This window comes from Caloenas nicobarica, chromosome 13 (assembly GCF_036013445.1).
Source record: "Caloenas nicobarica isolate bCalNic1 chromosome 13, bCalNic1.hap1, whole genome shotgun sequence".
Lineage (NCBI taxonomy): Eukaryota > Metazoa > Chordata > Aves > Columbiformes > Columbidae > Caloenas > Caloenas nicobarica.
In genome coordinates, this window is record NC_088257.1 from 14,507,335 (window position 1) to 15,660,767 (window position 1,153,433).

At 40.0% G+C, this 1,153,433-nt stretch overlaps 5 protein-coding genes across 11 annotated transcripts; 3 read left to right on the forward strand and 2 right to left on the reverse strand.

Moving 5' to 3' along the window:
• The first annotated feature begins 338,195 nt into the window (after positions 1 to 338,195).
• TENM2 (teneurin transmembrane protein 2) lies at positions 338,196 to 839,476 on the forward strand. Of its 6 annotated transcripts, XM_065644312.1 has the most exons (31): positions 338,196 to 338,421; positions 378,382 to 378,657; positions 543,888 to 543,971; positions 622,027 to 622,236; positions 669,367 to 669,601; positions 682,119 to 682,357; positions 719,507 to 719,629; positions 728,733 to 728,938; positions 736,788 to 736,983; positions 739,802 to 739,903; positions 743,759 to 743,791; positions 757,794 to 757,988; positions 763,449 to 763,649; positions 765,117 to 765,329; positions 791,477 to 791,623; positions 802,386 to 802,596; positions 803,560 to 803,679; positions 805,236 to 805,497; positions 806,145 to 806,412; positions 807,555 to 807,698; positions 809,240 to 809,489; positions 812,420 to 812,440; positions 816,190 to 816,422; positions 817,947 to 818,101; positions 818,596 to 819,470; positions 825,754 to 825,929; positions 827,484 to 827,719; positions 831,780 to 832,076; positions 832,960 to 834,574; positions 837,379 to 837,509; positions 838,715 to 839,476. In XM_065644312.1, the coding sequence occupies exons 1-31, from the start codon at positions 338,196 to 338,198 to the stop codon at positions 839,474 to 839,476; spliced, it is 8,442 nt and encodes a 2,813-aa protein (XP_065500384.1). The 6 variants fall into 6 exon arrangements, with proteins under 6 accessions (XP_065500384.1, XP_065500385.1, XP_065500386.1 ...); XM_065644313.1 differs by lacking the exon at positions 743,759 to 743,791; XM_065644314.1 differs by lacking the exons at positions 543,888 to 543,971; positions 743,759 to 743,791.
• A 17,304-nt stretch (positions 839,477 to 856,780) lies between these two features.
• WWC1 (WW and C2 domain containing 1) lies at positions 856,781 to 924,132 on the forward strand. Its single transcript, XM_065643838.1, has 23 exons — positions 856,781 to 857,023; positions 886,026 to 886,135; positions 892,198 to 892,401; positions 894,063 to 894,139; positions 894,925 to 895,004; positions 895,945 to 896,074; positions 896,526 to 896,672; positions 897,689 to 897,762; positions 902,962 to 903,204; positions 904,681 to 904,770; positions 907,129 to 907,667; positions 911,801 to 911,909; positions 913,685 to 913,765; positions 914,670 to 914,756; positions 915,530 to 915,722; positions 917,079 to 917,231; positions 917,807 to 917,907; positions 918,667 to 918,814; positions 919,516 to 919,680; positions 921,094 to 921,186; positions 921,763 to 921,993; positions 922,798 to 922,919; positions 923,433 to 924,132. The coding sequence occupies exons 1-23, from the start codon at positions 856,905 to 856,907 to the stop codon at positions 923,497 to 923,499; spliced, it is 3,363 nt and encodes a 1,120-aa protein (XP_065499910.1). The 5' UTR covers positions 856,781 to 856,904; the 3' UTR covers positions 923,500 to 924,132.
• Positions 924,133 to 924,812: 680 nt separating this feature from the next.
• RARS1 (arginyl-tRNA synthetase 1) lies at positions 924,813 to 942,006 on the forward strand. Of its 2 annotated transcripts, XM_065644029.1 has the most exons (16): positions 924,826 to 924,873; positions 927,108 to 927,207; positions 930,315 to 930,449; positions 930,944 to 931,132; positions 934,712 to 934,823; positions 935,809 to 935,909; positions 936,282 to 936,403; positions 936,717 to 936,837; positions 937,120 to 937,249; positions 937,580 to 937,684; positions 938,616 to 938,794; positions 939,318 to 939,427; positions 940,036 to 940,141; positions 940,920 to 941,092; positions 941,267 to 941,514; positions 941,856 to 942,006. In XM_065644029.1, the coding sequence occupies exons 4-16, from the start codon at positions 930,968 to 930,970 to the stop codon at positions 941,963 to 941,965; spliced, it is 1,782 nt and encodes a 593-aa protein (XP_065500101.1). In that variant the 5' UTR covers positions 924,826 to 924,873; positions 927,108 to 927,207; positions 930,315 to 930,449; positions 930,944 to 930,967; the 3' UTR covers positions 941,966 to 942,006. The 2 variants fall into 2 exon arrangements, with proteins under 2 accessions (XP_065500100.1, XP_065500101.1); XM_065644028.1 differs by lacking the exon at positions 927,108 to 927,207 and having other exon boundaries at positions 924,813 to 924,873.
• Positions 942,007 to 986,465: 44,459 nt separating this feature from the next.
• TLX3 (T cell leukemia homeobox 3) lies at positions 986,466 to 988,339 on the reverse strand. The gene is made up of 3 exons (XM_065644320.1): positions 987,916 to 988,339; positions 987,268 to 987,511; positions 986,466 to 986,676 (listed from the first exon to the last, which is right to left on the reverse strand). The coding sequence occupies exons 1-3, from the start codon at positions 988,337 to 988,339 to the stop codon at positions 986,466 to 986,468; spliced, it is 879 nt and encodes a 292-aa protein (XP_065500392.1).
• A 10,055-nt stretch (positions 988,340 to 998,394) lies between these two features.
• On the reverse strand, positions 998,395 to 1,150,435 carry RANBP17 (RAN binding protein 17). Its single transcript, XM_065643975.1, has 28 exons — positions 1,150,373 to 1,150,435; positions 1,146,577 to 1,146,723; positions 1,145,532 to 1,145,622; positions 1,144,623 to 1,144,789; positions 1,141,165 to 1,141,230; positions 1,140,729 to 1,140,833; positions 1,138,622 to 1,138,787; positions 1,136,903 to 1,136,976; positions 1,136,325 to 1,136,444; positions 1,135,921 to 1,136,067; positions 1,134,640 to 1,134,812; positions 1,132,057 to 1,132,250; positions 1,127,962 to 1,128,067; positions 1,126,237 to 1,126,372; positions 1,070,717 to 1,070,790; positions 1,061,885 to 1,061,965; positions 1,056,736 to 1,056,799; positions 1,056,542 to 1,056,650; positions 1,051,911 to 1,052,014; positions 1,045,653 to 1,045,741; positions 1,039,143 to 1,039,250; positions 1,036,638 to 1,036,720; positions 1,028,549 to 1,028,763; positions 1,027,258 to 1,027,396; positions 1,021,368 to 1,021,531; positions 1,004,913 to 1,005,011; positions 1,001,381 to 1,001,508; positions 998,395 to 998,829 (listed from the first exon to the last, which is right to left on the reverse strand). Exons 1-28 carry the CDS (start codon positions 1,150,388 to 1,150,390, stop codon positions 998,733 to 998,735), a joined length of 3,264 nt encoding a protein of 1,087 aa, XP_065500047.1. The 5' UTR covers positions 1,150,391 to 1,150,435; the 3' UTR covers positions 998,395 to 998,732.
• Between the last annotated feature and the right edge of the window lie 2,998 nt (positions 1,150,436 to 1,153,433).

Sequence of the window (1,153,433 nt, forward strand, 5' to 3'; positions counted from 1 at the left end):
ATTAAGCCATTCCAAAGTGGACTTGTAGACAATGTACAGAATGTTAATTCTGTGTTAGAGCTTTATACAGGGAATATAACAGGAATTTACTGTGCGTATTTGTTTACATGCCAGGATGTGTTCTCGTGTTGAAGTGTCAAATCCACAGATCAGAGTCTTATCTTTAATCACTCTGCTCTGGCACAGGTTAAAATAAAACAACACACCCCTCCTCCCACAAAAACCCAACGAAAACTGCTGGTTGTGTTCCGCTCTGGCGCGCCAGTTCCAAATGGCTTTCTGTCTCACTCCGCTGGTTTCTTGGAGGTGGGGATTGATCTGTGAATCTCTTGCATGGTATGTTTGAAATATTTATCTGAGGTTGAACTGTCAGGCGGTGTCCAACTCGTTCATTACTAGGCAGCAGAGGGAGGCCGGGCTGTCAGGCAGTTATCATTTTCATAAGATATGGCTCTGTGTTGATATTTATGGACAGCAGGTTCTATGCTTTGTTAAACTTTGCAACTGGAAGAGCTAGTTGCAAGGCATTTGATTTAAATGTGGAAAATGGTAAACTGAAGGTAACAGTAAATTATATCCAAACAATGTTAGCGTTGTCGTTATCTGCAATATTCATGGTCTTTTCTTTTTCTTCTTTGCACCTTTGTTCTTAGAAACATATATATTGCTTTTCCTCATTTGCTTTTGCCCTAAGATTTTCTTCTCTAAACATGTCAGTGACTGGCTTGCAACCCAGTGTAATTGGTACCTGGTAAATGACCTGTGTTTTGTTTCTTGATCTGAACGCTTCCTGAGTGAAACATGCCTTCGGGGTGCTACAAAGTTTGCCATGATCAAAGAATCAAGGACTTTTCTCATGGTGCAGCCAGGCACCAATAAACACCTGCCTTAACTCCTACAACTTGTGAGTTCAGTTTTGCTGGAGATTTATTAGTAAGAAATAAACCATCAGATGAAATCAGACATGTCACTTTTCCTGTTGTGTGCTCTTGTGCCAACATTATGCCATGATACAATACTGCTGTCTGTTCTGTGGGAGCACGGTGCTACATATAGCCCAGACTGAAAGGTTTTATTATATTTTAGACTCCAGGAGCGTGACAGACATTTTTACATTATACAAACTACCTAAAATTGTAGTTCTTAAATGTTTTCATTGTCTGAAAGGCACATCTTATAACCGTGGGATAGGAATGTTATCTTTAGGTCAAATTACTGTGTGCTGAAGCATGACCCAATTTTCAGTTTAATGTGAATCCTATTTTTGGTTGTGCAGAAAAATATAAGAAATACCTATTGTCTCTGAGGTGCTTATTTCAGTTTTATTAAAGAGCTGCTGATTGCAAGTTATGGAATGCTGTAAAATTGAAACTGCCTTATTTAAAAGCATTCTTGCTTGTGCGATGGTATAAAGGTTGATTTTGTAGCTGTGTAGATATCGTGTGAGGTTATTTAGATAGTGGCTCTTCATCTGCAAATGTTTTCTATTTTTTCTCTTAAAAAAAAGTCCTGGCACTTTTACATTTCGAACAGTTAATCTTTAATTCTTCACCATACCAATTAACTGTGAACTATTAGAGAAACAATAAGCCATGAATCATCGGCTACAAGTAGGCAGAGAGTTTAATAGTCAAGAGACCGAGCATTTCTTTATCTTATATACACTCAAAATCAAAGTGAATAAATCCAAGGTTAAAAAGAAAGGCTATCACATTCCCACTGGTTTTGAAAACAACTAATTTCTTTCTGTCTTGTTCATTTGCTAATACAACACAACAAAAGGAAGGACCTGATTCTGCAATCCTTGATTCGCACAAGAAGCTCTTATTTCTGTATCTGTCACACTAAGCAGAGTATATTATTAACAGATATTATTCACAGTAAACAAATAAAATTCACGAGAACAAACAGCCTACTTCTGTAAACTTTTAGTTCTGTGGAGAGTCCTCATGAAAATGAATACTCCCATTTCAAGGGTATTATGTGTGGCAGTACAGCTATTCAATTAAGAGCCTTTGAAACCTTTAAAAGCTTGTACTCTGCCTACCTATGAGCATATAAATAGTCTTTAGTTTTCATAGAGTTACTCATCTATCAGAAGTTAAGCTGGAGTTGGTGTGTATTGCTGGATCTGTGCCACGGTCTCCTACATCTTGCAGAACAAAGTTATTAGATCAAAAGGCTGAAGAGATTTCTGTGGTCAGAACTGCATGGGTATTGGGCTGTTTCACCTTAAAGATTTTGAAAATGATTGTTAGTGCAGTCCTTCCTAAAGATGGTCAACAACTACAGAAGGTTATATAGAAAGTATAGTTCAGATTGGATTTCTAATGAAAATGGGTGCCACGTGCTAAACAGTGTTGGATCTGTGCAGCTGTAGAAAGGTAACTGTCTTTAGAGCAAGCAGCTAGATTTTGGACAGGGCAAATGCAATTGGAGGAGTTTCACAAATGCGGTGCCTGTAACTCCATTTTTTTATACACAGTTGTAGAGCGTTTCACTCTAATAGGGCTCCTGCAATGGAGCTGACTTTCAGATCAGAAAGTATGCTCTGCCTGGTTGGAACTTTTTAAAAATTCTAAGTGAAGCAGGCTCAAATTTGGATCTCTGCAGCTTCTCGTGAGTGACAGTCTGAAGGAGAAAGGAGTAAATGAAAAAGACCTAAATTTGGAAATGTTTTCAGTTGCCGGAAGATATTGCACAAATGGTTCGAAGAAGCCTCGCATCTGTCACAATGACCCATCTTGGTGGTCTTTGGCCATTTGATGGGAGGTGTCTTAGTTCAGAGTAATTTCTTATTTCATAATCCATAGTTAATTTGACAAATAGGCATGTTTTACAGATGTCTGTGGAAACACTAACAAAGTATTTAGTCCAACATTGAAATAGGAGGAAGGCTGAATTTAGTAGTTGGTATATCCAAGAAATATCATTAAGTAGCATCCATCTAGATACTTTATAAGGAAACGGTAGGACTTCTAATTTTAGGACTTTTAGATATTTTTAATGTCGATAGTAAATGTTTCAGACAACTCTAGTGTTAATGCACTGAAGGCCAGTGCTGCTTCCTTACCATTATCTTTCTCAGCAATTTTTAGAATAATTGTAGGAAATTCTGGTAGTGTTTCCTTTTTCAGGTATTCAAAGAAAAAAAAAATGTAATCCAAAAAACCCCACAGGAATCAATAACATTATGCTATTGTTCTATTTCCAAAGCAGTTTGTTACCTATAAAATTTGCTCAATACCACTAAAGGTTCTAATGTGTTTAAATAAATTAAACAGGAGAATTAATCAAATTCTGCTCTGTATCATTAGGAGTAATGAACAGCTAAAAATCTGACTCCATTGGAAATGTGGAATTGCTTAATTCAAATTTCAGTATCAATAATGCTGATACAGGGGGAACAAGTAAAAGGTGCTAAGGGGCCTGTTAAAAGTCATTATGTGATCTAGTTCCACAAAGATAAAAGCAAATGTTGAGATAGAATTTTATCTGCATTAAGTTACTGATTTACTATCGCTTTAGTTATGAAACAGAATGGAAAGATTTTCTTCTGCTCAGGATGACAGTAATCAGAGTACAGGCTTGGAAGGGACCTGAAAAATTGTTCTGGACCATCCACAGTCTCAGGGCAGAATGTTCCAGTCTGGTATTGCAGTGAAACTTCCTTCTAATTGACACATTTTCAAGAAGTCTCTCAATTTAAAAGAACAAAGACCTTTTTCTCCAAAATCCCCACACTACTTTTCACCAAAAGTCTAGGAGAATATTATCACTCCTACTTAAAAACTAACCAAATCTCCAACAGTATTTCATGTATATTGATCTTCCTTTAGCCTGAAGTCTATCAGGATTTTCTCTGAATTGCCAGTCTACTGTTCGGTATGGAGACAGAGTTTCTGTGTATTTAAAGTAATGAGAGCTCTGGAAGGAGTTGAGAGGAGGAGGCACAAGGTGGTGTGCAGTGTTTGAAGGAAACACTGTGCTTGCATGAATTCTCTGCTTTGTAATCCAAATCCAGTGGGGAGAAAACAGGTGTTATTTCCATATTTAAGCCACACACTCTTCTAAGCTGGTGACTTTCTGGGAGTAGTATTATGGTATGCTTTTCACAAAAAAGGTTGCAGTAGAGATGGACACAATAAGCCCTTCTTGGACTCTTGGCTGTTAGTGGAAGCAGCTGACTCCTGCTGACTCCCAGCATGTTATCTTCTTGCTGTCTTTTCATTAAGTTGGGCCCAGTATCTTTCTTTTTTCTTTACTTCTGTCTTTTAAAATGTTTTCTTTACTCACTTCAGTGATGGAGTTTCTAGAACAGCCCCTCAAGTAGCTGAAGACCAGCAAACTGGCCTGGGCATGAGAAGAAGTTGTTGAAAAGCAGGAGGATGGACATTTTTCCTGTTGGCTTTCCTGAAAAAAACCTTCTTATAATATTACTCCCAGAGGGTATAATCACATTACTGTCATGTGATTAGCACCTACTCTTCTCAGTGGGGAACTCACATTGCTGGAGTCCTTCTGTGGGTTCTTTATGAACACAAACAGGCGTTAGTTACATGTCTAACTTTTGTGTATTTTGATTATTTTCTGTGCAACCATAATGTTTAGAAAATACTTATGCAGTTTTAAAAAGTAGAGCTGAGATTGAAAAGTGGTGCAATACCCCAACCTATTGCTCTTGCCATATTGGTAAAGGGAACATTTCTTACTCTTTGGGAAATGCTGCTGAGAGAGAAGAGATGAGCACCCATTCTAGTGAATGCTTTTAGTGTTTCCTAACCTTTGTTGATGGCTATCACGTTGAATAGGAGAAGCAGTTAGGGAAAAAAGCACTTATTTTCATTTGTATCTGTGCATTGTTGTGAGCTCACGGGGGGGATTTAGAATTTAACCATATTCTTGAATATGACAACCCAGTGGCAAAGTCTACCCTTCAGCTTACACGGTTGCAAACTCCAAAATGGATTTCCTGCTGCTTTGTACTTCTATGTCAAAGCCTGAAAACATAACGAAGCACGTGAATTTTGGCCCCCAGGGATCACTGTCCTGTCTTCTTGTGTCCTGCAACCGTTCCCGGTGACACCTCATTAGCGTGGAACAGTGATTCACTGTGGAGAGAAAGGAGGGGCAGTGGGCTGCAGACACATCCCAGGGTGTTTCATCCCAGGGCTCAAGATCAGTCACTCAGTGAGTGCAGCTGTAAAGACGTGACTGTTAGAGGTCCACTTAGGCTATAACGCTGCTTCAGAGCAGACTGCTTTTAGAGCAAGAGAAACACAGCAGGGTCCAAACTCATCTGAAGATTTGACAGAGATCTTACTGCACCTTCTTCTTCTGAAGCAAGTGTCCCTAAAAGGACCTTGAATCTCAGAGGCAAAGTTCTGCGAAAACATCCGCTGGAATAATGACATTGCGATCAGCTTGGAAAGGCAACAGTCAAAGGATTGGACCTTGCAGGAGCAGTTATTTCCTCCATGCTTTCAGTCCCACAACCCATTGGCAACAAGTTAATTACATCTGTTCAGGTTCTTTGGAAAAGTCCCTTTATCCGTATTACTTCTGAGACCTAGTTTTGTTCCTTGTTTTATTCAGCAATTTCCTCTTCTTTGCTCTAACTACAGATTCTGCCAGTCTGAATGTCTCACTTGCCCCAGTGCACAAATGGTCACCCACCCCCTACTGTCCCCTGTCTCGGCCGCGTGCAAAGGAAAACCATCCAACTCCCTCTTCCTTTCAGTGGCTTACACCTCTCCCAGAAGCAGCAACCAGAAAAATGTAACATGGTGCCCCGCATTACTACCCACTCTGTCACACTTTAAGGGAGGCTAACATAAGAAGATGCACAGCAGAGTATAAATAAGCAATAACTCATGCCATCTATCAAGGGGTGGAACATTACAACTCTTGCTAGTTGAGAATAAATCATGATGTTTATGTCCTGTCCATGTCAAAGGACTGATCTACAAAGAGGGTATTGGTGGGTTTTTATAACTGTTTGCTTTTTTTTGGATTCATATATAAAGCACACATTGTGAATTTCAGAGTTGATGACTGTTCCTTGGGGGAAAAAAATATGACTATGTAAAGTCAAGTCTTTACCATAGTTCTTGCAGGTAAAACCAGCTCCTTTCACAAGAATGTGTTCTTATCAGCACCAACATTTAAATAATTATTTCTAAAGCTGAATCACACAGTCAAACAGAAGTGAAGTATTTTCCAGGTTACTTTGCTCACAACACATAGCAACTGTGAATCTTGATCCAGATTATCAGTGGCGTCAATCAGTATAGATTTATCAAGTTCAGCAGAGGATCTAGGTTCCCACCAGCTTAGCTGTGTATTGGAAGTGGATGTGTAGTAGAGGACTCCCAGACTTTTTGGGGCAATAGAGTTTGCAGTAGACAAAGTGAACCCAAAATAAATGTAATTCTAAGTTTTAATCCTGTGCCCTTTCTTCTTTTTAGAAGTGGTTTGCTCGGTCTTCTAATCATAGCGTATTATGTTGCTGCTTCACAATCACACTCCAAATGCAAATCACTTCATTGGTGTCTCAGTGACAGCAAGCCCTGTCAGCAGTAGGTACTTTGAATATGCCAATAAGATTTTAACTGCTTTGAAATGGTTGCAAGGGACACTGTTTCAGGAGATTACAATCAGGGCATTCCATCAGAGGGCTGCTAAAATAGCAGTGCTTTATTTCCACCAGCCTATATGCAATAAGCTAATAAGTGATTGCTGTCTTTGTATCTTTATGTTTGAGGAGTAGGTAGAGCATTTCATCCAGTGAACAATGATTGTGTCTTCCAAAAGCATATGCAGCTTCATTAATATTAATGAAGCTTGCATACATGCATCAGAAAGGTCTTATACCCTATATAATCGCTATTTATCTAGGCAAATTTAGCTTCATCATTGTCTATTTACTAAAAATAAGCCTTGTGCACTTGATTTATACCTTCTGCCTGTTTTGTGTTGTGAACAGTTACCATTGTCTTGATCTCTGAGACTCTAAAACCACCTTCTGCTCATTTAAGAGAAGGAAGTTAACTGTGACCTTTACAAAAAGGATAGCCATTGGGCAGTTGTCCATCTGTCGTTTGGAGAATCCGTGGATAAAGAAGGCGAGAACTCAGAGATTAACACAGAAGTTCAACATGTTTTGTTATCATTTTCCTGTGACTCTACTTCTACATATTAAGCATAGCGTAAAATGCCATGCGTGAAGTTGCAGAGGAGACCGGAAGGGAGCAAATGCTATTCAGAGCACTTGCCACAGTACAAGTGCTTCTGACAAGCCTGTTCCTTTCATTCGGTTTGAACTGTTGGCTCAACAGCTGAGTTTTATTTAAGCATTTAGAAATTATATTTGTAAAGAAGATATGAGAAAGGCAAATTTACCTTTGAAGTACTGAAAAGTGTTCATTGACATCACAAGTTCTTAATGTGTCTTCAGATGTAATTTTGATACGTACGTACACAAAAAATAATTTTACAAAGTTCTTTTCACCAGTGTAATTAAAAAAATAATCTATACATTTAAAAACCTAACTTTTTAAAAATGAAGTTGAATATCATCCAAGATTCAGAGGTATCTATAGTAGAAAGTGAAGGGATGGAAATTTCTGAAATTCAGTCAGATAGCCAAATCTGTGGCCATTGGCTCACCTAGTGCAAGCCGTCCCATCAAGATTATATTAATTAACTATATTAAGTAGCAAACAGTATAATATTTGGGAATTGCAATGAATTGGCTGAATCTCAACTGCCATTGCAATATCCTAGGAAAAAGTACATATGTAATTCTTGGCTGTGTGTATGGAGGAAAACTAAGTACCATAATAACAGGATAATACGTTGATTCTGTATGTGTAGCTAATTCTCTCTTTCAGTAAATAGGAGAAAAACTATGAGGGTGATCAGATACTAAAAAACATACCTTATTGTGAAAGATTCCAGAAATTCAATATGGTGAATAGCACTTTTGAAAATACATCCATATTTTTTAAATCTCCAAGATCTACGTTACTCTAATACTGCTACAACGTGTAAATCCAGCCACATTTTTAATGACATGCCTCATCAATAAAAAAAAAAAAAAAGGCACATTCAATTTTTTTTATTCAGAAAAAGAGGTGTAGTGTACCTGTTCTTGTCTTGTCTGTCAATATAAATCCCATGCAAATATGATACATGGAGGAAGCTCAAGTCATCATATGCATGGAGTTGTCATTAATTTAATTTTACCCACAGAAAAACTCTTTGGATTTGTCACTTTCTGACTTATGTCATGCCTCAGCTGCCAATATTTAAAAGGGACATAATATATTGAAAGAAATCTGTCCTGTTTCTTGAAGTTCTGGAGTTTCTGGGCATACAGTTCTGAGAGATTCTACCCTTTTGTAATAAATCCTTTTTAAGTAGGTGGTAACGCTAGTGTAGCCCCTAAGCATGAGAGTCTGAAAACAGAATTTCTCCTTCAAATTTAAAGGAAGACCTCTGTGATCATCTTCTATTATCTTATTCTTCAAATAAACTTCTTTTATTCCTGCCTTATTTAATCCTTTGTTACACTATGAATAGTCTGACAAAATCACATGGTCTCTCGGATGAGTTGTTTTGCCTCAGAGTCAGTCAACTTCCAAGACTTGCAGGTTTCCATACCATGGGCTAATTTATACCAATCCCGATTGTCCCAACCTGAGCCGATTCTTTCAGGGATAAAGGCTTTCCCAGCAGCTCATTTAGCATAATTTTAATGCCTTTTAGCCTTTTGGAGCACTCTGCTCTTTATAGGCCATTTGATTGAATTCCGGATATCTTTTAAGTCCAACTACTTGTTTTAGCTGTCTTTCACAGAAACATTTCTCAGTTCATACTATTCTAAGTTTAGCTTTTCATTTAGGTAACAGACCTTTATTATGCCAAATCTTTTCCGTTCAGCAATTTCCTTCTGCAAATTCACACCCTTCTATTTCTTTATAAAAATGACCCTTGTATTAGTGTTGTTGTGAATAAAGTGTTCCTTATGTTACAGGCATAACAGACAAAAGTGGCATCTTGCCTCTAAATGCCCGTGGTGTTCAGATGTTCTCTGCAGAATCCTGCTATGAGAAAGCTTTCTTCTGATGCAGCTTGACCAACGGAGACAATTTCCTCTTTCTTGCTCTTTGTCTTAGCTTGCTCTTTAGGATGCTTCTACAGATTTTATTGTCTAATCTCCATTAGGCATCTTAAAAGGTACTTTTTGATACTTGGGAACCCAGGCTAGGCAACCCAGCTTGGTGCTGGATGTCAGTTTGTTGGTGCTCAGTTTGTAGATCTGCACACCCTAAAGTGAGGAACATCTCATTCTTACCTCATCATTTTGAATCACCCTTGAGTCAGGGTAGGTTAAAGTCAAGTACAAGGAAAACAAGTTTTCCACAGGATCCAAAACCCCCAAAATGTTTGTAAAGGATGTAAGTGAAAAAACTGAAAACAAGCAAAGAAATAACCTATTTTATTTAAAATCACATTTTACTTACCCTAAAATTATATCAGAAAGTTTTCTCTGTCTTTGTCCAAGGACTTTCTTCATACTACTATAGCAGGGATAAATTATTTCTACATTATTTGTGTTTCATACTGTGGTAAAGATTCGTTGTACCTTGAGCTAACCTAAGTCTGGGCTATTGTGATTTTGCCTTCACTTCTGGTCACATTTGTGCTTTGTTCTGGTACTAGTGTTCGTGCATCCCAGCAGATAAGCCCAGACAGGGAGACAATGCAAATAAGAACAACCTTATTAAAGAAAAAAGCATATCAGAGGGGCCAGAATCCTGCACCTAAGGGATTTCCTTGAGAATTTTTACTCTGGAAACATAGTGAACAAAGACTAATAGTCCCGTGGCGTTTCAGGTTTGTAAAAGGAAAAGACAAAAATATTTTTTCTTGTGAATCATGACAGGGTGACAGCTGCTATTGTATTTCAAGATGGTTATCTAATATTGTATCAATGCTTAATTTTTTCCATGTTTTTTCCCCAATATTTTTCATTCAGTTATTTCTTTTCTTTTCAGTCAGAGAAATTAGAATATTAGAATTAGATGCAGATTTTCTGTGAAGATACTTGTTTACTTTCATTTTACCATACTTGTGACTTTATTAGAATGGTTAAAAATTAAATATCTCTGAAATAATTGGTACAGACAAGGCTACGTAGGTGAAAGGTAGCAGATATGTGAAAATACATACCATGCGCTTTACATGATCAACAACCAACTAACAACTCCAAAGGTCTACATATTTTTCAAAAATCAGTCACAAACAGATGCTGCTTTGACTTTCAGGCTTTGACTTAATTAATTTAACTCAAATGAGGTCACATTCCAAAACAAACGAGGTGGAGTCATTGTGGATAAGCACTACATGCTGTGCCGGAATCCACACAATCGTTTTCCAGGTCTGAAAATAGACTCACCTATGCGGGAAAGCTTGGAGCCATTATTCATCTCTTTTTTTTTTTTTTTTAATAGAACACAAAAAGAGAACTGAGGCTCTTGATGTGTGAAGGGAAACACATTATTTTCAGAATTATTTACAGTCTAACATACAGTATACATTTTGAGAGGAGTGGCAGAAAAATGAAATAAAATAAATCTCTGACCTTTCCTGTCTGCCTTACTTTAAAAACTTCTTTGCCTGTTTTCTGTTACTGCTTCTACTAGGTCAGAGCTTCTAAAATGATCTTCCCCCCTCCATACAAAGAGCCCCTACTGCTAATAACTGCACACAAAATTTTGAATGTTCTGTCTTTCTTCTGTCCTTTATTTTACTTTAAGTATTTGTGTAGTGTCCTCTCATCATACCACTCTTTTGGAGATGGGAATTCTGACCCTTTGTATTCCAGAGCTAGTGAGTGTTCAAAGTTCTTTCTTGGTTTTGTGTCCATCCCTCTCTCTTACAGAACATGGAGGAGGACTCTGCCCATGTTAGAGATTCTGCTACATAGGAAAGAGACTAATTTTGAGTGGTTCACTAAATGAATTTGAGACCAGTGACACTTTTAGCACATAGCTTGAGGATGTGCTTGCAAACGAGAAAGTTTAGGATCCTTAGATATTGATATAATCTTTCTGAATCTAAAATTTTTCAGGGCGTTATAGTTATGGGAATAAGCGGAGCATATTTTTACAATCCACATGGGTTAGCTGCTGGTATGATTTCTGTAGTCATGGTAGAAATAAGCCCCTACTATATTATGTTATACAATTACCAGTGAAATTACTAGTGAAAATTTTTTAGGAAGTGAAGTCCTAATTGGGTAAAGAAACAAAAGAGGATTCATCACCTGAAGTATTCAGGGCATTACATTTTACATACTCGTGAGAGAGGCCAAGCAAAGCAGTGAAGAATCAGACCTCGCCCAGGCTGTGGGAGCAGCGCTTGAAACTCGGAGAATAAAAGCAGGCAGTTTGCATGGGCTGGTTTTGTTCTGGAAGGGCTTCCAAAACGGAAACTGTGGACCAGCTGCTCTGAATCAGGTGAGCAAGGTCCTCGTGTTCAGTGCCACAGGCATTGGGAGACCTGGTGAGGAGGAGGAGTCTAAAGCACCTTTTGAAGAAGCGTATTTCTTAGGGGGACGAGTCGTTTTGCCTTGGGGATTCATTTTACACTTGCGAAAAGGTAATTCAGTCTCTGCTGAGTCACTCCAACCCCAGCACAGAAGATGTTGTGTTTTTCTTCAAAGATTCAAATTTGCTTAGGGATTTCCTTCCAGATTATTCCCAGCAGTCACAGATGTGGTCTTACCAATATATTTATCCAGTTGTATTTATTGCACTGACGCAGCCTATGACACTCAGGTCTTGGCTAAATGTTCCTGTAGTATTTTTTCTTGACTAAATGTTAAAAGAAATTGATCAAGGATGTTTTTTAATTATAAAAGTGCTTTGAAAAGATTTTTTTTTCACCTGTATAATTAGAAGACATTTTAAACGAAAATTTTCCAGTCAATTAGTCCCTAATGAAGCTCAATTTGTTTTACAAATTAACCTTTTCTTAAAATAACAGGATGATTTAATGCAAGAGTTATTTTGCTTATTTCAGTCTGTACTACAAGTCCTCTCTTCCACAAATATACATCCCTCGTAAGTCAATAGGGGATAGCATTTAAGTTAATAGGTTTTTGTTCCCTAAAGCTTAACTTAAGCTTATATGTTGACTACATAACACTCTGGAATACTAAGGCCATTCCTGGTACTTTGGTCTGAACTCTGGCTTTGTTCTTGCTTCAAACCTCGTTGCGTTGTGGCCCTGAAATCAATACATTGACTGTCCCTGAAATTAGAGGTGCCATATGCAAACTGGTTTCAGGCTCTTCATTATTTTCTTCTCTGTCTATTGGAGTCAGACCTGCTGCATTGGTTAGTGGCTGAGCCAACTCTCACCTGTGTTTTCTTGCCTCTGCTGGTGACCGTGTCTGACCCTGGTCCTTTCTCTGGTGTGGAAAAGCTAAAATTTCCTTGGAGTCAGTGGAGTTAGACATGTGTAAGAGAAGTTTGCACTCTATGAAGATAGGACTGTACTTGGCTGTTGGTTTGACAGATTTAAGTCCACAGACCCCAGAGCCTTTTCTTGCGTACACTGCAGCTGCAGAGCGAGTCTTGCCAGAGGTGTTTGGGGTCTGTGCTGCCCGTGTGCCCTGCCCCATCACAGCGGCTGCTGTGTTCTTTGACCGGACTTCTTAGTACAGCTGTCTGTTCTAATGAAGTGGGGAAGTGAAATGTTAATTGGTTTAAATGCCTTTTTATTGCATGCATTTTATTTTGAAATAATTGTAGTTCATATTTTAGGATACTATGCTCATTATGACAGTGTTCAATAGTACATTGTATTACTGACTGAACGTAGTACTACCATTAAAGTCTTTCTGTATTTACAACCATACATTTTTACTGTATTTAGGTCAATGTATATGACTTGTGACTAATAAGATAGAGAACCATAAACAACAATAGGCACAGCTGAAATATTTGCCATTCTCAGCCAAGTTTCACCACTGTGCCTAGGAGAAGTTTCTGTTGAATGTTGTTGCTGAACACTGCCCATGCATATTGGCAGCCGTAACAGCTTTGAGGCCAGATTCCTTTCTTGAAGGTGAACACATGATGCACATTCCGTCTCCCGCTGTGCTGATTTGCTGACATGACAAGGGGGTAAATGGGGAAGGGCAACGGTGCCTGCCTCTGCTCTGCCAAGGTGCCATTGGGGTTCACTTCAGCTGTTTTCAATGCTGGAGTACTGCTGGGAACTGAGTCTGGAAGAAAATGCTGTGGGAGAACTGATGTTGTTCTGCATTCGAGAAAACTGACCGTGTATAAAAAGGTCCCAGGGCTTCGACTGGTTTGCACATCTCTCCTATCCTTAGGAAAGGCAGTATCATTTGACTGTGGCTGGACAAACAGGTCTCTCCTAAAGGGGTATTACGCTGCTATGAAGCGAGATGATGGTTGTAGGCAACCTAAATTCAGTCGGAGTTCAGCTACCTGCAGGGAAAGCGCTGACCCAGCTGGGTATTGAAAGCACCTCAGGAAGCTCAGGAAAGAAGTCTGGTCTGTGTCTTACTCCAAGTTATTCTAAAGAGAAAAGCACAGCTAAAGTTGCTGCTTTAAATTATCCCTTTCTGCAGCCAATGATGATTTGGAAGTGGCTTAGAACAGGAATTAGCCTTTTATTAATTTACTTTTTTGATTTGTAATGTTAAGCCAGATTTAGGCACAACTATGAGCAAGTTGTATTGAAATGAGAAGTCTGGGGCTGGCTGGTAGTTAAGTGGACTTATTTATATTTAAAGCGTTCTGGACAGAATTAATGATTAGAGCATTTGTTTCTCTCCATCCTGTCTCCTACAGGCATTAGCTGGCATTAATAAAGAAAGAAACGAAATCACAGATGCAGGTTAAGAAGACTCGTGTTTAAGAGGTGGTTAAGACTGAGTACAGCAGCAGTATTGCAAAACTGACTGATCCAAACTTAAAAAAATTACCTGATGAAGACAGTAATGCCTGGCATCTTAGGGATATACACTGCCTCCACCCTGGTTTTCCCACTGTATTCATTCAGGGTGAGATTTTGTCTGGCATCTACACCTGTTTATTTAGTGAGACATTCACGTGATGTGCCTGTCTGTCTCAGCAGGCAGAGTTTAGTGCTTCCTGGCATTTCCCCCACCAGTTTGACATTAGGAAAAATGCTGCATGTCTCTGCCTGTGCCGTGCTCTGTTCTCAGCTGCGTCCATCTCGCTGCCGTGCTCAGCAGAGTCCAGGTTGCATTGCAGTACAGCCTGGCACAGTGCGGCCCTTACAGGCTTGGGTGGTTAGGTATTAGACTCATACCAAGTAAATGGAAATAGTTGCAAGTATATGCAATATATCCGTTTAATGATCTTACCTCTCCCGTGGGATCTTTTCCAGTGTCTTTTTTCAAGTTAGATCATTCACAACCGAGGAGGAAAAGAGAGGAAGGAATACAGTCCCTCTCCCTGTTAAGGACCCAAGCTTCTCCAGTTTCCAGTCTTTCAGTACTGCATACATTTTATTTAGGACTAAGTGCACTTTTCAGATTTTCTGCTCAGGGCCGAAGAAGCTCTTCTGTTGAAGAGCTGCAGTACGAGTGGTACTCCCTTGTTTCCACCCTTTTGGCTTGAAGTGACTTTATATGTCGCATGCTGAGCTGTTATAGTTGGGTCAGTGCAAGGTTAGATATCTCACCGAGATTACCAACAGTGATTTTTTCAAATAGTGAATTTACCATGGCAGTCAAGAATAAAATGGCATGAAAAATTGTAATCTGTCTCACCAAAACATGCAGTTAAATGGGAGAGAAATATATGTCATCAATTAAGTACAGTTGATTTAGCTGACAGTGCTAGAAATTTGAGAATACTTTTATTAGGCTCTAATTTTTCTCTGTTCATTCTTCAATGCAAGTACTGCACTTGGAACTAATTTTCATCTATTACACATTTCAAAATACTATTAGTCTGATTAATTAATGCATAATACATCCTGGAGACTAATTTGTTTACTCCTAGCGGGCTCATTAGGACTTACTATATGAATGCGAGATTAGATTTTAAAGTAAGCCACCTTCTAAAGATTGAATCATATGTCTGCCTTGGTGTAAACTGGCAAACAAAAATCTGGTCATCTATATCCCTCATTGATATGCAGGAGTGTGTTAAAAGTTTACTGAAGTTAGATGCATAGATAGACAGTTCTTGCAACTAAAAAAAATGTGTTTCCTTATGTTAGGTATAGCTTTATATATTTCAAACCAAAATACTGATTTATTATGCAAATTTGCCACTACTGGAAATTTGAACAGAGTACTACATGCATTTTTATTTTGCATTCAAATGTATGCTCTATTCCCATAGGGTTTCACCTTTGTTATTTTACTTTTTAATGATATTGTCTACTAAACATTCACTAAATACAGTGAAATTTGGGAGAATTATCTTGAGTGCTCTGGGTCAGTCTAGATTTTGTTGCCTGCTGCTGTATAACAATGTCACGTGGTTATAACTTTTTGCCCAGCTGACCTAGGAGGAACTTTTTTTTTTTTAAGTCCTCATTTTTTTTTTTCAGTTGCATGAATTCTGAATGTTTTGTAACACTGGTGCATTTCATTACAGAAAAAGCCAGAGTGGTGGCTCCTCTAGGAGTATATATACTTATGTAATTATATACAAGTTCCCATATATATATGTGTGTATCTATATAGTGTATATCTATTTATAAAAATACCCATTACTACTCTCCTAGTGCTGAACTGGTCATTAAAAACTGATTTCCATTCTTTCTGTTTTCTATCTCTTAGCCTTTTCAAATAGAAGGGGTAGCAGGTCAATGCTTTCCAAAAAGCCATGTCTTTAGGCCAGGATTCTCTGCAGACAGGTGATTTACAAATGTTCCTAAGTTAGTTATGGTCAGTAACCACAAGTTCTGAATTAAATCATTATGTACATGTCTTTCATTTCCAGAACTTGGATTGGAAAACTTCCCAGAACAGGCTGTGTAATGACACTTCCCCGCTTCTGTCAACTTTACCTTTCTTACTATGAACATAGTCTTCATTGCACAGGATTGGGAACCTGATGTTCAGGCTCCACCTTGATTAGGAAAATGCAAATCCACAAAATGAAGAGAATGAGTTAGCTTAGGGTTCTTTTTTTCATCCCCCTTCACAAACGGTTCAAGTTAAAACAGCAGTAACTTGGCTTTGTGATTTAACTGTCTGTATTCTTTCAGGAGAAAAATTTGCATTCATCTTCATGCTACTGTGAAATCACAGATGGCCTTTAAGTTTTTAGGTGGTGTCCCATTCTGTCTTTTCATCTTTTTTTTTTTTTTTTTCCTTGTCACACAACCTATTATCTCACTGAACAGAGATTATCTACAAATCAGTCTTTAGACTGAAGTCTTACCCCTGCCAAAGGAATTAGAAGGTTTGTTATTTGTTTTAGAGTCTACATTTTGAGTGTTAATCTTCTGTTGGTCATAAAATTTTTCATAGATTTGTGCCTTTCGTTTATTTTGTGGAGGCTTACCAGAAACCTTTATTGTTCATGACCAATAAAGGAAGTCCATTTTCTGAATCACCCTGATGAGATCAGCATATTGCTTCACACCTGTATGTTATATGTTGTAGTAAATATGTTAAGTTTGGATTTGAAAGAGTTTCATTTGCTATTGTGTAGCATATGTTTTGACAGGCAGGTATATGAAACATATTAGCTCCATCTTTTGCTAGTTGCCTGATGCTATATTTATTGAACGCAACATGTAAATCTTTGACACCAGTACTTTGTACTTGAAACAAAGCAGGTCTTGAAAAAAAAAAAGTGTTTCTTAAATTATGGAAAATAGAATTGCCCACTAATAGCTCTCAGTTTTACTACAGTGGAGATTAATATAGTCTCCTGTCTTTCAGGGATGATAGCATGAATGCTTGTGTCTTGCAGAATTCCTCTAAGTTTTGCACTAGAGAAGTGTTGACGAATTCTTTCTCTAAAATCTTCATCTTCCTAAAGCACTTTGTGGGCTCTTTTCAGGAGATATTCTGGAATAGCCAATAAACAAGCAGTTCTGAATGAAATTGTCATGATTATATGCATAACCTTATAAATATGATGTCATCAACACTGTTTTATTCCAATGATTATATTTAAAGTAAATTATTATATAATTCAACCAAAATAACAGTGTATTTTATTTAAAAAACATATTTCAAAGAATGTATTTGCTTTTTATAAACCTTGAATTAAACATTCCTTATAGGAATACATCACTAAAATGAGCTGGATAATAGCCAGTGTTTCTGGAATGTCACTACACTCAAATTCATGGTCAGTTTGTAAAATAACCCCAAATAATCCTTGAGGATTGTCCTGTGTTTTTTCCTCTGGGATTATTATCCTTTGCAGTCATTCTAGAGGCATTCCAAGAGGTACCTGCAGTGGAAATAGTACTATTATGCCGAGGAAATGTCAGGAATAAGCTGATTGCCTAATTACTCAATATGGTTCAAAATCTTGTGTTCACAAAATTTCTTGTTTCTCAGTGCCACCAAACTCCAGCTTCAGTGACAGAGAAATAAAACCCCACCTCTGCTCAGAGGTTTGAATTTCTACTTTGTAACTGCTGTAGTATACAAATGATCTCGATTTATGTTAAGAATGGAGTTTGGGCCCAAGATTATGCACTCAGATCCATTGGCAGCTTCCCAGCAAATACATCAAGAGGTGTGTTCACTCTTTTAGATGTCAGAGTAGGCGTTGTGGAGTGAAACACATTTCTCAGACGCTTCTCCTTGACAACGCTGTCGGAAACACTTAGAGTTAAATCTTGATCCCTGGAATGCAATAGAGTTTGGTTTTTGACTTCTGTGGGAAGAGAATGTGCTCCTGAAAGCAGATAGTGGAGTGCCCAGGACAAGCTAATTTGTTTTGCTAACACACTTTTGCTATGTTATAAAACACTTTTCAAAAAGAATTAAACTTTCGTCTGGTATGGACAGGACTAATGAAACTCCCTTCAGAGCCCATCAGCACCATTCGTTTATAATCAAGCAGAGGGACTGCTGTCTAGTGACAGGAGACACTGTCCAATCCTAATGGAAACCAGTAGCATCCGCTGTGTGAGCGGGTAAGCAAAAGTGACAAGTTAAGATGTCCTGGGAGCTCTTTTGCAGCAGCAGGTATTTTATGTGATTCAAAACAGGGTAGACAAAGCTTCCCTTGATGAGTCTTCAGCATCTGTCCTTATCTGTAACTGCGTGGTCCTTTTCTTCAGCAATACTGCTGCCTATAAGATCAAGTAGTAAGACACTGGGAATATCTCTTGTGTGACAGTTTCAGAGAAATTCATTGTTTCATATTGAGCACTTGTTTCCAAACATCCTGGAACTATGTAGAGGATAAGCAAAGCATGTAACTGTCCTTCAGCACTGTTGATTAAAGCTTAGATTGTTTCAGCTGGTTAAAACGATTTGTCTTGTCATTGACATTCCTGTGGCAGAGACCAGAGCTCATGTGCAGAAAGGAACAACTGTAGCATCATCCAGAGGGTTATGTGTTCAGCATGTAGTACTCTGTGCTAGACTCTCTACAAACCATCAGGGGAAAAAAGGAAATTCAGCACTCTTCCTTCTGTTTTACCAGTTCGCAATCTTTTATTGAATTCCATTTTATGTAATTAAATTACATTGTATCTAATTATGGAGCAAGGAATTTTCTTGTTAAGTGGCCATGGTAAGCAGACATTTATGTGTCACCTGCAAACATGTTTTAGCAAGATGCAGGTTTCTACAGAGATGGCTGCCTTTGTTGCTACCCCATGAGTGGGATATTTAGCACCAGGTAGAGCGAGTGGTGCAAAGAGGCTGTAGATGTGGAGTCACTTAGAAATGTCCAATGCTTAGAATAAGTATAATTTACAGGGTCCTGGGAATCTTTGACCTGCAGAATTGTAGGATATGTAACCAAGTGAGTATAGCAGTTTATAAAACGCTTCTGGCAGCTCCTAACGGACTGTATTGCTTAAACCAATATTGTGTCTGCTTCTCATTTTGTGTCACTTAGATTTACCTCGGAGACATAGAGTAAGAATAATAACTACTCATCTGTTTTTTCTACTTTTCTTAGCTCTAATTGACATGCAAACACCACAAATTTTTCAGCTCTTTCCACCATTACAGCTAACAAAAAGGCATGAAGTGGACATAAAGGCTAGTAGTGCAGGATTTTTTTTTTCTCATTAACATTGCTGATGGAAAAAGAATGGTAACTCCCCAGCTAATTATTTAGAAGCTTGTCCAGTATTATTTCCAGGCTAGCAGAACCTGGAAAGTCATATTCATCCCTTGAGAAGAAGAATACAGTGATTACGTGGGATGAGAAAGAGGTTTGAATAATTTTTAAAGAAAGCATATTTGAAAAATCTTGGATGTCAGTTTGCTATTATGGCAATGCATTATTATCATACTGATGGAGATGAAAAGTTATCTATTAATATCTCTTATTGAATGGAGGTGCAGAGACGTATATCAGAGAAAAGGGAGTGTGAGCTGTAACATATACAGTAGTGACCCACGTGATTATTTTAAGGGCACTGGTGTATGTTCTTGGAATTCTAAATTACACAACTGACTTAGAAAACCATAGTCAATAATCTGTTAAAAATGCCTTTATTGTGAAGATCACCTGTGCAGCTCATGAAAGCATGTGTCTCCAAAGGAAAATTATACTTTTTGGGTTTTAAACACACAGTACAGTAAATTGTAATGAGCATGTTCACACTAAACAGTTAATTAAGCTTCCATAAGCATAATACAGGATGAATTCAAGGATAGTCAGTTACCTCTGGCTGATTTCAGACATGCTGCACAAGATAATAAAGACCTGATGCTTTCAACAGCAGAATGTCTTAGGCCGCAGTTTCAGCACTGCTGCTGCAAAGAAGAAAGTCAAATCAGTTCTCTCCCCTCTGTTTTCCAAGCTGGCCTTTCGTTTCAGTCTTCTGCACTCTGCCCCAGCAGCATTTGTGCAGCTCTGTCAGGAAAGGGATAAGGGAGTTAATCTAGATAAAAATAATGTAGCGTCATCTAACTTCAGAAGCTTTCTTTTCCTCATTTATCTTTTTTTAATGGTAGGAAGACCTTAAAAGGCACTATCAAATGCAAGCATGTTTGTCCCCTAAGTTTAGACATAAATGCTGTCTGTTACACCAAAGGCATTGGATTTTGGCTCTTTCCGAAAGCAAAGCAGATGCCTTTCTACATTCTAGGGCATTTGTATGATATTGTATTAGAAAACCTATATAAATCATCAGTTGGCTTCCCATCCCAGTTTACTTCAGATCGTGTTAGTCTGTCAGCAGCAGGCTTTTTCTCCTACCGCGGTTTCTAAAACTTTCGACATATCAACGCTGCAAACTGCTCTAAATGACATTCCATAGGAGGCAGCTGGGTTTTCCGATACGGAGCGGCACCGCGCTGCCATCGCCGGCTGCACCGGGCCCTTCCCAAAGGAGCTGTGCTGTGTCCACCTGGCCGTGGGCTCGGTACCATGGGCTCTTCAGTGCGGTTCTGCTGTAGCTCACTGTTTGCCTGAGATCGGGTAATCTCTTTTCTATAGAATTAGTCAGGTCTTAATTCATTTTATATTCTGAATTCTCTCAACTGCCTTGTAGTAATTTCACTCAGACCACAAGGTAACATAATGCGAATCCACCCAATATTGCAGCCACAGGGACAAGTTTATAGTTGAAAGCAGTGTTACAAAAAGAAACTTTCAATTTGAGCGCCCTTTGTACTAACGTCCTGATAATGTGGGTGTGTGGTGTGGGTCAGACCTGCTGCCGTGCGGATTGCTGCTCGCATTCTCCCTCTGGGCAGACCTTGAAAGCCACTGCATTTTTTTGCTGGTAGAAAGTAGGGAGTGTCATGGTTCATCTAACAGGGAACTGTGGGGATGTTTGATAGTCACCTTCCTCCAACCTGCAGAACCTGTAACAGGTGAATTGCTATGGCAATGGAATGAAAACTTTCAGTCTGATATTATGTAAATCATTGAAATCAGGCCTAACCTTGAGTGACTAAAGCCATAGCTAATGTGGCTGTTTACACCAATAAAGACAAGAATTTTCCTCCAAAACTGCTGTCTGTGTACTAAACTAAGATGGACCCTAAATGGGGTAGCTAACAAAAAATATGACTTACATAGTTCTTTTAATTTTAAAGGAACAGTCAGTTGAATCTGCTTTATTGCTTGATTTGCATCCTTTAATGTGTAGGTTTGTTTGGTTTTTTTTTTTTGATCTGTTGACATCCTTTTTCACTCCTAGTACTTAATATTTTCACCTCTCTCCCAGGCCACCTTCTGTTTGTCATTGTGTGCATTGCACAAGGACAGCTTCAGATGAGCAATATTCCCAGCTTTAAACAAGAATCTGCTTAAAATTCTCTTTGAGGAAAAAACATACATAGAACATCATCCTTCCTAATCACATTAGTAAGAGACTAAAGTAATTTCTTATCGCCTTTGCAAATTAGGATTTCGTTAGCATGCTTTTTATTTCTTCCAAAGTTTGTCTTAATGAATACACCAATCTTGGGTAGTAAGAGAAAATGGTAGAAATGCTGTCAGAAGAATTTAATTACATTCAGCAGTAAGTATGCATGTTGACTACATATATATTTTTTTTTTCCTACAGATAAACAGTAGATGTTGAGATCACAAGGAAAAAAAGAATAAAAATGTGATTCTGCTGAAAACGGTTTTAATAAAGATTTTTGTATTTAAGATATGTGAAGGTAGGCTGTAATTTTTCTTATCACCTGGATCAAGAATCCATTCCTGAAATGATTTCCAATTTTGTCTACTGTGATGTTGATTTGGGGGGAAGGTGACAGGAGTAAAAGGAGGAGGGGGAATGGAAACAAATCTTTTTTTCTGTCTGCTGATAGACTAGCGATCCCTGAATCTTCAATACCATTGCAAAACTGGAAACATAACAGCAAGTGTTCACATTCATGCATTTTCTCAAGTACATGATTTATATAAATTTTTTACGATTTTTTTCATGACAAAATACAAAGCTTATTCTTCTTACTCAAAATAAGAAAGAAAACACATTCATTTCAGAGGGAGCAAAACTGAGCGTGTCTTTTTTTAAAGGGGTATTGATCTTCAAAGAAAACTTCCAGCCATTAAGCCATGCTTCTTGTGTGTGCCAGGAATGCCCTCGTAGGTTATTTGAACTTAGCAAAGATTTTCAGAAGTAACTTATAAATTTGTGTTGCAAAAATATCTTGATGCCCTCAAATGCATATTTTTAGGTTGTTTTTCCTTCTCCTCCCTCCAATATGAAAGTTTCTCAGAAAACCACCTGTTAGTTTGCATAGCCAGATCTAATTTCTTCTACTAGGTAAGAGGATTTATCAGCTGATGAATTTGCACATCGATATCGTTCTCCAGAACACCAGCTTTCTTCACATTGTGGGCAAGACTAGATTGTAACACAACAGAGATGGTTTTCAACTGCACTGCTTGCAGTGCAAGGAAGGAAAATGGAATGTGTGCTGGACTCCACCAGACTTCTCACAAATGTGCTTTGGGCTAATCCCTTTTCCTAATAACTTCCTACATCTGGGGTGCAGTGATTCTCAGAAAGTACTTCTTCCCAAATGCCCTGTGTTCCTACCTGCATTGGAGCTTGTGGAGCTATATGGGGAGAACATCCTCTTCCTCTCTAAATACTTCGGTAATGCTGAGTTTCCCCGAGTTTCTGAAGTATTTGGGTACCCAACTCCTAAAGAATGCTGCTTATGTAGGACTAGTAAGTCTCAATTTCTGTTGTTTTGCTTCTATTGATAAATCATTCTTACTACAAAGTGTATTTATAAAATTTGAAACTCTGAATCTTTGAAAAAGCTGTTGGCGAGGATTTGCAAGACAGGCAGTTAAAGTATCTTTATCCAAAGACTGAATTTAAGAGACATCTCTCTGTCTTTACCGAGTTTGAAACTTGCAGACAAAGACTAACTCCTATGGTTAGACTCCATCATGATACATATATACCATACATCCACTAGTTGTGTTCAGCAGAGAAAATTACACATTAGCCAAACTGTGGTAACCTTTACAACCTCTTCATTTCTCAGTGTCTTTGTTTCATTTTGCTGATAAATCTTTTCTCCTTTCTCCCATTTTTTAATCCTTCAAATATTTTCTGAATCTTTATCTTAGTCAAAATGATTTGTTACTTTTTCTTCTGTTTTCTCCCATGAACATGCCTAGCTGCAATACTGCATCTCTAGCCAGATGTGAAACAGGATCAGCGATTAATTGCTGATGGGCTAATGGCTTTGCAGTGGCTTAGCCAGCTGTGCAGCGGACTGTCCTCTGCACAGGAGGGGTGGTGCTGAATGGAGTCAAGTCCTTTGGCATTCTATTTGTGCCAATAATTTCCTTATCATATGTTTTATACATTAACATCTGGAATTAATAGTAAATTCAAATCTGCTCATACACATTCCCTGTAGATGCAGAGATACAGATATTTAAACAATGCCATATGTCAGAAGGATTGCTGGAAGGAACGTTAGTCTGATAAGAGCTTGTCTGGACTCTAGTGCTGATAACACCACTTGTTTTTTTGCAAAGAGAAAACAGAAGTCAGACATGGTCTCTTACTATGAGCGTTTCATCTAGACCTTATCTCAGAGATTATGGAAAGTCAAAACACAGACACTGCAAAAAAAAAATTTTTAAAAAAAAAGGTACTACACCGGCATTGCATTGAATGAAACCCGCCCTTTTCAAACTGGGAGCTTTGCTGAAAATCCCAAATACAAGGTGAAGGACAGACTGAAGCATGCAGCCTGCTGATCCAATGCTTCAGTGAGAACAGATGGTATTCTGAAACAGTCCATTTGTGATCATTCCATAATAAAGATTAAAGTTGCATATTCCCCAGCAGAGGTGCTTTCGGCAGCCTGCCAATTCACGAGCAAGTTCTTGGCCCTCCTCTTCCAGCATTTGACTCTTTTTAAAAAAAAAAAAAAAAAATTATCCATATCATATTTTTCCTATGATAAGTCTCTTTATAAAAAAATCAAGATACAGAAAAGGATTTCTATTGCCATTGTTTTCCTGTTATAATAGTCAATTAACTGCACTAGGAAACTGTTTTATTGTTCCAGACCATAATCTTACAGTAATGTTTTTAGTCATACACATGTTGGAGCTGTACTCTGCTTCCAAGGTGTGTGAGGTTGATAATTACACAATGAATGCAGGGCATTCTCTCATTGAATTTGTCCTTGTGAGCTAAGAAGTGTGGGGGTGTTGTAACAAGGCAGCAGCTGTAACTGACATTCTAATCACAGTTGGGAGTCTGATATTTTTTTTTTTTTTTTTGGTAAGTTGGCTGCAAACTGTTATTTTAATGCTTCTAGTGGAGCTCGTACCCCGACAGGTTGTATAGTAGCAGATAACCATCTGATAACCAGGGATAGCAACACTGAAAAAATAGTAAGTTGCTTATAAATGCTATGGATACAGGTATTACATCATACTTTTAAGCTTAATGTGATCTGAATTTTGATGCATTTCCTGTAAAATTGATAACTACATTTTCAGAGGTCCATTCTTTTCTGTTACCTTTTTATATGGCATGTCTGTTTTGGAACACTGTCCATGTATCATCTTATTGGTATTACATTTGAAATCTATATGTATGCTGGAAAAAAAAAAGCTTTTAAAGCAATGCTGGATCTATGAACGCACATATCATCGTATTCTAATAATACATAAACAAATAGGTATTCAGGCCCTGATTCACTGAGAGTAGTTTGGAAGGCACTGAGATCTTACTGTATCTTGATCAAAGTAGATGTTCATTAAAATTGAAACAAACGCTTGCTTTCACCCTTCCTCAATTACTTGCTATTCAGTAACCGTTCAGATGAGGAAGCTTTGTTTGAATTTTGAAATTCTTGTAGCACTTGCTGGAATTGTGCCAATTCGCAATCTATGAGATGGAGAATACTGGTACATACTTCAGGGATGCAGTTAAGATTAACTAGTGTATGTATGGGATGTACATAATGCTATGCGTTTCTTTCTCCCCATAAATACTGGGTTTCCTATTATGTTGGATAATGAATGTGAATGCTGCCTTATTGTAAATACCATATATTATCTCTGAAGAGATCTTCTGCCTTCCACTGTTATTTCAGAAACCATTAGAGGAACCTTTTTAACATTTAATACTTGGTTGCATTGCTGTGTCAGTCACAGGGATTGCCTCATCCTTGAGGCTGCTGGCTGCAATGCCACAAATAAGAAATGTGAACAGTAGGACTTTTGGAAATAACACTGAATACTTTTTGACAACATGGCCCAGCATAAAAAAAAAATGCCAAATAAGCGCATTTGAAGCTCTGAGACAATAAGTAGTTAAGAATTCTGGGTATCATCTTTACTGAAAGAGATAAAGGAAAGTAAAAAGGAGTTGGCTCTTTCTGCAGAGATAGTATGGCTAAAATGATACTGTTTGGTTATGATGCATGAGTGTGCAGGGTCAAATGTATTAGTTGTGTTATTGGAGGCAATTCTGTAGCTTGAATATACCATGGCATGTTCATATCATCTCTGGGCAGGCAAGGAAGTAATTCCAAGTAGGCCACAGCCTTAGAAAGTGAAGGTCACTAAATAAGATTAAAAGATCTTTGAAGACAAAGCTTGAATTGTAATACTTTGTGCTGTTGAAGTAAATGCTGTTCAACACTAATCAGTGGGAATTGTGACCATGTTATAAAAATAGAATATGATAATTTATTAGGTTTCTCCCTGTGTGCTGTAATTTTCTCACCCAGAACAAATAACCTTTACTTTAGGTTAAATGTTTGAAACTGCTCACAACTGTCACATTTCTATGTTCTTTGTCTGTCACAATCCAGAGTTCCTTCACAGAATGATTGTATAACCAGTTCTCCATTTATCTTCAGACATCATGTAAAGGGATTGCAGAAGTCCATCATATGAGAACAGACTACATGTAAACAATGCTGTTATCTGAAACTAGACTTTGATTCATGATGTCAAGATTCTTGCTGTGAAGTGCAGCATCCATTAAAGGTGCTTCAGTTCTTTTTTTCAGAGCTAGAGATCCCTAGTAAAATAACAATGGGCCACATCATAAAAGGATTCCATATTTATAAATATACATATATATTTTTTTCTTTTCCCTATAACACAGGTATTTCCACATTGTAGTTGGGAAAGGCCTGAACTTTAGTCACTAGGACGAGCTTATAGCATCACCACAGTACCTGAATGTAATTTACCTGGCTTAGTTTGTAGAAGCTGCTGACTTTGCAGTGGCTCAAATGTCAGTAATGATGTTCATGCTAAAGTTAACACCAGCACTACCCTCCCAAATGGAGCCCGGGGAAGGCAGGATGATTATCTCCCTTTACCTCTTAACTACCTGATGAAGTCAAACCCTCACAGACTAGCACGAGCCAACTACTTTCTGAAGGCACATGGCCTACTCACTATGAGTAGGTAAGTACTATGTTATTCCCACCTCTTCTGACAATGATGACAGAATCACTGTCTTGTAGCTCTGCCCAGAGAATGCTAATAGAAGAAGAGCTTTTTGTGTCTCTTCCACCAGTGCAACCTCTTTTGTTCTCTTTTACAATGCTTCCTTGCAGAGCCTCTTCCTAAAACGTTGTCCATATCCCTCTCCCACTTTATATGAGCATATGATTTTGTTACATGCCCCTAAAATAGATCATGATCATCAAAAGGAATGAGAACTTACACACCCATCCATGAGAACTGTATCCTGCCATAGCTTAGTCTCTCTGCATGGTATAGAACAGTCGTCTACAGACTGAAACAGTTAAAATACTCCTAGTTAAAACCAAGGAGAAACTCTGAAAGTGTCTGACAGCTTTGGGCTGTGCTTCTGGAGCAGTTAGCAGAAGTGTCACATGAAGTTAGCACATGAGCTGTTTTAGAGAACCAGTATGTACGTATCTGTATGCAACCTGTGTACCTGTGTGTGCATTCGTTTTCATTGTTAGGAGTGAAACCTGAGTTTTTCTATTCCAGTGCAAACTTTGGGTGTCTTGATGTTTCCTTTCTGCTTCTCTTTCTTGTGTTTTTAAACCACTGTTAAATTGCAGAAATGCAGAAAGCAGTACTGCAGGATATGTACTATTAAGCTAGCAGATAGCAGAGTTCCCAGTCTCTGGATTTAGCATTCTACTTTTTTTCCTCTATTTCTCTAGCTAAAACCATTTGCTGTTGGAGACAAATGTAGTCATGTTGCTATCATACGAAATTTTAAGTATGGCGATATTTTTAGTGTAATTCCCAGAGGTGCATTCTATGTCTAAAGCCAGCAGGGATCTAAAGGGCTGAAACCTGGGTAGGAGCGTGTCTTTGAAAATAACATGTAAAGATAAATAGTTTGACACAGGCTCTCTGGTGAATTTAAAATCAGTTAAAGAGCAGTGGCAGATGTCTAGTAGAAGCAGGTCTGTTGAAATGGTTTATATCTTGTCAGATTTTTAGTCCTGCGTGTTTGGTTTGGAGCTGGGGAGAGGGAGGGAGGGAGGGAGTGAAGACAGCAAAATAAACTGACTCTCCACATCCTCCCCTTCTGTTCCTCAAGGGAGGAATATGATGCTGTGATATCTTCCATACCTCTGTCTTGAAAGTTATCTAAGGTTACTCAGAAGAGAGGCTACTTGAGTATCTTCATCTAAATCTGGGGAGTCAAGCATTCTACTGTTTTGAGGGCAGGGGGAAAAGGAACGTTTACTGTTAGGAACAAGTTTTTCACGGCCATGCAAAGCAATTGCATCTCTTCTCACACTCAGGTAGAGACAGAGGAAGGATGTAAGACCATCAGAATAAACGAAAGTGGCAAGACTAAGTGGCAAGAAAAACTTAACTATATGGTTCATTTATTTATTTATTTAATCTTCTTTTTACTCCCTTATTTAGTACTTCAGCTTTCTCTCTCCTTTTTTTGACCACTTCATAATTGATGTAATTTATATCCCAGTTTACCTCACATTTTGAGTTTTTCTTGATGTATACCTTCCAGTTGCTGAGTAGAGATACATGTAAAACTGACACAAATAATCAAAAGAGCCCCTTGTCACTGGATTTAGCAATCATTTAGGCAAACATTTATATAAAGAGTACCTGTATTCCTTCTGAGGTTTGGATATCTACATAAAATAAAGACTGGAATTTCTCTGTACCTTGAAGTAGACACTAATTATATTAAATGAAGTGTTTGCCAGGAATTCAATGTGAAGCTTTCCTGTGTGTGCTTTTGCTCGTCATACAACAGGCATGTAACTAACTTCAGAGCAAAGTGTTCTCATGGAAAGGGCAGACCCAAGCTGGCAGTGGGAGACGTCCTTTGGGCAGTCACTGAGAGCACTGAAGAGTAACTGCAAAGAGATGGATTTTGTTGCTTTTGTGTTTTACGCTGTGTGAGTGTTAGTTACTGCAAGATGAATGGCAGTAATGGCAAGACATTCCCCATTGCCTCTTTCTTGTGAAAGCTATTAAACAGCTTTTGAATGTGCCTGCATCATTCTTGGTTTGTTTTCTTTTAACTTGGGCTCGTTTCTCTCATGTCTGTGAGTTCATTACTACTGTGAGATCACTCTATGCAAAGGCTGATTTAATACGTGTAGGTGGAACTTCAGCTGGTGTAAATCAGCCTTTAATGTTCTTGGGGTTTGACTGATTTACATCACATTATGATTCAGTCTTTACCGCCAGGCTTAAAATTTATAAGCCAAACATTTTATTGCAACCATTTCACACTGTTTTACATAATAAATATTTTAAATCCACTGTCTCTTTGGGTCCTAATTTTTGGGTAAAGCTTTTAGTTATATCCAGGCAAATGACCACAGTGTTACTGATCATTTGCTTTTCCAGACAGATTTTAATTTATGAAGTTCTTTTAAACTGAAGAAGCATCATGTTTGCTGCTGCATGCCTTTGTCCACTGCAGCTAATTACCAAGATGTGTGCATAAGAAAAAACACTTTTGTTCTCATCATCCTTCCCTGTCTGTGATTCATTCCAGATTGTCACAATCAAGTATTTGTGGCATCACAGTTCATTACTGTGTGAGTTTGATGTCACAGGATCATTGTTTTCTTCCCTGTGCCTCTAGTTGAGAAGAGGAACAGACTGTAATTAGGAGGGAAGTCGCTTCTGCAGTACATGTGTACATGTGCAGTCTTGGAAATCAGCACTGATAAAGAAGAGAATACGGAAAAATATATACATTTAAATAGAATTATTAAAATATATGATTTGAATGTGATGACTCAAAAAAGATTTGAAGTTGGTGCTAGATGAAAGATAAAAGGCAGTTCATGCACTTAAGGTTAAATTTGTTTTAAAGAGATGAAGTAGGATTAAGGGTATTTATATCCAACTTGAATTAGCTTACAACTTGATTGCAGAATATTTTCTTGACTGATAGATACATTCAAAGAGATCGAATTCCAGTTCTGAGGAAGAGTAACTCATAATCCAAGAGTTAAAATGTAAGAAATCCTGGCGTGACTCTCAGAATCATGTGGTATCTTCAGGTACAGTTGTTTCAGGGGTCCCTGCTAATCTGTTCACCCTGCTCCCCACTGAGTGGGTACAAGTGTTTGTTGAGTTGCATCGTACCTAGAATGACTGAAATTATTACAGTTAGAAACAAAAAACTGTCGTCAGTGGCAAAAAGGAATGTCTGGATTTTCTAAATGCAGGTTATTTCCCAACATGGCCCGACACCAGCTATGCTGGTACCCGGGAGCTGCCCTTTAAAGAGCTGCTGCCTGCCCATTGCCTGACTGGTCCTAGAATGGCTCTTAGCGTGGCCTCACGGGGAACTGCTGGGAGACCTCAACCGGACTGCTGGGGAAAGCTTTCTGGCCTGGGTATTGGTTCTATTGGCAAATTTCACTGAGCAGTCACACCAAAAGGTGTGCAGAAGCGTGGCACTGCGACGGGAGCTGTGCCAGCCCTGCGCGGTGCCCAGCAGGCTGCTTTGCCCTTCCCCTCTGAACCTTGCTTTTGCCCTGAGATTTAAGGTTGTATTAAACAGTCACGTATAAACTGTGTTTTACTTGGGCCATGTTTTTTCTTATTAGAGTGGATGAAGGAACTAGTGAGCTGAAAGCCAGTCAGCTTTTCCCATGTTTATTCGAAGTTTTAGGTGACTAAAAATACAGCATCAGGGTTTGGACATCAGTACTCCTTACCCTTGTTTACTGCTGTTGGGATATCGTGGAGTTTCCAATACTAGTAATAAGAGTAGATATGCTGTAATCAGTAGAGATATTTTAGATATTTTTTTAAACTCAAAATTAAGGAAATTAAGACCCAACATACGCATTCCTGCAGTATCAATTTAACAGTCCAAAGTCAGTGCAAAAAATGTTTTATATACCAAACAGCATTTCACCAATTTTCTTCGTACTGTTCCGTGCTCAGTTATGACATGACTACTAATGCAAATACTATTTTTTCAAAACCCTGTGAGGATTATGTTATTCTTATTAGTGTTAGATGTCCAAATATTAACTTTAAAAATGTCAGAAGATATACACACAGTGAACATGATTTAATGATACTGAGAAGCCATAACATATTTAATGCCTGATTTTGGAGGTTTAAATTATAAGTTTGTCTTCATTAATGCCAGTTCTTATTCAGTTGACACCGGGTTGTTTTTTTTAACAGCATTGCCAGCAACTTTGTCAGTATTGTTGGCAAATGACGGTGTAATTTAGTTTTAGCAAGTTTTTTACATGCATTCTTTTATTTTTCTTCATTTCGAGAAAGTTGTTCTCCTTAGAAAACAAAACAAAAAAGCCCAAACCAAAACAAAGATATGGAATAATGCTAAGCCTTTTTTCACAGTTTGTAGGGTCACTGGTGTCGTTAATAAATAATATGAGGAAATCCTCCAATATTTTGCACACTAGCTGAAAGTTCGTCAATCGCTTTTCTTTTGATTCTACAATAGTAAGGAGATATGTACTGATTTTTACAATCAGTCCGTTTGGTTTGTGATACCACGTTGAAGCCTTATCAGCACATTGAGAATAGTTTCTCAAGTTGGAGTATAGGCTAGATTCTAGACTCGATATTTTTTGTTCAGGTATTCAGACGATTTCCATACAGTGGACTGAGACTCACGCATTTGATCTCACCCATAGAAAGGTTGTGGCTCTCAGTGGGCCATTCTGTAGCCTGTGATACCGCTGTGACTGTGAGTCCTCACTGAGTGTTCTGATTTGAAGTCCTGGCTCTTGTGACAAAATGATGACGAGCTGCATCATACGTAGTTGCTTGCTCTGTCCAGGGTAACATCTGTTAGACCCCAGATTTAGTTGAAGCCCCACAAGTAACAAATGAGAAAATCTCAGTGTCCAATTGCGTGTATGCTACTAGTGCATTCTTTTATACGAAATAACAATAACCAAAAAAAGCACTAAAAATTATAATGATAATTAGTTACCCCAGCTGTGCAGGAGAATTAGGCATTTATTAAGGCATTAAAAAGCAGAGGGACATAGACTGGTCAGTCAAAATATGCTGTTGATCAGTGTCCTTAGGATGTGCATTTTTACTACTGGATTCAGTCCCAGAATTATTTGGCTCCGTTTTGTATAACATAGAGAACTTCAACTCTCTTGTCCTTGATATAATAGAGCCTTACAGCGTCCCAGCTGTAGCTGGTTACCCTCTATGGAAAGAAAAGGTGCACATTGTATGAGGATCTGGTGCAAATCAGGAAAATGCTGCCTACAAATGAAGACATCAGTACTCTTTCTGGTACACTACTCCCAGTTTTTTAAGGGTGCAAGAGGAGATGATAAAAATGAGTCTGATTTGCAGTTCCTAGCAGCTAACTGGAGTTTTTCCAGTAGGTTCTAAATTGTAGCTGGATGCAAGATGGGAGCCTGCAGAGGGGGAACAGTAAGAAGAAGGAGGGTGCAGTGGGTTATCGAAGAGCAATACAGACTGATATGAATACAGATTAACTCAAAGTTAGACCTGGGTTGGATCTTAAAAGTGATGTAGATGAACTACTTAAATATTCGCTATATGTTTCAGTGAGGTTCTTTGAAAATCATTCTGGCATAGAGCATATATTTTTAACACTGAACAGTGAGAGCAAAAGCAGAAGTATACAGATTTTTAAATAATTATTTTGAGGTCAAATTAAAGGATTCTCAGACCCCTTAACTAATCACACCTTTATTAAAAATCTGTGTAAAGCATTCCATTGTACTCCATAAATATTCATGTTTATTTTAATAAGTGCTTTACAGATTTATTTTAATTCCACCTAAAACCCTCCAGTGGCTGGAAAACTTCATATTCAAGTCCAGGTGTATAGACAAATCTGGAATGTATTTCTAAGATGCTGTAGCATAGTTATTAAGAGTATTATTAATGACAGCTATTTTTGTTGTTGGTTTTGATTGCCACAAGAGACTACAGAAGCTTACAGCTGGGATTCTTTGAAGCAACATTCTATTCTTTAGGGAGCTGTTATTTCAATAAAAACAATGAAATCAGTTAGCATAGGTAATAAAATAATTATAGTAATTTATTTTGGCTATTAAGTGTTGAATCCCCTTAGCTAATCATCCACTTAAAGCTGTTAGTCAAAATGCCCTGGTTGATTTTCCTTAAAGTTAAACATCATGAATTCTTATTCACTGATAAATCCATTTTTAATAAAATCCTGCCATGCTTTTCTACTGGTGTTACTCTGAGTGCTATCAAGAATGTAATGTAGTTACCCCAAACTAGTAAAGGATATTTCCCATTGTCCCATCCATAAGCACAGTCATTCTTTGACTTCTTTGTACCTGGTTACAACTGTACTTGAAGCTTACGTACTTGCAGTTAAAAAAGCTAATTGTTCACAACCAAAATCAGTATTAGAGGAAAGTTTGCTCATGAGGTGTTCGGAAAACCCTGTGTATGAGCTGGACGGACGTGATTCCTTCCAGCACGGGCATCGACAGAAGGGCCCATCTCCTAGTACAGGAGAAGCGCAGTAGTTACCGCTCTGAAACCAATACGAATTGTTCTCTTTAAGTAACTTAAACTTTTCTTAATTTTACGTTGGTGTGGCTTCTAATAAGTCCTTTAAAGTACAAAAAGGAAAACAGACAGAGCTTAGTTTCTGTCTTAACTCTTCCTTTCTTTTGTAGAGCAAGAGTCCAAGGGATATGTAAAGGTGTGATTCTAACTCCTCTTTATAGAATAGCCACATTTGTTTACAGAGATGAGAATTTGATCCTTCAGCGTGTTATTGCTAAAGCATTACTGAAGAAATCAATCATTATAGGTTAACTGACAACAGTCAAACTCTGTCATCTTTAAAGAAAGCAACATTTTTTCTGTTTCGACACAATTTCCCTTCAACTGACTCAACTACTCATTTCCTCAGAGGACAGTAGAAAGTTCTTCAGTGAATAATGCTTTGTATGACGTAGATGAGCGCACACACACACACACACACATATATGTATGGGGTATAGAATTAAGATACTATCAACTTGCCTATGATCTAAAATCAACAGAAATCGGTGAAAATTTTTCTAAAGATTTCAGGACACAGATTTCATGGACCATATCCAGCAAGAGGTGTGAACATGACCACATGCCAGTATGTGAATGGTTCCAGTGAGATTTGCCCTCGCAGTCTCATTCCTTCCTTACAAGCATATGACAAAATGAGAAATCCCTCAGTAAGAAACTGTGTATCAGCAGAAATAATCTATATTGCAGTTCGTACTGCAATAGTAATTTTAGCTACTTTACCACTGTATTTTATCTCTCAGGCCACAAAGAGTCAGAGCTTCTAAAGTAGTAAATCTACTCAAGGAAGAGAGTTGAATTTTGAAATAAGTGGAAACGAGATTCCGGGGTCTGGGCAATCTAGAATGTAGTTCCTTAGGTGTATGGCCTTCATGATGATGGTTTGGAAAGATTGGCAACTTGTAGGAGGGTGTTTGGGATGGCCCTTGTTGGGTTTTTCTGGTTGTTTGTATTTGGTTTCATAACGCTTAAGTGGTGACTGTTTTCAGGCAGTTTCACTGTTTGTTGCTCCTGGGAAGTGCAGGGATAATCTTTCCTTCCAGAGTTCTCTGAAACTGCAAATAAAACATTGCCTTAGCCTGAACATTGTAAGTGGGGGGCGGCGGGGGGCGGGAAATGAAAACAAAACCAAAACAAAACACAAAAAACCCACACAGTTGTCCTCTTACTAGGTATGTCAGCTTCTGCATCACAATTAAATTTTAAATAATCCTCAACAACTAAGCAAAATTCGTTAGGCTGTAACAGAATTGATACATCATGGAAGCTGTTCTCTAGATCTCTGCTTTTAAATAGTTGCTAACTTAAAACTCACGATATTGGAAAGACTGTAATTAAGGGATTTTGATATCCACATTTTTCTCTTCTTTAAGGGGTATTTTTTATTTTCTTTTAGAGGGATATAAATTAACATCTTTTGGAAGTTTCAGTTGGGGAGTAAACAGGAACGTAAGCTCTGCATTGCGTCATTTTATTCTTCTAGGAATCACATCTTACTCACAGTGGAGTACCAAAAATAGCCATCTTTCATGAAAAGGATTAAATTAAACTATGCTGCATAAGATACTTTGACAATTCCTATAGATTATAATGATGAATATCTTGATTAAAATGATCTTTTTAAGGAAAGCCTTTAAAATATGTTTTCTCTGTTTCTGCAAGGCTTTAATGGATGAAATATACGTGCTTTTTTGTTGCATTTCTGACCGTCAATACCTAACGTGGAGGTTTCTTTTTCCTTGTGCTTCTAAATCGATTATTCACTTCTATATCTTGGTAGAGGCAATGTCGTGGCCTCCTTTAGCATGAAAGTGAAGGAGTGGTGAGGTTACATGGTTATCATCCCTATGAATAAATTCTGCAATGCGCGGTTTGACATCACCTATAACATAAACAGCAAAATAGATACATTCTTCTGCTCAGCTTTGATAACCCTTATAAAGAACCTGAAATATTCTTCCAGTCAAAATTACTGTAAATAGTCTACTAATTGTTCATTTATCATTAATTTAATTTAAATAAGGAAGAGTAAAGATTCCTTGGAAATGTAAAAAACTCTTCCAGTAATTAGCTTGCTTCAAACATGGAAATTTCAACTCTAATCTGATAAATGCAGGTGTATTTAAAAAAAAATAATATTAGTAACTTAACTGACTTCATTGAGAATAATAAGTTAAATACGTGTACAATTGTTCACGACTTTAAAATATAATCTAGTTATTTTTAATAGTTTACAGAATGTCTTTCATATTCTGTTATTTAATTTGTAATTTTGTCGGATTGAAAACTGCAATTTTTAATTTACTTTGCAGTAAGAATACAACCGGCAAGAGAAAAGTTAATCGTACATTATGCTGTGCTTTTCTTAAAGCCTCTGCTCTAGAGATCATTTGATGTCTGAGCATCACAGCTTTCATGTGCATGAAGAAATAGCTTGAAAATGCACTAAAATATTTTATATTGAAGAAATAAATAAGATTACAAAAGTGCTGGTTTAGAGGTTTTGTCTTGTAAAGACAGTGTCATGTAGTGAAACAGCTCACTAATTGTTTTTGGCTGCCTTTGTTCATCAGTATTTAATTCAGGCTTTCCTTTAAATCTTAGACCTTCTTTATTTTCTGTCTTTACAAGTGTTGGAAATGGGAAAGGCAGTAGTACAAGAAATACAAATTTGCAGTCTAGAGAGTGCGTTAGCATGGTGGTCAGTTTAGGGACATCACTGTATAAAATCTTACATTAAAAAATAATTACAAAAAAGCACACTAAGCTCATGGTCAAATGGTACAGTACCCGCAGAATTTTTCAGTCACCATGAAGCTTTTCCTCTCTTAAAATGCAGCAAAATCTCTTCACTTAGAAGCAAGAAAAAAATTCGGTAAGTGATGGATTTAACACACTGGATAACCTTTTCATTAGACAATTATGTGTTTCAGTCCATGGGATATGAAGTGTATATTTTTTGTAGTACGTTTTCAGATGTCAATGACCCTATTTCATGGAATATAAGTCACACTGTGAATTTCAAGATCTGAAGAAAATCAATAGATGAGACATTGAAGACTCTTATATCAACTGAACGTATTTTTTCATTTTTTTCTCCCTCTCTTTTTTAATCTTCTTGCTGAAAGCTCAACCTAAACATCAAAAAATCACTGAAAGACTTGGATAATAATTACTAGAGTCTTGGATTTTACTGTAAAGAGCTTTTGTATCCTAGCAGTATTTGAAGCCCTAATCCACTAGGTACAACACCCCTGGGTAAGAGGCCAGGAACGTTAGAGAGAGTTAATCCATTGAGCAATAAAAATTATTGCTCTACATCAATTTTGAAAATCTTCTCTTACCTTCACAATCAATAAAACCCAAATTGAACAGTCACAATTCACATTAAACTAATTAGAGGAATTAACATAATTATATTTATAATTACAAATGCATGCATTTGGTGTTACTAGTAGGGGAGACATTTTCACAAACATACCTTTTACTAGTGCCATAATAAAAATTAAAGAAATTATACTGTCTTTTAATACGCTTCCCCCCTATAATTCCCATATATTTGTGCAAAACGATCGTTTTGTTCCTATCTGTTTCTCACCTGTCTCACAGACGTGAAAGTTCACTTTTGGACACTTGAAAGAGTAAGCACCGCTCTCACAAGTGCATGATTAGGAATTTAAACAGACGATTCTCAGAAAAAAGAAAAAAAAATGGACCACCATATGCACTGATTATATGTAATCCAAGAGGTTTAATCCTGAAAAAGATGCCATTTATGAATACTTCAGTGATTGCAGGGATACAATTTTATATTCTCTCATTAAATCTGTTTAGGATTTGCAAACAGGCAAAGCTTTGGAGTTCTCAGCTTAATTCTCTTGTATGCATGGATAGAAACTATGAAAATCACTTCAATAGTGAAACATGAGAGGAAATGAAAAATATGACAAAGTGGAACAACAGCCTCAGTCAAACTATCACAAATTTCAAGGACACTTATCTTGCCAATTAGTTAGTGTCAATAATCATTTAACCTTTATGAATGAACAAAATACCAGCAAAAATGGGAAATCTTCATGCAAAACAAATTTAAACACAAAATAAATAAAAATCAGTGCAGGTATGCAGAGTAAATATTTATCATACATTATTCATTCAGTATGTTTCTACCCAGGAAACAGACACTGTTGGAAGGATTCAGAAAGACAGGTGCCTCAGATAACCGTATTTATCAATGACAAAGCAAAACCCCAGTTTATGTATGGTATTACTAAAAGAAATCACGCTTATATAGTAACAACTCTGAAGTTGTTGATAATTTTCTTTATTTTAATTTGTTAGTTTATTTTATGTCTTTATGTTGATTTCCAGTTAAAAATATAAATAGTAAACAGTGAGGAGAACATCTTCAGTTTACAGAAAGTCTGTGTTTCTGGAAATATGTTTGTGTTTTAATTAGCGTATTTTTATTTTAGTTCATTGATACTTTATTTCTCAAGTAGAATTGTGCACATAAATTGATAAGAATTCATCTTAAGGCTATGCTTAGTTTAATGATGCACATGAGAATGATTATGCATCTGAAAAATGCTGACAAGGTAATTAGAAAGTTAAAAAATTCTAAAAAATCAACCGTAAGTCTCACTCTGAGTCGGCAAGCATTCTGGCTCAAAAATTTGTCTGTGCTTTACTTCTAATGATGGTTAGTTTTAAGAAACTACTCATATTCAACTTTCAGCTTCAATGCAGTATTGTAACAATTTTGTTCGTCGTATCATGTGCCATCCTGCTTTCAGGTACTTTAGCTGGTATCTTAGGCTGTGTTTTTCTTATGCAAAGCCAATAGAGGTCCAGGCAAGTCCTGTGCTGGGTAATAGGTCATGGTGGGAACTTTATGGAGAAGGGGGATTGCTATAAATCTGTTGCAAGGTACACATAGTTTAACGCTGCAAATTCTTCCAGCTGAGAATTTATGATGTGAAACTTCAATTTGAGAGCCAAATTGTATAACATATAGCAAAAAGTCTCCCTAGATTTGAAAATGCTATGAAGAACAATGTGTCAGACAAAAGTGGATCATTTTAATGGAGAATATCTCAGACATCTCTGAGGATGTGAAAACTGTGACCAAGGAAGATGAAGTAGCTTGCTTAAGGTCAGAGTAGGACTCAGATCTCTTGTGCATCATCACTACCCTGTACTTCTTACACAACATTTCCTACATCTTATATGCCAAAGTTACCCACTTTTGCTTATTCAGTTGATCTAATAAAATCTGGATACTTTTCACTATTGATTGGTGTTAGTGTGGCTTAATGGCAGAATCATTACTTTTTTAATCTTGGAACTGCCAGCCCTTACTCTCTTCAACTGAAATTCAGTTTCTTCGATTAAGGACTGCCATTACTAATTGTTTTTAAATGTTGCTTGAATGGTTCTAGTTCAAAAAGTTTAGTTCTTTAGCAATATCTTATAGTTCCACACTCTTAGGAATTCATTAAAACTTTATGTTGTGTGGCATGACCAAAGCCAGAACAGGGAAACTGTTAGAAAATCCTGGAACAAAAGGTAGAACTTAAATGGCAACTTTCAGAAAACAGTGGCTCGATGGCTTTCTGCACCGCAAATGAGCTGCATCTGTATGTCCGTTCATTCTTTGCATTAAACTGATGCACGTCTGGTGGCAACCATAACTGAGTTTGCCTACCTATTTCACATCTATTCATGCAGTTCTGGAGGAAAGGTCAGATAAGGATAATATGTCAAAAGGGTATAATTAAGATTCAGGAAGATTAATACCTGTGGTATTTAGTGAAATTGCCTTCTAGTGGAATGCTCATCTATTACTTTGATATTTAACATTTCTGCTGTTAAAATGTTAGTGCTTCTAAAAGTACAAAATCGGTGGCAGACACTTGGGTTATATACTCTTTTTATACCAAAAAAGAACCCCACAGGAGAAGCAATCAGGTCGAGGGTTTTTTCCTGGAATTACAATGTTTAAGTCTTTCGGTTTTTCCACTATAAATTTGTATTTGGTAAGGTTATTTAAGTTATGTCAGTCAGTTTGACAAGTGGTGTCAGTTTGAGAGTGTGAGGGAGAACATACCAGTAATAGTATTTGAGATATATGGAATGGTCTCTAGTGAAATGAAAATGATACATATGTAGGATGAAGAGGAATAAATGTTACTTAATTCAACATGAAGAAAAAGATCTTTTTAACATGATTCAGCACACACTTAATATATAATTGAAAGCTGACGAGTAGCCTCAATGGAGTTTGTGGTACACTGGAGCTACACTTCCTTCCAGCATCTACACAAACACATTAAAAATGGCACACTTCCCAAAAAGTGCGATGAAGATGAGAAGACTAGTACAAACTGACACCCCAAAGTAGGTGAAGTTAAAATAGTAACTACACAGGTATGAACATTATGAAGTCATCAGGTTTTTCTCTTACTCATTATGAATGCTGCAAATAGTCGTTTTCTTGTATATATGTTCCCATCAAGTCTAAAAGAGTATGCACAGTACACTGCTGAAAATCATAGCAAACCAAATTTGAATGAAAATCTGCACTATTTTCCTGAATTCTTTTCAATTTTTTTATCTTTAGTTTTTGAAGTAAATGGAAATTTTGCTTTATCGAGAAATAGATTCTGCAAGACACTGGCATGAATCATCCTTCCACAAATGGAGCTGAATAATTAAGTGAGTCATAGGTAGAGAATTTCTAGAATTACTTGGTAGAAGTTCTATATGGCTTTGCTACAGGTATAACAAACATCGAGATTTTGAGTACTGGCAGTACTAAATATGCTGTAGTAAATGTTGTATTATACAACATATGCTACCATTAAATTAAAGAAATCCTATTAGTGTAACAATAGGATCTTAAACTGCATTCAAAGCAAGGAAATTCAGACTTATCACTGACATCACCACTAGATTAAGTCATGTAAGAGTTTACAAGATGACACCCCAGAACTTCTGTGGTTTTGAAAAGAGTATGATTATTGGGAGTGTCATATCGCTACTTCATCTATTTACTTCTGGGTGCATTTTATTTAAAAAATAACAAATACATTTAGTTAATGTAATTGACAGTGCGTCTGTCCATCTTGGCCTGGGCCTGACTGTACTTCCAGTTGAGCAAAGAAGCAGATTTGGAAGGTTCAGGATACTTCTGTTAAAAAGACCTTTCACTAGGTGTCTTCCTGAGCTCTGGGAATGTCTTTGTACTCAATTATCATAAAGGAAAAAAAAATTCTTTATCTGTTGATAGAGCTTTAATTGTTATATTGAGAAGAAGCGTTCAGTCTTTTAAAACTGAAATACGACTTTTTATTTCTCTTCTGATTCTGAAAGGTTTGTGAAGTTATGATAATTACCTTACATAATCACAGCATAAGCCCCAACAATACGTTTAGTAAACAATGAAGATGAATATAGACTGGACAAGGTGCTATAGGAATTCAGAAGACAGTATCACTCCTATTTTTAAACAAGTACATGATTTAGCTTACTGGAGGTTTCATTGTGTAAATCTGATGGTTGAATGTTATGTGATAATAAGTTCTTTTTTTGATCATTGAAAACGGATGTGAAATCAGGAACGAAAACAATTACTTTGATGTCTTGTAAGACTCTGCCAAAATTAATAACTTCATATTCGCATAAAAGACCAGGTTATTCCTCAGGCTACTGTGAGAATAATGTGCTGGTTTTTTGCAAGCGTGATGTAAAAACTCAGGGTCCAGATATATCGTTCGGTGGGTTTTTTTCGTATTTAAGTACGTAGTCCTACTGAGTCTACTAAAATGATTCGCATAAGAGTTTGTGGGATTTTTGCTGTTCTGTGTAATTACTTTGTCTGTTACATTCTAGACTACACTTTATTCTTCTTTATCTACAGATAGATCTTGCTCTAATCTGCAAGTCTCCTCTACATGTTAGGAATTGCAATTTAACCTAAGAACTGCACTCACTGTTACTATGTGACTGTACTTAAAATTAAGTAGAACATATTTAGGGTTGCCACAGCTGCCACTTTTGCGGGAGTCAATATTATTGAGCACACCATTTAATTGACATGTCTCATGTAAAATTTCCCATTAAGCAACAGTGTGTTGCTTTGTAACTACTAGACATTGCTTTGTTTAAAATGCGTGGTAATTACTTATTCATCTTTTATGGCTTACTGGAAGAAAGTAGCAGGAAGGGAATGAGTATTAAGAACTAAGAGAAGACTGAAAGGAAAGAGAGAGGCTAACTGAGAAATGGGAGAGATGGAAATTTGTTTGGAATAAATGCATGTGGTGTTCAGTATTCTTGCAGCTGGATGTAGTGGAGTATTATGACTACAGAGGCTTAAACAGAGATTGCAGCTGAGTGGGGGAGAAAAAATGGGAAAATACTGGAGGAGAGGAGGGATGATGGATCAGCTCTGGCTGCAAAGGGCCAAGGCAATCATCAGAGCTCCAAGTACATTTGATGTGATGGGTGCTGAAAATACAAGGAAGGATAGAGGATTTGCAGCCCTTCTTGCCGCCAAAATCAGTAGTGATTTTGGAACAGAAGGGAGATATGAGGATGGGGCTATTGCCTGGAACCTCTTCTGGACTCGGCACAACCCCCAGAGTATAAAAAAGGCCACACATGCCTTTTCCTTTCTGCAGCTGGACAGAAAAAAATGTTGGAGCGGAACCTTTCTGGTTTAGACTTGAATAACACCATGTTCCTCTTGAACTTAGAAATGGGTATGGTAAAGCAAGTGATTAAACACCCTGTTGAATTTTACATTAATCTGTCAGCATCTGATGGGAAAATATAAATATTCAGGGTCATAAAGAGCTTTTTTTTGAAAATAAAATAGACTGGACAAAACAATTGAAAGAAAAAATGTTTCAGATTCTTTCATTCTATCTTTATTCAGGCAGAATTTCCAATTAGTTCAGTAAGGATTGAGAAAGAAGTAAAAAAATTCTTTATTTTAGCAAAATTATTCTCTCAGAAAAGTAGCTAAAATAGAAACTCAAACTGAATTTTTAATTGCCGGATAATTGCAGAATGATAATAAGTTCTGTAAGTACACCTGCTCTGATAATGGATTTCTTTAGCCCTCCCTTTTAAGCAGAAACAAGAAACAGAAATACTATCCCATGCATCTTATCCATCTAGAATCACATATGCTTTACCTGCACATACCTGGGTTTTCTAAGTATGAGGCAATTGATCTTTGAATTACTTGAGTACTTGCGGGTTTCCCATTGCCTGTATCGTCTTCTTAATCAACCAGTTGTGTCTCTTAACTCGTTATCAACTTTTTTTTTTTTTTTTTTTTTGGTGGCAACAAAGGCAATTGCATTGAAGACTTAAGCAGCATGCAGAGGGTTTTTGTCACTCATGAAGGCATGATTTGCCTTTGTAAACTGCAGGTATCAAAGCAGCTTTTCTATTCTGTTTGGACACACCGCGTAGTAACAGGGGGATGAGAGGCAGCTGTGCTTCAGACCACATGAGGTAATTTGCAGACACATTTTAATTGCCTTTTAGAGAGCATGAAGGAGTTCCAAATAGTCTAATGAGTTCCAGCAAACACCTGTGAAATGCTTTTAGACCACCATGTGAAACAAAAATTAAGAAAGAAATAAAGCACAAATCTAGCATGTATATTCTAATGGAGGTTAGAGAGGAAAATATATTTTCTTAAATACCCACCACGTTCTCTAAGACAAAAACCAAGAAAACAACAAACCATTCTATTTTTTCATACCTTCAAAAACGTAAAGAGACAAATTTCAGCAAATGGTCTTTGTAGAACAGTTAATATAGGAGCCTGAGGAGCAGAGGCTTGTTTGAGGTTGAATTATAAATAGTTTCAATGTATAAATGTATTTTTAATCATTATGTTGTAACTCTGCAAAATGATTATGTTCTGGCTTTACTTCAAGTGTGTGAGACTGTACCCACTTAAATCAGAGTTTTTCTTGAGGGCTTTTTTCTCCCTAGGGGCTTAACAGTAACAGCAGAATCTCATTGCAAAGACCCTGCAAATGATTTAACATTAGCTACATTTATGCCTATGTAGTGTTCTGTATAAATGTATTTTTGTTGGACTTGTGGGTTGCAAACCTCTGATGACAGTGAATTTGTTGCTTATGTTTAATACTTAAAGGAAATCCACAGTGAAGTTGATCCTTGAGGTGGAATCTCAGGTAACACGAATTATGCTTCAGCTCTATGAAATACAACGTATCACCCCTACCAAGAATGCCATGAGATTTTGAACATGCAAATTCAAGAGCTGTTTCGAAGTAGATTGCTTAGAGAAAATGCTAGAAATTTAGGAAAAGTATTCCAAAGCCAATACAATTGTAAGCCCTATAGGAGCTAAACATCGTAGACATTGTTGTGTGGTGGCTTGTTTTTCCAAGTCTACACAAGGAGGGTTTGCAGAAGAAAAAAATTCTAAATTGTTGGGGGGTTTTTTTGGCCTTTAGCAAATGCCTAGCAGTAGCTGCCTTTTTGCCTTCAAGAATCCAGCAAGTTGATGGAAGTTATAAAAGTTGTACATTAAATATACAGTAGAAGAATATCAATTTGACAAGAAAAAGTGTATGTTTGACATTTTGCATTTCATCATTTGAACTTGCAAGACTGATTTGTGGCGTGCAATAATGTTGTCTTGGGCCTCTTTGGAAATGGTATAGTTCTCAAATGATAAGAACGCTGAACGTTTGGCTTTTTAGAGAAAGGCAGGAAAGTTTGCTGTTGAATGACATGAATGAAATGACAGTTCATCTCTAGAATAAGACATTGTGCTGTGAGGCTGCCGGATCATTACTTCCTTAGCAATGAAAAATTCCATTAAAAATCATCTCTATCGCATGCTTTGTCATAACGTGTATTCTTCCTCACTGGCAAGGACAAAACTGTTTAGGGTGTCCGAGTTGAATGAAAGACTTCATATATATGATGTGTGCTGTTGCTTAAAAGAGATACTAAACTGAGGGAGAAAATGTAGAATGTCCATTCCTCTCTTCCGATTAATCCTTCAGGATTAAGAATGTCATGGGGTTTTTTTGTTTGTTTGTTTGTTTTCAGATGAACTTCAGACATGAGTAGGAGACAAAATAATCCATTTTTAATTTCTGACACAATAGAGGCAGACTTGAGAGAAAAAAAAAAAAAAGAAAAAAAAAGAGTTAAATCCAAACTAAAACAAACATTTCCCTATAATGAACAAATTACAAAATGCCTTAGATTTTTTTTTTTCTGGAACTAGGTAGGGTTTCTCTTGTCGTGCAAGGACTAAAGGGGTACAGTAGATGGCAACAAGGTAGGATTGAAGTGGTGTGATGACAGTCAGCATGGTACAGACTTGGCAGCACAGTGTAAATAGCTGCCAAATCAAGTCACAGGGTAATCCAAAAGTCTGGGGCTGGCATGGCAGCATGTGGTGACATGGGGCTCAGTTAAGGGCATCACATATCAACTACCGAGCACTCTCATTAAAATTACTATTGAGCAGCAATAAACACTGCAATATGGGGAATAATCCCTTATGAAACCACAGAAACCAAAGGTGAGCCTCAACACATCAGGTACCAACACTTCCAACAAAACTTAGCAAAGCCCAGCAAGAACATGTGTGTCTTTCCAAACTGAAATGCCACATCCTCTTTTGCATATAAAAAGGTCTCTACATCTAAGAATGAGCAATGCTTCTTATTTTTGTGGAAGCAGAAAGAGATCTATATTGACCCTTGGAGATGATTAAAAGCGTAGGAGCCCTGCATTCTTACAAAGGTATTTAAGAACAATAAGTTTTTCAATTATAATCAGCTCAAAGAATCTTCATGGAAAAAAAAATCTTTTAAAATGCTGTTTTATTGAGAACTCACTGTTCTATATTGAGTAATTATTTTGTGAAATTTTGAAAGGGAACAATCAATCTGAATCACTTAAATTCCATTTAATTTCACTATTAAAATATCTAATTTTCCTTTTAATATTTTAATATACTTTGTTTCATTTGTTAATATAACTATTTAATATTATGTATCCTATTTATATATTTATATTACTTCAAAGTTACTTCTGCTCAGCATTTGAATCCTTTGATAAAGTTGATTTAAACCTGATTTTTGAGGTGTTTGCAAAATCATAAAATCCACATTGAGTAATATGGAAGTTGCAAATAATAATGTGTTAATAAAGTTCTGCCTGAGAAGATTGCAAGTCCTTTAAGTTAAGGCTTTGTGAGGTATGTTCCAGGTACTTTAAAAACAATAAACATTGCTAGAAGTAATAACAGCCGGGGTTAACATTCTTATTCTATCCACATCTGCCTTGGTTTCACTTTGCTTTCATTTTCATCTACTTATTTTGTCTATTCTTTTTCCTTCTCCTTCCTTCCTTCTCTGTCTTTTGAAAAGATTCTAGTGGATGAAGAGTTTTCTCTCTGTACTTGTTCAAGAATTGAGGAACTCTTATGAGCGATTCCTCTCTTTCATCCATCCCTTTCTTTTGTTTGCCCCCTCCTTCTCTGGCATGTCTGAACATCCTTCACCGCCTTTCCCCTAGATATTGTAAAGCATCAGAGCGCACTTTGCTCCAGCCATATCTCTTTATATCTTCAAGAATTTTCACCCTCTTGCTCTTATATACTTTTAAAAGTGCTAAGGACTGCGCAAACATTAAAGAGCAATAAAACTATTATCCAAAGTTTCGTTATAACATTATTCTAATTCGAAAGATAAAGAAACCCGGGTTTCCCACATAAGGAAACTGAAGTAGCGTGAGACTAAATTTCAGTTTTAAAATAGCTATCACTTTGACATAGCCCGTATAAGGTGGTTTTAATATAACTTTAAAAATATTTAAAACTTACTCATCCTACTAATTTGTGTTAGAGATGTGCTTAATTGTCAGCTCTGGGAATGATGCTTTCACTTGTCATCTCCCACAATCAAAACATGTTTTTGGAGAAATGGTCTGAAATAGCATAACCCTTGTGAACAAAAACTGTTCCAGGTGTGCCAAGGTAAATATCTTCTGATAGGTTTTATTTTCTTTATGCGCTTCTGGACAATTCCTGAAGAGAGGAATGCATCAGGATAATGCTGGGATTCTGCAGAAACTCGGAAGACCTACAGGATTCATGGATGTGGGAAATCTTTAGGGATAAGGTGGTTAAATTTTGGTTTCAAAGATGGCCTTACCACTTGGAAAGTTCTTGAGATAGGCAGTTCTGTGATGTAGTTAGACTCTGCTTGATTTAATTATTTAAATAAATATGCATTTTTCCTTTCTAGTATCTTTTAGAAATGAGTTACTTATCTCACTATCACAATAAACATCCTGCAGCATTACCAAACACCATTCAAAACCCATTACCTGCCTTTGATAATAGCATTACCTCTTTTCAGGATAGCCTGAGGAGTTTCTTGCAGCCCGAAAGCTTTACTTTGGTCTGTGTTTGCCAGCAAATCTTCTTTGCCTATGGTGACTTTTGAATTTTTTTTTAGGCCATCCATGCTTAGTGCTTGGACAGTCATAAAGAGATTTAAGGGCTTTTGGTTTAAAAATGGTTGTTATTTCATAGTCATGCTTATGAATAAAAATAGGAAGTTTATTTTTAAACTTAAACTTCTGCTTAGTTTTTCCTCTTAAATTACAGGAGAATCTCTGTCAAGATTGGTTTATGGAGAGAAAAACAGAGTCAAACAATAGTGCAAAGTATTTTCACATGCGAAAAGGCTGAATTTTACAGAACCTTAAGTATAAACACAGATTTTGCTTGTTCTGGCCTTGCAAAGGTACAGTTTGAGCTATGCTATTTAAAAAAAAAAAAAAAGGCAAACAAAAGATTTTGAGTGTTTCCTTTAAGACATCAAGGATCTTTTGAATGTCTTAGTTAATTTGGTGTATAAATCTTGTTTACATTAATCACTCCTCTGTAACAGAAGGAGAGTCCTGCCTTTAGGAAGAAGTTGGCACTGATGGCTCTCTAGAGTCTGAGGACGGTGACATTCAGTCTGGAAAAACGTGGAAGCCGATACACACTTGATGTCCAGGCTTTTCACAGTTAAGCACTGAAGAATTGCTGTCGTCTATTGGAAGCCTGATTTAGCAAATCTCTCTCTGTTCCTACAAAGTGGCAAGTGTACCTGTTCTACTTTTCAGGACTCATGAGAAGTTGAAATTATTTGGGAGGTGGAAATACTTTTCTGTGAAAGGAAAAGCTGATAAAATGAAAATTTACCTTTGAGATAGCACAGTAAAGCCTTAAGTAAGGAAAGTAATCAAGGACCAGACGAAAAGCTTCAAGATACTATACAGCTATTAAGCGAAATGTATAGCAGTAAAGAATTTGTAGTATGAGGGTGTTAAGAGCATTCCTCTCGTAGTGGTGTGTAGAAAGTGGGCAAATATATGGAAAACCATAAAGGAAAAGCAGTAGTCTGTTTTTATTCTAGGTGCTAATCTCAATAGTTGCTAGTGAAGAGTGCACAAGACCGGGGGTGGGAGGAGAGGGAGGAGGTGTTAATCCACATAATAGTAAAGTTTAGATTGATCTAGACACAGCATACTCAATATATGCATCCTTAAATAGGGTAGAAATACTTGATATGTAACAGTGCATAATTCCGAATTGTTACAATGCAGTGGAGAGGTTTGTATACTTCCAAAGAGAGTACAGGAAAAAGCATCTGTTTAAAATTGTATCATTCTTTACAAATCGATTGCTAAGGATGAAATTTCTGATTGTGGTAAACTGAGAAAAATCTGCATTACTTATTAGGAACATGCCTTGCTTTTCTATTTTCTTCTTAATTGTGGTCTGCCTACTATGGAGTTGCCCAAAAAGAAATCTTAAAGGAATGTAGCAGGGAAGAGAAAAAATACTTGTCCTGCTTTCTTAAGGCGTGTGCTCTATTTGGCTTCCCCCTGACTGGAGTGGATTATTCTTTCCAGGGTTAAAGCCCGGCATCAGAGAAGATCCCGTGTCCATAGTAAAGGCAGAGGAACTGCGTGAACGGAGTCAATGACCGCCCAGGGTGTCCATGAAAAGCTGACAGTTTGGCAAAGGCTTATAGAGAAAGGTGGAAAATGAAGCAGAAGCCATCTGCTTTTCTTTGTCGTGGGTGAAGCAAATTGGTAGAAGTGATAACCGTGTTTGCTTGCTTTTGCCTGTTCGTACCTTTTTTCTCCCTACTTCATATTTTTGAGTAGGGAGCAAGTAATGCTTTTCCCTGAAGATCCACGTCACTGCAAACTTGTCCCAGGCTCATGGGAGGAAATGCTCATGGTTGCCAAACCCCAACTGGAACCTGTTGTCACAGACACTGTAGGGAAGTTCCTATGGATGCCAAAAACCCAACGGAGTCACTGTCACTAAGGCGACTGGGAACCAGACAGGTGTATTCTTGCACTGGAGGGTGCTTGGATTACACAGATCTCCGCTGAGCACGGTACATGGAGCCAAATGTGAGTCTTACACTAAAATAGAACCAGAGAGAGAGGTGCCATTTAGAAAGGAGCTGCTGATATGATATACAGCCAGTCTAAATTAGAAAAAAAGATAGAAATATGAATTAGCGATCATTCATCATCCTTAGTAAAGAGTTCAATCATCTGCCTTCAAAAAAAAAGTAACACGTTTTTCTATTAACATCCGTCTCTACCACAAACATGCATAATGTTTATGACAATATTTTAGGACGTAAACTATCTCCCTGTACTTTTTTTTTTTCCCTTGGAAAACGTTCTGTCATTCAGAAGAACAAAGTAAATGTTACTAAAGGGTTTTAGCGAGAGCAGAGTAAATGTAGAGCAAATGCTTAGAGATGTTTCACATTTTTATACAGGGACTGCTTTTTACCTCTGCATGTAATGTTAAAAGCTGTAGTACAAGTACAGCTGAACCACAAAGCAAGGTGAATTTCATTTTAATCAAGGTAGCGAATTTGAGCTCTCTAAATTATATGGCTAATATTGTAAAAAGTTTGTGAAAATATGTCACTATAGTGTTTGGAGTTGGACCTCTGCTGCTGACCTTCCACCCTCAGATTTTTGGAAGGTATTAACAAGAATTTACAAATAATTAAGCCAAACCAAAATATAGTCTTGCATCATCCACAATGTAAGCCTTATACTTGTATGGTCTTTATTTCTATAAAATAAGCCGTCCACATAAAGTCCTCTACCCACCATTGATTACCTAATTACACAATCACTCCATCAGTAAATCAGCACAACATCTGTGACCCTACATGTCGCTGCAGTAGCCCCCTCTGATTCCCCAGGAGCTTTGCTGAGGCGGTTCTGCTGACATAATATATTCATTATCCATTAGATCTGGCACACGCTCTGCAGTGCTCAATTACAATACAATCGAGCGGAGGGCCTGGTGTCAGCCGATGTAATGACTTTCTGATTATCTGTCTTTAAATGATGAATGAAATGAAAATGTACTATTCAAACCAAATGTAAGATTGCTAAAGATGCTAAATGAAAATTTTGCATATACACTTTATGGAAAAGGGGATGAAGTTGGAGAGTAAAGGGTTCGCCTCACATTCAAAAAATAAAAGGGTAGAAACCTGTTCTTAAACCACTGTAAAACCATCTGGTGGAACTATGCTGCCTTTAAAGTTATGGCCTTGTGCCAGTGCATTTTCTGACCATCTCAGATGTTTTCAGTCTCCCACTAATTCATTGGAAGGATTGAAATTTCAATGATTTTCTTAAATAAATTTCATATTTCCCTTTTTTTGTCAGAGAGACTTGGTTGCTTGAGTTAACTTTGTGTGCAATAATGTTTCTTTAGACTAAAGCTGATTATAATAGCTGTAATAATGAGTCACTTCCAAATTCGTTTATTTTTTAATTTGATGAATTTTGGGGAAAAAATGCTCTACCTGATTTTACTTCAAAATACATTTCTATGTGGAACACTCTACTGTATAGCTTATTGTTAAAGAGGTATTTGGGAGCAACAGTCCTGGCCTCTAGTATATCTTCAGATAAGAAGATAAAAGGTGTTTCCGTTGTGCATTATCAATCTGTAAAACCTTAGATAACGAACAGTGTAGATCCTTGCCTGATGTGGTTTCTTATATCATTTCTTAAAATCACAACTTCAAACAGCTTGTAACCAAGTCTCAAAGAGTAGGTTATTATATCACAGAGTAAAGACAAAATATCAGTATGGGGAATAATATTTTAACTGAACGGTATCCATCTAAGCAGACTGAAACAAAATGAGAGATTTCAGTATATGCCAAGATTATAAATAGATGAGAGATTCATAAGCACTTTGCTGTTCAAATAATTATGAAGCAGATGTTTGATGGGACAGTCATTTCTGTCTTTGTTTACATCTTCAATTATTTTAGTTATAATTGAAAATCCCATAAAGCTGGAGGTTTGAGCGCTATTTGAATCTTACTTAAATTATAGCTTCCCATTTTACACCCTTAAGTTGAATATTTCAAGATTTTGAGTGGTGTGCGACTTTTCTGGGAAATGCAGCACTACATTTTTGAAGGCACCGTGACTAGTTGCAGGGCTCATTTTTTTCCAGAATACTATCATGGAACTTATTTAAGTCTTTTACAATGCATCCAGATACGTTTATCAGCATCCTGATATCTTCATTTTAGTACTACTTTTACTACAAAGTTATTTTTACTTCACATACACTGTGGACAAGTGAATTTTGTGGTTTGTAAACCTTGTGTACATATTCTAAGTATACATTAGGAAATTAATAAATACAGTCACAATATAGAAGTCTATACTAAACGAAAATTTAGAAAGGCAGTGGCAATCCTCTTGAATTTGTAAAGATGTCCAGTTCACTTATAAAACTTGATGCTGCACAGCAGCTGAAATAAAGTTACCTTTACAAATATTCTTCTATTTGGGGAGTTTGAGGAGAGGAATCAAAAGACATGTAGGTACCTTACTCGTGCTTCATGATTTATGACAAATTTATGGTTAAACTTTAGACAGAAATGAATCTGAGCTTTTGTTGCAGATGTATGTTTGGGGTTCTGACAGCCCTTTCTAGAAGCGGGAGCATTAAAAATATTTGTAGTCCCTTAAGAACTTTGGAAACTTGTATATTCATCAGGCCCCAGGATCTCATTTTGAGTAGATACTTAATAATAACCTTTCTGATCAAAAATGGAGAAATATGCTAACATGGCATGAGACACAGAGATGCTGTCAGCAGAAAGAGGGACATTCTGCCCTTACAAATACATTAGTTTAAAGCAAGGGGCAAAGTTGCTCTGGGCTCGTCTCTGGAATCCAGGTGGATCATACAACCTCATGAAAGGAAATTATTAAATCAGAGGAGACTTGCTGGTGAAATAATTTTAACAAATACATTACTGTTTTTCACAGTGTTCACACTGTTTTAATCATCCTCATAGGACTACTCTGTGCACCTTTTATTTTAGCTTTAAAAAAATCAAGGACTGATTTTTTTTTTTTTTAAATTTTTTAGAAGTCAGTAAATTCTTTCACTTAAGTTCTTTTGTCACATGGCACAAGAAATGTCTGTGTGCAAACACTTACTGCCTTTGAAGGATAAAGATGTTTTCATCAAATTTGTAGTACAGTACTGTCCCCCACTCTAAAAAAAGAAAAAAAAAAAAAGTAATTTGATTTTTTTTTTCCACTTGACTGTAGAACCCAAAACTTATGAAAAGTTGAAATGTCTGACAAATAATTCTCGTTTCCTTCATTTAATTTTCTCCACTCTTTCCTCACTGGATATAATCCTCAACAGCTCTGAAGATGTGTAGTATCAGACAACACAGCTGGGATAATGCAGCAGAGTGCAAACTCTAGGCTGTTCCTTGCATAGAGGAGAGAGATGACCTCTGGAAGAATAATGCAAGTTAGTGCTGCTCCACTGGATTTACTCCTGTTTGTGCTTGTTAGCGTTAGAAGGCAAAAAGCCAGACGGCAAGGAGGAGAAAAAAATGAGCGAGGAAAGTCAAATAAAAACAAATGCTGGAAAGACTGTAGTAATTTTATGACTCTCAGATTAGAAAATTCACACGTTTACAAATTAATTGGCATAAACACACATGCTAAAATAATTATAAATTTATATTGAAGGCTAAATGTAGTATCTTACTGTTTCTCCTGTGAATCAGGTACTGATCTGCTGTGGAATAACTCTATAGGATCTCATGAACAATATATAGTTAGTATTTTAGTATTTTAATGTTAGAGAATTTGAGAATACATGTGAGAATTTTGTCATTCCAAGCAATTTCCTCTCTCTCTTTTCCTTTCTTTCTTCCTTTCCATTTCGCACTGGAACTCTTCCCCCGGGGACAAGGTGCTCTCCCCTGCTGCACACCCTCTGTGCCAATGGACAGCCCGTGACATGGTTCATAGATAAATTCCACGGAGAGAAATGATGACATTTAGTCTACATGGTAATTTCACTGAAAACCCAGAGGGATTTGGCAGCCGTGGGCAAAGAAAGGCTCAGAGCCTGAAGGAGAGTATATTTCTGCCCTCCAGGACCTGACACCATAGCCACAAAAGAGCTCAAGATGTCGCCTTTGTTTTAAAGGAAGCGTCTAATGCCTGGTTGATCCCAGCTTGGGATGCAGCTCCCCTTGGGTATTGAATTACCTCAAGTGATTTACAGCTCCTGCTGAAAGGCTCCATTATATTCCCAGGCTTTGTTAGTAGCGGAGGCTGAATGATTTAAGATGGTGGTTATCAGAGGTTATTGTGTTGTCTGGATAACATGAGGAGCTTCCTGCTTGTGTTTCCCACTCATGTAGTTTTCTCAACCTTTTATACGCAGGGCATACAGATGTAGCTTATTCTGGGAAGAAAAAAAAAGAATTGTGGCAACCGTGTAGAAACTAGACTAATCTTTCAGTGGTCAGTTGTTATTTCCTTCCCTTTTGTTTAATCATACACATGTTGAAATGTACTGCATATATATATATATATTTTTAGCACCTCATGACCACCGTCTAACATCTCCTGACATGTGATGCTGTGCAGCCAGTTCGACTGAGAAGCACGATCTTCAAGGACAGTCTGGAAAGCTTAAGATGTCTGCTCTCCATATCAGCTACAGCTGCTCAAAGATGCTGGGGTCTAAAACGTGTTTTTATTCCCCCTCAAGTAGTTGGAACACATATTTATCCATTTGAGTGATATTAGACGTTATTTGCTACCCCTGTTGTTCTGTTTTCTAGTGATACAAGAATATTTATGCAAATAAAAGCTACAACTCTAAGGCCTTTCCATGATCTTTGGTAGAATAGTGGCGTGCACCTCAGTGCTCTACATGTGTGGGCATATTTTAGATACCCAGAGAAACACATAGGTGCTTATCAAAGGAATTGCAAGTTTCTGCTGAAATATAAACGGATAATGTTGTGAAACAAACAGGCTTTTAATTAGAAAACTCACATTGCTACTAATTGGAAATACAGTTTCAAATCTTTTAATAAAAAGAACATTTTAATCTCAAACCTCTTACAAATTGATTGGTAGTTTAAATACTCAGCAGTCAGAAGGCCAACTTTTTGCAAGCTATGTGTGTGTTTTGGTTTTTTGGAGTGCGTTCTTAATAGCTTTTCTCGGCAATCAGCATATTTCAAAGCCAGGTTTAAAACATTGTGCTTGTAAATCTAACCTTTCCTCTCAGTTTCATGTTTCATCACTCGTTTGCCTCAGATAAATGACAAAGACAAGTGGGCCAATGAATTCTTCTGGTTTCAGTTATAATCATTTAATAACAATGCCTTATAATTTGATAAATACAGAAAGCACAACATGCCTCGGTAGCTTACCAAATAAAGTTGGCTCTCTAAGAAGCAGATATTCCAACTTCTCTCACTTGGTTGTCAGCTTTTGATTGACAATGATTTTCCTACAGTTTTCCTCTGCTTCAAAATATCATGGGGAGGATATTATGCATTCCCAACCTGTCAGCTTGGCTGCCTTACAGAGTGTTCAATTATGCTCTAATCGAATAGCTGCCCAATGTAGGCCACATAATGACTTCCTGATTATCTGACTTTAAATGATAAATGAAATGAATATGTAACATTCTTTTCAAATACAAGATAGTCACTGAGCCAAATGAAAACTGATTTTGTGCACTTTTGTCTGAAAAAAATTATATTGTATTCTAATTCCATTCAACAGTTGTTCTGTTGCTTGTTTTGCCTTCATTAAGATAAACATGGAATGAGTTATCTAGTAAAACATTAGTCTTCATTTTTGCTTTCAAACAGATGCTGAAGGTTTTGAATAGTGTTTAGGTTCCTCTCCTTCCTCTCTTTACATTGACTTGTTATAAAAAGCAAGGTCAGATTCATATGATCAGTTCCTGTTGGGAATATTTCAATACATACTGGCACTGCAACAGGTCTGTTTTGAGTAATGTATTATACAGACAACATTAAGGTCTGAATAAATTATTTAGCTGTGGTAGTGCTAGATGTTTTTCATTTCCAGTCTGTGGTATTAGTACTAAGCAACTAGTATGGCATTTGAAACCAAATAAACCTCTACCACCTCATTGGGGTAGCATACATTTATTATGCCAAAGTCAGAGCAGTGTCTCATAATGATCTTTTAAAGTCTTGTCAAGTTCTCTAACCTCTTTAACCAACAGCCTATGACTGGCATTTTTCTGAAGCACTTCTGCTTAATTTAAGATATGATTGTTTGTGCCAAAGTATTTGTGAATAATTGCCCTGCTCTAAAGGCTTAAAATAAAGCAGCTCATAATTTTTTGACACATTAACCTGATATTTGTGGCTTCTAAATGACTAGGAGTATCATGTGATGTAGCAGATAGGAAGAATAGTTGTGGTGAAGTTCAGCTCATTTTGAACTTTGTTAATTGGCAGAAGCACTGGCAGTCCAGGATCAGTTCCTAGATGAAAGATGTACTGTGACCCCATTCTGAGCAATCCATCCCTGAACTCAGCTAGCTCCTGAACTACATTCTTTCTGATTTTCAGCCTAATGTGAAGATACAATAGCCATGCAAAAATTCTCCAACTTGGCTGCAGCAGAACTGTCTTTCCAGGGTATTCTTTTTGCTGCTATTTTACTACTTCTTAGGTAGATCATGGTGGGGAGTAGGATCTCAAGGCCACTTAATTGTTTCTTGAAAGTGCTCTAGTGACTGGAATATTTGAAAGAAGCATTCTCTCTTCCTAGGGCAGCATTTTGAGAATGACCCCCTCCCCTCAGGGCTAAATTCCTTTTGTGAAAAAAGTTAATGAAAATCATGTAAAGGACAGATTGATGATGGTCCAGTCATGAATGATGTGTGTTGAGACACATCATGTCCCTGTATGTCAGACCAGGTGACAGAGACATTCTGCACACACACACCCCATCCGCTGTTCCAATTCCAGGTGCCAAGCAATGAGAAATCAGGTTGATCCAATCAGCAGACCGTTTGTGCAAACCAGCAGGTCTACATTTGAAATCTCTCCTATATGCTTGTGTTGTCACCCCAAGAATTGTCACCCAAAGTTTGCATTTCAGCAGGTAATGGACGCATTTCACATGCTTTCAAATATTATGACGTAGTTTTTGCACTATTGCATCTTTATATTATAAGAGGAGCTCGGACTTGAGGAGGAATGCATTCGGGAAGGGGAGAAGTTAGCGACTGTTTCTGTTGTGCTTTGAGAGTAGGTAAGAGGGGAGTGAGCCAGAAGAGTCTGGTCAGCAGACAAAACAGCACTAAGGAGGCATTTCAGAAAGGAGGCAGAGAGTCTAGAGATGTTGGCAACAACTTCATCAAGTCAACAACCTACCATTAAGAGATGATAGTCCAGCTCAGCTTAGCTTGAAGTAGTAAAAGTGCCTTCCTGTGTTGTACCCCCTGCCAGAGTGTGCTTTAAGTTAATGCAGCTTTAGAGTCAGCTGTATTCCCATGATTTTCTGAGTTATTCTCTCTATTCCACTTCTAGTGGCTGGTAATGTTTTACCAAATTTGAGAACTGAATTATCTAAAGAAAACTATTTAAGGTTTGAAAACAAGATATTCTTGTGGTTTGGTACATTGTGATACAAGAGATGAAAACTCTTGTAATTTTTTCTCCTGTGTCACAAATGGAGTAACTTGAAAGGAACTAAAGTGATTTTTGATTTTTTTTTAATTTTTTTTTTTTTATTTTGAAATGAAATAAAAAATTCCTGATTCTGGAAAGACATGGGGTTTCTAATTAAACTTCTTGGGGCTACATCATAACCGTCTCTCTAACTACTACCTCACAGTTGGAACACGCAACAGAAGTAAAACTAAGGGTACCTGAGCTCTTACGCAGTTAAAGTACTTTCAGTTGCCTAAGTTCTCTTGATTTCATACTGCTGTGCTTGTGATTCTTCAAATTAGCTACAGCTGAGCTGGCTGCAGCTAATGGGTAGTTGCTGTGAGCGTGGTTATTTTCTTAGTAGACCTGAAGCGAGATGGAGGATATTTCTGTTTTCTGATTAGGTAAGGTAGTATTTATACATAGAACAAACAAATTTTATTAATTAATAATGTCTTCTTTCTTATTTTCTTTTTTCACTTTTTTTTTTCCTGCAAGAATTGCTGTTATGCCAAACTGAGGTAATTATAGTGTATGTCTATACTGCTGTAATGAAAATTCTTACAGTTATTTCACAGGCTGGCTAGATCACCGTTTCTAACCCCCTGCACTTCAGTACTCTCAACTACCTGAGTATTTGCCCTGGGTTTTTTGTGTTGGTGTGTGGTTTCGTGTTGTTTGTTTGTTGGTTTGTTGTTATTGTTTTAACCAGATAAAGTGGATTTCTGTGTAGCTGTGTTAATTTTAGCAGTGCTTGAGCTACCTACTTAGAAGTGATGGCTGTATGTCACATTAATGCAGACATACTTTCTCCTACTCTCTGGAATTTGGTAAGGAAAAAAGAAATATTTTCTTTGTGGTTTAAAAGGTATTTTGGAAAGCCTAAATAATGCAAAATTAAGAAGAAAAAAAGCTAGTTCCGTTGGTTCTTAGTTCATCTCTTGTAAACACTTCTTAACTGAGAGCATTCTCAAAGCAAGAAAGACTATAAATGTAATTTGGACAAATGTGTTTATTAAGCAGATGACAGGAAGAGGAAATCGATCAAAAATGCATTCTGTCTTATTTCAAATGCTGTTGTGGAAAAAATGTACCAATAGATTTATGATGCATACCTTAACTTCTCTTTCACTTTCTTTCCTCCCTATTTCTCTTTGTTGTCCATAAAGAGAAAAAATGATGGACTGAGAGGCACTTTTAGATGGCTTGAGCACTGAGGAGGGCTTCCTCGTAGAGACTGGTCACTGCATGTTAATGGTCAGCTCTGCCAGACGTAGACAAACGGCAGGACTGTGAAAGGGTGCAGACTCTTCCTTGGGTTCCGGCAGAAAAATAGGTATTTTGCCTGCTTTTTTCTAAGTAACGGCTTTGCTAAGAGCAGTCAGGTAATCTAGTCATTGGACTTTGCTATTTCTCTAATCTAGATGACAAAATATAAACCCGATTTAGGAGAACCACCGTGTGTACCTGGGTAGCTGTTTACACCTGTGTTGCTGGATATCTCTTAAAGAGGCAAATCCAGCTACATTAAATCTTTCTGATCTTAACACAGGCACTATGGTACAGGTTGTGTTATAAAATGTCCAGTTTTGAAGATGAAGAAGATGAAGGAGAATAGTACTAAAACCTGAACTTTAAAGAAGAAAGATGGGAACAGGTGGCGGTAGAAACCTTTTGATACACTTCTGCAGTATGAGAACCTGTAGATAGTCCAGCGGGTATTACTTTGATTAATTATGTAATATTTTATTGGGCTTTAGGAAGGCTAAGTGAGGATGGCATATTTGTTTATCAAGTCTGGTATGAACACAAAAATACAGAGAAAATTTTCTGAGCCTGTAGTGTGAATGGTATCTGTAATTGGTATGTGCTCTAATGATATTAACCACTTAGGCAATTTTAGATACATTTTTCATTTTTGGAACTTGATTGTGCAAGAAGTATAGTTAGTCCAGACAGAACAGAATAGAAACATCTGTAAAGGGAAAGACGACCTGTTGCTAATTCGCTGGAATGAGTGTATGTTGCTCCTTAATCATCAAGAGTGAGAGATCAGAGAGGACGATTATTTTAAGAAGTATATTTGCCCTTTTATTGACATTTTCTGCATTCAGACGAGTTAGATGAATTATATAACTTACCATAGTGTCTACATGTAGGATTCATGAATGTTGCTAGGGGGTATGCAGTGTGATGACTGATAGAGCTGTGTTGGCAAGTTGTGCTTTTCTCATTTTATCAAGATTGTTTCCTCTCAGAATCAATTGCTCCATGGAAAATTCAGGTACGAGCGGGAGCTCTGCGAGCTCACACCAGAGCTCCTTGGGGGCTGGGAATTGGCCTGGAGCGCTTCTTCAGCAGTTAGCAATTGTTTAATTCTTCATTTTTTTTCTAGTGTTGGTTAGCATGTAGCAACATTAAATGAATGGTTAGTGTTTGTGTGGTTGGTACATTTCGAGGGATGTGAATTGTCTTGGCAGGTTTTGGATACTCAGCAGGGATCACGCGTTTGAAAGTGGCAGGCAATGCAGTATGAGAATTAATGGTCTCTGATCTTATCTGAGAATTTTAAGGAAATTTCCTTTTATGAACAGGAAAAAAAATCATGGGTGTCACTGAGTCTTGATGCATATGGTAGTTCTAAGTTGTTTTGGTTGTTTTTCAAAACAACCCTTAATAAATAATAATGAAGGCATTTCTAACTTTGTAACCAAACACTGGTTTTTTTCGGGGACAATACTGTTGGTGTTGCTATTGTAAATAATACTGGTATTAAGTATTTATGCCTGCATACATAGGGGTGTATGTGAAATTGTGAAGCTGAACTTGACTGTAGAGATCTAGGGGTTTAAAATAAATTTGTTTATTTATATCAAACAACTACCTCAAAACTGCATGTGTAGCGTGAAAAACAAAAGGTGCAATCCACCGAGAAACGATCCAGCGGTAACCGAATGCAGACTCGGTTTTCCTGCCCCAGCCTGGGTCCTGTGCAGGGAAAGGGCCGCTCTGGCAGCATCTCTGCTGCGGTGCCTCCTGCCCTCCTCCTCTGGCCTTGGCCTCGCAGGGCTGTTTCTCACATGCTTTTCCTTGCTGCCAGGTAGCGATTTGCCCTTTCTTGGACATGTTTTAACAGAGGCTGCAGCAGCCTGGCTGATTCCAACAGGCTGGCCTTGGGCATGGCCGCCCCACACACAGGTGTGAGGTGCACAGCGGAATGAGGCTGGGCAGCCAAAATCTTGAGATGAAGCATACACTGAGGTAGTAATTGTCTAAAGGACAGAAAATGAAAACAATACTGGAAGCAGTAGGATCAAGTTGTTTAAGAATGTGTTTTTGCTCTAGTACTAGTGGTGCAAAACATGCCAGTGTGGCTGACATTTGCTGGTAAAAAACAAGAAGCGTTGTCTCCCCAGCGTACAGGAGAGCTGAGTGACTTTGAGGGCAGCAGTAACAGACACAGAATTTAAATCCAGTAGTATGAAATATGAGGTGTATAATCAAGGAATCGGACGACTTCTGCTGTGAGTTTGAAGCTCATCAGCTGGCCAGACAAAACGGGACCTGGGTGTATGGGCTGGTCCATGAGGGCTGGAAGCCATGAGTGCCACTTGCCCATAGAGTGCAACTGGTGAAGTATTTGCTGTAGACAGGGAAGTGTTAAAATGACCTTGTGTTGGAGTACAGTGTTTAAAGTGTGGTTCTCCTGTTAAATAAATGAGGGGAAAAAAAGGATAGGTCAGATACTGTACAATGACAATTAGGATAATGGGTAACCTGTCACGCAAATGAGTCTAAAAGGCCTTTAATCATTGGGCCTGCATGAGGAAGGATCTGAATTTATAACTACTTGTTATAAATGCATTAAGAATAAATATTGGGAAAGGGAAAAGAGCTATTTAACATGAAGGAAAATGTTGGTAAAAGAACCAAAAGGTGCCATCTGGCCATGATTAAACCAAGTTCCGTCCTACCTACTGGAAGATCTAGAGTTGCCTTTGAATAGTTTAATGGGGTCAGCGGAACTGAATAGTATTAAGGCAGAGTGATGTCAGTTTACAAAGAATATAACTATGGGGACAATTGCAGTACCAAAGGATATCCTCAGTTATCCAGAATTTCTTTTCCCGATGTGTAACTCTTCAAATACTGAGGTGTCTTTCCCTCTGTAAAAGAATACATCTAAGTCAAGACATTTCACCTCATTTTATGAAAGAGAAATGTAGTCTTGCAGGATTAAATGTGTGGGAGATTAGTGGGTAGCATCTTAGGAAGCAGAGAGGGGCCATAAATAATCATTACTGCCATGTGAAGCGCAAAGGACTTATGAAGGAAGAGCAAGCTGAAATACTTGCTTTTTTTTTTTTTCTTTCATCTCCATCAATGTCAACATTTGACATAAGACAGGAGAAGGGTTGTGGGCAAAATGTATGATTATAAGCAACAGCAAAATATATTTCATTGCAGAATATTGTTGAATGTGGATTGTCTGATAATTTGTTAATGGTATTCTTAACTACTGGTAACCACTAAGATTGCCACTGGACGTGATCTTTAAAGAAGAAAGTATGGTTTAATGAAGTTGTTAAGTTTGATTGTTGCAGAAATCATATGTATTCTTCTTTTCTGACAGTAGCTAGTGTGCACAGATATACATCTCACCACCTTTGCACTCTACTAGCTAAGTTATCTGTACTGAAGTCACGGTGTGCTCTATGTAGAAAGCCTCTTTCAGAAGAAGCCTTTATTTTTTTTTTCTTTTTTTCTGGTGGTGAATTCAAAACTGCGTAACCAGAAATATGTTGTTAATGAAAACGTTGTACATAATTATGATGCTTGGAAGCAGTTTGTACTAAAAAACGCACAAGCAATGGAACAGTTGCATGTATATCGGTTGACATTCTTTTAATGTTCTGTGCTTCAAATCATTCACGAAAACTACTTGAATTGAAAGAGAGCATATGGCTGTTCTTATCCAGTATTTGAAAATATCTGAGTAAGGTAGAGTTAGTACAGACATTTTTTTCTGAAATTTCAGAAAATTTTCAACCATTTATGCTTCTTTATGCTGGCCAACTTAGCAAAGCTTAGGAGGAATCTGACTATTTAATGAAAAACTTCTATTTTGATTATTAGAAATGAAAATGAATTGAGGAAATGCAGCTGGTTGTACATACTGAAGACATTCTAGGAAACTGAAAGTAAATATGCTAAAGCTAAATGTACATAATCTGCCTTTAGGACGTTTTTTCAGAGAATGGCATGTCATCTCTCAGTCCTTTGTAGCATATATACTGAGAAAAAGCCAGAGTACTCAGACACATATAAAAGGAGCCTGAGAATCACTATGATTTCAGAATTTCAGATTAGGAAGAAAAGAAGATTGAAGTCAACAAAGCCATTTTGGGTTTGTTCCCTGGAGAAAGCGGCAGCAGTGCAGAGGTAGTTTGGCCCAAGGAAGTGGGAGCGTTGTGCCGTTCCAGCCCTGGCTGTGCCCCGGGCGCTGCCTGCCCTCCACCCCGACTCTCAGCATACGCCATTGAGTTTGCCCTGGATAAAGTCAACATTCAAACCAGCATACCCTATGTGGTTATGAGGGCTCCGAAATGAATTCTTAAAACATCTTTACAGCTTTTAAAACAGGATATATGATTTAGCACTGAAACGTTTTCATACCGGCTCCTTTTTTCCCTCTCGCTCCCCCACCCTTTTCTGGATGTACGTGATAAATGACAGATTCTCTCAGATGATATTCATGTGGTACTCCAAAATAATTCTGCAGACATGGTAAAAGCTTTTAGAGACTATAAAACTGATTATCTCTTCTGTAGCTCTTTTCATCTTCAAAGCACTTAGCAACATTAACTAATTAATCCTCACAGCATCCCTCTGAGTTAGATATCGTTGCCATTATAGAGATGAAGGAATTGAAGCAAACACTTTGTGACTCGCTCACGATCAGCAAGACAGTTGGTGACAGAGATGGAATTAGAATGCGCAGACCTGTACCTTCAGGTTCTCTGCTCCAACCGCCATACTGTTCCTCTCTTGATGAATGTACGTGTAGGTACTAATACCCTCACTATGGTGAAGGGCTGAGTTTCTGTTAAAGAAATCCTGTTAGGAATTGCTCTGATGGCGAATTTGTTTGTAGTCAGACTATTCCCTTTTAAACCCGTCTAAGGGTTCTTCAAAAAATACAACCTGCATTTCTTGGTGGTGCACTGAAAAATTTAAGTCAGAAATAACACTTACGATCCGTATCCATTCTACTCTCTATGGAATGAAATCCTTTGTGGGCTGACACGTCAGGCATCCCAGGTGTGCTCTTTGCTGACTTTGGATGCATTAGATGAGCTCCTGGCTGCACTCCATTACAGGGAAGCCTGATGAGGACATGAGGAAAAATGAGAATGGGGACACCCAAATTGCAGCTAAGCGCTATGACAATATTTTCAAATCAGATGATGTAAGTTTCTTTGCAGATCCTCATGTGTTGTGGGGTGTTTTTTTCCCAGGAAAATAGATACTTCCATTTAAAAAATTGGTTTGCTGACTGAAAAAAAAAAAAAAAAAATTGTGTGACTGACTGCAAACCTCCTAATTAAAGAGCAAGCAGTCATGATGTTTAGGCAAGAAGCAGAAACTGAAAAACAAACCTCATTCCTCTGCTTTGAATGTAGTGGCCATTTTATCAAAATAATTGGTATCATACAATTGAACTTAAACATGAATTTACTCTGTTGCTGTAATGAAACAAACTACACACTAGAAGGCTTATGTTTTTGAAGTCTAGAGGGCAGAAGCTTCAGGTGTGGTTGAAGACTCTCTCATCTCCTTTACGGAGGTGATTTTTACTCATCTTGGAGGCCGATAAGCACTTGGCTTGCATTTTTTTTTAATATCCATGGGAGTGTTTGCCATTTGAGAACAGCTATTTAGCTGTCTGTGAGGAGTAAGCACAGGGATTGGCGAGCAGATGGTGGAATTGTTGGTGCCATCACTTGAGCCCGTGCTGGTGGCCAGCTGTGCCGTGCGCTGGCTGCTGGCGCTGCCCCAGCCTGAGCGGGATCGCTTGGCTGTTCTGGGTATGGAAAGCTGCTCGGAGAAGAAGAGCGGGGTGTGGGCTCTGATGCTCTCAATAAATAGTGCTCCAAGTTCAGCAGACATGCTCTTAAAAAATTAGGAAGTATAAAATTAATATTTAACCAGATTACTACATTTTGTCTGCTTCATTTATTTTTTATTAATTTATGAAAATGCCATTGATGGAAATAATATATTGACAGGGTATGTTGTTTTTGTTTGGTTGGCGTTTTGGTTGTTTTGTTTTGGGTTTTTGTTCTGTTGGGTTTTTTTTTTAAGTATCTTCTGGTAAATGGAAACTCCTTCTGAACACAAACCATTTAACAAGCCATATTGGCCAAATGCTCTAAGAAAATAATAATTATTAGGTCATGATGCATTAATATTTATGTTGTTCGTAACTCAGCTTTAAGAGATTAATAATGGAGATGTGAGGGGAATGCTGTCTTCAGGGTTTACGATTATGTTAATTTTAAGACTTACTGTAGGAAAGGAAATTACTTTCAGGTAGCTACCCTCTTTGTTTGTAGAGAGAGTATTATGAAGGAAATGTCCTTTCCATTTTCTTCCAATAATTCTTAAGCATTTCAGCTGAAATGGAGTGTTAGGAGCAACTCTCCATGACTACAAATCTATGAGAACCTATTATCACTGTTCATAAAAAATTAGAATTCCAGAGTCGCCTGAGCTGCAACTCTTAAGCCCTGAATTATTAGGGAGAAAGAATTCCAGAACCTTAATTCATTTTGGAAATTTCACAGTTGTTCCTTCTACATCTGAAGCAAATCCTAATGCCTCGGAACTCTGCAATGATTTGACCTGTGCATTCAGATTGGCAAAGCCACTTCTAAAAAGTTGTCCTTTCAAAAGGTGCAGAAGAACGCTTGGAAAATTTGGAGGTAGTATGTAATCACAATGAGAGACTGAACAAATATAAGGAGAAAGAAAAGCAACAATTTATTGTGGAAATGGGTGGAGCATGCAACATGGTGGAGTTTTGTAAACCACTCTAACTAGTTGTGGTTGTAGCAAAACCATTCTGATTGCAGATATTTTTTCCTATCTCTTTATTCAGTCTTAAGCAATTGCTGAATATTCTTCTTTCTTCAAGAAGTCACTGAAACAAAAGTGCCTTTTGTAGGAGACAAGAGTTTTTTGCTGTGTTTTACAAACCAAAGCATCTCTTCAAAGTGGTGGTGTGTTGTTTTGATGCTGTAGGTAGAGTGAAAATGTGGTATTTATATTTTTACAGAGAATTTCTGCCTGACCCTCTTTTGTCACAGAGTATATGTATCTATGCAGTCCTCACTTGACTCCATTCCTCTGTGCTGAAATTTCCTCTCTGCCCCTTTTCTTCATATCTTTATCATACCTTCAAATCAGAACCTGAACCCAGTAACAGTTGAGTTAAGCTTTTAAGATCAAGAAATGAGCAGTTAAGAAATATAAGCTCACCTATGCAGGATTGCTCCTACTACCAGCATACCGCGAGCTTGATCAAACTTGCAAACTTATTTGCGTTTTCCTCTTGCTTTTAAGTGTCTGCACGCATACTGTTAATACTCATACCTAATGTGTGAAACACACAACTGTTTATCACAGCCCAGCAGGCAGGATACAGATATTTTCCAACAGCACTACTGTATCCTTATCTCAACAGCGCTAATATTATCCTCTGCCAAAAGAGACATGATATATTGAAGTATCTGTAACTGCTACAGAATCTCTGCATATTTCTTGAATTTAGCCTGCAGCAAGTCTGCCATCCATAGTGATCCTGATGTTGCAGCTGATGTTGCAAGAAGCAGCTTAAAAATATTGTCAGAGCATTGGTGCTGACTTGAAAGCGGTATATAGCCTCTACTGACCTGTGGAGACATGGCCATTAAGACAGACTGCCTGTGTTCCCACCTTCCCTACCACATCTTTATATTCTGACGGTAGTTGCCTTTCATGTTAGTAACCCTCTGTCAGATAGAGATGGGGTTCAGATCATGGCCGCAAGCTGCCTGCTATCATAGTTAGGGGCCAAACTTATTTAATTTCAAAGCTTAACAGTACTTGATGAAATAGGTTCCAATCTACCAAAGTCTGAGCTGCGGGAAAACTTTCTCTTCCTTCTTTTTGCTGACTGGGTTAAACCTGACACCGTAATGGAGGAAAAGGACAAGTCCAATACTGCAAACCATTTTCTGTTTTATTATATTATCTACAATATTTGCATGCTGCAGTGCCCAGTTGCACTACAATTGTGCAAAGATCCAGTCTTAGCAATGTAATGACTTCGTGATGATCTGTCTTTAAAAGATAAATGAAAAGAATATGCCACCTTCCAGCTGCAAATATGACAATGTTTGTTGCCACCTGAACCTTTTTTTTTTTTTTTTTTTTTTTTTTTTTTTAAATTCCTTGGGTGAGTGGGGAGGTGTAGAAGGAAGGTTAAAAATGTCCATGTTACACTCTTTTCTAATCTGTCCTCATAAAGTTATATTATTTGGATATTTTTCCAATGTTGTTTAACCTCCCTGAAAGAAATCTTCCTGAAATTCAAAGGGGAAAAGTGGATGTATGGAGTTGATCTCAGGATTTTACAACAGAGTTTAGATCAAAATCAAAACCCTTGGCTATTGGTGAGCCACAGGTTCTTCTTGATCATGTAAGTCCTTCCATCACCCACTCCAGCATGGCACTTTTGAAATGCAGAAATCTGTCACTTCTGAGATAAACCCACTAATCCATCTCTCTCCTTGGCACATTCTCTGTTCAGTGGGCAGATTTCTTATACGGATATTTTCTATCATTTTTGCCAGTGCTACCTCTGTGTCATAAGCTGATGGCTTTAACTAGTGATTTTCTGTTTTTCAGATTCAACAGAGAAATACAAACACCTCTCTGTGAAGTGTTTTTGGAGTTTATCCCCTGCTGAAAGTCTCCTCTAAGGTAATGGTTACAAATGACAGCAGGTGTATTGTAAACAAAATTTCTGAAAAATGGTTCTTGCTCATCCAAAGAGCTTGTGAATTCTATAGTCTGCATTATTGCTCTCAGCACCAGCAGCAGCCTCTGTCATTCTTGCTGGTTAAATATCCATATAAGTCTTTGGAGCTTTGGCTCCTTGTTGAAAATTAAAGATGTAAGACATAATCATGAGTCCTTTCAAGTACTTGTATTGATTACTATTACTGTATTTTTTTAGATTAGGATGCAGCAAGATGGAAAATTGCTAACCATGTATCACTGTTCTGTAGTTCACTGTTGAAAGGAATTACTTGGGAGGGTTTTCCTCTGTTCCTGTATGCTACCCTAGCACTTTTTTTTTTTTTTTTAATTTCTCTAGGTGTTTAGTGATGTGTTTTACAATACGGTTCTTTTTCACAGAAAAAAAAAAATCTTGTCAGCAGAAGATTATGGCACATATAAATTGGTAACATGAGAGGTTGTGTCTGTCTATAGTTTCCCTTTCCACTTTCAAGTCAGACACGTACTGTAAGACCTACTTCTAAGTTTTGAGACAGTAACACCTAAGAAAGCTACTTCCATGTTTTCACTGTTTGTTTGGGGTTTGGGAGACAAGTTTGATAGTTACAATTGATCAGAGGATTGCTCATACATGCAGGTTATGTAGAAATGCCAGATGAAAAAACTGCAACCTCTATATGGTACAGCCAGGCATAATGTCATGTTAGACGACTGAAAAATGTAAACAGTGTTTATTCTGGAAGACATAGTAGTACTGAACTTAGAGGAAATTAACCCAGTCATCAGGGTGAGGATATGGTCAGAAACCTAGAGCAACTTAGACTTATAGTAATTGAGAATGGAAAAATCATAATCCTCCTCTGTCACCTGACTTTTTTCATTTTGTCATTTTATGTCACCTCCATCATGTTCCTCCAATGACCACCAGCCTCTGAGGTCACAAAGACTCTGGAATCTGCTGTGCTAATACACCAGAACCCATGAACGCGTTGCTGGATCTGGTCTCTCGCTTTCTTAGCAGCAACACTCAAAAGGTCATCGGTCCCTCAGCAAATTTCAGATATTTGAGTGCACTTTTCAGCTATGAACTCAGGTTTTGTGCATACGTTAATTATTCAGCACTGATAACTAGGGGACAAAAACAATTTGAAATTTGACATTTTGTATCATAGGTCACCCCTTAAATTGTGTTAGTTATTATATATTAATTCCTTCAAATCCTTAAATGAATTGGTCAGATTGCTCAAGCGGACAACAATTTGGAACGAATAGTTTTACTAATAGTTTTTAAATAATAAATGTGTTAAAAGGAAGTGAGTGCAATCCAGGGGATTGGCCTCAAACAACTGGATTGGAATATGTAGTAGCAATCCCCAGGGGCTTTTTTTTGTATACTGCATATTGACTAGATGTGTTCAGTTTCTCGTGAGATGGTAATTACACTTAAGGAAAATGAAAGGTAAATTTCAGCAATTCAAAGCCACCTTCTCTGTGTTTCTTCCTTGAGATTCAGGTAATTGAAGAGCTCATGGTGTATGTTTCTTTCTTGAGAGTCAGGTAATTGAAGAGCTTATGGTTTATGCAAAATTGCAACAATTTCATACCTTTCTTCTGCATGGGAATTCTTCGTTTTCATCTTTAATATCTCTAAATGTGATCAACTCAGTTTGGAACAGATGCCTTGGTTTTAATCCCAGAGTTATTTAGGTTGTTTAGGCCCACAAGCAACCTTGGAGGAAGGGAGCCCTTGAGGAAGGGATTGGGTAGACTATTTTGTCTCTAAAAGTTTCCACTGCTTCTGTCTCACTTTGCTGCCTTGTATAATGCGTAAAAGAACACTTCAAAAAGTTGCATATTTATGGAATTGCTTTAAAAACTTTATATTGTTTTGGAAACTATTGTACAATAGAAGAAAAGAATTTAAATATGGATGCAAATATTGCAGTCGGTGCCTGGAGGGATCATAAACCAAGTTTTTACCAGTCATTAAGAAAAAGCAAAGGTGCTCTAATGCCTGGTGTCCTGTGAAAACACTGGATGGAAAGAATTAAGAATTACTGAAGTAATTCTGACTTCGCAATGGCAATCTGTTTACTCATTGGTTGTGTTGGGGTTCTTTTTTTAGTTTTGTGGGGTTCTTTCCAGTCAAATAGACCATTTATAATAATCTTCAGCTAACAGCACTTAGATTCCATGATAAAGTATTTAGGTTTTTTCACCCCTTCAAAGTATGCTTTTTTTTTTTTTTTTTCTTTCTTCCCCCTGTATATAAGTCTTTGAGAAAACATCTTATTTCTGTTTGGCTCTTGCAAATGTACTGCCACTGGAGCAAGGCATCCACTTTTAAGAAATTTTGATAAGAACACTTCCCAGCTAGCTACAAATATTTATAACCTTGAGGTTGTCTTTGATCCTGAATCAGCTTTCAATTACCATTTTAGTTACACGGGGAAAAAATTTATTTGATCATTTCCAGAATAGAACAAACTCGGGAAGATGCAGTTATTTTAAGGCTTCTATTACTAATTATAGCTAACTTATTACCATACATTGTTGCTGGCCTTCCAGGATACTTGTTTACATAGAATTCATCAGCTAGGGGATGAATTTCCTCAAGTTTTACATGGACCGTTGCACAAGTGTTGAGACAGTAACAGTATTATCTATGAGAAAATTTTGGATTACTGTATAAATTCTCTTCCTTGCTTAGACAAGAGAGCGAACAAAACCCCATAAATCCTGAGCTATGTGTTTAATATTATAATGAATGTTAGATCAGATTTAGAATTTCTTCTTTGTCTTTAAGGATTGTGATATGGCTTGAAATTCTCAAACATGCCAGATGTGATTTTTAGCAGGAATGTTTGGAATATATAGCCAATGTCATATTTTATGACCTCTGTAACCTCACTTGCACTATGATGTTAAATACATCTAACAACTCTGGTTGAATTAGCCAGGCAAGTTATGAAAGGGTATCAGCGTGTAACTGTCATATAAAAGACCTCCTTCTAACTCACTTTCTAGACGTGCATTTTGCTATTATAATCTTCAAGAAAATCTTTGATGCATTAAAAATACTGTATATACTTTATTTGACACAAATTTTTATATGCCAGTATGATTCAGTCTTTATCAAAATGTGCACATTAAAACCTTAAGAAATATAAATTAAAATTGAGGAATCCAGTGATCAGCACCATCTCTTATATATATATTTTTCTATTTTATTTTTCTTATTTAATTTTTTTTTTCCTCCTTTTTTTTCTTCCCCCGAGTGTCTTCTGTGCTCTGATTTAACAATATGTCTGGATGAACATTTGAGATCAGGAGAAATTCAAATGCAATTGATTCTCAAGCTTCTCTTATTTACATTCCTGGTTTAAAAAAAAAAAAAAAAGGTCAAACTAGATAAATCTCTTTCCACTCTGCGAACTTTTTGCCTTGTTACTAGGAGCGTGATGTTAAAAATAGGCAAGAAATTTGGTATTATGCACACACTTGTAAATTAATACCTGTTTATTGTTGAGGATAGGCATAGAAGAAAAGATTGATTTGTAGCATGGCGGGCAAGAGACCTGAAGCAAGTCTAAAACTCTACTGACTATGTTATTTGGTTACTACTCACTGGATGGAAACAAACTGTCTATGCAGTAGTAACCTGCAGCCAGAAGAGATTGTTCTCATTCTGGAGAAGCTTATCAATCATTTTTCTATCTCTGTTTATGGATTAGAGAGCTAGTGCTTTATTTGCTTTACCATTTAGCATTCCTTCCGCTAGCATTCCTTCTTTCTTTAGCAATATATGGCTTGATCATGTATTTATGCTGTGCTTTTGAATAATGCCTTAAGTTCATCTGTTGAATGCTGTCAAATTTTCCTTTTTGTAAATGTTAGTTGAAGAGGGGGGTAGGGGAGCACAAAGGATTTTTTTTTTTTCTTTAATTCAGCCACCTTATGTTCCTGTTGCTCCGTGAGTAAACAACAAAAAATCCAACTTGATATTTTAATTTCCCCATATGATTAAGCTTTTCACCAGATGAGTGTAGTGAAAATCTAAATGAAAAAGTTGTTTTTTCTCTCCAGTCCGGTGTCCTGTATTTAATGCCAAATCCATTCTTGTGCCAACATCTTTTACAAAACGGAAAGGTGGGCTGCCAGTATAGCTGTGTATGGAGCACTGATTATAGTTTTTGCCATTTTACCAGTGGACTTCTTAAAAAAATTTTTGAGAAATTGAATCTCGCTGTGACTCCTGTGCCAAAGTCTGCAATGATTATTATAACAAGTACTCCATTAAGAGACAGTGCTATCACATTAATGCGAAGGCTCCACACTGTTTACTTCTCTCCCTAAGACGTTTTCTGGTGCAATAGTGAAGTATTTTTTCATGTCAATAGTATGGAAACCTTATGGATAGTTTAAAGGTTGCATTTACTTAATGCTAGTCTCTGTTTAATATAAAGAGAAGAGGCCCGAAGTAGAATATGGAAACACTATGGTGGTCCTGTAATCTCTCAGAACATGCCAGCAGAAATCTTGAAAGAACAAAACGCAAATAAAGAGAATATGGAGACAGTGAGCTGTGTAGAATTGCCAGAGGACTGTGCAATATTTTAGTTTATTTTTTAAGTCCTGCGTAAGTGCGGAGACTTGTTTTGCATGACAACATTCTAGTTTTTAATGAAATACCAAGTTAGGAGAAAAGATGGAGAGGAAAGATTTCGAGGAAAAGTCTTGGAGCAACATTGTTTTGCCCGTTATGTTGGATTAGTAGCTGTACGTCTGCATTTTGACCGTTAATTACTGAAGGTATCAGTCTTCACCTACCGTTTCAGCAAGTATCTGCGACAGTGAGACTGAATGCTATGCAAAAACATGAATAAAAATGATGCTTAGTTGCACAGCAGTTTCAGTTGTGAGCATTTTTGCATGCAGTGTGCATGTGCATTCATGAACATGCATGTGTACAGCAGATTATGGACATAAGCATTTCTAAATCCAGCCATCAGCTTTCGGGTGCTAGGAAAGGACATGTGCATTAAATAGGAAGGAAAAGCTTTATATTATTTTGTAGTAGTTAAGATTATTTGCATTTTAGTTTTTCCTTTTTACAAAGCTTGAGGTTTTCTCTAGTGACATTTAAGTATTTGGATATAATTCTCTTCATATGTAAAAACCTCATCACTTTCTGTGAAGTGAAGAATAAACTCTGCCTTGTAGTTCTTTGCTCCAAAATCTCCTACTTATAGCTCAGCTCCAAGGTTGGTCATGCCTCATGTTGACTCACTTATCTATTTATAAATATGTTTTGTGCAAATTATGAAATATATATTGGTTCCCTTTATGGTACTACTATTTTTATTTGCATTTGTAGAAGAATAATGCATAAATAAGGTTCAGAAAATACAGATTAAACTCTATGTGTGTGAAACTTCAGCTTCAGATTAGTACCCTACACTCAGTACAGGGTGGTGCTTATATTATATGTCTAAAAACTATAGATTATCGCTGCTGGATGGTTACACCTTGGCAAAAAAAAAGAATGAAAAAGTTACATATGACTGATGTTCCTGTGTGCAGATTATCTAATTGCTAGTGAAAGAAACTACGAGAAACAAGTGAATGCGCCCCAGACTTGTAGCAGAATCATTGTTATTTTGGTGAGGATCTTGTGATTTATCCAAGAGACATCATATTGCAGTGCACTGGGTCTTTGAGAGACAGCTCGTCATAATCTCTGGGGCCATGGCCTAACAGATTAAATAGAATGATGAGTTTGTGTTGTCAGAGCAATTCTGTCTAGAGGACAAAACATTTTATTTAGGGGGTAGATTGATGGGATTAAAGCTTTAAATTGATTTACTTTACACACACAAATTTACTGTAAGTTGTTTTTTATTAAACCAGCCACTGGATTGTTAAAGGAATTATTTTAGAACAGATGAGTTCATTTAAATGAAGAGTGAAGGATCAAAAACCTCAGAATTTATTAGTAAACTCAGTCGCTGTTATTCCTTTGCTGAAAAGCAACGTAATCTTTCGTGTTTATTTTAATTTGCAGACTATTTGAAAGAACTGGAGACATACAATTTTCTCTCTTTATACCTTTTCAGTGCTATGTAAACATGGAAAGTCACAAGGTATCCAAATAATTAGAAATTAAAATAATTATTTTGGTGGAGAGAGATGCTGTCTGTTTTCTTTGAACACTTTTGAAAAATGGCACAAATAAACATTATCTATTATTTGTGGCCCCTTGTTTTGTTGTAGCTACACGGCTCTTCAGAATAAACAGAGAAATATGCTATCAAAGCATATATCCTTTTCACAAATGCAATTCTTCACTCTAAGAAAATTACCTAAATGTTTAAATAAACAGTTTCCAGTGAGAGCCTTTTCATTGTCTTTCTCTGTAATGCTCAGCAGGTGTTTAAATGTTTTATTTTTTCACTTCAAACTATCAGTGTGAAGTAATACCAATAAATGTGTTAGTTTTAGATAATCCAAAATTCCCTTTGCTCAGCCTTGTAGTTTACAGTTATCTGTGTGAGTTAGAAATCTATTACCGTGTGTTCGTCTTCCACCCAAATCTATTCACCAAGCATCAAAACTCATCAGTGAGATGGAATAATGCCATTTAATTAGTCTTTGATATACAGTTAAATTAGGTCTTAATAAGGGGTAGTGCATCCTAAAATCAATTATCTCGCTCTTCTTAATAAGAGCAACTAATTAGTAGGTAAATCACCATAGTTCTCCTTTTATCCTACAGTTTTTACAGTCCTGCGAAGGAGATTAGGCTGAGGAAATTACTCCCCAATAGCTCAGAGAAATTTTAGGGCATACCTCAGAAAATGCTTTGCCAAGCAAACCGCAGTACAGAAAATAAAAAAGAAAGGGAGAGGGAAGTCTCATCAAAACCACTTAATTACTTGATAACTTTGCCCAAATTATGTGTGTCAGGTCACCTACCTGACAAAAGCAAACAGAAACTGGTTATTGCCCTGCCCGCAGCAATCTGTCAATGTACAGTCCGGCTCTGTCCTGGGGTTCATTACAATGAGGTCATCAGTTAACCAAAATATCTATTTTTTTTTTTCATAGAAAATTGTGCAGCTGCAAACAAACGATACCTTATGGGCCTTAAGCATGGTCTTTGCAAAGTATGACTTTATTCTGATGGAGAACCAGAATCCCAAAGAGGGAAATCTTTGCCACGGCCTTATGCAAGACGAGCGTAATGGTCATGGAAAAAGTCAGTATTTATCCATAGGTGCCAAGATTGTTGCTTATGTTAAGCACACAAGCGTTGCATTTGAGATCTCATTTTTCAGCAAAGACTTCCAACTTCTTCAAATGGAAGTTTCTTCAATTTTTTAATCTATATTTTCAGTTACAACAAACAACTGTTGGGAAAAAAAAATATATGTACAAGGAGAGTATTGCAAAGAGTGCTCGGGATTTCTTCACAAGTTCCATCTCTCTCAAACTGCTACTAGATATCTACTGACTTTGACAGACCCTAATTTCATCCAGTCATGTAGGCTAGTATACAATATATCGCCAGAGATTCGTCACATTTGTAGGCGCCTTGTTGACTTTTTGCTTTCAAAAGATGTTGTCATTTTATTTCATTGGATAGTCATTTTTTTTATCATGGTCAAATGTTTGAAGGGAATTCAAGGACATGCTTGTGATTAATCAACGAACAGAGATGTGTTTTTCATTCTTTTTCTGCTGCTACTACATCCTGCATATACTAGCCCCTTCACACTAGACTCCCTTGCCAAGCATGTCAAAGAGATTTTATAACTGTGAAAGTGTGATGTTATTGCTTCAGTTTCCCTTATGCTTATTGTTGCAGTTTTTCTAGACACTTTCTGGTGTTAGTCATTAATGACAACACAGTGCCCCCGTTTAGAGAGTCTGAGCTTGCCGTCTGTTCTTTGTTTTTCCTCCCCGCTGCATTACTCATGCTTTTAGTGGAAGGAAACGTTCTGAAGGCAGCCGTTCCTCCCTGTGAGGCTTCATGAAATGAGGTGGTTTTTTATATCTATTCCTGATTCAAATGCTTATCCCAGTAATTCAGTTCTTGATCCTAACACTAGCGGAAAGCTGTGAGAAGCAGTCCTCCGATTTGACTTCTAACTGATCTGGGACAGGCAATTATGATAGTGAATATCTGAATCTCCAGACAGTAATGTTTACATCAGCATCTCTGATATTATGTCAGTGGTCCTTTTGCTGATGGTCAGTTTAAGCAGGAGAAAAGAAAAGGAAGTGTGCCATCCAATTCCCTTGCATGTTCTCTGGCCGCGTATAACCAATACAGAATCTGTACACAAAATACTAACATGCCCTAATATAGTGCATGCACCAATATCTGTGCTCTGTATGCATGCTAATAAAAGGACTCATAAACTTGCTGAGGACTTAGAGCGAATGCCTATGATAGGCAGGGAGAGTGGGGAAAACACCAAAGAACTAGTGAATGCTGTATTTTGGGCTTGCCTTCGGTGCCTCAGATGAATTCTCAAGGCTCTTTAGCTTTTCTGACTCTCTCCTCAACAGTGGAAAGTTAAGACAGGGTGATTTTAGTAGCCCACGATCAACCTCAGTGCAGTTTAAGTTAAGCCTCTTTCTGCTGATAGCCTCACGTTTTACACGGCTGAAGGAAATAAAATGAACTAATAGTGTGGCTTCATGACTCTGCTTTCTATAGGTGGTATCAAGTTTCTGAATGGACACTACTTGCAAGCTTCAAGCTGTTTTTAAAGGATATACTAATCTAAGTTGGAATGGTGAATTAGACTAACTTGTAGTTAGTAATGAAACACTGTGGGCAGTTGGGAAAAAGCCGTTGTGTTCCCAGCATTGACGTTTGCATGTTCAATTTCACATGTTTTAAGAAATTAGAAAAAGTCAACAAGCTTTGGAACACAGCTGGAAAATGTGAAATATCAGGAATCCCTTCACTGACCTCTGCAGATTTTAGATCTGGTTCATAATGGGAGTAAAAGGTCAGCATCTCCCACGCTCCCTTTTCCCCAGCTGTACATCTTATGTGAAGGCCAAGTTGGAACCCACTGGGGTCACAACAGCTTAGCTGGTTTCAGAAACAGCTGTGTCCCCATGCCCCCATAGGAACTTTTCATTATTATATTTTCTGACTTGCGACAATAGGTTTGGATCAAACTGTTGCAATAATAAGTACTAACAAGCTGTTTAAGGGGCAACAGAAGGTCATTTTACTGAGTGGAGATGAATGCTCATTGCTATTTTTTCCAATTTATTATGTAGTCCTGGCAAAATTATCATGCCAGTTTTACTTTCTCTTCCACATATTGCTTTATTTTTCCCATTTTGCCATGGACCTGGTTCAGGTAGCAGTCTTTGTTCTTGAAAAATACGGAAGAGTTCCTGGCATGCAAGTTTGAGAAAATATCTGAGCTGATATGTTTGCAGTTAAATGAAGTTCATTTTTTCTTCATGAAGAATAGCTGAAGAGAAATAAAAGAAATCTTTGTCTGCTTCCTGTTCCAATAGTGATGCATCTTACGCCTGCCAAAGGGCATGGTGGACTCGGATGAAATCACCAGACAGGACAAAATTTCATCTCCAAACGCCCTCCTACTTTATCCCTCCTTTGACTGCTTTCTTTGTGCGATCCACAACTCTGTGAAGTGAGGTGGGTTCTCCTCAGAAATATCCTTTGATTATATTCATAGATTGATGAGGCATGTTTTATTTAAAGCTGAAAAAATATTGGGTAAAATTGGCAACCTATGTTTGGTGTCAGAGAATTAACAATTGAGCAGGTCTGTTCTGTTCCCTGTCATCTTGTCTCCTTGAAGGAGCATGGACATTTTGTTGCTGTCACCTTGCAATGGTTATATCATGATTTACATCTGCAGCTTGTAAACAACAGTACTGCGAGCAGTTTAAGTGGCGGTTCCACTAGTGAACAAATGAGTGATGCACTTAGTGATTAACAGGGATTGTCTGCATTTGGGGTGGGGTTGGTGCCTGCAACTGAGTTTGCCCTAAGCAGCCCTTCCTGTTTAGGATGACCCTTAGGGGGGAAAAAGATAAAATTACCTTTGAGCTTCAGGTGTAATACCTTGGTAAGATTCACACTTTAATCAGTAGTTCGTATGAAATTTTTGGTGTCGTCTGGTCCACTTGCATTCTGTGAGTATTATTCCAAATTTGAAGACTGATGATCTCTATGAGGCAACTTTCAAATTCTGTGGCAAACTTGCCCATGTACCTATTTTTATTCTGCCTTCAGTTATTTGTAAAATGGATTTCCATTCCAAAGGTAACACTTCAGGCTTGTGTATGTGTTGTGTGCTGTTATCTCGAGGTGACCTTTCAGAGCCTCACCCCAGGTGCCAGAGGCATGTTTAAGAGCAATGCTTTGACTTGAAGAAACATGCAGACGGTAAAGCAAAATGAAATTGGAATCATTAGAACAAAATCTCTCTGACCTTAAGTTCAAATGATCACAGCTGTAAAGGCCTATGGAGTTACTTATCATGAACTTTTCAGAATCCCACTCTTCACCTTATTATAATTCAAATTAAAATGTTATTTAAAACCACCAGACCTTTTTGCAGGCAGAGACTAGTGACTTTACTGTCCTTTTCCCTATATGACTGTTGAATTATGCATCAGTGCAAAGTGATTATAAAACATTACCAAGGAAGAATGACTGTTCAAGTATTTAAAATTGACTTTGTGTTGATATAATGGACTACACAGAGTAACTGGTGATAGAAATCAACTCTAAGGTGGCTGCATCCTGGTCTTTAACGTTAACAAAGGGTTGTTACTTCATGTGGAAATCTACTTTGCTAGATTTGCTGCTTCCCCATACATACCTGTGTGATTTGTCTCTCTATTGCATTTGATCTCCTCATTGACAATAAGCTGTGCTGATTTGAAGGCTAAGATTATGATCAGAGCCGTGAGAGTCAACTGTTTTTACACGTATGTCTTTTCGGCAGGAATTTGATTCCCATCCTCCCTCTCTTCCTGGAGATAAAGCCTTCCAGTCTCTCCAGGAGTCTGGGGAAAAACAGAAATGTCAGCAGCTGTACAGCAAATTATAAATTTCACCTGCATTTAAAATTTAATTTTAAAAAATCTAACCTTGTCTTATTTTAAATGCCACCAAGTTTGATATTTCTTTTTACATGAACTTGAATTTACTTCATACAATGATAAATGGTTATAAATATTCCTTACTCCATCAGCTGTTAATCATTTTACTTTTCATCTCTACACTTTGGGTAAACAGAATCCTATAAAACAGTAACTGAAGAGTAACTTCCTTATCCTCTTGTTTCCTTGGTACTGCAAATGTTTCATTCCCTGGTTGTTTTGGTTTTGGTTTTTTTCCTATCACTTCCACTTACCTCTGCGTTTTGTCTTTCCCCTTTCTCTTCATTTTCTGCTGTTACCTCTACATTTATGTTTAATTTTACATCTCTCTCCTCAAAACAGACATCAATACTAGGAGGGAAATGAAGCAAAGTCCTTCCTTCTTCCCTTCCCTCTCTCCTGCCCCAAGGATGGGGATTTGCCCGTCTCCAGAGGCAAAGCTCATTTAAACCCCAGCCAAAGGCAGCGTGTAGCAGTTACGGTAAATTCGAAACTCTTCTCAGCCTTTGTGGCTCTAGCTCTGGGGAGAGTGAGCTCAGCAATACTCTGTTTTACTCAGTGCAATTACAACTATCTGCCACCCTTGGTAAAGCTCCTGGGGAGGGGGCTGGCACAGAGCAGAGCTGGGAATGGAGATGGCCGTGGCAAATTAGTGGGTTGGTTTTCCACTCTCAACATCCTTCTCCCCTTCTGCGAGTGTGCACTTTGCCTATGACTGCAGCTGTCATACAGCTGGAAAAACGTGTAAATAGTAATTATCTTGACCCATTGTTCCATTTCAGAAACAGGTTATTTAACAAATGAAGGTCAAATGCTTTCACCTAATTTATGAATTGTACTGTTACTTCTGGGGAAGTGTTATGACTTTGAAGTTATATTTTAATAATGGAGGCATTGTGTCTATGTTACCATCCATTATGGCTACGATTAATCCTGACTGAATACTACATGGCCACAAGGGAATCTGAGATTGTGCAACTTGATTTTTTTTTTTTTTTTTTTTTTTTTTCTTTTGGAAAGAATGTTAATGGTGCGCTGTACATTGTCCAGTCCTGCTGGACATCATGAGCTCAGTGAGAATACTCTGTACAACTGCAATTCCTGTTTTAGCTTGAGTGTTTCCCCTAGTACTGAGGTGCCTTTAGATTTTCATTTGCACAGAAACACTTATCAGTGTAAGTGATTTATTCAGAATTTATCACTTCCCATTACCATTATGTTATCTGAAGACAGGATTACATCAGGCAGAATCAGATATGAATGTGGATTGTTTTGCTGCAAAGTGGCAGATCAGATGTGTGTGTATGCTTTCTTCCATCAGATATGGGAAATGCAAAAACAATGTAGAAGAGCAAAAGTATGAGATACGTGGCTTTTATCTGGCTAAGGAGTTCAGAAAAAATGTTTTTATTACTGTGATTAGTGTCCTTAATTTGATATATTTCCATTGCAGTCAGTAGCCAATTTTATCATCCAAGTGCTGAGACCAGTATGTGTATACTGTTCTGAATAACATGCATTTAAAGCTTGATACTATTCTTTCCTTTCTTGAAGACCCCAACAATGTTCCAGAGGAGCAAGAGCTTCAGGTCTGTTTGCACAAACTGAAGCCCCACATCCAAAGGTGCTGGCCCCTTACTCAGCTGAGCTCCGGCATCACTGGAAGCTCTAATGCATTAGTTGCTGCCATTGATTTTGCATTAACTGCACTACAGTACTGCTTTAAATTTTCCAGGCTTCTGCTTTTTTTGTATCTTTTGAGTACGGATGCGGATCACGCATCTTTCCCTTCTCCGTACAAGCCACGATGTGTGCCGGGCAGCACGCTGCGGAGGAGGGCGACCCACACCTCAGCTGGTCAGGGGCCGAAAGCTCTGGCACAGCAGAGAACCTCTGTGTATATATCCAAACTCCAAAAGGAATTCCTTTAGGCTCTCACTTCGGACGGTTTCGAATCCTTTTTTGCTGAAGCTCTTTCTTTCTTTCTTTCGTCTTGCACTGCTTATGTTGTTTCGTGGGCATTCTGGTGGCAAGGAATCCTTCATAACCGGGAGCTGTCTGGGGTGAAGTTCCTCTGTGTGACCAAGCGCAGTTGTTTATTCCTGTTCCAGTAACTTTTAGGCTATCGTGTTTAAAGGAGGTTTTTACCCAAAGGGGAATTACAGTCTCATATTATAAGGCTCATTTGGGTCCTGATCCAAGGGAAATTATTATTCAGAGGCTCTAAAGAAATGACAGATGTGACAGTATTGCTGTCCTCACTTGTACAAAGTAATTTTCATGTATTTGCCCTCTGACCTTTGTCTTTATCGTTGATGTCGGTTTTATCCTTGCAAGCTGCACTGTCTGGAGTTCTCAGCTTCCTTTAAATTTCGTTGCACACTTTGACCATTCTTTAACCAAGTCGGAAAGGTCAGGGACTATTAACACATTTAAGATAATATTCTCATATATTTTAGGTCAGAATCTTTTCTCCTTTCCTCTGGTGTTAGTACAGGGGTTAGTGAGACAAGATCAGATACTGGCTTAGCACAAATAATCCTGCGTAGTCAAATAGGAAACAAACCAGTATAACAGGCTCAAAATTAAGATTCAAATACGGTTTTATTTCCTTTTTATTGCTTGAGATTTACATGTTCACAGCTCCAACTTTTTCAGAACCATGAAAACAAAAAACTTTAACGTTTCGAGCTTGTGCAGCTGATGTGTAGAAATAAGACACTAAAAAATAAAAACATCTACTTGGTAACCTGCAATGTTGTTACATGGGGTAGGAAGCAGATTCTGTCCTGCTCTTTGTGTTGCAGTTTTTGTTCATTTGTTTTACCAAATTAAGAACATAAATAGGGAGGTCTGTTCTTTCTTGAGTAACGTTTTACATCCTTTCTATACTTATCTCTCCTTTAGGTCAATGCCGCATTGCACTTTTCCTTTTTTTTTAAAATGTTATTACTCACAAATTAAGCACAGGAATGGTTCTTTTATTATCTGGTTTTTATATTCAGTTCAGAAATACAAATATAATTATTAATGAAATGCAGAAAAATTGTGTTTACAGTAAACTCTCAAAACACGGTGCAATTATTGTGATTTACTAAACACATATGTAAAACCTAAATATCTAAAATTATTTAGGCATGTTTCTTCTTTTTATTAGTCTAGAAAGAAATAACCTATAAGTAAGTGGGATAATTAAATATCTCACCTTAAAAATCAATTTAAAGTCAGTTACTAAATTTGGGGGGCTTTTTGTGCATTTGTGTGTTTGTTTGGGGGCGGCGTTTGTTTTTTCAATGGTTGGGGTTTAGCACTCTTGATAACTATTTAAAATAACCAAATAAGAGCAACTAGAAGTCTGCTCACTTCAGGCAGCTCAATTTTATGTACAGGACTACATATGATACTGTTTTCTGTGTGTTTCTTTGTGGAATATAGCAACAAACTGAAAGAGAAGCTGCTTTTGTCCAACCATTTTAGGTATGTGGTAGGTTTCTTCCACAGTTTTCCTGTAAACAGTCGTAATAATTACGGTCTGCAAATGGTACCTCAATAGATGGTCCCACCTTTGAGGAATTTTACTGCCATAAAATGGGCCCTTTGTATGCAAGCTTTGCAGTTTCAGAATACAGACAATCAAATCAAGGATAGGAGGGATCAAGTATTCTCAGTGTGATCATTGGCTGTGGGGCAGGGGAGGATTTCTGCAGTCATTAGGCCGTAAATAATTTATAGGAAATAGATGAATTAATGTAATTTAGTATAAATAATAAACATAATAGCAGGTAGTTTAGTCCAAATAAGTATCATATCTGTGTCCCAACTTACAAGCTTTGTGTATGTGTGTATACATGCAAAATAATACATTAATTATGACTGAAAATAAGATAGTGTTTATCTGAACCAGGGAACCACCCCAAAAAACATCAGGATTACCAATATTTTCCAAAATAACTTTATCTTTGATTAACTTTGTCTTAGTGAAATGTAATTAAATTCATTTCTCTGGTGATTTTGAATCTTTAGATATATTCATCAGATATATGTGGCCTCCTCATCAGTATTATAAAGAGCCAGGTATGTGGTATCATAAATTCAACAGTAATCATATTGAAAATTAGTTGAATTCATTTTTTAAAATTATTCTTTCCATAGAATAATTTGGCTTAAAGTTTTCTTATGAGATAGGAGGATTCTGCAGTGTAAAGCTAAACATGGAGACAGAATTATGTTCACCAATGAAGGAAGAGTATCTCATGTTACTGTGATGAAAACAAGAATAAATTCTACTTGCACATCCCTAGTGGCTTAAAATACAGCATTGGCTGCAATTCACTTGAGGAAATGTGCTTTTCAATTGATTTACCAATATCAATTAAGACAAAATATTTTATTAAACTACTTAAGCAGCTTGGCAGAAGTGTGTCCCCTCTGATAAAGAGAAAGAAACGTGATGATTTTAGGGCCTTCCTTTCCTTTTCAGCATTTGTTGCCTTGTATATCTCATCGATAGATTGTCTTAGTAAAACTTCATAACGAACATAGGAAAGTTCATCGGGGAAAATGAAAACTCCTACAGCTGAGAGGAAATGACTGCGAAGAAATAGCCCTGAGAGACCTTGAGGTGAATAGTGGGGACCAAGCCTGGTCATACCGTTCTTATGTGAACATGCTTTGTCTAGCCTGAATTTTTTTGTTGTTGTTTTTGAGTGGATTCTGACAGTATAGAAGAAAAGGTGGTAACACTGATATAAAGGTCCGAATAGTATTTTATAGTTTTATATTGTATCTTTCAAATTTAAATTTAAATGTGTTGAATAGGTTAAAAAAATAATGCTCCCATTCTGACCTTTCTTTTTTCACTTAGTGTTTTTTCTCTTTCCTGTGGCATGTTCCATTGACATTTTTTTGCAGTACTAGTCTTAGCGAAAATGAATGAGGCATTTTGTCTCTCAGCACTCCTCCTCCTTCTTCCTCACCACTTTCAAAAAGACAATTCTTGTTCAGATCTGAGAGCCAGTAGCAATTTTGTGCTTTTCCTTTGTACCCATTATGTTAAAATCTCACAGTATCTCCCTCGACAAAATGTCTGGTATTAGACTTACTTGCTCCATCCTTATTGCCAGCATCATTACTGATACAGTATTCTTCGCTTTGGCTTCTCTTTAGTCCCCAGTAAATAAAAGTAATTATTTGTCTTACCCAGCAGTTTGTTAATATGATCTCAGTTCTGCAGATCTTAAGCTTTATGAAAGCAAACTCAGCCTTCTCAACTCTATGTTGCTATTCAGCTCATGTCTCAGATTCTTTAAATCTGTCCCATCTTTCCTCATGGCACTTTCTGTTACTTTTTTGTTGCTGTTGTTCCTGAAACTGTCTTTTCTTTCTGAGCTTTTCAGTACAAAGGGTCACTTCTTTTTGAATCTTTGGAAAATGTTGGTCATACCACATGGATTTAACATAGACAAACACCCTGGTATCAACAACTCTTTCTGGTGTCTGTGTCAGTTTAAGATAGAAAAGCAAAGATAGATGATGTCTGCTCATAGAAAGGTACTGTATTCTGTAAGTGGAAGTGGTTTAGGACAGCAAATCATGTCCTGAGCATGAACTTTTCATATCTCATTTCAATGTCCAGGCAGTTTAATTTTTTTTTTTTTCCCCAGTATAACCATTAAGCCCCTGAAAAAAAGAAAATAGATCAACCAAAATTAATTCCACGTTTATTAAAATGAAGGACTTAAAACTGCATAAGAATGAAATTAGATAAATCAATTTCAGAATTTTTCAGTCAGAGCAAAAGAATGGAAACAGACTGCACGTAAATATCATTCAGAAAAACTGCTGTTATCTAAGAGTTTGAGGGATGATGAAAGAAAAAGCCTCAGAAACAATACCCTGCTATCACATTCCATTGATCCAGAGTTGCTCTAATAACACTTTTTTTAAAAAACAAACGCTTTTTTCAGTGAGTTTTATACACCCTTTCTTTTCTTTGAATTTTCAAATACTATATCCATTTTGATTACTTTTTTGAGAGAGATGAGGATAAGATGGGTTAGACTGAAACAGGTAAGGTCTTGGTAATAGCTTTGAAGAAAGCAGAGCCAATTTGAATGTGTGATCAATCCTATTTCACCTTTCTTTCAGTTTTTGGATCACATACATACATACTCCTTGTCGTCTTCCACATCAAGCCCAAGAGGTCTTAAACAATATTTTAGGTAATGTACGAGGCATTTCATTTTCTTTAGAAGAACCCAATTATGCTAGAAATTAATAATTAAAAATTATAAATAGAATAAAGAAGAAAACATGAATATTATATCCTACGGCTACATTTTTCAGCATGGTGTGCAGGGAATTAGGTGCAAAAATCCCATTTATGTTAATGGATCTTGCATGTCTAATTCTTCATACACTACAGTGCAAATTTACCCCCTGGTGTCTTTGATGGTACAGAGGACCAGTGCAGAGGGGGAGAAAAGGGAGTGATTTATTTGAAGACCTGTCAATCATAATGGCAACCAGAGAAAATTGCAAAGCTGATTTTAACCTCTGTAGAAACGGCTAGTTAGACCATATGCTTTTTTTTCTCTTGCCAGATGTCAATATTCATCAATTTCTCATTAAGAGAATGGCACTCTTTAAAAAAAAAAAAAAAAAAAAAAGTGGTCTGTTGTGTTTGTTTTTTTTTTTTAAACACTCCAGAAAATCAAACTGTAAAAAACAGGACGAGGTAGCCCTTTTCAGAAAGACAACTGTTCTATGCTCTTTATATTTTGCAACTACAGGTTCAGACTGCCATGCCTAAACCTGTCACTAGTTTTTTAAAAGGATTTTGTGTATTTACAATATTTTCAAAATTGGAGACCGTTAGAAAAAAAAAATAAATAACCTTTGATCCTGCAGACGAATCTAGATATTCAGTGTACCATCTGAAGTTTTTATTTCACATTTGTCTATTAGAGCTAGTGGTCACATATATCTGCTTAAGCTTATTCAACCTATATGGATAATAGGGGTCTTCTTGCTGATGTTGTGTGTTTGGTATTTAAAAACAAACCAACCAACCAACAAAAATCACTGCCAGGTAACAAAAATGTTATCATCAGAATAAGGCATTATTTGTTCTTATTTTCTTGAAGACTATCAAGAGTCAGCGTACAAAGAAAGCTTTTTTTTAGCTAAGTTACTTGTCATTTTTGGTTAAATTTAAGGTATCGCTAAATAGCTCTTTTTTTTTTTTTTTTTTCCCTAATATGTGCTTAAAGCCTACTGGAGAACCATACGACATCATTTTCCAAATGTGACATACCCTCTCTTCTTATATAAATAACATCAACGTGTATTTAGTGTTTGGTAGGCTGGTGTTAAACAGCTGTTTTGTTATTAATATTTTATTGCCCTACGTTTTCAAAGATATTTTGACACTTGCTATTATTTCAAATGCAGCTTTTCTTGGAGTTTTTAATGGTTTGTGTATATCTCTAGACAGTTTCAAGATCTCGAAGCTGTCACAACATGTTAAGTAGGCAAATCAGCTAACACAGTAGTTTCAAGAAAGATAATTTTCCTTGCATAACTTCAATCTGCATCATTTGACATGACTTATTAACAGGAACTGACTCATTAACAAACAAGGCATATAGCTTATAGCATAGAGAATGTTTCAGAGTAAGTGTCTTCAAAAAGCGAAGCATTGATCAAAATTCTGAATTTCCTCCTGCTGATGTTGAAAATTTGCAGAGGGTGCTTATGGTTAGGATTTCATTGGAAACCCTTCCGCAGGTGTATTAGGGTTTTGATATACTTATAATGTTTAACTTTACAGCTGTCAGATCTGTATGCATTCAGCCTCACTCAGTAGTTCAGATCTAAATTTCTAAAGGTCATATATGGGACTGTAACTGTTTTAACATTTTAATTTTCTTTTTTTCGTTTACTCTTTCCAATCCTGGAGTGAGACAGTGAAGGTCAGAGTAATGGTGAAAATGAAGAGTTCTGACTTTTCATTCATCTCACCAGATACTGTGCATCTGATCAAAAATGTGCGCTGTCATCACACTGCGCTGCTATTGACCTCCGCCCTCTTCTCCCGATTACGCCCTTCCTAGGATAAGAGATGATTCACAGCCTGTGATCGCTTGACGCTGAGCCTCCCTGCCAAAGACTGCTGATTGTTCTGAATCATGGGTGGTGATCACTTTTCTGATACGAACGACTGTCGCAAATTAGAACACCAAATTCTGTTTCTTTAGGAACTTGTGTTAGGCAAAACAGCCGTCCTAGAGGTGAAAGGATTAGTGCTTTATCTACTAAAGCAGGCCTCGGTTCTACCTTTTTCTAATGTGAATTATAAAGCTAGTGAAGATTGAATAGTGTTTCACTTCTTGTGCTTTATGCCCAAATAATAATTTGAAAGAAGTATCGCTGTTCTTTTCTGTCTGGGTTGTTTCTCGTGCTGTGGTAGTGACTTCAGAGGAGAAACTGACTCTTCTCTCCATTTCTTAGCAGATGGTGGCTGTTTTGAACACTCGTATGAAGCTTTAGCAGCAACTATCCTAAGTCTCTGTTTGAGGGTTTTCATGAAAGGTAAAGAAAAAGCTGCCTGTATGTTTTAAAAGCAATTAAGAAGCTAGAAGTCAATGCTAAATCTTTGTCTTTTTTCAGGTAAAACTCTGTATTAACTTCAAAGACAGTGAGTGTGCTCAAGTAAAGTCTTTAGAATTGAACTTGTAGCGAATAAAAATTGTGATATTTAAATCTCTCTCTTTAACAGTTATTTTCTTGTGGGAAGAAAGCAGCTCTTCTCACAAAATGAGATTTATCCAAAAGACTTTGAAGTTTAAAAAATACTAATGAATACGTGTGACTTTTAAAATATTTGAACAGATAACGTGACTTAAACTGCCTACATGATGACACTTTGACTAAAGAGAGGTTATCTTTTTCATATGTATGGATTATAAGAACACAGGTAGAGTCCAGTTTTTCATTGCTGCCCGGGTGCAGCATGCTGCCTCGCTGACACAGAAAAAGGTCCTTTCGATGTTGAACAATTGAAGGTTTTTTTGCTTCATAAAACTTCTCTGCGAGCCCCAGAGCAGAAAGCATTATTCAAACAGAAGAAGAGTGATTAAGGTACTATACGATTTAATAATCCCCTATTCCAGAACGGTCCCTTGCAGCTGGCAGTAGTTACACACCAGATGTAGTATTGTGGGCTGGACTAGTTTCCAGTCCTCCTTGGGATCATACTCAGTGCACAGTCTGGGGTTTCCTCTGCCATCCCCCATACCTGACCCAGAGCCCAGCAAAGCTGAGGACTCGGCTGTGTGCTCCTGAAGGTGTGTGGAATAGAAGAGCGCTAAGGGAGCTGCTTGCCCATGGCTTACTGGGTTTCATCACTTGAAAGTATTGAATCTCTTGTAGTTGCTGAAGATGGGAATTGTAAAAATGAGAAAATTGTGACGTGAAAGAGTAGCTCACGAATGTTTGCAGGACATTTTCTTCCATCAAGTACTTGCCTAGAGTTCATAATGAATCTGAATATACACTAGTATAGACAGGCTTAGCAATCTACTTTGTGGGAAGATTTAAAAAAGCATTAAGTACTGCTGGACACCGAAATTCATGTTGATTTAGGTTTGGAGCCCTGCCTTACCACATTTTGTGCCCAGGAATGTGATCTCTCTGGAGTAACACGGTTATGCAGTAATATTTATGCTTATTTACCATAAACATTACTGAGTTATTCATCCTTTCTTTTATGTTTATATAATCAACAAGTAATTCAGCGTATTATTGTGTGCAGTAGTATTTTTTTTTTCACTGATTTAAAGGGACTACTCCAGTACAGTACTACTCCATCATACCTGTTACATCTCCTTGATACCTCTCTTCAAATGAGAACATTTCTGAAAAAGCTACAGTCTGAACCAGTACAGGTAGTTGAATTCTATGCCAGGTTCCTGCTTATAAGTGCAGACTGGAATAGGCAGAAATTGTCATCCTTAAAAATGCATGTTTAGCACTGGATTTCACAGATGAAAAGATTAACTTACGCACAAAGTAAAAAGCTTTTCTGTCATTGAAAATGCACACCAACTAAGCACTCTTGGCTGGTCTTGTCTCTAGATGCACCATTAAAAGGAAAAGCCATTTCAAATAAGCCAAGTAAATACTTTGCTGTATTCCACTCCTTGGAGAGTAGAGAGCAGTGGCAGTTACTGCTGTAAGTGTCGCCGGAATTTTGCTCCTCCTGGGCTTGCTCAACTCTTCAGCTTTCTCCAGCTTCTGTATCTTCAGAGGCCTGTTTGTATCACAAACGGCAGCGGCAAATAACACCAGTGAGCTGCTTTCAAAACACGTCATGAAGGAGGGATTACTCAAAATTTTTTTGCGCATATCTAGACAGAACGCTTCATCTAGCGAGGAAAGTTTACTTTGAATTGGATGACGGAAGTGAAATAAATCGCAAAGTCCTGTGAGTTCCAATGAGCGCTGTCATCTTCTGACCAGGGTGCATAGTGTCAGGGCTCTGCAGACCAGCAGGGCTTGTTCTTCTATTGCAGGGTATCAAGACCTGTTCCCTCCTGCATTGCCTGAGCAAGTTCCGCCACTGGCTAAGAGAGGAAAGTGCTGGGTAGCCCAAGTGAGAAGTGGGCGAACATGACTTCCCTCTGTGCTTCTTATCTATGTAATTCTGGAGAGATGTAGGAAGAAAAGCTTTCTATAGCACGATGAAGAACAGGTCGGGGTGAGTAGGAGGGTGTGTATGTACTGTCGAATAGCTGGGGCTGGATGCTGCTCCTGTTGGGTTCAATAAGCTGAATCTGAGCAGTCAGTGCCTATATATGATCAAGCCCACAGGTCTTCCAGTCCAAATCCAGCAAGTTGTGCTAAACATTGATTCCTTACGTTAAATTATGTTATGGGGCCCATTTGTAGAACATATTTCTCTTCATTACTAGTGAAAATGTTTTATCTCTTCTCAAAAGCACAGTTAGTGGTGAAAGTGTTGCTGCAAGCTTTTTTTGACATTTCTCTTACATTTTAGTAGAATTCTGTCAGTCAATTCTTGAATCTATTCTGTAAAATATTTACCGAGAAATCCATTTTGCTACCATAAAATCACGTCTGTTACTTTTAAACAATTTTGATACTGGTTTAAACAGCAAAAAAAAGGTATTCTGAAAATATTTTTCCAGAACTAGAAATTGGTTCAGATAAATCCTATGAAGGGGAAGAAAATATTGATATATTTTACAGAACTATTTTTCTGTTTCCTAACTAGTCAGAATAATTTCTCATCTCTGTCTTTAACTGCAAAAAAAACGGTGCTTAGCTGACTAAATAAACTTGTTGACATGAGACTACAGATGTGCTTTAAGTTGAATGCAAATATTTTGCTGAATGAACACTGACATAATGTGATAGAATGGAGCCTTAAGTATGTCAGATGGAAAAATATAGGAGGGAAAATGTTGTTCCACAACACTTAAAAAAGTAAATTGTTGTTGAGCATCTTAAATGTGTTTCCCTAGAAACGGCAACGTTTCCCAGGTGAGTCTCGTATTGCAATAAAATGATGGCAGTCAAGGGCTCACTTGTTCTTGTGGTTCCTTGGATTCTCTTGTGAACAGTCCATGTAGCAAAATGCTTTGGTATGTGTCTTTTAAATACAAATGTGGATGCAGTCATCAAAAGAGAAGTATGTCACAGCGAACACAGAAAAGTTTAAACGTACAGAGTCGCACTTGAGGTTCGGAATGTCCTGAGGAGCTTTGCTAAATGGCATGCTCGGTGACAAGGCTCTTGCGGTGGCAGTAGGTTGGTCCTGCTGTCCAGGTGCAGCCGCAGCGGGAATGGCCTCGTGCCGAGCCGTGGCCTGTGCAGTCACCAGGAGCCCGCTTTGATCTGTTGGCTCATTGAGGCTTTTGAGTCGGGGTATGGTGCGTCATTGTATTCTGTAGTGCAGCTGTTAACTGTGCTGCTTTCCGAGGATGGCTACAGTTTGTCTGCCTGAAAATACCTCCCTGGCTTTTGTTTTGTGCCCCTGCGTTTTTACAGTATGTATTATAGGCACGTAGGATGTCTGTTGCCTTTTTGATCCTTAGAATGTTATGAATCAAATCATTATTAATTGGAGTAGGCAAGAAGAAAGGTGAAGAAACACTGTTTACTTAAAAAATGATGTGAAAGACTCATAGAAACGTTTATCAGGCTTTTAATAACCTGTTTATGGAAACAGCATGTTGGCTCAGTGGAGTAATTGTGTAGTGTATTAGCCGCCCTGTTCCTAAGGAGTTCAGCCCAGCATTGATGTTGAGGTTAATGCTTCCTTTTGGTGTTTAGTGGTAGCATCTTGATTTTGATTTAGTTCTGCTGTGTTCTCATAAGTGGGGGGAAACCCCTCAAATTTCCATTGGCCATTGGGAAAACTCAGGTAGAAAACCAGTTCAAGTTATTTAGCTTGTTGCTTGAATTCAAGAAGAAAGAAGACTTCAGTTAATCAAGTTTGTTCTCTGTTAGGTGTTTATATGAATAGAAGATTCATCTGATTTCTTTAAATGACATTTATAAATGCCTCATTAAAACAATTTCTGAAAACTGGAAGGGAAAAAAGAGTAACAGCAGCAGTATTCTCTCTTCCTGGAATTAGATGTGCAGAGCAGATAAGCACCTCATAGATACATATACAATAGTCTATATAACAAAGAACAGTACACTTTAAGTACTGTTATGTCATTTTGACGTCCCATTCACTCCATTTACTTGCCATCCTCCACACCTAGAAATATCTAGTCTTTACCCGGAGATTAAAGCAGAACCAATACAAAGCAAATAGAATAGCCATTTTTATCTTTTATCCCAACTCTTATTCGTTCTACACTATTTTCAATGAATCACTTCTGAAATTATATTCTTGAAAGCAAGGGAGACTTTTCCTCGCACATTATTTTTTGAAGTTCATTGTTCTTGGGGGGTGGAAGATTCAGAATGCTGTAAAGGAAAGTATCACACCACAAGTTGTAGATATGGATAATAAACTTGATTTTATTTTTTTTTTCTTTCAATGCATTTTAGCTAGAGAAACTGGGACCTGGAGCATAAAAGTTACTTGATTTTTTGTCATCAGTGACTTTTCAGCAACTTTAAACAAATGTGTATGTTCTTGCGATCTGTTAAGACGGTTCTGTGGTAGGAATTATTTTTGACGGAAGTTTTGAGTTTTAACGAGTCATTTGAGGTGAGAAAGCTAGATGCGGAGAGAGATGAAGAATTCTATTCTAATAAATAATAAAGAATTTCTTTGTGCCTTGTTTATGGGGTAGTAGATGCTCATTCACTCTTGACATTGTATCTCAAGCAGAGCGTCATGATCACCAGACAAGTTCAGAGGGATTCTGAAGTACTATCTGTAGGCAAGAGCAATTCATTTCCTCCTGTGTCAGCAGTGGTTTGATTCCTTTAAAGAGCAGAGAGGAAAGACACTGGAAATGCTCACTTTTTTTAGTTGCTCTGTGCAGTTGTGTTCCTTCTAGATGGAAAAGCGTAAATACTAGTCGACTGACTTAGAGTCTTGGCTTGTTGCCTAGCACTGTAGGACTTGGTTTCACATAAAGACAGACAAATCAAAATGGGTAACACTACTAAAAAGAAATACTGGATACATGCGTTGTTTTTAATAGGATGTATCACTGGTCTGTGATTTGGGACACTTTCTGAACGCACATCAGTATTATACTGTCTTAGCTTTAGTACCATGAGCTAATTTGCTATTCTTTTCCTGTGTCGAGGATTGATACACTATGGATTTCAGTCTTCCCTGGGGGTCTCTGCCAACCCGCTTCCAGAATGGTCAGTACTGTGAGAGCCCTGAGGAATGGCACTGTTGGCAGAAGGTGAAGACATCTCAGAGGTCGTGTCAGGATACCAGTGCATACCAGCACAGACCAAGCCAAGTGACTCTCAGGGTGACCAGGCGTGAAGCAGCCCTGCTGTACATTTTTCTGTCTTTAAGCCGAGGGCTTTTTGTGTGTGTTTGGTTTTTTTGATTTTTGTTTGTGTGTTGTTGTTATTGTTGGGTTTGGTTTGGTTTGGTTTTTTTACGTTTCTTTGTAGTGACAATCTAGTGAGTGGGTGTGGACAGAATTCAGGCTCTGGGTATAACCAAAAAATTCCTGGGGAGGGAGGCTGGGTGGTGCGGAGGGGGGACTCGATCACTACGGGTTTGTAAAAGCACAGTGCTAGCCCAAGAGAAGGACACAAAAAGTCAGAGCAGGGTTGTCCAGTGGAACCCTCACTTAAATTGACCAAAACCGCTGTGCAATCTCATGCTCAGCATGTCAGTCCTCATGTGCATCAGCTCTATTTCTTCATGGAGACTCGAGGGTAACGCAAGGACAGAACTGAGGTTTGCCCTTTAAGGAGATGAGTATGGTTTCACACTGTATGATGTTTAATTGCGACCTACACAATAACATTTTTCAAAAAGAACACAGAAATGAACTCCTGCAATCCCAGTCTTGTACATAGTGCATTGCTTAAAGAAGCAAAGCTGTTACAGACAGAGAACATGAACCTCTGAGGAAATGAATCTCAGTCTAAACTGTAAGCAACAAGAATAAACCAGCAAAGCTGATTTGCATTAATATAAATAAATAAATAAATCTTCATTTCTAATTTGCACAAAGGATTAATAAAAAAAAAAAAAAAGAAAAAAAGAACAACTTTGAAAAGATGCTGCATAGATGCAATTTTATATCTTGGGATTATAAAATAGAATACACAATGGAAATTCATCTAAAATTTTGCTAACATAAGGTGATTCAGTACTGTGTAATCCTTTCCAACCCACATATTTGTAGTTTTGGAAATATAATGCTTGGGATGTGTGATACAAATTAAAAGTGGAGATTTAAATGGACCTTCACGGAAACAGACATATTGTTCTTTTCAAGTCTCTGTTTGGATTGATCTTTAAAGGACAATTTGAAAAAAATCTTATTTTTATATGGTTTATTTTGATCCTAAATTAACTTCTTTTTCTATAACTCATCTTGGCTATTGGATGTGAACCCAAGGGTGAAATACAGATTCTGTTTTAATGTTATTTTGCATAATACATTTGCACATTGTGAGTAATGGTACCCAGAAGGAAAGAAGCAGTGTTTAATTATATAATTCTACAATTACCTTTCATATTTTGATTCGATTCATTTGTAACATGTTAACAAGAAAGCAGTGTTATGAAATGTGTTAGGACTAATAGACACTTTTCCCTTCCAAGAATACTAGTGTTAAGTGTTTGTAGTCTTTAAAAAATACTGTGCAATTTTTGTTTATTTTTGTTGCAGCCAGACAACATGAATGACTACAAACATATATGTGTATGTCTTAAACAAGTGTATGCATGCACATACGTATTTCTTACACGTGAGATTTCTGTGGCAGGTAAGATTTCTTGATACAGCTAGAGTAGATAGTTTATTTGATCACTTAATCAGATTTTGAATGAGCACAAGAAAGTGTGAATCTGTATAAATGCTTCTCTTTAAAGCTTTCCGTATTTCATAATAGCCAGTACTGGTTATGTGGTTTTGCTGCAATATTTGGCTGTGCGAGGTGCAGAATGTTGTCTGAGACTGTGCTGGAAGCTGGGGATGTCTGGCACCTCACGCGCTCCTTTGGTAGCGTAAATGCAAAGACTGATGTGATGCTGGACTGTCGAGACCAGTGGGACTTTGGTACAATATACACGGCATCTTAAAAAGCTGACTCAGTAAAAAGGTAAGAATTTGCCTGGTATGATTAGGGTTAGCCATTCGTTTATGTATCAGAATTTAAACATTTTATTTACAAGCACTGACACATAAAATATGTAATTTTTTTGTTTCTTTGTGACTTAGGTGAGTGCCTTATGTATGATTTAAGGTTATGTATGATTTTAAACAATTTTTTACTAATGGAAGCTCTGAAAGAGCTTGCTGAATGCAAGCCATTCCGTTTAGGGTTCTCACACATGCGCATGTGCATGCGTATAAAATTAAAGAGAAAGTTATTTAGCATAGTATGCCATATTTCAATTTAGGAAGGATCTATAGTTACTGTAGTCTGATTTATTGTAGGAGCTCTGAAAAGTGAGGTTTATATTGTCTTGAGCTATTTCAATGGTGTTGCTGGCATGGCACTGTAATCCAAAGGACAGAATATCAATAAAGCTAGGATGTACAGGAATGTAAACAAGCTTTAGAAAAAACATCCAACAGTTTGCTAAATAGACCACAACAAAACAAGTCCATTATCATTGCAAAAATAGCTCTGAACTTAATATGTCTAATTATCTGAATAGCTTGGAAAAACATAATTAATCCATCAGCAATATTTGGTATTCTAATTCTGATACTGGATGGTGGGTTTTATGTTTATTTGTATCTCTGTCAATATATTGGCTTCTCCTAAAGATGAATAAACATAAGACTTGTTTTCTCCTGATAGGATTCTTAATCTGGCTGAGTTTGGGAATGTAGTCCAAATCCCAGGCTTAATTTGGGTTTTTTTGTGGTTTTTTGTTCATTTGTTTGGTTTTGGTTTTTTCTGTCGTCGTTTTGTTTTGGGGGGGGTTTTCTAAGTGGTGGTGGTGGTGGTTTTGTTTCGTTGTGGTTTTTGGGGGTTTTTTTGGTTTTTGGTTTTTGGTTTTTTTTAATATGTATAGTATGGCCTGTTATTTACTATTGATGAAAGAGATTTTTGTGTTACTCTCTAATATTGTTACTATTTCGGGAAGCTGCCTCAACAAGTGTTTTGCTGCCTCTCCAAATATATGCTAACTTGCCCTTATGTGTTGGATGTTTCAAAGCAATATACTGTATTTACATTTCAAACATAGTAACATAACGTGAGCCTACAGATGCTTGAGGGACTGGTACAGGGTGACGGGGCACACTGTTGATTTCTGTGAAATCTGAATTGTGTTGTAAGGAATCGAGTCAGTAAGTGACCGAGAACAGGGCTCGCATCATCGGGAGTGCTCCTCTTCACAATCGGATGTGAACGTAAACAGCGTTGAAAGCCAAGCTGACGGATCTGGTTCCAAGCTCTCTGTATGCGGGCCGGCAGAGCAGGTGCTGAGCCGGGTTCCCCGGTTCCAGGGGGGTCGGTGGGCAGCTCTGCGCCCGGCAGCGCCCGCGGCCAGGCTGGGCCGGCCCCACCAGCGCCTTGCTGGAGCCCAGCAGAGGAACACCCAGGCATACAGACCCGCTGGGCTTCCCATCCAGAACTTGTGCGTTGCTCTTTTAGGTAGTGTTCTCATGCGGCAGAGTGAAGAAATGGGAAGGTATGGGATCTTTTCTGAGTATGTGTAGTTTCCGGGACCATAAATTTTTCACTAGCTTTACATATACACACCTATTAAGCCTCTTTGTAAGTCCTTCTAAATCTAGTTTATATTACAGGTGGTACATTTTTCACCATTTCTTCTTTCTGTTTGCTATCTTTTCATACTGATAGTGTTGAAATATACCGGTCTCTTAAAATGCAAACAAATTACTTTGGAGTTTGTGAATCAAATAATATTTGGGAAGAAATCAATATTTATGTTTCTCAAAGTTACAAAGCCAATCAAACCAATGCTCCCCACCATGCTGAAATGTAGTTTGGGGCGTTTTCTTCTATTTTCATTTTATACCATACCCCCTTACGTTGCCTCTACCATAGATATGTTATTGAATCTCATTTTTCTAGTGCCAGTAAATAAGCACAAGTGAAAGTCATTACAGACTAGAAGTTTATTGTGTAAATAGATGGTAATGTGCTTCACATTTTGTATTGATTACTTCAGTTTGGCTTACCACCTATGTATACTTCCATCTTCTGATGCAATCGGCTCTGTTCTGGTTTCCCTGAGGTGTGCGAATTTCACAGCCCTCAGCACTCTATGGCGTATAATGGATAGACAGTTCAGAAGAGTCGCAGCTCAGTGAGATTCAGCCTCTCCAAAATCAGCCAGCCATGGAGCTGCGTGTGGTGATGACACTTCATCTTAGCGCAAAGTGTTTTTCTAGTGGTTTACAACTCTCGTATCTGTAGGAGCCCTATCTAATTGCTCTGCACTGAGTGTCTGTGTGTATCTATTTCTTTCACCCCAAATATCTTCACTAATGACCAGGCCCTCTCTTTTGCACTAGTACAGACAACTGCATACTTTTGCCCTTTGCTGCCTGTATGACAATTTGCTTTCCTGTGAGCTTTCTGGCTGTCGCATATACGATATCTTTAAATTGCAAACCTCTGAGAGGACTGCAAATTTGTTGAGGGTCATTTTATGGTACCAGGATCTCTTCTTTTCACTTCTTCTCCTTTTTTTTTTTTTTTTTTCCCTTTCCCTATTTTTTCCCTTTTCCTATTTCCTTTTTCTTTTTCCCTTTCCTTTTTTTTTTTTTTTTCTTCCTTTTTCCTTTTCTTTTTCTGTTGTTGCCATTCCAGAAAGCGTAGCTTTCTTGGAATTTCTGTCACTTCTCTCCTTTTTGGCATTGTCAATACGAGAAGTGTGATCATGGAACAGGAATCTATACCATGAACTGTGGAAAAAATAAGGAACATTCTTTATAAGGAATAGAACCTTGCCATTTTTTTAACATGCAACACGCTGTTAATAATTGACTTGAAGCTAGCTTGAATTTTGGAATAGAAGGCCATGTATTTCACTGAACAGATTCCTGAGGGGTTTCAGTCTGTTCACCCTTGCTGCCATTCTCAATGCATTATCTGACTGGTTTCAACCTGTGGGTGACGTCCTGGCCTCAAAGCAATTAATTCAGGCACCTGGTATTTTGATTGTTGCTTCAGGAAATGCATAACCAGCTCTATCAAACTCCTTCCAAATGCTAAAATCTGCATTTCATCTCAATAACAAGTAAGATTTCTCTTGCTGCATTTCTAGTACTAGTTTCCTGTAAGCCTAAGGAACTCACCAAGGGTTTGGATGGTTTTGCATGGTTTTGAAATTGCATACCATAGGGTTTTTTCTTTTCTTACATAGCTCTTGTTGAGACGGTGACATCACATCAAAAAAGTACCGTAAGTACAAACCACATATGCCAAATTGTTACAATGTGATGACACACAGGAGATTTGTATGGCAAAAATCACGTGGCTCCGTGACTTCTTTGACTTCTGCCATTGCAGAGTGGTTTTTCTTGAATATAACACAACTTTGAGTCAGCTAAGTGTGCTTGTAACTTCTGAGTCTGTAAACACACTGTTATATGTCAGCTGTCCTGCTTTACGTCATTTACAGTCAGCCTCTTGTGCACAGAAATAACGCGTGGTGTGCACCGCTTGCACCTGTTCATGATTATCCATTCTGAATAGCTTAGCCACGAAGGCCTTTTTATGATCCTTGCCTTTCTGATAGAACAACTTTAAACAGCATTTCATTAATTTCACTCTGTAGATCATCTGTTCAGCCTTTGATTAAATTTTCTGGAATTGCCTCTTTCATCCCAGGAATGGACAGAGTCGGCTTCCGGCCCTGTCCACACACGATGGGGTCCTGCTCTGAATCTCAAACCCTCTCACTAGAAATGAGTACCAATAACAGTGTGTGTCAAATGTAACACATATCAAATATTGATCTGTAGGTGGTTTGGTTTTTTTGTTTTGTTTTGGGGCTTTTTGGCAAATGTTAAAAGAACACAGTTTTCTCTTCCTCTGAATGTTCCACTGTAGAACCTTTGCTCAAATAGGTGACAAAGCTTTTTAAAGAGGCATATTTATTAGTTATGGAAACTGTGCTGGTGTCTAAATGTGGGGAGAAGGATCAGATGTATTGTGGGACTACTGTAAAATGAAAAAAAAAAAAAAACTAAACCTTTCGCAAACATGTAAAACTAACAGTGTGCACTGAAAAGAAAACTGCACGTGTGGTTCCCAGTAATCTGGTCCTTGGCAGCAGTTTAAGTTTGTGGAAGTGACTTTTTTTTAACCTAGCTGGTGGATGAATGGTGAAAATTGGATTTGATTTTGTTTCATTTAAAAGAATGAGTCTCTAGGCCAACTCCAGAAGATCCTCAGGAGTTACTATGAAACATGATCTCAATAATTTGTTAATATAAACCTTTTATTTGGCAGTTTACCTTGAGAAATCTCTATGCTAAATTGTTAGAGTTTAGAGGACCCACAAACGAAGTGCAGAAAATCTACAGGAGTGTGCTCTCAGCTAGTGTTTATATTCTTCATTTTCTGTTCAGCAAAGTTCCTGTATTGACTGTCTGGCTAGTAACTGAATATAAATTTCAGGTGAGAAACGGCAAAGTTATGTTCTTATCTATTTCAAATAGATTTGGTGTTATTTTAAGTTATTCCTGCCTTATGTGTAGACATGGTTTTGCAGATCTCTTGTATTTCAGATACTGTAAAACTGATGGAAAATGAGTTTTCCAAGCTTTGGAGAGGTTTGTTCCCTGAATGACAAGGACAGGATTTAAACCGGTAGTGAACAGAGAAAGTACTGGTTTCAGGAATATTTATACTGCCAGAGGTGTAAATGTATCAACGATGCTGATTTTCAAATAAATTTCAAGTGGCTTTCTATGTTCTTTATGTTAAAAGAATTTCATAATTTGAGTCTTCATACCATTACTGTTTTGTGATGAAGGTAAAAACACTCAGTATAAAACCTTTAAGAAAAGGTCTACTCCTGTAGTAGGCTAAATCAGACTGCCATTAATACACAGCTTAGAATAAAAACCTTGGGACATTATTAATATTGTAACTAATTTTCCAGTAAAATAATATTCATAAGATAGCATGTACAGGAAACACAAACTTCTTCTTGACTTTCAACCTCCCCCCAAACCAACCAAACAAACACACAGAATGATAACCAAACAATAAAGTTTACTTTTAAATTTTTATAAAGGAATGAAACAAGCCATTATTAGTATATGTTTTGTGTATAGTATATACTATTAATATTTACTCTTACAATATTTGTTTTAATATTATTTACATGCAAGGTGAAGTTATATTATCCTTGAGGATAAGAGTAGTTTCCTTCTATTTCAGTGTTTGTGCAAGCCTCCATGAGAGCTGTGTTTAGGTATTTCTTCTGCTGCTATCGAACAAAATTAAAATCACTACCTGCCATGGGAAAAAATGATATTGCTAATGCACCCAAGCTGTGGATGGTAGCGCTCGCTCACTGTTTCATGAGTTTGAAGTTAATTGTTCAAACCTGCTGTCTCCAGGACTGGAAAGGGATACTCGTCAATAGGATTTTACATCTCTGGACATGGATAGCAGGCCTTCAGTCTTTTCTTCTCAGTTTAAATAAAATGTATCAAAAACAAAAGCAAAGCAACGGAAACTGGGGTGAAGGAAGAAAAACAGTGAAAAGAGTGAAACATAGGTCCTTATGTAGAATCATAGAATCATTTAGGTTGGAAAAGACCTTTAAGATCATCGAGTCCAGTCTAACACTGTTAAGTCCACCTCTAAACCATGTCCCTAAGAGCCTCATCTCTGTGTCTTTTAAACCCCTCCAGGCCTGGTGACTCCAACACTTCCCTGGGCAGCCTGTTCCAGTGCATGGCAAACCCCTTCCATGAATAAATTTTTCTCCTATATTGTCTTATTAGGTGTTCATGTAACCAGTTGCACAGATGAACTTAAGAGTGGTTGGAATTTTCTAGTGCTTGTTCTTCACAATAGAGCTTTGAAGTACAACTATAGGTAGAAAAAGATTGTAAATCAATACATTATTATTATTCCACATATCATGTATTCTTCTTTCTGCTGATCTTTGAATAGAAACATTTTATGTATTTGGTAAGAATACATCAAAATCATTAGCAGCATGATACTTGATTTTACATTTAATAGAATTGCTCGTAAGACACTTGTTGCCATACTGTTGTGCAGAGAAATTGCATGAGCATTGCGTTGGGATATTTTTTTCACAAAAGCACATTTTGCTATTCAGTATAGGTTTTTTATACGCAATAATTATGTACAAACCGTTCATTCAGTGTTATCCTGATTTTCAGAGCTGCTGAACACATTCATTTTTTAGTCAAACAGAGGAGAATGCTCTGTTTTCATTATCTTCTGAAGAATGGCCATATATGCCCAGTGGTACGATATTGCTGTACAGCAGTGCACTTCATACTCAGATTTTGCTTTTTCCAGTTCACAAGTGGCTCTTGCTGGCTTATGTCAATTGTCCTGCAGGAAGATTTGAGCACTCATCTGTTTCATAATTGCTTTTCTTTCCTGAATCATTTGCATCTGGCTTGAAGAAACTCTCTTCTCTAAATAGTCTGCAGGATATGTGGTTTAAAAATCACAAATTGTTGTGTTAAAGTGTAAATACCTACAAAAGAATCAGAGCATTAATTCACTCTCCACTTTATGTCCAATCACATAATGTTTACTTAGCAAAAAAAAAACCCAAAACCGAAATCCAAAGCTGTGGAGTTTTTAAAAAAATTTAGTATCCACCAGAAAAGAAAGGAACTGTCTGTATTGTCCCTAATTACATACCGTATACTTCGAAAACCACCCACAAAAATATCACACTGGAATTACAAAGAAACCAGTCCTCATTATGTCTCTTATGGAATTAAAGAAATAGCAGTTTGCATGAAAACATGGAAATTTAAGTAGCGTTTTAAACAAATCAAAAAGGGAAAAGCCAACCAACTTCTTTTATATTGTGATATTCATAAAATGACAAAAATTGAAAAATACTTATTTCCTTTTATGAACCTGTGTTTCATTTTCAAAAGTGACTTGTGTAAAAAAAAATATATATTTATCTCTCTACAGAGTGTAAAGGATTGGCTAGTGGATTCTCAAAAGTTGTTAATACTAAATTCCTTTGAAACTAATGTAGTCCGGAACTCCTGACTCACTGTCCTTGCCTGTCTGCTGCTTCAGAACTGTCTTTCAGAAGGTCTGGTTTGGGGATATTTAGAAGACTACTGCTGAAATCACCTGGGAGGGGAGGGCAAGACTTTGTCTTCTCAGACAAGTGAATGCTTTTGATTTCTCTCTCTGTGTCAATACGTACAGTCCTCAGATGTTTGTCTCTGATGCAGTTTTCTTCTACATTTTTTTCCTGCTTTTTTGAGTCTTGGTCTTAAAAATGAGCAGCTTGGGACCTGTCTGCTCCAAAACTGTGTTCAGGTTGCACAGCAAACTTCGCAGTGTGAGCCTAGATGGGACCTAAGGAAGATTTGGTAGCTAGGAGTAGCGCTGCTGATCTCTGTGTTCCCAACTGTTAGAGAATTCGCAGCCACGGGGTGTGCGGGGAAGGTCCCCGGTCAGCGCCTGGAGAGTCGGGCACCTCGGGACAGGGGTCAGTGGGATTCCTACACTAGCCAGAAGATGAGGGTGACAACAAGGGCATATCTTGAACTTTTCTCCAAGTGAAATCTAGTTTTTTCAGTTGAAGGATGAATTTATAATACCTTTGTCACATGACATGGACAAGGGCCTGTGTGTGAGGATCGGCTCCCTGGCCTCTCAGAGGGCACGGCTGGGGGACCAGACTCTCTTGATCACTCCAAGTGTCATCGTCCTCTTTTCCTGCTTCTGTCTTACGCTTGGAGACCCGATGCTTGCCTGCTCTGGGACTCGCGTGTAGCCAGGAGAATTAATGAAATAAAAACCTAGAAAAAAATAGAAGACCGAAAATTTAATAATTTAAATTAGAAGGAATGTTAAATTAGAACATTTCTCTTTTATTATTATGTTTAGCAACTCTTCTCTGATTCTGTTGCCCAAAGAATATTTCAGAATAATCTCCCTTTAATCAACAAATATCCCTAAGAAAAAGGAAATTCAGGTAGTTCTTCAGCAGAATTTACAAAGCATTGTATCCTAAGGAGACAAAAAAGAGTTATCAGGAAAAAATGGAACAGCCTTATATGCCTTCTTCAACAAACACAGGAAAAGGGGAAGTAAACATTAACTTTACTCTATTAGTTTATGGACTTTTATTTAAAGATAATTTAATTATGAAATTAATATAATTTTCTTTGAAGAACTCCCCGTTTCTGTTTTCAAGTATTTGTAATGTTCTTTACCACAACCTTATTCTTAAAAAGTTTTCATTGTAAAATCTACTGTATTTTTTTCCACACAAAATATACTTCTGTTTGCTTGCTCAAATATGTAGGTACTGAATTTTGGCTCTTTATATGAAATACCGTGAGGTTTTCAGATTTTAAAATAACAAGCTCATTTGAAGTTTGAGCAAATACTACTCCGTTGTAATAAAGGATGTACAAATAATGCAAGGGTAATTAAGTACACATTTGTCTCTGACAGTGACGCTGAAAACTTCCTCTAGTCAATAATGGCTTGAAGCATGTACATCTGTGATTTTCGAATTTTCGTCTTTTTCCTTTCAGTTTTTACCCATTTATTTCCTCCCCCTTCTTTCTTTCTTTCCATTAACAAATGAGATAATGTAGAAAAGTCACCTTTCCTGTGGGTTCTCTGGGCTTATTTGGTTATAACAAGTAAGATTGTAATTTCTACTGAGGCTTTTTAGAACTAATGAAAATTATCAACATGTCACACAGCTGCATTTCAGTTTTGTTTGTCAGAGCCCAGAACAGAATTGATTTTATAAATAGATCCTAAATGTGAGTGCAGAATATGCATACTGATGACTTGATGATAAGACTTTGTTTAGAAATACTTTTACAATTTACCCATGAAGAGTAAAAAGAATTATATGTCAAACAGAACAATGTAAAGCAATTTTTTCCAAAGTCATTTATGCAACTCCATATCCTTCACAAAATATACTACATAAGTGGTTTTTGCTTTATGCTCGTTGATGAGATAGAAGAAGGTTTCATGTGTATTAGAAAGAAATCACATGCTCCGGAAAATGGAACATCTTGTTTTCCTGTAACACAGATTCAGTGAGTCTGACAGGGGTTTTTTAGATAAAGTTAATTAAAATCAAATTGATTTTTCTCCTTTTCCCTACTTGAAGGTTTTTTTACAATCATATTAGTGATGGTGAAGGAGAAAAGAGGGAAAGAGGAATAGCTGTAGCGGGAGGTCAGGGTTTTCCTCTCTAAGAACAGCTGCTGTTCTGCCAGTGAGGTTCCTCAGCAGGGAGAAGGTGCAGCGGCCAGTTCTCATGGCTGAAGGGCAGTCACTCTTTGGGGGCTCGGGAGGCTGCTCAGCTAGTCAGGTAGCTTATAAAATGCTATGGTCGCGCCCTATGGAAGCCTTTTTGTCTCTGTTTGCAAACTGGTTTGAGCCCTGAGTCTTTTTCCCATTAAACTGAACTCTGCAGGTTCATAACTGACAAGCGCTTGGTCTTGCCACCCACCAGCAGAGCTTCATCCGCAACGCACAGCTCTACGGAGCCCAAATGAGGAGTGGCGATGCAGCTCCTCTTAGGGCCACATGTAGACCCTGCTCTTTGTGTTAAAATGTTCCTCCTCACTGTCTGCAATGACCTGGAAATATTTTCTTTCTAGTTTTTTTTCATAATCAGATTATGCTGATCATCCAAATACAAAAGCTGGTCGGATCCTGATAATTTGGTCCTGGTTAACAAAACCATTTCTACTGAATGAAGAAAAATTGGATATATAGCATACTTTCTATCAAAGCTGAAATGTGCTTTGCTGTTTTAAATTATAGATCAGATGTATGCCCACTAGTTGTTACCCAGTTGCCAAGGTATGGCCTCACTGAATACATAAAATATGAACTTAAGAGAAGCCTTGCACGACATCAACCTCTAAAATGGCTGGTGGCACAGCTGAAATCAGTGGGATCGTTCTGCATGTACAATCCACCTAATGCTGAGTGGCCTCTGAAGCTTGGCTGACATTAAAACATTATTCTCTAAATTAGTGATTGTAATAACCCTTCTGGTTCGTGATGTTCAGAAAAAAATGTTTGTGCCATAGAACAGTTGTGAATATCTTTGAAAAAATCAACATCCGATGACTGGTGAGAAAGTAACGTTACCTGTTTAGATTCCTAGGTATTTATATTTGTATTGAAAATAACCACTATGGCTGACGTCACTAGTAATAACATAAAGAACAGAAAATTGAGATACATAAAACATTAGATCAGAGCTGAAATGATGTTTGTAGCATGCATATGTGTTGCATGAAAGCTAAAATAATTTTGTTGGGATTTTTTGTTTTAAAAATTCATGCTGCCTTGGTCTATTTTCCCATTAGTTTCCATATTATCCTAGCAAGAACAGTCAGTCATTCATTTTTCTTTAAGTTATAATTTGTCAACTGTATTTCTCTACCAGATTATTTCGTCACTGTTGTACTACATACCCCTCTTCAAGTGATTTACCTTTCCAGTAAGCACTCAAAAATAAAACACATGGCAGACAAATTTTGACTCGGCAACTGCAGAAATGAGCATTGTCCGTGGCTTTGATTTTGACAGATTAATACTTCTGCCTTCATTTCTCTAAATATAGTGTTGACACCAGACCTTTTCTTAATTCTGTTCCTGAAACCTCCTTGCTAGCTATGAATTTATGTGTTATACAGAATTAATATACAGAACAAAGGCTGTCAGAGCATGAGTATTGGCCAAAGGCTTACTTAGGTCCTGTAGTTTCTTTGGAGAGATAAAATGCATTTTTTATTTTTGAAGGAAAATGATTTTTAAGTGTTTATGTGCATTCTCTTTCAAGTATCTCATTCTCAGTAGTTCAGGTCCGGGTGAGTTAGGGTAAATAGATGCACTGATGCAAATCCATGGTTTGATTTCAAGTTGGATCGGTCCGTGTAGTTCTGTGCCACAAATTTAACAGAAGGTGCCTTATACAGATTACAGCTTGTTCAAAATGTAGCTGCCAGAATATTAATTTGAACAAAATATTCACAACCTACATTTTTCCAACTTCTGGATCTTTTGCTGAATTTTCCAATCTGTTGATTCTGTGCTTCTGTGTGTTTCCTGATTAATTGGCAAGTTCTTGGAAAAAAAGTCTTAGGGATTCCTTGTGTTCTTCTGAACTCAGGATGATTTCTGGCTTTTTTGTCATGCTCTTTTGAATGTCTGCTCATTAGTCCAGCACATATAAATGAGTGACTGATATGACTCTGTTTATTTGTGAGTTATTTCATCCTGATACGGACTGAATCAATTCATTCCTGCTGGTATACAAGAGACCTTTCCAGTCTCACTTAACTAGACCTGATGGTCTGACTTAGATTTTCTGCCTGACTTAAACGGCTTTTAAGTGGCAGATCATGGAAGCAGATGTGACTGTCACATCTGAGCTGGACACGCGTGCCCCTTCCACGTTCTCAGAAGCACGTTCTCCTGCAGAATGGCTCTGAGTACGGACCAGGAGCCACGTCCTGCCCTGCCCGTCTGACCAGGCTTTCAGGTGAGGCTCCTGACCTGCGGAGGGCTCGCACAAAGGCTGGTTGAGAGTAAACTGAAAGAATAAAGAGGATAAAGCTCAAGAATAATGCCTAAGTATCCGTCATAGGCTGGCAAAGAGATACCTCTGTGTTCCATGGCTGGGTAACCCCAGGTATAACAGAACTGTCGTAGCGCTGTGTGCTGTGTGCAATGGGATGTGATAGGTGGCTACTCCCTCATGGCTGTGGCCAGTTTCTTATAGTACATCACAAAATGGAGTTCTAAAACAGTTACAAAGTTGAGGGTTACCTTAACAGATATATTAATATACTGGTTTGATCGTATTTGGATTGCTTCCTAAGCAGAAAACGTTATTTGTATTATAACTGTCAGAGAATGGAAGAAGAATTGCATTAACAAATGCATTACAACCATGTGTTTATAGATCCAGCCTCCCTCAGGGAATGCTGCCAAACATGATATTCCTCACATTTGGTTTGTAAGTTGCATCTTACAAGAAAAATATACGCTGTAAATGTATTATTGTCCTCATAACTGAGGCCTTGATTAAATAGACTATTTAAACACATCCTCAAATCTCACTGAGGTCAGGGTGGGGCATAAAAATAAGCTGAAAACTAAATATATGTTCAACATCTTTAATGACTTGGCTATATTCTGTTGCTAGCCCCAGAATTTTAAGAAATATATTTTTGAAATTACTGTGGTGCAGTTTATTTAAAAAGTAAACATACTGTTTTCTTTCTTTTTTGGTTTCTTTTGTTTGTTTTTCTTTTTTCTTTTTTCTTTTTTTCTTTTCTCTTTTTCTCTTTGTTTCTCTTTGTTTCTCTTTGTTTCTCTTTGTTTCTCTTTGTTTCTCTTTTTTTGATATATATATTTCACAGGTTTGATTTATTCTTTCATGTTGCCAAGTATTTTGACTGGTTTAATGGTGTCCTGTTTTTCAATAAAAATAGGAAATAAATGTCTAAAACTGCTGTCTTTAGGCCAGAATCTGACATCTTCACATGTCAAAAGGTGACTTACTCTTAATAGTACCATATACAATTTGTCTTATTCTGAGGATAAGATATTTCTCGGTGTGATGGACAGCAAAATCTGATGTATATGTCAGAAAAATGCTACGTACTTGCAGAATTTCCTTTATTGTATCTTACAAACGTAGGCTGGTCCAAGTGGCCCTCTCAAGACAAGGTTTGTCGCTCTTAGTGCTGGGGCGGGGGCAGTATCAAGGTGCCCAGTTTTAGGTCGGCTTGTCTTATAGTTGCCCTTTTAAAAATAATTTCTGTGAAGGATGTTTCTATAAAAGACATTTGGAGAATGGCAGTGGCTGCTAAAGCTGAAGCTTCATGTTAACAACATGAGACTTATTCTCATGAAATGCTGATGCAATTTTCCAGGGTGCTCTAAAATCTAATGTCCAACCGCAGTAATTTTCCACCGTGAAGTGAATACTAAGTTAAGGAAATATACATGAAGATATCATTTTATAACATATAATTCAGAAACATTCCTTACATAATTGGTCTTTCCACATAGTTTAAATAAGATTTCTATATGCTTAATTAATATATAGTCAAGTTTGGAAAACAATATTAAAAAAATGGAACATGTCAGTCCTACATGAGCTTGGGTGAAACTCATATTTAAACTGAAATATAAATCCACTCTGATGTAAATTTATATTCTACCCAAAATAGAAGTCCATGCTGTACAGAAATTGTAGAAGCCTCTCCGTTGATTTTCAGTCTTTCAGCAACTGTGCAGTAATTTAAAAGAATCAGGTGCTAATCTGTGTTCTGTATATTTGGTATATAAATAATTATATAATCACTGGCAGGTGCTGCATCTCTGGAGGGTAAAGTGTTTCTGAAAAGAGAGTCCTGATCACTTGGAAACAGGTTGCCCCAAGAGCAATGAAGCAGTGAAACAGAATTTCTTCTGTGATTCTGCTCTGGGCCCCCATGCCTTTGATCGCAGTAACTCTGTCCCCTCCTTTGTCCCCACGTCCATCCTGTGGTTCCTCGCTGGCCGCAGGGCGCATCCTTCGGACGTCTGTCCTGCTCAGCCGCGGCTGACGAGCATCACGTGTACCGCAGGGCAAATGTCTGCTCACAAAGGTGCTGATTTAGATTTTTCTCGGCTATTAGATGAAATTTTATAAAACTTACATAGATATCATTATATTTGAAGCCTGGGGTTTAGTTGAACATGATTCTAGAAACATATTAGAGATTTTTGAGGAGGAGCAAAGGTGGCTGGCAGCTTTCTGCAGCTCGGTGCCTGTGCATTATTGCTTCAGCAACCGAGATTAAAGAAGCACTTTCCCTCCCACTAATTAGGAAGTTATTATCTATAGCTGCTTAAAAAGGAAGCAGTTCTAAAACTTGAGGAGCATCTTCTCCGTTCGTCTTCCCAAGTGTGTTTTCCCTTATTTTATCAAGAGTATCATCGTAAATGTCAATACAAGTTACATGAAAATATCTCTTAGGCCAGTGGTGGTTTATTAATGGAGTCAATAGGTGAATTTTCATGCAGTGCTGAGTAGTTTAAGGTGGAAGGAAACTTATCATAAAGCACTGCAAGGAAAAAATACAGAGGCTTCAGGCAACTCTTAAATTTAAGAGTGAAAGGTGTTGGAAGCTCTAGTCTTTAGCAGTAAGGCAGATGACTTTTTGGTTTATGGTATGAAGTGTGCTTCAAATCGTTTGCAAAGTGTTAACTGATGAATACGTAGCTTTTACTGGAAGCTTTTACTGTGAATTTTTGGATTGTGTACTACAAGCAATGAAAATCTCGTAACACTGGAATGCAAAAAGCAATGTACCTTATCAGCTTTTGTGAAAAATAAACCATATTACATGTATTTACACTAATTGTGTAATTAGACATTCAAATTACAGTATGTAAATACTTAGTAATCAGCTGAAATTTGCTTTGAAAAACAAGATAATTCCCTCAACACAGGCTACCTTAAAAGAATGTTAAGTTAGGAGAAACCCCACGAAAGTACAACGAGAAAATTAGCCTGCAGTAATGAAAACCTCGATAACTGGGGAGCAATGTGTAATTCCATCATTTCCTTTTGTGCGCAGCTATATTTAACGATTTGAAGCCTAATCAGGTGATGTGCTGAGCACACTGAAATAAACCGGAGTTCTCAAGAGCCTGTAATGCTAGAGCCCAGCTGACTTGAAGAATTTGCTTCATTCCCCTAAAAAAGGGGGAATCTTTCTTTTCTCTTTAGAAGACCTCTTGCTTTTTAGCAGATCTCTTGGAAGATACATGGAGTGAGGAGTTTAATGTGTCCATGAGCCACATAGTGAAAACTACTGCCAAAAGTACTTAAAAAGGCAGTAGTAGGGCCTGGGGAGTTTTGCCGAGTTAACAAAACCCTTAATATGTGTTGTGCTTATTCCATCTCAGTTTAAACCTGTTCTAGATACAGTGTGTAAATAAAAATATTTCTCCCTGTGGAACCTTACTCTTTTAGTGTTAAATAATCGAGCATCATTTTTGTAAATTGCTGGTTGTTGTTCTTGACTGACATGTTTACTCAGATAATGTAACAGTTTTTCTCAAAGAAGTCTACTTAGTGTCTAGATGACATAAACATGCTTTTTTGTGTGTGTGGAAGAAAGAATTCCCAAGTGTTCTTTACAGTTCTGGCTTATTCTCTTTCAGGCTTACAGCCTCATTTAGTATTTTCCCTTCCTTAGTATGGGTTCAATTACAGTCTGTATTTGCACATATCTGGAAAAATTGCATTTGGTGAGTCCGAGAATGGTGTCTGCTTAGAAAACATCTTGCTCCTGTGTAGACTGAACCTCTTGAATCAATTCTAGTCTGCGCTACTGCTGCTGGTTTTGCTGGCTGCCGTGATGGGTGTGATAAGCCACACATTTTGCTTTACACTGATCTTCCCTAATGCGAACTTGCTTTACTTTTGTAAATGTGGCCCTTGCAGTGGCAAAATGAGAGGTGAGGGGCTGCAGTTGCATCACCCGAACCAGCATGACTTTAAAGTGTTCTCGAGGGCTAGTGGCTCAGAAAACGATGGTTAAATCCTGGCCTCCGTGCTGACACTTCCTCACTTCTGTGCTGTGACAGTAGATGCAAGGAGTGAAGGGCTCAGATAATTTGGAGACGTTGAGAATTTTGGGAAAGAGAGAAGGAGGTGAGAGTGTCATGAGATGTAACCCCATGTCAGGTTAACTTGGCAGATGGAAAGATTTTAACATTTAGTTCTGTGTTACAATTAAATTTGGAGCAGCAATAAAACTGAGCCAGTACGGTAACAAAGAGCAGTATTGCTTTACTAAAATGTTTAAACTGTTGTACAACTAGTATTATTATTTTATGCTAACATAAAATAGTATATAACCAGTTATTATTATAGTCTTGGATACGAAAAACCTTTCTCTTGTAGGTCCCCAAGACCTGAGTAGAGAGGTTTTGCTTTTTGTGACAAAATCAGTTCTCACACTATTTAACAGCCAGGGAACCTGCCTGTATGTTCCTTCCTGGCTACCCACATTAGGTAAGAGAGCCGGCAAAGAGGGTCTTCAGGTCTATCACCCCATTGCCTGAGCTGCTGCCCTAGCAGGTACTGCAGCAAAACTGGGTTTTCAGCCACTGATGGTCAGCGTGCCAGATCTTGAGTTTCTTTCCCAAACATGAAGTGTGCTGGTAAAGAAAGTTAGCAGGAGCTGAGCAATGCTGCTTTACACAGTATTGGGATGGTAAGTGGATCAGCATCGTCACCCAGCTTGGCCGGGTCTGGTCTGCAGGAGCCAGGAGCTGAGAGCAGCTCCTCAGCTCCAGCTCCAGCCCCACCACGAGCCTCAGCTGCACCTTTGCCCTGGCACCTGCATTTCAGGTTGCTGAGCATCTGGTTGTAATAGAGCATAAGATTATGGGCAGTAACTACTTGGAAATGTTGAGTAATGGTCATCTTGACCAGCTGCAGACAGCCTACTCTTGCAGGTTCTGGTTATATGCTTGCAGGTTATATATTCTAAAAGCTCGAATTAGGTAAATTCACTGGTAAATTGAAGTAATCCGAGCATAGCAAGGGTTCATCCTCTGTAATCCAAACACATGATCAGGATAACCATGAATATGCTTTGCACTGAATACATAATGCAGCAGCTTAGAATGTAGACTTGCTGTGCAGACAGCCATGATGAGCAAATGTTGGACTACAGCTGATGACCACTGAAACTTCAGTGGTTACTGAGAGGGTAGCAATACCACATCGTATTGTATTGTATTGCAAAGTTATTTTCCTTTGCTATTTGAGAGAAGACAATGAAAACCGATAAATGACCTCTCTAGCCATAAACTTGATCCAAGTTCTCTGATTGATTCAAGGGAAGACATTTTGGGGAAAGCAATTTCTGGTGTAGGAGACATGACAAGGATAGAGATGACAGAGACAAGGAAGACTCTGGGCAGTGTGGTGATCTCAAAATAACTTGCAGAGGCTGATGAGACTGAGTCATTCCATTTGAAAACAGTGTAGTCACTACTACTGATAAAGATGCTAGGAAGATTCCTTTGACATTTGCGATATTTCGTATTTCCTATCTATCAGCTGTCAAAGAAGATCCCTAACTTTATAAAACCAAAAGGCTTTTGTGTGTGATGTATTCGTAGCAATATCTGTAGAGACTTGGGCAGTTTCCAGTTCTATCAGGAAAATACTGAAGTATGACTTTCTAAACCAGAAAAGAACTACAATAAAGAATTATAATATCCAAAAGAATCTGTAGGAAACAACAATTCAGCCCAACAGTCAGGATGACAGTGGCTTTAAAAAAACTGTCCTTCCTTCCAAGATGGCAAAAATTCCCCAGACGGCAGTGACAGTTTCTCCAGTAACTCAGTTGAAGGCAATTTAGATTGTTTGATCTGAGACAAAAGAGCATATTTGAACATACCATAGTCACAGATCCAGGTGCAAAGCAAAAGATGTGTCAGCTCTAAAATCCAGCGTAGTACTTCAAGGCTATGCTCTTAGAGGGTCTCTTGCACACAGTATTTTTCTTTTTATACTACCAGCCATCAAGTATCTAAACTGCAGGCTCTTTAGTTCATCACATACTGGAAATACACACAGCAAATTCTCCAGCAGTTGTCAAAGATTTATTTAAAATTAATAGCAATTCAAGACCACAACAGCCAAAACTTGCCATAACATTTCTATGTATGAAACAGGACTTTCTGGAAGTGTTCATTTTTGACCAATACATATTATCTTGTCATGTCAATCAATATAATGGTTCTGTGTAGCTTCCCCTTATCTGAGAGGATATATTTGATCAAAAAAAACTCTTTAGGCATTCTTATGTTAATAGTCTCTGTCCAAAGACAAACTGATAGCTTAGTTGTCAATGAGAGCCTTTTATTAACCCCAATATATGGATGTTTATTAATGCATTTCCCTTGAGCTTTGCTTATTTTTAGCTGAACAAGATGCTTCAATTGATAGCAATTTGAAAAATCTGATTCTCCTTCTTGTAATTTAAGGTGTCTTCTTGTCATATATATGTATTTGAAAAAATACCATTCAGAATTTGGGTTCAGATCAGTTGAATGAAAAGCAGTGTCTTTAATATTTCTCCCAACACGGTTGCTCCATTACCTATTATTGTTTCCTCCTGTACATAGCTGTCAGGGTTGCTGCTGGCATGCTCCTTCAGGGAGACTTGATTGAGATCAATAAGTCATTGGGAAGCGCTCAATTAGCCGTCTTTCACTTCTGCTGGAGATGCCTGCTAAGCTTCCTGTGCTATGAGCACAATATTTCTGCACGACTTTTCAGTCCAGATGCACACGTTAATCAAATGAAGAGTAAAACAAGAAATCCTGAGTATGGTACTGGGTCTTTGATGAGGTGACCCGACTGGGCGATGGCAGGCGCACAGTGACAGGCACAGGTGGATATGGAGGTGGCAGGCTGAAATGTTAATATACCCATCAGTTCAGTGGATCGGTGAGACAATAACTAGATCCCCATAGTAAAATAGAAGAAAATTAAAGGGAACCAAGTGCTTTATCATTTGCTTTCAGTTCAGTCTTTTGGATCTCCTCAACTCTTTTGTCTTCTATGCTTGCCTGATACCACAAAAGATGGTGGTGTCGATTTAGATCTTCAAGTCCACTGTGAAATCCATGTTATTTTTCTGTGAGATTAAATTTTAGGATTTCAATTTCATAGGCACAATCGGAAGGTGCTACCACTAAGAATTCAGGCCAGTTATTTGTATTAATCCCCTTCTGTGTCACTGTGCGCTCATGTTCCAAGGCAAAATATTCCTTCCCAATATCCCTTTATTAACCACACCCTAAACCTTATTCTAACTAAACAAAAGGGACAAATTACTCACAAATGCAGTCTCTGTCAAACCGTCAGGTGGTTACAGGAAGATAGCAATTAAGAAAAGCTAGAAGCAATTTGAAGGCAGAGTTTCAGATCGATAGGCAAAAGAGCAGTCAGCTTTCACAGACCTTTGGCTGGCATGGGATGTTAACACTCCATGCAAGGCAAGTGCCTGTTTTATGTTTTTGAGCATGCATTTATTGCCATGCTTCTTGGAGATGTTCTTCACATGACATCAGGTCCTCCATGAGATGTTTGGTTGATACATTATTTTTTCCGGTTTCTAGATAGTGTAGTACATCTGTCTAGCTTGCAATAGTTGGATGGGAAAAAAGGACTATTCAGAATGAGTTATACACAGTTCCAGCTGTCTTTTACAGCACTGACTACATTTTTTTGTGAATATCTCTTATTACCCCAGACCTGGAGAGAGCCACTAAGTGCTTATTTGTGGGTGTGGTGCTGACTCACTTGAGCAGCATTTGTTATGAGGAAGTATATGGAGCTTGAAGAAAGCTGCCTTTTTGGGTACTGTTAAAAATTAAATGCATAAAAATAAAGACTTTCAAGAACCTACATATACTTGTTTAGCTTGTCAAAATATTAGCATTGCCCTGTCTTTGGCAATTTCCAAATACATTACAGTGAAATATGTGCCATCTGCTCACTGTTTTGTAAAGTCCTACAGGGAAACGTTGAGGTTGGTATGAATGGTCTCGGCGTGGCTTCTTCCCCGTTGTACCCCAGCCCAGCTGTCCCCTGAGCGTGTCCCTGGGCCTCCCTGCCCACCCCGAGCCTTCCTGAGGCCGTCGGCCTGCCTCTGGGCTGCCTTCGTGGAGCCTCAGGACTGCACTTGGCGGTTTGGGTGACTTGGGGTTCTAGTGGAAAAAAAAAAAAAAGTCATGATTCCAAACTGAGGAAGAGCACGTGTCCATTATCACCTCTCTGACCCAGTGTAGTTCCTCCTGAAAGGCACTAAAGACTGGGACAATGAATGTATCTCCTTCCTGGAGTCCCACCCACGGGTCTGAAAAGTAGCTGTTCCAGGAAGCAATCCTGATGGCACAGTCTTGACACAACCCGGCTCTCGAAGCCAAAGGAGAGATCACTCGTTTCAGAGTTGTTGTTGCAGCATAAATACGGATATGTCTTGGAAGCTTCAGGGATATCCCACAGGTTTTTTTTATGGTTGGGGTGAAGGGAGGGAAAGTCACAGTGTTTTATGTGATGAATTACATTTGCACTTCTCCTCTAATTGGAAAATGTGAGATGATATGTAGAAAAACCTTCTAAAAATTTATACTCAGTGGAAATGAAAGATGTGTTTTTAATTCAGATTAAGTACCACTGTAATTTCTCTTGGCTACTCCATACTTCGTTTCCCTCTGTCTTTCTCACACATATGTTGAACTTCCTTTTTTAAAATTTTAGGATTGATTCTGTGTTCTACAATAAACCTTCTTCCAATAATCTGTCATTTTCCAAATTGATTTTTCTTTCTTCTTCTTTCATTACAATGCAACACTTGTTTCGTGGTCCTTATTTTTTATTTCTCACTATTCTTTTTTCTTCCACTTGCCATGTCTATGCCAAATGTTCTGTAACACACTCACAAACACTCTCTCTCTCCCCTTGTTTAATTGCTATTCCTTCTGAACTCTTCCAATTCTCACCTCCCTATTCTGAGTCCTATATTTCATCTGTGCCAATTTTTATTACTGCTACTTTTATCTGTGTCTCCTTCAAGCTTCCATCACCCTTTGTGTTACCACAAACTAATGATCAAGTGGGAAGTGTATCTGCTCTTTTATTCTTTCTTCTTTCAACACCAGTGTGATTAATCCTAGTATTTCCAATTGGTCCGTGCAATGATGATTGAGCTGTCGCTCAGACTTTCACCTTGTCTCGCCACTGGTATGAAATTGAACTTCAAACCATGAGAGCATTCGGCACCGTCAGGAAAATGTGAGTCAGTAATCTACAAAGTGCCTCTGTGTTTCATACACTATCCCAACTTATGAATGCAGAAAATACGCTGTAGGACTTATTAATGAATCCAGATACAGCAATGCCACTACATTATGTAATCTTGCATCCCTCAAGATGAATGAATTATGAATACAAAATCATTATCACATGCTTTTGGCAACTTTTTCACTTCTCTCGTATGGTATACCTGTGACTTGTTGGCAATGCTTTATTTCCTCCTTCCCTCAGTATATTGCAAAACTCCTGGAAGTTTTGTATTTCTATTATTTTTGTAGAAGTGCTTTCATTCTTCTTCCACTGAATTTGCTTTCCTTTTGCTGTTATGCCATTAACCTTTTAAAGCTTACGTGTATAGCTTTATTCATTTTAATAATTTTAGTTCGATGAACAAGAAACATCATATAATGCAAAGTATTTTCAAAATCACTGACAAATAAAATTGATGTAATTAAGATTCTTCTATATTTATATTGGAATTTCTAATGTGGAAAATTCGTTCAAAAGACCACAAGGAAAAACTGCCTTTGTCAAAAGTGTAGGTACCTAATCTGAAATACGAATATGTGGTCCAGGGCCCCTTTAAAATTCTGCTCATGATACTGGAAGACGGATCTTATGAAAATGAAACTTCTCTTATTAATAAGTTAACTAAATTTTTTGACATCTCCAGCTAAGATTTGAGTCATTTTTTCTTTTAATGCAAATGTCCTCTTTTTCTGATCAAAAAATCTATATACCCTACCCATGCGTGAAGTTTCTTTAATGGCATCTTTTCAAACGTATCACAGTACGTATTCAGTATAATTTATAAATAATGTGATGTGTTAGGTCAAATCATCTGATAATGTTACATCAAGACATGAGGATGTGGCAACCTTCAAGGCAGAGCTCCTGTAGAGGCAAGGCACTGCATTAATCTCTTTTCCTTCTTGATTTCCACTCTTCCCTCTCCAGTTTTGTAATCCCTTTTCACAAGTGGAGTAACTAAAATGAACAGAGAATGGGAATATACTTTTAAAAAGTACAGTGAATCAGTTTCTATTAAACCTCACTGTGTAAGAATGGGCCAGTGTAACTGGCACAAAGTCGGATGAGAGAGAAAGATTAATTCATCTCCTGTCACTTCTGAGAGCAGAGTTCAAACCAATCCAAGGAGACAAAAAAGACTTTTTGCATGTGTGCTTAATGTGTGTAGCTGTCAGCAGTGAGGTACTTCAAACTACTCTGCCCTAGTTTCCAGTTTATAGGAGCATCATAACCCCAACTGCAAGGTCTTGGGTTTGGAAACAGCCCAGGCGCTGAAGGTGACAAGCTGGTACTTTGTTAACAGCGCATGGGTAAGTGAAGGTGCCCCTGGCAAGGCCTGATTAAGGAATGCTAAGCCAGCAGAGGAGATTATTCTTTCGAAGACTCTGAAATCATTGTTTAGGAGAGGGATTTGGATGTTGTGTGTTGGGAGGATGTCTGTTTTAAAGAAAGCAAGCTCAGAAGAAAAATTGTCTACTTGTTGACCATCCTAACACAACCAATAACGTAATGTAAATTTGGCCATGGACCATTTACAATTTCTGAGCAATGTGATCTGACCTGCAGGCCTAGGAGAAGTTAAGCAGAGCGATAGAGCCTTACAGAGCCGCGAGCTCTCCCTGGCACAGGGTGCCTGGGGCAGCCTCAGCAGGACTCCCAATGGGGCAGTGGGGAGCGTGGCTCCCACTACGCCTTCTAAAAGCGTACAGCTTGTGTTTCTTTACGTGCAAGACCAGACTGGAGAAGTCAGTACTATTATCAGTGCTAGGCTAATGCAGGCTTGTGTGCAGATTATTTCCGTTCCTTGGAAAAAGTACTTGAATGTGTGTATATACAGAAAAGGTTACACGTGGCCTCCAGCTTCCCTGTCTGCCAGACAAGATCAGGTGTTGTCAGTACACACAGGAATTGCCCCAGCATTGCCGAAATGTGGTTTATTGCGATTTTGTAATACAATCCTATAGAATTCAATACTTATTAATCAAATAGCATTTGATAGAATTTTCTAGAAATGTTTCTAGCACCTACAGAAAGCAATATAGAAACATTTTTAACTTAACAGGACATATTTCTGTGGTATTACTGAAGTGATTTATTAAAGCTTTAGAAATAATTTCTGTAGGTTTAATATTCCGCCTTTTTCCATTGTCTTCTGTAGAATATTCAGAGGGCAAGTTGTCCACTATTTAGGAGCAGTAATATGGCAATTTAGAAAGAAAAATAAAGAGGAAGGTATGTCAGCAGGGTTTAACTGGATGCTGTGAGTAGCAGGCTAGCTTTTCTGCAGCAAAACAAAGGAAATGAGGCTGAATTTTTTAATTACGACAATGTTAACATTGCCACTTTTTTGCAATTCCTACACAAGATGTAATCTCTAATTACAAATATCTCTAATACTTTGTTAGGACATTAGTTTAGTGTTATTTCCAAGAGAAATATGCTGTTCACTGAATTTCTGTAGCAACTTCTGATAACAGTTATTTTGGTTAAAGTAAAAACTGAGACAAGTCAGATTTTCATAGTGAGCCAGATGGGTAACTCACTCTGTACAGCTACGGAGCGAGACTGACACAGAGCACTGACCCAGCATTCATTAATGGTGTGTGGCAAGACTGAACGATTGGTCTCCATATTTTAAGCCCAAAGATTCCAGTTCTTTAACAGCCCTGTAAGTATGATCAGAGTCTCTTATTCCAGTTCTACATGTTGCAGACATGAAAGCACCAAAAAAAAATAAACGTTGCTTTTTTTTTTTTCCAAAAAATGAGCAGTTTTTAATCTGCTAGTTGGTTTATATACAATGCACTTGTCCAGTTGTGCTTTACTGGAGCTTGACTAAGGAGGATTTGACCAGGCTAAGGACCCAGCAAAGCTCTGAGAGTAGGGGAAAAGAACATGATTTAGTCATAAGGCATGTCTTGAACCCCTTTGTGCTTTATTCTAAGAGCATCTACCAAGACGCTCTTGTTTTCCTCTTCTTTTTGGTATATTCTTGAATGATTACTTTGCTGCATTCATAGAAGTTCCTTCTGGAAAAACTTTGTTCTTTTACCAAGAAATGTCAGATTGTGTCAAACAAGTTCAGCAGTGAGTCTGCGTATTTATTTCTGCCCAGCATTTTGCCTGTAATTTTTCTTCTCTCCATCTGTTAATTATATGTAGTGACTTATGAAGAATCACATTAAAGCATTTTAAATAATTGGTGTGATAGTGGATGCTATTAGTCACCATTACCACCGATGGGTGACAATTTTCTGCTCTGTCCCTTCTTTTGGATGAGAATGGAGGGCAAGTCTGCTACCAAGGAGAAGAAATGCTGAGTAGATTAAAGAAATGTTGGACTTGATTCATTTCTCACACATGCTGTATCTCCACTGATTTCATGGAATTGCTCCTGATTTATATCGCTGTATTGTAGAGGAAAATCAGTCCCTTAAACCATACCACTGTATGTGATTCATTTTGTGGTTTGCCATCCTATAATGCCTATTTTGTATTTTTAGTATTAAGCTACACATCTTCTAGATAACAATCACATAATATGTAAACTCCTAACTACAACATTATCTTTCATAACAGTGGTGTTTCTTAATATTTTAGACTTTGGTATGGTATGATATGACTTGAAAACACAGTGGTCTTCATTTTTTCTATTTTCTGTAAGACTTGACTTTTTTTTTTTTTTTTTTTTTTTTTTTAATGTTCCTTGAGCAAAGGTTTTAATTCTCAGTACACACCAGGCATTCTGGCTGTTGGGAGTATAGCTTGGGACTTTAAAAAGTGCGGCCTAATATATTTGAAAATATAGACGTTAATATAAAAAATGCTAAATAAAAGTAGAACTGCACTTTTTAAAAACAGATTTCTGAACAAGAACGGATTATAAAGGAAGCTCTATGGAATTTTCTTAAGATTCTGTAATTGGTGGAAAATATGAAAATTGCATTTGTGGATTAATGAGTAAGCAACTATTGCACACGTTTCCTTTTTTTTTTAAAAAAAAGATGCCTCCCCTTAGGTTTTACTCTAAAAACACTTATAGTTAGAGAAGCGGGTGATCTTCAGCTATAGCAGAAAACCTCAGAAATAGTAGGCACATGGAAAGTGTGTTGCAAAATTCTCCTTCTGAAGCCATGATATATTGGTCTAGAAAGAGACTCTCAAGCAACTGTGTACGTATTACCAGGGGTCCAACATGTCAAGGAGCTTAAGAGAGTGGGAGTAGGTCGATGATGTATTAGACATTACCAGTTATTTATTTATCCAGCTTGCCTTTTTCAATAGTATAACAGGGTAGGCATGGATGTTCCATTCACACATGACCTTGAAGGATCAGGATGCCTTATGTTGAACTTGGATTTCACCTTGAGGCTCACCCTGTTTCAGTGATTGTCTGGACCAGATTATTTCCAAAGGTACTTTCAAGTCTGAATTCTTCTATATGATAATACGATGCAGAGACTTATTAATCAACCTCTGTTGCCCAATCTGCAGACAACATAATTATTAAGGTGCAACATCCCACTGAAGAGCTGAGCACATAATGAAAAAACTAATGATTAATTCACAAATTCTGTCTGAATTGTAAAATATTGCTGTGTGGCTGTTAATGCACAGATGTTCCCAAACACTTCTCATGTTTGACGAAAAAAAGTCTCCTGATGCTATCAGTGCCCTAAATTTTAGCAGAGTTACTGAAATGAAAGGGTACAGCAGCCTTGATCTTTGATTATTTCTTATTTGATCATGTGGTTTAAAAAAAAATAAATTGTGTAGTGGAAGTGACTGGCTATTGAAACAGCAAGCATCCTATAGTTTGCAAAATCAGTAGCACTTTATGAGAGTGACAAAAGAGGGATGCACTTATAATTAATGCTCTTCACCACAAAGAGCTTTGACAGCTCCAGTGAAAAAAAAAAGCAGCAAGCTACATTTAGCATAAAGGTTACACAGAACCAGTGTACTGTACTTAAATACTTCTAATCTCACTTCCCTACTATTTTCTCCATTTAAAATAAAATAAAATCTCCAACAAAATTCTTCAGCATATTTGGAAAAATAAAACTGTACCTTCATAAGAAGAGAGGAAAAAATGACAGGAGGGGGGATTGGGTGGAGGGGACCTGGAGAAAGAGTCAGAAAGGTAAAGGCTCCAAATGAGGTACCATTAGCAAACTATGTAAAAGGCAGAAAGAGCACGCTTTTAAAATGCATAAGAAGGCAGGGAGTAACAAAAGGAAATGTCGGGTCCTCTACTTAAGAGGACAGAAGGAAAAAAAAAATATGGTATGTAGAAAGCCGAAAAGCTTAATAGCTACTTTGTGTTAGCCCTTCACTAAAAAGATAATAGTTACAGGCTTAATGCACTGCCAGTAGTAACATGAAGGTGAGATGGAATCAGGAAGGAACAGGTTAAAAAGCGTCTACCGATTTAAGATGGAACACATTAAAATAATCTCTGGAGAGCCTGGCAAAATTCTCCCTGGAGTGAGGTAGCATCAGTATCAAAGCCATTGGCAATTTAATTAGCGAATTCATAGAGGGGAGGGAATTTCACTGGGGCTGGAAATGAATGCCATAGAATGAAATCAAGCAGGTGTAAGATCCTCATACTCAAATTCTGCTGTTTCAATTCAGATCTTTAGGCCCAAGGGAATATTCTGCTGCTCTGAAAATGCGTTGTTCAATAAGGTGGACAGCCCTGACTGAACAGCCCGTGAACCTGGTTTGCTAATTAGTACTTATTTTGGCAGTGGTCGTTATGTGGCCAACAGCCAGTCTTACAGGCTGCAGGGACGTGTTCTGCAAAGACGGGGAGTTCAAGTGGCAAGCATTACGTGGTATCACTTCCTACAGCTGTAAGTCAACCTCCCAGTCTGCAACTGAACTATCTGATTGATAACTCGCATTATTTTTTAAAGTTGAGGGACTCAACAATATTGTGCTAAACACACATGAAGAGGAAGCATGAAATCACTGTGGTTCCTGTCCAATCTTTTCTTTATAATTATTTCATAAGCTGCCATCTGTAATTAAGTTTGAACTGTCAGTGGTTCCGTAGCATAGCGGTGTCATTGATAATAACGTGTACACAATTACATAATCCTTTCTATTGGGAAACATCAAAAAATCATGGCTGGGAATACATAATGCTTTTTTCAAATAAGAGAGCAGATAAAACAGAAATTTCAATGGAGCCTTATAGACACACATTCTTATTGTTGTTATCCTTTTTTTCTTTTTAATCTCTGCAAACAGGATATTTTGGGATCTGGAATTTTTCCACATTTTTTTTGTTAAAAAATCATCCTCAGCGAAGTTCAGGTTCTGATTTTAGAATGGGAAAGCAAACAGCAGCAGAGTGCAGGTAGGATTTTCCTTTCAGAATATTAGTGTCATTTGCACTGTGAAAATTCCCCCAGATAGTTAAGTCACCTACTTGTGCTTTTTCCAGTATTTCTGATGTGGAAGTGGTATTAAAATCTGTCCCTCCTTTGGGGAAAGCTTATGCAACCAAGCACATGATTCTTATGACCCCTTAGGCTGTTGCTGTTAAAATGTGCCATCAAAGCCTAAAGCAGCTGCATATCAAGCAATGGTAGAAGCATAGCAGGAGCTCAAAAATGTGGCTGGTCTTCCTCAGCATAAGAGAGCATGTTCAATAACGGGAGAATGGGGAATTTCTCCAGGCGCTCCTCAGCCCTGGGCTCCTGCGGGAAGTCTGCCCCGCAGGAGTGGTTCTGCCTCTGTGGGCAAATCCCCCTGTTGATCAGCAGAGCACAAGAGTAACAAAGTGTAATTTGCTTCAACCTGGTTTTATAAATGATGATGTATATATCCTGGGTTTGCATTGTATACATGTATGCATAACATACACAGTTACCATATATTTATATATGGTATATATGGGTATATTTGCGCAGTATCAATGACTGCAGTCTTTTATAGTTTCAGTTGAAACCCCTATACTGCACACATCATCCTTCCTCCTCCCCACCTTTATTTGTATTCATCTCACCCAACTGTAGAGGTCACATATTGTCATATCCCATAGTTGTGATTCTCCTCGTAGATGGGAGAGTTTATGCTCCCTGTCCAAATAAGAGGAGTGAAAAAACTCCCTTCCAGGCTGTCTCTAGTGACATCTCAGTCTTGTGTCCTCTTCTCAGCAATCATTTCTGTCTGCCTCTCATTCTGTTTGTGAACCCATCTGGGATTATGTGTTATGTTAACATAACACACGGTTATATGTGTGCCAAATCACTTCCAATATTTCTGTGAGTGATACAATAGATCTTCAGCTGTACAGCAGTGGCTTGGGACTGGATGGGATGCAGTCAAAGGTGTGGAGGGAATTCACCCGTGTCAATGTGAGGCTGCCCTTTACTGTCCTTGAAAGGTTATGGCGAACGGGAAAGGTTCTTCATGGCAGTAGAAAGCAAATGTTACACCCAATTTGTGAAAGACAAGGAGGATGGTCCCTCAAGGAGGATCTGGGGCTCCTGGTGGAAAGGAAGTTGACTAGGAGACAAGTTAGCCCTTCTTTTAAAAGGAAATTTTGGTAGATGTTGTCAAGGTGAGCTTCGACCTTACTTTTTCTATGACTTCCTGCCTTTCTCTGACTTGGATACGTGTAGGATTCCCAGCTCTGGCCTTGTATGACCCAATGAGTTCATGCATCCAGATGGCCTTGGCCAATAGCATTGGCCTGGGCAGCCCCGCCGAGGGTTCCTCGCTGGGGTTCTGCTGAAGGTGCTGGAAAAGCCTGTGGCATTTTTCTGTCAGCTGTGCGTGGAGAAACTGTCATCCCCTGCAAATACTCTCTGAAATATGAGGGCGGAGGAATGTTCGGTCGTTTGTTGCTCCAATTGGATTCGTGTTCGCCGATACCGTAAATTGTGGCTGTAGACATTCGGCTCTTTTACTGCTACTTGGATGGCACTTGTGTCTTATAAGGCGAGTTAGATTCCAGAACAGGAAGCTTTTAAATTTGGTTTCTATTTAGTGTTTGTTGATTTTTTTGCCAGCTATATACAATTTTTTGGCTAACATTACTGAATATTTAAGGGGTGACTGTAGCGATGCTTACTTTTTTAAAAGAGGTAAAAGCAAGAGGTCTTCTATATCTGTAATATATATATGACATTCTATACATGAGTTACATGTTGTAACATAGGTAGCAATTTCCCTGGAGACAGAATGGGTGACTGAGGGCAGGGTGGCCTAAAGGTAAGGGCTATCTGCTGGCTTGGCGTGGAACATTAGTAGTGAGCATCTAATGTGTTTTTTGCGTACCCACTTTATTTCAAGAGTAGAATTAAAAGGATTTTGTTGCATTAAAATGAAACCTTTTACAAACTAATATCCCTGTCAATTGTTGCACTTCATATAACTTTTCCAGTCTGACTGTGGAAAACAACAGTGAGGGCAGATCATTTTTAGGAAGCTGCTTTAAAAGAGCAAGCAGAAAAAAGAAACCTTTGTAATTATAAACCCTGATTATGTAAAGTAGTCAGATACGGGTTTTTTGCTTGGGTTATACATTTCTTTTTAAGATGTCTTGTTTAGAAGTCCAAGTTCTGAAATGGAGGATTTTCATTTAACATTTAAAATGAAATCAAGTTATCTTCTTCCTTATTGTGTATTGCTGAGCTTATAATCCTTAGAGTTATCTTATTTAGCTTTATGGCAGCATTCCTGTATGCTGTTTGGGTCTTTGAAACTCACTGCCGCCCCTCCTCATTTTATTATCATAAAATTCAAAATACTTTACAAGGGAATAGACTTCAGAGACTACAGCACAATCATACTTCCCTGACATCAAAGTGAGAAAAGACTGTGAGGTGAGCCATCTTGACCAACATGAAACAGGACTTTGACATTGTAATGCGTTGACATCGCTCTCTTTTAATCTTTTTCTTTTTTTTTTTAATTTTAATTTTTATTAAGGACAGTAAAAAGAGGATATCCTAAGGACACATATGGCTTACGCAACCCGTGAATGAGCAGAGGTGTAAAAAGCATCTGTAGCCCCACTTTGTTTCAGAAAGATAATCAAGTCTCCCAGCCAATATAGGTATCGCCTGGCTGAATATTACATATAATGCTCAATGCTCTGATGTTTCCTTGCTGGCCACTAAAATATAAAATAAGAAATTGATTTATTATACCCACTTAGCAATGAAGAAGTAGCACTTGATGCTGATAATACACCAGAATGTAAAAACACACAAGCCTTAAGGTATGCCAAATAAATGCAACTCTTTAAAAAAATATATAATAATAATAATGGCAAAAAATTAAAATCCTATTTTTTGGTATCCTAAATTCAACCTCAGTCAGCTAATGTTATTATTCCTGAAAAATAGTTCCTTAAATATAAGTTGGAAAACAAATAAAAGGATCATATTGTCATTATAGGAAAATGTAGTCATTTAGAACCTGGGAAATACATGTGTTTGAAATGCAATTAATGGAAGGCATACAGTACATCTTTTAATTTCTCAGCTACTGGAAGATTATAACGGGTTAAGTTTTATGTTAGCCTGCCTGAGTACAAGAGCTCTTTGCTAAATTCTAAATGATTTGACTTATTGTGCTTAAATACATTTTGTTGTGATTATTCAATAGATGAATATGCAAAATTGTTTTTTAACCTTAATGTGACACTGATAAGCAGTCTATGTGCTATATTTTCAAAGTGTCAAAATAATGAAAGTAAAATAATGAAATAAGGAGAAAAAATAAATTAAGCAAAAAAATGAAAAAAGAAAATCAAAATCCTTTGTGGTATTTTCTGATACTGTCTACAGCACAGCATGACATTGTGCTGTTACCGCAGGTAGAATGTGAGCCGAGCTATAAGCAAAAATGAAGTAAGTGCATATCAGGAAAAAAAAAATAGAATTTTAGAATTATTGTAGTCTTAGCGCTTTGACTTTTTTTAACATTTCAGAAATGTTTAATTAAAATACATCCTACTGACAGTACATACTCAAGCTGATGTGTGTATTGATGGACATAATTGTATTTACTAAACATTGGACAGAATGTATTAATGGAGATAGTAGGACTGGTGTTATAATTGGATTACTTTATTTTATTTCTAATAGGTTCCTGGTATTCTTTATTAAATAAATATTTCTGATGAATTAAAAGGAAGTTTCTTTTAAATACAATATGTTTTTCTGTATATTTAATACAAAGCCAAAAGATTCACAGTAAAATATGAGTCCTTTAAATAAGAATGTAAATAGCCAGCATAAGTCAGCTTTGAATGTGCAACCCTTATATCAATAAATGAGGCTTTTTTTTCTTGGCTGCTTTGTCCCCTAATGCATGAGAACATCTCTCTAGCATGGTTACAATAAGTAATTATCTATTGAATCAGAGCTGGTGCGGTGCAAGTAGCACATAGTGTACTTACCTGGCTAAACTGATAGGAAATGCTTTATAAAAGTAAGGCATTGAAGAAAAGTAATAATATTTATGCTCTATTTTTTTATGACAAGTAGTTGTCTTTATCTCACCATCTCCTCAGAATATTTTATATTATCCTATGCTGTAAATCAAACACAATGCTGTGCGTGATTACAGGCTGAGAAAAAGACATTAGAAGAGTATGAAATTAAGACGAGAAAATATTTGAATTGTTAGTGATTACTGAAGAGGCTGAGACAGCTCCTGTTCTCTCTGATGGAGTCAGGAATAAGCAGGTTCTGCTGTATTTCTGAACGGGGTTGGGGTGTGCTGGGGAGAGGACAAGCACGCTGGTGTCCAGACAAGTGGTCACTGATTTTGCTTTGAAAAGGACTTAAAGCAAGCAAAGCAAGGAAAGTCTTTTCCTGCAGTGACGCAGTGAAATCTCTTGTTGCTATGGTCTCAATTGGGTGCCTGGAAGCACTGATGTATGTGTGAAATGTTTTCATACCACAAACATATTAGCAACTTACTTGATACCAAGCACGGAAAAAGAAACCCACACTGTTCATGCATATCCTTGTTTTCCTCTTTTTTGTACTATAGTGAAGTGAGGGTGTTGTTGGCAGCCAATTTGATGTCAGGCCTTTCTGTGATTCTTTCTTAGTGCTCATCAGGGTGCCGATAGACTAAAGCCATCCAGCATGAAGAGATTTTTCACATCACCGTTGCAGAAGCAAACTACTTCTTGCCAAGCACAGAAAATACCAATAAACATTGCATATTCACATTTCCCTTTTGTTGTTTAATAAGGGAAAGGTGTCCTGGTGATTGCTCAGCCATCAAGCAGGACAGATTACAAGTTCTTTTCTTCTCTTTTTGCTCTTTTCTCAACAGAGAGTCTCCTTTCCTCAGCCTTCTGCTGTAAACTAGAGAGAGCGTTTAGAGTCTCAATAGGAAGCATAATGGGAAAGTAGGAAATTGCGCAGCCCGGTTGCCGATCGCAAACGAAGGCGTCTGTCCTCTTCGCTGTTTGTGGGTTTCTTGGTTAGCCAGAATTGTTTCCTTGATTTTCAGAGGCCTGTTTATATATTTGGGATACGTCTGCCTTCTCCAAACGCTCTACTGTAAGATTCATTAACGAGAGTTGTATGTGTACAACCCAGATTTCCCCCCCATCTTTTGAGTAGGGTTTCTTTGCTGGAACAGCTGCCTCTTCTGTTGTGTCAGGTGCTGTACAGCACTGCTCTGCAAAGCTCCTCCCAAACACAGGGTAGTCTGAGGGGCTGATTTTGAAATAACCAATTTATAAAGTGTGTGTAAACAAAATTCTTTGCTCTAAAGTCCCATTTGCTTAATTTTAGTGCCACCACCAAGAACTGTCATCCTCTCCTTCTCAGTACTTGCACTGCAAGTTTCTGCTCAGTGTGAAAAAGAAAATTTGCCCGAGCTTTTTTGGTTTTTTTCCCCTGAAGATGAGTGAATCCAGATCCTTGTTCAAAATAGCTGTGGAAGTTGCCTCTTTGCTAGGCTTGAAATATCTTTACTAATCTTTAAGTTTACTATTTCACTGGTTGCCAACATGAACTTGGCTCAGTTCCTTATATTACACTAAACCACTATTAAATGACTGTTACTACCATAATCATTTTTGTATACTAGTCATAATAAACCAGCAATAATAAACACCATAAGTAGATGTAAGTACTAATTTTCCGGCATGATTTTCTGGCTTTTTGTTTTCTTTAATTCATAGTAACAAAGAATGAAAATTGAAATAAATATGAAGCCTTTCCGCTATTCTGAAAAGTTTTACTCTTAGCCTGTGTGGCCGTTCAGAGATCTCTGTGGTAGGTGTGTACTTCTGCTGCTCATATACCTGAACTGAAGAGTGCTGAAAATATATATACACTTTGTCTTTCATTTAAATGGTGACTCCAGCTTAAAATGATCTGGTTCGTTCAGGCACTTGATTTTTTTTTTTTTGTCCCCTAGTACTTTGGGGTTAGTTTATGTCTTATAGATAGGAAATTTTAGATGTGGAAAATAGGACAATGTTCCAACAGTGCTGTTCATGAACAGTATTCCAGTATTTTACTTAATGTCTGCTTCTATGTCTCCTTAAATGTGCAAGTCAGGCACCACCTCCGTTGCTGGAAGATCCTTTAGAAAGTATTGCATCTTAATGCTTCTAAAAGTACTTACATACTTTTACTTTTGTAGCAAATGTAATACGTTGCATACAGTATATATACAATTTGTCATTTGTCTTCTAACACCTGTAACAAAAGTATGCTGGAAATACATAAGAAACATATAGATCACCTCCCAGGGAGTCATCTGGTGTACTGTATTTTTCCCAAACTCCAGTTATTTTCCCAATAAATTCTGACAGTAATTTTGGTTTAGTGTGCTAATTTAGAAAGTAATCATACAAAGATTATAAGCACTAGTTTATCTTTAGGATGCTGGGAAGGATCCTTATGGAGTTCCATCTTAGACTGTCTGATTTCTCTTTTCATTCTGAGATATTAATTTATACGACTGGCTGCTCTGGGAAGTTCTGGTAAGAATTTTCTAATATATTGCTTGGCAAAATAATCATACTGTATTGAATGAATTCATACATTAGCATGACTCACATACAAGGCTGAGCAGTTGCACAGCTAAGCCAACCACTTCCAGTAAATAGAATTCAAAATCTCATGTTTATTTTAATTTTATTTACTGTATTGCATATGCATATTTTTGTGTTTTTCCAAGAAAACATGATTGCTTTCCCCGCCCCACTCTCTAATTGGCAGATAGAGCGACACCTTCTCAGATGGCTAAGAAAAAAACAACTTTCGCATGTGGAGTCATATTTTTCTGATACTGCATATCTTTTAGAAAACAGGTCCCTGTATGTAAATCAGTGTGGAAAAACAATGCTGAAAACCCACCTGGTAGAAAACAGTTAGAGCCGTTTGACCAGGAGATCATGTCAAAAATGCATTTTTTCTGTTATAGGTTTGTACATTAAAAAAAAAATTAAAATACTACGTAAAAAAAGGAAGTATTAAGAGAGAGATTTGAACATATCACTATATACAAAGAGGATTTAGAGTTCAGATGCTGAATTCAAATCTAAATGTTTTTCAAAATACAGAGTTACACTGAATCTCTTTAAACTAATTTCGAATATAGTAAAATTTCAGATTTAGAAAATTATTTTAGAATTTTGCTTCAGTTTTTTACTTTGGACATTTCTCTTTCCATTGAATTGGGCGTAAAGGGTTCCTATGTATCTTCAAATATCCCAATTTTTTCAGCCCATTTTGTTGCACAAGGTGGGGTATTTATCTTGTCATCGTTCATTCTTAGCATCTGCCCTGCTTGAAGGAGAGTTACAGGCCAATATCTGGCAATTCACTGGATACAGACTTGGATTATAAAATTATATTCTGTGTAGGTAAGTGTAGCTAATGTGAGGGTGAACTAGAGTGAGATATATACGTAAGTCACCAGGCAGCACACCAAGTTTACTTCTGTTGAATTACAGCCATGCGGATTTATGTTTAGTTTTTGGTTTTCAATAGTTAAAGCAAAGAGCAGCAAGGAGGTGACTTTTTACCTTCTGTGAAGTCTTTCATTATACTCTGGTGATATTCCTGCGTGTTATTCTTCTAATGGACTCTTCCTGCTGTGCTGAAAAGCAAGCTTGTTAAATAAGATCATACAGAAATACAGGACAAGTGGAAATTATTCTGTAATTTTTTTAATTGATAAGTAAGGAGAATCTTTCACTGTAATGCACTTTAGAACAATATTGTGGAGTTTATGACAATTCCTAACTGATGGGGAGGTGCAAAATAGCACTGGAGTAGGGGAATCAGTAAGTTGCAGGGAAGGGAAGGTTTTCCTGGTATAAATGTATCTCTGCTGGGAATTAGAAACTTGCATTTTAGTCTCCAGTCAGAGCCTTGTTTTCAGTTCAGCTGCAGGTAAAGGTAATTTGGAGCAGTAAGTGCCATCATAAACATGGATTTCTCAGACTTGCTTCTTGGTTTTTTACCTCTTGCCATAATATCTGGCATCTCACAGAGTTTTTTGTGTCTGTCTGCACAACATCGGACAATCGCATCAGAGGATATTTTAGGCTGTCAGGGCCAAGTCTTAACCTGCTGGTTATAGCAGGGGCAGCTCTGAGGTCAGCCCAGGTTGCTCAGGGCTTTCTCCAGTCTGGTCTTGAAAACCTCCAAGCACAGGGACTGCACAGCCTCTCTGGGACACCTGTTCCATGCCTGGACAACTTGTGACCCTGCGAGGTTCTGCTGTCCCTACAGAATAAGTGGGAACAGAAGAGAGCCTGAATTTCTTTGCCGAAGTTTACTCCAGTTAGTGTCGCTTCTAACTGAAAGATTGTCTGCAAGCAAAGACCTTGTTTAAGAAAATGGTTGTGTCATGAAATAGAAGGTACAGATTGAATTCGTAACGGAGTCCAGTAAGCACATACCATTTAGCAATCGAGACCGTTTGTGTAGGGAATTAGTTCGCAGTGTGGTTGGTTCACTTGAACTTAACTCTGCTGGAGTTGTTCGGATCACCTCTGTAGTGAAGTTGTAGCCAAAATGACTAGTTCTGGGTGACCTAAAAAGCCAGGGACAGAAGGGAAACCACATTCTCTACCTCAGAGTCTGAATGAAAGTGAATCAGCATGCTCCTTCATAGAAGGAGCTCTGATGGGGTTTCTTGGTGGGTTTTGGCTGTCTGACAACTTTCAAGCCTCTCTTATCAGCAAAATAAGGAACAACTTGGTAGTTGCTAAAGGAATTTGTACTAAGAACTGATAACCGTCGTAAAGCATTAGGACAGTAAGGGAAAGGGGAAGAGTAGTAGCCTAAGAACTATGCAAACAAAATGTAGATGTGCGAAGTGGTTTTCATGCTAAATATTTTTCAATATTTTGGGATATGCTTGTAACCTGATCCTTACATTTTTGTTTGTGCATGTGTTATCCTAATATTTTTTCATGCCAGAAACTCAAAATGGATAGACCACTTTCTTATAGCAGGGCCCACGTCACAGTGTGCGTTAGAAATGGCCTGAGCTAGCTGGAGGCATCAGCCCTTAACTCCAAGTCCCAGAATTCACCCAAGGTGGTTAATGAGCAGCCCCTGGATGCAAACCCTTCCTTGGGTGCATGGCTGCTGAGCAGCACCGCTGCCTGGCTTATCTCCGAGGTGGTCGGCTGCACTTCACCTGTCAGTAACCAATGCTTCTGCATTTCTCTTTCGAGACATATTAAAAATTTATCACAAACATTTAAAGAAGAAAAATGCATTGACTTTTCGGAAAGCAATTTGTTAATTAACATCAAAGGGATGAAATTTGCCTTGCATTGCCTGGTGAGTGGCATTCTTCCATCGTCCTGGTTGCTATGGCGATGAAGGAAACTCGTTTGTTCCGGGTCACTCCGAAATTTGCACATGAAAGCATTAGAGATTACTGCTGTCTAATCAAGTTATATGGAAAAGTTTAAAGGGAGGTACAATGTTTTACAGCCAGCAACCCTCAACAGAATAAAACACAATAGCTGAGAAAAAGGATTATCTTGTGCTTTTAAAAACATACTAGGAAAGTTCAAAATGCTATGAAAGCTTTTTTAGCCAAACATCTTGATTTTTTTAATGCTATTTGCTAAACGAGGAACAGTAGAATCATATTTCTAATAGAGAATTAGCACGTGCATTGCCCAACTCCGGGGCTGGATTCAGCATAACGAATAAGGCATGTGCTATGCATTCATTAAACGATTTTAATTTTGAACTCCGGATTCTTCTGTGTCACAGTTCTCAGTATCGTCACATCACTACTGAAGTACAAAAAAAAAAAAAAAAGAAAAAAAAAAAAAGTTACTCTGAGTATGAATCAAGTTGTCCAAAGCACAGAAGTCTGGATTGACCAAGCCCGTGTCTTGCTGCAGAGGCTGCACGCAGCCCATGCGGACGGTGTTGTTGCCTCTGCAGACATTCTTCAAGGCTTTAGGAAATACGGGGTGCACACCATAGCCAAGAACACATTTTTTTTGAATGAGCTTGTATTTTCATGTAGGGATTAGAGGTTTTCTCCTTTTTTTATTTATTTTTCTTGATTATTAGATTTTGGTGACTTCCAATTTCCAAATAATGTCAGTCATATTAAGTGCTGCTTAAATAGAAAAATCTAGAACTTTAACAGCAGTTACGCAAAGAGCTCCATTACAGAACAGAACATTCAGTTACCTTAATTCTTGATGATTTAACAGAACTGTTCAGAGACCACATTTGAAGAAACATAATGAATTCTTCAAGTTATCTTTTAAATTCAACATAAAGAAGCATATAGCATCCTGTATCTTAATTATATATGAGGATATTCTTGCTATCAAATAGCATAGTTGTCATGGAAGCAATCAAGACTCAGCAACAAGAAAACTGTTTGATTGACCAAGGCTGTTTTTAACAATACAAAGTAAAAAAAAAAATCCATTTTAAGGTATCTGCTGAAGAAATGTATCTGCTTAAACTTTGCCATATTTTCAGTACCAAACTGGCTACTAAAGCAAAGTACGAGATATGTTTTGTGATGGTACAAGTTAGTACAACGACAATGTAGAACGAGACTGTATACACATATGCTCTTACTAAAGAGAGATTAACTATAGCGGTGGACCACTGAGATATACATCCATGTTTATTTATGTATGAGGAAGGATCAATTAAGACTGCCGTATCGGTTACATACATTTATTCATCTGTAAGTTTTTATCATCCTGTACTGCTACTAGACTTTCACCTCTATACCTCTTGATTCTACTGACATTTTGTTCTGAATTTGAGTTTTTTATGTGTGATTTCCCTTCTAGTATTTTCCTGTGGAGCACGAATATGCTTATGTTCTACTTTAGTCTGTCTGATCTATTTGTCACAAACATTATTTGAATTTGAGAGAGCTTTTCTGTTCTTTGCCTTATCGGCTATTTTTGAGCTGGGTTTGTTGGTGGAATGACTGTTCATTGAATAAAAGCCTCCCTAACCACTTACAAGCAAAGAGTAGGCATATTTTGTATTCTTCAGTTTAAAAGTGTTTTGTCTACACCAGGAACAAAAGTGATACCGTGATTTTAGCTGACCAATTGCACATCATGAATAATGCAGAGTAAAATGAATAACTCATCAGCAACTCTGATGCTGAGATATGTTCTCACCCAGGGTCCACTAATTGTGATCTGATTCATACAAAGTAGCCTGCTTATAAATGCATTGTGAGCAGGGGAAAAAAAAAAGCATTCTCAACAAACAGCATTTTCAATAACTTTACCAGCTTCAGTCACAAGTTTTCAGTTCAAAATCCAGCTCCTTATGCTGTACCCTATTTTGATCTGAAATGATGGAAATGATGTATTTCCTTATTCAGCATTTTAAAAGCATCCATTTCCTAATCCAGCTTTAGAGCAAATCTCTCTGCTGGTCACTTTTTAAGCATACAAGCAAAACAGTACTTCATGAAAATGAGGTATCAGAAGGACTAGATATTTACTGCAACTGTGCTCCCTTTCGCTGACTTTCTAAAGGGAGGAAAAGAGAAAAAACATGGTATGTTCTCTTTAGCCTTTTTCACATCTTTTAAATATACAATTTTATATAATAAGTAATTAGCAATTTTAAGAAAACACTGCAGTTATGAATGATGAATAACACTGCATCATGTTGTAGTTTCATTTTTGTTTTGGAATTGTGATACTACACTCAAAACTGAGTATAGAATGGGCGTATTGATAATTCAATAGGAGATGGAAATAGTATTTTTTCGCCTAAATCAGTGCATGTAAGAATCATTACTTAATGAATGACTTTTAGAAGATGCATTGTGAAGGAATAGAGTCTGTTATTGAGAAGGAAGATGGGTTTTGAAACGTAAGGAACAAAGCTGACAGCCGAGGGCCCAGGTTTTCCATGGAGGGCTTTTTCCATACAGGCTTTTGGAATCCTCACATGGGAGAATGTGCGTCACCTGAATGCCATCTCCCTTCTCCCTGTGCTGTGTTCCATCGTAACAGGACACGGGGAGATTTTTGAGAGGTGGGGGTGGTCTTTGGGGGATCATTCGCAGCACCCAATGATAAGGGACTTAACTGGTGAGACTTAAGAGGCTGCTCAAGAATCAGGGGAATGAAATAGGTTCCTCCAGAGGTCATTTGGAGAATCAGTGCTTGGCTCCTCTTGTGCTGAAGTTGGGTGATCAAAATGTATCTCTTTCCGCGGAAATGGTTTAAAATATTTTAAGTTCCTTTCATCCCCCTTTGTCCATATTCAGAGCCGTTTTCACAGTGTCAGTGTGGATGTATCATCAGAAAAAAAGAATGAGAGAATGTGGAGACCTTTTTTCCATGCCGAACGACACCAGGCTGTGCTGTCCTGTCTTTGCATCCCTTCGTGGGCGCTCCAGCTGGAGCAGCTCAGGCGGTTTCGTTTCATTTTTCCTGTAGAGACGGTAGTGCTCCCTACACTTATCCTATTCTGAAAATAAAATGAAGTAAGAGTAATAATGTTTAGAGACCTTAGTGACAAGTGACAGGTAGAAGTGTAAGGATTTCTACTCGTTCATTATTGTTTTAAAGCTGGTACAGGTTTGCAGCCATGTGAAAGTTCATTCTTAATAGGCATGTCCTCTCACATCCCAAGCCTCAGGCTACAGTCAGATATAATTAACACCCTTTGACAGTCTCAGAAGGGAGTACAGAGACCATCTGAGGTGGGAAGGCTGAAAAACCCTGTTTTTCTTGCAGCTGAGATCTTCAAGGCTGAGGCACTTTGCTGAGAAGCGTGGAGAAGCCAGCGGTGCTGCCGTCTGAGCTGCAGCTCTTCTGTTGATAATCTGGATATTGGGGACTGTGACTGTGGAATCTTTCAGTAGGCCAAGGAAAACCCTTTCCCTAATGTTAAGTGAAGTATTAGAAAAATAAAGACGTGGCATATAAGTGTCAAATGCATGAGAACGTTCACTGTTCTTATTTAAATTAGTTTTGATTCTCTTAAAAAAAAGAAAGAGAAGGAGAAAAAAAATTAAAAAGCACTGTCTTACAGCATGAAATCTTTCTGGCATTGGTGGAGCAGTCTGTTTTCCACCTCTCCCAGTACTCGCTGTTCGTTCCAGATTTGTTACAGTAATATTGCTTTTTCCAGTGCTATATTGTTATGATAAATGCATGCGTATTTTCTTCAGCCCTGAATTTTGACTTCAAGGAATCGATTCAGACTGATATTTTTCACAAATAAGCTGTAATAAGAACTTCAGAGAGAGAAAATAATTTTAGCTTTCAAAATGAATTGGCTGCTGAGATCAGGAGCTGGAAATGTCAGGGGTGGCACCTGTAGGTGCCCTGGGTTTCGAGGCCATGTGCAGGCATGGAGATGAGGAGGGGCCTGAGAGTTGTCAGTGTTTCTGATAATTATGCCCATTTATTTCTAGGGGTTATTTTAGGATTGAATTTTTAGCTTTTGAAAATATTTTATATTCAATTAAATTATTGAAAATAAAGTAGAAATTAGTTGTTTGATTTCCCCTAGATGTTAATGGGTTTTGCGAGACATCCAACATTTCTGACATGCTCAGAAAACTGGCGTCGTCTCTAGCAGCTTTTTACCTTCTGAAACAGTTATTTACCTGCTGAAAATCAGAAGGACTGTCCAGTTTCTGAAAGGCTTCATGGAATATAATCACTAATGATTTGCTAATTTTTCTCTTAAGTATTTCGTTATACTTCAGCCCGTGAGAATGAAATCAAATAGAAATAGAAATATAAGTGACTGCTGTGAAATTACAACTGTTCTATACATGTGCATACCGCACATGTTGTATTTCCTGGGTTAGGTTACATCTTTCAGTTATTTTGGTTTCTTTTGTTCATTGGGAACAAGAATCATAAGTTGCAAAATTCTGCATTACCTTTGAGTTACTTCCAGCTGTCACATACACATGCATCACTTCAGAGGCATCCTCCAGTTCTTTTTTACCTCTGAACTCTTCTCAGCTCATTCCTAATGAAAATTACTAGAAGCACACTTGTGAACGTTAATAAAATACAATATAGTGTTAAGAGCTAATCCAGTTAAATCTCCATTAGACTCTGTAATTCTATCTATTTGTCATTCATGCAAAAGCAGATTTTACTGGCGTATCTTTTAAAATGCCTCAGGTTCGTTTTGCACTCTTCCTTAGCTCATAGCCTCAGAATAAAGACAGAAGAGTGCTGGTAATGTAGTCTGAAATGAAATGTGTGTGTTTCTCTCAGCTTTTTTCTATACCGCGTGGCTCACAAACTGCTGCGTACTTGGCACTAAATCCACATGAGAAAGTAGCGTTATATTGTGAAATGGCAGCAGTTACTGCGGGATGGTTTCAGGACAAACCCACAGCTGTCAGCTTTTGGATCAGTCAAGTGTGGAGTTAGTGCAGGGAAAATGTTTAGCCTCAAGGGGGGGAAAGCCAGCTGCCATGGCCATTAGCACCCTTTGTTGACCATCCAAGAACACCAGCGGCATCCAAGGCGGCTTTGTCCCAGCTCGCTTTGCTGCCGAAAATTATTGGAAGGTGCCCAGTATGTGGGCAGAGATGGCATGGGTAAAGGGAGAGGTAGAAGTGCATTTAGATATTGAGGTATAGGCTGTTTGCTTCTTTGGGTGTCCTCAAGTAGAGACTTAATTTGCACTGGTCCTTTCCAAAAGGAAAGGGCTTAACGAAACACCGTGGAAGACAAGACAGTTAGCCCCTTTCCCTTGCATGGTGAATACAGAAAAAGCAGGCCCTGAAAAGGATAATCAACGGAATAGGCTAATATTTGAGCCAGCACATTCAAAATCCTCAATTAATTTTGGGGCTGAGAATATTGGGTGCTCAGTCTGAGCTCTCCAGCTGCACTTGAATTATCTGAGAGTGTAGATGCTCGGGATCTCCTAAAATGAGATCCCAGCTGTTTCTGGTTGATAAGTCTAAAATTAGAAATAGCTTTTGACAATTTTATTTTAAATTAAAAATTAAGTGCTTTCATTCATTATTTGTATTACATCATAGCACTTGGGAGCCCAGTCACAAATCAGGACCCTACATTATTCAGTACGTACAGGCAAAGAACAAAAGATCGTCCTTGTCCCAGAGATCTTACAGGTTCACTACAAAACTATGGATAAGAAATAAAGTAAAGGATAGAAGGATGCTATGAGATACAATCCATCAGCGTGGTCTCAACATAATCAACAGCATAAGCAGTGGCATCTTACTGCTTTGTTTGTAAAACTAAATATTTTTTAAAGGGAAAAAAGAAGGAGGGCCAAATGTTTAAAGGCAGATTGAAAAGAAAACAAAGCAGATCTTTTGGATTACCCTTCAAGCTATGCACTTTACATCCACTGAGCATCCACTGCTGCAGTTGGGATGGGAAGTTATTCTTATACCTGCAACGGATGGATGTCTCTCTACTAGTATTTCAACATACTACCATTGATTCTTGTTCTAAAATTATTACTTGGTTTTTTTGGGTATTTGGTTTGGGGTGTTTTTTTTGGTGGTGGTTGTTGTTGTTGGGGGGGGGGGGGTGTTGGGGTGGTTTTTTTTGGGTTGCTCTTCTTCCTGGGACTATAATCAACAATTGAAACATTATTTCTGTATAGATTATAGTTGTTGAACTGAATAATAACATATGATAAGGCAAGACAGAGAAATTACTATTGATTTCCAGATGAATATCAGACAATGGATATTCTCGCCATTAAGAGAAATTAAGTACGAAGAGGAAAAAGGTGCAGTTGACACTGTGATGAAAACTCACATAATGCAGTGAGTTTTTATTTTATACTCATTTCCTTATATAAGCTTTAGTGCGTGTGTACATACAGTTGTGTGTTTTCCCATATCGTGTGGATGGATGAAAATAAACAGGGAAATATCTGAGTACTTTGTTCTCCTTTTGTATGTGCACTGCTATTATTCACTCACTAATTCTTATTATAAGATTGAAGCATTGTATTTCAATCTGTGAAAAAAATGCCATTGTTTAAATAAACAATGTAGAGGCAGGAATTTGAGTCATTACGGAACGACGTATACTCAGAGAACAAAACCCTTAGCAGGTAGCTTCAGTGTAGTTATTTCAAGTCTCCCTAACACAGATGGTGCATCCACAGTGCTGTAAGTACACAGTAGATAAAGAATATTTATGTGTGTACTTACACATGGCAGAAGGAGAAATTGTACTGACAATGCAGACAAGGAATTTTTGAAGAGTTGTTTACAGTTTGCTGGAGTAAAGGAATGGTACAAAACCTACTATAGGATAGTAAACCTATACACTCACCAATTCTGTCAACATTTTTACTTTTTGATTCATTTTTATTTATGAGCCTGAGCTAAAATCCTGAATCTGATCATCATATTTGGATGAGATTAGGAAACAGATGTGGATTTTAGCATTCAGATATATCCTAGGTATCTGACTGGCTGTCTGCTGGGTATTTTTTCTAGTTTTAATCAGTTCCTCAAGTACTTGACATATTCTTGATCTGGTCCACCAACATTTTTCCGTCTTGGCATTAAAAGATAAGGAATTATTCCTCTGTGTAGGTGCAGGTGCAATGAAGAATTATCTTGACTGCCCATGGCTTTCTAATTCAAATAAGATAATCAAGGAAGGCTGTATAAATCCACTAGCAGCTGAGAATACCCCCCAAAATATCCATGTAAATATCTTACAAGAAATGTTCTCACATGGACCCCACAAGAATTTTTTTTCAATCTAGAAGTTTTGTGCAAAGCTCCATTTAAAATATTATATTTACTTCAGACTTTGTCTTCTGCAGGACCCTCTAGCCCTGAAAACCTTTCTTATCCTCCTACACTCCATATTCAGCTTGCTCTTGATTACAGTTATTTTACCACTGTAAGAATTCTACTTCCAAAAATATATATGAAAGCTTTTATTTCTGTGCTATTTAGCAGAAAATAACCACAGCATGGAGGCCACAGAAAATTGTGGATCTTGTTTCCTGCCTACTTGCATTAAACAGCGAAGAACTAAGGCCACCAAACCATTTCCATCCACCTATGTGTGTTTCTCCTCTGTAGACCTGATATTGAGCTTTCTATCTCTAATAAGCCCTTCCACTTGATTTACGAAGGCTGGTCATCTCCACACTCCAAAACAATATTTTGTCTAATTACTTAGGCAAAACCAGGCTGATCATCTTTCACAATCACTTCCAGTGAGGGGCTTGTCCTGTTAGAAGGAAAGGAAAAAGTAAAATAACAGAAGAATGAAAAAGCAGTTCTGGCTTTACATACATTGCTTTCACAAGCAAGATGGTCACAATAATTTAAAATTCATTCTCTTCTAGATTATCAAGGCTTTGCTTGCAGTCATGGGTAGTGAACCTTGAGCCAGTCTTAAAATATTTCAAGAAACATTTACCAATACTGTTGAACTTGGTCAGTTCCCCAGAATTTCCAGAGGATATAGTAATCCTGATTGTTCCCCATTCATGTACAGGGAAACAATGATTAGATACAATATTAAACTGCCAAAAGAGCAGGATTATTTATTTGATATTTTTTTTCCCCCGTTCCTTCAGGAGTTAATATTTCTAGAATTATCTTTAGCTGGTGACTCAAGGAGGGGCAGGAACTGTTGCAGAGTCCCTCAGTAGGGCTGAAAGGAGACATTCCATATCCTTGATTTCCAGGGAGTGCTTGTTATTAGCTCAGCATAAAACAAGTGCTAACAACAAGACAATGTGTCAATAGTTAGATATAACTTTAGTGAAAATTATTTTCAATTAGGCAATTGGAATGTTCAAATTTAGGTACACTTTAATGGAATTAGACTTGAATATTTATTGTGAAGGTGCTGTTAACATAATGAATGAAAAGAGAATAAAATTACGTGAAAATGTTGCTATGCTTGTAATTAATGTTTTTATAAAGTAGAGGCATAGTAAGTGAGGGTTTTTTTTGGGTTGGTGTTTTTGTGGTTGGTTGTTTGTTTGAGGGATTTTTTTTTTGTTTGGTTTGGGTTTGTTTGGGTTTGGTGGTTTTTTTGGCCATTCAACCAGCTGTAACAACAAAACAATCTCTTTTAAACTTTTAAAAATATCGACATTTTGCAGCAGCAAAATGCAAGTGGTATTTTTCTCTATGAAGTTTAATTTTCGGCAATTTCATAACAACAGATGAAAGTTTTCCCTCAGCATGGATCTAAGCACCACTGAAGCCCCATTTTAAAAGTGCAAGCCTGACTTATGACTTTTACATCTCTTAATATTTAAAGAAATTTTGTGAAAGATCATTTGTTTTTCTACTTGCATCAGTTTGAAATGTTCGCAATTAGTCAGCTTAGGACCATGTTAAAATCTTCTCCGCAGAGGGGTGAGGCATGAGGCTTTCTCTGGACTCCACTTTGCATGTTTTGGTCAACATGGTGATGGAGTTAGATACGTGAATTTTTATCAGAAAAGTCATGTAATCTGATTTCTAGATCCATGCATAGACCCGTATTTATCAAATTACTCCTGAATAAGAGGAATGACTGACTTTTATGAATAGTATAGTTGGGAAATCCATTCAGTTTGCTTTTATGGATTTTAGGAAATAAGAATGTACAAATTTACTTGGTAGTTCTTTCCAGCGATTAATTGATGTTAATGTAACATGTCATTGGATTAGAAAAAGAAGATAACATTCTGACATGACTATAATAGGAAAATTCTCAGCTTCAGAAATGATAGATATTTCATTGTGCTTAATTTTTCTTTCGTTTATGAGTTACTGAAAAATTGCTGATAAACTGAATAGGAATTGAAATAGGTTCTAGTGGCTCAAGTATTAAAATAATAATAAAGTCTATCAACTATTCTGTTTACTGTCAAAATAACATTAGAACAAGGTGGCTGTAGACTCTTTTTTTGTTGTCATTTTATTAGTTTAAGGGTTTGGGGTTTTTTTTCATTTTTGTTCTCTGTAATGGGAGCGATAGCACTAAGTGATATCTGCGGGGGTTCTGTGTATTTTTTTACAATCTTGTAGACCTGTTTTCAATACAAGGCTGCACATATACACCAACACAAGACATACGTTTAGGAAACTGCAGTTTCTGCAGAGCAGAGTCCTCTGAGATTTCAGAAGCTAAGTGGGGTGTTTCAATTAATGCTTAGATTTTGAACTAAGTCTTTGCATGGGATAAATTTTGCTGCCAGAGATGTGGAACTCCGGTGTACATCTAGGAGTGTTTAATAAATAAAATAAAAAAAACTTTATTCTGTCATTCATAATTTGAGGAAAAAAAAAACCACCACAGTGTCAGAAGAGATTACTGTCTTAAATTTGATGATGCCTTCCTTACAGACTGTTAATTTTTCCATTTGAGTTAAAAAAATCATGTATTCCCCCAATTCAAAACTTGCGAGACCAAGCAATTTTGTGGATTTTCTTCATCTTCTCATCTTTTAATAATTTTCTTGCTGCTGTAGAGAAAATGGTAATAAAATGGGAAAAACATTATGGGGAAAGCATATAAAATTTCAAATGGTGATAGAAAACCCCTGAGGAAAAGTATTTCCATCACAAAGTGTTCCCTTTTCAAGGGATCTTTGAAGTCTGTCATAGGACTCCACATTCAAAAATCTTCCTGCTTTGTTTCTTTTTTAAATTAATCATTTGAACATTTTTCGGGGCTTCAAATGTTTACTGGGTGATTATTAAGACACTGAAGTACTGAAGAAGACTCATGAGGCTACATATTCACCCCCATAGCCTTTTTATATTTTATTTTGACAAACCATCAATTGGAATTTTTAATTCAAACTATTCTCAAATGTTGCAGCATTTTTACACAGTATATTATCAAAGTATCAGGTCCTTTGATAAGGGTAATTAAACATGCCAAGTTTGTTTCCATAGCCCTAAGTCTGCAATTGCTTAGTCTTTCGTTACGTTCCATGGCTTACTTCAGCTCGCTCTATTTATTTACAGCAAAGCAAATGGCATCCAGTTCTGAATGGTGATATATTTATCATCAGAGTTAATGATAAAGAATTATTTAGGAATAGATAATAAAACAATAGACATTAGAAAGTGCAATCATAGAGAAATAAATGTCAGTTTAATATTGATTGTTGATGAGAGTTGTCTGGATAGAGCAAGATTTTAATGGGTTATACGAAATCTTTTTTTTAATTAAAGGTGGACTAGACTTTTGGGGTTCTAATGTAGTTTAAAGGTAGGTTTTACAAACACACCTTCCACAAAAAAACAAAAACCAAAACAAAACCACACCAAAGCCACAACCAACCAACAACAACAGCAAAACAACCAACCAACCAACCAAAAACAAACAAAAACCCCCAACTTTGAATTAGAAACCAAATATTTTCCCTGTCCTCCAGCTGGTACTGAGTAAAGCGGTTTTATTCTTTTTTTTCTAGCCAGGGAATTAAGAGGAAATCTCTAATATTCTATAATTGTCTTGGTTTCACAACATAATATCTGCTTTGTGACAGATTCACTGGCTGGTTTTCTTTCTTTTTGTCCGACAGCGCTGGAATTTCCCACTGTTGTGCCCTTGATTTTGTCATTGGAATACATCCTAGCAGAAATTTCAATTCACAGAGCAAAATCCTCTTTATTTGAGATTTGTGTAAAAGTTAAAAAATTAGAAGTGTTTTAATAAAGGCAATAGTGATAGCTCAGGAATAAGGTTTAGACTTAATGTCTGTGCCAGGGAGTACATTAACTCTACTCAAAAATAAAAGCATGTGAAATGGCATACTACTGGCTGATTATGATAATGCCTTAGTACAAATTTTTGAAAATCAGATACTATAAAAATATACCATTAACTTTATGTTAATAAAATATTTTGCTTGATGCCTGTTAAATTATTCATTTGAAGTAGTCTAAAAATATAAAAGAACTCTTATTATCATTCAATTTACATGATTACTTTAAGTTCACTTTTTTGGTTTAACATAAACAGAGTATAAAATTCCCATCAAGCATTTGGATATTTAAAATGTATCATTTTTATGCAAAAATTGGAGCCTGTTAGGATGTTAAGGTTGTCATTAGTATAAATATAACTTCAATTTCTGATGTGAAAGTATTTTACACATAGAAATTACTGCGTTTGCTGATTTGACTCATTATTTCTGCTTTGATTATCCACGTGCTCTTTTGAAAAACACAGTTTTAAAAAAACAAAAGCTAAAAAGCTCTATAAATTGACTGAAAATATTATGAGCAGGAATCAAGGTAGCCATGGAAGGAGACATTTGGCTTCTTGAATATGTGAGCTGTTATTCTTTCAGCAAGCCGCACTTGGTATGAACAGTGACGTTAATCCAAGTCTGAGAAAGGCACTTTAGGACTCCCCGGAGCAAAGACAGTGAAGCCGGTGTCTGCTCCTGAGGTGGAAGCCTCCATCAGCCCTTGCAGGGATGCCGAGCAACATCCACGCTCTATTATTTGACTGAAACTTGGAGAAGGTGTTATCTGATCCTCCCCTCTCTCTGGTCATGCAAGAGGACAGATTTGGACAACTTTCTGACGTTTAGGATCACTGTTGCTCCCTAGAAGTAGTGGCTGAATGGAATTTAAGGACTGTATAAATGTAACTACTCCTACATTAAGACTACATCTGGCCGTTTGAAGGCAACCGTGAGGCTGATGGTGGCCCCCGGTGAAAATGAATTGACATCCCTGTTCTAGACCCTCAGATGATTTTGTTGTTGTTGTGCCTCATCTACTTCTAGTTGACTGTAAAGGGAATTTTAACAGTCAAGACTTGTCAACCAACTTTTGAGTCTGATTCAGCCATCTTCATGAGCACTCAGTCACTTTAACAGCCTCCCCCTCCGCGCCCCATGTAAACGCCCCCCTGAGTGTGGCCCTGACCCAGCAAACTGCTGCCCAGTGCCCCCTGCGCTGCAGCACGTGAGCCCCACACTGCGCAAACAGGACGGCGGTTGCACAAGTCAACTCTCAGAGCTTAGTGTTATGGTGATGAAGGGAATTTTATTTGGGACTTCCTACGGAGAACTGCGTGCACAAAGGATTGCAAGACTGGGGAGATAAACCTTGGCAACTGGAATAAGGCCACAAAATGAATAAGCCGGCTTTTCAGTGATTCACGGGGGATACGGCCTGAAATCAAGTCAGCCCTGGATTGCCATCAGCCAGCATATGCAGGGGATTCTCACAGCTGCTGTGCTCAAGCCTTGTTTATTGTGGGAGGTCACAGAAAGTAGATGGTTTCATTTCTTATTTCTAAGAGTCATCTCCATTCTCTGTGCTATAGACTTAATCCACACCAAAGCCACTCTGCCTGAGAAACACTAGACAATGCTATTTCCCCCTGAATAGCACTTTTTCCCAAATGGTTGTTTAATCTCCATATCTAGGTTAATTTGAAATAGCAACTGAGAACACAGAGGCTTCCAAGAAGGAAGGAAATATCAATATATTGTACTGCTTTGCTAAAAAAATTAACTTGACAAAGTAAAGGCATTTAGATGTAGCATTTGCTATTAAAAGGCACTTTCCATGGCTGATAGCGTTTGCACAAGTGCCATACAGTCTGAAACTCTTTTTCTAGAGTTACTCTGAAAACTGAGGAAAGTTAGTATGATGGGAGTTTTGCAGGTAGTCAGAGAGTCTAATTTTAAGCATTTAGCTGATGTTCCCAAGATTGTGCCATTGGCTATCTGTATGCTTGGGGGGCAGCAAAGCAAGATGATTTTTGAAGCAAGTCAGAAAAGTCTAAGTGAAGTCATCTCTAAGGCTCTTTCACCCTTTTTATTGCTCTGCGGGGGACCCAATGATGAATTTAGGTATTTCTATTGGATATAAGCTTAATAGTGTAAATATTCCTCCTTCCTCTTGTTGCTGTTTCACGATGAAGCACAATTAAACCAGATGATCTTTGGATCTTTGACTGAAGTCTTTAGAGGTGTGTTAGGGAAAGAGAATTTCCTTGACTGAACAGAAAATTCATTGCATGAAAACACTTATAGCCCAAAGATTTCAAGAACATGGGTGCTGTAATGTAATAATAAATTTCTTTAAAGCATTTGGTGCCTTCCTGAGCTTGCGGAGTACAGAACAAAACAAGAAGCATGGCAGATTATCCTGTATGTTTTGTGTAGTTATATCATTGTGTTTCTCTGGTTTAAGTTGGTAAATAGCTGCTGGGTTTGATGACAGCCCGTACCTCAAAGGCATCAGCCACTACAATGCAACTCAATTTAGAACTGCAAGGTTTAGAGAAAGTTTTTCCCCTAACTTGTAAATACATAAGACCTAGTAAAGGTTTGGTGGTTGGTTTGTTTGGCCTTTTTTTTTTTTTTTTTTTGTGCTAGGTATGATTATATAGGCATTCAGCTAAGGACCTGTCAGTCAAGTGCTTGATAGAAGTGTTTTTTCATTTTCCCAATTTATGTAGCCCGAAGAACAGAATATAAAAGCAATCTCCAGTGACATCTTAACAAATAAATGTATTGTATTATACAGAAATATGGTAAAACTTGTTATCTGGTTGCATTTTTTAAGATTAGTTAATAATTTTTCACTAGCGAGCAGTTTGGCATGACTCTGTTTTTGGCATTCTTGAGAACTGTAGCTTCATATGCCATGTGGACATTAGTGTGTCACAGCAGCGAGAAGGCAAAGCATGTTTGGTACCTGAGGCAGTCGTTACCCACAAGAAGTTACAGGCATGGAAGATGTAGCCTAAAACCTCTTCCAGATAGTAATTCCTAACAGAAGGGTTAGAAGCGAGTTTGTGTATATTCGAGGCTCTGAAGCTGATAAAGCCTGTTGGGAATGTTTTCTTTCTTTAAACTGGTAAGTCATCTTGTGATGCTTAGTAGCAGATCACGTAAAACCAACAGGTGATGTGACAAAATGACCGTCAGTTCAGCAGTGTAAGAGAAATTGGTTTTCTTAAATTGCTTTTCATTTAACCTTGTTAAAAGTAGTGATACAGAGAAAAAGAGCCTCCATTATTCAGTCTTTTATGTAGAATCAGACTATTTTTTTTGTGTAATGAAATTCAGGATGGAGCTATTAGCTGCTTCCATAATTGTAGAAATTGCTTGAAATGTGACTGTGCTTCTTGCAACCATAAAATCAACTTAGAAATGATTGATTAATAGATATGTATCAGATGGCTGATGAATTGGTTGAAGAGAAGTGCTATGACCTACCAAGCATGCATGAATGTATCTCTCCTTTCTCACAGAACAATGGACCTCCTTTCAAAACGTACATTTCAGGAGGAGATAGGGAGAGTAACTACTTTGTCTCCTAAATCCGTCTGTACTTTTCATTGACAAATGTCAGGTTTCGGTGAAAGGTGCATCGCAAAAATCTCTTCCCTCTGAGTTCATCAGTGTCTGTCATTGAGCCCGTGTGTGCCCCTGGGACCACCTGGGTGCCTTACGTTGCCAAATTGACTGAGGGGAGAATTTTCCAAATTACTTAACTTTTCTGAAGAACTAATTATGGTGGGTCTTCAGGGGTTCCAGGGCAGGTGCAGTCTGCAGAGTCAGAAATGTGATGCACAGGTCAGTGAGAAACCTGTCCTCTCCTGGCAGTGGGAATGGAGCAGTTACTCCTTCCTCACCAGAAAACAAGGGAAACTTGGGAGCTTCTCGCAGTTCTGACTCTCACACGTTCGTAATTCCCTGTGATACCAGTTCAGATACATTAGGAATTCTAAAACAATTTGACATCATTAAAAAAAAAAATCTTCAGCATAGGAATTCCATACCTATTTCCACATTCCATTTTTATCTTGCATTGTACAAATGTCTTAGCTGAAAGTACAAAATGCTAAATTGGGCACTTGTGCCCTTACGGCACTGTCTCATACAAAGCGTAACGTCACTAGCTGAAGACAAGGCAGGATGTTATGCAACAGCAGTGTTTGTGCATTGGCTTCTAGCTTTAGGGGGTTTTTAAACTCCAGTTTAGCTTCCTTTTTAGCTCTAGTTTCTTTGTTACTTTATTCTCCTTTTCTTTTGGTCAGCTCTGACAAGACTCATACGCCAAGGTGTGAAACGTTCTGCGTTGTTTTGCAGCAGCATTTGTCTCTCTGGGAGGAATCAGAGTTTGTTTCACTGGCAACTATGAAATCACCACTGGGTCTGTCATGTGGTTAAACTGCAGATGGTTTGCATGAGTTGCTTGTTTCAGCTGCATGAAATGTCTCTCTGGACTCTGCTGTGATTCTGAGGAATATATGCACTATCAGTCACATGAAAACAAAATCATGTTTTACTTTTCTGTGACATTAATCCTCACTAGCCATAGGTTTAGTTGTACAGTTCAGCTGCTTCTTCAGGTGAGGGAAGGAAGCTGCACCAATGGGATGCGGTAGCAAGCTATATCGAACCTCTCACAGGCATCACACAGCCTGGTTAAACCTCAGGAGATACCACTGCCGACAGTCAGGGATGGATGGGAAAGAAAATCCTGATGTAGGAGTTAACCTCAAGTATCATATCAGACAGAAAGCTTTTTTTTTTTCTCTACAAAAAAGGTTTCAAATAAATGTAATATGCAGTTTTCTCCTTTACGGTAATTTTTTAAAGTTAGATTTTCTGTTTCAGAAGAGTATGTATAAAACAGAGGCTGTGGTGGTCAAGCTACTTCCCCTCAACAATATAACATTTTCACATGCAGTCGTGCCTGATGTGAAAGCCACAGACGTCGCTGCTGCTTGTTGGTGGTGGTTTGTCACTCATCTAGTTTCCCTGGTACAATTTATATTTATGCAAATACAGATTCTCGTCATGCCACTAGGTATTTTAAGTGTCAAAAAACTCTGGTCCCCCTGTACAAGAGTAGAGGCTTACAGCGCTTGTATGTGCATTGTGGTTCAGAAATAGGTTACAGATCAGCTGAAATTTTAGTAATATTTCACATAGAAAGTACTGGATACATTGAGGAGGAGAGGTTACTTTCTTTATGAATTTAAGGTTCATGAAAGCTGTTCAGTTAACATATTTGGAGTTTCATGTCTATTGTTAAGACACCAGCACATTGTGGTTAGAGACAGCAGGGCAATGTTTTTAAGAAGTTTGTTCATCATTTAGATACTGAGAGAAATGGCCACACTTTCAAATATTCTCAATATGTGATATATTGACTGCTTTCAAATGTCTGAGTAGAAACTGCAGGAGGGGAACTCCTGAGTGCTGAATCCTTCTGAAAATCTCGCATTTACTCTCTTATCCAACTTAAAAAATCCCCAAATATACGATTTTGTTACTCGTATTCATTTTTTAGCTGGCTCATAGATTTTTAAAGTAATATATTTTATGCTATTTTTAAAATGCTGAATAATTTAGGTTGCAGAGATTGAATATCGGGATCCCATTGAAGTGGGATGTTTAATTTGACATAATATGCGTGGATGATCTGAACAGTAGGACAGCAGGCTAGACTGGTCTGCCTCTAGGTAAATGAGACGATAAAGAAACTACGAACATATCTGAGGTGAACAGGACTTTGATATGTCAATCTCAAGTTGTAGATGAGATGCACAAGTCTGTTATTAAGGAGTTATTTTCATGAAAAAGCAGTTCTGAGGTGAAAAACTGGAAGCCAGCATTGTTATAATAGCTGGTTTTCCTACCTTAAACTTTACTTTCATCTCGTGGCACAACACCGACATTATAAGACTGGGTCACATTCGCTCTTCAGATCCTCATGCAGGACCCAGCTTGAAGCTTTCAGCATCAGGTAGCAGTTGTCTGTACGAGAAGGCGAAGCACAGTCAGCTGTCAGACCTCCGCGATGTGCTGGTGAAAGGACATGAAACCATAGCCTGTAACGAATTACAAGATATGAAAGTTGCATCTTCCCTATTCCCTCTTTCTCTGCTTGAAAGATGAAGTTACAAACTATCTAGAAAAAAGAGAACCTCTGCATTTTCTTGCGAAGTAAAAGTCTCGAGTTGAACTCTTTAGCTTGTGGAAGGGGCGTGGGGTGTGGAAGTCACTTTGAAGTGTTAAGCTTTGTCTTCCCGGGGAGTAACTATATGTAAAGGCAGAGCTGCGATATTGGCTTGCTGAGTGTTGTGCCACCTGCTCTCGGTGTAAGTGACCTTGGGATTGTAACGCAGTGGCACAGCAGTAGTCTGACGCTTCAAGTCTGAAACTGTTTGCCGATGGCAGCTCTATTTTATTTGTGTGGAAATTGCTCAGCTCTGACATTTACGGCATGATTGTTGCTCTGCTCAGGTCCTCCTCTGATCTTTTGATCTGTGCTTTCTTTTCTACTGACAAAGTGCTCCGTACTCATTTATAAACCCTTGAAATTAGCAAAAGTCATCAATGTAATATTTTGATGTAAATTGGACATTCACGAATTGCTGAAAGGTCATGATGCCAGTAGGAAAAAATGTGGCCCGACCCTCAACGTTTGCAGCATTCATCTGAAAGCAGAAGTACCTTGTATACAAGCTTACAGTACGGGCTCACATTCTGAATTTTTGTTTTCCCTTTTCGTTAACAGGCCTGGAAAAATAGTCAGATTTGGGAAAGAACTGTCTTGCACAGTGTTGGAGAATACAGATTTTGATTCCATCCCACACTCTTCTGGGTGTGGAATACAAGAGGCTGAAACTATCCCACATTAGCTGTGTTCAGCTGGTGAGAGTCTCCTGTGCTGTACTAACCACTAAGCTCAGCATAGGTAGGTCTGACCTGAGGTAGAGTCCCTGTGCTTCCCTCTTCTGCACCAGACAGAAATGTAGAAAAGCAGATCATGTAGAAATTAAACCAGCAGTTTGTATGTCTGATATAGTTATACTGTTAAATACAGCAGTAAATAAAAATATTTTAATAAAATAATTTATTAATAATTGCTTGCAGAAGTTGTGTCAAATGCAGACCATGTTGGCAGGGTCTAAAATTTTCTAATTTGAGCACTTGAAATGTTTAGTGGCAACTTGAAATTGTTTTGGGAGCTTGAGTCCATGTCTCAGTTGAAACGTCTGTATTACTAATCATAATGACATATATTTTTTTCATATTTGCCAAGAATAGAATCAGAAAAGTGCTCAACAGTGAGAGAATGATTTCCATTCTAACTCACATACGTTATCTTTTCACTCCATTTGGAGAAGTGAAATTTCTCACTCATACGAGACCAGGCTGTTGGGACTTAGAAAATCTGTGCTGATCGTGCCGATAACATATTGGGCAATACACAGAAAAATATTTTGCCAAAAGCTTCACTAGCAAAAAGAGATTTGCTTCATTTATAAAGTTTCAGACCTAAGGCACTACTAACGTTCTCTTAAGAAAAGAGAAGAAATATAACATGGATTTCTTCAAACGTCAGGGACGTTGAAGACAGTAGGAGAAAAGAGAAGTTTTACAGGAACTGTTTACTTATTAACCAAGGCACATAGCCTGGCTCGTGTACTCTGGAAACGAATCAGACACCCTGGCAAAAGATCAAGGATCATATAGAAGCTTAATATGATTTGCCATTTTTATATAGGATGCTTTCTCATAACTCTTGAGAAGTAGTCATTGATTGCTGCCATAAAGGAAAAGAACAGCCACTCCCCATGAAGCACAAATTAACGGTAACATGCAGAAAATATTGGAATTCATGTTCGATGCCAACAATTAAGAATAACAAAAAAAGCACGACTGCATGAATAAGAACTTATTGCTCTTTAAGTAACACTTTTAGAAGAGTTTGGAACTGAGTTGGCGTACTGACAAATGCTTCCTGGAAATAGTCAAAATTATTAAGGTTTTTGTGTTGTTGTTTAAATGTGTCTGAATTTCAAGAATAGAATGTATATATGAAGAGAAGAATAACTCATGTACGAAAAAAAAAAGAAAAATTAATAAGCCAGTGCTAAAGAGAGAAAAACTCATGAGAATTAGGTTAAAAATGATCTTTAGGATTTACCATTTCTCCTAGGAACTTACCATTACTTCCAGCTGGTGTTTTTATTAAAGGCTCAGCACAATGCAAAACATTGGGAATACTTGTAATGTATTTTCCCACTTTTCCTCCCAATTTAGTTGTTTGGTCATAAACAGAAAAGGATGCATAACATTTCCTCATACTTTAGATATAAGCAATTCTCATAGAATTTCTATCCTCCACTTTCATTGCTAGAGGATCAATAAAACTAGGGAAATGAAAGAATTCAGTGATAATAAAAATAATTTTGTGACTCTCAGTGACTTATTCACTGCATCAGTGACTGTCAAGTGTCAGGTGCGTAACGGCTCCTCCTTTTCTCACACAAATGTATCCACCATCAGCAGGTAGTGTTTGTAGAAGGATTGTATAGTTTGCCTATCAGGTGAAACATGAGTGTAGACATTCTTAACCTGGCCCAACAGATGCCGTTGTATCTTAAAAAATCAAGTCCAGGATGAGCACCTTGGTCTGGGGCACACAGGGGGACCCCAGCTGGCTGTATCACAGACTTCTCCTCTGTTACATTTTCATGTCATGTTTTTGCATGTAAATTGTCATGAACGAGGAGGTTGGATTTCGAGAGTCATGGATGTTAATCCAAGTTATCCTACCATGTTTGTTGTCTTAGATACTTGGGTACTAGTTGTCATACTGTTGTGCTGCCATTGGAATAGATGTTTTGTTTGGAAGTAAAATATTCTAAAAGGTATTTTCAGCACCTTGGAGTGAATGTGGTGTGTCTGTCCAATGTTGGAGAATTAAGGCCTTTTATAAATAACAGTAGAAGACGTAACTGTCATTTGAATAATTTCTTAAATGAAAACAGTTGAAATTACACTTTGTGTTAGCTACAAAATACCTTCTCAGCTCTTAATGTTCAAGTTCAGCTGCATATGGCATTGTCATTTCTTTCAGAGAAGATTCTCATTTTTCCAGAAAGAATATGTATTAATTTTTAAAGTTGTATTTACAAGTAACCTACAGAAGACCTGCTGAGGTCTTGAATTTTCATAAGGCATTCTTTTATGAATTACAGATTCATAAAATGTCGCAGTAATTGTAGTTTAGGTATTTGAATGTATCATGGCTACTCCTGGTGCAATTCATTTTCCATTATAAATAAGATTCTGCTTATAAAGCCTGTCCCCCAACGGACTGCAGTAAACAAGATATTGTCTCCATTTGAAAGATATTCAGTTTCAAAACAAAAGGGATGATAGAGGCTTACTTGCTTGTTGGTTTTTTTTTTTTTAAACTGTGACAGAATTTCTTATGGTTTATTCTTCATCCATGGCTAATGCATTTTAATATTTTAATTTATTTAAGGTTCCTAAAAATACTGAATTGCACAATATTCAGAATTTGTAGCTGAATCTAGTAAGCAGAAGTCTCTACTAGAATATCTAACAATTTATACTACTAAAACAGTAGCACTCAGATGAGTGTAATGGCCAAAAATGACATGTGCTGTTACAGTCTATAAGGTCTTGGTCATCTGATGAAGAAACCTTCATCATGTACTTCATACAAGTGGAATGTAAGCGATTTACCATTACCAGTCACTTAAATGCACTTTAAAGCAACACCTCCTTCTTTAACTGTCTTACAACCTGTGTCAGAATTGAATAGCCACATTCATGTGTGTTGAATTTCTGCATAGTATTTTCTCTCAATATATTTGCATGTAGTTTAGATACACAGTAAACATACTCTTTAGCAATTTATTCCTTTGGAAGTTTGTGTGTGGGGTTTTTGTGTTTGTTTGGTTTGGTTTTTTGTGTTTGGTTTTTTTTTTCCATTTTGAAACACGTTCTTAAGTATGTCAAGGAAGAAAGCTTACGTAATATGAACACAGTTACTTCAGTTGCATATGCTATTGTCATCTACTTGCACTCAAGTTCATTTGCAGGAGTAGTTTAACTGATAATTGAAGTTTTTTAAACAGATGTACATATGCTGTGTGAATGCCATAAAAAAATGAAAGTCCTCATTCCAGTTCTTGGAGAACTGAATGTGTAAATCTTCTGTCTGATTCAGATGGCCCAATTTTTCGCATACAAAGATTCATTTGAAACCTCATGAAATCCTTAAGTTCCTCTGTAAAACGTCACAAATGATTCATCTTATTGTAAAAATTACCGATCCAAATCAGAATCTCAGATATTTGTCCTTAATCAAAGGACAGTAATAAATTCAGGTTATTAATCTATTGGAACTTTGTAGGGGAGAGGGTAATTATCTTTATGAGGAGAAGCAGAAAAGCTATCCGATGCCTCCATATTTAGTTTACAGACTCTCTCTTAAGAGGAAGCATCCTTCTCAGTAACGGAAAAAAAAAAATTAAAAGAATCATTTGTCTAAAAAATGTAGGAAAGAAAGAAAATGGTCCAAACCCCCAGCTATTATTACATGAGTAGCTAGAAGGGAACTGATTCCTAAGAGATCCAGAATTTTTATTAGATCTGCTAATATCTTCTCTGTTTAGATGCATATAAAATAAACAACGCATCAAATTTAATACATATATGTAATCCGTGATCTGATAAAAACTAGCCCTTGCACCAAGTTTATGGGCTTTATTCCTCCATTTTATAATTATACTGATATTCTCCATTGTGAGAGAAACACAATGGGAACTCTCATATTATTAAAAAAAAAATCAAATTTATACAACAATTATTCACTGTAGTTGCCCGTAATCTTCCAGAATCTTTTTTCTTTGTGTGTAGATACTTCCTTATAAGTACGTTAATAAAGAATAAATCTAAACAAGATAAGACGAGAAAATTGGAAGCCTTCTCAATAATTTTGTTCCCCACAGCAGGAATTAGAAAATAATTTTGTTTCTCTTTACTAGTTCTTTGCTGTTGCCCAGCCAAGACCCGAGGGATCACTAGCAAACCTGGGAGTTAGTAATTAAAATTCAAAGCTTCAGCATTCAGATACTTTTTACACTTTCTTTTGCTTCCAACTAGCAAGGAATTTTCCAGACAAGCTTTTAATTAACAGGTGAGTTTAACTGATATGTGAGTTTTCTGTAAATGGAAAGGATATCAGCGAAAAGTATGGGAGGACTCTTTCGTACAGTCTTAGACCGTTAATTTATTTGCACATTGGTGTTTTTGTTGAATGAATTTTGTCTAGTGAATAGATACAACAGAAGATATAAATACTGGGAAGAGTGGAGGAAGAGTTACCCAGAAGGGTGGGGAACTGTCCGAGCAGCTCCTAACATGAAACTCTACCTCAGCCATACCTGCCAGAGGGATGGAAACTCATAGGCACCATGAGCAATCTATTTTCTTAAATAAATTTGATGTGATTTCATTAGGTCAGGACTAATTTCTCCCAACTCTACCATGTAAAATACAGGTGTCAGCTGGACTTGTATTGCAGTGACAAAGAGTCAGAAGTGTTGTTGAACCCCCCCTAAAATAAGAAGAGTCAACTCTTGTAGGTGGCTAAAAGCCTGGCTTCAAAATGCCTTAATTTAGACAATGGGAATTAATTTCCTAACGTTTAACATGATTCTTCCTTGCTTCAATTTAAGACTTTTTTTTTTTTCCCTTTGGTGTGTTTCCTTGTTTTGTGTTGGTTATGTTTGTTTGTTTAGTGGTTTGGTTTGGTTTGGTTTTTTTTGCTTACCAGGGATATGGAATTGTAAGAGTGGGTTGGGTTTTTGAGGCTTTTAAAACTGTTGATTTCTGAGAGTAGACCAAAATTCTGTGAAATCTGATAATGTATTCTTTGTTAAGGCGTCAAGCATTTTAAGAGACTAAGCCATGCTGTGCCCTGGAGGTATGACTTAGAGAAGCAACCAGCCAAAGAGATTTTTGTGATTAAGATAGTAGTAGGACAGCACACACATTTGTTCATTAGAAGATTTATTTCCTCCTCCATCATTACTGCTGGCGCTCTGTGTGAGCCTGGTGGGAGAGCTGGGAAGAAAACAATAGTATAGTGTAGTTAACAGGCTCTTGACACCAACTTTCATGTCTTTGCTATACTGCCACTCTTTTTGAGTATTTGTTGCCGTATTTCTTTGAGGCAGTATATTTACATGTATAAGTAAGTGATTTCTACCTTCAGCAAGAGTGACCTAATTGGGTATTTATTATAAAATTGTCTTGTAATTGGATTGCACAAGCTCCTACAAGAATATTTATAAATTGGTGCATTCGTATGAAGACAGCCTTGCTTTTCTCTGAGAGTATTTGATCTGTCTTTGTGAAATATGATCTTTCAAGGAAGAAAAATGTGGAGATTATTGTTAAAAAAAACCTCCAACAAAACAGAAACCCTGTTTTTCAATGAGGTACATTTTTCATAATAAACATTTAAATGATTCCAGCCTTTCAAATAATTTTTAGAATTTCCCACCTTATGAGCATTATATAATTTCTTGCAGGTAGAAGTAAGGACATGGTTAATTACAACATTTATTGCATTTGTAAGGAAAGACCAAGCAGTTTTGCGCTGCACAAAATACCAGGTATACATTTTAGGCAAAATACCAAGCTGTCTTTTCAAAGGTGTGGGTGTCCCTTACAAACTGCATCCTCCCTTTCTGCACAGGCACTGAAAATGCATAGTTTTTCCTGGGGGCTTTCTGATACAATGGAAACAGGAGACAACTTTTCTCTGTGTGTCTTCATCAGCAGAGGGCAACGCCTCATATCCAGCTCACTTACGCTCTCCCAGTATTGTATACATGGGCTGTAGGGTAGACTTTGTGTTACTGGTTATGTTTGACAGTGAGGCAGGAGTTTTTGTTTGGTGTTGGTTGGTTGCCTGGTTGTTTTTGGTTTATTTTTTTTTTTAGTGTGCAGTTGTATCTATGGATTGCTTGGAGTAAGCAAAGGTGAGAATTATGTTGATTTCCACTTAAGACCACTGAAATGTAGGTTTAGGATGTTGCCTTTCTCTCTTTTTGGCTTTCCTTTGTTTGGTATCAATTACATTTTTTTTTTCCTGTTCAACGTGTATAACACGCTGCTCAGAGAGATTCTTTAAAAAAAAGCCAAGTGGGAGGAAAATGGCTGTGCAATGCAATATACTGGTGCTACTTAACTCCATTTCTCAACATATGAAAACCTGCCTGCTTTGTGAAAAAGCAACTCATTTAACTAGGTCCTCATTTCCATGAATCCTATAGCCCAAATGCATCCTCCTGTCAAATGGCTGTGCCTTTATAACCTTGCAATCCTTCTCGGCCATGCTAGAGGAAGGGAAGTTGTAGCTAGAGAAGCATTTTGCTCTCCTATTCCTAGTGCCTACTAAAACAACTTCCATTTTTTTTCATTTGCAACGTGTATTAATTTCTTAAACATGAGCAACGATCCCTACGACAAAGCCGTACATGTATAATTAGTCTTGTATTCAGGTACGTAAACTTAAAAATTTGAGATTCAGACAGAAACTTGAGAACTCAACTACCCAGCTAATTACCAAAACACTTGTCTCCATGCACTGACCAGCCCGAGAACATGGCTCTTCCTTCTTCTAAAACAGATGGTGCTTTCAGCATACTGTAAGGTCACCCGATTCAAGCTGTTACAAACCAAAAACCAGTTCCAAAGTTTTGCAGCTCTCCCCGAGATGGCTTTGCCAAGCAACCCACTCTGTCACAATGCAGCGGAACCCACCCCGTCACAGTGCCGCGGAACCGGTGTACTGGGCACAGGAGTGGCAGAATGTCGCCCAGCAGCCGGGACGCTGATCTGAGACGCCCTTTGGGACTGATCCAAGGACTGGAGAGTAAGGGCTTAAAGCCACCTTTAGCTTCCCAGGAGCTGAATTGGGCATCGTAAAACTAACCCAAAGAGCTGGCTCAAAGCTTTCTGGAATTGTAGAAGATGTGAAAGCAAGCTGTGAAGACTTAATCCAGATAATATCACAGTGGTATAACGATGGGCTGGGGCAGCAACTGGGAGATTTGGCAGAGGCTATGTTGCCAAATGGCCAGCATTTCCTTCTTCAGGCTTAGTATTTCTTTGTTAAAATAAAAGATAGGTTGTTAAAACAAATATTTTCAAAGTATTAAAACAAATATTTTCAAAGTATTTCACTGTATACTGAACAGTGAGCACTGCTGTACACTGAGAAACAAATTAATGAATCAAACATTGCAGCACTATCCACAGGGGCTCGTTTAAAAGCAAATGCATGACAGAGCTGGAAACCAGCTTAAATGCAAATGAGCCAATGTGATGAAATCTGTAATGTTTGATTCATTAATTTGTCTCTCATCGTACAGCAGTGATCATTGTTCAGTATGTGCTACTAATGAAAGACCCTTAAAGACAAGGATTTCCAACTTTCTAGATGAGCTTTACTTTAACAGAGAAATTCTGTCACAAACCCTTTTATGATCATGTGAGATTCTTGCAGCATCTGTACTAATTAGTTTCACAGAAAAGTAATATTTAATATATATTTTAGTTTTCTTATGATGCAGGCTAGCAGATGGAAAGAAGGAGAGCCAGCATCATATGATCCACTAGCTTTCCAAAGGCCACCAGCAGCTAATATGTTATAGTTAAAAGGAGAAAAATACTGGAAAAAATAAAATCTTGGCTATGTGATGAAACAGAAAACACATTCCCCCCCCAGTCTTTGGATACAGTTACTTTCCAAAATATTTTAATCCACTGTAAAAACATGATTGAATGCCCGAAAGGCATGAGACGTGGCCAACTTTACTGTTTACCTTTTATAGACGTTAGATTATTGAATGTCAGTTTTGATAGGTATTCTGGTAATGTATATTCAGTCTTGTATAGCAGCGATATCAGCCTCTGTTTGTCAGCTCCTTAACTCTCAGCCTATAGTTGTATTTCTGGTCTCAGTCATTCATGAGGCCACCAGATTGGGGAAGACAGGACAGAAAAAGATTATCAAATTTAATGGCCACTGTAAAGCATATCATAAAATGTAGTAATCTGGGGTCCAATGGCAAAGAAAGTTCTACCTGAGTCAGTGTCAGCTTTTACAGCCATAAATACAGAAATTTATATAGGTTTGTTTTTGTTAGGATCCATCAATATGACGATGGCTTTGCTTAGTAAGGGTCTCCGCATGTCATTTTTGCGAGATGGGGGGCACTAGCCTCACAGTGTACCAGAAAAAAAAGAAAGAAGCCTTTTGTAGCTGATCAGCAGCACATAATAAAAAATTGGCTTCAAATTTTAGGATTAATTCTTTTTCCAGATCCAAACAACATGCACCAGCCCAATCTGTCTATTTACTTCCATTCTGTATTTACAATGGACTGACATTTAGGCAAGCACAGTGCTAATGGTACCTCTAGGTATTGACATCTACAATTAATCACAAAGCAGGTACACTCTTGATCCAAACGTACCAATTTTTATCACATCACCCTAGAAATGCGTTTTATTTACCAGATTCTGAAGGCAATTTTTCTGATAGGGCGGTTTCTGTTCTCTTTGCTTTTTCTGAGATTGCAAACTAAGATGTCAAATATTGTCTGCTACGAAACAGCTAGGTCTTGAGGGCAACAACAGAAGGTTGTAATGTCATTAGTAATGACATAAAAAAGATCTTTTCAGTGGAAATGACTGTCTAAAATTAAATCATAGAAAATCTGGCCCTGCTGTAAACAGAATTTGGTTTTCATGGCATACTATACACCAAAACAAAACAAAACACACTTTTTCGAAGGCTACCAAAATCACCTGAAAAGAGGATTGAAATAGGTATTTAGAAGTGTATGAATCACGATCAAGATTTTCACAGTGAAAAGTTTCTGGAGTCTGGTGTCCTTAGGTGTGGAGTAAGCTGGCACGATGAAATTTTGGAAAATCAGCCAACCAAGGAAAAAGAATCCATGTGCAAAGACATTAAAAAGTAAATTCCATGGCAATTTCATTTCTGTTTTCATCTAGCATTGACTGTATGTTAGACTTTTTTTGGTTTTGCTTAAATCTTTTTTTTCTGTGCATAGTTTCCTGTGTGCTAGCCACTTAGTTTTCAACTTCCTCAGCACCATTTAAAATCCATTTCTGCCTACCATCCCATTCTACTGTAGATTAATGGTGTTATATATTTTGTCTTGATTCAAAATTATTTTGAAGTTTTTTGGAAGAAAGTAGCTAATTTTTTAGTCCATTAATAGCTAGTTCTTTTCCACTAAAACTAGTAGCAAAAATCCCCCTTGTGGCAAAAATCCTCCTTGTGTCAATGATTCAGAACCGAGACCAAAGAATGCTGTGGTGTATGTTGCATAAAGCCGTAGCTTTACCTGCCTATTTTCCTTTAATCCAGTTAAAAATAATTTTTGTAGGTGTTTTTGAATTTAACAAACCAGTATTTCTTGTAATAGCAGCATCTTCTACCCTTGAACCAGTATGACATTTAATTTCCTATTCTATGTCCCTCTTTTGAACGCATTGTTTCCTGTTCCTTGTGATTAGAAATACTGTATGGGGAGTGGGTTTTCCACCCAGAGCACAATGATTTGTGTGGCTTCTTCCTGCACAATTGTGCGTTCCGTGGGCAGGCAGGGGAGCAGCGTGACGGGCCAGGATGCTGCTGGGATCCCTGGCAGAGCCGAACACGGGCTGCAGGGCTGAACACGGGCTGCAGAGCCGAACACGGGCTGCAGAGCCGAACACGGGCTGCAGAGCCGAACACGGGCTGCAGAGCTGAACACGGGCTGCAGGGCCGAACACGGGCTGCAGAGCCGAACACGGGCTGCAGGGCTGAACACGGGCTGCAGAGCCGAACACGGGCTGCAGGGCCGAACACGGGCTGCAGGGCCGAACACGGGCTGCAGAGCTGAACACGGGCTGCAGGGCTGAACACGGGCTGCAGAGCTGAACACGGGCTGCAGGGCCGAACACGGGCTGCAGGGCTGAACACGGGCTGCAGAGCCGAACACGGGCTGCAGGGCTGAACACGGGCTGCAGGGCCGAACACGGGCTGCAGAGCCGAACACGGGCTGCAGAGCCGAACACGGGCTGCAGAGCTGAACACGGGCTGCAGGGCCGAACACGGGCTGCAGAGCCGAACACGGGCTGCAGGGCTGAACACGGGCTGCAGAGCCGAACACGGGCTGCAGGGCCGAACACGGGCTGCAGGGCCGAACACGGGCTGCAGGGCTGAACACGGGCTGCAGAGCCGAACACGGGCTGCAGGGCTGAACACGGGCTGCAGGGCCGAACACGGGCTGCAGAGCCGAACACGGGCTGCAGAGCTGAACACGGGCTGCAGGGCCGAACACGGGCTGCAGAGCCGAACACGGGCTGCAGGGCTGAACACGGGCTGCAGAGCCGAACACGGGCTGCAGGGCCGAACACGGGCTGCAGGGCCGAACACGGGCTGCAGAGCTGAACACGGGCTGCAGGGCTGAACACGGGCTGCAGAGCTGAACACGGGCTGCAGGGCCGAACACGGGCTGCAGGGCTGAACACGGGCTGCAGAGCCGAACACGGGCTGCAGGGCTGAACACGGGCTGCAGGGCCGAACACGGGCTGCAGAGCCGAACACGGGCTGCAGAGCCGAACACGGGCTGCAGAGCTGAACACGGGCTGCAGGGCCGAACACGGGCTGCAGGGCTGAACACGGGCTGCAGAGCCGAACACGGGCTGCAGAGCTGAACACGGGCTGCAGGGCCGAACACGGGCTCCAGAGCCGAACACGGGCTGCAGGGCTGAACACGGGCTGCAGAGCCGAACACGGGCTGCAGAGCTGAACACGGGCTGCAGGGCCGAACACGGGCTGCAGAGCCGAACACGGGCTGCAGGGCCGAACACGGGCTGCAGGGCCGAACACGGGCTGCAGAGCTGAACACGGGCTGCAGGGCCGAACACGGGCTGCAGAGCCGAACACGGGCTGCAGAGCTGAACACGGGCTGCAGGGCTGAACACGGGCTGCAGAGCTGAACACGGGCTGCAGGGCCGAACACGGGCTGCAGAGCTGAACACGGGCTGCAGGGCCGAACACGGGCTGCAGGGCTGAACACGGGCTGCAGAGCCGAACACGGGCTGCAGAGCCGAACACGGGCTGCAGGGCCGAACACGGGCTGCAGAGCCGAACACGGGCTGCAGAGCTGAACACGGGCTGCAGAGCCGAACACGGGCTGCAGGGCCGAACACGGGCTGCAGGGCCGAACACGGGCTGCAGAGCCGAACACGGGCTGCAGGGCTGAACACGGGCTGCAGAGCCGAACACGGGCTGCAGGGCCGAACACGGGCTGCAGAGCCGAACACGGGCTGCAGGGCTGAACACGGGCTGCAGAGCCGAACACGGGCTGCAGAGCCGAACACGGGCTGCAGGGCCGAACACGGGCTGCAGAGCTGAACACGGGCTGCAGAGCCGAACACGGGCTGCAGGGCCGAACACGGGCTGCAGGGCTGAACACGGGCTGCAGAGCCGAACACGGGCTGCAGGCTGAACACGGGCTGCAGGGCCGAACACGGGCTGCAGAGCCAAACACGGGCTGCAGAGCCGAACACGGGCTGCAGAGCTGAACACGGGCTGCAGGGCCGAACACGGGCTGCAGGGCTGAACACGGGCTGCAGAGCCGAACACGGGCTGCAGAGCTGAACACGGGCTGCAGGGCCGAACACGGGCTGCAGGGCTGAACACGGGCTGCAGAGCCGAACACGGGCTGCAGAGCCGAACACGGGCTGCAGGGCCGAACACGGGCTGCAGAGCCGAACACGGGCTGCAGAGCTGAACACGGGCTGCAGGGCCGAACACGGGCTGCAGAGCCGAACACGGGCTGCAGGGCTGAACACGGGCTGCAGAGCCGAACACGGGCTGCAGAGCCGAACACGGGCTGCAGGGCCGAACACGGGCTGCAGAGCTGAACACGGGCTGCAGAGCCGAACACGGGCTGCAGGGCCGAACACGGGCTGCAGGGCTGAACACGGGCTGCAGAGCCGAACACGGGCTGCAGGCTGAACACGGGCTGCAGGGCCGAACACGGGCTGCAGAGCCAAACACGGGCTGCAGAGCCGAACACGGGCTGCAGAGCTGAACACGGGCTGCAGGGCCGAACACGGGCTGCAGGGCTGAACACGGGCTGCAGAGCCGAACACGGGCTGCAGAGCTGAACACGGGCTGCAGGGCCGAACACGGGCTGCAGGGCCGAACACGGGCTGCAGAGCTGAACACGGGCTGCAGAGCCGAACACGGGCTGCAGGGCCGAACACGGGCTGCAGGGCTGAACACGGGCTGCAGAGCCGAACACGGGCTGCAGGCTGAACACGGGCTGCAGGGCCGAACACGGGCTGCAGAGCCAAACACGGGCTGCAGAGCCGAACACGGGCTGCAGAGCTGAACACGGGCTGCAGGGCCGAACACGGGCTGCAGGGCTGAACACGGGCTGCAGAGCCGAACACGGGCTGCAGAGCTGAACACGGGCTGCAGGGCCGAACACGGGCTGCAGGGCTGAACACGGGCTGCAGAGCCGAACACGGGCTGCAGAGCCGAACACGGGCTGCAGGGCCGAACACGGGCTGCAGAGCCGAACACGGGCTGCAGAGCTGAACACGGGCTGCAGGGCCGAACACGGGCTGCAGAGCCGAACACGGGCTGCAGGGCTGAACACGGGCTGCAGAGCCGAACACGGGCTGCAGAGCCGAACACGGGCTGCAGGGCCGAACACGGGCTGCAGAGCTGAACACGGGCTGCAGAGCCGAACACGGGCTGCAGGGCCGAACACGGGCTGCAGGGCTGAACACGGGCTGCAGAGCCGAACACGGGCTGCAGGCTGAACACGGGCTGCAGGGCCGAACACGGGCTGCAGAGCCAAACACGGGCTGCAGAGCCGAACACGGGCTGCAGAGCTGAACACGGGCTGCAGGGCCGAACACGGGCTGCAGGGCTGAACACGGGCTGCAGAGCCGAACACGGGCTGCAGAGCTGAACACGGGCTGCAGGGCCGAACACGGGCTGCAGGGCTGAACACGGGCTGCAGAGCCGAACACGGGCTGCAGAGCTGAACACGGGCTGCAGGGCCGAACACGGGCTGCAGAGCCGAACACGGGCTGCAGGGCTGAACACGGGCTGCAGAGCCGAACACGGGCTGCAGAGCTGAACACGGGCTGCAGAGCTGAACACGGGCTGCAGGGCCGAACACGGGCTGCAGAGCCGAACACGGGCTGCAGGGCTGAACACGGGCTGCAGGGCCGAACACGGGCTGCAGGGCTGAACACGGGCTGCAGAGCCGAACACGGGCTGCAGAGCTGAACACGGGCTGCAGGGCCGAACACGGGCTGCAGGGCTGAACACGGGCTGCAGAGCCGAACACGGGCTGCAGAGCTGAACACGGGCTGCAGGGCCGAACACGGGCTGCAGAGCCGAACACGGGCTGCAGGGCTGAACACGGGCTGCAGAGCCGAACACGGGCTGCAGAGCTGAACACGGGCTGCAGAGCTGAACACGGGCTGCAGGGCCGAACACGGGCTGCAGAGCCGAACACGGGCTGCAGGGCTGAACACGGGCTGCAGAGCCGAACACGGGCTGCAGGGCCGAACACGGGCTGCAGGGCCGAACACGGGCTGCAGAGCCGAACACGGGCTGCAGAGCTGAACACGGGCTGCAGAGCCGAACACGGGCTGCAGGGCCGAACACGGGCTGCAGAGCTGAACACGGGCTGCAGAGCCGAACACGGGCTGCAGGGCCGAACACGGGCTGCAGGGCTGAACACGGGCTGCAGGGCTGAACACGGGCTGCAGGGCCGAACACGGGCTGCAGAGCTGAACACGGGCTGCAGGGCCGAACACGGGCTGCAGGGCCGAACACGGGCTGCAGAGCTGAACACGGGCTGCAGAGCCGAACACGGGCTGCAGAGCCGAACACGGGCTGCAGGGCCGAACACGGGCTGCAGAGCCGAACACGGGCTGCAGAGCCGAACACGGGCTGCAGGGCCGAACACGGGCTGCAGGGCTGAACACGGGCTGCAGGGCTGAACACGGGCTGCAGAGCCGAACACGGGCTGCAGGGCTGAACACGGGCTGCAGAGCCGAACACGGGCTGCAGGGCCGAACACGGGCTGCAGGGCCGAACACGGGCTGCAGAGCTGAGGAGACAGGCTCAGAGGGGAACGGCCGAGCTGCCTGGACCCAGCGACTGCTGTGGTGGTGGAACAGTCCTTCTCTTTCGTCACTAAACTGCTTCCTCAGTGTTGGCACCAAAGGGTTAACACAGTAATACCAGTGACAGAGAGTAAGTTGATCTTGTGCTCAGTATGATTTTTTTTGGTTTCTTTTCTTTTGTATTTTTATATTATTCAGTTATGTCTATTAGATCTTTTCTAGTCTTTGAAGTCCTACCTAGCACGCTGGTTTTTTCTTCAAAAACAATTTTTGCTTATCTTAAGATTCACAGCTTTGTTGTGGCTCTTATGTTGATGAAGCATTTCTCATGGGTATGTTTATTTCCATTCACAAACCACTGTGGGTCTGTTGCTTCACTTCAGAATGTTGTTCCATTTTTTAGCAGCCTCTTTTCACCACCTCTTTTAGCATGTCCAATCCTTTACATCAGTCTTTCAGATGGTTTAATTCCTCAATTCTTCAGCTGATGATATCAGACCTGTTTATGTTACTAGGCAGAGCCAAAGAATTATAACTTGCATGCACTGTTCCGCTTCATGCACATGTTTATTAGTAAGCTACTAATGTTGTAAGAAGTTGCAGTAGCCATTGCCTGATGTAGGGTACAAAAATTACAGTATAGTAATTCAAAAATGTGTTATCTCAAAACAAGCTTGTGCTTATGAACTTTTACTCTTTATTCAAGCTACAGCAGGTAGTTTTAGCTAGTTCAAGAAAACTTTTAAAACTTTCTTTTTTTAGGTTATTTTGAGATGTTGTAGAAGCTTTACAAATCAAAAGATGTTGTTGCTAAACAACTGAACTAAATACTTCACAAGCCACTAGAGATTTTATTTCAGCATTTTCCAAAGTGTTTCCCTTGAACAACAAAATGTTACGTCTCTCTCTTTACTCACATTCTATTTTAATGTTATGTAAAGTAGCTTTCAAAAGTGACAGTCACTGCTCCTAGTCCACAGTCTATATCCAAGAACATTTTTAATTTTTCCCTTAAGTGTTTAGGAAATAACTTTGTGGTTTAAGTATAGGCATGAGAAAAGAAAGAAACTGGAGATAACAGAAGAGATTTAAAATTAATTAAAAAGTTGCAGTTGCTTAAAACTATTTCGAAGGCCACTGACTTGTATATTTAAGATCTTGAAAGAGCAAGCAGTGTCATGGTTTGAAGGCTCAGTCATGGTCTGGACAGTTGCCTGTCACTGCACGGCGCTGCAGCCGTGGTCAGTCGGGAAAGTGCAGTGCAGAGATTGCTGAGCTGGCTGGGAGGGTGTTGGTGAGCACAGGGGCCAGGGCAGGTTCCCGGCACGGCTGCAGCTGCCCGTGCACAGTGTTGTCTGAGTGCCCGGTGCCCCGGCTGAGCTCAGGGAGATGCCGTAAGCTAATACTATTGCACAGAGGGCCAACTGGCAGAGTGGTATATTCGTTTTATCCTTGTCAGCCTTCTTAAGGATTCTGCACTAAACAGACTGACAATTATATGACAGAAAGGTTGGCTGAGTAGTTTTCTTGGAGTGTAAATAAAACTGGAACAATCTTTAATTTAAAAGGATTTTTTAATTGGAGCTGAGCTGTAAAAGAAGATGACGAGTAGCATCTAAACCCTACTGAGAAATTCAGCTACCAAGGCTTTCTCCATAGCCATAGACATTTCTTGACATAAAGAAATAATCTTCACCCTAAGGACAGTCCAGCACTGGAGCAGGCTGCCCAGAGGGGTTGTGGAGTCTCCACCCTTGAGTTTTTCAAGTCTGGAAAAACTACTGTGTTGAGCTCATGGTTGGGACAGTCAACTTCCCAAGGCCCTATCCAGCCTCAATTTTTGTCCTCTTCTCTGGTTGTAAACCCCGTACATCGACCACTCTGCCTTTTCCAGAAGTGAACTATTCAGAAATAGTAACACTGCTTAACTCTCAGCCCCTTTCCATGAACAAATCTCAAAGTATCTCCAAAAAAGATAGAGGTGATTTTGGGGATAGCCAGGACAGAGTGAGCGGAAGCAACATGTTACAGGTTACCCAGCTGGGCAGTTCTAGAGTTGGTGATGGCCAACAATCGCCTGCTATCTAGTGCTGTTCCCTTTACACATCACACACTCTTGCATAGTTGTAGAGATGCATGAGCTGGCTGAAGGGATGTTCCTGATTCACACAGCATCATACCAGAGAGCCAGGAGGAGAGCAGCCACCAAAGCATGGTCCTGTGTCCATGTTCATGTGTCAAGCTGCCACAGGAAGGCTGGTTCTGGTTTTGGGACTGGCTGCCTTGGTCTGGGGGGACAGAGGTCCGTGGCACCATATGCCATTGTACTGCCTGGACTTGCTTGCTGCTTTTCTGCGAGAGGGGCAATGCAGTTTTATGTTCCTATCATACAGAAGTTGTTAGAATTTTTTTTTCTTTTTATATTTTACAGAAAGTTTTCTGAGAAAACTTGGAAACCAAATCAATATTAAAAACAAACTCTCCCATCTGTCAGAGAAAGCACGGGAGCCAGAATTGGCCTCTGAACCAGTCAGCTGAGAAACTTAAACTGCATAAAGAAAACATTTACAAAGTGAAGTCCGCCATCATGTTCATAAAACTAGGTGAGCTGTAGCACCCTGTCACATTGCTCTTAGTGCCTTCTAGATACTTCGGGAGAGCACACAGGAGCTGCCCTGTGGCTTATGAGACTGTGTTAGGATGAGCTATATTTGGTACGTGGTGCTTCTTAAAGGCTTGACCCTTTGTGCAAGTTATGTGCATTATTAGCAATAGAAATGGATCCCATGAAAGTAGGATAAAATAAATAGATCAGTTCTGAAGACTCATTACCAGGATAAGCTAATATTATGTGTTGTGTTTTGTAATGTATTCTTTTATTTCGTTTTAAGTACCACATAGCTGATTAATCAAAAAGCAGTAGTACTATCCATTTTCCTCTTGTGTAAAATTTAATTTAATTCTTGTGAAGAATCTTTTAGAAATAACATCAGGAATTGCAGTAAATGTTAAAAGTCATTGTGCAGAAAAACCTCACAGACTTCCTAGTTAGTTAGCTGGTCTTTCCTTAGATCCACGTTTCCCCTCGTTGTGTTGTAAGACATATGACTAAACCAATCTGGTCTTTAATCCATAGAACAGGCTGTGAACCTCACTTGTCTGTTTTTGTGTTGGTGCTTACTTGACTATGACTACAGATGTGAAAAATTGAATAGTAATAAGTCTCTTGCTTATATTTGATGTGCGATTTTTAGATGTTTTATGCTATTTCCATATATACATTTGCTGAGAACTAGTCTTTAAAATTACTTTTTACTTATCTTCATGACTCTAGACTTTGAAGTAATACTTCAATGACAGCTGAACTGAGGCATTTTAACAGTTTCTGAACAGGGGCTGCGCAGACCTCTCGGTATTCTGTACCATGCTAAAGAACTCCTTCCCTCTTGAAAGTTTTATCATGTAGGAGGCTATTAAAGTTATGAGTTAGGCTGAGGCATGAATAAATCCTGAGTCTTACTGATGATGTCATTATAGTGGTCAATAAAATACATAGAAGCAAACGCTTTTCATGCTACTAGGATCAGCTAACCAAATCGGGATACACGAGCAATTAACTCTTTAATTAAGATGAATGGATGACATTAGCCCTCCTTAAACCCTGCTCGTCAGCATTTACAAACAGAAAAAGACGGATGTCTCCTTCCTAAAAAATCTAGCTTTTATTTTTCATTCTTTGACAGCATCTCATTCTTTCCACTTTGTAAACAAATTCACTGATGAACACTGCCAACCGCAGAGATTTAAACAGCCCTGTTCAATCAGTGTTATTTCTCATTGCTCAGAGGTAATGTATATGAATTTAATTTATTTTCTAGGCAAGTTGCATTGAATCTGTGTTTCTAATTAAGAAAAATAAAGGACTTTTGGTGCCCAAATATATAAGATCATATGAATTCAATCAGCATGACATGTTAGAGGTCACATAGTTAAGTACCATGAAAATTCTTGCCTTGGAATTGGTTTATTAGTTCTGACAAAGGTGTGTGTAAATCGAAGGAATGAAGTCTGTCAGTTCTCTCTAATGGCAAAGCAGAACAATCTGGAAGCAGATAGATTATGTCTCCATACATTTAAGACACATGTTGAAGTGTATTTTCAGAAACAATCAAATTTCCCAGCGTTGGAGGTGTTATTGCCCTTTTGTAATCCTCCAGTCCTCCTGGCTCCAGTATTTTTGCTGCTGTACTGCCATGGAAGACTGGAATGTGGGGACATAATCCCTACAAGCTATAATATTTTTGTCATGCTGTACTTATGGCAGAAGGCCTAGTGGTACCTGTGATATATATGACATTGTTACTTGCAATACCCAGAGCCTGAGGCAATCACCCAGTGTGTTATCCAGCAGTGCGGGCTTCAGTAAGACGTTTTCACATACAATCAAAACATCCTCACTTTGCAGTTTGTAGCTCTGTTCTCTTAAAGAAGAAGGTGCAAAAGCTTCCCCACTCAGGGAAAACTGTTACCGAGAACGACGCTGAAATGGTGAGGAGATCAGCTGAGGAGCTAGATGATGACAGGGAAATAGCCATCTGTGTTTCAAGCAGATTTTTGGCTTCCTGACAGAAAATGGAATAATGCAGCTATTTGAACCTAGATGGGAGGCCTCTGTGGAGGTGACGCTGTCGCTTGTTACAACTTTGGGAGCAGTTCGGCATAGGGGGTGCTGCCTGCCAGGTGCCTGGCTGATGCTGGCGGAGCTGCCCCTGCACAGCTCCGTTTGCCATGGCAGGGTGCGGTAGGAAGGGCACCCGTGGGCTCCGGTCACTGTACACGCTGTGCGCTTCCTTTGGTTGTGCCACTGCAATACAGACTATTGGAATTTCTAGCAATCTTCTTAAACGAGGAATGAAAACGGTGTTTTACGAGTACTAGTCACACAGGTGCTGAAGAAAGCATATAAGGAGTCAGGCACAGGCAGTTTGAAGCGCACAGCTGTGCTGCAGCCCACAGTGCTGCTGCGTGTAGTAAATCAGCACATGCTGCTCCTCGCGTTGTCCCAGCCAGTGCTGCTGCTCGTACCCAAGCAAGCTCAAGTTTAGCTTCGCATCTGGATGTTAGGCTGCTGCCTGGTCTTTGGTGCACCCTGAGAGCTTAAGCCAAGTCCCGCGGATTTCATTGCGAGCTGCGTCACGGGCTGCACGGGTCTGGTGGAGAGGGATGAGGGCCGCTGCCGGCCCCGTGGCACAGGGTGAGTCCTGCACGGCCTCTGTGCCCGCCGAGAGGGGCCCTGGCCGTTTCCATGGCAACGGGCCCCTCTCCTGACAGTTGGCTCCAGGGAAAGCGCCTCACCTGCTGCGCAGGGTGGTTAATGGCAAGTCTTTCACTTCAGTCATTGCTTCTGGTGCAGAGGTAACTTTACAGCATGTCAGTATGATGGCTTTTGGTACTTCTAATGCTTATTTGTAAGTAAGCTTTCCGTCGAGTTGCCATGCTTTGATTATAATTTCAGTCATTTTGGTTTCAGAAAGCTTGACAGGATCACGTTGGGACGCGAAGGCGCTTCTAACCTCCATGTCAGCCTTCTAGGGCGCCTCTGAACCTTCAGGTTGCTTGGATGTCCACAGGGACTGTCCTTATAGGTTGGTAGATGTTCAGTGCTGCTGAACCATACCTCAAGATTAGGCAATCATGTTACTAACTTCTAGGGGCCAGGCCTAGAACTAGGTGTCTAAATACAGATTTAAGTTATTGTTATCTCCATTTGAAGTCTTTCTGCTCCTTAAAGTCTCAACGGGAAAACAGTTGGAAATTTTATACAGAAGCCTTCTTTAACAGGCTATCACTGCTGACAATTAAAGACGGAGATGGGACTGTCAAAGCTCAAGCAACTTCAGTAGTAAAACCTGCTCAGAAATGAATGCAACTCATGCATCTGTATCTTAAACAATTTTGGACAATTCAGTTGCATTTTAAAGCAGGAATTAAGATCATTTTTATATATACCAAGGCATATATTGATATATAGAGATGTAGATAGAAAATTATTTTCAAATACATAATCTGTAGTTATGGGAGAAAGAAACCGAACTCCTCAAATTTTGCATGCAGCTGGCTGGGAAATCAGTGCTTATGAAAAGGCGGCAGTCGCCACTTATATATTTGTAAAAAAGTAAAGTACTGCTATTTAAAAAGATAAGAGGACATTAAGATGGAAGACATGAAATAAATAAAAAGTCCATAGTGGAAACAGAGCATAATCAGAAAGAAAGTTGATTACTTCATCTTACAACTGACAGTTCAGTGAAGTTTCTGTTTTAATATTATGTGCAAGCCAAACTGCCAGGTTTTATTTATCATCTAACTCTAGCTCTAGTCCAAGATACTGGAAAACCTCTCTTGTAGAGTTTTACCTCTTTAACCTCAAATGAAAACTGGCATTCCATCTGGATAGTGTCCAATGTGTCACATTTTGGTAGTCATCAACCAGCTCGCCTTGTAAATCAAGAGCACTGATTAAATAATCAAGATTTTTGAAATGCCTTGAGGGAGCTGTACGTTTTTTGCATTGGTGATTAGTATTCAGTGGTAATACTGAAATCTATTTGAGCTGCAGATATAAAACTGCATTTTGCATACTAGGCATAATCAGTGAGATTATATTCAGAAAGTGTGCTTCCCCTAAGACAGCAGAAGGTTATGACTTTTGCCGTGGCTCCATTGTTAGTTTAAGTGAGCTTTGTCCTTGCTGTTGCACAGCTCTTCATTCACCAGAATAAAATCTTTTCTGCAGCTGGGAAAATGAAAACTCTAGGTAATAACTTCCATAGGGCAGCTGGTTAAATAAAACTCTAGCCCATGAATGGAAAGAAATTTTAATTAAAGATCTTTTCAGTTATTAAAACTTAGCTTACATTGTATCCTTTCTTTTGTTGTTACAAGTAAGCGTTTTGTCATTTAAATCATTCCCCCAAAACACATATTGCTGGCAACGAGGGGGACTGCAATTTACAAAAGAAACAATAGTTATTGGTTGCAAAAGAGACTGGTTAAGAACTAAGTTGTCCTTCATAACAAAAAATAGAACATAAGCCCTAAATCCAGTAAAGAACTTAAAGGAAGTATAGGAATATAAATCAAAAAATGCTTTCCTGAAAACCCATGCTCGGATTGCAGGTTGTGTCAGTGGTTTTTACCCCCTCCTCCTTTCTCGAGTGTGCATTCTGTGTCTCTGGATACCCACTGGGGGCTGAGTGGCGAGAGCAAACTCTGCGCAAGATGCAGCAGCGAGTGCGTGTGGAGCTGCCCGGAGTTCGGGGGGTTCCCCACAGCCCTGTGCCAGCCGCCGGCTTTTCCTGGGCAACGCTGCCCCTGGGAGACTCTTCCTCTTTGCAGACTCAGTTTCCCGGCTCCCAGACTGACTATTTTCAGTTCAATGAAAGTGTATTATGTTACTCTTTAGGCAGGCTGGAGAGAATGTCTGGAGAGTACTTCATTTCCCTGGGTTTGAGACCTCTGCTTTTCTTAGGATAGCATGCCCTGATGTTAAGCAGTTGTATTTAAACTACCCTTACCCCAAATATTTGCAAAGTAAAAAAAGAGTCCTTGCAACTGTCCAAAGAATGTCTGAGCCTTGCCTGTGGAGCCTTGCCATACATTGATCCATATATTTCCTATAACCTTGGAGTGCGATGTGTAATCATACTTAATACAGTCTGCATAAGTGGGTTTAATGCATGCTCATCACTGGCCTCAAGGTGATTAGCGATGATGATATATAATCATTTAGAAAGGGGAAAGGAACGATGTCTTGGAGCTGATCTGTCCTGTTTCCTGGCCTTGTCCATCCGTATTCATTCGTAGCTCACTTGGAAGGCAACGGTAGTAGTACCAATGCTCGTCTTGCCTACTAACAAACCCACAGACTGGAAAAAAGTGTTATTTTTGTCTCTCTGCATTAGTTAGCCTTAGGAAGATAATAACTTTTCCTTCAGACTTTGCCTGTAACTTTAGATTATCATGACCACAACAATACCATTGCTTTAGTTCTGCTATAATGCAAAAAGGAATTCGAACTGTATTCCGCCAGTGAGAAAGAGCACGAGAAGTGGGATAGACTTCAGTACCAGAAGCCCTTTCTTTCAGCTTTCATATCTCTGCACTGGTTTTATAGTTCATGTTGTTGGATAAAAAATACGTTATGTGGGTTCTGTATAGAAAAGAAAACGTGGCAGAATCTGGCATGACATCGTTCTCATGCATACAGGTAGATTTTTGTGTATCCAAACCAGGCTGGGCGGGAGTGGTCTCTGGCCAACGCTGTCACCTCACCTGCAGCAAGCGCTGTCTGGGAGTGCCAGCTGATGGAGCCAAAAGCACCCTGAGCATCATGCTAAATGTGCTCGTGCCCGTGCCTGGCCCAAGTGTAACCTCTGCACTCTGTCTAGTGAAATCCTTACAAATGAGGCCTCTAAGTACTTGACTGGAAGGAGCCTCAAGGCAGAAAGTACGATTGCGCACGGTCCTGTAAATGTGAGGCTAAATTAAGGCACGGGAAATACTTTCAGATTCCTGGATGAAAGAAACTCTGTAACTGAAAGGTGTTATTGCTGCATTGTTTTGATAGGTGTAAATACGGGAAAAACCTTAATATAGACTCACACAAAATACTGGCTAAAACCATGAAAAGGTTTAAGAGAAAAGTGTGGCTGTTAATAGCTCTCCCTTCTCCTTGTCTCTTGCTAGGGGTGCCATTGCTTAATAATCCCAGCTGTAGCAATATTGCATAGTCATTAAGATCCAGTATCTGCAGTACTTACACAGAACTTGACATATAGGTGAAAAAAAGAAAAGAAGAAAGATTAGGATGTAAATGTATATATTCTGTAATTTTAAGCACATGCTGGTTTTTTCTAGGTCAGGTTCATAGCTAATTCCACTGACATTTAATGTGCTAGAGTATATGGAATGTGATCTCTGCATGTTCCAACCGAATGCTTCTCATTTCATACAGCAAATTGGAGATTAAAGATGTTTGACCCCATCATTTCATACTAGTTTTGGTGTTTGATGAATATACTGTTCTTCAATCGCTATGTTAGTCAGTTATGTTATTGATGCAGACTTTGCTTGTCTTACTTTTAAAGACAGCTACATTTTCACCCCCTCGTTTCTCCCTGATTTTTAATAATAAAGAGCATACCTTGTGAGAAGTTCAGCTGCTTACTTTTAAAGTTCGCTGTTACTCAGTGCTGGTAACTTTTAAGCTACTGCAATTATCAATTTCCTGTTAATCAGTACAGTATCTTATAGTATGGCTAAAACTTAGTCATTTTTATTTTCATTATAATAATACTATAAAATAATGTCATTGACCCTGGTTTCTTAGTATTGTAAGTCCCTTTACTTGACTTCATCCTAATTCCTACTGTTGGTGTGAAGCAAAAGGTTGGGACCATTAGGTCTCGAGGTACGTATTTTCTTCAAATATTTTTGAGGTAGACCTCTATGGATTTGTCATTTAGCTACTCTGTGTTGTCAGCTTTTTTACATAGCGGATCCTTTCCGTTCCTGTTGATCCAGTAGACCCACTGTGTCCCTTACAGGCTTGCTGCTTGGTAGCTGGGAAGCCGTTTTCACTAGTTGTTTTAGGGCTGGGACTAATTGCTTTTCAAGTGTTTCCACAAGCCTCCAAATTTCCATCATCTTCACCTGAAATATGAACACTTCTCAATGGCTTTGAGTCTCTTTACTAAAGACTAAATTTTTGCTTTGCGTTAAACCATGATATTTTCATTCTTTAGATTTAATAGCTGGAGTTATGTCTTGCCATATATAGAGAGGTACAGTACATGGGCAGAGAGGATTCTTAACAGAAGAATGAGAGAGACAGTTTTGTGGTTTGGTAGACCAAATGGAGATTTAAGGGCTCATTTGCAGGGTACAATACGTTATTAGCTGATCTTCTCAGGAAAATTCCCTGCTGAGGGTTGTGAATGTTTTGGTGGGAATGAACAGGGAATACTGAACAGAGTCCATTGGTGTGGGTCTTTTAATCCATGTGCCTCTTAGCTTAATATAGAACATTGAATTACTCTGCTGAATAATTAGGCATTTGTCAAGGAAAATAGATACTTATTAATGGATGATTTGCCATGTTTCACCCTCTCCAGAGCAGACACGCTTACTATTCTATGATTTAGAGTGAAAAAAATTTCTCTGTATTCATCTATTCAGTTATGAACCTGAAATCTCATTCCCTTCATTCAGTGATGTTTGTATGTAGAAACTTCTGACTCTTCTGAATTTTTTTAATGTTCTCATAGTTCTCTTACATGATGCTTTAGTTTATGTATCACTGTGAATAAATGTTTCCCAGACTTGATCCTTGCAGTGTCTGGAGCACAGTTCTGGGCTCCCCAGTACAAAAGAGATGTGGAGCTACTGGAGAGAGTCCAGCAAAGGGCTGCTGAGATGATGAAGCGACTGGAGCATCTCTCCTGCGAGGAAAGGCTGACACAGCTCAGACTGTTCAGCTTATTCAGCCCAGAGAAGAGAATGCTAGGGGGAGATTGCATCAATGGGTATGAATCCCTGAAGGGAGGTGTGAAGAAGATAGAGCCAGGGTGGTTTTGGTGATGCCCAGTGACAGGACCAGAGGCAATGGGCACAAACTGAGATACAGGAGGCTCTGTCAGATCATGAGAAAATGCTTCTTTATTGTGATGGCTACTGAGCACTGGAGCAGGCTGTCCAGAGATGATGTGGAAACTCCATCCTTGGAGATATACAGAAGCTGTCTGGGCATGGTCCTTGGCAACCAGCTCCCGGTGGCCTTGCTTGAGCAGGAGGGTTGGACAAGGTGACCTCCAGAGGTCCCTGCCAACCTCAGCCATTCTGTGATTCTGCCTCTGTGTGATGATGGTCATATTCACCAGACATGGACAAATGTAATAAAAAAAGCTGATGCCACCTTTGCGTGATTACGCACAACTATTGAGTACCTGTAATTCACAGTAAAATATGGCCACACTACAGCAGTTACCTTAATACAATACCCGTTGCTAAAATATCATTTTCTAAAATGAACATGTGAGATGTGGTGTATTGTAACGACAAGCATGTGAAAGCCTTTCACAATGATATTATAAATATTTCTTATTACAGGAAAACCGCTATTTTTTGCTCATACTACTGACAGCAGAAGGAGGAGGCAGTAATAAATAGGATTTGAATGAGTTGGAAAGGAAAATAACAAAAATGACTGGTCTGAGGTTTTTGGATGTTCTACCTGTTGGTGGTTACCGGTAAAGAATTACCTAAGAAATAATATATTCAGCAAGTGGCATAAATAATTGAATTATACAAGGATAAAGTGTTTGGTTTCGTCAAGGGTCGAACTCCATGCCCGGTGAATGCAATAGCGAGACTCTCATGGGCTTTAGATCAAACCTCAAATACAACAGTTTGATTAGTGCTGTTTGACCAGTATAACAGCAGGTCTCTGTGAACTTAGTCTCATGCTGTGTTTTTAGCATATTCAAACTGATTATAACATAATGACCAACATGCTGTATGCCTTCGGTCTAATAAATTCAGTGTATGCCAGTTTTAATTAATGAAAAAGCCCTCTTGCGCTTCTTTTAAATATTGATGGATGTTTGGATCTCCTTTCTTAATTCATGCAATACTAATTTTTATCACCTTGCCAGCTAATGTTCTCCATGATAACGTGACAAGGTAAATTGTAAATGTGATGTAACAGGAAATTTCTTGTCATAAATGCAGCTGCTCAGGACACGTACAGTTCCCTACCAGAACTAGGAGACAATTCTGCAGGTTATACCCAGATAGTTTACTGACCACACATCTGTAACTGGCACTGCTAACAGGGATTAAAAACAAACTAACAAACAAAACAACAACTGATAATGTTTATAAAAAGATTGCAGTGATAGAAGACTAAACTTTATCAGTTCGCTCCAGACTGGCCAGTTGCTTCTCTGGCCACGCTGCATAAAGGAGTCTCAGGGTCTGTCTCTGAGCGTCACTCCAGTAGTAAAATATGGGGCCGTTTTGCTCAGGGAGGCTCCCTCAGCTGCCGTGTTTGCGCACGCAGAGAGGAGGGATCTCTCACCTCCCTCTCAGAACAACCGCACTCCAGCTGGTGAACCCTGCTCCAGCTGAACGGTTCTGATCCGTATTTGTAATAAGCTATCGCAGCCGCTCCAACTCATTCTTTGCTTTCGTATATCAGATTTTGCATTTAGTATTTTCTTTTACGATTTCATGGACATACTAGCTAGATTACTCACAGATCCACTCCAAATAGTAACAACAAATTATACTGCCATTAACAGAATTGTATTAAGTTTCTACTAATGATGGAATATTTTTCCACAGTTTAGGCTACGTAAAGTAGAATAAACAGTTATTCTGCTATTTCTTGGTGGCCTTGTTTTTTCTCAATAGGAGGCAGCAAGCCTTTCATTTCAGCATGCTGTCCTCAAAGTTCATGCCATTTGGAGGCTAAGCCGTGGCTGACAAACTGCAAAGCTGACAGGAAAACATGCAAGGTTGATATATAAAACAAGCTACGCTGCTGGTGTTTTGAGTGTCATCACTGCTTTCAGGAAAAGAAATAATACTGCCTCAGTCTGTGCAATGCTCCATAAGAGTTTCTTCAGCTTACATGGGGAATACTGCAAAATTCCTTAGTATAAATTTGGAATCTAAGAACTGCAGTTTTATAAAACAAATTCAGAAAAATAAAGATTTTTTTCCCAAATTCATAAAGGAAAAAAGCTTATATAACTTGTTCCCAGATTGAACAAAGCTAACAAAAAAAGGGATGGTCCCTTTCATGAACTGTGAAAAATGCTGGAGATAGTTCTCTGGCTTAACAACCAAATGAAAACATTCTCTGTTCACCACTTGCTCTGCAAATTTTGCTGCAAGCACCAACAGCTTTACACCAAGGAGACCCAAAGGAATTTTCCATCAAAGCAGAAGTGTGCACCACATGAGCAGGTGAAAATGTGATGGAGAAAGGTGTGATGTCTCTGCGTTTGCTGTAAGCTTAACCTGTGCCAGCCTTCAGCTAATACACAGTATTTTGTTTTATTTCCAAATTCCTGTGGATTTAGTAGTTGAACATTATTCTTGTGAGAAATTTATTATTTGGCATTTGTGTACATAATGATATGCTAGTATTTCCTTTAAAAAACCCAAACAAACAGAATTTGTCTTGTCTGTTAACATGCTGCAAAACATACATGTAATAGGGATATTTAAAACAACTTTATTCATTATCCTATTTATTATGTTGTAGGTTGGCAACTAATTAGATATTTGAAGTTACAGATCGAGAGAAACTAAATTACTATGCTACAACATAATTAATCATAGAAAACTTTTGTTCAGCAGCTAATCTTCTATTAGCTACTTCTTCACTTCTTGTTGAGACTCACAACTTTGATTAAGATTTTTGGTGCTTTATTTAACATCATAGCTTATTAATATGCGATTCAGTGAAGTATCTGTTGCATCCGGAAAAACATTCCCAGAAAGATTTGGAATGAAAATCCTCCTGGCGCTAGACTTCCACAAGAAATAACATATATAAACCACTAAGGGTCAATGTGCACCAGCAGTCCATTGGAGAAGAATGCCACAGGGTATCAGACATTCTTTTCGTTTATGTCCTTCCCTCTACTTACTGTCCCATGCTTTCAGATGTTCAGACTATTAAGTATACAGCCACAGCTAAAAGCGACAGCAGAAGGTAGGAATCCAAACCAAGACCAGCCCTTTTAGAAACCTAGGCAGAGATACTGCAAGGGCAGAACTCAGTGGCATTTTGTGAGTATCCTTGAGCTGTTTGCATAGCGCATGAGAGAGCAGGATAGGTTCAGCATGCTCTATCTGATCCAATATGATTTAAATTATCTTCATTTTACTTTACTCCTAGAGCTGTGTAGTGTCTTAACCTCAGCCAACAAGCAAGCACACCGCAGCCGCTCGCTCACTCCTCCTCCCCAGCACGATGAGGGGAAGAGAATTGGAAGGGTAAAAGTGAGAAAAATCATGGGTTGAGATAAGAAGAGCTGAAATGAAATAAAATAATAAATTGTAATGAAAAGGAAAACGACAAAGAGAGAGAAATACAACCCAAGAAAGTGATGCAAATGAAAACAATTGCTCACTACTCACTGTCTGATGCCCAGCGCATCCCCGAGCAGCAGCCTCCCCACCCAACTTTCCCCCAGCTTTGCATGCTGAGCGCAACACCATGGGCTGTGGGATCTCCCCTGGCCAGTTGGGCTCAGCTGTCCCCGCTGTGTCCCCTCCCAGCTGCTTGTGCCCCCAGCTGCTCACTTTGCGGGAGGAGGGGGTGTGAAGAGCAGAAAAGGCCTTGACGCTATGGGAGCCCTGCTCAGCGAGAGCTGAAACATCCCTGTGTTAACACTGTTTCCAGCACAAATCCAAACCACAGCCCCACAGCAGCTACTGTGAAGAAAATTAACTCTATCCCAGCCAAAACCAGCACAAGCTGGGATGCTGCTCGCCACTATATTTTGTTTACCTAGAAAAGCTATCTCTGAGAAGCAGAAATATCTGGTAAGATTTCAGAAATGAAAATAAATTATCCCATAATAAAGTTCAGTAGCATCATCCTGTTATGATTTTCTTTTCAGGTGAAAAAGTGACAGGATACATAGGTCTATGTTATTTCACGGGCATAACCTATCCTTGACAAAAATATAAAGCCCCTTTCAAGAAGGACTTGCACATACTTTAGTGCGTGCCTGTGTTGTGGCTCAGATCATTTCAGCAGTCTTGCTTTTGATAACACCAGGAACGCAGGAAGCTCTAAGAAACTTTGAATTGACAGCCGCTGCTTCCTGACCGCGGCCCCTCTGCTGCAAAGAGACAAGGAAGCGCTTTCCTCCTCATTATCGTTACAGGTTGGGTGGGTCAGTTTTTGCTTTACACAGTCTCCGACACGACTGCAGGTTTAGCACACATCTGTACTCAGGTCTGTATTTCTACAGTGCTTTTAAGGGAGATCTGTTCATAAATTCCTTTGGAAATAGCTGGCAAGCATACTCAGTGAGCTATAGGCTGTCATGGTGTGGTAGAGGGATAATATCTTTTATTAGGCCAGTGAGCATTGTTAGCTTTTGGTGGGTCAGGATCTGAAAAGAAGACTGGTATGTCCACAAGCTTGACACCTTTTTCAAATACTGTTTACTGGTCTACTTGAAAATACTATTTCAGAAACAGACCTTAACTTGCCTGTTTTCATTGCCAGTACATTTATAAAGAGGTATTGAATTATGAAACTAAACATGTAAGTGCTTAATCAGGGTGTTTGTTTTTTTTTTAATTTATAGGATTTTATGTAGTCAAATAGTTACCAACTGCAACGCTTGACACATAAATAAAGTACCTGAGCAATCCTTTAGAAATTGCAGCTAAACAGGACGACGGGCTATTGACCCATCATTTGGGAAACACGGTTTTGTCCATTTACTAAAAGTCAGAATATTTAAAACATGAATTCTTTTTACTGTAACATGGCATTACTCAGAATACACCAATAAAAAACCTTTTGTTGGGGTAATATATTGGTAAACATTTTAAAATTCCTAGTTTTTATTTGCTCTCACTGTGTGTGTGAGCCTTTTGGTGTAATTTGACACAAATGTAACCTGTATTCATACTTCAGCTGTGTATTTATGTGAGATAGTTATTTGCAATTCATGCTTTAGTGGCCATTTGTATGGTTTTACTTATCATGTCGGCCAGCTCTGACATTATCACGACTCCAATTTGTTATATGCTTTAAATAATGACTAGCAAATACACAAGGACTAAGCAAAGCAAACACAGCTTAAAGAATAATGAACCATAAACTGATACAGCACTAGTAACATATGTATAGCAAACACTTTCCTTTAACCAAAATCCACTTTATGGGATGTTTGCGAATCGGAGGAAAGAGAAGTTATTGGACAGATTCTCTGCTAAAATATTATTTAAGGCTTGAATAATGATATTAATACCATTCAACATGGAAATTTGTCTAGGAGATAAAAGAATATTTAGAAAGTAAAACCAGTTTTCCTAATTTTATTTGAGTGAGTGGATGATATCTTTTCTGGTATATATCTGAGGGTTGTTTTTTTTCCACAAATGTCATTATACTGGGATTAATTACAGCAAAAAGCAGGAAATGTCATATGAATAACAGTTGTGGCCTGGTGAAGAGCTTCAGGTATCTTTCAGGATTTTATTTTGAAAATTTGATAATGAAGAAAAGCTTTTAAAACTTAACGCCCCAAATATTATATTTGTAAGAGCAGAAGGATATACATAATATAAATGCAAGATTTTCTTTTCCGCGTATTCTGATGGATTTTTAATTGCATTTTGTTCTTATCCAAAATTCAGATTTGATGTTACAAGTTTGTGACGCATAGATTTCTTTAGATACCAGTTTTATATATGTACATATTAAATGAAATGCACAAACATAGAGTATTAGGTTCTACTAGGCTATGATACTTTATATTTAGTGTCCTACAGTATTAATATAGTGATATACTACTCTTATTTTCTTAATGATGCTTGAAAGCAAAAAGCCAGCTGCATCATTCTATGAAGTACAAAATAAACGTCTATTTTACAGAATCAGGAGTCAGAATCAGAAATGCGTGAGCTCTGAATTGTGATCACACTGTATTACACTGCTTGATTTCTTTGTAAAAAATTGTTTGATTTGCATAGAGATCATCTGTAAATCGTTATGAGTCAATGCATTAATGGACTTTTTCTTACCAAAATTCCCAGTGATATCACCAACCCATGTCTCCTGAGAGCTATGATGTGAAAGTTGACATGACACACAGAGAAGTGCCAGCCCTTGGTGCAAGTCTCTGGAACAAAAACATTTTTTGGATGTTACAGTGACAGCACCTGGAACTTTTCTCTTCCAGCTCTCTTTGTTGCGACAGAGAAGCTGCACTGGTAATAACAATGGTGGGAAACAGTAAACAAAAAAATTCACTTTATGCTTTCCCTTCAGGAAATTAATATACCTGTTCTCCTCCTTAGGCCTTGCTCTCACCATGAAATTAAAAACATGCAAGTCATAATTCTACTTAAACACATTTTTGCTGACATAATTCAGGGACAAATACTGTAAATAATCATGCATAAGTATTATTACTGTGTATGGTCTCTTATAAATAGATCAATAGTAGTACATGAACTACAGACATCCAGCAGGAGTAGGGTTTCACAGAATCACAGGCTTTGAGGCCAAAGGGGATCATTAGATTGTGTAACCTGACCTTCTCTATAGCATATCGTATAATTTCATCCATTTACTCTGTACTGAGTCCAATAACTTCTGTTTGACTAACACATCTCTTCTATATTTGCCTTTATATTGAGTTTCTTGGCCAAAAATCCATTACCATTTTTGTCAGGTCTACCATGGCCTAAAAGAACTTTTCAGGATTTCTTTGACTCTAATAGAAACCTGTCACTGGGAGCGCGGGGCCCTGTTCCTGTAAATGGCTGTGATTATTCTGGAGTCCAGAGTTTCGCATGATCACTGGTGTTTGTGTTGGGCTTTGCGATTCTTTTGAGTGAAATATGTATCAAAAATATACTACTGCCTGCCCTATTTTATTATTTGTAGTTTTTTCTTAGGAAGTGTTAACATTTTTTTGAGAAACTAGTACACGTTAGTAAAAAGCCAATGTTTCTGCCATTTTCAAAAGAAACATTATATACTAAAAATGCATACTAGCATCATCCAGACCCTTCCTCTCAATCTGTTTTTTATCCTATGTAATTCATAACAACTTCTGATATTTCCCTGCTAGTATTGTAGCACAGATGATTAGAGAAGGATTTTTAAATAGGAAAGGGAGATTTGGGAAAGCAGACATTTGAGCTGTGTGGCTGTTCTCCCAAGGTGGACATCGCCAGCATTCTTCAGCCTCCCAGATGTAAACTGGCACGTTGAAATAACAGTATTGTGTTTAAATCATCCATCGCCTCCAGGCTGTTAGAGATTTGCATTCCCAGAATTTATTGTCTGTTTCTAGTCAACTATTTTTTTAATAGATATTTGAAGATGTGGCTTTACTTTACAGCACGAATTATTCTTCATGTTTTGTTTGGGGTTTTTTTTCAGGGGAATTTTTAGGCTAAACAACAATTATTTTGGATCGTCAATATATAATATTGTTTATATATATATATATAAAAACATATATATCAGGATATCTTGATATGTATATTTATATATATATACACACACTTTAAAGTGTTTCTTTAAATTTGATTCCTGTAATATGTTCCTTAAGGAATTCCTTATCTTCCTTGTAAAAACAAACAAATAAACAACCCCCCAAACAAACAAAAAAGCGAAGAACAGGCATTCCTCTCATAGATCTCCTTCTGACTGAAGAGAGGGGGTTTTGTCTAGCTGGTTTAGAGCTCTGAGAGAACTCCCTGTAAAGGGAGCAAAGGCTCAAAAATACAGTTGCATCCTTTACATTAGGAGCCTTATTCTCTTTCCCACAGGACGGCTTATGTTCCTATAGGTACTGAAGTTCAAGCGTGATGGTGTGAAGCACAGGCTGTTTCCGAACACATTCTGACAGCACCCGCACCCGGTTGTACGAAATACCCTGAAAGCACAAAATGAAGCCCAGGAACTGGCACTTTTTTTAGCACTAGCTAAATCCCTTATACCCTGATTCCACAGTCAGCTGATGTTTTCAACAGCAATAAGGAAAACAATGGTGACTTCACACACAAACGGTGGAAGTTTTTATCTTTGTAGATTAGCATGTAAGGTTTAACCGTTTTGTAAAATTAACTGGAGGGGAGCTAACAGCTCCTCAACACTTCTCATACCTGCCATTATCTCTAACATGTTCTTTTGTTGCTGATTTAAGGGTGATCAGACCTTTTTGGCAAACCTAATGCTTTCAGATATTTTTAATAAATTCACAGGACAAAGAATCTGAAGCACAGAGATTTACTAATGAGCAGCAAAAATGAGAGATTTTGTTAGGCTGTGTAACTACCACTTACTGATTACCTTTAATTGGTGAAATAACAAATTGTTGGTTTATCTCTTTAAGCTTTTGACCTAATAACTGCACTGTTTTTCATGAAACATCTCCTTTGTATGTAGCTAGAGGCTTTCTCAGTGGTTTTGTTCACAAACTTATAAATTGCTCTCTGGTATCAGTTCATAGACTCATCGAATCACAGAATGGTTTGGGTTGAAGGGACCTTCAAGGCTCATCTAGTCCAACCCCCTGCAATGAGCAGGGACATCTTCACCCAGCTCAGACTAATTCTTAGTTCATTTACTTTTCTAACAGTGTACTTATGCATCTCTAGCAACATGCTGCTGGTTTTTTGCAGCTTTTTGTGTCACTTTTCAAATGAAATAATCTTTTTCAACTGACTCCTAAGCACTACTGCCCACAGAAACACTTGCATTATTATGAATTGTAGAGTAGTGTTGGCCCTGTCTGTCCCCTCCCCTTCTTGCCTTGCAAGCCAGGCTTTGCCGTCTACAAACAATTCAGTTAAAACAAAATAAATCTCTGGAGCATATCGCAATGGATTAATACTACTTGTTATGTATTATCATCTTACCACACAGTGAAGTCATTTTCACATAGATTTCTTTCTTGATGCTATGCACCCCATCCAGGATACGCAGTTTAACATTCATTCTCTTTTGCTATGTAATTGAAGAGTGTATAAATATGTATATAATCTGATAACCCTGAGGGCAGTTGTCTCCAACAATCTGAGAAAATCGACTAATTGATATTCCTTATCTTTTTTTTAATTTTAAATTAAATATATCACAGTGAAGTCAGAGACCTACTGAGTTACTTTTCAAATTATTTCCCTCTCTTCAGTCTGTTTCAATATTTAAACAGAATTCTACATATTTTCTTGCTTTTAAATGAGACCATTGTTATTCATAACCTATTTAATATGAAAAACTGTTCCCTTAAATTGATTCTAATATAAAAAGGTGTGCGTGTACACTGATCTCTTTTCTTTGACCAAAACAGAAATTGTCTTATTAAATCATATTAAATTGTTACTGTTCCCCACTCTGAAAAAAGTTACAGAAAACCAAGCTTCATAGAAGTGCCTTTGTACAGATTTTCCTGACAGGGAAAAGCCATAGCTGACGCAGTCAGGAAAGGTTTTGATAGACCCAAGCAGAATGGGTTTTTTTATCTTTAAAAGTGGACCGGAAACCTTAAAAAAAGAAAAAAAAAAAAGAAAGGGAAAAAAAAAGAAAAATAAATCCTTGAAGACATTATTGTAGTCAAGCAAAAGATTTTTCTCTCTTTCTTTATCCAGTCAATGTATAGAGGTGCTGTAGAAGTTCTGTGGACAGAGGGATTATAAACAAAGTTCAGGTGTCCCACTGCTAAAGCACTGGCGTCTGCTTTGTAGTCAAGTGTTGCAGACCAATTTAATGTCTTTATTTATTTACTCACCAGTCCTTTGAGAGCATGCTAGGATTTCCTTGTAGAAGTGCTCATTCTGAGGGAAGTAATGCATTATTTTGTAATCCATGTAGACATTCATCTGCTGCTATTCTCTCATTAGAAGAGAAATATTAGCACAAAACTAAAGGAATAGCCAAAAAAATGATGAAACCATGTCATAGACTCTTGTAAAGAATAAACTGAGCAGAAAAGAACAGGTACCTAGATATTTTGTTAATATTTATTAAGGTGATGATTGAGTAAGCATTTCTGGTTTAATGATTGTAAGAGTGACTTTTTAACGGTTTTTTTGGCTATGCCTTTTTTCGCGGATTTTTAAAAATAGAAAGAGGCTTGGTGTTTTGTCAGCATTCGTCACTTCTGCTTGGGTATTCCTTGCGTGGCCAAATTCAGCCCTTGGGTGGGCGATACGGATTCTTCTGAGCGAGGAGATTGCTCAGTGACTTGGAGCTGCTGTGAGCTACACTGACGTGTCTCCAGCTACATGTGGTATTTAAGCTGGAGACTAAAACATCTTTTTGGACAGTAATTCAGACAGAAATAATCATAAGAAAAAATCTATTATCAGATAAATATTTTTAGTAATGAGAGAGCAGGATATAGCCATGCTAGATGCTTAATCTGAATGCCAACAACTCTTCAGATCGCAATACATTTATAACACTTTCCATTTCCAAACAATGAGCAATCAAACATTAGCTAATTAAAATACTTTCAGTGGTGAAAGAAAATAATATAAAAATACATGAAATTATCAAATAAAAAAGCCGAGTGACTAATTTGTCAGTTTCACCATCGCTTTACAAGTAGCAGCAGCCAAGTTATCCCTACACTGCATATCAATCAATTTTACTTTTTACAGCTGATAAGATATTCTCTAATTAAATTATGTTTTAATTGCCTTTGACTTTTAATGCAAGGAAAATGGCAATATGCTTTTCATTAAAATACTCCCTACTCATTTCTGTATACTGTGATTGTCATTATGCAGTTAACAGTTGTTCCACAGTGGTATCAAGACTCCACATTTTCTCTTTAAACAAGGATCCTGAAATAAATGTGGGGTTATTTTTTATATGCTAATATAATTCTTTTAATTGTTGACACTGTTGAGTAATGCCCACTTATACTCTGTTGTCATTCTCAGAGTTATTCAAATAGCATCTTTGGAAACATTTGATTCCACGTGTGACTGCATTTACAATTAGAACGTCAGTCCTGGAAAACACAAGCTCCCTATTTTTCACACTGAGTTACTTAGTAATTACCTTTCAAAATATTGGGGTTTTTTAAGACTATCGTGAAGCGCATAGATAGAAGTCACATTCCTGCTTTATGAGATGAGAATTAAAGTTAATTATAGTACAAAAATGCATGTCAGTAAGGATGTGCCAGAATTAAGACTGTAGATCCAGTTCAGTCTCTCGGCACTGGTATGGTTGTCCTGCGTACAATGGCAAACGTACAAGGGCTGTACTGATAAATACATGAGATCCCAGATGTAAAACTTATCGAGATTTCTTCTCCAAGTCTCTTTTCTGCATCTGCACAGCAAAGGGTAGGAAAGAAGCAGATAATTTCTTGACAGTTCCTATTCTTCAATTCAGAAATTACAGCGGTGTAAGGGGAGGGCTGGTATTTTGGACAATTCAAACCATACTTCATCTTAATTCAGCTCAGAGGTAAAGACGGTAAGCAAGCTATAAACAGACACTGCTCTAAGATATGAAAGCAAAATCAGAAAAACAACAGAAAAGAGACATCTTCCTTCTCTGGGCTTTGAGATAACCAGAGTGGAGGGAAAATTGAAGTGCAGCCGTACTGCATTAAGTCTACTGTCTGACCCCCAAATTAATTTCTACACCAGTTGCAAAGAAAACATCACCTCAAGGCTGCACCTGAATGCTTCTCTCATGCTGTCACACAATTACTCAACATTTAGCATTCACTCATTTCTGTATGGTCCTAATACTGTGCCCCTTGTGCCTGGTTTACAAATAAAGAAGTGCTGCCGCTTCAACGAGCAGATAACAATATAGCCAATGCTGAGTTATTTGATGTGAGTAGTGGACATTTTAGTCCCTGCACGAGTCCTTAATCTCTCTAGGATCCACAGGAAGAAAATTATTTGATATGAGAACCTTTGATATTACAAGATGTATTTAACATTTCAAGGCTCATTTGAATCAGCTCAGCTCGCTGAACTGCTAAAGCATACAGGACAACACATCCTGCCGAGAGGAGAAACCTATAGATGTGTTTTGTAGCCTAAAGGTAAATTCTGGAAAATCATGAAAAATTAGTTGCTGAAGATAAGGCCCAAAATTTTATTGGTGCCATTCATTTCAGAAGTCATCTGACAGCACAGGCCTGGTGCGTTACAGAACAGAAGGCCAGATGGGTCAGGAACAAAAAAATAGCACTGAGATTTCTATCACGTACTGGGGAACTTCTTAAGACGGAAATTCTGTTACGACCCACAAATATCTGTAGTGTGTGAGTCACCCAAATGTCATATTGATCCAAAACCTACTATATCATAAAACTGTATCGTGCTTCCTTTTGCCCTGTTGTAAACCATTAGGATGCTAGAATATCGGAGTTGTCCGTAGGGATGTGCAGGCACTCCTGGCTATTGCCAAACACTGAGGGTGAGTGTTCAGCCAGGGCTCTGCCCAGAGCAGAAATCCATGGTAAGTATGCTTTTACCCAGCTGTGCTGTCCATGTTAACAGATTGGTTTGTAGTCTTAGTATGAAACAGAAAATAAACAAAATTCTTTCAGGGGTTATGTATTTTGTGGTACATTGAAGAAAGAATCTTAAACAGAAGGTTTTATGTCTTTAGAAAAGTGTGTCTTTGTACTACTCAAAGTGCTTGGCTTCTAAGTACAGCACTATAAACCAAGTGCTTTCTGCAGGTCTGTCCTTTTAGCCAAGGATGTGTGCTGATAATGTTGAACCGATCCTGAGGCTTTCCTTAGGTGACATTCTCAGTGACCCAGTGGGACAGATGTGGCTGGGGGGGCATTTCAGTGCACAGGCCTGAGGGATTAAACCTGCATTTGATTTCTGAGACCAGCACAGTTTTTTGACAAGACTCTTTTATTTCTATTGGTGGCACGAAGCTATTGTAAAGAAAAGGCATGGTATAATGTGCATATTTCCTTCTCACCGATTTTCTTGGAGAGACAACACAAGTCAGCGGTCAAAGAATCAAAAAACCAGAAAATTCAGTGGAAAAAAAAGGATAAATATTTAGAGGAAATCAAACTGCCTGGTATATAAGCTTGTATTTGTAGAAAGAATAATTATATACAAATATAGTGGTACCTCCTAGGAAGCAGAGATGGCCCCAGTGATCCATTGGCCGGGTGCTGCAGGGGGGTCTGCTGCAGCTGCTTGACAGTCAGTAAAATTCTCTGTTAATTCAGGTCAATTGATGGTCGTGTCCTAGATTTATAATAATTACAATAAAAGTATTGTGACTAAAAACAAACTTAACTTTTCCTGTATAGATAAATACAGTGGGAATTAATACATACCTTACAAGATCTTTCACAAATGTGGTTAATGTACATGGGTTTAATATTTTTTCTTTTTTTTTTCCCCTGCTAGGCAATATTCAAAATCCAGAGGACAAGGCTGCAATCTGCAGGAAGCTGGTAGGTCAAATTTTAAAATTATATAAACTCTAGTATAATTAGGCTGACAAAAAAAGATATAAGCGGTAAGGTAATGAAACTTGCATTTACTGGGTATTCAGAGAATATGCAAAATCATTTAAATTTACATACTGAGGGGGAGAAAATGTGGTTTAGCAGAGGCAATTAACATGAGAAAGTAAGACAGATGCTGTGCAAATAATTCGTAATGAATAATTTCTTTGCTCCATTTTGTGTTTGCAAGTTTTCCAAACAAACTAGTTTTTCTGATGTATATGTTCAAACTGTTTGCTGAATAATATCTATGCATAATTTCGGTCTGTAATTCATTCATAAGCAGAACTTTTTGAATATTCAAGCTTTTTTTGAATGGGTATGTAGGTCGTACAACACATTTCTCTTTTCTAGTTGGAGAAACATAACTTATATGTTCTGCTATGAATAATCACAATATTTAACAATATTTGCTTCATTATTTTACCAAACATTCCTGCTAGTAAACTCATTTGTTAAAATAATCATGGAAAAAGATGCAAAGAAAAGCAAATAAATTAGTCTGGCATCCCCTCTTTTGTTTCTCATTTGAGGAAAAATAATTTGTACTGTCCATAATTCTGTTTGTCTTTAATTAAAATATATGAGGAAACGGAAAATGCAAAGTCATAGTCTTAAAGATACTCAGGTTTCATATGTCCGTAGTGTAGAGCTGGACTTCAGTGCCCAGAGTCCCTTGCCCAAGTGCCCATGCTCTAATTTACTCCATACCTGCTGGTGGCTGGTTTGCTGCCCATCGTGCAGACGCACAGAGTGACATCCTCTAGTGACTGGTGTGATGGACTATTTACTGGTGTGATGGCCCAGTGACTGGTGTGATGGGCTGTGGGCACCTCCACTTAGGTTATGGCTGAATTTCTCTCCGATCTGTAGCCAAACATGGCCTTAGCTTCTGTGTATAGTATAGAAGAAAGACTTACATGTTCCTACATGTAAGATAATGAAGATAAATATACTATTTGTTGGCAGTCAAGGTGATTAATTGCAAGAGGCAAGCTTAATTAGGCCAGTAGTAATAATGGGTGTCATGGGCAGACACCAAGTTTTTTATGGCCCGTTGTTAGCAATGTGTTGAAGTTTGAATAGGAACACATTAATGAGTAAGTACAAGTTGTGTCTTTTTACATAACAGGTGTATATTCTTAATTATAGTTAGTGTCAGATTTATTTGGAATGCTGGAAGAGTCAGTTTTTACTCTTCCTGTAAGGGAAGCAGGTCACCAGACCCGAGAGACTGCAGCATTCATATAAATCGTGTATGATGAACTCAATGATGAGCGAATTTCATTTGCAGAATCTTATTATCAATGTAAGAAATGTATTTGATTTTTTCTATTTATTTTTATTTTCTAAATGTTTTTATATTTAATACACGTATATTTCAGAGTTTTTATTTACTATTTCGATAGCAGTAATTAATTAAAAAAATCTTAGTATTAGTAAGGTAAGTTTCACATTCCTAAGGAAACAGCAGGAAAATTTTAAGCTCTCTTTTTGAGGTACCTTTATATCCCATTTAATCACTGGCACTAAGGATGTGACAGTCTCAGCTTACCCCTTTTTTTCGTGAGATCAGAAATTAGCCTGGGAATAGTTTATGACATGAGAAATACAAAGGATCCCCCAAACCTTTTAACACTAATAGGACAGGTGAATTCAGAGAACACATAAATACAGTTTCAAAAATGTCAATTCTGCAAACATGTATTTGTATGAAAGTTCTGCCATTCTCATATTTTACTCCAAATAATCTGAGAACACTGAAAAAAATATTTCAAATAACTGAAGTATACCTGTGTGTTTTTGGAAAAGAATGGAAATAATAGAATGACTTGCTTAGTAAGTCTTGGTGTAGTCGCATGTTAACCAGCAATTACAAGTTCCTTTGGGTCCAAAGAAATGATGTCTTTAATGAGCATGGTGAGCCAAACAATTGTCTGAAAATACAGAAAAAGTGACATTAAAACTAGAAGGAAATTGTACTTCACTAAATTGGCAGATTTTACATAGCAAACATGACTTCATTTATTTTTTTAAATGATATACACAAATTAAAGTAAGAAAACAACAGAGAAGAAAACATCCATTAAACTAATTTACTTGAGTATATGTTCTTATTGTTCCTTGGGTTACTTGCCTTCTCTTACCTTTTTCAGCACTTCAAATTTCAACTTCATAAAACATCTAAGCATAGTAAACCTTACAATCATTACGTTTTGTGGTCGTCTTTCCTATTCATCTACAGTTTAAAAGAACGTGTTTTGGAGTCTAGGTATTTCATCAGCAATTGCTAGAATGCACTATTTTTGTAATGTTAAAACAGACATTCTAGATTCTGCAACCCTGCAAATATAATTTCTGCTCTAACTTCCCATTCTTCTATGGCTGCCTTCATTCCTTTTTGCACTGCAGGAGTTCCTACTGGTAGGAGTGATAAATGAACATGTGTCTTTGCATTATACATATTTACAGCAAATAAACCTTGTATACCGTATCACTTTATAAACCCATTGCCCAGTGCTGTTACAGCCAGTGCATTAAATATTGGGCTTCTTGTGCTGCTCAGTGCACTTTAACACAACAGATAACGAAAGGAGATTGGGCATGAAAACTTCCTCTTTATCTTGCACCTTTCGGCACACAAAGTAACTGATAACGGCCAAGTTCATCATCCTTCTTTCATACAATATTCAGGAAATCAGGCACTTAAACCATGACCTTCAGAGAGAAAGGACTGTGTGTCTGGTTTAGTCAGTAGCAGAAGTGGAGCCCTGAGCCTGAATGGAAGTCGTTGGATTTTGTCAGAAGATAAATAAAGCAAGTGAATACTTTTGTGTGCTTGTATGGAAATCCATTTCAAGGAAAATATTTTGCATTTAAAGAGGCCAGAATAAGGCACAGAGCATAAAAATTGCTCATGAAAAATGGAGCTAAGTTAAGGTTAAGCAAACAAAAAATAAAACTGTTTAACTAATAGCTTACTTCAAATAAATATCAGTTACATAGTCTCTATTATCTCATTGTTTCATTAAAAATGCTATGCAGTAACAGAGCATTTCTGCTGTCTGTTGGAAAAAAGTTATTCCAAGCCTGAGAGTTTTATGTTGGTTTATTAGTATTTAATATTTCTTATTGTCTTGTTAATTCTTGCACACTAAGAAAATTTAAAAAATATTTTCTAATGCCAACTGAGCCTATGAAAGTTAAAAGATTCACCAATATATCATAGTATTTTTAGGTAACAAATTCAGCTTTCCCCCCCCTCTAATTCCTCCCCCAAGCACCAGGATGGTCTAGTTAAAAGGGACAAATGCTGTTACAGAAGTTTGCATTGGCATTTGATGTAGGGATAAAAGTGTATCTCTCAGAAGGTAAACTGTCACCAATTGCATGCCCTATTCTATATATTGTTCACTTCTATTTTTACTTTGGTTTGGTTCTCATAATTCTTTCCCCCATTGTTCTTTGCATTTTCACATGCACCTTCCAGTAGATGACTCGCCTGCACCTTTTTACACGCTTACTGCTGAAGCAGACTGCTAACTTAATACTGCTTTTGGGTCAGACTTGAAATCTTGAACTGGCTCAATTATTATAATTTCAATATTATGCAAAACATCTTCAGTATCCTTTACACTTTGCTAGTTTCTTTTTCCCTTCTCTTTCTCTATGTATTGTTTCAGATATATTATTCCACCACTTCTTGTGGTTAAAACAATTTAACAGAACTTTCACCTAAACTGGATACTAGAACTGTCTCATGTGTTGCCATTTACCTAAACTTAATTTCATTTACTCTTGTGCAGAGTTTGCATCTGTGGTGTGCCTCTTGCACACCACTTCATGCAGACCTGAGAAAAAAATACTTCTGATATCAGAAATAAATGTTGATTTTGTCAGTGAACTCATTGTGACCAGAATGCTCACCAACCTCCGTGGCTTTTATCATGATCACCTTGTAGGAATTTTTCCCAGACCAGAAATGCAAAGGCATTTCTGTATACAGGCAACCACATAAAGCATAGACTTTTTTTTGTTTGTTTTTTAATGTAATGGTTACAACCTCTCAGTAATTACTGCAGGAAGACAAGTGAGACTGCTCATCCTCTGCGGTGTCAGAGTCATTATAATGGCTAAGAGAATTAACATTGCAATAGCTTGCAATTACACTCAGTGGCAGTCAGTAGCTTGCAAAACCAAACTAAGTACTAGTTAACAACTGTATCTTCCATTTAAGTTACAACAGCAATGAGAATACATAATTCAGTATTCAGGAACTGGAATATAAAATGTGTATTAGAAACCAGTATCACTCTAGTAACTGGACAGGCCAGAAGAAGGTTAAGAGACCTGGGTCCTGACTCAGATGAGTAAGGATTGCCCTGATATTCCTGTATTTAGTTTAACATCTACAAGAGCACGTAGTGATAGGACAAGGGGCAGTGGCTTTAAACTGAACAGAGGGAGATTTAGATTAGATCTAAGGAAGAAATTCTTCACCGTCCCTGGAAGTGTTCCAGGCCAGGTTGGACAGGGCTTGGAGCAACCTGGTCTATTGGAAGGTGCCCCTGCCCATGGCAGGGGGGTTTGATCTAGATGGCCTTTAAGGTCCAACTCAAACATTATCTAATTCTATGACTAGCAGTTTAGGATTATCAGATAAGCACTCTTGGCACAGTAACTACCATGGAAACAGTGCATCCCACCAACTCTTCAACAGCGATACCTACTTTCAGTACCCACAAAGTGCTGTTTCCTGACAGCGGGACAATTTGAACATAAAATTCTTCTCAGAGCCAAGTGAATCCTCCTCTTGATCTGCCAGATGAGCAAAGGCTCATCATTTCCATAGAGATGGCACTAGTCCACATTAACAATCAGTTATCATAGCAGCTATATTCTTCAGAAGTCCTTGGAAATATTTGTGGTCAGTGAAGATACTACATGGGAAAAGAGGCTTAGGTGTGCAAGTCCCGAGTTTCATGTCTGCGGAACACACTGCAGACATGTGCCATGACAGACAGGTGGTATTGTCGGAATGGTGCTGAGGGGATGGAGATTCATTGGGGATGGCTGTGCGTACCAAACGGGCTCATCTGCAGACAGCAATTTCTCTGAAGAAAAATGATCCCTCTTTCAGTACGACAGTGTTCTGTGCCTGTAAAAGTCTGCACGTCTTCTTTACTTTCCACTGAGCAGGTGTTACCTACAAAGACTGTCCATCTTTTTTTCTCCTCTTCTTCCAGAACTGCAAACTTGTTGATGGCTTTGAATTGTTCAGAGCCGTTCAAGCATATAGCGAGTAGCTTTCTACTGGCTCGGTACTTCCTTCTGAGCCATTTCTAAGACAGGCTATAATTCTTACAGGGTAGATAGGCTGGCTGGTGAAGGGAAGGAAAAAAAAAGCCAAAAGGACTGGAAACTACCCGAAAATACTAGTACAATTTCAACACCTTTCACTTCTTTTTGGTTGACAAATTATGGACAGCCTCTGGCAATATTTAAGAGGTGATAGAAACATGCACAATATTTACTGAATTACCAGGGATGGTGATTCCAGTGTGTTAAAACTCTGTATCTTGCCGCTTCTCCTCTGTTAGTAGCTGACTGCACAATACTCGGGTATTGCTCCCGTACCACTGTGTGGTTACTTCCTTGGAACAGATACTCCCATGTGTATGGTTTTTTCAAGTTTTTTTGTAATTCAGACTACTGTTCAGAGGATGCATTTCTTACTGTGCAATTGCAAGCATAGGATTAAGAATTAAAATAGGACATCTAAATCAGGTGCAACTAATGATATTCCAGTATATATAATAAATGTGGGAAATCGTACCAATTAATTAAAATAATCCTCTTTACAATGTGTTAAAGCATTTCAGAGGCATTATTCAGTAAGATAAGCTCTCTCTTTATTCTGAAGAGTTGAGTCCTATGTTGTTATGGCGGATCATTGCATATCACGATTTATAGCTTACAGGGTTGGAACAAACTATGCCTATCATCTGGTGCGACCTCTTGTGTATGCCAACCAGTGAACTTCCTCCACATAACAACTCCAACAATCCTGCAGCTCACATTTGAGATGCAACATATCTTTCAGAAAGATTTTCAGTTCTACTTAAAGGCTCCAAGCAAAACAGAATTCACATTCCATAGGTAAAATGTTCCAGTCATTAATTAGCTGCAGTATTAAAATTTCACCTTAATTGTACAATGCAGTTACATAGCATCAGCTTCCAGAAACTGTCTTTGTGCCTGTTTTGATCAAGGTATAGCAATGGGGCAGCTACATACTAATAGAGAAATAATGATATATAGGGACACATTGAAAAATCAGCAGTTCCAGGTTAGGAATTCAAACACATGCCTAAAAGGCAAGGGGACAAGCATCCAGGATTTATCTCCAGGAAACTGCAAATCTGTTTTGTTGTCTCCTTTTCCCTTTCCCTTCAAATCACACTGAAGGCAAATTTTTCAAAGAAGTGCAAGGAGAACCACAGCCTTTCTGGAAGTGGACAAGATGTTCTCATGTCAGCAGATTCTGTAAGTGACATGGTGGTGCTGAGAGAGACTCCAAAGATATCAGGGCCTGAAGCCAATAACACATGCAGGTTCCAGGCTGCATATCCCAGCGCTACGTTTTGCGCACGGAGCAGCACCCAATATAGCCAATGGGAAACAGGACAGCAGTATGTCCGCAGTCCCATTCCTCAGGCCTTACTGAAATCTGAAGAAATACACCTATATGCACTTGGGATTCACTGCTTGGAACTTGTTCTTGGAGGTAGGCACTTCCATTCTTTGCTTTAAAGAACTAAACAGAGCTAAAGGGTTTAAAAGATGCTATAAGAGGAGTAGCCTGCAGTCACCATTTACTTACGAATCCAGTAGTTAAAGAGTTCTAACCCCGGAAATGGGGTATTTGGTTTATTCTCCACAGCCTCACACATATTCAGTCTTGCATCTCCCATTCTCAGGAAAATAATCTTACCGCCACATTAAAGGGATGGGACCAAACCTCTCTTCTGTCACAGCTGTATCACCACATTGAAAAGAATCCAAGATCAATTTAAATAGAGAACAAGGGAAAGACAGAACATAGTTTCCTGTCTTCTGTTACGACTCTCACTTTTGCAAGAAGACATGGTTATCCTTCTAAAACATATATAAATTGTCTCTCAGAGACTCTATTTTTAATAATTAATCCTAAGTGCGGACACAAAGCCAGCGTTCTCACATTGGCCTCATTAACAGTGCCTAGATGTGTAACTGCTGTTTGGTTTTGTGTTGGTGCTCGCTCCCAGCCGCTGTCTGTGCCAACCCATAGCAGGGGAGCACAGAGCTGGTTATTCACCAGGACAAACTCACGCTGGTCACTGGAAACTGCCTTCCAGAAAACACCCCCCAGCTGCAGCGTAACCCGTGTTCTTTTTCACCGGGTACCCAACCTTGACTTCATCAGCTCTGCTGAAGAAATGCGGCCACCTCACCAAGGCATCTTGACTGGTCTGTACCATTGAGCCGTATCCATCACAACTGACCATCAACAGATCTTTGTTGTGTGCCATTTAATCAGCCATATGGTTGTTCTCTCTCACATCACTGGTATGTTATGTAGCTTTGTAATATTCTGTATATCACCACTAGAAATACTCTAATGAGATGAAGGTTTTAAAATATCTTTAGCTGGGATGGGCTAAACATATTTTGGTTTTTGCTCATTTCTGTTTAATTGCGATAAGCATCAAGTCATGTGCTTTATGGACATTGTTAGAGACATTGTTACCTTTTCCAGTGAAACTCACATTGCATCAAAATGTAGTGTGACAAGATTTGTTTCCCATCTGACTGTAATTCCCAGTCATTCCTCCTGATAGGGACAACTCATTACTTAACTGCAACAATCTTTTAAATACATCTCTAACATTCATTTTTGCAATCTAGTTTATTTTCAAGCAGAGAGATTATTTCCAGTAAAATGACTATCACAGTATCTCTGTACAGAAGTCTGTCTGCAGAATCAAGACATCACCATGCATATTACATTAAAAATGAGACCACGGCATTTGAGACAAGGACACATCTTGAAATCTGTGAAATGCTATAGAAAAAGATGAGGCCAGGGAGAAGTCGTGGTTATGCGGATCTTCCTCACCTCTGTGAATAGATGCAGTCCTCAAGCTACAGCATTGCATGTAATTTACAAGGCTCTACTAGTATGCTCAGCTCACCCCTCTTCTCAATTAACCTTGAAAAGCTGAGAGATACTTCCCTGCTGGTTTCTGGATTGCCCCTTAAAACTCCTGCTCTTTGTTGACAGTTACAAAACTACAGTTGCAGTTGGAAAATTAACTCCGCTGTAGTTTCTCTCTAATAAGACATTTACAGTATGCTTTTCCCAGCTACAGGTAATCCAATGTGCTTTAGTTTATTTCATTTCTCCACACGGATTTTCTGTTTTATGGAATATAAACATGAAGATTGTTATGTTTTTGCAGCACTGCTGCTGTGCATTACCCGTGTCCAAGGCTCATTTTCACTGCTGGTTCGGTATATCCTGGTTAATTTAAGCTGCTGCTTTCCTCCTGGCCTTGCCAAAAATGTGGACGGTAAAGTTTTATAGGTGGACATCAGCTTGTGTCTAGCAGTTTGTCGTTCTCTCGGTTCCTGATCTACTTTGCTGTAGTGCTCCTTTTTTTGTTGGTGTCACAGATGTGTAGCAAAGCGGGGGGGGGGGGGGGGGGCGGGAAGAAATGTAAGGTTAAATAATAGTCAACATTTAATTATAGTTTAGAGAAAATGTCAGTATTCTTCACAGTATTTGGTAGTAACGTAGTACAGAACATGTCTGAGGCCAGTGGCCAGTTCATTGAGAAGGGGAAGATGACAGCTGAAGTAATTCCTTTCTGAAGAACTGCAGAACAGTTTGCTGAAACGTTTCTACCTTGTGGCAAAAAGATAGAAGCAATTTTTTAAGAGTTTGGTTTTGTTTTGGTTTTTTTTCCCATGATGATATTTTGTTGTTGTTTGTTGTTCCCTTTCCCTGCGCTCCCCGCTCGCTCCACAGGCTCCGAGGTGCCGGGGCGGCCGCGCCCGCCGAACCCTCAGCGCCGCCGCCCGCTCACGGCTCCAGCGGGAAGGGCCTCCGCGGGGCGGCCTCCGTCCTTTCTCCCGGTCCTCGTCCCCTGGCCGGGCCGACGGGACAGCCATCCTGACGCCGGCTTCGCCCGCCGGCAATCCCCCCCGCTCCCGGGCCGCTAGCCCCGCTTGCTCGGCGGAGGCGACGGGCCTCCCCCGCTCCCGCACCTCTGCGGCAGCGCTCGGCTGGGGCCGCTCCGCCGGGGGACGGGCGCGGCGCGAAGCACTGACGCCCGCTATGCGCAGTAACGGTCAAGGCACCAAGGACACCCGCGCAGCGCCGCGGGACCTGCGGCTCCCACCCGCGCCGTGGCAGCGGGGACTGCCGTGGCAGCGGGGACTGCCGTGACAGCAGGGACTGCCGTGGCAGCGGGCGCTGCCGCCCCAGCCCGGCGCTGCCGCCCCCCCGCCGCCCGTCACGGCGCCGCCGCCCGTGCCCGGCAGCGCGCGGGGGGCCTGCGCGCGCGCGCGCGCGCGCGGCCGGGTGCCGAGCGCGGGGATTGGCTGGCGGCCCCGGCCGCGGCGCGTGCAGCCGGGGGCCGGCGGGGCTGCAGCCAGAGCGCGGCTGGCGCGCGCGGCAGCCGGGGCTCGCGCTCCCTCCGCCCGCCTCCCGCGCGCCGCGGCGGCGGCTGCTCCGCGCTGTTCGGCTCCGCTCGGCTCCGCTCCCCGGGGCGCTGTGAGGCGGCCGCTGCTCTTCCCGCCGCTCCGCTCCTCGGGGGAGGGACGGGACGGGAAGGGAAGGGAAGGGAAAGGAGAGGAAAGGGGTGTCCCTCGCCAGTGAAGGAATCCGCACCGGTGTAAGTTATCTCCCAGAGACGGTGTGAGGCACTCGGGCTGCTCAACCTGCTGCTGGTAAATGCTCTTCACTTCTTACTTGCCTACATGCTCAGGGCTTTCCTTGCTGCTTTTCATTCGGCAACAGCGCCTGAAGCTGCAGCGTTCCTGTGTCTGTCGCTCCTTTCCTTTCTGCTTCCCCCCCCACCCCGGTTCTGTAATTGCGTTACTGGAGTTGACAACTTCTGATATGTGGCTGTACCCGGGCAGGCAGCGGGTTGTTTCCTGGAGCCGGTTAATTCAGCACTTGGAGAGGTCATTAGTTGCATGAGTTCCAGGGAAAGAGGATTCTCTGTGTCTCTGCAATAAGTGGTGCTGCTGCTTTTCTACCCATTAATTCTCACCCTTGTTCGCTGGTATTTCTTTTATTTTCACGGTGTTTTAACGTTGCCTTTGTTCTTTAAGTTGCTGGGGTTTTTTTTTCTTTTTTTAAAATAATTTTTTGCCCCCCCTCCGTTCTTCTGGGAGTGAAGTACAATATTTTTTTTAATTTTTTTTTTTTTTTTTTTTAGTTTTTGCCAACAGTGTCGAAAGGTATCGCTGATTCAGAAACTATTGTCCACAGTGCGTCTTGGTTAGGAACAGGCAGAAATCAGAGAAGGCAGGCATTTGTATTCCGAAAGGGAGTTAAAAAAAAAAATGCTGCTTTGCATCATTGCTGCAGATTTGCAGGAAGCAGTAAGGGACAATAATATTATGTGGTTTGCAAAGATAATAAACATAGAAGCACTTTGGTGTTTCAAGTATAGCCCTGCGATTGAGCTGTTTCAAAATTGCACTTAATAATAAATTTGTAGCTCTGGAGAAAGAGATTGCTGGTATGTATCGCATACATTGCTGAGACAATGTACCAACGTGTGCTAACACCAAAGCAAGTCCCTGTTAGACCTTAGGTGGAGAGGCAGTTTGACAAGATACTATTTTGTTTCTTGCATACACCCAAACTGAAATTTAAATAAGGTGGCTTAATGGATGCAAAATGAGTTCTTAACTCTTCATCTCTGAACCAGACTCCTTTTAAACAGTTGTTGTTAGGAAGCTTGTAGGTGCTGGTGTAAACATTTATCTGTAGCAGTTTCAGATTATTTAATATCACTGATGTCTTAATATGTGCACCTTTTTTTTTTTTTTTTTTTTAGGCTCAAAATGTGGTGGCAACTGTTGTCTCTGTGTGTGTATATGTATGTATATAAATATTTATGTATTTATATATAATATTTGGCTTCTACTTGTTTAAATTTACTAAACCTTGTACTACATGAAGAAAACAGGTAGTATAACAGAACTGAAATTCAGGGACACAGAATTACAGGAGACTTTGTTTATAATATTTAGTTGTGTAGTTAGAAGATTCTATAAGATCAAGGAAATTCAAAATGCATGTGTTCTAAAGAAGTAAAGTCTAGAAGAAATAGTATTGTAGCAATTTAAGAAAATAAAGCTTGACTGAAACCATACGGAATGCAAACTGTCAATAAGTACATGTAGTCATCTAATATCCTCATAGAGCACTTTATGCAATGCTGTTTAAAATCTGATTTATTTAAAAATGTAGTCTACGTTTGTTAAGTGTAGAATGAATGAAAAAATAGTATGACCTGTTAAAGTGGTTACTTTATGCAAGTTTAATAGCTAACCTTGCTTGTACAGTCTCAAAGTTTTTCTTCAAACTTCAGAAGAATTTAGAGAGAGGTGATTATTTCTTCAAGACATTTGTGTCATAATTGAAATGATACTGATTTGAGAAAGTAGTGAATCTCCACCATATAGAACGATGACAGCTATTTTTTAGAAGGGGCTTATGTACGTGCTAGATAAAGTGGATTTTTACGAGGGGCCGACAACCTAAAGATGGGTTGGCATTTCTTATGTTGTCAAGGTTTAAAATATATATAAGCCATGTATTTAGGCATAATTTTCATATGCACTGGCAAATCAGTATCCAGGTTCACGATTAATTTAGCTTGGTCCATATGCTGAGGATTCGAGTCACTGAGCAATAAATAAAAAACTATTCATTCGTTACACTGAGATAGATATATATATATATAGTGTGGTCTTTAAAAAGCCAGCTATGAGGTCTGAGCTTTAACTCATTTTGAGAGGAAAACTTTTTTAGCTGTGGTTTCTTAGTGTTTTGGCAATGTCCAAGAACTCACAGAAGTATTTTTTTTTTCCAATCGTTAACACACGTTCAGCATTTAAAAAAAAAAAAAGTTTTGATCCAGATAATCTGTTTGAATTTTTATTCTGCTTATTTTTAAACATTTTCTACTAAGACAGTGCTTATATGAAAACGGTAATCTTTTAATTCTCTATGTGCTTAATTTTCATGTGGATAATGAAAATAAAATAATCATGTTTCTGTGTCATTAGATTTCAACTGTTTATGTAGCTTGGGGAAAATTAGCACATGAACATCACTGGTGATGTTTTCCTCTAATTAAATTGAACTGTATTTCCATTTTTAATACTTTGTACTAAAAGTCAAGGAGCTGTGTGAGAAAATATAGGAGGCACTTTCTTTTGTTAGGTCACAGAGTTGAATATTGGTAGGAATATTGATTTGAGGGGGCCAATAGTTAAATTTCTTTGCCTTTTTAAGTAACGTTTTTATTTCTGGGGAAAAAAACCAGCAATGTATTTATCAACTTGTGGTATGTTATGGTCATGGCTTTGGGATTTTCCTGTCAGATACCATCACTTTCGTTTCTGCAGTTGAAGAAAATTTCTTACGAACACTATTAGTGTTAGAGTAAGCAATGGTGTAAACTGTATAAGTGATCTCATGCTTAAAATTATTTAGAACAATATAGAAAAGGGAAAATGTTTGTTCAGTTCAATCAAGGTCAATGTCTAGACTTCCTTGTCTGAGAGGTCAAACTAAACTGAAGGTCAGATTAGATGGAGACAAAGCTCAAGCCACTGTTAGACCACTCAAGTCAATATAGCGATGTTTGAAAAGCTGTTTTGTGTTTGTTTGCAGTTTACTGTGAATTTAATCCCTCAATCCTTAACATTTTTGGCAAAAGGCGCGCATCGGAGAAGCACCACTGAAGTCCATGCTTAAAGATAAGACCAAAAAATTGTTGGATAGATCCTTTAATAATATTCTTTGTAGAAATTTATAGTTCTAAAAAATCTGCCCTCCCCCGACCTGGATCCGTAACAGGAAAATACAACCTTAGAATGTAAATTAAATTCATTTCTACTGAAGTAATTGATAAGAGATGTTTTAGTCTTGTCTTGCTTTTTCAGAACGTTAGTGTTTAATGGCAATGGCAAGTGTTTTCTATTTTCTTTTTTTTTTTCTTTTTAACTATACTTTTAATTTCACAAGATCTTTATCAGGAAGAATAGTTTCTGTGCTACGATAGAAAAGATAGTTTTGCTGATACTAAACATATTGAGAACTGGTCCATATTTTCTGACCTGAGATGTCACATCCCAGAGCCTCCATACCAACTGCTAGTGACTCATCTTTCTAATTTCTTACTGCACAAACCAGCTCCTGTGCAGTGTGCTTTTAGTTGATGTAGGAGGTAGAGGATGGAATGATTTTGGCTGCACCAGACTGTTCCAACCACAGACCAGACCAAATCTGTGTCCTGGTCATCTCTGTAGCCTCAAAGAGCCTCTCGTTCTGATCCTTATTCAGAGTCACTTAGCTGAGCAGCTGCAGCAACGTGCAAAATGTTTTCTGCAATACAGTCTCACCTAATCCAGGTACGGATTTAAAAGGTACTTTGGGGCATTCTCTGTTAGCTGAATTTTGTCTCACAATTATTGGTCTGCCTTGGGATCTCATAATGCTCTCGAAGTTCAAATACATTGTTTTAAATCCACCTTTCTGACTAACTCAATATTATCAGATAGACTTTTCGGATAAGCAGGAAGTGTGTTAAGCTTAGATATTATTCATTTTTTATTATTTTTTAAATAGATTCTTTTGGGTTGAATTGATTGACAGTCAGTGCCAAACAGTAATAAATTGTCTACTTTTGTGTTTCTTGCTGAACATTAATAACCTAGTAGTCATCCAAATAGGGATGTAATTGTAAGATTTTTAGCAACAAGCTGTACAACATTGAATTATAAACTTATGTTTAGCTGAGCAGGTTGTGCATGGATATGTTATGCATATGCTGTCTTACACCAGTGGCAGTATTCAGAGACATTCTGGGGTAATAGTTAAGGAAACAACTGATCTTAAGTCATGCTTCTTTAACTCAGGGACGGGTTTTGTATATGATATGTTTTACTGTCTGATGAATGGAAAGCAAAGTTGCACTGAGGTAGGGGAATTTGGCTTTGGTGTTTAGGCTTTTTGTTGTTGTTGGTTGTGTTTGTTTTGATGTGGGTTTTTTTAGTTTGTTTTGCTTTTTTTTTCTTTTTAAACTGTAATGCCAGTCAAGTAGTATGGGGAAATTAAGAGCAATGTACTACCCTTTTTGTTTTTGGATAATAGAGTCTTCATTCTGGTTTTGTTCTTAAGGGACTTCTTCAGTATATAAATGTGTACATTTAGCCAAAACACTAACTGTAACCTTTCAGAACTACAAATGGGTGTCAAAACTGTGTAAAGGATTTTCATACTAGCTCAGGGCACAACATAGCTGCTTTTGTGTCTTTAGTAGGAGCATTTAAAGCCTTCGTCTAAATTCTTCAGATTTATCTATTGTTTTTCAGCCCACACAGGCAGGGAAAGTATCGGGGATTGTTCAGAGGGGTATGCAAGCCTATCAAAATCATTAACGAACACTTTAGGAGTATGGAAGCGACTGCTGTATTGGTCCTTGTGGAAGGTGCTGTGGGAAGCTCGTGGAGAGGCAGGGGCTGCAGCCTAGGGCTGTGCGGGTACGTGTGGGGTCAGGGGGAGCAGTGCTGGTCACAGGAACAAAACCATCTGCTCTTATCCACGTAAGGCTTTTGCGGGCACAGTGATATCAGGTAGCGTAAATTTTTTGAACCACAGTATGAGACACCCAGAGAAGCATTTAGTGCGGATATGAGTCCAGATCTCTCAAATTTTACTGTAACACCTTAACATTGCAAGTCGTCTTTTTACATCAGGATACAGATGTACAAGAGCACGCGGAGCCTGTCTCCATGTGTGTACTTTTGTGGTTCGCTATGTAAGAGTCTAGATGCCTCTTAGGAAGTTTTATGCATGTTCCCTTAACTCTGAACGTGAAAATCTTCTTGAGAATGTTTAGTAAAGCCACTTTCCCTAAATTAATGAAGTTTGGAATGTTGGTTCTGTTGTGGTTTTGAATGGCTCTGTACATGCAAACTATATTGTGGAAAACGCTAGTTTAAAGAGGCGTAGGTGAAAATATCTAAGTGGAAACTACAAATTCTGTTCTGAAGCCATTGTTACATAGTAGCATAGTAATTATGTGTAAACACTTGCAAAATCAGTGAAATATAGAAAGTTCTATTAAATGTAAACAACAGATTTTTCCAAAGCTTTTTGCAAGTGTAGATTGCCTAGTGACTTTTCTAATATCTCTTTAAAATGCAGCTGTCTAGAGTGAAATAAGTTATCCTAATAGTGTGATCCAACATTGTATTGTGTACTAAAAAAACAGTAAGTGCCTTTTTCAACCAAAGAAAGTAGTTGAGTATTTAGAAAGGCAGAATGCTTGATGTTGAAATATAACAGTGATGCTTTTTTAAAATAAAGTCCACTTTACTTGCTATGCTTATCTTGCCAATGCTATAGGAAACACTGTGTTTGAATCAGATTCTGGGGAAAAACGAGGTGTTTGCTGTACATCAGTTGAAATAAAGCAGTGAAGGTAAATATTAAATGCATCATAAAAATACAGTCTCTAGGGAGGAATGTTATGCATTTCATGCTTGCAAAATTAAATTAGTTTTCTGAAACAAATTGAAAAAAAGTTATATGCAACTTAATACATTTAAATAATATTAAGAAAACCAAATTATATTGAAAATACCTATTAGTGCACACCATTTGCCTAGTTCTGCTGTCACTGTAGATACCTCCTTTCACCAAAATTATTGAAGAATTAGGCGTTTAAAGAAAATAACTTTTCATCTTTGTTCATATTAATATTTACCTGGATTACAGGTTTGGATGTGCATATGCACAGGTTCTTGGTGCGCTTGGTTTTGGCTTCGTGCCCAGCAACATTCAGAAAGTCATGGTCTGTCAGGAGCTGGCAAAAGTATAGTCTGGAATGTAGAGCTTTCTCTTAAGGCATATTTTCTTGTTTAGGCGTTTCTTCTAACTTTCCTCTACGTAATTTTGATACAGAGAAAATGTATTTTTCATTGTCTGTGCTTTTTGAGAGAGCTATGCTGGTATACTAGTTTTGCATGAGAACATAAAAATGTGAACGTCCACAAAAACAAAAGCCCATAAAACGATAGGGAAATGGTTTTCTCTTCCACTTCAGCATGGCTGAGTGGGCACCAAAGTCAACAGGATTATTTATGAATTTCACAGAAAAATAACTGTTTTGGCGGACTCCTTCCAATCATGGGGAAGTTTTAGAAAAATCATGGTTTATAGCAGAATATTTGAATGAGTTGAAACTTCATACTGTAACTATAGCTGTAAGTAAACACAACAGTACCATGGAAATGGATCTCTAATGATCTTGCAACAGTTTGATTTGTCTGTTTGTCTCACAGGTGTACAGTTACCTAAAACATGATTGAGTTTATGTGTGTGTTGGTGTGACATGTGAAGGTCTGCTGGCAATGGATATACAGACAATTTCCATGGTGAATGGTTTTGACCATTTCCTTCCGTTTTGGGAACATGTGGCCTAAATATCAGCTGAAGAACACTGGCAAACACTGTTGAGGGAAACTCTAAATGTGCAGATTTCTATTGGGAGTGAAGCAATAGAGAATAGATTTTTAAAGAAAGTTGACTGTTTAGAGATGAGTGGGTGCCTTACAAAACTTCCTATTAGTTTTAGTCACTTTAAAGTCCATTCTTAATGTCCTTCTGGACTTTATCCTGTATCTTTTAGCTGCAGAAAATCCTTGAGAAAAAACACCCGCATCTAGGTATCTCAGTTAAGGTATATTAAATAAATTCAGATATTTGGTGGTTAAGTCTTTTCAGAAAAGGAGAAGTAAATCATCAAGTAGATTATTAACAATGTAAAAAGCAAGGTATGGTAACAGAGATCTTTACAAAGCCGTGGTCACAAAAATAACTAAAACCCCTTTTTTTTTTTTTCCTGAGAAGTGAGCTGGCTTTAGTTTGCTCCCTACATAGCAACTAACCTAAATCTTCTCCTTTTCTCTTAGTGCAGTGCTAAATTTGGAGGTCACAGCTTTAGTAACCAAAACTGAAGTACATGGTACTCCAGTGCAGATCTTGGGTGACACCAATGGCCCCAGCTATGAATCAAAGAATGAGCTGTGCGCTTATCTGTCTTTCAGCTTTCCTACCTGTGAAGGGATGCTGACTGAAATCCAGAACATTGTCACCTCCTTTCTGCTGTGGAACCTGCTTGCAGTCGAGAGGTGACATGAGAGTCGAGCTGCACAGAATATATCTTTTCAGAATATCAGGACCAGAATGTCAGGACCAATGCCTAAGTGGCTCACTCTGCAGCAGAACTTGCTGCAGCATTTTCCTAGGGAATCAAAGTCACAATTATTTCAGTAATCCTTCTAAGACAGGCCCTCTGGAAGGTGGAAATATCTGTATGGTACTTTGACTGTTTCATCATTGCAGGGCAAAGGTGGGAATTAGTCTCAGATCATGACATTGATAACCAACATACCTTCCATCGGTAACTGATCTTACCATCACAGAAAAAAAGCTCAAACAGCGAATCTCCAGTGGATTGCTGTTGTCACTTCTTCCTGCTCCTTTGGGATCATTCCCTAGCAAGGTGCTACCTTCTGCTTCAGGAACACGGCTAGAAACAGCAGTCTTCTTCCCTCTGCGGTATGCAGAGCAGGGAGCAGGAGAATAATGCAGGAAAAAAAAAAGTGATCTTAGTTCTGCCTCACCTGCCCTGGGGTTTGTCTTTTCTCTTTCCAAAGTACTCATTGCCTTTGGCTACACCACTGCATGGCTGTTACTGGGGTGCCTACGAGACCTTGAGCCCCATGTTCTGCCTGGGAGCGCTAGAGGGAAGAGCTGGCAGCTCCTCCTGGCGTTGTGTTCCTTGTTGTGTTACCAGTGAGGGTTCCTAACTAATGAGTTGAATGAGAGAGACCTTTCACAAGCAGCTGTCACTGCTGGAGAGAAGTGTCGAGAGGTGAGAAGAACCTGTGGATTGCCTGTGGAGTATTTATTCTTCTATTGAAGCTCTAATTACCTAACTGAAACTCTTCTTCCATCCCAGGGGCCTCCATAAGTTCCTTTGGTTCAGCTGGCATTCTGTATCAGCTACCTCCAGGCTTAAATTGCCTTTCTTTCTCCTGCATTGTTCCTTTAAAAGAACAGTAATCACTTTTCCCTGTGTTTCTCCAACCATCCAAAATATAAGCCGTTAATAGATTGCTCGTTTACAGAGCAGCTTATGCATTTCCTCAATGGCTGTCACCGTTTGCCCACAACATTCATTGACTGCAAGTATTGGAGTTTATACATTGTCCGTTCTGTAGATCTTGAACTTGGCGTGTGTTGCAAAACCAAGATTTATAATTGTACCCCAGTTAGTTTAAGGCCAGCTTCTGGATGGCCTTTCCCCTTTGCACAACAGTATTAGGATAGAGAGAGCTGTGTCATTTTGTTTGCCTCAGCAGTCGTCTTGGGGAAAGTCAGAATTCGGATTCTTTTGATACTCCTGACATAGATGGTCATTACCTTCTTGGTGATGCCATGGAAAGGAGAGAACCACAATACTTTTTCGTTTCCTTGCTCTTATAGAAAAGAAGCAGTATGAAATGTGGGGTTTAGATCTCTTGAAAAGCTACTATGGTTGCTGCTTTGTACTATGTCCAAGGTTTTCCATCTAGCCCTGGATACTAAAGAGTCTCTGATTATTGAAAAGTTATTGGTCCCTAGAATGAAGTGTTAGAAGTCTCATTTATAGTCTGATTAGGTTAGTCCTAGTAAGGCTAGAACCTGGTAGGTATTCTCAAAATCTTTAAGCAGTTTCCATTCAAACAAAAAATTTGTCCCTATGAATTGTAGAGTAGGAGCGTCTTTAAATTTGTAACATAACAGTTCTTAGATATATGACAGTTAAGCCTGAATTCACTATGTTTGAGTATGAGGGTCTGATCCTGTGGGTAGTCGTTATTGTCCTGCTGCTGTTCTAATGACTGTGTGAGAAAGAATCACCTGCTTAAGGCAATCTCTGTAGAACATTTTTTCCACTGTCGTCCATTTGCAGTTCAGTTTAATTGATGCATTTGAAAGAAGGACACTTAAAAGATGGTTAGATGTCACTTTAATTTTGCTAATGAAATGCTGTGTAATACTTCGTGGGCCGTAATATTGGCACAGCAGAACCTGTCATTTACAGCTAGCAAGTTTCATTTTGAAAATAAGCAGCAACAAACATATATATGAGCTTGAATTTGTGGCAGTTGAAGTTAACGGATGCCTTGCAATGACTGTAGTGACTTTGGATCAAATCTCGCTTATACACGCTACATTTTGGCTGGGTACGGAGGCTGGCTTTCTTTGTTCCTAAATGTTTTTCTTTAAAGAAAAAAAAAAAAAAAAAGATGGGACCTGGCACCACACATTACACAAGTTGAAGAAAAAATACCCAGTACTTGGTTTAAGGTTGCTCTCCATTCAGACTGTGCAAACAGGGGCTCTCCTGGTAGCTGAACAGGAGCTTTATGTTACTACATTTGTGTGTTACTCCATCTGTGTCTTAACTTGTTTGCAAAAAAGAATACTAGCAGGCATGGCAGGCTGGAAGGGCTATGGTTGGTGTGCTGTTTCTTGGGTCCAGGTGGTGAGCTAGCAAAAATGTGGCTTAAAATCTTTTCTTGCTGTCCTTCTCCTCATTTCACTTATCTGCTCTAAACTTAACTCTGGCGCAGCTGTATCTTGAACACCAAGACGTAAGCTCCATGACCAAGGGTTATTTGGCTTGGTTCAGTCAGTTCATGAATATTTTGGAGTATAGTTCCCCGGGTTTATTATGGATAGGTCTGTCTGTGTCAGAAGTCACAGTATGCATATCGCTGTGTATTTTAAAATAATGCTTTCTGTGTCAGGTGTTTAGGTGGTGAATTTATCACATTTATGCCACGACACTAAAAGGAATCTCTCTGGTGGGATGGTAGTACTTTTTCTGCCTTCCACCCTCCTTCCTCCCCACTCCATACCCTGCTTCCCTCAGCCATGACATTGATGAGGAAGGTTTTACAGGTGTAGTTTCATGTTTGTGGTTGACTAATTATCTTATTGCCAGAAGCTGTACAAATAGTTGATGCTGTTTCTCCTCTTGTGTCTGAAATCTCATCTGTGTCTATCGCCAGTAGATTATAGCTAAATGCTGAATTATATAAATTAATGTTTATTTCCACTTTGATTACCTTGGAAGTCCATAGAGCTATTATTCATCTTCCTTACTTAGCAGTTATTCAACATATCAGTTTGCTCACATAGTAAATCTGTCATAGCTTTTTGTATTGTGGAAAACAATTCTTCCTTCAGTAGGGAAGCGGTGGTGCAGGATAAGCTAATGCAGTGAAAAATAGGTTTATTCTTCACTTAGAAAAAGGGCTGTGGCAGTCTCACAGATAAGGGTCTGGATCTGTTGCTTATGAACAGCAAACAAAATTCTCCTGGTCAGTTCACCCATTCAGCTCACAAACTGCACTTTCCTTCCACACCTGACATAGTAAATTCATTTGAGAACTGGATTTACTGCCTGAAATGTATCAGTTTTGTGGAAAGATGTGTGTCTTTAGGTTTGCTAATTGTGCACCTTTTGCTGTCTTTTTTTTTAATTGCAAATGTTTCAATTAGAAAGCGTTTTGGAAGATTATAGAAGTTGGATGAGGTTCCAGTAGTGTAGGAGGGAAAGAAAAATTAATCCAATTTTTAATTTCAGATAAACAGCTTTATTGTAGAGGCTATCTTCTCCCTTTGTGATTATGCCGAACGTGGACAAGAGTCTTTTTGAAATAACTAAAATGGCTACATTACATTTGAAATATATGGTGGCTAGGTGGCCTGTTCACTGATAGCTTTTAGCACATTATGGGACTGTGGTTTTCTTTCAGTTTCTGAGGCTCAGGTTCACAGAATCACACAGAATCATAGAATGTTAGGGATTGGAAGGGACCTCAAAAGATCTTCTAGTCCAATCCCTCTGCCAGAGCAGGAACACCTAGGTGAGGTTACACAGGAGGCGTCCAGGTGGGTTTTGAATGTCTCCAGAGAAGAAGACTCCACAACCCCCCTGGGCAGCCTGTTCCAGTGTTCCGTCACCCTCACTGAGAAGAAGTTTCTTCTCACATTTAAGTGGAACCTCTTGTGTTCCAGCTTGAACCCGTTACCCTTTGTCTTACTGTTGGTTGTCACCGAGAAGAGCCTGGCTCCATCCTCGTGACACCCACCCTTTATATATTTATAAACACTGATGAGGTCACCCCTCAGTCTCCTCTTCTCCAAGCTAAAGAGACCCAGCTCCTCAGCCTTTCCTCACACGGGAGATGCTCCACTCCCTTCAGTATCTTCGTTGCCCTACGCTGGACTCTCTCCAGCAGTTCCCTGTCCTTCTTGAACTGAGGGGCCCAGAACTGGACACAATATTCCAGATGAGGTCTCACCAGGGCACTTTGCTGTTTCAGTAGAATTAGGAGTGCCCAGCTTAGCCCTCCTCTTTAAGATTGCACAAGACCGAAACCCTTTGATGAGCCAGGCAGATGTCCCTCACTGGTGACCACGGCTGTGTCAGGCAGTACAGCAGCACCTATGCCTCTCCCACATGAAAACGGGCTGGCAGCACTAGAAGCCTGCTGTCCTCCTGCTTCCCTTTCCTTGCCGTCTTTGAAGATCTGTGCTGACTAAAAGCTGAAATTCTGGAGTACAGGCACTGAGCTTGTCTTATTCCTGGAACATGTTTGGCAAGGGCTACTTCAGTCTTCTCATACGACTTAATCCATTATCCCTGTGGATAATGGAAATACGGGGGCTCACAGTGGAATACAGCATCTCATTGGCAAGCATGTTTTTGGGAAAACTGACTAAGTTATACCTTGGAGCTACCTACTTTTCTTTAGTGGTTTATTTAGTGGTCTCTAAGTCTGTTGTGTATGAGTTATTCAAGACTTCGCAAGATGAATTTGCAGTTTTGTTAGCAGAGAGTAGTGTCTTTCACCATTAGATAGATTCCGCCCCCCCCATCACGTGTGTTACAGTTAAAGCTCGCTTCCAGGACACTGTTATCTTCTGATTTGGGTGTCATGACTTACAATGGCAAAGGCACTACACCTACATACAAAACATAGCCACAGAGGAGCTCTTAACCTGCCTCTTGTTCTTATGTTTTAGGTCCGCAGGACTTCTCCTCAGACCTTCTCATCTTTCTGTTTTCCCAACTCCTGGCAGGAATTCCAGCCCAGAAAGATTATTTGTTCTTTTCTACAGTTGCCACAGTGCTTCACTTTATGTTTTGCACAGCTCTGCTCTCATTCAGGACTTAGAGCTTGAATTGTTTTCACCAAGAGCAACTGAGGTTAGAAATTAGTCAAAACAAATGAAACCAAAACCCCAAATCCCTTTTCAAATGATAACAATAGTAAAGCTTTGTAATAGTATACCTGCAGAGGTGGTGAAATCCTCCCTGTTACTGATATTACAGTACAGACTAGACGACCATCCATCTGGGATGATAGCATTACCATTGATACTGCCTTGCAGTTAGGGGACAGATCAGGCAACTTTTGAAGTGAGCATCTCTCCCAGTTATATTTTTCTGCAGTGTACTGGACTAGCACTTTGTAATAGAAATAGGTGGATCTAAACAGATATCTACCAAAAACCCTCCAGCTTTTTCCCAAATATGTTTCTTAAAAGTTTAGTATATTTTTCAGGTTACTGAGCTGGAACTTTGAGTGAGGACAACTGAAAACTTGGGTAGTTTGAGAATGGTAAAAATGGATGATAGCAGTTAGTGCTATTTGAGATTAAATATGTATTTATCTGTGTACTTGTGCATGCATACGTGTGTAAGGTTTAAACCTGGATACAAAAATCCTTCTGATTACAACGTGGGGATATAGTGTTGTTTCTGTTAAACTGTTTTTTAAGGCATCCTGTCTAAGCTGAGCCATTATGTATGGAAAGGGGCTAAGATCAAGAGTAAGATAGGTGTTTTGCTGAGCTGCTCTTTAAGTACTGTAGCAACCTTTCAACTCCATAGTTAAAATTTTGTGCTAGTTAAGTGTTTGTATATTCCAGGCAATTCATTTGGCATCAGGTATCCTAAGAATAGCACCCAAATAGCTAATGGGACTTTATCAAATACCATGTAAAGAAAATGAAAGGGTCCTTATTTGGTAATGAACCTGACATGAGAGAAATAAAAACACAGAAAAGTAGATCATGCTTTAGATTACACAGAAATACTGAGAGGAGAGGACAACAGGAGCAAAGTCTTCATGGTAGTCCCTAGAACACACATGAAATATAGTAAGATGAAAGATTTAAACTACAATAGCTTTGTGAGGGAATGCCCTGCCTCACTCCTTGTTTCCCTGTATTGCATCGGTACTGATCTTTTTAAATGTGGAAATAGGTGCCCTCTGTGACTGCCACTGTATCAGTACTACAGAACAGCTCCTTGAACTCTGAATTCCACTGAGGTATCCCCAGATGCCCTAGATACTATTGAGACTTTGCCTGGAAATCAAAGTAGTTCAAAAAAAATGACCGATCATCCAGACTGGCATAACCTCTCCGCATGCTTTTATAATATAAATTACAGTGGAATTAGTGAGTAAAATATTGAATATTGTCTCTTTTAATGCTATCCTTTGAAATAAATGGTAATGAAGATTCCCCAGTTTGGGGAACATGGTAGTGGCTTTGTAGTGACTAATAGCTTCAGTCAGTAATGTAATAGATCTTTGCAACATGATAATGAAAAAAATTCTAATGAAGGTCAAATAGCAAATGGCTACTGAATTGTTAGTTTTAAAAATCTGTCAAACTTTGCAATAACTTTTTCAGGTTTTGTTAAGCAGGCTTTTTCACTCCTGATGACAGAGCTGTGATCATTACAGATATTTCAGTGAATTTGTTGGAAGAACAGACCTAGTCTATTAGGCTCCTGAAGAAGAGAATTGATGCTGCCTAGCTTGATGCATGAGGTCGAAGCCCAGTTCGGTTTTCAGACTTTTTAGGTGAGATGGCATTGTTGGGCCTGACAGTTAAGACAGGACTGTGTGAAGTCTCGGTTTGCTGTTTTACCTCCTGGCTGAAGAGCCATCACAGATAACCCGATGGCACGATGCAAGTGAGTGCATCGCTGGGGAACTAGTCAATGCTTTCCACTGTATGGCTGTACTGCTGTACTAAATCAGTAACTTAGTGATGCAAGAATATCTAACTTTTACATACAAGTTTGTTTTTTTTAAGTTTGTAGGTTTGTTGTTTGTAGTATCATCGGCTGTTGCAGCACCGGTATTCTGCAGGTAGTGGTGGTAGTTTTGTCAGTTTGGGTTAGTGGATGAGGCTTTTCATGTTACATGGGTAGAGGACTTTTACAGGGACATTGGAAGGAATGTGTTGTGTCTTAGAACATCTTGCAAACGTGTCTAAATTGTGGCTAAAATAAAATGTGTTTTCTTTTTCTAGAATATTTTTTTCTCATTTGCATTTGTGAATCTTTCATCTGTTTGTCATCAGTGATATTTCTGTATTAAATGGATTTCTGTTAGCTACCTACAAAGTAATTTTTTTCATACAGCATACTGATTCCTATTATGGCCTAGTTATGTTACCTACAAAACATTCAACTATGAAGCATTAGATAACTGTGATTATTTCTTGGAGTGATAGAAAGTAAACACAGGATAGAAGTAAAAAAAAAAAGAGTCTCAAATCTTTGAGTATTGAAAGAAAAATGATGAAACTGCCTTTTCCTGTGAATCAGTACTTTAAAGTGAAGATAATACTGCAAAAGTATAGTTCAAGTTAAGACTTGACAGACAATCTCACATAAAATCCTTGCTGCTCAAAATCTATTCTGGAGAAAGCACAACACATAGGCTGTTATTTTATTCCTGTGTTGAGATAAATTTGTTTAACGTTTGGAAGGATGCGCATGTAAACATATGATTTCCTTAAAGGAAAAATAAACGTGGGAGGTTAAGTTTCTGATTACCGGTTGCATGAAGATGGAAGAGAAAGTCTGAAACAAGTTATTGTTAAGAGGAGGTGTTTAACTATAGAATTATTGTCGAATAGTCTGTTGAGCTTTTTCGTGCTTAAAATATTGTTTCCCAGTTTAGGATCTGTGTGTGAAAATTGGAAAAGAATAGAGGTGTGGTTTTTTTTTTTTTTTTAAATACCCCTGTATTATTTCAAAATTTAAAACCAGAACACAGTATAGTAGAAAGTACAATATAGTACTTGATTGTAGTACACACACATAATATTGTTTTAATTTTCAATTTTTTAAAATTAAAAATAAAGCAGGTTAGAGCTGCTGTGGGAAGAAAATATATCTGTGTAGCTCATTAGATTGTGTTTATCTGCTCTTAACAATACTAGCAAATAAATGCATGCAGTGTGCAAGTCTTAGATTTACTGTGTCAGAGAATTAAAAAAAATACTCTTAAAGCTTTATTAATTTATTTTCTCATTTTCTAAAACATTTCTCTCTTTAATTTGCTTCTCTGTTACACTTTCACAATATGCTTTTTTGGGGCAAACCCTATCCTAACAGGTTTCTCATACATCTTCAGTGTAGCGATTATTTGTGCGCAATGACTGTTAAATCCTTGATTATGTTGTGGGAAGAATGTAATGAAGTTATTTAGCACCTCGTTTGAGAAGGAATAGCTGTTGTGTTGTTAACAGGTTCAGCATGGTGTGCATGGAGCTTTCTGAAGGAAGATGTTAAGAAGGAAATTTGTATATTATTCAGTTGCTGCACTGAAGGTTACCGATTCGTAGCTGATGCTGGTTATGTCTGATTATTGTGGCCATGCAGAACGACAGGAACACAGGTCAGAAGGCTGAGTTAATGGTCCTGCTGGCTCTGCTTTGGTTATTGTCCTAATCTCTGTGATTTTTTTTCTCCATAATGCAGAAAACTACAGAACTTGTTTCATCTGTTGAGCAGTTCACACTGCTTCCTAACGCCCAAGGCATGTCAAAACCAATCAGTAACGTGGCGTCACCATCTAGCATGTACCTGTCGCTGATGCAGCGCGAGCGGGCAGAGCTGGCAGAAGCGCTGGGGTGGTTCTATGCACAGCAGGAGTCACCACAGGCCTGTCACAGAGCCATGGGTGCCACGCTGTGACATGAAGTACCAAGTGAATGAGTTATGCTGATTCAGAAAGAGTTGTTATCGGGACGGGCTGTTTTCTCCTCTCACTTGGTGCAGTAGTGCTGGCTGTCACCGGTTTATTGCTGTGGTATCCTATATGAGAAATTAAAGAGTGGATGCCTAATACCTGAGAACAGATTTTTCATTTTGTAATCTGTGACAAGCTGACAGAACATGAGAAAACGTGGTGGCCTTTCCACTTCAGACAGATCTATCTGCCTAGGTGCGAGTACCTTGTCTATGATGGCAGCCAGTGTGGGAAAAGTACATATGATCATTGGATATGCATAGCTATGCCTGTGCATTTCCAAATTAGATGCTGAAAGTATAGTGGATGAACTTTTAAACCAAAGTGTGTTGTCATAGGTCTTTCCTGAACGGTTTATGAACTTTCATACTTGATCTCAGTCTACTGGCACTTTGAATTCTGGGCTTTTCCGAGCTGTATGGAATGGTGAAACAAGGTTTCTTCTATTACTCTCATTGCCATGTTCTCTGGGAGTGGGCTTTTTGTTTATTGCATGTTCTTAGAAGTGAAATATTGAAGCCCAGAAAGTTGTGCTCTGATACCCTTCCACAACCAAAAATGGAAACTTCCTGCTAGCTGTGATTTCTCTCCCACAAAGGATGTGGTAAGTGTAGCAAATGCTATGAATGGACTTAAAAATCTAATCTCACCTGCTGCCAACTCTTTTGATAGATGCAAAGAAAATGAGGTATTTCTTTATCCCAGCCACTCACAAATATCATTGAAAATTTGCATAGTAAGCACATAAGTTCAGAGGAGCTTGGTCATAAAAGGTGGGTGGTTTATCACCTTGGTACAAGGGGACGAAGTTTAGAAACAAAGTTACAAGAAATATGAATTCTTGTGGTTCAGACTGCAAGTGCTATGGATTTCTTTCATTCTTTCATGGTTCAGAGAAAATACATTCTCAAAGAGACTGTATTTCATAATACTTAAAAATTTAAAAAAAAAGGCCAAAAAAAAAGCTATGATAGCTATATTGGATTTTTAAGTCAGCTTTGATTCCTGCCCTGCTGAATAGGAATGAGCAGCCTAATGTAGAGTCTTTGGAATGCTTAGCCAGTGATGTCCAAACACCTGGTGTTACATCTGAATATATGGAAAATAGCTCTGCCTCAGGCTCAAGGAAAATGGATTAATCCAGTATTAAATAAACCTCTGCAAGATTAGACTTCCCTATTCTTTGCATATGAACAGTAAAGGCTGGGTCTACTCCCTTCTTGTAGGTTCTGCATTGGTGGTTTTTTGTTTGTTTTTGGTTTGTTTTGTTTCGGGTTTGTTTGTTTGGTTTTGGTTTTTTTCCTAAGTCATTAATCTTACATTTTTACCAACAATATTACCCGTGTATTAGTGATTATTTGCTTTCAAACAATTATTTGGTTAAAACGGAGTAAGGCTGCATCTGGCCAAGTTCTCGGCAATGTGCATCCCTTTGAAAGCTCGGGGTTGTGGGTACCGCGCTCAAGTGTTTTTGTGTCACAGCCTGTGCTTTGTGGAGACCCATTAGTAACCTTCCTTTTGCGATGTGCCGCTTCGGACTTTATCCACCAAGTTCACCATTGACTGGAGGATATCTTTGCTTAAGTGACTTGAATTAATACACTATAAATGCCTTAATGTTTTCAAGTCACTTTATTACGTACAATAACATTGTCTTTCTCTCTTTAGTGGTAACACTTCATTCTCTGCAGCTCTTTAATAGCACATAAAAACAAAGCAGGTGACAGTAGCGCTCCCCATTCTGTTCTAGGTTGCATAGTCTTGAACACACAGGACTCTTCTCCAAACTTCTGCCACTTAGTTCTATGGATGAGATTATTTGGTGGAATTATTTGATTCACAAAACAAAAACCAAACAAGTACTCTTTAGCTGATCAAAGAGGAAACGTGTTGGTCCAGTCTCTTATGTATAATTTTGGAGAAACATATGAGCAAAAGTTTCTCTTTTGGATTTCCTTCCCAATATTTATGAGACAGCTGATAGAGAAGCTAACGTTTGACAGTCTTGCTACACTTATTCTTGTAGAAGATTTGAAGGATTGCATCCCCATCTGGTCATCTGATGGAAACTTTTTGAAGCTTTTGCAGTTGGTTTAGATTCTACAACACATCACAGCTTTGAGAGATCTTCCCCAGCATTATTGTGCTATCTGATTGCGTCTGCATTTACTGGAGATTACAGCTGTGATTATATAACCAAGAGATACAGGCAGGCAGATAAAGATGAAAATCCTTTGTATTATTTGGCTTTGATTTTTGTTTTGTTGTGGGTTGTTTTGTTTTTTCTGTCACAAATTCAAGTTTCTATATTCAACTTGAGAGAATGAAGTACAACACAGACTTGGGAAAAGAAGAAAGTAAATTGCAGTTAGAAACCATATAAATCGAGGTTCTTGCGAAGATGTATCGCCTTTATGATGTATATTTTTCTGTATGTGTCTGTACATACATATGTGGAAAGGCTTGCAATGCAGATACCCTTGCTATGAACTCGATAATCGTAGTAAGAGAGTGTTTTTCCTCAAAATGTTGCTGCTTCTTCATTAATTCTTTTTTTTTCCTGACCATTTTTAATTTGGGTGGAGATGGTAGTGGCAAGTAGTTGTTTTGCAGTAGTAGAATTCAAACTTCATTAGCAAAATGCAAAGCTATCTTCTGTTTATGCCATCTTACTCTTTATGAAAGCAGGATTTTACACACAACAACATTAATTACAATTAACTATAGCATTCTAATTTGTTGACTTTATTTATTCAGAACTCTATTAGTGTTAAACAATTAATGGTAAGTTGAACTCGAGTGGATAAGAACGTCATTCTAAGCTGTAATAACTTAGTGGATGAGCATATTGTCCTAAACTGGCTCTAGCTACATTGTTTAATGGTTGCTGTATATAGTGTGTGTAATTATATGATGACTGAATGCTACTAAACATATCACTTTTAGGTACACATCACGTTATCATAGAAAATGTTTTTAAAAGTTCCAATTACAGAAAATGGTTGATTCAAGCACTATCTTTAAGTGTTCACTGGGTGAATTCTAGATCCATTTACAAAAATATACAGGTCAGAGGATTTGACTTATTACCTAAATCTGGTCTTGCAGGTATGTTTACTTTTTGGCAACATTACCTAAATCTGGTCTTGCAGGTATGTTTACTTTTTGGCAACATTAATTTTTATTTGTGCTGGTAGAAAAATTATTTTAGATTTTGCTCAATACCTTAATTGTCTTTCCATACACTTTCACTTGTAGAGGATTTGCATTCATAATACATTTTTCCATTTAATAAAGTTGTTACTATAGTAGGAAATGGAGAAGAGAAATCGCCAGGCTGTTTAAAAATTCAAATAAATACTTGTTTGTCCTGGGAGTTACATAGTTACATTTGAATTCATACTTTTTTTTTTTTTTTCAATCTGCTAAGTGCAGTAAGGACACAATCCAATGATGAAGTAACCAGTTTTCTAAAATAAAAATACGTTAGCACACACACTTTAAAATAAATGTATGTAGGAAGGATATTTTCTCCTTACTTTTGCATTACAACTGGATGCACAAGCGCACACAGACATGACTATTTATCTCTCTATATTTATAAATATAGGCTATTCCTTTCCAGCCACAGTAAGGCGGTGTACGTAGTGGGAGCAGTCCAAGGCAGAAATAGTGTGACTGAAAACAGCTGTTGCATCCTGGTTCGCCCACTTGCTCCCTGGAGAAATAATATGTTGCTTATCTCAAGACAGTAGTTTATTATTTTCTCCTACGCGTTCCTTGGCTGTTAGCGGGCTCCGGGATGAGATGAGGCAGAATCACAGCACCATGTGTCTCTGCTTCGCTCCGAGAGAGGAAATAGTGTCCTTTGTAGTCTGTTCTCCCCCATCAGAGTGCCAGCCGTGGCCTACACAGGAGAGTAACTCATTCATGCTCTCTGACCTTCTGCATGTAAAACAAGCAATATTATCATCCTCATTTGCACTTCTTTATTATTTACTGTAGTGATAAAATCAGAGGTCCACAGGCAGGTTTGAAGTGCTATTGTCTTGGTTTCTGCATATGTAGAAACTGGTGGCAGTTACCAGGAAGATGAGGTTTCAGCCCTGATACGACAAGCTCCCGAGGGACTGGGGTGTGCTCCCTGCCACCTCGCTTGGTGCCCTGGATTACCATGAGGGACAGAGTATGCCAGGGAGTTAAGAGGTGTTTTACCTCCTGCCTCACTTCATAGACACCCACAGCCTTGAGAGGGGATTATTTTGTGTTTAACCTGCTGTCTTGATATCGCCCTTAGCTCGGGTCAGGCAAAGGACAAAGTGCCAAGTGAAAGAAGTCACGGTGTCCAAACAAAACAACACAAATGTTGCTGCAAAGGGTGTAAGTGAGGAAAAAGATTCTTGATCGGTTCTTAATGAAGTACATTCAGGAAGTTCTCCCTCACCTTCCCACTGTCAACTGGTGTGTGGGTTTTCCTGGCAGTCTCTCCTTTGGCTACCAGTGTATATTAAGATGCCTGTTGCAGAGAACAACTTATTGGTGAAATGTAGCATTTACTGCCAATCCTGTTGTGAAGTCCATGGCCTTAAAAGGAGAAAGCAGTTTTCTTTCTCTCTAAAACTAGTTTCTTACACCAGAAAATAGGGCAGCTGTTCCTATAAATTAGCGGGTTTTGTCACTTTCTTGGAGGTCCCCGTCTGTTATTCTGTGTGTCATTCCCTGTAGTTACCTGGCTGTTGATGACTCCTCCCTTCACTGGTGATTCAGTGTTGGTTTCCTAGCATGAGCTCTGTTTTGGTTTTGTTTTTTCTGAACTTCATATTTTTGTGTCTATTCATCCTTCAACAATCGTAGTTGATACAAATGTCAAAGGCAGGTGAGCGTAGGTGGCTCATTACTGACTCAAGACTGAGACCGAGCACCATGTTACTCACCAGTTTGTGGACACCAGGGGCTTGGAGCAGCTCACCTCCATCATCTTGTTTTCAGGAGTACAGAAACACAGGTTTTCAGAGGCGAGCCAGAAGCACAAACCAATGGGTCTGAATTAATTACCATTTTAAATGGTACCTTTTCAAATTTTCTTTTGAATCTGGCCCTCCTGGACTTCGTTAAGCAGCTGTCCGGAGCACTCTATCGGTGTGACTAATGATGTTGAACATCATTGTTGCCCTTGTGGTTAAATTGGTTATTATGAACCTGTTTGAACGGATCACCCTAATTCAGTGGTCTGTCAACACCACCTTCAGTAAGGAACCTTTTTTTGTCAGGGTTTTGATGTGGTTTTTATGTGGCTGTTTACAAGTGGCATGGCAGCTCTACTTTTTCCTTTGGATGCATATAGGATATTCTATAAAGAGTTACTCTTGAGGCTCAAGACTGAGCTGGTTTTACTACATCACGAGTGTATTTTGTGGTCCAAAATCAGTCTGTGTTGATCCACAGTCAGTTCGGAGGTTCTCTCCGTGGGTTCAGCTTTGGAGGAAAAGGGAGGCTGGATGTGGCACCATGACCCCGTGCTCCTTTATTGCGTAAGAGCGAGAGCTGAGCATGTGTGCTTGGGGGGAACAGATGTGGACAGTTAATGCTGGTGCCCTGACCAAGTGATTAAGGGAATTAAACCTGGCCCATTCCATTATGCTGAGTGTCCTTACACCCACTCCTGTTTAGAAGCAAAATGCTGCTTAAAGTGAAGAGTTACTGAAAAGGAGAGCACAAAACAAACATTATCAATCACAGGTGTGACACCTAACCCCTGTGCCTAAACACATGCCTTCATGAATACGAGATTCCATTGCTGTGACCAATTGAATTAGACTATTCAAAAAAAGAATAGCGTGAGACACCCATTTGAGTTGTGCTTTGTGATTAGATTTCATGAAAATTGCATCTATTAAAAAGGGCTAAGGTAGTAAATGCACACAGAAAAAATTACAGTGTGTTTTCCCTGTACTGTTGGGATATATTTTGTTACTGGTTTTAAAGAGTGTTGCTCTACACTTTTCTATCAAGCTTTGCCCTAAGGTGACGGTTTAGAATTTTTAATTTAACTTTGTCTGTCATCGCAAATGTAGAGAACTAGACAACTGGGAAATTGTAAAAGTTGGTTTGAAAGGGATTTATTGAGTCCCTCCACTCCAGTGGATTTAGAAAACCAAATTTTACAAGAACACTATTGATTATGCTTGCAGAAGTAAGAGCGCAGCCCTATACGTAAAATATGGCCATGCTAATCATTACTGATTTTTTTATAAAGGACCATAGTGTTTCAGAACTGTTCTCCTGTAATATTAATGGAAGATTAAAGAATGGGATGTAACCTTGAACTTGAAGCTTCAGATTCAGTGTTTCGAACTTAGTATAATGTGGTAAATAGAAAAGGAAAGGTTAGGAAGAGCTTGATTGGGTTTTCAAGACCTGAAATTATGTTCGTTAAACCCTAAATTACAGTAACTACATAATGTATGAGGCACTCGTATTTATTGGGATAGAAAATGGACATACTGAGCCAAAAATAGATGAAAGGAAGGAACAGGGTGAAAGTGGATGGCAGGTAAGTTCAGAAGCAGTACTTCATAAAGAATTTTACCTCTCCCATCAGAAGAGAGAGCACTGTGGTGTTTCTACTGTACCACACCCTTGGGCATATCTGGTGCTGTCTGTAAAGACAAGAGTTCAACTTTTATAGCCACTTCAGGCAGGTAGGCGTTCAAGAAATACGATGGTTCAAGAAAAGCACACTGGCCTCTCCTACTTCAACTCAAAATCTGTGAGGATGCAAAACTACTGTTATGTCTTTACCCTCTCCTTCAAAGCCTCCTGCCTACAGGTAAGGGCAAGGAAAGGCAGATATGCAATTCTCTCTGTTCCTCGTTCTCTCTTCTTCTCTCAAGGAAAAAATTGGGTCCAACCCAAGGCTTTCTGAAGCAGTAGCTGCAGCATAAAAAATAAATTGCAAAATCCCCTGCATGTTTCTGAGCAAGAGCTGTGAAACTAGTCTTTGCCAGTTGTTTCATTCTAATATCCATCAATATTCTGAACTACAGGAGAAGTGCTGCAACTGCCTATAGATTGAGGAAAGCGGTGCTGTAGCCGTTAACTCCCTGAACTGTTAACCGAGTGCTATCATTGAAACTCTGTGGATAGAGGTGTTGGTGTTTGAATTTTGCAGAAGCTGATAGCTTAGACCGCTGCTCACTGGGGAGGTGTGTTCAAGTGTATTTTTCAAGTGTTGATACATTAGACTGCTTAATTTTCTGGTCCTGTGACTAAATGTAATTAATATTTTTAAATTAATTTCAGGCAACCTACTTAGCATTCCGTATAAGTAGGAATTAATGCTAGTACCTATTTTGTTTTCTTATGCAGAATTATTTTGCAAATATTTGCTTTTGACACTGCTGTTTGTAAACAAATGAAAGCTTTTTATTTTAATTGAAAACAAAATATGTCTGCTTTTCAAAACTAAAATAGAATTTTTGAACAGAAACTGTATTTCAGGATTAAGAAACTTAAGAAAATTAATCTACTCTCTTTTTTTTCCTTTTTTATTATATGCTGCAGCACATTTAATGTCAACTGTATGTTTTTCAAGACCTTGAACCATTTTGGTTCTCCTTTACTATGGCAGTGCCTACAGCTTTAGTCTTTTGGGCATATCTTAGATCTCTTGTTAACATCATGTTAGAGAGAACTGGGGCTTTTGCCTTTTGAGCTCTTGGAGGTGCCATGTCATTAGTGAATCTTTGAATCAAAAACATTTCTAAACAAAATGCTAACTTCACGTATCAGGTGCAATTAATTGTAGTTAATGTAGTTGGGTCTTGCCAATTGCAGGGCTCATCGGTTTGGGTTCTGGCTATCCTTTATTCCTGCAAGTTTTGCAGCAGCGCATATATTCTTATGTGACCTTTCAGCCTCCTACTTGCAGAAAAACTGTTAGAGGGAAGATTGAATTAAATCATGATGAATGGAAATGCAATGGGCTGTTCCTCTCAGTTCTTCTTAAATGGAGGATTTGTAAGACTGAATCAGCTCCTCTATACTCTTCCCCCTTCTTTATCTTGCTGTTCCCATGGCAGGAACATACTAGGGAACCTCTTGACTTTCTCTCTCCTAAGCCACAAAGAATGAGTTGTGACTGCTCTGGTTCCTGCCACTGAAGAGGTCTGAAAGCTTTCACTATCCTTGTCTTGGTTACGGCTCCCAAGTCAGCAACATTTGCTGCAGGCAGTAGCCTGTGGCTGTGGTGTTCGTGGAAACAACTTGAGGCCATTTCATCTTGTCCTGTCACTTGCTACTTGGGAGAAAAGACCAACACCCTCCATGCTACAACCTCGCTGGACTGGAAGTCCACCTCAGAAAAAATGGAACTGGCATTAGTGAATTTTTAAAGGTATGAGGTGGATCATCTATACCCTTTGAGGGTATTTAATGCAAATAAAATTTGGATCCTTGATAGGACAAGAGGGAATGGCCTCACGTTGCACCAAGGGAAGTTTAGATTGGATATTAGGAAACATTTCTTCCCGGAATGGTTTATTGGGCGTTGGAACAGGCTGCCCAGGGCAGTGGTGGAGTCACCATCCCTGGAGGGGTTGTGAACAGACACGGAGATGAGGTTCTCAGGGACACAGGTCAGTGCCAGGGATGGGGGGTAATGGTTGGACTTGATGATCTTGAGGGTCTTTTGCAACCAAAATGATTCCGTGATTCGATGATTCCTTTCAGGTAGTTGTAGAGAGTGAGAAGGTCTCCCCTCAGCCTCCTTTTCTCCAGGCTAAACCCCCCCAGCTCCCTCAGCTGCTCCCCATCAGACTTGTGCTTCAGACCCCTCACCAGCTTCATTGCCCTACTCAGAGCATTAGGAAGTATGACTTCTGGTTTTTTAACCTGTGCAACAGTATGGAGTTATTTTCCTTTCTCCTTATGCTGACTTCTAGGTAATATTCTTGGATGTTTTTAAACAGAGTAGAATGACCCAATGAGCCTGACAGTGGCCCAAGGGGCATGTGCCTTCCAGTTTCTGTGTTCTCTGGGAAGGCAGGAGTGCATTTCTGTGTGCGTATAAATATATTTACTTCTGACAAAATGAGTTGTCATGGAAAAGATTAAAATTCTTATAGTGTAAATTCTGGGGCTTTTTGGTTTAATTAACAGATTTTTCTGATTTCCTCATGATTTCACTCTGAACTAAGTGTCCATCTGATTTTACACAAGGATGGTCTTTCCTAACTGTAGTTGCTGTCTTTTGCCATTCGATTGTCGGTGTGTTTTATTAATCTTGCAATCATTGCCCTTCTAGTGGTATGGTGTTAGATTTTCATCCTGCAATATGTTGGAAAGATGATAGAATTAAAGACAAAATGCAAAGGTATATGAACAAGATGAAAGAAGAATTTTGGATCAAATGCTGCAATAGCAAGCAGCATTTTCTTTTTATGTCATCCTGAGTCAAACATGAGATAAAAATACCTGGGATACTTCTTGCCTAATAAACTAAACCATGAAACCAGTGTGGATCTATTCATCTGCTGCAAAGAATCCTGAGTGCTGGTTATTGTTACTATGCTGGGAAAAGGAAGGAAAAAGAAAAAATGCTTCGTTTTTTTCACTGCTGTCATCACTCATCCTAATGAGGACAAAAAAGGTTACCTCTGCTAGGAGCATGATGCTTTCATGTACTCTGAAACCCACCTGCTCACTTCTTAATGAGAATGTGAGGTTTGGAGATACTGTGATCGTGTTAGGTTATTTCTGAAATACATTGCACAAGAAATAACTGTCAGCTGCCTATTTGGTAACCGTGACTTTTTAAATTCAGACATCTTAAGGAATGTTCTTGAAATAAATTTTGGAATCCTTTATTCTGACTGGTTTAGACCCTGACAAGTGTCAGACATCAGCAGTATCTGTGTCTTGGGGGTTTATAGGTTGGATTTTACGCAAACATATTTCAGCATCTGCACATATATTATTCCATGTATATGTATGCTAATGTAAATACATATCCAAATCAGCACTGTGGTTTGAATTTAGAAAAGATCTGACAATGCCTATGAGCTTTCAGAGGCTATTAGTAAGACAAAATGATTTTTCAGAAGGTATTTTTGACATATCTGACCCATAAATTTCACCTAGCGTTCTGCTTCTGAGCTTGCCTGTGTACCTGAGAGTTGAAGTGTCATCACCATCCTGAGCTTTACAGCTGGGCTGTAAAGGGGAGTCTAGTATTATTAAGATGAGAAGGAGATGGTTTTATTTTGAGATCGAAAGGTGTGGGTGAATTTAGAGAGGCTTTTTTTTTTTTTCCATTAGAAGTTAGGGCATAACGCATACCATATTTTGTATACCACAAGACATACTGCTTGTGTTTTTCTTGTACATATTTGTTGCTCCATTTGATGTTAAGTGTATAAAACATGTGAAGTATATCTGTAAACTTCAGTGGTTAAACCCTAGTTGAAGCTGATAGAAATGTGTCACCACTTCATTTGTGGTGAGAGAAAACATCAGCTCTGGACTTTTGTCAGTGCTTGTAAAGGTAACCAGCTTGCTGAAGTCCTGACTGAATGTATTTAAGCACAGAATGTTTTGCTCGAGTCTCTCCATTTTGTCCATACGAGTATTGCTACTGTTAAAAGCTCCCCACAACGAGAGAAATAGATCCTCTTCAGCCAGCTGCCAAATCGTTACACCACTTGGACTTCATATACATTTTTACTTGCACTACATTTGCGTTGGGACTCATTAGTATCTTTATGTCTGTAGGTTATTTAGTTTAATTAGTTTGGTGTTTCTTTCAGTATTTATATTTTTGTTTCATTTAATTAATCTGCTTTATTGCCTAACCTTGTGACTTGCTGTGAAACACTTTTTTTTTTTTTTTTTTTTGCTTACTTGAGAACGATAGATCTGACTGTCCATAACCAGAGTGCGAGGGGTTTTGTTTATTTGCTTTTTGGTTACTTAAATCATGCATGAGAAGAAACCAGCTTGCCTGGTTTGGGTTTGCAGTAGCAATCAATTGCTTCCTCTGACACAATACAGTTAAATTTGATGGAAGAATTGCATAACTTGATTTGTGCTGAATAGCTGTCCATTGTCAAAAATTCATTATGGTCATTGGTCTCCTAATAAAAGTAGCTCATAGAGCAAAGTAATTTTGAGCTAGAGGAACAGATGTAGGCTCATTAGTGTCAAGGAGTTCACCACCAGGAGTTCAGCTGAATAATGATTAGCCAATGGAACGTATGACTTTAAATCCTTAAAATTCTTTTAACCCTTGCAAATACATATCTTTTGAGGGCCAAATTGACTTGCCAATTTACAGCACAGTTGGGGCAAATTAGACTCTAAAAGCTACATGAGAGGTGGCGGGTGGGTTAAGTGATCCTTGAAGAGACCAGGTTAGCGCTCAGTGAGGGGGAGAGCAAGGGCGCACAGTATTCCCCCCGCCTCCCCCCATTTGTCAAGAATTGCGAGAGGGACTCATATTCTTCATGCCTTTAAGTCTCCAAAGGTCCTTCAGCAGCAGCCCTAGGCTTCAGCCTAACTCTGGCACGGGACTAGTCTGACTGCGTGCTTCTGGATTGGTTCAATGTTTCATTTGAAGTGAGCAGAAGGAGGAGCGCTTACATGGTAAGAGTTGGGATTTACAGGGCTGAAAATCTGTCCTTGCTATGGTTGCTATTATTTAACAGAATTTTTAGCCTGATTCCAGATTCTTGACCTAATATTTCTAGTACAAGAGCTCTTCTATTGCCTCTTGAGTCTTTTACCAGCTGTCCAGCATTTAGAAATAAGCTTGTCCTCAGTGCTGGGGCTCCCACCGACCTACTGCTCCATGACGCAAGCCCTTTGCTGTGACCTTAGACTAACAGGTAAATGATTACAGTACTGTGACAGTTTGTTTCAGAGGGTATTAGCTGCCTCCAGTGAGTTCGTTCTACTGTTGCTCTGTGTAGGGGCAGTTAAAAGGGCATGGCATAATGCCCATAATTTTTTTTAGTAATTTAATTCCGTTTAAACCAGGACATCATCTTTGAATCACTGAATGGAGAAACAAATGAAGATTTCTAATATTATTACAGTATATTCCCTCAGGTCATAATAGCAAGATTAGTGTTACATAAAGACTTTCATCATAAAAATTCATATTCTGATGAAAAAGAGATTGTGTTAATGACATGAAACTACTGGAAAATAGTGCTACGCAATCATACGCTACAGAAATGTAACATTTTATCCTTCAACTTGTTTTCCTTTCTACTGCATATTGTTAGTTCACTTTCACATAAATATTTCCTGTATCTGACAGATAAACTCAAATAAGATGTTGGATAGCTATTCATTGGACAAAAGTGTGTGAATTTCTGTAACATAAGCATAACCGTATCTTCTCATCTGCCTTTTAACTGTGATTTAGCTGAGAGCTGAAGCATAGTTGGTTCCATTAATCAACATAGAATCAAGCCTGCAATCTTTATACTAAGATTTGAATGTAAAAACCTTTATTTTAAATCTTGCCAAACTCCACACCTGAATTTTCTTTCTCTTCTAGGAACTGATAACATCACTAACACCTAGGTAGAATTGGAACAGTATTTCTTGTGATGATTAAAGTGATAGTGATAATCTCTCTTCTTGCCAGAGAGATAGAATGCTCTAAGCTCTGCACATAAAAAGAAAAAGAATGTTTTAAATATGCTGTTTGGAAATATATGGGGTTTGTTTTACATTTTTCTTCTGTAAGGATTTAGTACAGTTCTACAAATAGAAAGTTACTTTGGCTTATATAGGCTATAAACCAACAATGGAGAGTGACACAGCAATGGGAGGTTTATTTGGTACTTCCTGAAAATGGAAATTATTACAGTTCCCATTATTAGAAAACTGCAAAATGAAACAATAAATACATAGCAAACTACATTTACTGAAACTAATACTGTGGACTGCAAAGAAGATAAATATTCAGGAGACTTGTACGTAGAGAATATGTTCACTTTTTTGAGGAAAATAATATCTTTTAGCACAGAGATGTGACAAATGACATTATGATTTCCTCCTCTCCATTGATCTGGTACGTCTGCATTTCTCTTGGTGAATGTATGTGCAAAGATCTTCCTTTTTTTTTTTAGTAATTTTTTTCTGTCAGAAAATACACAATGCTTTATCCACACCTGTGTCCCTATGCGGTCATCTACATGTCTTTTTGTAAGTGCTTGATGTCTCACTTTTGTGACAACCATCTATATTGATTTATTATACAAAAAGGAATACTTACCGTAAGATCATGGTTTTGTAAGAAGTGTCTGTTCTTTAGCCTACTTTATCAACATAGTGCAAATTAATTTTACATTTCAAAAAAGGCCATTTGTTGGCCCAGAATAAAGCTGTCATGAGCACAGATGGTGAAAAGAATCTGAAAAAATAAGGCAGATCTTGATCTTTTCCGTACATTTAGTGAAAACATCACTCCATTCCACTGCACCGGTCTCCAGGTTTTCTTCTCTGATCTGTGCTGTAAGGCTGGAAGTTTTACAGGACAGAGAGACCATATTTTTTATTTTTTCGTATTTTAACTTTTCAGGTAGGCAGTGTGGGAAATGTTAAGGAGAAGAAATTTTGAGGGCACTGGAGAAATTCCTGTAATAGGATTTTCTGATGTGAGGAAGTATAAACCTGTCATCTGACAGGCATAACAAAAATCAGAAGACAAAATTAATTAGTAAGAAATTGCTTTACTCGCTCTTTTTCATAATTTCTCAATTTTTGTCCAAGTGTCTTCTGGCTTATATATCATAAACTGTTAAATAAAATGAAGACTGGCATTAATGAACAGTGTTATTATAAAGTTAAATAGTATTTGGCTCAATAAATGAGCTATTTTCTGTTACAGTATCTGTCGAAGATAGGGACTAACATGTTTGTCCTACTGGTTTGTGTATGGTGCTCCAAAGAGTATTTAAAATGTGCATGCGGCCACATTTTTAACTCTCTGTTTAGATGTCTGAATAAGTTTAAGACAAACAAATAAAATGCGAATACGTTAATATTTTCGAGATATTTATAGCATAAACTTTCAACATCCCATCAGGCTAAAATTCTGTAGTCACTTTTCCTTTTTTATTAAAGCAGAGCGAACTGTGTAAACCCCATTTAGATGCTCAGTTTGCCCCTGTGAGATCAGTGCCTCCCGCCGAAATGCACCTGAAATCCAGATGCTGTACGCTCACAACCTGGGCTGTATTGGCAGTGTCTGTCTTGCCTGTGACATTTAATTTAGTCCTTGGCCCCGCTGTGCTCACTTGGGGGCTGCAGGGCAGGTGACAGCGTTTGCAAGGGCGAGCAGTCCTGCTGGCAGGTGTGTGCTGGTTGTGCGCAGCCCCAGCTTTTAAGGATCCAGCTTTTAAGGATCCAGCTTTTAAGGATCCAGCTTTTAAGGATCCTGCACTTGGCAGAACAACCAGACTGCTGGGTGACTAAAAGGGCAGGCTGCAGCGTGGGTTAGCTTTGGAAAGCTGGAGTTTCATTAGGCGAAAAAGGCTTTTTACTTGGTGATCGACTGGCAGATCTGGTGAATGAAACGGTGTTGAGAATATGCTTCTGGTCACCTAAAATCCATTCGCATTTGGTGGGGTATTTATATGCTTTTTGAAAAAAAAAAAGTGCTGTGAAAATACAAGCTTGAAATGCGAAATTGTCAAGGATTTGGCAATCACTCCCACTTGATTTGATAGGACTGCGTGTGTGCCACTTTCCTTGGGCTTGGGGCTGTGGCCACTCTCCGAGGCGGCTGCTTCCAAACGCCCTAGGCCGGCACGGCCGGAGCTCAAATCCATCGCTTGTGCTGCCGTAGATGTGTGAGTCACCGTGGCTGCCGGCCCTGGCTGGGGAAGCGGGGGCCTGGCAGCGTGGAGCTCCCCGAGGATTCATTTCTGTTGTTTCTTTGAGGAGGATGTTGTGTTGCTGTGCTCCAAAAGAACCAATACCAGATTTAGATTATTTCAAGTTAGTATGAGCAACACTCAGCTGTAGGCAAACACCGATGAGGTTGTTTTCTGCATTCCTGGTCCCAGGCAAATGGCTGTTACAAATATCTCGCTGTCCACCATGAAAAAAGGGCAGATTCTGAGGTAACTTGGGGCTGGAAGTCATTTACAGACTGTATCATGGTGGACTTGCTTAAGATAATATGTAAAGCTTTATTTTTCTCAGTTTCTTCCTTCTTTTAGCAGTCTCAGTAATGCTTTTCTGTGTAATTTTATGCTTGCCAGTTGTACTGTGCTGCTGTTTTGTTAATAAAGAAATGAACATTATTCTTCGTACAAAGAGAGCTGAAGTCTTATATGGGTCATAAATCCTGGTGCAGTCTCTAGAATTCAAACTTAGTTGTCAGATCAAAGCTTTTAAATTCCACCAACATACCTCTCATCTCCTTAGCTTTGACTTTTTTATTTTTGCAAAGGCTGCTTATAACTATTTCTTTCACTAAATATTGGCCATGGTATTTACATATGTGTATTTAAATTTTGGTGATAATATGTCTTGTACTCTGTTAATCTTTCTACCGACTAAACTGAGAAGTTTGTATTTTAACGTTGCTTTATTTTACACCTTATCCAGCTTTTAATGTTTAGTTTAAACAAATCCTTTCTTTGCTCAAGCAGCACTGTAACAGTTTATACAGAGTTACATAAATATAAAGCTACTTAGGTTAGCCCAGTGCTATAAGCCATGAAAATATAAGTTCCCATTTTCTATTTCAACACACTTTCTTCAAGCTGTTAATAAACATAAATAGTATCATGTTGTATTTAGTAGTATCACAGATTCACTGGCACTATTCAAATTCCTTCATGAGATGAGTAAGGATAAACACATTGGAAATGCAAAATACTGGAAATCAGTTGGTGTCAACTAGGAGGAAGCATTTAACATCAGATCGTATCTGTACATCTGTGTAACATTGCTGGTGGTTATCATATGAAAACAGTTATAGCTGTAGTAGAAGTCTTTAAACATTTTCTTAACTCCTATTTTTCTAAGGGGTCATTTTTGTTAACTTTAGGAGAAGAGCAGACCTTTACCACAGCAACTTGATGGCGTTATGTCCTTGCTTCTTGCATGTGCTTTTAGAAACGTTATTTCAGGCCTGCCAGCCACAGCTTTACCAGCTGAGGGTGCGGTACCCGCAGCCGGGAGCTCTCGTTGCTGGCTCCTCAGGTCCGTAGAAGGGTTTGAGGCTTAGGACCTGGGTGGCTTTGAAGTTTGGTACTTCTGCCTCACTCCATGCTGCTGACATCTTTGTGTATAACTCAAACTGTAATTTGACAGTCCAACAACATTCACAAAGATCCTTAGTAATTGTTAATGTAATAGTAACTGTTAATGCTGGATGCCAAAGATTCATGGAACTTAATCTCACCACTGAAACAAAAGGTGCCTCTAGGACAGTTTGTAAGACAAAAATATATTTGCACTCTTCCTTCCTCCATTCAGATATCTTTCTGAATTAGTCTGGATAGTGCTTTCTGAGGAAAGGATGGAATTTTTAATATTATTTCTATGGTTAATGGGAAATAATTGTTTCATAACTAACATTTTTTCCTACTTGATTTCAAGTGCTATTTTCTGAGTAATATTAAAAGGGATAAGGCGATCTCCAAATGCAGGAAAATATGTGATTGGAAGTTGATATTCGATTCACTTCACACTTCTATGAATTTATAGTTTTTCCTTTTGCACACGCACACACAAAAAGCTTAGTTACAGTTAGAATCAAGATTAACCTCTCCTCCTGATTAGACATTGACCCCCATCATCCTTCCCTGCCCCCCATGGAAGTGTTTTTCTTACAGACCAACTCAAGAGGCTTTAGCTGCTACACAGTACTGGGACAGCAGAGCAATGGGATCAGTTTCTGAGCTCTTGCTGGATTTTCAGGTAGTTGTGGTTGTCAAGAATAGTGTTTGTTATTTGCAGTTTCCAAGCAAGTTTGATTTTTAATTAAAAGAAAAAAATAAATCCTTCTTGGTTGGTCATTCTTCACTTCCATTACAGGCAGCAACTAATGGAAGGTGTTTTTTCCAAGACATTACATTTTAGAATATTTAGAAGAATAAGATGTTTGAGTAGCTCTGGCTTTCATGTCAAGAGTTAGGATCTCAGCTACCTGATAGCTTGATCTTTTTGTGTTCCTTCAACCGTGGAGGTGTTATTCTTAAGAAGACTTCCAACTGGTGGCAACTGAATGCCTTCATCTCTCCTATTTTTCCTCTTGTCTTAACTCCTTTCAAAGTCCTTTGATCAAGAGAGTATAAAGTTGAGAGTCTGCTGCAAGCTCTTTCTTTCCCGTTGCAGAGGGACCTGGCCATCCTTTGCGGGGGAGGATGGAGCTCACTTAGATTTTGGAGACCTGGTCTAAAATGCTTTCTGGCAATTAGGTGATGCCGAGCTACTCGTCTTTTATGCTTAGCGTAACACTATATTTCCACAAATATATTGAAGTTAGCAGAAAAAAATGTTTAAAAAGTAAATGTAAATTATCTATGATTACTAATTCTGCACTTTATGTTTATAGTAGAAGACTATTGGTGTCTATTAATGAGGTAGCAAAGAGGCAAATGAGATACATGAGTATGAAATGATTGATAGAGATGTTTATCTGAAAGCTGTGGTAACATGTGCATACTTTTTTTTCAGAATGAAGGGTTTTTTTGTGATGAGTTGAGATAAATAACCAGATTTCTTTGGGACTGTAAATAAGTATCTTACTATTTTTGTTAACGTCACATGCCAAATTCTGTTCTGACAGTTTATCATACACTTCTGTGGTGATGAATATTTTTCTCTGAGCTTCAATACTGTAACATGGGTTATACTCTTATTTTCAGTGTAAATGGTTATGTAGTGATTTCAGATATTCGACAATGAAAAATCAAGTTCTTGACTCTCCTCAAAAGTAGGTTTAATTCACACACGTTTTATATATTCCTGTCAAATTGATACCTATGCATTAACATGCTCATTAATGACATTAGTACAAAATTATATATTTGGATATTTTACATTCCTAGAGTCTCACTTTGTATTGTTCCCTACTTTAACCTTGTTATAAGTGATGAAGTTGTGCATAACAGTTCTATTATTGTAATGCATTATGTTAAGTAATCCACATCTGTTTGGCGTAGAGGAGTTGAACTACTAACTGTAGCTAGCTTTTCAGGCTGAAGTTGCTTCAGTACCTATGTATATGGCAATGTACCAGTGCACAGTCCTCAGCCTTGTAATTTTAGAATTCAGTGTCTTAATAGGATCAAATGGGTAATTACATACAGCTCAGTCTGCTGCCTTTGCTCACGTTGAGTTGCAGTCTGCTCGAGGTTTGATTATAGGGGAGGAAGGTGCAACGCAGCATTAAGAGGCATGGCATGTTTTTGGGTCTTTGTTTAAAAATTCAACAGCACTGGGTAATGAAAACTTGTTTGTAACTGTTAGAATCAATCAAATTAATCAGATAGGGAGAGCTTCATGGTATTTTTCCTTTTTATACTTATTAATGTTTCCACAGAAAACTCTTTGTGCTGTACTTTTATTAAACTGGAGGTTCCTGCCTGAAATCAGTTCTTGACTTTCACACAGTTTAAGGTGTTCACCTCGGCAGTTCTCTTCACTGGGATTGTTGCAGTGGGATAGAATGAAATACAATAATGAGAAATGAGTGAATTGGAAATGATACTAAAGGGCAATATTTGGATCTCATTTGGCATCTGAAGCTCAGAAAAGTGAGGAGCGTTCGGATTCTTGCAGAATTTATTGCTGAGTTACCACAGTCTCCTTTTCAAACACTGACTAAAGATGTTAAAATCCTATAATTGCCTCTGTATAGGGCTCAAAAAGTTTGTCCACAAGAAGAGGGGAAACCCAATTTGTCTACGGGGGACGTAAATTTGAAAGTCATTTTTCTGTATCCTAATATCCTAATACTTTAGCAAAACAATGATGTCATTAACTGTGTTAATGCATGAGTACTTGCACCATGAATTGTTCTTACTGTGTCTGTTTCTGTTCAGGAGATGGCACGGTAAGAACAGTTAATGGTCAGGCCGTGGTAAGATCAGATATTCAATCAACAGTTATTCCAAGTCTCTTTGTGTCTGTTTCTGTTCAGAAACCTTCTGTTCTAGAGACAGACATGGAGAGACTTGGAATAACTACAGTCTGAACATCCAGACATCAGTCCTGGGAAGGATATTGGGAATCTTTCAAAAGACTGATTTACACAGAGATAAGCAATAGGGTTGTAATTCTCAATATGCATAGCTTTACAGGAATTGCATCTTGAGCAAACTTTATTTCAGTATTTAAAGAAGTTCACAGGTTTGGCTGATAAAGGTGTAGGTGTAACAGCCCTTTTAGAAAGATAGTTCTTCGCAATGCATGACACTCCAGTTTGAAAAACAACACTGCCCTGTATCAGTGAGGCCCAAGTTAAAAGGATTAAGAACTGGCCAACTGACAAAGCTAAAAAATTAGTCATAATAATAGAGTACAGCTCCACAGGGATCAGCACTGTGCTTGACACCATTTAACAGTTTCATCATTAATCTAAAGTACGTGGAACTGTGATAAAATTTGCAAATGACACAAAGATTACCAAAGTGGTAAATAATGAGGACAGGGAGTAATACAGAATTATCTATACTGATCCTGCCTGTATCCAAACGTAATGTATTCTGATTCGGTCAGATGCTAAGCTTTACAGCTAAGAAGTAAAGTCATATTAAGCGAAGCTAATAAGAAATGGAAGAATGAGAAACTTCAGGACTTGGAAAGTGATAAATCAGCACTACTTTTCTGCAAATACAGGAAAATGGCACAAATAATCCTTACCTGTATAGGCAGAGAAATAGTGAGTAATGGACTGATCTGTAAGCATGTTATCCATCTCTCTGAATCTTGATATCAAGACTAGGAGTTCTTCCGTAGTTTAACATGGATTATTTGGCTCAAACCAGAAGTAATCAAATGAAATGTCACAGCATGTTGATGTACAGAAGGTCAGGCTATATGAACTAGGATTGCACCTTGGCCTTGAACTGTATCTATGAAAACTACTACGTTGACTTGCAAAAGTGTTTGGCAGGCTTCTCTGGAGAAGCTGTGGTACTTCTTATGGGAAATTACTTGTGCCTTTAAGGTTGAAGCTGTATTTTTAAGCTGCACTGAAATGTGCTTCTTCTCACATACTAAATTTAGACAAATTAAATTGTCTATTTTTCTGGCACAATAACATGCTAGTTTAGAATGCTGGGGATTTTTGTTTGGTTTTCCTTTTAAGTTTGAAGCAAAATGTGTATACAAATTAAAGGCTTCCCAGAATGAGATAGGTTTTTCAGACTGCTTTTGTGACTGGCGAGATGATGACGTTTTGGCCTAAAAATGAAGCTTATTTTTGGCATAGAGAGGTGTTATGGTTTATCCCCAGCTGGAAACTAAGCACCACACAGCCACTTGCTCAACTGCCACCCATGGTGGGATGTGGAGGTGAACGGGGGAAAAAAGTAAAACTCCAACCAACTCCCCCCAGTTTCTGTACTGGGCATGACACCGTATGGTCTGGAATCTCCCTTTGCCCAGCCTGGCTCTGCTGTCCTGGCAGAGCATGGAAGGGTGGATAGTCCTTAGTGTAAGCACTAGTTAGCAACAACTAAACCGTCAGTGTGTTACCAACATTCTTCTCGCACTAAATCCAAAACATGGCACTAGACCAGCTACTAGGAAGAAAATTAATTCTATCCCAGCTGAAACCAATACAGTATCCACAACTTATTCTATACCATCTACATCATTCCCGGGTCCTATGCTTTCCGATACATTCCAGTTAATCATCACCACTTTTCCTGTCTTCCTGATGTATACCCACAGATATCATTCTCTTAATCTATGGGCCATCCCTACAAAATGTCCGTTGAGTTCATTTGGTCCATGACTTTGGGCTCCATCTGTCATAAGTCTTCCAGGGCAGGAGGGACGGTGTGTGCTGTTGGGTTGTTGCATGCTGAAGCCATTTCTGGTAGTATCACTGCTGGACTTTGCTTGGTTTCATCCTAGTTCATTCTTCGTTAATCTGGGTGATTCTTACTGTAGTACCATTGATATGGCATAGAGCAACTATACTAGCGATGACATATAATGGCAGGGTTATATAGCAGTTAGCATAATACAATTTAATTAATTGGCTGTTCTCACTCAGAAGCAAATCCCCTCGAGGCACACATCAGATGTCCCCATCCTTCCCCATCACCCACCCAGTGCACCCAGGTCCTTGAGCAAAAACAATCCCATGGATGAGTTTGCCTTTGCCTGAGGCAGGAATGACCTAGGCCGTCTTCCCTAGCATGTTTTTTATGTGCACTACAGGGACTTCATCCCCTTCTATAGTGTGTAAAAGTTTTGATTGGGCAGGGCCAGCTCGCTTGACAGATCCCCTGGTGTTGAGTAACCACATGGCTTTTGCTAAATGTACCCCAGTGTTCGAAGGTCCCACCACCCATTGCTCTCAGTGGAGTCTTTAGCAGTCCAGTGTATCGTTCAATTTTCCCAGAGACTGGTACATGATATGGGATGTGATGATGTACCCACTTGATGTCATCCGTGTGCTTTGGCCCAGGTGTCTATGAGTTTGTTTTGGAAATGAGTCCCGTTGTCTGACTCATTTCTTTCTGGGCTGCCACGTCACCACAAGACTCGCTTTTTCAGGCCCAGGATAGTGTTCTGGGCAGCGGCGTGGGGCACAGGATATGTTTCCAGCCAGCTGGTGGTTGCTTCCACCATTGTAAGCACATGGCGCTTGCCTTGGTGGATCTGCCAGAGTGTGACATGAGAAGTCACAGGAACTGCAGCAAGATAAGGTGACTCGAGTCGGTTTGCAGAGGGAAGGAGCCCGTGTCTCTTGGTGTTACTTGGGCTACACTGCTGTGGTTGTTCACAGCTACTGGCTGGCACAGGAGCTTTGACCTGCTCCAGCCTGGGCTGGTTCACCCCTCCTTAGTCTCTCAGGACATGGAAAGCAAGAATGTTTATTTAAAAATGTTTTAAGAGAAGATTTAGAGCTGAAACCCGAACACCTGTTGTCGGGCTTATACTAATCACCTGTGAACTTATAAGTAGGGTGACATGGTGCTGTGTTGTGATGTTCACGTTTCTTAAAGAACTGCTTAATGTTCACAGGGACTGAAAATCTGTTGTGGCAGCACTGGAAATGTGGAGGCTTTTTCTAATATGTTTTGCAGTGACAGATGTGCTCCGCAGTCCCTGCTGCTTCAGTATGTTATCTTTACCTTGCACTTCTTGAGCGTCAGTCCCTCTGTGGAGCCTTCCCTGTATTGGGGACTCAGCAGTGACACCGAAGGACTGGCAGGTCCCAGACAAGTGAGTCTCAACCTCAGCAGCACTCACTGTGTGCTTTCCCCTCTTTTCCTGGTTCCTTTTCCCAGTGTCCTTCATGTTTGTGATCCCTCATGTTGCTTAGTAATTCCTAGTTTTGGGGGGCATTCATGTATTCATGTCCCCTAACAAGAAGCTGCCAACTGAAGTGCCCCTGCTAAGAGGTTACATTTTTCTCCTGTAGTCAGTGAAGTCTTTCAAGAATGTTTCAAACTTGGATGTAGGTTAAAGAAATATACTTTAGAAAGTTTACAGGGAGGTTAAGTGCATACGTCTTGTCTTTCTTTAAACTCCTAACACTTGTGTTACTATTGCATCCAGTAGAAAAAGTTTTCTGTTAAAGTAGGAGTTATATTTTTAGATACAGAGATAAAATGATCTCATCTCAGACTTGAAATTTTTTGTAGTCGTTGAATAAAGCAAAAATAAAGGCTGTTGCATTCACCTTTCCGCATGTTTTGCTTTGTTGTGGGTTTTTTTGAAGTGTGGCCTGGATTTTTGTTTTCCAGCCCTGCCAAAATTTTAATTTCCTTTTTAAGTTAAATTGCAGTGTTCTTTCAAATCACCTTCACAAAAAGGTTTAGTTACATAGCAGCTCTTCAGAGAGTATCTGTGTGTGGCAGTGGTGTTTGTGGAAGGAGGGAGTGGCAGGGTGGGGAGAGATGTGTTCTATTTTTCTTGTGAGTTACTTTTGGTCTTTGATATGAGTAAATTTCCATTAAATGTGATGAATTGAGCAACTAAGCAAAACAAAATGGAGTCTATGTATTGCAAGACTGTTAGCAAATGAGGGTGTCCTGCTGAAAACCACAGGTGGGAGATTGTGAAGGACCTTACCTTAGTTGCCTTTCAGTGGAGTGTACAGTAATAAGATGTGCTTTGTTTTCTATAGAATACATGAATGCACAAAAAAGTTTTGGAAGCCATAAGACTGACGTGACAAATACATGATGATATTAGTATTATGTTGAAAAGAACAGAAAAAAAACCCACATTCCCTCAGGAAAACTTGAGTTGCATGGTGTGAGATTGCAATACAGCCATGGAAAAGCAAAGCTAAGTGGGAATTTTCTGCTCTCATTGAATAAGGCTCTGCAGATCTTCTGTCTGGACCCAGGCTCAGGAATATCGTTATTATGCTGACTCTATTAGTGGTCGCCTGTTAATATTAACCCAGACATGTAAAAACATTTGAGTTCTTCTTTAAGGTAGGGGGAACTTGGGACGTAGAAGTTGGCAACAACTTCTTTTGTATGAATTAGGGCAAAAAGAGTTAAAATCTTGGAAATAGGACACTGGGAATGTTGTCTTTGAGAAGAGGTTTTCTTACGGTGTTCCAGTAAAGAGCATAAAGTAAATCTTGCTTGGAATGCTTGTGTCCAATGTAGCAGCATGGAGGTGTTTGGGGTGTAGTCTGAGAAATTTGTGAAATTCACGCTGAAGCTAAGGGTTTGAAGGTCAAGTACTCCTGAATATCTAAAAATAAAACACACAGCTTGAGAAGTGAGAAAGAGGAGGTTCTTTGTTTTATATGCGGAGACGCCCGATGAAGAAAGTGAATGAGCTTGCACAGAAGAGCTTTAGTGTTGCAGCACCTGTTCCAAGTTGCGGTCCTAAGCGGTGAACTGTCTCTTATTTCAGAGTTTACGTAATGCTTGAAAGGCTGAGCACAGTGTTTCACTCATGGCTACTTGAAAATCAGAAGTAAAGCAGAAACAAGCAAAACAGTGAACCACAGCAAGTGCTGCGGTGTTTCCTGCTGGAAAAATCCGTGGTTGAATGTTGAAGAGGAGACGGCTCTGCTGGCACACAGCTGCCTTCATTCTCCTCTCTCCCACATCAAGGGCAATTACTGCCATTGGGTTAAAGTTATAATGGCTTTGGAAAGAATTATTAAATTATACATTTGCCCAGTAATTAAAGCTAAATACTTAATTAGTGTCAGTGGGAAACAATATGTAGATTTTATAGATGTAGTAACTGATTTTAACCTAAGGACTTCATATGATTTCTGTGAAATACCAGACCCCCTGGTCTGATGCTTTGGAGCAGACTGAATTCTTAACCAGGTGTGTTTATAACTGAACTGGTTTGGTCCAAGATGAATCTTGTCAAAACTGAAAACCCCACCATTGTAATGCAAATCATTGCAGGAATGAAGGGAAAAAGGCGAATATTCAGATTTTTTGAAACATTTTTATAAATACTATGGAAGATTGTCTCTGCATGATTCTCTTAATAACTGAGCGATAAATAGGATAAATCTTCTGACCGCCTGCCACACGCGTGCCTGTGTGACGCTTTGAGGTGGTATAAAATCCTCATGCTGGACATGGGCATTTCGCTGTTCTGCATATCAGGGCTGATCCAAAAATGCACAAGAATGTATTTTACCAGCCAGCACCTTTCCCTGAGTTTTAGGATGTGGCTTCACTGAGCCTTACGTTGGACTTTACCCATTAACCTCTCTCTGCATGAGGACTGCCGCTGGTTTATTGGGATTCGGGGTGAATGTCATTCAGCTTGAGTGACATGGAAGCTCAGGACCCGCTGTTGGCAGGAAGGATTTGAAGGGCAGTGAGTTGCAAGCAGAGCCAAATAACGTTTGCAGTTATGACAGAATCATACAATGTTAGATAACACTGCGACCTCCAGCCAAGCAGAAATGATAGAATCATATAAAAATAGGACTGGAGATGACTTTAAGAGGGACTCTGGTTCGTTTCTTGCCTGAGGACAGGATACAGTCTCCTTAATGTCATTCTTATCAGGTATTTGGCTAAGCCATTTTTAGAGGCCTCCAACAAGGGTGAATCTGTGAAACTTCTATCCCACCTACCTGAATCATTCACGATCTTTGTCGTCAAAAAGTATTTCATAATCTCAACCTTTGTTTTTGTTTGTGCAGTTAGATTTCTTACTGTTGCTAACTTAATAACTGGATGAATGTGAAGAAAACTCTTCCTTTCCTTTTTTCTTTTGCATTATATGCAGTTGAAAGTGTGTTATCTTGTCCCATCCCCTTTCTCTGCCCTGTCAACTCATCTTTAGACTAAACAATCTGGATTTCTTTCAGTCTGGTTTTATCTAGGTCATGTTTTCTCTGATTATCCTTGTAGCACTCCTCTGGACCTCATCTGACTTCCCTCATTCTTCAAGTGAAATGCCGCAAACTATGTGCAGAACTGCAACTGAGCAGAGTTGGAAGGATTATTTCAGAGTCTGTTTTCTTATTTATACAGCCCTATATAAACATAAACATAATATATATTTAGAGAGTGAGGAACAGCATGATATTCTTGATTCATGTGCAGCTTGTGATCTGCCACAGCCAACAGCTTTTTTGACTGCAGAGTTACTTGTTTATCATCTGTTTGTGTGTGGTTGAGTATTTTTGCATAAAGGAAAAATCTTGCCCTTTTTCTCACTGTCAGGAATTCTTTTTTTCAGAAACATTTTACCCATACGTCAAGCTGAATTTGAATTTGAAACCTGTCCGGTAGCTCACTAGTTTCTCATCTTTATGTTGTTTCTAGACTTAAATACGCTAGAGCTGCCTGATAACTTCGGGTGAATTTAGCCTTTCCGAGGTTGGTACCGTGTTCAGTGGGAGACGTATCAAAGAAGGCGGAGAGAAGCAGAGCTGTGATTAGATGTGTTTCAGCTGGGGCTTACACTGCAAGGAGAAGTTATGCAGCTTTATACCTGCAGGAATAATAATCAAATACAATTAATAACTCAAGAAAAGATTTGGCCACATGTGCCACGATTGACTGAGTCAGGGCCTGTGTAAAGATTTGTACCTGAGGTTGTAGGAGACTGTAGGACAGGTTTTGATGGTGGTATTGGGCTAGATAAGCAAACTCATTTAAAATCAGGATTTCAGATTTCTTTAACATAGACCAAATGTTTTAGAGCTACTTGATGGATTGAACCAGTGTCTACTGCTGAACTTTTTTTTTTTTTTGTACAAAATGTTCTGTGTGCAAAAGGAGCTTAATGGCAAGGTTTGATTTTTTTTTGATTTCTTTTTTTAATAAGGTGTGATTCATCTTTGCTATTCTGTAGTCTAATTAAAGATTAAAAATCTGCAACAGAATACAAAATTGTAACATCATTCTACAATTGACTAATTTTGTAGCAGCTTAAAAAGCATCATTACCAATTCTTACCCTATACATGAAGTATTTGGATGAGTATGATTATCCTGTACTGCCCCACAGTATGGCCTGCAGTGCTCTTGTTTTTCTCAGGCCAAATTCCCTGGGTACGTTGCTGCCTTAGTGTTCTGTGTAAGGCCTGTCGACTTGTTGAAAAAGCTTTTAGGTACCTCGGGAAGTTTTGGGTCAGGTCCAAAAAGCACAACCCTTAGTCGTGTACATTCCTGTGTGTTCAGAAAAGATGGATGTTTCGCTTTTCTGGAAACTGGGTGAATTCTTGCCAGTGCAAGGTGAGAAATTCTGCCTCTGAATACCTGTGGTATTACCAGGTGATTTTACTATGAAAGAGGGGCAGGACGTATCACGACCTTTAACAGTAATACCTGAAGATTTAGCTAAGCTCGCTACTGGTGTGTTTTGGGGTTGGGGAGAAATGCTGAGAAGAGCAAGCTAAGTGTTGTAGTGAAATTATGAGTCTTCACAGCCTGTATCTTTATTTGAAAGACTGTTTTGATAAACATTGTGTTGTGTATGCAGTGCTTACTCTAGCACAGTCTTTTAAGGAGATGCTTTCTTGCTAAGACTGCAATACTAAATTTTGCAGAGGAGGAGGTCATCGGTCCTTGTAAATGAAAAGTGTTTTTAATGGCTGAGTGGGCAAAAGAGCCAGATTTTTTTTTGGTTTTTTATGCTACAGATAGCAGTGTTTATCATTCAGCCAACCAGAGAGCTTTTCTAGAGACATAATAACAAAAAGCCCTAATAATATTTTTAAAGCAGATTAAAAATAATCTTTCTGCATGACCTTGCCCAGATGACCTCCTGGTTCGCTGATTTTCAGTTGGGCACTGCATCATCTAGGCAACATTTTGCTGTTTAATATGTTGGACAGGAAGTGGCATTATATCTTTATCTGTACGGAATCAGCGGGCAGGGCAGGAAGGCGGCACCGTCCAGCGCACTGCGCGTCTGCCCGCGTGTGTCCAGCACTTGGGAGGAGCGGTGGCACTCGGGTAATGAGATGCTCAGTGACACTGCAGCAGACAGGAGCAAAAGAGAAAAAGACAATACAGAGTATCTTAAAAAACTTATTTTAATTTAATTTCATATTAACTCAATGTATAATTATTTAGTATGATTCCCTTGTTTACCAAGTAATTATAGCTTTAAAATCTATTTGGGTTAGCATTTAGCTTCTCTCCATCCAAGGGAATCATAATATTGATGGAATATGTATTAGCCTGTTCTTGTGAGCAAAAGTAATTAAAAATATATCTTTATTAATCTCGATATGATAGTAACCTATAATAAATTTTAAAAGGAGCTGTTCAAACAAAATATTCAAGTAATGTGCTTCTTGTCCTTTGCATATAGAAAATGAAGTCAAACCTGCTTAGTTTTACAAGGTTTTAATTAAATTAAGGGCTTCTACAATGACATAAATTACAAAAGTGAAGCATGAGCGGTTTAATATTGGGGAAAAAAAAGTCTTGACACAAAAATTTAAACAGTATAACACAAACATTAAAGTGGCCTTCAACAATGACTTGAGGATTAGAACTCTGGGTATCAAGAATTAAAGGATTTTAAAGTAATAATCTTTCTGTTTTGATTATTACAAGCTAGTGCTGATATATTTGACCTAAAGGAAAAGCTTTTTCCTTTAGCTGTGTGCTGTCTAATAGCTTTTATTGTTGTTCTCATTATAACGAGAATGTCTATAAATGAGTGCTTGAATGTTTGCTTTTTTTCTTATTTGGCTGTAGTAACATCGAGAGATAAATACAGAATAGTCATTATTATTCTAGCTTAATAGTACAAGCTTGTTTTTAATGTATACACTTTCTAGGTTTCAGTAGATGAAGATTTATATTATAAAATGCTGATTGCTCTAAATTGTCTTTTGAGGCTTTAAAAATGGTATGATATGTAGACAAACCAGGAAACTACCCAATTGTGTTCTAAGTTACATTGTAAGTAGCCAAAGTGATAAAGTGGATTCATAGATATTTTTATCTTTCTAAGCTGCTATAATATATGGAATCTTGAGGTTCTTAAACTGACAGTAATTGTTTTACAATAATGTTTATATTAGGCTTTCTGAAGTGAAGTATTTTATGCCAGAAACACAGGCATGCTGCAGGAGAAAATTATAAATATGAATTCTAATGAATTTTTTGTATAGACTGGAAAAAATACATGACATCAGTTTCTGGCCATGAAAAACTGAATGAGAATTTGAGACTTGCATTGCAATTCTGAATATTCTGAGGAAGGAGGGTGTGCAGTGTTCCAGAAGTGGTGGTCAACTGCCAAATATTTGTACAAGTTCTGTGGTACTCATAGGTGTGGTTTGGCTCGTGTGGGTTTGCTTGTTTGTTTTTGCCTTTGGAAAAACAAAATAAACCAGTAATGTTGTTATTACCTTTATGAAAGTGTCTTTTGTGAAATATACACACAGAAATATTTAAAGGGACGGTGTTTTGTCATATGAAGAACATACTGAATTATGTGTAATCCAGAAGCACTTTGTTCAATCCTAATATTTAAAAAAACCCAGGAATATTGACAAACCATTCTAGTACCTCATCTCTGCAGATAATTTAATTTGTAAAGTGCTTGAAAGAGGAAAAGGAATAGGAAGTGACATTGTACAAGGCTTTCTCTTTTGTTTTCTTTTTCTTTGTTTTCCCTTCTCCCAAGTAGATGCTTAAAATGTTGTTGTTGATGCCGTCCTTTCTGTGCTTGACCTTCCAAACAACCCCAAACTTGAATGTCAGATATTTTCAGCATTGTGCCTACTAGTCAGAAGGTGTACATGCAAATGCAAGGGTTTTGAATGTCATCTAAGAGTAAGGACAATTTTGGTATAAACCTGATCCAGTGTCATCTTTATTAATATATTTAAAGTACAGATCAAGATAAAACCAGCTTGATCTTTCTTAAGGTTAGTTTTGACTGGTACTTACCAAAAATGAATTAATCTTGTCTGGTCGTTCACTGGATACGATGTTTCAAGTGTCCTGTAGCTTTATGTGGTGTCAAGCCCATACCTTTATAAACATTTAAGCAGATCTCAGCTGTGAGCGCAAGACACTGGGGTCAGGACGATTGCATTACATAGAGAGAGTTGGGCAGTTTGGTTCAGCACACCACATCTTTCCGCAGGGACGAATGACCTGAGGACAAAGTCGAGTCAGTGATGCCTCCAGCCCTGGGCATGTGCTGGCCGGGATGGTCACTGGGTGGTAAAGAAACCCGCCCAGCAGCTGGTCTCTGCTCCGGCACGTGGGGGGCTGCAGAGATGAGGCTCGCTGAAGTGCTATGTTAACCATTGGACTCAATGGTCTTAAAGGTCTTTTCCAACCAAAATGGTTCTGTGATTCTATGAAGGTACCATGAGCAGATGAGGAGGCTCCTCACGGAGCAGCTGGTGTCCTCCATGGCCGTTGGCCGGGGAAGGGGACAGAAATTGTTCCTGTGGGTGCAGCCCAGCCAGGATTGTGCTTTGCTCTCTTTGTGGCCAGTCCACGCGCTCGCAAACAGTGGCCAAAGTGCTATAGCTTTGGGTGCATAATCAAGCTTTTGTGTTGCTTTTCTGTTTTGGATAGAGCTTGTTTTGGTTTTGTTCCCCATGAAGAGGGCTGTTGTTGATGGAGGGGGAGAAAAAAAAAAAAACCCAACAAACCACAAAACCAAAAAAACCCCCCCACCCCCCCCAAAAAATCCCCAAACCAACCAACCAACTGAAAAAACCCCACCACCGCCAAAACCGGCTTCCGTGTGAATGTCATAAGAAGTAATAAAGTCATAATTCTTTCTGGTGAGGCAGCAGTTAAAAAGTATCCTTAGCTTTTTTTTTCTTTTTTTTTTTTTTTTGCTTCTCCCTTGGGAGGAGGTGCCAGAGACATGGGCATTTGGTTGTTATCTTTACTGATTATGCAGTACCCGGAGAAGAAGACTGCTCAGTAACTCTGTTTTGCTTATTCAGTGGCTTCCCCCCTTCCGCCCGCCATAATGATATTCAGGCTGTGAAGGGGTTGAAATATCAACCTCATATCTGAAGACAAATTTACATTTCACTCCAAACACCATAATTTAATGAAGGTTTTATGCTGTTGTGGGTACTTAATTATGCTAGAGGCAGAGCTGAAATTTAATATTGTTCCACATGCAGGGAAGATTTACTAGTAGCTTATTTTCAAAAGTCCTCTAAAGAAGACTGTTGCTTATGCAGTCTACTCTTGTTTTTTAAAGCAGATTGGAATAACCCAAACTTTCATAAATAAAATTTCATTTTAATTGTGCAATGAAGCTAATATATGTCTTTTTAGTTTATGGGTTTTTGAGAAGGAATTAACTGGATTAGCTGGTTTTGCAGCAATGATCAATGCAACATTTACTGTCCTTAGCAGCTAAACCTTGATCATCTACATGTAAACAAATGTAGTCATTCAGGACATGTAATGCCGTAAATGCTCATCTTATATATAAATCAAGACGACAATTTAAAAGTTATTATAGAGCACACCTGTAAGAGTTCTTCTCTTGCACGGCAGAAACCTGCCTTTTCAATCTTAACCTGCTGTTCCTCATAATAAATGAGAGTACATGAGGCTGAGACATTGCTGTCTCAGTTTTGGTCATGGCACCATCTGACTTGTGCAGCACTATGGGTCCGTGGGGTAGAAGATGTGGTGGCTGTTGATATCAGGGGGCTGGGGGTCACTGTGATGGGAGCTTCCTGAGACACTGAGGCACCAGGGAAACTTCCAGACCTCAAACAGGCCTATGTTTATGCACAACTACTAGGCAATCTATCCCGTAACAGTGAAAAACAATCATTAATTACAAACATTAGTGAAGCAAGCTTGAGCTATATCATCCCATGTTGGCCATGGTGGTTGCTGAATGTGACATGTCCAGGCTCAAGACCTCTTGGAGGGAGCTGGAGCCAAAGTGGGTGTCACTGCTCTACCACAGGCTTCACTCCTTGGCATACACCTCTTCTGCAGATCAAGACCAGCCTCTCTGTTTTCATGGCTCAGAATCAGTCTGTTCTGGCCATGGATGTCCCCTCCTGACCATTGGCCAGTCCCACGTGCTGCAGGTGAGCGTGGCCTTATGAGGAGCGGTTGAGGGAGCTGGGGCTGTTCAGCCTGGAGAACAGGAGGCTGAGGGGAGACCTCGTCACTGTCTACAACTACCTGAAAGGAGGTTCGAGCATGGAGGGTGTTGGGCTCTTATCCCAAGTAGCAAGTGATAGGACGAGAGGAAATGGCCTCAAGTTGTGCCAGGGGAGGTTTAGATTGGGTGTGAGGAAAAAAAAATTCTTCATGGAAAGGGTTGTCGGGCATTGGAACAGGCTGCCCAGGGCAGTGGTGGAGTCACCATCCCTGGAGGGGTTTAAAAGGCGTTTAGACGAGGTTCTTAGGGACATGGTTTCGTGCCAGAGTTAGCTCAGGTTGTGGTTGGACTCGTTGATCCTGAGGGTCTCTTTCAACCTAAATGATTCTATGATTCTATTCTATGACTGACTCGCAGACTGAGCGCCAGCCACCTGAGTCCTTTAAGCAGTTGCAGACTGGATACTGTTGTCATTGGTTTCCTGTGTTTATACATCTATGCCAAGGTTATTTTACTTCTGACCCTGAAGGAAGCTGTCTTGAGATATGTCTGAGGCCAGGGCAGCCAGAATGTGTAACAGCATGCTGCAAAGACACCAATTGAACATATACAGGACAGTAATGTGAAAATACAAATTGGAACTCAAATGGTAAGTATTAGTAGGATTGCTGACATACAGGCAGTGTAACTCAGAACTCAGGGAAACAAAAATTGATGTGATTAATGTCAGAAGCTAGTCATTTTATCCTAATTAAACATAACAATTTCTGCCCAATGCTTCAAGTTACTATATATATATTTTTGGTTTAATTTTTTTTTTTTTGCTGTACACATTGGCTGCTGCTACTCTGCTAGCCGCATAGTGAGATGTCCTGACTGTTTTCCTTTGTCCAACTCGAGTTGGAAGAACTGAGTGTTTCTGCAGTTTCTGCAGACTTTTTCTAATGAAGCTTTTAAAAGAAAATCTGCTGCCCATTTTTGGGGAACTTTTTTTTATTTGAAGTTATCATCTCTTTTCAATATGTGACAGTTTTGTGCCTGATAACTTTTCTAGTAGTAATTCTGTATCACTGAGAACCTAAATATGACAGTTCCTGAGTCTCCCATGTCCGCTTTCTTGTCACTGGGTAAGAGAATTAGACTGAGTGACTTCAGCTGGGGAAACATCTGCTGTAGTTATGAGCTGATTGCTGGCTTTTGGCTAAGCTCAGCTCTAAATCAGTCCATAGTTATTATAAAAGAACACATTCTGGTTGTTTAGAGTTGAAATCATAACATGGGTACCAAGTCATAAAGCAGGTTTTGTAGAAGGTGAGAAAACTTTCTAGCAATTTCATATGTTTCATTATTATTTAAACTGTTTATATATTGAGGATTTCTTGGTAGAAGGCATCTCTCAGCATAGCAGAACTTGGAGTCCATGTTTCTTAGATCACAGTGAAAATCCCCAAGTCTGGTATGGCAGGGGAGGTGCTATTTTATTTGGGCTTATTACCCCCTGCTTACAAACGTATTCACTTTTTGCCTTCTACCAGTTGGGGAAGCAAATAACTTCTCTACTAAATGTTTGGCTGTTGCTCCAAAACAGAAAATATATGCTATGTGTTGCAATTAAAAGAAGCCCTGTAGCAAAATGTGTTAGTCACAGGCAGAGGCCAAGTGTATCATTATTCTGAAGAAGCAGCAGTCAGGATAATGACCGGCTGAGGACAGTGGGCAATGGGAAGTGAAGCCTGTCATGTCAGAGTGCTGGCAGTGCAGTCTGGGCACGCTTTGCATTGGAAAGTGCTGCGGAATTGCAGGGATATGGCTCATCTTTGGAGAAAGAGTAGAAGGTTGCCTAATGGCGTGTAGTAATTTTAAGACTGATTTACTACTTTTGCCGTAATAACTAAAAGAGTTAAGAAAACGGCTTTGGTGTTTGATTCTTTCCTTGCTTTGAGACAAACAGAAGTTGTTTCTGAGCTTCCAGTGCATTTTACTTTGACACAAACAAACAAAAAAATCCAAAGGAGACTTAGTCTGGTATACTTTACTTTCCTATGAAATATATCCCTTATGTAAACAGCTTAGGTGAGAAGCATGTTATATTGGAGCTGGGACTTCAAAAAATTACACTGGAGAAGTGGCAAATCTCAAAAACAATATTACGTACATGATCAGCCTCGTAAATACTGAGCTCAGGATTCTGACTCTGTGTTGCAGCTGCTCAGCTTCTTTCTGAAATTGAGGCCGGGGAGCCAGCACACCACTAGTGGGAGAAGAAGAGGGAGCAGCACGTAGAGTGAATGTTGCACAGAGAATGCAACTGATGAGTTTGAAAGAAAGAAGAAAGACAAAAGTGGTTCAACAAGTTGAAGGGGGAGAGTAGCAAAGTGCTAATTTTTCAAGCTAAGAGGATATGTTGTTTGCCAGCCATGCATATTATCTACAAATCTGTGGAAATGTGGAAATTGAAGGAAAAAATAGTAATATTGTCTATTTTAACAGGTCGCAAAAAGGTAGCTGAAAGTGTTGAGAGAATACCTATTTTAAAACTGTGAGGTTTAAAAAAAATATTAATATTCTTATACAGATTGGTGTAGCATGTTTATCTGCTTGCCACTTGTCTAAAGTAGCATACTCTTTCTAACAATAATATATTCGTCCTGAGTTTCTAACTGTAAAAATGTGTTTGAGAATTATTACAGTTCAAAACAGAAAACATACAACTGCAGAAAGGAAAATAACTTTAGGCCTGTTTTTCTGCACATGTTCCACTTGAATATAGAACAATATGGTGCACAATAGATACTTAATGGATGTGGTATTTGGTAGTGCCACCTATTGCTAGGAAAGCAGAACTAAAATGAATATTTTTGTTACGTTTATGTCTAAATTGAGCAGAAAAAGGAATGGTACCTGTTAATCTTTTTTCAAGGTCATATGTGGATATAAGTTTAACCTTGTTTTTATAGCTATGAAACGGACTGTATTTTTTTTTTTAAATGATTTATCATACAGCAGCACCAGGGGTGGTGTGGTAAATTTCCATTCCAGAAAGCTTGCTACTATTGGCACGTGGTTGAATGCCAGTGGCTCTCTTTTGGATAAACCTATTAAGTCTGATTATTTCCCTCCTCCTGTAATTGATGACATTAAAGTTAATGTAATGCACTAGAAGGTTGATCCTAATAATCCTGAAACTGCTTTAGATTTAGCAAAACTCTGAAAGTTAGTGTTTTTTTCTAGTGCTTGAGTTTTACTTTTATGTCAAATGTGAAGAGAATTAAATGTTTTTTAACATGCATCCCAAAAAAAAGAAAAGAGGCTAATGATGAAACTTGTTTGAAGACATGGACATAATGATCTGGATGCATCTGAATACTTAGTATCCTTTATCAGGTCTTTCAGTTAGCAAGCATGAAAGCTGATTTTTCCACCTGCCCTTTAAAGGATGATATTTGTTTTATTATAGAAGTATAACTAATGATAAAGATAAGAATAATGAAAGATTTATAAGGGCAGCTTGAGATCAATTTTAGGTTTTAATTGTGGTTCTTAGCATTACTGATCCTTCTTACTGCCTCAGTTCTGCTGTTCATCTCTACTAGAGAAACACTCTACCCTAAAAATATACATGTTTTTGGCTTGTGATATGTAAGGGAAAGAAAACATGTCTTTTCTGCATTGTTTTCCTCAAGAAGGATCTAGATGTCTAGGTAAGAGCAGGAAAAGATGCAGCAGTGTGGGAGTAAGTTGTTCTTTCTCAGGTCCAGGCAGATACCTCTCAGGAGTTTATTGCTGCTTCACCTAACCAATATTCTGTGGCTGAAGCTGTCCTCCTTCCCCAAAGATAGACGTTTCCTCTTACACCTGCTGAGCTTCTGAACAGCTTAGAGTCTTGCAAAGCTGAAGGGAATGAAAGGAAGCAGCTCTTGAGTATACAGGCATCTGTGGATTTAGACAAGGTTCAGAGGGACAAATAAAGGATGACCTACCCACCTCCCGACCAGAGAAATGATGTGGAGAAATCCGACTTCATCATCCTAGTTAAGTTCAGGACTGGAATCTAATTTAGCCAAATGGAAAATCTTTCCTTATTGATTTTTTGAAAACTTTTTTTTCTTCAAATGATGTCTAACTTCCTTTTCTCTTAGTTGCTTCTTGGACCTGAATTTGAGGTCACTTGTATTCTTTGTCCCTTTCTCCACTGATCCAGGTTATACTTTCTCTTCCAAAACCTATTTTAACATCTTTTTCCCTGTGCATTTGTATTTAGCCCCTCTGTCTTTTTTTTATTCTGAATACGGTGACGGGCGAAAGCAACATAAAGCCTTTAGCAACTATGCTTTGCAATATGGAGAAGGGGAAGGCTGTAGCTGCCTAAGGGTTTGCTTCATGGATGGATTTTATATGCTCTCTTGTCTTGAGTTTCCATGCTGAATCTCTTCTGCAGTCTGTGTTCCTATACATTGAATCTTTTATTTTGTGTTTGTAGCTACCTGCTCTCTTGGTGTTTCTTCACATTGATCCACCAGCTTAGTTGCTTTCCTCTTTATTCATCTGCCTGTCATCTATCCACAGAATTGGAGCATCTGAGCAAAGCCAACAAAATTTCAATTACCGGTGCTAAGTTTAAACCCCCTGCATAATTTTCCCCAATGCAGATCCTGTTGACATAAAAAGGAAAATAATTTTCAGCAGTTACATGTCTCTTTATGAGTCTGTATTCCCTCTTCTAATGAAGTTTCATGTTTAAAAAAAGTTACCTACGAAGTGCATGAGCAAAGGTCCCTGGAGGTGTCTGTGGGTGAGCCCTGGGGCCAGCGAGGGAGCCCCAGCTCGGGAGGAGCGCGGTGCTGCGGTGCTGGGTGCCCGGGTGGGGTGTCCTTTTCGGGCAGTGGTGAATTTGGAAAAAATCTTAGGGAAAATCATTTAGGCAAGGGGTGTTTGCATGGGGATTGGTGCTTTGTTGGCGTTGTCTACAAACTATGTATCTGCAGCCAAACACCATTGTACTCTGGAAGAATTTGGGAACTGAAGGAGAAGAAATGTTCCCCATATAGTTTAAGATGTGACTTTACTGAAGGAAATTATTCCTTTGCTGTGACCTTGTATCATCCAAAATTGAATGTAATAGCATATATTAAAGCCAGCGTGTAAAAACTTTTTTTCACAAAGTGGTTGCTTCTGATTTCTTTTTAGTTGTGATTTGATTTTTTTTTTAATTAAAAAGCAACTGAAATTGGAGAACACTGCAACCTATTAATTGATTTTTGTGAATAATGGTGTAAATGCTTAACACCAAATAGTAATCTATTTCCCTTCCAATCCAGTGCCAATATTGTTATCTTGTAGTACAATACTAACATATGATTATATCTGCCATTAATGCATTTAACAGTAGATGACAAATTGTATTAAGATAAGAAGGGTCTCATGCTCTTCCACTTGCCCTGGTGTAAAACAGAAGTCGCTGCCTTGAATTGAAAAGATTTATTCTTGTGTAAGAACTTCCTGGTGTAAATTAGGAAAGTCAAGCCTGACATGTGGTGATGTACCAAATTATGTTACAGGATATTTAAATTCTGTCTCCCACTGTGAACAGCAGGATACCGTTTTTATCCTTCCTGTTGAATGCAGAATCACTTTTCCATTTATAAATTGAGCCTGAACAGAGTGCTCTCAGTATTGCTTGTTCCTCTGTTACCCAACACACAGAATATATTAAGACACCTGTTCATCCTTGTAAAGCAAACAACAAACAAACCAAAATACTTTCCTGTAAACAAATTGTTCTGTGATTAGTGGAACTAATGGAGCTTCACTGCCTGCACATTTCTGTCCTTCGTCCCTGATCCCCTCAGCAACCCTCCCACCAGAAGGATCACCAGTTTCTCTCTGCTCACATTCCCTATGATCTCTCCCTTCTCCTTTTTCCCTCCAGTAGCGCCAGTTTCTTTTTCCCTCCACCCTTTAAACCCTCCTGCGGTGCCTTCCGCAGGTTCCTCCTGCCCGCGGTACCCACCAGCAGCACTTGTGCCCGGCTGTGCCTTTGCCTTGTGCTGCTGACATCTCTGGGGTGCTGGGCAGCAGCTGGTCAGCCAGTAAGCAGTTCAGAGCCTCAGATTTCTCTTCTCAGGGGTGATGCTAATTTGAGCGTCTTGTTTTACTATCTGACAGATTTTCTCAAAGCTCAGGGGAGTTTAATATCTTCAAGACTGTGTGAAATTTCATAGAAATGAATCAACAGATATTAAAAGCGTGTCTTTATTCCCTCCTCCTTGTTCTAGTGATTGGTCTTTGTTAGACTAATTTAAGTTTGGTTTTGCTAAACTGCTGCTCTTGCCCCTCTCTTGCTCTCTCTTGTTCTGCAAATCATGTGCAGTGGTTACCACTCTTGTAATGATATTATTAACCATATAGAAAGCAAGCACAGATCAGGAGAGCAGTGTTTAGCCCCTTATTATTTCTAAGGGCATGTCTGCAACTTCCATTAATAAACTTCTAGATCTTGCACTTGAGGACAGTATAAAATGATTGCCTTTAAGCATACCAAAAAGAAAAGAGGAAGATGAATACTGAAAATCTTTAGCTTCAAAAAATAAAAAATAGCAGATCGCATAATTACAGCAAATAAATGATACTGAAATGTAAATAATGAAATGTATGAGGCTGGAAGGAACTTCTGGAGTCCTACCAGTTCCTTCTACTTCCAGAATCCCCTGGAGCTCTAGTCCGGCTCCCTGCTCAAGCAGGGTCAACCAGAGCAGGTTGCTCAGGACTGTGTCTGGTTGGGTTTTGCGTATCTCCACAAATGGAGACACCACAACCTCTCTGAGCAACTCGTTCCAGTGTCTGACCACCCGTGCTAGAAAGCAGTGTTTAACCAGAATTTTCTGTGTCTAAGTTTGTGCCATTGTGTCTTGTCCTAACTGTGGGCTTTTCTCAGTGACACCCTCCCTTGAGGGACATGTGAACATGGGTGCGATCTCCCCAGAGCCTTCTCTTCCCCAGGCTCCACAGTCCCAGCTCTCTCTGCCTCTCCTCGAAGGTTGTAACACATAGAAGTGTGTGCAATGCATGAATGTGTCCTGAATGCGATTTCACCACCATAGCATTAAGGAGCAAGAATAAAGATTCTTACTTGAGAAAGAACAGTTCTGAATAATAGCCTATATGTGAACATTTGCTTTTCCGGTAAAAGCAGAAAAAGGTGTAAAAATCTGAGAGCTGAGCATCACTATGTGAGAATAAAAGTTGGATGACAGTCTGTCCTCAAGACGCTTTCATGAGGATTTTTTGCAAGTAGCATGATAATGTAGAAAATATTTTAAAAACTTAAACCCGGCACACATTCAGAAAGAATTGTAAGCCGTAGCTACATCAAATACCACACTGGTATTCTTTTTTGTCATGTTACGAATGGTTAGCCATTATGTTTATGAAGTTTTGTACTTTGTGTGTCATCTTTTTGCATGAGCAATATTTGTTTCAGATTACTGAACACGAAGGTTCAATCTGTGGTGTTCTTTTATAAACCAAATATTTTTTCCAAAGGTCATTTGGAATTCCGTTCTCTGAAATTTAGATACTAATTATGTTTTCCAGAGGTTTACTGTCTAAAAGTTGGCCTGCCCATGTATGTACGGATATTTAGGGTTAGTATTTTCATTGTAAAGGGAAAACTGTTCTAACTTCCTGCCTGTTAGTGTTTCAAGTTAGCAAAGCCAGGAGCAACCAGTGTCCTTTTAAGCTCTCCTTTTGTCAGTGGCTATGTATAGATTCACTGTCTTAGCTTTTAATACTTGAAAATCCTATCCAAGTGTATTTATGCTCACTGAGGTGCTATCCAGTATTCGGCATCCAAATGCCAATACTCTCAATTGAGGCTTTTGAGCTCATTTGTTGCATTGAGTCTTTTCTATGTTTTGTAAAGGTGAAAGCGTGCACGGTATTTTTTTATCAATATGTATTTGATGAAAATGTCTGCAAGTTTTAAAATTACCCGGTTTGCTCAGTGCAGAGCACAGGCAATAGAAATAGCTGGGAGCAGAAGAATTACACCTTGCTTGGCAAGATGGCTTTTTCCCTAGCCTCACAGTACCGGATCTCGTGGTGATATAAAGTTATTTTCTCTATGAGTTATTTTTCCAAAGGTGTATTTGGAAAAAAAACCAAAAACCAAAACCCAACTTTTTATCTCAGTAAATATTTATATATATTTAGATTGTAATGGTTACCATATAAATATATTGAGCAGAATTTTTTTTTGCAATGCATAAACCATGGTCAGTGAATCCTATGCTGCCAAAGAATGTGCACGTGGCTCTTCAGGGGCTAACGAACAATTGAAGTTATTTCTGTTAATGGCAGACTACTGATAAGCCATTAGCATTTACAGATATGCATGTTTTATTGCTGTGTTTTATCAAGGTCCTGGCTTAAGCCCTAAGCTAAGGAGTTGACAGGTATTGTAAGAGTCAATGACTAGAAATAATAAACAGAATCTACATTAATAAAAAGCAAATCTGTCTTTAAGCTACGATTTGAAAAAGTAAGTTGGCTTCAGTCTTATGATAAATATAAGCCTTACCTAAAAGGCAGCTGGCAACTCGCCTCTTAATTGTCTGAATATTTGGTACTGCTTGCTTTGAAATTATTTTGGAAGCAACATCCAATACATATGCCAGATTTTTTTATAATTGTTTTGTTGTTTAGGTTTTTTTAATGAACAGTGAAGGGTCTTGCCTCTTCCACATTCACAGCTAAGAGATGATAGGACTTGCAAAAATGTAATATTAAAATATTTTATTATTTAGAAATACTTTATTTTATTTATGTATTTATGTACATCATTCTGTAAAGGTAATTAGGTAAAAAGCAATGACCCAATAAAAAGATGTATGAATTTCTCTATACTGCTTAATGAGGCCTAATATAAATCTGAGTTTCAAATCACATTAGGGTTGTCGTATGCCCTAATTTCAAATGACAGTTCTGGCTTGCCACTCAGTTGGCCTTTTTTATTTTGTGTCACAAATTAACCACCCATGTGGTTTTATGTCACTGTTTTATTAGAGCAGTGCTATGCTTTAGAGATGGGGAAATTTCATTACAGTAGTTCTGTTAGACCACAGCTCACGTTTTGTTCGGGAGGGTAGTCGCAGTTTCAGGCCATATATAGATATTTTTAAAATAGATAAATATAGAGTGAAAAATTCCTTCTAGTTTTCCACACTTCCTAACAGTGCGGTTCAGTGCAAATGCAATTTCTGCTCATTAGCAGCCGTGTATCAGATCAAGGTGCTACGTCGCTCTTCACCAGCCGTTGCTGTTAATGGGTGACTAATACTGTGTACAGTGGAGAATACGGTGACAGGTGAAACAGTTCTCGAAAATGTATGGTGTTTGTGATACTTTGTAAAATAGAGTGTCTGCTGTCTGTAGTTGAAGAAAGAGGATCTACTAAAACTGTGAAAGGATAAAAAACAGCTGTGAATTTTGTGGGCTTTTTCTGAATCTCCTGTTTGCTGAAGGGGATTAGCATCTCATAATGCCTATTTTTTTGTTCTCTGGCTTGATTCTGCACCTCTAAGTCATACCATCTTGTGGGTCTAAATAAATAAGGTAATATATAGAGTTTGATACACTGATTTAATATTCTGGGATTGGACTAATAGTCTGGGGAAAGGTGAAAATACAACTTCTTGTCTTCATTTGCCAGTGCAAACAGCATTACCAAGATGAGTTGGTAGGTATCAATCCAAATAATTATTTTCTGTCTCTGTCTAGAGGTAGAGAGATGCTAGCAGGAACAAGAAATGGAATATAGGCTGTACTGGTTCAGATCGATGGCTGTAAGTGGATACCTGGGGACAGTAAAAGAGGCAATCATAATAGAAATGCCACTTACCCTTTCCCAGGCTTTCAGCCCTTTTGGTCCTGGGACTTCCCGAGCTGGATGTGGTCTTGGCTGCTTGGGAAACCTCAGCGGGGTTCTCTTCTGTAGATCTTTCCTGCCTTTGCTTAAATGCTTGTAAACCTGTGGCCTCCCCAGGATCCTCCAGCAAATGTGCATTTGCTGTGTAAAGAACCACCTTTTTTAAGGAGGGGGGAAGTAAGAGAAAAAAAAATGTTTTGAACTGGACTGCTGCTAGTTCTGTTTGATGTGCTCTGGTTCTTGTATGGAAAGGGTCAGGAGGGTTGGGGTAACAAATCCCGCAGCTTTCTCTGTGGTGTCCTTTCCCTGAGTGGTTTGATTTTGTCCAAGCGGGCACGATAAGTGCATTGCCCGCTGTCTGCTGTGTTGCTGTTTTCAGTGCCGTTCGCAGGGTGGCACAAGGAGGTGCTGCCCGGTGGCTTTGGGAAGGGGAGCGTTTCTCCAAACTGCCCGGGCAGGGGAAGGGCAGGTGATTGCTGCTGTCCGGCTCATTCTTGTCACATCTGATCAAAGCACACTGGGGTTTTGACCATTTAATGCCAAGAGCTGTGGATCATGATGTTATTATTGTGGTCTAGAGAGTTTATAGGAATGTATACCTGTGCAAGACTAGGTAAATGACAGAGGCATTCTTATTGTGGCTTTCAGATGCACATCCCTTCAGCAACTCAGTTTAGCTGCTCTTCATATATAAAGAGATGTGTCTGCGTATCCCTCTTAAAAAAATTATATGTATTTATACACAAACACACTTAAGTCTCTAAATGAGAGACATACTCTCCTGTAGTTACTTGATTAATTCCTTTTAAAGAGACAATACAGGGTATCTCAGTATGCATTTAAATAGCTCTTATCCAAAGACTGTTAGGAATTGCAATTACTATTGATTTTTCATAAAATGCTGTTGGAATAGTTCTTCATTTATTTGAATGTTAAGTTTTGCTTATCCAGACCAAATTAAGCTTGTACTTCTAGTGCTGCCTGGCGATGGTGCTGTGAATGGTAGTAGGGTTCCCTTCATCCCACCAAAATGTTTCTTTAGTGGCTGGTGTAACATAAAGAAGGAAAGTCTGGGACTTTATTTGCAGGCTAGGTTAAGACTCAAGGCTGCAGATCCATTTAGAGTGCTGACCAGCTGCAACCACATGCCAGCTGCTGCTCTAGCAGCAGTAATGGCAGATTGAGAGAGGTCCTCCCCTCCCCGCTGCCTTCCTTTCATCCCCAGGTGAGCTGTGTTTGGCCTGATAGGATTGTCCACTTCTTCTCTTCCCTCACCCCTCCCCTGATGTTTGCAGCTTCACCCGAGTAGCTGTTGCTGTTTGAATCCGGTTACTGTGATGCCCATCTTTGAAGTTTTGCAGTACTTCTGAAAGTTAATGATATTCTGGAATTTACACTGTAAGTTTTATTCTTTTCTCTGTTATATTTTATCCTTTGTAATTGGAAACTCTAAGTGTAAAGTAATGGTAAATATAGTCTTTATATTTATTTTCATGCTTACAAGTGCAGCTGCTGTTCATTTGCTGTGGTTATTATCTACTTGGCTGTTTGTTTACACCATGTCAATGAATCCTTGGACTTGGTTGAGTCATACTGCTAGTTGTGGAGTTTGCACCTTTTAGTAATTACTCAGGTTTATGCTGTAGTCTGTACTTTACAGTGACGCTGATTAGTGTGTAGCATGGATGAGCTACTCGAAAAGAAAAACTAAACCAAAACTAAACACCAGGAGACAGTGGTTGTTTTGCTAGCCATGCAGTGGAGGCTGCAATGGGTCCAGGCTATGGTGGCCACAGCCCCGAGCGCAGTTCCTGCCGCTCTCCTGCACAGCGCCTGAGTCCCTTGCGTGAGTCTTAAGCGCTTTGCTTTCTCCTTCCAACTCCTGGGTTTTTTTGTTCTCTTCAGAAACTAATGAACTCTTCACAATTGGCCTGTTCTTCACCCTGCAAATTATTGATAGATGTTTCCTGTTTACTTGACACTTTTTCAGTCCTTTGCTTTCTTTTATTTGCAAACAAGACGTATTATTTGTAGGCGTTACGTATATGCTGTGCCTGTTCTTGAAAATTTTAATAAACTATCCTATCAAATTTGGCTTTTTAAATTCATGGGAAAATACTTGGGTTTGTAATTTCTCCCCTAGAGTTTTTTGACTCGTTTTCTTTCAAGTTCTTCCCCTTGCAGTTTTAGGAATTCCTGATACCCTGGAACAGGATAGAATCTTTGAAGTTTGTTATCCAGGGGTTTGTAATCTACCTAAAGCACTGTTTTGTAACTAGATATAGATATGGATGAAACACCCAGCAGTGGCGGTGAATGATTTTTCTTTTTTTTTTCCTTTTTTTTTCCCCTCCACTGGGCATAATTCTGCTTTATTATTGTCAGCTCTCTTGATTTGTATGCCAGAAGCAGCTTCTTCCTGCAGGGATGGTGCTGCAGCTGTTGCTTGTTAAGCACCAACTTTTAGTGTTACTCCATTGTAGCATTTTTAATTTATTTGTGGAATCATGGTCGTCTTCATGTTTTAGATGACCATATTGCTTCTCCTCAGCTTCTGCATTCTTTCTCCCTGTCCTTCTGGCTATGTATTTCAGTAGATATGTCACAAAGGCTGGTATATTTTTCATTTTTACTGCTTTTCTTTTTATTTGGATTAAGGTTGCTGTGTCTCTGAAGATTATGAGCAAAGTTACTTCTCTGGTGTGTGGTGTTTTGTATCCTGCAATGAATCAGCTGCGATTCTAAGTCTCTGCCTCTTACAAGCGGTGCTATTAGATTTTTGCCATGATCTTTTCTGTTCCCGTGAAGGACTGCATTCTTGTTCTTGTTGGCTTTGGTAAATAGTTCTCTTGAAAATTTAAACTCTTGTCTACAACTATTACTAATATTCATCAGAAGAAAGGATTATTAAGCTAAAAGTTTGCAAGATGCCGATTATGAACTGGTACAGAACTTCAATACTAGAGAAATGTATAATTTCTTCTTGTTTGAAATTTCGTTTATTTATTTATTTTTGTTCTACAGCTGTGATATATTGAAAAACTTGTGTTGATAATTTCATGGCTATTAAAAGCTGCTATTATTACTATAATTATTATTAGTTAACCAAAATTCAGTTAATTTTTATTTACTAATCTACCACTCTCATATCTTTTGCTGGCTAAGAGGAAGAAGAAATCATATTTTTTCTTTCGAGTTTGGCCTAAAGCTCATAAACCTAATTTCCATTACATGTATTGATGTCAGGATGAGGAAGAGTGTGTCTTGGAAGTTTTACTGTCGTTTGTCAGGGGTGTTAGGTTTTGATGAATAGCACTTCCAGTAATTGTCATCTATTTTAAATACCAAACGTATACAGATTCTAGATATTCCTTGATTTGTTGGAATGTTTGGTATTTTATAAAGCATGAGTTTTTTGAGGGTGATAATGCGTTACACATTGAATATAAATTTTGCACTGTACATTCAAAGCGAGTCGACAAAAGTACTAGATTTCTTCATTTTTTTAAAAAATGCCATGTACCATTTTTAGTTTCAAGTAGGCTCTTTGCAAGCATCTAGGTGTCTTTATTGCAACATGGGCTGTATTAGAGTGCAATTATTCAAGTTGCCAAAAAAAGCAGGGAGGGAGGGAATTAAAGGACTCAAAGAACAGCCACAACTAACATCTTTAACTTCAATTTCTCCTGGCCTTTGGGTGAAGTTGCATGACCTCAGGACCTTTCCTTTATGTAGTATTTTGATCAGATGCTGTCTAAGAACAAATAATTCTTGTGAAGCCAAGTGTGGTGGTGTTAGTAAGATCACTTTGTTTGTTTTTCTGCTGAGGTGAAGCCAACAAAACAGGGAATTCAGGAGGGGGATTGTTTTGTAATGTGAGTGGTTGCATGTTCTCTTGTGCTACAGTTCCACCATCAATTGTCAGCACCTGATCAGGACATCCCGATGCGCTCATTCCTGCCCCGGGCACTCGCCCCAGCCCTGTGCACTGGCATTATGTACGGCAATGCGCCGAGCCAGATGAAAGAAATGACGGAGACTAAAACTGCGGCAGGAGGAGACAAAAGGCACGGAAATATTTTGGTAAAGTGCCCAGTCAGGTTCATTGAGTAAGCACATCAGCTCCTATCCTGGCTCGAAGGAGGGGAGATGTTGCAGAACTAGGAAGCCAGTTGCTGAGGTGAGGAGAGAATCGCCTCTGGTAGCACCGTTGCACGCAAAGATGGTGTCTGCTGGTGATGGACTCACATGGCTGCTGTGTTGAGGAGGGAGGCAAACTGAGATCTCTGTGTCCTGTAGCCTTCTGGATGGTGATACCTGTATTAAACAGACTGTAGCATAGCCAGTAAATGCTTGCTTGTTCCTTATTCACTGGATACTTTACTTTAGAAAAATGTTTGTTGTTCTGAGCTTACAGCTGAAAGTGCCCAGAGCTGTGCTATAGCACACAAAGCGCTGTATAATACTATGTGCTGTGAACATTGGGCACACGGTGTTAGTGAACACTTTCTCTTCAGTCTTCCCATGCCAAGATCCCAGCCAGTTAAAAGGGAATAGGGGCTTCCCAGGTGTGGTGGCCGTGGGATGGTTGGTGCTGCAGTGGTGGGGTGGGGAGGCTGCCTGGGGCCAGCAGCTTCCAAAATGAGCAGAAAAACATTTCAGTGATGCTCTGTGGGTAACTACCTTACACTAAATGATCCAGTGACTAAAAAAAATAAAAATAAAAACAAAAATTAGTCTAGAACGTGAAGTAACCAAGTAACCAAGGCCAAATACAAATTGTCTGTGTTATGTCGATTTTGCAGTTCCCTGGATTTTACATGCGTGCAGCTGTGGTATTCCATTTCTATCGTTACTGCATGTGTAATCTATAACCTTCATCTAAGAAACATGACTCGTTAACTAATCATTAACAAGGGCAAGACAAGTGATAATATGAAGTGTGCCAGGTCTTCTCTCAAAGTTTTTAAGTGTCTGACTGCTTGTAGATGCCATCTCCATAGTATTGCCAGGTTACTCTGTAAGGACCAGATCTTGCAGCATATACTAAGCGTATGGATTTTTCTATCAATTACTGCTGTGGCATTCGAAGTTACGACCTTTCTTTAATTAACACTCCTTGTACTATTATGAGGTGCACGCTTACTGTGGTTACTGGCACTGTTGCTTTTAGCTGAAATTTAAATGGCAACAGAGACTACGGCCAAAATGTGGGAAGTATTTGTACAGATCAGCACCCGCCAGAACGTGTAAGTCTTTACGCGTGCCTCGTTTTCACTAGCGCTGAGGAGGATCGTGGGAATGTGCAGAGCTGGCGGCAGTGGGGGGTCCTGTGGCAGAACTGGTGCCTGTGGAACCGTCTGGAACCGGCCATGCCCTGCTCAGGGCAGCCCTGGCCTCTCCTCGCAGGTGCCTGGGCACCCCGCACCGCCAACACCAACCTAACCGGCAAAATTACTCTTCTTTGTTTTCAATACAAACTTAATTCTCATTTATCTTCTTCGCTGATTAATTGGCTGTCTGATGACAATTGTGTCGTAAACTTGCAGTATGGCTGTGAAGCAAACAGATGCTTTTCCAGGCCCTAGAAAGGTATTTCCTGTTCTTCCTGCTACTTGGAAATAATCATTTCTCAGCATTAGAAACTGAGAAATTAGAAGAGAGAGTTTCTCAGACTCCAGAAATGCTTGGTGACAGTGACAGCCTGGTACATGGGATGTGCCTTCTCTTTTGAGAATGAATTTGAATAACTCCTTACTTTATTTTTTAAGACATTTTTTCATCATCTTACATCTCTACTGGCAAATGGCTACATAAGAAGATGTGATACCAGCAGCGCAATGAGAGGGAAGGTGTAGATTTGGTATTAGGAACAATTTCTTCCCGGGAAGGGCTGTCGGGCACTGGAACAGGCTGCCCAGGGCAGTGATGGAGTCGCCATCCCTGGAGGGGTTTAAGAGGCGTGGAGATGTGACACCTGGGGACATGGTTCAGTGGGGGACAGCTCCCTATACTCAGTTTTAAAAGCCTGTAGAAGATGGTCTTTCTGGAGGATTACAATATGATCCAACACATCCAGTTGCCAGTTTTCATACGAGCCTGACTGGAGGCAGATTTTGCCTCTCACAAATTATTTATTGTTCTTTTTCATGGTAGATTATCAGTGTTTGTATCTCAGTGTAACCTGATGCTGCTCTTAGGAATGTTTCTGTTCCAAATTCAGCAGTTACTGAAACAGTGATACACTGACAGGAAAGGTATAAAAGAATTAGCAATTATAAGCAAATAATGTAAATGGCACAGAATTGCCAAAGCGGGAGGTATGTAATAGAAATGTAATTTGCATTGAGGCATAGGTTGATAGGATTGCACAAAAGAAAGTAAGCATAATAGTGAAAATAAGGAGATTCTGAAAGTAAAGACTGTGTTCCAACCCCTAATTAGTGAGGTTATCTGGATTTCAGCTTTTGCATTTGCGAATTAAAAGCGCTGGGTTTTTTAACATTGATTCATATTCTTAGGAGATCTTACGCTGTGATTCTGGCCTTAAAGATTTTACATGATACTAATGTACAATGTGTATCGAATTCTTTGTCTTATTTAAATAATTGATGCTTTATGGAAAGCCGTTGGCCTGAAATACAATTATGCCTATTCATTTCCAGGGAGATAGACCTCAGCAGTTAAGTAGTGCTAGTACATCAAGCTTCTTTTTTAACCAAAAAATAAGTACCATTAATTTAAATTTAGTGAAAGCAATAGATAAAGATGGCAGTGTTAAACACTCTCAGTGTTAAAAGAGAATGGCTTAAAAGTTGCAGATGTAACAATGGAAAGCATTGGCTTTTCTTTATGGGTTTTTGTATGTATTTATGAAATATTTGGCTGTAGTGTTAATGGTTTGCTTGTCTTTTCCCACCTCTGGCATGTGGTAGTTTTGTATTTTTTTGAGTGGGCGAGTGTCACCTGTTCAAATTTTTTTGGCAGCATGACCGATCACTTCTTCACCATTATTTCTTACTGTTCAATTTCATAATGAAAGGTGAAATCTATGTTTTTTCCAAGTCATCTTACAAGTAGTCGTGGCTCTACCTGCATCATTTCATTGACTAGGTGAAATATAAATCAGTTGCTGAGGCTATGTTAGGTAATTTTTCTTTTCCAAAAATACTTTTGGGAATAATGAAAATTCTGAAGAAAATGTGGGAGCCAACAGGTAGGATGAAGTATTACATACTTAGAAAGAAAAGAATAGATTGGCAGAGGAAGCAGCAAGTGGTCTGTAGAGTGGTGACATCTAAGAATCCTTTAAGTTAAACTTCTGGCAGTGAAAATATCTGGAGGAAAAAAACGTCTTGACCCAAAGGTTTTGAGGAATACTATCCAAGGTCATAATGTCTTTTTTTCTTTAGGAACTGAGTAGAGAGGACATGGTCCATTCCTACCTGCTGGTTTTAACAGCGTAAAAACTAAATGACTAATCAATCTCATTGTTTGTGTGTCTACATTTGGAGCAGGAAGGAGGGAAAATGAGAGGCATAAGGAAAGATGTGTCTAGAAGATTATTTTTTACATACTAGACTGGATAGATTGCATACGCCTTTTTGACAGTTAAAAACCGAGAGAGATTAAGTACCAAAATATTTTAGAAATATTTGCTTATTACTAGTATTTTACAGTTCATTTTTTCTTAAAGTTAAACTTCTACTTTTTTTTCTTCTTGACAGATCCTTCTTGCTTTTCATTGCTCAACGCATTGAGAATTCCCTCTCACCTGATGAGCTGAAGACACGACCCATAACGACTGCAAAGCAGAGCATTGCCGACGCTCCTTTCAGTGAGTACTCACAACTTCGGTTTTGTACGTTGTTTTGCTCTGAGATGTGTTTATATCATCGACCGAAGTGCTTCTATCTGTGCTTGAAAAATGCCTAGAAAGATCTCTGCAGGAAAGTGGTTTTGTGGAGGAAAGCAATTTGTCTCAGCACTTTCCTTTACAGAATCTACTTCAGTCTTTCCTAGCCCAACCGAATTACCTCAGAATGCTTCGCTAAGAGAAATGCGCCTTTTTTGTACCCACCTGGGTTTTCATTTGCAGGAGTTGCCCATCCTGACAAATTCAGGATCAAATGAGAATGCTAGGAGTTTATTGCTCCTGGCATCAAAAGAAATTTTTCTTCGCTCAGGTGGGCCTTTTATTCAGATTCTTAACGCTACAAAACTATTTAGTCTAGATGAATGGCTGCGTATCATAAAGTTGTAAATCTGTGTATTCTGTAATATATGCTGTGCAAAGAAAAGATAAAGAGAAGAACCTTTCAAATAATCTGTTCTTTTGTGGTGTCTCTAACTGCTGGACAGAATGCTCACAAGACACCCTATAATTTAATTAATGTTGTGCATACACACTGGGAATTCATTTAATTACATACAGTACCACACTTATGCCAATGTGTCCAGTGGATGAAGAAGGCTGTTTTGCTTAAGAGTAGGTTAAGCGTAAAAGAAATATAAACTTCAGGTGATGGATTCCCTTTTTTTTTTAATTTTGAGCTTTTTATTCTCTTGTGGATTTTTTTGTTTTTACTATTGTAAGTGTATCTATATACCCCATGTAAAAGTTCCTATATTCCTTGTAAGGGATCTTTGTAGCTTGTCTTAAAATAGTTAAAGAACGGATTGACAAGTACTTCTCATACCAAATTCCTGGAGAACAAACATTAAGTGATAAAAGAGATTGGTCCAGAAGCTCTTGCTTTTGCTCTGTGTCTCAAGTGCAGTTTGTCAGGAAAAGGTTGCAGAAGTTGGTCCTTGGTGAAAATTTCAAAACACCTGATAGCTCAGTCTCAAAATACCCTGCTGCAGTCTGGTGTAGGTAGGGCTGGTTGGTTTGTTTGCTTTTGATGCCTCTTTTTTTATGAGGGAACTTGAATAACGCTGGGTGATCTCCCAAGGTCAGACAGCAGGTCAGGAGCAAAGCTGAATGTGAAATCACATTCATAAATCCCTACAGTAATTAAAGTTGAGAATGTGTCCATTTAAACCTCTCAAAACAGTAACTAGATCCTGTAAATTGCTTTTTTACATTGCTCTGGGAAGTACTGAGGCCAGAAAGGTTTTTCAGATACTGAGGGGAAAAAAAATTGCCATTGTGTGGCTGTGGAAATTTGCTATGGGTTTGATTTGAGTCGAGATGCATTGTAGGACAAGAGGCCGTAAGGCTGTGGTGCTTGTGGGGAGCAGAAGTAGTTGCTTAAGAGGATTTGCTCTGATTCCTCCAGCTTAGAGAGGAGTCCTCGCAGACCTCCGGGACAGGGGAGGAGCATAAGTACCACAAGAAGATCACACACAGTGTATTACGTCAGCTGATCTGGAGTTTTATTTTGGAAGCTTTGGAGTTTTGGGAGATGTTTGGTCTTCACATTCCACCATGGGTTTTCCTTAGCTGCAGATTTGGGGTTGGGAATTTGTCCTGGGTGCCGATGATACATCGTTTTCAGCCTGTTGTGGGCTCTGCTGTTGACTTTACAGCGTTGAACCGGTACAATCTATTCTTAATTTCCCTCGGTAGATCTGTGTTCCTGTGGATTTGCTGGTGTGATGAAGTAGTGCTGGTAACTCCTCAATTATTTTTCTTTTGTGTTGTTTGCCCGGCTCTGAGCACCACCTGTTTCTGCCTTTGGATTTGTTCTTCTTTATACAACTGATAAAGACTCAACACCAGTTCGCAAACAAATATTGAGACTCATTTCCCTCCATTGTGTCCTTCTCCAACGGCACCTGTGTTATTCAGAGGCCACTGCTGTAACATCAGTGGTTCAGCATACTTGTTATGTTTACTTTTTGGTTTGGGGTTTTATTTATTTTCTCTTCAATGAAGGCTGCTATTATTCCATCATGGTGGATCAAATCTTTTAGAAACTAACTCCCTTGAAGAAAAAACAAGTTTAACTACTTAAAAACCTCCTGGACTTATCCCCAAGGAGGGATTCAATTTCTTAGCCTTACAGATCTTGACTGTAAATTCCCTTCTTGTGTGGCAGTGGGAAGACAACAGCCTCTCAGTCACTGCCATCTTCAGTGCTCTTAGCCCTGGGTCTGGAGGATGCAAAATGTTTTTGCGCTTTTAGAGCTGCCACTCTGTATAACAACGTATTCTGTATGGTTTGAAAACCTTCTGTAAACTCACATTGGTGTGATTACTCAAAACTACTTGAGAAAATCGCGGAGGACAGCCCTCTTTTTCCTGTCAGGCTCACGTGCCTCTCCACCATGTTTGATTTGTTAGTTTCTAAGGATTTTTAAAGGGAACAAAAGCATACAAAATAATGCAAAGTGTGCATGGATCTTCTAAGTGACAGCATCTATCACCAACGCTGGTGCTCTAGTTTTGAGCCTATAGATCAAAGACTTGTTTGCATTATTTCTGCCAAATTCCAGGGCTGCTTCTGCCGGTCGCACACACCTTCGTACCCTGTACTGTGCTTTGGCCGCCACCTGAGAGGTACCTTCAGTGAGAGCTGACACTAATTTCTAGTGTGCTTGTGCTTATTGCTTTCCATAATGGTTTAATTTGCTGGCTCCTTTCCCCTTTCTAGTGTAGTTCTGTGCTCACAGTCTCGCTCCCCTGCACCAAAAAACCAACCAAACAAAAACCAAAACCCAGAAACAAAACTGCAACCACCAAAAACAAGCCTCCTGCAAAACCCCAAACTCTACTGCTGCTGAATGGCTTCACTTCCAAGAGATTGCATGGATGTACTACTTTGTATTTTTTAAAGATACAAGATACCATTTTGCTGAAATAGTAGTCAATAGAGATGAGGAAAACCTCTATATTCTCTAAACATGTAGTCTTGTAAACAATTTCATTTTTAAGTATGCTCTTATCCTTCCCTAAAGCACGTTATTTTATTGCCGTAGATTTATTTTGTATACTTGCGTTTTTGAATAGTTGTGGTTTTTATTTCCTAAGCAGCAAGCTCACAATCACAACTTGATAAATAAAATATTTGCACTCAGAAATGGAAAACAGAACCAATGTAACGTCTACTATAGATTTTTTTTTTTTGGTGTGTGTAGCTATTTTGGCAGCAAAGGCAGAATACTGTCCTGTGTAAGCATAAAACTTACTTAGAGTAAATTACTCTAAATTATAAACTAACCAATAATTCGGTATTGCTGCAGTGTTGTTCTCCCATTCCTCACCACTCACATGAAATTTTTATCCCAAATAAGAAACAATGCACTGGAATTTATTTTTTTTTTAATGAATACAATATAATGGATGCTTCCTGAAATTATTAACAATAGTTCAGCATGAGGAAAGAGCAAGGATATATGTTGAATTGAAATGGATTGTTGTAAAACAAGTGATGATTACGTAAGTAGAATTAAGGTGTTACCTGTGGTTTTGTAAATTATGCCATATTACCAACTACTTGTTTTACTAAAACATATCTTAGGGAAGAAGAGACACCACTTCTTTACATTTCTGTCTTTGTTATGGAGTTTAGTAGAAGATAATGGGGTTTAACCTATTTAATTTTAGGAGTGACTTTAAATGTATCAGGAAGTAAGGCCACACATTGACCTTAGCACTTCAAAAATACTTGTTGGAGGATAAATTTAGTTAGCAGCATTTCTTAAGACCCAAGATTTGATTTGGAAAAATAAATGAGACGCTGTCATTTTTCAAGTCATGCATGAAAAGATGAGAAATTGAATCCTATTTTGGATAAATTCAGGCTTCTGTCAGATGCATGGAAGATGGGAATAATTCAAGCATAACAGTAGGTCTAGGATAATTTAGAAAAAAAAAAGGATTACTGTATCTTAAAATATTTTTAGTGTACTTTAGATATGAGTATTCAGTCTGAGAGGCTGTGATGGGAAAAAAATATACCTGTATAAAAATACAAAGTTATCACTGAATGTCAAGTAAGAATGTACTGGCAAAGATAACTAGATGTTTGAAATCCTGGATTTTTGACTCCTTACTATGTAGCATACAAAATTGAGTGTTGATAAATAGATGCCAATAGTATTTGGTATTTTATAAGGATTCTCTTGGAGATTTTACTAACAATAATCTGTATTCTGTGCCGTGAAGTTGTATAATTCATATATTTTTTTTCGTATATTTCAGGGAGATATGAGCTTTTGTATAAAAAGGCTCAGTGGAGAAAAACAAAACAAAACCAAACAAACCCTAAACCCACCAAAACAAACAAAAAAACCCCAAACAAACAACACCAGAGAACACGTTTGAGCTTTGACCTTTGATTTTTCTAACTAAGGGCAGACTTTAATATATGTCATCATTTGAAAAAGAAAACTCATATTTTTGCTTCTCTGGGAACGTGGAACTGTGGGTGAAAGGGGAGGGGAATGCTGTAGGTTTTCAGGCTGACCACGCGAGCTTAAGGGAAATGTGAGGCTGAGTGAGCACTTTGTAAGGGGAGGCTGAGCTGGGTGGCTGTGGAGCAGGAGCTCTGCGGGGGCCGTGTCTGTGCTTGGAGAGAAGAGTCAGAGCCCATCACAAGTGATGCTCTGTGAAGTACTTCTGTGTAACCTCCTATATGCACTGAATAAGGGTATCTGACACGAAGGAAAATGTAAAATCCAGATGTGGTGCCCTCGGTAATCTGTCCTTATGGTTTTATCCATTCTTTTGGTACTGAAAAATCAATACTGGCAATTCTAGATTTTTGTGGAAGTGATTCTGAAGTCTTACTGGTGGGATTTCAAAAGAAATACTGTGTTCTTGAGAATGATTTAGTCCTTCATGTTTGATAATGAATCCTGAGCTGAAGTATCTCAGAGCTGCCTTGCGAAAAGGAGAAGGTTCGCAGTCAGCATCCCTCTTGGAAGGAACCCTCTATTCGTAATTACTTTGTGACTAGAGTTTGAGGTAGTGGGACTGTGTAGGTGTCTGATAAATGTTTTTGGTGGAATAGAGCACACGCTTGAGGAATGAGCGGATAAAGCTGCATTTCAGTTCCATTCATTCCAGCCCAGGCTGGTGCCTTTGCCCTCGTGGACAGCTTATTTTTGTGTATTTAAAGAAAAAGAAAAAAATCTTTAAGAAGAGGCAGTCTTGTGTAAATATTTTCGTCCAGGTTTTTCTTTTGCTTTTCATTGCACTGTCTGTGTTTGTAGAAGTAGCTGGTATAAACTGGTTCATTAGGCTTTGAATGTGCGTTATAAAATACTCTCCAGTTCTGAATCAGCATGAAATCAAGTCACAAGTTAACTTCTAGTCAGCAAGCTGTATCTGCTTGGAAAGGATCTTCAAATCAGGCTTTATAGAAAGACAACAGAAGTAATAGAGCTACACTGCCATCACAGTGAGAAATCAAAATTTTCAGCACTTCCAGATGTTTTGGTATCAGGAAGAGCTACCACCATCAGAACTCCACCTGACAAATCTATGTATTTGCCACTGAAGCCGGAACATGAATCAGTTGGAATAAGCCTGAAAACAGGCTCAGGTGTCATCCTGGAGATGGCTGCTATTGATTGCAGGAAGGGAGATATTAGAGCAAGATGCCTCGCAAGAATAAATCAGTTTTGAGTAACAGAGAGTCCTCCAAGGGTGCTAATAATGCAGTAGAAAAAACATGTCAGTAGGGCAGTGGAGAGTGACAGGATTATGCTGCACTGTAGCAGTGTTGCAATTCCGGTAGGTATATGAGGCAAGATGATGCATAGCACAAATAATTTTTGTTCTACACTTTTATTCTTCTTTTAAATTTTAAGTCGTGTGCTTGTCGTGGTTTGCTAGTTGTCTTCAAGCTATTATTTATTCTTGGTTTCACTGTGCCTTATACAAGTTTGTCATTTACGTAAACATTTCTCATAATTTTAGCATGTTTACAGTGACTTGAAGTGGAAAACCAGTAGGACTGCCATTGTCTTACATGGTGTCCTATAGGAAACCAATATACACCTAGCTTTCGAAGTATCAGTTTCGGCAGAATAATTTAAAATTATATTTTTTGGTATAAAAATTGAATATAACTAGATTTTTTTTTTTTTTTTTTAACCTAGCATCTGCTCATGTGTTCTACTGGCAGATGGGTGTGATCTTGCCTTTCTGAGCATGTACAGTAGAAGCAGCTTTACTTCATCCAGGTCTTTCCTGACCCAGCTTTTCATCGCCCCTGGCAGTCTGGTCCATGCTTGTTCAACACGAGGCTAATTACAGTAACGCGAACACTGACATTAAAACAAGCTGCCTACTGGTAGAGAGATTTTCTCTTTTACAAGATTGCGTCTTCTAATTTTTTAATATTAGCTTTGTCGTAGCTGTAATGTGGCATGTTTCATGGACAGTTGAAGTTCCCCTCACTTTAGCAGAAATCTAGCTATTATGCAGATAGCCACTTTTGACAATAAGCATCTGCAGCTACTCAAGACATAGAGATGCTGGTGTATGTGGCTAGGCAGCTTCAGTTGTTATGCCGTGTTGTCCCAGAATAAATACGTAGAATATATTGCAGTAGAACAATCACAATGCAAAAAAAAAAAAAAAAACAAACACAAAACCAACCAACCAAAAATCAAAAAACCACTTGGGTGTTTTATTATAAGATAGCTGGGTATAAAGCAAGTAGTTAAATCCAAGTAGAAGGAATTTTCCTTTTTTAAAAAAAATTCCAAGTATTTGCTTTATCTCATTTTTTTTATTCAATCTCCTTAGCAACAGAAATATCTGTTTCTTTTTTTCTTAGTCATTACATTCAAAGAAAGTAGCTGCTTCAAAAATAATGAAAGCAATTTCTATGAATTGGGTAGCGATTAATTGTTGCCAAGATGTTTTAGTGTGATAAGAAGACATGCAACAATTGGCTGTTTTCTCTAATTGAAATATGGCTATCTAGTTAACCTGTGCTGGTTAGGTGAGCTATAATCTATCAGCTCTTATAGTGCATTAATTGTGTGATTTTCTGTGTGACAGAGACAAGAGCGAGCTTGACTATTTCTGGTTTATTTAGGAGATACTTAATATCGATGTGTGGATTGTTGTTACACATAATGTTTTATTAATTTACAACTTCAAAGCAAGTCAGTGGAGAGTTTGCCTTAAGACAGAGGACTAAATATGCATGACCTTACAAATATATATTTTTGTATGTCAATCTACAAGATGAAATAGTATAATTAATTCAAAATATGGACTTTGTTTTATAGTGACGCTCCTTCTCAAATTACTGTATTTTTTTTCCTGTGGATTCTACAGCCGAATTTAAAGCTGTTATTTGGTTTCAGAGGGGCTTACTGCTCAGTAATCTTCATCTGTATGGCCAAGAGTGCATTCCTATATCACAAGGAATTGGCACATGTAAGTGAGATGTAGAAAAAAATGAGGCAGGACTGCAGGATCAGTTCATAACCTGGTCTCTTTAATCCAAGAGGAGCAGACTCACCTTTGCGGTGTGGGGAGGGAAGGACCTTTGCTCCTGCCATAGTCTTGAGTGACTGTCATTTAGAGCTAACTGCACATGGATGGAGCTGCATACACGCTTGAAATCTAGTGCGGAAAATGAAACTTATTTCTCAATAGTGTGAACCTACTTATCACATGGAGATTAGTAATAGCATGGGAGGAGGGGAAATGTCCAGATGGGTGAAACTGGAAAGGCTTAAGCTCAACTGGAGCTAAACTAACACGGGCTAGGAAGAGTAAAAAAGGAGGGGTCTTACAGGAATGTATGCTCATTGCAAAAGGAATTTCTAGATATTCATGGGTCCACTGATGGATGGGAAAAAAACTTAATGATGGACACTGTGGAAAAAGATTAAGCACCCGCTGCAAGTTTCGCCTTGCTCTTCACAAGCAAAGTCTAGTTCCCGACCCGTGTGTGTACCATGTGGTTTGAGGAGGAGAGGTGCAGCCAGACTGATATGAGACTAATTGTATGTGTTTTGTACATAGTGGCCAGGCTAACCTCAGTCTCTGGAAAGACCATGATAGCAGATGCAAACATGTTAAGCACGAGAAGGTAATCAGTAATAGTGTGGATTTACTGAAGGGCTTACTAAAGGGCTACTGTTGTTTTACCAATTCAATTACCTTTTACAATGAAATGAATAGCAATGTCAGTCATTTTACACACTTTAGTACCAAGTTCTTTCAGTGCACTTGTGCACTGGAACCACGCTATAGATTTTCTTGGATGCTTCCACAGAATATGTATCTTGTGGTTTCTCTTCTGTGTTGTTTTGTGTGTGTGTTTTGGTTTTGTTTTGTTTGTGTTTTGTGGGGTTTTTTTTGTTGTTGTTTTTGGTTTGTCTGAGGTTTTTCTTAATTTTTTGGGGGGGGAAGGGGATGTTTTGCTTTTGGCAGCGGGAGGCATGTTATTGCTTGTAATGCTCTCTGACTATAGCATGTGTACAGCAGAAGTTTTATTGCAAGGACCATCAAAACTTTGAATTAGAGAAGGAAAAAGTAAAGATTACTGTTACATTGCAACTTTTAATCACGTTTACACTCTCCCAGATGCTTGCTCTTTTTTTTTTTTTTTTTTTTTTTTTTTGGGTCTCTCTCCAACCCTGAAAAAAATAATTCTGCATGAGACTACTTCTGGCACATGTAGGTGGCAAAAATGGTTTTGAGAAGCTTTACCAAAGAACCATCTGGAGCCTGTATGAGGGCCAAGGACACTGAGAACTTCCTTCATGGAAGAACTGATGAGCTGGGAGAAGCAGCAGCAGTTAAGTATGGCTGTAATCCTTTCACTGGCCAGCACATCAGACGGATGGGCAGGCTGCCCAAATGCCATTTCTCTGTGAGTTTTACACAGCAGTCCGTACTCTCATTTCCCCCTTAGGTTGTGCTAAAGCAGTAGTGGAAGCCGTGTGCATTCGAGTTAGATGTGCAGAGTAGTCCAAAATACAAACATTAAAATACTCCTGATTCCTCAGTAAGTGCACATTCTTTGTATCCATTGTGTGCTGAAAATGGAGCTGATGAACAGAGCCCCTCAGGGATGAGGTTGGTGTAGGCAGGTAGGAAAAGATGGTTTTGAGGAGGCTGGAAGGGGAGAGGCTGTTTTAGTGAAGATAGGCACCGTTGGCTGTTGATCCTACTGTAACTTCTGTGGATGGGGAGGAGGGAAGGAGGAAAGGAGGAGAGGACCTCAGAAGGGAAGGCTTTCGTCAGTTGTGGTCAGGGCCAGCATTAGAAAAATCGCTTCTCGGCCTTTTGGTTAAGATCAAGTGCAGTGTAGTAAAAATGACAGGTATAGTTGTTGCTGGGAGGAGCCTCACAAAAGTACCAAACCTTGGTGCCTTGCTGTGCAGGCAGGGAGACATCCCGGCCTGCCACAATCGCTGTCTCCTTCTCCATAGACAAGAGTCTTCTGCCCAGTGCTGGCTGCTGAAGTAGATGGTTATTCCTACTAGGTGTTCAGATTATTCAGTTTATTCCAAAAACTTTGAGCCTAAAAAATAAGAGTAGCTAAATACTGGCAGTCTTACTGCCAATGTCGTCTTCTATGAGTATAATTAGAACAGGTATATGGCATCTGTGGTCATGGACCTTGCGGGTCCAGTTCGTTAAATTAGCTTCTGACTGTCTTCTAGTCGAACTGTTGAAATAGGGGGCCTCCTCTTGGAAGCAGGAGATGGTGTCAGTTCTTTCACGGTAGCTGCAAATCAGGCAGTGAGGAAACACTTGATCACTTGGAGAAATTATACAGCCATCAGTATGGTTCTTTCCAAGATGCCCTGGTTCAGTAGGAATGCCTGAAAGTTCATGACTGCAAGGTACAAAAAGAATAAGTTGGTTTGAGATAAGAAGAGCAGAATCTTCAGTTACCTGATGCCTTCTCTGTTGACCATCCAACCATTTAGAATATGAAAGGGATTAGTTTTGTTGCTTCTTCCTCCTTTACTCTTCACTTGAAGGCAAATTTTCCCTTGGCACCAGCTGTCTCAGTGTTTCCTGGATACTGGAAAAACATTGCTTACATGTTGGTACTCTTTCTAAATAAATCTGTATGATTTCTACAGAGTATTTCAGAATAAATTGCACATTTTCTTTTACATTCTCTCTGTGTTTAGGTTGCATATGCACACTGTTACTGTCCATAGGTTTGCTTACTTGCTTGGGATGGAATTTATAAAGATGAAAATGACTAATTCTTTTATCATTAAAGCAGAGCGAAAAAGTAACACAGGGTAAAAAAGAAATAGCAAACAGGGTGCTTGACGAAGATAGCACTCTCAGTAGCAGTGCTTCCACATGTATTTAATGGATATAACTCTTCAAATGCTTCCATAGGAAATGGATGCCTTTTTAACCTTCTCCGTAAATTACCCCTAAAGGTAATAGCTGATAAACCTGCAGCTCTTTGCGATATCTGTCCACAAGTTATTTTTAAAGACAGAGTTCTCATGAAGAATACTTCTTTGATATTCAAAGAATGAATCCCAGGCAGTTTAATGCTAATGTAAGACAATTTTTCATGTTTCAACTTTAATTCTGATTTGACTTGAAATTACTGCAGTTGGTAACAGAGAGGAGAAAATATACATACAAAGTTAATATTTTTGAAGTAAGTGTTAGAATATAGGTGTCAAAATGTTTACTTTAACTGGACTGATTATTCAGAATCTCTTTTCTTCTGAACTGTTTTCACAACTGCATGAAAAATGTGAATATGATTAATCAATATTAATGCAAGGACTGTTTCTTCTGTGGTTTGCGTGTGATTTTTGGGAGTACTGAGGGGGTTGTTTCGGTTATCTTATGGTTGTTTTGTTTTGCTTTCCATTTTTGTTTGTTAAAACTAGCCTAAGAACAATCTGAAGTGCGTGCCTTAAGTTGAATCTAGGTTCTGTCGCAGTGGTAGAACAGGTTCTTTGTCCGATGAAGTGACACTTTGCTCCTGTAATAAAAAGAAATATTTCAGAAAGGAAGCAATAAAAGTAATTGGTTTCACATGTTTGGCAGTTAACACTCTAAGACCTCCTACTTATTTTGAGTGTAAATTTTCAGTAAAACTACTGCATAATTTAGAATTACAGAACCCAAATTAACTTAGATATTGATTTTTTTTTTCTTTAACTTTACTGCAATGGTAATTCATTACTGTGAGAGATCACAATCACACACATCAATATTAATTATTATATATTCCAGGTGTACTCTTTAAAAATAACACTGTTTTAAAAAAAATTATAACACAAACACTTTCTCTGTGGAACCTACTGTTGTATGGAATTCATTGCGTTCTTCAGAGAAGTTTAGAATCTGTGGAAAAAATACTTTTCATCCACCAAAGGAAATAGGGTATTTGACAACATGCATTTGTCTACAAAATGCGAAGCAATATCTGATGAAATACGCTTTGTCAATAAAATAAATTGCCAAACAAAATGTAATCCTTCCTCAAAATAGTTTAGCCTACACAGTGAAATAAGCTACTTCCACAAAGTGCATTTTATTGCTTGAATTATTTTGATTTGCTGTCTATCAGAGTCTGTAGATAAAGTGTTTTTTTGTCAGACACTGTATATCAACCTTATTTTATTATATATAGATAAAATACATTTAATTTGAAGGTAGACATTTGATAGGACACCTTAAACTGGTATTGGTTTAGCTGAAATGATAAACCGCAGCCATGCCCCGCTCGTGGTGGGAGAGGCTCACTTCTCTTCCTAACTCTGCGTGTAAAATAGTGCCTCTGTAGTTTGTAATTCAGCTACTGGTGCCGTGACTTGGGTGTGCTTAGTTTTCCTGTGGCATATAGTTTCTGTGAATTGTACACTGTACTAAAGCACAGTATGTAACTCTTTAGTAAACTGATGCAAATGTCAGTACTTGCTAAAATTTTTATGCTTTGTCAGTTGTGTACTTGCATTACCTGTATCCATGTGTGAACCACAGGTCTTCAACTAAGCCTTTCCCTGACTTTCATGGAGCCATACCAGATTCTTATTCCAGGGTGAGAAGGGGGAATGTCGAAATTGAACAATAGCTCTTCAGTTTCTAATTACTTAAAATTGTCAATTAAATATACTCTCGTATTGATTAATGATTTTTTTTCAATGACAGTTTCCTATTGATCTCAAAAATTTTAAAAGTTCTTCGTTGTTTATATGCAAAGCTGCTTTAGTGCTTATGTAGCTGTTAAGAAATATATAATTCTTCTTTGGAAAAGGTTGCTAAAAACATAATTCTCTCTAGAGATATACAAGGCTCCTGTCGAGATTTTGAACAGTAGTATATGTCAGTGTTTGTACTACAGAGCCTAGAGTTCAGTTGCATAACATAATGTTCAGAAAAAAAAGGCTTCAGAGTTTCCTATTTCATAGTTCTTGTTAAAATCATATATGAGGATTCCAAATTTTCACGTAAATCAATAAAAGTTAAGTTACTTTGAGAGTCTTTGCATCAACCTTGGAAGTACTAGTTGTGGTGATAAGAAAATGTACAAATTTTTCAGTCATAATTTGAAAGAACAGAACCGAAGGTGAAAGCAAAGTCCAAGTCTCCAACCTAAGTGAGATATCTCCTGAATTAGAGTGCTTGAATAGTGTCTTTGTATAACAAATCTTTGTATACAAAATTTCCCAATTGTTTCAGGAAGAACTGCATGGATAGAAACATTTTTATCATGTGTTGCAAAGTATAAATTGGTTTAAAATGTTATTTCATTTACAATAAAATAGAAGCTCTGTAACTACAAAAAAGCATGCGTATGTAGAAATGGGTGAACTGGACTACCAATATTATCCGAACATGATCAGGAAGTGCATGCCTCCTTCCTTTCCCCTTCAAACCAGGATGCTTCTGTCGTTAGTGTTATTTCCATGAAGTATGTCTACCTGAATGACTTTATTAGTGTGATATTTATTTAGATATTTTTATCTTGATTTGGAGGATATTATTTCTCTTGTGTCTTTTGCTGCCATGTTTCTGAGCTGACACAACAATCATACATTGTAAAATACGTGTTAGCTTGGGACATCAGAAAAATTTGACAGAGAGCTCACTTGTCAAGAAGCAGACTAATCTATACATGATGTAGAGGAGTTGTTTTTCTCTGAATAACTGCATTGCTGAAATGAGAGATGAGCCCAAGTACCTGAGGATAAGCTGGATACTTGGGTAAAAGTCAGAGCTGTTGTATCTCTATTTTAATGTATATCAGGGTTACTCCCTCTTTCTTTGCGTGATTTAATGCAGGAGATCATTATAGAACCTGTCCGAAGATTAATAGCTGTTGTGGAAGGAATGAGGTAATAGATCCTTAAATGGTGGTTTTGAATTATGTACCATTTTGTATTTTATAATATAGCACGACTAATGAAATACCGATTAAGAAAAATACACTTGGTTTTTGAATAGGTAGTTATTCAATATCAATCCATTCTTTTTGCTTCAGCTTGTTAGCGCACCAGGTGTTACAGAGCTGTGGTGTAAAAGTGGCTTATTTTGGTTTCTCTTCATTGCTTAAATTCGTGGTTGGTCCTGGCATGTTTCTGCTTTCATTGCAGATACTTCCTTAGACACTGGTCAAGTACCTATCACTGTTATTGCCTGTGTCTGTGTGGACTTCGAAGACAAACTTCTTACTACTTCCTCATGCAACTTGATGCTTCGTTTTCACATTCACATCTTGCCGTGGACCTGAATCCAGGTTATTCAAGTAGTGTTGTGTGTTTCTTGAAAGGAAGGGTCCTTTGGTGAGTCACACATATGTATTTGTTCTAGCTCATTTCTCTTTAGTGGCAGCAGCCAAAGGAAGGAAGATGCTTAAGGACTGAAAACCAAGCATATGGGAAATTAAAGAATTAGAGCCACTTTATTGTTAAAACTCAGATCCTATTGGCATGTGGGGAAATACTACTGAGAGAATGATGACTGTCTGCAGGTATGAATGTAAGAAATAGGAAGGTACTGTAAAAATGAGTAACTAATGATTAAGATGCAGTTAATACTTTTACTACATATAACACTAGCTGGTTGCAGATATGAAGAAGTGAAATGCACTGAAAATAGTTTAGTCTTTTTGAGTACCTGGAAAATGTTCATTCTGTGCCATAAAAATTAAGTAAAACTGGATGAAACGGTATGATAGTAGAAATAGTCTAAGTTAGCTTCTGCAACCCATTGCTCGAGTTTAATGCTAAACTTTCGTACTGACGAGAAACCCCAACAGTAGACTTTGCCTTTGGAAAGTTCTCATTAAGGAATGTGCAAAGTAGGCTCACTCTTGCTCATTAAGCCAGTAGGAGGATGTGTACAAGTCATAGCTGTGCTCCTTTTTATGCTGTTGAGTGTACAATTTGCATTCAGTGTTGAAAAAATGGTAATTTCAGAAAGCTGCTCCTTGAGTGGTTAGATTACAATTATGCTTCCCACTTAATATATTTTACATATTAAATAACCTGATTTGCATTGTTCTGTATGAGTTCAGAAGATGAGGCTACTAAAAGAAACTAGGACTGAGAAGTTGCTCTTGAGGCATTTTTAGCTGCTGCGTACGATAAGGCTTATGAGATGATGTTTTCTGTCGGCTTCTTCAACCTAAATTTGAATTTGTTCACCATGTCCACTGGATTTGATTAAAGGCTGAGAGATGATGGAGATAACTAATTTCCTGCAAAATGACAGAGAACTTTTAAATGCTTCTATTATGGGCATCCCTCAGAAGAGAGCACAGATTTCTAAATGTCTCAGCTCTAGAGAAGCATCCATCAGTGAATGTACCTTGTAAGGCACACAAATCCATCACCTCCATCCCCCCAATATCTTATATATCTTATCAGCAACTGAATTTCATTAGTTCCATTGCTCATAGAATTAATAGGTTTTGTTGAGTAATCCATAATGCAAGGTTTGAACATCAGGAGTATAAACATTATCTATATGTTTATAGTTTGCACATCTTATTGCTAGAAATTGTAATAGAAAGTATCTCTCTTTAATTATGTTGAGTTTTCATGAAAAAATAATATAAGTACTGGGAAAATTAAGTTAAAATGTGTATGAACCTGATAAAATTTGGTGAGGTTGTAGTGTAACTGTAGATAATTCTATATGCAGTCTCTGAGGTGGTTTCTTGTAGGCTGTGCTATGTATTTGCACTTAGATGAAGAAATAACGTATCAAATTCTTCCCCAATATACTGACATCGATTAGAGATAAACAGTATTTGAGTTTAATTAGTTTTAAGGAAGCCCGATACTTGGAAGCCGAAAATGAATATTTCGGTTCTGGTGTTCAGAGTATATAGAAAATGCTGGAATTTTCTCCGGGTTATGTTGTATGCTTATCATTTAAGCACTCTAATCGTTTTTGAAAGAGAAGGGAAATGTGCGTGTTCATATGGGTACATTCATGAGGTCACAGTACAAACAGAAAAATGAAGACACTTCAAGAATAAAATGCCCTGCATCAATTTTAAAGATATGTTTCTAAAGTCTTGAGATGGTGACTATTACACTGATTTATACATGCTCCTGTAGTGTTTTTTAGCAGCTGGCTGAAGTGATATAAAGCAATTTTATTTTTCTGTGTCTGATGTCATTCTGTGTTAGTGTGGCTGTCTCAAGCCTTTCCCTGTCAGTCGATTCCCTGGAGCAACTGTCTCTTCCACTTGGGTTATTTTCTTTGAAGGAAATGAACCAGCCTATTTCTCAGTGCTAACTAGCTAGACCTCTTGGTGATCATTGATAACATTTCCATGAATTGCAGTGTTAAGAATTGCTGGTCCTGAGTGTCATTGCTGAGAGAGAGGGAAAAGCGAGGAGCAGTAGGTGTTGTTTAGTCTTGGTTTCCTGCATCATCACATCCCGTGCTCTCCTAGTGCACCGTCAGCCAGTCCAAACCCCTTTCATGCCACCTCTAGCTAACAAGAGGATAAATTGACTTGTAAATGTTGGTTGCCAAGTGAACCGGGATCTTGCATTTATTTACGAGGGCTAGAAACCACTTTTGTTATTCAATTTCAGTTCAAGTGCACTGTTGCCATTCCTTTTGCAGTTCAGGTTTTGCATGTCCTTTTGCATTTGTTGTTGACCTGTCATCTTCAAAGACTGTTTAGGATGCAGTAAGCCAGTAATGCAGCTGAGATTCAGATGAGCACATTCAGATGAACACTAGCATGATGGAATTAAACATACGTGTTTGGTTTGCTTTGCTCTGGTGTGCAAACACCAGGTTAAATTTGCACAAGTCAATTTTAAGGCTTAAGACACTCGTGTGATTTCCTCACCCTACCTCTCTACATGGGAATCGTTGGAATTAAATATTATATTATTCATGTTCATAGATTTGTAATGTAAAATGTTTGCTTAAGTGTCTGTCTCTTTCCATTTCTTACACTTACATAGATTAACTGATGGGAAAAAAATGAGTTATGAACATTCCTACGTACTAGCAAAGCATGTAACCGTGTTTTATGGATAAAACATAACTTGGATTTTTCTGGTAGTTTGCAGAAAAGCCAGGGTGGTTGAGCAAGCAGAGGTGTTTCTTGGAGTTGCCACTTACAGATTATCAAAAGTTCATTTCAGTTACTAATTAGATAGTGAATTTGTTTATATTACTGTAATAGCAATAACATTTCTAGACGGACTTGTGTCAAATTTTGCAGTTAATTTAAAGAAGGCCCATCCTTGAAGACTTGGTTAGGGTCCTGCAAGGGCTTTGGCATTGAAAGATACTGCCTACGTATTTCTATCTGGTTTTTAGTGCATTTCTTATTACCTTTAGTGACAGAGTCACTTCTGTCAGTTAAACAATTCTGTCAGTTTTAGTTTTGAGAAGTGTTTCTCCATACTTTATTATATTGCCTCTTCTTAAAGCCTTTAGTCAGCTCTTTTAATCTGAGCTTGTCACTATGATGGTTTTGCAGCTTCTTCGGCCATGACCTGTGGTGACATGGACAAGCTGCTTTAGCAGTACAAGCCCAGGTTTGCTCCACAGTAGTGAGCAAATCATTGCATCATGTGGAAAGCGCCTTATACTGTAATTTTTGGTGTGAATGTAAAATGCTTTTCTTTCCTGTGACTATGGCATTTTTTTGTCACAAAAGTTGTCAGGGACCAGTGGTCCTCGAAGTGATGGAGTTGAGTGCTTTGGTTTGCCGCCCTGTCTGAACAGGCTCCCAGTGCCCATTGTGGATACAGGAATTAAATGCCACCAAACTGGCACAGTGATAACACATGCTTTTGGAAATTCTCTCTTTCTCTTTTGTATGTATCATGCTTCAGTTGCTGCAGGTTTTAAAAAAATTGTCCTGCAGTGTACTTTACATGGCTGCTTTTTTCAAATGGCTATTTCTTTTTTTTTTTTCCCCCTATGTGACTGTGTATATAGGAAGGAGACCTAGAGAGCTGTGCCTCGTAAGATAATGTATATGGATTCCCCTGACTTCCTTTATTTCTCAACATTGTCAGAGTTTATTTGGAAAGAGCTACCAAACCCAGGAGTTATAGACAACACAACTGAGACTGAAAATGACATTTTTTTGGCTCTGACTACACTGGAATAAAATTATATGATGGTTTTCTTAATATAAACCTTAGCATGTGTGCTGGTATACAGTAGGTTAATGCTGAAATTCTGAGCAGTTGCATTTATTTCTTTTATATCAATATCCTTAATGTAAAATAGTTGGTTAAGAGTTGAGAAAACATAAAATATTTGTGGAATTCAAATGATCCTTGATAGACCTGGGAGAATTTAGTTCTTGGGAATGGCAACTGCGGTCTTAGTCTGTAACGTAAAAGGAAGAATAATTTGCAAAAGAAAGTCATAATAAATGTTCTTTTAATTAGTTTTGCAGAGGAACAAAATATAGGAAAAAAATGACATTAAAAAAATAGGATTTTAATTTAAGTTTTAAATGAGAATTGCGGTATTGATAAGTTGAACAAAAGCAACTAAGGAGGATTCAAAAAGCAATGTGTACAATTTATTAGACTAAAATATTAGAGTAAAATAGCTTTATGCAAACGTGATTTGACAAATTATTTTTAAGCAAGCATTATGAATGCTTTTTTTTTTTTTTTTTTTGAGTTAAGTAATTTGCAAGCCTTCATATAGGAGTCAATATAACACCTGGAAAAAGGACCAAATAATCTCCACGGAATTTTTGACAGTATGAATATAATTGCAGAAAGACTAAAACATAACTTTAAAATTAAGTCGGGAAGCTCACAATAACAATTAAACAACCAGAAAATAAATGGCTTAGCAGAAGGGAAGAACTTAAATACATAGGAATGGTAATAATTAATTCAGCTAACATGAGGTTGCTCAATGTATTAGTTTTACATTAATATGAGATTATTATATACTGCTTAGTACTTATGTTTGTTTATTTTTTATAAAACAAATCTGCTCTGAGGGAGTTTCATTGACCTTATGTCTGATTTATGGCCTGTTGTATTCCTTTAAATGTGAGCGGTCTGATGCAAGTCTAGAGTTAAGTTCTCCAGAAAATGGTTTGTTAAACTAAGCGAGAATTTGCAGTGGTTCATTTCTAAAATACAGAGACAGGCTGGCACATGGTACCAGTTTTTTCTTAAACCAGTGAAACTTTGAATTTATCTTCCTGGCCTGAATGTTTCAATGCAGAGTGTACAGCAGAATTCTGTTCTGCGTGCAAGAGTTATTAAAAGTATGTTCAGTATTTATGATAAATTAGAGCAAAGTCATGCCTAATTCGTGCATGTCAATAAGCTCAGATTTTATCCATGATATCAAAATCTAGATTCTCTGGATCACAAAGGAGAAACAATTTCTTAATTTATGGGATGGCCTTAAAAGTTCTTGTGAGATTGTTCAGCTTCAAAAGAGGGGAGCAGGAGCGTGAAAGTTTTCAAGTGATGCAATAACTCAGTGTCATCATTCAGGAAGGAATTTTTATTGTTATGGGGATGCAATTTTTTTTTTTCTTTCTATAAAGCAGATAAAATTTGTATGTCTCAAATGTTGTATCATAGTCAGCCTATCAAAATGTACCAAAGAACATAAGTACGTAACAACACTTGCAGTTCTGGTCCTTATAGTTGCGGTACATTGTTGTAAGATAGAAACCTTGTCAATATTTGCTGTGTGTACAGGGAGGCCAGATGTGTCTCCTACTTAGTCCGGTGGGTGACACGTTCAGGTGAAGCATCTTGGTTTGCATCCCTAATTTAAGAAAGAAATCTTCCCAACTCAAAATCAATTTCCTTATAATATATATAATTAAGTTCATGTCTGCAAATAGCAAATGCTCAGCTAAAGCAAGACATTTGTGAACATTGTAAACACAGTAAAAGGAAGTGATGAAATAGCGGCTGCCCTGTGTAACAGAAGAGAAGGCAGCTTGAGCTCTTGAAAGCAGGAGTTGCGTGAAATTGTTATTGACGTGAATGAGTAATTGATTGATCAGGTAATAACCATCCTAATTTAAACCTGACAAGGATATTGATTGTTGATATTGTTAAATATCCTTTAATGAGGCAGAAAGGGGACAAAAGAAATCCTAGAGTTGTATGAGTATGGTATGAGAGTTGCTTTGATAAACCAATGCAATATGGAATGACTGGGAAACAATAAGAGATGATAAAAGGTACAATTTTCTAGTCATTTTTCAGACTATAAGCATTATGTCTAGCATGTACAATGGAGGAAAATGAGGGAAATTACTGAAGCTAAGAAAACATGGCATTATCCTTTGTTTGCAATGAGTTTGCATGTGCTCTACGTTGTTATTACGTCCTAATTATTTTAAATGAGCTCTATAGAAGCATTATGTCATACCTAAATTTCTCGGGAAGTTTAAGCATCTGGATTGTGTGAATTTTTGGTTGTGTTTTTGTTGTGGTTTTGTTTGTTTTTCTCGCATCAGATATGGGGTTTGCAAATAATTAACAGATTTAACAATGCCAGTATGTAATTTCCACTTCTAGGTAAGTTCTCGCATAAATCACACTGGGTTTGTGGAACAAGTCGTGAAAATCCACCAACAAACTAAATTCGCAGATGATTTTCTTTCATTATTGTTGGTGTACTTAAAAACCAAACAAACGAACAAAAACATGAAAACAACAACAAAAAACAAACAAACAAAAACCCCCACCAACTAATTGAAGGATTAAAAAAGAAGATGTAAGTTACTGCTCTTTTCAATTGTCTAATGTAGCCCTTAAGTATGGGGGAATAAATTTATGGCTTGTAGTAGTTGTGATAATCATTGTAGTCAAGTAAGTAAGGAACCCTTCACTGATCATGTTAATTATTAACAGCTACCAAATATGCATTCTAAAAATGCTCAAAAAATTAGTCTATTGTACAAAGTTTCTGTTTTCTGGATTTTCTTTTCTGAAAATAATGTAGAGGAATGTTCAGGTTAAACCCAGATATGATTTCAATTACTGTAAAAATGAAGTACTCTATTGCATACCTTTATGACTAGTCTGTGCTACATCAAAATTTGTGCATAGATGGTAAAATGAAAAAGAACAGCAGATGAAAAAGAGCAGAGATGATCCATTCTCCTGGTTAGAACATTTTTTGTTTGGTTGGTTTTGGTTTTTTCCCATGTAAATTCTACTTGCTTGAAATTGAAGTTTTGTGTGTTTCCAAGATGAACCAAAGCTAAACTACGTTTCTCTAAGACGGAGTAGTCATCATGTTATCACACTATAATTTTTTGTAACTATTGCTTTGAAAAATTAGAATTTTGAATGTTTCTTTTAGGGGTATGCCACTGGGGCTTAATGTAATTAAGAAACATCACTGTGGTAGAGATAACACTTTGTTGTAATAGTGGCCATTACGGAGCTAGAGTATGCTAAAAATAAAGTAGTTAAGCGCCAACATAATGTTCATAGTAGAAAGAATAAATAGGATAGAGGTTGTATGTATAGTATTTTGAACAATTATTTGATAATCATTAAGCTATGCGCTGGCAAAGTTACTGAAGACTTTCATGTGTGTCAGAGCTTCATAATTTGGATTACAAAAGTCTTAGTATTTTAGGGGTTCTATTTAGAAATTTATGTGCAAGAAGTGTGAGATTTTACTGATACGTTTAGGAGGACTTTTATTCCAACTATTCAAAGTCTGATCCATAAAGCAGTGAGTTTCTACTGTGCTAACTTGCATATGTTCTGCGAATATTCAGGAGTAAATAGGAAGTAATCACTGTGTGTATGTAGAAGTCCTTGTAGGATATGAACCTGAAGTGTTTTTTTAGGTCAGTAAAAATACCTGGCAGATAAAGTGCCGTTAAGATACCGTTGAAGACTTTGAGTGGGCTTTTCATACTTCAGTTTAGATTGCTAGGGTGATTTTTGTACAGATATACTGATACCGAGTACCCTTAGGGGCTCTCAGTGCGGAGCATAAAGCCAGCTGATGCTTCTCCAGCCAGCTGCCGTTTTCAGAACTGTTGGCCAGATGAATATCCTTCGACTCTTACCCCATTTCAAAATACACATGGTTGAACAAAAGCTCAAAGATTCCTCTACCAGCTTAAAAACGAGAATATAGTTCTCTCATAAGGTTACATATTACTGTGTGAAAAATCAGCATTGCTGTCACTGTTCTCCTTTCCGCTGTCTTACTTTTGAAGGACATTTAAGGACAGGTGCGTGGTTTGCGCTGGATTTGTTGCTGCACAGAGGCACCGCACGTGTTCTGTAGGCAGCAGCACTAGCGCCACATTCCTTGGTCACTCTGGACCTCAGGCATAAACAAAGTGCTGCCATGCACACACGAAACGTTTGGATAGGAAAGAGCTAGTGCGTTTTATTTACTTCTATGGTTAGACCGCGATGGGACGTGGGGTTTGGTATCGCAGTTTTATCTGAGCTGTTGTGGTAAAATGAATTGTGCTTACTTGAGTAGTGTCCAATATGCGTGAATCTTAATAGAAATACTCATGCAAGAGAAAAAGAGGGTGTTCTTAGAAAAGTAAAGCAACTCAAGTGGTGAAACACATGCTCAAATATGCGCATCATTGGGAATTATTTGAATGAGGAAAAATTTATGGTGATATATTGGTTATTTCCTTCAGCTCTTGGTCTGAAATGCTTCTCTTTTATCAATGCATTTATTCAGAGATAATGACATCTCTTGAACCAATCAGTTCCTATTGCCAGTAGCACTTAGCTCCTGTTAGCACTCTGTGGAACCATCAGATCAGATCAAGTGAATTAATCTGTGACATGCACAGTAAAGAACAGCAGCATTTATCTTCTCTAAGGTCATCCCTCCCAGCAGCATTCTCAAAGCAGCAGTCTCTTCTCATAGCGGGACTTTTCACTTCATAAGTGACCTTGATGGCCCATATGTTCCTCCTTTATTTATTTCAGATGTATAGGTTTCAGAGCACTTAATAATGAGGATTGTACAGAAGCTGCATGGAAAAATATTATGGTAGTGATGACATAGCAGAACAGACTACTAAGAATAGCTAGGAGAATTTTCATTTTTTTCTTTTACATTTGGAAAGGAGTGTCCTGTTGAAACACGAAATTTTGGAACTGGATGTCATAAAATTCAAGCCATAGATAAAATGGCATATCTTCCAGAACTGCAACAGTAGGAAGAAAAAAAAAATAAACAAAACATTATGAATATGGTAGAAAACACCGTAAGTGGGTTAGCTGACTTTGAAGGAAGCAAATATACTAGAACTTCTGAAAATAATTATAACCAGTTAAATAGACAGAATTGACATTAACTTGAAAAGGCCATGAATTTACTGTCTATTCACTAGAAAAATTTTATATTCCTTCTGCTCAGCCTTGTAGCTGGGGAGCTGTTGACAGCAGAGGGTGAGAGATGTTTATTTAATTAAGGACATTTATTCTTGGGTCTTAATATGATGATGCAGTCAGCACATCCCTGTTTTCCCTGTTTCTGCTTATTCCTTTCTGTCCTCACTCACTTTTAAACTTTGTCAAACTTGCAAGAAGTCAGTCTAAAGAGTGACTGTCCTAAAGACAGATAAGTTCTGCCAGGCTATAGGACAGATGATCCCATAAGCTTGAGGGAAGACTGGCATTATTTTGCTGATTGCTGGCAAATGGGAAATTTGCCAGAACTTACCTGGGTGTTCTCTTTTTTCCTTCATACGGTTTTGGTTCGGGTGGCTCTCTAAGGCATCCCTGCTGTGGTGGAGGTTTGAACACGTGGCAGTGCTGGGTCGTGATTGCCCAAGCTTGGCATCCAGTAGCCTGCAGGCTTGCATGGCCGGTTTGGAACCTGCACGAAGGACTTGCAGACCAAGAGCAAGTCTAAGTTGTTGGAAGTATGTGTAACAACAGTTAAAAACAAGTATTGAGACTGTGCTATAACACATTCTATACATGCAGTGTACATTTCTTTTGGGTGATGCTGTGTGTTAGGAGGGCTCTCTTATCCACAGGAGCTGTGGCATGAAACGTGTTTTCCTGGGTTGCAAGCTCCCACTGGATTATAATTTTTTTTTTTTAATTATTATTATTTTTCTCCTTTTTCACTTGTGGTTATAGAATTTATAAAGTTTCCTTCTCAAAAAAAATGCCTGATTTTTCTGGACAAGAAAAATTAAGTCTAATATGGTTATCATCATAGGAAAATCTGTGATTATAAAAGTGTTCGGTATCATTTGTGCTTAATGATCTCCTCGTAGTGATTCCTTTAAGAAACAAATGATAAAAAGAACAAAAAAGGAGCCTGCATGAGTGTGCATAGTTTCAAAGACAGAAATCAAGCTACACGGTAATTTATATCTCCTATATTGCAGAGAATCGAGTTTTAATGTAGCTATTTCATTAAAACTATGCTTTTTGATAGAAATTTTAACATTTGAAAGACAACATCAGAAGATAAAAAGTTAGAAAATTCTGATGTAAAGTTACTGTTGTTCTTGAGATGCTTTTATGTGTTTGGCTTGGTACAGTGAGAGAGTAGTGGACTTGACCAGCATCTGTTCTGCCTCTGCTTTTTCCTTACAGGTCTCATCTACAGTGTCAGTATCTGTCTTTGTCCTTTGTTCCTTAATTCACATGCTTTATTTCAGTCTGGTGTTCGAAATAGGTGTCTAGTCTTTGTATATATTTAGTCCTCTTTACTTAGGAAAAGTTTCAGTTTGTATTGTTGCTCTATTTATATGAACCCTGAATGCAATCTGCAGCTGTTACAGAGCCCTTCTGTATCTCACTGAATAATGCACATCTGTGAATATAGGTGAGATTCATGGAGCTCTCTTGACCATTAATGATAACTTATATTGTTGTTTTTATAGGAATACCTATCTATATAATGATTTAATTATATTTTTGGTCAAGGTCTGTCAGTGAGGTGATTTGCCACACATGTCAAACATCTGAATACTAGTTTAGTACCTTCTAAGTAGATAGTGTCAAAGCAGAAGACTTGTAATCAAGCTGAATGGAACAAATTATCAAAATGAAAATGTCATTAAGTCACTAAGTCAAGGGGCACTTAAAATTCAGTTAAAAAAAAAAAAGACCAACCAACAACAACAGACTCAGACCACAAACAAACCCCGCCAAAATTAGACTGGCCAATCCTTGTATCTTGCTGAATTTATTTTTAAAAACATGTTGACATAAATGCACTTGCCCAGAAAGGTTCAAGAAGGAAGTCAAGAAGACTACATGAAATAAAATAGCTTCTCTGTTTGAGCTGCATATAAAAGAATTCGCCCTCACCCTTCTCATCGGGCGTTTCCACCATTTACCCATGCAAAACGACTATGTGAATTACTGAGCAAAATGACGTAAAGTCCCACATTTGGAGTAATATTTGGTTTTTTGTTTAAAACATTCTACTCTCTTACAGGAGGACATTAGTTTCCCAGTTTCCAATGCTGGACATTCGTGATCATGGACTCCGAGGAAGCCATGACTGCCAGATTTCTAACTTTGTTCTCTGAAAGCGGAACAGATAATCTGCTCTGCCATTTTTCAGAAGCATATGCACAGCACAAAACCCAGAATGTTGTGTCATGGCCAGGGAAGCACAAACTCTTCGCTGACCATATGGCTCTCTGAGGACTTGACTGTTTTCCTTTTGAACACGTATACTGCTACACTGCCTGTCACACCATAAATTAACCTACCTTTTCTGAAACTCTTCCAACTATATTTGTTCCTAGATTGGAGAAGAATTCTGATAAGGGTATGGATTTTGTAACACCTGGCTCCTTCCATGATTCTGAGCTTGTTGGCACTTCTTTAAAAGAAAGATCAAGTAGAAGCCCTGAGGCGCATCCTGCCAAGTCTTTAATGCTGCTGTCTGTCACAATTTGAAGAGCATCCTAACATCCCTTTAAAGTGGGCCATGAAGAGGGTCCCACACCTCCTTTCTTGCGGCACTAGTCGTTCTCATATAGTGACATGCTTCCTCCCTGGCAACAGTGGCTCCTGCTAGCATTAAAAATTTACCTGGGGCAGTTGCTCTGAATATCTGTGGCTGTTTGAACATGACTTTTGAAGCTTCTTTTACCTCATGACTGAAGAACCAAAAAGCGCCTCTGTTATCCTGACAGAATGCAAAAGGTGCTTATCTTGGCATTTAGCTTGAGTCCCAAGTTAGTCATCATATAGGGTCTTCTGCTGGGTATTTTTATTAATGAACCTTTTGTTGCATCTCTTGCAATCTTGAAGACGGTTGAGGACTGTCAGGTTGCCAGTTCGCTCACCTGCAAACAGAATACTGTTGGGTAATGAGCTACCTACTGTAATCTTGCTCTCTGAGTGCCACTACTGTCATTTCCTGTAATAAAACACAATATAGAAGCCTGTCATTTTCGGTCAAACCAGCACAGTTTGTGACGGTTTCCTTGCATACTTTGTATGCGTAGTCACCTAATTTTGTTAGTAAAAATTTTACATAGGAATATTCAAGAACATTTTCTTTATTCTTTCTGGAGCGTTACAATCGAATGTTAATGTTTGTGTATCATGCATTTTCTCATACTGGCAAAGATTATTTCTACTTCAAAAAAAATAAAGCCAACCTAATTTCAGGAAACTTGGGTTCTCTTGTTAGACAGAATTACCTTATTTTGGTGCCTTCCCAATTTTTTATATATATATATAAAAATATATAAAAGTGTTACTGTAGACACAACATAAACTGATTTTCAGTCCTAAAAAAAGGATTGTATGTGTATGCTGAATGAAGATTGGCTAGTATGGTAGTGTCTCTTTAAGGTTATTGTGAAGAGGAAGAATGTATGAAAATGATTCACCAGGGCTGCTGCTTGTCTCCAGGTTCCTGTAACAGGGAGATGATCTCAATCTGCCTTCATGCTGTTAAAATGATGCATAAGCCTACCAGCATTCTCAAATGATGGAGTATTATTGCAGCCTCTTAAAAGTTGGGCACTGAGATAATTTGGCTGATGTTGGAGAAAGAATGTACCATAACCCCTGTGGCTCAACTTTCATTGAATAAATATGGCATGCTGCTGCTTTTGTTCTCCTTGTGTATGGAAGAACAATTAACATGTCAAAAAAGAAGAATCACAGAATGTTCTGGCTCCTTCCTGTAAAAGTGCAATTCCACACTGAGCTGTGTTTTTGAAGTTATTGAGCAAGATTCAAGGTTTTATCTCCAAAATATCAGAGCTAGTTGGTCTTGTGCTTCTTACGGAAGGTTATATTGCTGAAACTGGGAGAACTGATGAATACCGTACAGCTTGAGCGCCTATCACGTGTATTAAAAATAGGACATATTTTTTATTTCTAGATGTAAACAGGATCTACAATATGACTACGAGAGTAGAGTTGCAATTTTTTTTTGTGTGTATGTGTAGAGATAGAAGACAGCTGAGGTCATAGTTTCCTTTTATTTTAAATACCAAGTAAAAATAAGCTTCATTGGTTGTCCATAATAACTCATTGTGTGGATTTGTCAATAAGTTGAAGATTTCTATTCCTCTTTTTGGCTGTAGGAGAGATACTAGGAGATGTTAAAGCCTTTTAAGACTTGATTACAGATTTACCTGTTTTCAAGCTCTTGGAATCATACAGTCATTTGGGTTGGAAAAGAGCGTTAAGGTCATTGAGTCCAACCATTAACCCAACACTGTCAAATCCACTGTGGCAGTTATCGTCTTAACCGATTTTTTTAAATGTAGGAAATCATGCCTTTTTGTTGTGTTTTTCATCTGGGTTTTTTTTGGTCGTTGTTGTTGTTAGCCGTTTACCCCTTATTGTTGAGGGTATCAGCTTGCCGATATCAAAATAGTGATTGGAAGCTAAATGGTAATGGATGAAAAGCAAGCATAAGTTTACATTAGTTATAGGTTTTGCAGAAGGCAAGTAAATTAGCCTGGTTTTCACCATTAGAGCTTCCTTAAAGCAATTTGCAAATAAAATGGTTGCATAATGACCTATTTAGTAAAAAAAAAAAAAAAGAAATTAAATATCTTAGAATTTGCAAAAAGGCAGTAGTAGGTCACAGACTGCAGTTACTAAATATTTGTTGTGTCTGTAAATAATCTGTGCAAAATGCTAACAATGTCTGATTTACCAGAACAGCAGTCTTGTAAGACAGTATTTCAAGTAGACTTCGTCTAACTTTGTGGCATGTTATCTTCTTTGATAACACCTTTCTGTCTTGAAGCATGGTTTCTAAATCATTTAGGAGTTCAAAGGCAGTCATCTGAACTACGTTGTAAGATGTTTTTCACCTTTATTTCTACTTGTGTTTAACAGGACATCCCTGAGAATCATAATTTCAATAAATCAGAACATAAATTTTAACACTAATGTGATTGTATCTATCTTGAGAAAGGTTTGTTTCTCCTTAAAGGTTTTCATAGTGCAAGTGTGGTATGTGGGTGACTGCAAATTGCCTTTATTTGAGGCTGTACATTCTATCTTGCTACTGGTGAAGCTGGAGTCCTTAGTGCTGTGAAAAGGTTGGGAGATAGGCATGCTCTCAGTTTATATTGTGCTGTCACTGGAAAAAAACCCCCAAGATAAATATGTGCCTTTGTACTGATAAGAAAGTGTCTATAACACGTACTCAATCTTTAACTTGACTGCTATGATGTACCCTGCTTATTAGGTCTTACCCTTTCTCTGACCTGAATGCAATTCTGAAATCCAATAGTTTTGCTTAAGGTGAATTGGGTAATCCTGAGTTCCTCTGGCAATAACTGTAACTTCTGGTTTGTCAGGAAGTATTTCCCATTGTACCGTGTTTCATTCTGAGGAAGAACATGAGATGGTGTAATCATGCTGGATAAAAAATTACTTCTTTAGTAACATCCCTTTCTGCATCGCGTGCATGGTAAAATTCAGGTCCCGGAGTCTGCAAAATCCAAAGTGTTGGAGATCCTGTGATCAAACACTGTAGATCTGCTGCTGTGTCCATCTCCTGCCATCTAGATGGATACTCTAAGACTGCGATACAGTGTTTCAGAACAGCTCAGTGTTTCCCCTGTGTCCTGCTGTACTACTTGTTTCTGCAGTTCACAGTGATCACCTATGTTTTTACCTGCTTAGCAGTTTTTGACATTCCTGGTAGGTTCACACATCTCATCCAAACTGTTGTTCTGAAGCTTATCCTGAAAACTCCCAACCTCAGAACTGTGCCTCAAAGTGTAGCGCTTTGCAAGAGTCAAGGGTTTGCCTCTCACTTTCTAGAGGAATGTAGATTCCCAAGAGCATCCTCTGAGGTCTGATCATAAATTGCTGCCTCACTGGTTTTCTTGACTTATGGATTTCTCCACCTTTGATTGCTTGGAGGGAAAATCTTGCAGCTGCTGGCACTGATTGGTATCTAAATATAGGGAAATCTTGCTGCAGGAAATTTTGAGACAGATCTGATAAAAGGTAAGAAATCCCTCTCTTTTATCAGAAAGTGGAAGTTGAAGGTCAGTTTTATGTGAGCCTCTGTAATTTATCTAGCTGCTGCAACTTAGATGAAAGATTAAATTTACCCTTTTCCGCATAGATCACAAGTAATCAGTCTTTGGGTGAGGAATTAGACCAGATTTGTAGAGTTAGTATTTATCTTTTCACCTTTGATTAAGGTGGTCTGATAAGTAGCCTTGTAATTCCTCTGTGATTCAAGCAGTAAGACTGGTGATGACACTTGTCCATTTTCCCCTTAAGATCTTGCACAGTTGCATGTCACCCAGCGCTCACGTTTAGTGTGGACCCCTGTGTCATCTGTTCTCATTCTCCACAAAGCTTCAACTCTGTGTTAGTCAATAATTGACGACTTTTTCCTCAGCATGCCTTTTCCCCTCAGCTGAAGTCACTGCCCTTGCAGCAAATGTCTGTGGGGCTAATGTTGCAGAAATGTTAAGTGTGAACTCGTTACCCCAGTGTGATAATTTGACAATGTGTTGTGGCAGGAGAAAATCTTTTGCGCTAGCCCCAGTGGCCGTGTTACGTCAGGCAAACCATGCCCTTCATACTGTGGCTGCTTCTCCATGTTTCTGAGGTCTTCTTTTGGAAGTGAGACACCATTTATTCAGAAAGAATAGATCAGAATTAAATCCATATGGTTTGTATATAGAAAACCACAACAGGAGTTACTTCAGCCATGTGACAGCTTGGAAGCTTGAGTACAATTATTCTGTACTTAACCATGAAACATCATCCCGTTATTTTTCTTGTACGATGAAAACATAAAAATAAATACGTGAGCAAGTAAATATATGAGGACTAGAACCTTCTCATTCCCGGGGACAGGAGCTGTGAAAGCAGTATTTTCTTCTGTTCCCTGCTTTAAGGGACACTTAGAACAGTTCACATCCAGATTTTCAAACACAGAGACTTTTTCGTTACGAGCTTTGAAGTGGCTCGCTCTAATGGATCTGTGCAAATTAACCCCTTTCTGGGAAATATAACATAAATCTTACTTGAAGGGTTTAGAATGTAATGCGGGCTGAATTGGTGCTCAGGACAGTTTTGATGTGTGTGGCCTTATGAAAGGTAGCCTTAATCAGAAAGAGGTGCTGACTGTCTGGAAGATGACCAGGATGAGAACTGGAAGCTGAGGATTATGGTGGGCACTGAGAAGCTTCTACTGCTATAAAAGCAGAAAACCCAGGCACAGGGCTGGGTTGTGGCTTGAATGTTAAAGCTTGAAATGTGCTATTATTTGATTAGAAACGGGCTTTAAAAACTCTGATACTTGTGATCTGTGTGGTGCTACTGAGGAAAGTAAAGCAAAGTTTAAAAATATTATTGGAATGTTTTCTGAGACTGTTGGAGAATATTTAAACATGGTCCTTCACTAAATTGTTTGTTTCCTGGCTTTTAAATGTGATTTTCCTTTTGAAGGACAGAACAGACTATTTCGTATTGTAACTTAAATGTTAGTTCTAGTTAGTTTTTTTTTTCTTTATCATTCAGTTACATGCCTTTTAAAAGTATATTTGGCTTTCTGTGCTGTCAGTCCCTAATGCAGTTTCATTTGTTGGAGAGCAAGGTACATTCTGTCTAAAAAGAAGTATAATACCCTCATAATTGAAGTAATAATAGAGACCAGAAGAGCAAGATTAATGGAAATTGTTTTGTCCAGGGTGTTGTATGCCACAAATTTCTGTATTTGTCAATTCATATTTTTGTTTAGAGAAGTAAAAGGCTTTTCATATTTGCAGGGAAAATGTTTATGTGTCCATAAATACATATGCATGAAAAACTCAGATAAACTAGTGACAAGCATTGTGAATAAACTTCTAATTAAAGCTTAAAATCAGACAGTCATGAGTGCTACCATTATTCCCTTCACATTGCCTTTTATCTTCCTTTTTTTTTTTTTTGGTCTTCATCCAGAAATGTTTGGTACCTAATAACGGATCTTAATGATTCATTATTAGATAAAACTCTTTCATGTCAATAACGTTTGACAGTTTGTCATGCCTGTGAAGAGAATGCAACCATCTTTGATTCAGTCACAATTTTGATCTGTTTTCTTTTTTGTAAATTTTTCCTAAAGCACCAGGTAGTCCCTTTGTTTATCTTTTCAACCCCAGGAGCAAATGTTTCGGTGTTCCTGTTTCTGTTACAAAGATCAATGCCAGAAGCCTGATGCTCATGAGTCTTCCTATTATAGCAAACCAGTATGCACATACACTGCAAGAAAACACTTTAGTAAAGAAACCCATTTAAGTTTAAAGCTTGCAAAGGGTTGCTACAAACAGCACAGAAAATAATTACAAGTATCATAAAATTATCCTTTGTTGTGGTTTAACCCCAGCCGGCAATGAAACTCCCCACAGCTGCTCTCTCATTCCTCCCAGGTGGAATGGGAAAGAGAATCAGAAGGGGAAAAGTGGGAAAACTCGTGGGTTGAGATAAAGACGGTTTCATAGGTAAAGCAAAAGCCGCGCACACAAGCAAAGCAAAACAAGGGGTTCATTCACCCCTTCCTGCGGGCAGGCGGGTGTTCAGCCATCTCCAGGAACGCCGGGCTCCGTCACACGTGATGGTGACTTGGGAAGACAAACACCATCACTCCGAACATTCTCTCTTTCTTCCCCCAGCTTTGCATGCTGAGCGCAACACCATGGGCTGTGGGATCTCCCCTGGCCAGTTGGGCTCAGCTGTCCCCGCTGTGTCCCCTCCCAGCTGCTTGTGCCCCCAGCCACTCGCTGGTGGGCTGTGAAGAGCAGAAAAGGCCTTGACGCTATGGGAGCCCCGCTCAGCAAGAGCAGAAACATCCCTGTGTTAACACTGTTTCCAGCACAAATCCAAACCACAGCCCCACAGCAGCTACTGTGAAGAAAATTAACTCTATCCCAGCCAAAACCAGCACATCCCTTAATGTGATTTAAACATGCCTTTGTGTCTCTAACAAGTATACATTTAATTTTGATGAGCTACTTGCAAATAAATGAACGAATGCTAGAAATGAGGATGCTTTTTTCAGTCACTTGTGTGAATTGCAGGGTAATTGCTGGTTCTTCAGAGGACTTGTGGGAAAAGCATTGGCGCACTGTCAGCATTTGACTATGCTTGTTTATTTCCTTACTTTTAAGTACCCGTAATTCAGCATAAGTTGCAGGCTTTAACCACAAAAAATATTTTATGCTAAAGAGCCTCTAAAAGCAAGGTCAAATGCTGCTGTGTGGACTAGGTGGAAATGTCAGCTGCAACCTGTGTAAAAGCTGAAAAAGAGAATCAAAATAAATGCATGCTGAATAGATCCTCTTACTGCCTGTAGCACGCTTGTGTTGGTAGAACGAACGTGTTAATCAATGAGACAACATATCAAGATGAACTAAAATGTATATTTATTTTTACTAGCTGTAAAGTGATGGTTAGTACAGCTAAAAAGAGAAAATCATGCATCTCATCTTTAAATCCAGAGCTGTTCCTTGAAGACAGACAGGCTCCTACAGAAGATGTTGAGGTGTTAGGTGCTCGTATACCGCAGTACAGCAAGAGCATTTTGAGTAAAGGTTACAAATCTGGGCAGATACTCTTGTTTTAATCTAAGCTATTATGTCGAGTGGAGGCAGGGGGTGGGCACACTGGTAGAAGACTATAATAAAGTGTCAGCATTAATTATTGTCCCTTCTTTTATCTGTTTAAGAGTTTAAGACTGACCATCAATGTTATTTTAATATAGTGTTCTGTGGTTGAATGTTCTGTTACAAATGCAAGCTGAAATACACTGTGATACAGTATACCCTGGAAGAATTTGAAATCGATGGATAAGCTTGGGTACACAGAAATAATTTTTCTTCCATTCTGAATTTGAGAATAATACTGTGAAGTAAGGCCTTCATTAGCTGTTAGTTAATTTGGGACAAAATACTGCACTTAATATTTAGTAAATGGAAATGAAGGCGTCTCATGCTGATTGATTTTATTTCCCTCATACATTTTGCCCATTGCTCAAGCTGTGGCATTTTTGATACCAGCTAATTAGGTTCATTCTGTGTAGATGGACAGCCAAAGTGACTCAGCAGGGCAGAGTTAAATTACTTCCGTCCATCCTGCTACGCTTGTTAGCAAGTCATGAATATCCTGATATTGTTTTTTTAATCAGTTGGTATGCTTCAGGATTTTCTTCAGAGAAACTGTGAATCACAGGCTAAGAGTTACCCTACAAGAAGGATTTAGATATGTTGAAGGTGATTATCTTTTTCCTTGGAGATATCCTGTATCCTAGTGTTTTGCCTAGAATGTTTTGATGGCTAATACCTACACTGACTCACTGAAGCATGGCAGCTATGTGCAAACATTTGCCTTGTGAAGACCAGTAATATAATTAATTTGCCTTAGAATAAATTCTGTATTTCCTAACTGTTTAAAAGGAGGAATTCTTACAGAGCTGTTAACACTGGAAAACCTTTGAGAGCTAGAAACCTTTGGAAGCAGAAAAGGTGCAGAGGCAGAGGAGGACAGGGATCATTCTTGTCCATGTTAGTGATTCCAGGAAAAGAACAGGTTTTATTAGGAACGTAGCTAAATAAATGCATCTGAGGGGCAAAACTCGTACAATGTTTTTATATTAAGCATAAATGTAGTGTACATAGACTACTTGTCTTACGAACCAAACAGTAGAAGCCATGCTGTTAATTTCTTTCTCAGGAAAGGCTTTTATCATTTTGCATTGTATTTTTCTTTAGAGTTCTTCTAAGCTATTTCCAGTCATTTGATAGGCAGCAGCTGTTCCAAATGAAACATCACTCCAAAAATGTTAGTTTCTATTTACCGTTTCTTCCTGGATCGTGACAGCCAACTGGTTATGATGTTTGCTAAGCAGTCTTCTTGAATCTCCTGTGTTTTACCTTATGTATCAGTTGGGTGAGGAAAGCTGGAAGGTGGCTCAGATACCTTGCTTGGTGTACCGAGAGGTGAGCGTGTGTGGGCGGCGGTGGCGCCGGGCAGGGCTGGGAGGTTGGCTGGTGCTGAACGAATAAGTGCTGGTCCTCAGCATACGGCTCCCCAGGAAAAATCACGTTCTGCTGATGGCATCTTAGTATGCCAGAGAATTTTTCTTTTGAGTGGAAATTGTTCTTTTTAAGTTTTTTTTTTCAAGTATGATGCTGTAAATTTCTGAAGCAGATGTGTATAATATTCACCCATATACGCATACAGCTTGATCTGTTAACCAGCATTTGCATAATGTCTGTAAGTTCAAGGCCTATTTGATGATCTTTTAAGATGATGAGTTTTATTTTAAACTAAATATAAAGCCGCCTTAAACCATGAACATAAAATACTTAATCAAACTGAAATGCCTGGTACGATAGATTCTGCAGGCATAAAACACATTTGCGTGGATGCTAGTTTATGTTCACAGGTAGAAATTTCTTTTAAAACTTAATGTTGTTTGCTTGAAAATGTGGGGTTTTTTCAGTGAAGTTTTTTAAAAAATGTAACTTTTGAGAATTTCTTTCAGTGAAATGCTAACTATTTCCAGAATCCTAGCTTAGAGAAATCCCTACTTAAAGAATTCTCAGTGAAAGCACTTGCTTAAACATCTCTAGCACACTGGTAGGTACTGTGGGTGCACATCTGCTTCAGAAACCCCCGATTACATGGAAGAGACTGGTTTCCTCCAAACTGCTCAACTAACGCATCTTAATTTTATTCATCCTAGGATGTTAAACATCTTTCTTACTCAGGGGTAGATCTTTCTCCTCTTTTTAAGAGGAGACTGGGAAGAGCAAGAGATGTGCATGTGAAGTTGCAGTGCATGTAAAGCCTTAGATAACGTAATTGAATTGCAGATACAGAAATTGAAAAGCCTACTCTGCTATGCGTATTTCAGTGGTTTGAAAATACTGCCTTTAGTATAAATTGAGGAATGTATCTAGGAAATATTAATAGAAAGGTAACTGCAATAACTGCATTTTTTTCACTGTATTTATCTCGGCTACATAACCGTCACTGAGTATTAGGGTTTTTTTCCCCTCCAAAATTTTCGTTGTTTCAGCAGGATCGATGAAATCTGATGAAATACAGCGTGTTTCAAAAAGATGGGCCCAATTTCAAAGCGGTATATTTCAAGGTGGTAACATGTTACACACAAATTTACAGACAGTTTAATTAGTTTTCAAGTTGCCTTTTGTAATCCTTTGAAACTCACTGCCCTGCCATTTCAAGTGGTAAGAGTTTCATTGATGGGCAGTTCGTGGTTGCAGAGATACAGTGCCTTCAAATTGAGTGCATCTTTTTGAAACACCCCATTGATTGAACTGGATTATTTGGTTCTGTCCTGGTTTTGCCTGGGACAGAGTTAATTTTCTTCCTAGTAACTGGTCTAGTGCTGTGCATTTGATTTAAAATAAGAATAATGTTGATAACACACTGATGCTTTAGTTGTTGCTAAGCAGTCAAGGACTTTTCAGCTTCTCGCATTGCCCTGCCTACAAGAAGGTGGGGGGCACTACCCGCTGGGAGGGGACACAGCGGCACAGCTGATCCCGACTGACCAAGGGATATTCCACAGCATGTGGCGTCATGCTCAGCATTAAAACTGGGGGAAGAAGATGACGGGGGCAGGGGAGCGGCAGCGTGACATGTTCGGAGTGATGGTGTTTGTCTTCCCAAGTCACCGTCACGTGTGACGGAGCCTGGAGCCCGGAGCGCAGCTTTTGCTTTACCTGTTTAACTGCCTTTATCTCAACCCACGAGTTTTCTCACTTTTATGCTTCTGATTCTCTCCCTCATCCCACCTGGGAGGAGTGAGCAGCTGTGGGGGGTTTGGTTGCTGGCTGGCAGTGGCTTCCCTCTGGCCTTTGTATTTTTCAGCTGATTTTTGTCTTGATTTTAATTGCTTTGTGACAATTGATAAACTTGATTGAGCTGAAAATTATTCATATGACCAGAAGGATATTTGAAGCTTGGAGGCTGTGGTATGGGTTTTTTCTTTTTTTTTTTCTTTTTTTTTTCTTTTTTTTTCTTTTTTTTTTCTTTAATGTCTTGGCTGTATCAGAAATGTCTACCAGAGTTAATGAAGGAAAAGTGAACCTCTACTGCTTATCATATTAATACCGTTTTGGGTTTCCCAAGAGAGAATTTCTCATTTGTCTCAAGGTGATTTTTTGCGTTGTACTAAAGTTGTCTGAATGATAAATAGTGCCCTAGGTAAGTTGCAGGCTATATATGTAGCAAAAAGTAATATTGTATTTGAAAGTTTTCTGATAAAGTGGAATCCAATTTTGCATTGAAAACTGAAGATGCATTTTAACTTTTTTTTTTCCTGAAATTTCATCAGTGAGTCTGGGCTTACTAACAAGTAAGAAATTATTCATTTAAATCTTAAGTGATTAGGGACTGGTGAGATTATTTTATTTGAATCATCCTTAATTTATCTACTTTATTTTGTAAAGATCTATATTTATATAAGTATCTATTACATATAGATTTATTTTAGATCTATGCACATATCTAAAGATATATTTATATACATTTCATTCTTTATTAGTTTGCACCATTTTAGAGAAACTCAAAAGAAGTTTCTTAGTTCAAGCTCCGAATAGTCTGAGCAAGAATCTAAGACACATTTGAAGGACACGCCGTATGAGTGGCTCACTGTAATCTGGTCTAGAATGCTTGCGTTTTTAAGGACACAAAGACTTTTATAGTTGATTTTGTTTCTACATGTGCGTACTTGTATTTCTAGGGCATTTGATAAAGTACCATTACACAACTGCCTCTTGGCTCCAATGTCTTTGTACCGATGTTTTTTACTGCTTTGCAATGTGCTTCTGTAGGAAGCTGTATGTGTATTAAAAGAAGGTTCATTTTCTGCTATATGAGCTATATCATTTCCACCTTTGTACCCTCTGCCTGTCAGACCCTTCATGTCTGACTCAAGTTTGAAACACTTGTCCTGATTTCTGAAACTTTTCTTCTAAGCTGTATTTAAAACTTTATACGGTTTTAGCATCCTTTTCTTTTCTTCTCTGCTGACTTTGTTCCAGTCTTCATCTTATGTCTGACCCACTTAAGTGCCTATAACTTTTTCTGTGCTACTACTTATAATTGAAGCTGTTTACTTTGCTTTGTGCCCAAAATACCCCTGTCTCTTCAGATCTTTTTGCAGACAGCAAGAATGCTCTTTACTTATAAGTCAGATATTCTCCTATAGAGATCTTGTCATCAATACAGTGTACTGGCCTCACTAAAATCACCCGCATGCGATTTCTAACAGCCCCGTTTGTGCTGAAATAGAAACTCTTTCGTGTTATGTACTTCTGTAATACCAAAGAGAGTTTCCATTTGGTAAAATCCACAGTGATAATATATAGCTCTCTGGCACTGTCCCCCTTTTTTTTTTTATGCTGCTAAAACTAAAATCATAACCTATTGCATCTACACTGTGCGATGAAGCTAGGACCTGTGTTCAGAAGGGCTTGTTGAGTATATGTTTATCTTAATAAACAAACTCTGTAATTTAACAGATTTTTTTGTTGTTGTTGTTTTTAAATTTTATGGCTCTTACTGAAAGGTAGAAACTGTAGGTCAGAAAGAAGAGGGGAGTTTTTACAAACTTATTCTTGTCTTGTTAGTCCATTACTATGTTTTAGCCCGTTCTCCCGGTAGGAAACTGTGAAGCGTAAGTGCAGGCAACAGAGTTAAGCTGGAATGTCCTGCCGAGATTCACTATCACAAAGGGTAATACCACTTTATCGATCCTTTCCATACGTCTCCCACAGTTGTGTTAAGCCTGTAGCAAGTACAACCTTTGCAAAACAAGATCAAGAGATATGCCTTAGCATTTAAGTCGAATACTGGCTTTAAAATACGATAAAAGGGTATTTCTTAGGCATGACATATTGTTGGCATTTTAGTATATACATGACAAAAAAATCCACGGAGTGGAAGTTTGCATTTGTTAGAATAATTATTTATTTTTGAGCCCTACATCTGTGGATGCAAGTGATAGGGCCAACTTCACTTTATATAAAGCATAACTTAAAAAAGAAAAATTATTTTCAACTTTGACCAGATAGCTTTCCTAGAAAGTGGATATTCCCATTCCTCCCCATTTTCTGTGATATATTACTTAGTCATTATTTTGTTATTTGTACTGTAGGGGTAAACAAAGATTGTCTAAGATTTAATAAAAGACTATCAGACATTTTTTCATAAATATTTTTTGTGTGAATCCCACTTCTCTGCTATACACAATTCCATTGCTGCAGCAGTTCCAAAGTTGCTTATACATTTTTCAGTAGCACTTACTTAATTTTAACACAAATGTTGAAGTGACGTAGGGAAGTGCTGAGTTGTTTTGAAGCTTCTGATTATCCAGTAAAAATGCCATAATAATTAAATTAGAACAGAGGTATCTAGCTAACTATTATTATTGTTGTATAGTATGAAAATAATAATGTTAAAAATATGTTATTCTGTGTTTCAGTAAAGAAAATATGCACTTTACTAAAGTTCTTCATTTTTGTGATCTAGACGGCAGGTCTGATAAATTCTAGTGTAATTCATTAAAGTCTGAGGATGAAGCCAGATCTGGAAAGGTGGATTGGAAAGATATTGGCTTGAAATGCAACATGTACTTGGCAGATAAGTTCCTTGCTAATTTACATAGTTGAATCTTTATAGAGAGTGGTTGATAGCAAAAGTCCAAACCTGCTTATAAACAGGCTGCTAACAAGTATGGGGACTTACTGACAAATGTTTCTGAGAATGTTCTCTTTTTTTAGCAGTGTTTATAAATGACAAATGTCTGTTACCTCTAAGTTTATTTACCTACCTGTGAAGTGTAATCAAGAATATTTACAGAGAGGAAAAAAGTGACAGAATGTTTGGATGAGTAAATTACAACTGGAACAGATGTTGCATTTGCTACTGATATATCGAAAAGTTATGGGTAAGCCACTTAATAGCGCTGTGCCTGAGAAGTAAAAGTAAATAAATGGAAAACCCACATCCTTTTTGAAGTTACCGAACTATATTGAGACTTTGGATAAATAATCATTATGTGGTAATTTTAACAATAATTATTAAATTGATGCCACTGCATTAAAACCAGTCATACAGTGCAGCATAGTCACAATACAAGAGTACAGTCTCAGAAATACAGGAATTCAGGCTTTAGGGAAAAACTTTTACTGTGTTATAATGTACATGTTTGGTAATGCACAGTAATGTGCAGTAATTTCTTGATCTCTTAGAAGCTTTGTACTAAGCCATTACTTCTTTTATAGTGTTAGAGGAGCCACACACAAGACTAATTTTGCTAATCCATAGCTGTAAATTATTCCACCTTAAAGTACTTGGTGTATCGTACATGTGCACATAGAATATACTGCACATCTGGTGTGCTTCCGTGGTTCTGTGGAAGACGGTAGCTGGGAGAAAGAAGTTGACAGCAGAAGTTTTTATCCATCCTATTCTGAAGCACATCGTCATCCCTTCCCAGACTGGTGAGGGAGATGCTGCAGCGAAAGATGTCACTTGTGAATGGGCAGATACTGGTGTCAGCCCATTAATCTGTACTTCTGACCTTCTCTGTCCTGGGGGGGAAAAAAAAAAGCTTTCCGAGTGAAGATCATTGGCCAAGATGAATAATTCCAGCAGACTGAAGGCAGCACGTGCCCTACAAGTTAATCGCTTCTCTAAAACAGTTGTTCCACAGCCACCAACAGCCCTTCAACTGTGTATTTAGAAGTGGTGTGGTTTACTTGGAGCTGTGTTTTGGGTTTTGCGGTGGTGGTGGGTGGTTTGTTGGTTGGTTGGTGGTTTTTTTTTTTTTTTTTGAATTAACACTCAGAACATAAAGAGTATTAATGATTATCTGATAAATCGAGAGGTGGTAATCGCTGGATAAATGGTATGCTTGTGTTTCAGAGAAGCATTCTGAATACTTATTCAGTTCTGATACTCTGTGGTTAGTTCCGGTTTGTTTTTTTCCATCTGAATTATTTGTAGCTAGCACAAGGCACATCCTTTTGAGACATTCCAGTCTATTGTGTATCTATTACGCTTTTATATATGAAAAGTGTAGATATAGTAATAATCCTTTAAATTTGTGTAAAGAATATTCTATAGTCATGATGTATTGAAAGAATGTTTTGAGTTTTCTGATGTGGTGGCTTTCAGAGGTTATGTGTGGTGTGTATGTATGTCAAGGACTGCAAAATATATTTAAGGTAAAAGAACTGATGAATGTGTACACTTAAAGCTCATCCTGACCCTGAGTCAAACTGCTTTTGAGATTCGGAGGGGAGAAAAAAAGTTCTGTATTATCATTTTTGCACAGCTTTGCTATTTGGTTCCATTAGGGATTGGAAATGTGGAAATAATATGGAATAGTGGCTGTCAATCTGAGCAAGACCTAGTGGTAGTGGAAATCTCATTAGCCTGTCTATCAGGTGAGATCTAAAACTGAGGTCTTGACCACTTGTGGTCATTAAAGAACTCGCTCACTGTTCACAGGAGTAAAGGTGTTAAATGCAGTGTCTTGGATAAATTCCAACTTGTGAAATTAGATTTGGTCTAAATTCCCTACCAGTTTAATTCTTTGCTTCTTGTTCTTAACTGCAGTGCAGTAATGCCGTGAGTTATTAAACAGCTGCTCTGCTCACTTGTATCCTAAGCATGTCTACTCTTCATTGATAGGAAAAGTTTTATAACAGTGTATGTTATACCTTAATGAAGCAATATAGAAAATAATTATGATCTTAATTGGAAGCTACAGTGTTAAAGTTTTTAAATACAACAATTTGCTTACATATTGCTAAAAATATATATGCTGTGTTCATTACTGGCTCTTAATTTTTAAGCCACATCGCACAGGTTAGTAGCAAGCTGTCTAACACTGGGAGGATTGCTGCAGAACCAGTCTGTGGCACATAATGCAATCGTACTCTCAAAACACAGCCCTCTGGCCCATAGCATGGAAAAATGTGTAACGGAGACATCTGCGTAACTCTCGAGTACATCCATTTTCTGATCAGGTTCACCTCCATACCCCACATTTCCCTCCAGCTCTGCCCGCAGAGCTGCACTGTTGGAGGCCAGAGCCATGTGCAGCTTGTAACCATCTCTACTTCTGCCTGTGTAAATTCTGTATCTGTAGAGATTCAACATGTGCTTGTTCATATACGTATTTGTCTCTACATATTAACAGCCATTTTTTCTCTCTGCCAGTTTTCCTTGTGTGTTCGTCCTCATTTAACATGCCGTGGGGCTCGGAGCCCCAGCAGTACATGCCAGGACACGGAGAGCATGTAGGTCGTTCTCCCTGCAAAGGACAACGAGGACACAGCAGCAGGCCTTGGTGTCTTCCAGTAACCTCACACGTTATAGCAGCACTGAAGAATCTTCCCAGTCCTCAGAACAAGGCAGTCAAAAATTATCTTTTTCCCTCCTTTCAACTCCTTAGCCGACGGCAGTTAACTGTATATGGAAAGTACTAATTCTCAGAGTGCAATCTGCACTTATTCAATCGCATTTCATCAAATATCTAAGGACTTTGCCAGCTTTCGTTTTGTAAGTGTTCTCTTCGCATATTGACAAGTCTTATGTAAGGCATGGAGACTTATCCTCTCATCTGCCAGGGACTAGGGGAATAAGAGTACCTTGATTTCATCTTAGTCTTTGTTTCTGTCCCTCAGATAAGATAGATCTATAGCAAATACCAGAAGCAACATATAGTGAAACGGTGGTTTACAAGTGGAAGAGCAGAATTACTGTGTTCAGGACCGAGTGGCGTAACGGTGTCCCTGTATGTGTACAGGGACAGTTTTTTTCCTGTTATCCTGGTATGGGGGTTTTTGTTTTGTTTTTTAGAAAAAGCCATATTCTCATTTTTCATACGCTGCCTATTTCCTACATCCAAGTACTCTTTAGTTTAGATGAGTTCTAGCCTCTGAATTATGCATACTCAGCTTGTCATTCAGGGCAGCACTTAGAACATTTCAATAGAAATTACATCTCTAAGTCCTTTCGTCAAAGATGTATTTCTGGAACATTAGATTGTGCTTTAAAATCCAGTGAGAATATGCTATAGAACTAGGAAGGAAACACACAGATAAGCACAAAATTATGTATGAGTATTTATTGTTAGTCGTAATCATTTTGCAATGCTCATAGGAATCCAAACTGTTGTTTGGAAATTTTCAGGTGTTTCCTTCTTAATCTTTCTTCTTTAATCTTAAAAGGTCTGCTTAAAAACATACATTGTATAGAACATCTATTTTTTTCAATATGTATTGTTCCTCCCATCTCTTCGTACTTTAGTAACATGGCAAAGCAGTTTAAAAATTAATATTAGGAGAGAGATTAAAAATATGCTTTTAAAATTATTTTATGAAGTTGTAAAGTTCATTCGTAATTACCCAAATTCTACAGTTATTAAGTGGAACAAATCTTTACATTGAGGATGTGTAGTTTATAAAACCATATGTGTTTTCTTCCACTCATCAAGGTAGTCCAAGGCCTTTGTATTGTGGACAATGAGTGCCATTTACCACCAGAACTATGTGTCTGTAGAGTTTTCTCTGTGTTTGTGTTTGCAGGGTCAGCACTTAAATATATTTCTCTCAGTTTCAGTGAAGCAGAAAACAGTATGGAAACAACTTACTCAACTCGTAAAGGATTTTCAAGTCCTGTCAGGAAATGCAAAAAAAGAAGTTATCTCTATTTCAGTACTTTGCTTTTTTGTAGTAAGTCAAATATTTGCCCAATTTGCATACGTAGTTTGGCATGTGACCTGATTAATACTTTGTCTCATTGATGAATTGTTCAGTAATACCTATCTCATGTTGCTATACCTCACTAGAGTGGTAATTGGTTTCTTTGAAAAGAAAGCCAAATGGAATAAGAGCCTTATTTCTTTTTTTTTGAGTTCGTGCATGTCTCACCAGTTCATTCCAAACATTGTGCAGGCGATGGGAATCAAAGAGGGGAATCTAGCAAATGTCTTTTTATTAGTATTATTGCAAACAGAGTGAATTCTGTTAAGGATTTCCGTGCTTTTATATGGACACCAGCTTGTTTTCTTCTTTTGACATTGCAGTTTGAGTTATCTTTTGATTTTTAACTCTTAATATTTCAACCAAACTGGGGAGAATAAAGTGATTGGGGGTTTGGTGATGAGAAGGAAAAGGTTCAATGGTTCCTTTTTTCCCTTGGCATGCATGGCACTGCATGTCATGGCAGGTCCTGACCTGGTTCACTAGCAAAAGTGACAAGCAATTACTGTACTTTTATTATACAGCAGCCTGTCTGCTTGATATGCATCTCAAAGATCCAGATAGGGAAACATCAGTCAGCTCTCCCTAAAGGCAGTGACAATTTTACTTTTCTGAGGGGCGAAAAATACACCCCTGAACCTCTGCCTAGTTAGGAATTACTTCTGATGGATCTCAGAGGGCAACTGCAGTCTCCTCTCATAGGATCAGCTCAGACATTTATGCCTATATTTTGTTGGATTTAAAACTGATCCATTGTTAGAAAAAAATATTTTCTTAGTCATTCTCTTTAGGTGTTTGATAAGCAAAATAGCAAATAGTGTAAGATTTAGGGAGCTGTAGGATATTTAAATCGGTGAAAATTTGACTCGCTCAGGCACGTGTTCATTCCCACACCACCTACAACCGTGGCTGTGCTGGGTTTCAGTCCACAGCTCGAAAAGCTTCTAAGTTACCAAAGGAGGTTTAGTTCTGTGCTTCCAGGAATTGTTGTGTCACCGCTGATGTAAATCATGTTTTCTACGGCCAGGCAAATGAAAATGCTTGCACATAATTTTTCAGGAAGTCTGTCAGAAACCAGACCTTTTTTTATAATATAGTATTGATTGATTGATTCTTAATAACCATCTCCTGCTATATTTTTGTCCAATTATTTGTTGCAAGGAGAAATTTATTTTTTTCATTTAAAATTCCAAATCATATCCAGGGTTTCTTTGTTTTAGTAAAACAATCTTATTTAAGCTACAGCCTATCTAATCTACACGCCTCAAGTTGAAATCATATTGCCTTCCTGAAATTTATGAATAAAATACTGCTATAGATAGATTTTTTTCACATATAAATTGCCAGCACCTGTAAAAGTAGGGCTATATGTTGGATGTTTGAAGTAAGCTGGGTTTAAAATGAAAATGCCCTCCAAAACACTAATAATAAAGTCTTTGATATTTTTTTATCATGTATGAAGATGATAAATGGCAGTGTTACAATGTAAGAAGAATATTTCCAGTATTTCCAATACGAAATGATGGAAAGACATTTTTATTAATTTTAATAAATTTAATTTAATGTCCAGTTCAGGAAATAATTGACCACATGCCTAGGACAGTGAATAGTCCTGCTAGCTTCGTTGGGACTATTGATTTAAATTTCAAGAAATATGTAAATTTTTATGCGATAGCATCCCTAGGCAGAAATAAAATGATTTGGCAATAAATTGTCGCTTTAAAATGATTTAGGTGTTGAATAGCTAAACAAATTTATTAAAATCTAGGAGCTAACTCATTAGGAGAAGTGAGACTAGAGGCAAGCCTTCCTAACTGTATTCATGAGTGCCTAGCTGGCAGAATTGGGGCGCTGGAAAACAAAATAGAAAAGAAGTTTTGTAGGCACCAGGAAAAGTGAGTCCCGTGAAACACAGCTGTGAAATTATATTCTCCTGCCTTTTAATCCTGGTTTGAGTGACCAGATACCATGTGTTGATGCTTCCTCATTTATGCCTCGTTTGCGTTTAGAGCACGTGTTACTTATGTGAGGTGTTACAATACCACCTCTTTAAGTACATCAAGCGTTAAAGGAAAAATATTAGAATGTAATTTTTGAGACTTTGTTCTTTCATGTTGTTTTGAGTGAGGAATATATTGGCTATAAACAACTTGGAAGAACCCTTACCTAAGTCTTCAAGGCGGGAATTGATTACTCAGTAAGCTTTAATCTCTGGGAATTTGGCTTCTATTTTACCTTCCTCGCAATCATTCTCTTGTGTTAATGTGCGCATTCCAGTTGCATGTGTCACTCCACTTGGTGGTCCATGCTGTGTCCTGCTTGCGGTTTTGCTGTATAACAAATTAAATGTAATTAGCATCCAGTACTTAGGCAGACCTGTGGTTAAATATGTAAGAAAATTAAAGTATCTGTCTGTAAACAGGTCAAGTAATTAGATTAGCGGTATTCTGTGCTGATGATTTTGGTATTCTTGCAATGCCTGCCTTACTTGAAGTTGCATACTTTGCTGTGAGTGCGTATTCTGTATTAGCAATTTCTGCTCTTAATGTTCTCTTTGCAAAAAGTACCAGACAGGCAGTACAGACAGAATAACTCTAAACTCAGACCTTTATTTCTGTTAGTAAATTAAATGAGTTAAACACCTAAATGCTTAGTCTTCCTTGTCTTGTATAGGAGATCGTACTGACTATACTGCTGAAGCTTTGCGTTAAAGATCTTATTTGACTGTAGAACTGTGCAGTCTCAAATCTACTGAAATGAAGGCATCTCTCAGTTTTTCTGTGCAGAAAAATTCTCATTGAGACAGAGATCCCAAAGTTCAAGTGCCTAAAGTTAAATAGGTTTGGCTACATCTCAGTTTTCTTTTTCTCCCCTCCCCCCAAGTTTGCATGTGTGTGTGCGTACAGTGAATTACAAAGCTGTTAGTTAATTCCCTTTTAGAAATAGTGGAAATTGAAGAATAAAGGTCTTGGCTTTGCTGTGAAGTCTGCTTACTAGGATACCTGTTGTTCTTTGGTTAGTCACTGAGATTCTTTAATTTGGGAAATGTGGCTCAAATATTAGATTATGTGAAATAGCTTGTCAGCATCAGAGCAGTGAATCTTCATTTCTTGATTGCAAAAATTAAACACAGATACAGCAGACCGGCAGAATTATTTTCGTGCAGAGGTGGCAATAATGATAGGTTAATTTTAAACATATTAAATAATCATTAAAATCTGGGAATTTCCTCATGCTCGCAATCAATATTTTCTCATCGAAATCTGAAATGGAAATGACATGGGATAGAGTGTTGTCATCCTTGATTGCCAGCCTGTAGGACAGTAGCAAATTTTGTGAACTGAAATGATGGACCGAGAAGGGTTTGAACATGGTTGAGTTGCAAAAGCCCACCTCAGGAGCCGTGTGTAGTATTAAAGGGTACTGCAGTGCATTAGCATGGAGCTGCACACCGTCCCTCTCTTTCTGCTTGGCCTGGTTACTAAAGCTTTCCCACTTCCATGTCTCTCACCTCCGTGTTACCCTCTCCAGGATTCTGCATCCGTTCTGTGATAACATGGCCTGATAGCAAAGAGCACACGTGGCTGCTCTCCACAGCAACCTCACTGCAACAGTTTTCCCCAAGTCTGTGATGCTTTGTCCTAAAATGGTCCATTTGATGAGTAATTACTGTGTTGTGTTCAGTCAGAAAGGTATGGGTGGACAGCAGAAGGGATGGTTCTATCTTTACATTTTTCTGGGTGCGAGACACTAAGAGGGGAGGAGAAGACATAGCTCTGGAGCACCCTCCGGAGGCATGGGTGCCTTTTCCCTTTGGTGAAACCGAGCACACTTGTGTAACAGGAGCTTATAGATCAGAGGGTACAGCTGGTTTCTATCTATTTTCTGTGTTCAAAAAACCTTACCCTGTTCATTGTCATAACACACAGTCTTTCTCGTGTGCTTACAGAAGCTGCACAAAGGTGTATTTCAGAGTTCAAACCAACTTCTGTCAGGCCGTGGGGACTAAGCAGGGGGTACATGTCTGCTAGCTGAAAACAACCAGTCAGTACATCCACTTTCTGCTCACCTGTTGGCCTTAGAGATGCCAGATTTTTTTCTTCTTCTTCTTTTTTTCTTATTGCTTACCTGCTCAAACAATAGTTCATAAGCCCATGGACACACTGGACATGCACACAAACTGCCCTCTTTGCTGGCATGACAATCAAATAGCAATTGCGGTTGTGTTAGTGAAGTTGGGATCACTGAAGGTCTCTGTTGCACACCAACAGGTCATGTGTTCGTTCACCTTGATCCGGTGGCCTGATTTACCTTCTACCTTAGGTAGCCACTCTTGGAATTAACACGAGCTTATATTTAATAATGACTGATACCAACCTACAACAGAGTGTCAGTGATTATGCAGCCTGGAAGGTGGTACCTGAGCTGGCTTGTATCTCTTGCTATCAGGTGTCTTTCTCAGGTTACATAAACCTACATCATCATAGATTATATTAGGCCAAATACTAAATAGAACTAGGAAAAAAAAAATAGGGTGAAATGGAACTTAAAAACCTAACAATTACTTGTTTGAGGAATTTCCTGATTATTCCCTCTATGTGTCTGGGTTGTGCAGCAGAAACAAAATCCTAGTTCAGAATGTGTAGTTAGAACAGAAAGTTGGGTTTATTTTACTGGAGTTTTGATGCCTCTGGAATGAAAGCAAGTCCGTAGGGTTTCTGTGATTTGAGGGTGGGGTAAAGGGTAGCTTTTCAGACAGGAATGGTTTTTCAATAAGCATCTAAGGATTAGGGTAAGCTATGGAAAAAAGAATTTTGTGTTTTGAGGAATAATAGAGTCTGCTGTTAAATTGCTACTATACAATAGTTTACTTTTTAAAATCAGAGAGTTTACCACATTTAAAAATGGTAGGGAAAGCATCTTGAAAGCAATATTGTAAGTTTGTATTTTAAAAGTAATAGCTTTGGATTGTCCCAAAAGTAATTCTTGTTTTGACTTCTCCTGCTCTCAGGAGTGTAGCGTACTTTCTGATAGATTTGTAGGGACTGTATTTTTTCTTCAGAGATGTATTATTACAAGATAAACCCCAGGTTCAATAAGCATAAACCGGACAGTGATCTGGGAACCAACTTGACGTAATAATTTTCAGGAAGTCTTAAATGCTAAATCTGTTAATTTGTGGCCTTTACAACATTGATAGCATCTCTTAGAAGGTTTCATGACAAAGAAGTTGCTTTGGCTACAGTGGCAATTCAGAAGGAGACAGGGTAATGTCCTGAATCTCCTAAAAGATTTGCAAGGGGTATTGTAGCTTTATGGTTGCTACCTGATGCAGACTTATCTTCAGCCTATTTTTATGAGCAGTTTGGTTGGTTTGTTCTTCTAGTGTGTCTTTTTTTTTTTTTTTCCTCCGTGTGTATGTAAATGTTGGTGCATCATTTATACACACCTATAATACCTGACTGGTCCCTGTTTTATCCTCCTTTCCTTCTGGTTTCTACTGACTCTTATGTTTAAAGATTGAGTAAATTTCAAGTATTGCAGGATCAGAGTTTTTGAGACACATCAATTATTTTGTGATTAGAAAGTCAATTATAGCTGATGCTTTGCTGCCAGGCCTATTGGGCTTTGTGCCTTTTCATTGTTAACGTGCTTATGAAATAAAACTAGATGTTCAGAAACTTGTAATTAGGCTTTCTCCTTTATGTTAAACAAGCGTTGCTGTTGCCTTTTAAGGGAGGATGGCATATTGTTCCCTTGGAGGCACAGTGGAGTGATGGAAGGGGTCACTGGTCAGGAAAAGGAGGATCACCAATTGATATCAGATGTCATAGGGAAGATACCTTTGCAAGACTGAGTCTCATGAACTACTCCAAAAAGGCTTAAAAGAGCCAGACAATGGGAACTGTAAGCTCTCTGTATGTTTACAATGAGATGCATAAAACATAAAGCAATATTACTTTGTATCGTCACTGTTTTACAAACTACCTTGTCATATCTACCCCGAGCTCCAAGAGAAAGCTTGCGGTCCCAGCTGTCTCATTGATCATATGCCACTAGTCATTGCAGCACACACAATTGAATTGCTTTCCCTCAGGAAAACAATGTCTCCAGGTGTGCTAATAATAAAATTAATAGCTTAGAGAAACTGCTTGCCACAGCAGCTGTGGCTCTACAATGAGAGGATCGATTCCAGTGTTTAACTGTCCTAATTCCATAGTGGATACCCGACTCAGTCACCGCTGAGATACGTTCAGTCTCACAGTTAATCAATACGTCCCTGATTTAAAACAAAGACCGAGATGTGGGATTAGAAGTCTTTCTGAATAAAAGGATGTAGGTTAAAACTGTCAACACCCTTCAACTATTACCTTAACATAAAAGTTGGGAGTGCTTTAGCTAGAGCCTCCACAGGAAGTCAACGTGCTACCACTGAACATATCCTACTCATTTTGTGTAAGATTAGCTTGTAAATCTTAGAGTGTAAAATGGCACTTAAATCATCTCGAGCTGGCGTTTTGTAGAGCTTCATGAATTTTGATTGTGATTGATAATATTACTTTAGTGTGGATAATGTATGTAGTCATACACTGTAGTTATTACTCTGTCACGTAGCGCTGCTGTCAGTAGCCACAGATTTGGCTGCCAGCAATGTGTCTTGAGGGGCACACGTGCTTTTTATGTTGGATTTTGAGGAGATCTCAGTTCTGAATGCTTACAAATGTCAAGGTTTGGCCTGTGTATGAAAGAAAATATGCATTCTTATAGGTTGATAGTAGGAAGTGAAACAGCATTACACAGAATTGTGTGGGACAAGGGGCTGAAATTTCAGTGACAGCTTCTTAGTTGCAAAAGGAATGAGAAATTTGTTAAAAAATCACAGTGTATTTTTCAAAGCTTTTTTTTTTTTTTTAGCCTATAATTCGGTCTAATGGCAGCCATTATTGTTACTTGTCTTGCTTATGTCCTTAGATGATTACAACTCCACCACAGCTACCTACCACAACTTAGAACAGTTAGTGCGGGCGGCAGCTGGAAGAGGTCTGAGACATTTCTGTCAGCCATTAAGCATGGCAGTTCCCTGCAGAGGGAAAATAAACGCTCCTTTCCTCTGCCTCAGATTTCAGCAAAAGGAATCGAAATCAGCTCTCCCTATTGCATTCGATACTGCCAGAGGAGTGTGGCTTCATTTGATTCTTTAGAGTTTAAGATATCTAAGGATAACTGTTAGAAGAAGTTTGAAAGTGCTGCCCTAATCTGACGGAAGGCATTGTAGGTAATGGGCAATTGGAGATGATACCAGACCTGAAAAAATAAAAGTGTTAGGGAAGGAAAGGCTTTGAAAGAAATGCAAGTATTAAAATGCTCTTCATAACCTAGAAATATGGATGTATGTGATATGAAACAGGTAGAGGTATTGCTGTTACTTTCTTTACATCACTTGGTAGAGAGGGCAGGGGAAAAACTCTCCTGTACCAGAAGAACAACTGAGCTCTGAGCTATACCACGGTGTCACCTCCCAAAAGATGCCACCACAGCTCCCATACCTCAGCCGCCATACTTGGCAGTAATGTGACTTGACCGGGAAAGATGAGAGAAATGGGAAAATCCATTACATGTTTAAAAAAGGACTTCAGCCACCTTGCATTTGCACCAGCAGGTAAAACATCTCTTGTATGGATGGGAAGCGTCAGCCTTGGAGAATTCTGTTGCTGCATACTGCACCTCATCTGGGATCTCTTGCTTTTTGTCTCAAGACTTTGGCCTTTTTTTTTTTTTTTTTTTGCATTAGTTATTATGACAGACATGGGAGAAGCCTGTGCTTCTATTTTTATCAAGTGTGTTTCAGTGACTTTGCTTCATAATAAATTGCTTTCATTTTTTTAGTCTCTTAATGAATGAAATGACATCCAGAGGTATCTTGGAGTTGTCTCAGGATAAATAGTTCCAAGAGAGTATCTTGGGCTGTGACTGGATCACTATCTAGTTGTTTCTTCTTTTCTCCTCTGTGTGCCAGTGTGACATACTTCGTACACAAAGGTTGAGGGCAAGAGAGAAAGATAAATTTGTTAAGCGGCAACTAACTTTTTCCTAAATGGGGAGCATGGCCTAGTTATGAGGGCAGGCAGAGTCTGAGAATGAGGCTACGGGGAATATTTCTGAGGCCGTTAAGTTTAAATTATTGCTGGGAGCTATTGGTAGGAATGAAAGCAATCCTTTGTGGTTTCGATTGTTTGAATAAATAAATATGTTAGGAAAAATGTGCTTTGAGTCACTCAGATACACTGCTGGACACAGGCTTCCAAGAGGGAAGCTCTTAAAGGTGCAAATTGGAGTTTAATCTGTTGCTCCAATGCATTTGCAAGTACAGGGGCTGAGAGTCTGGGTAGCGTTAGGAGATCTGTAGGATTGTGTTCTGGAAGAACTCCAAGAAATTGGTTTTATCTGAAAAACAGAGTTCAGATGGGAGATTAAAGAAAACATGCTTCTCCTACCATAAGAGGGTGTTGGTCTGAATGAGAAGTCTACATTAGAGAATAAACTTAGAGGTGCCACTCAAGGAGAATTTTTTTTTCAGTGGTTGTCATTACAGGTGAAGTTTTCCGTTGCTCTATGAAAAAATTGGATTGCGTTTTCAGTCTTTTCTTAACAGCTGTAAGCATTCAGCTCTTTATTTATTAAAAACTGTAATTTTCAAGAAATGAGTGTATGCTGCAAGTAGTATACCTCAGTTGGCTACTGTTCTGTGTTCTGAACTTGTGCACTGAGGCAGGAGTCCCACTGACCAAACGGATAAATGATTGTGTATTTACAAGAGTAATGTAAGAAAAAGATTTCGTCATGCACTAACACAACAGCTACTTTTTCCTTGTTTTTTTAATCCGTTTTCATTAGTTCTTTTCAGAACATATTAAGTGAAATGTTCTCTAAAACTTTCGGGTAAAGCGTATCCTTCCAACATACGACTACAAATTGCTTGCTCACTCCAACATATGTTGATTTCTATTAAACAATAATATACCTGTTGAGCATCCTAGTTATGTGAGTGTAGTTTTTGTATCAATTTTTTTTCATAAGATAAAGGTGGATGTTTCAGAAGTGGCGTGCAAGTCACGTAGCAGGAGAGCCTATTGATGGTACTGGCGGAAACATTTTTTGTTGCGTTAGAAAATTATATTGAGTTTTTTATTCTGTTTTAAAATATATTCAGCTTTTAAGAGGACTAGTTCACAGAATCACAGACTGGTTGGTGTTGAAGGGACCTCTGGAGATGATCCAGTCCAACCCACCTGCTGCAGCAGGGTCGCCAGAGCAGATCGCACAGGATCGTGTCCAGGCGGGTTTGAACGTCTCCAGAGGAGACTCCACGACCTCTCTGGGCAGCCTGTTCCAGGGCTCTGGCACCTCAAGGCAAAGAAGTTTCTCCTCATAAGCTGCAGAGGAGCATCAGTAACTGAATAATAAAGAGACACCATTTAGTTTTCATGAATATTACACTTACTAGATGAATTTTATTAAATAGACTTGTATAGGAAGTCATTTCTATCAAAAAGCTGTCTTTTCCTATAATGTGTGTTGGTTCCATACAGGGTAACAGTTGAAAATTGCCTTTAGAAAAAAGTAAAAAATGTGTAGAGAGAGGGAAGCAAGAGTTGTTGTTTTTTTTTTTCATGGCTTGCCAATACTCACAAATATGATTTAACAATTCTTTTGTCTGCTTTAAATTTTACCGAATTAACAGTTGGCTGAGGGTCATGATGTGTGTTTAATTTTTTTAAGGCATGTTCTGCTTTATACCTTATCATTATTCGTATATTTTTGAAAATAAATTTCAGCTAACTAGAGTGTTTTAATATTATGGTGTAGTCTTGCAAGATGCTTAACGGTATGCTTAAAACCACAAGAAAAAAGCTAATGAGTCATATCGACATGTTAGGATTGAGTATGTCTACTTGTAAATAAGAATCTGTGTGTGGATATAAGTAGGTTTCAAAAAAATTCCAAAAAGCACAGCACAGGGTGTCATACGCATCTGTAATAAACCCTGTCAAGATTCTTGTCCTAAATCAAAACCTGGGTTTTTGTTGTGGTTGAGCTGGGCTTAGGCTCATTGCCCTGGGACGGAGGGGAGCGAGCTGCAGAGCAGGGGGTCTGGTCCGGAGGTGTCCTGAGGGTCCCCTCAGGTCTTGGTTCCTTTGCTGCTTCGTGTGGAGTGGGGAGAGGAAGAATAGCTGGTGCAGCTGCTGGAGCAAAGCTGTGAGTTGGGTTCTTAGATTTGAAATGTAAAGAAGGCGGCAGCTCTGCAGGAAGCTTCTTCCTACTACCTTCATGTGTCTCTTGTGCCCCCTCTGCGTTCACAGGGCTCAGGGTGGCAGAGAGTGGACCCGGCTCAAGAAGGCTCGTCCTAAGTTGTCATTTTTCCTATTGTACTGGTGACTTCTGTGCACAGCCAAGAGAAAGAGATGGAGAGCGGGAAGCAAAATTATGTGCTAAAGCTCTGCTGAAACGAAATAAACTCTCATAAGGGGAAAGGCATGTTTTCTTTAACCCTTAGGCTATCTCCTTGATAAGTTTCAAAGTTTCTCTGTGAGCAACAGAGGTGTTAGTACTTCCTAAGTAGCTTGTAAATTGTGACGCTAAGCCTTGAATTAAGATGTTAAGCTTCGTACAAGCCTTTTTATCAGTCCCTCCTGTAACATGGCAGTATAACTTCCCAAAATGTAAAGTTTTGATTTGTGATGGCATTAAAAAGATAGTGCCACACAAGTGCAGTTCTCCTATATTTTTTTTTTTTTAATAATTTATTTAACAATAATGTAAGCTTCTTTTGTGGTGTGGAAGAACAAGTGTGTTGTATAAAAAAGCATTTCCTTTCATTTATAGGCTTGGCCTCTAGTAAGAAGGTGTCAGGGATTAATTGTAATCATATTCAGGCTCTCATCTCTTAAAATTAATTTGGCAAATAAATGCAGGACAGACAATATTTTCTGTCGTTCCCATAAAACGTGTCTTTGCGATACTATTCAAAGTATAAATATCTGTAAGCTACAGTTCTAAATCACAGACATGGAAAAGAAATATAGATGTATAATAATTTTAAGGCTGTGGTCTTTATTGTCCTTTTAATGAGTGGCTGAATTACACTGCAAGTTTACAAGTGAATATTTTGCTTTCTTGCATAATGACTCACTTGACCTCAGTGAAATTACATAAGAAGTGAATCTGATTATTAGTTACAACCTGAAATATTATTTGATCAATTTTGTCAGCTTTACTTTTTCCTGTGGGACAGACCCATGTTCCTGAAAATGGCTGTAATACTTTTATAGGGAGTTGGTTGGTTGGTTTGTTTGTTTTTTCCTACATTTTCCAGTGCCAGAGCATCAGAACTTAGGAGAAAGACGATCTTCTCTCTATCCTTATATTTATTTGCCAGTTGTTTTACTTTTATTCTCTGATAGCCAAATGCTACTGCTTGATGGCACGTCAGAGATTTGTCCATCAGAATTAAAGGATGTGTAATACACACTGTGCTGGCTTACGGGAAAAACAGCAACACAAACATGGATGCTTGAATGGCAGAGATCTGAGGCGTTAAGTGACTAGGAAGAGTCTCTTGTAGACACTTACAGAAAGTAGAAGTAGTTTTGAAAGAATAGTAAGTAATATTTACAAGATACTAAATGTACAAAAGATAATGCTGACATTTCATTTCATAGATGGATTCCTAAGACTGTAGAACATCAGCATCTTAGAAAGGAAAAATAATTAATCCAAGAGCTTTAGGTCACAAATGTGACATAAACCCTCTCTCTGTCATTAATACCAGGTGATGTCAATCACTTCTCTCATGCAAATAATCACTATAAATAGAGCAATTACTACATAAGCAGTCAATTATGAACTGTTGTGTTGTGGAAAGAAAACCTCAGTATATCGGCTTACTGTCATTTCCAGAAAGGGTTTAGCCTTTTACTAAAAAAATAAATAAGCAATTACGATGCAGTGCGAAAGATCTAGAAAAGCTGCTAAAAGGGGAAAAAATAAAGCGGTGTCGCTTTCTCTTGCACAGGAGTTAGAAAGTTCAGTGTTCCTTAGCACAGTTGTTTCTTTCTAAGATTATTTAGATTGAGATGCTAGATCGAAATTAAGATCCTTTGTCTTTGCAGGGCCACAGGGGCCCCAATTACTCTTTGACTAGTGAGAGGAAAAGAGTTTTTTGAGAAAAATGTTCACAGCTGCAGTTTGGTTCCTCAAGCATTGGTTCAGCAGGGTGGCACACCACCAGGCACTACAGCTCTTCAGCAGATGGGGAATGTTTACAAACCCTTTTTTAAATTTTTTTTTTTTTCTTGTTCCTGAGTAACTCTCCTTGTGCACCTTAAAAGAATCCAGGCAGGTATTAAAGCTACTGAGTGATGAGCCACAGTTGCAGCAATTAACATTCTTATATGTAAATGTTAACATGATACACCAAAATAGAACCGCCCTCTCTATTATTTAGCTTTTCTACAGATTACATTGTTGTGGTGGTTTGGTAGTGTCATCGTAAGCAGTTCTTACTGTGCTGCAGTGACATAATTAGTTTATTCACTCTGTGTTGTAGAATTAGAAATAATTGATATGCGTGTTTGAAACACTCAGGCTGTGATTGTAGAAGATGCATTAGGTATCTTTGGACGCCAGAGTGTCCAGGTTCTGCACTGGAAAAACTCAAAATAAACACAATTTTCGAATCGTAAAATGTGGAGTGATGGTCAAAGCTGGGAAAGATAGAGAAATGTGATATGAGTACTAGAACATGCAATTAACCTTCTAGAAATAAGTTGTAAGGTAAGAAGAAATCCTCACTGTATTATTTACATCCACCGCGTAATATATAAGCAGTACTCACTTCTGAAGAAGCTGAATTTAACTGACGTTGTATGTTACTGTAATTACTGTAGTCGTAACAATACTGAAACTTTTCTTAACGGCTTTCTGTCATTGATGCTTTTTGAACAGGCTGGCTTATCTTAATTAGGAAAGCATTTTGAATTGTAGTTGAAGAGACTGTCTGAACTGAACAAGTTTTCCTTCTGGAAACAGTCATTGTACAAAGCGACATGCATTCCCAAAATTCTGTATAGGAAAAGCTGTGTAACCCTTGATCATTTGTGATAGCTAAAACCAATTATAACTACTCTGTGGTGAACATGTAACTTCTTAAAAGCAGTAGCATTTAAAAGGACCAAATGATTAGAAGTGAGCTCTTCGGTCAAAAACATCTTGAGACTAAAACAGCCTTTAAAAGTGCGCAGCTCAAACACTGGGTCATTCTGTACCTGAGCTGCGGGTAAACAGTGCGGTCAGAACCTACACAGAGGTTACAAGTTGTGTAATCCCAGAGAACAGGGCTGTAGGACTGCAGGATGGAAACAAAGGCTGGCTCCTCATTTGTGAGCTGTTTCATATAATACTGCTGTTCGAGAACACAGGTTTATGGATAGGAAATTTAATTTAGAGACCTTTTATGTATAAGGAATATAGTTCTCAGGAGGTGAAACTAAAAGGAAAAAAGAGATCTGTTTGTTGTTTAAATTACTATTCAAAATGTTCGAGTTGGTTGTTTTGAAAAATGCCTGAAGTGAATCAGATACAGTGAAGCAATCTTTGGGGTTTAATTACGCAGTACTGCCACCTAGCCTCAGCTCACAGGTTTGTATGTGTTTGTAGATTTACAACTTCATCGCTCTCAGGTTTTACCTCAATTTATTTTTCTGTTGAACCTTGTTGTGAGCTTTAAGAGTATAAATGTCTATGCTGAAAAGAGACATTTCTTACGTAGTAAACCTCAAATATGAATGTGAAAAGCTTCTTAATTCAAATAAATGGCAACAGGAGTAGTAAAAGCTTTTGTGTTAAATAGACATAATAATATTACAGCTAATATTAATGGTTTCGAAATTTGTCTTGCTCGATGCCATGTTGATAAATGTTAATATTTTAGCAGCTCTCAAAACAAAAATGTTGCATTTTCCATTAGCGATATCTGTCCAAAATCGAGCAGAAAAATGGAAAATGAAGATATCTCCTCATGTTTTTAGTGCACATACCCCAGTTTTACATGTTCCTATAAAGAATAATGTCCATGGGATGGTAATAAACAGGGTCACGGTAATCAAGACATGACTGATTCTGTACGTGGCAGAACCTAGATGAAATTTGTGAGATTTGTTCAGATATTTCATGCTGATATGCAGGGGAAGTACCAGCATTCTTAGGCATATCCTTTTAGTGTAGCACGGTGTGAAGTCTTCCATCAGATTACTCTCAAGTGTAGTGTGAAGTTAACCAATCAAAAAGCTACTTTACCTTAATAACCTTCTAGTGCTTTGTTCTATTTTATTTAATTTCATAATAAATCAAAGAAATACCAAAATATTACATTTAGATTGATGCTGTATTTAACGAGTCTTTTATAGGATGTAATACCAAGTGTTAATCAATAGACATGCCAGAATAACTTCCAATACAACCTTGTAGAGCTTTTTAAATTAATTCTTATTAAAATTATTGACTTGTTGTGACTTAACTGGGGTTGCAACTGGAGCAGTTTTTCATCCTAATTAGGAGGTTAGGTTCCACTGCTCAAACTGCAGATAATTGTGTAATGATTGTCATCTTGAAACATAAAAATCAATGTGAGATACTATCAAAATCTGCCAACTCTCACAAACTATGGAAATTATTCAGGTTTTAAAAACACTGCTAAATAGTGTTTCCTTTTATTCTTTATAACATATTCAAGCACAGCTACTCAAGAGGATGTCTATTAACATAAAGCAAATATCAAGTGGTGCTCGGATAGTCAGGGCCACCTCTTAGTCTGTGGTATAATTTACAAATATTTTAGGAGAGATATGTAATAGACTTATTATGTTATAGAATCTAAAATAAAATGTCTTATTGCAAACTAGATAGCAGGATTATATTGTAGTTAACCTTGGGCTTTTTTTTTTCTAGTCAACTTTATTTGTTTACGCAATAAAGAAACTGGCGTGTGAAGGTAACGACCACATATGTACCTGTACATTTCCTTCACTGGTAACATCATGAGAACTGGAAAATTTTAGGTCATTCTATAGATACATGTTCCATCTTTTCTTTTACTCTTTTCATGCTGCTATTTCAAGGGGCAAAAATAAGAGAAACAAAGGAAAAAAAAATGTTAGTTGTCACTGGGGCTGTGCATCACTTAGGGGTTATTTATAGTGAGTTTGGTTTTAATATTTGATGTACACAGACCTTTCCATCTCAGTCAGGTGTAAATCTGAAAACCTGCTCTGCTATAATTGCCTTTGGAGGTCTATGGGAGGTTCTAAAGCCTCCCATAGATTCTGAAAATAATCTGAAGAGAGTATTTTCTATCTATGAAGATTAAAAGTCCATCAAGTAATAACACACTTGAAGGTTTTTTTTACTAAAACTAACCAGAATATGTGCTTGTGGAAATAAATATCCAAATACATGAAATGTGCAGTTACAAAAGTGAACAATATACATGCTCTTTGATTAGTCCATTATAAATTATTATATAGTTTTCCATTCCATCTGCCCTGTCTGCAGATTTTAGTCTCCCATCTTCTGTTCCGTAATGAAAAAAAGTGTTCTGCCCTTCAGTGTTTGTGTATGTCGTGTGTAAGGGAAAATGAGGAGCAAACCCTTTGGATTTGGAAGAAAATTAAGCTAACTCTTGCATGTGAATAATCTCCAAGTTGACTCCATGTTGGTCCTTGTCTCCTTGAAAGTACCTTGAAGCAACTAATTTCGAGCTTTTTAATGAAGCACGACAAGTTTGGGGCCCAAATCTTACGTGTTATTTTGTGTTTCCTCTTCATCTACTTACACAGGGAATTGCTGGCAATTCTTCATAGTGGTCTTTTAAAAGAACATATAATTTTAGAGATAAAAAGCACGGAAACACAGGTTGAGGTTGGAAGGGATCTCTGGAGGTCATCTTGCCCAACCTCCCAGGTTATCTAAGACTTCTCAGTTTTCTTCTTTTCTTTTTGAAGACTTTCTATTAGAAGAAGAATAATAATAAAAAAGTAGTCCCTGCCTTTTCCAAGCATGTTCAAGTCCCCACATGATCAAGTATGGGTTCTAGGTGGGCTCAAAATGACCAAATGAAAGTGGTTTTTCATCCAGCAGGTAGCCTGGGCCGTGAGCCTCCGGGCCAACGCAGAGGAGACTGAAAAGTACTGTCAACCTGACTTACCTCACATGGCTTTGAGTAAATCCTGAGCTAAAAAGACTGAGTTTGAATATATCAGACCTACATCCTCTCTTTTTCCTTTTCCCCTTGCTGCTACTGTTGCTCAGACATTTAGAATCAGCAGATATGTAACTCTATACTGTGATCAGTTGACTGAAATTCTACATGGTGTATTTAAATTCTAATGCAAAGCTATTTTTGACAAAACCAAAACTTTTACTGGAACGCAACTTTGCGTTTTCACTGAAAAAAGATTTTTTCAAAATGATGATGCTGACCCCGTTTGGGGCCAGAAACAGGCAGAATTCTCAGCTGATGCAAATCAACAGATCTCCATCAACTCAGTGGAGGTGAAGTGATTTATAGGAGCTGCAGAGCTAGTAATCATCATTATCTTTGTGTGAAGAAGATAAAACTGGCTCTGAAGATCTACACAATAGATTATGACATTATTTGAAAAGTGTTTATTAACCTTCCGCTGTTAAACAGAAAGTAGCTCCTGGCATCCCTTGTAAGAAAGGGTAAGATGTATGACACTTGAAAAGAAAATAAAGCTTTGGCCTTCTCGTTAACATTACTTATAGCTCAAAACAGCTACGCCCGTGGCTCGTAGGCTTTTGAAAACACGGCGTTGTGTCCACATTTGGATTCAGACCTGCACGCTGCTTGTGTTAACTCACGTGTCAGTAATTCTTTGAATTGCTTGGATGATGGCACAGAATTTGTTGGAAGAAAGCCTCCTCTATCAGCATTAATGCCACATTCCAAAATTTAGGTCTTATTAAATTCTGTCTAATACAAAACAAGGAGAATTGTGACTGCAGTAATTAAACTCACATTAACTAGCACAGCCTGCTTTTCTCTATTATAGTGTCAAATTCAACCCTCAGTGTGAAAACAAAGCAAAACATAATTTTAGTTAAATGTTTGTTGAATAAGAAAAGAAATATTTTCTTTTGTAGACTCTTTAGAAACAATTAAGCATTAGCTCTGTCAAATACTGAATTATAAGGGAATTCAGTTTAAAGTATGTGAACCATACATTCTTTGAAATTTGCCTGAAAAGACTCATTATAAACTAATGCTGGGAAAAAGCACTCCTTTTCAAACTGGGTAAAGCACCTGGATATTTTTAGGAAGTGGCTGCACACGTTTTGAAAGAATTCTGGTAATGCCTAAAAACCTTCCCAAGTACCTTGTAACCAGTAAATTTCATATTCAGCACATCTGTTTTCCTAGAAGACTTGCAGTAATAATCAGATTGGTTAACTATACTGTGTTGTTGTTTGTTTTTTAAGATTGATTTTAATGCTTTTATTGATTTGAGGCAGATAAACTCAATTGTGCATGAAATCTTATTTATTTGGGGACAAAAGGGAATTTAGTCTTGGTAGAAAAAGCTTACCTTCCAGGGATGAAAAGTCTTTAGACTTCACTTTTTAAGGCATGTTCAGCATACTGAAAAATTCATAATTTTGGTCAGCATTACTTGTCAGATAGAGAGCTTGGTCTGTTGTGCATTTTGGATCCAGGACAACAGTTGCAAGGATTATTGAAATGTACTGCAGATGCAGGGCAGTGTATTAGTTGTTTTTCTTCTATCAACACATTTCTCCAAGAGACTTTTACTGGCTAGTAGTGATTACTTCAAAGAGTTGCATATAAATATACACAGTAGAAACTCATTAATTTTCAGTGATTTTGGAAATGCACATGAGGAATGGCTGATTTTTGCAAATCTGTGCTGTTGCCCTGTGCTGCATTATTTTATAAAGAGAATTGTAGGTTGTTTCAGATGCAATTCCACCTAGAATTTGTGAGACCAAGAGAAATGAAGGAGTAGGATTTCCAGAGAAGGTGATGGGTTTGGGGAACAGTCAAAATTAAGAAGCTTGTAAAAGCTGAGAGGCAAAAATGGGTCAAAATCAAGGAGCTGAAACCCAAGGAATGTTAATGAAGTTCTGATTATAAACAGAGAAAATAAAATCTTGCAGTATTGTCACTATACTGCTGTGAAATGTGTGCACCATACTCTGACCTTTATTGCTTTCCTTTTTTTTACCTGCTGCACTACAGGTTTTGTACCTAGTTGTCCATTAAATCTATTTTGGGCACTTTCGGTGAGACTTGTTTTAGTTTTTGTCAAACACTGATCTAAAGCAAAATTGTCTGCTGCCCTGAATACTTCTCCATTGTTGTTACTCTGTTTTTTGTTTCTGCACAGGGCTCTAATGTGAGTCAGAGAGCTTTCGTTTAACTGCGGAACTTGAACATAGTATTCATAATCTAATGTGTGTATGTTGTAGTATAAATTATGGGTGGTTTTTGTGATATGACACCTTGATTTTCCAAATTTAAGTTTTTATTGGGAATGATAAGGAAACATGCTTTTGGTCCTTCTGATAAATTATGTTACTTAGCTAAGTGAGGATTATCCTGGTTTTGCATAGTTAAGTTGACTTATCCTTAGACTTGTCTCATTTCTGCAATTCTTAGGAAGCATGGATGATTCTTTCTATATAAAGAAAATACATTTTAAAAGCATTTTTATTCTTCATTTAAAAAATCTAGTTAACTGATATGTCACAAGTTCATGTGGAATTACAATTTTTAAATCACACCCATGTGAAGCACTGGTCTGATCATCTGTCTGGTGATGCACTGTATGAGAACTGATATTAGTGCAGTCTCAGTGGAGTCATGGAGCTACGGACCAATTTGTGTTTCATTCTTATCACTCAAAACTCAGTTTCGAAATGGGACACTTCCTAATTCTGTAGTCTTGATTATTGGAAAGTATTCTAGTAGCCTCCTGTGAGTTTTTGATACTGAATGTAAAAGCGTTTCAGATGGCTAAATGACTTAAAGAAAGGCAGATCACAGAATCACAGAATGTCAGGGATTGGAAGGGACCTTGAAAGATCATCTAGTCCAATCCCACTGCTGGAGCAGATATCCTAGAATGGCTAGAATTCCTGAGAACTTAGACTAGTCCTGAAAATTTAAGCCAATCCAACTGAAAAACTGAGGGTTCCATCAAGATACTCTGTGAATATTTAGATTTCCTTGAAGATATTTATAGGAAATGAGGTAACTAGTTTTATGCTTAAGAATCACTATTTTCAAATAAAGTTTGTTCTACCTATATAAATTCAGTTGCAGTGTAGGTCACTACAAATTTTGGGGAGTTGCCTGAGTCGTAGGCATAGAGACTGATGTGTTGTAGAATCTCTCCTCTGCAGATCTTGCAATATATATATATGTAACCACCAATTCTAAATGGCAGAATTAATACCTGCAAGGTATTATTTATTTTTCTTGCGCTCTTTTTTTGCGTTTTGTTATTTTAATGTGTGATCATGCTACTACACTACTTAAAAAAAAAAAAAAAAAAAGAAGTTGAAAGTTGACCTCAAGCTTAAAAATAAAATGCTGGCTGGGAAAAGAGAAAAAAAAAGTGTTAAATTGAAACCAATTTAGTGCTTTATTCACAGATTCTTGGGGTTTTTTGGTTTTTAGTCTGATTTCATATGATCGAACAAATACTTGTTTTATTTTTCTGATTTAAATTCTAGCTGCTTGTATAAGCACAGAAGTATTGTCTGTAGAAAGCTGGCTGTATGGCTCGGGGAGCAGCTTCTTCTAGAACAAATTACTAATGACGGAGGTGTTCTTGCTGCCTAATGCACGACGTTCAGAAACAGTCTTGTGTGCCACCCATTGTTCTGTGTCACCGGAAAGACAGAGCTAGAGTTGTCCAGAGCCCTTCAATAATGTGTCGGCATGAAATCTTTCCAGTGGTGCTGCAGGAGATGTCACTTGAAATGGCTTTGGCTATGCCACTTACAAAATACTCACACATACGCTCCTTAATGCTGCACTTTTTTGGGTAGGAGGCTGTGGTTGTGGGAAGTAGGAACGGTCTGTAACTCTGAGGTCCCTGGAGTTCCCTGGTCGGTGGCCGTGGCTGGGACGGAGCTGGGGGCTCTGGTGGCTCTGGGAGAGGGGAGCTCGCACTCCCAGCTGCTGCTTGTGCAGAATGTGCTTTAGAACAGCGGCATATACATAGCACTGAAAACGGCATCAGGAAAGAGATTTCCATTCTCTCCTTTACTTTTTGCTTCTACTTTTTATTTTAATAATTCATAGAAGATTTCATGCAGGTTAGAAATTACTGAGATAATTTGGACAACTAAGCTGGTAATGGTATATAGACCATTTTATCTGTAAGTCATTGTGTGTCTCAGTATTGACCTAAATTTACGATCTGATGGCTTTTAATGTATATGAAATGCTTTGTCAGATACCTTTCCAATTCTGTTTCCTAGTAAATTAGGTTAAAACTGTTCATAGTTTATTGATTTCACTTCAGGATAATGAAGCATTTTAGTGTTTCTTTCCAGTTTCCTTCCTGCTTGAAGAGGTACAGAGACAAGAGGCTGTTTTGCCCACTGTCTATAAGGCAGAGCAACCTACTGAAGCTAAGCAAAGCTTTAAATAACAAAAAAATCCTCAGTAGAAAAAGAATATGTCTGCACTGATATACATGACATTGGAATGTGGCTGCGACTGGTGGAGAGGTGGACTCTCGGGTGTTAGAGGCTACAATTCCTTTTCATGCGCTGTTTTCTTTAGAGTTATTGTAGCGGCATTATAAGACGTGGCAGGGTTGTTTTCTTTTGGGTTTATTTCCATATTTTTAAGGGACTGTTTCAAAGTCAGCACTGTCAAGTGACATGTTTGGAAGCATACGAACTTGCAGTAGCGTCTTGGGAGCTATGACAGAGCTTGTGTTACTTTTGTTAAACTGTGCTTTTAGTCCTTGTAGATTTTCTTCGCTCTAGAACTGCATGTCGGGCATTTTCTGTTCCCTCAGATGGTATGTGCTGTGAAACTGAAGAAGCAACAAAGCCTTTTGTGCTTTCCCAGGCAACACCATTTGTGCGTGTCTTCCCTTGGCTCTGTCGTTGGTGGGACTGGGTAGCGAGGACCCCACCGCAGCGACGTTTGCTGGCCCTCTGCGGGCCACACGCTTGCGCAGACATCGTGTAGCCTCTGCCGTATTGTGCTGTCAAAACTTTGAACTCAGCTTTAAACCTGCAAGCTTAGATGAACTTTCTGCTCTAAAGAGCTCTGACTTATTAAGCCTGTGAGCTCAGCTTCCAAAGCTTTCATCATGTGTTCACTTTACAGGCTTGTTTCCTAAATACATATTTTTTTTTTTTTTTTTCTTCTTGAGTGTGGAACTTTTCCTAAATTAAGAATATCATGCAGTCACAGACCACTGAGGCTGGAAAAGGGCCTCTGGAGCTCACCTAATCCAGGCTTCAGTGCTGAACTGAGACCGGGTTGCTAAGGGCTTTGTGCAGTTGAGTCTTGAAAATGCGTACATTTCCCCAGCCTCTGCAGCAACCTCTTCCACTGCATATTTGTCCCCATAGTGGTTTTTTACCCACCTCATTTCTGATCAGAATTTCCTGTTCTTCAATTTACGCCTGTGGTTTCTCACTCACCTTTGGTTCCCCTCACTAAAGACCCTGCTCTCTCTTCTCCATCGCCTCTGGGGTCCCACTCAGCCATCTTTCGGCAGGTTCACCAAGCCCAGTTCCTGCACTTCTCCACATGGATGGCGTGCTCCGTCCCTGGGGACGCCGGCACCCTTCCCTGGGGACGCTGGCACCCTTCCCTGCACTTGCTCCAGTCCATGAACATCTTTCTTGTTTTGTGGAGGGAACAGAACTTGATGCAATATTGTTGCCATCTGTAAAGTACTGCTAAAAATGATGATATTAAGAAATCATTTACCTAGGTAGCTAATAAAGCATTGGAAGAAAGGCAGCATTTTAAGGCTTGTGTTTTAACAAGCTGGTTATGACTGTAGAGAATTCTACTTTCACAATGTAGGTTTTTTTAAACTGCATTATTTATTTTTGTTCTCTGTACATATCATCTAATCCTTAGTAGAAGAATCAACTAAGTTTTGGACCTCTAGTTACTTTTCTGTTTTGAAAAAATAAAGCTATTAACTTTATCAATTTCAGTATCTTTAGAGAATAAGTGATTTTAATAGCAATTTAAAAATATTTTAAATTCAATTTTCGGTGTATGTAGAACAGGGTGTCTGTACCTGTACAGATACAATAGATATTTAGTTAAAACCAGGTGTGTTCATTGAAGTTTTGTGAGACTCAGTGATACAGCTGAATGTGGCAGGTAAAGCAACATTTGTTTTAAATCTTTCTTGCCAGGTTCCCTTAGGTCTGATCTCTATCGTTGTCATAAAATGGTGATGCTTTTGCCTGGAAAGTTTTGACCGTGGCAGTCGAAGAATGTAGGCATCTCTGTTCTGGATACATGGCAATCTAGGCACCAGATGGCAAAATTGTGGGGGCTGGCTTTAGTGTGGTGAGCTTAGTCTGGAGAAGAAAATAGACATTGCAGCTCTGTTATTGTTCTTTCTGTGAAATGGCAATGGAAAGAGAGGACAAAACAGATTTTGTAAATATTCCTTGCAGTTTAGAGATTGTTTTTTAACTGGTTACTTCCTTGTGACTGTTCTTCCTTTCCAAACCTCAGCCCCGCATGGTGAACGGGAGATGGCGGGTTGCACTTCTCATGCAGTAGCTTATGTGCGGATGTCCCCGGGTGAGCTCCCGTGTGCAGTGCTGGTACAGCTGCAGGCCTTGCTGGCTCCGCGGGCCTTCAGGCGCCTCCTGCGAGGTGCTGGATGAAGATCACTGCCAGGGTTGAGAATGGTGCCTTGCTCCTGACAGCTCAGCCATGTGAGCAGTGACTGCTGAGCAAGTGACACAGAGGAAGCCTCCTGTCCGTCAGCCAGTGCCAGGCTTGCTTTGGAGCCACCCGCGGATAGGATGGTCCTATCCAAGGAGGCTGCAGAAGGATGTGGCAGTGTGAGGGTATATGTTGGATTACATTTGATGTCCTAAACGACTCGGTAGCTGACATGTCTTGAAGAATGTGACCTCTTCTCTGGAGTGATTTTTCCTTCAGATTGATGGGTCCTTTTTGTTCGTGACTTGGAAATAGAACAGAGGATGTAGTCATGTCTGCATAGCGATGGGATGATATTATGAGGTATTTACAGCTTCTTGTGGTCTTGGACCAGTTAATTTTCTAGAAATGTGGGGGTTTTGGCTTAAGTTATTATAAAAGACTTCTGTTAATCAAGATAACCCTTTCTGTCCTCTTCTGCTATGATAATATGCAAGCAAACCTCGCACTGCAGTTTTGAGCGGCCCAGCTTTCAGGATGACAGGACCTCAATTCTGTCCCTGTCCACCCCTTGCTGTGTGGACACAGGAACTTCAGAGATTTTGAGTTAGAGCTGATCATGTTTTAAAATAGTTGTATTCATTTGATCTGTTGCTGTGAGTTTTAATTCATTTTTATAAAGCAATTAATTTACCTTTATTGGAAGATGGAACAACACTTGAGGTGCAGTTGTTAGCTGAGAAACTTATAGTGCCTTCTAACTTCATTATGCAAAGTTTCATTGCTGTCTGATGCAATCTAGAATTTTAAATGTTTCAAAAAATACTTTTATGGAGACTGTTGAGATATAATGTCATCTATTTTGTGTGCCTTAACATGATGTTCCATTGTCTTTCATTCGTATTTCTTTTTTCCCTTTCACTTTTTATTAGCTTACTTTGAACGTTTGAAACAAAGGATCACTTCAGGAAGTTGTTTTTTTCTGAAAAAAATCTGTGTATTTACAAAGGCAGATAACTCTCAAGAAGTAAAGCTAGTAGTTTACATGAAGAAAATGACTCCTTTTTCCTCTTTTTTTCTTTCCCAATAGAGGGGAGTATCAGAGCTTAGCTGAGTGAGTTATTTACTTCTGTAATTGGGAATAGGTGTCTTCACTGAAATTCTACTAAGTACTACTAGGGATTTTAAAATAGTGTTGCATTTTATTTTCATGGTGAGTTTATACAGCCTTAAAATGGTCTCTAGTAAACCCTTCTTCAAAGAATATCCTTGTAGGTTGACACTGCTAGCAGAGAAAAAGCATATTAAAACATCTTGTTAATGAGCATATGAAAATTGTTAGTATCAAATTGAGGTAGGAGAGGTTCCATGGAAGCTTTAAAGGAAGGAGTGTTTCTTGGACAGAAAGGGAATGATGTTAATTTAGAGTCAAAAGCAGGTGGTGTTCTCAACTGAAATGATAAGTAAAGTACCTAAACTCTCGTTCGTTTGCATGATTACTACATTTGATAGCTTCTGAGAATAGTCTTGTAGGGATTTGAAAATCGCTGAGAAACCTCTTCAGCAACATGATCTTATTATAGTAGCATCCTCTGATGAGATGTACACAGGAGCTTTGCTTGATCTCAGATTCTGGAAAGTTCCCCCTTAACAGTGTTTTCAACTATTAAGAGTAAACCAGAAATGAAAGGTACATTCCCAATGATTTTCTTTTGGCAGATCTGTACCCAGTGGTACAGCTTCTGCTATTGCCAGCAGGATTGAAGGTGCCTAACAGGTGTAGAATTACAGAATGTTTTAACACAAGGAAGTGGAGAAGAATTAAGAAGCAACTGTCTTTAAATTCTTGGCATTGGACCTGCTTGGGTGCAAGAAAAATACAAGTCCTTTCATGTTGGTTATGTTTCTGCAACTTTATAATACAGTCATAGGTTTAAAATGAAAACCCTTGAGTCTAATCGGAAGCCAGGTGCCCAGGAGTTCCCAGAGACAGCTGGTGGGTTAACCTGGGTGGGAAGGAGAAGGCTGGTGGAAATGAACAGCATTCAAATCCATAACTGAAACTCTGGGGATAAAGAAGGTTTTTGAGAAAATGCAAAGGCAGAGGAGCCTGAGAAGAGGCAAGAGCACTGAAAAATGCTGGTAAAAATTAAAATGAACTACTGACTAAGTGTAGATGAAAGCAAGAGAGAGTGGGAATGGCTGGAGCACAACTTGTGCTCCAACTAGCTTGATGTCTTGGCTCCATTGCTAGTAAAGTTAAAAATCCCATTAACCTAATCTTTAATTAGGTTAGCATTCTGCCCTGGGATTAGAAGGAAAAAAGAACATCACCAGTGGACAATTAAATAAAGTAAATTGTCATTCAGTGCGTGGGCATTTAGATCTACCTCGCTTCTATAAGTGTTGATCAGTTTGATCAAAGACTTAGTCAGAAATTATTCAGACAGTTATTTCCTGATTCAAAAGTATTCTCTGGTGATAGGAAACTATTATACAGAATCATTAAAGCATGCTTAACTGCGTTGTGTTAATTATGCAATGATAAATTATTTTACCTTTCTTCATTAACAGCATTTTAGCAGTAGATAATAGGATTGTTTATTCTTTCTAGGCAGTAGAAGGGTAATAATGTCCTATAGGCAATTATTTTTAGCAAACCTACACTTTTGAAGTGGCCGCTTTGTATTTGATCTTTAAATCCATTTTGTAAACTTGTTCAGCTATGCTAATTTTAAGAAATTATATTAATTGAGAAGTTGGCTTCTTGTATCGTTCTGTGGTGACTTGATCTTTTTTTTTTTTTTTTTTTTTTTTTTTTAATCTGACTGCATAGAATGATGGAAGGATGTAGATAACAATTACACTGGGAGCAGGAAACCAAGAACTGGAACTTGGTGTTCCCAGTGTGCAGCAAATTCATTGTATGAGCTCAGGTGGAACACTTGCGTTCTTAGTGTTGAACTGTTTCTGTAGAAGGATAATACAGATTTAGCTCTCTTGGCTGTCCTAAATCCTAAGAAATATTTGTAAATAGTTTTGAGTTAGGAGTGGAAATATGTTATCCCAGGGTAAAAATGCTACATTTTTTTATTTGGGCGGTGTTCAGAATGGAGAGGATGTTAATGTCTCATTCAGAAAAGAAGGAAGAACACTCTCCAAAAGGAAAAACTTGAGAACTCCACATGGCTGATAAACTTCAGGACACAAACATTTTTATTCTGTCACTTTCTTTATTTCTCCTTCAAACTCCTTCTACTGCTTTTCCTTGGTGTATCTAGGAATAAAAGCAGTTGTCATTTCAGCCTCATTTATATTACTGGTAAAGTTCTGCTTAGTACTAATTTGGGTGGAGTTTATAAGCCCTTCTCTGAAAAATGACTTAAAGTTTTTTGCTATTTGTATTTGTCTGTACTTTTTTTCATTGCTTGTGTGACGTGTTTTTACAAAACTTGGCCATCTTTTGCATCAGTGTGACGCAACGTAGATTGCTTATGCCTCGTGTAACATCTAGGAAGGGAATTAACGTCAGAGTTGCCACACTCTTTTGACGTCCAGCTACTGAAATATATAGGATGCAAGTAATATTTTAGTGAGTTTAAAACAGCTTTTCAAGAATAGTAGTGTAAATATACTGTGTGGGCTGATAGAGGCACTAAATTTGTTTTGTGTGCTGGAGGCTTGAAGGCCAATTACACAATTAGTCACAGATGAAAATGCAGAATTGGTTGGTTCAAATGTGCCACACCACCTCAGTCCTTGAACACTGGCAGATGCTTATCTAAAAGTGACGTTTTACTGATATGGTATCTGAATGTATGGTGATCCCCATCTCACGGCGTTCATAAAACAGAAGCCACGTTCAATAACATTTAGGAATTAGTATCTGAGTTTGTGTAGCTGCTTTTTCAACTGACATAAGGTACCTTTAAGAAAGAACCTCCCCTTTGTCAAGTCTTCAGTGTCAACTACGATTCCGGACCCACTCAGTCCGTAGTAGAGGATTTGGTCACCTGGGTCAGCACTCAGTGGAAAATCTGGGGTTAATCCTTAGCAGTCAGTGCAGGATGTGAGAGGCAGATTGTCACAAAGCCTCTCCCAGCTCCTGGGCTTTCCAGCAGTTCATGATGACATGTTATTTTCTTAATGGGATGTTATTTTCATAATAGATTTAAACAGTTCTGGGATTTGTAAGAAGTTTCTGGAGTACAGAAATCTCAGAAGATAGTCCGGATATAAAAATATGTATATTTAGGTAGATAAATATACATATATGATATAAATATTTGGCACAGTGTTTCATTTTGTTGTGTTCACAATTTTGGCTGCCCTTAGTCTGAAAATACTTCCTATAGCTTTTATTTACTAAAAGAAAAAAAAAGGCAAAAAAGTAAAACAACACGTGATTTTTCTCTCCAGGAAAGCACAACAGAAAATGCCTACAAGCACTGTATGCATTTTACTACTTAAACTTGAATCATTCATCAAAAATGTTCTGAAATAGCTATTTCACGTGTCGGACTAAGTACATCTAATTTTCAGTGCAATACGTAGAGTAGCTACACTGAAAGGAAAACTCAGTGTTTGGAGAGGAAAAAAAAAGATCTGGAGAGACACTAATCAACGGAAAATGAGGTTACATTATTACACCAAACAGACTGTCCAAATATACTTTGATTTTTTTGGGCCCAAATCAAAACCAGCATACTTGCCATCAATTCGTGTAACAAACTGTACATACTATAGTAGTATTTCATTAAACATTGCATTTTATTTATTGCGTTTTTTAAAAGGTAGAGGTGATCCAGAAGTGGAGATGTACTTTTTCATTAATACTAAAATCAGCAAAAAATACAGCAATTAAATAACCCTTTTATTTATCCCCTGAAAACCTGTTCTGTGCCAAAGCTGAATTATTGAATTTTCTCATTTCAGAAATAGTCCTTGCATAAAATAATGAACAGCATTTGAATCTCTAAATCACAAGCTTATTTCCAATTGTTAATGATGAAAAGAAGTACAGACTTTTAAAAGACCTTTTTTTAATGAACAGATTGGTACATGGTGTACTACCTTTTTTTTTTTTTTAAGACTGTTTCTAATATCGTTTGCACTATTGTAATGTTTTGATCTAGTCGTGCTAGGTTATTTAAGGGCACAAAGTAAATGTGAAGTGCTTTGTTTTCTCTTGAACTTCCAAGTGATTACTGCATTCTGTCTGTTGTGAGTGGCAGGTCTAATGGCTACAAATTCTGGAATAGCATAAGGGATCATTAGAAAATGCAAGAAAAAAGCACATAACTTAAGTAAGATCAGTGTACGAATCAACTTCAAATTTAAAAAGACTTGTAGCGTAGGCTTCGCTAAGCCATTAAAATTCCTTTTGAGTCCTCCCTCCATGCCTCCTATTGATTTGACTTTGCTACCACAAAAAGTGGTCATTTTTTTTTTTAAGAAAAACCCTAAATGAAAAACCCCTGTTTTTTCATTTCTCAGCCCTTCAGCCATCCCTTCTCTCCCCTCCCCTCCACACTCAGGGTACCACTGCTGCAGTCATGTCCAGGCAAATAGTTGCTGCAAATGAACACAAGAAATGCTGTATTGGGTAAGTCCAAAGTTTAAGAGACGTGTAAAACTTGTGGCACATGTGATACATGTTTGTGCATCAGCAGCGAACAAAGCATGTCTCGTTTATAGCTTTAGATTTACTATCTGTGGAAGGTCTAGATCAACTGAGGTTATATGCCTTTGAATCTTGACCAACCCCTTTGCAAGCCACAAATACATTATTCAGAAAGTTAGGTGGGGGTCCTGTTAGTGCTTCGCAATAATTAAAACAATGATAGGGGAGAAAAGCAGTTGGAGTCAGTTGTTAGCGGTTCTACTACTCTGTAGTGTAAGTAGGTCAATATGAGCAGTCTTAGTGAAATCCTTTGAAACAAAAGAAATTATTAAAGCACTTACTATTTAGGTCAATTACTCAAAATATACCATTCGTAGAGAGCCCTTGAGACAGGCAAGTCAAAGAGTATCAGGAATTTTAAACTCAAATTGAATCTCACCATTATTCTCGCTTAACTGAAGCTATCACGTTTTACCTTTCCAGGAATGCATTACATAAAGATTTGACTATCTTAACAAGGAAGGTGTTTAGCCTTGAATTGAAACAGTATTTCATCTGTTTCAGATAAGTAGGAGAAAAATGTGAAACAAGTTTTCTAGGAGCGTGTTACAACTTCATTTCACTGTCGTTTGAGCCATGTATGGTGATGCTGTTGTGTGAATTTTAGGAGTGGTTTGTTGACAGTGCTGTGGAACTGCTTTTTACCTGACTGTTTCATTCACAGAAATCCCCAAAGCAGAGATGAGGATGAGAGAAGAATCTATGAGAATATTTTGTTCATTTAGGTAGATGTATTTAGTCTCAGATGCTTGGGATTTGTCCTCAAGTACTAGAAAAATCAGAAAAAAATAGTAGAAGTGCTGTAATAAATATGAACACGTAATTTAATAAAACTCCCGCTGAAAATATTTTTCATATTATCTATAACATTTTTAAGCATCTCTTAAAATGTAGTAATGTTCAAGAAATTTTTAATAGTAGAGTGTTATAAAGAACAAGTTATTCACTAAATTATTATGACATCTGATTCTTGTAACAAGGTTTTCCTTAATAAAGGTCAAAGTAAAGCTGTTGGGACATCTTTATCATGTTTTTCATTTATTTTCTTGTCTTAATCTGTTGGACTTGTCATGGTAATGACAGCGCAGATGTTGCACCTTGCTGCACGTGAGGGAGATTGAGGAATATTTCTTGGCATTATCAAAAGTAGAGCATTGTCTCACCTCTCACCATTTCCTTTTATTTTTGTATTTGTAGGGTAATTGCACAAAACTCTACAAAAGAATGTTTGTTGAGAGAACACTTTAAAAAAATCTTGTCTGCCTGAGAAGATGCTTTAATAAGCTAATATCATGGAAATACTCAGAAGTTCTATGTCAGTCATAGTAAATCCTTCTTTTAACTATAGTAACAAGGAATTAAATGTTCTTTCAGAAACAACAGAAATCAGCCCAGGCAGCTTAAAGTTTAGCAGTCACAAAAACCAAAAAGCTGTTTGTTTTTCTGAACGGATAGACAATACCTTCATATGGAATAATAGGCTTTTGTATTGAACAGTAGCGTAAAGACATACAGAGAGTAATCGGCAGGTTTTGCTCAATACTGTATTCATTTGTTTCTGTCTTTTGTAATTGTGAGATATTGATATCTGAATTTGATGAGGTGGTATTGAACTGGCATCAAAAAACCAGGAATTGTTAATCTAAATGATCACATATCTCCTTAAACTTTAAGAAAGTGTTTGTACCACCAGTTTTAACATGCTTTATAGTTAACATGCTTTACAGTTTAATAAATATTACAGGGCCAAAGAATTGAACTGTATAATCGAGATATAGAGAAGTCAGCTTAGCCACTAGACATTCAGAGGGGTGAGAAACATGAGTTTACATTGAGTTGTCCGTTCTCTTTAAAGTAAAGTTCTAAAACTAACCCTCTCAGTTTTAAGTACTGAATATCTTCTGTTTTGTTCTGGCGTTTCTGTGTATACCGTTTCGTGGGTCCCCCCACCACCCGAATGCACTGTGATAGTTAAAAGAAAAAGGAGGAGGGGGAGTGGAAAAAAGCATGTCTACACTTTTTATCACTCACAGATTGCAGAATACCTGTGGGTGGCTTAAAGTAGCTGTTTCTCCTGGTTACCTTTCTTCTTTAAAATATAGAAAGAAAAAAGAAATACAAGAAGTCTAAATGCCAGAGTCTAAATGAAGCCAAGAAACCTTTTCTCAAGTTCACTAGCTCCTCTGGCCAAGTACATTTTTTTCTCTTTTAGGGACATAATCTATTGCAGCCAAAAAGCAATGATTTAGCCAATACTTGTGCCAGTGTGTTGACCTCTCCTCCTCCGGGTGCAAACAGCTCCAGCAGTGCAAGCCGTGACTGCCTCCTGGGGTCACGGTCTCGTGCGGGAGTTTGTTACTTGGGTGGCAATGGTGGCAGGAGCGGTCGTACTGCTGAAGGGCCTGGGTGCTCGTCAGCAGATCTGAGTGTTTTTGGTGTTCATTTCCAGCAAAAGGTTTCGTCATGAGGATTTCTTAGGAGTGGTACGGAGCTGGGCATAGGATGCCGTGAGAAGGTGGCATGCATTCAAATGCCAACTCAGAAATACGAGTACCCCAGTGGGTAGGTTGCTCATGCTTAGTGTATTTCTTGCTTTCTTCTTTCACTCTACAGTTTACGCATGCCGACTGTGCATCTATTGAAGTATATATGCCACAGGAAGAGTGTTTTAATTAAGTAGGCTGTAAGAATTTCTCTCTTGCTAGTCCAGTGAGCAAGAAGATATCTATACAATTCTGAAGAGCTCCAACTGCTGAGATGTATAAACTGGTTATTTTGAGGGATTGTGAAGAAAAACATCTAGTCATGTTCTGTGGTGCACAAGAGCAGCCAATTCCCAAAGTGTGTTGAGAGAATTATAAAAATGCAGAAAAGCTGAGGCTGGAAAGGACCTCTGGAGATACCTGGTCCAACCTTTTGTTGGGAAAAGGGCCTTGGATTGTGTTGTCCCGGGGCGGTAAAATAGTCACGGTTGCTTGGGAGCACGTTGTTAAAGGATAATGTACATCTCTATAATGCGTTAATGGCAAACAGGAATAATCTTCTCTATGCAGCTCCTCTACATGCTTCATTTTTAATTGCAAGCCCTCCTGCAGGATGAACTGAAATAATTAAAGCTGGTTTGAGTCTGCATTTCTTAGTACTGTTGAATAACAGAAACAAATACCATTCTGTCAGTTCCATGTTGTTATCAGTGCTCATTCAGAAATCAAGACATAACCACGTTTTTGTTTTATCCTTATTTTTTTTGACTCTTCAATGAGATGATAATTTAGATAGAATGTGATTCTCTTACAGTAGTTTATTTTCTTCCCCCCACCCATTCATGCCAGTATTTCCATTTCTAAGGATGCATCATGTGGGTTTTCTCTTTCTTCTTGATCTGTGCCACACTGTTCTTCATGGATAAGTCAAGGAAAATGGAATTAAAAAAAAAAAAAAGTAGTGGCAAGGTTGCTCACTCTTTTGTTATTGTTTCCTGGTTTTAGGTGACAGTGACTGACCCCAAATAGAAGAGTGGCTTTTCTGAAAGCGTCCTACCAGACTCAGAATAATGGATATAAAAGATAGAAGACACCGTTCTCTGACGAGGGGCCGGTGTGGAAAGGAATGTCGCTATACAAGTTCTTCGCTGGACAGTGAAGACTGCAGAGTACCAACTCAGAAGTCTTACAGCTCAAGTGAGACACTGAAGGCATATGATCACGACACCAGGATGCACTATGGAAATCGAGTTTCTGACCTGGTTCACAGGGAGTCAGATGAGTTTCCAAGACAAGGTATGTTTGAAGTCAGAACCAGTTTCTTTTACAGTAATCCTCGATAGAAAATCTCTGTTGCTTGTTAAAATATACCAGTGTTATAAGGAATTTTAATGAAAAAACTATAGGAGAATGGATACCATTTCGTCATTATTTCACCTGTTTTGTGTTAAATTAGGAAGTCCTTTCTCTTCTCAGATTTCTGATATTGTTGGAATTCACTATTTATAAGCAAGGCAAACTGGGATCTACTGTTCAAAGCATCTGATAAACACAAATGCTTCACCAGATGTTGTACTTGTCATGGATCTCAGGGTTGGCCAATATGTTTACTTCATATTCTGTTTCCTAGGTTCATTTTAGAAATAATAATGGCATTTTCACCTAAGTAACTGGAAGTACTGAAAAGAAAACTAAAACACTGTTTTGGTACAACCCCATATGGCCAATGCATATTCGTTATTAATTAGGTGCCTCCACATTCTTTTGCTGTTATTAACTGCTGCGTGATTGAAATGTGGCAATGGGCATGCTGTTTGCTCTGACTTCATTTTGTCACAGCTTACCCTTCATCTTATAAAAACTGGAAGGAGAAAACCATCTAATTACTTTTATAACTGGCTATAATATTATACATTATCGCAGCATTGAGGTCTTAGAACTAATATTTGAAATAGCCTGTCTGTGTGAACTTGTAAGCAAGGTGAGGTAATCTCTTCTTTTACAAAATGTTCCTTGCTTTTAAATACCTGTTATGTCCAATGAATTAATAAATTAGCAGTCTGAATGGTTTTACTTGGAAAAAACGGTGGTGATGCCTTTGCGCTGTGCACACACGTAGTTTTATTCTCATTCAGGTATTTACTTGTCTCAGTAAATCATAAGTCTTGGCGTGGAAACCATTAGTGAGCATTGCTTCATAGGAACAGTGTTTAATCGTCTGGTTAGCTTGACCAAATAACCTGTCACTCAGTCAACAATTATATATGGCTTTTAGAACAGAATACTTGGTTTAGTTTCAGTTGGAGAATCAGGTATGGTTTCTATCAAGCAATACATAAGCAGTTTTGAGGCATAAAGGTATAGCACTTTGTGCCCCTCTCAGTGGAAGGTAAATTATCTAGTACATCTTCAATTGCTGAAACTCTACTATTTTACACATATGTTTGTTAATACCATATGATAGTTTTCTACTACCCATTTCCAATATTATGACTCAGGAAGTTCTAACACACATTCCTCTGTGGAGATCATTCAATGAAAGGTCATTTTTTTATACTTGATATCATGTCATGCAACTTGTTCAAAGCATTCTGCCAGCAGTCAGTGTCTGTCTTCACCTTTAAATCAAAATATCTATTAATTAGCAACACTAATTAAACTCTTGTCTGATCCCTTGTTTCTCTCACATTTGTGTCCAGATATTTGGAAGTGTTTGCATTGTTCTTGGTCTATCAAAAGCCCAGTTCTATTTTCTGAGGTAATCTCTGTTCTCGTAGGGTCTTTCTTTGCTTATAGGTCTTTACCTGGAGATAACGCATCGAACTGCAACTAGATCATAGAAGCACTGGAGCCATTTTCACTGTGGTTTGTTCAGCCTTTGTGTACAGGAGTCATCTAAATATTACTTTGCCCTATCTGGATGATTGATGCTTCAGCTCAAGTACCTCATTTTAGCTGCCAGGTCATTATTCAGCATTTCATGAGGGTGTTCTTTTTCTCTCAATTACTGATTTGACAACTGTTCATCCTCCTCCTGCTCTTAATGTGTTCTCACCTGCCCTTTTTATGAAGGGGAGTGCAAATTGTTGGTAACTGAATTGAAACGCTCAGAAGATTTTTTTTTTTTTTTTTTTTTTTTTTTTACCCCTGCTAGTCTGGATTTTTTAAGGAGCCAAAGTAAGGGGTTGTTTTATTAAATAGTGTGAGGAGCAGCACCTTATTTTCCTGCTTTTGTTAAGTGGAGAAAGTAAATTTCTTCAGAAAATAAGTCTGTGATGCTTCTTCATATTTGAAAGCTTAGTATCTTTTTGATTGTGAAATTTCTCTGCTGACATGAAATATGACATAATGTGGCAAGTAGATTTAGATTAAGACTTGGTACATGTTCTGACCTTCTACATTAATCTTATATGGATAAAAATGTGGTACCTACAGTAGGACATACTGTTCATTACATCTTATGCGTGTGGTTTCAAGCTGCAGACATCTAGGAATTTATACATGCAAATTTATTCTGAATTTGAGTGGGTGTTTTGATAGGATTAAATTCCGTAGGAAATAAACATGTTTAAAATAAATAGTCTTTAGAGAATTTTTTATTCTTCTATTATAAAAGACCTTGACATATTTTTTTAAGCAATTGTAGAAATTTTCCTCAATATTTTGTTTCATCTTTTAGTAAAGCTATATGCATTTGACTTATCGAAAAGTATCTGCTTTAACCATGGCACCGGAACTGCTCAAAGCAGTTGCTTTCAGCTGCTGCCTGATCATATGTTACTTGGGTTTGAAAATCTGTTAAGCGTAAGACCAAGTTGAACTACTTCCAGTTTTGTTTATGATGGTTCGACAGTGAAATGCTAATAACAAAAACAATATTCAGAGCTCAGAAGTCTGAAACAGATCATCTTGGTTTGCTTTAGTATTTTGTCCTTCTGTTCTGACTTGTCTCATTCTTTATGAAAAAGCAGATCTCTGAAGTATAAATACCTGTCTAAGCTAGTGTGAACAGAGCATTTGATAGGAAAATTGAATGTTGGTGGAAGTTTAGCTTTTAGAATACAACTTTGAAACTTTGTCATCTTTTGAAATAAGCTTTTCGTGCTAATCATTGACAAACACGCCTGCCAAAGAAAGTTCCTCTTTGCCGTAGATGCTACTTTCTGGTGTGGTATTTGGAAGTTTTGGTATAAAGGCTCGAAGGATGACATGACTGTATATTACCTGAAACACCTTAGTCCGGCATTACTTCTACTGGACTTTTCCTTAGATGTTTACCTGTAATTTTGCTAAGTAATAAAATTCCCCATTTTTAACGTCAGCAATAATATTTGTACACAGTAATTCAACATAGTTTTAGTGGTTTTGTGTCAAGTTTTTTTTCTGATCGTTTTCAAAACTGGTGTTCAGATTCTTGGCCAAAATGACAGCTCCAATGCATGCTTGAGCTATTAATTTGTCTTAGATTTGCCCTAAGAAAGATAGAAACGTATTTGTAATTCAGTACCTGCACTGGATATTCATTAGTCAATCGATCTGAAAAATACGGTCCTTCAGTGGATCTCAGAGAGCATTCAAACATTACAAGTTTTATTTAAAGTTGAAGAGTTCTTTTCGAATGCTGTATTTTAAAATGAATAGAAACTTTTCTGCTTTCTGCTAGGATATGTCAAAAGCTGCACAATAGTTCTGACACCTCTGAATATTTGGAATATTTTACAATCTTCTGGTAATACATGAATTTCTCTATAGGCTATGTATTTTTCCACTAAAGAGGACCAATTATCAAACTTTATCTTTTTTTTTTTTTCTTCTTTTAAAATAAAATACCTTCTTTCTGACTTCATCTGCTGACACAGCACAGTGGAGGCAGATGTCCTTTAAGGCAAAAAATGAGGATTTTGGAAAACCTTTCTTTAAAGACGTTGCTTTGAAAGGCATCTTTTCTTCAAGTGTGCTTGATAACACTCAACTGAGTTGTTAAGAGTTTTAAACTGGGTTTCGAAGGGATGATTGCAAACCTTACCGTTCCGGAGTTCCTCACTTGGCATTCATAGCTCATGGATTGTGTATTTCTGCCTGAGCTGAATGCCAGGCTTCAGCTGATGCAAAATTTATTAGCCAATAATTATAGTGAATTGACTGTTTTCTCATTCTCAGGTCAGATCTAGTTTAGCAGTAAATCTCTGCTGTGAAATGTTAGAACAACTGGAGTATATGATTGACGTTATTAAAAATAAGTCTCCAAAAACACAATCATACGAAACAGGACCCAACAGTCTTTCTGAAATATTTTGATTTTTTTTTTTTTAGCACAGTTGAATTGTTTTGTATATGCCACAGCATCCTTTTTGTATGGTGAGATAATTTCAGTAAAGAACAACAGCCAATACGTTTCTATGTCAGCTCAAGTTCCATTTTTTATTCTCTTATAGTTAAAAACATGCTTTTTGTATCCTGTTTGACACTATAGGTATATTAATGGGAGTTAGAAAAAAGTAGTGACAATGATTATAATAAATCTCTTGTAATGTCTCTTAAGATTGCCCAGTATTTTTATTAACATTAAACGGAGAATTAAGTTATGCGGTAGAATTCTCAGAGAGGGGCACTTGAGAAGTGTAATGCACTCAGCTTTCCTTCACATGAAGCTGTGTTACTCTCCCATGCTACTCATTATCTCTTGGGTATCTTGTGCTGCATCTTTTCTCCATGTACATTGAATATGTTTCTTGAACAACAACCGGAAAAAACCACAACAAACAACACAATCAATCACTGCTCTCTCCTTAAAAAACCCAAACCCACAGCAACCCAAACTAGTTTGATGAATCTACATTTTATTTTTTACAGCCTACTCCAGGGCAGCTCTGATTGCCGAGAAAGACAAATGTTGTTTTCTCTTCTTGTTCTTCTTCACACCATGAATCTGTCACCAAATAATTTACCGGGACACATTTAAAGAACCACACTGCAGTAAGAACATTTCATGAAAGTGATTAAGCTTGTTCAGATCTGAAGTTATTGTGGTCAGGAATGCTGTGTTCAGCAACAACTAATGTGCTGCTGTATGGAGGGGGTAGTTGCTGTTACAGGTTCTTGGACTGACTGGACGTTATCTCGCTGATTACATTCCCAGTAACATCAAGATGAGATTTTGGTCATCTTGTCCTCAAACTCAAGTTGTACTCAACTTTTAGGCTCAAATTAGTGTATCCCTTCCCAATCCAACTGAGCTTTACTAATTTGAGTTTTAATATTTCTTTCTGGAACGTGCGACCTTTTGAAAATTAAATATTTTATGTAGATTTGGACTAAAGACATTAAAGAGAACTTTTTCTTGTATTCTGGTTAGAGGAGGAGCACACTCTTAGTTTTCCTTTGTCACGTTAGGTTTCGAGTGGTGTTCTGCAACATGTTGCCTTTCAGTATATCCAAATGCTTACAAACAAAATCAGAGGTAGAGGCAGGTGGCCGAAGCCCCTTAACATGGAACGGGGTGTAGGATCGCTTGTGTGGGGAAACAGGGCTGAAGGCGGATCTCCTGTTATTGTTACCGGTACGCACATGGAACTTGTGCTGCTGTTGAATCAAGATTTACTTTGGCTTTAATGGTTACATAAGAGGTGGCCAATCCCAGTGTTAAAATATTTATTAAGGTGAGACAACTGCATTCAGTTTCTCTTCTCTAGAAAGCACAGCATTAGTGGGAAATAAGAATTTTGTATTTTAATACGTATACTTTATTTAATAAACCAAAGATGTTGAGTAGCAACTCCCTCCCCAAATCATAAAAGATTATATGGGTCTTATTGTTAAGTGATAGAAAAACATGAAAGCACTTTTCATCTGTGCTGATGTTGTTAATAATGGGGCTGTGTAGCAGCATTACTAGACTAGCAAATAAAAAGTACAAACCTTTATAGCACCCTTCCCCAAATATGATTTTAGGAAAGGAAAATGTAAGAAAGCCTAACCCAAAAATCTAATATGCCTATTCTTATTTATACTCTATCATCAGTCAAGTGGCCTTTTGAGCTGTAGTATTAAGATCTCCTCATAAATAGGAATTAAAGAAAAACTTTGTGTATATTTGATCTGAGTCACAATAATGTAAAATCAGAAGGAAATCTCTTTAGAAGTGGCTTTTCAGGGAAACGTCATGGAATAGACTCAGTCGTTGGAATACTTTCAAGAACATATACATAAATTGTTCTCTGTTGCTCTTTTGTGTTTTGTGTCTTGTGGTTGTTTTTGTTTGTTTTTTCTTTGGGGTTTTTTTGTGAGTTTGTTTGTTTGTTTGTTTGTTTTTCCCTTTACAGCAGCAAGGTCTCTGATTTGTAAATGGTAGTTGAAGTCAGTTGCTCTGTTAATCTCTTATTTTCCGCTTCTTTTTCATTCCCCTCCCATCCTCCTTTCTTGGCGGTTCACCGTTTTGTATCTTCATACGTTGTGTGTGCTTGGTGGCTCAGACCTGCTGGAGCTGTTGGCAAGTTGAGCGCACTGAGTCCGTCTAACCCGGGCTTGTTGGATGAAGGTGTAGCTCTTGCTCTCTTACCTATTTGACTCGTTGAACCTTGGCCTCCAGCGATCCGCCTCCAAGAGGGACAGGAGATGTGTTCCTGCCCGGCAATTCGGAGGAATCCTGTTCTAGGTGAACGTCATGAATGTGAAGTTGGAGTTTAAGAAAATACTGTCTTCTGAAACTTTGCAGGGAGAAGGTATGATGCTGAGAGGGGGCTCCAGTGCTAATTAATATGACCAGTGCTGAAAACCACAGTACTGTTCTAATATTAATATTTATTTGTAGAGTAAACAACAAACAGCTAGACATAATATGCAAATTCTGTGTACACACAGCTTCTTTCAGGGAATCATGTTTTAGTCTTGGCAGTGTCTCTCTAGTGATCGTTATTAAAAATCAGCATTTGTTTACAGTTTAAATTGGAGAATAAGAATGCAGGGATTTCCGATGCAAATATATAGGTATGTATAAACTTATCCTTCTTTTTTCCTAAACAGTTATTTAGCTTTCAAAAAGAGCTTCTGCCTTTTTCTTTTTTTTTTTTTTTTTTTTTTTACTGCTGCTGTACTAGACTCCTCATCAGTTGATTAGTTAAACTAGATTCTATTTTTTAACCATTTACAAAGTTACCTGAACATTATGTAAGCCAGATATAAAAGGATAACTTCTAAAAAGTAGATATTATCAACCCATGTGGTTACCACACACTAAATAAAAGCGTTTTTTTTAATTAAGTCTACACTAGAGTATGCTTAGTAACCATTTTAATGCAAATAACTTTTCAAAATCACTTCAAAATTAATAGGAATTATACTTCCTATACTTGATAGTTACAAATTTGTATCAAGCAAAAAGATCTTGTGCTTCAAAATAGAGGAGCACTGTTTGCTTGCCTTATAATGCCTGGGGCCTGACTCAATGTTGAAGAAAATCTATTCTTTCTGTACTTTTTTTTCTCCTTATCCCTTTGCTCAGCTATGTAATAGAAGCCTAAGACTTTGGATACTGAAAATAATAATTTTTGATCCTATAAATCCTTCTCAATTTTCTCACACACACACATGCACACGCTCTTCTAAGAAGTTTGTAATATTTAGGCACATCCATGTGGATGCTCTTTCTCATATTAAAATCAATCTGAAGGGAAATAATGTACTCAAAGGAGATGAAATTACATATATATATGTGTATATATATAGGGGTTTTTTTTAGATAAAATAGCCTAATTGAAAATACTTATTTCTTGATTAATTCTACTAACAGAAATGGCTAACTTGTGCAAATTCTTCAAACATTCCACCTTCTCTGGGTTCTTGTCTTCAGAAGGATCTGCAGTTTAACACAGTTATTTTTTAGGATGTATTTTCCAGCAAGAAGAGTTTGGAAAGGAGACTGATTACTTGTGAGTGTTCTCAAACTGATGAAAAAGATGAGACTCAGATACTTTCCTAATACAGCTGTTACCATGAAAATCTCAGATCTAAAAGCTTTTACGCTTGATCTGGGTTTGAATTGGGCATCTTTGTTCCTGCATCCTAGGCGTGTACAAGAAAATTAGTCTTCAGAAGTCATGTAGTCCAAAATTTGCATTAGTGAATATTGTTTTGTTTCTACTGTGAACTTGGGAACCCATCTAAAGCTTATTTTCTGGGAAAGAGCAATTAGGCCACTTGCTTCTCCTCCCCTTTTCTCATAATAGAGGAAGAAATAAAGATTTAAATAAATTGGAAACCCGTAAGTTTTAAACTGATAAGACATTTATTTTGGACTCTGTGTTGTTGAACTCTCTGATAACAGATATTATTAAGGTCTGCATCTTCAGGAAAATAAGGAAAGGATTAGACACTCCAACAGGGGGATTGGACTGGATGATCTTTTGAGGTCCCTTCCAGTCCCTGACTTTCTGTGATTCTGTGATTTTTGGAGAGTGTGGAAGATGGTTTAAGCACCAGTCCATCCACTTCTGCAGTGCACAAGGCAGTTTTCAGCTCAAATGCATTTGGAACAGGTCATAGGTGTTTATTGTGTTTATTCTATAATTGTATTTTACACCTTATTTTTTTCCCCGTGTTCTTTTGAAATATCTTACTATTGTTTGGGACTAAATTCTAGACTCAGTGGACAACTGTTTGGTCTGTGGTGGTGAGTGCTGTGTTTATATTTGGATTATGTGTTTTTTAGAAGCTTTTAAAATATTGTGCCTGTACCCAAACACACACAGTTTACTTAGTAAGGAAAAACATAAGGAAACTTTCAAACAAACAGAAACAACCACCACCCAAAACTCATTTTCTTCTTTAGAGAACTGTGGATATTTTGGAGTTTCGTGAAAGTGATGAAGACCAATTTATTTATAAAGTCTATAAATGGGAATTAAAATTAGTAGGAAAAAAAAATGAGAAGCAAGTATAATTGCGTAAGCAAAGCCCAGCATTTTTTGTGTTATTTTTGTTTTATATTATTTGTCTCTGGATCCAGAGTTTAAGGTCAGAAGACCTATCTATTATCTTATTTGGCCTTCTCTCCAATTGCTTATCAACTTTTATCAGATTATTTCTATGCTGATCCCAGTAATCTGTCTTTGAATGAAGCTCATTCTGGAGTCTTGAAGATACTAATAGGCAGAAACTCCGTCATTTCCACTGGCAGGCGGCATCTGTGGGAAGTCAGGCTCCACGTCAAAAGCAGATCCCAGCTTCTCTTTGGATTTTGGAAACTGGTTTCAGTTGCTAGCCATTTGGTCTAGTGGTGCCCTCCTCTTCTGTTTTTTTGAAACACCCGCAATACCCAGTGGTTTTTCTTTACAGGTTCAGTTAGATGGTTAGTTAGAGGTTCAGTTAGAGGTTCAGTTAGATTCTATTTAGGTAGGGCTCTTCAAGCCTCCTTTCTAAACCATTTCCTATCTTTTAGTTTTTCTGTGAAGGAATGAAAACATACCATAGCAATGCCGTGTATGCCCCAGTGACGTGGATAAAGATAGCCCTTTCTTATTACTTTCATGTTTGTAAATCCAAACTTCAAATTAGCTTTTGCTGGTGGCAGCCAGTTCCTGTTGAGCTGCTTGGTGCTTCAAGGTTCCTAAATGTTTTCAGGGTCTAGGTAGCTGACTAGACAAAATAGCATGCAGATATTTTTATATAGTGCTATTTTTTATATGAGTGCTTAGCTGGAAGTGTCTTACAGTGAATGCAAAAGTGCATGTCTGTGAATGTAGACCATATTGGAAACAGAGATTTACTGTCCCAAAGTGTAATGCTTACTCAGCCATCTGATGAGATTGGAGCACTAAACAGTTTGAGAGGAATGCATAAAGCTGTTTTATTACAAGATGCTGTTATGAATTGTAGCAGCTTTCCTTATGGTATACTGCTGTTGCCAAACAAGTTGCATGAATGTAAGCAGTTTTATTTGTAATTATTTGCTTACATTTCCTTAGAATATTTGGGTTATAGCTGTTTGTGATTCCTACTCCTCCACTGGTGGCAATCCCTGCATCCTGTTTAATTCAGAATCGAAAGATATCTTTTAAAGTTGTTTGAAGAAAAGCCTCTCTGAGGAATGCTGTTTCTTATAGACGATATAGAACGGGTCTCAGATGTTTGTGTGTGTGATAGAGCCTTGTTGAAATGGATGCAGAAAGCTTATATGGGAAAAGTCAAAAAACCAGTTCTCTGCTGCTTCTTAACGCAGTGAAAAGTAAAGGAAGAGATTTCATTTTAGCTCAACTTGGGCAAGTCCAGAAAACAGAGGGAGGAGCTATCCACCCAAAGAAATGTTATGGAAAACACAGTAGAAAGACCATCATGTAGAACGAATTGCATAAATTTAACTCCCTTAAGCAAATGGCCCATTCTGTGGGAACTGGTCTAGCACAGTATTGTAGCTTCTTTGAGTCACTTCCAGTAGAATACAGTGTTTTAAAGATGGCAGTTGACAATGACATGCTAAATATTATCATTATAATAGTAATGTTTCAAATTTTGTAGTTAAAGAATGAAGAAAACTTTATATAACTAATATTCCATTTTATTTCATAGTGATATCCAATTGTCTCTCGGAGTTTTTCTGTATCTAAGATAAGCATTTGAACACTATTAAGGCAAAGCTAAAATGCTGTTTAATCTCTGTGGGAAACTATTACCTTCCATGAAAATTATTCACAATATGCTAAAAGCTTGCTACACAAAAGTGATAATCTGGACATAACTTTTGCTTAAGTAATCTTACCATAGAGTTGGACAAGTGGGGAGGGAGGGTAGTATTAATCAAATGGTTTCTTGTTTTGGGGCTTTGGGTTTTAGTTTCTAATGAATCTGCTAAATCGGATCAATTATATTTTGGCACTAATTCTGAAATCATGACAGTGAATCAAATTTTGTGTATGGATAGGCAATAAGTTTTTTTCTAAATTCTTACAAACGCAACGTTATTACAAATACCTGCTTCAAGCACTGAATTTATAAAGCAGATTGTTCATAATCTGAGGAATGATATATCACAGCTGTAATGCTCTGTCTTCCAAAGTTAATGAACAGTTACAATTTTCATAATGAAAAATTAAAATAAGGTTAAAGTGGTTTATACAACCGCCTACAGATCTAGCAATAGTCTAATTAGAAGAATGAACATTCAATTTGAGGGACTTGGAAAAATATATTATCTAGTATTGATAGAGGACTAAAATCCTGTACTTGTATTTAGGATTGTTCGATTGTGAACGATTCAACTGGGACACAACAGAGAAAAATGAGATGTTATTTGCTCTCTGAAATCGCTATGTACACAACGGATTGTGGTTTTCAATGTCTTCAGTACTTCAGTTGTGTGACTCTCTCTTGTTGACTCAGTGCAACAATCTCTCATCGGTGTTTGCCCGTTTCGCTACCATTTCTTAAATAAAATGAACCTTGGTCCTTGTTTTTACTATTAACAAACTCTAATGAAGCTCTCGTTACTGTGAATTGTCTATTCTGGGGTAATTGCAAGCAACACAGATGAGGTGCTGGCTGCAAATAGCGTGGGCTTCTGGAAAGAGCCCACTGCCCCGAGACGGCTGCGCACATCTGAGCCTTGGCCAGCGGGGTGGAATTGACCGTTAGGGAAAACATCCAACTTCCATCACGACATCACAAAGCTGCTGTGACAGGTTTTCCGTGTCCTCGCGTTGCCCCGAGTAGCAGTGCAAGGGTGGGATGAGATGCCAGGGATGCGACTGGGGCTGCCAGGGGTGCGATGGGGCTGGTGGGCTCGGCAGCTGGGCAACTCTCGTCTCTTCCCACGAGTGCCTGCCCAGGCAGGAGCTTGGGGAGAGTCTGTTAGGTGTAGGGAGCTGTGAGAGGCTGACAGCACAGAAACTGAGAGGAGCATTGTGACACTGCACTGCCCTGAGCTTGTTTTTTCCATTTTGCGTAATCCAGAATGACTGTAATTGAGAGTATATTTGGAATAAGCAGGCTTTGTGGTTATCAAATATGTCAGCTTTGCTTTTTATGTTTATATGTCGGCTTTGAAACTCTTATAAGCTGTTATTTCCTGACAGACTCCTCCATCTTAAATTCACTCTCTTAAATTCATCTTCCTTCATTTTTTTTGACAGCATAACAATGTTATACCTTGTTCCAAGTATATCTGTCCCACACAGAGGCTTTTCTGTGTACTGGGGTTTTTTGTGTGTGTTTGGTGTGGTGTTGTGTGTTGGTTTTTTGTTTTGTGTTTGGTTGGTTGGGTTTTTTTGTAGCTAGCGCTACGCTAGGCAGAACAATCCTCGTTAATAAAATTCCTCTGAAGTATTGTTTGAGAGTGAATTTTCTGTTGATCTATGCATTTACTCATAATTTCTACAGCTTGCAAAAACATAATGGGGTAGGATTTCCCCTTTTTTTTTTTCTCCAGTATCTCTTTTACTGCTGTGGATTTAGTATCCAGTTTAAGAAAATGTCTACCAAAAAAAATTTCAGAGGTGTGGCAGCCTATCCTCGTACCATATACATGTGATATTTATAAAACAGAAACTTCGGCATTACAAAACGTGATGATTATCTGTGGAACAAGACGGGGTATCTGTGCATAGGAACAACTAAGAATAAATAGAATGACTTGGCAGATTAAAGAAACCCGAAATTAAGAGGTGATTTTCACAGTTGTAAATTGTGTTCTAAAATATACAAATATTGCTAATAGTACTGATTCAGTTATTGAATCTAAAGTATCAATTTGCTCAGCTGTTCAGTTGTGGAGTAGTGGATTGTGAGAATAGGAATGTAATTTAGATTCAAATTTGTTTTCCTGGAAATTCTGATTTTCCTAACATATACTGGTTTTGAATATTTTTCTAAAAGTCTTTTAATTACCCCAGCATCACTATTTTTGTGTCTTCATTTTTAAGCTATAGTCGAAGAGGGTGGAGTTGATACTCTTTCTCTTTGTATATTCCAGATAAAAGAGAAATTACAGTAGTTGGTATATTTGTCAGTCATGGGAGGGAAAGACTTGTCTACTTGCACTCTCACCAGGCATGTGCAAGCATTACACAAATGGCTCAAACTGATTGAGATTTACCTTAGATCCTCTTTGTGTGACTTTGGTAATGTTCTGGAAGAGAGAAGATATGGTAGCATATCAAAATGTGCTGTTACCAAAATGCACAGTGAATTTCAAAAAAACAATTGAAAAAATTAAGCCCCTGGCCATGTTTATATCACTGTTTTTCAGAATAGGAAATAAAATCTATGGTTTTGGAGGTCATGTGACTATTTTGCAAGGGAACAGACTCGGAGTTATTGGTAGCATCAGTGAATATCAAGCTTTTTCTTTTTCTTTTTTTCTTAATAGGTATTATACCTAATATGTTTAAGAATACATTAAATCCAGCAGTGTAATTTACTTAGAGCTATGCTTATACAACATGCCTGAAAAAATGCCAAATTGTTCAGTTTCAATTAACCTCATTCTTATGTAATGAGATGTTTAAGTACTGTTGTTTGCTCACGTAAGAGAAATTCTCCCCTACAGAGATGACAGATATAAAAGGCCTTTATCACTTCAGCTTTCCAGACAGAGGGTGAAGTTGAGCTAAATCTCTGCACAAACTTTACCTTTCCTGCAGCCTTACAGCCTTTTAATAAAAAGATATTTTTGTGTTGTTAGAAGCTCCGAGATTACACTCTTGTGGTTTAATTCTGCACATGATCTCTGGCAGTCACTGCCGCCCCCTCCAGAAAAGATTAATTAAAAAAAAAAATAGGAAACTTGTTAGCAATTTGAACAGCTAAAGTAATAAGTTGCGTAGGAGAATAAACAGTGTATCTTTATCATTTAACGTCCTCCTGTTCTACTTAAAAACATCTTTGTATGCACTATCTTAAATTTCTGATGACTCGAGATTGTATATTAACATACAATGTAATCTGAAATGCAGATGAGGGCAGAGAGGACACTTGTGGAAAGTGGCTTCTTGTCTTACTGTCAAGGAGACTTAGACTTGAAGTTTTATTTCTCTGCTGAATTCTGTAGAGATTTTTGGATGTGCAGGTTGTAGAGTGTGTCCGTCAAATTTCCTGGTTCTTTTTTCTCTCAAGAAATGACTTGCAAGAATCTCTAGATTATTGGCAAAATATTTTGGATGCATTTGTGTTTTTCCATTTTTCTCTGTGTTCACCAGCCAATTACATGGTTTTCTCGTGTTGGTTGTCCTTTCTTCAGGACTCCTAACCTGTGCAGAACGATACTGGTAAATAAAGGCTTTTAAAATCCTAGAAAAAAATCTTCTAGTGACACTAAATGAAGTAGCAGTATCTTCAGTGTTCAAAAGGCAGGGTAAATTTTGAGATATGAGGATCAATATGGAAGAGAGTTACCAAGATAAAGGGAAGATGGATAAGGCTAGTCAGGAGCAGTGCTGAAAGAGGGATAAAGAGAGGAACGTATTGGTATGGGCTCTAGAGTGCTAACCCTGGACAGAAGGAGCAAGAAGAGAAAGCATTAACAGAGTTCTTGGAACTAGTTCTTATCTGGAAAGTCTTATCAATAAAGTAGGAGAGAAGCCATCCCAGCTGTGGAGAGAACTGGAAATATGGTTCTGCAAAACAGCCCAGAAGGAGCTAAACGGAAAAGCATGTGTAAGATGGGATCAGTTGGCATTGTTCTGAACAGCTTGGGAGCATCACCTGGTGGTGATGATACAGGACTGGGTTTTGCTTCTTGCCTACATGGTAGAATTGCTCTGGACAAAACTAAAATAGACCTTTGAAGGCCAATATTGTGGCTGTAGATAGAGGCAGTACCTGAAGCTCACCAGCAGCATACCTACTTCGCACAGCGTAGGCGAACGCTGCTGTAACCCCTCTTACCTTCACACTCCTGTGGGATCCCCCTCTTCTGATATCTGCGGTGTGTCTCCTTTTTGGGAAGTGGGAGCCAAGAAAACAGATCCATATATTCTATAACCTGGGAGGTGTTACCTGCCAAGGTCAAGAGAAGGACAGAAGGGGAGGATGCGGCCCCAGAGGTTTCTGTGCACCCAGCCCAGAGGAGGTTATGGGTGCTGGTGGCAAAAATCAGGGATGTTCATACTTGTGATTCTTTCTCTGCTCTTGGTGCTTAGTGCACATGGCACAACTGATGCTTAAGGGTGGCTGAAATGTGTGTGGTTGGCTTTATTTACATGAAGGTGATGTGACTGAACTGCATTTAACATTCCCTCCTTCCTGCTTTCTGATTTAGCAAGAGCTAATGAGCTTTTTCGAAGGATCTTGCTGCTAGCGCTCTTAAATTGTGATTTGTTTTTTTGTGTTAATTTGTGAAAAAAATAGTGCAAAATGCCTCTCCTGAAACTTTAAGATATTTTCTCCTGTGCAGAGGCTTTTTAGTAATTCCTGAGTTCGGTGGTGTCCTTTAAAACGTATTTAGGCTACAACTATAAATACTATCTCAACTCTTGAGGGAAAAAGCCTTTTAAATTCATATTGCCATACACTTGTTGTTTAATGGTTCAAAACCACAGACTGACTGAAGTAAAAATCAATGGCGTAACTGGGGCTCACTCTGAAATGCAATGATAGTCAAGTCCATATCTATATGGGATATGTAATGTGCAAGATTTCAAAATATAACCCTATGTTAAACACAGAATTGTCACAACATACTGTAGTTTTTCACATAACAGGCGTTGCCTGTAAGTGCAAGAGTGCTCCGACAGACGGGAAGCAGAGGCAGCGTCACCTGGGAGAGGACGGATGGGGCACAAGCCAACGACTTGCCCAGAACCCCCAGCTGGCCCAGTGAGATGCTGAGAAACTGAGGAATTAAAATATCAAAGAATTATTAAGTAGGTGTCATGATTCCACCTTCCAGGTCCCTGTGTGTTTGTTTTGTAGGACAGCTAGGAGCTCTAGGCAGTATCAAAATGCTCTGAATGGACAAGCTGATCTGCTAAAGTTGCCCATTGGGGCAACACCAATTTGAGGACAATTTTTTTTATTTTAAGACAAATTTTTGTTTGTAGCCAGATGAAGTTTCAACACATCCCACTGACAGGTGAAAAGACCGGGATGTTTTTATTATTTGGAGACTTTTTAATGTGTTTTCCAGAACAAATTATAGTAACACTTGCAAAAGCAGTTTGCATCAAAAAGTAAATTGGAGACTAGAAAAGGAAAAATTGCATAAACAAGGCAAAAGATCACAAAACAATGAGTAATTGAAATGCCATATATATTTTTACATAAATATTTTGCCACTGTGTTTAATCAACCTCAAAGGTTCAGTCTCTTTTTAAAAAGACTTTATGATCAGGGAGCATGTTGTTCTTTAAGGATTTCTGTGATTGCCTGACAACCTTTATAGGGCATAGGGATTTCTATTTGTTGTTTAAATTTCCAATTGTGTTTAAAAATACAGTATGGATTTAGATATGGTAATAAGCACCACAAAAATTAATTTTTTGAGAGCGCTGTTGGGAGTGGAAGATTGTCCTGGTTGGTGGACCATTCAATTCCTGAATAATATGTTTAAAGATGTTTTTAGAGAACTTAAGTGCAGATCTAAATTAATATAACACTGAGATTAAAAAAATCCCAGGTGCCTGGCTGAATTGGAGGCAGAGTTAATGTGTGGTACCTTGTGAGGTGCTTTTCTCAAGCTCAGACAATGCTGAACTCAACAGGCAGTGTTTGCTTAGTCTTCTGTGGATTTTGAATTTTTTTTGACCCCACAATCCATATTTGTGATGTCCGTGACTGAACTCAGTGAGACTGCTTCAGAGCTTGAAGTACCCCGCTGCTGCAGCACCTATAGCTGGAATGATGCTGGGTTTTTTTGAACCCTTAATAATTAATAGCCATGGTATATCTGAGTTCACTGTAAAAAGCAGCCATTTTAATTTTTACATATTTCATTATGACGTTATTCATGCTTGCTTACAATGATTCTGTGACTGTTTGGACATCACAATATTTCATGTGTTTGAATGCTCTGTTCACTTTCCAGTTCTCCTGCGTATAAAGCAACTGTCACTTTGCTAATGTGAAGTGAAATTTCATGTCAGCAGGACTTATGCTAAGCTTGGTTTTATTTGTTCCAGAAGAATGTAATATATTATTCTCCTAGGTAGTGTACAAACATTTGAAATGTATTAATAATGGAACTTTTATATACATCTCTAAGATGCAGATGACATTTTTCTGTGAATTAGGGTTGTTACATGCTGAGTAATTTTTCAACTACAGTTCCCCAAAGTCCTGTACTTAGAAGCACCAAAATGCATTCATATAATAGTTTTATTTATATAATTGTGTTTATTTTTTTATTTTCTGTAAACATCATTCTTACCTTCAGAAAAGAAATATGATGGTACTTTCCAACAATGCACAATTTATTTAGAATGTAATTTTTACTTTTAGAGCTTTTTGATTAGAAAGGAAGAAAAGCACACTGATGATTATGACCTATACAATTATTCAGCACTTATTTTATTAACCAGTAGATAATCCAGGGCACTTTAAGGTGCAGTTCTTTTTTTCATCTTTTTAACAGGCCTCTAAATGCTAAGGAACTTGTCTTGATGTGCGTGTTAATTTGTGATGAAAGGTGGTAAATGAGAAGAGTTACCCAAGATTTAAAGTCTAAGAAAAACAGCTCAATGTATCTACTTCATCTTTTATGCAGCTGAAAATGTTACAAAACGGAAAAGACAAAGACTCAGTTGAATGCTTAAGAGTGAAGAATGTATACATTTTAAGAAATTCATGGTTTTCTTCCTGAAGAGAAAAAAAAGCTAAGCTTATATATGTCATACTGATGTACCAAATCCTATTTAAATAATTATGAGATGTTTGGGTTTTGTTATTTTTTGGTCCTACTCTAACTCACATACTAAACCATTGGGATAAATTGTGTTGGTTCATTCCCATTTTACAAACAGTGTGAGAAAAAAGATTGAGTTGCTTAGGGGCATGAATAACATTGAGCAGAAAAAGGAAAAAAAAAACCTTGGCACTTAGATTAGTAATCCATTTTTATTTATATTAGCTACTATTTTCACTGTTGGTTTTTTCCTTCCTTTTGTCTATGTAGCTTGTATTCTTAACTAATCAAAACTTATTCTGATTATAAGCAAACTTCTCTGATGAGTGAAACTTCAAGCCATCCATCACAAGGGAGAATTTCACTTCAGTTAATTCAATGTGTCTCGCCTTCATCTAATTTTCTGGTGTTTCTGGCAAATGCATATTACCTTTATCCATCACAGAAATGTAACAATAATTTAGAAAAATAAAGCTTAGAGTGTTTTATTTGTTGTTACAAAATAGAATTTAAAAATAAGAAGGTGAAGTCAAAGACATGCTTTTACTGGGTTTTATTAATGTAGGAATTACTCATGTTCAAGCAGTTTGACAGCTTTATTAATATAATTTTTTAAATAAAGTGTGACACTACTGGATTGGGAAGAACAAAAGGTAGTCAAAGAAATGGGAAAGGTTGGCTTCAAGACACACAACAGTGCAGGCTGACTGAGACACTCACACCTTGGGGAGGAACGGTAACATTAAAGCAAGATGGGAAGAAAAAGACGGAATTTGCAAAATTTTTGGGAGTGTCTAGCTCTGACTTACAAGCAGGAAAAAATATCTCAGAAATCACTGATAACCATGTCTTTCATTGTGAATCGAAGTTCATTTTCTCACAGTGGTAACTCTTCAAAAACTGTAAATACCGTTTGACTGAGCGTGTTTCAAGAAGACTCCCACCTTTCTGGCTAAGCCTCGTATTCACTATGCAGGATCTTTTCCAGATATAGGAGTTTTTGTTGATTCTCTGAGCAGCACTCTAAATGAAAATTTACCAGAGTCTCCATTACAGTAACACTATCTTACTTATCAGTGTCCTGTGGTGTCAGGAGATCCCATCATTCATCAGCTTTCCTTTGGGCAAAGGCAGCAGGTGAAATGCTGCCCCTGAGCTGAGCGTGGATGTCGCTGCATCACAAAGGAATCAAAAAGGCAGTGGTTACCGTGGTATGGATATGGCCCCTTGCACATTTGTGAGCCCTAGCACAAATACTTCAGTCACCCTTTTGGGCTAAATCTGAGAGATTTTTGTTATTCTGGCAAATGAGTGTTTTTCTGGTTGAAGCGTGGAAGAAAACTCGTGTTTCAAGTATGTGCTTCTTTGCAATGCTAGTGTTGATAACGACTTTTATTGCTTGTGCCATTACAGCGTTGAGCAAAAAATGAAGTAGCTGAGGCTTCTAGACTGGCTTATAAGCAATGTAAATCTTGCATTGTAAATCTTGCATTCATTAAAAACCTGAAACAAGATGATTTTCTGTTTTTTCTGAAATTCAGAGTACATCTCACTGTCAAAAATAAATATTCCTTTTAGAGAATTATCTAGCCAATATGGATTTAAATTTTACAGTTAAAATGCAGGGGTTGAGTTGTTGTACTTTGGCAATGATCCTCCCAAGTCTTCAGGAAAGCGCTTGTTTAAGAGCTCTCTTTTCCTGTCTGGAACATGGAGGGTGATGGTTTGAGTGTCTGTGGGGTACTGCAGTAAAGCGTGATGTAGCAGTGATGGGCAGTGATAAATATACATGTATAGATTATACGTGTGGTGGCCACCCTCATCTGTCTATGGAGAACAGGAGTTTCTTTATCCATCAATTGTTATTGAGAAAGCAAGAAAATACGAGTTACCGTCAGGTAACTGTAAAATGCAGGATAAAGTCTTTAGCATCCATGGAACTTCAGAAAAAATGCATGCAAGAAGTATTTTAAATTCCAGGTAATTTTAAATGTACATGGTTAAAGAAAACAGTCCCATCCATACATTATCTGAGTTATTTAAAAATCTGTTCATAAAAGTCAAAACATTTGACATGGACATAATGCTTGTAATTACCTGTGCTTCCAAGAAAATTAAACTATAGATGTATGTAAATGAAGACACTCAGAAAAAAATCATCATAGGAGTTTAAAATAGTAGTTAAACTGCATTAATGCACTTTGTGGGCACTCTTACTCAGAATTGTAGTGACCTTACTTCAGCTTCATTAGTCGATTTCTGAAAGCCATTACATCAAAGTAAAGCTATTACATTTCTAAAAATCCAAGTTTGTATAGGTGTATTTCTTAGTTTAATCTTCAGATTTTCTTCTTAACGTTTCTGGGTTTGTGCGGTTAAATTCTAACCCAAACATATATATCTAGATCATTCCATTTTATTTGGCTATCAAGCGTCTCAAGGTAGCAATCCAATGCAGAATTCAAGCTCCCGTTCCCATGTCACAGTTGTGGCTGCAATTGACGTTCAGCTACAGACCTGAGATCACAGAATGAGCAGGCTGAGTATTTTGTTCAGGAGCTTCCAAATATTAATGAGACCTGTTCCGAGTAAAACTAAGCATTCTATATAAATACACACTCTAACGGCACTATTCTATGAAGAATAGATGTTCTGACCTATTTTATGAGACATTAGATGATAATTTTTATTTTTTCTGTTCGCAAAAACAAGAAACCTAAACCAGAGTCCTCTGTCATGCCCTTTGCATGGTAATTTACCATCAGTTTCTCTTCTAGTTAGAAAAAACCCTTGTTACTATTCCAGTTTGTAGGTCCGTTAACAAATTTAGGTCCAAGGGTCACTGTCTCTTTTCAATTCTTGTGCGTGAAGCAGAAAGAATCAAGGCACATCTGATACCATCTAGATCCAGTCCTACGTTAGTTTAGACTTGTGCGTAGTACAGTTTTCAATTCACAGCAGCCATTAACCTGTTGTTGCCTGGCCCTGAGAGGCTGTGTCACGGGGAGGATGGTAGTTGGGTACAGAAGTCAGGTTTCTGGGTTAATTCTGAGCCCCCTTCCTTTTCTCTCTTGAGCCATACCCTTCATGTTCTATATAGGTGGATATTTTTGGTCATTATTTGTGTTTTCTGATGAACTGGACCAACAGATGAATTATGCAGCTGCTTTCTCCAGTCTTTCTTATGCTGGAATTGCATTTTCCTTGTGCTTACAGTTTTCTGATGGATGTGGCTAGGACTATTTCAGTCCTAACGATGAATGCAATATAGCTGCTCACAAAATTACCATCTCTACACTACAATGCATTTAAAAAGTATGCCAGTTAGGAAGTTACCCTGAATGTGACCTTGGAGAAAATGGTTAATATGAGTAAAAACGAATCTAATAGATTCCTTATTTTTTAATGACAGGGCTTATTTTAATTCTAGAGCAGGAGTGAAGGTTTACACAGTGTTCCGTAACGTTCCTCCCCAACCTGAGAGGGTTGAAGGTGAGTGGGAAGGGAGCCGGCTGCCGGCCACCTGCGGCCAGGTTGAGCTGGACTGGTCCTGGCAGGATCTCTTAACACAGCAGATATTGGCATACAGAAATGGGATTCAAATCAAGTAGAAATGACTTTAGTGTTTGTGTGGTCGTTTGGGGGTTTTGTTTGTTTGGGTTTTGGTTTTTTGGTTTTTTTTGGGGGGGGGAGGTGTTTGTGTGTTTTTTTTTTTTTTATGAATGTAATTCATAAAGCTGAGTCCCTATAAACTCCTAGTAAAACTCCTTGTTTTATATATACTGATGCACAGAGCATTGCTAGCCATCTTTTTTTATAATAGGAAAATGTTTGGGGAGGTAAAACCGTAGGCTGTAACTTATCAAGCAATGGTAGATGAGGATTTTGTTTCCTAGTTGATTCACCTTCCTTTCCCTTTTTTAGGCTGAGAATCAGGAGCAGCTCAAGAACCAAGTGTGGCTCATTGATAGGGAGGATTTCGTAGAATTTATGGAGGGAAACTGAAAATGTGCTTCAACAAGGAGGAAAAGCAGGGGGAGTAAGGAGAGTAGACTGAGGTGTAGGAGTAGATGTGTCTTTTCTTGAATCTGTCCAACCATTAGGAAGGGCAGGTTTCAGTCCTACTGGCTTGAATTAACAGCCCTTTGCTGGGAAAAGTAGGGTCCCTGAAGAAGTGGCTCACAACTCCAAAGGAAAAAGGGCTAATCCAACCAATATTGTCTCTATAGGCATACAGGGAAATAAATATTTTGTTGTAAGAAAAAATACCATAACTAATTTGTGATCGTCCTTGATAAAGTGACAGTCTAAGGAGGTCGTTTTTGACTCAGAGGGAATGCTGCCTATTGTGCTGCAGTTCACAAGGCTTGTTTCAGAACGTAATTTTTCTTATAAAAGAAATGGAGTAAGCTATTCTTGAAGTTAACTTAATGGAATGAAACAGGTATAAAGCTCTTGAATTCTATTACCAGGGTTTGCCTATAGTTATACCAGAAAAGACAATTAGAATCCTTAATAATTTCATCTTGATGAAATCTTTACCACTGAAGCTTGACTAGTAAACACATAACACTTTATTTTTTGTAACTGAAGATGGTGTTCTGGTTGCCTGGCTTTATAGACAAACTAAGGCAAGACTCCAGGTAAGCTATATTGACTATGACTGTATCAATCAAATGATATGAGGGAAATTTACCCCAATATACTTGTTCTTTTACAATACCTTTAAAATTCTTTTAGGGGGACTAAAGATTGAATTTATTCTATTAAGAAATTGCATGCTGTATTTTCTCATTGTGCTTTTTCTTCGCAGAATATTTTCCCTGTGCTTTTTCATATTTAGAACATGTTTGAGTTTGAAATGGAAGCCTAAAGGTTTTTCTGATGAATTGTTGGGGTCTATTAATTTGTATGGTTCATTTGTGCTCTCCATAGGAAAGCTGAATTTGCTGGTGCACACTTTGGTTGTGTTGGAAATGCAGTTATATTTTTAAAGTGATATCTCGTCCCTGTAATATTTTTTCTATCAGTGTCAATGTATTTGGAAGACTGAGTCTCCATAAGCTTGAAAAGAGTCACTTTAGGAAATAAAAATAAATGGTATGTAAGAAGCTTGCGAAGGGAAGCTTCAGTGGCTGGTGAAGGCTGGAACAGGAGTGCTGGGGGGAGGAGAGGAGCTGTTTAATACTGACTCTTCCTGCAGCCTGGCAATTTATTCATGCACTGGACCTTGCAAGCCCAATCCACAGATGCTATTTTCTGCTCCTTACTGAATAAAACTCAGCGCTGGGTCCTGAGTGTAAAGATTAATTAGTCAGTGAGTGTTAAAGGTCTGTTAAAGCCATTATGGTGTATGTCCACAGAGACAAATAGGGGCTATAAAACATTGTGTTTGAAGCCTAATTTTACATGTGTATTTTTCATTAATAATAATGATGGTAGTAATAACTATAGTCTTTTCATCCTGAAAGCTCTCAAAGGACTAAATGCATAGTGCAGTGCATAGTGTGTAGGAAGGACCACGCTGTCCATCACTGAAATGCCATCTTTCTCAAGGCATCCTCTGGGTGATGCTGAGCTCAGGTTATTGTTGGCCATTGCACAGACAACTGTGCAGTGCAGGTCATCCAAGTAAGCTTTATTTTAATCCAAAAATATTTGTTTCCTGAGTTGAGGATACTAATATATATATATGTGTGTGTGTGTGTGTATGTCACTTTTTCAAAAATGGCAACCAAAGAAGTTATGCATCATTGGAAAAATATTCTGACAATTGGTTGCCAGCTTTCAAATAAGCTCTGAGTTACAACATCGTTGAATGTTTGACTCTTTATCAGGAGTTTTTAGCTAATTTAATAATTTTTAGCTAATGGCATAAAGGAGAATATTTTTTGTAAATATAAGCATATGCAGAAGTTGAAAATATTCTTGCTCATTTCTCTGGACCAAGCTGCAAGTGTTCTGTGTGTACCGAGAGTGAATGCCCGCATGACCAGCGGCTTTCCAAGTGAAGCACTCCTGTTTGCATGTTTGCAGACTTCCGTGGGGTTTTGCGGTATTCTCGTATATGGGTTTTTTGTTTTTTGAAAACTGGTGAAGCTTAAGGCAATTCAGATGAGTGAACTAGTAAATATGGTCTCTCTCTTACAGTTATAGCTGTTCCAGTATGTAAAACTAGAATGGACTGTAAGCCATGTAAAGTATTCCTTTTCCACAGAATGAGATTTAAGCAGGGAAGGAGGTCCCTATCGATACTTCCAAAATATGTTGTGGATATGTTTACTCTGCTAAGTCCAGCTATGTGGAACTTGTTTCATTAACATAAGCTTCATTTACAAAACCTAAAGGACAGAACCGAAATTTACTATCTGTATTCTCTAGCTGGTTACAAATGAAAAAATTTGTGAACATGTCTGGAATAAAACTTCCCTCTTAGGCTGGACACTTGCGTTGTCTAGTATTTTCATCCCAGTGCTGTACTTGGATTGGAAGATGCCAAGGTATATCTTAAATACAGAAGAAAAAAACCCAGCATTTATCGCGTCTGTCAGGTCAGATTGCCCGGGCTCTTTATGTCACGACACTTTCTGGACTACTCGTTATAATTAGTGTCTTAAGTAATTTTAAATATTTGTTAGTTTGCTCCAGTAATGGAGGGAAAGTCTTGCATTCAACAGCATGTGCATAAGTGTTCTAGGATTTCTTCCTTTCTTTTCAATTGTCTGTCTCCTGCAGTTTTTAATGGAAGTCTTGTTCCTTTAGGAGCAACAGCAAGCTATTGTTTAAGCTGTTGTGTTGATGTTGGACCTGGAAGGCATGGACAAGAAACGGAAAGAGGATGATTTGTTGAACAGGCTTCCAGCAATAACCAGATAAAAATAGATAGAGATGATAGTTGTTTTAGTGTCTATGTGAAATGAAGCTATGGTGCTGGAAGGAAAGGGTATTCTTGGATGGAAGATGAAAAGAAAAAAACAAAACAAACAAACAAACAACAAAAAACCAAAAACCCACAACAACTTAGTGGCTCTTACCAGATTTCTAACTGCAGTTCCATAATTAATAACTAATTATATGAATGTTTTGGAGCCTCCGTGGGTAGTCATACTTAGAGGCTTCAAGAATTTAACACTCTCTCTAAAGAAATTGAATTAATCACTCACTTCAGCAATGTATTTATATTAGCTAGTGAATAAATGAAGTCAAAGGGCTAATAGATCTAGTGAGCGAAGCACTTGCTTTTCAGCTGTAGGTCAAGCAGCAACTGCAGCTCTCGGAGGAGCATTTATCCTGGAGACAACTGGGCTTCGCGGGGCTGAAGTGACTGACAGAGCCCGGGCTGTGACTGACAGCTGCGCTTTTTGGACCTCAGCAGAATACCTAATGCCGCTTGAAGCCCTATCCAAATATTTCACATCTTGTGATGGAAGCTCAGTAACAGAGGTATACGCTCTTAAAATAACATTAGTTTGTAGAAACACACTTTATTTCTAACACAGTGATCATCAAAAAGGATTGTTTATTTTAGGGTCTAGTTCTTTTTTGAAGTATCTAGTTTTAGTCATATGTCTAAGGTTAATTAAATTACGTACGAATTGTGAGTGCCGCGGAATGTCTTTAGAAGACTTTCAGTAATTCAGACTATTTTAGATGCCTCATTTGCCTTTCAGTGTGGCAATCTATCAACAGTACACTGAAATAATACGTGTTAAAATTAATGATTGTGCATGACGGTGTTTTCAGATATGTACCAAAATGCATGCCCATAATTCCTTAGTTGTATGTATGATAATGATTCCTCACAAATATTCACAATAGTTACAAACAGTTGCAATTAGGGCCAAAGATTTTTAATTTACATAGAAAGGGCAATCCATGATTGAAAATTGCATAATTGGAGAATGCCTGTTTATAGTCACAAACTTTGATTTTGTTCTTGGCTTTTTCAGCACTTCTCCGTTTTGCTCAGTATTTGTTGCAATTCATGTATTTGCATTTTGATGTAAATATATATTGCTTACTAGTGATTAGAAAAGCCAGTGCAGACTGACTTTTAAGATGTGAATGATCATACACACCAGAAGAGTGCTCACAATATATAGGGCAGAGTCAAAATGTGTTTGCAATTTGCAAACAATAAGGAACAGCAGTAAAAGTTTTTAGCAATAAATGTTTCAGAGGCAAAAATAATGTCTTTGTAATCCCAGTCACTGCGGACTAAGAGGAGGCAGCAGTGATCTTTGTACATGGATGGCGATATCACAGTGTGGCTTTTTCATCATCTTAAGCTTCTAAATCTCGCTTTCTGCCTTTTGCTACGAAACTAGGCTTGAATGTTTCATTATTTACGTGTAGTATGAATTAATTTCTTTTAATGTTTAGTCTTCTCACCGTTTCCTTGTTTCACTGTATGCTTTTTTATATATACTAGTCTTTTCCTTTTATTGGCAAAATCAAAGTATTTTTAGTACATTTTGAGCACCATAAATTAAGCTTAGTTTTTACTGTTGCTTTTCAAATCTTAATGATGTATGTGTTATTGTATAAATTACGTGAACGGCTTGTGTCTAGTGTTAATAATAGTACTGTCATCAACAAAAGAAATTGAAGTTGTGAGTGGTGGATCTTCTACATGTTATATATTGTTATTTGATAGGGAGTAACAGCTAACAAAGAGCCTGTAACAATGTATAATTTAGTGCATACAATATGGCTAGCAAATAAAATGCCAGAATTTCCATCTCAATTTAGGCAGATATTTGCTGGATTCATTCTGAACACTGCTACAAATGCGGGTTGTGAATGTAACATTGTATAGTAGCAATTTATTACACCGTAATTTTGTTTATAGTGCTACTGATTAGCAGTTTCACCGTGGTGGCTTAAAGCTTGACTGTTTGTGGAACACACATTTTGTGGAATAGCAATGGCCAACAGTTACAGGTGCTGTAGGTTTTGTTGTTTTCATATGGGTATCATTTATTAACAGCAATATCTAAATTAGCATTTCAGAGGTTTTTTCAGACTAGATTATTTTAACTGCTCCTTCTCGTGTGAAAGTCTTAATCTCCTTCACAGCATAGACCTGTGAAGTGTAGGAAATGACTATAGGGGTCTGTCCCTGATAAATACGCCTTCTAATGAGAATTGCGGCAATGTGGATTTTCTTGGGGTGCCAGCATCCCCTGGCCACCTTGTCCCTTCTCCCCCTGCGCTAAGATGAGACCTGTCTCGCAGGTCAAGCCGGGCCGTAGAGGGGTCTGTGCCGCAAATGCGTGAGGGGCGGTTTTGCAGTCAGGAGCTGCTCGAGCGAACATCAGAGGGACGATGTGGGGCTCAGTGCTGGGTGAGCCCAAGCCACAAGGGCTCACCTGTTTCTCCATGAAGTGTCAGCTGGTGCGTGTGGGTGGGAACGGAGCGGTTACTCCTGTGCTCCTCCCCAGGGCTGTGCAGGTCCCCACTCAGCAGGGGCTGTTCTGGCTCCAGGAGTCTCCCTTGGTTTGCCCATCCAAAGCCTGCGTGGCCATGTCGGTGTTAACTAGATAAAATATACATCTCGGCTTTGGCCTCCTTTAGAAGGTTTAGATGCTGGGGCCTGTTTGTGACTTTGGAATCAGTCTTTGACAGATGTCATAGTTGTTCAAGTAGGTATTAATACAAAATAATGAATTAGCGTAGTGTTTAACTTTTCTGTAGCTGTCTATCAGAAAGTTCTGAAGTGGATTTCTTTAAAGACTCCCTGTCTCCTGAGGAAAAGGGGATAAGGCACTGTGTCCCTGGACAGGATCTATGACTCATTATGTCAATCAAATTCCACTTCAGAGGGGAATAAAGAGATTTGTATCTCAAAGCTGTGCATAACGACTTCTCGGCTTTTCATTTCATATTTATGAGCGGTTTACTTTGAAGTGTTTATCAGGCAATACGCAGAAACATGAGAGAGCATTGCCTGAAACCATGTTCAAGTGTCTAATCTGTTAAATGCTTGCTGAGCAGGCTAGTTCATCAGTGCATGCAATGCAAAAAGAAGAGGAAAAAATAAACTTTCTGGGTTTTTGAGGGTTTGAAGCAGAATCGTTATATTAACAATATAAAAAGGATTAATAATGCCAAGCATTTTGAAATAAATGTAATATATGAAACTTACAAAAGTTGGCTATGTTCTGTGTTAAGTAGATAAATAATTCTTTGCTTGAAAGGAAGCTTGACAGTACTTAATACCAAAACTATACAGTGCCACATCTGCTTTTAAGAGAGGAGTATACATTGACCACAAAATTCTCACTGTTAATTTTGAAGGCTTGAGGCATTCATAAAAGCAGGCTTCTGTAGGGTTCTTTTCCCCCCTCCAAAAAGGGCAATTTGCTGATAACAGAAGTGTTAAAAGCTGATAAAAGAACAGCAGTGGCATTAGCTTGCTAGTGGAAACAAATTTGCAGCAGTATTGCCCATTTACCATGTGCTGTGTCTGCAGTGGAGCTCTGAAGAGGCAAGAATTTTTAAATAGGTCAGAGATAAAAAGCCAAAATTTTAGGTGAAGTGGAAACAAAATGGCAGTGTTTTTTCTCATTTTAATATAGCTCCCCTGGGTTAGCTGGATGAGAGCAAATGCCTGGTGATCGTTGTTTCAGTTCCCTGATCACAAATTTTCTACCACCAGCCCTCTGAAGTCAGGTTTTACTGGTTCTGGCGAGAAGTGACTGGTCAAGCCAGTCCTGTGAGACGGGGACCTGTAGACTGCAGTGCTGGCACGTACGGGCCAGCCCACAAACCCACGCTGGAAAATTCTGATGTATCCGCGGGCAGTGCACGATATTTCCTTGGGTGAGTGGTTCCTGAGGATGTGTGCTGCACGGTGTCTGTGCGTGTTCTCCTGCATTTAATTTTAAAAGCAACTTCACATTAGAGCTCATTTTCAGACATATTCTTAGCTATTATAATTTTTAAAAGAAACAATAGGAATCTAATTTGTTCGGTGCTTGATTTTTACCAGGCCATCTTTCATACCATTTTGTGATTTTGTGCAGATAATTTCTTGTTTAAAAAAAAAAAAAAAAAAATGATTCCCCTCTGCAGAGAACACAGTTGACTTTGAATGACTTGATTTATGGGGCCTCCATTTTGGACTTCTTCAAGTTATCCCTACACTAACTTAGAGGACCACAGCTGGTCAGTACTGTACACTTCTGGTCGTCTAGGTATAGATTTGTCTTTGGACTTTCCACATCAGAAATCATTGGCTCACTATTTTGGGTTGACGGGTTCTTTCTTTCAGCTTTCCCTTTTAAGGGTGAAATGGCTTTCTCCCTGATTATATGACCCGTGTGCATTTTTTGCCAAGTTCCCATTGTTATTTTGGTTTTTAAAAAGGAAGGAGGAAAAAAGTATGCTGTTTGGTTTCCATGACAAAAACAAGTTGTAGGAGAACTTAAATCAAGGGTAGTTTTCCAATATGTATGCCCGTTCCCTGTTCTGAAGTCATTAAAGAGATGATAAAGAAGGAAATAGAGCCACCAAATGCCTTTGAGAACCACAAATCTGAAATTTAAATAGATGTGCTGGCGAGTTTTAATATGCTTAGCTGAATCAGAGGTTCATCAGTCTGAAAGCAGTGGATAAATCTGTGAAGTATCCAGAGCCTGTCATGGTAGCTTAAGCCATGTGAAGCTGCTGGCCAGCTTAGCTTCTGTGCTCTATCATACCGGCAATTAAGAAAACAATTTTTTTCAGATAAGACAGTGCCTGAAAGGCCACAGGCAAGAGCTGTGCGAGTCCCACACAGCCACAGAATTTCTGTCATTACTCACATAACGGAAAAGCGAACTGAGCAGAATGGGCAAGCTCTCTCATCCCGGGTGTCCTGCAAGCAGGAGAGATTTTCCTTTCCCATCTCTGGTCTTCAGTGCTGTCCTTACCTACTCTGTACTTCATTTCAAAACAAACCCAATTTTAGGTTGAAGATCACCTGTGACTCCTGTGTAGCTAAAAAGGGAATACGTGAACCAGCCTAAAATGCTTCTTTGCAAATGGTTGGTAAGTTAAAAAGTGTTGAACTGGTGTGAGGAATAATGAAAAACCCAGTCTAGTCTCCATCTTGTTAAATCCACAGAATTCTATAATTGGAGTCTGCAAAGTAAATAATAATAATAATAATAATAAAAAATAGTGGCATCAAATGATACCTAGGTACACTTGACCTTTATCAGTGAGATGTGAATTTATAATTTCACCTGATCTGCAAGGCACTTATGAAGCAAGTAAAGGCACTTACAAAGTGAGATGACGCGTGTGTTAAAAATAGTCAGAGAACACAGCCTGCACAGTAACTCTTCCAAATGAACTACATTTTGGTCTGTCTCTCTTTGTAGTATGTACTGTGCTATCTCCACGTAGTAGCGCTTCACTAAGATTTTGGTTTTAGACTGAAGATTCTTAATAAAAGAACTAAGCAATAAAGAAGGACTAGACAGTGTTTTTTTTTTTTTTATTACAACTGGTTGTTGTGCAGGATAGTTGACGTAGTAGGACAAAATCAGTTTTTTTAAATCAGTTTTAAGAAATCAGGGTCAACGTTTTCCCACACATAAAAGACTTGACAAAATCATAGTTTTAGTTGAGGTATCTTGATATTGCCTCTTCAGAGGATAGATGCTGAAGTGGTGGTTGGGGCTTAACTTACTGCTTGCCATGTTTGCATTTCCATTCTGTTATTTACTAAATTAAAGTCATTGCCAGCAGCCCTTCAAAAAAAAAAAAAAAAAAGGAAGGGAAAGAACAACATCAGAGCAACAGTTGTCCCTATTGTTAAAATGGAGTTTTATGAAAACAAATGAAACATAGTTTCAAACAGCAGAAAGTTAGGAAAAAAACTTACTCTATAGGCCATTTATTGGCACATACCACGCATCTTCACTTCTGTTCATTGAAGAAGAAGGAGGGAAAAGTGATCTAAATTAAAATTAAAACACTGGAACTGAAATTCTAAACCACTGGAGCTGATAGAAATGTAGATGAAATAGAGAAATGGGTCGGTTGCATTGACCAAGCAGAGCTGTGCGCCTGGGGTAGGAAGAGCTTGTTGGGAGCAGCACGTACCCACCAGGACTGCGGCCCAGGTACGACGGGCTAAAAGGAAGATGTTGCACTTGGGTGTACAGTGAGCAGCCAAAAGGGAATCAGAATAGCAGCTTGTTCTGTGAGGGCAGAGAACGCCACTGTAGGGAAGGCAGAGAGTGTGCACGGAGGGAGCTCACGTTGCTTCGTTGCTTTGCTCCGCAGAAGCCAAGGGTCCCAGCCGAGGAACTGCTGGATCTGCTGGGCTGCTGCCTGTCGCGGGGCGACCACTGTCCGTGCCAGAAGGGGCAGGATGTGCCCAGCTGCAGTGTGTGCCACTGCGCGTGCAGGCTCCAAATTACAGTCATTGGTAGATAAAAGAAACCCCGTATTAAGGGTGTATATTTCATCTGTAGCAAAGTTCAGGACCAGTAGTAAGCTGAATTGGTGCCAGCTGTTCCATTTATAATACCACAACTGACTGGCCGTGAAAATAACTAATTATTTTACTAGGATTAAAAACGAAAAGCTGAAAGCAATTTTTAATTCAATCAAATAAATAAAGACGCTTCCTGATCTCTTCATAAAATGAACACAAGTGATGAGTAAAATAGAATGTGGTTGTGTCTGCTTCTGGTATACAGTAGGTATACTGTAGGTATATATATATACAGTAGGTATCCTGTCTCAAAGAGCTTAATCTCTTTTCCTTGATAGCTTATTATAACATATATAACTTTTTCTTCCAAAATGTAGTGTTCAAATAATTTTCATGTCATTGTTCTTTAAGTTTGGCATGAAGTATATATGGATTTGTTCATTATGCTTTTTTGATTCATATGGTGCCACATTTAAATAGTTTGAATGTTTGGGGAAATTCCTTTCCATGTTTGATGAATTCCTCTATCAGTCCTCAAAGTCATTCACGTTGGTCTATTGATTGTCCTCCTGGCAGGATCAGAAATCCAAAGTTAAAGGCTGGCATCTGATATTTCTAAAACCTGGTATGTGCAACCTCATTCAGAATGTAAACACAGACGTTCTGAGTCGAATAATAGTTTAAATGCCTTTTATTCTACTGTACAGGATACAATTTACATTAGCGTTATTTCTAGGTGACATGATGTTTAAAGTGAAGAAGCACCTTGTGACTAAACAGCTGACAGCTCCTAGAGCTAAGAAATCTTTAAATGTGCCTGGGGACCTTCATAAAATATAGAGTATCCACGTTCCCAACTTGTGAAGCAAGGAATAAAAGAAAACAATTAAGGTTTCATCTGTGATGACAGCTGATTCAGGTTTTTCAAGGGTTCCCAATTAAACAGTTACGAAGTTATGAAAGCTTATTATCTGTGACTTCCACTGTTTCTTGAGAGCACAGTTTATTTATCAAATCATGAACAGTGGTTTGTTTTTTACTGTTTTCTAAATCTTGATTTGACAGTATAAAAATAAGAAAAGTTTTTTCATTAATTCAACAAATAATCGCCAGCTGATTTATCCTCTGGTAGTTTCCTACAGATTTTCATAGAAATCTTTCTTAATAATTGAACTCAGATGTGTGAGTGACTGTACAGTGATTTTAGCCAAAAGTACTCATATCGAGATATATATAGTCAACTGAGGGGTTTTTTCCGGAGAACAAGGAGGACTCACTGTCCTTTTCTGACATAACAAAAATGGTTTTACGACAGAAGACTAACATCTTCATGAGCTAGACTAGAATGCAAATGATTTGGCTTTTAGTGGTGAAAACTGAGATTTTTATATTATGTGGATACTGTGGTCTAATTACTGTATTTCTTTGTGCCACATGAGCCTAACTGTGCATTGCAAATGTGGATAGTCAATACAGATACTAAATGCTACCTCCTCTCTATTGTGATAGCACTTCATTTTCTCCTTACACTGTCTTTAAAACTGACTCGTCTTTGAGGTTTACATTTTCCATGAAGCTGTATTTGTCATTCCTTCATAGGAAAGTACTATGCTAGTGTGACAGGAGATGTCAGCAGGTGTTGAGCCAGTTGTTTAACATGAAAAAGCAATTTGAGAATAATTCTGTGTCTTTTTTTTTTTTTTCTTTTTTTTTTTTTTTTAGTGAAACGTTATCCTGAAGAGTTACATTTTAACCTGGGCTGTGTTGGGTAGATAATAAATAATAATCATGCTTGCCACCTACCTCCATCCTCTTGTCCTCCCAAAACTGATTTTGTCCTTAATCAACAGCAACATTTCAGGAGAAAACAATAAATGTATACTTTGTCCTAAACTGACATATCATTAAAAATAAGTTCATCACCATAAGGTAATGCCAGAAATATAATTTTTACGTGCTACCTGTTCTGCCCAAATTAGTGTGTGCTCTGGAAAGAGGCTGTTCTGTTCACCCTTAGTTTAAAAGCTATAAAATAGGGATGATAAATCTCACCTCACAAGGAGGTGAAGACAAATGAATTAGTGTTTGAGATGTTCTTTGAGACTACATTCAGCACAACTGTAGAAAAAGCATATGAAGTAATTAAAAATACCGTATTCCCTATTTGGAATGTAAAGACTTAATGAGGCGGGTTAAAAAAAAAAATATATAGTAGCTCCACAATCACTCCACTAAAGGAGGAATTTTTACTGAAAAAAGCACGATGAGTATGATCATATAACTAAAGATTGGCTAATATTGTGAGCTAGAGTGAAATCTCATTAGATGCCTGGTTTTATGAACCTTATAATTTTTTGAAGTGGATATGAATCTACTATATTAATACTGTCAACAGATTTATTGTCAAAAAGTGAAACATCTGTATCCTGGTATTAGGCTTGGGGATCTTTGAGTCAGAAAGAAGGAAGGCAGAAAGAGGATTATGAAAAAGACAATTAAAGGATTTTGCTGTCATTGATGAGAGGAGCTAGAAAATATATTTCAAATTCACACCACGTGTTGTAGTTGTGTATGGATTTCTGTTTGCTGCTTCCAGTCTTTGCTGCAGAAGGGACTGAGGCTGCCAGCATTTCACTTTTAAGGAAACCATTGTGTTTCTGTTGAATTTTAAGAAGTGCTGTCTGCATACTACTGTGTTAGTATTTGTAACAGTTTTTCATAATCCCAATGTATGTTCTATATTGCAGTAAGGATTATGGAGGTGGAGGGTGTATGTATGTGCACACGTGCGGGCTGGGCGATGGCACATTGGAGATGGACATCAGGACCTGTGTGTATTCTCATACTTCTCACTAACAGCTATAAAGCATTTCCTGGTGCCTTAGTCACAAGTGTGCTCTATCAAAGCAGGATTTATCATCGTTAAGTGATTAAAGTTCACGTTTGCTTATTTATAAAATGTTTAGTTTTCCTGACTAGCAGTATCTGGAATTTAATAATCTTAAATGAAAATATGTCATCTGCGAATCCTCTTAGTAGGTAGTAAAAAAACGTGTGGGAAGCCCTGCTGTTGTTAACCCCCAGCTACAGATTTCAGAAATGTAGAACATGCTACCACTCGTTCATTATTGTTATTTTCTAATTTCTAAAGAATCCGTTCTCTGGTATTTTTAGTGGTTGATCAGGGGAGAGTTTGCTTCACAGGAGCTGATACTTCCCCTTCCCCATGCTACCAAAGGACTATTATTAGGCAAAAATGGATAAAGAGTTAGGAAATAGGGGTGTTAGGGAAGTTCAGGGGGATGGTTCGGTTTATGTAATAACATTTGTGAATATTGTAAAGGAGAGGAAAGCTGGCCCGTGTCCCTGCTGTAGGTTATGAGTCTCTGGTGTCTCCTCGTTCTTATCTGGTCTCCTGAGCCAGGGAGGTTCCTCCGCTTGGAGGGATCACAGAGAAAGAAGAGCCGATCTTTTCCTTGTGCTTTGCTTTTTGAATTTGTGCAGTCTTCAGAAATGGAATATTGCAGTCGTAATATCAATGATATGAAGAGAGAGAATTTTCCAGGCATGTTTCATGCTAATATTACATTTGCCACAGAGGCTATTCATTGTGATTATGTGGTTGACGATCCTGTATGTTGCACAGAAAAGATTCCACTGATATGTAGTACCGTACTACTGCATTGTATTTTATAATGACGTATAATGATGTATCGGGGCAGGGGAGGAGTGAGCGGGGGACATTCACAAAAGAAAAGACTTAATTTTTTTTTTTTTTTTTTTGAAAATCATAACTAAAATAGTAGAAGAGATTCAAAAATGCGGGAAGACTGTAGTGTATCCCTCAGCTCACGTTTGGAGTTTTAGTTTGGAGTATCTGATAGTGTGGAATTAGAAACAAAATTAAATAAAACACTTTGTAGAACAGGATCTTTAACCACAGGAAAAGAATAGTATTGAAACAGTTAAAATACAAAGGTGGATTAAAAAGATGGCAGTTGTTTATTGGATAAGGAAGATGAGTAAAAAGGGTAAATGTTAAAAATTTGTGCAAGAAGTGGATAAAAAACTGAGATTGTAATCATCTGTTCTCCCTGTCATTACAAAAAATGAATGCATAAAGAATTGAGAAAAATAAGTGTGCATCGGGAGTTTCATAAAAAGAACGACCTCTTATATACCACAGATTGCAGCTGAACTGTGGTACTCTTGCCAGTAAAAATCATCATAGCTATGAACATAACCAAAATTTGTGAAAGGACGGACTGTCTTAAATGTATTCTTACTGTCCTTACTGCTTGTGATGGATTATAGTAGCAAAGAATGTAAGTCATATTTATCCTTTTGATTTTAGACTTTGCTCAGTTCAGAACTGCTGACCTAGTGTTGAAGGCAAATGTATCATATCTGTGTGCTCCTGGTTTGAGAGATCTTCCTCTGAGGCATCTTGTAGCGATCACAGCTGGAGCAGATTAATCTTCAGAAGGGCGATTCCTGCCATTTGTAGTTTCCCAAATGAGACCTCTGCCTAGAGGTTAGGTGAAAATAACCTTCGCTTATATGGTAATGCTTTTTATCCTAGTGGAGATAACGAGTAGAGCTGTACGTCATTGAACTAAACACACTTTTAGTAAGCATTTGTATACTAAATAACTTAAGTAGTAAATTTCTGTAAAAGGAAAAGTGCTCCAAAGATGATAGAAGTAATGTATTAATTGAAAACAAAACATCTTTTCTACTGTATCAAGAGACTGTTCACAGCATGTAGATTATGGGCAATGATGATCGAGTATATAACATTATATTACAGTTCTAAACTAGCATCTACTCGTCTATTTTTGTATGAGAGATTACGTACACTTTAAGGGAGCTGCTGATATTAACTACTTTTCTGTAATGAAAATGATCTAATGATTTCTGCAGGTGGGGATGAAAGGACTGGGGATGAAGGTTAGTAAACTCAGTTGCGTACGGAAAAGCAAAAAACCTTTTGACTTTTTTTTTTTTTTTTGTGGTGTGTTCTCTGAGAGAAAGAGGTTTCTTTTCCACCAATAAGGACCTCGTGTTATTTATGTAGTAGATGCTACATGAATCTGAAAGAAAACACTCTTTAGGTTTGAATATGCAAGAATGGATTCTGCCTGCACATTTCAGTCCTGCTTTGCAAGTGAAGTTTCAGTAAAATGCAGTTATTCTCAACTCCATGCAAGCCCTAGAGATAGAATATGCTGTGTAGCACTGTAAGAAGCCATCCATCTGCCTTGACTGCTACTGCTAGTAGCACGTTTTAGCTCATGGACCAGATTTCTCTCTGTGAATACTTAACAACACAGTTTGAATTCCAAAGGTATGGCAAGCAACAGGCACTGCTGCCCTCCTTCCTTCTCTTTTCTTCTAGGAGGTTGTGATGTGCTTGATCTCCTAATCACATGAAGAGCTGTAAGAAAGATACTTCTTAAAGGAGACTCTCAATCTTCACCCCAGGCCAGGCTGTGGCTGTGTCTCCTTGCTCTAGTCCCTCCTGGGGACAAGGACAGCTGCTCTCTTCTGGGTGATCCCAGATGGAATATTCTGCCACCATGAGCGCATATGAAATGGGTTAGATATTTCCTCATTGTTCATAAGACTATATTTACAAAGTAATAATAGCGTTCTTTCTGCTATGAATTTTGGAGCAATCATTTCTGTGCATCCAGAACTGTATTTATCATCTGTCTGAATTTACAGGAGTGGTGTATTAATCCCATTAATACTTCAATGTGCAATAATGGCTGAGCAAATAAGAGAATATTATATCAGTGAAAGCAGTTCATATGTTGTTCAAGAGATGTGGGCACTTTCATTTTAGGGAAATGAAGCACATCGGAGGATATGATCTAGATCAAGAAAAGGTCTAGAGAACATAGCTATAGTGTTTCTATCTCCTTTTTCTCAGATTTTACAGTAAATTAAGTGCTATGAAGATATCAGGAAGTGTGATATATAGAGATCTTTAAAAATATATTTAGATATAAAATATATATATATAAAATCTATATAAAATCTTTGTATCTATATAGATGTGAAAAAATCTTCGAACTATGTTTTTCTGTGGTTATCCATGGGTATCTAAGGACAAGTTATTCTCCCATTGTATGCTTTCTTATAGAACACGTTCAAATAACATAAATTAATAAAACTAATTGGAGTCTACCGGAGAAGAGCATGTTTTTCCTAGAGAAGCAAATCTGTAGAATATTTTATGTCTATCGTCAGGATGCTTGAGATTTTCTCTTGTAAGACTGTAAGGAGATGTCTGAGAAGCAGCATAGAAAATCCTCTCCCAGGGCTCGGAGATGGGTTCCTTTTGTGTTCTTGAGTTGATCTGATCCACTTCTCTAATTTTAAAAATTTCATCAGTTTTCAAATCTCTTTCTCCACATTTCTGGAAGATGCCAAGTTCCCAGGTAATAAAACTCAAATGTATGAATGAATTCTGTGAATACTATGTTTCCTTCCACTGTCAGTGCCTTTACCGTTTACCTTGGACAAATGAAGTAAGAATTTCTCTGAACATTGCTTTCTGCATCAGATGTTTTAGCCAGATTTTGACATCAATACAGGATGCTAATCAGAGTGGAATCCTCTAGGCTTCTAATGGCTGCTAAAATCCACGGAATATCATTAAAATGTTTTACTGTTTATGTAAAACAGCTTAATTAAGCTAATATGTTCCTAATTGATGTGTATTTGTAGACATTTATGCCACCAGCAAACAAGCAAACTTGAAAAACTTCATTTTCATGATGGGTTGGGTAATTTTCATGTGTATCTCATATCAACATCCACTTTACCTGTGTAGGTCAGAAGGTGTGGGGCTGGTAAGCCTCAGCACTCCATTTTTTTTATATAAGTTTTATATTTTGTGTTGATTTTGACCTTTTTTTAAATGAGTCTAAGGTTAGTTTGCTAATATGGCTAAAACAAAATTAATCAGTCGAGCTATTTTTGTTACATGTCTTCTATTGAAATTGCACATGATTAAATTTACATTTTCTTTAAAAGTGACTGATTCATCTAAGTGTCATGCTAGAGCTCTTTACTTATTCAAAAAAAAAAAAAAAAAGCCAAAGGATCTCTAGACTCAAGTACACTTGAGAAGCTCATTTTTAGAACTGTTGAGTTCATTGCTTTTGACTAAACCGCAAAATTTCTGATTATGGCAGTAAATATTAGAAGGCAGGTTAAAATATACTCCTAACTAGGAGGGTTCAGGTTAATTTGGTGTTGATGAAAGAGAGCTGCCTTTTTTCATGTCAGCCTTTTAATATTCTTTTGAAGCGTTGCCACTAGATGCTTCATTTCTTTAGGAGCACCCCTTGGTGACGCTCGTGTAGCTGCGGTCCCCTCTTGCTGCTGGCCGGTGCCCGGGGGGCCCGGGGGTGACACGGCACCTGTCCCCTCCCGCCATCCCGCTCAGTGCCACTGTTGGTAGAGGTGGAGCTCGGCCTTCCAGGAGAAATCTTTCACCTTCCTTTAACTGATGAGCTCTAGGAATAAATGTTGAGTAGAGCCCAGTTTTGCTTTCTATAGATGGGTGCATACATCCCATATCCAAAAAATATTTTAACAGCGAGGTGTGAGAGTGGATATGGCTGATACAGATAGATGAGCCAGATGGATTTAATACTGTGCGATCTTTCCTGGCTAATCTGTGAAAGAAATTGTAATACTAAAAAAACAAAAAAAACCGAAAAAACCAAAAAAAAACCACTTAACATCTTTATTAATAGAAGACACTTAAGTGCGTTTTTTACTTAGTGCATGAACTCCTAATGCGTGCCTTCTTTCTGAGGAATATATAGAGGAAGAGGAGAAAATGTAAACTGCTTTTTGACAAAATAAACCTACCATTTTAGAAACACAGACCACAGATCTAGTTTATCTGTGAATTAAGAAATTAATGAAATAATTGATGGTTGTACTGCCAGTGACTTCAGTCTGTCTTTGTTCTTCATTTTTAGCCCAATGTAATGAAGCTAAGATCACTTTGCTTTTCAAAACCTTTGAAAGCCTGAGAGACCAGTGAATATTTCCCTATATTTTTTTACCATCCTGTTCATTACTGTAGGAAACAAATACATAAGCAGAAATCATCCAGCAAGTCTATACTTTCTGAGAGTCCCGGGGGGACTCCATGTGCTTTAAAAATGTATGAGACTGTGTCCATGGAGTCGTTATTAACTGCTAAAGGTCGCGTTTTGACATTGTTCCTGAAGGTTTTGCCTTTAAATGCGGTGACCGCCTGATTTGGTGTCAGTGCACACTTTCTTCTTGAATATGGTGAAAAAAGGCAGAAAACAATTACAATGATTATGAGATTTACCTTGATTTCTATAGCAGGCATTAAACTACCAATCTCACCAAATGTAAAAGTGCAAAACTGGTGACAAGGTTTCATGTTACATCGCTGATAGTTTGCATTCTTTCAAGTGATTCTGAGCTGTAAACTCTGCTTTCCCAAATAAGTGTTTATCTTCTATGAAACAGGAAACTATATGAAAATCAGAATAAAAAATCCTGTCTGTATGGAAGATTCATGTGTGAGAAAATTGGCTTCATAAGAAAAAAATTATCTTTTTGAGTAATCAAATGCTCAACTTCAAAGCTCATACCCCATTCCTACAAATATAAGGTTTGATACATAATAAAGCAGGCCATGTCATTAGCACTTGTCAAGGGCTTTACATTAATCACATACCTAAGTGATTAATTATTTAGGGCCAAAATAGTCACCTGAAATTTAGAGACCTTTCCTGCCTTTGTTTTGTGTATTTCAACCTTTTAAACTCTTAGATATGTTTTAGCTAAGTCTTACTAGCTCTGTGCACCAGAGGTGTCTGTATCTAATTCAGTACTAAGGCTTGGCTTTAAAAGGTCTGTTATTTTCAAACTTAAAATAAATCCTCTGACTTTTAGATTACTTCATTTATGTTTTGTTTTTTAATTGCCCTTCTAGGAACAAACTTCACCCTTGCAGAACTAGGAATCTGTGAGCCCTCTCCCCATCGAAGCGGCTACTGCTCAGACATAGGAATTCTCCACCAAGGCTATTCCTTGAGCACCGGCTCCGATGCCGACTCGGACACGGAGGCCGGGATGTCCCCGGAGCACGCGATCCGGCTGTGGGGCAGAGGGATCAAATCCAGGCGGAGTTCCGGGCTGTCAAGTCGTGAAAACTCAGCGCTCACGCTCACCGACTCCGACAACGAAAATAAGTCAGATGAGGAGAACGGTAGGCCTTTTCCTTCAGTACGTTCATAATGCACGTCTATAAGAATGTGATCATACTTATAAGTACATGAGTGTTCTTTTAAATGCGTATCTTTCACTTTTCTACCTCAGTTTGACTAAAGCTGCTTTTATTGTTGTTGTGGGTTTGGTTTTTTTTTTAGCATCAATAGGAGGAAACTCTATTACATGTGTATCATATAATATGATATATATTGTGTTTTATCTTACAATTTACTTTCCATGCAATAATCCTTCACAGAAGTTTGTGCTCAGAGTTCATTAAATTAAACTTGATGGTAAGTGGACAGACATTTCCTAACAGAAATAGTTTCCCATATGTCGTTTTTATACACAGCTCAAAGTAATATTAATAATCTAAATATGCTAGTAGAGGTAACAATGGTGCTAATTTGTAACAACCGGGTTTAATTTTGTGTGTTTTTTCATGTTTTTGAAGCTGGAAAAAAAAATTGCTTTTTGCTTATTGGTAAGTATTGGGGGCTTTTAGAAAGCACACCTATGCATAAGACTGAGTCAAAGCACTCCTATTTGGTGTAGCTTATTAAGTTCGTAGAAATGAGACTTGAAACAGTGCCACGGTCATTTGTGGCAAAACACCCAGCTTTTGGTTGATTCTCAAACTGCATTAGGCCACCTGTCCTCTCAAATGCATATAACCCACATTCATGTTCTTCATCCGTATCAGCTAAAAAATTTTTACCTGGGGAATCTTCTGTTCTCAAGTATTTTTGAATCGAACTAAAGTAAATAATAAAAATGGATTTGCAGGAATTTGTCCTCCATCCTGTAGCGTGATGAACATGCAAACTCAGCCTAGTTAAAATACAAACTAGAGGTTTTGACAGTTGCCTTTCTGAGAAGGTGAAGAGGAATCTCCCCAGCGTTATAACCGTTCAACCATCTCTTCAGGGAGCTGATACCAGCTGGTGAAAACAGCTCTCTGCTACGCACATCACTTGTGATAAAATCTAATTTGTTACATGTTGGGTGCCTCTCAGAAAAGGATTTCTTTGGGGTTTTTTAGAGATATATATATACATAATATTTTTTTAGGCTCATCCCCATACTTACTGACAGTTGTCTCTGTTTCAACAAAGCCGGTGCGCCAGGCACTGGAAACACAAACAACTGCTTGTCAAAGGTAAAACTGAATTACAGTTTGCATATTGATAGAAAAAAGTTCAGCGAAGTGCAATTGATTCTGTTTGTAACAGCAGTCTCTTTTTGGTGGTTTAAACTGAATCTTCGAGTGATCTCTCCTCTCCATAGGCATAGCAGGATACATTTCTAAATCAAAATCAAAGAGGAGACTTATAGTTACTAGTAAAGGTGCACACAAGGAAGAAAGTATTTGAAAAAGGATTAGTGACTGATTTATTTTTCCTTTTTTTTTTCTTAATAATACCGTACTTAGAAAATATGACAACTTCCATTGACTTTAATGTAGTTTTGATAAGGCTACCATGCATAATTTTGAATAGAAAACCTGACTAATGAATTTCTGGCATTATGGAATGATTGGGATTCATTTCTGTAGCGTGAATTCACTTCTCTGAAGGTGACTGTCTCCGTTTCAGTGGAAGTGCAATGCCACAGCTTTTGTCTGAGAAAATTTAATCTCAGGACCTGCTTTCATACATTCTGTCATAGACATTGATAAACAAATGAGTATGTTTGCTTGCATTTTGTTTTCCTCCTTACAATAAGTGAATTATTAAGTAATTGGTAATACAGTGCAGTGAATCCATGTTGAATAGGTAATTTTTCTAACGATGATGTTAATAAGAGAAAGAAGGACATGACCAAACAGCACACAAGGAACAAACCAGTATGTGGAGTTCATTTTTACCTTTTGGTAAAAATTTTTCCCTTTTGGAAAGCTGATTGTGATAAGGGTTTCTTTCTGTATGTTAGGTTGTTTTAAAAAAAAAAGTCACGCAAGTATGAAGCAACTATTATATACACAGAGGTGTTAACTTCAGTAAACTTTGTAGTTTTGCTCTCTCACCAATCCTGCTTAGCTCAAAAATCAATGCTTCCTCACATCACTGATTTTATGAAGTTTTGGGATGCTTTATCATATAGATTGACAGTTGCCCCACTGGTTCAGCACCACAGTGTGGACACTTACAAAACCATCATTAATTTCTCACGCTTGTGCCCAGCAGTGGTTTCCTACATAATAAACACTCTGTCCTTCAGAAGCAGATCAATAACCTGCCAGGTATTCATCTCGAAGAGGAAGTAATGAGAATCTATACTTCAAGAGAAATTCGCTCTCTGTTATCGTTTCAGATTTGCAGGATACTGGCATAAAACAAGACGTTTCTTGGTATGAGATTTATCCATTTATGCCTAGCAATATTAGAGGGAGCTCATGATGCATAGAGCACTGAATTTATTTAAAGTACCATTGAAGCTTTTTCCCTTGATACAGTTCAACTGTTGTGTTCAACTCCAAAAGGTGTCATTTGTGTTTTTCTAATATTGAGATGCTGTCAGAGTTTATATCATTGCATTAAAAACAAACAAAATATAACAAACCATACCTCTCACTTTTCTTGTAATATGAAATCTATTTTGCTGCTTTTAGTACATCTCTGAGTAGCCCAGAGGAGACTTAATTTCTAAACGTTGCTCTAACAATATGGTTTTGTTCCCATTCAAATCCATTCACAAAGCTTCTGACCATTTTATGCACTTCTAGATTTAGTATGATTTAATTTTATCATAAATTAGAATTCTATGAACCTTGAAATATTAACGGGTTTGAGATGCTCATAGATAAATTGAGATAATGGAAGCTCATTTAAATTCAATGTTTTACTTGGTATACTGAAATTCTTCCTAACAAAACAGCTTATTGATGATCCAGTTTGAAAAGCAACACTTTTATTTTCACAAGTTTGATTAGGCTCTGAATTCCTCCTACATCTCACAGCTTTTACTACTGTCTCGATCTGGTAATCTTTTCTTCAGACACGACAACATGAATATATAACATCGCATATGTCACCAAATTGTTATCAAACATGATGTGTTGAGTTGCAAGATGTAAGTAAATAAATCTTCTTGTGATACATACAAATGTAAAAAGTCACGTAGAAATGTAGCTCACCTCTGATGTCATGTGCCAGCTTTGTAGAGAGAATTATTTGCAGGATCCCACAGGTATGGAGTGTAGTGGATATACCATAGGGTTCCTGAATGCTTATTTTTGCTTTCCTTTTATTAAATCCTGTGACTGTTTATTCCAAAATATTAGGAAAAAACTTTTCAAAAGTAGCAGTTTTCAGCAGTTGTCATGTGTTCTTTCCCATTTCCAGAGTAAAGCTTAGATGCTGATTATCTTTAGGTAGTGACCTTCATGCAGCTATTCCAGGGCTAATTTTTTTGGTCTTTTTTAAAGTAGAGCTGTTGTTGTTGGTTTTGGTGTGTGTTTGGTTGGTTTTGGTGTGTGTTTGGTTGGTTTCAGGTGGTAGGTTTTTCTTTTTTTTTTACTTGAAAATTATGTTCCTCTCAAAACTATAAAACCTGTTATAAAATAAAGTAACTTTCAATTTTAAAATCCATGGAACAGAATGGTCCTAATCAGGGAGGCGTGATGTACAGAATGCTTTTGCAACAGATCTGCAATCTCCTCTTTTCCTGGCTTCACCATTATTGAATAACCAGGTATCGGTTGTTATGGAGGCGATTCAACACAACCGATGTTAGACAGATGAGAGTGAAAAGCTGAAAACCAGTAATATAGAAGAGAAAACATCCTAGGTAGAAGAAAGGAGAATGGAAAAGTAGTATTGAAACTCAGAGCAGCTCTCAGTAATAATTCAGAGTGCTGAAATGAAGAGATAGAGCCGAAGAGAATCCCCAAGCAATGCTTTCTGTTAGATAAGAATTTAAATCACGTTAATTCTTCTGTGGTAAAAGAGAAAACAGCTGGAATGGTGTTGGTCACTTTTTTGTGTATTGAAAGTTTTTATCTTGACACTTTTTGTATTAGTTCTGTTATTGAATATAATCAATAATGTCGCTACTAGAATGGACATAACAAAAAGTTCTTCATCAGTTTTCTACTCTGATATTATAGTATCAAACACTTGAGATGTTCCTGGTTTACATTTGTGTGACAGAAAGGAAAAAAGTGTGTCTTGGGAGAGGAGGAGAACTTTCAGGACCGAAACCATGTTATTAAAATAACGTCAGACCGAAAAAGATGATCGAGGAATGCTTTTATCTTACCAGCAGTGATTCTGAATTGAGCGGCAAGGCAGGAATGACTGGGGAGACATAAAGCAATCTCAAACTTCAGCAAAACACGGGAAATAGGTCAAGGTCGTACTGTGGCAATCTCTGTTTGTTTTAAGAAAATCCGCAATAAAACACTGTGATTTTGGTAGCTCTTTGCAGATAATGCCTATGAAAAGCAAATATTTTTGAATATACGGACCCATTTCTGTGTCAGCAGCCCAGGTGCGGGCAAGTGGTGATGATGGGAATGACCCTGGTGAGTTCCGACAGTGTGTGCACCAGGGCCGAGCACTCGCTCGTCCCCACCTCGTGTCCTTTCTGCCGAGATCCGCCCCGTGCCCTGGACCAGCCTGGCCCCAGCAGCAGGTGCGAGGGCTCACGTCACCTGGAAAGCTGTTGTAGGGCGCTTCACAGGTATTTTCAGGTTCAACATCCATCGGTATTTGCAATGCTAGATGTACGAGTGATCATGAATTCTGTTATTTTTTCCCTGCATTACTTCGGTGGTATTTTTTGCTGTAATAACGAAAGATTTGAATATCAGACTATACCATGTGCGCATATCACTTAGTATAAAAAAAAAAACCCAGAGTACCATGAATAAAGTAAATCAAGTCAGGAAAATTGTAAGATAAAATATGAGAAACTGTATTTATGTGTTGTACTTCTGATTGAATCTTATGAAACATAGGGAAATTATATTTCCCTTTTTTTACCCTGCTATGTAGTTTTCGGTGGTGATTTCATGTAGTAGTTTCTCAAATGCAGATGTAAAATAAATCTTAAAAGAACAAAAAACACCCCATAATTCAAACTGACCTCATTTTATTGTTGCTTCAGTTTTATGAGCAGTATAATCTGGGCTTTTCCTGTGATATTGTTGAATAACACATTTAGACTTACAATGGAAAAAAAATTACTGCATCAAGGGGTGTACAAAGAGGCACCAGACCATCAGATGATAGCCGAGGCGTTTATTTTCTTGTTTTTACTGTTTTAATTTTGACACGTTGTTTTCAATATCTTATTACTTCAGTTTGAATTCAGCTTTCTGTTTCACACTTCATAATTTGCAGAAAAGGTTATGGTGAAACTGTGATTCTAATCTTGAGAAGACTTTGGTTTTGTCATATGCATGCTAATGGCTCTGAGTGGTAACACCAGTCTGAAAGTAGAAGGTTTTAACCTTCCCAGTGACAGAATTCTGTTTGGGTTAAAAAGTGGGAGATAAAGCTTGCTTCCTAAATATTCCCACTAAGAAATATTCACTTCAGCCTACTCGAAATCCTTTCCTTGTTAAAAATGAGTGTTTAAACAGTGGTGATGCAGTTGGAGCAGATCTGTGTAGTCTTTAATTGGGTGGGAAATAAAGATAGTATGCCCGTATCATTTTGAGATGGTAGATCTCTGTTTTGTGTACCAGAAGAAGCAGGGAAGCTGAGACTTTCTGTACGTCGCGTAGCAGAGCGCTGGTTTCAGCTGTCAGTGCCGTCTGGGAACGTGGTGCCGGTTTCCCTCCCAGGTAGCTTGGGAACAGCAGGAGGGACCGAGATGAAAAAGAGAGAGGAGGAGCTGCCGCAGTTGTACGTCTGTTCAGAGCTGAGAAAGTGTCCAGATGGTCCTAAGGAAATGATGAGATTTAAATGAAATGTCATATACTCAGAAAATGCAATTGCATACGTCATACATCAAGTAGACTTCTTAAGAGGAGTGCCAGGGTGGGTAGCTCATGCATGGGCGTACTTCATCTCTTCTTTAGGAAGGCTTGTAAAGTACTTTGTGAATGACAGATTTAGAAAGTCATTAAGCGCAGTATCAAAGCTCGGTTGCTTAAGTGGATCCAATTTTGATGTGCTCTCAAAACCTGAGGGTACTTCTGATAGGAAGTGGTTTCCTAATGAGGGAATTGACTAGCAGGAATGATTTTAAAGGCTTAGCTCCACATCAACTACAATTTTGTCCAGGTAAATGGCTTATGCATTCAGTGCTGAGGGAAGGCTAGATGATGGAGTTAAGGACAAAAAATGGGTATGAGGTATTGGTAAACTTTAAAGCCGTGTGGAAGACAAGAATATGAAATGACAGTATATAAAATCTTAAACATTTGTTACCGTTTTAATATAACTCAATAAAACTGTAGTGTAGGTTGGCAGGATGATGTGATAGAAGTAGTGCTCGACATACAGGTGTATCAAAAGAGCTGAATAAATACTCTCTGGAACACAGTGTTTGGTGATATTCTAGAGACTAAGCATGCACATGGTGGCAAGAGTGACAGCTCTGCTTAGATGGCCTAAAAGGGTAGAAAAAAATGCCATTTGGACATTCACTCTGGCTGCTGGGCCTTGACCTTCTTGCCTTTTGTCCGTATACCATGGGAAGACCTGGCTGAAGCTGTGTCCTGTTCTGCAGCCTCTCTCCTCGGAGTGACTTTTTTAGGTTATATGAATGCCCCCTACATAAGTGCATGAATCAAAGCAACCAGGAATTGAGACCTGGGAAATAAAATCCCGTGTTTAGGCAGGAAATTGAGGAAAAGAGAAATATAGGCTGGTGGGTTGAGGCTACCTGGAAAATACTGCAGCAGCTGGGTTCACGGACTGCTGAGGCGAGCCGTGACCTTCCTTTTTCCTGAATTCATAAGGAAAGAGCTTTTGTGTGCAGCTGTATCTACAGCATTGCGTGAAGGTCACAACGTGGAGAGCTTTTTAAAAACTCTCAAAATAACCATGAACTTTTTCAATTAATATTTTAATTATGAGCCTTTCCATCTACTAGAGAGAAATGATGAAACCGTGTTTAACGTGAGCTCCGTTACAGCAGCTCATGCAGTTTGTCAATTCCTAGTTTTGGTAAAGCAAACTCAGGTGATATAGGTCACCTGCGTAAGCAAGTGGCAGCACCTTTGTTCAAAGTATAACTTTGAGTTAGAATAATGCCTTTTTGTACTTTTCTGTAACAGAGATGTGTACCTGATAAAGTTAATCTGGCTTGGTATTAAATGCATTATGAATGGCTGACGAGTGACAAAACAGCACGAGTGTTTAACTGTGTGTTGTGGTCAATGAAATTTGTCATGGTGAAACAGGAATAAAACAACCATCCAAACAAAAAGCCACAAACAAACAGAAGTTTTTCACATTCCCCTTGTAAACTGAAGCACACGTTACAGAAAATCATACACTGAATTTATTTTCTGTCTTCCCTTTCAAAAGACTGTGGAATTTTACCAAAAGCATCCTCTAAATTTGTCAAGCCAGACCCTGGCACCTTTGCTCAGGTGGCATACCCACTACTCATAATCTTCTTAATTAGAGAGACTCACGTATTTCACTGATTGGCACATAACTAGAGCAAGGTGTATACTGTTTTTTCTAGTCAATGCCTCGTTTATGAAGCCTGACCTGAGTCTGACCAATGAACTCTGTTTGATAGTGCAGTGAATGCCCGTTTGCCATATTTTTAAGACTGTACACATATATGGCTGTTTTACTACTGTTTCTAAATATTTTGTTTGATATGCTTGGTGTTTACACACTCTGCACACTGTTCTTTTCAAGTAATCGGACAGCTTGTCTGAGACAATACATTCAAATTGATTGTTAACGTGATGTTGAAATGTAACTTTCTATGCAGGTAGAATAGAGTTCATCTTCCATTAGAAAATGGATAGGAAACTATCCGTTAGATCCTTTAGTGCCAAAGTTTTAATACGTATAGATGAGAATAAACAGAACTGGTTGAAAACTAAACAATCCCATAATTGCTGAGTTGCAAGAGAGGTTCTTATTACTTTACTTTCTTTTATAAAAAAACTTTTTAAAATTAAGTAGTAAATGATAAACGTGTGCTGTAAGTTCCATACCTTAGATCAGAGGAGAAGAAATTTAATTCATGAGCCCGAGTTTTATGGTTTTTGCTCATAAAGTGTTTTTTGTGACTCAACTTTTTGCAGAAACTCCTTGCAGAACTGGACTTCTTCTGTCGGATAATATAGAAGCAATCTGGAAATCAACAGTTTACTTTTAATTTCACTATATTTCACATGGATTAAAGACAACTTTCTGCTTAATTTAAGCTTTTGCACATTCTATGGCAGTCTCCTTCCTTGACATAGATAAGGGAAATACTTTTATATATGTGTTCAGTCTTTCTGTAGCATTTGAAGTTGCTGACTCTGACATTGTTGCTGTAAGCAGCTATGGGGATGATTGGCAATGCTTCAGAGCGGCTGCAGTTCCTCCTCTCAAATCAAGTGAACGATTTCTCCTGAGTAGCTGTTTGTCCACTTCCAAAACACTCTCCTGGTAAATCTTTGGCTCAGCGACCTCTCATCAGTGTTCTTCAGCATCTCAAAAGCTGTTGGTAGCACTATAGAGATTGTGCTGAAATCTTAACCATATGTGAACATGAAATACTATGTTTGATAAAAATAGGAGACCTTTTTTTCAATTTATTAGTTTGTCTAGCTGATGGTTAAAGAACATCGGATTAGGCCAGTACCCATAAAAGGAAGATACAATAATACCAGAGAGTGTGAAGTGTTTATATTTTGCCCTTTCATTCAAGTTGTCTGCTATTGAAGTCTAGTTATCGTTGTTCTTAAAAATACTCATCTATATTTTGCAACTTGCTGTAGGAACAATTTCCATGTAAGAGGTTTACATTAAGCAGTAGATTTAAATGTTTTTCCAGGCCAAATAATTTATCTCATTATAATGTGTTACTCTTTGTCACCAGAGGGTGCCATTGCTGTGATCTTCCATGTTCTTGTGCTAAAAACCACTAAATTTTGGAAGAGGTGCTGGTTCTAAACCGTACCTCTGCCTTTAGTTGTGCAAGGCAAGAGCAAGGAAAAGGGGCCTTATGGAGAATAAAGTGCCCAACTGGCAGCAGAGCTGTGTGTAGATACAATTCTTCAGGTGCTGTTACTTTCAGGAGATCAAGCAGTAGTCGGAGCAACCAGATCCTAAAAAGGGACTGCTTACTGGTTATCCACCTGGGCTGCTACATTTAACTAACATCACTTACACCATAGTTATGTACAAACTCTACATCACTCATTTCTTACTGAGAAAACCACCTCAAGTTTCTGGATATTTAGTACTGTGCAGCAGAACAATGCTGCTGTCAGAAGAAGAGGCAGTTTTATTTGTGAATGAAGTCACGAAGAGGTATCGTTACTACAAAATAAATTGCTGATATGTTCTGTGCTGGCTCCTCAAGGCATCCAGTTCAAGGTACCTTTGCTGATATTAAAAATGTGTAAGAGCCTTAGGCTTGTATGTACAAACTGTCCTATCTGTCCCCCAAGGTCTGTGGTTGCACAGTGATGATCCATCTGCAGTCAGGTGGTGGGTTCTGGGAGACTGATTTACACAAACTGGACTCTGAGAAACTTAGTTCATTTGTAGGATATATCGCAGGTGCAGTTCATTCACAGAGTATATCAGATTGTATTTAGATGCAATATGAACTCTCACTTATGCCTTCCATCCTTTGGTGTTTTCTCTGTGCTCCCAAATACACAGTGCAGCTATCCAGGTAAATGAATAGAAATATGAACTTATAAAGCTTCTTTTCCTATAGGCTAAGACAGAAGAGGAAGTTTTCATAGGTTTTTTGCTTTTTAATTAAGAACCATGCTGGTTTTTTTGAGGGCCTTCAAGTAACACCTCTCTGGGACAGATTTTACAGCTGAGCAGCAACTCAGTGGAAAGGATGGCTTTTGTGATTTCTGAAGTTGTTCTAAATATCTGAGAAGCTGCTGACCAGTCATTCTAAGGCTTTCCCGTAGCACATTGCTGATGGGGAGAAGACGACCATTCCGGTGATGAAACTGTATTTGCCAGGAAGTTCAAGATGCCTGTGGAAACTGATACTGTTTGCCCTGTTGAAACTGAGATACCATCTTGTAAGAAGGCATAATATCACTCAATTAGAACAACATGCCTGTAGGCAAGGCACAATATGTGAGCATCATTTGTTTGCTTAGAGCCATGACTGTCATTCAGAAATATTGAAAGGTAGCAGTTGGATTTTTTCACACAAATGGTTAAGGGACTTATCTCAACATCAAATTAGCGTTCAAGAGTGAAAATATAGCTTCTGTTTCCTCAGATGTTGAGCTGTAAGAATGACTAATCATGATTCCCAGGGAAAAAAAGAAGTTTTTTTAAAACAAAAAAACCAAACAGGAGTGGTACTACATAAGAAATAGGTTTATCAGTTTTCCAAAGAACAGTTCTATTTAGTAAACTTGAAATAAATGAGTTACAGTGAAGTTACTCCTCTTTCCAGTTTTCGTTCTAAAGGGGAATTACTTTTAATGAGTCGTGTGGTATTTTTGCGTCTCCCACATAATGCTATAGTTTTAAGCTATATTACACAGTGTGGATAAGGAGAACACAAGGGAATGGATATAATTGCTTAACAGAATTGAGTTTGTCTTTTGTAGCTCTTTTTTTTTAAGAAAACTTTTTGCTAAGTAAAACACAACATCACTAACACTTGTGCTAAAAAGTTGTTTCTGAACTGTTATGTACAATACATGGAAAGAAGGTGTGGGGTAGGACAGGTTAGGTCAAGGCTGCGACTGTGGCCTCCTGCAGTGTGAGAAGGTGAGCGGGCGAGAACAAATAGTGGGACAAGAATTGCAGAGGAAAGAGGAGTCCGGGGACACTGCAGAGAACTCATCAAACGCTCAGGTCTAGGACAGCCCATGAAACAACACACCAGTGCAAGGAAGCAGTTATCTACTGTCAAAAATGGTTTTACCAGCCATGTGTGCGTGCTGTTTTTCAAAAACATGCTATAGCAATACAGAGAATAAGTTTGGATCTGCATGTAAATGCCAATGTTCACTTTAAAATAACCTCTTTTACTACAGCAAACCTTCTAAGCTGTTGGCCTTGAAGGGTTAATGTGTCAGTGAATGGCACAAGACTGCTAGGGATTGAACACTTTTATGTTTGTGAATGAGATGCAAATATTTGGAGTCTTATTTTTGTTCTCATTTTTATTCATTTCATAGTTATTTCTAAAGCTAACAATATATGTAAATAATTCAGTTTGTTTCCTTCCTTTGTGGAGTGCTCTGTATTTTCAGTATTAAATAGTGAAACAATAAACCTTCTGTGCCTGGACCTGTCAATATATCCCTGGGTAGCTGCTCAAAGACTCCTTGAGTCTTGATTGTCTAGATTAATGCGCCAGCTCTAATTTTCTGGCTAATTACTGCATACTTCAAGACGACTTCTATTATGATACTTAGCCAGTTTTTATTCTTCGAGATAATTTCTTGACCTATAATTAAGAGAATCTGAAGCTGGGTACCCATATTCAGTTTAATCCTGAATTTTGGGGTTGGATCACGCTCCAAGCCTGTCCTCTGCCTGTCTCACTAAGGACTCGTCCTCTCCCCGGTGGACTCTCTATTTGTGGACTTTATGTCCTTAGCCAGAAGTAGGGACATTCTGTAGATAATGGAGCACTGTATCGCCTCTCTCTGTGACAGAATGCCATTGCATCTTTTCAAATGAGCATTTCTATTAATTTAAAAGCAGAATTTCTCCTGTGTTTTCAGATTTTTAGCTGGTTTTAAGTAATTCATTGCATTTTACTTCCACAGATCTCATGACAGATGAAGGCAGCCTGGTGTGATTACAATTATGATATTTTGTGTAGTGCTTTTTTTGAAGAGAAAAAAATAAAGGGAGAGATCTATAATAATTATTAGATGACTGACCTATAGCCACAGCAGGCAGACAGTAATCATCAGTGTTTTCTATCTTATTCTTAGCCCAGCTGTTTTGCTAAGATCCTGAGAACACATTCCAGGAGCAATCAGTACTGCAACATTTTTACTTGAAGGCTGGAGTTGTTGGGGGAGGATATGAACATAATTCTGAGGGCTTAACAGTCACCATCACTATCAAAAATAATCTGACACGATAAAGTGTAAAGGAGGCAGAGCAGGTAGCGGTACATTTTCTATGGCTTTGGACAGCCCCCTGATAATATATATTAAGATTTTCTTCTAGGTATTTAATTTTTTACTGGTATTTTTCAGCATATTTTTCCCCCAATATTTTCATTCTTGGTAAAAATATTATGGCATTTGCTGTTCTTTGCCTGAAAGAACATTTATTCTCCTTTCCTGCATTTTTTTTTTTAATATAACATACTGCCTTAATCTTATGACTTTAATGTGGTTCCTGATAATCTCCTAGTTTTGTTTGACACCTGATGGCTAAAAGCACTCTTTATGAAACAGAATATCACAGTATGAATGTAGAAAGGGAGGGTTTTTTCCTACGTATAATGAATTCTTCGCATGGCTAAAAAAAATGGAGGAGCAGATCATCTTACAGAAATAATGATCATCTTAGAAGAATGATCTGAAGAAATCAATAAGTTCCTTTTCTTTACTTTTGTCCCTCCTTATTTGAGTCTAGTTCACAAAATAACTGCATGTTAGAAATGCTTCAGATCACTTTTGGGGTGATCTATTTTGACACAATATTGATTTTATGTATTTCGTTTTTGTTAGTCTTCTTGTGCCATGTGTACCGCAATAGTATTCTCATTTTTCTTAGTATGAAAGAAATGTGGTGGGTTTTTTGGTTGTTTTTTTTTTTTTTTAACAAACAAAAACTTTTCAAACAATTTTAAATGTGATTTGAAGCTCTTGAAATCTTACTTGAGCTCTGCTGTTATGTCTCAGAGGAGTAGAACATACGTGGCAACTTCTCCAGAAAGTTCCTCTGAAAAGAACATATTAAAGATGAAATATAAGGATTTTTAGATCAAAAGGATAATGATTTTTTTAAAACCTTTACTATGTGATAAATTAATCAGAAGATATTATAAAGATGTACAAAGTTGCACAAGGAGAGAGAAGAGAAAGTAGACAGTCACTTTGAAATTAGCAGAGACATAGACCTAAAGCCAGACTTTTAGAAGTTGGTTCTAAACCAACAGAAGAGCACTGCAGCGAATGCATTTGTTAGAAATGTGCACTGTATCGGGGTATGTGTGATGAGAAAAAATATTGATATGATCTCAAATACCTTATTCTGTAAGGTATTTTATTGTATTTATATAGATGCTAGAATGCTCTGTCATAAAATAATCTGCATTTTGCAATGGATTTATCATTTGGTTAGTTAATAATTTTTGCATCAGAATATAAATATAGTGAAACCTGCTCTAACAGATTAACTATGACAAAAGCCAGCAGCAGGAGAAGAGTTTGCGTTGTACCTTTCCACGTGAGGTTCATAGATAAGCCTTACCTGCCTGTCGCCCCCCAAAAGAAAGATACACTGTAATTAAATTTATAGTTTTCATTGCAATTTATCTAGTTTTTCAAGATCTGTTTTACTTATTTGTGGAAGGCAAGGTGGATTCCACAACTCTCTGAGCTGTGATGATGCTTATGTAAGCAAAATATATTGTAATCAGGTTCAAGAAATCTTAACATTCAAAGGAATTTTGGAAGAGTTAGGGGAAAAAAAGGCTCTGCAAGTCCAATTTATTTTTAATTAAATAATACTAATGGTGTTTTAGGAAGTATTTTGAGAGATAATCAGAGTAACTTCATTATTATCATTTATTAATAATAAAGAAGGAAAGGTCTGTGTTGTGTGCATACAAATTGTGAATTTATGGCAATGCTATAAAAATGTGATGACTGTAGATATGGAACCTAGAATAAACACGCACAGTTGTAGCAGTGGACAGTGTACCAGTGTGTAGTCCACGCCTCCTTTATTTGTGCACAAAGGATTCATCAGTCTGGGGAACAGTTGCAAACCTGATTAAATTAGTTCTGTATACTGATGGTCTCAAAATACTTGACTCATCTTTTAAAGAGTTTCTGAAGTCTGAGGAATTAAAATTACAGTGACAATGTTTTTTATAGACTTTTTTGTATGCTATTCAATCATAAAGTTCAGTAAGTGAGTTCTGAGCATTTTGTACAAGAATTTCTGTGATGGATCTGTTCTGTTAGGGATAGCAGCCTTTCAGCTGCTATTATTGAAGAGCTAATATAAAGCCCTGCCCAAGCAGCCTTTATTTAGCATTAGCAAGATCATCAGGCAGGTTGAACGTGTGCTTGAGTAGTGGTTCTTACTCTAAATCAAATATGTGGAAGAAAAATTACACCATGGGTAGTTTTGTTATGTAGGAATTATTATCTGTCACCCAGGCATATTCTCACTTGGGACCATAACAGGCAGCACATGACCTGTGTTCGTGCCATGTACTTGATTCAAACGCAAAGCGGTGTCTGGTGAGTGTTGGAGCCTTCCTGCTCTTCACATCCCGGTTAGGGACGCCCTTTGACGGGGTGATGGTGTTGCCCAGCCCCTCGCCAAGGCTCTCCCAACGTTGTGCTGCACCCGGTCTCTTTTTATCTTGTTCAGCATTAGAAGAGAGGTACCCGCACAGCCCGTGCTGCTCGGAGCTGAGCTGCCCGTGTCGCTCTGTGGTGACCATCACTTCCCACCAGTGCGAACAGCCTTGGGCGTTGGAACTGAACGTCCGCTGAAGCGGGTCTGTTAACCTGTTAGGAGAGTGTTTGAATGACCAGCCAGTTCAAAACATCGAAACGAGGCCTTGCTAGGTCGATATTCATTAATAATAAACATATAGCCCTGGATCATGATTCAGTACGTGCTGGCAGAGCTGGTGCTCGCCAGTCTCGGGCCGACCAGCGCTGCTCATGCGGCAGCCGGGGCTGGGCTGGTGCCAAGGGCGAGCTGTGCTGCGGAGATCTGGCGAGTGAGGAGCTGGAACCAAAGTGAGGAACTTTATCTGCCCCGTTTGTCCTCATTCTTGCTCAGGTTTTTTATGCTGCTTGTCCTTCTCTCCCAGAAGCAAGGATCTCATCTGCTCTGAGCATGGTGTATCTTGGTTTTAGGACCATGTTCCTCTGGACAGCTTTGCTGCTTGTTCTGCAGCCTGCGTTCTTATTTGTAGATTTTACTTCTCGCATGTATTTTCCCGTGCCCTGTTTGTCCAACTATATCACATCTCTCCTTTTGCCCTTGCGTGCTTATATATTATTTATGTACTTAATTTAACAAAATGCTTCTGTGCTGCTGCTGATTGTGCTTCGTGCAGTGTTATGATGTTAAAAAAGTCCTCATATGCCATTGCAAGTTGTGCAGGCTTTATCCACAGCCCTTCTGTCTAGGCGGATGGCAGGCGTCCTGCCTCAGGGAGACAGCAGCCTCTGCTTTGGCTGTCGTGTCTCAGGATAAAAGAAAAAAAAATATATTAGCTTAAAATGCAACTTGTAAAACATTTTTTTTACTTCATCCCACCATTTGCATGAGCCGTTTCTGTCCGCGGTGCACAAAGGGAGCTGCCCCAGCTGCCTGCGGACCTGCCGCACTTGAGGGGTGTGAGGTGGGAGTCCCGCTCTGTCTCAAAAGCTGCTTCGGTTAATACAGCTATTAAAACAGCAGAAAAGTGTCGTAGCAATAAATCAGTTCTGTAGCATACAGAGGACTTGGGTAATGAAACCCTTTATTTATTTTTGTCTTTTTCGCCACTCGTGGTTTTCCACCATGCCTTGACTAGATATAGGATTTATTTTTCTTCAACTCCGTTGTAATGTGCTGAACATAATATGCCCCGGGAGAAGCAACTGAAGCTTCGTGTGGTTGAAATGAACAGTGATATTCACCTTCTGAGTCCAGACCCGGCCGTGCAGCCGCAGTGGCCGAGTTGCCTTACTGGTCCCTGTGACTGACGAGGGGCCAACAGGCCATGGATCGCTGCCCCCGGGCTTCTCTTCCACGTCACGCTGGATTTGGAGGAGACACTTGGGGACTTAAGAAGTAGATGCGTAATCTGTGCATTTATCAGTGGGGTTGAAATAACCGTTTTGGTTCAGACGCACGTGAGATACTGCTTGTGTTGGCTTAAAGGCTGCTAGTGAAAAATATTTCCCTAGAAAATAACTAGACAGGAAAAACGAGTTGGACTTCTGAGGATTTGAAGTATAAAATATGTAAATTAGAAGAATCTGGCATACTGGCAGGTTTACACTTTTCCCCTTGAAATACAGAATTTATGTGATCTGCTCAGTCCAGCATATACATACCATATATATTTTTTAAATGAAATTTGTGAGTGGCTTTCTTTTTAATTTTTTTTTTCCAGTGTGAGTGTTTTATGACAGAAATTTTAAGTCCAGTTTGGAGTGTTATGCTTTAGACATCTGTCTCCTTAAAACTTGAGTGAAAATACAAGATGCCTATTTGAATAACACGGTGTCACCAACAGTGCTTGCAAGTGATGCAAGAGGTGATGGTGCTTCCTTATGCTTCTCTCATCATATGTAGTACATTTGAGCATGTATGTGGCAGGTTCTTTGTAAAAGAATAATAAACAGGTCCAAAATGTGATGTCAGATCTAGTTAATCAGTGTACTAGAAATACATTACCGTAAATCTCGGTTAGGAAAATAGTAATCAAAGTCTTGAGTTTCTTTTTGTTTAGGGAGACAGATGGCATATCTGCTTAACGGCAAATATCCAAAAGAATTTTTTTTTAAAATCCTATCTTTCAAAACATGGCAATCAGAATCATCTTGGAAAGGAACTATTAAATTTAATAAGCCATATGTTCAGTGAATTTACTTATTTTGTTCTGAGATATAGACATAAAATTCACCTCTGTGTCCTTTTGCGTAAATTAACTGCCTTATTCTCTGCTACACAATTAAGGTGTTTAACAAAGTTCCAAATGTGCAACGTATTATTAGCCAAATACAGCAACTAGTTTTCATGTTGCTAAAATAAATGCATTTAGCTGAACAGTCTGCAGTTTACCAGAGTTCCCTCTGTGGAGTTCAGCGTGTTTGAAGATCAGATTGACTGGCAGCTTCCTTGGTATACATAAAACAGATCTAAAATTATTTCAAATAGAAATTCTCTGAGGATTGTATCATCTTTGCCGTTCTGTTGTACTGAAGATGCAGATGTGCCAGACTGTTCTGCAGGATTATAAATGCATTAGTGAAACCCTAATACACTCTCTAACAAATATATGCAGTGCAAGAGGTTTTCTTAGCCATCTCGTACCCACTCATTTTATTTATTTCATGTAATTGGCATGTTGTTCTGCTTTTATAGCTTGTTAAAATGAGATGTGAAAATGGCTGTACCTAATGGCTGCTGGAAAATCTTTTCCCATGGTAGGCAGGAAGAACATTTCAGAAAAAACACATTGCAGATTTTAAAGCACAGTGCTCTCCCAGTGAGAAGCGGAGATTAAAAAGATGGATGGTAATGCGCTGGAATGTATAGCAGAAGCAGGTTTTAATGACCTTGAATATATAAGCGATCATATCCAAATGCCCAAGTGTTGAAGCAGAATTGTAGGTGCAAGGATAGCGGTGTAAGCCAGGGCTCCTTTGCACTGTGGTGCTGAGGCACAGGTGTGGTGTGAAGAGGCTGCTGGTAGCGGAGGAGCTTTTCTTCCTTTCCTTCCTTTCCTCCTTCAGAGAAAATGACAATACCTGGAATGAGGTTTCCTGAGCATCTTCCTGCCCTCGCTTTCTCACTGAGCGTGCTCCTTGGTTGCATTTTTCCCAGCTCTGCTTCTCGGGTGCGAAGTCTGCGTCACCTGATGGTTCCGTAAAAGCTGCTCCTTGCTGCCGGCCGCGGGGCCGGTGCGGTGCCGAGAGGGAGCCGGGGCGGCTCCCTGCTCTTGGCTTTTGTGTGCAGCCGTGTTGATCTCTTGTAGCCCTGCCCTTTCCTAGAGAGTTCGGTTTCTTGGTTTGCAAAGGGTTGGGTAATTAAGCAAAGTTTGAGGTTTGGGAAGTTTTTTCTGTTTTTTGTTGTAGCTGCTTTTTGGTGTGTGTTGGTTGGTTGGTTTGTTTTGGTGGTTTTGTTTCTTTCTTTTTTTTTTTTTTTTTCTTTCCTCTGACAGTATAGCAAAATTGGAAACATGCAAATTTTCTTTTTATCCTTTTTATCCTGCCTTTGTATCTCCCCTTGGGTGGTGTTGTTAAAAGAAGAGCTATTGGTGTGCTGGTGAAACCCGCCCAGAAACTTTGTTTGCTGAAGGAATTCAGAGAAATGGGCCCTGTATGTTAATGTTCTTACTGAAGTTCTGTTTCCATATTATGGTCTCTCTCTTCCCCCCCTTGCCCTCTCTCTTGTTTCTGTGTCTGTATGAAATGACTTTTAGCTGGACATGGACCTGTTAACATAAAAGGAAAATTGTCACAGTCCTCGTGATACTGTTCTGTGGGCTTTAGTCAACACCAAGTTGCTTCAGTTCTAGGGAATCCTTTCCATAAATTACTGTGGCAGTGAACTCCTTCAACTTACCAGATACGATGAATAAAAACATTTCTCGTTTAGAAAGAGATAATTATTATGTAACATACTTTGTAGCACTCTCTCCTTTTTCTTCCTCTTTAACTATAAATATTTCCCACTTCTCACTGTCAAAATATAAATCTATATGTGGTTTGTGCAGAGAAAATCGGGACTCAAGATTATAGTAAAAATTGGAAGATAAGAGCATCTAATTTTGCTTGCCAGCATGTCGTTGTGTTTAAAAAAAAAAATACTGTAAAAGAGCATGAGTACTACTGTATATAAACTCCACAACAGCTAATTTGAGTATGATTATATTTCTTATCAGTCATTTGCATTTTCTCAACAATTGTTGTTTCTCTGTGTGTACAGTGCACTTGATAATCTTCGACTGTTCCGAAAGGAAAAGAAGATGCTAGCTTTGGACCTGCAAAACTAGAGAGCTTTCTGCACTGATGCGTCTTCCAGAACAGATAGATCCTGCCCCCAGGAGAACTTGGTTTTAATTCCTAGTACCAGATGACGATAGGTTGCTAGCAGAAGCACAGAAAGTCAAATACCGTAACATATTTTAATAATGCATAGCGTAAACTGTATTTAGCTTCACAATAAATTCAGAATAGCCTTAGTAATAAACCTCCTACCGTAGGATGTTTGCAGTTCTAGTTGATAGAACTTGTACTGAAAGAACTCACTGCATCAGGGCTTGTGTGTTGTAGTTACCCCAGTGCAGAGGCAAAGGCTGTTTAAGGCAGAAACAGAAGCAATTTTCATTGCCTTCCTCTAACAAGGCCATGTAAAAGTGGCCTTATTCGTGATTCTTAACTATCCAAATTAGACCTGTGCAGTCATTCTGTATTTATTAACAAAAGCAACTAATGAAAGTAAGTTAAAAAATAAACTAAGTTGGTATAAAATGTGAGGCCTGATAGAATAGACAAGTAAGCTTGGTTTAAGTGATGCAAACCCAAATTCAGTTGTTTTATTACTGTAGCGGCAGAGCTAATTCTGAACCGTGAAGTGCAGCGTATAACGGAATATAGATCTAACATGTAGTTCTGAAAATTCAGGGCTTAACTCAGGAAACTTTGACAGGGTAAAATGTGGGCACGTGAGCACAGTGCCTCCTCCCCAGAGTCAGGGCACTCCAGCCCAGTGCAATGACATAAATTAACACCAGTTTATTCTGCTATAGCAATGAACTTTTTGAGGCACGATTAGATAGGAATCCGTGCAAATGCCCAGTGTATGCGTTACTTGTTTTAAAGAAAGCTTTCTTGTTTTTCTCCTGGATTACACCGCAGATACTGTCAGATTATTTTCTGTGATTTGAATTGTTATCGGAAGAAGGACACAGTCTTTCCTGTGATTCTTATCCATTTAGGATTTAAGCTATAATGACATTGAAAAAAAAAAAAAAAACCAACGACACAATGCTACACAGCATGATTTTAAATGGCCTTTTCAATCTTTAACCACTCTTGGAAAATGAAAGAGGATTTTGGTTTCTGGATTTCACCTGAAAAAGTAGAAGCCAATAGAGAAGGTCTGGTGTAACCGTAGTGTCTTCTGTCACTAAGGGCGTTGCACTGTCTCACTGCTGGCTTATTGTTTGATCCAGACATTTGCCAGACTGGGAAAGTGTGGTGGTGCTGGTCAGTTCAGTGGTACGTGAAGCAGTTTTGTTCTGCTTTGTGAAGGAGCCACTTGCTCACTGCCCACGAGTGGGATGGAGAGAGAGTCAGAAGGGGAAAAGTGAGAGAACTCGTGGGTTGAGATAAAGACAATTTAATAGGTAAAGCAAAAGCTGCACACGCAAGCAAAGCAAAATAAGGGGTTCATTCACCCCTTCCTGTGGGCAGGTGGGAGTTCAGCCATCTCCAGGAACACTGGGCTCCGTCACATGTAACGGTGATTTGGGAAGACAAACACCATCACTCCAAACCTCCCCCCTCTTCTTCCTTCTTCCCCAGCATTATATGCTGGGCCGAAGTTCATATGGTCTGGAATATCCCTTTGGTCAGTTGGGCCCAGCTGTCCCCGCTGTGTCCCCTCCCAGCTCTTGTGCCCCCAGGCGCTGGCTGGGGGGCGTGAGGGGCAGAGGAGGTTGTGATGCTGTGTGAGCCCTGCTCAGCAACAGCCGAAACATCCCGTGGTACCAGCACTGCTCAGGCCACAGATCCACAGCGCAGCACCATACCAGCTGTCCTGGAGAAAATCAACTATTAACTCCGTCCCAGCCAAAACCAGTACAGTGATGAAGGGAAAACAATTCCTAAATTAACTACAGATGACAGTTGTTTTGAAATATATTGAATAAGCAGTGGCATTACCATTGTGTGGAAAAGATTGGTATAAAATGCTGAAGAGAGGCCATACTTAGTGAAGCGAGCAAAAAAATCTTTCTGTTGTCATTTGGGCTAGGAACCTGTGGTTCATTTCATGGCAAGAAATTAAATTGCAAATTAGAAGAAAAACAAAATTTCCACTTACAAAAAAAAAGCATACTGTGCAGAGTATGTATGTATGTAGCTTCTTATACAAGAGAAAGTTTATTTAGAAACTTCAAAAACCTAACAAAATAAGAAAAGTTTTTTCAATTATTAAAATGTCTTAGAAGTTGCTGGGGAAAGGCTTGGTTTTCATTCTGTATATCAATATCGGTTTTCTAGAAAAAAAATATTTACAGTGTAGCATTTGATTTCTAGACAATAGCGTAGCACCTGCTAGATGTGCTACAAAGAATAATCAACTGTTGTGTGCCTGTTCCAGTGTGAAATATTGGTAAGATGAAGTATATCGAACACATTTATCTGCTAAAATCAGTTTGTCTCAGAAAAGACTCAGTTAAATTTTATGGAGCCTAATTTTGTTACTGATACACCTTCTGAAATTTATCTAATATACTGTATTTTTCTTCCCTGATAGGTCAAATGAATCATTCTTTTTTTTCTCTTCCAGAATGGACAGTAAAAATAAAGCCACAGAATGCCATTTTTGTATAACTGGCATGATTTACTGCACGTCTGAATATAAAATCATAAAACTTACAGGACGTGGTTAATACATAACCATCAAAATAACAGAGTGCAATTCTAAATTTATGAGGCTGAACTTAACACTGAATATCAAATAAGAACCACATTGATTTCTGTAGCGCATGGCTTAAAAACACATTAGGTGGCATAACTGCAAGACAGTACATTGATTTAAGCGTAAAATGCATAGCACTCAATACTTCACCACCTAACGTTTCCCAGTAATGAACAAAGCTGTTGTATATTGATGAAAGGAAAATTATTTGTTTTGTTAGATTATGGCACTCAAGCAGATGCCTTGCTTTTGACTAGGTAGGCATAATTTGAGTCGCGCTTGGTAACAAGTGACGTTGGACATCTTAAAGAGAGAGTCTGTGGTGATCTGTGCATAATGCATTTTGAGAAACACGTATTTAGTCTGGCCTTAATGTAAGTCTGAATTCAGGCACCCTCGTTTCAGGGGGAGTGCTTTGGCAGGTACAGAAGATTCATTGCATTTTGGAGGCCTCTAATCGCTTTTAAAATGTTAAACATTTGCCTTCCTGAATCATGGCCAGAGAGTAAGTCTATAAATCTCTATCACCCTTGCTCACTGAGTTTTGCCAAAATTAACTCTGTTTACATCAGGAAACACACTTTTGCCTTGTTTTAGGCCTCAATACACAAAATGCCTCAGCAAGGGAAGAGGTTCATTGACTTTAGTCGAAGCTCCCCAAAAGATTAATTGGGTTGACATTGGCAATTCATCTAGATTTAATCTTAAGTAGAAAATTTTACCTGGGGGTTGAAATCGGGTCAGTCGAACAGGATTTCCCTACAGTGCACCACATCCAGAGTAGCATCCTTGTATTTTTTTAACGCTTCGGTAGCGCGAATGGGACCTAAAGCAGCTCAGTCAGCGGCTGCAGTGAGTGCGGGACGGGGACCAGCGCTTGGTGCTGCCCTCCCTGCGGCAGGGACGGCGCCTTCCAACCTGCGCTTCTGGGTGTCGGATACGCTCACGGACACGCGCACGATCTCTGTATGTATCAGAATTTTGTTAAGGGCTGGTGGCACCTTTTGAAGTATGACAACTTTTGCTGTGCCTGTCCCCGCGTTAGCTCCGTGGCATCTCACAGGCTGTGCCCTTTGGATTGCATAGATTTCTTAGCTGAAGCGAGCAGATATTAGATCAGAGTCTGTGTTGCAAGCTCACAAATTTCACAGGGTACTAATTTGATCATCAGGGTTCCAGAAACAAAAATTGATACAGTCTGCGTTTCAGTTTTCCCTACCTTTTGGGTTACTTTTTTTTATCATACAAAGTTTAAGTATGAGTCCTCATGACATGCAAAATGGACTGAGATGTTAGAGAATAATGTTTTTAATTACCATTGACATTTTCAGAGAAGATTAAAATTTAATAAAATTAATTGTCCATGTTTGAATGGCTCACTTTGCAGTTAATCATACACCCTTAGCTTCACTGCAGATATATGTTTCTTTCCTGCAGTGTTTTTTACCTTGAAACTTACCTACGGTAATTATGATAATTGGTTAAATAGTTGGTTATAATTTTTTCTTCAAATTAATGTGATGTAATTGCAAGTTATGCTTAGTGTGAAATAAACTCCTTTTTTAATCTTGTTGAAAAAGACCTTTTCTGCACTTCTACAAATATTTTTTCTCTTCCTTTTAAAGGAAAATCTCCAGCTTACTAGAGGAATATAACTTACTGGGGTTATATCTAATGCCAAGTGCAGAATACATTGCTTTCACTGCTGTGCATCTCTAGTAATATAATTTGAAGTGCTAGGGCCCTTTGCATCCATTTCTGAATCTATTATTAGTTGATTAAATTAGCTGGCTGGATCAGTACAGTGAGAAGAGACACAGTAATGATATTACAGAATTAGTATGCTATGATGAATTGTCAAGAAAAGTAACTGTGACAGCCCTGTGGCCATATGCACTTAGCCGTGCAATTTATAGTCATTTGAAAAGCCAAGGACTTTTCAGGTTTGGTTAGGAAATTTGTTCTTGCTTTTGACAGAAGTTGAGGGATATGTGTATATCGAACAAGAAGGGGTTTACAGTGCCAACATGAAAAGAAATCAAAGGCTCTCTTCAACTGTGCTAGCATTTGGGTGATTTGCAAAGAACAAGCTACAGAAAAGGATGAGTTTTATTGTAGCCGTGCCAGTTCTTTTAAAAAGATTATGATATGATAGTGCATAGTATATGATGGTGCAGTTCCTTTACAGTTGTAGAAAATAGTATTACTTGGGGTAAGATAAAAGTGAATGCAGCCTTGTATCACAATTTCAATAGTTATAGAGCACCACAAATTTTGGTACAGCAGCAGGGCCTTTTTAGGAGGACAGTAAATACAGCTGGTTTTTATTCTTACAACTGATTTGAGGCTATTCAAAATGTCTTATTTTGCCTTTACACAAATATTTGTAAGTAAAATGCAGATTGCCAAACGCCATCAAAATTGCTGGTAGTTACTGTAGGTAATCAGCATGTAAAAACTGACTCAGGGCCAACGTTGTAGCAATTCCCACTCTTTTCAGCTTGCCCAGAGTAGTTGTTGGACACTTGGAATTTAAATTTAAAATCTTGCCGCTTTAACATTTACCATATTGTGGGTTGGCGCTCTCTGTAATATCCTTAATCGTTAAAGCCAATTCTACAAATATGTTTTCAAAGTGGTAACAAGCAGAGCCTGAATATAAAAGCAAGCAGGCTACACCAAAAGACAACAGATTGTATAGTTAACTCATTCTTTTTCTGAGCCTAATAAATGGTATATCAGTAGTAGTATTCTGTGATTCTGTGATTATGGATGCATAATCTTTGCTGAACATCAGACTAAAATTCTTGTTGAGCTTTATAAAGTGGAGTGTTAAGTCATTTTTGTTAATGTTGCTTATGTCAGTTAAAACCTTTGTAAAGAAAAGGAAAAGCATGAGACATTCTGTTATCTTTTTAGTGGTTATATGATGAGTTGTAAAACCATTTCTTAATTTTATAGGTAGCCACTATAAAATTTTTGATCCCTCCTTGGGTCTCTTCCTGGTACGTAGATCCTGAAGACGATACTTCACATTTCTCTGTTTGCTACCCGGTGTCCGAATAGCAGAACTGCTTTTGTCTTCCTGTCTGCTCCAGCAAATTTTCTTCATACATGTCGTTAGACAAATACAATTTTCTGTTTTCATAAAAGAATTTCACATGCTAATTTGACAGCAGAGAAACATTTTCATAGGTGTGCTCTGAAGCAGACCTCTCGAGATGACTTAGTCCATAGGCAAGGCATATCTGTTTATACGCATGGTAAAGACCTAACCACTTCTAGTCATCTGTTCTTCTGGTTTGCTATCCCTGTCATTAGAAAGGTTTTCCTCATGTTTAAATTGAGTCTTTTTTCCCACAATTGAAGGCTGTTCTTGGTGATTTGGGTTTGGGTTTTTTTTTTTGTTTCTTTTGTTTGGTTGGTTGTTGGGGTTTTTTTTTTTGTTTGTTACTCATACTTTTAAAAGTTAGTGGCATACATATGTATTTTTGTGGACTAAGATATAATATCTGTCACCTAACAAAATGAGTTCTTAGGGCTCTTTATTTTTTTGGACTGACCTGGACAGAATCTTCCCTGAAGTTGTAACCTAATAATAATGGTGGTTGCTGGTGTTTCATTTTTCTTTTACATTTTGCCTTTGCTGCGGTCATAGCTATATTAAAAAAATATAGTCTGGTAAGCGAGTTTTTCCATCATTTTTGCATCTGTTCAGCTTTTCAGGTGTCAATCAGTCCGTGTTTCAGTGAGATTTTGGCTGGGTCTCGTGCTTTATTCCTGCAGCGTTGTGAACTCTGTGTTGCTACCTGCATGCGGTCTAGGTAATGAACACTGCAGTCACGCAGGAATTTCCTAATCTTCCTGATCTGTGTACTGATAACAATTAGTATTAAGTTACTTTCACGCTTCTTTGCAACAGTAAACTATGAATATGTTTTAAAAAGCCTAACCAAACAAGCAACAAAAAACCCCACACACATATTTCTCCCAAGTAGCAAGTGATAGGACAAGAGGAAATGGCCTCAGCTTGTGCCAGGGGAGGTTCAATGGGTATTATGAAAATTTTTTTCCCGGAAAGGGTTGTGAAGCTCTGGAACAGGCTGCCCAGGGCAGTGGTGGAGTCACCATCCCTGGAGGGGTTTAAAAGGTGTATAGACGAGGTTCTTAGGGACATGGGTTAGTGCTAGAGTTAGGTTATGGTTGGACTCGATCATCTTAAGGATCTCTTCCACCCAAAATGATTCTATGATTCTATAAATTATAACAGGCAACATAATATTTCATTCTAATTGTTCTTTTTGCCATATTTATAGCATCATTATTTAAAATGACTTTTTTTTTTTGTATTACAATAGTAAAAGCTGCTTCTGAGAATAGGTGATCAAAAACTGCCCTTGGGAAATAAAGTAAACTGCTGATTTTAGTGAGTGTGAGTGAGTGTAGGGCTAGATCCAACATTTAAGCAAAGTAAAATTGAAGAGATACATGAGATGAAAATAGTTTTATTTTTTATTTGCCTTGCTGTATGTGCTAGGGAGTTTTTATGATTTGGGTGTTTGATTTGGGGACACGTTACACTTGGGTGAACTGGAGTGATTAAATTTCGGCTCTGATCTCTGAGTCACCCAATACATAAGAAGATAAGCATTCAGGTTCTTGCTTGTAAGTGTATCTATCTACAAAGTGTTTGGTCCCTTTTGTAGTGCGTAGTCAGGCATTTGAATATTTGTGTTTGACAGTAGCATCTTGTAGAGATCACCAGCTGAAATAAGCGAAAGATTATTTTGTTTAAAAAGGAAACAAAAAGAGCCTTGTTGGTAGCAGCTGTTAGGAGCACGGACAGTGAGAAATAGGAAGCCGTGGTTCTGTAACGTGCGCCTTTTCCATATTGATGGATATTATGTGCTTTGACCCAGAGAAAGGCCTCTCAGCTCTCCAGTGCCTGGACCACTATGCCAAACGCTCCTCAGAATTAACAGTAAGTCAGAATGATCTGAAAAATATTGCCCAGAATATTTTGTCACTGCATTCGGTATTTGGAATCTAAAGAGCACTTAAACCTGAGCGGGATAGCTGTAGTTGTGCTGAAGAGGCCACTCTCGCTGCCCATGGAAATGAATGCCTTTGATGTCTGTGCACCGCAGAGCAGCGCGGTGAGCAGCTAAATGCCTTAATGCATTCTGCCACTGAGCGATCTGAGAGCTGCCATGTGCATCGTGGAGCTGGTGCAGGGAGGTTTTCACTGTCAGCAAAGGAAAATGAATGCCTTTAGCTTTAAAGTTTAAATGCCTTGCTCAGCAGGGAGCCCAGAGAGATTTGTTCAACTGAAATGAGCTTATAATAAGGCTTTCATCCTAAGATAAGTAAGGACAACATTCAGTAGCTCTGTACTCCCTCACCAGAAAATACAAATAGCTTTCTCTATGTGTTATGATGCTGTTATTGTCTTTCATGTGATATGTTGCAATTCATGCTAATAGACATTTTCCATTGTAGACTGCAGTATGGCCATGTTGTAACTACATTATATTTAGAAATGCAGAAAAATAAGAGTTGCGGCTTACATATTAATTTGTTTGTTTATTTTACCCCCCAAAAATGAGCATTAGGATGATATCTACAGAAAGACTGTCAATAGCAAGATATTTTAAAACATTTAATTGTGCTCAAACTTTAAAGAGGTTCAAAATACGTTCAGAGAGATTCATTTCTCAAGAAAATCCATCAGTGGCTATTAAACATGAAACACCACCCCTGGCTTAGGCAGCCCTGGAGCTGCAGATTGCTTGTGGCTGAGCGAGTGTGGAACCTGTCACGGTCCTTGCTGCTCTTGGGGACAAGAACCTCGGCTGGATGGACCATTTGTCTGACCTGGTGGGGCTGTTCTTATATTCTTACTCCTGTTTCTGCGGATTTTCTAGCCCCACCCCAATCACCATTTTTTCCGATGCAATCCTGGTGCAGTTTTTAACCTGCGGGTTTCAGTTGGGATTGTTAAAATAGAATTTATGACTAGAGTCTCTGTCCACACTGTTGTTTTGTGTGTGGTGTTTGTTACAGGGTTTCAGAGTCCCTAATAAGCTGTTAACAAGCTGTCAATTATAGTGCTCATGCAAATTAGTGAAACAGCCAGTGAGGGACTGATGTGTACAGTGTGCTACCTGAGAGGACGGCAACTAAACCCTTCCAATTTTCATCACTTTCCTTGCCGAAGCTGTCTTCTTAATGTCTATAAAGCATTCATCTTGTCTCTTCCTTGATATCGTGTTTACAAATTGAATACAGTAGTTAAATATTAATTAGTACAGGTCAGATTTCGTGTTAAATACCAGGCACCTAAAAATAGAACAATGACATTTAGATACCAAGGACTTCAATGAATTTATCTTCATGATGGTTTAAATGTGTTATTTACACTTTGCTGCTTTTTCGTAGTTCACTGGCATGATTTTGTTTTCATTTCCACCACCTCCTTTGTATTTTCTATTCACTTGTTTTCATTATATCTTATTTTTGCTTGGAAAACCATTATTTCCTGGACTCTCATTTTTTAACTCTTCCCAAAGGGTTGCGAGCCAGGTATAAGTCTCCATACACCAGTCATCAAAACTTGTGTGCCTGCTTATTTATTTATTTTCTAAGTAATTCTCAGAGATGAAGTCTCATAGCTTATACTTCTTATCTTACTCATGGTTCCCTCAGGAGCATGCCACGAGCCTAATCTCTTTCAAATTCTTCATCAAAATATCAACATAAATGTATTTGTGTCCCCCTTGGTATTCATTAACTCTTGGAATGCTCACCCAATGTCATTTCAGACCCTATGTTACTAGACTTGGCTGCGTAAGCACAGATCATTTTGACCTTACTAGTTCCAGTTAGAATTCAAATGCTTCTTTTTTTTGTGCTTACCACTGCAATTTTTTTTTTCATCTTTTTTGAGGAAGTGGAACAAAGTAGCAATTGGTTGACTTTGCTCTTTGACTGTTGAAAGTGAAATTACTGATGGAGTACAAGCATCTAACACCTGACTGTGATGTTTAGCAAGATTTCTACCTAGTAAAAATGTCTGGAAGATTTTTAAGGGAGTCGTATAGAAGAAAAGCTACTTTGCTGGTGATTTTTAAAGCTAAAATGATAATCAAAAGCCTTTCAACTTGTGAGTTTGTCATAAGTATGTATGCAATTTTAACTTAGGAGGGGAAAAGGTAGCCAACCTGGGATACAACTGTGAGCAGAATTAAGTCCATTCCTCTTTGTTTGCATCTCAATTGGAAGTGTAAAAATTTTATGCACCTGGAACTTCATAGGGAGTTATGTTTTATGGGGGACTGCACAGATAAAGCTTATCAGATTTCTGAATGTACAGTTCTATTCTAGCTTTGTAAGGTTCTCTTGAACAACCAGTGTTCTTTTGCAGGCTCGTACGAGGAGTGATCGAGATGTTTATTTATTTATTTATGTTTTTAAAAGACAATTGGTGTCCTGGACTTAAGTCTGTGTTAGGGAGCCAGAGGACATTTTAGGTTGGAAGGAATGGCTGGACATCATCTAGAGGTCACTATCTTGCTCATAAAGTATTTTATTCATCCTGCCTTGTGTTCCAAGCATTGTGCAGACTGTCTGCTGTCTTGAGCGTGGTGATTGCAGAGGAAGCTCCTCAATGCCTCAGTAAGCAGAAGGATCCCATTTCTTTGACTCGGGCCCGTCAACAGTTGTATGACAGCTGGAGCAGAAGAAAGTGATCTTTCACCATGTAATATTTGGCTCTTGAATTTCAAATATTTAAACGCAAGTTTAGGAGTGCACAGGCATCTGTTTGACTAGAGTTAAATACTCTTAACTGAGTATTCTGCAGAAATTGAGTGGGTTATGTGCCTACCAACTTGATTCTGCTGCATTAATATCAAGGACTGTTTTTCTTCTGTGAGCTGAATGGAATCAGGATCGAGTGCAAAGTAAAGTTAAACAGGCATTCATGTTCATTCAGGAGCAGTACAAAGTGTGTATTCAACTTGGTGCCATAATTTTCGTGTGATATCTGGTAAGCTTATTACTTAGCAAGAGCTATTAGCTGAAGTTAGGCTCACAATTACAAGGAGACCCAATCAGGCTTCTGCTTCACAGAGCATGTGTGACTGTAGGAAGCTGATTAGGATATTTGTAGGATATTAGTGGGAGGCTGAGGAGTTGTTATTCCCTTTTCTGTAAAGATGGATTTATTCAAAAAGCTTTCTAATTATATAGATAATTGATTATCTCGGAAATTATATTTTCAACAAAAAGCTCTCACCAGTCTGATAAAAAACTTGTCCTTTACAGATTTTTGGAATATGAGATATAAGGACAGATGTCTTCCAGTTATAATTTCCCAGCTGGAACTCTGTAAGAAACTTGAGAGTTGTAAGACAGCATCGTAGTGTCAGGATGTGTTCAAATTTACATTTTTTTTTTCAATAGTCAACAACAACTGGCTGCAGCATCTGGCACTACTGTACATTTTTAGAATTGTTAATTCTACCAACTTTGAGGATGTTTAAACACATCTACAGAAAAAGGTGTAGAGAATTTTGTTTTATTTTTAAAAATCTCTTTAATCCAACCATTGCCATTAAGACAACGCTTTTGGATTTCTTCGTATGCAAAACAAAGTGAATAACAGGCAGATCTGCTTCAAAGAAAAAAAAAAATTAAGGTTATTTTATTACCATGTAGATTAACCACATAGAGTTATAGGGACAGGCTGCCCAGAGAGGTTGTGGAGTCTCCTTCTCCGGAGACATTCAAACCCGCCTGGACACGATCCTGTGCGATCTGCTCTGGTGACCCTGCTGCAGCAGGTGGGTTGGACTGGATCATCTCCAGAGGTCCCGTCCAGCCCCCACCGCTCTGCGGTTCTATGAAATAGCATTGCAGACTAAAAACAATACAGCTTCTCATTGCTTTTCTTTTTGCCTGAAAACTTACTTTATTTTTATTGATTCAAATGTGCGTTTTGTAGTTAAAACAGGAATCTTAAGACGTGCTAATTACAAGTCTTGGGATGACTGAAGAGAACCAGATATGGCGATATACTTGCTTACGTGTAGAACGAAGCAGGAGGAATGATGTGTCTCCTCTCCTCCATCACGGATGTAACCCCCAGAGAACTGGTGCAGGAAATCAATGCCAGCACTTTGCTCTTATCTCACAGTACTGCAGGACTCTTTGCTCACAATAGGGATGCATTTAATTTTAACTGGTTTAATGTTCACTAAACATCTTGAAAGGATTTCATCAATTATTATTACCATGGGATTTTGGGAGGTGGAAGGTGGTATTTGTGTGGGGTTTAGGGTCCTGGTTGCAAAGATTTCAGACTCTACTGATTTAGTACTATACATAATGTGTGACAGACTGGAATAAGTTTGACTGGATGGGTCTTGCAGTACTCTGCAAAAAAAAGATCAAATATTAATTTTTTGGGGGCATTTCACTTCTCTTCTAAGTAATCCAGTCTCTCAATCCTGTTTATGAATAGAGTCTGTGGGGTACGGTGCTGCGTATTTTTATGTTCTGTATTACTGTGGTACCTGACTGCTTATGTTAATACCCATTTTCAGATCCGACCATCAAAGATGTGTGTAGGTAAAGGCACAAATTGAAAGGCCAGATTTCAGAGTTTGACTTTTTTCTGGTTTTCCCGTTAAGCCAGCAGAGATGATTTAAAATTTCACATGTAGATTCTGATTACCTGGCTGTAAATATAAAATAGCATTCAAATGAATGAAGTTGTGAATGGAGGTTAAAAGCAAAAGCAAGCATTAAGAATTTTCTCAAAAAATTATTGTTGTAGAGTCTCCTCCTAATTTTGTGCAGAGGAGTACTTATTTCTTAACCCATTTACAAAAAAAATACGTAAAGTTAACTTGACTACATTGGCCTTTTTCATGTTTTACACTTCGTGGACACGGACTAAATCAGCTGTGCTAAACAGACTTATTAGTATTCAATTTATTTCTCAGTCTCTTTGAAGGAACCATGCAAATATTTGGGCTTCGTATTTTGTTTTGATTTCTTGGTGGAAAATTGTATCCACATAAGTAAGCATGCACTGAACAGCAATAAATCATTATTTCTCAGATGACCAATATCAGCAGGAATCTCATATTCTTCACTGCTGGAGTTGATTTCTAAATTCATTGAATAATTATTGGTGCTGCTTTTACTAAGTGACAAACGTTCTTCTCTCTCCGATTCTGTTAAGTCGTACAGGGACACACACATACACGCCCCAACATGCAAGGGTTGTTATTTTTAGAATGTTGGAAATAGAAGGATAAGGAAGCAACATACATTTTAAAAGAACAACTAGTAATATATCAGGAACTTTGTACTATGTAGTTTAAGGGAAAAAAAAAATCTGATTCAGGCTGTTTTAATAGCTTTTTAAATTTTGTGGTTTATCTCACCAAAATACAAAATTTTTTTTTTTTTTGCAATGTTAATATTCATGTAATATCTTGGTGTTTCTGTCATAAAGAATACTGTTGTCAATTTTAAAGTGTCATAACAAAAATACAGTGGCACAGGTTACAGTGTCTCTATTGAACACAAAGTTTAGTGAAGCTCCTGAGGTTTTAGCAACAATTATGCAGATGGTACTGATAAATGGTTGCACAAAATTTTATCTTTTGCTGTAGATCTAAGACCAATTGTATCAGTGTATTTTGGAGGACAGCGATTCTTTAAAATAATTTCTGGATCAGGAAAGCAATCTGAATTCCTGCAGACAAGTTGTTCTGGGTGTCAGTGGGATCATTGACACCGAGCGAGCAGATCGAGGACTGGGGGTCTCTGGAGCTGCTGCTGAGGCCGATCTTACAAGGGCCTGTGGGATATTCACGCGCTTCAGTTGAAATTGATGTCACCTCGTCAGCACCATTGATGCCATACCAGGCAAAACAGGGAAAAAAGAGTGATTGATTCTCAAAATCAAAAGGAAAGTTCTTTATAATTTAAAAATAGGTCTATTATATATGTTAGGTAAGTCTATAACACATTTGCCTGTCAGAACAGTACAACAAATCACTGTTTCATTCATCAAAGGGTTAACTGAATTTTTAAATAAAACACAGCAGAAATTCTCTGCAGCAGTGAGACATCAATTCGTTAGAGGAGAGAAATCCTTTAATAGCATGTAACTTAAATAGTTTGCCACCAAAATTAATTTATTGGGTATTGATTGGCTCCAAACTCAGTTTTAATACTGATAAAATATTACAGCTTTGTTTCAACCCCTGCCAGCTTCTAGCTTTTGCCCTTTTTTTTTTTTCTTTTTTTTCTTTTTTTTCCTTCTTTCCCCTTGATATAGAAGCATGGGTAATTGGGTTCAATTAATTTTAGAGTAAAGTTCAGGATAAGATAGGTGCAGTGAGAGGTGCGAGTGTGTTTGCAATGACTTTCTTGCTTGTGAAATATTGTTCTCTTCTTAGCCCGTGGCTGATGCCTTCCAAGCAGAGATAGCAATTCTGCTAAGATTTCCTCTTCTAGAAGCTGCTGCACTTAAAATAGCTCCATGTTTTTTCCATTTATTTACCATATTACCTTTTTTCTGGTATCAAAGCCAAATCTTTTGAAACCAACGCGAAGGTTAATTTTCTGAAGGCTCAAAAAAATGTACATTTCAGGATTTTAAATTGACTTGCATTAACTGAAATGTTCTGGAGTGGGTTTATCATCAGTTCATGTGTCACCCTTCTGAGTGACAGAGCTGAAAGGTTTCAGAGAATGCAGGTCCCTGAGTTTTATTATCCTCAGCTATACAGCCTGGGTTGCCAGCGTCACTAGTCCATATGCAACTAACTCATTAAACAGCAAAAAATGTTATTTTATTTCTCAGCTTATTTATTGATTTTTCCAAATGCAGCTTTCTAGTCACTCTTTGGGAATAAAGAGAGAAAAGAGAAGGTGTATACACATGTACATATGTAATACATCCACACAGACACATAGCTACCAACTTCAGGCAAGTCGTATGAATCAACGAAGTTGAAACCAGCTTTGCCATTGTACCTCCAGAAGCAGTAAAGGCTACAGTGCCAAAAAGGTGAGAAATCGTCTGCACGCTGCATCGCCAGACAGCACAGCTGGTAATCCAGAAACTGGAGACCTTCTCTTGAGCTGTTAAGTAAGGAAAGCATACAGCATCTCAGTATTGATGGGGATGGATCTTAAGAAGGTGTGTGATAAACTAGATTGAGCTGAAATTCTACCAGGTTTGGTAAGACTGGTTAATGGTCCTGGGTACACGGAGTACGTCCTTTGTGCAAATGCATCCTTGTTTGAAACACTGTTTTGGCTACATTCTACTTTATTGAAAATCAGTAAGTTTGTTAAGATGGAACTGAGCTTCATTTTCCTCTTTTTTTTTTTTTTAAATCTGTAGAAGGCATGGATGTGTTTATTAAGAAAAGCTCTAATTGTTAAAACATTAATTGAATAATGCTTTAGAGAATTTCCATTTGATGGTCTGTTAGGTTAATAATGGCTCAAAATGAATGTCGTTGTTTATTCCTTGGGAATTCAGCATGATGTGAATATATAGTTCTTCAGCTGCTCAGACTCCAAGATACACTTTTAGTATTAAACAGTGGTTAAGGCTTCTGGTGCAGGTAAAATAACTCATCGACTTCCCTACTGTTCATTTTAGAAGAGGGAAAGGAGAGTAATGTGACATAAATTTGTTCCTTTCGCCCACGAGTGATTGAACCTATCACACTGCCTCAGTGTTGCAGCCACCTCGAGAGCTGACTGTGCACAGATAGATGAGTTGGTGTTACCAACATCAGCTCGTTGAGCCAGCTAAGAAGGTATATGAGGCAGCTAACAAAGTCGAGAGCTAAATAGTTATGATTGAAGGGCTCCGATTTGATGCGGTGATGAACAGCAGTGTTTCACATCCCTAAGTTCTGTCATTCTGGATGATTCCGTATTCAACAAAATGTTCTTGCATCTGGATAATATGTGAAAGGTTAAGCCTTCTGGTTGTGATCACAAAGAATTTTTTAAACTTACACTGTGTAGTACAATTCTGCAGGAAATTTTAAAAAATCTTCAGATACATTGTAACATGTGTTTGCCTCTGCCCACAGAACAATGGCAACACTATGCTGTGAGAAACTTGTATCTGTTTAATTTTTATTAGATATCATTAAAATATTAGTGATTCAAATAGCAGTAGTTTATACAATTTATTTGTATGCATTTTTTGTTGCTATTTGCCTTTGTTTATATGATTCTGCATTTCCATTATACATTTAATATGTTACGCCGAAATAATGCGTTGGAAAGAGCTTTGAAGTAAAAGGTCAGCGAAACGTCCAGCACCCTGCAAGATTCCCTAAAGAGAGCCAGCCTTCCCAGGCAAGGTCTGCTCCTCCTTCTTCCTAAGGGCCCACAGTAGTTGCTAAAAAAGTTGTGGGATTTTTGTTTGTTTGTTTTTTGTGAAAGGGAGAATGAATATTTACGCTTTCCTTTGTTTCATGCAGGCAGATAAACATATGTAATGACATTTATCTCCTTTACATACAGCCGTATTGCAGACACTCAAATGTTCCTGGGGTGTTCAGGTTTGTGATACTTTTGGAAATAAATTTGGCAGCATTTCTTCATACATCTTTTCCAGGAACAGCTGCAGCTTCTTTGCCTGTTGTGTTTTCCTTCTGTGATGGGTTGCAGTCAAGTGTAGTTCTGGGAGATGGCTGCTTCCTCTTGTGACTGGCTAAGCCAAGCAAGTTTGGCGAAGTTTTTGCTCTTCTTTCTTCTTCCCTTTCTCTCTTCTGTTGTCTTTTTGGCAGCGTGCTGTGGGAGCAATAGCTATAGCAAAGTTGCTATAGGGAAAAAGACAGGAGCTGCCATTACTGAGTATTATATAGTTAATAGGCATGTACTTTTTTTGGTAAGTGAACATTTCACATGTGTAGATCTGTCCTGCAATTTTAGAACTATTTATGGATTTGAATGATTGCTCATGGTCATTTCCATACTCTCAATTCTCTGCGGATAGGACTAGATGCCACATAGTGGACACAAAACAACAGAGCCGTCAGATCATAGTGTGTTTTGCAGGCTCTGTTCTTCACAGGGTTCCTCGTTCCATGGGAAGGATCATAGAAGACCTCAAGGATCACCTGGTCCAACTTTTCTTGGCAAAAGCACAGTCCAAACAAGCTGGCCCAGTGCCCTGTCCAGCTGACTCTTAAAAGTATCCAATGTCAGGGAATCCACCGCTTCCCTGGGGAGATTATTCGAATGGCTGATTGTTCTCATCGTGAAAAATTTCCCTCTCGTGTCCAATTGGAATCTCCCCAGGAGTAACTTGTAGCCATTTACCCCTCATCTCTTCCATGCAACTCCTTGTACAAAGACAGTCTCCATCTTCTCTGTAGCCCCCTTTCAATACTGGAACATGGTGATGAGCCTTCTTTTCTCAAGGCTGAACAAGCCCAGTTCTCTCAGCCTTTCCTCATGCGGCATCTTCCCAGTCCTTTGACCTTCGTGGCCCTTCTCTGGACCCTTTTTTGTACAGCGGGGACCAGAAGCGAACAGAGTATTCCAGGTGCAGCCCGGCAAGTGCTGAGTAGAGTGGGATAATGAGTTCTTTGTCCCTGCTGGTGATGCCCCTGCCGATGCAGCCCAGCAGCCTGTTGGCCGCAGCAGAGAGGGAGCAGGAGCCAGCGGGGCTGTGCTGGAGGGCGGCGGGTCAGCCCAGCTCGGTGCGGGCGCTGCTGGGGCCGGGCTGTGCTGGCGCTGGAGAGCTCTGCTGAGCATCCCAGCTCAGGCTGGACGGTGGGAAAGCGGTGACCTCCGGAGGGGTGCAGGGCTTCGACGGCTGCGTGGTGGGGTCTGACATTTAGGGCAACATCAGGGTTGAAGGACGAAGTTGCTGCAGATGGTGATTTGCAGTCCCTGCTAGAAAGGATACTGAACTCAGAATTTAATATCTGATGCTTTTAGCTCTGGAGATGTGTAATTCAGCCGTGTGTGTAAAACAGGATGGTGACCTTCACAAAACCCTGAGCCATTAGTTAATTCAAACAAATGTGAATGTTTGACCTGTCATAAATACCACAAGGGTTGAATGGGTGAAAAGAAAGATTAGAAGCTTCATGTGTGTTTAGATATCGCCAAGTTTAGAATCTTAATTGTATTTAAATGATTCATTTACATCCAGATGGAAAGATACTTCTATTTTATGCATGGTCGTAAAGTTATTGCAACATACCAATTTATACCTACAGGCATAAGTCGACAGGCTGCCCTAGGTTCATGGTGTTTTTCATTGCTAGAGATCTGTTTGTTTCAGTTTTGCATTTTGTCACTTAAAATACAAACACCATGTACAGAAATCTTTATCAGCGACTGGAGTGTCTTAGCAATGCTCCAGGTTTTAATCCAAGAATTAGGAAATCAGTTGCATTCTTTTTGTTACTTATATAGTAAACGAAATATGTTGGGTTTGGTTTGGTTTTGGTTTCAATATACTGTACCAGAAGATAGGAAACCAAGCTCACTTTCTGGTTCAGATTTAATGGTTTAAATCAAGGTAAAATTTTCGTAGGACTTAAGTGAGATTTTTGCATACTATCAGATGCAGACAGGAATTTCAGACTCCCACTAAAACTGATCTGTTTCCAAAATGAAGATTGCCAAGTCATGTAGGTGCTTCAGAGTATTTTACCCTGTTCCTTCCCATACTTCAATTGTTTGTTTGCAGAGACTTGCCTGAATGAATCTATTTGTGTGAATTCTTCTTTTTTCTAGAAAGATTTCTGTCAGCGGGCTGCCTCTTGTCCAGTACCATGATTCCAGAGCAGCTTCCCTTTCCCTTGCATAGCATGCACGGGGAATATCTCCCCAAAACCATGCCTCCAAAGCAGCTGGGATCTATACGAGCAGCTCTCCCCTTTTTTACCTAGCTCCAGGACAGGGCAAAGCCAGCAGTCCCCATTTGTCTCCTCTGCACATGTGCTCTCAGCTCTCGCTTGTTGACCAGGGGAGGCTGAACGGGACCAGCGGTTCTGCCACTGACCTGCTGGCAGATCCTGGGGAGCCCCTGAAGCACCACAAACCCTGACCTGCCTCTTGGGGTGGCATCTCCCCGGAGCTGGTGGCTCAAACAGGCTGGATTTGTCCCACAGTGTAAGAGAAAGAGACACTGCACGTAGATCTTCGCAGCAAACCTCCTAGGATGGAGACTCGTCAAGCAGGCTTTGGAATAACTAGCCTTTTCTCATTACTGTTTTAAGGTGGGCAGATATTGCAGTGATCAATGATGGGGAAAAGGCTGCTCAGTTACGCTGACGGTGATTAAACCTCTAGAAATTTAAAACAGCAGCTGCCTTTTACCTGCATTACTTTTGAAGCTTTTGGCAATGTAGATGATACAACTAGATAATGACTTGCAGAAAACTTTTTTCTACTGTTTGGTTTAGTGTTAAAAATTTGTCCCTGATGTCCTCTAGAATCTGTCATTTTCATCCTAGTAATTCAATTAGTTAAATAAATTGTACTACTTAAAATAAAATTGTACATGTTAACATTCCTCTGCAAATACATTTTCATAAACAAAAAATATTTTCTGACTTCACAAAACTAGCAGCCTAATGATAAAGAAATATCTTGAAAAGCCTCACAGTATTTAGGAGTCCTTACTTTTTTAGCAAGCTGTTTTCACTATAATTGGTAAGATACATTCTGCCTTTGATTTACTTTCTCTAACTACATTGATTTCTGTAGCCTAATATATATTTAATTAGTAGAGATGTGATTGCAACTCATATTGTAGAGCTTTTTAAGGACAATAAATTCCAGAGTGTGTTTTATAGATTTTTATGATTTTTTCTACTTAAAATATTTTAACCACTGAGGAAGGTATAATTTATCTTATCGTTAGAATTCTGTGCTTTCTTTTTTTTTATTGTAACTCAGGCTGCATTGAAATTGAGTGGTGTGTTCACATCTTCCAGAATGCGTTCCAATGTAGTTCTCTATTTGCAAACTGCTATCTAATTTATAAACTAATTTGTAAGGGAAGAGGTTATCTTCCCTCAAAATTCAGGCTGATACACAGTTCCTAGAGCTCCACATAGCTCAGCTGACGTGCAGAAGTTTGGGATGTACAGCTTGTGTGGCCCTTCCTGCTGGGAAAGCAGAGGAAAACTGCAGAAATACTAAAAAAATAATTCATCCTTTAGCTTGATGTTTGGGATGTAACCTACAAGGAGGAGTTTATTCCCAAATCCAAAGAACGGTCAGAGAAAAGTGGAGGTAAGTATTGGAACTGTACTATCCAGGACAACTGTGACCCGTATGGGTATCCACAGTTGTGCCGAAGGGCAATAGGGAAAGTTACCACTTTTGAGAAGTAAATCCACAAGCAGGCGTGGGACATGAGAGCATTTCAGCATAGACTGCGTTATTGCTTCAGGGATGGTGGTGGGGAAGGTATGAACCTTTTTCTATCTGCTTTCAAGTGACAAAACACCAGGCAAGCAGACGCAGGACTGGCACGGACACCCATCCCATGCCTCCCTGACATATGTTGCTGTTGACAGCTGTCAAGTGGAAGGGTGTAGAGATGAGGCCAACCTGTTCTTCAAGGTGCACAGCTATGAGACAAGGTGCAACCACCACAGGTTGAAATACAAGAGATTTCAGTTGTTAAGAATAAATTTTGTTCAATATGGTCAAATGCTGGAATAAGGGCCCAGAGAGGTTATGGAGTCTCCATCCTTGGAGGTGCTGGAAACTTGGCTGGGCAGGGTCCTGAGTAGCCAGTTCTTACTGCGTCTGCTTTGAGATGGGGAGTTGGACTAGACAACATCCAGAGGTCTCATCCCATATGAACTATTCTATAAATCGAGGGTAGCTTTTGTACCAGCCTACTTGTTTTGCTTAGTTTCAGAATGAGGTTTCAATTACTTTAGTTCTGGCTTGTAATGCGTCTTTAGTTTTGACTATTCATGCCATGGTAGATTTAACAAATACTGTGAATATGGCAGGTTATAATTACATTTTTATAGAATTGTACTGAAATTTGCATTTTGTAATTCAGATGTCTTAGCAATAAGATATTGTATGCCTTAGATTGCAGATTCCCTTTGTATATGAACTTTTATAACTGTGCTGATAAATGGCGTTGACATAGGCTGAGTCTTTACACGTTAAATCCCCAAGAAAGGATAACCAAAAGAAAATGAAATACCACTATCTGATAGCAAGAGAGAGTTCCCAATTGGAAGAGTGAGAGGGAGATTTGAAAGGAGGAGGTTTGCTATTTAGTTTGATAACGCTAATTTGGATTTATGGAAAGAGATGATGAAGTCTACACTAAGCAGAGTGACTGCACATGGCGAATGTACTAGGTCAGTTATTGCCAACTATGGTAGACAAAATAAAGAAAAAAAAAAAGAAAAAGTGGCTTAGATATTTATTTTCTAGTCTCTGCTTATCATGAAACATCTGCTTCAGCTGCACTGGCTCCCACTGACAGTCATCAGTACTGATACAGTGAAATTCTGATTTCCATGCAAGACAACAGCACTGCACTTCCCTGGGCTGCATTGTAAGAATTTACTATTGTATGCATGTGATGTAGCATGTGTGTTGCAGCTTAAAATGTAAATGGTTCCAGTGCACTTGAATGAGCATCACATACGGAAATTAGCATTGGCACAATTAATTTTTGTTTGTTATAGTCTTAATGTTGCTAAGCTACAGAAGGGAATGGATCACACTGAGAAAATCTACAAGTTGCTGACTGTTTGCACAGAATCTTTTTAAATGTTACACTAATCGTGTGCTATAGCTTAGCTTTTACTTAGTGTAAATAAAATGGGTACTTTTTTTAAAGCCATCATCATAATTTAAAAATATTCCTGTCTTTACTTGTTATGAGAATACTTTTACCTATATATAGCAAAACAGCTATGCTTACAGCAGCTTCTTCATCAAAGCAGCTTCTTGGTCAGACATGTACAGACGTGAATGTGATCAACTCCTGTACAGCGTGACAGAACAATACATTTTTGTTTAAGAATTGCAGTTACTTCCATTTATATCTAAATAAAGTAGTTTTGCAGGCAACGCAGCCAAGTTTCATCCCCACGAATAAAAGCAACCTGAAATACCTCATGTTAATAATATTGCTTCCTAAGTTGAAGTGCTTAACTTATTCCCCCCATGAATTCCCAGGGCAGCCATTGATTATTAGAGCCTGAAATATAAAAGTTGAGTGCCTATGGTTCCATAGGCTGATGAAATGGCTAACACTGTTCAAACGAAGAAAGGTGAAGTCTTGACCTAGGGATGCAGTAGAAGCAATCTGTGAATTCTTCTTCCCCTATATATTTCCCCCCTCAGAATATCTTGTGATACTTTTGTAAAACTAGAAAGAGGGGCTTGGTTTTCTTTGAATTTTTCTACTTGCATTCACCATAGATTTAGTTTATTTGCAGGGTAACACAAGCCCATTTGATGTTAAAGGTAAAAATGTGTTAGGGAGGGAATAAGGACAGACCTTTGACAATATATTTTTACTTAATCCTCTTGTTTTGAACTGTTTATGAAAACATTACAAAACCTTACTATAGATAGCAGAATTTGTCACATGGTAGTAAAATAAGTTTAAATGCCAAATGTTGAAGAGTAGTAGTAAGTGCATCAAATGTGTGAAATATTTTTATTGTTTATACTTCTGAAAAAAGATAAGATTTGAGATTGAAAGTAAAGTACTTGTTCTCAGAACCTGTCGCTGTTCCCAGGTCCAATTGTGCAGCTTTGTTGCACTGCAGACACTTGTATCTTTGTATTTTTCTGTTGCTTCAGCTCACTCGGCAGTTCCTTTACTTTAGAGGACAAGGAGTGTTTTGAACAGTAACAGGGTTTTCACCTGAACTTCCTGAATGGAATTTTGATTCTATAACAGTTCTAAGCTAATAAGTGAAGTCCAATGAAATAGATATGATTGTGTTAAATTCTACAAAAGTATCATTATCAGACTTTAATTTTATATGTTCTGTAAAATATGTGGGTTTCATTTGAGGGCATATTAGAGGAGATACGTAGATGGTATCTCTTCCAGAGGTAATTAAAATTGTACTTAATATTAAAATCATATATTAATTATTTCTAGGCAAGGTACTTTATTCTAGAATGGATGCATTCTTTTTAGCAGTGGAAAGCTATTACTCAGCAAATAAGGACTTGCAGTTAACTGAGTATTTATCATAAAGCAAAGTATTATGAATCAATTATTTAAACCGTTGTTATATTTTAAGTCTACGAATATAATATCTTCACAGATGATTTATTTTACGGATGCTTAGACATGCCATTCAGTATCACATGGGAGTTGGACTCAGAAATCAATTTGTGGCTCTTAAATATTCGATAGTTTTAATTTTCTAGAAGGAATAAGAACCCATATGTGCTAACAAATACATAGGTGAAGAGGTCTTGACTCTAAGGATGCAAAAAATCAGTACATGGTTAGCACACGAGACGCCTCAGTCAGAGCCAATAATGAAGCCACTACACACACCGCATGGTTTCCATTACAGCTTTATGTGAGTAGACGGCATGGTGCCAGAAACAAAAGATTGAAACAATTTAAATGATTCTCTTCTTCATGGTTCAGATACTTGAGCCTCTGGTTTCTGTTCCCTTATTAATGTTCACTTTTATCTGTGCAGAACTCAGACTTGGAAAATAGGAATTCATGGCTTGAATATGTAGAATGTCATCTTGTTAAAGGACGCTATAGTATTATCTGGTAATATATCACTTAGTTAATTATTTGCTGTGCGATAGTTGCCTTCGAGGTTTATGTGCTCAAGGTCAAGAACTATTTCTGGAAATTGTCTAATTTGTCCCAGTCAAAATTAGAGAAGTTCTTCTAATAGACAGTTAGCAAAATAAAGGTCGTAATCCTCTCTTCATATAATTACTTAGCAGTTAAGTCATTTACACCTCCAGCAGTGTCATCTCTTCACCACCCCCACAACCTGAGGGAGGGAGGCAAATGCTTGTGTCACTTCGTAGGATACTGTAGTCTCTGTTCCTCTTGTTGAAGATGTTTCACTGAGGAAAAAAAAAAATAATCATTGTTTGAGAGCACGGAGGTGCACTGACTATCCGCTTGTCTCAGGATTCCTTGCCGCTGGCTGAGCGCGGGGTTTGGGTTGGGTCGCGCCGGCCCTGGCGGTGGCTGGCCGTAGGGCTCCGATACAGCTCCCGTGGGTTCTTTGGGTGATGGCTTACAAGACAGCCTGGAATTCTATCATCTTTGCAGGCTCTTTGCCCTAACCGGCTAGCTTTTTCAAGCTTAGACATCACCTGCTTGTGTTGCTGTGAAGGGATACTGAGGTTGCATAGCAACTGATTTTTTGGCATTGCCATAGACTTGACGAAAGAGCCTGTGTGCGGAGCCATCTGTCCCGGGTGCCCAGCAAAGAGGGACGTGGGGGCATTCAGGGTGTGCAGACCCTTCCTGCAGACCTCTGCATCTCTACTGCAGAGCCAGTGGCTGAGGAATGGAAAGAGAATCAGACACTTAATCAGGCGCTACAAAGTGTTTTCTAAGGCCTTGGAGCACACTTTTAAAGGAAGCAATGCTTTCTAATATTCCTCAGATTTTTTATTTGTTTTAAATACAGGCTGTTTAGGCACAATAGATTTTCATATGTAAAGCTTATTAAAATGGAAGAATAATATAGCCAGGTTTCCAATTGCAACTCAACTGAATTAATGTTGTAATGATTAAGCAACATAGGAACCGTAGGGTATTTAGTACTTTTCTTATAATCAGACCATCTAATGTAATTGCAGGTATGCAGATGTGAGAGGAAGGTATGCCTTTATGTGTAGGTTGCTAGGTTTTTCTTTAAGTAAAGCTTATTTTATTGTACAGTTGGAGCAAATGCATAAAAAAAATTGAAAAGGTAATTCCCTACTTGTCTATCTGTATTAGCATTTTACAACATTTTGCTTCATAAACTAAGCAATGTTGATGCTTATTAGATCCAGTGATACATATTTGTTTTTAAAAAGTTAGATTAGAATATATTTCATCAAACTCATTTTGTCAGTTACTTAGAGTTGTTTCTGTTTAATTGCCGCATTACAAAGGACGGCATCTTAAGGATTTTACAGGAATCAGTCGTGGTTTTGCAATATTTCCAAAACCATTCTCAACACACATTCACTTCACTTATTTGTTTTCTCATCTGAGAAGATTTGTCTGTTGTACATAACTTTTTAAGTATGAGCATTTCACATTTTTGAGGTAGCCTTCTTTGGCCAATATGCGTCTTAATGTCTCCACATAAAAAGGTTCTTCTCTTGCTCCGAGAAAGTCTTTGTTCCTTAAAAAACTTATTCTGCCCCCCCCCAAATAGGAGTAAAATATCAGAAATGCCTGGATAAATATGGGTTTGGGGATGCAATCTATTGTAAATGTTAATGCTGTCAAAAAGAATCCAGTCTTTTAAATATCTCATTTCCTTTTTATTAACCTTGCAAGAATATGCCTTCTCTTTAACACTGGCTTTTTTTTTTTTCTTTTTCCTGTAGGACCAGACCATAACCTGACATCTAAATTTTTTCAGTCTTGATTTCTTCTTCAGTTATCACAGTTATTTTTTAGTCGCTTGAATTCAAGTCATGACAATCAGTTCCTTGGACTTATTCAACCTGTTTCTTAAATGATGTCTATCATTTTTAGGTACTGCAACTTCAATCTTACATGATTTTTCATATCTTGGAATGTGGGATTGGGAGGACAAGTCTGTTTTAACTTTGTTAACTTAAACAAGATTCAACTGATTCTTCTTTCTCTCCTATGTTAAATATTTAATAAGTCATCTAACGATGTGGTTCCTTCCTTTCTGTAAAATAGTTTTGACTTCTGGAAAAGGTTGGGAGTGAAAAAATGTAAGGTGAACTGACTGGAAGGTCCTTATAGAATGTGAAATGCTTTTGGACTTAAGTTTGATATGAAGGTTTAAGTCTTATGTCTGTACTTTCCACAGTAACCTTCTTTTCACAGTATTTATCACAGGCAAAAAAAGTTCTACATAAAATATGTAATTCTCAACTTATCTGTAACTTGGGAAAAAAAATAACACTTTAAAAAACTTTATAAAGCAAATAATCAGTTTAATTTCTACTTGAAATATCAAATTAAGATAAAATGGATTCATCTGTACTTCCTAAAACAAAAGAGAAGAAAATAACAGAGAAACAAGTCTCTTTGTTCTGTGTGAAAGAGAATACTTAATCACACATCAGCAGAGAATTAAAAAACAGCAATACATGAAAGTATTCTTTTTTTATTTCATGGAACAAATTAATTGCCAGCAATGGAAAAAACTACAAAGTGCTGTTTAAAAATAAAAAATACATATCTTAAATTTAATAAACAGGAGCTAACACAGCTAAAATGAAGCTCCAAAAATCAACTAGCAACTGGCAATTGGTATTAGGACTCATCAGCTTGAAAAACATGTCGAACAACTTTCTTGTAAAAGCAAATGTGAGAGAGCAATTCTACATGCATGATTTTCTGAGACAGACTTATTGCAACTTATTCTGTATAATGTCAAATGGACGCTCTCTCCAGTTCAGTTCATTTCGTAGCTGAAATCTGGCCAAATGTGGACGTCTTAAACCACCTAATAATGTTCGTCATAATGTTCCTCATAATATTATTGTTATAGTTAGGAATAATACTCAGCAGTCACTAGGAAACAGCATTTGTCTATCACTAGATATGCTGACAAATGTAGAAAGGGAAAAAAAGGAAGAAATTATTACCTACACGGGTGAGAAGGATCCAGGATAATTACCTCCTTGTACACTTATCCTGACCTACAAGAGAGCAATGTGATGCAGAAATATAAGGGATATAAGCTTATCTTGCAACTGGAGGTCTCTAAAAAAATTGCAACATTTATGCTGTGTAGTGATACACTTCTGCCTTTTTGGGAGAGGATGACCCTAAATGTGATGTTCAAGGAATAATAATGGAAACTAATTCTATGCTGTAGACACGTTAATTCAAGTTCACTTTTAAAAAATATAGTCCTGGTTTTATTTTCCGAGATTGTCAAAATACCCACGCCAAAATAAAACAATAAAAAATTTTCACAAAATGCAGGACCATGGACAGGGCTGAAAGGTTCTCTGGCTGGGGTTGGGCGGGGAAACAAAACCAAAAAACCTTCAGAATTTCTGGTGAACATTTTGCTGGTACATACCCAACACCTCTCGCTTCCCAAAAGGGGACAGGGATGAGAGAGGAGATACAGCTGGGGCACATCTGGTCTCAGGAGCATTAGGTGAGCATATAATAACCTGAGAGAGACCCATTGCCATCCCATGCAGGCACGGAGTTGGTCCGAAATCTATGGAGATGAAAATTAGAGTTGAGTGTTGAAAAATTCTGGAATTTGTCCATATTTCTGTCTCTCACCAATTACATTGGAAGTAAGTTCTCAGTCATGTTTGTCTGCTGGTTTTATTCAAATGTAGGGAACATCATTCAATCATAAGTTGCCCTGTAATGTTTGAGATGTATGTAAAAAGAGAAACTGGGCTGCTGCAAATTTTCCCCAAAACACAAGAAATAGAGAAATGCACATTTTGACTTCTTCATTGTTGTTGTTGTTGCTTAGTGTGATTTAAGTGCTTATCTTTAACATGGTACTGATATTTTTAGCAGCATAGTAAGGGGATTTTTACTCACTGACATGCTACACACAGTTCATCAGACTGTAATAGATTGGAATAGATCAGATCTAGCCATATGACTGAAATTTTGTGCCAAGTTAGCCTATCTGAGGTGGCAATTGAATTGTCCTGAACCACCTTAATACCTGAAGATAGTAGTTTATTAAAAGAAACAGGTAGGGCAAAATGGAGCTTCACAGGCTGGATGACTAATGGGGATTTACCTGTCTGGCTATTTTAATCTGTTTCTCTTCACTAAGCTACACCCGTCAGCCTTCCAAGGTGGATTTTTGTGGTCTTATGTCAATGTTGTTTATAGCAAATCAACATTTTATTGTATGGTTTAGTTTCAAGTATTTATTTTAAGCCAGCAAGTGGGGTGGTTTTGACTTCACTAGTCGGGGCTGGTAGCAATTGAGGAAAAAAAAAAAGATTAGATTACTGCTTAATGGGGGTGTCTTCAAAACCCTAGAGTGACTGAGGAAGATAAGTCCCATGGAAAAATCAATGAAACTTAGGCTCCGAAGACAGTTAGGTGAGTAGACAATGTCGCTCTAATGACCTAAATGGTCATGCTCTCTCAGTTTTAATATACAAGAGAGAATGGGGCTGTGTAAAAATATCCGGCATCTCTGAACGCTTTTAGGCTGTTAAAAATCTGAGTGCTGGATATTTATCTGATTACTGCCTCTTGTTCTTGCCTAACTTAAGCAGCAATGGGCTAAAGCATTTTTAATATAGAAACTGGGGAAAAAATAAAAACGTTTAAAAAAATTGTCACTTTAAAGGAAGTAGTGGCTATTCAGGTCACAAAGAAAAATAAATTATTTTAAACCATGCACATTATTAGCTAGTTGTATTCTTTAAGTTCTTGGTTTCTTTATCCCTAAAAGGTTCCTCTTTAGTACTAATGCCCATTTCATACATTCATTTGATGTTTGTTCGCATCATACAAAGAGGACACAATTTTCTCGTACAGTTTGCCAGCCATCACAGATTTCCAGTTTCTAGGTGGTGTTTTTCAGTTCAATCCCCTTAATCATTTATGTGATTATTAGGTTGCTGTTCTATGAACCTTCTTGGGAATCCATTTTTCTCCTTTCTGGCCTCTTACGTACCAAGAATACATGTTTGCTGCCGCTGGTCCGATGCACAGCATTGGGATAAAGAGGAGGAGGAGGAAGGGGAAGGAGCTAGATTGCAGTCCTGGGAATGGTTTTCAAGAGAGAAATGGTCAGTCACACGTACAATGCTGGACATCCATACAAAAGTTACGTTACCTTCACATTTATCTCTGTCTCATGAGGTTTTCATGAGCCATACTCCTTATTTCAGTATGTGTTATAGAGTTGAACAAATAATGGCTTAGAGCCTTATTTTCTGCCCTATTATCAGGTGATGTAGCACAGAAACTCTTCCTATTCCTCTATGTTCTGCTTATTTCTGTCTTTTTCTTGTATCATAAAGATCATATGTTTTTTACCATGTTGAGTTCCTATCATATCTATTGGATATTTGAGAGTACATCAACCAATGACTTACGTGACACATGGCTGTGACAAATCTGACACATGAAGGAGAAGATTAGTGTCAGAGAAGTGGGAGCAAGCACTGTCCCTTTTGAAGCTTGATTATCCTTTTTGTTAGTAGGCTCGTAGCAATAACATGACTCAATGACACTCACATATCATTCAGCTGAAGGTCTAGCTTCAGTCAGACTCTGTTTAAGGCAAAAGACAAAGGATAGACTGGAGAAGTCTTACAGATGTGGTCACTACTCATGTAATTGAGATACTCTCCAGAACCAAGACAGATGTGTGAACAGTAGCTCCATTTAATGCATGTCTGGAGCATGTGACATGATTTGTTCTCCCCTAATAGAAGACCTCGTTTCTGTTCACAGCTACCTAATGGAAGAGTGAGGGGGATAAACCCCTTCTCAGAGGTCTACAGCCATGGGGCAGGAGGCAATAGATGCCAAGTGCAACATGGGACATTCCAATTCAATACAAATAAGTTTTTACCATGAGGATGGTCAAGTACTGGAGCAGGTTGCCCAGAGGGGTACCCTGTATCCACCCCCAAAGAAGCTCGGAGCTCCACTGGCTGGTGTCCTGAGCATCCTGCTGTATTTGGGCCTGCTTTGAGCAGCAGGTTGGACTAGCTGACCTCTGGAGTTCTTTTCCAATCTACACAATTCTATGAATCTTTGGTATATCTGTGTGTGTGAGGAGGGTTAAAGCCTAGATTAACTTATACTAGGCAGTGTGATCTGCTGCTGCTTTGGGTTATGTTTTATAAGCCTATATTTGAACTCACACTGTGTGATTTTCTTCCATTACAATGACACAGGAAAGCTCAGTGGGCAGATAGAACACAAATTCATTGGTTTCTCAATAGGGTTAGCAATATGAAGTTGGGACACTTGTTTGACTGGAATACCGGGCTTTGCATGAAAAGAAATACCCGTATGTTGGGTGATAGTGGTCCCCATTGTGTGGTAACGAAATAGCATCAAAATTAATGAATACATGTTCTTCCTCTAGTATAACATTGATGCCATCGTTATGAACACTTGCACTACAGACTGGAGAGGGTGATGGAGATACAGAAAGAGATTTGTCGAAGGCTGCATAGGACTGTTGTTGAGTTGGGAAATCAAGCTGGGAGTCTGGAATTCTAGCTGAGTGCACTGCTGCTCAGCCCATCCTCGCCCTCCTTGGTTCAGACCAGCTCTGTGACAGAATGAAACAACTGTAATTTCTGATAGTGTTTTATGTATCTTTGTGCTGAACTTCTGAAATGATGCTTCAAACAATAGGGGAAAGTGTGTGCAGCTACGCAGATCAAACTAAAGGACTTGATGCATAAAAATAAATCTTATCTTAATTGCAGCTTGCTTGTCAAGGATGGATGCTTGAAATAGAATATTCAATGTGTGTTCAGGCATCTTCTTTGTTGTCTAGCTTGGTACATTGACCTTTTTATCCCTTTTGCTATGAATTCAAATTCAACAGAGGTATGAATTGTAATGAAGATTGCGATGAATCCCGTGATCTTGACAGTAGAAATCATTCTGTGTCATTACCAAGGGATGAAAGCATCATAATTCATCATTTTAATCTACATATCAAGTCAACTTGCTACCAGATTATTAGCTGTGATAAACCTGCTGTTATTGCATCATTGCCCTTCTAGCAAGTTTTATATGGAGTTTTAATAAGGATACAAGTGGTTATAAAAATGGGCACAAAGTGGAAGAGAATTTCAAGGATTTTTTTTTTTTTTTTTAGAAGAAATGCTTGAGAGTTTTCTGGGTTAAAAATTATCTTTGTTATTTAAGTTGGTGTGGTCCAATTTGTTGTTGGGGTAACTGCAGTATGTTGTTGTAGAAAAAAGGTGACTGGACAAATAGTTTTGGTAAAAGTAGGGACTCCTATTAAATGAAAAATACAAAAGCTAACATTTGTTGAAATGTAATGATTCATTTGAATGACCGGTTTTCTTAATAGTAATTTTTTTTCACTAAGATTACAAAATGATTAATACGCTGATCCAGCCGGCATTTATATTACATTCTAATTCTTCATTATATATTCTCCAGTATCGAAGGGCTAGAAATTCAAATTGGATTCATTTTCATTATCAAGTTAGGGGTGGAGAACTGTAAATTGTTCACCTCCACTGAGGAAACCAGATTTATAAATGTGTTCTAAGAAAAGTGAAGGAAGACTTCTAACATGTCTTGAAGATACTAATTCGAATAATAATTTCAGTTTGTAGAGTTTACAACCAATAGTTGTTTTCAGACTAAGGCTAAATATCCTTTCACCATTCATATTCCTTTCACTAATATTACTAAGAGACTTACTTCTTTCAAAGAAGCTCTTCTAAAATATCTGTAACTCTGCTTTTGCTGGAAATATTAAAAACTAGGTAAATTTAATAAGAGAATCGATATAGATACTCTGTGTCTTTGAGTAGGCCCTGTGATCCATAACATGATCCTCTGTAATGGCATGTCTTACAGTTCTCACGTGGAATGGAGATCATGAATTTTTCTGGCTTTTCTAGCTTTTAATGTGGATATAAAAATCTGTGCTGTGAAAGTAATAAGAGGAAGAGCCTTATTTTGACAGTACTGAAGTCCTTTTAAGAATACCTGATGTTTGTGGAAGAGGAGAAATGAATTAAAACCGGAATTTGTATGTGTTGTCCTTCAATTGCCTTGAAACATTTATCTCATTTTGTCATAATTAAAATGGGAGTTAAATGCTCTGCATTCATGAAAATAAAGCAAGTGAAGCATGCAGATGTGTTTTTCACCACGTGTATTTGCTGACTAACTGTCACCAACATGTTCAAAATATGTTGGAGATTATATTCATACATAACAGTGAGATCAGTCTGAATTCTGAGCTCAGATTTTCATGAGACTTTGAATAGTTCTGTTGATTTAATGCAGAAATCTCAGAGAAAAATTGGTCGGTTTACGTTAGACCACATGTGGATATTGTAGAATCATCCAAAGCCATATAGAGAAGATATTTAACAGAATTATAAGCTCCGAAATAAAATTTAAAAAAAAAAAAAAGACCTTGTTTTTTTCTAAGATAAGATGAGCTACAAATTTATTCTTACATGCCTGATATTTTAAATACCTGCCTATTCAGCTTTATGTGACTCACTTAACTGTTCTGTTCCAGCTTTGAATATCAATAATGACGTGTTTCCTGACATCTGGGTTAAGGTGAAGCTATTGTATCTGTCAGTTAACCTCTTTTTTTGTCAACCTGCCATGCTGATAAATGTGTATATGGTGGAGTCATTAGGGTATTCTCTGTCCACTGGCAGAATGAAAATTTAGATTTCCCATTCGGTATGGAGACATCTTTTGTTTTCTACACAAATATATATATATGCTAGAATGCTTCTAATGTATAAACTGTATCCCAAGATGTCTGATGGAGGCAATGCACAGCAATAACTATTTATTTAGCAAATATTATCGTGCAAAATTCAATACAGGGACAACGTTCATGAGAATGGAATACCATAAGTACTTTGTGAGGTATTTCATAAATATATAAAATATTTGTGTCACTTTATACTTTTTTTTCAACATATTTCACTTCTTTACAGCTTGAATATCAAATTAGTGACATTTAAAGTGTGTTTTCCCATAGCTTGTGGCATCTTGTAGGTTATTTGGTTTAAAGTAATTATGCTTCATCACAGATTTATGTTCCAGTCAGAGATTCAAACACTGTTGAGCTCTACAGTATATGAATGATTACAAATTTTCAAAAGAGGAGAGTTTTTGAAGGTGTCGGTGTGTTAAATTTTTTAATTAATAGGAACATCAAAGATACAGCATCTGGGTCAAAGAAGGACCTCAGCAGATCTGCTCTTTGAAGCCTTTCATTCTTGACCTCCAGGACTGTAATAAACTTTTAAATAATTTTCAAGGGCACTTTGGATACTCTGTCAATTAAACTGCCGTGTAAGCCCTTTTCCTGTTGGCCTGTAGCCATAATTTAATGCAGTCATTAAAATTTAGTTTTAGGTGATACTGTATGGTACATGAAGTTTTTTCATCAAGTGGCTTTCCCTACCAAAAAAAAAAAAAAAAGGCAAAAATAAAGGGAGGTAAAATATTTATTTAAAAAAATGGTGATTGTTTAGAGGAGCATTTTGAGATAATATATCTCTCAGTTACACTGTGCTTTTCTATTCAGGTGTTTAACCTGCCTAGGTCTGATGTGATGAAAGCATGCAATGAGCAAACAAAAAAACAACAACAAAAACCACTAATAGTGCATTATTTAGCCATTCTGAAAATCCTCATGTAGAACGTGCAATGCTGTAGACACAATCTAAGATAGATCCGCTGAAGAATCAGTTGTTTTGAGATATATTTCCAATATTATAAAACAGAGTGTTGTGATGGAACCAGAATTCCCTGTTCCAAAAGAAAAATTTTCGAAGTGACAGATGCAGTAGTGAAGGGTAAAAGGAAGCATTGTCTCCTAGGGTGCTGTTGCAAGAAATGATAGTGACCAAAGAAGAGGAGGAAGACTTGAGTGCTGTTCCTTGTTTTGTGACTGTTGGTACATTGGGCGTATTTTTTAGTCATTTCGTTTCTTCTTTTTCACTTGTCTGAGTCGTAGGATGGCAGTAATAGCAGTGATATCTGCTAACCCCAAGAATACTTGGAGCTATAAGACATTTGTGTATAAATTTGTTCCTTGTCCTTCAATGGAGTGTATTATATATCTACACTGTATTATTGTTACCAGACATGGCTGAAGGGTTTCAAATGCCATTTGCCAACGGGGACTGATGTGCTGGTTCCATTCATAAGCCTGTAGCCGTTCTCTATGATATTGCAACTAAATCTTCAGTTCATCTGTCAGTAGTTAAGATCACTTCAGTTCAAACACTGATGAGACTATCCAAATAAAGAGATGGGGACATTTGATAATGTACCAGTAATGTTACCTGTGCTCCACTTTCAGCAGAAATTGAGTTTTAATGAGGCTCCATGCTGCTTGGCCAGAGAGCTTGATCTGAACAGAGACAGAGGTGATGTGGTCACAAAGAGAGTGAGTGGTAGCATGTCTCATGTAGCTGAGATACATATTTCAGCAGCTGGTCCTCTTGGTGAAAAAAACCCCAAACAAACCAACAAAACACAACAAACAACCCCAAACAAACCCCACAGCACAGGCATTGTCTTGCTTTCAAAATTTAGCCTTAATTTCTGGCCACAATTCACAGCATGTATGAAGGCAAGTCTTAGAAGCTTGTACTCTGCCTTAGGATAATTCTTCACTTGAACTTAATGTTTGTGTGTTTATGAAAGCCACAGTTTCTAAATGTTAAAAATCCATAAAGCCGTTTCCGTGATTCTGAAACAGCAACAGCTGATATCCCGTTCGTTTGGGAGTGGAAATTTTATATCCTTTCTGGCTTTAGTGGAGCTTTAGGGTGCTCTGACACCCTGAACTCCCTTGCACTGATCTCCTTAGGTAGGTTGCCAAGTTTAGGCCCCATGTCTTATTCCCTGTACATTATATTTAAATTTGTTGTGCAGGATAGCAGAGGTTATACAGTCAAGAGACCAAGACTTGTGTCGTATTGTTGTGTGTTGCCTCCCTCTTTCTCCTATACACAGAGACTCAGATACTTAGATCCTGCCTTCTGGAGTAAGTTTAACCTTCAGTCATTTGCTACACAGCAGAAAATCTGCTTAACACTGGATACTCCAGAATGATTTGTTTGTTTGTTTGTTTGCTGCTCAGTCATTCTCTTGATTTTCAAAGAAGTGAGAGTATGAAGAAGTGTCACTTTGTCCATATTTATATATTTGTTACTACAGGCATTAATATATTGCTTTAGTCTAGTTCAACAGTCTGTCTTTCCATGAAGTTATCTTTCCTTAAGCGATTAGGTTCTGCAATCTGCTTATTGCATCTTGAAAAGCATGATATAAATTCAAGTCAGGGACATTGTACTCTAGTTAAGGGACTGAGACGATTGTAAAGAAAAATGAGAGGTATAACAAATGTGTTTCCAATCTCTGTAGTACATATAATAAAAGGTTTTTATTCTACAATTGTCAGAGAGGATCTCATTAGAGTGCAGACTTTCCTGTTCCTGAAAAAGTTCTCATGTTGGGTACTTTAAAGGAAAGAGTTCACAGAGTTAAGATTTAAGGGCACAGGCTCCCTTCTAATACAGGGAACTGTGGTCACAATGGACTGAAAAGTTCATAAGCTATTTTGACGATGGTAGTAATATGTACAATTTGCTTTATTCAGAAGCTCCTTCATGATGCAAGTGCACCTGCAGAGCTGCAGAAGGAAAGGAATTTTCCATTCTGTTGTCATCTGCTGGCCTCCAAAGGCAGCTGCCTAAAAATAATGGACTGGATCTGTTTTAACTGATTTTTTTTTTTTTTTTTTTTTTAAGAAGAAACTTATCCAGGACAGGCTGAGGAACTTAGGAGCGCAAAAACCTCAATTTTGAGTAACCCAGTTGTGGGAAGTTTTAACCATTGGTGAGTGAGGTGTCCAGAGCCCCCTCTAGGGCTGGAAACTGCCCTCAGCTCTGCACCCACAGCTTCCACAGCCTTCCCGGGGTTTTGCTGACTTGCACACATTGTATGTGCTGAAAATATTAGTAAAGACCTTGTTACATATTTTAGAAAACCAGGAAAATATAACAGAGAAAAAAAAAAAAAAAGCTGGGTTTGGATCTCTTGTTCTCAGCCTCACAACTGGAATAAATAAATTCGCCCTTAGAGTCTATCTCCCAACAGTGTTTCAAAGAGAAACAGGTGTCCCCAAACAGTACAGGTTTGAGTCCTTAAAATAACATCTTGAATTGTAAGTTAATAATAGATACATTAAATTCATATTTTTGTTTGTATGTTTATAAATGGAGCGGTGGGAGTTTCTGGTTCAAGTAGGCTTCTCACCTTGGAAATTGTTGTCTTCAATTTTTATCATCGTAGTCTACTATTCTTTTGATTTCCTTTTCAGTTCTCTGGCTCTTCCATTGACCTACTGAAATGCTGTATTCCTCATATTTTTTTCCCTTCTTTTTTTTTTTTTGAAAAGCCCAAATTTTCATTTTTAAAAACCTTGTATTTTTAATATTCAGAATTAGTAAAGCTCTTCTGTCCCCAAAGAGACGCTCCTTTCCCAGATGGGCGCATGGATGTTTTGGAGGGAAGCTGGCTTTTCCTGGTGCTGCCAGCCTGTCACCCGCTCCAGGACACCTTGCTGTGAGCTGCTCCTCCAGGTGATGCCTCCGCTGCAGGTAGGAATGGAGCAGAAGCTGGAGGCTGTTGCATTCCTGCAAAGGAAATGTGTGCTTGGTCTATCTCTGTCTCTCCCCTCATACGTTAGATTTTTTGGGGGGGAAATTTCCCACTCTTTTTTTTTTTTTTCTTTCCTTTTTTCCACAAGGGTATCAGATGTACTGGCCTCAGGACCTATGGAGAGATTCACAAAACGATTGAGACCTCTCTTTTCTGTTTCCTGCTGACTGTGTTCTAAATTTATCGTTTAGAATTGGTTCAGATCATAACACAGCAAAATATTACTGAGCAAGCTGAGAGTAGCTGAGCCTTTTCCTTTAGTTTGGCTGTTCTTCCAAAAAATCTTTAAAATGTCCTTTTCATCCTAATCATAAGTAACCTTTTATCAGTAAAGTGTTTATTTTTCTAAACTGGAAATAAAAACAGAACCATACTTTTCTGGTCTGCATTTAAAATGAAAAATTCTTTAATTGTTCTTTTGAATCTTATACATATTCATGTTGAACTCGTTAAACTTTTGCAACAGATTAAAGTTGAGGGGGGAAAAAAACAAAACCAACTTGAACTTGGTCAGATGTGGGGAGGCCCAGCCACTGGAGAAATTAGCTTGAGCCTGGCAGAGTGAACACTTACCATATGTTTGATTTTAAGGAACATTTTGATAGTTTCCTTTATTTTAATTCACAGATGGGTATCATATATAGCCAGCGTGAGAATAATCTTTGAAAAATCTGTTGCTTTTTAAAATCAAATTTTTGAATTTGAGATATACTGACAACACATTAGACAGAATCCTGGAAGCTGTTCCTGGTAGATTAGGTGTTCAACTTTTACTATGGAGAATATTTTTAAAATTCCTAATCCAGTGTAATTTGGGGATAATTATTAAATACTTATTTGGCTTATAGTGCTCTACCTAATTATTTACTTAGAGATCTCTTAGACACTCCTCCTAACATGGAATGGTTACCTATGAAGCCATTATTTCATTGATTTCTGAAATTCTAAAAGACAATTTTCATTTTTTAACTTGTTGGGTTTAATTACAATTTTATGCCGTAATACCTTTAAAACTACAACAAAATATGGCCTTTTGGAGGAATGAGCTAATCTTACTTGTTTTGTAGTCGTAGCGCTGAGATGATTTTTCCTGAATATGCAAAATAATATGAAATACGACAAGCTTAACTTGTGCTTGAAAGCAAATAATTGTTCTACTTTCTAGATGGCATGAAAGCTGGAGGTGTGAGCTGGAGCGGATTCTACTGTCTGTTTGTAGTAAACGTGTGACAGTGCACTAGGATGTGTGGCTGGTTGTCATCATGGGATACAGATGATTGTGTAAACTGGGCAGCTCTGCTGAGAGTTTTCTCCTTGTGAAATATATGCTTATATATCATTTCCATATAAAGACAAATGATACAAATAGCTTCCTTGCTCCATATTTCCCAATACTGCAAATTAGTCTTGAGTAAATATATCCTTTTAGGTGAAAAAATGAAGTCTCAGAAGACACTTGGTCAGCAAGTGTCAAACTCATTGCTGTTGGAAATTACTTCTGTTGGTAATTACAAAATACAGAGAGGAGAGCCTGGACAGGAACCAAGATTGACGTTTGGACTTAATAATATAATGAGGCTTTAATAAGTCAGTAATAGGCAGCCTCACAAAATGAAATGAGCAAAGATTACAAACACATAGATCAGTTCCTTGGATCTTAAATACGTAAATTGTATTAATCTGTATTGATAAAAAGTAATTGCTTATTTTGTATGATCCAGATGTAATTATAGATCAAGATAACATTTCTTAATAAGGCAACGTGGCCTTTCAAATTTCAAACCTTATGAGCTATGCAATCATGACTTTAGGAGACCTGGAGCACAAGTTCTATTTGCTGCTTTATTCTGACTTGTTTTCCTGCCTTTCTCCTTTCTTGTGCGGTGCCTGGGCCCTTTCTGCCTTGACTCCCTTTGTTCTGAACTGTTGTACTGTCTCTTGTGTAATTATATTTAGGCCTGAGTTTGAAGGTCTCTCTATATTGGAGGTTTATGTTACAGTGATGTGATGGCCATAGCAGGCCTCTAGAAACTTTATTTTCAAATTTAAGTTTAGCAGACTGAGCATAGGAACAGTCCAATTGACTTTACTGCAACACGTGTAGAAATACGTGCAGGTTTATGGTTGCAAATCTGCTCTGCAGACTCAAGTTTGCTGCAGTCCCATCAAAGAGAGTGATACTGGAATCCTCCAACACAACAAATCAATGTGACAGTCTTAAATAAGCAGAAGTAAGAAAAATAAGAATGTGAAACTTTTGTTACAGTATATCAATTCTTACCTATTAATTTCTGAAGGTCATCTGTCAAGTTTTTTTTATGTTATTTTATCATACTATTTTTAGTGTGAAATATCGAGGAGGACTACAGTGTGAGCTTTTAATTAGTATTTCTTAATCATGCTTGTTTCTTTTCTGACCGAGAGTCCAGTCTTCCAACTCAGGTCTTGTCTGCTCTGCAGGTTGTGGTTTGTCTGGGTGACCACCGGTGGGATTGCAGACAGGCTTATGGTGTAAGCGTCGCCCTTGAAAAACTGAAGAGGCCTTTTTTACAAAAAAATGTCCAAAGTTCAGGTATTAGTTTATACCAAACAGGTCTAAGCAAAAAAAAACAAATAGATGCCCAACACGAGTTACTGAGGATCCTTTTTCCTCTCTGTTGCTCAGCTTCAATTTTCCGTGAAGTCACTGATACACTTCTCTGATTGCCATAGTATTTTAAGCTTTCTGCCAAAATAGGTGCTAAAGAGCTTTTGTAGAACGGAGTGTGAAAGAAGAACAACACTTAGATGTACACTAAAGAAGAAAAAGGATCATAGCCAATACTTTTCCTTTACTGGTCTTGACAAAAACCTTTTTCGTGCGCATGAACCTCAATACACACAGTGTGCACAGTGCATGTCAGCTGTTAGGGTGAGGCCATATTTTTTCCTAAGACTCCGGGTTTTTTGGCGAGATGTGTTTGTACTGGGTCTGGCTGAGGTGCAGGTACTTGGCCCCAGAGCAGCCCTGGCAGGGCTGTGCTCTGCACCGGCAGCCGGGAGGGTGCTGGTGGCACCGCGGCTTTGGCGGTGGCCGAGCGGCACTGGCACAGCAGCACGGCGGCTTCTCCTGCTGGGGGTGAGCAGGATCTTGAGAAGGGGACACGGCTGGGACGTCTGACCCCAGCTGACCAAAGGGATATTCCACACAGCAGGACATCTGCTCAGCAATAATAACTAAGAGAAAGGAGAAGCAGGGAGCAGGGAACACACATTCGTTATTACGACGTTTGTCTTCCAGAGCGGCCGCTCTGCGTGCTGCAGCCCCGCTTCCCGGGAACTGGCTAGACATCACCTGCTGGGGGGAAGAAAAGAGTAAAGCTTCTGTTTTCCTTTGCTTCCACGCACGGCCTTTGCTTTTCGCTTCATCAAATTGCCTTTGTCTTGACCCAAAAGTTTTTCCCATCTGATTTTCTCCCCCCTCCTCCCCGTTCTGCTGAGGAGGGGAGTGATAGAGAAGCTTGGTGGGCACCCTTCATCCAGCCAAGGTCAACCCACCACAGTAGTTTACATGTAACACTCTTGAGTTAGTGTGTTTCCTACATGTATAAAAGCTATATCTGAAAAACGGGAAGGATATATTCTGTATTAAAAAAAAAAATCACAGTTTAATTTGGATTACAACATGTTATTCCAAAATTAATGTAAAAAATGCATCTTCGTAGTCACATATTTATTTGACAGCCCTATTAAGACATCTTCACTCTGAAACAGTAAAGGTGTGCAACAAGGAAAATATAAGGATTTCAAACATGACCAATATTTTTTAAAATTTGTAGAATTAATGTATATTTGTTTTTGTCTAAAATCTTGTCAGACCTCTCTGACTTCATCAAATAAATTGAGAGATATGTCCTGGGGAAAAGAAAAGCTTATGAAAAAGAGAAGTGATGTGACACATGAATTTTACTAGTGAGAGAAGAGCAATTATAAATAACTGTTTTCACAGGAGCTGTTTACTGTTTTTTACTTGCCTATATATATAGCTATCTTTTGTCAGGGTTTTAAGTGGCAACCTCTAGCATGCTAAATCTGACTTGGTGAATTGAAGGTAAAAGCAATGATCAACTAACGATAGGATGAGCATATTTTAATGATGTTGGCAATATATAAAACTGAATATATTGTTGGCTCTGGTCACAAATGCTTGTTTGTTGCTTTGTTTGTTTTTCTTAAAAGCTCTGCATTGTTTCTTCTCATTAACATAAGATAACTGGAATAAGTTTCATATCACCATCCACCATTCCCACTTGACTTGACCATTTCATAATTCAGATGAGGCTCTAATAACCTTTCTGAGCTTCTCTTGCTCTAATGATGTCCAGTCAATAAATGAGATTTGAGCACCACTGCCATCGTAAATAGTGTTCTTGTACCTAATTAAAAAAAAAACTACCATGAGAACGAATGTTTAGCATTTTAGGCCAAAACACAATCAAATTACAATCAAAAATAACAAGCACAGTTGCCTTGATAGAGTTGGGGGCTTTTTTTCCCCTTTGGAACTTGATTGTTTTGCTGTACATCCCTATTCGCCCCTTTGTCTTAAAGTGATAGTGATCCAGAAAATTTGCTAGTGTGATAACTCGGTTTCCTGCTTAAATTACCTTTACCTTCCCCAGCATGAGAAAATGGTGTCAGGAGTTATTTAGAGGTTTAGGCTGGCATAGCTTCTGAATGTAAGTGCAGAGCATCGCACAAAGGATGATGAGATGGGCTTGCATGCTGCAAGATTTACTAGTGGGATCCGTAGCTAATGGCAGGTGTCAGCTTTCAGGGTGGGTGGTCAGTTGGGCAGAAGAAAGGCAGGGTCTGCCAGGCGAGTGGCTTCTCCAGTGCTTGAGGTGGCCCCTCTCCATGGACCCGACCCACAGGGACTGTGTCCTTCTCCTCAGGGCCTGCTCAGCCATCCCTGCGCCCACTCTTGCTCGAGGTGCCCTGAGGAGCTGTGGGCGGGCGTCACACACCCTCTGGCGTGTTATTGGGTCATGCTTATCGCCTACTTAAATGAGCAATAAGTCTTGTTTTCCTCTAAAGAAAGCTACAAAACAAGGGGTAGGAAAAGGTGGAGGAAAGAAGTAGTGATTTTCATGCCTCGAGGAACCCAACATAACAATATCAAGTTTTGCAGTCGCAGGGTCCCAAGAATAGCAGGAGAGGAACATCAGCATGGGAACAGGGAAACCTCTGCCCTGCAGCCAAGGCGCGAAGTCACAGGCAGCTACGGAACTGCAGAACGAAGGCCCTTAGCATGGCAAAGGTTAAGGCCCATCGGGCACTGTATAAAAAGAGACTGAAAGTTAGATTAGCCAAGACCGGCAAAATGTTCTAAAGGAAAACGTAGTCCTTTACAATTATTTTTATTTTTTTTTGTCATTTTTTTTTACTTTTGTTTCAATCCTTTTCCATGTTTTACTAAATGATGGCTGAGAAAGACAGCCAAAGATATTTTTGCTGTACAACTAAATGTGGGAAGAATCTAAATGGCAAAGAATACTCCTGGAGAGAAAATTAGAGTGTAGATGCTCCATCTGTGAGGATTTTCTCGTTTGCCACAGCACTCTCTCAGTCCTTTTTTTCTGATGTTCTGTGTTTGTAAACTGGCAACTTTTTGCAAATTGTTCAGTTGAGGCAAAGAACCCTTTAACCGATATCTGTTGCCAAACACCAAGAGCTGATGGTGACCGTGTCGCTAACCTTTAATGGATCCTGGAAAAGCATAAGCTGAGTGTACGCTGTGTAACATACTCAGGGTATGGAGAGAAAATGGGAAAGGCGTGCGCTGCGGCATCTGAGCTACAGGACACCTACAGTGCTGGCATTTTCTAGTCCCTATGTTATTGTTGTAATGAGACTTACATGGAGGAAAACTGTTACTTGGAGTGAGCAGAAGAAACCCAGCTATTGTATAAGAAATGTCTGCTTACCTCTTTCGCCCTGTTTGCCGGACTGATGGAAGAGGCCTCCACGTTGCATGAGCACGGCTGTAGCAGCACCTGGGCATGTGCTCAGGGCAGCAGACTAGGCACACTATTCTCTGGCTTAAGTTTCTCTCCAGTATATATATTCCCGAAGCCCCAGCAGTCATGGGAAGATGTTCTCGTGTGCTGTCAAAACAAACAAAATGGGCATTTACATGGTGACTTCTACAGCTCTGTTTTCTCTTCAGCCTCTGAAAAGACAGACTTAATTACACGTTGAGGACACAGAAGTCCTCCTATCCCTGCAGTCACAGATAATTTCTGTAAACACTGATTTTCTTCAGATCACAAGATAAAACAGAGTTCTACTCAACATTAGGAAAAGAAACCCACTAAAGACCGCATTCCCTTTCTGACACCTGGCCACATCAGTGAACAAGAAATTGATTGCCTCAGAATGGTTCAGTTTACAGCATAGAGGAAGAGTTTGATCATATATGGATAATAATAAGAGTAAACTAACTAGGCCTTATCGCAGCAGAATCAGTGCCAAAAATAAGTGGTTTTAAATGAGAACTCACAACCCGAGGAAGGGCACCAGGGTGCGGAGAACCCAGCGTGAAAGCTCCTGGAAACATCTCTAAAGTTATGGCAATATTAAGGCAGACCTAAGCCTGCAATGGTAGGTAGTATTTCTTTGCAAAGAGAAAGACAGAGTCAGAGATAATTTATGTGTTTGTTTAATAGAAAGAGCAAAGCATTTTTAACAGTCAGTGAATTAGCATCTTGTTTAGAGCACAACTGTTTTTTATGTCCTCTGGCTGAGCGTGGCAACAGCTTCTTCCACCAATATTTATATGTTAATAAAATAGTGAAATAATAAAACAAAGCCAAGAGTGCATTTTTAACGTACATTGTTCATATTAGACCCTGCTTATAGACAGTTAATGGTTTTTTCCCTCTCCAGCTTTATAGATTGAAAAATAGTTATAACAATAATAAGAAAGCGTCCTTAAATTTGTTTTCAGTAAGTTATATGCACCTTTAAAAAAAAAATAGTGTATAATTTGTTAATCTGTTTTCCCTGCCAAACTGGTTGTCTTACTCAACAATAAATTGAATACAAAGCTTCCCCCAGGCAGAGAGACAGAGTACCAACCCCTGAAAGTCTGGCAGCTTAATTGACATTTGGTGGTAGCCTCAGGCAGAAGTTAATTTCTACCCTGTTTATATACACACATATACTTTTCATAAAGCATGCAGGCAGTACTGCAGATAAATTAAGACTAATTCATATTGTAGTTCCCAGGTATACACTTGTTGAAATGACATGAAGCCATTTCATTTTATGAGTGAAGGAGTTCCTCACAATTAACCCAATCTGTCAGCCTTGTAGGAACAGTGCGTTTCCAGGCAGTTGTGTGAGGTTTTCAGAGCGTTATTTTTATTCAATTGCTATCCAGTGAATACAGCAGTCTCAAGAAGTAAAGCTAAGAGTTTCAGACCTTGTTCCCAGAAGATGTCCTACCTACCTGAATGCTGCTGCTCATGACTAATAGGTACCAGACAGACTGTTAGGGCAAATGTAAACTTTATTCATAAAACAGTGCTATGTTTGCCTAACTCAGGGTTTCAGATAAGTTCCAGGCAGGCCTCCCCGATAACGCATAATCTGCAACCAGGTAAAAATAGGAGTAGCAGGCGGTTGAAAGGTACGCAGGGGGTTTACTCAAATGATGTGATTTAAATTACATTTTTAATTGTGATCTGTTTCCTTTGTCTATGTAAATTGAAGTCAGTGAATGAAGTCCAAGCTCCAGTAGTAATACTGTGGACTTTGCAAAGGAATGGCTTTGCTCCGTACCAGCTGTGGAGCTGGTCCGTGTCTCTTGCTGTCCTAGTCCTTTGTATAGATCGTGAGGAAAGTCCCGGCTTCAAAAAGCTAACCTACTAGAGCTATTTGATTGTATCTGTCTGTACTACAGGCAGAGAAAACATTTATGAAACTAATGATCTAAAGTGGAGTATTTCGAATAGATGTATATGATTAGAAAAACAGAATCAGTCACCCTGGTAGGAAAAAGATCTGTAAGTCAAAGCTCGGAGTTTTTTCTGTAGTCAGTGAGGCTCTGTACACTTCTGAGTATGGGAACAATGCCAGGAAAAAAGCCCAAATATATTTTTTCGAGTAGTGTAGTGTACACAGCATTGAATATCACACTCCTAAGTGACAAGCAAGTAGCTGCTTTGAAGTGCCCTAGTTCTTAAAGTGAGCTTAGGGGTTTTTTTATTTCACGATACATATTGTCATGTTTTGAAAAAATTCTATGTGAGAAAGCTGTTTTGATGGTACAAATCATCAGCTACAATAAAAATCTTTAATAAAGTCATCATGGGGTTTGGGGTTTTTTGAACTATTCAGGAATTACAAAAGGCAGGTATTGTAGGAGCTCAGCAGGAGCATTACTTTTACTCCACAAGTTGTGGAGCTGAAAATCTGCTTGATGAACAGAGACTCAATAGTAGCAGATAATTTCTAGTGACTTGTTTGTAGGTAGAGTCATGAGAAACCAGGATGTACTCAAAGCATGTGCGGCGACAGTTGGGCTTTGAGTCTCCCACTGAAGGCAGTGGGACCAGGTGTCATCCCACATGCAGCATCAGCATCTCGAGTACGAGGTGTTAACTGCACCATTACGATAAATCACTAAAAGTTTGTCTTTAATTCTTGGTTTGTATAATACACATACATTGATTATCGTAGTGTTTATCAGCATAGCTTTGACCAGACTTCCTAAAGGTGCACAAGAAAACTCTTCTCTGAAGGTGGCGTACGATAAAAAGAGAAGCTAGGCAGTTACCTACAACTGCTGTGGTGTCAACTGCATTACTGTATTTAACCCTTGTCTACATATGAATATATAGAACAGGGTGGCACAAATAGGTTACTCTTCCGAGTTCTTGTTGCCAGTGGATTTTGGTTGGCGGCACTAATGCTGTTCAAGGCAACGTGTCGGCGGCGCGTGTGAGATACAGGGAGAGCTACCTGCAGGTATTCTGCAAAACCCTTCTATGCGCTGTCGCTAAAATTAAGTTTATGGATAATTTATCACCTACTTGTCTCTTGAATAAATTACACATACAAATGAAGACAAAAAAGCTATAACAAGTGTTGCTTTTGGCTCTGGCAAATAGGCATGTGAGACTCTTATCAAACATCTCACAGCCTGTTCTATTTAGCAGTTCATGATTGTGAACAAGTGATTCATTCTTGTAGCTATTGTTTTTGCAGTATAAACATTAAATATTCTTTCACTTCCAAGACAACTTAGAAATTATCTATTATATTTGACATGTCAAAACAAACTCTGATTTATAAAAAGAGTAATATCAAAATTTAGTTGCAGTGAAACTGTAGCTGTGGTTAAAAAATTCACAGTTATTTTGCTTTCAGATACTGTCATATGGAACTTTCCAATGCATCTTCGATACAAGGATGTTACATTATGTTGTAAATACAATGCTTGTTTACTAAGATTTTTTTTTCCTGTTTCCCCAGTTTCTTCTCAAATAGGTATTTTCAGGTAATTTTATGGTCTTTTTCTTGTTGACAAATACTATTGCAGGTTTCTTAAACATAAATAATAGCAAAGGAACCAAATGGAATTAACTTTGGAAATTGCCATGGTAATAAATGCCCCATTGATTTTGTACTAAACTACACATGTACATTTTGTAGTAGTGCATTAATCAATAGATTTTTTTTTTTTTTTTTAATTTGACTTTTATAAAATCTTACTTCTCATAGATATTCCTGTGCTGCCCATGAGAGTTTGCTTTAACCCTTGGTCCTGCACTAGGTCTGTCACCTCTGTTAAAAGGCTGTTCGGGGGCCCTGAGGCATCTTGAAATCTGTACGTGTTTTATTCATCTGCAGTGTAAGGATGAGAAACATGAAGGGAATGCCCGAAATTCTAGAGCTAGGTAGAATATTGGATCCCTTTCTTTGCAGAAATCTTGAGATGTTTTTCTTCAATTTGAAGATTTTAAAGATTCTTTAATTTTTTTTTTTTTGAATTCTGATTGACTTTGGCCAGTTCAGGTATTCGAGCCCGTTTTTGCAAGGTTGCCGGCCGGATGCCGTTGCCCCTGCAGCGCAGCTCCGCAGTTTTGCTCCTCGCCTGCTGCAGATGCAGCGCTGGGCCGCTGTAAAGCTCGCAGCAAAGGGAGCACAGCCGCTCACCTGCGCATTAGCCTCCCACTCACTCTTTTCATTCCAAAATGTCAAAAATCATGGGGAGCTCTTGGAAAAAACCAAAAACAAAAAACTTAAAAATAATGGACTCGGATTCTTGCTGTGGCAAATGCACCAAGGTAATGATTAGTTTCCACAAATAATTATACTGTTAACGGAATAGGGGAAAAATACCACAGCTTATACAACTGGAGCAAATGACCTTAGTTTTAAGAATGTTGATGTTGCTGAAGTATCTCATGCCATCTTTTTTTTTTTTTTTTTTGGTGTGGCGGGGGCGGAACTCACAACACAGAAAACCACTAACTATTAACCAAATTAACTCATTTGTGATTAATACTTACATTTTTAAGTGATTCATTTTCTTTCTCCTTCACATGATTCTTGTTTGCATTTTGAATTTTACTCTCCCTGTATTTTAAGAGAAGACCAATTTGGTTTTTATTTCTTCTTTTTAATTTCCTTGAGCTACCAGAATGATCCTACGTTTGGGTTTGCAGTGTAGCAAAGGGATCTCACCTGAGATGATTCTGTGGATCAGGCAAGTCGACATCTTTTAGAAACTGCAAAGAATTCCGAGAGAGATACTACTATTTCTCTTTGCTTCATTAAATCAAGTTGCCTTAAAGACAGTATGTGTTGCCTTTTCCAAAAAGGTTCTTTTACACAAGTTTTCTGCTGGGATGATTCTGCCTGCCCAGTGCCATAATGGAAAAATGTTCTGCTGATGGTTGTGACCAGCCATAGGGAGAGCTTTCCTACCCATGCTCCTATCTGCATCATTCCTGCTCTCTACAATTTATCTTTCTATGTCCCTTTAGGTGGACTGTAAAGCTGGCTAAAATTAGAACTGCTTACACCAGGTTCGGTGACTCAGTTTTCTGTTAAATAGGCAGAACTAGAAATGTCAGGATATGAATACTTCTGACAAGCTATTTCATTGAATTCATTCAAAAGTAAAAAGTGCGTTTTATTTTGAGTTTCTCATTTTGATATAGATTTTATAATACAGCTGAATTCACAAGTTTGAGGAGATAGTACATAATAAATAATCACAATTATTCAAAGTAAATATTCTTCTGAAAATGGCATTGCAGTATCTTTGAGAAAATAACTTTGTTATATTTTAATCTACGTGGAAAACCTGAAATTTTAACTTTTTATCATAAATAATACTTACAAGGGATCTTAGTATATTATATATTATATTGTTCCACAGCTTAAAACCTTAATGCGCTATAGTAAAAAAAAAAAACGTTGTTAGTACATCTGCATGTTCAAAGTGAAATAATGTAATTACATATTCAGCGCATCGTTCTCTTATGACACATTCTCAAATACAGTGAATGTTGTAAGACAGACTGAACCTCAGTGTATACCATTTCTTTTCAGTATTACTAGAAGTTTTGTAAAGATTCACTAATTTGCTATGTAGTAATAGTATCCTGTCTCTATTGGAATTTGAGAAGAGGCATTTAAAAAAGTAAAAAAAATGAAAAATTTTAATAATTCAAAGGTTTCTGTGTACTATGCTGGGGAGCGGGAAGAGTAGCAGTTTAAAAAAAAATCCAATTATGTGTCATTTGTATTATTGCCAATATAACCGTTATAAGTAGGATTTGAAGCTGAGCCCATGCAGTATGCTACAGTAAAATATTGCTAATATATGTACGTGAGAAAAGTGTCCAGACAGTTTAAACTGTGCTGAAGTTGATAATCATAAAGTTTCTAATAAAGCAGTGTTCAGCATGATAAGATCCTCCTGAGCAGGAGTTAGTATAATATTTAGAAGCAGGGATTTGTCTGCTGAGGAGTTCGTGAAGCTTCTTCTACAATGTAGCTGTACTTCTCATAATCACAGTAATCCACAAGTGTAGAACCATCTAGGATTTTAATAAGGAACGTAATACCAGGATTACATTTTGCTTGACTCCTCAAGCAATGCATTTTCCAAAACAAATGAAAGATAACAACCTGCTAAAAATACCTAGTCAACATAATAGACCAGGACTGTGAGCTTTGAAACTGAATCTTGCTGTGTTGTTTCCTTTTTTTTTTTTCCTTTTTCTTTTCGTGTAAGGAGGACAATTTTTGATATAATGTACATGGGGTTATCAGTCCCATCCCAAAAAAATGTCCTGCCCCGAACCCGTTCTTGATCTGTAAAGTGCTGTAAGTGTTTTGACTTCCCTTGTGATACAAAGCTTTTCAAAATCAAAATGTTTTATACTAAGTGTAAAAGCTACCATAAGATTGTTGCCGTTTTAGGGTTGAGAAATTAGGCAGGTCAGTGTTGAATTCTAACCTCATACTCTCTTCGGCCCTGGACAGAGGCACCACACTCACAACTATCTCCTGTGTATCTATACAATATGCTTCTCAAGTGTCAACATTTGAGAAACATGAACTATTTATGTTACGTCCTTGTTACTGTTACAGTAAGTATGAAAACTTTGTAAAAACTTTGGTCAAAGAAGGCATAAGCAAGGTAAGTTATTTGATTCCAGCATTATTTTATTTGGGACTGAATATTATTTAGACCAAGGATTATGCACAATTTTCAGAGAATTATACTGATGCAGAGTCTTGTCAGTCAGTTTCAGGAATGGTGTCAGTCTGATGTACGTACCGTTTCTTTCAGCCATCAGAATTGGGGATTGAAAAAGTCCAGGCAAGGAAAAACTATAAATTTTGCTTTTTTCCCCCCTAAAGTTCAGTTTGCTCCCTTCTTCCTCCTAAATAAAGAAAAAGTCTCACTGAGAAATCCTGACTGCAGGATGCTGAGCTCAGGCAGCTCTGCGGGTAGGAGACGCTAGGCTGCATACATTGACATACTTGCTGTATGTAGATAGTCTTATATAAACCAGATAGAAAATACACTTACAAGCCTCACAACTTCTGGTCAAACTCTTCACAATCTATGAACATTAAAGCTGTTTTCTTTTTAGATTTGGTTAGGGTTTTCTCCTTTGTTGCAAGATCCAGACAAACGTTGCCCAAAACAGGCTGGGAGGTCTCTGTCCCTGCATGTCCTATCAATTTAATTTTAATTTAATTTTCAAGTCAGTACTTTTGTAGGTGCTTCTCCATCATTTTGATGAACAAAACTTTTTATCTGAAATCGGTGACCTCTGCATTTCTAGTAATTTTTTATGGGTGCTAGTTCTGTATTTCTTTAGTTCAGATTTTTGTTATACTTGCAGATACCTTCCTTGGTTTGTACCTTTTTTTTATTTTTTTATTTTTTTTCCTACACTGTAAGGCTTTTTGTAGCATGAATAATATTGCTTTGCAATTCCTGGCCACGTGTCTTAATTTTACCTTTTAAAAGGCTCTTCCATCATATAAAAATAACTACACTGGACATTTCTGTCATCTAGAAAGACCGAGCTGGGGAACCATATCACAAGAGATCCCGAAGTGGCTTCTGTTTCTTTAGAATCTACATGATTTCAGAGGCAAAGAAAATAGATTTGCATGAGACTTAACCTTGTACACTCTCTTCCCGATTCGAGAAACCACTGAATTTCCTTTGCCAAGAGAAATCAAAAAAACAAATTTCAAAAGGAAGTGGAGCAAGATCTCCTTTGACAAAGAGCCGTTTGGGTTTTGCTGATCAGTGTGGGCCATCGCCGAGGGGCACTGGGAGACCTCAGTCAGTTTTCCTGGGTCTCTTACCTGCGTTTTGTACCGTTATCATTCCCATGAAGTCAGAAACTCTGTGATACTGACTGCGCATGCTGGGTGGTGTGACTTACCACATCCTCGTGTGAAATGAATCCATTACAAATCACTTGAGTGTATAGACCATATAATTTGGCTGTTATTCTTGTTATCATTTCAGGGAAAAAGGACTCAGGGAAAAAAAAAAAGTCACAGGAAATGCGCTATTGTTAATGACAGTGTTGTCTAGTTATGGGAAGTGTGGATCCCAGAAAATCGTTGGTGTTGGTGAATTTACCTTAATGTCTCGTGCCCAAGGTCTGAAATGATGTGTGTATGACAGGTATGTTAGAAATGGAGCATCAGGTACAGAGTACCAATTTCTAGTATTTGTTCACAGCAGTCCCCCTTTTGTTACATGTTGTAAGACACCTGTCTAAGAAATAAAGCTAAAATATGGACAGGAGTGGTGATGGGAGTCAAGTGAAAGTGAAGAATATGAGTTGAGAAAGGCAAAGGATTTAGAAGATGGGCAGAGAAAACAGTGGTGTGAGTAGAGCTGGGAGATAAGGCAGGAAAGGAAGGTGGTCATGAGGCTGTTCAGGGAAGGATTTCTCTCACCAAGAGCAATGCTGTTTGTCAGCCTCTGCATTTGCTAAAGCTCATTCGGTATTCATGGTGATCTGTGGAAATAATAGTAAGGAAAAGAGGAATACTTAGAGTGATGCTTTTCCTTTCAGCCGCTTTTATTTAAATGAATGGGCAACCCTGCCATGTGGTAGACTTCTCAGATGAGCTTCTCACGAATTATTTAGTACTCCATAACTTAGTGCTGATGAAGTCATACTTTTTTTTAAAGCAATTATTTGTATGTATGAAAGTGTCAGCAGCTAGTGATGAACTATAGGTGAATTTAGTGTGCTGCTAATAGATGTTAGCACACCAAATTAGCTAGAGAAAGCAGTACGCGAGCTGGCGTGACCTATTTCTGCATTTCTTGTGGGAATTAAAACAGAGGAATAGTTGTGAGAAAATCTTTGACCTCAACATTGCTTTCATAATCAACTCCCGAGTAGTGGGATACAGAAAATACCAGCTCACAAGGAAAGGGAACAATAAACAAGATTTGTGTGTGTCACTTGTGACCGTAGCTGTCAAGCATATTTTTTCTGATTTCATTTCTGCTTCTCATTTTCAAGAGATTAAGTTGTTTTTAATATGTTGACATCTACTGCTTTATTTATTTTATTACAGTACTCATGGTACAAATTTCATCTCTCCTTCATTGTCTGTGTTGTCTAGAGTGAAAACAGTATTTTCTGTATGGATTTCAGGACAGATGATTGAAAAAGTATCAGCTTACCCACTGTAATATAATCTTTCATAGGTAGGAACCAAGGTAATAATTAGTTGCAAGTAAAACTGAAAATATTGCTACTGTTCTAGTTTCTAGAAGGTGTTGATTTAAGTTGCAAAATCCTAATAAAGTATAATACTATTACAGGTTTACAGATTGGGGAAACAAACAAACAAAACCCCCACAAACACAAAATCTCAAGCTTTTGTAAGACAAAGTGGAATTCTGCAGCAGGGTTGTATCTTGCTCTTTTTTTTTTTTCCCTGTAATTTTGTAAGGACAGTTATTTTTTTCCCTTTTCCTGTTGCAGGTGTCAGAATAGTGAATACTGCAGGTGGAGGTCTGTGGCACAGCTCTGACAACGTTTGCGTGCTTCCTGTGCTTGATCGTTGTAGAAAAATGTATTGGAACAGAGGAAATACTTTGGGTTTATTATAGGGCGAAAATACATTTGGAAAATATTCTAAGCCCTTTTTAAATTAATCAAGAACTCAAAAGTAGCTGATGAAAATGCCTTCCAATCTCCACATGTGACTAAATAATCCTTAATGAGAAGTAGGTCCTTCGTTAGACACTATGTCTAGCTAACTGAAGAAATCATTTTTAAATACACTCCAGAGCACATGAATGTGCGAACATGGCCGATACATGGAGATATTTATTACTTATTGATATTTAAAAGTCGCTAAATTAACCTTATTTAACTGACTGTGAACAGCCAAAACAGTGTTATGGTAATTGTACTGTATTACTTGAGGGGCTTATTTTGCTGTAATGTAGAATTTGCAAGTTCAATGTGTTTCTTGAATTTTTGTCCTGCAGTTCGTTGTTGCTGTGATTAATTCATCATGGCTACTTAGATATGCAGAATCTAAATACTACACAACACTGATTTTTTTGTTGTTGTTGTTTTGGTTTGGTTTGGTTTGGTTTTGCTTCCTGAATATGAAGCTTGTCTTAAGACCATAGTATGAAAACTTACATGCATCCTGCAGGAGAAAATATTTGTTTGCCAGTGAGAAGCAGTGACCAATACAGCAAAGGATGGTAGAAATACTGAAGTTAGACAAATCTGGGACATCTCCTCACCCTTGTCCCCCCAGTCTCGTGTTAAAATCAAGATTTTATTTTTCTTTCATGTCCATGCTTTTGATCAGAAAGAATTACCTGTGGGTCTCCTTTCCCCCTTGATTGTTTTGTTTAACTGGATTCCACATCCTTATTTTTTCCCACAACTGTGTACGTACGGAAGCGTGGGGTTGGATGTGCTATGGTCATTTGTCTGCTCGTACCGTTGTGGTTCCAGCAATAACCACAACCCTATGGCTGTGGGGGAGATGATGACGGGGCCAGCAAATCCTAAACAAGTCGCAAAATGAAAAAAAGTTTTTAAACCTAAGTGCGTGCTCTCTTTGCCAGACTCTTTCACTTGTCATTTGGCCACTAGCTTGCACTAGAAAGAGTCCCTGAATTCTGAGGAGGCACCAGCTACATGTCAAAAAAATCTCTGCCTGGCCTGGTCTACTAAGAGTAGCTGAAATTATGATTTAGATATATCTGTAGATTTCTCAACCTTTACTTACAGTTGGTTTGTTTTCTGCATTTCTATTGAGCAAGATACTTTGATTCTGCAAAATCGAAGTGGGGTGGAGAACCCCCGGGCCAAGAGGCGTGTCTGTCCCCTGGGCTGGAGGGTGCTGCCCATGTCCCCTCCCTGGCCTCTCACCCCAAAGGGACCGCTCTGAAAGGCGATGCAGGGGCTGCTGCTGACTCTCCCTTTGCACAAAGCTCTGCAATGTGCAAAAGTGCATCAGTGCTGGGCACTGAGCACAGGCACCTTCATCACCTGCTGTCAGCAACAGGATGGAGGAGCAGAGCTGGGTGACTTCTCCATAAACTCTTCCATAAGAGATGATGGGACCTTGATGGACCTCACGGTCATCTCCTGGTTCCTTCAGGGGGCTTTGCACAGAGTTTTGACTAGCAGTCTCTGCAAGGGGAACTCCTCACACCCAACTTGTGAGGGCCTACAATAATCACTAAGACCATAATCGCTTAGAATGTTGCAGATTCTGCATGCAGAACACTTGCGCTAATAGTTAATAATAAATTAAGATGGATTGGAAAAACTATCACAAAGGTGAAGCAAAATTTGTGGCTACCTCAGACAGTATGGCATTTCCCTGATGAAAAAAAAAAAAAGCAGAGGTGAGGTTGAGAGTTTAATCTCATACAAGCAGAGGTTAAACCAATATGCTTATTAAAATAGAATATAATTAACTTGTTGCAACAATGCTAGTATCTAGCCTTATTGAAAAGCAAACCACTGTAACACAAAACAATGCAAGGGTGAGAAATCTAACCCTCGCTTATCCAGGGGGATTCAGTGACCATACTTGCTCACACAGGGAAACCAGGCAGCGTTAAGTATTTTGCTTGTCTTCATGAGTGATTGGTAGCAGAGCTCATGTGCAAGAGTTGCTTGTGCGTGGGGAGAGGAGGAGAGCAGTGAGCAGTCTCATCTGCAAGGTGCTCCTTTCCCTTGCCTGGAGGCTAATAAGCAGGTGGTGAAGATTCTTCCTAGAAGGAAGAATTGCCAGGCCAAAGTGACACCTTGTCATGGAGCATGAGGAAACCCCGTTGTTTGGAGCAGCTGAAGAGGCAGCCAAAATGGGGAGCTAGTGCTACTGCAGGAGAGTTTCTGAGATTTTTATGGGGCTCTCCCTGCCCTGCAGCTGATGGACTGTCAGTTCGAGCTGGCTCCTTTCCTGCCCTCGTTATCTTGGTTTCCTTCTAGCCTTGCCTTGGCCTCTTAAAGGTGCTGCTTTTCAGGGCTTCTGTCCTTTGATTTTTCGTGTCTCTTTCTCCCTTAAACCCTTGCCCTTTCGCAGAGAAGGAGACCAGAGAGCAGCATGGAGACCAGTGCTGTGCTCTCTCTTCTTCCCCTCGTGTGCTGTGCTTCTTCCCTCAGAAGCAACGTGACTCCAAAAGTGCTGTGATGGACATACAGCTGTCTTGGTACAGGGAGGTAGCAGTGGTTGAGTGTTGCGCTGCTTTTTAATTTCATTTTCTGTACGTAAAGCTGTTGGGTGTTCTTCTAAAGTGAGTGCCACTTGGCAAAGAAGGGGCAACAGATTATTGGCCTTTTCTTTTAAAGATGTCACTCTTTTGTACAATAAGCAGGTTACTTCGTGCTAAGAAAATACCATTGGTCCTAAGAAAATAGCAATTGAAGCAACTGATAATGTACTAATTATTTGGTATTTCTATTGACATGTAAAGCAGAGTAGTGTCTCTGATTTTTTTTCATCCTCACATGCTATCTGCAGATCCAAGTTAGCTGTTTTCCAGCGCAGCTCTCACACACATGACAATATGAAGTATGTGCAAAGTTTTGCAAGATTAGGGGGAAAGGTTTCCTTTCTGGGATCCCAGAATAATATGGACACCTAGTGTTTCATACTCCTTACTCGAGTGCAATTTCTGCAAGTGTTTCATTTTGGAAAGTTCGTATTGGTCTCATGGAAATAAAAGTGAAACCTCTGTTCAGGTTCTTTTGGTACTGGTTGCTCAGATTAGTTCTAAGTATGTAAACCTGTCGTTTGGCATGAACTGGGGATTGTGAGAAGTCTGAACCAACTAGCTGTAATTTCATAATAGAGCTGTTTTCTAAGATAAAGTGTTTTGGCAAATACTAATTTAGTTTGGAAGATAAATAAATGATCAAAAATAATCAAGCAACTGATTTCCTGATATAAAAATTGCTTCATATAACAAGAGTCAAGGATTCTCTTGAATACAAGGGATTTTAACAGTGCCTAGTTTGGTATTAAGAGAAGTGTTTATATTGAAATGCAAAAAGAAGAGTTGCTCTTAAAGCTGCCAGTTTAATGGTTTGGGGTAATTGAATTCTTGTTTAGTTCTTAGGAGAAAGAAGCGATTGGCTTAGGTTAATTCAGAAATCGTGCAAAATGTTACTCTTTGAAACCATTGTAAGATTTTATTTTCACAGTTCTAATTAGCATTTTGAAAGTTATACATGCTCTTGATTTTAAATTAAGTAAAATAATGAATGCCAAGTTAAATTTGTTTAAATTTGGGCCTGCTCCTGTTTAATGATTCAGTCAGAATATGTATAAGGTTATTACATTTAAAATCACTACTTAATTATTAATACTATGAAAATGCTATTAAAACATAGCAAGTTGCTAGAAGCATTTTTGAAAGGTATTATTGGATCTTTAAAAAAAATTGGGTAAGTAAAAGGAGTTGGAATTGTGCTCTGCTCATTTCCTTTCAGTGTAGTGCAGCCTGATGCTGCTTGCAAGTAGGAAAATTGCTCCTCTTCTCTGAAGAAGTTTCTGATCGTATGAGATGATCACTGGTGATAATGTTCCGCTATCTACAATTTCTAGTACAGTACCAAGAACAAGGAAAGGACAGTAAGATGGTGATTTTAATTATCTGTATGAATTAAACTCTTTACTAGTGTCCTGTGATTGAAACTTATTACTCTAACTTCATTATTTGGTTATGAGTGTAAACTACAACCCAATTAAGTTAGAAAGGATGGCTTGATAGATGTTCATGGTCTGAGGCTTTTGGAAGGGAAAAAAACCTGGCAAACAGTTCGAGATGATCTTGTTGGCTGTGCTTTTTTGCCTCTAAGCCAAAACATGCTATTGGATTGAATATTTGCAGCAGGAAGAAATAATTCTGTGTTGCATAGGATGTGATGTGCTGGAACCTTGAAGGAAGTAGACTGTCTCGTTTTTTCTGTCTGCTTGGAATTGTGCTGTGGGTTTTCTTACAAGTCTGGATATGACCTTCTCAAATTGACACAAATATTGAGTCATTTGGGGTACCTCCAAACTTCACGATGGTCAGCATCAGGTCTTTCTGTGGCATAGGAGCATGAAGCTCTGACATGTACCCTCAGATCTTATACCCAGTGGGACTGGCCAGGCCATTCTTAGACATTTTTTCATATGTATTTTTTTAAATATAAATGCTACAGGGTGGTGCTGGCTTCGCCATCCTTGCATTCCATAAACCATTACTGGGCAGGTTCCCCTGGGTGGATCTGGGGGCATGTTACACCTCCATAGAGGTGTGTGGGTTTGTAAGGACTCGGGACACATGACTATCAGAAAACCTACAGAACAACTTCTGCAAAACAAAGCAGTTAGACCATTAATCCTAATGATCCGTGGAAGTATATTCTCTGGTTCAGCTGGAAGGTCTTTCACTGATTTCAGCTGGCCGAGGAAATCATCTGTCTGTCACCGTTGCCCAAATTCCTCTATGGGGAGGCTGCTTTCACTATAAGGATGATGAGGTCGTTTTTTTGCGGTGTGTAGTTTGAGAAGTCTCGTTTGTGTGTGATTACACTGTGGGTAGGTGTTGCCTGCTATGTATGGTCAACATACTGGCTTTGGAGATACAACATGGGATTTCACACGTTAGTAATTTATTTGAAAAGAAGCAAGATGTTAGCAAAGCCTTTTAGCCCTACTGTTATGGGATGAGGGCACGGGCAGAGTGAGCTCCTCTCCTCCTTTCTCTCTTCTGCCAGCCTGTGTCTTTGCTGACACCAACCTTGACCTCGTTGGTGTTTGTCATTAAGGCTGGTGGAGAATCACTTAAAAAAAAATGACCTGATTTCTTCATTAAATGTGTTTCTAGTCTCCTTCTGCTGGAGACTAGTACCAATTCTTGTCATGGTTGCAAAGGTATATGAATACCAGATTTTCTTCTTTTTAGAGAAGAATGTTGACAATACGCAGCAACACTCAGGGATCAGTTCATACAGGGTTCCTCTGCAAGCAAGGTCCTCATTAAGAAGTGATGACCACATTTCAACCTTGATCTTTGTGTCACCTCAGATTATTGATCAAAGGAAATTGCACAGGGCTTCTCTAGATTTAACCTGCCAACTATAATTAAAAAATGTAATTTGTCACTCTCTTGAATAAGTTTGATATGCTGAACATATGTTCTGCGTGTGATTTCTATTTGTAGTGGCTTGAATGATGTATTAATTGTGAAATAAGTAGTTCAGAAATCACGAACTCCAAATACTTGTATACATAAAAAGTACTCGCTTGTTTATAAAAATGTTGGTTTAAATGTTTGTTTGTTTGTTTGTTTTCCAGTCTGCAAACTTTCAAATGCTTTTCAAACATAAGAAAAGTTTGTGGTATGATTTTTAGTTGAAACTGGCATATTGTTTCTAAACCCACTCCAGAAAAGCATATACTGTTTTCAGGTTGTGTGTATTAGGCATGCAGGATTATCTGAGCAGCAGGTTTAGGTTTGTCCTGCATATCTAGGTGCAAATAAGAAGTAGGAAACTTCTGACATTTAGGAAAAGAATAGACAATATGAACGTTTTAAATGCTAGCATCCATTGAGAGAAGGCAGAGTTGATCTTTCTATAAACAATTTGAGAACATTTAAATATTTTTTTTTAATATGTATCTCTCTGAGTTTGTTTTCATGTGCTGCTTTTCTGAGTTTTCTAGGGCTGAAGAATTGTACATTCAAAGGAAATAGATGAGAGCACAGGTTAGTATATGCTTTACAGACCTTGTGGATTTTTTGTAAACCAAGTGAGAACTTGAAGTTGTCGCTAAATACACAGCGTGCACTAATTAATGTATAGTAAAGTCAGTTACTTTCTCAATTGACAGTTTTCCAGGAGAGATGATAGGAGGTAGAGGGGGCTGTTTGTACCAGATGTGGGTTGTACCCGGCAGTCTGCGCTACAGCAGCACTCACAGCCAAGTCCCGTCTTTGCCCTTGCAGTCCTCATTGTCCTCTTTCTTTTACATTCTTGCTGTGCCATTTTTATTAGTCTTTTGTGCACATTTCCTTTCAGACTGCTGGAAAATAATGAAGTTGTTCCTAATTTCTTTGCTGTGTGAGTGCTCTGTCTAATGGTGAAGCTGGTCCATCTTAATCTCAATTCTAAAGGGGCTTTTCTTTTTAACAGCTTCCCAAGGAAGACCTACATACAATCTCTATTGGAAGCTTTCACATAATTCCATTGCTTCATGAAGAATTTATTAATTTTATGAAGTATGTCTAAGCAATGCATCAGTAATTTATGAAGCTTCCATCATTTTTGTAGACTAAGGGCATGTGGGAAATATCATTTGTGCCACTGGAATGATGCTCAGAAAACAAAAATGAATACATCTCACAGGCTGTTACAGCTGTTTCCTGCTGTACCATTTTTGGCTGTACTTCAAATATGGAAATCCTCTGAAAGTTATTTGTGCTTGTAAATGAAATCTCTGGAAAAAAAAAAGGGGGGGGGGAGAGGTTTTTTTTTTCATCTTGCTGTGTGTTTTCTTTCATTTAAGGTCAAAGTTTGGTGGACCATTTAGAGCATTAGTGAGTACAGTAGGGAACTTTGTATGCTGACTGGTCCGTAGCCATTATTACAGCAATGCCAACGACTTTGTTGCCTCTCCTTCTTGTTCCAAGTCACTGAAATGCAGACAGAACGTGTTGCCTGGCCAGGGGATGCTGTGCTATGCCTGGCGTGCTCCGCGGGGAGATCCAGGGGGTTCCTCTGTCCCAGCGGAGCTGCACAGCTGGGCTGGAGGCAAATGCTTTTCTGCAGATGAAGGAAAGGCAACAGAGTTCTCATGTCAATTGTAAATTGATTTATCTAGCTTGGGGTATATTGGTTTTTACAAGACCAGCAATTGATAAATTTGATATTGGAAATTAGGTGTGTATTGGTGCAATTTGCAGTTTTATTATGGTGAGGAAGGGAAGAAAAGCTAAAGATTCCTCTGCGACAATTAAGCATTTCTCGTTCGTTAGTTGCCTGGAATAAGTTTTTGAAGGAATTGATTTATAAGTGTGCTCGTGCACCGGTTATTTCTGAGGAATCAACCTTAAAGAAAAAGTAAAATTTAAAAAGCAAATGCATATGATCCTTTTGCTTTGATTATTATTTTACATGCTATGGAAGACATTATGGAATGAATTGGAAATACTATATCAAGATTATTTCTTTGAAGATCTGACCATTCTGAACTGAACTAGGGAATTAGCAGAGTGTAAAATGTTAAACCTCACACATTGTAATTTTAAAGGGCCATTGCGCTAGGGTTGTCATTTAAGTATTTTAAACATTTTGTTCTCAAACCTAAAAGGTTAACTTTCAGTTCCTGATTATTAGGTGTTTACCACACAAAGCTATAACTTATGTGCAATAATTAGAAGAGCTATTGTTCTCCAGCCGAAAAATTTAGGCACTTAGTTTTCATTTACTGACATTTCTTTGGCAACGCTGTCAAACTCCTACCTGCTCTCTGTAGGCAAGTGTTTAGTATGCCATGTTTACAATAGAGTTATTTCAAAATGTAACTTAAACGGTATCTATAGCACACTCATACTACAACTTCAGAACGTTTACTTGCTCTGAGCCTGAGCTTTACTACTGGTAACTTTTGCGGGTGAAATCAGTAAGAGTACAAGCGGGTTAAGCTGGTGTTAGGGCTTCCTTTCCTTTGATTCACCTTGACTCAACAAACCAGAAATAGGGAAGAAGTTGTTGTTAGAGCAGGTTTGCATTTGAATGTGAGACTGGGAGAAAAAAAAGAAAAAAGTATGCATGAACGCCATCTGTTGATAATTGAAACAATAATACCTATTCTTAGTGGCAATGGCCACATGCTTTAGCTGGATTTTACCAACAGAGATTTAGAGAGATGTTCAAAGAACAGGGAGTTAGGTGAAACAGGTTTGGAAGCAGAGACGTCTGTTCTTCTAAAGAAAGCTTGTAAAATCTCCATTTGCATAATTCATTTTACAAATTGAAATAAAAAATCCTAGTGAAAATAAAGTCTGTGATACAAAGATATGTATGAAGCTCCTTTTATTTTTATCTAAATAAGATACAATTCTAATGCTCATGTTTTCTGGCTGGGTGTATGTGAATAGACACCTTGAAAATGGCCAGTATCCACAGGAATATCCAGATAGGAACTGTTGTTGCGATGGCCAAAATACCCATTCAAGCTATTCTTTACTATATTTTTAGAACATATGTTTTGCACTAGATTGTGAAGTGCTAACAAGTATCCACTTGGTGCAGAAATCCCTAACTATCCATTAAAAAGCTTCTTAAGAGAAAAATTCTGTTAAGTGCTCAGAGATGATCTTGTGTTCATGGCTGAATGAATATCCTTGGCACCACTGGTCTTCAGTTGACTGAAGGGGGAAATCAGGAGCGCTAAAGAATTAGCTGAAGGTGCTCGGCAGTTTATAGATTGAATACTTGTGATACAGATGTACCCGCTGTATGAGCTGTATTGTTCATGAGCATTGCAAATAAGTCATATAAATTGTATTTTTAGTGCAGAAAGTGTGTTCAGGTCACAGGTTTTCTGCATCATGAATTGTTTTGAAAGTGATTGGGAGAGGTGGGTGTGTGGAATAATTTAGATGTATTCATCCCGATGTACTCATTTTTCCAGTTTCTTGTGGGTTTTTTCCTTTCAAAGAAAGACCAGAGTATATGGCCAAGGAAAATGAAATTCACAGTCACCTTTCCCACCACCTACGTGTATACTTTAAGCTATAATAATGGAGGCATTTTATGTGTGGGCTGACACTACAGTGTAAGTCAGTGTATTTTCATTACATTTGTACTTAGTAAGGTGTCGGTGAATACATTTTAGTTGTAGGTGCTTCCTCTGCTTACTAGGATACAAACTGGAATTTCAGCATAGTTTCTCTTTCAATTACTTGTTTTCTTTTTATAATACACTTTTTTCAACTTCAGTTTTTTCTTAGTTAGGCTTTACTAAGTTTATTTCCATCTGTTTTTTTCAAAGCTGTGACAGCAAGGAGAAGAACAAAAGTGAACAGGAAACATCCTTAAAGTTTTTTATAAGATTATCTAAATATGGAGAAATCTAATTCCACGTAGTTCTAAAAACGTGTAAATCTATCCAGAAGAACAACAGAACTAACACAACTCTGACAGAAAATAACACAAAATATACAATGTGAAGGTTAAAGGCTTAATGAAAGGATTAAACCACTGCTAGGAGTATTCTGTGTGCACCTGCCCTATGCTTTATGAGTTCTGCTGTTGAGAGATGTGCTCAGGTTTCCCCCTGCTAGAAGGTACTTTGTTTGGAAGCTGAAGCTGTCGTTTATATACCCATAGGATATATATTTCCTCATACATAGGATATATATACCATAGGACCATAGAATGTCTGGAGTTTGAAGGGACCCACAAGGATCATTGAGTCCAACTCCTGAGTACAGCTCTGTCCCTGCAGAGAACAACCCCAAAATTCATACATATTCTCACGTACATAAAAATACAGACACATGCGTGCACACACACACAGTCTCTTTTATACATCCATGTGTCCACAAGGACAGCAGAAGAGCAAAGTCTCCCCCAACCCCAAATAACATGTGACCACGTTTTCCAAGCATCTTTTGACATTCTGAGTCTCAAACCCTGGCCTGGCATTCAGGATGTTTGCACTCTTGGGGTCCCTGGGACCTGAGACACCCCGCTTTCCAAGGGGCTCTCTTGTTCAGGCTTCCTGAAAGTTCTCACCTGGACTTTCCTTACTTATTCTGGGATATCCCCATTGCTTGGCCATCGAAACCAGTCAAAACCTTGTCCCTCTCTATCGAAAACTAATACGGCCCAGTCGATCGGACTGTTCTGCGTTTGTATTCAAGACCGTGGATCCTCGTTCTGTGTTACAAATCATATATCCAGTGTCGTCAAAAGAGACTGTCCGTTGGTGTTACAATGAACTTTATGAGGGAGACTGCTGCTCTTTTTCTTGTTCTGACTTCTACACCTGGGTTTTTCTGATGTGGGTCTTGCAGTAATGAACAGTTCCCACCCTCTATTGTTAGTGCGATGTCATTTCTCATGAGCTTCCAACGTCAGAAACCCAAGTGGATTTTGCTTCTAAGGCAGAGCTGAGAAATCCTCTCTGTGTAGAAGTAATTTTCTATGCTCACTTTTTGGAGTTTGAAAAGTAAACAGCATATGTCCAAGAGTGTGTGGGAGGCAAAAAAAATGCATAGACTTAACAACTTGTGTGCTTCTCAAAGCATGGACTAGATAGCTGCAGAAACACAGTGCTGATACTGATAGTATGTGCTTGACAGAAATTTGTAGGAAGGGAATAACCTTAATAAAGTGTGTAATTAATTGCAATCTAATGGAGTTGTACTAAAATAGTTATTTCATATAAAGCAAATGTCATATTTTTGTTCAAAATATTTTTTGTCTATATTTTGCACATGGATTTATATCTGATGCAGTCTTCTTACTGTGACTAAAAGATCTACTCCTGTATTTACATTCATGCTTAACTCCGAGCTCGCATATATCCAGACAAACGCTTTCACAAAACTGAGTATATGTGCAAGTGCTTATTTGGACTGTGCACAGAGACACAATTTTTTTTCTCCCATTTTTTTGATTTTAGTCACACGAGTGAAACTATTTAAAGGGCAGTTGGTGTGGTGTCGGTTTGGAGGACCACTTGTAGTCCTTTTCATTCACACCCGCCCAGATGTACTCCTTTTAGTAATGCCTGTGTTTGGGTTTCAGCTAGCAATTTTGTTATCAGTCAGAAAAAACTTTCCTGAGATTCCAGGCTTGCAAGAATCATTGAATTTTTTCAAAATTACTTTATTCCTGAATGTCAATCGCGGAATGTCTTTGTTTATAATCTCTTAAAACTGTTGGAGGTCTCGGTGTGAATGTAATGATAGGAGTGATTGGAATGGTTATCTGATGTGATAAGGATGCTTTTAGCTCTGGTTTTGGGAAGGTCTCGGGCCGAGCGTCAGCAAGCCCACACGGAGGCTCTGTGCCATCTGCTGCTGCTGCAGGAGGGACCGGAGACCTGATTAAGTGCTCAGTGAAGATTTTTCTGCTGTTGTTACTATAACGTCAGACTGGACCTTTACATAGCTGAGCAAATCATTAAGGAATTTGCATGTTTTAGCAGCAGGAGTTGAACAGACCAAAGGCAAAAATGATGAATCTCCATTTGGAGCAGCCAATGCCACCTCTGAGGGGCTTGTCTGGAGGATCTGACTCCGCTACCGCAGACCTTGCGGTAATCAGCTCCACCGGTGCCTTACAGAGCCTGACTTAATGACTTTCTGTATCGCATTCACTTGGTGTACATTAATGAGGATTTTTTAGTTGTGTTCCTGCTATTTGTCTCTTTTAAGACTACTTTCAGTGTTTTAGCATCATGTTCAAAAGGCTAGTCAGACTTCTGTGCTCGCAGCCTCATTAAAATTCTGTTCTGCACATCCTCTGACTCACACTTTATAATCTATCAGAACACCTGTTTTCTTTACAATGGCCACAAGGCAGCTCAAAACACTGTGGTATTTAGCATTTAATAATGAGCACAAGATATGTATTTTTTGACACTTAAAATTTCCTTTAGAAAAGTGTATGGAAAGAGTCCAGGTTTGAATGAATTATCTGAATTCGCTTGCCTTCCCTCCCCTCCTCCCTGTGTTTCGTTATTTGAATTTTGACAAAACTCAGTAATTCTGTAGCAAACGGAGCATTCCTGCACGACATTAGGCAATGGTCATGACTTGAACGGTGGTGGATTCCAGCAGCAATCTCTTTACCGCAGTATTAGCAATTTTTAGATTTGTTAGGGCAGCAAGTGATTGAGATTTGTATCTACATTTAAATAAGAGCCCTTCACAAGCAGTTCATTGTAACTCTACCCCTATGAGGATGCTTAGAAGCTTAAGTATATTGTTAACATCTGTCTCTTTATCATTCCATTACTTAAATCAATAGTGGGCATTGCAAACAATTTTTCTTTTAGTTGCACGCTTTTAGAATTGTAGTATTTAGCTTAATATTAGCCATTTGATACAGAAGCAGTTTGAGGGCTCAGCATGGGGTGAAAAATGTGATCTCAAAGGGCGAAAGCCTGTCACTGTTATGTAAGAGAAGAATCATTTCCCAGTGGATGTGAACTGCCGTATCTTTAGTGCCCTAATAGAGGACATACTGCAAGTTGATTACTGTAATCCTACAGTGTTATCTCATCAGTGAGTGGATTAAGGGAGTTCTTTCTGCTGAAGGGTCAGAATAAACATTTTCATTTACTCCCTGCTGTGTCACTGACAAATAGAGGTGTTATCTAAGAACGTATTACTGCACATGGTAAACAAAACTATAGTAATGTACCAGTGAGTCTTCCAGCTTTCCCTTGTCATATAAAATAGAATGCATGCTGAAAGTAAAGTCAATAAATTGTCGCTAAAAGGAAGAAGGAACTGTTATACTTAATGAAGAAGCTTGCATTCCTCTCTAATTAAATTAGCTCACCTTGTTTCAGGTTAGTAAGGTTTCAGGTACAGGATAGTGCATGTCATTTCTAATGGGGAAATGAGTTCACTGTCTGAGTTGGTCCAAGAATCAGGGATGTTTTACAGTATTATAAAGTAGTAAGTTGAAAAGGTGAGATAAGGAAATAAATGTGCAAGTGGAGGAGATACATAACATGGGCAGATTAACATTCTGTCTGTTGGAGAACAACATTTCTCAAGGAAACCTATGCTTAAAAAGGCATTGTGCTTTAGTTGCTTACCCCATATACTCTCCAAGGGAATTTTCATAAATTAACGTACAGGCATAGTGATTTTTCTTTTCCCGCTAAATGTTGTTCTTTTTGAAAACTGCCACTCCCAGGATGAAACCTCCTTGTCTGAATGAAATGATTGCAGGGCACAATTTTGTTACAAACCACCGGCCAAATTGTGTGTGGCATCGGAGCACTGGGAAGATAGAAGGTGGCAGCAAATGCAAAGGGAGAACCAGCATCACATGAAAGTGAAAGACCTGGAGGTGCCCAATGCAGAGGGCTCCTGAGTCTTGTAAAGCTGGTGTCAGCTTAGCCCTGTGGTCCGTGCATACCGCAGAGGTTTGAAAGACGGAAGAACAATTCACTTAGGTGACTGGAGTTGTTAGCTTCGAGTAATTCTTAGAATGGATTTCTTTCCTATATGGCATGTATTTCTAAAAATTATTTTTAAAAAATACATGGGTAATATTAATAGACAATACACAGAGAAAAAATGTGATCAAAATGCAAAATTGCTGTGGAATATTTCAAAGATTCCATAATCTGCAGAGCGTACCCATACTTATTCAAACACAATGTAAAATACTGGATGGATGTCGAGATACATACAGAACAAAGTATACAAAGGAAACTGAGCTCACAGTTGAAATTGCCTCTCTACAGTGGAAGAAATCTTGAGCATAATTATCTTCTTTGGGGAATGCGGAGGATCGTGTCCTTTCACTTCGAAGATGCACGTTGTCCCTCATCAACTGCTTGTCCTCTAGGCAGAGCTCTACAGGACCCATCTCTTCCAGCAAGGCTGATTTAAGAGCCACCGGCCCAGTTCCCGCTCAGCTTCTCACTCCTGCCTCCTGTGACGGTTCCTGTCATTGTGCAGGTGAAATTGCGCAGGCGAGGCTTCCAGATCAGTTTTTAAGTGACACTCAGTTTGGGTTTTACTTGTGGGTTTTGGTTGGTTGTTTGCTTGGGTGTGTTTTTCTGTTTGTTTGTTTGTTTGGGGGATTTTTTTGAGGCTAGAGCAGTTAGTCTGTGTAAGTCAGATCCTCAGCTGATGCGTTTGCAGTTGTCTCCCCTTCTCCTGTCGCTGCCATCAGCACAAAGAGCCGAGTGTGCGGGGCGGGGGGATCTGGCAGGCCGGGCAGGGATGAGCGGGTGCAGGACACGAGGGCAGGATCTGTTTGCGCCGAGTTCACCACCAGCAAAAATTAGAGCACAGATCTGCAGTCTCAGCAGACAATTTGATTACTGAGGCAGTGCTCCAAGCACATGATTTATCCATGTAGCTCAAAACAGTTATGAATAGAGCAGTGTGCTAGTGCAGAGTAAGAGTTTCAAATGAAGGTTAATCAGATGTGACAAAATAGAATAAAATAGAGACAGAATTAAGCAAAATATGTGTTGTATAAAAGAGTGAACTTAAAACACTAAATAGAATCAAACCTAAAATACTAGTTCCATGACATACTAAAATCTGTTTGAATGTGGTTTGCCGCATGACAGGTTTCATTATATCATTCATTTGACAAAAACAAAGAAGTTTTCTCCAGAGCCTAAGAGCAGAAGTATTACCAAGGTGACTGTGTATTAGATTTGCTGGTGCAGCAGAGCATGGCTGTGACTGCCGGGCTTGTCGAAGCTCTCAGGACATCACACACGTGTTCCCGGGCAAGTGCTGAGGCTCCAGCAACAACTGGCACAATAGTTTGCTGGGCAACTTCTGTATCTGATGTAGGAATCAAAACCGCACCTCAGCTGATCTGGCTGCCAGCTCTTGGTCTTCCCAGTTCCCAGCAGAGCAATGCTTATGGAGTACTTGTGTTGGCATAAAACAAACCTTGTCAAGATATCTCTGGGTGAGATTTATGCAGAGTGAAATAAAAGTGTGACATGGACACCTGATGCGTGAGTCTTCTGTATGAAGCATGGCATTTGGCAACAGAGACAGTGCTGAGCTCTGCAGACCTGCCAATTCGCACTCGTTTGGAGTGACTCAGTCATTTTTTCCTGTTGGTTGTGCACAAATATCTAGCTAAATAGCTCCTGAAGTTAGAGGGTTTTTTATGCAATGAAACATTTTTCTAAAGTATTTTTTTTAACAGTGCTTCTTTAGACATATGTTTTCCTTCTGTTCTTTAATCACACTGTTAGCCTCTTGAAACAAAATCTATATGGATTTTGAACATGAATAATTAAAAGAATACCTTCTACTTTTGTCTCCTTTCCTTATAGATGCATAAGATGATTTAGATCTGGTTTTGTTAAAGCTCGCAGTTCCACTGGGGACCTGGGGTCCTAACCTTAACTGCAGGTTAGCTCCTTATTTTTATCAACCAGGTCTTTGTTATGGACAAAAAAGAAACACAGCCATGTGTAAAATCAATAATTTTTCGTTAATGTAATTGAAATCATGACAGGCTAACCAAAAGCTGCTTTTAGGCCAGGGGTAGCTATTACAAAAAAAGAAGGAAAGGGAGAGGGGAGAAAGCTGTTACAGGAAAAGTCCCAATAAAAAATGGTTAAATAATGCAAGTCTCAATGATAACGCAATGAAAATTGTTGCACACGCTGCCTATCATCTATCGTCTGTGTTATGCCACCCTTCCAGCGCCCCGGGGTGCCGAGGCTGCAGACTGTGTGCTGGGAGGGAGGTTTTGGTGAGCGGTCCGTGGTGCGGGGGTTTGCCCTGGGGAGCTGCTCTGTCCCTTTGGCTGGGAACGTGACGTGTCTGGCAATGGCTTTTCATCCTCCTACTCCAGGCAACGCTTGTGGCTCCTCTTAGTTTTCTGACGTGCTTTTGTGCCTTGCTTTTTCTTCTCTGATCTGCAGCTCTGTGTAACTTCTGAATTTACTGTATATGCAGTGTCTCATATGTGGTATAGGCTTGTTCATTGTTTCCTTCGTTACCTTTTAGAAAGAGTTTTGCCCGCCTCCCAGGTCTGATTTTCTTTAACTGACCCCTGTGGTCTCCCATGTCAGCCCGTGTCTCTGTCTTTGCAGCACGCTGTGTTTTTATGCCGTGCTCAGAAATACTAAAAGCTGCCCAGACTAACCACTTGCTTTCGCAATTTCTTTAAAAAATATGGTTATTTCCCACAAGTGTACAAAACTCAAAGCAAAGCTCCAGCGAGGCCAGGACAAGTCCAGACAAAGGCCGGGTGCCTTCCTGGGCGCCGGTGTTGCTGTCACCCACCGCTGCTCTGTGACACACGTCAGCAAGAGCTCTGCGTCTGATTTTGATGGGATTGTCCATCGCTACTGTCTTCCCTATCTACATTTATTTATACCGATGATAGATTTTTGCAGAGATGAGAAGCGAATGTATGTTTTATTAAACTCAAATAATTTGTGAATGGGGCTGAGGTTAATCCTTTGGGTGTAGTCAATGTAAAAACAGTAAAGGAAAAATAAGTTTGAAGTAGCAAAAATGCCATGAAAACCTGCTATTGATCATCTGAGTGGCTCTTGCGAAATCTATCACATTGAAGTTACAAAAGGAAAATCAGTCATGCCATGAGAAACATCATGTCAATATGGTTGTATTTTATAATCCTAGTGCTGCCGTAACTCCTCTGCGCCGTTCGTCACCGCTGTCTATAGCCATGTCTACACAGCTGGTTGAGGGGCTAGTTTTTGTCTTGCAATTTATCACCATGGGATTTTACTGTTAGATTAGGAGTTTGGTGCGACCAGTCAAGCTTCTCTTTCTACTAGTCATGGCAGCAGTTATGTCATGGGAATGTTCAACAGCTTACAAAAGAGAAAGAGGTAGATGTAAACTATAAATATACTAATTATTCAGTGGAAAAATATAAACCTTAGAGACCTGATGGTGATAGCATGAGGATTTATACAGCTACCGTTTTTATCCTTTGTAATATTACTGTGACTGTAATTGTTCCTGTTTGGTGTTTCCGTATCAAGTGGCTTTCAGCATTCAGGTGTTTTATCCCAGTGACAGTGTGGCCATGAGTTCCACAAGGTAATGGGACGTTAACGTTAGCTGTTCAACAGCTACTTTACAGTTTATTCAAGTGTCCCAGTTTCTCGGGCTGGGTAAATGTATAAGCAGGAGTGTGAACTCCCCATCTCCTCTGTCATCATATTTCCTGTTACTCAGTAAATGCTGAACTGTACTATTGCCTGGGCCACCTGATATGCACTGGGTTACACTGGGCTTTTTCATACAACTTCTCCCCTCCTCCTCCCCAGGAGTTCAGTCTCCCACAGTAGATTAATATGATACAGCAAGTATTACTGTATATAAAGGGATAACCAAACAACAACAATGAAATGTTGAAAATATGAAAACCATGAATCTTATATGTATTTAGAGTCTATTTAATAAAACTTCTGAACTCCTTACAGCAATACCTATTATCTAATGAATGACATTGAAATATTTTATCGTTTTTATGTCCTGTACACTCACCAATATAACTATGATATGAAGGTATGTGATTTTTATTCAGTTTCTCTGTTTTTCCAAAACAGTTCCTACCCTTTATTAAATGCCCACATGAGTGTGACAGCATAGAACAGTCCCATAGATCCATGGAGTTTAACTACGTGAGATCAGTCTTAGAAACAGTTGTGACCTAATGGGGACACAGAAGTGCCTTTGATTTCCTGAGCACAGCAGCTTTTTGCAACAAACTTTTTTAGGACCAGTGGAGGAGAGCGTGTGGGGTTTGGTGATGCTGCTGTACAGCTGATGAACCAGCTCATCCCTGTCATTTGCAGAGTCTTTTGGGGTTCAGGTTTGGCTGGCTTCTGTTCAGGGCTAGGGGGAGATTAGTTTGTTTCTGGTTTTTAACACATTCTCTATTTGATCCATTAGGAGAGATATTAAAGCAGAATGTTCAGCTCATTGAGTTTCAGTCATGCAAGACTTTCATTCTTGGAATAAAAGCTCGTGCACATGGAAATATTTGAAAAAAAATGAGAATGTAGAAACTTTAACAATTTCAAAGTACAATGGAATTGTATGAAAGACCAACATCCATTTGCTAAAAAATATCAGGTTCCCTGTGCTAGAAAACATTAGGAGAGCATGCAAATGCAATTGGGTTTTCAGACTTTCCACCAAGGTTGTGCAGCTACATGAATTCTAGGCTATCAAATACATTTAATACCTACTGAAAATGTGTTCCTGTTATTCTTTGACAGCTGTATAAAATCAGTCTTCTGACAAATTCTTCTTCCCCATTTTTTACTTAGATAAAAGGTTCAATAATTAAACCTTGCCAATGAAAGTCGAATTTCAGTTAGTTAAAGAGAGAAAATGCAGAAACAATAATTTCTTACACCATATAATACCATTTCATTTTCATAGAAAGTGAGTTTCATTATCTTAAAACTTAAGCTATTACTCTTTCTCTAGACATTCAAATGAATAAATGTTTGGTCATAACAGAAACACTTCTGAAAAATTGTTTTTATTTTAAGTAAAGGGTGGAATATTTTTCTGCTGTGATCTTCTCTATGTTCTGTAGGAAAAACTTCCTTGCTAGGTAAGTGAAGCATAAATATTGGCCTTCTAGAGATGCAGTCAATTCTGTATTTTGCAAGGAAATCGTAGAAATAGCACAGAAAGTGGTGAGCTGCTATGAGTTTCTAGACAAGCCTTCTTGTAATCGTATAGATGATGGCTCACAAAATAAGTCTTATCAAGCATTCATTTTAATTAGTGGAATTTTTTTTAAGCCATACAGTGAGGTCAATTAGCCCTACACTGCAATCCCATACATTAGTGTTGCAAGAGTGTCAAGAAAGCAGTTGAAATTAAAAGGATTAGATACTGAATATTAAATATTTTTAATATATTAATGAAATATCTTTAACAGATTGTAAGACTGATGAAAAAGAGAAGAACACAAAGGTGCAGATTATTAGTATTCTACACATCAGCGATGTAGGTTTTCTTTGAAGTTACCTATTCAAAAAAAATAGAGCGTGTTCCTTTAACTACGAGTTCTCTAAAAACCGCTACATTCCTGCACTTCCAAAACTTCTCCTATTTTTACATGAGTAAAAGTTGCTTGAAGGAAAATCTGATTTGTCGATCATCCCTAGTAAAAACGCTTCTTAAGGACTGCTTCAAGACAGCAGTCGCTATTACTCTATTGGTGATACAGTAGGTAAATTTTAGCAATGGCATATGATCAATCTTTTTAGGACCATCATGATTTCTGCAAGGAACAGCAGCTTGTGCTCACCTCAGCACACTTTCTTGACTTCTCGCTGAGGCAGCTGCACAACCTGACGGGACTCAAACCGTCATCAAAACTAGTCTAGCGCAGACCTTTTGTATTATTTAGTAATACTTCAAAATGCCCAGTGATTCCTTTCAGGTTTGGAAGTGATGTGTTTGAACCAGAATCAGTTTGTGTTGGAAAGATATCCTCATTGTACCCAGAGCAGTGAAAAACAGGATTATAGGTGTGCTTAGTATCAGTTTGTACTTCTCTGAACATGGCAACTTGTTAAAGCTGAGCGGCTCTTAGCCTCTTTTATCCCTAACAATTTAGACATGTGTCTAAGTACCTAAATTTTCTTGCCTTTTTTCTTCCTAATAGATGCACTATAAATACTGTATTTGTGAGACATTTGGCTCTAACCAGTCATTTATTTTGATGATCAAAGCAGCAAACTAGTAGTGGCTTCTTCACTCCTTCACAATATCAGCAGAGCACAACTAGATTAATATGTGCGGAACTCACAAAGTTTAATTATTTGCAAGAATTTTTGCTCATGTTAATTGGAAGCTGAGAGAGCAAACCCCGTCCTCCCCAGCCAAAGAAGTCTGGAACCTAGAAGTGAAGTGACTAATGAGCATTTGGTCTATTGGCAAAGGGGAGACCTCGATGCTCTTGGCAATGAAGTTGCCTTTGGTGACTCCTGTCGCTTCTGTCGTGGACTTGGAAGGAGAAGGATCCCTAAGGCAAGGCTGGGGGAGGTTTGCCATGCCACCCTGAAACTCCTGAGTTTGGTTCTTGCTTATCCGTGTCATCACAGACAGAGGAGTCGTCTTCTGTCTTAGACTTCTGTCTGCCTCAGACGGCCACTGTATGTAGGTTTAGTCAGAACTGTAATGATTTACTTGGCATCTCTGTCACTGTCTGTTACAGAAGTGATCTTTAGGGTTGTAAATGGCCACATATTTCAGTATGTTCGAGAAGATAACCCATAATGTTTGCTAAGGAAGAAACAGTAAGTAAAGGTAGAGGGCATAGCTATTGTAGTTGACATTAATATGTTTACATCAGTAAGTGAGGAAATGAAGGTGAAATCAGAATTTGCCTCTGCCTATCAGTGTGAATAACATTGTGATACTGTAATTATGAAAGTTAGATAAAGGTATAAACTTATGTGAAGTATAAAATGCTGTCTCAGGATAAATAGGTAGCGATGAACTTATTCTTCTGTTGAATATGTGGAAAATTAAAAGCATATTGCATTGGTAGAAAAGGCGGTACCTATTTCAGAAACACCTTTGGGACTAATGAACTCTCTAGCTGAAAAGAAGAAATTTCATTGAAAAGTGTAATGCAAAATTGTAGATTCACTTGCCATATATTATCTTGCCTGTGTCTGTTTTATTCTGGTTCTTAGAATTCGCCTTCTATTATTGTTTTAATCATCTTGATCAGTATTATTATAATCACAAAATGTCATCCTGAGGAAACGGGTAATCTAGTCGTTATTATGTTTCAATGTCACCTTTGTCAATTCATGCTCAGCTACCATTTAAAATTTCAGTATCAATCCTGTGATTAGATTATCATTTGCGATACAGCCAGTAAATACAGGTGAGAAGTTACAACAAAACAACACTTCACTATTCCTGTTCAGAATTATCTTCTTCATCTGAAATTATTCACCTGTGCCACCTTAATGATTTTTTTCTTTGAAACTCATTCTTGGATCTAAATATTAATAATCTGATAAATAGTTTTGTATCATTAAACGACACTGTTAACTCTCCCTGGAAGTTTGGAACAATTTTCTATGCATGATCAAAGACAGACGTTGTTCAAACCTGTAGTATAAAAATATAAGTTTCTTTTCAAGACACTGTTACATTTCAACTATTCTAAGTTTCCAAAACCTTCCCTGGAAACGACCAGCAGAGGCACTAATTTGATGTTCTTAGTATCTGCTTAAGAAAAAAACTCATTATCATGTATATTTTATTCCACATACATTTGAAATGAGATAAATTTAGCAAGATTATTCAGAAATGTAAAGGATTATTCAGTACTATTTTGCATTCTTCGTTTCAGTGCAACAAAGATAAACTATTATAAAGAGGGACCAGTTAATGCAGCATAAAAATGATGCATGAAATGTGACATCTCTTTAACATTGAGAGAAAACACTTCCCTCCATTGAGTGCTTTACACTAAATGTAAAATATTGACACAGCCCTATTATACCAAACAATAGTCTTCTTTCAGAAAGATAATTTTGTAGAAGGGGTAGTATCATGTGATCTTATTAATATTTATGAAATATGATAACAGAAAAAAGGGAATTGGGATAGCGTTGCTATCTTTATAGACCCTATCCATTGCAGCTTCAAAATGTTTTTCATTTCACACATCAGACACTAATTAGCAAATATCTAATTAGTGTTAGAAGAGTAATCGCTCATGGGAGTTGTTGAGGCTTTGAGCTTTCATGCATGCAAAAATAGTGCCACTTTAGGTACATTTGTTAAGGTACAGTAACTTTAACTTTTATTTTTTCTCAGAACTGCGTGAATTAAAATAAAAAGCAAAATTTAGCTCCAATAATTGGGGGTGGGAAAATGACTTTATTGATAAAGAGTGAGGAAAGATCCAGAAAGCTTAAAATATAGGTATTTTGAAACTTCTGCAGATGCTGGTAGATTCACTCGACAGAACAGAAGGTAATATTAATTTGATTTGTTTTTACATTCCAGGTGAAAAACTATCTGTAATGTTCCTATTTACAAAATAGATAACTATATATACCCTAAATCAGTTGAACACACAGTACAGCTAAGGATGGAATAATCAAAATGCTATAGGAATTCTACCATTTTGAAGTTTTATAGTTCAAGTATGTCACGTTGATAAGTTTCTTGTTATGATAGTTAATTATTAAGTTATGTGGGGTTTATTTTGCATTTTCTTTTTACGAGAGACATGAATTTTATATAAACAAAATCTACCTTGCTAGTAATTTTGTCACAGAGCAGATAAATGCATTTTAGCTAGAAACATAGATAGTGCTCAGTGTATAGCATTGTGCTTCTGTCAGGATCCAAATTACAAATGTGAAGGAGGAAATAAACCCAGCTATTTTTCAGTCCTTGTTTTCATTCTTTGCTTTGGCAACACTGTGAAGTTCACTCTAAAATAATATAAGCTGGAGCCCAATTTGGAAAGTAACTATACTGTAAGAAACATATGAGAATAATGTTAAGGATGAAATACTAGTATACTCTTGAAATATGCAACAAAATATTAAAAAGTGCTGGTGGACTTAAGATTTAGTCTTTTTCGATTCTATTGAATTTGATAATGCAACCCTTTTTACTCAACTTTCTGAAAATGCGAAGTCTGTATGGAATCTCAGTGCCTTCTAATTCATATTCATAAACATCTTTCAATAACTGTTTACTATCAGTTTAATTTTAAAGATAATGTGAGTTCAAAATGTAGCTTTTAGATGGATAGAGAAAAAAGCAATTCATCTGTGATCTCCACTAAATTGATTTCCATTTCAGTGGAAATGGCTTGTAGTGAAGTTTCAACTGTCCTCAGCAGAATGTTTCCTCCAAATGATGCAATATTTCCACAATATCGGCTTATCATAATATCCAGAATCTGGTTCCTAAATGCTAGAGAAGTGGAGTAGTCTATTTTGTTGGAGGAGCTGAGTGGAAAACACATGTAAATAAATAGCATAAAAGCTGGATGCCTTCCCCCCCCTTTTTTTTTTAATCTGTTCAGGCAACCAGATCTGCATGGGGTTTACATCGGTGTCCCAGGTTTCTTAGTAAAGTCATCGGTAGGCCAACAACCCCTGCCATACCACAGGACAAGTGACAATCAACTGTGTGATCAAGCGGCAGCTTTTCAAAAATCTTATCCATTGTACTGTGGAGCAAAGTGATTGTTCCCTGGATTCAATCCCGGTGAACTCTTAATTTCAGGGTTTTTTTGTTTTATTTTGCTTTCTGTCTTAGCCTCTTTTTAAAGCCACTGTGTATTCCTAAATTGTGGGTCACTGAGTACAACTGGGTTTTTTAAACGTGATTGAAAATGTAAGCATGAAAAATGGTACTTAGATTATAAAGACTGTGTGAGGACTTAGTAAAAATGTTGGAAAAAGTTGAAAGTTCAGAAAGAGAACTCTGGAAAATGAAGCTTATTAAGGAGATGGTATTCCTCTGCATTGAATCTGTGCAAATGGAAAACTAAGGGTGTTTTAGGAAGCTTCCATGCGTGGCTTAACAGCGTTATTGGAAACGGACTGGTTTACACTGGTATGGCCTCTTGATGTTCCTTAGAACTTCAGGGGGCATATCAGCCCATCTTTTTCAGCATCAAAATGCTGCACAAATAGTTTGCATAGGGCAGTTTTTCATATATTATGGCTTTTCTAATTGCAGCTACTGTTGACAATAATGATCATTAGCTATTGCATGCAGCTTGTAATCAGTCGGTTGCAAAGTGTTTCTATAGGAAAGGTTTAACTTCATTTACAGACGAGAACCTTGAGGAAGAGGGAGGCAACTGACTTGAAGCAAATTAGAGAACACAACCTACTTTTCCAAACTCCACTTTGTTTCTCTAGTCACTTGTCCTCACTACCGTATTATCTGCACTAGAAATAAAGAGTTTCTGAACTTTACTAAAATATTAAAGCGTACACTGCTAGGTTGAGGTAAACAACCTTGCTTTACAGGTTTTTCCTTGTTTTTAAGGCTGTAGTTGGTCAGGCATTGCTACATAACAGAACACATAATGCATTTTAGCATTTTGGACTTTTTTTAGTATGTGTGTTTAGGTTAAATTTAGTAGGTATATGGAAAAATACAACACAGGAGGCTTTTCTTGTGTTGAATTTGTTGTTGTTGTTGTTGGGTTGAGGGTTTACTTTTTTGTTTGTTTAAACTTGGAGGGAGTCTTTTATTTTTCTTTAATTCCTCATGTTTGTCAGAGCATGGCGTGTCTATCAGGAAAAGAATTTTGTCATATTTTGGAGAACATCTGTGCTAAAACACTACTCCGAGGTCAAACAAGAATCTGTTGATATGTGGGTATTCTGTAGGACTCTGTTTTCTTTCCTCAAAGACTGAGCTAGTCTCTCTGTCAACTTGAGTGTCCTAATTTATAACTCAAGACCCTTAGGCGTTATTTCTGCTCCCCTTCCAAGTAATTGACATGTCAATGAAAATGCAAGAGCAACCCCCCCCATGAGCAACGGGGATACGGCCCCGCTGCTGTTATCTGCTCTTCAAAGGGTCTCTAGAAACGCCCCCATTGATCCCTTGTTCTGTGCCAGCTTTTAATTTGTGTCAATCCAGGAGCAAGGGGGGTTGTTTTAATTTAAGCCCAATATTTTTTTGTGATCCAGCATGAGATGCGCTACATTTACAAGGATTTATTGTTCTGTATTGATTTTATGTAGCAGGATATCAAGCAAAATGAAAAGTCAGTATTGTTGAATCATTATACTAGTTAAAGCAAAAAGAATAATAAAAAGTACCTTCATTAATAATGGTTTTTAGTATTTGTAAGAAGATTTTTGACAAGTTAAGCAGGTGGAATCAAGCTCGTCAACATCAATTTATGATAGGTTTTGCAGGTCTTTGATATCTTTCTCAAACATTTGACTGTATTTCCACACAGCCTAATTAGTATGGTCAAAAATCAAAGATGTTTACATAAAGCAACAATGACCAGATCATAACTATTAATCATAAGCAGATTCTTGATATCCTTGATGTAAATCTTGATGATTTACTACTTATGGGAAAACTTCATCTCTGCATTTTGTTTCATTTTTTTCCTTCCTTTTGTAAAGATACACTAAAAAAAAAAAGACATTTTGTGCTTGATGTAGTGACATACCATATTCAAGATATTCTTTTGTGCCAAGATGTTCTTTTGTGTTCTTTATTTACTGTATTTCCAACTTTTTAGCTTATAGTCTTCTTGGGTTTTTAACCTTCTTCTGTTGTAAAAAAAGGCTTTGTGAAAGCATTTCCATAAATTTCAAAATCTTTTTAAGTCACTTTGGGATGTGGTTTCACCAGGGAAAGAAACTTCATTCCCTTCACTCAACTTTTCAGTTTTGATTCTTGAGAAAGGTTTTTTTGAATACTCTGAATGTACTTAGAATTTTTCTACTCTGTTTATGTTAAAACAAATTTTAAAGTCTTAGACATAAACTATTTAATTTTGTCTTCCAGAAATCTTTGAGTTATCATTAATATTATTCGGCTTGTAGAAATTATGTGTTGCCATATTATTTCTTAATCACAAAATGGGACTTATTCCAATTTAACAGAAAACCAAAAAGATGCAACTCAAGCACTTCTTTAAAAAATAAAATAAAATTTAAAAAAAAAAAATTGAGTCAGGGTCATGAAATAAAGGCGCCTACTTAGTAAAAGGTGATAAACTTGATAAAGAATCTGGAGCAACTGAATGTTTTTCCTGAGGAGGCATGTTTTCGATTTTTAAATCTGCAGATTTTAAGTCTGGATTCAGTTTCACGAATGCATTGGCTTGCTGCAATAGGTAGATCACAACTAGAACAGATAAATGCGGTTTATGTAAGCATATAAATCAGAGGGTATAATTTTAAGTACCCTTTCATGAATTAGATTTGTCTCGTTAATAGTCCTGTCAAGTAGGTAAATATGGTTGATCCTCTTTATTTAGAGATCAGGTAGCATTAGCAAACACACATTATATTTCAGCAGCAGGTTTTCAAGCTTGTGAGTGGAATGTTAGGATCAGGATCTTTTCTAAATCAGTAGTAAGTAGTTCATGATCTCCCACGTAATTCAATCTCTTTATTTCCTGTTTCCTCTTCTGTAAAATGAGAACAATAACACTGTGTGCAAATTCAAGATAAAAATGCGCAGAACAGTTTTGACGCTTGTGAAATCCAAAATGGATATAGCCAACTGTGTTGTACTATTTTTAGAAAAATTTCTCACTGTTAAACTTCATTTATAACCCATTGAAGTCGTGAGACCATCAGAATGGTTTTGATGATGATGATTGAATCCCAAAGCTTCGTAAAATTGTAGGAAACTGTGCTAGCAACAACAGCTTTAGTTAAGCTATAGTTATTTCAGTTTCTTTTACAACCAATCCAAAACCAGAAATAAACTCTTTTGCAGATATATATGGAGTATGACAATATACTCAACATACAAAAACTTTTTTTCATTTTGCTTTGCATATCTTAAATTAAAAAAAAAAATCCTAGGTTCTTATTTACTCATATGATAATTAGATTTGCAAGAATGTGCGTGGAGTTTTAGGAGACCATCTAATTTATTTCTCTCATGTAAAATAATGATTTTAACATGTAGTCTCAAATAATGTTATTTTATCCCAGACCGTAATGCAGACAGTGTATAAGTTTTATTATCCGTGGATGTGTTTACTTGCTTGATCAGAATTGCAGCCAGGTGGTACCATCTTCTCACAACAATTTTCCTTCCCTTTGAATGAGAATGGCTCATTTGAAGTTTGTGGAAGGCATATCCGTATGGAATTCGTAGGATTTCGTGTTGTGATACAGCAAGGAGACTTGCTCGAAATTGCCTGTTTCAGGCTGATGATGCAAAACTAGACATCTGTTAAATTAACATCTATCTAACATTTTTGCCTTTCAGTCAAATACATTCAGAAAATTTACATCTTTTTTAGCTGTCAAAACAATCTGTCACAAGATATTTATTTTTTTGTATAATGGGTTACTTAAGGAAAGCAGCAGATGGTTGAGTGAGCTGCACCTATGCTGCAGCTTTCCCAGATCTGTACTACCTACGAACTACTGGAAAACGTACATACTTAAATGATTACTCTTGAAAATCTAAATAAATCAAATAGAACTCTCTTACTTTTTAACATGTTGGGTCCCTCTCTACTTTGTGTTTTAAACAAAAACAACCCCCAAACTTCTAATGTTAATTTTGGTAAAAAACATAGGAAATATCACCCAGCCTTCTGTCTTAAAACAGTCCATAGGGTGATAAATACTTCCCTGTGATAAATCACAGCGTGAACAACCCTGCATTCACCTACAAGTTTGTTTCTTTGCTTAATTTAGAGCATTCATTACTTCTCACATAGAGGAGGATATAATAACGTGTTATCAATTACAATTATGTATAATTGTAATAAAACCCAGTAATAATAGATCCTAATAATGACCAAAGGAAAAAAAGCCTTCAATGCACTATAAAGCGCTGCATTGTGCTGGATTCTCATTCCATCAAAACGTGTCCTGTGTGTCTCAGTGGCACACTTGGAACGCTTTTATGTGCCTCTTTCAATCATGTAGAGTCTGCCCTGCCCTGTCCTGCAAGAACACTACTGCGATTTTTCCAGATTAAATTCATAGTGAAATCCTGGCCTCATTAAAGTCAATGGGGCTGCTGCCGCTAAGTCAGTGAAACCTAAATTGACTGCTTGCTTTGCTGTATTTTCTAATAGACACACTAGAAGTCCAGTGTTAGAGCTGTTTAATTTTTTTCATTCAGATGGACTTACTTGTATACATATCTTCTACTTTCACGTTTTGATTTATGTATGCTGGAAAAATGAATTTTTGTTTTGCTTTGCTTTTGTTAGTCTCATAGCACATAAAAAGCATGTGTGAATATGAGATATTTTGCTCTGGGAACAGTCAGTAGCTTTGTAGACGGGTGAGATTGGAAGTACTGGGGATGTGATATACTCCACCCCTGGGGAGACAAGAAATGTGTCACCCACACCACTACAGCCCTTCAGGGAGCATCTTATGTTGCTCATTCGTGGGGTAGTTTTGGATTTAATTTCAAAGCAGGAAAAGCATTGTATAAAAACATTGCAATAAGTCGCTGTATTTCATTAGTTATGAATAGTAAACTTTCAAGTGCCCCGAAAGGAATCTCTGTGGGCTTCCATGTCAGTATGATGTTTTCAGAGAGACAGCATTTGAACATTGAGAACATATGGGGACATAGACTGTGGAAATCATTCACTTAAATGTCACTTTTATCTTAGATTTGTCATCTAATTTTAATATGTTGAATGCCATGAATATGTTTAATTGTAGTTTGCCTTACAGTAAGCTGCGTTTCTTACTGCTGACTGCAGCCAAAATACATACATGTTAATTAGAATTTTGGGGTTTTTTTAAAGCTAGTTATTTTGATTTTGCTTTGAGAAATAGGCTATGTGTGTAACAGGCTGTAGAAACTGTTTTGAGGCTTTGGGGAGAGTTTATAAACAAGTTTACTCTGGTAAAGACTTGGTTACAGCGAGATAAATAGTGCCAGTATCGGAGAAAAAAAAAAAAAAAGAAAACTTTTAAGAATGCATTGTGAACTAGTGTACGTTGCTAGAGCCCTCTTGACTTCAGTGAGCATACAGCGCTTTAGGATTTTTGGCAGATAGGAATAGAGAAAAAGGAAAAAAGAACAACCAACCCAGACCTGAGCATCCCCAGGCAGCAGCACGCTCGGCTCTCCCGTACCAATCACAGGCGGCCCCTTGTGCCGCCCTCCTCTCGCCCTCGCCCACCACAGTTGGGGACGGGGTGTCTGGGGTCGGTGCGTGTGCACCCACGTGCCAGGTCTCACCAAACAGGCAAGTCTTGGGTTGTGTCAAAACCTTTCTGTCAGAGGGAGAAGAGCTTTGGTACCTGTTCTGTACTCACCTGGTGGGTTTCATGAAACTTGAAGGAATTTCAGACCTTTGAGATTCATACGAATTTGTGTGTACCCAGCTGACTAAATATTTCTGGGAAGGACTGACAGGGAAACAAATTGTCTCAGAGAGGGTAAGAAATGTACCAATGTTAATGTTTGGTTTCTAAAGCCATTGGTCTTCGTTGTAGAAACTAGAAGTTATTTTTTCCTGCTGATTATTGCAATTGTGTCTGTTCTTTAAGAGTCATAAAATACTTTGAATGTGTACTAATTTTAAAGTGTTGATATATTTAGTTGCAATGGACCGTGACAAGCCGAACCATGAGCATTGCTTTTTCTGGGCAGAGGTAGATTTGCTATAATCTTTAGTAAAAGTCACGATAATTGTCACAGCCTCAGGGCTATACTGGAAGTCCACTATAGCAGCAAGAAGTCTAGGTATTAACAGAGTGTTTTTCTACACTGCTTAATACAATGAAATTTGTGGTTTTATTTGCTGTGCTCCTGGGCCGGGCTGGGACTGCCGCCCTGCCCTGTCTCTAACCCTCCCCTCATCAGCCTTCGGCTGCAGCCTCCTCCTCACACTCCTCCCACCTGTGCAGAGGGTGCTGCTGCCCAGGGACAGATGGACAGATGGACGGCTCTTCTGACAGCTCCTCTGGGAAATGGATGTGTGGGGTTCTGCCCAACTTGAAACCGAAGAACACAGCACTCCTGACCGCACTAACCCTGTTAGTGCAGCTGGAGTTCGGTGTGTTCCGGGCAGCACGCTGCACCGAAGAGGTGTAGCTGCTTTTAACGGTTGGCTGCCCATAAGCACCAGGACAGACCATATAGGATGTGTTGTCCTTTAGCTACTGGCAGGCCAATAAATGTTGTGTGCTTCGTCGTTGGGTTTTTTTGGTGTTTTGTTTGTTTGTTTGTTTTCCGCTGGCTACAAAATCGTGCTGGCCATGTTAAGAAATGCTATTTCAGCTAGGGTGAAAACCATGCAAAAAGTAAAGCCCAAGAACCTCCAGTGCTTAGAAGTGTGGTCAATGTACCTCCAGGCGTAGCTACAATAAATCTGAAGAATAAGAAAATTATTTTAAAGTGCCTTTTCCTTAAAGTGGTTTCTTGGCTTTTCCTTTATCTATCGCTTCCTTTTTTTTTCTTCTTAAATGAATACTGTTCTGAAGAAGCAGATTTTGGAAGCATTGTGCTGGGAACAAAAGGATTCTTTCAAAGACTTGTTGCTCAATCTTGTTTACAGGATTTTTCTTTTCCCAGAGCCTTCTAAAGTCTTCTCAATTATTCACTCGCCTAATGTATTCATATTTGCTAGAATAAAACCTTGCCCTATTTTGAGGAAGACGGTACCAAGTGCGCTGGTTCAGGTTGATTGTAAATGGGGCTTTTAAAGGCATTTCAGAACTGGGCTCACCAGCATAGTTTCCTTCCAGCATTTCTTTTCCAGCACAGTTTCCATGCGTTACGGCTTTTTAAGTTGGCCAGAGCAACGTGCAGAGGTGCCGTGTCTTGGCTGTCAGGTACCCGGCACGTCAGGCAAACATCGTGCCTTGGTGAGGAACGATTGCACTTGTTCATGCGGCATTAATAATAATTATGATCCTAATCATCTTTAGGAATACATTAATATTGTTTTCTTACATATGTATTAGGTTAATACAGCTAAATAATCATAATTAACAACTTCAAAATTTTGTGTAAACATTAGTTATTAAACCCTTAAATGAGTCCTGTGAGGTATCGTTACCACCATTATATAAACAGAAAAAATTGACCACATCAAAGATAATTGTCTTTCCCAAGTTCCAGGAGGGAATCACAAACTGAGATGTGATTTGATCTCCAAAGCTCTCTTTCAGGCATGGATTTTGCGTGCTCTAACACACTGACTCCCAGGAGTTCAGTGTAACTTGTCTAAACAACAACAATATTATTGTTTACATTTTATCTTCTAGTCATCACACCAGAAATAACTTTTCAGCACGAGCCCTGTGGTTTTTTTGGGTGCCTATTGCAAATAAAAAGATATTTTGTGTGTTTGGGATGACTTCTATAATTGTATTAGTAGTTGTGGCCTTAAGTGTTGTTTTCTGCTTCGAAATAATATTAGCGAAGCAAGATATGGCCGGAAAAATGCAAAGCTGTGTCAGAATGTTGCTGAAAGTTAACTCAAATGGCACAGAAATGTCATACATAGCTGATTATAATCATGCTTCTGTGTAGAATGTTGTTTTTGTATATTGCTCTGGTCTGTTTATAACCATTAAGAAGGGAATTATGCATAGTAATGTGTCTAGAATCCAAGGAAGTTATTTGGCCTGTACATTATAATTTTTATCTGTTGTTTGGCTGCAGCATATGGAGTCATTATCCACTTAATAAATGAAATAAATGCAACCTCCCATTCCGCTCGGTGACTGGTGGTGTGGGAGTCGGCAGCATCTGTCACCCGTGCAGACAGACTGAGGGGTGGAAGTGCAGTTGGGGCTCTCATCTCTACCTTTTCCAATAAGGGTTGTTATGGGGCTTTTTGTTTTGTTTTTTTAATTTTTCTGCCTAGAATAACGGTCCTTTCCTAGGAACATGTAGGTGATGCATTGTCCATGTGCATTAACACACTCCTGTCCCGTATGGCCCATATGCCTAAGGCTCATTGGCATACAATGGATGGATGTGGCATGTTTAGAATATGCATATACAAAAGTATGAAAGATACAACTGAGGAAATAACTTCCATGTACTTTGAGGCCGTAAGGGAAGTGGCTGAGGTAAGGTTCTAAGTGCTTTGCCTAAAGACTCAAATATTGAGTGAGGTCTTTGTAGGCAGAGCAAAACATTTCCATGTTTGCTTATTGTTCTTTGGAATATGTTCTGATTCTGTGTGCCCCTGTCTCCCTCTGTTGTTCAGTTTCCTACTATTTTTTGTGTGCTTTTTAGTGGGGTTTTTTGTTTCTTTTGCAGAATTACAACTAGGTGGCTAACAGGGCAACTAAATTTTAGTAAGGTTTGATTTTATTATAACCTAAAGCCTTCATTTCTGATTGGACTTGTATAAATTAGGGTTTTTTTCATTCAGCAGCGGTGCAGTTAAAAACTCACTGGAATCCTGTGTTTAAAATTGTTAATCTAAGGTGAAAACTATACACCTTAATTGTTCACATTACTAGCAGCTATCAGCTGTGCTAATTTTGGTTTTTATGCATGAGCAAAGCCCGCAGTCTCTACCTGGCTCTCTAAGAAAATAAAAGATCTGTTTCTGCAGGCACCTACAGCATCAGCCTTGTCATGCTGATGACTCTGGCTAGACAGGATTGCCATTAGTGTTAGCCCTTTGGCATCTCTTTTTGATCAGCGAGCCCTGCCGAGCTGTTCAGGTATTCCTCACACATCACAGCTGCAACTGGTATCTGAAGGAACGCTCTGCTCTCTTCTTTCTGCAGCTCTTGCTGCGTTCAGACATTGTCAGTTCTGGTTGATATCAAACACTGCTCTTCTCTCTCCCTTTTCCCTGGAAGGGCCGTCCTGGAAGGTTCACATGGTTTCCCTGCGTTTCAGGCCCAGCGTCACACAGATGTGTAATGTGTTCACTGGTGCCCAAATGTTACTTGAGTCCATCTAACGCGTGTGCCAGGCAGTCACCCGGAATGTGCTTGGGCATCTTCATACCGCCTTCTCGTGGTACAGGATGGTTCATTTTCTCTTGTTCCAAAGAAAACCTCGGTGCTGGAAACCCCCTTCGGGCGGGTGTTATCTCGGGGCAGCGCTTTCTGACACCTGCCCCCCATTAGCTTTCCTTCCTTCAGCTGTGTGAGGCCGCTGTCCCGAGCGAGAGCAAACACCTCCCGCGATGGCAGGGACACCTGGGCAGGGGGAGCGCCGCCCACCCCGCTCCGCAGGTGCCGCCGGTCAGGAGGCTGCTGGCGGCCGCCCCCCCTCGGCTCCTGCCCAACCGCCGCCCGGGCTGGGCCCCGCGGGGGGTGCGGGGAGGCGGCGGGGACGTCCCCGCTTCTCCCGCCCCCGCGATGCGGCGGCAGCCGGCGACGGGGAAGGGGAAGGCGGTGGCAGCGCACGGGGCTCCCGCAGGTGTGTACTCGTGGGGGGCGCGGGGCAGCCCGGAGAGGGCGGGCGCGGTTGTGGGGAGCGCCGCCCGCTCCCCGCGGGCTGTTCCGCGGCGGCAGCAGCAGCAGCACGGGGCCGGGTCCCCGCGGGGCTTTTTCCCGGTGGCCGTGTCGTCGAGGTGGGGCCGGCGCTCCGGGAGGGCGGTGGCGGAGGCGGCGGGGCCGCCGCGCTGCGGGGCGGGGAGCGGAGGGCGGCTCCGCTCCGGCCGGTTGCTCACGCCTCGCGGAGGGTTGGGGCTTTTCGCAGGAGCGAGGCTTTTCTTGCAGCCTCTCTAAGTCCGAGTTAAAAAGAAAAGCCACTAAACCTCCTTCTCCCGACTCACCTCAGCCCCCCTCAAAACCCCAACCAACCAAAGAAAAAAAAGGAAAAAAAAGGAAAATAAAAAAACCTACAGCACCCACAGCAAAAGTCAGGATTTTTTTTTTTCCCTTCCTTCCTTCCTTTTTCCTCTGTTTAAAGAGACAGTGAGCTCAGGCGGTGCGGCGGTGGCCGCCGGGGGTCCCGGGACGGCCGGGCGGGAGGGGCGCGAGCTTTTGGCTTTTGTGCGGGGAGACTCCATTTTACAAGCGTTTCGGTGTTGCAGTGAGCGCTGCGTTAGAGATTAAAGTATCTGGTATGAAACCTCTAGCCTCAGCCCCCTGTATAGATGCCACCTGTACAGCTGTGTTAAATTCAGCTTTAATGGTTTGGGAGGCGAAGCATTGCTTGTAGCTGGATAGCTTGAGCACTACATCTTCCTAACTCGCTGTTTTAGTAAATATCGGGTGTCATAGCAAAACTTGTACATGCGTTATGAACTTAGTGGTTAGCGCAACTCTAGTTTGGCAGGCTCAGGCGTTCTGTTATCCTCTGTAGAGGTAAGTCTTCAGAGCGTTCGGGCGTGCTTTATGTCGGTGGAAGGGCTTGCTGTGCGCTTGCCCGGTTCCGTGCGCGGCTCCGAGCCCCTCGGGCGGTGCGGGACGATGCTTCTGCCCGGGCGGCCGTTGGGTGCCAGGCGGCGGCTACGGGCGGCACCTGCGGAGCGGGGCCGGGCGGCGGTGGCCCCGGCGTCCCCAATGTCCCCGGTGTCGCCAGTGTCGCCGGCGTCCCCGCCATCGAGGGGGAAGGTGGGCAGGGGTGGGCAGGTGTGGCTCCCCCGCAGCCCGGGGCCCCCAGCGCTGCTCCGTGCGCTCTGAGGTGGGTGGTGCGTTTCCTCACGTTCGGAATTACCCCAGGGTGGCACCTCGCTCTAGAAATCCGAATTGGTTTTGCGTGGAGGTTATCTCAAGTAGTGTATGTAAGAGAAATGCATATGTCTTTGGTATCAGGTGGCTTATCCTAGACTAACATTTTCTTCCCGCTGCCTTCATGGTATACGCTTATTTTGCATTGTGAGCTTCAAACATCAGCAGATGTTAAAAGTGTTTCGATAACACCCTTTCATTGCTCTTAAAGGACTTCTTGACAAGCATAAAGAAATGTTTCCATTCTGGTGAATAACAGAAATGTGTGGGAGCCACTTAGGCCTTGAATCAGGCGTGACCTATGATGGTAGAAGGGCTTTGGCTAATTCTTAGCAAGCGGAGAAGCATTTTAAAAATGAAATTGACGGTACCGTATGTTTCTTCACCCTTTTTTTTTTCTTTGTTGTGAACATCTATCGGTTAATGTCAATTAATGCTCTGTGAATTTGGTTAACAGAAAATCTGTTAGAGTTGAGACAAAAACTAGGTGACGCTACAGAGATAAGCAGGGCAACAGAATGTTTAAAACATCCTTTATGACTTATGCATTGCATGACTGCAGTCATATCCTTTATACTAAAAAAATCGCAACAGCATAGTATCACTTTGTATTGTTATAGTTATTTTGAAACCTTAATCACTAGAAAATCTATCACAAATAAAGAGTAAGATTGTATGAAATTCCATCAGGGGTCAACGTGTTTTCCCATTGAGGTCAATAAGCACAGTTTTAATGGAGAAAAATGGGGTATTTTGGGAAGGAAAAAAAAAAAGCTAAAAAAAGTTGTTTGTTTTTATGTGTTGATACCCCTCCCTGATCTCTTCAAGAGCAGTTTTCAAAGTACCCTTACAAATCAGCTGTTATCTCTGTGTTCTGTTCGTACACAGGGGTACCGAGTCACAGAGAGAGGAAAAAAAAAAAAAGCCCTTAAAAGAGAAATCAGGAGGTTCAGGGAAGGAGGAAATGGAAGTTATTGAACAATTTGTGCATTTATAAGATAACCTCTCTCTTTCCCCCTCCACCCAAGATAGCACTCCTTAAATGTCATGCATTTGGTGTTGTGCATTAGGACGAGTACTTTTTGGGAAACGTGTGTGGTGACTTCATCACCTTGTATAGCGTAGTTCATATCTATTTCTGGTGCCTTCCACAGGCTTGTTTTTAGGTATTCAGAATCTTAAATTGTACCGTTTTATTCCAGATTTCACAAGTAAGAATCAGATTATTGTGAAAGATAGTTGACTGATAAATCAAGTTTTGAATTGCTTCTGTGATTGTTGCAGGACAGAGAATGTCAAAAAATGACAATGGCTGTAATACATTGGTTGGCTGAAAAATATTAAAATTAAAAATAGTGAACACTTGTTTTTTGTTAACCAGTTTTTTCGCTTTGTCAGAAACTGTTTATTGGAAAGTCTTTGCTCCAATATCTCTGTCTTCATAAAGCTGAAGAACATTGCAAATAATAGCCAGATAGTTCACTAGTGCTTTTAGTCAGGTGGATGGAAGAAATGACACAGTCTCAATTGAGTTTCCAAAGAATCACAACCTGTATATTCTAAAGAAAAAAATATATATACAGGAAAAAATATTCCATATTATTATTAAATTTTGTTTATTTTTAAATACAGCAAGTTACTACTTATGGATATTTTTAAGAGAATGACCATACCTAAAAATCCACATCTTGCTATTTATGTGGTCTGGTTGCATTTCAGAACTGTGAAACAGTTGTCTTAAAACCGAAAGTAAAATGTGCATTTAAGGTTTTTTTCATTTTAATAATTTCTAATGCAGTGTCATCTTTTCTTTTTATAGAACCTTTTAATATACATTTTTTTTTGGAACATTTCTGTCACTTTTTAACAATTTACTTAAAATGCTATGCCTTAAAGTTCCCAAGAGTCAATCATGTCAAGTTCTTGCTGTTCTCAATATTCTAATCAGTGCTTTACAGTTACCAAATTTTTTTTAGTCGTTTGCTTCTCTGTGCATTCTCTGTCAGTGGTGTGATGGGGTAAAGACAGGTACAGCTGTTCTGGTTCATACCAAAGGCTCATCAAAACCAATATTCTGTGGCTGATGAGAGCTGATGGCGTGCCAAGAAAAGTGTCTTAAGGGTGCTCCTATATGCTATCTCAAGCTGCCTTGGTGGAGTTTTACTCAGTATTCTGAACCACAACAGACAGATAGTAAACCAGACATTTTGAAACCACCCACTGTTTTTCTTATATTCTCATTTGCTTGAGTCACAGTATAGATACAGCATGAAAATGTTTAATAAAAAAACCTCTCGACTCATGTTATAAGTAGGACTCTGCATATATGCAGGCAGCAAGTAGGGATTGTGCAGTTGTTTTGATATGCCGTTATTATGGCACTGCTTGTATACCAGTCTCTCCTGTGTTCCTTACCTCATTTCTATTGTGGTAACTGTTGGTGTAAAGTTAACTGTGCATCGTGGATCTCTCATAAATCTGCAGAAATGGAAGTCTTTGGAATTCTCCAGGGGTCTTTCCTGGTAGACTTAGAGGGCCTTCCCCATTCAAAAGAGTTTTTGGGTGATCAAGCTCAGCTCCAGACAAGTCAGCAGGGCTTTGGACCCTGGCATAACAACATACGATTTAAAGAGGTTTCTAGATTTAGTTCTGTGCTTCCATATTTTCAAGGAAATACACTTGTGCCCAGTCAGCTCACAAAAAGGCACATTTTTTGACAAGCCCCCGTCATTAGAGAATGACGGCAGTGGCCTTTTAATTTGTTGACATCCTTTTGCTTTGTAGCATCTGTATCATAGAAGTAGCAAAGCAGTGCATATAGCATCTGGAATTGAATTCCAGCAGAAATTATCTCAGAATAGAAGTCAGCCTGAATATAGGTCAAGTTAGTGCATAGGAAACCAACACATCTTCAAAGCTGTGGCTCAGGGAGGTACCAAATGCCCAAGGGTATACTCAAGGCAGGAACGTGGCATATTAATTCAGAGGACTGGGCAGTAAAATTCGGCTTTCTTCAGTTTTTAAGTGTGTTGCCAGTACTCTAAAATAAATTGTACACTCTGTGAAACTATGTACTCTGTTGGCTCAGTGTAGATTTGTACTTCACGTAGAGAACTTAAATTATCTAGTAGTGAAGAAAACCCTTTGCAAGCCATACAGCTCTCTCTGGGAAGCTGGCCTTTGTCTTTGCAAGCAGAATTTATCTATAGAGCGTGGAGGAGCTCTCAGCCCATGGCACAGGGAGGAATCATGGCAGGCATATCTGTACCTTGTAGGTAAGTTAATCTTTCCATCCCTGATGTTAATTGAGGCACAGGTGGGTCACATGAACTGGCTGCTACTTAGGCACAGATGGGGGTAATCAGTTTACTGCTGTTTTAAAAAAATGTAAGTTTTCTGTGGGAGATGCTTCAGGAATTGTTTGACGCGCTGGTGACTGTCTTAGAAAGCCTGAGCTTGTGTGACTGTATTCAGAGCTGCAGCTGGAGCAAAAATTCTAAACAGAAATGTACCAGGAAGACAGTAGTAAAAATTGGTACAACAGAAATCTGAATTTTTAAATGTCCTTTTAATGCATGCTCCTCTGTGGTTTTACAAATAAATACAATCTGGGGAGGAGGGAATTACCTGTCCTTTGGAATTAGTATTTAGATTATCTTGTATTTCAGTTCTTCTGTCAAGCAAAATTTATGGAAGTATTGATTTATATTCATGCATGAAATGACTAATTTCATAATAGATTAACACTTATGATACAGAGAAAGCTAAAAATAAACTGTATCAACAAGTAACAACTTAGGTATTAGTTGTTATCACTTACTGAGTTGACAATGATAAGAATCAAAGGTTATTTTCAGTAGCCATTAAGAAATCTGTATGACTCAGAGCCAAATTACAAGCTGCTTCCACCGAAGAAGCTTCTGCTGGTATAATATTTTCTCTTTGTTTCCTTCGTATGACACTCGCTATTTATTCTATCATGTAACACCAGCAGTCATAGATAAATTTGTTCACTATGCATACAATGAGTAAGGTTGTAGTGTTTGGACCAAATGGAGGTCATAAACAATTTTAAGTTATAACGATACTATCACATGTATTTGGTTATGCTCAAAAAGCACTATTTAGGTGATTTTATAATTCATACCAACAATAGCATCACATTTTCCTTCACCGTGCCAGGATGTTACATACAGTTTATGCAATGTCTTTAACTTGTTCCTCTCACCAATAAAATTATGTCTGATCGTGACACTTCTTTTACCATAACAATTTAATTTCTGGTTGTAAATTGGACGCCGGGAAGTGTAGACAAGATAAGACACAAGGGATTTTCTTGTATTCTCTGCCTCTGTTCTAGCCCTTGTGCTACTCTGTTGTCTTTCCTCTGAGCAGAGAACAGATCGCAGTCTAGGGAACGGTGGTTGGGGAGGGATGAAGAGCTTCACAGGGCTGTTCTGCTTTTATAGTGGTTGTGGTGTAAGAGAAAGATCCAAAGGTGTTATTGAAACAAGGTTCGTAGGGGAAAAGGTGGTATGTTTTATCAAACCAACTGATATAACTGGGAAGAAAAAAAAAGCCTCTTTCAGACACAGTCTTTCTTCATGTCTGAAACAGAAACAAAAGATTGGAAAAATTAGTTCTGTGTCCATGCTATCCAGCTAGATAATTGGCAAGGGAAGAGTCTTTGCTTGATGTAAAATACAGAAGAATATTGGTAAGAGACAGCGGTCATTAGCTCTTTTTACATAGCCAGAGGCTTTCATTTGGCTCTAAAGGATATGTAGTCAATAAGTATTTCTGGCCAGTACTCACTTTAGTAGGCCTGAGTACTTTCGTAGCCTTTTGACGCTTTATTTCTTCATAATTTGCTGTTATGACGTTCCACGTGGTAGATAAAACTGCGTTTTCCTGGCAGGGTGTTGTGGGGTGGGGGGTTCGTCATCATCGGAACAATGCAATGTGTTGAATGCTCTTCACTGTTCTATTATGATGCAAGTTCCATGTCACAGACATAGAGTATGTGTTTGCGTGCGGGCTAATGAAATCCCAGACCTGAAACAAACAGGAGAATGATCCAGATTTCTAGTAGAGTAGAGAAGTAAGGCATCAAGAGGTTTTCTCTGATAAAACTTGACTTGGCTTTCTCAGGTAAGACTGAGAGGAAGCTCTGATTAGTTGTTTTCTCTGTAATGGTGAAAGTGTGAAAAATGGGTTGGAAATCAGTTATTTGTGTTTCTGCACAAAATGATATTACTAGTACATTTAATTGTGTAGCTATTTTGTTATGTTTTACGGTGTGGTGCCTGTATGCTACTGGAGTACTGCTTGAGGAAGCTTAAGTGGAAGCAGATCTAACAGCAGTAAAATACAGGTTTTGCATTCATGTTAGTCAAAGACTTAGCCTGTCTTATGGAAATGTGGCTGATTTATAGAATAACCTAATTCCATAGGAGAATAACTTGCTTTGCTCACTGGAGCTGTCAGGACTCAAGCAGTTTAGTGTCCAAACATTTTTAGTCCCAACTCTAGGTCAGTTACTGTAGAAAAGGATTTGTTTAGTATAGTGTGTAAACTTGTGCGTAGTTTTGGCCACATAATCTTGTATCTTTCATGAAAACAAACTGCACTAGTGTTTTCAAGTCTTTTGTTGACCTTGGGTGTGAACACAGGGGTTTGATTGCATTGTGAATTTGTAGATAAGCCTGTGAGAATGATTAAATGCTTCTAGAAGTATGTATATATGTGTTTGCATTTTTTGAAAATTGATGTCACGAATATAATCCAGTCCATTATAAGATACTTGGATGCTGCTTATCAAGACTTCCATGAGAAAAGCAATTTACCAATATGGATGGGAAAATAGAAAATGAAATGGGAAAGGTCTCTTCCCTAATTGTTATTGTTACTCATGTTAAGTGCATAGTCAGAGTGGGCTTCTTATAGGAGCTTTGGAACTTTTTCTTTTTAAAAGGTAGCTAGACATTTCCATTAGAGTATTTACTACTAATACTACGGAAAAAATTGCAATAAATGGACACCTGGATCTTTGTTTCTCCTTTCTCCTCCTGTACCACCAAATTTTCAGGTGGTGTTTATTTCCTTCATGTCTGGCAGGAGGCATTTAAAGCAGCTACACTGTTTCCATTAGATTCCTTACATCAACAGAGCAAGGAGAAATACTTGATGTAAACCATCACACGAAATGCTCTTTTGCTAGGTCAGGCTCATGCTGTATTGATAGACACATGGAGAGTGGTTTAAAAGTCCAGTGTTCTTATGAATATTTTTCTCCTTATGGTAAATTTTACTCTGAAGCTCATGTGATGAAGGTTGCTCAAGAAGATTAGTGAGAATCTGATTTTAATTGATCCATATTTATATAAATGTATTGCCAATGCCTGGGGGACAAAAAATAAGAAGTGAAACACTGAAGCAATCACAAATTTAGCAATAAGTGTGGGGTTTGGGACAGCTTGCAGGCATAAAGAATTATTTATACCTGGAGGAGACCGAGGAAAGACCTCATTGTGGTCTACAGCTTCCTCACAAGGAGAGGAGGAGGGTCAGGCACTGATCTCTTCTCTCTGGTGCCCAGTGATACCATCCCAGGGAATGGCAGGAAGATGTGCTGGGGGAGGTTCAGGTTGGACATGAGGAAAAGGTTCTTCACCCAGAGGTGCTGGACACTGGAACAGGCTCCCCAGGGAGGTGTCGCAGCCCCAACCTGACAGTGTTCAAGAAGAGACTGGACAACGTCCTCAGACACACGGGGTGACCTGTGGGGTGTCCTGTGCAGGGACAGGAGCTGGACTCCATGATCCTTGTGGGTCCCTTCTAACTTGGGACGTGCCACGATTCTTCAAGTTTTACTTTACAAATACGAAAACTGGATTCCTGCTGCCCAAGGCTTAATATGATGGTTTGTGGTGAGATTGTGGAGGTTAACATTCATAGATAAACATCAATTCTTGTAAGATTTGTGGTACAATAATGGTATCTAAGTACTCAGTGTTGAAACTGGCCTCTGATTCTGTGGTAATAATTCGTGAATCTTCAGAACCTCCTCTCTGGAACTGGGAAATCCTTACAAAAGAGGACAGCAAGTTGCGTAGAGCCGTTAGAACATTTCTTCTAAACTAGCTAGGTACCATAAGACACAGATGCCTAAATGTAGCCCTATGTGACTTGCATAAGCTAATACAGAAGTATGATGCTATACAGCTGAGATCTAGATCCAGATTGCCAGAATCTTATGTCACTGACATAGTCCTTACCTTTCCTTAATAGAATTGAGATGCTAGGATCTAAGGGGAGGCCCAAATAGGATGCTGCTGCAAAGAGAAAATGTATGTTCTTTTTCAGATTGGTTTACATTTCTGCTGCCCTCTTAACCTTGCATCTCCGAGTAATAGCCAAGTCTGATTGTGGGCTTGGGTTGGTTCTGCAGACAAGTGTTATGCTTTTTGGCCAGCAGACTGATTGCCAGTTGGCTAAAAGCCTATTTGCCTTTACCTTCGAAAGGTAAAAGGTATAAACAAAGCAAATTACAGAAGCTTTCCTCATGTTACAAATGGTATATATAGTGAGGAAAAAACCACCAACCAACCAAAAAACAACGCCCCACCCTCTAGCACGAAAATGAGCCCTACTTCTTTGGGGACTTAGTGTGTGGACCTTTTTAAATGAGTAGGAATTCATAATTAAATTTGACATTTTAAATTTAGTTTTTAGCTTGTAATTGCTTTTTAAAAAATGGAATCTGATCATATCTCTGATTCCTTCAAAACTGTTAGTTCTGGGTCACATTTTTTCTTCTTGTACTACTTAGTGCAACTTCACATATAAATAACAAGATAAATGGAAGAAAGCGTCTGTAATACGTCTTTTTTAAAACAGATTTATCAATTCTAATATGTTTTGTCGCTATGAAAACTCAGTTATCAACATTCAACATTTGTTCAGTCATTTGTTTATCAGTGGCAGTTTGCTAGCAGTTATAAGTAGAATTCCATCTGCCAGTTAAACTATATTGTAAATTGATTTATAAATTAGCAGCTCCTGGTTTTGGGGGGTGGGGAGGGTGTCTTTCTTAATGAATATATGAACTTAATTGCACATAAATGCATCTCTAGAAGATGGTTGGGGGGGTGGATTCTCAGGTATACTGCACACAAGTATGCCAGTCAGGCGCAAACAGGCACACATTGTGATTATCTCAGTTTTCAAACCTGGAAGAGACAAGAATGTGTTGCTAAATGAGAGAGGCAGTATGTCATGCTCACTGAGATAAAAACAGAAGCTGCCAGACACTTTGGCTTTATTCTGCGAATTCTTTGCTTCAGAACTCTCCTATCTTTTCTTCATGCTTATTCTTCCTCCCATTCTCATTCTTTCTCTCATTGCTGTCTCAATCCCTCTCTCATTGTTCTCTCCCTCTTTTCCCGTCTTTGATGCACATACGTTGTCACATTTCATTGACTCTCCCCTCTTCTCTGTTCTTACACTTACGCCTAGTGGTGCTTTAGCCAGAGCTTGCAGCCTCTCAGGCGAGTTTTAGTCATGTGTGAAGCTCAGTTTGATCGAGCGCTCCTTTTCTGCCTTTTCACTCTTGCAAAAGATTAAAAGGTGGCGTCACATCGCTCCCCTGCTCTTTCCCGCAGGAGGGACTTAAAAGGGACAACAAAAACTAAGCGTTTTCAATAAGCATTTTCTTGCAAAAAGGGGACTTAGCTGTGCAATTTGAGGCTGGTGGTGAGGATTGGGAAGGCTAGAGAATGCTTCATACTGCTAACAAGGGAAGGAAGCCTTCAACTGAGGCAGGTAAGAAGTGCCTGAATCCGAATGTTTTATGGAGTGGCTTGGTCAGAGCGGTAGATTTTCAGCGTTCTGTAACTGAGGCAAGCAACTGCAGCAAGAGGCAGCGTCGGTGTTGTATCAGATTCCTTTTGTTTAAGATGTAAAGTATGTGCTATAAATTGAATTAGAAATGGGTTTGTGAAGATGCTGTATTCACACTGAATTATTGTTTCTCCCTGTTTTCTCTGTGTATCAAAATAAATCGGAGAACCAGCTTTTGTGAAGGCTGGACTTTGCTTAAGGTTAAATTCAGTGCTTAAATCTCGGCATATGAAAAGCTTTTGAGCCTTGTAACCCTCAAGGAGGCTGGTATTCTGCAATTTGGTTGCAACAGCTGACATAAAAATTAATTGTACTTATTTACTGTTTATTTAGTAAGGTAAAATCTAGCATTGAGTTTAGGTCCAGGTGAATATGGTTTGTTTGCCTGGCATTTCATCGGATGAATAGCTATACCCTTTTAGACGTTCTGTAAAACCTATTTCGTGTTTATGTTTTGTAAATTGAGATTAAGTAGCATCCTGAATGAAATACGTGACTAAAACTCATAAACTGCATCTGTGTTCAGTAAAGCAATCGCCAAATTAGAATAATGGATTTATGTCAGTTGTCAAATGGAGTTAACTCTGAAAGTGCTGTCCACAAGTGCACTTGGATGACGATAAAGGGCTTTCTGTTTAACAGTTATCGAGAGGAGCTAATTTATCAGGCAGAGCCTGTGAACTTAAGTCTTGTGATAATATAAAATTATATAGCTCAAAGAGTTTGTGGTTTGGGGAAACATGCCCTTTTATTCTCTATAACAATACATTGAAGGTCTACAGGGATGCCCAAGACAAAAATAATTTTAATTACTTTTTAAAATGTTACATGCCGGTAAGTGCTTTTTTATTCACAGCTGGGATATTTAGCTATTGGGACTTCTGTTTCTGGTCTCGGCTGGCTCTGGTGCTGGTTTTTGACTCTCCCTGCATTTCTGTGCTTATATTTCACAGTTGTTCTCTGTATGAGCAAACTAAGGCTCGAAAGAGAAGGAAGGGATTCTGAGCAGCAGCGACGTGCTGAATTTCATCGTCATACTGGAAAGTGAACTAGCAGTCAAGACAGTTAGACCATTATTATGGATTTAAAACAAAGCAAATAATATTGCAATGATCAGAGTCATTTGTAAAAGCAGAGTACTAATTAACTGGCTCTGAAAGCAAAGCTAACTTCATAAGCTGTCAGAGTAAACATGGTTTGATAGGTAGATTTTAGCATTGCAGACCTACAAATGAGCATGCTGCTGATAGAAATTAAAATGTTTACTTGAGAACTTCTGTCTTTATGCAAGTTTACCCTAATGGCTCGATCCCGCGTGCAGGCGTATGAATGCGCAGTGCTACGTACCTTGCAAAATTCAGTGGCTGTGCTTTCTGTGGACGTTCGCAGTGGCTGATCCCACAAGACAGGCAGTGCCAAGGCACCGCGCAGCGGGGTGGGATGGGATGGGATGGGATGGAGCCCCCAGGGAAGCCTCGTCTCCCATCGGGGTAGAGGGACTTCACCCCGTTACTACTTTTATCTTCAGTGGTAGTTAATCACACACATTCACCCTCATATAAAGGGACAGGGGTTTTTTTCTGAGGACTTGGACAAAAGAATTTGTAAATATTTCCCTGATTTCTGGTGGATATTTTTACTTTTTAACTCTAGTTTTGCTGAACTTGTTATTGTTTATTATTTGTCATTGGAATTGCCGTTGCACCTCTCTTTCACCTTTAAGAGTGTTTCTATATGTTCTTCCAAGCTCTTTTTATGCCTCAGCTCTGTTTAAGCACGTGCTGGATCAAGCTGAAATGAAGAGTAATTTGTCTGACAAAAATGGAAGATCGGGATGTAATGTGGTGTTTTAAATGATATTTCGTGACTTAAATAAAGTACATCTAAGTGTAAATGGTAGATGACTTCTGATATGAATTACTCATAAAGAATTTGTTCCTTTTGAAATGGCAGAAAACTATAAGGTTGAAGATGAGCTAACTTAATCTGCTTGAGCCCAGAACGCAGGATCTGAATTGCAGATCGTTTATCTGTCCTTTTGGCATTTGCTAACTCTGCCCTACTAGATGTTAAATGGGTGATTAATATAAATAGCAGCATTTTACTGAAGTTCCAGTAGATGTTGCTGGAGAGCAAAGTAAAGATTACTTTATAGAGGAAAAGAAATGCAGTGAGATTACAAAAGCCAAATTAAAAACTCAAGGCAAATGATTATACAAGCTCTTTGTAGTTTAATAACACAAGATCAATACTTTTTTACATTGTCATCCTTTGTTCTATTCCATCTGAAAATCAGAAGAGGTACGTGTGCTGAAATGAGGCGCTTGTAGAGATATCTGTCTATTTTAAGGTTTTTAGTTGCCACTTTTAACATTGTATCGCTAGTGTTTATACTGTTTCAGGTGCATATTTGCTCAGAGCAAGGGCTGAAAGAGTATCCCTAAAAGTTTGGGGTTTTGTTTTGCTTTTTTAATACATCCGCAAAATTCAAATGTTTAATTATAAATCAAGAAATAAAATGCAGGCAACCTCAAAATTAGATTTCCAATACAGTAAAGTTGCTTTCTTTTGAGAAGAGTAGGAGCTTACTGGATCGGCACGTAACATAATTAAAAGCAAAAAGAACCCTCTTTCCTAATTTGTATATTGGTTTTTTTTTTTTTATTTGTACTTTTTTTTTTTTTTAGCTGTGAACAGTTATGAGTTACCGTCTTCTTACGTACTTAAGTTCTGAGAGCAATCCTGTGATGTGTCTCAGATCAATGAATTGTAGAGTAACTAATGGCAAACGCGTGGATAGAAAACTGTGATGGCCTGTGCTAAAACTACTGCCTTATTAATCTGATAAAATGATAAAGCAGTCCCAAAGGAGTGGAGGATTCTAGTATACAGGCGCTAACTGATGCAATTTCAGGCAACCACTGACCTCTATCTGTGGGAATATTTATTTTTGGAGATGATAATCAACCGTGACTGATTTCAAATTCAAAACAGTGGTGTGTGTTGTGCTGTTTGTTCTTTTTTTAATCCTAGCTTTTCACGTAAAGTAGGATAAACATGCAGAACTTAGGCTAGTCATAATTTAAAAAGTGATCTCTCTGCATTCAGATGGTTTGTACCTATGTGTACCTTAAAAAAGGAAAGACAATAATTAACTTAAGACCTTTTAGAGATTTACATTTTTAGAATTAGAATTACTATATCGCGCTGGATTTTTATAACATATAGCAGAATGGCTTTATTTAGTTTGGTACTTAGTCTGTAAGAAAATTTCAGCTTGTGCTTATAATTGGAAAAAAATGCAGATAGAAAAAGGAGTGGCAGATGTCTACAGTCAGCTCCCGTGTCATGTGCATTGGAGATTATTTGTCATTGTTTGGTTTTAGTATTTTTATGGGGTGTTGGAGGTGTGTGTGCCAAAATTTGTCTAGTCTGACAAGCTTTAGGTTGATTTCCCTTCCCTCCTCGCCTTCAGATTTGCTATTGCCAGTAGGATTTTTTCTTTAATGTTCTGCTTCTTCAATTTATTATTGAATTTGTGAATACACTCAACTTTGTACATACTAAGGTAATTCCTTAACCTTCAGAAAACTGTTTCAGTACTTTATATGTGGAAGAAGTGGAAGAAGTGAAATATTCCTGAAACATCGGTGAGATATATATTTATTGAATAGTCATGTATTTTGTGATTTCCCCCCACTTCCCCTCAAACTTAGAAGTTTCTAGGACTTTGGAGACAATTAGGGATCAATATTGAACGTTGCGCATCTCAGCTGGGCATGGCCAAAAAAGTTCTTGAGCACTTTTACATTTTTACAGTTCTATGTCATTCAAGAAAAATAAGCCTGACTGTCACCAGTGAGAGAATATTACCAGAATTATGTTCTTTTACCTTCCCTACCTCGGTTTACTTTCAGACTTGTCAGTTCAATGAAATCGTATGTAATTTAGTTTAAAAGATCGTAATATGTCATCAGTTTCTACAGAGAATTCCCTGTTGAAAACATTGGCAAATTTAGTTTAAAGGCTTATGACACAATATAGCCCTAAGGAATAAACTTTTATCTTTGTATTTCTCAGTTCTCAAAGTCATGAAGAGAAAAGCAAGCGTACTTGTATAGTGGAATTCTATTTATGAGTACACTATGAAAAGCCCAGAATAGCTGAATAGGGTAAATAATTCTGGCTACACTTGAGTCTAGTACCACATTTCTCAGTAGCAGCAATATTGCATTTCTAGGTTGGTCTATGGATGCTTATGTAAGTATAAACAAACACACAAATCTGAACCTATGTATTTTAAGTCAAGTCCATTTTCAAATTTAAAAATACATACCTAGTCTCTCGTTACTGGAATACAGGAGGAATGGATGTCTAGGGGTTTGCAGGAGGTTATGGAAATATAAAGCTGTGATGTGTACATGGAAAAATGTACTGCATGTTATAGTAATTTAATGACTTATTTGGGAAGCTTCTTTCAAATGCATTAATATACTTTATTCCATCACTGTGTTAGTTTCATTAAGACTTGATATAAGGTGAAAAAAAAAATTAAAAAAACCCCCAAACAAACAAACAAACAAAACCAAAAAAACCAACCAACCAAAAAAACAATAACAAAAAACCAACCCAGAAACAGGATTTGGCAATGAAGTTAATTTATCTTAATACTTCTAAAAGAAACGACATGGATGTATGTATTTTGGTAATTTATGCTGAAGTAACTCCTGAGTAACTTGAAGTAGTGGATGCAAGTTCTATTTTAGCTTTATTGTGTAAAATATACTTAGCTAACACAGTTCTTACTCTATCTTTACATGTGCATTTTTGGAAAGATAGAGAGTTCGGTTGCTATCTATAGCTTATATTGATTTAATAAAAGTCAATCTGTAGGTCATAGCTGATTCCAAATCAAATAGAATTTTTATTCTGTTATAGTGTGCAGTATGATTATAACAATGTAAAATGTTGAATTAAAAAGCTTTATTCTCCCACACCCAAAGTTAATTAAAAAAAAAAACCCACACCAAAACAAACAAAAAACCAACCAAACAAATAAGACCCCCCAAAAACCCCAACCAACCAAATAAAAAAACCAACAAACAAACCTTTTTTAGCTAAAGCTTTTTGAAGTAGGACATTTTTTTCAGATCGTTCTCTTAAGCTTGTCTTTGTGAGATTCCAGAGGATAAAGTCATATGAAAGTATCTTATGAGTGGTCCTTCTCTCTAAAACATTAGCAGTATTAGAAAACCCTTTGTATATTTTCTGGGCATTTTGATAAGAAACTTAATACAATTTCACATATTTATTTTGTATATATTTTTGGTAATGTTTTTTGTTATACTGGACCACACAGCATTACCAAGTAATGGCTCATAACGATGTCAGTTATGCTAACATTGTTAGGGAGGAACACAGTCTTTTCCTTCCCCCTCGTTTCTCTTTATTATTGGATTAATGTCTGTTTTGAATAGGTCTTAGTTGACAAATTCAACTCCTTCAGCCCTTTCTGTTTGGTCTAAATGTCAAACCCACACAGGCTTTTGTACAGTTCTTTCCCTGGCAGCAAAATGGAGACCAGGGAGCTGCTGCAAGGTGGTGTCGTTTGGTGGGGGGAACAAGTGTCGATACCGCGTTCTGAAAGACTTGTCTTCTCTCCCCGCATACAATAATAACTATTTTTCTCTAACTGGGAGATTCTGGTTCTGTGGTGCTCCCTCCCTGGCAGATATTCATGCTTAAATGAAACCTGGATTATCTCAATATTTATACTGATATTCATACTTGGAGCTTAATTCTGTACATAACAGAGAAAGGAGACTGTGCTGTGTTTGGGTTGGAAGGACACAGATGGAAAAGGGAAAAAATAACGAGATTCTTCTTCATGTCTAGAACTAAACACAGGAAAAAAATGTTTTGAAGAACAATTTCCGATCAGGGTAAAAACTGTAACATCTAGTACCACATACAGATTTCCCTAAAGTCAATCTATCGTGACATCTCTCTATTATGTGTACATGCACATAAATAATGTATATGATCTATACATATATACATACAGTCTCTAGAGGTCAGTAGAATGTAAGGAATGGGCAGATGTTGAGTTTTCTAATATGAGACTTTGAGATGCAGGATATCAGTTGTTGCTACCTAGAAAAGATGAATATGTTTCTAATGAAATTTGGAAGTGAAGTAATTAATCAGAGTTAACAAAGAGCTGAATGAAAGAGAATCATGTCTGTCTTGTTGCGGAAATGAGTGTAAATTATTTGTTTTGGGCAAATTCCTGATAAGCTCTCATTTACATCCTAAGAAACTTGACAGAAATCCAAACCATGATTATTGTATTATGGTTCATTATATATTGCATCTCCTTGCTACCTTTTTTTGAGAGGATTTTTTTAGAATGACTGAAATAAAAATTAAAATGGTCTTTTGAGACAGCATACGTCAAATGCTAAGCAAATCAGGACTACAGTGCAGGAAACACATTTTATTTCATGTTTACCCAGTTAGCCTTGGCCAGCCTTAACAAATTAATTGTTTTATCCTTGTTTACTACCTCCTAAAATGAAATCTTCTGAATGAACCAATTACTTACATTCGAAGGTTCTGTTTTCTTTTTTAAAACTATTCTGGTAGTTTCTTATTAGAAGCTGCAAGTTTGGGATTTTTTTTAATATTCCATGACTTGCCCTTTTTTGGGGGGAGTGGGGGGAGGCAGGGGATGCAAAAATAAGTAGCAGATTTAGAGCTTTTATCTCCGATGGAGTTGATTCGAATTCTAATTTACGCTGCAAGTAAAAAGGAGGTTTGTGTTTCTGTTGGTTTTTTGTAGATCTAACATCAAAATTAAAGGCGCCATAATTCTGTGCTAAAGAATAGTAGAGAAAGGTAAGAAAGGGTGTTAAAGGTGAAGCACAAGTTAACACCAAACCTGTCCTTCCAAGAACATCACCATTAGGACAAGCAAGCGGAGTGTGTAGGGGGTTTAATCTTTATTCGATTCACAGCTATTGTGGTTTGGGTGCAGAATTTTGAATTATATATTGGAAAAAAAGCAACTCATACTGCTCTGAACAATAAAAGTATGTGAGTTAACCAAATGAAAAGCAGACGTGTTAATAGGCTTACAGATTCTGGAACACACAAGAGCACATTGGTTTATGTTTTCATGCTTTCTGGAGGAGAATGATAAACTGTTTCATTACATTATGGAACAGATGTTTTTTTAAATTTTTTTTTTTTTTGCTAGATGCTAGAATCTGAGTCTGCTACAGTGAACACAGAAATAGTAAGCTTTATTAATCCAATGGCATTTTGCTAGCACAGTTATGCGTTGATTCATAGCGATGATTCTGTGATGGCACCTGCTGGGTGTGTTAGGTTTCAGTACTGTCTGGATTGTGGGGTTTTATTTCTTTGTTTTTAGTAACGTCATATTTTTCCTCATTTTGTAAGAAAGATCTGAAAAGAAAACAAAACACCTCTAAAACTTACTCATATTCACGAAGCATTAGTTCATCAACCACTGATCAAATGTTTTTCACCTTTAGTTCAAAAATAAAACATAATACTTCTTATAATGTGGAACTGGGTGGTATGTATTCATAGCACACAGATTACTGTTGAATTTGATAAATGATCGTGCTGCAACATAGGTGTATTTAAGGCATATGTACCTGGGAACATGTACCATTGTTGCTTGAGCACTTTCTTTACACCGCTGTGGTTACACAAGGCTTTTAGTACCTTTACAGATGTTTGTAGTTGTTGCCTAACCACACTACCTAAACTTGAAAAAAAAATCTGATTCTGGAGTCAAGCTGAGTTACCGTGGCATATATATATTGTTGTATAAATATTGTACTTAGTCTGTTAAATTTATCCACAAATACGGATTCTTAGAAATTATTGGTGTGCATGTTCTTTGTTTTTCTCTTCAAAGAGGGTATTCATGTGGCATTCAATATCTGTTCATGTTGTAGTCGTGTTTTGTTTTGTAAAATAATTGATAGGACAGGAACTGTCCTAAGATTAGTTAGGTCATCAGTTCCCCTTTGACTTGGCTTCTAGTTAGTTCTGTTAATTTGCCAGGAAGCTATGCTTCAAAAATCTCTTGAAGTGTACACCCTACACTTCAAGGCATGCTGGTGGACAATGATGGGTTCTTTCGGATCTACAGCCGAGTAGACAATCAATTTATAGGTAATCATCATATTAATAAATTCTCTCTGTGATTCTCTCTCGTTGCAGAGAACTTGATTTCATGACTCAATTGGTCTTTGCTAGTTCTGTGTTTTACTGTTTTGTTTCTTTGTGCATAGAAGTGCTAACCTTCTGAATTAAATACCACAGAACTCTGAGAGCATTATGTGCAAACTTGAGTAACCGTGACGTTTGGATGTAAAGAAATCTGAAATGACAGTAATAACCAGTATCGCTGTAAAATTACAAATTGTTTCAATTTAAGTGGTTTCATTTTTCTACACACATTTTAAAGTCTGTTACCATAAGCTGCTGACTTCATCTCGAATGCATTCTGCAGTCTTGACAGTTGTTGTGGATTTGTTAATACTAAATCAGTAATTGTTGGCTTTGAAGAGGGTTCCAGCATCTTCAGCAAGAGCTTATTAAACTATAAAATATGGATTGCCTTTACCCTAATGGCCTCTGAATCCTATTACCATCCCATTAGAGAGTGTGGGATTTTAGTAATTCTGTTGTTGTTTCCAGTGGGCAGTGAGTACAATGGGGAAGGGCAGGGGTTAATGCAGTTCATCTCCTGTAATAGTGTAAAAGTGAGTCCTTTATCATTGCATGGAGTCTCTTCCTTAATGCAGGGGAGAGTGGCTTCAACCAGACCCACCCCCAAAAACCCCCTGAGATTTCACTTATTACCTACGCTTTGTAAACAGAGTAGAAATGAGTAAGTTGCTAAACAAGCGGGTCCCGAGGAGGCTGCAGTCTGGAATGTTTTCAGTTGCTATCGTTATGCCAAGAGGTATATTGAAATACCTCTTCAGTCAAGATCATTATATTTTTCATTATTTAATTGCATCGATACTGTAATATTCTGATTGGTTTCCAAAAACATGAAAGTATATTATCTCTTTCCTCATAAATGTACAGCGTGAAAAGCCTAAACCAAAATGTAAAGAAACAAGAGGAAAACAAATGGTCTAAGTGGCAGAAGTGAAACTTTTGTACATGGAATGGTAGTTGCTTGTTTTGGTCTGTATAAACTATCTCTAGTGACAGTATGTCTTACTGGACAAATGAGGTCTTAGAAGTTTACAGTAGAAATGAATGAGAAGCATTAACAGAAATTAGGTGAGGTTAGAAAAAGTCACGTAGGGAGGTTCTGTCCGCCTTCAGTAGTGAATGAGGCCAGTGTGTAACTTTTTCAGCACCTGCTATGATTATTTTTTTTCAAGTGTTTCATGGAGATTTATTTGACAGCTGAATTCCAAACGCTTGAGGCAACTTGCTTCTGATTTCAGAACAGGATCAAAAGGGGAAGATTTCAAACTGATACTGCAAGATAAGCTGAGAGAGACTTATCAGTGTAACTTTTCAGATAAACAGTATCTGAGAATGTGTGTACCATATTGAGTTGGGATTAGTTTGATTCATGAAATGTTTCTAGCTAATACTTTTCTTTTTAAATAAAGACAAAAGTTATTATTGTTCAAGGCAGTTACTTTACCTTTCTTTTGTTTATTTAGGACATCAGTCTTCATAACTGGATTTTCGTTGGTTTTTTTCAATGTTTGTGTTTGGTTCTGCCATAGTGTTGCTTATAAATACAATAGTTCTCTTTATTATTAATAGATAGGATCTCGTGTGTGAGTAGTAAGAAGGGCTAGAGAAGGATCTGCTAGACAAGAAATGGACTGCTTAAGGCACAATCAGTAATAGTCATGTGAGTAGATTTTTATATCCTACCTGTATTTATTTATGCCTCCTGCATGTTTGATAACAAAATCCAAGAAAGCAAAAGAGAGAGGTCTTTACAGAAGCACTTGAGATCTAGTGCTCTATAAATATTAATTAACTTATCTTTGCAGTGTTCCCTCGGTTAAGTTTGTGGGGCCTTGCAGTTGTTACACATGTGTGTTTGCTCACATGTGGACGGGCACTTAGATCTGTTTTCTCTCACTGGTAATACTGGGAGGAAAGGGTCTGGGTAGCTCCTTGTCTTTCTGCATTCATTACTTCCCAGAATGGAATATCACAATTGCTCATCCTTCCTATGGATGTTGGCAAGAGAAAGCCTGAACTCCTGTGCTGTAAGGGTTGCACCTAGATAATCTGCTCACTTAAAATACAAAATCACGAAACAGTAACGCAGTTTCTTCATTGCAGAATAGGTAGGTTGCCTTCTCATTTACAAGAAGTAGTGAAATTTAAATACCTTACAGTATGTTATACGAGTAGACCAGTGTTAAAGCTGGAACCAAATCAACTGGTTTGTCAGCAAACTCTTTTCCCTGCTAAAACCATCCTCTTGATTTATTGGGTAGAGTCCGTATGTCTCAGTAGGTCAAAGTCTGGTTAAGTGCTGAACAAATATGTGGGAAGGTATGATCCATGCATTGTTGAGTTAATAATCTAATTACAGCCTACTTACATAAAGACCTGAATATTTCAAGAGTTTTCTTCTTGCTTATGAGCAATGTGCTTACTTTAGAAAATGACTTCGTTCTACTAAATCTCAGAATCTTTGTTCTAATCAGTAGGACCTAGATGATAATGATGTAATGAGGAAGTCTATATTAGAGTTCTTTATTTGAATTTCGTATTAATTTCGGAATTCTGCTACATCCTTTCAGAACATACTTAGTAAAACAAAAATTCAGTAAGTAGCAGTACTGGTACAGTTCCTAATTAATTGGTATACTCTCAAGTATACAATCAACGGAGGTCAATACACAAGATTTGGCAATACAGGTGTTGCAAAAAAGAAAAAAGTTTTAATGACAAAATTGTAACAAAGGGCAATGTTACAGGTTTTTTGCTCACACTTTTGTGTGAAGGAAGGAGAGGTACATGGTGACCATCACAAGAGGAAGAAGGATTTGATATTCTGCGTTGCACCAGTGCAAAGCACAGTACCTGCACAAAAGCGTAAGGAGAGCGAAACATGACTGTTTGAAGACTAAATTTCTTTGGGGGGGTGTCATGATCAGTGAATACGTGAATTATCTAACTGCTGTTTAGATTTACTTCATTTGGTCAATCCTGTTTTGTTTATCTAACTGTGGTTCAGCCACCAGTCTACCAATACGTCACCAGTGAACATAATGCAGTTTGATTACTTCCTATGTCGCAACCAAGTTTTAATTTTAAACCCTTATTTCGTACTGGATTGCGTTTTGTAATGCCACAGCTTGTTAGCAATATAGCTAATAGAAGGCCTTGTTTACAGGAGGCTTATCATTACAACTTTTTTGCTTCAAACTTAAACTACTATATTTTTGTTTATATGCTTCTAAACTGCTGGTTTAGAATCTACTATAAACTGGAAAGTGCTGATGCGGATTTATGGTTTTTTGAGTGTGTGTTTTTGTTTGTTTTAGTGTGAAGGGGGTTTTTTATGTAAATACATTGCAATTAAACTATTTTTTTAAAAAAAGCTTTAAAACAATTACATTTTCTCAGTTTGCTTTTTGCATTGGAAAGTTGACCTTGTACATTAACTACTAACGTTAAGCTGCCATCAAGATCATATCGTTTAAACATTTGACATGTTCCCGAGAGGTGGAGGGGAAAACAGCAAGGAAAGAAAATGTTTGTGCCAAAGAGCTGCATTTTCTATTGACAAGCAACACTGGTGTCTTAGTCCAAATGTAATTATAAGAGAGCCAAACCTAATAAAGCATGCAGTATTTTCAGTTTAATCTGTAAAACAAAAATGCAATGCTTAAGGAGAAATACTTGGGGAAGGTGAAAGTAGCTAAACATGGAGGTAAAGAATTGCATAGTCATGAATGAAATAACTTTCATGCAGGTTTAGTGGTCAGTTGTTAAACTCCGGGCTAATAATTTAGGAGAAAGGTTGCAGTCTAGTTTTTATAACGTAGTAAAGTAAAGTAGTGTATCTGACCATTGAAGATCATTGATTCTGTTTAGTAATTGTTCTTTTGAATTGAAATTTGATCCTCTCTGGAGCCAGTAACACTTTTATTTTACTTGAATTTGTCTCAAAAGGAAGATTAAGGTCTAAAAAAAGTAGTAGAGTCCTTTTAAAATGAAATATATATTCACTGCCAGGAAGAGCTTTCTACAGTTAACATTATTTTTCTCTATACTTCTGATACTTGACAGTTCTTTATTTCAAATGGCAAAAAATCTATTTCAAAATACAGTTTCAGTTGTGTGGGTTTGAATGAAGAATCAAGAACTAAAATGTCTGAATGCAGAGGACTATAACCTACAGCATCCATTTATATTTAAAGAGTTAGGTAATGCCCTTTTGTGTGCACTTGCTTGAGTAATTTTGTCTGAATAGGACATTTAAGGTAAGCAAGATGATCTGTTCTTGTTTGGATCACAGGTTTTGTCTTGGTCACATCTGAAATAACTTTCTTCGAAGAACTAATTTGGGAAGGATAGAGCCTTCTTATGGGAAGGAAAGCAAACCGAAAAGTTGATCTTAATATCTAAAAATAACTGTAATTAATTCTTTCTTTCAATTTTCTGATACTGACATACCGCATGGGGAAAAAGTCAAGAAGCTTAATTGAGTCAGGATTAGCTTTGTTCTAACTGTAATCCAGCAGATATTTCTGTTATTTTTCAGAAAATGTCTGCTAAGCAGATGTTGGGAGGCCCTAGCAGTTCGCAAGGTGTCATTGTGCGGTTTCAAACTGATCGGTTGCAGACTCCATTCTGGAAAGTTCAAGAGCGATCTTCTAGGAATGTTTATTTGAAATGCTTATGTTTTGAGGGCAGAAAGTAACCTGTCCATCTATAATTCTATTATTAAATGAGAAGTAGTGCTTAGTTCTTGAGATTTTTTGTGTGTGTGTGTGTGTCTTGGTGACCAGCTAAGCATCCTTCCATAGTTCTGCGCAAATCGTAGTCCTGCTGATTGCAAGTTAGCTGAACGGTGCGATTGGACCTTTTAGATAATTGAGGTTGGCACGGCAAAGGACAACAGTCTCTGTTCGTGTTTTTCCATGTCAAACTCCAATAATTTTCAACATGCTATCACATTTTTCATTACGGTAACTTTAGGATTGTTGTCTTTGCCAGAAATATGTATCCCAAGTGCAACTTGCTGTATTTCTTGCTAAAAATGTTCTCATGAGCTTGCATAAGCAGTGAGGCTTTTTTGACCTCGCTGGTGGAACTGGTGTTACTCATGATCATCTGAATTAATTTAATGTTGCAAAATGGAATGCTTTCTATGCAATCTGGGCATTTTATGTCAAACTGGTACCAAACTGCAGGTTTTGTACAATGCATTTGTGATATTAAACTAGAGCTCTCCAGGTATCAACAAGTTTGTGTGGTGGCACATCTGGAGTTTTTTTAATATTTATTCCTTCCCTGCCTTCTGATGAAAAAAGAACTTTTCATCTACATTAAGAAAAAGCCTATCTGCATCAGAATGTCTGCATTTTGAATTAAAACATTGTTTAATTTGGGAATGAATTTGTACCCTGGTAGCTCTGGCATTTGTGAGAGACACAAGAGATACTGATTGAAGCAAGTATCTGATTCAAATTGAAGATTTGAATATGCCAGATGCTTCTGACTGTGTAAAAGCCAGGTATTGGGAATGGCTTTTATACATTTGATGCCAATGTTCTCACCATCAGAATGCAGGAAGTGGAAGAGTCACTGGTTCCACCACCGCCCACTATAATCTTTCTCCTTGCTCCCCCAAAGTGTGTCTTAAGCAGAAGTACTGCTGCAACTAGCACACAGTTGTAAAACAGTATTCTGATATGCTCCATTTACTTCCTTAACAAAAATGTCAGCACAAGTTTATATTAACCACTTAAGAAATTGTGTGTGTATATGGAGAGAGTGGTACATACAAATTAGAAACCAGATTTATAAAATGAGAATTGATGGAATTGGCATTTTCTTTTCGCATTGAAGTCTGCTGATTCAGTCACTCAGCACTGTATGGAGTTAAATTCCTCTTTTGGTGTTTGCAATATAGCATTTTCATTCTTCACTGAAGATTCAAATGCACCTTTTGACTAGCTTGTCTTTTTGTGTGTATAGGCATTGGGACAATATATAGTTTGTCTTCCCCTTCTGTCCTGTTTGCTGACTACAAAAGAACATAAGGCATCAGTGGCTGGTTTGATACCATAAAAAAAAAAAAACCAACATAACAAAACAAAGCTGCAGTTGTAGTGGCACTACAGTAAATTCGAAGGGAAGGTGCTCTTTGTTTATGTCTTGACCTGCACGGCTTAGGACATTGTCCCTGCTGTCTGTATGGTACTTGGCCATCAGGAGATCCTCCTGTGCTGCACTGGCTTTTTACAGAAAGGCTGGTTTAAAAGTTGGTAACAGTATTGCAGTACTTTTCATTTGTATTGCTACCAGGTTTTGTGTGACCGTGTTGTATTATATATTCGATTACTGATATAATCCTAATAAAAGGTATCCCTTGTCTCCCTGACCCAGTTTAGGGAATGGAGTGGAGGGGGAAATCAAACAAACCCCGAATATGGGCATTGTTTTACTGGGCAGCAGAACTACAGGTTTCTGCATGTTGTGGTGAAAAGCTTCATCATGTGCCTGAACATAAGATCTGAAGGACTCTAGAATTTTTTTTTTTTTTTTTTCAAGCTCTGTTTTCATGTGGTTTGTTTTTCTTTCCTCCAATGCTTTGGCAACACTTTCACACTTACCCAGCTACTAACTGTAGGACCTTGCGCTTTTTTGTGTAAATAAAAGTGAATTTCACCTTGAAATAGTAAACTCATTAGCTATTTTGTTTGTCTGTTTAGTGAAGTGTATGCTTCTAAGGTTTTTGTCTTTTTTTTTTTTATTCAACTTCTTTAACATCAAATTAGCAAAAATAAAAGGTATATTAAAATCATTAGAGAGAGCGAGTTCCTGCTTTTACGTGAGCTCAATTTTCTCCTGTGCTAAGTCTCCTGAGATCTGTAGACAGTCAGTGCCAAGATAACATTGGCACCATTTTCTTATTGCCATGGTGATCTTCAGCTCTGCTGAATACTCAAGGGAGATGATGGTATTTTAAAGCAAGTAGAATTTTGGTAATTAAAAAGGCTGGAAGGAATAATCTTTCTAAATTTTTCCACCTTGGGTAAATAAGGGTAATGAATTATGTCTGAATAGGAAAGTTATTAGTCTGCTTTACTTGATTAGTACTGAATAATAGCTAAAAAGACCCCGGGAGTCGGGGGGCAGGTAGTATCTCCAGGGTACCCTCCGTGTCGGGAGTTGGTGAGTGGGGATGTCCAGCCCGGCCCCGCAGCAGCGCGGGAGCAGCCGTGGGGCGCCAGGGTCCCCCTTGGTGGGGGTGCCTGGCCGGGGGGCACCCGGCTACCCCATCCTCCAGCCTCTGCCCCGGGGACCGAGCCTGGCACTGCCTTCCAGAGCGTTTTCCAGTTAAGGCTTTTGCCTGAAAATTGGGCTGCTCCTTTGTATGCTGTTTTATCGAATACAAATTTACCATGTTACTGAAGGCAGTGAGTTTTTCACTTTCCATCGCTTTCTCTGCAGTGGCCTAGTTTTCAGCTGTGTGATTACAGCATGAGTCAGCACTTTGGGTTGGTTTATGATATTCTCAGATATTCCCTCTGTCTTTTTTTTTTTTTCCTGCCCCTTCTCTTTTATGACCTTGTCAAGCATACCAATCGGGGCACAAAGGCAATGTAAAGCACCCTGACAATAAGGATAATGAGACACCTGCTATGCCAATATGTTTGGGTTTGGGTTTTTTTGTCGTTGTTGGGGGTTTGTTTGTTTTAAAGTTAATGAAGTCTTTGGACTCAAATAATTTCAACCTGTTATTTCAGGTCAAATTTAGCCCTTCAGCCACAGTAGCTATTTTTGCAAAGCTGTGTATTGTCTTTAACATTCGTGTAAAAAATAAAAATGTTTTTGGCAAGCAAAGAAGCCTTTAAAATGAAAATGAAATTGTTTTGTGTTAAACTTTTGGATATTTTGTCAAAAAATATAAATTATTGTGTCAGTCATTTTTAACTGCCTCTATCCATATGTGTTTCCTCATCATTATCAATCATGAGTTATTTATTAATACTGCTTGTGATTTGGGGGCAGGAAGGCATTTTTAAATATTCCTTTCATAATATATGAAGTTTGTTAAACTACTAAGTAAAAAAAGAAAGCAGGATTCTCCTTCAGTGTACAGTTAATTCATGCACAATTGGAAGAATCCTATTATGCTTACGAAGTGTTAAAAGAGATTTCAGTCTATTTTGTATGTTGAAGAAGTATTTCCTTACCAGGCCTGCTGAACACAGAGTTCCCACCACCCTGATGACTTCAGAATCACATCCACGTGCTGACTTCATAATGGGGTCAGTGTGGGTACCACACTTGGGGGCAGTCGCTGGTCCTAATGGGAGTGGTGCGCGCTGACTCTCTAGAAGGAAAATCCTTTTAGAGCATGGGAAGCAGGGAACATAGAACCATGCTTCAGCAAGTCGTTGCCGGGACCGCTCTTCGAGGTAATCCTTATGTCTATACTCACTGCAGTTCCGTAGTGATGCTGTTAGGTAGATTGTGAAGAAAACAGATTCAAAAAGTTTCAGGTTGAAGAGGAAATTTGTTTGGTGTCGAATCGGTACATGGATATTGACTCGTTTCCTTTTCTGTAACAGTCAATAAGAATGGCTGTATTCAGGGGATAGGCTATTCCTTCCTTTAGTGGTCTTAAACTGGAGCTATGGAGCAGCATCACTGCTGTGGAAGCAAAGGTTTGGCAGCTTTGCACACTCTCCAGCACAGTCAGTTAATGAAGAAAAATATTGCCTTTCTGGGGGGAATACAAAGCAGGTGTTGTGCTTGTGTACATACACCCACCCTTTATCCCCCAGTTCATCTGTAATCCTACTGATTCGCGTTGGACGCGATTGCCTGATCCCGTTTTGTGCCAATATGTGTAACAACACAATTTCACTTTTGGAGAGGTAGGTGGATTTGGACAGCTCTGTATCAATTCCTGAGGACACAGAGTAACTTTCCCCAAATGGTTCAGTCTCTAATTAGTGGGCACAGCTCCTTGCCAAGAAATGTATTTCTGGCAGAGCTCCACTTCCACTGGGTGGGATAGGAATTTCCAGATTATTATTACTGTACTTCATATGTGATTGATTTGTTCAAATCAATGTAATCCTCTAGTTTTGTTTTTTGTATTAGTCGAAGTGAAATGAATCTTTGGGGTAATCTTTTTGGATTTTTTTGTTTGTTTTTGTATTTTTTTGCTTTTACCTTTTGTTTTTCTCTTTTATTTTTATGTATTTTAAAATGTTTCAGTGAAAGCAGCCATTTAGGTAGATTAGAAGTATACCACCTTCTCTAGTTATTTGCATTACTTTTTTATTATTTCAAGACCGCAGTCTAACCATGTGCTAAATTTACCTTCCTTTAAAAAGAGTAAACCTGTTACATACCTGACTCTGAGCAAAGATTACAGTAAATAAATAAGCAAAAGTCTCTGTCTAGTTATTTTTAGCTTAACTACACTTGTTTTCTTATTTCAGTCGAAGATGAGATGAGAACTGCAAATAGCCTAAATTAGTCCGTAGCATTTATATCTTGTTAAGTTTCCTGCTTTGGAAGATATGCAGGAAAATTATTATATGTGGTATTCATCTAGACACTGATGAGTTTGTTATAATTATGAAGGTAGATGTAATGAGATGAAAACATCTCTTTCTTTAGGCTCTCAGAGGAATTCCTTCTCTCCATACTGCTGTAGTGTTAACTATTTTCTAACCAAAGAGTTCTTCAGCGTGCAGTTCTGATATTTTGGGGAGTTTCCTCAGTTAGTGTGTAGGTGATTGATTGGCAGGTCTGCTATTAGCATTTATAGGTGATACTAATTAAATTCTACATGCACATGGGTGGATAATAAAGACCCCTTCACATCTCATTTATTAAGATGAGTCTCCAGTGCAATTATCATTTTACCATTATTTAGCATGCTTAATAACTCTTCTTTGTCTGTTGAGTAATTTTCTAGTTCCTTCTAAAATACAGACTGAACCGAGATATAAGTGTATCTCAACTCTTCATCACGTACAAAGTTACAATTTAGTATTTTTAGTTTTGCTTTATTCTTACTTTTATCTTTCAGAAAGAAAATATTTGTTCTTTCTGCCTGAAGTTTTTCAAATAATTTGCTAATTCCTGGACTGTCTTCAAATATTTAATAGGCAGTATGAAGTGTTTAGCTGAGGAAATGAAGACCTACATGGGTTCAGTTTATCACTTCCTGTGCAGGGAATAGTGTTAGCAAGGAACCTGTCAGGATGAGAATATGAATATTTACTATTTGATAACAAGTGCTGAAAGTTTCCTTGATATCAGTGTAAGAGTAGATTAGAAATTGGTCTTTTTTTGTTTGCTTTGCTTATGATAATTTTTGTTTGTGTGTGGTAATTTATATATATATGTATATATTTAGAGTTCCCACATTCTTCTCAGTGTGATTAGGTATCAATTTTTCTGATTTATGTTGTATGCAACCATGAATCTTAAATTCTTTTAGGATTGTTCTCAAGTATGATTTCAAACATTTTAACTTTTGAACTTTGAATTGCTGCTGTTCTGTCTCCAAAGTCTTCCCTTCCTCAAAGGATTGTGTCTATATAGTTTTTTCCATGTGCATTAATTTACGTTAGTAATGTGTACGTTTACATACAATTGTTCAAATGCAATCTGTGCAAGTGCTTATGTTTGAGAACTGGTTATGGTACCCTTATTTACAGGTGAGGAGAGATCTAGACAGATTAAACTAAGACTGGCAAATGCTTTCCATCATGTTTGATCACCTTCAAATGTTTTTATGATAGGGTTTGCATGTATTTTTTTCTATAAATTAGGGAGAAGTATATACATAGTCATACCTCTATCCTGAATGCACAGTTTCGGTGATCTTTGCAGTCAGATTTCTACAGTTTCCAGCAATGTTTTTATTTTCCTCTTTTCATATTTTTTTTCCACCCATGCTGCTTCTCAAGTGTTTTCATTCAGGCTCAACTGCTTTCTTATTTTTTATTTTCTGAGCCTCCGCAACTTACAGGACAGCAAAACAGATGTTCTGCCTTTCTGTCCCATGCCTGCTGTTACTGTAGTTTCACAAAGGTTTGGTTGACTTTTATGTGATGATATCAATTTCTAAAGGAACATAGGGTTTGGGGTTATCTTTCTGCTATTCTTTCGTGGCTCTCTCCTTTACCTGTAGCAGTGGTAATTTTTGGAATCTCATATGTCGTCTATTTTGGTATGAACTTTTGTAACAGCAGAAGTTTCACCCATGATTGCAAGATGACTTTCTCTTTGCCTAATGTAGAGGTATTCAGTATTTCAATGGAAGAAACAGCATGAGTTCTTCCTTCACAAGAAATTGTATTTTCCCTCAGCTGTATTCCTAGAGGCTACTGTCACATTTTTCTGAAGCTTCCCAGAAATTTGACCTGGAGTAGAATATTTTTGACAATCTTAACTATGTAGATATTTAGTCGTTATTTACCTTCTATGCTTACTAGTAGCGCCAAGCCACAGTTCACTGCCAAACAAAGGCCTTCTGGCACACAAGGCATGTTAACATTTTTCTCTGCAAGTTGTGCTCACTATGCGATCCACATTTTTGTTCAAGAAGCGGACAGAAGAAAAGCAGGAGACCTTGAACGAGAGACTAGTCAAATGTCCTGGTGGGTTTTTAACATGTTTTATATGAGACAGCCATTCTTAAGCTAGATCAGTTTCTAAATAAAATATTTTAAAAGTCTATCTTTTTTGGTAGTGATGATATGCTATAGAAAAAGGGAGAGAGTAGTTTTTGTGTGGTCACTAAAACAGTAAATGCGTATATTTGCTTTTACAGCCATAGCATGCATGTCCGTTCGAGTTAGAGATAATGCGTTTACAGTATGTGAAGATTTTATCAAACAGCTGGGCGGTGCTTGCAGTTTAGGACGTAAGTAGGAACGTCGAGCGTGACTTTGCAATAGTAGAGGTTTTCTGAGCTGTTGTCAGTTCATCTGGGGCTCTGGAGGAATGCGTAGCAGAAAAAAGGACATAGCATTAATGTGTTTGAACTAAGCTATCCTTATTCCATCTTTGAAATCCTTGAAAACAAAAATAATTGCTGGTAGGATTGGAGTGGTTGTAGTTGTGTGAGTAACTTTGTGCAGGGCTGCCCACACCGTTCAGGTTTTTGTAGGAGGTAAAAGATTAGTATGGTTTATCTAATTCTCTGGTATTACATCTACTTTCTGCCTATGTTTCTTATGTTTTGTTTTACCTTGAATGCTATTTTCTTACGGGCTTTGGTTTTTGTCAGTAAATACGCAAGATTTAGGATGGAGCTGTAGACAAGTGTGTGTGCATGTGCTGATTTGTATTCAGCTTCATGGAGAAATTCATGTTTCTTTTAGTGCTTTGACTTACCTAATGCATTCTGGGTTGGTCTGTAAAGGACTCTCTTTTTCAGTAGTCTGTTACTTCATGAATGCCTTTGGTATGACTTTGCTCTCATAATTTGTATTAAGGTCCCTGAGTAATTTCTTTAAATTCCTTAGTTGCCGAAGACCAAATTTTTATATAAGTGACTGAAGGTATAGACAATTTGGTTTGTAAAATGCATAAGCGTCTGTGTCTCATTGATGTGTTTGTATTTTTGAGTATCGGCACAGCAAAATGAAAAAAAAAAAGCTTAAGAATTGGAGGCTGCTATACTGCAAAAAAACCCTTGTAATATCCTCCTAGATTACAGTTGTTGAAGAAACAGTTACCCATTCGCTACATTTTTATATGGTAGAGAGTAAAGCTTGTACTTTTCTCTGTGTTTCTCTATCTTTTGTTTTCAGGTACTCCAGTTTATTCAAAATTTAATTATGATACACAGACATATTTTTGTAGATTTGTCGGTTTGATCTTTTAGTCATTGTTCCTTACTCTGTTGTCTCAGTATTTTAAGGTGCTGTGGAAAATGTCCTTGGATAGTTAAATAATTCTTAAATTAAGTCTGTCTTGTGAGAACCTGACGAGCAAGGATTTACTATAAGTCTGCACTTCCAAACCCCCACATTTGTATTGTTATCTAGCTGTGCAACTTATGCTTAAATGTGCCTTTATTTTTATATTTTAATTTAGTATTTGGTAACAAGGACATTTTGCACAAAGTTCTAAGGACTGCTTAAAATAAGCTGAGTGACACGAAGACCAGGCCATTCATGTAGCCAGTAAAGATGAAAATTTCATTGGGAAGTTCTCCTGTCCCTGCCAAAGTGACCTTGGTTGGTGGGAAGATGACAGAGTGCTTTCCTGGCTGTGCCTGACAGCGCTGTGATAGCAGCACATTTGACAAATCGCTCACATTAAAATGGGGGGCACTTTCGGCAGCACCGGCGTCCCTATCCATCAGTCCTGATTACTACACAAACGTCAGCCATGGCACAGAGCGCATTTGTCAGAGGGAGTAAAAAGCAGTTGTTAGTAAGAGCACTACCTGTCATACTAATGGACCAAAACTTGCTACGTTCTGATTTGCAGGAGCCAGCAGATTTGCAAAATGGCTTGACCAGTACTTTGAGAAAACACTTTCTGTTTGCAAAGTGCAATGGGATAATTAAACAGGGAGAATTACGAACTTTGGATATGGATGACCGAAAAGTTTCTTGAGTGCTTTGACTACCTGAAGCATATTTGAGAGACTATATTCTATGGAATGCCAATGCAGTAAGGAATCGGAATGCATATTGTAAAAATCCTTTGAAATGCCTAATTTGGGTGGTTTGTGGGGTTTTTATGCTAATGGGGACAGTATATAATAGGAATTTATTGGAAAGTGTAGCAATTGAGGAATTGTATAGGGATTGATATTTTCAGTCATAACTATTTATCCTTGTGTCTTTTACCCTTCTTTCTTGAGGGTTTATGCATGTTTATGTATGTCCCACCACTGGGAGGTTAGAAACTTTATCATAAAAGGCAGATTTCTTTATCATAAAAGATTAAATATGGAACTGATTTATTTCATTGGAAAATAAGTCTACCTTAACTTACAGTGTCTGTTTAATTTTGTCAAAGAAGGATGTTTCAAATGCTTATTTATATAATTCAGATATCAGCCTGTGCTGCTTCGTTTTTCACCTTTCAACACAGGTGAAGTAAACCTTAGCAAAAAAAATAAAGGTAAACCTGAACCCCATCCAGTGTAGTGCATACTTCAAACTTCAGATGCAGACTGAGAGGGTTGGTACATCCATTTCTGTCTGTGAGACAGTAGAAGCGTCAATGAACAATGATGGATTTACCAGAATGGTTCTCTGTGTCTTAAGAATGTCCATAATTCATAAGTAAGTTTATGAATACTTTTAAACCAGATGAGCTGTATAGTGATTTTTTTCATGTCTTGCTCCTACGTGTAGTTCCGCAGCGTAAGAAGTAGTTGACAAGGAAAACATTTAGTAAAAATTTCTCGTATCATACAAATTAGAACCGTTCTCTGTGCTTGTCAGTGTGACTTGCGTGGCAGTAGTCATGCTGCTTCTCTACCTGTACATCTTTTGAAAGTTTTTAGCAAATAAGTATTTAAAAATCACGTTTCTCTTCCATTTGAAGAAGATACTGCATGGTACCAGGAAAAATAGTCCTAATGTTTTATGATGTAGCTTTTGCTTATGTGAACTGTTGGTCCTACAGTGAGTATAATGTGAGTGGACAACAGAGCCCATCTGACAGAGCTACTGAACATTCCCAGCTAGTAACTAGTACTGGCTATATAAGAGATGTTTTAACATGAAATGTTGTTACTATATCACATTGTTCCTGTTTCAAATCTAGGTCAGAGAATCATGGAAGATTATTTTTTGAAGTTCAGAAGTAAATACTTCACCACCTGTGACTGTGTGTTAAGTGTCCACATATGGACTGCTGTTGCCCAGCTTTAATAAAAAATAGCTGCCTTTTCAAATGCCAAAGATATATGTGAATGAATATTGTGAAACTTAAATGTATTGTATTTTTCTCATAATGAATAGGACTGATTTTAATTTCATAAGGTAATTGTAATTTCTGCCTTGGCAAAGAGAAACTGAGCTCTACATTTTTGCCAGTAAAGTCTTGTGTGTTTTGGTGAGCTTAAAGGTGAATACAGGCCCTGCTTGTCATTTTACGGTTTTGTCAGCATATCTCTGTTGAAGATGGGCAAGTAAGAAAATTATTATTCTCGGTTTATAGAATCATAAACATAGGATTATTTTCCTCACAGGAAACGGAGAATCATTTTTGAAAAGAAAACCTAAATATCCAGAATAAGCGAGCCATTGAAGCTTAACCATGTTTACACGATGAACCGTGCAGAGTTTTCTAAAGAATCGGTACTTTATACTTTTGGTAATGCCAATACTGTTTTCAACACAGCTTTTTCTGTAAAATAATTTCTACTTCAGATTTCAAACATTTTTGTCTTTACTTGAAAAAGAATGCAAAATATGTGAAAGTGAATGAATACAGTGAAATAATATTGCAACTAAGAAATCTCAAAAGCCATCACTTTCTATTTTATTTATGTGGAGTTTTTCTGAAATGGTTTGGGGCTTTTTTCAGAAGTTCCATCTCACAGTTGTCCTACCTTAATTATTACCAATTTAAACAGCAAAGTCTTCTTCTGAACAGTGCAGATGCTAGCAAAAAATTAGCATGGGGGAAAGCTGCATTTGATTTTCCAGTTGCACATAGGTTCTTGTGTAGGAAACTTTCTTAGGTATTGGTTTTCTTTCCGTGGATGGTTAAAATTGCATTCATCAGGAAAGAGAAATGGAAGTTTATCTGTGGTGGGAAAGACATGAGTACTTCTGTGGGTCTCCCTGAGATCCTTTTGACTTTGTATTACGAATTAGAAGCTCAGTATACAGAAGGTATTATATACATTGGTCCAGCTGACTGGCATCTTTGAATGGATATTTACATGTAATTGATTCTTGTGTACGTTCCCTGTTTTGAGTTTAAACTTCTCTTCTGCTAAATAGAAACGATCCATTTCTTACATTGCACAAAAAACTGGGAGATCTCTCACCCTTCCTCGAGTAATTTAAATTATATTTAGAGCATTTTTTACACTGCAGCATTTACTACCAATTTGAAACAATGGGGAGATAAGTGTGAAATGTGGGCATTCTTCTTTGCAATCTCTATTTAAATAAAACTGAAATACCTCCTGTATTATTAGTAAATGTGTCAGGTGTGTTACCTGGGCATATCATTATTTTATTTCTTTATAGTCTTCCTGCTTCCTGTTCATTTTCACTCTCTTAATTAAATTAAGAATGGATTGCTGGAATCAAACCTTTTCTTAAAAAGGTAATTGCAGTGTGTTTCAAAATGTGACACTAACTGGTTTTAGTTCCTGACATTCCGTTGAAATACAGTGTTCTAAGCCTTTCTTGCATCTCAGATGTGTGGTAGTAACTCTGTACTATAAAACATCCAAACAGCTTTGTGTGCTTGTTTTACTGGAAAGATGCTGTTAAAATTAGATCTTACTGGCAAAAAGTGATTATGTAAGATTATTTGGAACCTATGAAATTAAGTGAAAGATTAACTACATATTATGTATTTCTTACTTTATCCTGGTATGTAAATTGCTGTGGGTTTGTGTTGGTAAAACACGAGCTTGAGAAGATAAACGTTCCTTGCCTTACCATGGCGCTATTGCTCTGCTGTGCTCTTTTTTTTTTTCTCTTCCAAGTGGTTGTAATCAGTTGTGTCTGTATTTACATTAACAAACGTAGGCCACGTTTAGCTCTACAAGCTTGATAAAGGACGTCTCTAAATGTTATTTATGGGAATTTGCGCACAACCAAGAACATACGGCATAGACTGTCTGTCGCGGTCGAGACGGACAAACGACATAGACCAAGTTCTAAAGTACAAACAGCAGTCTCCATGTATTGCCACAAACGCTTTTTTATATACCCTTTACCAGCTCAAGTGTCTTTTTGCTATTGGTTACAGGCTGCAATAGTAACATATCATTGGCTAATTTCGCAAACGTCGATGTTACTCTTTTACTCCCTTCTTTCTCACGGGTACACCTTAATATCTCCAGATAGTCACAGAATCACAGAATGTTAGGGATTGGAAGGGACCTCAAAAGATCATCTAGTCCAATCCCCCTGCCGGAGCAGGAACACCTAGGTGAGGTTACACAGGAGGCGTCCAGGCGGGTTTTGAATGTCTCCAGAGAAGGAGAATCCACAACCCCCCTGGGCAGCCTGTTCCAGTGTTCCGTCACCCTCACTGAGAAGAAGTTTCTTCTCACATTTAAGTGGAACCTCTTGTGTTCCAGCTTGAACCCATTACCCCTTGTCTTACTGTTGGTTGTCACCGAGAAGAGCCTGGCTCCATCCTCGTGACACCCACCCTTTATATATTTATAAACATTGATGAGGTCACCCCTCAGTCTCCTCTTCTCCAAGCTAAAGAGACCCAGCTCCTCAGCCTTTCCTCACACGGGAGATGCTCCACTCCCTTCAGCATCTTTGTGGCCCTGCGCTGGACTCTCTCCAGCAGTTCCCTGTCCTTCTGGAACAGAGGGGCCCAGAACTGGACACAATATTCCAGATGAGGTCTCACCAGGGCAGAGCAGAGGGGAAGGAGAACCTCTCTCGACCTACTAACCACCCCCCTTCTAATACACCCCAGGATGCCATTGGCCTTCTTGGCCACCAGTCCTTTACTCACGTCTTTCTCACGGGTAGGCCTTAATATCTTCAAGGCCGATCTCTGTTCCCATACCCTCCATCAGGGAATCCACGGACCCATCATAGTCCCCCACAACTGTCCAATAAGCTAATCAAAACGTACAGTTAGCTCTTTGGATTTGATCTTTTCCAAAGCAGAGTGCAAATCAGGTTGGTTTTAAATTTTCTGGAAAACTGAAATTTCTGTAACATTTCTTTGCCCAAAACACACCAGTTTGGGTAAGAAGTTAAATCCGCAACACTTTCATGACTACCCAGCATGAACTCTGAACAGGCTGTCAGGTTCTCAGATCAGCTGGTGCCTTGGGAAGGTAAGATGCAGTTTGAAACCTGTAGGCATTTTCTGGAGTTTTTCTCTCAAGGTAGCGTGGAACAATTTGTAAGGCAAATGCTGGCAGGCTGTCATGGAATCTGTTGAAAATAATGAGCTGTGACAGCTGGGTTTTCCAACTAACTCTAATCTTCACCAGTGAACTCCTCTAACAATATTTTGCCTGCATTCCGCTGCATATTGGAATACAATTACAGGGATAGATGAGGAACGGCTAACTTAATGATTGTTCTGTGGAATGGTAAAGAAGCCCTGAGGTTTATAGATTATAGCATCATTATATCTCAGAAGTTAATAAGGGAGGGGTGTCATCAATAGGCCATTTCAAAGGCTTTTAAAGTAACTTCACTGAGTGCAGCAAGGAAACATATGATGATAGCCTACACTTTGATTTTTGTTGATGGCAACCATTCATATGGCAGAACCAAATGAAACTGGTAAAGGGGAATGGTATGTGAAATAGCGGGATGCTTAGAGCTTTTCTGCTACAGTATTGGGAAGAATCTTTCCAGGTACCAACCTTTGTGTTAGTGAAGCTGTGCTCCATCTGATTAGTGAATTATTTATTTCAGAGTTATACTGGGTTAGCTGAAATTGAGGCAGTTTTCCATGCAGTTAGAATATTTTCTTCTTAGTTGCTAGCATGGTCTGTTGGTTTGCATTGAGTTTGGGATAGAGTTAGTTTCCTTCTGGTAGCTTTCCAGTGTTTGAGATGCAGTCTGAAAAGAATCTAATACCTCACCGATATCTTGGCTGTTGACAAGGGGACAAAGGACTTTTAAACTGTCCAGCTGCAGGTGCAAACTGGTAGGAGGAGGCTGCCCAGGGTTAAACAGTAACAAGAGTTATTTTCCATATTTATAGTTTATGGATATTTTTGCTTGCAAACTTCATCCCAGCGTTTGCCTACTCTTCATAGCATGTGAATGCGACCATCCATTTGCACATGGTTTATACGGATAAATAAGTTCTTTCATTAAAGTTCTATCTCTGGCACAGCCAGCAATAGTGGGCTAAAACGGGAGAGACTACATTCAGACATGTGTCAAAACCGGAGAATTAGGCCTGGCTGATCTTCCTTACTCTAAATCCGTACATGTGTCGCTTTTTCAGACTTTTCTATTTATATTAAAATTTCAAGGAGACAGAAAGATACTTAATGTGTCAGAGTTCACTGCTAAAAGTCAATATTTTGTAGAGGACAAGCCCTTTTTTTTTTTTGATTCACTGCTTTTTGAAGTAATATTAGTAGAATCATAAAAATTTGCACACTTGTGTTTGTACCTAACTTTGATGTTTCCTTGAAAGGAAGATCCCTTTCTTGGAGGTCTCATTATTGAGTTTGAAAATTCACTTGTCCTTTACCTTAATGGTGTACTTCTCATGTTGTAATAGGCTGAAAACAGTGGAACAATAGTCTCAGTAACTGTATGAGTTTGACTTCTCTTTAGGTTTCGATTAAAAAAAATACTGCTTGCTTATGTACGGAATTTCATGCTGTGTTCAAAATATTCCATAAAGGACTATTAAAGCCGATAGAGAACATTAACGAGACATTCCAGCCAAGAACTATGTTCTCTAAACTATTTACATACCTGTTCTTAGTCCCATTGTATTAGTTTGCCATTTCTTAGGATAATTTTATATTTTGAGCATGGTGAGCTAAGGAAGTTGGTTATGCTTCCTTTTTCTTGTGCAAGTTGTTCTACCCGATTAGATAATAGTAAGTTATTACTTCAAGGTGTAAAAAAGATAAATGCTTTATTTATCTGTATTTTAAAATGTATGTCTGTGAAGGAATTTTGTCAAATTTAAGGTTCAGTGACAATTTTGCTCTGTTTTATACTGTTCTAATTCAAGCTTGATAGTACATTTTGTCTAAAAAAAGAGTAGGGGAAAGGCAAGGAGATCTTCAGATTTGACAATTGCTTAAAGTGATATTTGCAGGGATGGAAAAGACAGCAGTTCCCCAAGGAAGGGAGAACAGCCTTACAGTTATTTTGTTCTCTGTATGTACACAGCTGAACAGCTGGAGAGGAACTTGAGTTGGGAGTCGTCACTTTTGTTGGTGATTGGTTTGTCTTTTATGTATCTCTGTCTGTATTTTGAAACCGCTGCTAACTTGCCAGTATCTTTGTTACATATTTTTTTAGTGAGATAGGACGTTGGTGTTTTTTTTTTTTTTACTAGATAAAAAGAATATTCTGCACTAGGTGAAATTAAATTTCATTTGAACACTGACTTTGTAAATATTGGAGTGATTATTTTGCTCATCATTCCTCTGATGGAATTTGATGGACTTAGGGAAATTTCATAAAATGTACATTGCTGTGATAAGATATTGCCAGATATTGTATCCTCAACATTTATCCTTACTGAATTTCTACTGAAAAAATCAGAGATTCTGTGCAAAATATTTTGAAACAAGCTTCAAGCTATAATTCCAGAAAAGAGAGAATTGTAATCTTGTAAATAATATAGGAATATTAATTTGATTTGCTCTGTTATTAAATGGATGAGAACTCTTTGGTGCAAGGAATATATTTCTGAATAATTAAAAAAAAAATCCTCTTTCATTCTGCTCAGGTTATTTTTGCTGTCGTGGTGGGATTTTCTGTTACAATTACTTCTGTTCTAGAGAAGATACACACATTTGCCAATCACGTATTTTTCTTTAGTCTGTCTAGTATATATTTATCCCTCACTGGAGTCTAAGATTGCTAAATTCAAAATTATTTTTCCTCAATACACTAAGGAAATAAATAAGGGAAGATATTCTATTTGTGCAAAGCTCCTTGTAGCCCGTTGTGCTGCACATCCCTGCTCTGGAGGTTGCTCTATGGGTGGAACTGAGCAACACAACACATGGCTTCTGCTTTACGTGTAGTAGCAAATGTCATTCGAACTGAAGCACCGCATTTGAGTTCAAGAAGCCATTTGAATCTGGATGAGTAAACTATGACCAAAGAAGACTTAAAATAAATGCCTCTGTGTTTTTGTTCTTTTTAATTTGCCAAATTTACATCTCAAGAAATGACAGATGTTTAAAATGGCAAAGTGAGGGGATTGTTTGGCTTTGGTTTTGTTCAGCATTTGGGAAACTAATGAGAAATAAGGAATAATGAATTAAATAGTTCAGCACAAGTGTGTCTCTAAATGAGTATTAACAGAACAGGACGATAGAAGTCTTTGCAGATGCAGCGTATTTCATTGGGTTAACAAACATCTATCTGTAAACATATCAAACTTCGGGGTTTTTGAGCTCTTGTTGAAAACCACAATATCTATTTTAAATATTAATTAGAAAAGACTTTGGTTATGAATGAGGAGATTTGGTACTAATACATTTTGGTGTCAAATTTAAACACAAGCATTGGTAGTTTAGCTTTGGCAACAGCAGCGGATAAGGTACCTGGCTGCCCCAAGGATGACTTGACTGAGGTATCAGAGTGGGGTAAGAGGCCCTCAGATTGATTCGGCTGAGATTGCAGATTCTGCAATGACAAACTTAATCCCGATGGATATAAGGTACTTGGCAGTGCAGTCTACATATTCCCTCCTAGTAATCTGAAAAGTAGCCATGACATTGGCTCTGGAGGGAGTTGCTTGGCAGCTTTCCCTCTGTGTGTGTGTGTGTGTGTGAGAGAAGGTGCTGTAATTAGTGACAATAGAATGTGGAGAGGGAATACAGAGGAAAAGGCTGAATTTTATTAAATTAAATGTTTTCATCAATAGCTAGGCAACAAACAACATGTAACACTGTGAATTATGGAAAATATTTGTTCGTCTGCAATATGCTTGCTGTGTAAATACTACTAACAACAGTAAAAACAGTTCTATGTTATGTATAACATTGCTATGAAACAAAGGTACGTGAAAACACGATAGCATTATTTCTGTTTAATTTTTTTTCCTCTCCTCAATAGTTTATTTTCTCCTTTTCAAAGAGAAAGAAAAGCTTGGGACTCTTTGCCTTTCAAAGATGAGCACCACAGATAGTTGCTGTATGGTTAGATACATAAGAGTTAATGGAGTTTTTTTGTTTGACTGTTTTTTTGGGTTGTTTTGGGCTTTTTTGGTCAGTTTGTTTGTTTGTTTGTTTTACTTTAGGCATGCTAAATAGTACATAGGTGTTTGTAAATAGTGTTTCTCCTGATACAAGACCTAAACATACAGTGTAATTCATACCAAAAGCTGGCAATGACTTTCATGGTAGGAAAATAGAAATGCTGTATAAGCTAATTTAGCATTAAAATATATTTGAGATTCAAGGGCTCTTAAAGCTGTGATAGTGATGTCATTGTATGTATCCTCGAATATTGTTCATCTCTTTTTTTCTGATTTTTAAATACAGAGTTCATTTTCCTAAAGTAACATCTGCACGGCAGGCCGTGTATTTTTATGATGATTATTTTGCTTCCCAGGCTATATAATGCTACCCAAAGGCATGCTGTGCTAACCTAGAAATTCACTTTTTATGTCTTGTTTCTGAATAACTAAATGAACTAATAATAGCTTGAAAGTATATCAAAAGTGTGCTGAGGTTGAGCAAGGTAATGATGTCTTTACATTTTACTTGAAAATTTTAATTTGTCAATTGATTTGTGAACTAGGATGTTTTATAGCAGGAGTTATGTAAGTTTCTAATGTGCAGACTGGGTGTACAGCACAGTAGGAAAAAGGCACTTCACATCTGCTAGGGACTTCTCAGTGCAATAAAGAAACGGGGTTCTCAGCAGAAGAAAGCGTCAAGTCTTTATCTTTGAAAACAGCTCTCTGAATTAGGCTTCTATTGGTGGAAAATACTTGTAACCAAGTACCTAGTTTTCTGTGCGTGTTCTGAAATCAGACAACATTATTTGCAGTGCTAAACTTTGTATGGAGACTGACGCATTTTTCAGTCTCCAGAAGACGTTAACAAAGAGCCAAGTTAATCACAATGCATGGTAAACACGACTGAGTGTTTAAAGCCTCGACAAGGTTTTGGGATAACATGTCTTGTACTAACTGCAGTTTTGCCTATTTGTGTGTTGAGAATTGGCTCAGTCTTCAGGCAATCCCTTCATCACCGCCTGAGCAAACGGAGAAGGGGACGCCTGTGGGACGTCCGAGTGTCCCAGGTCTGTTCCACACCTGACAGTTCAGTTTCTCAGGTTTTCCCATCCAGGCCCAAGTTGTTATTTTACCATCACCACAAGGACTCCTCAGATTTGTGACAGATAGTATAATGCAAAATAGAAAATACTGTAAACTCTTCTCTGAGTGTACTTACAGATGCAGAAAGGTGCTTTTTTAGCATATTCCTGAAATGGTTGCTCCCTATGGCTTTTTGAAGGATGCATTTCTCTTCACTTGGTCTCTTCGGTAACAATTCAAAAAATGTGGCACATCATCTGTTTGCCTGTCACTTCAGAATAAGTTTGAGAGATGCAGGGGATGGGGATTGCTTTCCTTCTACAGCTTCTCTAGCAAGTCTTACTTTTCTTCGTGGTTTTTCTGAAACACTTTTTTCTTCTTTTCACTTGAAAATCTCCACTGTAGGGAACCATCATAAATAATGTTTATATCATAATATAATATTCATAGAGTATTTTTAAATGTGGTGTATGTTTGTGGTGTGCATGACTGAAATTAAACCTGCATTTTATTTGCTTTCTTTGAATTGGGTCAGATGTTTACTTGTTGTTTTACTGGGTGATTTCTGAAACACTTACTGAGAATTGGGAAAGAAAAAAAAAGTAGGTAGCACAGTCTCTTAGGATAACCAGTTCTAAAGTTGGTTGTCCTTAAGGACAGAAACACTGTACAGTGTCTTTCAGGAATGACTTGCTAGTCCTGCCTTGGGCCGGGCCTCTTTTCATTGTCTTTTCATGCCGAAGCCTAATTGCTATAAAATGTATCATCTGACATGCTATGTTGAAATGCTTTCCAAGAGTACCGCATCTCTTTTAGCTAAAGAAACAAATTCGAGTTGCTTCTTAATTCACTCGTAACAGAGCTATGGTGCCTGTTTCTTATCTTCACAAAATTCATGTTTAGCAATTGTTTCCATGTAATTCGATTTCAGAGTTAAGCTGACAGGTCTATTAATTTCCTTTTTCTCCCCTACCCTTCACTTTGTAAAAGTAGATATTGCTTTCTGCTCCTCTGGGATGCTCTGTCCTCTCTGAGTGTTCCAAGATGATCACTAATTCGTTAGACGTTTCCTTTATTTTTTTTTTTTTTTCTTCTGAAGCATTTCATTGGGAGTTGTAGGCTCAACTGTTGTTATTCTTGATATGAATGTCTATGATACTGAAATATTCTTATAACTCATGGATTTTTTTTTAATATTATTTTACACGATTTTTATTTTGATTTTAAGATTTAATTGTAATACATTGCCTTTTTGAGGATAAAAGCATAATTGGCATTTAATAGTTCATCCAGTTTTAGCACAAGTTTCCTCCTTCCCGCCCCTTATATTTAAGGGGGTTTTTCCCTCCCTTACAGTTTATGGCTCGTGTTGTGCTTTTACATTTTTAGTGATCAGGAATAAAAGTAGAGTGTAGAACCTTACTCTGTTATTAACAGAAATAGCTTTAAAAGTCCCAGAGAAATCCAGAACAAATTAATATGCAAGTTGTCAAGACTGAGAAAGGGTTCAATAGTTAGAGTTCATAGCACACAGCATGAATGTATCGATTGTTCTGTTACAGCAGCTGACTTGATTTGATGTCTATGCAATTAATACCCTGAAAAATTAATTCTTGAACAATCTTCGCATACATGAAATACTGTGCTATCCACAGTGGTTTTGTTTTAAATGGCTAAAAACTATTGTATATAGTAAGAATAACAGAAAGAAAACCAAGAAAATTGTAATTTTTTTCATTTTTTAGCCAAGTGCAGAACATGTGAATTTAATCCCCTTGTGATTAAATGCTTAAACACCCGCTTATCTTCACGTGTGAGTTTTCTCATTCTCTGAAATGAGGCTGCTTATGCTTAAAACTTTCAGCAGGGCCATATGGAAGAAGAGGTTTTGTCCATTGGTAACTAAATAGTACTGATTACTCCGTTAAAATGAACATGCATGTCGTATCTTCGAATTTGTGTCCTTACTGCTTCCACTTTTCAAATTTAAAATATTGAAACAAGGGCAAAGCTATCCGAAGCCTTTAGAGTAAGGCGAAAGAAAAGAAGCCTCCCATCTTAAATCTGATTACTTCATTATGTTTTTCCATCCAACTAGATAATTCTGAAGACACACAACATAAGTCATGAGAAGGAGCAGAAGTCAAAAAGAAATCACGCTTGGTCTGTTGTGCCAGCCATATGACAGTAGCTCTTAGGTCATATTTTACAGATGTCTACTTACTTAAAGCTTAAATTTTGCAATAACCTTTGCGTGCAGATTCAGTGAGGTGTTGCCTGGCTCAGTTATTCATCATACTGTACCTATTACAAGTTGAAAGTTTTAATCTTGCATTCCCTTTTCTGTAGAAGTGTTAGAGCTGTATTCTTTAAAAATATTCTCAACAGTTCTCAAGTACATGTTGAGTGCCAGTTAGGCTTTGAGATGGTATTTTTGTTACATATTGAAAAAGCATAAATTGTCATCTGGTCTTATCAAAACAATATGTAGTATTTATTCTGTAAATATCTCAGAATATTTACAAGGGAAATGTAAAACACCTATACTCATTTTTGGCAACATGGTTAGGTACTTTTTTTTTTTTTTTAATTCGCTCGCTATGAAAGTGTTTGCATTAAGTTCTTAATGTGTTTTTTTGAAGTCTATCAGTTGTTAGTAATTATGATATATCAATCTCTGTGCAAGCGTAGAAATCTAGTCCCTATGCTAGCACTCTTCTGCAATAACTTAACACAGCCTGAATATGTTAGTAATTTCCATGTGATTTTCCCCTTAAGTATTTTTTTGGAGTTAGTAATGTTTGTAATAATTAGTGTCTTGAAGTATCTGTGGCAAGACCAGGCTCTGAGTAGATTAAACTAATATTTTATCACATGCATTCCTGTAGCTCCTGAAGCCATAGTGTGGAATTTTCTGTTCTTGGCCTATTGTTCTTTCTTACATGCTCTAAAGTTTTGCCCCAGCCATGCCAGCAACACTGCATGAGGCCACACCGTGAGCTGAAGGACTGAACTGCTGAGGTCTTTAGCTGTTTGTTAAAATTGGCTAAAGTTCTCTAGTGAATTGTGGCTTCATATTAACCATTTAATTATATGAGGTAGGTAAGAGATTTTAGCACTAGGTTGAGAATATTACTGTCATGCTAAAAGGTTAAGTTTCATAACTTTTCTTTTTAAGGAATTGCCTCATCTTTAAATATAGAAGAAAGATGCCTAGAGTGCAAGATTTTGGTTATAATGGTGCTTATTTTCCTTGTGCTGCTGTATGTGCCTGTAGGTAGCAGCAGCTCAGCATCACGAGGAATTTTTCAGTATACTGAGAGGCATAAGCAGCAGAAGAGGGAGTGGACTCATTTCATAACCACTCCAATTCCCACATAGCATTGAGTAACACCACTGTGGGGAAGAGCGTGCAATCTTGTCTCTGTGCCATTCATGCCATTGGAAAAATACACCAAGACATCATGATATATAGACAATAATATCACTCTTAGAAACCTTCTGGGTCATTCTCTTGTTTTGTAGTCTGAATTGTAGAAGCAAGCTCTGACTGAAGCATTCCAATTTCCATCAGCTTGTGGTAAAGTTTTATCCCATGTTCCTATCCGAAGCTTTAAATATTTTCCATAGTGGTTTTGATTAGGGCATGGGAGTAGGCAATCTTTAATGGTCCCTCAAACCCAAGCCATGCTATGGCTAGTTGTCTGAAAAGAGATTCGGTTGTTGATCATCATCTCATTTCGGTTAGCAAACCATGAAGGACTTTGTCAGGAAACCGCAGGACGGGAAAAGGGCTTCACTCTCCTAAAACAGGCTTATTACCTTATTTTTTGGTGTCAACAATCAGAAATTCTTTAACTCCTAGCGATCATGTGCGTGAAAGAAGAGCATCACTTATGCAGTAAGATTTTTAATCTCAGATTATAACATCCTAAACGGGGCACAAGTGACAGAGGTACAGAGATGACCACAAAATCATATAAAGTTCTATAAATCTTGTTACTTTGTCATGACTATGACTGATGTTCAGTGGGGAAGTAACTTGTCATGCCTACTGAATTTTAGAATGACTGTCATTTGGAAGAGCTCAAATGTCATTGTAAGGAAATAAACAGGAAGAGGTACTACAGAGAAGCAATATCGAATGAAAATTGGCTAAGAGGATATAAATGTAATTAGCAAAACACATTTTCATGACTGGTAAAATTAGCACCCATTTATACATGTTATACACTTGAACCCTTGTTGACACCTGAGACTGGGAAAATATATCTGCTAATCAAAACATGTAATTATATCCTATGAAGCTGAAGTAACACACTGAATCCTTGCTCTTCATGGCGTTAATGATTTGGGAAACTCATTTACCCAATCATCTCGGTTTGTCCTTTCTTGCTGTATTTCTGTTCCCCAAAATAGTAAGGTCAGGGACATGCTAAAGCAATTAAACATTAGATCTATGGAAGAGTCAACATCGCATAGATTGTTAGATAGTATTGATATCATTAAAGAAGGTTCTCTCAACAGTAGGAAAAAAGCCCCTCTTGTTGTAAAATAAGCAAAGCAAGATAAATTAAATCTTAACTCGCTGGAGAATTAACATTCCTACAGACCTTCAGTATAGTTGGGGAAGTTGATAACTTGTAATTTCCCACTGGCATGACCTTAAGTAGCTGTCTTCAGAGTCCATTTCTACATTGAATTGAAGACGATGGTCTGACATGAAAAACATAAAGGGAAAAAAGTATAAATGATTGGTTATGTAGAGGTTTGGGCCTATACAGGAGAATCACCGAGGAAAAATGGGATATAAAAAATGCTTGGTAAGTTTTATGGCATAACAGATTAATTTATTTTATTTTACAGGCCAGTTCTAAAGTAACATGGTGGAGATGTGAGAGACGAATAAGCATAATGTAGAAAAACCATTTATTTACTCTGTAAATAGTAAGGTATCTCACTGTCAGTGAAAGATATTCTGTCATAGCTATAGATACAGTTCTCTCTCATCTTTTATTTTGTGTGTGCAGTTGACACAAATTAGAATTTGGGGGTGGAGGAGGAGGGAGCAAGGACCATTGTAGAGATAATTATTTGATGATAAAAAGTAGAACCAGAAATTAACTGATTCACAGTAGCATTAAATATATCTTCAGTTCTTGCAATTCAACAGAATCTTCAGGCTTGTTAAATTACAAAGGTGATTGTACAAAGAGGAGATGCTTCTGCTGTAGGACAGATGTTATCCATCTTGAATATGAATCTCTGGCAGGTACAGCTGAATAATTAGTCCTAAATATTCTTCTTAATGATCCTGGTTTTTTATATATCTAGCGGCATTAGAAGAACAAAACAAAAAGAAAACAAGGAGAGTTTGTAAAAATGTTACTTTACCATTCCTCACTTGCATCATTTTTAGACTGACATACAATGAGAACGTTTTCTTTCTTTTTCTGAAAGCTGAGATAATTAAAATTTAAAACCAAATAAACATAGTATATATAATGTTTATTAACTACAAGGTCCTGTGAAGAACATTGTAGTATAAAAATGCATTAACTAGTACATGTACATTAACATATTTAGTATTAAGATGATTCTTAGCTGGAAATTAGCAGAAAATTTACTACTTCTAATATTTGAAGGTAAATTAATTCAGTATCTCATAGTTCTGTTGTTATAATGTTCCTCTGTAACCTAATTTCATGTAAGGGAGACTGCAGCGGTATTTACATATTGTATTTGCTATACGCAATGTAATTACTGTCCTACATTTCCCCCTCAGATCAATTAATCTCATATTTTTAGGTGAAGACTCATGGAACATCATAAATGTTCCAGGAAATTCAAAATTCAAGTCCTCAAAACTTATATTGAAAAACTTCCTGTGCATACCTTGAAATAAAATTGGGTAGTCTAAATAAGTTTTCTAAATAAATAGAACTGATAATATATAATACTGTGTTGCATCTGTACGTATACATAAGTAGTCTGGGATTCGAATGTTCTGTGCCTATCGTTTATCTACTGGAACTGTAGTAACTGTTCTCTGAGTATATTCTCTCTGCCATGGGATATGTGGGAAATCCTGTGCATAAGTTGACGCTTATGCGGTGTTTTACTTCAGCATCAAGAAGGTTCCACTTCTGCATTTAAAGAGTCATCAGGTATGATTTTGAGTATGAATTGAAAATTTTGTGGCCCTCAAACCACGAATGTGTTCTGGACTCTGAATACCTATGCAATAAGTGGACTTCCTTGGACATTTGGAAACCAGGAGCAAAGCAACAGGAGTTGGGTGACAAGTAGTGGAAGTGGCTCCCTAGAATTTCCTGATAGGGAGGAGACGTAGGCTCAGTCACAGGCCTTGGGTTCTCTTAGTTGTATATTGTTGCCTGGGCTGAACAACTCATACCTTAATGCAGCCAAGGGTTGTTCATGCTTAGTGACATTTAAGTTTAACATTTTCCTTGTCTGCTCTATCAATTTATATTATCCAGTCATGCAAGAACACTTTTTTAGCTAGGTTGTTTTTACCCTCTAGTCTGGTGATTGAAAGAATGAAGTGTCCAAAGCACAGGTTTAGTCCACATAATTCTGCACCTAGCTTGTGCTTTTGCAACTAAAGTACTTGATTTCCTTATAGAGTCAGGAACAGAGTGGTAGGTGCTTTTGAACATTTGCCAGAGGAAGACCTTCTGTCTTGACTTGCACTCATATAAGTTAGGTGGGCAGGATTTCCATCTGCGTGTGTCTCTAGAGTGCGTGTTTCTCTGCACTGACTGTAGAGAACAGGAGGTTTGGCCTCACTGTCAAGAATTTGGCCATAGTCTAAGTCTCTAAGTTGGGTAAACAAGATCCTACCCGTAATTTTTAACACATGCTGGAGATGTCGACCAATAAGTAACAGCTTAAATGCGTTTTGTCAGTGCCAGTTTGTAAAAGGAAAGGTCATGAAGATAAACTCTGACATATTTGTTTTTGAAAAGGCTACTGTGACATTGCTTACCTGCACCTTTCAGAAGTAATATGTTCCACCCTGTAGTTGTACCTTTAGTGAAGTACTGTTATTACAGGTGTCATTTTCCTAATGGTCTCTGTGTAGCAGATAATTATATAGGGCCTGTCATTACTGAAAAATATTATTTCATATGCGAAAACTTAAATAGTTGCAAATGCTTGAGATGAAAGAATGAGACTGATTCTAAAAAAGCTAAGACAAAACAGGCCTTTCAGTTGTGAAAGACTAGATAAAATGTCTGAGTGCCGTTCGTTGCTTCATCAATGAATGTATGAATTGTATCATGCTGTGCTACTTTGTAAAATTCTTACATCTAGAGGTGAATTAGTGCATTTGCAATTACATCTATGCAGCTGATGTTCTGCTTTGTCATAACTGCTGGACTCATGTGCTGCCTGGTTCAGAAGAATGTTGGTTTTACAGCTCTAAGTTCGTGTTGGAACATGGTCAGCAGCTATATAGTCTTTATGAACAATAAACATTACTGCATACAGTAAAGGTTTGAATTTAAATATTATTTTCTAATAGATGCCTTCACTCCCAGATGATTTAATTCCTTTAACATACCACAGAGCAGCCCAACTCATCGTACAGCTCGTGAGCTGTGGCCAACTGGTGAAATATTTAAGAACCCGGTTTAATGGCCACTCAGTCCCTCGCTAGGCACAGCAGAGGTGTTTGGCAAAAGAAATGAAGAAATGGCAACTGAGGAATTAGAACTAGGCTGTGGCACAGTCCGTGCACTGTTGAGAAAATGGGTTTCTAATGACCTGCTCGCTCACTTGAATTGTCTTCTCCTGCCTGTGTTCCTGTATCTCCATATAGCCGCCTAGGAACACATTTCTATTACCTCCCTCTTGTCTGTCCTGCAAAACTAAACAGGAACCAGTGGTCAGCTTGCTGGCAGTGCTTAAATAACATCCCTCTTTGGAGAAGTCCTGTTACTGCATCTCTTCATTCTGCTTTCTTGACAATTAAATAAAAAATCTGTCATACAGTGTATGCTAATCTCTTGTTCATTTTAGTGCACCACCTAGCAAATATATTTTAGTATGGCCATTTCTAAGGGGAGATATTGTGTCGTCTTCTCTTATTTGGGGTATATTCCATACATTAAGCTTTTCAGCTTATTGATGTATTTGCATGCTGGGATCCTGGCTCTGCCTTCTTGCTGCACCCATACTCTCACCTGTAGCTCTGTTTCCAACCTTCTCTCATGCCAGCGTTGGCACTGAGACGTTGCTTTAAGGTAGCCTGATGTCTCTTGTTCACATCTTAATGATTTTTCCTCTTAGTTTTGAGACTACTCTGGCCCATGTATTACTTTGTGCCTTTTTATATGGTGTAAATGGACAATGATGGGCACTCGAAAGATGGACAACAATTGAAAAATTTGTCACAAGTTCATATAAGGTCTGTTTTCAAATGCCAGCCTGTTTCAAATATTAATACTGTTTTCTGTTAACCTCAACTGATGCAGGCCATATTCAGCACTTCTAAAATTCAAGTCACTACTTCAGCTTTTTCTTGCTTCCTCTATAACGAAGACTGAAGCTTTCTTCATTCTGTTCCCTTTAAAGCAGAAGGATTTGATGTAGGTCAACACTGGAACTACTTTTCAAACTTCTTCGTTCATTCCACAACAGATGGAATGAACTCACTTTGATCAACTAACATATTTGGAGATAAGCTGTCTTTCTACTGTCTTATGCTTATGGCATTTCCATGATAATAACTGGAAGGAGGGAGGAATCACACTTATACTTTTTTTTCCCCAGTCATGATTTGCCATTACAAGTGAACACTCTTTTAGCTAATGTAGTCAATAACACTATTAATGCTAAAAGGCAAGTTTGGCATAATACCCTTTTTAGCCTTTATGAAATATCACTTACAACATTTATATAGAGTGAGATGCCACGAAGTTCTTAATTGCCGGGATTTATATGAAAAAACTTCAGTATGCACTGATATTTCTCTATGTGCACAAATAGTGCCGCATGCTGTCACCATTTTGCAAGTGTAACAAAGGCCAGAATTTTGTCTGGAATGTTTTGTGAAGAATTTGGTGTTTCTGTGTAATAGCACTGTCTTCCACTGTGCTTTAGACAGCTTTTATCTACCCGCGAGAGGCTATTTCAGGACAAATTGACAACCTGCACTGTATCTTTTTACTCAATCACTTCTACGTGCAGAGTGCCAGTAGTATTTTCAGAATAGCACTTATGATAAGGAAAAAGTGGGCATAAATGGGCTGCTGAGAATTTATTGGTACTCCTAGTTCTGTTGATCAGGAGCCTCGCCAATATAGTGACACAACTGCCTGTTTAGTGAACAGGTAGAGCCTTTTCTAGCCAGAGCATTTCTCTTCAGAGATAAAAATAAGAGTTGGTGACTTAAGGATAGAATGAACAGGAGCTAAGACAGCTTGTCATTGCTGAATCTTGTCCTGACAGCTGCCTTAGCAGAATGCATTTGATAAACTGTGATTGACAAAATACTTGAAAACTGCAGCTTGAAACTGAATTTGTGGAGCATGCAAAAGTAGACAGGATAAAGTAAGAAGAGTCTTACGAGCACAGAGCTGTCATCACACACATAACTTTTAAATCTGAAAAAGAGCTGTAGGGAAACCTAGGCTGTCCTAATGTAATTATCAAGGTCATGACTGTAATTGAGCCTTCATTTGAAGCTAGGTCATTATATGATATTTTGTGCTTGTTCATGACACAATCTTATGTTGTAACTTAATTCAGTGGTAGAGAAGGGGCAAAACAAAAATTTTGGCTCTGAACTTTTGGAGTCCATACATAAATTTTGAAGTTTTATATTCTATTTTGATACTAAAGAAATTTGACAAGAGTGGATCATTTCACTGACTTTACATTTCTGGTTGGGGAACAAATAGAACTTTCCACTTATGGCAAATTAAGGTCAGAATTCTCAAAAAATGAAACCCTTCTAATGCTTCTTCCGCATTATTAGAGGCACTCAGAAGGCTTTTTTCTTAGGTGGGTTGTCTTTTCTACTTCAATCAATATAATATCCTTAATTATCTACATTATATATTATGTGCCATTCCACAAGGTTACAGAAATGAATTATACTGGGATGATTTTCAAAGTACTTCTATAAAAATTCAGTTGCAAAAAGATGTACTGAACACTGCTAGTATTGCCAACTGCAGAATGCTGTGGCAGTAAGCAGAGAGTACCGTGGTCTCCTGTCCTTTGGTGATCAACGTCATTAGACCCCACTACCAATAGATGCATTTGTTGGTGTTGATTCTATTTCACGTTTACATTTAAATTCCTGTGAAGGAAAGATAAGACGAAGAGGTAAACAAATGGTGCTGCTTTGCTCTTCAATTGAGCTGGTAGTAGAAGTACGACTTTGAGAGAGGGAGAACACTGGGTGAAAATGCCTAGGTATTCTTTACAGAGCATCGTATGTCCATTCAGTCTCCAGCAGACTTCAAAAAGACATGTCCATGAGGTTGTAATGAAAACATAAATTAACAGGGAATAACGAAAAATACACTTGAAATGAAAAGGTAGCTGGGTCACTCACCATGTGACTCGGTATTTGTAGCTTAAATAGAAAATATTGCAGTGTATCTCACATCATAAATATCCTTCTGGTACATGTAGAAAGTATGGTCTGCATTTATTCACTCTAAAATGTTATCTCTTTTGAGTCGTTGTCTCTAATACATTCTCTTTAATGGTGCACAGCATGAACTTGCAATATGTTTGTGTATGTCTGCCTTGTCCAGGCAATTCTCCTGGCTCTTGGATAAACTGCTTGGTTTGCAGAAGCTGGGCAGAGTCCTTAAGGCTGGATTCTGTCTATGAGGAGAGAGATGAGTGTATCCAGTACCAGCCTGTGTTGTGTGCAGAGGGAAGCAGCTACCACGATGCGTAAAGTAAACGTACGCTTGTTACATAAAAGAGCTGAATTTGTCTGGGGTTTTGTGTGTTACGGCCTCCTCCTGCATTTTGTTGTTTTCTTCATGGGGAAACCTTAATTTTGGTGGTTTATTTTTTAGATGAGCTGGGAAAACAGATACATTCTGAGGGGATAGCTTTCTGTATGCTAAGTGTTATCCAGGGTAGTGAAGACAAAGACAGTGAAAAATTTCCTGAAGAATCTCGTGATGCTGAGTGGGTGGAGAGAAAACAGCAGGTGGCATCGATAACTGATGAGGAAATATGATGGGCTCTGAATTGTCTGTTATTATTCCATAAAGGGATGTTAGTGAAACAGTGGACAATCCTGTGAAAAGGCAGCCATGTGATATTACAATAATGCAAACAACCCTTTTCTTACAACAAACAAGAGGAGCCCTTAGAAAGTTTATGTAAAGGATGGAAGACATCGTCACTGCCGTTGTATAAAGGGGTGGAATGTCCGTACCTTGAACAATATGTTGAATTCTCATTTTTCCATTTAAAAGTGATATAGTAGAACTGCAGAAGGCAAGAGCCAGTGAGATGGATATGGCATCTTTTCCTTGTGAAGGATGACTTTAATATTTTAATATTCTTTAGTGTAGAACAACCAGTGACTCGTGACACGATTGGACTCTGCGTGGGAGACGGAGGGAGGGATAACTATACAATATCAAACTAGCGAATGGCACATCCAAAATGAACAAAAACCTACTTTTTCGTGTAACATTCAGGGAGGCTGTTGGACTTCTTGTCCCTGGACTTTGTAAATACTAACAATTTACAGTGATTCAAAGACAGACTTGAAAAATTACAGTTGGACTCGATCCATGATTGGACTTGATGATCTTAAGCATCTTTTCCAACCTAAATGAATTTCTTGTTCTAATTGATGGAAGAAAAATCAATCCAGGGCTGTTGAATAAAAATTTTAAGAAATCTGAGAGAAACTCCTGGCATTTCGGAGGCTATTCCAAAGGATTATCTTTGTATGATTACTCTGGTTTTATACTTTTCCTTAGGTTAGAGATGTGACAGAAGATCTTTGATCTAACTCTCTACAGGTTGTACTTACATTCTTTGTCAAAGGGTACCGAGAATATATTTGTTTCAAAGTTATAGGTGATCTCATTATAGAGGCTGAAGAGATACCTGGTAAAATTTGAGATTGATGTCTTATCCCTTGTAGTTTTTTTTCCCAACAAATAACACGCTTAAGACAGTAAGTTTGTCTACATGTCGTCTTGTGAATTGCGTGTCAGTTCTTAATTCATCAAAACTGTTTACAGGCACAGATGAAAAATTAGATTTTACCAACTAAATTACTTGAAAACTGTAATTTGATTTTTTTTTTTCCTTTTTCAGTAATTGAACTTGCTGTAGCAAGAGAAATCAGTACAAGTAGGTCTAAAGGTGGTTGAGCCTCATGAATTAATTAACTTGCCATAACAATGAAAGAAAAAATAATTCTTAACAGTGAAGAACATAACTGTATAATGAGAGAGTCAGATGCTGAGGTTACTACTTTAGGAGCTTTTTTGTTTTGTAAAGCGTTATTATTTCTAGAATGTTGATCTCAATCACCAGCTCCCTGGGAACACAACTTTATGAATTTGGTTTAGGTTCTCTTTATGTTTTTAGAGGCTTCTTAATTTAAATAAACAATAAGCCACAGTGTTAGAAGCATACAGGATGATGGTAGGCCCTATGGAATATTCAGGTCATTGAAAAAAATGCCTAATATGTCAGTAGCAGCAACATGGTAGCACTTTGGTCTTTCTTAACTTTTCTGTCCGTATGTCTTAGTTTTCCACTGTTCTTTCGACAGCATGTTCTGGTGGTTTATTCTTTTGTTTATTTCTTTTGGAGGAGTGGTGGGTGACACAGCACCCAGCTCGTGGTTATAATAATTCAATGCTGTTAGAGTTGCGTGCTTGTACTGGAAAACCTTCTTTCATTGTCTTGTGCATCCCTTAATGTTTATTTCACAGCTGTCACAGTGCTCTATCCAGTGCTCCATCAGCAGCTGATAAATTAATCTTACCAAGAGCAGCTAAATTTGGTTTATTCCCTTACAAAAGAAGCAGCAAAGTAGTATGTGGCAGATAATTTTACTGTAGCATTTTGGCTGACTTATTCTTTATTTACACTTTCAAGCTGAAAAAGTACAGTCTCCCACAATAAGGAGAAAAATTCTTTTTAAGGATTTTTTTTTAGAACCCTCTAAAATCTTTTTATCCTCCTCTATACAGTTTTTTATTTACACAGTTGTGTGTGTTGCCAAAAGTGACCAAGAACAGCAGGAGGTGCTTTAACCGAAGTGTTGGTTGGTTGCAGTACGATACATATAGTCCCCTCTAAATGTAAACTTTGTCCCTGACCACTTTTGTTGTAAAACTTGCTTCATGTGAGTTGTGTTACCATATTTACGTAAGTATACTGATTTTCCTTATTGGTTTGTTTTTCAAATAGCTGGATTTGAAAAAGTGATACAAACTTTCACCAGGAACTGTTTAGTCTTTACTTGAGCAAATTGATTTTTCCTCATTAACCTAATAATTCAGATATTGGTCCTTCCAGGCATAAGTCATTGATCTAAAAACATAGTTGTTAGAACAGAGGCTGAAGTAATAGTAAAGTGTTATTTTGGAGAAAGACTTCCCTGGAAGAGGTATTAAAGAAAGAGAAAGCAACCTTAGAGTACTTGTCCTTGCTACTTGAGCCTGAAGCTTTTCTTAGTTTTTAATAATTTTTTTTCCCATGAGAGTTGTGGCTTATGGTTTTATAAATTATGGGGATATTGACCTGTAGCTGAGTCATTGACCCATATGGGGATACTAAACCGTTCCTAACGGCATGAAGTAATAGTTGTTAAATTGACTGTTACTTTAAAAAGCAAAGGAAAACAAAACCAGGAGGAAACAGCTTGAGGAAGAGAAAAAAATGTTACGAAGTTTCACTTATATTTTTTTATTTGATGTGAGTCAATGACCATGTTGAATTCAGAGGTGATTATGGATACTTTAGATGTTGGGGCTTGACTGTTCAGGGGCTTTTGAGAAGATGTTTACAAATTACCAGGGATCTTGTGCATTATTTTGAAGTGATATTCTGAATTTGATTGGAACTTCTGTGTAGACATATTTGTTTGGACTTAAGAGGGCCTATATTTAATTCTTTTTGGAAATAAGACAAGTTGAAACAATTTAATTTTTCTTAAATCCATTTGAAATTTAGTTTTATTTCATTTTAAATTCCTAAGTGTAGACAGACTTCTGCACAAATGAACAGACACATCTATGTACTCTACTAAGCGCTGCTCTCAATCATGCATGTCCCTTTGGTTTTACAGTACTGGTACATACTAATGCTTTTATTAGTCCATAGGAAATGAAAATATAAAATGAAGGTATTTGTCATTTTAAGTCCTGTACTGTTGTCTCTCATGTGACGGATTGCTTGGTTGATTCTGTTTAAGAGACAATGCACTTGGAAAATCCAGCTCTTAGTGCAGTAGATCTGTTGCTGTTCATGTTTGGTAATATTTCGGACATGATGAATAGCAGTGTGAATCAAAAACTCTGACTCCCATTTCGTAACCTTACCTTTGGTAGACAGCAGAGAGAGAAAATGGTGTATTTGCTATTGAGTTCACCGGACTGTAATAGGCTTTCAAATGTACTTGAACTAATATTAGAGCATTTACTTTGTAGCATTTGTCATGCTTGCATGAATATTTGGTGGTGTGTTAACATATTGAAACGTATACTTTCAAAAAATAAAATATGTGTTGTCAATGTTTTGTATCAGAATAATTCTGCTTGAGAGCTGCTAGTATACTACTCAGGTAAAGGTTTTTAAGTTTAATTGGTTTATTGAATGTGTTTGAGAGAAGGAAAAATTAATAATACAACTTTTGGAAGAGATCAAACAAAACATTGGCTATGAAATGTGCAATGCAACATAATAGAGTCAAGCAACAGATAGTATTTCTGTCAAGACAATACAGGAAAAGAAAAATTGTGTCTCTTTGACTACAGAACAGTTCATATTGCCCTGCTTCTGTACATGATTTTTGTATGACTCATTTTTTCCTGATTTCTTCATTATCATTTGCCTCCAGAAATAATATGAACCTAGATTAAGAGTACTGCGTTTGTTATGTCTCTCTAGTATGCTTGATCCAAAAGATTGAGGGAGAATGTGATAAAGAAACAAAACCATAAAGGGTTGAGGGAAACGTGGAGCTTTGACCTGCCCAGAACTGAGTGTTCTGTCAGTTGTTATAGTTTCTGTCCTGTTCCTCAAAACCCACAATGAATAGTAATAAACATTGAGCAAATAGCAATGAAAATGTACTAAGAGAAGAGCAACTTCTGCTCATTGAAAGTGTTCAATAGCGAGAAAATTGGAGCCAACTGGGACAAGGCTCAGCCACGTAGGTGTGATAGAAACGGAGCAAGTGTTCATAGCCAGGCCTTTTTGTGTGAATATTGGCAGGGAGGGGAAGCAGCTTGAGAAATTAAGGGTATTTATTTATAGGACCTTTTTTTTTAGTGCTTCTGAAGTGCTAGTTTATAAAAATAAACCATCTTTTTATTGTTTATTACCAGTAAAAATCATATTATGCCACTTTGATAAATAGAAGAGGGAAAATGGGAACCGAGCTTAGGAGGATATTGATGCTCTACTCGTATTTGAAGTTCCATAGTTATTTTTGGGATTAATGTTGACAGAGAGGCATAAGAATTATGGATGGAAAAAAGCAAGCCTTATAAAATGCAAAAAGGTTTCATACTGTAAAAAAAAAAAAAAAGTCATAAACAATGTGCTATCGTCCTAAAGGGCGGAGAATATACTGTATGATTGGTAGCCAAGCTTTTAGTGATGCCTGTTGGGAAATGTTAAAAAGTGAAATTCCAGAATATCTGACTAAACTAGTAAGAGTGAAACTTCATAGTGCGTAGTTGGGAGCATCCATTCAGGCAGGACTACGAAAGGCAAAATTCCCAAGGAAGAAAACGACTTGGGGGAGTGGAAGAGAGGAAGAAGAGACAGGAGTGATACTTCTTCCTGGGTGGGTAGCAGTTATTGGTCATTGTTAGGCCAGCTCATTAATTAAGAACACCACCATATTTGGTGATGAGCCTCATTGCTATGAGAAGGACACGTACCGTGGGGCCCAAGAGTGCTCTGTGGTGGGATCCTGCAGAGCGGGACCTCTGACTGGGGGTGTTCAGCTGCCTCCTGGTTGCTGATTGCGTGGCGTAGCGACAGAGAGGGAATGAAAATGGGGAGCGTAATTACAACCGTTCCTCATCAGCCTCTCTGTCGAACAGCAAGAAGATGTCCCGTAGGTCTTGTCAGAGCGCCAGGCCAAGTGGGAGACTGTTGGGGTGTGAGAGAAATTAGGTAAATGTTAAAAAGCAGCAGAATGGTGGAAGCAGAGTATCAGTTTCTAAAGAGGCTGCTGTGGGAAGAAAATCAGTTTGCTGAGTGACGTGCAGAAGACGAGCAGCTAGTCTGAGCATCCTGTACCTCACAGGAGGCTGCTTCAGGAATTGCACTATTTGTTTTGTAGATTTTCAAAAAGTGTTGCTAGCATTTGTACTATTAATTCAAATTAGCTGTGTCGGCGTTGATTTTTAACTGAAACTGGGACTTGACACAGCAAGCCAAAAACTGCTACTCCTTCATCTCTGGAAGTGCTGTACAGAAAGCAGATTTCTTTCTCTCTGTCAGTCACTGTAGCAGCAAATGGACCTGTGGACGTCGCAGGGTTTGTGTTTTAGAGGAATGTGTAAGAGGAAAGCAGAGTAAATTCGCACAGGTTTTGCTTTTTCTGGATGTACGGTGTGGTGTCTGATAGGGACTAAAGTTAAGTTAATGATGCAAAGATTTACTTACAAAATATTTTTTTTTCATGATTTTTGGCAAGGCCAAAGATTGTAGGTCATAGTCTATTCTTTCTTGTCTGATAATTGCAAAATCTATTACTATCCCTTTGAGATTTTTTTTTTATAAAAGACTGTACTAAATCTGAATAAAAGCCTAATAAGTAGATTAGTTAGAACAATAGTCCTCACGAGGATGTTTGATTCCGAGTGTAGCTGCTAGAGATAACCCTAAATGCAATTAGGCTTAACTCCCTGTGAGTGTCGAAGGAAGGTGATACCCATGGAGACTTCCCTTCAGATGACACTATTTTTAAAGTGTCTCAACTTTTAAATTATTCTTTCCTTCGGGCGTTGGTAACAAACTTGTGGGGTTTTTTTAATTGTTGGCAAAAAAGAGCTTGGAAACTTATGTTTTAGCCATTAATTTTGATGTTTCACATCAAAAAGGTGTTCCTTGGGGGAACAGTTTGTTGTCCTCGTCTGTACCCTTTGTAACTGTGAGGATCAAACATGCCATGGTGACCACAGACAGGTAAAAAGAGAAAACAGCAGATTCAGTAACATAGACAAGCTTAAAGGGTAATGTGATAAAATGTCAATGGATAAGCTGTTGATAGATTAATTTGGTTTTTTCCTCTAGAAAAAGAAATGAAAGCAAAACTTATATTAAAACAAAAGTAGAGACAGTAAATATTTCAAAAATTTGAATATTAGAGGGTGTGATGTAACAGAACCTGTAAAATTGCAAATAACTCTGAAAAATATGAAAATCTCATCAACTTTTAGTATTATATTGTTGGGAAAATTGCTGGTAACACCAAAATGAAGAAATTTGCCATGATTGATTGATTGATTTATTTACCAGAGTTTTTATATTGGTAATCTTTGTGCTCTGCACCTCACGTATCTTTATTTCACTTGCATATTGTTCTTAGAACTATCTTTCAGTGGAACGTTCCTGAAAATCTCTTGGTTTATCTTCCTTGCTTTTAAATCAAAGGTCTTGTGTCATCAAAAGTAAAGCTGAACTAATTAGCCAAAATATTGGAAAATGGCTTATGGTCATACCAATCGAACTTGAATTTCATGCGTAGAAAGGAGACGTTTATCCTGCTTAGTAAACTCTCTTTGGTTTTTAGTGTTTGTAAAAGTATAACTTGTCCCTTAAAATTACTTTTTACCCCCAAAGCCAGCAATGTAAAACTTAGGAGCTGTGATTTGTTCACCTTGTTTCTGTTGCAGACACTTTAGGTCCAGAATATTTGTGCTCCTAACAAATAGCTAATTCATTGTCTTGCATCTTTAGCATTTAAAGTGCTTTATTTACTATTGTTTTGGTCGGCTGTCTTTATATCCGTAAGTGTCAATGCATTACCTTTTCTTCTTTGCATGTCATAAATTACTCTGGTATACAGAACACATTTTTGTTGTTGATTCTGGTGGGTCTTGGGTGCAATATTAAATTATTATCTTATAAAAATTAAAGATTTGAATCTGAGTTGTAACAAGTAAAATAATTTCCCAGTGAAGCCGTAAAGGCAGTGAAGAACAAGAATTGAAGTGACCATACATTAGTTATTAGGCTTCTTGTTTCATTGTATTTTGCAAGGAAATTCATGCAAATAAAAATAGGTATTATGTTTTTTGTTTACTACATCTAAAAACCGTCTTGTTATTATGAACTTAACAATTTCCCATTGATTTTTGTGCTTTTGAAATGTAAGAGGACTCCCTAATTATCTCATGTTTTCAAGATCCAGATATATTTGACTTAATTGTACAACCAAATTTAAGCTGTTTTCTTTTTAGTCAAAGAGAAACACTATTCAAAGCTAAGTGATTTTTTTCGCTATATATTGAAATCTGTCCTCCTAAAGCTGGAAAGTTTTTGAGACAAAAAAAGATCAAAAAAATAAAAGGCCATCCTTGAACACTGCAGAATGAGCCTGTTTAGGTTGATGATCAATGTAAAAGTCATCATGCTGCTGCAATAAATATGTGAAAAGTGATTTGTTACAGCTGAAAGTGTCCATTGTCCAAATGTGTCTTAAGATGAGTCTGGTTTTCATTAATAAAAATTCTCACATGGCTACAGGAGTAATAGATAATGCACTGAAAATAAGATAGTATGATCTTAAATATATACTGTTCAGCATGTATGGAAACTCTCCTGGAATTCAGATTAAATTCTAACACATGTATTATAGATAGACTCATATGCACTCTATGCTTTTTCATGGTTAATTATACCAACAGTGGGTATTTGTACCTCCTGCAAAGGATAAGATTTCACCAGTACTACTGCTACTCAATAGACCTTTTTATATGTCATTGATAACAAGATAAGAGAGTTGTTGATCTCTAGATAATAATAAGTAATGTATGTTTGTTATTCAGAGCTGCTTTGGGTGGGAGGAGGAGAAACGTTCTGTTGGCTGTATTGCACCGAGGGTGAATGGAATGGAAGAAAAGGAGGAAAAGAGCCATCTCTAAAACCTATTTGTTTTATTTCATTTAGATTTTCACACACACCTTTCTGAGAAATTGAAAGACAGACAGACAAGCTGGCAGCAGCTGGCTGAGACAAAGAACTCTCTAATACGTAAGGTTTTTATCTTGCTTAAATTGTATCCCTTGTAAACTTAGAAACTAGTTTAGAATTTGTGGGGTTTGCAGTGATTAATTTAGTTCTGTTTATGTTCTGCTTATTATGTTTTGCGAGATTTTTTTGTTTGATTTCTCCTCGTGGGTATTTGTATTCTGTTGTATAAACCTGATCACTCTTTACTCATTTCTCTTTTATACTTTGCAATCAATTTGATTTGATTGAACTAAGTAAAGGTGGGTTTTTTACTGGGAGTCCTCAGTGGGTGGTGAAGGAGCTGCATTTTCCCTGAGCTCACATTGCTTCACGGCACTGGGCACCTCGCATGGAGAGAACGACATGTAAGAGATGCCAGACACACGGACATGGTTTAAAACAGTACGATACCTGTAGCTAGCAGTATTTCCACAAAGGCAATGACATACGTTTTCTCCCATTGGTAAAAGCTTGCATGTGATCTGTGTTGCTTCAGCAATTCTTAAATCTGACTTTCTAATGAAAGATTTAGTAATAGCTCTATTCATCTTTAGTCTTGATTTGAATTTATTTGATCTAAGAGTTTCAGATTCAGACAGTCACACTTGGTCTGATAGTGAAGTTTTGCATCTTAAGGGCTGTGCAAAACAATTGAGGTTTTGGTGGATTTTTTTGGTTTTGTAGGGAATGACCTCATTGATAGAGGTTTGTCGGGGTTTGTTTTGTTTTGGGGTGTTTTTGTTTGTTTTGTGTGTTTTGTTATTGTTGTTTGTTTGCTTGTTTTTAAGAAGTACCCCTACTCCCCCACACACACACGTACTTTCCATTTCCCTGAGAGCAAAACTCATTTGGGAGGAGGAGGATGTTTGGAAAAAAGCTTGTGATATACTCTTTAGCAAAAGGAAAAAAAAAAAGCTGTAGTAGCTTAAAGCCAAAGACATCTTAAGGAATTTTAATACAAAGATAATGATTCGGTGACATCTTCCTCTTGATGTTTCTTAAATTCAAATAGTGGTTTTCATTCATTGGGTATATATGTTTATACCAACTATAGCAGTAGGATATGCCCTTACTAATTCAGCAGGGGCCATTTTTAGAAGGTCTTTTGTCATCAACACTGCAATTTTAGCCTTGTCTTTGACTGCCTAATGAGATGAAAGCCATATTTTGAGATTTCATTCTTTACTTCCGTTGCAGCCATGACCTAGTTACATACATGAAAGTTACCTTTGCATTTGGGCTTTGCTGAATTAGGGCCCTAACCAGGAATAGTGTTCTGCTTGCTTATTATTTAAATGAGACATAAACCAAGGTTTTCTTGTCACCCCCGATTTGATTTTCTGATAGACTTCTTTCCATAATTGCTCGATTGTTGGTAAAAACTAGTGAGTAGAATTATGTTTAGAACTTGAGTTAGAACTGAGCAAATACTGGGACAGTTTCTTACATTAGGTTCTGGAAAGTGACGAGTATCTGTGGACCATTTCATAGTTAATGCAACCCACGAATGCTCAGCATGTTTTCAAACTGGAGATAAGGACTGATTTTTGTATTTCCATGTCTCTTAGAAGAGTGGGAGTCAGAGCATTTGGCAGAGCAATTAAATTTCCATAATGCTGGTACATAATATTAAAAATTGCCTGAGGTGGCATGTGTATGGTTGGCAATAAAGATGAAATTAATAAAGAATGGAAACGATCTTGTATATATCTGCATTTCTGAAGCATTTGTGATTATTGATGTTGCAGAAAGGATTTTAGCACAGATATAGTGAATGGGTTATGCTATATAGGCCGTGCTAAATCTCAAAGAATACTTGAGTGCATTTTCCAGCATCACAGAAAGGTTTGGCCCTACAAATTGCATCCATTTGGACAATGTCTTTTCTCATTTGAAGCTTTGAGACTTTTCATCAAACGTTGTTTCTGTTTGGTTTAGTTCTCTTCCCTGACAACCTGATACCCTTCCCACTTCAAACCAATTTGATTTATATATTGCTTTTAACTTTTGGTGTTGTATTTGTGCAGGGCTCTAGAAATTAAAAAGAACATGAGAATGTATTAATAATTATATAGCAACTCAAAAATATTTGATGATAGTATTAATTCTCACCTCTGGCTTGACAGTAAGATGAATTTCAGAAAATAATTGAGCTGAGAGAAGCAATAGGAAAACTGAGTACTTTTTATGACTTGTATGAGTCTAGTTACTTGGACAGACTAAATCTGTTGTAGCTGGTACAGCAGTTTGTTGCGTGCTCTAAAAGTGCTAAGAAAGGTGCAGTGAGCTTAGAGATCCAGACGTGCTGACTGGCTTTGATGTTGGCCAAATCTGTTCTGTTAATAATTCAAAGGAACTGACCAAAACCAAGCTTCATCTCTGTTCTTTTAAAAAGTGCCACAGGATGCTGCCAGAAATGGACAGATGGCACCAACCTTGGTTTAAAGCCTCAGCTGGCTGAGAATGCATCCAAGTAGTGTTGCAAAGCTTTCAGCATGCACGTTGTGTCAGCAGAAGAGGACTCTTTGTGTCACCATGAGTAGAGCCCTCAGACTTTTCGTTTTAAAGGTACCCAGTTATTGAGTGTGCTCACTTAGTAAGTGGATTGCTTTGCTGTGTTCTAATAAAATGTTAGGGGGGTTGATCTGTTTAGCCTTTGCTTTGCTAAGGAGAAAGATGCTGCTGGGGCAGACCAAGAGGTGGTGGGAAGGGAGGAGGTTAAGTGCTCCGCATGGGTATTGTAATGGTCAGTGCTTTAGAAATGCAGGCAGAAGGGTTGTTCTCAGATCCGTGTTCAGACTCGGGAAAGAGAAAGGATAAAAGCCTCCTGTAGGAAAATGTCTCCCCTATTGAGTATTTGGAGTAGACCTAAATCTCACAATTTCTGACTTTTCCTTTTCTAGGGGAAGATTTCTTAATAGAATTAAAAAAAAAAAAAAAAAAAGAAAAAAGGAGCACACACAAAACCACACACAAAAATCTCAACTCTATCTCATACTAAGCATCTAGAATTAAAAACAAAACCAGGCGAACAACAAACACCAAAACAACAACAAAAACTCACACACACAAACCAAAACAAACAAAAAATACACACACACACGAAAAAACATCCTGGGTTTCTTTTTATAGCTGTAAAATAACGTAGCAAAAGCTCAGAGATTTATCAAAACCATTAATTAGTGCTCTTAAAGCATTCAGATACTGTAATGTTGAGTGATATGTAAAAGCAAAAGAAGACATTAAATAGCACGCAGCTTAGAATGTGATTTGAATAGAACACTAAGAGAGGCCTGTGCTCCTCATTGAGTAATGAAGATAAAAGGATCGGTTCCTGTATCGCCTGTGCAAGCCAACCTGAACCACCAGTGCAACAGAAGACTTAACGGAGAGGGAGGAGGGAATCCAGTCAAGTAATGAAAAGAGATATATGGGAGTGCAATAACAGTGTTCGTCCAGGAAGCCTTTTTTCTACCACTTTCCATCTTTTGGTTCATTTTGCAGCTATGTCGTGTGGTTTAAGCGTCTTTGCTGTTTGTTTCAACATGATGATCTTGAATATACAAGTCTGGACGTTGTAGTGGGGTCCATAGTCTCTGAATTCCTATGTAATCTTGTCAATACCTGAAGGAGACTTGACTGACTATAGTTAATAAGCTACATATTTGATATGTTGTTGCAGCAAGCATACAACTATCTCAAAGATCTCTGGTAATCTGTGATGTGCAAGCAAGTTCTTAAAGTAATTTTGGGATGTTACCAATTGAACTGTAATTTAATTTAGATAGCAATTATATATTTTTGGGGGGAAGAAAATGAACTGGATTTTATCCTGTATTTAGGGTGCTTAGATACAAAATGCAATGGTTGTATGGAGCTTGATTTAGGGGGATGATCTCTTCCTGGCATGACATTTAAAATCATCAGTGAGAATGGTAGATGGATGTCCAGTAGTGCTCAGATACAAATAAGTTCTTTACCTTGTTGAAAATTGAATTTGAACACTGTGTATGGCTACTGTGGATAGTGCTTATAATAATTTTGTTTAAATCAAGTAGTGAGGAATTTAGTTCACTTTGCTACTTTCAACATGGATTTGCCTTACTGAGGTTTATATGGGTTTGCATTTCTGGGAGGTTTTTTGGGTTTCCATTTTAACAGACATAATTTCAGAAATACATGAGCAAAACCTGGTTATATAGTGGGACTTTAACAATTATTTCCTTAAGGAGCCAAGTCAAGATTGTACAGCTACTGTTCATGTGGCATACTGTTTTGTGAAGAAAAACTAGAGAATGTAAATCACAAGGCCAAAAGTGTGTGATAAAATAAAATAATGAGAATGTATGAAATTCTGAGAGGAAAGCAAAACTCTCTTGTGTATTGGGTCCTAGAAGAAAACAAGCTGACAGTTCTACCAGGTGCCTCTCTGAGGAGCAGACTTAACACTTGTTACAGAATTTGTCTTGAAAATGCCGGTATTTGAACTAAAGAATTTGCAAAGTTGCTTGAGAAACAAAACAGATTGTGTGTTGAAAGACTGAGCTGCTAGCAAAATACTCCATCCTGTCAGGTTTATACAAACCGATCTCCTGTGTATTGCACCATGTCCTAGAAAACTGGAAGCCATGAAAACAAGAACTTATATTGTAAGGAGTTTTGTGACAGCGTGTAAAAAAATAGTTTTTCTGCTTTTTACAAGAGGCTTCTACCTTGAAGAAACTGATGAAATAGGTGGCAATTTTTAACACAAGCAGTGACAAAATAAACACCATCTGCTAGTGTTGACTTATTGCATAGCATTCTCATGCTCGGTGATTTTATTTCACTTTTTTTCAGAAATAGTTAATGACACATCTGCTGTGGGTTGGAGGTGCATTTTTGGTGATTAAATGTGGACATAATTTTAGGGAAAACAAAAGTGAAACTTTTTCAGGAAACTGAAGGAAATATCGAACTACTAAAAGGAACTTACAAAATCTATATAGTAATACCTATGTTGATGCCTTTTATTTTTTATTTCGATTCAATTTATTATTGGATCAAAACTGTTAGGTGTATATTTATTCTTTCAAAATAACTCGTTATCATGGAAAACTTCTCATTTGGTCTTTCTGTTACCAAAGCAAAAAGCTTCCTATGCTGACATTCTAAATCCTCTGAGCAAGCCTAGTTTTGTAACCCATCCGTGAATCTGGGGCTGTGAAGACAGAGCAGGGTCAGGTGTCGCGTGGGCTCCGTGTCGGGTTTGTTACACGGGAGAAGGTATTTAAGGGAGCGCAATGTGCAGTGCCATCATTGCAACTGCCGAAGAAGTAATGAGCTTTATCTCGAGATCCACTTGAATGCTGTACAGTAAGGAATTCTACATACAAGCGGAGTTGTGCAATTTTATAGCGTCTGCCTTTGTCCTGTGAAGCTCCGTGAAGCTGCCTTTCCTCGCAAGACGAGATGTAATTATCTGGTGTCCCTGGGTTATTCAGACAAACACCATTCACGGCGGGTTGTGTTGTGGCACGTTTTCTCCCCTTTGGTAGAGCCTGGTAGTCCTGTTGGTTTGAAGATTCCTGCCCTGTGTCCCTGAAGAACCCTCTCTTCCCAAATAACCCCGGTGTGTCCTACCTTTTTCGTCTCTGTCAGCAAAGAGGAGTCTTGCTTGTGGGAATTCCTCTTTAGCGCTTCACTGCAGAGGCATTAACATAATGATCCACTATATAAAACCGCAGGCAATTAGGCTGTTAAACCTGTGTTTACCGTGCCAAAATCATATGTCCCTATGCTCTTATCAGTGTAAGCAGATTTTAATAAAACCAAAAAATAAAATGTCTGGACCTCCATATGGATAGTTGGACATTTAATTTTAAGATTTTGAGATAGAAATTAAAGCCATGGATTGTAAATCTTTTTTTGGGGAAAAAAAAAAAGCTACTTTATTCTCTAGTAGGCAAAAGAGCAGGATGGACTCCACAGAGACATGAATTCAGACTCTTTGTACTCTTTGTGTAAAACTTCAGACACCTCAAAACTAAATTCAGTGTCTTCCCTTCCTGCCATCAAGGTCTGTTTAATGCTGTGAAATGCTTGTCCTCGTTTTATGGTTTCACAAAGTGTTTTGACAAGATATGCAAGTAAAACTGTATACAGTATAAAATGAAAATTACATCTGGAAAAAAACATAATATACACAATTTTAAAAGGAATTGCCATTCTTTTTTTTGTCGGGAGCCTTGAAACATACAGTGAGTATAAATGAAGCTTTGCGTTACCTCCTTGTGAACACTGGCTAAGGAAATATTGATAGAAATATGTTTAAGGGTAAACATTTGTACTTGTAATTTATTTTAATACTTTTATTCAAACTTCATTCAATTTATTATTTTGGTAATGAATGTGTAGAAAAGCAGTGCCTGTGAAGTAATATGTGATTAATGTTAATTGTTCTGATAAAAGAAAAAAAAAAAGAGCAATCTGACTTAGTGGATTTTTGTCTTTGCAGACCGCATAGTAATTAAAAATTGGAAAGAGAATTAATGCAAGTTGCACTAAATATGTGCTGCTTATATTAGATAGTGAGCATTTGAAGTCATCCCGTGTTCCTTAGCAGTGATAAACAGATTTACATAAGTTAAATACTTATATTACTAACCTTTTCACTTGACCCGATCGGTGTAAACATTGCATTTACGAATTATCGAACCTCTTTGAAAGACAGCCTTATGTATGTGTATTATCATTTATGTTAATCTAAAACATTTCTCAAGCTGCTGCGCATGAAGTTAGGGTGAAGAATCCCTTACTTATTCATACCCATATGTATGCTGTGAAACTTGAATAAGGAGGGAGACAAGAAAAACTGATTTAACAAAAAAAAAATTATTTACATACTTTTTGTACTAGTGCCATAATTCTTTACTTTAGATTTACTTATGTCACTGCTTAGGGTAAAAGTGGAGGGAGCCTGACCAGTGCTTTTTTTGTGAATTTCTGTAACTTGCTTTTACCAGCACTTTCTTTTATTTGGATTATGAATTGGAAATACAATGCGCTTTATTCTGAACTGGACTGCATCTCGGGCAAAATTTTTATAGTCTCTAATGCCGTAACAGTAAGTAAACCAAAATTGATTACATGATATTCTTTAATACAGAGAAGCAATAAGGAAATTATGACAGTAAATTATTTTAAACTGTTACCGTCACTTGCAAACTCTTCCCCATACTAAAGATTTTTACATTAACAATGCATAACTACGTTCAGAAGTTGTCAGTGGAAAGCTGGGCATTTTGATAGAAATGTAGATAGAGAATGGGTTTATCGTATCTGAAGAATTAAATTACTTGCGATAATAAGCATAGGTGAAAAGCTGGGACAGCACACTTCCTGATATCTATTTCCTCATTGGGACAAGTTGAGTTTAGTATTTTCAACCCACTTCACAGTATTTCTCCTGTGAGTAGGACTTACAGACATACCTGGTAATATGTGTTCATGCTTTTTTCAAAATTTATTTCCTTAAACAGGATCATTAGGAGTTAGTATTTCTTCTCAATATAATTGTTCAGATTTTGAGTGATGGTTCGTTAGAGTGAATGTGCTTCAGAGACAGATTCTTCTGTGCTCTGAATCTGGCCATACTTGATTGTACTTGGTTCATTTCTTTATCTAGAATGAAAGCTGGGGTAGGAAAATACCATGCCTCAAATCCCTTGTGGCTTGCACTACCTGGTCCTGATTAATGAAAATATTGAATGTGGTGTTACAGCCAGGAGATCCCCAAAAGGACTTACTGACATAATCGTTTTTTTAAATAAAGCATGATTTTTATTTGATTAAATAGCATGTGGAAGTGGGAAATTGAGTGTGTTTTGGAAAAGTAAATGATGTGCATCCCGCTTGCAAAATCTTCAGCCTTCTTTGAGCACTGTAATATATTGGTTGTTAGGGCAGAACGGTCCTGCTGCCCTCTCTCCTCTTTCCGCTCAAAGGATACTTGTCGATTCTCAGGATCAGTTGTAGATGTTGCCCCTGAGTTTTGATTCTGAAATTTGACATTGTGTATCGTGCGATAATATCATCATTTTGGGGAATGTATATTGTTTCAATAGTAGAAACAGCTTGTGCGACCTCCCTGGCACCTTATTCCATGGTACAGACTGAACAGCCACGTGTTCCAATTTACCAAGGGCCTGGTTTAGTCACTAGAACTGACACATTCCGAGTAATAATGGGCACCTCTTATTTCGCCGCTGTCAGGCCTCATTCTCTTTATAGAAAGCTACGTCAAAAGTAACAGAACTGCACTTGCTGACAAAGTTCTTGTTGTCTTCTACTCTTAGCAGTAAGGTTTGGATCCTTCATTTCATTCATCAAACTCAGAACAAGCTTTGTTTTGAGTCGGTTTCTGAACATTGTGTCTGACTAAAAGTTACTTTTGTAAAAGACCACGAGTTCCATATCTTAAAGGGCAGTATGCAATACACCTGCATTTTTGTAGCTTAAATTTAGGGTTTGTATCTCTTGAATACAGGAAGAAGTTAAGACTAAACCAGGAAATTAAGACCAGAATTGCCATTGCTGTGCCATACTGCTACATGTAATAAAGGCTAAAGGATTCAGATTCTGCCAGCAGGCAAAATCGAAATACGGAAACTATGTTTCAACTAGATTTAGTTGAATCTAAGGAAGATAGATAGCATTGGCATATATTGTATTGATTTCTGCATTTTCTAAGTCACTTCTGTGATATGCATTATTGACATTTCCTTTAAGGTGGCTCAGAGTTGGTCAAGTCTGTAGTGTCAGGAAGCGATGTAGTTGTCAGAGTGGTTAATATTTCTAGTGAAGTAATAAAGTAGGAGTAATATGAAAAGTACTTCAAATACTGATGACTATAAAAGCTTAAATGGTATTTGCTTTCATTTACTGTACTTTTTCAGATATGTCCTTCTAAAGCCGTGGTGGTAGTAGAAATCAAATGGTTTCAAAGTTAAATGTGAAGTAATGGGAAAGGACAGAAATAACTCTAAGTACTCAGATACACTAAATATGCATGGACATTCATACAGACAAAATTCGAAATCAATTAAAGTCTAAACAGTTGAGCTGCTTTATATAAATTAAGAAATGTTATATAAAGACAGCTGCCGCTGTTCACCTTCAGGGATTTTAAATGAAATTATTCCTGAACTGGAGCACTTGGATTGTAGTTGCTTTGATTTGAGGATATTTTAACTTTGCATTGTAGCGATCAAGTTCAGCTGTTCAGTGAGACTTTACAGCTCGCTAGAATGAGAAGTTGTGATGGGAAGAAGTATTTGGATTGGTAAAGCATTAGAATAGTTCTGTGATCAGTTTGGAGTAGATTTTTGGGGTACAGACATGACTATAGCCTCAGACATTACTCCATGATTTAGCTTTACTGTAACAATTTTTCCCTACGTGTAAGTCCTAAACTGCCAAAAATAAACTAAATAAAGATAGGGGTTGTTTATTCCAAGCCCTGTTGACACAAGGAGTTACTAAACCTCCTTGTCGAGGAGCCGTATAAGCACGAGATTCGGTGGAAAGTTATTATCTATATTAATACATATTCTAGACGTTTAAAAGATACATTATGGGGGTTTTTTTTTGCCTACGTGTAAGCCCTTTGCAGTTAGCTGTTTTCTGGAGCGATAAGGGCTTCTACGAAGCTGTCATGGTCACAGTGCTGTTACTTTCCCAAGTGCCCTTCCCAGTGTAGCGGGGCTGCCCCAGGAGAGCGCGGCAGCGCGGCCGCTGGGCTGCTCCTCGGGACACGCTGACCTGCTCCGCTTTTACTTGTCCCGCATCCGCCACAAATTTATACTGCCCACGTTTAAGTCTCTTGGCATTAACATGAGCAGGCTAGAAATATGTTTAAACCTGACTCCCAAAGTAAGATGAATAGTGCGGTGTGTGCGGTTTAGCCTCTATCATCAGAACTGTATAGATATGTGTTCAAAAACTGTTTATTCCTACAAGCACCCTTTCGGGTGTTACTGTCAACTGATATTTGCAATGATACGCTTTTATCAGTCAGGTATTTTTGTCGTCTTCAGTTACATCAATACATTTTTTGAAAATGAAGTAGAATAGAACCAATACTTTCATAAACCCGTAGATTTCTTGTTAGTATTTGGTTTTGGTTTCTTTTGTTTGGATCGTAGAAAGCCATTTCATATTTAGAGAGGAGGAAGTCCTTTTAATTTCACTGCTTGATCCTTCGGAGCTCAACTGAGGCAAACCTAGAATATGATACACTTCAGAAAATAAAAAAGAATTACATTTACCTGATCTCTTTGAAGATACACGATTTCTAAAATTAATCTGGAAATCCTAGAATTTATTAAAACGTCTGCTTAGCTTTCTTCAAGAGGTTATATACAGGTGTTTCCTAGAAGTTGTTCCTGGAGTAGATTTTTATTAGCTGTTGATGTTGTCTTTAAAAATACATGTATATTCTACAAGGTTCCTACTACACAAAATCAGAAAACTTGGAACACTTCAGGGGACTGTGTTTGTGTGTTTTAAACTTACAACAGCAAAATACGAGAGCGGTTGAGTCTGAATGACTTTTGCTACCCAACTTTAAGTTTGTATACTTTCACTGTAGTTTCCCATTTGCTTAGTTAGACCCCCCAACTGAATTTCCTTAATTTATAGATGAAAAAATTCTCTAAGTGCCAATTACAGTAGCATGCGTGTATTTGTAGTGCATCAAGAGGGTGACACGCATAGCTGTGGGTTTGTGTAATACCTATTATTACGTATACCGAAATATATCCTCGAATTACATTTATAACAAAATGTGGAAATAGAGTGGAACACGACGTCCCTCTCGGTGTCCCCGAGCCCTGGGGTGGTTCGCGTGGTGGGGCCAACCCTTCAGCTGCTGTGTGCAGAGGTGACGGGGACTGCGGAGCCCGTCCCATAGCTGGCTGCAGGACAGTGCTTGCAGAGGCACTTGTCTGAGGGACTCCAGGCACAGTCAAGAGGCCGCTAACAAGTGACGGATTCTTATTCTGTAGTAGACAACATGATTTCTTTAAACCTTTCTGTTCTATAGGCTGCTTAAATGTATGGCCATTATTAAGCTAAGGGAGCAGAGCCAATGAATGTTTTGCGCAGCTGAAAGATTGTGGGTCCTATGATGATGGGAGACAAAGATTATTGAAATGCAAAATATAATAATAATTTGTATTTAATAAAATTAATCTTTTCAGGGTAACATCTCAATCAAGTAATTTTCTGAAGTGTCATATATAGAAGCTCTTTCAGTCTCGCTTACTTATAGAGCTAGAATAGCCTTATGTCCTTTTCTTAATATCCATGTATGATCTGTCGCACTGTGGTGCAACTCCTTCTGAGCCTTCTTTACATTCACAGGAAAGTCAGACTGTACAAACAGCAGAAGTCATTGGGTTTTGGTTTGGTTTTTTTTAAACGCTAGTCTGATTGGTATTCAGATGTACTGTGTGAACCTGTGGCTAGAACAGCTCTCCGTGCCTTACCTGCTTAGAGTGCAAAATGCAGGCACTACTCTCGAAGTGCTAGAATTTAATAGGAGTGACAGATGACTGCTTATTTTAGTTGAAGGGGCTTTTGTAATATAATTTCAGTTTTGTTTTATAGATACATATGCAATGAGTTTTGTTCTGCTGTTACTTCTGATAGAAAAACATGCAGCATTTAACTTTCTGAATTCCCAGAATGATGTTAACTTTTGAACTTAATCTCTGTCAACTTTTTCTGTTAATTCTAAACTAACAATGTCTCTTTTCCCTCTATCTCATATGTGGCAACTACTACTGTCTGTGATATAAGGTAATTAATTACATTTCATTTTGAGGGATATTGGCTAAAAATAATAATAATAATAAATATTTCATAATCGACATCTTGGTAAGCTCCAGTTGTCAAAAGTCAGGGTTAATTCCTTTCTATTTCACCTTGCATTTCTAGATTCCCCTGTATCATCTTATAGCTCGGTGTTGTCTTGAAAAGCTCAGCTGTCTGCGCTTCTCCAGGCACCGCATCTCACAAGCAAACACTTACTAGAGTCAGCAAACGCATGGCCGTGGTTCACTGCACAGTTAATTTTTAATCATTAATTTGTTGAAGAAATGTTTGAACCTATCAGCCTGAAGGTAAATGACTTCTTAAGCATGTTACATCAGAAGGTGTGATTAAAGAGGTAGTAAAATTACATTGGTTTTCAACTATTGCTTCTTTGTAATTTAGAGATACAAAACAAAAGTTTTTCCTCTGTTATGGAAAAAAGGTTTCATGTTTAGAAACTGAGGGAAAAATACACTGAAGAGTGTTACATTGTAGCAATAGGATAGACATACTGCACCTGTCTATATACATCTTCTGTATAGTAACGTACTGATGGAGAGTTTGGCTGCTGAGAACCTAGAGAAGTGATGACACCATCTGAGTGTCCTCCACCTGAACATCCCTGATGTGTTCTTTGATGAATGTTATAAAAATGTAGTTTTCAAGTAAATTACTCTGTTTAACAGGTGCTTTGTTGGAGGTTAGAGGAGGACAAAATCTGTGGTAAGCTCAAGCCACCCGATCTTTACTAGAACGCCTGTCATATGTTGGCGCGTCTATGTTAGTTCAAAACCTACATCAACTCAGTATCAAAAGGACCCCGGCATGAAAAATAAATTCCATTGAAGAAAACTAAGCTGCGTTTCTAGTGAATTTACACTTCTAGATAATCAAGATGTGCATGTACTTTGTGAATTGTTTATGTGTGCCTCACCAAATCCGCTGCCTTCGCTGTGTTCTGTCAGTGTCCTTGCTACGTACGGTTCATACTATGCAAAAGTTCTTGAGTAGCTGCACGAGCAGATGTTCGTCATTCCAAACTGCAGGTGCACTTGAAGGCAAAGGACTGTAAATCCAGCCTGCAACACAAGTTGTGCTTTCCTGAGCGACCATGCTAAGAGACATAGTGTATAATTAATCTCTGCTAAACATGCACAACCTGCACAAGATGTAGATGAGTAAATGAAGTACTAAACATACTCTAGCGGCTGTTTCAACGTAATTTCTTTTTCAATAAGCCGAATAATTTGTCGAAAAGGAGTCCAGCATGCACTTGGTGTTGGATTCTAATCAGCCAGTAAACGGACTCAACAATTAGTACACTAGAGGTGAAAATGAAACAGAAGCTAATAGAACCGTGTTGAAAGCAAGCAGTTTATACGTTGATTGAAACAGTACTTATGGGGTTTTTTAGCCAGGAATATAATATACATGGGTTTTTTAGTTCACTGTATGAGCAAAGCACATAAAACAGGATTCTCCTAGATGTATTTAAGGACAGCATCTACCCATCTCGTATAATGCTTCCTAATATATTGTAGCTTTATCTGTGCTGTTTTTCTGGTGTTCCAGAAGCCTCTGAAGCATATGATATTTGGTTCCCATGAGTCTTAACTATCTGCCAGTTATCCCAAGGAGTCTTGTTTCTGCAGCTGGATCAGGATATGGTTTTCCTTGGCAGATTTTTCAAAAATTATCTTATTTTATAAGTGAGTTAAGCTTTGACAGCTAAAGACACCTTTGAAAGTATTTTATGTGTGTCTTCTTAAGGCATGGAAACTTTAATCAATGGTTAAGAGCTAGAAGGTACATAATTAAAATACAAATAGCTGCTTCTTGTTTATATAGTGAAATCAGAGGATGTCGTATTTGCTTGCTCAAAAGCAAGACTCCGAATTTAAGACCTGCATTTCCTGATGGTAAGAATGATTTATTCTGTGTATTTACATTTAGGGGTGGGATATTTTAATTTTATGTCTGGATTCTTTTGTTTGTTTGTTTGTTTGGGGTTTTTTCCACAAAAAGGTAGGCCCAGCCAGCATTGGGGTAACTTGTTTGAATGGGGTTTTTGAGTGAGATTCCAGTTGTTCTGAAGTGGAAGAAAGCTTTAGCCATCCAGGTTTTTGTGTCGTAGCAGGTACATACAGGAGGAGGTGTAGTGGTGATTTTGAATTTTCCCTTATGTAGATCTAAGTTCTGCAACTTAGACCTTGGATTAAAGTATTGTTTTAAGATGCAGCATGGTCTTTACCTATACAACTGAAATAAACGCTGCTGAAGTTTCAGGAAGGGAGATTTTGTGTATATGCATAGTGTGATACTAATTATATTTGAGTTTAGAGTTTTAATCTAAAACCTTTTTCATAAATTCAACCCCAACATTAATTTATGTTTCTTCAAATTGTGGATTTGCTCCCAGCTGGACTTTCCTGGGTAGCACTGAGATATTGGTGACTTTGTGTACCATACTTAGAGCTTTCACCTAACCTAGGCAGTGGTTTTTTTGTTTTTGTGGTGGTTTGCTTGCTGGCTTTTTGCCCTAGGATTTTGCCATTTAAAATATTCCTATGAGGTTGCATCAGTTGGCTTTAGACAGATTGTTTTGTATAAATGCGACTTTAATCATCTTTCTTCTAAATTCATCTGTACTTAAACATCTGCAACCCCGGAGTTCCATGGCTTGGTAAGGTTGTTTAATCCCACTTTTAATTCTCATCTTGATATATTATAAATTTTACCTTGCAAGGAGGGAGTACTTCATGCAGCAGTGCACCTGCTGATCTGTGTGGGTGTAATTGACACATATTTCAGTCAAGTGATGTGACAAATTGCTTTATTATTGTTTCATCATTTCTTTCTAAGTAAAAAAAAAAAAATCTGACCTCAAGGAGAAGTCGATATTTCTTGTAAATGTAACTTGCTATTAATTACTTATCTTGAAAAAATGCAACATTTCAATTTAGATATCAATGAAAAAATGAAGACAGAATATTATTTAACACACAAGAGTAGCTAAAAACATAAGAAGAAATGGAGAGGCAGGTCCTTATTTTTAAGCCACAGTTTTTGAAGTTAATTTATTATATGAAAATGACAAGTATGTCTTTAATATAAGCTCATATGTGTATATGGTCACATCTCTTTTATTTTCTTTGGTGACCAGCCCCCCACCCCCAGCTATATCACATGTAGACTGAGAGAGTCAGCAGGTTTCTTGTTAACGAAAAGTGGTGACGCTTTGCTTTATTGTTCATTGAAGGCTTTGTTCTGACGGAGATAAATGACATGCTTGGGGTTACCGGGAAAATGTGATTTCATCATCGAATCGGGAAGCTTTGAAACAGTCTTCCTGATTTACAAATAAGTTATGAATATGCCAGATCTGACAAAAAGAAACATTTGTTTTAATGCCTGAAGCTCTGACTCTGGAGTTTCTTCAATGCTGTGTCTTGCTGTCATTTCAGATACGTTTCAGTAAATAAATTTTTAAGTTCTAGAAACCATCTCTATTATTCATATTGAAGCACATTGCATAATTTGTCTAAACGTAGAAACATAGTGTACACAAAAAGAGTAGAAGATTGCTTATTATTTAAGTCTGCATGTATAAGAAAATCTGGTGTGCTTGTGCCAACAAAATTTAGACCCCTTACGTAGTCAACAGCAAAGGTAAGGGCTCTAAACCCATCTCCTCCTCTTTCTGCTCCTGTTTGAGGCACCAAAAATAGGTATCTGAAATTACAAAATGTGGGTATTCCTACCAAGAATGAAAATGAGAGAGAAATTAACCTTATCTAATTTTAAGATTGACTCTTGAGGTTGGTGGGTTGGGCTGGATGCCTTCAAGAGGTCCTTTTTAACCTTAATTTTTCTACGAGTCTCTCTTGATGTGTCCCTATATATCTCCATGGCATAGAAAGAAGATATTTAATTTTTGTGAGCCCTGTAATTTGTTCCCTGAAATCATAATAATCTTGACTTAAGTGTAGCCACTTATGCTACTGAGCCTTTTGACATCGTTTTTGGAACTCCCCACCTGTTCAGAACCCAGATTGTTGCTTGGTCCGCTGTATCGCTGCAGGTTATTCCAGTGGTGTGATCAGCGAAGGAGGAGAGTCACACTGTTCTGAAATAAATGACCTCCAAATTACTGGTATTTCCCAGAATTGATCATGTGAAATATAATCAAAACCATCTTATCTGATCACAAAGTTCTCTGCTGCATGTGAGACAGCAGTACTTCAAGTTCAGCATGAGTTAAACTTTAAGTTATATGAGGGTGCCAGATGATAAACAATTTCTTTTTCCAAGACTCACAAACTTTAAAGTTAGGGCTGTCACGGAGCCCAATGCCATTTGTAACAAAAGGTTCATTGCCTCATGACATGATGTTGGTTTCATACATAAATAAGAATTAAAATACTGGAAATTACCCCGTAAGAACGGGTAAGATCTAATTCCTCCCATGTTGCATTTGGGAGAATTGAATGATCTTTTCCTGTATGACACATATTTAGCAGATCGACAAGCCGCGAGGAAGGGTCAGCAGTGACAATTGCTTTACAAACCGGCAGTCTGCCAGAGCTGGGTCCAAATTTCAGTCTCAGAATGTTTTGTGTAAATTTGCAATGGAGAGTCTGGCACTGTGCTGGGTTTCGCAAGGCTGTAACAAACTCTTTTCTTCATTCTCTTCACGTCAAGTTCTCTTCTGGAGATGTTACTTTACATACCTGAATGTGACAAGGTTATGACAGAAATTGCACATCCTTGGTTAGTTATCAGGCAACAATACACAGCTGGCAATTTCTCCTGTTTGCGTCCCATGCAAAAGTGTTGAAGTGGATGCGTATATATACTTTTGGAACGTGTTACTGAAGAGATCAATATGTCCATGGGAAATCAAACCAAAAAGCTGGCTGTTTTGCACGTTTTTCACCCTTACATTAAGAAGGTTTTCTTAGCTTTCAGGATTTGGTGTGGCTCTTCATAATGTATTTTATATTTTCGTAGTTATTCATTGCTATTCCTTTTCATTTTCGTTGAAATGAGTAACTATGGTTACTGTGTGGCTAGTGCAGTCCCATGCAGTGAGGTTGTGGAGGCTTTTAATTGTTGTATGATGTAGGTTTTCAGAGTGTCGAGCACTAACATTTATTTCTTGGGAAATTAAAATTTGATCACAGAAGTTCCATAAGCCTGCCAGAAACAAGGGAATTTGGTAAAAGGTGGTGTTTGGATAATGACGTTAAGACTTTTGACAAGAAGCATGTATTCTTTTTGTCAAGGAAATAGAAATGGAGATGGAAAGCGTTTTAGTAAATCCTGTCGTAGTTGCGGGTTACTATGTAAAATTGAAAACTTGCTTGAGATAAATGCTGTAGTGGTTAGAATACAGCAGGCCAGCTCAAATTATATCTGATGGGGAAGGGACATAAAAGAAAACTGAAGTAACAGTAACCATGAGACATTTCTCAATGCTGGATAAGTTTATAAGGTGTTCACCAAGATAAAATTGGACATAAATTGTTGGACTCATGTCCTCTGTAATCTGAAGCAGAACAGCTGTCATGCATGCTGCACGTGAAGGGGTGGGCATCAATTGTGTGAGTCTCCTGTGTCCTGTCTTGTAGTTTGTTTACAGAGCTATGAGATCTATTTAAAAAGAAAATCAGGAATTTTACTTAAACCTCTAGGGCTCCTCAGCATTGCTTTGTGAGCAAAGCAGCAGCAAATGTCTAGCACCCATATGGGGTGCCTGATAACATTGGACATTTTCCAGGATTCGTCATGTTCTCTCATGGTGAGTGTAAGGCTACCGGGCTGTGCCACACCGTTCTGTGCCGCTGTTGCTTCTAGCGTAAGGCAGCATGCCATGGAAACAGGGTTTTTCTGAGACTTGACAATATCATGTTAATGTCTGGCTGCCAGAGCAACTTGTTTGAGCCACAGGAGTCTACATTTAAATCAAGAAAGTCATTAAGCTATTTCACATTAGAAGAGAAGCTAGTAATTTCGGTGAATTTTATAGTATTTTCACACTGTGCGTGTACACGCATACAAAACTGTCACTAATCTAGTTACTTTTATATTGGTTTTGTATATATTCCTGGTTTTAGTGGAACCCCCCCCCGCCCCAACCCGAGTGGCTAGTATACATAATTTCATTCTTGTTCATTGATTAGTAATTGAAAAACAGCAAGAGTAAACAATGACATTAACTTGATTCTTTCTGATAATGGCTATTTGTTGGTCTATTGGTAATCAGCAAAGTAAATATTTAAAAATATAATTGTCGACTAATAACCTAAATGATACTTTGATGCATCAGTTCATGTGTGGTGCTTTGCTGCAGGCTGCCTGATCAATGTGTTCACTGTAAATTCTGGGGTTGTTTTTCTAAGTGCATACAACACAATGAGAAAGGAAGAAATTGAGGAAAGGAGATATACATATGCTGAAGGGACATAAATAAGCTTGAGTTCATGGGAAGGATGGCTATTCAGAAGTAGAACATGTTGGATGTGGGACATTTTATCAAAGGTAACGGTTACAACAGCTATTGAAAAGAACACAAAGCTGACTGGAACAAATAATAGAAGGGTTTTATAGTGTTAGAAAATCTTCCCATTAACTGAACACAATATGCAGGAGCAAACATATGGATCAGTCTCATTAAGAACAAAGACAGTTGTTTGAGATGAACCTCAAAGGGAAGAAGAGAATTGGCATTTCACTTCGGGAAAGACAGAAGAATAATGGGGTTAAATTAGAACAACATCGCATTATCGCACTGGTGGAGTTTAGACAAAGACAGAGAGTACAATAGTTGGTCTTGCTCTGTGTGGAAAAAAAGGACTGAGTCTGTTACAGACATAGTGAAGTTTTGTTTGTTTGGTGTTTCAGTGTTAGAAAGTTTCCAGTTTGGTGCTATCATTCTGGGCAGCGTTGGTTCTGCCAGCAGCCGTGTCACACAGAATATCCAGAAGAAACCCTTAGCATGGAGTGTAATGTTCCTTTTACTGCTCTCATGGATTTGCTTTTCTTTTCCTTTTTTAAACATGTTGGTTGCTAAAACCTTTGTATAATCTTTGGTCCTCATTCCTCAAGCTGAATGCCTAGGTTTGAACTGGTGAACTGCAGGCTCTCAGCTGCCTTTCTTGCTCCGCTTTCTGGTTACAATAGCTTGGAGATGTTGGTAACCTCTGTGCCAAAATGTGTCAGCTGCTCTTGTTGAAACTCGGATCTCTGTGCCCAACTGATGGCATTTCACTATACACTATATATACACTAGGTGGGGAGTATGAATGCCTAGAGCATTCTTTCACTCGCACCTTTAGCACAAAGCTCAAAAAAGCCCATTTACAAGTCAGCATCTGAATTTCTACTTGTGGTAGCTCTGTACTAATTGGTTATCTGGATAGTCGTAAGTAAAACACAGAAAAGAAACAATATAGGAGAAGTTTCTGCCTCTTCTTTTTGCCTCCTTCCTTTCAACAGGTCTGTGAATGCTGTCAGATATTTGTAGGGGCACAGCAAGACAGGTTTGCTGCGTCTGATGTAAGACAGAATTTCTCAGACAGGTAGGCTCGTGTTTTTCACACTGATCCCTAAATCAAGCAGACAAGTACTCTTTATCATCCTCTGGTTAAAATAAATTAGTCACAGCCTTTTTCTTCACTTTTGAGCTCTCTTGTCAAGAAGTCTGGTTATCTTATGCGCTGTGTTCCTTTCTTTTGTTGAATCCACTAGTTCACTTTTCTTCTTTCTCTCCCGCTCCCCCACAATTGTATTCCCCTGCATCTTAAATAGTTCATTTAAGAAGTAGCAGACTTTCTGAGGCATTTTGATATGATCTCCCATTATGGAGATTTCAATCTGTTACACAATCACGATTCAATCTGTTAACTAGATGCGAGTTTAAGAAATTTTTTAGGCTTGAAAATGAAAAATGAAACTATTTAATATGAAGTTACCAATACAGTATAGTCTTTACTGTAATGTTTTAATAAAACCATTATTCTATGCCAAGGAAAGATATTGCTAAAACTGAGATGATCATTTAAAGGACCCAAAGATAAAATTGCGAATTGCAAAAAATCAGTGTTACATCTAAGCCTTATAGGAGATATGTGCCTTAATATTAAAAAGAAAAGAAGGAAATGGAGGAAGAGAAATCTGTTCTTTTACCTCCTGAGAATCGTGTGATGAGCAAAATCACTGTTCTGTAGCTGTGATACCTGTTGTAACGTTATACTACCAGGTGCTGCAATATCATGTTGCATTCAGTAGGACTGGACTGTGCAAAATAAGGCAAAAATGACACCTGTACACAAATATTTGTTGTGTTAACATAGGACCTACTACCTGGCCTGAGATCACATTATGACCAGTAGGAACGATAAAACTGATTTTATTTATTTTTTTTTTAATTATAAGAAACACTAAGACATTGTTTTGGAAGTATTAAGCACAGTAGGAGGCTAATAAAGTAAAACTTTACAAGACAAAGTCTCTAAAATCACTTTTCATCTTCTGCAAGTATAGAATACAGTTCACATAATGTTAGTATGTGAATGTCTTCAGCATGTGTTAAGAGATTAACATTTGCTCATTTTGATATCTTAAGAATTAGCTGGTTACACAGTTACATTGTCCCTAGCACATGAACAGTTTGACAAGACAGAACCAAGTATTTATTTAGATGCATAAACTTTATTAACTTTGTCTCAGAGTTGGGGACGGTCCCTGATGAGACACAGAGCCTGGAATCAGTCAGTTATCAAGATTTTCTTAAAAATAACAACTTGTGGAAAACTTCTAAGACAGGTGAATCCAGAATGTATTTCTGATGAAAGCAAGCAGGAACACAATATATCCATCTCGAAGGCCAGGGCCTCCTATCTGTAGCCGAGAGTCACTGAAGAAGTTCACCTTGTGAATTGGAGTGGTAGCCTGGAAGGATTGCAGGTCAGCGCAGGGACCAAATGTTTGATCCTGATGGGGAGGGGGAAGAGGAGCTCAACTCTTGAAGCGTGTGTCTTCAATGTGACGTTGCCTTGGTCGTGAAGTTAGTCTGTCCCCTCTCAGGTTGCCCTCACCACTATGTGTGCCTGCTGTGTCTGGCGCCATCAAACGAGCTGTTCTAGGATTCCTTTCCAGTGGCTTGCTGGAGAATTTTGTCTTTCCAAAGAACATACAGAGAATTGCAGGAAGGTCCAGAAAGCTCTGGATGCCAGATTTAGGGAACAAATAGAGATTTTTTTTTTTTTTTTTTTTTTTTAAATCAATTCAGTCGGAGCAATTTAAGAAGGTCTGGCTTCAGTTATACCTTATCCCTTGTTTAGAGGCCACCGCTACATGGTGTGTGGGGCGCTAAGGAAGTGTATGAGAACTCCAGGTTTATTTCTATAAATGTCTGATAAGGTTGACTCAGATGAAACCAGATGAAAAAAAAAAAAGTGTCATCTATAGTGTGTATGTTATAATACCCTATTGTTTTAATGTATTTCCAGCAGATTATATAACATAGCTATCGTGTATCTAAATATGTGATAGTTCCTTTTCCCAAGTTTACCCTGTACGTGCAGCCATTCTCATGCACCGGAGACAGAGCTTTTCTGCATAAGGGCAGTGATCTTGGTTCTCTTCTGTTAAGTACAATGATAAGCTTCATTTCCTTTGTTGATTCATGAGAAATATTTTGAAATACTGTGACTTCAGTTCAAGCGAAAAATATTTTGATTACAATGTTTGCCATCCTCCTTATACTCTGTCATTATATACTGTGAGTTAGAAGGAAAAATGAGTAGTTGTGGCTGGGTCAGGTAGCAGGAATTTACAGAGAACTTGGTGTTCTGTGTCGCATCCGACGAGGTCTGTCTTCCTTTGAAACAAGAATGACCTCTCTGACTGAAAACCAAGGAAGTTCAAAAACCTCTAATTTTCCTTGAAATCTATTTTTATCATGATCAGGAGCGAGCAAAGTTAAAAAGTACAGGACTGACAGTACAGAAAGGAAAAAAAAAGACTTTACTGAATGGTGCAGATATTCTGTAGCAGAGTTTAAAATGCTTGGGTTTTTTTGGGCTCCATCATTTTTATGGTGTGCAGCATGTTTCTGAGGAATGCTTAATTATTCCATTCAGTTTCTAGAAGAAATTATAGTAATTTATGAATCCCACTGCAAAATCATAAAGTTTAATTAGCATCAGTGACTGTTAACTGTCATTGACTATAGCATTAGTATTGAGAGAAAAACATATACTTAATGAGGAGAAAATATTTCAAATATGAATTCAAAAGCATATATAAAACATATGTAAATGTGTGTAGTAGAATTATTTTATATGAAGCCAGGTGTACAGCCAAGGGTCTCTTTGGGTAAATTAGATAAAATCACTTTTTATGGTTCACATTTTAAAGTTGAGGACTGACCTACTGTCCAGAAGCATTTTAGAAGTTCTGAGAAAGAGTGACAGAATGTCCATGGTGTGGAATGCCATCAGACTTTTTGGAAGAAGTGCACAAAATCTGTTAGGTACAGTTTGAGTACTGCACTTCTGCAAATACCCCATGCTGCTCCCTAAGAAAAATTGCTGTAATGACTCAACTACAACAGTAGTTGATGCATCAATCCTGTGTCTATGCCAGATGCCTCCCTGGTTTGTAAAGGGTCCCAACCGGAATTTATACTCGCATGGGAAAAAATAGAAATAGGGAAGAAATTGCTTCAACACTTGAAAATTTTGCAGATTTTCCCAAGGTCTCCTATTGCAGAGAAAAACAACATTAAAGAAGGTAGGGTGTTAAAACGTTTTCAGTGCTGCCCCTGTTAAATCTGTCAATCACGTCGATTCTTTTCAGTTTTTAACAGTTCTGTCATATACAAAAAGAGAATATTTGCACATTTTATACCATCCATCAACCGAAATGTACCCATTGATTCCAAAAAGAAGGTATTTGACCCTCAAAAACCAATCACTTCTATTTAAATCGAAAGACAAATGTGGAGGTAGTTTCATGAGCAAAACAACATTTTAAAACATTATAAAGCGGAGATAGGAAGGCAGCAATAAACACACATTGTAAAAGACATATATTTTTAAGCACTTGTCAGAAACGTTAACCTGGTGAGATGTGGAAATGTCAGACACATTACATGTGCAGGACGTGCATTTGGCATTTTGCTGTCAGCGGGGGAGTTCTTCTACAACTAATTCCTCAGGAACCACACGCTGAGTCTGTCTGCAGGAAGGAAGAAGGACTAGGGGTAGAAGCATATATTGTTTATTTTGTGGAGGTGCATTACAGGATTTTTTCTCTTTAAGGGAAGACCATGAGTTGTATCAGTCATGCTGTATGATAGTTTTCTGGAGTTTGAATAATATGCCTGTTTTATGCAAAATAGGAATCCAGCTGTGCAGCTCACTGGTCTTACAGGTAGAAATGGGCAAATACCAGTATGCTACATATAAAATTAGTTTAAAATGTTTTTTCTTGCAAACCAGATATGTTTAATAAATACTATCTGCTGCTGAATTAGGATTGTTTTAGGGGGACCTGTGCCGCATTGTTTTACTGGGTTCTCTTTTCAGACGTAAGGGGGAGAGGGAATAGATTCCCTGGCTTAGCCATTGTAATTACTTCCCCTCCTCTCGGCTCAGTTAATAAAAAACCTGGTTGCTATACTGTTGAATTTAAATGGAAGTGTTGGCCCCCATAATGTGCACTATCTCAGCAGTACTATTGATGATGTTTAAGTTGTTTATTTCAGCTACGGATGTTTAATTTAACACTATTGGTATTGTATGTAGGCTTAAGAGCGTGGTAGGGAAATAGAATTTAAGTATCACTGTAAACTCAAAACCCAATCTCCTGCACGATGGCGTCACATAAAATCAATATATTAATGAATACACAGAATATAGTAGGTAGTTACAATTTGTTTATACACCAATATTTCCCGTAGAGAGCTTCATAGATACACATTAAATTCAATGAGTTACGACTTTTAACCTCTTTTGGACTATAACCTCTATACATTGGAATCACTATTATCCAAATTTAGCCCTAGTGTTAAATAGGGGAGCAACACTGCATGGGAAGTTGAATTCGTAGCAAAAAAGGTTTCTCTCCTTTTTGCATTTTTTTTTTTCCAATTTTTTAATGTTTATATGGTTGAGATAGTCTTGGTTGCCATGGATGGATATACTTTTTTATAAAATGGTCAGAATGCGCTGAAAAAATAATAGACTTAGTTTATGTTAAGCAAAATGGTATCTGACATTTTAGGTATGCCTTTGGTTCAGGTAGATACGCTTATAAATTTTACCCTTCAGGAAAAAAAGTATATAGACTTTAGAGTTGGAAAGAAGTATTTTTAAAGTTAGTGAGATGTGTTTTGTTATTAATTTTCGTCTCATTAAGACAATATTCTCTTGTGTCAATTGGCTGCAGTAATTTTGTGTATCTTGTTACAAAGCCAGAGAAGCCAGAAATGGAAAAAAAAAAAAAAAAAAAAAAAAAAGGTGAAAGAATTCTGTCTCATTCCTCTAGGAAGAAGTCTCAAAATTTCTTTACAAACCTTCGTGGTATCATAGGTTTTTTTGTAAATAGGAAAAAAATATTTCTGGAACTCTGGAACTTAGCATCCTTAAATTTATTTTAAAAGTGTATTAACACCCTCAAATTTATGTTAAAAATGTATGACTTTCTCTCACGAAATTATAGGCCAAAATTCTGATTAGTGTGCATTGCAGCTTCACTGACAGCAAAGTAGTGCAAACGCTGAACCACGTTTAATCTCTGGCAGTAATAATTATTTGACTTTAAATGTTATGCAACAAGTCTGCTGCTTTTTCTGCATCTCTAGGTGTAGTTAGCTGCGTAGGGAAATATAAGTAGGGGATAGTGATGCTCTTTCTTCATCTTGAAAACAGTTCGTTAGTAGGTGAAGAAAAAAAGCTTTTTTTTTTTCCCCCCCCCAGAGGTTTCCAAAGTATATATTCGAAGGTATTTAATTTAGTGGACTACGTATTATTTTCAAAAAGGATTTAAAGCTGAATTAGCTCTGTCTTTCAATTGAGACAGCATACTTAGTCCATTAGTCCATATTAATAAAGATGTTTGTCGTGCTTTATGAAGTCACCAGTGTGTTGTCAAGCACTGAAGGTTTTCTTCAGCTGAAATCCCTTTCAGTAGGTGCTCCTGGTCCCCACACACCCAAATTCCTGATCTCACCTCTGCTACCCCGAGATATGTGGAAGATAACAGGGATGGTGATGGTTTATTGAGCTGCTATATCAGCTTCTCCCTGTGCAACCTACTCTTGTCAATGCCACAGCTTGGGTATCGGGTAAGATCGGTGCCGGTCAGCGTTCACCCATCGAAACGGCTCCTTTCGAAGAGCTTACTGCGTTCTGTACGGTCTGTGCTGCACTTCTGCCCGCAGTTGTAATGCCACGTTCTTGCACCATCCTATGTACAGAAGTAGCTGCACAGCCAGCATGCCCTCTGAGGCAAAGCAAAGGTGACTCAAATAATGATATACTTTTTATCTAGCACGTCGCAGTCACAGATTTCTGAACAACTAGGAGTTCTGTATGGTGGTGCATTGCATGGAACTGAGCAGAGAAACGTGCAGGACTGTGAAATAGCTGAAGATAAACCCCAATGTTAAAATGATGGTGAAATGTTACTGTCTGTTTCCTATCAGGGAGACATAAGGGATTTTTGTTTTGTAAGGACTAACCACTGTCACTCAACCTGGATGAAAAATAACCTTTTTTTTTTTTTTTAATAGGAAAAATACTTTTAACATCTCTGTGTTATTAACTGAAAACAAACCACACTTCCTATATAACGCAATAATTATTTGTAGCCATACTGAGGAATGGAATTAAGCAAATTAGAAAAATAGCTGGAAAAATATCACATGTCCTTCAGCTTGTTCTTAAGTTAGATATAAAACAGCAATAATGATTAACCTCTCATTCTTTTGTCACGTGAAGATGTTGCGTGATTGAAGCTCAATCAGTAAACACTTGATTAAATGTAAAGCTAAAAATTCTGGCCGTAAACTTTTCACCGTGTCTGAGCAGAAAAGGATATACAGTGACATCTAAGAGGATGTGGGGAAAAGGTGTAGCAATCACGTTTTATTTATATAATTGTACTTCTATCGAAACCGATTTTTATTTTTTATTAAAAAAACAGAAACCGCAGTTTTATTTGGGTCTATAGTCTTTCTCCAATGAAGCCTAAGCACAACTGTGACTAGTGTGCTTATCAAGGAAAAAAATTCAACAGCTGTAGTTTTTCCATGTGCTTGGGGCTAGCCCGAGGACCTTATTGTTCCTCTGAACCATACTTTGATTCCCACTCTGTCTGTTGTGTTTGGAAATGAAAGTCATTTTGACCATTTTAACTTCTGGATAGAGAAAAGTCTTTATTCTCTGATGTTGTGAAAGAAGGAAGAGAATTTGATAGTTTGAGGATACTTGCGGAGAATTTCAGTGACGCCTCCAGATCCTTTCACGTTTTTTATCTTGCTGTTTAAATTTTTCATTGGAATCTTAGTATTTGTTACAATGTGTAAATATGCTCATTGTTATATTAAGAAACAAATGGTAATATTATATATAGGAATAGGCCTCACTTTTTCAGTAATTGGTTCTAGTCGTTCTGTTTTCTTGTTTTTGAGAAAAATATCTAGCATTCTGTTTGAAGGCAAAGAGCTGTACCAGCTTGTAGGTGGGGTGGCTTGGTGGTACATTTCTCCCATAATCTCATGTAGTAGATTATTTAAAAAAGGAAGAAAAAAAAAAAAAAAAAGAAAAAGTGGCCACTTCTTTCACTCTCATCATATTTTCCTGATCAGAAATGTTTCAACGTTGCTGATGGAACTTTATGCGTCTGTGGTACCAGGGGTATCTGCATTAAGTTTTCACTTTGACCAGAGTTTGAAACTTCCAATAATGATGGTTAATAAAGCATCAGTGATACTACATGTCTGTCCGTATTTTTTGTATTCATTACCAAGTTTTTTATTAAAGCACTGTAAAACCCTTATCATTCTCTTAAAAGAACCATTAGCATACATGGGCAATGTTATGGGATGTCACAACTTCTGGGCAAAAGTCAGTACGATAGAAGCTCCAGTTATGTGGTTCTGTCTGTTTTCCATATACTAGAAATTATTAAAGTATCTTGGCTTATGACAAACTCTCCTTTCACTTCAGTTTTGGGTTTTTTTTTTTTCCTCCTCTTAGTTTGATTCATAAAGTGCTAGTCCCAAAGCTGAGATATTTAAACATGGGATCAGGCATAGCTTAGAAAGCTGTGCAAAACTGCTCAAGTCCCATAGGACCATTTTTTAACTCCCATAGTGATGTATCAGCACTGAAATGCACCTGTGGCTACGTGACAGTAATGGAAACCAAGCACCAAGGAAGAGAAGGAGCAAATGGAAAAGTATTTTGAATCCTTTAATTTTTAAAAATAGTGTCATTTTCACGAAGCTTTCTGTAACTGTTTCTGAATGATGGTCTGAGTCAGTGTTAATGGGATTTGAAGATGTGGTTCCATGGTGCTCTAATTATTTTAATCCTGATCTTTCAGACAATGTTTTATTAATGGCGTTGTGTTAAAAGCCTGATAAGTTACTCTTAAGTGTGGCAGGAAGAGGGGCCTAATTAAAAAAAAGAGAGAGAGAATTATTGTTTACACTGAAGGTTTCGTGGAGGTTTTTCTGGTGCGAAAAATTACCATTTATGACATTCAGCGTTGGAGTAAAGAACTTCAGTGGTACAACTTATCTCTAGTGCTGAATCCTTCACTTTCTCATGCTTATGAGTAGAGTTGTCTCAAGTTATTTAACAGAATGCTATCCCGGCTTCTCTCTTTCTCCAGCCTCATGGTGCTGGTATTTGTTTTTTCCTTCCTTAGCTTTGTCTTAGAACTTGCAGCGTTCAGCTTACCAGATAATCGGTAAATGTCAAACAAATCAAAGTGTTGCTGCCAGCAGAGCTATTGAAGTGCTGCACTCTGAATGTGACTTTTTTAATTGATTCCTGAGAGGTCGAAATAGCAAGTGCCAATGCATGAGCATCAGGGATTCACAGAAGCAGGCCCTCCGCATTCCAGCTTTTGTTCTCCCTGTGCTTATCAGTGCCCTCCTTACCTGGGGCAGGTGTGAGCACCTGTTTGTTCTCATATATATAATCACCCTACTTACTCGTAATATGTAATATAATTTTAGTTCTGCTGGGGATTAGCTTATCTTATACCTGGGAAGAAATTTTGGGAAAATACATCTTAAAACTGAGAGGGGAAGACATTTAGCCGAGCAGCGTGCATCCTTCAGAAGCAGCAGGGAGATGCTGCAGGCTCGAAGCCACCAGCATAAGGTGTCACTGGTGGTCCCCCGCTTTTCCCTCTTCTCCTGCATTGCTTTCCCCTTCATCTTAGTGACAGCTGCTTCATCTCCACTTGTCTGTTGGGCTGAAAAGTATTGTATGTGTTACTTGGGCCATATTTTCTTCCTCTTGCCAGCCCTGTATGTGGTTTTTTTGATAGGCCAACTGTCAAGGAGCATACTGTGGAATGCAGTGATACTTGTGTATTCCAGCTGGTAGATGACAAGCACAGTCCCATTGGTTCTGCCCAGCCAAGAGATGTGTCCTGTGGGCCAACCCACTCTCCGGTTCGGTGAAATGTGATGTAATTATGACCCAGCAGAGAAACGGAGACAAGGAAGAGATGATATTTACTATTCTTTACGTATAACGTCCTTTGAATTAACGGCAAATGGCTTCTGGGTTTTGTTTTTGGGGGTTTGTTGGTGGTGGTTTTTTGTTGTTTGTTTGGGTTTTTTTTTTTCCTAGACCCATTTGAAGATTTAACTCCTTTTGCTTTCCCCAAGGTCACAAACATACTAGTCCTAGGAAGTTTTAATATACAGAGAAGGGGTTTTGACCCACTCTGTACACGGTTTGCATGTTTTACATCTCCACTTTGCAACCTGTCTGCAGAGTGACAGATGAATATAATTAATTCACAGCTTCCTTCCTAAAAAGTTGATCAAATCAACCTAAGCTAAAATATAACTTTTGGTATTATACTGTGCTGCTTCCTACTCTGATTTATCAGAATAGTTACATTTACATGTCAGATGCAGAAAGATGATCCCAAAAATCAGGCTTGCTCATCTGTATAATCGTTTTTGAGCATTTTCTAATCAGAGATGCCTTCTGCATTAGCATTGATGATTTTCAGTTGCACTGATGTGTTTGTTCTGTATTTGTGATTAATAAGCTGCTTGCAATATTTTTCCACTTGACTGTGTGAGTATGTTTTCACCTGTACAAAAAAAGCATTGTTACAGAGGTTCCAGAGAATGTCCTGCATTTGTCTACTCTTAGTGATTTCGTATTCCTGGAAAATACTTGGAATCTCTGGCTTTCTGAGGGTACGTTTCACTACTCTTTGCTATTCTGGTCTCCACTTGCATACTGGGATAGAAGAATGTTGTCAGAATACATATTTATGATTGCTGGATGAATGTTCATGCTCGGTGTGTCAATGGAGAGCTCTACCAATCCTATTCTCTTCTATTTTTTCTGCAGCTGACTGATATGCACATGCAAATAGATATGTAGATGAACTCTTCAGCTCTCACAGTAAACATTCGCAGGGAGGTTTATCTAGTACAGACACAGAATGATAAAGCTTTGGGAGATAAATTTTACTCACAGCCTGAGATTAACATCTTGGCACTCGTGCAGTGTCATGTGTATGCCCAAACTCTAAAGGTGATGATGAAAGGAGCTGGTTTCGTATTTGCTGTTTTAGCAGCGCAGCCTTTCCCTACAGCCAATATGCCTTCAGTACTGCAGTAAAGACAGGCGAGTGAATGGAACCGTGCCTGTTAGAAGCTTCCCCACGCAGGAAAGCAATTGAATAAAAGAATGATCTAAAAATACATGGAGAAGTCAGTAATATGATATCATACTAGCAGGGAGATTACTGGGGAGAAGCAGCCCTCGTCTTTCTATGTATAATACTAGTAAACATGCAAATTAGATGTTGGTGTTTTGTCTAGATGATTCTGTGGCTGTCATCTTTCTTTCCATCAACAAGGTTAAAATATATGTGTAGTTTAATAACAGGTCTAAAAATAAGGAGAATTTTGAAGTGCGGGTTGTGGGCTAAGTCTGACAATATCATGAGCTTATTTTCTATAAATGGATTATTTTTAGAGACCTTTTTATTTTAAATCCTTAGGCTACACCCGCATACTTTTCAAAAAAAAAAAAAAAGTCTTTTCCTGAGGCTGGGGGGATTGTAATGCTGAGGCTTTCAAATAATCCGCTCTTTCTAGGAGTGAGAGCTTGAAGCAAAATACCAAATAAGGAGGTTAGTCACATTAACAGAGTAGAACGTACATGACTCAGTAGACATAAATAGGGCCAAATGCAAGAGGGTAATAAAGAGTAGCATACGCTAATACGTTAGAGATTAAAGGAAGGTGGCACAAGTGACATTTTGAGGCAAATTGCATTGTTTAAGCATTCTATAGGCTCCAAATAACCTCTGGCCTCAAGGCTTCAGATTCTTGCTGCTTGAAAATAAAGATAGAATTCATCTCGTCTAATTTGCACTAATATAAAAGATATGCTATTAATCAAAGTTAATAATCAGTAAAATAAGACAGGCACTTATAGAGTGATCCCTCCTGCATGTTCCGGCTTAGCAGGGTGTGGGAGAAACGTCCCTCTTGTGGTGTCTCTGTTCATGAACTGCAGAGGTAACCACTTGACTAGTTATGGTTAGATAACTATTTTTAAATTGTTAGAATTAGTTGAAGCCCATCCTAACCATCTAACTTAAGACAGAAGAGCATGTTTCATATGAAATTCTCTGACTGGTTGATTGCCATCAGTTGTCTGGCTGCACCTGCTTGTCCAGGGACGGCACTGGGGACCAGAGGGACTCGTTTTTAGCTGCTGTCGCTTGTAGGCTCCTCGGACACACAGCCCAAATTCGGATGTTCCCAAGACTTTTCTTAGTTTGTAGATGTTCTAAAGAAACTGGATAAGAGACAGTAACCCTATTTGTCATCTTTCCTTGACTTAGATTTAATTTCAGGTAAGTTTAAAAATGGCAAATAAACAATTTCCAAAGCGACAGCATCGCTAACCTAGAAATGGAGTTGTAAATGTGAGGAATTAAAATACATTGCACAACAGCATTTATCGTGGTTGTCATTTAAAGATTTTTTTGAAACAAGTCTTGGCCATGGAAGTGGATATCTTGGTACTGCTTCAAAAAGTACCATGCTGGGGCAAAGCCGCCACAGTTACACCTCTCAAAAGAGCGCTGAAGCTAACGCGGGTAAGTTATTTGAAGGAATTTCTTTCAGCTTGAAGACAACGTAGAGGCAAATAAACATTATTGAGTTGATCTGAAAGTGACTCTCCTTAAGTTTAGCTGGGAATTCTTTGAGGAAGTATTGTCAGTGGTTTGGTATTACTTTGTTTTCAGGTGTTTAACTTTTGGGTTCGGAAGTCGAGTTGTAGTTATGAACTCGTATTGCATGTTGCTTTGAGTTTGTTGGTTTTCTGTGTCACTTAAGAAACCCTTGTGACAGAGTCTGTACTTGACATCTCAGTAAAACAGATGTCAGTTGTGGGAATACGATGTTTGAGGTAAATGTCTGTCTGTCCTAGGTGCACACTCGAATCAGTTTTAGAGATCAGGCATTCCAGTGTCTGTGGCACAGCACCCATAGTATTGTGTTGGGAAGTATATTGCTTGGTGTGTTCCACCGCTGGAGCCTGTGTTAGTGGCACTTTGTGCTACTTCGTAATTTACTCCCATTTTATGATGAATTTAAAACTTTCTCTAACAAATTAGCACTACGCATACTATGATGAATTTGAGTTTATGGCATCTGTGGAATTTAACTTTGATTTGTCATTTTAGATTAATAATACTTTTATGTTTTGAGGAAAATACAAAGATTATTCTTTAGAGCCAGGGTTACTTGTTTTTATAAAATACATGTAGTTTTATATCTCAAATGATTAGCATTCATCTCAGTCTCCATTATCAGTACATTTTATTTACGATTATGCTTTAACTGCCTACTTGCGCTTCTCAGTTTGTTTTTAAAAAAATCGCATTTTTGTAGGTAGGGTTTTTTATTAACTATTCCAGGCTTGTAAGTAGTAACAGTCTAGACCCTAGAAGAACAGACGTGCATCCTGCAACACGGAGGGAGTTGCGTGCCTGTGCTTTGCGGGCAGGGAGGTTGAGACGCTTTAGTCTGGTCTGTGCTTCCTGTTGACTATCTCAGGGCAGCTCTGTGAGAAGCCCCCAGAGGTTTTTTTTTTGCAGTTCCTACTCGTGCTTCTGAGTTGTCTAATTCTTGCCATATTATCTGTGCAGAATCGCAGGTGCCTAACTGGAAGCAAGTGCTGCGGTGCTTAACTGCCAAGTCCTTGTGTCTTTTATTGCGTCTAGCTCTAAATGGCTAACAAGGCAATTGTCCAGTCTTTGCAGTCAATTTAAAAATAACGACTGCTGGGTATTGCTGAAACTGGTATTTACTAATTGATTGGTATAAAGGGCAAGAATTAAATGGACTTAATGATTTTTTTTTTTTCCAAACCTACCTGCACACCATTGTATTCCTAATATGTTATGATATTTAAAAACTAGTTCATTTATTTTCTCCTTGCTTACTGAGAGCAACAAAGAGGATTCTCATTTGACTGCGAAGGCTCAGGTCGCAGAGGCGAGTTTGATGAACGTCAGAAAACTAAAGAAAGTAGACTTTGGCAGGGCTGCCACACAACTGTTCACATCCCAGCTTGTACTGGTGCTTGGGATTATTCTACCACTTTGGGAGAACTCTGCGTTTCCCTGAGAAACACCATGAGGCCTCCGTGGGCCATTCCTTGAGTTTAAAGGTTCTGCTGGATTGAAATTCTGCAATTTGCGGCGTCAGCCACTCTGCTAACTTAACACCAACCGAAAATATACTGGCAGTGTACTCTGTCTCATTGTCCAGGTCTCTAATGAAGATATTGCATGATACAGACTCTTGTACCCCTGCAGTATTTCACTTGCTGTTGGGCGCCAGCTGGACAATGAGTCATTAATTCCTGCCCTTTGAGCCCAGCAATTCAGACAGTTTTCAGCTCACCCAAAAGTCCGTTTGTCCAAACAATGTTTCTTCAGCTTGCGGTTGAGAATGCTGTGGAAGAGGGTGTCAAAAGGTTCACTAAAAACTAAGTGCAGCATTGATTGCCTTCTCCTTGCTTCCATAGCCAGTCATTTCATTGTAGAATGTAATTATTTTGGTCAAGCATGATTTGCCCTCGGGTAAATCAGAATTAACTATTCCTGATTGTCGTCTTGTTATTGATGTTCGTGGAAAAGGTTTCCAGAGATAAATAGTTCGAATTCTTTCCAGGCATCACTGTAGATGAGACTCATCAGCCTATAGTTCCTCAGGTTCTCTTTCTTGCCTTTCTTAGATGAGCATAATGTTAGCAAGGGCTTGTCCCCATGGCAATCATTTCTAACAAGTGGATGTCACCTTATGACAATATCCATCAGGTCTTTCAGCACTCGTGGCAAACCCTATCCAATCCTCTACATTCATCCCCAGCTCACAGTCCCCTCCCTGTGGGCCCCATCTCCTGGGCATGTCTTTATGCCTGTGCCCCAGGAGGTTCTGTCCAGCAATTCCTTGGCTAGACCAAAGCCTGCTCTCAAGTTCACAGAATCACAGAATCACAGAATCACAGGATGTTAGGGATTGGAAGGGACCTCGAAAGATCATCTAGTCCAATCCCCCTGCCAGAGCAGGAACCCCTAGGTGAGGTTACACAGGAGGCGTCCAGGCGGGTTTTGAATGTCTCCAGAGAAGGAGAATCCACAACCCCCCTGGGCAGCCTGTTCCAGTGTTCCGTCACCCTCACTGAGAAGAAGTTTCTTCTCACATTTAAGTGGAACCTCTTGTGTTCCAGCTTGAAGCCATTACCCCTTGTCTTACTGTTGGTTGTCACCGAGAAGAGCCTGGCTCCATCCTCGTGACACCCACCCTTTATATATTTATAAACATTAATGAGGTCACCCCTCAGTCTCCTCTTCTCCAAGCTAAAGAGCCCCAGCTCCCTCAGCCTTTCCTCATAAGGGAGATGCTCCACTCCCTTCATCATCAAGTTCAGAGTCCAGATGTTTTCTGGTTGCCTTCCTAGGCTTTCTCAGGATCCCAAACTCAGTCAGTTCATGATCTCTTCAAACTCGTACTCAGTACAGACAAGTGGTAGTCCCTCTCCTTCTCATGCTTGCTTGTCCTCTGTAAATCAGTGGTCCTTTTTCCACTAACACATGCTCTTCTACTATGTCTCCATGATCCTGATCATGTCACAGATCTCTGACCGAACTTGAATTTTTTTCGTGGTTGTTGCCCGAACTCTGCACAGTAGTGAACAGACGCCTGAGGGAAGTGTCTGAACGCCCTCACCTCGGAGCAGGAATGTGGAAAGTGCCTCTTGTGGTTTTCCCTCTTGCATCCCTCCTCCACTTACAGCTCCTCCTCCTTTACTTTAGAGTTTCACTCCATGTTGTGTGTTTGTACTCTTACAGCTATGTTAATATATTCACTGACAGCTTTGGTAAAAATCTAGTTTTACAGATGTGCATGAGCATATATGCATGTATAACATTATACTGTATACTGTATTACTTCTGTCTTTCATTTTCAGCCTTGTTTTATCTATAAACAAACATATAGTTCATATTTGGTTGGCTGACAAATTTTAGTTTAGTTAAAAAGCGTAAATGTTATCGTCATATAATGTTGGCTACGAAGTTTCGAGGCAGGTGTCAGGCACTGCTAGTTAGTGTGCCCTCCCTCTGCCCCAGCCGGCCGGAGCTCTTGGTTTTGAGGTGTGTACCAGAAATGACGAGAGCATTTCCACCTGCTGCTCTGGAGCCTTTTGGAACTTAGAGAAGTTATAGCACTGGGAATTAAGCTTTGAAAGTCCTAAGGAGAAATTGCATTTTATTTGAAAGCCTTTCAGTGCATTTCAGAGTCTGGAATAATTCTTTGCATTTTTATAAAAAAGAAATATCCCTGCTGTATAAACCTACTTCAGGCCTTCCCCCCCGCCTTCCTCCGACATTCCCTTTGAAGCTTGCCACTTGCTGGATTAGCCCAGCGCTAAATAAATGCCTTTTGTGTGTGTGTGGAAGCTTGGTAATTGCTGTAAAAAGATTCTTAGTGGCTCATAATATACATATAATCAGATTAGTCTTGAATTCTATCTCAACTGAGAATGTAGGAGTAATCCAATTGGTGGTTGTTTGCCTCCGCTTTTTGTGATGCCTCAAAGGGTGCAAGCGAGCTGGGCCACATCAGCATCTCCGTAAGGAGAGCAGCTGGTGCCGTGGTGCAGAGAAGCGGAGAAGTGGTCTTGGTATATACTACTTAAAACTCAAAAGCCTGGTTGTGCAGTTAAACTCTCAAGTCTAATGCAATTGCATAGTGAGAAAGCTTTTCCAAGGCCGTACGTGCGCGGCCATCTCTTATACTTCCACTGATTCCATCATGTAGGACTTCTAAATTCTTCTCGTGAGGAGAGCAGCTGTCCTGCAGCTGAAGCGTGCGGATTTCAAATATGCTTCAGCAGAGACTAAGCTGCTGAAGTTTCTAGACACTGTGTGTGTAACAGGGAAGCTTGGGAAAAGACCAAACCCATGGGTTCTCTGGGTCTTTCTACAACACTTTCTTCTACTACTTTCACCTTTCACGGAATTTATCTCTCTATCATAATAGCTAATTATGAGATTGGAGGGAACCCAGACATCAGTTACAGTATTTTATTTTATTCTCCAGTGCCTTCACGTGAGTCCCAGACTTCACTGTAGTTGAAACGGTTTAACAGTTCTTTCTTTTAGTCATTCTCTCGTGTCTTGCCCAAGCAGTCTTTCGTTGTGTTTTGTTTTAGTCTTAGCTTCATCTGTTATATCACAATAGGAGAGTTGATTGCTTCAGGTGTTGATCTCATAATTAAATTAGATTATGTTCAGAGCTGAGGAGACAAAGACAGGAACTAGCGATTTTAATATGATATAGGCTGGTACGGATATATATACTAGCAAAGCTTGCAGCATATGGTCCTTTAAGATTAAAAAAAAAAAATCATGTTCTTTATATTATACGTATTTGTTAGAGTGCCAACAAGTCTTTCATTTATAAGCTTTATTTAACTGTAAACGATGAAGGTTTTTAATTTTCCTTGAAGGGTAAGTTTTAAAGCATTTAAAATTGTAGCTGTTACCGAGTGTTTGGCAGTGTTGAAAGTACAATCACAAAATACATATTTAAAAAGACATGGTAAAGATCTGCTTTCTTGTGTTTGTTATTCATTAAGAGATAAAAGAAGTTTTGTTCCTAAGGATAAAGGGATTCATTGTTTCAGTTTACTTTTCATGTCAAGCAAAAAAAAAGTGAGGAGATACTTGAAGCATTTATTATAAGGTGTCGGAGGAGTGTGTTTTCTGTAGGAGAATTCTGGTTCTAAAACTTGGTTAGGTTGCCTGGATAATTTGCAGGTATTTAAATTGGATTTTAAAAAATACAGAGATTGATATTCTGCCTACTTGGAGTATGCTTTAAAGATACTAGCACTTCAAAGAAAATTACTGAAAGGAAATAAGATGTAACCAATTCTGTATCCAGCCCAGCAAAATTAGTTCAAGGTATCCTAGGGTAATGCTAAATTAAAATGGGGTTCGTTGTGTCAGAGCACACAAAAATTTAGTATTGATGTGGTTTTTTGGGTTTTTTTTGTCAGAACGGAAAGAAAGATGCAAAGGTATTTTCTCATATGTAGGAAGATAACTGTAAACTGTATGACTTGATAGATATTTGCTTAGGATACTCAAAGCGAAATCCCTTCTCCTCTTCGACTAAAGACGTGCACTGTTTTTCAGTCTGCTGGAATTGCCATATCTGACAGAGGAGGTGTCTTTTAGTAGTCCAGGATAAATTAGGTCTTAGTAACTGTGATGTGTGCACAAGTCCTAGATGTGGGAAGCGTTTTGGGGGTGGAGTGAGGAGTAAGGTTTTTGTGGGGTTTTTTAATGAAGCCAGAGAGGTGGAGTGATCTGCTTGATAATAAAGCTTAACTTCAATGCCAGCTCCATGCTGTTAGAGCATATTACTAAACAGCAAGAAATGTGGCACAGATGTTGTGGCAGCCATATTTTACACCCTCCAAAAGGTCATGTCGCTTGTTATTACATTCAGAATCAATATTAAGTGAGCGTTCCAAATTTCAGCTGTCAGTTGAATTTATTGCTGCAAACCAAGGCTGAAAGGTTTTCAACTGTGATTCAAGCAAGCTAACAAATTAATCAGCTAGGAGTATGCATGGTGGAGCAGGTGATCTGCGTTCCAACAGAAAAGGAAGTTTAATTGAAAATGATAGAAATCAGCGCTGGGATGTTTAGTCCATTCCCTCTGCCATAGCAGACGTGTCGTGTCTGTGCGAGGGCATTGCAATGGTCACTGCTGGGGAAGGGTTGCCAACAGATTAAATTGTGTGCAGTACAGCGAGATGCTCCATGTCTGTGCGGTACCTTTAAATGTCTGTCTCGTAAAATATTTTGGTCTCTGACATGCAAAAATCATTTGCAAAATTCCAAGATTCTGCACATGGATGACAATTCTGCTTTTTTGTTGTTGTCTCTGGTGATAACGAAACTGCAAAGGTCTGCATGGGGAAGGTGGCCAGCAGTGGTCCGGGAGAGCTGGTCTGAAGGTGATTTGCACCCGTGTTTTCACATTCACCAGGGTAAAGATAAATTGCAGCATCAAAACGGTTTTTGGAACAGAAGCATAAATATTGTTCAATGGGGATGGTCTTGTGGGAAAGAGTCTTTGTGCTTTTCAGCAGCCACAGTGCTCACAAATCTTTCTGGTTTTGGAAGATGTTGGAATTTCTTAGTTTCTAGATGTTCTGTGTTTTTGATGCTCCTCACGGAGCTGCTCGGAGAACAAAATGAAGAGAAACTCTTGCAGTTTAGGATTCCTGTTTTGTTTCCAGTAGGTGTTGAAGTGACTTTAGCTAGACAAAATGCATGATTTCAATTCTCATCTGTGTATCTTATGTTTTGTTCTTTCTTTGCTATATTCAGATATGTCGGATTTGCATTTGCTTAAAGGCTTTTCCACGATAACTACAGTATCTCTGTGGTATGCTTTGTTGCTTTTTCTCCTTCTGTTCCAGAAATGGTGATTTTGCTTCTGACATATCTGTGAGGGGTTTCCTCCATTTCAGAGTACAACTGATCGAAATTTCAGCTACTCCGCAGAATTTCTTTAATTCTCTCAAGTTTTGCTTAAATTTGAACACTCTTCATCCTACTTACTGTAAATATTTCAGATACAAGTTTATGGCTCCTGAAGCTGAATATGTGAAAACAAGGAAAAATTACAAAAGAACAATCAGACCGAAACGAGAACAATAAGAGAGACAACATGTCTCCACATTTGCCTTTTGTGCACTATTTTACTCAAATCGTCGGTTGGTTTTGTTCTGGTTTTCAGCTGTCAATTTTAAGCTACCTTCTTCTCATTGTGCTAGTGGCAAGCGAAAAGCAGCAATGCAGAAGTGTAAATACTGTTGTACGCTTCTGACTTCAGTGGGCATCTGATTGACAAAAAAAAAAGAGGTCATTTTCCTTAAAAATTATTGACAGATGTAGGGAGAATATAATGCCAGTTTATTCAGTACAGATTTTGGATAAATAAGGAGTTAATATGAGTGGGATTAAAGACAAAAGGGGGAGCAATGGGGCAAATGTATTAATACGCCAAGAGTATTTTGCTGCACCACTCTGTATTGTTTCTGGGAAAAAATGTAAATCATGGTCATTTATAATAGGCTATGAGGTATAAAACAGACTATAGAGCTGATTGAAGTCATCTTCAGTCTGCCCTATGACTTATTATTGCACAGTAGAACTAGATTCCAGCTTTCCCGCTGCAAGGAAGATAATTTCTGTCGCGTATCTCGTTTCTTGTCCTCACCACCGCAGCTATTCTTATTCTTGTCATTGTTTCTGTTTCCTCAGTAACAACTATAGCTATTTGCATTTGCAATGGTCTTTTGAGACTACAAGCCCTGAAAGGATCAGACATTTGTATGTACCTTGAGTTTAGTGAAATGGCATTTTCAAGGCCATTGTAAAAATCTACATACTTGTTTTCTTCTAAAATGCAGAAAGGAAGCCATGGAGACATCAAGAGGCAATCAGTAGTTTTTTCATCAGAACATCTCCATATTGATAAGAAATTTACCTCATTTCTTAAGTTTAAACGGTTAAACTGTACCCTAAACTGATTTTATCTAGTGCTGTCAGCTTGAATCTAGATAAAAAGTCCTTGTGTCCTTTTTTCTTTCTGTGAACCTCAGTGAAGTTGATACTTTAGGTTGCATGGCAGCCAAAATCTGGCACCTTAGAATTTACAGATGGTAAAAGGCATGTCTTTTCATCTGCCAATGTGCGATTCAGATAGCACAAGCAGACTTCAATCCGCTTGACCTTAGAGTTGGCACAGCCTTTTTCCCAGGCTTGTGTGATAAAGCAAAGTCAGTAATGCTTCTGTGTGAAGAGGGGGCGTAGCTTTTATATCTAAGGTAATTAAAAATATTTAAGAAGTATTTATAGAAAAATTTAATTTTTGTGTATGTGCAGTTGACTTCTGTGGATGCCAGGAAGTGTATGTGGACTAGTTTGGAGCACTGTTGTTTTTAGAAGGTAGTATTATCGTCTGAATAATTTACATGTTGGAATCTGAGGGTAGGTGCATGCTAAAATGGATAGAACATCTTCATTCCACCAAATAAAGTCAAAGTTGTAGAGCTAAAACTGTAACTATATGAAATTATTTCATTTGTGTTGGCAGGTTAAAGAACGTATATTTAACCCTATAAGAGTAAGGACACCGATGCAACATCCTATTATGAAGCTACAAAAAGTGCAGTTTGTGGTGGGGCGTTTTGGTTTGGTTTTTAAGAAATTACTTGGATATAGATTTTTTGGGAACCCTTTACTGTGCTGGGGGGAGCGGTTTTTGTTTGTATGTTTAGAAAAATAAATGTTCTTAAGCATTAAGTAAGAGTAAGCACATGGATTATTGTAGTTTCTAACGACTCTGTGCACAATAATACGTTCTTAGAGGCCTTGGGTTCTTTTCACGGAGGTCAATTTTTCATTCAGCAAATACGCATCGGTCTCCAGATTTGTGTTAAGGAATTGAGATTTCTAAGATGTAGACTTTCATTTGATGGAGCCCAATAGGGTGCTTGTATCATGTAGAGCAGGAGTTCTCAAAATTTAGGAATCAGCATGCCACATCAAAAATTCAGAAGTACTTATTATACTGCCTGTAAGATTTTGATTAGTTTAATTATAAATCCTTCGTGTTCTCATTTTCACTACCTTCCACACAGCCTGATTGCGGCTCACCAGTAGTGTATGTAACCCAGTAATGTATTGTACTGTAGATTTTGATAACCACTTTGGCAAAAAGATCTGTCTGCCTGCGTTGGACAGTTACATGTGTTGGTAATCTCCTCTTTCTGTTTTTCCTTATTGTTACTTAAGTACCTCTGTAATAATGATGCTATTTTACTAGATCAGGGGTGTACCTAAGTGGTAGAGGATCGTCAGCAGGAAATTTAGAGTAAATGGGACTAAACTGAATTTTAAAAGGCAAAAAGGAAGAGGACGGTCGTGTGTGCAGTCCTGTTCATGTTGAATCTAGGGGTGGGACCCCAATTTCAGCCTTCTTCCTCCATTTGTAGAGTTCTCGAGGGCAAAAGTGTCCTCCTTCCTCACGCCAACCAGCATCTGCCTTCCTGCATCTCCTCTTTTGTGGCAGATCTGTGTTGATTAATTGTTCCCCCTACGCTCTCCAAGCAAAGCACCTGTTTCCACCTGTTTTTACATAGTCCCGAGTACAGTAATTCTGCTCTTCAGGACAGAGTTTGGTAGAGGTGAGTCTGTGCTCTGCTCAAAGCGTTTTGCCACAGGTGGAATCAACACTGGTACAGCTGCAGTTTTGTCATTCCAGTAAGTACTGGCCTTGAGTCAGGAATTCTGCATCAACACTTCTCCCTCCCTTTTTTCTTCCAAACACTGGCTGAAGAGAATCCTCCTGCCACTTTTAACTTGGCTCTTTAGGTGTATTCTGGAAGAAGTTTCTGATTTTATAGGTTTTTCTGAAAGTTAAGACTTAACTACCCAGAAGCCTGTTGTCCGCAGTAGCTTCTTGGTCTTTTTTCTTCCTTTCAAGAATTCTGTGATTGAGGATAATTCTTCAGGAAGTCTTGATAAGTATGGCACTTAATGTGCTCAGATTTGCACAGCTCTTTCAAAGAGGGTATCTTGTACTTGAATGCCCAGGTTTCAGAAAAATTGTGGAATTTATTGCATGCCTCCATGTTACATTCCCAAAAGCATAATGAAACAGAGGTGAAAAAAACAAAACCAAAACAAAACAAACTTTTACAGTTAATGTCAACACTGGCGATTTCTTTTTGTTAATGAGTAATTTTCTTCTGCCTTGTGCTGATGAGTTTCGGTGTTCAGGCTGATCTGCTCTGAGACTTGTGTCTCTTGTAGCCCATTCTCCTGCCATTGAGCATCATCATTATTACAGTAGGTGGTCAAGGGAGATCATAAATTTATGGGAACTTGTGAACTTTTTGGATAATCCTGAAGTTGATACATGTGAATGATTGAGACAAAAATTTTGAACAGGAAGTTGTTTCTGTTTATTTTGGGGACCAAAGTGGAGACCATCACAAAAAGGTTACATTCCTGTAGCAGGAACGTATACGAATTTTCACCTAACTATATACTTATCCTATTAATATACTTTTTTTTTTAGACGTACATATTGCTGTTGAGGACAAGATACAGTATTGATGTAGTGTTCTGGAAGTTCCTATGTTGGTATGGATATTCCCGTGCTAATTTTGAATATTCTGTGTTTTGTTTTGGTTTTCACGTTTGTATTTTGGGGTTTGGGTTGGTTGGTTGGTTGGGGGGTTTGGTTTGGTTTGGTTTTGGTTTCCATTTCCTGAAATTCACTTGGTGTTTTCTCAACTAAATCACACAAACGTACTGCTTTCGATGATTCAGATCTCGACACTCATCTCATTTCTTGAGGTGTTCATAGGTAACATTCTGAGCCAATCTCTAGCAGTCTGTGTTGCGGCGGGAGTAGCTTTGTTGCCAAAAGACTCACCCCTGTCAGCCTATCGAGAGCAAGATGAGGTTCCTCATGGTTCCCTCTCTGTCAGAAAGTCAAAGGTCAGTGATCACTGGAAGGATTTGGAAGGAGGAGGGAAAGCAAATGTTCCTTTTTCAATTATAATTTCACAAGAAAGGATGCTAAACAAGAAAGAAGAGACAAAGATTTATACTAGAAACAACCTGTGGAAAATACAGTTATCTCTTCACGGGGGGACAGGAATCTAGTGGTAGCAAGGACACTGCATTGAAAATGGTCAGTGCCCATTGTTTGCAATTAAATAGAAAATGTAATAGTGTGATGGTTAAAAAAAAGAAAATCTATATGGTGTATGGGGAGGAGGGAAGGAAATCTGTCACAACATCTAAGAACTGGCTGGGGAAAAAGGGAAAGAAATTAAGCTTGCTGACAGTAATGTTATTATTCAGAGACAGTCCAAAATTCTTTGTCCACAGATTACATTAAAGGACTCATAAAAGCAATTAACATGTAGACTATTTTTCTAAGTCACTAGAAGCTTCAGCATCTAATTACCCATTACGTAATAGCTGGAAGCCAGGAGATAAACTGCAAATTGTTGATGCCCTGGGATAATTTAAAATACTTTGGGAGTGGTTATGGGGATTTAAAAAAAAAAAAAAAAAAGTTTTAAAAATATATGGGCATCCCCGTTTAGCGTGAATGTGCTCATTTGAAATTACTCAGTCTCAGGTTGAACATCAAATGATTCTGGTTACCTTAGTGTTACTGGTTTTTGATCTTGTCCTGGTGAATTGAGCTGATGCCATGTCAAAATGGACTGCTCTTATAAAAGAAATACGAGTTTGTCAAACTTGTAGCAGAAATTGATAAAATGCAGTTATTGATCAGTTGGGCAAAAATTGTTCTGTCCAGTTCAATCTATTTATTGCCTGAAACAAGGTAAGAGATTTTAGTGGTGTTATTCTTGCTTTAAATTTTAGATTAGTGGTTTCACCATGACGTGAGGAGGCCTTAACTCTAAAGACTGAAAAGAGAGAGAAAGAAATAATCTAGTGGAAAACACTGTAAATCAAAAAGGCAACTCAAATGATCAAATTAATTTCGTGATTTTTTTTTTTTTGGAGGGGGGGTGGGGATTGTGGGTTTGGTTTGGGGTTTTTTTCTTTGTTTGCTTGGGTTTTTTTCTTACTTGATCATCTTATTTATTGATTAATCTACATCAAGTTAGGAATTTTTAATATTTTTCTTATTGGTTACATTTCAACACGTTTTAAGAAATGATTGATTTCTCCAGTTAGTCGCTTAGTCTTTCTAATATGGAGAATGTTCTCAAGAGATGAGTAGTAACTTCAGCCTCACAACGGCTTTTGCAGCAAGTTTAGATCCTAGCCTATAGTTATGGGATGGTACTTTGCTTGCCAAATACATTAAGTTTTGCTGATACTCCAGCATGCCCAGTTCTTCCAGATGACCAGTGAGAAATGCAACGTGCAGTTGAGCTGCAAAGAGATGGATTTGCTGTGAGCATCCCGAAAGCCCTCTGCAGGTTTCTCTGACCAGCTCAAATAGTGATGCTTTCCTTCTTTTGCTGCTTTCAGCTCGCTCTTGCATTTTTAAGCCCCATTTTAACTCCAGATTCACTTCTTTCATTTTTCTCATGCTTTCTATGTTGCTCCTAGTTTTGATTCGTCTTGGTAAACATTTAGCAAAAGAGAGTATCTCCACAGCATGCATTCAACTTTGTGTTACAGAAGTTTTACAAATGTCATAAAAAAAATTAATTGGTCTGTGACGCAGAGTCTTGTCGCAATGAAGGGATGTTTTCTTTTTGCTTTGGTCAGTTTAAAATTACCTCCGTGTTGGAAAATAGTAGTGTTAATACTTAGATATGACCTACTGATTTTGACTTAATGGAACTGAGTAAAGGAAGTTTTCTTCTCCATGTGCTGATCAGCCAGAGAATCTCCTCTGTGTTTCTGGTGAGCTTGGTCATGAGCCTGGGTCTCTCTGAAGAAGTGTTGGTGTGGTCTGGTGCAACCAGTGGTGTGTGAACAAGGTGCTTGCCTGTCACCCGTATTCTCAGATATAAGAACAATTGCACATATTAGCTTTCAATATGTTATAAGCATTATTATCAGCTCTGCAAGTGAAAAATAGGATACTTTTGAAAAAACGTGTAATGATTAACATTTATCGTAACATTTTAAGTCACTCTGTGATTTACCATTTGGGCTTGAATCGTATGCTGTTGGTCAGTTCACAAAATCAGTTGATTCCTTTCTGCTTCTCCTTATTTTTCTTGCATCTTCACACAATTGAACTTCCAAATGGCAGAATGTTAATGGAAAATTCCCACTTACCTTTCTAAATTATGTATCATCTTACATGTGTGGTAGCACATACAAAAAAAAAAAAAAAAAAAAGAAAATCTTACTTTCTCAGGTTCTGAAGAGCATCTTCAACCTTCCTAAACTTAGTATGTGTGAACAACTGTATTGGTTCACTTGTTGATCCAGTGAAGTGCTGATGGCTGTCGTGGACAACAATTTGTGCTGAGAAATACATTATGAGGTGGACGTTTACATCAAGGAGAAAGCAGTCATGGGAAAAAGGTGTATTTGTGAAGTAGCCCAGGAAGGCCTAAGTGAATTATGGAACCATTACAATTCCTCGTTCAAGAGCTAAGGGATGGGAATTAGTGTAAATATCTTGTTTGTTTGTTTGTTTGAAGCCATTACTCCTGAAGGGTGTCAGTACTTCCACAGTTTCCATCTTGATGTGCTATTTTTTTCATCACCTCTACTTCCTAAAGGCAGCTAAGATACAGGTTCATGCTAATGTTTCCAGCTATGTCTTGTTTTTACCTTATGACCTTGAGAGTTGTCGCATTATTTATTTATCATATATACAGAATTAAGTGCTTTTCAGTGACTGATCCCTGCTCTGATGGGCTTGTGGGTTATATTAGATATAGGTACAGCAAGGAAGGGGACAGGTTCCCAAACCACCTAGGAGCACAGATAATTGATTTTCAGTTTCACAATAGAACGTTCAAAAGAGTTGTTTTCTTTGTTTCTCGATTTCTTTGGTTTTGGTGGATTTTTTTTTTTTTGGAAACAGTTGTGTTACCGTCTGGCAGTAGAAGTTATAAGAGACACAAAGTTATAAGACGCAGTATTTTTATCTTGAAAAGATATAACCGATGTGGCTTTTTGATTTCAAAAAAGGTGCAGGGTTGTTTGGTGTGTGTTTGTTTTTACCTCAGTGCTGTTCTACAACATGAGTTATGCACACTGAAGTCTGTGCTACCTAGAGAGTCTCACTTTGCACCTACCAAACAGACAAATGTCTGAGCAGTGTAAACAAGAAAACAGAGCAAAGAACTATTAAAAAAAAAAAAACAAACAAAAAAACACAACAACAACAACAAAAAAACCACGCAGTTTTTGCAGATGATTAAGAACCGGTGGAAGAAATGACTTTTAATTTTTCTCCCAAAATCCAAGTTGGTTTCTACAAAGTAGCAATTTTTAAAACATAAACTGCATTACGATATTGACAAAGAACATGGAGTTGTGTTCCTCATTTGAACCATTCTCTTATGAATATTACAACAGTTGCAACACTTTTAATATTGAACTTGTTGAGTCGGACTGATTCAAAGTTACCACAATGGTTTGTGGTTTCAGGCTTTGGAGAGAGTCAGATAAATTCAGCTTAGCATTTTTTACAGGTAATGAATCCCAAATTAGATTTTATTAGTATTAAAATAAAATGAAATCCCAATTACTATATTTTAAGCCTAGAACAGTAAACTTTATTTAACTAACTGTCAAATTAAATTAATCTCCATATTTAAAATACATGCGTATAGCCAACTGCAAACATAACAATTCAGTTGTTCTGTACCTTCCCAGGACTGTAAGATTATGCTCCAAGGTGGAAACATGTAGAAGCAAGCTGTGATCTGTTCAGGGAAAGTGATATTAGTCCTATCCAAAAATAAAAATTTATGACCAGAGCAAGGAACTTGTACTTGAGCTGGAAATCTATAGTGTATACAAAGCCAAAGACAAAAGGAAATTTTTGAGACTAAATTTTGAGTTGGTAGAGAGAGATTGCTATATGGAGGCAGTAAACGTTCTCGGACATAAGCTGAGAAAGATGCAAAAAAAAAAAGAGAATAAACCCCTAGAAGCAAAACAAAATGCAGATTTGAGAAGGCTGGGAAATACTCCGTTAATTATGCTGAGTGCCACCTTTACAAGTTCCTCTGCCTTATGTGAGTAGTGGATGTAGGCATGGGGGTCAGATCTCTGGCAGACGGCAGCTCTCAGGAACCAGTAATCCTCTCTGTCGCTTTTCTCTAAATACTACTGTTCAGCTCAACCAAGATGGTACTGAACTACACGCTGCTGGCATTTAAAATATAAAGATTATCGAAAGATCTTAAGCTAAAGACTGGAAAAGATTGACAAGTGCAAAAGCACACATCATTCAGGCTTCATTCCTGCAGGCGTTCAATCATAAACTATTTTCTATTAAAAGAATGAAACATAAGTTGACAACATGAAGACAGGAAATGGGATGGATAAGCAAAACAAATGAAGCCCAAATTACAAAGGTACGTACACACAAATAGTGAGATCAGGAGTAAGTGTCGAAGTATTTCTGTATAAATGTTAGGGGCCTATGTTGAGAACACTGAGAACATTTTTTGAAATTATAATGTCAGCCTCTTTGTAAACAGATACAGAAACTGGCTTGATGCAAGGAAGGCAACAGGGGACTTTCCAGATGAGTCATAAAAGGCCAGACTTGGGAAGGTCTGTCTGTGCACAGGGGGGTTTGAACAAAGGACCTAAAAGGCTGGAGAACTGGAAGTCTGGTTCCTTCTGGAGCCCTGCAAACAGAAGCCTGCCTCTCAAAGTCAGGCCAGGGATGCGCTGCCTCTTACCAGAAATGCGTTTTTCCGACTGACAGTTTCAGGTCATGATGGGGCTGTGACATCCAGGAGGTTCTTTTGGTCTTTATCATTGTTTTACCTTAAGGGAGATGGATAACTAGTATATTTATCTATACAAATCTTCTGCAACATCTACGTACAGCACAGCCAGTTATATTCAAGATCTAGTTTTGAGCAGAAAATGAGTAGCATGCTAGTAGACATAGATTAAGGCCTGAATCGAATAAGGCACTTTTTCTTTTTAATTTTTTTTTTTTTTTTAAGGGGGGACAGGTAGCTAAGACATTCACAAACCTGAATCTCCTGCCTAATCCAGTCTATGACTGGTTTAAACAACTAGAATCCAGTCTGTGACTGATTTAAAGGATTTTGGTATTTCCAGTACCGCAATCAGTTTTTGCTTGAAAAGCAACAGTTGCATGGAGGTTACATCCTGTAATCCAAGTGAAAAGCAGTGGCCTTATTGTGCTTTAGTTTGTCATTGTCAATAGGCGTCTTGGAAAACTGGTGAGGGGCAAGTAAGCAGTAGTACTCTGCAATGTCAGGGGATAGACAGAGTAACAAGTAAGTATCATCTGAAAGGGAGAGCAGCTCTGTAAAGCACTGCAAGGCAAACAAAGCATTTAACCGGGGAAAGAAGTCCTGTTTGTGTGATCAGATCTTTGTGGCCTGAAATTCCTCACTTGAGTTGGAAGAACACAGTCCAAAGGCTGTACTTCTGACCATCGGACTAGGATGAGGATTGAGTGCTAAATGTTAAGGAAGATCAGAGACTTTTGTCCACGTAGAAAGCACTATAATGATGGCTTACAACACACTCTGTAGATCAAGTCTCAAATGGTACAAAGACTGCATTTTTAGATGCCACAGATTACTGCTGCTTGTAGCCCACTAAAGCTTTTTCTTTAGCTTTGAGTTGGGTTTGAACTGCTTCAAGATGTAGGTCTCATAGGGAAGCTTTCTGTAATGGTGACCGTAGCTTACTTAAGCTGTCTGTATTTCATCATTGTTTTATGTGTTCCCAAAATACTTCTACAGTCTCCCAAAGGTTTAAGTGTCTTAGTTTGGAGAATCATTTGCTGATTCATGGGGAAAGGGATGGCAAGGCAAGGGGTCACTAGCAGTGGTCGAGGAGGGAGGGGATGGACTAGATGACTTCTGATGACCACCTGTAGTCCCCTTTTCTGTCACCAACTACTCCATGAGCTAAAAGAATTGAAACTTAAGGAATTAAGTTGATACATTCTAAATACGGCAAATCTCTTATACTTCCTCGTAGCTGTATTGACTAAAGAAACTGGCTATGGTTGTGAACACGTTTGCAGAGGTGAGCAGGGTGAAATACGTACATATTTCTGCTGATCACATTTCAGTGTAAAGCCTTTTAGACAAAGGCATGCCGTGCGTTTTTATTAGGACTTTATGCCAGGATCTTTGACGAAACGGGTAGCTCTGCTCTCTGTTACCTTCCTGTCTTTCTGCTGGAGATGTCTCTGTATACTACAGGCTTCAAGTGACTGCAGTGCTAAGTCGGGCTTGTCAAACAGCTCATTGTCAAAAGGCTGAACTTTGATGGGTAAAACCATCTAATCCAAACATGTTTTTCTGTTTCTCTGGGAATACACAGGGTGAAATTAAATAAACATTTTTTTTCCTTCTAGCTGTGGCACTAGTAACACTCTATCATTAATGCATCTCCAAATGAAAATATTAGATTTAATATTTTAAAAGAGACTTTATTCCTGGGGAACACATTTCAATATCAATTCACTTACCTTTTATTATGTTTCTAACAAATCCTTGCCATATATGCTAATTATGTAATAGAACTGATATTCAAATCAAGTGGTCTTGCCTTTTGTGCTCCTTAATATGGGAAAAGTAAGAAGGAGACACAACATGGCTGTGAGGCTTCGGGGTATATCCAGTGCAATATCTGGTTGTCCACGTTGTCTTTTCAGCAGAAGCTCTGCGTGGCTGTTCCCGTACCTTTCCCTGGTTTAGGGTTTTGAACATGCTTGTTTTTAATACACCTTTTGCCAGCTAAGGGTCACTTTTAAGACATTTCAAAGGTAAGATTATGCTCAGCTGTATAATGAAATCAAATAACATGGCTGCAGAAATAATGATGTTAAATGCATTCTCTGAAAATTTGAGGTAACAGGGTAACAGTTATTTGCAGTCAATTGCTATTGCTGAAGGAAAACACATTTCTTTAGGATATGTTTCAGGTGGTTTTTTTCTAGTGTGTGTATTTATATGTATGAAGCAGAAGTTGTCATTATGAAATGCAGTGTGACATTAACACCAAAATATTGTTAGAAAAAATTAAGGTGTTAATAAGCAACACAGCATTAGAAAGATAGAACTGGTCAGACCTTCATTCTGCCACAGGCTTGTTTTCATCCTTGATCTTCTTCCTTTTTTAGGCAAAACTAAGGCAGCAAAATATACTTACCAGAAGGGTACAGAAATAGCAGCACTTGAAAGACTTTTAAAGCAGAAGAATGGAAACAGCTTCAGTACCTTTTAAACTAAATACCAGTATACTGCAATACTTTGGCTGAAAAGAGGAAAAACATTTTTCTTCTTTGAAGGGGGGAAAAAGAACAATTTTCCTTTCTGAGTAGAGTTGGTTGGAAAAATACGAAATCTCATCAGTTAGATTAATTTTATGCCTTTGAATAATACTGCACAATTTCATTATTCCCATGTATTTCCAAGAGCCAGAGAAGAAAATTGGTGCTTCTACCTAGTATTAAATAATTTGTTAGGAATTGTGTGCAATTGCCAAGTAAATACGGACTAAAGAGTTTAATTTTTATTTTACACACACACACACGTATCATTTTTTAAAGACTTTGAATGCCCAGCATGAGAAAGTACCGCTCATGCCAGCAGAGCAGCAACCTCATCAGTGGTGTGAAACTGAGCAATTGTTGGGTTTGTTTATAAAATTCGGTTTTGTTTGCAGGTTTTGTGGCAGATACATCCTGACCTTGTTACATTTTGACCATAAAAATCCAGATAAATGATAGGTAATGAGAAAAATACAAATAATAGTATGAAGGAAAACAAAGAAGTAACTGTTGTAATTAGAGTTGTAGTAAGTGTTATTGTATTGCTATATGACACATCAGAACCACAGAAAACAGATCTTATGTATTTGATTTGCTAGGTAGCTTTCGTCATCTGACAAATACTTGTCTTTCAAATATTCATGTTTTAGTTTTGCATTTCTTTGTATTTTCCAACTCATGGAAATTAAGGTACTATGATGGGTGTGATAGGGAGGGGTATCTCTGTGGCTCTTCTTTCTTTTCAATTAGATTGTGAGGCAGGTGGAAAAAAAAGAAGAAAATAAATCTCTACTTTCCCGTTACAGTCACAGTGGAATACCTATGAAACTAACTCATCATTCTTCTTTCAACTGAAGTAACATGTTTATAGGATGATAGAACTACCCTGGGTTGGACTCGGGGTGAAGAGGAAACTCCCACTGTGCTGCGTAAGGAGCGCGTTGCCTTGTTGGGTAGGAACCGTAGTGAAAGTTGTGCCTCGAATGTATATACTTGTCACTGAAAGATTAAAGTTAATGTACATGTTTCTTCCAAGAGCTTAATGAGCTCTGTTGCTTTCAGGAAGGAAAAGCACTACTTTTGAATCTGTCATATCTTACTTTTCAAATCATGGCAGTGTCTATACTGGAGAGAAATTTTGTTTTGCCTGATAATTTCATAGGAAAAATGTATCTGACCTGCAGAATTCTGAAAACTGGTGTTGCTGAGGCTTGGAGGAGGTGGCTCCTGTATCTCCTGTTGAACCTAGAATATGTTAGGGTATATTTTGTATCTGATGTGCTCCTTATCACATACCCCGCTCTCCATAGGGGTCTGGCATTCTCTAAATTCATGTGAAATCAAAGAGATGTCTTTTTCTGATAGATCATGAAGGCAGTTCTACCAAACTTTAATCAGAAGTTTTGCCATAAATTAATGTATGGCTCATAGACGAGCCAGATTTCATTGCAGTCCAGCTTGAAAGAATCTTCCTACACCTACACGTTTTAGACATTCCTGCCTTATTGGTACAGGCAGAATATACTTTATTGTGCAGAAAAGCTGCATAAGATATCCTCTAATGGAAGCTTATTGTAAAGAACAATTTTAAGTTATTGAGATGAGTGGAACAGTTGACACCAAAGTAAGGTAGCAAATGGACCCACTACCTACAGGCTTTTCTTTCCCAGTCATGCCATCTCTCTTTAATTTTGACGGACCTTAGCCAGATTCTAGATTATGTAAACACGGTAGCAATCAGTTTAAAAAAAAAAAAAAAAAAAGGAAAAAAAAAAAAGATAATATTTTCCTTCTGGAAAACCAGGTTTAAGGCATTCTTGATAAGAGTAACAGTTGTTATGTTTATGCTGTGGTGATTTTCAGAGGCATCTGGAGGAACACTGTGTTCTACATTTCAGGTAGAATTTTGGGTGAGGAAAGTGTGATCATTGTGATATAACTTTACTTTTGTCAGCCTGACAGATATAGAATGAGGTACCTAAGTCTCAGGGGTTGTAAATAGCTGCAGACATGTTGCAGAGATAATTTATAGTTGTATCTTAATTAAAACTATAATTAACAAATAAACATTTTGCTAATAACATGCTAACAAATTTTCTGAAAGGTGATATCATCAGACTTGATTCTTATTTCTCGTACCCTTTACAATGCTGTGTTTCCATTGACATAGATGAAAAGACCTGTAGGTTTTTGGTTGGATTGTTTTGGGGGGTTTTTTTGTTCGGTTGGTTGGTTTTGTTTGTTTGTTTTTCCCTATATTGTCGTAGTTAGAATCAGGAAAAGAATTTCTAATATGAAAGTTAGCAGTTTCTTGGAGTTGGAGCAGCTTAGTGGATTTTCTTCTCTTCAGTGCGTGTTTTCCATTAGTAGTAAATTGTTCTCTCTGCAGACTAAAGTTACAATATGGCCTTTTTATGTACTTCAAACAGAAATAGAAAGACTGTGTATTTGTCCTGAACTACAATAATAGTAAACTATTTCAGGGTGACTTACTCAACTTTGCCGGTCCTTATTCAAAATAAGGGTGTTGTCTTCCAAAATATTTTTACCTTTATTGTATTCAGAAAGAGCAGAAGACTTTGATGACAGGATGCATTTGTACAGCTACTGCAAACACAAACTGGTAAAACAGATTTTTTTTTTTCATAATACAGTATTATCTGATTTTCACACGTTATTTAGTTTTAAAAATGTGATTGTTCAATGAAGCCACTTATAACAGTTAATTTAAAAAATCTTTTATATTTCAAATTGCTTTGTGATTCTTTGGAATTGGAGCTCTGAGAGTATGAAGTATATTTATTAAATGTCTTGGCCTGTAGAAAATGTTTTTCAAAAGCTTTGTTCACGTACAGCATTCTAAAAGTACATGCCAATTGAAGAGCGTCATCCTCTGCCTGCATGGAGTTCCGTTCTCTAACAAAAGAAATTACCTGGAGGAATTAGAAGAGGTGATAGAAGGACATATTTTGGCTGACAAAGTCATGGCTTCATGTTTAATTTAAAAAAAAAAAAAATAAACCTTTCATGTTTAATTTAAGGAAGCAGTAGAATGTTGGGATTTTTAATCCCAATGATGCCGTGTCAGTGCTACACCATGGTAGTGGTTCGCCTGCTGTACAGGCTCCAGATGTATAGAAACATTTTACTAAAAATGCCTTTCTTTTTGTTACTGAGAAAAAAAAGAGAAAACAGCTAAGGCAGCAACAACAAAAACAACACATTAGGCATGCACTACTAGTCTAGCTAATTCTAGGGGTGCTATTAGCAGGCATTTAGGCAGATCTATTAACATTTAGCATCAGCACAAATGCAATTGCATTCCTGCTTTTCATGTTTCTGGCAAAATATGCATGGCCATTCGAGGGAAGAAAAGGACATTGAAGCCATTTGTAAGGTAGTACTGCCTAAATGGGGAAAGAAGGTTTAAGGAAATTGTTAAAGTGAAAAAGAAACTTGTCTCTAAAAGTGTAACTTAGAAAGGAAGCCAGATTTCTTAAAGGATAACACTGATCAAGTGTTTGGTTGGCGTTTTCTGTGCATCACCACTGATTTTAGTTTTTAAACAAGTCTTAAGCTTTTAACACACTTTTGTATTTCATTCTTCATTTCTTTATTCTTGGAATTTGGGAACACCCTTTGAAAAAGGTATATGAAGTAGTCTTTTTGAGGTGCATCCATTCTGCAGTTCTAGTTAAAAATATTTTAAAATTACATTTTTCATCTTCCAAGATGTACCAGGCAACTCTACAGGAGAACAGGCTGAAGGTGTAGTTACAGTATTTGTCTTATTTTTGACAGTGACAAAGGGCAAATGCTTTATTATAAGTCATAAAGTATCTATAGTGAATACATATTGTAATGTGATGCCATAAATGGGAAAATTCTACATAACTCTAGCTTAGGTCTTTTTGTGGGTGGACTGACATAATAAATTATATGATAGAAAATTCCTCTTCAACTTTACAATTAAAGTAAAATATTTTGAAAAAAAGCTGTCATGGATTCTAACTATTATGAGTATTTTTTTACACACTGGAGTTTATTGTGTACATTTTACTCAAGGGCTCAACATTTTTTTTTTTTAAATGTCTGGCTGTGCAGTCTTTATAAATTTACCATCACTGATATTATGGGGGTTCCCTGTTGTTACAGGGGTTCACTGTTTAAAAAAAAACAAAACAAATCGTCATTATTCAAGTGTTTGTATTTTTTAAAAGTTCAGTTTGCATTTTATTGGTTATGTTTTTCTTTGAACTGCCTAATTTGCAACTTGGTATCAGGAAGGAAAATTTGTGAACCAAACCAAAAGAGTTCCTATGTGTACTTAATTATTGTAGATACTCCTGTTACCTGCTGTGCCGGGTCCTCTCCTCAGTTCCTCTGAATGGTGTGAATTTCTTGTGGCCTCTCTGGCCTTTGAAGACCCCAGAGATGCCCAAGACATTCATAATGTTTCTTGCCTCTTCAGGCCCTTTTATATTTTTCCAACTGCGTATAGCATTAATGTGTGGAGAAAAGATTTCTGCTGAAGTGTAGCATTAATCCTTTTTCTGTATTGAGAGTTGTCTATTTTAAATTTTACTATTTTTTCTCTGTCTCCTGTTGCAATTCATGGGTAGGCTTGATTGTCATCTTCATTTCAGTATTTGGATATTGAGTTTAATTGTATTGAACCAGCGGAATTCTGGCAAATAAAATACTAAGTCTTGTCCAGGGTTTTTATTATGTTATTTTAGAGACACTTTTTGTTATGCTGTTGGAAGTCTAAAATCTATTACAGTAGGAAGTCACGGGTTTTGACTGATTTTACAACTCTACGCTTTTGTTCTGTCCTTTTCAACTTTACCATGATGTTTTGCAAGTCTTTCCCACCCCCTTGCATCCTCCCAGCCCCAAGGGCAGGTTTATCATTCGGGATCAACCGGGTCTCAAGAGCTGTGACCTGACGCGGCCTGTGGCCAGGAGGGGTGGAACCTGTTGGGCTCTCGGTCACTGGCTCCATCCCAGCCTTGGCTTCTCCATCCTCTCTCCCACCTGGTGGGTGTCAGCTTGGGGACCCGGAGGTGAGGACAAGAGGTGGGCGGCACCTGAAGCAGGGCAGGAACTCGGGTGTGCTTGTGAGCCCTTGTTGGTCCCACGTCTCGTGGAACCACGGTGGTGGTGAGGGCTCGAGAAAGGGATGGGGAATTGGAGAGCTTCTGCGCTGAAGCGAGGGGCTGTGCACTCCCTTCAACTTCCATGTGAGGCTCTTCCAGATGAGCCCCTTGTCAGGTGTTTATTCACCTTTTTAAACTTCCTCCTTTGTTGCTAAAATTCTGTAGGGCTTCTAGGTATAAAAGTCCTGTAGCCATTCTAGTATTTTTTCAGTGAATATGCTGCACTTGTTTGTTTAGCTATTTAATTCCTCAACCAATTGCTTTGTTTTATACTACTCTTTTTTTAAAAAAAAAAATTTCTTCTCTTTCAATGAGAAAGCCAAGAATCACATTTATATGAACCAGAGAATTTATTATGGTAACACACATTTTGTACTTAACATGTACAGATTTAAGTGATTATTTATATAAAACATCTGAGAATTAATTCTTCCACTTGTCTGCTGAAACTTAAATTCAAGATTCTGAATTTTTCTACACACAGCAGCTAATGATTTAATTTGGATTGGTGGCAGCTTATATCCTGTCACTTCCTAAATGGCATTGACTGCTGCTACAAAAATACACCACTGTGAAATAAATCCCAGATTGTTATTAAAAAAAAAAAGTGAACCAGCTTTAAATACTTCATTTCTCAATTAGATATCAGTCTTGTAAAGCAAACTGCTTCAACCTAAAAGAGTAAATAAACTATTCGTCTTAGAGAATCCCTCAATGTATCTCAAAATTCAAATTTCATCTGGAATACTAATGTTACATCTGTGGGTTTCGGAGGATTTGGGACATTTGAAGCTCTGTTTTAAATTTTTTTTCTTCTACCTTGTGGCACATTTTGTGAAGGCAATATGAACTTCTGTTGAATGCAGTGGAATTTGCAAGTGTTCGAAAGTATCAAGTATGATGCCAGTAAGAGTGCAAAGTCTTGTAAGTGACCATAACAAAAGTTGATATAGAAGCTCTCTCCCCACTTCCCCCCCCCCCTTTTTTTAGGCATATTTCACATAGGAGCTGATTTTCTTCCAGCACATCATCATGTATTTCAAGGATTGTGCTGACAGCATTGGAGAGACCCCAGGAATTGAGCCCCACCTTAGAGCATGGCACTGAAGTGATTGCTACTTTTAAAATCTTTGAAGAAGTAAAAAGAGACTTTGGGGAAAAATACTCATGATAATGAGAACATGGTACATGCAGTGCTCTTCACGCTGCTGAATCACAGCACCCAGTTAAACCTCTGCATGTAGGTTAATTGTTGACAGAGGGAGCAACAATTTGAATTATCTCCATGTCATAATGGCTTTCAGCTGCTCTCCTGAACCTGCTTGTTGTACATAGGCAAAAATATGTTAAAAAAGTAATTTTTGTTTATGAGAACTCCATGTATAACATTTTAACCACGTAGAAAGTTTGAAATGTCAACTCGATTCTGTTGTCTAGATCACCTGGGACCTGGGCAGACTCAAGTCGCTGGTGTTACTCTGTGTTGTAACTGCTTTTCTCACCGAGAGGGGAGTCAGACACTGAACGGGCTTCCCAGGGCGGCGGTCGATGCCCCAGGGCTGTCAGAGGCATTTGGATAATGCCCTTAGTACCACACTTGGACTTGGTCAGCCCTGACTTGCTCAGGCAGTCGGACTAGATGGTCATTGTAGATCCCTTCCCACTCAAATAGTCTATTCTATTCTAACTCTTAAATGAATAAGCAAACTTTGTGGTAAACTCCCCAAAAGCTTATTTTTTGACCACAGTGCTCAATAAACTAGTACCCTCGGTCTGGGAAGATGGAACTATAATCTTGATATGCAATAATGGGGCTGAAACCATCCATAGTGAAGTGAAACTATTGAATTCGTGGAGCACAGCAGTTAATTTCTGCTAAAACCGTTTCTTCCTTCGTTACTTACGGAAGGCAGATCTGAGGTTGAATGTAGTCAGGCCCACGTGTCCTGACACTGCAATGAAATAGATAACCAGTGTCCTTGCGTGTCTGGGAGCAAACTGTAGCAAAGCTGAAAGCTTTTCTCAGCCCATGCAGTGGGGCACTCAGCAACGTCTCTGAAGCAGACGGGAGTGTTCCTTCTGATTGGATCACCTTCTGATAGCGACAAAGCAAGGTACTGCCTTTACTACATCGCATTTTAAATAACTGCCAAGAAACAGCAACAATGAACAGGCTAGTGCAGAAAAGGTCCCTTAGTTACTTTTAGGTTGCGGAAAAGCTGTAAATGGACTTGTTCCAGAAAAATGTTGCCAATTTTCGTTTCTTTCTATAGATATTTACGTTTGGATGTTGCTCTCTTAGTTGTTATTCAAGTTGATGAAGAAACCTGAGCTTTGACTTAAATCATAGAGGCAAACTCTTGCCTTGTTTTATCAATCCCAATATTCTAATAACAGAACAGTCGTGCGGTCACTGATGTCAGCTTTTCCTCAGCGATGCGCCTGAAATATTGAACATAAGATCATTTTCATAATGCAGACTCTTTTCTACCTGCTGTCTTTGAGGTAGCTGCTGTGCTACATTTGTGGTAGTGGCAGAAGATAAATGCGCATTGATAACTTATTTTAATACTGGGCAAAGAATGCAATGGATAATATAAATATTTTCAGTCCTAATAATTTCTATAGGAAGGATATTAGCAATTCATGTAGATGTTGATTAGTTTGGGGGTTTTTTTTAAACCGTTCTTAGGGGTTTCGTTACTCTAACAAAATTTTAATCAAGCCTTTCAATGGCAATATTGAATTTTGAAAGTTAGTAGTTACTGGTTACAGCGTGACTTCGTTACTATACAGGAGAATCATTCTGTGGTGATTAACATCTATTCGCATCTTGGAATGCATTATGGGCTCTAAATTATCATAGAAATTAATGCAATCTTCTTAAAAGGGCTTAAAATATGGTAATAGATACAGCATACTAGCACCTGCAGCTCAAGGTACTAAAGTTATTAAAGTTGGATATAATTATATTTATTTTGCAAGCATCTAAATGAGGAAGAGAATGAGAAGAAACAAAGCTTAATAAAAATTAAAAAGGTAGGCACTCAATTTGAAGTCAATTTGGATTTTAAACATTGTCTGTTATTTAATAAGTATACTGCTATTTCTTATGCATATGAAATACTTTGTCCATTTTGAAGTTCAAAACCTGTGGCAGAATTGTGACATTCCTGGTACTGACTTCATAGGAGTGAATTCAGTCAGCTGGGTTGCTTGTGATTTACACCAGTAAATCAAGAAGGAGAGAAATTCTTTATAGAAGTTTTATTTTTCAAGGCTACTGCTTCTTACCTGTGCTCTATGCTTGTATTTTTTTGAAGGGTCACTTGTTGATTAATTTTCAGAAGTCTACCAGAACAGGAATTATTAAACACAAAATATGGCACCTGCTTGCAGCTCAGTTTCTGGTTGATACCTGTGCAGGTATCCAGTAGGAATAGGCCAGCAGAGAGCAAATCAGTGGTACCTGTAGATGAGCAGGTATGATTAATTTGGGGCTGATGTACTGTAGTACTTTGCTCATTGAGCAATGAGATGCATGGGTAAATAAGTAACTGGTCTAAACTTGACTTCAGCTCCCATTCTGCAATTAAATTAATGGAGCTAGCCAAGAAATAAAAGTGGTTTTTTTTAGAAAAGGTTATGATTATTTCCCCAATGTAAAAGAAAATAAATATATGTCTATGTTTGTGTTGAATGTCTGTGGCATAATAAGTAAATATCTCCTTATTCCTTATCTTCTTATTCTTTAGATGTGTTATTGAATGAGTCCCTGCCTATCTTTAAGATAAGAGAAAGACATGCTGGCATTCGATGCAAGTGTTCATTGTACATAAAGTGAAGCATGTTCAGCGCATGAAGTGCAGACTTGGAATGCCAAGAGAGATTTACAGATAACAGAAATTAGCAGAAAATGCTTCTTATTATCAGCAGAGAAAAGCTGTATTTTAAATGACAGCCAGATGCTTGTTTACTATGATTATAATGTTAATGGTAATATTCTGTTTGCAGTTCTGTGTGCATAGCAGCTACTGAGGTCATTGGGAATTCGGGGACACTTGAACTCTTACCTTTTTTTTTTTTTTTTTTTAAAGTAAAATGATGACTGCTGCTCACAGTGCCAAACAGTATGAAGCAACATGAAAATGGTATCTATTTAATGAGGTTTTTTGTTTGGCGGGGGGGAGGGAGGAGTTGGGATATGTGTGTTTTGCTAGGCATAGTACAGAAAAACAAAATCTTTGCAGTATCGTTAGTTTATCGTTCAGCAGTACTTTTGTTTCAATTTTCTCAACAGTTCCTTCAGCCCTAGATGCTTTTAAGCATCTGTCAGTATTGTATGATGATCTTAATTAGATAGAAAAATGAGGCTTTATTGCATAGGAATGAATTCAGAATCTTTTTGTCCCGTTTGGAATGAAGTTGGAATTACAATGTAGTCCTTGTGTAGATATCCTTGTCCAGCTGTAGCACTTGAGATTTACTTTCAGTTTGAGAAGAAAAGTAAGTAATGAAAAAGAAAATAGAATAAAAATGTAGGGATTAAAATAAATACCAACACACCACACCCCCCAACAAAACAAAGCGCCCCGAGGGAAGTCAATAAATAATGTCATTACTAATTCATTCAGAAATTGGAGTAATGGTTTTCTAAAGTGAAATGACCAAATCAAATAACTAACAGTTTGTCAGGGCAATAATAATTGTACTTGTATCTCTTTTAATTGGCTTTAACCTTTCCATTTCTGTGGAACTATTAAAAAATTAAAGGGGAAAGTATTCAGAGAGGCAGATCTGTGTTAGCTCGTGGTTTTGTACCATTTAATGAGGTCAGAGCAATCAAGACTCTCAGCAGATCCTAAGGCCTGGCTGATGAATGACTGTCTTCCACTGCTGATTCACAGTGGTCGGTTCAAGTCTTTGAGTTGCTGTTTAAATATGAAAATATAGATTTCTACAGTTAGGAGTGATTCTTGAATGATTTACTCTTTCTCAGGAAAATGTATACAAATTTATTGGCATAAAAATGAAAGAAGTTTCACTACTTGGCAGGAGGAAGATGAAGTGGTTGGATTAGTGAAAATAAGGTGTGGTTGAAATAGATAAAACACATGTGCACGTGTGTCTAAATAGATCTACTTGGGGCGTTCAGGCTTCTCTCCATTAAACTGATCGTTAATCGTATGTAGTACAGCTAGAATGGGAATGTAGCGCTTGCTAAATGTGCCATTTTCCTAATGCAAGGTTACACATGTTGTGGAAAACTTAAGTGGTAGTTTTAGTGGAAGTGTGGATAGTAATTATTGCGTATCGATCTTTCCTTAATGGCTTCATTTATTAAAGGTGTTTGTTTTATTTGGTTTAGTGGAAATCTACAGTGCGTCAAGCTTATAACTAAAAGATGATCCTTAGGATTTCTCGGTCTTATTTTAGGCCTTAATTTTGCCATTTTTTCTTTTGGTCCCTTTTATTATCTTGAAAAATATCTGAAATAGAAATCTGAAAGTGGACAAGCAGCAAGTCCCCCAGTTCACATCCACATATGCATTAAAGTTTATATAGTGAGCTGCAGTATCTATAAATAGAATTGGTAAAGACACGCATGATTGCTGACTGTATTCCTCGGGGAAACTGAAGTTGCTTAAGAAAGGAATAGAGCTCCTCTTGCACTTAGGAGCTCTGTGAGAAATAGCTCCGATGTAGTTACCTTCCTTTCACTAACAATATCTTCACATACCATTCACAAGAGAAAAACACACTGTAAAAATAAAATAGGTGCTACTTTCTGTGACAAACATCTACATTCTTGGTCTGAAAGTTTTATTAACGGCTCACATTTATGTATTTTTATGATACTTTAAAAATTGTGAATTATGAATCATAGAAAATACCCTCCAGCTTAATTGAGAACCATTATGTCTAGTAATTGCCAGCGATTCCAGAAACAGCCGTTGTTCTCTGGCCTATTAACATAATTTGAATTTTTTACTGCACTTCATAATTATCTGCTGGAGTTAACAAACAGGCCCATTTACTGAAGTGTTTAAGAACAAAAGCTCCAAATGGACTGGATTGTGATGTATTATTTCTATTAACCAACCTTACTGGAACAGTTTGTACATCACTTTTTGATGGGGTCATGACTTCTGATAGAAAAGGAGTGTGGATTTTCGAGTTTTCATTTCATTAAGTGTAGGTAAAAAGACATCTTTTTAAATTGTCTTTGAGTCTCTCTTACATATCTACTCCATTTATTCCTCGGTACCACTTTAACATGATCTCTGTGATAGCTGGAGAGAAGCACTATTTCAACTTCATATATTTAACAAATTTCATCTGTTCACTGTGGCAAGTTAGCAAAGACAGAAGAAACTTGGCCACTGCTTAGATTATAATATTTTTAGATCAAGACTCCTTTTTAGTTTTGTGATGTATAGTGAAAACAAGCTCCTTATCTATCAATTAGATTTCTATGTACTGCAATAAAAGAAATCACTGAAACTCACTGCGTTATTACTGGTTTTCTCAGCACATGGTCACATACGGCATACCATCATTTGCAATCTAAAAACCTCCGGTGACAGCAAGATCTTCTAGTTCCTATTTCTGTCATTCTTCTTTGTCGAAATCATTTTAAGCAGGTTTTTCTTCCTTGAGCATTTAGACCTCAGGCCTTTGGGTAATCTCAATTAGTCCCTGGGGCTGTAGAGAGACAGGAAAGTGCAAATCTCTTAGCAGCTAAAATTGCAAGTTGAGGTTAAAATTAAGGTTTTAAACAATCTGATATTGGGAGAAAAGAAAAAGGATGCGAACAGATAGAAATCCTGGAGTTTTGGCTATGGTAAGGATAGTGAAATATGTGATCGACTTTTCAGAGAGAATTGTAACTAATTCTTCCTTTGTAACCAACTCTTCCTTTGTAACCCTCTGGCAGGTGATATATCAGGTTCTGTGTGCTGCTTCTCTCCATATCGATCCTGTCTGTCCTACCAACTTCATGTACATTCCCCTAAAAATCCATCAAATGTTGTGTTCAGTCTTTGCGGAGCCCTGATGGAATGGCTGAGAAGATTTGGGGCACAGAGGACCAGGGGTGAAAACTACGTCAGTGAAAAGACAATCTTTGCCGTGAGCAAAGATGAACAGTTCATAAGCAAATATAAGGGGTTTTGGTCGTTGTGCTTGGTTTCATTTTGGAGGAAATGCCTTTCCAGTAAATTGATGAGAGTCCAGCTGTAAACCTCCATTCCAGACATGAGCGTTCTGCAAGCCCTCAGTAACTTCCACAGAGCTGAGAGGACTGTAAAAATACCATGTCTGCCTTCGCCAATGGCACAATTTAGATTTGAATAAGCCCAGAGCTTTCTGAGGATTAAAATGGCATTTTTTTTTTCCTTAAGGGATGTTTTAGATACGTGAGGTGGAATAAATGGAAAATGTCTTAATATGTAAGTGTTCTCCTGTCGTTGAAAATGATAACATAAAAGTTATATAAGTGTTATTCTTTGTGCTTTAGTGTAGGAGGCATTTTTTTGAAGACTAGGCAAGACAAGCACCCATTGTCTTTTGTCATTAGTTAAGTCTAAACCAGGAATCTGGAATTATTTTACTACCTTTATGATACTCTTTAATTGTGGGCTACTGGCTGTTGTTACGGAAGCCATACACTTACATGATATTGGGATGAATCAGGCTGGTTTTTGCCTTGCAGGAAATACTTTTTCGTGTATCCAACTCTCTGTTTTGTTGGGTATTTTGGGGTTATTTTGGGGGTTTGTTTCTTTGTTTTGTTTTTCCTCAGTGACATCAATATAAAGTAAAACAAATGTCTTCCTTTTTACGAGTAATGAGATTTTTTTTTCTGAAAATAACGGTCAACTGTTGGTCAGGCTGGGACAGCACTTATCCTAATATGCGTACACATGTACTTTTATATGTATGTATGTATTTGTATGTGTTTATATAATACCCACATCCATGGTATACACTTGACTCTCATATATTATGTGGATTTTTTTTGTATTGCTTGCAGCAGTGTAAGGAAGGACGTACGGAAGATCCTTGCTTTGGGGACTGCCTCAGCAAGGTTCCCCGCAGTAACCCCCTAGTGAGGATAAACAGCAAGAGGTTTTTGCTTCGTATGATGCCAATGTTCCAAAATGTTGAACGTTTCTTCCTTTATCATTACGCTAGTGCATTATTTATCCAAAAGACAGTGATACAGAACTCATTTGAGTTGTATCATGCATTGTGTTGGCATAAGGTAAGGATTTGTAAATGCCGCACAGGATAGGACTGGTGATTGTATATGCCTTATCATATACTTGCTTTATGTTTTAGTTGGTCTTTGACTCTCTTATAGGTGTTTTATGTATTTTATCACATCAACTGTAGATTGAGAAGATATTAGATCTCAAGGTCCTGGCAAATGAGCAAGGACATACCTGTCATGAAATTTTACAAGGTGTTAACTACAGGCATCCTTTTAATAATCTAAGCTCCTTTTATACTTTTATGATAGTTGTAAATTGTTGACCAGAGAAGGAACTGAACATTTTTGTCTCTTTCAAAAGCCATTTGTTTTGTAGTATGTGTATATATATATATATATAGTGATTTATCTTCTAACATGTATAATATATATGCACTAGGAAATAATATAAAATAATATATGTTGTATGTATATGCACTCTGGATCTTGGAAAGGAGAATGTGTGAAACCTTTGCATCATTTAAAATTAAAAACAGGAGGAACACATGATCTTATTAGTAAGAACAGTAACATAGCCACTTTGTCTCTTTGTTCTTACAAGATTATGACTTGTGGGATCTTAAGGCTTGACCCGACTTGCATTTTCTTTTGTTCCTGTTGTGCATCATTGGATTTAGTGTATGTGGATCTAATAAATAACATGATTAAACCGAATAAATTGTTGTCGGTATGTATAGCTGTAGCACATAAATGCGTGCTTGAGGTATTTAATTGCTGCTGCAGCTCAGGAGACAGTAGTTTTATACTCCATTGTAATAAATGATTATGTGGTTCATTTTGCAGTCCATGGTAAACGTAAAACCTGAACCAGCATTCTGCACAGCAGAAAACTTATGTCTTGTTTGTCAAACCAAGTCTAATTGTGCAGAAACAAGACAAAGTTTTAAAAATGTTATTTGCTAATTGTCATGTAGGATCAGTGTATGTTGTTTCAGTTGTACACGAGGTAATATTCTGTATTGCAAAGGAAGTTATTTCTGCAGTATTTGTCTACTTCACAGCTTACAGGAGGTGCTGAAGTTAGACGTGATGTGCCTGGGGTGGCTGTGGGATTGTTTTGTCTGGGTGTGGGAGGGGAGCTGTCAGTGTATTTAACATAGGACCAAGTTTGTAGTTGGAATAATTTATTTTCTTCATAGTGTTATTTGTGACATGCAATTATAAATACAGGAGTAGATCTTCTTACCTGAAAATTGCAGTGTAAGTGAATATTTGAAATAATGATCCTGAGTTAAGAAGTTCAGACAAGTTAGAAGTTGCTTTTATGGTGTGGAGACCTGACTCCAAGCAAGGGTGAAAAAGAAGTAAAGCTGTTACTTAAGTACTTTTTAATGTTCTCTGTCTCCATTGATAGACTGAATTCTTGATAGTGAAAGCATGTACAGTAATAGACAGTTCATCTTCCCTGACCGTTCTCTCCATAAGCCTTCGGCTGAGTTTAGTTATGACTTATGCCTTGAGCACGGCATTTGGGAAAAACAGAAAAAGTAGTATAAATGTAAATGTGAAAAGCTACAGCTCATTCTGTTTTTGAAATTGTTGGTGTGAAAAGAACTCAACGGTGTTTTATTTAAACAAGGTCTGCTTCAACCTTGATTGACTTGCAGTAAATTGCCTGGTACGAGAGGCAAAAGGAAGTGGATAGAAAAATGGCAATCAGCACCAAATGTTTCACATATTGATTGACAAGCACCAGAGATACGCCGGAGTAAGATAAATTGGCTAACAGAGCCCATCTTGACAGCTCCTGAGATGGGAAAATTGTTCCTGTTAATTTGCTGCTGGGACCTTGTCATTTATGGGGATATATATTTGAGTGCCTTCTAATGGTGTAAACAAACTTTGGATTCCTAAGTAGCGTATTTCAGATTTAGTTGCTTTAGTTCTCCTCTGTCCATGTATTTCTGAGCTGTAGTTGTAAAGTGCTTTAAGATGGAAAAGATGAGAGAAACTGTCATTATTTTAAAGATACAGTTCATGCTGAAAAACAGCATAGTACATTCAATCTATTCTGTAGACTGACTGATTTTTCAGTGGGGTTTTTGCTTTACCAAAAGGGGTAGAACAGAGCCCATTTGTTTTAGGTGAAGAACATGTATCTCTGTTCCTTCATTCTGACAACTTTAACTGTAACTACAATGAAAATATTTCTTACCTTTGTAACATATCTAATTTTGTGCTTGCAAATACCGTTTAATCAGGTCTTAGCTTTTATTTGTACTGCAGAGTGAAGCTCCGTTTTCCATATAGTAGTCTTTCATGTCTGCAATTTCTGTTCTTTGAAAGGAAAATTTATCTTTTTAAATGCCTGTACTGTTCTCTCGGACTGTCATTAATTAGGGCCCTGCACAGAAATGATAAAATAGTTAATAGTCGGATAGATGCTGTGTTGCAATCTGCCACTCAGGTTTTATTTTGGCTAAATCTTTTCACATAAATTGAAATTGTACATAAACCTCCTCACTTAAGAAATCATCATTTTTCAGCTTTTACGTAAGCAGAGTGAGGAGATTCCACTGTTCATTTAAGGTGTGGCCTACAAACAATAAATTATGGTTTCCTTTCGTAGATAATTTCTATTGTCTCTTTATTTGGGTCTACTTCCCCAACTCTGAACTAGAAATCAACTTTACAAGGATGGAAACATTCCAAACTTTATTCAATACTGGGGATGAACAAAATTTTATCTGCACTTAAACTTCTCATTTGTAAGGGCTTTGGTAGGTTGTCCATAACCCTGTATTTGGATACTGTTTGTATTTCACGACTACTTCAGGGAACAGTCAACTCCACCAGAAGGCTAAAAGAGATTTTCAAGGGCTGAATGGGTCTGGCTCCTTTTTGGTGACGGTGCTCCCCTTCTCCCTTGGATCTGGAATTGCAGTTCAGCTCCTGCTGTATCCCCAGCTCTGTGGAGCATCCTGAACTTGGCTGACCAGCAGCAGCGGCCTGGTGTTCCCGTCAGGAAAAGACCAGGGAGCCTCTGTGCAAGAGCTTTGTAGGTCTAAAGGGTGAAATCCTGACTGTGCTGAAGGCAGACATATGATTTGCATTGACGTATGGAGCTGAGATTTTGCTGTGGTTTGCTGTTAAGTGGTGCAATGTTCATTCTTGAAGCAGGATCTGTTACAGGGCCTGATGACTGCATGTCAGGGCACACAAATGTTCAGTGTAAAATATCGTAATGGTCTTTAACATTTGTAGTACCCGTTAAATGTTTAAGAAAAAAAGAAGTTTAGCTGTCTGAAGATGCAGTAAGACACAGGGAAGTTAAATGCTGACATGCTTTTGTGCTTTGGAAAATCCCACCAGTGACATACGTGACTGGGAAGTCAAGCCTTTAGTTTCCTTGTGCATCCAAAACTTCTGCTCATGGCAGTACAGGCTGTGTAAGAAATGCAAGATTGGATCTCGAGAGGAGAAACCAGATGAGCAAGGAAATTGTAAATATCAAGATAATATCACGTAAATGTAAGTATCAGTATCAAGAGTAATGGAAGATAAATTCCCATCATACTGATACTTTTCTTACTGCACCTTAGTATCTCCCAGCACTAAAATACAAACACCTCTAGAGTGTATCACAGCAGATGTTGAGCACTAATTCAGAACTGCATTCTGCACGCATTAGAAAGAAAACATGAACACTGTATTCAAACTGTAGGTGTAACTAAAAAAAGCAGGCTTTAATAACCTGAAGCAGAATTAGCCAGAATATAGCACTGCGCTATATGATAGAGCAGATTTTAAGATTTTTAAGATTTTTTTGGTGTTCATTTCATATTTTTTCACCAGAAATTAGGGCTGCCTTTTTAGCAGGTTGCAAAGAGTTAATACAAACTCTAATCATTATCCAACTCCCACCAGTTAGTAATATCTATGTATGACTTTCACAGAGTTTGTTGAATAATTACAGGTTGGAGTTTTCTCATGTTTGTTCAAGATAGTGTTATTTATCTCACCTATTAGTGACTCCAAGCATTTGAATCACTAAGTGTTGCAATGTTCCTGGAAATAATTTCCTCTAGTAGAAATAAAGCCAACACCTTTCCGGAGGGTATAAAGTGGAGATGGCGTGAATGGTTGTTTAACAATATTTAGAATTTCAATAAAATAAGGTGAAGTTAAACAGGAGGTGTTTGGATAGTGGAAACAAGTTCGTAGCACAGCACAGTCTGAACGCTCTGTGTCTCTAGAATAAAGATCAGATCAAGTACTTGTAGTTTTATCTAAGGAGGTAGATTTCATAGGCTGCCTCGTAATTACCTACCTAGGACCTAATTACAGCCTTTTCTTTAGTGGATTTCCCTGGCATGAATGCTTAGCTGATAAGATTGATAAATAGGAAAGTGTCTTTCTCGCCAATTTTTTAAAGCTCCACAATTCAGTCACAGATGATAATGGTTGTGAATCTTCTAATAATTTTTTTCCAAATACACTCCTAATCTTAGAATGCTGGTTTTGTCCCACAAGGAACAGGCAGCTGATGAGTTAAGTTGTTAGTTATAGTTAGTTCAGTAGGACCTTTTTTAGGGAAGGGAAGTGAATGCAAGTTCCTGTGAGTTATGCTCGTGTGGATTTGTCTGCTGCTTCGTGCTCTGATTTTACTGGCTACATCAGAGGTACAGTAATATTAGAGAAGACATTTTGACTTTGAGTGATGGGAAAAAATCATTGAAACAAATTACTGTTTTCCAGCTATGAAAGTACCAAACATATGCCAAGTAATCAGCTTGCGAGTGTAATAGGTTCATGAAGGAAAGGCGTTTTCTAATCTTATTCACTGATGTTTTTCCCAAGACAGCAACAGCTTTTATAAAATGAGGCTTATAACTTCTCATTACAGAATCTAATCTGCCCAAAAGACATTGAACAGCTGCAAAACCCTAACATCTTCTAGCTGTAAATTGTTTTTATTATTTATCTTTGTTTAACTGAAAAAGGAAGGGGCATCAGATGATTTAACAAGACAAGAATTAAGTGACATTAGCTTTTGACAGCAGCAAATTATTCCTTTACATATTGAATTCGTTTAGATAATTTTTAAGTCATGACTGTCTACTTATTTTTAATATCCAAATTCCATTAAGCAGATATATTTTGTAGACGGATTGCTTCGGAAAATTAATTTAACTCTAACACTGGAAGTCAGAAGGGAAGTGATTGATTTCCAATTTAGTCTTATTCCTCTGCATATATTTTAGTAATGATAGTATCTTGCACCGGTAACACATGCGCAGTACTTCAGGAAATATTAACTACATACAGAGGTCAAATGGTTTAAGGAACACAAGAAAACTTGAACAAGCTTGTAGAATGGATCCTTAATAAAAAATAGAGACCAGGACTTGCTGCTGCGTATTCATTTGTCCCGTCTCTGTTATCTATAGTTCTCAAACTGTATTCCTGGCTGTGCAGTACATGGTTCTACTTCAGAGGACAGGGAAGAGGAACGTATTAAATATGAATATATTTTAACGTTGGATTTTTTTTTTTTTCGGTAACAGAACCTGGTTGTCATTTTAATTTTTTTTTTTCCCCCTAGCACATATAATACCTTATAAACAATTGCTTGTCCTGCCAGCAAAATTGAAATGGAGCTACAACAATGCTAAACCAATGAGACTTTATGCCTTACTGTCGTGAAGAATCTAGGAGCATTTTGTTTTGTTTGGGATTTTCTCAATTTATTTCTACCCCCGCCCCACCACCCTGTAGGATTGCTTGGAAATGTAAATACAAATTGTAACATGTACACAGGAAGAAATAGCCTTGAGTTTTGACCTAATTTTATTTAAACAACATTTTGCTTTCTAGACTATTAAAATGTTATGCCTGCACAGGTAAGATCACGATTTCTAGGGTTGTGTTTTCTAAACAAATGCACTCTTTTGCTTGTACAATGTCAATTTAAGAATTTTTCAAAACTATATTTTATGCTGCATCAGATCATCCCATGTTACCGCCTTTCATATTTTCATAAAGGAGGCAGAGATTTCGGCAGGTACGCGACCATCTCTTCAGTGCCCTTTTCCTGAGGGCTTCAGTCCCCTTGGAGTTGATTTTGCTTTTTGATGTTTCACAGAAATGCTCTAGGGAGCCTGGGTGAGGTTGAGAGAAGAGTTAGTTCCATTGCCTGCTTGAGAGCGGAGGGAATGGATGCGGCTTGCACTAAGTTGGGTTTCGGGATCGTCTTTGGAGATCTTGCCAACGTAAGTGCCTTCACTCGCCCTGGACGCAGCGGGAGTTCACGTGTCAGCGCTGTGCTGGAGCTGCGGCTCCTGCTGCTCTGGGGAACTGCAACACCAACCTTTCAGCATTTCAGCCACCTTGAAATGAAAAACCCACCAAAAAAATAAAGGAGGGAAGACTTCAGGGCCCCAAGTGAAGTCCTTTGGAAGGAAGGCATAACAACCCCAGGGAGCAGAGTGGACAGTAGCCAACCCATCACACGTGCGTCCACAAAGATGTGGTTGTGGAGACAAACATCTCGCTCCACAAACAGCCCCACCATTTCCCCCTTGGCAGAGCGGAGGCTGGGGTGTGTTGGTGCGGACGGCAGAGCCGGGCTCGCTGTGCCACGCAGCCTCTGCTGCTCTGCTCGCAGGGAACTGCTGACCAGAGCTTGAGATCGTTCCCGTCTAATGATACAAATTGCCTTTTGGAGCATGTTCTTGCCCATACTATAGTTACTTTTTTTTCCTCCCAATTATCTTCGCTCTGTTCATTTGTTTTCTTGGATTTTGTGCTTTTTTGCATAATAAAAGTCTTGAAAAAACTAAGCAAGGCACATGGGGTGTTGCTCATTTTGTTCGATAGGAAAGATACAAACCCATAGCACTGGTTTATCTTTGCTGGTTTGCCGTTATGTACATCGCAAATGACGACTTGCTGTGTCTACATCTCTTTGTTGGTGTTCTCTTTTGAATGTTTCAAAGCCACCTTCTGTCTTACCCTGATGTGACGCAATGGTATTAACGTCATCCTTAGTTGCCCTAACTATCCATTTTGATGCAGAGAAATACCTAAAAACATCAATAAACAAGTCTGTGCAGGAATAGCAGCCCCATGCTTTTGGGATGACCTTATTTTCTCCTTTGACTCTTGTGAAATAGACTCTGTGAAAACGTTTTTCTCAGCTTGGCTGGTTTTGTTCATTTGTTGCTTTTGGACAGATAGGAACTTCAGAACCACTGGAAGTACCTTTCTTCTGTGATAACTCTGTCATCCAAATCCTGATTGATATCTTTCTTTTTTGCCGTTTCGAAGCTTGTTTCCGTTAGAGGGAAAAAAAAAAAAATAAACAGCTCCCCACAAACACCAAACAAACAAAAAAAAGCATGCAGCAGGAGTTTAGGCAACAGAAAGCAACTCGATGCTGAAGAAAATGATCGCAAAGTGTTAGATATCTTTCTTTTTCTTTCTTGCGTACCTCATTTTTTGGCTCTTGTTTTGTCCTGTCAACTTGAAATGCAGCCTGATCAGGAAAGGGTTAAGTGTGTCCTCTGTGTCTGGATGAGCACCGCTGCCTGCCCCATGAGGGATCTGGCAGGTGCTGCGTCCCTTTCTCCGGGGAGCTGGCGGCGCAGGCTGCTCAGCGCTGGGGGAAAAGGACTTTCTCCCCTGAGAAAAGCTTTGCCGGCTGGGGCTCCACGCTGGCCTCCCATGCGCTGAAGTACAAATGCCATTTTGGCTACAAAACTGAAAGATGCTGTTACTATACAGAAAACGGGTGGTTTTTCCTGTCGTCAGTTGACTGTAGTAATTTCATCAAATACAAAATATTTATAATCCTTATGCCAGTTATGACAATATCTATTTAATTTATTAAATATGAATCTGCTCGAGAGTGCCCAGCCCACTGGCAAGGCACGCTTTGCACAAATATTTGAAGGACAGGGTTTTTTTCCTGCAGAAAGCAATTATTCTGGGGAGGAATAGCAGTCTGCTGAATGTGCCGCACCTCAGGAAAGTTTTCCTTTTATCAGCTGCCTGCTTAATTTATAATGCTTTGCACTGCAAAAGCACGCATCTTCCGTTTATCTAGTTGTTTCCTGACACATTTAGTAGCATTTCTCACTCTGAAGTGAACTTAACGCTGCCGACGATGTAGGTGCGTCAGTTTGGCTGGCTGAGAAATGCCGTGGGAAGTGTCGGTGCTGGGGGGCTGGTACCCCCGGAGCCGGGTCCTGCTGCCCTCCCCGCATCCATCCCCTTGGCTCTCCACCTCCGCGCCTGGAGCGAAGGACAACAGGAGGAGAAGATCGGATCCTTCCTCTTATCACCTCTAGTTCATGTCCAGCCAATGCCATTACTGGTTAACCGTCTTGGAATAGTTGTAGTAAATATGAGCAACACAGCACCTGCTGCTGATGGTTCTGTCCATCACTGAAGTCGCTAACATAATTTTATAGGATTACTTTATATAGGTTCTGGACTTTGTATCGGTGTAACACGAATATCAGCTTCAATCAGTAAATGTCAAAATCTTTATTGCCCATTAGATGTCTTGCAGCCTCTGTTTTGATGCCATCAGTTATGTATAAACAACTCATCTCCTTCCACTTCTACTTCCCCAGCTTCCTGCATTAATACTTGAATGCTACGACATCTTCCAAACAGCTGTTTCAGAAAGAACAGTTATCTTAAAGTTTCTCCTCTTTCTGCAGTCTGTCGAGAATTGCACAGTGAGTTTTAGCTCGCGCGTATCTTTCCTATTTGAGTCCTGGCCTTTGTGAACAGAGCTGTAGAACAAAGACATAAGTGACTTTATTGATAGTAATATATGTGACTAACTGTAGTTATTACAGATCATTTATGTTTATTTTTTGCATGAATAACAGATACCCTAACTTAGAGAAGTACAAAATAAACTTAGAGAAGTTCAAAATAGTTATATCATAATCTCTTGACTGTGAAGATTGCCAGCTGTTTAAAACTATTGTAACTTGATTTTGCTTATAAAAGCCTCCATACATAGGAAGATGCCTTCATAAATTCAATTTATCAATGAAGATATGCTGTTCAGGTAAATGAAAATTCTCAGTGTGACATGCTGCAAATGATTTTTTGCTACACATGTGCTGACCTTAGAAGTGAGATTTTCCTGATAGGAAGAGCTTGAGGAATTCCACTGCAGGTACAGTAAGCTTAGAGATCCATATTTATCACCTCTGAGATGCAGATATTTTCTCTTGAGAGAAGTTTTATGTTTGAATGGGTAACTTAGGAGTGTGGGATGGTAAGGGAAAGGTTGTCATCTTCACTCCTGGCAAAGTTAATGGTAAAATGGCTATTTAAGGAGTCTGGATTGATCCTTTAGACCTCTTAAAATAATGTTCTTTTTTGTATAGTATGTATATCTGTCTACATGTGTGTAAGTAAATATATAAATATTTACACAACTACAATTATGTGTATGTTGTTGTTAGGTGGTAATATAATATTATATTGCAGTTAGGTGAAATGTTACTTAACAATTCTTCAAGGTGTATTTTGTAATGCATATTTACACAGAGACCACTCATGAGTCAAAATTCTCAGATTCTGGAGGTTTTGTCATGTTCGTTCCCTGCTTCCTGTCATGCACCGTGGTGGAATATAGAGTCCAGGGTTTCACACGCGCACACACGGGCTTTTACGGACCCGCAAAACTCCATAGGTCCTTTGCAGGAGGAGAAAGAAGGGAGAGTATGGGAAGCGCATCTCAAAAATCCTTCAGTAACTGATAGGAAACCTGCTGTTCTTTTTCGATGGTGTCTCTTATTTATGTATATTAATGCTAGAAGTGATTGCAGGCAGCCCTTTTTCCTTTTTTTTTTTTTTTTTTTCCCCCCTCTCTCCTGGTGATGGGTTTTGGTCTTTCAGGCTGTCGTGGCTTGATTGCGAAGTGACAATAAAACCGTGGCAGATGTATTGTTAACCCTCTCTCCCCCCTCTTTCCCCTTCAGCTCCCCCTCTCCCCCCTTCCCACTAAGGACAGGCGATTGGGAGGGAAAGAAGGACCGAGAGAAGAGAGTTGGAAAAAATTAAAAATGTTTTACTAATGCTACTAATAGGAATAGAGAAAATAATACAAAATATACAAAACCAATCTTGACAGTCCCAGCAGCTGCTCCGGCAGATGTGGGGCCGGCACCCGAAGTCCTGGCCTGGACTCCGCAGCCAACCGGAGCTGGATCCAGTCTGTCACTGGGCCTCAGTTCGCAGGGACGACTCGCAAGGTCCTCTCCCAATGTCAGCCATAAGGAAAAGGGACAAGATCCTCGTGATCCCCCACTTTTATACGAAGTATGACGTGAATGGGATGGAATACTTTAGTTGGTCAATTTTTCAGTTCACCTCCTGCTTGCACATCTCACGGGATGCATCATTATCGATGACCTCGCGTTCCATTGCTATGTCTACCAAAACATGTACCTAACTTTCAGGAAAACTGCAGTTAGTAAGAAGACTTTAGCTGACAGGGAAAAATTCACTAAAAGAGAAACTTGTTGTTTAACAAAACCAGGACACAGGCTAGCAGCGATGAGAGTGTCTCTTTCCCGAGCGTGTTATTGTTATTAAGATGAACGGAACTCTTCTTAGTTGCCTTGGAAGTGTCTGGGCTGAGCCAGTCTGCTCTGCCACCCCGGTACCACGTTAAACCGTGACCACACGTGGCAGATGGACGCTGGGGAGCCTGTGCCTTGTTCAGCCTTGTGACGCTCTCCTTAACAAGGAGAATAAAGGAATTCCTCACTCCCGCGTCTGACCTGCGTACTCAGCTTTTGTGGATGTTGTTGTGGATCTGCGGCATCATTACCAGCTACAAGTGTGGCACAATTTTTGAATGTTGATTCTATGGCAGATTTGAAGCCTTAGGGACTTAAAATGTAGGAGTAATTGAGAAATGGTTTCATAAAAGTTCCTGGGCTGATGAAGAAAGATGTGATTCTGGTTTAAAAAAAAGAAAAAAAAAAAGGGCAATACTAAGTCTGTGCTGTCTGCTGTGTTATCTTAGGTGAAAAAGGGAATATAAGTGATAAGAGGGTAAAAAAAGCCATTGCAAAATGAGATGCCATGTGGCATAGAAACCCAAAGCTCTCCCAATTCAGAATGCCCTCCAGAAGGACAGTTATCAGGATTTTTCCTTTACTCTAAGTAGCAAGATAAGGTAAATGACAGGATAGATTAGGGGGTGGGGGCACGGAGGGGAAGAAAAGGGGTTTTTTTTATATTGTTCTTGTCTGCTTGCTTTTTTTTGAAAAATGCTTTACAAATACTGTATTCAGTATCTGTATGAGTGTTTGCCGTGCATGAGTATCTGCGGTATGACCATGCATAGGAAGAGATAGTTGAAGAAATAACTAATACTAAGTTTTACTATTAACATTGTAATATATCATCTTTTAGAATTTGGTTTCCCTTTCTAGTATTTGTATCTGGTTTATGTTTCTTTGGGTAGATTACACAATTACGTTATTGCTGTCAATAGCAGTAAGTATCTAGTACATAGGGTTTCTGTGAATGCACAAATAGGTAAAAATCTTATTCATAGAAGCTTTATCACATTAATGTCTGAAGAGTAGACCCAAAATGCATGAACTTTGGTTTACATGATGGGTTTAACTTTTGAAAACAGCAGCGTAAGAGAATACTGATGTTGCCATACATCACAGTATTGGTTATAATACTGCAGGGTATTGCAGGCCCCGTTGTGAAGTGATGGAAATTTAGAACCATTTCAGGAGATTGGGGGGTTCCAAATCCGACTGTTAAGGTATCTGCGGACACATGAATGGGTCTGGCAAGAAGCTCAGGTTCATAAAACCTGTAAAGCTTTGTGTGTTATTTTAAAAGGTACAATAATACCTTGAACTTATTTGATCAAGATATTAATATTGAGTAGTATGAATCGAACCCATTACTTCTGACTTAAGAGTGTATAGTAACAAATAAATAGTATCTGTCATGCTCTTTACAGCCTAACTGCATATGTTCAATTCTCTTTTGTAGTTTCACAATCATTCTTTCAACTGTGGTACTACAGATAGTTACCCTTTAGATTAATTTCCTAAGACAACAAAGCTTAATAGTATCTCTTTCTGTTCCTGTGCAGCATTTTTTCAACTGACTTCCCACCAAATTTTGCAAAAGGTTGGGTGTCTTAAGATATTCTTGTGTGTTTCAGGGAGTGGGGGTGCAAAGCCATGCAGAGGGAAGCAGCTCTACTGGAGCCTGATGTTTAGGAAATGCCAAAAATCAGCTTGACAGAAAGATCAGGAATGTCCCAACCACTAGAAAAGTTCTAATCATATTTGGCTGCTGATTAGGAAATCTCACCAGGACAGTCTGGTGATAGGTTCTGTGGCTAACAGACATTTACGTTGTTCAATGAACATGTGCTTATGGACAAACCTTCCTCGGGAGCCAATTTCCCACCAAAATAATGCAATGTTTTAACAACTCGATACCTTCTGTTTCCTCTAAGCTATGAACAAAGCCACAGTAATTAGACATTTTACCTTGTCTTCAGGGATTTGGGCCGTATTATTTCATGGAAGTAACAATGTGATTAGTTTTCTTGGCAAAACAATTCTTGTGTTGTTTTTTTTTTCATTTCTCTCAATGTATTTGGCAAAAGCGTATTTAAATTTCTCTGAAATACCATGTGTAGTTTACACAGAAGGCAAAATCTTTTGCCCTTCATGTCATCACCTCACACACCCAGCATTTTTATAATACAGTCATATTTCTATATGATCCAGTAAATGCAGATTTCAAAATTATAAGATGCTGCTTTTAACTTCATAATGTCGAAGTAGAGCCAGAATATGTGAAAATGAAATGCACACAATGGGCACAGTGTCACATCCCTGTCTGAGGTGTGTCAAAGCTCAGCCTCTCTGCTTGTTTCCAACACCGCAAAGAAACAATGAGAAACTGGTTTTGTTCAATCACTTGCCTTGAATGTTTGGGATATTCACTGTAGTATTTCATAAGAATAGCATAATTGTGAATAATAACAGTAATTATTCCTGTCATCAATATTAGAATTATTTCCTCGTAAATGCACGTCTACAATGAAAATATTCAATGCATATTGAATTTTCTCTAGCATAGAAGACAGTAGATGGGGGGTTACTATGGAGTAGCTTAAACCCATTTCTCTTATACAACTTTGTCATTTAGTCTTATAATCGATTTATCCAGTGCTAAAAATATAATAATAAAAAAAAAGCATAATAGTCACTTGCCTGTCTCCAGGTATTTATTTTAAACCTTTTGAAGATAAGCAAGTAGTTCGTGCTATTTGCTGATACCATGCAGTGAAAGTTTTTTTCATTTTCTATGGGTACCTGTGGTTGATTGCTGCTCCTCAATTAAAATGTATATGTGATGGATGGAGTTTTATTTTTTCCTTGATTTTCTTTTCTTTTTTCCTCCTTTGGAATTTGATGTGTGAGTCTAGGTGAATAAATTGTATAAACTTTAGTGTAATTCATAGAAAGTGAGGGGTTCTTGATTCCAAAAATGAAGATGTAAAGCCAGTGTGTGTTTGTTCTGCTACTGTTTCTTTAAGAATAACAGAAATAAGGATGCACCATTTTGTGCAGTTTTGCTGCGTTTAAACATTTGTAGCTGGCATGCAGCAGGTCTCTCTGCCTCACACACTTTGGCTGCATCACAGAGGTCATATTTTCCCGTGTATCAATTATTCATGAACAATTTCTCCAGCGCACTAGATAAACTTGCAGACATCGGAGTGTGTGTTTCTCTTCTTACTCTCATCCCTACAACCGCTCATATTCTAATAAGTAATGAGAAAACAAAACAAAACAAAAAAAATCAAAAAACAAACAAACCAACCCCCAAAAACAAAAACCAAAACAACCAACCCACCTTGTCTTCATCTGTGTGTATTTGATGGAGTGGATTTATATAAACTTATGAGAGGAAAGTTTATAAAAGCAAAAACTAAATAAGTATGAGTGGGGTGTTTATAATTTACTTGATGCCTCTAGTTTAATTGACGAACAATACGTTGTTACAGTGGACTGAGGTGTATCACGCACATTAAGGATCTGGTCTCAGGGTTGAAATTAATCTATCTGACGAGCTAGGCAGGAAATTTTGTCCCTGCAGCACCAGTGCAGCAAGAAATGAGAGGGAATGGACAGGAAGGCTTAAGAATTTCCAACCTGTATTCCAGCTTAGTCCATCTCTACAAATGGAATAATTCCTTTCCAGTCCTGCTGTCTCCTCTGCTTCCTGTCACATCTGGCAGTGGGGTTTGGAAAGATGTACAGCAATACAGGAAGAACCTCAGCTTGGAGGTAGCGTTCATATGGTTCTTGTTACCTGCCACTAATAGATTCCTGTGCTAGAGCAATTTCCCTGGTAGAAAAAGAAAAAAATAGAATGCCACCATTATTTTAAGGGATGATTACAGACGTGTTGTAATTCCAGGAATCAACTCATTATAGCCCCCTTTCTCATTTGGTCTTATTTAAGCAAAAAAACTATTTCTGTGAAAACTCTTCCAGTAAAATATGTACCTGGTTCACTTGCACTTTGCAGCATCTGAGGATGCAGCTTGGGACACTCGGGCGCTGCCGCTGTGTGCGGTGCCCCCAGAACGCACCGTTGCCATCCCCTGCGTGCGGTGCCTCCGTTCACCCGGCATCTGCCCGCCTGATCATCGCACCCTGAGGCTCTGGAGAGATTTTTGGAATGAATTCACAACACAGCCGCTCACATTGCCTTGAACACGGTATAAAGGGACAGGTTCCTACCAGTGGAAAGCTTTTGTAGCTCTGCGCAGCAGGGATTTTATGTAAGGATGGGCAGTTACAGTGCAATTATTCGGCTGTTTGGGTTTTCTTCATTACACTCATTGCTGATCTTTGATCCCTCTGTCCTCTTTCCCAGGTCGTCCCATTCCACCTACATCCTCGTCTAGCCTTCTCCCATCTGCTCAGCTGCCCAGTTCTCATAATCCTCCACCAGTTAGCTGCCAGATGCCATTGCTAGACAGCAACACGTCCCATCAAATCATGGACACCAATCCAGATGAGGAGTTCTCTCCTAACTCATATCTGCTAAGAGCGTGTTCAGGGCCACAGCAGACTTCCAGCAGTGGTAAGAAAATTGCAAACACGTGAAGTTTGTTTGTGCCATGTTTGTGCCTGTTTTATGCGTGTTTTGTTTTGGTTTTTTGTTTTGTTGTGGGGTTTTTTTTTGTTTGGTTTGGTTTTTTTTGCAAATGTGTTCTTACATCACCAAAAAATTGAAAGGCTGTGTGGGAACAAGTCAAACAAAAATCTTACTGCTTTATTTCAAGGAAACTTTTTTTGGAAACACCATACATTATGTATGTTTTTTCTTCATTTTACTATAGAGGGCTTTTTTGGTTTAGGAGTGCTATAAGTAGTGTAAAAAATATTATTGAATTCTTGTCATCAGAGGGTTTTATTTTTTAAAGTAGTTCTTGTGTTCCTTGATGGATCCTGTAGAAGAGAGATCTGTGCACAAAGGTTCTTTGTTATACATAGGCTAGTCCAGTATCTCATGTAGAGGATGAAGTTCTGTAGCTAAAAATGTGTGTTGCTTCCGCCGTTCTATGTCTGTTCTTGTTTCAGGATCTGTCTGATTCTGTACTCCCTGTGTCACATTTCACTAAGATGCTGCTATTATTCAGCACATTAATTCTTTTCTTTCAGGCCAGTTTTAAAACATTACCAACTCTGCTATCAGTCGTATAATCTGTAGTGCTTAGGGTTTTCTTTCTTTTCTTTTTCTTTGTTTTTTGGTAACAGATGCTGACTTTTCATTTTGACAGCCAAAATTTGAGAAACGAAGATACAATCTATTTCTGGAAATACAGGCAAAACAAAAGGCGGCTGTTATAGCTCCTTATTTTTTGCCTTTTTTTTTTTGAACATAGATATCTATTGTGCAGTTCCTATCTGTTTAACTAAACACTGTAAGTTATATTTTATATGCAGTTTTTGATCTGCTCAAGGTCGCTCTTTACTGTAAAAATACAGATCTGCACAGTATCGGAGATAGGAGCTGTTGGCCTTTGTGGGTCTGTACAATACACTTGAGCGATGCCTTTTAAATAGTGGCTGGTCGTGTATGTCGGGAGGATAAGACAATGAGTAGAAGTTGTAACATAAGATTCAGAGTTGATATAAGGTAAAACTTTTTCCCTAAGCATTGAATTGGAACAGGTTGCCCAGAGAGCCTGTGCAGTCGATGTCCTTGGAGGTTTTCAAGAACAGGTTGGTTAAAATCCTGAGCTACGTGATCTGACCTCAGAGCTGCCCTTGCTTGGCAGGAGGCTGGACTAGAGACCTCCTGGGGTTCCTTCCGTCCTTAGTTATCCTTTAACCCTGTGATCCATTCAGATATGTTAAAATATAATTACACAAAGAAATAATAATTCAGAGATCGAGCATGCTTTCTTGGTACTTGAGGTTAGAGGGTGAAAAATATGATACCACTTTTGAGGGATTGTTTTTTAAGAGGTTCAGGGGGATCTGGGGAGCTGCAGACCTCAAAATTTGTAATGGGCAACTTGGTAGAAACCATAGAAACGGGGAAAAGAAAAAAATGTTGATGTGATCTACCTTTAATGAGTCGGTGTAGCTTCTGCAAAGGGTACTCCTGCCGTAGAAACATCGAAGAGCTCTTTGAAGAGGTCAGCTGTTTCTGAATAAGGCTGATCTAGTTGATGAAAGGTCTTTGTATTTTCAACAGTCGTAGCAAAATCTGTCACTAAGTGCTTTTAAGGCAACTAAACTGACATATAGGGTAAGAGGGAAGTTTTCTGCATGGTAAGTAGTGATTCGAAAGACAATAAGCAGAAGCTAGAGCTCCTCAATGAATTTTTATGGGACATGAAGATACTTGGAGAAGATGGTGAGCTGGGGGTAAGAAAGGTGGCTGATGGCAGGGTGTGAAGAATCGCAAGTAACCAAGTAACAGGGCAATAAAATGGCAGAGGAAATTCAGGGCAGAGAAACATGAAGTGATATGAATGGAAAGAGCAGCTCTGGCTCACCAGGCAGTGATGGAGCGTCGCCAGTCCGGGCGAGTCCTTGGGGACGCGCACGCTTCATCTCGGAGCTCGGGAGCAGGTGAATGTGGGCAGCCAAAGAAAGGAATAAAGAACAAAACAGAGAACATTGCCTAAAGGATGTGGTGGATCAAACAGTTTGTAAGGGTTGCTACATAGAAGAAAGCAAAAAAAAGAGACTTGGAGGATACTTGAATACTTGGTATTTGGTATTTATAGTCACTGTTGGAGAGTGAGTGAGCCAGCATGGATTTTCTTGTGAAGCCAGATGAAGGAAGTTGCAGTAAAACAACTCCGAAAATTGATTGACAATTTGGTGGAAGAACTCTTTATGTTTCATTTTTAGATAATAGTCGTTGTTTCCTTATATCCTTAAAAAACTTTGTGTTTCCCACCTGCCACTGTGGACTGCCCCAAGGAACCTTTTTGGCATGCTGAGGTATGCTTTGATTTGTTTATGAATGGCTGATTTGTGCATTCTACATTTTAACATTTTTTTCCCAAAATATTTCAGTTCTTTCTTTAATAATTATTCATATAATATCTAAAGACTCTTAATTTTGTGAGTTTAAAAAACAGCTTTGCTTTTTTTTTTTTTTTAACCACAGGCACATGCATAATTGTTTGCTCACCACTGAGAGTGTTCTATAGCATGAGGTCTTCTGATTTAGTGCATCCTCTGGAAACTAATAAGCAATTAACTAGCATTTTTTTTTTTTTGGTAGTTCTCACAATGTTTCCTTGAGAGAGTTTATAAGAAAATACCACAGATGACATACAACTCAAATTGGAAAAGCTCACCTTTTTTGTGGTTCATCCTTATTTTTGAAACATTTTCAGAGTAGCTTTTTACCGTCTACATAATATGGAAAGGTAGACCATGCTTTGATTTTTTTTTTCCTTATTATTTTTTTAAAATGTTTTTAAAATCTATTTTAGGTCCTGTGGTAACTTAGCAACAAAAATCCAGACATTTGGGAGAGAGTAAATAAATTTAAATACTTGGTTTAATTTTGGGGTTGGGTTAAAAAGGAACATTTGAAGCTATTTAGATTTCAAGCTTAGATTCCAGATAATCTTTGACCATTAATAAACATTTTCTAGTACTTTCTAAGTTCTTCTTTAAACATTTCTATCGTGGTCTTCAAAGTACACGCTGAAGATGAAATATTTGCAGAAATCTGGTACTGATTACATTACAGAATAAGTGTCCTCTTGTTTGTCTGATTGTACACTTCTGCTTGCTTCAATCTCTACAATTAGAGGATAGCTCCTCAACAAGTCTAGGATGAGTCTTCTTGGGTATGAGGTGACAGTCATCCACATGTGCTGCCCTGTGCCCTTCACTATAGCCATTCTTGATATGTCTGGAAAACTCATTTGCGTAAAAAAAATTACCTAATCAAATCTTCCATCAAATGAGCAATCTATTGTTGATATTATGAAGGCCTTTAATCTACAATAAATCTTTGTTAGAACTCATCAGAGCTTCCAGTTTGAGAGAAATGTGATTATAGCACTCTTAAAATGACATTACATCATCGGGGTGATTGGTTTATCATTTGGAGAAGCGACATCAATCATAACTAGCATAACCACACAGTAAATGAATTCAACCTTTCTACTGCAGAACAATGACACAATAATTGCTCAAAATCAGACTTAAAATGAAATCAGAAAATGCGCTTTCTTTAAATACGATGTTAACCTAATGGAATATATTATTAAAAATCGTGTTTGAGGAAATTCTATGTAATTAAAAATATGTGAAAATGTATTCCTTTTTTTCTCTCATTAGAACCTGATTTCAGCTGCAGAATCATTTTCTATGCAACAGATATTATGCTGTGTTTAATTGAACTCCCATCACTTACATTCCTCTGCTTGTATTTCTTAATATAATATGCAGCACAATTATATGTGATGAAGGACAAGAGGTTTTTGAAATCTAGTGCACCTGCTGATAGTATTTTGAAAAACAGAAATATTATAGAAGGAAATAAGACCTTTTATCTGTGAAAAGTTAGTTGATTTTTTTTTTTTCCCTTTTAAAAGCAGGTCAGTTTCTGTCACACCATTTTCTAGGATGGTTTCTCACAACTAACAGTAAGAATAGGTTTATTTCTAGCGATTTCTGTATATATTGAATGTATTTTCTTTCTGGCAATACATGGTGACTCATCTTGTTAGAATGTCATTTTAATGGCTTCAATCGTAATACAATATAACAGGCTGGTTAAAAAAAAAAAAAAAAAAAAAACAAGATAAGGGCTTTTGTTGCCAGCATCTTTGCCCTTATATTATTATATAGGATTTACTCTTATTAAACCAAATTTTGGAATCCCAACAGAAGAACTGTTTGTTTTTCAACCTGAGTAAAATGCCTAGGATATACCTACTTGCACAATAGTTTTTGATATAATGAATCCATAATTGGATACGGTCATCATCTTCAGCCATTCTAACAACGAGAAAGTAGATGCAGAATGATTTGGAGTATTTTGATTTGGGGAAAATTCTAAACTGTGCGTTAGATATTGTCACAATTCCCAAGAAGTTACTGAAGTTTAACTGGGGGATCATGCCCAGTTTTTCATTGCTAACGTGTCTTTCTGACTCAGAGACAATAATACAAAGCAGTTGGCTCAATGTAACAATATTTGCCCACAGAGTAGCTTGGACGCTGCTTTGATTTTTTTTTTTTTTTTTTTTTTCCCCCACAAGCAGTTATTGGCAGCAAGGAGAGGGGAATGGAGAAATAGGTTGGATTGAACGAGATCATGGTTGTTATTTAGTGTTGTTTGTGAGTTAGAGTTGAAATAAAGAATAAGACTCCTTATTCTGATGACCCTATTTTGTGGTAATTTATTATTGAAAATATCAGTATTCGTCATATTCAGCATAAATATCTAGAAGGATCTTCTGTGTTCAACAGATGTTACCTGTTGCAGTTTAATCCAGTATGTAAATAACTTTTTCTCTGAAGAAAGAAACCTTCTCGAGGTGACTCAATGCCCCAGGGCATTCTTTCTTGATCCACACAGGGTGGAGTCATCAAACACATTTTGCTCATATACTGTCATTGCAAGTGGTGGAGGTCTTGCCCACACACTTGCACAGAAATAAGCATAGGATGCTTGACCAATATTTATTTTAATTTTGCTGACATTTTTTGTTTTGTGTTTGGAACACCATAAGCATTTTTTTTTGACAACATTTTACAACAGCGCAAGGAAAGAGTTGCAGATTGTCATTTTAATTTCTAGTTCCAAATTAAGAGGAAATTATATATGTTTGTTTCTTAGTCCATTGTTGTTATTCTTCTAATTACTATTATTATGAAGAATTTAAGTGCTACAAGCTTTCTTCCTACCTTGACACCCGTGGCTGTTAAGCGCTGCCCCAGAAGTAGACAAAAACATCAGTAATTTGAAGAATTCTAGCCTTAACACTTGATGAATCTGAAGACATAAACCACCCCTTATTTCTCAAAGGCTTCTGTTCGGCAGGCGACAATGTCCAGTAAAGATTCCTCTATTACAGTAGAAAAAAGATTGAATAGAAACTAAAACCCGTTGGTTTCTCGTGTTTATGCTATGAAGTCGTGCTCCTGTGTTTGAGGTTTTAAGCAACAGTCTCTGTTAGCGGCGAGTTCTTTAAATAGATTATTTTTTTCCAATTTGTTTTTAAGGCTTAAATTCTCTAAATCCTTAATGGCCAGTCACATCCTAATTTTGTCGTATCTCTGGAGTCTAATTTTAGAGCTTTGGACTGGAATTAGAAATGGAGGGGACAGCATGAACTATGTTTTCCCATTGAAACTGAAGTGTGTACTTTTTCTTAAGGATTGTCTCCATGTTGCTGCAACTATTAGTGGTATCATTGCCGCTACTAATCTGTGTAGCATATGTTGACAGTGCCAGCAGATGTCTGAATTTCAGCCAGAAGACGTGATTCTAGATATTAAGATATTGCAGAAACATTGTATTTATTAATTTATGAATTCATAATCATAATAGGCGAATCTGAAGCAGAAGGTTCTACGGTAATAAAAATGATAATGTATTACAAAAAGCTATAGAATTGAGAACAGATTGTTATTCTGTCGTTTCTCTATTTTTCTTAAGCTCACCATGGTTTTGAGAGCTGTAGAGATTTTTCTTAGCTGCTTTTACATCATTTTAGTTTAAGGCTTGTAAATGTGTTAAACTGGCAGCCTCTGTAGCAACAAAAGCACAGCAAAGCAGCTGCGGTACCAACTTTCCAAGGTTCCCTTTCTCCAGCGTGTTATTCTGCTGTTTTCCAATATCTACCATGAAGGCTGGGGAACAACTTAGTTACTACGGCCAGTCAGCCTTGTTTTTTCTCATTACCAATCCTTGCTTCGTCTCCTAGCAGGTAGTTTGAGATCACCAATAAATGTCATGCATTTGAAACTTAAAGACTAGATGTTGTCGCTCCATGCCGTTCTGCCAAGAAAGTGAACGCCTAGACGTGGCACCTTGCTTGAAAGCTGAGAGGCATTGGGGATGTTACAATTATAGGCAGAGTAACTCTTTTCCATCTTTTTTTTTTTTTTCTTTCCTTTCATTTGCTGAGTCCAGATGCTGTTTGTGTGGTTTTTTCCTTGCTGTGTAGGAAAGCCTGAAATTGTTCTTGCTGGTGCTCTATGCTGTAAGTTGTGCTGTATGGCAAAGAATTTCTCAGGCTTTTTAATGTTTTTGTCTTTTGATATAGATCTTTGAATCTTCTGAACTACACTTAGTTTTTCATTGGCAATGACATAGTCCTAACAACTTCTGTAGTGGATTCTGCAGCTGTTTACATGGAAAGGGCAACATTTAGAAAACATTTCATTTTTTTAACTGTCACCAACCCAAAGTGGTAGGTGATTCAAAGTGACAAGTCAAGCACATGTAAGCCGTGTGCACTTCCGAGATTGTAAAATCGAGAACCTAAAGTTTAGGATATAATTTTTTTCAGAATTCATTGCAATTTTCGTTTGCAGGACGATCTGTGGGGTGCGTGTTTGTTTGGGTTTGTAATTAAAAAAAGTTTAATCACTTCATTCTTTCTCCCTAAAAATCCAAATAAGTGCTGCTAACAAACACTTAAAGGCAAGGAAACAACTTTCATTTGAGTCAATATCTTGTCTTACGGATTTCCTGATTTTGATAAGATGAAGTCATACGCTTCTGCTTTATTTAAATGACAGATTGTCAATTTATCTAGTGCTTAATTATTGTTCCTGGTTATAGAATTACTTTAATATATTCACAGTTATAGAATACCTATTTCTAATATGTTTATGAATATTAGCATCTTATCAGGCAAATCTGTAAATATGTCATCTATGAGTTTATCTTCATATAATGCGTGATTAAATCGATATGAATTAGTATTTTTTTAGCTTTAGAAGATGTTCCCAGTAAGCCTAAAAAGTACAAGAAACGGAGAACTCACCACATCACTAGAGAAACTGCTCAGTGGTCATTAATTATTCTCACTGGGTTTTTTGGGCTTTTGGTTTTGCGTGGTTTTATTTGTTTATTTTTCCATTCATGCCTGACTCTCTGTCTGACCGCTCCCCCGTGTATGTCTTTTACCCCTTCAGCATAAACAAAGAGAAATCTGAATTCTGTCATTTTACTCTGAATATTTTTCCCTTTCTGTTTACCTGTAACAGCCCTGTTGCTCTCTGGGAGTATGTACGTGAAAAGAGTTTGCACACAGAGCTTTATTGACAAAACTCTCCACTGAAAATGCAGCTCGCCCAAGCAAACTGTGCTCTCCTGTTACTTCCTAGCGCTTCTGTCACTGCATCTTCTGCTGGGATGTGCTGCTGCATGCTTTTGTACACCAGGATTCTGTCTTTCTTACAATTTCAACTTCAGCAGCAACCTCGTGCAGCCACCATTGCAGTGGAAATGCAATACAGGGATGTGGCTCCTCCATCAAACAGCTGCTTTATTTTGATGCAGATTTACAAATGTTTCCTGTAGAGGGAGCGTGATGGAGGTGCACACCATGGGGTGTGTTGGGAGGCTGAGGAAAGGGTCAGAGGTTTTGATGTTGTGGGATGTGCTCGGAGCTGAGCACGGCATTTCAGCTTGGTTCTGTCTGTGGTGATGCTCCTTCCTTGCACCACACCTGTCCTGACATTGCCCGTGGAGAGCTGGCTTACGGCCCTCAAAGAGTCAGGAACCAAAGGACTTTGAGTGCAAGTCTTGAACTGACCGGTTCCTTTGTTGTTTGTAATAATTACATACTGAAACTACAGGTGAGGGGTTATTTTTCTCGTGTAAGCGAATCAACAAAACAATATTGCCTTCTTTATTACATTACAAATATATGTAATTCTTTTTTCTGCTAGCTGCTTACATGGAAAAGCTGAGGACTTGGAATGTTTGTGCAAGTTAATTACTGGCCTGAGTAAATGCTTACTTTTTCAGATATCTTGACATCAAGGCACAGGGGGAATCCTGTTCCATTTTGTCAGCTCCCCAAATGTTTCCACCGCTCGATCTGTGGCATTCACACATGAATGAAATTGTATCTCTCGCTCTGTTCCGTTTGCTTGGATTCTGTGTTTTCTTCCAGTCTGTAGCAGTGCTGCACTTGCTCCCAGTTCCCTAGGTTGCTTTTATTGCAGTGACCTTTTCCATCTACGTAGGGTGCTATTTGTCATTCAGCTCTACTTCGGTCCCTGCCTCACCCCACCGAGGTGCTGCCTGACATCTCGCTCCTTTACAATAGTTCCTTTCTATTTAATGCATTTGTGTTGGGTATCATAGGGCTATAACAGTGTGATTTCCAGTAACTGAGCTTTTTATTCCTTTTATTCAGGTCAGGTCTAATGATTTTTGAAATAAAGAAATAAATGCATACAAACAGGCAGAAACATAGTGGCATCTTTATGATTATAGTGATAGCTGGTACTTATCTTGTATGATATATCTGGAATGGGAAAGAAGAACAAACAAACCAAAAAACCAAGATGCAAGCACTAGTAAATCCAAAGGAAAGAGAATTGGCAACTTAGTATGGAATTTGTATTGGTTTGAGAAGACTCCTTGTCCTTGATGCTCTGTTAATTTAGGAGAAATAAGTAGAAGACTGTAGAAAATGAAAATGACCTTTTATAAATGATAAATAGGCATGTGTGGGTATAGAAGCCCGTATATACCAAACTCCTCAAAGCTGGGGACTCTTACTCGGCTGCTGGATCTTTCCAAATCTGCCAGAGGGACTGGCTTGCTCTGAACTGCCACCACCAAAACCTCCATTCGTAACAACAGCAGAAAAGTTCAGCATTGCCTCAGTGCTCCCTACGAAAAAGATTCATGAAATTGTTATTTAGAAACATCCTTCTCGGTCTTGAATCTCCAAACTTGAGGCACAGTTGTTACTAAATCGTAAAACGGGAAGTCCCAACTGCTGATTCACGTGATCTGGGGAGAACTCCGAAATCTGGACTTTAGCGTTGCACACTGGATTAGTTAAATCTGGAATGTATAGGCCATGGTAATTTTGAGTTTCCCAAATCACTTTTTCTACTGGAATCAGTGGGAATTTTGCACATCAAGCACCAGGCTAACTCCTCAGTTAATGCACTGTAATGAAGTGTGGAATGTTCTGCCTGGCCAAACACAGAGTCTGAGCATGTTTGTTGATATCTGTTCCCACAAACAGGTGGATAATTGTTTTACCTGACAGAAATCTGTCAACTAATAGGGACTAGAAGACATGAAAAGGTATAAAATCTTTGTGAGTGTGTGAGCTCCAGGTTTCTGAAAACATAATTTACAAAGTCAAGAGAAAGGGAGTTTGGGGAATTAAGAGCTCAGGTGGTAAATGCTGGTGTTGAGTTGTTCCGTCAAGTGCTGAGAATGAGGGTGGGGACTGGTGTGGTTCGGGAGCTCACGCAGATCCGCAGTCGCCCTGCGATGCAAGTGGAATCAGCTCCTGGCACCTTCATCGCCGGCGTAGCCGAAAACTCGCTCAAAAAGCAAAAGGCAGTAAGGTGGAGGCAAAACAAACAGCAAAGGCAGTTGGTAAGGCTTACGGGGAATGAAATGTTGGACGTCTTCGATTTGAGTTCCGGTTGGGAAGAGCAATATGAATTACTGCAATCTAAAGCAAAATGTGGGTTGTGGGGTGTTTTTGTTTTGGCGTTTTGTTTGGTTTTTGTTTGTTTGTTTGTTTTTCCATTTTAAGTTTCAACCTTTTTGTTTTACTTTATTTTAATGGAGGGGAAGTTTGGGGGGAACCACAACAGGTGTGAATCCTCAAAACGAAAGGTGAAAACATTTTCCTAAAAGTCTTCCAAATGAAATGGTTCAGCATTTAAAAAATGAAATAATTATTGTTTGAATTAGATGTTTCTATATTTTTCAAATCTCTTCTCCCTTCCTCCCCAATCTTTTTCAGCTAAAAATGCAGCAAAATTTAATTAGATATTCATGGATAGTTTATCTCCTTGGGGTGTGAAGCAGGCACTAGGCAGAAACCAGTTGAAGAAGAGCTATCTATTCTAAAATCCATGAACTTAGTAGACATGGTAAGGCCAGTCAATTATATTTGTGAGTGCTCTGTGCAGCTGGGGAAGACGATGCAGAGAAAACCAGATTGCTTGAAGAAAAAGAGGAATTTCTGAGACCCTGAGTTCCAGTACTGACTTGAAAGCATGATGAGATTATGGAGTCCAATTTGTTTGGACAGATTGAGGATTGGTGGTTGTGGAAATGCAGAAAGGCTGGTGAGGGACTGTACTTATAAAACTAATCTGAGGAGAAGACTCAAGAGACTGGCTAGAAATAAAACTCTTTAAAGTGCATTGTCAGCAACTAGAACCCAATCCCTCTGCACAGGTAGCACAGCCGTTCCTTCCAAATCATTTACAGAAAAAAAAAAAGTTATATAACACAAATCACTAGAAAGCGTCATCCAGGAGTATATATATGGCCACAAAACTTGTTTCTTCACTTGTATTTCCAACTACACACCAGTTCTTCTTAGTATTTTTTCTTTCTTGTCTTTTTTGTTGTTGGCAGCTGGAAAGATTCCACATTCTTCAGCTCCTCTGAGATCATGCCAGAAATAAAAATGCATTAGAGAATCTTGTTTCATTTTCTTTTTTTGGAACAATTTCCATTAATATCCTGCTGTCACAAAGCGACTGGTACTGTTTCACAGCTCTTTATCATGGCAGGTTTTTTTCTGGGGAGTGACAGCGATTGCTCATTGAGACCCCGAACCCCAACAGCGCAGCCGCCTCTGCTGGGTAATGGGAAGTTAAACTGCTCCGACAAGTTCACTTCAGATTTTAGCGACTTCTTAATATTTAACATTTAAATTGCTTTGAGGAAACAAGTATTGGTGGATTCTGCTGGATCAGCAGCTTTTGCATTCAATGGTTTCTTCATAGGATCGTACAGGTTGGTTTATTGAGCAGTATTTTCTTTACAGGACAGGCAGATTCCATTCAAATTTCCAAATCTGGAAGGGGTCTGAAGGCCCAAATTCAGATTCTGGATAGATGCTTTGATGTTTGCTTGCTCTAGATGGTTGGGGTTGGTTTGGTTTGGAGGGGGGAGAGGAGCACGTGTGTATGTGGTGTTTGGTTTTGGTTGGGGTGGGTTGGTTGGTTGTTTTTTAGCTAGATGTTTAAATATGTACATTAAATATTTGTCATTTCCTCAGAATGTTAATTTTGAACTGTTTTTATAATAGCCAATCTGTTGAGTTCATTTGATTAACAAAAAAGTGCATCGCAGGTGGTTCTTCTAAGGAATGAATGCTCTAGCATGCTGACATCTATTAAAAGGATCAACAGAAATGTCACCATTCGGTTTCAGTCTGTGTAAAAATTCTGCAGTTTAATTATTTCTGGTTCCCACAAAATACTCTCAGGTGGTTTTATTAGAAAGCATCTAAAAGGTTTGAGAAAACTGTAGTGAAATTATATCATTTCAGATTTTGGTTTAAGCGTAGTGTTATCAAAGAACAGAAAAATAAATAAGTAAATAAATGCAACAGAAAAGAGAGCTTTCCTCTCTTTAGTTTTTCTAACCCCTCCCTGTGTTGCCCAAGACCAAAACTCTCTGAGCCTACCCTAATTAGTCTTCAGTCTGAGCTGCTTGTTAGACTTCTGTTCCTTTTTTCAGATAAAAGTTTTTATTTTCTCACTGCAAGACAAACACCAAATAAAAGTCACAGATGGGAAGTGGTCGGTTCTTCCCAGAGCAACCCAACCATGAGAACAGGATTCTGGACTCGCTGGGTGGCCTCTGTGTTCCTACAGAAATTGCCAAGTTCTGTATGAAAGTACTTAAATATTATCATAAGATTTGATGCTTTCTCCACCTACAAGTTGCATTTTGAAATCTGTCGAAGACACGAGACATGGTTAATTTAATAGTATTATAATATGTGAACATTGCTTAATATTCCCATGAGTAAAATTCAGAGCAATGGAGGATATTTAGAGCTGACATAGAGCAAATTACTCAGGCACGGGCCAACCTGTGGCACAAATCTGCTTGCTCTAACAGGCTTCATACAATTAAAGATAACGAATTTCTTACTGCTCTCCCAGCTGCTTTTTATTAGTCTGTTATTAGAAGATGGTTAAAGGCTCTCTAATGATTCCTCGTTTGTACCCCATTCATCAGAATTCAGGTAATGAAACTGTTTTTCTGCTTTTATTTATTCTTAAATCTTGTTTGAGCCACTAACTCAATGCCTTGTGTGACTTTTAGCACTTTTTTCACCTGGTGATCTCGATTTCACAACTGCAAAATGTAAACCAACAAAAGAATGTGCACTATAACTGAATTTTGATTGCTAAGCAATTTGAAGTAAGGATATTAAGCCTGCTTATACTTCACGAGTACTTCATGTCAGAATATGGATAGTTGTTATGCTGCCTTGGTGTAAACCTTAGGATTTTTGCAGAAATTTTTATGCCCTGGTTCTTTAGCTAGGAGTGTCAAAAGATTACTTTCAGGAGTTAAAAAATAATAGATAATCAGGTGTAAAATAGTACTGATTTGTTGGCTGCAAATTTTGTTTAGTTAAGATATAGAGGCAGTAATGCAAAGGAGTTTTTGAATTTAGAATAGAACTCCAGGTTCCTGCACTTGCATTTATCTCTGTTGAATGCTTTTCATGAGCCATTTGAGATTTGATATTGAAGAAAATTAAATCACCAGGAAAAAAAAGAAAAAGTTGCATCTTCACAAAGATGAGACAAGCAAAAGAAATATCATGCTGTTGGTTTTAACGATAATAAATTTAGGTTGCTTTTTTGAGGACTGGAAGAGCTCCAGAAAAGCAATTGGTACTTACTTCGGAGCACTTAAGTATCAGTGGCTCAGAACGACATGCAGCTCTGCTCTGTCATTATAGAGAATTGTTATGCCTCACATAGGCATTATTGAGCTAATCAATTCATCAGGAATTTGCATAGAATTAGAACTGCATGGTAAAGACTTGAGGAAATAAAATTGCTTATCAACTTATAAACACAGCACAGCTGATTAAAAAACAAGTAATGTAGCAAATTAAAATAGTGGTGGATTTCAGATTGAACCTGGAATATTCTAGTTTCTTCCACAAAAGTAATGGAAGACACAACTGGAGTTTACTCACGTAATTTGGATGATCACCGTGCTCAAATACTGCGTTACCCAGCGTGTCACATGTGTACATTTTGTTTCCTCTGGAGATCTTAATGGAATATTCTGGCAGCTGTCAGTAAAGCAAACATTATTGTCCAATGGAAAAAAAAATCATTATGAAGAACAGGGTAATTAACACCTATGCTTACATGCTTTGCTGCTCCAGAAAATTGATCCAATAGACCTGATACATTTGCAGGGGATGAGCTAACAATTAAGTAGGTGCACATAAGTGTTGTCTTTATTTCATAAATCTTCAAAATCTTACAGCCCTTTACTTTTTATGGTGATCGTTTTCTTGAAAGTTTTATCTGTAATTTAACAGAACATTTTGAAAGAATTTGACAGAATTATTTCATAGGAAACAAAAAAATTTAAGTATCCAGCAGAATAATTGTTATGTTAAAATACTCTTATTGTTGAATTTGCCTGTTAAGGATATGTTTGAGGAGTCTGTGAAGATGAGTGCATTCTCAAATATGGTGGACTTTATGGCACTGATCTTCTATGTGGCCATTAGTCTAGGAAAAATAAAGCTACTTATTTTGGATATTTTTTCTTTTTCACGGGGAAAATAATTCAGTGTCTGTTTTTAAATCACTGACCACTATTCATAACCTCATTGTTCAGCTGTTTCAGGGCTATAATAATACTTTGCTATTAGTAACATTTCAGCAGATATTATTTACTAGATCCTTGTATTGCTAGATGTGTTTGGTTATTGCCCATATACCGCCTGCAGACCTATCTAGTTTCTAGGCGATTTTGTTATCGAACATGCATATATACATGCACACAACCCCCGGAGTCCCCCTCTCCTGCCCGTACACGCGTGTGCTTCAGTGACGCTCCCTGCAGTGGGAGAAGCTCTTTACTGCTCCATTTACTTGTCCTGTGTTTTGTCAGCGCTCAGCAGATGGTGGAGACTGTATGTCTAAGTAATGGAAACAAAAATTACATGAAAAATGAAGTCACATAAACTTAAAAAAATAACATCAATGAATACAAGAAATGATGGAAAGGTCGGTGATAGTGATGGCAGGACTTTGAAGCATTCTTGAAAATCGTATTCTGTGCCAGATTTCTCAGGACCTCCAGCTGTCGTGTAATCACTCAAGTCAGCTTTTAGAGTTTCAGAGGGTCAGAGGAGATAGTTGATATTTCATTTCGAAAATGTGTTCATTGTCTAGGTTAGCAAAAGGGACTTTTCTCTTAGGAAACCTTACTCTACAATATTGACTATGCTGAGATTTTCAGTTTTCAGATTTCTGCCTGGAATAATCTTTGGAGGACTTCTGCTTTAATCTTATCTTGTTCTTTATTGAGGTGAACAAGGAGTCATGTAAACTTGTTTCCAGATTTTTTTCATGCCAGGAATGGCATTGCATCTTATACGTGGTTTATTGTCTGATGTTGGCTAGAAATTATATCTTACACTTGGTAATATAACCTTGAAATTCATTAGGCTGGTAGCTGGGACCTGTACAGATGGTGGGGGTTGGCACTCCAGTGTTTTTGGTAAAGGTCTTCTCTGTTTGAAGTCAGTGATTTGATCGCTGATGTATTTATCACTGGTTTACTGTAATTTAAATGAAAACTTAATTAAGCGAGCTTTGATTAAAATTCCATATGAAGAATGTGAATGCTGGTAAATGATAATTACTCTCAGAATTGCATAAGTATTGAAAATGCTTAGAATGTCTCCTATTACCTGTCTGGCTGGTTTGTTTTAGCAGTTCCTTTCCGACTCCTCCACCGTGTTTCTCAGTGTAACTTTGCGTAACAGTGTTCTGTCTTACCACATTATAGAACGGCTTAATTACCAACAGCCTCTTCCAAACCCAGGAATAAACATGAAATTTCAACAATTATATATGGTAGTTCTTAGGAGTTTCTGCTGTTGTCATTTATCAAGTGCTTGAGCTTATTCAGCATCAATAAACATGGGACCAGGGCTGTAAGTCAGGGGGGTTGATGCTCAGGTTTAGCGATGGAAGGAGAGGTAGAGGCTCCAGGTAAGAGAGCCCGAGACCTTGAGTCACTAGGGAGCAATGTTGAGCAGAAATAAGGAAATGTTGTTTGGGGCAATACGGGGCTAAATTAGAAAAGATGTAGACTGTGTTTGTAATGCATGTGGAGGAACCTCCGAGGATCAGTCAGTGAGTAAAATCCTTACAAAGAGTAAGTACCACCTAGTGGTGTTTACATTTGTAGATGTCATTGAGTGGACCTGTATCAACTGTAAATTCTCTCTGTATAAGTTGGTGTGCACGTACACACATGCCCATGTTCATGTGTTATAAAGATATAATGTGCAGTGTACATATACGTACTATACATATATATTAGTAGGTGTATGAAGAAATTGAAGGTGGAGAAATCGATCGGTTGTTGGTTTTTTTAAAATTAGGAAGAGTCTGTGTATTTGAGAAATTCTTCTGGACAAAAGCAAGGAAAAGGGCATTATCTGTAATTAGAAATAATAATGTATAATTGGTTCATTTGCCATATTTCTACAGTTCTGATTTAGTTGAGCAATGTGATCATTATGCCACCAGTTTTCAATAGAGGTGTCACAATGAAAAATAATTGCAATATTCCACAATATTAACTGTACCCTAATTGCAAAAGTTTTGAAATATAATTACCATGAAAGCTAATGCGACAGGGAACATTAAGCATAATTAGCGTATTTTAAAAAAGGGAAAAACTGTTAGGAGCTTGTTATTGTCTCGTAAGGTAGCTTCAAATTAGCTGGATGCAGAGCACTTTCATCTAGGTTTTCTATAATTTTCGCTATTAGCACAGACTGCAATAAATTTATTTGACATAGCCCACACCTGCTAACCCTGCAGGAGAGAATTTCTAATGTGCACAGGTCCCAGGTTTCCCACAGAATCTGTCACAATTTCCTGGGAGACAGCAGTTTGTAAGATTGGGGGGGCTGGCTTAGTTTTTTTTCTTTTTTTAAAATTTAAATGGTCAGTCATGCTGCACTGCTCAAGTTGTATTGTGTTTTAAGAAATTTCTGCAAAAAGCTACACAAAAATGCTATTATGAAACACTTCAAACAAAGCATTAATTACACAGCATGACTGTATGTTCTGAAAAAATATACAGTATATTAATTATCTATTTTCTTTACAGAACGACTATGTGCATTCGCATAGAGCATGAAAGTTCACCCATATGATTAGAATTTATTTTTTGAAGTAAAGAAAAGCAATATATCGCACCGCTTGTATACTAGAAATGTTTCTGTGCCCGTATAGCAGGATCTAAGCTGTATGCAGCAGTGCTGACTTTCTGTAAGATCAAATTTTCGGTAAGAAATATCTAAGAGATTTTCCTGTGGTTTTCTGGTAGTATTTTACAGGTAGAAACTAATATTTTACTGGTATTGCTGGTTTTTTCAAAATTATTGAAATGTGTTTTGGAATAAGCTACATCCAAACAAAAAAATACACAGAGGAACACCATTAGTTTAGGTGTTGTCAGTGGGCACAGTTTTAATAAACTCTTATGTTGCTTGATCTTAAATTACAATTAACCACTTGGGCTACTTTTTATCATCCATATATGCTGCTATTACAGATATGTAGTGTGGGGTTTTTGGAGGTGAATTAGGTCATACATTAGATAAAATTTTGGATTGGCTGGTGCAACTCGTTTTTCCCTAGAATTATGTGAGGGGAAAAAAGGCATCTGACGCTAATTTTTGAAAGTGTAATTTATGAAAATATTTTGTTTTCAGTTTAACTCCTGTGATTTTTAACCTGTCTGGCATCTGTCTGTCAAGAGCAAATGCTCTAACGTTGCTGCGAGGACAATTTAACATCTGTGGAAACTCGTAAGAAAGGTTCTTGCTTTTCTACCTCAAAAATAATTCTAATTCAGTTGAAGCCCAGGACAGAGCTTGTTTCTGCAGAGGTAATGGGAAGTTTAAAACGGAGGAAAGACGGTAAGGTATGGAAATACAAAGTAAGTTTTCACTGTGCATTGTGGAAGTGAGCCATTTGAAAGGAAAAATAGGAACCCATTCTTTATTTCAGAAAACAAACAGATGCATTTATTCAGCCTAACCCCATCATCGATAAATTTCTATTCCGCAAGGGGCGAGGTGGTGGGTTTTTTTTTTTACATTTTGTTAAACTGTGGACATGGATATCCCTTTATATAATCTTTCTGGGACTTTCATGGATGCTTCACTTACGTTTTGAAGTGCTACAGTAATTCGAAACATGTTTCCGAACAGCTGTTTGGTAAATATGATCTCTAGGTTATCAGGTCTTACTACAATCCACCCAGTTTGGAATGAGCCCTGCAGAGCTATCGGACCGGGGCGGCCAGGGTCAGAACAAGGTGCGGGACCGTGCGATGTGACAGTCTGAACTGATGACCATCCCGCAGAGAAATGAAGTTCGATAATATTAGGAATCATACTGTGTTCTCCCTTATATCCATTACACTTACACAGGGAGAAGAGATTACAGTTTGTTCAGTATTTTGCTTAAAGAAACCCAGCCACCCTAATTTTTAATTTCTAGTAAAAGACAGAAAAAGCAATCATACCTGAGCTACAGAGGAGTATGCTTGCATTACCTAAAACAACGCATATGAGCTCTAATGTGTAGGGCTGCGTTGCCGTTATTGTGTTGTTTTATTGGATGTATCCCTGGTTTATCATGTCAGTCTGACCCTTACACCGTCTCCCTCGGCAATTTCTTGGCATCCTGCTGCCCCGGGGCTGTGGTACCATGGCATGAAGGTTCCTTCCAGTTATTCGTGTTGCCTCAGATCCTGGCTTTTCTAAAAGGCCTCCGTTTCTGAGTGCCTCAGTAACGATGCCTATATTGAGAGCCTTTTTGTTTGACTGTTCACCAGCGCTGAGACTTGCAAGCAAAATCTTGCCTTCCTTTGGCAGCACAGGTCAGCTCTGGTCTTGGCTCGGAGCGAGCCCATTGCCGTGAGCAGCCGTAGGTGCCCGTGCGGAGCTGAACCTCCCTGCCCACCTAGAAAACGAGCTGACTGATGTCCCTTTTGCAGAAGACTGATATCTTTTTCTTAAAATGCATTGATGTTTCTAAATTGCCTCGTTTTCGTAAAAGTGATGTACAACTTCATGGGATGTATCTATAAGTGCAGCCTGCTCGTGTCTCCTGTTAAAGTGCAGTACAATATTGGCCAAATATGCTTAGTAAAGTTGAGAGAGTCTTTATAATGACTTAAAGAGAGTGCTGTAGCCAGCTGTGAAGAGTTCATATATAAAGGTTATTTCCATCTTAGTTTAGTATCTTATAGAAAGACACATTATTATCCAACTCTTTTAGTACTGAAATAGGTACTTTACAGATGCCATAAATTTTAATTATCAGTATTCTGTTATTAAATTTACACAGTGAAATAATCACTGATATTAATTTTGAATTAACGTGTGACCCTTTTTAGCAAACTAAACTACTCAGGAATTAGGAAAACTATGGAACACCCCGAGTGTGTTCACACACACGTCTGAATACACCATTGTGCTGGAAATTTTTTGTCCACTTCTATAGATGCCTGAAGTCAGTGGAGTGTATGAAAGATGTACTTCAGTCATAAGACCACTGGCGAAATGTTTAGCCTTCAAAATGTGTTAAATACATTTACTGTAATGTTAATAAGAATTTTTTTTTTCTTCTTTCCCCTCCCTAAAACTATGATTAAGATGACTTGGAATTTTTTGTGGAGGGCTGCAAAAAACTTTTTTTCTTAACGATTTACTTAAAAGCCTAGGTCTTCTGTAAATAGTACTTAATAGAGCAAGTCAAATAACAGTACGTATAATTGGTTATACATAGTATCTCATGCTGTGTATTTTTCCGTGCCCCTCCATGTGGCTTTGGAGCTCCTGCTGCCGATTCCTCTGGCTTTGGCAGGGGTCGGGCTGGGCTCTGGCAGCAGCTCGGGGAGCTGCATCTCTGCTGCCAGGCTGGGTGCGTGTGGGTGCCCGTGGGCTGCGCATCCCTGTCGCCATCCCCTGCTTGTATCACCACCAGTACTCCCAAAAAAGGGACTACTCGTGTTGATGATAGGGAAATTAATCTCCCTCCCCCCGGGGAAAACAAATCAGTGCTTAGTTCACAAGCTGATAGCTCCTGGCACCAGTTTTCCACCCAGTTGCACAAGCGTTAAGCATGGTGCAGGAGAGGGTGGAGTTTGGTAGCAATCCAAAGTTAATCAGCTGCTGGCCAGGGAATCCCGATGCTGATCCGGACCTTGGGGGGCATTTTCGTCCTTGGCCACCACCAGCCACAGACTGTGCTGCTTGGGGAAGCCTCAGCCCTGTTTTCCCCACCACTGGCTTCATATTGCTGCTGCTCTCCCTTCCCTGGTGCCAGCTCTAGAAACTGATTAGCTGGATTATCGGAGCAGCCTGACAGCTAGGCCAGTCTGCAGAGCAACTCAGGTGGATTTTTAGGCTGGTTTGACTCAAAGCCCACTGGTAACACCTGTCAGCAGAAGGGAAAGAGGCTGGAGTGGGAGGGCTGGAACCAACCTGCCTCTTTGGGCAGCAGTCTGGACTTTGTCAGAACAAGCTGGAAGGCTGCACTTGTACAGATATTTGTGCAAAGATGAGCTTGTAATTATCTCTGCTTTGGGTCCGCTGTCAATGTCCCCCTTGGCGTACATCCCGCTGTGCTGGGGGGTGCCACTCCTTTGTCTTCTCATGTGTAAGTCTGAACTGACTTATTGCTGAGCTCTCTGGACCACGTGTGGGAGATGTGCCATGCCTGTAGCTAGTCCTCTCTCTGATAAAGGACTTTGTACTTTATTCCATCCCTTCAATTTTTTGCCCTTCTGCACTGTTTTTGCTTATCCTTTCTTCCCACCGCCTCTTACTCTTCCTTATTCTCGTCACTCGAACTGTAGTGAACGCTTTGGTTCTTTCTTATTGCAGCCATGGCAGAGTCCCAGGGCCTTCAGCCAGCGGGTACAAAATAGGAGTGATCACCTTTCCCAAACAACTTAAGGTTCTGCATCATTTTTAAAGATCAAATCAAATGCATCTGTTCTTTTGCAAACAACTTTAAGCTATGTGTTTTGCAAGAATCACATTGAATCATCATGTGATGCTTACTGTTAACTCCTTGGCTTAATTCCCCTGTTATTTATGATATAAAACTTTATTTCGTTAACTAGATTGAAACAAATGAGAGTGGAGAACAGAACTCTGAAAGACAAATTTAAATGTATATTCAGTATCCAAAATCAAGCTTTAGATTTTCAGGAATTAATCTCCATTTAGGCTCCTATAAGAAAAAAGGCTTTCTTTTGCTCTCAAACATGCGGACAGCTACTTATGCACAGAAAGCAGCATGTAAATACTGAAAAGTGTACATTTTTAAAAACAGACTTTATATAGCATAAAAATCAGGCCTCTCATTACCACCATGACAAACGTTAGTTCTTTCCACTGTTCAGCATGCCTAGAAATGAGACTTGCACATTCTTGCCTTTTGAAATTTTCTGTGCACGTGAACATTATCAATTGTGGTGCTAAGAGCTTGTATTTGCAAAGACATTGCTTTGGTGGGGAGCCGCGGCCCTGATGGATGCGGTGCCTGCAGAAATGCTCGCAGCACTGCTGCACCCTCTTGCCTTCTCTAGTGGTGGCATTTTTGGACAAAGTGGCAAAAATGCTCAGATGTATATTTTGTTCTTGATATGTTGGGCGGTTGTGAATTTTTAACTCAGTCTGTTTCAGCTTGCTCAGTGGTTTGGAACAAAAGAACAGGCTGGAGGGGGAAAAAATCACATTAGATCTGAGAGTCAGTCACCTACACCTGCTGTTCCCCCAAAATCTTTGCCAGGGGGTCACTGAGATGATCAGTACTGGTGAGCATTTACGGGGGTGTTCTTGTGTTCAGTTCCTTGATGAGCTAACTATGTGTCCCTATGACTTGCAGCAAACCAAAAATTAGGTATCTGAATCTCCTTCCAACTCCCCATTCTCTTGTCCCTTTGCTGCATAGAAAAAATTGAGAGGGTATTAAATTAAGATGCCAAGCCCAGCTTGCTTTCCTTGCTTTTTCGAGCAGTCATTAATTAACATGAGCATTAGTTTAGTCATAGTAAGACTTGTGGTCCAGAGATTACTCTTAGCCCCTAAAACGTACAAATATAAGGGAAATATCAGTAACTAAATTGTGTTCTGTAGTTCACAAGGTATAGGAACGCATGTTCCTCTTCTCATTAAGACTTCCTATTTATTTTTCATGCATGTTTAAAGTCAGGCATTTCCTGCTGGGAGTTCCTGCTGTAAATAGCTGTCCATTCTTTATCCCCACCAGCTGTGCGTGTGAGTAGCACACAGCAAAGTTTATGAATCACTTCTCCCTGACAGATCGTAACAATCACAATATTCTGCCACGTAGCCAACAGCAGCAAGTGAATGATATTAGCACTTAATTCTCCAGAAAACTCTGTTCAGTAATTAAACATTAAGCCTCTGATGCCTATCATCCTTCAGTGCCAAGACGCTTTGCAATACAGGTTTGCTATATTCAGGTAATGATATTAGAGATGATAATTTATTCTGTAAATGTAGCTATCTGAGAAGAATGAAGTTACTGAAATCAGAATTTCATTTATAAGCTGGTGTTTTAGGACTTCTCTCCTAATTCAGACATTCACCATGCAGGAATATTTATTTAGTTTAAAAATCCTCCGAATGTAGGATAATTGACAAAGAGTGATGAAAAGAACAATATTAGAAACCGTGGCACCAGTAGCAGTGTATAATATAATGCAGAAATCTGCCTTCATTCAATAAGGACAAATGATCCAGCAGCACTTCAAGCTTTGGGCATCGTTTCCAAGTTAATCTGCTCTGCTTTGGTGTCAAGATAAAATTGAGATCAACTCACTAGCTAACAAAGCAGCTCAGGAAACTTCAAATAAAAATTCGAACTTATAGCAAATACAGCACTGCTGACAGAAATGCTGAAGTCTGTTTTCCATCAGTGGATGTGCATAGCTTATTTAATATTATTGTGATGAGAAATAATAAAGATAACCCTCAAATAAATTAATAGCTGTGTTTGGTAGCAGCTGCAGCTCCTGCTCACCAGCCGAAGCTGTGGTGCTCTGTTCACTGCTAGTAATTTTTTTGTTTTACAACAAAATAGCTAAAGAAAATAAAACACACAGAACTTAAAAAGATCTTAAAGTGCAAAATCAAGCATGTAGAACCTCGCAGGTTGTCCATGATGAGGTTTTCTGTGCTATCTGGATTTGCCCAGTTGTTGATGTCGCAGTGCGCCGCTCTGGTCCCCTCAGCCCGGCCGTGTCTCCGCGAGCAGGGCTCTCCTCCCCACCTTCTCCTGCTGGGCTTTTCCCAGCCGTCCTGTTTGTTTAGTACAGTCTGCTTGTCTGTCCAGTCCTAATTTTCATTCTCCTTGCTCATCTTCCTAGTGGTTTTGTCGGTTTCTATGTATGGGTTGGTTTGCTGTTGTTGTTTTAGTTTTTTCCTTCCTTCTCAATAGTTTTCAGTCCCTCTTTCCTAGGATCGTATAAGACAGGTTTAGCAGAAGCTCATATTTCTAAAAAAGAACTCTTGGAAGAACAATGTTATGTCTTTCATAATACGAGATTAACACAGCTAATTCTTTATAACCAAAAGTGAGTTTGGCTTGCAAGATGTTAGATGTTAAGCATTTTAGTTACCTTAAAGCAGAGTTTTGAAGCAGTAACTTCCACTAGTTTTAGACAGCCTTCTGCAGGACTCCACAGCAACAGCAGTAATGCCATAGTACGTGATTCTAAAATTTTTCACCTAATATTTGGCAACTATATTTCAAATAGAAATTGCGTTTCAGCCTTCGAGAAATAAAACGTTTGCCTAAGTTTTGATTCTTTCTCGCCTCCTCTCATGCCTACGTGTTTGAAGGTAAGAGTTTGAAATGTTAAACTGAGGGACAAGTTGAGTGGACAGGGACCGGTGCAGTGGCCACTGCGGTCTGTGGTCTGGTGCTGCCCCCAGGCACCTGGAATATTTCGTTATTTAAATGCACAATTCTGTTCTAGCTATCGTGTGTAATTACACTGACTGAATGTGTTTGTGTGTAGCTCTGTGTGTCTGTATGTGCACATTTTTTGCTTAATTTGGTTTGGGGTTGATTTTTGCTCACATCAAAAAATCGATCTTGACAGATGGATGTGTGTCTGCAGACAACACTATGTGTAGGTCAAATTCATAAATGAGGTATTTCCCAGTTTGGTTTTGTGGAAGTTTTTGTTGCATTACTGTGCTTTAGAAACTGATTACTAATGCGTAGCTTTTGATAATTTTATTTATATTTGTGAACTTTTTTGTATTAGGTTAAATTTAACCTTCTTAGATGTCTTATGTTCTCGTAACAAGATAGAGTCTTGGATCATCCAATGGTACCAGGAAGAATGCAGCAATATTACTACCAAGGAGGACCGCGATAAGTGAATTTTGGACAGGTCTTTTAACACATCTGTGTGACTAGTTGTTAGGTCATAGTTTGGATGAAACTGTTTGATTTTTTTTTTTTTTTTTTTTTGCCAAGAGTAGACTAGGCGTAAGGTTATTTAAATGAGTTTTGAAACCTTGATTCATCTGGCAAACTGCTGTAGGGTACAAGAAAATGTTAAGGGGAAGAGGAGAAATTCTGAAAGCAATTAGAGAAACCTTTCGACAGCTCTTTTCAGCAGATAAAAAGCCAGCTTCTTGTGAGAAAGAATCTCCTGGCATTGGTTTCAGCGTCTTATGAGCAGTTGTGCCATCAACATGCAAACGCAGGATGTAGGGAAAGGCATATTGAGATACTTGTGGGTTATTCAAAATTAAAGCAGAATTCCCAAGAGTATTAATAAGATTTTTCCTTCAGTTCTAGCAGTGAAACTTTTTGGGAATTGTTCAGTATTTTAATTTGAATTCTAGTTTCTTGAGCAATCAACCCTGTGATCTGCATTCTTCCATATGTATATTCATGTGTGTGTTTACACATTTGTTTGTTTATTGCATCTGGTACTTCAGTACTGTGTAATTTCTATTTCTTCCTTTTGTCTGGAGGCCTCTCATATTACATTTAGATTGTATCCTTTATCATCCCAAATTGACATTTATGCTTTTACTGCTATTCTTCGTCTAGCTCCTCTCTGGTATGGATCAACAATTTGTTTTAATCTGTGTCACTTCTCTTATCTCCCTCTACACAGAGATGCAGTCATTTTGCACTAGCGTACGCCTACGGAGATTGTGTTAGCCACAGTGCGGTGGCTGCTTCCTCCCCGCTCCGAAATGCCGGGGAATCTTAATTTGCTTTTCCAGTTCGTTTATAAGAACGCAGAGACAACAGTATGCGCGAGACCAGTTTTGACAAAAGTAATGGTATGCCAGCGCCTATGAATAAATAAATCCCATTTACATAGAAGAATACTGTGGCAATTGAAATGGAGTCGCAGAATGGAAGGAAATTATGGTTTAAAGACGTTATTTCTTATTCTTAGCAGGGAGCTAAGTCCGGAGTGCTATAGAGTATAGGCTGCTTTACAGGTGTGGTTGTCTTTGTAAACAGTATTTTGTTGTTTTAGTTTTCTAAAATGACTAGCTTGAAAACTTTGAGGTATACCTGAGAACTAAACAAGAAATATTTGAATTTCCAGAGGCCTTAGGAAGCTGTTATGCTTCCTGTGGATTTCTTTACTTTCTAATAATGATTTTAACAGTTTGCGTTCAATTCCTTCCTTAAATCTATTCAGTTAAATGCTGTGATGTGAAATAGTTTAGTAGGTAAGAAATACTGGCATAATCTGTGTGTAGTGATAAATGTGGAGCTATAAGCAAAGGGTTGAAATGAGTCAGATTTACATACCGAGTAATGAGTAATTCCTCTGTTGGAAAGAGGGAATAGTGAGAGCAGTCAGAATAGCCTAGCAGAGAGGAGGCGTGGAAAAAGGGTTCTGCAATACTCGGTAGATCGATTTGGGTATGAAGGCTGATAATGGGAACCTAATAAAATAATCAGAGGTGAGCAGGGCTGTAGAAGCGAGATCACTGGGGCACCTGCCAGCTCCTTTTTCCCTGTCTATAGACCAGTGCCTGTGACCCACTGCGCAGCCTTGGGTGCCCGGAGACCCGGCTGTTGTGCTTGGGGTACAGTTCACTCACTGAGGGTTCACCGTTTGTTACAAACCCGTGACGGGGGCACACGATGCCTTCTCGGGGGAAACGTGCTGCCCCGGATGGGAGAATGTGGTCTGGAAGGAAAAGATTGTTGGTGTTCGTATATGTCCAGGGATAAATACTGACTGATTTGTAGATGACAACCACTGGCTTGGTAGGAAACAGGACCGATGGAAATGTTTAGGAGAGAAAAAGCTCTGTGTCAAAATTTGATAGCGAAATAGGAGAAATGTCCTAAGGAAGTGCAATGTGCATTTAAACTGTGTATTGAGTTAGTTAGTAATAGCAGCAATATACGTATCTACATATATAACGACAAACAAAGATATAATATTCACGTGCCTTGTTCAGCTCTGGAAGCTGGAATTTTGTGAAACGTCAAAGCAAGTGGACGCATTTGATGTGTTTCCTCCAGCAGTGTCCCTGTCAGCGACAGCATTTCCCACTTCTATTTCCTTCCTTGGGAGCGGAAGCAGCCCAGCAGTGTGCCTGTGCAAGCCTGACAGTGGCGGTGCCAGATAGAGAATTCAGGGACCACAAATAAATAAGGAGCTATTTCTAGCTTTTATGAATTGCGAGACTTTTTTATTTCTGTTTTTTCCCCACGCCCCCCATAAAAACTGAGGCAGACAGCGTTCTTGTCTCTTACAGTCTTAGCAAATGTGAATAAACAACGCCTATAGTACTGTAGTGCTTTAATTAATGATCTAGAGAAGCCTCCTTCTGGTTTTAGTCTACAATGCCTCCTTGACCAGCAGCTTTGTTTGTAGTTGCACTGGGTTTCTAATTGCTTGGAGTTAGAAAATCAGATGTGTAAACTAATAATATCTGAAGAACAAATGTGTTATACTTGTATGTGGACTGGCTAGCATCAATTTTGTGAATTACCCAAAAATGAGAGCAGAAGGGTATTACCTCTTTCACCAAAGAGTTACAAAGCGTTAGAAAATTGAAGACAGTGTATTATTGTATATCATTTATGACAGTGATGTGAGTACTCAGGCTGTGCCTAAGCAATGCTTTTGTGTTTATTTTGCTCTGTTGATGCTGCAGTTCATTTTAGCAACATATACCAATAACTGACTTGATTCACAAGTGAAAAGAATAATATATAGTGCAAAGTAGTTGGATTGAACAGGAAGGTCTAACTTAGTTTATGCAATTTAAATCCAGCCGTAAACTGTGCTGATAAATGGGCACAGGAGTAGTCCCTTTGCCAAGTTCGGAGTCTTTTGGGGTGCACCACAGGGACACTGAACTGCAGATGTCTGGCACTGGCTGCAGAGCTTGGAGCCCTGGTTCTGCCCCGCGCTGCCCGAGCTGTGGGTGCTGCACGGCCACAGCTGCCCAGGTACGTCCCTAAACCACCTAGAGACCGGCAGTTCCGTCCCACCCAGCCGGGAATCTGCTCTCTGCACTGCAGATGTGTGTGCAGTCCTTTATAAACCGGGCTTGGTCAACAGATCTAACTGTTATTGTAACCTGGTGTTTGGGTGTCCGCATGATTGGTTGATGTAGCCAGCAGAGAAATACATTGCTGCTTCTGTTTTGGCAGCGTAGGTGATCCCACAACAGAAACGCTGGGCCATGACTGCTAAAAGAACTCCTGTCCTTCTGAGCAATAGCAACATGCCTGGTTGTCAGGTCTGAACCCAAATGATTGTATTTGTGGCTTCCCACTGTGTCCGGGAGTCAATCACAAGCCACCTTGTGGCTACCTGAGCCTTTGCCTAAGTTTCTTTTCTTTATTAGTCCAAGACGTATCGCTTCACCAAGCCAAATCCTGTGCTTGTCACCTGATGGTGACATTACATGCTTCCAACTGCCGTAGTCAGATGTGCACACGTCTCACCAAAACACTAGTATAAGAATTCACTGAAGAGATTACTGACTGGGGGCATGGTCAGTAAAGAAGCGGTGTGTTTGTGTTCACTAATACACAGACGCAAGTGCAGAGAGCTGCGGGAGATTTTTGGGTAGGCAGTGGCACCCTGGCCCTAGATAGCAGCAGGCTGGGCGCCAGCCAGGGGCGCTGGGTTCACTCTGCTCCCAGAGAGCCTGGAGCAGCTCAGGCTGCCGCAGAGGATGCTCCGGGGCTCGCATTCTAAACGCTAATCTAAGTTTACAGAGAATTGTCGCGTTAAGTAGGCATTTTAAATCTTTTTGCTTCTTTGACACTGCTAAGGACGAATGAGGCAGGATGGATGTAGGGTAACATGTAACACCTTCCACACAACGGATGTTCATGCATGGTGATATATGTTTTAAGTTGTCTTTCACGTTGGTAATAAGGATGTAGCTTGATGTCAGAGCTTAGCAGGTATGCCGCATTTTTTTCTTCCATTGTTATGTATTTTAAAAGTTATTCTGGTATACCTACTGTATTCCAGTTACTTTCATTGGTCTGTTTAAAAAAATATAGCCCTCCACAACCTTTCTTCTTAGAGTTCATTTAGATAGTTTATAATCGATAGTTAATAGAAGAATTTCAAGTTGCTGTGTCATTTGTCAGCACTGGATTGCGTCTCATATCCTACCACCTGTAACATAGCTTTACTCGCTTTTGAAGGACTGCATAGTATATTGTATTTTAATTACATTTGACAAAATATGATAACTTTTATACTTAGCAGGACTTGTTCCCTGTATATCTTCTCAGTTTTCAAGACCTTATTTGTTAAGTACTCTCTGCTAGATTTTTTTTCCATTCCACAAACATTTTCCAATAATGACATTTAATTAACTGTCCAATTATTACCTTTTTCTTTAACAATCATATATTCCTCTCATAAATTTGTGATCTATATGTCTAACTCTAATTTTAGTTGGTATTACAACTCTGGTATTGATACAGAAGAGCTCCTTGATCTCCAGAATTCCCACTTTTTAGTTTTTTATACGTCAATGCATGTAATATATCTCCATCCTATCATATTATAGCTGATTTTAATTATGCAATCCTTAATTCGTGTTCTTTGAGCAGATTAGCTATCTTGTCCTCCAACTTGCTCACTATTATTGATTTTAAGAATGTGTAAGCCCTTTGGCATGCTTCTCCAATTGCCAGTGGTACGCCAGCTATGTTCTGTGCTCCAGCTTCGTTTTTCATGTATTTTGAATTTCTGTTTTATATTGAGTGCTATTAAAAAAAAAAATGTTGCATTCTGAACCTTAATATTTAGGAATTAAATTAATCTAATACCTATTATTTTCTGAAATCATTAGCGTTCAGAATACAAAAATAACTGCATAGAGTGGCTTTCCTGTTTCCATATCTGTATGTTAAGGGAGAAATAACATTTGAGCAAGTCGCTGAAGTTAGTGAATGCAGCTGTCTCATTACTTGATCATGGTATTGTTTCCTTATATCCACTGACTTGCTCATGTCTGTCAAGTATATGAATTTACAAACCCTGTATTTCTTTGCCTTCTGATACAAAACCTGATTTGGAACCTGGAGTTCTTGCTAGATTTATTTTTCAAAATATTTAACCTGATTTATTTGTGATGTGGAGCAATCTCGTGGTGTTCCTTGCATGTTTGACCTGTCATTTAGAACTGCTGTATCACCAGCATGAACAAAATCTGCTATTACCTTCTAGACCATGAAATATTTCTGTTGTTCTAGTCTACAATTTCTTCTCCTAATGAAACAATGGCAGTGACAAACAAGAGAAGAGATTGCATTCGCAGTTTGACACCGGCAGCTGTATTAGACTCTTTGCTTCGGTTTGCATTTTGTTTAACTGTAGAAGCCGTATCTTGAAATACAGTTTAGTAAAGTTATTTATTTTTACTTGCTCCCGATAATATTTCAAGATATGTGAAAATGAATCAAAATGGGGGTTATCATGCTTTCCTAAAATCTATAAAGTTTATAAGGAGTAGGTATTGCTTTGTTGTGTTATACAATTTATTATCATCTGTTTGTGCCGTAAGTCCTTTTATTTCTTTCATTTTGACTTTAGGAGCTCTCTCTAGCTTGAATTACTTTATTTAAAACTTACTTGGTTTCCTTCATCAGAATTACAATTAATCTTCTTTCTACTTGTTGAGAGGTTTGGACTGTAAGCAGCTTAATACCACCCATTTTGGGCAAGGGGAACACAGAGCTTGCTGAAACACAATCCCATTTAGGGAATCCCCTTTGTTATTGGATACAGCTCAGAAAACTCAAATGGCAGTACAACTGTCTGCTAACAGTATGTGCCACGTGCATAGCTGTGTAACTTCTGGAGAGGAGAAGGGGAGGGAAGGAGAAATAGATTTTTTTTTTTTTTTTACCCTGGGATTTTTTTTTTAATAATATCATATGTACAAAGAACTGAGAGGAATCTTCTAGGCTATGGAGTGGAGTTCCCCTGGTGAGAACACGTGCCTTGGAATGCAGAACGCAGATTACACACCAGGAAAGGAGGAAACCAAGTCAGTGTTGTTAATCCTCATCAGAAACATAGTCATGATTAAGTAAAATACTGTAGGCATATATGGTATTTGTAGTTTGCCCCATTGATGCAGTTTTTGCATTCAATCCTCAAGAAGATTTCTTTTAGTATCCAATTAGTTTTTATTTTATTTCTAGTGAAGATTCGTAGTATTAATTACAACATAAAAACAAAGATGCAGTGCACCGAAAGAAATGGATGTATTTTTACGCTTAGATTAAAACATTACTCGTAATTGTTTACAGTGAAATCTTCTTGCTGTCACAGTGGTGTTAACAGGGCTATAAACTTCAGAGTTCTTAAAAGGAAACAAAAAGTATATTATCTTCTAGCTATGGTGTAATCTACCATTAGTTACCCAAATATTGCTGCATTTATACTGTATCGTGTACTTATCAAACATCTACATGACTCCTTAACTATTTCCAAAACAAAAGAGTCATTATTTACCCACTGTGAAAACAGACTTGTGTTAGTGGTATTAGAAATCATTAGCTCTATTAAGTCCGTTATCAGCTATGCTAGCAGCTGGAAATATCCTGCAGCTCAGGAGGGCTCCAAAATGTTCCCCAGTCATTATATTCTAGATCACTTTGTTTTCTTGTATGGTGAAAACAGATTATAATCACATTCAGCCACAGGCAAAAATAGAAGCTGGCAACACTGGTAGAAAAAGATTTATGAAACTTTTGATTGCTTGAGGCAGTATTTGTAACAAGACAACAGTGTTGTCCCTTAGATAGAAGCATGAGTGAACAGTTCAGCTTTGTCTTTCTATCATCTCAGTGCATCGTGTCTCAAAATGACACAGTTATCACACCATAAATACAGCCCAAAGCATTACAGATGTCTGTAAGCGGGATCCTTATTAATTGTAATGTGTAAAGAGGCAGATCTGTTTATGTTAGCTTAGAAAATAACAATCTAATTTTTAAGAGTATAGAATATATAGGAGTATCAATTCTGCCTTGTCATTGCATGCTTTGAATAGGATGGACTCCAAAGATGGTATCTTGAAGTGCTGGCGTTTAAATAATTCCTGTATCAGTCTCTGCTCTATGTGCGGTTGACTGTTCAAACAGTATGTCTAAATGGCTGGATAGAAATAATTTCTTTAATGTGGCTTAAGATCATGGGTTTGGTTTGGGTTTTTTTTCCTTGCCAGAACCATTTTTTGCAAAAACTGCTCCTTCCTAAGAAAGAAAGATAATTTAGCTTTCAAAAGCTACAGTGTTGAAAAAACAATGATGCGTCCATGAAAGTAGCTTTTAAATTTACTGTACTACAAGTGTGTAGCTATTGGCCCCCTGTTTTCAAAACCCTCTGAAACGGTACTGAGGTTTAAGTACATCATAACATCTCCGAATTTGAAAACAAGATAGTATGACTAGGGCGAAGGGAAAAGGTGTACGTTACCCAAGCTGCTGCAAAGTTGTAGCACTAATCAATAAAAGATGGGTATGTATTTAGAAGTAATTACGGGTATAGGTGTGTCTCCAGAATGTGATACAGATGTGTCTGAAGTGTGTAGTTAGAGCTCACCCTGTTCAGTACTGCATTCCTCCTGCCTACGCAAGTCCCTTGTCCCATCCTTGGCAGATCTCTTGGCTGTTTCCCTGCCAATTTACCCCAAATCTTGCCTGAAGAGAAATGCAAACTGCCTCGGAGGAGCTCCGCACCTTTTCCTTTTCCTCCTTTTTCAACTTGCCTGCTCTGCTCTCGCGGTTCCCATCTCCCACCTGAGAAGGGTGCAGCACCGGCACCCCCGGCTCCCCTCCTGCTCCTGCCAGCAATGCTCCTCTTGCCTCCTCGTTGGCTCTGGGCCCCCTCCAAATGTGGGGGTACGCCTGCCCCCCAGCCTGCAGCCCAGCACCTGGTGCTTGGTACAGCAGCTCTGCTGGGAGCCCGGCTGGGCCAGCAGCTTGTGTTTGGTTCACCTGCTCAGTGTTTGTTCCTGAGCACGCAGGGATTACCGGTGTACAGCAGAGATCCTTGTCGTATGTCGGGGATCGTTTCTGAATATCAGGGTGTTGTCCTGTGTATTCCTGAATGCCCACTACCTGTACACGCCCAGGCAGCTCTGTGTGCCTAATAAATTGTTAGCTTAATATGTATAAATCCCATCATTTTAGAAATTCTACTTTGCCTATGCTTGCTTTTTCCATTGATCATCTAGAGTAAATTAGCGTAGGACCAATTCCAACTGAATCTGTAACTCTCCCTGCTGTTCATGTGAAGAGCTGAAATCTGCGTCACTTGCAATCCTGTCTAGAGCATCATCTGAAGTATTTATAACTGAGACCCTGAAAATGTTACAAAGATAGCAGCACGCCATTTCTTTTTATGCAAAACCCATTCTGGTATGACATATCTGGAGCAGTAGGGAAGGCTAAAATGTTTATTTTGCTGGCTGACCCAAGCGAACAAATAGGTGCGGAATGATTGGAGTGGGAATTGTTACATTTTATGTGACGAATCAGGTTTTGAAACAGGCCGAGATTAATTTTGTGCTGTGCAGGGATGTTAGAATTCCTGCCAGTTATGCAAGATGTTTGAATCTTATGCAAGAATTGGAGTAACAATTTTAAATAGAATTATCGATTAGGGAAAAAACTGCTGTGTCTTTCTACTTTCAGCTGTGAAGATACTCCACACACATGGGGAAATATGGGAAAGAAGAGGATGGCATTTAGGGAGGGGAATTCGGAACAATGTTTTATCTAACTAGGAAGTAAGATTGTACCATATTAAGATGAAGTATCTGAGTTTGCATTTGTATGTCACCGAAAATTAATGACCTTTACGTTGCTTGAAAAAGTTTCTCAGAAGTATAGAACAAAGTGTGCCAGTGAGTGGGACTTTCATATTTCAGTGGTTGCTACAGAAAGGATATTTTCTTGCAGACGAGTTCAAGGATACTGTCTTTAAAGAACACAAATCATACTCATCACTGACTCTGTATTTTGATAATGGAGTTATACAAATTAGTAAGTCCTTTGTGATGCTGTGAGTGAGAGGTTGTTTGCTTATTTTTTGCTAGGAATTTGATATGGATTATCTTGGAGGCTAGATTGTAAGAGATGATGAGCCAAGGGGTACACCTCCTGAGCTATAGCAGAGAGGGCAGGACAGAAAAAGAAATCAGAACTACAAAAGGACAGTATGAAAAAACCCACAAGGTCAAGATAGTAGGTAGCAGAAAGAGAGGGATGAGAAGGAAGAGGTCAGTGGTATTCAGTGGGGGGTTTTTCGGGCACCCTCGGAGCTCTGGCCCACTGAACCGGTCTGTTGGAGCAGGGTGGTGCTGTGTGTGCCTGTGCTGCTTCACTCCGGAAAAAAGGCATCATGCCAAAATCCGGTCTTTCTCTTCCTTTTCTTTCTTTTTTCCACCTCTGAAAGGCTTTCCATGTCACTAACATCATACAATTTCTTTTTCGTTCCACGAGCACCTGCACTGTCACCACCACAAAGGTGGAATATCCCTTCCTGTCCGTGGGTGGTTGTCCTTTCTAGACAACAGTCACGTTCAGCACATCCACGGTACCTGCTCCTGACAAAATCTCAGGCTGCTCATGAGACTTTCCTTTATTTACTCAGCCAATGCCCCGAGGGGTCTGCAGCCCACTTTGCTCCTTGGTAAATGAAGAATCTGAAGTGGGGGCACAGGTGACTCGGTCACTCAGACATAATCCTCACCACTAGGTTCTGCCCTCAGCCGAGGGTATATTCAGTGCAAATAACATATTTCCCTGGGTTTTAAGCTTCCTTCGGTGTAGCACGGCAGCACAGTCGCCCAGTGGCTGAGGCAGCTACTGTCTGTGGTTGTGGCTCCAACGTGCAATAACGTCACGGCACCTCTTTGCCAAAAGCAGGGGCTCTGCAGCTTGCACGGGGCACACGGTGACACCCGGCGTATGCCCACCTTACCCTTCACCTGAGTCTTGTCTTTGTCACTTGCTCCTAAATTTGACTCTGCGGCTGCTTTAGCAGCAGGTTCCCTCTGTTCAGAGGATATTTTGCTGCCAAAATGTACTTCTAATGAGAGGACCAGCTGTTCTCCCTCAGGACCAAGCTTCCACTTTCTCCTTAGTTCGCTTCTTAATTGTCTTATCACTGATGAATAATTAATAATTTTTTTCTTGAGTATTTCATAAATTCAAGTTTTGTGGAGTCTCAGCTAATAAAAAGGCAACATACAGCAACAGAGGGTTAGTTCTGTTCCCCTCCATTCATGGCACAGCTTGCCCACGTTTCCCTGAGCTTGTATCAAACAATATGCAAGTAAATGGAAATAGTGAAACTGTATCAAGATGTCTATCAGCATCCTACACAGATGAGTTGTTTGAGTTTTATTCCAGGCTACTTATTTTATGATGCAGAAAATACGCACGGAACAGTCTTCAAGCTTTAACGATGAATGGCTTACTTGTCCTGTAGATGGTATCTTTTGCTCTCATATTTCCCTTAAAATGTACTAATTAGATGTTAACTTTAAAACATAATCCTCTCCAATGGGTAAGTCTTGTGTTACGTATCATTTGGAAAATCTGAGATCAGCTCTGGGGTTTCTGTTTGGGTTTTGTTGTTGTTTGACAGCTAAGAGGTCAAGCAGAACGATCTTGCATTTCTAGATCTTTATCTAGAGCAGAAGTTGCCCCATTTGTTTTGGCTTATTGGAATGCATTATTCAAATATTCGCCATGGAAAAAACAAAGAAACAAACAAAATAAAAACTTGTTTGAAATAATAGTTCAACATGGGTTACTTTCTGTTAGCACCCATAGGAATTAGTTTTCATGTGTTTTCATTTGCCGTTCCTGGAGAAGTGTATGTGGCAGGTGAGGAAGGCCTGTTTGAAGAAGAAAAAAACCAAAGTGAAACCAGAGGACTGGGCTTTGCTCACCCAGTTCAACTGCTCTCTGTGTTTCGGTATATGTGCCTATAAAATTCTGATAACATCCTTACCTATGAGGCTTATTTTATGAAGCACTTTAAAAAGAACACACGGCAGGTATTTTGGAGAAGGCCAAATATTATCATTATTATTACATTGTGGTTGTTGGTATTGATCAATTCAGTGTACGTAACATTAACTGCAAGCAGTTTGACAGATAAAAAGTCCACAGTCTCTGTTTCCAGAGTACAAGGTTACTGGCGTTTACAGTCCCTTTCTATACCATGTTTTACTATTCAGTTTAACATTTCTTCTGCCTTCCCATGTTTGTGAATACTTATTTCAGAAGCACTAATTTAAAAGAAAATCTTTGCTATCTGGGCTTCCATCTGCCTTTGTGACTGTGTCAAAGAGAACCATAATTTTTGAGATTAGAGTTCGATCATAGCTCATACTTACTCCTGATCCAGCTGCCTTATGCATGTGCCCACCTGTGATATCTTTCTCAAGGTGCAGTTTGATTCTTTATCAGAATAAATTTCCCCATTAGCGAAGTTCTCTGAGTTAATAAATGAGTGTAAATGAAAATCTTTCACACATACCAGTAGCAAGAAAATTACTATTATTGAACAGATATCTTAATATATATATATAAAAAAAAAATCAAGATAACTGTTGTTGCTGTGGAAAGTCACAGCGACCTAACAGCAACACTTTGGCTAAGGTTTGTTTTTTTTAAAGTAATTTGATTTTGGTTCATTCCATGTTATGTAAGGTCACCTAATAATTATTCCACTACCTAGAATGCTAGATAGCTCTACTTTACCGGTAATAATATAATGAAAATAATTTTCCCTTAAAATACTTGAGATGTTTAGGGAAAAAAAAATCCTCTTGACCTTGGAATTTAAGCTTGACTTCTCTGTTTCTGAACGTTCCTTGGAAAATGTGCTTGATAAAAGGTCCCTGCAGAAAAGCCTTGACATGTTGAACATATCTCTATAGATAGCTAGGAAGACTTAATACAGATTTTTCTGGCATATTAACATAGAAATAGGAAGATCACGCGCTGTCATTCTGTGTCATAGTTTTGATATCGAACCAAACTAATCTTGTTGGATTTTTCAAATACAGAATTTCAGCTTACTATCTACTAAATTATTAGTATCTTGTCGAATTAATGCCAATGCGCTCCGTCTTCTAGTGGGGGCCTGAGACGTGGCGGCAATGACTGGTCCTTGAGACTGCATCAAAGCACATGGATGGTGGGGACTCTTGATCCAGATGCATCAAACTAAATCCAATCCAAATTTACCACCCTACACTATCCAAACAGCAGATAGTGTAGAAGAGGGAGACTAGGGCTTACTTTTCTCATCTACTGATCTGTTTGTCTTGTGCCAAATTACTCGCTAATCTGCGTAAAACCTATACATATAACACACGTAATCCTCAGAAGCTTCCTTTCTATGTAAAAGCCTGCAATCACGCTACTTTAAGAGCTAATTGGACATATTTATTTAGCGTCTTTTCCCCTTCTTTTCTTTTGACTCTTTCCTTGTCCCGCCATGTCTTAGAGAGGCAGAATTCTTGGACTTACTTCAGAGTCCTCCTTATCTCCTTTGCTTCTCTGTCATGATTTCACAAGTCAACTTCAGTGTCGGAAAGTTTTGCCCCTTGGTCTCTGGGTTTTCTGTAATCCATCTGTCAGATTATGGCTTTAACTGCCATGAATCTTTTCTGTCCAAGGTTCAGCAATCCACGCGTTTTAAAGCAGAGATTTCAAACATAGGTTTTGATTACTTCTCGTCATTAGAAAAAGCTATTAGAAATTTTTGCAAGGTGGCAGATGTTTATCCAGTGGTTTTAGCCAAACTGCAATCTTGGTATTTGACTGCTCTCTAGTCTCTTATGACTTTAGTTGGATAAAATATTGAAGTTACCCTCTTTTTCCGTTTTTTAAATCCTTCTTTAATATTGCCGCTGTCATTACTGCGAATACAGCATTGCATCTGAGAACTATTTTCTCTCTTTCTTTTTCATGGTACTAAACTCCACTTAGTACTGTGGTGATCTCAGACATTCTGAAAGAAAGAACACTATAATTCAATTATCGTAGCTACTTTTTTACTTCAAATAGAAAATGGATTCTGTTCCCTCGTTGCTTAATTAATACCATATTTCTATGGCTCTTTACGTGAGTTTCTTTGCATTGCTGGTTTCTCAGAAAAATAAAATCGTGGCCTTGAGGCAAAGAAGGACAGGTAAAGGTGATGTCAATCTGAGTACCTGCGGTGAAGCTGCGTTTTCAGAAGTGTGTTCCGTACGGAGAATGGGTAGGGCTGTGCTGTTCGTGCTCCCCTTGCCACATGGAGCAAGTAGCATTGCTGAGAAGCCTTACACGGCCCCGCGTTCTGCTTGCACTGGTAATGTGGGGCCGCTTCAGTGTTTGGTGTCTGCCAGTGCGATTACACAGTCTCTTCAGGCTGTAAATGCGACTGCCTTGTCCGTGCTGGAGGAGTAAGAACGGTGCGTACGTGAAGTGGCAGCCCAGAGCTTATAGTTGCATTGTAGTGATGGTATCAGAGGTAGGCTGGGCGAACGGGGCAGAGGATGTCAGATAAGAGAGGAGCACGGTCCTAGGGGATGAGTAGTGACAGTGTTTTCTTTTTCTCTGATCGTGATTAGGCAGGTATGTATAGATGTGTGTGTGTACATATATATATTTTAATAAGAGGGAGAGGAGAGCCCCAGTCTTATTCTGAGAGTCTCTTCGAGCTCAGATAATAGAGTTGCACTGAGGTTTAATGTCTTGATGCGGGTTACATTTCTGCGAGATGATGGCGCTGCTATTCAGCAGCTTGGTCTTCTCTAGCTAGTCAAAGTTTTCAGTGGACTGCCTCATTTTTCTCTTGCTAGAGAGCGTTTTTCTATCTTGGGTAAATTAACTCATGGTGAGCACAGCAGTAGTCCAGTATTCGATGGGTGCTATTGAGAGGATTGCTGGGCAGCGTAAACTCAGCGGGTGCCTCATCACGCTGGTGTCAGGCAGTTCATTTTCCTGATGCCTGAGCCGAGGGAAGGCCAACTGCAACCTGAAAAGTCAGGCAGCTTTGGCAGGACTTATTCGAATGGGTTGGGACTTTGTTTTTTGTCCGATACCAAGCAATGACGAATTCAAACCAAATTCCGCTGCTTATGGAAGAAATGCCAGTCATGTAGCGTTGCAGCTTGTGGTAGCCTGAAGGCAGACAACTGCTTCTTTCTCTCTTGTACTTATTTATTTCTTACCTTCTTTTAAAAAGAGAAATAACTGATCGAAAATCTGATGCAATGCAATATATGCATTGCGTTACGTTTGTTTTTCTTTACTACAGCGTTATGCAACGCTCCTCTTACTTTTTCCGTATAGTCTACACAAATTATTTTTACCTGTTCTACCTGTTGGGAGACAGATGGTCCAGGCAGTAAATAACTGGCTTCCCAGGAGCTGTGAAATTGAATTGTCCCAGGAAACTCCTCCAGGAACCTTGTATTTACTGGTATATGTCAGCAAGTCTACATGTTAATGATTCTTATACATCAGTGTTGATTTCCACCATTTGATTATCAGGTGGTTCAATCTAAAGGAAAAACTATTTAATCATTATTTTCGTGCTTTCTTTGGGCTGCAGGGATAATATTGTAAATATTTCTGAAAAAAATGCTCGAACCCCGAAAACCCATGGAAGAGCATTGTAGTAAGATAGAACTTTTTTTTTTTCCTTTTAAACAAGGAAAACCAGTGTATTTTTGTCAATACTGCTGTTAAACTGAAAAAATTCTAGATTAGTGTGCAGTATGCATTATGGTGAATTGTCCTAAGGCAGTAGTATAAAATGGAATAAGGAAAAAATTCAGCAGTTGACAAAAGTCATTGCTGCTGGGAAGTGCTGATAATATTGCCTGAGAAGCAGAGAAATTACTTGAAGCTGAAAGCCATGTTCAATATATTTAGTTTCATTAATACTTCAGCTGCCAAACTTCTCAGTTGTGAGACTTGACATTACAGGCTCTTAGAACAACAGAAAGATTCAAAGTCGTTACTCTGCTCATTAGACCTTTCATTCTGAAAGGATCTGCAGTACCCGAAAGGCTGATTTATTAAAAAGTTCACCTAGGCATTGCTGAGATCTCCATCTCCTATTAGATCTTCTCTCTGACACATTTACTTTCAGCAGTTTATTTTGAGAGGCACTTTTGTGTATAATTTTTTTTAAGAGGTTAAGTTTTAAGTATTTTGGGCAGCGTGTAAGACGTTCTGTGATGTTTCTGAAATAATCCAGATAACGTGTTGCATTAAAACACCTGTAATAGCATTTCTTTTGCACCCTCGGAAAACAGCTTTGTGTGCTAGCTGACTGGGTTATGTAAAATGCAAAGTACCGCTGTAATAGCTCTGGGGATGACTTTCTATTGCACCTGACTCCAGACTCGCAATGAACTGGAAATTGCAGTATAATTATCCTTATGTCACTATGAAAATTTTCAGGCTCCCCCTTGGACCATCCAGGGAAACAGCAGTTTTCAAGCTGTACTCCTATCCGGAAAATGTCATCAGGCTGACGCCGCTGGCCTAAATATTTCCGTTCAGAAGTTCCTGCGTGTTGCTCAGAAAAATGTATGTCTTCGCTTTCTCTTTGGTGTGATTCTCGGCGTGTCAGACTGTGTAAGGTTTGGAGGGGGTTTGTGTAAGGTTCGGAGAAGGTTTGCGTAAGTGTTGTGGTTTAATTAAGCAGGCAGCTCAACACCACACACAGCCGTGCGCCCACTCCCCCCTGCACTGGGTTGGGGGAGACAATTGGGAAAAAAAAAAAAAAAAAAAAGGTAAACCTTGTGGGTTAAGAGAAATTTTAATAGGGCATAATAATAATAATGGAATGTATAAAACAAGTGATGCACAGTGCAATTGCTCACTGCCTGTCACTGACACCCAGCCGGTTCCCGAGCTGCAGTCGTCTGGCCAGCTTGTCCCCAGTTTCTTTCCTGAGTGTGGTGCCCTGTGGTCTGGAATATCCCTTGGGCCACTTTGGGTCAGCTGTCCCAGCTCTGCCCCCTCCCAGCTGCTTCTGCATGGCTGAAAAGGCCTTGACTTGGCATAAACATTGCTTAGCAACAAGCAAAACATCGGTGTATTATCAACATTCTCCTACTACTAAATCCAAACCACAGCACTATGGCAGCTACTAAGGAGAAAATTAAGTCAATCCCAGCCAAAACCAGAACAGTAAGTCTCTAGATAGGGTTCAACTCTTCCCATTCTGCAGAAACAGGTATGCAGAGCAACATTTGGCATTCCACACTAAAATGGTCCATGGTAATTATGATGGCAATGAAGAGCTTTATTACTTAGAAATATATATATGCTTTTCTTTTTAGTTCTTCTTACATTAGTACCTCCTTCCGACAAGTTATATATGTAAGCTAAAGAAGGTAAGTATACGCTTGGTCTCCCTGGAATATGTTTATATCTGTTTCATCGTTGGAAAACTAAATGAAAAAGCTGATTGGAAAATATGTGAAATGCATGGATTGTTTTTTAATTGGAAAGAAAACTCTTTTCTTTAACCTCTGCGACTCATTTTTATGATATTTAAAAATGGAAATAGTATGCCTATCTTTATATATACACACATATAGAAAAGTATCACAGGACGCTGTGTCCACATAAACATTATTATTGAAGTGATGTGTTTTGCCGTTGTATAGCCATTGCTTTATGCAGCTAGTGCACCTCATGCAGTGTGATAATGAATATTTAAGTGATGTATTTCAGCAAATATAATTAGTACATGGTACCTCAGATAATACTGTTTTGTAGGGCAGTGATTTTTAACCTTTTTGTAGGTGACCCTCACTTGAGAAAATTGGTTATATGACGAATCCCTCGGGCTGGACTCCTGCTGAGGGGTCCTGTGTCTTTGCCTTCACTATGCACAGCACCTTCTCACACGCAGCCTACTCGTCAGGCACAAAGCCCAAACCTGCCATTTCTTTGGCTCCAGCAATGCTGGGAACAAGCTCATATTCCTGCTGCAAGCAGGCTGATGCACTAGGACATCTGCAGGGAGCATGTCGGCACCTCTGGTTTTGGCAGCGTGACGGAGCAGCAATTGCTCCGTGCGCAGCAGCGACGCGGGTCTGGCGGAGTCGCTGCGGGGGCTGCAGCTTCTGCCTCCCCGCGATGGCCGCGGGAGCTGCAGACACCGTGTCGGGCCGGCCCGTGTGCGGTCGTGTCCGATTGCCGTGTCCGATTGCCGTGTCAGCGGTGAGGGGACCTGCCTGCAGCACTCCTGCGAAGGATGGGGATGAAGACGCTTGTAGATAACAAGTGGTTCGGCCGCAATCGCTCAAGGGTTGGCTCAGTCAGAGTAGGATATCGAAACCGTGACAAAGTCCTAGGCTTTATCCATTAAACCACCTGTCCCTTTCTCCGTGATTATCTGGCTATTGTGGGTAAGCAATGGAGTATTTTTGTTTGGTTTTTCGTTGTTTCTGTTTTGCCACGGCAACATTTAATTTTGTATTCTAATATTGTGCTGAGGAGATGACTGCAGTGCACTGGCGGAGACTGATAAGTGACTTACAATTTTATACCGCACGTTTACTGAATTCTCAGTTTGAAATGTACAGTCTGGGATGACAGCCAGTCATTCAACCTATTCTTGCCTCAAACACTGTAAAAACGTGTGGACAAAAGGTGGAACACCTGGCAAATGTTTGGGGTTTACAACAACAAGAGAGAGAGTTAATGATATCCATGGTTATGAGTGAGATAACTTGCTGCTTTGCAGCATATGTTGAAAACATTTCCAGAACATTTAGATTCCATTTAACTATGGCCTTGCACAAAATAACATAGAGAATTAAAGCAAACAAAGAGCAGAACTGAAGCAGACATAGCTTAAAGCAGGATCTATGTTGCTTGGGAAGGAACCCTGGTCCCACCCCACCAAACTCAGCCGAAGGCTGAAGTCCCTTGTGACACTGGCCATGGAGACGGCAGCTCCTGGAGATCACATATTATATTCCTGCGTGTTTCATTGCTTTCTTTTCTTCCTGACTCTGAGTAATGGGGTCTGCCTTTGAAGGTGAATTTAGCTTGGAAGGTGGCCCCGTGGTCCTGCGAAAAACCTGTTACTCATTGTGATAGCAGATGATGCGGTTTCCTTGAGAGGACAGTGTGGTTAGAGTTACTTGAATAAAGAACTAGGAGCACCAAAGACTGCGTTTCTAACGTTGGCTAACAAGGATTTTCTGTGGTTTTACTTTATTCGTTTTTTTTCTTTCAACGCATCAGCTTTATCCTTTTGTGTTGTTTGGACGTATAAGGAAATAGCTGCATCATTGTTCATTTCAGAAAAATATGTTTGATTTATTTTTTTTTTCTTTTAGTCCTTTTGTGAAAAGGATTGATGAGGAGGTGTTTGTATGTTTCTTTAGCATTTAATCATGACACAGAGGCTAATTCAGCACAACTAAGATACAATCATTGTTACTTTTTTGAGGTAGTATTGACAAAGAACTGGGATGCAGGTAAGTGATTGCTTTGCTTGGATTAGGGATGCTGCCGATTCTGCTTTGAATTTAATCTCTGAGGTGGGGGATTAACTCGTTCTCCTCAGATCGTTGCGCTACATGGATTTAGTGCATGTGTTAAGTGTACCAAAGCCTTGGAAAAACTTGAAAAACAATTTGACCGTGTTAAAGCAGATGTGAAGTTTCACTTGGTACAGCAGGAAACACTTGAACTGCAGGAACAGCTGAGCAGTGACGTTAGGAAGCGTGCGCTCAGGAGCTGTTGCTGCTGTACCTGTCAGGCGGTGACATCCAGAGCCTGTCCCTGGTCCCTGAGGTCGCCGGGCTGGGGGCTGCAGCAGCTGCGGGGGGGGCTGCACCCCTGCCCGCACCCCCTGCCCGCACCCCCTGCCCGCACCCTGCGCCGCGGCTCCTGCCCTCCCTCTGCAAAAGTAGGGAACAGCTTAGTGATGGAAGTCCGCTCAGGGTTGGTTTTTTGGTGTGGTTTTTATTTTGTTGTTCATTTTTAAAGAGGCAAATGCTATTTTGCATCTTTCTTTAGCTGAATTTTACCGACGTGTTAGCCTGATTTGTTAAATTGTTTTACTGGATAAAAGAAGGAACAGAGCATTATTTTTTTTTTTTTCTTTTTTAGCATTTTGGTTCTGATTAAACCCGAATAAGTCAATTGGATAGCTTATGATTACTTCAAAGATACGTAGATCAGACTTTGTATTCTTGTATCACTTAACTAGAAGACAATTTGTCCTCACTCAGCTTCTCATTTGCACGTTTGAAGTGAGCATTGCTGATATTCTTGATGGCACTAAGATCTCTTGAAGAATCGCCTGTTGGTGATGTGGTCATCGGGCCCTGATTTTTCAGAAGTGCTCAGCACAATCAGTGTCTACTAAAATTCATTAGAATTAGGCGTGTTTGTCTATTTGTGAATTAATTTAAATTGGAAATAAAAAAAAAAAAAGGCCAAAACATGGAGGGCACCAGTATTTCAAATATCTACTTCCCTGATTGTCACTGTGGTTTCAAGAGTCTTCTGTTTAAATCCTAAATCATAAATGTTTGAGTTTGTATAGTGTATTCTGATGAAACCCCCAATTCATTTAATAATTGAGAAAAGGCATAATCACCTCAATATTTTTCCCCAAACCAATGTTGGCAACTGCTATATCAAGAATAATATTTCTTTCCTGATGTAAAAAGCCAGATGTACTCCATCAAGACACTTATTGTGTTTAAGCTTCCAAATAATAAAGCAATCGGCAAGAGGCTGCAGAGCAGGTCACATTGTAAGGTACGTTGTGCCAGTCCTTTAGGCTGCTGATCTTTTATTACAGGACAAGTGATTTATTTTTCCGAACTTCTGAGCTCAGCAGATTTGCAGGTACTGCTGTTGAAGTTTTAATTTAGGCAAAGTTGCTCATAAAGAAGTGCTCAGATGTTCAGATGTGAATCCAATTTTATATCCCTGGCAAGTTCAGTGATGTTCAGCTTCTGCTTTTGATTCATTTAAACAGATTTATGAAGAAGCAGCATATTAAACTTTTATCTCTCTCATATGTGTGTGTGTATATATACATATGAGTGTGTATGCGTGCTTCCTAGTTGGTACTTTTTACGTATGTAAGCTTTTATATGTTTTAATATAAACTAAATTATATATGTATATAACGATGCTATCAGTATTTGTTTTATTATTCTATATTAAATGCTACAGTCATCTTACAGCAGTTTTCTGAGGTTTTGCAGCTGCAGTGCACGTTCAGTTACTTCTGCGCAGCTTATTTTGCGCGGTACATTTTGTTTACTGGGTGTGAACTGAGACGTGAGGCAGATTAAAGTAATTCATGGTAACTTGAATTCAGTTCTTGCTTCCTTAATCTTACAGAAATTCTCTTCATTCCTACTGATGTGCAGTTGGCTCACTTTTCAGAACAGCCTCTATGATTTTGTGGTTGCAAGGTTCAGAGTCTTTATACAGCTGGCACTACTGTGTCTCTCCAAGCAAAACTTTTTTGTTTATGTGGCTATGACTGTTCCATATTTATCCTCCAAAAGGAAAAGCTGCGTCAAACATAAGTTGAAAAAATATGAAGCACATGAATCTTCTCAAGTGATTTTTAACACAAGGGCACGCTTTTGTGTTTTATCACTCATAAATATCCACTTATGGAAATCCAGGCTTTGTTTAAAGCCAGCACACAGACTAGGAGGGTAATTCCACTTAAGCTTCTATGCGCATGGATATTGTCCAAACACATTTTCTTCCTGCTGTGTCTTGCTCCACGTGTGTTTGGGGAGCGGCACAAGACGTCGTGTAGATTAGGCATTGATGTTTTAGGAGACCCAAATGGGAGTTTTAAACACACAGTTTGCTGGGCTAAACAGTCTCGTTCAAGCTTGCGTTGGACATACCTGAGGCAAGAAAAGGGAGGTGAACAGCACATATGGTGGTCCTAAAATTTAGGATGTGTTTGTGAATGAAAGTTGTCTTTGTATTTAAAGCGGTCGACACTTCCATAGGGTGGGCATTCAGGCAACAGACATTCGAACAAGACAAAGAAACTTCTGTGCAGGTTTAAAACTGCATGCGAAGGATACAGAATTTATTACTATTCCCATCTTGAAGTTGCTTGGCACGGGACAATTTCAACTTGCCTTGTGCAAGTCCCGGGAAACTTGTCTGTGTGTTCTTCGTCAGCCTGTGCTTCCCCAGGCCCGCACAACCGCGTCAGAAGGTCAGCGATCGCCCGGTGAGACCGCTGGGGCCGGCCGGCCGCGCTCGCCCGGTGAGAACGCTGGGGCCGGCCGGCCGCGATCGCCCGGTGAGAACGCTGGGGCCGGCCGGCCGCGATCGCCCGGCGAGAACGCTGGGGCCGGCCGGCCGCGCTCACCGCCGCGGCTCGGCTGCCTGCGGTTGGAGCTGCCGTATCCCGTGGTTTGCCCTGCGCAAAGGAAAGAGGTGGTGACTTCTCCTCCCTTGGAGGGCTTACCAGGAGAGCCTAAAACGTCCCCCTGAGCTGTGAAAGGTGTTTGGATAAGAACGTCAGCGTTCAGACGCCTGAAATGATGCACCGATTTCAGTTCCTGGCTGTGTGGCCTGATTCTCAGTTGGGATTAGACCCCTTTGGACGGTTTGTTGTTTTTTGGGAGCGGGTTTGTTTTTTCTGTTAAATATTGGCCTTGATTAAGTTAGAGTTAATTGATCAGTTCAGTAGTGTTTCTGCACTTCATTGTTTCATATAAAAACAGATCAGTGTAGCTGCAAGTGGCTTCCCCTTGTGATGTTTTATTGTTTGATTCATTAAGTACAGAATGTGATTCAGTTTATAAAAACAAATGTACATCATTATAATTATAATTTCATTAGTATTATTTTTTCTGATTATTGTTCACTAGAAAACTACGACTTGATATAATGACTAAAGCATGCACTTCTTAACACACAGTGTTTGTTTTCTTTAATCCCTTTCACTGTTTTTATTAGGAGTATGGCAACATATGGAATTGCACTTAAACTTATTTACTATTCTGCATTTCTGTTTAGAAAAGTGACTATGCTGTAATGACACCTGCTTATTATATTTTCTTCTAAGGTGCTTTTTATTTTATTCCACTTGCCTTATTGATTAGAAAAAGTTATTTTCATTATCAGTGCAAACACGTCAGTATTCAAAGAATGAGAAGAGTATTTCTTCTTTATCTCTAAAAAACATCATCTGACATTTTTCAGTGAAAGGAGCTGAAAGAGTAGCATAATTGTCAAGTCTTGGTGTGTGTTCGTGGCATTGCTAAGTAGAAAAACACAGGCCAAATCCTGATCACGTGGAAGAACATGAAAGTTATCACAATTGCATTGTTACTCTCTTTTAATATTTGGAGTTTAATCTTCTTTTACCAGCACAAATACTGTTTGTTTGAAGCTGATTGGTAAAATAACAGTGAGTGAAAGCAGATTGAGATCTCTGATTAAGTTTTATAGAAGCCTAAAGACCATGTTCTCGAAAGCTGTTTTTAATCCATTAAGATTAATTTCCTCGGAGCCCCTGATAGAAAGAGAAATGATGTACAGAATGGTCAAGCTGGACTGCTCTCCGGGCTCCTCCACAGAGGAGTCTTTCTCCAGGGGCAATCCATAAAGAAGTAGTTTTAAATCTAAATTTAGTCTTTGTGAACATCCCAACTGTGCAACCCCAAAACACTGTTGGATATGTCTAGTGTATAATTATCGCTGATGTGACTTAACCGTGTTCTAATGCCTACAGGTGCAAAAGGCACCAGGCTTAGTTTCCTGCTTGCGGGGTTTGGCTCTTTTCCAGAAAGCGGTCCTTTGAAAATGCCTAGGAGAATAATATCACCAGCACACATTTGTGATTTACTGTTCTTTTCTGTTTTAGGCCCTTCAAACCATCACAGCCAGTCAACGCTGAGACCACCGCTCCCTCCTCCTCACAACCATTCCCTGTCCCATCATCATTCCTCTGCCAACTCCCTCAACAGGAACTCGCTCACCAATCGCCGGAACCAGATCCACGCGCCCGCTCCCGCACCCAACGACCTGGCCACCACCCCCGAGTCCGTGCAGCTGCAGGACAGCTGGGTGCTCAACAGCAACGTCCCGCTGGAGACCAGGTGGGTGCTGGGGAGGGACACCCCGGGGGTGCCGCTGCCCCCTTCTCTGAATGAGAAATGAGAAAACTCTTTGGCTCGTTAGGAGATGGGGTTTAGGTCACCGTGTGTCGGTGGTGGTTTTGGCTGACATGGCGCTAGGAGTTACTGACATGAGAATGCCTACGAGCTTCTGATATGCTTTGCATTGGGAGATAGACAGGTGAACGTCTCTTTCTTCATATGTCCCATCTTAAAGCCTTTTATTCATTTGGACTGTCCTTGTATACACAACTCATGGTATTAGTACAGCATGTTTTACTCACAGGCTCAGAGACAACGTATCATTCATATTGTCTGTGTTGCTGAAAAATTATACATTTTGCCGTTCCTGAAATAACAAACAGACAGTCATTTGAAATTATGCATTTTGTGAGACTGAGAAAAAAAATCCCAGATTCAAGACCAACAGTACTATAATTTTAATTTATGTTTCATCTAGCATGCAAGCTCATCTTAATCTCTTCTTGTACGTGTTAACAGCTTGATGCCCGTGGGGCAAACGGTTGCATATAAATGAAAAGGTGCAGCACTCAGGCCTGCCAGATAAATAAATAAATATATGCCTGACATGCTGCTGTTCTAAATATTCGGGTTTGTTGTCATTTGGGGTATGGAATGTCAAACATATTTAACTTGCGCTTTAAATAGCGGAGCTGGCAGAGCTGATCTCCCAGAATTTAAAATTAGCCATTGTGGTGCTGACAAAAGCGATTGGAATAGGAGGGTGTTCTTGCTGCCCAGAGAGCTGTAAACACAGCGTAAGGGTAGAGGAGCTCGTGCCACCACCTCCTGCCCTGGTTTCAGCTGCTCAGTTGCCGCAGCTTCTGAGATATTACATTTGAATTACAGCCTTCTGGGAATGTAATGCCACTCTGCTGGATTACACCCAGAGCAGCTAGGTACGGTGCGGTTACACCACCGCGCAGTCTCAGCCAGGTCGATTAAGGACTGTCTTCTGGCTTGGAGCTCGGGGAGGAGCTGGTGTAGCTGTATTGAAGCTTACAACACCTGGGCTGTTGTTATCCTGCAGTTAATCTATGCTCGTAGCACCGCAGGGAAAAAAAGAGACTGAACAGAGCAGGGAGTCTGTGCCCCGTCCGGACTTTGCTAAAGTGCAGCACGGGTGCCAGGAAGAAGTCAGGGGGGCAAGTGTGTGTTATCTGAAGCCTGATGTGTCCATAAAAAAAAAAAAAAAAAGGAAAGAGATTCTCACTTACTGAACATTTGAAGCCAACTTTGTCAAAAAAAAAAAAAAAAAAAGAAAAGAGTGAAGCTCTGCTCTTAACTGCTGCTTCTGTGAGAGCATCTGTTACTATTTATAATTTGGCATCCTGGATTTGGTATTTTATTACTGAAGTACTGTAAGATAAAAATGTTGGTCAACCCATGCCGATTGTTGCTGTGTGGTTAATTGCCCACTTTTAATTCTAGTGTAGAGTGACCCCCTACTGTTCCTTGTCTCTCTGTTTTCATATGATATTGTTCTTGGGCACAGCAGTACCTTAAATATGTCATTTCTGATGGTTTAAGTTTGTCTCAATTTACCAAACACAATTCCCTGGGATATGCACAAAAAGATTATTTGTCATAATACTGGCATCCCTGAGAAACAGGACTGGGCATTTTCCTGGCTGGTTTTATTGTCTGATTTTGTGCCTATTCCTTGTCACTGGAAACTATCCATTCCATTACTGACTCTGGTTCGTCTCCATTTCTTTTTATCATAAACCTTCTGGGAATATATTTATATATTCATGTTGATGACAAAAGATTACCTTGTGAATACAGTTCTTTTTGGAGGTTGCAAGATACCAGGCAGTTAATTGGAGCTTCTCCATAGAGAGGTTTGTTATAGGCAAGCATTATGATATTAGAAAGCATCCTGACAGGACTGCTCTGTTCTACGACTATTCCAGAGTTGCTTCAGGATCGATTTTTCTTCTTTTCTGAAATTACATACCTGACAGGACTTGATGACAAGTTTCATCACAAGAATATTAACTCAGAAGATTTTTTTTTTTCCTGGTTTGCAGTGAATTTTGCTGAAATGGATGCCTGCAGGATCATTGGAGACTTTCAGAATGAGCCTGTAATTCTTTCATTTTAAAACTGGCATTTAATCTAAATTCATACCAGTAGCTAAAAAAAAAGGAGGACAACTTTTTGGTAACTTTTTAGCCTTTACTTTATAGCTTTGCCTTGTTGTGAAACATTGATCCCTCCTCTACTACCTCTTCACAGTGCACTACTCTTTAATTTTTTCTTGTTGTCAGTTTATTAATCTCAGTAGTGGGGTGCTCAGCTGGCAAAGCCAGCACTGACTGTACCTGCTTTATCGGGAAAGAGTTTCACAACTTTCAGTTTTCATGTTTCAGTTGCCTTCAGTAGATGCTGCTCTCAAATGGAAATAACGTGCAAGTGGTCACATCACTGAGTATGAAACTAAAAACGGTACCTGAGCTGTCTGGGGGGATTGCGTTACGTCAGCACTACAAAACTCAGATCACAATTTAGATTCCAGACGTCTCTTTATCTAACAGTACTGAGCGCTGAAATAATTGAATAATAAAACGTGTGTATTTGTGTTGTTACTCTCTTTTCTGGTAAGAATTTTTTTTTTTTTTTGCCTTCCCTTCTTTCTTTTGCTGTCTTAAGAAGTTTGGGCTAAATTCAGACTGCTTGGAGACAGCATTTTTTCCAAATATATTCTTTCTCCACCTCTTGTTTCAATATTGATGGGGGGTTGATCACATTTGCTTTATTTTCCTTGTGATGTAAAGTAAGCTTTTATTGCTTGCACATGTTTCCTGTGCCCTCTTTGGGCACCTATACCCCAAGTCTCCATGTACCCTTTGTGATTCTGTATTTTTTACATAATTATGCTTAGCTGTATTGCAGTAGCATGTTGCTTCTATAGTGGAGTTATGAGATTCCAGAATGTTATATGGAGTTGCTAATTATGCTTTTTTTAGAATTATAGAATCCTAGAACGGTTTGGCTTGGAGGAGACCTTTAAAGATATCTAGTCCACCGCCCCAATCACGGGCAGAGACATCCTTCCCTAGAGCAGGTTGCTCAAAGCCCCAGCCAGCCTGACCTTGAACACTTCCACTGATTCGTGTTTGAGTTTTTAGCGTGCTTGTTTCTGGTCCGAAGCAACAAATACGGACTGTATCATCCCTGGTCAGCTGCTTCTTTATGGCCGCGACAGGCCCCCAGGCCGGCTGTGTAATTGTTCTGTTTTCTTTGAAATAAGGGTCAGTAATGGAAGGGCTGAAATATCTTTAAGGATGCAGTAATGCATCATGGTAGCATTTTTATGGTGCTATTTTAATGGTTCATTTGTGCAGTACTTAGCTGCTTTACCTTTAGGCTGAAAGCCGCTGTTTAATGCTCTTTAACTTTTATTGTCCTCTTGCAGTCTGTTTCAAACCATCTCCTCCTCCTCCTTTCCAAAGCACTGGTTTCTACATTTTCCAGTTAAGAGGTGTTCCTTTATTGCAGCTTTAATCATTGCTCTCAAAGAGGATGAATGATGGAAATCCTACTTTTGAACATCCCGGTGTGGGTCTCATTACTTCCAGCCCGCTAGAGAGGCAGCGCTCTGCTTTAAAGCTCGAGATGCTCTGAGGACGCAGGGCGAGCAGCGCGGCTGTGCGAGGGCGGTCGGCATCGCTCTCCGCACCGACAGAGTCCTCTCTGGTGCGGGGACCTCACACAGGGCCGGCCGCAGGCACCCCGCAAAAAAGGAATGAATCGCAAGTGGGGAGAACAGAAGAGCTTTCATGGAGTGATGGCTGGCTGGCTGAGATTGCCTAATGTACTAATGCCAGTTCTGGTACTTGATATTAATTTAGTTGGTACCATTATAATGAATAATACTTAATCCAAGAGAAAAAAAAAAAAGGAAAAAATCAAATAGAAATTATTCTTATACTTTAGTCTCATAATTAGTCTCATACTTTGAAATATTTTCAATCAAGATCTTTTAGTTGTAAAGATAATTTTGAATGCATGTCTATAATTTCTTTGAGTGTGCTCACAAGGATCTGCTACTAGGCTTCAAGGAGGAATGTAACATACTAATTTTTTTCCTGTATTTCAGGAGAAAGGATTATGGTCACTCTTCTGATGATCACAAAATCTGTTCCCTTTGAAAATCTGGAGGCCTGTAGCATAAGAGCAGTGGTCCAAATATGGGACATTTAAACAAAGTTCAGGTTCAAGACTGAGCAACCTGAACATTAGCTTTTAAAAAGCCTTTGTGTAGCTGTTCAAAATATTTTCCTGCTGCTAGGGTTTAAGCTATATTTCTTTCTTTACCAGTCCGATTCCAACACAATCACTCTGGCTGCGCCTGAGGAGAGCGAGCTCAGACAGAAATTGGAGATTAATGGATGGAGTAGCAATGTTAGCTGTATCCCAGTCTGCACCAATGCAGCGCACAAACTCAAAATCACGGAGCATCATAGCAGAGAAATATCCGTGCTCAGCGTTTTTGTAGCTGCAGCTTCCCAGGCAGTGAAGGAGCGAGTGCAGTACACAGGAGCTATGCACAGACTAGAGCGCTCGTGGCAAAAAATCCAGGAATAGAGTATATGAACAGTAGAATTTAGTGCTGACACCTTCTTTTTTTTTTTTTTTCCCAAAGAAAGAAATTAAATATCTGTAGTGTAGTTAATACTGAATTCAAATGCTCTACCGTAGTAGGGTGTCCAGATCTGCTGCAGAATTTCAGAACTGAATATGTAAATGTGAAGTTTCTGAATGTGTTAGAGGTTCAAAGTTACAGCCGCTCTCTGCAATTGTCTGCCTGTTTTGAATAATGTCTCAATATTTTGATATCTTTATACATGATGCTGGAACAGAATAGTGAAACAAAATTTCTGTTCCTTTTGTTAATGCAGATTTCTAGGATATATTCAGCATAACGAACAGCTACTTGAAACAATGAAATATCTCACTCCAATGCAGCTTTCTCTTACCACTTGCTTAAACTGTAAGGCTACAGGCACGTAGTTTAGTCCTCTGAGTTTGAGGGCTCAGGAACTGACTCCTTCATTCCCTTGTTCCTGCATGTGAAGGTTTGCAGGAAGGTTGTGTGGACTGTCCAAAGAAATGGGATCTGCATGGATAGATTCTGGACCTATCTAAAAATCAAAAGCATCAGAGAGAGTTGAGTAAAGCACAGTCAAAAGCATCCCCAAGGACTTCATGCACATTTGGGCTATGTTCTTGGAGGAATTCCAAAAACATTGTAGAAAGGTAATTTTTAGCAGGCTGCCATAGTATTGTTTTCATACCAAATGTAGGCTCTGATAGGAAAGAAAAAAGGGTGAAGGAAAACACTGCAAAAGCAGAATATGTAATGATGGTTCAGAAAATCAATCTAGATGTACTCCCACTCAAATACACATAGGTTCAAAGAAGCTTTTACAGCTTGCAGATAATTGCGTGTTTTCGTGATCTTGCTGGTTGGGGCATTTTAAAGTTTTGGCTTGTGCAGAGTGAACGGGCAGCGTGAGTGAGTGAGGCAGGTATGTTTAGGGTATTACTTTTTATTTTAAAAAAATTCATCTCAAATGATGTGATTTAGGTTTCTATTTTTTACATTTGCATGTAGACTAACAAAATTATTTTAGAGATTTCAGGTTATTATTGTATTATTTATACTCTACTATTTATAGACTTGAAATAGCACTGTTGCTAGTATTTTTTTTCTTGTTAAGTGAGTAGTTGAATTAAGAGATAGTGAAGAGCTTACCTGTATTCCTTTTAAAATATAAGTGTATATATGTTCATTAATTGATGTAGAAAGCTAAAAATGAACGGACTTATTGAAATGCAGAATACTGTTGTCATTATCATCGTTACTGGAATAACAAATGTAGTAGGAATTATTGGATTTCATCACTTTGCACACTATGCTACTCAAGACTTTGCAGCAGCAAAGACAAAAGTTTTTCCACTTAAGAAGGAGGTGAAGTTTGAGGTGATTCAGGGCTGCCTAAATCTTCCTGTGTCTCCAGTATTGCTCCTGCTCCCATTTAATGTAAGTGCAGAGTACTGTTTTCTTGTGTTTATATCTGTAGCTATTTCTGTTATGCTTTACTAGACGTTAACCAGCAGTTTCATCGCTGCATTCTTGGAGCATCAACGATAGTGCGAGAAGGATGGGCATACATTTAAAGGGTAAAGCAACTATTTCCTGGCTCACCCCCACAGCAGCTCACTGGGATTCGAGCTGAGGGGGTGCTCACCGCCTTTGCAGGACACCCAGGACCTGTTTTGGGCACACAGGCACCAGTCGGGCAGGCGAGGGGTGTCCCCTGGGGTGGCTGGGCTGCCGTGTGCCACCAGCTCCGTCGCCACCAGCTGTCCCTGCCAGCCCTCATGCCTTTGCTCCCTTCAGATTTTGTGCCTTTCCATGTTGATGTTCTCCCTCTCAGAATCTTGAACTACTAACAATGGCCGTCTCAGCAATCCTTCCTCTCTCCGTATTTTTCACCTTGCCATCCCACAGACTCTCTCACAGCATTTGTCACGTCTCAGCGGTTTCTGAGGAGCCCGAGCCCAGGTTGTGTGGTTGGGATGTACCAGAACACGGGCAGCGAGAGCCCCGGGAGCAGCTTACAGCAGGGGCGAGAGAGAGCGGGGGTTCTAAAAGCTTGTCCAACAGTATCTCCGTTGACATCTTCCAGATCAAATGCAGGTTGTCCTGTAAAAAGGTGTCTGCTACAGAGCTAGTGCTACAGCTGTGCTGCCACACAAATGTTCTGCCTTTTTTTACTTACTGTCTTTTCAGTTGCGGCTTTGTGAACATCGCCCGCTTGTTTTTGCTTAAAAATGTGACAGATGAGGGTGCCCGAAGGCTGGCACCTGCCTTTTGGTGCAGCATCCTACCTTCCTGTCAGGCGGCTTTCAATTACTGCGCTTTGTGTGTCCAACTGTGTCTTTGTTAGGAGTGTGGCGATGGCAGCGACAAATCAGTCCGGGACTTGCGGCAACATCCCCGACACTCTGCTTAACATTCTGTGTTTTGTAGCAGTCTTTGCCTGGGGATGTGAAGAACCAGCCTTTAGGGAATCATGAACCTTTCGAGAGCTGGGAGGCTGGTACTGGAGCCGCGCTGGAAGTTACGTAGCAGGGGATAGAACCAATACCCTTGGTATTGATGTGTTCATTCTGAATTATTGTTTCCAAGCCTCACAGGGTGTCCTTGCTTCCTGCACCATGCACGGTTAGTTGCAAATTGATTATCTGCAGCAGGCTGAAAAACACGAATAGTGTGTTGTCGGGGCTGTCCTGTGTTTGCAACAGGTATTGGGTGTGAGGGTGCCCAGAGGTGCCACACTGGGGTAAAATGGCCAGTTCATTTATGCGTGTATTTTAAACAGATTTCCGCTGAAAAATCTATCTCAGTGAGTTTAGTCTGTAGATTTGATGTGATTGAGACAGTTTCTTGTAACTATACAATTTAAACACAGATAACATTTTAAACCTTTATTGCTAACTTTAGTGCATTTGGGGAATACCTAAGTCTCTGTGTTCTAGACACTAAAAAGAGTAGAAACCTCTGTGTGATTTTACTGCATCAGAGAGCCCTCAGTTGTGTAAACCTGGCTGATAATCCTCTGCAGGAACCTGAGAGGAACGACAAGCAATTAAATCTCATTTGTGGAAAGACTGAGAGATGCTTACAGAGGTTACCAAAGCTTGAACCAGTCTAACGCTCACGGTTCATCTTAGCATAAAAGGCATAAGAACAGCTTGTCGTTTTCTCCAATCTTGGTTTCAGCAGAAAACTGCCATAAAACTTCACTGTTTGAATTTGGCAACCACTTTCAGGCTTCCACTGGCATAAAATGGCTTATGGCTTCTTTTTTTTGAAGGACTTAGAAGGCCACAGAAGATTTTTTTTTTTTTTTTCCCCCTCAACGAAAGCCAGCATCTTACATTCAATATTTCACTGTGTTTTGTTTCTTCTGAGAATAAATGTCCAATAAAATTATAGACAGATGTGAGTATACCATAGCTTTAAGATATTTTTTTAAGTCCTAGAACTGCTAAATTGAGCTGATAGTATTCTCTTGGTAGGTATCTCTTCTATTTACTAATTACTATTAAAAACCTATAAAAATATGAAGAAAAGACAGTTTAAGCATTACAGCTCTCTATTTCTTTTTTCATATAGAAAAAAGCTTAGGATAGCTTGAGGAAGGAGAGAAGCAATTAATGTTAGAAAGTATCTTATTTTTTCTTTCTATTACAGTTTTTCATTGCAAAAAACCATTTTTTTTCCTCAACTGATTCTTGCAGTGTGCTGCCAATGACAATCTGTCCAGAATGGAAGGGGGGAAAAAAATGATTGTTCTCTCAAAGAATATGGAGGTTAATACAGCCTCTGTCAGTCCACTATTCCCTGAAGACCAGAGGTCCTTTTGACCTGTGAGAAAATAAATGCTATAGAGAGCTCTGAATTAATGAAGAAAGCAAAAATACAGCTTTTTCCATTTACCATTAGTCCACAGAACTGTGGTCAAATGTCCCCTTGCAAGCTTAACTCCCCTAGATGGCACCTTTCCCTGGCGTCTGTGATGAGGTCCCTGGCTGTGACCCAGCGCATCGGCAGCACAGGCTGGTGACAGCAAAGGGGGTTCAGCATTTTTCTGCGTTTTTCTGCATTTCACAGCCCGAGCTGCGACTGGGAGAGAGAGCAGAGAGCTCCAGGGGAACTGGTTTTCTGTGAGGTGCATGCAAGCTCCTTCCGTAGCTTTCATGGACACTTAAACTACTGAATCATTGTACACCGACAATCATATTTTGTAGTTTTCCAGGGCAGGAACGTCTTCACGATGCACAGAAATTCGGGAGACTGGGCTAAGACTTAGAAAATTTACTCCCATGTTTCAAAATAGAAATTTAGTTCCAATCTAAATCAAATTATTAATGCTAATTGTGATGCAGAAAATGTGCTTTTCTTAGTAGTGTTTGATAGGTGAACAGGTAAGACAGAGAATATACAGGGCTTTTAGTTTTAATACGGAATGTATTTGAAATTAGGTGGATGGGTACAAATAAGATCATTTCTTTTCATAAGCAGTCATTGTACAATACCTCCCAGTTCTACTGCTGTGAGACTGTAATTAATGTTGATAAATGCTCATGTTCTCTCTGTGCAGCTTGGGCCCACAGACAATTGGTTGTACCAGAGCATGTCAAATCCCACATAAAAATATAGCTATAGATCATTGGGTTTAGGGATAGAGTTGAGACAAGTCAATTTATTTCCATTAGTAGCTGAATTTAGAATTAAAACTCCAGGGGCCCCAGTATTTTTTCCGTTATGTTTTCAGTCCTGCTGCTGTGCGTTACTGTAACTTTAGGTATTTCTGCTAATCCAGCCTCCAACTTCTGAATGCAGTGCCAATTTTTCAAAATGACTTGGTGGATATTTAGCATATCTTTAGTTTAATGTCTTATTGAAACTTTTGAAGGCAGAATTTCGGTACTTTAAGATGGTGTGCTATCTTCTAGTGGTCGCCTCTTTGTCGGAAATCCTCATATGGAAACAGAAAACTTTCAGCTTTCAAAATACAGGAGTAAGACTTGCAGGTGTGACAAAATTCAGGGTTTATCCAATGATATTTTTTCTTCTTTGCTTTGAGAATGACATCGTTCCACATATCCGTTTCAGTTGGCCTCTTTTGCTTCTACCAAGTTCCAATCAGTTTTAACAATACACTAGAGATCGTGTTTGCCTGCATAAGTATTTTGGTTTTCTTTTTATACTTTACGCATCTCAAAGTGGATGATAGGGGAACTATTTTTTTTCTTCTACTTTTTCTTCTCATATGAAACTCTATATGATTGACATGTTCTATTAAAACATATCTAGATATTCATTAATTCAATTTTAGTGGGAGCAGAGTTTCATTATATGTCTGAGTTTACTTTAACAATGCTTTATATTAAAATTTCTGTTGGCACTGTAGCTGCCTTCTCAGCTAAAGAGGACATAAAATTCCTGGTTTTAAAAACCTCGACATTTCAGATAAAGACAGTGCCAAGGATTTCAGTTGGATTCTCTGAGGTCTGGTTTTGGGCAGGAAAAATGAAAGAACTGTAAGAACTCTCTTCTTTCTGTCCTTCCGTCCTTCTCATGCTCGTGTCACTTCAGTCCCTGGTTCCTGTCATGGAGGTGGAGCTGTGTTCCCCGCACCAGAGAGCAAGCGGAACGGACTGGAACTGCTGATTCTAACAAGTGTTAATCAGGTTTTAACCAGACAAAAGGAACAGAAGTGTCAATAGATCTAGCGTAACACAACCAGCCTGATAACATCATTTTCCCAACAGTTATTTTAATTGAATTGTTGCAAAGTAAAGAAACATTTGAAATGAAGTGTTCATGAAATCAGACTTCCATTATTTCTTGCTCTCTTGTAACTGGAAGGTGCGGTTTTGAAATTAAAAGGCCTGGGTAATGTTGAGGGGGAAACCCTTTTAGCACCTGCTTTTACTGGTTTTTCCTCATACAACATGTATGATGTGCAGAAAAGAAGCAATTCTAACCTCTGACGAGCCTCACTGATAAGGAAGAAAGAAGGGCAACTTTGGCTGGAAAAAATGACAGGATATTTCTATTTAGGAACCGGTTAGCATATTCCCTTTTTATTCTACTTTTTTCTTTGTTTTACAAATACTGCACTTAAACAAACACAGAATTAGTCTGCTTGACATAGGCTTTGCAAGCCACTTCTGATTGTGTACTCCTGTGTCTGAAGTTTTTTCTGCCGTGTCTCCAAAGCACAAAGAAAAAGTTGTGACAGCGAATACTACCACTGGCTTAGCTGACTGAAATATTTTTGGAAACAAACGAAATTTTGGTCACTGTTATAAGGGATGTACAATGTCATTTGGGGTTTAAAAAAACCAACAACATCGCCAATGTTAAAGTTAGCGATTTTCATATTCATTATAATAGAGTTTATTAATGACTGCATTTTAAAAAAGACCATATTTTCAGAGACCGTATTTAAATGTGAGTATTTAATCATAAAACTGGGAAACCTAGCCAGCCTTCCTTTGACTGTCTTCTACCTGTATGCAAATTCTATGCAATATTTTATGCTCTGTGTTTCATTTCAAAACAAATGCTTTAATATTCATTTAAGTCACTTTGGTTATTTTGTAAAGGTATATAGTAAAGTCTATGATGGGTTGTAAAACAGGAAACACATTTCAGTTTCAAACTTCCGAATCGTTGTTGTAATAAACAGTGACTGACGTGGATTTCCAAGTTCTAACAGGTGATTTGAGAGTGACATACTGGATTTGGATCTGATTAAAAATGCTGAACAATTTTACACTTGAAGTAAGCCTTGGGTTATTTTAAGCTATTTGTTTGATTTTGGAGATTACTGAGTATCTTCATTGCCATTGATTCCAAGAACCACTTGCTTTTCAAAGCTGTGAAGGGAGAGGGTGTGGAACGGACCTTCAAAGCTGTTTTATCTCAGAACAAGCGTCCTTCTTGAAGACCACTGCCTGTATTCTGTACTTGTTATGATTTACTGGGAACACATTTGCAGTCACTTCTTCCTGACTGTGAGAAGTTAGTCTAGAGAAGCCAGTCTCCTAGTTTGCTTTCTCCATTTCCTCTGTCTGGAGTGTGTCGGCAGCATTTTCTGAGATTTTGTTAGGTAGCGTATTTTGTCCCGTATTTTCTTCTCAAAAAGTGTATGGGCTTTTTTCTGCTGAGTCATGTGCTTTTGGTGATTGTCTTAGTTGTTCAAACCAAACCTGTGTACCATTAAAAAAAATGGTTAATTCTAATTCTGGCATGATCTTTTCTTACAGGACTATGGGTTTTGCTCAATATGTTGTTAATGGTCTTTGCTGACAGCTTTTGCCAAGGGTGTTAACAAAACCCATAATTTTTTTGTCTTGGAATATTTGTTGGGTAGTAGGTTCCACAGGGAAATTGTGTAAACCTGTGAACTCAGAAAGGATGGTTTCTCATGGAGTTAAGCGTTCTGTTATACTAATAAATATTGCAGGTATTCTGTGGTGGAATTAGTTGCTTTGTCCTAATCAAACGCAGGCCAAAAGGAATTGATAGCGATGCCACTTCTGAATCTGAGCTTGGTTCTTGGACTGCTCGCACTTCTCACAGATGCAATCGCAACTGATACTTGAGAGACTTCATTGGCTGTGCTGGTGTTTTGGCTGGGATCTGGTCAAGTTGAGTCTAATTACGGAAAGGATTACGCAGATATCCTGACACTGTTTTAGTGACAGTTGTTGAGCTCTGACAGCAAAAAGACTGAGAGTTTTCATCTCCTTGTTTCTTCACACAAAATCCTTTTTCTTTTGCGTTGCATTGAACACATTATGGCATCTGGAATGGAATAGGAGATAGTCTTTCTTAACTACAGGACTTGCCATTTTCAACTCTGTTCCATTTTATGTTTTTCAGGCATTTCTTGTTTAAGACATCTTCTGGAACTACTCCGCTGTTCAGTAGTTCTTCCCCTGGTTACCCGTTGACCTCAGGAACAGTTTATACTCCACCTCCCAGACTGTTACCTAGAAATACATTCTCCAGGAATGCGTTCAAGCTGAAAAAACCCTCCAAGTATTGTAGCTGGAAATGTGCTGCTTTATCTGCAATTGCTGCCGCAGTCCTGCTTGCCATCCTGCTGGCATATTTCATAGGTAAGGCTGTGTTTTCTCTGTCAAATCACATGGCTATGTCAGCAAATGGAAATTCAGCAGAAAAAAAAGGATGGTCAATCTTTTTCACAAATTGGTGTTCTTATTGAGCAAATTAAGTTATTATTCCTTATATTAATTAAGGAGGAAAAGGTTCAAGTCCTGTTCACTGTTATAAGAGCAGGATTCTCAGTGTGCAGTTAACTTTAGGTGTCGGATATGTATCTCTCATAGATGGTCCAAACAGAGGGTGATAGAATGATTTTTTTTTTTTTTTTTTTAATGTACTAGGATATGTTTAAGAAATATTTTGTAAAAATTGTGGTAGGTGGTGAATCCATATAAATAACAAAAGCTACTGGCATTTGTATTTCAATATTACTATCACATGCTGCCTTTAGATAAGATCCACAAAATCGTTTTGATTAGTAAGTGTCAGTCTATATCCATCTGTGTGCCTAAATTCCTAGTGGTGTTAGATCTAAATAGTTTGAAAGTTCCACTTTGTGTGCTGTTATTTTCTGTATTCCATACATCTTTAATAGTTAGTAAGCAAAAATATAGAAAGGAAACTCTACACGTTGTGCATATTTCCCGTGGTTAATAACGACCACACCATCTTCTAATTCTTTTTGTGGTCTTTTGAGGGTTTTTTTTTTTTTTTTTTTAGCATGCTCCTGTTATTTTATCTTTCTTAATTCATTTCCACCTTCCCCTCCACCAGGTATCCCCCTCATCGTATGTTGTTTTGGAGGTTTTTCTAGGTGTATACACAAACTAGCTGTGTAATTTTTACCTTTACAGAGCATTCGACAATGCAATGATGACAATCACATGCTGCACAAACTCTCTCGCTTCTCTGAGTAAATGGCAAAATTATGGTAGCTTGTTGATATTTTCTATTAATAACTTTCCAGACCTATTCTGTGTGGTTTTTAGTTCATCTCCGAAACTATTCTCATATATAGTGCTCAAAAGCCCTATGAAGATGTACTGAATTTTCTCCCTGTTCTCTCCATTTTAAGATAATTTTTTTTTATTTTGATCCCATATAGTCTGACTCAACAGTATAAACACTGTTTTCAAAGGAAACCCCATTTTTCATTATAATGAGCTTCTATACACGATTGATATATACAGTCGTGAGAGAGCTGACTGGCTACTTTATTGCCGCTGTCTCGTTAGGCCAGGCCTACATCTCAGCATACTCAATGCTACAGAGCTAACCGTCTTTCTGTAGTTCTTCTGTAGAAAACCTCAGAAAAATAAGAGCCTTACTTGGATATACAAATAAAAAAGATTGGAAAGCACATGATTTATTGAACTTGACACTTATCACACAACAGCTCCCTGTTTGAGTGATTATGCACATGGGAAATGAAATACTGCAAGCTGAATATTTTAATCATATGCATTGCTCTGAAGTGATAGATTATGAAATGTATTTTTCCTTGGTATTTAGGTTACTGTAATCTAAAGCAAAGCTTTGCAACATGTTTGTTCCTTTATATGCTTTCATATACTAAGACAAGAGAGAACCTAAGGCAATGCATTGATTCTTAATAATTGATGAATGATCTGTCATTTCAAGTCATGACATAAGTGATCTGTTTTCACAGAAATTTTGGAGTTCTCTTCTTTCTTGACTAAAGAGTGATGAGTGCAGTAGAGTTAACTAGTGAACGTAAGAAAGCAGGTTGTAGGAAGAGTGTGTTGGCTCGAGGGTTAAAATAATGAGAAGTTACCTGACAACCTTCGTGCCATGCACACTAAAGAATAAGTACATTTAAGAGTAGCTGTCAAAACCAGAAAATAGCTGCAATTAATCCTGTGAATAAATTTGATGGATCCACTGTGATCATAATTTAAGGTGGTGGAAAAGAGAGAAAAGAAAACAAAAAAGAAGCTTCACTGCCTTAAGTGCACAAAAACAACAGAAAGGTAAAAGGGATGTGCTTTAGTTGGGCCATTCATTAATTTAATTCCCTTTCAGCAAAAGCTTATATGATTCATTCCACATAACAAAGAGCAGGTGTGAGACCATCAGCAATAAACCGATCCACCCATCAAATTCCTGGGACTTGCCGTCCTCCAATAGTGTGACTTAAGGTGCTTAGTACGTAAGGTACTAAATCATGTCCTTATTAAAAACCAACCAACCAACCAACCAAAACCTTAAGACCCTTTCCTTGTTCTGCATTGCTCTGGAGGGCACCTTGTCCTTGGTATCTGCAGAACTGGAGTCCTGGGAAAACCACGTATCCTCACTCCTGGGGAAAGAGCTGCAATGCCAAATAGCAGCTGTCCCGCTCTTGTGCAGCTCTTTCGGAGCTCCTGACCTGCTGTGAAGACAAAATAACTCTGTCTTGCTCTGTCAGGAGGAAAAATATTTTTCTGTTTTCAGAACCGGTGACCAGAATGATGTTCAGATCAGACCAAAATCCCAATTCTGTCCTAATCACTGAGACAACAGGAAAGTGTGAGTGAGGGGAGCTGGCAATGTTGGGATGAAGGAAGGTGTGAAGTTCCCCCACGATGCGCAGGCGGAAGGGCAGTGCTGCATTTTGCTGTCAGAACTTCAAGCACAGGAGAGGATTTAAAGGTGCTGATAAAGTTTTTCTGCTGTACACGTCCACAAAAGATTATTTCTTGCTCTCCACCATAGCAGAGGTTATATCACTGGGGTTACATTAGCTAAAAGTAACAGGTATGGAAAAAGCCATCAAATATTGCAGCAAATGGTTCTGGTATTTAGGTGTGTCAGTATATCGAGGCTGTGTGAAGACGATCATATCAACGCTAATCAAGGCTATTGTGGGACTAAATGAAAAAGGCAATGCTGCCATATATGAGGTAAATTATATTGAAAGAATACTTTGAAGTTCTCATAGTCTTCAGCATTTCTAAAGGAATTGTCCTGTAATAAAAGATATGAGGGAATTGGTATGGATAGATCATTGAAAACACATGCTGTCTACATGTTTAAACATAGGACTTTCAGAGGACTGAGAAAGATGATGCGTGGCATGAAAAAAAATCTGTTGAGGGTTATTTAAAGAGACAAGCAAAAAAAGTATCATAACAGAAAAGCAAAAATATTTTTTAAATTATTTAGGCATTCCTGTTGCCTTTCTGATAAGACGTAAATAAAAATACAGTAAATGAAATGAAAAGATAGTATGTTTAAAGCTTTAAAAATAAATTAGTAGTGCTAAATAATCTTTGGAAGTTTTTGCCACACTACATAATTGATGTTAAATAAAGATACTATTGAGATTTTAAGAAGTTAACCATTCGTCTAAATAATGACAATATGTCCTGTTGGAAGGAAACTTTGGTGGCGGGTTTTTTTGGTTTTGGTTTGTTGTTTTGTTTGGTTGGGGGGGGTTGTTTGTTTTGTTTTGTTGGGTTTTGGGGTTTTTTTTAAGATACATGTAGGCTGATGGTTTAGATCATAAAATGCCATTGAAATTTGGCTATATATGTAGGCTCTTCCTTTATAGGCCAGTCAGTACCATCACTGTCCGAGTTTTCCTAAACCTTTCTCTGAAACTTATCCTGGCTGATACCTGGGAAGAATTCATGCAGGTCTGTGTAGCACCGGTTGACTGTGCTATGGCGTGTGTATGTGCAGAATATGCTTGGGTTTTTATGCATACAGTTTGCCATCTTAGACATAACTATTCTATACCTTAGTTCCTTTACCCTGGTAGAGTTTCTGTTGAAACTTTGACACACACATCAGATTCACCAGGTTGAAAAAAAAAAAAAAAAAAAGGCAAGCAACTTTAGGGTTTTTTGTTGAAGGAGCAGACAGAGGCAAAAAAATTCAGATCATCATCCCACGTACACCCCCGTTGTCCATCTGGCTCCTCTGCTGAGGGTGCTTTTGTGCCCGGGCAGGCGGCAGCCGTGTTGCCCCAGGAGAGCCCACAGGGTCTCCCCACCCTGCTCCGCGCTGGGGAACCCCATTGTGACGTCAGAGTTGGCCACCACGGCCCTCCCGCCTGGGGAAGGAGCCCACAGCTGCCGTGTGGCGGTTGCCGGGGCAGGCAGCTCCGGCCGCGGGTACCGTGGGGCTGCTGGGGCTGGTTGTGCCCGGACGGGCCAAGGGCCGGGGCCGAGCGGGGAGCCCGCCTTTGCCCAGGGATGGCGAGGTGAGAGGCACCCCGGAGAAGACGCCGAGGGGCCTCCAAAGGCTCCTTGGAGATCAAGGCCAACCAAGAGCCAGCAGGGGAGTCAGCCGAGCTGCTGCCAGGCGAGTTGGTAAGACATTGGCTGCTCCTGCCCGGGGCGTCGCGTTGTGGTGGCATCTGGGAGGCGGCCGGACACAGCCCGTGGGGCGGGGAGCAGTGTGGGGAAGATGATAGAGGCTTCTGAAGAGAGAAACAGAGCACGAGTGTGATGGGGAGCGGCTGAGGGACCTGGGGGTTCAGCCCGGAGAACAGGAGGCTGAGGAGAGACCTTCTCGCTCTCCGCAACTGCCTGGAAGGAGGTTGGAGCCAGAGGGGGTCAGCTCTGCTCTGCTCCCAAGGAACAACTGATCAAATGAGAGGAAACAGCCTCAAGTGGCGTCAGGGCAGGCTTAGGTTGGATCTGGGGAACAATTTCTTCCCCAGAGGGCTGTCGGGCATTGGAACAGGCTGCCCAGGGCAGCGGTGGAGCCACCATCCCTGGAGGGGTTGGACAGAGAGAGATGAGGTTCTCAGGGACATGGGGCAGTGCCAGGCTTAATGGTTGGCCTTGATGATCCTGAGGGTCTTTTCCAGCCAGAATGATTCTGTGATTTGCGTGAAAAAGAGCATCTTAAGATGTTTCTGTGGCTGAGTGTTATACTATTTTTAATAGCAGAGAATAGGAAAACATCATTTCAGTTAGCTATTTCCTTACATGGTATACAAAATGTCCGCTTATTTAAAGCCAGGTTCATCACTTCTCCCTGGTTCTTCAGTAGCCTGATGTGAATGAAATTCAGAGCATAAGTTGGTGGTATTGCACAAGGTTTTGGTAAATTCCAGCATGCGGTATGTAAATGAAATTGTCCTACAATCCTGCCTGAGACATAAGCCATTTCACAAAGCCCCGGGGTTATTCCTGTTATCCTGGGGTGACAGATGAAGAATGTAGAACCAGCCATTCGCATTAGGACATCCTGAAGAGATTGGGCTGGTGCTAAAACCCAGTTACAAGAAAGTAATTTATAAAGTGTCAGAAGGAAAGCATATACCACACATATTGTCTTTGTCAGAGTGTTCTCTTCAGAGGTTAAGGGAGTGATGAAAGCATTTGTCATGTTAAATTAGTTTTTATCTCTTTAGATTCTTGCCAAACTTGGAGGGGAAAAAAATATAAGAAAGAAGAAAGAAGGGGAGGGAAAAGAGAGTCACCTTGTGTTTTTCACAAAGTTACTGCTGCCAAACATAAATACCACATTTTATAAACCTCTACACTGCTCCAGTTTGTGCCAGTCTAACTTTGAGCATTGAAGAACATCTGACCATCAACATGTCAGTACAATAAAAATGTGGTAATTTAAAATATTTAGACTTTCCTTTTAAAAAAAAACTAGACCTCTTACTTCCTGTAGAAGTTGAAATCTAGGATGACTTTAAAGATACTCCACTTGAAAATAGTATCTTGAGACTCATACTGAGAACTTCTACAGCATTGATGCTATTTTATCTACTCCTATCATGTGCAATAAGATACAGGAAAAATAAAAGAAAAATGACAGAAATAAATTATGAGAATAGAATACTTGTGCTACATCTTTAGTGTATATGTTGCACGTGAAAATGTTATTACTTGTTTATTTTTCAGGTTCTTGAGGTTTAAGATAAATTTCAGTTTTCTGCATAAATGTAAAGTAATACATTCACTTCAGTGCTAGAGAAAGGGCTGAATTGCCAAAGGATCTGGCAGCTAATTAAGCAGATGTCTTTTTTCATTCCCTATATATATTTAAAATTAGAGCCTGAAAAATAGCTATGCAAAGAACAAATATTTTTTGGAAATTTCATCTTGCTATTACAAAGCATCATAGTATGTGCTTTAAGGATAAAAGACATATAGGCAAATAAATGGTTAATTTATTTGGTTATCCTTCTTGTACTCACAAAAGTATTCATTTGTTTTGTGACACTCGGGTGGTAAAATTTATGGGCTTGCTGAAAAAAATAGGCTTGGACATAGAAGTCTCATCTTTACTCTGCATCAAATATGTGTACATTCAGGACTTTGCATAAAACTATTATTCAGGTGTTGGCATTCTTTTCTTCCCACAAATGAGTCAGATTTTTGCCAATTTAAGTGCTTGTGTGAAGTTTCTTGTTCGTTCATATTTCTAATTTCTTTCGCTCATAAGCCAAATTGTCTTTTTGACCCTGGTTTCACAGGTCAGAATTCATCAAAGCAGTACACTCCAGTGGCTGTCTTTTGTATCAATTGATTTTTTTTTTTTTTTCCTCTCTGAGTTATTTTGGACGAATGGCAACCTACGTTTCACTTGATTTCTCACGTTGCATTTGTTGTTTTTTACTTGTAGATTCAGAAAACCACTGACTTTGTCTTGTCCAGACTTCACTAAAATCATATATGCTAGATGTTTTGGAAGCTAAGACTGAAAAACGGGAAAATCAGGTGACGACGGAACCTCTGAGAGGCAGAGGTCATCTGGCTGCCAATCACTGCTATCAGATTCACTTGAAATCAATGTAAACCGAGGGAGCTCTGCATCTTGTGAGATTAGCTGATGACAGAAGGTTCTGTTCTTAAATTTGCATTGAAAATAGGTGTCAGTTAAGGGGCAATAATTAGATTTCAGAATATGCCTGTCATATTCTAAATGTCACACATTCAGTGATTCTGATTGACTGGTATCTGAGAGAGAAAAGAGTAGCAGTAACTTGGTAAGCTGCTCTGTCGCTACCTCGGAGAAGAGGCTTTGAGCCTTTCAGGGAAAAGTATCTGATCCCATTCCATAAGAAAACTGTGTTCTAGTGCTGGGAACAGTGAGCCTGGCTCCGGGAACTTCAGATGTGGCTTTCAAGGCTAGTAAGTGTTCTATTGCACAGTCCAAAGAGATTCATTAGGTGAAGGAGACAATTTTCCTAGAGACAAAATGCTCCAGCTGCTGTATATGCATAATACCACAAAAACCAGGAGGATTTGCATGTGAAATTACTTGGTTATTGTTTGCCTTGCTTTTCCTGAATCAAAAACAAAAGCTTGATCTACAGATTTGTTCCAAGAAAAGCCAACATACCTATTGTTTTGCCTGGCAGAGATCTCAGAGATAATGGCAGGAGGTGCCTTTCAGCACAAAGGGGCAGCCTTATCCGCCTGTTCAATTCTCTTTGTTGAGGATTTTCATACCGTAAACCTCAGCACTTGAAACTAGAGTGAGACTAGTGTTTCTGTAACTCGCAAAGTGCTGTCACGTGCTTCGCACTCAAAACTGGAAACCCTTTCTGCTTCTCTACCGAGTCGAACTAACATCTTCCGAAACCTTGGCAAGAAGCAGGAGACCAAGAGGATGTTTTCTTTTGTGTGTTATTGGGGTTGTGTTTGGGGGGCACATTTTTGTTTGTTTTTTAATGCATATCGCACAACGCGATCTAGGATGGATCCGATGCTGGTAATGTTCCCTAGAAGCTGTTAAAATGTATTGCTGTGAACTTGACTAAAGTAGTGTCAGTGCTGGCTGATGCAGCTGCAACTGCTGATGCTGCACTGCTCAGAACACGTGGTGTAGTAGAGGTTACTGGAATATCATAAAAATGGGTAATGTATAATAGGATAGCAATGGCTAACCTGGAAATTTTAGAGAGATAGTGTGTAAAATTAGTAGTTTAGTCATACAATTATTATTTATACAGTACAGGTTTTCACTTTTTCTACTCAAAGCTGCAAGAATGGCTTCCTCGGAGATGCTGCTTTTTTTTTTTTTTTTTTTTTTCCCCCCCAATTATGAAGCAGATGCTGTGCTTCACGTGCGCTGTCATTGTCCTGTCATGCACAAACTAAAAAATGTCCTGGGTTTCATAATGGCTGTGGAACAGAGCCTATTCTCACTTTCATCAGTGTAAATACTGGATATTATTAATTTTTTTAGTAGTCTAGGATTTAATCCCAGAATCACAGGTGTGAAGTCTTGTCAGGGCAGAGATAAGTAGATGCAAAACAAGTCTTGGAGGAAGTCATGGGGGAAAACGATGAAAAAGCTTTGAGACACTTCAGTGAAACATACTTGATAACCCAGCCCAGCATACTGAGATGAAACCATTTTTCTGGGGGAGGGTGAGCATAAAGGTTATTGAAGGTTATTGATTTTGCAAATATAATGCCAAGTCAGAGATACCTATCTAATAAACCTGTGGTCATTCTTTACGAAAAATCAATGTTCAATACCAGTGTAAAATGTCTCAGTTCTCCCTAGGGAAACCTTGCTCTGTTAGCAGCTATTTACATTGAGATCACCAGTTGATCATTTACGGATTCATTTTTATTGATTATTTGTTGCTGTGTTTCTTTGTTAACTCATTGTGTTGTTTTGCATTTAGTGCGCTTATGGATTGTAGTCGTTTAAGTGTACAAATACACGTTTGCCTTTAGGAATATAACTAATGTGCAGTGGGATAATAGCAGATTGAAAGATGTGACATGGATTTAGTTAAGTGTGGCTAATGTAGCCCTTACAACACTATTATGAGAGCCATGAAAAAACAAACAAACAAAAATGCTTAAATGTACTAAAGAGACAAGGAATATCGAAGGAACTTGCAGGAACACAAAATATGAAAAAATAAATTAAATTCAAGTTGTGAAAATATTAAGACAGAGTAACAGACTACAGAAATTATGGAGTAAAAGTTAAACGGTGGGAAGAGAAATGACACATCACTATGCAATTACAGAAAACTTTACTTGCCATTTAATATAATGTGGTGAAACTGCCTCCTTTCAGTAATTTAAAAAACTGTTTAAGAAATGGGTTTTGGGTTCATTTCAGCTTTTGCTTGTTCAGGCTTTAGTTCTGTGTAGTTTCGGTGCATCATACTTTGAGCTACCTGCTCACTTGACTACTTGGATACAAAAAATCCCAGCCATTTTATTTATTCTACAGGTCTAGTAATAAAGTCATAGACTTGTCAAGGTCATATTCATGTTATGTCGTGCCTTGTTATTAATTCTTTATATGGTAGTCTTGTAGTTACAATCAGGAAAAATACCAGCTTCCATGGCAACCTATCTGATCCTGGGACAAATTTTGTACTCCAGATTTAGCTTTATGATGTTATAGGATAATTCAGGTTGGAAGGCACCTCTGGAGGTCTCTAGTCCAATCTGCTGCTCAAACCCGGGTCATCTCTGAAGGTCCAGTCTGGTCTTGAAGACCTCCAAGCACAGAGATTGGGCAACCTGTTCCACTGCTTGACCGTCCTCACGGGGAAGAAGTATTTCCTTATATCCAGGTTGATCCAGTCCCCGCTTCGTACCACTGCAAGGCGTTATTGACATTTCTAGTGATTTGAGGCATTTTTGCCTGAATAGCGCGTGCTGAACGCTTAAGACGTGGTCCTTTCATTGAGTGTTTTCTACAATAGAATTCGACTTTGATGGGTATAGGTGAGCCAAAGCCTATTGTATTTAATAGAGTAATGTGTGTAGGAAGGAGAGGCTCCTTTTTTGTCTCATGCATGTATACTTCCTTAATATTAAGATAATTCTGTCCTACTTCATTTCTCATACTCGTTTCTGACATTAGATGCCTGAATTATAATGCCAAAATGAAGAATGTAGTTGGTTAGAAAAATCATGTTTTGACTTGCATGTTGAGCAAATTTGATAATGAGAGAATCGCTATTGAGCCCCACTGTGTGATTATTAGACAGTATTAATGTCTTTATCTTGGCTATTACTAAATAATTACTAGAAAAGACAAGCATTTCTATGAATGTAGTTCCTGAATGGAAAAGGAATTTAATTCTCTGATGTTAATGTTACAGGACCTTACCTAAAACTTTAAATATGCTCTGGGTTTAGTTTGTTTTCTTCTCTGGGATGTCCAGATTTATCCCCCTGTGTCGTGTTTAATTTTTAAAAGGTAATATACATAATGCATAACAGTGCTGCAGTTAATTTAATTTCAAGCTTTTTTTAATTTGCTGGTTGGTTGATCAGCTGGTTTCTTCCAACATTTTTCTTACTAAATGCTTTCTGAGGAAAGCCACAGAATAGAAAATGTTCGCACATAGTAATGCCCATGTGGCAGAAGAGGTTCCGCATGTGCCGGATGAGAAGTTGAGCTCTGGTTCTGCTGAGCTGGGTTAGACCGGACTCTTGGAAAGGTCAGTCTGTGGGATATATGCTGCCTGTACCTGTATGTTAACAGTTGGTTCGTTTATATCTGAGCACACTCCGCTGGCCTTGCAGTTACATTTTATATTTTGTATATTTGCATCTTCTTCCAATTTACTCGTTTCTCCTGCAAGAGGCTTCCTGCTTTCTGTGAGGAGCAGACGACTGCACACAGCTCAGGCTGCAGAATGCTGTGAGGAAGGCAGGAGATGATCAGAAGGGTCCATCCGTGTCTCCTTCAGCGGGAGGCAAGGCAGGAACTGCGGGTTCTCAGCGTCCCCATTTGGCTGCAGAAACCAACTTTAGCACACTTGTACCAACAGCAAGCGCAAAGCCAACCTGCTACTGTCAAAAGATTTGGCAGTATAGCTGGAATAATTCTGTGTAGTCAGAAGAACGAACTCACAATTTTTCAATTTGAAATCAGGAACTTTGTGCTACCGCTATGCCTCCTAAATCTGGAAACCAGGAAACCCCTGGGGAATTCTAGGGGAGTTAGTTTGATCCAAGACACGTGGGTTATCAGCAAACAGATGTTTTGCTCTTGACACTTGGAAAGAATCTTTGAGGGCAATGTTTTCTTTTGCAGAAGAAAGAAGTTTCTTCGTGTGTAAGAATGTTCTACTGCTAGAGGATTTCTGTGTTAGGTTATTAGAAGTAATTAAAAGAGAGGAAAGTAGTGCTTGATATGCTGAGAAAATTAATAGTTGCTGGGAAAATGTCAGGAGTACAGAGCAAGTATCCCAAGGTAATAGAAGGGCAGGTGTGAACTTGCAACAGCTTTGCTGGTCTGTGGTAAATGCAAAATACTTTAAAGTGAAACAGAAGTTAAGCGATTTCACAGCAGAGAAAGACAATGCAATATCGTAGTTGCATTTACCTTGCAGTAAGTTAGTTATTGGGGTTAGTATGCCTATACGGGTTAGTATACCTATATGGGTAAAAGTTAAACCTATATGCCTATACATACAAGGTCTTTCCGAGGAGAAAACCGTGCATCTTTATAACAACATGGTGCAGAGCTGGGACCTAAAAATAGAGAATTGTGTTAAAACTGGCCACAAGGCAGCAGAGAACATAAAGAGAAAAGAGATGCAATTTAAGCGCAAAAGATTTATTGAGCTAAAAGTTTATTTCACCTGTTGTTTCTTTCTTCATATATATCCCCTTCTACATCTTGAGACTCTATTAATCACTGAAATGCAAAGCTCCAACCACATGAGAAAAGAGAAAGAGTGAGCCCATAAAGGATCCTGCTCATTAAGCAGAGATCATGGATCTGATCAGTCTTACTCTTGCATAGGGAGTTTTAACTTTTTTTTTTTTAAATTTTTATACCATTTTAACTCTTAAGACAATGTTTTTGTCCCTATAGCCAGAATTTATTGTGAACCTTAAAAACATCACAGTTCTTTTAACATGGGTCAGGGATTTGAGGCTTGGTTCATTAAGAATATTAGGGTCTTTTTCAACAAGAAGAATTTTTCTGCACCTCTGGAGGCTTCCTGAAAATCCTAAAATAAATAATGGAAAAATAGTGATTTAAAACCTAATTTCTAATACAAACCAGACCTGGCTGTCTAGATGAAGAATAAGCTTCAATAAATGGGAGACAGACGCAAGCCTCTTCAGTATGAAGAGTAGCGAGGATGCAGAAATAGAAATAGGTTTTTCATTACATGAGGGATTATGCTTGGGCCAGAAATGCCAAATATTCTGTGGACCGCAGCTGCACTTTCTGTCTGCTGTTGTATTAGCTGGTAATAGTAAAACAATGATGTGATGGTAGAGACAGCTATTTGTTCTCAGAAATACAGAAAAGTTGTTTTCCTTTTCTTTGCTTGGATTGCCATATTGCACTCCATGGCACAGCTTAAACTTCTCTCCTTTTTGCAGCAAATGGGCTACAAATTAAAATATACATTCTCCTTGCGCACCACCTGAGGATGCCCATAGAGCTGCTGATGTGCTCCCTTAGCCAATTTTTTCTGCTGTCGTTCTGACACTCCTTAGTCAATTCAGGGCCTCGTTATTTGCTCGCACAACCTGGCTCACCGCAATTGCCGAACCAGCCACCGGCGAGTGCCGCCAATTAGGCCTGTGCCTGAGGAGGTGTGTTACTGGTACTGAAAGCGGTGAATTTATAGACATTCAAGAAAATAGCAAGATGCATCTTGCCGCTTGATTGGTTTTCTGTCATTCGATCAGTGCTACCCAGTCTCGTATTAACAGAGAGACTGGAAATAGTATTGGTTTTCGGAATGTAGTTTGCTGAAGGGTTTCACCCAGTCTCAGAATATTTGTAAATGGAAATTATTGAGGTTGAAAAGCTGTGATTTTCATCTTTTCTTTCAGATTTTATATAGAACTCTGGCAGAACGAGTTTTATATTCTGCTTTAGGACAAATAAAGGTTTAACAATATCTAATACACACAGTTCTCTTCATCTTTAATTTCTTTTTTCCCGTCAAAAATCTCTGCATGTTCTTTCTATAAAAATCACTGTGAAAATGATCTGCTTAACTCTGTTTTATCATGAAGTATGGTTTTAATATGTTGCTTGAATTTTTAAAGTGAGCTTTCATAAATCACTCATCTTTTCCCCCATATTTACCAGTAGAAAACTGTAAACAGCTAGAACAGAAAAATGCTTTTAAACACATTGCAATTTGCTTAACATTGATTCAAAACTCCTGGAATACTAGACACGTGACAGGTAAATGGAAAGAGTGGGAATTTTCTTTGCTTCAACTGTGTACACATTTGAAAATGTGCATTTTTGACTGTGGTTTCCATGCTTGGAGGAACAGATATTTGTTATGGAATTAACCATTTCAGAATTCCTGGATACCAGGTACAAAGTGATCCACGTCCCAACCTGCATTTCAACCCGAGTCTGAAGTAGGGGACCTCTTAGTAGCTACATTTAGTAGAAGAGCGTGTTGCCGATGAGCAGTCCTGGTGCAGCACAGCCGCGTGGTTGAGGTCGTTGGGTGGGTTCACCCCCCTGGAACAACCCGTGTGGTCCCCGGTTCCTTCTGGCACTGACCTTCTCAAGGGCCTCAGGGACATGGGAGAAGAGTGAACAGCAGGTTGGGGATGGTGCTACAAATCCTGCCTTGCCAGGCACTGGCAGCTGGGGCTTTGCACCATCAGTTCACGTGGTGGATGTCTCCTCCCTGTGACCCCTGAGCACTTGGTCATTGCACATGTCCTTGGACGGACTTCATCAAATCCACCCTATTTTTTACCTTTTGAGTATGGACCCTTACCCTGAGCATGGATCTTAACTTCTTGTAATAGAAAGGTCCAAACCAAAGCTTAGAGCCCAAACCTTAGGAATTCTAGTTCTCTTAACACGTAGATTAATTCTTTTTTCAGCTGTCAGCTATCCTTTGCATACTTTCAGCAGATTTTGTTTTAAATGCTCTCCATTAACAGCTCCTGCTGCGTGCAGCGCCTTCTATACTCTGGACGATCCCAGAGCAGTTTGCAAAAGAGGTAACGGTTACATATATTGAGTTCCTTGCTTTTTCTTTTGTATAGTCCTGACCCTGGAATTGTTTATATTTTTTTCTTAAGTCGTACAAAGCAGTTTCCTGAATTCAGTACTCAGGGCTTTGACACATGGGTAAATTACTGAACACAGCGGATCACGGGTAAGTTTGTGTGTGGATGCTTTTAGCCAAAATTGGCAAGTTTTCTTACTCAGTTTTACCGTGTGACCCCAAATCTTTCTGTTTTCAGAGACAAAAGACACTTGTATTTCTCACAAGGCAAAACAGGCTTCAAATACCAAGGGTAAGATACGAGGTTTTGGAGGTAGAAGTAATTCAGCCTTTTACAGAGCTCAGTAAGGTTGCTTATGAAAATTTTCAGACAAAAGATTTATTGATTTGATCAGAGGGCAGGAGACAGTCAGTGTTTGGCTTTTCTCCGTCGGAATGGTGAGGCACGTGGGTGCTCGTAGGTGAAAGCATACAATTGTATTGGATATAACAGCGAATCTTCGTTTCCTTGGGCTGGAAAATTAAACACAATCATGTCCTTTCTTGGCTGAAGGAAACTATGAAATCCTAGATGCTTTCTCCTGAGTTGAGGTGTCTGTATGGCTGTGAGGCTTCTTCCTAATCTCTTTTGCTGGGATATCTTTTGTTAGATACAATTTATGTCAGCGTGCATGTGCACTGTGCGGCGTGTGTTCCGTCTCCAGTCAGTCCTGCTACTTGGTGCCAGCGCTGGACTGGGGAGGCCTTTGAAACCCGTGTGTGTCACCTTCCTGAAAATATCCTCTTTGTCAACTCGGGAACTGGAAGTCCTGCAACCATTATCCCTGGTTTTCAGTAATATAGATGCCCTGTGTGCCGTTTACAAATTGAGATATTAGTGCTTAGTATAAAATGCCATTTCAGTTTGAACTCTCTGACTAGTCTGGTAAGGTAAAGATAATATTATTCTATGATAGTTTTACCTTTTAAAGATTTTATTAAATATAAACGGAGTTTTTCCCTAAAGCTTCTTCTTGGAAGTCAAAGGTCTGGATTGAAATGACAAGTTTATAATAGAGTTTGGGCTGCAAATTATGAAAAGGCCAAATTAGTAGCAGACGATTACATTATACGTAGCTCTAGTTTGCTTATTGTTTGTGTTTATGTGTATAGATATCTACAAATTGGACTGATTCCTATATATTTTGCTGGTTTCTTTCACCTAATTTTGTTGTGTGTTACTAGATGGCGCTTAAGTCATATGGAGATAATCTTTTGTGCTGTACTAAAAATAAGTAATATTACTATAAATTCACAGAAATGATGAAAATATTTCACCTGGTTTTCAGCTTGCTTATTTTATGTATTTGGAAGAATTTTACCCTAGGCCCAATATTCCCTGCGAGCCTTTCTGAAGTTGGTTGGAAATGCACATGTAAGTAAAGTCAAGAATGGGAAAATTAGTTATAGTTTGTGTAGACTTCTCTGCAGCAGGGGAGAATTTTACAAAAATAGCTGAGGCAGTAACCGGAAAGATATTTATTTATTTATTATATTCACAGTATCTCAAAGTGTTTAATATTTTGGAGTAGTCTAGTACATATCAGCCACCAGTACTTACTGATAATTAATTATTAAATTCTACTCTTTTATAATGAGAAATGTGACTCTAGACTCATCGTTGCTAAAGCGTTGCCAGTAGTTTCCGTGCAATGTTTTATAGAAGGTTTAGTATAGCATGCGTGAGGTTCACTGGGCACTACATCTAGACTCTCCCAGCAGATTTACAGATCAGCTGGTTCTGCAGAAAATCACCATTCCCTGTGTCCATTTTTGTGAAAGAGGCCACTAGAGGAAGTCTTTAGGCAAAAGCCGTTTAGGTCAAAGTAGTTTGTCCCAGTTATGAAGTTGGGGAAAATGCCTCTAACACTTATTTTGATGGTATGGATTTAAAACCAGCCCATGGTTGGGCAAGGCTCGAGCTGAAAGGATTCTTAGGCACCTCTAAAGCTTTTTAAAGCCAAGTTTTCTCTGTGTGTCACTGGCTGAAGGGTTGGGTGCAGTCTCCTGCGAGCATGGGGGGAGGTGAGGGGCAGTGCAGATTTTTCAGTTCCTCCTCTCTTAATGCAAAATCATCTGATTTGCCCATCCGTTTCTTCCCTGCCCTTGGCAGTGGTGCAGGCACCACTTCACAGTGTCTCTCTGGCACCATCAATCTGTTGTATGAGCTTGCAAGTCAGAAATGGGCTGGGATGCCATGTAGGAAAACAAATAGCACTGGTGTCCTAGCCAAGGACTAACAGATGGGGCTGAAGTCTGCTATCCTCTTAGTAAATCTAGCTACAAAATTAATAACCAGCTTTTTCAACATAAACTGAAATAAACTAAGTCCCAGGTCTACAAAAGGAATTCCATGGACCACCTTATAGCACTCGCCTCTGTGGGTGAAGTTAGGGTTCTTTAATCACAAATTTTTTTTATCCTCCTCCCCCAAATTGTAATTCCTTATGGGCATTTTAATTCTTGACAGTTTGGACATCTTCTAGATGACCCAGATATTGCTGAAGTCTTTCAAGAAAATGCAGTTTTAATTATGCACTTGGATTTTATTAAGGGAAAAGACATATTCTGTGGCAATCTCATAATTAAACAGAAGTTCATCTAGAAACTATTATTCTAAAGTCTATTTTCCTTAAGAAAAAGTGAGCATCTTATTTAAGAGAAATAAAAATTTTGTAAGTTTTATTTATTTGTAAAGCAGTAGCTGCTGTGATTGAAATTAAACATGAAATCATGCTGCTTCTGATTAATTCTAGTACAGAAGGACTTGATTTTTTTCTGTAAATAGGCTAAATTAGCTTCTGGTAAATAATGAGAGTTGTAGGAATTTAAAAGAAAGACAAAAGTTTTGTTTCCTACTCAATTAAATTACTTATGCATTTTTTAAAAATAATGCTTGAAGTTAGGCAGTGAATCACTGTTTTCTGGAATTGAGATGAATAATAGTCAGCGCTAATTTAGCTTATAAGCTCTTTACTGTGGGGAAAGTAAATGTTATTATTCCTACATTCCAGATGACTAAATTGAGTTTCAGTAATGTATATATTTTACATTACTGTAAAAAATGGATCTTGGGTCTGCTGGTTTTGAGTGTCTGTTTTGAGCAGTATCAGGCTCTATATTCTGGTATTTAAAAGCAATGTAATAACCGGATCCAATGAAGATCATTGGGTTTCAGAAAGAAATCACAGCACAAGGTGGTAAAGCATGATGGACAATTCATGCCTATTAAGACAGCAAAGCTTGACAGACAATTCGTGGCTATTTTCAGGTAGTTCAGGAGGAGAGATCCGTGTGTGAGTGTTTGTGTCTGTTGATAATGAAGCGACTTCTTCGCCAAGTGCTGGAGGGACAGGTAGCAGGAGATTCCCTACGTTCATTTTCTGAAGAATCCTAGATGTTCACGTCACATTTGCAGCAATGTTTTAACATAGTTTCCCCTTAGAGTACACAAAATAATTTGTTCTAGTTAACATCTCAACACCTTCATTTGTGAATAACTGACATTTTGTTAATTATTTTAATGAAGAATATTAGTGCACTATTTAAGATGAGTTTCTGATATTGTATGAAAACTAAATATGAGGGTCAGCTGAGCTTTGGGGGTCTGTGTGTCGGAGTGGTTTTGTCACTGTCCTGCTCCACCCAGCCACTTGTTTCCCAGCTGGTTTGATATTCCCAGGTGACCTCATGTAAGGACAGGGCTGTAGCCTTGGCTGCTACCCAAGCAATTAAAATCTTTCTCTGGTCTTTTAGGATACAGGACTTGCTCTCCCAGCACAACCTTATCTATCCAGTTTTATTTCAGGACCCCAAATCACTGTCCCTGTGGGATGAAGTATTGCTTTTTAGGCTGTTTGCTGGGGAAGGGCAGCTATTTATTTCTCTTATTTTTCTTCCTCCTTGTAAGCTGAGCAGAGGGGAACTGGAACTCAGCACTGCCCAGCTCTGAGATGGCTCTGCTGAGGGGAACCCAGCCTGTGACATTAAGTGAATCCACTGGTTGTTGCCAGTATATCAGATATGACACCCTTTGCCCGCATTCAGTGCCAAGTCACTTTTTATCATTATTTTAACTGAGGTATATTATTTTTCTGGGATAGGCAATGATAAAGGAGCAATTTCTTCAGAGTAGGAGTGAAGCTGGACCACTTGGGGAATCTTTAAATGCTACTCCCGTTCTGAGAATAAATGGCAAATTTCAAGTTCTGGGGCTATCAGTCTAGTGTCTTTTATTAGTAGGATATTCACCTTCAAAAATAAAATGAGTTAAAATCCAATCTAATGTGGTGAAATCTGTAACAGTAATAATTAAATATTTCACATTAATGCTCTATTCTGAAGGGAAGAAGACAAATGTTATTCTATTTTCCATACAACTTGATGAAAATAACTTTAAGGAACAAGGAAAAAGAGCAATGTGATGCTTCTGCTCTCTGGTTGATTTTCTTTTGGAGTGAGCAGATGCCAACCCCCTAGTGAAGCTTTCAAAATTGCTCTGCTCACACAGTAATCTGCCCTTTCCCACCTCTGCTTTACCCATCCATCTTCTAATGCTTTTACTACCCATTCCTCCTTTCAATGCTATTACATGTAGAAGAAATTCTGGTTTGTTTCTGTTACTGTTAATGGCAATAACATGTTTTCTTATTTAAGAATCTGCAGGAATCTTGATTCTGATTCCAAGGAAAGTAATTTGTATGTTACTGCTGAAAAAAAAAAAAAATAAATAAGGCCTTGCAAAAGAAGGATAAAATAGAAGGAAATGTGAATGTTACCAATAACTTTTTGTTTGCAATGTCGACAACTCTGCCAGCATTCCCAAATTGCATTTAAACATTTTAATAGTTGTTTTCAGGAGAAAACAGTGAATATTTTGATCTTGACAGTAAGATTGTGGTTCCTTCCAAATAACCTGATACAGATTAATTAGGAGAGATTTTGCAAAGCTTCTCTAAATTGCCTATGTTTCCATGGTACAGATTAATAAAACTAGATTTATTTTTCTCGCTCGTTAAAGTTTGACTCTGTAGAATTTTGTTCAGTGTTTTGATAGCTTTTTATTCTTCGATTTCTCTGCAGAATTAGTGTAGAAAAGTACAGGTTCTCTTGTTGATGTATATGAATCGAAACACAGCTGGGTACATCTTATTTTACTGCTTTGAAGATGGCTCTTTAAGTGCTCGTGTTCTGGTGCAACAGCAGTGGAATGCAGCGTATTGTGCTACTAAAAAATTCAGTACCTTCAATCTACAGTATTTGTATGCGGCTGCCTGAGCACTTCTGCCAATAGGTTGCATGTGCAAAGACAGTCCGAGTCCTCCTCCTTCCTGTCTTTTCCTCATCCGCCCCCCAGGTTCCGTATGTTTTGTCAGTTATCACCACAGCAGGTGTCCTGCGTCAGATAGGGGCCCAAAAAAATGTGAATGAAGTAGCACGTAATTTAGCAATTGATTTACAAAGCAGACACTGAAGGGAAAAAAATGCTTCTCTCTCCAGTACCAGCGGGCAACCACTAAATCATCAGCCTACGTGCATGCATTGTGCAGCTATCCACAAGGAAATATTAAGGGACACCGAGCTAAGCGGCATGCCGTGGTTAGCGGCTGGAAATGTCGAAGGAGGGTGAGGAAGCAGAGCCCGTTTCTGTGTCAGGGTTAGTGATGGGGACTGGGCCCAGGGCCGTGCACGCCCGGCCCAGCAGGCGTTCTCAAGAAGCTGTCCTTTGCAGTGCTTGTGTCAGGAAAACTTGTTAGCAATGATAAATTCATATTTGGGTTTGGCGGGGGTTTTTTTTAGGAAAAAAAAAATTAGGAAAACCAGAAATATTATGGTTTATCTTCACATTTTTTGCCAGCTGAGTCTCCAGGTTGTCAGTGCCTTGGGCGCACCAGGTTAATATTGCTGTGACTGCTTGAGAACTGCCCAGATTTTTAGTTACAGTGGTTGACAGTATTTCTGACAAATCCAACATGAGGGTATTTAACAAGAATGTCACTAAAGTCATTTCATACACGTGTACTGCATCGATATTTACATTTACTGAGACACTTGCACTCCTTCCCACATTTATCCTAGACTTGGTCCTATTGAGTCTCTGTTCTCCCTCATTTCACAAAGCCGGCGGTGGTTGTACCCTTTGTGTGCAGAGTAAAGTTGCTTCTTGGCTCTTCCAAGGCAAAACTGCAGGTTGCTTTAGTGTAAACCAGTTTCCTTGCAAATACTGAGGATTTACTGCCATTGATCTAAAGATACGACTAAAACTGCTGTGGACAAGCTCCTGTGGTTTTTGTACAGTCCCATTGCATTTTTTCCATGAGGGATTACGTTTCATTTCCCTGTTCCGGACGCAGCTATTGAACCCCAGTTAGCCAGCAGCGTTCTTGGCTCCCTAGCGATGAGTTCATATGGGGTTTAAAGCTCGTGCGGGACTTTGTTGGCCATAGTTTGTCACAGAGCATAAAGCTGGTGCTGTGAAGGGTGTCCGGGCCCAAGGTACAGTGCTGGAGGGCACCTTCGTTCTTCTGGCTCGCTTTGAAATCAGTAGAAGCTATAAACCACAGAACAAGTGTCCATGGAATACTTACGCTATTTAGGGATACTTTTATTTTGATATCTCCTGTAATGAAACCTTAATATCCTTGCTATTGAATTTACATGGCAGATCTAGTGAATAGCCTGGAAAATGATACCGCTAATCAAGAGACACCGTAAGGCCTGGGTACAGATACAGGTAAAACATGTGCATTATGGCCCCGTTCTGCAAAATTTATTCTCGCGGTTATGGCCATCAATGCTGGCACAGCTATTCTCAAAAGTAAAGTCTTCATTTATAGATAAGATTTTGTAGGCTCGTTCCCAGTGTTCTGATATTTTAAGGGTTGCAAAGTTGCTAAGATACAGGCGGAAAGTTAAGTTTATTTAATGTATATTGTTAAATAAATTTTATAAAATATTACTGTGATCCGCGGTTCACAAGGTTATATCTGTGGCTTTGTTGAAGTGGAATTGTTATGAAAAATACTGTGGGCTTGATTCATGGTTGCATTGTTCCTTTTTCACACTGATATAGCTACACTGAAAATAATTGACTTATGCCAATGGAGCATGAAAAAGATGCAGGGATGAATTTGGCTCTGTATCTTGCAATGAAATATATGCCATTTTCTGTTTGGCATTTGCTGTACCTTAATAAAAATCATAGGGCAAATTACATCAAATCATACTATTAAAAGAAACATTTTCTTGTTCTTTGCAGTAGAACTGACCTGAAACAGAGTTTTCTCAAAAGCGCACTTTTTTTCTTGCCCTGTATTTAAAACAGATAACCAAGGGGAAAAGACCGTTGAGTTATAAAAACAGGTTTGGTTTTTTTTCTTATAGTTGTGTCATCCACTGCTGAAACATAATTCAACTCAAGGTTTGCATCTGCAAATGACCTTAACTAAAGTTTTACAATTCAAAGAATTCATTTAATGACTTAGACGATCTGGAACGCCAGAATCACTTTACGGGGCAAAACCCATGTAGCTCCCACTGAGGACTCTGTATTGGGCAAAGTCAGAAAGTGACTCTTTCTGCCTCTTATGAGATGATTTTAGGCTCTGTTTACAAAGAAAAGCAGTATGAGGCAGCCGTTCAGAGTGAGGGTGAATGATCTTGGAGGAGTCTTGTTCTCGCCTGTGGCTCGAAGAACCAGCTTGTAAACTCTCTGGGGGTACCTGGCTTGCCAGTCTCCTGGAACCCTTTATTGGCCCCAGCTTTGGGAATAGTCTTCGCTCCATTGCTTTCTGCATATGGAGGCTGGTTTATGTCATGAGGATGACACTGGTGTGCTGTGCATGCTGCATCTTCTGAGCACTGAAATAGTTCCTACAAGGGCAAAGACGGCTGTAGCATATGTGCTTGGTGGTTGTAATTCCCTGGCTCACGCCGCTATGCTGTATTGGTTATGGAAATAATAAATAATGTATTTCTGTCTGTCAGCCCCCTTTGCTCCCTTCTCTCTTCTCCCTCTCCAAAGGAAGGCTGCAGGCTCAGATTTTTTTCCTTGATTCAAGTTTTTTAACTTTATTGGATTTTTCTGAGTGCAAGAGGATGGAAAAGAACAAGAGAACGGCTACCTACCTTCAGGTGCTTGAGGATAAAAATCCTCAGTCTTAATTTCTCACCTTTAAGGCACTGTTCGTTTCTTCTTGAGCAAATACTTTCCCAGAGGCATTAGTGACAAAAGCAGTTGTCTGCATGGATGTCCCCCTCGTAAGCACGTCTTAGGTTTTCTCCCAGTGGTGCTTACCCCGATTTGCGTCACGTGCTGAGTGTAGCATAAAGCACTTTGGAGAGTGAACGTTCATTGCAGATTTCAAGCACAATCACAAGTTGATTGGAATATGTGTCGTTCTTTCCAGCAAGTTCTTTATAGTTTATTCTTTAGGGATCTTTTAAAAGGCACAAGTCATTGGCTCATGATTGCTATTCAGAGTAAGCTGCCTGACTGGCTGACAGTGCCCTGCCCCAGATTCCCCTTCTCTGGTTCCCTCACCAAGCTGTATCTTCCTGTGAATGTACTCAGGTAGGATGCCAGAAGAAGGAGAAGATGATGATAAAAGTGATTTCTATCAGAACACTAATCCCAAATATAGGGTAGTTACTCGTACAAATCATATGGATGCTGTTAAAACTTACAGACACGAGAAGCAGGTACTAGTTATCTGCTATATCATTACTCAGGACAGGGTTGTGTGTACAAACACAGGGCAATGAAACAACAGAAACTGAGATGCAGCTCACTGAGCCCCCCTTTGGTGTGAAGTCGGTCAGGCGTATTCTAAATGGGCTATGGGCGTGGACAGCTGCTAGATAGGGAGTGTAATCTTTTGCCTTTGCTTGCTGGAAGAAGAGTTGGATGGCATTATGAATGGGGAGGCATTAGTTGTTTCCTAGCTGGCAGATCTGTGTTACTTTGGCAGTGCAGAATCTGTAGGAGACTCAGCTCTGATATTGTATATATGCATATGTCCCTGGGCATCAAGGTATCTTAAAAAAAAAAAAAAAAAGCCTTTTTTGGATATTTACAGTTCTGCTATTCTGTAAAAACAGAGTTCTAAACAAGGGACCTCGGTCAAAATGTAATTTCTGCTTACTGTAGTCTTGCCGTTAGTCTCTGTGTCCCTGCAGGACTTAAATGACAGTGTGTATACATAGATTTCAGCATCATCTGGGATGTTTAAGGATATTGAATATGACTAAGCAATAGGCATTATTAAAAATATCGCTTGAAGAGCAGGGTGTTATAATCATGCCTTTGGATTTCCTCCCTTAAGGCAACCCACGTTTTCGTGACCTCATTGGAGTTTCATAAACTTGAAAGCGGTCTCAACATCCTAGACACTGGTTTCTGGATTTCTTAAAACACCCTCTTGTTTAGAGTTCATGTTCATTATAGTCTGCTCTTTGTCTCCCCTCAGATGCTCTGAAATAGATGAAACTCAGGGATCAATAAAATTCTTCCTTTTTAACTTAGAATAATATACATTATTTAAGAAACAGTCTAAAATGGAACTTCCCATTATTACCAGTGTTATTGTAAGAGTTGGGCTGAAGCCATACAGTTCCTTCCTTGCCAAAAAGGGGCAAACCCAAGTTTGTTTAGCAGGCTTTTCATGAGTGTCAGTCCTTACATTGAAAGCTCCTATCCTGTCACCTGCTTTTAAATGCTTCAAATTTAGGAAGCCTGCTGCAGATGGTATCAGTAGTTTTACTGATCTGAGGCCTTGGGCAAATTCATTTGAATTGCTTTGAAAGTGCATATTCAAAATTCAATAAAATAAGAGGGTCTGATGGTGCAGCTGCAGCATATCCCCTCCAGCTGGGTAAGCTGAGATGTTTCAAGGCCCTGGACTAGCAAAGCCTGGGTGTGCTGTACAGATTACACAGAGAGCTGCCAGGGAAGAGGTTTTGGCAGGCTGGGTGCAGCAATCCCCCTGCCAGCAGACTTGGGAGCAACAGTGGCTTTCGTGCTATGTGGCATCTTTTGCTGGCTTTCCCAGACAGAAATTTGTTGGTGCAATAGTGGCGGCAGGCCAGTGGGAGGGGATTGCCTCAAGGGTAAAGGGATGGAATGTAGGAAAAACAATAAAATCAAAACGCTCCAGTTGTTTTGAAAGTGATTGGCTATCCTGAATGCTTTGGTATGGATCCAAAATGATCTGCTCCGTGGGCGGGTTTCGTTAAATTGCATTCAGAAATCATATTTGCCCTTGGGCGAATACCCTTGCTTTTATGCACACAAGGCAAGTCACGTGCACCAAAATGGAATTCACATGGTGCTTTAGTCAAAAAGCTAATGTCAGTCATCATACCTTTTATGCATATCCAGTCCCTTGGTTCTTTATGCCCATTTAAATATGCAGAAGTGCTTTTTATTATTACCTTGCCTGTAAAGCACTGATATATATATAGGCCATGTAGTTTATTGCAGTATAGACCCTTCTCTGCATATGTATTCAGCTCTTACAAATATAAATTAAAATCATGAGGCATAAAATATTTTGGTGGTTGGGCTCTGATCTTCTGAGATTTGTGCTATTAAACTGTGGAAGTAATTCCTTTCTGCGCTGTGTGTCCATGCTTTCCAGATAACTCCTCCTGTAGCAGTACATGGCTTTTCTTTGTAGCATTGTAGTGCCGGTGTCCTTGTGAGCTTCACAGTTCTGGCACAACCAGCACAGTGCCTAAAGGTGACATAATCAGAGAGTACATGCAGGGACGTTATTTGAGCACCATATCGTTGAAGTGCACAGTATGTCTCTAGTTACTGAAAGGGCTACCATGAAATTTAATTTAGAGTTTTACAGACACATTTTGAATTGGAAATCTCTGTAATAACTTTCCCTTTGCTCAGCCTTTTAACTGTGAAATCCAGTTGGGGAGTTTTGAAGCAGCAGGTAGTGTCGCAGCACTCTAGAGGGATTTTGCCAGAATTCAGCTAAAGTGCTTGCAAGTGTCATTTCCATATTTAACTAATTTCAGTTTTTAATTAGCTCCATGTGAAAAATAAGAGTTCACGCTGAGCTAAGCTGTCAGCACAGAGTCTTGTTTCCTTTCTAGCCTCTCAGGACAATTATTGCAGCATCCCCTGGTTTTTTCAATGAGTGCTCAGCCACCGCGCGCTCCGTCCCTCCCATTGTTCCCTGACAGGAGCCAGCGAGTGCGTTGTGTCTGCCTCGCTAAAACAGAGAAGATAAGTTCTCAAAATATTTCAAATACAAAATTGGTTTAGTAAAGGTTCAAAGAACTTCATAGGTCTGACTCAGAAATACACAGCAGAGCAGAACACGCTCCCTCCTCAGACCTCGCTGGTGCCGTGCAGTCAGCTACATTGTTCCGAACAATATCGGATCATTTCAGCTTCGTTACTTATTGCATTGGGTAATATCGCATTTTAGGAAGCACAGCGTGAAAGCAGGCTTTTTTCATGGTGCTTTCTGCAGCCTAAGTGCAAACAATGCAATGCCCCAGAGACGGTTTTGTCGCAAAGGCCTGTGGTTCTCTATAAAAAGAGAACTGCGTTTGCATAAAATTCCACAATGCAGTATAGGGATGGAAATTTGTTAATCCTGCATCTGAACTGAAAATTTACCTCTCGGGACGTGAATGCAAATGTTAAAATACTCTTCAAGAATGAAGCAAGAGCTGGAGTTTATGTAGACTCTGCAAGAACATGGGATGTGAACAGATTTCTGAAATAATTTTATGAAGTGATAGCAATCCTGAGTCACGTATACATGACAGCCATATAATGCCATTGTTATTTTTGAAAGAATGCAGTCATTAAATTGTCAAAATCACATTTAAATGGAAAAATTGGTGAAATAACTCTGTAGGTGTTATCACAGGATTTTTTTTTTTAAACCTGTCCTAGAAGGTGAGATTCATAAAGACTTATTAATAGGTTTGCTAGTGTCTTCATTTTAATTTCTATTCATGTGCTAGCAATATAAAGGTTGTGTGGATTTTATTTCTCACTAATTAGTATGGACAGCCAATTCCAGTAGACAGAAACAGATTTTCTCTATTAGACCATAAAATCAAATACATCTTTTTCAAATTGAAATGGATGGGAAAAAAATCTCAGCTGTAGCACTTCCTGGGTACTTAATGTTAGTAATGTTGTGAAAGAAGGAGGTAAATACATTGCAGAAACTTGTCAGATACAGTGACACCGTGGAGTTTCTAGTCATTTTTCTTTTAAGTTGTCAAGAGAAGCTTTGATACCTGCTTCCAAGATGAAGCAAATTCTTGAAAGGAGAAAAAAAAAAGGAAAATAAATTCAGTAGCGAAGAGTGAGCCTGAAATGCTACATGTATTTTCAATATAGTTTGGGATTTTGTTGGTTGGGTGTTGGTTTGGGGTTGGTTTGTTTGTTTTTGGTATAGTATTTACTGTTTCATCTATTAAAGAAAAAAGATATGTAACCCTGGTTTGGTTGTTGGCCAGCTGGGTCGTACAGACATGAAAGAAACATTAGCTATGAAGTATTAACGTGCAGTATATATATATTGCTTTTTGCCCCTTGTAGTATAAGTTGTCTTCTCTTTGAAGGATAATTCCCAGTGATTTTATTGATATTATTAGATAATATTGCTACGTATGTTAAAATTTATTTTATTAATCATTTAACATAACTGTTATGCTTTACAAAGCGCATGTAATTGAAGCCAAAGGTTTTTGAGGGTAATTTAGCTCATATTTTATTCTATGATGTATTAGTTAATTGTATACAGTGATGCCTACGCTAATGCATTATCACTCACGTCCAATTCACCCTGCAATTTAAACTGTTGACTTTGAACGATAAAGTTTTTTATGGGCTGCATTACTATTGCCTGTAGAAAACGGTATTTTGTCAGGCATTGCGATGATATTTGCGGTCTCGAATACTTAAAATATATAGAGGAGTTCCGAAGTGAAGGTGTCTCCGCTGCAGTCAGTGACAATTTTGACCTTGATTTCAATGGGCCCTGATCTCGAACAGCTCTGGACTGACCGGGGACGGACACTGTGCATTGCTGACCTCAGCCAGCCGACTTGCCTTCTGCACCATTTTATGTGGGAGATGGAGAGCTGCATTCAAACGATCAGATATCGGATGCCCTGTATGAGAAGCTGGCTTCTTTTTTCTGTTGCGGAGAGCAGCAGCTCCATCTGTAACAGCAATTTCTACTATCTCTGCGGTGAATTTTGTTATATCACAAGATCAAATTGAGCTAGTCTTAAAAACCCACGTTATAAAAGGCAATTTAAGACAAAACAGATACAGAAAAGTAATACAAGTATTAATATTTAATTAAGTGTCTATTATGATGGTGTTCCTTGGATGAATTAGAATGAAGATATCCAAATTAAGCATACTTGTCTTCCATGGTGCGTGGTGCACAGTGCTCGAATTGGACTTATGCAGACGGGTGTGCTATCACAATGTTTCTCGGGACTTAAATTGCACGTGCAAGCTTTTCTTCATTCCTAGATCGGGTGATGAAACGGCTGATGAAATTGTATAACAGGACGTTTTGGTGATGCAACTGATAACTGTATGTGAACACACACACACTCACTCTCCGTGCAAATCTAATCCCAAAGTGAAATCCTGGCACCATATAAACCCTTCAATGGTTTCTGTGTTTTCTAACGTCCCTCCATATTGGTGTGATCCCACTGAAATCATGTTCTCACTTGCAGCTTGCACTGCCGTACCGCCTCTAGCGTTCTAGATGGGAAGATGAGAAGGCACAGATGCAGGAGGGCAAGGTTTTGGTCTCTGCTTTCTTAGAAAAGCATGTTTTTCCTGTGAAGGCAAAATAAGCAAACTTCAGACTTGGAAACCTGCCAAGAAAAAGACAGGTATAAGATTAAAAATATAGTATATCCCAGCTATCCTATACCCATTATGGGAAATGGTTAGTAGAAATCTGTACCTTTATCTCAATATCATTCTATTAATAGCATTTAGGCTATGTTTATATATACTTTCTGAAGTGTAAAGCAAAAAGTATAAACAGTTTATAGTGTCGAAAATGAATGAGAAGCTTTGGGAGAAGAAATCATATTTACTTTTAATCTTTGGATTTATTTCCTCTTTGTAATGAACTTTTAACTCCAATAATTACTTCATGTAGAGAGTAAAACCTTAAAGTTTATAATTCATGCAAGATTTTACGGTCAGGTGATTAAATTAAACTATTCTTTATAATTTCTATTAAGAGAAGAATATACTCTGTGATTAGAAATTATACTTTTTTGCACTCTGGACAGAAATTTGGCCATTCATAATCATGCAGTTCCACTTCATTTAGTGTATGCAAAGGAGTAATAAAGGTGAAAACTATTTTCTTATCAATATGGCCAACAATCAGAGGTTGAGTCAAGGTCTGAATGCTTTGGAACTGTTAGATCATGAACATTTTGTTCTGCATGTTTGTAGAGATTAGGGCAGTTGCAGTTTCAGAAGATGAACGTAGGCGAATAAATGTTTGACATTATATCCCTTAGGGTTACAATGAGTATTAAAAGTAAAGCAGTTATTCTAATTCTCGTAAGCTCAGGCGTCAGTGATTTAAGAGAGCATATTTGTGTCTATATTCCTTGAAACTCCAGTTTCAAGTCTCAGCTAGGTCCTTCTCTTGGAAACAGAATAAAGACAAGCTGGCTACTTTGTTCATGATAATGGTGGCTTTAAGGTATGAAATTAAAACGGAATTCAATTTGCTTTGCATGAACATTAAACGCTCACAATTGCTCCAAGAAAAAGAGATTTTCCATTGTGTTTTAGTCAAGAGCATCCCTTTCTGCTATTCTAAGCCTATTTCAGAAGTGGCAGCATTTTGGCAAGGCTGGTAAAGCATATATTATAGAATGTGACTTTTCAGGCCAAAAGATGCTGTCTTAGGTAGATAAAAATATCAACACTTTTCTTATTAGTTGCAACCACCTAGTTCAGAAGCAAGACTAGAAAGATTGCAGCCTCGACTCTGAGAATTGCCTCAAGAAGTGAGTTCATTTTCTACGGTCTAAGGAGCTGATGAATCTTGTGCTCGTTTTCTACACTCTGTACAATCCAAGGCCTGTCATGAGAAGAAATGAATAATGCGCTGTGTTCTGCTTCGCTTTTAAGGTCTTTGTCATGAGATTCCAGATTCTGAATGTAGCATGCAATGCTACCCTTCTTGTGACAAAAAGATTGCTCTGAGTGGCACAAAATCAAAATATTAAATAGGACTGAAGCAAGAAAAGTCAAAGTCTAAAGGAGGAATTCTTTCCGTCCCCTACCCCAGGTACACCTCTTGTTCCTGCAGGCTGGAGCTCTGCTTGCCCCTTGTTATCCTTGGAATCAGGAGCCAGGTCTTCACATCCTCCAGCTTTCTGCACCCCCAAAGTAACTGCAAGGGTGTGTAAGCTTTTCAAGTATTTTGAAAGTAGAAAGACTGAAGTTTGACATAGAGGAATGAACTTTCAAAGCACAGCATGAAAGATATACCCACAAATCCCATTAGTAGTAATGTGATTTGTGTGCTTATCTGCCATGCAATGCTTTGAAAATTCATTCCATTCGGTTTATTGACGTGCACAGGGAAAGAAATCAGCTTGGAGGGGGTGCGTGACTAATTACAAAAAAAAAAAAAAAATTTTTTTTTTTGGGTCCCCCTATTTCTTCAACAGGAACACAGTGACAAGGAACCATCTTACAGCCCTCATTCCATCTCCTTTTTCATCTTGAATAACAATTATTCAAAAGAAAGCAATTAATAATTCTCAGCAGAAGTTTTGCTGCTAATTATAACAATACACTCATTCATGGGTCCTTGTTGGTATTTCTATAAAATGCTTGTTGGGCTGGATGCTCTAAAGCAGAAGCCCTGTTATAAACACTTTATTGTCTAAAAGAGTTTACATGCTGAGGGTGAAATTATGCCTAAAGATTTCTTTGCATTGTGTTTTCCAAAAGGCACAACCTCTGCTGTGTCTCCCTGGTGAGCAATTGCACACGCGTGACATTTCTGCCATGGTGGGAAGCACAGTGCTCCCCCCTCAGCCAGCCAAGGGGAGGGTCTGCCTCTGGTTGCCTCGGCTTATGGCCCAGACAGTGAGGTGCTGAGATTGGAGTTTTACTGTGGGTGTGTTTGCAGGCTCACCCTTGCGTTAGAGAAGCCCAGAACTGTATTCTCTCTGCAGCTGCGATAAGGCTGGCAGAACCCAGAGCCTGATAGTGCTTCATAAATTTGCTGGGTAATCAGTCTTCAGGGCTTTCCTCATGCAATCAGAAAAGGCACCCCATGTTTCTCTTCAGAAATTTAAAGGAAGCTGTCCTTGCTGTTATTTTAAGTAAAACTATTGAAGAACTTGGGCACAGTTAATAAGAGTATAAACTTGTAGATAGGTAACATCTTGGGTACACTAAGGTGTGTTGTCTACATGTAGGAACAGCTGTGTTGGGTCAGATAAGTCAAATAACCCATTAACTTATCTCCAGCATCCAAAAGTGGTTGTCTTGTACAAACAGGTGAAATGTATATATGCTTCTCCCTACTGAACCTAGTCTTCTAGTCTTTTTGGAGATGAGAGGAGGTGGCATAACAATATTCTCTGCTTTGTTCACTCTTCCCCTAATGATTCAGTGTTTGACCTCCTTGAAATTTTCAGAGAACTTTATCATCTAGCCCAAAATTTCCCTTCGGTTTGATAATAGCTCAGAACTCATCATTTGATATGTGCAGTTAAGATTACTCCTCTCCACCATATATTATTTTGTCTTAACCAGTTTGAATTTTGTCTGCCGTTTTAGGGCGCAGACGCTCGGTTGCGTTACGTCCCTATGTAGTTCTCAGCCCTCTTCTTGAATAATGCCCTATCAGCAGCAGACTCTGCTGCCACCCTGCACAGCCTGGTGTCCATTTGGAATTCTATCACATCATATATGATGGGTTTGGATTTTTGGAAAAGCTACTTTAAACTTTCCAGTAGATAATATATAAAAAATGGCAGACTTCCACCCAGCAAGCCGTGTGGCTTTTGCTTTGCTCTTAGAAAAAGTCCTGGGAATGTGATGGATTTTTCTGAGATCTCTTGGGTAACCTCAGGATGACTCTGGCATCCTCGTCACAGTCACACCAGCTATTCAAGGAGGAATAGAAAGTTCTGGCAGTTAGTCCTGAAGTTTAGGAGAGACATCATTTCTCTAAAAAGGAAAGGTGCTACTTGTTCATATTGTTACTTTTAAGACTGCTTCTTGTAAGCAGCAAATACTCATATTCTTTGGTAATGATTTTCTGAGCACTTTAATACATGATAAACTGGAAGAATCAGAGATTAGAACTTCCTGGAGACACTGTACCTTTCTGCTAGTAACAGAATATGAAAGGGCATTAGTGTAATTGTGAGTCCAGATCCTTGGAGGGAGCAGCTTTCTTTGAGACAACTCTTCAGCCACCTTTTAATACGAGGAGTCACGTATTCCGTTTTAGCTGCATACTGGCAGTGCTTGTATTCCTCCTGCTGCAAATGCGGCTGAAGGCTGGCCAACAAAATTATCGAGCAAAGGATGGTGTTGGCCTCTGTAAAACATCTACGACTTACTGAAATCTGACTTCGTCAGGCGTATTTGTTGCCAAGTCCAAATTTTGTGGGAGAGGACTTTCACTGATTGTCCACGATGATGAGATACCTCGTACATCAATAACACTTGCAGAATTGCCAATCCGACAAAGCCGAGCTGTCCTCTTGTGTTCAGTTTCTGTTACTTGTAAGACACATTAGCAAAATATGGATCTCAGCTGAGATTTAGTTCAGCAAATTCTGATTGTCTGTGTGTTTGGAACTGTCTTGTAACCTCTTCAGGTGTGAGAGGAGCCAGGGGAGGCTTCTTATTTTTCTTCTTGTAGCTATCCAGTAATCCATGCTTCTCAGATGGAGACCTGAAAGCACCAGCTGGAACCAGATGTTGTGTTTCGAGGTACCATGAAGGTTTCTCCCATGCAGTTCCTCCATCGTTCTGCTCTGCCCTCAGCCCTGCTGTTCCTGTCTGGGCATCTCAGGAGGAGAGGTTGTCAGGCATGATGAATTGTGCGTTCATTCGGTAACGGGGGCGAGTAATCGCCGGGGAACAGGCTAACACACGTGTTTCACTTGTGACTTGGGTTGAACTCGAACCAGTTTCTCCAGAGGAATAGTAATAGAACATTAAACTACTATGTGTGTAGTCTTTTAAGGAACTGTTATTTTGTGAATAATAGTTGAGATCACTAAGATCGATTTCTGATATTCCTGGAGTTCTGTTGCATGATGAAGAAGTAGTAACTAGTAAAGAACCATGAGTTTCAGCTGAATAACATTTAATACAAAGTATGTATGTAATAATGTTTATTTTTAAATTTTTGGGGATATGTTTATTTAAGTTTTCTGGGTTACCTATCTGCACCTAGAAGTGTAAAACTTCTTTCGCATCATACAAATATTGTGGTGCATCAAAACAATATACAGACCATATGAAAGAAAAAATAGCTTTGCAGATAGTTGTTTGAATACATATACTATGAAATTACCTGCTGCTAAGATTTATTAGGTACCTTTTGTTTCATCATGTTTGTGTCTTATTAGGCCTGATTTGGAAATCACACTGAGCTGCTCAAGACTAAGTATGTACACTGGAATAACAAGAGTTACATCATTGTTTACCTCGCGTGGACGGAACAAACTTTTAGTCTTTCCACTTCCCTATAACAGCCTACGTATAGCAAATGTGCTTTTAGTGTTGATTTACTACTGTTGTTCATGATATAATGGACCAATTTCTTTTTCAGATGAAAAGAGGCTGGCCTGCTAGAGGTAAACAAAATAATATGACCAGATACACCCTGACAAAGTGAGCTCACAGTTTGATGAGGTCATTTTGGATGACAATAATTTAGGGTTTAGTAAGCATGACAACTTGGAAAATTAATATATGGAAACATTCTGAATTCTGTTCACTTTGTAATCTTCCCGTCTTTTTGAGTCACTTAGGGAATACTGAATTTTCTAACAAGCAAGTGGTGCATGTCTTCTAGACCTCAGCTGGGAAGATGCCGCAGGAATGGGGAAATGGGAAATCACGGATCTGCATATTTCGCCCTTTTAGAAGGAATAGCATAAAGGGCTAAGTGCAAAACCTGTCTATTGGCAGACGCTGAGTTCTAGTACAGGGAGATCTCTAGTAAATGAAGCCACCAAAGGTCTCTCATTTTAAAAATACATGGTCAAGAGTGACAGGAGAGTACAAAGGAAGGACAGAGCTTTTGGAGCCTGGAAACCATTGTCTGTTAGACTAAGCTCTAAACGGAGCAAGTGTGGGGTTTAGGGCCAGAACGAGAGAAGACTGAACGAGTGTGAGGACGCTACTGAGTCTTAGAGAACATTCCAGAAAATTTTGCTTGTAAGTTTTGTCATTTTTGCGTCTGTGGATTTGTATACCTTTTGGGATTTTTTAAAATAATGTGTGAGTCACAATAACTGCCTCTATCTTATGTAAGTCTTAAATTGATCCTTGACAGCTCTACCACCTGGAGTGATGAACTAGTTCTCTTTGTTCTGGACGGGCACACAGGTTTAGCTGCCAGGCACTTTTGCTCTGTGTTTGTGTGTGTACTGGGGTGGGAGTGAGAGCTTGATTATTACTTTTTACCTAAACCCCAAAGGTTTTACTTTAGAATTTATTTGCTTTACATTCTCATTTTTCGAGAATATAAATACACAATTCACTATCCTGAGTTACTAGATGTTGGTGTTAAATGAACCAAATAAACTCTGACAAGCTCAACATTTAAAAAATAGGTATTAGAGATAAGAACTTGAAAAATATGCTTAAATGTGGAGGGGGAAAAAACCAATCAAACCTACAAAACGTAAGTGCTCTGTAAAATATAATTTATGAACACACCATACATATAGCAGATAAAATGGCACTTTTTTGTGTTTTAAATCTTCAGGGATGTGTTTGTCCCTGAAGCTTAATCTATAAACCAAATGTAGAGCTCTGGAAATGTGTTCAAGTAAGTGGGCCGGTTTGGAAAATCAGCGCTCATGTTGATGATGATCAGTTTTGGATTCAGCTGAGCATCCCAAATCAGCTGTCTAGTGAATATCCTTTGGAGAAAATGTGGCCAGTACTGTAATAGCTGATGAAAGTGTGTCTTTGGGGAAGAAGGCAAAGCCACAGCATCACAGATTATTTAGTTTTCGTTTCAAAGAAAAGTAAAAAAAAAAAAAAAAAAAAAAAAAAAGGAAACAAGCACAAATGCACTAGCCCAAATTTCTCTTCTGACACACATGCACTCAACTTCTGAGTGAATCTCTGTATTTCTAATTAAGCGGGCTTCTACTTATTCCTTTGCTGGAGGCATTTTTTGTTTGATTAACAGAACAAAAGGTTAATCGTATAAATTTGCCATCTCCTAGCGTTGTGAAGCAGGAGAGCATCGGCAGCTCCTCGTCCTCCCTGCTGGGCTGCCAGGCGAGTTTGCTGTGTGCAATGCAAACACCAGCGTTCCCCTCAGGCCCCTGTGACACACTTTTCTTCAGGTATTCATGGTAGAAGGTGAACGTTCCTCATGTTTGTGACTTCAGTTGTCTTAGTGGAAGTTTGTAGATCACGTAATGGATACGTGAGCTGTGCAGGAGATTGGCATCTTTTCTCTGTAAGGGACTATAGCAGACGTGCACATCCCTGCCCCGTTAGAAGAAGATCTAATTGCTCCTACCTAATGTGCATCTACAATTAAAACAGAGCAATGGAGTTTATTAATAAAATCATGACATAATTGGAAGCAGGTATATCTTTTTTAATTCCTTGTTTGAATTTACCTGGTAATTATAAGTTAGCAGCTATAATTCTCTTGGACAGACTATTAGTTATGGTTTCCTTCTCTCTTTGTTGTGAGGAATGGTTCACACTTGAAGCAGCAGAATTTCATCTCTGCAAGCGACCTACATTTGTATTTACACTTGCGATTAATAAAAAATACACAATTGCAACTGAGAATATACACACTGAGAGCAACCAACCACAAAAGTCTAATTCTGAGGCTCTGCAATTCCCCAAATCTTTCTGTGGTTTCTGCTGGCAGGGGTGGGCCAGGGGACTCCGTCTGGAGCCCGGGCTGCAGATCGTATGGCCATTGCTGGCCCATGCAGGCTTAATGGGGAGAGTCTGTATAAGCGACTGACTTGCTTGTTCTTTGAGCTTTATCAATAATTTTTCAGTTTCTTTGCCATACTGAAAAGAAAATTAGTTGCTTGAGCTTGGACCGAACAGCCTTTCAAAACACTTGTTTTGGCAAAACAAAGAAGTTGTGATGGAATAAAACATTGACCCACATAATTTTTTAAAAAATTTTCAGGAAATTTAATTTAACTTCCTAGAAATTAATTTTGAGTAGTTTCTCAGCAAAACATCGTTTTCAGGTTGATACCTGCTATTTTTTAAAATGTCAGATGCTTTAATATGTTTTCAATTTTGCAATTTTGGCATAAATGCAAAATCTGGCAACTGTCCTCTTCACATAAAATGTCTCCTGATTTTAGTTACTATCCTTAGACATCTGCTTGTACCATAGGTATGTCTGGGGGAAGGTGATGGTATGAAAGCTATCTTGATTCTTAGCTGCTTTTGTCTAAACTCTGCATAGATTCTGTGCTGAGGGGTTTCCAGGAGTTGGGATTGGTGGATTGTGGGGTTGGGAGGTGCTTTGTTTTGTATTCTCGAGTTTCAGGAGTATGTGTATGAATAGGTCACATGCAAATGGATTCCCTGTGTGCAGAGATTATCTGAGTGATGTCTCAAGCACTGTAAACTGCAAGTCCTGTGATAAAGTCCTTTTGCCTTATCTATCCCCACTGTTTAATCTCTGAACACTTAGCCGTGTGGCCACTGGTGGTCCATTTGTGACCACAGCAGCTCTTGCACAGTTGCTCGTAAGTGCATGCAAAATATCTGCTCATTTTATGTGGATCTGACGTTGCAGAGGTGAACAATTATGAGGGTGCTCATCACCATTTTTACGTTCTGCCCCTAAACTGACAGTGAATCCCCTCAAACACCATTTTAGTTTATAAGTGAAAACGCTGCTCTCTGTGGTGTGCAGGTTTTTACGTACACCTTGTGTAAGCAGGAAGAGCGCTGATGGTGAATGGAGAGAAAGGGAATAAAAACAGCTTTGTGGGCTTTTCTCTCCCTCACCACTCCTCAATACGGGGAGGATGCCATAGGGATAATACGATGAAAGTATGGAGATGTATTCAGGTAGCTGCTGTTTATACAAGCTGAAGATGCACATAAATCCACTGGCTGAATGATTCAGACCTGTCAAGTCTCATGCATTATGCACAGGACTTACTCAATTAGCCCCCGCCACAGCGCCTGCAACTCCTGCACTCCCGGAGGTGCTGCCGTGGCCTTTCTCCCACGCTGTACCCGCCGTACCCACGGGCCTGTCCCCGGCTCAGGGACGGCCAGAGGGGCCACGGGGACATCAGCGGGCAGGGAGACCTGCCCTGGCCGGGCTGCACGTGGCTCTGCCGTGCGGCACAGGCAGCCGATTCATACACTGGATTAGAAAAAGGTCAAAGGATTGGCAAAGACCTGGGTCTGTCAGGAAAGTTTAATCTGCAAAATGAAGCCAGAGGCTGTTAAATCTGTTGATTTAAATAAGTTGTAATAAACACCAAATAATTGCACTACAATGTCATTAGTATACATAGGGCTGAAGCTAATTTCATAATCAACGTATAAATTATCACATATAATTTAAACTCGGAGCTGGTATTTGCAGTAGCGCTTTGTTTCCCATTTTGCATCCCCCCCGTAGCGTGTGAATCGGCGAGGTATTGCGCGATACCAGAGTGAAGAAACGCTCATCTCTCTGGATTGTGAGCACTTTTCCTTTTGTGTTTCAGTGATTGAGAAGATCTGGCAACTGAACAAAAATAAGACAGATACACGTGAAATCACCAGGGCTTGCTTCTTGTTGTTGTTGTTGTTGCCTTTTTTTTTTTTTTTTTAGCTTATTAACAATCCTCTGAGACAAGTTGCTTTACCGTGTTTTCCAAACGATGCTTAATTGCAAGGAACCGTAGTTTCTCCCCCAAGTTTGTTGGTTGTTTTTTTTTCCCTCCTGTGCACGGTGTATTGACGTCTCCCGCCTTGTGTCTCCGGCAGCGATGCACCTCCTGGGGCTGAACTGGCAGCTGCAGCCGGCGGACGGACACACCTTCAACAACGGGCTGCGGCCCGGCGGAGCGCCCGCGGAGGACGGCGCGGCAGCGCCACCTGCCGGCAGAGGTGAGGCGGCGGCACCGCGCGGCGGCGATCGCTGTACATAGTCTCCGTACACCGGGATGGTGCTGGATGTAGCGTGTATACACCGAGGTGGTGCTGGATCTAGCGTGTATACGCGGGGATGGTGCTGGATATAGGGTATATACACCGAGATGGTGCTGGATGTAGGGTATATACACCGAGATGGTGCTGGATATAGGGTATATACACCAAGATAGTGCTGTATGTAGCATATGTTCAGCGAGATGGTGCTGCATATAGCGTATATACACCGAGATGGTGCTGGATATAGCGTATATACACTGAGAGGGTCCTGTATGTATTGTATATATACCGATGTGGTGTTGGATATAGCATATATACACCGAGATGGTGCTGGATACAGTGCATGTACACCGAGATGGTACTGGATATAGCGTATGTACACCGAGATGGTGCTGTATGTAGCGTATATACACCGAGATGGTACTGGATATAGCGTATATACACTGAGAGGGTACTGTATGTATTGTATATATACCGATGTGGTGCTGGATATAGCATATATACACCGAGATGGTGCTGGATATAGCGCATGTACACCGAGATGGTACTGGATATAGCATATGTACTCCGAGATGGTACTGGATATAGCGCATGTACACCGAGATGGTGCTGGATATAGCGCATGTACACAGAGATGGTACTGTATGTAGCGTATATACACCGAGATGGTACTGTATGTAGCATATATATACCGAGATGGTACTGTATGTAGTGTATGTACACTGAGACGGTACTGCACAGAGAGTGTATACACTGAGATGCTACTGCATATAGCGTATATACACTGAGGTGTTACTGTATATTTGTATATACATTGAGATATATGCAAAGTCTGTTTTAAGGCTGTTTTTAGCATTGCGGGGGTTTTCTGCATTCTGCTGCTGGTAGTTTGCTGCGTGTGTACAGCTGTTCTTATTCTTTGCCTCTATGCACAACACCATGTAACTTCTAGAACCTCATCTACTAACAAAGCAGCACTCCTTCATCTACTAATGAAGAAGTGGTCAGTCAAAAAATACATGTATGTTTTACTAGGTACGATATGTCCTGTTTCCATGTATCACATAGAGATCATAGAATCAGAGAATGGTTTGGGTTGGAAGGGACCTTAAAGACCATCTCATTCCACCACCCTGCCATGGGCAGGGACACCCCCACCAGCCCAGGTTGCTCAGAGCCCCATCCAACCTGCCCTTGAACACTTCCAGGGATGGGGCATCCACAGCTTCTCTGGGCAGCCTGTGCCAGGGCCTCACCAGCCCCAGGTCTCAGAGAAAATGATTGACTTAGGGGGAGAAGTTCATTGTACTGCTTGGGAGAAGTCAAGAACTTCGACTTCCAGACAGGAGCAAATCCTTGGGTTTTTTCTTTCTCAGCTGTAATTCTAATGGAAAACATTGAGGACAGCATAATTTGACCCATGGTGAATAATCTGTCCTGTGATATGAGCAATGCAGGCAACAAATGGCTGCTTCTTCTAAAGAAAAACTGTGCTGCAGTGGAGGATGGCAGATGGGGCAATGAGAAGAATGAAGAAAAATCTAGAAACAGAAATACTTCCTTAAACTGAGAAAGGATATATTAAAAATGCAGAGAAATTAAATGTCACAAGAAGGATTTCAATTGTTTAAATTGAATACTTTTTTTCTGGTGAGATTCAGGTGTTTTCTTTGCTACATCATAATAAGGCTTTCCCTGATTATTACAAAGATTATGTTAAGAAGACAGACCAGAACATTTCGGTTAGTTAAAGCACCTCTCGGACCTTAGTGGGCTCTGAAGGTGGGATGGAGTGACTGAAACAGCACTTGCTATCGGTCAGTGGAAGAGTTCTGTTCAGAGCTGAACATCTTCCTCTCAGGACCTGTGGCTCGTATTAAACTGGCTGATTGCCCAAGCAAGGGTTACAAGGAAATGCTGACGCAGGATACTTGCATTGGTTTTATTGGAAAAAAATTAGTTAAAATAGATCTGGGAAAGGAAGCTGAGTGGTTCTTTAGCGTGCCAGATCATTTCATGGATTTGTTTCTGTTTTCCATAAATGATACTGCTGCACCTCAGCTTCGTCGTGTTTTCCGTGGAGGGACGAACTTGGGCATCCTCCTTAACACGAAAACCTACATCATAGTGGTGGCAAAAACCTGTAGGTTTTCAGACAGTGGTTTGTTGGCTTGGCTTTCATCTCTGACTGACTGTAGGTCAAACTGGGCGAACAGCACATCCCTGAGTAGAAGGCAGAATGTTTGTATCACTGCTGAAATTCTTCCAGATTGTGCACAGGTGAGAGACCCTATGGTTTTAGGCAGGAACCTGAAGCGCTCAGGTCTGCAATTATGGTCACTTAGCAGACAACTGCTGTGTTTAACACGTTTCCAAATTCCCTCCCCTGCAGCTTTTTCTTGCCATCTCTGTGCAATATAGGGCAGCAGGACTGTTGAATTGGAATGTGCTCGTCTGCCTGGGGCAGCTGAGTGCAAATCCTGGCAGTTTGTCCCAGCCCCACTCTAATTAGCTCTGTCCATTTGAAGAGGCTGAGGTGCCAGCTGCTTTGGGAGTGGTAACCTGCTGGAGAAGGAGACAAGGAGACACAACTGCTAGTTACATCTGAAATTTCTGCAGTTAGCTTTCCTCAGAGCAGGCTGGAAAAGTTTACTTCTTCTTCTGACATTTTGTAGAAGGTTGCTGAAATGTTGATAATCTTGGGGAAGGGGGGAGAACGATGTTTAAGCAAGTAATCGTCCACAGTGGAATAATATGAATGACAGGTTTGGATGAGCACCAGGACTGTCTAAAAGACAAATTCTCATAGCAGGCAAGGGTGAAAAGTTGTTCTACCTCACCTTTCTTTTTATTATGTCCAAGTTAATATTGCTATCCCAGCAGTTTTGAGGAAAGCCTCTGACAGCTTTTAACACAACAACGCATTTCAGGGCTCAGGGCTCTGGCTGTGGAGAGTGACCTTTCTATAATTGACACAACTCAGGATGAAGCCATTCTTTTCAAAACATGGGTCTCCCAAAGAAACCTTTAACCCCTAGACTGAGAACGGCCACTTAAACACAAGCTGTGCCTACTCAGCAAGCAAGGCATTTTAAAGTAGGGCAATTTAGAAGGGGGAAAAAAAAGGCAGCAGATATTTCAATTTGATCTGCTTGTTCCTTATTAAGAGACTAAATTCTGGTATGAAATAATAAAAGTGCAATTTAAGAGGAATGTAAATTAGTTTATTACTGCATTTTCCTTTCCCAGTGAAAACAAAATTCACTGTTGGGCTAACACAGTTGCGGGTTCTTCGTAATTACACACTACATCTCACTGATACTGGGCATGTCGGGAAGGAGCAGGCAAGTGAAATGGGTAGAAAAATCCTCAGTGCTGCTGTAAAACTGCAAGTGAAGTCCACTGTGCTGTGATTGTAAACAAAGCACTATATATATATATATATTTGCCTTTAGGCTCTAGAAGTTCTACTGAATTAGGGGTTTAGATTAAGAGACAAAAGTAGAGAGAACATCCTTTCTTAATGCAAATGATAAGGTAGTGTTCCTTTATAGTGCATAAAAACCTGCTGCCACGTAATTGTGGAACTGCTACAGGGATGAGACAATAATGGCATTAAAAAAACTTTCTGAGAGTGAAGCCAATTTGTCTTTTACAGTTGTATAAGCATAACATTAGAATTTTGGTGTAATAAGTCTGTATTTGGGGGGGACTGAATTACATGACCTTACGGGATTTTTCTGTGCCTAGATTCTGTTAATCTATGCCAAAAATGTATTCTACATTTAAAATTATGTAGTAAGCTAGACACACATTTCCATGAAATATGTGGCTATGTGCCATTTTGTTTCTAATTGATGGAATATACTATAAAAGTCAACTTTAATCATTTCAGGGGACGCCTAAAATAAACTACAAGTTATGTGGAAATATCCAAACTAACACCAGCCGCAAATCCAAGTAGATAATGCTTCAGTGTAGATTTTTGTTGTTTATGACATATTGTCTTTGGTGTGCTCACAAATTTAGCAGATTTCCTAGTAATTCCACATCAACTTAGTATTTTTTAACTTTATCATTTGCTATAGTAAGGTTCTATAAAGCTGAAAAACACAGTAAGAGATTGTGGTCTCTGATCTTAGACACCACATTTTAAAAGACACTGCGGATAATTATGGGCAAGGATTGTGGAGCTGAAAAATCACCTTTTTTTACCATAAATATACTGACCAATTGGAAAAGGTAGATTTGAATGTGTGTTCTGATACGCATGTAATCCAGGGTTTGTGTCTCTTCAGACCAACCAGCTTGATCCAGGTTTATGCTCAGTTTATGAGATATGTCACCAAGTCTACCACAGTGTGTGGATTTTGAAACCACAATTACAGTTAATTAAATGGTAAAGTCTTGAAGTATCATGAAAAATAGTTGTTTCCAGTTCTCAAAATCAGCATTGTATATATAATGACAATAACAACGTGAAGAAAGTTAAATTTGACACCATCTTTCTTACTTGCTTGAGAGAGGGGAACACCAGAATTGTACTGATCTAGCAGGAATTTGCCTTGAATAGGTCTGGAAAGCTGAACTGAGCAGTCATTGTGAAGCTGGATAGGTTGTCTTCTCTCTCCAAATGATGCTGAGGACTCTGCCAGATGCTGCAGCTCCAAGTCACGTTTTGGTTTGCACACATAAACTGTTATTTGCTAATATTTGCCCCAACCACGGTCCTGCTGAACCCTCATCCTGCTCGTGGGCATCAGGACTCAGTAACAACTGGAGGGAATTCTTTGTCATGTTGCAAAAGATAAAAAGATGAAAAACTCACACCTCATTAACAATGTAAGCATGACTCTTCAGATTTCTATTATTTCCTTTCAGATGCTTCAGAAGATGATCAAAATGTAACAACAATCAATGTATTTTAAATGTCACTTCCGTTGCCTTCATTCAATTTAATCAAGACATGCCTTCATTTTCCAAGTGGATTAATCTTATTAAGTAGTTACGTGGCTAATGTAATGTAGATCTTAATTAATGCTTTAGCAAGCCGAAGTGTTAATATGGACGCTCTGAAGGCTTCCAGATGTGGTCTGCTGAAAATATACCAGGCTCTAGAGCTGTCTTAGCAGAAGCAAAGTATTTGACTAAGTTCAACAGAACAGAAGAGGAATTTTATTTTGGTGATTGTGTTGGTGGTGATAGTATGAGTTGCTGTGTTTAAAGTTAGGTGATGAAGTATATTATAATAATCATCAGAGATGATTGTTATGGCGATGCAGAAATCCATGCCACTAGGTATTTGTTCTTGGTGAAATGCAATGAACTAACAGGTCTTAATTTCATTTCAGCTATAATTTGCTTGTGATTCTGAAAACAATCAATCTTGTGAAGTCATGCCCACATGAATGTGAAGATGTGCCTATGTTTTTAGGTGTATCAGGTTATTAAGATGTTTCTTAATTCCACCTGCAGGGCTAGATTGTTTGACTGCAGCTGAGCCAGAGCAGTGGTCTTAAGCAGACACTGTCTTTGCAGAATTTTTTTCCTTTCATGACAGTAGAAATATGAGATACTGATCAGCAAATGTGAGATTTTGGTTTTGTTCCAGAAGCTGTTTTACTGGACTCCTGAAAACTCATACAAATTCAGAAGCTTCCTTCCTCCTCACTTCACAAAATAGCACTCATTAGTACCTCAGCATCTTCAGCATAACTGAAGTTCAAGATGTGTCATAGCAGCTTCTCATTTTCTGGCTTTTTACTGTATTATAGGTGTGGGAATTTGTTTTGCATCAGCTGTCGATCTATTGTACACATTTCAAAAAGAATCTGTTTTCACTTGGGTCCTAGGGCACTTAGATATTACTAGCAGAGATCTTGAAGCAGGAGTTCGCACAGGAAGTGATCAGTGTGGCAATAGTGTGTAGCACTGATTTTTCCACTGAAGAAATTTGTATAGAAAAATATTTTCTACTTTTTTTTAGTTTCCTTTCTGGACCAGTTAAGAATTGTTTGGTCATATGAGTAGCAAATTTATCCAAGGGAAAAAAATCAAGATGTCATTCAAAACCATAGTAATTCCTGCATATTCTTTCTTGGCAAAAAGTCAGTAGAATGTATTTCTATATTGAAAGGTTTCCTTTGCACAGCTGTAGTGTAATTTCTTTGGAATTCTGAGTCATCTGTGAAAATCCCTAACTATATAACAAACAGGAAGAGAAAAATAAGTTAGATAAAAAGATAAGGAAAGATATTTCTGCAGCAGTGATTTAGGAAAGTAGCCTGTAATAAACAGTCAAGTATACCTGGTTTCAGCGTAGATACAGTTCTGCTCCATAGCTGACACTGCTTGACATCAGTTAAATTAAAGGCTGACTGGGCATGTCCTATCAGCTGCCACCTTGAAAGTCACCTCCAGCGCAAAGACGGGGCCTGCTGACAAGTTAGCAGAGGGAGTTCACATCGTTGTTGTCATGTATCGCCTGTTTGATAGCTTCAAAGGCAAATATACTTGAGCACTAAAACAGTCTTTTCAAATGTATATGCCAAAATAGTAATTCAACTGGGTAAATAACACAGCAGTTTAAATGAATAAGTGTTATTTAGTTGATAAATATATGTTTGACTATGTTTGACTGAGCGACTGAAATGGCTCCCCCGGGTAAGATGCAGAATTATGCTTTTAAAACTCTCTTTTGTAGATGTTTATAGAGAAGAAATCACAGAAAAAAAAAATCGAGTATCCATGGCATAAACAAATGAAACTCTAAAACAGTCACCAACAGCAGAGATAATGATGTTGGGATTTATTTGTTCACAATAGTATGAGTAGTTTGGGTTAGTCTTTCTTTCCAGATTTGTCAGTTTGTCACATCTGTAACGTCACTTAAATGTAGTTGATGTTCTTTGAATGTGATCTGTGGTGGTCCATCAAAATGGAAAAGCTTCTAAAAATAGCTGGAGGGAGTGAGTCAGGTGGCAAGATACATTCTCTGCATTAGGAGGTGAAGACTGAAGGGAGCTATAAAAGAAGTTTCAGAGTCTCTAGAGACAGAGTTTATAAGTGAAGCTGTTAGTGCAGAAAAAGCCATTGCACATCTAAAGCTAGGACGATGTTTTGTTTCCTAAGTTTAAAAAAAGTAAACCTACTGACTAACAAAAAGAGGTTCAGTGGTCATATCTACCTGGCATTTCATTTCCGTATTTCTCAGTACCTAAGTGTAATGTTGTGCTCAAAGGAGATGAAGGAGCCCTCAGTCTTAGGCTGACCTCTCAGCCCTGCCACTGGTTCCAGTATAGCATTCAACGGGTGATTCTATGTGCTCTGTACCTGGTTTTCTTATGCTTGCAGGTAAGATCTAAGTTAAATTCTAGTGAGATGGCACCTGACTTCATTGAGGTAGGGACTTTGAGGCATCTCTGTTGCAGTAATCCATGAAAAATGAAGTCATGTATGTTTTCTAAAACATTATAATGTTTGAATCTGGTTGGTATATTCTTGGGCGGCTCTATAGGCCTGTTGCTTGACGTTCTCAGCCATTTTTCCTGTCTTCGCAGCTTCTAGCACTTTCTTTTTTTCTTACTGCTGTGATGTTATTGTAGACCCATTAGCATAGAAAATGAAGAAACAAACAAGTTGCCAAAAACTGTATAGCAGTTGGTATTCTGAGCATTCTTTTACCATTTCAAAACACTGCTAACATAATATCTGTTTCATTATGTACAAGTGTAAGTGCTGCTAACATAGATAATTTGGAATCTATAATTGAAACCTTGCTATTGCAACTCTCTCAATTAAAGATAGTCAAGACAGAAAAGCGGTTATGTACTTACCTGCTGGAGTTATATGTCATTCTCTACCATCCTGTTACAGTCATACTGTGCTGCAATATATTTCAAAAGTAACTTGCCATTTCTTGAAAATAGCATTACACCATGAAAAAAAAAATGAAGTAAACATTGAGCCTTTTACAAATACTGTCAATTTTTACAAATACTGTCACTACCATCCAGTGTGTATTAATAGTTATATTAATGTTACCTTTAAATTTTTGTGATTGTTAACAGACATTTTCTGTGGTTTTCCAGTCTTTATAGTATCTGTTGTAATAATTTTAAAATGGATTTATCACCATGTTGTTTGACAATATGGAACACAAAATCGAACATTGCTATGTACTGTAGCTTGAAAGCACTGCTAACTCTTCGCATATTGCGCTCCATGTTTAAAATATGTGTAGCCTCAGAACCGTCCTGCTCAGCTGAGAACAGAGGGGATTTGCACCATGTTTTAAAGGTTGGCTATTTCATGGGCTGGAAGCCAGAGCACTCAACCAGAAAGGTCTTGTGCCTTGTCTTCAATAATGCATGCTGAAGAACCATCAAGTGATGGATTTTAACTAACCACCGCACAAGGGAGAAAGACTTGTGGGTAGTCCCTGCTTCAGGCAGAGAGAACTTAGAAGGCAGCACATCGAGTTGTGCTGAGTTTCTTTCAAGAGAGAGAAGATGCATCTTAGAGTACAGACGCTGTCCTCTAAATCCTTTTCTGTGCATTTCATTTCTTCTGTCAAATCTCTTCTCTATGACCTGGAGTTTGTTGCACTACTTTACTATATAAAACAAGGGTAATAAAAATTCGCAGTCTGTTCATTCAGATTGAAGTTACCCCTCCAGTTCACCTTTCTGATAATTTTTTTTGTACGCTGGTTGCCTAGAAGGTGCAGCTGAAAAGAGCACAGGGAGATTTGCGTGTGCTTAATTGTCTCTCTACTGTTACTATATTTGATCAATAAAGAGCAATTGCAGAATTAAAGGGTTGGAAGGATTAGGGGAATGCAGATGCTCCGCCAAAAAATGTTCACAGCCTTCTTACTAAAAAATACAGGGGGCAAATTCTTACACACTGATAGAAACAGCAGCCAAATTGCATCAGAATAAGAAATGAATGGTTTTTTATTTAACAGGTGGTATTGCTACAGGTGTTCATCCTAAATGAATAGAAATACAGTATTAAAACCAGTTATTTCATCTGATTTATATTTGCTTTTGTTCTACAGGACCATGGGTCACTAGGAATAGCAGCATAGACAGTGGAGAAACAGAAGTTGGCCGCAGGGTCACCCAGGAAGTGCCGCCTGGAGTTTTTTGGCGGTCTCAGATCCATATCAGCCAGCCACAGTTCCTGAAGTTCAACATATCCTTAGGGAAAGATGCGCTTTTTGGTGTTTATATAAGAAGAGGACTCCCACCATCACATGCCCAGGTACTTTATCAATGTATTTGTTGGCTTTAAATGTCAAAATGTACAAGTTCAGAGCATCTGTGTTAGATTAACGTTGGAGCTTATGGACCTCAAGTTTAGGGATTCTGTTCAGTATCCTGGGAATTACTTAATTTGTAATATTTGGCTGAACACTCTGATATCAAGATATCTAGGTTGTTACATACCTCAAGAGTACTTTGATGAAATAAGTAATCAGTGATGATGTTCTTGCCATTCAGGTTTCTAAAGTAACTTGCAGTTTGTCACCCAAGGTTTTAAATCTCTGATAAAATCGTGGCACCAGCTGGGCTAAACCTATCCAGTGATACACCAGTCTAAAATGATGAGTGATGATGGTCAAGCGCACAGTATCAAAGCACTGCGTACAGTTGGAATGCATGCATGGCTAGATGTGTTAATATATAATTTTCTATCTTTGTGGAAGTTTTAATCTCCGCAGGCTGTTGGAATGGCCTTGCTGGGGTGTGCAGCAGACTTTGGCAGCGCTGCTACCCAGCCGCATTAGAGAACATAATGCAGCAGCCATGTGTTTGATAGCTTTAATTTGACTCCTTTTCCCTCAAGGGCGTCATTTAGGTCTCTCTCACTCAGACATGGGACTAGTCTTGCAGTCGGGAAACCAAATTCTTCTTGACTTCTGACCAACCTCAGGGATGAAAACTCAGTAACACCACCACATTTTTACAGTGACTCTGTAGTACAGAGCTAAGGGCTGTACATAAAGATGGTTTTAAAGTTAGTGAGACCACACCTAAGTATCTTTTCCTTCTAGGTTGTCCAGTGTGTTTTTTACTTTCTTTGCTGTGAGAAGATATAGCCATATTTCTGTTAAAGAGAGATTTTTTTTTTATTATGATTATATTGAAAACTCATTAATGTGAATCAAATTATTCCCATTTACTTAGATTAGAACTTTAATGAGAAATAATATATTTGCAGTTACACATACTAAAGGGAAAGAAACTTGCTTCTTTAGAGAGCAAAGGAAGCAGAAACAGCAACCAGCTTTTGGAAAAGACCCCTTCCTTCATGCATATCCTTGCTGCTAAAAATCGGTTCTTTATTTAGAAATTATCACCTAAACTTAAATGCTTTACTTAGTATATGATGTAGAACTTCATAATGCCTTTTGGGAAAGCCCCATTTAACATTTCTAGATGCCTCGTCCTGATTTGCAAAGAACTGCTGCTACTTTTTCCTTTGGCAAAGCTGACTGCAATTACATAAATGGTTAAAATGCATGATCTAAGCTAAAAGCCCAGAGGCTTTAACATAATTGCATTGCTACATATTTCCTGCAAGGAGGTATCAACCCTAAGTGAACTGTGTCTATGTGTATGCACAAACTCATGGTACAAACAGTGAACCAATTAATTTTGTGAGGAAAACTAAACTTACATTAAACAAATTTTAGATCTGCTTCCCAATGTGAGAGGCAAATTTATAGAACTGTTCTGCATTGCCTCTTGTTCCTTGGTGTTTATTATTGCCTGTAGTCTGAATTGAGAACAAATATCTTTAAGCAGAGTTGGGAGGAAAGGAGAAAAGAGGTTTACATGGGTTTATGACCGCTACTTCTGTGAATTTGTGAACAAGGAGCTTTGGCTATCCGAACTCCATCAACTTTCTGTAGTATGCTGGTTTAAAATGTTCTGTGAGTTATTGAATGGATATATCCAACTGGTAAGAATTAAGGATCAGCAGTCCACAACCCAAGGAGGGGAGGGCGAGTGGTTGGCTTTTCCCGTAGCCAGAGATTAGCGTGCAGCATCCTGAAGCTCCGTACAAAGGCTAGAAAATTGGGGAAGTTGTAGAGGGCTGTTGACTCATTTTCAGCTGTTGCCAGACATGCGTGGAACACAAAAGATGTCCACGGAATATGTTCCAGGGTGAGAGCCTTTCTTAAGAATGTTTTATTTGGCTATAATGCTTCAACGTGTTGTCTTGAGGGCAAAATTATATCTGTGGATCTTTAGCTGTTGCGATGACTTAATGACATAATTCATTGAGCGTGTCTCATTTAAATCAGAATTTTGGCTTTCACTTCCCCCGTCATTGCACCATGAAAAAAAACCCAGCAATTTAGTTGAGGAAAACAGACAAAAGTATAAATCATAAAGTGAAAATGGCTTAGGGTAACCAAAGCTCCTTAGCAATCATCAAGGTTTGCTATAAATACAAGTTAATTATAATTGACTAAGACATGATGGAGGTATGCCTGTATCTTTTACAAGAAATCCAGTTGGATGTAACTGGTAGTACAAAATATTGTTTTAATTCTAGCTGAACTTTAATTTCTATTCCGTTGTGATAAAATATATTTGTTCTAGGTTTCATGATGATGTTCTCATCTGAGAAGGCTATAATCAGGCAAAGTTTCTCTTTCTTTCACTCCAAATTACATGGATAGGATATAAATTTCTTGATGTTTCTGTTAAATTAAATAATGAGAAATATCAGTTGTGTTTCCTACTGAGCTGAATTTCTCCTCAGAGAACCTGTTTTCCAGTCTTTGGAGGAAGCAATTCCAACCCTCTTCCATAACTGGAGTTAATGAAATCCACCAATACAATCTGCAGAATTACTTTCCCGTATTCATGCTGGGTCCTGATGCTTGTCAACAGGGTGGTACAGCAGAGGATGGCTTGGCACTTTTGCCCAGCAATCAAAATTCAGCCAAGCTGCTACCAAGAGAAAAAGAAAGCAAAAGAAAAGCCTTTAGAAAAAGAAAGGCAAGCTGTTACAGACCAGAGCTAGCGAAAAGAAGCCTTGTTCTGACAGAAAGAAGCAGAATGGTTTGTATAAATGAGAATAGTCTGAGGTTGACACCAGGAGGTATTTTAAAATTGAAATTTAAAATCCTTGTTTTTGCAGGTTAGGGACATGAGCTATAAAGCGGTGAACAACTACACTTGACAGCTCATCACTGATCAGTGCTGATATGTCAAGCCAAGTAAAATCCTTTGTGGGAACAAGTCAATAATCAGCAAATTAGGTACATGATTAACCTGAGACAACAAGATGCAGTTCCTGTCTGAGAGCCCTGCTGAGATTTAACCTTCTCAGTATTACTGTTTAGCAAATATTCCAAATGCCTGGTTTAGTCAGTCAAACTGTAAACTTGCCCAGCAGCAGCCTGTGTGCCATGTGCATGGGGAATGCAGCTCTAGAAGAGAGCTAAAAGTACAGTGTGGAGTGGCAAGCAGACTAGAAACAGCAATTTTGCTTTCAAGCAAAATTCTTCCGGCCTGTGTAGTGCTACATAGAAATAACAAAATACATGTTGCAGGCGTCGATGATCAATAGGAAATTAGTAGAAGATAGTCATATTAAAAAAATTGATAATGTATAGAAAATGAACTGTAAATGTCAGATAAGGCAGGAAGTGACTCTTCAGAGATTACAGAAATTATGATGTTACTACACATCCAACATTCCAAATGACGCATGAAATAAGGTAACCTTACAGAAACATCACTGTAACGTGTGAAGAAGGCAGTGCATGGAGTTGTATTGTTTCTTTTCCAGCAGAGTGTTTTATACTTATAAATTTTTCATGTCAAAATGAAAACCGTTTTCATTTAGAACAGGAAATGGCTTTATTTGAAACAACTTGAATAGCTGAGGAGCTTCAGTGTTACCTTGGTTTTTAGCCAGTGCTCAAACACATTGAGGCGCTCTGACCACCTCCAAGTGCTCCGGTGCTGTGATTGCTGATCGCTGCGTTGTGCTGCTTGTGTTGGGTCACGTTCAGATGTTGAAACAAATCATTTGGCTGTCACTGTGGGTATCAGATGTTTCACGGATGTGTTTTAATGAATAATTACCAACTGGATTTTATGAAGAACTAATTTTAAAGCACTTTGCAAACAAGTTGCTCTGACATGTGTTTTCTTGGCTGCTTAGGTCTTGCGGGGCTTTGGCATAAAGAGGAATGCTAGCCACAAAGCCAAGCCTGTTTTTTCCTTCCCCTTCAATTTGAATATGCACATCTGTTATTAAGACAAGTGCTCTAAGAAATCTTTCTTTTCAATTCCGAGTTTCGAACACAGGGATTTTGCAGAGGCATGCAAGTGGTTTCAAATCTAAGAAAAACCCAAAGGTGATGCAGGCTCTCTGCATCTTCAGCCTTGACCCCTGCAAACTCTCTGCTTTGCTCTGCTCTCACACCTGGATGCACCTGGGCTCAGGGGATCTGTGCTATATGGATGGTGTTGTGCAGTATAGTCTCTACCGTATATGTAAAGTTTCAAAACTGTTTTGCTGGCTCCCCTTGGCTACTGGAAGACAAAAATCCTCATTAGCCTATGAAGAAAGTGCATGAGAGGAGGAGAGAAATCACTGCATTGGAGAAATGATAAAAACAAATTGCGCAGAAATTTAGTATGAGATTTAGGTTTGTAAATAAACGTATGCAGTAGGCTTTTGGCATGCTGTGTAGTAAAAATAAACTCACTGGGAACGTGAATTTGGAATTTTAGAGAGGTGTGTTGGCAAGTCACTTGCTTATATAGAGCTTTAATCACAGTAAGTACTCCCCACTGCAAAACTGAACTCTGAAGATGTAGTCATGGGATTTTTGATGCATTTTGTTTCTGAGCAGTTTTGGCCCTTTTTCTGTGACTTTTGGTATGAAGCTATGAAATATAAAGGATTGTAAAAAGAAAAAAAGTCAATGTAATTTCCAAATTACTTCAGAGATTCATTTTGGTTTGACAGATCCAGCCCCTAATTCATGTGATGTAGCTGTCTCTTCCTTAGCAGTTGTGTGTGTTACATTAGAAATTCCACAGTTGCTTTTTTCATGATCACGAAAGTCCTTTCATTCTTCTTCTAATCTATGCATATTTGTCAATAAATAGCTTTAAAGCATGAGCGATACCTCAACACAACATTACATAAAATTAATCATGCAAATTTGGTAAATCTGAAAATGAACAGGGCCACAAGAAGCGAAATGATGATTCAGGTTAACAATGTGAAGAAATCTTATCCGATTATGAATTGACAGTACCATCTCGGTGACCTTTCACTCAGGGGTTTTAGATTTTGGGGCACCTAGTATGTGCTGACACATTAAGATTTGTACACCCATGGAACCACCAGCAGCTACATTATCTTCCTTCTTTTTTTCTCAGTCCTGAGGAATCTAAAGTGGAATAAAAATGTGTTGTTATGCTCTGTATCAGTTTGCACTGGTGTTTCACCATTCATAAAGTTATTTGGGTTTAGGTATTTTGCTTTTGGCTGAGCATGAGGTCGTTCCTCCTAGACTGATTAGAGAGCGGAGATAACAATCTTAGCTTTCCCAAAGTTAAAACTGTAGCCTTATGGGGAGTCATGCCAAGGGACCTGCTCTCACTAGGTCACACCCCATCATCCTGAAAAGAGATTCTGCAGCTAAAACTACTTCAGGCAGTTTCAGCCTGAACACTCTTCCCCTTCGATCTCACCAACTGCTGAGCCTTCTCCGCGATACGAGGTAGAATCAGCATCACACAGAGGGGAGGCAGAGGCGCCTGCCAGCACAAGCAGAGACGAACAGCGTGTTGCCAGTGAGAAATGTCAGCTTTTATTGCCGCTTCCTCAGCTGACCCTTTGTGAACGATTGTTCTGAAGAGCAAGGTTTCTTTTTCCCAAGATGTTGCCAGACTAATAACATTTCCCAAGGAGGTGATGAGTCTGTCCTTAACCTCTGACTGTTGGACGATAGGTTTTAGCAATATTTCCAAATGTCATTGATTTAAGAGAAAGATATACGTGTGTTTGGCACCTCTGATACTGTGAAAGTTACTGGCGTGCCAGAAATCTCTAAATCTCTGGTGTGTGTTGGCTAAAACGCACTAATTTACCTGATTTACTTTCTGCAAAAATCCTGTGTGAAAAAGGCTCAAGTGGATGGCAAGCTGATACTAACAGTTTGCTGAAACTTTTTGTTCCACTTCTGCTCTTTTCCATGATTAAAGGCATAGGAGAGAGTGGATAATGCACTTGCTGTGACAACACTGTGACAAATTTCCTTTGTGGCTGCATATTGGTGTCATAGTTCCACGTTTCACAGGAAAGTAATAGTACCTCTGTATTTTTCCCTTTGTCGTAAGGCCGAGTGTATCAAGGACTCTATATAGCTCATATGGAATGGTTAGAAAATTTCAAGTAGAAATGTCAGCTTTTATACCTCAGTTTTAGATAGATACCTAACATGGTGCTAAAGTGTCAAATCAGTCCATCTGTCCGTCTCTTCTACTAGAAGGGAGAATATTCATTATTTTATTGCATATTGTGTATTATTTGCTAGAACTCACAGCTAATGAGTAAAATTTGGTGTACAAGACAACCCTCTTGGGACGTTTGGTCTGTTTAGGATGCAAGATTTCGGTTTTCTATTTAAACTGAAAGCAAGTGAAGGTGTATGTTTTCTCAGAGCTGTCGCAAGCACAGGCTATATGTGCTGGAGATAACAGAGGTAAATGCAATGCAACTACTGGCAAGCAAGCACATACTATTACTGTATTTTATTGAACACATACATCTTTCTTTAGACATGTCTATCTATATCTATCTACTCCTACATAGATAAATGTGTCTAAAACAAGATGTGTTTTCATAGGGGACTTGTTATACAATTGTCAAAAGATTAGATATATCGTTTTGGTTGTTTCTTAAGGGCTTCCCTTAGATAGGGACTATGAGAGCTGGAAGTTGAGCATAACATCAGCTTGAGAGCTCCAGAATCACAGACATTAAAGACAGGAAAAAAAGCCTATTAGGACAGCTAGTCCAGCTGCTTTGTTATGCAGAGTTATTCCCTGCTGTAGATTAAACAATATTTCTTCCAGTCCTGTTTAATTGTGTGATGCCGTGGCATCTCCATTGGGAGGCTATTACTAGAGCTTAATAGATGGGAAGCTTATCTGACATTCATCTTCAATTTCTTTCTTTTTTTAGTTTCGTGCCATTAATGGTGCCATCCCTCTTGTACTCTAAATAATCACTTGCTCTGTTTGATCCCTTTCCAAAGATTAATGTAATGTTCTACCTTACTTGGAAGCCATCCAAACAGAAATTCTCGGTTTTCCTTAATATAAGTTCAATTCCTTCAGCCACTTGATTTGTGTTATTCCTTTCCATGCTCCCTCTGGGTTTTGTAATCTACTTGCCCCTGATTGTTCCACATGCAAACTCAGGTAAGCAACTCTTACTCCACGATGTAAAACTTGTGCAGTGCATTTTTATCGGGTGCTGAATTATGTAATATTAGACAAACACATTTCCTGTTTGTTTTCACGTTCCGGGGGCTTCCATTCAGTTATGTGTGTGGAGCTAGATCTGAGACTTCTGTTCCTCTTGCAGCAAGAATCTATTCTAGGCAATTGCTTGGAAAAGGCTGTGTCTCTCATGGCTTGAAGGTTTCCAGCTTTGAAGGCTGGGTAGGAACCTAAAATTTGATGGGTCAAATAATTGGTTTCAACTTCTTTCTCAAAACCCAGCCTGTCAAGAAATACCATTTTTGTATTTTTTGATCAGCTATGCAGAAGAAAGATGAATAATTCTGTGTTACTGTTTAAGAAAGGATAAGAGTCACAGAATCTCTGTTTGTTCCATCGTTGACTGGTAAATATTAGTGTAACATTGACATGTTTTCCAGAAATACCATTTTATGACAAGGTAGAAGAGAAAATATAGTGTCAGATTTTGAGCTGAAATATCATTCTGTATTCAGGTCTGTTTGTTCGGGGGGTTGATTGTTTGTGTTTGTTTTGGGGTTTTTTTGTTGTTGTGGTTTTTTTTTTTTTCCCCTTTTTTTCCCTGTTTTTTCACCCTGCAGTACGATTTCATGGAACGCTTGGATGGGAAAGAGAAATGGAGTGTGGTGGAGTCCCCACGGGAACGTCGGAGCATTCAGACCCTTGTTCAGAATGAGGCCGTGTTTGTTCAGTACTTGGATGTGGGTTTGTGGCACCTGGCATTTTACAACGATGGCAAGGACAAAGAAGTGGTCTCTTTCAGCACAGTTATTTTGGGTAGGTATCTCCAAGTTGAGCATTTTTCCTCTCTGTACCTTCCCTTACTTAAAGTTGTAAGACTTCATTGCAGTCTTCAGTATTTGGCCTGTTTATCCTTACGCTGTGCATTTTTTTTTTCTCAATGCTACTCTGTCATGAAGTCTGTAATGGGGTGCTGATTTTAATTTGCTGATTTCTCTTTAAAGATTTTAGAATTCACATAGAACTTGAGTGTAGTTCTGGAAAACAAGACTCAGATAAGTTCAGACTGGGTTGAAGCATTCCCCAGTTGATATTCCCCTCCCTTATCTCTGTCATTTTTATACTTATTTGCTTCTCTGGATGAGCTTCTTCACACCCAGGTGGAATAGTATCCAACAGGACAGCAGTTTCACCTTAGCAGAAAGACAGCACAAGAAGCTGACACCTGCGAATGAGATTGTTGTTTGCAGTTACCCTAGGGATTGAGTCGGTTAATTAGCCATATGCTGCCTTAAAGTTTGCTGCTCACCTAACAGTGGGTCGTCTGCTCCACGTGGTGGAATGAAGAGCAGACAAACATCTAGCCTATGATCTGAGAGGCTTGCTGGTTTTTTTAGAACAGGCTTACATTTAGTTGAAAATCAAACTGAGTCTAAGTTGCCCAATTTTATTAGAAGATCTGTTGAACTTTGAAGGATTTAATGAACTTTGCTGAATATCTTGTCACGGTGGCATAAAAAATTCTGAGATAGTCTGTGTGGTATTCTGTCCTGGCTGGTGAAGTGTTAAATGGCACTAGATTGTAAAAATCTGTAGTTCCTTTTAGTTCAGGGAAAGAGAAACTGCTAAAAGTCCAAGTGGGTTTTTAGGCTTGGTGAAAAACAGTTGGAGATCTTTTCCGGTCTTGCCCGATTAATGGTATGAAGCTTATTTTTTTCCTTTCACATTAGTATAAAATTCAGTTTGTTGGCTTACATCCCAAAGGGTGTAGGAGGATAGCCATTACTGTGCCATTAAGTGTGAATATCATTGTTTCTGTAAGCCACAATTAAGATGGAAAAAATGATTTTTCTTCCATACGTGGTTTTGTAAGAGCTACTAGGTGCTGTGCATTTTGATATATATACGTATTTGCATATTTGCCCGTAGAAGGCTTTTTCTGCTTCTCCAAAACCAAGAACATTTGTGCTTATATCGCGTTATGCCCCTCTTGTACTTAGAACACCTTCAGCTGTGACAGGTTGTCCTTAAAAGAACTGCCTGGTCTAGGTACAGCTTTCAAGAGCATCAAAGGTCTAATAGTCAGGTAGACTACTTGGTAATGCAATAACAGTAATTGGACTGAAATGTAGAGAAAAGTACAGTGTCTTATCCAGTTCAGAGGTTCTTCTACACACAACTAGTATCAGGCATTTCATAATCAAAGGATCTGAGACAGCTGAAACTTCCTGTGATGTGGAAGAGGAGAAAGAATAACATAAATTATGTTAACTCCCAGACAATACTAAATTTACCATGATTTTGAATACATAGATGATGCTTTTGTGTGCCATGAAGCAAGGTAATGAATAAATCTATAGACAAGCTTCTTCATGAGGCAAATTGATATCTTTGAGCATTATGTTTCAATTTTTCTTTTCATTGTTTACATGAATAATTTCAAGAGGCCAAGCTAATGACATCTGTGAAAATTTGCTTTAGAGGTTTTTTTTATTTAGTGTCCTGCAACTGTGAAATTAAAGTTGTGCTTGAATCTTTTTCTTCTTTTCAGTTTAATTTGACAGAACAATACACTGTATGGTTCTGCTAGTTCCAAATCAAAAATTCATTTTCTGTGTTCTACAGCTGCTGTTTCTTTGTTGTCTGCAACCGACAGAGCCATTTAGTTTGGGGCCACAGGTTCCACAACAACAGGGAATAATAGTGAAGAGTAACAAAGTTCCAGTTAGATTTTTTTGTCCCAATAATGCAGTGTCGCAAACACGTTCCACTGAAATGTAACAGCTTACAAATGAAGGTGATTTTAAGAATTAATTGCAAAATTGGAATTTGATTTCTAGACTGTTACTATGTCAAGTGGTGTATATATTATCCAAATAATAACAGAATTTGTGGAAAAATCAGTATTTTTGGTACAGCTGAAATGTTATAATCAGGCTGCTGTGCTTACCCTTGTCAGATTATTGGAGTCATCAACACTGCAGTGAGTCAAACGCTAGTGTTAAACCTTGTCCTCTGTTTTTACAGGCCTCTTCTTCATCCTCTTGTGTAGCTGCTTACACCTTTGTTATTAATTTTTTTCAGTATAAATAATATTTGCTGGAGTGAAAGACCTCCTTTTTGTCATGTTTAGCAGACATTTCTGTCAGCTTAATTAAGGAGGCTTTAAATGTCTGTAGAGGGAGAAAAAGAGATGCTCCTTGGGATAATCAGCCTCACGTGGAAGGGTGGTTGTGCCAGGTCCAAGTCACATTGCACAAGGGAGATGGACGATTTTCCTGATGAAGCGTTATGTTTGCTGCATAATATGAGTTCAAACAGAGCTGTCAAGGTCTGAAGAGGCAGCCTTGTCTGCCGGTTGGACCAGCGAACTTTGAGTGCTATCAGCAGACTTCGAGTTCTAATAGTGCTCAGAGACTTCATAAGGGACCCCAGTATATCACTAGATCTCTATGCTTACTCATGCTGCCATAAAACTTGGCACCTTTCTGCTTCACCTGAACTTTGTGGTGTTAACATTATCAGGGGTTGTTCTTCTAAGTATTGAAGGCAAAATAAACTGAAGAAAAATCAAGCAAAGAATTTGTAGCCTAACTAGGAATCAACTAATGTGCCTGTGATGCTTGTATTTCAGATTCGGTGCAAGACTGCCCACGGAACTGTCATGGGAATGGCGAGTGTGTATCAGGTGTCTGCCACTGTTTTCCAGGATTTCACGGAGCAGACTGTGCTAAAGGTATCATTTTCCCTATGTTTACAAATAACCGCAGAGTGTGTTTGTGATGTATGGATCTACAGTGCCTGCTAGTTAGCATGGGTCCAAGCTAGACTCAAATAGATCAATATGCGTTTTTTTCCTTAGATCTCTTAGTTAAATATGATCAAGTGGAAGTATTGCTTCGTTGCTGATGAGCTTGCATAGCTACAACTTTTTTTGTGTCAAAGGTAGTAGGCGGAAAGAGCAGAAAAGATTTGTTTTCTGTAAAAGTCGATGGATTATCATCAGTGTTTTCTGAGAACCACTAACTAGTCTGCAACAGAAGACTGATTATCTATCTTTATTGATAGTGTGTAATATTCTGGCTTGGCTGAGCCTTACTTCTAGTACGTAGCATCTTTCTTGCATATACAATTGCTCTTTGACCAAAGGACGTTTGCCTTTTTTAGGAAAATAAGTAGGACTTGATAAAGTCTTGAAAGAAACATTTTCTGAAATGTCAATTGTAAATTTTTACCAATAAAATGGGAGATGCATGATTATCAAGTATTAAACAGAAATCTAAAAGACATTTGTGGATTGGCAGTATGCGTTTACTAAGTTTTTCTGAGAGTTTGGGATAGCCGTCATAGGGAAAAGATTCATAAAGGAGGACTTGTTTAGTTTATACAGCTAGTAGCACATATGTTGTCTAAATTCAATGACTTGGTTGTGTTCCCTGCTGTTCCTGAGCACAGTCATAACATTTTACAGTTTGTTTCCTCCTTAGATTTAGGCACGTTAGCAAGATCATATGTTTGCAGTTGTTTTCCACAGGTTGTTAGTGTTCAAAAGGGGAAAGCCTGGTGCTTTGAAATGCCTTGAAGGGCCTTAGTAATGTGCTTATTTCTTCCCAGACTCCTGATCCAGTCCCAAGGACAGTTTGTTGTGTCCCTCCTCTTCCATGGCTGTAGCAGGGTGGCATCCAGGATACTCATGCATGTCTGTGAAATACTCCATGAATAGCCATTGTAGTTGCACTGGAGCGAGTAATTTCCATTTTGTGACTCCATATTTGGCTCTTGAAGGTGCCATAGTAAGAAAAAAAAAAAAAAATCCTAAGGGCCTTGGAAAAAGCTAGTAATGTTAATTCACTGCTAGCCCTACTCATTTTAAACAATACTTCAAATACAGCATGCATGTTGTTTGATTACGTGAGAAGTTAAGACACTTGGTAAATATGTAGAGGAGATATCTGTATATTACAAAGTAAATGGTGTGATAATGTGTGCTCTAAATAGACGTTGACAGGTGTATGCGTTTCTGTGCAAGTGTGCACGCAGTGACTGTGCTCCACTGCCACTCCTCACACACACGGCCCGTAAATCAACTCATCTGCATTTGGAGTTGTGGAGCAACCCTGCATCGTGTACTGAACCTCTGTGTAACGCTGAATTCTGTGTTAATACTAGAAAAGACTTTGTTCAGGCTGTGTCAGATAAATAGCTTTTTTGTAGGGTACTTGTCAAACTGTACCTGTCAGGCTTTTCCTCCCTCAGTACATCCCTCTGCTTCCCGCTTGTCCTTGCTGTGTTGTCTCTTTCCCCTCAAAAGCCAAAGTGGTTTCTTGGAAGTTTCTTTCAACCCTTTTACTGTTTTCTTGTCAGACATCACGGTATTTCTAAAGAACAAAGAAGCTTGAAAAACTACCTAAAATGACAAAACGGGCGTGTTGACAGAATTCTCGTATTTCTGTGCAAGCACAGAGCCGCGCGTCTTTATAGGAGGAGACGTCCCCAGCAGGGACCAGGGCCGGAGGGCTCTGTCCTCACCTGCTGCACAGGCACTGCCATGCCCGCTCCTACGGCCGCAGATTTGTATGCCCATTATATGTGAGAGCAGCTTCAGAAGACAGGTTTCAAAATTGCATTTGTACGCGTGGTAAAACACAGTAAAATGCGATAGAGAATTAAACATTTTCCGGCATATTATATGTATGGAGACATGTTTAATGTACATTTACTGTAATGTTAAATTTATACTTAAGCTGTCACAAGTATAGAAGGATAATGATTTTCTTTCCGTCTGATTTTTTTAAAAAAATATTATTTCCCTAGCAACACACGGCTCAATGTCTCACTGTAGAATAGTTTGAGGCAAGATTCAAATAGAGAAATGTAGAGAAAACGTGAACAAGCTCCTCAAATGGCTTTTAGAACTTGATTCATGCACCAGCACAGCACTAAACGCTTCACACTGGGTGAATCCCAAGTTAGATAGATACAAAGCATGATCCTTTATGCCAGTGAATCCCCTGTTACAGGGCTGATCTTGAGGGCATCAGAGACAACGAATCCTGAGAGGAGTCACCTGCAAACTCTTTGCAGACGGTGTGCAGGTACTCCCTGTGTTACTTTGCCCCATCCATGTAGTTCTAAAAGATAAAAATGAAGGAAATCTGTGAGAGACAGCACAGATTTGACTTCAGATCCATTAGCTTCAGGAAAACGACATGAAAATTATTAGAAAGAGATGAACTTTTGGCCCAACACACAGGCTGAAATACACTTTCCTACCCTGATGGAAGTGGAGGAAATTTCACCCTCTCAAGCACTCTTGCCAAATACTGGGAGGTTTCATTTCTCATCCTTATCTGTGCAAATGACTTATTCTCAGGTAGGCATTATCAACAGATTTACTCCATCCTTGCTCAGGGAAGATTCCCTTTGAAATCACTTGGAGTTTAACCTAGTCAAGAATTCCATCTAACACACAAAAAAGGTAACAATACATTTTAATCTCACGTGGGTAAAATATGGCTTATAAAGAAAAAGAAAGCCTGATAATCAAAAGATAATGCAGTGGTTGGAGATGTATCCTGCTGAAGAAAATGTGTATAGTTAAAGTCAGTGGAAGACTTGCTGTAAATTGAACTGCACTGAGAGTAACCTTCTGTCCACAATTAGCTGTAGGAGTTATTAATAAGAAGTGTTGCTGTGGCCAAGGATCAATTAAAGAATCAGACACGCAGCTATGATTACGTTATTTTGTTATGTTGTCGCTTTTTTATATTCATCTCTGTTTTTCTGTAACCTCTATGACATAACCACCCCAGTGTATCAAGGTGTCCTTCTTACTTAGTGTTCCCATTGTCTGTGTCTTATAATAGTTTGCTCTTTCAACTGCCAAGTTCTGGGGTAAGTCTCCAAGCAGGGATCCTTCATCCTGTCCTGCTTTTCGCTGTTTGCACAGTTCCGTGTTCCAATGAGTTGGGTTCTTAGAAGTGACTCAGAGTTGGCTGTAATTTTGTTTCATCTCATCATATATTTGAAGGGCATGCAACTCTTCCACTCCTTTAACAAAAATACTTCCAAAGACACTGTCATATACTGTTTTGCAAATGTGATCAGAGCCTCCTTTCATTTTGAATTTTGCAATACTAAGATTTGTATCAGAAGCATATTTGGCTAATTTGAAAAGGTGAAACAATGTACCATCACGTGGGATTTCTACATTGACATGGTGAGCGTCATCTGTTAAGAGATGGTGAGCGTCATCTGTTAAGAGATGGTGTCCAGTTTGTAAAAGAAGGAAAAAAATTGAGTCAAGAAGCTCATGTCAGCTACCATGAAGTTGCCATTTAGCAATGCTTTCTGGTTGATTATGCAATGTAATAAGAAACGTGTTTAATATTTTAATCTAAATGCATTGAAGGCTTTGGGATTTTTTTAAACCAGAAATTTGTACCATGTTTGATCAGTTAACTTTTAAATCTGATTTTAAGAACTCTAATGATTCAGATTTATGTTATTCGCAGTTTCTTTTCCTGTTCTCCTTGTGTGGGTTTTTCATTATTTTATTTTCATTCTGTTTGTTTTTGGCTTACTGGCAAAGGACGGCGCCACTTTAATAAGTATAAAAAGAAGGGTAGGTTTTTTTAAAATTTCTTTTTATTTCTTTTGCAACATCTATTTAGTTTGAAATAGTTACTAAGCTGTAAAGTGTAGTCTATCTCTTTTTATTCTAATGGATTTGCTGTTTCTGATGATTGCCCACACCACAATAAGAGTTCCTACCACTACCATTTTCTTTGTTATGTGTGTATTGTTAATCTCTGTATAAAAATGTAAAAAGCTGACAGATATTAAGTAAGGTATAATTGCTAGAAGTAGCAACTCTTGCTTTTTCTCAGTCGTTACTCAAATTTCACTTGTTTGAGACTCTTCTTGCTCTGAGGTTATTCAGAGGCAATAGTGCATAAAGTAATGGGTTTTTTGTCCATTGAATACTCTGCTTGAAACTACTCTCGTAGTCCCATGTCAAGAATGCTCCCAGTGGTGTAAGAGGCTCTGGGAGTGATTGCAGTGGGGAAAACATGAATTTTGGAGTGCATCTTGCTGAATAATTCAGTACTCAGTTCATTGCTGTAGAGCACGTGGCCCACATGAATGGATCGTGTCCAACGTACGCTGGTAATGTATAGGAGTTAGTATTTCCTCCCTTTGTGAGTAAGGAAAACAATATTTCCCTTCATAACTTGGCTAGAAATTTTAGGAACAGAAAAACAGAAGCTCACTGGGCTTTGAAGGGAAGGGTGGGAGGTGGTGCTGAATCGCCTTTCTCCCTCGCCTGTCCTGTGCATGTTCTGCAATAACAGGTCATAGATCAGACAAGTGGAGTGGCTTGGATTAAACATGATGGTACTCAAAGCAGATTGGCATGGCAAAGAGCAGGAGAGGAACAACAGTATTGCAAAATACACCATTTTTATGGCACTATAAAGAGATTGTCATGAGCGATAGTACTCGTTAAAGCTAATCTAGTGGTTAGTGCTTTACAAGCGAAATGAATAAATGAAAACAGCACCTACCTCCAGGAATTTACTGTGTCAATACAAGTTGAAAGGGAATGAATGGGAACCAAGTGACAGATGTGGAGATATACAGAAAAAAAAAAGTGATAGTGTTATAAGCACACTAGTAGTGCGTCTCTTGTCAGTTTAGGGGAACACTGGGGTAAAAGGCAGTTTGAAGGAGGGATAATGCAGCAGATAGGTAGTATCATGTGGGTAATGGAGGGCAAATGAGGCTTCTAAAGGAGATAGAGCACAGGAAAGAGCTCAAGAAAGCTTTTTAAATTTGACTTTCAAACGCATTGTAACAGAGAGGTTGAAGTTAGAATTCTAGCAGTGAGCAGTCTGGGGTGAAGTGGGTCTGAAAATGAAGTTGGAGCATGAAGTTCATGTTCCATGCGATAAGAGGAAAGGACCTGAAACAGGGCTGGGAAAGGAGAGCCACATAGCTGAAGGTTAGATTAACAGACTAACAATGTGATTTTTGCAGCCCTTTGCACACAGGCATGACTGAGGAAGCCTGAATTTATCAACACTGGAGAAAAAGGTGTTGATTTAATGTGGCTTTTATTTGCTGAAATCTAGGGCAAGAATTCTGACAAAGAGATGCAATGCAGAACAAATCTGTACGACTTTGTCGGAGCCTGAATGTGAGGTGAGGAAACGGATGAGTCAAAGCTAATATCCAGATTCTGAACCTGAATGACAAGTAGAACAATGGCATTGTCCAATGTGACACAGCAAGAATGCAGGGGAGGGCTGAGAAGCAGTGGGTTAGAGAGAAAAGAGAAATTAGAGAAATAACAACTTTATTGGCAAACATTTTATGTGTTCATAATCATACCGTGTCTCATCACTTACACTGTACTCAAAAAACCAAAAAAAAGTGTGCTTTTCTTTGGAAATGGTGCATTCATGACTTGTCACCCACACATATCTCACATCCTTTCTTGAAGCTGACAAAATTCAGCATGTTCAGCTTCACTCTTAGTATCTCTTTCTGGGTGGGTTTGGTTTTGGGGTTTGTGTGTTTGTGTGTGTCTGCGTGTGCTGCAGCAGCAGCAGCAGCGCAGCCCTGGCTTGTCACTCAAACCTTCTCTCTCAGTGGGTGGAAGCATCGTTTTGATACTTGAACAGACAAGGCTGTCTTGGGCAATGTTCCTCTCCAGCAGTTCCCACCTCTCTGACTCAGTACCTTAAAATGCCTTTGCTATAAATTTTCTTCTCGTTTTCCCAGTCTCAGATTTTATTAGCAGACGTTTCTCATTTCTGGCAAACTGATCATGTCCTCCCTTGCCTTCCAATGAATTTTATGTACAGGGCAGTGCTTGCCTGTCTGCCCTCAGTTTTCTTAGTTTTATGGAACTGCAATACACTCTGAAAGGGGGTTTGTGCCATTAACTTTGCCCAAAATAATTACAGAATAAATAAATGGACGTGTAACCTCTTTTGACAGTGATCGGAAGTCATTGCTGTCTATCAGCTGCTCGCTTGTCTGCATGAAACGAGATAGTAGCTTTGATCCAGTGTCAAGTAGTCAAGTAAAGCCAACACAAAAGCCACCGCTCTAACTCTTTCTAATTGGCAATTTAAACAGGAGCCAAGAACCGAAGGTGTCACAGGCTGAATTCTTTTGGATTGTTAGTGGTCGTGGCTCCAAAAGGGGCTCCAGGCACACAGGCAGTAGTGTGACAAGGAGCGGAGAACAGGAACCATCGTTTCTAGTCTGCAGCTTTCCTCACCCGTCCGCACAGACTCTGGTGAAGGTTAGAGGTAAAAACAGGAGACTGGAGAAGTCTGGACTCCCAAATTCTAGAACAGGTTGTTGTAGAATTACAACAATCTAACAATACTTTGTTAGATTTCTGTTACAACACTTTACAACATTTAGCATCCTAACATTGAATTACTCTTTAAAAACATGTACCTGTCCCTATAGTACAATGTAGATTAAATGTGAGGATTAGCAGACGTTTGCAAAGTATGTGCTATTAGTAAAAGGATGGTGCCATAAGAGTACTCAGATTATTCCATGGCCTGAGTCGGCCTGGAAATTGGTGCTTCATATCCTTTGTGTTCTTTGTAAGGGCATATGTACAAAGTTGAAATAGGACCCAGGAGTTACTTTTAGCATTGTGAATATTTGAGAAAACATACTTTAAAAATATGGATTTCAACAAGCAAAATATTGACTTCTAGTAATTCTTAAAGCTTTTACGGCTTCTGCTCATTCCAGCATTGAATTCAGGGTTAAAAAGTATTTATCTACGGAAGATCTTGTCCTGAATAATTTCAAGTGGCTACGCTCCTGTTTTTTAGAGGTAGATCCTTCCTTCTGTTTGTTATAGTTGTGTCTTTACGGGGCAGCAAAAATTGTGTAAAAGTTTTAAAGATATTTATTAATGTCATTAAATATACCAAATACTTGCATCTAGTAGAGCAACTTAATTAGCATTTGTTTTCTATAGTAAACCACCAGTAAACAAATTTGTGCTGTGGATTGCATCGCCTTTTCATATGTTTCTAAATTCATGTTGCAGCATATGAACTTGGAATTATGTCTGACTCCTTTTCCCAAAGAGCTTGCAGGACAGCAGTGCAGCTAGGAAGGCAGACTAATTTCTGTAGGAGAAAATGCTGAAGACAAAGCTAAAAGGATTGAGAAAAAAATGGGGAATGCTGAGGAATTCAGCAATGAAGGAGGAAGGAAATAACTGAGAAAAGTTGCTAGTACCACTGCTGGACAAAATATGATAGGTGAAAAGAAGAAGGCATGTAAGTAATTCCAAGTCTTTGATTTCGGTGACCAGCAGTGCATCTTTATCTGATCACTAATTACTCAACCTGTAGAAATTGAGAGGCCAAAGACAGAGGCACAGGCCGTGCTGCAGCTGAGGCCTGCAGCTGGAACCAGCCTTTATTGGCTTAGGATGATAGCGAAGTTTGCTTTGCTTATGTCCAAGATGGAAAGCGTATGTGAACACAGTAAAATCTTAAGAATGGTTTTTTTTTCAACAGCATTATAGTAATATCTTCATACTTATTCAAAGCTGCGTACGTTCATTTGATCTCTCACGACCGCTTTCAAAGCCCGCTCTATTATCAGTTGCTTCACTCTTATCTTTCTTCCCTTCTTATACATGTGCAGCAGCAGCGCACCTATTTGCACAAATATTTTCTGTTTCAATGGAACTCCAATAAATAGAATATTTCAAAGGGTTCCCAGTGCAGCAAGGAGGTGGAGATGCATACAAATACATGCAGGATGCAAACCAGTGTCCAGCTTAGTTTCTGGCAAGCCAAAAATCTTTCTTCCAATCCTGTATTACTTTTATTGCTGGCTAAGAATCTCTCTGCTCTAACTATGCTCTGCTGAGCTGAATTGTGCTCACTGTGATGTATGCTTTGTAATTTGTTTTTGTGTTTAATTGCTTAGCTTATTTAATTGTGTTGCAATCTACATTTTGGTTTTTAGATTGTATTGTCTCCATGGACTTGTACTGTTATTTGTTTATTTCATTAAGTTCTAAGAGTTTGTCTTTGCAGTTGTGTTGGGATCATCTCGGAGTCCTTGTGATGATGGTAAATGTCACTGAAGCAACTATGATTAAGTAGTATTGTAAATCATGTTATAGAAATACAGCTGTTAAGAGATCCTTAGACATTTGCCATCCCTGAATAACACAAGCAGCCCTGAATCACAGCTTCCGATTTCAGCATGCATGACTTTTTTTGTATCTACATTATATCTAGATCTGAACGTGTAATTTAGAACTTTTCCTATATTTAGACCCTATTTGGATGAGATAAATTCAGTTGGCTGTCGTCCCCCTTTGCTTTCTCAAACAAACAAAAAAATTCTAATTCAAATGTAGAAAAATGGTGAAATATCTACAGCTGATGTGGAACTCTGCAACTAATTGTGTTATGGTTTAAATCTTTTCCGCTAAATTTAATAAGGCAAATAGTAGTAACTAAAATGAGACGAAAGCAGTCTGGGTTTTAAATACCCTGAATACTGCAGTTTATGGGCGCAATCCTACATCTGCGGCACTGCTGTTAAGCCAGGGCTAAACCATTATCAGAGAAGTAATGGTTTTAACACCATTCACTGGGAATGGTGTAAAATCTTACCAAAGTATTTGAAGAAATGTTTCGCTTTTTCATTTCTTTTTCTAGATGCATAAATGACTTCGTGGTGTTAGTGCTTCTCTGTTATGCATCACAACACGTTCGGAAGGGATAATGCTGGTATTTGGTGTTTGTCCTTACTGCTGCTTTTTGTGAACTTGAAGCCTCATCTCTTTGATTCCTCACTGGCCCTTTCCATTGAGATAGCTACTGAAACCACTGAAGCAGCTCAGTTTTCCCTTTCTCTTCAGTTTTTCTAGTGATCAAGTTATCAAGACATACCAACGAAGCTCTACATGCTTGTCTATGACAGCCGTTGATTTCAACATCTGTTTATTTCCATCTGTTGGTAGAAAATAAAATTTCTTTCTCTGCACGTTCTTGCCATTGTATCAACTTCACTGCTTTTATCTAAAGCGGGAATTCCACAGCTCTGATTCTGTGTTACTAGTTCTCACAGAAAAAGGGTTTTAGATTGCAAGTCCATGTTTTCAGGACATTTGTATCCACCATCTACGTTTTCCTCCAATCCCATATACCACACAGAGAGTTGAAAATAATTCTTCTCTCGTCCCCTCATTCCCCCCTCCCTTCATTTTCAAAGGGAGAAAATATATGGCAAACTGATCAGTCGCATTGCTCTGTGGTAAGCCAGAACCAGTGCAGGGTAAGTTCCATTTCCTTGAATGCATTGATGCATATGAAAAAGGAATTGAACTGTGCCGCGCTTTAAGGATGCAGTAGATAGGGAGGACCCTAACTGATGGGCTGCAAATCATCTTAGTGTACTGCATGGAGAGCTGCAGTCTTTCCCGTAACATAGGCAGTGATAATTGCAGAGCTGCTGCAGTCGTGGAAGGGGAACAAACAGGCTGACAAAGTGCTGGATCCAGAATGTGCTGACAACAGAAAGTGCTCCAGCCACTGGAACCCTGGCGCAGCCCGCTGATTTGTCGGGTGTCTAGCTGAACTCATGTCCTCTTTTCTCTCTGTCTCCAATTTGTAGTTTGTTTTATACCACTTGAAAATATTTTTTCACGTTCAGCTGTGGCTTTTCCAGTGCGACAGTACAGCGGCCTTTTTCTGCCCCCCTCAGGACTCAAATATCTTTAGAGAACTAAGACTTAGATCTGTGTTGATGGCTTTCTAGATTGTCTAAGCTCATCTTCACGCTAGCGGTAATGAGGCTTCAGCCCTTCCAATCCACCACAAAATCAGTTCCAATGTATCCGTTGTTTGCTTAATTTTTATTTTCCCTATTCTTACAGAATGCATTGTTATTGTTATTAAAAATATTATAAGGGTCTATTCATTAAGCAAAATTTTCTTGTAGCAAGTGACCAACCCCAAAGAGATAATTTTAAAAATTTGCTGTGGGTCTGGAAATTCCTACTGGATAGTGTGGGAAGACATATTCATGTTTCTTACATAGATTTTTGTAACAGTTGTAAGCAAAACAGCTATCTAATGGAAATAGAAGCTTTGTAGAACTGTAGAGGAAGAAAAAAAGAAGTGTTTTCTTTTTGACAGATGAGGAGATGAGGTCACTTGGAAGGCAATGAGAAAAACTGAGGTTTTTGATAAATTTTGACCATAGCAAAAGCTTGCTGAGTGTTCAGAAGAATGTAAATATTCATTGTACAATTAATATTGTTCAGTCACTTCTATAAAAAACCTGCCATTTTTTTAATAGAACAGCTTAAGTACTTATCGATTGAGAACTTCTATAACTCTCAAAATGGAGGCATCCCCATATCTCTACAGGTATTTTAAATGAATTGAATTAATCATAGGCTTAAAAGTCTCTAGTGATCTTCGTTAACTTTCCTGGGTTTAATTAAAACATCTGTGCGCTTTTAATTTATCGATTCACCCAACTCATATGTCATGTTTTTAACACACCCCAGAATGCTCTGCATCATTTTTAACCCAATTTCCACTTAACTAAAGCAATTAAATTCACCCTGGATTAATTAAAGCATCCATACTTTAGTGCTTAAGTCAGCGTGTGCTGCTTTCCCCAAATGGTTTCTGAATGTCAGAGATTTGACACACCTGATGGGTTTTTTGTCCTTCTGGAAATTCTTCTCTGAATCTCTTTCTTTCTTACTAACGTGCAGTTTGACAGAGCTAGACAAGGAGCTTGGTAAGGCTTGGGCTTGGGCAACTGCACTAAGGAGTGGGGAGCATGACTACTATCGAGGACTGTACATTTCATCTTAATGCTGACCTGATGCCTGTAAGCGTAGAGTACCACTATAATTAAAGCATTTAAATTATTTGTGCGTTCTGTAGTCAAAGTAAACAGTTTCAGGAAGTAACTAATAAAGCATATAATGTCAGTAGCGTAGTCGTTCATTCTTCTATCTGGGTGAATTTCTACAAGATGACTTCAGCTTGGAAGAGCACAAGGTCTTAGATCAACCTAAAAGATGGTCTAGATCTTCCTAATTTCAGCCTGATGGAAGCTGGTGAGCTCTGAAGAGCGGGCAGTCTAGTCAAACACCTTTCTCCCCAACCGTGCAAACATCATGTTTGTGAGGCAAAAGGAACAGATGAGAGAAAATGTGCCTCGATTCATTCAATCTCCTCTTCCAGAATGATTTTCGTGGGGATAAGTTTGCTAGGAGTGGGACAGCTTCTTTCCAGGAATATAGCATAAAAATAGCTAAGCTAGTAAAACTGTGAAATGGCATAAACCATGGAGTGGTCCTAGAAGTTATTACCAATTTTCATATGCATAAATGAACTCCAGTTGAAACTAATAGGCATGCGGACAAGTACACCCAACTGATTCAAATAGGTTTAAACATAAAATATGAAGGACAGTTTTGTCAAACAAAAAAATAGTATTTTTAAACTACAAATAAGAATATTCATATATTGAATGTCTCCTAATTTTTTAGAAATATGGGCAAACACTTGATGTGGGAAGTAATAATTTGTTATATTTCATTACTGGTTTGTTTAAAATAATAATAATGTAAATTCTAAAGCAAACATTTTGAATAAGGTTGTCAGAAATTAAGTTCTTAATTAACTGGGCTGTTTTTCTAAAATGCAAATCTTTGCAATTCCTTTGGGTTGTAATTTTGTATATTTTAAGCCAATTAGAAATGAAGATTGTTTATATCTAAATAGGTATGAGTTCGCTTTAGGAGGCCGATTGTAGGCAAGAACTTTATTGTAGATTTTGGACTGAATCTAAAATTATTCAGGGCTTTGGCATACAATTGTTGTAGCATTCAGCTTCTATCGTCAGTAAAATATGTCTTCACCTGCTCGTATCTTAATCTGATTTGTCCATTGAAGAGAACTTAGCATTTGTAGACTAAACGTTACGTATGTGCCACCAAGATAAAGACCAAAAAGAGAAAAACACCAGTACAATGTGACCCTATTCATATTTTTTAGGTATTTGGAACCAGGCAGTTGTAGTTTACATTACTTTTGGATCTTCCCTGTATTTCTACTCCAGTTTGGAGCTGACCCGGAATGCATGTAGTGGTTTCAGACTAGACTGTTATAAATAGTAATCCATTTTCTTTATGCACTGGCAAAATCATGCATAATGTCTCAGCAGTAGCAGTTTAATCTCTGCTAAAAGGAAGTCCGAGTATGAGTTATTGCAGTCTGAATTTATTATTCCCTAGAGGAACCGCACCCAGAAGGTTCACTGGTAAGGTTCATTGGTAAGAAGTTTGACCTACATCTGTCTTCAGTGCAATTCCCAGCGGTCAGCGAAGCAAAGAACAACTGATTTCTGTTATGCTAGTGTGCATTTCATTTTTTATAGAACTAGGAATTTGTGCAACTCTGTCCGAAGAGCGTATCAAAACTGCCCAATCTGTAGGCTCAGATGATTTTTGAGAGACAACTATAGAATGTAAATATGGTTGTATTAAAGACTTGAAAAACATTTACTCTGTTTCATGATACATAATGACTTCCTCCAAGCTTAGGGACACTGGGCTGACTTGCACTAACAAGTACAGGGTCGTACTAGTTACGACAGACCAATTCCACATGCAAGTAGGTGCTCACACGTACGGAACAGGTGATCCTTATGCAGTTCTGTAAGGGCGTATGCTGTCAGGCGTAGTTCTATTAAGCTGTGTTCTATAGCAAAAGTTGCAGGACTGAAACTCTCTTTGTCCTTCTAAACAGGAACATCTACAGATATAAATAATCTTTGTTTCTCTTAGGTCTGACAAAGTTCTGTACAGTTCAACAAGGGCCAAACTTATCTTACATAGGAGTATAAATAGTGTCTCTTCAGAATGTTTCTTTCTTTGTTTGTATAGAGGTTATGCTATGGAACTAAAGCTGCAATGGTTCAGACCAAAATTCCATTTTACCCAGGATTTCAGTTCAGTATGGTGGCATATGGCAGATAGTTGAGGAAGAGTAAAAATTGTACCTGTCTGTGATGCTTCTCCAGTAAATTCATTTGATTCTAGAGATAACTTGTGTTAGGACTTCCCAGAGTAGATATGTCTCTTTGTTTATAGCATCCTTTGTAGATTTTCATTCCATGATTTTGTCTAATTTTGTGTTCAATCAGGGAAAGTTCTTCCATGAGTTTTAACTTGTCAGATAATCCTGTTAAAATTCATTGATGGAGCAGTTAGCAGTACTTGAGGTGTAAGGGCACTTCAGACTGTCTAGGTGTTCTGTTAGCGTAGCCTTAAACTTGCAGTTCAACACGCAGTCCTAATTTTCCTTACTGCTTACATTGTGAGTAGGCAGTCAAGCTCATCTTTTTTGCACACCAAGCTGTGGTAAGAAGAATCTGGTTTATATGCAAGATTAGAGCTTACAAGCATTATGGATGAAACCATTCTGGTCCTTACTCAAACAGTACACCAACGGGCTTGACGCAATTTTGTCCATCCAGAGCAGTGACTCCCCTCGCTGAGCTACCATCTCACCTCAAAATTCTGTGGTACATTAGTTGGAAGCTTTTGACATTGATATGGGGTGACTCCTGACAGCTTCTCTGGGCTCTGAATAAGCCTGTAGATGGCACAAAGAAGCTAACATTCTTATGCCTTATTTCTGAGCTCCTTGCAAAATAAGAGCCGTGTAAGGGCATTGGGTGTGACCTGGTCCAGGACAGGGAAGCATTGCAGATACATATTCAAAACCCTTTTGAGTCTGCATATTTGTGTGTCCAGAAATTCAAATAACTTTCAAGAGAAGTATACCAATTTGTCTATTTTATGAGGAGGAACTGAAAAAAGTCTGCAGTAGAGAACTGCCAGGATAGGTCCTAGTGGTACAGGGTAATATTTGCTCTACAGCAAGAGGAACCAAACCAGAACTCTGCCTTCAGATCCTGTTTGGAACTTGAGGTAGCAGGGGAAGGCCTCTCAACCAAGCAGCTGAGTGACTAAACCAAGTTCTGCACCGGCCTCCAAGAGTTTGACTCCTCAGATATCCTTTACTGGTTTCTTGCCGTGCTGTAGAAGAACGCCTCTCGTGAGTATGTACATGCGAATACTGTGAGGGTGAGTGAAAGGACTGTGTATGCAGACTGCAGCTGAGATTCCTTTGTGTTAAGAGTCACTGGACAAAGTGGTGGCTTTTGATGCCAGACCATGTGGGCATTATCCCTCACCATCTCCCCTCCCGGTCCGTGTGGAAGAGGCTATTATCAAACCACCTTTCCTCATGCATCAGGGAATATTAACGTTGCTCAAAAAATACCTATCCAAAGATAACTGTTAGAGAGAGAACTTTTAGAAGGATGTTTGGCTGATCTTTCCTGCTCAATTCATGTTCTTAAATACGCGCAGCCCATAGGACTCGAAGGTCTGTAGTATCCGTTGGCAGTAACTTGATCAGCTGAGCCCCATGTTGAGAACTTCGTCTGGCTTTGTTAAAATACTGTTAAAGGGCAGAATCACATCAACAAAACCATGCTTAGGGTTAATGCCTGTTGTGCTTATTTAAACTACACTTAGGAGCTATACCCTTGTGCTTAACACTTGAGTGTTGCCATAACTACTCCTGAAGACCTCTGTCCACTTTTTGACAATCCTATTATGTGATATGTGTTGTCCTTGTGCAACCTATCTGTTCTCAGAAATGAGATGGAACTTGATTGTTCCGTTACATAAACCAACTTTTCTTCACCCTCCTTCAACAAACTTTGAACAGTCAGTTCTCTCCTGGAACAGGCACCATCCGCTTTACATGGGGGAAATAAGCAGTCCTAGATAACAAGAACTCCAGATAACTCTGGAGTTGTTTGCACATTAATGAAAGCAACCTGGATATAAAATTAGAGCGGACTGTTTTGGGTCCAACCCAGCAGCAACATGGTCTAGTATAATAAATAAGCCTAGCAGACCTCTTTTTAGGCTGCCTGCACCTGCATTCTGTGGAAGAGCAGCTTGATTCTCTCTCTATTCCTTGCTTAGGACAGCCTATAAACCCACAGCGAAACGTTAATGAAGAGCTATTTTTTACAGCAGTGACAAGCCAGCTTGTTATAACCTACACTTGCTTATGTTCTTGCTGACATGTTTCTCCTGCAATCTTAGTGACATGGCAGCCTTGGAAATGCCAAAATCTGACCACGATGCCAAAATCTGTCATTTTTTCTCACTCTCAGAATGATTTTCCTGGTTTGTAGAACAACTCCCGCAGAGGGTGTAGATTAAACTTTGTGGCTTTAGGTTGCAAGTGTCTTCATCGTAACTATTCATTTCTTCCCTAAGGTTAAATGACAGATTCTCACATTTGTCCGAAGTCAGTTCTGGTGTCACTAGCATCTTGGCAATGCACACTACAGTGTCAGATCACCGAAAGCAAATTACTCTTCAGCTTATATACAAGCTTCACTAGGACTGAACAGGTTTCCAAACTATAGCAAGACCTCTGACGTGGTAGAAGCATGAAGACAGTAACGAAAAGCTGTGACATGACTTTCATCTTTACTGAAATTCCTGAAGCACAGTAGCAGAGCAAGGCAGCATTAAAAAACTACTGCAGGAGCTCTTTAGCCCAAGAGCCAGCACCATCTAGTACTGTTTCTTCTGCCGTGCCAGTCTCTGATTTCCCAGAAGCGGAACCCTGCAAATTCAGATGAAAAGTAGGATCTAAGAATGGCCTTCCCATAGACGTGTTCCAGGTAGCAGATATATATCTCTTTAGCTGGACCACAATTGCCCATTGCTTAATGAGACTGAGGCCCAAGGCAAGAAGAGAAGCAATCTCACACGGGGTGGCTGGCGCAGTATCACCCAGCTAGGTCTAGGTTGCTTGTTGTTTTCTCAGTTTTGTTTTTTATTTATTTTGGTAATGGATTTATTTCTGCTCAGTCCCTCTTGTAGGAGACTGTGCTGTTCAAATCGAGTTATTGCCTTTGAGGTTTGACTCCAGAGGAGAGGTTTGCAGAACAGAAGTCCTTTCTGCTGATGAGTGCTATGTTGACCTGTAAAATAGCAAAACAAAATCAGCTGTAGAAAAGAAAGACTAAAAATTATACATGTGACATGTGGCCCATCAACCTATAGTCTTAATTGAAATGATTCTCAGCGTTCTAAATTTTAGCTAACATCTCAGGTTACAAATCTGAATTTTTTCTTCAGATCAATTTTTTTCTCATTTCAAATAAGAAAATTCATGAAAAAAGTCTATCCTGAAATGTGTTCTTGAAGCAGATCAATGGGACAGCTGAGATTAATAAAGGTTATGGAACTGAACAGTGGAGAAGTTGTACAACTGGACAATTACACATTTCATTGGAGGAAATCAATTACTTGTGTTCTCCTTGATCATTCAGGTTAAAGGGATAATAGAAGCAAGGAGACAGTAGGACCTTTTAATGATTAATAGTAACTTTTGAGTATATTTTTGGCATTGGAAAACTAGCTGTTAGTTTCTAATTTCTTTGAAGGGTGAAAAGACAGGGAAATACTTTTCTGTCTTTATCAAAGTGCATCACAGAGAAGCACAAAAGTGCACCTTTTCTCAAAGATTCACTTCATTACTCCCATTTTCTGTTATTCCTCTGTGATTTTTTTCTGTTTCTCCGGCTGGTGACCACACATTCAGTGTCTGGCAGGCATGGAAGTTCACAGATTGCCAAAGACATGGGCATATAGGAGTGTGAATATGCCTTAGTGGAACATTTGTGTGTAACTGGCTTTTAATAAACCACTTCTTTCTTTCCATTGCTCTGCATACGTACAACATCTGATTCCTGGCATCCAAGACCTGCTGACTACTTTTATTATTCACAGGCTTCACTTCATTTGCATAAATGAATATTTACTCAAACTGTGTCTTACCCCCTTAATAATAATGGAGGGATAAGGGTTAATGGTGCTTTCTTGTCAATACATGCAGGGTAGGAGCAGTCACTCAGGGATTTGGGAAAACAAGGTTTAGCAGGGATATTAGTGGCAGGGTGCACTTGTAGATTAAAACTTGAGTTAACCATGTGTTCAAGATTCTTGCACCAAAAAAAAACCCCAAGTCGAAGGGTCTAAAATTTTGGGGAGACGTTACATTAAAAAAGTGTTATGGAAGAAGAAAAATGCTATATTATAAACTGTTTTGGGGACTGAATGTTTCGTGTTCTGCTATCTGTGAAAATTGGATGTTACCTAGTAGAACAGAGCAGAGTAATGTCAGACTCAAATCTATTCACAGTGCTTCATCAGTTATCCTGAACTTCATCAATAGTCTATAAAGGATAGTAGTTGTGTTCTCAGAGTGCCCAACATGTGTGCGTTTTATTAAATAATATAATAATAAAATGATTTGTTTGGGAAATGAAGAACTGAACTAGTACAAATTAGCTTGGATTTCTTTTGCCAGTAAATTAACATATTTGAATATATGTCTAAGTATTTGGTAGTGGATTTGTAGCGCACTTTTACAGGAACGCGTGTATGACCCTCTCTGCTGTTTTTCTTTCGTTCCCTTTTCCAGCTGCCTGCCCGGTGCTGTGCAGTGGCAATGGTCAATACTCTAAAGGCACCTGCTTATGCTACAGTGGCTGGAAAGGTCCAGAATGTGATGTCCCCATCAGCCAGTGTATTGATCCCTCATGCGGAGGTCACGGTTCCTGCATTGAAGGGAACTGTGTCTGTTCTGTTGGCTATAAAGGAGAAAACTGTGAAGAAGGTAATTGAGTTTGTTTTCTGGGTTTTGGAGTTATTCAGTGGGAAGAAAAAAGGAAAGAACGGAATAAAAATGGAAATGTAAAACTACTGTAGCCGATAATTGTAAAAGAGGGGTGAAAATATAGTCCACGCAATTTTACTGATCTATCAAAGTTCAGACAAAACTTCTGACCTCCTATATATGTTGTTTTGCAGTATTAAGATTGTCTGTCACAAGTATACCTGAGTAATTCCTTTGTTGAAGAGTAAAGAGAAATCTTTTTTTATGGATTATATTTATTGAACACTTTAGATGTGAAAGGCAGAGGAAAAAGGAACAGTGGCAGGGAAAATTTTATAGCTGCAGCTCCACACAAAGCAAACATATCAGTCACTATTAAGAGAGAGGTTGAGGAAACAAATTTGAAAGACTTGGATATCCATGTCCCTGACAGACTTTGTGTAGGACAAATTACTCCTGTTAGCTGCAATCACATGGGATTAAAGAAATGTATATGGTGCACGCAAATTATAACTGTCCTTTAAATGCAGAAAAGGTCTTCGTGTTGAAAGCGTCCTATTCTTTGTGTATATAGAATGAGCAAATTTAACAAAATAACCCATACAAAATGCGGTCATAGATTAAGCTCGATATTGGTTTTGTTCACAGCGTTTTCTGTTAGAATGCACACCATAAATTGGATGGCTTTTCTTTTTAAAATGTATTAGGATGGTTTTAAAAGGGAATTTAATTCCCCAGAGGATTGCTAAATAGACAGTTGAGCATACCTTGGCACATTCTCAGAGCAGGAATAGTTCAAGCTACTTTATGAAAACATTCCAGAGCTTATTAATCCTCCCAAAGGAGGAGCAGTTTGAGGACTAGAGTGATAGGACTGGAGCTGCAGGGTTTTACAACTAAAGAGTCTCTATGGAGTATTCTGAGCGGGATGCGGATCTGTCTACCACGCGTATCGATTTTTGTCTCGCACTGTAGTAAAGAGCTGTATCTCCCATCAAAAAACAAAGGGAAGAAAACTATAGGGACCTAAGCCACTAAAGGTTTTACCCTTTGGATGTGGACTGTAGTCATCGCCTTTAGGACAAGATTTTGCATTTGTCTGGGTGAACTTACTTTGCTAAAAGCAAAAAAAAAAAAAAGCTAGGACTAGTGGGACTGCCAAATCTGCAACTGTTTGTTCAGTGCATGCCTGTCACCTCCTTCCAGGAAAGCTTCACCACACTGATTTCTAAAGCTCTAATCCAGCATTCAAGTGAAGTCAGTAGAGTTTTTCCATTGTTTTTAATGACTTGCATTTTAAGCTATATCCAGAAAATTCTGTAATGTCCTTTTTGTCTGCTAGAATTGATAGTTCTCAGTTCACCCTGAGCGTATGATTATAGGAAATATCCAGAAATTATCTGAAATGCCTTGCTAGCATTCTCATTGAAATCAAAGATGGAAAAGACTGTCTTCAGCATGCTCTGCAACATCCAGTTTGTTCCCCAGGAGCACAGACACTCTCTTCTGGTAACTGCAATGGTTTGCTCAGTCTAATTAAGTTATATGAATTTGATCATGTTTTGTGTTGTCACATAAATGCTTGTATTATTAGAGAGACTATGGTAGATATACTGATCTTTCCTTCATTTGAGTCTACATTTTACCTTCTAAGGAGTTCCTCCCTCATTTTGATTGTCATTTCCACCTACTTGCATGGAATTCTCTCTCTACTTTGAGTTGTCTAGAATGGCTGTGGTATATCTGGGCCAGACATCTGGAATCCCCTAGCACTCCTGGGAGACAAACGGGCTCTTGTAGTGCTAAATTCAGCTTCTCCTAAGGTGAATGCTTGAAATGGGTGAAACAAGCACATCACCAGCTCCAGAGAAGGTCACAGGACAAACTAGTGCATATTTTTTTGCAAAGGTGTTAGTGCTAACACCATTCACAGTTGGAAACACTACAAAACATTGTCAGTCAACAAAGTTTTTGGGAGGTGAATTACTATGTGAGGTGAAAGGCCATACATTATTTAATCAGCAGTATGCTTGAAAGGATAAGGTTTTTCTTGAAAGATAAATGGATTACAAAGGCTGGAGGTATTGACTGCAAACTTGCAAGGGGCCAATAACATGACAAGAAAGGTTAAAATAACCTTTTTCATACATCATTGGGCAGTAAATAAGTCAGTAAATTAATTTACAAATAAATAAAACCAACCATTATGCTTCTACTCTAAAATTCCGTTTCTTCTGACATATTTCTCACATTATTCAAGAGCTACCAGAAAAATGTTATAATATAAAGTGGTGCCTCTCCAGTTGCAGGTAATCATCTGATTTTTTTAAAAAACTTTTTGTGTGAATAAAAATTCTGCCATTCTAATGGTAGAATGATACAAATAAATATATCTGTATTTATAAATAATTTATGAGATCTCTTCTCTTGATTTGAGCTTCCCAAAGGAACGGCAAAGACTGATTCATTTGTCATTTTCCAACTAAGATATTGAATTAGAAGAAGTAGGTCAGCATTTTTTTTCTTCCCGTTAGCCTTTTATTTCTGATATTCATCATGGTCATATTGTTCAAACAATTTACCTGAAATGAAAGTGGCACCAAAATCAATATTTGTGATGCAAAATTTTTTGCAGCATAAACACTGTTGTTCTATTAACAAATTTGCACACAAGATGAAGTGGCACATTTGTCAGGTTTCATTCAATCTGGTTTAGGGGGAGACAAGTGAAATTGCCCAATTCAGTGCAGTTTAAGGGTGGTTTTCCTGTCAGCTTCATGGTCGAGTCATTTGTCAATGACATTTAACTTCATAAGTGTAATTCATGGCTCTTTGGGGGTTTTATGGTACATATTGTTCAGAAAACTCCTTGACCTCCTTTTTTGTCCTTAGGGATATAAATTGCTTTCCGTACCTTTTTTGTCAAATCCACAGAGGACCCAGTACTAAATGAGCTCTAATGATCTGAGCTGCCAAGGGGCTGTGAGTTCTAAGTCTAATGTACCTACGTGCTAAGGCACGTTCTCCTTTGTTTAAACACCAAAGAAGTTCCATTTATAAATCCTTATTAAATACCATTGTAAACCCTTCTAAAGACTCGAGGCCAGCACCTCTGCAGCAGAAGTCAGTGTAGTTCTGCTGCAGGTAATCATGTTATGCTAATTTTAGCAGCTGAGAATCTGGCCCAAGATGATAACTCTAGGAGCACGTATTAAAATAGAACAAGATTTGAGTTCAAAGTAAAAACTCTCTTCCATTTAAACTTTGAAAGCTGTTGCTTATATGATAGAACAAAACAGCTGTAAAGTATATTTGTCTAGAACAATGGACACGGGTGTGTTATTCTGTAAAAGAAGGGAGATTTGGGGCTTAGGGCTATTGATAAGCTTATTCTGTGGAAATAAGTCTCAGCTGCATGAATACTATAATTCAGGATAGAGGAAAGACCATTAATTTATGTAGTAAAAGGTAGTGGTTTTCATGTGCCTCACATAGCTTTTGTTAGTACTTTGATTTGAGAACGAAGATGATACCTTTCTGACACAGACAGTACATGAGGACTCATCAATATCTCTTAAAGTCAGCTGTCCTGCCACATACAATGCTGTACGCATATCACCCTTTATACATTTTGCATTAAAATATCATCATCTCAAAAAAAGAGAGTAGACTAAATTTAGCGGGGGGGGAAGTAATCTTCGTTCTCCAAGTAAATTGACCTAAATCTTTGTGTCGCGTCTTTATTCAATCAGATTGTTTTATCACCGTTCTGTGTCTGTCAAGTTCAAGAGAAATAGTGTGAAAGACATGTTCTGACTTTTGGGCAGCTTCTAATTTCATTAAGCACCAAGAAGGAACAACAGTGCAGGACAAGCATTCCAGATAATTTTAGGACAATTTATGAATTTATCAAATCTTACGTGAACAGAACCGCAAAACAAGCTTGGTTTACCTATAAATACAAAACTGCATTACAATATTTGAATGTCCAATTACCTAAGCATTAAATCTTTTAAAAGAAATACAAAACCCACATAGCTAGTGTCATCATTAAAATGAAAATCTTATAAGGAATTTTATAGCAATTTATCCCTGTACTACTGTAATCTGAATTAAAATCAAAACTATTCTGATAACTCATGTTATTGCTTCTCTACATGTGCCTGCCTCAATGCTCTGTGTTGTATCTAATCTATATACTTACTTTAAATGTTCTGCAACTACATAAAGTAATTTGACAAGACTGTTTATAGAAAAGTTGAGATTTTAAAGATCAAGTATTGTTCACATAAGGTAGAGTGAAAATGTCTCTGCCTTAATTTAGAAGGATCAATTTGGAAAAGATGAGAGATAAATCATTTTCATTATAAGCTCAGATCTTCCTAGAGCTGCAAGAGAGAATGCCAATCATTCTAGGTCCTTCTGCTGGGAGCTAATATATACCAGTCATGAGATGAATTCATTTGATTTAGGACATGAATTTGACCTTGGCCCTCAATTTCGCAGCAAAAGGCAGTTGGTAAAGCCTCTATGTTGGTATTTGCAGTAGAGCATAGCATACTTACACCAATTCATTATATAAAATAAAACTTTTGAGGACCATAATGGTACTATATAGAGTTTATTTGAAGGACAGCCCGTAACGTGTCTTTCTTTAACAGGATTGAAATGGCAACTGAAATTTCGTGGATTTTCCGTCATAACTATTTTCACTTTCTTATTCTGTTGTTTCTGGATTGAGAAAAGATCAAATCCCTATCTGTATCTGGTTTTCTTTATTTCTATAAGAGGAATTGTCTGCTGGTTAGAATATGGGTTGAAGTAACTAGGACTCTCAGTTTCCCAGCTCAGCTACTAATGGACCACGAATCAAATGCTCAGAAGTGCCTGAATAATTTAGGAGTCTAAATGAAGCTGAAAGCCAGTGATATTTTGACTTCTGGATACTTAAAGTGGATATCACAGTGTTATTCTCACAATGCTCTAGCATTTCAATAGTGACAATAGCAGTATTGATGCAGATACTCCAAAGAAAAATAACCTTGAAAAGGTGCAATTTATTCCGTTATTTTATGTTTTGTTATTTAAATATAGTGCATGAGTCCTGGGAACTTCAGTGTGTCTCAGAAGAAGTATCCCCAGGTGAAACTTATGTGTGGAACTCTTACTATGTGTATATATTTAAGTGTAATTTTTAAGTCCTTGTGCTTCTTCACTGCAGCATTCCTGCAGTAACCTTTCATTGTTCACTCTGTTTTATCTGGAGCTAAGGTAAAACACAAATTACATCGCACTTTCCCAGGTGTTAATACGCCTTGAAGAACCACGTCAATTTGCTCTATTTATCACAGCGCTATCTACTTTTCAGAGCACGCATCTCCAGTTTCCCAAGCATCCCGTTGTGCGAACTGACCTTTCTCTGCATTGTTTTTTTGTTTGTTTGTTCGTTTTCTTCCGCAGTGGATTGCTTAGATCCAACGTGCTCCAGCCACGGGGTGTGTGTGAACGGGGAGTGTCTGTGCAGCCCGGGCTGGGGCGGGCTGAGCTGCGAGCTGGCGCGAGCGCAGTGTCCCGAGCAGTGCAGCGGCCACGGCTCCTACCTGCCCGACACCGGGCTCTGCACCTGCGACCCCAACTGGATGGGGCCCGACTGCTCCGTCGGTAAGGAAATCTTCCGTCCCGACTCCGCGATCGTCCTATTTCCCTAAAATTTTAATGCCTATGGCAAGCTCGAAACGCACATCATTTAGGAAATTGTCTTTGGAAGGAGTTTGCTCCTGTTTAGTTACATTGGGAAGAAATGTGTTATGTATCTTAGATGCTATTTTTGTGACATTCTTAATTTGGGACTGCGGGGTGGGGGGAATGCAGGGCTAGGAGTTTGTATTTCATTCTTATGGTGACCCCCTTTACTTAAGTGCTTCACATCTGTTTCCCAACTGCTAATGAAAATTCGGAATATATAAATATAACATTTGAAGAATGGGAAACACTACAATTATGTACGTTTTTTGGGTTTGCTTTACCGTACATCAAAATGCTACTCAGTTATGTAAAACATCACAAAACAGAAAAATCTCTTTTCAAATAGAGGGGATTTTTCCCTTTTCGGTTGTACATGGAGTATTTAAAAAATAATTAAAGAGCAAGAGACACTAAAAAGCAGGCATGAAAGTGTAAGCTAAAAAATTTTATCCCTCTCTAAAGCTGCAGTCACAAAACTTGATTATTCGAACAGAAGGAGCTAAAGAGAAAAAAACGAAGTTTTGACAAGACGGCAAATGTTCTATTTTGGGGAAAAAATACTGGGAATTTTGCGTTGATATTCTAAGCTGAACCTTGAGAAGGAGCTGTAGGCCATAAGCAAGTCTCCGAAACTAACATTTACATTTTTCACAGTTACTCAGTTATTTGTCAAGGTTAATGACTTAGAATTCCCCATCAGATAAATGAATATCAGGGTGTGTTTTTTCTGCTTCATGCGTCAGCAGCCAGAAAAACTCATGAATGAGAGTTTCACTGTCAACCTCTTTGGTGATACATGAGGCAAAAGACCCCTCTGGTTGCTTCTCTACAACTTCAGCTGGCAGAAAGCAGTAGAAGAATTTTTGGAGTGAGACGCCTGCTGACTGACCATCTTAGTAATAGGATTCCAAAATCTCTCCCTTGAAAGTGTCTTTTACCCATCACTCCTAGAGTCTAAGTGGCCCTGAATTGTCACCATTCTGTGCTGAATGAGCTTTAGGTGAGTTTCAGTCTCATTTTTAGCAAATCAATAGCTGTATCAAAATCACCAGAGATCCAGGTTTGGAACTGGTGTCTGAACAGAGGATACAGTTCTGCGGCAGCCTGTCCGGCATACAGTAGCAGATTTTTTTGAAAACAACGTTTTAACATAATTTAGTTCGGGTTTGGGGTTTTTTTGGTGTTTATTTTTAAGTTTGTTTTTAAGCAAAAATTAAGTGCTGGTTTTGATCTGAACATGAACAGTCCAGCCGTTGGCAGCGCGTAGTTTTCAGCAAAAACCTACCTGTTCCACTCACCCTTCCCTTGGTGACCGGGTTGCTGCTCCTGCTCCGCTGGGGCTGACCCGAGCCAGCTATAATCCTTCTTTTTTTCTTCTCCTAGAAGTGTGCTCCGTCGACTGTGGCACGCACGGGGTGTGCATTGGCGGAGCGTGTCGCTGCGAAGAAGGGTGGACAGGAGTGGCGTGTGACCAGCGTGTGTGTCATCCCCGTTGCACGGAGCACGGCACTTGTAAAGATGGGAAATGTGAATGCAGAGAGGGCTGGAATGGGGAGCACTGCACCATTGGTAGGCAAACGACAGGCACCGAAACAGGCACATATTGCTTTCTTTTCATAAATCGTAGAAACATAGTTACTGTTGTGTATTGTAATGGGCTGTTCCCTTAAGGACCCTAGTGCTTTCAGATATTATCTCTGATATTATCTCAGATATTATCTCAAAATGTGTTGGGCAAAATGCAGGTGAGCTCTTGGAATCATTTAAAATCAGTCACAAACTGATCAGGGGAGAAAAAAAAAAAACCAACAACAAATTCCCCAGCAGATGAACATTAGTAAGTAGATATGTAACAAATGGTCCATTACAGCATCATCTGAGCCAAGATTTTCAAACTTAACTATGCATTCCTTTGTGTGAATGACATCTTTTTTAATTTCCCGGTCTGATGCATCAGTGCTCTCCCGCTATTAGACATCGCATCTGAAACACATCACCACCATCCCCACACAGAGCAGGGGTCAAGTTGTGGAGGAATAAGTGTTCCTGGTGCTACAGAAATAGCTCCCGAGCGTTCTCCCGTTCTGTGCCAGCAGGCACGGGGTGTGCGTACGGCCGGTCCCGGCACGGGGAGCCCTGTGGGTGCTGCCACACACCCCTGGACCCTTTGCTGATGGTGCTGCTCAGCGCAGCGTGGGCATCGAGCAGCGGGTGTGATGGGTCGGCCTGGGAAGTTCAAAAAGGTCACACTTACACAAAGCCGTGGTGCTCTATCCTCTCAATTACCGTGCTTGAGAATGTATCCTGAAGATAGATTAATTGTTCCTGAGCGAAGTTCTTTATTTTGTCTCTACAAGCAGTCAGGTCGTGTATCTGGATTATTTTGTAAAGTTTTATACTGAAAACATTTGAAAAAAGATGTTATTTTTCCTCTGTGCTGTAATCAAAAATGGGAAATTCTGAGTGATCACGTCTCTCCTGTGAAGCCTGAGCAAAATTATCTGGAACAAGAGTATCCAACTGCTGGGACCACGTGCGATTCACGCAAGTGTACTTTCTCCAGAGAATTTTTGGAGAACTGTGAGGTATACCTTAAAAGAAGTCCAAATCCAAGGTCGCGTTGTTTTAATTATCTCAAAAGTGGTAAATTTAACGAAGAAAAGGAGTAGGTCAGTTGAGATTTTCATGGCAATTGGGGACCCTAATGGGACAGTCCTATTACAAGTGAATTGTTATTTCTTTACTTAAAAGTATGGTGAGATTCCTGCATCCCTCAACCTGTTTTTCTTTTTCATTCCCCTCTGATTTCTCCCTTGATATACAAACCATTTCCGATACACACGAGTTGGAAACTAAAAGTATACTCTAATTGGAGAGAAGAAAAAAATAAGAAAATAGATACATATTTGGGGGGCGTTTCCTTTGATGTTGTGGTGCTGCATGCTTCCACCACACCATGCTAATGTGATTTAAATCAAAGCTTTTATGACTGAACACTTTGTGACCAGCATAGATGCAGAGTGTTTTATCACAATTGCTTTCTTACTTCCATCATATCAACATGCGTCTGCTGGATTAATCCAGGCATTTTGTTTTCATATTAAGTATCTCCTCGATCTCTACAAAATGCCTAGTGTATATATATTTTTTTTTTTTTGCATTAAATTGTGTAATAATCGCTTATTTTAAAAGTTGCTGCTTTGCGCAGAATTTGTTTTGCTTTATAATCTTGTATTAATATGCCTATGTTTAAAGATAATTAGTGTATTTAAAGTCTTCATTACTGTGCAGACAAAAAGATACTGTCTACTGATATCTTAAAAGAATTCTGAAAATTACAAGATGAACTAGGGAACTCTGAAGTGAGATTTTTAGTCTGATTTTCAGAGCTGTGAAATAAGTATTTTCCCTATTATTGATATATATAGTCAATTCTTCTTTTCAGAGGAAGAGTGATGCTGCTAAAGTGCTTAAAATATGCATAAGCTTTCTTTGTTTGGTATGTATTAGAAAGATTTCCTTGAAGCCTAATGTGGGTCTGCCTGTGGCAAAGGTGAGACTAGGGCAGATGAATTAGGTTAGCCCTTCTAGTTATCATGGCTTAAATTTGTGCAGTTATAGGTTGCCTGTTCTATGTAGCCAGATATATATTCTTGTGACAGGCCTGGACTAGTAAGAATTTTCATAGGTCACAAAACATGATGCCAGAAATGGGATTCAGTTCAGCAGGACAGCTCAGCTTGATCCCACTGGTTTGTGTTACGTGGGCCTGAAACAGAGACAGAGTTTGGAGGATAAGGGGAGTAAAACTAACGTTTGTCCGTATTTGTACAAAAAATCCAGTTACCACTGGAAAATTTGTCCTTAGAGTGGATTGATACTTTGGAACAAGAATGAATTGCTCAAGATGTTTTAAATGTTGATGTGAAGAAGTGTAGTTAAACTAGACAGAAACTAATTTTAATTTCGAGTACTCCATTTATGGTTTTGCTTTCAACTGAAAGGTTGACAGACCATTTAATGTCAGAATTATTCACTGAGGAGCGTCCACCTGTAAAGATAGTATTCAGGAATGAAAATTCCATGTATTTAAACCTTTATTTTTTTGAAATTATTTTAATTTTAATTCAAAACCATTGTTTTAGTCCTGTTTGGAAGGTACCTGGCAAACCACACGGTCTGTTTATCCGAAGGCAAAGCCAGGCCAGACCAGAGTAAAACAGCATCTGAGCAGAGGATGAATCTCGCCCTTCCATGTACATAGTTTGGATTTTTGAATACCCATATTAGGTCTTCAGGAGCAGTGAATGTCCACACTTACCTCACAAGACCTTTGAGAGTTTCTCCATGTGCGCTTGAAGCAGAAAAACGTGAATCCCGTAGGAGAGTTTATTTACTCTAAGTTTCCATTTATTGCTACACCTAGTCTGAAATCTCTTGAAGTCAGTAGAAAAACTTGCTTTGATTCCAGTGACTTTAGGCCAAGCCTACTTAGAACAAATTGATCTAATTCGTGAGAAAAGGAGAAAGCTTTCCATATACAAACCAAAATATCTTTTCTTTTGTTTGTACTTCTTTATCAGTTTCATGTGCTATATTCACATAGCAGTGAGAAAGAAATCATTATAGCAACCTGCAGGTATCCAAGTTCATTCAGGATATTTTATTCTATTTAATGTCAAATTAGGCTTTTATAGTTAGTTGACAGAATGTGCGTTCTTTATCGTTTTGATGTTGAGTATCTAAGCCCCAAAAATGTAACAAAACTGTAGTTTCTTTCGGCATTACCTGCATTTTAAGAAAAACATTCTGTGAAGTCTTCCAGAATGCCACTATTAGCTCCATGTTAACACGCTGTTTGTGCAAAGCAGCTTTTACCTGTGTGCAGCAGTAGAATTACATATAAAAATCAGTGAATGTAAATTGCAAGTTATGCAGATTTTGATAAACCTATATCCACATAATATAAAAATGAAGGAGGGGTGTCTGGCTTTGCTGAAGTGCTGTACGTAGCAGAGCAGAACTCTACACCAGGCACGACATTTCACTTTGCTACTTTAGGTAAGAAGAAAAATTGCTTACTGGAGTGATGATAAAGAAAATGAATCTTTTCCCAGTGCAAAAATAGACCTGTCAGGATATGTTTATTAAGTGATTACTATTCATTGATTGCAATTATGGAGGAAGTTATAACTTAAATAATAGAGGGTAATCTAGATGAGGAAAAAAATATTGGAAAACTAATAACAAAGCAAAAGACGAAGATATAGCTGTTGCTAAATCTTGAACCAATGTCACGCCAGAATTTTAGGATGTAGGATTTAGCTTTTCCTTGGATCATCTGAGTGTTGTTAAAGTGTGCTGTTATAAAACAGATCTGTTACTTTCACTGAAAAGAATATTCAGATGTTTAAAACTGTTGATTTTAAACTGTTGTGGAGGATGTTCTCCATATAAACTGTCAGGATCGTGTACTAAGGACAGCGTGATATATATGGAGATCTTAAGAAACAGTCAAAAATACCATTTTAAAAGCGTAATTCCATCTGTAGTTCATAGCCCTGCAGCATGAAATACGACTGTTATTAAGTCATCGGTAAAGATCTCACAGAGAGACTGGCGAAGCCAGGATTTAATCCTAAATATTTATGAGCAAAATTTAAAAGCCTGCAAACATAGTGTATCTTGTAAGGTAAGCTCTCACCAGAAGATGATGTATGAGGTTATCTTTCTGGCAGCCTGTCATATTCCCAAAGCCCTGCTCTTGTCTACATTAGATGTAGGTTAAGCACTCCTGCTTTCAGACAGAAAGTGGCAAAAGATTGTAATAAAGGATATTTGATAATATGGATACTCTGCTGCAGGTTACGATCAAGACAACTCTTATCTTCTCTACTCCTTTTTATTTTATTTTCAATGCCAATAAGCTGTACCCCCTTTGACAGCCGCAGAACCTGACCCCCAGCAACCTTCCTGCGGGCAGAGGACACAGGGACACTGTGGGCATCTCTGCAGCTCTGCTCCCTGCCCGGGTACCGCTTTTCGGAACCAGGCTCCAGAGGTGGGGATCTGCCATTCCCTTTCCTCCACTGAGTCCTTGGCCTCCGTATGGAAAATGTCAAACGGGAGGACATGTTTCTTACTAAAGAATGGATTTGGAAATCCATGTTAGCCATGTGCTTTATCTTTTATGCTTTCAGGGCCTTGAATAAAGAAGAATTGTTTGAAAGAACCACAGTCCTGTCAGCTACGTGATGGGAAATAACCTAAAATTTCCAGATACATAAAAACGTGCAGGAAAAAGAGAGGTTTCTCTGTGTCTGGGCTGGTTAAGAGGTTCGAGTGGCAGTACAGGAGATTTGCGTTAGGTGTTAGGAAAACCCTTGGAACAGTAAATGAAAAACTGAAGTAGATTTTCTAAGGAAGTTGTGGAATCCTCATCAATGGAGCTTTCAACAACAGCTTAGACAAATGTCAGTCAGGAATAGCAGAGCGGTAGCTCATCCTGCCATGGGGCACCAGGCTGACTAGGAGATCATTGAACTATATGAGCTCTCCTCCAGTCTGATTTTAAATGAGCTTAAAAGGTAGGATTCCTTCTAAGTACTTTGTTTTATAATATGGTAAGATTTGTACTGTCATCCCTTTTAAGAAACTAATGCCAGTCTTAGAAGTAGAATTGATCATTTATCCAACCAAGGAAGCTAATCAGTGTGGTCTGTATTTGCGGAACAATAGGTTGTCAGTGTATATATTGGCTACTCGGAAACATCCAGACAAAGAGCCAATATTACACCCAGTAGGTAAATATTTTAAATCTTCTCCCTTCAAAGTACCAAGACCCACCCAACTGAATACTAGATGGGTAGTATTCCACCTGTGGTTTTACTTTAAAAAAAAAAAAAAAAAGGCATTTACTACAAATTTTTTTTTCCCCAATTGTATTGGGAGGGCTATGCTCTTTCCAGCTTTTAGACATGTCTATGTTTTTTGTAGACTGGAAGGAGTACCACGTATAAAGTGTAAAGATTTAGATTTTTACCTTATAATAGAGTAAATAATTGATAGAAACATTAATAATGCAGCATTGTGTAATCTTTGGATACAGCAGGATATTTTTGTACCATGATAATGCTCTTTATGTGAAAGATTTTTTTCTTCTACTACTGGTTTTTCTTGTTGTAATTACAACAGTAATGATTCAAAGATGAGGCAATTTTCAGGAGAGATGGAAAGTGCGTGGGAGGAGACAGTGGAAAGCCATCGTATCTGACAAAGAGCAATTTAGAAGGAGCTAGATATATTAGACTTCTCCAATGCACTTCTAACTTAAAATTAATCTGTAACATTTTATAACCTATCAAGGTATAAAATAACCTCTAACGACGATGATAGAACTTTAGATTGCATACTCTGTAGAGGGAGGAACACATTTTTTCATCTTATTTGAAAAATGCCTAGAATATTTGGGTCATGACCACTTTTCCTTGCTGATGATATAGAAATATGTTGGTAATACATATGGCGACATGAACGAAAAATGTTAGAGACAATGACTGTATCCGCAGATTGAGATTCATCCCCTATATGATCCAGTCATCCTATTGTCTGTACAGCTGGTAGCAGGTTTCCTGGTGCGCACATCTGAGATGCAGCCTCGAAGTACGTGGTGTCAAGCTTTCATTTGAGTGCAATAGGGTGTTTTCCCCCCCGGTGCGTATCTTCAGCAAAACAGAAGAGTAGCAGATACCTTGTCAATTAGTCCGAGATATTCTCAATGATTTCTGTAATTCTCTGCACATAATTTACATTTTCATTTCTGTCATGCAAGCATAGAGAGACTCACAAGGTAGAAGTTTTCCTTATAAAGTGATGTTTTGGTCATATATGTTATGTTACATCATGTTAGGTTTTATAACAAAACCCAAGGAAACGTAGTAGTCAGTGAGGGCAGTGGTCAGCTAGTCCGGCATCACCGTGCTTCAGTAAAGGTGCGAGTTTCTGGTAAATAAGCAATAAGAAATTTCTTCCTGGAAAGATACTGCTTTTTATTTTTCCAACTTCATTTACTGTTGGGGTGCTTTGTTGGTTTTGTAAATAGGTCATCTTTTATTTCACCTCCAAAACTTCGGAATAATATCTCTTGACTATAAAATCCCTGGATTAAACAATCTGTAAACAGCTCTTGTTTTGAGTCTCATGCTAAGTTTTGGTTCTGATTTGTAACTCTATAAATTCCTATCCCAGGAACTAAAACATACTTTGCTACTTGTCTTTATCAGGCCCGAGTAAATTTTCCGAACAACTTCTGTAGCACGAAGGAACCCAGAACTACCATATGCATCCTCTTACTTTATCAATGCAGAGCAAGATAAGTGATTATATATGTTTGGAAGGAAATATTCAATGTAGAGATTTGTATACAGCGACAGTGGTTTGACTTTCAGGGAGTTTAGAAACAGAATTCCTTTTCATCTGCAGAATTTACACAGGGCAGCTGGGGATCTTTTTGGCTAAAAGGCAAGCTTATTCATGAGGAAGAACTTTCCTGTTTGCATTCTTTGCTGAGGGCTTCCTGTAAATGATTGAAATATGTCACAGTGCAGTGTCAGAACACTTGAATGGCTTTTTTTCTTTCTCTATATATAGGATATTTGCAGAACATGACCTTACTTCTTCCCTTTCTAGCTCAAAAAATTTAATTGAGTGTGTTTTCAGCAAAGCTTCCTTCATTTTGTCTGGCACTTCAAAGATGCACCCAGCAGATACTGGTGAATAGTTTCCCCAAACTAAAATCACGTTTCTTTTTTCTCCTTTTGGAGGGGCTTCTACATGAGTTATATTGATTTTCTAGCCAATTCTCGAGCTCCTAGAAGACCACAAAAAGAGGGGGAGGGCAATCAATCAGGCAGCTGATCTAACTTTTCAAAAGGGCAAAGCTGATTTTGCTGTTCACGGGAGTATTCACAGCGTCGGGCAATCTTCTGTTCTTCCATAGATAATGTTTCCTGTGTTATTTTGTACCCTGTGGTGTCAAGCACAGCTTCAGCAAGTGAGTGAACTACGTGGTGTTGCTGGATACAAAGCAACGAAGACGTGGGAATGCTTGTGAGAGGCCAGTGACACAGATTGTATGGAGATAGAAAGGTAGTACCAGATATTGAGAAATATGTGTCTATATACATACATATAGTATTTATACTTACTAAGAAACAAATACGAAGGAGAACAATATCCGCCCATCCTTTTGAGGCCTGTTTGTTGAAGGTATCTCTTCCTAAGCACTTGCATTCTCTCTTATATATTCTCAAGGTATTATTCTTGTATCTTCAGCATCAGTTTCACAAAATCTTTCATGCTTGAAGATGCAAATAAAGCTGAATGTGTTTTGCCTGACTGCTGCAAACTCTATGGAATAACAATCCAGACACAAGGCTTTACCTTTTCAGCTTCTTGTCAATTTTGTCTCAGATTCCTACATAACAACAAGTTAACAGTAGGATACCTTAGAAGTTAGAGGCTTGTCTTCCTAAGATATTTGATGCTTTCAAAATTTTCTACTTAATATTTTCTTAGTTTAATGTTGTATTAAAAAATATTAGTGTCAAAAAGAAAAAGGAAAAAAATGATCTCTGTAGCATCTCTGAAATGTCAGGACAGGATTTTGCTGTGTGATCTATTTAGGGCTTTGGGGAAAAAAATGAAACTATTGAAAGTTTTCTCTTTTAACTGTCAGTTATCTATTGTGCAGTAGCTACTCACTGAGGATGAAATACATGCTGATGTTGAATATTGATACGTCCTTCTTTCAGTAAAAGCCCTTACTAAGACTTTTTTTTTAAAGATGTTAAAGAATGAATATGGGGACTTGTTCAGGGTACAAGCTATGAGGTATCTTGAGCCATTCTTATTGAACAAAGTTTTTACAAAATATATGTTATTCATCTCTGTTCTCTTGTTCTTTCTTTCCGTTCCTATTCTGACCTGCTTATGAAATGCTTATGAGGAGAAGCTCACTTGTGGAGATTATTCCTGAAGGTAGCCTCAATCTATTTCATTTTAGGTATAGTTTTTCTATGCATATAAAAAGAAGCAAAGTTTTCTGTCCAACAGAAGTCATCATATAATGTAGTTTACATCATTTGTCCAAAGAAATTACGAACATCGTTCGCATAACTGAAGTGGAAGAACTAAATACAAACCTGAGTGCTCTTGAAGGTGTTCAGGTCTGAGGTTACGGTCCATGTTCATCTCTGTATGTTGAAAGTGCAGATAGTTGGAGTAATATTGGGGTCATTATTACCTGGTTTATAGCTGCTATGAAAATTGTAACTAAGTGTTTAGATTTCTGCAATTTCCAGGACATACTTCTGCAGTGTTTGCAGTGATATAGTAATGATTGACCTATAACTGCCCAGCTCATTCTGTCAGTTGTATTCAAAACACATCCATGCTGGGATAGATGGAGACAAAGCAATACTGGTGTGTCGGTAATTTAGCAGCAGTTCACAGTCGTAGTACTGAAGCCGAAGGAAAAGTGGGACATGAGGAATTGAGGTTGCTGTATTTATCCTCGTTCTCTCTTCGTTCAATAACAGGATTAGAACAGAAAGGTTTCGCAGTCCAGCTGCCTCCTTGAAGATTTTCAAATCTGAGATCTGACCCTTCGCCGTGGGTGCTACACACTTAGCTAAAATATTTCATTCCAAATAAGTACTTCTCTTAGATAATTAAGCATTCTTCATGGGAAAGAAGTAACTTTCGCTTTCACAAAGACTTCAGTGGGACATGGATCATAACATTACCCCTAATGAAAATTTAGGCAGAGGAGACGTGTTTGTCTGCTTATCCGTGTTAATGCTTTTCTCCCTCTCATTCTAATAAACTTAAAAGATACTTTTACCACTGCCTTAATGTAATCTGCCAGCTCTATGGCCTGTAACCGATGTCTAACATCTGGGGTTCGTTGCCTTTTCTTGTGCTGTCTCATGGGTTATTGGGAGCCGTGCAGTGAGTCCCAGATGCTCCCGTGTAAAACAGTTCCTGTCCCTCTCAAACACGATGCCACAACAGCGCCCAAGTCCTGCCCAGCTCCTCTGCGTTCTCTCTCTTTTGTACAAAGCCTTTTAAAAAGCTGCGGGTTTCCTGCGTTCCCTAAATAGGGACCCATAATTTTGACAAACTGCCAGTCAATGGCAGGGTTTATTGCTTTTTCTTAATCCCATCGTAGTTTTGGTTTCTGTTCACAGTTTTTAACAGTCCAGTACAGAGCAGGTTGATCAACTCGGTATCAAAAGACTGTGGCCTGCTTTTAAAATGCTGTAAAATAAGATGCCGCACAAAATATCTGCCAAGGAAAGGTTTAAGTATTTATTCTTCAGTGTTTTGGAGGGATTAAGTTAGGCTGAACTACATGAGCTGGTAGTTTATCTGTCATATAATTAGGAAGTATATACACTTCTAACATTTTAGTATATTTTTACAGAAATCCGTATAAAGATTAATCTCTTCTATATTCATTCCAGTTCATTAGAAAATTGCAGATGAGATTTTTTTAGGTAAATGTTGAAAGAGTGAAGTTATTCATGAGTGTGACAAATGACTAGGATTCATAATGCATCTAAACCACATATGCCTTCAAATAGTTTTTTAGAGCATTAAACAACCACAATTAATCAAGATGCAGTCCCTGTTCTGAACAGAAATAGTGGTGATAATAGCTTTGTTATCTACAAAATAAATATAATGGTATAATCATGATTGTACACCATTCTTTTTAATTAAAAACTTGAATTAGTTTGTAGTGAAAAATATTACTAGGTTGTGATTTTAGGCTAGAAACGATACTAAGAGGACAATTATCCAAAAGAACAAATAAACAAAAAAAAAAGCGAGATTGAGTTAGGGACAACATGTTTACCTGGAACATGGTGATTTATCCATCTTAAGAGCAGTACTGGTTCAAATACTGTGATCTTCCAATTGTTAGGAATCAAAAGGGGTTGCTGAGCTTCTTGTGGAATGAGTTGCTCAAGAATAGCACTGGAGCTATTTTTGAAAATTCAGCACGCACAAACACAAAAACCTAAATGTCCCAGAAGATGCTGATTCTCCTAAAACCAAAGACACATTAGTACAGATGAGAGAACTGACTTCTTGTTTTAACCGCTGGGAATACCAAAGATTAGAACTCGGTTCCTAATGCAGCGTGTTGCGATCCACTTTTCAGCACATTTTAAATATAAACTGAGCTGACTTCTTTGTTTTCCATTTAATAAAGCAACGCAAAATGTGTATGTGCTGGGTTACAGATAACTTCTCTCTGAAATTAATAGAAGGATTAGCATTATAGCATACAGTTTTACAATGGAAGATAGTGTGCCCAGAATTAAGCAGTTATTTTAAAAGAAGTTGAGTGTCTCTCTGCTCCCTATTTTCTTTTGTTTTTAAATTGCAGAATAACTTGCATTCGAACAAGAAAAGTATTAGTGAAAGCAGGAAGCCGTGGATTGTTATTTACTGCTGAAAAGTGAAAGCACAATATGAATTTGTTAAAAATGTTAGCAGAATCTGATTAATTCTACTCCTCTTTTTTTTTTTAAAGCGTAATTTGGTAACAGTAAAGGAAAAATAATAGCGACATGCCTTTTCTTGTTTCAAAAAAACCCTGGAAAGGTGTTTTAAACTTAAGCCAGAAAATTACTCTCTAGGAGTTTGTTAGGAACAGGGGATGAAGGTTGACATTGCTCCCCATGCAGCATTGCTAATAGGTAGTTGAATTTGGGGGGTGCAGGAAGTACAGCAACGTAGATTTTTAGATGAAATTCATCTTTTTGTTGGCTTCTTTGAAAACTAGGGGAGAAATTGCTTTTTGTTACTGCCTCCCTTGGATCGTTATTAATTGATTATCACAAAGCCAATCCATATATGTCTTCATTGTGTCCTGTGAATGTTTGAACCTTTTTTTTTTTTTTCCAAAATAAGTCAGAAATATTGATTTAGAATGGAGAAATCCTTCCTTGTTTAGAGAGCAGGTTATCAGAGTCAAGGTCACTTTCTTTGTGAAGGCTGAGAGGGTAACGGTTGCCCGAAGGAAATATGGGGTGTTATCCTACAGAAAATGTTAAGCCTGTGTGAACACGTGTGTTCGTTGTTTCTGCATTATTCCTCTGCAGAGATGCCTATGAACCAGAAACCTAAACAACATATATACCGTGTTACTCTTGCATATCTAGCTAGAAGGCTGAAGGGGAAATGAAAAAACCTATATTGATGCCCAAGCATCAGCTTTTGTTAATTCAGATCCAGAGGGGCCTGTAGAGGTTATCAGTTTTATGATTTTGCATTGGAATCTTTTGTTACATATTCTATAACAATTTTCATTGCTTATAGGCTGAAGAAAAAAGTGAATCAGAATTGGTCAGCCCACCCTTAATTTCAAACAGTAGTTCATATCCCTTATCAAAAGACTTAATTACATATGAGAGAGCACTCAGGTACTCAGCTTGGTGGATACACTGAAGTGTCTTCTGAAATTGTCAGTATTTTCCTGATGCCCGAGATTCTGTTAAAATGAAATGAAGACAGTGCTTATTAAAACCCAACTATTTCCCCAATTGTTTTAATCTTTCAATCTTCCATACACAGATAATTTGTTAAGTCTGGTTTCTGTCACCAGTATTTGTATTTCTGGTTACTATGAAATTCCTGAAATCCTTATTACCTGATTTAAAAGTGTCACTGCATGAAAAATTTTAAGTATTAGATGCTTTGTGAAGGGAAATATTTATTCAGGAGAATTGGGGTAATTTAACATATTTGCCTTTCATTTAAGACTGCATCTGCTTATTTAACCTTGATAGTTACAGTTTCCTCTACTATTCTAAAGATTTTAATCAGCATTTCTGATATAAAACACTATATTTTCTAAAATGTCTAGCGATGTGAATATAATGTATCTGATTTCTTAAGGTGAACGTTCTTATCGATATTAAATGGGAGCTTGCTTTAAAGTTATTTGCAGAATATGCACCTAATTATTTACAGCAACAGAGAAGTAAAATTTCTTTGACATTTTTTGATATGTTAAGAGATACTATTAGCTACTCATGCTGTATTTTCAGTGTTCCAAACAAAGCCAGTTGCACAAAACTGTAACAAATTGTCCTTTAGATGTCCCATGCACAGAGCTTAGAATTTTGTTTTGTTGTTGGAAATTCCTTTTGACTGGTCTTTGTTTCTAATAATGTTAAGTCTGCTTTTCCCTGCTGTTGTGTTTTGGTTTGGATTTTTTATTTGTTTTGGTTTGGGGTTTGTTGTCTGGTTGGTTTTTGTTTGGTTGGGTTTTGGTGGGGGGTTTTTTAACTAAAGCGAATAACATGGCAATACACAGTCGTGCACCATTTCGCCTGACATGAATCGGTGGCTAGAGTGGATTAATCCAGTATATTTATCTTACAATCGTATTGCAGCCGAGGTGGAGCAATCTCTAGATTTCTTGGCTGCGTCTCCAGCTCACTTAGATATTGTGTTTCTCTTCCCAAGAGCCGTGTTGGTCACAAACAGTCCCCCGATGACCAATAACAACCCGCCTGTCCCAGCATGGCTTAAAAACTCTGTCAGACATAGACGCAAGGTAACCAAGTTAAAAGCCCAGTTGCTTCTTCTGATGGCATCAGTGGAGAAATGGAAGAGAAATGTTCTGTCTATAAGCAGAAAGACTGCAGTGTTTGTTCCAGAGAATTAAGGTCACTTCTAGTGAGGTGAGGGGAGGAGCAGAAGCTCTCAGTTGCCTGATAGTAAATATTTTTTTATATAAAGCAAGCAGAGGTTAAAGACTCTCTTATCTTTCAAATTTTTTCCGAGTGCAGATTAAATACTCTTGGTTTTCTCGGGGGTTGAAATGGTGAAGATGATCTCCCTAGTAGATCAAAATCAGTTTTCCAGATTTATTTAGTATTTAAATATCAAGGCAACTGGCTGTGTTGGAAGGATTATGCCTTTTTTTCCTTCACCATTTATGCAGATAAAGAAGGAACAAAAAGAGATGTATCCTGTGCTTTGTCTGTGCATGCAGGATTAAAAACAGTTTATTTGTGAAAACAGCATTTTTATTTCTGTGGCTTTTATTAGTTATTAGTGCAGTTGGTAGATATAAAAATTGGAAAATTACATGATACTCATGAGACTTATGTATACTGAAAAGGGATGTAGAATGGATGCCTAGCACTTTAGAATTAAAGGCACGTTTATAAATATTCATCTTGTATCCTATATCTGTCAAACAGTTCAGCATACACAAATACTCACATAACTCAGAATGCATTGCTTATGTATTTTATTTTGTTTTACATATGTTGCCGAGGTGGCAGAATACTGCTCCTATGTCGTTGGCATTATTTCATCCTTTACAGTTATATATATTTAAACCCCATAAATTCTAGCTCTAACAAACACTTGAGATACATTTATTTTAATAGTCAAATATCCATTATTTTGTGTCACTTCTAATTATATTTTACTGTCATGAAGATTTAAGATTACTGGAAGCCAGAAGGGTTATGAAAAACATGTAGTGTCTGTTGCCAAGGCTTTTTTTCGTTTCAAACTATCCCACAATACTTCTTTAAAACTTCCTTTTTTTTCTTCAGCACTTTCTTTTGATTTTCCTTCAGGACTGCTGAAATGTTTGGACTCTATAGCCTGAGACCGTAAGGTGTGCAGCCCTTTACTGGAATCCATGTAATTAATACTTTAAGATCAGCTGTAAAGTATAATACATCTGCCTATATAGCACTCTTCATCCTGAAGGGCTTGCAAAGTGCTCTGCCAAAGTAAGGGAGAGATGCTTACAGAGCATGCTAATTGTTACAGAGGAGTGGAGGAAAATGTGTACTCAGGTTAAGGCTCATATTTATTCTTCTGGTAGAGGTAACCTGCATGCTTTTACAGGATCTGCATTTGCATACTTGAAAGCTAATTGCTAAATTACAAATTCTATCCAGATATCAATATCTGATGAATAGCAAGTAATTATATTGTAATGATGCCCGAGAAAACTGGGATTCCCTGCCTTGGCAGTTCTTAATTATGAAGCTCTGAAACTGCAGGGTTCGTAGGTAATTCAGGTGAGAAGGGGTGTCAGGAGGTCACCTAGTCCAACCCCTTCCTCAAGCGGGATTAGTTCTGAGTTCAGACATTCGACTCAGGCCCGTCCTTTATAGGACAGACCTTTACAGCCCTCTATGTCGCACCCTGGATGGGCTGTCTCTCATCTCTCGGCACCATAGTGAAGCGTCTCCTATAGCATATTCAGCAACCTATGTATAGAACGTCTGCTTGTTCTCACTACGCTGCCCTACCTGTCAATGCATGTGTGTGCATACATCCCATCCCCTCACAGCTCAGAATCCATATAGGATTAGAAATACCAGTGTAAACGACTGTTAAGTAGTACTGGCGTAAGAGAAACAGTTCTGTTTGGTCACTGTAAATGCTGCCTTAGCTCACTGGAGCATTTTGGTTGACTTAAACTCCGCTTTGTAAAGCTGTTTGTATAGTAAAGGAGTTATGGTCGAAGAAATACAATTTGTATTTCCAGAAAAAGCAGGTAATATGCAATTTTTTTTAAAATATATGTGTAGGTTCTTATTTACAGAGTGAAGGAATTCATTCTGCTGTCTTGAATTGGCTTCTTAAAATCTCCACCTCTTGTACAGATAAGATGAGCTTTTGTCAGCTTAGCAGAGCTCTTGACCCCAGTTTCCACCCCCGTACCTTACACAGTCTATTAAATATCCTGAGCCTACCAGATAAGAAGTCAGGCCTTGAACCTGATGCTGAATTTCTTTAGTAAGTCATTGGTAAGAGAATTAAAATAGTATTTGATACACCTGTTCTTCTTAAGAACAAGTGCTCCCATATTCACTTAGCCGAATTTGGCTCACACCTGTGTATCTTGCATTGCCGAATGGACAGTGAGGGAGGTACGAAATGGGGTCTGACGGTCCCTCCCGAGCGTCCCTCCTGATCTCCCAGCTCCTGTGTGTCCTCTGCAGAGGATTTGTGACGTGAATTATTCTGAAGGTAATGACTGCACGGAGAACTGTGAGTGTCTTCCCTGAAAATCCAAAATTGCATTAGGTCTAGAACGTTAGTGTAGTTTTAGCAGGACTTTATAACAATGTTTGGAAATGGAAAATTTGATGCTAGTGATATATATCTGGCTAGAAGGGTTGCATCCAAGGGTTGTTTCTTTGTGGAATGGCCAGACACACACCAGTCTGATGAAAGGAAATCTCCGTTTCGAAGTGATTCGTTGCCTTTCGGACAGGAGAAGCCGCGGTTACCCATGACCCTTCCAGGAGGCAGGAGGGGCTGTAAAACCACCAGCAGCGGTTTATAATCCATGGGTTTTCACTGTGCTCAGGAGTCAGTTAGCACATGGAAACCAGAGAAAACCTGTGCTTTTCTGAAGAACAACGCTACGTTCATTTTAACTATTATATGAAGGGCCCAGGTGTAGCAAACTGCCATGAAACTTGAGGCTGTACAGTAGCTGATTGAAATCTCTTTAATTCGCCTGGATTTTGCCAGTGTGGACCAGCTTGTGTCCTGGCCCTCAGCTGATAGAGCTTGGAAGGATGAAGGGTCCATCTGGTCAGTGAAGAAGGACGTCATCCCAAGAATTCTAGCCACTTCAGATTTATCGGTTAATTGTACGTTACAGCGTATCAGTTTTTCCCAGACATACAAACTTTTCAACCATGCGTTTGGCAGGGCTGATGCCAGGGCGCCTCTGGAGCGTCACCTTTTGATTTCTGCACAGCACAGCGCACCTGCCGTGGTCGTGGTGTTCTCCCTGGTTCTGTCCGTGCGTCGCTTCTCAAGAGGCTGAAGTTTGAAATGTGCCTCACCATCCCTTTGTGTTAGCCCATCGTGGTTTGCACATGCTAGAAACAATTTTATTGTTACCAAATCTCATTTAGAGACCTAGATTCAGATGTAGATGTGTGAGCATAGCAAAGGACATTTCATTTCTATCCTGTTTGTAGGATAGTTTTAGGTCTACAGAAGTCCTAAAGAATTACTTGAATGCGGTTATATTTCATGTATCTATAGGTCTAGCTTACCAGGAAATGTCTGATTTAACTTGGCTTGGTGTTTACGTTCTCTGCCTCTTCATTGAAACTTTGTTGCAATGAATAATGTTGGTTAAAAATATTTTCTGAGCAGTAAAGCTAGTGATTGTGATTTTCATTTAAAATTTAAAGTAGAAGAAATGCTGGATGGCGTTTGTGTCCTGAGAAAAGCTAGGCAGTGACAACGTCGTCTCCTCTGGTGACCCACTGGGGCATTCCCAGAGAAAAAGCAGATCTGCCTCACTGGAGGGTGTTCAGTCACAGGAGATCCGGGAGTGCTCTGTGCTTCCACACAAAGCCTTGGTAGCAATGAGCAATCCTGCCCTTGTCAAGCCTCATCTTCTACTCTTCATGTCAGCAGGGTCTTAGATTGTAAATATTTGAAACTAGGGCCTGCCTTTGTGGCATCTTGATGTGTACAGGGATTTTTAGAGTTCATGTCTGAGCAGGCGAAGTATAGGGCTTACTTCTCCGTTTTTACAGGCGGCATTCGCTACATCATTAAATTGGGTTCACCTTTGGCCGAGCGTGACGCCCTGCCAGCTCCACCAGCCAGCCCGGCCTGGGAGCGCGGGACGGAGGAGCAGCATCCTGTGTTGTCTGGGCTCTGTGTGAACACGGCAGAAAGGAAAGTGAAAGCAGAAAAACCTTAACCACATGACTTCATGCTTTCCTCCCCAGTCATTATACAATGGTATAATACAGGTACTTCAGTAAGTTGGGTCTGATTCCGAGTACGTACGTAGCCTTAGCTGTTGACAATAGCGAAACTAGGGCTTTGCATTGTTTCCTGTCTGAAACAAGGAAAAATCAGGTCATTAGTGTTGAATTTTATAAATTTCTGCTCACCAGATGGAACTGAACTTCTGAAATGTAGTGTCTGGGATTTGACAGCACAATGACAAATATCCTTTTGCCTGGTACAGTTATCACTTAACAGAAGAATTACGTTGTATTTTTCTCAGCGTATATGAGATTCTTGAAGCTTCGTAGTTAATAAGTATGTCTAAAAGTATACCAACACTTTACCAAAACATTTATTCAAAGAAGTTCAAATGCATATTTTTTAAAAGCTATGGCTACCACATATTTCAAATAATAAAAAACCAAATTGCATTGTGTGTAAGGAGATTGAGTAGCAATTACTGTGTGAATTTTATTTTTTATGAGCAAAAGACTGAAACTCACTGCCATAACACTGTGATTAATGTAGTAGGTTTAGTTATTACATTTTAATTAGGTTATATATTCTTTTAAATATGAGGTCAATGTGTTGCTTGTTATACTTCAACTGACTGAATTTATACATCCTGTCTGATAGGTCACTTTATCATTACGCTGCCACTAAACTATTTATATAGACATTATTTTAGAGATAAATCCAACTTGAGAAAGCTTCTTTCTCAGAAACTGTATTATATATTACAAAGGATGATGCCAGTCCTTGTATCCCATATCAGAAACATTAATACAATAAAAGATTATGGTTGTGGTACTGGTTTTATGAATGCAATTTCACCTGGACTTATATTCTAAATGGATTTTCTTACCTAAAGATTAATTTGAAAGAACCAGCTATCTTAAATACGAATTTTACTGCATCTTTTATGTATCTTTTTATTGAGTATATGAATATGAGTTGAATATGAGTCTTCTTTGAAAAGAATACATTGTGTAACTTGAACGTGCTGCGAGGGACAAATTTTAGCTCTTGCTCAAAATCCCAGCAATTAATCGGCTTAACCTGTAGCCGAAACTGTGGCTGTGCCGTAGCTTTTGGGCTGCAGCAGTGTCTCCCTTCCGTCTCAACACCGTCTTTTATATATATAAAAGGCCCAACTTCTTGGGCTCGGCTGAAGCTCTTTGTGTACACCCAGCCTTCTGAGCAGACACGGATTTTGTTATTATGGATCTGTTCGGTTTCCTCAAGTCTCAGGAGAGTTTAGCACAAACTGCCACCCCATTACCCTTGGCAGCTCAAAGCGGGGTCGCGCTGGCAGCTGGTGACAGTTACAGGACTCTGTTGGTTGTGCACAAGAGGGAGACCTGGGGGGTGTCTCCCTGCAAGAGAATCATGGGACCCCACCTGCTGGGGTCGCTTAAAGAGAACTTGGAGAAAACTGCTGGGAACAATCCCTTGTTAAGAAGGCATGATGCTCTGACACCCTGGGGTTTTTTTCAATCTCAGATTTTTGTGACCTATATTGCAACATGAGCTTTCCACTGTCTTTTGTGTGTGCGTGTCTGTATCTTTTTTTTTTTCTTTCAGAAAATGCAAGTGACTTTTCTTGAGTTTTCTTTTTTAATACCAGCAGTTCCCCTTCGTGTGAGGTTTACTTGTCTTCCTCTAAACAGTCACACGTGTTTCCCGCATTGTCCTATTTCATTTGGAAAGCTGGATGTTCTCTGAGTTCCTACCTTTACATGTGAAAGACAGAAATTGCATAGATACATAGTAAATAGAATTTAGAAGGAAATTGTGTTATGGCATACATATCCCTGGCAGTTTAAGGAACCTTACTTGACATCCATAATTGTCTGCCTGCACAGCAGGTGTTAGAGTGGAGGAAATCAGGATTCTGGATTCTTGAAACTTGCTTCTTGGACTCCCTTTTTTTTTTTTTTTTTCCCAGCCTGTTGTAGCCAGCCCAGTCTTTCGTTTTAACTCAGGCACGTATTCATCTCCCCAACACATCTGCAAATGGTTATTTATTCCATACGTTCCTGGGTTTGATATCTAGTTTAAAGAAATATTTAAGGTGTTGGGTAATTTTTCAAGAAATGTTTTCTCTACAAAAATAAAAAGGGAAAAATAAAAGAGGCAGCAAAGAAGGCAGTCAGAGCATCTCGGTGACAAATGCTTCATTGCCAGGGAGAAGCTCCAGCTCGGTGTGAGCGCTCCCTGGAACGCAGCAGCACTGCTGGGGCACTTGAGCAGTGAAATCAGGCTGCTCATTACACTGAAGGGCTCCACTAATTCTTAACAATTTGTCAATCTGTGTGACTGTCTTGCTTGAAAGACCTGAGCTAGTGCTTCTGCGTGGCTCTCGGGCATCTTCTGGAACCATCCAAACTCACTCAAGGGGGCCTCACCTCTCATATGTTTAGTTACATGTTTTGGATTTGAGTTTATTTTAGTCAAAATATTGCTCTGTAGAAAATAACTTATGTGTGCCTACCATAATACTATATGTCATTTTTATTTGTATGCCCTTTCTTTGGCTTTAACTAAGCCCTGCAGGCTTCAGAATTGAAGGATTAAAAAATAACAATGGCAAATAAAAAGCATAATTTTATTTTCAGTGTTGCTAGGTACCTCATTCTATATACCACATTTATTGTTTGCTAGATAGCTGTAGGCATACCAGCAACTCACTGAAGGAATGAGCAGAAAATATGAAAACAGTGATTATCCTCTAAAATCCAAATTAAGCAGGCTATTATCATTACTGCTTTTATGTCATTTCTCTATATTCTGTAGGTACCATCATATCCCAGACTAGTTTTTTTTGCTACAGTTCTGTAGTTAACGGCTGTAATGAGAAGAGGAGGATTAAAATATAATTTAAATGTTCGCCTTGAAACTCATGTATCCTGTGAGCGAGAAAACATGGTGCTGTACAACAACTCTTGAGTGCGGGGCATCTTCACCCAAGGGACCACCCGGTCCAGGGGCAGCTCCAGTCAGTGAAGGGACCCCAGAGCCCACCAGCAGGCTCTGGGTGAGGGTGTGCAACGTGAGATTAGGCAGAAAGAGAAACAGCAGATGCTGTATTCCAGACTGCGGCTGCACTGCCCGTCCGCTAAATGGGGAGCGGTGCCGGGAACCCTTCAGTCTGCTTGGCGATGGAGTTTGGAGGAGAGCTGACTCGTAGCCAGCTTTGTATCGGGACTCAGAAGATGTAACCTCTTGATTTACGTGTAATTTTCCATGTGCAAACTGAGTAGAGGCTAAAAACATTGTCCACTTCTCTAAGTGGTTACGAGATATCACCTCGAGAGATTTTTACCTTTTTTTCCTCCGTCTCGTCTATTCCCCTTTTTCCTTTTTTATACTAAGAGGCTACCTATTCCTTAAGAGTTTGGAAACTTTAAAAATAATAAGATTTCTCTATCTTCTTTTTCCTTGGCTGCCCTTTCTCTTCCTTCATTTTCAGAGTGATTTGCCCCACTGTAACTGGGAGTTCTGGTGATTAATAAGGCCTTGACTGAAACCACAAATTAATTGGACAGTGTGTCTTTATATTTTGATTTACTTAAAATGTTTGGTTTGGAGCTTTAAAGTAGTTTATGTGAAGGAAAGCCTACATATGCCTGGGTAGCTGGGTACATGTGTATGTGTATACCTGGAGTTTGTGAGTATCAGTGGAATGAGAAAGAACACTGTGCAGAGTTTACCTAAAATTGGATTAGAATTTTTGATGTACTGCCTAGATACTGGAAATTAATTTGCTGAGTTAAAAGATTAATCACCTTACAATTTAGTCTCAGAATAATTTCATTGTAGATAAAACCTATGAGTATTCTCTTGTAAATATATCCAGCACTATCGCTTTCTTTGAAACAAGAACTGTCCATATCGATTTTGGTTACTATTCGTAATGGTTCTGCAAGCTTTCTTGTTAAATTCAGCTTTTTATAAATCTCTCAAGTTTTGAAAATATGAAACTGTAGAAATAGATAAAGCCTACATAGGCCTGGAGGAAGCAGTGGACAATTCTGCTCACAATGACCTCAGTAACAACCATGTGTGTTGTTTCTAGACTGTTTATTTTTCTGTTGTTGCTATGAAAAACACTTTAATTCGTATTGTTATAGCATTTTTAAGCCCCATCGTGGACTGTGGCAATGTGGAACTCTACAAACAAATAACAGAATCTAGTATTTTAAGCTCATTTTGTCTTTTGGATTGTAAGGACTTTCAAACAGGAGATTTCTTTTCCTATTGTGTCTAACCAAAGGTCTCAAACATTTTTAATCCCTTTTTCCGTGAATATGAATAACGTGAAATAAGCTGAATGTAATAATTGTACCTATATAGTAATAGTTGACTAAATACTCCCCTTCATCTTGACATGTCTTCTTGTAGTGTTTTGTTAAGTACTGTCCTATTCTTTTGATACTACATTGTTTACTTGGCCATGGTAGATACCCCTGCTCTTAGTAACAGGCATAGTCAGGAGATAAGAAATCTAATTCATTCCTAGAAGAAAGAACTCAACAACTCTTCTATGGCAAAGATACCACATTTTTTTTCTTAAGCCACAGTCCTCTCATGTTGTAATCAAGTATTCATTTGTACCATGTGTCACCAAAGTTCCTTTCATTGTAATGTGCTGTCATCACATGTGCACTGGAATGGATAAGCTTAGGAAATGTGAGTGAAGAGCTCTGAGGTGCTGAGGAACAATGTAGGTACTTAGGGGGCAAGTGTTCCCAAGCACTGAAACGGATACGTTTGCTGGATCTTTGCTGTAGAGTTTGAGTTGTCTTCAAGCCCTTGTTGTGATCCATGGCAGTCAGCGTTCTCATGCTACTTATGACTGTAGATGTTGTATGATATTAACTTGCCAAGAAATGGGCTTTTTAAAACTATGAGCAAGTTAAGAATGTAACAGCCTGTTTGAACAAAGGGAAGTGAGCAACACCATGAAATCTGTTAATGAATTTGTTCTGCTACTCCAATTTAGTTGGGCAGTTAGGAAAAAAAATTAAGAGAGGAAATAAATTCAGGCATTAAACACTAGCCCTGTATTCCTGAACTGCAAGATTATAGAGATTGTTCTGTTCAGTGAGAATGCTAAAAAGTGTTCTTGGATCTCAAATACGAAACACCGGTTTACATCGTTCTCTGTGAGATCCAGAGATATAATGCCTTTAGTTTCTCCTTTTCCTTTACCATGGCCTTCCAGCATTCGATTTACATGAATGCTGAGCACTTTGTGGTATGGTGAGGAATAAATTTTAGTATTTTCATTTTGAAGCCATCTTACTCTGGTGGTCCCTGACAATGCTAGTCACAGATTCCTGTTCCTGCGTTGCAAAAAGTACTGAAATCTTTCTTGACATTTTAATTGTAAATGCATTGGGACCTGTATTGAAGCTCCCAGTGACTAGTCCCACAGGTGAGCTGGAGGCTGAATGAGGGGAGAGGCTGCAGTAGCGTTTCAGCTCTGGCAGCAGCAGCCTGTGCAGAGACATTGCTAGAGAAGTGTGAGACGCTTGAGCTGATGTTGCCCATACTCTGCCTGGTCTGTGAATAAATAGGTTGTCAATCTAGCACTTTAAACAAGCACTTTCTTCTTTTTTTAACCTAGCTTTTTGACATTTTCCATTAAGCATACTGTGGTAGAAAAGAGGAGTCGAATTTCTCTGCACGCCGGGAATAGCAACCAGTCTGCTTAGCGTGAAGGGCCCTTTTCTGTGCCGTGACTGAGAGCTTCATCCCACAGCAGATTAATTCTTCAGGTTCCGTGTCAATAGCCCTTTTCTCTGTGGCTGCCTTGCGCCGAGTGAATTCACGGGACAGCCAGGAGGTGTGAATAACACAGAAAATTTTATTTAATTTTTAATTTTTAAGCTACAGCACAGCCATACAGAGCACCTGGTGTTAGGATGTGCTCTGTACAGTGGGGGTTTCCAGCGAAGGCACCGCGTCCAGCTATGAGCACCGAGCGTCGGCTGAGGCTCTGCAGCTCCTCAGGCACTTTGGGACCTTGTCCATGTCAAAACCCACTGAAGGGAATCATTTAAATAGAAATATTCAGTGCATTGCCTAAGTAGAAACTTTTTTAGAAGAAAACTTGTTATTAATAGATCATAATGGAGGCTTGTTGGCCAGTTGGTCAACAGGGTGTTAGAACAAATTTTGGTCTAACAGACTATAATGCTGTGTAAATAATTGCTTGAAAAGAGAGAGGCATAAACAGAAATGTGTATATGCACACACGCATGTACGGAAACACACATAACCATGCAAAAAATCTAACTAGTTGTCCATTACTGAAAGCTGATTTGAGAGTTAATATATCATTAATTTAATATGTCTTTTAAGGAAGATGTTATTGTCAAAGTACTTGGACCTTATTGTAGTCTTCTGCTTTTTTTTTCCCCTTCCTTCTGATATTTATGTTATTGAAACATGAAGTCTGTCTCTGGAAGGCCACAGTTAAATACACTCTATAGAGGTAGCATAGTGTTTCCTGGCAACACCATGTCTATACCACTGATGCTTGCTTCTCTTTTTAAGCTAAAAGCAAAATCATGTCCATTAATCCCCAGCTGCACGTAAAACTTTCGGAGATGTTGCTAGCTCCCTACTGTTCATGTTTTCATCTTGTTCATATGCTCCAAAGCAAACTGCTTCAGTGATTTAATTCTCTTCAGTGCCTCAATATAAAGCCAACTGTGTGTGTATATTGACAATTACTATTTGGTTTTCATTTAAAACAAGTAGTTTGTCTTACAGTATGATGCCTCCCCTCAAACATTATCATTTTGGTCATTCAAACAACGTGACAAAGGGATAAAATAAATGCCTTGAAAATGTATTACCTGCACTGCAAAGTAAGTGCAATTTTTTTATAGCTAACATATGTAATGCCAAAATAACCTTACATTTATGTGAAAGGGGCACTGTATTTTTTTTAATACGAACCAGCATTGAAATAAAACTTCTAGGGCTTGTTTCTGTCTGCTGATAGCTTTCTGCGTAAAATGAGCTGAGTGGTCCTGGCCCTGTTCTCAGAGCTCCGGTGTCTTACTCCGCAGAGCTTTGGTGGAGATCAAGTGGCTGTGCTAGTGCTAGAAATGATGCAGGTTCAGGCACCTTGGTAGGACAATGCACAGGAACTTTGGTTGCTGTTAGCTATAAAAAAATCTTTTCTGTGGGACATGTGAGGTCTCGGAGGTCTCAGCATTTATTTAAAAAAATACTAAAGGAAACTTTCAGAATTACACAGAAAATTAATGTGGCTGTGGCTTTCTGTCCAGGTTTATAGAAATGCACAGGCAGCCTAAATTAGTGATTTCTGGAAGGCTGTTCAACCTTCCAGCACTAGCATGAAAGCTGTGCTAGTTTGGTACTGCTCCTGTTCGCGGTCACCCGCAGAGCCAAGGGGCACAAAGGTGATGTACTGTCATCTTAGCCCTTCTCCAGTGCTGCACACCTGGAGTGGTGCTGCTCAGACAAAGAAAATATATTTATTTGCTTTCAGGATATTTCCGACTGCTGCCTTCCTCACTTACAGCTGGTGAAAAGAGTATCCACACTCTGGTGGGTGCCCCTTAGTTCCCTGGTGCTCTTAAAATGTCTGAGGAAGGGGGTTGAGTACTTAATTAACAGTCACAGCTCGGGATCACGGTGGCAGATGCAAAGGACTAACCCAGCCGGTCCGTGAGACCCGAGAGGGCTGCAGCAGGTCCCCGCAGATCTTGATGCCGACAGTGACCCATCACTGCTGGTGGAGGGGAAGATGAGAGACCATGAAGCTTTGTGAGCTGTTTTAAGGGAAAATTTTCTGCCCAAGACCAGCAGCAATGAGATTAATTATCCCGTGTTCTCTGGTCATTGCAGAGATGGCAGGATTAGACTGTGTTTCCAATGCAAATGAGAGCTTGTGAATGATTGGGATCCAGCCTCAGTTTGGCAGCACAGCCCTCTCATCCCGCTCAGACTAATGACAAGGTGCTATGCAAGGCTGGCTGCAGGACTCTCACATCTTCTTGCACCTCCACAGACAAATACACGCTCTTGTGTGGATTGGATGTTGATGGATTTGATGGTGTATGCCAAGACTTCAAGCACCTTACAGGATGGAATTTGGTTTTCTAACCCTTTCTCATAACGATTTTTCAGTAAGATACAGTACTGCCTCCTGAGACTCATTTACTTTCAGGAAAAAGCAGTGGAGTTATTCTGTTACCTATGGACATTTTATTAGAACATATAAGCACCTTAGCAAATGAATACTTGTGTTCCTAGTTTTGCTATACCGTAAGTAACATTATATCCATAACTGATTCAAAACATACATCTTTTGTGGGATATCTCTTCTCACATATCTTTCAGAAAGCATGAAATGTTACAACATAATATAAGTAAACTTAGTGTTAAAAAAGTAGGTGTTTTAAAGTGATTGTTAAAGAAGGAAAATATTTTCAAAATTATTTCTTTAAACTTAGTGTTTAGAGAAGCTCTGGATCATTATGCCATGCACACTGTAAAAGGCACCCTGAACACTGACGTGCTTGTTGAAGAAGACCTTCAGTGCGAAAAATAAGAGGCTGTGATCTGCTGTCAGCAGACTGTTATTTCTGCCTACTCAAGATCTGAACCTTTACTGGGTTCTTAAAGCGTTTCTGATTTATAAGCTGATGGCAGGAATCCTCCTCTGTTTTGGCTGGAGTTAAATCCCCGTTTCTCTGATGCGTCCCCTTTCTTTACCCTCCTCCTCCACCCCAGGGCTGTGGCTCTGGTCCAGGAGAGCGTTTGTCCCACCAGCAGGAACGAGCCTTTTTGTCTGCACAGTAATATTGTCACACGTCTGAGTGGCGGCGCGAGGGAGCGTGTCTTGTGCTTACCTTCTCCATTTCTCCAACCAGATGGCTGCCCTGATCTGTGCAATGGCAACGGGCGATGCACGCTGGGTCAGAACAGCTGGCAGTGTGTCTGCCAGAGCGGCTGGAGGGGGCCTGGATGCAACGTTGCCATGGAAACCGCCTGTGCCGATAACAAGGATAATGAGGGAGGTGAGCAAAACTCTTTCAGTTCCCAGTCCCTAAAGAACAGAGGGTTATACGCGCTTTCTTCTGAGTCATTTTCCTTCGGAAAGACTTTGGCTGTCATTGTTGTCAAGAGAGGGTGTCACATTGCTTTCGAAACAAATGAGGCTGGGCGAGCTGTGGACTCGTGCAGGGACGTGGTGACCCCCAACGCCTGCTCGGGACGGACAGACCCAGTCCCGCTCCACGTCCCGCTGACGCCCATGCTGGAGAGCATGGCCCAGCGGACCAGAACGTTTTCCTTTGGCTCTTGGCGCATGTGAAGTGCAGAACAACTCGCTGTGCACAAGCGGGGCGGCTGACTGAGCAGGACATTTAGCAAGATGTTTTCTGCTCTGTGCTGGAGACCAGGGTCGTGCTCTCGTGTACACAACCTGTGTAAGTGGTTGTAGTTACTGTCAGACGGCACAGCTCGTGTGCCAGGCGTCAAAGGGCTGAGCGAGCTGCCTGAACACTCAGATGTGGTATGGCTCCGAGATCCTAGCTCAGTTTTCCCCCTCCTTTATCAGGCATATCCCCTATTAAATATAGAATTTGTGTTCTGTGTTCACCTTCAAAGATTGCTTCAGTTTATCTGGTTTTGTAGAGCCTTCCATGGTGTATTAGGCTGTGCTGGGCTGAAAGCAATTCTGAGAAGCTCTAAATAAAATTGCTCAGTCTATCTCCTTCATTTGAAGTAGCCTTCTTATACTTTCCATTACAATGTCTTTAGTAAGTCACCTAGATTCTTTTTCGCTTTCTTCTGCTCTTCATTTAAAGTCAAACATCAGACACAGCTTTGAGAATCCTTCACTTTTCTTTGGCCAATAATTACTCTAAAGAGTGAATCTGTTGTTTGCTGATTAATAAATATTTTACTCACAGCATTTCCTAAAACTGCAAAGAAACATTTGGCTTATTTGAATGTCTGCTTCTAGGGCAAAATTGTCATTAAGATGAGTGCTTTAATTATATGTAAAATTTCAAGGTGTAGAAATTTTTCATAAGTCCTAAACTGAGGAACAGGTATATTTGGTTTTGATTACATGATATAAACCAGATCTGAGCATCATCCTCTAATTTTAATCTGTAAATCCTCTGTTAGTTCCTTGGTTTCACATGTGATCGGTCCTTATAGAAATATTTTAGAAGAGCTGGAGATGATTCAGTTTCTAACTGCCAAATAACATTAGTGGGCATTTAACTATACACCAGAACCCAAGAAACTTGTGTTAAGATTCACTGTAAGAAACTAAAAGGTGAATTTCTTGGGTTTGTAGTTTTTACAGGCTTTGAAGGAAAATTTGAAAATGGATGTATCATCAGATTTTCCTCAAGGCAAGACATGAGTTTGGAAAAATTATTATAAATACTGGAATAAGATGTTTACGTATTCAAGACAATATTCTGCACTCGTAAAACAGACAGATGGGAAAAAATGGCCACTGAGAAGACCATTCAGCTATTCCTCTCGCTTTAAAATTGCAGAATTCTGAAACTTAGTTCATGGAAGGCAAATAGCAGTTCATCGAAGTCAAAGAATACATAGAATAAATATGCCATACAACAGACATATAATATTAATCAGCATTACCATGCAAGTTGCATTGTTTCTGGTTTACCATAGGTGCACCTGAAAGAAAGAGAAGGACAAAGAGGAGAAGTCTTCAGATATTCTCAGTGCTTGCAGGTTGAAGTTGGATTTTACCAAAGGCAGAGAGATTACTACTCATCGGTTTGTGCGGGAGTGCAGATAGTTTGAAAATCTATGCCTGTTCCAAGGTCTGAACAACCCGAAAAGCCTGTCTGACCCACACATTTTCACACAGGCGTTTTATGATGAAGGCAGAAATGAAGCTCTTGTCTTGGGACCCTTAGCTCAGTACTTTAATCTGAGGATCATTATTATTCTTTAGTAGTCTCATCCTTATTACATTTCTGCAGAGTTCTCTAAGGGAGCCGAGGCGATGTTCAGCACCTGTTCAGCTGGCCGTTTCTCCACATACTTGCAAGGTGTACCTGGAAAACCGAACAGACAAACCCCTTGGTTCAGCCGGGCCGTGTTTGGTACATGGTACGGGTGGCACAGGCTGACTTACCCCCCGGGCTTGTAGCACTGAAGTTCTCCACTGTCTCTCACGCCATGGGGATTTTTGCTTTTCAGTTTCCTTGATTATATTTTGGGTTTCAGATTTTTTTGGATGGCACGGGGTCCTTTCCAATGTGCACTGTAAGGACAGGGTCATTGTCATTCCCATGAGTTTTGTCAAATCGTTAGTCACAAGAGCTACAACAAAACTCAAACCTGAACATAACGTTAATCACCTAGTATCTTACAGTTCTGCCTTTGCCTTAAGGTGTGCTACTCTATGTGTCTCACTGGCTACACATCTGGCCAGGAACACATCCTGTGACCTGTGTGTTTATTAAAGCTGTCCCAGGCAGACCACAGGAGCGTGCAGGAATGGCGAGGAAGGAAGGGAGGTGCGCTGTGTGCTTCGGGATGCACCTGCGTAATTGTGACTGTGCATATAAAGCAACAAACAGAATGAAGTTTACTCTTTAGACAAAACTGAAAAATGTACTGTGGGAATCAATGGTAAAGATTCAGCTAGTTACCCAGAACACCAAGTTTCGCATAAAACACAAGATTGTTGAAAGTCAAAGAAATCACCTCTCCTCCCAGTCACTCTTTTTCATTTGAAACTCGGCTGTTTGTTTGCAACAAAAAGTTGAACTCATTTCCTGCTCCGTTACCAACATCGCTCTGTTAACATAAGCAAGTAGTTCTGGAGTAGTACTGAAGATGCAAGCTGTTCTTTCAAAAGGCAGTAGGGTAGCTACAAAACAAAACAAAACAAAACAAGTTTTTTGCCTAAGTGAGATGTTTCTCTGGACAGCTGAGCCTCCACCCTTTTCCATCCATCTATTCCTGTTGTTAAAATATAGTTGCTTCAGTATGTCACTGAAATGCAACTATCATTTTCTGTCTTTCATTTTTCCCCACATGGCAACGGATTTAACATATTTTGGTGCTCTCCTGCTGTTCAGCTATTCTTATTGCAATTGTATCTCACAATCAGATTCAAAGGCCTTAGGCCAAGTCTTCATTTCATGGATGTCAAGAAGAGCATTGCCACTGACTCCAAAGGGATTCCCATTTGTCCTGTTTTGTCTTATTATATGCCACAATGCGAATTCCATACTATAGTTCAAAAAATATGAAAATGAAAGATTATACTTAATATTTTTTCAATTTTAGATTAATGCCCTTTAGTTAGTTTATTCCTAGAAGAGGCAGATGTGTCCCTGTCTTGTTGAGACTTACAAATCTTAATTTTAAATGAGATGTCAGCATGTATTACTCACATAAATAAAACAGGATTCCAGAGTAGAGAGAGCAAAGAGTGTCCAGAGCTGTTTTCTCCTCTCAGAGCTGTTCAGGTAGAGCTTGGCCAGGTGGCACTGGCACACTCACCTTTGTCCGTACTATCACGTGTCAAATCTAGATATGGCCTGCACTGGGTCCTTGTTATGAACCTGCCTAGTGTTGCTATGCTGCATGGGCTACTTGGCTAAAAACGCTTGCAAGTCTCTTATTTAATTACTTATTTCTCTACTTATTTCTGTATCTATTTATGTATTTATTTTTAAGGGGGAAGCCTAACTGAAAGGTAAGGGTTTTCTGGCATTGACTCACTTTTAAGATCTTTTTTTAATTGGAAAATGCTTCTTTTTTCACAAAATGTTTGGATTACATACTTTACTTACTGTGGCCACTTCTAATCCCTTTCCTTGATCAGTACCTCAGTAGTCTAATAGTTACTAAGCATCTTTTGGAGGGATTAGAAATAGCTTTCTTTTATGACCTACACTTGCGATTAAAATGTATCATCCTCCCAACAGACATGTATAACCCATTTAATTCACCATGGATTTATTTTAGGAAATTAAGGGATTAGAAATTATATTTTGAGGAATGGGAGAAGGTACATTACTTTTAAAGTTCATCTTTCTTTCGACATATTGCATAAGGAAGTCAGTAAAGGGGATATTTATACCCATCTTTTTACAATAGCTATTTTATAATATTTTAGTGGTTCTTTAATTGCAAAATGCTTTTAGTGTCTTGGAGCAGTCTTTATAAATAGTGTGTGTTTAACTAGATTTCACCTTAGACCTTACAGTGCTTCCAAGTAAAATGGACAACATAATGCGGAGCAAACATCATATTTCTTTTCTAAAGAATATTTTTACTCTGTGTTGGATGCAGTTGATACCCAGAGCTCATGTTTGAGGGGCCTCCATCCTGAACTCTGGGATTAATGGGAGAGGAATGTAAGAACTCTGGGCTCTGCAGAAGCAGCCCTGGCAGGAGTCCTGGATCACCCACTGGGATTGCTCTTTCCAGGCCTTTCTTTTCCTTCTTTCTGTCTTCTCCCACCTTTTGCATCCTTTCAGACTTAACTCTACTCATATTTATAATTTTTGTTGACAAGAAAGGCAGCTAAACGATGTAAGCTGTGAGAAAGAAAAACAGATAATGACCAAAATTTTGCTAAATTGGTCTGTTTCAGATCTGATCGGGAGAGAGAGGACAGGTCTATGTGGGTTAAAAAAAAAAAAAGAAAAAAAAAACTTTAATGCAATCACTGCTTATGTCACTTCACAGATCACATTTCTCCTCAAAATATCGTCATCTGGCTCTAAAATGGGGTGGGGAAGGAAAGGAAGCAACCTGTAGCAGTATAGAGTACCGAGCTAAATAGAATGAGGAATGCCTTGTTTGTTATGCAAAGTGGGACATTCTTCTTAAAATACGTTTTAATTTATTTCCCCTTGGCTTTCCAAAGAGAGTTTTGCATATCTCAGAAGGCAAATCTTGCCCTTCAGTTTATTACTATATAGCTGTAACCTCACCAAGAAATACGGTTGGTGGTAATTGTGTTTGGCACAATACATTAAAGATAATGAATGAGAGAAAGCCAGCTATCTGCTCCAGTACGAATTCTCTTCAATTCACGAGCAAAATACATTTCTAGAGAAGTTCACTGTCAGGACAGTGCACTTGACTGATTGAAAGGCTGTTTATTTGAGTTGTCTTAGAAAACTCATCTCTGAAATTAGACAGAAAGAAAATAGAAAGAAAAGTGTCTTCCTGCAATAAACATTTAGAAAAAAATTGCTTTTAGAAAATTACAAATCCTGTGACTTGATACTGCATCAGGCTCGTGACATTTAAGATAATACAAGTATTTCACAGCACAAAAGCAAATCATGTAATTTAGCTTGCCTCAACAAGCGTTGCCTCAGCAGGGGTCTCTAATTCAGCACAGACAAAAGATTTTATGAAGTTCTCAATATAAATACCCAGAATACTCTTGGCACAGAAAATATCTTCCCAGAGCCTGTACAATAGTCAGTTTTAGAACATCAAATGTAATCAGTAGTTGAAATCTATTGTGGATAGGGACCCGAGTGAGTTATGTAGACTCGAGCATAAAATCTGTATCAGAACTAGACATTATGTAGGTTGGACAAGAGCTAATGAGAGTGCTTGTGTGTGATTTTGTTGAAACTTCATGTCAGCCTCTAATCGCCTTTACACACATTAGCCAGCTTATCCTCATACTGTCCCTCACGGGATATGTTACTACAATAACACGCTCTTATAACCCATGGAGAAGCGAAAGCGAGAAATTGAGTGACTGCAAATTCCGTGGTTTAAAAACTCACCAGTTGCTGCACAGGTATCATGTGCACACTGGAACTAAGTGAACTCTTTTTTTTTTTTTTTTTTTTTTTTTAAAGATTGTTTGAATCTCAGAGCCCTCGTGGTCATCTCTGCTCTAAGCGGTGTGTGGTTTGAAGTTGGACCAGCAATAACCAGGGGTACCCAGAGGTTTGTTCAGAAGGACCAACACGCGCTCAGCGCGTAGCTGGAGCTGCGCCCGCAGCAGCTTCATGCAGCCGGTGCTCTTGGGGGATGAGGCTTTTCCCACTGGGCAGCACAGGCATCCTGGGTGGGCCAGGGACCTGCAGATGTTACTCTACCCATGTCACGCTCCAGCGTACTTTAAAACCCTCGTTAGGGAGCTTTTCAGGCATTCAGAGTCATATCTGGCATACACAGAAGTCAGGTTTATTCTACCTTACCACAGTTTACAATCCGGCTTCTCCTGAAAGACAGCCTTCGTTTAAGTTTACAGTTTGAAAATACTCCGTTGTGCTCACAGTGAGTTATAAAAAAGCAGTGGCATAATGGGTATCCTGGCAGTTTACTGAGCGGCTTTCCAGTTTGGCTAATTGCGGAACAGGGCTGGAACGGGACTGGAAGCATTTCCTTCCTTGTCAGCACCAGGAGCTTCTGCGGAATTATTCTGGGTGATGTATGCCGACATAGCTAACAGTCATTAGATCAAACTACAAAAGTGAAAATTTGGATTAAATATTAGATAAAACTTGCTGGTAGTCAGATGTACTGGGCTGTGGAATAGCCTGTCTGTGGAAACAGTGCTGCATGCGGTTTTAGAGCTCAGTTAAAACATTTCTGTGTTGGCAGAGAGAAGGCCTACTCTTTTGATAATCTGATAGAGCATCTCTAATTCTTTCACCTTGGGTATATTAATACTACACATAATTAAAATCAGATCATGATAAATTAACTAATTTGCCCTTAGAGTGATCAAAGGCCCTTTTGCCCTCAGGATTCATAGTAGCTGCTGCTCCCACTCTCCCCCCCACCTCCATTTTAATCATCAGTCTGAAATGTTTATTGGAAAAAGAAAAATTTCCAGGAATTATGCTCTGAAAGCCACCAGCTGCTGAAGCTAGTGAAGGGTAAGGATGCCCTCTACTGAGCGTGTGTGCAGGAGTTCTGGTTTGGAAACAGAATTGTCCCCAGCTGGGCACAGAAGCATTTTCTGAAGCAGCTGGATGTGAGGGCAAAGTTGAGTCATTCCAACGTGCATCATGAATTGGACGTGAAACAACCTGCAAGTATTTGATGAAGAGTGGAAATTAAGGATAATTTACTCATCGGAGTTCAAAAAACAATAGATCAAGCCTCAACTTCCCAAAGAAAGGTGTAACGCAACTCTGGAATCCAGTCGCCTGAATGTGATGAGATATTTATTCACTGGTGAAGGCAAACTGATGATGAGAGCGTCTAAATACATCAGCAGTAAAATATATCACTATTTCTACTCAGTGTTCTTTAGGCCTTGTAGTGATGTTCAAGGGGAACACAATAATAAGACCATCTTAAAATATGGTGCATCAGTAGATTATTTTACTTACATGTAATACTTCAAGAGGAATACCATATCCCTTGATTTGTTTCTGAAAAGGTGCGAGAATCCAGAAGAACCAAGAACAGCACTGGAGAACTAATCCTGTGCTGCCAGTTTAAATCAGATCAAAATTTTCTGGTTTGTTCTTCTCAGTTAAGGCCACGTCAGGACTTCTTTTGGTCTCAGATTGTTGGAGGAGGTTCAGCGCCATCTGAACTCCCTGTACAGTCTCTCCCCTTTAGCAGACAGAGTTGCAGAGAGCTGTGAACTGGCCACTTCAAACTCAGATGTGCGTGCTGTGAAAAGCAGCAGTATCGTGGTGAGGCTACTGGGGAGGTTTTTGTCATTGGACTAACCATATAAATAATTCAGTGTGCCTGAGGAAATCTGGAAGACGACAAGCTCTGAAATATATATTAAAAAACAAAGTACTGAATTCTAATTAAAATTCCTGCTTATGGCAGTTTTCTCTTACAGAAGGTACAATTTTTCTAGCCCTTGTTTTAATCAACTGAGGCTAATGTTTCTGTAGCAATTCACTTCATTTATAACAGTACAATATGGCTGGAGAAACGGGCCGATAGGAACCTCATGCAGTGCAAGGTCCTGCACCTGGGGAGGCAGAACCACAGGTACAAATGTGTGCTGGGAAACCCTTTTTATCATGAGGGCTACTGAGCACTGGAGCAGGTTGCCCAGAGAGGTTGTGGAGTCTCCGTCCTTGGAGATTTTCAAAAGCTGTCTGGGCGTGGTCCTGGGCAATTGGGTTTTGGTAGCCTTGCTTGATCAGGGGAGGTCGGACCAAATACTTCCAGAGGTCCCTGCCAACCTCAGCCATTCTGTAATAGTACATCCAGATAGCAAATTAGGTAAACGCGAACTAGAAACAAATACATTCTGACAGTAATCCATGCTCTTCATACATAGAGTCAGGGATTTCAGAGCAACAAAATAAATAACAGCAGCAATGCATCGATGAATGTGGACAGCAGAGCGGTGCACAAGCCCCTGACAGCAGACAGCAGTGCCCAGGCTCTGGCTGCGTACCCTGAGCGGATCCAGACCTCGGGTCTGCCCTTGCAACAAGCCGGATCAACTAGTTGTCATAAGGTAAAAATATCCCAACTCCCGATTCCTGCCATCTGGGAATAAATTAGTACAAGGGAGTACAGCCATATATCGTAAGTAATAATGTTCCAAACCAGTCATGTGTATATGTAAGTAACGGTATGTGCCTGTCTTTTTGAAATATTCTGGTAAGCATCTGAAAGTGTGCAAGTCTGAATTCACATAACTGCATATAAACCTTCCAACATGAAAGGAATCGCGCACAGATTTCTCCCCGGTATCAAATGGAGATGTTTCTAGCCTCCCAGGTCGTGAACTGGCAATTCAGAGCAGTTCGATTGCCTGCTTGATTGTTTGTGAGATAACGGTGAGATTGGCAGTGACAGGGTAATTTACTGAAGATTGCAATGTCAGACTATATTCAAGGGGGTTTGCGAGCATAAAGATGTGATTCGCGTGACTGACAGGATGCTGAGAGATGGATATGCCAATTGGAAGTTCACGGTGTCATCACGAGTGTTCGGTCACAGCAGCCCGAAGTCTGCTGCGTGATGAGGTCATTACAGACGTACCATCTGCTCAGTGCACACCTCTAATAAGAGGTTTAGCAAAAAAATATGATGCAGCTTGAAGAGGTAAATGTAAATTTGTCAAAGGGAGTAAATTATATCCCGTGTGTTGCTTCTGTTATTTCTAATGTGTTGACAGGATTCTCTTGACTGGCAGTCATCTGAATAAAAGCACTGAGCAGACTAACCAGCGGGCAGCTTTCCGTTCCTAGCTGTAGAGGTGTCACAAACCGAGAAAGAGCGCAGGATGCTGAGAAAAAGTTCTCAGAGCTTAACAGGAAAACTGCCTTGAGTTATAATCTGAAGCTGATGGTGTCCTTACAATGATTATATGTAGTGGGTGGAAAATGGACTGTAGCAAAAAAAAAAAAAAATCCTACCGCCACGTTGGATAGGAGTTCAAGATGAATGGAGCTCTTAATGGGAATAGGCGACTGACCTTAAAGCAATATATAGCTCTTGCAACAAGGTAGTTTGTCTAACTTGAACTTCCTTAGAGGGCTGAATGAAACATTGTCAGCATACCTTGGCAATTTTGTTTTTAAATCAGAAACAATCATTTCAGGCATATGCAATCTGTTGGAAGTACAAAGCTAATTGTAAAATAAGAAAGCTTTTTGTAGATTTGGGTTTGGGTTGGTTTTTTTCTGTTGTTGTTGTTGTTTTTCCAGTTATCTCTGTGTGGGGTAATGCTGGTCTGTTGTGCACGTGAAAATCTTGAAAATACATAAGTCATGATCTTACTCGAAGGTACTTTCGCCAGCTATAACCTACTGGAATGTTCTCTCTTGTGTATATGATATTAAGTATGATCCCAGGCCAAAATATTCAAAAATCAGATTAATATGCCTTGGGAAGTCTCTGAAACTTTACAGACCTAGGTGCATTGCAGATTGAATGCCTGATTCTTGCCAGAGTAGATGAATGTTTCTAAGTTGTTAGAGATGATAATATTTTAAAGTAAATGGTTATTAAGTTCTAAATTACAGTAGAACTCCATTGAGAGAATGTATTTCAGTTAAATGATGATACCAAAGGAAGGAATGATGCCGTAAGTTGTTACTGTATATGCTAAAAGTAGTCAGTTGTGATTTATCTAACTATGCAGATCGATCTCCCCATTGAGGATTGCATTTTAATTTCTGGTGTTTAAATTCTAGTTTTTCTTCAAAATACTTCTTAAGAAATATTCTTGATGGACAACCGAATATGTAATATGATGACTGAACCCAACAGCTTTGAGCCTCCCTTATCCAAGCATGTGAACAGGTTCTGATTCAAACATCTATGGGAGGTGGGAGGTCCTGCAGCATTTCCCTATGAATTGCCAAAACGAGTACAATGTAGTGGGTTTTTTTCACTTAGGTAATGATAACTTATGCTGTCATGCCCATCTCTTCCCCTCATCTCCCCAGACAGAATAAATTACATCAAACACCACAATTCTCAAGACTTTTATAGCCCAACAAGGAAATCTAAAAACTTTGTAGAACAGTTGGAAATATTTCAAATAAATAAAGAGAAATCCTGTACTCCTTCCACTATTCCTTCTTTCTAATTTCAACCTCTAACAGATTTCTTTGGGATTGATTCTCCTCTAAACACTGGTTTAAATTAGTTGTAGCAGTAATGGTGTTTAACCAAGATACTTGAGAAAGTCTCATCCTCATTGCATTATTGGTTCACTTACCAGTTCTACGGTGCCGAGATGTTCCGAAGAGTAAGCATTCGCATTTTTCCCAGTGCCTCACGATGTCCCTGAGACATTGTTGGTTGGTAGGACTGTGCAGCCGGTTGAACTCGATGACTCTTCCCTTTCAGATGGGCTGGTCGACTGCCTGGACCCCGACTGCTGCCTCCAGGCCACCTGCCAGAACAGCCTCCTGTGCCGGGGCTCGCGGGACCCGTTGGACGTCATCCAGCAGAGCCACGCTGGCTCACCTGCCGTCAAGTCCTTCTATGACCGAATCAAGCTCTTGGTGGGGAAGGACAGCACTCACATCATCCCGGGAGAAAACCCCTTCAACAGCAGGTAGCGGCTGTAAATGTGACGCTGTATCTGTGCAGTTGCGTTGTGTGGGAAAAGTTCTCCCAGAGATTTTATTTGTGTTTTAACATGAGATGCTGCTTTTGGGTGCTTCATGTGTTTGTATCTCAGGCATCATTCCCACTGAGGCGCTCTGTTGTGGTTTACAATGTGGCCTTGATTATATAACACTGAGTTTTATTAGCACTTTATCATATCGGCAACACCTAGAAAGTTCCTTCCACAGAGTACAAGCTTCTGAGGTTTATATTTTATGAAGACAGCAATCTAGAACAAGGGAAAATGCAAACTGGTTTCCAGTTAGAGATTGAGGAATAACCCATCTTCATCTCCTTCATCCTCATCAACTTTGCTTAACCTGTTGGCTAAGAAAACTCTTATTTTCTCAGTGCATAAAGCTGAACTTAAAACCGAATCATTTCTCCTGTTGACAAAGTGTAAAGCAAGGATTGCAAATCAAGACCAAATGCAGTGTACAAAAAATCAGTCACTCCCTAACACAGAAAACTGGTTGTGTTAAACAGAGGTATGTCATTACACTGTGTTTTTAAAGTGTATTAAGCATCCACAGACATGCTGTTGGACCCGGTGAGGCTTTTAGAAATGCCCAGTCATCGTTTCAGTGCGACTTCAGGGTCACAGTCCCGGCCTGGCTGAATGGGAGTTTTTACTCTGCAAAGCCTCGTTAGACAATGAGACAAAGCCTCATTAGACAAGGCAGGCACTAACTCCCATTCTGTATGCACAGACCCCACTGCAGAGATAAGCATTTTCTTGATTGAAGCATATAGAGAGAGAGCTGGGCAATTTTGTGGTTTCCTCAAAAAACTTTGGAGTAAATTGGATTTAGAGTAAACGAGGCACAAGTGTTCCATTACTCAGTTCATAAACAAGGTAACTTTGCTTTTGTAACTAGTTTTAATACCTTTACTTATCTTTCTTTTTCAGTCTTGTGTCTCTCATAAGAGGCCAAGTGGTGACTACAGATGGAACTCCTCTAGTTGGGGTCAACGTGTCATTTGTCAAGTATCCGAAGTACGGCTATACCATCACTCGTCAGGATGGCACGTGAGTTTGTTTGCTTCGTTGAGTACCTATTTCATATGTAGTATCTTTGCTGATTAACAGATGGTGTGATCTAATGGAACCATGTGGTATCATGCATTGCATTCCTCCCAGGGCAAAGAGCTATTAAATAAACACAAAAGTAATTTTTCACGTGGCATTTCGAATACTAACTGCAAGTAAATATGAAAAGACTGACTTCTGATAATAACATGTTGGCAGGCAGACTCCTTTCAAACAAATTGCTCTGTGTCTATGAAAACATTTGTGGACTACAGGAATATCCAGCTGAGACCAGAAATATTTTATTTTAAAATGCAAGGCAGGCTAACCCTGCTGGGTGGGGGGGGCAGGGGGGAAGGAAAAAAAAAAGTAAAAAAAAAAAAAAAGTAGTATCATTATAGGATAAGTATATTTTGTTAAAAGTTCCCTTCTGCCTCTCTTTCCTTTTGAAGATCTGCTATCTTTTGAGTTTCTTCAGGGTAGAATGTAATCGAAAGATTCTAATTGAATATATTTAGATAATTTCCTGCTGTGCAAAAAAGTGCTTTTCCCCCCTTGTACTAGCTGATTTGAAATGCACACAAATTCAGATAAACAAAAATCAGTGTGTTGTGGTTTATCTAGTTTACTGACTGTAGTAACTAAAACAGTATATCTGTAATGCATGCATTGTAAACATTTGCCATTTTCTCTTGATCTTGCATGCAAACAATTGAACTGAAATAATGAGTCAACTGAACTATAGGGAGTATTTCATTTCCACATTTCCCAGAATACTATTCTGTTATAATAAAAGTAGAATGTTGTTGATTTCAGTGGTTTAATACTCCAGTAAATGGCAGAGCTGAACTATATTTAGATCTGAATGGATTATTGAAATCATTGAGTAATTTGTTACGCTGCCAGAATTTTCATGAAGCAACTGATATCTACTTCTGTTGTCAGAACAGTCTAGAAGTATTTTACTCATTTAGGCCAGATTTCAAAATGCCTGCACGGCTCCACATAACTGCTATGATCATGTAGGGGCTTGGGAGTAAATACCCAGTCTCTCAGAAAAACGGTACATCAGTTATCCTGAAGATAGGGATTTTTATAGTATTTGTAGAACACAAACAGGAAAACTTTTCTTTATTATTGTCTCACTGTCGCGTGTCACATTCTGTGCCTGAAAGACAGCATCTTTTAGGAAAGGGATAATTCAGTGTCCAGCTCAGTATGAACTTGACTTCTCTGCTGCTTTTATAATATATATAAAGATGACTTGTAACAATAAATGTGGTGGTTTGTTTACTGGGTATTTTTCAATTATTTAATGCAGATTTTATAATATAGAGGAACAAGGTTTGTCCAAGTAACTTCAAATCATTGCTTGTCTTGGCTGGATTTCGGTTGCCTAATTGCCAGAGGTTTGCATCCTATTACTGATCGTTTGAAGCGTGACACTTAAAGTATGCCTATTGCCATAGGTGTACCTGTGTACCTGCTTCGTAAGCCAGGAATGCTGCGACTGGAATTATTCAGTCTTGTCACTTCTAAAGCCCACATTTTTCTAGGTTTGACTTGGTTGCGAATGGCGGAGCATCCCTCACCTTGCACTTCGAACGGGCCCCGTTCATGAGTCAGGAAAGGACAGTGTGGCTGCCGTGGAACAGCTTCTATGCCATGGACACGCTTGTGATGAAGACAGAGGAGAACTCCATTCCCAGCTGTGATCTCAGTGGGTTTGTCCGTCCTGACCCAGTCATCATTTCATCACCACTTTCAACTTTCTTCAGTGATGCTCCGGGTCGGAATCCCATTGTACCAGAAACCCAGGTAAGAACAGTGAGAGTGCAAGGGATATAGAAATCAGCAGTCAGATGCTCGTGCTGACCTGAGCACTTACCGCAGAGTCACCATTTGTCCCCCGGAATTGCTGTAGCAAGTGCCTCTGTAGAGTCACATTCGTTCTGACAGATAGCAGGTTTTCTAATGAGGTCTGCAGGAGATATCCTAGGTTTATGTCACCCAGACACATTTATCTTTGACTACCTTGCGCCTTCTCATTATCATACAATATATCAAGTATCTCTCTCTATTTCAGTTGACAGCTTAGGTGTTTCAGGAGAGTTTTGCACAGGCTTGGTGCGCGCTGCGAACCGCAGGCTGTTTTCTTGTATGTTATTTAGGATAAAGGAAAACTCTACTGGTACTGTTGTTTCACTACTTTATTGAGTTAGTCTTTATCCTAACTGTTAGTGGTTCCTATCACTGTATTTCTTATGTTCCCCTTGCAGTAAAAATACTTTTTACTTGCAGTAAAAATACTTATTTTCACAAACACACACCAGTCACTGCACTGATTTCAGAATAACCATTCCCAGTAGTAGAAAGTCATAAGTGCATAAAAATATGCGAAGAGGTGTTCTTCTAAACAAATAACAAAGCACTAATATAAAACGTTTGACCTTTTTCCTGTTCAGGTTCTTCATGAAGAAATTGAGATCCCTGGCTCTAGTATAAAGCTCAACTACCTGAGTTCCCGCACTGCTGGATACAAATCCTTACTTAAGATCGCCATGACTCAGTCCCTTGTGCCGCTGAATCTAATCAAAGTTCATTTGATGGTAGCAGTAGAAGGGCATCTGTTTCAAAAATCATTTCAGGCATCTCCCAACTTGGCATATACATTTATCTGGGACAAAACAGATGCATATGGTCAGAAGGTTTATGGGTTGTCAGATGCTGTAGGTAAGTTAGCATATACAAGCTCCAAAACTTTCCAAATAACACCTGTAATTCTTAGTAAGAAAACTGCAAATTGAGAAGCAAATATAAACTAAACAGTTCCTGTCTTCCTGTCTCCAATTATCTTTGTATTACGGTTCTTTTTACACATTAAAGATGACATTCAGAGGGTCTAAACTCCATCAACATGCCTGTGCTTCCTGGTCAGTAGGTGACTTAGTTTAGACCAGACAATGGCAAAAAGTGGCCAGAGGAACGCAGGTGAAACCTGGTCCATCACTATGTTTTTATTTTCTTTCCGTTAACAAATGAACCTCATGCTGGACTGGGTGGCATTCTTCAGTGCATTTGGATTTTCGTGCATGCCATTACTATCTATAGCCTCTTGTGGTATAATACACCTGAAATCAAGATGGTGTTTTTCTAATGCTGTTCAGTCTTGTAGTTTTATAGCTATTTTTAGTTTACTTGGTTCCAGTGGGTGGGAAAAAGAGTGATTATCACAGTATACTTAAGTTGGGATTTTCATTTGAGTATCAGAACAATTTTGATACAAGAGTGCTAAAAATGGGCATCAGAGCTCTGCCAGTGTGGAAGAAAAAAATTATTTTTAAAATCTTATTTCTTTTCTGTATTTTGTAAAATCTTCTTTGCTATAGCTTTTCTTTCTTACACTATTGCATAGGATATTGTTTTCCTGAATAATGTTTACAGTGCATGTGTGCTTAAAAACACACAAAATTTTCACTGTTCCTTAGTATATGGTATGTAAAATGAACGCACTAAATAAATGATGTGAACATCTGGCAAATTCAGAGTTTGATCTTATCCTGTTATCTGATAGAAAAATTTTATTCTATTTTTAAAATTGTATTTCTCACTCTCCTCTCACCAAGCCAGTCACTTCCCAACGCCAGCTATTCAAAGAGAAGTGATCAGATCCCTGCAGAGTACATGTGAATGAAGTCTCAAATTTGTGTCTAGTCAAAGATCTGACTTTAATATTGTAGAATGAAAAAGAGGAATATAATCACTCCGTCTTCTTGAGGGGGCTGGGGAACTGGAATGCTGAATGATTTTAATGTGCTCTGGATGTTTAATTCAGTGTTTGTTCAGCAGGTATATTAGATTTTATTTTATTTCAGTTTCTGTAGGTTTTGAATATGAGACTTGCCCCAGTCTCATTTTATGGGAGAAGAGGACAGCACTACTGCAAGGCTTTGAACTAGATCCTTCAAATTTAGGAGGATGGTCTTTGGATAAACATCATGTACTTAATGTCAAGAGTGGTGAGTTACTTAATTCCATATGTTTTCTGTGCTATATGGAGTTTTGTCTGTGAACACTTTTTGTTTGTACTATATATACACTTTAAAAAATGCAATTTCTCCACACTCTTTTTATTTCATCTTTATCTCCGTAAGGTGTGGGAAATGTTTCAGTTGTCAGAATTTTTTCAACAATTTTTTACTCTTCTGCACAGCATGACTTTCGTCAAGTCCAAATCCTTATCCTCCATTCTGTTGTTCATTTATTGCCCTGTAATGTCTGTCTTCCTTTCTTCCCTGGTTTTCTGATATTAACCACATCCATTCCTGGTTCCTTTTGTTTGACCTTTTTCCCCTCTAATCAGCAATGGGGCTTAAAAGGAGTATGAGTTTCTAATGAGACACTGAGTCTCATTTGTCTTTTTCTTTTGTCACCTGTTTGTTTTTTTCCTCACTTTGTCTACACATCCTAAGCTGATTGTTTGTCGTCTTCATATTTTACCAGAGGCTCCCAGGGAGTTGAATGATTCGCATATATTTCATTTGGTCCCTGTAAAGTGTTTTCTACAGCCTCCCTGCTGATCCCCACATTAACAAATTGCAAAGTATATTGTTGCTCAAGAAATTTAAAGTAGTGTTCAGAGCAGGCAAGATCAGGCTCTTTGAAGACACATGAAGTGCTGTGCAGCGGATCAAACATTTAGGATAGCCATGTGGATAGTGCACGGTATTCTGTCGTCACCAGTGGGGAGCCAGTTACATTAGGATCATACAACTGCATTGCCAAAGGAACATGAGGCTAAATATTTCTGACCAGATTTCTACAATCTTCAATGCATTGAAAATGGTCACTGTGTCAGAGAATCCACTCCCTTCTTGGAGAGTGGTCTGCTCTTTGGACAAATATTTTTAAAAGAAATCCTATCTTAAAGGCATTTCTTGAAGCCTGATGAAGATCCTTACCAGTAGCTTCCCTCTTGCCTCCCACCCCTGATCCTTGGCAGCCCTTCTAGAAGTTCCAGCTCTCTCCCACCTTTTCGTTTGCTGTGCTATCCTCTTCTCTGCCATCTCCATTTCTCATTCTCCGTGGGAAAAAAAAAAAAAACGGTGAAAGACTGAGAGGTGAAAAGAGAACAGTAAACTTGGCACAAAATTCCAAACAAAGTGTAAGATAGGGAACTGGAGTGAGAGGATCCAGGGACACAAGTGAGGGACGTGTCTGCTCTGCCGTTTGCCTCCTCACTTCCCAGTCAATATGACGGCTAAACCCTTGTGCCAGGCCAGAGAGTTGTACGGCCGTGTTTGCTCTCATAATGAATACCAGGGGACTCTGGGTTTAGGTTTGGGTCTGTGCTTGTGTACGTGTGTGTTTTTTAAGAGAATCTTCATGACACCTTTATTTTTACTACTGCAAAGCTCTTTCACTCTTTTTGCACCGTCAAAGAACCAAGTGCAGGAGTCATTTCAGGGTACAGCCCTTAACAGCAGCTGTTGAAAAGAGAACTACCTGAAGTCCCCTGCAATCATTGGAGGTAATAACCACTTCTCCTCTTTGTTATTAGGTATATTGCACAAAGGCAACGGAGAAAATCAGTTTCTAACTCAGCAGCCGGCTGTGATAACCAGCATTATGGGGAACGGGCGCCGAAGAAGCATATCCTGCCCTAGCTGCAACGGGCTGGCAGAAGGAAATAAGCTTTTGGCCCCTGTAGCACTTGCAGTGGGTATCGATGGAAGTCTCTTTGTTGGAGATTTTAACTATATTCGGCGTATCTTCCCATCCAGGAATGTTACTAGTATATTGGAGCTGAGGTAAGATGTTAGTCTTAGCACTTCATTTCTGTAGCCTGTGCTCAAATCAGCCTTTACCATTACTTTTTATAATTTTGTAAAACATTGTCACTTTCAACCTATTTGAATTCCAGTGGAGAAATGGGGCACAGAAATGCATAGTTCAAAGTCTGTAGCTTATCAGAGCAATGACTATAGAGAAGGACTAAAGAGTGCAAACCAACTTGTACAAAAAGCACAAACCATCTTCTTCTGTCTTGTTGGTGGTCATTTGATACAACCTCTCCTCAGTACTATACATCATTTAGTTTTGTCTGAAAACTCCAGAATGGACTGCCCTTAGGTACTGAGCCACAGAGAAAAGCAAAGGTGTAACAGCCTCACGAAGTCAGAAGGGAGGTTTTCCTGTCAATGGTTTTGGGAGCCACTTTCCCACTTCTTTCCCATGCTCATAAGTTTGTTTCTGTGGGTTGGCAAGTACAGTCAACATTGACATACAAAGTCACTTTGCATATTCAGCATTCTTTTTAAGATTGTATCTCTGTCCCCTCATCCTACGCCCCCTCCCCGCAACATGAAGATATGGTCACTTGATAGGGAAGGCATGAGTGTAGAGTGTGCCTCTTCACCCATTTCTGTTCCACCTCCTTTCTTCATTCTTCTAGGAGAGGCAAGAGCTGTTGCTTCAAACTGTAACTCATGTAACCGGACCTTACAGTTACAGCACCGTTGAGTATTTGCAGAAAAATGAGGAAAAACAGATTGCATTGGCTGTCTTCTCATACTTCTGCAGCCCACTCAGGCAGTACGATTAGTGCTCTTGTAAATGGGATATAGCTGCAAAGTACATTGAGAGAATTTAGGTCATTAGCCTTTTTTTTTTTAATGATACGACCAATAACCATTTCCTCTTCTTCCACGGTATTTTCAGTTTTTAATTAGTGGGAAAAAGTGCAAAATGATTGGACTGTCAGAGAATAGGAGGCCTAGCTCTATTTTATACCCCACTTCCATTCACGTCATTCTGTTGATGTCACTGTTGTGAATTCTGATTTATAGAAAAGAGGATCCGATTCAGGCCAATTCTACTCTGAAATCGCTCTCTAACACCTACCTCATGCACCATCAGGCTGCCTCATTATATTTAAAAAGAAAAAAATCATAGATCATCCAGTGCTTTCTGCTAACAGCTCAGTATAAACCACAGAAGGTAGCTGGTATGGATGTGTGACCTGCTATAAATATTTATATCAAAATACACTATAACTCTGCGTTATAGAGAATATGGCGATTTCTTTTCCTAATGTGTTCGGTTCTGTTTAGCTTTCTAGTAAATAGGACTACAGCTTTACAGGTGAAGAGAAACATTTTCAAATTAGGATACTTAATATAAGGCATTTGTATGCACCTCACTTCCTAATATCAGCCAATGCCGAAGTTCTGTAGCACACCTGATATTTGAAAATGTTGTCTCCAAGTTTACAACAGCGTTAGCCTGACTACTTTGCTTTCCCTCTATCCAAGAGAGAACTTGGGCTTTTCAGCATGTGTGAGGGGAAAATGGGAAAGGACATCAGTAAAGAACCTTTTAGTTTATTTTCTTTTATGAAAGTCTGTTTTCCATAGCATAGTTTCTTTAGGTTCTGTTATAACTATTAGCAATGAACAATAAAGGTATTGTATTTTGAGTTGTGTTGGACAGCTGCAAATGACTTGACACACAGATTATTAGGATTTGCAGTAATATCTTTTGCCCCCGTTCCTCTAAAGGGAATTCAGGTCCATTCCAGCAAACATCATCTATAGCAATAATTGTGATTCAGTGGTCGTATTAAAATCTGTATGAGTTACATGGGTAAGAGTTTGAAGATTTGAGCCATTTAAGAATGAACAAGAGCCAAGTCTTCAGCCAGTATTAAGTAGCTTGGATAAAGTTGCAAATAGTATGTCCGTAAGTATTAAAAACCACATACATCGCTTTAGCTAGATTTCACAATGGATATCATTTTGGTTTTACATAAGCCAATATAAATCCGGAGTAACTTCAGAAGCGAGAATGCCCTGGTGCGCATATTTGCTTCACACTGTCCTTTATGAAGGTGCCTGATCTGAGTGGCTAATTAGTAATTTTGACTCAAGAGTGCTGCATGTCATGCCTGATGTTGGTATTGCAAGTTTGGGGCTGTGCATCGAGTGCTGCAGCTCAGGAGTCACGCATCGCTTTGCTTCATTCAGTGGGTATTCCTGAATGGAATGACATAAACAGTGAAACGCTGTGGTGTGGAGAATGTGTTAATTTTCTTCTGGGAAGTAGAGAACACTTTGACTTTGTGTCTAGACAGTAAATTAGGAATCAATTAGTGCTGGATATCTTCCATTGTACAGTATCCTACTGCTCACTTAGAAGGGTTTATTTTACCCTAAGATTTGCATTGATGGGCTTTAATAGATACCAAGTAGCATCCAAACCTGCTTTAAGCAATTATTTTAGAGACTGGAGGGACAGGATAATGAACTGTGTAGTAGAAAATCATTTAGAAATAGCCTGTTGGAAAACCATTTTGATTAAAGAGGTTGCCTCCAACTGGCAGACAATATCCTAAGCCCCGTGCTTCCCCCTTCACAGTTCTGTATTCAGAAAACTGCCAGTTTCTCTCATTCCTAGCCCACAAGTTACACATATTTCCATGGGAAAACTTTCAATGGTCCCAGAAGGTTTCCTGTAAAATATCTGGGGGGTGGAGGCTGGGGGCAAGGTTATCCTAGGGAACGAGCTTGCAACTCTGTCACCCCCGGTCGCTCTTCATCCGTAAACCCGGCTGAGGCTAGTGCTGAAAAGAGATATCTTCTCCTGTGTCCTTTTGTAAAATAAAACAAATACTATGTTTGCTTTACCATCTATTCTTCAGCTAACTGTTTGTTCTTTTTTCTTCTGTTCCCTTTCTATAAAGAAATAAAGAGTTTAAACATAGGTAAGACACGAGCTCTTTCCCATATAATTTGATATGGTTTGTTTGCTTCATTGTGTTTGCTTTTTGTGTTGTGCTTCTTGTGTAATGTTATGTTCTTCATGTACCATATATAGAAACATTTTTATGTGCTAATTGTGTGTTATGAATATGATAAGCGTTAGCAATTATGGAATGCAGTCAAAAAGCAACCAAATAAGTTCTGACAGTAATTAGAAATTTCTAGAAGAATGCAAGTATAATGAACCCCAAGCTAACTTCCGTAAAAACACTTCTCCCTGCTGTCTATAATTGGTCTAAATGGTCGAGGTAAACTAAAACAGCAGTTTTACAAATACCTGAAATGTTCACAAAAGCACTAATGACTGCAAATAGGTCAAAAACTCATTTTCCGGTCATTAATGATTTTCTGAACCCTCTGTCCTTTTTCATAATTTAGTTTCTTTCATCAAATACATTTAACCGCCAGTCAACCTGTGGGGCTGGTTGGATGCAAGCACTACATGCAGTCACTGTAAGATTCATGAGGGAGGCATAACCTTTCCAGACGCTGGGAGAAAATATTTTTCATCATCTCCCCTGAGCACTGGGCCTTCTGGACGGCAGCAGCATGGGAAATGCTTGTGCCTTCTCCCACGCCACACCTGGGATGGGCAAGATGTTCAGCCTAGAGAATACCAAGGGCAAGAACAAGAAGAGCTGTTGTAAACTATTCCATAGTGTCCCGTGCATCACCCTTTTAAAACCATACTTTCCATTTCCGTAATACGAGTTAGATGCAGAAGATGTCTGGACTAAACGGTATAATTTCTCCTTTACAATATATTTTGGTATAGCAAGTGTAACTCCACTGAATTTTCTATACCTGGATGAATTCATTCACAATTTGCTAATGATCGTTGGTGGTGCTGGAGGCTCCTCATTTGCAACTGTAAGCTTGGGTAACTTTTCAGGTGCTTAGAGATTTGCTCTGGGCAGCTTCTCCTTTTGGTTAAACTTAAAGAAAAGCTGTTGTTGCACTATTGTTACTTTAATGCACGTATGAGAAGAACAGGGAGGAGAAGCCGATCCTGCCTGTACTTGCTGTCAGGCACAAGGCTCATGCCCAGAGCAGAGCGAGGCTGCGAGCACTACCAAATGGTATGGAAAATCTTTTAACACGAGGTACATTCTTTGGCTTCCTATAATTCGAATAAAATACAAGGTTACAGAGAAAAGAGAGGCAGAGGTCTTTAACTGCTCAGATGCCAGTTGCAGAAATATTTCCTGCTCAGTTATAAAATACATCCCTGTTCGAGGTAATAATCTCGTAGTTTCTGTGGGGACACAATGAGCGCATGTCACCTTCCACCAGTCGTCTTCTGCCAAAGTCCCTCAAGTATTTTAGGTGTAGAGTCTTCCCCTGCTGGTGCCTGACCCAGCTCGGGCAGGAGCCAAGGGCTGCACCGCGGGTCTGCAGCCCCAGCCGGCTGCTCCCTGGCAAAACTGCCCTGAGGGAGATTCCAGCGGAGAAAGGCAGCGTGAGCTCCGTGAACACACCGATGACAGCAGGAGAGGACAGGGACATAAGCCCATGTTCTGCCATTGCTCGTTACCCTACTCATACCTTCTCCCATCGCGGTGTCAGCGGGACACACCTGAGGGTAGCTGCGGGCACAAGGGGAGCAGGGCTGTGCTCGCTCAGGCAGGTGGGCAAAACCATGGCCAAAAAGAAGAGGGACCCCTCCAGCGTGGCCGAGCAGCTGCCGCTCTGTGTGTCCCCGTCGGGCCGAGGTGCCCCATGGGTAGAAGGGCAGCAAAGGGCACCCTGGGCTGGAGCGCGGTGGGAGGCGGCAGCAGCGAGGCTGATGTCTCACCCGTTGCTGTCACAAAGCCTTTAGCTGAGTGTGGATGTATTTGTGAAGTGTGGCACAACACTGGTGTCACAGCAAAGTTTGGTCCTCGGTGTTAGGGGAAAAGCATGGTAGAAGAAGAGAGCAGAATTTCAAAACAGTGACAGATACGCAGGTGTTTGTATGGCTCAGATACTTGAGAGACCGGAGAAACGTTGTAAATGGAAGGAAATCATTTTCTATGTGGCAAAGAAAGTGGAGCTTTGTTTTGGAGGGGTGGGGAGGAATGTGGTACGGGCCTAGTGAAGAGGTGCAGTCTGCTGCTGAAGATGAGGAGAGGAACTTGGGAAATAAAGCGATTGTGCTCTAATCTCAAGCATGTCACTAGTCTCCTTGCATAACTTTGTCTACACCACTTAACCTCTCTGTGCCTCAGTTTCCTCCTCTGTAAAATGGGTATAACACCCATCTTTTTAAAGTACTTTGAGATCCATGCATGAAATAAACCTGCCAAGTATTTTTTGTTTACTATGTTTTTTCATCTCTAATTTCTACACTCCTAGACTTCAGCAGATGGTATTACCTCTGCCTACTGAATTTTGATCAAACCAATCTCCTTCCTACTTTCTACAGTTTTAGAACAAACTGTTATTGACCTAAAATCATGACACGTCAAAGACTGGCATAGAGGAAGACAACTGTAGAAAGTGATATTTTGGGGCCTCCTCATTCCTTCAAATCTGGCCATGACCACATGAACGCAGTTGCCTTTGTGCTGCTGATAATCCATCTGCCGAAACTGGCCTTACTATAGTTTCAGCAAGTCTGGTCAAGAAATGGCTTATGTCCATCATAACTTACCTCTGTGTATCCTCACTCTTGGAGATGGGCACTTTTGCCACCTGAAACTAGGAGTGTGGATATTTGGAGGCAAATATCTCTGGTTACTGGTAAGTAACCTTCATTTTTTTTTCTTCCTCTCTTCATTTGTCTTCTATGCTTTGAAACCACCATTGACCTTATTTACACTCACCCATAGGCTCCAAAGGCTGGAAAATTCACATCATGCTTAAGTTCCAACTGAATTGAGTTAAACTAGCCAGGCAAGGTTTTGAAAACATTTCTGCACTGCAGTTCTGTGTGTGTGAATGTATATATATCGCTAGGATTGACATTTCTCAATTTGCAGATGATTTGCTAAAGTAGTTCCAAAATGTGACAAGCTGCCAAAAACCATATATTTCAGAAGAGAAAGTAGATTTCCATATGAGCACCCATTCTAATCACAAACTGAGGACCAGTTTTTCAATAACAGAAGGTTTGGAGTAAAAGTCAGACACTTGGGGTCTCTGCTTTTAGTTCTATTAGTTATATAACCAGCTTCGTCTGACGTAAATGAGATTCTTGATAAGAATGAATGAGAACAAATGTGCTTTAGAGAGTAAATTTGTTGTGCCTCTGCCTCCTATTTATACAAGACCTCACAAATCTAGTGGCATAATATAAGTAACTCAGAAGCCGATTCTTTGGTCTTACTCCTATGACTTCTGCTTTCAAGGGAAGTTAAATGAGGTGGCAGAGAGGGGGGGCAACAGGTAGCGATAAGCCAAAGAGAATTGACCTGGAGCAGATCCAATGGGCTAAAGAGATCAAGAAGAAAGTCTGCTCTGCAGCTTTGGCTTATTGGGCTCTACCGTGCAAGCTTGGTGTAGCAGGATGAATGAGATTTAAAATGACAATGCTTTTGAAACAATCAAGTTAGGTCCTCAGATAGCAGTCCTTCAGACCCCACCTCTGGATGAGGGTGTCAGACTTTCTTTCCAGATTTCTCTGTGCCTGATGATTATTTAAGCTCTGGAAGCCCGTGAAGTTTCTGGACTGCTCAGCTGTTTCTCTTTTATGCTTTCTTTTTCTCTAAAGCAACAATCCCGCTCATAAATACTATCTGGCCGTGGACCCTGTTTCAGGCTCACTGTACGTATCGGACACCAATAGTCGGCGGATATACAAAGTCAAGTCCCTGACGGGCACGAAGGACCTGGCTGGCAACTCGGAAGTGGTGGCAGGGACGGGAGAGCAGTGCCTGCCCTTTGACGAGGCCAGATGTGGGGATGGAGGGAAGGCGGTGGATGCAACCCTAATGAGCCCTCGAGGTAACGTAGGAAAAGAAGCTGGAGAAAATGACTGTGTGAGGCTAGGCTGGATGTGGAAATAATTATCCGGCAATTAAATCAACTCCTTGCTCGGTAGTTTTGATTCTGGACTTTAATTACAGTGGATTGGCAAGTGTTCGTGCTTTGTTTAGTTAAAGCAAACTTTATTACCCCGACACCGAGTGCTGCAAAAGGAGAACAGAACACAAATTAGCAGGGTAGCGCTTACTCCGAGAAGCAAGCGTGTAAACTGGGAAACAAATTACTGTTTGAGGTACAGCCTTTGGGGAGAAAAACTGCCTGCGGTGTCTTTTTTCTGAGTTTTTATTCTACGTATCCCCTTTTTCTTCAGAAGGGAAGGAAAAATAAAAGGATTTTTGCCCTTTCCTGTTTCTAACTTTTAACAAAAAGTTTTCAAGATGTTATAGAGATTCGGAGATGTGCTGCTTCTTAGGATTTTTTTTTCCATCGTTTCATCTTAATTGTAAGGATTGATTAATCAGGTGTATTGCCAGGTGTTTCAAACATCTTTAAAGGGGTTTTATTTCAATGGTTGAAAACAGCTAGATGATTGTAAAAGCCAATAAAAATGAAGGGTCCTGTTTCTACGTATAGGTAATAGTTTCAGTTAATACATACTGAGTATATTAACAGGATAGAGCTGCTTGCGTGTTTTAAGTTAAGCCTCTACGTAGAAGTTAGGTTGATAAAGCTGTATCTCCTCTCACTGGCACTGCAACCATTTGAAGACAGAATTTTTAGATGGATATTTTATTTTCAGCCCAAGAACTGGACAAGGCAGTGCGCCAAATCAAAGCAGGGAAGGCGAGTGAGGAAAAGTCCGTCCTTGTTCCCAGCAGGCAGCGGCATCCTCCAGGTCCTCCAAGGCAGCACCCTCTCATTCTCTGCCTCTCCTCTCCCAGGACTCCCAACGTGACACGCACTGAACCTTTCCTTTTTTTCTAGGCTGGGAACCCCTGTGTCTTCATCTGGAAGCACCAGATGTTCTTCTCATATTCCTTACTGCAACAGGTCAAAGATTTACAAAACATCCTGAAAGAATATGATGTCCTCTTAATTTTTTTAATATTTTTAAAGCCATTTTAAAAGATTTCTAAAAAACTTTCATCCTCGTTAGATCCTTCAGATGAAGAAAGCAACGCCTCAAATTGCTGAGATTAAAACTTAGGAGATTTTTTTTTTTAGTTGGTTTTATGCAATATATCGCACAGAGTTTGAATTGAGAAATCAGCTGATGCATTCTGCTGGCTCTTTGGCAAGTTTGGGGGGTTTCTGTGGTTTTCTTTTCTTCAAGGCCCCGAAGGATATACCTGCTTCATGCCACTTATTCCACAGAGCTATGGGTACTTGGAGAGTTCCAGGACCTGTGCTCAGGTTGGAAGGGAGGAAAAAACAGGAGAAGTGAACAAACGTCACCATCTTGTAAACTTGATAAGAAGATGAAGCCTGCCTTGAAGCTGGGAGCTTCTCTGCTTCGCTGATGCCTGGTTTTTATGTTTGCAGGAATTGCCGTGGATAAGTATGGACTCATGTATTTTGTTGATGCCACTATGATTAGAAAAGTGGATCAGAACGGAATCATATCAACCTTGCTGGGCTCCAATGACCTAACTGCTGTTCGACCTCTCAGCTGTGATTCCAGCATGGATGTCACCCAGGTAGACTCTTACTGCATTTATTTTTTTCTCTGCCTTAGAAGACATGGGCATCTATTTTGGATGACTGCCTGGCCACTTAAGAAATACATTATGCAGCACAAGATGATAGCAGATTTGATTCATTACTGAAATGAGTGAATGATCCTTATACTGTGGCTAGCACAGGTTATTTATGCAACTATAGAGAAATAAGGTTGAGATAATGGGAGTTATTGTCTTAATTGCCTGTTTTTCTGTAATTACTGTAGAGCTTCCACGATGTAGCATTCGTTTGTTGCACAGAAACACAATTATCCAAAGTTACCACTGCACGTAGCTTTAATATTTCTGAAAAACAAAGTCATTGTTTGAAATAGTTGCCGTTCATGACTTGGTTTCATGATGTACGCTGATAAACCCCTCACTAATTTGCTGTTGTTACACATGGAATTTTAAACACTAGAAGTGTACTTTTCAGTTATGACTTTTACAGTAATAATTTGTGCAACTCATAGGTACGGCTGGAGTGGCCTACTGATCTCGCTGTCAATCCCATGGACAACTCACTTTATGTCCTAGAGAACAATGTTATTTTACGGATCACAGAAAACCATCAAGTTAGCATTATTGCTGGACGCCCCATGCACTGCCAGGTTCCTGGTATAGACTACTCTCTTAGCAAACTGGCTATTCATTCTGCACTTGAATCAGCCAGTGCCATTGCCATCTCACACACAGGAGTTCTTTACATCAGTGAGACAGATGAAAAAAAAATTAATCGGCTACGCCAGGTAACTACCAATGGAGAAATATGCCTTCTTGCAGGGGCAGCTTCAGACTGTGATTGCAAAAATGATGTCAACTGTAATTGCTATTCTGGGGATGATGGGTATGCCACTGATGCCATCTTAAATTCACCATCTTCCTTAGCTGTGGCCCCAGACGGTACCATCTACATAGCTGATCTTGGAAATATCCGCATTAGGGCTGTCAGTAAAAACAGGCCCATTCTTAATTCTTTTAACCAATATGAAGCTGCATCTCCAGGAGAACAGGAGCTGTATGTCTTCAATGCTGACGGGATTCACCAGTACACTCTCAGCCTTGTTACCGGGGAGTACTTGTACAATTTCACCTATAGCAGCGATAACGATGTCACGGAGGTGATGGACAACAATGGCAACTCCTTGAAGGTCCGTCGGGATGCCAGTGGGATGCCCCGCCATTTACTGATGCCGGATAATCAGATTGTCACGCTGGCTGTTGGCACTAATGGTGGACTCAAGCTAGTCTCAACACAGACCCTGGAGCTCGGACTAATGACATATAACGGAAACGGTGGTCTCTTAGCAACGAAGAGTGATGAAACAGGATGGACAACATTTTATGAGTAAGAATGTTTTTGGATATATTAAGCATACATTTATTTTTCAAATGGTAGTGAGTAGGTCCTAAACTGATCCTACTGAAATTTGTTGCAGGCTTTTCACTGAAACTGAATAAGGCCAATACATCTCAGTCTAGTGTGGTACTGCAAATGGTTACGTGGCTTCTTGATCTCACCAGTGTTGCCGGGTCCCTTGGGTGGGTACCGACCCACCTGGATTCCTGCCCGCAGCGTACGGGCTGCGGGCGACTCCCGGCTCCAGCACCGGGGGCTCCGTCCGCGCTCGGACACCCGTGCTGGGCTCAGCAGAGCGGTCGCTGCGCTGCCCCGGTCCTCAGCCAGGCAGCGCATAACTCACATCCCCACCAGCCCCCAGCAACCTGTGGCTCCGACTGAGCTGCCTCTCGCTAGGAGCCCTAATTCCGCAGTTTCTTTCGGAACTCAAATTATATGTCTTTCCGTTCAGACTCATGTATTACTCGTGGCTGATAAAATGTTGATTAACTTCACTGATTGTTCATTCTTGAGACAAGTGAGGAAATTAGATCCCCAGCTATCTGTCAGAGCCCTGGTGTAGCTCCCGTAATTTGTAGATAACCCAAAAGCACGCTGGTGTTCACGAGCATATAGATTAAAAAGACAGAAATCCCTCTTTAAATGAAATTCATCGAGGTGAAGTTCAAAAGTATATTAAAAATCTCAAAAAACTCGTCAGATTTTTGTTAATAGTCATCCTGTTCTTAGTAGTCTTATTGCCATTTCTTGATCAAAACCATTTTTGAAAGCAGAAGCTAAACAATATATTCAAAATACATATGACTTTTAAGTATGGCAAGTTTTATGCCATATATGGTATTGAAATAGTTAATTAATGATTACCAAATGCCATTTCTCAAATTAGTGGGTAGAAAGTATGAATAGGGATTTATATTTCGTTTTGAACTGTAGGCTTATTGTTAAGGTTACAGACTAGCGGTGATGCACACCTATTTTAGTTTCTTAATGCATTTATCTTGGCCACCACATCCTTTCTTTTTAGCAAAAACATAAGTAAAGCAGGAATAAAAAGTCCTAGGTTTGATCTGCTCGAAGGAGTCTAAATCAGCATTGCACGTCAGTATTTTGTCCACCACACGTTTCATTTCTGTACAAAGGAAAGCAGTGCCCTCTCGTGGGCCCTGGAAACTGAGCCACTGCGATAGTTCATCTACACGGTCGGTAGAGATGCGGAGGACTTTACTCCTTAATATTTTACAAAGAGTATTTATTTACCATACATTAGTTACAAAAATAGTCCAGTTACCTGAATGCATGAAGGTATTACCTGCTGATTACAAGACCAAGTAAAATCTCACTGTACTAGACAGTGGTGAAATCTCACATTATTGCTGATGAGATGCGGATGCCCTTCTAGGCAGGCTTTTTGTTGTTGTTTTTGCCTCTATAGGGAGCTCAAGATTCAGATCAGAAGTCATAGAAACTAGTTATTTATCAAAACACCACTAATTAATTGTAGGAAATTAAATAGCAAAGTAATTTAAAACTCTACGCGAAAATCAATGAAATATTAAAAAAGGTTATCAGAAAGTTACAAGTTACAAAACTGGTATAACCGGTGGCTGAGAATCATACAGACAGACTTTTCTCTGCATTAAAAATGAGTGTACTTTATAGTGCATGTGTAAAAGAAACTATACATGGTGACTGTTATCTAGGTTAGAAAAATAGCCACAAAATGCCATTCACAAAGAGGTTAAAAGAAGATATGTATCTCTATATGTTCATGGAAACCCCTGTTTGAGGACCAGAAGATAGATATATGCACTGGAGATGCTCATTAGAAAATACCAGAAAAATAGAGGCATCTCCTTTAGGCTGATCCTAAGCAGCTGACTTACAGTAGCTCCTTAATATTCTTTGTCATCTCATGTACCCCTGCAGTTGAGAGTTTGATTAATAAGATAATAAGAATTAGTTAAATCAAATTTACAAACCTAAACAATCACAGTCCACAGTCATTCAATACTGGTTTCTGGTTTATATTTTTCTTCGAAGCAGTTCCAAGGGGAAAATTCTATATTCATCATTTTGGTAGCTATAAGTTAGTATCAACTGAAGACATAAGAAATACTCAGCCAATGAGAGTTTGTAAGGACAACAAAATTGGGTTTTGTGCCATTAAATTCATGCATTCATACAGAAGTAATCAATACCATAAATTGTTAATGTGGCAGCAGAACAGGAAAAGAAGAAATAGCTTTTTAGTAGTAAAATAATACATGAACTAAAGTTTAAGAACCCTTCTGAAAAATTTATTTCAGCACGTTTATATGAAACAGGCATTGAAGTGCCAGGCTATCTCAGTGGGTATATTCCTCTCTTTTGTCTGCAACTGTATTCTGATAATGTTCACAGAATTAAACCTGTACAGTGTATCCAGGTATGCATGTATATACGCAGAGAAATGCATACACAATCTATTTTTGCGTGTGTGTACACACACTCCATATATATATTATAATATACCTAGTGCATGTGTACATGCACGCGGTTCATTTGCAGTAGGAACAAGCAAGGGTCTTAAATAATCCAACAGCTATCAGCAGGCTCACACGGGGTAATTTAAACTTGGTTTTGGGCATGAAGCACAGATCTTTGAAGTGGTCCTCAGTGCTATTCCACTTGGTCTTCGCAGCATCCTAAGAGAATGCTGCAGTTTTCTTCTTGAAATAGCTTGGGTTTTATTAGGGAGAGAAAATAGGGATTTATGTAACCGTATGTAGGTCTGCACCTTGCCCTGCTCTATGTTAAGTCACAAGCTGCTCTTGCTCCTTTCTGCAATACAATATATGCCACTGGCCTGGTGACTCCCACCTGCGAGCTGTGGAGCGGGGCACGGTTCAAACCCCAGGGACCACAAGGCTGGCAATAAAAAAACGGAGAAGACGTAGAGGCGCCGCGATATCGGCCACGGGAGAGCAGCCCGCAGTGCGTTATCACATGCCCGCGGGAGGGCCGCGGAGGTGGGATGTGCGTCACCCTGAGCGGGCTGCGAGCGCTCGGACGTGTCCCGGGGTGAGCTGCACATCCCGCACGGGCCGGCGGCTCCGAGCCCCAGGATCGGGCAGCGGCCGCAGCAGCAGGCGGGTCCGTCACCCCGAGCTGTCCTGGAACCCGCGCCTGCCAGGCAGCCCGAATCCCCTCAGCGATGCGGTAGCGGGCGCGGGGGGATGCTGAACCCAGGCTGAGGTGCCAGGGTTAGGAAAGGCTCTGTTCACTCTCCCCCCTTGTAGTTTCATTAGTAGAAAAACTTGCAATGAGACCATGCTCTAACTCAAGTCAGTAACAAAAGCTCAGTAATTTCAGCGTATCCAGAATCCGCCTCATTTGAAGGTATAAAAATTGCCTTATCAGATCTGATTCATCTAGCCTGATGCATTGACTGTCATAGGTAGTAGCTGCTTCTGAAGAAGATACCAGTAGAATATTAGTATATTTTCCACTGCAAAATTTTATTTTCTTACTTCAGTAGACCCAGGTTCACGTCATGAAGAAGAAAAGTATATAACTATTTAATTCCTGTATAGCTTTATTCTTATTATTCAGATAAATGTCTGGGTTTCGTAGTCTACTAAGCACTTGCTCTCACATAATACATAAATAATTTAAAAAATCCACCTCAATAATGTTTCACTTCTAAATTATGTAGTACATATGAGGTTTCTATCTTATTAATTTTACATTTTTTACCTTTAAGGTGTTCTTTTTAAATAGGATTTTATTGATGCAATGGATAAAATAGAAATGCCTTCTTTATATGTTGGTATTGCGGTGTATATATCATTTAAGTAGTGACTTTTTTATATGTCTAGCTTGTAAACTAAACAGTCTGCAGATCTTCATAGAGAGTACTTTGGTATGTGTCACTTTAAGCATGTCCAGCACTTGTTTAAAAATCCTTTGAATCTCTGCCAGTGCTGTTTTCAAATAGCGTGACCGACACTGGGAAACGTGCCCTATGGCAGGAGGCAAAACACCGATTTCTAGAAATAGCATTAGAATATTTCCATTTTTCTGTTTCAGTCTTTGTAGATCCTCATCCATTTTTACTTTTTAGACTGCCCTTGCACTTCGAACAGAGATTTTCAGCAAGTAGCCCACAGCAATCCCCAGGAATTTTTCCTGGGTTAATTAAAAACCCAGCAATGTGAGTGAAGAGTATGAATTAATGTCTCATTTGCATTGCCTAAAATATATTTGCTGATGGGGAATTTTGCCAGCCATTTTTCTGGATGTTCACCAAGCTCTGCATACTCACGTTGAAGCCACTCAGAGACTTTTCTAGTTTGTCCTAAATAACATTGTCTCCTCTGTAATATTTGACATCTAAGTATTCTGTTCATCGCCCTGCTAATCGCTAAACATCTCAAAGTATTCCACATACAGACACTTAGGCTGTAACTCATTAACCTTCTGGATTTTTTAAATTGTTCATTTTTTTGTCCTTTTTGTTTTTCCTAGCTAGATGGATGCTTGACTGGATCAAGTTCTTCCTCATCTATACAAGCAGTTTTCAATATTTTTTTTTTTGTGAAGACTTTTATATAGACTCAACCAAACCCCCTTTCATAGATTACCTCAACGTATTATAATTTATCTAGTATCTTGTTGATATGGAAAAAAAAAAAATATATATATATATATGGGTAGAAACTTGTGACTTTCATTAAGAACAATTATGTTGCTTAATCCTTATTTGATCCTGAACTGCTTAAATGAATGCTATTATTGGTCCCTTTTAGGTTGCATGATGCTTTGTTTTATTGATTTACTTCTTTGCCTAATACTTCCATTGATCCTGGTACGGCTTGTTGCTCCACAGGTGGTTTTTTTTTCCTTCCTCCCCTATACTCAGCTGAATGGGTGCAACCATTTGCAATGGATTTGAAAGGCTTATTTTGTATTTGTATTAAATGAGCCAATTCGCGTATTAATTTCGGACATACGCTATGCAGTTGAGGTGGCCTACTTTGAGGTTTCTGAATGGTTTAATTGTAAAAAGTCCTGTTGAAAGCACTGATTTCTCTTCATCTTTCCAGCTAACCACAGATGTCCAAAGAACTCGGCTAGCTCCGTGCTACTAAACGTGCTCCTCTCCTCTTCTGTTACTCTCAGGCAGTGCAATGGATTTACCAGTTCTCTTCCAGGCTTCCCGCTCCCCGGATCTCCACGTTCGAAGGATGACCAGTTGGTTTCAATCTCTACCTAAACTTTTCCCTTCATCTACACAGGACATTTTTTCTTGCCCTTCTGCTGTTTAGAAGTATGTGCGCTTTGGTAGCGGCTGGGCGAGAGACTCATGCACAAGTAGAGAATTGCAGCAAGCAGAGTGTCAGACCGGAATGCTGATTTTGTTTCAGGTCCCCATTTCTCGCCCTTAAAATCCAAAGTTTTGCTTCTTTAGCATAGGTACGCACACAAATATAGCACACTGAAGGAAAGGGAGAAAACGTATGATTTGATTTCAGGCAGCATTCTTTCTTTTCCCCTCTCCTCAGGCTTCTAAATAAATTTAACTCAATAAGCTCATGAAGAGCCCTTTTTCCTTTATTTTTTTTCTTAATCTTTATGCCTCTGGAGCACTTAATTAATGTTCTAAGATGTGCTGACTGCTGCCCTTTGTGCAACTCCAACCTATTCCGTTCTTTAACTTCTCATCATTCGTCTTTATGAGCCAAAAGATTGACCCCAAAATGCAGTTCAATACCACAGATAAGATCTAAATGAAATTATTATGTTCTCAAGCTGATGTCTTTCTTAATTTCTTATGACGAGTTTATTCCTCGATATGTCACTTAATACCATACTTAGTAGTTTCTGCTAAGTATTCAGTTGCAAATGTGCAGTATATGCAGTTGTATATTGTAGTATCCATCGTAAGCCCACTTCCTTGGAGTGAAATGCAACTATTGAAAGACAGAATAATTTGCTAATTATAATTGTTTGAGCACTCCGAATATCTGTAATAATTTAGTTAATCCATTAAATAATTTAAAAGATGCTAGCCTGGATTTACACTCATGTAGTTGAGATCAGTATCTCTAAATTTATTATTTCATCATTATAGACTCTTTCAAGAACAGAGAAATAGGTATGACCAGGATGTTCTTGAAAATCTGTTTCATTCTGGGTATTTTTGCACAAGTGTGGTGCATTATTAATACATGGGGTATTGAAATGAACATATATCCTCATGCTTTTTTGCTCTCACTAACTTTTCTATTAGCTATGATCATGAAGGGCGTCTGACCAATGTAACACGTCCCACTGGAGTGGTAACTAGCCTTCATCGAGAAATGGAAAAGTCTATTACCATCGACATCGAGAATTCTAATCGGGATGACGATGTCACGGTCATCACAAATCTCTCCTCTGTGGAGGCTTCCTATACAGTTGTTCAAGGTACCAAAGCGCACTTCTCAGCACATCTAACCACACACACAGCTCGAGAAAGCAATTCGCAAAAGATTCGTGCCATTAGTACACTCATGAGCAGGGGAAAAAAGCCTAAGGTTTGCAAGAAAGACTCCCATAAAGCTCATTCCTAAAATGGCAGGTCTTCAGGACAGGTAAGAGACATTTCACAATCATACTTTGTGTCAAATATCTACGCTCATTATCTGCTGGTGTAAGCTAGTCCTGCCGTTCCCTCTCGGCTCAGGGTCACTTTCCCCACTCACATGTTTCTCTGTACTTCACTGCAAAATTGGTTCTGACTCCAGCGCCCCGTTGCTGCAGTCTGAGTGCTGAGCGGTGGCTGCCTGGGTGCAAACCCTCCTGGAGAGGGAGGCTCAGGCACCATCCTACTATTAAAAATGAAATGTTCCAAATTTGTACATTCTCGTTAAATAAAATGTAAACCAGTCAGTGCAGTGGATGATCTCGTGCCGCAGTTAACACTTCGAGAACAGTGTTACAGCCTGAGTGTGGCAGGAGAGATCAGAACAAAATGGTGAAATGGTTGCATGGAGCTTTCCAGCACCACCCAAGTGTTGTATCTGATGGAGCAAAACCAGTCAGTTATCAAAGGCACACTGACAGCAATTCGGTGAGCGATGGGGGTTTTTAATTAAGATATAAAGTCACTGAAATAAGACTATCACCCTCAAACAAGAATCTCCTCCTGACATAAATGTCGATGTTTATAGACTATTATACCATGACGCATCTGGTTACAAAGACTTTATTTCTCTTATACCAGATGATTAATTATGTAGATGCTGTCCTGTCAGACAAGCACTGATGCTCTGGTGACAGTGGCTCGCTGTAGTGCTCTATCCTGGCTGGGAACGGACCCGGCCGTGTCAAACAGCTGGAGAGCAGCACAGCCATAGATGTACAGGGTTATTTTTACAACTCTTTCCCAAAAGCAAGAGGCCAGGGGTGCGCACCTCAGGGGGTGGGAGGAAGGCAGCAAGGAAAGGACGGGCGCTGCCAGCCTGCGCTGCTGAGCGCGCACCTGCAGGAGTTAGGGCTAAACTGGAACTCTCTACAAAGCTTCTGCCTGGAGGCAGTTTTTAAACAGAGGGAAAGAAAAAGAAGTGGCGTTTACTTCTTCCCACTCATAAAGAGTCCACCAACTTTTGTTTGTTTGTTTTTCTTTTTGTCCTGGAATTTAATGGTTTGTTGTTTATCCAGCAGTTAAGTTTTCGGGACTTTTTGTTCATATTAGAAATAAATTACATGGTTGAAATATATCACCATGCATTTTGATTCACAATTAAGACCAAAGGGAAAACATAATGAAATAAACACAATATCTCTCTGCAGGCTCACTCCTGTTCTTTACATGAAACAGTAACATCTGTAATTCCACCATAGTACCATGTAAATGGTAATTGCAGGCTGACTTCATTTAACATCAACAGGAGTGCAATAAAAAACCAATCAAATTAAGCTATATGTTTTCTTTATGACTGGAGTAGCTAAATTATTTTCTTTTCATTATTGCTGTAGATCAAGTGAGGAACAGCTACCAGCTCTGTAATAATGGTACTTTGAGAGTGATGTATGCCAATGGCATGAGCATTAGCTTTCACAGCGAGCCTCATGTCCTGGCTGGGACTGTGACTCCCACCATAGGACGATGTAATATTTCTCTGCCAATGGAAAATGGTTTAAACTCAATTGAATGGCGTCTGAGGAAGGAACAGATTAAAGGCAAAGTGACTGTGTTTGGAAGAAAGCTCAGGGTAAGTAGAATCTGTCATTACAGTAATGATCTTTTCTTCTGTGGGCAGACAATTTTCCATTTTGAAGGATGTCTTTCCTATTTTCACTTGTTAAAAATGCACAACTCTGTCTTTATGATGACAATCTTTTCTTTGAGAGGTCAGTTAACTGCATGGGATCATCTGCTGCAATCAGCTATAGAAGCTTCATTACTAAAAGTATTCCAAAAGAGGTTGGTAAAAATACACAGAATATTGCTGCAAGTCACTCTGCTGTTGAAAGTGGGGGAAAAAGAAAATCTGACCATTCGCCATTTGTAGAAATGCTACGGCACACTTGCCGCAGTTAGTCCTGGGGAGCAAACGCAATTACAGCTTGAGCTGTTATGTTCTGCTTCTGGAAAATCCCCCTACGGATTCATGGAGACAGGCATATTGTGTTTATTCCCTTTCCCAAATGGCACGATTGGAAAATAGTTGCCATAATTACGAAGTCATAAGCATAGGATAAGAAAGACGCTCAAGTCACATAATCCATCCCCTGCCAAATTAAAGATCTGCTGCAGCCAGATTAATCCCATTCTGTTCTTAGCTGGCCTGTTTTTCACCCCTTAAGTATCTAAACTTTCACTGGCCTCTTCAGCATACCCAGTTGATACTGGGCAGAAAACACATGTAGTGCTGATCAAGTCCTGGTTCTTTTATTAATACTTTCAATATCATTTGACATGAGATACAGTTCTGTGTGTTCAAGTTGATATATTAAATGCAGTATATGTAAACAACTAGGTAGTCATTTACAAAAAAAAAAAATAAGACTAGGATGTTAAATTCGGTCTTTTCCTATTGCTTAACATCTAATTCACAGTGTTGAATTAACGAGTCTTTCCTTATTCTCACAAATCCTCAGAATGCACTTCTTGGGGAGAGGGGGAAGGTTAGACAAAAATGGAATGAGATTAGCAGCTAATCCTTAATAACTAGATTTCATGGCTGTGTAATTGATTTTTGATGTATTGACCTGCAGAAGTTGATTATAAGTAGAAAATAGATCAGGTCTGCATTTTGAGTAGGTGTTCAAAATAAAAATAAATAGGACCATGAAATGAAACTGCTGTAATCCTAACTCTCAATACTAAAAATTTGATAGAGGTACTTGTGGTAATTAGCTGAAGTTAGACACATCTCAGAGCTGAAACCTAGCCTGAGATGGGTTTTCTAGCATCATGTTTATGCAAATCAAAACACTGCTTTATCTAGCAACACCTCAACATTTAATTGTCTGGTGTTAGTTCCTGTAACAATAATCACATATCCATTTAGCTCTTTTAAATGAAAATCACTGTGAGATTATAACAGGTTGAGTGGACTGAAAATGAAATTTGAAAATGAGGGAGAAAGCACAGAATTTATTTGCATCTCATTTATCATAATTCCTCTTTAAAAATTGTGTAGCGAATGAAACAGCAGGAGTGTTGGAGCACCGCGGGGCGCAGGTGGCAGGCAGGGCAGGGACAGCTGTGGCACGAACCGGTACAGAACAAACACTGCACTGGGACACCTGGTGAGGGAGCGTGCAGAGCCGTCACCTGAATCCCAAATTCAGAATTAATAAAAGGTGGTGGTGTTATTGTGCGGGGTTCACCCCTGCCTGGGCAGACGTCGTAAAGCCAAGGAAGACCCGCACTTCACCTTGGTATCATCCCACTTACCGTCCGCTACTATTTTATGCGCCAGACGTTCCGTGTCTTGAAGTAGTTTCAGATAAAGTCTTGCTCAGGTTCCCTCCGAAGAGTTTTTGTTACGAGGCAGCATCACACCAGGGATTTCTGTCGCAGGAGCTTGACCCGGGCCACAAAGCGCCCGTCCCTGCAGCCGCCCAAGGAAACCGGGTGTGCAGGTGGGCAGAGGAGAGAAAGAGAAGGAGCTTGTTCGATCGGCTCCAGCCGTGACACTTGTGATAGCACTAGTGGTGTTCCCAGGAGTAGTGGGAGTCACTCGTTTCGTTTGGGCTTCTATCGAATTAATGCAACACTGCAGTCACACTCTGCAGTTTTACTTATTTTACAAATGAAGTTACTGAGTTATCCAAGCAGGTGCTTTTTTATTCCCCAAGTGATGTCTGTGGTTGTGCATAGCTCTTCTGTGCAATCATTTAAAAAACTCTAATGCTTTGGTTATGTATGGCAAAAAAAGGTAATAATCTTTATAATGCTTTTGAGAAAAGGGAGGATACCTGGAGTCAGGCTTTTCTATGTGCAGATTACAGTTGCATTTACTGTACTGAAGAGAAGAAACTCCAGAAATCCCAACTGCTTTATGAAGCTTCAGAAATTTTTTTTAAAAAAAAGGCAGCTAAAATTCGGTTCTTAATATTTTTTAAAGACACATGTTTTTGCTGGGGTTTTTTTGCTTTCTATAAAATCCGCCAGTCCATAAGAAATTGGGTTCTTTTCAGTCATACACTCACCTTCTCATGTTACAGCTACATGGTTTTGGTAGGAAAGAAGAAGTAGGAAAGTAGGAAAAGGGTTTGATATGTCTCTGTCACCAGGATTGATCCTACATTTACACAACTATCGCAACCAGCTGAGAAAAGTACTATTGTTGAGTTTGGCTTCTCTGCCTTTGTTTCCATTACAGTGGGAGAGCAGAATATGATTTATTTTGTCAATGTGTTTAAAAAAAAATACCCTATCTTTTATTTGAGTTACAGGAGAAGTTGTTGCTGAGATAACCTTTGGGAAAACGTACAGAAAAGAGCTTTTTCTAATTATTTCCCACTGAGGAAATGCAAACTGTTAAAGAGCTAAATTTTATTAATGGAAAAAATTAGGATAATGAGCGATAATTTGAAATAATTATTTCTTTACAAACACAAAACTGTATTAATTTTAAATTTCCTTTCTGTATTACTGAATTCCTACAGAGTCAGTTGGGATGGGAATTGGGTTTACCCCTGCCAGTGAAAATATCTCAGAATAACTTTTATGTCGTCAAGAAAGGCTCAGGGTTAATTTACATATTGTTTGATGTGCAGTTTAATTTTGGATAAGAGAAAGCATTGCTTAATCAAAGCTACTGTAAAATATAAGCTGAAGAATGAATTCCCAGAAACTGATGAATACTTTTTAAGTAGTCATTGCTCTCAAATTATATCTAATTTAAAGACTTCTACTTTATTAATGATGCATCTACAATTAAATTACTTAGGAAGCTTTATCAGATTACAGCATTAGCCTGAATTCTGCGGCTTAGCCTCCAGTGAATATATTTATGTATCTCTCATTAAAGCACTCTCACTAGAAGCCTCTCCATTTGGCATTCTGATGCACCTTTGTTTCTGTCTTGCTCTTTCATTAAAAAATAAAATTTAAAAAAAATCTGGGATGGAAACATTTCATGCTGTACTTTGATTTGAAAATTGTAACTGAAGAAAAAAAAAAAGGAAAACATTTAATCTAATTATTTAGCACTTTTTTTCCTCAAAACTAGAAGTCCATCTTTCCCAGCCTGTATGATCAGGATTTTTAATCAGAAGAAATGAAACTCATCCCAAGTGATGGGGTTGCTGAGGGACCTATTGAGTATTCGGAAAGTAAATGAAGAAAACATTAAATGAATGAATTCATAAGCAGGGTGTCGCAGCCGCAGAACCTGAGTGGCTAAATCTCAATGAAGACACCAAATTATAATTTCTTCTATTGTTCTTGGAGTCATTGTAGGGAAAAAGGCTAAGAACTGCTAATGGTAGAAGTAGAAAAATTACTTCCATTCAAAATAATTTGTTTCTCTGCTAGATGTGAACACTCTGCACTTGAAGCCCCAGGTGTGCAGAATGTCCGTGCATTCTGACAGTAAGGAACTGTCTCTCTGGGCGAGGGGCAATACCCCAGTAAAACAGTCAAAGTTACGTATTTGCATATACCCAGCAGCAGAAAGCAAAAGCCCGTTAATAGGAAGACGTCCTACACTTTTGAAAATGTGGGGAAATTTAGTTTTCCTTTGTGCATACTACTTTCATGCTGAAATTCCACAGAGGCGTCGTGCCCCCTGACCGCAGCCTTCCTCCGTTCCATAGGTGCATGGAAGGAATTTACTCTCCATCGACTACGACCGCAACATACGCACGGAGAAAATCTATGACGACCACCGTAAATTCACGCTGCGGATCATTTACGACCAGCTGGGGCGGCCTTTCCTGTGGCTGCCGAGCAGCGGCTTGGCCGCCGTCAACGTCTCCTACTTCTTCAACGGGCGCCTGGCCGGGCTGCAGCGCGGGGCCATGAGCGAGAGGACGGACATCGACAAGCAGGGCAGGATCATCTCCCGCATGTTCGCGGACGGGAAGGTGTGGAGCTACACCTACCTGGAAAAAGTAGGTGATGGTGTTTTACCTTCTGACACTAGCCTCAAAGAGAAAAGGTACCGTTCGGCTTCATTTTAAGCTCTGCATATAACATACAGAAATTATCTAAAATTTTACCTCTTCCAGCTGTTAAGAATCCCTTTGTACCTGGTCTCAAAATTCCTTATTTTTCAATTAGTCAACTGAATTTGACTACTTTTTAATGGGAAGTGCTTTGTTCATGGTTTGTGTCCTTCGGTATTTTCCTGAAAGCACTTAGGCTGCCATGTAATGGCATAAATTAACACAATGCACTGGGCTTAATTAAAACCAAAAGTACATGACTAAACCTTGACAAAAGGTTCAAGTAGAAACAGGTAATTAATCTCTAATCATTATTTATTAAATGAAAACATGGTAATGCATTTTTATATAGCCTAATTAAGACACTTCAGTCATGGAAGTGTCTTAAATACTTCAAAACTGCGTATTATTTTCCCTTTCCCTTTGTGGAATCTGTTGTTTTAAGCAAATGTTCTCTGCTTAGTTTCTCACATGTTTCACCATAATGGCTGTGAATTACAACTGCTAGCGGAAAGATAAATGAACTCATTTATCTAACTTCTCTGCATCCCTCAAAAAAAAAAGAAGTCCTGCTAAAAGGAGGGCAGCTGATAGGTTGCTAACCTACACCTTCTCTGGAATGTCAGCATATTGATTTTCAAGTAGAAGATCTTCTCATCTGGCAATCTGACAATATTCCTGAGCAGCTTTGTGCCCCTAACGAATGTATCTATGTCTCTCTTTATTCAGTTAACATTAGTTCCTCTTCAGTAAACTTTTCTTTAATACCCTCTCAGAGGTCACATGCTGAAAGACAGTAACTGTGTATTGATTTTTTTTTCCCCTCTAGTCAATGGTGCTACTGCTTCAGAGTCAACGACAGTACATTTTCGAGTATGATTCTTCAGACCGACTTCATGCTGTTACTATGCCCAGCGTTGCTCGGCACAGCATGTCAACCCACACCTCTATTGGCTATATCAGAAATATTTATAATCCTCCTGAGAGCAATGCATCGGTGATTTTTGATTACAGCGATGATGGGAGGATTTTGAAAACATCATTTTTAGGTACTGGCCGACAAATCTTCTACAAGTATGGAAAGCTATCCAAATTATCTGAAATTGTTTATGACAGCACTGCAGTTACTTTTGGATATGATGAAACCACGGGTGTCCTAAAAATGGTGAATTTGCAAAGTGGAGGCTTCTCTTGTACAATCCGCTATCGTAAAATCGGTCCTCTCGTTGACAAACAAATCTACAGATTCTCTGAAGAAGGTATGGTCAATGCGAGGTTTGATTATACATATCATGATAATAGCTTTCGAATCGCAAGCATCAAACCCATCATAAGTGAGACCCCTCTGCCCGTCGATCTTTACCGTTATGATGAGATTTCTGGCAAAGTAGAGCATTTTGGCAAATTCGGAGTTATTTATTATGATATAAATCAAATTATTACTACAGCAGTTATGACACTGAGTAAGCACTTTGATACCCACGGACGCATTAAAGAAGTTCAGTATGAGATGTTCAGGTCCCTGATGTACTGGATGACTGTACAATATGACAGCATGGGAAGGGTCACTAAAAGAGAACTGAAACTTGGCCCATATGCCAACACAACCAAGTATACCTACGATTACGATGGAGATGGGCAACTGCAAAGCGTAGCAGTAAATGACAGGCCAACCTGGCGTTACAGTTACGATCTGAATGGAAACCTTCATCTCTTGAATCCTGGAAACAGCGTCCGACTGATGCCGCTGCGCTATGACCTAAGAGACAGGATTACGCGCTTAGGTGACATACCGTACAAAATTGATGACGATGGATTCCTGTGTCAGCGAGGCTCTGACGTATTTGAATACAACTCCAAAGGACTCTTAACAAGAGCTTACAACAAAGCCAATGGGTGGAGCGTTCAGTACCGCTATGATGGACTCGGCCGAAGGGCTTCCTGTAAGACTAACCTGGGGCATCATCTACAGTACTTTTATGCCGATCTTCACAATCCAACACGGGTAACTCATGTCTACAATCATTCCAATTCAGAAATTACCTCTTTGTACTACGATCTGCAAGGCCACCTCTTTGCAATGGAGAGTAGCAGCGGGGAAGAATATTACGTCGCCTCTGATAACACAGGCACTCCGTTAGCCGTGTTCAGCATCAATGGGCTCATGATCAAACAGCTGCAGTACACAGCGTACGGGGAGATTTATTACGACTCTAACCCCGATTTCCAGCTGGTTATTGGGTTCCATGGGGGGCTGTATGATCCTTTAACCAAACTCGTCCATTTTACCCAAAGGGACTATGATGTCCTGGCTGGACGCTGGACATCTCCTGATTACACCATGTGGAAGAACATCGGCAAAGAACCTGCTCCTTTCAATCTGTACATGTTCAAGAGTAACAACCCTCTCAGCAATGAACTGGATCTAAAAAACTATGTAACAGGTGAGACTTCATTACATTTCGTATAAATAACAGTTTGGAAGTTGATTTGGGAAAGAAATCAGACTTCTTACCAGCCATTTGCTGAATCCTCCCATCCAGGTTGGGCCATTTTCCTTTTCGTGCTATGAAAAGGGCTGGCTAGTCCTGATGGCACTGCTCCTCCCCAAATAAAAGGTGCTAAATGAGGAACCACAATGAATTATGGAGGGGAAAAAGAAAAAAATTGCCTAAACGTTCAATTCCAGCACATACATGGTTCTCTTCCTATTGAACTAGTACTGTATGAAGATGTGTTCATTCTAATTTTATATAAGGAAAAGTGAAGTCACCTGCAAGAATCACTGGCAGGTTAGTTGCAGAATCAGGAACCAAACTGCTCAGCATCTCTTCCCTTCAGGGCTCCTTCCAAAATTAACTGCTGGCTGAGCCCATGGCCAGATTATGAATTAGCACCAAGAATGGATTTAATTAAACTTCTTTTTCCCATTTAACTTTTAATGTGCAAACAGCCTTAGTCTTTAAAACAAAATTCTTGATGCTTTTTAAAACTACTTTCTCCCGAAAGACTAAGAAATTTTATGGACTATCTAGAGCTGAGAAAAAAATAAAGTAGTTTTGATCGTTTATGTTAGAACTGGGTAAAACTCGTAACCTGTTCTTAATTAGTAATAATTTTTCACTTAGTAAGATCACACAGTACTTGAACTAGCTGCTGGCAGTTTCGAAAAAGAAAGGTAATTAATATGTCTTCAGGAAAGGCTTTTTTTCAGAATTGAACATGCAGTATACAAAAATTAGAGCAGTGGCATCATTTTTAAAAGGAGCTGTCTTAATTTTGGCAGTAATTCGAATTTCAAGAAAAATGCATTTCCTTCAAAAAAATCATAGCCAGTTTCATTAGTACGTTGGGATCTAATCGTATGTGTAATCACCACAGGTTGTACCGTAGCCACTTTGCAATTTGAAGATAGTACAATTTGTAGCTGATAGTGTGAAAATACTGGTGACTAAAAATACCTTGGGATCACATTCTGTTGTTAAATTCAACAAAATTCCTATTTTCACCTACCACTGTTTGATGTAGATTTTCAGTATCACGATGTTTTGCTATGCTCTGAAATTGCATTAATTTAATTTATCCATCCACTAGATGAAATCTAGAAAGATAAATTGCATTTTGGTATAGGACACACCTAGTAGTCTGCAAAAATACTTCACTGGCGATGAAAATATTTGTTGCTGTATGGACTAAACATTATCTTGCACAAGAAGTGATTATAGTATTACAGTGGCACCTTGGTTTCCATAGTTAAAAAAAAAAAAAGGCAAAACCAAAAAAACCAAGACACATCGCTCCTAATCCATTTTTACTGTTAACACCTGACACTGCTTTATTCACAGGTTTTGCTGAAAAGTTATTCCTGTAGCAAGCGCAGTGCTGCAAAGCACATTAGCTAAGAAAAATACCAACTGCTTCGTATATAGGTCCTCCTCTTTTTTGCAGAATTGGGGCAGCCGAATTGTTCGGCAGAGGCCATCATACCATAACATTAATTGAAGCCTTTAAAAGGAGCAGTAACCCTGTGCTGTCCAAAGCTAGAGGAAAAATACGGTAGGCACCGTGCAGTGCCGCTACATACAAATGTCTCAGCAGAAGCAAAGTGTTATACTTTTTATTTTAGTGTCAGACTGGCTAAGAAAAGACGACTTTGGCTGTCACACGTCCACAACCAAGAAGTCTTATGCTTCTTATGATGTAACATTACCTCTGCTCAAGATTTGGGGAGAACAGGCCGTGAGACACGGGCTCGGACCAGCCCCCACCGTCCAGGGTCTCCCCCCACGGTCACCTCTCTCTTCGCACACGGAGTTTGGAGCGGCAATAGCGGCACCAGGAGCCACCACAGGCCAGCGAGGGGAGATGGCCACTGGAAAAGAAAAACAGGAGAGATTTTTAAAGAAAAATAGCCATGAGCGTAGGTCCAATCAGACGAGAAGTGCCCGTGCTCCCATACCGCTGCTCGTCTCCACGGCAGCCGGAAAAGAGAAGCAGGAAACAGAAATGTAAAACGGGCTCACGGGTTTTGTTTTTAAAACATCGTTTTGGCAACTAAAATACATCATTAGTTCTTAATCCCTGCTGAGTGAGAATTACCATTATTAATTTAGTGACTTAGCTTTTTCAACTAGATATGAAGGCAGGGTTTTAGTGGTACTGAGCTGTCGCCCACCCTGCAGCTCCTGCTTTTCCATACTGGGCCTGAGAGATGGGGAAGGATATTCGTGGTACCTAAATTTAGACGTCTGAATTACAAGTCTAGCTTCTCACCGCATTTAATGGAGCCTCTCGAGACCTGATGACAGCTAATAGAAGTAGGTCATAGAAGAGAAACCGTGTGTTTTCCCAAAGGACTCTGCAGATGTTTTTAGGAGTAGTAACCTAATGAAGTATCATTTTACGAGACAGTTTATAGGTTATGGTAGCCCCATCAGAAGGTGTCAGAGATGGAACAAGTATTGCATACAGTAAAATGTCTGGATAATCCATGTGCTGTAATGGAAAAAGAATGAACGAGGTGGTGTATCCCTGAGGAACTATTTTGGGTAAATTTAAAGCAGTATTTCCTGTGCCTGTTCAGGGGGGATTACTACAACTCTGTGAAGTGCCACACTGTAATAAAAATTATGAGTTCCACTGCTACTTGAAATGAAGGAGGTCAAGGATGGATTTCCTAAATTTGTGAATTTCTTGTATTTATTACATACACTTATTTCTCTTTTGCCTGCTTACTTTTGATTTTCAGATGTCAAAAGCTGGTTGGTGATGTTTGGATTTCAGCTTAGCAACATTATTCCTGGTTTCCCTAGAGCAAAAATGTACTTTGTGTCACCGCCATACGAGTTGTCTGAGAGTCAAGCATGTGAAAATGGACAGGTAGGCAGAAATATGAAGTTATCTTTCTTGATAAATTTGCCCCACTCTGTGAATAGAACTGCTGGCTCTTCTGTAGTTACAGCAGAAGGCCAAGTATTTATTTCAGTGTAAAGTGAAGTGGGTATGGCTAGATTTTATACTAATGAACATAGGCCTTTCTTGCCAGCCTTCGTTGTTATCATAATTACAGTGTCATTAGTTTGTCTTTTATTGAGTTCTTCCTTGATTAACAAGTTGTAACTCGATTAGCTTGATTAGCAATGACAAAGGGAGACAGTGTCAGGGTAATTCATCATGTGTTCTACCTTTGGTAAAACCATCCTTATAACATACGTGATGCAATAAACTTAGGTTGGTACTTGCTGTACTGCTAAGAAATGGTTGTTCGTCTCACCCTGTAATAGGATTTCTCATCATTTTTTGTCCAATGCTTTCCATACTTAGAGGCTTTGGTTTGCTGCTCTGTTAACTTCAGTTACCGTGCTCATACTCATCAGGCTGAGGGTGGAAGATGGTGTATGCTTTCCACCTTTATAATAAATTCTGACCCATTTAATAACCTTAGAGTACTAGGCCAATTCCAACCTTGGTCTGTTCTAAGCTTACGTCGCATTTGTGGTAATACAACTGAAGTCATATAAACCTAAACATAGCACTTTCACAGGCCTCTAAGTCACTTGAAAGTCTAAATCCCCTCTTCAGGAATTTCTTCGGTATTTTGGAGCCCAAATCTCATCTGTTTTCAAAAAGGCTTACATTCAAAAGCATTTTAGTTATATATACGGGTTGAAATCTCTGGGCAAAAATGTCCAGAGGTTAAGTGTCATCTTTTAATAGATCGATTCTGTTTGCTTTAAGTTCTGATTAAAACTGTGCTAGACTTGGGTCTTACTTATTCTTGTAATGAACATTATGTAATTTTCCAAAACTGTGATTTGTGGTGCGTATGTGCTACAAGGGTGATTAATGAGAAGCATTTTACTTGGTATTACTGATAGCAAAAGAATTTGTCAAATGAGTATTTACCTGATTCTGAATAGGATACGTACAGGGGTGGGTAGCTGCGGGTGCTCTTCCCATAGCGTAGAATTTTTCACTGCATGGCTTTCCTTTAAAAAAGCAAAGCAAAGATTAGTATCAGTCTCTGGAATAAGTAATTTCAGATCTATATCTTCTTTGGTGTCGGTTTGTTTTGTTTTCCCCAGCTAATTACAGGAGTTCAGCAGGCAACCGAAAGACACAACCAAGCCTTCATGGCTCTTGAGGGCCAGGTGATATCTAAAAGGTTACATGCCAATATTAGAGAAAAAGCAGGTCACTGGTTCGCAACAACCACTCCGATCATCGGGAAAGGAATCATGTTTGCTGTGAAGGAAGGCCGTGTCACCACCGGCGTTTCCAGCATCGCCACAGACGACAGCAGAAAGATTGCCTCTGTCCTGAACAGCGCTCACTACCTGGAAAAAATGCACTACAGCATCGAGGGGAAGGACACCCATTACTTTGTCAAGATCGGCTCGGCTGACAGCGACCTCGTCACCCTCGCCATGACCAGCGGGCGGAAGGTCCTGGAGAGCGGAGTCAACGTCACCGTCTCCCAGCCCACTCTCCTCGTCAACGGGAGGACTCGAAGGTTCACGAATATTGAGTTTCAGTATTCCACCCTGCTGATCAACATCCGCTACGGACTGACCCCCGACACGCTGGACGAGGAGAAGGCCAGGGTGTTAGACCAGGCTCGGCAGCGAGCCCTGGGCTCGGCCTGGGCCAAGGAGCAGCAGAAGGCACGGGATGGCCGAGAGGGCAGCCGCGTATGGACAGACGGAGAGAAGCAGCAGCTTCTGAACACGGGAAGGGTTCAAGGTTACGAGGGATATTATGTCCTGCCCGTGGAGCAGTACCCAGAGCTAGCAGACAGTAGCAGCAACATCCAGTTTTTAAGACAGAATGAAATGGGAAAGAGGTAACAAATTAACCTGCTGTCATCCTTGGCTGGATGAATCAGTAGTCGTAACTGTTATCTCCTCTCCTAAGGAGATGAAGACCTAAATGGGGGCACTAGGCTGAGCTACTTTGGGATAGTAAGTGGCAAAAAAGCTCATATTTTTTGAGTTAAATGCTGCTGTTCAAGTGATTAAAAACCACATCCTGAAGTGGACTAAAGCCAGACTGAAAACTAACCGTACAAATTAAAAAGTACCCCTGAAATATTACCCACTTGTTCTGGGTCTAAAGAAAAACAAAAAGAAGGCCTCGTATTGTATTACCTCACTCCATTCACACGTGAGCAAACTAAGAAATCCAAGTGGGCCACTTTCACTAACCAGCTGATGAAACACAGATGATTCAGACTGCTTGTTTGATAAATATCCAAGAGGTTTTCATTTAAAGCAAAATACAGGTGCATTTAAAACATGACTTTGGGGTGATTTGTGTGTAGCAACTGGAGGACAATGAGAATGCAAGTGAGAGCGCACTGGAAATAGTAAAGAAAAATATATTTAAAAGTAACAAAACCACACTTGCACTCTGACCCTCCACTTGTCTGGCCTGAAGCTTAACTTATTCAAAGAGGGCAGAGTGTAGAGTTACATTCAAAACGGTGGCTATAAATCACTACAAATAAATTTCATACTCTGTTTGTCTTTGAAGATTTCCATTGTGGACAGTATAACACAGTTACAGGGTGTAGTCTGTTTAGATTCAGTAGTTTGTTGGTATCAGTTCCAGTAGAGCTGTGGGCATTGTGTTACACTATTGCAAATGGGCACCACGTCAGATCACCCTGTACATACATCAGCCAGAAGGCACAATCACTGTTTCAGATTTAAAAATTATTAGTGTGTTTGTTTGGTCGAGAAACTGAGACAATCACATTACGGTCACCACAAAAAAATTAAAAAAAAAAAAAAAAGAAAAAAGAAAAAAAAGTCTAATACGAACTTTGGTACAAGAACTTTTTTGTAATATACATGTATGAATTGTTCATTGAGTTTTTATATTAATTTTAATTTGCTGCTAAGCAAAGACTAGAGACAGGCAAAGATAATTTATGGCAAAGTGTTTAAATTGTTTATACATAAATAAAGTCTCTAAAACTCCTGTGAATTACTTGTCTTCCATTGTGAAATCTTTTAAAAATGAAAAAAATTCAGAGTCTGTCACCTAATGCACACAGCATCTTACACGTCGAAATGCCTTGCTGTTGTAGTACTGTGGAGTCTACAGAGAGCTGGCCCTTTGATCTCTGGGTAAGCAAAGTCCAACATACAACATACAAATCACCCAAAACTCTTTTTAGGACACAGCAGAATGTTGGTAAATGCTTAAGAAATTCCCTCTCTGCACCTCATGACTAGCAACCCTCAAACTGCCATGTTTCAATACTGGAATTAGTTTAATTGCCCTAAGGTAACACCCAAACAGTTTGAAAATGCAGTAACGTAATATTAAATGGAACACGGGAGGCCGAGCTGTGAGCCAGGAAGCCACCATGAAATCTTTTTTGGGAGATTGCTTATTTCTACCACATTTAAAGACTGGCGGTAAGATCAAAGACCCTCTCCTAAGCAAACAGTCACTCCTGATGATGTTAAGAGGGAACCATCCATCAACCAGAGCCCTGCTGCTTTTATCTCATTTGAGTGTGTGGAGGGTTGAGAGGGTTGAAATGAGAACCCATTCCACAGTCTCCTGTGTCCTTGTGCTGGTTTGACTGAATGTGAGTTAATTTTCTTCATGCAGTTAGAAACCTTTCCTTTTCGTAGCTAGAATGGTCGTTGTTTGGATTTAGTTTGAGAACAAGAATATAACACCCCAGGACAGATTTAATATTTTTTAGTTGTTGTGTGGGAGCCAAAGTCCTTCCTGAGCTCCCTGCCTCCAGGTGTGGGCAGCTGGGAAGGGAGACGTAGATGGGACAGACCTTGGCCGACATCCGGGCTGATCAATGAGAATATTCCATCCCATTAGCGTCATGCTGTGTATTGAAGGACAGTCAGATTTTCTGGCTAGGAGGACAGAGACCCATTCTGGTTCTGCTCTGTTTCAGTGGAATTCTGTTCGGGAGTTCTTTTAGTTCAGCTTTTTGCCATTTTACTGTTCTGCAGAGGCCTCTGGGCCTTTCTGCCTTTTTCTCTCCTCTCCCTCCGGCATCGCCTGTTCTGGACCAGGTGCTGCTTCCTGGCACTGGCTGCTCAGCACGGATGGATGGAGTACATGAGGAGTGGCACTGAGTACCTTTTACTTTGTATTTTATTTTCCATTATATATATATGTAAGTGGTATTGGTTTATTAGTATGATTTTGTTATTTTATTAAACTGTGTTTATCTGAATCCATGAGTTTCTCCCTTCCCTTTTGATTCCCTCCCTTATTTGGGGGTGCAGTTGCAGTGAGCAAGCGGCTATTGTGGTTTTGAATTGCTAGCTCAGGTTAAACCATGACCATCCTTTATTCTGTTTCCAATCTCCTGAAGCTGAAACTCTTCAGAATTAGAGATTCTGCTGCTTCATTTTATCCTTCTGCAAAATGAAACTTAACCAAACTACAAGTGAAGTACCCTCTTTAATATTAATTAGTATGGGAGGAGCTGTGACAGGTTGCAGGGGATGCAGTCACAAAGACGAGGCTCCCTATCCAGCTCCTTTGCAAATAACGTATGTGTCGTCGGGATGTTCTTAAACACAACTTTTGAAAGTGGTCCAGTCATGCTAGCTAAATACAGAGACCATTTATTCCAGGGCTATCAATGGTTTCCAAAGCCTATGTGCAACCTTGCACAGATCCCGTGGAAAGCCCCAGCAATACACTTGAGCTCTTAGATCCAGGTAACTATTATGCTGGACCTGAGCAAGGTCATTCCCAACCTTACCTCTCGCTCTCTTTGTGTTTGCAAACAGACTCCCTGCTGCATTTAGCAGTGCATCTATCTGCGCAAACTCTCCCAGCCTGTCCTTTTGGCAAGTAAACTGTAATATGTCCAGTTACTTAGAAAACCCTTGTGTGGTGCATCAAAAAGATTGGAAGAAATAACTATATTTTTTAATTATGACAAAGAGCTAGATGCTCTTATGTCTGAAAAAATAGCTGACTGTTAGAGGCCATACTGAAGAGCTTTTCACCTACGGAATGGGAATCTGAGCTTGCCCTGTTTCTTGAGGTATCTTTTTCACCCGTTTCCTTTCTACAACACTCCCTTTCTGCACTCCTGTTCCTCTCAAAGTTCCTGGTTTGGTTTTTTGGGGTTTTTTTCCTCCTCTCCCCTCCTTGCTACACTTTTTTGTACAGAATAACCTACAGCAACACCATTGAGGCATTATTGGGGTCCTTCATATGGGAGAGCAGCTGATCGGTGGCTTCAGCAGTGGCACTGTGGCTGTGTCCCCAACAGCACTGTGACCAGGAGAGGCCAAGGGCGGTCATGTAAGACCTGGCTCCTCGTCGAGGGCAGACGCAGAGCACGGGCCCTGGCCAGCCCAAGGGCTACCCGCGGCACCTTGGGCTTTGTCGTTCCGACTCGCTCAAGCGTAAGCTGCCTGCAGAGTGGACACAAATCCAACAACAGGCTTCTGTTTGAAGCTATCAGAAAACCAGGTGGAGAATCAGCATTAGAGTAGGTTTCCTTTTTTTTTTTCCTATTGGATTACTGTAACTGAAGGAAATTGCTATTTATGACCTTCTGGTTTGGTTTGAAAAAACTGGTTTGCTTCCTGACGTAGCCCAAAGCCTCAATGGTTGGTCTATGCATGTCTCTCAGCACACCCTGCTCCTCACCACCACTGGTGTTTTGCCTTTTGAGGTCGCACTCCATGGCATTTTGGCCGCACGATGGCAGTTCTGCCCACAGGATGCTCAGAGGTACCAGCCTTTGCCTCCCTGCACTGCCAGTCCCCAGCAGTGCCTGCGGGGCCAACAGAAGCTCCTCCTAAGGCTGGGCCAGACCAATGGATCCACAATACTCTCATGGGAAAAAAATGTGAGGAAGGAAGTATTTAAACCTTTTTGTTTGTTTGTTGTTTCTTTGCCACCTGGAGTGCAAGGGCTGACACACGCTGGGCTCTGAGAATGCACAGAACCAGCCTGAAATCTGCACAGGAGCCCAGCCCTGGTATTGTTAGTTCTCAGCTCCCATCCCTTGGGTAATGTAGCATCTCAGAAGTTTCCTGCCAGAAATGAATGTGCCAACAGCATTCTGCCTCCGTAATGTTACCCTGTGAGCCTCTGATCTTCAGGTAGCCCAGGCTCACCATTGCTGCAAGAGCAGAAGAGCTACACATCTCTCATCTGCCCTGGACATGACCGTAGCACCTCGACCCAAGGCTCTCCCATGTTTGTTGATCAAGACTTTCCTGTGCAAACAAGCATCAGCCTGCCGCGGGAATCCGAGAAAACCTAATCAGAACGGAGTGCCATTGAATAATTTGCATTAACCGTTTTGTGCTATAATTTCTGCTAGGCTGACCCCTTTGCCAACAGTCCTGCAAACACTTCTAAAGCACTCAGTGATGATCAAACATGGGAATACGTCTGATATTCAGCTTTAAGGCTACAGCCCTAGGAAACCCAAAAGGTAAAGTTTCTGTCACCCTGTTGTACTGTCTTGTGTTCATCTAGTGATCTTGCATGAGGACCACATGTTAAGGTCAGTCATATACTCAGGTGGCCTTTATTTTAACTGTGCATCCTTTCAACGGTGAGATCTAACTTTACAAACTAAGGTAGGATGGCCTTACAAGTCCTGCACCGTCCAAATGTTAAGCACGAGGCCCTTAATCTCGGGAAATACCGATTTTTATCCAGAAGACAAGACCTTCTAGAGCTATAGTTTTTTTCTCCAAAGAGGAACTAAGAGTAGACATCCCTGGGCAGTTTTGAATGTGGGAATGAGGCTTTACCAGCCAGATGTCAAGTATAACAGGCTCCCTGGCTCTAGCTAAGCAGGGTAATGAAGAGGTACCAGGACCCCTTTGCCTCTGAGCTTTTCCGCCAACAAGGAAAATTCCTTCCCAACCACTTCAGGTACAGCCTGCAGCATAAAGGTTTCTTATTTACAAGGATTACTTAGTTTAAAACCTACTCATTTCACCTGAAATCTGCCACTCCTCTGGAATCAAACTCACCTCAGCACTTCAGTGGCACCAAGTGCCGAGGGCTGCGTGCTCGCAGAAGAGTTTAAGACAGGGTCGTCATCCACCACAGCACAGTGACCCTCGCCGGATCTCAATCAGCAGAAAGAACTTACAGCCTTACAGCTGCTTTCAGCCCATGGAAAATAGCGCAGGAGCGCTGGCTCTAGCAGGTGGCTCCACCGGGCGGAGGCGTCACGGGAGGCTCCTGGTGCTGCTGGGTGCCGTTATACACACATTACATGCTCCAACTGCTTGTTTAGGTTCGTAATATCTAAGCAATTCTCTCTCCCTTGCCATGTATGTCTGTCAGCTCCCTAATAAACATAGTTGCATGCAATGCTTGAACATGACCAAGAGCTCTAGAAAGGCAAATACTGTTACCAGTGTCCAAGCACTAGCTCCCGTGTGTTGATAAAGCCTTTTCTGCTCCTGCCTAACCCAACGCAGCAGTGCTGGGCAGATCTAGAGTCACCGTCACAAACTGTATGTGTCTCCAGCAACACCTAATGGGTGATTACCTGAGCTAGTATGAAGAGCAAGTGGTGTTTAAGAAGCAGCCGAGACGGGGTCACACAACACTCATCACAACATGCTTTGGCACACCCTTACAGCTGGACCCATCACACTCATGGGCTAAACTGGTAGTTTTAATCTCAGCTGACTGACAGCCCACAATATCAGCTGTGCCTCCCCACTGCCACCACCAAAAGTAAATAAAAAATGAAAAAGGCAGCAGCGCTGGTGTGATGTGTCCAGGTACCCCAGTCAGCCAGATGAGCCAGGCAAGGGCACGGCTTGGCAGCCCGGCAGGGGCTTGGCAGCCCGGCAGGGGCTCGGCCCCGGCAGCCTCTCCCGCGCACACACCTTGTTTGGGTGGCTGCACACGGTGGGCAGGTCAACCTGCAACCACTGGCCCCGAGAGACACTTCTTAACCCAGGGAACGTGAGGTTTGCATCAAGGCAAGAGTCAGTGCCCCAGCTGATGCTCTGCTCCCACACATGTGCTTCAGTTCACCTGCAGCTGCCCTGGACAGGGCTGCTGGCATTCGGGGCTGGTGGCACTTGGGGCGGGTGGCACACGGCCCCAAGTGCCACCAGCCCTGCCCAGACTTCCGCACACATCCTGTGACAGGAGTGGGCTGTTCCTCTTTCCAGAAGAGTTCTTCGAAATATATATTTAATGTAACAAGATAGGCTTTACCTTATTTCCGTGTTCGTTAAAATGCTTGTGTAGTGTCTTAGCCTCTACCAAGGATTTAATGGTTCTGGAATTAGTCAGGCTGCTTCTGTGAAGCTTTTGAGCCAAGGAGAAAAAAAAAAAAAGGGCAAGTAATAAAGTGAAATGTGGTAAAAACACCATGGGAGTGAGCTGTGTGCCAGCTTTCGGAGAGAAGCAAATGAATGCAGCCAATTTATAAATCCTTAACAAATAGGATTTACAATGGAAGTGGCAGTTAAGCCATCATGAGTACAGAAGGTGGCAGACAGTGTACTGTAACGCTGTCCGTGCTGTGTTACAGCAGCTCAACAGCATTGCTATTGGAGAAATTATATTTACAGAAGTTTTACATCTTTAGATGGCAGCTTCTGGCAGGCTTTAGTCTAATTTTGTGGTTGCACATACAAAGAAAACCTGCCAGCAGCGTTGTGTTGGCTGTACTACTGCCTGCTCTGTGACAGCCCAGGCCCTGTGACTGTTTCAAATACCTCTCCCTCCCCAAACTTAATTAACTGAAGCAATCACATAAATTAAAATGTTAAGAAACATTAATGTCGTTAATTAGTAATCCAACTATCTCATTTCTAGTGGTCAGCAATACTCGATGGCTCAATAGGCTCTTCTAGATAAATCAGACTTTTTAATCTGTCAAATCTCTTCCTAGAGATAAAAACGAGGCTCTGGTTCACCTCTGGGGGCTGTAGTGGTCTTTTAGAAGACGTGTCCATTTTAATGCCTGCTCTCTGCCCACGTGGAGAAGGCAGGCTGTTAAAAAGCCCCTGCCGAACACCTGGGAGGAGAGTTTTCACACCTGACACAGCACAGGGCCCTGATTAAAAAGCAGGGGGGGGTGGTGGCTGAGGGAGGACTTGGAGTTCATCTCCTTTCCTCAGGTCTCACAGTCACAGGGTGGGAGAGGCTAACCCACTGTTCAGAGGAGGGACTCAGAACCGTGTCCAGTGGGATTCTGAACATCTTCAAGGATGGAGACCACAGCCTCTTCGGGCAACCTGTTGCAGTGCTCAGTCACCTTCACGGTAAAATAAGTATTTCTTGGGTTTAACTAAAATTTTCTGTATTTCTACCTGTGCCTGTTGCCCCTTGCTCTGTCACTGGGCACCACTGAGACAACCCTGGCTCCCTCATCATTATTCCTCCCTTCAGATACTCATACACACCAATAAGATGCCCCCCCCAAACCACCAGCCGCCTCCTCTCCAGGCTGAGCAGTCCCAGTTCATCCTCTCCCCATACACCGCATGCTCCAGTCGCTCCATCATCTTCATGTTGGACTCTCCAGTATGTCCACATCTGTCCTGTACAGGGCCACCCAGAAGCAGACAAAGCACCTCTTCAAGCTGCTGGTGATGCTCTGCCTAACGCAGCCCAAGCTGCTGCTGGCCTGCTTTGCCACAAAGGCACGTTGCCAGCTCATGGTCAACGTGTTGTCCCCCGGGTCGTTTTCTGGCAAGCTGCTTTCCAGCTGGGGGGCTCCCAGCTTGTACTGGTACTTGGGGCTGCTCCTCCCCACACGCAGGACGTTTCACTTTGCTGAACTTCACAAGGCTCCTGTCAGCCCGTTTCTCCAGCCTGGGTGCCAGAAGACCGCTCTGTCAGCCGCTCTGGGAACAGCCTGGCGGTGCCATCGGCCACCTCCCCCAGCTCTGCCGCCTGCAGCCCAGGGGCTCCTCCACATCCCTTTGGTGCTCCCTTACCTGATCCTGCCCCCGATGCGAAGTCTCCCTTGCTCCAGACTGCCTCCGTGGGCAGATCAGACCAGGAAAGACCAGAGGCCACGAAGGCACCGGGTGTCTCAGCCTTTTCTGTGTCACCAAGCCCCCCACTGCGGTTAGGCAGAGAGCTCACGCTGCCGGCTGATCCTTCCAGAAACGCCCGTGTCGGTACCGGAGCGTGGCCCCGTGCTGAGCCCCAGCGCATGTCACAGAGCACACGGCACAAAGCAGCGGCACCGGGGGGACCGTGTCGCGGAGCCCTGCTCCGCACCTCCCGCTGCCCCCCCGCCTCCTCGCCCCCCGCTGCTCCCGCAGCCCTCGCCGCCCCCGCACCTCCCGCTGCCCCCCGGTCCCGCACCCCCCGCTGCTCCCGCACCCCTCGCTGCCCCCCCGGTCCCGCACCCCCCGCTGCTCCCGCACCTCCCGCTGCCCCCCGGTCCCGCACCCCCCGCTGCCCCCACACCTCCCGCTGCCCCCCGGTCCCGCACCCCCCGCTGGTCCCGCACCTCCCGCTACCCCCCGGTCCCGCACCCCCCGCTGCTCCCGCACCTCCCGCTGCCCCCCGGTCCCGCACCCCCCGCTGCTCCCGCACCCCTCGCTGCCCCCCGGTCCCGCACCCCCCGCTGCTCCCGCACCCCTCGCTGCCCCCCGGTCCCGCACCCCCCGCTGCTCCCGCACCCCTCGCTGCCCCCCGGTCCCGCACCCCCCGCTGCTCCCGCACCTCCCGCTGCCCCCCGGTCCCGCACCCCCCGCTGCTCCCGCACCTCCCGCTGCCCCCCGGTCCCGCACCCCCCGCTGCCCCCACACCTCCCGCTCCCCCCCCGGTCCCGCACCCCCCGCTGCTCCCGCCGGTCCGCGGGGTGCGGGGCTGCTGCGCTGCGGTGCTTCCTGCAGCCTCGTTGCCCGTCACAAGGTTTGGCACGGGTAAAGGAAAAAATACTGTTCTCGGTCATATTTGACATCGGGTTACGGAACTGCAAAACTCTCTGTAATTTAAAATTCACGCCTGTTTGCCTGAGGAAGCGGGTCTAGTTTGTAGTTTGTCCTTCCACTGCCCCACCCGGCCGCTCCCCCTCCCGTGACAGGGGCATGATGATGGCACTGCGGTGTTTTTACAGCTCACGGTGCAATTATCGGTATCAGGCTGTTCCTCCTCACGCGCGGCAAAAGGCACTTGTCACACTGCATGGGGACGACCTCCAACTGTGCCGCACCCTGTGCATGTCCCACTGTCCCGCTGCTGTGGGACACCTGCACGGGGTTGTAGGTGAGTTGGGAGTCACAAGCCGCGCTGGCAGTAATGTGGAGGTTCATATTTTCAGGCCAGAAAGGTGGAGTGCTGGGGCAGCTCTGAGGCTGCTGAGCTGACAAATGATCAAGAGAAAACTGCTCATGGGAGGAGATCTCCCTAACTTCTGGGCAAGTAACAGGCCAGTAGAAGTAGCAACTGATACCAAACCAATTGATTTTTATGTCATGTAGGTTGACAGGCTGATGGAAATTTTAATTTTTTTAAATTTTTTTTAAACTATTTCGATAGCTGAGGGTGACTGTGCAAGGGCTGGCTGCCTTTGCCCTGCCTTGCCTTTCAGCACTGGTGCCGTGTCCCCAGCACAGCCGCGCACCGAGCAGCTGGGTGGCAGCTGCCCAGAGCTGCGGGTGCCCCACGGGGGACACCGAGCACTTGGGGACTGGCACAGGGGTCACGCCGGCACCAGAGTCTCTCACCACTGTGAGAGCTCTGGCTTCGCTGGGGTGGTCTCCCACGTAGGTTAAGCAGCTCCCAGTTATCACAAGATAGAAAACACACATTTGGCTCCTAGTGAATGTTGCAAGAGGTGTCCACACACTCTGAGAAGACAGAGACTCGATCTTTCCAGCAATGTCAAGAGAAGATTGCAGTGCAGCGCTTCCAGTGGGTACACAAGGGTCTAATAAAACAACAGAGATAAGGGTTGTTTGGAAAAAAATATAAAAGAATCCTGTTTTGTTTGTAGGTGAAAAAAAAAATCTCAGAGCACCCAAAGGTCATAGTTAGGAATTTATTCCCTCACTGCAGGCTTGTTTGCTGAAAGATAAAGATCTGTGGTGCAGGTGTACAAAGTGCCAAGGATCGTGAAGGTGACACAGAGTAAAACCATGGCTGAGTGATGTGTTTGTGGCAGCCCTGACAGCCCCAGGAATCACAAGAACTGTCCCTATCTCAGCTGCCTTGTGACATATCCCATTCTCCGAGGCCAAGCTCCGCTAAGGGAGCATTTTCCTGCCTTTGGGGGTTAACGATGCTGCCGTGTCGGAGCCGGCCTTGCCTGTGGCACAGGGTGGCCTGAACGCTTGTGCTGGAGTAAATATTGACCCACGGCTTGGGAGAACCTGATCCAGCAGTGGCTGGGTACTGTCGTGCAGACCTATGTCACAAACAGCCCCGTGTTACAGCCCTGCCACGCGCTCACAGCCCCCGGTTACGGCATGTTACTTCTGAACAGAGTAACCAAAAAAATGCCCAGAGCAAAGGACTGGAAAAACGTGGTTTCAGTCCTGGCAGGCTGTTGTTCAAGCGTGCAGCGATGTGGCTGTAGCTCAAGAGCATCCGGTCAGTGCAAACCTGAGGACTCCTGCGTCCTCCTGTGTCGCAGGAGGTGGCCAAGGCTTGAAGGTTGGGGAGGGCTCAGTCTGGGCAGAGTCCCACAGACTTGGTGCTGCAAATGCACTTGTTTTCACAGGGCTCACGGCAGCTGAGGCTTCTTAAGGCTGTAGCTTCCATACTCAGCCCCAGGTCTCTCGCCTTTACTTTTCAATCTTGTTTTAGATGCCATGTCACACATTCTTGACTTTTTCCTTAGGTACACAATTTTATCCTATGCACTCACAAAAGCAAGTTATATATTTACTACTTAATAAACAAATATGGGGGATTGTGCTCAATGTTTTCAATGCTGAGGGGAGCATAAAGAACTACATTATTGTTTACTAATGTTGTTTATGATAAACGGTATGAGAAAGGCAGCTTGAAATTTAACATTTGAAATCCAGAATCCGCTGCCTGAGGCATTTATAAAAGAAGGCTGAATTAAACTTCCTCTTTGTCAGGAACTTTTATTTAGTTTATTTAGATCTTAAACCTTCCCACACTTATTTTCCAGCTGTCCGTTCTATTTTATTTAGTTTTTAAAATGTATTTATCGATCACTCTTTCTCTTCCACTCTCTGCTGGCTTTGACACCAGCCCCTTGAGGAAGCCTGTGTGGTTTAAGTCAGCCTGTTTGCTGTTTTACAGAGTGCAGGTGTCTGGTGGGTCACGCTGCAACCTGGGATGATGGGACAGAATTAAAAATAAGCAGTTACCGAAGGAGAGATGAGGGAGCGAGTGGTTTGTCTAGGGGAGCGGCGGCGCCTCCTGCGCACGGCTGTGCAAGGGTGCCCAGAGCTGTCAGTAAGGCTGAGAACAGAAACAAAAGCCGGAGGGACAGGGCCTTCTGAACCCTGTGTTACGGTGCTGCCACCAAAGCCAGTCACCAACAGGACTGTGAACTCCTCACCCGGGAACCGCAAACCTTTCTGAGTCCAGTGCCTGGTGTAACTGGTGCCTCTGTACTGTGAGCTCGAGCCAAACACTAGATCCCTTTTACACTGGAGAACCTCAGGTATGGTCAAGAATGTTTGCTAACAACTACCTCAGCTTTTGATTTCCCGCCTAGACGGCTAAGAATGTATGAAACCATAAATCCGAATACATGATAAAAGATAAAAAGTGGGTTTGTTTTTAATACAGCAGGATGGCCGCGTGCTCTCTCAGTACACTTTGTGGGACTGCTGAAATCCCCTGGGGTTTGACCAGCACCACTGCTCCCAGCTCTATTCCTCAGTAATGTAGAGCGCGAAATAGGAGAAAAAAATAAAATTGTCGGAAAGTAAGACCTTACCTATAGCCTAAAGGGACAAAACATCCCAGAGCTTTGTTTTCCGTACAACAAAGTCGAAGAGTTAAGCAGCCTTGTTGGATCACTCAGGATGTGCCCATGTAGCACACTTGACCAGCAACACCCCCCTGCATGGATGCACTTCGTGGGAGAGTGATCAGCACGTGCCCTAAAGAGCAAGTCCCAGGTGAAATCATTCGTTCCAGACAGTGCCCACTTGGGGCACAGTCAAATAGCACCTTGTTTCACAAACAAACTAACCAGGGACCTCTTACCACCCTCTTGTGAGAGGCCAAAACACAGCAGCAATCCAGCCAGCCGACTTCCCAGGGTAGTGGGAAACCCAGCCTGCTGCACAGGTCTGATTTAATCATCCCCTTGCTAGAGGAACCTGGACCTCTTGCATCTCACCCAGGCTACATGACAGCGTGTATAAGGGAGCACTGGACCAAACGCTGCTGCGCACAGAAAAAAGTGACAGATGCTTCATCTGGAACAAGAGGCGCAGGGACCGGCGGGACCTGAGCAAGATGCAGCCAACACCTGCCCGAGCTACGGGACGGCTTTGTGGGCATCAGCTCAGCTGCTTTTTTTTTTCTTTTTTTTCTTTTTGAAGGCCTCCAGCAATGGGTACTTCGAAATAAAACAATGACGAGGCTTTGCCAATGTTCACAGAAAGTTCCGTTCACGTTGGGACTGGAAAGTACAGCAGGTTGTGTGTGCTCTTCCCTGCCCGTGGGCACCTCTGCCCTTCCTGCCGGGCTGGAAACAGCTTCCGAAAGTGGGAAGGCTTTGGAGTGCTTCCAAAATGAAAAGTTTCCTCTTTCCAAACCTGGTTTTGACTTTTCTTAAAAACTGAAGTGCCATTTGGGAACTGAAAAACATTGATGTACAGTCTGGGGGTGAGCTGGATGGGGAAGAGATTTCTAGAAGGGTAAGGTAACCCTCCCCAGAAACAATATGATTGCTTCAAGTTGAACAATGCTAGAGGTTTTAACCAAAATGTGGCATTTCAGGTAAATGTAATTGTTCGCTTCAATTGAATTCAAACCCATTTTTCCTCCTATTTCAGTTCAGACACCTGAAGAAACCTGTTGGGGGCTAAGAGACCAATATTGTGCTCTAGTAGCTTTTGACATTTGTGGTTTTGTTATTCACAGTCAGTTAAGAATAGAGCTTTACGTGTTGAGTACAAAAATACAGACTTCTGAATGTATTAGGGAAAAAAAAAGAAAAAAGCAGCAAGCAACCAGCTTTTCCAAAAATTACCAACAGAAAATGGCTGCTCTTGTTACTGAATAATTTGTCACCCGTCCCATTGTGGGCTCAGCAGAGCTGGCTGGGACGGCGGCATCGGCACACGAGGTCGTGCCAGAGACATTGACCCCGGGGCAACAAAATGAGGTTTCTGCAGACTTTGGTCTCTGCCCTGCTCTTCCTTTTCACATAGGTAAGAGCTTACCTGCAAACCAAACCTTCCCTTTCTCTGCTCATGAGAAAACAATCACCTGTTTGTTTATTGCTATACAGTTCAAACAGACTCTGATAACGCTGAATTCTTTTGTTGTGAGTGTAAGTGGTAAAAGGGAGTAAGCTGCCATATGCACAGTTCTGATTACATTCATAAATTCACGTGTTTCAGTGAGAGAGGTTTGGTTTTTTTCTGAGCTAAAAAATAAAGAGAGGTGGAAAAATAAGATCTTTTGACCTGAGTCAGAACTATCTGCAAATATTTTCTCAGGTATTTATTTCAAAAGCAACTATCTTTAAAAAACTGTACAATTACTTTCCTCATAAACACAGTTGATGACATCTGGAAAAGTTATTTGGTTGGCTTCTTTACATAGTCTTTCTCTAGATGATCTACATGGCTTCTGAAAATCTGAAGAAACACTTCAAAATGAAACGCTGACTGGAAGTATCTCTGTGCTTGAACAAAATACCACAAACACAGGAAATGAAAATACACATTAATTTGTTATCACTTCGTTATTTGCTGCTTCTCTGGTAATATTTTAAAAAACTGGTTGTTGCTGATTTTTTTCCTATTGTTACAGCTCTCCCTTTTAAATGTCTTAAGTACTCTGCTGAGTGTTTTACAAAGAGGGAAACACCATTATCCCCGAGATTGAAAGCCGCCCAGAGGAGCTCGGTGCCCTGCAGAAATCCCCTGCCCTCCTGGCGCGGGCCCAGGGCTCCCGGTGTCTGCTCGCTGGAGCGGCACGGCTCCCACGGAGCCTCCCCTTCCAGAAGAAACCACAACATTGGTTTAACGTTGCGGGCAGATACAGCGTTAATTCCCTTCTTTTTGCTCTATTTTTACTGTAAAAGCTGGGGGTATGGTCCTGTTCGTAAAAGCAACACGTTTAGCTGCTCCCTGCAAGTTCGGTTTCAGATAAAATGGGGTTAAATCAGGCTGTTTTCCAAATGCTGCACGTTCAGTTTTACTTGTCTTCATTTTCTTCCCCGTTCAACCACTTCGCCAGCCAACTGCTACTGCATTCTGCTTTGCTCTCTGGAGAATCAGCACTGCTGACTCCCAGCAGGTTGTCAGAAAGCCTGAAAGAAGCTATCTTACCCTCCAAATCTGGCACAAAAATGAGATGTTATTTCTAATTGTCTTTCTCACTTTTCCTCTCCAGCCCTTCGGGGCTCGCCTCTTCCCATCCTCCAGTTTCCTCTTCCACCCCTCTGCTTGGCAGGGATCCCCACCCCATTCTGCTGTTTCAATAGCTGGAGCTCTACAAAACTTCTTGCTTTCCCCCACTGTTGACAGCAGGAAAGCGGCGTTGGCTGTTGCTCCCGGGGAAAACGCCGCCACACGCCAAACTCCGCTCATCGCCACACCGTGCGGGTCACCCACGTTAGCTCGTGGCCTGATCGCATGGCATTGCGTGAGCTTTTACTGTGACGTGTTCTCATGGGCAGCCTGTTCAAGCCTGGATTACTGAAATGTGGAGATGGAAAACCAGGGTGGCACGTCCCCGTAGCTCCTTACACACTGCACAGCAGCTGTGCCTGAGCTCAGGTACTGGCAGCAGCTGCTCTGGAAGGGGTAACGTACCGTGTGGTGGGGACACCGTCACCCACCCGCTGGCTTATGCCTTGTCACTGCGCCCTTCTTGTGCTAACGAAATTGATTTTGATAGCCCTGCCTTCTGGTGATGGTGTTACTGTAGCTACACGCCCGGCTGCCAAGAGCTTTCACCCCTGAAGCCGCCTAAGTGGTGAAGTCACCGACGTCACCCCCGTGGAGACCCACGCGGGCAGATCCAGGGGCTGTTCGCTTACCGCTGGCAAACGTGCCCTGGCAGCGGCAACGCCTGTGGGGACCCGGCTGGCCCCAGGACCCGCCGTACCACCGGGGCGCCCTGCACAGCCGCAGCGCCCTGCACCACGGGGGGATCCTGCACCGCGGGGGGATCCTGCACCACGGGGGGATCCTGCACCGCGGGGGATCCTGCACGGCGGGGGGATCCTGCACCGCGGGGGGATCCTGCACCGCGGGGGGATCCTGCACCACGGGGGGATCCTGCACCGCGGGGGATCCTGCACGGCGGGGGGATCCTGCACCACGCGGGGATCCTGCACCGCGGGGGGATCCTGCACCGCGGGGGGATCCTGCACCATGGAGGGATCCTGCACCGCGGGGGGATCCTGCACCACGGGGGATCCTGCACCGCGGGGGATCCTGCACCGCGGGGGGATCCTGCACCACGCGGGGATCCTGCACCGCGGGGGGATCCTGCACCACGGGGGATCCTGCACCACGCGGGGATCCTGCACCGCGGGGGGATCCTGCACCGCGGGGGATCCTGCACCACGCGGGGATCCTGCACCACGGGGGATCCTGCACCGCGGGGGATCCTGCACCACGGGGGATCCTGCACCATGGAGGGATCCTGCACCGCGGGGGGATCCTGCACCGCGGGGGATCCTGCACCGCGGGGGGATCCTGCACCACGGGGGATCCTGCACCGCGGGGGATCCTGCACCGCGGGGGGATCCTGCACCACTCGGGGATCCTGCACCACGCGGGGATCCTGCACCGCGGGGGGATCCTGCACCGCGGGGGATCCTGCACCACGCGGGGATCCTGCACCGCGGGGGGATCCTGCACCACGGGGGGATCCTGCACCGCGGGGGGATCCTGCACCGCGGGGGATCCTGCACCACGGGGGATCCTGCACCACGGGGGGATCCTGCACCGCGGGGGGATCCTGCACCGCGGGGGATCCTGCACCGCAGGGGGATCCTGCACCGCGGGGGATCCTGCACCACGGGGGGATCCTGCACCACGGGGGATCCTGCACCGCGGGGGATCCTGCACCGCGGGGGATCCTGCACCGCAGGGGGATCCTGCACCGCGGGGGGATCCTGCACCACGGGGGATCCTGCACCACGCGGGGATCCTGCACCGCGGGGGGATCCTGCACCGCGGGGGATCCTGCACCGCGGGGGGATCCTGCACCACGGGGGATCCTGCACCGCAGGGGGATCCTGCACCGCGGGGGATCCTGCACCGCGGGGGGATCCTGCACCGCGGGGGATCCTGCACCGCGGGGGGATCCTGCACCGCGGGGGATCCTGCGCTGCTGCGGAGCCAGCCGGGAGCGGGAGGCAGCACCCGCGGGCCGGGGACACCTCACAGGGATGCCCCTGGTCGGGGAGGTGTTCACGTGCTGGTCTGTGCGAGCGCCACCACCACACGGGCCATGCCGCACCGGGGACACCACACAGCCCCCGCTCCGTGTGTTCGGCCATCCTCATGGGACCCCATCGTCTGCCTTCCGTGTGTCCTCCCAGGGGCCGAGCTGTGCGGGAGAGCCGTTCGCACAGCAGCCCCCCTCCCCGTTTTGGCCTCGTCGCTGCCCACCCGCGCTGGCCCCGAGCGCCCCAACTCCCGCCGCAGCTGCCCCATCCTCCCCGCCGGCAGGGGGCGCCCTCCTGCGCGCGGCGGCGGGGCGGAGCTGTAAGAACCGGCGTCCCCGCCCGGGGCGCCGCTGGTGGGCGGGGCGGAGCCGAGTGGGCGGGGCCGCCCCCAGACTGGCCGGGGCCGCCGGCGGAGCAGGAAATGGAGGCGTGAGGGGCCGGGGCTTCCCGCGCCGCAGGGCTGACCGGGGGCTCTCCCGCCGCCCTCCCCGGACGGGCCCCGCCGCGGCTGCGGGGCCGGGCGCCTCCGCCCGCCTCAGCCGGCTCCGCGCCCCGCCCCCGCCGCGGGGCCGGCATGTGAGGCTGCCCGGCGGCGGCGCCTCCCTGCGCGGCTGGGCCGGCGCGGCCCCCGCACCGCTGCTCGCAGCCCGCGGGAGGGGAGGCCCGGCCCGGCCCTGCCCCCCCCGCCGCCGCCCCGGAGCGGAGCGGTGGATGGGGCAGCGCGGCCGGCGCTGGGGACGATGCCGCGGAAGGAGCTGCCGCTGCCCGAGGGCTGGGAGGAGGCGCGGGACTACGACGGGAAGGTGTACTACATCGACCACGGCAGCCGCACCACCAGCTGGGTCGACCCCCGCGACAGGTGAGCGGGGCCGGGGCGCGGGGGAGACGCCGCTCCGGGGCCCTTTCCCTTCCCCGGGGTGGGGGGATCCCCGCGGGCAGGGCTGTGCCCGAGCCCGGCGCCTCCGCTCCCGAGTTGCCCGGTCGGTCGCTGCCGCCGTCCCTCGGCTCCAGCCGGGCTCCCGGCCCCGGTTCTGCTCCGCGGGAGGGCAGCGCAGCGCGATCGCCTCGTCACCCGCGGCCGGGCGCTGGGCTCCTGCCCGCTGCTCGGGAGGAGAGGGGCGGGTCAGTGAAGGGGTTTGTTGTTTTGTCCTTCACATCTCCCTGCCCACCTCCTTTCCCCTCTCCAGACATCTTGCAGATCTGCATCGCACGCTGCCCGTCGCGGGGGAGGGGAACGCAGGTGCCACCAGAGCGGTGGCGGGGCGGGGACCCCCCAGCCCGGCTGCTTGCCCCTCCCCAGCCCGGCTCCCTCATCCCCCCCGAGAGCAGCGGTGGCTCTTTGGGGTAGGTTGGACTGACGAAGTGGGGTCAGGGGGTGTCGGTGGGTCGGATCCTGCATGGTGTCCCACTCTACGAGCCGTTCTGTGGCATGGGTGAGTGTGGAGATTGCCGAGGTCACCCACTTCAGGGTGTGTTTTTGATCACCTTTCTGCTTCCCAGCAGCCTCCTCTTGCTCCCACTTTCTCTAATGAGCTCTTTCCCTATATTGCTTGCTTTAAAAAGTAGGAGAAACAGCAGACAGTCTCCTGTTCAAGAGCCAGGTCATTTTCCAAGCAACGCTCTGTCCTGGCACATTCTGGCTCCATGCTTGAGGCGGTTACAGCGAGCCAGCATACGGCTGCTCGAGCATGCGGGAAGCTCAACTACTGGATCACTGTTGAAATCACAGGTTTCTAAATTTCATGTTTAACGCTCTGTTAGCTGAAGGTCCCAGACCCACAGGCTCAAAAATCTGTCCTGATGCGCTGGAAGTTCCAACAATCTGAAGATGCGATTTGTCATTGGTAAATTTTACGCGCTTCCCCCGTCTGACAGTGAGTGTTTTCCTTGTTGTAGGGCAGCCAGTGTGATTTCTGAATTTGTTTTCCTTTCTTCCCTTTGCTCCAGGAATCGGTTCCTTGAGGGAGCTTCCATTGTTGGCAGGATGTCAGTACTTGTCTTCTCTCCAGTTCTGCTTCAATGTTTTTTTTTTGTTAAGCATGGAAGTGAATGATTGTCTGATCTTACCAGATTTTAAACAGTGTTCTGCATTCCAGGAATAATCTTTGTGTATGCTACACACAAATGTAACCTGCTGCTGGCTGGGGGTTTGGAACTTGTTTTGAGGCTTCTGTTTCAGTAATGTGGTCAAGAGGAGCTAATAACAGGGTCGTTTCAAGGTTTTTTTTAACCTTCATAAGTCAATACAAGCTTAAATTAGGAGTGTTTTCCCATCGTCTTTATTTTGTTACAGAGAATGAAGTCAGCGAGAAATTTGATAGGCCTAATAATGGCTTATAAAAATTCTCATCTGTCTGTGGTTAGTGATTCGAAAATGACAGAAAAGACTAAATGGGTGCTTTATTTACACGTGTACTGAGCTGTCGCAGAAACGTTACCTACTCCCCACTGTTAAAGGAGAATATTCAAACACGTACTGATAAGTCGTATCACATGACATTTGTTGTGCACATAGAAATACACCTGAATACACATGGCCCCGACAAGCCTTGCATCTGAGTCATCTTCCAGTAGCACTACCAAGAAAACAAGCTGGATTAGACGGTCCTTCTGAAAATCCTCAAGGCTTTGAAAAGTTTATTGGTCCAACACTAAAATAACTGACACAGCCCTTCGCCATCACCTGGGGGTCCCTGTATTTGTCTGAGTTGAATCACCGCTCTGGCGAACTCACAGGAAGGGAGTTTTTCTTTCAACTGTCTGCAAAAACTCGCTGTTGGGGAGTTTCTGATCAGCTCGAGTCATAAGAGAACTACTCTCTGCAGTAGCGAACTTGGGTTTATGAACTGCTTACTGAACTTTAACAGTGTATTTTAAGTTTAAATATTTTAAGCGTAGCCTTTTACAAGTCGTGTTTAGAACTTCTGCACCTGAGCGGTTCGTTTGCGCATTTGTCTTCTGCGTGCTGTGCCTATGCATGCTGTCTTTTACTCAGTAAAATGCAGTAGTTATCAGGAAACATGGCTGTAAAACTGCAAGTTGGAGGAGTGTGGAGGAAGGTGCACATGGTAGGGCTCACTTTGAACCCAGCTGCGTGTCAGTGGGACTGTACCTTTGTAATACCTGATCAGTTTATTCAGGGAGCAACAACTGGTAGCTAAAGATAGGACACAGAGCTTTTTAAACCTTCCCTAAATCTTTCATTCTAGCTTAATTTAGTGGAAGTAAACACGAGTAGGGATACCATCTAGCTTCAGGGCATGGGCTTGCCCATTGTTTTTGTGACAACAGTGGGTGTCAGCTTTGTAGTCCTGCTAAGGGAGGTTGGTTTAATGGGAAGCAGGCCTGGCAGGGACACATGGGGGTGTTGGCAGCAAGGGGTGGAAGGTGGGACCTCAGCTGGCCTTGGACTGTGTGAAATCAAAAGCTGGGCTGGTGGTTTTCCAGCTCTTGTAACGCATGGTACCAGTCCTGCAGATGGGCTGTGGGTAAGGGGACCATTAGACTTGGCTGGTAGGAGTCACTGGCACCTGGTGGCATCTCGCTCTCCTGTAGAGCTGACTTGAGTGATGCTCAGACACCTGAAGTCTGGATTGAAGCAACTGCAGGTCAGCGCACTTTTGCCTCATACCCTTTAAGGGTATACGAGACTTCAGGGCAGTTCTGGGAAGCCTGTGGGTGTTAGAGCATTTTGGGAAATCATCTAAGGTTAAATAATCTGGAGAATTTTGTGACTTAACTGTTACTGTGCTTGTGGTATGGTGTAACAGAAAGGAATCAAGGTAGCTTGTAAGCAAGAATTTCAGGTTAAAAAGCTGTAAGGTAGTTCTAGAGACCATGCGGGGAAAAAAAACCCCAAACTACTGTGTTTTTCCTTGTGTAAAAGGAAGCTCACATAGCTGACTTTTTTTGTAGATTTGTTTGAAATTAGATAATTCAAGACTTGGTTACAGTATAATTGGAGATCAAACCTTATGGAGCTAGGGGAAGAAATTTGTCATTCCTAGCTTTAAAGGCAAGCATGATCTTTCGGGTATGCACCAGTACATACCATTTGGTAAAACATACGGGAGACTTGTCCCAGCTGCTTCCTTAACACAGAGGGTGCACCTGCACTATAAGCTGCTGTGCTGCTAACCAAACAGAAAATAAGAATGTCTCAGGAAAGTTAGCAGCAGCTGCTGCCTGTTCTTAAACATCCATGTGAATCAGGAATTGCACCAACAGTGCCCCAGATGAGATTTCTCCTTTCGTCAGATATGAGGTTAGAGGTGTGTGTCTGGGTTCATGTGGGTTCCTTGAGTTCTTTACACCAGGCTTAGGGGAACCTCTGCTCTTCGTCAAACTATCTTGGCAGAGCATAGTTTTTTTTCTCTCTCCTCCTTGTGTTTCAACCCAGAAGCTTTCTGATCGTACCGAGGATTTGGAGATGCCTGATAACCTGTCCTATTCTCCAGTATTTGTGGTCTCATACTCTTCCTGCTGGCATGGTGCTGTAAAGAGTTTTCTCTTTTTTACTGAACTTCTCATTTTACCCCAATCACTAGGCTCCTATTGAGAGGGAAAGCTAGTGAAATGGGAGCACTTCTAGCTTGAGCTTGGTGAAGCTGCTAAACAGCATGAGATGTTTTCAGTTTCGGCAGGCAGCAGTGCCTCAGTTGGTGCCCCTTTAATTTTGTAGGGCTCTTAGTGATGTAAAGGGTTGGAGATGTTTGTTAAATGAAAGCCTAGATACTGCAGTTGCTCCCTGAAATCCCCTCCTACTCCATAAGGAGGTTTTTCCAGTCTGAACCCACAGAGCAGAGCTTTGGTAAAGAGAGTTAGGGAAGCGATTTGCCAAGGCTCGGGGCCAATATGTGCCAATGTATGTGTTGTCACATGTAGAAGACTTGGTGCTTTCAAAATAGTTAGGGCTGCCTATTTACAGAGGAAGATTCAGGCTTGCTGAGCCTGAGGATCTAAGTGAACAAAAGCTAGGTATGTCATATGGAGAGCACAATCATCTTGCCGTGCCCCTCTAGGTCTGCCTTCTAGGCTCGATGTGAAATACTGCAGCGTATTTTGCCTCCTGTATGATGCTGATCCTGAAGCTTTTCAAGCCCAGTCTGCTCTGCACGCTTGTTATGCAAACTTCCTGTATTAAAGATATGGAAATGTGAACATCATGCTAAAATTTCCCATCTAACCCTCCACTCCTTGGATTATAGCATAATTATAATTCACTGGAATAAGCTAAATATAGCTAACTGAAATGTGCGAGTTCTCTGAAATAAAGGGGTGAGAAGAAATGAAGTGAAAACCAGCAAGAATAAAAGGAGCTGTGGTTTTCTGTAGATGAATATCAGAAAGCATAAGGGAAAGAGAGAAGAATTCTCAAAGAAGGAGTATTTCTCTTGCCCAGGTTTTTCGCTGGTCCCTGGCAGCAGTGTGGGTCGTGCAGCTGAAGGCTGCTAGTTTGGTGCCAAACACCCTGCCATATGTACATGAATCTGCTGCTTTCTCATGTTTGCGTTCCCCAGAATAGCTGACTATTTTATAAAGAACAGGCAGTTCAGTGTATGCCCACAGACACTGTTTATAACCATTTTCCATGAGTACAGAAGTGAGTGATCTTCATAGTCATCTAAATGCCATCTCTGGGAGCAGGTGTCTTAATGTGGAGGACTTGTGCTGTTCTTACAATTTTTCCCCCACGGTAAATGAAAATTAATTGGTTTATTTAAGTGCTAATATATAGAGAAACAGAATCAACAAGTAAGGCTGTGATACTTTTTTTTTTTTTTAATTTGTTAATATCAAGAGTCTTCCAAGATGAATTAACTGCACCCGTGATTGGAAAAAGTGGATTAGAGCTGAAATCAATCAGACTTCTTCAGTTATAAAAAGTCAAACTTTATTGTTGGTGTTGTTTGGTTTTGTTTGGTTTGGTGGGATTTTTTTTTTTTGGGGGGGGTGGAATTTGTGGGTTTTGTGTGTCTGTGAGTTATGGTGGGATGTGTTGACAGCTTTGGAGGCTGCAGGCGCTGCCTCCAGAGCCACTGCGTTTGCTCACTTGTGTGAACTCACTCGGCACTGGGGAGGGCAGCTGGAAACAACAGGTATGATGCTTTTTAACAAAAGCATCTTTGCTGAAGGTGTTGTACACACACGCGTGTAGTGGCAGAGAATGTTGGCAGTGACTTTAGGACTACTAAAAGCATTATTTTATCTTCCCTATGGAACATGAAGAAAATGAAAAACGTGGAGCTTTGCTCAGCTCAGCAGCTTTTTAATGCATCTTGGGGAATTCTAAGTCTTAAAAGATCAGAACTGCTTTTGAAGAAATCTCTGTAAATCATATTGTTTAGAAATATGTAGGTTGAGCTTCGTCTTCTGCTTTGACAAGGTCGTCTTGCTCACAAGATCAGTCCTTTAATTTTGCCTCAAAGACTGATGACTTGTGAAGTTAGTGACACTGCCACAGACGAGAAACTTATTTGTCAAGGGGATCAACAATTCCATCCCTATGTAGGCCATGTATTTTCCAAACAAAGTAGTTATCTTGATCTCCATCCAGTGGAATGGCAGAAAATTGGCTGCTAAATCCCAGCAGGCGTGGGTATGGCGGGCGAGAGGTGGCTGCTGTGTTGATGACCCGGGGCAGGAGCTCTGTGGTGCTGATGGGCACCTGAAGCTGCTGCCAGAGGAATGTTCCGTATCACTGCAGGGAGCAAGGGCCAGAAATGGGTCTGCCTGAAAAGTGTTATTTTGTTGTCTGGGTTTATTTCACAGAAACAGTTGATCCAGGTCGTGTACGTGTGTGCAGAACTCGTGCGGGGACTGAGCGGGCGGTGAGGGGCTGTGGGATCGGAGCTGGCGCTGGTGACAGCCCGGGAATGCTGCTGAGGGGACACTTGGGAAACTGTCACCAGGCACTTGACCTGGGCAGGCTCTCTGCCAGCCCGGCTCTGGAGGTGTTCTGAAGCTGGAGGCGCTCAGCTTTGCCCCATGAGTTTTACTGGGAGAGTGGATTTTCACTTGCTGGAGCCCAGATGAAACCAGCAGTGGACTGGAGCATCTCCTAAAGGTGTAATTCATGCTGGTGTCTTCATAGCTAGCACAGTTACAGGAAGATGAGTTTGCAGCAAACTTTTCCTTGTCTGAATGTGATTTAAATTCCTCTAGCTTGTGCCAGAAAACTTATAGGAAGACATGTCCAAAAAACTTTAATGAAATAACTTGTACCTAAAGTGACGTGTGGTATGTGGCCGAGGGTGGTCCCATCACTGATCTTCCACACCACATTTTCAGACTGAGCTCTTATCTCAGTCACTGGAGGAATCTATTAGTAAATGATTGATTCATATTCTGTGCTCCCGAAGGTGGCTGCCGTCACCGCCCCGCAGCGCGTTCCTGCCCGCCTTACTGGGACTCAGCTCCGCTCCCGTTTTGCCAGGATTGGAATGTTCTGGGCTTGACTTGGCAGATGATTGTGTCAAGTATGGGAAAGCTTCAAGTCTTTTGCAAAGAGGGGGAGAGATGGTACTGCTGTTTTGGGAAAGCCTTGCTGATGTTCTCCCTGTGTAGGGGCTGTTTGAACCTGGTGGCCTGGAGTGCCCCTCCAGTGGGGCAAGTGTTAGTTGAAAAAAATACATGAATAAAAGGGTGGCAGCAGGTAGGCCAAGTCAGGTGGAGGTATGTAGGCTGGTGCTACTCCATACACGTATACGAGAGCTATGTAAATTGACCACTTCCTTGAAGAGGAATAACTGTTGTGTTGGCTGGTTGCCATTCATGAGACCTGTGTAGTAAGGTTACGTGCTTTGTTTGTAGTAATGAAGACTTAGCTCTAACTGCTCAAATAGAACCCAGAGTTCTTGTTCGCAGAGCTTAAGGTTGCTGCTCCCCCCTCTCTTTCAAGCTACGTGCATAGATAATTGGCTGAGCAAACAACAGACAAAACTGCTCCCAATAGAATAATAACTGCTTTTCACTGCCACTCATCCAGTCAAGTGACATCTGGAAGACTCTCTGGGTAGTCACAGGAGGTTTGGTGTGTAACAGGAAGATGCAAAGAAGCCAAATCCTACAGCTGTCAGTGTTTTCTGTTTTTTCGTGCTTTTGGATGAGTTCTGCTGGCTTGGTTTGTTCTCTGTTTATGCTGGTGCTTACGGCTTCCACCCCAAACACAATGTTCTGCAACATAAGTAACCAACACATTTAAAAAGCAGATGAATTGCTTTCTCAATCTTATAGAGGTGCTGTGGGGATTAACTAGTTCTGACAAAGTGCTTTCTGGCTGGGATGTCAAGCTGATGTTTCAAGACTAATGGTATTGTTGAGTGAAACTATTTAGTTCTCCTCAAATGCCTAATCACTGTTTTAGAAGAATTTACTCTGTGGAGGAAAGCTTTATTGATTTAAAGCACGCAATAAACAGTATTGATTTGCAAAAGGCAGTCATTCATATCTGCTCTATGCAGAATTGAGATGTGAGGTGGTCACACAACTATTTTGAACGAAAATGTAAGTGAAACTATCACTTAAATGACTCTGCAGCAACTTGCAAATTTCTCATACGTGACTTAGAACTGCTTTGATAGCCTTGTACTCAGAACAAGGGCAGTTCCCGAAGGAGAGGGCTCTCTGCTATTTCATCCCTCACAAGCCTGCCACAGGGAGGACGGCCTGCAGAGGAACAGCGGTGGCCAAGATAACCTTCTGGACCCTTAGAGCGGCACGGGAAAACGTAGATAGCCCCAAACCTGCTCTATAAAGCTGTGCTGTGGATAACTTTGTGGTTAATTTTGCTTGTGCCAGGCACAACTTTTGATTTCACGTGGCATCTGAGCATCTGCAGCTGCTGGAAGACATAGTGGTAGCCCAGCCGCGCAGGCTGGCCCCTGCAGCCCCCACGCCATCCTGGGCACAGACCCTGCGGGACGTCCTTCGAGGGGCTCGGGCAGGTTGGCATCGGTGATCTGTTAGACCGTGGCACCCAACCCCTGAGGACATGGGAAGAGTCATCTCACTGACAGCTTCATCCTGGGCTTTTGAAGTTCTTGTAGTTGGACTGTTTGAAAGATTGAGTGTGGTTTTGAGCTGCTTATCCAAATTATCTCAAAGGGAGCTTGGGTGGGGATGATAATGGAAAGTATTTGACTGTCACATGTGATGCAGCTCTGCACATTATCCAGTCTCTGTTTCCTGTGGAGTGTCTCGGGCTGGTGGCCTGTCTGGGTGGTCCTGTGTCACTCAGCCTGATTCAGGCTGCCAAGAAGCTTGTAGTAACCCCTGTGGGAGGTGATGATCCTACTCATTTGGTGGAACTGGCTTCCTCTGCAGCTGCTGAAATGCAAGGGAGGTGCACGAGTGGGAGTGGGGAAGCAGGCAGCATCCCAGAAGAAGACCTTCCCCAACAGGAGCTCTTCAGCCTGTCTGCTGCCTGTTCCACGGGGCTCCCGTGCTTCTCTGGGGGTTTGTTGGGATTGTCGAGGCAGCATGTGTGTGCTGTGCTGCTGCATTCCGTGTCTCAGATCTAGGGGATGTGACAGTTCCGCTGCAGCAGTGCACACAGGGTAAGGTCCATGCTCAATTAGTGATGCCGCTCCGGTGTGTAACAGCTGTTTGCAGTGCTCTTTAGACGGGCTTTTGTTGTTCATGCCTGACCTTTGTTCAGAATGGTGCCACTTCCATTCCTCAGCATCCGATGTGACTTTGGTTCTTCCGGTTGCTGCTTATGACTTTTGCTGTTGATGGGACTGGAGTGGCTCGGCTCACCAGAGACCTTCCTTCTTTGAACGTCTCTGCTGCTGCAACAGCTGATGTGCTCTCTTTAGGACTTGTCCAGATGCTCCATGTGACTAGTGGAGTGATGCTAATGATGGCGGCTTCATTGACTGTTGTTGCTCTTAATTCCTGTATACCGGAGATGGAAGCTTTTCTCAAGGAAGAGCTTGGTATGCAGAGGAAGTATTTCTAAGATAAAATGGTAAGGCTTATCTAAATTAGGATGACCTGTACTGTATGTAGTGTTCCAGGTGATATTTTCATATTGAATTGTGTTTTTAAAAAAAGAATCCTTAATGTGAATAGCATTTTTGTATTGTGGAGTTTCGACATGGTTAAATTTGAAATCAAATCAGCACTTTGAACAGACTTTTTTGTTGGAGCATGTATGTGGTGATGCTCGAGTGTATTTGATTAATGGTGTGTGTTAACCCTGAGAGAATAAGGAGGTCGAACTCTTCTGCTCACTGTATTGTTCAATGTTTCTCAACATCTGATCTCTCTCCACTTGAGTTGTCAGTTTACCCACTTGTCTAGATTTTTCTGAAATTCCTTGAAGTCATCTCTGCATCCAGCTAACCTGAATAGCTTGTCAGCCCGCAAGGCAGTAAGCCAGACTTGCAATTTGTCTTTTCTTCTGTCACTAGTAAGTATTTCACACTGTAAGATCCAAGCATCAAAGTAAAACAATCTGTAGCCTTGATGAGACACTATTTAATTCTTATGTGGACACATACACAGAAGGCTTTAGGCTGTTTAACAGCTAGTTCTCAAGTAGGCAGATTTGTCTGGTAAAGAGATCTCCTTACAGTCCTCAGTGAGTGTTTTTCTGCCTTATTTTAACCTACGTATGCAGGAAAGTGAAGTGTCATGGCTGCTCCCATGTCCCATGGCTTTCTGTGGCACCAAGGTTTTGCAAGATCTCTTAGACTTCCTAACTTTCTTTTTTTTTTTTTTTTTTTTTTGCTTTTTAAGTTTGAATGTAGAAGCTTCCAGATTTAACCTAAATCCAGGATGTCAAATATCAATGTGATACTTTTTCAGTTGAGATGGTCTGTAATTCCGAATAAAGGTAGATCTATTGTCATATGTCATCTGTTAATTATTCAGAGGCTATCATATGACACTGCTTGTTTCTTATGCAACTGGCTCACTCGTTTAGGGGGCATCTGCCATCATGGGCTTTGCTTGATACTAAGGGAAGCATAACCTGAACATAAATACTTTTTTAAAGCACATGTTTGCTTACCTGATTTCTTGTACTACTTGGGCTCTACTCCTCACTGTGTTTTTAAGATTTCTTTTTAGAAGAAGAATGTGTGGGTGGAAAGGAAGGGGTACGTGGGCCAAGGAACCTGGCTTGGTCACTTGCAAAAGGGTTGCATGGACAAAAATCTCAGTTTGCAAAGGCAAATTTGCATCTGAACTGGTGACACAGAGTCCTCCGCTCAGGCTTGTTTTCACGCGTCCTTTGTAAATGCCACTCTTATCCCCAAAGCAAATGTTCTGTGTTGAATTTTCTCATCTTTATTCTCTATTTGTCCCATAGTCTGTAGCTAATGCCCCATAGGGCTTCTTGGTTTGTTTTCTATTTGCTTTCCAGAGACCGGCTCCTGCAGTTTGGATGGTGGTTTGACAAGTCACGGTGCATCTCCAGCAGCTTAGACAGACTAGTAGCCCTTTCTAGTGGGGTCACTGGGGGTTTTGAGTCAGCTCAAAGGCAGCTGATGCAGTTACTACTCCGTGTTTAGTGTTTTGCTGTGTAGTAACAAAAATGAGACCAGTCCGAGTGGTAGTTCAGACCCATGATAGTTCTGCTTGGAGATCTGCTCGTGATACTTGTGATGGAGTGCTGTGTGTTGGTAAGCATTTCTTTGCAATCAGATTTATTACAGAATAGATTTTCAGTGAAATAACCTAAATGAAATCATTTTAACAATGCCCTTTAAAGGCATTGTTGTTTGAATTCCCCAGTGTAGTTGGGCTCGTCTCTGAATGACAGTAGTGCCTCTCTTGTTGAAGACCGGCTGAAATGCTGCTTTGATTCAGCTGCTTGGTGACCAGCCCAGATACCTGATGAAAGGTGTAGGGAATAATGGAGTTATGTCAGTATGAATTAAGGATTTTACAATAAGAGTGTTATTATTTATGTTGCTTAGGGAGGGTTTACTTCCATTAGCTAGCCCTGTCTTTGCAGTCGAAGGCAAGCTGTTGACCTGTCATTTCATGCCTTTGTACTCCCAGCTCTGATGCTCAGAGCTCTCCCTTTTCCAGTGATTGTTGCTCCTATTTTCTCTCTCCTAAGCTGTGTAACGCTGTTGCTTAGCTCTCTTATGGCTGTGCTTTATAGGGTCTCAAAAGCCTTTCATACAGTAAGCATTTTGCCTGATGGGAGAAGTAGGTTTACAGAGTTTAAAAAAAAAAAAAGGGCAAGAAATACACTGTAGATAATAGATTCCAAAAATGCAAATTTGTTTAAGCAACTCCTTAAAAAGAGGGGAGGGAGGATGGAATTGAAGATTAAAACCTCTGTTTGTATACATGTAGAAGCTGGAGGCAAAGCAATCCATTCATAAATATACAATAGGATTTATGTCATGGTGAGAAGTGCTACATGCATATTCATGTGTAATTTGCAAATCCTTTAGCGATTAAATACTTTACTGCAAACTCTAGAACTAAATAACCTTCTTGTTGAAATGAGATGTCCGAAGGCTCTAATGCTTCTCCAGTGGAGGGGAAAGGCTGAGTGGTGTAATGGATCTGATACTCTAATTTTCACTCTATTAAAAGATTTTTGGTGTGCTTTGGGCATTATTATATTAGTATGATCGGTAGTCTTGAACAAAACGTGAAGCAGAGACTTGCGAGAAATATTGTAAAGCTTATCAAGCTAAGTAAAGCAAATAGACTTGGAAACTTGTTAAGATGTTTTTCTCAAATCATTTTAATGTCAAATACTTTTGTCTAAACTTTCGTATCCTGTAGGTAAGGAAAGAGGCAGATGAGTAATAGAGCTTGGAGTTGAAAGAAGTAGCCTTTGTGTAAGTGAAGTGAATCACCTGCAAAGGTTGTAACCTCAGTTCTTCCTGTGACACTAACAATGAATAAGAATATACTGTTACTGATGGTTTTGGTTTTCAAAAGCTTTAAAGTATTATAGACAATGTATATACCTCGAACATAATGAATGGAGAACAACATTGCTATAGAATAACCGTTTCTTGCAGCTTGGTGTTTTATGGCCGGTGAGTGCTCAGTGACAGCACAGAGTGTCTGGGTAGGATGGGTGATGTGATGGGTTTGTTTTGCCCTTCAGTCGTCAGACGAAATGATTTTCTGCACATGGCACAGGTACTGACAGGCATCCCACTGAAAAACCAGCGTATGCCTCTCGTACGGCTGTAATAAGATAAGGTTGGGACTTGCCACTTGCCATGCAGTTGTGTTCCATGCTCTGTGCTGCCCTCGCCTTCCTCGGGGCCCTGTCGCAGCTGATGCAGCAGGTCTGTGTCCTCTCCAGATCCACCAGCTGCTCTGATTGCACTGCAGACTGGTGGCCAGGTAGTGCTGGGCTTCTGTGGTGGCAGGTGTTTCTGTTATGCTTTTGTCACTTACTGAAAAACCACATTTTTTTGGATTAAAGTTCTGCTCAGTTCTTAAAATTGAACTTAGGCACGTTCGGCTACACCAGCCTAAATTCTCAGTTTGCCCTTTGGGAAAGCTGTGGTTTATTCCCATATCTGGACCATCACAAAGTGTTGCTTGCTGCTCTCTCCTGGTGTTTGTGATGAACTGTTCCTTTTTGTATCTTTGAGCTCTTTCTACTTTGCGCATCAGGTTTGCATTGGGAAGAATACAAAGTATGTTGATACTGGATGGGAAAAGCCAGCAAAGTTCTCGTGTTCTTGCCTCCCCACTGAGGTTAGTCCCTCTAAGAAAGCTGTTTTGTCTGATTTAGCTTTCCTGCTCCCGTTTTGTAACTGCCCACTTCTGGGATGCTTTGATTCAACTGAACAACAAAACAGGGCAATGCACTCAATTCACTAAGGACTTTATATGCATTTTTCTGGCTCGCACAGGTGTAACAAATTGCCCTTTTAGTCCTGTTTACTTGTTTTTCACACTTGGTCGCAGGTAGGTTCTGCTCCTTGGTGATCAGAGAAGAGCCCTGGATTCCCTGTTGCTGTCTTGCATTGTGATGAGGGAGGCATGTAGCAGAGGTGATGTCCCCTTGGTGCCTGGGGGCTCTGCACTACAAAGCTGTACTTTGGTTGATTTGAAATAACATTTCAAGGTAACTGTGAAAAGCTCTTGCTTTTACAATGAGCACTGAGGATTTGCTATCGCGTGCTGTGTCAGAGCATCAGTGTGTCTAAGCTGATGGCTGGTCACACAAGGGGATGAAAATGCAGCACTGGGTACTTGAAGAATATAAATTGGTTGTGTTCCATAGAAAGGACAAAATTGGAGTAAACAAACCCAGTCCGTCTGAAACTGAACCCTGAGTAGGTGACTTCTGGGCTTTATATGGTGGACACTTCACCCATCAAGCCGTTCAGGTGCAGACCGGGGAATGGCTGAGGTGTGAGGTGTGATGTTTCTGGTTGCTGGGAGGCTGTGTGAGCCTGTTTCATGCCAGTATTGTGTATTATATGTTAATGAGGAAAAATAGAAGGGATTCATTTATTAACAAACCTCACTTCTTAAATGAGCACTGCTCAGGTAGGGGCTGGATGGGATGTGAATTTGTAGTGGTTTGGTGGTGGTTTGGTTTGGTTTTTTTTTTCCTCCTGTTGTAGTAACCATAAGTAATTGCCTCTGGATCCATCTCAAAAGAGTACAGTGAACAGTATTGTAACAGCTTGTACATTTGCTGGTGGAAAAGCTAAAAAGCTTTGCCCTAGAGCTTGGTTGTGGCTGTAGCGCATCATTTCATCTTGCCCCCTCGTGCTGCTGCGGGTCTGGCCGTGGGCCTGAGCTTGTTCCCGCTGACACGGCTGGGGAACCACCAAACGGTCCCACCACCGGAGGTGGCTGTTCCTCCAGCCCTGGGGCACATGGTCTCCTCACCGAGCTGGCTGGCACACAGAAAACTGCTCCCCCTTTACCTGGACACAGTTTCTCCTGCTGCAGTAAGCTGGAATGGCCCACGGACTGTCTTTTGCAGCAGTGACCTGCTGGGCTGGTTCCTGCCAAGCGTGGGTCCCCTGGAAGTCGTGGCTCACTCCGGAGCTGCGCTGGGTGCAGTTGTGCTGGGCTTGCCTGGCACTGTGGGTGCTGAGCAGGGGTCCAGCCAGGCAGCCTTGGCATTTGGAGTTTGTCCTTCAAAGCAGACAGCTTAAATATCAGATCGATGCTTTCTCCGTGCTGGGGGCTGTAATTCCATCTGCTGTGATGCTGTGAAGGTGACACCTTCAAAGATGTGTGCTTCTTTCTGGATGTCCTCTCTGTATCTCCTGCATGCATAACTGAAGGCACCATTTTACCTGCATGTTGGCCTTGCTCAGCATCTGGTTGCTTGGGAGCCTAGCAAACACTTAACATTTTCCTCAAAATGCTGTTAGAGAGAATTTTTATGTCATATTTCATTCGTCCCAAGGACTGCAGCTTCTGCAATGTCACTTATCCTTTGTCTTCTCTGGTCTGGAACAGTTGATGCATATGTTTATGCCATTGATTTGGCAATTATTAGAAGGACATTGAATAAAGGGCATTATTAATGGAAAGGAGGAGTGTTCAAAGACCTCTGCCAGTAAGGTCTGTGTTTTTAGTAGTCCTGCAGCTTTATCACTGATTTTGGAAATTGAGAGCAAGTTGATTCTCTGGATCAGTCTGTAGTTAGCTTAAAGATCCTAGACAAGGGCAACAGGAGTATTTCGTTTGCCAGAGAATTTCAGCTAAAGTCTTTGCAGACAAGCAGAACTATGGATAATGATTGATTTAGCTGAGCTGATAGGAGTAAGTTAAAATACTTGTTGAGGGTTCTGTGTTGATGATGTAGACCAAATTTTGGGTAGAAATGAACAAAAACAATAAGCTGCTTGCTGAAAAAATTACTGGCGTGGGAGTCTCATCTCATTTGGATGCTGGTGGTGAAGTAGTATTCACTTAAGCAGCAAATCTCAAACCCGTGAGCTCTTGTGGTGGCTTACTTAAGACCAGATACGTGGTGCTGTAAGGCACAATGTCAGCCCCGTTAAACACAGCTTCGACTTAAAAGGAAGAATGGAAACGAATAGCTGAGATATTTTAGGTAATTGCCCTGAGCAACAGTGATGGTCATATTCTAACAGCTTCTAGTAAGTTATACACGAGCTACAGCTGAGGCTGGATCAGGCAACTGATGATTTGTAAGGTGCCTGGTGTAATTTGGTTGGAGAGCAGCTCACGGTGTGTGCGGGCTGTGTGTGCCCCAGGCTCCCTTCCAGGGGTGTGTTATGTACCCCCAGAGGTCTGGTTCCCATTATACTTCCCACCTCCTTGGCTACTTTAGTTTTACCTGGAGTGTCTTGCTACAATTCACTGAGTAAGACTTGAAATAGGATTTTTACTCATTTGGCTGCTTCTTACCCTTTGCCAGTTACAAATGTTATGAAAACTGATCGTTATGGGGAAAATAATGTTCTTGAGGGATCTTGGAAAAAAATAGTGTGTTACACTGAAAAAACAACCAGATTTTTCCTTTTGAATGGGTGGAAGAAGGGAAAACATGACTGAGATAAGCTGGACAAGGATGTGTTTCTGACAATGTCAGCTATACAGGATTTCGCTTGTGCATAGGGAAGGCTGGCTGTGAAGTAATTTGTTTTTCAGAACCTTGGTCTCCGGATTTCAAGGACAGGTACTGTTAAGGTAACTGGAGATGGGAACAACCTAAATGTATAGAGAGACATCCTGTTCTGGAATTTGACATCTCTCGACATATGAGCATCTCCTTCTGGAGGTGTTAGGTTGGAAATGCCGTGGTGGTAATTCAAATAGTCAAATTTGTTAGTGCTTCATTGTGTGAGCAAGGTGGATGCATGAGAGCTGCAGGTAGGAATTGAGTTGCTAATTAACTTGGCTTTTAAGCATGGCTTTTTGGAAAGTAATGCTGCCTCTTGGCCCATTCGTCTTGGATAGCAGGGTGTGCTCTGGCTCATGTCCCTGGTGACCCAGGGCATTTTGTGCCCCACAAGAAAAATCTCAGTGTGAAATGTCATGTGCCTTAAAGCACCTGCAGATCCTGTGACTTGTTTGCTAGGTTGCTCTACAAGGAGGGCTTGTTTCGTGAGGAGAGCACAGGGGTATCTACAGCATCTTCTGTTCCTGGTTTCATCCTTGCGTTGAAAACTGAAGGGGAGAAAACACCCTGTTACACGTGAGCAGGTGCTGAGGCTTGATGCAGCATAAAGAGATGTGACTTCCTATTGCACCTTGCTAGGTTTGTGTGCTCTCTACTAGATTTTGGGCGCTTATTTTGACCAATGCATATTTTTCCAAGACAAACGTGAAACTCTTAGAATTGGTGCCTTCTGCTGCTTCCCCTGACTTGCAGGGACGAGCAACATGTGAAAATGGCAGCGGTGTGACTTGACTCGTTACAAAGCCCCTGAATAATATTTTGTGCCTTATGCTCCAGATGCTTGAAATCCTTCTGGTTTGGAATTTACGTTAAATAATCAGGCTATGTGACAATGCATAGAGGTGCCATGGCGTTGTCTGTCTGACAAACACCTGGGAGAGGGATCTTCATCTGCCTGAGCTTGGCCATCGATGAGTGGCTACTGCCCCAGGAGCGGAGGTCCCTCCTGGCCAGGGCCCTTCTGCCAGGATTAAACCGGGGACAGCCGCTGGCTCTGGTGTTCAGCTCTTTGTCTCCACAACTCCTCACCTGCACTGCTGCTTTTTCCTCGCTGACATGCTTGGGGGGTGGGAGAGTGAGGGGCAGGGTAAGGGAATAAGGATTTTAAACATCGTTGGGGAAGCAACCGGGGGTCAGGCACAGCAGTCACTCTCGCAGGGCTCGGCTTTGTATTCAGATGTGCTGGCTGGCGAGCTGCAGACATTCCAGATACTTGTGTTCATTTTGGCCGTATCTAGGCATGCACTCACAAAGAGCAAGATGCGTGCAGTGAAGTATAAATCCCACCCTCTAATGGCTCAAAGCACTGTTGTGCGTGCATACATGCTTAACGGATTGTATAATTAGCTGGCTTTGTAAGCAGGCAGTAGATTCTTTAGTAGTTATCTCAAAATCTTACGTGGTGTGAGGCGTGTCTGCGGGTCTGCAAGCTGTTGTATCCGTGCACTGATGGCGGCTGGGCGGAGGAGAGGGGCTGCAGGTTTGTGCCCGGAGGAGAGGGGCTCCCAAGCCCCGGCACCATCGCCTCTGCCTTTCCTCTGAGCCCTTGGCTGCCCGGCTGGTTTGGCTGGCCACTCTGGGGTGTGGGGACAGGGTGACAGGAGCTGTCCCCAAAGGCCGCCTCCACGTAGCACCCTTGAAGACAGGCTCACCAGACGGTGCGGCCATGTGCTTCAGTGTGTGCGACCGGAGCCCTTCTCTTGGCCCTCTGAGTTTGATTAGGTTTTGGCCCAGGCTGCAGCCTGATTTTACGTGAAATATTTAATTCAGAAATGTTAATCCTGGAGGTCACAAGCCTCATTTGCGAAGTTATCCTGACCCTGCGGCACACGGGCTGCTGGCAGAGCAGCTGCGGTGCTGTGAGAGGTGTTGCCGAAGCCCGGGACCGGCTGCGGGCGAGCAGGAAGGCTGGGCTGTGCGGCTGGGCTGCGCTGCTGCGCAGGAATGCGACAGGTTGTGCCGGTGCCCGGGAGACGCGGAGGGTGGGAACGCGTAGCAGGGCCCAGGGCTGCATGCTTGGGATTTCATCGGAGCTGGGGAGGAGCCGGGAGGGAAGCGAACATGACCTTGAGAATCCTTATCGAGACGAAAAGGTGCAGTCAGCAAGCACATTCCTCCGCCGGCCGGGCTGACAGCGAGCGCTGCGGCTGCACCGAGCTCAGCAAACAGCTCCTTGTCGTGGCTGCACGATTGCTCCTGTGGCCAGTGGCAGGGTGTCTGCCAGTCCCACGGCAAGGCTGCTGTGATCTAAGAGTGTGAATAAATCGAAGGGACCAGCTTCTTAAGTTGACTGTTTCTATGCACTTCATTTATTTGTACTAATGAGGCAGTAGCAAGGCAAAACCTGGCAGCTGGAGAAGATGGGCCACTTGAGAGGACCAATTTTAATTATGATTCCATGGCACATAAAGCTCATCTGTGAGTGTGGTGACCAGCAGCTAGAGTTAGGTTATGGTTGGACTTGATGATCCTGAGGGTCTCTTCCAACCAAAATGATTCTATGATTCTATTCTATGACTTGCTCGCCAGCTTCCTTCTTGGTCTGAGCTTGATGCCTTAACCCCAGCTTTCATTTGCCATGACACTTGATGATGTAACAATTCTTTTTTTTTCTTTGAAGTTATTCAGCTTGTGAGGCCAGGATGAAACACAGCCTGTTCTGTTGTGATTCAGCTTCTTCACTTCCTAATGTGGAGCACTTACATGGTGGTACTGAAGCAGGTGTCACTGCTGTCCTATGAGCCAGGGGCTTGAATGAGGTACAGAACCTTTGGAGATTTGAAGCTACCTTTTTTGGCAGGCTATCATTATAACCTTGAAGCCGCTAGTAATGAAACGATAACCGCCAGGCATTCAGTGACGATGAAAACTGAGGGGAGAGGAGCGTTAAATGCCAACCCACTCCCGTCTTCCCAGTGCAGTTTGTGACCTGGCTTTCTGAGGAGTGAATTGCCTGCAGGACCGCCTGCTTGCTGCTTGTCTTCTCACAAGGATCTCAGTCACTTAACATGAGTGTAAGAGGTCTTGTGTGTTCTTATTAGCTCTGTCACTTCAGTGGTGAATGCCCAGTACTGCTGGGCTGAAACTCTTTCTTGTATTATCACATCAATGCCAGTGAGGTTATAATGTCGTCACCAAAACCAGAATTTAGTCTTCAGGGGCTACTCTGATTTTATTTTATTTTGTTTTATAAAATGTTGCAATATTTTGTTCTTCTCTGTGAGGGAATGCTGTAAATTTGGCCTTTTTAAAAAATGTGGAAGAAGGTTACCACTTTTTGCCAAAGTTTGGAAGCTTTGCCAACAGAGTTGACTCTCTGGAAGAGCAAGAGACTGACTATGGAGAAAGACAAATTTGATAACAGTGAGAAGCGTCAGCACACCGAAGCAAAGCAAATATGCAAAGCCCATTGACAATTGATGCCTTTTGTTTAGAGTATTTCTCTTATGAGAAATATTTCAAAGTATGTTTTATTGCTTCCAAAGAGATTTAGAGTAGTTGACTTTGCTGTCAGGACTTGATAATCTTTCAAGGTCCAACTGAGTTTTACACAACTGTTGTAACTGTGTATGAGGAAGAAGTGGGGATGGGAGAAGGAGGGACACAGGGATATCAAAAAGACACAAACAGTTAATCTAAGGTAGTTTTAGTCACCTTAATCAGAGTATAATGGAAAGAGGAAGATTGTTCCTTGGGAAGGAGGTCCCTGTGCTCTTCTCTCATACACTGCAGTAAAATAATAGCTAAATATTAATAGTAAGACTATGTAAGGTGTGTCTCTGACACATACCTAGACCATGAGGTGTGAGCAGCAGTGATGAAGTGGTACCTATGCCGAGTCTTTGCTTAGTGGAAAGAAATGCTGTGTGTTTGGAACTGAGGAATAACTAAAAAGCTTTTGATACCTGGTACATCTGTAAAAGTCCGTTGGATACTTAAAGCAGTGTATCATTATTTTTTTTTTTTTAGGTAGAATCTTGGTTAACTGGCTCTGGCCAAAACATGTAGCGGTCTCTTCTCCACAAGGCTTTTACTGCAAAATACCTGTCAGTTACCCCATGGCAAAAGATGACACTTTCACACACATTTGAAGGTGACACCTTGTTGCTTTGTGTGGGTGGTGGTTTTTTTTTTGCAGCCAGTTAGAATTTGTGATCAGGATATTATTTATCGCTTGTACTTAACTGCTGAGCCCTTCTATTTACATCCTCTCTGAACAATTGAAACCAATTACATTCTTGAGCTTGAGTTCATAGAGATCCTCAGATAATACTCCCTGCAGTAATATTTGAGTTGTAAACAGTCTTGGGAAATTAATTTTTCGTAAGGAGTTTTCCCTTGAATTCTGAAAAATGACATGTTACTTCTGGGATTTGTCCCAAGTTTTTTAAATTTTAAGTGAGGCTGAAATGTTACTCCTGGTCAGGAGACGAGGCAACTCAGTGTAATGAAACTTCTGCTGAATTCAAGGTTCACCGTCCCCTTTCTCAGTCTCCTACACCGATGTAGAAAGCTTTAGGAAAACTCCTTTATTTTTCCTGTGCCTGTATAAATTCTGTGCAGAGGAGGGAAGGAGCCCCCCCGGAGCGCTGAGCTGTGGTCCCCAGTCCCTGGCCTGTGGCTCTGCAGATGAACTGTGTTCTTTCTCCCTGCACGGAGTGCCGGGCATGCAGACCTTCTGCAGGCTGCTCGGGGAAGGGGGATGCAATGAGCAAGTGCTGTCATAATTCTGTGTTAACACAAATTTAATCTGTTGGCAAAATGTATTGATAATGGAGCATTCGAAATAAATGATGTTTGTAAGAGTAAATCAATTAAACTCACTTGGTGATGCAAATCTCATTTTTACTGTTCTCAAATCAGTGAACAAACTTCGATAGTTGTCGATTTGTATTGACTCCCTTGCAGTGTGTGAAGTGCTGAGCTGTGTTTTGTGCTTTGTACAGTTCTCTCTATAAATGTGCAGTTTAGAATAATTTTTCGGTGGCTTAACTACGTAGTACATCAAGGCTTTGCTACTTTGGATGAAAAAGGTACCAAACCAATTAGCTTTAGACCTTCTCTTATGCTTCTAACTCTTTCAGCCTCCTAAAGCTTTGTTCTCCTGAGGTTGTTCTAGACATCTGTTCTTGTTTTGACTTTTCTGTTTATTTTTATACAGTATGACTTTTCAGGAACTGAGAAGGCATTGCATCAACACTAATAGCAACAGTAGTAGATAAGCAGCTGGAATTCACAATATCAGCTTTACTATGTGCTTCAACAGTCGCTGCATCCATGAGCGGAGTGATGCGTGACTCGGGCTTTCTCCTCTCTGGAGCTGGTGAGGTGCCATGCCCTGGTCTCCAAAGGCTGTCTTCAGTGCTAACCCGCAAGGCTGAGTCTATTGACATAGTTTTGGTTTGTCCCTCTTGGAGGATATGGCATGGATTACTGTTTGCAGGGCAATGCTTATGCTTTAGTACGTGTTCAGTATCTTGAATACACAGTTGCTTTGCAACTAGAAGGATTTTTGTTCTTCTCTGTTCTCTGCTGCTCCAAGATCTTGACCAGGCATCTCCTCTGATTCTTACAGGCAGCCAGAAATATTCCTGTTCATACCTGGAACTGCTGAGTTTACAGCAGCGTTGAAGGGGCCCGTGTCCTCCCATGGCTGCACTTGAACCCCTTTGGGGTTCCCTTGACTTGGTGGCTTCCCATGTGTAGCTGGATTCAGCTCTAACTGGACAAGACTTCCAAGTTGACAGGCAGCTGTCAGATCAGAGAGCAGTGAAGCAATGTTTCTAGAACCCAGGTAGGAGGCATTGCATAAAAGCAAAGTGGCTGCAGCTGATCTGTCTTGGGGCACAGAGCAGCAGCAGCTGTGGTGATGCCCAGCTGCTCACCTGGGCTGTGTTCTGCAGGTGATGCAGAACAAAGAGCCTGCTAGTGTTGTTGTTTGGGATTGGGGACATCAAATAGCTATATAACTCAGTAAGAATGTTTATAATGCAGAAATAGCAAGCAGGCAGTCCTACTAAAGCTGCTGTATGGAGTTAGCAGTTAGCCCAATGCTAGCAGGTGAACCAGGGAGCAGCATACAATGTGCATGTAAAACAAGCCTCCTGTGCTTCCCTGGCCCCTTTCTAAATGCACTTCCATACTAGCATTGCTTCATTTGTATGTTGGTTAGACTCGGGAGCATAGGTGAGTCCAGCGATTTTATCCCAGAGTTGTCTGTTTTCCCGCTTCAAACAGCATGTGAAAAAAGGACACAGGAACTAGTAGCGTCACCAGAGATATTTGCTGTCTTGTTCTTTTGTCACAGTAGAGATGCAACATGCTGGGAAGAAATACAGCAGCATGCATTGCTTCTTGAAGAATCAAGGTTTTTAATCACTATACATGAAATGGCAGTTCAGTGCCTGATGAAGTCAGGTTGTGGGGTGAACCACGAATCTGTTCCCCTTTGTAGACATCCAGACTGTCAGCGCTGCCTGTCCCTGCATGCCACCGGCCACAGGATAATATGTTCCTGAACGCTGAGCTACAGCAATTGTTCAATACTTACCTCATTGCCAAAATCTCAAATATTTGCCTTTTTCTGACAGTAGCTATTGGTTCCCTGCTATAGGAGCTCAATTGTGGTGGGGAGTCTGTCTTATACACCTCTTTATCTTGAGGCATCTTGCCAATGTAAACTGCTGCCACCCACGCCACAGGCAGCCTTTCAGAGAGGTAGGAGTGCAGGCTGCAAGAACAGAGACAAGCCTTCCAGTTCATAATCTCCCAAATATGCCAATAAACTAGTCTAACTACTCTGTCGGGATGTTTGGGAGACAGTTTACCCCTTCCTGGGAAGTGACCAGTCCCCTTCTTTGAGAACAGCCGAACCTGCGAGTGAAGGGAGAGCTGACTTTGCTTTGGTTGGTCTGCTCAGGCTGTGCAGGTGGCAAGGCTGCTTCTCATCCTAGGAGAACTGAAGGCAAACTTAAAAAAACAATCTCAGCTATTTAAAACTAAAGACATTTGAATTACTTGCATGGTTAAATTCCAACTCTTGCGTGCTTTTAGTTTAGTAGTACTGCGCTGTTCTCATGAAGTTGTACCTTACTCTTTTCTATCTTTTTCTGCTTAATGGGTTCAGGAAAGCATGCAGGATATACAGGCCGGCAGGCAAGTTAATGTTGTGAGAAGCCTCAACTCCCATTTCCTGACCTTTTAACTTTGAACTATCCCAGGAATTTTGCATTTGAGTGATTAAGAAGGTATGACTGACCTCTTGCCTTTCTCCTGCTAGCAGAACCAGTTTGTTAATCGCTGGGAATGATCTAAAATCTGTAAGTGGTTTTTGATAGTCTTCTCGCAAATAACAACTTTGCTTCCAGGGGTAAATGATCTGTACTGAAAAGAAATGCATGGGCAAAGCAGGTTGTCACTGCGTGCGAAGAAGAGCCTGTAAACATGCAGGCCCTTTCAAACGTGGACAGAACAAGCAAGCAGCAAACTGTTAGACCGATACGTGCTTGTTGTGGCTTGTGGGGTGGGAAATTGTGTATGACATAGCTCAATACTTCCAGGAATCCGAGTAATAGAAATGTATTACTATTAAAGGTATAAATGCATTTGTGTGTGGAATGCCCGAAATACAGGCTATCGCCTGACTTCAGGTGTCTTTGGTACCTCTTGATCTGTTGTTTGTAGAATCTCCTTGGGCAGCATGTGACTAATTACTGTAGAAAAAGAATTTGGATGTTACTTGCTCATATGAAAGAAGTAGAGGGTCTACACCGGCAAATTACCTAAAACTCAACATCTCAATCTCAGTTCTCAACAACTCAACATAATGAGGTGCAGGGGTTATTTTCACGTGCTGGCCAAAGAGCAGTACAGGATATTGCTGGGTTCTTGAGTGTCAATAAAACTGTTTAAAATTTGGATAGCTTGGCAAATAAGCTCTGAGGGTAGATGTTGGGCTTGCTTATCCCAGCAGTGGCCCAATGCACGGAGTGTCGGGGGCCAGGAGGAGATGCAAGATGAGGGATCTTTGGGAGGCTGAGAAGATGCTCAATAACCATGGCAACGAAGGAAACCACTTCTGAAAAGAAAACAGCTCTGTGGTCTGAGTTGCTTGAGGTGTTGTGTTGGGTGGTTGTGTGTGTGTTTTTTTTTTTTTTTTTAGGATGTTGCTATTGGTGATGTTTAGGTTGTAGTTCAAGCAAATTTGTTTGGTTTACAGCAACAACTTCAAATAAGCTGTTTTTCTCAGGCTTGACCCCATTTTTACTGTAAGGGGGGCAGTTCTATTCCCAGTTACCCTTTATCACAGCAAGATCAGGACCCGGCTGCAGTGCCGTACACACTGGCAATCATTGAAATCGCATCTCTTTGGGGTAACTAGAAGTTCAGGGTGACTGTGCCTTTGTGTGGGTCTTGGAATAATGTCTGGCTTCCAAAACATTTAAGTCTTTTATTGGATCTCTCGTCAGATTCCTTGGAGTACAGTTAAGAAGCTTCCCAAATTTGTGGTCACTTCTTAAAGGCTTCTCCGTGTTACCTGGGAAGCACTTTCCCATTCATAGTTTTGATGTGCTCGTGGTGGTTCTGAATTACTTATCCCCTTGGTGTGGCGGTCTCTCTTTCTAAAACCGCGGCAGTTGCTGAGGCTTTGGTGCGATCGAGGGTGTCGTTTGGCCCCGAGCTGCCTGTCGAGGATCGTGGCTGTCAGACATGAGCTGTTCTCATCACCTTTCCACTGAATTACAGTTGGAGTAGGAATCCAAGGGAGTGTTTCATCGTGCCCAGGTGTGTGGTGGCGGGGCGAGGAAAGCTTTGCCAGCAAGATCACAAAACGGGCTCGTCGCTGCCGCACCTCCAGCCTCCCAGGGCAGCTCTCCCTGCGCTGAGAGAAGATGCTCCGAGGGAAAACAGTTACTATAGTGATGGATAGCCCTGGTGTGTCTGAGGGCTGGATCACCAAGTTGAGTAATAAATGTGTAGGAGTCTATTTTTGAAAGCTTTTGTGAGGAGGAGATTGCTGTAGTCCTAGAAAATGTGTCTGCAAAGTGGTAGGTTTTTCTGTGCTGAAGTTTAAAAATAATCATAGTCTGTCTTGAGAATGAGATGACCTCATTAAAAACAAAGAAGCTTGTATGTCATTGTGTTGAGGCTCCTGGCGCTGATTCTTGCAGCAGCCTTCTGAGTTACAGCAGGAGCTCTGCCCATTTACAGGTTCCTCAAAACTCAGACCCCTGGGGATTTTGTGCGCAGCTACCCAGGTGTCACAGCTGGAATGCAGCTGCTTTTAGCCTGTCCTCTATCCTGGTCTGTGTAGCACATCTTGGCACATAATGAGCACTGAGTTTTATTCAAATGAGAAATGAAGAAATGCTATGGGAAAAAAAAAAAAAATCAAAGTAGAAGCCATTGAAAATAAAGCCTGTCTCCAAGCTTCTTCCATGAAATGCTGGGCTTAAAAATTATTTGGTTTTGTAAGAGAAATGATGTGAGTGGGAATATCTGCCGGAACTCATAATTTTGTTTGTCTTGCTTGACTTCTGGGCCATGAAACCTGTGTGGCTCGTACCCTCGCTGTGTACCTGGGAGGCTGCTGGGGTTTGGTGGCCAATGCTGCGGCTGTGCGAGGAGCTGGCGTGAAGGTCCCCAGTGATCCGGCTGCTCCCTTTGTCCCTGCGCAGTGAGCTGCTGCTATCGATGCCGTACACGGTAGGAAATCCCCTGGTCTGTACTTTCACCCGTATAGAGCCATGAAGGATTTCGCTTAAGGCCATGTGATCTGTACTGAACGGGTTGAAATAAGGCTCTACTATGTAAATGGCTTCACTGTATTATTTGAGGAACCTTGCAAACATAGGGATTAAGTGGGTTTGCATACAGCATAGAAATTTGGCAATCCACTGTGGTTTTATAAATGCTCTACGTCTTGGTGACCCAAGTGCCCCGCTGTCTGCACATACACGTACATGCACATACATACTGCCGGCCACGAGCCGAACTAAACAGCTCTGTGGGGGATTGCTGTAGGCCACCAATTGGCACTGAAATCCAATAATTACGAAGATCACGTTTCCTCTTTTAAGAAGTTCAGAATTGATTTCTGTTACCTTTGTAGTATCAGCTCCAGGTTTGTAAGTGGCACAGTTCACCCATCTGCTTGTGTCAGGAACCTCTGTGATCTTACAGCCGTGTTTAACAAACCTTCCGTCAATCAAAACCTTGTTATACAAGGATTATTTGCCTTCAGTTTCCTGTGTAATGAGGTTTTTGATTGACAACAGTGGAGTTAAAGACTTTAGAAAGGCTTTCTGAATCTGAGATGAGCAAGTTTCCATTTAGTAGTATTTGCATGTAACATTGGCTTCCAGTTTTATCTGTGAAAGAAGCAGAAAGTGATAGATGGAAAATTCTAAGAAATATAGAAACCCTTCTCATTCAAAAACGACGTGACCTATAAACTAGAGCTAGGAAAGTAACTTTCTATTTCCTACTATGGGAGCAGGATCTGACCATCATTTGCTGTACAAATGCTTGAGCTACTGAGGCCAAACATTTCACGAAGATGGAAGCGTCTCGGTGCGTTTGCTGGCTGGGGGGCGAGCAAGGTACCGTAAGGTACTCCTCAGGTTAGGAAGCTGGGTGATTCTCTTGTCTTTTACCCCTGTCATCAGGAGTAGTTTCTGAAACGGTGCCCTTGACTTGCTGTGTGTGGTGGTTGCTGAGGGTACCTGGTTTCCACGTGTCCTAATGAGCAAATGCACTTGTTCAAGTAAATTTGAATTTCTTGAATGAAATAAAATGAAAAAAATAACATACTGAAAACTAAGAAAATACCTAGATTGATGTGTCTTTTTCAAAACCCTAGGTGTTTGTAAAAATGACCCTGATTTGAACTTAATGAGGGAAGGGCAGTCACAGGTAAGATGAAGATGACTTGATATGAGATGAATATGTGGGTTACTTTTTGGTGAGCTAGAAAGCCAGAGTTAGTATCTTCTCTAGCTGAAGCTGGTTTCTCTTGTAGGAACTCCACACCAGGTTTAGCCTCCAGGTTAGGGGCAGATGAAGCACTTCAGGGGTAGTTCTGGTCGGACGGATGTTCTAAAGAGCAAAGCGAGCGTGGCTGGAAGGTGTGAACTCCCGTGTCTGAAAGCTGTCTCTCTTAACTAGACTTTTGGGTTTAATAAAAAATGCTGTTTCCCTCTGTGTGACCAGAGATCAGAAGTCAAAGTCAGGATTTTCTGAACTTTTGGGCTCATTGCTTTCTTCTGAAAACTGCACGAATGTATCTGGAGGCTTCCCTAACAGAGGGGGGTAAGGAATGCATAAATAATTTTGTGGGTTTCTTTCCTTGGTTATAAGCACAGTGGGTGAAAGGGATCCCTTTTTCTAGATTGCTGCTTTGAGTTTAGCTACAGAGAGCACCTATTATATGATACTGTGCTTTGACTGAGTTGATGAGATTTTTTTCCAAGGCTGCTAGGAAGCTTTGTGAATTGCAAAGGAGGCGTTTCAAAAGAAATAGCTCTGCAGATATGCCCTAGCTTTAACTTCCCAAATGCAGAAACAGTTCTGTTTTATGCAGAAATAATACACTAACTGGATCATGTCTTGCTGTGAGGAAGAAACTTTTCCTTTTGCTCATTTAATCCATCATGCTACGTTGTGAGTATGCTTAGGGAGATGCTTGATTTTTGGACCCTTTCTGGAAAATTGATTTATCTCAGTCTCCATAACAACCCCTAAAATCATATCTTAAAACAAGGAAATAATCTTTCTCTTTTTATGCTTTATTCATAGCCTGGCTACACAACATATTGCATCTTTCATCTGTAATTGTAGCATTGCTGCTTTGATTTGTGCCAGTTTTTCCCACAACAGCAAGGGAAAGGAGTTTAGAAGAGTAAGTAATTTGGTTATGGAGCTGCAGTTATTTGGGGAAATAGCTGTGTGACATATGTTGTCTGTAATAAATGGAATTACTGTCTTAATTCTAAAACTAATTACCCTTCTGTTTGCTAGTTGAATGACAGATTTCTCCTTTAATGAATACTTGCTCCTCTGCACAAATGGGATAGTTGCAAGCTCAGGGTCAGCCAGGGAGGACAGCACTAGTCTGTGCTTGGTGGTGGGCACTCCTTGTGAGATATGCTGAAAATCTGAATCTCAAACGTGAAATTATTCTCTCTTTCTGAGCCCTAGTAACTGGCCAGTCTCCAGGTGGCTCATGTTATTGCTGTAGCAAGCTGATCCTGTCTCGCTTTTTCTGTGCTTTTTCCGAAACTCCAACTGAAAGAACTGGCTGTGTATGGTTCATGCATTACACTTCATATGGAAAATAGGAGTAAGCATCCTTCAGTTGCTTGGTCCTGGCTTCCTCTAGAGACTGGCAGTTCCTGAGCACGTCTAGGAGGAATTCAGCCTTTTCTAGAGAAATAGAGCTGGATGAAAGCTGAGCAGAAGCTTTATGAGTTTGGTATTAAACTTTGGAGCATCGAAGTTTGCATTCCCTGAAGAAAGTAGTCCCAAGTTCTGGAGACGATAGTGTGTTAGGCCACAGCTCAAGGGAAGGATGGGGCCTGGGTTTTGGTGAATCAAACCTGTGGGCGCTCTGAGCTTTGCTTTTAGCCATAGGAGCCTTCGGGCTGTTGCTGGCTCTGGTCTGTAACAGAAGAATTTGTCAGAGCGGCATTGCAGAAGTACTGCCGCGTTTGGACTGGGCGGGTTATGCTTTTTTGTGATACTGAGAAACTGATCTAGTTTGTCATTAATGAAACAGAACATATTGCAAAGCAAATGAGTGGAGTTGTATGATGAGTAGTCCCACAGTCCTCAGCACTTGCTATTGGTTTAATTATTCATGCTATGCAAATTGCATTTCTCATCTTGTTCCTTCTTGTCTACGTATTTTTGATACGGGACTTGCCTGCAAACAGTCTTGTTCTTTCAGCTGAGGGACAGGGATTGTTTCTGGCAAAGTTTTTAATGTTCCTTTGTTGAGCGAGTGCTGGCGGAGCCGGGCAGAGCTCGGGAGCTCTGTCAGAACAAATTCATCTTGCTGCAACATCACATGAAGAAAGAGAAGAGTTTGTGGAGTATTATGTGATAAGAACAAAAGCTTTAAAATAGTTTTCAGCTTGCTTTGTTTCCTATACCGAAGCCCTTGTGGTACTTGTTTACTGGTCAGTTGTTTGGAATAGGCAGGTAGGAGTGTTCTTTTATTCATCCTAAATATTATTTTGTATTTCAGGTATACTAAACCACTGACCTTTGCGGACTGCATTAGTGATGAATTGCCGTTAGGATGGGAAGAAGCTTATGACCCTCAGGTTGGAGTTTATTACATAGACCACAACACCAGTAAGTTACATGTTACTGTATTTTTACAGAGTGATTGTTTTGTGCCTGTGTTAAAATATGCTGAACACAAAACCACAACATCACCAACAGCATGCTTTAGAGCAGATGAGATCTGCAGCTCATGAAATCAAATCCCATCCTCTTATAAAAGTTACTTCCCTCTCTAACACAGGAACTTGAGACGTTCTGGTTTTCAGCCCTCAAACCAGCAGTCACGTTCAGGCTGATACTCTGGACACACCTTTAAGATTCGGCTCTACTGAGGAGTCCGACAAGGCAGCAATGATCTGGAGTTTGTTCTTAGCCTGGAATTTGTCCTTGTGGCAGGACCATCGGAAACAGTGCAAAGGTCTTGCGTTTGTTCCCCTGGCAGGGATAAATGGAACGACTGCGGGAGCTCCCAGAGCTGCAGTGGCTGCGCTGCCTTTGCTGGAGAAGGAGCTCCCTGTAGGTTTGGGGTGTCCTGAGGGGCGTGCGAGTAGGAAAAGAGTTAAGTTCAGGCTTGTGGTGATTTTATTCTGTATCCCTAAACTAAACTACTGCTCACTGTCTTTGTTAGATGGCTTCCTATACCAGAATGTTAAGCTTCATAAGCTTATTTGAATTATAAGAAAATACAGAACTTGATACATCATTACAGGTGTTGTTAGGAAACGTGTATTGGGTTGTGCTAGAACAAATCCCCTGAAAAAAGCAATAAACTAAATAAGTCAGTGACTGATTCTCTTTACAGAATAGCTCCACTTGCAGTCCAGAAATTCATGCCAGAACAATGCCCAGGCCCTTTTAGGGGGTACTTGTAACTCAGGCAAAGGAAAAAAACTTTTAAAAGACAAAAGTGCCTGAAGTTTTTTTTAATTGTTGGTTTTGTCTGCTTTTTGTTTAAATCTGCTTCTAGGACTTCAACTGAGAATGGCAATTTATTTTCAGCAAGTTACAAGAGTTCTTTTGTAATAAAAATGTAGAAGTCTGTTTTGTTTGGTTGGTTTTTTTCTTTCCTTGGCTGTCTTCATATTCTTCCCTTTTTCAGAAAAGCCACATTTTCACCTAGCAATGACTGTACCTTCCACATTTTAGCAGCTTCCATTGGGTATTAATGAAGAATGAAAAAAGCCTATTCTCAAAAAGCACTAACTGCCCTCTGCAATACAAAGATGAAATGTCTCCAGATATGAAGGTGACACAAATGTTTGTGTTTAGAGGTTACATCATCCCAATATCATGGTATTTACATATCTTTAAATGGCTTTATCCTAATTAATTTTCTGTGAGGCAGAGTATGTTTTATTTTTCCTTTTACAGGAAAGGATAGTGGGGAAGAAAGGGTAGAGAAGCGTACAGGATCACACAAGATTGATTCCTAAAGCACCTGGATAATAACTTCTTGGTGCAGGTACTAAGGGAACCGACCAGAAAAGGTGCCTTCCTAGATTTGATTCTCACTAACAGAGAGAGTCTTGTGGGAGATGTGGCGGCTGTTGGCTCCCTCGGCCACAGCGACCACGAAGCAGTCAGGCTCAAAATCTTTGCTCATGGGAGGAAAACTTCCAGCAAGACCTTAACACTGGATATGAGGAGAGCAGACTTCAGGCTGCTCAGAGAAATACTTACTAAGATTCCCTGGGAAGAAGCTTTTGAAGGTGTTGGGGTCCATCAGTATTGGTCATTTTTTAAGGTCAGGCATCACGGGAGGACTACAGAGATGCCGCTCACCATTGTAGGGAGGAAATTCACACTGCCAAAGCCCAGTTAGAATTGGAGCTGGCCAGTACTGTGAAGGACAATCAAAAAGGCTTTTTGAAGTATATTAATGGCAGAAGGCAAACTAGAAATAACATTGGCCCATTACATGATGGGCATGGTCACCTTATTAACAGGGACATAGACAAAGCGAAGATGTTTAATGCTTGCTTTGCCTCGGTCTTCAACACCGATGATGGACTTGTGGGCCCCCATAACCGTGGGTTAGAAAACCATGCTGTGAGAACAAACTCCCAATCAATCTGGAACGTGTATGGGATTTGCTGCTCCAGCTTGATCCCTGCAAGTCATTGGTGCCTGATGGGGTTCATCCAAGGGTGCTTAAAGAGCTGGCTCATGTCATACTGAGACCTCTCTCTGTGATTTTTTTTTTTTTTTTTTTTAAACACTCCTGGGAATCTGGAGAGGTCCTAGAAGACTGGAAGCTGGCAAACGTTGTCCCATCTACAAGAAGGCCAACAGGGGTGACCCTGGGAACTACAGGCCTGTCAGCTTCACTTCTGTGCCTGGCAAAACCATGGAGAAGATTGTTCTGGCAGTTATTGAAAAACATCTGAATGACTACGCAGTCATTGGTCCCAGCCAGCATGGGTTCATGAGGGGATAGTCCTGCTTAACAAACTTAATTTTGTTCTACAACAAGGTTACCCACCTAGTTGACCACATAAGGCCTGTCAATGTGGTCATCTTGTATTTCAATAAAGCCTTTGATACTGTCTCTCACAGTCTCCTCCTGGACAAGATATCCAGCACACAGCTGGGTGAGCACACAATGCAGTGGGTGAGCAACTGGCTGATGGGCTGGGCTCAAAGGGTTCTAGTAAATGGGGTCATGTCAAACTGGTGACCAGTCACTAGCGGATTCCCCAGGGATCCATCTTAGGGCCAACTCTCCTCAAAGTCAGGGCTTGAGGGATTGCTCAGTAAGTTTCCTGATGACACAAAAGTGGGAGGAGCTGCAGCATGTAGGTGGAACAAACCAAACACTGTCTTAGTTGTACGTTTGAGTTGGGTGAATGCCTGAAGATCTGGTTGCAGGTCTGAGCCCTGCGTGGTCTGGGGCAGTTACCCCTCGTCCCTGCCTTTCCAAAGCACCACAGGCTTCAGGAGCATGCAGAGAAACTTTCAAGTCATGCTGACACCTGGTAATAGCAGTTGCTTTTCAAAAGTTTCCATTCTATAGGGTGCTTAGAATTTCAATTAAAAGGTTAAAAAGAAGAGAAAACAAAATCATGACCCTATTTCTTGTGCCAGCTCCCATCCAAATAATGATAAAGCAAACCATATCCACTTAGCTTCAGCTAATCAGGGGTGTCATCTTCACGGTTCATGTCAAAGTGTCCTCTGGAGAGTGTCCAAAACCTCCTTCCTCTCCAAGGTCTCTTGCAGATTCCCTGTGCGGGAAGGAACCGTCATCAGAGGGTGAGAAGGAGATGAAGGCGTGTTGGTTCTTGCTGCGCACGTGAAGTATTTGAGACTAATTATCAGAAACAAGCCCAAGGACAGACCTAAATTAAATCTAAAGACAGCGGCTGTTAAAAAAGTGAGACAGAGAACACGTCTAACCTCCTCTCTGAGGCAAAATAAATACAATTACATTGAGTTGAGTACCCAGAATATTCCTAATACAGTATTAATGTGTAGCCCTGAGTGTCTTTCTCTGGGAGAACTTATTTGGAATTTGATTTGTACAAAGAAATGATGATTTTTCTTGCCAGATGCTGATGCAAGCATACTAAGACTGCATTCTTCAAACATGAAACAATCAGATTTATTTATGACAAGCTGAAGATTAAACTAAAAATTCACAAGACAACAAATGATGTAATAGCCTGCATTTCTGTAGTCCTTTCATCTGACTTTTGAATGTTTTTTTTGCATTTCTCAGTATCTGGGGCAGATCGAGAGCCCTTGGCCAGCATTTTCATAGATTGTTTTTACATATTTGAAAACCAAAGCTGAAAGCTGCAATCATGGGGGTACAGTTAGTGCTGTGGTTACCGAAAAGGTTGAGGTGAATATTTAGAAAAATGGGAACAAAGCAGTTTTGGTACCGCAGTGCACTGTCCATCCTCTCCATGGGCTGGCTGCCAGGTGTTCGCTCTGTGGGCTGGTGGGTGTGCTTGGGGCAGTGTCAGGGTTTCACCACCTCACCCAGGTGTTTGGGATTATGTAGATTTTTTTTTTGTATAGTCTTCCTCCTGGTTGCTTATAAGGGAGGGATTTCCCTGCAGCAGCTTCCAGGGCCCTTTTTGCGATTACAGGAAGAATGGGCTGCCAGTTCAGTGGAGAAGTGGAAATAACCGAGCTTGAAGAAGCCATAGGTACAGGCAGATTTATGGCTTGGTGTCCTGAATTAGACTTAGTGTTGTGAGTACGTTGCCAATAATACTCAGCAAGCTTGAAATTCAGAGCCCTGAGTCATGGCTGTTAGTGCTGGTTGGGGCAGCCTGGTCCGGGCAGCGGGTCTGGGGACGTGGGGACAACTCGCTCTGTGACTGGCGGTGACTTTCCCCTCTGCTTCAGCTGTGGAGTCAAAGGAGTTATTGCTCCCAGGTGTGGGTTGTCTGGGAAGTGGCATTCGGGGGCAAGAACGGAGACGGGAGCCTGCGGTTTTCAGATTCTGGCGGTTGATGCGCTGCTGCATCTCCCTGACTTTCCTTGTGCTCTTTATCAGAGCGAGCTCGGTGCTCTCTGCGAGGCACTGGCACCTACGCCTGCCACAAGGAGCTGCGTTGCCATCACATTCTTTTGGGGCAGTTTTTCAGGTCCAGGCTTAACTTTAGTATTACCTCAGCTAAAATATTGCTTGTGCTAGCAGGACCTATAAAGGACTTTTTGTTGAAATGCTTCTACAAACTATACTGTTAGTGTCTTTAAAGGTTTTTTTTTAATAATCTTTTGCAGCTTCTCTAAGTTTTGCTATGTAACTTGAAATGCCATATGTTCTTCTGGGTCTTGGGATGCTGTTAAAACAAGTTCTTACTGGAGTATCCTGCTAATGTTCTCCTCAGCGTGATCATGGACAGCTTGTGAAAATGATTGAGTGTCCATCCCTTGGGTGAAATCCTTATTTCTAGTTCTGCTCCTACAATTATTGTGAGACTGCTCTCTTCCCTACACCCTGTGTATTGCGGTGTTAGTGTGATGCCTGACTTGCTTAAGAGCTGCTCGTACCTTCCACCGTGGCAGCTTTTACTAAATATTTAAAGAGGCTTTTAAGATATGCAGATTAGACTCCTACTGATAGTTTCAAGTAGCTCCTTTTTATTAATTATTCATTATGTGGTAACTAGGCATCCTTATTCAAGCACAGTAGTTTAGACAATTTAGAGCACTTAGTCGTCTGAGTATTGGAACCTGTTCCAAGCAAGAACATATAATGGCCTTGAAAGAGAAATGAGAAATATTTTGGACACTTCTTCACAAAACTGAGACAAATACTGACAATAAATTTGCCTAATTAGTATTAGGAGTAGCTGTGTGTCTGTGACCTTATGCCTTTTTCACGATTAGAACCTGAAAAGCAATGTAATGGCTGTGTTGGAGTAACGGAGATTGAAGTGGTATAGCCGTTCGTGACTGTGTTGCCTACGTTACCAAAAAAAAAATCTTTCTTAAACTCCACCTCCTGCATTCTGCAGTGATTTACTGTGTGCCTGCTTTCAGTGGAGGAAATGTTTACTCCCTTTCTGAGATGCTGTTTGTATAATGTCATTTGAAGACATTCTGTGATTTAATGAGTCTTTATTTTTACTTACCTATGGAATCTGAGGGAGGCCTTCTTTCACCTTTTTGATAAAAGCCACTTGGCAGCCAGAGTTGTTAATTCCTTTCATGTTGTCAGATGCAATATAATGCAGTCACGTTACAATGATGTGTTCTGAAAGTTTTTTATCAGTGAAATAGTAAAGGTATTTTATTAGTTATAAAGCAGTTACAATAAAGATAAGTCCAACAGTCAACGTCAGTATCTTAGAGCGTGTGTGTGCATACGCTCGTGTGGACACTTTAAGAGGCAGAACCAGGGTGGCTTCAGCAGCAGAGGAGCTGGAGAGTTGTACAATGGTTTTGTCATGAATTGTTCTGCACAGCGATTGAGCGTGGCAGAACTTGTTGGAGTTCATTGTGGATCAGTGGTCACCTCCTAAGAAAAAAGGAAAATGTCCTTATTCCACTTTTCTATTAGGGTATGGGGCAAGGGGCTATTTTAAAATATTGCCATAAGTGGCGGAGCTTCTCCAGACAGCAATGCAAACCTGCTTTCTCTTGATCTTGCCTCCTTTTGTTTTCTCTCTAAGAAACTACACAAATAGAAGACCCTCGTGTGCAGTGGCGGCGGGAGCAGGAGCATATGCTGAAAGACTATCTTGTCCTGGCCCAGGAGGCGATTGCTGCGCAGAAGGAGATCTGTCAAGTGAAACAGCAGAGGCTTGAATTGGCCCAGCAAGAATATCGGCAGCTGCACGATGTTTGGGAGCACAAACTGGGCTCTCAGACCAGCTGTGAGTAACCGATGAACTCTTATCCAGTGACTTTCTCAGTCCTGAACTCACTAGGACAGTAAAACACTTGAAGCTGCTCCTCTGACAGACCATGGGATGAGTTATGCTGTGTCACTCTCCATGTTTGCTCAGTTTGACCCAAAAGCAATAGCTGCCCAGCACCTATTTGGTAAAGGATGATTGTTATGGAACACTATTGTGGTTGGCTCAGTCACTGGACTTGGGGTGCACATTTTCAGCAAGGACTTCAACAAACGGGAAAAAATGTGGAGGTTGGCTTGGTGTGAAGGAATGAAGTTCTATGGTATTTTCCTTGATTCCCCTGTCCAAAGTATAGAAACAAGGCAAGAAGGCTCATCTCAGGTAGCATTCCCAGGCCCTTTTGGAGTTTAGCGTCCAAGGTAGTTGAGTGACTGTGTCGGGGAGCTAAGGATATGTATTTTAAGCCATATAAAAGCTAACATAGGTGGATTATCTCTCTGCGAATGAAGAACATTGTTTTGTGCTTCTCACTAGCTGTTGCTTCAAGAATTGGTGCAGAAATTTATAGATGGCCTAATTTCCTCCTTACTTTTACTAGTTAGGAGCTAGAAAATGTCCAGAGGAGGGTTTGTTTTCTGCAAGTCCTCCAGAATATTTTTTATAATCCTTAGTATTGCCGACTTTTAATGCTCTTGCTAGCCCCATCCATGGACTGACCTCCTCCTGCTCAGTTATGTTTTATGGTGGTGGATTCCACTGGCTAATCCTGTGCCTGATGTTAAAAAGTATTTAAGTAGTTTTCTGTCAACTGAAGGATTGTTTGACTAAGGTCCCGTCCATCATCTCTGCAGTACAGTTCTTGGTCTTTTCTTAAGAGTTCTCTACCCAAGTGCTGGTACCTCAAAGCCGTGCACTGAGAACACTGGGAACATGAATCACATTGGCGTGATGTGATCTGTCTTTAAAAGTACAACCAAACAGAAAAAGCTGGAAATGCTTTCCCATGGTTTATAGGGCATAAACTGATGGCTGCAAGGATCAAGATATCTTCCTTGCCTCCAGCTGCCTCTAGCAACATTGCACACTGGGGACCTTCTGTACCTTCTGAAGCAGAAGGGTTTTAACCGCTGCTGAGGAGAGAATTCTGCTCTTAATGGGAGATTGATTTAATCCGGTGTGACACATTGTATGATTGGTCATGTCCTCAAGGCTGTGAGAAGGCATCACATTTTTCTTCTCATTCTTTGCGTTTCTTTGTTTCTAAATGTTCAGTGGGTTGTTTACTCAGTGAGGAAGTCTTAAAAAAAAAAAAGGTAAACCTTTATGCAAGGCCTGTCCCTTCAGTTCCATTAAATGCCTTTGGAAATGCAGGAAACCACGCTATTGAATGGATGAATGTGTTTGAGAGTCTGAGTTAAGTGTGTTAACCTGGAACAAATCAAGACTTGGGAGAGGCAGGACATGCTCTGGCCTCTTTACTATACACTTGTGGTGAAGTACTTGACTGCACTGTTGCTTTTCTCTGCCTTTGATGGATGAGAAGAGATCTGGAAACCGCACCAACAATGTGTGGAGATCTGGGTGTGCAGGAGCCATGAGAGGTCTTGCTTCGTGATGGGGCTGGCAGAAGAGCAGGGAGGAGGGCAGAGCTGCTGACCCGAGTGTTGTGTTTGTTCTAGTGCTCTCTGGCTCATCATCAAGTTCCAAGTATGACCCGGAGATCCTCAAAGCAGAGATTGCTACTACAAAATCCAGAGTAAGTAGTGCACACAGACCACTGCTTGCCATGAGTAATCTGTGGGTATTTCCAAACCTCATGGCAAATACTAAAAGGAGATGCCCAAGCAGTTGAAAGAGCTCCTGTTGCCGTTCTTAATCTAGGAGGTAATTTACCGGAATTCTCAGATGTTGCAGTCTTAAGAGTTTGCCAGGGACCAGCAGCTGTTCTGGCCCGGGGTGGGCACGGGCTGTGAGCGGCTGCTCCCGTGCAGAGCTCAGTTCGGGCAGAAGAAAGGACTAAAGCAAAGTAGGTCAGTCTGGCCTCTGTGGAGGAATATAAAACAGCAAGCTGTGGGGTCAATGGATTTACAATATGTATTATCATCCTGCTGTGTTACTCACACAGTGGGGCCTTTTAGTTTGGCATGCTGGAGGATGGCTTCTGTCGCTGCAGTGTAACTCCTGTCCTGATGCTTAATGTTTTTTTAATGACTGGGAAGGTTTAAAACATTACTGAGTAAAATCGACATGTGTTTCATTCCTATCTCTTGAATTTTTCTCGGCTTTTCTGCTTATGAGGCTGGAACTTCCCTTGAGCCCCTTATTAAATGGCGTAATACCTGGGTACTGCATAAATCCCCAGCCAGCCATAACGTCCTGATGGGGATGCAGTCAGGGCTGCTAGCTGCTGCTGAGATGAACTGATTAGAGTACTGCCTACACTGAATAAGTTTTGAATTGAATGGGTAGTGCTGTACCTAAATGTGCATGTAAATGTGTACCTAATATTCATCACTGTAAAAATGTGACACCTTGTTACAGGTTAATAAACTCAAGAGGGAAGTAGCTCACATGAAACAAGAGCTCCAGTACAAAGAACATGGATTTCAAACACTGAAGAAGTAAGTTTCTTCTCAAGATCTTCTTTTCCATTTAGAACATCTCTGGCTTGTAATGCATCCCCCTCTACATTTATAATTAGCTGGCCTAATAGCGTAAGCTGAAGTGTGTTGCTGCTGCTATCTTTGGTAAATGCAGCTGAAAGCAGCACACAGCTATGGGGGTGGTTCTCTCAAATCAACACCTGTACGTGGTTGCCCACATCAGAACCAACTTCATGGCAAAAAGAGTTAGAACCAAGATCTTGCCAGTTAAATGGCATTCTGGTTTACTCAGTATTGCTCAATACAGATGACACAGTCCAGCCCGTTATCTTAATTATAAGAACTGTTGTTTTAGGGCATTGAGGAAAAATTTGGGGTGGAGTGGAAGGGGAGGAAAAGTTTCAAGTACTTACCTTTTATGAATAGACATCTGGAATGTTTTAAGTAATGTCACTGGTTTAAATCTGGTTTATTATAAACATTAACTGCAGTAGAATTCTTCCGAAAAAAGGGAAGTATGAGGTGGCTCTTAATTACATTGTGCAAGGAAATGCATCAATGCATGTGAGGTCTGTGCCTCGTTTTTGAAGAAGTGACTGAAAATAACATAATTCTCATAGATGGCTAAATTGATCCTCTCTGGGTTAGAAACAAAGTAACTAGCAGCAGTCAGCCTGAGCACTGGTTTGGAGGTTTTGTGTGCATCTTTGTCCTCCCTAAGGAGTCAAAACAGATGATATGGCCAAAATCAGCTTTCTGAAGTTTCACGTGCTTCTGAGTGGAGTAACTTAGGCAGTGATGAGTGGGGTTCTTTGTTCCTTCTGTTGTCTTTATTATACTTCAGAGTGTGTTTCTTTCCTAAAAATTAATGTCATGATGCAGGCATCTAGGATTATTAAACTCACTGGACTTTATATAAAGTGTTAGCTTACTGTACTTTTTCTAAATTTCCATGCAGAATTGACATGAAAATGTCTGATACTCAAGGTGGCTACAAACTCGATGAGGCACAAGCCATCTTAAGTGAAATGAAAGCTCTCAAGAAGGCCATCACATCAGGGGAGAAGGAAAAACAAGACCTTATTCAGGTATTGAAACAGGATGGCTTTATAGTATTTTGTGTCACCATTGCTATCAGATTGGATTTCTGAGAAGTAATGTAAGTATTTTGTATTTCGGATATGGACTGGAGATTTTTGCTAACATAAGTTAGTTCTGTATTGTGGTTGGACTGCAGCCTTTTTGTTCTTTGTATCCTGGAAATAAGAAGTATAAAATGTAGTAGTAAGCACTTGCTTAGAGATGAGTGTTTGTCTCGGGGTTTTTTAGTCAGGAATGAAGCTATATTACGCTAATGCTTGGGGCGGCTTCATGCCATGGGAGCCGCGGTCCAGCCGTGCCCGACCTCCTGTTTGCAGGGTCCGAGTGCACACAGTAAACACGGCCAGGACTTAATAATGTAGCTCAGGCTAAAGCTATGTAGCTGCTGAGTTATTTCAAGCAGAAGTGAGCTCACCTCATGGCTTTTTATGGTTTTAGAGCTTAGCCAGGTTAAAAGACAGCTTTGTGAACGACAGAGGATCCCAGTCAGACCTGTGGGCCAGCAGCATGTCCGTGGAAAGCTCCAGCCCCTTGTTACCCCGGCAGTACCTGGACGTCAGCTCCCAGACAGATGTGTCAGGAAACGTGAGTAGTGCATGAGAAACCAAGGGCATGTGGGGACATTCCTCTGAACTAGATGTAGTACGAGTTTCCGAGCATGGGCAGGTGACTATGAAATTATACCTTCTCCTGGTTTGAAATTCGGTGCGACTTTCATTTTTGTGTGCAGCGTTAATGTATCTCCAAAGGCAACCTGCTGTTTCCCCACACTGTCCCTATCAGAACAACCCAGGTGGAAATAAAAGGGAAGTTTTATTTTGGCTGTGGGTGTAGCTTTTGGTGATACAAATACTCCCTTAGCTCTTAGAGCAGCAATGTGCTTCTAGACAAACAACATTCAGCAGCTACGTACGGGCTGAGTTCTAAGGAGGACTCTTCCTTAAGAGTGCATTTGGCTTTTAGTGTGTTATGAGTGAGACTGACACCGTATGGGCAGGTATTTTGATGCCATCGAATGTCTGTAGTGCTCATAAACCTTCAGTCCCACTTGTGGAACAAGATCCCAGCTGTCGGGTTGGTGGCGGCCTGGGGAAGGACTCGGTCAGCGCTGTGGGTGCATCCCGTGTCTCACAGGGCATTGCCACAGAAACCTCTCCTGGGAACCTTCACATACATGTCTGCAGCCGCTCTCAGCCAGCGACATACACGAGACTAAATATCTGCAGGTTTGGGTGTGATGGGATGTCCCTAGTCTTTAGGACTTTACAGCCAAAGCAAGATGCCGTCCAAAACAAAATGCAGCACAATTAATGGTTGCAAACAGCATTTAAGAAAGATTGCAAAGCTGCTTGTGTGTGCATGAAACTAGAAGCCTGAGATAGTTGTGGGAGACTCTCTTGCCTGGTAAACCAGACCAAAAGAGAGCCTCTGAATGCCCGGGGGTTTTAAGCATTTGAAGCAATCATGAGAAATTTAACCAAAGGAGACATTTTTCCATTCTTTGACAAGAGCAGGTGTAACTTGTAACATCACCATTTAAATTGGGAACATCAACAGAGGAGTGGTTATTAAGTTGTTGATTTTTATATTTTGTGTCTCAGTTTATTACCAGCAGCAATAACCAGTTGGCTGAGAAAGTGAGATTACGCCTCCAGTACGAAGAAGCAAAGAGAAGGTAATTCTTTGGACTGTTGCGCCCTTTGGCTGTTGCACAGCTCACTCTGAAGATATGTTTCACCAGGAAAGGTGCCACTCGGATTGAAACCCAGTGTCGCTGCTAAATAAACATTGTAATTTTTGAGCCAGTGAAGCGATAGGCTTTCTGGACCAGCGTTATCATTCAAGAAATAAATAACCATCTTAGAAATTACTAAGGAGTGACTAATAGGTGAAGAATTCAGTCTGGCCACACCTGTGGGGACATAAGTGGTTTTGCTGCCTGTTGCCAATGCTTCCCCGTTCCTAATAAGGAGGCTATATTGCAAGGCATCTCCTTGCCTTATTCAAAATGAAATGAATGTTTGCATGGCTCTAAGTCTGATAAGGAGAAATGTATATTGTGTTAACACCTCACGTATCAAAATATGGTCAATGGCTACAATTCCAGGGCTTGTCTGCTTCTCTGTAAGAACGTAAATATTCACCCTTGCCCTCTGATCTGAGATGGATGAAGAATAGATTTTAAAAATTCGTATCTACTTAACAGGCCAATTTAAGCAAAAGTTTTCTGGAATTTACTTTTTTTTAATAGATAATAGCTAACTCAGCTGTTAAATGAAAAACCACCAAGCATTATTATTTAGACCTTGGCTGGCCTAGTCCTTGTTCAGCAGTGTAGCCATCAGTGGTGGTGACCTGAGTTTTGCCTGATCTAGAGGGACTTTGCAATTCCAGAATAACAAAATTCAGATGCATGGTACAATCTGTACGTGGGATATGCATGAAGAAAAGGATTTTTCTCCAGTCTTTGGGTGAGGTTACTCATAGTGTTTTCATTTTAGTATATTGGCACGGTCGATAGTCCATGTTTTTCAGTGGCATAAAATTTGATCTGTGTCTGTGGCAGTTGTCAAGGACTGTGTGTGCCCAGCTGCCTTTGACATGAGCTTACACTTCTCTTCCTAGGCGGAGCAATTTTATCACAACTGTCTATTTTGCCAATCCAAGATTTGCCAAACTACCTTGACATTCAAGTCATTCTGTGACTTTTTAAAACAACATTAAAATTATTAGTCCTCCAGCAGTTAATTTTTTAGTGCTAAAATGGCTTTTTACTTTCAAGCTTTGCTGAAAATTGTGATTTAACTCACACTGACTTTACATCTTCAGGTTGAAGTGGAGCACTCTCACTTTAGCCTATGTCTTTTCCGAGGTGGGGCAAGTGAATAATGAGAAACCAGAGAAGATAATTAATATGCTCTTTAAAAAGAGACAGAACTTTACAGACGCAGCACAATAGTTCATTGGAAGTAATGATGAAGGGCGTTCAACACAATCTTGCAGTTAAAGGTTTGATACTTCATGTCTGTCTTAGGTTATTGATAGATTTTCTCAGAGTTTAAGAAACATTATTGTGAGGGAAGATGAGTCTGGATGGGCATGAATAATTGATGCCAAAATGAAAAGATCTGCAGCTATCAGAGCACTGTGGTTTTGGCATGGTCTTTAGTAGGAGCTGCAGAAACAAATACCTGAGCTGGTTTTAAGCTGGAACAATACTATGGATATAGTGACTCACAAGGAACCTTCAGCTCCTGTCAGAATTCCTCCCTGTGATGTGAGAAGTGTTTCCTGTCCCCACAGCAGCATGTTAAAATGTTACAGGAATGCAACAGAAGAGCAAGTGCTTTGCCCATGCACATATTATGAAGGGAGCTAAAAGTTGGAAATACATCTGTCTTATTAGCTCTGTGTTATCTGGAAGGGTAGAACTTAAGGCCCCAAATCAAGGTGATCCCGTATGAATGAGGTTAGAGCTACCAGCTTTATAAGGGGCTGATGGTTTTGAAGATGGACTGTAGCAGACGCTTTTTACACCGTGGCTGTGGATCAGACGGAAGGCACAGATGTAGGTGAATATCTTGCTGAACTTCACCACCCAGAACTGCCAGAGTACAACTCTACGTGTTCCCTCACCCACCACAAAGTCCTTTCCTTTCACAGCTCAGTGAGACGAGAGCCCTAAAGCAGATAATGTTAAACCTGCAAAAAAGAACAAAGGGCAACTGCAGTGACAAACCTTTAGCTTAATTGGATTGGAAACTGATAATGGGTATAATTTCAAGGGCGATGTCCGTGTCACATCTCTACAAGGAGATAGCGACTGCGGCATAACTGTGATCAGAGATGCAGCTGAAATGTGTTGTACAATTTCAGACACACTGCAGTAACTCAGTTGTGTAGCACTTGCACTCTGGGCACTGCTTTAGTTCCATCAACAGTTAAACTTTGAGCTTGGGATTTGTGTGACTGGTGGAGATTTTAAAAGCATGTTTTATCATCTCCTAAACTGGAATATTTTAATGTCACGTTTAGCAGCATTGCAACATTGGTGGGTATTTGACTGGGCAGTTTTTAGACCGCACTTCCCACTTTGATTTTTATTTATTATTTTTTTTTTCTGAAGAACAGAGGCTGATCTAATATAGGATCATTAATACTGGTTATGGATACACATCTTAGTGTGCACTTCTGTAGAGATGCATGTGCTCCGAACGATCTCCAAAGAGACTAAAATTGTGTGTGTTACGCCTTTGTCACAGATAAGTACCAGCTTTCCCCAGTAAAAAAAAAAAAAAAAGATACTTGATATGGCAATGAATAAATCCTCTAACTACCTTTTCTAGGTAAAAAGAAAACAGTTGAATAAAACCTGAGCTTCTGGCTCTGTCTTTTGTTCAGTCTTGCAGGGCAGTGGCTGCTGAGAAGGACGGTGTGACCGCGCTGCGGGTTTGTGCAGCGCTGCAGGTCAGGCTCGGTCAGCGAGTGCTGAAAGGCCGGAGTTTTCAGCCAAGTGCCAGCCAGTCTGCAAAGCATTTCTTTTGTAATGGTCTGTCTTATTGGAAAAATAGAATACATAAACCTCCTTTTAACTGAAAAGGGGGAAGAGAACGATCATTTACAAAGCGGAGTAAAACGTGAGGTTAGCTTAACAAAGCTGTTAGGCTCGGAAATGCATAGAGAACGAATTCCAGTGGAAAAGCCATATCCATGCAAATGTATGCCAAAAGCGATCAGATTAATGCCAACCAATCCTCTTAAACTCATATCCCTTCAAAATGCACAGAGGAATTCTTGGATTACGAATTAATGCCACTGTTAATTCTTCGTTGGAGCACGGTGTTGCACTTAATCAGGCACTCAAAAACAAAACGGCTCCTAAGAAGACCTAAAAATAGTTGAGCAGAGTATCTATCAATTATGGAACTTTAATTAGAGTAAGCAGCCTGCTGTGAGAAATGGGTTTACAGAAAGTGAGTCTTCTCTTCAGAAAAGTGATCTCTAGTCTCTCTTCAGAAAAGTGATCTCTAGTCTCTCTCCTGGGCCGGAGGAGGCAGGTCAGCCTATGGGAGCCTAATCCTTCACAGGCTCGCTCGGGCTCGAGTTCCTCTTGGCCTCCGGAGCTTGGAAGACAAAGGTTTATTCTTCCAGGCCATTCAGCAGTCGTGTAACTGCTGCTGCCCAGGTCCGCGTCTTATTACTTGCTCCACACACTTTGATTTTTGCTAGTTGGCATTCAGTTTGCTCTCTGCCTGCATGTGTGCTGGTTTGCAGGAGGAGGTGGCACCATCCTGGGCGCTTCTGTAGCACAAACCAAGCTCCAGAAAGAGCTGAATCCCTGATTAGTACCCACAACTATTTGTTGTGCCCAATTTAAGGCCGGTAATTCTGTCACCAGATCACAAAGCCCTTTTCAAAGGGAGACGAATATTGGACTTTTGTTTTACACGTACAGCATTTCACTTCCATTTTTTATGTATTTACTAAACATGAGTGAGAGATTAACCTGAGCTAATCATGTGAAGGGCCTTGCATGCCTTGACTTTCTGGTCTTCAGTCAGGTGAATTATTTTTGCAAATATCTCGCCTTACATCGCAAGATACTTTTTCTCCTTGTTTGCCTTCCAAGCTTTTGTGATTTCCCCACCCCAGCCCATTCTGCCCTCCCCATTCCCTGCTCCCCAGTCAAATCATGTTTGATCGTGCGAGTTCCACAAATGCAAGTCCTTAGTAACTCTTACTCAACTTGATCTGTACTATTGTTTCTCACCTAATGACCATGATCATCCCACCAGGTCATTAAGAGTTGTAGGTAATGAGTCCAAAGGAGATGGCATCCTTCGGGCAGACTGACAGGACCGCCCTTGGTTCTGTATCCTGGCCTGCTGCTGGCTTTTTGCTTCCCTCTGTGTGTTGCATTGCAGAGCTAACTGAGCTCCACATTCCCAGATATTTGGGAAATTGGGCATGGGCAGATAATCGGAGTGAGCGGGCTCCTTACCCGCCACAAGCTGTGCTCTCCTCTGCTGTCAGTCAAACCTCTTGCCAAATTCTAGATCGGTACTGCTGTTGCTTTTAGTAATCGTCTTCCTGCCTGGGATGATGCGATATAGGGCTGAAGGATTAGTGATACAGACTTGAAACCGAAATCTGGGATGATACCTCTAATGAAAATAGGCTTTAAATTTCATGCAAATAAGTGGCTGTGGCTGTTGGTGGGATCCTGCTGCCTCTTGGACTCTTCACATCCCCAGGCACAGGCTGCACCAGAAGCAGCCTCACTGTTTAACGTGTCCCAGATGCTTCGTGCTGAGTCAGTACCCGGATTGTTCCAGCAGCAGCATGTGTGTGATTAACTTCCTCATTGTAAAGACAAAATTAGTTTCTAAACTTTCGAGTAACCACTGATCTTTATCAGCCTTTCTGGATCGTATAAGGAGAATATACAGTTCTTTTCCATAAAACTGTTTATAGATCAGATATTTACCACATGATACTCTCCGCAGCAAGTACTGTGAGGTCATTAGCTGTAAGGCATGTGAAACACCCGGTAGTGTATCTGACACCTCTTTTTGAGATCCAGAATTTCCGATACACTATTCCCTGACTGGTGGACACTGCAGATCAGCTAGAGACTTGCTCACCATTGGGAGCAAACCTGAGTTAAAATCCCATTCTGCGTGTCAACCTCCCGACGGTGCCGTCACTTTACAGCACCGTGGTAAAGGAGGGCGTGAGGGTGGTTGTCCCTGAGCTGTGAGCCTCCTTCAGGGCAGCGGGAGATGGGGTTGGTCATGGTACACCTTAGTGTGTCTCTGGAGCAAGTAGCTCAGACAGTCCTCGTAGAATAACTGCTGCTTTTTTTTTTTTTCAGAATAGCAAACCTGAAGATACAACTGGCTAAGCTTGACAGCGAGGCCTGGCCTGGCGTGCTGGACTCTGAGCGGGATCGCCTCATATTAATTAATGAGAAGGAGGAACTATTAAAAGAAATGCGATTTATTAGCCCCAGAAAATGGACACGAGGAGAGGTGGAGAGACTGGAGACAGAGAGAAGGCGGCTGGAGGAAGACCTTCAGGCTGCTAGAGACACACAGAGCAAAGCTCTCACGGAGAGGTAGGTTCCCGGGCGTAGGACAGAGCTCGCCTTGGTGGGCAAGAGGCAACTGGGAACAAACAGCAGCATCGCCGGCTGAATGCTGATAGCAGCATGCCCGCAGATTGCCAGGAGACTGGTTCTACATAGGAGGTTTCTGAAGTCGTTTCCCGAAAGGAACCGCCTACAAGGCTTCCTCCCCAGGCAGGGAAAGGTTGTTGTTCCTACAAATGGATCCTCTATGAGAATGTGAGAAACGCTCGAAATAGCCCAGGATGATGTTAGTGTACTATGATGTTTCTGTATGCAGCCAGCACCTCGCAGCAGCTTCTGCAGTTGCTGCGCAGTCTGGAGCTCGGTAAATGTCTACAGATGGAATTTCAAATTTTTAAAATTTGTTGTTTGTTCGGAGCATCCTCGAATGTGATTCCTGTAGGAACTGGTATTTGACAGGGCTGTGGGAGTTGCGTGGAATATCCTGTGAATCTAAATGAGCTGAAAAAAATGCCAACTATCCTCCCTAATTTTACTTGTGTGGCAGGGGGCGATCTCAAGAGAATGTACAGGGAGGATGAGTACTGCATTAGGCACTGCCTGCAAGTGCTTTACAATCTGGATGTGGGTGGCTACGGCAATATTACTTTTAGCTGCAGCCTCTTGAATATATATGGAATAGGCGTGTTGCATTCACTGTCACTGTGGCTCTATATTTTCATTTCTTCTACATGCTCAGTGTCCAGACTACGCCAATTTTCTACATAGTCTTTTCATAGCTTTAGCATGCTGGAAAAAATGTAAGCATCTCAGATGTTTCAGCTTCAGGACTTTTACCATCCTGAAAAATCTGTGGTTCGACAAATGTTTCTGGTCTTGCTATAAAATGAACACTTGCATTTGTGATTTGTAGGAATGTGGTCCTGTTCTAGTGTGCTTAAGAAACAGCACGTTTCTGGAGAAGAATTTCTTGTCCAGAGGCCTGTTAAGTCAGGGTATGAACACCCAAGTGCATGTTTGTATCTCAAACCAATTCAGGTGTGAAATAAAACTGAGATGTTGCTGAAGTCCATAACTCATGTAGAGCCCTAATGAGGTGGTTAATAACTAAATCATGCAAACCCCAGTCATCCATAGACCTTACTGAAAGCAGGTGAAAGCATTTACACCTTTATTAGCACGGTAAATACAAGAATGCAATAGTGTATAACAAGCAAAATCAGACAGACTGTTTTTGAGGCCTGATCTTAGAAACATTAACTTTTATAGTACTAGCTGTAATTATTTTCCCTGTTGCGAATGTTTGCAGGATTGAGTTCCACATTTTAAGAGTATTGGAAGTCGTAAATACCTACATATCTTGACCAAATTCTGACCCTCATTAAACTGTGTATTCTTATTAACTTTTGTAGGATTTCATAGAAAAAATAGAACTTTCCTTTATTCCTCATTTTAAATAGTAAATTCTGCTTTAGCTCATCTTCTTCTTCTATCTTCTGTTAGGCTGAAGTTGAATAGCAAAAGAAATCAGCTAGTCCGAGAACTGGAGGAAACAACACGACTAGTCGCAATGTTGCACACACAGCTGAAGAGGTAGGTACCTTTTACGGGCACTGTGGGCGCTTTCACTGCGCACGGTGTAACTGCCTTTTTCCACTAACAATTTCATCTCCCAACCGAGAGGTCTGAAAGGCCTCTCAGTTACAGTACTGACCTTAGACCCCTGTGTAGTCAATGGAAAGAGCAGCCTCGAGGATTATACGTCCCGCTCCGTTTAGATGCGGTGGTGCCTCTGTCTGAGGACAGGGGAAATTTCTGTGATCCCTTCGATTTTTGACGTGTAACATTAGGTGACTAGCGACAGCTGAGGTTTTTTTACTAATGTTTGAATTACTGAAGTATTATATTCATGAAGTATGTTAAAGACAGCTTAACACTCACCCAGCAAGCGAAGTGAATCTTAGTGATGCAACTACACGTTAATGTATGACTGTCACGATAATATTTCTCTAAATTAATTCCAAGTGTGCAGTTGCTTGCAATGTAGACAATGTATTGAGATATCCCTGAATCTCTTGTGGTGCATTTGGTATATAGAAATGTTTCTGCAATCGTAATGTGGTCTGGTTGCTCAGGCTGTAGTTTTGGAAGAGCATAGGATTACTTTTTTCAGACAAATGCATGGCTGCAGGCAGTTAAGGCCAAATCATCATTAGCTAAAACTATGCTTTTATCATTTTGATTAAGAAGAGATTTTGGTGAAGTTTTTGTTTGGCTGAGGTTTTTCCTCTCGGTGTGTACTGAATTTACTCTGTTTGTAGCTTCTGCTCCACTGGGATTCTGTTTCATTTTGTGAAGATGACACCGAAAACACTGGAAAGAAATCATAGTGCAAGACTGACATGTAAATAAGCCACCATGGAGAATAGCTATCTGTGATGCTCTTATGCAGTGGAAATGCATCCTATTTTCATTTCATCTAGCTGATTAGGGATCTTTTGAGGTGACCGAGAAGCATGTGAAACTAATTTCTTCCTAACTATGTGCCCAGTGTTCTTGGCATGCTCCTTCATAAGAATAAGCGTTTGTTTTATTAACCCCATCATGCAAAATGTCTGGCATTCAAAGGTATGCACAAAATGAAGCTGAGCCCAGTTTTTTGATAGGGAAAAGATTAGTAAAAAACTTCCCCTTTTGATAGTGAAATACATTGGAAAGCTGTAAATTTATTAGTCCTGGCATGATCTATATATATTACCAAAATGCAAAAATATTTAACGTGTTCCAGTTCCGTTTCACCCAAAAGCTTTTTTGAACAAACATGATACAGTGCACATCTGTCATACAAATGCAGAAGACATTTTGTGCCAAAATGATACTAAATTCTGCATACATGCTTTTTTCTCATAAGGTCATGGGCATAATTGTATGCATGCAGCTTCTAGCTTTTAGCCCATAAATAAGGGATTATTAGGCTTATTAACATCCTCACTGTGTTTCAGTGGGGTAACTTCAGCCACTTATACATATGCAGGATTTTTTTAATAGGTAATCCATATCTGAAGTGAGGGTTAAGGGTCTTTATAAACAGTCAGTAACAGGCAAGGTATTTAATATCTGGAGCAGGAGTGTTGCTTTAAATGGAATTTCTAGGGATGGTATATGTTACAGTTGGTACTGGGGGATTTGTTGGGTCTCTTGAGCAGAAAACAGTGTGCTGTGGTGTCTGGGCTTTCTCATCTGAACAGGCTTCTATTCAGCACCTGCTTAAAATTAATTTTGCTGTCAGTTATGTTCTGAAACTAGATCTCTGGGAATAAATAATTCATGAGAACTGATTTCACAGCCCAGCCCCAACTCTTTCTCTTGGTCTCCTGGCCCTGGATTTCTCTTTCCCGTACGTAAATCCTGCTGGGTTTCTGGTACCTGTTGACTCTTGTGATCTCTGAGGGCCAGTTCCAGGCAGTTGTGACGTTGCCTTTTGGCTGGGGGTCTGAGATTGAGGCAAATGGAAGGAAATTTCCACACAGTCAGGCAGTTTGTTGCAATAACTTCGTCTTCTTGCATGGGCCTTGCTGGTTTTTGCGGTCTGCTTTGGAGATTAAAAGGAGCTATAGATCTTCATCCCGACAGATGTGGCAAGATAACATTGTCACTAATTTTAATGGATTTGAAACTATTCATTAGAGTTGTTTTGGCTAAACAAGGAATGTTATGAGGTTGATATGGTGAGTAGAAAAATGTGTATGAACTATATTTATTTTATTGAAAAGCAACCCGGCTTTTCCACTGGGTAGGCTGTGGTTCTGGTTTGTTGTGGGGACTAATGCGTATGGCCTGAGCTAACAAAGCACAACGTGCCATGTGGGCTGAGAGATCTGGTGACGTTGCAGTGTTTTCCTGAGAAGTCAGGAGATACAGTGTGATGGTTTTCTGACTTGTTTCCTTCAGTCTCTCCACCAGCATGCTTTCCCTCTCCTCGAGTAGCAGTCCTGGTTCCCTTACATCGAGCAGAGGATCTCTTGCCACCTCCAGCCAGGACTCGTCCACCTCAGCCAGTTTCACTGATCTCTACTACGAGCACCTGGAGCAGTTGGAGCAGTTGGACTCGGACTATCAGAACAAGCTCGACTTGCTCTTAGAAGGAGCCACTGGATTCAGACCGTCAGGCTGTATCACCACTATTCACGAAAACGAAGTAGCGAAAACTCAAAAAGCAGATACCACCAGTCGCGTACAGGCTCTGAGATCGTTGTCTGGTACTCCAAAATCCATGACGTCTCTGTCTCCAAGGTCATCTCTCTCTTCTCCATCTCCACCTTGCTCTCCACTGGTGATAGACCCACTCCTAAGCGGTGATGCCTTTTCAAGCCATATGGATTTTGATGATGCAGAGATAAGTACAAATCTCGCAGAACTCAACCTAAACACCGGGAGTGGCAACTGTAGACTGGAAGAGCCTAGAGCAGCAGATAAACATCTAGGTCAAGGTATGGTAACAAACTGTGTGCGTGCACATGCATGCATTTATTTTTAATGTAGTTTATAAAACACTGAGAGGCAAGTATTTCAAAAGCTGTCAGTCACGTTGATATCTTTGTGTTGAAAACTGTATTCAGCTGTCTGTTCTACCTTGCTTGGGAGAAAGGGTTGGTATTTTAATTCGTACACAAAAAATACTGCTGATCTGATGAGTCTTACAGAAGACAGTACCGAAGTGTGTTTTTAGTGTACACAAATTACAGGGGTTTCATGTGCAAATATAAATGATTGTGGTGGGACGCCTGGTTTAATTTGGCACTTAGCTATTCAGGATGTCATCTAGTGCTTTGGGCCTGAAACTGAGAGGCATGTAGTGCCATGCTGACACAAACTTTTTGGCCAAGCTTTTGAGGGTGACTGGGAAAGGCATTTAGTTTAATAGTTAACAAATGATAGTAAAAAACCTTCCCTGTCACTTCAGCATACACAGCATCTTGCTCTGGTTCCCAGTAAATCAGTGGCAATGAATTTATTAACTTGAGCTGAACAGACATGTCAGGGCTGTGCTTGAATTTCTCTTGTTTTGAGGGGGATGGTCTCTAAGCAACAAGAGCATGTTTAGATTGTGAGTATGATTAAATAAGACATTTAGAGACAGGAGATGTTCTCATACATGCATATGGCCTGTTGGTGAGTGGGAAGGGTTCATCCCTTTTGAGAACGATGGCTGGAATGAGGTGGATGGAAGGCAGCAGGCACCAGTCACCGCACTCGTGCTGGGGCCTTGCACCCGTAGTTGGGTTAAATCCAATGGAAACGAGTGAAACGACTGGATTTGTAACTGCAGTGAAGAAGAGCTTTAAAGGCAATATAAACTTGCAACCCGTAGTCGTACAAACTAGCTGTGCAGTTTGTTTCTGTTCTTCACAAGATTATAAACCAGCCTGTGTGAATAAAGGGAACTAGCACCACGCTATCGCTGCCTTCCGCGCTAGGAAGGCTAATACTATTTAAAATATAATAAAAGACAGGCGTGCAGGTCTTCCCCTTTGAGCCACCATTTTCCTACAAGCAAAAGGTTTTATACATTTGAGTAGGAAACAGTAATTATTCTTATTAGAACTAGGTGCTGATTAGTTTTAACCTTTTTAGCTCTTCAAGATTTGTCAGGGCTGTTAAAGTGAAAGCTCGGGTATTAAGCAGATTAAGTGATTATTGCTGTTAGCCAGTCAGCAGACAAAATAATCACCATAAGTAGTTTATTTCAGGGCTATAACGAGACGAGATTTTACTCCTCAGGCATTTGGGGGGGACGGGGGGGCGCGCTCAGTGTGACACCCGAAACACGGTGGCTGGAACGGGGGTGGTCGGTACTTGGTCTCATGGCCAAAGCATGCTCACGTGTTCCTGTAAGCAGAGCTCAGTAGTATATATCTGAGGGATTTGCTTTTTGTTTCTGTTAGAACAGAACTTCTGCTATCTTTGAAGCTAAAATAAGGTTTCCTCTCTCACCTGCATGACACCTGAGCAATGTAGGTGAAGCTAAAAGGAAAACCTGGAGCCTGGTAGATGTGGTGTTCTCTGAGGAAATGGCACGGGTGAGGACAGTGCACGACGTGGCTCTTCAGGGCCGTGACACGGTGTGTCCAGGAGAGCCCGTGGAAGGGGAAATGGCAGGAAGTGAAGAGCAAAATTTAAATTCTTGATATGAGTGGAAAAACAGGTGAAAAACATATAGGAAGTGCTATCTACCTGCTCGGAAATATAGAAGAGAGTTGGGTCATTTCTGAAATCTTCCATAAGCTTTTTTTAGTGTGATACCTCTTTGGAGACTTCAAACAGAAAATCCAAGTTTTGTGTTAATTAGCCACATAAAAAAGTTACAGGTTCAGAGTATGTGTAAGACTTGCAGGGCTGAGCTTCCAAATCCTTTGCAAAAAAAAAAAGAAGTAAGTTAAAGGATGGCTGCACGATGAATCCTTTTCAGGGAACTGCTTCTATCTCTATTCAGGTTTACACTTTAGCATTCCACTGCACAGATTCTTCACTGCAGGTTTTTGTGCACCCCCCTGTAGTCGTCCCCCTTGACCTCAAGGCGCTTCAGTGGAGTGGTCAAAAATGAAGACTTTCTGGGCTGGAATGGCTGATTGTCACTGGCAGTTGAAGGAGATAAACAGGCTGAGGTTGCTGAGTCTTACCTGCTGTGTCCCTCCTGCTTCACCATGTGGCGTTTCTGGGAGCAGCGCGTAAAACTCAAACAACTTGATCTGAAAAGCCAGCCAGTGGGGTAGAAATCATTTTCATATTAAAACCGTGGAATAGGAGGTGCAGAGCAGCACTGAGGAAAAAAGAAACATCGTTTTGACCCTGCACCCATCCCTCCAGCACAGCCTATGATCAAGAGTGCAGCAGCAGCCAGGCCCTTGCGCACAGCAAGAGGGAGGATGAATTAAACTGTGAATGCCAGTATTAAATGGATCCATTTGTTTCAGTGAGTGACTGATATATTGTGTTACAGATGCTAATATTTATTCATGTGGTTTGGCCTAAGGGGAAAAGGTCTGGACATTTATTTCTGTCCAACAGTTCCATGGGAATACCAAGATGAAAAATACCATTCAGTGGTGTTGTCAAAAAACACATGGATTAATGGGCCCAAATTGCACCTGTGCACTCAATATATTGACGTTACCTGTAGCACCCTCTACTGTTAATTGTAGAACAAGTCCTTAAATCCTGATGTTATTCCATAACCCTGTGTGGAGCTTGCGCACTTTTTGCACCAATCTTTTTTCAAACCTACTTTTAATTCTTCGAGTGGCTTTGAGACTGTGGAAAGAAAAAAAAAAAAAACCAAACACAAACTGCTTTGCAATAAAGAAAATATGGGATGGAAACTATATATCGATTTGAGGGCATGTGCTTTCCTTAGGCCATGGGAAAGAGGGACCACTTCTGAAAGACAAAAGCCCGTTGGACAGGAGCGCGTTGCCGCATTTGTGCTGCAGGGTCACAGCTGCTCCCGCTGTGACAAGGTGGCACCTTCTCGCCCTCGGCGGGTTCCCCAAAGCCCTGCCAGAGAGGGAAAGCCAAGGACCGGGTATGTCCCAGCCCTCGTTGGCCACCGTGGCGGGCAGAGTTCTCCGGCCTCTTGGCTGAAGCGCGTCTCTGCAGAAATGTGATGGCTCAAGTGAAAAGGTGCAGAATTTGCAGAAGTGCCCAGGTCATATCCCCCTGTTTTGTAGCACAAGAAATCTAAGTCAGGCAACACTCCTTGCTTCACCTTCCTTAGTTTCTCTTCCTTACCTCCTTTCCCTGCATTCCTGCATGTGGTTTCTATTTTGAATCCTATAATCTCTCCTTTCCATATTCAGCCACCTAACCTGGTCTTTCTGGACCTGTCTTCTGGGTAGGCTAACGTTTTGGGTTCAGGGTGGTGGTTTTTTTGCTGTTTCCCCTCCTTGAAGCTAAATTTTTGATATAAGCTCTCCAGATGGGATATACCCCTCAGCATGAGCAGTGTTTGTTTGCCTGGCTGCTGCTCTCCGGGGTAGCTCAGACCAGACCCTGCTTAAGGCTGACTTGCAGTAGAAGCTGTTTTGTTGGTTCCGATATGTACCTTCACTGGAATTCACAAGTTCTGCTTCCTCTGCACATTGCCCGTCTTGTCCCGGGCACCTCACTGCCCTTCAGGTGCTTGGGAAGCCTCTCTGTGCGTCACCTGTGAGGACTTGCACCCACGGAGGTGCGGGGGCAGCCGTTTGTAACAGCCGGCACCACCGGGCTGTAACCTCTGCCTGTGGGCACACACCTGCAGGGAGCAAGTATGAAATGGGCATGGACTGTGCGATGAAGCCCTGCTCTCACCTCCACCACATGAGCTGTTCCTCTGGTTGTCCAGGGGCTTTTTGTTCTCCAGGGCAGTCGGGCACGTTCCTGAAGCACTAACTTGACGGTGGCTGTTGAGCGCAGCCCTCCCTGCCTGTGTCCTCCCTGTCTGCAGAATCGTGCTGTTGCTTAACAATACTTGGGTGGGGAAAAACTGCAATTCAAGGGGAGGATAGGACAAAAGCTGCTGCTGATCCAGGCAGTTCGTTTTCATTAACACCTGTTTCTGTTTTCCTCTGTGCTTTTCTGATAGGTATAAATACAGCTGGAGGGACAGCACTGAAGGTGGCGTGTGTGTCAGCTGCAGTGTCTGATGAATCTGTTGCTGGAGATAGCGGGGTGTATGAGGCATCTGTGCAAAGGTAGACATCACATCTCTCTCTAGGAAGAAGCCAATGACTCCGCTTTGCACACAGGAGTCAGCTGGAATAATGCCAATTACGATCTCTTTTGTCATTTGGTGGCTAAACTTCTCAATCTCAGATTTCTTAATACTTCTGAGAAAAACATGAGCAGGTTGAATTTGATTACCAAAGTGACCCATGCTTCCCATAATAGAAGCAGCTGAAAGCAAGCGCACGGAGAACTGTTTGAACAGCCGGTGTGTTTGTGGAGGTGCTGGTAAGCTGTGAGTGCTGCCTTGACAGGGGTAGCGGAGCCATCTGGCAGGTGTAAAGTTCCCCTCCTGTCACTCAGGCATTCTGGTGTCAATGACAGCCCTCAGTCAGCCCGAGAGGGCTTTGGGTTGTTGAAGGCAGACAGCAGAAGCACCTTGAGCTGCCTCGTGGACCTGTACACGCTGCGGGGCAGTTCCCTAGTCCCTGGAGCCAGTTTGTGGTTCCGCAGGACTCACAAGTGCGGAGCTGACAGTCAGAGCTCGGCCTCGCTGCTCCTGCGGGGCTCTGGGCCTCCTTACTGCTTCCTAAAGCTGTCCGGGGTGGTTTGACAAAAAGTTCACTGGAAGGTACTGACCTTACTGATAACTGGTTTAGCCGCATCTAACGTGGGGTTTCTTACTATTTTATTGGCATTGGGATGAATTGTGGGGTCATTTCTTGAAAGACACGACTGTAGAGGTGAAAAATTCCTCATCTCATATCCCCCCCATTCATTGCGTTCATTAATGCTCTAGATAAATGAGTAGATTTTTATGTTTACAGCACAATGCGCTTTGACAAGAACATGCAGTGCTTCTGTAAAGCAGAGCCCATGGGCCCAAGCCAGGCAGTCACAGTTGGGTGTCTTACGGCCCCTGTGTCCCCCAAACAGGACAGAGCGCTGCGGCGAGGGCAGGAGGGAAAAGGTGTGACAAGGACACAAGGCATCCCATGCACACTCACACGTCTGATGTTCCTTACTGTCCTTTGGGTTGTTGACTTACCAGCCTTTGTAACAACTACAGCATCACTGTGGTGCCTGTAATAAACGGTGAGGGCAGGGTGAGCAATGCAGTTGTCCTCTGTAGCTGAGATGTAATGAAATATGAGCGAGTGCTAGGTAATATGGAAAATACTTAGAAGAATGCTAATCCCCTTTTAATGTGCTGCAGCATAGCCTCTGAGTCAATTAGACAATGAACGTAGCTTTGGGGACTTCCAGTGCATAAAACCTTGGAGGAGGAGTACATTGGGACGAGAATGATGCAGGTAGCTGTTCCAACTGTTCAACACCAGGCAGTACATTCTGTCGCTCTTAATGTGCCTAGGGAAATTTGGTTTCTTAAAGAAACAAAGGAATGAATTAAATCTAATCAAACTTGAGAATTTTTGCTGTCATGATGCAGAACAGGATTGCAGTTATTAAGTCTTATTTCTGTTGCTGGGCAGTCAACTGTCTTTACTAAAATCCAGTCAAGGGGACCCTTTAAAAATCCCCTACTGCCTTGTTTTTGCAGTGTCTTTTGTGTGGCTTTTCTTGGCAGTGAAGGGGAAAGGCATATGACTTTCTGCTGATAAGCACTGTAATACATACCTCTGAGGATGATTGCACTTCTTAAATGGGCTTTCTTTGAGCTGCTAATTTTACAAAATCCATATAGCCAACCCCTGAATGGAAGGGCAAAGACCTTGAATCACCTGAATGCTGGCACTTCAATAAGAGGGAAATCAAGTCCTAAATTGTCTTTGGTTTCTTTCAGACCATGTGTGTCAGAAGCGATGGTGTTTGACAGTGACGATACAGAAGCAGTTGGGACAGCTAAAGTGCAAATTGCAATGAGGTAAGCACTACACATTTTTATTGGATTTTCCTTCAAATGGAAAGAATGACAGATGGGATGTAAAAGATAGTGCTTTCTGTTTTCTTATCCTGTTTATCCTGTCCTATTAGTATTAACTAATTAATGCCCTCTGTAGTGTAATTGAGATTCACACTCGCCTCTAGGAGGTCCTTGGCCCAGTTATCCTCTTTCACGTCAGTGGAAATCAGCGGATGACGGTGTGGTATGAGGGTGCAAACCAGCAATGGGAGCACTGGCAGCGCTGGACTGGACAGAGCCTTTTGCTGGCTTGCAGTCCCTGTTAGCCCGCAGCTGGTGGGGAAAATCTGCTGAGAGTGAACGGAATCGGAATCACTGGCCACACCTGAATCCCACGTCGTGGGGCAGGTGTAGGAAGGCAGGTACAGAGGCATCTTCCGTAAATGACTTAGTGGAAGATTATTTGTGATTTGAGGAAAAATAAATAGTGCAAAACTGTCTTGTCACGGCCATCAATGGTAAAACAATGGTTACCCATCACATCCTCACTGTTATATTTCTACTTGTAACTTTTTTTATGTCACAGTCTTACGACTAAGGCCTTTCAAAAGGTTTTAGTTACAATACAGCAATTTCGCTAGACCCCAGGAAAAGCGATGTGTCTTAGGTCAAATCTGTAGTCCACTGTGTCTGAACTCCGAAGTTCTGGATGTTCTGGACTGTTCTGAATTCTGGATGTTCTGGTGGCAAAACTTCACATAATATGAAACTGGTTTTGTTTTAAACAAAGCCATGGTCCTGGTTTAGTTTTGTCTTGTTCGTAGATTTTTAATGTTTGTGTTAATGGAACAAGTGGAATGCTCATTCATGGAGTCCAAGGCAGACATCTTTACTAATACTGCTTTTTTGTATCTTTCCAATTCAGATATGATGACAAAAATAAACAATTTGCGATATTGGTCATCCAGCTGAGTAACGTTCCAGCGCTGCTGTTACAACCAGATCAAAAAGTGTGAGTGGGTGAAATAAACGTGCTTAAGTATTTGTATGAGATTCCAGTGGGAATTAAACAGATGTTGGTTTTTGTTTTTTCATGCTCTTAAAAATTTACCCGTTCTGAAATGCTGCTACACTTTGCTATGTGTAGCAACATTGATGAACTAATAAACCCGCAAACTGAAATGAGATGCATTTTTTTCCTCAGAGGTCTGTATTTGTGAGGCAAAGACTTGCCTGCAGTGAGCAGTAGCCTGCAAGGTTCTGAGCTGCAGCCGTGCCCAGAGCAGCTGCATGGAGGGGAGACGGGTGTTCCTTGTGCTGCAGAGCTCGGCCTTGGGCACCTGCACAGCCGCATGTGTGGGAACACGTACAGCTTCGACTGGACTCGTGCCAGGCACAAGGTTTTTAAATTCAGCTGTGGGCTGAATAAGCTGACAAAACCTCGATTCATTTTTGCGTAGCTGTTTCTGCCTACAGAAGGGTACGTGAGCAGCGCGACAGGTTGCACAGGCGTAAACAACCGTGTAAAACACAGTCCGATGGTGTTCGATTACAAGATGCAGAAGGATGAAGTGTACGGCAATTCACACCACTTCATGTCTCTGATCTTGTGATGAGATGTGCCTTTTTTTCTCAGTTGACTGATACTCCGAAGAACAGAACAGGACAGGACAGTGATGTCCGCAGTGCTTAGGCTGAATTTCACTTGCAGCTTTATGGAGCTCTTGCAATGGAGGGAACTGCAAACCTGCACGGTAGAACTGATTGCAGCGCTTTTTTCAACAGGAACATTCGCGTGGCTGTCCTGCCCTGTTCAGAAAGCACAAGCTGCTTGTTTCGCACAAGACCGGTGGAAGCTTCAGACAATCTTGTGTACAATGAAATATTTTGGGTTTCTATCTCTTACCCGGCATTACGCCAGAAGACTTTAAGAGTCGATGTTTGCACTGTAGATAAGTCTCACCTTGAAGAATGTTTGGTTAGTATTAATCTCTATTTTAATACCTTTGTGTTTGTTTCCTCTTTTGAATTAGGCAAAATTTTAAACTCTGGAGTATGGCAATTTCTCTGAAAGTCTTCTTGATGATCCTTAGCTATATGATCTCTCGCAGTGTTCTTTGCAGTAACGATTTTGATCAAGAAAAAAACAAAAATCTATTAGATGTTTTGTTACAGAACTAGCGGTGACTTTGTCAGAGTACTAGATTTCCCTTCCCTCGTGACTGAACGTGAAACCCTACCTATTTTTCTTCCTTTTATAAACATTTCTTGTAAAGTAACCGAGAATGGACTTCTCAGAGGTATTTGGAAGCCACTGTAGAATACTAAAGACCTCTAAAGCATTTTTTTAAAAACTACTATTAATCTATGCTATTAAAATCTATATGAGTATAGTTTTTTGAGTGCTAGTATTGCCATAGCCAACCGCTCCCTATTGTTAGAAAAGCTTTTTTGTAATTCAGTATAACCCGAGCAAGTTGATTTAGTAGAACTATTTCTGGAGTATCGCCGTCCAGAACACGAGTAGGGTGTGTTGAGCTGGGACAGAAGCAACCATTAAGTTACAGGAAAGCTGATATTTTGTCCTGCACATGTTCTGTAGCATCTCCCTTGGCTGGAGGGGTACATGTTTTGTGGTGATTCTGCACTTCTTCCTCCACTTGCTTTGCAAAGGTCATTTTTATTCAGGAATACATCTGTTTTCCAAAGGGTTTTTTTCTCTTTTGGCAGCGTGTACAGTCGTGCAGTAGCTGAGCTGCAGGTGGGCGCACACTGACGTGCAGGGGGTGTGCTCAGCGGCTGGACTGGGCTGGGGCAACCGAGTCTACTCAGACATGGATTAAATAAATTACAAATCAGTCTTACTTTGGTTTTGAATATGCCAGGAGGTGCGTACTAAATGTAAAAAATTACAAGGTTAGATGAAGAGGAATGGAATATAAAATGAAAGCATCTCGGTCTGAGGCAGTGCTTTTTGTCAGCCTTGCAGATTTCTGGAACGAGACTCTTCATCTCCTGTTCCTTTCCCTTTTTCTTTGAAGGTCTGGCTGTAATTTATCCAGGCTGCAGTAGCACCATTCATACTTCTGGATTCTTGTACACAAGAGCTGTAGTGAATCACTTGCTACTTGGATTGGAAGTCCTAGGCAATATTAAAAATAATTAAACATAAAGCATACTAGTGCTGTTGAAATGGGGATGAACAGGGCCATTTTTCTTTTTGTCAAACTTGCCAAAGTCAAATAGTTCTGGATTTTAACTCTCGTTTCTTCTTACTGATGTGGTAGTTGTTCGTTTTAGTATTACACTAAAACTGTGGTTTTGCTCTCAATAGGGTGGAGCACAGATTAGCCTTGCCGAAATATGTAGATCCGGAGAGAAAACAACCCGTTGGTATAACCTCCTTAGTTATAAGTATCTGCAGAAGCAAAACAGGAAAAGTAAACAAGGAAATATTCACTCCGAAGTACCCTGCACTGAAAAAACAGTAAGAACAACTGCTTTTAATTCAAGCAAATCTCTTCTAAACAGTACTAATGAGGGTTTGTGTGGCTGAAGGACTGTTACAATAGACGAGACGCGAAGGCTGGTGTGTTCATATTAGGACTTGAAAATGTGATTAAGTGCAGCAAAATAATTAACATGTCAATTACAGATATGCCCTTGTCCTGGGCTAAATACTTACTGAACTCTGCTCCTCTGGAAGCTGAGGGATGTGGGATGTGATCTGGTGTAAGTGACATGTGATCTCCTGCCTTTCTCCCGCTGGACAGTGCACTTGCCGAACGAGCCAGGGCGCAGCGGGACCTTTGCACGTGCCCGGCACGCACCACGCTCAGCCTGCGTCCCATCCCCACGCGTGCTGGTGTCACCGGGGCGGTGGGCGGGGGTGCTCACGCGGGGCTGCCAGAGCACAGGGTGAAAACGGGCTCCGGGACACCGCAGTGCGGGGAACACCACTCTCCTGGCACCAGAGGAGAGCCGGGCGGGCTGTGTGAGCAGGAAAGAGCTTTGTGGGTTCTGAGAGTTGTGTCTTCACCAGAAGCCTCTTGTTCTCCTCAGGACTCTGTCTCGGCGCTCTTAGAGCAGACAGCTGTGGAACTGGAAGCTGTGGAGAAGAAACTGGAGGAAAGCAGAAGCACTTTAACTAGTGGAGAGAGCTGGTAGGTAGCAACCCGCTGTCCCAGCGTTGTGGGCTGATCAGAGCATTTGGAGAGTCACGTGCAGAGAAAAAAGCAGATACAGAGCTGTGGGAGGCGGCTTCTGTCTCCTGCCATTTTGGTGAAAAAATCCTGTTTCTTCTGTTCTGGTGGCTGTGCTTGGGAAATGAGAGCAAAGCTGATAAACGGTAACAATAGTCAATACTAATTGTGTTATTTGTACCACGTTCTGCGGACATCCATGAAAGCTCCACTGTATGGTGCAAGGCTTTGCTTTAATATTAATTTTGGCTGTGGTTTACATTCTTCAGGTTCAGATGTTATTAATGAAACCCAACATTAGAAATAAAAAGCAAGCCTGGAGATGCCAGCCGTGAGTTCAAAGGACCTGAAAAGGATGTTAAAACAATATTTTAATTTTGTTCGGCATTGCTTTTTAAACTAAGACTAATGGCATCCTGAGAGCTGCCCTTAAGATGTGCTCACCTTAACCCCGACCGCATGGCTGAACCCTCAGCTTGATTCCTTTGAAGCGAGATCAGTATGAAGTTTTTGGCCGTAATGGTTGCAGCCTCACTCCAGTTTCAATTATTGCCTTATGAATCTGTGTTTGTGTAATGTCGGTGGCTACGGGACTCGCTAGGTACAACCAGCTGCCTTGGGACGTGTTTCTGCCCAGCAGCTTACGGGCGGTAACTCCTGCTGCAGCACCAGAGCATTGTCCACAACAGGCCAGTTCAATAACAAAGCTGTTCTTAACAGGCAAGACGAAGAGGTTCCTGATCAGGAAGAACAGGATGAGATCAGTGAAAATGAAGCAGAGGAGGAGGAGGAATTCTGTGCCGGAAAATCACTGTGGGAAACAGAAGAAAGTCTGGATTCCCAGCTGCACATGGAAATAGCAGTGAAGGTAACGTCACGGGCCTTTTGAGCAGAAAGATGGGTGAAGCTTCCCGTTGCCCAGCTGACCGTTTGCTGTTGAGCTGAGCAAGGCTACAGCTGTTACTTGAAAGTTCATCATTGATACTTAAACGTTTATCTACCTGAAATCTTTTGAATAACTCTACATGACCACTTTGTTCCATAGTTAATATGGCATTGTTTTGTGCCTCCTTTTTGCTGCTCGTGAAAACTGTTTTCGTTAATGTGATAGTGGCTTTGACCTTGTTTAATTCTGAATGTACTTGTAGTCTGACAAATGTGCTGTACACGTGCTCTGTGCACGTACATTCAGTGATTTGGATCTTTGCGGCAAATGCACAACAAGTAAGGGAATGGTGTTAAAAATCATACCTCTGTTCGCTGGGAGGTCGCCAGGTCCCATTGATGTGCTGGATCAACAGGCGAAGCTCGTTGGGGTCAGTTGTGTTGAACAGCGATCAATGGCCGCGGAGCCCATAGGGAGCGATACAGTTAATGTAGCAGCAGCTGAGTTCAAAGAGGGAGGTCTCAGGAGACTCTGCATGAAAAGGGCTAAAGAATATGTGGTTTTGAATGTGACGCCCCTGGGACTGAAGGCAGAGACATGTCACAGGTGTCTCAGGCAGGCCAGGGTGTGTGTCACTGGTGATATGGCAAGCTGGCGTTCACACCGCGGCATCTGTCTTCCAGGTGGATAAAGAGACGAACACGGAGAACCTCACACAGTCTTCTACCGTAGTGCGTCCGAAAGACAAAAGGGCAGCAAATCCACCCCAAACTCAGTTTGTCAGAGGTAGCACTATCATCCGCTCAAAAACATTTTCACCAGGACCACAAAGTCAGTATGTGTGTCGGGTAAGGAAAATGCAGTCTTGGGGTTATAAATACAATTTTCTATTAATGAATGCACGATACCAGCGTTCACTTAATCCGAAATTTTCACAGTGACCCGACACTGTTTTCTTCTCTCCTCCTTTGACTTCAGAAGTTGCTCTGTCCTCACCTCCTAGACAGTATCTTTCCTGGGAACTTATAATATTGAGCACAAATTTATAAAGCATATATGTGCAGGTGTGTTTGCGGTACATGCAGCACATTGAGATACCCGGACTAACCTGGAAGGGCTGCTGTAAGACAGGGATGAATAAGCTGCGTATCAAACCCTTTCCTGCTGCTTTAGGATTATTCTGTGCTAACTTGAACTGACTTAGCTGTGTCCACCTGACTTCAGATGAGGTGAACAGGAAACCTTGGTAGAAACAGAATATTAGAAACGGCTGATAATGTCAGCAAAAAAATTGTGGAAGCCTGAAAGTGTCTGGTGTGCTTTGTCTGAAGGTAACTGAACAGGCTGGGTCAGGGTGTCACTTCCACTGCTTTGAAATGTTTGTTCACAATTATTTCCTGGATGGAGGGTCAGCCTAAACTATAACTCATCTTTTAAATGGAATCGACAAACAAGCAAGCACTGCCTTTAATCACACATGGCCCGTCCTAAGCGGGCGTGCTCTTGGTACAGCCAAACCGAATTTGATGTGCAGGTTTCTCTGATTCAGAATCAGGTGCTTCCACAGGAACTTACTTAATTTGCAGCAGTGCTTGGGTGGAGGAGGCATGGTGTCCCAGCACATAGAGATCCCACACGCCTGTTCCCTCCCACCCCCAGGTTTCGGAAGGAGCACAAGGAGGGAATTAAACCCAACTTGAGCTGAGCTCTTTTTAAGGGTCTGGAGACAGTCACAAAAGAAGGCAGGCTGTGTGTGTCTAACATGACAACTCTGAAGTTGAAAAACCCAGGGGGATAGCTTACAGGTAAACCTACCTCTGGCACCAGTAGCTTGAAATGCAAGTCACTGGAGAAAAGAGAAATCTCAAAATAGCCCCATGTTTTAGAGCTGCTAGGAAAGGGGTTTTTTTTATTACTTAGAGCTTATTTTTCTAGGCTGTTTTGCCCAGCGCAGTTACTTGCACAGGAGAAGGGCAGTGGGGTAGGATCCCATATTATACCCTAACATAATGTCTCTTTTTCTACACAGTCTATTCCCAAAAAGGGACAGAGTTCAAGGCTCCTGGTGGGATCTGGCTGTGGATTGCATGTTGTGCACTCAGATGGCAGCTGTCTGCTGTAACCTTTCACAAAACTTCTTAGTTCTGCTTACGTCACTGCTTATAAACACTTACAGAACCCTCTGACCTTGCTAATAATGTGTGTGTGCGCTGTTTGTATTTGTTTCATGAAAAATATGTGATTTTCGCTTTCATTTTCAGCTGAATCGCAGCGACAGTGACAGTTCAACGCTGTCCAAAAAGCCCCCCTTCGTTCGAAATGCAATGGAGAGGCGAAGTGTCAGAGTCAAACGGGTAAAAACCTCACCACTCATTTTTTTCTCTAGCATAGACACTTGCAAAAACCAGAAAACTGTTTTAAAGGAATAATTTGAAAACATACATCACTTGCCACGTGTTTTCATTCACAACCTTTTCTTTGTGTGTGAGAAGCCTCTCAAGGCTGCTTTGATACATCAGAATGTGACAGGATGGAACTCATTTAGAATGATCACCGTAGGAAGATGGTTCCTGGTATTTTCTATCTTATCAGAGCAGAAGAAGCACAAATAGTTTTCCCATGTCTATTGTTGTGAAATTCTTAAGTACTTACGATAAATGTGAGGAGGATGGTGTCTCAGATGCTCAGGTGACCCTGTTGTGGTGACTCTGTGTCACACCGTGAGCCCATGTGCCTGTTGTGATGGCAATCACTGAAATTCCCCTGCGATACTGGTGCCGAGCTCCCAAAGAGATGGTTTTTGGATCAATGGAGATGCTTCGTGCTAAGAGAAGTGTGGGGAAAATGAGTCTCGTGGTGTATTTGGCCATTTTGGGGGGAGTGGTCAGGACAGTTCTCATCACTGTGTTTACACACCCCTTCTTTTCCAGCCTTCAGTCAAGTCCTTCGGTACAGAGCGCCTAATCCGCACTTCACTAGACCTGGAGCTGGACCTGCAAGCTTCTAAAACCTGGCACGACCGGCTGGTTCAGGAGATCTCGGTGCTGAGGGAACTGAAAGAACAGCTGGAACAAGCTCAAAGTCAGGGTGAAAAAGAGTTGCCGCAGTGGGTGAAGGATGACGAGAGATTTCGACTGCTGCTGAGGCTCGTGGAAAAACGAGTGAGTAATACCTGCCCTTGGATTTTATTCAAGATGTTTGAGAAACGTGGTTTCAGAAACAGGAGACTTTGGACAGTCAGGAAGTGAAGCCATAGCATAACAGTCACTCGTGTCTTCCCCTTTCTGCTCCATCAAGTGACTGGTGACAGAAGCCGCAGTCCATGAGGGTCTGGCTGTTCTCAGGTGCGGTGTTCACAGGCTGCAGAGTCTGTGCCTGCCTTCCCGCAGGTGTGAGGGTTGAGAAGACAGCAGTTGTGTGTCTTGATCCTTCCAAGAGAAATAATGGCTGCATGGAACTTGTGCTTGGATGACACTTGGTTTTAGAATAGGATCCTCATGCATATTGAGTCAGATGATAGCAGACTTTTACAGGGCTCCTTCACAATGTCTGTGATTTATCAGAGCACCTCCACTGGCACCAGGCAGAAACGAAGTTATGTTGGCACCAGGGGTAGGAGCGAGTTGGTACAAGGTGCACTTTGGGGCACAGCTGGAATGTGGGTTGCCACGTTCTTGCATGAGCTGATCTGCTGGCTTAAAAAAATACAAGAAGCAGCTACGAAGAAGGTGCAGACAGCACCCATAGTTCTTACCAAAGGGCTGGAAGAGCTAACAAAAACTCTCTCCGTGCCAGTGGTTACCTGAGAAACATTCAGGTTAGTTTCTGTGGCTCACGATTTCCTGAGTCAGCAGCCTCCAGACCCCTTAGACCTGCAGCTGAAATACTGCTGTATTTGGAGATGAGCTGAGATAAAATGATTCCTCCTGGAAACACAAAATGGCTCTGTTCCATTATTTGTTTAGGTGGAAAGAACAGAACGTAAGTGTGAGCTCAAGGCCGATAAGATGATGCGAGCTGCAGCCAAGGACGTCCACAGGCTGCGCGGGCAGAGCCGCAAGGAGCCTCTGGAAGTTCAGTCATTCCGGTAAGTACAGCTGGCTGGGAACAGGGAGGAAAAATTGACTCCTACCCTGATTTCTCTATGGGTGACTAAGATGCTGATGAGGAAGGCTAATCTGTTCGGCTTAAACAAAAATTTCTGTATTTTTATTTCAAAGTGTAAAGTCTGAGAGTCGGGGAAAGGAGCTGCAGCACTGCACGTGAGCTCAAAGCAACCGGCCGTGCTCCGGGTCATTCCCCACCCGGCAATAAAGTCACAAACTGTTGTTTAATACAGAAGCAGCCCTTTGCTTCCCTGAGTAATGTGCCTAGAAAGGCAAAACCCCTGAGCCTTTCCAAAGTGCCCGTTTGATACAGTCAGCGCCGGGAGTTTAACTGCGGGGATACTCCACGTCTGGTACATAAATAAGAGGTGCAGGTGGTGCGAGGAGGTGCTGCTGCTCTGCGTGGTGACAACTGGCAGGATGAATTTTAATGTGCATGATGGACATTTCTGGCAAGACTTCTGTTGCATTAACAACTGGTCATCTTTTTTTAGAGAGAAAATGGCATTTTTCACGCGGCCGAGGGTAAACATTCCAACGCTCTCTGCGGACGATGTGTGATCACCATAAAGTATTTGCTTTCCGGACAATTCTACAAATGCAGTTTGGGTTTTGAAGTTATTTATGTGGTTTTATGAAGGTACCAAGGCATTTGTATATTAGAGCTTTTGTGAGTATGTGGATGTTTTGAAGATTTTTAGGTTAAAGTTATATCATCACAGAAACCAGCATTAAAGTGACGAGATTGTATAGTTTGTATATTTAGGAATGTATTTTTGGGAAATAGAATTTTAAATAAGAACAAATGCAGCGTAAGGTGCTGTTATTCTTAAATAATGCTGTTTAGACTTTTTGTACAGCTCTGCCTTTTAGAGGTTTTACTGCAATAAAATACATTTGAAGGAACCTCACCCCTATCTTCTATGATGTTCTGCATCGGACTCTCCTCCGAGTGGTGTGTTTTGTACCCTGTGGGGAATGCAGGGAGCCCGTTCTGACTCCCGAGTGCTGTGAACGAATTCTCTGTGAGCTGTGAAGCGTTTGTGTTCCCTGCTGGGTCATAAAAGTGGGTGTGACGTTCAGAATACTTGCACTTTTAACATTTGTACCGCAGCTCGTGTCTGTAATGGGGCTGCGAAGGTAACTTGGGGAGCCCATTGAAACCACTGCTGTGGGAGGAGGGCTGCAGGTTTTAAGTCCATTTTAGGTTTTTCCAATAAAGTGACCTTTCTGGACAAACCTGCCTTCTTGCTTTTTGTTTTGTGTGAACGTTCCAATCACCTGGCACGTAATTTTTTTTTTTCCGTCAGTGGCTTTTAATGTGCCTCGCTCTGTAAATCCTTCCGACGAGGCGTTTTCGCGGTGTAGCTGGCGGACGTACCCTGGTGTAACTCGGGCGCTCCTGGGATTTTCGCTTGTGTTCCGATGGGGCTTGCTGGAGCGGCTGGAGCTGTGACCCCCTGTCCCCGGGCCGGCAGCACCGGGTCGCTTTGACCCGCCCGCTGCGCTCAGGGCTCTGGGAACGTCCCTCAGCGCCGGCCCGAGGGATGTGGTGGGTTTTTCCCTCCCTGTGGCCACGGGTTTGGGGTTTGTTAACATTTTCTTTTTTTCTTAATTTTATCTGATTGTTTCCTGTTTTAAATCCCTTTCTACTGAGCTTATTAATTTTCTTCTTTGTAACTGACCGTTCTTCCCCACTAACTTTAATATCTTTTATAATCTTTTAACTCTGTCTTAGTGTATTGCCGGTGTTGTGTTCTGCATTTTTCCTCCCCATCGGTATAACTGCCCGGGCCCTCCCCGCCGCTCGGGGGCGCTGCCGCAGAGCGCCAGCCTTCCCCGGCTCCCGCGCTTTCCGCTTCCGCTCGTACCGCTTCCGGCCGCCGGAGGATGGAGGCGCGCGTGGCGCAGTCCGCAGCTCGGCTGGCGCGGCAGGTGCGGGGCCGAGCGGGGCCTGCGGGACCGAGCGGGGCGGGACCCGCCGGGGGAGGCGCTGGGGGTCCCGGGCTCTCTGGGGCGCAGGGGGCGGGCGGGCCCGCCGGGCAGGGGATGCGGCCGGGGGCGCTCCCGGTCCGTGCAGGCCGAGGCGGGCCGTGGGCAGAGCGGGGCCCCGCCGGGCGCTGAGGGGCGGAGGCCGGTCCCGGGGGGAGTCGGGCGCTGAGCACCTTCCGCAGCTGCTCTCATTGCCCGTGAGACACACGCAGGGGGAAATAACAACCCCGGGCAGCGCTGCTGGCTCGGGGGAGAGCGGCTGGACAGTGCCTGGCAGTGGGGGGGCTGGGGGTGTAGATCGGCAGCCGGCTGAACGTGAGCCGGCCTGCGCCCAGGGGGCCAAAAAGGCCACCAGCATCACGGCACGATTCAGGAATAGTGTGGCCAGCAGGACTAGAGAAGTGACTGCGCTGCTGTACTGGGTACCGGTGAGGCCACACCTTGAATACTGTGTTCAGTTGTGGGTCATCTCATCATAAAAAAGACATTGAGGTACTAGAGAGAGTACAGAGGAGTTGATGAAGCTGGTGAGGGGCCTGGAGCACAAGTGTGATGAGGAGCGGCTGAGGGAACTGGGGCAGTTCAGCCTGGAGAAAAGGAGGCTGAAGGGAGACCTTATCGCTGTCTACAACTACCTGAAAGGAGGGTGTAGCATGGAGGGTGTTGGGCTCTTATCCCAAGTAGCAAGTGATAGGACGAGAGGAAATGGCCTCAAGTTGTGCCAGAGGAGGTTTAGATTGGATATTAGGAAAAAACTCTTCCCAGAAGGGATTGTTGGGCACTGGAACAGGCTGCCCAGGGCAGTGGTGGAGTCGCCATCCCTGGAGGTGTTTAAAAGGTGTTTAGACGACATTCTTAGGGACATGGTTTAGTGCCAGAGTTAGGTTAGGTTATGGCTGGACTCGATCCTGAGGGTCTCTTCCAACTGAAACGATTCTATGATTCTAAAGTGCTCTCATTCCCCAGCCCCTGCGTTGTGTGCTCATGGCTGCGGTTCAGCTCATGGCACTTTCCAGCAAGGATGCGGGTTCGAGATGAAGTTCTGCGAAGAACTTCCAAACAAAAAGCAGCAGGAAGCTGTCAGACACAGTGTGTGTCACCGCCCAGGTTCTTGGTGCTGTTTCCCCAAGCAGTGGTACCCAGGCGGGATGTCCCTGCTACATAGCAGGTGTGCTGAGGCAGCCCTGGCTTTCTCAGGATTATTGCAGCAATAACATGCTTCGGGTTGGGAAAAAAGATTGTGACAACCCATTCTCTTTTCAGTGACTATAATAATAATAAAATCCTGCTACTGGGTCTATCCTCGTCAATGACTGATATTGACAGTAGAGTACAGAGACAGCTTCAGGAAAACTTTGAGTCCTACAGGTTAACTTCTCATATATTGCCCCAAGAGTACGTAACTGACAGATTCTGGACATTTGATGTGTGTTTTTTGCCTACCATACACATGTGCTCTTAAGCAACTTTTCAGTATGTTTTCTACTCACAATTCAAACATATGACAATAAATCTGCCTGTTGAATCTCTGCAACTCCTTTTTGCCTTTGTGTTTGTCCTTTGTAGCTGCTGGGTGAGGAAGGGCATCTCAGGTATTCCGGCAGAGTGGTTCTCCCTTTGCTGTCACTGCTGTCTGGTCTTTAGTCCATAAGCAAATCCCAGTCACTCTGAAGCAAACCAAGAGGGACAGTGTTCGGCTCTTTGATTCCAGGAGGCTGAAGGAGGCCTTGTGGAATTACTGAGCCTGAATCCACCTGTCACCTTGCTCCCAGCAACGTGCTCCCTGGCGCTGCAGCGTGTCCTGGAGCACTTCGTGAGAGGGCAGCAGGAACCATTGGCTCTTCGGGAAAATAACCCAGCAAAGAGTGTGTGAGTTACTGCACTGAGCCAGCTCAGAGAGTAGGAGCAGAGATCAAACCGTGCAGGAGGCAAGAAGGAGGGGAAGGAAGACAGGTGCTCTGCTCCCTTTGCAATGCTTTCTCGGGCCATTTTCTCTCCCTTTTTTTTTTTAAATGTAATGGAAAAAAGCTCTATCAGACTAAAGCCCAGAGACAGGAGCCTATGCAAGTTTCTTGCTAATTCAGTAGAGTCTTTGGAAGACATTCTTGTACACTAAGGGAAAATGCAAGGATAATCGTGGTCCTATCGAAAAAGCCATAGGTTTTTTGTATTCACAGGTGAGGGGAAGATTTCTAGTACTGAGCTGACCAAAGAGCCCTTGAAGATGTCAGCGTGGCCTCATGTAATTCCTGCAGCTTCTCATGAGCTGGTCATCAGGTATGACCCTTCACTGACAAGTTGTGATATATCCAGGGCTGGGCAGGTAGAACAATCCAGGGGGTGACACTTCATGTCCCAAACAGCAGCTTTTTCCTTCCTTTTCGCAGTTACACGTTCTGTAGATGGGAGCTGTATTGGCCTTGTCTCCCTCACTTGGATGGTACTGTCAAAGCGGAGTATCTGTAGTTTAATGTACTAGTTTGTTTTTCAGAAAGAATGTAGTGTTTATAATATCCCTTTAATATCTGGCATTCATAGATGATTTGCTAGAGGAGTAGCTTTATCACAAGTTGCTGTGATAAGGGGCATTTATAACATGTGAATGTCTAAAGACGAGTGTCCAGCAAGCTCAGCAGCGTGGTTATGGGTGTGAGAGTCACAGAGTCATTGTGTATCCCAAATTGGAAGGGACCCGTAAGGATCTCTGAGTTCAACTCCCTGCCCCTCAAAGGACTACCCAACGTCTGGAACTCTTGACGGGACTGGTGCTGTGACCACTTTCCAGGGAGCCCGTTCCAGCGAGCACCACCCTCTCAGTGAAGAACCTTTTCCTCATGTCCAATCTGAACTTCCCCCAATGCAACTTCTTCACCTGTCCTCATGTCCTGTCCCTGGTCACGAGAGAGAGGACGGTCACAACCCTCCCAACTGACCCAGGAACTGGGGACCCAGCTGTGGTGATCGTAACCCAGTGTAATCATTGCTGAGTTCAGGCTTTTGTGCTGCACGGTTTTGAATAAAGAGCTCATTTCATCATCAGTATGAGCTGTTAATGAGCAGAAAAAGGGAGACTGAAATGGCAGGAGCAATATTGAGGTAGGCAGCTAGAGCACCGTGGTGAAGCCTTTTTGCTTTCAGTTCATGATCAAGTAACAAAAAGCCTGCTGCAGAAACTTTCTGCAGGAGAGGAGCAGAAAACATGAGAGGAAAATGTGCCAGTCTGGGCTGACACGTTGGGCTTGGTCAAATCCGAAAGAAACAGGACCAACCCTAGTGCTTCCTGCCTGCTGTGAATTTACCAGTTTGGTGCAGTCCTGGGAATGAAGTAGACGAGACTGACTGAACTGTGGCACTGGTTTGGAGTGTTTTCCTGCTGGCCAGCTGCAGGCGATTAGGATACTGGTTGTCACCCTGTATTTGTGTGGGAAAAGCTGTTTGGGGCAGGTATCTGCCCCAGGGGTCGGTGGTCCCTGAGAACCCGTGTGCTGGGGTCTGGCACATGGATAAAGCACTTCCCTTATCCTCCCATAACAATATGGAAAGAAGCTCCAGTAAGATACTGGTCATCTTGCCTCCTGTGGGTCTTGGATGGCCAGAGGCATTTGTGGTTATGGAGCAAAATCCAAACCGAATATCTGTTCTGAAATTTTACCAGTGGTACTGAAATTTCAAAAGCAGAATGCAAATTTCTGCATCTGGACAACATTTGTCCTCGATGCAAAACTCTCCTAAGGGTCTTGCTAACATGTCCTGAAGCTGGTGACTTCACTAGAGGGAAGGTAATACCAGGCAGACAATAATTTACAGATAACGTGATATTAAGAGTAGAGAATATCTTTGTGCTTTTCTTAAAGCACATTGTAGGGTTGAGGGGGATTAGTTACACATGTCACTGCTCCAGTGTTAAGGCCTTTAAGTCAGTTTGTTGCTATAACATGTGCCTAAACTTATAGCGAAACAACTGTAAAATAATGCAATGAAATCTCCCTCGCGCTGTTTTAAACTTGAAGTTCAGTGTGAACATTTTTCAAATGGGTCTGTATGTTACATAAAATGCTACCAGGTCAAGCCAGTAAGAAAAGTTGAAAATAAGAAAAAATATATTTTGTGTTGGTTATATGGGGGAAGGTATGTATATGGATGTGAGAGAAAAACAGTCTGATTTTTAGGATTTTTAGTCTGCCTTGGGTTAAAGAAAGGAGGATGTTGCAAAAGGAAAAGGTGCGATGGACTATTTGAAGTGAGTTATTTCTGAGATCCAGCTGTGCTGTTCAGGGTTTTTCATTGGCTAAACGCCAAACCAGAGGTTTTGATACAGGTTTTTTTTCCTTCCCATCTGAACGCGCAGGAAGCATCCCATTCTGTAGCAGAGGAGGCCTTGAGGCTGTCAAGTGTGCTGGAAGCTGGAGCGCAAATGAAGAATGACCGCGAAAGTTCTCATTTTGAGCTCACTCCACTAACAGCCCAATCTTAAGAATGTTTTGGCTCAGCTGAGGTTTTCTGAGCGTCTGCCGTGCTAGTGGCGTTTTTGGGAGCTGTTGTTCAGATGGATGTATAAGACCAGAAGATTTGATGGCCCAATTTTTTTTTCCTTATTTAAATATTCTGATTGTTTCAAGAGCAACAAAGCAAACAAGCCCTTTTTGATAAGGGCTGGTGGCCTGTTTGGCTGCAGTGACAGCCTGAGCTGGCTCCTGCCACGGGTGTTCTGGGGTTGGGGAGCCTGTGCAGGCAGGTGAGGGGCTGGCGGGTGCTCCCTGCGGCATCAAGTCACTTTAATTCTTTAATTCTGGTTGTGAGCCAGGTTTGTGGCTGCTGGGCACAGCGCCTGTTATGGGAGAGGACACCAGCGATGAGGTTTCATGTATTTGGGTTTTTTTAGGTGGTGGGGTGAGGAGATTTTCTGCTCCGTGCAGCAGCTTCCAACCAGCTGGTGTCTGAGCTTGCTGGGGTTGTGTGAGTGGTTGTGATTCCATCCTCTGGAAGAGAAACCGTGGCCTATGAGATGGTGAAACCGGCCGGAGGAGCTTTAGGGAATTTTGAGTCATGTCATTCAACATCTTTATTAGATTAAAAAAAGCTGTAGAAAGTGCTTATTTGGGGAATATGTTTTGTTAACATGACCTGTTGTCTCTCTTGCACTTCTGTCTTAATATTAGTGAGGTTATTGTCTCACTGACTTTTTTTAGACTGTTTCAGAGACCCTGTTTTAGACACAAATAGGAACCACCTTTAAACATCAGTTGTTTGGAATTATTCAATTTACACGTCATTGCTGTTACCTTTATGAGGCTAAACTAAAACCATATCTGAGATCTTGCAGCTCCTCACCTTCCGTCACCCCACCCCAAGAATTACTGTGTGAAATTTAATTTGCTTTTCAGGAAAACGAGATCAAGTTGTTAACTGCAGAAATAGAGCGTCTGAAGAACTTTGGGTGCTTGGGAGTCTCCCCGAGTTTGGAAGGGTTGCGAGACGAAAACGCGAAACTTAAGTATCGGTTAAATTTCCTTCGAAAGGTAAGGCAATAAAGAATTAATGATGTAGCATGTGGTTTTTGTTCTCAGTAAGACAAGCTAAATAAATGATGTCAGCTAGTGATGTGTGACAGCGTGCTCACTCTGCATTCTGATGCCTTAATTGTTGCTGGCACATAAGGTATTTCTTGGTCCCTTAAACAGAAACCTGTCAGTAGGTTGATCAGCCCACACTGTCACGTCTTGGCAAGTTGTGTAACGGGCAGCTCAGCTGAGGTTGGTACCAGGAGCACTGCCAGAGGTGGGAGAAGTGATGCAGCCCTGCGTTCAGGGCAAATGGTTGTGCTGGGAGGTTCAAAGGGAGAAGCAGCTCTTGAATCACATTATTTTGATGTTGTAAGTGTTGCTCCTGTGCCCAGAGGTGTCAGCCAAATCTGCCAGCCATGCTTTGCCAGGCAGCCAAGGGAAGAAGCGGGATGTAGCAGTTCCTCAGATGCTGTGAATTGTGCCTTCTGGATTTTTTTTTTTTTTTCCAGAGCCTTCAAGAGGAAAGAAGTAAAATGGCAAAAAGCATGATTAACATCAACAGCTGTCTGCAGGAGATCTTCGGAGCTGCTATTCAGGCTGCCTACCCAGATTTAGAAAACCCTCCACTGGTAGTGACGCCAAGTCAGCAACCCAAATTCGGGGATTACCAGTGTAACAGCGCCATGGGCATAACACAGGTAAATCTGAGTGATCTTACAAAGAGAGGAGAAAATAAGGATGTTGTCTGTTGGAAGCTACGTGATAGCACAGTGAGAGCTGCCACAGTAGACCTGCTTCAGGCTTGTTGCCGGCCTCTGGGATGAGAATTCGATGAGTATGTAATGGCATTTTAGGGGAAGCATTTGTCTTCACAGAGCAGACCTGTAAACCTCTGTTGAGATGACTGGTATGAGAGAGTTACATGTGTGTCACAGCAAAACTGCTCAGTTCATGGGATCTAAATCAAATCAGGATTTAAGTGCTGCATTGATTTACTAGTGGTGTGCAATTAACTACCAATTGGTGAGCTACATCTTTGGAACTGGTATCAGCAAAACAATAAATCAGAATTCTGGACAGTTACAAAATGTTGCTAAATGCCTACAAATCTCTAAAAGCTCTTCTGTAACAGCAGGGAAGTACAATGTCCCCCACACCTTTGCACAGAGTTGTGTGCACAGGGTGGTTGGGTTACGGACACACACCCCATCTCTGGGGTGCAGGCTCCCCTTGTCGCACACCCCTCCAGTTGCTGTGGGTGCTGCAGGTTCCTCCACCCACTAACGCACACCTGATGGCGTGGGAAGCACCTTCTCACAGTCTCCAACCAGGTGTAAACTGCTGCTCTGGCACCATCCGTCCTTCTGCTCTAGCTCACTCCTTTCTTTCAGAAGTCTCTCGTTAGTTCCCTGGTTACAGCTGGATTTGGCTGATTGTTGTTGTGTTCCTTTAACATTTCCAGTTTTGTGACAAATGCTCGTTCTGGTGAATTTGGGTGCGGTACTCTGTACACATTTTTGTGCTCGTGTTCCTGTCTTATTAGTGGTTGTTATCCCAGCATTAGCTGAGGGCTGACTGTGTGAGCATCCCCACATCTATGGTTAATGGTATCTGTATTTTCTTTTAACTGAAAAAAAGGCAGGAAACATGGCTTTTTTGCTACGGTGTTCTGATCTTGGAGGTTTTTCAGGCAACTGTAAGAATGGTTCCACTTTACAGAACACCTGTTAAGTGTGTGGAAAGGAAGCAGCAGGGTTTTTTTAACCTGGCTAGTATCAACTGTCAGTTTGAAAATGATGGCATTGCTGCTTTCTGGAAGATATTTGGCCAAAGAGAACCCTAACAGAATAAGAGACACTTCAGGACTGGCTCAGTGGGCTGGGACTGTGCTGAAGTAAAACCAGGAGGTGGGGGAGAAAGCAGGTTGTGCCTTAGGAGCTAAAGTGCCCAAACTTTCAATGCATTGGTGCCTTTGAGTGAATGGGTAGCCTCTTTGCAATTACAGATCTTTTTTTATTTTGCAATCTCAGCAGAAGCAACTTTTTTTTTTTAGGTGTTCTGTTGTCAATTCACCTTTATTAATCTATTAGACTGGTAATCTGCACATGGAACTTGCACCGACACACACGGAATTCTCGTCTCCCAGCTTGTCATCCACAGCTGCCCTGTCTGTCGTCCCGACACAATGAGTTTGACTCCCAGGCAGCGTCGATACGTGCCAGCCAGCAGGCTCTGGGGCTGAAGTGCCAAGGCTGAAGCAGCCCTCACAAATATGTGTCGTCTTCCCTTGGTCTCGTTAGCACATTGTGACTGGGTTCCAGCCAGAGGAGCACCCTGGGTGACTGCGCTGACACGGGCTTTCAGAGCTTTGCCATTGCTCTGACCGCTGCTTTACCCCAATTAAGTCACGGTTGGGATTCTCAAGCAGTCCTCGCTTCTCAGTGTCAACATTGTTCGCATAACTCGGTGTCTGAACAGCCAGGATTTCAAGTTGCAGACTGTCAGCTATACTGGTGAATAGTGATTCCTGGTACTGGGCTTGGCCGTGGCGTTTTTCCCTGGCAAGACGAGCTGTGTGCGCTGGGCCTGGCCTTGGCAATGTTCACTCGGGGTGGATCAGCCCAGCAGAGCCAGGGGATGCAGTGCAGTCACTTTCCACTGAGAGCAGCAGGTTGTGTACTTTCTGTTGGCCTAAGTTTTCGGGACTTGACGGTGAGGCACATCTCCCCGTAGAGCCGTGTCCCCCTAGTGTCCCCTGCGCAGAGCTGGAGCGCCGGTCACCAGGGCTGCCCGAGGAACCTAAGGGAAGGGCCCCGACCCAGGGGCAGCGCTGGTACGTGCGGGGCTGCAGCCTCTCCCTGCAACGCGCCCATGTGGAAGCAGCCCTCACAAATGGGTATTGTTTTCCTGGGAACTCGTTAGCATATTCATGCCTGGGGTTTGAGCCAGGAGCTCTGCTTGCTCCTTCGAGTAATAGGAGTACGGTGACTGTTTCTGGAATGATTCAGATAACACACATGCCTGTAATCTGCTATAACATGCCCATAATCTGGTTTTGAACTTATTTTTCTTGTAGATTGCACTTTGAGTAGCATTAAAGGTTACAAAGGTTTTATTTTCTTGCCGGCTCTAAACCTTTACCATCTCATAAGGGTCCTGTTACAATCAGCTGTGTGACAGGTTAAACAGGAAGCTGCAACTTCAGTAGAAGTCACATTATGCAGCACCGCAAGTTTGCAAATACGAGCAGTAGCGGGTCTAAATTCTGAATTGACAGAGAGGTGTGTGTTCTTGTGGCCTTGATGGGAGTGAGGCAACAGATTATTTTCAAACATGTCACAGTAAGAATGGAAAATCATGTGCTCAGAAACAAATAGTTGTGGTAGTTTTAAACAGTGTGAATGTAGTGTTTTGCAAGGGCTGGGTTGGCATAGCTCACAGAATCCTTCTAAAGGGTGTTTTTCTAAGATTTGCAGAAAGCTACATGAGAAGATGCTTTGGGAATGGACAGAAAAGTTGTGGAGTTGGCCTGAGTGATCTTTGAAGGTCCCTTCCAACCCAAACCTTTTGATTCTGTCCTGTGAATTTGCATCGCGTTATTGGAGCTCCTCACGGTGGGCCATTTGTGTCCAGAGGGAAAAGGAGAGCTACTTTACCAGCAGTCTTTCTGATGTTCTTTGCTTGGGTTGTCGGATTTTATTAATTCATTCATTTACTTATCTATTAAGTTTGAGTCTAAGGTGGGACTGAAGGCAGTTTGCTTTGGTTGCTTTTAATCATAAATCAGCAGAGTTGCACTGAATCCACACTCAGCACCTACTGTAGGCACAGTTCAAAACTTCACATACGAATGCTGGCAGAGCAGAGCATACCTGTGAGACTGATGAGCAGGATTTTGAAGCAGTGTGAAGGGCTGTGCCAGCTATGTTGATTTTTAAAGAATTTGTCCCTTTTACTACCTTAGAGAAACACAAATTCACCAAAGCGCTTAACAGGTTTTTGAAAAATGACCTGGAAGAATTTCTTCTGACAGAGGGACTACCCTTTAATTGCCCTTAGCAGAAGGGAGTGAATGTGTTGGGTCTAATTTGACTTCTGCTGTGTAGAAAGAGCTGATCTAATCTGTAAAATCTGCTAGAGATGTTTTTCTTTATGTGAGTCTCTGTGTCATAAAGCTCGTGAGGACCTTTCAATGCTGCAGTATCTATGCTTTCTGTTTCCCTCTGTAGAATGTTTCGGAGGATGGACTTTTAGTTGATTTTCTTGTTGTGTTTCAGATACTGCTCAAAACCAAGGAACAGAAGGTTAGCCCAAGAGAAATCGCTGAGAAAATAGCAAAAAATATTCCTGCCAACGAATGCATTGAGAAGGTTGAGATCGCTGGTCCTGGTAAGATAGTTTCATGTTACACACTTCATGCGTTTTAAAGGTGATAAGACAATTTTATACTGGATGGTGATCAGGGAAGCTGAGTTGTGTTCAACTGTTTTGTGATTTAAAGCTGCTGTTACAGGGTGAATTAGCTGCTTCTGTCTTGGGGAGCTTTGTACCCTCACACTTGTGCAGTAGCAGAAAATCTGTCTCTCGGTTAGATTTGACAAGTACAATCCCGAGCCCTATAATTAACAATTTTTCCACTGATCCTTAAGGGACCAGCTTTTCCCCTGTAAATGCTGGTGATGGGTATCAGGCCACAGTTACGAAATCACAGCAGAAATCCACGTGCCCTCTTGCTGTTGCTTGTATGGTGAGGAGACCTTGTCCCCTCAGCACTGAGATGGTGGAGTAGCCTGGAGGTTATTAACTGCTGCATCTGTTTTGTCCCTGTGGCTCAGAAAGAAATACAAGGGCTCATATTCCTTAGGGCTTCAGCATAAACACAAAAATCTCATGGCACAGCCCTGCAAGTGCTTGGGCAGAAGCTCATTCATTAGCTCTGTGAAGCAGGAGAACTAAAAGTGTCATCCCACAAGTGTGGATTATCCAGGGTGAAACTATATGGTTTAGGATATTAATTTAAAAAAAGGAGACAAAGCAGGATTTGGTTTTGCATTCTGCAAACCCTGGCAAGATTATTTATTTTCTCATTAAAAAATGTTTTTATAAATACACCTTTGAGTGTCAGTGTGAAAAAGGAGGTTATGTCAGTGGACTAGCTTGCAGTAAAGGCTGTGGTGGTGTGAAACGGACTTTTATAATCTGGGAACAGGATTGTCTTCTAGTGATGGCTTTGTTGCTGAAAAATTTTTTTGTTTTGTCAAGCTAACTTCTTATGTTCTTATGCGAGGAAACAGACATCTAAGGGGGAAGGAAACAAAAAGTGTTTTGAGGCATCTCTGCAGCCCCACCTCATTGCTGGTTTTCTCCTCTAAAGGTTTTATCAACGTCCACTTGAGAAAGGATTTTGTGTCGAAGCAGCTGAGCAGTTTATTGATTAATGGAGTTCAACCACCGGCTGTTGGCAAAAGGAAAAAGGTACGGCAGTGAGCACACAGGCGTTGTGCTCCCATGTAGCTGAAACGGGCTGGACGGCATGGAGCCCTGAAATTCCCCCCAAAGTGGTTTGTTGGGCAGATGGGCCACGGCTGGGGCTGCTACAGCGAAGTAAGGGGGATGTGACGGGGGGGACGGGGGGTGGCATGGGATGGGCTGCATGTACCTGGCGTGGCCCATGGGGGTGAGGGACAGGGCTCCCTGGGGACGGCACGTTCTGCCAGGGTTGTTTTGGGAGCCTGCACCACCTTGTTCCCCCTGCGCCCACAGCAAAACCCAGGTTAAACACACGGGTGTGGTAATGACTGCTGCCTTTTATTCTTTTTTTTTTTTTCCTTTGGTGATGCCCCTAAGGTGGCGGTGGATTTTTCATCCCCTAACATTGCGAAGGAGATGCACGTTGGCCACCTGCGGTCTACCATCATCGGAGAAAGTATGTGCCGACTGTTCGAATTTGCAGGTTATGATGTTTTGAGGTGAGAGTCGACTTTTGGGTGGGGTGGGCTTGTTTGGCTGAATTTATGCAATCTTTATATTGTGGTCTGTATTGGTCTTCTTTATACATATATAACAAATGATCCTTTATGTATATACTAAGCTGAGCAAGTGTAGCGGGGTTAGGAATCAAGATGGGCAGCAGCTTTATTGCAGTGAAATCGGAGGCTTGCCTGGTTTTGGTTTCTGATATTATGGGTGTTCCTTCTTTTAGAATATATATTTTTTAAATGCATGTATTTTAAAGCATATGTTTGAGAAATGATTATTATTGTGCTCTTTGATTACTTCAAGGTTAAACCATTTAGGAGATTGGGGCACCCAGTTTGGAATGCTCATCGCTCACCTCCAAGACAAATTTCCAGATTACTTAACCGTTTCTCCTCCCATTGGGGATCTCCAAGCTTTTTACAAGGTATTTGTAGCAAATAAGTGTGATATTCATGTCAACGTCTGAAAAGCAGATTGAGGAGCTTTACAAATGGAAACAAAACAATTGAATCACTGTTAATAGATTGTTGCTGTAACCTGCCACTTGGTAATGAATTGTGGTATCTGGTATTGAGTGTCTGTATAGGGCGTGATTAACGGGCTTTGTAAGCATCCTCCTCTCTGCCTTTGAGATGATACTCTCAGAGAGCCAGTACGAATGTTAGCTTGTTGCAGAGGTGCTTTTTCATGATGTGTTTCACCACAGGAATCCAAGAGGAGGTTTGACACAGAGGAGGAATTTAAGAAACGTGCCTACCAATGCGTGGTGCTACTGCAGAGCAAAAACCCAGACTTCATTAAAGCGTGGGAGCTGATCTGTGACGTGTCGCGGAAAGGTGACTTTGCCAGATTTGGAAGCGTATCTCAGCAGTAGAACAGTGTGGCTTTCCTCACCTCTGTGTCTGAGCCCATCCTCTAGTTTTCTTTTGAAAATCACTGCCACACTGCTGTGAGAAGCTTAAAGAAAAAAAAACGATATAACCAGAGTACCGGACTGTCTGTGGAGGCTTTCAGTGAAATCTTTTGTGTCCTGAGTCCTAGTCTGATGGCTCCACCAAGAGATGGAAAATGCCTTAGGGACTTGCCAAGCCCACTTATAAACATACGCCACTAATTCCCACTGTGTGCATTTAATGGAAGTATTTTGTTCTGTTTCCCTCCTCAAGAGTTCCAGAAAATCTACAACTGTTTGGACATCACACTCATAGAGAGAGGGGAATCGTTCTACCATGAGATGATGAAAGACATTGTGAAAGAATTTGAAGATAAAGGTGAGGCTTTTGGTCTCGGAGTCAGAAATTGTGCAGCTGTCAGGATGAACAAGGTAACCTCGCTCCTATTCAGTGAGGCTTAGGACCGATGCTTTTGAAGTTGCGTGTTCCCCACCCTTGCTCTTTTTCTCAGCCACATTTCCTGAGTGGATCTGCTGTGGCGTTTCCTCCCAGAGAAGCATTAGCAGAATTGGTTCTTAATCTGTTTTATTCCAGAAAGCTTGAATCCTTCTTGCTGACACCAAAAGCAGTTTGTCTGTGGTATTTGTAAGCAATAGGATGAGGTACTACTGGATTTTATTGTATCCTTAGTAAATAATCAAGGAGCTATATATGACAGACTTCCCAGTCTTAGTATTGTACCTGTGTGGGAACTTTGAGAAGTCTCTGTGCAGACAGTGGCATTTTTGGATCATGTTGATTTTGAGGCTGGCAAGAAGCCAAATGGAGTATAACAGGTCTCTGTTTTTATGTGTTCCCGTTTGGATTTGGCAGTTCTTGAGTCTCACCACCTGAAGTGTTCAGACTCGTCTTATCTCTGAAAGACTGTGCTAAGTCCTTGTTGCATCTCTGTAGAGTTTCTGTTGCCTTTAATGCCACCTCATGTGATGCTGTTATTGTGGCTGTAAAGGTGGATCTGGATGCCAGTGAAAGGAGTTTTGAAATCCAATTAGGTCTCTTCTGGTAAAGCCAGATGTGTACAGATCTGCTTCCTTGTGCATAGTATGAGTTCTGGAAGTGCAGTGACTTGTCTGACAAGGGAGTTCTCTCTTTTTTCTTTTTTCGTATTGTGAGCCATTAATTATTTGAACATGTGAGTGCACGGTGTTTTCTTTCTTGTAACATCCAGGAAGGCACGTGCTTCTGCCAATGCTGGCCCACAAACCTTGCTGTGCACTACAACACAGAATGTTTTCCTTTGCTTTTCTAGGATTTGTCCAGGTGGATGATGGCCGGAAGATTGTGTTTGTTCCAGGTTTCCCTGTCCCGTTGACAATCATGAAATCGGACGGAGGTTACACATACGACACATCTGACTTAGCTGCTCTTAAGCACAGGCTGTGCGAGGAGAAGGCTGATATCCTTATTTACGTTGTCGATAGCGGCCAGGTGAGGATGCCAACCTCTGCTGGTACAGATCCTCCGAAAGTGTGTTAAATGACAGATGCAACAGTAATGTAGGTAGAACACCAAAGGGATTTTTAGGGTGGTGTATTTACTCTTGTCCTTATTGTGATGGTGAATCTAGTTTGATGATTTCCATGAAGAGCCCCTAGAACTGATTGATTTAGGGAGAGACCCAGTTACCACTGAAGGCTGGTGAAGCCTAAATCTCAGTGGTTGAGTCTGGAATAAGGTTTGTGCTGCTTATTTTGGGGTCTTTTCTCCTCAAGGAAATGTAAGGTTGCCAGCTCTGTACCTGAGCAGTGGTGGGAATTTTCCAGCTGCTGCCTCTGTAAGCCAGGAAAATTCTTTGAAAGGCTGAACTTTCTGAAAGGGAATTTGTCTGTGGACCTAGGAACATCTTAAGTCTCATTGTGAAAGTAGCATTGCGAAGGTGCTAAAACTGGGAAGAAAACTTGTACCTGGAGGAGTGGCTTGAGAACCAGTTATTGGTGTTTGTTCCTTGCAGTCGGTGCATTTACAAACAGTGTTTGCAGCTGGACAGATGATCGGCTGGTATGATCCCAAAGTGACCAGAGTGGCCCATGCCGCGTTCGGAGTGGTGCTGGGAGAAGACAAGTAAGTCTTTGGGTGTAGTTTTTCCTCTGTATGTACTCTGAAGAGGATGTTAGAGTGAATGCAGCAGGCTTGCTCTTGTTTGTTGACAAGTACGTATGTCGCATGCCAAAAGCAAAAAAAACTTGGGAGAAGAACCTATGGCCGGTCTGCAAGCCAGGCCCCTGTGCTCCAGAGTTGTTCTCGTGTCTCTCTGGATTCGTGGTTAAACCTGTGCGCTCTGATAGTCACGTGCCGTTGCAGACTGCTTGGTTTTGCTGCAGGTTTGTTACAAAATTAAAGGCGACTTGCTGGGCAGAGGTCTGGCACTGTTATTGGGTCCTGCTGGAGCTGGAGCTGGGACAGTTCTGTGAGCCTTCCTGTTCACCCCTCCCAGACACCCCGTGGGTGCTGTCTCCATTTCATAGCTGTCCATGTGATACCAGTTTCTTCAGTATGGAGGAGTTTGTGGGCATGTGTTGTTTTAATAAGCCATAAGGTGTGAGCAGTAGAAATCCCTGCAGGAAGTTCTGATGTATGTCCTGGATGTGCCTGGGCACGTGGCACCCCAGGCAGAGGGTGGAAGCGTTTTGCCTCTTACGCAGGTGGTCATTTTGGCTCTCTGTTTTCAGGAAGAAGTTCAAAACTCGTTCAGGAGATACAGTGCGTCTTATAGATCTACTGGAAGAAGGGCTGAAACGAGCTATGGACAAGCTAAAAGACAAGGAACGAGACAAGGTAGTTGGGACAAATGGCTTGTGTTTCCTGAGAACTTCCCAGGTTTGTTCGCACACGCATGATTTCCGCATTCTGGATGTGAGCTGAGAACATGGACACTACCAAACTGCCCAGGAGGTGACATGGCTTGTGTACACCATCAGTACAATTATTTGATAGCAGTTCGGGCCAGGTAATTGGTGCTCCTTGGTGCTTGCAAGCTCCCTGGTGCTGTGCAGCGTAGGATGAAAGTGAAAGGTACCTTTTTAAACAGGAACATGAGGAAGCACAGAAAAAACACCTTGAGTATCTCCCAAGGGCTCACGTGACTGGGACACAAAGTGCTTCACCATGCTGACAGGGCACTGTTCCACCAGGGGGGTGGTTTTATGAGTGTTGTGACTATGCAAAACACTCTATAAGGGTAGGAGGACTAGTGTTTGTGACATACACACAGTTTGTGAGAAGCAGGAGCACAGTATGAGCATCTAAGCTTCTGGCAGGACGGTACATCACGGGGCACGGAGGTCCCAGGAGCCCTCAGCAGTAGAGGGACCCAGCGCAGCCTGGGCAGCGCTGCAGGGCCAGTGACAGCAGGAGAAGTGGGGGGTTGATGTGGGGCTGTTGGGTGCCCCGAAGTGGAAAGGTGGGTGTGAGCCTGTCACTGAGGGGACAATCCCCTTGGTGGCCTGGGCTTTCCTCTTGAGCCCTGCTGAGTAGCCAGGGCTGCCTGTTGCAGTTTGTGATGCTAATGTAGCGCTCTTCCTCCTGACTGTTACCTGTTCTGAAATTGCAACAGGTCCTCACGCCAGAAGAGTTGAAAGCTGCCCAGACATCAGTTGCTTTTGGCTGCATTAAATATGCAGATCTCTCCCACAACAGACTAAACGATTACGTGTTCTCCTTTGACAAGATGCTGGACGACCGAGGAAACACAGCTGCATATTTGCTGTATGCCTTCACACGGATCAGGTAGGTTGCTCCCAGGGCACATTCTCCTGCTGTGTTGCAGCGCTGATCGCTCTCTTCTGGCCTGGTAGCCCAGGACTGGGCAAGCGAGGAGATGAGTGGGTGGCCTGTGCTAGCCCAGAGAGAGGCCAGCCCCACGGGACCCTCACAAACACCCTGTGTTTTGGATCACTGCAGAGCCATTGCTCGCCTGGCCAGTATTGACGAGCAGATGCTGCGGAAGGCAGCCAGGGAAGAGGTGCTCATCCTGGACCACGAGAAGGAGTGGAAACTGGGCAAGTGCATCCTGAGGTTTCCGGAGATCCTGCAGAAGATCCTGGAGGACTTGTTGTTGCACACGCTCTGTGACTACCTTTATGAGCTGGCCACCACCTTTACCGAGTTCTACGACAACTGCTACTGCGTTGAGAAGGACAGGCAGAGTGGTGAGTGTTGGCCAGTGTCACGTACCACGCTATGGGCAATCTGCCGCCTGTTTCCCTGCGCTGGAAAGGCCGTTGTTGCACTACTTGCTGCTGCAGAGCAAGTGTCCATGTGGGAGGACTGAAGGTGGCTGGCACAGCCTGTGTCGTCATCTGCCCATGAGCAGGAAGTTGTGAGCAACCAGGCAGCTGGAAACGCGAGGGCTGGTCAGTCTGCTGGGCTTGGGGGAGCAGGAGGGGACCCTGTGTGCCATGGGGAGGCTGTGGGCGGATGGGGTTCCCCGGGGAAGGCACTGTTAGTTGTTCTGAGCAGCCGCTGCAGCTCTTGTGTTGGTGTTTTCCAGGCCAGATCGTGAAGGTGAACATGTGGAGGCTGCTGCTGTGTGAAGCCACTGCCACCGTCATGGCCAAAGGATTTGACATCCTGGGGATTAAGCCTGTGCAGAGGATGTAGCTGCATCCTGTGGGATGACAATAAAGGAATGAACAACTGGAGGTGTCTGTGTGTGTTGGGGTGGAGTTCAGAGAAACACAGAGCAGGGGAGGGAGGAAAGAAGGAAGGAAGGTCCTGGTGCTGCTACTAGTCCGAGCTGGGGAGATCCTCCTGCAATTCCAAATTAAATACACATTAAGGGGGATATAAACACTCTGTTGATACTTGAGCTTACCCTTCTGAGGATTTCAGGGTTTTCTCCTGCTTTAACTTGATCCCATGGATGTAGGATACTCCTGACCCATCTGAAGCTTTGGTGGTAGAAGTTTGTATTAAAAAAAAAAAAAAGATGAGTTACACAGCATGCTTTCTAACCTAGAATATGAATATGTCTTTTGAAGGCAGTGGCCTGCCAGAGAACAAGTTCTGGTAATAAAAAAGCACTATACCTTAGAATACTCTCTATTTTGATTCTTAAAGCTGTTGAGAAGTCACATTTTAGGTTCCTTTCTTTGCTGGAAAGCTGCTTAGGGGAAATGGCTGCTCTATCCGTAAGCTCAAAAGTAAGCTTTTCGTGAAATATTCACCATGGCTTAAATTGCATTTCTTTCTTCCTTACAATGTAGTATAATATCTGAAAGGCCTGGTTATCTGTAGGTGATGTTGCTATGCAGCCAGCTACAAACAAATAAACCATTTTCAGACAAAAATCTAAAAAAAATAAAACCCAACCTGCACACAGGACAGCAGCAGCTCATGTACACAACCCAATGAAAGCCATGTGAAAAAGGCTGAAAACCAGTCCACTCAGAAATCTCTGACTTTCAAAACCTTTTCTCAAAAGAAGAAACTTGCCTGTAGCACCATCATCATAAGCCCCTACAGCAAGTTCCTTCCCGAACCCAGCTGCCTTTTGCCAGTGAATTCCTTCAGGGCAAAGTACTGGAGATGGAACCTGTTTAAAACTACGTTCAATGCTAAGTTTCAGCTTCATGTTTCCTGCTTTTTTCAGGTTGAGTCTCAAGGACAGTAACAGCCAGGGCATGGGTGCATGGGCAGAAAGTTGCCGGCATTTCCAGGCAAAGGTGCTGTTTCACAGCAACTGTGCTTGGGCACCTTAATAAAGAAATCTCATCAATTTAATATGACTTAGTGCACAAGGAGCTGCTTCATACCATGAACAAGAGGACTAGCTTCTTCCCTAAGGAAATGACCATGTAAAAACACAGTTTAGGAGGGCTGCTACAACATATGTTGCTACACTCATCTTTCAAAGAACAGAAAAGACATAATGTTAGAAAACAGCTGGCCCATCGGATGCAGATGTGAAGCTCCTAAATCCAGAGCCATATGAACTCATCTTTTTAGAAACGTCTCCTCTGACTACAAGGGGACACGGCTCCGGTCCTGGTCTGGTCACTGCCTTGTACAGCTGGATAATAAGATATTGAAGGAATCGGAAATCTAGCTTTCGTGACCTACATTGGTAGATGTGGAGGAAGGATTCACAGAGACGGCTAGTAAACATGGGCTCGGGAAGGTCTCGGAAATACTGCTTCACCATATGTGCCACATCAAATGCTGACTGTGCCTCGAGAACAAAAAATCATTCACTCGCAGTGCTCACAAGGGTTAGCGCTTTCTCAGTACAAGCAAACTAATTCTACCTAGTGGATTCTCAGAGGATCTTGTATACGAATGTTTAGTTAGTATATCACAAAAAAGAAATCAATTATTGTGCCTGACACACTTATATGTATGTCTTGAGCAGTCATTCCAAGGTAGGACAAATAGCAAATGTGAGGGTCTAGATATGAGCACGTACTTGAGGTGTCCTACATCAGTGTACATCAGCTGCCCCGACACCTGGACAGTGAAGTATCTGCTCTATATCAAAATGAGGCACCAGGGAAGGGCGTATGATACACGTGTCTATGCCCTCGCACAGCAAAGCCCATTCATGCATTCCAGTTCTGAGAGATGGTGATAAGACACAAACAAATCCTATAAATAAACTTCAAATGCTATCACAACATTAATAACACTGGCCGCAGCCTAAGCGTTCCCAGAACGAGCTCTCAGGGGTGCCTGTTACTAGGGCCTATCAATATTTATTCCCTTGCCACCTACCAACACAACTTGGCAGCCAGCAGCACAGCAGATGTCAAGAATTAACTGCTCATTTTGTGACAACTCATAAAGCCCTACGGCCAATAGTGCAACATTCACGCAGGAGCAGGAACAGAAAAGCACTTCACAGAATCACAGAACAATCACCAGATGCCTCAAAAACATAAACATGTTTAGCATGAGTACATGCCAGCAAAACTCTGCAAATACTAGAAATCACTGGGTCTACTGAAGAAGTGAGGATTCCCGCACTACGCTGCTTGCATGTCTGCTTGTACGTTACAACCGATACCAGCCAAAAGGCAAAGACTGATTTGAAATAGATGTTTTAAAAGTACCTTAAAATGAAGCATGCTCAGTAAAGAGAAATGTTTTTAAAGCACCTCAAAATGTGGCATGCTAGGCTAGAGGAACAGACCTGTTTCTTAGCCCTATTTTCTTTACACGTACACTTAAAGGTTAGGATTCCAAAGCACTTCACAAATGCACCTATTCAAGTTCACTCCTTGCTTTGCTCTGACTTCTCAGCTGTAAGTCGTCAGTGCAACAGACTGCAGAAACTCACCAAAAAACTTACAGAACTACCACGATTTTATTATTCTACTTCTAAACTTTAAATTATTTCCATTATCACTTGGTTCATTTGGACAATGCCATCTGTAACAAAGGGTTTCCTACACAAAACCCTACAGCTTTTTCATCTCAGAATAAAGCAATACCACAGCATGATAAGGATATTTCTGCGTAAAATAGTTGCATGACTCCTTTTCTTTTCAAGCTGCAGACCAGAAGCTAATTTCTTCCACAATAGCCCATATACACTGTGCCTACATTTATTACTATACTTAGTGCTATAATTTATCATAAACTTTATCGTAACACAGCACATACTGAATACCAAGACATGGGACTGATAAAACACAAGCATTGTACTCACAGAGCGAAAAACAGGAAAAAAGAAATCTGTAGAAAAGAGCCAGGAGGATGACCAGCCTGACACTAGCAGTCTTCACAAAGACGAAGTGGTTTTCACTTAGAAAAACCCAGCTCAGCTGTGGAGAAGGCACAGCTGTGCTCATTGCAGACCTGGCTTTAAGGCCGAGCCTGCGCGCAGCTTTCCTGAGCCCAGCTTTCCTGAGCCCAGCTTTCCTGAGCCCAGCTGGGAGATGGGCTGGGTAAGAGCCGAAGCTTCCCCAGTTTCCAACACGTTGAAAGCACAATTCTATTTTTAAAGCAAAACAAGCCACGAACAGTGATGCAAATAAGAACTGGCTAGAAAATATTTTGCAGCTAGTGCTGACATTTTCAATGAACATGACTGAAAATACAGTAACATTCTCACACTCAGAGGTGGCCATAGGGCAAGGACGCAGGAGCTGGGGGACTTTTCTAGTTCAGGCCTTTTAACGTACCTTTGCACAGTCCCATGTTGCAATGCCACAACACATGAAGCACTAATAGGTGCTTGGCCTGCACGTCTACAATTATTTTCCATTAGATTTGCTGCAATTTACTGCACTGTTAAAATAACTAACAAAATTGTCCTACTGCTATATTTCAAGGACGTCTGTGCTGCCTCCTCTCAATCCTACTGGAAATGGAAATCATAAAGGGAAAGTGGATGCCTGGGAATTTTACTCTGATGTAAGGAAATTCCTAGGCCAGCCTGATTACCATGATAACGATCAATACGAGGAACTAAAAAGGAAATAAGAAATAATTGCTCAAAAGGAAGAAACTGCTCTCCATAGGGCTGCACTCAGTCCTGATGAGCAAGACTGCTTTGCTTTTATGGCACGTGCAGCCTGAAGGACAAGGGAAAACTCGTTAGATAGTAATGGCAGGATATATATGAAGCACCTGAGCAGTGCTCCCCATCGGGGACCCCAGAGAGCTCTTGAGATCTGGGAATAAAAGGCACAGAGATGTAAAAGAAGATCAATAATCATGAGCAGCATTAATGGCTAACACTAACATACCATCCTTGGGCAGCAACCGTTATAAACGTTCAACAGACACAAATCCTGCCCTAAGGGAGGTGCTAAAATAACCACCGCTGTTCTGGCAACTTTCAGAATGCAGTTAAACGTGGCCAAAGTTCAGTTTCCTATGCAAGATTCCTTCACAAAAAGCAGAGACAATCTTCTTGACGACTCTTGGGGGCTATTGTGAGGACTCTCACACTGGTTTTTTGGCAAGACAAATAGTACAGACAAGCCATTTGTGCGTAAGCCCCATTCCTAGCTTCTGATCTAGCCTGACTTCCCAGGCTGTCTGCTCCTCCAGGGACGGCACCCACCTTCCACAACAGCTTCACCCGCGGCTTAGCATTTGCTTCGTAGTCATATAGTCACTACAAAAGTATCTTCCAGGTTTACCAACCAACTTTTAAAATTGCTCAGGCACTCCTGGAGCCTCTGCTCCCCATACCGGGAGCACAGACAGAACAGAAAAGAGGGTAGGACTGGCTCTGACCTTATTTGGCTACACATTACAGCAGCCTGAAAGGAAACAGAAAAAAAATTCAATTTTTTTTTTTTTTTTCCCCAATCTCTGTCATTATACGGGAAGATCTTTTTCCCCACGTGGCCATAATTGTCCTACAACAGGCGAGCAGATGCCCGGACCCCCACCCTCGGAACCTGCTCCATCGGGCACGGCGCAGCGAGACGCTGCTGCTCCTGCCGTCACCCGCAATCCCCAAACGCAGGAGCACCAGCCGTGCCCGGCAGCCGCATGTCACACTCTGCAATGCGTTTTTCCTACAGCTGACGAGCTGGCAGGTCCTTTGGACGGTGGCTTAGATCCTGTCACCACTGGTTGTGCTAGCAGTGGTGGAAGCGACAAAGCTTTTCAGGGTCCATTTGAAGATAAAATTATGAGTTTCCCGTTGCATCTTTCTGGTCTGTGTATCTTCCTGGGCTATAAACATTTTTATTACTTCCCTATGACTTCGAGCTGCTAATAAGGTATTTCATTTTATACACGCTCAGTGAAAAATGCATTTGCTGCGCTAGAACTATGATTTCCTGAGGATGTTCAGAACTGCATTTTACCTGCCACAGGATTTTCAAGAACTGTTTTTTCTTAAATTAACTCCTCTTGCTTAAAGAGAGAGTCTGAACATGTTTAAGGCTCAAATGCGATGCTTTCCAAGCATGGTGTTTACACTGACCAGGGTAAGCAGTCAGGGAGCTGTAAAACTGTCAAACTCCAAAAGCTGTGATGGATCATAAATAAGTGGAAGTGTTCATTCTGTTGTCCCTTGCGCGATGCAAAATAGCAAGGCCTATTTGTACTTTATTAACCCGCTTGAGAAAGAGGAAAAAAAAAAGTATTATTGCTTGGAATTTTGCCAGGGTAATTTAGGCTCCATGCAGATAGTGGATATAAATGTCCAGAAAATGAAAAGGCCAAGATATTTGTCCTTTCGTTCCTACTTTACCATCATGCTGGTATTTTGGAACCGCAGACGACTCTTCAGTTATCACAGCTGGGAACTGCGATGTATCCCAAAACTTCGTGGCCACCTTAATTGCATCTTTATCCAGCTCCTTGACATCCACTTCCCCAGCTGATTACCAGGACTCCCAAGCTGCAATTAGGATCTTTACTCGAGTCCTTGTCATTAGCCTCCCATGTCGGTTACTGTGACCTAGACAAGTTTAAAGGCATTTTCTTTGCAGACCACATTAACTAGCTTGTCAGCGCCGGCTGATCTTTTAATTGCTTCTATGTAAGTTAAAGAAGGTCATGTTTGCTCTACAAGAATTGCAAAGGGCTCCAGGGAATTAGGTATCTAACTCCTGTCGACTTTAGGAGGAATGAGAGTGTAACTCTCTAATTTCCAAATCCACACTTGAAAATTCTTATCCAAGTAAATGCGGTGAGCGACAGAGGATTTATCTCCCTGCAGTCTAATCGCAGATACACTGCTTCTCCGTGCTTCGGTCCTGCCGGCTGTAAACCAGGAACAGACAACATTTCTCTGGAGCAGCAGCTCCTTGTGGCTGTTCTCTTACCGGCTCCTTGTACATGATTGAGAAATATTTGATGTGAGATTCCTACAAGCAACTGTAACAGGAAGGGTAATTTCTTGCTTCCAATAGCGCCAATATCAATAATGCTATAGCACAGAAGTAACAAAACACAAAACAAGCGTATTGGCCATGCTCCTTCATAGGGCAGCACTGTTTTCCTTAATTCTACAAAATGCCAATAATATCACTGCATGTGATACAGGTTCAACCTACATGTTAGGAACTATTTAACCCAACAGGGGCTGGCCAGTAAGTGATTCTATTTTAAAGAAAGCTAGTTTATCAGCCCTGCAGCAGGTATGCTGTGCTGAGCCTGCTTACAGCTGCCAAGCCCAGGTCAATGGACACCCTTCCACTTGGTCAATACACCCCAACATCAGAAGCGCTCCCCGCACGGCACGGCCACCTCCCGGGCTCCGGAGCATCTCCCCTCCCGCCGTCAGCATCCCACTGTGCGGCACGGACCGCGGGACGGACGTCTCACGGATACCTGGCTATACAGAACCGCCATCTCGTTCCAATCACCTGCATTCATTCAGAGCGAAGGAGTACCTGAAGGCACGCCAACCCTTCATGGCTAAGTTGCTGGCTCACCTCAATGTGTTAGCATTGTGCCAATGTCATTCTGACAGATTACTCAAATTTTTACAAAATTAGCTACTGTTCCATTTTTTTTTTCCTTCTGCCTCTACCCTGCCCACAGAAAATTAAGGCCGACGTTGCAGCCCGCAAAGGAGATGCTGTGGCTAGCAGCAGACTCCTTCTTTTTGACGTTAGACAGACCAGAACAGGAGCTGGGACCCCTGATTAAAACCGATGTCTGACCCCAGCTACTGAGCGTGACCCAGCCGCACGATGTGGTTATGGTGTTGCAACAAGGTCCCTTGCCACAGTAGTTTTCATGGAACAGACAGAATCTGTACTTTTAGTTTGCCTATGTAGACTTATTCTAGGCAAAAAATAGTTTGTAGCATGAAAAATTCGTGTGAAGTTGAGCAATGATTCTGTGTCCTAAAAATACTAGTATGCTTTGTGATCTTTGCAACTAACTAGATTCCTCCACATTTGCTGTAGTTCATTGCTGCTATGATTTTGTTTTCTGCTTTTAATGATGCTGTTTTACTAATCTAAACTTGTATATAGCCTTCTGAAAAAAAAAGTTTTAATCGCACATGGCCTATTTCGTCACATTAAATTTTTAAAAAATCAAAATAAAAAAAACCTGTTGATCTGATTCTTTAGCCAAGATGAGCAATACGAAATTGTAGATTTCTAATAAAAACACAAGATCAGCCTTTACGACCTGAACAACCATTGTGCAGGGACACTCAACAAGGTACAGAGTGTCATGAAGGCTGGGCACAGAAGAACATATCCAAAGTGCTAAGACATTTAAAATTATTTCAGTGGAAATTCACTTTAAATTACAACACTAACTATGTCTGCTGGCATTACAGTTCTAGAGGGCGGACATAAGGGCGGGATGCTGTGTTAATTTACAGAGGTTGAAAGATAATTCAAACTCTATGAATCACTCTAAATAACCAAATTGGGCTCTACATTTCAGTATGACAACTTGTAATTTTTAGACTCTTACAGTTTGGAGCTTAAAACACAGCAGAAAAAAGGAGATTGAATGCAGTGGATGAGCAACAATTTTCTGTTTAAAACAAGAGTTCTGGGTTGTGGGTTTTTTTTTTTTTCTAAGTGAAGATTTAAGAAGTGAAATCATGCCTTTTTCTCTTAGTTTCATTTGCCCCAATTTCAATTAGGTTCTTCAGACCCTAATGAAGTTGCAATTTATTGGTGTGCTTCATTAGCATTAGAATTTTTTTCCACATAGCAAGCCAATATGAAATTTGCACAGACATATAATTTATTATCCATGCAATTGGTTCCTAAACTGGTAATTCATATGGCACAATAAAAGAAATGTTTGATATTGGCACTGGGCTACACAATACAAAATAAACTAAGGTAGTGTGATATATGGTGTCTAGCTATAATTAGCTAAGAAAATGCTTTTTGCCAGACCCACCCAAAGCCATATAAAAAGTGCACACCCTGCACTGATTAAATTCTCAGCTACGTGCTTGGGTTAGGGAGACAGAATGTGTAGTTCAAATCTGGGGATAACAACAGTAGACTGATTATTTATTATAGAAATGCTCCAACTAGACCATGCAGTTTCTCTCTCCCACTCATTTTCCTTTGGGTATTTGCCACGAGATGATACTGAAAATGTTCATTTTCTTTCTCTTTTAGGTACTTAAGTTACTTCAACAATACACTTATGGCAAGCTTCCTAGCATTGTATGGGAGGAAGGAATGTATGAAGGAAAGTCCAACAGGCAATCTCATGGGGGGAGTACTTCAGCATGGCACAGCATTAAGTGAAGAATTCCTGAAGGTTTTTCAGGAAGGAATCACATTCCCCTCTCTTTAATTCCCCTCTCTTTATCCATCCTGTAGTACAATGAACCGGGAGATCCTTGCATCAGCCCCAGATTTCAGCCCGCACACAGCAAGTTGGCACTGCAGAAGGTGGTCCTTAGCACCTATAGCTGAAGTAGGAATTGCAGTTTTCACAAGAATGTCTGGAATAACGATGTCTTGGTTTCAGAAGAGGCATTCGGGTACCTTCACCGTGTGTCAGACCCTCCACACCTACCTGGCCGCAGACTTGTGGGCTGCTGATGGAGGTTCCCACGGTGAGGGAAAGATGATAAGAAAAATCTGTTCCCTGCTCACCCGGGCTTTCCCGTTCCCAGCCGTGCAGCTCACCAAGGACCACCCCGTAACATCACTAAAGCTTACGCCATTGTTTGGGACTGAAGCCTGGAAAATGGGATCTTTACCCCCAAACGGCCGTTATTGCTTGATTTCTTCTTTTCTGGAACCACTTAGCCTTGCTGGAGACTCCCCAGAACCTTTCTAATGGGTTGCATTAAAAGCTGACATAACCTGACCAGAAAAACAGCCTACTGTAGGTCAGGACATGTGGAGATTCAGTTCACGGCATCTCCAAAACAGCTACATTCCACCTTACATAAACACTGGGGTTGTGCAAATATGGTAAAAGACAGTCCCAGAGCCAGTCATTTTAAACAACCGCAAAAACCACTGCGTGAACGAAGTCAATCATTTTCATAAATGAGCCTGCCACTTCTAAATCCCTCGCTCATACGTAAAAAAACCTGTACAAAACCCCCAAGTTACTGAAGTTATTTCAGACAGGCACTGTCCCAGGAAACGGAGTCACATCTCATTAAAGCCAGGCTTCTTGCATTTTTTAATTTTGATGTCACTGGAATATTTCCCATGCAAATACATTTTCCAGAGATCAACTCACTCCCTCCCATCACTCCCTTTTACTGCCTCCCACAAAACACTCTTTTCAGGATTCAAAGCTGAATGGGATTTCTTTTCTGACTTTCTCTTAGCAAGATCCCAAAGTAATTGTTTTCCATGTCTCTTGCTGAAGATCTTGAGTTAAGATAGGAGATCAAGAAATCTCACTTCATCTGTGACTACACTAGGAGGCATAAGGAAAGATATTTCTATGGGAACAAGTTGTTCAGAGAAAAACTGCATGATTAATTAAGGAGATAGACCAATTGGGAGGAAAAATGCAGAACAAAACACTGGCAATACATTAAGATGGAGTTAAAAGATTAAAAGATACTAAAGGTAGTGGAGAAGAATGGTCAGTTACAAAGAAGAAAATTAATAAGCTCAATAGAAAAGGATTTAAAACAGGAAATAATCAGATAAAATTAAGAAAAAAAGAAAATGTTAACAAACCCAAAAACTTCCTGACAAGGAAATCCATTGATTGAAAAGTATTTTCCGAAGGACAAAGACTGAAACTTTATAATTTATGATGCAAGGTGAATTAGACAAACTGCTAGTATGTGTATTTCAGGGACCGAAGATGTATAAGAGAAAACCTGGACTGTGTGACTATTTTTCTTCTCCTGTGATAAGAGTAAGCTGAAGAAAATATTTAACCTTGCTTAAAAAAAGAGGGAAATAATGTTGTTAAAAATAGATTCTTGGATACACTGAAGTGACGTTGAGACTAAGACCAAACATCATATTACAAAAGTAACATCTAGTTATTATTTTGGCCTTTGTGTCAGAAAGCCTCTTTGTGGGAACAGATGTATGAGAAAATAAGCACATTTAATGGCCCCTCAAATTTAACAGCAGATTTTTTTCCCCCTGAAAATCAAGATTAAATGGTATGCCTCCAAGTCAGTCAAAAAGCTGTTGGATTACAGCAAACATATCCTCATGGTCTGTCTGGGCTGTAGTCATTCAAAAGCACTCAGGCCTGATTTTTACAGCCTTCACCATCAAAATCTTAAAACATGACTAAAACCTTTTAAAAAGTGTTCACAGTGCATTTCTAGAATTGTAAGAATAGTTGTGCTCGGTTTTTTTACGCTCTGCGTAGTGGGATGAACAAGCTGCTGAAATGGTCCTGAGGAAGCTTTTAGATCACATCTCTTTATATGTGGAGCGGAGGTATTTGGGAACAGGTGATTCTTTACTCTTTCCACATGCAGCACCCAGGGGCCCCTACAGATTCCCTGTCATTAATGCTTAGTTTTTTATTCAAATTAGTATTATTTCACAAATGACAAAATGCTTTTCCCAGCAAAGCAATCAGGCTGAGATCTGCTGTTCTCCATAGCAAATTTTTTGAGCAACAACATATTCCCTAGAAAGATTTCACGTGAGAAACAAATGGGAAAGAGCGAGCCACGGCATCGCCCCAGAGGTGTGTGCCAGGTCCTGTCCAGGCAGCAACAACACAGTGACCTGTCCCGGACACTGGTGACCATTGCCAAAGACATGACGTAAAATGGGAAAGCCAGACGATTGCATGCGTGGAATTGTATGGAAAAGGAAAGTATCTTCCTTCAACTCTTCCCTCGTAAGAAGCCAACAGATTGTAACTAGCTGTGATGCACAAAGCCACCTTTCACAACCCCTCTGCCAACCACCTCCTTGGCTACAGCATCTGAGATGGAAGCGGTGGGGAGTGATTCACCAGATACCTGGATGTGCCACTTCTGAACACAGATGGGGATTGTTGTATTTCCCTAGCTCAGGTTCTCAATATAAGCCCCCACTGCTTGTGAAAATTGGTTGTGCTGGTTATTAATTTGAGCCCACCAGAAACAAGTTTAAAAAAAAAAAAAAAGGGAGGAAGGAAACCCAGCAGCAAGTGGTCATTCCTTGCCCAGATTACCAAATTCGCTTTGATTACCTAATACATACACACTGGTATCAATGGTACTCAACTGAGGGGAAAATAATAATAGTAATAATAATAATAAGAAGAAGAAGAAGAATAAGAAGAAGAAGAAGAAGAAGAAGAAGAAGAAGAAGAAGAAGAAGAAGAAGAAGAAGAAGTAGAAGTAGAAGAAGAAGAAGAGGAAGAAGAAGAAGAAGAAGAAGAAGAAGAAGAAGAAGAAGAAGAAGAAGAAGAAGAAGAAGAAGTAGAAGTAGAAGAAGAAGAAGAGGAAGAAGAAGAAGAAGAAGAAGAAGAAGAAGAAGAAGAAGAAGAAGTAGAAGTAGAAGAAGAAGAAGAGGAAGAAGAAGAAGAGGAAGAAGAAGAAGAAGAAGAAGAAGAAGAAGAAGGAGAAGAAGAAGAAGAAGGAGAATACCAGCAGGCAAGCTGCAGGCGCTGGGAGCTGACATTAACCCTTCAGACAGCAGCACCACCACTGAACCAGGGTTTGGGCTTGGTACGCAGGGAAATGGTGTCACAGATGAAAATTCCTCAAGAAATTGCAGTGTACCACCAGCCCTTGTTAAGCGGGTGCTGTAACACAGAGGCTGACAGCCAGCCAAGCCTTTCCCTCTAGTTGAGACATTGCTGTGAACCGAGTTAAACAGGATCTCTATCCAAACACTGCATCCTCTCTCAGTCATCATTCTTGAAAAACAGAAATTTCTTGCCTGACCAGAAAAGCAGAATAGTACCTTATGCTTATTTTTCTTCCTATCTTCATCATCAAAGTGGCTTGACAGAGGATTCCTCAAAGATCCAGTGGATGCTTGTTCCAGCAACAAACCAAGCAGCTGGACAGGTCAATTTTTTGCCCCTCAGCCAAAGCCAGTACCTCCTAATTTTAGCAGATTGATTTCACACATTAAAAACCAGTTGCTGGTTTCTACCTATACGTCTGAACAGCTCAGGAAGCAGCAACAGGCCAGTGCCAGACTAGATCACAGACTATCCCAAGCTTATCCGTACATGCAGACAGATCTGCTTGGTTGGAAATCTCCTGAGAACAGGTTTGCTTGAGAGTTTTTCCAAGAACTTCTGGCTTTTGAGCTAAATAAACGTGACAGAATTAAAAAGACAAATGAATTCCGTATTTTGGAACTGGCGGTCCAGTGTTATTACCATCAATGTGGTATTGCCATCAATGTGAGCAATGGACACAAAGTAACAACGTATTTTATTACAGAAGAGCCAGGTACAATAGCTCACATGAACAAAAAGAAGGAGAATATATAAAATTTTGACATCTTGATAATTTCTTGGTGAAATTGCTTATTAGAATAGTAAAATCTGAAAGGTAATGATGTTTTGAGAGAATACTGACTGAACAGATTTAACAAATACTTGTTTGAATTGTCCACAGTAGTTCAGCTTGGCCACATTCACATCCTTGTTTCATTATTTGCAAGCATTTGTGAAACCATAATTTTGTTCCGATGAGTAACTGGGGACCAGTATGTCTTACCTATGGCAGCAGCTCTGGTGTTTGCTACGAACAACTAATATCACAGCAACTTCGATTAGTTTGCATTCTTCTCATAGGCTAAAACTATTTTCAAAGATATTTGAGGAGTATTTACCAATCTTTTTCCCAGAATATGTCAATGAGAGAGAAGGAAAAAAGTGTGGTGGTTAATTTGAGCCAAATTGATCATTATAGACTATGGACTGATTTTATCATATAATTTATGTCATTTACTATTTTCACAGCTCAAGTTTATCATCAACAAATAATTCTTTGAGCCTTTCCAGAAAATTCCACAATTCTTTTTCCCTTTTTTTCTCCTGCGCATTATTTTCTATGACATACGCTTAAACTTTTCATTTGAATCACTAATGTTAAGCCTATAGTAAACTTCCAAACATGCAATTCCTGTTTGCGAGAGATAACAGCTAAATATTTCAATAAATAACTGCCATAAGTTCTGTAAGTAGATGGAGCATTTTCATCTGAAAAGCGGAACAGTTCGTATCTGAACATCAGAGAAGCTGAGACTCATTTTGGCTTTTCACTTTGGCACTTCAGATGAGAAGAAGATGTCAAAGAGAACAAGAATAAAGCAACCAATGAGGGGAAAAATAGAGGGGGAAAAGAAAAAAAAGAGACTACAGATCAAGAGTAAAGCAAAGCGTAAAATTGCAGTAGTAACTTGTAAATCCATTTTCCAAATGTACAAAATGTGCTATCTTGACAGGTAACTACAGAGGATCTCCTGCTGCAGCCATTATATGGATTGTGACAAGAGCCAAGAATATATTCAATATTCTGAACGATTTAAAAATAATTTCCTTTGCAGCAATTCTAAGAAGTGGGAAAACCTTGGAAAGATAACAGTGGTGCTCTAATCCTGTATCTCATTTTTATGATAGGTCTGGAATTGCCATCAAATTGATTTAAAGGCAACACAAAACTGGATTCAAATGTTACTGTAGGCTCAGCCTCTAAAACAGACTATAATGTATCCCAGCAATGCCTGGTAGCCTACTTTAGTCTCTACATGGTAATTTTTTACCAAAAGAAAAGAACACACTTCACCTATGAAAGCAGATTTTAAAACATTTTATGAATATTTTAAAGGTCATAAAATAATTCTCTAAAATAATTAATAGATAATGTCCAGCTGTCACATCTATCACAGGAATCCCATTTCCCCTCTGGCCAGCACCCACCTGTCCTGACCCAAAATTCTCTGTCTAATAATACTGAGAAGAAACAGCCAAAATGACTTAATCATGGTTGCCTTATACTGGGGATTTCTGATGGGGGACAAGCTTTGCTCTGTGTTCTAGGGATCCAGCATGTCTCTCGCCATAGTTTAAGTTGTGTACATACCTTGTGCTGACCTTTCCCTTCTTACCGAAGTCTTCGTCTGAGCCAGAGATCTGTCCGGCGTCAGAAGGCTGCTTATTTGGCATAGTGTACTATTTTTAAACAATTCACAAATATTCGAACAACATTTCTATCAGCTTTACATGTTTAGAAGACACCCAGAAATGTCAAGAGTACCCAAGCTGGTGGCCCAAAGCGAGCACAACACTGGCTCCTGGCACCCCGACAAGAAGTCCTTTGTGGGACAAGCTGGGTTCTCACAGTGCAACTGAGACACCAAGCCTGCATCGTAATTTTGGGGAACAACAAAGAACCCAAAGTCACTGCTACAGACATCAACAACCAGTTCTGGGTCTGTGATCTGTCAGGTGCTGCAGAGGAGCTGAACGCACCCGTTCTGGCTGACGAACCTTTGTCAGCTCTAAGAGAGGCTGCAAGCCTGGGTCTGAGGGCTAACTGAGCCAATGGTCCTAACACACAGCAGCCTGAAGTGAAAACAAAAGAGCAGCTGGATTTTAATTCTAATTTAAGATACAAGGCTGTATCTCCCATAACATCTCTAGCTGACCACAAGGTCTCCACCACCAGGCAACTGCTATCCAGGCACTATTGTAAACCAATTTTATAATCAGTTTCTGGTTTGGAAACATAGCAAGGCCAGTAAAGCTTGGGTTTAAGACCTTAAAGCCTTTGGGTTGGTTATTGAACTACTTTGCTACAACAGACTTTCAAAACTCAAAAGAAGAGTATTTCCCACATTTTGAATTTGAAGACAATTGCTGTTTCAAAAAATAAATACTGACACTAAGCCACCCAAAGCACTGGAATCCATTAATAAAAGCACTTCAGATCAAAAGACCTTGATTTGCTTTAGCTCGCTTCGGGTTTCAGCAGTACCCAGTCCTTCCCGGAGACTGAAGTAAAGCTTGGTGCCAGCCTGCTCACGATGGGGCGCTGCGTACGGTCCTGTTTGTATCCAGACGTAACACAGCTCCTGGCCTATTGAGCCAAACAATTTTTCCCTGGATGGCTTGGTTGTGTAAGGTACTGTAGGAGCGGAGCCGGCAGGTCACATCAGTATGTGTTGTCCTGGGAGAGGGCTGGCAAGAAGTATGAAGCAAACTTCAATTCTTCACCTTCTTTTTTTAAGCAGTGAGGCAAATAAAGGTGGCTAAGTCAGAATAGTAGAAAATACACATGCCATGCCATCTGCTTGCCAAATATCTACAAAATTACTTGAGCTGAATGTCATAGGCTGCTTCAGAGTCAGGTTTTGAAGGTATAAGGTACACGATAGCTACCTCGGCAAGGTAACAAGTCAAGTATGCATTCCATACATAAAAGGCTTTAGAAGGATCAAGAGAAAAAGCACATTGCCCTGTCAATACTCAGATGTCAGCACATGCAATCCCCTTGTAAGTTGTACCCCTCAGAAGAGCTCAAGCTTCTTGCTTTTTACAAAACATCTTGACCTAATATTTTGGATAAAACAAGTCTTTTATATATTTCTCAGTAAGATCTAAATCTGTTTAAAAAGAAGATACCATCTCTATGTTTACCACTGGCAGTGAAGTTATAGGATTCAAGCCTTACGACTCCAAATGCCCTTTCCAACACACTGCCCCTACATAAACAGTAGGAATCCAGATTTCAGCCAAGGACAGTTGTTAGGGCTCTCTCGGGCTCTGTCGGACTCCGTCAGGTTCTTTTGGGTTCTCTCAGGCTTTGTCATCCTCGTGGCACTCCCTCCTTCCATATTGATCACCACTAACGAGGTCACCCCTCAGTCTCCTCTCCTCCAGCTCAGAGCCCCAGCTCCTCAGCCTTTCCTCACACGGGAGATGCTCCACTCCCTTCAGCATCTCCGTGGCTGCGCTGGACTCTCTCCAGCAGTTCCCTGTCCTTCTGGAACTGAGGGGCCCACAACTGGAAACAATATTCCAGATGTGCTCTCACCAGGGCAGAGCAGAGGGGCAGGAGAACCTCTCTGACCTACTGACCACCCCAGGTCATGTCCATGCGGTTACGGGATGGGGACCCGCGTTTGGATCTGATGCCTCCTCGTAGGAAACGTGAAGCAAGAGGGAGAAAAAACCGCCCAGTGTTAGCAGCAGCAAGTGGATTTGTCAGAGGGAAGAGGCAGGAGCCGGGGCGATGCACTGGAGATGGCTGTGCACCAGAGGGCACTCTGAAATCGCAGATGTCGAAGGGAAAATTCGTCACATTGGTGGGGCTGGGAAAAGGGCCGGGATAGCAGGGGGAGCGAGGATTTCACCTGTAAACACAGAATTCTTCAACTTTATGCCACCACTTTAAAATACTAAAGCCCGTATTAGAAAAACAGAATATTTTGCTAACAAAACATTTTGGAAATCTTGAAATCAGCATCAGTCCCTGCGTTGTTTAAGTTTGGGCTTGATTTACCTTTCATTTGCAAAGGTATAACTTAGCAGCAACTTTGCTGGAGTCAGACCCATTTAATCAACATTACATCTGGCCTCTTGGCTACCTTAAGCTGTAATGGACGATTCTTCTTTTCTTCTTTTTCTGCAAAAAACAAACATCATGGTGCCACTGACCCGACCTGGGACCCCAGGGTCAAGCCAAGACCTCCCCCGGCGTGATGCTGGGGTCAGCTCCGGGACTTTAGAGATGTAATACTTAGCTTTGTGATCTGTGTGAAGCACCGCAAAGGTCAAAAAGTCAGATTGAATGTTAGGAATCACTGGGAGAGAAACAGGAAATATCATTAGTGTGTGAGTGCAGGGTACAACCACATCTTGACTGCTATAGGCAGCAATAGTCCTGTTGTGTAAAAAGACAAAATATTCAGTAACAAGCTATTCAGTAACAAGAAGCACGGAGATCAAGAAACAACTGTCTGCTGTCTCTCCTAAGAAATGGAGGGCATAAAATGAAACTTGTAGGTGGCAGATTACATAAAAAAAAAAAAGAAGGAGGAGGCAGATCTTCGACCAACATGCAGCAGAACCGTAGAAGTCACTGCCATGGGATGCTGGGGACTCCAGAACGTTACGTGCATTGGATGCACACAAGGGAAAAAGAAAAAAGAGTTGAGGGAGAGTAGGCAAAAGACATCCTTCTCTGACTCAAGAAGTCCTTGAACTGCTAGGGAAGATATTCAGGGGGGAACATCACTGTAATCTTAACCTGCTCTCATACATTTCTTGCAGTGATACAGACAGGGAGGAGGCGAGGGGCTCCTCAAGCCAGGCTCAATGTCAGACGGTCCCGGCAGACCTGCAGCTCAAGAGCCCTTGGACCCAGACTTGACTCCAGCCTAACCTACACTGCAGTGTTGATCCCAAGACTCAGCTCCAGAACCAAGTTCCATTTCGAGGCTGGTCACACAGTGCCGTGGGGTTTCGGGTCTAGCAGCAGAGGTTTCAGATATTTTGGCTGGCCGTTTCCATCCAGGAAATCTGGGCACCCATATCTCTGGCAGCCCCACAGTGGAAGGCTGTTCAGTTATGGCAGGGGCTCCTACAGGCTTGTACTATCACCTACACTGGAAACCTTCTTCAAACGAAGTCTCTGTGTTTTGCTGCTGGTAGTAATTTGCAGCAGGTCACGATGGAAAGGTGACAAAATATCACACGATCAGCTTGATGCTCATCTCACAGCTTCATCCTATAGCAGGGAAAACTAATCCCGAGAGCAGTTACATGCAATGGCAAAGCGACCCAGGTGCCTTGACTCCTGGATGACACAAAGGAAAACCATGGGGACCTTCTCTTTAATTCTCTGCATTTCCCATATGAATGGTGCATCTCTGTGAGATCCAGACTTTTAAAAAGCAGTTGATGGGTTTGCCAGTGGTTGGGGTCCCATGGGATGTTAGTTCTCAAAGGAACGTAGAACTTCCGTTACAAGAAAGAGGACTTCCTGAGGAAGAAAGAGATGATTTTTCAATACTTCTTCAATTTAATCTACAATTTGGAAGCTGGAGTACTGACAGCAACTTCAAAATAGGAGTTCCCATCTGTTTTGTACTGCACTTTTCAGGCTCTGCTCTCTATTTGCAAACCTCTAACAAGTTGCCGCAGAGCTCTTTGCCAACATCTTTGCTTTGTTTTGTTAAGTAAAGACGTGAACTAGTCTGGCAAAACCAGATGTACTGCACGCATCTCGGCAGCTTCCTGCTGCTGCCAGCTTGGGCCCTTCAGTCTCATCTGCCTTGGTCATGGTGTCTTTGAACACTTCATTACAAAGCAGCACTCGTCAGTCATGTCACTTATCATCTGCCATTTCTGTCACCTCAGTGAGAACCCAGAATCCCTCCAGCTTCTTTTCCAGCTAGGTTTCAAGCTGGGAAGGTCTGTCCCAGGAACACTTTTAACAGCTAGATGTTGACACATCAATTAGCACTTGGCACTCCCAAAGCCAGTGTCACCGAGATCCTGCCACTGTGTCGCACTCGCTCGCAGGATTGTTCATCACTCTTGTACGTTCCTGTCTAGCAAACACGCCTGGCACGTGGCAGGGACACCTCCCAGCGCCTGGGCATCCCTCAGCGCCAGCAGCACATGGCTGTGCTGGAGCTGAGCAGGAAACCAGGTGGACCAGCTCCTCAAGGTCCCCAGTGATGACCCTCTGTGCTCTGCCACGGTCATCGTGGCATCCACCAAGAGCGCGCAGCAGACCCAACCGAAATGGAAGTGGTCACAGTCCCGCGATGTTATATGTTGGCCATAGGGGAGCAAAGCTCAACTGCAGGGGGTCCCAGATGCCCACTGGTTAGACCTGGCGTACCTTATTGTCACCTGCTGCCAGCACCCAAGGTCCCTGCAGGGTCCTCCCAGCACCATCCCATAACACACCTGCTCCTCCCTATAGTGCTGAAGGGTGCCAAGTCTCTGGTCCATAGAGGCTCCACTGGTTTTGTTCTACAAGACGTAACATCGTTGTAGGCTTCTGTTTCCAAAACTAACGAAAGTCACTCTGTGTCAAGAAAAAAGGGATCAGGTATAAATGTCATCCGTCTGTGTAAGATCTTCCTCCTCTAGGTGTGGTCAATCCATGGGAGACAGAGCGAGGATTGTTTTGCCTCACTTATTTCTCGTTAGTACATGGGAAAACACCGATCGGTTCTGCGGCCGAGTCCGTGCGCCAGGCTCACCGCCCTCGGTGGCACCGGCCCAAGAGGAGTGTCACCGCTTGCACAGGCTGCTCCTCAAACTCAACTAAGGACACGCACTCCGGGTATTTTTCTCATCGGTGGCAACGCGAGACCTTTTCCATCAGGGCTTTGGGCTCTGGTTTTGCCACCACATAGGCAGAACCCTTCGCTAAGCCAGGCAAAGGCTGGGAGCTCCAGGGTGCTCAGGTCATGTCCATGCGGTTACGGGATGGGGACCCGTGTTTGGATCTGATGCCTCCTCGTAGGAAACGTGAAGCAAGAGGGAGAAAAAACCGCCAAGTGTTAGCAGCAGCAAGTGGATTTGTCAGAGGGAAGAGGCAGGAGCCGGGGCGATGCACTGGAGATGGCTGTGCACCAGAGGGCACTCTGAAATCGCAGATGTCGAAGGGAAAATTCGTCACATTGGTGGGGCTGGGAAAAGGGCCGGGATAGCAGGAGGAGCGAGGATTTCACCTGTAAACACAGAATTCTTCAACTTTATGCCACCACTTTAAAATACTAAAGCCCGTATTAGAAAAACAGAATATTTTGCTAACAAAACATTTTGGAAATCTTGAAATCAGCATCAGTCCCTGTGTTGTTTAAGTTTGGGCTTGATTTACCTTTCATTTGCAAAGGTATAACTAAGCAGCAACTTTGCTGGAGTCAGACCCATTTAATCAACATTACATCTGGCCTCTTGGCTACCTTAAGCTGTAATGGACGATTCTTCTTTTCTGCAAAAAAACAAACATCATGGTGCCATTGACTTTCCCCGAAAGCTATGGAAATACGGACAGGGAGCACCAGGAGATTCCTTTGGGTTAAACCCCCTGTGCTCTCCAAGCAGCCCTGGATATATAAATGTCCACGATCGTAGGGACTGCGGCAGCCGGACCTTCTCTGGTGATCGCACCGGTAGAGGGTAAAAGCAAATACGCGTAGGACCAGATTAGCTCCCTAAAAGCCCATTTCCAGCCCTGGAAACACTCCCCTGGGGCACATGGTGTTGCCACCCTCAGCTCTGCGGGCAGATTTCTCCTCTGTCCTTATGAGCACAGTATTTTTCACCAACGTTAGCATTTAAGACGATTTTCTGCTTCCACGCCAACAACCTAACCATGTAAGGGCAAACCCAAAAAGGACATTTTTGGGTTAACAAAACCCCAAAGGATGAAATCTGCAGGAAAGTGCAGGACTGCCTGGGGGGTTCGGGTGAGCCCTGGAACGGGTCGAATCCTGCAGGTTTCCTGGAGAAGGGAATCCTGGCGATGGGGGATCTCTGTGAGTCAGTCCGAGGATCCCAGCTCAATAACGGAGAGACAGATAATAGCATTTGAACACTATCTTCTCCAATTCAATTGTATTGATTTATTGCCTGTCCAATGAAGCCATCAAGTGTACAAAATGGTTAATCTTATATTTTTTTTTTCCTGCTGTCTTCTCAGAGGAGTGAAGTTGTAAACACAGACCCATGCAAGGGGCGAGGGGAGGGAAATATTTGACTTTTCTTCAAGGCAGATGCTGCAGTGTGTCTGTGCAAAGCAAATCCCATTTTAGCACAGGGCAAAGGAAGGACACAAGCCCTTCGCATCAGCAGCACCAGCCTGGGCAGAACCTGCCCCAAGCCTGGCTGGGGGCTGCTGGGCTTCCTCCATTCCATGGGTCCTGCAAGGTCTGTCCGACCTGCACCACTTACCTAATTCAAAGCTTTACCCATTCAAGTGAAGAAAACAATATTCCAGCCCTAACCCACACAGGAGATCGCTGTTGTTTGAAACACGCTGCTTCAGAACACGGGGTGGCACGTTCAGCTGGGGCGAGTGGGTCCCTGGCTCCGGACGGCTGGGACAGAGGAAAAATGTTTATTTTTTTAAAAAGTATTTTCTTTCAAAACGTACATTTGCAATTAAAGGCTAAGTATGCTGTATATTTTATTAATGATGTGGGATAGTGAGGCATTTTAAAGCTCTCTTTTGTTTTGATGCTTTTTTTGTTGTTGTTGGAGGAGAGGAAGGAGTTGAAATGGAAAGCTTAACACTTATATTTTCAAAAATTTGGCTTATATTTTAGGTTCTGGTAACATGCAATTACAGGCACTTAGAAAGAATTCCCTTTTTTGTACTATGCCCTAGAGCATAAAATTAAGAGGCCAATTCAGGCTTTGTACTGCTTTCAGAGGCAGTTTGCTTCAGCATAGATCAACATGGAGACTGACTGTCGCCTTTCTATTGAATTAGGTCTATATTTTTGACAAGTATGGCAGCAGTATCATCACTTTAATCACCAACAATCCATTGTGTCTCTTTATGCTAATAAATAAAACATTCTGTGTTAAATATTTCCCAGTAAGCACTCAAAGACCTGCAATCACCACTCCTTCTATATGTTCCCAAGTAAAATAATAGAATGGTAATAAAATCAAATGATGTCTAGGACTTTTATAGACAACTAATAGCAGTTATTGCAAAGTGCACATCAGATACCAATTGAAGGTTACATTTCTCTTTAATATAATATAGCATGCATATTTCACTAACTGTCTCTGTATATCAAATGAATTGAACAATATGATGATATAGGTCAAAAACGGAGATCTTTAGGAGAAGCCTTTAGGCGGAAGAGTTTACTGGAGCTGTGTGTTAAGAGCAAAATCCTCTGGAGTGCTGGATGCAAAACATGGGAAAATTTTCCCATGTTACAGAAGAACTGCCAGAGAAACCTCCTGCCCTTCCTGGCCAGCCCGTGTCCTCCTGAGGGCAGGGCCAGCCCTGCCCATGCGCTGGGGCTTTGCCCAAGGGGTTGATCGTAGAATCATTTTGGTTGCAACAGCCACTCGAGATCTTCGAGTCCAACCGTAACCCATCCCCGGCACTAACCCGTGTCCCTGAGAACCTCATCTCTGTGTCTGTTCAGCCCCTCCAGGGATGGTGACTCCACCACTGCCCTGGGCAGCCTGTTCCAACGCCTGACAGACCTTTCTGGGACAAAATTGTTCCCAAGATCCAACCTCAACCTCCCCTGGTGCAACTTGAGGCCGTTTCCTCTCGTCCTATGCTGGCAAGCGTCTGGCAAACCATAAAAATGGCCATGAGGGACCCCGCAGCCCATCACCCTGGCCTCGGTTCTGGAGCGGCACGCCGGTCTAAGACCAACTCCTGGAAATACAATCGCAAAGCAGAGACTTAAGTCTTGGGAGAAACACCACCAAGGATGGGATCCCGCAGCGATCAGGGACACGGGGTGCAGCCCGTGGGGTCCAGGCTCTGCACCACCCTACTGACCTCCTGCTCCCACCATCCAGGGTACCCTGGACTCCCCAGTCCTCCCCGCTTTGCTGTTTGGCTGCCCCATTGCCACTGGAGCAGCTCCCGCACCAGTACCAGGACCATGGCAGCCCCGGCATGTCTCTGAAACACGCCTCGTCCCCATCTCCCCCATTCCCCTGGTTTCATTCCCACACTTCACTCCAGAGGCCGGGAGCCTTGGAGTCACCCTAAACAAACCCTCCCTGAACTTCACATCAGCTTGTCGAGAGAGTTTTCCCATCCCCATTACTAATATACCTAATATATTCAGGGGGCCCCGCCTCAGTCAACATGAATTGTAAACCATTTCTCTAATCCCCTCAACAATACCCTTCCCCAAACCTTTTTTCTATCTTAATTAGATATTCTATCCCTTTGGTTTAAAATAGTATTTAATTTCACCTAATGATTTCAACAAAAAATATTAGGATTCCCCAAACAGACATGTTCCCTCTGAATTCTCTCATTCTTTTTTTCAAGGGCTTCAGTTTCATCTTTTTGTTGCTTTGTCAAAACACAGCTAATTGACTGTCCTAAAAGTACAATTTTAGTAATTTCTCTCAATGAAGCATCACCGCCTCCTCTATTAACACTGCCTAATTGGACTTTGAATCCCCAGCCAGCGACTTCACCCATGCTACGGGCCCGTATCACTGCAACAGTAAATATCAGCATCCCAGTAAAATGTAGGTTGGCTCACATTCCCCCAAAATTGGCTTTCTGCTCCTCGGAGTACAATCTCATGTAATATTACATTAACCATATTTTTCTTTTCTAGGGGAATTGGAGGAACGGAGGAGAAGCTGAAGCGCAGATCTGCATTTAATCTCCTCGGTAAAAGCGCGTTTGCTCCCCGGCGCCGGCGAGGAGGGAGCTCTGCGGATCCGCGGAGCCCGGCGGGAGCCTTTCCAGCCTCCCAGCCCTCGTTTCCAAGTTTGCTTCCAGCAGCTCCAACTCCAGAGGGCACGTCAGGTAAGGAGATGTCGCGCCGATCCCCCACCGCTCTGGAGGGGTACCTGGCGCCCTCTCCCCAGCACATCACCCAGCGGTGGATCCCAGGACAACTCTGCTGTGGGCAGCTGAAGCCACTTCCAATTCTTTCCCCTCCTTCTCCGAAACACACGCTACACAGCACGTGGCTTTCAACCATTGAAGGCCTTGGCACATACTGGAGGGCCGGGAAGGTTGACTCGCCATCCCACACCGCATGCAGCAGCAAAACACCCCTGGTATTATCTGCAGTGGCTCTAATTATCTTAGAGCATCTGCTATTAACATGCAAGCATCAGGCCAAGCTACAAGGAGAGAACAGAAACAGAACTCCTCGTTGATGACTGTAATAGGCACCAAAGGCACATAACTCTGCATAATTGCTAATTGTTATTACTCTTGCAGTTGATGCCAGAATTGCCCAGAGATGCCTCTTGCTGCTCATGTCCCTGCGGGATTTGGGAAGGCGCCGAACGCCACCACGACCGGCAGAGATCCCCACGGCGAGGGAGGTCGGAGCCACCCCCACAAGCCTGCTGGCCCCTTTCAGAGAAGCAAAAATTGCCAGGGACAAAGTTAACGGCAAGCTGAAGAGCGAGATCAAAGCACACGAGGATTTACAAGGGCCCGGCCGGACAAAGCGGTCCCCGCCACGCCACGCGCCGGCTTTCAGCTCCGGCAGCGAAACCCTCTGGGGCCTAATGAAGCCACTTGACCTCTTGCTCCCCCCATTCTGTGATCTGCGAAAGCGGGGATTAACACTTCTGACACCCTGACAGGACTCAGATGGGTTTGACAAGGCTGCCCCAGCCCTGCTCACGGCTTTGCTGGGGGCCGCAACCGTGCAGCGTAAAAACACCGTAAGATACCCTAATTGTTATGTAGGGTATGGAGAGCTCTTTAAAATACACAACACTCTCAATTTTTTTTTTTCCTTTGCTGCTGCCCTCAGCCACAATCTAAGCTTGCATTTCTGAAATGCGCTGGATTTTCCATCACTCACTCACGCTCAGACGACCCCACCATCCGCACTGCTCCGGGTGCAAAGCCCTTACAAATCCAACCAAGAAAACCCATTTCTACTCCATACTTACGCAACCCACTTACAAAATCACAGCCAGCCGAGCCCTCGCTCCTCCAAAGCGATTCACCAGGTTGCTTCTCCTTCTTCCCAAAACACCTGGCATGGAGGTAGACAGGTCCGGGGGATGATTTTGAGCTCTGGTCCAGATCTGGTCCCGAGCCGACGGGGCTGTGCAGCACAGCAGAGGGCACTCCAGCCATCCAGCCGAGCAGGGAAGACCCTGCTTAAAAGATGTTGCTCTCAGCTGTTTCCTTATTGCAGGCAAGTGCTCCAGCGATAAATGTTTTCTTGTAAACACGCCATAGATGGAGGTAGGAGCCAACAAAATGGAGATGCCAGAAGCTTTTTGTCTCCGTGATTTAGTTTCTTATTAGAACATGCTACTGGGAAAGAAAAGATATCACTGATAAGACTGACATTAGAGTCAGCCAGTAAAATTAAAACCCCAAGGACTGGCCTGGCCCTTTTCTTGTCAGGCAGGAATACAGATTCTCCGCCAAACGAATACTTTAAGATACTCTTAAATGTTAGGGACAAAACTTTCAAAAGGAAGAAAGAGAAGGGTTTTAGCTGCCTTCAGTTTTGGCAGAAGAGTTTCAGATGCTCCGAAGGGCCTGGCTTTCCAGCTGAACACCCACCCTCCTGCCCCAGAGCAGGACCCAGCCCCGGGAAGGCACCGGGAGCCGTGGGCTCAGGACTGGAGGTAGCTCATGGGTTTGGTTCCTTCCAAAAACCTGAGTCGAAATGATGCTAGAGAACGCACGCCTTGAAGCACCACGGTGAGCTCATGGCTGCATCCCGAGCTTGAAAGCGCATGTGCACAGGGTGTTGATAGATAAAACCAATTCGAATGCCGTTTCCTCTTGATGTCTGCAAGCTCATGGAGCTGGAGGTATCACAAGCTCTGTGCTGTGAGTTTTGTTACTGGCCAAATCTCCGGCAACTTCTTGAAGCTCAGATAAATGCTCCAATTTTGTCTCACTGGTCTCCTGCTCCCGTGTCACTTTTACACAGCAAAAACCTTGCCCAGAAAGCACTTTTTTGTATGACAGGGACTTAAAGCCACCTCTGATTTTGCGCTACCGTGGCCGCACACCGGGTCGTGAAGGAGCAGCAGCTAGCCAGGGCTTTCTTAATAAATTCCGATTAAAAGAAAAAGTTCCTCCTCTCCCTGCCCATTTCACAGCCCCTCTGAAAACAGCCACCCCAGCCTGCTTCAACACGTGTCCCACCTGAGCCTCACAGCAATGTTATATGTCATTAACAAAACATAAACCAGAGGTCATATCTTAACGGGAAAAGTTAAATCTCTTTATGCAGTTAAATAAACGTACCTTGTCCAGTCATTAAGAAGTGATTAGTTTATCTAAGAAATAACAGTGCTAGGGCTGTCAGACTGGCACACAAACACTAAAAAGAGCAGAGATCAGATATCACATTAGGCTAATTATAAAGAAGAAAAACCAAGCAGAAGCATAAAATAGATGTGTGGACAGTATTTTGCTGGATTTTTTTTCTTTGCACAGAAAAGGCTAAAGACATTCTGCAGAAGAGAAATCGGAGTTCTAAAAAAATTTCTCCTCTGGTTTTATTCATTTAGTACCGTAAGTAAAAAGGCAGCACATACACATGCAGTCTTCCAGGTTGTGTGAGGCAGTGGCCAAATCCTGACAAGGACTGAGTTTCTTAAACCCCACAGAAATCCTTAAACCTCTGCCCAATCAACCTGTGGCGTAAACCCAGCTCTTGCAGTCTGTGCAAAACAGCAGAGCCTGTCCCGCTCCCCCCTCGCCCGAGTTCCTCCTCCTGCCCAGCCGCAGAAGCTCCTGAGCATTTTTGGAGACTGGGTACACACCACTTGTTGCCAATTCTGGCATGTTCTCCTTGTCCAAGCCCCAAGTCCAAAGGTGCTTAATTTTCATCACCAAGAAGCCAAGCACCCTTCCTGCTATTTCTACCCTATGTACATCCCTAGAAACAAGGTTTCCCCTCCCACTGCTATCTGCTCGCTGGATGGCTTTTACCTACGTGTCCCCTTTGTCCTGACACCTCATGCATTTCACTCCCAGGTTATGTTTGGGGTAAAAGCTTGACTTCTAAGATGAGGAGATAAAATCCAAAATACCAAGCGAGAAGCTGCCCAAAAGGAAAAAGCTGCAGCAGGACACACCAAAGCTCTCGGGTCCTTGCTGAAGAGAGGAGTCTGCTCCTACCAGGGGTCATGGCTGGGGCTGCTCTCCCTCCTCCCAGGTTTATAAACCACCCGAGTCTTTTCTCCTTCAAAACACAGATAAGTTGTGCTGTCCTGAAGATGCTGAAGGCCCAGATTGAAGTACTTCTTCTATCTGAATTACAACAGAGATTTGACCCCATTCTTGGAAGGATGCCCTAAACACCTGCTGCCTTACAGAGCCAGTGCCTTCATCCTGTGAATAAGTCCTTGCTCTGTGTCCACCGGACCTGCAAGGTCCAGCCAGCTTTGTTGGGCCACAGGCGTTGAGCACCCAGCGGATCCCAAAACAAGAGCCACCCTTCCACCCCCGAACGCCGTCGTGAAAGCGGCTGAACGCCTGCTGCTGCACAGCCAGAGGTCATAGAAGCACAGGACATCTCAAGCTGGAAGGGACCCAGAAGGATCATTGAGTCCAGCTCCCTGCTGCTCACAGGACCACCTAAAAGTAAACCATATAACTAAGAGCATCATCTGGAAGTGCGGTGATCTTGTGACAAAGTTCGAAACCTGCAAAAATCTTGGTACTCGAGAGACTTTGGAGGCAGAAAGCTGAGTGCCCAGCAGCACGAGGAACCTCCAGAATTAAGTGGGGGTTGTGAGGATCTCAATTCTGAATTTAGGCTTAAAATATCAGCTAGATGAGAGCATCCAAGGCACAGATGCAGCTGTGAGCAGGCAGCTGCCCACCTTACTCCAGCACTCGGCTGGTTTTATCTCAGCACAAAGCTGTGCTCCCCCTCCAGCCATGGCCAGAGACAACCCCCCAGCTCTGCAGGGGATGCGCCAGTGCTGAAGAGATACCCTCGGATCAGGACATCACCCACAACAAAGTTCTCCAACAAAACTGAAGTACTGGCCCAATAAGCAGAGGTCAGGACTCGTGCCTGAATGACTGGTACAGCCAGAAATATCTGCTCACTGTCGGGAGAGAGAGGAGGTGGTTTTACATTTTAAACACTTGTATCCTTTTTGAAGTTTTTATTCACCAAGACCTAATATTAATAATGATGGCGGATCCTACTTTCCTTGAAGTAATGCCAGTTTTAATGCATTTTTTTTACATAACTATAGTATTATTGAGGAACAACTAGTAAGTGATAGATACTTTAATGTAATATGAGTCAATATGTATTTATATGTGCTTTATGACTTAATCAATATTGCTACATTAGCAAGAATAAATATGGTGTTTCCTTTTCTGGCCTTGAAAAGAACAAATAAGGAAAGTCACATTATGAAGTTTAGGAATGAATAAAACCTCTGCATTTCCCAGACAATTCAGTAAATCTCTGACATTGATTTGTTCTCCAGAGCAGAGCAAGTACCTCCCTGGGCAGGCAGCACCTGGGGACCCAGCTTGGGACTCTAGTTCAAATATCACGGAATCCCAGAATGTCAGGGGTCGGAAGGGACCTCGAAAGCTCACCCAGCCCAATCCCCCCGCCGGAGCAGGAACACCCAGATGAGGTTACACAGGAAGGTGTCCAGGCGGGTTGGAATGTCTGCAGAGAAGGAGACTCCACAACCTCCCTGGGCAGCCTGGGCCAGGCTCTGGCACCCTCACCAGGAAGAAGTTTCTTCTCATATGTAAATGGAACCTCTTGTGTTCCAGTTTGCACCCATTACCCCTTGTCTTACCATTGGCTTTCACCGAGAAGAGCCTGGCTCCATCCTCGTGACACCCACCCTTTATATATTTATAAACATTGATGAGGTCACCCCTCAGTCTCCTCTCCTCCAGCTCCAGAGCCCCAGCTCCTCAGCCTTTCCTCACACGGGAGATGCTCCACTCCCTCCAGCATCTTCGTTGCCCTGCGCTGGACTCTCTCCAGCAGTTCCCTGTCATTGGGCAACTGAGCTTCTCAAAACATGAACTTCTGTCCTAGAGCTGAGCTCAAAGGTTGTGCCAGTGATGCTGAAGCTCCTGCTAGATCCACCTTGGGCCACCTTTGTGTCCCCTAGGCAGGAGCTGATCACAGCCCAGTGCCACCAACGGGATTGAACGCAGCCTCTTCCACCACGATGGCCTTCTCCATTCCCTCCCAACACACCAGGATAAACCTCTTGCCATCTGGATTTACCCAGCTTTCCATGAGGTCAAAGCTTGACCTTCCAGACCACAGAACCAGCGCTCACGTAAGGACAGGAGCAGGAAAACAAAACAATCTCCTCTGTCCTCAGTTTGGAGAGCTTATCAGCATTTATTTATTTTTAACAGATCGCTGCCGCCACATTTCCGACCTTTTCTTGTTGTGATCGTTAGAACTTTTAACTGGATCATAAATCTTTTATTAACATTTGGTATTATACTAATTAAAACTGTTCCATATATGTATTATTAATTTCTCCAGCATTTCTTGCAAGGGTGACATTTTTAGCTGGCTTAGCAGAATGCGCCATAGTAAATAAGGAGAAACTCATTTCCAGGCAATTAGGCTTGCAGAAAAATAAGTTTCTTAATGGAGGGCACGATCATTACAAATTTTACCTAAATAAACAGGGTTTCTTAATGGTAACTCTTCAAGCTAAGTAAACAGATTGGTGTGGTAATGTCCTAAGCAATACTTAAATGTAACTGTTTAATAAATTGGTAAATTACTCATTTCATCTTAGAACAAAATGGTAATACTGTAGTAATAACCTAGTATATATTCTGTAAATATGAAGCATTATCACTTTAGCTCTGAAGAAATCACCACAGTGATATGTCAGCATTGATCTAAAACTGCAGCATTTTATCTCAAGTTTATTACCCATTTTTGAGAATCGCTGAGATTTTCAGAGCATAATGGCAATAAAAGAAGAATTTAAAAAGCGCTTAAATGTGCATAAGTTAATCAGAGGTATCCTCGGGGGGAAAAGGAAATTTGGTAAAACATGAATTATAAGCATCATTTAAACTTACTTTGGACACTAGAGATAATAAATGGCACCATAATTTAGAAATAGCTTTTAACATCAATGACTGTAAGTAGCACTTTACTGTTCATAAGAATTGCAAAGCAACGGTGCTGAGGCCAATTTTATTAGCCATTTTTTTCTTTATAAAAGCAATCCAACCATTTCCAAACTGAGCAGACAGGAACAAGAGTTACGTGTTAATATGCAAAATGCATTTGATTTTTTTTTTTTTAAATAGCCAGCAATAAATTTACCAAAAGATACAATCTGGAGACAATCGAATAATCATTGAAGAAGAATAAAGCTTTCTCAGAGTTTACATATTTGGGAAGAAGAGGAAAAGGAGGGAGAGAATATTGTCCATACGTCCCTATTTACCGGGGAATGTCGCGGCACTTCCAAAGCGAGGGGAGCAGCAGTAAATCAGAGGAGGCAGCGCCGGGGGAACAAGGCTTCTCCTTGCGAACTTTTCGGGGCTGACAAAGCCCCGGAGGCTCGCAGCCCCCCACAAAATACCCCATTAACACGCCTCCTTCCCAGCCACCAACCAGCCTACAAAGCATCTTTCAGAGCCATCCCCGACCGGCCCTCACACCTACAAATCTGGGGCAAGCGGGACAAGAGCCCCTTTGAGTGAGCAGCAGCACCTGCATTATTTGGGGAGGGGGGAGCTCCCGGCTGCTGTGCTGGGGGGATGAGCCTGATCCTGGGGGAGCAGCGACCCGACCCCCCAGGTATCTCACCGCCAAGATCATCTTCAGACACCCACCCTCCTGGTGCCGTGCGCACCAGCAGAATTGCCAAACAAACTGAGCTCAAGGATTACGATTTATTTTAATTGTTTTCAGACTAAGCCTGTGACTCCCGAATAAGAGAGATTAATATTCTTGAGACTTTCCATGTCTGAAGTATCCAAGATCCTTAACACATGAAGCAGCCCTGCTTGGCAGAATGGGTTGTTAACTTGGAAACTCAGGAGAAAGCAAATATCTATATTTTAATTATTTCGCTCCTGGCCATTTTAGCATAATCAAGATCTAACTGCAGTCATTACCCCACATTGCCAAACCAACTCCTCCGTGCTTTCAGAGCAGCTGGGAGTCTTAGCGCTCCAGTTTGTCCCCCAGTAGTTTCTGGGATGTGATGTGGTTATGCGCCATCCCTAAGATAAAATAAGGTCACTTGTATTATTTCCTGCGGAAACAAATTCGAGCCATGCTGGTAACAGACTGTTGCTGATTTTGTGTTGATGCTGGGAAGATTCATTCAACCACTAGAAGAGTCGTCTCGGCACAGAAACTGAAGCTGTACAACAGAATGTGTAAGAAGGGGAGAAGTGAGAGCATCCTCTGCTCCAGGACTTTGCCCAGGCCTCCAGCAAAGCACATTTCCAGCGGGAGAGATCCCTCTGGAAGTACCGAGAGGAGAGGAAAACTTCTAAGTTGAACAAAGGGAAAACCAGGAGGTGATGCAAACCTGAATTTCCTACGTAGGACTCTGAAACGGCAGCATCGAGCAAACGAGTGTGCCACAGGTTCCTAGGGCTAGAAGCTAAAATTGTACAAATTCAGGGAAGAAAAACAGCAACAACAACAACAACCACAAAGCAAAACAAAACAAAATAAAAGAAAAAAAAAAAACCCAACAAACCAAAAAAGGCCCAAAAAACAAAACAGGAGTGAGAGATCCATTTGTACTGTGGCTGTGATTAGGCACTTAAATTTCAAATCGATTTGCTGATCATGAGGAACGTTTTATTCCAGACTGGATTACTTTTTAAATTACATCTCTTACCTCAGATAAGGCTTTATTCAGGAGAAACGTAATACCTGTGTTATGAGGCACTGAATTAAGATGAACTTGCCATGGAACAACTGCATTTTAATTTACTCCTCATAATTAAAAGCAAATCTCTGAATACCTTAGGCTGATTTTTTTAAGCATCCATTTAAATCTTCCTGTTGTTCTAAGTGGACATCTTAAAACACCAGAGGTAGGTACCAAAAAAATTCTTAACACTGAGAACCCTTGAAATCTGGCAACACATTTTTAACTAGAGAACTCAAGCGCTGTGCTCCCTGAGCTGGGAAAGCTCAGCTGAAGGGCTGGGTGCTGCAGCTCTTTTTAAGACTGGGGGACAGGAGGACAGACAGGCAGGCTTCCCGAAATGCCGTGCCCCCTCAGAAAGGTGCCGCACCACCTCCAGCTCCCAGCAGCAGCTACTCCTGCAAAACCAGCTCTGCCATCCCCCGTTTGGCACCAAAACCAGCAACATGGCACTTGGCTTTTGCACGGACACAGCAACATTTCCAGATCCTCTTTTTTTCTTCCACAGTAGTGCGTATTTCAGCCCGTGGCATCAGAAGCGAGCCTGCAGTTTTAATGCGACGATAGAACCGGTATCGTTGCATTCGGCTCCGTGTTCACTTGCTGCCTGTGCGAGCGGTACGGACTGAAGGGATCACCTCCAGCACGGCACCCGCGTGGCACACAAAGCCCACGCAGCGGGTGGGCGCGAGCCGAGCCAGCCCCAAACACACAGCACCACCCCACCTCTGCACTACACCTGCCATCCCGCTGCCTTTCCCGGCTCCCCACGCGCGGCTGCCAGGCCAGACAGGCATTTGTACACGCGATCGAGAAAACTAAATGGCATGCAGTTATGAAGATGAAAATTCAAACCAGAAACGTGCGCTGAAGCATTTGGCAACCAACAGGATTGTTAAATGGTCCCCATGAGCCAGCTCTTCGGTAAATCAGAACAGCTCTGTGAACGCTCTGCCCCAGCATACGAGTCGTTATCGAGGAGCTCAGACACCAGACTTGTGCGGCCGACATCAGGATGCAGCGAGCTCCTCGTGCCACCCCGAATCAGACAGAGCTTCTTGTTTCTGGCTGGCACGTACAGAGAGAGGGGAAAAAAATTCCCCACCAGCTCTGAGTTACAGCAGGGCCGATCAGAAGTGACCGGCCCAGGTTTATTGGTGTTATTCTGAATTGACTTTGGGCTCTAAACCAGAGCTGACTGTTGCACGAGTACTTACTTAGCACAGGCGGGGGAGGCTGGATCCTCGGCTGCTCTCAGTCCATTCACTTCCCGGCAAGAGCGATGCCAATTCAGATCAAACCCCATTGTACGATAATGACATTCAGACCGCACAAGCCAAGTGCTGGGAGCAGCTGAGCTCTCCCACTGCCTGGTGCGCTCAGGAAGAGTTACAGGTGTGGGATTTGGCTTGGCCGCTTTGTTTTTTCCTCATCTATTTTCATACATGTTTGAGCCTGCCATGACACGTTGCTAAATTCCAGACACAAGAATTATCTTAAAACAGATTTATTTTTTTGTAATGGGGGGCGGAGGGGGAAGATTGCTCTCTAACCAAGTGAAATCTTTAAAAGGTAAAAGCACAACCCTTCCACAGCTACTTTAAGAGCCTCCCTCTGATGTGAACCCCGGCAGCGGGTGCCAGCCCCTCGCCCTACCTGGGGACAGCCCGTCAGTCACCCCGCCGGGGCCGGGATGCAGCGGAGCATCGGCGGCAGCCCCGGGGGACGGCACAGGCGGGCGAGCAGGTGGCCTCGCACGCTGCCTCTCCCACCTGCTGCCCCGTGCCGAGCTGCACTGAACTTGTCAGGCCACGCTATTGTCACCGAGCACAGATGTCGGCTGGGCAGCCATCGCCCCCTTCGCCCGGGGGTGCCCCAGGCGCTCGCTGGCGGAGCCGTTTTTAGGAGCACCCTGTTGTTCAGAGGGGCGTTCGCCTGGGTTTCCTCGCACACTATTTTTCTTCTTTCCACTCACCGTATTCTGCTGTTCGTGTAACCACTGCTTTCTCCACTCCGCAAGATTTTTGAGTCATTCTTGATGTGTTTTAGTATATTTGCTGGCTTCTGGCTTGCTCGGTGACCTGGTGGTTCCACCACGGAGCTGTCCCAGCACTTGCTGTCCGATGGGACCCCAAAACACTCTGCACAGAAATCTCTCCCTTCTGCCCCTTGGTGCGGACTCACACCAAAACGTTGCTATTTCCAAGGCAATACCTGGTTGCTTGTTCACATACTGCCCCACTGCACTGGAATTTTAAACATAAAAAGATTTATTTTCCACCGGAAAGTCCAGCAGAGCCCCACGGCAGAGCTGCTCGCTGCTCCGAGCAGCCCCATGTCCCTTCCCCTGCTCTCTCCCGGTCCTTCCCCATCGCTCCCACCTCCAGCCTTGCTCTTCGTCTCCACTCCTGGCTTCCTCCCTCCTCCTCAGGTTTCTCTGCATGGACGGAGGTCTGGGATGACTCCTCTTGCTGGTCTGCCCCTGCATCTCTCCCACTTGCTGCACTCCCACCGCTCCCTCCCCTCCAGCTGCGCCAGCTCTTGCTCCAGCCACCCTCTATCCACCAGAGCTTCCTCGTGTCACTCGCCCCGCCACAACCAACACGGCCAGAGTGTGAATCACACCTCATGTGCGTTTCTGCCTCTGCCCCATAGCTAATTTCCAGTTATAAGAAGGAAGACTCTTGTCCAGAGAAGAAGACAAAGAGCGAAGCGACAACCTTCCTTGTGAAGAGGAGCCAGCGCTACAGGAAAATGTTCATTTTGCGGTTGGAAAGCTGCAGACTCGCATCAAAAGCCGACAAGGAGGCAGAAGCAAATGGAGATGGACAAGTCTGGGGCAGGTTCTCTGTTTTTCCTATTTGAAACAGTGATTTGTGCTGTGCACTTCAGCCCAGCTTAGCTCCCTCTCATGAAGTCCCACCTGAGCTGCAGGACCACAGCCTAGATCTAGACAAAGCACTGAAAGACTCCGCTGTGTGTCACGTACAGAAGACAACTGCCTTCGTGGATCTGTCAGAGTGAACAGGGAAAATCAGTTGTCCATGTAATTTTGAACAGCACAGAAAGAGAAAAGCTTGAACTGGGAGGTTTGCGTCAGGCAAGAGCTTCCTCTCCCTGGGAGCAGTGTCAGAGTTGATCATGCAGAGGAGGTTGGAAGCTCCATCTAAGAAGGTTTTTGGACAACTGTCTGCAATTTAAAAGAGAGTCCTGACATGAAGAAGGGACAGAGGGTGCTTTCTTTTTCCTGCCTTACTCAACATGACAGTGAAAAGAGTGCAGTGATTTTACCCCAACTCCCCATCCAGCAGAACTATATCCTCTCCCCTCTGAGCACTTGGCGGAGATCGAAACAGAGAAGGACAACCTCAGAAAGATCAGTGTAGGAAAGCCACAAGCATGACAATGCAGAAAAAACCACCCTAAAACCCTACCATTTCTACCCTTGATGAGTTTAGAGGAGGATCACATTTCAGATCTCCAAAAAGGTCCTGCAAGTGTTGTTTGGGGTTTTTTTCCCCCCCCATACACTTCATTTATTCCAGGTACTCCGAAATATTTCAGCCTGGAAAGGGTGAAAAAGGCTTTTTCCCTGTGTGGCCTCTCAGTGATGATCTCTTGCTGCACGGAGATGTAGCACAAGGTACGTGTGTGCTGGGCTGGTTAACTCTAAAATGGTGTTTCAAAGTCAAACCACTAACCTTGATGTGCCAAATCAGGCACAGAAAAGCCTCCTTACCCACCAGCCCTGTGCTCGCCGTTGGCCTCCCGCTGAATAAAGGAGTCAAATTCAAGTTCAAAGCATTCCTGATGAACAGTCTGAGGACACGGGCACCTCCACAGCTCGTGACAAGCTGGAAGCGATGCTGGGTACAACAGCTGCTCCGCTGGAGCACCGAAACGGCAGAGCTCCCCAGTGCAACGTGACAGCTTCAGCGAGCGAGTCCCCGACTGTGCAAACTGCTTTCAGAATCAATTAACCATCTCAGCCTCTTCTGAGCAAGATGCAACATCCTCCCTTTTTTTTTTTTTTTTTTCCTGCAACCCTACAAAAAGATGATAGAGCAACATTTGATTCCCATTTTAGCAGTAAAATGCCAAAGGGGCTCTTGGCTGCAGGCAGAGAGCAAACATGTGCACCTTTGCAGAGAGGAAAGCTGGGAGCGGGGTGCTCAGCAGCTCCCGAAGGACCGACCGAAAATAAAGGCTGAGGGACTGCATGAGAGCAGAAAGACAGGGGCTGTGACCCAAGAGAGGGCAACGTGTGCCAGGAATGGAGACAGGACACCTGCAGAAGGCACAGATGCCATAAGGAGGAAAAGGAATATTTTAAGACGCCCCGGAAAAAGCATGGCCCAGTAGTGCTCTCAGGCTCCGTTCAGGAGCACAGAATGGGAAAATCTATGAAGCAGGATGCAGGATTGCAGCTGCCCTGACATCTTTTTAGATGCCAGAACCAAAACGAGAATTACCAACAAGTCTCCTCTGCCTATGAAGGAACCATCCCCTACACGTCAACCCTGCAGATGGCCACGTTCTGCCGGTGCCCCCACATGCAAACCTCAGGGGTATACAAGGCACAAGACTGGAGGTTTGGCAAAAAAGCTTGAAGGAGCACTGTTGCCTCCTCCCAGATCTGCAGCTCTGTGACAGCAGAAGCATCTCTGTCCTCTCTGCTTCACCTCTGCCCCCCAAGCCAGTGCTGGGTGCACATTTGGAGGGGACAGAAGAGCTGGTGTGGGGGAACAGCCTCTACCCATGGGCTGCAGACAGGAGGCTTCATCCCAGCCTGCTCCTGGGAAGCCTTTTATGTGGACGTAGAAACATTTTCTGCTGTGCCAAAACTCCCTGTTTTCCAAGGAAAACACAGCTCATGCCACAGATCGTGCCACGGCAACCTGCAGCAATGGGGCGGTGGGAGGGAAGAGACGCTGCTCCCACCCTGGCAGGGCGCCGGCACGGCGAGGGCTGCGGCACGCGTCCTCAGAGCTCTTGCTCCCTCCCCTCCGTCCAAGGGAAAGATTTGAAGGCTTCTTTAATTATTAACCGTTTTGCTTTGTTTTCCCTCTCCGCTTGGGAGCAGCAGCTCTTCAGCGGCCGGAGAACGGCTTTAGGGAACACCAGCCCCGCTGGGACCAGCCGCAGGACAGCACCGGCCGTACCCACCCGCGGCTGCGCGTTCCCGTCCAGGCTGCTCCCATCACCATTAACGGGAACGGCGTGTGCCGGCGAACGAGGGAAGAGAGTCTAATGTCTTTATATTATACCACCAATTAAGTACTCGGGGTCGTGTCCTCAGCTGATGTAAAGTAGATGAGATCCCCTGAACTTAATGGATCTCTGCTGATTTACACCGAATGAAGAGCCGGCCCTCGCGCTCCTATTAAAACAGCTGGAGCGTTCCAGCAGGCTTCGCATTTAACAGCTCCGTACTCTAGCCAGGCTTTCCTATCACTCCAGTCCATAAACCACAAGCTTTATTAACTAATAATTAGTTTTTCAAGTTAAGTTTCACAGTCACGTTTTAAGAACTGCTGCCCTTAGGGCAGGTGGGGAGTTCTGCAGGGAGCTGGCGTGCAGAGTGCAGGCACTGCCGGGCTGCTGGGGGGCTCGGCCCCCGGAGATGCAGGGGGGCTTCTCACAAACGCGGTAGCACCCATTGCTCTGGGAAAGCGAATGAGAGACGAGCACCTCAACACTTTTTAAAAATCAAGTCGAGGCATTTCTCTTGCAAACAGAGAAGATTTTAACTGCATGAGCAGCCTCCAGGCTACTGAGCTGTGGCAGGTGAGCCTGAATGCAAGTGTCTGTGACAAGGCACGGTGTAAACCCTGGGGATCACTCCGTTGTACAGTACTACCTGCATACACAGAGCATTTCTGGCACAGGGCGAGCAGGGCATTCTGGAAGCACATGCAGCTTCCCTAATTTTTTTCCAGTTGTACGTAACTGGTCATTGGGCAGAAAAACAGTGTGATGCTGGGCCACATCCTTCCCTTGTGTGCTACTCTCCCTGGATACTCAAGTGTCTTAAACAGCAGCCCAATAAAGAGGCTAAACTCGAGAAGCATGTGGGCTTAAATTATGAATAAAATATTATTTTTCCAGTCATAGATAATTTACTCTCACATTAAACCACAACTTCCTAAACCAGCATATGTTAGCTTCAGCTAACAGCTGACAGCTCCTTTCCTTCCTTCTGTAACTGGGTTGAATAAAGAACATTTAGTGCATTTCTGCCAGCAGAAGGAATAAAAGCAGCGTGCCGTACAGAACTGTGGGGGGAACACAAGTGTTCTCAATGAGGAATGTAATATGGACAGCTCTTACAGAGACTGTTCTTGTGCAATAACTTAAACAGTACAGATTACTACTTGGGGAAATAAAAGACAACATAACTTTGAAACTTGAAAAGCTCTTTCTTCGTTGTAATCAATTGCAATAATCCATGTCAGTGATTTAGATGAAGATCAACTTTACCTTTCTTTGCTGATGACACAAAACTAAGAGCAATAAAAAACTTAAGTGCATTTGCGCACAACTAATGGATTGGATGTGGCATGTGCCAATGGAAGTCGGTATGTATAATGCAGCATACACTGGATGCCAAATTAATGGGATCATTTGGGCATTCTGGAACACTTGTGGCATGGAGCTTAAGTCATTTAAGGAGCCTGGCAAGGGTTGATGACTTTCCATTTTCAAAAGACTGAAGTAACCCAGTAATACCGTAGGCAAAACATGACAATGAATTTTATCCCCTCCATCCAGCTGCTACTTAGTCCAAAGCTGAAAGACAATAAAATCAAGACCTGGTGTCCCTAACAACAAAATATATAAAAATAGAGATTTACCTGAGCAGGGAGCTGGAGGTTCAGCGCACAGATGATGGGTCTGATGCTGCCAGTTGTGCGTGTGCAGCCCAACCTTCCTGCTGCTCTTGGGGACCTGCACTGGGCCATGGGGCTCGCACCGATTTCCCATGCTGTCTGCTTCCTACTCGGATTAGCTCCTGAAACGCATCTCACCGCCAGCATATGACATACGGAATCACCTGATGAGCTGCAGAGATTCGTTCGAGCAGCTCAGATGAGTCACAGAGCTGGAGACACAGCAATTTTCTGCCACATCCCCATTCCCTCCCCGTGCGGGACAGCAGATGTTCCCAAACGCTGGCAAACAGGCCCAAACAAGGAGGATGCACTGGTATGAACACGAGTACGGGCATTTTGAAAAATGGCCTAAAATCTGGATTTATGAGGGTATTTAGAGCATTCTCTGCTCATCACCCCAGCAAGCTCAGGCCACCCACCAGTGGAGCCCAGCGCCTGGACATCCCACATCCCAGCAGTTCTCTGGGCTCAGACCAGCCAGCACAGACCAGAACAACCTATCGCTCCCGCAGAAGTGCCAAAACACTCACCTGTGCTGCAGAAAGAGCATGAGACCCATCTCAAACATCTCTGTTCCACACTCCCCTGCATTTCCAGCTCTGGGCACATCCTGCAAAGGAGACGTGGACATTTCTGAATGCGCGATGCAGAGATGCCTTTAGGCAGCCAGCTCCTGTTTTCCACAATGACCTGGAAAGAATAGTTTATCTCTTACCGTTAAACTAAATTCATGAGAGTAAAATATCTAAATACCATTACCGCTCTAAGCTTAACAGCAGATTTTTAAAGAGATTTAAATGCCTAGAAATGCAGAGACCTTCCCAAAATGGGGGAAAAGCACATAGGTGCCAAACTGCCACCAACTGTACTGCAGCCCTGCCCATCAAAGCTAACTGGGCGAACTCAGATCCTCAGAAACAAGTCGGCACCAAATAGGAATATTTATTCCATTGCTGTGAGTCAGGAAAAAGTTAGGAGCTTGATGGACTCAGAGCAGGCAAGGGAAACACACAGCATTCAAGGGAAATGCCCCAAATAGCCTAAAGCAAATGGTGTGTATACTCCCCTCCCAAAAATGCCCATCTGCACAGAAGGCAAATACTTTCATCCACCCAGCTTGCTCAGGCAACACATGAAGAGGATTCTACCAACTGAGGAGGAGCAGCTACACGAGTAAGCGCTCACCTGGGTGAGTCATGGCCCTTAATTTATTCCTCATCAATGGTGGGGATGATCGCAGTGCAGAAATACATGCTTCAAGGAAAATTCCTAGGCGTGACGTAAAATCCTCAGTATTAATTACATTAGCGATAAATGAGCTAAATTATGACCTAGCTGAGCAAAATACTTTTGTAAACCAGGGCTTTGAATATTGTGTAGTTTGCATGTTTAACAGGACTGGGCTTTCATCACGAAGTGGAGAAGGAGAGCTAATAACCCATTGATTTTAAGGCCCATTTAGGAAAAGAATTGCCTATACAGATCTGATCACCATGCATTACTTCGTAACATCTAATACCCTGGGCACAAAATAATGCTGAGACATGCAAATTACAAAGCCATTTTTATCCTGAGAGGGGTTGTACCTCTGCATGCGAGCGTGGTACGGGGGCTGCTTTGGGTTTGGATTTAAAGCAAAGTCAGGAGGGACTCCGAGAAAATGTTCCTCCACGCAGCTCTAGTTACCCTGAGCTCTGCCTTGTGCATCCACCCACTCAGCTGCTCGGCCCTTCGTGGGAATTCACTTACGCACATGATTAAGCAAAGTTCAGAAGGCGATCTGCCCAAAGTTAAGTCCCACTGATAATTCAATAATTCTTAACTCTTGTTGCCTTTTTCCATCACTCTTCAGCAAACACGAGTTTTCCTGGGCTTAAAACTTCCCAACAGGAGGGAATGTGAGCACACGGTGGGCTTTCCAGAGCGCACACGGACAGAGACAACATTTCACTTGCAAACTTCAGACTGCTTCAGAAAGATCACCCAAATACAAAGAGTTATCAATTTCATAGCAGCATCAAGCATCAACATATTCAAACTCAGCTTCATAGGATGTGCAGCATCTCCAGCCTTCTCAGACCACATCTCTATCACAAGCCTTACGCTGCCTGCACTCAAATGACTCCCCCAAAATCATCTGTGCTGTAATACAGTTGCAGGAGCTGCAGCTGTTCTCACACTGCCTGCACAGCACTGGTCCTCATCCTCTGCTAAGTGGAGCGTTTTAAGAAAGCTCCCATGGAGGTAAAGGAAAGTTTAGTAATGAGTGGGAGGTTTGGGGATAAACCACACTCCCCCCCAGCTAGCCAGAGCCCATGCTGCAAGAAGGCTGCAGCAGAAACTGGGAAGTCACACTGCTGCCCGCACACGACAGCCTGACTCCACTTGTCCACCACACAGTCCAAGTGCAGTACATGGACAGGACAGACAACAGGATCAGGAAAACAGCCAGCACAACCCCAAAAATGTGCCCTCTCCCCCACAGGGCACCCACATCCCCCAGGATTACATTCTTTGGGATGCAGGGGCTCAAGCTGGTAGGGTTTAAAGTCCATGCAAACCCCCGTGGGTGGCTTTGTTGACGGACCTTCAGAGATGCACAGCAGGGACCATCAGACAGCCCTGTCACACCTGAATCATGTTGGCAGGGAACATGGCTGTCATCCAGAGAGGGGGAAATATTGTGTATTTATTGCCACCAGTGTTTTCCTGAGGCTCCTATAAACACTCGGTTTACTGGCCGAAGTAATCCGAGGTAACCCCCACTTCTGTCCCCTTCAGCATGACCACTCACGTCGGTATCCCCGTCCCACCCATGCAATCTTGTCTTACATGATGTGGATGCACGAGGCAGCCTGTCTCCCTCGTACTCAGCACATCCCAAAACCTCAAGACCAGCTCCTCTGAAACAAAGACACCAGCCACAATCCCAGCAAGCCCACGCATGGAGATCCCAGTACATAAGCCCCACCATTTGGTGACTGTTCAGATGGCTGAAATGGAAGCTACTGGTTTCTAAAGTCCTCTGGAAAGCTGGCGCACACCAAGGCTTGATTCCGCTGCCTGCAGCACATCCCCCAGGCGGCAGCGGCAAGCGGACCCCGAGTCCTGGCTGGGGGGTCACCCCCGAGCTCAGACCCACTCGGGCTGCTTTTAATAACGGGGCTGGAAACACTCTGTGGCTTTGCACTAGATCCTCGCCTGCCACCAAGTTGATGACTGCAATATGCAGCATCATTATGCTCTGTGCAAATACACAGCTTCTAGCTTACAGCAGTTTGGGAAAAACTGCAGGGAAATCAGGAATACAGAAGTTCATGGTTATGGGACGCTCAAACAGCTCAAACAGCAGGGCTGTCTCGGAATCAACTCAGTTTTTAGATGTCAGGGGGTACAGATAAAACATAACATCAAATACACATGTGAATACGGGCGCCCGTTTATTCCAGCTCCCTTGCACTATTCAGAGCTCGACTCTCGCATATTTTAGCTAACACGCGGATTTCTCCTGGCTGTTCTGCATACGGTACTTCGGGTTTCTCCTCTCTGCTCTGCATACGGTGCTAATGCAAAGAGCAACACAGCCACATCCCCTGCCGCTGTGCCCGAGGAGCAGCAGGTGACCAACCCAGCGCAGAGAAGCAGGGCCGGCCCCACGGCCGGGCTGTGCCCCGGCAGCGCCAAAGGCGCATCGCTGCGCAGCGAACCGCGGTGGGGAAACGAAGGAAACAAACGGGGAAGGGTTTTGGCTGATGCACAGCAGCAGCAGGGCCGTGCGCGGGGACGGTGACAGGGCCACGCACCGCAGGAGCGCGGCGTTTCCCTTGACCCTGTAGACAGGTGTAAATTTCCCCGTTTTGTTTTTTTTTTTTTCGTTTGGCATGGTGGGTTTGTTTTGGTTTGGTTTTTTGATTTCCCTTCCAGACACCTCCCCTCGATCTGTGTTTCCTAGCGCTTATTTGTGGCTGGTGAACGATACCAGTCGAGCAGCTGCACGGTTCCAGCACCCCCATCACGCAGGGTGTGACAGGATTTGGCCCTGCCTTTGGACCCGCACAACCTTCCCCGACAAACCAAATCCCGGCTACCACCTGAGCCTGTGCTCCGGTACCGCTGAGACAAGGACTAGCTAAGGAAGTATTTTCTTAATCCCTCACCGTGCGCGACTCACCGCCCCTAGAATGTCCTTTGCCGTAACCGGGCAGGCGGAACAGCGAGCCCAGGACCGGGAACGCCTTTGCACTTCTGCAGACCCACGGTGACTGGGACTGTGGGAGAGGCAGAGCCCACCTCCCCCGGACACGGGATGCTCCGGGTCCTGGCCGTGGGAAACCCGCCCGGATCTTCGCTGGTTTCTAAAAAAGTAATTTTTGCAGCTTCCCCCCTTGCTGGAGGACCGGTCACCCGGACCCGCAGAACTACAGGAGTTTGTTGTGAAAAATAACCCCCCCGCACCCAGGCTGTTAAAGCACCTCCGGGGCTGGCGAGCGCCCTGGGAAGCGGCGCCCGGCGGGGCACGGCCACGGCCACACGCCGGCCGCCTGTCCCCGCAGCAAAGGCAGCGAAAACGAAAATCATCGTGTGGCTGCCGGGAGGCGTTTCGGTACCGCGGGGCTGGGGTGGAAAAATTCCCGGCGATCGGCGGGGCCTTTCCGCAGCCACGCCGCCGGTCCCGGGAAGCGGCGGACCCCGCAAATGCCGCCCGGCCGCTCGCTCGCTCCCACGCAGCGGTTCCGACCTTGTTCCAAACCTGGGGCTGTTCCTGCCGCTTCCCCCGGCCGAGCGACCGGCAGCACCGCATACAACCGGCCCCGGGTGCGCTGCCGGGGCCCCGCTCCGAGCCCGCCCGCCGCCGCCCCCGTTCCCCGGCCCGGTTCCCGTTCCCCCCGCCGCTCCCGATCCCGGCCGGCTCTTCACCTCTGTGTCCGCTGAACGACCGCGGCGGCTTCCCGGCTGGTATCCGCCCCGCAGCGACCCGGCCCCGGCCGCGGGTTCGGCTCTTCCCCGGCGCAGCGGCAGGCAGGGAGCGGAGAGGCGTTTTTAAAGAAAACGTTTATTTACACGTCTCAGCAAGTACAAAGTATTATACATGGTCTGTGTCAACCCCAAATCTTCTTTATTATGAAACATAAGGCGCTTTCTCTAAGAGTCGGTGGCGAAAGGAGAGGGCGCAGGGGCTGTTTCGGTGCGCTAAAGCTCATCGGCTAGAAAGGTGAGGACAAAACCGAGTGTGTGTTGCTTGAAAGGAGCCCTTATTACTACGGTGAATAAATTACAGCTGACATTAACTTCACCTGGGACAGCTGGAAGCTACTGGTTTTCAGCTTAATAGGGTTTCCTAAGCTAATGAGTCATCACCGGCTCCACTGAGTCCCCTCCGCTAAGTGATAGGTAGGTATTTTTTTCTAACTATCCTCAGAACAGGAAAAAAAAATAGCCTTTTGTTCCAAAGCCAACACAAAATACCTATGTTCAGATTTCGATATAAATAATCGAGGTTTTATATAATTCCATATTAATAGTGCCCAAAATCTCGATGCATAAATAAATTAAATTATTAACACTTCTTACAAAAAGTGACATATTTCCCTTCCTAGTGGAACACCGACACGAATATACAAGCGGAGCGCGGGGCCCCGCCACGGCAGCGCCCGGTGGCTCCGCTCCGAGCCGGCATCGGGGAAGAGCCGCCGCAGCCCCGGCCCGGCCCGGGCCCCAGCCCCGCGGGCGCCGCTCGCCGCCTCCGCGCCCGCCCCGTCTGGGCTGAGCCGCGGCCCCGGGGGCGGGGGGAGCCGCCGGCCGAGCTCCGCGGGCGAGTCCGCTGCGTGCCCGGGCCGCCGGGCTCAGACGAGGGAAGTGACCGGGGGGATCTTGGCGCTCTCCTCCTCCCAGGGCTGCAGGTTCTGCAGCGCGAATAGCGACGAGTTGTGCAGGCACAGCGGGTCGGGCTGGATCGATTCGTTCAGAGACTTCTGGAAGGCGTCGTGCTGCAGCTGCAGCATCAGCCGGCTCGCCTGCTGCCGCTCGGCCTCCCGCTCCTCCGCCGTCTGCCGCCTGCCGAGGGACACGCTCAGCCCGCGCCCCGGGACGCCCCGGGATGCTCCGCCCGGGGCTCCGCGGGAAGCGGCCGCTTCAGTGGCGGGGGCGCGACCGCGGGAATCCGGGTGCCGCCGGACGCGGGAACGCCGTGCGGTGCGGCCGGTGCGTCGCCGGCGGGCAGCGGGGCAGCGGCGCCGCTTCTACCGGGGCCGGGCAGCGCCGGGCGGCCTATAACGGAGGGATTCCGGGCGGCGGAAAACGCCCGGAAACCCTCTGTTTCCCAATATTCCCGTTTCCGAATATTCCCCCATTTTCCCTATAGTTCCTCGTTTTTTTTCGAATAATTCCCCGTTTTTCCGATTATCCCTCGTTTTTACGAATAATCCCCCGTTTTCCGAATGGGGGACTATAAAAAAAGATAAAAATGAATAACAGTAATTATAATATTATAAAAATAAAAATTCACCCCCAACCGTTCGCTGCCGGCAGCCGGCGAGGGGGGGGGGTCCGTTCGCGTCCGAACCCGGGGCTTCCCGGGGGCGGCGGGCGGGGAGCTCCGCCGGGGGCGGCGGCGGGACGGGGCGGCCCCGGGGGCGCGGGACTCACCGCCACTTGGTGCGCCGGTTCTGGAACCAGGTCTTCACCTGGGCGTCCGTCATCTTGAGGGACTTGGCGAGGGCAGCGCGCTCGGCCGAGGCCAGGTACTTCTGTCGGTGGAAGCGCTTCTCCAGCTCGCAGATCTGCACCCGGGAGAAGGACGTCCGCGGCTTCTTGCGCTTCGGCGGGGTCCGGTTCTGGTAGGGATGCCCGATCCGCCGTGTCACCGTGAAGGGCGTCAGCGCCGCCGCCGCTGCCCGGGTGGGAAGCACAGGGGTCAGCCCCACGCCCGCACGGTGCCGGCCGCCCCCCCGGGGCCGCGGCTTTGCCCGACGGCCGCCCGCCGCCCCCCGAAGGGACCGTGTCTCCCCGAGGTCCCGCTTCCATATTTCGCCGAGCGGATGCGGAGGCGAGCGGGGCCCGGCCGCCCCCCCGCCAGCCCCGGGCCGGCCGCGCTATCCACGCCAGGAGGAGAGCGATTTTTCGGATCGCTGCGAGCGCGGGGGAGGAAAAAAATCCAGCGGGGCGCCTTTGCTTTTATTCTTATTATTATGACTACTATTATTTCGTTTCCTATTTTTTATTCGCCTCTCCGTTCGTTGCCGACGGAGGTTGGGGGGCGCGGCGCGGCTCGCCCGCCCCGCCCCGGCGCCTTACCTGTGAACCTGTCCTTGACGAAGCGCCTGCTGCTCTCCATCCAGGGGAAGTTGAGGCTGCCCAGGCTGGGCACGGCGGGCATGGCCGGGATGGCGCTGGAGATGGGCGGCGGCACGGCACCGGGGATGGGCCTGTGCGCCGGCACCCGGATCACGCCGGCCGGGGCCAGGCTGAGGTTCACACTGTAAGATCCCGAGTCCTCGAAGGGCGCGGCGATGGCCGGGAAGGGGGCCGGCAGGGCAGCGTAGGGCGCGCCGCCGCGGCCGCCGCCGCCGCCGGGGCCGCCCAGGAAGGTCGCGCCGTCGGGGCCCCGGGGGGGCGGCGGGGGAGCGCTGTCCTGCTCGGGGCTGTTGAGGATCTGGTCGATGCCGAAGCTGATGGGCTCGTGCTGGTGCTGGCCCTGCGCGCCCGCCGGCGGCTCCATGCTCCTCCACCGCGCGCCCCTCCGCGCCCGCTATAAAGGCGCGTCCGCTCCGCCGCGCTCCGCGGCCCGGCCGGCCCCGCCGTGCGCCGCGCGGAAACTTTGCGGAGCGCGCGCCGCCCCGGCAGCCGCCCCGTCATCTCCTCGGGGCCCGCCGCGCGCCCCGCGCCGCGTGCGCCCCCGCCGCCGCCATTGGCCGCCGCCGCCCAGCCTCTGCGCTCCCATTGGCTCCCGCCGCCCGGCACCGGCCTCGCGCCCGGGCGCGGGGGGCCCCGCCGCCGCCGCGGTGACATCACTGGGGCGCACGAACAATGGGGCCGCGCGCGGCCGCGGGCGGGGCGGCGGGAGGGGACGGGACGGGACGGGAAGGGCCGCCCGCACGTCGGGGGCTCCGTCCCGCTCCCGGGGCTGCCCTTCCGCCGGAGCCGCGACCCCCGACGGCTGCTCCGCGCTGCTCCTGGCCCCACGCCGGCTCGGTCCCCGCACCCCGCGGCCGCCCCGGGCACCGCTCGAACGGCGAGGCCGAGCGGCCGCCCCGACGGCAGCGCGGAGCAGCGGCCCGAGGCGGCGCCCGGGGCCGGGCCGGGGGGAGCCCGTTGCTCCCCGGGGCCGGATTCCGTTTGGGCTCCGTTGGCGCCCAGGCAGCGGGAGCCCGGCGCGGCCGCAGAGCGAGTTTGCAGACGCTCTCTAACGTCCAAATTGGACTAAAGGCGTTAAAAATTAAATAACGTTCAGCCGCATTTACTTAGTTTCCCTCTTATAAAGGGAAATGAAAACAGGGAATAGAATTTCCCTGTTAATAGAATGTAATGGCATTTGATCGGCACCTGGCAGGGCGATCCCGGGATGCCGGAGCGGTGACAGGAGGGACGTGATTAGTTTTTAAACCTTAGGATTCAATTACCGCAACGCGCCGATTCGTTCCAACGGCAGCGAACGCGGCCCGACCTGCCGAGCCAGCGGCGCTGCCGCCCGGAGCCCGCCCGGCGGCGGACGGCACCGGCACCGGCCGCGGCCCCGCTCCCCGCCGGCTCTTTCCCCGCCGCCTCGGCCCCGCGGAAAAAGCTTTGTGGGGCCGGGGGTGCTGTTCCCGTCCCCCGCCCCGGCCCGCGGGCTGCGCCGGGCGCTGGCCCCGACGGCCGCTGCGGAGCTACCGGCTGAAGTTTCCCGGCGCGGCGCGGGGGGCGCCGGCCCCGACGGAGGCGCGTCCCTGCCGGCGGCCGTCGAGGGGGCTTCCCGGCCTCACCACATGGAGGCACGGTCATTAACACGGCTATTAAACACGCACCCCCGGAGGGGAACCGCCCGGTGCCACCCGCAGCCCCGGGCAGCGTAATCGGATTGTCCCCACTCGGTGCGGCGGGTGCGAGCGGGGCCGCCATCAGCCGGGGCTCCCCCGGAGCGGAGATAATCGGATTGACACGGTCCCGGCAAGATGATGCGGGGCCGCCCGGCGCCACCGGGAACGGACCAGCCCTCGGGGCTCCGCTCCGGCCGGCCCGGCGGGGAGGGCGGGGAGGCGGCGGGGCGGGGAGAAGGAGAGAAAAGGAGGGAGAAAAAAAAAAAAGGGAAAAAAAAAAAAAAAAAAGGCAACCGGGGGAGGATAAATAAATAAATAAAGTGACACCCAGTCCTGAATCAGGGCAGGCTTTGTTAGAGAAAATTGCAGCTTGATCTGCATAATGGGAACTCGGGCTGCCCAAGGCTATCTTTTTATTGCATGTGTGTCTGCTGTTATCAATTTTGTGAACGATTTCACAGGGAGCCTGGCAGACTTGAGCTGGAATAATATGCAAAGATGAGCTTTGAATAATGAATGATGTGCTTTTAAACCAATTCCAAAGTGTCTGTGATAGTACAATATGAAAAGGGGTGGTAAGTAATAGTATATTTAAAAGGCGCTAGTATGTTTTTATTACTATATTTAAAAAGATATCTATATTATTTTTGTGAAATGGATAATATATCACAGAGTCTTTGATAATCAGCTAAACAATACATTTTTCTTTGGGAAAACTCTCCTGGTTTTACACAGTTAAATATAGAGTATCAGCGTACAGCTTTGTAACGCTCGGCTACCTTATTAAATATTAACTCTATTTTAATATTAGCTTTTAAATTTAATATGTTGACGTTCTGCAGTTTTACTTTAATTATGTTTTATAATTAATAACCCGGGACGTATGGTATCCTTAAATGCAGCTCTCCCGCAGCCACCCCGTCTCCCTCGCCCCTCCGCGGGCTTGGGGCGTACAGCTCCGCGCAGCCCCGCGGCACCGCTGCGCTCCCAAAAACCGCCTCCGCTTTGCCAAGCGCCGTTTGCCGTGGCTCCGTGCCGGGCCCCGCTCCCGCCTCCCCGGGACCCACCGTCCGTTCGGAGCGGAGCTGCGGCCCCGACGGCGCGGCCCGGCCCCCGGGACCCCCGGGCCCGGGTGGTGCCTGCTGGGGTGACCGTGCTGCGGGGGTGAACGTGCCCACCCAAACGCGGCTGCTCTGCGCTGCCGGGGAGCCAGACCCAGCTCAGGACTTGCTCTACCGGGGGGCAGTGGGTCCCCTGGCCAGGCAGGGGGCACCCACAACGTGTCCCCAGTGCAGCTGGGTGCAAAGAGCTCTGCACCTGTCTGGGCTCCAGCCAGGCCCCAGGCAGGGTATGGCACTGCCTTTGCATAGCATGGCACAGCATGATCTTTGCATGGTGCAGCACAGCACGCCATGGCACGGCCTTTGCACTGCACGGTGTGACACCAGCCTGCAAGTGCCCAGCTGCAAGCAACTGGCTGCAGGGTCAACTCTAAGCCAGGCACAGGGTGACTGAACGGGTGCAGCGCCAGCAGGACAGTGTCCAGCTGGGTTGGGGTGCACAGCTGCAACCCCACGGCCAGGAAGCCCCACAGCAGCAGTGGGGCGGCCACCGGAGCCATGCGAGCAGGGGGAGGCTGGGAAGGGAGGGCTGCTCTGGAGCGAGAGGTGAAACGTCATCATTCCCTGTAAAACTCAGCCAGCAGGTTGTACAAGTATTAACAGAGATGTATGGCTGAGCACACGGCACCGGCAGGAAGAAGCGCGGTGTGGCCACGCTGCAGCACGGCTCCTTCGGCCACGGTGGGGAGGGTGTCTGGGGCGGCTCTGCCGGGCTGGGCTGGTGTGGTGGTGCGGGTCCAGAAAGCACTGCACACAGCCACCTGCAAGGGCACGGGGGGACATAGTTAAGAGAGGAAAAAAAGTAATTAACTCTGTGTAAGAGGAGTGACCACCTCCCTGGCACCACCGGGCAGAAGGGACCCCTGCCCACCTTGTCACTGCGGGCAGAAAAGCAGCATCCACCTCACCCATCCCCAAAACATAGAGCTGCTCCCAGGCCTAGCTGCCATGGGGGGACATGGAGGGGGACATGCCACAGTCCAGCACAGTCACCGGGTTTGGTTATGGTGTGCACATGCACCCTTCAGCCCTGGGAATGTCTTTGGGTTCAAAACATGGAAGGCCCCAAAGGGAGGGTGTCCTCGCGGGACCTGCCACGTGCCTGACAGCGGCTAATGCCACCCTTGAGCTTTTCAAGTGTTTCTTGTAGAATGAGATAACAAAAACATGCAAAGAAATACACACTGACCCAACCCCAAGTGCCTTTGCCTTCCAAGAGTGAGGTAGCTCCAGCATCCTCTTCCACTGCAGCACCGGACATTTCCTATCTGCATTTGGAGCGGGTTTGCCTGTGGTGACCCCATCTGTGCCACCAACGCGTGCTCCTGCACACCGCAGGCACCGGCACACATGGCCAGGCCCTCGGCTGCACCACGAAGGGAAAGAAATGGAGCTTGAGCCCCCGCAGCCACATCTGTTCCTGGAAAGCAGAGGAGGGACAGTCCCTCTTCTGGGCATGTCCCAGAGCCAGAGAAAACAAAATCCCCATAGCGAGGATGTTGGCAGTGCCAAGAGGTTGTTTAGTGCCCAGGGGTTGTGCGGATGGGGAGGCGGCATGGGCTGGTGGGTCACAGCATGCAGAGGGACTTCAGATCCTTCCCATCGAGGCACCAGGAGGTTCCCCAAGGACAACCACAATACATGGGAGCAAGGACAAGTGGTCCCCGTTAGGACCAGACCCAGCACTAAGCAGCTGGACACCAAACAGAGAAGGCCCATTCCCCCCACCCCATCATCCTGCCGTCACCGTGGGGCCAGTGATGCATGGCACAACGGGGACTCAGAGCAGCTCACGCATTTAGATCTGGCTGCACCCCAGAGGGTCCCATGCCACCCCCCAGGGGTGGGCTCAGCCCCACAGGCCGGGGCGGGATGTGCAGCCCTGACCGGCACACAACATCCCACCATGCAGCTCAGCCGCCCTGTTGTAAAGTAGCCTCAGTCAAATGTTTAACATCAAAATCTGGCATGGGCCAAATGATCCATTCCACCTTTTTTTCCTTTAATGTTTTACCATTAATTATTTTTAAAATGAGGCATTTTGTTTCTAAGGTGAGAGGGACAGGTCTCTGGGCATGAGACCAAGAGAAACCACTGCGGGGCTTCTCCAGCCTTTTCAAGCCAGTAGGCAGCGTTTTATAATAACGGGCCGTTAATTGATGGCGCATCACTGCGCAGCTCCTCCCGCGCTGCCTGGCGCAGCCGCCCGAGAGCGGGGCCGCAGCGTGACGGATGCGCTTGCACGAAACCCAGGGGCAGGGAGGCCCGTTCGGATGCTCGGTGGGGCTGGAGCAGCCGCTGTGAGGCTGCACGGAGGCTGGCGGGTGGGTGATACCCCCCTGCGGCCGGAGCTGGGGAACTTCCACCCCCCACGCTGCGAATAGCCATGCAGCTCACAGATGCCGTGTGCACAGCGTGGCTGGAGATGTAGAGGTGCGGGTGCTGTGGGCACACTCGGCTGGTCATGGTGGTGCCTGGGAAGCGTCCCCATCGTCCCTGGGGCTGCAGCGCTCGCAGTGCCCACAGACCTCGTCCCAGAGATGGCAGCGGCAGTGAACTCACCTGGGACAACGCTGTGGAAATGCAGGGTCTGCAGCGAGGCCGGGCAGGTGAGGGGCTGGATCGCAACCGAAACCGCTGAGCACAGGCTTCTCCCAGTGCTGCTCACCTGCTGTGCTGGAGCTTCGGTCCAGCTGACCGCCAGCCCTTGTACCACCTTGAGGGGCTCCACGGAGCGTTTGCCAGCCCACTGCATCAGCTCAGCTGCTGTTCTGCGTTTCCAGCTCTGCTCACTGCCCCTTCCCCAGGCCTTGGACTGTGCATTCCCTGGGCTGCCCACCCCGGCACGCTGTCCTGCACGTCTGGGGCTGCAGAAATTTTGATTCCTCCGAAAGCTTTGGGGCTTGGGACCGACGATGGTTGCAGTGACCCTCACCTGAGGTGCTGTGTGCCAGCTGGAAGCGGGGCTTGGAGGAAAAGGGGTTTGCTCAGTGTCTGACCCACAGCTCAGGTCTCCAGCAGCGTATTTGTGCTGCCTCGCTGGCCGTTGCACTGCCACGAATAAATCTTCTTTCTTTAAAGGATGCTAAAGACTGTGTCAGCTCTCACATATCAAACTCCTCTGTTGTCCTCACACCCTCCTTCAACACACAGGAATCCCCAGGCTGGGAACCGGTCTCTGTCCCCATCAGCTGGCAGTTCTCACGAGCCCAAGCCCGCTAGGACCTGTGGCCACTGCCGGAGGCCAGCGCAGGGCTGCAGGAGGCACCGGCAGCTGCGGGGACGTACCAGCCCCTAAAAGCATCACCCGTTGCTTCAGGTTTTTTCTCTTCCTGTAGGGTGACAGGGAACAGCGATATCTCGCTGTGTGAGAAAGCAGCAGCAGATGCTGAGATGTTTTTGCTGCAGCTCCTGGCTTTGGCAGCGGATCTCGGGTTGGGCAAGGCCAGCCCTGTTCTCCACAGCCTTTGCTAGATGGATATCGCTGCACAAAACCCAACACGGTTTTAAGCCTTTAGCACATCGCTGGTTACTTACAATTCATGTGGATGTCGGCACCACAGAGGACGCTAAGAAGTTGTTCCTCAGCCGTAGCCCTGGCAGCAGCATCCTTGCAGGGCTGGTGGGGTGATGCTGGTGCTCTGGCTGGAGAGGGACACGGGTGTTCTGCGTCCTGGCATGGAGGAGGTGATGGCTGAAAGCAGTTTATGCTCAGCAAGCTGCCACCTGGGCTCTCTGCCTGCACCCGCCGCCAGCAGCAGCGCCCAGCGCGGGACACGCCGGGCAGGCAGGGTTGGGGGGTGCGCCCCACGGGTGGGGGCCACCGCGGCCAGCAGGCCCCAGGACAAAGCACCGGCCTCACCGCCACATCCCAGTGATGGAAAGGGACCCCGCTATGAGCCGGTCGGGGTGTTGTCCTTCCGCTGGCGGGCAGCTCGCTCCCCGGGAGCAGTGCCGGGCTCAGGCACTCAGCTCCCAGCGCTCGGCAGCGCGCAGCAGCAGTTTTGTCACCCACAAGGGTTAAATCAGCTGCTCTTTTTCTGAGACAAGAGCCCTGGCGCTGTGGAGTCCAAAGGTCATTCCCCTCTGCCCCTTCCTTTGGGCTCGGGAGGCTGCACCCCCGGCTGCAGCTGGGACAGCTTCACCCCACCGCAGGCAGGAGGGGGAGCCGAGCCCACCCCCATCAGCCCTTTCCCCATCAGCCAAGCTGTGTCATCCCCCGTCCCCCTCCACAGAGGAGCTGGAGGTGCCAGCCCTGTGAGTGGGGGCTGAGCACGGACACCAAAAAACCTCCTTGTCCCCCGCGTCCTGGTGAAGTGGATGGAAACAGTTAAATGCCAGTCGTGGACCCAATAGTTAAAGGTGGCTCGAAGCCTCTGACAGATGAAGGTGCCTTAGTTTCAGTTCACATTTCAAAGCACGCCTTTATCAGGTTGGTAACCCTAATTGTTATATTAAAAAAGCTGAAAATTTGTTTTCGCTTAAAATTTATGCGCTGGCCCATGAGACTGGATGAGATGGGGAGGGTACGAGGGAAGCGCTGGGAAAGGGAAGAGAGCACAGAGGGTGACAGGCAGAGGGGGTTCAGTTACTTTCTGCTGTCTGATAAAAATCAGGCTGTAGTGAAGCCAATGGGGAGTGTCCCAGTACTGGGGACAAACCCCGAAAGATGCAAAGACACCTGGTGTCCCCGAGCAGCAGCGCCAGCCCCAGCTCGGAGAAGGCTGGGAGGTACCGCAGGTCTGCGCGTAAACCAGGGAAAGCAGCCGGTGCTTCAACGTGCCTTCCTTCCCTCTTTTATTCTTATTTTATATACCAACATGCAGCTGCTGCCAGATTTTTCCACTAAATATGACTTTCGTTGGGCAAATCACATTAGGATGGATGCCGCAGGTATCCATTAAGGTTTATTTATCGTGATACTGTTTGGATCTCACGCTTATAAATAACTTATGTTATGGCTTTTGTTTGTAGAAATGTAACTTACATATTTTATTATGCTTTCTGTAAACCTCAAAAAGAATGTTGTCAAAGAAGCACCTCTTAACAGCAGCCTAAACTACAGTACATAAAATCTACACTAACATTATTTTTTAATACAGCAAGGAAGCATGTTATCCCTCTACGCTTTGAAAGGTTTGCTGTCATCATAAACTCGTACTACAATAAAACATTAACAAGTCTAAGGAATTATTTTGTAAGGTGTGCATATACCGGTGGCTGAGTTTCTTTAAAGCTGCGTAATGCAAGCAGGGCAGGGTGTTAAAAGTTTAATGTTTTCCCCAAAAGCTGCCTTTGCCCGCTCCATCAGGCAGAGCCCGACCTGTGCAAGGCTGCTCTGGGGACGGTTTGCTCTCCCTCGTGGAGGGACAGACACTTACCTGTAATAATGCTTACTGTGCAATGTCACATGCATTTGGGGCAGAATCAGACCACGTTGCTTGCATCATCATTCAGGCTCGCACTGGTTTCTTGAGATGAAATCACTCGGGGGCCAAGTGGCATCTCCTTGCTGATGTTTCCTTTCCCACTGTTGGCCACTTTTCTTTTTAAAAGGAAAAATATCCAATGCCCTTAAGGCAATTATGTCTTAAGAAAACCAGTATAAGGGCTTACACGTGCTTTGTAAACACGGGATTCTGGGCTGTACCCCCTTTGACAGCACCCTTTTAAAAAGCTGACAGTAAAGACTCTCAACAAATAATCTGGAGTCACAAAACACAGTCTCTGTTTGCTCTGCCATCCATTCCTAACCTAAAAGCAAGCCTATTTACGCGACCAGCTACTCTAAGTAAGTTCCTGTTGTCTACTGTCAACCAAGGTTGAAACGCCGCTCAAATACACGCCTGGGGTTTGCCCAGTTTGTGAGATGCTCTGTAGAACCTCACTAATACATCATAACAAGGGATGTGTTGGAAGGGAAATTTCAGAAATGTACTCTCAGCAGCCGTGTATTAAAGCTGCCCTGAAGTTCAAGTGCCAAACTGTGAGGACACACACGTCCCCTCCTGTTCCATGTGCCAAACCCCCACACTCGGCAGAGCAGCCGATGGCACCAGCAAACGGGCTGGTTTGCAACCAGTATTTATTTCCACCACCATGACAAAGCAAACAGTCACAGAACCCACGAGCTTTCACCCGAGTTGTTAATGCCACCGCATGGAGGTGAAGGGTTTCTACGGCCAGCGAGGAGGTGGCACCCACCTTGGCACAGAGCATCAGTAAGGACACAGAGAAACCTCTGCCCGGGTCCCAAACCCCTGCCCGGGTCCCAGCCACCGGCGACCCGCACGCGCCTCCAACAGTTGAGTTCTGCAGCTTTTAGAATCTGACTCAGCAGCACACATTCCACTTTCCTTTAAGGACCGAAATGGAGAGCGAACGGCTGCACTAATTCACACACGTTGGATGTGCTGGTAACAATCACACGCTTTCCGCAGAGTTTACAAACCTCGGCACATGAGCCCTGTGAGAAACACCCCGAATCTGCAGCGCTTCAGTCGCCTCGATTGATTATTTTCTCAAGCGCTCAGCACTCTTGGAAATCAGAGCCTTTGGCTGCAGATTAAATACTTGCTCCAGGTGAGCTTAAATGTCAACAGAAAACTGCTTAATAAAGTCACTTCCTTTCAGGTTTATTTCCTGCAATTTAAAAATGTGCGGAAAAGAGTTGCGAAGAAAAAAAACTGGAAAAAAGCTCTAACAAATATGGGTATGAACTCTTTCTCCCTGTTGGTCACAAATAAAAATTCCCATTCTTACACGAACAGTATTGAAATTTGACTAAATACGCAAATGTAAGCAAGCACGAAAAACACATAAAGTCAATTATTTACACAAGAAAGAAGAAAAACCCAACCCAATTCAAAACCAATTCCAATAGTTTGCACAGAGTGGCTTTTCTACATTCTAAACTCATTGGCTTATTGCTTAAATAGTTATAATTTTTATCAGATCTTGTTTCAATTAATTTCTGTATTTCCTCAGCCAACACAGCACCTCCTGCCCATCATGGAATGGTATGAATTGCTCCCCACAAAATCAGAGCGTGAGCTTCGGACTGGAGGAGGATTTTGTTCTGGAACAAACCAAACTTAACAATCTCTGAGAGGCGGAGACAAATCTGCTGAATTTGCTGTTTTGGATGCAGCGTTCATCTTCATTGTGCCACACGACGTTTAAATATGGACCATAACTCTCTGTAACTATCTGCTTTCTTTTTTGTAGTGGTGGATAGATTTTTTTCTTTTTATACATTGTCTTAACAACTTTATTTTCTTCTGTGTTTTTTTTTTTCTTCAATGTCCAAAGACCCGGAAAATGTGTACTTGTGAAATTAAAATATTATCAGTTCTTCATTAATGCTTGCTCCATTAGCTCTTATGTTATGTGCAATATTCTAAATTTTCTTGCTATACTTACAGCCCAAAATGCTCATTTTTAGTCTTCTACTTTGTTGTCCACACTGTCATTAACTGCCAGTGCTGAGAAGAAATATATAACATTTTGTAGAAAAATAGTCATTTTATTATTTCAAAAATACGTCATATAAAATTTGTACTGGCTTTCGTCTCATTTTCAAACAAGCAAGACCTCAGTCAGAGTGAGCTTGGAGTTTTTCATTCATGAGATATTATTTACTATTATGTATAAAACTGAGAATCATTAACTGATACAAGCTTAGAAGGAATGCATATTTATTTTGTTCTTTGGTTAAGTACTGTTTCTACACCATTTTAGAAAGATAAAATAACAGGATAACAAATTTTGATAAGAAAGGCTGAAAACGTTCTTCAAACTAAGGCTGATTTCCCATTGCTTTTGCCGTTATAAATCCTCACGTTTAGGCCAGAGATACAAAAAGGCAGAAGATATCTTAAAAAAATAGTTTTCACAAGGGTCAAAAATCTATCTAACAATATAAGAGGGTCCCAAAACTTTCAGCGTTGGTTTGTTAGTGTTTCCAAAGTCATTGTCAGCTCATGGCGTCTAAAGCGCTGGGATCCGAGGCCCCTTCGCCGTGCAGAGCTTCGGCCACGTCTCTTCGGAACACTGACATGTTCTGAGTGAACCTGGGCGAAAGAGAACCCAGACGTTTGGTTAAAGGAGAACCTGATACCGAGAGATGTATTTCAGGAATCGGCAAAAAGGATAACTACAACGGAAAGTTTAAGTTGAGAGAAAAAGAGAGGAAAACTCACAAACAAAATCACTAGGTGCCTGCAAAACCCGGTCCTGTGGAATAACAAAGAGCGTATCAACGTGCGCGGGCAGCATTACCAACTCGGCGCACCGACAGCGCGAAACGTTTTAGAAGTCAGCTGGGAAATGTATGCAATGAGAAACCTTTCCATCTCCCGTGCCTCGGGTCCCTCCAGCCCAGGGCTCTTTGGGACGTGTCCAGATGGCCCCCGAGGCCGGGCTCCCCCAGCCCCACCGCGCTCCCTCCGGAGCGGTGTCAGAGTTCAGCCTGGCTCGGTGACAGCGGCACCACCACCCATCTGGCACAGAACGAACTCACAACAATATTCCCCAACCGTTGTCTGCTGGCAGGTGAAGGACGTGACGTCCGGCCGGTGGCATCACACCCGAGACCGAATGACAACCCTGACTCAGCTTGTACCACAGCCCAAATCTCGTCCGCTGCCTCGGTTTGTCCTCACCTGAAGAGTTTAATTACCATTTATCACATCTCATGCATCGATTTAAAAAAAAAAAAAAACAACCCAAAACATAACCCCAAAACCACATCAAAAATGACCTAAAATGTCAGAAACATGTATTGCACGCTGCATTGAGGGTTTTTCAAATGTTCTTTTGCTTGCTGCCTCGATGCTCTTCGCTTCGATTGCGTCAGACTTTGCTGGCTCGCTATAGCGAAGCGAATAAAGTTTCCTGAAGAACGGCTCCTCGGGGCTCGTTCCTGCACAGGGCTGGTGGGCAGGGGCTTGCGAAACCCATGGGATTTCCAAAGGGCTCTTTGCAGGACCAGGGGCAACAACCCTTCCCAATTGTCTCCACCGTACGGTACTTCACGGGTATGTGCGGTAAACCGGGGCTTGCAGTGTGTGCAAATACAGGATGCAATTATGAGTTCGTTCTTCATTCTATTCATAATTTTTTGCGTCTGTGTTTATTTCCTTACTAATGGAAATCGATTTCTGCTCAATTTTAAACAATCACAGCTAAAAGAAGCCTCCTGTTCCACAGAATAAGTCTGAGGATTACAAATAAAGAGCTGAGAACAGAAAAGCCCCCCCGGCCCCCTGCGCCCAGGCTGCTTGCAGAACAGGGCAGCTCACAGAAACCTCACAGCAAAGTATGTTCTCAGAAAACAATGTTATCTTAGGGGCTTCTTGCCTTCAAGATACATAAATAGATAGGGAACTAAAAAACCATCTAGTTAGAAGAACGAGTTTTACTCTGTTTTTCATTTTTTCTTCTCTTTTTTCTAAAATCTTGAGTCAAACGACTCCCCTTGGCATTTACAGCAATAAGGTCAGACCACGTCCTCCAGCCCGCCACTGCCAGCTCAGTTTTTCTCGGTTTGAACAGACATTCTCCTGCTTCCCAGTGGCTCCCTGCCTTTTCCCCAGGTTTTCTGCTGATCCATAATACAAATCCAACTGATTTATTAGCGCCATCGATGTGATCCCTGTGCTTCTCTGGGTTTGCTTCCAAACGCCCCTGTCTCTGGCAATCATCCAGTTAGGCCATAAGGAACTTACACATGTAGTACCAAAATTTCATGGGAAAGTGAAACAAAACAGTGGAGACCATAATTAATGCAAAGCTAATCAACAATTAAACAAATTCAATGAAATATTCAGACAACGAACAGAGACTAAGTCAGAGAAATAGGATCAGCAAATGGTTGTAGCCGTCGCTTCTCTCCAGGGCTCCTTCCAGTTTGTTTCAAGCTTTCCAGGAAGTTCCACAGTCTCAATTTAGCTTGTGTCGCTAAACTTTCAAGGTTTGCTTGGGTTGAATAATGCACAGGAAGAGAAAATGCAGCTAGCTAGTAATAAAACATCAGCATGAACATCACATGCAGACGAACTTGACATTTCTTTTGTGAAGACTTCTATTCTCTTCTTCAAATGAGGCCAAGATTGAGCAAATTTGTGATTCACGTTAAAAAAAAAAAAATCTTGCCTCATTTATCTACAACATGGAAGTGGCCCCACTGGATCCCATCTCGTTCTGGCATTTCACAAGCAGCTGCGTAACCCCGACAGCAGCAAGAAAAGGTTCTGTCAGAGCAACAGCACCGCTGGAGGCTGCAGTGAGTGTTTTATCAGAGGGGCTTCAGGTTGGAAAAAGGAATCTCTGTGGCTCATCTGCTGAAATGAGGCAGTTTTTCCCAAGTGAAAAAGCAGCAGCTGCAGCCTGGCACTTTGGGACTAAATTAGGAAATACATTTCTGACCAAGAAAATACGTAATTATTAAATGTTCAGGCTCTGTTAGGTGTAGGGATGAATTATTTGATAGGATATTTTCTTCCTTTCAAAAGGAACTGCAGTTTAAAGCTACCTGGAATACTTCCCATGTTATATTTTCTTCCAGTTAAAGCTTCCATTTGCCTTTCATTCTTTCAGCTTTCTTATGTGTTATGAACGTACCTGTCTCTGTTCTTTACCAGAAGGTTTTGCTCGACTCCTTCCATGAGATTCCTGAAGCACTGGTCCAGGACTTCACGTTTGTTGTCAGGCTGGCTGGTTATCAAGGTTGCCCTTAGTTCACTGAAGTACTAGGAAAGCAAAGAGGAGAATATTAAAAATGAGGTTTGGAAATTTAAACTAGTTAAAAAAAAGAACTTTTTATCACCTTCGAAAAAACTAGATTCAGTCTAGAAATACTGAACAGGAGGGGACATCCAGGGCTACCCACTACCCTACTACTGCAGCCGAGCAAGTCACATAATCCTGTTTAGTCTTTATTATATTCGCTGTGTCGGTCAAAGTCTCATGGCCTTGGGCGTAAGCACATCCATGCTAGAAGCACTGATACATACAATTATCCAGAGGAGAATGAACCATCCTGGTGAACCTGTGCCCCAAGTACCTGGCAGAGTTTCTGAGCAGTCTGATATTGCAGTCAAGAATAATAGTGCTGGTATTCCCCAAATTTCAGGCGTATAACTTGTTAAAGGTAGGATGAAAATCGGTTTTCAGTATGCAAAATTTAGTAGACTTTTGAAGTTAATGTAACTCGTAGGGTGTCATATGGAGTGTCAGAAAGGACAGAAGTCTGTGATCTGTTTGCTAGATCTTTTTAAGACGTTTAACAGGTTTAAAGCTGTTTAAACCTTAAACAAATCTCAAATTAAATACACAACTTTTCCATCAAAACTACAGCTCTCCTGCACAGATGAAAAAAAAATGGGATAATCGAAGAAAATGTAGTAAAACCACAGCACTCTACTGCTAAGCCCTGACAACTCAACAGGATTATAGGAAGCGTTTGCTCGGCAAATTACCTGCCCTCAACCCGGTTCCTCTCAAACCAGAAACATCCTGTGTTCCACGTCTCTGGTGACCGCTGCAGCAGGACCGGCAGCGGAGGCAGCAGCTGATCAAATAGCTGGCTCCCAAACTACTTCGGAACTCTAAACTGGAAATCACCTGGAGCTGGTGTGAAAGATGAATTATCTGCCTGCGGCAAACACATTCCCAGCAGCCCCGTCTCGAGGTGACAAATGCAGAGTTCAATGTAGAGAAGGCCACAACCCCGAGATCTTGTCCAGTGACACAAGTTGTTTTTAGAAAAGAGGCATTCCAAGAACTTCAGTCAAGCCCATAATGGGAAGTATTCGCGGCATCCTGGGGTGACAGCGAGGAAGAACATCCCTGCCGGCCGCTACCGTGACGGCATCCCCCGAAGCGTCTCTCCTGGCGTCGGCGTTTCCACACGCAGGAGCCGTTCTCAGCCCTGGGGCCTCCAGGGCTTCCCTGCACTAACATCACCTTTTGCCGGCGCACTCCACCGCCCGCGTGCTTCACTTGAAGGCCAGCGGCAAGATGCAGCTGCTGCTGCTACCTTCTCGGGGTACAGAGGGCTCCGTCTGCCAACCTCTTGCCATGAGGATTTAACTTCTGTATGGGAACAGTGTCCGGAGCCACCTGCATTTCATACTGAGCTGACACCACCTCAAAAGATCCGGCATTGCTTTAGGGTGGACTCTGAGTACAATGCTCATTTTGGCATAATTACCCCTACTGGTGCAAGCATGTCTAAATCCCGATTGCCCTAAGTCCCCTAGTAAACCTGATGCCTTATTTTGAGATGAATCACAGGCAAAGAAGATCTCATTAAAACAAAAGAAGCAGTGAACAAGCAGTAACACATGATAAATGTGTGCTTGCCATCTCAGGAACTGCAGAGACAGAGACCCTACCTCAAATAAAGGAACCCATTTCCAATAAACAAACCAGCAGTGCACTGAAATGAGCCAAGAAAAGATGACTTTTACAGCCATATATAAGTGCGTGTCCTACTTTTTCTGAATGAAAAATAAATAACCTTGACGCAAAAGGGGCAATACAAATATTGTAAATTCTATTTCCTGTTCTCCACCCTTCCAAAAGAAATGTAAGGCTTGTTCGTAAGTAAAGGTGCTTGTACATATCCACGTCTGCTAAGCAAAACACATAATCATTAGAACTAGTCTAATTTCAGTAAAAAGAATATTCTGCCAGTCACAAATTTATTCCTCATGATTTACAGCTCCATGGTTTTATCTTCAAGTGAAATATTTAATTTCTTCTTATACTGAAGCATCAAAACCACATAATTAATATGTAGTCAGGCTAATACTTAAACACTATAAATCAGAAGCATTATATAAACAAAAGTGTCGTCCTGAACAAGATTGGGAATGCACAAAACTACTTATTTCCCACTTTTATAATGATGCAGTGACTCAGAGCAGATAGAAAATGATTAGTTTTCCTTCCAAAGTAGGAAATATTGCTTCCATCTGTAAAGTATAATATTGTGATGTCATAAAGTTTTCCTAAACACTGAATTTGCCCTTATTCCCTCTCAATCATTTTAAAAGAACTGCTCTCTCTTATAGAGCTTGGATTTAAATCACAATAACACACCAAGAAGATGAATGACAGTGCTATTGGATATGGCTAAAATTGGATCCTTCAGCACAGGTGAATGATGAGACAGCGCTTCTCTTCCTGATATATTTTCTTCTTCTATTAGTTTCCTTCCATCGCTGGGATTTCAGTTTGAATTTTAATGTATGCAGTTGCTGCTAATCTTAGTGTCTTATTTTTTTCCAGCACCCTCTTATTGTATAGACAATTCATTCTCCAAAGCAGTAATACACTGAGGCTTGTGACTGCCCAAGAGATAAAGCAATTCAGAATAAAGTTAGAGCTGGCTCTGAAGTATGGTGAATACAACAGGTCACTATTTCAGAAACAATGCCTTGCCGTACAAAAAATGCACACATTTAGATCAACTCGCATCCATTTACTCAGATGGTTTCCATTTCAGACAATATTGTCTCTATTAAGTCACCAGGGAAACATGATGGGTATATCCAAATTCATAGTTTCAGATTTTATTGAAAGGGCAAATTGCAGAGTATTTCCTGGTTTACAGAATCTGCCACAGATGCACACGATACAAATTGCAATCAATGCGAGTACTTAAGCGTAAGCGCTCAGATAATACCCCCCAAAGCTAGTTGTTCCTGTGAAACCTTTCAGAAAAAGAAATTGGTTAACTATTTTTCTAGGAAGCAATTTTTCTGATGCGATTTCCACAGTGTTCTTGTTTCATATTTCTATCTAAAAGCCAGATGAGCTTGTGTAACTTCTATTCCTGCTTAATTCTGGAAAAAGCGAAGACACAGAATTTATTAAAAAAGGGTTAATTATATACTTGCATGATCTAAGGTTGGGTGTAAAAGTTGGGGCAAGGGTTTGAGAGGATTTTTCAGCAAAATGAAGCCATTTGGCCACTGCAAACCAATCTGTAAAATGCCCATACAGTACAGGAGCTGAACCCTGCTGTTCCCAAGGAAGGAGATGGGGAATTTGAAGGGCAACAGGTAGCTTTGTTCTACGTGAAATAATTATTTCATCTATTTGAGCACAAGAAGAGTGGATCTGGCGGAGTTTCTTAAATACTCACTTTCTCATTGAGAAGTATCAGTCCAAGCAGCGGTCTTGACACAGACCACTGGTTTCTGCAGTCTTCAAAAATGATGGTGTTGAGTAGGATCGACATCATCTGAAAGAAAATTCAGACCACTTACAAGAATATGGATACTGTTGTCATACTGTGTGATGTCGTGAGAAGGAAAAATTAATGAAACCTTTACTAACCATGCTGAAATCACTGAGATTTCATATATGAGCATGGTATTACAAAAGTCATTCTTCCCAACAAATATTTCAATAACCAAAACTACCAGGTGAAGAAAGCTAAAGAAAACGAACGTCACAGCTTGGCTCTAAAGACAAAGTTGAAGTTAAAACAAATACGAATTGCGATTTAGGGCTGTGTTAATTTAAGGTACAGGCTTTGACTTTACTACAGAGATTTGCCCCGTTGTCACACTACATCTAGGAGAGCAACAGACGTGTGACCAGTCATCTCGATTAGTTTCAGATTAATCCCTAGCTGCTCTTCAAGATTCTCCTTTTCTCACATCTGCGCTTCTTCGTGCACGACACTGCGGGGCATCCGAAGGGCGCACTACCTATTTCAATGAAGACAAACCTAATTACAGCAACAAGTCTACAAATCCGTACCATTTCCATCACAGTTGCAATCCAGCCTCTCATTTTAGACATTTTACTTTATTTCTCCAACTTACTTTATGGAGCTCTAGAGCAGTCATAAAGCCACTTCATCAACTTTAGAGAGCACCAGGATCTATCAACTCATACAATTAAGTTCTACTGGCACCCAAAGTGAAGGTACATAATTCACTTTGCTCGTGGGCTGGCACGTAACCAGAGCCTTCAGCTAATGCCACATGGAATGTTCTCCCTCGGAGAATCGGCTCTTGCCGTGCTCCTGTACCCTCTGGTGTGCATCGCTAGGAAGGGGAGGACTTACTTAGGGATTGGTACAACTTTTGTAAAAAGAAATTACAAAATAACTACAGAATCCATTTAAAGATAAAATGCTCTAAGATATCCTTGAGATATGTTAGTCCAAAATGCCAAAGGCCACAACATAGATGAGCCTAAAAACATTACTCAGAGATTAAGCAGAGTGAAAATTTGTAAAATGTCACCAGTAAATAGTTTGACTCACATTTATAAAATATCTACACCCTAAAACCAAACATAGAGGAAGCAGAAAATCATTAAATCCTTTCTTCTAGGCCAATGAGTAGCTATGAGCAGGGTCTCCAGAGAGCTGCCACATTGCAAACCAGCCTGTAATAACTGACCAAGGCCAAGTCAAACAGCATGTTTCGCTAAATGAAAAAGATGAATCCTAGTGCTACAAATCACCTGGAACAGAGATATCCACAAATTATTTGAGCTTTCAAGTTACGAACACGCAGTCTGGCAAGGGAAAGGCCAATTCTTCACCCGACTTTACAGTTTATGTATCAGGCAAACTGCTTTCCATTACTCATAGGACAAAACCAGTTCTATACTGCTTTGGAACTAAAGCAAACAATACAAACCCTCTGCACAAGCACTAACAGGGGCTTGTTTTCCAAATATGAATAATAATGGCAAGTTCTTATAATTAATTAATCTTCAGGTTTCCATCTCTGTAGCTTGTAACAAAGCCAGCTGTTGGATGGAAGCATTTTTAAATTAATTAAATAAACTCACTCCAGCTGTGATTTAGTCAGAGGAGCACGACTAACATACCCGTATTTCTTAGTAGAAGTGCTGTGCATGTAGAATGACTTTCAGTGTGACGCTTAATCTAAAAAGGGCCTGCTCAGAGACAAGTTCACAACTGATGCAGAGGGAAAGAACCGCCTCTTCAAACTCCAGCTTACCGAACAACTCCTGAGCGTGTCTCTAGCCCAGAATTGCTACTGAATTGCAAATGAACTGCAAAACAAAAAATATGGAAGAAGACCAAAATGTCCAAAATTCACCTGGGAAACACTTATTTGCCTCTGTGCATAAGTAGTACAGACAGTACTGAATAAGCAAGGGATATGATGAACGTTACAATTCATAAAAACAAAGCCAATATAAAGCAACTTACATAAGAGTAACTATTAATTGTGTGTTCTGATATTGGCCAACCAGGACACGAAACAGTGAAAACCTCTCTGCCACTTCCAAGCTTTTCCTCTGACAAGGAGGAAACTGTCAAACATTTTTAATTCCACATTTGACTCTAAGGATTAATGAAAGAGAACTCTTTTAGAAATCATTAGCCGTGCAGGGAACAGCACTGCATTCAGGAGTTAGCTACGTCTCATACCTGGACATGTGTATGTTCATTTTCTTCATGGACCAACCCATTCCTTTCAATTAAACTAGACAGTTACACCACCACCAAGAGCTAATCCTTTACACAAGGTTGCCTCTGTTTAAAAGAACTGCTGGGACTCCTGGTACCGCTGCACTAATATGAACAAGGTTGTAACATCTGCCCGTGAGCCCTCCCAACAGTGATTAACGCCTCTCAGGAAGTTATGCAAGTTTATTACTTGCACAGGTGGACAATTTGGAATCCTATCGTGTTGTCTTTGCAGACAGCTTAGACATCTCGCTTTCTGCAAAGATTAAAAAAAATAATCAAGGTGTATGGCTCAGCATTAAGAGTTGCATACATAAAATTGGGGCAATCCTATGTGTCATACCAGTACCTGTCGGAAGTTGTCAGGAGGGCATGACAGCGTATGCAAAACACAATCAGCAATTACCGAGCCTAATTGCACCAAGATGAAGGGCACCAAAATCCAAAACAGCCTTAAACTTCCTTTTCCTGTTTTCCACGTTTCTCTTCTCACAACTATTGCTGCCGCCTTGTTTTGCTCCATATATTGCGTTTCCCGTGCTGTTTCTGCATGAGCCTACAGCAAGCTGTTTGCATTCCAGATCCTTCTTTGTTTTACAGCGCTGCTGACACACTCCAAGAGAGATTGCACCCGCGAACAAGCGCTCGGAGACCATCCCTGCTGGAAAGAACTTCTGTCTAAGGGAGGCAGCCTGCACAGATTCATCTGCAAGGCAACAGAGCTCGTCTAGACGAGCCTCATGCTACTTTATAATGAAGCTTCGCCTCAGCAAACAGCACATTTACTGGCGATGTACCAGACTTTAACTCTTTCTCGAGCAGAGACAGCAAGCTTTCGTTTAATTTCACTAATTCTCCCATCACACAGAACAGCTTCTTCCTACACTGACAAGTGACATCCTCAGCTCCCTCCTTCAGGTCTCCTCCGATTAGTGATTTGATGCTGTTGTAACCAGAAGCAGGTCAGCCCATGCAGGAAAGAATTTCTGGATACGTGACACACAGCTCCATGTAAATTCCCATTTTTGTTGTTCGCCGGAGTCGTTCAGGTCATGAAGGAATTGAAACTCTTCAAGCTTCTGGAGGAGGCTCTGAAATAATGTGCCTTCTTCATATTTCATTTGCTGACACACATGTACGTGTATTTATGATGGCAACATATACAGGAATGATAATGGCAGTTTTCTGAAGAGGAGATCTTGCCCAATAATTTCTAAAAATGAGGAGACGAGCGCAGGTACCTGTCCAGCACCGCAGCCCCAGAGCAAGTACAGCACAGTACCTGAGCAAGCAGCGCTGCCTGCCTTTTTATTGCAAATCTTTTGAGAACTGCAGAGGATTTCCCAGATGTTAGTTAGCTTCAAAGCGTGCCACTGAGATACATCAGCATTACCATCACATTTTACAGAGGGGCTGGCTGAGGAACAAAGTCTATGCAAAGCCAGAGTGATACAGGCTGAGCCTGGGGCACCTCCTCAATTTCCTCAGCTCCTTCCAGCCATCACCCACCCCCGGTCACGCTGTTTCTGGAGACCTGCAGCCCCTCTTACCGGGCAGCAGAACCAGCTGGTGGGGTTCAGCTGGACTCACATGTAGGTGTCAGAGGGAAACCCACGTTGCAGAGCACCCTCCTTGCTCCACCTCTGCCACAAAGCAACTCAACGGCAAAACAAAGCACAGAGCTCAGAAGCAGAATTGATCCAACGTACGGATTTTTTGTTTGTTTGTTTTCTAGGTGGAAAACATCCTATTGGAAGAAATGGAAACATTTTGCTTTAGGAAAATGACTTGTCGGATGCTGCCCCGGAGGCAGGGCAGCTGGCAGCACCGCGGCAGCGCCGAGTCGGGCAGAAAACAAGGTCTCAAGGTGGGGAAAGAGACATTAAAAAGGAAGGGGCTGGGGGAACACGCAATCTGCTTTTTCCTTAGTTCAAAACAGCAGCCTTGCCTCTGCTCTTTTATCTTCAACACAGGGCATCACTTGATCTGGTTCAATAATGTTTCTCCTGACATGTTTGTTCTTTACAAAAGGAACTATTGACAAAACAGGCCAGAATAAAGAACTGTTCTTCCAATAGATTAATTCTTCAGAGCCTCTCTTCTTTCAGAGCCTTTTTCTTTCTTGGGTGGAGGAAGAAAATGTTGGTCAAGACAACCCTCATTATGAAAACTGTTTCTACAGGAAGGTGGGAAAGAAGCTGCCTTTCCATTAAAAAGGCTTTTATTTTGGCTGCTCCATTTTATCTAAAGAGAGCACTTGCACTATTGCAGGTCCTGTAACTCATTTCTCTCTCCCATATGTTGGGATGAATATTTTATTTTGCTGCAACTAATCACATTTTAACATAAAGAACAGTATGTTAACACCAGAGACAGCAGTATATATTCCTTTACAAAAGGTTTAGAATGGTCTAAGAACATACACAGCTTTTAACTAAGCACTTGGCTGGCCAGAACACTCCTTTTTTCCGTACAGATTTTCATTGTTTAGCGTGCAAAACTTGCTAGGTTTTTATAGGTCTAGCCTCAGATAGTCCACTTTAAATTTAGGAGTTGTGATTACTAATTTAAATGTCCTTTGGAGTTCTCAGTTCTTTCATCATCAATTCTTTCTGTATCAATAAATGGATCATCATTTACTAATAATATTAGGAAGATTTAAATGCTCCAATATTATTAAATACCTTAAATTTTAATCTGTTGTTTTAAAATATTTATTTTACTCGAAAGCCTATCTTTCAGACTGATATTTTCCATGTTCAAAGCCACAATTTCCAGATGAAATAAGAACACTAAAGGCTTTATTTATTAATGGAAGTGGGAACCAGCCCGTTATTCCTGAACTAAAAATATTTAACCGTCGGAAACAGCAAATCTGTTAAGTGAGAGTTCAAGAATCATGCATCTAGTCCCACTGCATGATGAAGTCAGGTTAGACCAACAAAGAGCTTTAACCGAGTTGTCCCAGCACACGCGGGCAGGCTCGGCCGCAGCACCGGATGACGGGCCGGGTGCCACCGCGGCAGCTTCTCATCTGCACACCCTCCCGCTCTCTCCCGACCTATCGCTAATTTTTATCACATGTATAGGAGGAGGGGAGGAGGGAGGGCAGAGGGAGAAGAGGACAGACAACACAGGCAGTCCATGAAACCCGGCTAATGCAACCGCAGAGCTGCTTTCTGCTCTGAGCCTCCTCACCTACCCTTAGACTGAGCCTTTCTTCCAGCCCATAGAGGCCAGATTCCTCCTGTTCAGAATATAACATTTCACCCTATTTATACATACTTCCAATATATATCTAAGTAAATAAACATTAATAACTAAAATTTCATGCCTCAAGAGCTGAAGCTTAAAGAAGCTGCAGGAATTATCAAGATTTAATAAAACTGCAAGGGACCCAATCTTTTAAGTCCATTTGGAATAGTTCAATTGGGTCCGGCCTGTTTGCTTCCTTTCATGAAAAAATTAAGGTATAAATGGCTGAAAAACCCCCAAGTCTGTCAGGACAAGCCATCTGGGTGACACATGAACTATATGCCTGCAGCTGATGGACTGAAATATGATTTAAGGGCTATCTTTCCCAGGGTTTTCCTATCAGTTGTGTGTCCTGTCCTGCTGGGAGAGGACTCTTCTCCCAGTGTTCAGAAGGGATGGAAGAGGAATGGCTAGAGATGTGAAAAAGGAACAGTCACAGGGAGCGCAGAGCTTGGCATTTTCCTGGATATGTCTTCAGAACTGGCCAAAGGGCTGAGGACGGGAGATTCACTTGAAGTAGGTCCAAATCATGAGCCAGCAGAAATAATCATAACATAACACCGTACTAACCTATGTCAAACCTGACTTTGTATCTGAAAGAGAAAGATGCGCACACACTCAAAAGGATACATTTAAGATGACAACTTAATGCTAACGAGAAGCACCTGCAACATGCCCATGAAATTTATTACGCCACATCCACTGCAGTTTTCTATTTTTTTCCACTGTTAAAATATTAATGGTGGTATGTTAATAGGACAATAACATAGACCAGTGGTGCAAAGCAGACTTTTCGAAGCTAAGGCGTACTTTCAGAATTTGCTACCTTTAGCCAGCAGTGACCTGCCTTTCAAGCAGTCGATAGGATCACAAAGCAGATGTTGGTGCTACACGAGGGAGTCACTGCAGCACAGCTGGAACACGCTGGAGCAGCAGCTCCATCCTGCACACGAGCTGTTCACAGCCAAAGATTTTGCCCTATACTAGCGTGTTTGCAAAGAGTATTTTTAATATCTTGCCTCTAATTTGAGGGTACATTCCGACATGATAGAACATGTTCTTTTCAAACTACAGATGCATGTGAATCTTTTATGTGAAGGGCTGCGATACTCGGTCTATCAGATCTGGGTGCTCCTGGGTGGGCTGGAGAAGAGATGCAGCTGGCTGCTATACACTCACCTATAGCACAGTGGTAAGTCTCATGGGATGGAGCAGTTTTGCGTAGCCTAAACACTGGAAGCAGAACAGTTAACTGCGGCATCGCCGGAGACGGCTGATGAATCAAATACCTCCTCTTTCTGCAGGGAGGAGGGGATACATTTCATTAATTATTACCTTCCAGGGCGTGCTGACTTGCTTCTGTCTGTGCTGAATTTCATGTAAACCCTCTGTTGAATGTCACATACTCACACGCTGCCTGAAGTGCTCGATTTTGTATTTGGATATCTGGTGTAGCTGACAGATGTTTACAAACTCGCGTATCTGCACAGCTTCTTTTTGCCTATCCATCTGTGCTCCCTGATAGACAGCAAATTATACCTCCTCAGGCTGGAATAATTTAAGATTGTCACATCAACCCTTAATCTGCATTTTTTAGCTGGTAGCATTCAGAGATTTTTCAGTTACAAATACTAGAGTATAATTTTAAATTAACCTAAGCTGTTTATTTAAGATTCAGCCATTTCTAAACAAGCGGCTGTGACTATCAGAGCATTACAGCTGTTTTTAAAGATGACAGAACTGTGATTAACTGGGACTTTTGGAATGTACAACTTGTCATCATTTATAACACAAACTTCAGGTTGCTTTGGCATAGGAGAAGGCTGAGCTCTTTAAAAACCTTATAAAAAATTAATACACATTCCCCTCTGCTCTTAGCAGTATGTAAAGAGGCAGCGAGGTTCAGGTCTTTGTAAACCCAGTCAGTCTCATCTCAGAAGAAGATCCTGAAGCATTTTTTCCAGTCCGCATGGTGAGAGCCTTGTCCTTTCTCGCACGGCCAGCACTTCTGAGAGGTGACACAGGATGACGTCGGTGTCTGCGATCAGCATCTCTGACCAAATGACTAATTACAGCTTATTTAATCCTCTTGGGAGGGGAGAACAGCAGTTTCACCTACACCAATGCCTCCCACCAAGTGTGTCTTCAAGAATCTAAGTGGTCTTATGTCCAGATCTTTCAGTCTTCTCCTTGACTGACAGTAGGACTTAAAGTGTGCACCATCTTTAAATTCCTCAAGCGTGAGCTGTTGCTTTTCTCGTCTCCAGCTCCTGAGAAATCCATCCGTGCCTTCCCTTGCATCGAGTGCTGGGAGTTGATGCACGACAGCAGTGAGGAATTTTCAGTGCTACACCAGAACTTCAGCACAGAAATGGGGATCTTCACTTGCTGGATCATTAGTTTTCTGAAATCTCTACTACAGGAAAGCCTTCCAAAATGCCAGTCACGTGGGGAGGGGAGACAGGGTCAGAAAATGCTATTACTGGAAACGTAAAATCATTTTGTCTACAAACAGTTTGAGGCTACTCTCGAACTTAATCTACAGAGATGTTCCAAACACGTAAAAAGCTGTATAGGGAGAGAAATGCTGAGCGTGAGACCGGCTCTAAACCCCTTGTCCAAGGAACAAAAAGGTACCTCAAACCTGAATCTGACCCGGGCTCGTGCTGACACTGCATGTCCTCGGGGACGCCAACCCCACACGCCGAGGAGCAAGTCCTTAAGCTGGGCTCAAGCCTGCACTCACCTGCAAGTCAAGCCCAGCCTGGCCTCTGCCGCGCTGCCCACCTGGCCTTGCCGCAGCACTAGATGTGCATCTCTCTCTCACAAGAGCCCCGGTGCTTTTCGCCACGAGGCAGCCGGGGTTTGCCGGCAGCTCGAGCGTGGGCTGGGGCTGCCAGCAGAGCCCGGGGCGTCCCCCGCACAGCGCAGGGAAAATTAGCACCAGGGTCATGATTTTAGCCGTATTTACCTTAGTTTAGCACCGATACGGAGAAAATCAGCAGGGACGGGGAGGCAGGTTGGGCTTTCAAGCCGCACCTTGAAGGAAATCAGAGGATAAGGCAGGCAGAAGCTTGGCTCTAAGCCCTGCTCAAGGATCGGCCGCAAAGCAAAGCGACCTACTCGGCTCTACAGGAGCGCAGAGCTTAAAGCGACTAATCCAAGTCATAATTACCAACTTCCTAACAGATTTCACACCTCATCGGTTCTCAAACTGTTCATAAATTGATTCTAATTTCTTCTGTAGAACAATTAAAAGTATTTTTGTTATCCTGATGAACTGAACTGTAACCAAAGCTGTTGCAAATAAACATAAAAGATGGATGATAAAGATGGTAATAAGCATATTGCTGCTGTGTCCTGAATAGTCACCGACACTTCTTAGTGAATATCATCTTTCACAACAACAACAAAGGATAAGAGCACAAGGCTATTTCATGCAGTCATCAAAACAAAATGCACTGAATATTATATTTCATACTAAATACATTACCCTGGCAGTTTGACACTCAACATTTCAATAGATATTGCGTCTCTCTAACATTCTCCCTGAATTTCTGCAGATGGACTTTTAAGTATCAATGGAAGATTACTTTACTTGTCACGCTAAAGAGATTTTAAAGAATGGTTGCACACGCTTCATTTTTAATTTTTTTTTATTTCCTTTTTTTGTTAAAGGGAAACGAGGCATGAATTCAGAAACAGGGTTATACTGCAAGGGCAAATCCCATGTTGTGTAGTCATCCTTTGTGTGTAGTGCTCTTTCAATAGCTGAACTGCCTCGTCTCTGATGTGCCCAGCAAAGCACTGGGAGGATTTGCTGAAGTTAAACTGAACTAACCTATGCTATGCTAAGCTAAGCGGATATAAACTAACAGTATTCCCAAATCTCAACAATTTTAAGAATGTATTTTATTTTATTTTTAAACTGTGAAGGTTCCTGAAGACATGTAAATGCACACAAATCTCAATTTTCAGTAAAAAAAACCCCGAACAAGTAAACGCAAGGGAAAAAAACCCCAGCAAAGTAAGTGTCTGATTTCAGAAGACACCCTGAACACACAAACATCTCCCAGGGTCACAAACAAACAAAACCGACAGCAATTTCTTAGCCCAGGATAAACATGTGTTTTGAGGTTCGGTTCAAGACTGCTGAAAATCGGAAATCTGACAGGGTTAAGTGGGACACGCACTCCGCGTATAAGAATGTTTTTGGCAACAAAACAGCCCTTTTCACCTGACACGCACCTTCCCACTGCTCAAAATAACAGCGGCTGGTTCAGAGCGACGCAGCAACCGCCTCGTCAAGCACCCAATATCTACCCAGGCATCATCTCACCTGCTACCAGCTTCGATGGGCCGCTGCTATCGTAGGCAACAGCAATTAAGCATCCTTGTAAGCCGCTGCTCTTCTAGAATTTTAAATTTGATTTTTTTTTTTTTTTTTAAAATGGGGTAAGGGAGGGTGTTTGTTCACTGAGAGCCAGTTTCATTACTCACATGGCAACTCTGCCAGTAGCAGAGCACGGAATGGATTGTTACCTTTCCCTATCCATTTTGTAAAGATATTGCTTTCTTTCCAGACTGCAAGCATCACTTCTAACTGGATTTTGAATTATAATGTGAACTTTACAAAATTATTGGTGCTATTCATATCGCTAGTTAGATTCTACGGAGCGGCAATATGTTTTGCCCTTTCCCAAACCAGCACCTCTTAGTGTTTTATATAAAACAACCACGGCCAGCAGAAATCGAACATTTCCAAGTAATGTAAAGTATTGCATTGCACAGAGTAAACAAGGAATAAAACATTTTTATACTTCCCCTTAAACTTATTTGCTTTTTGAAAATATTTATGCAGCATAGAAGCCATGGGGTTATTGAGAAATACAGCCAGCTCCTCTTCTTTAATTGAAACATTTATGCTTTTTGTTGTGCTAGCAAAAAGCAATGAACAGTAATAATGCAAGATAAATATACAAGAAACTTAAAGATATGATTGTAAAACAACATCATCCTAATGTTTTCATTTAATTACCCTGAAATATACTCTATTTAATATTCATTACTCAAAAGCCAATTTAAAAGAGAAAGAGGTGAAGGGACTTATTCAGAAAGACGGACTGTCATTCACTGCAATAGTTATCTAATATACAGAAGTTAATAAAGCAGATTAATCTACAAGTCCCTTTAAGCCATCACTGAGTTTAGAACAACTGCCTCTTTGACCTCTAACCCTCCCGCTGTGCACCAGTAGCAGGTGCCAGCTGCACGAAAATTATGGCCCGCGCGTTGCAAGGCAAAGTCTTTTCTTACTTCGCTTCTGACCAGCAGCTGACCCTGTAGGAACGATTGTTCCATGCGCTGGCCTAAAGGCTACATAAACCAGCCACGGCGGAACAAAAGCGGACACGCAGCAGCTGCCTGGCCCGAGGGCGAACATCCAACACCGACACCTCGCCAGCCCCGGCTGCGCTTTTTGTTGCCATCCGCGGATTCTGTACAATACTTGTTACTCCGCGCAACGCAACTTCTCTCCATCCCCAAAACTGTTTGTGTAAGCGACAGCGCAGCTTGCGTGATTAAGAGGAGCTTCCCAATTTGATTTAGCGCCGTTATTAAGAGCGGGAAATCTTTGGATACGTCGCTAATGATGATGTATTTTAACATTAAAAGTCTTAAAATTAAATTACTCGATTCACATGACAACGAATCACAACAAGGGCTTTAAACAAAGCAGAATTAGAGAAGACACTAAGCTCATTAATATTTTTTGATTTCTTAATTGACAGCACTCGTAGTGACAGCTATACGTTTAGCAATATACTTGAGACTGAGGCTGCTGCTGCCTTTATTCATGTGCAGTAAGAAAGCATGAAAGAGAAGTGACCATATTTTTCATTAAGATAAGATAGCTTTGACAATAGTTATTTTGCTGATACAAATTACACAACCACAAAAACAATCAGAGTAATGATTAAATGCAGTTATGTACATGGGAGACTACTAGTGCAAATGTTAACATATTTAAATGGGTTCCCTTCATTAAAAAAATTATATATGATATTAAACCATCAATCAAATCAAAACGCTAGAGTCTAAACGTATTGTCACTGGTTAAAATAAATGACTTTGAGACTGAATTTTGGCTCACTCAATATGGTGCCTTTTCTGTTGCTTAGCCACCCAAGTCTCTGCTGGCTTGGGCTACAGCTGGTATATCTCCATCCCTTTCAATTAATAAAGAAAGTTATGATAGTATAGGATAACATTTTAAAATTGTGCTAAGAGGCTGAAAACAGATGTCCCAATGAAAATCCTACTCATTGCTGTTATCAAACCTCTCAGAGCAAAAGCTGGGCACTCTGGCCCCCTTTCAGCTGAGTCTTTAAACACATTTAATTTTAAGCATAGGAACAATTGCACCCGTGGGTTTGATCTGCTCTTAAAATTAAGCAGATGCTCACGTAAGTGGCTCACGGTGCTCAGGTACTCAACGTCTTGTACAACTGCCCTGTGTCAGTACAAGCCAGATTTCTTTTTGTGATGTGCTTATATGCAAGTGCTTCTGCAGGGGCCATGCGTTAAAAACACAGCTCCTCTTCAGGTTTCTATTTCAATTACTGTGCATAACTCCACACTAGCTGCGTGTGGCACTGAGGTTTTTCTGAAAAACAAAACCATCACTGATTTTACTACATAAAAGGGAAAAAAGGAAAGTAGCAATTTTTGTTTTAGTAATGCCACTTGAATTTTTCATTGCAACTGGCACCTTCACTTTCTGTTTAAGGTTTGCTACGCAGCAGCGCTGCTGTGCTGCTTCGTTTAGCGCACCTTCGTCACTGGGCGAAGTTCTCAGTCACGCACTCAGCTCCAGTGAGCAGCCTGGGGAGGGTTTACCTGTCACCTTCACGCCACGGATCCTCCTGTCCCCGCAGCGCTGCCCACCCCACCCTCGCTCCCTTTCCGGCACTACCACACGCGCCATCACCCATGCCCTCCAAGTTCTTTGTTCACACACGTGCCTTCCCATCTACCATCTAACCCCAGCATGGGAACAATGCTCAAACTTACCAAACCCATCCTTATTCTTATCCACACAGTCCTCCTGAAATCGATGCACAGGACATATTCACCACGTGATACCCTCATTCGTGACCTTACACCTCATGCACCTCTCCAAGACAAACCCAGGGCAGGCGGTGAGCACTGAAACGCCACTGAAATCCTGTCTCCATCCAACCAACAACCCACCCTTTATCCCCTTCCACATCCAGCACAGAATTAGTTCAATAATGGCTACGCAAACAGAACTGTTTACCTATCACGCATGGCTCTGCGGAACATTTGTCAGAACTATGGGTGAAAGACACTACAAAACTGACTGAGTTTTGGAAAAAACTAACATGAATAATACTTGACTGCACTCGAACTGAACTAAGACTCTAATGTGTACAATTCAGCAAAATAAGCAATAACAGAAGATAAAGATAGCATCTTAAACCCAAAAATTATACTTTCATTAATAAAGCAGAGCAAATACTGGCTTCACATGTCAATCCTGCAATAACGGCATAGGAAAGTAGGAGCTTTTAAAAATTATTTATTAAAGTACTTCTAACACAACATAATGTAAGAGCAATAGTTGAATGTAATAAACTTAATACTGCTTTCTATCCATATATCTCAAATTACTTTACACACGTTAATTCAGTTTAGTTGTAAGACACCATCACGAAGCAGTCGCTTGCAGATTAAGCTCAGACTAAGTAGCTCGCCTGGGGGCACAAAGCCTGTAGCACAGCAAAAAGCAGGGCCAAAGCCAACAGCCACTGTGAGGTGTTGAAAGTAGGCTGTAACTTACACCTAAAGAAGTTGGTTCGCTTCGACATGTCTTTGTACAGTCACATCTACGTATTAATAAACCAGAGCTGCTATGGGACATACATAAACAAACACAATGAGAATTACTAGGCTTCAGTTACGCACCTCTGCAACTGCCGAGGCTAAAGATGAAAGCCCCAGTCTACACCCATTGCCTCAACTGCATTCAGATGCTGGATCGCCCCATTTAATAGCGAACGAGTGCTGAGCTGCAGGCGCACAAGCAGAAAAGTCATGAAATCATTCTGCTGCTATTACAGGTACTGTTGAGAAATCACAACGTGCCGCAGATCACCGCGACACCCCCGCAAACCCGCGACGACGGAGCGCCGGGGCCGCGCCGGGCGGCGTCGAGCAGCGGCCGCTCCGCCCCGCACCCTGCCCGGGCCGGGGGCAGGCGGGGAACACGGCAGGGCTGTCCCGCCGGGCCGGGGGCAGGCGGGGGAACACGGCAGGGCTGTCCCGCCGGGCCGGGGGCAGGCGGGGGAACACGGCAGGGCTGTCCCGCCGGGCCGGGGGCAGGCGGGGGAACACGGCAGGGCCGCCCCCCGGCCCCGCAGCCCGTTCCGCTCGGCCCCGGCCCCGGCGTCCCGCCGGCAGGGGGCGCGGTGCCGCCCCGCCCCGCCCCTCCCATGGCGCCGCTGCCGCGGGGACGGCGGTTCGCGCCCCGGGCCCGGCAGGAGGGTCCGCAGCCCCCGCCCGGCACAGGAGCCCGGGGACATCCGTGTATCCGTCGACCTGAACCTGCTGGAAATTTTAATTATCCAGCTACTTCCCGAGATCCAACTTGGAAGAAACGTTCTAACTAGTAAATAATTGCAGTTATCATTGCATCAGTTTAGTTTAAAGAGCTGACAAATCCCTCTAAACTCAAAGCACAATTAGTCATTAGGGTCTAGTTTTTCAGCACTGTTAAGCAATTTGTAACCCATTCCTTTTAATAGGGTTATGCATTACTCAACCGACACAGATGTCTTGAAAACTGAAACCTCTAGTTATGAAGCAGCAACCTTGTTCATTAGCTTCCGTGATAGTCAAATCATCTATAAAACCAGTGTTTAATGGCCAGCCGATGAATAATCAATGTCTCACTTTTCATCTGAGTGTGAAAGTGAGAATAATCTAATACACCGTCCCCCTGGTAAAACGCGAGGCCTTGGGTTCCGTTTCTATTCAGGGCTGATTTATAACCCAATGGAAACCTGATGTAAACATATGATCAATGAGTCCCATCATTGCTGATAATAACCCCCAACCGGCCCACTCCCTCATCTCAAAAGCCATCCCTTTAGGCTATTAGTTTCGTCCAGCTAATCCTCTCTACTATTCCTGCCTGCTGCTTTTACCTTGGCCATCCGTTCAGTCCAGCAGACTCAGAAGTAATTTTATACGCAGCAGAGAGCGGGTGGAATTGATTTTTCACTCAGTGCTCAGTTCCCATCTGAATAATTATCAATTTTACTGCCTCATAAAGGGAAGAGTCAAAATTTCAAATCAATTCAAAAGAGCTTCTGAGACAACAAAAACTGTGCATGAGAATAAAGGTCAAAGTTGTCAGTGACCTCGGGAGATGATGTCAGATATTAGTACACTGAGTAGTTGACATCAGAGGCACTCAATATGATATGACTAGTGCTAATGCAAATCATATTTATGCTGACTACTGGAGACCAGCCATTAATATTTAAAAGAGTATGTGAAAGCCTGCGTTCAAAATAAATGTAACGTATTCCGCAGAATCTGAAGTTAATAAAGACAGATCACCGCCTAGTCATATGCTGTGAAGTGAAAGATTACTGCCTATTAACAAAGTTATTACATCAAGATTGCCACAAACGCAGGGAAGTCCAGAGCCCAGGTTGCTGTTCTGTCCTTTCCGCTCAAATCGCTGCACGCACCGTACGGTACTGAGCAACCTGACACAGCCCAGCGCTGACTTCACTGCTAGTTGCCATGAAACCCTCATCAGGCAAGTAAAACATAAGAACCCGTAATATGACAAGGGAATCATCGTATTCTGATAATGATGTCAATAATAAACATCATTAATATCCTCACAATATGCTGTATACTGCCAGGAATATATTAGCTACCATTAGTTACTTTTCACCTTCAATTAGAACAGTAAACAAATGACAACAATAACTGTGGTGACTGTACGCCAGGCTTTTTCCAAATGACAGCGTATCTATTAGGGAAACACAAAGACGACCACACGAGTCATTTGCATTTTGTTAATAACTTCCGTTTTCATTAAAAGCCTCCAGACACGTCTCCTCAAACGGCATCTTTGCAACTGCATTAGGAATCCAGAGATTCTTGTAAATACGCATTTTCGAATAGCTGATTGAGATTTTAAGGGAACGTGGCACAGAGCAGATGTGGAGATATGTAGCTATGAACATCATGACCTCCCCGTAATGGACTTGGGCAGTGATGAACCTGACAGAGCCGGGAAGGGAAATCTCTCCTAAGAGCTGCAGCGGCCACTTCCTTTTCACAAGCATGAGATTGAATTTCTATTGTATTTATCTTCAACAGAAAAAAATCCCACTGACTCACCTACTGCAAAATAAAATACTGAAACTCAATAGCATACAGCCATGTCATTTACACATTTAATTATCAAAGCGTGTGGTTCAATGCCAGAATTTGTTCTTCTTTCTCATAAAATGCTTGAGAGCTTTCCTTCCCATTTGCCTATAGAAATGTATGGATGATCTTACACACCTTTACAAGCAAAAATGAAACACCAAGTTTTGAGAGCCTAGTTTTTACAGCCAAATATAGTATCGATGTTTTTCAGTATGACAAAAGCCACCTTCGATCTTTGGTTCTCAGGAGAACATGGCTGAAGTGACTCAGGGTTGCATACCAGCATGGGGAGGTTTGTTCTGTTGCTAAATAGCCAATGATACCCTGGGGCTCGGTACCACCAAAAAAATCAGGACAATTCAGAAATGTAATAATAGCCCATTGAAAAGACTGCTAATTCACCTGCTGTAGAACATCTGGGTTCTGCTGCATGAAATGAAGCAATCTCTGTCCGTCCTGGGAAATCTCTCTACATCTTGGAGTCTTCTTGCCTTTAGAGAGGTGCTTGAAGAGGTAGGTGACAATGTAGTCTAAACTAGCGCAACAGCTGGAGGAGACAATTGTATCTGTGTAAAAAATGAAACAGTTTTGAAATTGTTTCCATAAAAGAATAATTAATAATGACATTCTATAGTACTTGGAGAGCTCAACTTTAATCATCTCTTTGACATCAGGCTAATCGATACATCGACAGGACTATTTTTGATACACGAGTCGACTAGCTTTGAACACTGCTTTTATTAACAGACAGCGGTATTAAACCTTTGCTTTTGAGTAACTGGATAGCTCCATGTCCTAAAAATCCTATCAACTCCACTCAACTTCATTCACTCCTGTATGAACGCTGCTGCCCCTCTGCCTATTGGAAAGTACAGGTTGAGCATGGAAATTTTACTGGTATTCAATTTCACATTCAGAAGGCTCCAGATTCCTGGAAACTAAGATTCTGGTTTGATCTGCTTACTGAAAAGGCAAGGTTCAATCAAATAAAGCTGTTGCCCAGGTTTTTCTCTAGTATTTTACAATGTTTCTCTGCCCCAAATAACTCTCAATCAATGGCAGGTGGCAAACAATGAACAAAGGCCATTAAAGGTAGAAAAAGGGTGACCACCGAACAGCTAGTTAGTAATTTTTCTTAACAACCAATAATTCAAGTAGGTTAAAGTACATTAAATATGGTTGGCAACAACACAACAGCATTCACTAACGAATACTTCATAAACGCCCCCAAAACGAAAAGTCATGACAGCAAAGGAGGATACTGCTGAAAAGCAGAAGCAAAAGCCTCTTCATATCTTTACTTACTGTTGCTATAAGTAAGGGAGATTAAAAGCTTAAACCTATTTGCAGAGTAAATATGTCTGTCTGATTTATGTAAGTTATTTTCTTGCTAGGTGTTGCCTGCTGTGCCGCTGCTGCGCAGGAGGATTCTGCTCCTTCTGCGCAGCAGCACGACGGTAACCGTGCGCGGTCCCTGTCCTCACGCACGCTCCTCTCGCCCTCCCTGCCCGCGGTGCTGCCCCGTCCTCCCCCGCCCTGACCCCCCAGATGCTCCTCGGCCCCCAGACCAGCGGCTTCGGCTTCAACACTGACAGCGGAGCTGCCTCTCGTGTTTCAACACGGCTCCTCGCGATGCCAGCGCCGACCGAAGCTCCTGGCACACACGCAGCGGTTTAAGCTGCCGGGTGCAAGCTTTAGTCCTACCTGAGATTCTCTGCAATTCCAACCATCGGATCCAATGGAGTGGAGCGCTTAGGACTCCCTCCTGCTGCCGCTGACTGCAGCCAGAACTTGTCTAGGCCTTCTATAGTTCAGAGTTTTTATTTTAGATGGGCCACTGGAGTAAGGGATGTGTGGGGGTTGCAAAAGGAATTAAACTGTTAAAATGCTCATTCTGAGGGAAAAGGGATTAGAAGGATCCAATTAAATGTACCTTGAATTCTTTAAACTATGCTAATTTGGAGGTCTGCCAACCTTGCAGTGTTCATTTAAACACATCCCTCTAGACACTGAAGTATTTTGATCTGTGTCTGTTTAACTCCTTAAGCTCTGTGCAGACACTATTAACCCTTCACCATCTAAAAACTAATTGTGCTTTGCTAAAAGTGTTTTGAAATAAACACTGAAGAAACATTTAAAGGCAAAGAAGGTACAAATGGTCTCTTAAGACTTGATTTTCTAAAGCAACCAGCTGACTTAGCAGCAGGTGTTGATCTAACGGCTCCCAGAAATGAGCTGGAGCGTCTCCACGGTCTTCACTGGACCAGTGGCCTTCCTAGGACCAAATGCACCAGGGCAGGATGTTAAGACACGTTGCCGGAACAAAGCTGAGCTCAAAGTTACGAGACTTGCCAAAGTAAAGACTGCACAATCTGGCACTCATCGTGTTCTCAACCAAAACAGTCCTGCATATAAACTAGAAATGCAATTCATGGTGGAATTGAATCACCATCAATAACAACAAGTGAGAGACTTGAAAATATGTATTTCATAGGAGGGCTCTGCTGTATTTCTAAACCAGTGCTTAACTCTATTTCTTTTTAAATTGAATAATACAAAGTAAATCACTATCATCAGTTTACAAAACAGCAGTAGTTCTAAACATGCTGATACTGTACAAGTAGATATTTTACATTCGACAGTAAGTGATTTTAGCAGGACAGCAGACAGGTCTGTGCTATCATTTGCTCATGAGAATCTGATATGAGTGTTAAGAGCTACTTAAATTTGCCCATAACTATATATCAAATATGCTTCCCTATGCTCATTTTTCCTTTTGATTGCAAGGATATAGCAGACAGGGAGCGTCGAGCAAACCCCCTTGAATGACTCTTCTGGGCATGTGGAACCTTGTGCTGGAGCAAAATAGCGTTCTCACTAAATCTTGGCGAGACAAGCCAGCCAACCGAATAAACAGAACAAACAAGAGCAACAAGGAGCTACCACCTCTGAGTTATGGACAGAAGAAATGGACGGAGAAGACAGAATAGAGATAGAATAATAAAAGCAACTGAGATAAAAGCTTGGGATAACCAGGAAAAAATCAAGTCAAACCACAGTTCTCATTTCTGGTCAGCTCAGCTGTCACCTGTGAACTAATCATTGGGATCACAAAAACAAGCAGGCCACTAGGTCAAGTAACGGGAAGTTGAGCATGCATGTTACAATAGGATATATTATTTTTAAAAAGCCAACAAAAGCCCGAAACAACTTGAGGATGCTCTTTGGTCTCAAAAATATGACAACAACATGCTGAAGGGGAATTATTTATCAACAGTTTAATGACATTGCTGAATGTCTGCAAATTGAATATTTTGTTTTTCACACAAAGGCGACAAGAGGGAGAGTTAAGTGGTATTTTCCTTGTCCATCAATTGCTTACGGTTCAATAGTGGCATTATTTGCCTTTGAGACTAAACCTGGAGAGTAAATGGATTTAGCAATTTAACATCTAAATTAGGCAGCAAGACAGAAGAAATGTTTTACTTTTTCCTCAATGAATAGCACACTATACTATTAATCATACGGGAATTAGAAAAGCTTTGCAGAGATTAGTGACAGCATGCCAGGCAGACTACATTAAAAGGCTCCGATCCACTGAGTCAGCTGTGAAAAAGCCAGGTAAACACTTTAGAAGAGAACTATTGGAGTGTTTACCCTCGCAATAAAAGCTTAGACGAGGGCTTCCATTACAGCTGATTTACAGCGAGGCGCTTCCGAAGGAATACATATTCTTTCCTGGTGTTTATAAAAAGTGGAATCAAGCAAGGTATTTACTCAGCAGCAGAATGAACATTCCTGAGAAAGAAGGATTTGGAGAATGTTTATCCTACAGCTGGTAACAATGAGAGTCTCAAAGGCTTCACGTATGTAAACAGAGTAGAGAAAAAAGTCAGATACTTTTTTCCCTGTGAAGAGAAGTGGTCTCTTGGTATTTAATTTTTAAAGTAAAAAGACAGCTATTTCATTTTTATAAACATTCCTGAAAATGACTCGTATGTTCTAATCAGTTTAAAACACAATTCCCCCTCAGATGGCTTATAGCCCTGAGCCCTGCTATTCTGAGATGTTCTGGTGGCGCTGATACAATTCAGTGAAAAAGGCAACACTTGGATCTACTTATTTTCCAAGGGCAGAAGGATGTATGTGACCAAGTAACACATAAGAAATAAATTCATATTTCACTGTCTGGCACTTGGTAAACACCAAAATTTTAAAAAGGATAAAACATTATGAAAACGTTAAGAAAATGCAGTGACAGGTAAATAACTCTTGAGATGATTAAAAATAAAGAAATTAACATTAAGAGCTATAAACTGATCTAGGAGCAGTTCATCTGGACATGTCGTCATAAAAGTACGGAAAATTATTCAGTTCACAACAAAAATAAACCTTCTTGAACGCAAATGAGGAATTTAGATGCTGACAGCAATATCCATTCTTGATATGTGCCATATTAAGAAACACGGTATTAAGGAAAAATAATCACTTTATCGCTTTAACGTGAAAGGCAATTAAAAAAAGCGTTTTCCATCTGACTAATCATGGAAAGTAAGTATTACTTCTAATGTGCAGGAGTTAAGAATTCCTACACACTTTGTTTTAGTCTCATATGTTTGCATTTATTTGAAGCACTTTAAGGACGTTAAGATGAACTGAAAGAGCACATGGGTAAAGCACTTCTATGGTTTATGAAATGTGGAAAAAAGTGAGCTGTTAAAATTTTTGTTGATACTTTTCTCAGCAGAACATCAGCAATTCCACCAAATAACGTTTTCTAAGAACACATCTATGTTCCTAAAAATTAATGATTCTTCATGATTAAACTCCCAGATACTTAACTTACATATTTTCTTACTCCTCCTCACTTTGAGTGAGAGAACACCACTTTCTGAGAGAGGAAAACAAACATAAACACACAAACGCTGAAGCTTATATAGCTTTTACATTTTCTTCCCTCTCTTTTACATGAATTTCAATTGGGTTTCAAATAGGTGGTTAAAGGAAACTTGGTGAATATAACCAACATCTCAAATGGAAGAGATGCAACGTGATAACAGAGAGCAGGAACAGGGCTTGCTATCAATAAACTGGCAGCTGTCAGTTGAGCTCACACAATATATCCATTTGCAGAGGATCAGCAGGCAGATCCCAGCAGAACCAGCCCCCCAGCAGAAATCACAGTGCCATTATTACAGGTGAAAAGCACTTAAAACACCTGGGAGAAGACGGATTTCAGCATTATATAATAAAATGACCTGAATACTTCTTTACTACTGCTGCTTAGCTATTCACTACCCATTTTCACTCTAAGAGTCGGTTCCCTCTTGCAGCTAAAACCGCTGAGTGTTTAACACAAGGGATGCTGTGGAGTCTTGGTGCATTCACACATTCCTGCCGGGCCTGACTGACACTTGGTGGTGATGAGAAACACCAGCTATTACAGACTAACACCTATACACACTAATGTTATACATTCTTTTTTCTTATCCCTTAATAACCACCCCAATCAATAAATACTACTGTAAGGTTTGAACAGCTTCTCAGTCAAAAGCTATGTAAATGCATGGTGTTCACAGGTGATACGAATGTAGCTGCATGATTTATTTCTTTCTTACCCCAAATGCCCTGTCTCCTCCTCCGTATTCCAAATGACTTTAGGCTACCAGCCTTGCCCCCAAACCCAAACGTTTGGACAGTCATCTGGTTAAAAAGCATGAATCAAACCTTGCAGGAGAATGAAATCAGCTGCAATGAGGCTGCTGTATTTTTATCTTCATGCCAGGTGTGCTCCTATGACACTGATTCTCTGATTCTCTTCTAAAGTATATTCAGGAAGTACTGAATAATTAGTTTGTTTTTTTCTATGGATAAAGATATCTTTAAATTTCTGAAATCATATCACAGCTGTGCAGAACAAATATTATTTATACAACAGCTACGTTGATCAAATAAAAACAAAACCCCACAGATTCCTGTGCGCATTTAAATACACTTCTGAAAAACAAATGCATGAATTTTCAGTACAATCCTTGCGGAGGCACAATAATAATTTTAACAATTCTGGCTTGTAAGAAAAAACAATTTAAAAATACGAGCTGTTAAAACCTACAGGTTAGATGTTTAAAATAACTTAGCTCCATTACCCAAATAAGCACATTCTTAAAATGCTCAAAAGCCAGCATCCTCCATCGTCATTTGGTATTTATTTTTTAAAATACAAATGAATGTGCTGCTTTGAAATTCCTAAATACTTGAATTCTTTCTTTAGCCGAGTGCAAGTCATTCTTACCCACTGCAGTAAGTCCTTCAGATATAGAGGTAAGAATATAGAAGAAGACGCGAGGTTCTAAACTGGTAATGAAACTCATATGATCCTGGGTCAGACACTCCAACAGCGGGTAGTAAGACTGGCTTAGTTTTCGATATTGCTGCAAAAAGAGTACACATTCACAGTAAGTATAGATATTACCATTGACTAACATTAACAACATTAATAGATGACGGAAGAATAATCTTATCCTCTTTATGACGTGATAAACCCTAAGTCAGCCATTAAATCAAAACACTTACAGAGGCAAAATATCTTCTTGCCTTCGGTAGATTTTAACTTTTCAAATTTACCACAGGATATAAACTTGCTATTGGTTTAAAATAAGCTCAAGAGAATACAATAAAGCTATCAAAGCACCACACATTCTACACAGCTATCAGTCTAGTAAAATAGTATAGTGTTCTGTCCAGGTGCCAGTTTGACAGGCTTATGGCCCGTATCTTACCTTCTGCAAGAAATCTTATTAAGATTTATCACAGATTTCCCCAAATTATCTCAGAGATGGACTTTTTTGTGCCAAGTGAGGTCCTGTAACAGGCTCTGCGCAGGCAAAGGCATTTGCTTGAACCCATTGGCTCAATCAGCATCTCAAGGACTCTTATTTAGGGCATTTACTGTTGGGTAGTTAGGATGTGCACACTTCATTATACAACTGATACACCAATTTTAATTGAGCGCAACTTTTCAGTTCCAAGGACTTTATTTACGTGGCAGGCATAAATCTGGATATTAACCACCTTTAACAACCCTGAAAATGACAGTTCTGAACGAAAGCGTCATGAAGAAAATGTCACGGTTCAAATTTAGGCTGATATTGCGCAAGAACTGTTGTCTTCCCCCAGAGAAGTGGGAACATGGCGTACTTTAATTTTACAGTTTTCAATTTTATGGGGAATGCACAGTGACAATTTACAGATCAAAACTAATTGCAGAGTGGCTGAATAGGTGAAGACGTTTTACAGAGCACGCAAGCAACCCACATGGGTTGCAAGTACAGAAAGGAACAAAATTTTGCATTTCTCTCCTTCACAAGCGGCCTGGTGAAAATTCTGGAAAAGCTACCGTTTCGCACAGCAGGTCCATCGTACCTGTATTTTAGATGTTACTATATAAATAAATTCAAGTAATGGAACTGAAAACTGCATTCGAGTTGTTCTAGAGCCCTCTTGTCTCATTAAAACAATACAAAGCCTGTGGTGGTGTTACTTCATATTTCACGTAAAGACTCCCAAGATGAGTAATTGCTTACTAGCAAGTCACTGTGGGATACTGAAAGCAGCATTTTGACAAAGGCCTGAAGTACATTGTCAAAGTGGTTGTCCCCGTACAACTTGAAGACGCCAAAGCTGACATAATTTCCACATAAGGCAGATTTGAGTGCAGAGTAACAGATGGAAATGCCCTTGAGTTTCAACGGATAAACCTGATCTTTTGACAAAGTCCCAAGAGAGAGGATCTGATTACCTGTTTTCATAAAAAGAAAGAAAGAAAGAAACTTACATAAGCAGCTGCAAATCTAAAATATTTTGATGGCACTATCTACACTTATTTTTTGTCTTTATTTTCTTTACTGTTTGGAAGAAAAACTGCTTCTGACTTTGATGTAAAAGATTTGTTAATTAAGCATGACTAGAGCTTAAAAGGCACCAAGAAATTAGTATGCAAACTTTAAAATATAAGCTATGGAATTCGCGTCATTGATGTACAGCCAGACCATGAGAGTGGGTCTATCAGCATGAATTCCTTAATCTGAACAGAGTTGCAACACATGGTTTTACAATTTCTCATGCTGCAGCAAAGCCTGGTTTTGATCCATTACCATGACAGTCTCTTGGGATGGTTGCTGATGCATACACACACTAAACATATCCCTCCGAAAACAAATATGTCCATTACAAAAGCCTCTATTTTACCAGTCACAGATGGGAATGACTTTTTAATTAAAATCCATGTTTATAATGTAAAAATAACAGCTAACTGTAAATATTTGCTGTTGCTATTCACAGGCAATAGTGACTTTTGGATCCAGTGTGCAGCAGTGCAGCAGATCCCGCTGCAATCCCCTGTACAAATCTAATTATTCACAAGGCCTCATTACCAAGTTTTCTAAGTATCTTGTAATAATTTAATGCTCATCTTCACAGCACCCCAGAGTTAGTTTGTCTTCATGACAGTTTTTTTTTAACCTGAAGTAATGAATGAAAGTGAGCGAAAGCAGTAGAATGAACACAGTGAAGATGAAGCACTTCAGCTCTACCACGAAGTGGCCTGACTAGGTTGACCCCATCTGTCGTTGGCCTTGGCAAGCTTGGCCTCCACAAGAACCAAGTGCCACGTCTTCACTCCGTTACTCTTCATCATTCTTGGTAATTTTAACTAGAGGAAAATAATGCAAACTTGTACATTTTTAAAAGCATTCCTACAAATAAAAGCACAATAGTCTGCAGATGAGATGCTCGGCTCATCTGCTTTAAGTGTCTAATCTCGTTGTCACGGCTATGACGACAACTTGGATCAAGGAGAAGGAGTGAACTGGACATCAACTATTCACAAATCCAAACACTGCCAGTTGAGAGAGGTAGTTATGACAACTCAGTTTTGCTTTTATAATTGGCCATTAAAAATGCCCCTAAAAACTTGCCTGAGATCACACAGATTTGAGAGACTGCGTAGGATTGTTTAATATATATTGAGGCCTAATATTAAACCGGGTCTATCTCCATGCAGCTCTCCCTTCTACCCATGCAAATTTCCATTTCCACCTGCAAATCACATACCGGCCTGATTTTAATTCTTTCTCTTAATGCTATGGATTACTGACAATGAGGAGTTTACATCATACGATCAGAAAAATGAGCCAGAAAACCTTGTTTCTAAACACCCAATGGATTGAAGTATCGCCCATTTAGTATTATTTGATGCAAAGAGGGAAAGGCCTAAGTTACCGTTTAAAACATTGATGTTGACCAGCACTTCCAGCAAGTCCAAGGCAATTTATCCATCAGGTTGTAAAGGAAAAGTAGATTTACAAAAAAAGACAGGGAGTAGGATTAGAGAAGAAGTATAACTGGGGTCTGTAAGAATGGCATCGCTAGAATTATGGGAGGAGAAGAATCAAATATTTAGCTGGGAAAGATGGTCACTTACAATCAAAATCAAACCCTCTTAGTTAAAAAAAATAATTAGTGACAATACTGAATGGTTTTGCTACTGTAAATAGTTGTATAAGCACCTCTACTACCTTGATGCTGTACTCATGAACACAGTGTGACTGGGGAAGAAGGTGCCATCCCAGTAACTGCTACTGCATAGAAATTCATTCCAAATGGTGTTAAATGACTGTTTTACTAAAAATTACCAGCATCCAAAAGATCCTCTTTGAAAAGTAGAAGATAGCAGAAAAAGAAGAATGTCTTCTAGTGTACCTGGGTATTCATTTATTGTAATACTTTACACTAATTTTATGTAAATAAAGAAAGATAAACTCCATTTAGCTTCCTACAGGGCCTCATTTAAGATATCCCAGCCAGGTCATCTTAATTAGCACTAATCTTTTTGCCTAGAACTAGTCTAGTTACTGAGAAGATCAGTGAATTTCAAATTTTGTGAAAAAATAGAATTAAATACAAAATTTGGTCTGTGAGATAAAGTGGGAAGGCGCACACTTTTCAAAAGCCACTATGTTAACAGTGTACAATTGTTAGGGTGAAAACAAGACAGAAAGGTAAGTGTGCTGTAAACTAACCTCATCTGGTCTTCTCCAGTATTAAATTTTCTGCTGAAAAATCTCTGCTTTCATAACAAAAATAAATATCCGGCTTCAGAAATAACCAAAGTTCTGGATCTAAGAAAGTGACGGCCTTGGGTTTAGAGCTGAGCTGTCCAAGCGTGACATCGTGCAATCCCTTGGTCCTTGAAGGACTCAGTGTCACATGCAACAACAGATGGAAAGAGCTTAGTAGTTGTCAACGAGGCAATTATGTACTTAATATGGAAATCAACTGGAAGTCAATGGAAAAAAAGGATGATGAGGAAAGAAGCTGATAAAACCCTCGGATTGCCTTAGCCTGGGTACATGAATTCTAGGAGGTATCCACTAGCGCTGATCTTCTGTCATTTTTATTACTTTGCAAAAAAATCCCCCTGTAATTAAAACTTTCAACCCGTTGCTCAGCATAAAGCATTCGATGCGGGAAGGCACAATTCCTGCTCCCCCGGGCTGCCCTGGCAGAGAGGAATTCCGTGCCTATCTCTTCTATAATAATGAAAGCACAGAACGTGGGTAGTGCAAGACTAACAGCTGCTTTTTGCAAATTGACAGAGCCCACAGAGAACTGTTCTGTGTTCATGGACTCATTTTAAAAGGGCCTAAGAGTGGGAACAGCCGATTTCAGTTCAGCAGCAGAGGTGAAAGACCACGCGGTGCCACGTACTAGTGCCCCAAGCCATGAGCCTGTGATCCAAGGGAGGCACTGCTAGAACAAATACTAGTGTTTTAGCATTAGTTATTGAAAAAAAAATGAAGTATGGAGCTACGCCTGACTAGATAAAACAAAGAATGATCTACTTGTAACATTTAGCAGGAGCTGCAGGGGAATATTTTTACACAGCATGGATACTACTGAACATAAACTAATTTACTGAGGTACTTGGAATCAGGTCAAGAACAACTCCTCAGCTACTGAGGATATGCTTACATTTATAATCCCTGTAGCAGAGGACCAAACCACCATTTTATAAACTCCTATTGCTAAAAGAAACAATTTAAAGAAATGAAATCAACGTAAAAGTGACCTTTGACATGCTGAATTTAAAAACTGTGTTTCAAATTCATAGTTTCTGACAAAATGAAAACTCAATGGAGACTAATCAGTGAACTTCCAGTGCTACTCCTGAGTTAAAAATCAAATGAAAAACATCTAACTTGCACCAAATTCTTCTTAATGTGGGAGAAATTGTATCTCACGATTTTAAAATACATCGTCTTTCAAAATTCTCAGTAATTTCCTTTAACACAAATTTTTGCCCTGCCTTTGACAGCAACGTCACTTACAAAATTATAAACTCAGCCTCAGAGGTGACAGAAAATTCTGACAGGAATAAGAAATAACTTTTAAAGTTACTGGGCAAAATTGCTAGACAGGAAAGAAAGGCTTGAATTTGGTTGACGATTTAAACGTTTCATTACCAAAAGACTCCTTAGTAGATAACGAAAGGACCTGGAAGAACCAAATGTGCGCGTGTGCAGAGGGGGAACACGAACGCAGCAAAAACCCGAAGGGAGATGCTCTGAGGGAGATAACATCCCCGTTATGGGGATGCAGGAGCATGTCAGGACAGGCAGCTTCCCTTTCCCTTCTCCTGCTTAATTGTTTTTACAGTAGAAGCTATAATACAAAAAATATTTCCTTATGGCTGAGTTTCATTTAAGCCGTACTTGTTCTAGATTTCAGTCCAATAAGCGCTATGTATAATAATACAACTAAATCATGTTAAAACATGTGCGAATTAGATGAAGATAAAAAAAGACTTTGGTGAGATTAAACAAAGGTTGCGAAAATGTATCACATTTATAGAGAAAAAGTGTTTTTTGCCTTTTCCCCTTTCCCATTTTTATTATTCACCACTGCCTCATAAAGATGGTTTGGAATGTATGCTTTCCAGGCGTTCAGAATGCTAGGGCAGTATAAAGATGTGGCCGCATATAGAGAAGGAAAGGAAAACATGAATCATAAAGATGAGAGTGAGCTTCAAAAACTAATTTTTTAAAGCTTCCACAACAACAAAACATGCATAAGCCCTCTCAAATCAGCACAACGAGCATGCGCAGTGCCAAGATAAATTTGCCAAAAGAAACTGATTATGAAATCTGAGTCAGTAATGAAGAGCAATATATTCTGGAACTGCCATCACAAAGGAGAGGAGAGCGGATCAAAGACAACCGAGACCAGTGAACGCTCCCCCGTAAGCGAAGCTGCTGATTAAAAATACCTGTTCTACAGCAAGAACCACTTCAACCAAAATTCTGAAGAACTGTTATCTTCTGAAGTTGCTGGCACTGAATGGATTACCACACTAAGTTTGGAAATACATGTTCTAGAAGCAATTTAAAGCTCATTAGAAATAATTGTGTCTGGCTACTGGAAAATGTGGTAAAATTTAATCCACATCCAAATGCTACCTGGGCTGTGAGAACAGGAAATTGTTCTGTGCTACTGTGGGTAACCTCAGCTCTGACCTTGAGCAGTAACTGCTACAACAGCTGAAAGCTGAAGCAAAATTAAAAACTTACATCAAAGTATATAATGACAGAATGTAGATAAATAAAACCAGCATATTGAAAGTATTATTTTTATGTCAGTCTCCTATAATGAAAGGGAAGAGGTTTACTAAAATGTAAAGAAGCCACAAAACAAAAATAGACAGCCCCAAGATGCATTGAAACATCATTCCTGTACAACTGGGAGTTCAAAAACACAGAGTAAGGAGACTTGTACATACAGAATTAAAAGTGAAATATATTGGGGATGAGGAATGGTGGACTGTACTATTCCAACTCCTTTCAATTTTCTCCTCTCGGTTTATTTCAATCACTCTATCACTCAGTCAGACTGGCTCTTGCCATAATGGACAAGACACAATGCCCCTTGCCAAGCAGCTGCAGCTCCTAACAAGGATAATTGCCTCGCTAAGTGCTTTTCGCATCCTACGCCAGGCTTTACATCTTTTGAACATATAGCATTTATAAAGACATCTTAGAATTGTCTTCAGCACTGTATCAGTATCAGTGATAAACGAGCAGAAGGACAGGACACACTAGTACTGCCCTAATCGCAAAGCTGGATCTGTTTAAGCAGAATTAAGCACATGTTGAGGTGCTAATTTTAAAAAATAAAAATAATTTGTATTTTAAATTTTACTCAGTGACAACTGAATATGCTTAGTATATATTAAGGAGAGGCATTTTGGATTTCCAGAAGAGTTATATTTTTCTGTATCCTGGAATGGAAATCTCATAAGCTAGTTATTGGTGATAGAAGCTAAAAATATTAACAGCAATTATACAAAGGTGATTAATTGTAGTCTCTTGAAATATGGTGGGCAGTAAAGCCTTCCTAGAGCGTAAGGCAGTGACCAGTTCAGAACTAGCTGCGGCAGCTCGCAATAGCACTGATCTCGGAGGTTTCTTGCATCTGAGCTGCGGCCAGTGCAGAGCAGGCTGGATTATCCAAAATCTGGGCTCCAAGAGGCCAATTCATCCCCCTGCACCAGTAGCTCTTCCCTGTGGACTCTACAGTCCTGGAATAACTACTGGCAACCACTCACAGAAAACCTGAACAATTCCGCTAAATGTCACACCTAAGTCATGGGAAGACCACTGACGGGACCCTTTCGGACACTGATGATAATACAAATGTGTTTTAAAAGCAAAATTAAAAAAATACATACATATTATGGTTGGACCCTACGATCTTAATAGTCTCTTCCAACCAAAATGATTCTGTGATTATATATTGAGTGGAGGCTCATCTCCCACAGCTACGTATTTCCTCCATTTGTAGCTGATAGTGGATTTTAAGTTTTTCTTTTGGAAGACATTAAGAACAGTTCTCCCTTGCGTTGAGTACGATGTCATCCTTCTGTAGGAACACAGTTATCAAAGACGCCAAAGAGAAGTGGGAAAGCTCTTCTGGTCATTTCACTTCTCCCCATGGCACACATCTCCAGACAGACACCACACATCCCTGAGTATCTTCCACATGATTTAACAAAGAGGGTGATGGGTGTTTGGACAGAGGCTTCAACAGGCTCTGTATCTTCACCACGTAGTTTTAAATCTTAAATCTAGATTGCCCTGAAATTTCCTTTTACATTGCATAATTAAATTCTAGCATGAGCCAGAAATGTTGTCTGGTCCTTATGTGCAAGAGCTACCCATACTTCAGGGCTGAGAATTCTGTGAACTTCACATGCACACCATAAAAAGCTGCAACTGAAAGCAAGAGGCTTCTTTACAAAGCGTTTTTCAGGCAATGAATGAGGAATGAAGCAGGCTGAAACCAACTAGTGTGGTTTACTCAGCAAGGTTTAGAATTTTGATGCCAACAACCGAGACAAACGGATGCCCAACAATACAGCATGGTTTTCATATGTGTGGAAAGGATGATAAAGGCCGATTGTAATAAAACGGAAATTAAAAAGGAAAATATAACTGTGATGAGATCAGGCACCATAAGACAAGTAGTGCTGAAGCATCATCATGACTACAACTGATCTTTTCTTTAAATCACCAAAAGAAGGCTTACCGCAATTAAGTACAAAAGCTAACAGAAAATGAGTAGTAAAATCTAAAAGTTTATCTTTTATCTTTTCATACAGGGAAAATGTTTTTATTTTGCCTCACTGTTCTAACAACTTTACTTAAGAACATAGCTGAAAAAACACGCTAACTTACTACACGGTATATTTAAAAAAAGAAACAGAAAAATGATTTTGCAAGGACCGAGAGTTACTTCGGTGTAATTTTTTCTGTCATAAGTAAATGCTTTATGCATTCTGCATATACTGTTTCCAAGCCCTACAGATCAAAAGCAAAATTACAGTTGATTTTTTTTTAATATACAGACAGCCATGTAACAGTTTCCAGACCCAAAAAGCAACTTGATTGCAGTGAAAGCAAACTTGATGCATCAGTTTTCTTTCTTTAAAAGTAACAGGACATTTACGGCTCTTCCTGTTCACACAAGTTGGAAACGAGATTGCTCTACAAAATCTTGCTAAGGTTCCTTTCAAAACAGTTAGAAAGCAAAAGTGCAAGCTACAAAGTTAGTTGCAATGTAATATAAACTGCTGGTGTCAAAGACCTGCTGCAGTTGCATGTGTGAGTGGGAGCAGTAAAATGGAGCAACTTATTATAAACACTTTTAACAGCGCTCTAGGGTAAAGCTGTTATGGCCCTATTATGTTTTGAAACTACTGGAATATAATTTGAATACATAAAATCAACCCACACCTATCAATCAGCAGCCTAGATCAAACACCTCCTGAGTATTTGCGTTTTCGCTGAAATACATTTCCAGTTGCTGGAGGACAGGCGTTCAAGTTAAAAAAGCGACACAAGCGAGAACGTTACGTGAATGAACCCTGAGCGACGGAAGGAAAGGAGCTCCAAGGGCTGCCTGGGGTGCTCTGTGCTTCCCAACGGGACGGCACGGGCTGCAGCACTTACAGTCCTGCCACACATCCGTCCCACAGATCCATCAGCGCTCAGGATTTTTGTATCACAAGACAGGCAAAGAATGACACGGCAGAGGGAGGAACCGTTAATGAATACCTACCATACGTACAAATCATTTTACTAGCTTCTCTGAAGAGCAGAATTCCATTTGGAGATGATCCATCAAAATTTAAACGTTGTGATCTAAAAAATAACAGGAAAAATATTCAGATGGTCATGGAAGCAGAAAACCGCAATGGGTTCATTCCTAAAACAAAAGAAACATTTGCTGATTACCAAGTAGAATTATTTGATAAACCAATTCCAGCTTTCAGTCTAACCACATGCACTCTAGTTATCTCCACACGTTGCCAAAGAAACAATCCTATGGCAAAAGACAAACCAAGTTCAAGCAGAGCAGGTGACCAGACAACACAGACACAGCTTTAAGTGACCAGTGACCACCTTGTGCCTACATACAGGCCAGAACAACGCTACAAAGGCTCCAGAATCCAAGCAGTTAGGCTGACTTTTACCCTGCTTCTGCATCTGTATAGCTTTTAAAAATAAACTAATCTCCCCTGGTTATTCTGCTACGTAAAATCTGTGGCAATCACAAGCCAGTTCTCTGAGTGTGAATTGTAACCCGTGCTTTTTATGAGCATTCAGACCCGAAGCAGATTGCACCGTGTTGTCTTCCCCGGGGCACTGGTGCTACCAAGGCCACCAAGAACCACTTGGTTCCCAATCTGGAAACATAAGAGTCCTCGCCAAAGTCCCTGGTGTATCTTTCCAATTTTTCTTTGTCATAAAGAAGCTTAACTCCTAGTTCAGGCCTAAAAGTTAGCTTTGAATATAGGTCTTAAGCTTCTAAGTAACTTCAGCAAAACTTACCTGTAGTGTTTATTTGGACTGAGTGCTGTAAACCTGGCTGACCTATTTGCAGTAGGCAATTATTTGTGCTACAAGTCCAATTTTTTTTCCATATGAGTCCCTGTTTGCAGGGTCCTGGGTGTAGATCTGGGTGTTTATAAATGAATACAACATGCCTTGTATAAAACACTTGCGTATTCCATATGCACAAAACGATAATGGCTGGCAGAGGCAAAAAAAACACCCCAACACCAGCACATCATCTCAATGTCAGAGTGGCATAATGCACAATCTGATACTCTGTAACATATTTTAACCATGTCAAAGTATATTGTATAATGCATTGTAACCTGTAAAAGCTGATGCAGCACACAGCTTGTGAAAAATACCATCTTGGATGATGTTTTCCAAAGGGAACAAGGCAGATTTTGTGAATACCAATAGGCAGAAGAATAACATGAATATGGAAAGTAGCTTGAAGAGCTGTTTTTTGCATAAGGTTTATTGTTCCAGCTCCTCTTGTTTTTCTTTACCATTATTAGAGTTCTGTGTTTATGCTTTAATGATCTCCTCCTTGAAATAAGTTGCAGCACTGTCAGCATGTACTACTTGTGCATCGCACCATGAATAAAAATAGGTTAAACTTTTCCAGGAATTTATTTTACAGTTGCCAGGATGACAGACATGATTAGCCTACACAAACCAAAGAGGGAGTCACAGCAAGCAAGTCAACATGAACAAGAAACGGGGAACTCTGCCCTAAGGTTTCTGTAGCCTTAATCGGAGATTAAGTGCACATCAGACATGCCGGTGCTTGACTGGGAGCCAGCTCTGAAATTTAAGGCACCAATTTCCTGCCACTAGATTTAACTAAATATTTTTTCCCCCAAATTTCAAATATTTCAACTTCTTTATTTGTAAGTTTGATTCGCAAGGCAAAATAAGAAGTATGTGTTCTGATCTCTTCTCTGCTGATCACTTCTCACTCTAATTACTTTGGTCATGAAGATACCCAGCACAGAGACTTTAACTAACCATTTTTCATTTAAAAATATTTTTTTCCTTTGGGCAGTACACTAAGTATTTCCAAGTGCAATGATAATTTCCCCAAATAAATTGTCCCCTTACTTGTGGTAAAACAGGAATTATATTCTAACTACTGCAATGTCAAGTACCAAAATCACCCCCCAGAACCATTCTGAGGTCTTTTTGGTTAGTCCACAGAGCAGATTTTAGATGTGGGAGAAGTCACCTACACGCTGATTAGAAATACTGCTGTATTAGACACCATCCTTTCCTACTTTGGCTGGAAGAGTTGAGTTGCAAAAGAAGCTGTAAAGGGAGCTGTGGTCTTACAGGCACATGTGTGTGCTGCTTGGCTTAAGGCAAAAATTCAGCCTGCAGCAAATCTTGACAGCAGACAATTTTCTGAGATTTAATCATAGAGTTGGAATTTATCCCTGGTTAAAGCACACGCTTTCACTAACCCTGAATATAAAATCACAGTAGTCTCTCACATATCTTCCTGTAGTTAATACTTACCAGCTGATTTTGTAACATCTACCATTTTGGTAAAACCACACGATGACACGGAAAGCTGAGTTCAGCTTGCAAACCTTGCTCCACAATACAAAAGTAGCAGTCTTAAGTCAAAGCCAGACATCATGAAGATAAGCAAAGCATAGAAAGATGGCACAGAGAATGCGTACCACTGCGGTATTCATCACTTATCTAATTTTTGTGGGCTTCTTACCTGTTCTGCATGAATTCTGCCATCAGCTTCAAGATGGGGGTTGTACACGCAGGTTCACGGTACCACAGTTCAATGGCTCTTTGCAGAACAGAGATGTATGCAGGGTATCTTCACCAAACCGAGTTAAAGAGTTCACCGATAAAACATCATCTTCCCCTCCCGACACTGTTAGATGGGTGGGCCAGATATAAACCTCAGCAGCCCATTCTGGCACCTCTGCCAGAACCTATGAATTTAAGCAAGTCTCTGCTTAGAAGACTAAATGCTTTGAAAACGTTAATGGTTACGTGGGAAATAGTTAATATACCAGAGCTGTAATGAAGGAAAAGGAAAGCAGCGTGTATAATAGGTGAAGCTAACGTACAATTACACATACAAAATGAGCCTGGATTTTTAATGAATGGCATACGTCGCAAATGGCAATTTAATTTTAAAACACCACAAATTTACGTATTAGCAAATCATGAGTCCCAAATTTCAGTGCCAACTCATATATATTATATTTGCTATAAAAATGGTTGAGAACAATTTGATTGTGTGAAGTTGCTCTCAAAGCGTTCAAGAAGAGAATTCAGCCAAACTGCGGGGGAGAGAGCAGTTAGATTTCTAAGAACTCTTTCAGGAGAGCTGTTTGCTCACCAGCACCCAAGAGATATCTGTTCTTCTGAAGCAGGATTTAAAAGAGTGCAACACAGAAAAAAAACCCAAAACCAAGTTTAGTAGATTCTGCAATTTTAACTTAAAAAAAAAAAATCTTATGAGTTACTGACTGTATCAGAATATTTCATGAAATGATTTGATACAAAGCTGACCCTTAGTCTTCCCAACGTGCTGAAAAAAGAGAGTTTATTTGGATAAGAATGCAGACTGGTAAATGGAAATGATATGGCACAGCCTAACTGGCAAAGAATTAAACAGGTTTTTTTATATTGAACCAAGAGATTTTAACTATATGATTTACTATTGAAACATGACCTAGCAGGGAACGGTTTTGTTTAATAATAAACTTATTTTTAATTTTTAACTTTGTTTCATGTCATATCATTCTGCTTTGTTTTTATTTTATGAAAATGGTGACGATTCTTAGGAAAATGCTATTGCCTATTCAGACAAGAAAGGCAACTCTTGCCAATCTTACAAAGCAGAATACAAGCCAAGCAGTCAACACGGGCTTGTAAAAGAAAAGTCTGCAATACATACAGGTTTACAGGCTTCTAGGAAATGCAAAGACGGCCACATCTCGGTTCGCTGTGGCTCCTCTGGTGAGGCTGAAGTGGCAGAGCCAGCGCGAGTGTGAGCGACAGGGCTGCGGACAGACAGACGGCGTCCTGGCCACGCTGCCCGTCAGAGCATCCAGCACGTCCTGCGCTTTTGCTGCCAGCTGCTTGAGGCACTGCAGCCACCAACTGATGAGGCTGACAGGTGAGATATACTTTAGACCTTGCTCCTCGCTCCTTTATGGGGTTCTTTACATTTTAAATCGGACAAGCTAGAGTTGAACATACCATGGAGAATCACCCGGTAATAAACTGGGATTTAAATTAATAGAATCATGGAATCATTTTGGTCGGAAAAGACCCTCAAGATCATCGAGTCCAACCATAACCCACACCTGGCACTAAACCATGTCCCTGAGAACCTCACCTCCGCGTCTTCTTTCCGGGAAGAAATTGTTCCCAAGATCCAACCTCAACCTCCCCTGGTGCAACTTGAGGCCGTTTCCTCTCATCCTATCAAGGATTCAAATTCTATTTGCATTAAATACCCTCAAAGGGCATAGATGATCCACCTCATACCTTTAAAAATTCACTAATGCCAGCTCCATTTTTTCTGAGGTGGACTTCAGCTTGCTCTCACGAGAAGATGGTCAATATTCTCACAATGCAGCAGATGCCATGGAAGGTACAGAAGTGAGCTGCACTGTTCATTCTCCTAAGTTGTGCCTCCTCAGCATTCCTAGTAGTCCCTGGTACACAAAAGGGAGATGTGAAACGCTGCAAAGCCCCACTGAGGAATTTTGCAGGGTAGAAAGCAATTGCCTTTTCAATTTTCATGGCCAAGAGAGTAACTTGACAATCAAATCCCACAACTAAAATGCAAGTCAGCAGTATCAAAGGCTGCCAACACATCCAATATGATGAGCTATCTTAATTCAAAAACTTAAGCACCGAGTCCACGTTCATTGACAAGGAAAGACTGGAAACTATAGTCTAATTTTACAAAAGCTAGGGTCAACAGAAAGGCTTCGGCAATTATTTCTTTTATAAATCCAACCAAGTGGAATAAATTGGTTTTAAGCAGAGTATCATTTTTAAGTAGTTTTAACCACAAGCTTCAAGGAATCTGGCTAAGCCATGAACTTTGTCTGATCAGTCAGTTCAAGCTCAAAGGAATTCAAACTGCAAAAAGTGATATTGAGGTTTGAATCAACGCAACTGGCAATAACAGCAATTACAAGCAGATTACTGATCGGGCAGCCTTGCTTCCTGAGGAAATGTGCTCTCCTCTTCTCTTGTGATCAGGAAATTTCAATCTCTACAGCTGTTTGCTTGGCTCTTTCAATTTTGTACTCAATCCCAACTCATTAAAACATATAAACTTAAAAATTTAGTTCTTCAAAAGCAGAATTGTTTTGAACAAGCCATCTTACTGCCACCCATGCTTTTATCTCGTTAAGAAATAGGATACAAATTTGGATAAAAATGTAACAATAGTAGTGTGGAGAGAAGATGGGTTTGCTTGTTCTAGTGATCCATTCCTGAAGCAGCACGGGATCAGACACCTGAACACCTCGGTCAACTGCAACTTCTAAATGACCACTAGATAAAACATTTCAATAGCAGCTCACTTTTCTACAACCTTAGCGTCTATGGATCCACACACATAGGTATTTTATATAGGCAGACAATTTAATGCACTCACACATCTACACCATGTGTAGCTGACTGTAACTCTGAGTCAACCTAATAATTTAATTCTTGCAATCCATTTTCTTATTGCAGTCTTTTTCTTTTCTAGACAACAGAAGTCATTAAATACTGAGAATCAACTGGGAGGAACAAAGGAAAAATTGCCTATAGGTTACCACCTAACTGTAAGAAACAGTAAATGAAAGTAGCAAAAAAGTGGATATTACCCTGAACTCACAACCGAATCTCCATGGACGTATCTGAATCGAGATCAAGGACCTTAGACTACAGCCTGATATTAGTAAGGAATAAATCACATTAAACGTTCAACGTCTTACCCAGGCAGTCTTGAATTAAAGAGCAGAATGAGATACATAAGGAAAATCCTCACTGTTAAGAAAAAACAGGTTTGATTCTACTCAAAGTGGTATACAGGCTTTTTCAGGCCACACCTGCATGTTCAGGACTGACCTACAAATTACAGAGACCACATGTTATGAATACAAAAGGCAAATAAACTTTGCAAAGCTGTGGTACTGGAATCGTCATTGACAGCTTGACATATCAATATTTCAGGAAGAATAAATGACTTTCATATCCAGGGTTTTGGGTTTTTTGTTTTGTTTGTTCGTGTGATGTTTTTCTTCATCTTTCATTACTGGCTGCTTTGGGAAGATGCTGTACTTAACACCTAAAGCTGCTTAAAATATTTGGAAATATTTTAATGAAGTCTTTTGAGAGATCACCTAATACAACTTTAAAACAAATTTTACTATAAGTATTTTCTCTTCATCCCTCGCCAGAGGAAAACTATAAATCTTGTCTCAGCTGAATGAACACCATTTATCATATTCATTTTCTTGTCAATACAATTATGAAAAGCCTTTGGCCTTTTTCCAAGGAGCCTGATTTGCTAGAGAAACTCAATTAGTATAAGCAAGCCTGCTACAAAACAGCCCTATTTGGCAACGTAGTGTAGCTTCAGCATACCTGACGATTCACCTCTAAACCATGATCCTAATAACTCAATCAGCATGGTAAAATACAAGATACAACCGTGTCCCCCGCGCCTGCTCCCCTCCCCAGACCAAAAGGACTTTGAAGAAATTATTTCTGCTCATTCTTGCCATCTACTGGACAAGAGTTAAATCCTAAACACTGTGATCAGAAAAAACCCCAACAAACCCTAAACCAAAAACCAGAAGAATCTTTCAGGTGAGAGATTACCGAGTGTAACGTGTTTTGTTATGGACAGGGCTCATACCCAAAATATTTCCTGCAATCACTTGTAAAGTTTATCAATACATTATTCTACCAACAATTTACAAGTGACTATTTCTGATAGTCTTCAATACAGAATAAGCATCACCTGATGCTATATCAAAAGCTTAGCCTTTTATTCCTTGCCTCTTTGTATTGTTATTTATTGAATGAATGCAAGTAAATCAGATTTATTTTGGCTAATATTCTGTATTTGCCGTTTTCAATATTGGAATACCAGGGCTTCCAACATAACAGAATAAAATCTGTTTGAAAAACAGCTCTTCTTTGCTATTAAAACCATTCTCTGATTGTATATTTGAAACTATAAAAGAAACATGTTAATCAAAGGATATTTAAACTTTATAGGATACAACTGGCATCCGACCAACCCTTCTCCTTTATCTTTCTGTCTTTATATAGAGCAAATCAGAGTTGCAATAATAGCAGCTTATGCGGCTCTAATGCTTCGGATCAATACCTGGATGAAGCCGGACTCAGGCAAATGAGGTGAAACCCACTGAACAGGAGCGGGCACTTATCCTTCACACCCAAAGGGGTGGAAGAAAACAAAAATTTGAACCTGTGCAAGGCAAAAGAACCCGAGAAGGCCTGAGCTTTGCATTCCACACACAGCTGCATCTCAGTCTGTTTTTATTGTTAACACAGAATAATGAAATCCAAAAGTTGGAGGCTGGTCTTATTTATTGAAGTAAACTTAATTCAGAAACTGGAAGGAATAAATTAATTAAATTTAAAAAAAAAATCAGGAAAGGGTCCTGAGGATTACATATCCTGGATCCTTGTACATAAAAGCAGCTCTGTGGATGACTCCACTTCTTTCAAAGGGAGAGGAGGTGAGTCCGTGCTGTCCCTCCTCCTGCACCTGGAGATGTGCAGTTCTGCACAGGAGAGGACTGCGATACTGCACGAGGCAAAACAAATTAAAACCAATCTGAAATAGAAGCAGCACTGATCTGCTTTTGCACATCTTCCTGATTTTATTATTACGTTTTAGTGTAACGCAAGCACAAGCAGGACTAACGAAGTTAAATGTACCCGATGGTGCCCACTGGAAAATGTGCTGCTAATTCACAGCCTGGCTTCAGGAGTGCTTTTTTTTTTTCCCCCCCCTTTTTTTTTTTTTACCTTCAGTCCTCTACAACTGAAATTAAGGGATGCTTTCCACTGATTATTAAAGGAATAAACATGACACTGCGTTATGTTTTGGGCTTACCTTCTGCAACCTGAGCCAGAATCACCGCAGGCTTGCAAAGGTCTTAAATAGGACTTATCTGAACGGTCATCAGGATCCCACTGCCCACCACACAAGGACCACGCTCCACTGTGCAGCGTTTCAGTCCTTAAAGGCTAATTTCTTAGTTGCAATTCCATATTGATGCATTCCTCTTTATTAACCAGGAAGATTATTAGTGAATGGTAGGGTTTCATTATTTGCTTGAAATAAAATTATTTTTAAAAGCTTAATTTCTAGTGAAGCACGTAATTGTACTCAAATGGTATTTTTTCTGTCCATGAAATAAACAAATATATCATTAACTTCCATAGTTTCGTGAAATCTAAATTATAAAACAAATATTTTCATAGTTACTTCACTATATATTTCAGCAGTTTGTTACTAATATGACTGTGTGCCTAAGAGAGAATTACAGCTACTGTATTTATAAAAATACAAAATATTTCTCTATAGTATTAGAAAAATACCCACGAGTATTCTTGTATTTGTTGGCATAAAAACGCACACAACATTTAAAGCAAATAGAGTTCCTTTGTCATTACTTATTGAAGAAAACTACAATCTAGAGATTTTGATTTAGTTTTCAGATGTCCATTTTCTTCTGGATCGAGAAGACTGCAGGTGTTGCGATATTAATAGAGTTGACATAAATAGAAAGTAACTGACTAAATTAAAGACATGATTCATACCAGAGAGAGAAATCTCCCCAGACAGCACTTGTGCAGTGTTTTTTAAGCACTTTTGATGTTAAACCAAATGTAGGTACATCGTGTTTGGAGTTTAAGATGTAGCTTTTTTTTTTTTTATGAAAACACTTGGGATTTACGAAGGGAAGAAAAACACTTGGCTACGTTTCCTAGATTAGCAGTGTGACATGACCAAAAAAAAAAAAAAAAAGTGACCTCTCCATGGTCCTTCCCCGGTTAACCGCATGGTTGCCATTGTGCTGTAATTTTGGCCGATGGCGCACGAGCTCGGTCAGCTTTGTTTCCCGTTCCCCGCTGCGCCGCGCGGTGCCACTAATGCGAGGGGCCTGGTGTCCCCGCACAGAGCGGGCATTGTCCCCGCGGGAAGGAAGGATACAGCCAGCCGAACAGCAGGGAGTAGCTGCTCTTTGTGTTGAGCGCGCAGGCGATCCCGCGAAGGTCCTGCGCCAGCCCCACCAGCAGACGCTGTCAGTGGGAAAGAGGCACCGTAATTGATTTTCACGTTAGCGCCGAGCAGATGGAGTAATAATCAGCCAATAATGGCCGTGTATCTGATTTTGATTCATTAGTTTAAATGGCTCGCTCTGGTTTTTTGTTGTTGTTGTTGTTTTTTTTAATAAAAACCACAAAGATTCTTTGAACGGACAAGATTGCCCCAAGTTTTATAGCACTAACACTAGCAAAATGCTGAGGAAATGCTTTTGGTTATTCAATATGCTATCCTAATGAATAATGCAAATTAAAACACAATATATGAATACCGTGTATTAAAGTTTAAAAGTGCTTCCTGTATTAATACATTTAAAGTAACAATAACAATAAAACCTTAATTTAAGCTTGTAATATTTTGAATGAAGTGTAAGACTAACTGATACTCATAATAAGCTACAATTAAGGTTGCACTGAGATTCTCATTGTACTGTTATTTTAACACTTTTTTTTTTAAAGTATTTTTTCAAGTTTGGTTTCTTCAAAGAGCAACTTTTTTTTTTTCTTCCCCCCCTCCCCCCCGAAAAACATGCAAATCTCTATCTATATTAACGTCAGTTCTGAGATTAATTTCTTTTTTCCTTCTAATGCCTGAATGTGGTTTCAGAACCCTTCCAGCTCAAATGCAGACAACGTTTTGTACATAGATAATTAGCCCCTACTAAAAAGATGGTTTTGGGATAATTAATAGACATCATTAAAACCAAAAAATTTAACAATACAAACAAATTTTTCAGTTTACTTTGATATAAATATTCTTTTTTGAAAATTAAGTAGTTTTAATACATTTTATTTGTGTGTTGCACGTGGGGTTTGCACTTTTTTTTTTTTTTACCATAATAAAAGACCACAGACCCCAGAAAAATAATCACAGAAGCATGGCAAAAAAAACTCAGTAAAGAGTTCTCTCTTTAAAACCAGAGTTTTCGATAATGTACCCCTTGGTGATTACAGTGTAATATTTATAGTGTTTGGAAATATAAAAGATTCACAGATCAATTTTAACTGATCACATAAAGAGCAAATTACGGTTGATGCCTGAATCTTACGAGGGCTAATTTCTGCTTTTCACATCCAGACCCAATAGTCCACCTGACTTGGATGGTGCACACAGATCTATCCAAGGATACACTGAGTTCTCTGCAAACCACTGGTGAGGTTGCTAGGAGTATTTTAATATTTGCATTTCCTTTCTGCCATGCATTGAAATGGCCTGAACTTGCAAGATGCTCAGAGGTCTCAACTCTCATTAACTTTAAAGGGACTCTGAAATCACTAGAGAGGAAGCGTTCAATGCTGAGAAGATGCAATATAAAATTGTAGGTTTATATTCATCTGTATTTTCATACTTGTGTGTTGTTTTGTCTACACAGAAAATAACTGCTTAGCAGACACGGTGGCCAAACCGTAAAGAATTAAAAGAACTTGTCAGCAACGCTTTATACTTCTTTCTGAAGGGATATGGAGATGCAACAATATATACGAGGAAGTGGAAATCTTCCAGATTTGATTTGGGTTCCTTTGCCCATTCTAGCCACAAAACAGGGGCCAAGTGGGCCTGCAGATGCAGGGATGCTGCAGGGACCACGGGGACCCACGGCCCCGACCGACGTGAACTTGCCTTTGTTTGCGGATGCACTGGGACAGCAGGAGCTCCCACCTCACCGCGCTCTGCACGACACGGCTTAGAAAATAACGCATATTCCTCTAACATGCTTATTCTATCTTTATGAAAACAACTGGTTGTAGGAAAACACTCTTTTGAAAATATATTTAGGAACAGTTTGGTTGTGAGACTTTAAAAACTATTAATAAAAGCGTATGCGCAGCTTTCTTTAAACTATAGTCCCAGGTTTTTGGGAACCTATGCAAACACCAGGCAATTTCAGACACCATTTGACCTGGAATTCTAAAGAAAGAAGAACAACTATTACACAAACTACATTTCTTGGTGTTCTATTCTTTAAGTTCAGGTATTGTTCTTAAAAAGCCCATGCCATTTACAACACTATTCTTAATAAATGACCTCAGTCTACAAGGCACCATAATATTCTTGTTCTATAAGATCCCAGCAAACTCGGTGGTTTAGATATTATCCATTGGAACTCAACTTTAGAAAATAACACTGCCTATAGTTGGCAATGGCCAAACAGCCTATTTAATAGCCCACAGAATCCCGAGATCAGTCCTGATCTGTTTAGGTCACTGATAAAAATACCTTTCAACTCTAACAGGTGCAAAAATCACCCTAGATTTCCTGCTTGCTTAAGTCACATTTAGTAAGAAAAAAAAAAAAACCAACCAACAAAATGCTAAAATCCCAAGACAGACTAATTTTAGCCCATTATGAGTTTTGAATAGCCCTTACGGGCATAACGTTTATTAATGACAATCAACACATCAACATCTACTTTTTGTCTGTCACCCTGTGGGATTCGAAGGGCCTTGCAAACTTAACCGAGTAATTTGAGGAATACACAACCGAACACCAGCCCTTTCCGGGGCAAAGTGACAGTTAATAACAACACCAGCAACTGCAAAACGAGTCAGATGAGAAGTGAAGAACAATAAATACAAGAAACATTGCAAGAGGAGCTTGTCAGTAGTGTGGGGCTTTATACATTGCTTTTCTTGCTAAAGAAACAATTTTGTTCAAATTTCTATTTTGAAATAGTCTTCCCTGAATGTCAGGGATAGATTTACTTAAGACTAATTAAAACAAAGCAATTTTTAAAAGAAATCCAGATTTTTTGTTTCGAAGTTCCAAAGAAGATTTTTCAACGGATTTTTCAAATGAAGGGAGCAGAAAATTTAAATAGTGACAGAGCAAACCCTACGACTTGCCAACACGTGCCAAGTGTCTGACTAACGCAATTTAAACCAGACGAGACGACTCACGCCACCCACCCCCAAAACGGGGCTTGTAATGGAAAGTCTGACAGACCCTTAACTACAGTGGCACTACTGGGTGCAGCTATAATATTACCCTCATAATTCTACTATATAATAACAACAAAGGAAAAAAAAAGGTGAAGGGTCATTGCGCTTTGTCTTTAGAATTAAGATGGCTGTCTTCATCCTTACAGCATACTCTTAATTCTGGAGACACGTCTTAATAACCTCTAAATAGTTCCAACAAAAGAGCCGTGTCAGAGGAATGAGCAGGCCCCAAGGTGTTTCAACTGGAGTGTTTTCATCTGCCTTTATTGCTCTATCCCTCTCCAGAATTAAGGCAATAACCTGTGATAAATTATTCAGGAACTGCTACAGGGATCAAAGCAAAATCATTCTGTTAAAGTGCTGTTTGCAACATTTGGCACTTAGTGTGAAAACTTTTAATGTGTGCAAGCTGAAAATCAAGGATTTTAAATAATTTAACAGCATGGAGTTTCTACAAACCGGCTAAAGATAGCATGTTGCTATTTAACTGCTTTTTCCTCAGATCCTTTTTTTCATGCATTTCTAGCAAATCTGATGATGTCACAACTATAAACAAAGTGCTACTGAGATTCCGGCTACCCCGTCGATATATTACTTAACTGGATTGTCAAGAGAAACCTTGAAATTCCTAGGAGAAAATTAGCCGTGGTTTTAATACTGGACATTTTTTCCTATTAACAAAAAAATGGGAAGAAGGAACTAGCAAAAAAACCCCAGAAACAACCCAAACTCAACAGCGAAAAGGAAAGCAAAGCACATAATTACTTAAGCCATCTTCAATTATATTTGATCTCCCTGGAAAAGAAACCTAAACATATGTTTTGTATGCAGATTTAATGATTACAAATGTATTTTAAAAAGAAAGGGCTCCCTTGTTGTGACTGTTTTTCAATGGTGTATTTCAGAAATATTAAAAAACAAAGAAACCCCTAGCCAGTTAGAAAGTCCTAGTAAAACCCACAAATTAAATGAATTTGGCAGTCCTGGACCATTTTCATAGTGATATTTTCACAGTGTCATCTCCCTGTGGATCGGAATACTAAGCATTTTATTGAAGAACTGAACTGTTTTTGTTTGCAGTACTTGCAAAATGAAGTACCTGAAAGCACTTTTGCATGTATTATTTATTCATCATGATAGAAAAATAGCTTTAACCTAATAAATTACGCTTAAGAGAATTTAGAGCAAAAGTTTTGTTTATGATAAAGCAACAGATTCAGTTCTTTATCAGTAGCTTAAAGCACCAAGTTTTCTTTATACAAATTAGACAGATGGTGCTTACAGTAGAATTTACTAAAGGTCTGTCACAACAAATGCAGCCAAGCTGCATATTTAATCACTGCAGAACCTTGTCTACCTGCAGCTGCCAACTGCTAATCCAATTTCCCTGATAAATGTGGCAAGAGACACGATCAGCAATAAAGAGCATCTAACTCCATTTTCCTGCAGGGCGTCTTTTGATGAACATTTAGGACGGAAGCGGGAGTGCACTGTGTGGCCCTGCCTGGTGGCAGCTGCATGCATTCTGAAGACACAGTTCTCAGGTTACTCACTTAATTCTGCCACTATCATTATGTTGCTATTGATCTCAGTAGCTCTTGTCTACACAGCATTACTCTAGATGAAGCTGAATCAGGCAGTTATCATGCATCAAACTTGCTCAAAAGCCTGGAGATTTCCCCTTAATTACTTGTGATTTTATTTGCAAATACCGTTAAAGTGTAATCAAGCAGTCACTTTCCAGGGTCGTTAAGAACTTGCTAGTTTAGGAATATATCACAGGCACTCCATTAAAGTTTCTCTACTAAGGTGGTGTCAAGCAAACCGGACAGGACAATGGCAAAATTATTTTAATAAACTGAATCCTCACATGCAACAAATGCGGTTTCCTATAGAGAGGGTAGTGCTATCGAATGACCTCATTGTTCTGATTTTTAGGATTTATAACTTGAAAATGAGAGGTGAATCCAAGATAGATTAACTGCATCTGAACTGTGCCTATTTAATAAATGAAAAGTTATTAAAATTAAATACATAAAGCAACAACAAATGAGGAAGCTAGACTTAAGTAATTGTTAAAATAGCTTTAAGTTCTATTAAAAAAATATTAAGCTTAATTCAAGCGATTATTGTGAACTGTGCATCTTCTGGTAATGTCAGAGATGTACTGCAGAACTGCAGACAAATTATTTACTAAATCTTTCTAGCACATCTGTTAGTTTCTTATGAAAGGAAATGGATAAATACGATGACGTAGTATTTAAGTTTCCATCACATTGTAAAATAGCAAATTAAAAATTACTGTTAGGGTTCCTTCGAAATTACCCTGTGTAGCTGCAGCGAGCGCTCCAGTGTGCATTGTTAACTATTTATTCAGTGACGGGAGAAGGGGATCTCTTTAATGCAACAGTGCTCTAATATATTATCATTCCTGATGATGCAGCTTCCATCTAGCAAGTGTTTTTCTTCCCTAAAATATACTGTTGTTTTGACACAAACAGCTTGCTACACTTAAGGATTTTACTAATAAAACATAATGTTGTGTTAGATATTATGACTGTTGCCACAGCTGAACTGACTTGTCAAATCAATCCTAATATGGCTCCCACAGGCACATAAAAACCTTATTTAGCTATCAGTTATCCTAATCACTTTGTTCAGTTTAAGGGTGCAATACTTCAAGACCAGTTCCTATTTATACATATATGCCCAGCCATTTAATAAAGTCCTGATTTATATAATAAATTCTTGTTCGAAAAAATACTTTAAAGCAGCAGTGTTTTATCAAGCGAGTTACAACATGTCTCCTCATACCCCCAAATAAATACGTTAATATACACAAACAGGATACTTGCATGGCAAAGGGGAATATTACACATGAAACAGATAAGCTATCACTGGAGACAAATTTGTCCCTTTGATTATAAATGGGGACCACATGGGGTCACCAGATCTGCAAAGTACTGAAAAATCCCAAGGCCTTTATAAAAATCTTTGTACAAAGTTTGTTTAGAATAGTCATTTGTAGTGTTTGTTTTTCTACCATCTACATTCCTAATTATATATATGTATACGGGTATAAATATAAATATAAGAATACATGCCAAGAGAGACAGAAGACAGGACAAGCTTGTTGTTAAATGCTTGCCCCACTATTAGTTTTTCCCATCAATAATTTCTTTCCCCAGAATTGAAATAAACCTACCTTTGCTTCTTCTTGTTCAAAACTACTGTTGAATATCCGAGCCACACTTTCAAATGAAACTGTGAGGGGGAGCATGAAATTCTCAAACTCTTCCTCGTCTTCACCTACAGGAAAAGAAACCAAAACAAACCAGCAAAAGCATCACATCATATTCACGCTTGTTTGGCAGGGTCAGTCTCTTCAGCTTTTATAGAAAGGTCTCACTGACATCATCGGAACTTTCATATAACCTACAGGAACAAAAATCTGAGGTTTGACATATTTTTACTGAGCTATAAACAAAGACAAATTGTTGATCGCAAACAACTTGTATCAGAGACTGGCACATCTCTGCTTTTCACATCTTTTTCCTTTTCATATTTCTATTTTCTCTGCTAAGCTGACAGCATTTCTTCAGTACCCTAGAAGAATATTCACGTAAGAAAGTCAAGACTCAACACTGAGAAAATGTTAAATTTCAAAAGGCAACAATAAATTAGACCCTTTCACGGGTGTACTTTGTAGCATGATGTCTAAATCACTATCTTTTATGATCATATGCTATTTTTTTTTGCTACCTCCTGCCTATTTAGTATACGGAATGCAGCTGCCATGGAAAAACATCTGGAGTGTGTTGGAGTGATTTGTATAACACTATTGCCTCATTTGTTTCAGGTGTGAATTTAGAGTAAAAGAAACAAGATATTGTGGTAGGGCAGGGGAAAAAAAAAAGAGATTGTCTCAGATAACCGGGAAGTCTGGGTTGTTTTTGTCATGATGCTGAACAAGTAACTCTAAACAACATCAACTTCTTAGAAATGGCAATTTGCTTGAGGATTGGTACTCACGCTACTTATCTGCAGGCCCTTAATGAGGGCAGCTTGCCTCTCACATGCAGATTCCCCTCGAGAGTAATTCAGACTAGGAACTTAATTTATGTTCTTTAAAGAGCTCTTTGCTATAGGGCTTCCCTCCCCCTTCATCAGCAAAGTCTGGCAAACTAAGTTGCAACTGAGGTTCGGAGTTAGGAGGAGTCTTTTGTGTGCCAAATTGGTCGTGCAGAGTTAGGCTGAGCTTTACGGTTTAGCTTCTACACTTCACACACCCACCTGTAAAATGGGCCTAATTCCAGCCTCTTGTCCGTAGGGATGCTGTGCAGACCCCATCACTCACCCCCGTGCAACAGTAAGAATGCCAAAAAAGGCCAGGAAGGAAAAACAGTCACAACAGAAAGCAAAGCATGGAAACTAGTCACAATAGAAAGCCAAGCGTGGACTAACACATAAATCCAGATGACAACGCACACACACAAAAAATCAAAATACCCAGTAGCTCCTCATTAAGCTAGGATGACACATCTTCTGAACAGAAAGAGGCAAATATCCTCTGAGAGGAATAATTGTGATCTTGCAGTTAAAACTGCCTCCTAACAATCTAAATATTTACAATGGAGAGGGAAAGAAAGCTGCAGATGCAATCCTAATGATGACATTTCTTCACTTCTGAATACTTCCCGTTGTGACCTGAACTGCTACCATGTACCACAGGCCTTTTGTGCCCCGTTTTCCACATTTTTTTAAAAGCAACGGAAATACTTTCAGTCAGTTACTGCCACTGCACTGGTCAGCTCCAGTTACAGAGACTTCAAATCACGATCCATGCTCCAGAACTTTCTTATAGGAGCAAAGTAAGGGGCCAAATCTGGGACGTGCATCCTGTTCCAACACAGTACGAGTTTCTCTGCTCCCAATCTCTTTGCTTGACCAGCGACAGCTTCCTCTTACCCTCCTAGAAGCTAAACTATTTCTATATGCATTGCATATCCTGATGTTTTTCTCCTTTTAATTGCTTATCAGATTTTCCTCAGAGCATTAAAAAAAAAATAAATAAAAAGATCAATCATTTAGGAAAAGCCCCATTCTGGTATTGTCCCATGCCAGTGTAGAGTCTCACAGAAGTCATTCGGGTTCTGCTTTATGCAGGATCGGGGCTCAATTGCTCTTATAGAGTTCTCAGGAGAAACCTGAATTATCAAAACATAGCAAAAGTAGTAGTCCACTTCATCTAGAGTGCTGTGTATCATTAGAAGAGGAACTCCGTGAAGATACTATATACACAGCCAAATTCAAGATGAAGCCTTCCCGAAGGTAGAATCTCAAGCATACTTTTTAAAAAGTTGAGAGGACCAAAGAACTGCTGGAATGTCCAATGCTGACTGGGACCACCACTGGAATGACCAACCAACTCGTTCTGGAAGCAGGGTAAGGGGAAATCTTATGTGCTATTTCTGTTTTAAATTTCAGCATAGGCAATGAAGAAAGAATATACTATTAGGATCCTATACAGTATTGCCCTATTAGTAAAATAATTTGTACGTTTTAGAAAGGAAACACGAATTACTGCCTTTACACTTCTTTTGCATTCCTGTACAAGCCACATTCATATCCCACGAAGAGTACAGGATTAATAAGGAAAGGAAAAAACTATCCTAAACAAACCTACCATGGTAAATTGTTCATTTTCTAACGCAAACTACGCGTACACATCCTTACAATGTCATTTGAAAGAAAAGAGAAGCCTCACGTCTAAGTTCTGGCAGATCTGCGTGCAGGTTACAACAGCAGTGATTTAAACCTGCCTCACTTGGCGAGGTTGGGCACGGAGCACGAGCAGAGACATCTGACAAATCATGCCAAATACCTCCTGAACCTATTTTATACAGCTTAGATCTACTCCTTTCAGTAGTGCAAAAGAAAAAGTGATTAAAATTCATTAATCCTAGTACAAACTTTGATTTAAACCTAACTTTTACAGGTGTTCTTGTATTAGTTTTGGTTACTATAACTCCACACTAACGAATATTCAGTTTACTTTAGAAATCTTGGACAAAATGTTGCAATTCTAAGTGCCAAAAAATATTTAAAGCACAACCTGGGGGACATAGGGAATTCAAAGTCTAATTATATTCATATAAGGTTAAAGTAATTCAACAGAAACCAAAGTGCATTTTGAAGCAAATACCAATTACTACATTACTGATTTTTTCCTACTACAATTAACTTTTGCCAGTCACTCCAACATTACATTGTTTAAAATATAAATATTCTGAATTTATTGTCCTTAAGTAATCTCCAAAAATATTTCTACATCAAACAATTACTTAAAACCACAACCACCAATAAAATATATTTAAATTTTGGTTTCCATGTAAATCGTTTATTGTTCATATAAAAAGATTTTATATAAAGTTCTTCATTTAATTTGAAAAAAACCAAAGATGACAACTGGTACAATGCATTTTAGTCTAAAAATGCTGGTTTGCATAGTTGGAATTCACCAGGTAGGAATGCTGCCATTTAATGCTTGCACAAACACAGAGAAAGGACAGCTTGTATACGTCTTACTTTTAAAATTTGCATCCTAAAACACAACTTGTATCTGCTTGTGTCTCTAGGTGTGCTTTTCTACCAGTTCAAATCCAAATTTATTCCAGTGGGGACACGAGGACAATAGCCCAAAGACTGATGTTTGTTTTTCCCCAATACTCCTAATCACTTAAGATCTTGTAGAGCTTTTAAACAGAGGAATCACAACGACCTCGATCAGCTTGCAGCCCATTGTAAGTCACGCGCCTGAATTTTGCCTGACGTATATTTACACAACCTCTACTTTGAGATATAATTTTTAGCACCTGTAAGCTTGTTTTTACCAAATCCTTTTTTTTTTTTTTTCCCCCTGTAGGAAAAGTTACTGAAACTGCATGTGTAACCCATTTTATATTAGAAAATGTACCTATTGCTTATGTGATACAACACTGAGACGGTGCTGAACACAGTTTAACTGCAAGGGAGGCAGGTCCAGCTCACAGTTGCCATTTTTTAAGAAAACGCTGCTGAATGTGGTTTGGTCTTGCCTCAAAATTGACTGTTTCCAGCTCTGCTCAGCAGTAGCCAGTACAGGCACCCATCGTCAGCAAGGGGAGAAACAACCACCGTTGGCTATGACGGTGTCAACCTCTTCTGCACACACGTTGCCTGGTTAAGTCCTTGTGTGAGGGCTGGAAATCAGGACACAAAAGACTTGCTAAGGGCAGTGACTGGATTCAAAGTGACCGAAGCCTTCATCACATCTCGCTATTAAAGCGTGCACTGGATTTTACACGTGTCTAATCTCTCTCATTTCCACGGAACAACTCAAAAGATAAGCCCAAGTGCAGGCTTAAGTATGGCTGGTTGAATTGCAGAGCTCTTGCCAATGTTTGTTAAAACTCACAGTCTTTGTGTACTGGGAACTTGTACGAAAAAGTGCAATAAAAAACCTTCTACTGTAAGCTGGAAGGTTCTGGCATAATCAGTATCTCACCTGGAAATGCAAAATGCTTACTCAGGTAAGTTCTCATAGTTAATACAAAAAGTGCTTCTGTGCAAAAAATCAACTCATCCTGCTTATTTCTCCAACAGAAGACAACAAACGAATACAGGGTTATTGCTTAATACCATAATCTCAGAAGTCGATAGACAGCGATTCAAATACCAACTATACCATATTTACCGTACAATTAAGCTGCTGTTTGATTGACTGGTTAACCTTCAAAACTCATAGTATTACACAGGACAGCGAGGTGTCTCAGGGACACGGGAGGATGACCTTACCTAAATCTACCATGAGAAGCCGTGTGAGAGCCGTGTAGAACACCGTCCGGCACCGCAGGTCACTGAGCCTGCAGTCCCCACCGATGTCCAGGAAAGGGAACTGCTTACTCTGGTGAAACAGAAGCGTAGGAAAAGTTAAGTGTTCTACGAAACGTACAGCACACAATGTTTGTTACGATAATGAGAAAACTTACTGTGTGATTCTGAAGCATGAATTTCACAGCCTCTATTTTCACGAGCCTTTTCAGGAGACCATAAGTAGCACGTGTTAAGGAAAAATCAGGCTTGCGGCATTACGATTACACTATCAGGTTGTACAAGCTTTCGAGAATTTTTAGTGAGAAAAAAATTCTAACTGAAACAACAACAAATGTATGTTAAAAAATCTGAATTTCATCTAGAAATAGATGTCCTAGAGATGTTCTTTAGAACATTAAAGACCACAATCTATTATTAATTAAAGAAATTACTTTGCATGGCATATATTTTAGTCACAAAAGAGATGAACTAAGTGACTTTTATAATTAAATGGGGAGTTTCTGATAATAAATGGCACTGTTTTTTTCCCAGAGAGACCAATGTCACCAGCATGTTTAAAAAAAAAAAAAAAAAAAAGGGGTGGTTTTGCAACTGCCTGTGTTGAAGAAGACTGACACTTGGCAACGGGGCTGGCAGCAGCTCTAAGCAGCTCTGAAGTAACGGCCTCAAAATCACAGAGGTGATCTTCCAGACACATCAAAATTCACATTTCATTTGTTTCAGTTACAATAGAAAAAAGTACACCTCGTACATACTAAGCGATGTTAAACACTTAACCAAAATATTTTCAGATGTATAAGAACTGAATGGAAATTTCTAAGAACACGCAAAGTCTCAGAGCCAGAGCGAAGTCCGTAACAAGGAGGCATAGCTGGGAATTTTGGACGTATCTATGGATATTCCCACAGGAATCCCAATTTCTTCACCCTTATAAAATACAAAGCCAACCTAATTGACTAGGCTAAGTATGAACTAAGCACGAAGGGCTCCGGTCCATCCGCCGCCCCGGGCTGAAGGGGGGATAAGCTCGAGTCCGTTTGCACCTCCTTGTCCCCAAAGGCTCCCAGGGAGACACACACTAAATGACACAGCAACATATTTCCCAGACTGTATTTATTCTACAGGTGACATATTCTAGCATGACTTATTAGGCAGTTACACCTGATGAAATGTAATATTTTTCTTAAGGTTTCTTTTAAAAAACCATGAGAGATCATATTAAATCAAAACCTGACTCTGCAAAAACTATGTTACAGAAGACCTTAAAGGTCAGATGGTTAAGACTGGTTTCACAACATGAATCCTTTCCTAACGATGAACATGGTTCATAACATGAGCACGCATTAATTCCCTGTATCGTGTGATTCGAACACTTGGGGCTGGGCAGAGGAGATAATCCTATGTATTCCAAAAAGAGCCATGCTGACATCTTGGTGAGCTTTAGTAGAGAGGGAACCGCTGCCCCAAGGGATGTTTGCAAAAAAGGTGCCAGAGAACGGCCAAAGGAATGGCCTGGACTTTCTGACTCCTGCTTCTCCTTCGCTTCAGATAAAGTTGCCGGATGACTTTCCACAAGTCAGTTAAATTTCACTGTCTCAGTTTCACATCCATAAAATGGGGATAGAAAAGGCTTTGTGGTATCCAAATATACTAATACACTTTTTAAGGGATGCCATAGAAGAATTTAAACCCCAGAAACACTCATCGGCATTGAAGGTATCGAATGAAATGACTTACGGGCTTGTACGTTGCACGATGGCTATTATAAAACCAGGACTCGTTAGTTTACCAAACACTGTTCTCTGGCACTGAAATTCTTTAAGAAATAATTAGTACAATCGCATAACTTTAGACTGTACAGTAGTGCCTACAGTCCTGTACAAACACAGATTTTTACAAACCACTACCCATATAACACTTATTATTGTTACCATTTTTTTTCAGTCCTTGCTGCTTGCTTCACTCTGCCATTCCTACACATAATTGATTGAAGAGCTTGATTACTTTTATGGGAACAAACAATTTCCCTTTTCATTTTAAATGGATTAAATTCTTTTTAAACAGTTAAAAGTGTAAGAATAGATTTTATAGCTGCTATTAGAAAACCTCCTAATCCAGTTTTAAGATTATGTTCCTTTGTCAATCTATAACATTTGACATAGCATTAGCTGGTTTTATATTGCAAAGCTACATAATTTTGTTTTGTTTTCTTCTCTGTTACAAGGGAGAGCCCTTCATAACAAAGCCAACAAAGACACGGATAAAGAATTTTTGAGAGACTATAAATATCTTACCCAAAGTTATTGTACAAAATAACAATGAAACTGTAGTGATTTTGCTACCAAAATATACAGTGGAAAAGTTAATTATTAGGAAGAATCAAATGTGCATGAGGGAGCACTATGGCTTCAAAGACATAAAGGAATGACTAACATATTCCATTATGTAAATGAATTCAAAGATATTTCACGACTGATCAGCTAGGAGGGACATAATGATTTATAATTCAAATAACTGAGCTTAGAAATCAAATTGGGCTAATATATTTCGAAATATGCAAACCTGGAATAATTGTGAAAGTAATGTAAACCATGACACCAGCTCCACTCATTTGTTGCCTTTGTTGTTAATACTGTCTCATGTTTTTTCTTCCCCCCCCACCCCGCCCCGTTTTACAGTATAGTTGCTGGAATTAAGGTATGCTTTTAATTCTAGGTTATCTTTTAGAAAAAAGATAATTATCCATATAAAAAAAGAAAAATACCAATTTCTAAGACCGTATAGAAGCTGATTGACGTAAAGTACTGAAATAAAATAAATTATTATTTTAACCTTTCAGGCCAGCCACAATTGAATCTATATCAAATACTGAAAATTGATCCACTGGATCCAGCATCTTAACAATACACTACTTCTTTCAAAGCAATATATACTTAATGCCTTTAAAAAAAACCCTAATATAATGTGAAAAGGCCAAAGTTTGCAATGCCAGGAAGTAGTTATAAACTACTTCATATGTTTGAAATAAAAAGTACTTCGGTATTATTATTAAAAAAAAACTATTGGTAGAGTTTTTATAGGAAAAAAATACATATCTTTAAAAGCCAAAATGACCAGTGAAATTGGGTTGTACATCATTTTCTGGGAAAAAGGAAAAACAGCCTCGACAGGTGTAATTTATCATTTTTCTGATTTAATACCAAAGAAATATATTAAAATAATAAAAAGAATCCTGAAATCCTCAAAATTTGTAGTGATAAATAGCCCTCCCAGTCTTTATTGCATTATGCCTACTAACAGAAATATTGCATGGTGGATTTTGCCAGACAAGGACGATTATTTTCCAATAAAAAGTTGCATATTAAATTCCAGCACAAAAGTGGGTGTCTAATACTTTTGAAATCTTTTATGGTTTGCCAGGGAACACAATTTTAAACTTAACTAATACAACATCGCGGTGAAGTGAACCAGCATTAAAGCTTTGTACAACCCCACCCATCTAAGCTACTGTTCTCGGAATTTTTGTTTGAACTATTTCCATCCAAAAGTCATAGAACACATTTTCGGTATTTATGTTCTTAGTTAATCTCTCTATTTACTAGTTTTTAACCATTTCACATTGATGTTTCAGATGTATATTTATGCAGGCAGTGCTGCTTTACATCCTGACTATGCAGAGGGGTCTGCAACTGCTCTTGCAACAGTTCGCAAGTTTCTGCAAAGAAGAAAAACACAATTTCATCACAATTCTACTCTTCTAGAGAACTTAGGTTGTTAAATATGTACTTTTTAATCCTTTCTAGGTCCTGATATTATTGTATCTATTTCATGAGCAGACACTCATTTACTGCAAATATAATTTCAAACCTCAAGCTATGCAGACATTCCAGCCTTGGAAAAGTATTACTGGCACCAGTCGTTTATACTGACCCTCATTTTTGAGAGCTACCACGTGAACAGATGCCTTTGAAAGCCTCCACAAGACATGAAATGCTGGATGCTTGCTGGCTTCAGCAGTAATGTGAGGCTGATTATTTCAGCAAGTATATGTACATAAGTAAATAAGCAGGGACCTATAAGTTCGGTGCACTATGTTAAATTTCTTGGTTATTTTGGAAGTGGTTTGAAACTTAGTGAAGCAATAAGTATATAGTATAAAAGAGGAGAGAGCTCATTAGTCTCTCCATAAATCTTATCAATGAAATAAATGTCTCCCTTCTGTTTTGTCAAATTCCTTAGTAATGTTTCATTTTCAAGTCTTTCCAGTCCTGTTTCTGTGATGCCATGAGACCATAAACACACGCATATTTAAAATATCAAGTTAGCTGCTTAATGGTATTTCAAGTAAACATATAGAAGTACACATTGTATGATTTTCATTAAACAAAATTAACTTATGGAATGTGGAAACCCACACTCATCTTTCAACCCAAGGAAATATATTAAAGTTGTTCTTATACGATTAGAGTTCTATGGAGAAATAAAATGATACCAATTGTCATATTCCAGGTGCCTTCCCCTCTGCTTGTCTAACAATCTTCTCTAGAAAATTACTGAAAGGTTGTTTTTATTTTAAAATAGAGAAGGATTTCTATATTGCATGTTTTCATGAGCTCTGGTGGTTTATTATCTGTCATATACCTTTAAATATTGTGTCATGTCAAAAACAGGTACTACTACTTTTTTTTTTTTTTAAATCTTCTTGCTCAATTGACTGAAAATTCAAAGAGCAAACGTCCTTCTCCAGCTCATAAGTGAATATTAGGATAAGATGCAAAATGTTTGCAATGGATAGCAAGTTAGCAACTATAATTTGGGTAAGAATTTCACAAAACTCCTTGAGCCCTGACAAAAATCCACATGCAAAAATCCCACATGATATAGTGAGGAGCTTAGAATCAGGCTACAATGAAACACGTGAAGAGGCTTGTGTTGAAAACCTAACGTGTGCTTCATGTCTTAACTAACCCATCTTCAGAGTAAAACCAGTCCTGTTCTCAACTGCTACCAGAATAAATCCTCAATATTGTTGACTCATCGATGGTATTGACTTCAAGAATATTAGGAAGGGGACAGACGACCATAAGCAACTCGTTATATGAGTTCTCTTTTGTTGATAAAAAGGAGGTGGAAATAAGCACACCTTTTAAAAACTCTGCACAGAAAACGATAAACCAAGATGAATAAATATTAATAACCTGATTGGTTTAGAAATGTGGCATATGAAACAACAAAAGTCACATATTAATTTTTACTTTAATATTTTCAAATAATATGTTATGGTATATATAACAAAAAGGATATCCAACAGAAAGGTCATTTAGAAACTGAAGAGTTCTTGAAATCACGGGCTCACATCTTCCCCGGTATTTAAGATTTGTAACACTAGAATAAAAACAACCAAACCAACCAAAAACGAACCAAAAAAGAGAGTGAGATTTTGTAACACATTTTCCCCTTTTTGACAAGTGCAGTGCAAAAGCTCAGAGCAGCAGTGCATTGTACTATAAATGTATTTCTGTCATGTCTTAGGATTTTCCATTTGTGAGACAGAAAATGCTACAAAAACATGCCATTCTTTCTCCTGAACGAGGGATTAAAACATTTTTCTAATACTGTAACAAATATATTCATTTAAAAAAAATCCATCATCTGACATAATAAAATAAATTATCTGAAGCTTACCCCTACTTATATCTATCTTTTCAACACAATATCTGGCCACTTAACTTCTGTAGTATTTATCTGCCCAATTCTTCACAAGATAAAAACCAAACTGTTACAAATTCCCTATGAAAATTTCCATAGGAGAAACGGGGCACAGAAGAACTAAGGGCCAATTCACAGAGCTACTGATAAACCCAATTCCCAGTGAAACTCTACCAAACAGTTCTTGTACTAATCCTTATTCTTCCTCTTCCCTACACCAAACACTTCAGTGAAGCCAAGATACACGGGAGATGCTGCATTTCCCTAATTGCAGCCCCTCTCAGTGCATTTAGGAAGCACACTCTGATTAATGAACCAATGCATAAATTATGATATAGGATAACACCAGACCTATTATCAGTCCTTGGGGAACACCACATAAAACCACTTTCCATTTTTGAAGGCAAACTCTTGTAATACACCTTTCAGTGGATTTGGGCAGCTAACACCGGAGATAGAATAGAACAGAACCATTTTGGTTGGAAGAGACCTTCAGGATCATCGAGTCCAACCATAACCTAACTCTGGCACTAACCCATGTCCCTGAGAACCTCGTCTAAATGCCTTTTAAACCCCTCCAGGGATGGTGACTCCACCACTGCCCTGGACAGCCCATTCCAATGCCTGACAACGCTTTCTGCGAGGAATTTTTCCCTTGATGATGACTTGCTCTACTACCTTTTCCATAGGTTCCGTGTGAGACATGGAGCACAGAGCTGGGACCTCCTACAGCTTCTTCTGTACTGGGATGCAGTCAGTGACCCGGGATGGAATCTGGGGTGTTCTACAAGATTTATTAGGAGGTGAAGAGGTGGCAGTAGCCCTCAGACGAAAAGGGTAAATTGAAGCCAGTAAAGCAGAGGAATGTATTTTTTTTCAAATGAGGAGTGGTTACAACAGTAAGTTGAGAGTCACTGATCTTGTTATCGGTCTTTTCCTACTTTGTTTATGGGAAGGTCCTGTAGGCCAGCGCCAACAACTTTACTGAGTCCAAACATCTGCTACTTAACTGTTCCTGTTGGAAACTCCAGCCAGTGAGTCCAAGAAGAAACTACAGCCCCACTCCCCCAAATAGCCCAAATGCATTTATCACTTAATCATACACTGGCTCCTAGTAACTTTTTCAAGTACTCCTTTGAGAATCCAGGCTGGCCTGATCAGCCTAGAACAAGTTGCACCCTCTCAGATTCCCTTTTTTGAAGGCACGTACTATGCCCTGCTCTTCTGGGACACCCACCATCACCCTTAATTGCTTGAAAAGGCATAAGAAAGTTGGATGTCCCTCCTTCCTCCAGACAGAGAGATTCACAGCAGAGTTTCTGGTACTGGATTCATCTAGAGAAACAAAATCAGGCCATCACAGCCTGTTAAACACAGCCAAATTAAACACAGCCTAATACAAAGGCAGCAGGGCTCTCCGGCTCAGAAGCCCTGCACATATTCCTGATGGTGACATCAAATTGCTGGGGTAAATCTCAAACTGCCCTGTGATCCAGAATAAGTCACTTCAGATTTGTATGCCTCAGTTTCCTTGTCTGTAGAATATGCTTTAAGCATTGAAAGACCACAATGTAGGAGGTAAAATCAGTACCAGCTATTTATACCGTGAGGGAATAGGATTTCAATTTTGTGAACACAGATCTTGACGAATAGATATTAAATGCCTTAAAATCAGCATTGATTATTGCTTTTACATCTTCACAGGCTAAGGAATGTACTATACCACATAAATGAAATCTCTTTTTCAGGAAGTTATAAACTCAAGAATGCAGTTTAAAGCATCTAACTGTTTAGAATTATTTGCTCAGGAAAAGGCAAATAACAATGCAATTGCCAAAGCAGTATTCCTCAGTTTAGCTTTACAAACAAACATTGATTTACTTTATAAAATCTCTATGAAGAGCTACAGAGGTTCAGATTGCCTTAAAGAAATAGCCCACTCGAGCAAGTCCATAATTCACAGTTTATCCCTACTATGGGGAGTTCTGGAGATGTTTATAGTTGCACTAAATCCTTAACAAGTATATACCATACAAAGCAATAAAAATGAATTTGGACTATCCAGATTTGACATCAATATAAAAATCATAAAAAGGCTATTTTGCAAAAGAGCAAAATCTTCGTCCTTCGGTAGTCATTTAAAGAAAAACAAGAAGTCACAGTGACACCTTGAAGAGAAAATTAGAACTGTATAATGAAGGCTCTCCTTCCAACATTCAGGTACTTTTATATACATCTATTCTTTCAGTTCACCGTTGTATTTGGATGCTGAAAGATGAAGTAATAAAATAAAAGCCAGAAAATACTCATGAGTGAATAGAGGCTGAAAAACTTCAATTATAATCGTAGCAATTCCCATTTCTGTTTCTGCGTTATCAATATCAGGCAAGATGAAAGACACATAAAATGTAATATTTTAAAAAATATCTACAAAACATTTCAAGTATCTGAGAAAATTTGTGAAAATCTACCTTATAACACAAAAGCGGTTTTCCACTATGTAGGAAGAGAAGCCAAGGAATGAAAGAGAAGAAAAAATTACAGCTCTCGGAGAAACCATGGCAAGATAGCACTTAAATGCAAGTGCTAGTGTCCTTGCTTCTTCATCTCTCAAGCGGCTTATTATTGATTTAAAATATGAACTAAATGAAATGGAGTCAAAGGAACTAACCATAAAGTTTCAGATGAGATGCAGAAAATAAGACCTTCATCAAAAGCTACGCCAATGCCAAATTCACCAAAACATGGTAGATGAGCACTGAACACATTTTAAAGGCAAGGACAAAAAAGTGGAAATAAAAAAAATGGCAGAATATTTTCAATCTTGGTAACAACATCAGTATCAAAATACGGAACTACACACACAAACACAAAACAGAAAAGCAACCGTAACACTGATCCATGCTGAAAAGCTATGAGAATTTAAGCATTTTAAATGAAATAGCATTAAGAATCCAGTACACTTTCAAATATTTGCTTTTAGTTTGCCTTTAGTAAGAAAGCGAGAATAAACCCTTAGCTTCTAAAAGCTGCCCTGAAGAAGCTTCCCAGCTTTCCAACCTCCAAACCTTCCAGTTTGCTGTGAGACTTCATCTGTCACTACAACTGTTTCCTAACGCAGCTCCATCAGCACACCAAACAGCTCTTCCCTTAGTACGGTGACTTAAACTATTATTTTAAGAGGCTGTGTATTTTTAACATAAAATCTAGAAGGGGAAGAAAAATAAAGATTATATACTGCAATTTACAGTTCTCTGGGAAAAGGGTTACCACATCATCCACGGAGGAACAGAAATTCTTCGCGCGTTCCAACTCATGATGATACTTGGCCAGGGAAAAAAAAAATCAAGGCAAAGATATCCGCTTTCAGCCTCTTCAATCTATTTCATGACCGTTTTTTTTCCCTCCGTCCTAGTCTATTGTCCTTAATTTCTGTCCTCAGTTTAGGGGATCTGGTAAAACCACAAAGAAAGAGTCGCAAAAGATAAGTTGCCACCAGCCGGAAGAGATGACAAGTGCTGTAAACCATCAAGTTTGCGTGTGGTGGTTTCTCTGGTTGGTTGGTTGGTTTTTATTCATTTTTTGTTTTTAAATAATTAAAGTGGAGAATGAAAAACTTTTAAACTTATATAAGGATAACATGAATTGGAAAGCCTGAACTGTGTAAATGTAGGAATAGTCTTGGATCAAGGCTATTACAATTATGCTTGGATTATAAAAATCATTAAGATTTAAAAAATTATACATTTTAAACAAACTTTCCAAGTTGCTTAAGATGTCTGCTATCCAATTCCCATTAAAGTGCAAGAAAAATGGGCATCCAAATCCCCTAAAAAGATGTTGAAAATCTCTTCCTTATGTGGTGCTTAAGTTTCAGTCATACCGGAGATAGCAATTTGTTGGCAAGAAAGCTCTGTACAGTCATGTTTTGATTGTTTCTTGTAGATTATCATCATTTACAATGAAAGCTCTCTGTGGCTCAATGACAGTGATTGGATATATACTTTTCATTAGATCTGAACAAAGGTGAATAGTTAAAAAAATGCACATTGTCGTGAATAAAAGTGCCAAGTTTTAGTTTGCTATGATTCATGGAGTCATATCAGCATGAGTGTTCAGAAAAATATTTGGAGATCCAGACTTTTTATACTTATGTATTACTTAAACGTTGTCACACAGAAAATATTTCTATTTGTATCTATGTATATGTGCATCCACCATAGTGAAAAAATTTCAACAGTAAAAAAAAAAAGGCAAAAAGCATCCAACAGCAACGTTTGGATATGATATGCATATTTTATTAATATTTCAGATATTTTATCACAATCAAAACCACCAAATATTTGGGCAAATATGTTGTAAATCTACCTCATGATAAATCACTTCCACATGAATTTGATGATAATTGAAAAGAACCAGAAGAGGCTCACAAAGACGAAGTGAAGAAAAGGAAAGGTGCTTGCAGCCAGATTAAATACAAGATGCTTTCAGCCAAATGCCCAGGACAGGCTCAAGGAGCAGATGGAACAAAAATTACTCCAGTCTAAATATCTCCTTGCCTCTTACCTATCGAGGGGAGGATGGAGGCAGGTAGGTAGCTACTGCTCAAAGGGTGAGCAGTGGAAGGAGAGGACTACTACTGGTTGTAAGCACACTGCCTCATGAGTCCTGGCCTGGATCCACTTCCCAGTAGGCCAAGAGGTGTAAAACCATCAGATCGGGCTGTTTTGGGAAGAAGTAGGAGCAACAAGGATGGAGAACTTCATAAAGACAGAGGAATAGCCAGTACCTCAGGGCAACAGGCTAAAAAGAAAGTCTACAGAGACAGGCAGGGACCTTAGATCATTGTCCTTCTCCAGAACCTCATCATACACCGCAACTCTACTAGCTCCTCCAAAATCCCATTGCTCCTTTTGCCTGTCTTCACCCTCACATAACTCCTCCCAGCTCGTCCCTCCTTGAACCTGCTCTGCTGTTGCTACAATGCTGAACATGGCTGAGAAGACATCTTAAGTCTTTGCACATTAGAAAAATTTAGTTTGAGATGAAGATTTTCCCTGCTCGGCATACACTCTATAAGGTGATGGTCAAAGCAAGATAGTGGATGCTAAGGGAACCATCCTATAAAATTTCTGGTAAGTCTGTGATGAAAATACAGCCATTAATGGATATTCTGACTACATAAAACTCCATGTCTGCAGAAGCGGTTTAACAGGAATTCAGTAAAAGGCACATTCATTAACTTCCAATGGAAAGGTGATAAAGGTCTAGGATCTGATGTCACAGTAGTACTTTAAATGCAGTCAGAAGGTCTAAAGGACACCTATTACATTGGCAAATCTCAAAATGTTTCTGTACTTTGAAGAATATCTATTTCATACAGCCTTTAATCCATAAACGGAATAGTGGCTACTGTGGCTACTAGTAGCTATGACACAAGTATTTCAAATTGTTTTCTGTTAATGAAAGAACACACAGAGTTGGATCACCGATCCTTCACTGAGAAGCTGCTACTAACGAATTCAAAACCAGATTAAAGCTACATACAGGAAAGTGAACTACTGAAAACTGAGGGATCTGGGAAAAGACAGCTCAACAAAAAACGTGTTTAAAACCTCAAGAAAGCAAAGAAAACATGCCATTCATCCATCGAACATTACCGAGTTCACATCGGACTTCAGGAAAGTAGAAACTCAGTGCGTCAACCAGTAAGCTATCACAAAAAAAGGTTCAGTCTCTAACAGCAAAACAAAAAAATAATTAATATGTCCTGGTAGACTAAAAGTTGTTTGACTCCCATATATTCAATGGCTCTGTTTACTTCTCACACCAAGTATAAAATCCTTCCTGCATCCAACCTTCATCAGATTATTTAGTGGCAAAATGGAAGGAAATAACCTGACATTGTCTTTTGATCATCCCACAGTGCTAGTGGCAGATTACGATAAGGCACTTTCTCCAGCACACTCTGATTGGAAAGACTGGTTGCCATTAGCCAGACAACGATATTGTTTGAAGCGTAACTCCTCTATTTCACATAATGCTCAGCATTAACAAAACACAAACTATAGAGTCTCAAACATTGTTGTGCAATTACAATATGAGAATACCAGCGCTTTAACAAGAAAGTGCACACTAAAAATTCCCTAGTGTTTCCTTTTAACCTAATGTTAAAGAATAATATATGACAAATTTCACCTACTTAAAGAAAAAAAAAGGATTTCTAGGCTAAGACAGAATGGTGGACTAGCGGCTTTCTAAAATAACAGTGTGGTTAAAAATACTGACTACACCCCCAAGAGAAAAAGGCGAATGGTCTCAGTCATGTCCTGCCCGTTGCTGTTAACAATGTGGTAAGAATATTCTCAGGAACAGCGCACCAGAAATGCTGCCACGCTGGATCGCCCCATCAGACCCCAGTTTTTGCATTATATATCAGTATGTTACGGTTTCCCACTCAGATTTTCCAATTGGCATGCCATCACTGGGGAGAAGCTCATTTATTTTAACTGATACGCGAACGTGTTTAGACAGTGGTTTCATAGCTAACTCAACACTGCTGACTGAATTGTCCATTTCGAGCTGTAACATTCATTCTGGAAAATGAAACTCATCTTTAATCAATGAACAATTCATGTTTTTAGGAAAATACAGTAAGCCATGAGGAAAGAGAAAAAAATCTGAAAAGCGGCACTGACTTTTGCTTTTTACGTACCTAGGTTTGTTTTTTTAATATATCTTCCATGTAACACTAAAACCTTAACTATGTGTTTTTCTTAATTTACAGTTCTTGTGCAAATACAATCCTATTCAACCTAAACATATGTAGTACTTATCATAAAACTTGTTAAATGACATACTGTTATTTCCTCAACTGCCAAGGGCAACAGAGATTTTGTCTCAATGGCAGCAACAAGTAGAAAAGTTAACTTACGCATCTGGTCTCCAAACAACAGTCCTCTTTCCTTCCTTTTTCTTCAGTTGTTCAAGTTCCACAGCAGTTTAAAACAACAAAATGAAGCCTAGCCGCTTAGTACCATGGCACGGACTGCTTCCAGAGACCGGATGGTAAGTATCCATCAGTATTTTTCCACTCATCACCCTCCATTTACCCGTCTTCAAAGTGTACTCCAGATAAATATCAAGGTTTGATGGGCACTATTGTTATCCTAAGGCAAGATATAACACTCAGCTTCTGGTTTTGAGGAAGCAAAGTATTTTATACCTTGTTTGCCACCGAAAAGTTAAGTCATATTAGCAGATGACCTTGGCTTAACTGCTACTATTTCTCAAGGCTGGTAGCCATGGTCGCAAAAGACAAGCCATGTTTAATACTGTCTCATACTGTCCGAACAGGTCATGGCTAACCTGGCAACATCAGCAGAGATGTTTCTCTAGTAGATCAAAGTCTACTGAAATAATTTAGAGGTCTTATAACTCAGATTTAGAAGATATGCAGTAAATGACAAGATGCAGCATCTTCCTCACTGTAGAATAAAGAGGTAAGGTGCTTGTTTCTCTTTCTCCAGGCTCACACAAAACTCATCGTCTCCTGGGGACTCCCAGATTTTTTTAGTGGATATTCACAATTTTTCCAAGGGGCCATTTTGTTTTGTTTCAAGAGCTAAACTGATTTTAGATGAAACTCTTTTTGAGGCAGGAGAAACTATCAAATCTCATGAAAGACATAAGTAATAAAAGGCAAAATCCTGGTAGTCTTACTGGCACCCAAGGAAAGTGGCTGCAGCAGAGGCAGGAGATAAAGGGAGCTTCTCCGGAGTGATTTTCTAGGATTATTCTTATAGAAAGTATTGCAATGCTCATCTGCCAGAATAACACAGCATCTTATTCTGCCAAACACCAGAGATGAGAAGACAGTTGATAATAATGCCCCTTGTCTCCTTCAGTATGAGGCCTTAAAATCCTCCTCTGGGAATGTGTATTTTTAAAGAGAGCAAATTTTGCCGAATTTTCCCAGATCTTGCCTAAATGCAATCCAAAAGAGCTTCCCGAAAACAAGGAAAGATTAGTTTATCTTGGTTAGTTCCCCACTATAAAGTGCCATCAAGTTTTACAGGCGATTCCACTGACATCTGAGGGTGCCCAGAATAAGAAGTAGAGAAGGGAGGGGCTGCTTACGCTGGGCTGTCACTGAACAAGTCTATGAAATCTCGGCTCTGTTCTCCCATAAGCCATTCCCAGAGGTGATGCAAGCACTGTGGAGGACATATCTAGCTGCAAGTGTTTATTTAGGGGCCTACAGTACCTTCAGAAAAAGGTTATCCTTTACTTCAAATATTTAAAATTTATGGAAGACATTTTTTCTAGCAAACCCCAAACTTAACATCAAAATAAAATTTGGATTTGATGTAAATATGAAAGACAAAACCAAAATACATACAGATTGGAACCCAAGCACAAACTCACATTTTTGTCATAAATGTTTCCAGAACATGGTTGTCGTCTGTTATTCCTAAGACTTCTGACATTCGGGCATATACCTGGAAACAAACATTTCAACAGTAACATTATAGGCATTTACCAGTATCAACATTTTCATTTACTTTAAAACTTTTCCTATTTTGACTTTGCATGAGAAAAGTCCAGGCACAAGTGCCTGTCCATCCTACCTAGCAGAAGCATTTATAAGAGGTGGCTTGTACACTCTCCAATGGTGTTTTTTGAATTTGGGACCGATAGGCTTTTACTTGCCCTTGAATACATTTCTTCCCACAAAGGAGATGTAAATTTTCAACATTAAAGTCACTTTGTTGTTCACAAAACAGTACAGTCTCTACTCAAACAAACCCATTTTATTCTACATAATTGTAAAGAGATGGAGAAAACATTCTTCAGCTGGTCCCTGGCCTCAGTGGGACATGATTCAACACTCTCCTTTAGCTTGCATTTGCAAGTTCTTGCACTGCCAGTCATAAAATCTGGTAAATTAGGTACTCTTCAGACACTCAGTTCTGCGTTCTCAAAGGGAGGACAAAGGCTTTGGTGGCCATGTAACTGTAGTTGTATACTTTCCCCCTTTATTTCAGATCCAAGACATATACTACCAGCCAAGTTTTCCCCTCTCAGATCAAACTACTGCTATGATGCAGTAACAAAAGCACAGGACACAGCAAATATAGTTTTTCCTCACTGTGTAATCTTCAGACAGTTTTCTGGTAGTTTTAGCAGACTAATATTTAGTTTGGATAATAACATTTAGTTGGGTTAAATCATAGAATCATTTCGGTTGGAAAAGACCCTCAGGATCATCGAGTCCAACCATAACCTCACTCTGGCACTAACCCATGTCCCTGAGAACCTCGTCTAAACGCCTTTTAAACCCCTCCAGGGATGGTGACTCCACCGCTGCCCTGGGCAGCCTGTTACCAATGCCTGGCAATGCCTTCAGGGAAGAATTTTCTCCTAATATCCAATCTGAACCTCCCTGGGCTCAACCAGCTTGAGAACAGAAGGGAGACAAGTACTGCGAAATTCCTCTGCCAGCACTTAACCCTCAGCTCGAGTCACTCTGCTATTTGCTTATGACTGGGCTAAACACAGATCTACCGGGCCGTAGATTTCATTTCATTCATTTTCGCCTTTAGTGTCACTAAAGGAAATATTACGGGTGATATGTAATTCTTCCCTATGACGTGATGAAAGCGATCCCACTGAGATGTGCACAGCGCAGGCAGCAATGAGAGCCGGGTGCCATCTAGCTGTCACATTATTGCCCTGACATTACATATTCCACAGAAATATCCATGAACTTCAGCTCACTCAGTACTTCTGTCACTGAACCTAAACTCACTCGTACCTACTTCCTTTCTGCTAGTGGTGTAATCCCATGATTTTGCTTAAAAACCAAACCAGCAGCATCCCGCTTCTGAGGGTGTCAATCAAAATAACAATACAGTTTTAACTGCTTTACTTATTATTTGTATTTTCACGTTCCAAAGATTTTAGTTTTAAATCCAAGCACAATAAAGGCAGGAGTAAATAAACTTGCAGCTCTAAACAGAAACTGCACCAAGATCAAGGATAACTTAACTTGTAAGCTAACTTATGCTGTTACAATTGTATGACTGTAATTTGTTGTGACAAAATCAGTAGTGAAAGAACAGTTAAAATATACAATCTTTCAAACTTTGCAAAATAATATGTTCACACTGTAAATGTGAAGTTAGCATTTATAGTCATTAAACACAGCTAGAAAAATACATTCCAATATAAAAGTAATAGCTTCCGATTTAAAAAAAAACCCAATCTCTCTAAATACTGCACTGCTGAAATGCTATAGCAGCTGCAATTTTAGCAAAATTTAAGAATCTCCATGCTTGAGATGAGGAAAGGACAGAAGGAGACGGCGAGGGCCGTGGACACAGCACACACACGTGTGTTCAGAGCTCTCCCCCTGCCCTGGGATCAGTGGGATCAGGGGGCGGCAGCCGCTTTGTGCTCTGCTGTCACACCAGGCTCTCCCCACTTCAGAGTTTAACAAATAAAACACTAAACCAGCAGTCAGTGTTGACAAAGGGCAGTGCTTTAATCCACAATTATCCTTGTAACTCTTACTACTCCTTTTATCATCCATTAGCTTTGATTCCCATTATCCCATCAAGGACTGTGTCAACGCTTTTGTCCCTGGGGATTTCCCACAACTACAAGGATCTGACAGCCAAGCCTGAGTGCTAAGCAGGATCATTACCTCTTAAATCCACTTATCTGATCCACTGAATAGTAAATTGAAAAGCTCATTAACAGCAACAATCTGATTTGTTTTCACATGTGACAGGGTCATTGCAAGTCAGCGTGAATACAGTGCTTGTAATAAAAACTACTACCCGTTCCCTAATGTGACAAATTGTAAGCTAAAATAAATGTGATATTTTAGACACCTTCTTCAGAATCATTTTCAAAACCAACACACACTCTTCGCATGTAAAAATAGAAAAGCAAACAACCACAACAATGAAACGCCCTTAAGACTTTTAGGCACTATAAAAGATTAATGATAAAGCATCTTGGACGTATAATAATAAAACACACTTCAACAACAAAGACCATGCTACCTATTCAAAAGGCAGAGAAAAATCCCGTTGAAAGGGGTGATGGAAGGACGTGTCAGCTCGGTTCCCGTCACAGAACCACCCAAGGCTGGGGCTGCGGGACCCCAGGGCCACCCCGGGTCCCCTCCGCCCAGGCCTCCCCGTCCTTCTGCCAGCAGGAAAAAAAACAGGGCTTACGTTTCCAGTTCCCTCCAGACACTTCAAGTAAGGAGCAGGAGAATTAACTCTCAATAGGAAACAACCCATTTAAGACTTCTGGAGAAGCTTTACACAATCATTCCCAAAACCTTACAACTGCAGGATCTATAAATTCCAATCCTGCATCAAAACACAGCACTACGCGATCATGCTGCGAGATCCTCAAAAATGTAAATTTCTTAACAGTAACATATCCCATCATCACCACCTCATTCTTACAACTGTTATGAATGTAGGCAAAAACACATGATAACATAAGGCTACAACGTTCAATGAGCTTCGCAGGTCCAAGTCCGTGCCGGAGGTCCTCAAAGCAAGTGGGGCTGATACCACCGCGGCATCCCTGCATTCAAAGGTCATGGCAGCGGAGAGAAGAGACCAGCAAAACACCTTCAAGAATAATCAATAACTTCAAACACATTAAAGCAAGTGTGAAAGTGAGGGATCCAGAGATCCCCTTCTTTTGCCCTGTTTGTACCATTACAGCCACCTCGGTGGGATGAGGATGTTTAACGCAGGCCACAGGTTCACAAGCTCTGGTGCCAGGAAATTTTTTGTGATCTAGCATATATATCAGTACTTCCAATTACATAACCGTAATACTTCCCACCTATTTGAACTGTACCTGCCACATTTCAAAAGGATGAGAAAATAAAATTGTGGAAGCAATGATTTACAAAGCAAAGCACTTGTATGTAAACACATTTCAAGAAAATGGAGAAATAATTCAGTAATCGCACCAAAACTTTGTTTCCCCTGTCTTCTCTCCTCTTTGGCCCTAGATACGCTTAACTTTGCTTTGTCTTCGGAGGTCTTCTCTTTTTGGTACTACCATTATAACTCTGAAGAAGCTAATTATGTCAATTCTTAAAATGTGAAGCAGATTACAGAACTGGGAAGCTCAGAATATGAGTTCCTAAAGGTTGGATGGCTATATAATGACAGTCACAGAAATTCAATAACAGCACTGTATGGAATGTACTCAAACGCACCCCATGAAACAAATTAAAACAGAGCAATGAATCTCTCACACTGTGCAAATAAGAAAACACAAGAAAATGTTGGTTTCTATATGTTTCATAAGGGCTATTATAATGAATTAAGATTTTTGGATAATGAATCTTCAGAAAATTACAGCAAAGTTATTACCCGTAGGCACTGCGTAAATGCTTAGGATATTATAACTTCCTTGAAGCTCTCCAGGCCTTGCCGCAGAGCACTATCACTGCAACATTAAAGTATTTTGTCACGAACATTGAGGGCAAACCCAGACCTTAACCCTGTTTACCCCGAGCTGGCAGAAGTCGAGCGGGGACACCAGGCTGGGGGGACATGGAGGACACGGAGCTCTGGAGCTGCCACCCAACTAATCACGAGTTCCTTTCCCAGTGTCAAGTGTCACAACACATTTAATAATTTCCACTGCTTTTTAAATCAAAATCAGGCATTTTGAATTTCCAGCACTTAAAAGCTCCATTATAACACAGCAGAAATCTAGCTTCAAAATCCCACAGACAATTTCTGAAAATTTGAACTGAATCCCCCAATTAGCATACCAGGATGCCAGATGATGCATCTTTACCTCCTGACCAAACTAGTAAGAGAGGAAAACCTTGGTCACTCAATAAAACCTCCATTCCTGACCAGCTGTCTTAAAAAGATCTCAAAACACCCTTAACTCAGAGGCTAAAACAAGAGGATGGGTTGATCTGTTGTTCCATAGTTAGCTTCTAAATGAAACAAAATTCAAGAACGGGCCATAAGAATTTGCCTCAGTTACTTTGAGACAGGATCTCTGAGGATTAAGTCAGGCTTTGCACTACATAAACAGTAGGATACTATCCAAATCACAGCTACATGTGTTTGTAAGCAACCAGAGGAACTACACTGATTATATAAACGATATACTATCTACCGTCTTACCTATAAACATAGCGTAATTAAAATACTGCATGAAGTTATCCTCAATTGAAAGAGACCTACTATACAACAACATTTAAAAATTCAGGTGTTGTTATTACAAAGTGTAAGGCTGTACAGGAAAGGATAAATCTGCCGTGTGAGTCGGAACCATAGTTAGGGATGTTATTTCCTGCCTAGTCTGTTGAAATGCTCTGTCACCCCAAGTCCATGGAGCGAGAGGCACTGATGGCTCCGCAAGGGCTGGTTTCCAACCCTGTCCAGTCCCTTCCCGCGAGCTCAACGGAGAACGAGAATTCACAGATTCTGGGGTGCCCGAGTGATTTACTGCCCGCCTCTTGCTTCACAAAGTGCCCAAGCTATGCCAGTAACAGACCTGTTCTTAAAGGGGAATTAGTCTCTATTTCAATGACTTTCTCTCAGCCTTTATTTACTTATTTCTTAATTCCTGTTTTCTGAAAATCATGAAAGAAAGATTTACAATTCTGGTGAACTTACTATGGGACACCTACTATGAACTAATTGCTGCTATTACTGATGCAGCATAAGAACCATTCTCTGAAAAAAAAAAAAAAAAGGAGAAAAAAATAATCGGTGTATCTGCTAGGTCTTCAGCTGGTCAATTGTTAAAAAGGGGCTTAGCTTTAAGAGTCTTGTTTAGACTTCCAATTTTGTAAAGCGCCTTTACAGATTTTTAATTCTACTGTCTCTTTTGTCCCCTCCCAGGGCTTAAAGTACAAATATTATGGTGAAAGCTGAGAATACTATTAACAATTATGACTTTTTGAACGTCATCCGGAAGATTTTTAGTTTTCGAAGCACAGTTCTGGGCTGCACTTTCCATCAAAGCCACACACTGCACTGCAGAGATTCAAGCTGTATATGCAGCCAGGTATTTACTTAACGAGAAGCCAAAATGCTGCTTTAAAATCCCCTGTTGACTGAAACAAACTGATATTGTACAGATTACAAGAGCAGAGTTGTGCCAGTCCAAAAAGTCTGAACGATAAAGTATTATAAGTACTTCAGTACCAGTAATTGACACTCCTACTTGCCCCTGTAACTATTAAAAGTGTCCAGCTTAATTTTATTCAGTTGCTTAATTGTATCTAAATGAGTGGCCGGCTCAGCATGCTTATGTACAATAAGCATCAACATTAGCTTGGCACATAAAAATAAGTAAACACCACGGCTACTTATAGTTCTAAAATGTCTATATCAAAAACTATTTCATTGTACTGACTAACACAGCTGCAGGCATTCTGCATCTCAGGATCAAGCCTTAAGCATAGGAAATTTAGCGATATCGCGTATTTTAAAAAGGTTTTGCAGCGGGGTTGTACATGAGAGCGCTTTTGCACATTTATCCCACGGCGTAAGGAGAGGTGTTACAGCCACCACAGCTAATACCAGCAATTTGAACAACCCTCTTTGGCAAGCGAGAAATAAGATAATTGTTCAACATAGGCTGGCTCTTCTGAAATACTGGAAGCATTGCCTGTAATTATAGACATCTGTCATTGCTAGCCACTCAGTAGTAACCCTGACATCAATATACAACTATAACACTAAACTGCCTGCAGGCATGGCAATGGGAGGCAGAGACGAGAGGCGGGCAATCATCTGCCTCATCCAAACTATCTGTCAAAGGTTCCTAACCACAAATAGCTCTTACGTTTTGTATCCTTAGGATAATATGTTGATTTATTTTAGATCCTCTAATATTTACAGTCTAGGCCATCTACTAAAATAAAGAAACAAACCTTATGGCTAATGGAGGCAGTTACCGTTCAAAATCATCACGGAAGGTCATAGCTCACCGCTCCAGTGTTAAAGCCTGATGGCTCTTTCCAACACGCACCCGCCTCCAAACTTTCCCTCCTCCAAAATAATACGTGCACATTTCCAGCTACGACGTACGGTGACTGCTGGGGCCTCATCAGCCAACGTTTCATCAGCCAACCCCAAGAAATATTTACATTTTGAACCTTGACAATAACTGCGCAAAAATGTGCACAGCAAGCTCCAGGATCCCGGAGTTCACCGTGTCGGTACAGAAACCAGAGGCGCCCTGCAGAATTATCTTTAGTGTCCCATTTTGAAAAGGGAATTGCATTAATGACATAAATTACCTTCACAGATTAGATACTTCGCCGGTTCTTAGTGGGAAGCCGATGTACACTATTAACCAAGGAATACAGTTTCTGGAAATTTACAGATAAACGTGGCTAATTTCTTTTTAATTCTAAGGTGAAAATCATGTTGAAACCCTCCGTCTCTACTGTTCTGTCTTCATTTGAAAATCAATCTCAGAAAGGGGCAAAAAAGATTGTAGGTTTAAACTAATTAGGAATTAACATCCTTACAATTATCGTAATTTGTTATTAACAAAACTGAGATTTCTTAGTATGATTCACAACAGCCTCTGTTGAAGAGAAACTATTAATTACTAGACAGACAGTTAGCTTACAAGTGAGCTGCATTTTAAAAACCTCCTTTAAAATACAATTGCTAAATGCCTTACAGTGCTGTAATGTGAGACAGGTTCAAATCTTATTACTTCACTGAAATTAAAACCTAAGTTTTAATACTGTTCAAGTCGAACAATGATTCCACACTTTATTGCTTTTGAAATCCCTTGATGATCATAGGGAAAAATGCCCTCGAGAAAAAGAGACTCTGTTTTCGATAAACAGAAAATACAGTTTGCACTCTTAGCCTCTTTGTCATCACAAAAAAAGGATTTAATGCCAATTCTTTAAAAAAAGACTTTTTTTTCACAAAATGTGCACCTTGTGTGCCATTTGTAAAATCAGCTCACTTTCTTTTATTTATTACTGCAGCGCGGCAAGGCAATAAAGCAGCTACTGATAGCTAATAAATTACATGCCTTTTAAAACAATTCTCCAGCTACAAAAACTTGTAACTACAAAGGCTTACATTTACATGGTACATCGTGTGAAATGTCTGTATATATGTTCTATTTAACCACATAAATAAAATCTGACCCTTTATTAAACAGCTGAGTATGAAACAAGGGCTACATGTGAGATTAAACAAAAGGTAACTTTTTAAGGCTTTTCTACAGATTCACATAATTAAACATAAAATGTAAGCAAAAATTGGTCTAAGCAGTTCAAGTGCAAAGTATTTTTAAAATAAAACACATTTTTAAGTATGCCTTTCAAGCTACCTTAAGGAAAAAAGTGATCCCCAATCTTTCAACTATTGCACAATAACAATGCAAACTCCTAAATCTAAACATTATGTAAGGTTTTCAATAATAATTGCAACATATTACTGTAATAGAAAACAATAATTATCCATCATGTACCATGAAAAACAAATTTGTATTTTTAATGAAAAAAAAAAATCAGAGCTTTGGGAAAGCACTTTTTGGTTAAAACAGATTTAAAACAAAAAAACCCTCCGCAGTTTTATCACATCTTGCATCTCTCTTCAAGAAATGCTTTAAATCTCTACATATTTAAACTCATTGAAGTGCTCTTAAATGTTTTTTCTTCGTGGCTGGCCTGGCAATTACAGCTGATCTGCACAGAATGCTGAGGTGCATCGTCTCTTCTTTTTGTCCTGCATTATTTTTAGGCTGATGTGCTAAACTATTTTCACACGTCTGTTCCTTAGAATTCGATTGTCTCACAAATCTTTAAACTAAGCATCACATTATTTTTAATTGTCTCGATATCATCGTGCGTCTACATTTCAGATGTGTAGTTCTAACATCAGTTTCCTCCACTCGCAGTTATTTTTATAGCATCTGGGGCTTTCGTTTTGCTTTGCTCACACAACTTTTCCTCACTGCTGCAGTTCCAAAATGGCAGTTCTCTAATTGAGCAGGAAAACAAAGCTTAACTTCCTGCTAATAAGTAAAACCATTTAAAACACTGCGATACCATTTGGAGAGAGGAACCCATGACATGTTAGTAAAGCCGCCGCACGGCTCTGGGTTCCTCGCCCCGCACACCAGCACCGTCCCCATCAATCACTCCGAACGGAGATGCTGTGGGGCAGATCTTTCTGTCTGAGCATTACTTGATGCAAAATGAGATGGGAAATAGTTTGCAGACACTTTTCCACTCCCTTAATCCTAGGGCTACCTTTCCCTATGGTAACCAAAGGTTTCCTTGGGTAATATGTGTTTTCTTGTATTTTGCACATCGTCGTTGCTTAAAATATGAAGACAAAGACATTAGTTATCTAAAGCAGACAAAAAGGAGGTTTAACAAACCAAGCGCCCAGGACAACAAACAAAGCCATGGTTTCCTAATTCAGGTTATTCTGTCTGCTTGTGGGGATGAAATATAGGTGCAATTTTAAGATGGTAGAGAATAAAGAGTGAACGGACCCTGGTGTGTCTGTACCGGGAGAGTGTCCTTTGCGTACCAGGATCCCTAGAATGCATGGCAAAGAGTGGAGGGAGAATTTAACAGGACTCTTACAAACACCACTTTGGTTTAAGCAGAGCTGTAGATATATTTAAATACAAAACCAGTGATTCTTAAGACAGTGAAAATTCAACAACTCCTAATTTCACAGCTAAAACACAGGACACTGCAATCACGCTTAGGAGAAACGAGCGACATGGTGTGACCTAGAAACACAAAAAGTATTTGAGAGGTGTATTTTCAAGAGAAAGTTGTCAATACCAAGCTTTTGTTGAAATTGAGCAACTACAAACACAGCCAAAATTGACAGGGTGTGCTATAAGTTAAGGAATTCCAAACAAATATACTGCACAGATAACACCGAAATAGATCCAACCTGGGATAACCAGCAGGGAATAGAATTATAGTTACATGAGTATTCACTGAAAAGCTTACAAAACTAATGTATACTAATGAAACTGATCAATCAAAATTGGTCAAGAATCTTGATCAATAATTATTCTCGGTGACGTGGGAAGTTTCAGACTTCAGCCTCTGATGTTCACATCTTCTGAAAGAAAAGGGTGAGACCCTGAAATTGCGCACAGAAAAACAAAGAGCCTGAACTATCATGGCTCTGCCTGGAGAAACACAGACTAGGAGGGAAAAATACAGAACAAAATAAAAAAGCAGCTGTCTCATCCAACGTTGGAATTAGTCAGGCTAGAACGAATCCGGCAAGCAGCAGGTGGTTCCCGGCAGGGAGTCAGGCGGCACCACCCGATGACCTCACAGCAGCACCCAGTGACCTCACAGCAGCACCCGCGCCAGCCTGACGTCACACACGCACATCCTCAGGTCCTGCGTGACTTGGCCGCGTGGCCGTATCACCCACCCTGCACGCAGTCCCCATGTCACGTCGTCATTTCACACTATGACCGACAGTAATGGTCCTTAATGATACACAGAGCAATACTTGGGTTCGTTTCGCTGACCTCTGAAGCCAACAAGATAATCAAATCTATGCAAACATGACAGATAACAGAACGCTGTCAGACGCGACTACTCTCTACAGTCAAATAAGCTGAAACGCTCCAGAAGCAAAGCGAGCTGGTGAGACGTACTGTCAGGTGCTCACGCTTATCTTCAGGGACACCTCGAAAGTAATTTTTCAGCTCCAACAGCACGTACATTTAGATGATTCCATAAAAATCTAAATAATATTCCAAACATTATTGTTATTCAGAAGATGAGAATGAAATTGGTTGTAACAGAAAATGCATAAACTACAATGTACTTGTGCTGTTCGGAGCTCATTTGAAGATGGTCTATTATATTAACGCTACTTAAATCAGTTCCGGTGCGTATTTTTGCAAAATCTAAAATAATAATAAAACAACTTTATATCAACTTACATACAAAAGTTTCTGTGTATCTTGCGACAAGCCATATTATTGCGTAGATGATATCTATACAAATAATTTAATACTTAAATTGATATAAAACTCCTGCTTCAGAGAAAAATTTTTGTTCCCAACAGACTTCTTTCTCAATAGAGCTGCATGCCTCAAGAAACAACTCGTCAGTAGTGAGAATGCTCTGGAGAAATAATATGGAACCTTCCTCATGGCCTTGCTAACTGCAGGCCTTTTGATCCAAATTGATGCCAACTACCGACTCTTCCAACAAAGGAGACACAGATGAAACCTGTGTGGAACACATCACTGAAAAACTGGGGTTTTTCCTCCTTGCTTCAGAAGAACAGCAAGGGGCAGAAGACAGACAACTGTTTGCCTTCCTACAACATTTAACGAAAGTGCATTTACGTCTGAGAAGAGTACTTAAAAATATATATTCCTGTATGTGAAACAGATCTATACAAGGGCAACATCACTAAAAATCGTGGATTAATTTCTAAGTACACAAAAGGAAATGTCAGAAAGAGCTCTGAATAGTCCCATAAAAATATTTTGGGGAGGACCTGTGTATCTAGTGAAACACAAAGTAAAGCCCAAATGCTCTACATTCTGCAAATTTGATTTCAGGATATGGAAAATGCCTATACACAGCTAACAGTCACCGCTGCCCCAGCCCTGGCTGGTGAGACAGCTGCATCACTGCTCTGCCACCGCTCAGATGCACAAACATCAACTGCTTGCTCTGCCTCATTCTAATCCAATTAGGTATGAAAATCACATGCTGGTACACAAGATACTGAACAAGTCTAACGCAAACCTGAACCAGACACTCTGGAGAAAATGTTTATTCGCAGTTTTCTTTTAACTGAAATACACGGCTTCATAAGGGAAAAAAACCCAACCCAAACCAAACCCAAACCTTCCTAGTTCAAGCACCCCACATATAAAACCAAGTCATGCTGCTTTAATTAGTAAGGTTGCCAGTGTCTCCCATTTTTTGAATGCGTTATACACAAGGTAAGCAAGTCAAGTGGCTCCTGTAGCCACTCTAGTTACTATAAATAAGAACATTCAACAATTAACAGTGAATTAGCTCTTGACTTTGTTGTGTGAAAGGAATGGAGCTCTGACAGCTTTAGAGCACCTGTGAATAAAGGAGACAGTTGGCTGTAAGCTGTTCCACTAAGTCATCATAAAGTATGTCAGTAATACTCGGAAAATGTTTCTCCTTTCTCTCATATTCAGTGCTTTTGGCAAAATATGTTCAAACAAGAAGAGTTTCCATACTATTATTTATTACCTATCTTCACTCATCTGTTATCAACTTGAAGACAGGTAGAGATTTTTTCTGGGGTGAAAGAGCTGCTATGATGGCTTATATTCCTAAGGACTGTTGCAAGAAATTCATGAAATGTCTTAATTCTGCCATTTTAGTTACAGAACTGTAGATTAAAATTGAGAGGAGGATGTTTTTTCTTTTTTTGGCCCAAAAGAAACAATTGCAGACTCTTCTCACTTCCCTCCCCAAACCCATTCCCAGAGCCACCACTACATTAAAAAGGAGCCAAGATTTGACTTACGTACGAGCAACATCACAGTAAACCAGGCATAACTATAATTATCTCAATTCCAGCCTTATGCACTACAATTCAAGTTTGCATTGCACTCTAAACCCCAGAGTATGAAAAGGCACCAAGTTACAGAATCCGAAGGGGTCGAAATGACGAGCAGTATCACACCGTCCTCCATACTCTGACAGCCTAACGGCACGTGCGATTTCAGCTACGAGAGGATTGTGCTTTTAAAGAAACATTTCAAAGTACTCTTTTTCCTTCCCATCGGCATCACAATGTAATTTAAGATGGCTTGATAGGCATTTCTTACCTTAATATCCGAACGTCTTTTAACTGAACCATGGCGTACATGAGATAAAGACAGAGCGTGCGGGGCTGCGGCAGGTGGAGGGAACTGAGTCTTCCCTCTGCTCAGCACCAGGAGACACAGCCAATCTAGTCATACACTTCTATTTTCTTATACTACTTACTTTTATGAATGTTAAATGTAAATCACTGCTGCTGACTCAAATGTAATTCTATTTTAAGTTTTCACTCTGAGAATTAATCACTAATTTACATGCTAAACCTTTATATTAAAAATTAAGCAAGCCACAAAAAACAGTCGATATGGATTTTTTAGTAATTGAAAATACACACAAATAAGTGTTGGGTTGTTTTCCTCCACTTTTAAATATAGATTCACGAGTAGCAAAGTTTTACCGGGGGATTAACCTTCATTTTCAGCTTTCTAGCATCACCAGAACGGCACACAGGAATTGAAGCAGCATTGCTGTATCATTTCAGAAATCTGCATTACTAAGAATAAAATGAAATAACATGACAGGTGAGGGAGGTCGGTTTTTACACAGCTGTACTTTCAGGACTCCCCATCCATCCTGCTTTAGTTTTTCCAGCGCTGTTGGCAGGACTAAGGAATCGGCATCAGTCATTCTTGTGAGTGCCAGGGCCCAGGCCAGGATGCAGGTACAGATCTTCAAATGGTACCATGAAAAATCAGACCTATTAATACAACATGACACATAACCCATCATTCTACTCTCCTTCTTACTATTCGGCCTTTACAACCAACAGACTAAGGACATACAAATTCAGGAGAAGGGAAGGCAGGTAGTTAACTCTGACGCTCTAATGAAACCACATTTAACGGCACGGCCTCTAGCCTATGCACACCCAGAAGCTACACTAAAATTACCAATGGATTACTCAAAACCTACTTTTGTCAAGCTCAGACTTTGTGGAATTTTTTTTTTTTTTTTTAAATCTTTACGCAATGTGACTTCTAATATCTGCACGGAAACTGTTGCATCTTTCAACCTAAATACGAAGAAATTGGGACTTGCATACAAAAGACCCAACTACTGGAGCTGGTTAGAAGTTTTACAATTTTTCCCCTTGCACAATGCAACTCCGTCACTATTAAAAGCTTAATTGCAAATATCTGGATTGCCCTGAGAGCTGCGGAAGCCTCGTTTCCTGCCACCCCTGTTCCCAGGCTTTGCCTTGGGCTCCTTTGCACAGGGGAATTCTGTTCTGCTGTTCCATCTCCTCTCTGCACATGTGCTCTATGTTCTTGTACACAATTAGTTACTGAAACCTGGAATGTGGAGAATGCCACTAGAGGGCTCACATATTATTATAAAGATATCACAGCATTTCTATACATTATGGAAGTTTACAGAATCTGCATGATTCCATTACGTTTAAACACAGAAAAAAACCCCACTGTTGCCAAATAGATTATTTGGCCACGGTTTAACTGAAATAATCGACTGAAAATGGCCAACGATCAACTGTGTAGTTGGAGTATTAAGTCAGCACAGGATACCTGTATTTTCTGTGAAAAATAAACAGCTGCAATCCTTGCTTTCTGTTATACTCCACTCTCAACACAATTCACTATTAAATGCAGGTCAGAGTGTCATACTGTGTAATGTAATACTATAATGACACACTATATATAGCCTTACTCACTTAACGGTGACTTAATCTCAGTATTTCTTTTAAATGCAGGTTTAATTGGAATGATTATATTCAGTAATTACAAATGCGATCGAGATGCTGTCTCCGAATCACTGAATTAAGTGAGAACCATCTAGAACTCAGCCCGCAATATGCCGATCGCTCCCCGTGCGGTGCTGTCAGCTGGGATACCAGCAGACAGTACAAAATCCCATGGCAGGTCGGGCTTTAATTTTCCAGAATCATCGGTTTTCCACTTCAGAGGCCAACAGCCAGAACAAGGGCAGCAGCAGAGCAACTGCTAGGACTATCATTATACAGGAGAGGAGGTCTAGCTAAACAGGAATCAACAGGAAGGAAAAGAAATATATTATGTATGCGCTAGATACATACAACACATTTTTATTCCTGTCCACATTAAACTGTGCTCCAAGACAGCAAAACCGATGGGAATGAAATATATCTATCAATTATTAAAGGAATTAAGTTGAAAATAATTTAGCGCCAAGAGATAGACTCTAAATAAGTATTTACTTTTACAGCTAAACACCAACACTATACATTTTAGACAAAACTATTAGTTGGCAATGCATCCTGTTTGACTTTAAAAAAATCAACTAAATAAAAATTAAGATTAACACAACAGCATGAGAACAAAATTAACGCTCTATGGCAGATGAATTCTCTATTGCACCTGTCCTCCACTGTGCAAAAGAACATCAGCCTGCCACTGATTATTTCTTTTTGACATGATTTATCGCCTACTATTCTTTAAACTTGATAAAGCAAATTAATCTTTGATTGCAGGAGCCACTGGAGGTTGTCATTAGTCATGTAGTTTGGTGAGGCTGCATGTGTTTCATTTACCAGTCACAAAGAAATGAAAGCCCAGCAGCCATCGCTGGCTGCTCCAAGTGTTTTCCTGATCCACCCAAGAGAAAAGATAACAGAATTCAGTACATGGGATTTTAAGCAGCTACTCTAGAACTGACCCACATAAACAGAACAGTATTTGCTTTTCCAGAAAGAATGATGACGCCCTAAAATTTATGTTCATACAAAGAAAATAATTGCTAACGAACAACGATTTGATCTGATTAACATATATTTCAAGCTAGCAGGCTACTGAGTTGTATGGAAACTGAATCCTTAAATAATAAAAAAATCAGCTAGAAGACATATTGGAAAAACGTGAGCAAGTCTAACAAAAGTGCATAGACTGAAAAAAATCCCTTAAACGTACAGACTAATGCTGGACTGGCCCCATCCGACCCGCTGGCTCTCCTGCCCCTTTGCAACCTGCTCAACCTCATCACAAATCTCTGCATCCAGCCCGCTCTGTGCCCGCTTCACCCCGACAGCCCCAAACCCACCGTCATCCCCTCTTCAACCGCTGAGGGTGGCAGCACCTCGAAACGGGGACAAATGACAAACCTCAGTGGTTTTATTGACCGGTCTTCATGGTATTGAGAGAGTCATTCTGGACAGAAAACAGCTCCTGCAGTTTAGCTGCACGACAGCAAAAGCGGTTCAGCCTGAAACGTGCCCTGGAGCGCACAGAGGAGAGTCAAATCTGGGGGGGGGCATTGGTTCCTGAGCTTAAGTAACCAAAATGGAACACGGTACAACACTTATCTGGGGAAAGATTTCCCCAGAAAAGGTCAGTAATTATTTCGGTGAAAAGCAACAAGGAAGAAACAGTTGTCCATACCAGAGGAACTGTTCCACATCAAAATGTAATTCCATGTTTTGTCATGCTACTTTAAAGCACAAACCTGACAGAAGCACGCAACAAAGGCTGCTGGTTGCAACTCACATTATTAAATGACACTTGTCAAAACAGAGTTTCAGATACTGTACGGACACTGATATAAGACAGCATTCCTATATTAGACAGAAATATAGTACAGGATGCATATGTTAAAAAATTGTTTAGCTCTTTTATTTATATATCACTATATTTAAGACAAAACTCCAACTATCTGGGTCCCTCCTTCAGCATCTCTTATAACTGCATGTTCTGCATTTTAAAGTAGTTTATTAACTGGTGACACACAAAACTTGCTGCTTTTGGAACCAAGCAGAACTTCGATGTATGAAATCCAAACAATTATGGGGTTGTGCTGTCTACCTTCATTAAATTACATATTTAGAAAAAAATAATGGGATGTGGTAGGAAGTTTACAGAACCAGGAAAACAAAGGAATGTGATCAAACAACTCAGGGTGCTCCTGATATTTAGTGTTGCCATTATTATTTGTATCAATATTTTATTATTGCAACTTCATATGTTGAAGAAAACACTCTGGAGCTTTTTTCTCTATCTGCAGCTTGAAAGTTAAATAAAGATATACAAATTGTTGTGGGGTGCTTTATTTGATGCATTACTGTGATTTTTTCTTTTTTTAAACCGAGTACTTTAATTTGGAACTGTTTATACAAAAACTACATTTTGCTACTGGAGATGAGTTTTGTATTCTAGAATTAATAGTAACAAATAGAGGAAACAACTGTAGGAAAAATGCTCAAAAGTATCACCACAGGATTCTCTATGTAGATACTTGAGAAAGAAGAATAAAGAGAAAAAGTCACTTAACTGTGAATTATGAATAGTAGTTTCCCATATAAAAATGCATTTTTAAAAGTTGAAAACCTCTATATTCAGTAGATGGTTTGTTCTTCTCCTCAGTTGCGCAGATAATTCTATGTTTATTTAACAGAAATACAAGTACAATAACTTACTATTCTTATATAAATACACGCTTACTGCTTGGCTCCATTGAGTAGCTATAAATTTCATCTATTGAACATTAGCTAAAAAATTACATGTGTTTATCATCTGGATTATTCTCAGATTAATAGAGATAAATGACAAAACATAATCAGCACCAACTCTGCAGCTTAATCATTGCATCTGAGCTATAGGAAACACTTAATTACTCTCATTTACTAGGTGCAATCTAATGAGAAGACATTAGCCAAATGAAAAGAAAGCAGTACAAACAAACAAAATAGTTATACCATCATTAAAAAGAAACTCTGACAGTGCAGGTGACAGCGTACGCAGGATAAATTACCATAATGTCCTAAATGCTGAGCTGTCAGCATGCTAATGCCCCGCTCAGACACCCGGGGAATCTCAGCACTATAGCTGTCAGGAACGGGGATCATAAATCACCGCGCCCGACTCTACTGCTCATTATCCGGCTTCCTTAGATGTGTTTCTCAGCACAATTCGGCACAGACACGAGCAAACAGTCGCCCTCCTCGGACACTAACGCGCAGCGGCTGCCGGAGAACGCTGGTAGACACAAGTCTACGTGCTGAAGCGCCCACGATCTACCTGTGTCTTCAGACTCACACCAAAATACCTTATTGCAGATTCTAGCCTTTTGCTTAGAACAAACAAAAACAGTCAAACCATAATGAAGGAGGGGATATTTCCTCCTACTTACACAGCCACTTACTTCTTTTACATTAAGATCCTTATTTTCACATTTTTGTATCTTGCAGTCTTTAAAGGGATACACAAATTGGGAAATAAATGTGCTAGAATTGCACACCCAAGCATGCAGGTGTGTCAGTTCTGCCCGCACGCATTCCCCATGCGTGCCAACTATGTGAATATAGGAAATGGCACGCTCATTTTCTTACAAAATACATTTTTTCCTGGCAATAAAATGAAAGAATGAACTCAGGAAATATAAAGGTATGTGTTTATGTCTCCCATACATAGTCCTACATTTAATGCTGGGTAACACATACGTCCACTGAAGCCATCACCTCGGCCAGGGGACAGCTACAGAGTCTCTTCAAGCAGACCCAACATTCACTAAGAAAAATCAAAAGAAGATACACAGTACCTTGAGCTATTGATACCTGAGCATACGCAGCTTAAAAAATGCTTTAGATTTTTTTTTTTTTTTTTTTAAACTCAAAACAATGGGAAGATGTAACATTCACAGCTCAAACTGCAGATGATGAGATGAGTGCAGTAGCTGGGAAGGAGCATTTGATGTGGGTAGTGTGCTGGGCATGGCGCTAAACCCCACCTGTAACCTCAGACACAAGCGATGGGATGTGCGGACAGAAAGCATCTTGTACTTTGTACCTCGTACCTTCGATGGCAGCAGAATCAGTAAAAGGAATTTAAGTCCTTCTACACAGCTTTTGAAGACATAGATGTAACATAAAACACAGACCTCATGAACTTGCATATTCAGGCAAAATCTTCTCTGTGATGGGGGTTTATCTGATCTCCAGAACTGCAATAACTGAACCCTCAAATGTTACTTATTTTTGTGTAGGTTATACTAAGTTTGTGTTCCTCTCGACGCGCACTGAAGTCAGCTGTACTACCAGAAGAGGACAATTTACAAACACAGAACTGCCTCTAATTATTTTTCTACAGCTATCTTCTACAACAGAACACTTTTTTTTTTTTTTTAACCACACTAGTATGTATACTTCAAACATCTTCAAAATTATGAAAAGTCCATTGTGAAGGGGCAAATCAAGAAAAAACCTAGTGCACAGCTCTCCTAAGTGAAGGCATGAACATCGGCACGGAACTATGGGTGAAAAGTAAATTCTTATTCACAGTACAGAAACTTGAGTTTAAGGTTTGGAGGTTTTTTCCTTTTCCTTTAATTAGATAATGCCCCTTTTGACAAAATTTTGGTTTAGATTGTTTTACACAACACAAAACAGTAGTGGCACCGTGAAGAAAATCTGTGAAAAAAGAGTGGAACGTTACTTTTGTTTTTCATTTGACCTTTCAGATTTTCTATGCTGAAAACAATAAGCATTCATTAAACTTTGAAAACTGTAAAGTTTCAGATACCTGTGGGTGGGTCCAATTGAGAGTTCTTCCCTACACACACATTCATCTTACCTTGCCTTTATTTTGAGAGTCCAAGTCATAAGTGATAGAAATGCTAGAGAAAATGCAGCAAGTTTGAAAGATGAAACTATTTGATCTATAACAGAGCAACCATAAATCACCTTCAGATCGAGGGAAGAAATGAACTTTAAGAGCCTGAAATGATAAATCTGCGAATTAAAGAATTTTTAGGTTCCCAAATGCAAGAGAAGAGATCTTATTATTAACTGATGTGATTTTCAGGTGTGTTAAATTCCAGCTGATTTCCATAGCATTAATAATGCTCATCGCTTCCAGAAATTAGGCCAATGGACTTTTCCATTCATGTATCTTAAATATTGTAGCAAAAGCGTGACACGGAAAATATTGTTCTGGTAGGGAAGCCTCGTTTCTATTTTATGCATTTATACTTGTGGGGAAAGCTCTTCCCCTTTTCTAATTAAGATGGGAGTGGGGGGGAAAGCACATTAAGGAATCGTGTTTATCCAAGATTTTGAGCTTGTGTCTGCACATGCTAAAAAAACCTGGAAGGTGTCTGTTTGATCCATATGCAAATAGGTTTAGGAAGGATAATTATTTTAACACTGTGTTTTACACTATTATTCAAGCAACTCTTCATAATATCTTTTAGTGAATGTATTATGAAGTCATTCATTCATCAGAAAGACAGGAGAAGACAGAAAGGAATGACAGAGAAATATGTAGTAACATATTTTTGAATTGGTTTCAAAGATTCAGAGTTGAATTTGGGGGACACTTCGTGCACTGGTAACTGGTAATCTTGTGTCAATGCTTGTACATACAGCCCTGAAGAATTTTTGCCAGACATAGAAAAACTAAACTAACAAATACTGATTTCCCCCAATGGACTTCAAACCCAACAGTTGCACAAGACGGATCATGTAGACGCAGGCTTAATGTGTTTGCTTTAAAAAAAAAAAAAAGAAACGAAAGACCCCCACCTGAACTGACCGCTGTCACCCCTTCCCAACACATCCCTGAAGATGGAAAAATAACACTCGGACTGGGAAATGAACTTCTGCAGAGGTAGCAGAGTATGAAAACGTGCATCATTAAATACTGACTGAAAACAAAATTACACTATTTTATCGCCTTCTTTAAGCAAAAACTTGTGTTAATTGAATTTTATAGTTTAAGTGTTTCTCCTATGCTCTACATAGGAATCAGTAATCAGAGAATTTAATTTCCACCCCCCCTCCCCCAAATCTAGTAAGTAAGGATACAGAAAGAAATGTAACATTTTGAATTCACATATCATGGATGGACTACTTTCACACTATTTTTTAAATAAGACTGTGTTTATGTTGTGGGCTGGTAAAAACCAAAAAACAACAAAACCCAAAAAACACCAAAACCCCACAGAAAACCCCACAACAACTTTCTAAGACTCTTTCTGGTGAGGACAAATGGTCTCCCTAAAGGCCTCTTACTTATTGATGGACAGCCTTAATTAACAATATGACCCAAGTACCTTTAAACCAGTTAACAAATCCATGCTTACAGAAAATGAAGGAAAAAGATCTAAGGGAAGCTTTAAAAAAAGACTGCTCATGCATGGCATACGGTATTATTAGTAGGTAAGGACAATAATACGTGAAAGACCAAAAGTATGTTACAAGTCTTCTCAGGAAAATAACATTTATTGCCTTTCAAAGATGACATATTCTAGTTATTCGGTGTTTATTTGTTTAAGCAGGTTTTAAAATCAAATTTTCAGTACTAACAAGAGAAAAGAGCAAATAAGAATTGTTGAAGTGCATGTTAAAAATCTTCTCTATATTATGGCCACATAATAGGATTTTTTTCTCAATCATAAGATATTGCAGGAATGGGCAGATAAATTACTGTCTATATTCATAGAGTAACAATGAAAAACTACTCTTAAAGGGAAATCCTTCCAGATCTGTAAAACACGGGTGACAGCAGCAATCAACCTAAGAAAAAGCAGTCAGTCCTTGACGGACAGTCTCTTTCATTTTTATGATGAATCAAGTGTATTATAGGGAAAACAAATGTACAAAGCTTGTTTAAAAATACTCTGCATATTCATACAGTACTGTGTAACAATAAAAAATTAAATCTAACTAGAATATAATTTGCTTTGGAAATAACAAAGCTACGTATGCTTTATAAAAAGCACATATATATGCTATAAAGCATTGAGTACTAATAGAAATAAATATATAAACTCAGTTTATCTGAGGACAGTTTTAATAGGCTTAAAGGATATTAACGTCGAATATTGGTTTTAATTCATCATTTTGTTTAAAAGTGACAACAAATATTTTGATTCCGAAGTCTCTAAAGTTTGTAAAACTAGTTTTCCACAGACTGATGGGTTAAGCATTTGCAATGTGGATCAAAAAGTTCACATTAAAATCTCAAACATTGATAAAATTCTCTCATTTTAAAAAAAGTGGATTTCTTTTTACAAAACATCTCCTAACTCAGTTTTATAACTGATTTGTTTGTGAGCCCTGTTAATGACACAGTATTGCCTGTGACCTTCTGTGTATAATGCACCAAAGTGAAGTGATATTAAAGCTATGAATTAGATATTACTTATATTTATTATTTAATGAATCGTAAGTACCCTCATTACTTTCTGAGGAAATGAGCAAATTATAATGTCTTCCCCTTCATAAGAAACCCTCTTTGGGCAACTATCAATTGAGTGTGACTGTAATTGATAACCTCAGCCGATTTTACATTCTGTTACAAATCCGGGTTCAAAAGGTTAATTATGGCCCGGCCACAGCTCACGGGAAGCGCGAGGCTGGTTAATGAAGATGTACGGCGCGTGTTCTGGCCGGGACCCCCAACAGCACCGCGAGGAGAATTAACATTCTCGCTGTCAGTTCAAGTGCCAACGTCACGCTTTCCAACCCCGGCACCTTTCATTCAAGAAATATATTGCTCTGTTTGGCCTTTCAGATACCTTTTGCTTCACTTTCTATTTGATTAAATCCAGGGATCAATAATAGTTTGTCAATTGAAAATGTGTTACTGATTAATATCCAACAAAATTAACATGAGGATCAACGCTTCGCTGCTTTTTCAGTCACCTTCCTCTGTAATACTGAATTTAATTGTGTTTCAAAGAAGTCTCGGTGTCTTTTAATGCTATGCATACAAGATATATATACATTTTAAAGACATCTGGAAATTGCCTCAACAAACCACTTATAAAGCAAGCAATGATATAACCAGCATTACACTATAAATGAATAAATTATTTAATCCGGAAGACCAGCAAAAATAAGACTCTCCTACATAGTCCGCACATAAAACACAGTTTCTAGCACAGAAGAAAGTGGCTTACGATTTAACAAAAATCCAAGATGACAGAGCAGAAAACCTGCAAGACAAACCATCCCATCTAGAGCTACACCAGATCTCCCACTTCCAGCCACACGTACAATTCCATTGCTCACAAAAAGAAGCAGAAGTTTCCTGCAGACGCACGGTGTGGTTTTTTTTAGATGCGCCAATACCGCAATCTCACGGAGACCCTTAGCACCACGATTACCTGTTGGCGTGCACTGGAGAACGGTAATAGTATTTTCCAACTTGACTTATATTACAGAGCACAGATTAATAAAACCGTCTTTTGACCTACTGCATTGTACTCCTTCTGCAAAAGGCCATTGCTGATGGTAGCTCAGAAAGTCAAACAGGCAGTGAAAAAATAATGCCAGACAGTTGCATTTTTCCAGCTAACTCCATGAAGATGCTCCATCTGCAGAAACACGACCACTTTCTGAAGAAGTCCTACATTTTTTTTTCCTCTCCAACCCAAAAATCTTTGAGTTAGAGATTTTTCAAGTTTTGTTTTCAGATAGAAAAAGGAGACAAAAATCTTAGTAGATATACCCTATATTCATCGATTCAAATGTATTAACACAAGATTTTAAAAGGGAAATCCAGTATTAACATCTATCTGATTCAGTTGTGCTAAAGAATGGTTAAATTATATAACAAGACCTAAAGTATAAAGAAGGGACCTTGTGGATGCTGAGTACAGTTTCATACCAGTACAGGTAACCACGTCACTTAATCCTTTTATAAACTGCTCAAACTTCATTTTAAAATCTGTTAATAATTTTCCCTCCCTAATTCCCACTTTGGGAGGCTGTTCTGGAACCTCGATCTTTGGATGAGCAGAAACCATTTTTGCATTTCTAGCCAAAGGTTACTGACAGCCATATCCATTTGTTCCTGTGCCAACAGCATCCTCGGTTTGAAAAGCGCTTTGACCTGCCCTCGTTTTCAGGCCGTCCCTTCCCCAGACACACTGCTGGCCATCGATCGCGTCCTCTCTCCGCTCTCCTCTCCAGGGCCACCCAAAGCAGCAAGACAAGGTCCCCACCTCATGTTCACGGCCCTTCTGTTCTATTTTGAATGAATCTCTCTCAAAAAGACGCAGCTATGATAGAATCTCTGATATTCCATACAAAGGTGGCTAACGTTCTCACATTTTTTCACTTGACGTTTGCAACATTTGCAAGTCTCTGATAATAGATTGCTATACCTCAGGTGCTGAGCAATTAAGCCACTAGAACACAATCTTTTGTCATCATCTCACCATGCCGCTATTATTATATAAGGATAAGCCAAATAAAAATACTGAACCTCCAGGCCAAAGGAGGTGATTTTTTTTTTTAAGATAACGCAATCTTCATAAATGGATGTAAAAAAGGAAAAAAATAAATAATTTGAGAAATACAAAGTATATGACTGAGGCACTCAGTGGTTAATCTATCCACAGAAAGCTTTTCATCTTTAGTAAAACTACATAATAAAAAAAAAGACTAGTAAAGAAAATCCATATTCAACAAGAATATCTTGTAGCTGTTAAAATGCTAAAAAGTATGTGATGCTGAAACATTGAAAAACATAAACAGAAGTGCTTGCCAGACCTCAAGAGAAGCCCAAACTTCTGGCCATGCAAGAGTCAAGATCTCTCTGGCCCAGAGTCAAGTATCCCTACCTTTCTTCTAGAAATAATGAAAAAGAAGTCAAGGCAAAACTTGCCTGTCATCACAGAGTAAGAATTCCCTGAACATATAAAAATCTACTACAAAGTAAGCAGAATTATCTACTTAACAGTGGCAAATCTAGGACATGATCAGCTAAACTACTAAACATGAGTTAAAGAGCTGGCACATTATAAGCATATTTCTCTTTTCTGTGTTTCTTTGCTGTGTATTATTAGTTATTAAAAATTAGTGTTTATAGATAAAGACAAAGTTATCAAAAAATAAGGTTCCAGTCCTGAAATATCACTGCCATTTCTGTTAGGTAGAGGTCAGCTTTCTGTTAAATGAAAGTAAGACTAGCTGCTGCCATGAAAATCCACATACTGGAACATACGTAGGAAAATGTCTATAGAGCTGTCCTAGAAGGAAGATTTTCCGTATCCTCCATGCACTGTTCTCAAATTCGGGTACTCTGCAACGGGTTCACTGGCTAACAAGAGACAATACAAACACACATTGCTCCCAACCCCAAGCAGGTAAATATTCCCACGGATTTTAGGAGGGCTACTTAAAAATAAGCACGTGCTCAGGCAGTTTGCTGCCTGAGGTCAGATTTCCTTGCAGAAATGATCTGTGCATCTGATCCAGCTGTATTGCAGCTCCAAGGCGCGAGACAAGGGAAGCACAAAGCCGAACGCGACGCAGACAGAGCCAGGCTGCTTCCCAAGAAACCAGGAGGAGCTGCTTGAAATGTTTTTTTTTGCCACTCTGTACTCAATATGGCTAATCAATTGAGATAAAGTACTGAAAATATTCCATCAGCTTGTACGTAATAACTCCAGTTTAATAATCATTGAACACAGTTGTAGCCAAAGTACTGCAACCTTAAATCAAAGATCACTTCATACCAGGAGGTCTTAAGGGACGATTTTGTCTAAGAGTATATGTGGCATGCTTAGATATTAGCATAAAACTACAGTCGCTACAGTTATTTTCAATATAAAAGGTTGTCCACAAATCAAAATTAAATCCCCTTCACTTTATTCAGAGTAAATGGCTGCATAAGGACGCAAACAAATAAACTGAAAGCTTGAAAGTCAAGTTCTCAATTACTATTTAACAGCAACTTTACTGTATTTGAATATAATTTACTGTATACTTAGCTGTTTTAAAATGGAATCCAATACTGTGTAATAAAAACCCAAATAGCACAACAAATGATTGATGATGATGCAAATGTATGAATACTTGGGTCTGAATAGTGCTGCTTGCGGATGTTATTGCTAAATACTGTACCATCCTAGCGTCTAATAAATCATTCATGAAAAGCAAAAACTATACAATTTGCTGTGCAACTGCTCAAAACCTGCATCGTTTCTAAATGACTGCTGATGCAACGACTTCAGAGTAGCTTTTATTCTCAGTTATTAAAAGAAGTTGAGAACTCTCGCTTAAGTAAAGTATTTCTATTGACATTGGGAAAACAGCTAAAAGTTGTAAACGGCAACCATTGTAATGACAGAATAAAGACATGAGTTCATCAGTTTAAATGTTATCAAATGCACGTAAAATTATTTGCTGACCTACGCCATCCGTTAATTAGCAATGTTACGAAGTAGCACCACACTTCTATGTGTAAAAATACAAACCGCCCGCATTATCATAGAGAGACATATATAACATCATCTTTGTAATAATGATGAAGTGTTCTATGCAGAGTGTTCTATTTGCAGCGGTGATTCATTGTGCTGGGGGAAAAAATGCTGACACTTTGAGAAGATATTTTCCCGTAAAAGGTTGAAGTCCTTAAGCAGCAAAAAACACCAACGTCCATCATCTTTAAACTCTATTGATTTCTGGTGAAGATTTAAAAGGCTGTTTACTTATTTCCCATCATTTCTGTCAGAGCTGTAACAGTTCTCTTCCCACTGAATAAACCTCTCATGATCCTCTTGGTGATTAAGGTCAGACAAAATGTCAAACTCCTAATGCTAAGTGCTTTCACATTAAAAATTAATACCAAATCACCAAGTAAAATCCAAACAAGAAGTCAGACATGTAAACAGTACACAATAAGGGTAATACTGACCATTACAAAAAAGAGCTATAATGCATACATGAAAAAACATTTGGCAACAGGTAAGAGCACATCCTTTCACTTTTGCATCTTTAACCCCTTTTTTTATTTTAGAGTTATTGTGCTATGCTTGACACAATCCTTTTAAAAATCCTTTTTCCATTAAAGCTTGTAGTTGTCTCCTCTATTTATCCCCAAATGCCATTTACTATATGACTGAAATATTAGAAGGATTGTTTTTATTTTACTCTGAACTTCATCCAGGAAGCAAATATTATTTTTGCAGCTGCTGCTGAACACAAAGCCAGTACACAGGTAAATTCAAAGGACCCCCTAAACCAAAAGCAAATTAATTGTTAATGATCTATGTAGCATTTTAAACCAGAAACTATTGTCTGCTTGAATATATACATGCACGAACAGAGGAATATACAACACAGCCCTGAAAGAGGCTTCCCATGGCTTTTTATCCAGACTGCTGCTACTTGAGGCAACCAGAACGTAGTACTTCATTCATAAACTGATCAAGTTCAATCCTAAAACTAATTACTTTCTTCCACCTTTTAAACAGTTACTCATATCCTGAGGAAAAGCAAGAAACCAACATGTGTAGAGCCAAACTTCAGGGTGGTTGGAAGCCTGTAAGTAAGTACATAATAAACTGTGAATGTAAATCTTAAAGAAGGTGCAAAAATGGCCAAGGGTGAAAATACTAGTTTTGTATACCTAGCTGGGAGTTTATTTAAGCAGTTAACTTTAAAGTTTTGGTCCAGCTTGCCAATCAAACTACAAAAGATTGCTCTAATTTAGAATACATTAACAACACGACTGAGATATTCACAGGTGCCAGGCCGAGGAAAGAATCTCTTTACACTCAGCAGGTTCTAAATGACAAAACTTAAACCATTTTTGCTTTTGTGATGTTGTCTATAAGTGGTAAGGGGCTGCTCAGTGCTGTCGTCTTTGAGTTGATCTACCGAGCACGTAGAGATTATTCCCAGTTTGTAGTGGAAACAGCTCTATTTATTTATGGACACTTCTTATCTATGGAACTGTGCATGTATCTTGTGCACCTGCCTAGAAACTGAGGAAGTAAATAAGAGTATTGCACATGCATTTGCATAAGCAAGATGGATTTGCTGAACTCTTGTATGAGCTAGCTCACTTATCAGCAAGAACACCTGATTTAAGAGCGGCTCTTGTCAAAGCTGTGCTCTGTACACTGAAAGTGATAGTACCTAATGCTGCCTGCAATGTTATTGTACGGAGGGATGACAGGAGATCCAACAGGACATCATCGTACGGGAGAACAAAAAGGATGATTCTGTGATAGGCTTTCATATCGAGCTAAGCATATTAATAAAATACAGTAAGTTTTCATGAGAGATCATTAAAAATCATGAAGCATAGTAAACCCTAAGTTGTTACTCTTCTAATTAATAACTGGTTAGCTTTTAAAATCAAAATAACTACATAGGGAACTGCAATTTGCTATATGCCAACTTTGTTGGGAGTTCTACCTTGCTCCTATAAGGCTCTGATGTGAAAAGAGATGCCTGTGAAGGGTCACAATCCCTGACTGTCAAATCCAACATTAAACACCAGTTGTTCACTTTATACACTTTGTTTAGCAGATAGGAAAAGGAGGAGAGATTATCAGACGTGCTTATGGCCTGGCCTTGATAGAACAGTGAAAACAGAGAATGGACGGAATCTGTAAGATCTGCTTTAGTTCTGTGATATATTTAACAAGGAATTATGCATGCTCCCATAAAATACTCCTCGGGAACACAATGAGCATCAAAAAAAAGCCCCAACAACACACACCAAAGACCAACCACAAACCGAAAATGCAACAAGCCAAAATAAAAAACTCGCCGAAAAAAAAATCACCATCACTTTTGCTATACATTATGGATGGTATGTTAATGGCAACAAACAGAACATGAAATTTCATACATGATTATCTACCTATATACAGCATATTTGCATAAGCATATACATTACAAATATTTAGCCTATAACACATCCTAAGAATTTGTTGGACAACGGAGTGAAACATGCTTATTCAGAATACTGAATATGGTTAATGAACACTATATAACTTGAGTTAAGTATATTACACATAGCTCTTAATTACTACAGCTTTAAAACTTTATCTGCAAATTGTATTTACCCTTGCTTAAAGATTAAACATTATAAAATACAAGTTTAATATAATTTTAACAGAAATCATTTTCATGGTTTAGCTTAAGTATTTTAGATATTTCCAGATCACTTCCCATATTAACCTACATACTGTTTAATATTTCTTAAATACTTATTTCAGATATCAACACCTAAATGCTGTAGGAAAAACCTTGCATTTCGAATCCAACTAAAATTTTTTCTATGATTTATACTTGTCTTTTTTATTAAAGAAAAATCACTAATTATCCTGAATCTTAAAGACTTGCAAAATGTCAAAGACTCTCTATTTCCAGCGTGTAAGGCACGAATTTGCATATAATGGGCTTTTTTGTTTATTTTACAATGAGTAAAATTGCCTAATGAAATAATGATTTGTATAGGAAAATGTTATAGTTTACCAAACAAAACGACTGCTAAGACTCTATTAAATTACAAATATTAATTGCAACTGCTATAAATCTTACTACACTCTTTTCCTTGATGTCCTTGCCTTCCGTGATTGGCCAGTACATTGGTTATGATCTCTACCTCAGGATTGTTGGATTGTATTTGTAAATCAATGATTGTTAAATATAGGCATATAAATAATTTGCAGTGCAATGACCTCGTTCCCCTTCCAAGAAGACGACCTCTATGGACAGAGGCACTTTCTTGCAGACCTGAGCCCCCACAAACTCATTGCCAACTAAATCACAGCGTTCCACTTCCCGGGGGGAAGGATTCTGGCCGATCTGTACAAAAGAGGAGGTTGTGGAAGGAATTCATATTAGAAGGATTTCAGTACAAAAGAAATAGCTACTAAGGATGGATCGAGGAGTCTAAATTTCAACCGTAATTTTTACACTACATGCTCATTATGAAAATAAACTACTACCTTTTAAGACATCCCACTTCCTTTGTTTTTCTCGCTCTTGGAGCCTTTGAAGTTTGTAAGTCTTATGCTACTATAGGCTGTGAAGACTTCTCATCTCTTTGGAAAGACTCAAGCTCCTCGTCGAGTTTTTTAACAAAATATTTAACGGCCCAGCATGACAGGGCAAAATAATGCAGTATTTGCCGCAGAATGATGTTCACATATTCCCAAATCTGACATTTGAATTTGATTCAGTGGCCACATGGTCTCTCTGCTGCACTGTTGAGTCACAGCAGGAGCTAAACCAGTGGGTACAAGGAATGAGGTTTAGTGCTTCTTAATGAGCAGATACTTGATGTTGATATTATAAAGAAATCAAACCAAGCTCAAAATTGAAAAGCATCATGGTGAATTTCTTCCAAAGCGAGAGGAAGAAATTCTGTTGATGTGAACAGAAGGGCAAGGGCCCATTCTGGACCTCCAAAAGTAGCACAGAATTCCTGTCATTCCTGGGGCAAGAGAAACTCTCCTGCCACCATGAACAAGGAGACGTGCCATAGAACAGGAGCTCCCCAAATCCTGCACTGAAAACACCGCCTAATCCTCAGGGTAGTTGTGAAACTCTCACTGACTTTAATGAGATTCAACTGATAAAGTTTCATATTCTCGTCTAGGGACTTGCTAGACTTTAATTTTTAAGTTTATCTTTATGAACCTACGATAGTCCAGAAGCTACTATATATTCTCAATACCTTGCTCTCAAAATCCTCTTTGAGACTCACAGCGAGTCACACCGGTGATGAGTGTGTGTATACATGTGTGTGTATATATATATATATATATGTATGTATATATATATATACACACACACCTGCTCAAGAACTATTCTTTAGATGGCTGGATAATCAACAGAGAAAGAAAAGTAAAGCAGCCATGTATCAGAGAGAATCCGTAAGAATATGTTAATTGATAATACCAAAGGTTTTGTTTGATACTGTTCTCGCTCCAAAGATGTGCCTACCTTGCCCTTTATGTCTGCACATAAATCTTTACTTTTCAAAGTCAGAACACAAACCTCCATTCAATGACTATACATAGACAAAAGGGTGGTCCTTATTTCCTCACTGCATTTTCAGTTATCTGTAAAACTAAGTTTCCTATGCTATCTAAAGACAAACTAAAGTAACACACTGTCAAAACTAAAACTTCATGGGCAAGAAGCAGCAATAAAACAGATTAATTTCTGCTTTTATAAGCCTGAGATTATTCATGAAGGAGTATAATTAAGAACACCTAAATTACTCCTCACTAATAATGTTTTGCTTTCCATACCTACTCAGCCTCAAACAACAGCTCTCTCATGTACATTTTACATTAAAATCTTGTAAACCTTCTACAGATGTTCTGATTTTTTTTATTTCTTTTTTTCAGGAAAAAGGAAATTATTTAGACTAAATTAAGTAGAAGCCTTTAAGGCCAACTCTTCTTAGTTCAAATGTTCAGCTTTTCATCTACTAATGCAATTAAGCATGTGCTTAACCTTTGAAAACAGTGGAATTTAACTGTATTTGTGTTTTATATTATACATGAATAATGTACCGATCTGGAACCTCAGGGAACTATGTTACTCAATGATTTATGCCTAGTTTGATCTCATTTCTGAGGAAAAGTGATTTTTTGCTTCACTTGACAAACATTCAAGAGCCTCGAATAATATAAACTTTTCTGCAATTGTATTTTTCAGAAAAAGTTAATTCTGCCTCACATTTCAAAAATCATTCTATGCCAAGAATTTCTCATCCTTTGAATATTTTGAAAATGGAAATGTGTTCTTCAGAGCAGAGTCCATTGTGAGCGTTACAAAACCAATGAAACTGTTTAAGTTATATATTCTAATTAGTTTGGCAGAGCTAATACAAATTACGTTTACAGACTAACAATAATAAAATTGAAGTACTAGTTAAATATCTAAAATAATTAAAGGAATCATTTTTAGCCTGGCATAATTAGGTAATTCACTTTACAAGCATTTATTAAAATGAATTCACATGTTATATTCCATAGGTAGTTACACAATAGCGTTTATACAGGAAAAATATAATGAACCAAACTCTTTGTATCCAGCCCTCCACAATTAAAACGAAGACTCCCCAAGTAATATCAATCTAGGATAGACTAATTAAGTTTGGTTTGATAACCATTCATTTCTTCTATTGCCTCTGAGCAAATTGTTTATTAGAGAAAGTTATTTTACACAAATCAAATCAAACTGGGTAAACCATTATATTTGAGAGAAACCTTAGCCATCAGTCAATTAATCCATCATTTTCTCCAGACACTTTTGTTTAACGAGCAGATCATATTATCAACAATTTAGATATCCTATGATTCAATTATGACAGAAAATTTATTGACAGCTTCTCTAATACTTTTGTTATGAATAAATATTAAATGTTCCCCACTTTTGATGAGCAAACCAAATGCAATCATGTGTTAAATCTAATAGTCAAAACCTGAGTGATACTTCCCAATGAAATGTTCTAAAAAGTATTTTAAACCCAAATAATTTAATGATTAAAAAAACCCCTAAACATACCTCACAATTTCTAAGAAATAAGCAAACAAATTATTTGATCTCCACTAGCTGACTAAATGAAAACACACATATAAGAATACTGCCAAATACATATGAAGAGATTTAACATTAATAAATGGCTTCACGTAGCATTCTATAAGACAAGGGGCACTATTATGTAAAAATGGTATTACCACCACATGACGTTAGAGACTCTCGCAACATGGAAGAATTGACTAAACATTAATAGAAATTGATTCTCCACACCTAATATGAAGATACTTGCTGTCAGGAATCGCATCTATTAAAAACCCACTTTGTGAGATGTTTATAACTACAGCTGTCTTAAGAAAAGAATACTGCCTAACAAAGATTACTCCCAGAATATTCAAACCTCTTGACAGACACCTCTCTTTAAAGAAATAAGATACTGACTCATTTACAAGGGAGCTAACCAATTCATGATGAAAGGACCAGAGGACAATGGAAAAGCTCCATCTAAACGAATGTCCATTAAAGAGATAATGGAATTACGCAAACTTCTATCAATATATTAGAACAGCATTACTACTTCAAAGTATTTTTCCTTGAGACAAGGCAGTTGCTTTTAGAAGGCGGGGGACTCTAAGGAGGTTTACAGCTGTAAAGGAGAAGGACTGCAGCTGAATATCAGAGCCACCAAAGGAAAAATCGAGCCCAACACTTATTGTCTGTCAGCATCCGAACAGGAAAACCTGTTGAACAGTGAACCAAGAGTTGTTCACGGGAACCTCAGATAAAAGCTCTTCAGGATTTCCAGGTCTAACGCTTCCTATTTGTAAGAAGCAAACACATTTTTGTACGTAGCTTCCACATCAGCAATATCTTGGGACCATTTCTTAATGTGGAATGCTCTTACTGTATATATCCTAGTTAAAAATAACTTAAATACACGTGAAGCCTCTATAAAATACAGCAAACCATCACTTCCTACCCTATTGTTACCTCCTTCTATTTGGACTGGTGTACAATAATGTCTTGTGGTTTACAGACATTGCTTCTGCTGCTTTAAGAACTGAAATGACCTTGTGAATTTATGCCAAATGGAAGCAATAGAAAGGTTAAATGTACTTTATTAAAAAGCACATATTTCAAAAAAACCCTGGCAAAAGTGATTTCACATCAAGTCACTTGCTGCCTCTCAGTAATTGCACACTCTACACTGATGGTCTCACTGGCACCTATTAAGAAGTCCAGAACCTATCATGCAGAAATACGGAATATTATTATTATGTTCTGAAACTTGAACTGTCAGGTACAGAGTGGTACACTAACTTACAGTAAATGTACTGTATTTTACTCTATACTGTATACATATACTGTATTTACTCTACAGGACTCCTCATGCACTTAAAGGCTTTTACTTCCGTTTAATACAGAAGTCCTGAAGCATCAAGTACTGTAGCATACCTTACAGAAAATGGGCATCTCAATAATTTGTTGGTGACGACAGCTGCTCGGCTGTGATGCATTCAACAGGAAGAACTGCGTAAGTTCTTGCACGGGAACTTCCAAATTAAGATCTGTTGCTTTAACTGTAAACCTATAACTAAAACTACAAAGAAAGTTCTAAAATGAGTGAATGTATTCTGAAAATTCCTTCCTGACAGCTGCACAAGAGCCTGAGAATAGTGGTACCATATAACGAATAGTAAAGAAGAATGAATAGTAAAGAAGAATGATTATTCAACATGTTTTTTTCACAAGACTGCTTCCTAGCCAGATAGTCACATCTCTGGTAGCTCCCACCTGCTTTCCTGCATGAACACTAGTAATTATACAGTCAGGATCAAAGGCCAGTCCTAAAAAGAAGAACCGGTATTAACTACACTACCATACAAACAGCAATGACAATGCAAGAGAGACAGGAAAAGGGCAGGATTACCTTTCCAGCAGTGGAGCGGTTTTATATCAACTTAAATGGACCGTGAAACTGTTCTGTCAAACTTCATTAGGTGTGACTCCTGGACATCTACATCGATTCCCCTTCCAACAGATCCTATTTCTACCATATGGGCATTTCAAGCACAAAATCAGCTTTTTAGTCAAATGAGGTCACTTACCGATACCCAGAACTCCCCGCAGTGCAAGGTCCACTTATGTGTCTTTCAACAATTGCAAATACAGCCTACTACTTAAGGATAGTGTTGTTTGTTTTGGTTTGGTTTTCCTTTCGGTGAACACATTGTATCTACAAGATTAAACTTAAACCCTGACTGCTGCATGCATGATAAGACTATTTAATGCAAAGCATGTCCAGCACTATTTCCCTGAGTGCTAGATATAAGTGAGCTTAGAAAGGAAAGACAGGGAGTAAATGTGTATTTGGACTATGCATCTCCAAGATTCCTTTTACTAGTAAGTAATTCTTCTTTTTTTTTTGAATAATAATTCAGATGGATATTCATACAGCGAGAAAAAACAAGTAATACCATCGAGATTCATATTTATGTTATAGAAAGCTCCAGGTAGCTGCTCAGCAGATGAGAAAAATGAAGGAACTTTTCTGTGTGGACACAAATGTAGATTTATCTCTGGCAGAAAGCATTGGGATAAACGGACAAGGCTTCATTTTGATAGCCTCTGAGAAATTTTAACACTGTCTGGTATGTTTTTCAGATAGAGATAACCAAGCCCTAAGGAGTCGACAGCATCAAAATGCTTACAGCCCTTGCTCATGCAAAAATTCAGCTACTCGTAACTTCCAGAAGCAACATGTTTCTGCCTTCCTAAAATGAGAAACAGTTACTGCATTTTGCTGTAATATTCTAGAAAGTCTAGAAAGGAAGAATTTAATATTGATGGAAGATGGCATGGACTACAGCACAAATTTAGAAGGGGGTGAAGATTTGGATCCTTCTGAGGAGGCTAGTAAAAGGGATGTTAGAAAATTGTTGAAGGGTGTTGATACCTTCTTGTCACCATAACAGACCATGATGTCTTTTTCTCTTTCAGAACCTATCGTTGAAATCTCCTAATACTAAAGAGGAGTACAAAGAGAAACTTCCCTCTCCGAATGTCTCATGGCTGGAAGGCCTAAGTACCAGCCGCCAGTAAATAAGGAGGACTGAAATTAATTTTGCTTTTTGACCTTGTCACACTAAGGCAGACAGGTGAAAACACATCCATCTCCACTCCAACACACCTCTTCCAATCAATACTGACCAAATTGGCTTTCTCAGGGCTTAGCTACCAACTATCCCTGACATGAGTTTTCAGGAAAAGTAGCGAGTACTTCAAACTCTAGGTCTCAGATGGCAAAAATTCTCTGATTGAAGACAGCAGAGAGAATTTTTTGCTGTAACCTGCCATCTGAGAGAGCAACCAAAGGAACACAAGTTCGAGACCTGGATGTCCGTGCCTGAAGTGTTATAAATGAACACACATGGACAGATTATTTTGAGAGTGGAGAACCACATCCGTGTGACGGTTTGGACAGTGCTTCATTGTAGTGATGATGGGGAAAGATTCTCCTAAAAAACAGCAAGGTCTTTCCGTGTGAGTTCAACAGTCGTAAAACCATAGGATCATTTTGGTTGGAAGAGACCCTTATGATCATCAAGTCCCACCATAAACTCAATCTAGCACTAAACCATGTCCCTAAGAGCCTTATTGTGTAAGCAGATTTACAGTCATTTGAGATTATGAGAAAGTACAGAGCTAATCTCAATTTTTCACTTATCTACACTAAAGTATATCAACACTTCTCTAAGAAGAAAATCCCTAAGATTCTCTTCCTGCTCACAGCAAGAATACAGCTTAATGGACATGCAGATCTTAAAAGCGGTTAAGAAAATGCACTTACATTTCAGACCGGGCAGGCAAAAACTGCCTTCAGTTGGGTTGTCAGCTCAGGAGAGGTGACCAATCTGAAGCACTTTAATGATATGGAAGGAATTGAAAGAATATATGAAAAAGAGCTTTGTTACAAAAAAAAGAACTTAAATAGAGCTCAGAGTATTTTGCCTTTACACTCATGCAGTGGGGATGACAGAGCACGGGGTGTGAGAACACGCTGATGTTCTACCCGTACGACTGGAGCAGCAGAGGTACTGGCACAAACCCTTCTGGTGAGAATATAAAGAATATAAGATTTGTTTACAGAACAGCAACACATGCAAAAATGCAAGAAGTTTAAAAGCTATTTACACTTTCCCTCTTTAACAATAACCATTCATAATGAAAATACTGTAGCATCTGTTCGGTCAGTTACACAGAAATACATTCATAAGAACTGTCCAAGAACTTCCCATTATTGGAAAAATACCAAACAAACAAAACCAAACACAAAAAGCCAAAGCAAAACAGAAACAAACGAAACCCAACAAAGCCAAAGTAATCATTTATTTCTGTAAAAGACTTGCATTTACAGTCAAAGCCTTATTCACACTTGCTAAATCTACTTTTAATAAAAATGGCTTGCGGGTCATGATTAAGTGATGAACAGGTTAAGTGCAATTTTATTTAAAGTAACTTATCTGAAAGCCTTCGGAAATTTCATTTATCTCCAGAATGTACCTACCCGAGCTTGACTGCTAGAGAAACTGCTGTATTGATGATGCTAAAATCAGAAATATGTTTGACAAAAATGAGAAATCAAGCAGTTGTGTGTGACAAGAAAACTCTGAGGGTATATTTGACTCCAGTATCTTATATACTTACTAATCTGACTTTGGCTCTCTGCTCAATTATGGCACTGACAAAGCCAACTGCAATATACTTTAAAATGGTTAAATATCTACCTGAACAACTGCATTAATGTTTAAATACTTCCACTCATTCTGTCCTGTAGCTTTTACACAAAAAAACTCTATAAAAAAAGAGTCAGCACTTATTTATACCTATGTCTTCTGACTAAAAAGTTAGATTATTTTTCAAATACAACATCCAACTCAGGAAAATTGAAAATAATGACACATATTTATTCTCATGCATAGTTTATACATTTATATTATACCAGCAATACATTTTTTAAAAATTAACTTTGCTTGATTCTCTTTGTCTCCCAACTCATTCAGTTCTATGTGTCTAATGGACAAATGATAATAAAGCTCTTGGATGATAGCAAGTATTAGCACTACTCAGTGAAGTGAATTTTATGCCTATATTTAGATGATTCCTCCTAAAGAAATATGTTAGATGTCTGTTTTTAATAACAGTTACTAGAATCAACACACCTGCTGCTACTTGACAATAAATACAGGAGTTGAGAGCACAGAACCGAGTCCCCGAGATCCCGGCCGAGCTACAGCAGGGTAAACGTGAAGATTTATCAGCACTCGGCAGCCAATCATTCAAGTTTTGTCATAAAATAAGACTCCCAGATATTGAATCCCGCTCCCAGACTGTAGAGGGGTATACAATCGCATTCTTATTTTCCTTTCTATTTGTTGTAAGGATCTCTTGCTGTACACTTGACTACAGGCTCCAAGAAACAACAATTATGTTTTCATTATGGCTAATAACAACCATTGTTAAAGCAAAATATACCTCTATACATGTTATCCATATAGGGCTAACACATACATACACTAAGAGTTTGGTACGTGTAGGTCCTACTGAAACACAAGTAATTGATCACAGTAATAACCTGGAACCACTTGAGAATGTTTCCATGACTCCTCAGCCACACAGTGCCTACCTGGCCTGGTCAGAACAAATCCTGTCATGGAAAACCTTAAGTTTTTTTTTTAAAAAAAAAAAAAAAAAAGCTCCAGCATTATGAATGAGTTATCTCAAATGTCACTTCAAATTCACTGAAGAGGTGTTATCACGGAAGCAATTTGCTGTGAAAGACACCAGCGTAAGAACGTGGGAAGAGAGGTGGGACAGACTAAGTACATGAGCGGGCTTTAGGTATCTCCAGAGAACATCACAAAACTGCTGTTGGAGCTGCAGTCTCCACTGACTCTTTGGGATTAACACTGGGTGTCCTATGGGTCTAAATTCAAGCCAAAGTTTAGAAAATTAAAGTAAAACTGACTGTTCTTGTAGCTGGAGGAAGTAACACCTTGAGCGCACCCTCCGAGTCCTGCTGCCGTACAGTAAAGTCCCCAGCTCTTCGCAAGAGATCGTTCGGTTCCCGAAGTCCAAATTCAGTGTTTCTCCTCTTTTAGGATCAAGACATCACAAATTCTTTCACCACAGCTACTCAAATTCCTAATGCGCACTTTGCCTCTGTCTGTTTGGAGAAGTTAATCACTCCTTACCAGCTGATGGCTGTTGATGCAGTTTTTCTTCCCTGCTGCTTTTCAGCACAAGCCAATATAACTGTGCATCGTTAGGGCGGCCCCGCCGCCCACCCCAGCACCTCCACCAGTACATCAACTGCTGTCAGCATGTCTCTGGAGTTGGATGTTATAGTGCAGTTCCCAGGTTTTAAGCGCTTAAATATAAAAGAAGTCCTATTTGAAATATGAAAAGGGTATGATTCATGAAATGAGGAAACAGTAACTTGATCATAACAAATATATTTGACCTTTCAAGTAGTAACAACAAACATTAAAAACACTCAAGTTCTCCTTTGCTGCCAAGTTTATTTTCCTCGTAAGTTGTGCCCCATTATGCTACAATAATCCTTCATTATTCCAGTACAATAATGCACAGTCTATCGTCTACCTATAGTTGTCTGGTGTCTATTTAGTTTTATAGCAAGCAAGCAATTTGAGAATATGGTAATAAAGCCTCAATCACAGTAATGATGTATGATGGGCTGTGATTTCTGTGTGCTAATGGGTTACAAACAGTATCACAATGATGACGGGAATCTCATTGATTCATTATATGAGTGCAATAATACCAAAATGACTTAACATAGATCACTATTTACTCATGCACATACTGATAACAACCTCTATATATTTCTATATACAGATATATAGAAATAAAATTAGTATTAGTCTTTCCACATAAAAGTTCACACGGCACAAAACATTTTGCGTTGAGTTTCCTAAATCAATGTTTAAAGTTGAAATTACTGCATTGAACGGGTTCTTTGAAAAGCAATCCATTGATTTTAATCTGCTTGAAGCAATCAATTACTCCCTGTCCTCTTTATTCCAAACTGTAATGAAAACTAAACTGCGTTGTCTTGAAAACTAAATGTGAAGATGATCATAAACAGAATTTAAACTCCATGGATTATTCATATCTACCCATTTAGATTTGCCATTTCCATTATGAGTACATTTGCCATGAGCATTTAATGGACATCTAAAAGGGAATTCATTAAAGCAGGAGCTGTTGGCAGCACTTATGGGCTTCAGACTGCTTTATGTTTGCCTTTAATAGCTCACTATTATAAAAGTGATATATTGTGTTCATCCCATTAGTAGTTTGCAGAAAGGACTGTAAGACATAACAAATCCTTTTGAGTATTGTCAGAATCAAAACTAAATCACAGGGTATGTTTTTTTCAAGCAGCATGTTATGATCCCAACAATGTACCATTTTAGGTCGTCTAAACTTTGACGATCTTAGCCAAGTAAGAATTTAATGACCCCACAGACGTTCGTTCTTTTTTTAATGAAACATACTGAATTATTAATGCTGTCTCAAATGCAGAGATTTTTTAAAACTTGCCACAACTAGTAAGGTTAAGCATGCTTAAAAATGAAACATGTTTTCTTAAGTGTCAAGGCAAGTAGGAAGCTTAATGCCGCGAACCTGCGGATGAAGACGCTGAAGAGCAAGTAGTCTCCATCCACCTGCTTGCCCTTCCCCAGCCCTCCGGAGATGCACAGAAGGGACATATTTGCACAGGGTACTGCCAAAAAAGGCCAACCAGGACCAAGTCAAACTGCCTCGTAATCGACTGCTAGCGTAACGCAAGGTTTACGACAGAAACACCCCTACGTGTCATGGCTCTGATCTACCTGACAGTTCTAGATGCCTCTGGAAATCACATTGTGTAGTTTACCACCCAAGTGTATTCAAGCTGGTTGCATGAAAGTGTTACTGTGATTAAATCCTGAGAGAATACAAAACAAACAAGTATTTGATTATTCACTGCTTGTTCACTAGAATCATTCCCGCCCCCAGTTCATCACACTGAACGCAATTCTCTTTGCTGGCTTGTGCTCCCTCTGCTGACTTCATCGTTGTAAGACATACTGTATCTTTCCCAATAGATGCTATTTATTTATTTGTAAAGAAAATGGTGGCTTTCATAACACATACAATTAAAACTCTCTGTTTTTAAAAGGATTACAACAAGTACTAATAAATATGCATCATAGCGTGTCCCTCTGATTCTAGATATTTACTTAGCAAAATACAAACTTCATTTAAATCCCAGTTGCTTTAGGAGAACACTTTTTCACCTCGGCTTCAAAGGGTACTGGCAGCTTTACAAAGCGGTCCTGGTTACACTGAATTTAGCCACAGCACTGTGACACTCAGAAATCACTTACACAGAAGGGCTGCATAAGTGAATTGCAAAGCCCGTATAGTTAGAACAATTCTCTCCTGTGACGCAGACTATCTCCACACTTCAGCAAGCAACTTCTCTAAAAGACGACGATGTTGAGGAAATAAGCGGCATTTATCACGTCAGTGAATTTCGACAGTGACTGACACAAAGCAAATGACTTTATCACGTTCAGAAATTCCTGGTTACCATGAGAAGAATGAAATCATTAGTTTTAGGAAAGAATCTGGGGAAGCAACTGGTCATTCTCATTTCACTGCATCTCAATGTCTGACAATCATAATTGACACTAACTTGAAGGATGGTTAGTTAACAAATATCTCTCATTCAAAAAGCTACATACAGTAATATTCTTATGTAGGCATCTACATGGAAAGATAAGTGATCCCTATCTCTGTGAGACAGACAGGGAGAAGTAAACACAATTGCTAGTGATTTATTTCATCTGTGGCTATTGTCTAGTAAGAATTCTAAAATCCCTCCCTTGACCTAGGGACAACTGATTGACTTCGGTGAGCTGGCATGTGATTATTTAGATTAATGTTCATGAAATCAGTATTCTTGTATAATTCACAGGATGTGTGTGTTTGTTTCAACATATAATTAGTTTGAATTTTTTTACATCAACCTGCCCACTTTCACCAACCCATTTCCAAATAGTTTCAGAGTGCTGCTGGGCTAAAAAACTCTCATACCAACCCCATTAAATTGTCTTGGTCATTCAGTCTCCAAGTCAAGTAAACTTTTGTCTTTAATTTTTGCTCCAAATTTTCAAGGACTTGCAATATCTCTCTCATACTTTCATACCAGAGCCAGAGACTTCACATAATACTGGTTGCCTTAGTTTCTGAACTCACTAGGTCAACGGAATAGAAAATAAGGCCTTAAATAGTAACTCACAGAAAGCTGAGCAAATTTCTCAGAACTGCTAAAATTCTTCCTACCTATTTGTAAGGAAATATATTTGCTGAAGGAAAGATAACATCTGAGTACCTACTTCAGTATCTTATGAAATAGTTCTGTTCTAATGAATAATCACTATACGCATTTTCTACACTCAGAATTCTCTCATCAAAAAGAAAAAAAATCTGACTTAAGAATGATTCAACATCTTCCTTTCGCCCCCACTTTTATGAGTCTGCTGTTGTATCTAAATATTTCCCGTGAGCACTGAAACAACAACAACTTTAAAAAGTATGAGAAAAATAGGTTTTAAATACCCAATTAAAATTCAGATGTTCGTAAGAGTCACTCACAATTTCTCTGCAGCAATCTCTGCTTTATTTTCCCTCTTCATTTCACTGATTACTTTTAATGACAGGAAGGGAAGAAGTTCAGTTTCTGAACTCCCTGGGTTTACTATAGAAAAAGCTTAAAATAGTAACTAAGAAGAAACTCACTAGAGTAACTGACTTAAATGAAAGATCCCACCAGTGTATTGAAGGAATCTGCACTTAATCGATGTTGGGATAGACATTTGGAACTGTTGGTTTCATGTGTTCTCAGCCCAAGAAGTTCATTCTCTCAGAAAAGCACATTTCAGGGATTTCATGTGTCCACCATGTAATCAAAAGAGGGACTAAGAGCAGCAGCCAGAAAAAATAAAATTAAGTTAAAGCTTTCTGTCACAAAGATTCACCATTTATATAATAGCATGAACCTTTAAATCTCAACTGAAGAAGGGAAATTCCCCTGCCCAGAATTACTGATCATCTGATCACCCACTACCAAACGAGTTTATTTACCGTCTCCTATTCCTACTAGGAATTAACAACTATTGTTTCTTCAATGTCTTTAGATCTCGTCAATCAACTTGAAGCATAAGACTGTCTACTGTAGTTACACAGGCCAGTACAAAAATATTTCCAATATCCTGGGAAATTTCAAAGCACTGAAAGACTGCATGGAGTAACATTAAAGGTCTAGCAAATATCCATCTTACAGCTGATGACTAGTAAGTCCTCAAGATGGAAAGACCATGGCTGACCTGATATCCATCAGGAAGAAATGCTGCTGAAAGCTTTCGGAAAGATAGATGTAAATCCTGAACCTCATCGTGTCTGAAGTTTGATTCATTTGATGTTCGTAACAGTATCCACAAGGTAGGTGGATAAGAAATTATAAAGAAAAAACTGGACTGTCCGTATTTACATGAACATCAACAGCAGAGACATCCAGAAATCCCTCATGGTTTCTCTCTTTTTTTCTATATTTGCAAACAAGTTTCACTAAACCAAACCTTGCCTGGAGTATATCTATAATTTGTTGAAAGCACTGGGAAAAGAGAGTGTAGGCATTATCAAAATGTTTGGAGGAACTGACATACAAATAGGAACAGGAACACAAGCTGGAAGCTCCTTCCTTGACTGAGCAAAACGCAGTTTCTGCAGAGATTTCTGTGCAAACCTTTCTCAGAAAAGTTATTTTTGTACAGATGTGTCACAGTTTAACCCCAGCTAGTGATCAAAGCCACGACAGCCACTCGCTCACTGCACTCTCCCCGCCCTCAAACAGGGGAGAGAATCAAAAGGGAAGGGAGAAACTTGTGGCCTGAGATAAAAACAGTTCAATAAAATAACAACAACAATACTAATATACTACTACTACTACTACTATGTATAAAAATGGAAAACAGAATATCAATATGTTCAATGCAATTCCTCATGAACTCCACCTGTGCTGAGCAGCCGGTCCCGGGAAAAGAGCAGCCTGCTCCTCAACAGTCGATCCCAGAGAGCAAGAGGAAACACCAAAAAAGTAGAAAAGGCCCAGAGACCACCACAAAACAGCAGGACAATAAAAGGCTGAACTTAAGGAACTCCCAGATGAAACTCCACCGAAACAGAGCCGAAGCCAAACGGGGCTTATCAGCCAGAGAACCTGACTCTCATTAAATGTGAAGCACGATGCTAACGGCGTGGACTATTCTCATTGATCAGTCTGGATGTCAGTCCAGGTCTGTCCCATCCATGTCCCCTCCCCAGCTGCCCCACACCTGCAGATCAAAGCCCAGGAAGACCTTGGGTCCCAGACAACAACTCAGATAACAATAAGTTCTTATGATCCCCTTGTTCCAACTCAAAACCACTGACAAGTTACTTGAAGACAAACATTAATTTTGGCCTGGGGTGTTATTTTTCTCAAACCAAATCTAAACAACCGTGATAGCTATGAAAAAGCAAAGTTTCTAACTGCATAAAGAAAAATAGCTTAATTTCAGTCAAACTAGCACAAGATGCAAAAGGAAGGACACAGGTACAGTATCTCATCTGTCTCAGAGGAAACCTTTCACTTAATTAATCATGAAGCATTTTACAATGATGTGGATGTTTTCTTTACCATGCTGCTCTCAGAAAGCGTAGCGAGCCATTTACATAAGGCATGTGAAGCCAAAGGCAGTTCAAATTAAAAAAAAATTGATTCAGAAATCTGATGACTTCATCAACCTGGAAAGTTTCCAGATCAAAGGAACTACAAAATAGAGGAAGTAGCTGAAGCCTCATTTATATCTCAAATCCCAAAAGGTTTCTTATCCTTTATCCTGGAGCTGACTGCAGGAAATAGTCCTCAGCAATTCAGCTCCATTGACTTTCTCTCTTCTGGAGTGGAAGTGATGTACTGCTGGTTCGACTGGTTACGCGACAACAGCTTGATGAAAAGAGACAAAGTTTGCTGTACATGCTGCTCTGCAAATGCTTGTCATCTTCATTTTCAAAGGGTCAGGTCAAGGTTGATTATTCAACACAAGTACTTGTAAATAAGTCTAAAAAGTGCAGAAAAATTATTAATAAACCATAATAATAGGAATGCAGACTATCCAATCCTGTTTAATTAAAAAAACAGGAGTCGTGACATGAGAGGAAAAGGTAAAAGGAGAAACAGAATGTTCGTTGCAACTCTGGATTATTCCAGAACTTGTGCCTATAACAAAATAAGCAGAAAATACTCCAAGAAACTGACAGTTTACGTGCAACATTTAACACAGGTCAGAAACTGCATGCCTTTGTAAGGTCAAAACCAATTGACCCTGAGGTCACAAAGAGTGGAATTTTGTACTTTGTCTACTCAATTATCACATTTGTTTCACATGTAAGAATAGAAAATGTCAGCGCATCAAGCTATCTGGAAAGATAATTACTTGGGTTAAATATTTTGTCAGGAAAAAAAAATGTCCAAAATGAGCTGAAGGTAGTGCTCTAGAACAACTCCCATTTAAGAACACTGCTGTACAAATACATATTCCGCATATAAATCTAAAATGACAACACTATTACGAAGGAAAAAATAGAGGATCATCTAGAGGACTGTTTTAGCAATACACTAGTTGCTGGTAACAGCTCAACGACTGATCAGCTAAACTCAAACACAAAACCTTTGAGTGTTGCTGACCAGGACAGACTATGAACACAGCACCGAAACGGAACCATGTTTAATGCATCCCGTATCAACAGAGTAAACCTAACTGCCTAGGATTTTTTTACTTTTTTGACAGATGTACTTATCACGTGTTATTTTGCATATTTTTGCTCTCCAAATTACACAAATATGCAATAAGCAATTTCATAATTAAGTCTGAGTCATAAAAATTGCTGTAGTCCGATATTAAAGAACTATTCACTCTGCTCTGAACTCTGATGGTTAATTTACTTACTGCAAGGTCTGGGACATTAATTCATTAAGCTACTTAAATAATGAGGGTACGAGGCCAACATACAGCAACAAAACCAATATAGTTTAGATGAGTAAGTCACAAAATAACCTGTTTGGTTTTCTGTTTTCTTCCCTGAGATGCCCTGTCTGCTGTTTATTCCTTCTTGCTACGTTGGTATGGGATATACAGCACAAGAGGAAAAGTCCAGCAGTTAGAAGAGAATCTGCTTGAGGTGAAATGATAACTGAATTATTAAACAAAGAACATCATATAATAAATACAAACAATGTAAAAAATGCAAAGAAGTATTTACTGACATGGACAGAAAACATAAGTAGTGTCCTTACATCAGAGTCCAGTCATCAGTGACAAAGCAGAGGCAGTTAAGCCACAAAGCAGGCATACGTGAAAGCAAAATTTGAAACTCGTTTTGTAAAATAGAAAAAGTAATGATATTAGGCTATATCAGATACAGGGCATTAAGCAATGTGATCGTTCCTCTATGTTAGAAAAATTTTAAAACGCTTGCATTCAAAATAAGATGAAAAATGCTCTAAGATCGTTTCTGTTTACCATGTATCTCCCTCCATCAGCTTTCCCTAAATCTCAATTTCTGAGATAGGTAAGCAAATTAAACAAACGAATGGCTATCACTCACATACCAAGGGAATAGAACAGAAAATTAATTGATGCAAATACTTAAAAGTCAACCACTACCATGCTTATTTTGCATATAAAAGCAAAATGTGAAAAAAAGGGCAATTCGTCATAGGTCCAAACATCTCCATATGTGTGGAATCACCTACAGGTGACCTAGCCAAGTTTTGCAAATGAACTACCCACCTAACCTCAAAGGAAATTTCAGGTTCTTCTGTCAGCACAAATACAAGAAATTTTCAGAAAGCAAACCAGTGTACAGACTCAATCTCACTCCTCTTTAAAACATACTTCTAAAATAATTACAAAAGTCCTTCTCCTCTCCTGCAGTTAAATTGATATACTAAACTGTCTGAAATGTAACTCTATTACAAGAAAAATTAATTGTGTTGGCAGCATTTTGTGACATACTGTACCACTGTTTTATCAGCATTTTGCTGTTCCCACAACTTCTCCTCCTGACACCAGTTCAATTTGTTCTGGGCACTTGCTAATAGAAAAACAGTAGTCTCTCTCTAATCACAAATTATATTCACATCCAAATAACCCAATAATATATTTGCCGAACACTTAAGAAGTCAATAATCTGGAGTGGAAGTAGGATTAGTTTTAAAGTCCGCAAGTGATGGTATCAATTCTGAAACATTTAAATATTAGTTTACAAATATTGCTTATAGCTTAATAGCATCATAGACATAACTTCACAAAGATATTGGCTCTAGACAGTAATTATATCCTCAGCTTAATGTTGCAGTTAATGGACATACACATTTCAATGATAATTGCAATGCCTGAACATGATAATGTGCCTTTATTAGCAGCTACAAAATAAAGCTCAGTTACAGCCGAATGCAGAACTGAACTATGCTAATTATTTATTTTTAAGACTGCCTGATTTGTGGTATAAAATTCTAAAACAAAATAGCACAGCACTTTACTTAAACCAGTGCTTTAATTGCAAATATGTGATTAAATAATATCTATATAAAGATTCATGCACTTTTCAGTTGTCATGAGCAATGAGCCAAAAGATAAGTTAGTAAGATAAAGGTGTAGGTGACTGAACAGCAAATAAATTACGCTTAAAAAAAACCCACAGTACTTTAAGGATTTAAAGATTTTAAACAGCGTTGCAAGAAAAGGAGGAAGACTAGGAGTATATAATGTAGAATTTAGGAAAAGAAAAAGCAAAACAAAAATTCCCCAAGTAAACACAGAAGGGTAAGTGCTGTGTAGTCCAAGAAAAAAACCACATTGATTCCTGCATAAAACAGCCAAGTAAAAAATTACAGAATTGAGGATATGAAGAATACAACTCAACCTGATGAGGAAACCAACATTTACGACTCTGCAAAGTTCTTAGGTGTTTGTCTTTGTCCTGATAGGTTATTTGCTGTATAGAATTCCCAAGTAACGGAGAAATATAATAAAGACATTTCTAAAAGCAGTTAAAGAATAGGCACCGTGCATTGCAATTTAAAGTTCACCAGGGTGTTTAAGTAAAAATTGTTGTCTAGTCCGGTGAAATAAAATGTCACAGATACTGGCGCAAATGGTTTTGGTTTGTTGTTGCTGTTATTCTAATTTAAAAATACAAAAGCAAAAAGATCTTGCACTAAACACTTAAAGAATCCTTCGAAGTAGTAGATTTCTTCAAAGGAATTATTTCTTCAAAGGATTATTTTTCACATGAAGCAAGATGGTTGTCAGTGCAGGTCACAATACAAAACTCGAAATAACTTTACATTTTTACAAGCAATTTCACAATTAACTTCGCTTGTCCAATCTTTAGGCAATTAAGGGAAATATTAATTCAGGAGTATTTGCTGAAAGTTCTTTCCGCTCATGGCAGAATAGGAACAATGACAGAAAACATGAAAGGAGATCTCCCTGTGTAACACTGACTTAGGTCAACTTTATCTCCTAAAAACCTGCTAGAAATTGCTAAATCAGTCGAGAAGTCAGAGCCTCAAAGAGGAGAGAACCAAAGTAATTCACATACATACGAAGCAACTTTTTTTTTTTCTGAGGACAATAAGAAAAAACCCCACATTGATAAATCTTTGGTCCAGAAAACTGATGAATTCTCAACACTGAGCTGCTGCAAGCCAAACTATTATAGCAACTCCAATCCCACTAACAGATCCTACAACTTAAAATTCTGAGCTACAGTTTTGACTGATTTTGTGGTTGTCTCCACGCTAGTAGACAGATACTTAGTACAAGAAATATTACATGTTCCCATATCATTTTTGCACTTCAAAGCTTGGGAAACAAGATTTTTCTCTAAAGGTATGGCTAAAATCATCAGGAAATGACTTGTCAAATAATACAGCTGTATTTGTCCACTTCAGTCTTATCTCTCCTGGCATTTTGACCATACTGAACACTGAATGTACGTAAAATGCTTGAAATCTCTGTGAAATTTAAGTTGGTAGCTTGTAAACTCTTCAGTTCTATAGGTAAGCTTAATATCTTACTTGCTATACTTCAAAGCTAAAAATGTTTAGAAGAAGAAGTTCACAAAAGAAGTCATTAGTAAGATTTCTTAGGATGTTTGTATCAGTTCTACAGATTTGGAAAAATCCTGCAAGACTTGGATCACCCACCAGTATAATATCTACTTAATTTCACTTCTGTACTAGCACTGGACTTTTACAAGAATTTGGAGGCTTTTCTGACCAGCGCTATGTAGTCTGTCCCTCTCATCATTTATCAGGAAAAAACACATACCTGTTGTGTTTGATAAAACAAACCCATTTCTGCTCGTGACATTCAAATACCAGTGATTATATTTTTCTTTCTGAAACAACCATTCTTCTCAGAACATGCCACAGAAATAAGTTGTACCCAATTCTCACTATGATGCTTCCTTAACAAACTCTAAATGTTAAACTTAAATGAGAGGCATTTCATGCAATCTGAAAAATATTTGGTTCAATTAAAAATAATTGATGCATGGTGAAATAATTCTTCCCAAAGCTGCTGTAAAATCTTCAAAAAATAAAGCTACTTAATAATTTTCATCTCCTACAGGCTAGAGAGAAGCATTATTGCATATTAAAAATTGGAGTGTGGTTTTCCCAGAGGTAAAAGAAAGTTATTAAAACAACCTATTTATTGTTGATATAACTATCCATTTGTGCTACACAAAAACTAACACTTTCAGTACATTAAAAGAAAAGCTAATTAAGGCATAATTAGTATTTTCTATGTTTTGATAATTAAGGGTTAGTTGGCTATTTCTTTTCAAATTCCTATTTGATGTACCCCAACAATGTCTTTAATGAGCAGCTAACAGTATTGAATCCCTGATGGCTGAGGAGTTTAGTGACCACTACTACATTACTTTCATTTATCACTGCCTCTTTACCTATAAATTAAAGTAGCCCTGTAGCTATGTTGATCTACTTTATATCAATTTCTTCATCCATATCAGCTGAATATGTATGGCATTAACCTCATTTACTACTTTGGAAAAGCTGAATTAAAATGAGATCTAATTTCTAGTGCACAGAACAATTTCCAAACTGCCTGCTAATTTCCAGCACCTGTCAGCATTGTGATCTTCACCTCATTGTAATGAAATAAAACAGTATATATATTTTACAGCTCAGAAAAGGATAATCATTCATAAGAGTAAAGACACCATTAATCATGAAGACACCAGGACCCAGAATCTTTTATGACACATACACAGATCAACACCTTTACGTGCAAAGAACCCCACTAAAGTCAGTGCAACTGCTGCAGATCTCCGGGTCCTACATCGTGCAGGGTGAAAAGGACTCACGGTCTGCACAACTAGCTATTTATTTTTATTCCCTCTCCCCACTCCCTCCCAGATCATGCTTCTGTGTCTGCAGGCCATGTAATCAAAGATATATACATATACTAAAGAAATATCAAAATAACATAAGTCAACTGAATATACATTACACATCAGAAGACCAGCCCGTGTTCAGTGGTTAGATGATACCTAGTTACGTACGTTTTTGCTTTCAGCTACTGCAAACAATGCATAGCAAGGAAATTATATTTTTCCACCCCTCTAAACACACTGTAGTCTGAATTCTAAACCCTCCAGATGATTTTTTATCATAATGCAGATCTACCTTGTATTTCAGGTCTATAATTTAAAAGCTTTAAAAACACATACAGCTGCAATCCTAAATGTTAATACGGTAACTTCTTTATATCGACCACATAAGGGAATAAAATATGTGCAGGATATAGTAAGAAATCCCATTTGCAACCCCCAGCCCCGCTTTATAATTGCGCTTCGACTTATATTTGTAAAGGCTCTTTATGACACATTAATCCACACTCACCTGCCCCAGACTGGAAACCAGCCCAGATCCAGAATTCCAGCTCCTACTTCTCCCCCTTGGGTCCCTATTGCTTTGACTTAAGCCTGGGCAGAAGCAAAGCTGGGCCGGTGAGCTTCACCTCCGGAGGTGTCCTGCAAACTAGAGCCACCTGCTACAGATTAACTCACCTCCCGACTTCTCTAATCACACCCAGGGCTGCTGTTCGATTAGAAGGAGCAGAACAGGGAACCAATAATTGCCTCACAGCAGAGCAAAAGAGTCTACCTAAACACATTTTAACCAATAAATTCTTTTTAATATACAAACCAAACACCAACCTCGCAAGCAAAACTATTCTGGTTAAGACTAAGGGTGGGATTTCCTAAAAATTGTTCTGCTTATGGAAAAGCTGAGAACTCCAGAAATAATCTGTAATTAGGCTCCGCTAAAGAGCAGAGCTCAGCCTCAAACACTTGCTATTACTAACGTTTTTAGCACACTACCCTTATCAAACATGTGAAGAGGTTTCAGTTTTGACCTCTGTATTTCAGGAATGGCAACAGTAAGCTAAAGGCATAATTCTAGTTAAATAGCACCACATGTTGCAGAAAGTAAACGTGACAAGTACAAAATCAAAATCCTTAATCTCAGTTGGAATGCCACCAAAAAAAAAATAGAGTGTAAATAAGTGACATGGCAGAGTTCTATACCCTAATTCTAAACCCTATTTAGCACTTATTAATTACATTAATATCTTAACGTAATTTCTTTCTCACATATAAAGCCATTGTAAGTGTCCACTAAATACTTCTATTTACAAGCAGAAAATATTTAACAAATAAAACCATTCAACCAAGAAGCTCAAGATGCAAATGAACTAACAATAAAAAGAACCTTGTTCCTTGTTTCTGTACGCACGCATTTTTCAAGAGCACACTCTTGGAATAACTCTTAACTGTACCTCAAGAGAAAAGCATCAACCAAAACCATCTTTTAAATGAAATCACTATAAGCTGTACAGATATGAAAGTGACCACTGTCAGGACTCCAGATTACGAAGATGCTTTAGTGTTAGACTTGTTTCATGGTAAAGACACAGTTCCAAGTGAATGTAAGAAATTTTAGTCATTAACTTGGCTAAGTTGTATTTCCTATGTTATATTAATGGGTAAAACTTATCCAACACGTTACTCTTGGCAGTCTCTCACTAACCATTAGACAGAGCCAAATACACCCACCCATGGCATGAGCCTAAACTAGCATCCCAAGTGCAATTAGTATTTTTTTAGCCTAAATTAGCATCCCAAGTGCAAAAATCTTTACCTATATTATCAATGTTACCAAATACACTCTGCAACAGCACAAGAAGCAGACAGACCCCCAGATCTGGTCTGCCTGCCCCAGCAAGGTAAGAACTTGCACGTAACTCGCAAAGCACCTGCTCATTAACTGACAACTCTGCTCTAACCCACAATAAAAAAAGCAACTAAAACACATTCTTAGCACCTCCAACTTACATTTTGCACTTGCCACGGGAAATTAGATGACTTGGCAGAGATGTCACCAGGTAGCCTCTCTAAACTGGAGGCTATCCAGTGACAGTCCCACCTGTGGCTGGATAAATAAGAAGAAATATTCCTTAGCATGGAAGAATGACTGAACACGTGCTTTGAGCTGGAAAAGGAGTCAGCCTCCTCTGCCAGCTCTCCATGTTCAAAGACATTATAATTCCTGTTACGCTTGGTACTCGTATTCCTTTTAAAATGGCTGTAATGAGTTAATTGAAAATGACAGGCTAAAATAAAATCCTGATATAACAGAAAAATTCCTTATTGGTGGTTGATTAACATAACACACAATACAAATAGCAGGGCTTATTTCGCCCCTAAGCACGCTTTTCACTGGCTAAGCCAGAGCAAACAACCACGACCATTTATAATGGTCTTATTAGGAAGCATGAGATTAGACCAACAAGGCTTCTGGTTTATCCTGTACTTTACGGAAGAATGGATTAAGTACACCTAGACATAAATCAAAAGTCCCCATAGCATCTCGGGTAGTGCGCACCAGCACTCCGCTATTGCCATACTTAAAAAGCTTCCTCTAGGTCTTCCTTGCTACAAATTCAGCGAATTACATCCTGTCTTTTCCTTGAAGGGCTCTGAAAACAACTGATCACTAGCTTTTCAAAACCAACTCTTGACAGCCTTGATTTTTGTCCCATTCTATTTGCTAAACTAAACCAAAGCACTATCTCCTGCATCTTACTTGCGTTGTCATACTCTCCCATTTGTCTCTGGTTTTCTAAAAGTGTGGTGCCCATAACTAGATGCATTATTCCAGCTGAAGCCCAGTAAGAGCCAAATATACAGAAATAAGACATTCCAGCACCTGAAACAATATTGCTGTTACTTCATCCACAAAAACAATGTATTTTTCCCATGTGCAAAACCAACACATACTTTTGAGTTACCCCTGCTTGCAACACATTCATCTCCACAGCATTTTCTGAAATAATGCTGCCTGCTCGGAGACTTCCCAGTGGTAATTGTAAGCGGAAATTTTCATTCCTAAAGATGGTGTTTCACCACCATTTTAAACTCTCAGGTTATTTCTCCAGCTTATGAAGACCTTTCTGAATTCGAATCCCTTTCTGAATTCGAATCCCATCCTTTGCGATCACATTTCCTCCCAGTCTAGTGTCACTTGCGAATATACATATATAATTGCACAGTTGTTGTTAGGTTAAAGAATATTGGAAAGAAAAAAGTCTCATTCAAAACAGGAATGTTTTCCCTAACAAAGAACATGCGTTTGATGTCAGGAATCAGGTTTCAATGCAATATTACACTCTTACAGCGACACACTCCAGCAATGCTGGAGCCACCACAGACAGAAACAGAAGCTACAATGGCTTTTCCAGCCAACTCATTTTCTACTACCCTGCCAGCAGCCAAATCAGCAATATGCCACAAAAAGAGGACTCTGTGAAGGCTAAGTCATATCAGCATTAAAACAAATTACATAGTGATAGACAAATAGATATTAATAGTGCTGTACAGTATACAGTCTAGTATTCAACAGAAATATAATATATATATTCATTCAAAGGTCTATCTGATCCAAAGGACAGTGTCTTGACGTATTATTTTTGTGTTGGGAATGTAATGGTACTAAAAGTGTATTACAGCATCATGGAAGAGATCTCCAAGGTTTTGCTATTCTTCCTTAGACAGCAAGTCCCACTGGACTGTTTAATAAGAACACATTAATTTACCTAGCCAATTTTCTTCTATAATCAGTTTGCTTTTATTATATACACATACTTAAGAATATGAGTTAATGAACAGAATTTGTATATTTATATAGAAGATTTGTTCTACAATTTCATTAGACTATTTAGCTTTCTCTCACCATTGTCTGTTTTTCTGTATGTAAGCATATGACCAAAAAGAGAAATATTCTCAAAAATTATTTCAACACGGCTGAAGCATGCAGAATTTCCATTATCCGTTCTGTAAATAAAGCAATTCAAGCAATCCTGAATATTTATATAAACGTGTATTAACTTAGTCAGTTGATATATGTCTGATTTTCCTGCTTCCAAGTGTGAGCCTTTTTATTGCATATTTGTAGATAGCTGCCAGCAAGACACAGTACCGGAGGATTTACAACTGTGAGGGTAGAATGCCATCTGCTGCTATACTTGCTGCTACAGCAGGATAAAACAGAAGAATCGTTACAAGTGCTGCCTTCTGCCTTCCTCTTAACTGCAAAATGTGTACAAACATCTCATTTTGTTTTATTAAAAATTAAAAAGAAAACAAAACACCAAAACTGGGAGCTCAGATGCCTTCACACACAGCTCTTGTTATAAGATCTGGTAAAATAATGTGATATGGGCCATGGGATTCTATCATTGGAAATGAGAGGCTGTTTTACCAGGCCTACTAGAACAAAACATAAAAGTGGAATTTGACTGCAAACTAAATTCTACCAGTAGATAATGTAATCTAAGCATAATTTTTTTTTAAAAAAGCACACTTTGAAAATGCATTTGCAATGAACTATGGAGTTGCTAGACTGGGGCTAGAATTTAGAAACACCCCTTGAAATGTTATGCACCATCAAAGCCTTGCAAAATTCCCACCTTCCCAGTCTGGTTACATGCAAGACACGTCATAAGCAAAGGCAGTATATGGAATATGAGATATTACCAGTTTGATTTGTGTCCACTTGTCAGGGCGGGGGAAAACCAAGACAATAAAACAAAACACAAAACCATTTTCTTGAATACTTCCTACAGTTTTCCCTCATGTCCTTTCATTCAGTAAAAGTTAATTCTTTCTGTTCGAAGTGCTCTTCAATAAATCAAATGGAAACATTAGCCAGCATTTTACTCAGTAATTAACCATTTAACCTTCCGCACACAATGCAATCGCAGAGGCAGTCTTACGGTTATTCAAAACACAAGACTGAGCTGGATAAATTAATATGTATTGAATTCTGGTGTAGCTGGCAAATGTCCAAGTCTACATTTTTTTTACTGACAACGGAGCTCCAGGTGATTAAGTATAAAGAATGCACTTCAGTATTTTGCCTGCTGCTTCATCCGCATACAAACACTTCTTGCAGTTTTCCGTAAGGGTGGACACAGAAACCCTGGGTATACAATTTAAAACAATCTGTTATAGCATACTAGACATTGACAGGGTTTCTCCACACAGTTACACCTCCAGCAGCCAGAACACAAGGTGAAATCAAAAGCCTCAAAACCAGACAGAAATTAAAAAATAATCCGGGAATTACAACTACTGTACAGCCATGTTGCCTTTGAACTGCCACCAACAGGAGTTTTGCTAATGAAAATATCAGGAGCATGAGCACATTTTTACTGTGTACCTTCTGTTACTTCGCATTAGAGCAGGGCACCAGATTTAAAAATAACAAATCGGCTTTGACAACTGAAAGGAATACATCGCTCTTGCGAAAAAGTAGTTCGGTATAGTGGAAAACTTTATTTTTAACATTAAGTGAGGAACCATTCAATAAAGTACAGTTCAAACATGAAGGGATAAAAGAATTCTTGAGATTGGGACCGTTCACCAGAAAGCAAGGATCAAGTACTAGACAAGTAAAACCAAATCTCCTTCACTGTCACAATTCTTGCTAAAGATTCGCTTGGGGCTCCAACAGAATTCTTTCCGTCTTTCTCAAGATCAATTGATCTCATCTTACTGACATTCTCTTTATAACATCTATATTATGACTGTCCCCTACAGTTAAGGTGAATTAACTGCCGCTTCTTCAAAAATGCATCTTACTTTTCCCTCTTCCCTATTTAAAATGCAGAAAAGCCAAGTAATGTGAGAAATACAGTGGAAACCACATAAATGAGTAACTGTCAAAAGAACAGAACTATTAAAAGAATAAATCTTGTGTACCCAGCTGTGAAATATAACACAATATAGCAGAACTCAGCTAAATGTTTGAAATAAAAAATTGAAATGCAAAGTAACCTAAAATTGTTTAATGAACATAGCTGTTAAAATATTAACTCCTTGCACGCCACCACTCAAAAGCACACATGGTAGGAAGCCCGTACAGATGAACAACACATTAATAACTTATCTATCTGTCCATCTAGCCAAGCAGCCACCAGCTGAGCTCGACAGCTTTTATGTGTAACATATATTGGCAGGTCAATTTATTCAAAGGCATTTTGATTTCCAATGCTGTGGTTCAGAGCAAATATTTACCTTTGAGGTGTGCTGAAGCTGGTCTCCAACATATGTTTTACGGAACTGATCCATGAACCAGAGAATTGCCAGTTCTACTTTTTCATTACTGGACTGTGGCAACTGGGCATCCATCAAAGATATCAGCTGAAAAACTCTTAATGACAGAAAAAAAATAAAAAAACATTTTCAGGAAGAATTATCAAATTAAAGGATATTGTCACACCTAATTTCTTTAGGAACCCATCAGTCATTTTCTGTTTGCCCAAGCTTCTTCTAGGATTTTGATTTGTTTAGATGCAAATTCTGCTAATTGACCACTAATAAACATAGACATCAACATAATGCTTTTCTAATTATTTTGTCACTTGAAATTTTCTCAGATACATATGTTACACTGTGGTGAGTTTGTAAAATGTTTTTTTCTTTCTTACAGCACCAATTCCATGATGAAAGAAACAAAGAAATTTGGGAAGTGTGGGTCTCAAACTGCAAGTGCAAGGTAAGAAATGTTCAAGTTCCCTGGAAATTGAAACTATTGTACTTAGGAATAAGTTTACACATGTCATATATAATGCACTGTCTGCCTTGCTTCTTCCCACTTCTGTCTCTCCTAAAACATCTGAACAAACATGTATTTTCTGACCTAAATCCTTACTTGGTGTATATGTCCATATTACCAGGACTGATTTCAAAGAATTGATTTCAGCCTATGTCAGCTAAGGAAATTTAATACATTTTTTTAAAAGGAATATTCCCTTTATTTAATTTCCCATGTTCTTCTGCTATTCCTTGACATCCTAATTTCCTAGCAATTTAAAAAATTACTCTCACCTTTTGCCAATTCTGAAATATATAATCACTGCATTAGAAGTCAGTAGCTACTTCATCTGCAAGCCTGTATATTAAAACCTCTCACTTTTAATAAAAAGATAGTGGAAGATTGCTAACAACAAAGAGCCCCAGGGTAGACTAGGAAGGCAAGAAACAAAAGTGAAAACGTACAGCTTTTTATGCAATTCTAAGTTGTATGCCCTTTTTCATGTACTAGCTAGTGGATGTAAGTAGCAGGATCAAATATGCATGCCTTTTTAAACATCCTTGTGGGTGAGAAGATGGATTAGGAAGTTTTTGCCACATACTTTGGCTTTGCCACAAGGAATACACATCATTCACAATAATCCCCAGCTCACCTCTTGCCCTACAACTTGCAGAAAGAAGGCTCTAGTACATACATTTTTAAATCTAGGGCCTTCTTTTTTATTCCAAGCATTTTTGTTCTAAAAATGAGTCTAAATTTTCAATGATTGACCAGCAGTTCCTCTGCACTTCTTCACCCGCAATAATTAAAGGAAGTAGTGCAGAAAATAATAGACGTAACTCACAACTAATAAAATTAACAATTGTATACAAGTATAATGCACAAATGAATACAGGCAGCTACATGGGCATATCTAAACACTGCTACAGTTAGAGACACATTTGTCTTTAATCTTCTTCCCTTCCTCTGAAGCACAGTTTTCAAATGATAGACTTAACGACTCCTTCACTGCCCCGGATGATGGCACTGAAAAGGTAAAAGCCACTGGGATGGCCTTAATCCACAGAAAGTCAGTACAGTCCCTGAGCACCCACCATCCAAGAACTGGACAAAAATTGACTCATTTAAATTCAAAATATCTGCTGATACTAAACATAATTAAAAAAAAAAATCAAAATAAAGAATTTAAAACAAGCAATACTTACCGACAGGATAATTCTCCATCCATGGCATCATGTTCATCAGTACTAGTGTACGTTAATCGTCCTCCCACAAAAGCACCCACAAAATACACAAGCCATGCCAGCCGTCCTGCCATTAAAAAGAAAGAAGAACAGTTAATGGTTATAAACCATTATGCTAATACAATACGCTTCCATAAGGTACCAGCACTTCTATAAGGTATCAGACTATGGAACACTGTCAAGAGAATGGTTAGGTTTCTGCCTTCACTGGATTTAAAACTTAACCAGACAAATCAACACAAAATTCTGAGCAGAACCGACGGATAATGTAGAACAGCGTATTAACCTGGACATGCTTATAAATAAAACAGAAAAGAATTAACCTAAAACACAAATTAAGCAAACTCAGCCTGATAAGATTAGCTATACAATTAATCTAGTATCCTCACTTGCCTGCTACAAGTCACTTCAAGGCATGGAACAATTTTATATACACTGGGTCTGTTACATTTACTTATAGCATTAGGAAGGAATTAAGACTCAATACGATGTACTTTTTAGTTCTATTTCAAATAAAGATTTCTTTGTAATATTGAGCTAGTATCTGAAGTCTGTAATTTTGAAAGTTAGAAGAGATCTGCATGTAAGAAAATACTGATGTGATAAAGACATATTCTTCAAGAAAAGTTTGTGAACTAGGACATAGTTTTGAAAGGCTCTGTGGCTTGTTCTGTGAAAGGGTTTGAAGGACAGAGCTCATCCATTTCAAGCCATGCTGCCGTGCCTTCTCATCTCCCAGATTATTCAGCTGTCAGTTTTCCCTAAAGCACTCACAAAGTCCTTATCAAGTACAGTACAATGTAAGGATCTTCATTTCTGAAAAGCTGAGTATCCATAAATAACTCCTTCAGTCTATGCACGTAGTGTATTTTGTACAGACTTTTGAATAGTGCAACACTGCTTAATAAATATAGAACGCTTCAGTTTACAAACATGCAACTCAGGAGAATTCTTTTGGTGGTCCTCTGCTGGAAAATCCTTTCCAGGTTGCAAAACCTGGATGATTTTCATCTCTCTGGCTCATTAAGGTGGAATATCTTTAAATTTGACCTACTGATACCTATTGAAGTCACATAGTTTCCTGCTTCAGCTTTTTAAGCTGTGAATCCAGTAACTAACGGTATCCTCTCTCTGGAAAGATGCAGTATTTTTCCTAAAGTAGGATCAAAACTAAGACCTGAATAGCAAAGTAACATACAGAACTGTTAAAACTTCAGGATACCATTAAAGGTTTCTTCCTCAACTGAAATGCACTGAGACTAGAGAACAGCAATCCTACTTTTAGACTCCATCTTCATTTAGCAAAACAGACTTCATAATAAATTCAAACGAACTGCTTGAAAACATCAACCCATTGAAGACAAGTCGGAACATTTTCCATGTAAGTAAAATCAAGTACAACAAGGCTTCTCAGTAAGTGAGATATTTACATAAGCCAGATGACGTGTTGCCTTCATTGTTAGGATTTTACCAAGCGATGACAGCATCACTTACAAGAGAAGACAATACCCTGACCAGTGTCTGAACACATTTGGAAGTTTAACATAAAGGATAACTGCAGATAAACAAATGAAGTTATGACTGTAAAACAATATTCTATTTTGGATATTTCTTTGTACATGTCAGGACTGCTAGATGCACAGTATCTACTGAAACCTTTGAGGTTTTATTTCATGTTTGTTTCAAATCTCTGATAAACTACTCTTCATTTACATAACATTAAACTTCACTTAATTTCCCTCATGCTTTGCATTGTTTTAATTTGAAAAACACAGAACAGAGAGCACTGAACGCTCTACTTCCTAAGCTCCTTCACCCAGGTACCATTAGTAGTTCTGAGGGGTTCCAGTATCTTCATGGCCTGAACACAAGCCTATCCATCATACCTAATTCTGGTTCAGTCAGAGGTATATAGTAAGTGTATTCTAGACACAAAAAAAGATGCTGAGATTAACTATACACAAAAAGATAATGCAGAGTATGCAATAACATGCAGATGATTTCAACACGAGCAAAGGAAAGCATTCAGGCTTATCTTAAATCTCAGTCTTATTAAAAAAAAAAAACCAAAAAACCCAAACACATGAAGATGTAATACAGTCTGAGATCTGCAACGTAAAACACTTTGTGACAGGGAACAAGTGTTAACTTTTAAGACAAGATATATGAGGAGGACTTCCAAATGTCTTCTCAGATTCTTACTGTTCCGTTCCTACTAATCTGGAAATAGAGTACCAGCTGCCCATCGGCCACCAGATTTCCTTGTTTCAGGACCTGTGCTTCTTCACAAACAGGACACTGCCACACAAACCCCATCGGACACACAACACATTGCAGTACAAACCGCTGTTAATTTAGGACATGAAGAGAATGCACCATCACTAGCAAAACACCGAGGAGCTGAAGCATCCAACAGAACGGGCATCGCTCAAAGCTACCAAAGAATGGCTATTTGAAGATGGTATCAGAACCCACTGTGAAGTGGCGCCAGCTGGCTCAAAGAGCAGAACCACCGCTTTGGCCAATAACCTTTTTCAAAATAAAAGCTTGTCTTCCTTTTTTACAAATTGCAGTAGCTAATTTTTAAGTGCATAGTTATTTTTCTGATGATAGCCCTCTTCTCTTAGCTCATTATCAATTGATAGGTATGACTTCTTTCCCTCTTTTATACCTTCGCTATTTAAAATTTTCAGTGCATTTGCTTTTGCAATTACTGAGGCAGACAACATCTTTTCTTTTAGAAAATAATTATTGCTGTAATAATCTGTAATTATGGTTTATAACAGCAATAATCCCAAAGAAATCAGTCATTACCATAGATCACAAGTAATCATTAACTACTGTTAATGACCCATTTCTTGGGGATTATTGTTTTAGTAAACCAGGACCGCATCACTATTGATACAGAGAGCAAGACAGTATAATAAAAAGAGATCTTAATATTACATTAACTTATTTTGTAACATTAAAAGCCATTAAATATCTAAATTTAACTACGTATATCTAGGGGATAGCACAGTTATTGTTCAATATGAGCACAAATGTTTAGTTTGCAGAAAAGAAACACAATATTTAAACTGCATCGAATGTTTTCTAACACATAACGGCAATTTCCAGAGCACTGACACCGATTGTTTCCCTTCGGCCCCCTCATGACTGGAGAATGCCGTATAAATTCAGACTGCAGCTGGTCAATGAAATCAGGTCATCAATGAATGTCCTCCCAAATAAAAGTTGATAGGTGCACAGAAGAGGAATTAATAAAAAAGTAGGAGCTCTTATATAAATTAGTGAAAAAATACCTCCTACATAGAAGAAAAATCAGTATATTCAAACTACTATCACCAAAAGAACAGCAAAATAAATCACAAATATTTAATAGCATGCAAGGAAATAGTCGTATTATGCAGTAACCTGTCTCACCTTTTCAAAACAACACCATTTATCCATGTAAAGATGCAACAGCCATAGTATAACTATATTAGGAAAGAGCCAGTAGTTATAAAGACAATTTAAGTGAGACACAGAAAGGACTGAAATAGGTACATGAAAAAAAGTAGTACATATTATTTTTACAACTTACACTACAATAACTAACTCGAGTTTCTTGAAAATTAGGTAATTCATCTTAACAGAGCTATATAAAATAAATTAAGGTTTTTAATTTTACATTATTTTTTACAGACAGATAAATGCAAAAAGAATGAAAGTTAACATCTTCATTTTCAAAAAATGTTCATCAAGTTGCAGCTGATTCCCTTGAGGGCAACTCAGGTACTAAAATGTTGATTTTTCAGAAATTAAAAGTTTTTAGAGCTCTCATGTGTATATTCTAAAGATGAAACAAGATGTTAAAACAAACACATCAACTGCCAATATACCCTATTTAATAAAAGACAACTAGTGAAAATGTGGTGTAAGGTGACTGGGATCATTAATTTCTAGTTTGAGAGAAGGTGTAGGTATATCTGCCATAAGATCACCACTCTTTTTCATATGCAAGTATATGGTTATTGGCACATAATACACAGTCTAAAAACTAAATTAAATACTAACCTTCCTGAACTGTGATTTCTATTGGATTCCTACTAGAAGAGTGCAATAGTTTTTGGTAATTTTGTGCATTTTGGTCAAACAACTGTACAAGAAGTGTACAGGTCTTTTCGTATTCACACCTGCTAACTGTGCACAGTTGCTCCAGCTGCTGGAAAACTGTAGCTGTATCATCCAGTGGATCTTCTAAGCCATCTCTGGAATAGACATTAAAAGTAACCATTTAGCCAGTATTGCTTAAAAGCTGATGCTGTTTTCCCATCCAGCTCTTGAATCACTGTCACTGAACTGCTGAACTGTAACGGCCTTAGCAGCTGGTAAATACAACAGACACAGATAAGATCTTGTTTTATTTACATCCATACCCTTACACACCCACACAAACACAGAACAGTAGTCTATTTGTGCCTTCCCCTTAACACCTATTTTAAAAAGCAAGGAGAGGAGATGAGGTTGGTTGTATGAACAGGTAAATCCTGAAGAACTAAGGCCCCCTGTACCTAGATAGAATATTACCAAGCAGCATCTTTCTCAGAGGATGATGGGAGGAAAGAATGGAATACTTGGTTGAAAGGAGTTTTTTATATTCATCAAATCAAGCGCAAGACCATGATACCAAAGCCAATAGGCAAGCTGCAGTAAAATTCCATGCAACTGCTTTACAGATCTTTATTTTCTTCTGCTGTAAACAAGCTGTGACCTTATGGAACAAAGAGACAGATAGTTCTTGCTATGAAGTGTAACTATACTCATTACAGAAATCACCATAGGAAAGGTTTATTCATCAGAAGGTTTACCCTTTTGTTGCACAGGTGACAAACAATCTACAGGTAAAGATAAAATCCAAAAAGCTAACAAAGCTATCAGCGCTAACATCCAAACTTAGAAAGATATACAGCAGCTGGAAATCCTCAAGCTCAAGATGGGCTGAAAGAGACCTCTTCTCAGGTATTTTACAAATATTTGAAATAAAAGTTCTCCTTCTAGTTGTAGAAAAGCATCCTTCTGTAGACCCTTTGTAGAAAAATCATTAGTTCTTCACTCACCCTTACTGAAGAAGGAGAATAGCTATTCAACCCCCCGAAAGTTACCTTCCTACATTGGTCCAAGCTACTTGTCAGGCACTGGAACAGGCTGCCCAGGGCAGTGGTGGAGTCACCATCCCTGGAGGTGTTTAAAAGGCGCTTAGACGAGGTTCTTAGGGACATGGTTCAGTTCTAGACTTAGGTTATGGTTGGACTCGATGATCCTGAGGGTGTGTTCCAACTGATTTGATTCTATGATTCTATGATACTTCTTTCTCTGTCTGAAGGGCCAGCTGGATGGCTCTTAACTAGAAGGTGGTGTTACCCACTATACTGGTCTGTAAGAAAAACGGTCATTCCAGAAAACAGAATTTGTTTGCAAAGACATCAATTAATCTCCTGGGAGCAAACGGAAGAAGCGTTATGAAATCAGCTCCCAGGCATCCCACGTTTCTCAAGAATGGCTTAGACATTTGATATTAAAGTCTACATTTGATATCGCTGTCTACAGAAATGCCACAACTGATAATCTTCATCAGTTAAGAGAATAAAGACGATACCACAGCGGTATACAAATCACTTAGAACTAGGAACGGACACATGCCAAAGGCATTACCAAGGCTGGCAGGAAAGCTGACTGGTCTTTCTGTGTCCTAGCACTGGAACATTGGAAGCTCCCCTAGATACTATTAATTCTTTTTCCTGAGACAAGGATCGAGAAGCTCACAATTTTGAACCATTAGGAAGTCAGTCTTTTAAACACACCTGTGGTGATAACATAAATAACACCACCTACAGCTTAGTCACTAAGCAGCAGGATGACAGGTTACGTGATTTGCAGACGTGAGATTTTGGCTGAGACAAAAGGACAACAGTGGTAAAGTTGAATGCACTTCCTCACACAAACTGAATAAACAACATCATCGCAGTAACGTAAAACTGAAAAAGAAAAGCAGATATGCCTTGTTCTGCAGTCCCATAGTCTGGCAGGAATTCACAAAAGCCCTTGGAGAAAATTAAATCCTTCCAGCAATCTAAACACTTTTTTCTTATTTGCTATATTATAGAGTGGACTACAAGGTCATTTAGTTAAACTATTAAAAAGAAGATTTGAAGTAAGAAATTTTAAATTGGCCAGTTTGAATCTTGCCACTCTCTAGCTTGTTCTAGTTGATCTCGCCCCTTCTCATGTCTGGGGTTCATTCTGCTTTCCCCCACCATGGCCCTACAAAGGGACTCATTGAGAAAACCTCTCGCAGCTGAATAGCATAGTTCATTTAGATGGTCTTAAAAAGGGCAGGGCGGGGAGGAATAGGCTTTTTTCCAAAACATGAAGGTATGTGAGAAGAAAAACAATTAGCATTTACATTTTATTTTGGCCTGGATTCAATAAGCAAAAGGAGTAAAATGATATCAGCCAATTAAGATAATCTAAAGAAATCGCCATGGTAATCAGAGCCAGTGTACTTAGATTTTAAACAATACCAAAAGATAATATGCCAACAAATCAGAAAATTAAACATTCCATATTAGAGTTTTAAAGTTGTCATTACAAGTTTACCTTATAACTACAGGAACACATTCCAGTCTAGAAGTAATATAAGCTTTTGTTATCTCAGGTGCATACGTATCTAAGAGGTGGGGTCCTGCCGTTTTCACAAAGGGTACAGACGCCACCAGTCTTTGCCACAGAGTTAGCAAATAATGAACACTATTTGGAGCAAACTCCCAGTGCTGTAAGAAAACAAAACATACTTCTGTTAAAGCAGCCCAGTGTGACATTTTAGTTGTGAAACATGACGCTTTTATCTTAAGTAGTCTTCTTTATTCACGTTACTGAAGGAGCCAGTCAGAACAGAGACACGTTATGCCAAACATTATAGAGCAGATCCAGAATTACTTGCATGCATGCTTACCTCCGTCAGGTAAAATCCATGACTCAAAACTCTGAGCTAGGCCTAGGTTCTTAGACAGGGCATGGTGAGGTTTAAGTGCTATAAAGGGCCCTTCAAAAATCCTAACTGTTGAGTGGGAAACTGTCTAGAGCCACCTAACGGGAAATGTTAAGAACAGAAATGCATCTCTGCTTTCTTTTCTTTTCTAAGCCGTGGAGCTGCCATTTGCAACTCAGGAATTCAAACGTCAAAACCTCCTAAAAGTCACTATCTTCAGCTGTCATTCTGAAGACCAGAGAAAGACTCTGGAGGAAATTCTAAAATGACGATTTCAATATTACTCAAACAGGGCGCATGCCTTTATCTTGGTGTGTTTCAAAAATAAATCTGTAACATTTTTAACGCTGTGAGAATCTTGATCCTGTGATGTGTATCCTTCTTATACAGATATGGGTCTCTCAAAAATTTAGCTATTATTCCACATAGCTTCTGTATCCAGCTCAAATGGAAACTCTGTGCTCGAGCAGCTTAATATGTGTTTGTACATATACATGCACAAAAGCAGAACTCAAGAACCTGGTCAGCATAGGCACTTCAAAGTTTACATGGGAGCATAGGTGTAAGTATTTTAGGGCTGGAAAAAGAATTTAGTTTGTTGGATTTTTTGAGACGGTGAGAACTAAGGCTGGAGGATTTACATCCATCTATTCCCTACTTCAGTTGTCATTTTGTTCTTTAAATCTGCTCCCATTAAAAAACTTCATAGGAAGAGTGGGAACCAGTTCTAGACAATTTAGAAATCTGAGCTACAGCCCTGACAAAATCTATTTGTAGGTAAAGACAAGCCTCATTCCCTCCTCAAAAAGCACCAACACAGAGAACCAGCATCAGTCCTCTCTGTCATTCAAGAGTTGAATAAAAGAGAACACTTCCATATATATTCTTACCTGTAGGCTAGTAATAGTAAAATTTGCTATAAGTTGGATGACTTCTGGGTAATCTTTCACCATTACTAGCTCTCCTAGTTGATAGTTTGTCTTTAGCCGAGCCAAAAACCGACAGAATTCATGGTAATTACCTGGATCGGATAAACCCTAAATTTGAAGAAGCAAATTTTTAAAAGTTAACAGCTTAATCTGACAGAAATTTTATGAGTGTTATTGCTAATCAGACGACAATTTTATTTGCATAGGGGTTTTGCTTTGTTTTGAATAGAAAAATCAAAACAAACAGATGTCCGGCTGAAAGTGGTTTTAATAGAGTCAGTAAATTAATGAAGACTGTAACTGGAAAAATCAAATCACAGCTGTGTTAGCATTTCAAATAAATAAAATGAGAAATAAAAAGATACCTGTGGATTTTCAAGTATTTGTTTCACTCCTTTGGTTAGATTACCAAGATATTTGGCACGTTCTGGATTGCTGAATAAAGATCTCCTTGTAGAAGCAAACTGAACTAAACAAGAAAGTGCCTGAAGAATAATAAAAAAAAAACCTGTAAGATTAAAAAAACCAAAACTTTCAGAATAATCATCTCTTAATGTCTGGAGCAAACCAACCTACTGCTGTGTGTAGCACATTCTGTGTCTGAAGATTATTTTTGCAGCAATGTCTATTTGATCATTGAACACAAATATAGCTCAGTTTTAAAATTCCCTTTTACAACAGCTGACTAATTCAAAATAATTAGGTGGATGTTTTCTATGTGGTTGAGTAGTGCTGAATTGGGGGAGGAACGATTTGAATGTTTTCAGACTCAGAAATGAAAATGGGCTGAAGTTCAAAGACAAGACATCGTGACTGGGCACTTAGCCAGGGGACTCATAATATGCTAATGCACAGAATAAAACAGGGTCTTTTGGACAAAATATACATGTAAAAGGACTGTTTTCCGTAATTAGTTGAGTGTAAATCATTACATGTCACTTACTAATTGAGACAGCACTGGTGGAAGGGAATGGTACAAATCAAAAAACAGGTCCAAGGTCTCTGGCTCCAGGAAGACTACGGAAAAAGATAAATTGGTTTTATCACTCTCTACAAGCACTATTATCTTTATTTTAATAGAATCACCTTATTTTTAACAAAAACAATAAGAATGAGATACCACTGTAGTCGAGAATCAACAATGAATAGATGCATTAATTACTTCATTATACAACATTAAACAAAGCACAGTTCTCTTTTTATCGCATTCAATCTATCCTACAGCTCATAAAGAATACATCCTTTAAACTGCAGATGATTCAATACTTGGTCAGTTGCTTGCAGAACGCTGTTCTGTAACAGATGTAGGTAAACTGATTTCTTCAGGTTACTATACTACAGTAGTACACTAAGACATGTTCCAGATACTAAGGATTAGTTTATTCTGTATTTAACAAAGGCAAGTTCTTAACAAAAGTTCCAGAGACTATCCTGAAGTCTACACACTGATAAACAGGAAGAAATTCGTTAAACACTGAGTAACCAATTCACTGTGGAATCACATCTAGTGACTATAACATCACCCTGTTTTATGAAGGGGTAACAACAGGGTAGGAAAAGTTCACCAATAATTCATAATTAAGTAATCTCACAAATTAAGTAACATTTCAAAGTTGTTCCATTTATAAGCATTGTTTTATATGAAGACCTGTGGAAAAAAAAAGCAGCATCACTCAGGCACTCTTTGTGTTTAATGACTAAAGGAACATCCCTCCATCAACTCAACTAAAATCTTGGGAAAACCTGTCCCCTTCTTCTTCCTAGAGGGTCTTGGGAAATTACTGCACTTGCCCAAATTCAGCCTTTTGTCAGGATTCTCCCCTGCTTGCCGTTACTAGTGCTCTCCATCCCTCACACTGCGATTAGAGGCTACCGTACATTAATGGTGAAGGAACGGAGTTATGCATGGAAACTCATGAAGGACAGTATCATCGAAGTAAGGAGCAATATCAAACACCACAGTGTCAGGCTATGCGAGTGAGCCAGACTTAAATCTCCCATCTTGGGTATGGTAAACAGTGTAGCAGCTTTAGCTAAACCTAACAGACTTCCAATCAGGCTCATTTACTCTGCCAAGAAGCAGGATAAATTACCCTACAAGGAGCTCCACGCTGCTAGTGCTAAACCGCCTCCATTACCCAAGGTAACTTCATTAAAGCCGGCTTGGACATATTTATATTAGACCGCCATCTGCACTGTATAAGCCCACAAAGTCAAACCTCCAGAGCCTAAGAACCAAGACGCAACCCTTCTGCTGTCTTCATTACCAGGCACACACACTAGAGTAAACAAGCACGCTAAAAAAAAAAAAATTCACACAGATTTCTCATCAGGAAGAAAACAAATAAGACATGCTACAAATGCTGTACCTCTTTAAGGTGTTCATATGCCAGGAATGAGAATAATATTCTTTGTCTAATTAGAATAATTTGATTTACTGTTAATATTTATGTTATAGACTATATTTATTATTTGTCTGTAAAAAGAACAACAGGAAAAGTGTGAGAGAGAGAGAGCAGAAGATGTTCACCAATAACTCACCAGTAAAAGGCTCTACTCTATGTTGAAAATCATTTTATTTTTGCAAGTATTTTCATTAAAGAAGTTACACAATCCACTGGGTATAGACTTCAGACTACTACCAGTTACAATCCTTTCTTACTTGTTCTCCAGTTTGTTGGGATCTGCACAGTGCAAAGGTCATCTGCAGATTCATCGGCTGAATTTCCAATGAAATCAAAATTAAGACAGTTAAGTACAACCTTCAGAAGTTGCACTGCTAGACTTTGTTGCCGTTGGTCATGAAGGATTAAAGGTTTTGCCAAGAGCTAAGGAGAAAAGAAATCTTGTCAGGCCACCTGCACAGAACATACTCTAAAAACAAAGGAAAATGTTTGCATATAAAACTGCAAAGTTCAGAGCAAGAGAACACAGACTAAGAGAAAAATAAATCTTTCAACAATAGAAGGTATAGTCTTTCCTCAAAGGCAAGGGGGAAATCATTATTACCACTTCAGTGACATCTTCCACGTCAAGTTAAAACTCCCAGACTTATAAATAATTTTTAAAAGCCTGGTGAAATAATCCTTTTGCATAAAACACAGGTAAAGCTCAGCATGTCACCGATACTGTCTGCTAAAAAAAGTGTTAACAGTCACTGCAAAAATTAAACTGTCAGGTTTCATGTTTTTCTCTTTCAGTTACTCCAGACCAGCATGGAGGATACATGATATGGGTAAAAAATTGCATAAACGTAACATGTTTTTCCACCAATCCTTTCTCTGTAACTTTTAAACTCTTGGAATTATTTTAGTGATTCCACATTAATTAGTTGAGTGTATTTTTCAGTGTATTAAAAGACACTGAAGTATTTCCAAATCCAGCTTCCTATACTAAAGTTGGCATTATGAAGATACTAATTATAATTTTCCTGTATTTCTGTCTGGAAATCTGTGTGATGTCACTCAGAAAAACCTTTCAACCTGAGACTAAAAAAGTACCGTAGACCAGCTGACCTTGAAGAAAGCTCAGAAGTGGCTGCTGCAGGACACAAGTTCTTACAAATACATTTATTGTTTTCATGTGTAATGCAGTTTACTCTAAGAAGATTCTTCCACAAATATCCAATTCTTCTTTTAAATTCTGTATGATTTTTCCATTAATATGCAATTCCAACACAGATTTGAAACATCCTGTGTACATTAGCAGAGCATTCCCTCTTTGGAGGTGAGGGCTTATACATTATTTAATTGCTCTATATATTAAACAAAATATACTGCCTATCACCTGACCACTGGTAGCTGACCACATGCGCCCTTTAAACTTATTGCAAATGTGGGGTAAAACATGCTAGTTAGACTAAAAACATACTGTAAAAGAAATTTAAGCTAACACAGTTTAGCTCATTTATTACATAAGTACCTCTATCTCATACCTCCAGGAGTTAGCCAAAAAGTAATCACTGCCACCATCTACTGACCCACTGCGATGGCAGCTGTGTTTAAACCCTTAGCTTAAACACCTGCGTCCAAATTCCAACACCCAATTCATTCAGTTTTCAGAAAAACTGAATAAACCAGCACACCTAAGTAAGTCCAAGAATAGAAATCAGGCAACCTGTAAAAAATAAGCTGCCCACTCCCACTGCTATGGAAGGCCTTGATCAGCACAAAATGGGAAGTCCAAATTCCAGCTCTGAGCTCAGTTCAACCTACCTGGTCCTGCCAGACCCAGCTTACAGCAAGCCGTGCTTCACCTCCTCCTGCCAAGGCTCTTAAAGAGGCTGCAGCCTGAATTACCCCAAAATGTGACCGAGAGGATAAGGGAGCTAATGAAGGAGAAAAACACCTTGGCCAGATTTGAATGCGCTGCCATACTACAAGACTGCAAATCTGTCTTTCTTCTTGGTCACTCCCAGTTTAATAAATAATTCTTTTAGCAAATACTGAGATGGTAGGCCCAGCAAAACTCAGATACAATTAAATTAAGAAAGACATCCCAAAAGACAAGCTTAAATTTGGACAGTTCATGCTTCACAGTAAGATAGAAAGAGAGAAAGATGGCACAGAAAAAAAAACATGGAGAGCAAGAGAGGTATGGAGGGAGGAAAATTGGAATTTTTGCCTTTGAATGTTTTTTGATCACTTAAGTTTGACTGGGTGTCATGTAATCTGTTTAAGTGCAGAATTCATCAACTCAGAAAATATTAAAGACTCCAACTGGGACAATTATGATGTTAACACTTTAGGTTCAATTATAAAGAGCCTCACCTCCTTCAAAAGAGAGCATGCAAGCATCAGTATGTCCTTTAGAGAGGCATCACAGAACGAGGTAGCTATTTTCCGATGTTTTGCTGAAGACCTTGAATAATCAACCTAAGAAAAGTTAGGACATAATAAAAAACCGCTCCCTTCTTTTCTAAAACTATATGATAGGTTTATCTGGCAGATTAATTATTTGACATTAGAAATGAAAATTACGGCCTGTATCAGATAGGATATGTACCTGGTACAGGTAAAGTCCTTGCACGAAGAATTTCTTGTTTCTATATATTTTGGCAGGGGAAGGAAGGTGTATTAATCCCTTCACATCTAGGAAATGCTTCTCCAATCAGTTTTATGAAGGGCACAAACATTCAACACATTGCTTTCTCAGCAATACATACATACATTCCTTGCAGAAGGTAAAAGAAGCAAACATGCTTACTAGATTCATCTCCTGAGTCAGTTCTGAGAGAATCATCACTCCTATTATATAATGGTCCACAGTGCCCTACAGAACAAAAAAAAAAGAAGACAGGATTGCTCAAACATCGCACTTTGTATTTAGTATTTTCCAACATTTCTAGAATCAAGAGGAATTTTTAGGCTGAGATATCCTAAGCTGTTTAGATGGCTTTCATGCCAAATTCTATCAACATTAATAGAACTAGACCTTCCAACTCCCTAATTAGCTCTGGAAAAAAACCTCATCATAAATCTTAAGAATTGTATGATAATAAAAAACCATCTGAAAATAGACTCTAAGTAACCACGATCTAGAAATTCACTATTACACATTTCTCAAAGGTCTGTTCAGTATTCTAGAACTGGTAAGGCAAGCTGCATGGAATTCAAACCATTAAAAAAAATTAACCTGTGCATGGATGGAAAAGATCACAGAGCAATCTTGTAAAAAAAAAAAAAAAAAAAAAAAGTTTGAAATGCTACCTATAAAAAACCCCTAATTCTCTTCCACCACAGAGGTATACAATATATTGGTTTGAATTGAATGATATATTCCAGCTGTGAGAACTTGTGTCTAAAAAGCAAGGCAGTAGGTGTCAAATGTTTGCACCTGAGGGTGTGATCTGATCATCACTATTTAAGTTCCTTGGAATGTTTCAAAATTGAGATACAATGCATAATTTTGCATTTAATTAATAAAATTTAGCTGTCTTCACTGAGCTACCACAAAGCATTTATAGAAAAATTAAATCTGCTTTGTTAAAACCAATTAAAATCAACTGCAATTAGGCCTTGCCATTGAGTCAGGGGGAAGATCTCTGTATCTACTTTCACAGCTGCAGTTTGCAGACTCAGCTTCCCTGGTGTCCAAAAAGCAATGTCATCCTTGTCAGAATTTTCCTGATATTTGTCACAACCACACTCATTTTCCTAACTCTGAAGATTACCCGAAGTTCAATTAATGAAGAATTTGATTAATTACCAAGGGGCCTGGCTTTGCACTGATACCTAGTCTGTGGTATCACTTGCACCAAAGCAAATCAAAAATGAAAATTTCAAAGAAGTCTCAGGGGAAAACCTATATTCTTGCCCTCTCTGCATTCGGTAAGATTAAATATTTTATACTGTAATTTGAACACACCTTTCTTTTACATTCCAAATTCTTAAAATAGTCTGTTTGAATGTTCCTTAGATCACACAAACCTGCAAGAACAGAAAATGCACCCCCCCCTTTTCACAGGTGTGAAAAGCTGTGTGGTGAATTCAGAAGGAGTTGGGAACACAACTGCTAAACTCTTTTTCTGTATTAAATCACGAACTCAGATTCACGCTGGATGAACTTCAATCTGCAACACTAATGCGTATGTATTTGGAACTACCATATGCTAATTATTAACATATATTAGTGTTGTTTCGGGATTATTTTTATAATTTTTATCTACAATTCAATTCACTAGTAGATCTATGGCTTAATTTTCTTTTCTACGGGAATTCTTAATTTAACTAAAGAAATCTCTTAAGAAGCTAAATTTCGTATTTAAATCTCTATTTTTAATGAGCTACACGCTGAAGAGTCACACTGCAACCATTTTAATAATAAATGCAAAATCCAATTACATTACGTTCATAAAAATAACTGCAAAATGGTAGAGAAGTATACTTGAGTTTGTTTTTAATAAACAGAATATTGCAACTTTTATTAGACATTCCCAATGTAACTCAAAAAGTACATTAACATGAACAGTATTATAAACAAAGTAAAACTGAAAAACAAATAAGGAACTCATTGGCAAGAAACATAAACTGTTAACTTCATATTTTCTTGTTGAGTTGCCAGGATCACCGACACATACACATATAACGGATCACTTTGGAAGTATAATAAATCTCCAAAGAGCTTAAATTTTGTGGTGGTTTTTTCTCAAAATAAGTACTAGGCTTTACAATCCCACAGACACTCAGAAAGATTAAACTGTATAAACTTTTTAAGCAGATTAGCCATCTCCCAGAAAAGTTTTTAAGAACCGTTTTATACATGTTATATGCATTAAATAACCCAAGTCTGGCTACTAACCCACGACATCAAATCACTTTCTCCAAAGTTCCTTCCCAGAAGATGCCGTATAGCCTGTATCTTTAGCCACTGTGTCTGGCAGTACTTTAGATTGGACATGTCAATTTGCATAGTGAATAATCCATAGTGAATAACTGCACTCTGTCATTAGTTGAAATTATTTCCAGTTTTCAAATACTACATACCAAGATCACCTCTCTGTCCTGCAACACATCTTCTTTGTAACAGTGTCCAATGCCGTGGGGGAACGGGAACTAATGTGGAAGGAAATGTAAACCAAGAACATCCCTGCCTCATCCAATTACTGGAGAGGGAAGATGAGTGATCTTTCCTCCCAAATTTCCCCATATCCCTACCTAGAATGCATCATTTTTGTGATATGTTAGATTTAAATACATATACTAAAATAGGTAAAGTTATAAAACCCCATTAAATTGATTATCTATCCCCCTATATTGTACACAATAGCCCTAGGAGAGACAGAATGGTTTGTTCGGGGTTTTTTACTCCTCTTTACATACATATATGCACATATCTAAGTACCCATGCACACAAATACGAATCATCAGTTTCTCATAAAGTGAAAAAGGAATGGGACAAACAAGGACCACAACCACATAACAAATATTTACAGTGTCTTGCAATTTTGTGTACCAACAGCTCTATCTTTACACAAGCTTTCCTCAGTAACTTCATATAGGGGTACCTAGTGATTTCTGCTGAACACTGAAGTGCAGGTGAAGTCCCACTGCTTACACAGAAAAGCAACAATATAAGATGATAACAGCGAACACTCTAACAAATAGTTTATAAAGGTATCTTTTTGATCGACCCGCCATGACAGGTACTTGCAAAAGTCCACTTGAACTAGTTCTAGAACTGAACAGTTCAGCACAATTTTAGTGGTCATTATTATAAAATCACAATCGGACTCATGCTTTAAAATGTTTGACAGTCTTATTCTTCAGATGGTGCAGCACCAGCATTTCTAACCAGGTAACTGGAGCTAACACTATCAGAAACATATCTCCACATCACTTGAAAAAAATTAAGGCATTTAATAGAATGGCTTGACAACAGGGGCTGATGTTTTACAACCACATTATCAAAGAGTGCTCTGGAAAAAGAAAACCAACAAAAAAACCAAGACAGCACTATGAATACTGTGAGACATCAAAACCCTCAAACTCCCACAAGTATCAAACCCGCCCTCGTTCTTCACTGTAGGGTGATCTGTTTTAAGCAATGCTCTTCACACTTTACCCACTCAAGTGTATAACAAGTAAGTGAAATAACATGCCAATCACGAAAAATGAAGAGGTCCAAACAGAAAAAAAAGGCAGAAGTGAATTATTGTTTCCTACCTGCAAAAATTTTTTTACATCCGTAATAATGTTTCTGAAGATGAGCTGATCTTTTAGTACCTCAAACCATCCTAATTTTGTAATTTTAGCAATGACTTGAACAAGAGCTTGGATGACAAAAGGAGCCAGTTTGGGTTGAGATGCTACATAGTTCAGAATGTAATTTCCTGTAATGAAGCATTTTAAAATCAACAAGTCTTACACAAAGAAAATTAATTACATGGTTCTAATAGAAACCAAAGGCATGATTTTTTTTAAAAAAACTATATTCTTACAGTTAGTACAATAACTGTAAGTTGCGTTAAATCATTAAATACAAGTAAACCTGTAGTAGCCAAAAGCACATGACATACATGATCATCGTTCTAGGACACATCTGACAACAGTTTGTGAATTCAGAGAACACTGGCAGCTAAAACAGCCTAATTTTTCATTACAGTCCCGTATACTGGGCACTGATTGTTTCACTGTGTTACAGCAGCTCTCACAGCCAACTCATGATACACAAAAGCTTTTTTCAGACAAGAGTCCCTGCTGAATGTCCTCGATTCATTCTAGAACATCCTTTTGGAGAAACCTGGTCTAGTGGGAGGTGACCCTGCCCATGGCAGGGAGGTCGGGACCAGATGATCTTTAAGGTCCCTTCCAACCCAAACCGTTCTATGATTCTGTATTTATCTTAATTTTGAAACTAGGATGTTATTTGTGAGCTAATTGCAGAAAAATGATGAAAGAGCTCACCATCACCTTTATGTTCACTCTCTCACAATGACTACATTGTGAATAACAGGCTTGGTAAATGGAGAGAACTAGAGAAAGACACAGACTACCCATTGAATGACTACTGTGCTAACAGGAAGCTTTAGATCAAACTGATATAAGGAAACTTTAACCACAAACGTTACTTACGAATGTCAATCCTTTGCTCAATAGGTAACGGCGATGCCCTGCTTACAAGCTTAGACAGGCACGTTGCTGCTAGAAGCTGAGCATAGGATGTCTGCAAAAGACATGAATAGACATTATTCAAAAATAGGCTAGTTAAAGGCATGGACAATAAGTCAAAACCTGATAAATAATCAATAAATCAGATTGGTTATCAGGTGTTGGTTATGTTTGTTAAGTGTACCAAAAATGTATAAAAGATGTATTTTAGTAATATCTTTGTTTCATTATAAATCAAAATAAATCACAACAATAAACCAGTGGAGACCTAAAAACATCATCCCTTTTGATGGAAACCATTCACTCTTCAGTGGAGTTCTTTAGTTTTGAAACCTGTTTTTAAATTACTTCATAATTTAGAACCATGAGATGATTAGTGGGGGTCCAGCCCTGGATTAAAGACACGTTCAGTTGTGTTTCCTCTTTTATTTCTCTCTGCTTTTGAATGATTTGAAAAACATACCAAGAACTATACTGGACTTAGCTTGGACTATCAAATCAAAATCAACTCCTCTATCACTTTATCTAGAGTTAACCATGAAATTAAACACCAAAAATTAAACTGAGTAATGAGGAGAGGATGGTTTAAACTAACAGACAACAGATATGCAGTGTAAGGACTTTTTTAATACTTTTTTTTTTCATTGCAGCTAGTAGCTAAAAACAAGAACAAGGTAATGTTCAAACACCAGGTTATACCACACTGTGTCCCAACACTGCTCTACAGATGACACAACACCAGATTACAACTCTTCACAAAGTATGGAAAGCTAAGATGCTTCCCCTTTTAGTCCCTGACATCTCTAATGCAACATATTGGTACTTCTATGAAGACCAACTCCACAGGAAAAAAATCCTAGAATCGCTTACGAAGCAGAATATGTACAAAAAAGGGAAAAGCATTTTGCCTTTATTATAATGACATGGTAATGGCCCAGGACTGAGAAACCTACATGAGCTTCTACCAGCACAATTACATTTATGGATAACGTATCTTTTGGTTACTTACTGTTCCTTGTTCTAATAGAAGCTGGCATTGGCTAAGACATTCTGGGCTATCGATAAGCTCCAGGACAACCTTCTCAGCTTGCATTCGCTGTGCTAGATCCGTTCCTTCATACAGATGCTTACATAGTACTTCTAGATCTGCCAGGCTCTGTTAGGAAAGAACACAACTGAAACTTCCATGAAGACCACATGAGATTTCTTTAAGTGTTTATAAACCAACATACTATGCCAGTAACATGAACTGTTACCTATGCTAAGCTTTCCAGTTGATTCACATTGAAATTACCAAAAACCAGGAGGCTTTCTGTGACAAGAAGCCAAAAATAACTCCGCAAATTAAGTTGCCATTTCTTATTTTCAGCTACCAAAGTATTTTTAATGTGGTTCAATCCATCTGTTTTTCTGACTATTCAGATGGGAAGTCCATCGCTTTTCTGAAGAAAGAACAACAGTGAACAGTTTGAGCTACGCTACTTGGAAAACTTCCGGCAAATGTCATTTTAAAAGCTGTAACTCCTCAACAAATTGCAACACCTGGCAGAAATTAGCATTGTCTGCATCTGTTGATGCATATGTCAGTGAAAGAAGGGGCAATTCAGAAGCTACAGTAGCAACAGAAGAGCTAAAATTCCTCTCCATTTAAAAGCTGAAAAAGTTCTCTTTGGTAAAGCAGGGGAGGAGAGAGGGGCAATATCTCCTACGTAAGGGATATGATTTATATCTACAAGTCCCTGGCTCACAGGAGAAATGAACCTTTTGAGCATATTTTGCAATCATTACACAAACACAAGTTTTAGCATCCATCAGGTTCCCAAAGCCCATGGAACTCTCATCAAGAACCAACCACGTCATTAGAAGTTACCCAGTAAATAAGTTTTCATTACTTGAGTGTGGCCTAGAAAGACGAGTAAAAGAGAATACGCGGTATTTGACCAGTCTCATTTAAAAGTAAGTCAAAATCCTGTTCATCAGCGCTTCCCAAAAGATGGTTTGTACTTGAAATAAAAGATTTGGCTCAGCACAATCTAGCATTACTTATAGTGTAGCTCTAACGCCTTTTAAAAATCTAAGATAGCACTAGTGTCTTTGGCAACCATAGTACACTGGTTTTGTCAATCAAAGCATGCCATTTCCTAGAGACATGCTTCTTATCATAAAAAACAATGATTCCTTTTTTTTTTTTTTCCTCCTGTTGTTGTGCATATGGAGTTCCTGGCTTTGATCAGTTTTTTCTGAATTTCACTAATAACGACATTTTAAGGGTCCCTGATTTTTAGTCAAAAAGTCACCACGTACTTGTTCCTTTGGAGAAATTTTAAGAAACAACACATTTGCTTCTGGAGTGAACAGACCAAACACCTCAAATACTGAGCCAAACGGAGACATCCTGTGTTTCTGTTTTCTCTCCCATGTTGAGAGAGCAGAGGAAAAATAAGGAACAGATAACAATCCCAGTAATGCAATTTTAAATAAAGCAAGATCCATGCCAATTAAAGTGAAAACTAAGACTCATGAAACTCAAGTGTACACATTAGGGAAAACATAATACAACAGAAAAAACCACATAACTGGGTAAAACATGGGAATAAAGACAGCTACCAGTCTTCAGACATAAATTACAATGCATCTTTCCATAATGGAATAATTCCAATACAATCTGAGAAGCATCAATCAAATTATCATGTGGTAACCAGCGAAAGTTAAAGACCCTCCTTTATTTGATCTGAAATTTGACTTACAAGTCTCGACAAACTTGGCAACAAGTTTGAGAAAGTCCAGAATAAAACTGAGATATCAGGCTAGTCACTAAGGTCTAAATCATCCGTATACTAAGCGGCATTAAACAGCAAACCTCTGCAGGACAATGAGGGAAACCCACCATAAATTTTCAAAGCAAGGCTGAACAAAAACTAGGCAACGATCTTCAAAGAAAAGCTGGTTTATCAGATATTGAGACTGATGTCCTTTGGCACTTTGAAATGCTTTATCTGCGTATGTTTGGTCTCAGGAGACCATTATGACAAAGTTTCTTATGGGTAGGTTTGAGGTATGGCCAGAAATTGCTCAGAATTCTCAGACTGCCAAAGAAATGGTTGGATGTCCTCTGGATTGTATTTTATGCATAGTACTGAGGAAACACGCTCATTTCCCTTGATTCAGATACTGAAATCAACGAAATACCACCTGAAATCAGCAAATACAACCATCTTGTGCATGATGGCAACTCAGCTGAGATATTATTCAACTTTATTAAGAAATAAATAGTTGGAGAAACCAATGAGAAGTCAAAAACTAGCTCTCAATATTAGATATGTATTTCTTTCAAGAAAACAGAAGATTGTCACAACCCCTTTTTCCTTGTGAAACCACGTGAAATTGACGCTTTCAGATACCTCCTTTACTCAAATCCTTATCAGTAGCTGAAAGGTGAAAGAAAACGACAGTGTCAATGAAAAGGATCTAGCAGTTAGTCGCTGGCTGCTTTGAGCCAGGAGCAGATACAGACCTGGGTAAAAGTGGCATTTTTGATCACAAAGAAGTGTAACTTTTTCTGAGAAACAGATTCGCATCCTAATGCAAAAGGTGACTGTGATTTTTTTTTTTCTTTTCTGTTTGTTGTCGCACCTTCGTAATAGTCAAGAGTAAGCCAAATAAAGTTCTCCAGATACTTCTGGTCCTGCTTCTCCAGCTCTGGGAAGCCCCTGGCAGCTCTCCTGGGAAAGAGCCAAAGCCAGAGATGCTGGGGGCTGCTCCGCAGTGACCCACCGGGCAGGCGGCCAAGGAGCCAGGCAAACTGGCAGGAAACCAGGTGGGTTCTGACCAAAGTTTTGCTGACACTGAGAAATTCCCACATTTTGATTTTGATCAGCATTTTCTGACTGAAAATGTTCTATTGAGAAAGTTCCCCCGGCTCTGTGCAAGAGCAACAGGATGGGCATAACTGTTGAAATGCTGCAGTTAAAAAACAAAAGGGAGGGGAGGGGGAAAGACAAAAAGCCATATGAGGTAAAAACAAAAGATATTTTAGTGGTCCTTTTATGTAGTGTGCCTGATGCCCAACTATTTAAATAAATGCCTAAAATGGCCTCTGTAACACTGTCAAAGCCTTCTGCCACCAATTCAGTGAAACCACAAGGGTCTCCAGATGAATGCTTAACATCTCAGCAAGGATTTTGGGGGGTCTTTTCCCACCTCCCCCTTCCTCCGCTGTTTGAGACCCAGTTTCAGTGGCTGATGTTCATCTCCGACAAGTCCCGGAGCGGGGCTGCCTCGGCTTTTCAGGGAAGCCTCCCGTGCCTCCGGGGAGAAGCGGCGGCAGGAGGGCAGGTGTGGGCAGCTCCCCGCGGCGCGGAGCCGCCACAGAGCCACAGTCCCGAGCGCACACGCACTCATGCAACGGGAAGCACGACAAACCAGCCCCGCAGCGCAGCCGCCCGGTGCCCCGACTCGCACAGCGGGGCCAGCACCGCCCGTGCGCCAGCCCTGGGGAGCGACACCGAGCTGCCACCCGCGCCGTGCGCGCCCACCCCGCCTGGCAACCGCCCACTCGAGACCGCGACCGCGGCTCAGCGCTCGCACGGACCCCGCGGGCGCACCCGCAGCTCCTGGGCGGCTTTGGCCGCTGCGCCGGGGCGAACCGCCGCCCCCCGCGCTCCCCTCACCGCGCACCTCAGGACGTCCCTCCCGCGCCCGCCGCCCCCCACGGCGGCCCCGGCCCTGCTCGGCTCGTTGTCTCGCAACAGCCAGCCCAGGTGCCCCCGGTCCCCGCCGCCCCGCGCCGCGCCGGCTGCACTGACCTGGACGCGCAGCGCCATCTTCCCGAGCGGGCCGGGGAGGGGCGGCGGGCCCGCCCGGGGATAGGGGGCAGTGCCGAGCCGCGCCGGCTGCGAGGGGCGGGCGGGGGCCGCGCGGGGCGGCCGTTGGGGCGGGGCGGGGCGGCCGTTGGGGCGGGGCGGGGCGGCCGTTGGGGCGGAGCGGGGCGGCCGTTGGGGCGGGGCGGGGCGGCCGTTGGGGCGGAACGGAGCGGCGGTTGGGGCGGGGCGGGGGCGGGCAGGGCTCGGGCGCGTGCCCCGCTCGCGCGGGCGGCTCGCGGCAGCGGTCCCGGCCGGGCCAAGGTCAAGGGCGGCCGCCCGCGGGGCCCCCGCGCGGCGCGATGTGCGGCAGAGCGGCTGTTCTCGGGCTTCCTTCCTCTCACGCTGCCAGCAGTCAGGCAGAGGAGTCTCTCCAGGCTGAGAAGACCATGTTTTTCAGTAGTTCATAGAATCATAGAATCGTTTCAGTTGGAAGAGACCCTCAGGATCATCGAGTCCAACCATAACCTAAGTCTAGCACTAAACCATGTCCCTAAGAACCTCATCCAAACGCCTTTTAAACCCTTCCAGGGATCGTTGACTCCACCACCGTCCTGGGCAGCCTGTTCCAATGCCCGACAGCCCTTTCCAGGAAGAATTTTTTCCTAATATCCAACATTTAAGCACAGACTTCCAGACAACTTCCTGTGAAGAGATTTTAGACCTGTACAGTATTGCCATGAACCATGTGTTGGCCTAAAGAAAATGGGAAGAGCAACAGTAACTCCAAAGTGTCAGAAAATATTTAACAGTCAAACTCGTTTTCACATGGACCAACAGGCGTGCCATATTCAAATACAAAGCCGCCTGTCGTCAACAACTGTGACCACTTCAGAATGAAGCAGGTCACTGCATGCTGAAGCAACATTGTTGGTCAAGAAACCAGCTTCTGGCATAGCGCTATTTGTAGTTACTTTTGCTTTCTCTGAGAGACTGCAAATAATAAGAGGTAGACATTAACACCTCGTGAATACATTTAACTTTCCATTTAGCTATAGCTTTATTCAGCATGACTGTAGATGAGGGTAGCAGCAAACAATCATTGGAGCTTAAAGAACATTTTTAAAATAAGTACCAAGGCCTCATATTTGTTCTGAAACTGTTTATTTTCAGGGAATACTGTTTAATTTAATTGTCTTGTCTACAGTGCAGATCAGGATTCAATTTCCAAAGGATTTACTCTTGGATAGTGGCAGCACAAACAAAAGGAAAGTTTCCTCTGAATGTGGGAGCGTTGGGTCGAACAGTCCATGACCAGTTATGAAAGTATTCCCATTTTACAGCCAGCAATTCAGAAGTTGCATGCAGTTCAATGTAGCGTTAGTTTCCTATGTTTATAAATCAAGAGTCAATACACATGGAACAAGCCAGTGTGATGCTGCTCTGTCCGTGCTTCTTAAAAGATCCAAACCAAAGCCTGTGGTGTTGAGGTGTTTTTCGGACCAGGGCAGCAGCGAGGAGTTTGATTTTGTTTTGCAAAGTGCTGGAAGGTTCCTGAGAGTGGAAAACCCAAGAACGCTGCTGCAATCCAGAGGGCTGAGGAGGCGGAGCTCAGGTGGTTACAGCTGCATCCGAAGGGACAGATCCTCAGTTTTCCAGAAAGAGCGGAATCCCCCGTCTACAGGTGCCTATAAAGAAGTGGATAAGCTAAATAAAGAATAGAGTTGTCTCAGTTTCCCATTGATGAGAATCCCATTTTTGCTAACCACTGATTCAGGTAACGGGTGGAGTCCGTGACATCAGAATTACTGTGGATATTTTCTTTCTTAATTTAAAGCACTGCAGAGAGAATCTTACACAAGACATTATTTTTCTAGAGTTAAAGGAATCATTCAGGGTTAGTGAGGAAAACATGCCATGTAAATCAGAGACAGAGGAAGGGCAGTGTTGAAATTACCCAAATTACAGACATCAAGTGACTTCAACAATGTCTACAAGTGCCTGCATGGGGGGGAAAAAAAAAAAAAAACAAACCAAAACCCACCATCTTTTAATGCAGCCAGGTTCTTACTTCAAAGAAAAAAGGTGTAATTGATTCCAACCACTGTAAACTGAGGCTGGACAAATTCAGAACAGAAATAAGCAATGCTGGCAATCGTCTGCTGTAATAACTTGCACCAAAGGAGGGTGGATTCCTTGGCACTAGATCAAGAGCAGTCACTTCCCTAGAAGGTGCCGCTGTTGGAACGTGAGCTGCTGCCTTGGGCAGGGATTGGTGAGGGTGCACGGCGTGGGACGGAGCCTGTCACAGGCTGTGTGCGTGTACAACGTGCATCGTATGCGATCAGAGAGCAAGAACCTTTTGTCGCTTATTAGGAAGCCTAAGAATGGCCGAAGCAAGGGCATCATCTCCGCATTCCTTGTCCTGCCAAAGGTGAGCGGTGCTACTGTACAGCATGGAGCCCAACAGGCTGAAACTCAGCAACGTGGATTAGTTTAGGCTTCAGAAGACACTTCTGGAGTCAGTGGCAAGGGGAGGAGAGAGGATTAAGTCACAGTAAATAAAGTGTGGTGGAGGGGAGGCAGCAAGGACTGCTGCTGTAGCCAGCCGGCAGCACTTAAATAATGCACCCAAAAAGCCTGACATTTTTGTTGGGCACACTGCTGTTTGATCTTTTCATACAGTAGCAAGAATTTTTGCCTTGACCTCCCCTGCTCTGAAGTCCATGGTGACGGGTAGTCCATGTCATTTTTATTCAGGTTAACAGATGATACAGGGCCCTAGCAGTTTGTGTGGAATTACTTGTGTTTCCCTGCTGCTCCATTGCCCACATGGCAAAAATTCCCATGTGACGCCTGGTAGCCCCAAAGAAAATGAGGAACCTGGAATAGGGAATGATCTGGGGACTTGGGGGTGAGAAAAGTCATCCATAAATTATAATGTGCAAACTATGGGAGTCTTTCTGATACAATACAATTATAAACTGTCTGAAGAGCCAGAAGCAGCTTGCCAATACAGGGAGAAAATGTAAGAGGACGGTCTTGCATGTCCTTGAAAGACCTCGAC

Bases quoted from the DNA above. Each gene is read 5' to 3' on its own strand.
- RANBP17 (XM_065643975.1), bottom strand. The intron at 1,144,790-1,145,531 runs GTAAGTAACGTT...GCTTCATTACAG, and splicing joins TGAGCAAAGGATTGACATTC to GAAATTACATTCTGAACTAT. The intron at 1,036,721-1,039,142 runs GTAAGAAGCCCA...GTTATTTTTTAG, and splicing joins GCAGAATTCATGCAGAACAG to ATCACAACGTTTAAATTTTG.
- TENM2 (XM_065644312.1), top strand. From the start codon at position 338,196: ATGGATATAAAAGATAGAAGACACCGTTCTCTGACGAGGGGCCGGTGT. The intron at 682,358-719,506 runs GTAAGGCTGTGT...TGTCTCCGGCAG, and splicing joins CCTGCTGGCATATTTCATAG to CGATGCACCTCCTGGGGCTG. The intron at 805,498-806,144 runs GTAAGAACAGTG...TTTCCTGTTCAG, and splicing joins CCATTGTACCAGAAACCCAG to GTTCTTCATGAAGAAATTGA.
- RARS1 (XM_065644028.1), top strand. From the start codon at position 924,829: ATGGAGGCGCGCGTGGCGCAGTCCGCAGCTCGGCTGGCGCGGCAG. The intron at 935,910-936,281 runs GTACGGCAGTGA...GATGCCCCTAAG, and splicing joins CTGTTGGCAAAAGGAAAAAG to GTGGCGGTGGATTTTTCATC. The intron at 939,428-940,035 runs GTAAGTCTTTGG...CTCTGTTTTCAG, and splicing joins GTGGTGCTGGGAGAAGACAA to GAAGAAGTTCAAAACTCGTT.
- TLX3 (XM_065644320.1), bottom strand. From the start codon at position 988,339: ATGGAGCCGCCGGCGGGCGCGCAGGGCCAGCACCAGCACGAGCCCATC. The intron at 987,512-987,915 runs GTAAGGCGCCGG...CCACCCGGGCAG, and splicing joins CGTCAAGGACAGGTTCACAG to CGGCGGCGGCGCTGACGCCC. The intron at 986,677-987,267 runs GTGAGTCCCGCG...GTCCCTCGGCAG, and splicing joins AACCGGCGCACCAAGTGGCG to GCGGCAGACGGCGGAGGAGC.
- WWC1 (XM_065643838.1), top strand. From the start codon at position 856,905: ATGCCGCGGAAGGAGCTGCCGCTGCCCGAGGGCTGGGAGGAGGCGCGG. The intron at 897,763-902,961 runs GTAATTCTTTGG...TTTTTTTTTCAG, and splicing joins TACGAAGAAGCAAAGAGAAG to AATAGCAAACCTGAAGATAC. The intron at 915,723-917,078 runs GTTAGTATTAAT...TGCTCTCAATAG, and splicing joins CTCACCTTGAAGAATGTTTG to GGTGGAGCACAGATTAGCCT.